The sequence below is a fragment of the Balaenoptera musculus genome, chromosome 3 (genome assembly GCF_009873245.2).
Source record: "Balaenoptera musculus isolate JJ_BM4_2016_0621 chromosome 3, mBalMus1.pri.v3, whole genome shotgun sequence".
In the NCBI taxonomy this organism is placed as follows: domain Eukaryota; kingdom Metazoa; phylum Chordata; class Mammalia; order Artiodactyla; family Balaenopteridae; genus Balaenoptera; species Balaenoptera musculus.
In genome coordinates this window covers 59,262,314-60,217,855 of record NC_045787.1, presented here as the reverse complement: position 1 = coordinate 60,217,855, position 955,542 = coordinate 59,262,314, and the positions used below count along the sequence as shown (strand labels likewise).

Sequence of the window (955,542 nt, the reverse complement as noted above, 5' to 3'; positions counted from 1 at the left end):
GTGGGACAAGAGCTAAAGGTGGAATGCCTCCAGTTGTGAAAATGCAACATTTTAAAACAGTGTTTACTGACAAATTCGGAGAGTCAGGCTGCAAAAATGACTATTTTACTCTGAGTAAAGAAATGAAGAATAAAAGGGTGGAATATTAGAGATAATACAAACTTTTTTTTAAAACTGCAGACTATAATTAATATGATGCAGAGAAGAAAGATTAGAGGAGTCATTGGGAATCACTAAACTAACCTTATAATAATTAAGAAAATTTTACTACTGAATATTCACACAGATTTGCTAGCTATTAAAATTGTGTCAAATACAGCTCTATATCAAGTACCATTACCAAATATTACTTAGAAGAAGTGTTTAAGCAGTGAAAGACTTAGAAATTTGACTTAATTTTTTAAAATGCTTCATATGTGGTAAAGTACAAAATAAATATACATTGAAAGTGTATTTCAATACTTTAACATATACCAGATTATTTACTATATGTATACCTTTAGATAGGAATATAGTATGAAAATTATTTTCAACTGTTAGGTTTTTCTGAATGGAAATTATTAACAGTTAATGATTATTTTGTCATTCTTCTGTACAAAGGACTTAAACAAGACCTCAGTATCAGTAATATAAAAATAACAGAAATCTTCATACATGTTTCTTCTTGAACCATTGTGACCTAATGAACAAATCTTAGTACAACAAACTGAATAAACACATTACATACCAAAGTACCTTTGTATAATTCTAATAATCCCCAAATCATGAGTTGTTCTCTGGACCCTAGAGCTGTACAACTGAAAAATCTCAGATTTGGCTCCCAAATTTTCTCATCAGTAGTTCCAAGAATAACCTGAGTTACTGAATCACCAAGAATAATTACTATAGTAAAATATCATTAAATTGGGCTTATTTTATAATTTGATAAAATTCAGGTATCCTAACTGATGTTAACTTTTATTATCTATGAGAGGTGACAGTCATCAGTCAGCTAAGTCATTTGCATCAAATGATATTTTCTTTGCCCATTTAGTTATGATAACCTATATTCGTTTGGAATAACTATATAGTCCATAATATATCTGAATGTTATAGACAGACTGAGCTATTTCACAGAATAGAGTGATGATGTTGGATATTCTTTTGCTAATAACTCTGGTTTGTCAAAATCCTTGTTCAGATGCTGCCTTAAATCCCTTTTGGATCTAAGTTGTGTATAACAATTTTGGAAGTAAATTGTTAATAATAATAGCACAGATACAGTTCATCCAATGTAGTAATGTGTACCTACCACGTTTTAGGTTCTCTTCTTCTTCTAATGCATCTGAGATTGAATTGGCTGGTTTTGGTTTTTTAGTAACTGCATCACATTCTTGGCTCATATTGAGCTTGCAGACACCTTAGCTCTTTTTCCCTGAACTGCTCCCAGGCCAGGCCTACTTCATCCAGTATTTGTGTGATTCTGACGTTGACATCTCAAATTGGGAGAAACGGTATTATTTTAGAGTGGGATGGTGATGAGCTTAGTTTTCAACCTGCTTCAGTTAGTTGCCGGTGGGATGTCTAAATAGAGGTGTTACAAAGACAGAGATGTGGGTTTGGGCAGAGGATAAAAAGTCAAGTGTACAGAGAGATTTGTGATTTTAGGTAGTAATTAAAATTGTCAGAGTGTTTTTGTATGGAGATGAAGCAGCTGTGGGAGGTGCTATTGCTTTCTCATACAGACTCAAGCAGAAGCTATCCACAATAGTGTCTTTATAGCCCTTTTATTATTAGTACACACTTTTCAATCTCACTGACTTTTAAGGGACTAGTTTAGAGGATTAGTGAAATAATTAGTTTTACATTTGTGTTTTTGAATTATTAATTCCTAAGACTTATTAATTTATTAATCACCAAGATTCACAAAATTGCACAAAAAATAGTGATATTGTATTTGGCATGCATCAGTTTAGCTGTTTACAAAACGTCTTATTTATTAAAAGTAACGATGCATATATTTTACTTGAGTAGTGACTATAACTTGAACCATCTTCAATTTAATGGATTAATTAATGGGTACAGGAAGATGATAAGGTAACAAATACCATCAAACTAAACATTTAACTTTTCATTTAGGATACACAAGAAATTGATAACTTGTTGCTTCCAGTGTTGGGACTGAGTGGCTCAGGGCAGGGAGTGTGGGTGTTGGGTTGCCTTTTCACTTTGTGCTCTTGTGTGCGATTCAAGTTTTGAACCATGGGATGATTTTACATTTGGAACAAGTAAAGAAATTTAAATTTTGAAACTCATTTACTTTAAACAGGAGATAGTATGATGTTTAAAAAGTATTGACACTTGAAGTTAGAAGTCATAATTTCAAATCCTAATTTCTCCATTTCCTGGCCAGCTGGCCTTAGATGAATCATTTCACCTCTTTGAAAATGGGGATGGTGATAGCTGCCCTGATTACCACTCAGGGTCATTGTGAGTTCATTTAGTAAACATATCTGTGCGGCACACACTGAAAGGTGCTCATAGGAGACACATTTTCAGTCCTCAGGGCATCTACTTTCAAGTGAAGAAGTAGACAAAATTATAACTTATATTTAACTTATAATTTCTGTGATGGAAATAAATATGCTATAAAAATTCATAGGAAAGATCCATAGTGGCTGCTTGGGGAGTTGCAGAGTAGGGGCTAGAGTGGTCCTTATTGAAGACAAGGACATCTGAGTTAAGTTTTGAAGAATGGGTTGGGAGGATGGGGGAGAGGATGAGAGAGGGAGAAGGCATTCCACCCAGAGCAAGCAACATTTCCAGACCCATCTCATTTTATGTGTGTGTGTAGCACATTTTTGTTTTATTTATTTTAGGACAGGATGCTGTAGCAGGTTCTTCCTTAATTTTGCTGACCCCCAAAATCTTGACTATGATTATTAGTTGAAATTTGGAAATAGTGGAAAATTTCACTTGGGACCACAAAAGAATTAGTAGAGAATGACTAAAACTCACTGAGTTTTAACTTACACATTTTTTTATAGACCATAAACACTAAATCATCGGATTCTGATGTCAACCTCCAATTGTTTCTCACTAAGGAGCTAGTGAGAATTCTTAATTAAGGCAACTAAAGCAATAAGCCTCTAATTTGCAGTTCACTTGGAGTTCCCAGATGAGTAGATTTTTCTTTTCTTGCATCTTTCTTGGTATTTTTGTCCCCACATACTTTTGTAAAGACATTGTTTCTTCTGTGTGTCTGGGGTCTCATCACTAAACCCTTAGTCTTCAAAAGCCTAAAATTTACTCTAAATACAATGTTTCACTCTGATTTCTGTAAACTGCTTTCTTCCAATATGTTTAGCAGAAAAGCTTGTACCTGCTTTACTTGTTAATTCAAATAGCTTCTTTCCCTAATCTTGAATACTTTTTTCATCTTCGCTGGGGAAGATAGGGATTTTAAAGTGATTTGACAAGTTATGGAGTTCCAAGCTGTGAGTAGATATACTTTTCCTGGTGCCATATTGTTTACTTTATAGAGCCATTAAACATCTGAACTCCATAATAGTTTATAGATATTAATATTTAACTACTTAATGCTCACTCTCCTGTAAGTCACAGTTTAGGGGCATTGATATTTTACTATTTAATATTTAACATCCAGTATCCTGTAAGTTACAGAAGTACTTTGTAAATTGAAAATACAATATAGATAGAAGATAGTATTATTTATTATTGATATTAGCCTCCAGTAAACACCATGATTATTAAAAATAAACACAGATTTTAAAAGTTTTATGCCAGTTTAGTTTTTGTTGTTGTTGTTGTTTATGTGTGGTTTGTTTTTTTTTATTTTTTTCCTTGGGCCGTGCCGTGCAACTTGCGGGATCTCAGTTGAACAACCAGGAATTGAACCCAGGCCATGGCAGTGAAAGCCTGGAATCCTAACCACTAGGACACCAGGTGTCAGGGATTTTGCAAAAATTCACGTGAGATATTTCTTAATACAGTGGAAAACATAAAATTGGGTATTGTATAGGTAATTTCCTCTTTACATTGTATTTATTTGTATGTGGGAAGAAAAAAAAATGAGGTATCTCAATTTCTAAGTGATTTATCCGTTTAGAAGAAGTTAGTCCAAAGTAAGAAAGCATTATTTCTATACCTGCAGAACATTCTTCTGTTGTTAATGACTCTATCATTTCAGATGCTTTTAGGTTCGAAGAACATAATAATAGAAAATCAAACTATATGTGACTTAAACTATAAGGATGTTTATTATCTTATACAATAGGAAATCTGGAGGTAGGGTGCATTCAGAGTTGGTTAAATCAGTAGTTTAATAACGTCATCAAAGATTCAAGTTCTCTGACTTCCCAGAGTGACCTGTCCTTTTAGGCTGGATCTCCTCATGATCCCAAGGTGGCAGGTGTCACAGGTGATGATGTCTAGGGGAGAAAAGAGAATTGTACTTGCTATGTCACATTTAGGAAGAATGACAAACTTTTCAGAAGCCCCCAGCAAAAGCTACTTTAAAAATGCAAATTGAATATTTCAAACAAGTGGGGAAGACATAGTGTGCTCATAGGTCTATTATAAAAGTTGAAAATGAATAAATAGATTATAAATATATATCATTTAAAATATGGTATATATAGGATTACATTTCTTTCTCAATGGATCCCATGCTGCTCAAAGGATACTATTCTTATAAATCCAGGTTAAATTAGTTTTGTTTTTCATCAGTTACTTCATATTACAACCATAACTATGTTGGGGGGTGGACAGTGGAGGGGGTTACTTTTCCTGGAGTTTCTAATTGTCTTTCATTTTTTCATTATTGGGAGAAAAAACACATAAATGATTTCTGCCTTCTTACTCATTCTTCTTCTTAAAGATGTGTCTGTAAGACTCCATACTAAGATTCTCATTTAGATTGATTGTCTTCCAGGCCTACGACACAGTCAATACTGGGATTTTTTTTTTCTCCTTCATTAGACTGTTGCATTTCATTGACCATGGTTTCTTTTCTTGATATTCGTCTTCATTTTGCTGGAATACATTCTTAAGTAAATTTGTCAGAAAGGAGGCAGAGTAGATGAACTTTTTGAATTTTTATACAACAAAAAAAAGTTCACCTGGCCTATGACTTCTTTCATCACTTTTCCACATGACTTACTGTTTCTTTCAGATCTTAACACATATCCCATTCTCAAAGAGGCCTTCCCTGACCATCTTGTTTTAAATAGTGAATCCCCTGTATTACCAGCCCTTCTTCACTGCTTTTTCTCTTAGAGCACTTTTCACAATCTAACATGCTATAATATATTTTGCTTATTGTCTTTATTTTCCCACTAAAAATGCCATAGGGCAGAGATTTTTGTGGTTTTGTTCACTGGTATATCCTTGGTACATAAAATGTCTGGCACATAGTAGCCCCTCAGTAAATAATTGCTGAATGAATAAGTGAATTTTCCTCTCACTATTATAGTTATAAATCCAGGTTTTAAATTGTTTTCTCTCAGAACTTTGAAGGGATTGCTCCCATGTCTTGTGGTATCTAGCATTATTAATGTGAAAGATAAAACTTTTATAGGTGACCTATTTCTTCTCTGTTTGAAAGCTTTAGTTTTTTTGGGTCTCTGGAAATTCTCAACAATGTACATAGACGTGAGGTTTTTTCACTGATTCCAGTTGGCACTTAGAAATCCCTTTCAGTTAAGATTGGGGTTTTTTTTCCATCTCTGGGAAAATTTTTTTTTTTTTAATTGAAGTATAGTTGATTTACAATACTGTGTTAGTTTCAGGTGTGCAGCAAAGTGATTTGGTTATGTATATTCATTTTTTCAATTCTTTTCCATCGTAGTGTGTTACAAGATATTGAATATAGTTCCCTGTACTATACAGTAAATCCTCGCTTATCTATTTTATATATGGTAGTGTGTATCTGTTAATCCCACACTCCTAATTTATCTCTGCCCCCAAGGGAAAGTTTAGTTTTTAAAGAAAAAATTCTTTCCCTGATTTTTTACTTTATCACTATCTACAACTCCTATTGGTTATCAGGTTTATCTTCTTTTCCCTTGATGTTCATTTCCCTTACTTTTCTCTTTTTAATTTTATATCTCTTTAATGTAGGCTTTGATATGCTTATTAATATTTCAACAGTGAAATCTGGTATACTGTTTTCTTTGACTAAGATGAAATACTAAATAGTAGGCTAAAATAGGATAGATTGAATTAATATTTGCATTTTGTTTATGACTACTAATAATGAATGAGTAAGGTAGGTTATCATATCAGTAGAAAAAGGAAGTATTCATCAATAAATGATCACTAGTTTACTGGAAAAGGATTTAGTCTAATTTCTCCTCAGACACTATATATTTTAAATATTATGTAATAAGAAAATAATATACATCTATAAAATTTATGAGTAGGGATGTTCATCACAATATTATTTATATGGGGATGACCTAGATGTCTAACAGCATTTAATAAGCTGTCATACTGGTATTATGAAATGCTTTGCAGCCGCTAATAGCTATATTTTCAAAGAATATTTAATGAGATTGGAAATGGTACACTATCCCATTTATTTATTTATTTATTTATTTATTTATATACAGTTGTCTCTTGAACAACATGGGTTTGAACTGCATAGGTCCACTTATACATGGATTTTTTTCCATAAAGATGTACTACATTACTATTTTTGATCCATGGTTCAAGGGCGCAGAACCAGATACAAAGGGTCAACTATAAAGATATACATGGATTTTTGACTGTGAGGAGGATCAGCATCCCTAACCCCTGAGTTGTTCAAGGATCAGTTGTGTGTGTATATATAATATAAATTTTCGCACATGTTTAAAAAAAAACTAGTGAAAAATATTCAAAATGTTAATACAGGTTTCATAATCCCTTATATGAAACTGTTGGGCCCATATGTATTTCTGAATTCCAGGTTTTTTAGATTTTGGAACACTAATAAATGCATTTACATAATAGTGTCTAGAGAAGTACTCTATAATCAAACACATTCATATTTCTGCAGTGAAACGTGATTGTTCACATTAAGTAGAATACATAAAGTCTATAAATATTTTCATGTCAGTTGAGGTCACATTTTGCTGGTAAATGAGTTTATGCCAAACTTAATTTTTTAATTCTAATTTTTTTTAATGTTTTTGGAATTTTAGAATTATGTCCATTTTGGATCAGTAGTAGTTAGCTTGGGCAATGAGATTATGACTGATTTAAAAATTTTATTCTTTATAATTTTTCAAATGTTCCTGTACTTATAGGATCATATGCATATGTATGTTACAGAAAAATATTTTAGTAACAAATTTAAGAACTATGACTATATATACTTGAGTTAAGTTTTCTTATTAAATCTTAGCCTTTCCTAGAGAAAGGAAGAAGAGTCCAATTCACCAGAAGCTATTCATTCATAGATTTAACAAATACTTATCCAGCAACTATACTATATTAATAAACATAGATAACCTTATAAGTTTTCAGGGAAGTTAATATTTCAAACATAATATAATACCATTTCACACTGTTCTTATTGTCAGAAATTTAGTAACTCATACAATTCCAGTTGTTCACCAGGATGCCAAAGAGAAGCAGGAAATTTCATATACTGCAGGTTGGGTATCAATTGATACAACCATTTTGGAAAGCAATTTGATAATATATAGTAAAGCTGAAGTTGTGTATATACTCTCTAAAACCTCTTCCATGTCATGTGACTTGTCTCGGTACATTGATTTATACTGTTTGAAGGTGGAACTTTTTCAGTCTCTCTTGCATCTTGCCTTAGCATTTTATTTATTGTAATTTTACACGCTGGTATTACTGGGTTCTCACTAACTGTGATTTTTTTTCTTTTGGGGAGCAGTACATTTGCTATTCAGTAACTTCCTGAGCCTTTTCACAGTATGGCTTTTTTTTTTTTAACAAAAACTTTACTTATGCTAGTTTTGATATTCTAATAGTCATGTAAATATTCAGCACCTTTACTTGTCAAGTATGATACATAGTTGACTGTCTTGTCAATTTTGCTGAGGCGATGACTGCTGTTTTCCATGGAGAAGTACATGGAGTAGGATGACTAGGATTACCAACCAGAGCTGTCAGTGGATCTAGGCATAGAATTTATCTCTTTCATTGTATGCTTTCTCAGAAATCACTGTATTTTTTTTATTTCTCAAATTTTGTGAATCATTTTTGTTCCACTTCAGAATTGTCTTATGTATCTCTTTAAATTGAAAATGTTAAAAGGCAATAGTGAGATTTTTAGACTCAACATTTCATTCAGCAAACATTGAGTGTCTACCATGTGTCAATCACAGATCAGGAATACAGTATGAATACAACCTAATCCCATCTTCAAGGAACTTAAGACCTAGCAAGTAAGACTTGGTTTCAGTGTAGTGTGGTAAATGCTAAGATGGTTAAGTAGGGGTTGGATAGAGTTAAGTCAAGGTCTTCTAAGTCAGGGGTCAGCAACCCTTTTTTGTAAAGGGCCAGGTAGTGTATATTTTAGACTTTGTGAGCCATATTGTCACAACTACTCATCTCTGCTGTCATTACGTGAAAGTAGCTATAGAGGATACATAAATGAATGAGTGTGGCTGTGTTCCAATAAAACTTTATTTATGGACACTGAAATTTGAATTCCCTATGATTTTCACATGTCACAAAATATTTTTTAAATATTTTTAACCATTTAAAAATGTGAAAACTATTTATAGTTCTCAGACCATACAAAGACAGATGGCAGGCCAAATTCAGCTCACTGGCCATAGCTTGCCAACCCTTGTTCTAGGTTTTTGAATTACAGGATATTGTTAAATGTGCTTCTTTCTGATAGCTTATCCAGTCCCAGCTACTTTCATTTACTAGAGGAGTTTAGTAACCTGTCATCTTTAGAAATATTGAAAGTCTCATTGCTAATCCCAGTGGTTTCTGGTTATCCCTGATATTCTGAATGCTAATTGTGATTCTATTAAGATAATAAAAACAACAATAATAGCTCTACTGCATTAATGATAGCAAGTTTCCCAGCCCACAGGTTCTAAACTCAGTTGCTTACAGGGTCGAGTAAAAGGCTTGAGTGTTTGAGAAACAGGGAGTCGTATGAGTTGGGGCACAGTGAACAGCAACACATGCCTCATCTAAAACAGTCAACAGCCACTACTTAGTTCCATCCAGTAGTAGGATGCAGGCCTAATATTCCCTTATAAAAAACATCTTAAGAGAAGCCAGAAATCCAGACTTAAATCTCCCAGTTGTTTAATTTGGTAACAAATATGTTTGGTTTTTTTTTTAATTCTTTCTGTGAATAAAATAAAACCATCTTTAGGTCCCATTTAAGCAGGCTGGCAACTTGCCATCTCTGTCCTAGCATTTTCTATGTCAAAGGAACTTTTACAGAAATATCTATAGTGATATGCATTAATGATTTTATTTTGAAATTTTAAACCTCAGAGGATATTTTTATCTTAATACTGAAAATTACTGTTAAAGCAGTTTTAAACTATAAGTCAAATGCAAATTTCTATACATGATGTTCACATGTTCAACTCTCAATAAGTCCAGGTTTGAATGTATCCGGTACTACTTACAGCTTTCCCCTATAGCTGAATTTATGGTCACAAGCTTTTTTTCTTTTTCTTTTTGTTAACAACTTTATTGTGATGTAATTCAGATACCCTATAAATCACCCACTTAAAGTCTACAATTAGTTTGTTTTTAGTATATTCCCAGAATTGTGCAGCTGTCACCACAGTCATTTTTAGAACATTTTTATTACCCCAAACCCTTTAGCTATTACCCTCCAAATTCCCCCATCCTAGGCAACCTCTAATTTACCTTCTGTCTCTATAGATTTACCTATACTGGATATATCCTATAAATAGAATCATACAATATGTGGCCTTTATGTCTGACTTATTTCACTTAGCATAATGTTTTTAAGGTTCATCTAGATTGTAGCATGATTCAGTACTTCATTTCTTTGTATGCCGAATATTATTCCATTGTATGATATACCATATATTGTTTGTCCATTCATCAGTTGATGGACTTTTAACTTGTTTCCACATTTTGCCTATTATGTATGCATAATGCTGCTATGAACATTCATGTACAAGTTTTCATGTAGACATATGTTTTCATTTCTCTTGGGTATATACTTAGGAATGGAATTACCGAGATATATGGTAACTCTGTGTTTAAGCTTTTGAGGAATGGCCAAGTTTCCAAAGCAGTTGCAACAATTTACATTTCCACTAGCAGTGTTTGGTGGTTTCAGGTTTTCCACATTCTTGTCAGCAACACTTGTTATTATCTGACTTTTTGATTATAAACTCCTCATGAGTGTGAAGTGCTATCTTGCTATGGTTTTGATTTGCATTTCCCTGATGACTAATGATGTTGAGCATCTTTCCATGTACTTATTGGGCATATGTATATCTTCTTTAGAGAAATGTCTATTCAGCTTGCCCATTTTTAATTGGATTTTTTAAACTTATTTTATTATTATTATTGAATTGTTCTTTATATATTCTAGATACAAGTTCCTTATCCAGTATATGATTTGCAAATATTTTCTCTCATTCTGCAGTTGTCTTTTCACTTGCCTGATAGTGTCTTTTTTTGGCCACCTGGACCCTCAGCAGTGAAAGTACAGAGTCCTAACCCCTGGGCCACCAGGGAATTCTCTGATAGTGTCTTTTGAAGCACAGAGTTTTTAAAATTTTGATGAAGGCCAATTTTTTTTTTCTTTTTCTTGTGCTTTTGGTGTCATATCTAAAAAGTCATTGCCAAGTCCAGGGTCACCAAGATTTACCTCTATGTTTTCTTCCAAAAGTTTTATAATTTTAGCTTTTTAGATCTTTGATCCATTTTGAGTTAATTTTTGTGTATGGTGCAAGGTAGGGGGGATGGTGGAAGTCATAGGCTTTTAACTTCAAAAATCAAACCAAAGGTAAAATATCTGAAAATACTAATAAATAAATACACAAATAAGTGGCAAGAGATACATGAAACAAGATTGCTGAAATATTAATAATTGTTGACTGAGTGATGAGTACCTGGGGTTTATTATGCTATTTTCTCTACATTTTTTGTTTGAAAATATCCATATAAAATGTTCTTCTAAATATCAAATTTTTTTAGATCAATTTATTACAGTTTCTTACTATCATTAATTGCAGGCTTGTCATTTGTATCTTTAGCATGGCTTGGTGTTGGGCTGTTAGTTACTAGATGGCCATAAGTACAAATTCGGTTATAACTATGAAAATCTTATTTACCATATGAGAAACTGTAAAATCAAGATATCAAATTAAGCTAAAACTTTTTATCCCAAGGTTTCTTAATTCTTGATTTACCCCCAAATTTTATTCTATTTAGAATTTTATGAACAGTATATTTAAATGTGTTGTATGCAGATTTGTGTAAAGTTTATAGATTACTACAGTGTACTTCTCAAACGTGTGTTGAGAGGCAGCTGTTCTGGAGAATGCTGAGTGGGGGAAAGTTCTTTTTTGCCTCAAGTAAGCTTGCAGTTGAACAAAATTAAACTGATTTTCTTACTACAAGATTTCTCAGGACCCTTTAATGTGCAAATACGTATCATAAATTTTTAAGATTTGGCAAGCAGTGTTTTTTAAGCTTTTTTGACTACTCATGTGCTATGGAATAGTTTGTAAAACACTGGCCTGCATATTTAAAATCATGTTATGTCCGTACATAGACAGTTAAGTAGTTTGTTATCATTTGATTATCATTACCTAGATGGCTGTCATTTCTTAAAATTTCTCCTTATGTCTATCCTTTTCTGTTGCTTCTTCTTGTTTCTTTATTTTACTCTTATATATTTGTCTAACTACTAAAAGTGACCAAATTTTGAACTTGCTATGTTTCTCTGTAGGTGTGGGGTTTGTAAGACTAAAAAATATTTTCAGGGCTTCCCTGGTGGCACAGTGGTTGAGAATCTGCCTGCCAATGCAGGGGACACGGGTTCGGGCCCTGGTCTGGGAAGATCCCACATGCCACGGAGCAACTAGGCCCGTGAGCCACAACTACTGAGCCTGCGTGTCTGGAGCTTGTGCTCCACAGCAAGAGAGGCCGCGATAGTGAGAGGCCCGTGCACCGCGATGAAGAGTGGCCCCCGCTTGCCGCAACTAGAGAAAGCCCTTGCACAGGAACAAAGACCCAACACAGCCAAAAATAAATAAATAAATAAAAATAAAGGAATTCCTTTAAAAAAAAATATTTTCAGTTAATTATGCCTTTAAAATATAATAAGTTATGACTTTATATTTATTTGTACTTGTTATTTTAATAGCATTTGAAAAACTAGCAAAAGATAGCAATGTTTAGAGAATTACAACTATTAGGTATATTTTGGTATCTTTCTAATTGAATTTTGCTTTATTCCAGAACATATAGAAAATATATCCAAAGGAGTAACTAGCAGACTTTAAAATCATTCAGAATTGTGCCACTCAGAGATAATTATAAGCATCTAAATTTTTTTGATAGAAGTAATACTTATACATGGGGAAAAAAAACCCTGGAACTTTATTGAGAGGCATAAAATGAAAGCCTCTCTATTTACCTCCCAGCTGACCATCCCTACCCCAAATCATTAGGGCTTTTCTCCTCAGGTAACCACAAATAGTAGTTTCCCAGGTATCCTTTGTTATTTGTTTCTTGAATATCCTTTGTTGTTTGTTTATATTCATGGCAACATAAAATTTATGCCTATTTTGTTTTGTTTTTCACTTTGAGATATTTTAGGATGAGAATTTGAAGGTCACATATTATATTCTACTGTAAATACTGTTAACTTTTTGTTATGTTTCTTTCCATCTGTGTCACTAGTGCAGGATCATGAAGGACAGGATGAGCCTTGCTTGCACAACTCAAAATTCCAAACTGGAACATTTTAGTATTTTAATATTTAGTATGCAGTTTATGTGGTGATTTAAATCCAAACTAAAGCTGACTTAAAAGCCTTCCAAGTAGTATGACAAAAGATTTTTTAGATTTGTGAACTTATGTTAAGTCCTATTAGAATATGAAAATTAAATTGTCTTTTGAAATACACTTAAAAATCTTCATTGCAAATGATTAGACAAAAGCCATGCTCTAATATGATTTTTAATTCCATCCCAGTAACATAGGTCTAGAAGTAAGTCAGCAAGCCAGATGGAAAAAGCTGCTTTTAATAACTATGGGACTGTGAAAGTTTTTTTCTTCTGTTCCTTAGGAAATATGTATATAGGAACATTAGTGTTTTCTTGGACTGCACTTTTCTTTTACATTAAAACTTTGATTAATGAGAATTAGGGGAGATTGCACTGTTATGGTTAATTGAAGTTTGGTTATCTGAGGAATAATTAGTAGAACTTCGTATTGCTCTGTTGTTCCTTGTTGTTGAAAATCTTCCTGATCTCTGTCAATACCCTTTCTTGCTTTAGCAATTAAATACTTGTTTGTTTCCACTATTTGTCTGTGAGAGAACCATGTCTAAATTATATATCCCAGTCCCTCACACAGGAAGGTCAGACACAAAATTAAGTGCATAGTAAATACTTCTTAAACACTTTGGTTGTTGAAAATAACCTAGTTTTTCTTTGTTTTGGATTTGGCATGCAATATACTTGACTTTTCTCAGTAAGCTGAGCTTTTACCATTATGTTGTTTCAGGTACATGTATAAAAATTTGGATAACATATATCAGTTAAAAAAAGACATTTAGAGCCACAAAAGGCCCCGAATAGCCAACAATATGGTACTGGCCCTAAAACAGACACACAGATGAATGGAACAGAATAGAGAGTCCAGAAATAAACCTACACTCATATGGTCAATTAATCTATGATAAAGGAGACAAGAATATACAATGAGGAAAAGACAGTCTCCTCAATAAATGATATTGGGAAAACTGGACAGCTACATGCAAAAGAATGAAACTGGGCCACTTTGTTACACCATATTCAAAAATAAACTCAAAATGTGTTAAAGACTTTAATGCAAGACCTGAAATCATAAAACTCCTAGAAGAAAATATAGGCAGTAACCTCTTTGACATTGGTCTTAGCATTTTTTTTTTTTTTGGTTACTCCTCCTCAGCAACGTGGATGGACCTGGAAGGTGTTAATGCTAAGTGAAATAAGTCAAACTGAGAAAATACCGAATGATTTCACTTACATATGGAGTCTAAAAAACAAAACAAAACAGAAACAGACTTATAGATACAGAGAACAAACTGGTGGTTGCCAGAGGGAAGACGGGTTGGGGACACAGACAAAATAGGTGAAGAAGATTAAGAGATACAACTTTGTATGGTTACAGATGACATATGGTTATTGCGGTGATAATTTCATAATGTATAAAAATATCAAATCACTATATTGTACACCTGAAACAAATATATTATTAATGCAATTTTAAGTAAATAAGTAAAGCAAACAATATAGAAATGTTAGTATATAATAATTTTGAATGTTATTTTTAGATTGTAAATACAGTTACTATAATGGAATGTTTTTAATTAAAAATTTAAGAATTCTATGCTTTGATAGATTGACTTGCTTTAGGCAGGTATAAAACTTAAGGTCATGAGGTTCATACATCTGTGGCTAACATATTTTTCTTCCCCTCCCTTCTCCTCCCCATCTAGTACGTATGCTTTTTAAAGTATACTTTATATTTACAGAGTTTCTTTGTTTTTTCTGGTCTGTTGCTAGAGAGAAAGTTAATTCTCTGAAACAGTTTTTGGTTTATTTATAGATTGGTCAAAGAAAAAATGATGTATGAGAAGGAAGCAAAACAACAAGAAGAAAAGATTGAAAAAATGAAAGCTGAAGATGGTGAAAATTATGCTATTAAAAAGCAGGTAAAATTATATCTTAAATAATAACAGCTAACATTTACAGAATACCATATTAACAATGGATTAACAGCCCTCTGAGAAGGTCCTACTAAAGGTCCTATTAAAATCTCCATTTAAAAATAAGGAAAGTTACCATCTAAAAATAAGGAAACTGAAACACAGGTTAAATAACTTGCCCATGGTCATCCAACTGCTAAGTGGCATACCTGGGATTTGAACACAGGCATTCTGGCTCTGGAATCTGTACTCAGCCATTAAGCAGTACTGCCTCTCCAGTTTTAAGTATTAAATATAAAATGGCCTAGTCTTATAATTAAATATACTTATATTTACAGATATTTTTCCCAAACTGATGTGAAGACCACCAAAATTATACACACACACACACACACGCACACACACATATACACATTATGCATTTCAGTGGCTACTTCTGATTATCCTCATGACAAGTTTCAGTCTCCTTAGCATTGTATACACAGCTCTTCTTAATTGTGGTACCTCCTTATCATTCCAGCCTCATCTTTTGCCAGTCCCTATCTGGACCTCTTAGGTCCTGCCTTTTAGTTTCCTGAACAAGCCCTTTCTCCTTTACCTCTGAGATATTGCATATGTCTGGGACATTCTTCCTACTGGTCCTGCCTACCCTCTCCTTTTTAATTCCTACTTATTCTTTAAACCTCCTCTACACTCCACCCTAACACTGAGTTAGGTGCCCCTCCTCTGTGGTTTCATAACACTTTATTTATTCTCATCATAATATTTAATTTATATTCACTCCTGGTTGACACTTGTTTTGTAATTGCTTGAGAAAATAGAGGCTGTCAAGGGAACTTATATTCCCACCACAAAATCTATCAATCTACCTGCACCTGTACCCATACTACCCACCTTCCTTCCTGTTAGAGTGGATTGTGTGCCTCAGCCCTTGTTACAGCCGTCAGTGACATTGTTATCACTTCTTTCTTACATAACCTCTACAGCATTTGACACTCTCCTTGGAATGCTCTTTTATATTGGCATCTTTGATAGAATGGTCTCCAGGTTTCACTGCCATTGTTTCTCAGTCTCCTTTGCTGAAACTCTCCCTCTCCCAGCTCGCTCTCTCTCTCCCATCTCTATGTGTCTCTTTCTCTATCTTTAAAAAAAATTTTTTTAACCTTAAGAGTTCTAGCTACAATTCCTCTCTAGGTAATCTCATACCATCCTTTAACTTTAAGTACCATCTTTATGCCCATTCATTTGTTTGCACAGCAGATATTTATTGAACCCCTGCTACTTGCCAAATACTGTTCCAGGCACTCTTTTAGACATGGCATTAAAAACAACAACAAAACAGAAAAACCCAGAATTCCTGCTTACTTGACATTCATTCTGGTGCCAGTATCTCCCAAATTTCTATCTCTGGACCCAATCACTCCAATATATATCAGTATATTCAACTGATCACCAATTTGACATATCCCTTGTGTGTTCAAGATAAGAATCTTGGTCTTCCCTCAACCCAGCTCACCTCCCTGAAACAAGAAGCTAGTCTTTCTCTTGTTTCCCCCCTCTCAATAAATGGTACGTCTACTTATTTAGATACCCAAACCAAAACTTATGGGTCTTCTCTTGATCACCAGTCCTGTTTCTTTTTTCCTTCCATTTCTTTCTCTACTGCCACTATCCTAGTCCAGTCCACTATCACTTCATGCCTGTACTACTGCAAAAGCCTCCTGGTTGATATCCTCTTTGTCTCTTGATAACTCTCCATTCCTTTCATACCACAGCAGCCAGGTTGATCTCTTTAAAAGGTACATCAGATTACTTATCCCTTTAGTTAAAACCCAGTGTCCAGTGCATTTGGAATAAAATCCAGATGACACTAGGTAAAAGGAGAATATAAAAGAGCTTATACAGATTATATCTCAAGACTTATTTTTTAAATCATCTTTATGAACTCACAGTGGTTTTCATCATATAAATTATGTTACAGATGGTAATGCACACTTAACCCAGACTTAATTAAGCAAAATTAATCACTTAAAGTGGATTTTTCTGTAGGTAGTTGCTTTCTGTTGTGCACAAGGAATGCAGTGGCACTTGAACTGTCTCCTTCTTCAGGTTATACAAGAAGAGAACTTTCTTATTTTCTTGAGCTTCCAGGAGAGCCTCCCTTCCTCTATGTATGATCTAGCAAAGGACATTCGTGTGTCAGATATTCTTAAATTGAGAGAGGATTTGTAAACAGGTGTGCAGATATAGTATGTCCCCCAAAATGTTGACTTTTGTAAACTAACTGCCCTTCATAAGGATTTACATATGGAATGTAACTTTTTGATTCTTAACATTATGTTAAATGCTTTTTTAATATATACTTCCATAAATATTCATATCACTTTTGTATCTCTCTCACTTTAAGGTACTGTATTGTTTTCCCACATCTAGTGAGAAACATTATAACATAGTGTATCACTTATTTCACCCAAGTCCTTCTTAGACCCCATCTGGTTTATTTTCCCACTTGTGTAGTTAGTGACCTTGTTTAGTTTTTTCTTTGCCCTGTTCGTTTCATCACCAATAATGTATTTTAAAATAGTCCTATAGCTAGAATATGAGTTGTAAGTTACTTGGAATGGGGACTGTGTTTCCTTTCTAAATAAAATTCTGCAAATAATGTCACAGATTATCACAGAATCTGTTTTATTTCATTTGTATTTATATATTGATTATCTTTCAGTAAAATTACTACTTGATAGGTAAGGATTAACTCTTTATTGAATCCTGTGTTCTAATTGTTAACTTAAAGATATTAACTACTCACATATATATGGAATCTAAAAAAAAAAAAAAAATGGTTCTGAAGAACCTAGGGGCAGGACAGGAATAAAGACGCAGATGTAGAGAATGGACTTAAGGACACTGGGAGGGGGAAGGGTAAGCAGGGGCGAAGTGAGAGAGTGGCATGGACATATATACACTACCAAATGTAAAATAGATAGCTAGTGGGAAGCAGCTGCATAGCACAGGGAGATCAGCTCAGTGCTTTGTGACCACCTAGAGGGGTGGGATAGGGAGGATAGGAGGGAGGGAGACGCAAGAGGGAGGGGATATGGGGATATATGTATATGTATAGCTGATTCATTTTGTTGTACAGCAGAAACTAACACACCATTGTAAAGCAATTATACTCCAATAAAGATGTTAAAAAATAAAAAAATTTTAAAAAAGATATTAGCCACTTACTGGTTATATCATTGACTACATATGCAGATGTAAAAGGGGAAAAAATTTGTTCAAAAACCCTTTCTAAACTCAACCATGTTAAAATTCTTTTGTCACAGTGGTCATGGTTTATAACATGATATCCTAGATTCATAGTCAGCCTAGTACTTAAATTCAAGAATACCAACCCATATCTAATTACAGAGCAATAAGTTTTTTTGTTTTCTGATATTCTCAACCTGCAGTGTATACAGTTGTCAGTTGCAGTTTTGTTTCAGGGTCTCATGAAACCTTGTCTTTAGCCCAGCCTACATGCTTTTCTCAGTTCCTTTTCCTAGCTTAGCTTTGCGGTGGCCAGCCATACATGTTTTTTCTTATATGCAAGGGGAGTTGCGTTGCCAGAAGCACTGCTCTTTTCCTAATTGCCTACTACTTTAAGGTCAGGAATTGTTTCGTGACATTTGCTGATGCCCCTCATAAAAAATATGGAAGCCAAGTGCCAGATTTTGTGGGTTCTCTACTCTTCTCCCTGTATTTCCTCCTCTTCTGAGCTAAATGCCATCCCCAGTCACTGTGCACTACCTTGGCTTTTCTCTCACTTGGTTCCATTTTGCTCTGGCTTTCCTAGATCTTCTGAACCAGCCCTAATATTTTATAACATACACATACAATGCTGTCTCTTGGTCCCTGTCAAACTTCTTACCTGAAATTGATTGCCAAAATTGTTCTCTCTTGCACTGGGCTTAATTTTAGTTGTTTTAAAATAAATAACTAGGCAGAAGTTTCAGGACCGTAATAAGCCAAAATACCAGTCAAAGAGTTATTCTATAACACAACATTCAAATGTTGACTAAATATTGATTTTAGCCTTTTGCTTATGATATTCCTCTTTTTCTCCAATATCCTCATCCCCCGATTAGGGATGGTTACAGAGGATTTTGCCCTCAACTGGTGAAGGTATTCTCATCTTTTTTTGGTTTTTTTTTTTAAGCCTATTCTGGAACAGAAATGATTGGTAATAATGACAATCAAACATATCTCAGTTATTTTACCTAAGGCATGATGCATTTCTTACCTTCCAGAATTAATATTAAAGGACAAACTGGTACAATTTTCAACAAAGATTTCTCACAAAAGCCTTACATTTATTACATATAATTGCAGTATTGTGAAATTTTTGCACCACATTTTTTGTGATTTACTTGAAACATGAGTTAACGTTCACAATTTGATATTTCTTTTTCCTAAAACTGAAGGGGAAATTTTTTCATTAAATATATGGAAAATAATAGGAGGTTTCAGTCTACAAAGAGGAATTTGACCAAGGGTCTCTTACATGGCTGCAAGAAACACCAGATTTTTTTTATCAATAAGTAAAATTTTATTGTCTCTTGGTACATATAATCAGGTTTATAAATGGTGTTCTATTTATACACTTGCTTTTTTTGTTTTTTGTTACAGACTCACAGGGAGTTGCAAAAAATTTTCAGGGAAGTCTTATATACCCTTTACCATTCCTTTTACAATGTAGCATCTTGCATAATTACAGTATCCAAACCATGAAACTGACATTGGTACACCACAGAGCTTATTTACATTTCACTAGTTATACATGTGCTCATTGTGTGTGTGTATAATTCTATGCAATTCCATCGCATGTGTAGCATGTGTAACTGCTACACGATCATGATGGAGAACCATTCCATCACAAGACTGCCTTTTGCTATCTCTTTATAGCCCCTGTCCTCTCCACCCCTTAAATCCTAAATAATTAACACTCTTTAAAGAATGTTATATAACATGGAATGGAATCACACAGTATGTAACCTTTTGAAATTGACTTTTTCCACTTAATAATTTCTTGAGGTCCATCAAGGTCATTGAGTGTATCAATAATTTGTTCCTTACTGTTGCTGAGTAGTGTTCCATGGAATGAATGTACCACATTTTAACCATCGAAGGATACTTGGATTGTTTCCAGGTTTTGGCTGATACAAAAAAGCTGTTATGAATGTTCATATTCAATTTTTATGTGAACATAAGTTTTCATTTTCTGGGATAAATGCCCAAGCAATTGCTGGGTCATATTAGTACATTTTTTGTTTTAAAAGAAACTACCAAACTCTTTTCGAGTGGCTGTACCATTTTACGTTCCTACCAATGATGTTTGCATGGTTTGACTTCTCCACATCCTCACCAGCATTTGGTGTTATCACTGTTTTTAATTTTAGCATTTAGCCATCACCTACATGATAAGTGTGTAGTGATAGCTGATTGTGCTTTTAATTTGGATTTCCCTAATAGCTAATAATGTTGAACATCTCATTTGCTTGTTGCCCGTCTGTATATCCTCTTCAGTGAAATGTCTGTTCATGTCTTCTGCCCAGTTTCTAAATAGATACTTTATTTTTTTACTTTTTTAATTTTGAGAATTTTTAATATTTTCTAGATAAATGCCCTTTGTTGGATATGTGGTTTGCAAATATTTTCTTTTAGTCTCTAATTTGTCTTTTTACCCTCTTAACACAATCTTTTACTGAGCAACAGTTTTTAACTTTGAGAACACCTCATTTACATCTAATGCTTCCTTTTGTGAATCATACTTTTGATCTCAAGTCTAAGGCCTCCTTGCCTAGACCTAGGTCCTGAAGATTTTCTCTTTTTTTCTAAAAGTTGTGTGGTTTTATGTCTTACATTCAAGGCTTTGATTGATTTTGAGTTAATTTTTATGTAAGGTATGAGGTTTAATTAAAGGTTCATGTTTTTGCCAGTGAGTGCCCAGTTGTTCCAGCAGCATTCATTGAAAAGGTTATCCTTCCTCCATTGAAATGCTTTTGTACCTTTGTCAGAAACCTGTTGGACTTATTTGTGTGGGTCTATTTTGGGGTTCTGTTCTGGTCCATTAATCTGTGTCTAACCCTTTACCAGTACCACACTATCTTGATTACTATAGCTGTATAGTGAACCTTAACACAGGGAAGACTGAGCCCTCTCAGTTGCTTTTCTTTTCTTTCAAAATTGTTTTACCTATTCTAGTTTCTTGGCTTTTCCATAAAAATTTTAAAATAAGCTTGTCTGTATCTGTAAAACACTTTGCTAAGATTTTGATAGAAATTGCATTAAACCTATATAGATCAACTTGGGGAGATCTGATATCTTTACCATGTTGAGTATTCCGATCAGTGAACATGGTAAGTCTCTCCAGTTTATTTAGGTCTAACTTTCATAAGTATTTTGTAATTTTCAGCATACAGATCCTGTACATGTTTTGTTAGATTTAAACCTAAGTGTTTCCTTTTCTTTGACGCTATTGTAAATGGTATTGTTTTTAGTTTCAGTTTCCAATGCTGTATTTGTTGTTAGGTATAAAAAAGTGCAGTCAATTTTTTGTGTGTGGATCTTATAACCTGTGACCTTGCTGACCTCACATATGAGTTCTGGGAGTTTTTGGTAGATTCCTTCTGATTTTCTATGTAGACAATCATGTCATTTGCAAATAAGAACAGTTTTATTTCTTTTAAATCTGTATGTCTTTTATTTCTTTTCTTGCTTTGTTGCCCTGGCTGGAACTTACAGTGCTATGTTGAATAGGAATGGTCAGAGTGGACACTCTTACCTTGTTCCCAGTCTTAGGGAGATAGTTTTTTATCATTACATAAATATTAGCTGTAGGGGTTTTGTAGATGGTCTTTTTCAAGTTGAGGAAATTCTCCTCTATTCACAGTTTTGCTGAGTATTTTTGTCATGAATGGGTTGGATTTTGTCAAATGCTTCTTGTGTGTCATTTGGTAAGATCACATGATTTTTCTTCTTTGGCCTGTTGATACTGTGAATTACATGGATTAGTTTTCAAATATTGAACCAGCCTTGACTGTGTTATATAATTCTCTCTTTTTTTATTTAACATTTTTATTGGAGTATAATTGCTTTACAATGGTGTGTTAGTTTCTGCTTTATAACAAAGTGAATCAGCTATATATATACATATATCCCCCTATCCCCTCCCTCTTGCGTCTCCCTCCCACCCTCCCTATCCCACCCCTCTAGGTGGTCACAAAGCACCAGTTGATCTCCCTGTGCTATGCACCTTCTTCCCACTAGCTATCTATTTTACATTTGGTAATGTATATATGTTCCATGTCACTCTCTCACTTCGTCCCAGCTTACCCTTCCCCCTCCCCGTATTCTCAACTCCATTCTCTACGTCTGTGTCTTTTTTTTTTTTTTAATTTTATTTATTTATTTATTTATTTATGGCTGTGTTGGGTCTTCGATTCTGTGCGAGGGCTTTCTCTAGTTGTGGCAAGCGGGGGCCACTCTTCATTGCTGTGCGCGGGCCTCTCACTATCGCGGCCTCTCTTGTTGCGGAGCACAGGCTCCAGACCCGCAGGCTCAGCAATTGTGGCTCACGGGCCTAGTCGCTCCGCGGCATGTGGGATCTCCCCAGACCAGGGCTCGAACCTGTGTCCCCTGCATTGGCAGGCAGATTCTCAACCACTGCGCCACCAGGGAAGCCCTACATCTGTGTCTTTATTCCTGTCCTGCCCTTAGGTTCTTCAGAACCATTTTTTTTCTTTAGATTCCATATATATATGTATTAGCATACAATATTTGTTTTTCCCTTTCTGACTTACTTCACTCTGTATGACAGACTCTAGGTCCATCCACCTTGCTACAAATAATTCAGTTTCGTTTCTTTTTATGGCTGAGTAATATTCCATTGTATATATGTGCCACATCTTCTTTATCCATTCATCTGTCGATGGACATTTAGGTTGCTTCCATGTCCTGGCTATTGTAAATAGAGCTTCAGTGAACATTGTGGTACATGACTCTTTTTGAATTATGGTTTTCTCAGGGTATATGCCCAGTAGTGGGATTGCTGGGTCGTATGGCAGTTCTATTTTTAGTTTTTTAAGGAACCTCCATACTGTTCTCCATAGTGGCCGTATCAATTTACATTCCCACCAACAGTGCAAGAGGGTTCCCTTTTCTCCACACCCTCTCCAGCATTTATTGTTTGTAGATTTTTTGATGATGGCCATTCTGACTGGTGTGAGATGATATCTCATTGTAGTTTTGATTTGCATTTCTCTAATGGTTAGTGATGTTGAGCATCCTTTCATATGTTTGTTGGCAATCTGTATATCTTCTTCAGAGAAATGTCTGTTTAGGTCTTCTGCCCATTTTTTGATTGGGTTGTTTGTTTTTTTGATATTGAGCTGCATGAACTGCTTGTAAATTTTGGAGATTAATCTTTTGTCAGTTGCTTCATTTGCATATATTTTCTCCCATTCTGAGGGTTGTCTTTTTGTCTTATTTATGGTCTCCTTTGCTGTGCAAAAGCTTTTAGTTTCATTAGGTCCCATTTGTTTATTTTTGTTTTTATTTCCATTTCTCTAGGAGGTGGGTCAAAAAGGATCTTGCTGTGATTTATGTCATAGAGTGTTCTGCCTGTGTTTTCCTGTAAGAGTTTTATAGTGTCTGGTGTTACATTTAGGTCTTTAATCCATTTTGACTTTATTTGTATAATTCTCTTAATTGCTGAATTAGATTTGCTAATATTTTGTTGAGGACTTTTGCATCTAAGTTTATGGGAGATAATGGTCTTCAGTTTACTTTTTTTTATACTGTATTTGTTAGGTTGGGAAGTGTTCTCTCTTTTTTTTTCTTGAAAGATTTGTGTAAAATTGGTGTTAAGTGTTTAAATAAAGATTGTCCAGTGGAAGCATCTGGGCTTGGAGAGTTCTTTTTCAAGAACTTTTTAATTACAGATCCAATTTCTTTAATAATTTTAGAACTGTTAAGTTTATCAGTTGAGTTTTGGTGGTTTGTAGTTTTCAAGGAATTGGCCCATTTCTTCTAAGTGGTTGAATTTATGAGCATTATGAACAATATTATAAAATTACTTTTAGTATTTTTTCTCCTTTTGTTGGTTGTGGGGTCTGTATTGACATTCTGTATTTTGTTACTGATATTGGTGATTTGTGCCTTCTTACTCTGTATTTGTCAGTCTTAACTAGAGGTTTATCAATTGTTTTTCCAAAATAAAGCTCTTTGTTTCACTGCTTTTTTTTCCTCTGTTCTTTTCCTGTTTTTAATTTCATTGATTTCTGATTGTGTATTTATTCTTTCCTTTCTTCTGCTTGTTTTAGGTTTCTTTTGCTCTTCTTTTTCTAGGTTCCTGAAGTAAAAACTTAGATTTTTAATTTGAGATCTTTTCTCTTTCCTAATCTAAGCAGTTAGTGCTCTAAATTTCCCTCTCAGCACTGCTTTAGCTGAATCTCACAAAAGTTGACATGTTGTATTTTCATTTTCATTTATCTATGTATTTCTCTGTTCCCTTTGAGACTTCCTTGTTAACCCATCAGTTATTTAGAAATATGTTTAATTTCTAAGTGTTTAAAGGTTCTCCTGCTATCTTTTTATTATTGGTTTCTAATTTTATTCCATTATAGTCAGACATGTTCTGTGTGTTATTTCAGTACTTTTAAATTTGTTGAGGTTTTTGTTTGTTTTGTGTTTGTTGGGTTTTGATCCAGGATATAGTGTACTGCAGAGAATGTTTCATGAGTACTTGAAAAGTGTTTGTATTAATCTTTCATAGGTAGAGTGTTCCATAAATGTCAGTTAGATCTTCTGGTTGATGGTGTCACTCAGTTCTTTTATATCTTTGCTGATTTTTTCCCTCTAGTACCTCTGTCAGTTGCTAAGAGTGGGGTATTGAAATCCTCAACTGTATTTGTGGATTTGTTTGTCTCTCCTTTTAGCTTTACCATTTCTTGTTTTATGTATTTTGAAGCTCTTTTGTTTAGTGTATACACATTTAGGATCACTGTTTTCTTGGTGAATTGATCATTTTAATATCCCTTTGTGCCCCTCATAATTTTTTTGCTCTTAAGTCTATTTTATCCAATATTAATATAGCCAGTACTGCTCTTTTTTTAATGTTTGCATGATGTATTGTTTTTCCATCCTTTTTTTTTTAACCTGTATTTCATTATGTTTGAAATGAGTTTCTTGTAGACTGGTTTTTAGCTGGTAAATTTAGACCATTCATATTTAAGTAATTATTGATGTGTCAGGGCTTAGAGCCCAGATTATTTTTGACTCATAGAATTCTTCTTACATCCTTAACCATTCATCAATAACCACAAAACACAAGTCAAATGAATTTCTTTCTTTCTTTTTCTTTTTTTCTTCACGGCATGGTGACTGGGTCCTAAGAGAAGTGTTTTCCAAAAGTGATGAATCCAGGAGGCCCATGCGGAAGCTACAAGGCTTCTTAAGACCCAGCTTCAGGTCTTCAGTCCCAGAATGCCATTTCTGCCACATTCTGTTGGTCACACAGTGCCAGACCAAATTCAGTGCGGGAGGTGACTGCACAAGGGTAGGAATACAAGGCAGTGAGGATCATTGGAAGCTGTCTTGGATACTGACTGCCACTACCACTAATTCACATGCTGGAGTTGAAATCAGAATTATGGGCTATAACTCACCTGTTAACTAGCTAATCACTTTGGGACTCAACTTTATCATTTGTAGACTGAGGAGGCTGGACTAGATGACCACTTACGTCCCTTCTGACTGTATGATTCACTATTCCTCAGAGTATCTTTATATCTTTTTTCCCCAGCTTTATTGAGGTATAATTAAAATTGTATATATTTAAGGTATGTAGCTTGATGGTTTGATATACATATACATTGTGAAATAAATATTCACCACGTTCAAGCTACTTAACATATCCATCACCTCACATAGTTACTGTTTTCTTTCTTTCTTTCATCAAATGGATTTCTTAACTTGTTTATTATCACATTACCATTTTGCTACCATGTAAAAGGAAGGACTTAACCATTGTTCCAGTAATCTCTGAACTACTCTAGATCTCAGTTTGACAAACTAATGCAGTTACCATTGGTTCAGAAGCAGCCAGTATCTAATATTAGAGTGTCTATAGATTATTATAGGTATAGCCAGGCCTGGGTGAATGATCTGGATCACTAAAGAAGCTAGAAACCTTATCCCAGTTGATGAGTACCAAAAGGACTTGACATCGGCTAGATTATTTCACACACTCTTCTTTCTGAAAAAATAAAGATCTGCCAATAAGGCTTTTCCTTTCCAATGTATATATGTTTTGATTATAAAAAAAATTAATCATATTTTAGGTCAGTAGTTTATTCATTGCTATAATGAGCCTTGCTAAGCCTCCCCCAACGTCAGCTTTACCTGAATAACTTGCCCCCAAAAAATCATAACTTGTTTTAAAAACAGTAAGATATCAGTAGGACTGCATCCTGTTGCGTTCTCCTGAGTTCCTTGTACCTGCATATCTGTGCCAAGATTCTTACTTAACTTCAGTCCTGTCATAGTAAGCACTAGAATGAACTGACAGTTTATCCACATATTTTAAACAGAGGCCCCATTCATTCGAATGACTCCTTCCCAAGGGGAACACTTTGAATGATAATACTTTTTTAGTTTATTCAGGTATTTGAAGGGTGTCTTTACTGTATAATCACACCTTATATACTGTCTTTTTAAATTATTCCTGACAGTTGTAATTCATTGTAGGAAGGTAAAGTATATGATTTATGGCCTTGATTAAGATGTGGTTTACGGATTCCAAATCATAGTTACCACTGTACTGTATGCCTTTGGCTCCCTGTGGCATGATCTTCTTGAAGCAGTGTTAAGTGTTTATTTTCATGTTTATTCTTCCATATGGATTGGAGGATGAGACCTTCTCTTTTTCGTCTTTGTATCCCCTATACCTGGCATCTTGCAAAATATACAGTAAGCTTATTGTATGAAATGAGACTGGTGTATGGGACAGACTGAGCTTTGGCCCTACTTAAGTCAGAGTCCTGTTTTGATAGACTAATTGAGTTTTGCTCTATAATAATGGATAGAACAATAATGACTAGAAATTATTTTGGACAGCATTGTTTAAGGTTCATTTCAGTGACAACACTAAAGCTTGCCAAACAAATTTTACAAGTGTACATTTTGGCTTATCATGTGTTTGACCAAATTCTTTATATTCATTTCATCTTGTTTAATTCCTATAAGCTATTTTCAAGTGGAGTCCATAGGGGAGGAAATATGAATCGCTTACCCATTGAAACGTCCCTGTCACTGATTTTTCACATGTATTCAAACTAACCAGTTACACAAAAATAAATTAGTGGTAATGATTGAATATTTAGGCATAGTATGAATAGCTGTAAAATAAAGTCATGATCCTGTGTTTGAAATTTTCAACATGTGCCTTATTAGTAAAAGAATTACAAGTTCAGCAGTAGATTTCACCTGAGAAAAGAGATGTGGATAGAGAGCATCCTTGTATATTATAATTTTGATTTTTATTTACATTGTGAACTATGACAAAACTTTTGGGAAAAGGAAGAGGTAATGGGATTTATTAAAGTTTCTATTAGAATGTAGTATGATTACCATTAAATTATGTCTTTTGTTTTTATGTGAGCTAGGTAATAAAGCTTCTAGGTTAAAGTTTAGATTTTGCACTCATTTAACCAAAGGTATTTGACCAAACATTACTTTTTGGAAATAAATGTTTTAATGATCACTGTGTCTCTTTCTGAGACTAGTTAAGGAAATAAAGCTTCCTACTTCCTTAGGAAAAAGACTTATTTGAGGTCCGACATCTGACACTAATGTATTTACCCTCTTATTGATTGGGTTTCCCAGTCATCTCTTTGATTTTTTTTCTTTTTCTATGATTTGATATGTTACAGTCCTTCTTCAAACGATGGATTTTTAAGTCTAGAAATATCCTCCAAAATAAAGATTCCTGTTTTTAATTCTGTAGTGTCTGTCTTCAGGAGGAATAGACAGAAGTGGAAGTTCACATTCAGAGGGGTGCCAGGTTGGTAATTTGGATCAAACTCCATGGGGAGAATAATCTCTCTCCTAAAATGAGGCACAGGGATAAGTAATAACTTTTTATGCATGATAAGCATCAAAAATATGAGCCTGCTGGTCTTTGCTTTTCATTTTTCTTTACCTCTGTCTTTCAGTGAGAACCTCCTGCAGTGTGCGCACGATGTGATCAATAACTCAATAACTTTTTTCATGCAGTAATTATCTCCGTGTGATATTATCTGAACACTGTTTTTCTTTATTACTCAAAAGATGCAGGAGATATTTATATAACCAGCTTATCCCATTTTGGATAAAGGTGCTTTGTGACAGCAGGAGAAATAGTTTACTTTAAATAGCCTTTTTAAATAAATGCTCTATGAAAAGCTTTTCGAGTTAATTTTTGCTTAGCATGAGAAGGTGATTACCAAAAAGGTTTAGATGTAAAACTTGTACTTTGTATATTTTACATTATGATAGTCATTCTTTCTAACTTATAATAAGCACAATTAAAATTAAAATATTGAACAGTTTAACATAACAGTAACTTTTTTCTGATTCCTCTAAATCATTTTATATATTTTCAGAGGTATGAGCTAAATGCGTAAGTTCTACCATTTCTGCATGTCTCACAGAGATTCTCATTATAGGCAGAGATCCTGCAAGAGTCCCGGATGATGATCCCAGATTGCCAGCGCAGGTTGGAAGCTGCATATACTGATCTTCTGCAGTTATTAGTAAGTAATACTTATCCGTCTTATGTTTCAATTTTTCTTCAGTCTAATACATGAAAGGCCAAAATTTTAAATGTTTAACACTGAAAGCTAGTTGGTGACATTTTGTTTACTTGCTCAGTGTACCAGTTTATTTTTAAATAATTAATGGAGTTTAAGTGGTGTTTTAAGTTATACCTCCAGTAAAAGTACAGTGTCTAACATGTTTATTTATTTAAACTTAGTTAATTAAATATATTTGAGTTATCATGGTAGGTATTCATAGTACTAATACTGTCCAGCAATATCTTGAATGATTTGGTTTTCACACATAAAGATCTTTTTTGACACATTAAAGGTGAGTAGTCTGTTTGAAATTTTAAAAGATCCAAATGTTTCAAATGAATTTGGGCTGTTTTAAAAAGGATTTGGGGGCTTCCCTGGTGGCGCAGTGGTTGAGAATCTGCCTGCCAATGCAGGGCACACGGGTTCGAGCCCTGGTCTGGGAAGATCCCACATGCCGCAGAGCGACTAGGCTCGTGAGCCACAATTACTGAGCCTGCGCGTCTGGAGCCTGTGCTCCGCAACAAGAGAGGCCGCGATAGTGAGAGGCCCGCGCACCGCGATGAAGAGTGTCCCCCGCTTGCCGCAACTAGAGAAAGCCCTCGCACAGAAACGAAGACCCAACACAGCCATAAATAAATAAATAAATAAAAATTAAAAAAAAAAAAAAAACTTATTAAAAAAAAAAAAAAAGATTTGGAATTCTTTCCAATTCAAACATACATCGATTTGAGAGAGTAAAGAAAACCCTGTACAGTAATATTTAGGCAGTCCTCTCATATTAACTTGGAGCTGTATAACACTCTTATCATACTTGCTGGTATAAATGTCTTGTGATACAGTGGCAGAATCATTTTCTAAGAAAAATGCAAAGTCATCTTCTTTTTTATTTCTTAATAGAGATAAAAGCATAACACTATATACCAGCCGATTATTATTGCTGTTTGATGATAATTTGATGAATTCTATCATTTCCTTTATTAACCTCATTTTATGTTTCTAGTTCTTGAGCTAATATTAATTACCAGCTACATAGCTGTCTCCTGATTCATAGTTGTTCCCTATATAACAAAAATAGTGTGAGGCTTTTTCAGTATGATCATGTATATGTATCCTTGGAAAGAGAATGAGATTTGTTTTCCCACCAAAATAATATTAGGACTAAATCTGTAGAAAAAAAGAGAGAAATACTTACATTTTACTTTACTTTTGACACAGAACTCATATTTACTATAGGAACCTTTTAAAGGCAGGAAAACTCTCTTTAAAGCCAAAAATGAAGCTATGGTTAAAAGACAGATGAAATAAAAGATAGATGAAAGCAGGAAATAATTACTCTATTAAAATATTACCCAAAACAAAAGCATCATTTGTATTTCCTGAAAATTGAAATGCTTTTTTCTCTCATGAATATAGTAGCTGAGAAAGTAATAGAAACTGCTTGAAAAAAATAATATTGTCTTTGGATGATATATTTGTGTGTGAGGATATATTCAGCAACGTCTGTACCCTCGAAGAGCTTATATTTTCTGACAGAGAACAAAGACATAGTTTAGGTGTAATACAGAAGTTTAAGAAATTCTTACTTGTAGTCTGAATTAAGCAAATCCTCAGTCTTTTTTGCTTTAAAGTTTCATATTAAATACATATACACACACTTTATTCCCTCTGCCCTGTAACTGTTTGTATATATCCATCTTTTATTGCCTTGACTTGAATTGCTATTGCTTTATTTATTTATTAAAAAATCAAAATTTGCTATGCACAGTAACTTAGATGATATTATTTCATTTCTCTGTTACTGTTACAATATGTTAGTAAAAGTTTTCTGTGTAAAATACCAAGGAAAGACTCAATCTTTAATTGTCTTTAATCAGAAAATGAAAGCTGTCAGGCTGTTTCCTTGTAGTAGCGTATATAATACTCAGTACCAAGCAGACAGTTCACTTTTCTGATTCAAAGATTGTACTTAACTCTGGTGTGACACCAGTAGCCTTCTTTGTCATTGTGAGTAGTTGGAGGATTATTTTGGTCTGAATGTCATCATATATGCAACACACTAGTAAATAATTTTTTACTTTTAGTGCATTACTAATAATAACTCCATTTGTATGGTGATGTGTTGACAAAGTGAGAATACAATGTTTTACAATTTTTTCTGAGGTTTTAATTTAATTACTTAATGCCAGTAGCTTTAGATGACCATGTTTTTCACTTATTGTATGAGTATATACAATGAAACAAAACCAAACCTGTTATTTCTTCCCTTACCTGTAATGAAAGAACAGAATTGTTCTTCAGAAATCTGTGGAATTATACTATATTTAGGTGAGGCTTGGGATCCTTTTTGTTTTAATTTTTGAGCTGCTTATGTTGATGGTTTGTAATATCTGAGTAATTAAAGTACTGACGTTCGAGAAGGATAAATCTAATTTTTATTATATTTAATTTCAGGAGAGTGAAAAAGACTTGGAAGAAGCTGAGGAATATAAGGAGGCACGTTTAGTACTGGATTCAGTGAAGTTAGAAGCCTGAAGGTTTTCTATACAGGGTGTTTTTTTGCATTAAGTCCTGAGATCCATTCCACAATTCATTATTTTTGACCACTGCTATGTGTTCAAGTAGTATGAGAATGTGATTCTTTTTACGCAGTGCATCTGTTTTTCTTTGCCTGATTTAATGTGTCAAATAAATGAGTTCATCTAATAAAATTGCTTCTTTCATACTTTACAGCATATTTTAATTAACCTTTTATCATTAAGTCATAGCCATTTTTGACAGAGAATTAAAATCTGTTAAGTCCTATTTAAAGTCTAGATATTTTGCTGCTTAAGCATGGATTAAGTTAAAAATAGATTCCCTTTTTTTTTTTTTTTTTTAGATAAAAATTCAAATTTTGAATATTTTATTCTGAGTAGGATACAACTACCAGGTGAGAAAGTAAGAACCTCTCTATGGATACAGCCTTACATATTTATTTCTTCACAGTGAAAGTCCAACATTTCCATCACTATGAACTAATGAGAAACATATAAATCTTTTTCCAGAAAGTCAGATTTATACAGAAAACACCAACCATTTAGATCTTCAAGAATAAGATTCTTATGAACAATAAAGAATTGAATTGTATTTTAAAGGAATAATGGCTGTTGCCAGTGGTGTGCTGGGAAATGTTTAATGGCTTTTCAAAATGGGAAGGGAACCTCTGGTTTGTAGCTTTTGCTGATTTCTGTAGTGTAAATACTCCCACTGTGACTGATTTCAAGCGACTAACGTGACATCAGCCAAACAGAGCTGGGAAGATACAAGTCAGCTATAGCATGCGCTGGCCATAGCCAAACCTGGATTGTCTTGATTGACAAGAAAAGGGTATTGTTGCATCACAAAGCTTTTTCCCAGTACTACTGTAAATCCATAACCTAATCATTTGAGTTTATTTCCCAAAAATAAATGACAACTTTAGTTTTCTTATATTTCTAGAAAATGTATATGAGCCTTATGTCACCAACCTAACATGAGCCATGATCTAATGAAGCAAACTAGTAATAATAACATTTAAACTTTAAAGCTCATAATTGAAAAAATAAGAGAACTTGAATTTTTGCTGCTATAAAATACATACTTGTAGTATGGTGGGTCTGATTTTGGAAATTGCAAATGATCACTAGAAACTATAACATTTCTTGAATCTGTCAAAAAGATCAAAGAGAAAAATAATACTATTCTTTCCTAATGTTATTTCTGAAGGCTACTCTGTTCTAAAGCACAGAATGTATCATTTATAGAATAAAACTTTTACACATTCAGAAAATTACTTCATCAGAGAATAACATATCTGAAGCATTTCTAAATTGAAATGTCATCATTTAAAAACATATTACAGGGATAGAGAGGGTGGGAGGGGGAGACGCAAGAGGGAGGAGATATGGGGATATATGTATATGTATAGCTGATTCAGTTTGTTATAGAGCAGAAACTAACACACCATTGTAAAGCAATTATACTCCAATAAAGATGTTAAAAAAAATAAAACATATTACATGCAATTTTTAAAGTATTTGAGGTAGAAGAGGGGACAAGTGAGGAAATAAAAATTATAACTGCAACGTAAAATTTTATACTAAGGTTCACTATTAGAGATTTGAGTACCAGGAGAATTGAACTCTTCAGATTTAGATTATTTTGTGGTTGGTATTAAGAACAGAACAGGTGGGCCTTTCCTGGTTTGGGGCTTATTTTGTTGTTTCTGGCATATTGAGTTTTTAAATATTTTATTATTTTAATGTAAAATATCTCATTTCATCCTTCTGCCAAATACACAAATATCATATATATTCATAGCAAATGGTTTCCTTATCAGTTAAAACTTGAAGAGAACATATCTCCCTCCTGAGAAAAGTAATACTGAAGGGTAAGTTTTGCAGCCATGACCCAGATCTTGGTTACTGAAAAAATTGTCTTGCCAAAAAGCCTAAGAAAGAAGAAGTCAACAAGGTAGATGAAAAGAAATATATCGTTAGAGAATTCCTATCTCAACTACTATAGATTTTATACTGGCTCTCTCCAGGTATTGATGAGAAGCAGCAAGAAGCTTAACATTCTGGGAAGGCTTATTCCTGAGAATTTTGACACATTCTGCTTATTTTTGTGGTCAAGAGGCACATTAAGAACAGTTCTAATCGATGTAGCATTAATTTGTTTTTAAGCTTTTATTTAGAACCTTACATTGTGTAACAATAAGTAGAAATTCCCTAAAGTAATGTTGCCCTTTTTCTCCCTGTACCAGTACCTGACCCCCATTAACATACAGCAGTTGCTCAATAAACATTTGTAGAATAAGTGAAAAGCAAAAACATGTCTAACTTCTAGAGTGAGACAAAGAATGCTGTGAAGGATTCCATCTCATCACAAACAAAATACATTTAATACAATGCTTTTCAAACTGTTTGGACCACAAAGCACGATAAGAAACACATTTTTGATTGTGACCCAGTGCATATATATGGGGGTCCATATATACATAAAATAATAAGCATCCTTAATATGTACAATTCCTCAGATATTTTCTATTCTCTTTCATCTGATCATGACCACCTGCTATTGGGTTGTGAAAAACACTACCTTAATATAATAATTAAAGTAATATTTATAAAATTCTCATATATAAACTCATTTTATATAGACATATATACCATATAGAGATATATAAACTTCTTTGATATATAGCTATCAACTTCTTAGGTCTCAGAGCAGTTGTCTCAGTGAATGTGTGCAAATTTACACACATTGCAGGCATGAAGTATCATGGTAATGTGTAATCATTTAACATTTGTTAGGTGCCCTTAGTCCTTGCACAGACCAATACAATGGCATCCATAGATTAGACAGGCAAAACAAAGACAAGTGGCAGAATCAAGTAGTAAACCTAATTTTTCTGTGTTTTCTGTATAGCAAAGGTCACATCATTTCTAAGTAAGAATGTACATAGGATAAACAGACATAACATATGGAATGAGTAAAGTGACCACATCCAGGCTGATTTTCATGCCATTGAGAGGATTCCCAAGTTTCAGCATTTTCACTTGGGCATGTCTAATAGGGATTCAGTCCTAGTAAATCAAAGTACTCCCCCAAAGTCCTGGAGCTTTCTGGCTGGGTTTTTGGGACATTTACATTTTGGATGAGTATTAACATCTCAAGAACTAGATTGTCCTTCCTTTATCCTATTTTGTACCATCTGGATAAGTCATGTAAACAGCTACTTGGGAGGATTAAAAAAAAAAAAGTGATAAGCACGTGTTTATGGGTAATGAAAGCTGGTTATAGCAATATATTGAAATGTTCATTTCACTTTTCTTGAATTTCTGGTGAGGAACAATCAAATCCTAATATTTAAAAATTGTCTCTATGCCTATACCTGTGCACTGAATCACTTCCAAATTGAGCAGTCAAACCTGGTTAATCTAAATTACTTTGCAAACTTCATTACATTACTTGGCTTTTTAAAAATCCTATCAAATTTAATAAGGACATATCCTACAGCTGGTTATCACTTTAATCTTATTATTTGGTCATTTAAATAAACCAAGGACAGATTAATCCTTTCCTTGATGGTGAGTTAGGGCCTTTAAATGTCAGTGTAAACTTGATAGTATGTGAGCAAGAGCTGTGAAGCATTTGACATTAAAGGGTTAATCAGTTAATTTAGTCCTTGAGACTCGTTTGAGTGCTTTAGCTGGAAAGAAATTGAATGGTTTAGAAATGGTGCAGTATGAAACAAGTTTTAAGTATCAGAGTACTTGAAATTTTCAAGAGTGCTTCTACGTTGCACTTCACTATTAGTCTTATTGCTCTTATGAGAGGTATTTGTTCATATATTAGACTGTTGCACAGAAAGCTATGATTAATTTATGTTACAGTAGATCTACACCCTTCTTATATTTTTTGTGCTTTCTGTTGACTGTTGGATAGGTGACAAGGTGCTTTCAAAGTCTTGGGGGCAATATATGTCACCAAAGGTTAATATTTTTAATGCTCAAAAAGACTTTTCAAATTAATAAGAAAAAATTCCTAGTACAAAAGATAAAGGATGAAAACACAGAGTTCACGAAAGAATAAGTGCGAATGAATGGGGGTTTTTTAAAGATGAATACCTGTTGGCTAGGTATGATAAACTACTAGCCAATGAGCTTAGATAAAAGGATGAAATAAATAAATTGGAAAAGAGGCATTATTCACATGATATGCAGTTGATAAGATATGTATTGATACCAGGAAAACACAAGGACGTGATCTGTAAAGTAATTAGAAGCATTGAGGAAATTAAAGTGGGTAGCTGCAAAATGAATATATAAAACTGTAATGGGTTGAATTATGTGCTCCAAAAAGATAAGCTGAAATCCTAACCCCCGGTACCTCAGAATATGACCTTATTTGGAAATAGGGTCCTTGCAGATTTCATCAGTTAAGATGAGGTCACACTAGTGAGTAGGGTAGGCCCTTAATCTAGTAGGACCGATGTGCTAATAAGACAACTTGAAGAAACAGCGAGAAGGCCACATGACAACATAGGCAGAGGGTGGAGTTATGCAGCTGCAAGCCAAGGAATAGCAAGGTGGCACCAGAAGATATGAGAAAGGCATGGAATAGAGTCTCCCTTAGATTCCTGGAGAGAGTATGGCTCTACCAACACCTTGATTCAGACTTCTAGCCTCCAGAACTATGAGATAATAAATTCTGTTGTTTTAAGGCACTTAGTTTGTGGTACCTTATTACAGCAGTCTTAAAAAATGAATACATAGAACCCAAAAGCTTTTCTATATGCCAGCAATAACCAAACATAATGGAAAAATAAATCCCTAAGAAGAGTCATAGAAGATGACATTTTAAAAAATGACTTGTACTACATATGGAAAGTTGATATTGTCAAAATGAGGTTTCTCCCTATGTCCATCTGTAAATTCAATGAAATAAAATACAACATGGTTTGGAGAGAGGAGGGGAATGTTAGGAAATGATTCTAAAATGCAATTTAAAAAAATTTTAACAGGAAAGAATATCTGGGAGGGGGATATGAAAAAATAGTAATGAGGGGAAACTAGCTCTGCTCAATATTAAAATATATCAAGTTGTGATAATTAAATGTATGGTAAAAAATAGAAAATCAAAGAGAATAGAGTCCAGAAGCAAACCCAAATATATATATATATATAAATTTAGTATATGATAAGGGATATTTCAGACTTATCAGAAAGATAGATTATTCAATAAATCGTATTGGGATAACCAGCTAATCATTTGAAGGAAAAATAAAGCTGGATTTCTATTTCACCTCTCACACCAAAGTAAATTTCAACAGAGTCAAAAATTTTAATATAAAAAGAAAAAAAATTGGTGAAACTAATAGATTAACAGAATTTTTAATTGATACTATGCAGTAAGAGTATAGGGAAATAGAAAATCTAATAACGCTGTTGGTGAGAACATTTTAAAGATGGCAATTCTCCACAAATTAATATATAAATGTAATGTCACAATTATCAAAATAGAGAAAAATAAATGGTGAGACTATACAAGAAAATCTTGAAAATTGAGAATTGCTAAGGGGTAGAGGGGATAAGTGTAGCAGGTAGTGCAGTTGGATATTGAAACTTAAAATTACTGCATTTAAAACAGTGAAACCAGCACAACATTAAACTGTCAGTAGAATAGACTAGAAAACCCAAACCCACGCTATGTATGTGTATCAATACATAAGTACCTGATAGAGGTGGCATTTCGAGTTAGTGGTAAAAGGATGGATAATATATAAATGGAATTAGGAAAGTATGAGAAAAATAAAAATTGATTTCTATCTCATTCCACACAACAAAATACAGCTTGAATAGATTAAAGAATTAAACTTATGCAACAAGCATTTCTTGAGCCTGTACTATTAGGCACTATTTTGAAGCTAGGATGCCACGGTGAGCAAGACAGACAAAGATCTCTGCTCTTGAGGAGCATACAACTCATGGATACTGACAATAAGTAAACAAGAAAACAGCAGGAATGTGTTCTGTGCATAGAATTAACATTAAAATGATGCGCTAGAGAACAATTGGGTGATCAGGGAGGGCTTCCTGAGAGGTGACATTTGAGCTGAGCTCTGTATCAGAAAATCATATTCCAAGCAAAACGGAACAACTAGCGTGAAACCCAAGACAAAAAGGTGCTAGGTGTATTCTAAGAAAAGAACTAGTGGGGCAGGAGCCAAGTGAGTGATGGGGAAAGTAGTAGAAGAATTTGTGGGGCTTTGTAAGCTAAGGAGAGAAATTAAGGTTTTATTCTAATGAGAGTCCACCAAGATTTTAACCCAGGGAGTGACATGTTTTAATTAGTATTGTTTAAAGATCTTGTTGTTCTGTAGAGACTGAGTCATAAGAAGCAAACCAGCTTCTCCTCCCCGGAGTTCCCAAGCGTGCAGATCTCCCAGCAGGCTGCTGACAGCGCCCCCAGCCGGGCAGATTCCAGTGAGAAGAGCACAGCTGGCGTCTTCTCCCCACTGAGGGATGTGGCTGTCAGCCCCACAGCCTCCCTTCCCCATCAGAAAGCCCCGAGGAGATGTAAAGCAGGGCCTCGCTAGGTGCTTTCATGGGTGGCCTCCTTTTTAAAGATTTAAGGTGTGAGTATCCTAGACGTGGTCACTCAGCCTTGGGTTGGCCTTGGGATGTCTGTAGCCTACTTTCCAGAGACTTAGCTCAGCCTCGCAGGGCAGCTGACACTACTGCCCCGATTCCTCCACCCTCCCCTCCCTCCAGACCCTTGGCAGAACATAGTTTAGTGTGCAGGTTAATTCCAGTTAGGGGTTGCTCTCTTCTGAATATCCACCTTTCACATCCACTTTCACCAAAGACAGATGTGGACATCCCAGGGGTGGTGGGAAAATTATGATTTAGAGCCAAAGCTGCATGCTTCTGTCAGGGGAAAGGCTACATTGAAAATGAAAGTATTGCATTGTTTATAAATAGGGAATTTAGAAAACTGTGCGGAGAGGAAATAGCTGGGCCTCTAGACAAAATAAGAGCAGTAGCCGCACGCTGATTTGTAACACGGGCACAGAATTAGAACCTATTCTTCATCCATTCATGACACAACTATGCACTCAGCACCCACTGGGTGCCAGGCACCATGCTAGGCTCTGGGAACGCAAAGTTAAGAAGCTCATAATCCGATGACTAATCCTTACAGTGTAGGGGGCCAAGTGCTGTTATAAAGATCCATGTGATATTGAGATTTATAATAAGAAATACATATTCAAAAACAAAGTCATAGAAAAAGAGATCAGATTTGTGGTTACCAGAGATGAAGGAGGGTGGGAGGTAGGGGTGGGGGAAGGGAGAATTGGATAAGGACAGTCAAAGGTACAAGCTTCTAGTTTATAAGATAAATGAGTGCTGGTGATGTAATGTACAACATCATTAATATAACTAACATTGCTGTATGTCATATATGAAAGTTGAGAGTATATCCTGAGAGTTCACATCACAAGAAAAAAAGATTTTTCTATTTCTTTAATTTTGTACTTGTATGAGATGATGGATATTTACTGGATTTAGTGTGATGGTCACTTCATGAAGTATGTAAATCTCATGCTGTATATCATAAACATATACAGTGTTATGTGTCAGTTATATCTCAATAAAACTGGAAGGGAAAAAAAACAATCATTGTTCTACCAAAAAAAGAAAGGTAGGAGGGAAGGGAGAGAGAGGGGAGGGAGGGAGGGAGGGAGGGAAAGAAAGAAAGAGAGAAGGAGAGAGAGAAAGAAAGAAAGAAGAAAGAAAGAAAGAGAAAGAAAGAAAGAAAGAAAGAAAGAAAGAAAGAAAGAAAGAAAGAAAGAAAGAAAGAAAGAAAAAGAAGGGAGGGAGGGAGGAAGAAAGGAGGGGAGGAAGAAAGAAAAAGACAGATTTGTTTGGTCTTCCTCCTGTTTCTGGCACAGAGCTCCTGAAACCCTTGAAATTTCCTAAGTGATAAGAGCGATAATATTCATAACAAGCCCCTTTCAATCACACCTGAGTTTGTGTTACTGCAGTGATTTTTGGAAAGCACAGACGGATGGGGCTGGTTGCCAGGGGAGCCAACTGTGTGATTGGAGGGTTGGAAATTTAGTCCCACCCCCTGACTTCCAGGGTGGTGAGAGGGGCTGAATGATTTAATCAATGATGCCTGTGTAAGGAAGCCTCCATTAAAACTCGATAGGAGAGCGTTCTGAGAGCCTCCAGGTTGGTGAGTTCTTGGAGGCTGGGGAGAAGGCATGGAAGCTCCGAGCACTTTTCCCATACCTTGCCCTATGCATCTCTTCCATCTGGCTGTTCTTGAGTTAGATCGTTTTACAATAAACCAGTAATGTGGTAAGTAAAATATTTCTCTTAGTTTTGTGAGCCACTCTAGCAAATTAATCAAACCCAAGGAAGGGGTTATTGGAACCTCCAATCTACAGTCGATTGGTAATAACCTGGGCTTGCAGTTGACCTCTGAAGTTCTGGGGTGGGGGCAGTCTTATAAGACTGAACCCGTAACCTGTGGGATATAATGTTATCTCCAGGTAGATAGTAACAGAATTGAGTTGAATTGTAGGACACCCAGCTGGTATCAGAGAACTTCTTGGTGGTGTGTGCGGGGGAACCCACACATAGAAACTGGTGTCAGAATCGGAGTCATAGAAGGTCTTATTGGAGCCCAGAGGAAGGGACAAACAGAAACCTTTCAGTTTGGGTTTTGTTTAATACACCACAACTATCCAAGTCATCTCAAGCAGGAAATAAAATGAAAAAACCACAGAGAGTTTTCAGAAGAGCCCTGGATTACATAGCATGTGTTCAGCTGCCAGTAACAGAACACCTGACCAATACTGATTGAAGCAATAAAGGTGATCAAGAGTCCCACACAACTAGAAGTCCGGGAGTAGACGGTTCTGGGCTCAGAACAGCAGCTCAGTGATGTGATTTAGGGCTCAGGCCGTCTCGGTCTTTTTGGCTTTATCATTTTCAGCTGGTAGGTACTGTCTTCCCTCTGGTACCAGGATGGGTGCTGTCACCCTGGTAAGCAAGTCATTTAAGTTTCCTGGGGGCTTCCCTGGTGGCGCAGTGGTTGAGAATCTGCCTGCCAATGCAAGGGACACGGGTTCGAGCCCTGGTCTGGGAAGATCCCACATGCCGCGGAGCAACTAGGCCCGTGAGCCACAACTACTGAGCCTGCGCGTCTGGAGCTTGTGCTCCGCAACAAGAGAGGCCGCGACAGTGAGAGGCCCGCGCACCGCGATGAAGAGTGGCCCCCGCTTGCCGCAACTAGAGAAAGCCCTCGCACAGAAACGAAGACCCAGCACAGCCAAAAATAAAAATATATAAATAAATTAATTAATTAAATTTAAAAAAAAATTATAAATTTGCTGGGTCTCCATTTCTCCTCTGTCAAAATGAGAGATGTGATTAGATGATGAGTAAGGTGCCCCTCCCTTTTTTTTCTTGGCTGTTAACTTTTTTAATTTAATTTTTATTTTATATTGGAGTATAGTTAATTTACAATGTTGTGTTAGTTTCAGGTGTACAGCTGATTCACTTATTTATACACATATATCCATTCTTTTTCAGATTCTTTTCCCATGTACGTTATTACAGAATATTGAGTAGAGTTCCCTGTGCTATACAGTAAGTCCTTGTTGGTTATGTATTTTATATATAGTAGTGTGTATATGTTAATCCCAAACTCCTAATTTATCCCTCCCCCCACATTTCCCCTTTGGTAACATACGTTTGTTTCTGTGTCTGAGTCTGTTTCTGTTTTGTAAATAAGTTCATTTGTATCCTTTTTTTTTAGATTCCACATATAAGTGATATCATATGATATTTGTCTTTCTCTTTCTGACTTACTTCACTTAGTATGATAATCTCTAGGTCCATCCATGTTGCTGCGAATGGCATTATTTCATTCTTCTTTACGGCTGAGGAATATTCCATTGTGTATATATACCACATCATCTTTATCCATTCATCTGTCAATGGACATTTAGGTTGCTTCCATGTCTTGGCTATTGTAAATAGTGCTGCAGGGCTTCCCTGGTGGTGCAGTGGTTAAGAATCCGCCTGCCAATGCAGAGGACGTGGGTTCAAGCCCTGGTCCGGGAAGATCCCACATGCTGTGGAGCAACAAAGCCCATGCACCACAACTACTGAGCCTGCGCTCTAGAGCCTACGAGCCACAACTACTGAAGCCCACGTGCCACAACTACTGAAGCCCGCGTGCCTAGAACCCATGCTCTGCAACAAGAGAAGCCACCGCAATGAGAAGCTCACGCACCGCAACAAAGAGTAGCCCCCGCTCGCCGCAACTAGAGAAAGCCCGCGCGCAGCAACTAAGACCCAACGCAGCCGAAAATAAATAAATTTTAAAAAAATAGTGTTGCAATGAACATTGGGGTGCGTGTATCTTTTAGAATTACAGTTTTCTCTGGGTATATGCCTAAAAGTGGGATTGCTGGGTCATAGGGTAGTTCTATTTTTAGTTTTTTAAGGAAACTCCATACTGTTCTCCATAGTGGCTGTACCAGTTTGCATTCCCACCAACAGTGTAGGAGGGTTCCCTTTTCTCCACACCCTCTCCAGCACTTATTGTTTGTAGATTTTTTGATGATGGCCATCCTAACTGGTGTGAGGTGATACCTCATTGTAGTTTTGATTTGCATTTCTCTCATAATTAGTGATGTTGAGCATCTTTTCATGTGCTTTTTGGCCATCTGTATGCCTTTGGAGAAATGTCTATTAAGGTCTTCTGCCCAGTTAATAAAAAAGTGGTCGAAGGCTGAGCTAGAGAGATAGAAAGTCATGAAGAAGCAGGCAATGAGGCAGAAGTGACATGGCTCTTAGTAGGAGTAGGCCAGAGCTTATAAAAACAAAGGTTAGAAACGCTCTGCGTTTGCAAAAACACTCATTGTAGTATCATCCTGGATGGATGTATGCAAGGTAGAATGTATTGGTTAGAGGTAGCTTTCTCATACAGCCAGGAGTCTGGAGGTACAGTGAAGGGCTGAGACAGCCACTCAAGGAAGCCACCCAGGGTCCAGGCTCCCTGTCACTTCCTGTTCCACCAGCCTTTACCTGTGGCTTTTGTTCACATGGTAACAAGATCTACCTGCCTACAGGCACCGAGTCCAAGTCCCAAGCAGGAAGAAAGAGAAGGTGAAATGACAGAAGGCAAATTCCAGCTGACATTTCCCCTTTTTATCTGGGAGACAGTAGATTTCCTGGAAGTCCTACCTTATAGATTTCTGCTTACATTTCATTGACCAGAACTGGGCCACTTGGGTTTACCGCAAGAAGCAAGAGTTCTGGGAGAGGTCATTGTTCTAGCATTTACATTGCTGCCTCAAGCAACATTGAGGTTCTACTGGTAAGGACGAACCCATATGTGAATGAATTCTATTTAGCAGTGTCCACCAGAGAGGGAAAAAGAAAATATGAGCTTGTCTCCTTCTACTAGTTGAGACAAACCATGTAAAGGATTTAGCACAATGCTTAGCTTAGAGTATGTGTTCAAAAAAAAAAAGTTTGCTGCTACTCCTACTACTAACGTTAATAAAACGTATTACTTCATCATCTTGATTTTTCAGTCCCATTCATTCAACAAATGTTTATTGGACTTTTACAACGTTCAGTCTTTAGGAGCTGGGGGTCGAGAAAGGGAATAAAATCTGATTCCTGCCTTCTAAGAGCTTACATCTGTATAGCTAAATGCACGATAAATTGGGGGAAAAAGAAAAGCTTCAGCAGAGACAGCCTTGGAAGTTATTGGAAGTGGATGGAACTTGCGATCACGTGGGTCCACATGAATCCCTCCTTTCACAGATGAGGAAAGTGGGAGCCCCCAGGGACGTGATGGGCTGACTGCAGTCACCCTGCTCTCTGCACAGATAATCAGGCCTGAACCCAAGCCTCCTGATGCCCAAGCTGGTGCCCCTTCTATTACACTGCCCTGTTGGAAGTGATTTGAAAATGCAAAGCTGGATAAAGAGACTAGAATAACCTGCCCTTGACCTTTTGTGGGGGAGGGCCGGGGGGATGGCCATGCCATCTCACAGAAGCGTAGCCCTTGGCCCAGGAGGAAGCATGACCAGCAGGAAATTAACTGAACTCCCAGGATTGTGATGATGTGTGTGCTGGCATGAAAATGAAGGCCCCTCTGAGCTGCAGATAGGAGAATTCCTCTGGGTCAAGACTTTTATTCACTCTGTGGTTTTTAATTAGCAATCCTGATTTTCCCAAGGATTGCATTAGATCAGCAAATGCTTCTTGCACAACTCTCTACCCACTGATCTACTATTGGACAGCCCAGGTCACAAAAATGTAGAAAAAGAAGGGAAATTTGGTATCCTGGTGCTTGATGCAAGATTAGATGAGGGAAAGAGCCATGAAATGTCATTCACAAATATTTTAAAGATGTTAAATGCACTCTGTTCGCTACAATGACCACTATATTTGTTTAATTAAAGAATACTTTGTCCTGCTTGGCATAAAGTATAGCACTAGCTTTTGCGGGGGTTTTTTTTGGTTGTTGTTGTTTAAATGATGAAGTTAATGAAAATCACAGACTGTCTGCCTGCAGAAACAAAATAAAGTCACATCTGGAAACAACTGCACTAGTAATTAAATGGCATTTAATGTGACTAATATCAAAAGAGTAGGTTTTTCTCCCCCTTAGCATTAGGGATGCAAAATTCAAGCTTCTGAGCTGGTCTATTATAATAGTTTTGAGTCAGTGGGTGTTTAGAAGTCATCCTGATATTTACGAAGAAAAACCCCCAGTGAGCCATAGAAGGGAAAAAAAAAAAAAGGACAAGATCTGCGCAGTTTGAATTTTGAAAACTGGCATAAATTTTACAGGTTTTTTTTTTCCTAAGCATTAACTGTTCAGTGTTTCAGTTCAATGAAATAAAGGCCTCTTGTTTCCCATACCAATCAAGTGACCTCCTGCCTCGCTGTAATTAGTGGTAAACTTCAATATGCAAGCTAAAAGACCACCTAATTAAAAAGTGTAATTAATTTACATAGAGCATTCAAAATGGCTAGATTAGATAGCTTATGGAGATAATGTAAAACTCTTTGAGATGCTTTTATTGGCTTCTTTCCCTGCTGTTCCTCAGGTTCTGAGAATTTTCATGGGAATGTATTTATCAAAGTGGGAAGGGCTTCGAGGTGATGGTTTTAGCTAATCACTGCTAAACATTTAAAGCTTTGCAATTATTTTTTATCAATTACCCAAGTATAAAACAACCAAAAAAGATGACCTTATCTTCCTGCTTGGTGTTGAGTGGCCTAATGTTATTAGTGAATATTTATTAAGTGCCTATTGAGTGCTAGATGCCACTCAAAACACACAGTTATTTTAGAGCTTGCAATGATTAGCAATGACTCCTCTCTCTGGGCTAGACAGCACTTTGATTCTTCTGATCACAGTGAGATGGCTGCAGGACCCAAAAGAAAGATACTGGCCACAGGGTTTCTCTCTCCCTTTACTCACAATTCACAATGCCAAGAAATGTCCTCTATCATCTACTCTTCAGTATAAACAGTGCTGGACTCCAGAGCTTGAGCAGGCCCCTGGGTGGCAGCCAGGCAGCTGGTCCAATGGTGAGATGGATAGGAGAGTTCTTCTCTCCATGGTGCAGAAAGCATGGCCCTGAGGTGATATCCAATTGTAAACTTCTTTCCTTTTACCTGAGTTACAAAGGAAGAAGTTTCTCCCCAATTTATGTATGGAAGCAATATATCAGAAAATTACTCCTGCAGGGGACTTCCCTGGTGGCATGGTGGTTGAGAATCCGCCTGCCAATGCAGGGGACACGGGTTCGAGCCCTGGTCCGGGAAGATCCCACGTGCCGCAGAGCAAATAAGCCCGTGCGCCACAACTACTGAGCCTGTGCTCTAGAGCCTGTGAGCCACAACTACTGAGCCTGTGCTCTAGAGCCTGTGAGCCACAACTACTGAGCCCGTGTGCCACAACTATTGAAGCCCACGTGCCTAGAGCCCATGTTCCACAACAAGAGAAGCCACCGCAATGAGAAGCCCACGCACCGCAACACAGAGTAGCCCCCGCTCGCCACAACTGGAGAAAGCCCTCGCGTGGCAACGAAGACCAAACACAGCCAAAAACAAACAAATAAATAAAGTAAATAAATTTATATTTAAAAAAAATTAATCCAGCAGGGCTTCTAAACAAAGATGCTACAGACAATAGATCTGTTAATACAGATCTGTTTTGGGGGGGGAGAAGTCTAGGGACCTTGGCAGCACCTTGCCAAAGAACAATAGATACGTCATCACCCTTTTAAAATTTCATCTGCTTCTCCTAGGAAGGAAAAATTGTCATGGCGTCAGATGATCTTGGCCTAACTACAGAGTTATCCTGAGTGCATCTCATAACAAGAGCAAATGCCAATATTTTTCTCAGTATATTTCACATGGTATGTCATTGTGAGATGAACTCTATTAAGTCCTTAGTATTTGGGGGCTTTGAGTCATTTGATAAGGAATCTTCCCCTCTCCATGAGATAAGATGTTGTATTATTCGTGTTGGGACCTAAAGTCTATAGCTTGACTGCTTATGTTGATTAAATGTGTAGCTCCTAAAATTTCACCTTTCTGTTCTGTGTAAACATAATCCAAGTTCCACTTCTCTTTCCACCTACCTCAGTTTCCTCATTACTATGCTTCAGATAATTGCATCATAATTAAGCATCTCAAGACTTTGACACAATCGGTTAGAATAATAGCAAACATTATTTAAAATAGAGGTTCTCAAACATTGCTGCACATAAAAATTTCCTGCGAAGCTCAGGGGAAAAACATCCATATGCTCAAGCTGCCTCCCAGACCAATTAAATCAGAATCTCTGGGAGGAAGGACCCAGGTAGCAAGATTATTTCTTGTGTGACTGAGCAATAAAAGCTTCTTGTTATATGCCTCTGAGTTTTGAGGTGGTTCGTTAGGAAACATTATTGTGATTGCAGCTCTCTGATACACCCACTCATTTGTTCCTTTATTCTTGAAATACTGATTGAGCACCTACTATGTCCCAGGGGCTTGCTAGTACTAGGGATACAGTGGAAAACAAGAATGGCCAAGATCCTTGCCCTAGTGCAGTTTATGATCTTGTGCTAAACAAAAAACAAGTGATCAAACACATAACTATATAATATCATTTCAGGTATCAGTTAGAGCTGTGGTGACAAATACTTCCATAGCAATGTGAGATCAAGAAAAACAAAGTATATCCATACCCCATATCTTACTCAGGATAAATTCCAAATAGATTAAAGACTTCAATTTTAAAAATGAAGAAACCATGGGAGACCCAGAAGCCAAAGAAGAAAAGATTGATAAACCAGACTACATAATACTATTGATAGAAACAAGTATAGTTGATTCACAATGTTGTGTTAGTTTCAGGTGTACAGCAAAGTGATTCAGATATATATATATATTTCAGATATATATATTTTTTCAGATTCTTTTCCCATATAAGTTATTACAGGATGCTGAGTATAGTTCCCTGTGCTATACAGTAGGTCCTTGTTGTTTATCTGTTTTATATATAGTAGTGTGCATGTGATGGTTCTTAAATATAAGAAAAAACACTCCACATGTAATAATAGAAATGCATACTAAAACTGCACTGAGATACCATTATTCACTCATCAGATTGGCAAAGATCCAGGAATTTGATAACATGCTGGTTGGCCAGGGTGTGGGAAAATAGGCATTGTCATATATTGCTGGTAGAAGTATAAACTGGCCCAACTTCTATGGATGGCAGTTTGCTATAAACACTTTGTCCCTGTGCTTCCTTCCACTTCTAGGAATTTATTCTACAGATACATTTGCATATGTATGAAATGATGTGGCATTTTTAATGGCAAAAGATTGGAAATAACCTAAATGTTCATCAATAGGGGATGGGTTAAATGAATTATGGCACATCCATGCAAGGGAATACTATGTAGCTGCAGAAAAGAATGAGAAGACTCTTTATATACTGATATGGAATGACATCTAAATTATGCTGTTAAGTAAAAATAAAATACAAGGTGTGAAATAGTGTATATAAGTATGCTACCATTTGATAAAAAAGCACATAAAAAGATAAATACATGATAGATACATACATACATAAATAGTGAGTGAAAAAAGTTTAAAGGAATATAGAGACATACATACAAATACTTGTATATGCTTAAACTATGTTAGGGAGCATACGCAAAAGACAAGTAATTTTTGTTGCCTGTGGGAAGAGGAACTGGGTAGCTTTGGGACATGAGCAAAAAAGAAACTTTTCACTGTTTGCCTTTCTCTAATTTTAGAATCCTAAACCATATATTTATCTACACAATTAAATTTTTTAAGTACCAAAAATGCAGTATAAATGTGTTTGTAATTAAATACATTTAAAATTTGAAAGAAAATGTTTAGAGGACAGACTGTGCAGAGTAGACAGGACTGAGGAGACAGGCTCTTCAGGGAAGGACTTGCTGCAGGGGTGACATTTGGTAAAGAGCTGAATGAAGTGAGGGAGTGAGCTCTGGGACTGCTTGAGATGGGGGGAGAAAAAGCATTTCAGGCAGAAAAAAAGCCAATGCAGAGGCCCTGAGGGGGATGACTGGGATTCGGAGCAGCAGAGGAGAGGCCAGTATGTCTAGAGTGAAGTGAGAGGGGAGAGTGTTTGGAGATGTGGTCTGAAAGGGGCCACAGCTCTGGCACACGGTCCTTGTAAGTTATGGCAGGGGGCTGGAGTTGATTGTGTGTGATGGGAAGACATTAGAGGTTTTGACCAGAAGGGTGACCTAATCAGCCTTCCATCCCCCTCTAGGCCAGGAGTAGCCTGAAGGGAGGCAAGGGCAGAGGTAGGGAGAGGAGGAAGGAGGCTACTCAAGGTGTATGGTGCTGGCTTGGACTTATGGTGGTGAGGGTGGTGAGAAATGGGCAGATTTGGGGATATATTTTGAAAGTAGAGCCGAGATTTGTGCTGCATTGGATGATTGGAGAATGACTTCAATTCTTTTGGCTTGAGCATCTGGGTGAATACTTAGTGAGTACCTACTGAATTCTGAGCACAAAACAGACATGGCCCTGCCCTCATGGAGTGCAATGGGAGAGACAGACAATAAACCAGCATGTACTTAGAAAACTCAATAATGACAGTGGGAGAGAGTGTCAAGGCTTTAACAGGGTGCTGAGATGGAAGGTAACCGCAGAGAGGAAAGGGTGAATTTATTTTATTTTATTTTTATTTATTTATTTAAATTGAAGTATAGTTGATTTATGATGTGTTAACTTCTGCTGTACAGCAAAGTGATTCAGTTATACATATATATACATTCTTTTTCATATCCTTTTCCATTATGGTTTATCATAGGATATTGAATATAGTTCTCTGTGCTATACAGCAGGACCTTGTTGTTTATCCATTCCATATATAATAGCTTACATCTGCTAACCCCAGCTTCCCACTCCATCCTTCCCCCAGGAAAGGGCCAATTTAGAGGGTTAAGGAAGACCTTGCCTAGGAGGTGAGATTTTAACTGAGATCTGAAATCTGAGAAGCAGCTATGTGAAGGATGGGGGAGGAACATTCAGGGCAAAGGGAGCAGCAGGTGGAAAGGCCTTGAACTAGAGGGAAAATTGTTTTATAAATTTTCACAAGGCCAACAGGGCTGGTGTGTGTACCAAGGGGAAGTAGGGAGATGGGTGATGACGCTTACTGCCTAGGATAGGGAGGAGTTTTAGTGTGTGTGTGTTTATTTCTGAAAAGCAATGGGGATTAAAGTTTTGTGACTTGATACACCTGGCCTCAGAATTCTGGAAACAAAGGAGGCAGACATGGTTTCCTGCCAAGATGTGGCCTAAACAGGTTTGGTGATGGTTACTGCATTATTCCACCAGCACGCTCCTTTCTTTCCTTCTAAAATTGGGTCCCCAGTCTTTTCTTTTTTCTTTTTTCTTTTTTTTGGTTTTCAGATAAATTTTTTTTTTAACATCTTTATTGGAGTATAATTGCTTTACAGTGGTGTGTTAGTTTCTGCTTTATAACAAAGTGAATCAGCTATACGTATACATATATCCCCATATCTCCTCCCTCTTGCGTCTCCCTCCCTCCCACCCTCCTTATCCCACCCCTCTAGGTGGTCACAAAGCACCGAGCTGATCTCCCTGTGCTATGCGGCTGCTTCCCACTAGCTATCTATTTTACATTTGGTAGTGTATATATGTCCATGCCACTCTCTCACTTTGTCCCAGCTTACCCTTCCCCCTCCCTGTGTCCTCAAGTCTGTTCTCTACATCTGCGTCTTTGTTCCTGTCCTGCCCCTAGGTTCTTCATGACCATTTTTTTTTTTTAGATTCCATATATACGTGTTAGCATACGGTATTTGTTTTTCTCTTTCTGACTTACTTCACTCTGTATCCCAGTCTTTTCTTGAGATGAACAACTTTCCCTATCTCCAGATCCTCTGGTGCCCCAGGAAGACAGAGAACCTGCAGTTCTTTGATAGCCCAGATCAGCTGGTGTCCTGGGACCCCCTTTCATGGCAACTTTTCTCAGCTGCAGGTCCGCCCACTTTTCACCATGCCCTCTTGAGAAGGAGCGAAATTTGGCGGCCGTGCGTAGGGGAGAAAGAACAGGGAAAACAAAATATTAAAATCAAGAGTTCCCAGCCTCAGGCTGACCGCGCGGTGACAGGAAGTGGCCTGAGCGCCCGGGCGCAGTGCTGTGCGGGGCGGCCCCTCCGTCTATCACGTCACCAAATTTCAGAAGGGGAAGAAGAAGGACTTAATGGTGCGCTGATGAGCTGATCAATATTCTCAACTTACCTCTTTAGCTCCAGGGCCCACATTGAAAATGCGACTGCGAGAATCTCCCAGGGCCGCCTTGGGGCACATCCCTGCCCCTGCGGAGCAGCGGCTTCCTGACAAGGAGGTTTGGGGCACCCGCCCAGGCGCTCCCGCTGCTTGGGCGCTTACAGACCTGTCCACAGCTCCTTCAGGCGCCACAGGCATTGGGCCTGGTTAGAATTTTAGCCCTCGTGGACACCCCCAAACCTCTACCCTGGATTAGGCCCAATCCTGTTGTTTCCAGAATCACTGTGGTCAGTAATACAACTTCTCAGCAAGAATATGGGAGATTTGAACACGAATGGATGGGAATTAGAAGGGTAAATGAGCAGTGGTTAGGACTCCTTCCACAGCAGGGAGCCTGTGTTCGATCCCTGGTTGGGGAACTAAGATCGCACAAGTCCACGCGGCAAAAACAAAAACAAAAACAAAAAAACGGTAAATGACAAACATAGCAATAGCTGTCACAGAAATAGCCTTACTATAGGTGTTCTACATTAAGCCCCTTAAGTCTCAGTGTCATGAGATGAGTACTATGACTACCCCCATTTTACAGATCATTTAGGGAAGCTCTGCAGGTAGACATTCTTTTAATGAGTCTACATTTAATGCTTGATGGAAATTTCTTCCTGATCCTAGAGGTTTCTATGAAATAAATTGGGGTTAATAAAGGAGAGTGGAAACAGACCTGGGGGTTTGAAACTGGACCCCCAGCCCTAATTCTCCACTAGCCGCTGTGAGACCTTGGCTCGTCTGGGCCTCAGTTTCTCATCTTTAAAGATAGAAATGTTAGGCACTAATCCCTAAGGACTCTTGTGGTTCTGACAGCGTAGGACCCTTCTTACAGCATCCTCTATTTTGTCTACATCAAATTCTAGTGCCCTGTCCAAACACTGAGTCCCTCACCACTGATGAATCACATGGGCCCACTTTCCACGACTTTAACCTGAGCATGGAGCTGGAGAGGGACAGCCCGACTCCATTCGCAACAGCTGTGCTGGGCTCATCAACCACAGGGCCGTCGCGACACCTCACCATCAGCCTCATTCTGGACTGCTCTACGCAAAGCTGGCCAGCTTAACCCCACCCTGAATGGGGGGCATGAATTCCAATAGTCATGAACTCTCCTTCATAATCCAGATTGCTTCATAAGGGTAATTTGATTCAGGAAATCTGACCCTCAACTGCTATTGACCATCTAGGCCATTCATTCTTTCTTCTTTTCATTCATTCATTCATTCAACATTTTTTTCAACATTATTATGTAGCATCAGGCACTATACAGGGCTCCAGGGATACTGAGGGAAGAGGACAAAGTTTCAGCCCTCACGGTGGTGGAATTCTACTCAGGAAAGAGGCAATAACCAAATAAGCATGTAGCACCATTTCAGGTAGTGATAAGTGCTAGGCTGAAAAAATAAAGCAGGGTAAGGTATGAAGGATAAAGAACGATGGATATTTTGACTCTTTGGGGGGACTTCTTCAGGTTTGGAGAGGGGATTCGGGGAAGACTTCTCTACAGAGGTAACATTTGAGCAGAGACTTGAATGAAGAGAGAGATCTAACCAGGTGAAGGGTTCAGGAAGATGGAACAAATAAGGTACGATGGCCCTGAGGTGGGAACAAGGAGGGCAAACCTGAGGAACCAGAGGCTAATATGTGTGCCTCTGGGTAGTGACCTTCCCTCTGGGGGTGGGGGGCCTGCCTTCCTAATCGGACGGGTCAGAGGTTGCAAATTACAAGTATGAGCTGCAGGGAAGGAATCTCATACAGTGTGGCTTTAAAAAGACAGGCTTACCCCTAACATTTGCAGGATCTGGAGCAAGAGCCCAAATAGGAGACCAAATACTATATGTCTAAGTATTTTAAAATTATCAATCAAGCTAACAAACTGTTACATGAAATATGTTCTATCTTCTTATCTTGACAAATATATCTTCATAACAACCTATTAGTTCAAGTTCAAATTTATAATTTTTGGAGTCCTAGCCCCCAAGCTCTGGGCTTGCCCTGTCCTCCCTTCCTACTCACCAGCTGCATCCAGTGCAGCAAGGGGCCTCCCACATGCACACGTGGTCACCCTCGCCCCATTGTCCAAGCTCCGACAGCATCCCACCACAGACAGCTGCCCCTCAGGCCCAGGGGTGAGCATACTTCAGATGCACTGGCATAGGAAGAGGCTCACACAAGACCTGGAAGCAGGAGCAGGACTGTTGGGCAAGGAATTCTTTAGCTCCAGGTGGTCTAGAGGGAGTAGAGCAGGCTCTGCATGGGCTGCGGCTGGAGAGGGTCCAAGGGGGCCATTTAAAGCCAAGGTCCAAGGCAGGGGACATCTTCTTGGCCAGGTATAAGGGTGATACTGTAGGTAGTTCCTGAATGATTATTGTTTTTTTTAAAAAGGCATCCTTCATGCAGAATCAAGCTGGGAACCAGGGAATGAGGGATGTGGTCAAGTTGTCAGAGAAGGCTAAACCTTTGGGACAAGAGTGAGGAAGAGTTGATAGATATCTTGGACTTTTTAACCTGGGAAGTTTGCAAGTTTCTTATATTCTCTGTTTATTTCTTCTTTGTTCTCTTGACACCTATAGTAAACTCTTTGAAAGTTCTATTCAGTCTTGGTTAAGGGAACCCAGGGAAAGGTTTCCATCTTTGCTTGAGCCAGAATATTTAAGGGAGCAGCACCACCTGGGGGGATGACAGGAACTCAAGTGGAAGACCCTAAAGAAGAAGGTGAAGCTTGTGTGTGTCTCCCAACCCCTCACCTCCACACACACTCCTGAAAATGTTCTTTCCAGCGCTTACCTTGGAGATGCTAAGAAAAGGGACCCTTTAGTGCAATGAGACTACTAGAGGCTCCCAGCATCTGCTCTTCCTTTCTCTCTCTCAGTAACAGAACCCCAGTGTTACCTGGAACACGAGTGTCCAGTATAAGGACTCTGTTTCCCACCCTTCCTTGTAGCGAGGTCTGATCATTTGACCAAGTTCTAGTCAATGGGATTGGGTAGAAGTGATGTGCACAACTTCAACTTGTTCTTTTAAAGGAAAGAGGTTCCTCTCCTCTTCTTCCTGCTCCCTTCTTGCTGGCTGGAATGCAACAGGGTGGTGGGCCATCCTGAACAACATCGACAAGGGGACACCCTAGCAGTCAGAATAAGAAAGAAGGAACTGGGTCTCTGACACCATAGACCTACCAGAGCAGTCTTGGCTTTCTTACATCTGGACTATTAAATGAGAGAGAAATAAACTTCTATCTTATTTAAGACACTGTTGGTTTTGCTGTTGTTGTTTGTCTCTTTTATAGTCGCTGAATCTTTATCCCAACAAAGATAGTACTTTAGGACTTCCCTGGTGGCGCAGTGATTAAGAATCCGCCCACCAATGCTGGGGACATGGGTTCGAGCTCTGGTCCAGGAAGATCCCACATGCTATGGAGCAACTAAGCCCGTGCGCCACAACTACTGAGCCTGCGCTCTAGAGCCCACGAGGGGGAGCCCCGTGCCACAACTACTGAAGACCACGTGCCTAGAGCTTGTGCTCCACAACAAGAGAAGCCACCACAATGAGAAGCCCACGCACCGCAACAAAAAGTAGCCCCCTCTCGACGCAACTAGAGAAAAGCCCGCACACAGCAACAAAGACCCAATGCAGCCAAAAATAAATAAATAAATTTATTAAAAAAAAAAGAAAGTACTTTTACCACCTTTGGGAGGAAACAAATTTCACAAGTTTAACTTCCCCTGTATAAAGGACTTCCTTTTATTTGTCTTGAAGACTGTGGGTTGTCTCCTAATTCATGTTTATTCTCTTGTAATTCTTCCTGGATTATATAAACTTTGATCACATTGTCTATTGTCTTTGGGCTGGGAATCTGGCCCAGAATCGACAAATGATTATTGAATTGAATTAAGTTGAATTGAACTTCAAAAAGCAGTTTCTCTTTAAAGAAACAAAATGAACTAAGTTCAAGTTTCCAAACTGCATAGCCCAGGTTTTCATATGCTATCTCAAGTAGACAATATGAGGCCATGGAAGGAATTAAGACATGGAGAAAATTCCTTTACAGGAACACTCTTCATCTCTGCCCCCATCCCACCTCCATTTCCTGGCTAATTCCTATATACCCTTCATGTCTCAGCTTAAATAGCACTTCCCAGGCTCCTAGACCAGGTTGCTTTCCTCTGTATTAGTATCTCATAGCCTCTGATATTTGCTCTTTATTATATAGATCATGTTTGTATCTATTCCTCTGCTGGCTATCATTTTTGGTCAACTGTAAAGGCATGACTACACCCATTGTGTCCATAGGTCCCAGCCCAGTGCTTGGCTCCCCGTCAGTGCTCAATAACAATTTGGTAAGTGAATGACTGAATGAACAGCCAGTGAATGAATAGATGAGCGATGAATAGCATTATCCTGACTCCTCTCTCATACCCCATATCTAGAAGCAAATCCTAGGCTCTTCCTAAGAAAAACGTTTAGATTCCAACCACTTACCACTTTCTCTACTGCTCTCATTCTGGTCCAAGCAACCATCATTTCTCCCTTGGATTATTGCATTAGGCTCCTAACTGGACTCTCTACTTCCACTTCCCTTCTCTCCTCCCCTCCAAAACACACACCAATCTTTCAGTACAAATTCAGAGGAAGTGTGAGGATGAGGGGCAGGTCATACGTGAAGGCCATGTTGAAGACAGCAGTTATGTGCCTCCCAGAGCAGGAAACCCATAGAGCCACCTTTTTAATGTTTTAACTACTTCAGGTAAAGACTACAGTTCTCGGTCTCCATTGAGATAGATTTTGCTCAATGCATTGTAAGAAGAAGTGATAGATACATTTTTGAGCCATACCCTTTGTAAGGGTATGAACCTTCCTCTTCATCTCCCTTTCCAGCTCCCTGAAATACAGAGGTGATGGCAGGAGCTGGAGCAGCCATCATAGACCACAAGATGAGAGCCAAATGTTGAGGAAGACAGGACAGCAATAAAGAAGGCTGGGTTCTCAGTCTTTTGGAGCTGCTATATCAGCCTTGGAATGTGAGAGAGAAATAAAATTCCATCTTGTCTAAGCTACTATAATTTGGGATGGCTGTTACAGCAGCCTAATATGTATCCTAACTAATACATCTTCCTTTCCCTAATGCAGCTGCTTCATGAGAGTGAAAAAAAGATTATGTTAGGAAAGTGTATATGGAAAAGTCAATATCCCTTCTAATGGGTAACTTGGGGACCTCTTGAAAATTAAGGGAGAGGTGGGGAATAAACCCTTGCTCTAAAGCAGCCAGATGAGAACTATCTTCTGCCCAGAAAAGACTCTCTGGTTCCATATGTTAGCATCTTGGGAAAGTGTGGGAGGGCGGAGAAGGCAGCTCTGCTGCTTGGTTTCAGGCCCTAATGTGTAAAATGCCTTTGGGGAGTGAATAAGAGAATTAGCTTAAGCTCTGGATTCTGGGGCTTTAGTGGGTTTAAGACAGAGTTTTAATCACCCATCACTCTCTGTGGTCCCAGTGTGTGAATTTTAATCACATTCACTTGCATCACCACCCAGGACAAGGTCTGTGTATTTATGACCCACCATTGTGTGAGGCTGCTGCCCTCCCCAGCCAGAGTGCCAGCTGCCCAGGACCTGCATCTGGGAAGGCAAGATGCTGCCCACAAGAGCTGCCCACCGACAAGGTAGTTTTCCTGACAATCCTCTACAACATGAAAACATTGTGTATAAGTTTGGTTTAATATCGACCTATATTTGAGTCAGACGGAAGAGTGAATTTGTTATAAATTTGTTAAACTGCACGCATCTGCTAACCAGTTGTTTTCTTGGAACTTACTGGTCTGGCAATTCATTTTTGATTCTTGACTCAGCTTCTCGGTTCAGATTTATTGATAGAACTCCTCTGGATACTTGTATTATTTCTTCTCCAGAAGTCTTAATCACAAATATTAAGGATTCACCTGCATACCACTCTTTCACAAACTGGGGCAATTGGGGGGCCTGAACCCCCCAAGTTGTTTGCAAATATATGCCTTTTTTTTTTTTTTTAAATATATGCCTTTTAATGGGAGGAGGTGCATAGCTTTAATCAGATTCTCAAAGGGATCTGTGACCCAAGAAAAATTTTTCTTTTAAATGCAAGAGTTACCATCAGAGCTAGTGAGCTGATTAGGAAAGTAGTAATTTTGGACACCCCCAAATCCTCCTCTCTCAAGCTTCCCACTACCACCAGATAGATATGGAAGTCGTTTGTCTAGGCAATTTGCCTTGCCTTGCATTCCTCTTTTAAAATGGGAACATTCTATAAAGGGTATTACATTAACTCCTAACACCTAAGAAAGTTAATTTATCAAATTACTTTCTTCCTCAGAATCCCACGTTCCTGGGTAGAAAAAGAATATTGATTGAGAAGGTGGGAGGGTCAGAGCACATTAAAACAAGCTACTTCTCGGGTTTACCTCTGCCTCTCACAGGGTGTAAATGCCTGATGGCCACAACATTTCAGGGCTGAAAAACTCAGTGCAGGGAATGCTGGACTGTAAGCTCCACCAGGCCAAGGATGCATCTCTCTGTTCGCCTCTCACTCCCCGAGGCCCATCACCGTGCCTAGCTCGTAGCAGGCGCTCAGCAAATATTGGTTAGATGAATAAGGAAAAGTGCCTCAGCTGCCTCATTAGTCGCTTTGTGTGGATAATGTGTTTCCTTGTCCAACTGAGAATGGTTCTAAATGATAAAACTGAATCAAGAAGGTTAACAATCTAATTAGAAATAAGTACTGAAGTATCACCGCATCTGGACATTGGGAACATGCATGTGTACACACCTTGATGTAAAGAAGGAATTCAGAGGCTGTCCTAAACCTAATAAACCAGAAAGGTCAGAGCTACCCTTTTAAGAAATCTTTGGAATAACTTATTCAAATCTTTTTTTTTTTTTCTATGAGGCTCTTAAAACAGAGTTGGTGCCTTTTCAGTACTTTAATAAAGTTTGGAAACAATATGGAGAGACTGAGAACCCCAAGGCCCTTCCTCGCCAGAACTCTAAAGTCAGTGAAGACGCAGCGTTTGCCGCGTGCAGACGCGCCCACGGTGATGCCCTCCTGCCCCGGCACACACCAAGTCACGTCCACCCGAGAGGCTTCTACCTGCGCCCACAGGTTCCCTGGACGGCCCCTCGGCCTCCGCTGTAGCCAGGGGCTCCTCGCTCCGACCGGCTCCTCCAGCGACCGTTGTCCTCGGAGCAGTTGGCGCAAACCCGGCTCCCGACGCCGATCGGGCCGGACAGCCGGGGCCTCGGAGCAGCCGGCCGCCCCCTCACCTCGCACGGCCGCCTCTGTCCGTCCCGGCCGGCCCGACGGCGCGGCGGGCCCGAGAGAAGAGGCCGCGCGGCCGGCGCTGCGCCCCCTGGGGGCCGGGCGGGACCGGCCCGGGTGCCCCTCCGGGACTGCGGGACCGCGGGACGGAGGCCGGGCTTGGCGGCGGCCACCTCGGGCGAGCGGGCCGGGCCTGCAGAGGAGTTGGGCTATTTTGTAACTGCACCATCCACCCAAGCCTCATTACCACCTCTTAATGAGACCCCTTTACTCCGTGACGTGCAACCGCTCCATCTCATTAAGGAAATCGCTCTTCAATGCTGATTATTTTATTTGCAGCCATAATTATATTTCTTTCAGCTAAATCACGGTTTAATCGAGCCCACATGGAGGGCAGCAGCACTAATTACGGCGGGGGATGCGGCGGCGGCGGTGGCGGGCGCCGGCCTGCTTGTGGGAGCGGGTAGGGGGTGCCCGGGCTGCGGGCGCGGCCGGGGGTCTGCGGGCGGGGAGGGGCGCGGGCGAGGGGCGGGGGCCCGGTCTCAAACACAACAACTTATTACTTCTAATTCCCCAACTGTCACCAAATCACCTGCACGAAACAAGAATCTAATTTGTTAAGCTGGCATGTCTGCAGATGGAAGATCGATCTTCTCTGTAGATTTCTCTAATTGAGTGAATATAGACGCCCGGAATTAGCCGCACTCGGGCCGCAGGGAGGGGGCAAGGGAAGGGAGGGGTAGAGAGAAATGGGGGGGGGAAGGGAGGGAGGGAGAAGAAAGAAGAGAGGAAGGGGAACAGAGAAAAGGGGAGAAAGAGAAAGGGGGAGAAAAAGTGCAAGAGGAGACTGAAGGATGGAGGCAAAGGGAAAGAGAAAGAGAGGAAGGAATGGGAAGACGAAAAGGTAAAAAAAAGAGAAAGGAGGAAGATAGAATAAAGGGAAGAGAAAAGGGGGAATAAAAGGAAAGAGGAAAAAGGAAGCAAAAGGAAGAGCAAGGGCAGGATGGTAAAGGAGGGAGAAGACAGGGGAAGAGAAAATTCTACTTGAAGAAGGCTCACTCCCCGTAGAATTGTATCTCCCTCCCCCAAACCTCCCCCCACCAAAGTGTAAAATAGCTAGTGAAGGCTTTCGCCGTGTCCGTCTTAGGTTGGGACTAGCTGCTTGTGAAAAGAAAAAGGTTGGGACGGTGGAGCAGGGCGGGGAGAGAGTGGGGAGGGGGCGGGCCCCGGCGGCTCCAAGAAATGGCTCACAGAATTACATTTGTTTTTCTTGTGATTTTATTAAAAGTCACTCCTCATCTCCAGAATGCGTGAAAATATCTACTTTCCACTCAGATACACCGCATTAACTTGTTGGAGGCGAATTTGTTTGTTTGTCTATTTTATTTATTTGCTAGATAAGATTGATGCAGTCTTATTAGAGCTATATCTAGTTATAGAAAGAGATAAGGATGAGATGTTTTTCTTTTTATTCCAATTACTAGCCTTGTCACCTAACTGAATAACTGATATATGATTATTTATCCTGAGTAAATAGAAATCAGAAAAGCAGAGAACTTAACACATACAAACAAAATCTCTATGTCACTTATTATATGCCGTGTGGCTGATTGGGGCCATTAAAATTACAGGGCTAAAGGCAAAAAAGAGGAGATACGGAGTCAGGGGGCGGGTACTGATCCGTCATTGTTTTGTGCCGAGCTTTCCGCGTTGAGGGCCGCGGATGCTAGTTGTTAGAAGGCAAAGATTGAAAAAAATAAGCAAGGGACCGGTTCCAGCGCCCACGAAGAGTCATCAGGTGGACTCATGGTTGTAGTTTGCAAACTCGAATGTATGGGAAACTGTTTACTGCAGCAGAAAAAAAAAATTATGTTGACTCGTGTATCGCCACAGGCTTCTGGGAAGGGTAGGAAATCAGACTCTTTGGGGGCGAGTTTTCGGCCCCTCCGCCAGCGCCGGTACAACCCCGCGGTTCTCGTGAGCAGGCAGTGGACACACACTGCCCACACAAACGCGCACACAAGTGCACGTGTCAAACACACGCAGCCCCCGCTCCCTATGCCAAAAAAAAAATGAAGCCTGGAGTGTGGGTCCTTGGCTTTTAGCTCCCAGGCTGGGGAGCCAGGGTCCCGTAAGCAAGGAGTTTTTTCGGCCACAGGCTCCGCGGTGACATCAGTGGGACAACCCTGGCTGGAGCGGCCCGGAGTCCCGGCACTCCCGGCCCGGAGAGGACTGGAGAGTGCACGTGGGGGCTGGGCCCAGGCCTGTTCGGCTAAGGGTTAGAGGCGCTCACTCGGCCCCTCGGGAGCCGAGGCCCGAAGGCGAGCCGAGGGTGCTTTCGCAGTGGCCGGGCCGGAGTCCTCAGCCAAAGCCTCTGTGGCTGTGGTCTCTTTTGCTGGGGACCTCGAGAGTGTTCTTTTAGGCAGAGAAGTGTGGAAGCGCCTGGCACCTCTTCCCAGAGACTTGACTGCCCTCCCAGATCCTTTTCCTTCCACTCACCCCATCCTCACATCGACTCCCCCCAGATGAGACATCCAGCCGTCCCAAACTTCAGTGTGAACAGAAGTGGACCACCGACCCCTTTCCGGGAAGGGGGTGGTGCGGTGAGGGTGAGGGCTGGCAGAGCAACGGTTCCAGGCACCCGGGGATGTGAACGCTGTGGGAGAAAGTGGTCACCATTGTTTCAAGCACAGTGGACTTGAGAGCTTCCTGGTGTTTTTTCCTCGAGTATTTGCCCCTACTCTTTATTCTGTTTGAGATTTTAAGGTAGGCCTGAGGAACACGATCTGATTTGCCATTGTGTTTGGGTTATTGCATATCTAGAAAAGTAAACAGGAGTGTTCAAGTCACTTGATTTGTTTTCTGTAAGCAAATAATACCCAAAAGCATGGCTGTAATTTACCACGAATTAAAATTGATTCTTTTCATCAGGCAAGAAAATAGGAAAATGTGAGATCGTTAATTATTGAGGGAAGCGCTCCTCATTAAATGGAACAATGTTACAATTCAGCATTTAATAGCAGGAATGTGAATAATAACGCGCCATATTTCATCCCACTGTCTGCAAAAAAAAAAAAAAAAAAGAGAGAGAGAGAGAGAGCGCAGTTTACAAACAACTCAAGCAGCCAAAAGTTACGTTTAATAAACACCCAAGGCTTCTGTAAGTGGAAAAAGCAATTAGGGCACTGGGCACACTACCCAATTCTTCTGGAGCATCTGGTATATATTTTTATTCTCTCTTTGTCTCTACAAAGGATTCGCAATGAACGCAGAAATACAAGTAGAGAGAAAAATCAGAATTACAAACCTAATCAGCATAAACCCATCATTAAAGCACTTGCTGCATGGATCTCCCATACCATCCCGCCTCTCGATCCAGCCACCGCTATGTTTCTAAATCTTGCTCTGGACCAGGATGGCAAAGCAGGAGGAAAGGAACTGATTTTGTAGTTGCTGTGTTTGTAGTTTACATAATCAGCCTTCAAGGTTTTGTTTTGTTTTGTTTTAGAAATATATATGTCCCAGAAAGCCGCCTTCTTTCAAAACTACAAAGTTCTCTGGCTCCGTCTGGACGCGCGGCCGGCGGGAGTGGGAGCGGATTGCCTGGCCTTTAAATGCTCTTTGTGCTTCGTTAAAAAGTAGAAGGGGGAAAAAAGAGAAAGAAAAAAATGATTTCCCTGTGCATTGCTCCTTGGCAGGCTCTTGTACAAAATTCAATCTCTATTTTTTATGAGAAGTAAACTGTCTAAATAAATTTTATTAGGGGCAACCAATATATTTTCTAGTAGTTCCCTTTGTTCCGCTTCTACGTGTGTGTAACAATCTAAAACCTATTTATTGAGGAAAAATCACTGGATCCGTCATAGAAAATCCTTCTACTTTGCTTTGAAGTGATTTCTGAAGACATTCTTGTCGTTCCGAAGATTTGGGGGCTATAGCGCTGAAGTCTCGCCTTGTTAGGGACTCCAGTTCCCCTGATCGTGTGGGAAATGCCTTAAATTATCAACAGCAATGGGCCTGACCGGCACTTTCCCGGCTGCCCGAGGAACGTGGGAAGATGACGAGGAATAAAACTCTGTTAAATACATCTCAGGCGCTGCCCAGGTGGATTCAGACATTGGCCAAAATGAGCTGCAGAGAGGGAACCGGGCGCGGGGGCGAGCATTTTACGTCCAGACTATTGTCATTTTCCTCGCCACGCCTGCTGGCAGCCGGCTCTTGACTCGCGGTCCAGCTCCAGCTTGCGCTCGACGCCCCCATACCACCCCCGTCACCCCCTCCCACTCTCAGATTTCCCTCTTTTTTTTTTCCTTTCCTTTTCCCCTCTCCCCCCACCCCTACCCCCAGATGCTTATGTTCTGAAGTCTTGGAAGAAATGATTTAGTTTGTTTATACTGCTATAAAAATCAAGACCAATAGAAAAGTCATAAAATGAAGCGAGCTATCAATCACGCCGCAACATTGTTATTCAGCGGTTACTAACAGAGATGGATAATCCTTTGATTTCGTCCCATTGTTATTACTCTGATGTGTCTTCACATTAACTATTACACATTTATTTATCTACTTGAAAGATGCAACAAAACAGAATATACGAGCGTGTGCGTGTGGGAGAATGCTGCACGGTCCGCGGCTGTTCTGGGGGCGGCTGTGAGATGAGGACACGAGCGCTTGTGTGCACACACGTGTAGGCCCCGCACCCGTCTCCTTCTCTCTCCAGGTGGCGGCTTCTCCTGCCTCCCTCCAGACAGGGTGCCGAGCCAAGGCTGTGCCGCCTTCTGCGGACCTGCCGGTTTGAAGGAGCGGGGTGTTGCCGCCAGGCCTCCAGTCTCTAACTCTGATACTTCTCCCCACCTCTGCCCCTGCGTTCTGGTCTTAGATACCCCCAAGCGCCACCCCGGTGGGCACAAACCCCCTGCGAGTCCCCGGGAACTTGCAGCCAGGTGCGCGTTCGGGAACCACGTCCAGGGAGCACGCCGCCCCGCCCAGGGCCGCTATCCTGCCTCGTGCCGCGCTCACCGCGAGCCGTAGCTTCTAGATTTGGGGCTTTGTTTGGGAAAGAGAAAGCTTTTATTGGAGGGACTCTATCTGCTTTAGGTCTAGGTATTCTCCTCCCAAGCAAAGCCTTTCTCGCTAGGACACTAGGAGCTTGCCGAACACCCTCAAGGCTCCCAAACTAGCCCCCGCCGCCCCTCGGACTCCACCGAGCCGCAGCTGGTGGTCCTGGGGCCCCAGTCCTACTTAGACCGCTTTTGCAGCAGCTTCGGCGGCCGCTGAAGCTCGGCCAAGCGCGCAGCTTCCGCGGAAGCAGTCTCCGCTGCTCGGAAGGAACCGCTGTGGCTGATTCCCGACACTCACACGTGTGTGTGGATGTGCGCGCGCGCGCACGTGTGTGTGTGCATGGGAGGAGGGGAGTGGGCTGCAGGAGAGAAGAGGAAGGAAAACTGCCCCAGAATTCGCCTTGCCACCTCCTTTGTCTCCTTGCTTGGTCCCTGTCACATACACATAGCTAAGGACACACACACACACACACACACACACACACACACACACACTTCCTCTCGCATCTGCTCTCAGGCAGCATTTCCAGTGTTTTGTGTAAGTCAATTGGACGGCGAACAAAAAAAGCCATTTGCTCGGTATTATTTAAAACAGACTTCATAGGGCCACCCTTTTGTGGAAGCTTTATTTGCGCTAAATGAATAATCCTAATTGCATCACTCTCGAATTAAAAATCAATGTTAATCAAGTTGAGAGTAGTAAACATCAGTTTTCATTGTGCCTGGGAAGAGGGCATTTTTCGTGTGTTGCAAATAAAAATACAAGTCAAATAACTTTAAAAGGGCATTATGTTCTGCTACAAATACAATTGAAACGGATTGTTTAGGAGCAGATCAGAAATGGTACAGAATTTTGCACTTAATTTCCTCAGTTATCATTTACAATAAGAACCTCCGGTCTTGACAGCCAAGTCTAAACAGTAGTAAATTAGTACAAATTTATACTGATTTTACTCTAATAATCGTAATAAAAGCTTATAGATTTGGCACTAATTACATAAATGCCTAATGATCTTGAAAATTACTCTGGTTAGAAATATATTACTAATCTAAACTTTGTTGTTGGCTGGCTCTGAAAAATCAGAACATTAGAAATGGTTCGCTTCACTTCTGCAAAGCACTTTAAATTGTTCAAGTAGTTTAACATATTCGAGAGGAAAATAAAGAGCATTTAACTTTATTTACAGCCTAAAGTGGAGTTGGGAGCTGAGCTGAACTCAGAAACTTTGACCAAAGGAGCAGGCTGTGGGCCAGGATGCAAGCGTCGGCCAGGCGGAGCAGCAGGGCTCGAAAGGTGCAAAGTGCAAGAATCGGCACGGCGCACGGGTCCTTGAAGCAGACGTCGGGGCCTGGCAGCGCCGGGGGAGTCGACTCCTGTTTTGCTCTCTAGGCCCTGCCGCGGGGCTGGGACTCTGTAGGCCCGGGGTCCCAGCCAGGGCGTCTGGACCCTAGGCGCAGGCCTGCTGGGCGGCAGCGAAGTCTAGGAGCGGTCTAGAGGGCGCGGCGTGCCCTTGTTGTGCTCGGGATCGTCAGGCCTGCGCCAGAGGCAGGCCAGTGTTGCCCAGCGCGCTGGTGGGGGCTACTCTCGGGTCACCAGGGGGTCATGCCCTGCTCTGTCCCCTGCCCTGCCTCTGCCCCAGGAAGACCCTAGCTCAAAGAGACAGAGCTGCGCCTTTGGAGCGAGCAGGGCGGGACAAGGAGAAGGAAAGGTGTGCCTGGAGGAAATCCCAGGGAAGAACTATTGGAGGTCAGGCAGAGAAGCCCAGGGCGAGGGCAAGGCGGCCGCCGCCGCTTTAGCAGCTGCTCGGGGCTGGAGCCGCCAGGCTGCCGCCGCCGCCGCCTCCTCGGGCGGGCGCGAGCGGGCGGGCGGAGTGGGGGACTCTCCGGGCGCTGACATTTGCAGGCTGCCCTCCTGATTGGTCCCCTCACCGAGCTGCTCACGGATTCATTCAACTGTTAAGCACCTCCCCGTCTCTCTAAAGGACATTATAATGCAAGAAGCCCCCTTTTGAACCACAAACCGAATTTTCTTTCATTTAGGTGATCTATATATATCTATATCGTATAGCTTATAGCTTATATCTATTTTAAATAACTTAAAGCCGCTAAAATTTGGGGGGGAACAGCTTTCACCCTGGAGCGGTGCGCGATGCTGTCTCACGCCGACCTCCTGGACGCCAGGCTAGGTGAGTGCGCGTCTCTCGCCCAGGCAGCCAGGAGAAGCCCGGGCAGGAAATTGTCAATTTGTTCCTTATTTTACCTTAATGTGCCCTAAATCGACTAATTTCTTTAAAAGTAATTGTGCTGCATTAAAGTTTAATTTGATTTAACATCGTCTTTTTTAAAAATCTATGGAATATGTAGATCCAGAGGAGTTGGGAAATGTTGTTACTTTTTTTCTTATTTTCTCTTTCCCCCTCCCCCTTATTATTTTTTTTAAGGGAACGACCTACCCCGTGATAATTTGTTTGGAGGCGTTTTTCTTTCTCTCTTTTCCCCTCCTATTTGCGTTAATTTGAGATTTCTTTCTTCTCTTTTTCCCTCTCTTCCTCTCTCCCCGCTACCTCTTTCTCTCTTCCTCGTCTGAGTATGGTTGAATTTGTAAAAATCGGTCTTGAAGGAGAAGCCGCTGCAGTAGAAGCGGATTTGCTAAGTGTGCTCATTGAGAAAGGAGAAAAGCCAGATTCATCCTGACGGGCGTCCGGCCTGCAAAGGGACTCGTCATTGCCAATGGCCGAGAGGAACGCGCCTTTTATTTCTCCGGAAAGAAAAGTTGAATTCTCTAAAGCTTGATTCACTGTTACGTCTAGAGAGTTTACTTGAGTTTCCATAATGCTGTCTGGGTTACTGGGCTCAGGGTTTCCGGTTTGGGAATCTTTGGTGATGGATGTGACTCCATTTTCCAAACACTTTCTCTGATTTGAGGGGGAGGCGGAGCTGATTTGGGTTGATTTCGGGAGGTGGAAAGCTTGGAGACTTATTCATCTTCCGAGAAAGTGAGAGGGAATCAGCTGAGGGCCGGAGGTAGAGTTCGTCAGGCTGCCTAAGCGCAGGTGGGGCAGCAACGAAAGAATCGTTTAATTTTTCTTCTTTCTTTTCTTTTCTTTTTTCCCTCCTGGTCGAAGGATATGCTCTCGGGTTCCTGGGGCACCAGGGGTACGGTTCATGAAAGGGACTCCGAGGCATGTTTCATTGCCGGGCCTGGGAGTGTTTCATTGTGGGAGAGTAGAAAGCATGTGCTGTTTACTACGGGACCCCGCGGCGGAGAGAGGGGAAAGGGCCGGGAGACGGTATTACAGCCTGGCTGTTCAAATCCTGGGGAACCCAGCTGAGCATCCCGGGAGATTGCTCCGTAGGGCGACCGCGGGCTCAGAGGGAGCCGAGGATGGGGCTGAAAAAGGACCGCGCGGGGAGAACAGTCCCTCCTGGCATGGCCAGGACAGTAGTGACCACCATCCCCTTGCCTCCTCAGGTATGAAAGATGCCGCCGAGCTTCTGGGCCACCGGGAGGCGGTGAAGTGTAGGCTGGGCGTGGGGGGCTCCGACCCCGGGGGCCATCCGGGGGACCTAGCGCCCAACTCCGACCCAGTCGAGGGAGCCACTCTGCTGCCCGGGGAGGACATCACCACAGTGGGCTCTACGCCGGCCTCTCTGGCGGTGAGCTCAAAGGACCCGGACAAGCAGCCGGGGCCCCAAGGTGGCCCGAACCCCAGCCAAGCAGGTCAGCAGCAGGGCCAACAGAAGCAGAAGCGCCACCGGACGCGCTTCACCCCGGCGCAGCTCAACGAGTTGGAGAGGAGCTTCGCCAAGACTCACTACCCCGACATCTTCATGCGCGAGGAGCTGGCGCTGCGTATCGGGCTGACGGAGTCCCGAGTGCAGGTACGCTGGGCTTGGGCGCCAGGGCAGAAGACAAGGAGGGGGCGGGTGGACTTGGGCAAAGGAAGCAGGGTCTTTCCTTCCCTTGCAGGGATCCTGGGCTGCGCTTCCTCTACCTATGCTTTCCCGGGTCAAGTTAGCTCCTCTGCCCGCAAACTGGCCCCATCGATGGACAGACAGTGCCCCCATCTCCTGCCAGTATAGCCACATCCCCGCAGAAACTCCTCAAAAGCGAAGCCGGCGTCGTTCAATTGCTAGGTCCCTTCCTTCCTCCTGAGAAGGGAACCTCCGGGTCTCCCACCTTCTGTGTCTCCCAGGCGGCTAAGTCCAGCACGCGATTCCACTCCAGCTCGCGTAATTGACAAGTATTTCATTACCCCTAATGAGTTTGTGTTAAGAGTCTGGATAAATGCGAGAATGCAACAATTATACAGAAAACATGAAAAGGGAGAAAACAAGGCGAAATGGGCACATTTCAAAAAAGATCTACATCTGGGTTTTATGGTGTAGCTCTATTCTCCTTCATATCACACTCCTGCCGCTCTCAGGCAAAATACCCCTAGCTTTGATGTTTACAAAGGCTTTGAACTTGGCGGCCTACCAATGCGCTGGGAGAGGCTGGAGCGATCGCCCACAGACTATAAGTCCTGGTTTTCCCTAAGGTAACTTGGGGAGTTGGGGAAAAGAGGGCTTTCTTGTAGATCTCCGATTTGAAGAAAGGACATTTGGGGCAGGAAAGGTTGACCGGCAGTAGACAAAATCATTACTGACCCCTTGTTCTCATCCAACCGCCCTCCAAGTTGTAAATTACATGTGACTTAGAAAACCACACCTGTACGTTTTTTGAAAATCGGGGAATAAAAGTATAAGTCCAATGCATCTCGGATTTTTTCTGCTTTTTAGAAGAATGAAAACATTATGTCAAATATTTTATGGACAGTTGCTGGAGGTGAAATTCCAAGACGCGCACTTAGTCTTGAGCTATCCAGGGTTCTGAAAACCTTCCTTTCCTGTCTTGGACGTGGTATTTTCTGTTCCTTACCCTGGGTGTTGATCTCAGCTCTAGCTCCTTTTACAAATTTTAAATATCTTCGTTTTACAAATTTTAAACATCAAAGTTTAAAGATCTAAGTTACTTTACATTTGATCTAAGAAGAGACAAGAGTGTCCTTAATCACGGTGTTGAGTTTTTCTGTCTCCATTCTGCATTTTAAAGATAGTCTAACCTGGAAAAATAGCATATGCTTCTGTTTTAAATAGTCAGCAAAAAATGTCATTAGGGACTTAAAGTGGTCAAATTAATATAGTAATATTCAGGGTATAACACAGGTTAACATTTTTACTCAATGTAAGCCTGGGTGATTTCCTTAGTGAACTCTGGAAGCCCTGAATCATGGGCCATTGAAATTAAGCATCAAAGGCATGTTAATTGCATTGTGCAGAAATATATTACTAGTGCTCTTAAATTTTTTTTTACCTCACACCTCTTTTAAATCTTTTGAAATTGAGTTCAAATCTTAACAGAAATATACAATTTCAATATTTCCATTACCGTTAGTAATAGTACTGGCTTGTTAAAATCCTGTCGGTTCAAAATTCATAAATTTTTTGTCACTCAAGAGAAATGCTATATAATAATTTTTATTTTAAAGACTAAAATGCTGTTGCTTAACCTAGGCTTACTAGTAATTAGTTTGAATTAAAATAGAACTTAGAACCACAAATAAAATATAATTGGACAACTGACTTTATGAAAAAAGAAAATGAGGTCTATTAAACTTTATTAGGTCTTCCAAAGGTTAATGGCAGTGATTCTTTTAATATAAAAAGTTGTAAATGAAATAAAACACAAACTATGTAATAGAAACAGTTATTTTCAAGAAGTACACAAAAGAATAATCAAGAAGAATAGAGACAAAGTACTTTAATTGTTCTAACATAATGTTCAACCAAAGATAATAGCTTGATGCTGCTGATAGGAACAATTTAATAGAATGGCAATTTCAATATTTTTAAAAATAATGTTCCATAGTTTAAAAAGTAATCAGATCAACATAACCTTCTTAATTAACATTTCAAAATGATTAACATTATGTAATGTAATGCAAAAATAATTTATGTAAAATGTATTTACTTCGCAATTCATTGTATCGTTGCTCCTTGACCAAATTCAAATTAAATAGTAATTGGTTTATGTTCTTATATGATGAGTACTTCATAGTTTTCTTTATAGTTAACAGATTGCCACACATTCTTTTCAGTACGTGGGGCCACTGCACTGATTAAAAATGATCTAAACATTTAATTTATTGCAATTGTATGTTTTTAAAGATACTTTTTGATTCTAGACTAAATGATCTAAAATACTTATTTTTATCTATATCTGGCATATATCATACTTTTAAGTATTTATTAAAGCACCTCTACTCACACGGAGGCCAATTCCATGTCTGATATCGCTCCTCTTTTCTGGCTAGTATAATAAAACCATTCCTTTTATAGCATGCCATTATTAGAAACCAATTTCAGAATTATTTATAACCTGGAATGGCTTATTAAGCAGCAATGCGAGAATCATGCAAATTACGCGATCAAATGCAATATAATAAGCATAATCATTAGTCTCTAGCACGGATTAATTAACTTTCAATATTTTATTTACATAAAAACCAAATCAGTGAAATAACTTCTGCACAGCCAGGCTTGCCTTTCAATATTTTATACGAACAAAAATAATGTGCTGTAATTCCATTGACCGTGTCCCCCAGAATGGCCCTGTCACCTGCCACATCTTAATAGGGGGACAAGCCAAGAGTATTTTCTAGTTTTCTAATGGAATGAGAAATTGCATTTTCTTCCTCTCCCAGCACTATTAAAGTGTAATGAATTCGGCCCAGAGTTCACGGCTGGCTGATCGAAATGAACCTGAGATCTAGGCTTTAACACAGCTCCCCAGATTTCCTCCCAAATCTTCACATTAATCATTTGCTGGATTCCAATGAGATCTTCATAAAGCATTTGCTTCGAGGGGGGAAAAAGTAATATTCTCTCTTTCTCCCTCTCTTTCTCTATTTCTGAGCCATTTATAGATGGGGAATTAAACGGGCTATATATTTTAAAATACATTTACAGTATGTCTATATTACTGTAACAGCAGATATCATGAAAGTGGATTTTTAAATTCCAACCTCCATTAGATTCTCACTGTTGTATTAAGCATTTTCTGAGAAGAGCTGCATTTCAAACTGAGTACAAAGTTGGCCATGGCCACGGTTAATATATTTCCTGGAGTTGTCATCTGTGCCTTCTCAAAATCTCCCTTAGGTTTTACCTGCATTTTAATCTGTCATGCTCTAGTTTTCAAGTGGAAACATTCACATTTTAAAAACATATGCATCATAGCTTGGAACGTGCTCAGACCCCATGCAGATTTTTTTCCCAACCCCAGTAAGCCATGAAACATAAAAAATTTTGTAGCCATCATTTGACTGCTAACCCTCAAACATAATTGAGCACGATTTTTCGATTATTTCTATAATATTTAGTTCTTCAACAGCTGTTCTTTTCCGCTTGGGCCTGAGATCCAGAAACCTTTCTGGCAGGCGTGTTTTTCACTGAGATTCTTCGGGGCAATTTCTCCCCCCTTTCTTCTGCTTTTTTCCCCAGTCCCCCACCCCGTGCCCGCCCCAAACATTCAAACATTTCGGGATTCACTGACATTAGCAGGGTGCTAGGAACCGCTCTTCATAGATATCTTTCAAAATGTATCCGGGTGCGGAGTGTGAGGTGTGGGGACCATCTGGACACAGACACCGTCCCTTGTCTAGGGCTCCATCCGGTCCAGCCTTGGATGGGTAATGCAAAGCGACCTCTGGCAGTAGGTCTCCTCGCTATGCTTTCCTGGGCTCCTGCGGGTTGCTCTCCGCAGAAGGCCGCTAACAGCTCAATCCGCGGCCTTCCGCATTGATCCCAGCCTCCACCTAGGGTTCTGCTGCCTCATTAATCCGCCGTGCCACCAGCTCAAGGGGCTTTAGCAGGGAAAGGACCCAACATCTTTACCCAATCCGGACACTGGAGTAGGCGGAAACATGGGAAGCGGGGTAGAAACCAGAGAAAGATAAGGTGGTGGGCGACGGGGTAGAAAGGCCAGGGCCAGCCCCAAAGCGGGAGAGGATTCTAGATTACAATGCCGTTCACATTGGTAAATAGAGAGTGCAAGGGTGTGAAGAAACCATTGTGCATAGCCGGTTTACCGGGAAAGGCGGTCAAGTACTCATACTCATGATGTTTTAGTTTGCAGAATAAAAACTAAATAGCTTGGTTTAACGCTTTACCTTTTGGCCATGAATATGGTGGTCAAATTGCGTTGGCCAAATTATGAGAAAATTCAATCAGTACCTGAGCTGTGTCCCACATCATTTATATTTATGCACAGTAAGCCTCCAACTGACTAATGTTGAACTGTAAGCCTGCCAAGTGGGCATGCTGGCATTTTTTTTTAAATAAAAAGATCAAATTTAAATATGGGGCAAGGGGATGTTATCTTGGTCAGGCAGTTTACTTGATATCTTTCAGGAAGAACCCTTCCTTCCCCTGTGGTGGTGAATTTGACATTCATAGACAAATCTGTCTGGTAAGGTCTGAACTTCCAGGGTCACTGTTAAGAAAGAACTAATAGGCTCACTTTGGAGTATATTTTATAAAACACATCTCCTTTAAAAAGACATCTGGGTTTGTCTAAGCAAAATTAAGTTTGATTCATACCTAGTGTGAGCTTTACACTTGACTTCTTTTGGTTTGTAGTGGTCAGAAAATTTGTTTTTAGTTTATAGATGAAACGAGGGGTGGGGTGGGGCTGAGGGAATTGGAGGCCTTGTTATTTGGGATCCTCAGTAAGTTCCTGAAAATAATAGATTTGAAGGCCCTGAGGCTTAGGGCTCTGGCAGCAGGTTCCAGCACACTTGCACAGCCCAGATAAAGGTACCCTTAGAGGGGCTTGAGAACGAGGCACGGACTTGTGGCAGCAGTACCAGTCGCTACGAATCAGAAGTCACGGTGGCGACCCAAACAACACTAACTCAGTGGCGCTCGCTTTCCCACACGGATCACTATATTAACCTCTCTGCTCTGTCATCCATGGCGTTAGGGGTTCTCCTTTGTCTTTCGATTTTGGAACTGGCTATGTCATCCACGGCCCTTCATCAATTTCCAAAGTTACAGCGTTTCAGAAAATTCTATACCCCATCATTGTTATAAGGCACGCTATTAAGCCACATGGGTACGCAAGTTTATCTTCATTTGTACACCTGTGGGTCCAGCCTTGACACATGCCTGCCTGCAGACCTGTGCATCTAAGCAGCGAACAGAAGGTGCCAGCGTGCAGGGGCGTGGTGAATACTGCGCATGGTGTATGTTTGCACCGTGTGTAAGCGCTCCGGGGCACGATCACTCAGGACCCCGGGAGGTGGCGCCTGGTGGATGCAAGGGGCGCCGGTTGATTCCAGCTGGTGGAGAACCAGGGTCACCGGCTGGGTGCGGGGGTCGTGCCGGGCCGATGGCACTTATTCGGCCTGGAGCTGAGTGGGTGGACCTGACGCGGGTTTCTAGGGCTCAAGCCCCTGCCCCTCCTGGCCCGCCCGCCGGCTAACAGCGCCCTGTGTGTTTCCCGCCCTGCCCGCTCCAGGTCTGGTTCCAGAACCGGCGCGCTAAGTGGAAGAAGCGCAAGAAGACCACCAACGTGTTCCGTGCGCCGGGGACGCTGCTGCCCACGCCAGGCCTGCCTCAGTTCCCGTCGGCCGCCGCCGCCGCCGCCGCCGCCATGGGCGACAGCCTGTGCTCTTTCCATGCCAACGACACCCGCTGGGCGGCAGCCGCCATGCCGGGAGTGTCGCAGCTGCCGCTGCCGCCGGCGCTCGGCAGGCAGCAAGCCATGGCACAGTCGCTGTCCCAGTGCAGCCTGGCGGCCGGGCCGCCGCCCAACTCCATGGGCCTGTCCAACAGCTTGGCGGGCTCCAACGGCGCGGGGCTGCAGTCGCACCTCTACCAGCCTGCCTTTCCCGGCATGGTGCCCGCCTCCCTCCCCGGCCCCAGCAACGTCTCCGGCTCGCCCCAGCTCTGCAGCTCCCCGGACAGCAGCGACGTGTGGCGGGGCACGAGCATCGCCTCCCTCCGCCGCAAGGCGCTAGAGCACACAGTCTCCATGAGCTTCACTTAATGCAGCCGCGCCCGGCCCGCTCCGCCCCCGGCACCGCCCCCAGGTCCGCCCCGAGGCCCTGGCGGCGAGTGCCCGGGCCCCTGCTCGGGCCCTGGCCCGGGCGCCCCGGCCCGGCCCCGGCCCCGGCCCCCTGCTCCTTCCCCTCCAGGCCTCTGCCAAGTCTCGCTTGGTCCTTTCCCTTGTCCTCCACTCTCCCGGGCTCACCCCAAGCCCCAGCCTGCGAGGCCACCCCTCCGCCTGATTTCGCTCCCCCCAGCCTCCCCAAAGCCCCCCTCCCCATCTCACCCGGCTCCTCCCTCCTCCCCGTCTCTAGCGCCTAACCCCACCCTTTCCCGCTACCCCCGGCCTTCCCGCTCGCACTCTTCGTGCTCGCGCCCTCCTCACGGCCTTCTGACTGGCTGCATTCCCATCCACACCTTCTACACGACGCCTGCGGCCCCCTCGCCCACCGCCTCCCGTCCGGTCCCTTCTTTGCCCGCACCTCACGCCCCTCCTCCCGCGCCCTGCAAAAAGCATCCTTCCCGTTATTTTACTTACCAGGGAGTAGACTCAGGATCTGAAATCAGATACCAATGGACTGGTTTGTGGGCAGAAACACACACACTCGCACTCTCGCTCACTCTCAGACACTACACACACGCGCGCGCACACACATACACAGTGCACCTAGGTCTCACACGGACGTGTTCAAGGGACAGCACAATGTTAGGGATTTTTGTCTTAAAGGAGGACAAGCATCTACTACCAACCGCCTCATCTGAGGACCCAACAGATCACAATTTGATTTATCTTTGTATTCTTGCTCCGTACTCCTTTCTTTCTTTCCTCTCCCACCACCCGTTCCTTGCCCTGTGTACCCAGTCACATCCATGCAGCCCTGTACTGGCTTGCAAAAGAACGCTTTTATTTTATCTTTTTTTAATTTTCTTAAGCACAACTGTGTGCGGGTATTGAGGGAAGGCTTCTCAGGAGGAACGTAACAGTGGATTGGGTGGCTGGAGTAGACTAAAGCAGTCATGTGATGAAGAGGTGATCTTACCCATTTTGATAAGTCTTTATAAGGAAGAATAAAATAAACATGTAAGAAAATTTTCCTTTTGTAAAAGCAAAAGCCACATCTCTTTTCTGGATCCTTCAGGACTGGGGTTTGTTTGCTTCCTTTTTCCGTTTCTCTCTCCTCGCTGCTCTGTGCCCTTGGTTGTTTTGTGGTCGTCCTGTCGTTCCTCGTGCCCCTCGGCCACCCCCACCCCCACCCCGCCCCGGCCCCTGCTGGCCGCCGATGGGTGCACTCGGACATCTACAACCCTGCAACTTTGTACAGAGAAAACACAATCAGCTCTTTCTGCATGTGCTGGTCAAATCCAAACCCAGAGAACAGAAGCGCTTTCGAAGAATGAACAAACATGTGAAATAGGATGTTTTGTGTAGATAAAGCATTCTTGTTACATACTGGTCAATTTGTGATATGTTTTAACTTATTGTCTGTGCTTATTTATGGAATCTGGTTTTCTTAATAAATGTTTGAGCTAATATAAAGCATATTATTTGACTTTTCCGGACAAGTTTATATCAAATGTAAATGGATAAAATAAAATCATTTTCAGTATGTGATATGGAGAATAATGGGTTTTGGTGTGACTTTGAATGGCGGAAGGGTCTCGTGGTGGGGGAAGAGAAGAGAACTCTTCCAGGAGGTTCTCAACTCGCGCTCAGTCGGCGGGATCCCCACTTTTGGGACGCGTCCGCTTTTCAGTAGGCTTGGGTTCAGTTCCCTGGTTGCCCCACAGCCTAGGCAGCACGCACCCATACAGCGTGCGGCTCCGCATGCCGAGCCTGGAGTCACGCGGCCCGCAGGCCGGAAGTGAGAAGCCGCGCAGTGATCTCCTCACGCGAGTTCGAGGCCTCGCGAGGCTTCGGGTCGACCCCGGTGCCTCCCGAGCCCGAGATGGGCCTACGGGTAAAGCTGACCGCACTAAATGCAGTGCACGAGAGTTGATAAGTTTCTGGCGTGAACCATTTCCCTCGGACAAAGGAGCTGACGGCAACCCTCGCCGGGCTGCGTCCGGAAGGACCACCGTGAAGGAAGCGTGGAGACCGGGAGCTCTGCCGTCTGGCGTCGCCCAGAGCCGCGTGTGGCCCCAGGTACGTGATGGACGAGAAAGGCCCGGGGCCCTCCCTTGGCGCCTAGGCCTCGAGGCCGTCCGAAAGAGGCGGCCCGGCCCCTTTGCTTCGGCGGATCCAAGTGGGGGCAAACGGCATGACGGGAGAAGGGTGTCCAGGACGACCTGGCTGCGGGTCGGAGCTTCTCAGGTTTTCCCCTGCGAGACTGCTCTGGTTTTCTCAGGGTCCATCTTTGGGTCGAGCTAACCTCAAATTTAGACACGTGCTCAGTTCAAACTAAGTGGTAGTGAAAATGGCTTTTTTTTTTTTTTTTTCTGTAGAATGAGCTGGAAGGTTGCAGGTGTGTTTTAAACTTGGAGGCGAGTCGGTATCACAGGCTTTCTTTGGAAGACTAACCAAAATCAATCTTGTGGTGTGAAATTTAATGGTTATTATAGGCATTAGAATGCACCTTTTCCCATGGGAAGATTTCTCAGTTGGTTGCCACAGAATGGAAACCCTAAAAACACCCTTGTCCTAGAATACAATTTCATACCATTGGGAGCTGTTGTAGTTGTTACTCAGCTGTTTAAGGAACTGTTGTAATTGTTACTAAACTAAGAGAACACAGTGGAATCTCCTGGAAGGTGAGGACAAAAAGGCATGATTTTCTGTGATAATGAAAAATCATTTGTTCATGTTACCTTAGGAATTTTAATTAGAGATATTCAATAAAATTGGTGGGTGCGTTCACAGACTATTTCAATTCTACATTTTCTAAGGGTATATTTAATATAAGGTTAAAATATTAAAGAGGATAAAAACAGGCTCATTTGGGATTTCGTATAAAAATGGAACATTTCTATGTTTTAGAACTCACCCTAGATTTTAATTTAGCAGCATAATAACCAAATTTCTAAAATATCTGTAGATGAAAAATACTTTTCCTTGTTTTTACATTTTGTCATATTCTCCCTTGGCTTAATTAGTGCTCTTTTTTTTTTTTTAAACTTGAAATTGTGGAAACTGTAGTCTCAAGTCCCATTTAAGAGATCAGTACAAATCACAGATTGCTTCACCAGTGAGCATGGAAGGTTGTTTACAAGGATGCTAATTTTACAGCTTTTTTATGCTGCTATAAAACATAACTTTATGATGTAGGAATGCAATAAAGGATGCTAAGTGGGATCTTTAAAAATCGTATTTCTGAAAGGCAAGGGAAATGGGATCTTTCATTTGAAAAAAAATGGGTCAACTCAGAACACTGATGAGAAGTTGCAAATCAACTGAAGTGATAGATGCTTTCAAAGATACTTATATTTCATAATATAGTGGTTATTTATCAATATTATAATGAAAGTGTACAGAGTTTTTCACTTGACCTGACTCTGGAATAATACTTGTTTCTATGGCAATAGATTTTTGTATTAAGAATTCTGAACATTTTAATGTCATATGTGCCATTAGCATAAGGGAAGGCAACCTGGTCTAAATTGTTAAGGTTGACAGTTTAGCAAAGATAAAAAGCAGACAGTGAGAATCACAATCACAAGCCTGAAAGATTTCTGTATTTTGAGGGAGAAAAAAATAACAACAGAGTGATGCTTCATATTATTTTTTTACTCCCTGTCAGAAGCAATTCTGACTCAAAACTGTTAAAGTCATAAAAATAACTAATTACATTCAATAAGGTAATAAAGACAATAATGATGAATAATATCAGAGTACAGGGTAGATAAGTACAACATGTTAGATGTCCTGCATCTAATGAATTGTACTTTTTGCTGAGTAGTCTTTTTGGCATTGAATACTGTCACCACCACATGCTAGCTAGAAAAAGTCAAAGTCTATTATGATGTAACTATATGATTGATTTATTTGAGTACACATTTTCATCCTTGTTATCTTTATTTTTTCCTCAATATTGGTACTAAATATCATACATGGCATGCAAGGGATGTCATAGTAATGATGTTGCACTTAGTTTACCTTTTGTTGATGGTGGAAGAAATAGGTTATAGGAATTCAGCCTACTAAAGATGATGTTAGGTACTGAGTAGAAAATAGGATGCAGAGCAATTTGGGTAAATCAAGGTAGATGTAAATGGAAAATATAGAGGAAGTTCTAACTTTGGGGCAGTTTATGTTTGATGTTGTCAATGACTGCTTACCCTGAAAATGAAAATGTTTTTAATTTGTGTTGTGGACTTCACATATTAATTTTTAGGATAAAGAAAAAACTTAGCCCACAAAGATGTGTCTTCTAGTAATGGCAGTAGTTAACCTGTCAGTTGAAAGAATGTAACCTTCCTTTTCTCCCTTTCATGACATAAAGGTAATCTCATCTGAGGGCATTTATGTGAAGAAATAACAGCATGGCATAGTGAAACTACTGGCTCATTAATCGTGGCATCTACTTCCTACAGGCTTCCTTGATTAGTTAGATTCATTCATCGGGCATTTTGGAGTTTTTGATTTGTCACCATTGGCTAGGTTCACTGACTTCAGGCTAAATTGAGCCAGAAGCAATGTTTATTAGTAATTTTGTAGTACAGGCTACCCTAATAATTCAGCCCAAATATCTCATCTGAAGAATATCCATTCACCCTCGCTTTTAACGTGGGTTGCAGCTGTGTTCATAAGGAATTGAAAGAACACAAGTGATTGGGCATGTATTTTCTAAATTATTAATATGATGGCTAATAGCTGTAAACCCATCTTCGTATCCAATGCAGAAATTATGATTCATTTTTAAAATGAAAGCAGCAACAAAGGCGGGCACCCCCTGCCTGGCTCTGTGCTAACTCTCATCAGTGCAGAGCATTTGGTACGGGAACCATGGCCTATTTACATGTGATCATTACAGAGAGAACAATGCTTTTCACTTTTCCTCATGCATGCTCTATCAAAACAACGCATGGATTTATAAGACTTACTAGAAAATGCTTTTAAGGAATTTCAGGCATGAGCTACACAGAGGGTCCTCTTTTGATTTTGACGATGTCATAATCAGTCTTTAAGGGGGCATAATTAGTTGTGCAGTTAAGCTGCATCTTCCATCCACATGATCAAATATCCCATATATCCAAGTTTCCATCTTTAAAGCCACCTTGGATTTGAGATACACTTGTTGCAGTTGCTCCTGCTGCCACAATTCTTCTTAATTCTGAGTTGAAGTAATTCACAAGTACCAGGAAATATATAATTAACCCACATGACACATGTAGTATATGTTCTTTATATCTTTCATTGAAATATCACAGGACTTTACATGCTTTTATTCACAGTCCTTATTGAATCTATTTAAGATGAATCCAAACAATGTCTGGTTAAGAACCCCTAGAAGCCCTTAGTAGTGAAAAGATTATATGTGATTCTTATGAAATTAGAAATACTAAATTGTAAAACACAAAACATAGGTATACTGAAATTAAATAAGTTCTTTCTAGATTTTCTAATTGCAGAATTCTGAATGAGTTCAGTGAAGCTAAATTGGTCTCTCTTTTTGCTGCCCTTGCTTTATTAGTTATCACATGCTTAGTCTGCCTAGTTAGGCAGCTACTCCAACACTGATTTCAGAAATAACGTTTTCTGAGGGTATTTATTACTTTTCCTCCAGTATGTTACATTTGAACCCCATTTTTCAGTTTATAGAGCACATTATCTCATTTAAATCATCATGACATCTTTGTGAAGTAGATATTATAATTTGTATTTTACAGATGAAGAAATTGAGACTCACAGAGGTTAAGTAACTTGCCCAATGTCACATACCTAGTAAGTGGGAGAGATCATTCTTTTAAGGTGGTCTTCAGATCTTTTAGCAATAATATTGTGTATGTAACATGTAGATGCTGCTCTTATTCTTAACGGAAGAAACTAAATAACTTCCCTTACTTAGAAGTTTAACAATCCACCCTTGTAATTTCAACAGGACAGATGCTTTTTGATGGGACATGATAACTGCATTAAAGTTAAACATGGTTTCAAGAGTATGGAAACACTCTTTTCCTTCTGAACTTTACCCTCTCTTTAGTGGTTAATTCAAGATAGTTCTAGTGTGCCACTGAGAAGGCTCATTATTGTGTGAGCAATCTTTATCAATGGAATTGTCTCCTTGTGACATGATCTCTGGGCTGAGGTGGTAAGAAACTTGGGAACTAGCTCTGGGAGTACTTTGAGGTGGGTGGCATTGTACATGGAGAGGGCATGGTTTGACTGTTCACAAGGGAGAGGATTCTTGAATCCCTTGGTCCTTCAGATGTGTTTCTTGTCTGTCCCTGCAAGATTTTATGGGAGATCTTTTGATGTTGCTTCTGTATAATATTAAGTAGTCACAACCCAAGGTAAGCTATTTCCCATTTTCCTGTTCTCCACATATTAGAAACCCTCAATCATAGAATTATAAAATCTTAGCATTTGAAGGGATCTTTGAAGTCACCTCATTCAAATTCCCTGACCACAGTTGTTCCTTTTTCATTTCTCCCCAAGGGGACTGACAGATTCTGGTTGAACACAAAACCTCTATTATTGGCCCAACTGCCAGGAAGTACTTCCTTTTATTGAGCCTAGTCTGCCTCATGCTCTTCCTTCTATAGTCTTGCCTCAATGGGGACTTTCTATTACACCTCTTAGTGCTGAAATGATTTTTCTTTTTAGTCTTTTTTTAGTGTATCAGTCAGTATAACACCAGGCTATGCTGCGGTACCAGATAAACCTCTTCTCTCTGGCTTAACATAACCAAGCTTTGTTTCTTGCTCACACAGATTCCACTGTAAGTGAAGTGATTCTTCTGGACACCTTCCCTTCATGTGTGACTCAGTGATCCAAGCTGTTTTCATTTTGTGGCTTGACCACTTAATTATGGGGTTTCCATCATCTTTGGGGAAGGAAAAGAAAGAACTGGAAGGTGTGAATTGACTCTAATGCATTGGCCTAGAAACTTAGGCTTAAGGTCCAATAAACAAGAAATAGTTAGGTGGCTTCCTCTAATTGCAAGAGGGCTGGCAAATGTAGGGGAGCACATGGATAGTCAGTGAGTAGAAAATATCTCTGCCACGATCTTATTTTCCCTATGATAAACACCTCTAGTTCCCTTATTTAACGCGTTTTTCATACTTATAAGTCAACAACTGTTTTTTTGTGTGTGCTTATTGACAAGGCATGGAGGTGGGGGTGCTAGAGAAATTGATGATGTCCAGGCTCTTGAGGAACCTAGCATGTAATTAAGGGGACAAGACAAATATATTTTGAAAAGAAAAATGTACAAGGCAGTTTTTAATGGTTTGATCAAGTGTTAAGTACTGTGATCCATATCGTAAATGAAGTGGAAATTCAAAGAAGCAGGAACTCATTGGGGATAGAATTTCTGGGCAAGGCTTCCTGAAGGAACTGGGCCTTAGAGCATAGCAGTGTCATCCTTAGGATTTTTTTCTCCGCTTTAGTGGAATTGTTTTGACCTTTCCTGTGGCTCTTATTTTTAAATCAGTGAACTGTCTTTGGTATGTTTATATTATTACTAAATTCTTCACTTGCCTTCTTAAATTTGAAGCCGTTGATCAGATTCAGGCCTCTAATGACCAGGACAAGTCATGGTGGACCATCTGCCATACTCATATTAATAGCCATTCATAATCTTATATAGTGTTACTGGAGTATCACTGATACTCTCTAATTGGATAAATTGTAGCAATATAATTCCCCAACATCTAGCATAGACTCTGGCACATAGTAGGTGCTCAATAGATGTTTATTAAGTTGAATTTCAGATGTGCTGGTGTTAAGGCTCCCAGCTTATTGCAGTTGCTACTAGTCTGTTATATCTCAGGGAGTAGTTACCACTTTTAAAATATCATATATTAAAGGGCTTACGTTAAGGTGAAAAATAAACGAATTACTCCTGACAACAAGCAAAATAATATATTCATTCCCACCAAAAGAGACCATGCTCATCCTATGGTGAGCTCATTGCTCACTTGGAGTAAACTAGTCACTCATGGGAGGCTAATTACCTTTTCCAAAGAACTGGGGAACCATGTAGCATCTTCAAAAAGATAATTTAGTAAATGATGCTCAGGTATCTTGGAAGAGTTAATATGCCACTCTTAGAAACTCCAGTGACTGGATTGTTTCCTACAATAGAGGGAGGATCACATGCTTGCCAGGAAACCAGCCACCTTAAATTTCCCTGTTGGAAGACTTAAGAGCTTCATTTTCATTTTAAACTTAGTGGCTTCTCTGAGAACTGGTTGCGTGCCATGAGACATTTCAGGTTTGAAGAGTTATGATGAGAATTTTCTCCTTAGGCAGAAGAACTCCAAAGCAGGACCGTCAGGTTCTGGTAGGGGTTGCTCGTTAGGAGATGGCTGCTTCTCAGGGAGATAGGTTTTTTGTTTTTTTTTTCTCTTTGAGTTACAGAATAACAGTCTTTGTCCTGTTCCTACTCTGTTATAGTTGGGGACCTTGAAGAAATGCAGCATGGTTTGGAAAACATAGTTGTAATCCTTGGTCAGCCAATATCTGTATGGTCTTGGTCCAGTCACTTAGCAGCTGTGCGGTTCTGTTTCCTCCTATAATATCTGAAGTTCTTTCCCATTGCTAACCATTTCTAATACATAATGTTATAACTCTGTATGGCTGACTAGTGTGGGGCAAGTCAATTTAAAAATACCTGTGGGACACCCCTGGTGGCGCAGTAGTTGGGAGTCTGCCTGCCAGTGCAGGAGACACGGGTTCGAGCCCTGGTCTGGGAAGATCCCACATGCCGCGGAGCGGCTGGGCCTGTGAGCCACAATTACTGAGCCTGCGCGTCTGGAGCCTGTGCTCCGCAACAAGAGAGGCCGCGATAGTGAGAGGCCCGCGCACCGCGATGAAGAGTGGCCCCCACTTGCCACAACTAGAGAAATCCCTCGCACAGAAACGAAGACCCAACACAGCCATAAATAAATAATAAATAAAAAAATTAAAAAAAAAAAAACCTGTTAATCAGAGTCCTAGGCTGGTCTTTGTCTCATCTGTTTCTTTTAAAGGTATTGTCCTTTTATCTGGCAGGAGGGGATCTGAATCTGAGTCAAGTCAGCATTGTGTTAAAGGGAGTGAAAAGGTAAGCCCAAAAACCTCAGTGTTCTGCTGAAGAGTACTGCCACTGACAGTAACCTCCTTGTAATAGGACCAGGGAAGAGGTTGGGGCTGCAGTGGAATTATTTTCCAGAGTGGGAAAGGAAGATTGGAACATGCAAGAATTTAACTTTCTATAGACAAATACGGCTGTGCAAAGGAATCCTCATCCCTGTCCTTAAATCATTAGTGCCATGGGGTTTGTATATCATCCAATAAAGTATGGTTATCCCATGCACTTAATTGAAAAGGAGAAATGAGAAAAAAGACAACCAAGACATAGTCTCCTATAGGAAGCACTCTGTGTTGTTTTGGTTGGATTGATTGGATTCAGATAGTGCTAGTGTCTTATGTAAAGTTAGCAATGCAACTGGACAACTACTTAGAAGCTAGTGTGAGACAGTGTCAGCATATTTATTCAATTGCCAAGGAAATGCCTCGTGTTTATAACCACATGAGAGAATGAAAAGAATGGGCAGCCTAGAACTGTTCAGGTGAGCAAATGTACATAGGCCAGGAAGTATCTGTGTTCATAACCTCTTTTTATGTATGGATGAAGGCAAATAATTCAAGTCTGGGGGAAACTGGTAAAGTATGTTGAGCTTTTTGGGAACCTTTGGCTTTCTTCCCTCCTCTGTTACTTTTAGAATCAGGACCTTGTCTTTCAAATCCTTTTCCCCATTCAGAATAGCAAATTAGCTGGTAACATTTACATTTTGACTGACTAGATTAAAGCAATATGCTAACTCATTCATTCAAAACCCTTTAATTTTATTGTAGAAAAAAATGTCTTTATCTTAATCCATCTGAAAAAACTTAAGCATTAGGAGACAAATGAGAATGTTGTTGGAGATCGTTTCCCCTGGGCATTCTGCAATTTAAGGAAGTTATACCACACCTGAGACTGGCCCCCAGATAAATCTACTTTAGTTTTTTAGGGCTGCTCCAAGAGTTGGAGAAAAAGGAGTAAAGAAAAATAGTCTTCATTTGGGAGGCAGGAACACAGGTGTTTTTTAAGTTATTCTTCAAATGGCATATATACTCTTTTCTTTGTTGGACTTATTTCCCAATAAGAAAACGACGACAAAAGTACCAGTTGTAATTTTCTCCCTCCCTCAGTATCCCATCTTCAAACATCAGTTTTTTTAGAGTTGCCAAGATTTTACAGATTCCCTTAGAGATTGACTGCCTAAAAGCTTCTAAGTACACAGAGGCACCTTCTACATTGTTGGCTTCTCCTAGGTGAAACCCTGAGCTCCAGTGTCACTTAAGTCATTTACCTGTCTCCTGGCTTTAAAGAAGTCCTCTTCCCTCACCTGTCCCTTGAAAAAAAAAAAAACCCTCACCTCTTTCTCTTCCTTAATTTCTCGGCTTTGAAATCCCCAGAGTCCATTTTTTACTGTGTAATATTCTGCCCTGAGTTTCCTTCTTCCTTCCCTATGGTAGTCCTCTTGTTTCTTCTAGACAGGCAGTACTCATGCTCCTGCCCCCAAATTTCTTCTGCCTTAGAGACACGTGGAGTTGGGGTCAAGGCTGGGGAGAAGCAACAGCTGGACATGTTGCCCAATTACCTCAGGTAATTGGAGTGGGGAGAGGAAGGAAAATGGAGGCGTCATTGAATGTAATACAGGAAAGTATGACTTGGAGCATAGGGTAGGTTGAGATTGTGAAACCTGAGTTTGCCGAGAATCAGATCCAGGACTTTTGCCTCTTAACCTGTGTGTATTGATGATTAGTTTAGCTATTTCCTGGCCTGAATGCATGGTTCCTGACACTTACTAAGTGGCAAAAAATATTTGTTGGATGAATAACACTGAGGTGGTAATGAGGAGAAAACACCACATTGACTTTGATTTTAGGTACAGAAAAGTGAGAGAGGAGTCAAATGATTTTCAGCATAAAAGTGAAAAATCATATTGATGTGAGCTGCTTATCTAATTATCATGAGTCACTGAAGCAGTTATACGTCCAATAAAATACTTCTAAATGAACTTCGAGTTCTCTTTTGTAACAGTGGTAAAGTCTACTAGATGTTAGGTAGGCTGTATCAAGGTAGGAAGGTCAGTCCCTAGTCATTTAATCTTATTATTGCTGGTTAAATTATTCACATAGATTATGTGAATGACCAAATGGTCATTTAACATCATCTTCGACATCTCCAAGAGACAGGAAACTCACCACCTTTTATGGATCCCATTTCTTCTAAAGCATTCTTATATCAAACTAAGAACATCCCCTGTAGGGATTATCCTTCATGTCCCACAAAACAAGTCTGCATCCTTTATTACTTGACAGGTCTGCACATGTTTAAAGACAGCTTTTGTATTCCCCTTCCTTTCCTAAAATCTATGGAAAGATTAGAGGCTGTGGTCAGAGGTGCTAGGGTTTCCCAAGTTATCAAAAAACTTGCTTAGCTGTCTTTATTAAATAGAAGACAGATTTTATCCATAAGGAGCATTAGGGCGTCTTTATTCTTTTTCCTATCCCAGACATTTAAAGCAGGGTTTTTTGTTTTTATTTTTAAATCATCATTTCTCAGTCTCTAGGGATGGGGTTTAGGCATCTCATTTTGAAGTTTGAGAACCGCTGTTTCAGTCGCTGAAGCTATCCAGGTGAATTAAGTGTAATTGATGCTAATCTCAGGAATGGGTCACACCTAGAAAGCAATGTTAAGCCTTTCTGGCCTCTCACCTAATAGCCTTGGGACAGTCTTAAGTCTTTTACTGATTAAATGTTAACATTAACCTGCATTAGCTCTCTTCTTCTCATTTACAAGCTCTTTCTTTTCCCTCTTTCCCTCAGTCTTAGATTTCTCAATTCTAGTTATACCTTCCCCCCACAGCACACAACTTGAGTTCTTTTCAGTCTCCTTACCCTTCTTATGTTGCTGGTATAGGATAGTCATCTGCTCCCAACATTCAAGTTTTATGAGATTATTCCTATGCTCCATCCTTTAGAGCTCATTGCTCTTCAACGTTATTTTGTTTTTCTAAAGCTTTATTTGTATACAAACATTAATGCAACTCAACATGAATGAAATCCACTTATTATCCCTTCCTCCTTCTGATTATTTTCATTGGTTTGTGATGCCTTTCATTACTTACATGTGTGCATTTAGTTTTTTAATATTTGTGACCAAAAAAAATAGATGAGGGCTTCCCTGGTGGCGCAGTGGCTGAGAATCTGCCTGCCAATGCAGGGGACACGGGTTCGAGCCCTGGTCTGGGAGGATCCCACATGCCGCGGAGCAACTAGGCCCGTGAGCCACAACTACTGAGCCTTCGCGTCTGGAGCCTGTGCTCCGCGACAGTGAGAGGCCGCGATAGTGAGAGGCCCGCGCACCATGATGAAGAGTGGCCCCCGCTTGCCGCAACTGGAGAAAGCCCTTGCACAGAAACGAAGACCCAACACAGCCATAAATAAAAAAATAAAAAAAACCCAAAAAAACAATAGGTGATATTTTGTATTCTGCTTCTGTGTATTTTTCATATTGGGTTATATCTTCCTATTTATAGGTTTGATGACTATAGTATTATAGTCATTTTCTGATGATAAATATTACCTGTTTATTGTAAGAATTGTTAAGTATAAACACATATTTATTCATTCAAAATATATTTGAATGCCTGATTCTGTAGCCCCATCACCCAGTTAAGCACTATTAAGATTTGATGTATGAATGTGTACGTGTGTGTGTGTGTGTGTGTGTGTGTGTGTGTGTGTAGATGAGAGAGAGAGGATTTTTTTTAAAATTTTTATTTATTTATTTATTTATGGCTGTGTTGGGTCTTCGTTTCTGTGCGAGGGCTTTCTCCAGTTGTGGCAAGTGGGGGCCACTCTTCATCGCGGTGCGCGGGCCTCTCACTATCGCGGCCTCTCTTGTTGCGGAGCACAGGCTCCAGACGCGCAGGTTCAGTAATTGTGGCTCACGGGCCCAGCTGCTCCGCGGGCATGTGGGCTCTTCCGGGACCAGGGCTCGAACCCGTGTGCCCTGCATTGGCAGGCGGATTCTTAACCACTGCACCACCAGGGAAGCCCGAAAGAGGATTTTTTAAAGATATATTTTTATTTATTTTGGCTGTGCCGGGTCTTCATTGCAGCACACGGGATCCTTCTTTTTTTTTTTTTTTTTAGTTGCAGCATGTGGACTTCTTAGTTGCGGCATGCAAGCTCTTAGTTGTGGCATGCATGTGGGATCTAGTTCCCTGACCAGGACTGAACCCAGGCCCCCTGCATTGGGAGCATGGAGTCTTATCCACTGCACCACCAGGGAAGTCCCCAAAGAGTCCTTTTAGATAAGGTTTTAAATTGGATCCATATGTAAATTTGGGGCTATCCCTTGGTCATTTAGAGTGCGTATATGAGGGATGTAGTGAGGGTTCAGGAGTATATCAACTATGATTTGAAGCAGTTATATACACACTGAGATTCTCCTCCAGCTATGTCATAGCTGTTTGAGGAAAACGACTGTCTTACCACTTACAGTTTATCCAGTGCCTGATCTGAAATTAGCTGTACTTTCTCCCCAGGGTTTCTTCAGTTCCCTGCAGATCTCAAAAATGGTTATACGTCAAACCCTGTGGACCTGGTCAGATGTGCTGTTACATTAATTATAATGCAGATCATGGTTGTGGTTTCTGTATGCAGATGTGCATAAAAAGCCTGCAGATGTGCACAAAGGAAAAGCTGTTGAAAAGGCTTGAATACATTGCACTGGTGCCAGGCATATTTATCACAGGGTTGTCACTAAGAATCCTGATGGATTTATTTCATGACCTGGGCAGTGTCAAGTACATAAAGAGCGGAGATTCAACTGAGCTAATAGAAAAAAAAAGTATATATATCCAGTTCGTCCTCCTACCCCCCCAAAAACAGAGTATGTTTAAACATTTTTTTGAAGTTTTAAAAGGTGGTTTAAAGGTAACCAATTAGTTTTTACTATGGGGACTTAATTTTAAAACTGAAACTTTTACTAAAATGATAATCTAGTATCTTCGTTGCTGACAATATTGGGGAATCACAAACTCATCATTGACTTGGTTTATATAGCATTGACTGTGAAAGGGTGTTACTGTAGCCTTTAATGTTTTTAAATTATAAAAAATTTCAAATATATACAAATGTAGAGAGAACAATGAACTCCCATATATCCATCACCCAGATATAAGAATTAAGATTTTTATTCCATCTGCTTCATTCATTCTTCATCTTTTTTCTCTGTTTTGTATATTAAAGCAAATTTCAGGCATTGCACATATTTAAATATGCATCTCTAAAAATATGAACAGGTAAGCCATTTACACCAAAAAATGTTTTAAGTAATTTTTTGTATCATCTAGTCTATAATCACATTTGACTATCTGAAAAATGTCTTTCTAGAGTTAGTTTGTTAGAATCAGGTCCAAACAAGGTCTATACATTATAGTTGACTCTATTTACTTCTTTTTAACAATTCAGTAATATTTAGTGATTTTATAGAGTTGGGCAACCATCACCACGAACCAGGTTTAGAGTATTTCCACACCCCCCAAAATTTCTTCTAGACCATTTGTAGTCATTCACTCCTCCAACTTCCAGCCCCAGGAAACCACTGATCTGCTTTCTTTTTGTATAAATTGTCTTTTTCTGGACATTTCATACCTTAAGTCTTAAAATCTAAAGTAGTGTTCTCCTCTCTCTCTTTTTCCCCTGCCATCCACTTACTGTTCTGTAGAATGCCCTGTGTCTTGTCTTTTTGCTTCTTTCTAGTGTCATTTATCCCTCTCCCTCTCCATGTTTCTTGTAAATGGAGTTTAGCTCCAGAGCAGCTTTATACAATAGAACTTATGCAGTGATGGAACTGTCCTGTACCTGCACTTTCTAATGGCTGCATGTGGCTTTTGAGCATTTGCGATTGAGAATTTTTAATTTTACTTTTTAAATTTAGCTACATGTAGCTAGTGGTTGTCATATTAGTGCAGCTGTAGAGGCTTAATCAGATTTAGGTTCAATTTTTTAGGGCATGAATATTTCATAGGTGGTGCTGTATGCTTCATATTGGATCATACCAGGAGGCACACAATGTTTGCTTGTCTTACAGTAATGCAGTGGTTGACCAGTGGGTTCAGGTGGTGACAGCCTGACCTCCATTGTACAGTTCCCCATCAACGTTTTATCTAATGGTTTTGTCCATTTATGAATATTACCTGAAGCAATTAGTTCACCAGGGCTTACAAAATGGTGATTTCCTAATTCTGTCATTCTTTCCACATTTATGAGCTGGAATTCCTTCATCAAGTACAGTTATTTGGTTATCCTAAAATACATTTTTAAAGAAAAGACAAGATAAATGCCTAATTTTTTTGCCTTTTAGCTATCAATCTTCAGAATAAGTCACGTATGCCCTAGTTGTTTCCAGTAGTGTTCAATGAGATTTTTTTTTAGTATCGTTATGAACTTTAGGTTTATATATTCAGTGTTTTTTAATCAGTTGTATTTATATATATTTTGATGCTCCGAGTATCCGATCTTTGGCCAATAGGAGCTCTTTATGTTGGCTCATATGTTCTTTTGATAAAACCATAGAGAACACTAATCATTATGGAAATGCAAATCAGAACCACAGTGAGATACCATCTCATACCCATCACGATGGCTACTATTTAAAAAACAAAACAAAATAACAAGTATTGGCCAGGATTTGGAAAAATTGGACCCTTGTATACTGTAGTTGAGAATGTGAAATGGTACAGCTGCTATGGAAAACAGTACAATAATTCCTCAAAAACATTACTGAATGGTCCAGCAATTCCTTTTCTGAATATATACTCAAAGGACTTGAAAGTAGGGACTTGAGGAGATGTCTGTTTACTCATGTTCATAGCAGCATTATTTGCAATAGACAAAGGATGGAAGCAATCTTTTGTGTCCGTTGATGAATGAATGGATAAATAGAATGTGTTATATACATACAATGGAATATTATTTAGATTTTAAGAGGAAGGAAATTCTGATACTTGCTACATCTTGGATGAACCTTGAGACCATTATGCTAAGTGGAATAAGCCAGTCACAGAAGGACTAGTACTGTATGATTTCACTTATGTTAGGTACCTAGAGTAGTCAAATTCATAGATATAGAAAGTATTGGGTTGGCCAAAAGGTTCGTTCGGTTTTTTCCGTAAGATGGCTCTAGTAGCGCTTAGTTGTCCTGAACTTTATTCAAAACAATTTTGTTAGATTGTATGTGACAACTGTCATACCACTGTGCATTTAAAAAAAAGACATTAAAGTTGGTAAATTTTTGTGTAGCCATTTTAATATTGAAGATGGAAGAAAAAAAGGAAAATTTTCGGCGTATTGTGCTTTATTATTTCAAGAAAGGTAAAAACGCAACTGAAATGCAAAAAAAAGATTTGTGCAGTGTATGGAGAAGGTGCTGTGACTGATGGAACATGTCAAAAGGTGTTTGCAAAGTTTCGTGCTGGAGATTTCTCACTGGACGATGCTCCACGGTCAGGTAGAACAGTTGAAGTTGATAGCAATCAAATCGAGACATTAATTAAGAACAATCAACATTATACCACGCGGGATATAGCCGACATACTCAAAATATCCATATCAGGCATTGAAAATCATTTGCACCAGCTTGGTTATGTTAATCGCTTTGATGTTTGGGTTCCACATAAGTTAAGCGAAAAAAACCTTCTTGACCATATTTCTGCATGAAATTCTCTACTTAAACATAAAACGTTCCGTTTTTAAAACAAATTGTGACGAGCAATGAAAAATGGATACTGTACAATAATGTGGAATGGAAGAGATTGTGGGGCAAGCGAAATGAACCACCACCAACCACACCAAAGGCCGGTCCTCATCCAAAGAAGGTGATGTTGTGTATATAGTGGGATTGGAAGGGAGTCCTCTATTATTTCCCTCCATCTGGAAAACCATACAATTAATTCCAACAAGCACTGCTCCCAATTACACCAACTGAAAGCAGCACTCGATGAAAAGTGTCCAGAATTAGTCAACAGAAAACGCATCATCTTCCATCAACGTAACGCAAGACCGCATGTTTCTTTGATGACCAGGGAAAAACTGTTACAGATTGGCTGGGAAGTTCTGATTCATCCTCTGTATTCACCAGACATTGCACCTTCGGATTTCCATTTATTTCGGTCTTTACATAATTCTCTTAATGGAAAAAATTTCCATTCCCTGGAAGACTGTAAAAGGCACCTGGAACAGTTGTTTGTTCAAAAAGATAAAATGTTTTGGGAGGATGGAATTATGAAGTTGCCTGAAAAAATGGCAGAAGGTAGTAGAACTAAAGGGTGAATATGTTGTTCAATAAACTTCTTGGTGAAAATGAAAAATGTGTCTTTTATTTTTACTTAAAAACCGAAGGGGACCTCCCTGGTGGCGCAGTGGTTAAGAATCCCCCTGGCAATGCAGGGAACATGGGTTCGATCCCTGGTCTGGGAAGATTCCACATGCCGTGGAGCAGCTAAGCCCATGCGCCACAACTACTGAGCCTGCGCTCTAGGGCCCACAAGCCACAACTACTGAGCCCACGTGCCACAACTACTGAAGCCTGTGCACCTAGAGCCCGTGCTTTGCAACAAGAGAAGCCACCGCAATGAGAAGCCCGCGCACCGCAATGAAGAGTAGCCCCCACTCGCCGCAACTAGAGAAAGCCCGTGTGCAGCAATGAAGACCCAACACAACCAAAAAGAAATAAATATTAAAAAAAAAAACACCCAAAAAACGAAGGCACTTTTTGACCAACCCAATAGAATGGTGGTTACCAGGGCTATGAGGAGAATGGGAGTTACTATTTAATGGGTATTGAGTTTCAGCTTTGCAAGATGAAAAGAGTTCTGTGGGTGGATGGTGGTGATGGTAGCACAACAATACTTCTTTTTTTTTTGGCTGTGTTGGGTCTTTGTTGCGGTGTGTGGGCTTCTTATTGTGGTGGCTTCTCTTGTTGCAGAGCACAGGCTCTAGGCATGTGGGCTTCAGTAGTTGTGGCACGAGGGCTTAGTAGTTGTGGCTCACAGGCTCTAGAGTGCAGGCTCAGTAGTTGTGGCGCATGGGCTTAGTTGCTCCACAGCACATGGGATCTTCCCGGACCAGGGATCAAACCCGTGTCCCCTGCATTGGCAGGCGGATTCTTAACCTCTGTGCCACCAGGGAAGTCCCAACAATGTGAATATACTTAATGCTGCTGAACTGTACACTTAAAAATGGTTAAGATGGTAAATTTTGTTATTTGTATTTCACCATAATTTTCTTTTAAGAACTGGTTTCATGAAGTTTTAAATGGGCAAAAGCATGGTTGGAGTGCATTTAAGTGAGAAGGGAAGGAGAATTGGAGAATCTAGATAAAGTCAATAATTTGAAACCTTAAAATATATACGAAATCAAAAAGCATTTAAAAATTCATTTATATGCTACTTAAAATTAAGCATTATTATTTTTATATATTTTCTTCATATATGTGTATATTGTTAAAGAAATTCATGTCATTAAAAAATCCATAGGAAACATTTTCCCCCTTAGTATTCTTTTACATTTTAAACACATTTAAACCAAACTTATCTTGGAGTGTCAGATCTGGAAGAGTCATATAGAGCATCTAATTTAATCTCATTTTTCTGCTCATTGGTGGGTAGAGCTGGGGCTGGTCCCTCTGTTGGGTAGGGCCTGCTCAGAGAGAGTTTAATCCGCTTGTCTGCAGATGGGTGGGGCTGGGTTCCCTCCCTGTTGGTTGTTCGGCCTGAGATGACCCAGCACTGGGCCTACAGGCTGTTTGGTGGTCTAATGGCGGCCTCTGGGAGGGCTCATGCCAATGGGTGCTTCCCAGGACTGCTGTTGCCAGTGTCTTTGTCCCTGCAGTGAGCCACAGCTGCCCCCCACCTCTGCAGGAGACCCTCCAATACTAGCAGATAGATCTGGCCCATTGTTTCTTGGGGTCACTGCTTTTCTCCCCCCGGGTCCTGGTGCGCATGAGACTTTGTGTGCGCCCTCCAAGAGTGGAGTTTCTGTTTCTCCCAGTCCTGTGGAAGTCCTGCAATGAAACCCTGCTGGCCTTCAAAGGTTTGATCTCTGGGGACTCCTCCTCCTGTTGCCGGGCCCCCAGGCTGGGAAGCCTGACGTGGGGCTCAGAACTTTCACTCCTGTGGGATAACTTCCGTGGTATAATTGTTTTCCAGTTTGAGGGTCACCCACCTGGTGAGTATGGGATTTGATTTTATCACGATTGTGCCCCTCCTATCAGCTCGTTGTGGCATCTTCTTTGTCTTTGGATGTAGGGTATCTTTTTTGGTAGGTTCCAGCGTTTTTTTGTTGATGGTTGTTCAGCAGTTAGTTGGGATTTTGTTTTTTTTTTAAGAAGGGGGCGAGCTCACATCCTTCTACTCCTTCTATCTATCTATCTAATTAATCTCATTTTTAAGAAGAGGACATGGAGTCCAGGAGGTTGTGTTTGTTCAAGGTTATGCAGCTAAGTGGTGGTACAGCTGGCAGAATACCTATCCAGTCTGATGTTCTTATCACTGCACCATAGCTGTTTCTAGTCGCCCCCTTGAAAACTGGTTCTCCCTCTTGGTTTCCTTATCTCTGTCAGTATTGTCATTACTGCTCTAGCTACAAGGCTTGAAATATGGGGGTAATCATTAACTCCTATTCTCTTCTCTCCTCTGTCTCATATCCAGTAAATTAAGTCCTGTGGAATTTTTCTTTGTAGCATTTATCACACCCTCTATTCTCTCACTTTTAGTGATGCTGTACTTGATCAATAGGTTCAAGTGGTGACAACCTTACCTTCATTGTTTAGTTCCTTATTAACTTTTTATCTAACTGTTTCATCCATTGATGAATATTGCTCTTATCCTAATTCAGAGCCTTATTCCTTCTTGCTTGTCCTCCTGAGCTTTTTGGCTTTCTCTCCATCTGCACTACTGCTTGGTTTTTCTTCTTAATGTATCTTTCTGATCCTGCTTCCTTCTTACTCAGAAACTTTTCTGTGGCCTAGCAGAAGTCTGTGGTCTGCAAACTTTATTTTGTGACTGCAAAGTGCTTTTTGTTTTTGTTTTTAAATTTGAATACTTTTAGGCAAAGCATAGCCCCACCCCAGTTAGCATGATTCTACTGCTTTTATCAGCTCACTTCACTCATTTGCACTTCCTATTTGTTTCTGTAGCCATTTTGAGTTTGCCACCCCTCCTGATGTTTAGCATGGTCTTCAATGCCCAGAATAATGTCTGCAGTGTATTTTACCAATTTTATTTCCTACTACTTAATCCATTTTTCTTATACTGTTGCTCCTTTTCTTCTCTCTTATCCTTATCCAAATACCTTGAAAATCGGCTCCTATCGTACTTATGACCAGTTTCTAGCACTGTGTGTGGAATTAATGGATGAACGAGTTTTTCTGGCACTAGTTAGTCTCATAAAATCTCTCTTCGAGAAACTCAGAGACGGGAGACTATGGGAGACTCTAGGACAGACTGGTGTATAAACAGCTAACTATAATAGTAAATAAAAAAGGACAGTTGTAAAGAGTAATGAATTCTGCTTGGGAGGGCACGTATGGTAATTTCTACCTGGGAGAGCCACATTATCTAGCATTCCCTGACTACTCCAAATCATTGACTTCTTTCCTTGTCCTCTGACTATACCCTTCTTTAACATGTTTTTTAGTTCTTTATGTCTCTAAAACTAGATTATAATCTCCTTGAGAACGGTGATTGTATTTGTATTTTATACTTCTGTATCCTTCCCTGTTCATAATAGGTACTTAAATTTTTGTTGCAAGTATATCAGTCAAGGTGTTTTATGATAAGAAACAGAAAACTTTCTTACTGTTTTAAGTGAAAGGATTTCCTAGAAGGATAGTGGAGGCTCACAGACATGATAGGAGGCTAGAGGAGCAGGCTTGGAAAATGGGCAGGAACCAGAAGGGCCCCAGAATGCAGGCAGCCATAACAGTCTGTCCAGCTAGCTGCTGTCATCTCTGGATAGTGCAGTTCTCAGTGCATTCTTCCATAAGTCAGTCCTAACTGAACCTTTGACTTTGGGTCAGTTCTCCCAAACTTCAGAGTTCTGAGCAGTTCTACCTTTCAGAGAGTAGAGAAAGGAAGGATCTGTTCCCTTCGGCACCTCAGACCAAAATATCTCACAAGACTATCCAAAAATAGATGATTGATGGTGGACAGCCACCCCACCCCCTGCCCATATTCCCACTCCCAGGGGGGAAAAACCAACAACAAATATTCAATACTAATGGGTGAAGAATGTATGTAACCTTTGCCTCGGGAAATTTGGAGAGAGAGTGTGGCAGAGAAGTGAATTATGGTGAGGACCCTTGGGTATGTCGGGTACGGAGAAGGGGGTCGGTAATGAAGACTCTGAGAACTTAGGGTAGACAGTGGTAAGGAGCAGACCGAGTTTGTACTAACATGGGGGAAACAAAGTTAGACAGGTAGGATGAGGATCCTAAGGACAATCTGCATCATTTTATTTAGGGCTAGTTCTAGTCAGTAGCATGTCTTTGGTGGCTCATCCAGGAAGTAAAAGGTGGCTCCTCCAGTTGGAGAGGCTAGATTTTTTTTTTTTTTTAAGTTAAAAAAAAAATTTTTTTTAAGTACGTAATACATCCATATGGTACAGAATTAAAACATGAAAGGATCTGTAGTATAATAAAAAGCCTTCCTCTCACCCTCTACATTCCCCTAAACTTGCAATCTAAATTGTATGAAAAATTAAACATTAATATTATGCACAGTTTCTCTGCTTTATTGATGTGCTTGCAATTCTTTCTGATGAGGATTTCAAGAAGATAAAATAGCATTATATCATTTTCATCCCCTGGAAATCAGCAATTGACTGACTCCCAGCATTTGGAAAATAAAATGATTTCCACCTTTCAAACCCAGTTTAGTTTGGGGTTCATCTCAGGTAGTATGTCTTGGCAAAATTAAAATTCTGTGAAGGGTCAAGGTTTCACCCTAAAATTTTCCTTCTGATCATTAAAAAAAATATTTTAGGCAATAATACCATTCCCACTCTGTTATCAGTTCCATACCTCATTTTTCGTTCACTTATAATTCCTTTGATTTCAAAGGGAACGTTTCCCCTAGCCACCCTTAGGAGCTTTCAGAACTCCAGTGTTTGAGTTTTGCTTGAACCCCTTTTTTGACAGCATCTTTGTTGAATTTACCCTTGCCTTGGGTGATAACCAGATACACACTGTTTAAGGCCTTTTTTTTTCATATGTAGGTAGATAATATATAGAGGAAATTTTATGTAGTAAAATTCACGCTTTTTAGATGTACAGTTCTGAGTTTTGATAAACATATACAGTCCTGTAACTACCACCACAATCAAAATATAGAATATTTATATCATCTTCAAAAGTACCCTCATGTCCCTTTTAGTCAGTTCTCCTCCTCTCAGTCTGTGATCTGTTTATTGTCCTTATACATTTTATCTTTTCTAGAATATCAAATAAGTGGAATCATGTAGTGTGTAACCTTTGCATTTGGCTAACTTCACTTAGCATAAAGGTTTTGAGATTTATCCATATTGTGGCATATATTAGTATTCTCTTGCTTTTTATTGCTAGGTAATATTCCATTGTATAGATGTACCAAGGGCCATTATTTTTAGTGTCTTATTTAGAAGAGTGATTTGAGCTGATTGGTAAGGTTTGAGTACGTAGGTCAGTAATTTCAGTTCATCCATGGTCAAGCCCAGGTTATTCTATCAAATTTCAGCAGTATATTCTGGCATAAGAATCTTAAATTTTTTTTAGGATTGGGTTGTGTAGAAGACATCACTTGAGTTATACTTGGAGGCCTGAGGAGGAAGAATGCCATGAGAGAATGTTAACAGGGCAATAAGTGAGCATAACCACTAGACTCTTGAGTTCCTTGAGGAACTTGTCTTGCTCTTTTCTATACCTTTCACTCTCCAGTGCTATTTTAGGCCCTCCACAGTTATTTGTTAAGTAAGCTGAATTTATAAATGCTGTCAGATTGTGATTTTAATGTACTTTGCCCCTGAAGCACAGTGCCCTTAAAACCACTGTACACTTAAAAGAATTATGCTCTATCCCCACCCCCAATGGCTGTAAAGAAAGAGGGCAAGCCTCTTACATTCTGTTACATTAATGTTTCTGTTCTTTTCATCACAAAGTGCCAAAGTCCTTTTTATCCTTCACCCCTCCTCCCACCATGGGACCCTGTGTTTTGGAAGATTTTATCTATCATACAGCATTTATTAAATAATTTACCATTTGGAAAATCAGTCAAGGATAGCTATCTAGCTAGCTGTGTATGTGACAGTAAAAGAGCTTCTGATTAGCAAGAGATAACCACCGTTAACTTCGTAGAGTACGCATAATTCCTGCCAAGAGCAAATAAATTTATCTTTTAGTTAACTTCATTAAGGAAACATGTGCAGCAGGTTTTAGTCTTTTTAGAAGTATTAGTAATAGCTTAAGGACACTCATTACTACAGTAACATGTCCCTAAAGGTCTGGAGACTTCCAGGTTTGGAATTACTATGTGATTTCTTTTTCAGGAATGCCCGATCTAAATATTAACCATATGCTTTGAGAACTGGACTTGTGTCTTACTTAAGGCCATGGGAATTCCAAAGACCTAAGGACAGACTTTGGCATTATGCTTCAGCCTTCATCAGCAACATTAGCATTTGAACCATAATTGTGCAAATCTAGGTTGGGCCTTCGGGAACAGAAAAAAATACTACATCAGCCTGGACTCTCCCTTGTTAATGTCAGGAAACTCAACCCAAACTGAGGAAAAAAGGCAATTTATTGAAATACAATTCTAAAGGCTAGATTGATTTCAGGTGTTACTTGATTGGAGCTCAAGCATTGTTTGGAAAACCTAGTTCTTCCTTTTGTATCTCTCAGCTCTGACACTGCTATTTGGGTTACATTCTCAGTCAGATTCTTCCTTGTGGTTCTAGGTTGCCTGTAGCAGCTCCTGTCTGAGTTTTTCCAGGTTCAAACCAGGTGGAAAAGGGAGAGGCTCTTCCCAAAATTTCCCAGAAAGAATTTGAGTCTCCTTGGCTCTGACTGAAATATGTGGTCATTTTATATAAGTGACTATGCTCAGGGAAATCATGCACTGATTGTCTAGTCTCAGGCTAATAAATCTAGGTCTGAAGCTCTGTCCAAATATAGGGACTGAGAACTGGGGTGGGGCATTCAGCAGAGACAACTTGGGATATAGTTATCAAAAGAAGCAGGAATAGATGTATGGTAGCCCAATACCAAATGTCTATGCACTAGCATTTATACATGCTTGTCATTTCCTATTTGCTAGGCACCGAGTTAGATACTTTCACAAATGTAGTTTTATTTAATTCCATTCTCACAATGCCTCTGTGAGGTAGTTATTTCTCTCTCTGCTTTAAGTTAAGAAGATAATCTCAGGTTAAGTCATTGCCCAGTTTCATATCAGTGGCAATTGCTGGAACCAGGATTTTAGCCGAAGTCTTTCTGAATCCAGCTGCAGTGCATTTCTAGCACTTCTCTCTGGTGTTCAAAAAACATCCTGAGCAACAGCTGCAGCATCACTGGAAAATGATTGTAGTCTCTCTAATTATTTTGAAGATTGAAACACTCATCTGGTTGTGTTTGTAAAATGATGAATTATATTATTTCTAGTTTACTCCTTGTGTAGGCTCATAAGGACTGCTTTCATTTATCCAATAAATATTTGTTGAGTGCCTATTATGAGCCAGATACGGTTCTAGGAACTGAGGATAAAGCCGTGAATCAAACAAGTACCTCATCTCAAGGAGCTTACATTCTGGTGTAGACAAAACACATAAAGGGATATATAAATTCAGATGGTCATGAGGCTTCCCTTTTTATTTAGACTACTGAAGGGGCATTAGCCCTCACAGGCATTTATTTGCTGGGGCAGGCAGAGCCATGGAATTTCATAGTTTGCCTAGTATTGACTCTTGATAAAACTACTCATTGAGGGAATTCCCTGGTGGCGCAGTGGTTAAGAATCCGCCTGCCAATGCAGGGGACATGGGTTCCAGCCCTGGTCTGGGAAGATCCCACATGCCTCAGAGCAACTAAGCCCGTGTGCCACAACTACTGAGCCTGTGCTCTAGAGCCCGCGAGCCACAACTGCTGAAGCCCACGCGCCTAGAGCCCGTGCTCTGCAGCAAGAGAAGCCACTGCAATGAGAAGCCCGCACACCGCAACGAAGGGTAGCCCCCACTCGCCACAACTAGAGAAAGCCCGCACTCAGCAATGAAGACCCAACGCAGCCAAAAATAAATAAATTTATAAAACAACAACAACAACAAAAAAAACTACTCATTGAGGCCAGTCTCAGATCAGGGCCAGAAGCAAACTAGAAAACTAAATGAAGTTAACTATTTAAAATCAGTCAAGCTATAAGGAAAGCCAAATGAATTAAACATTTATTTATATTGAGAACACGTTTTCCTCAATTCTGGATTGGTTTTAGAAAGAGTTTGTCCCTCTCCCCCCAACCTCTACCTTCCCTCCATACACATAGATTTGTAGACTCTTGAGAGCAGTGGTCCTCAAAAGGTAGTCTGCAGATATAGGGGGGTCCCGTTTTAGGAGGTTTGGGAGGTTAAAACCATTTTCATCATAAGACTAAGATGTGATTAACCTTTTTCACTGTGTTGACATTTGGTCTGATGGTGCAAAAGCAATGGTGGATAAAACTATTCATGTTTTAGAGTGAATCAGTACAATGACACCAAACTGTACTAGTAGTCATTATATTCTTACAGTAAAAAAAAAAAAAAAAAAAGAAAAAAAAGTTTCACTTAAGAACATTTTGATCAATAAAAGTTGTCTCAACTCTTGAGTAAATGTCTTTTTAATATTCTGGGTGATGAAATGGGAAATGTGCATAAAACACTTTTGCCTGCATACCGAAGTACAGTGGTTCTTGAGGAAAAGCATTTGTGTGATTGTTTGAGTTGTGAGCTGATCTAGCTACCTTTTTCATGGAATACTATTTTTACTTGCAAGAACAACTGATAAGCTGTGGCTATTCAGAGTTGGGTGTTTGGCAGATGTTTTCTCAAAAATGAACAAAGTGATATTTCAAGGGAAGTTCAAGGAAAACAACTGAAAGTATTTGTTGCCAGTGATAAAAATTTGACCTCTCAGGTGAAAACTAGAAGTTTGGAAGACTTGTATTGATATTAGCCACTATGAGCTTGACAGTGTCCCAGTATTTTTTTTTAAATTAATTAATTAATATATTTATTTTGGCTGCATTGGGTCTTCGTTGCTGTGCGCAGACTTTCTCTAGTTGCAGTGAGCGGGGGCTACGCTTCGTTGTGGTGCGCGGTCTTCTCATTGCGGTGGCTTCTCTTATCTCAGAGCACGGGCTCTAGGCACGTGGGCTTCAGTAGTTGTGGCGCGGGTGCTCAGTAGTTGTGGCTCATGGGCTCTAAAGCGCAGGCTCAGTACTTGCGGCGCACGGGCTTTGTTGCTCTGCGGCATGTGGGATCTTCCCGGACCAGGGATTGAACCTGTGTCCCCTGCATTAGCAGGCTGATTCTTAACCACTGTGCCACCAGGGAAGTCCGACAGTGTCCCAGTATTTAAAGAGTTTTCTCATGAGATTGGTATATGTGTTTTTTTAAATACTGTATAATGAAATGTGTCAACATTTGAAAGGTCTACTTAAGTTAGTGGACTAATGTTTTCCAAATAACCAATACATGGTGGTACAAAATCATGCAACTTAGAGGATCCATCCAAAGTGCAAGATAAACCAGTATATTTTTAATGTAAGAAAGTATGAAAATTTCATTGATATGGTTTCAGAGTCTGTATTGCAACTATTTTTAGTAGATCTTTATTGGAGTATAATTGCTTCACAATACTGTGTTAGCTTCTGTTGCACAACAAAGTGAATCAGCCATATGCATACACATGTCCCCATATCCGCTCCCTCTTGAGCCTCCCTCCCACCCTCCCTATCCCACCCCTCTTGGTCATTGCAAAGCTCCAAGCTGATCTCCCTGTGCTATGCGGCTGCTTCCCACCAGCCAACTATTTTACATTCGGTAGTGTATATGTGTCGATACTACTCTCACTTCGCCCCAGCTTCGCCCTCCCACCCCATGTCATCAAGTCCATTCTCCAAGAAACTATCACTTGACACGTTTCGGTTTTTTATCAAAGCAGAATATCCGCAATTATCTAAAATGACTATTAAAATAACCTCTTTTCCAGCTACATATCTCTCTGGGGCTGAATTTTCTCTATAAGTATACTTCAGTCAAAACAACATATCGTGACAAATTGAAGGCAGGCTCATTTATGAGAATTCAGCTATCTTCTATTAAGACAGTCTTTTCATTAAATTTTTTTGGAGGGAATACATTTACAGTTGACCCTTCAACAACAGGAGTTTGAACTATGTGGTTCTATTTATACGCAGATTTTAAAAAATAGTAAATACTACAGTACTACACTATCCATGGTTGGCTGAATCCTCAGATGTGGAACCGAGGATATGGAGGGCCAACTATAAGTTATACTCAGATTTTTGACTGTGCAGAGGGTCAGTGCCCCTAACCTCATGTTGTTTGAGGATCAGCTATATCTTTGATAATATGTTAACATGCAATGGGTTTACTTTTGTTTCAAAATGAATTAATAAATATTTTAAACTTTTTTCAGTTTTAATTTGTAATAGCATAGCTTTTGATATAACTTATAAACAAATGCTCTTTGAGGTCCTCAATAATTTTTAAGGGACCAAGAAAGTTTGAAAACTCAAACATTGAGAACTGCAGTCTTAAGGGCTGTTTTTTTCTTCTAGGGATCAAAAGATGTCTCTCAGTTCTCTACTTTTTCTTCATAGTGAGCCTAACCAAAGAGTTCCCCACAGAAGTGAAAATTTATTACGGAATTCTTCAGTTATGTGGTAGAATTTGCAGATCCTCTCAATCAGAGTCTAATTTCTAATAATCGAAACCTTGGAATACAAATCACTGGAGCTTCGTCTTAAAATTAGAGGATTTGGTTTCAGAATTAGGCTGAGGTCTGTCTGGATAGGGAGCAAACATAGGGCCAAGAAATATCCCTGGTATATACTTCAACAAATGACTCCTGCTTCTAGAGCCCCTCACCTCTTTGCAGGTGAAATTACCTTTTTACCTCAAGCTCCCTCCTTTAGATCCCTTCCCCAAGCCATTGGTGCCAGAGTCAGTACGATACAGTAGGAGACTCCCTAAACTCCCTGGCAGGTGGCAGGAGAGTGGGAAACCATAGCTGAAAGACAGGTGTTCTTGGTTTAAACTGTGAATGCTCTTCTCTGTAGGAAACGTAACACCAGTTGTGGCTAGCTTCTATGATGAACTTACACATGGATGGAATAGGCTTCTGTGGGCTTCCCCGGAGCCTTAGACGCCCTGAGTTCCAAATAAAATGTTTAGGATATAACTTTCTTCCTAAATTGGGAACTGCTTCTACTTTAAAAATTATACATTTTAAATCAGGATAAATGTTATTTTATTATAAGGACAGATAAAATTAAGGATGGTCTTACAGTGGTAGAAAAGGGTCATTTTGCTCTTTATGAGACTGCATGATGAGATTTGACCCATAGGCTATGAAATTAAGCCCACAGGCAGTACTTAAACACAACAGAGGTAATAATCAAGAAGTACCTGAATTCCCACATTTTATAAAATGGCATCATATTCCTCAGGGCTGCTGGCATTCAAAGAAAAAAATAGACCTTCCACAAAATTGTCTATTTTCTAGTTAAACTGAGGTCTTATAACTGTATCTGAAAAGCTAAGTTGTAATTTTGAGGACACCATGGATGAAAGAGAAAAAAACTACTACCACCAGTAACAGATGTGAAATTACATTAGATAAATATAATCATTAGTTTCAGTCTCACCCTGGTTAATTTGTTTGTGGAAATGTGCAACCCATTATTCATTAGATAATTTTTCACACATTGATTAGGAAGCCATGTCGAATTGTGACCCTGCACATTTGGACCTACCTATCTTGCCATGAAGTATACTGCTTACAGTAGTGGAAATGGGGGACAAAATGTTTATCTCAAGCTGATTTTGTGCCAATAAATAAAGTAAATCAATAGCCAGTGAAGTGTGAACAACATTTCTCTGCTGTATAATATGGTTTTGGGGGCAATTTGACATGCTACAAGGGGAAACAAGGGTCTTGAACAGAAAGGTAATAAAAGCAAATCATGCTGGTAACTGTTATTGAAGTCCTGTAGTTTTCTATACTTGGGCAGCTTTAAGATGTGAAAAATAATGCACATAAAATTATAAAAATATTGAGGCAACTTTCCCCCATATTTATAAACATTCTTTCTTATAGCTGAACTTGATTTTATTGGTCATGCACTCTATACCTGTGACAAATCTTTTCTGTTTTCTATTTGATCTAATTTAGTACACAAATTCAGATAACTTTAATGTATTTATAGCAAATACAACACAAAGATCTTAAATTTCAAATAGACTTGATTAGCATTCAATAAGACCCCATCTGAATTTTACTCTTCACTATTCAGGTAACTACTTACAATAGTCAAAAATCTCTCAAATTAAAAAACATATTTTCTGCCCTGCAAAAAGCTTCAGGGAGAAACCCCCATTTTCTCATCTTGTACCTTTCTTACCATTCCAAGCCTTGCAGATCTTCTTGCCAGTTTGGACCTCACATGTCTTTTAAATTAAGATGAAGGTAACACATTTTTTCCACATAATGCAGAATGTATTCAAGTAATTAATGGTTAATTAACAGCAGGTTTTTTTCTGTAGGTCAGATAGTGAAGGGCTATGCTATATTACCATAGAGAGGAGGTTAGGTTAGGTTATTTGGTTTCTAGAAGGTGCCTCTGGTCTCCTTGGTCTAAAATAAAATCATAGCCAGGGAAACCTGCAGATTCAAAGGAGAAATGGTTACTGGTGTCACAGAAACAGTGTTTTGCTGTCCAGGAATGTTATTTCCTTGACAAATTCTGTGTACCATTGTTAGAATTAAAAAAAATCACTGACCACAGATATTTTAATAATGTGTGCTGACATGAAGTGTATTTACAGTGACTTGACTCATGTGAAGAGTTCTACAAATATATGTATGCATATATATATGTATATATTTATGGCTTATTTTGAGATTGTCCCTTCTCTCCTGCCTTTTAAAATTTGAACAGGGCTTCTGTTTATTGTAGATTAATTTTTAAAAATCTGAATTTAACCATACTTATGTTATATGTAACATAATATGAACAAAAGAAAAGATTCTGTTCTAATTTCATATTTGAATGCCAAACTAGCAGAAGTATAAGTGTTTGTGAGAGCCAGTATAATGGAGACACCATGGGTGATAAAGAGTAAGTGGTAGTTTGAGAATTAGGTTTTTTTTCTCATCCTTGCTATCATTAAGTTCTGAAGCTTTTCTGGTTTTGGTAGACTAGGTGAGCTGTAAGTCTTCCAGCTTTAATATTTCATGCATATTATATTTTTTATAAAATAGCATCATACTATACATGGATGAATAAACTTTATGACTCAGATAATAGTCTACTTTTATAACCTGCTTTGTTTACATTTAATATAAACATTTTTCTATGTCCTTATGTATTCTTTTATATCATTTATAATGGACATCATTTATAATGGCTGTATCATATTCCATTATATGAATTTACTGTGATTCATTTAACCGTATCTCTGTTACTGGACACAATCAAAGCCATCATCATATCTTTCTTGTAATGCTGCCATAGTTTATTAATTGGTCTCCCTTTTTCTGCTTTTGCCCCTTGCAGTCTGTAATCACTAGATAGATCCTTTTCTTTTTAGTGGAAATCAAATACAACTCTCCAACCACCCTTAGAATAAAATCCAAAATCATTACATGGCCTATAGAGCACTGTGTAATCTGGCACTTACCTACTTCTGGAACCTTATTTCTACACTCTGCCTTGCTCACTGCACTTCACTCACTGTTTTCTTGGCTGTTTTCTATTTCTGACATTATTCCTCCCTCCCTCCCTCCCTTTCTCCCTCCCTCCCTGTCATTAGTAGATAAACTCCCTGAGGGTAGAACTGCATCAGTTTTGTTCATTTTTAAAATCCCCAGCACCAAGAACTATGCCTAGCTTATAGAAAGCACTTGAAAAATATTTGTTGAATGACTGCAGGTTTTGTTCAGCATTTTTCTGTTATAAATGTAGTAGGATAAGAAAAGTTATTGTTTTGTCAATTGTCTTTGTTTGGAGAAACATCTTGATTGGCCTCTTTAGATGGAAAGTGTGGCCCTGAGGAAATGGATTGAAAGAAAAAAACAGGCAAGAGCTAAAAGTACCTTGAAAAAAAATGAATAATAATTTGGGGGGTAGCAGAGAGGAGACGAAGAGGATAGGAAGATGAATGTGGAGAGGGGGGCAAACTAAGGACCAAGGCTGAAGCATGAGTAGGCAGAAATGACTGAGGGAATTTTTTAAAGTACAGGGGTATTTCATATTTGTTTTTAAGTTATGCACCAATGTAAGCCTTCTCCCATTAACCCCAGAATCTCCCCAGCACACAGCTACCTCGTGGCAGTGTTTTGTTGGGGGAAATCAAGAAAAGCCATGTCTTATGTTTTAGTCAAAACCCAGGTGTTGCTAAAGGAACAGTTTGTACAGTAGAATGAGAGTTCAACAGAATCAGAAATGAAGCCAGAAGTTACAGGGAGGCCACTGGATTGCTCACTTCAAGTGGGAAGGGGAATTGAATAGATCTTATCTAGCTTAGAAGAGTGAGTTACAAAAAAAAACACAGTGGTAAATAAATATCTTTGTAGCTAATTCTTTATACGGTAAACATACCCATGGTTTACTTAGGGTAAATTTCTAAAACTGGAATCACTAGATCAAAGTGTGTCGGCATTTTTAAGGCTTTTGGTATGTGATCATACTGCCTTCCAGAAAAATGGTACCAACTTAAAATCTGAAACGTTTTATGAAAGCAAGAGTTATCTTAAAAAACAGCACCGTTAGAGACCTACTAGTCTGTCTATAATTTTAAAAATGGAAAATAAGAGTTGTTGAGGATGTGGAATAATCGGAGCTCTCATATATTGTGGGTGATATTGTGAAGTGGTGTAGCTCCTTTGGAAAATAGTTTGACAGTTTCTCAAAAAGCTAACATAGTTACCATATGATTCCAGCAATCCCACTCCGAGGTGTATACCCAAGAGAAATAAAAACATACATCCAGGGCTTCCCTGGTGGCGCAGTGGTTGAGAATATGCCTGCCGGTGCAGGGGACACGGGTTCGAGCCCTGGTCTGGGAGAATCCCGCATGCCGCGGAGCGACTAGACCCGTGAACCACAATTGCTGAGCCTGCGCGTCTGGGGCCTGTGCTCCGCAGCGGGAGAGGCCGCAATGGTGAGGGGCCCGCGCACCGCGATGAAGAGTGGCCCCCACTTGCCGCAGCTGGGGAGCCATAAATGGATAAATAAATAAATAAATAAATAAATAGATAAATAATAAATAAAATAAATAAATAGATAAATAATAAATAAATAAATAATAATAAAAAAAATGGTCCATATCCAAAAAGCTTTAGAAAAAAAAAACATACATACACACAAAAACTTGTACACAGATGTTCAGAGGAGCATTAATTATATTATCCCAAAAGTAGAAACAATCCAAATGTATCCAAAAACTGATGAATGGATAAATAAAATGGGTATATCTATACAATGGCATGTTATTTGGCAATAAAAATAAATGAACTACTGATACATCTTATAACATGGGTAAACCTTGAAAACATTACCCAAGTGAAAGAAGCGAGTCACAAAAGCCTGCATACTGTACGGTTTACATTTTTGTGAAATGTCCAGAATGAACATTGGTTATTCAGTAGCATGTTGTTTAATCTTCACATATTTGTTAATTTTCCAGTTTTTTTCTTGTAATTGATTTCTAGTTACATACTGTTGTGTTCAGAAAATACACTTGATGTGATTTCAGTCTTCTTAAATTTGTTAAGACTTTTGTGGCCTAAACAGTTTTTAATTTTGATGAAGTCCAATTTATCTATTTTTCTTTTGTTACTCATGCTTTTGGTATCATATCTAAGATTCCTTTGCCAAATCCAAGGTTATAAAGATTTATCCTATGTTTTCTTCTAGGCATTTAAAAGTTTTAGCTCTTACATTTAGGTTTCTCATACATTTTTAAAAAATTTATTTATTTTTGGCTGCATTGGGTCTTCGTTGCTGTTAGCGGGCTTTCTCTATTTGCGGCGAGCAGGGGCTACTCTTTGTTGCGGTGCATGGGCTTCTCATTACAGTGGCTTCTCTTGCTGCGGAGCACGGGCTCTAGGCGTGCGGGCTCAGTAGTTGTGGCACGCGGGCTCAGTAGTTGTGGCTTGCAGGCTCTAGAGCACAGGCTCAGTAGTTTTGGTGCACGGGCTTAGTTGCTCAGCGGCATGTGGGATCTTCCCAGACCAGGGCTCGAACCCATGTCCCCTGCATTGGCAGGCAGATTCTTAACCACTGTGCCATCAGGGAAGCCCAGTTTCTCATACATTTTAAGTTACTTTTTGTGTATAGTGTGAGGTAAGGGTCCAACTTTCATTCTTTTGCATGTGGCTATCCAATTGTCTTGGCGTCATTTATGAAAAGATTATTTTTTCCTCATTGAATGGTCTTGGCACTCTTGTTGAAAATCAGTTGTCCATAGATGTAGGGCTTTATTTTTGGACTCTCAATTCTGATTAATGTGAAATGAGTCTTTGTTTTATTAATTTGCATCTCTTGATTACTACTGAGATTGGGCAACTTCTTGTATCTTATTGGTGATACTTATTTCCTGCTTTGAAAATAGTGCCCACTTTTCTTTCTTTTTTGTGGGTGGTGTGGCATGAAATGGGGATATTGATTTGTAGGGAATATTTTTATATCGTGGTTCCGATTGTTTGTTGGTTTTATGGGTTGCAAATTAATCCTTTCAGTTTTGGACCATAGCTGACTGACCTGCAAGTGACACGTGACTCTAGTTGGGCCAATATAGTTCTTCACCTGGGAATACAGAAGAAACTTAGAACACAGAGAGAGAGCCTGGGATTGTGTTTGTGGCTAGGCTCTGGAAAAAAAGATCATCTCCTGAAGTCTCCAGGAGACTGGATGTCCTGGTTCCTTGACTTCCAATGTCAGCTCTTCCTTTGAGTCTGTGAAATATCCCAGAATCCTTTCAATACTCACTTATGTAAAAAAAATTATTATGCAGTTTGGGGTTGATTTCTTTTTGCTTCTAACCACAAAAACAAATTAAAAAAAAAAAACTTTAATACAACTCCCAAATTTCTGGCTTGGGTAATTGGTCTGATAGTGGTGCCATTAACCAAAATAGGGATTATAGGAGAGGAGGAGGGAGTAATGTTTGAGGAAAGGTGATTGTTACAGTTTTGGACATGTTGAGTTGTGATACCGGTAGAGTATCCAAGTAGAACTGTCCAGGAAGAGTGTGAGGTGTGAAAAGAAAAAGGACTAAGAGCAGAAATCTACCTAGCACTAACTCTTAAAGGATAGGAAGAGGAAGAAGAGGCAGTAACGTGATCTGAGTTGAGGTAGCCAGAGCTCTAGGAGGAGAACTCGTAGAATCTAGGGGTGAGAAGAGCATCAAGAGGGAGGGAATAGTCAAACAGAACGAATAAAAGGCCTGAGTTTCCAGGAGGGAGTAGTTAATAACGGGTCAAGTAAGATTCGGTGGTGAGGGGTCATAAGTGACCTTGGCCTGGTCAGGGGTTGGAAACTATACTGGAGAAAGTCAAGGTGTAAATGGCATGTTAGAATGTTGAAAGTGAGGGTAGAGTATTATTTTGGGGAACTTGATGTGACGGGAAGCAGAGAGAGAAGATAATATCTAGAAGGGCATATGAGATTGGAGAGGGCATAATTAAAGATGTGGTAGACTGTACATGTTTACATTTGAAGGAAAGAGACCAAAAGGAGAAGTAAGAAAGGCAAAACAGAATATGACTTCCAGGAGACAGGAGGGAATGGGGCAGAACACAGGTTCTTCTAAGAAGGAAAGAGAATAAGGATGTGTTCCGTCACACAGCAAATAATTATACACTGTTTAAGACATGCTATGAAGTATGTACAAAGTGATGAGAGGTTATAAAGGAGAGAGCTACTAAATCTTTTTCTGTGGTATCTGGAAGACTTCGTCCATTTGATGAAGTTCATTTTGATCCGATACAACTGACTGACTGCCTATCTGTGTAACCTGAATATGCAGGGAACCACAGACAAGAGCTTTGTCACTTCATTGTCCTTGGGATCAAGGATATTGTATACTTGATGCATTTTTTTAGGCACTTCTTACTCTACTACATTAAAATGTGGCAGGTGGTACAGAGAAGAAATCTTGCTAACTTTATACTTTTTCCATATCTCTATACACCGTTCCATGAGAATAGTCTCAGTTCGTCAGCAGGGTTACCCTGTGAATCGAGAAGTTTCTCTTGCAGTGCCTCCCAGCCTTTTTATACATCATGACATACAGGGAAAAAAAGGATAGTATTTATCCTGCACACTGGTGTGAACAACTTCTCACAACTGGTACCAGGGGCTCCTGCCTGACTACTAGCCTAAGGGCTTCAATCTCTTGAACACACCTGAACACACTTGTAACTCATTTGATGTGCAGTGGCATACCGATTGAGATCTCTGCTCAGTTCTCCCACACTTTAAAGTGTGGTGCATTCTCCCACACTTAAAATTTTTTTTAGTTTCTGCTATATGATAAAAGACTTTCCCCCCCTACCATTAAAATCCTTACCCAAACTATTCAACGTGTAATATGGAAGGATGCTTATATGCTAAAAATCTTATGGTTTGCTATTTCCTTACATACCTCCTTCATAAATGTATATAATATCTTAAAGAACCATCTACATTCAAATATATTTTATAGGTCTCTAAATTATCTCATTGTGAAGTTTCTGTTTCTCACTGTATCAAATCTGATATAGGTGTCATAGCTTATTCTTTGACTCTTTTTCTTTCAGAAACTATAGTTATTTCTTTCACAAGTTAGAGTGGTATAATGCTGGGAGAAAATATGTTCATTATATCAGACATTATACTGCAGTGTATACTTATTATACTTAAGTTTATTAACATATTTAAATAAATAAGTTAATAAATTAATAAAATCATTCATATATCCTAGTAGGAAATAAATTATCTTTGTTTTTTAATTTCCTAAATGTATTTTAGGCCATTCTTCCATGGACAGAAGCTTTTATTAAATGTTATTTTTGTAATTTAAAAAAATTCTCATTTCCAGTTGTGCATAATTTTATGTTTGGTCCCTGGAGATTAAGAAGTATCATTAACTGTATATGCCGTTTGTATTTAGAAAAGTTGTAGGAAGATAAGAACTTGGCCTTTCTCCTTTAAAGTGTAACAAGAAGAAAAACATAGGAATGTATTATGTAAGGAAATGTTGCGTTGTATGGGAAATTGTGTTTTAAGACCTACTGTAGATCTATGTCGGTGTCTGTGAAAGAGAGGATAATTAGTGCCTGCACTCTCAGTCATATCAGACTAAAGGTAATGGGGTGTAAGAAATGGTTCATTAGGCCCTCTCAAGTACTTTTACTGTGTCCATACTATTTATACCAGCAGAAAAAATTCAGTCTTTAAAATCAAGTCAAAGCATTAGCCTTAGATTCTTCAATATGAGAAATAACATTGAGTAATGATCCCTTTAAGTCAAATGAAAAAATGTACATAAAAAACCTACTCAGTGTTCATCGGCTTGTATGTCACCCACACTGAATATTTGCAATATCTGACCTCCTCCCTTCTTGACTGCTGGCTCTACTACACCTGCTGTATCTCTGGGAATTTGGAATGGAGGAAGAGGTGAAGTCAGAAACCAGTTTGCTAAACACAATCACTGTCCACATAGGAATTTTAATTGAAAAGGAGCTTTGTTGCAAAATGTCTCTTTACCTGGGGTGGATGGGGAATAGATGGGGGAAGCAAGCAATAATGAGGCCTTGGTTCTCGCTCCTAGAAAAATTGCCTGTGATGCTAGATATGAAATTTGAGTCAAATAACATAGGTTATAGTGTCTTCCCACAACTTGTTCAAATGTTGCTCAGAGAGGTTTTGAGGCAGAGGTATCGGAAAGGGGAAGGGTGGATAGTGTGTTTAATGCTGCCTAGACCACATCTAGTTCTGATGGAAATTTCTGAGGTCAGTCTCTTATAAACCTTTGCCCGCTCTGATTCTTCCTAATTCCTGTAAAACTGCTGAGCTGCACTTCTGAGCTTTGGAGTCAGTGCTGGGTGGGCATTAGCTATAGCTGGAAATTCTACGCCCGCTTGCAGAACAGTTCTTCAGCCTCCAGAAAGAAGGAGGCACCATGAAGAGTTGGTGGAGGAAGATCTACAACAGTTAGCAATTTGGGGTAAGTTGTATATTTGATTGTTATGTAAGTCCCTTCTGCAAGTTTAGAGAATTGAGATAAAGTTGAATGACCTGTAATTTCTATATTGAGTGGGGCCTATGAGTGTTCTGGTAATGTTCTGAAGATTAGGAGAATCTTGCAGTAGATAAGGATAGGTCCAGAACTTGACTTGTGCCCTGGTTTAGTTTTTTAAGGTCCCATTAGTTTCTAGAAACCTCTAAGCCTTACAGGTTGGTGGGCAAAAGTAGTAGAAACAGCTCTATTCTGGGTAAGAAAGGACCTCTGATTGTAAGCTCTTTGAGGGCAGTGACATCTGAACAGTGGCTCTGTGGTACCACGAGCAATTATGGTACCACATGCTTCTTTGGTTTGATTGGTATAGGAGAGGAAGATTAATAGAGAGGAAGAAAAAGCATAGCAAATATAAGGGAACTGCTCACTCCTTTGTGCACACAAAAAGACCCTATTTTATACATCACTTTCGGGGCTGGATTGATCTAATGAAAGAGATATGCAATGAAGATCAAATACTTATGGTTACTGAAAAACTCAATTGCCAGCAGATATTTTGGTGAAATAAGTGCCAAGCAACTAGCTTGAGGAATTTTTAAATAAAGTTGACTACTTTGAGAAATTTTGCCTTGCTTGAAATAAACGTTTCTGAAATGGTAAAGTGTCAGAATAGCAGGAAAGATGTTTCTTGATAGGCAAAAAAAATCTTCAGTACTTTTGATGATTGACTACCTATCACTTCATTCTATTTAGGGCTGGCTTTGTCTTCATTTACCCTCAAACTATGTCAGGAAATTAGGAAATGGTTAGGTAAAAATTGTCAGTGGGAAATGTCTATAATTACTCAATGTTACTTTTTAGATGTTAAGAGTTCCAAATTGGATTAAAAGTCTATAATATGAAACAACAAAATAAAACTCCCTTGAACTAACATATTTAATAGTTATAGCTCTTGTAAAGCAGCAACACCTACTGAATACTCTTATATATTTTTTTTCCCTGCTTTATTGAGATATAATTGACATTTAACATTGTGTGAGTTTAAGGTGTATAGCATGTTGATTTGATACATGTATATATTGAAAAATGATTAACACAATAAGGTTAGTTAACACATCCATCACCTCACATAATTATCACTTTTTGTGGTAAGAACTGTTGATTTACTCTCTTAGTAAATTTCAAGTATACAACACAGTGTCATTAACTATAGTCACTATGCTGCACATTAGCTCTTAGAACTCATTTTTATACCTGGAAGTTTGTACCCTTTGACCACCTTCACCCTTCTCACCTATCCCCCCACCCCTCACAACTACTAATCTACTCTCTGTTTCTATGAGTTTGAATTTTTTAGATTCTACGTATAAATGAGATCATACAGTATTTGTCTTTCTTTGTCAATTTACTTCACTTGGCATAATTCCCTCAAGTTTCATCTATGTTGTCACAAATGGCAGGACTTCCTTCTTTTTTTCTTTTTTTCTGAAAATGATTTTATCAGTTTATTAAAAGAGATTTCTTTTTTTAAAAAAATTTTTTAATTTAATTTTATTTATTTTGTTATACAGCAGGTCCTTATTAGTCATCAATTTTATACACATCAGTGTATACATGTCAATCCCAATCGCCCAATTCAGCACACCCCCACCCCCACCCCCCCACCGCTTTCCCCCCTTGGTGTCCATACGTTTGTTCTCTACATCTGTGTCTCAATTTCTGCCCTGCAAACCGGTTCATCTGTACCATTTTTCTAGCTTCCATGTATATGCATTAATATATGATACTTGTTTTTCTCTATCTGACTTACTTCACTCTGTATGACAGTCTCTAGATCCATCCACGTCTCTACAGATGACCCAATTTTGTTCTTTTTTATGGCTAAGTAATATTCCATTGTATATATGTACCACAACTTCTTTATCCACTCGTCTGTTGATGGGCATTTAGGTTGCTTCCATGACCTGGCTGTTGTAAATAGTGCTGCAATGAACATTGGGGTGCATGTGTCTTTTTGAATTATGATTTTCTCTGGGTATATGCCCAGTAGTGGGATTGCTGGATCATATGGTAATTCTTTTTTTTTTTTTAAATTGAATGTTTTTTATTTTTTTCTTTTTTTAACATTTTTATTAGAGTATAATTGCTTTACAATGGTGTGTCAGTTTCTGCTTTATAACAAAGTGAATCAGTTATACATAGACATATGTCCCTATATCTCTTCCCTCTTGCATCTCCCTCCCTCCCGCCCTCCCTATCCCACCCCTCTAAGTGGTCACAAAGCACCGAGCTGATCTCCCTGTGCTATGCGGCTGCTTCCCACTAGCTATCTATTTTACGTTTGGTAGTGTATATATGTCCATGCCACTCTCTCACTTCTTTCCAGCTTACCATTCCCCCTCTCCGTATCCTCAAGTCCATTCTCTAGTAGGTCTGCATCTTTATTCCCGTCTTGCCCCTAGGTTCTTCTGACCATTTTCTTTTTTTTTTTTTTTTTTTTTTAGATTCCACACATATGTGTTAGCATACGGTATTTGTTTTTCTCTTTCTGACTTACTTCACTCTGTATGAAAGTCTCTAGGTCCGTCCACCTCACTACAAATAACTCAGTTTCATTCCTTTTTATGGCTGAGTAATATTCCATTGTATATATGGGCCACATCTTCTTTATCCATTCATCTGTTGGTGGACACTTAGGTTGCTTCCATGTCCTGGCTATTGTAAATAGAGCTGCAATGAACATTTTGGTACATGACTCTTTGAATTATGGTTTTCTCACAGTATATGCCCAGTAGTGAGATTGCTGGGTCGTATGGTGGTTCTATTTTTAGTTTTTTGAGGAAGCCTCCATACTGTTCTCCATAGTGGCTGTATCAATTTACATTCCCACCAATAGTGCAATAGGGTTCCCTTTTCTCCACACCCTCTCCAGCATTTGTTGTTTGTAGATTTTCTGATGATGCCCATTCTAACGGGTGTGAGGTGATACCTCATTGTAGTTTTGATTTGCATTTCTCTAATAATTAGTGATGTTGAGCAGCTTTTCATGTGCTTCTTGGCCATCTGTATGTCTTCTTTGGAGAAATGTCTATTTAGGTCTAATGCCCATTTTTGGATTGGGTTGTTTGTTTTTTTAATATTGAGCTGCCTGAGCTGTTTATATATTTTAGAGATTAATCCTTTGTCCGTTGATTCATTTGCAAATATTTTCTCCCATTCTGAGGGTTGTCTTGTTGTCTTGTTTATGGTTTCCTTTGTTGTGCAGAAGCTTTTAAGTTTCATTAGGTCCCATTTGTTTATTTTTGTTTTTATTTCCATTACTCTAGGAGGTGGATCAAAAAAGATCTTGCTGAGATTTATGTCAAAGAGTGTTCTTCCTATGTTTTCCTCTAAGAGTTTTATAGTGTCAGGTCTTACATTTAGGTCTCGAATCCATTTTGAGTTTATTTTTGTGTATGGTGTTAGGGAGTGTTCTAATTTCATTCTTTTACATGTAGCTTTCCGTTTTCCCAGCACCACTTACTGAAGAGACTGTCTTTTCTCCATTGTATAGCTTTGCCTCCTTTATCAAAAATAAGGTGACCATAGGTTCATGGGTTTATCTCTGGGCTTTCTATCTTGTTCCATTGATCTGTGTTTCTGTTTTTGTGCCAGTACCACATTGTCTTGATTACTGTAGCTTTGTAGTATAGTCTGAAGTCAGGGAGTCTGATTCCTCCAGCTCCGTTTTTTCCCCTCAAGACTGCTTTGGCTATTCAGGGTCTTTTGTGTCTCCATACAAATTTTAAGATTTTTTTGTTCTAGTTCTGTAAAAAATGCCATTGGTAATTTGATAGGGATTGCATTGAATCTGTAGATTGCTTTGGGTAGTATAGTCATTTTCACAATATTGATTCTTTCAATCCAAGAACATGGTATATCTCTCCATCTGGTTGTATCACCTTTAATTTCTTTCATCAGTGTCTTATAGTTTTATTCATGCAGGTCTTTTGTCTCCCTAGGTAGGTTTATTCCTAGGTATTTTATTCTTTTTGTTGCAATGGTAAATGGGAGTGTTTCCTAATTTCTCATTCAGATTTTTCATCATTAGTGTATAGGAATGCAAGAAATTTCTGTGCATTAATTTTGTATCCTGCAACTTTACCAAATTCATTGATTAGCTCTAGTAATTTTCTGGTGGCATCTTTAGGATTTTCTATGTATAGTATCATGTCATCTGCAGGCAGTGACAGTTTTACTTTTTCTTTTCCAATTTCTATTCCTTTTATATCTTTTTCTTCTCTGATTGCCATGGCTAGGACTTCCAAAACTATGTTGAATAATAGTGGTGAGAGTGGACATCCTTGTCTTGTTCCTGATCTTAGAGGAAATGCTTTCAGTTTTTCACCATTGAGAATGATGTTTGCTGTGGGTTTGTCGTATATGGCCTTTATTATGTTGAGGTAGGTTCCCTCTGTGCCCACTTTCTGGAGAGTTTTTGTCATAAATGGGTGTTGAATTTTGTCAAAAGCTTTTTCTGCAGCTATTGAGATGATCAAATGGTTTTTATTCTTCAGTTTGTTAATATGGTTCATCACATTGATTGATTTGCGTATATTGAAGAATCCTTGCATCCCAGGGATAAATCCTACTTGATCATGGTGTATGATCCTTTTAATGTGTTGGTTGGATTCTGTTTGCTAGTATTTTGTTGAGGATTTTTGCATCTATATTCATCAGTGATATTGGTCTGTAATTTTCTTTTTTTGTAGTATCTTTGGTTTTGGTATCAGGGTGACGGTGGCGTTACAGAATGAGTTTGGGAGTGTTCCTTCCTCTGCAGTTTTTTTTGGAAGAGTTTGAGAAGGATAGGTGTTAGCACTTCTCTAAATGTTTGATATAATTCACCTGTGAAGCCACCTGATCCAGGACTTTTGTTTGCTGGAAGATTTTTAATCACAGTTTCAATTTCATTCCTTGTGATTGGTCTGTTCATATTTTCTATTTCTTCCTGGTTCAGTCTTGGAAGGTTATACCTTTCTAAGAATTTGTCCATTTCTCCCAGGTTGTCCGTTTTATTGGCATAGAGTTGCTTGTAGTAGTCTCTTAGGATGCTTTATATTTCTGTGGTGTCTGTTGTAACTTCTCCTTTTTCATTTATAATTTTATTAATTTGAGTCCTCTCCCTCTTTTTCTTGATGAGTCTGGCTAATGGTTTATCACTTTTGTTTATCTTCTCAAAGAACCAGCTTTTAGTTTTATTGATCCTTGCTATTGTTTTCTTTGTTTCTATTTTATTTATTTCTGCTCTGATCTTTATGATTTCTTTCCTTCTGCTAACTTTGGGTTTTGTTTGTTCTTCTTTCTCTAGTTTCTTTAGGTGTAAGATTAGATTGTTTACTTGAGATTTTTCTTGTTTCTTGAGGTAGGCTTGTATAGCTATAAACTTCCCTCTTAGAACTGCTTTTGCTGCATCCCATAGGTTTTGGATCGTCGTGTTTCCATTGTCATTTGTCTCTAGGTATTTTTTGATTTCCTCTTTGATTTCTTCAGTGATCTCTTGGTTATTTAGTAACGTATTGTTTAGCCTCCACGTGTTTGTGTGTTTTACGTTTTTTTTCCCTGTAATTCATTTCTAATCTCATAGCGTAGTGGTGAGTAAAGATGCTTGATATGACTTCAATTTTCTTAAATTTACTGAGGCTTGATTGTGACCCAAGATGTGATCTATCCTGGAGAGTGTTCCATGCACACTTGAGAAGAAAGTGCAATCTGCTGTTTCTGGGTGGAGTGTCCTATAAATATCAATTAAATCTATCTGGTCTATTGTGTCATTTAAAGCTTCTGTTTCCTTATTTATTTTCATTTTGGATGATCTGTCCATTGGTGTAAGTGAGGTGTTAAAGTCCCCCACTATTACTGTGTTACTGTCGATGTCCTCTTTTATAGCTGTTAGCAGTTGCCTTATGTATTGAGGTGCTCCTATGTTGGGTGCATATATATTTATAATTGTTATATCTTCTTCTTGGATTGATCCCTTGATCATTATGTAGTGTCCTTCCTTGTCTCTTGTAACATTCTTTATTTTAAAGTCTATTTTATCTGATATGAGTATTGCTACTCCAGCTTTCTTTTGATTTCCATTTGCATAGAATATCTTTTTCCATCCCCTCACTTTCAGTCTGTATGTGTCCCTAGGTCTGAAGTGGGTCTCTTGTAGACAGCATATATATGGGTCTTGTTTTTGTATCCATTCAGCAAGCCTGTGTCTTTTGCTTGGCGCATTTAATCCATTCACGTTTAATGTAATTATCGATATGTATGTTCTTATGACCATTTTCTTAATTGTTTTGGGTTTGTTTTTGTAGGTCCTTTTCTTCTCTTGTGTTTCCCACTTAGAGAAGTTCCTTTAGCATTTGTTGTAGAGCTGGTTTGGTGGTGCTGAATTCTCTTAGCTTTTGCTTGTCTGTAAAGCTTTTGATTTCTCCATCGAATCTGAATGAGATCCTTGCTGGATATAGTAATCTTGGTTGTAGGTTCTTCCCTTTCATCACTTTAAGTATATCATGCCACTCCCTTCTGGCTTGTAGAGTTTTTGCTGAGAAATCAGCTGTTAACCTTATGGGAGATCCCTTGTATGTTATTTGTCGTTTTTTCCCTTGCTGCTTTCAATAATTTTTCTTTGTCTTTAATTTTTTCCAGTTTGATTACTATGGGTCTTGGCATGTTTCTCCTTGGGTTTATCCTGTATGGGTCTCGCTGTGCTTCTTGGACTTGGGTGGCTATTTCCTTTCCCATGTTAGGGAAGTTTTCGTCTATAATCTCTTCAAGTATTTTCTTGGGTCATTTCTCTCTCTTTTCTCCTTCTGGGACCCCTATAATGCGAATGTCGTTGCGTTTAATGTTGTCCCAGAGGTCTCTTAGGCTGTCTTCATTTCTTTTCATTCTTTTTTCTTTAGTCTGTTCTGCAGTAGTGAATTCCACCATTCTGTCTTCCAGATCACTTATCCGTTCTTCTGCCTCAGTTATTCTGCTACTGATTCCTTCTAGTGTATTTTTCATTGCAGTTATTGTTCGTCTCTGTTTGTTTGTTCTTTAATTCTTCTAGGCCTTTGTTAAACATTTCTTGCATCTTCTCAATCTTTGCCTCCATTGTTTTTCCGAGGTCCTGGATCATCTTCACTATGATTATTCTGAATTCTTTTTCTGGAAGGTTGCATATCTCCATTTCATTTAGTTGTTTTTCTGGGGTTTTATCTTGTTTCTTCATCTGGTACATCGCCCTCTGCCTTTTCACCTTTCTCTCTTTCTGTGAATGTGGTTTTTGTTTCACAGGCTGCAGGATTGTTGTTCTTCTTGCTCTGCTCAGGACTTCCTTCTTTTTATGGCTGAATAATATTCCATTGTGTATATATACCACATTTTCTTTTTTTTTTTTTTGCATGAATACTCTTTTTATTTTTTTTTTTATTAAAAAAAGAAAACTTTTTATTTTCATCAAATCTTTAACCGTGGTCATTCTTAAGTCTTTTGTCATTTACAGACAGTTCTGGGTGTACTCTGATGATTTTGCAAATATGTTCCTATAAAAGGGTTTCATCTTCAAGAAATTCATGGAAAAGACTCTGACAAGTACAGGTTTCTGGTAACTGACTGTACTGCTGAACTGAATGAATAAGCATTTTCAGAACTCTAATGAAAAACTGATGAACTCATAAAAGTGCTAACAAAAGATCAAGATGAAAAAAAAAATTAATTACATGGGACTGAGTGAACTGATGAGGATGAGTATAATTTTTGTGACTTTCTGTCTGAATTTAAAAAAAAAAAAAATCCCACAAGGACTCAGAGGCAAAGAATATACAAATCAATTTTCACTGCAAAGTAAAGGAGCTGTTACAGTGGAGGATTACTGGACTGAATGTCAATATTATGACATAGTATGAGTGTGTTTCATGTTTGGTAATTGCAATCATTGTTGCTTTTGTTGTGGTCATCCATGTACAATGCTTGGTGTCAGTCTATTTATGTCTTGTAAAAATAAAATACAGTGTGTGTGTGTGTGAATAAAAAAAAAAAAAAAGAAAGAAAAAGAAGAGAGAAAGTGAAAGGAAAAGAAGGAGGGAAGGAAGAAGGAAGGAAAAGAAGAAAGAAGGAAGGAGGAGGGGGAGGGGGAGAGAGATGGGAGAGGGGAGAAAGAGAGAGAGATAAAAAAGAAAGAAGAGAGAGAAGGAAGGGAGAAAAAAGGAAAGAAAAGAACAAGTGTTGACAAAGATATGCAGAAATTGGAACCCTTGTGCATTGCTGATGGGAATGGAAAATGGTGAAGCCACTGTGAAAAACAGTATGGCAGTTCCTCAAAAAATTAAAGAATTAGGGAATTCCCTGGTGGTCCAGTGTTTAGGACTCCACACTTTCACTGCTGAGGGTCTGGGTTCAATCCCTGGTCAGGGATCTAAGATCCTGAAGTCTGTGCAGCGCGTCCAAACAAACAAACAAAAGAATTACCATACAATCCAGCAATTCTACTTGTGGGTATGTATTCAAAACAATTGAAAGCAAAGACTTGAACAGATATTTGTACATTCACAGGAGCATTATTCACAATAGCCAAAGATGGAAACAACACAAATATCCACTGATGTATTAATGGATAAACAAAACATGAGGGGGTTTTTTTGTATATACATTCAATGGAATATGCTTCAGCCTTAAAAATGAAGGAAATTCTGACACATGCTACAACATGATGAACCTTAAAGATATTACGCTGAGTGAAATAAGCCAGACACAAAAGGACAAATACTGTATGATTCCATTCATATGAGGTACCTAGAAGAGTCAAATTCATAGAGACGGAAAGTAGAATGGTGGTTGCCACAGGTAGGGGGAGAGGAGAATGGGGAGTTATTTTTTAATAGATACCGAATCTCACTTTAGGAAGATGAAAAAGTTCTGGAGATGGATGGTGGTGATAGTTTCACAACAGTGTGAATGTACTTAATGCCACTGAACTATACACCTAAAAATAATTAAAGTGGTAAATGTTATGTATATTTTACAAAAACAAACAAACCAAAAATCCCTCCAAAGCAGAAACCTGATCTCAATCCTCTCCTTAGGATCTTTTAATGATTTCTGTTTACGGTTAGCATGGACTGCAAGGCCCTGTATTACCTGGCTGATGTTTACTTTGCCAACCTCATTTTGGGAAGGAAGAAAGGGAGGTAGGGAGGGATAAGGGGAGGAATCAGAGCTGAGATTCAAATCCAGGTCTCCTGACTCTCAATGATATAGTCTGTCTACTGTAATTACCTGCCTCCTATATTTGTAAGTTACACTTTATCAGCTAATTAACACCTTAGATCAAATAATTTAGCAAATTGTTTTCCAATGTGATACATTGCTCAGAATCCAGTCCTTACCTACATAATATGATAACTTTTTCATGAAGAAAGATATCCTGAGCAGGTAGCACTGGAAAATAAAAGCAGAGTGGGGAACTGCAGTCAGTTCTGATTTGTTCTAACTGGGGAAGCAGGGGAAGCTTTACAGAGGAAGGGCTATTAGAACTCAGCAAAGCTTTAAGAAGAAGTAGAATTTCCATGGGTAAAGGATGGTAAAAAGGACACTGAAGGCAGAGGACAGCCAGAGCAAAGACAAGGAAAAATGCACGAGTGGAGAATGCCTGGGAACAGTCAGGTAGATGGAAGGGTGGAGCAGATGGGAGTGTAGACTGGAGGGGTGGGAGATGAAGCTGGGGAGACAGCTCAGGACCTAAAAGGGAGAAGGGAACTCAAAGCCATGATAAGGAAACTGGACTTTAAGAGAAAAGGAGAGTGAGTCACTGCAGTGTAGAATCAGAGCCAAGGAACGCCAGGAGTTTTTGGTGGAGAGAAAGGGAAAGGGCAATGTCATGGGCCAAGTACCTGCATCTGAGCATGTGGGGACTTAGGATGGGGAAGGCAGAAAGATGGGGAAGAAAGAGGAAGGTCTCTTCCGGACCTATGCTCAGACAGGGAAATTAAGAGGAGGGGACCAAAGACAGATGCTAGACAACTGTGGTACTGTTTGAAGAACTCTAAAGAGTGTAGTTTGCACAGGAAACTATATTAAATATCTTGTGATAAACCATAATAGAAAAGAATGTGAAAAAGAATATGTGTATATGTATAACTGAATCACTTTGCTGTACGGCAGAAATTAACACAACATTGTAAATCAACTATACTTCAATAGAATAATTTTTTTAAAAAAGAGTGTAGTTCGAACCTGGAATCAAGAGACCTTAATGAAAAAAGTAACGGAGGTGGGTGGATCCTAGAGGGTTTTGATAAAGATCTTAGATAATTTCCTTATTTTAGAAATTTTAGCCTAAGTCCGTGAAAATTGCACTAATACCTCTGGTTGACTGGCTATCTACAACAGCAGAGTGAATGGAATAAATAAATAAGATTTTTTAAAGTTCAAAAAAAAAAAAAAAAAAAAAAAAAAAAAAAATAAAACTTTTTATTTTTTTTTTTTTTTTTTTTTTTTTTTTTTTTTTTTTTTTTTTTTTTAAACATCTTTATTGAAGTATAATTGCCTTACAATGGTGTGTTAGCTTCTGCTTTATAACAAAGTGAATCAGTTATACATATACAATATGTTCCCATTTCTCTTCCCTCTTGCATCTCCCTTCCCCCCCCCCCCCCCCCTCCCCCCCCTCTAGGTGGTCACAAAGCACCGAGCTAATCTTCCTGTGCTATGCGGCTGCTTCCCACTAGCTATCTATTTTACATTTGGTAGTGTATATATGTCCATGACACTCTCTTACCCTGTCACATCTCCCCCCACCCCCTCCCCATATCCTCAAGTCCATTCTCTAGTAGGTCTGTGTCTTTATTCCCGTCTTGCCACTAGGTTCTTCATGGCCTTTTTTTTTTTTTTTCCTTAGATTCCGTATATATGTGTTAGCATACTGTATTTGTTTTTCTCTTTCTGACTTACTTCACTCTGTATGACAGACTCTAACTCCATCCACCTCATTACAAATACCTCCATTTCATTTCTTTTTATGGCTGAGTAATATTCCATTGTATATATGTGCACATCTTCTTTATCCATTCATCTGTCGATGGACATTTAGGTTGCTTCCATGTCCTGGCTATTGTAAATAGAGCTGCAATGAACATTGTGGTACATGACACTTTTTGACCTATGGTTTTCTCAGGGTATATGCCCAGTAGTGGGATTGCTGGGTCGTATGGTAGTTCTATTTGTAGTTTTTTAAGGAACCTCCATACTGTTCTCCATAGTGGCTGTATCAATTTACATTCCCACCAACAGTGCAAGAGTGTTCCCTTTCCTCCACACCCTCTCCAGCATTTATTGTTTCTAGATTTTTTGATGATGGCCATTCTGACCGGTGTGAGATGATATCTCATTGTAGTTTTGATTTGCATTTCTCTAATGATTAATGATGTTGAGCATTCTTTCATGTGTCTGTAGGCCATCTGTATATCTTCTTTGGAGAAATGTCTATTTAGGTCTTCTGCCCATTTTTGGATTGGGTTGTTCGTTTTTTTGTTATTGAGCTGCATGAGCTGCTTGTAAATCTTGGAGATTAACCCTTTGTCAGTTGCTTCATTTGCAAATATTTTCTCCCATTCTGAGGGTTGTCTTTTGGTCTTGTTTATGGTTTCCTTTGCTGTGCAAAAGCTTTTAAGTTTCATTAGGTCCCATTTGTTTATTTGTGTTCTTATTTCCATTTCTCTGGGAGCTGGGTCAAAAAGAATTTTGCTGTGATGTATGTCATAGAGTGTTCTGCCTATGTTTTCCTCTAAGAGTTTGATCATTTTCTTTTTTTTAATATAAATTTATTTATTTTTACTTTTTAATTTTTTTGGCTGTGTTAGGTGTTTGCTGCTGCACATGGGCTTAGTTGTGGTGAGCGGGGGCTACTCTTCATTGTGGTGCGCAGGCCTCCCATTGCGGTGGCTTCTCTTGCTGTGGAGCACGGGCTCTAGGTGCGCGGGCTTCAGTAGTTGTGGCTTGTGGGCTCTAGAGCACAGGCTCAGTAGTTGTGGTGCACAGGCTTAGTTGCTCCGCGGCATGTGGGATCTTCCCAGACCAGGGCTCGTACCCATGTCCCCGGCATTGGCAGGCGGATTCTTAACCACTCTGCCACCAGGGAAGCCCTATGCCACATTTTCTTTATTCATTCACTCGTCAGCATACACTTAGGTTGTTTCCATGTCTTGGCTATTGTTCATTATGCTGTAATGGACGTGGGGGTGTAGATACATCTTTGAGATAATGATTTAATTTCCGTCAGATATATATCCAGAAGTGGAATTGCTGACAACATGGTAGTTTTGTTTTTAATTTTTTTGAGGAATTTCCATACTGTTTTCCATAGTGGCTGTACCAATTTACATTCCCACCAACTGTGTGTAAGGGTTTCCTTTTTTCTACATCCTTACTAACTCTTTTTATCTCTTGTCATTTTAATGACAGCCATTTTAATGGGTGTGAGGTGATACGTCACTGCGGTTTTGATTTGCATTTCCCTTATGCTCAGTGATGTTGAGCACCTTTTCATGTGCCTGTTGTCCATTTAAATACTGAATACTCTTGGGATCTTTTTAAATTTCTGTTAATTCACATAGCTAGAGCAGATACATGTAAGAAAATTTTTTTTTTTTATTAATTTTTTATTAATTTATTTTTGGCTGTGTTCGGTCTTCGTTTCTGTGCGAGGGCTTTCTCTAGTTGCGGCGAGCCGGGGGGCCACTCTTCATCGCGGTGCACGGGCCTTTCACTATCACGGCCCTCTCTTGTTGTGGAGCACAGGCTCCAGACGCGCAGGCTCAGTAGTTGTGGCTCACGGGCCCAGTTGCTTCGTGGCATGTGGGATCTTCCAGACCAGGGCTCGAACTCGTGTCCCCTGCATCGGCAGGCAGATTGTCAACCGCTGTGCCACCATGGAAGCCCCTGTAAGAAAGTTTTGAACACGAGATTTAGAGTCAAAAGACTTGGATTCATATTTCAGCATTACTGCTTCCTAGCTGTGTCTCTTAATTTCTGAGTACTTTCACTCATCTGTGAAATGGGTAGAATAACATTAAAAAATAGTATGTCTCACAATGGAAGTACAAGTTAGTTCTAAAGTGCTGTGCAAACAGTAATAGGAATAGTGGTTGATGTTATTATCATTAAGAGAGCATTATAAAGTGAACCTTCTCATTCCCTTTTTAGCCTGTCTTCCTTGACAATTTTCCACATTTTTGAAGTTTCGAGATCCATTTAATCCTTAACATATTAACACAGTGAGCCTAGAGAAACTTGGTTTTAGACCTACCATGGTTGCTTGCATAATTGTGTGGCCCAGAAGCATACCATTTTTCTTGCTTATTCAGGTCCTAAGAATGCAAATATTAACCCAGTTTTTTCCACTGGAAAAACACTTTTCCCTCCTTCACTGAGAATTGGGATTTAAACACATTAATGGCAATTAGTACTTGAGCCAAGAATTCAGGTTTTGATAAAAACTATGGTTGACATTTGCTCATGGAAGAGAGAGTGAAAAATGGTCCATAAAGTTTCTGTTAACTTCAAAAGCGGCAACATCTGCTGCAGTCCGCAAAGCTTCAGGGTCTACCATGGAGGAAGAGTGTGCTGTTGGCAAGCTAAGGATACAGTCAGCAGTTGTGTCCACAGTCTTTCTAGCTTGGCATTAAAACATCGAAGGAGAGCATCAGTTACAGCAAAAACTTGGAGAAGTCTTATAAAGAAAGACGTGAACCCAGTGTTATGCTTTAGACTGATTGAGGAAACTTGGAAGTGCAGCCGTGTGAAACAGGTGCTGCCAAATGCATTTATTTCACAAATGTTATTTCAGTTTCTCCTCTTCTTCCTCCTTCTCTTCCCCATCCTCTTCCTCTTCCTCCCCTTCCTCTCCTCCTACTCCTCTCCTCATCCTCCTTCTTCTGGTCTCCTACCACAAATATTTGCATAATTCATTGTAGAAGTTTGTATCCTATAACTCGTTAGGACTGTTTGCTGATAGAGTCACTATCTATCTATCTATTTATTTTTGGCTGTGTTGTGTCTTCGTTGCTGTGCTCGGGCTTTCTCTGGTTGCGGCGAGCGGGGGCTACTCTTCGTTGCGGTGCATGGGCTTCTCATTGCTGGGGCTCCTCTTGTTGCAGAGCACGGGCTCTAGGTACGTGGGCTTCAGAAGTCGTGGCTCGTGGGCTCTAGAGTGCAGGCTCAGTAGTTGTGGCGCACGGGCTTAGTTGCCCTGTGGTGTGCAGGATCTTCCCAGACCAGGGCTTGAACCCGTTTCTCCTGCATTGGCAGGCAGATTCTTTTTTTTTTTTTCCTGATTACATTTCCTTTTTTAAATTTTTTTAACATCTTTATTGGAGTATAATTGCTTTACAATAGTGTGTTAGTTTCTGCTTTATAACAAAGTGAATCAGCTATACATATACATACATCCCCATATCTCCTCCCTCTTGTGTCTCCCTCCCACCCTCCCTATCCCACCCCTCTAGGTGGTCACAAAACACCGAGCTGATCTCCCTTTGCTCTGCGGCTACTTCCCACTAGCTATCTATTTTACATTTGGTAGTGTATACCACTCTCTCACTTTGTCCCAGCTTACCCTTGCCCTCCCCATGTCCTCAAGTCCATTCTCTACATCTGCGTCTTTATTCCTGTCCTGCCCCTAGGTTCTTCAGAGCCTTTTTTTTTTTTTTAGGTTTCTATATATATGTGTTAGCATACAGTGTTTGTTTTTCTCTTTCTGACTTCCTTCACTCTGTATGACGGTCTCCAGGTCCATCCACCTCGCTACAAATAACTCAATTTCGTTTTTTTTTATGGCTGAGTAATATTCCATCATATATATGTGCCACGTCTTCTTTATCCGTTCATCTGCCGATGGGCACTTAGGTTTCTTCCATGTCCTGGCTATTGTAAATAGTGCTGCAATGAACATTGTGGTACATGACTCTTTGAATTATGGTTTTCTCACAGTATATGCCCAGTAGTGGGATTGCTGGGTCACATGGTAGTTCTATTTTTCGTTTTTTGAGGAAACCTCCATACTGTTCTCCATAGTGGCTGTATCAATTTACATTCCCACCAACAGTGCAAGAGGGTTCCCTTTCCTCCACACCCTGTCCAGCATTTATTGTTTGTAGATTTTTTGATGATGGCCATTCTGACTGGTGTGAGGTGATACCTCACTGTAGTTTTGATTTGCATTTCTCTAATGATTAGTGATGTTGAGCATCCTTTCATGCGTTTGTTGGCAATCTGTATATCTTCTTTGGATAAATGTCTATTTAGGTCTTCTGCCCATTTTTGGATTGGGTTGTTTGTTTTTTTGATATTGACCTGCATGAGCTGCTTGTATATTTTGGAGATGAATCCTTTGTCAGTTGCTTCATTTGCAAATATTTTCTCCCATTCTGAGGGTTGTCTTGTTGTCTTGTTTATGGTTTCCTTTGCTGTGGCAGGCGGATTCTTAACCATTGCACCACAGGGAAGTCCTTAGAGTCACTATTTAAAAAACAAAAAACAAAAAACCCTTTTCCAAACAATGCTGTGGTTTTCTTGGTTACATAAGTCTCCCTCCCAAAATTCAGGGGAATTCCAGACCATTTTGCAATTAGTTAAGGACTATATTTCCTTATTTTTATTAATTTTATGTAAAGTGGGATTTGTCAGTGGAGCATTCATTGACACTGACTTCAATTTATTCTGATGAAACTGACTGACATCTGTGTGTGCTGTTCATCAGTCATAATTTAAACCATTCTTAATTGCATTAAATGTAAATTAAGACATTCAATTTCAGCCATTATTTTTCATAAAACACTGTGAACTGAGTTTTAGTGGGTCATGAGAGCTTACATTCAAGATAAATAGGGTAAATTCAAAACTTACCATTGATATTCATATTTCACCCTTTGTCGACTATTTCTTTTGTTGCTTACTAGATTGGAACAATTAATTTGCTCTCTGAAGAGATGGATGGCCAAGGGAGATGTAGCTGAAGTTTATAACAAATGATTTTATCATTTTTAGAGCTTGCTTATGTTCTAAATATGTGATTTTTAAAAATCCTTAACTATTTATCTAAAGTAAATTATAATTTGAAATGAAAGTGCCAAACTAGGTTCTGTGATTTGGAACTTGTACCTTTAAGTCCTTGGATTTTAGGAATTTAGGATTATATTTTCTTTAAAAAATTGCTTAGCTATGCTTATATACAATTTCAGCTCTATGGATTAGATATACTAATGTAAAATTAGCAACATCTGTGGTATGGTACATACCATATGACATAATAAAGCATAACCTCCTCTCTCCCCACTACTTGTCAAGTAGTGTTTTTTCCAAATAGTTATTCTGGTTTCATTTGTAAGTAACTGTCCTCAGTGCCTACAATTCTCCTCATTGAATGAGAACAATAATCTTTTAGTCATTTAGTGATTAAGAGTGACTATGGTTATCATTAACCGTAGATAATAATAGGTATTTGCATGATAAAATCCATGGATAATATGTACCCCTAAAGAAACATTCAGATAGTACAGCCCATGATGGAGAACCTGAGAGAAATCAGGCCCAAGTGAAAATCATGCTGTTAACAAATATTAATTTCTAACACACTACAGTATCAAATAGCTGTGGCTGAGAGATTGGATTTGGCTAGGTTCCTGTTGCTTATTTTTATCTAGAGAGATATGGGAACACTTTTATGGGTGGTGTTTTTGTTTCATTTGTTTTTTTATATCTTTGTCTCTACCTACATTACTACACACTGGATTATTCTGAGATAGAAAAGAAGTTCCCAGGATCTTCTGGATCTGCCCATATACTGAGGCTATATTGTACTGTGCAATGAGCTCCCCCCCAGGATATGTAGATTTATTTAAGAGAACATTCTGCTGCTGCTTACCCCACTCGATGGTGTAAGATTTCCTTCAGTAGCAAACTAGCTATAACTTTGCCATGTCATTAAACCCCTTTACTTTCCAAATAAAAGTTGGTCAACAAAGAGGAGGAAACTGTTACACTTGCCTAAGTCACTCATGTAGTAAAATTTTACATGACTATTATATACGACATTTACGTTCAACTGATGGAGAATGAAGTGTTGCAGTAAGTCTGGAGATGGGTAGTGATGCAATCATCCTACCAGTTTCTTGCTATTAATATATGTCTCCTATTCATTTTTAAAGATAGCATAAATGAGAGTACTGAATATAAATAGCTTTTGTTAAGTCATTCAGGTCAGTGAAGCATGTCAGTGTTTGCAACCTGAGTTCCACGAGAGCGCCGGCTGGTTGATAGGCACACCATATACTTTTCTCATAAATGAAAAACACAAACAATATTCACAGTGTTTAATAAATATTATAAAATAATACAATGTGAGTTTCCATAGAAAAAACTAGTTGCATATACTTAATAGTGTGATCTTAGCATGTCATCTTTAGAATATATAAAGCCCATATAGAAAGGCATTGTATAATTTACTTCTCCGGATGTAACATTAACAAACATTTTATTATGATTTATTTTTTGGCTCCTTGAAAGATGAAGTAAGTTCTTTAGTATTAGCATTGCTAATGATTTTAATGAGGCATTAAAATGTTGCAATATTGTAGGAACATTTTTCTTTTTTTAAACATTATTTCATTAATATTTCACAGGAATTTTAATGTTAAATTGATGAAAGAACCTGAGAGCATAATCCACAACGTGTCAAAGTGCTCAGATAGTGGGAAAGAAACAGAGAAAGGCAGAGCACAGTGATGTGGGGAGGTCTGATGAGATGCCTCTGCCTGGAAACACTCCATGACATTACAGTCTATTATTGCTGAAATGAAGACAAAACAATTTTATTTTCTTGCTCAGGGTTTTTCTGCCACAGTCCATAGAAATCTAGTACACATAACATATACTGTTTGTATTCCAGATTAGGCATGGGGAAGCCAAACACACAAAGAGGAGCTTTTCTAGGAGAGCACAGTCTGTTGATTGACTTCTGTATTAGAGTAACGTTCCTTGTTGCATGTTTACAGTTTGAATCCTTTCTGCTACATGCTATTTAATAATTTCTAGTGTTTTCATGGCATGTGAGAGTATGCAGAATGCTTTCATGGGTATTATATTGTTTAATCCTCACAGAGACCCTTGTGAACTATGGGAATGTTAGGGGAAATCATCTTCTCCCCCAAATCATAGTGCCAGTGCAAGGAGTTGTTATTTGGGTAATTTACAGTTACTACTAAGTGACCACTCTTCAAAGTATATGGAACAGAGGAAATAGAGGCCAGAAGTTTTGTCCCCAGCTAGCAGAGTTATCATATGAATCCGTAATTCTGGGAAGAATGACTAGCTTTATTTTAGACGTTTGAGAAAGCTTAAACAGCAGATGAACCAAGGACTAAGCAACCTTTGCAGCTGTACAGTGGAAATCCTGGCGCAAAGTGGAACTGTTCTTGAATAAATTCTTCAATGTCAGGCAGAAATAGCCCTTGTCATGGTTTGGCCTCAGCAGCTGCTTTTTATGCCTGGATCAGAGCATGGCAGAATCATATTCTGGCTGGACAGTGTCACTCTCTTGTACATTTCATTATCTGTAAGCCTGATCCTGCCCTTAAGCAGCCCTTGAGGCTACACCTTAAACCTTCATACACTCAGTATGTGAACACTTTAATCACCTCTTGCTTTAGAGGAAATGTGTATTGGATCTTTAACGTGGTCTGTAAGTCATCATAGCTGATCTAGACTCAACTCACTTGGGGGTTATAGGACCAGAAAAACAATCAAAAAAAGATCTCTGGCTTATGGAACTAACTCTTTTTTTATGTCCTATGCAGTGATTTTCAAAGTATGGTCTATGGGCCCTCCATACCTAAATCACTAGGGTGGGAATAAGGGGAGGAGGTTGAGGTACTTATTAAAATGCAGATTCTTGGGCCCAAATCTACTGTGTCAGGCTCTCCAGAGGGAAATTTGGGGAATCTTTTTTTTTAAACAATATTTTTAGGTGATTCAGAATAGCAGTAGTTCCAAGCCTTGAATTTTCTTTTTTTTTTTTGATAGGTGGTTTAGGGTTCCTGTATCATATTTACTTTAGTACGTAATCTGTAAAGATGCCACTTGTAAGTGATTAAAAATAGTTCCATTCATGAAATAGTTATACTGTTATTTGGAATGAGAGGTTTACACTAACTCTGCAATGTTGCCGTGTTTATGGGTCAAGCAGCTCTGTGAGGATGAAAAGTGGCTGTCCTTTTTCAATCCCAGCATCAGCCAGCCATCTTGCAAGTGCATGGACAGTAGTTAGTTGGTCATAGTGGACAAGGTGGGAGTGCAAATCTCTTTTCCAGTGGCTCAATAACACCTAACCAAGAACTCTAGAAGGTGTACAGAAAAGACTAAAAGTTGAAATGCAAGTCAATCAGTTATGTTGTTTGTTAGCTAATATAAACGCTTCATTGAGGGGGAGATGACTTAATACCTTGACTAAAATTAAATTTTGGTATTATCTGTGGATTTCAATTATTCATGCTATTCTAAAACTTCAAAGCATGAAAAATCTAGAGCTGCTTATTACTTGTTCTAGTAGAGCCACCAATAAGTATGTGGAAGCCAATATCAGTGTAAATAGAGCAATGGACTCTTGTCTCTCTACCTCATTTGTTTTCAGCATTTTAATAGGACTCAAATTTTCAACATGTCTGGCCTAAAATATGAAATCTGGTTGATGTACTACCATATTGGACTCTCCTCTGAATGTTGGAACTTATTTTTTTCCCATTGACATGAGCTGACAGAAGTGTCTTATTCCATCCCATGGAGTGCCATTTAATTCTGGTGACTTCTGCTGCCCCTCAGATCATGCTGACTGTCAGGAATACCATACCCCCAGGCCTAAACACGTGCATAGACTTTGACTGAAGTCACTTCACGCACCCTGAGGTATAACAGGTCTGTGTGTTAGAAGAAGTACACAACATATAAACAGGAAAACAAGTCACTTATTACCCTGACATAAACAAATTTTGATGTGTACTTTCAAAAGCATATTCTTTTAGCCCCTATGTCCCCCACCCCACTACCAACTAAACACACACACACAACCCCAACATGCTGATTTAACAAATCCCATACTTACAAAAAAAAAAAAAAAAAAAGGCAGCAGAGGCCCAAAAATACTGAAAAGGAAACCCTCTAATGAAATATGTGTCTTGGCCTGCTTTAATGCCCTTTCAAAATGGACAGTTTGATTCAGTGGGGATTTTTATTTGTCATAGATTTTGTTAGGTACTCATCACTGCAACTAATATGTATACATTTAGAGTCATCCAAAGAGTTATGTAGTATCAATATAAGCAGAGATTCAGAGACACCTACAGGACATACAGGAAAGTGAATAGAGAACAGGTGCTTTTATTTATTTATTTTTGGCTGTGTTGGGTCTTTGTTGCTGCGCATGGGCTTTCTCTAGTTGTAGCAAAAGGGGGCTACTCTTTGTTGCGGTGCACGGCCTTCTCATTGCGGTGTCTTCTTTTGTTGCAGAGCATGGGCTCTAGGTGCACGGGCTTCAGTAGTTGTGGCATGCTGGCTCTAGAGCGCAGGCTCAGTAGTTGTGGCGCACAGGCTTAGTTGCTCTGCAGCATGTGGGATCTTCCTGGACCAGGACTCGAACCCATGTCCCCTGCACTGGCAGGCGGATTCTTTTTTTTTGTTTGTTTGGTTGATTGGTTGTTTTTTATTGGAATGGGAAAGTTTCCAAAAGAAATTCAGGGTCCAAAATTACTTCCTTAAAAGATTCCTTGGTCTAAGCAAATTTATTTTTTTATTTGTTTGTTTATTTATTTTTTCACACACACACACACACACACACACACACACAGTATTTTATTTTTACAAGAGATAACTAAACTGACACCAAGCATTGTACATGGATGACCACAACAAAAGCAACAATGATTGCAATTACCAAACATGAAACACACTCATACTATGTCATAATATTGACATTCAGTCCAGTAATCCTCCACTGTAACAGCTCCTTTACTTTGCAGTGAAAATTGATTTGTATATTTTTTGGCAGGCAGATTCTTAACCACTACACTACCAGGGAAGACTCAGATGCCTTTAAATAAACAAAAATAAAGATTAATAAATAGAAAAATATCTTCTTAATAATAAGCAGATGAGCTAGATGGCCACTAAAGCCCCTTCTGGTGCTAACGTTCTGTGATTCTGTGGTTTGTTGGTTAAGAACTTAAGCTTTGGAAGGACTACCAAGGTTTGAATTTCAGCTCTTCCACTGGTGAACTGTGTAAGGGTGGTAAGTTACTTAACCTCTCTGGTTATTTTTTTTTCCTCATCTAAATCTGAGTTTTATGTCGAAACTCTCTGGGCATGAGGCCCTGGACTAGAGCCATGGCAGTGGGAGTTGAAAGGACTATTCAGATGTGAATGATGTCTTGAAAAGGAAAGAAACTGGTGGTAGGTTAATTATAGAGGACTAAAAAAGAGAGAAAAGTCAATGATTACTTCAGAGTTTCTGCTCTGAGGATGAAAGGTAGTTTGAAAGAAGGTATGCTGAGATAAGTTGTGAGCCAGTTGAGCTTGAGTAGATGGCTTTTAATAGAGCATTGTCCTGGACCCAGGTAAACCTGAAGACTGAAGCACAAATCAAAGGTCAGGACTGGAGACAAAGATTTTGAGGTCACTGGCATAGTGTTGGTGATTGAAGCCATTAGAATGAATGCTCCCACTAGGGAGGAATAAGTGTAGAAAGAGGAGAGATGAGTGCTAAGGGTAGAAACGTGGTTTGATACCTATCCACTGGAGAGAGAGGCAGTAAAATGATTTCAGCCAGCAAGGGAGACAAAGTAGTTAGGCCATTTAGAATGTGAGATGATTGAACTTGGAGGCTTTTGAAAGTTGAAAAAGTAGTGACAAGACTATGTAGATCATCTGAACATTATCCATGAAGCCTTAATGGGCTATTCTACACACACAATATGAATTTATTGTGAAAGAATGCAATTTGATGGTTAAATTATTATATCGGTTGTCCAGTGGTTCAAGTGCAAGGATTTGAAGCAGCAGACTTGCGAAATAAGGACATTAGGATTTGGTAGGTCTCTTTTAGGGGATGAGTAAAGTTCCAAAAGGAAGGAAGTGGGAAGGAGAAAAAAGTCACTAGGTAGTAGGTGCTGTCTTTGCACTGTACATGTATTAACTTGTTTAACTTATTTAATCTTTACAATTGCCCCAGAAGGTAGGTGTTAATATGCACATTTTATAGATAGCAACAGTTAGGTACATAGTGATTGAGTAACTCACCCAGTGAAATATAATTAGAAAGAGGAGTAATTAGGATTCTAATCAAGACTTCCTTATTCCAAAATATGTGTTTTTTCATACAATTTATTGAAAAATTTCAACTGCATTGTCGTGAATGGCAGAAGAAATGTGAATATGCAGGGGGATCAGAAGCAGTCTACTGAAAGTGGGAACTTTTTGAATTCTTGTGGTTTAAAAATTCATGTAAATTTTGCATTCTATTCCTTACATTATCTGTGCTTATTTTAGTATAAAAATAATGTTTTAAATTACTTAATTTCCCTATCCAATAAGATGTACCACTTTTTTTTAGTGGCTTCAGATATTCCATGGCACACTGCCCAGTACCTCCTGAGGGTGCACAGCACTATGTCCTAATTAACTTTTAGCGCCTGGGGCATAGTAGGCATTCAATAAAGAGTTGGTGAATTAATGTATCAAAGTTTCAGTGAAAGTAGCTGAATATACTGAGAAGGCATGTCATGGGATGGTTTCAAAGATTTGTCAGAAATGGGTGGAGTTTATATCATTTGAATTACCACATGGTCAGGTGAAGGAATCTAGGGATATTATACATATAAGGGATCTGAATAGTATGTGTAGAGGAGTGTTGGTTTGGTGATCTTGGCTGTAGATCTGTCTTAGATGAGAATAAGGTCTAGCATGTGGTTTTGCTGATGGGAGTCAGAGTCAGAAATCAGAAACTCCAAAGTGAGATTTCTGAGTGTTAGAGGGTCCATTCACCTATGTGTGGTAATTGAAGAAGTGGAGATTTAGGAAGTCAGCCAGGCATTAAAGTTAATGATGAAGTCTGATAGCTTTAAAATTTCATCAAACTAGAGACTGCTACCATGTTGTAGTCATGTATTTATCATTCATTCATTCAGCAAAAACATATTGAGCACTTAATGTCAGGCACAGGGCTAGGTAAAGTGATGGTTATAAAAATAAAATAAGGGGCTTCCCTGGTGGTGCAGTGGATAAGAATCCACCTGCCAGTGCAGGGGACACGGGTTCGATCCCTGGTCTGGGAAGATCCCACATGCCTCAGAGTAACTAAGCCCATGCACCACAACTACTGAGCCTGTGCTCTAGAGCCTGCGAACCACAGCTACGGAGCCTGCGCGCCACAACTACTGAAGCCTGCGTGCCTATAGCCCGTGCTCTGCAACAAGAGAAGCCACCATAATGAGAAGCCTGCACACCGCAACAAAGAGTAGCCCCCGCTTGCCGTGTGCAGCAACCAAGACCCAACGCAGCCATAAATAAATAAATAAATTTATTTAAAAAAAGTAGAAGTGGTATTTGCTCTTAAGGAGCTTATAGTCTATTGCAGGAAATGAGAGAATATCTATTATAAAGGTAAAGAGCAATAATAACAGTAAAAAATGCACAAATCAAATATCAGTAAGAAGTTCAAGGAAGGAGAAATTACTTCTTGGGGGAATCAAGAATTGCTCATTTGAGCTGAGTCTTGAAGGATGAATATGATTTGGTAAGTTATAGATGTACTACCAATGTGTTTACTAGCCTCTTGGCGTGAATTACTCTCACCTAAGCCAGAGCAAGTAACCTGTAGATTTAGAAGGCGAAATTCACATGTGTGTGTATGTGTGTATGTGTGTGTTTTAAACTGCATATCCAAAACAGCCTTCAGTGGTCAAGATGCCCTAGGCAAAAAGACACATAGGCCGAGATGTTATATTTTGTCTCTAAATTATCTTTTCCTATAACAATTATCATACCATTTTGTGTTTTCTTAAAAGGAAAAAATTTGGACATACGCAATTTTCTGTTGAAGACATCATTAAGTAGCAGAATTTATTAGCAACTATAGTTGAACCAAAGGACACACCAACTGATTGTTAGTTCCCTGCCACCAAATGAAGATATATTATCAGTATTTGTGTTAAATATTCCATTTTAACAGTACAGATACATATTCATTAGCAGGCAGAATAACCTTAGAGTTTGCACTTTGCAAATGCTTGTTATTTTATGAAGTCAGAGCAGGTTTTAAAACTTTGCGTTACCTCCTGCATGTAATCTCATAGTCTGTCATTCACATGTAGAAAACTCACTTCTCTATTTAGCCTGTGGTTGGTGAGAGATAGACATTTACAGGGCCCCTCTGCCCTTGAGCTGTTCCATTAGTGCATGGAAAGCACCTTGCAGCCTGTGACAAGCGCAGCAGATCGGCACTAAATCAAAAATCAGTGCCAGCCAGGGATCTAAGCCACCATGAAGGTCACAGCCGTCAGCTGCATGCCATCTCAATCCAAACAAAACACATTGGATACAGGGGGATTTTCACAACTCACAATAGGTGACAGAGATTTCATGTTAGAGTAATCCATAGCAATGAGACTGGGAACTGACCTTTTAAATACTTCTGAGTATTTAATCAAACTTTGGAAAAGCTGGAGATAATTTTTGGTAATAGTTTACATTCAGAACAAAACAAAATAAAACTTTCCCAGCATGGTGTTACTGTAATCAGGATTTTGATGGAAAAATTCTTTTTTGTTTTTGCTATTCATGTGTGCTTTTAAGAAACAAAATCATCAGAAACTTTATATAAAACTAGTTTTCATTTGCTTTCTTGAAATATGTGCCTTTGATCCAGTATGAGAGAAGCAATTTTTGTGTTAAATTACCTGGTTTTGCTTATTCTGAGAGTTTATAATTAACATTTATATTAGATAGGAAGTATTAGGACTAGTCTGAACTTTAGTACAACTTTACCTTCAGCAACTCAGTTCAACTGAATTTGAGACTAAATATTAATAGGATTTCTGTACTGTCCACTGAAGATTTTGAATAATATAAACATTATTTAAATGTTATGGGTCAAATTCCCTTTTCACCTCTAACTCAAAAAAAAAATCCAAGAGGAAAAATGTTTCAAAATTAAATTATAAATCCTTTACCTATTTGATGGGTTTTCTTTTATGGCATTCTGAGAAATAATTGTCTTGGTTAATAAGAATAACCAAGGCAATAATTGGATAGCCTAGCAGATCAAGCCAGATTTTGCTAAATTACCTTGGAAAATGCCTATGCTTTACAAAAATGAAAAGCTTATATGCAAAAATTATTTTCACAATGGAACTAGCATATTACTGTGATCTAATTGAATTATATCCACTACTCTGGGGGTGGGGCAAGGCAAAAGCTTAGTTCTCCCTTTGATGAAATAACTGACAAGGGGTTAACATTAGGGATATATACATTAGCTTAACAAATGTGCTTTTGTGAATGATATTCAACAAAGCAGTGGATACAGAGAGCAGAGGAAAAAATGAAATACTCTTTATAGTCTGATCAGGTTCACAGTGACCAAGACTATTTTGAGAATATGCCATTTTAGAAACAAGTTATTGGGCCCAGCCAACTCTACCACTGAGTAAATTCATGGTTAATTTACACTAGCTGGTGAAGTTTCATGAAACTGAAATCAAAGCAGTCCAGCAGGAGTGTATGTAATGGAAGAATGCCATCTGCTGGTGAACCCTGTCAAATCCATATTTAATTAGGAAAACCTGAGGACACAAGCACTGCAGATGAGGAAGATTTAAAGTTTGTGGAAGCATTTTTTTTCTTTTGAGAAATCTGCTCTCATTAAGCTGATGCATACCTTTGATATACATTATTCATTTTAAATTAACTTGATTACTAATTTCACGGAAGCACTTGTGAGGAAAGCCTTGAAAGGAAATGGGCGCAAAGGGCTTTTTTCCCTTTTTGCCAATTTACAAAGTTTTTGTATTCATCATTCATCAGTAGTCAGCCAGTGAGTCTGTTCTGTTTAAAAGCTCTGGCTTTTCACTTAATGCATCCCATCTGTTTCTGAAATAAATTGCAATAATCCGTGTTTAATTTTAATCAATGTATTACTAAATATGCAAATTATATTAAAAGCCGTGGTTTGAAAAAGCTTTCATTTGTAAATATGGTAGCTTAAAACAGGAAGCATATCTAAAAGCCATTTAGCTACAGTAGCCTAACTCTAACACTGTAGCTGATTTATAAAGCAGATCACAAGTTGATCTTTCTCCCACAAGGGGATATGTAAAACTGTTGCATATCAGATTTTGTTAACATCTGATGGGCTGGTGCTAACAGTGTAAGAGACTCATATATCAGCAACCATGTCTTTTACATTTAAATTAAGGTAATCTTATTCCATTCTACATCTCTCTAATTTTTTTTCTTTTACACAACACATGAATTTGTGTGATTGGTTTATGAATCACAGTTAAAGCAATTTGAGCAAGCCTTTCAATCAATCTTAAATTTTCAGTGTCTAATTTACTTGTGATTTGCATAATTAATTGTGGAAGGGATCCTTTGGGAGTCTCTGTTTTACCCCTTTTCCTTTCCTACCTTGTGTCTCATTCACCGACTAGACAGAGTGGGAATGATAGTGGAGTTTTTTCAGGCCTGCTACATGACTTTGTTAAGAATCCAGAAATTCTCTGTTACAAAGCTCAGTCTGATCTGTCTGGACTAAGGGGTAAATTCTGAAAATTAAGTCTGGTGTCTGCAAAACAGTTCACTAACATTGCTGTTATTGCATTGTGTACGTACTTTACCAAGCAGTTACCTTAAAGGAGAATTTTGTAACTCTTTCTTATGTACAAGTCGTAAGTGTATAGGAATGTATATACAGTATAATCATGTTCATGTCATTTACTAATTGTTGTACCAGTTTGGGGACATTAACTAGAGTGCAGACTAATCAGTGGTAAGCTGCAACAAAGTTTCAGGAATTTTGCCAGCCTGTTGTTAAACACAGTGATTATTAAAATCACATAAACTTACATTAAAATAAGCTATACTAAAAACAAAGGTAATAAGTGCTCAAACATCACTTCCCAATTATTGTGCTACATTTTATTGTTATCTATGCCCTTAAGGTTATTTACATCTATTATATATGTATGGTAAAAATACTAGATAATGATGTGCTACTGGGCATTTCTTCCCAACTCCACATTTAGTAACTTCAAATTGGTAGTTTGTAATTGGCTGTAGTGGGAGTATTTACAACAGAGAAATTGGCAAATACTACAAATCAAGACCCCCCCCCCCACCACCAATAGAACTGTTAACCATTTACCAGCATACCACTATCTTTAATTATAGTACACAGCAACTCAATGCATGTTGTGTTATTTATTCTTGAGCTCTTCTAAGAGAGTAACAATACTTTTCACAGACCTTTACAAAAAGCAATATATATATATGTATATATTTGATAAACATTTGACTCCCTAGGAAACCTTAGCTCTAATTTTTTTTTTTAAACCCCACATTTGTTTATTTATTTATTTTTGGCTGTGTTGGGTCTTCGTTTCTGTGCGAGGGCTTTCTCTAGTTGTGGCGAGCGGGGGCCACTCTTCATCGCGGCGCGCGGGCCTCTCACTATCGCGGCCTCTCTTGTTGCGGAGCGCAGGCTCAGTAGTTGTGGCTCACGGGCCCAGTTGCTCCGCGGCATGTGGGATCTTCCCAGACCAGGGCTCGAACCTGTGTCCCTTGCATTGGCAGGCAGACTCTCAACCACTGCGCCACCAGGGAAGCCCCCTCTAATTCTTGTTAAACTTTAAAAATTAAGTTTTTCCTTATAGTGTAATAGATAATTTGGAAAATACAGAAAAATATTTTTCAGTGACTTCATTATTTTGAAAGGAGGAAAGTTATCACATATTCATAATTTACGTAGCAGTTTGTATCTTCCATATTAATTTACCGGACAGTTTATTGCTGAGTTTCAGGGGCTGCCAAGCTGTCCTGAGACTGAATGTGTTAGAAAACTGGTTTGTGGAATAAACTCACTGCAACAGTATAAATAGTAGAGTCATGCCAAGGACCATTTTTGTTAAAAATAAATTTATTTCTCTGTGTAGATGATTTATTAATCATACTTCAGGATGCTTAATAATCAGTATAAACAAATACCTCAGCTTGTGATCCAAGGTCATTTCTTTTTCCTTTTTTCTTTTTTTTGGCTGCGCCATGCAGCATAGTTCCTGGACCAGACCAGGGCTTGAACCTGTGGCCCCTGCACTGGGAGAGTGGAGTCTTAACCACTGGACCACTAGGGAAGTCCCTGAAGCTATTCTTTTTTTTTTTTTTTTTTTTTTTTTTTGCCCGCGCTGTGTGGCATGCAGGATCTTAGTTCCCCAACCAGGGATTGAACCCATGCCCGCTGCATTGGGAGCCAAGGCCATTTTCAAATTGGAAGCAACCTCAGCCTATCCTAAGAGGGCTAATGATGTAAAAGTAAGTGGGGTCCCATCCTCTGGGGAACACAGCCCAGGTCAGCAAGCCTTTTTTGGTGAATGTACCAATCTGCTCTGCTTCCATAGGCCCTTTGTGTAACCAGACTCCCTGGGAAAAGGTGGGCTATCTGCTGTTGCCTAGCCCTAATATAAGAATTTTCTACAGTATTTTCAGTTTCCTTACTTTTTTCTGTTCTTCTTGGTTTTACACTCACTGATTATCCACTCACTATCCACTAAAAATGTAGTCATGGTAAATTTTCCTCCCCTAAACAAAGAGAATGATGCTTTCTTTATAAAAAGTTTTTTTAAGTTAAATATTAATTAAAAATATGTTAAGGTCTGAAGAATAAAATTTTGATGATTACCTATATGTCTACTCCTATTTTTTTTTTTTAAAGAACATTTAAAGTACCCTGTGTGCCCATCTCTTTCCTCTCTACTTAGAGATTACCATTATACTGACTTGGAGTTTTCATTTTCTTGCTTTTACTTACAGTTTCAACATACTTTTTTCTTCTATATAATATATTGATTAATTCTGCCTGCTTTTTATCTTTATATAAAGAAAATTATACTGTATATATTCTTTTGTGACTTTATTGCTTCTACTATGAGTCATTACTTTTCTGTTATAGTACTGCATTGTATGGATATACTACAGTTTGTTCATTCTACTATTGGTAGATATTTGGGCTGTTTGCTATTTTTTTATTATGAATAGTGCCACTGTACTGTGAATATTCTTATACATGTGTCTTGGTGCATATGTGGAAGAGTTTCTTAAGGTACACACCTAGGAGTGGAATTACATACCTCCCATTCTACTAGATAATGCCAAATTATTTTCCAAAGTGATTATACTAATTTATACCACCACCAGTATTGCATGTGTTCTAATGTCTCAAAGTAACACATAATATCGTCAGAATTTTAAATTTTTGCAAACTTGGCAGATGTGAAATGTTACCTTATTGTGAGCATCTTTCATCTTTTTATGCTGTTGGCTACTTGTGCTTCTTCTTTGTGAAATGCTTGTTCAAGTTTTCTATTTTCTATTGGGTTTTATGCCTTTTTCTTATTGATTTGTAGTGATTCTTTATGTATTCTGGGTACAACTTTTTTTGGTCACTTAGTGGGTATTACAAGCAACTCTCCCAGTATGTGCTTCATCTATTTACTCTTTCTGTGGTATTTTTTGATAAACAGAAGTTTTTTTTTCCCTATGGTGTGCAGTGCTACTTCTGTCAAAAATGAAGTCTGTTTCTGGGCTATTTTATTCTGCTGGTTATTTTGTCTGTTTGTGTTGCCAACTCCACTGTCTTAACTGTCTTAGCTTTATAGTATACCATCTCATATCCGGTAAGGCAAATCTCCTCATATTGTTTTTCCTCCTTAAAAATGTCTTGGTTCTTTTTATACAAATTTTAGAATCAGCCTGTTTCCACAAAGAAATCTTGTTAAGATTTTGATTGGAATAGCATTGAGTCCTTATATCTTTATGAACTTAAGTCTTCCAATCCATGAGTATAAGATATAGCTCTATGTAGTAGTTTTTTAGTATCAACAAAATTTTATAATTTCTCCATAAGAATCTTACACATTGTTTAGAGTTATACTAAGTACATTATATTTCTTTTTAAAAATTTTATTGAAGTATAGTTAATTTACAATGTTGTGTTAATTTCTGCTGTACAGCAAAGTGATTCAGTTATACATATAGGTACATTGTTTTTTATATTTTTTCCATTATGGTTTATTACAGGATACTGAATATAGTGCCCTGTGCTACAGTAAGACCAAGTTGTTTATCCATTCTATATATAATAGTTAGCATCTGCTAATCCCAAACTCCCAATCCATCCCTCTCCTACCAGGCCTCCCCCTTGGCAACCACAAGTCTGTTCTCTATGTTTGTGAGTCTGTCTCTGTTTTGTAGATAAGGTCATTTGTGTCATATTTTAGATTCCACGTATAAGTGATATCAGATGGTATCTGTCTTTCTCTTTCTGACTTCACTTAGTATGATTATCTCTAGGTTCATCCATGTTGTTGCAATGGCATTATTTCATTCTTTTTTATGTCTGAGTAGTATTCTGTTGTGTATGTGTACCACATTTTCTTTATCAATTCATCTGTTGATGGACATTTAGGTTGTTTCCATGTTTTGGCTATTGTGAGTGGTGCTTCTATGAACATAGTGGTGCATGTATCTTTTTTTTTTTTTTTTTAATTTTTTTTTGTATGTATCTTTTTGAATTATAGTTTTGTCTGGATATATGCCCAGGAGTGGGATTGGTGGATCATATGGCAACTCTATTTTTAGTTTTTTGAGGAACCTCATACTGTTTTCCATAGTGGCTGCACCAGCCTACATTCCCACCAACAGTGTAGGAAGGTTCCCTTTTCTCCACACCCTCTCCAGGGTTTGTTATTTGTAGACTTTTAAATGATAGCCATTCTGACTGGTGTGAGGGTGATACCTTATTGTAGTTTTGATTTGCATTGCTCTAATAATTAGCGATGTTGAGCATCTTTTCGTGTGCCTGTTGGCCATCTGTATGTCTTCTTTGGAGAAATGTCTGTTTAGGTCTTCTCCCATTTTTTGATTAGGTTGGTTGTTTTGTTGTTGAGTTGTATGAGCTGTTTGTATATTTTGGAGATTAATCCCTTGTCGGTTGCATCATTTGCAAATAATTTATCCCAGTCTGTAGGTTGTCTTTTCATTTTGTTTATGGTTTCCTTTGCTGTACAAAAGCTTGTAAGTTTCATTAGGTCCCATTTGTTTATTTTTGCTTTTATTTCTGTTGCCTTGGGAGACTGACCTAAGAAAACACTGGTACGATTTATGTCAGAGAATGTTTTGCCTATGCTCTCTTCTAGGAGTTTATGGTGTCATGTCTTCTGTTTAAGTCTTTAAGCCATTTTGAGTTTATTTTTTTGTATGAAGTGAGGGTGTGTTCTAACTTCATTGATTTACACGCAGCTGTCCAACTTTCCCAACACCACTTGCTGAAGAGATTGTCCTTTCTCCATTGTATATTCTTGCCTCTGATGGAGAGGCAAGAATTGTCAAAGATTAATTGACCGTAGGTGTGTGGGTTTATTTCTGGGTTCTCTATTCTTTTCCACTGATCCGTATGTTTGTTTTTAGGCACATTATATTTCTTGATGCTATTGTATTTAATTAATGTCTTTTTTTAAAGATAACCGTAGATTCATATACAATTGTAAGAAATAATACAGAGAGGTCTTGTGAACACTTTGTCCATTTTCCCCCAATGGTAACCTTTTGCAAAACTATGATATAATATTACAACGAAGAGATTAATGTAAGCCTCTGATTTTATTCAAATTTCCTCAGTTTTAATTGTATTTGCGTGTGTGTGTGTGTGTGTGTAAATTCAGTGTATCCATTACCACTGTTGAAGATACTCAATATTTCCAGCACCACAAGGATCCTTCCTCTTGCCTTTTATAACTGCACCACCTTTCTCCCTCCCCTTGCCACTTTCTACCATCTGGTAATCACTAATCTGTCCTCCATTTCTAAAATTTTGTCATTTCAAAAATGTTATGTAAATAGAATCATACATTATGTAATCTTTTGGGGATTGGCTCTTTTTAAATTCAGCATAATTCCCTGGAGACTCCTCCAAGCTGTGTGTATCAATAGTCTGTTAATTTTGATTGCTTAGTAGTATTCATGCTATGTATATGTCACAATTTCTTTAATCATTCACCTATTGACTCCAGTTTTTTAGCAATTACAAGTAAAACTGCTATAAACATTCACATTCAGATCCTTGCATGAAAATAATGTTCATTTCTCTGGCATAAATGCCCAGGAGTACAGTTAGTGGCTTTATGATTGTTGCATGTTTAGTTTAAAAAAACAAACTGTCCAACTGTTTTTTAAAGTGGTTGTACCATTTCATGTTCTCAGCAGTAATGTATGCATGAACTACTTTCTCTGCATCCTTGCCAGCATTTGGTGTTATTATTTCTTATTTTAGTTATTACGATTTGTGTGTAGTAGTATCTCATTTTGATTTTAATATAAATTTCTCTAATGGTTAATGATCATGAACATCTTTTCATGTGCTTATTTTTCATCTGTATGCCCTCTTCAGTTAAATGTCTGTTCATCTTTTGCTCATTTTCTAATTGTATTGTTTCTTTTTTACTGTTGAATTTTAAGAGTGCTTTATATAGTCTAGATATGAGTCCTTTGTTAGATATGTGGTTTGCAAATATTTTCTCCTGGTCCGTAGTTTGTCTTTTCATCTTCTTCACATGGGCTTTCACAGAGCAAAAGTTTTTAATTTCAGTGAGGCCCAATTTATCAGTTTTTTTTTTTTAATGGATCACGTATTTGGTGTCAAGTCTGAGAACTATTGGCTTAGCCCCAGATCCTGATAATTTTCTCCTATGTGTTCTTCTAAAAGGTTTACGTTTTATGTTTGTCTGTGATCCATTTTGAGCCAATTTTTGTGTAAGGTGTGGAACTTAGGTCGAGGTTCTCTCTCTCTCTCTCTCTTTTTTTAGCCTGTGGATGTGCAATTGTTCTGGCATAATTTATTGAAAAGGCTATCCTTCCTTTATTGAATTGGTTTTGTGCCTTTGTCGAAAGTCAGTATAGCATGTTTGTGTGGGTCTGTTTCTGAGTCTTTTATTATGCTCCACTGATTTATGTGTCTATCCCTCGGCCCATATCACACTGTCTTGATTACTCTGCTATATAGTAAGCCTTAATATAGACAGAGTACTTTCTCCCACTTCTTTGTTCTCATTCTTTTTTGTCAAGATTGTTTTAGTTCTTCTGAGGCCTGTGCCTTTCCATGTAGATTTTAGAATAATCTTGCCTGTGAAAAAAATCTTACTAGTATTTTGGTATGAATTGCATTAAACTATAGTCCAATTTGGAGAGATTTGAGATGCTTACTATATTGAGTCTTCCAATTCATGAACATGCTATTTCTCTCAATTTGAGTTTTCTTTGACTTTTTAAAATGGGTATTTTGTAATTTTTAGCATTTTTAGCATATAGATCCTGTATATGTTAAGTGTATATGTAAGTATTTAATTTTCCTTGGAGTGATTATAAATTGTATTGTGTTTTTTTGTTTTTGTTTTTGTTTTTTTGCTGCATTGGGTCTTTGTTGCTGCCTGTGGGCTTCTCTAGTTGCAGCTAGTGGGGACTACTCTTCGTGGCGGTGCATGGGCTTCTCATTGCGGTGGCTTCTCTTGTTGCAGAGCACGGGCTCTAGGTGCACGGGCTTCAGTAGTTTTGGCACATGGGCTCAGTACTTGTGGCTCGCGGCCCTAGAGTGCAGGCTTAGTAGTTGTGGCGCACGGGCTTAGTTGCTCTGCAGCATGTGGGATCTTCCTGGACCAGAGATCGAACCCATGTCCCGTGCATTGGCAGGTGGATTCTTAACCACTGTGCCACCAGGGAGGTCCCTGTATTGTGTTTTTAATTTCAGTATTGGCATGTTCATTGTTAGTATAATTGATCTGTGTGTCCTTTCATATTTATTTAAATTACTGATACAGTTTTATTTTTAACAATTTTATTTAGTGATTTTTATTTGTCCTGCTTTTTGTATGTTTCTTTCTTGTTCTCCTCTGAATCAATTGCATATTTTTTTCTCATTCAATTTCTCCCCTATTAGGAAATTTTATACTCTATTATTTTTATTTTGGTAGTCACTCTAGAATTAGCTTTTGAATTCTAACTTATAAAAATCTAACATTAATTACTATCTTTACCCCTTTTCTTAAACATACAGAGTCCTTAGAATATTTTAACTGTTATCACAGCACTCCTGACTTGCATGCTTTGATTTATATGCTGTTGTTGTCATGTATTATAATTTTATCTTTTTTGTTTAGTTCCATAAAACATTAATATTGCTATTTTATAAGTATCGGTGTTTGCTTAAATTTAATCACGTATCTACCATTTTCCTTGCATGTAAGACCTTCCATTTGAGATTACTTTCCTCTGTCTGAAGAATATACTTTTGAATATAACTTATCCTCTGTCATTCTGATTTCATGCATGTAAGACTTTCTCACTCTGTATTACATATCTCTTAACCTTTCTTTTATATTTTCTGTTTCCTTGTCTAGATATGTAGATACAGGATTCTGCAGCATTCTGGACAAATTATTGAAATATATCTTCTAGCTTACTAACTCTCTCTTTAGTTCTTAATGTACTATAGAACTTACTCATTGAGTTTTAAGTTTCAATTATTATATAGTTGTTCATTTTTCGACAGTTTAGTTATAATTTATTTTCTCTTGCTTTTTACTCATTTTCTCTTATTTTACTAAAGATACTAAAATATTTATATTCGGTGATTGATATTCTGATATCTGAAGTTTTCATACATTTGATTCTGTTGTCAGTTATATCTGCTGATTTTTACAGTGCCTTGTTTTCTTGTGTGTTTTGTGAATTTTGGTGACTGGGAGTTGATATTTCTTAGAATAGTGGGAATTCTTTAAGACCTACCTTGAAGGTGGGTTGCTTCAAAGAGGATTTATATTTGCTTCTGTTGTATGTCTGGGACCACCTTAAATTCTTGGCTTGAAGCTTTTCAGACCACTTAGGTAGTATGAATTCAGGATGCAGACCATGAGAAAGTTGTTGTGGATATTAATACTCGGGATTTTTTTTCCACTTTCATTTATTCTGCACTAAGGTCAGGAGATGTTCCCTGCATTTCTCTTTGGAGGCATGGAGGAAGGGGATTGGGATCATTTTTAGTATAACTTTACACAGGAGGTGTAGTGCTTTGTGGTCTCATCTTTATTGGAGGAATCATTTATTATGCTTTATACCTTGCGCACGCCCTGATCTTTTTCTTCTCTCTCTCAACTCCTAGCAGGCTGTGAAAATCTCAGCTCAAGGTCATTTAATTAGGCATATACAGTCATCCTTTGATGTCCTCAGGGGATTTGTTTTAGGACCCCCTTGAGGATACCAAAATCTGAAAGTGCTCAAGTCCCTTGTATCAAACAGTGTAGTATTTACATAGAACCTACTCACATTCTCCTGTATACTTTAAATCATCTCCAGATTACTTGTAATACCTAACACAATGTATATGCTATATGAATAGTTGTAAATACAATGTAAATGCTATGTAAATAGTTGCCAGTGTTTGGCGAATTCAAGTTTTGCTTTTTGGAACTTTCTGGGATTTTTTTTTCCCGAATATTTTTGATCAGAGTTTGCTTGAGTCTGCGGATGTGGAACCTGAAGATATGGAGGGCTGACTGTACTGTCAAGAGAAGAGTAGATATCAGTGCTACATTTACTCTCTTGATTCCCATGTTTACTTAGTTTTTGACTTCTGAATATTCTTTAATATCTTGCCAGGTCATTGATTCCTTTAAAAAGGAGGTTTTAATACTTTATCAGAATTTTAATGTTTACATTAGGAGGTCAGACAGGTATCTAGCCCACCATACTTCTAGAAATGGAAGTTCATTTTTCTTTTGAAGGTAATTAATGTGAAGATTATAGTCATCCTTAATAGTGTTCACAATGACTTAAAATCATTTCTGTACCTAACATAGTTTATTTAGTTACATGCCCTATCTTAGTTTTGACCCAAAGTATCTGTGTGTTATATTGATACTGAGTGTGAGGGAGAGATCCTCTATAGATGAAGTCACAAAAGTATATATTAAGCCAAATGAGAACATTTGACTTTTATAGCTTCTCTCCCATTTTTGCACATTTTTTTTTTCTTGGCTGCATTTTGTGGCATGAGAGATCTTAGTTCCCCGACAAGGGATCAAACCCATGCCCCCTGCAGTGGAAGCGTGGAGTCTTAACCACTGGACCACCAGGGAAGTCCCGCACAATTTTTCATCATAAAGTATGAGATGTTTTTTGCAAACAGTGCTATGAAGTTGTTATTTTCATTGTATTATCAGGGTACTGTAAGACGTGAAGCTCGTAATGACTGAGTAGTAATAGCTGAATTATATTCCATTGAATTGATATATTACTTATTTTAGTTGTTAGTATTAGGGTTGGTTCCAATATATTTTTGTTGTTGTTGTTGTTATAAATACTGTGGTCATGAACTTCGTTGATATGAGTGTTTTACTCCTCCCCCTTTTTTTTCTTGTAAGAACATTCTTAAAAGTAGGATTTCTAGGTAATAGAGTATAGAAATCTTTAATTATTAAGATATACAGATGGCCAACAGTCACATGAAAAGATGTTCAACATTGCTAATTATTAGAAAAATGCAAATCAAAACCACAATGAGGTATCACCTCACACCAGTCAGAATGACCATCATCAAAAAGTCTACAATTAGGGACTTCCCTGGTGGTGCAGTGGTTAAGAATCCGCCTGCCAGTGCAGAAGACACAGGTTCAATCCCTGGTCCGGGAAGATCCCACATGCCACGGAGCAACTAAGCGCGTGCGCCACAACTACTGAGCCTGTGCTCTAGAGCCTGTGAGCCACAGCTCCTGAGCCCGCGTGCCACAACTACTGGAGCCCGCACACCTAGAGCCTGTGCTCCACAACAAGAGAAGCCACTGCAATGAGAAGCCCATGCACCACAACTAGAGAAAGCCTGCGCACAGCAACAAAGACCCAACACAGCCAAAATTAAAAATAAATAAGTTTATTAAAAAGTCTACAAATAATAAATGCTGGAGAGGATGTGGAGAAAAGGGGACCCTCCTACACAGTTGGTGGGAATGTAAATTGGTACAGCCACTATGAAGAGCAGTATGGAGTTTCCTCAAAAAACTAAAAATAGAGTTACCATATATCCTAAAGTCCCACTCCTGGGTATATATCAGGGAAAAACTCTAACTTGAAAAGACATATGCACCCCAGTGTTCACAGCAGCAATATTTACAGCAGCCAAGACATGGAAGCAATCTAAATGTCCATCAACAGATGAATGGATAAAGAAGATGTGGTACATATTATACAATGGAATATTACTCAGACATAAAAAGGAATGAAATAATGCCATATGCAGCAACATGAATGGACCTAGCGATTATCATACTAACTGAAGTAAGTCAGACACAGAAAGACAAATATCATACGATACCACTCATACGTGGCATCTAAAAAAATGTTACAAATGAACTTATTTACAAAACAAATAGACTCACAGATATAAAAAACAAACTTATGGTTACCAAAGGGGAAAGTGGGAGAGGGATAAATTAGGAATTTGGTATTAACAGATATACACTACTATATATAAAATAGATAACCAACATGGACCTACTGTATAGCACAGGGAACTATATTCAATATTTTGTAGTAACTTATAATGGAAAAGAATCTGAAAAGAATACATATCTATAGCATATATCTATGTGTATCTGAATCACTTTTCTGTATACCTGAAACACTGTCAGTCAACTCTACTTCAATAAAAAAATAAAAATTAAAAAAAAGTCTCATCTAGGTATGTCAACTTGAGATATTGTATTCCTCAAGTTTAGTGTAATAACCCTTAGAGAATCACTAAAAACTTGATAAAGGTTGTGGTTGTAGTGGTAACTTCAGGATCTTTACTAGTAGAGGTCTTGAAACAATTTTTTTTTTCCAGGACTTTGACTCCTCTTACATCTGCCAATTTGTAACAGGATTTTTTTCCTTTTAGTTGTCAAACTATCTCCTTCATTAGCTGAAGCCCATAGGCCTTAAGTGTGAGACAGGTTTATACAACTTGATTATAATGCAGCAGTTTGAATGTAGACATGAAACTGTTTGAAATGTCACAGGGTCATTAGCTCTTAGCAGTGTATTTAACAGGCATTATTGGCTTATTTGGGCCCGGACAGCATGGCTTCTAAATGTCTAGCCACTCTTGAAAAGTTGTAATAGTTGAGATTTAAAAATTGAGTTTCTTTGACCATTTCCCCGAGGCAGCTTGAGGCAACAAGACCAGTTCGGGATCTTGGTGCTGCTGCTGCTGTACCTGCTGAGAGATGTCAACAGAATTACCAAAGCAAGACTCATTCCATGGGGTCCTGCCAGCTGCTACAGGGACATCCGCCCCTGCCCCCGCTTTCTTTTACGTATATGGAGAATTCTGTCGGGAGTGATGAGATGCCTTAACTATTTCCCTGTCAGCTGGGTATCTTCCTGTTTTCCTCCTCACTGGATTAAGGGAGGCTAGGAGATAGTCTTAAAGATTGTTTATGTTTTACCTGTGTTTTATCTTGTGAATCTAGGTACTCTGTGTAAAGGCCTAGTTATGTAGAGGAAAAGAACCTTGTTTTCTCTCTGGGAGGAGAAAATTAATCTTAATCAGAATATCATAAATATTCTTTTTGACAGGTTTGACCATTTTTAAGTCTTATTGGATCTAAATTGGGTTTCTGAGGACATTCTGAATATTATCATTGTTACCATTCGTGCCATTATTATTATATTATTATATTGGTGTATTTTAGAAACGCTCCTGTTTCTAGGGGCCTGCAAGTGTAAACTTCTTCCTTCATGATGATCATTTCTCTGTCTTCACGTCTTACCATACCTGATTAAAACAAATCCCTAGTACATTTTTAGAATACGGTGATTAACAATGGTTTCTCCCAAGGAACCTACATTCTAGAGGGGGAGGACAGAAAAAAAAAAAAGATGTAGGTAAGGCTAGTTGGTATTCAGCAAAATGTCTGTACTGATTATAGCCAACATTCGTTTTGATTGGTCAGTGTCCATATAAGATGTTCAAGATTTTGAATAGCACCTCTATTAGGTAAACCCTAATCCCATTTTTCTTATCAATTAAGTTTCTATAGAGAGTCAGAGATGAGGCAGGAACTAAAACCGTAGTCTTGGAACTTAAAGTCCAATGTTCTTTCTCTTTTAAAGTATAATTCTGAACTATGTAACTCTTAAGCTTTTTTGACTTTGTTTATAATTCCCTTTTTCTTCCCTTCTCTGACTTTAGAACTGTTATTTTTAGTTCAACTACTACACTTTCCATGGAGACTTCTCTGGTGTCCCCAGGTAAATTTCAGTACTTTTTTTTGCACTTGCTTATGCATCTTTTAAAGTCCTTATTTCATTTTGCTTCATTTACATCTATGTCTCTTTTATTACTCTCTAAGCTCTTTGAGGTCAAGGAAGATATTTATATTATTATCCTCAGTACCTAGTACAGCACTGTGCACATATAATAGGATCTCAATAAATGCTGAAATGAAATGACTGATTAATCATCAGGCAACTTGTGGAAGGGCTTGCTCTTTCGAACCTGAGTCCTATATATAATTTTCCTTATGCTAGCATAAACTTATATGTGTACATAGTGACTCAGGTAACCACTGTGGGAACTACTTGACTGGTGGGATGTGGCAGAAAATAAAGTCTTTGTTATTAGCCCTCTGGACTAGTCATCCTTGCCTCTGACCTGTGCCTACATGGAGGTGTTTTACAGATTACAGACATAACTGACATCAAAGCAAATGTAATGCAATAGCTTTCCAAGAGAAAAAGCTTTGTTGTTACCTTAGGGTCTGACATTGCTTTTGACATTCTAAATATCAGTGTTTATGAGAAACATCAATAATAATAACCACACTTTGCATGGGTATAGCACCTTTCTCCCCAGGCTCTGAGTGTTTCACAAGCATGAAGCATTCTGTGCAGAAGGGGAAGCTGGAGTGGGAGAATCTGGCCCCAGACATTTAAGAGCTAAAATTCCTCTCTACAGTGAGCAGGGAACATAAGGGGAACAATTGAGGATAGGAAATGAAGAGACAAAAACAGCAAACTCAGAATCAGTGGATCCATGAATAGCTCTGGTATTTGCCCTAAATAGTAAAAGTACTAGATAAAGTTTAATTATAACTACTGGCTTCACAAACTCATCTAATATAATTTCAAAACTAAATATTTTGTCTTAATTTGTACATATTTTATAAATACAGTGAAAACATTCCTTTTTGTCTGGGGAGTAAAGACACTGAAAACACCACCGCCGCCACAGTGCGTCATTTATTGTTTTTAGACTTTGGTCCTGAGGGCAGGACCTATGCCTTATATACTTCTCCATATCCTTACCTTATGCATTTAATACGTAAAGTTATTGAAAAAGGGAACCATATTACTGTAAGTTCTAAATAAGTACTTGAATCCACATCTTCTACCTGAACAACATACTTATAAATCTTGGATTGCTTGATGAACTAGATGTAAACAGAAAGACCCACTTCTCCAGCCAGAAATACAAACGTGATTATATCTTTTCTATTTCTTTAATTACTTGACTCCTCTTCTATATCCCTCAGCTGTATTAGGCAGAAGTCCAGAATCTCCCTCTTAGGACACCTTTGGGCCATAAAATTATTGGGGCTTACTCAGGTCCAGAGTTGTTGGAGCTGCTTCCAAAAATGAGATGGTGAGCAGTGGGACATTTTGATCAGTTCACTGTAGGTCTCTGATTTAGGGTTCCCTTGCCTCTGTTTCCAGAGGTAGATTTTTTTCTCCCCAAATATTTAGGAAGTTGCAAGTTATCTTTTTAAATATTGACATTTAGCTTAGTTGCAATGTGGTCAGAGAACATCTCTGTATGATATCAGTCATACTCTGTATGATTTCACTTTGAAATTTGTTGAGATTTGCTTTGTTGCACATTTTCAGACATTTTTGAAAATGTTATTTATGCATTTGAAAATATGGCCCAGAAAGGAGCCATATCAGGGATACAGATATAAGCAAACTCAATTTTCACTTTTGCATTGACAGGGAAGGAAAATCTAGGTTTATTGAATTATGATTGCAGTTATATGAATCACACAGTGCCATATATATGTGTGTGTGTGTGTGTGTGTGTATATATATCTGAATCTGAAACGTGATTTTATCTGTGATATAAAAGGGACCTTTTTAATGGGGTTTTACTGTAATTTTATTAGACTAGAGAAAATAATAAGAGAGCCATAGCTTATGTATGTTGGGATAAAAAAGCAGGAAGGATATCTGAAGTAATTATTCAAGTTTTAAAAATATATTGAGGGACTTCCGTGGCGTCACAGTGGTTAAGAATCCGCCTGCCAATGCAGGGGACACGGGTTCGAGCCCTGGTCCAGGATGATCCCACATGCTGTGGAGCAACTAAGCCTGTGAGCCACAACTACTGAGCCTGCATGCCACAACTACTGAAGCACACATGCCTAGAGCCTGTGCTCCGCAACTAGAGAAGCCACCGCGATGAGAAACCCGTGCAGCACAATGAAGAGTAGCCCCCACTCGCCACAACTAGAGAAAGCCTGCGTGCAGCAGCAACAAAGACCCAACACAGCCCCCCCAAAAAAAATATATATATATATATATCTATAGATATATTTATATATAGATATATATATATGGGGAGAGACTGGGATAAGGGTTGGGGAGGTGTGCCTGAAGTTAATGACTTATGTGTAAGACCCTTGTAAGTAAAGTACAAGTTCAGTATAGAAGTTTGTAAAAAGCAAGAAAAGTAGGATTGTTGAATACTGTTTTGTAGTGAAGTAGAAATAAATATTTTAAGTAAATATTTTAAATGGAATAACTGTAAGAAGACATTTTTGAGATAAATAAGGAAATTTAAATATTGATTGGCTATTAGATGTTATTAAGGAATCATTGTTAATTTTGTAGGTATGACCATATTGTAGTGATGTAAGAAATTGTCCTTGTTTTTTCAGATATAAACATAGAAGTATTGGGGGTTGAAATGACATAGACATGTCAGGAATTTACTTTAGAATTTTTGGTAACAAAGAAAGAAAAAAAGGAGAGGTAAAGCACATGTGCCAAAATGTTAAAAGCTATTGAATTTGATCAGTAGGTTACATGATAGTGAAATTAAAAAATTGTAATAAAATTTTTTAAAGGAAAAATATATTCCTGGAAAAGCACTGTATAAGCTTAAGGTTAAAAATTTAAGTGTTTTTGTGATGGATAAAATTTTTTTTTTAAACATCTTTATTGAAGTATAATTGCCTTACAATGGTGTGTTAGCTTCTGCTTTATAACAAAGTGAATCAGTTATACATATACAATATGTTCCCATTTCTCTTCCCTCTTGCATCTCCCTCCCTCCCACCCTCCCCATCCCACCCCTCTAGGTGGTCACAAAGCACCGAGCTGATCTCCCTGTGCTATGCGGCTGCTTCCCACTAGCTATCTGTTTTACATTTGGTAGTGTATATATGTCCATGACACTCTCTTACCCTGTCACATCTCACCCCACCCCCTCCCCATATCCTCAAGTCCATTCTCTAGTAGGTCTGTGTCTTTATTCCCGTCTTGCCACTAGGTTCTTCATGGCCTTTTTTTTTTTTTTTCCTTAGATTCCGTATATATGTGTTAGCATACTGTATTTGTTTTTCTCTTTCTGACTTACTTCACTCTGTATGACAGACTCTAACTCCATCCACCTCATTACAAATACCTCCATTTCATTTCTTTTTATGGCTGAGTAATATTCCATTGTATATATGTGCCACATCTTCTTTATCCATTCATCTGTCGATGGACATTTAGGTTGCTTCCATGTCCTGGCTATTGTAAATAGAGCTGCAATGAACATTTTGGTACATGACTCCTTTTGACCTATGGTTTTCTCAGGGTATATGCCCAGTAGTGGGATTGCTGGGTCGTATGGTAGTTCTATTTGTAGTTTTTTAAGGAACCTCCATACTGTTCTCCATAGTGGCTGTATCAATTTACATTCCCACCAATAGTGCAATAGGGTTCCCTTTTCTCCACACCCTCTCCAGCATTTGTTGTTTGTAGATTTTCTGATGATGCCCATTCTAACGGGTGTGAGGTGATACCTCATTGTAGTTTTGATTTGCATTTCTCTAATAATTAGTGATGTTGAGCAGCTTTTCATGTGCTTCTTGGCCATCTGTATGTCTTCTTTGGAGAAATGTCTATTTAGGTCTTCTGCCCATTTTTGGATTGGGTTGTTTGTTTTTTTGTTATTGAGCTGCATGAGCTGCTTGTAAATCTTGGAGATTAATCCTTTGTCAGTTGCTTCATTTGCAAATATTTTCTCCCATTCTGAGGGTTATCTTTTCGTCTTGTTTATGGTTTCCTTTGCTGTGCAAAAGCTTTTAAGTTTCATTAGGTCCCATTTGTTTATTTGTGTTCTTATTTCCATTTCTCTGGGAGCTGGGTCAAAAAGAATCTTGCTGTGATGTATGTCATAGAGTGTTCTGCCTATGTTTTCCTCTAAGAGTTTGATAGTGTCTGCCCTTACACTTAGGTCTTTAATCCATTTTGAGTTTATTTTTGTGAATGGTGTTAAGGAGTGTTCTAATTTCATTCTTTTACATGTAGCTGTCCAATTTTCCCAGCACCACTTATTGAAGAGGCTGTCTTTTCTCCACTGTATATGCTTGCCTCCTTTATCAAAGATAAGGTGACCATATGTGTGTGGGTTTATCTCTGGGCTTTCTATCCTGTTCCATTGATCTATATTTCTGTTTTTGTGCCAGTACCAAACTGTCTTGATTACTGAAGCTTTGTAATATAGTCTGAAGTCAGGGAGCCTGATTCCCCCAGCTCCATTTTTCGTTCTCAAGATTGCTTTGGCTATTCGGGGTCTTTTGTGTTTCCATACAAATTGTGAAATTTTTTGTTCTAGTTCTGTGAAAAATGCCAGTGGTAGTTTGATAGGGATTGCATTGAATCTGTAGATTGCTTTGGGTAGTAGAGTCATTTTCACAATGTTGATTCTTCCAATCCAGGAACATGGTATATCTCTCCATCTATTTGCATCATCTTTAATTTCTTTCATCAGTGTCTTATAATTTTGTGCATACAGCTCTTTTGTCTCCTTAGGTAGGTTTATTCCTAGATATTTTATTCTTTTTGTTGCAATGGTAAATGGGAGTGTTTTCTTAATTTCACTTTCAGATTTTTCGTCATTAGTGTATAGAAATGCAAGAGATTTCTGTGCATTAATTTTGTATCCTGCTACTTTACCAAATTCATTGATTAGCTCTAGGAGTTTTCTGGTAGCATCTTTAGGATTCTCTATGTATAGTATCATGTCATCTGCAAATAGTGACAGCTTTACTTCTTCTTTTCCGATTTGGATTCCTTTTATTTCTTTGTCTTCTCTGATTGCTGTGGCTAACACTTCCAAAACTATGTTGAATAATAGTGGTGAGAGTGGGCAACCTTGTCTTGTTCCTGATCTTAGTGGAAATGGTTTCAGTTTTTCACCATTGAGGACAATGTTGGCTGTGGGTTTGTCATATATGGCCTTTATTATGTTGAGGAAAGTTCCCTCTATGCCTACTTTCTGCAGGGCTTTTATCATAAATGGGTGTTGAATTTTGTCGAAAGCTTTCTCTGCATCTATTGAGATGATCATATGGTTTTTCTCCTTCAATTTGTTAATATGGTGTATCACATTGATTGATTTGCGTATATTGAAGAATCCTTGCATTCCTGGGATAAACCCCACTTGATCATGGTGTATGATCCTTTTAATGTGCTGTTGGATTCTGTTTGCTAGTATTTTTTTGAGGATTTTTGCATCTATGTTCATCAGTGATATTGACCTGTAGTTTTCTTTCTTTGTGACATCTTTGTCTGGTTTTGGTATCAGGGTGATGGTGGCCTCGTAGAATGAGTTTGGGAGTGTTCCTCCCTCTGCAATATTTTGGAAGAGTTTGAGAAGGATAGGTGTTAGCTCTTCTCTAAATGTTTGATAGAATTCACCTGTGAAGCCATCTGGTCCTGGGCTTTTGTTTGTTGGAAGGTTTTTAATCACAGTTTCAATTTCAGTGCTTGTGATTGGTCTGTTCATATTTTCTATTTCTTCCTGGTTCAGTCTCGGCAGTTTGTGCATTTCTAAGAATCTGTCCATTTCTTCCAGGTTGTCCATTTTATTGGCATAGAGTTGCTTGTAGTAATCTCTCATGATCTTTTGTATTTCTGCAGTGTCAGTGGTTACTTCTCCTTTTTCATTTCTAATTCTATTGATGTGAGTCTTCTCCCTTTTTCTCTTGATGAGTCTGGCTAATGGTTTATCAATTTTGTTTATCTTCTCAAAGAACCAGCTTTTAGTTTCATTGATTTTTGCTATTGTTTCCTTCATTTCTTTTTCATTTATTTCTGACCTGATCTTTATAATTTCTTTCCTTCTGCTAGCTTTGGGGTTTTTTTGTTCTTCTTTCTCTAATTGCTTTAGGTGCAAGGTTAGGTTGTTTATTCTAGATGTTTCCTGTTTCTTGAGGTAGGCTTGTATTGCTATAAACTTCCCTCTTAGCACTGCTTTTGCTGCGTCCCATAGGTTTTGGGTCGTCGTATCTCCATTGTCATTTGTTTCTAGGTATTTTTTGATTTCCCCTTTGATTTCTTCAGTGATCACTTCGTTATTAAGTAATGTATTGTGTAGCCTCCATGTGTTTGTATTTTTTACAGATCTTTTCCTGTAATTGATATCTAGTCTCATAGCATTGTGGTCGGAAAAGATACTTGATACTATTTCAATTTTCTTAAATTTACCAAGGCTTGATTTGTGTCCCAAGACATGATCTATCCTGGAGAATGTTCCATGAGCACTTGAGAAAAATGTGTATTCTGTTGTTTTTGGGTGGAATGTCCTATAAATATCAACTAAGTCCATCTTGTTTAATGTATCATTTAAAGCTTGTGTTTCCTTATTTATTTTCATTTTGGATGATCTGTCCATTGGTGAAAGTGGGGTGTTAAAGTCCCCTACTATGATTGTGTTGCTGTCGATTTCCCCTTTTATGGCTGTTAGTATTTGCCTTATGTATTGAGGTGCTCCTATGTTGGGTGCATAAATATTTACAATTGTTATACCTTCCTCTTGGATCGATCCCTTGATCATTATATAGTGTCCTTCTTTGTCTCTTGTAATAGTCTTTATTTTAAAGTCTATTTTGTCTGATATGAGAATTGCTACTCCAGCTTTCTTTTGATTTCCATTTGCATGGAATATCTTTTTCCATCCCCTCACTTTCAGTCTGTATGTGTCTCTAGGTCTGAAGTGGGTCTCTTGTAGACAGCATATATATGGGTCTTGTTTTTGTATCCATTCAGCCAGCCTGTGTCTTTTGGTGGGAGCATTTAATCCATTTACATTCAAGGTAATTATCGATATGTATGTTCCTATTCCCATTTTCTTAAATGTTTTGGGTTTGTTATTGTAGGTGTTTTCCTTCTCTTGTGTTTCTTGCCTAGAGAAGTTCCTTTAGCATTTGTTGTAAAGCTGGTTTGGTGGTGCTGAACTCTCTCAGCTTTTGCTTGTCTGTAAAGGTTTTAATTTCTCCATCACATCTGAATGAGATCCTTGCTGGGTAGAGTAATCTTGGTTGTAGGTTTTTCTCCTTCATCACTTTAAGTATATCCTGCCACTCCCTTCTGGCTTGCAGAGTTTCTGCTGAAAGATCAGATGTTAACCTTATGGGGATTCCCTTGTGTGTTATTTGTTGTTTTTCCCTTGCTGCCTTTAATATGTTTTCCTTATATTTAATTTTTGACAGTTTGATTAATATGTGTCTTGGCGTGTTTCTCCTTGGGTTTATCCTGTATGGGACTCTCTGTGCTTCCAGGACTTGAGTAACTATTTCCTTTCCCATATTAGGGAAGTTTTCGACTATAATCTCTTCAAATATTTTCTCAGTCCCTTTCTTTTTCTCTTCTTCTTCTGGGACCCCTATAATTCGAATGTTGGTGCGTTTAATGTTGTCCCAGAGGTCTCTGAGACTGTCCTCAGTTCTTTTCATTCTTTTTTCTTTATCCTGCTCTGCAGTAGTTATTTCCACCATTTTATCTTCCAGGTCACTTATCTGTTCTTCTGCCTCAGTTATTCTGCTATTGATCCCATCTAGAGTATTTTTAATTTCATTTATTGTGTTTTTCATCATTGCTTGGTTCCTCTTTAGTTCTTCTACGTCCTTGTTAAATGTTTCTTGCATTTTGTGTATTCTATTTCCAAGATTTTGGATCATCCTTACTATCATTATTCTGAATTCTTTTTCAGGTAGACTACCTATTTCCTCTTCATTTGTTAAGTCTAGCGTGTTTTGACCCTGCTCCTTCATCTGCTGTGTGTTTTTCTGTCGTCTCATTTTGCTTATCTTACTGTGTTTGGGGTCTCCTTATCACAGGTTGCAGGTTCGTAGTTCCCGTTGTTTTTGGTATCTGTCCCCAGTGGCTAAGGTAGGTTCAGTGGGTTGTGTAGGCTTCCTGGTGGAGGGAACTAGTGCCTGAGCTCTGGTGGATGAGGCTGGATCTTGTCTTTCTGGTGGGCACGTCCACGTCTGGTGGTGTATTTTGGGGTGTCTGTGGCCTTATTATGATTTTAGGCAGCCTCTCTGCTAATGGATGGGGTTGTGTTCCTGTCTTGCTAGTTGTTTGGCATAGGGTGTTCAGCACTGTAGCTTGCTGGTCATTGAGTGATGCTGGGTCTTGATGTTGAGATGGAGATCTCTGAGAGATTTTTGCCGTTTGGTATTACGTGGAGCTGGGAGGTCTCTTGTGGACCAGTGTCCTGAAGTTGGCTCTCCCACCTCCGAGGTACGGCCCTGATGCCTGGCTGAAGCACCAAGAGCCTTTCGTCCACACGGCTCAGAGTAAAAGGGAGAAAAAATAGAAAGAGAGAAAGAAAGAAAGAGGCTATAATATAGTGAAGTAAAATAAAGCTATTATAAAGCAAAGCTATACAGACAAAATCTCCCCCAGAAGCATATACATATACACTCACAAAAAAAAAAGGAAAAGGGGAAAAATTAATATATCCTGCTCCCAAAGTCCACCTCCTGAATTTGGGATGATTCGTTGTCTATTCAGGTATTCAACAGATGCAGGCACATCAAGTTGTTTGTGGAGTTTTAATCCGCTGCTTCTGAGGCTGCTGGGAGAGATTTCCCCTCCTCTTCTCTGTTCGCACAGCTCCCGGGGATCAGCTTTGGATTTGGACCCGCCTCTGCGTGTAGGTCGCCTGAGGGCGTCTGTTCCCCGCCCAGACAGGACGGGGTTAAAGGAGCAGCTGCTTCGGGGGCTCTGGCTCACCCAGGCCGCGGGGAGGGAGGGGTACAGAGGAGGCGGGGCGAGCCTGCGGCGTCAGATGCCGGCGTGACGTTGCAGCAGCCCGAGGCGTGCGGTGCGTTCTCCCGGGGAAGTTGTCCCCGGATCACGGGACCCTGGCAGTGGCGGGCTGCACGGGCTCCCGGGAGGGGAGGTGTGGATAGTGACCTGTGCTTGCACACAGGCTTTTTGGAGGCGGCAGCAGCAGCCCCAGCGTCTCACGCCCGTCTCTGGGGTCCGCGCTGATAGCCGCGGCTCGCGCCAGTCTCTGGAATTCGTGTAGGCGGTGCTCTGAATCCCCTCTCCTCGCGCACCAGGAAACAGGGAAGAAAAAGTCTCTTGCCTCTTCGGCAGCTGCAGACTTTTTCCCGGACTCCCTCCCGGCTAGCCGTGGTGCGCTAACCCCTTCAGGCTGTGTTCACGCCGCCAACCCCAGTCCTCTCCCTGCGATCCGACCGAAGCCCGAGCCTCAGCTCCCAGCCCCGCCCACCCCGGCGGCTGAGCAGACAAGCCTCTCGGGCTGGTGAGTGCTGGTCAGCGCCGAGCCTCCGTGCGGGAAGTGCGGGAATCTCTCCACTTTGCCCTCCACACCCCTGTGGCTGCGCTCTCCTCCGTGGCTCCGGAGCTTCCCCCCTCTGCCACCCGCAGTCTCTGCCCGCGAAGGGGCTTCCTAGTGCGTGGAAATCTTTCCTCCTTCACGGCTCCCTCCCACTGGTGCAGGTGCCGTCCCTATTCTTTTGTCTCTGTTATTTCTTTTTTCTTTTGCCCTACACAAGTATGGGGGGAGTTTCTTGCCTTTTGGGAGGTCTGACGTTTTCTGCCAGCGTTCAGTGGGTGTTCTGTAGGAGCAGTTCCACGTGTAGATGTATTTCTACTGTATATTACCACCACGAGTGTGTGAAAGTTCTCATTGTTTCACATCTTCATCAATATTTACTCTCATAAAGCCTTCCTAATGTTGGTCATTCTTAGGCTTAATTTCTGTGCTGATCCCAGCACTTCTTCCTTATCAAGAAATTCTTTGTTGTTATTTCTGTTCTTTTCCGACCACAACGCGATGAGACTTGACATCAAATACAGGAAAAAATCTGCTGGTGTTGGGGGGTCTCCTGCAGAGGCGGGGGGTGGCTCTGTTTCACCGTGGGGACAAGGACACTGGCAGCGGAGGTTCTGGGAAGTGCTCCTTGGCGTGAGCCCTCCCAGAGTCTGCCGGATAAAATTTTTATATATAAGATTTAAAATATGACTAGAGGCTAGAAAATGAACCAGAGAATGCTAAAGACGGAGCTGGCAATTGTTGAAGTGGAGTGAGCACTGGCTTCAGACCACCTCTAATGAGCTCCACCCCATTTGCCAGGATCATTTACCAGTCTGGGCCTCAGGGTTGTTTTGTTTTTAAGATGAGGCATTGGCCTAAATGAGCTCAAAGTGTTTTTCAGTTCATTTCATCTGTGGTTCTCAATGTACTACATTTCTGCCTCTTCTTAAAAATTTGATGTTTCCTTTTTTTTGGCAACTCTCCTAGGAAGAGTTGGTCTCTCTGTGCTCACTGTGTACAGTTATTTTTATAGCTCTTACTCTGTTGTACTGCATGTCCCTTCCCCCAAGACTGTGAGATCCTCAAGGTAGGGATTTTCTGTTTCGTTTTTGTATCTTGAGTATCTAGGACACAGTCTGGCGTGGAAAGGGGCATAATACATATTTGTTGAATGAATGAATGGATGAATGAAGGAATAGGTGAATGAAGGAAAGCAAACTGAAATAATTTTGTGGCATTTAATTTCATGGGGCATAATGAAAAGAATATGAATCCTTCTTTACTATTAAGTTTAGAAAGTTTTGGCTTGTCAGTGGAGTACATTAACATTGGCCCACTCACTCTCTATGTTGCCTCCTTACTCCACCCTCTTCAACAATCCTCAGTAGTATGTTGTCTCTTGAAAGATTCATTTGATCAGAAAACATTGTGTCCTCCCCTCATTAAACTCCTATAGCTATAGTTCTAAAACTGAGGCTGAGAGGCCAGTAAGTTGGGAAGCTATTGGATTTGTGGTGCATCTTCCTTGAGGGTTGATTTTACTCAAATATTAAGGGAAATGTAATATAAGTGGTAAATAATTTAGAGCACTATTTTATATTAAAAAACATGAATGTATTGTGGGGTAGAATGTTCAGTTAACACACAATTCTAAGATACATCTTGAGCTTGTGGAGAGCCTTTTGGGCTATTTAATGTCCTTCCTACCCCAATTCCTGGGTAAGTGTTTTATTCTTTTTATGGTACTTTGGTAGAAAATGCCTCAGTTGCACTAACTTAAAAAACCCTATATAAAAACCCTAGAGTAATAATAAGAGAAAACAAGTTATTTATTCTATTTTTAAATGGCCATATTTTCTTTAGAAATAACCTGATTGTTTTGTCCTTGTGTATGAGTACAGGTACCTGCTGTTTTAAACTGTGAGATATAACTTATAAAAAGTGTAAGAAAACACGTTTATTTAAATCTTAGCATATTTTTTTTGAAATAGCAAATAATTTGAAACAATTGTCAATTCTTCAGATAATTAGATGCCCCATTGCTCTTTAATAAAAGGATTGCATATTCAAATTCTTAGTTCATTCAGGTCTTTTTTTCCTCCTATTTTCTTAGGTTTCAAATGAATGGGCATTTAGTGAGTCAGTGGAGTCAATATTTAATGTTCATAATTCTTACTGAACTGTAATTTGATCTTTATTCTCCCTTCCTTCATATTTTTGGCTGCGTTGGGTCTTAGTTGCGGCACACGGGATCTCTTTGTTGAGGCAGGTGGGATCTTTTGTGGTGGCGTGTGGGTTTTCTCTCTAGTTGTGGCACACGGGCTCCAGGGTGCGTGGGCTCTGTAGTGGTGCGCGGGTTCCAGAGCACGTGGGCTCTGTAGTTTGTGGCACGCAGGCTTGTTGAGGTGTGCGAGCTCAGTAGTTGTGTGCGCGGGCTTAGTTGCCCCGTGGCATGTGGGATCTTAGTTCCCCGACCAGGGATCGAACTTGCATCCCCTGCATTGGAAGGCGGATTCTTTTTTTTAAAATTTTATTTATTATTTATTTATCTGTCTATCTATCTATCTGTCTGTTTATCTATTTATCTATTTATTTATGCGTTGGGTCTTCGTTGCTGCACGTGGGCTTTCTCTAGTTGCGGTAAGCGGGGGCTACTCTTCATCGCAGTGCACGGGCTTCTCACTGTGGTGGCTTCTCATTGTGGAGCACGGGCTCTAGGCGCGTGGGCTCAGTAGTTGTGGCTCGCGGGCTCTAGAGCGCAGGCTCAGTAGCTGTAGCGCATGGGCTTAGTTGCTCCACGGCATGTGGGATCTTCCCGGACCAGGGATTGAACCCATGTCTCCTGCATTGGCAGGCAGATTCTTAACCACTGTGCCACCAGGGAAGTCCCAAAGGTGGATTCTTAACCACTGGGCCGCCAGGGAAGTCCTTTGATCTTTATTCTTCATATTCTTTTTTTTTTTTTTTTTCGGTATGTATGTGGGTATATTCAAATCTGTTTCTTACCATTTGCAAGACTGTTGAACTAAGAAAGAGCCTGGTACTCCAGAGGGCTTATAGTGACACTAAATTTAAATATTCCTAATTCAACACAGTTTAAAAGAAAGTTATTAAGCACTGAATAATGCCAGGCACTATAATAAGCATGGCACTGGTATAGCTTTCTGAATATGGTAGGTAATCAATGAAAGCTTACTAACTAGGAATAATAATAATAATGAAGAAAGTACTTAAACCTGCCTTTACTCCATCTGCAAAATATAGTTGTTTCTCTTCATAAAAGTTATAAAGCAGAGTAATAAATTAGATACTTTCCAAGCACTTGATAAATATAAAGTTTGTGCTTTAAAGAGAGAAATGTTATTTAGATTATTCTAAAAAGTAGAAAATATTCCATTTTATTTTTCAGATGCGTGAGTTGTTTACCATTATTTATTTTTCTGATTTTCCTTTTCTTAGCTGACTACTACAGTTGTTTATATTTTTTCTCAAATGAGTGCCCTGATCTGTTACCTTCATTTCCTCACCATGCATCACACATTCCCTTATAGTCTTTACTGAAACCACACTTTCAAAATCTCTAGTGGCTTCCTTCTAGTTGAAACGATTACCCTTTGCTCAGACACCTCATAATCCATAATCTTTTTCCAGCGTTTAATTTTTCTGGTCAACCCCTTTGGGAAACTCTGTTTTACTTTGACTTTTATGGTGCTGTGTTCCTTGGCCTTCTGTCTCTTGGATGGTTCTTTCTGTTTCTTTTAAAGACTGATTTCTTTCCCTCTGGCATTCTCTAGGACTTTTCTTGGGACTTGTTCTCTGGAATTAGCTGCTGGCTCAAAGGTCCAGTTTTTAGTTCTGTTTTCCTCAACTCTGTACCTCTTACTCCAACATCCATCCACTAGAACTACAGTCTATCTGTACATCTGCCTGGAGGGCATCTTCACACATTGCCTCAGATGCCAAAAGATGTGTAATTGAATGCATCTCAGGCCTACTTCTCCTCCTGACTTCTCACCTTTAATGTTTTAGTCATCTGTAGGTCATGAAGTCTGTTGATTCTTCTGCAAAAATAACTCTTGTAAGTATCTCAAACTCAATAAGAACCAGATGACTCATCCACAGTTACTGAGCTAGTAGGTGGGGCCAGGAATCAAGCTGAAGTCTTAAAATCTGAAGGACCAGAGGCCTATTGCTTATAAGGCCCACGGTGCCTAATCTGAAATCTTTGGTACCAGATGAATTTCAGAATTTAGAATTTTTTAGAGTTTATAAAATAGTAATGTACAGATGCTATTTATAATACTCTTTGGGGGCAGCACAGCAGACATGGTCAAATACATTAGTGTTTCTGCAGTGAAATGTGTGAATATTCACATGGAATGTGCTAAAACAAGACTAAAAAAGCCTCACATCAACTTAGGTTAGGTTTTGCCACAAAATATGGTCAAATGAAGTTTTGCCACCAAATGAGTTATACGTATTTTTCATTTTTGAGAGCTTTTTGGATTTTGGAATTATGGGTAAGGGATTGTGGACCTGGAAGATTAATCACTTGGCATTAATATTTGCATTTTTGATACATCATTTTCATTGGGCAGATGGGCAGTTTCTCCCATAATTATCTGGGGAACAGTTATTTTGTACCCTAAAGGTAACTTTAGGAGGCAGAGGGGAGTCTAGGGGCAATACCAGTTTGTTTGGGCTAGACTTACAAGGTAGCTAGAGTCTCCTGGCATGTAAAACTCCCACAGGTTAGGGACTGAGGACTAGAAACTTAGTTGGTTTAATGGGTTCCAGCCAGTAAGATGTCCTGGAGTCATGGGAACTTACAAGAATGAAGGATGTATGTTTTCAGGTAGTTATCGGGACTCAAATGGAGAGTTGCCAGGCCATGTGTTCTTTTTAAGCTCTCCTCTCCCCTCGTCACCTCTGGCCACCTCACCTCACTTCGCTTTATCATGTTTGCATACTAGAGGTCTTTAATGTGCCTTTGTAGTGAGGAAGTAAGAAAAGACTTCAAGTGATGAAATTGAATAGGTAATGGATTACAGCCTCAGTTCTAGGTTTGGTCACAATTTAGTCTCCTCTTCGGTGAAAAAGGAGATTCAGTGAATTATTGCAAAGGTCTCTTTCACTTCTCAAATGCTGTGACTATGTCTTGTCATTCCATCCATAAATTTTTCCTTACAGTCAGCCCATATGCCTTACCAGAATCCTTACCTCAAACTCCTAAATTTTGGTAGGCTACACCAGGCTGAGAATTTAGTTAGGTGGGAGCAGTGAAATAAGGGCATATAGAAACAGGAAGGGTTTGAGCTGATAGGAGAGGACAACCTTGTGTATTTTTTCTCAGTACAGAATGGTTATAAAAACTAATCATTTTTCTTCTATATAGATAGATGAGCGGAAATAAGTTTATGACAGTGATAAGTATATAGACTTATATATAGTAAGTTCTACATTAAGAATATAAAATGGAAAACTAAGTAATTATCTAATTATTTGGGACAATATAAGTTAGCAAAATATCATGACCCAGAGAAGGATTTTTTCCTTTTGTTTTTTTTTTTTTTTTCGAAGTATAGTTGATTTACAATGCTAATTTCTGCTATAGAGCGAAGTGACTCAGTTTATACACATATATACATTCTTTTTAATATTCTTTTCCATTATCGTTTAAAGAGATTGGATATAGTTCCCTGTGCTATACAGTAGAACCTTGTCGTTTATCCATTTTAAATAGTTTGCACCTACTAATCCCCAACTCCCAGTCCATCCCTCCCCCACTCCCTCTCCCTTGGCAGCCATAAGTCTGCTCACTATGTCTGTGAATCTGTTTCTGTTTTGTAGATAGGTTCATTTGTGCCATATTTTGGATTCCACATACAAGTGACATCATATGGTGTTTGTCTTTCTGTTTCTGACGTACTTCATTTAGTATGATAACCTCTAGTTGCATCCATATTGCTGCAAATATTATTTTGTTCTTTTTTATGGCTGAGTCTTATTCCGTTGTATATATGTACCACATCTTTTTTATCCATTCATCTTTTGTTGGACATTTAGGTTGTTTCCATGTCTTGGCTATTGTGAATAGTGCTGCTGTGAACATAGGGGTGCATGTATCTTTTTGAATTATAGTTTTGTCTGGATATATGCCCAGGAGTGGAATTGCTGGATCATATGGTAATTGTATTATTAGTTTTCTGAGGAACCTACATATTCTTTTCCATAGTGGCTGCAGCAACTTACATTCCCACCAACAGTGTACGTGAGTTCCCCTTTCTCCACACCCTCTCTAGCATTTTTTATTTGTAGACTTTTTACTGATGGCCATTCTGACCCTTGTGAGGTGGTACCTCATTGTAGTTTTGATTTGCATTTCTCTAATAATTAGTGTCGTTGAGCATCTCATGTGCCTACTGCCCATCCTTATGTCTTCTTTGGAGAAATGTCTATTTAGGTCTTCTGCCCATTTTTTGATTGGGTTTTTTTGTTTTTTGTTTTTCTTTTGCACGGGCTTCTCTAGTTGTGGTGTGTGGGCTCTAGAGCTAACGGGCTCAGTAGTTGCGGTACATGGCTTTAGTTGCGGCATATGGGATCTTAGTTCCCTGATCAGGGATCGAACCCGGGCCCCCTGCATTGCGAGTGCGGAGTCCTACCCACTGGACCACCAGGGGAGTCCCTTGTTTGTTTTTTGTTGTTGATTTGTATGAGCTGTTTGTATATCTTGGAGATTATTCCCATGTCAATCACATCATTTGCAAATATTTTCTCCTATTCCATAGGTTGTATTTTTGTTTTTGTTTTTTTTAATGGTTTCCTTTGCTATGCAAAAGCTTGGGCTTTTTTTAATATTTATTTAATATTGGAACATAGTTAATTAACAGTGTTGTGTTAATTTCAGGTGTACAGCAAAGTGATTCAGTTATACATACACATGTATCTATTCTTTTTCAAATTCTTTTCTCATTTAGGTTATTACAGAATATTGAGCAGAGTTCTCTGTGCTATACAGAGGTCCTTGTTGGTTATCTGTTTTAAATATAGTAGTGTGTACATGTCAATCCCAAACTCCCAATCTATCCCTCTCCCCCCACCCTTCCCCCCTGGTAACAGTAAGTTCGTTCTCTTAAGTCTGTGAGTCTGTTTCTGTTTTGTAGATAAGTTCACTTGTATCATTTTTTAAAAAAGATCCCACATATAAATGATGTCATATGATATTTGTCTTTCTCTGTCTGACTTACTTTATTTAGTATGATAATCTCCAGGTCCATCCATATTGCTGTAAATGGCATTATTTCATTCTTTTTAATGGCTGAGTAATACTCCTGTGTATACATGTACCATATCTTCTTTATCCATTCATCTGTCAATGGACATTTAGGTTGCTTCCATGTCTTGGCTATTGTAAACAGTGCTGCAATGAACATTGGGATGCATGTATCTTTTTGAACCATGTATTTCTCCAGATATATGCCCCGAGTGGGATTGCTGGGTCATATGGTAGCTCTATTTTTAGTTTTTTAAGGAACCTCCATACCGTTTTCCATAGTGGCTGCACCAATTTACATTCCCATGAACAGTGTAGGAGGGTTCCCTTTTCTCCACACCCTCTCCAGCATTTATTATTGGTAGACTTTGATGATGGCCGTTCTGACTGGTGTGAGGTGATATTTCAGTGTGGTTTTGATTTGCCTTTCTTTAATAATTAGCGATGTTGAGCATCTTTTCATGTGTCTACTGGCCATTTGTGTATCTTCTCTGGAGAAATGTTTATTTAGGTCTTCTGCCCATTTTTTGATTGGGTTGTTTGTTTTCTTGGTATTGAGCCACATGAGCTGTTTGTGTATTTTCGAAATTAAGCCCTTGGCAGTCGCATTGCTTGCAAATATTTTCTCCCATTCCATAGGTGTACTTTTCATTTTGTCTATAGTTTCCTTTGCTGTGCAAAAGCTTTTGAGTTTGATTAGGTCCCATTTGTTTATTTTTGTTTTTATTTCTATTGCCTTGGGAGACTGACCTAAGAAAACATTGGTATGATTTATGTCAGAGAATGTTTTGCCTATGCTCTCTTCTAGGAGTTTATGGTGTCATGTCTTCTGTTTAAGTCGTTAAGCCATTTTGAGTTTATTTTTGTGTATGGTGTGAGGGTGTGTTCTAACTTTACTGATTTACATGCAGCTGTCCAACTTTCCCAGCACCACTTGCTGAAGAGATGATTTTTTTCCCCATTTTATATTCTTGCCTCCTTTGTCAGAGATTAATTGACCATAGGTGTGTGGGTGTATTTCTGAGCTCTGTATTCTGCTCCACTGATTCGTATGTCTGTTTTTATACCAGTACCACATTGTTTTGATTACTGTAGCTTTGTAGTATTGTCTGAAGTCTGGGAGAGTTATGCCTCCTGCTTTGTTTTGTTTTTTCCCCCCTCAGAATTGCTTTGGCAATTCTGGGTCTTTTATGGGTCCATATACATTTTTGGGTTATTTGTTCTAGTTCTGTGAAAAATGCCATGGGTAATTTGATAGGGATCGCGTTAAATCTGTAGGTTGCTTTGGGTAGTATTGCCATGTTAGCAATATTCTTCCAGTCCAAGAGCATGGGACATCTTTCCATTCTTTGAATCCTCTTTAATTTCCTTTATTAATGTTTTATAGTTCTTAGCATATAAGTCCAAAGAAAGATTTTTGTCGAAATAATTCTATTTGTTCAATTCTCCTGAGAACCGCTGGATTTTTAATGAAATTACAGCAGTGTGTCAGGTACTTTATATAATCCCCATGCTTTATATAATCTTACATAATTATATTAACAAACTTACGAAGAAATAGAACTGTTGCCATATTACAGATGAGGAAACTGAGATTCAAAGAGTAATCTCAAAGAATACAAAGAGTTAAGTAATGTGTTTAAATTCACAGTGAGTGGCAGAGCTGGATTAATATCCAAGTTTGTCAGACTCTGAACTCCATTCATTATCAAACCAAGTTGGCTGCATTTAAAAAAAATAAATAAAGACTGGTTGGGTCTTGCTATGTTAAATAGTACCAAGCATAGTCTGAACGCACTTACCCACAGGGGTTCTTTTGAACAGATATAGCATACTTCATAATGATTGGGAACAGGGTGGGTTTCAGGTGTGAAAGGAAGTTCGTTTCCAAGGTGGATCAGCAGCAGAGGAGGAGCAGGAGGGGCGAACGTGAGGAAAGTCTCGATTATTTGGGAATATATAGTGATAGAGATGGTCATTCTGTGTGCACTAGTGTGTAAAACACCTTCTGCTTATTCAGTTGAGTTTCTGGGCTTTGAGCTCAGTTTCATCTGTTGGCATTGCATGTGTGATTTTTAGCAAATTCATTTCTTGGTGATTTGGTTTTCTCATGTGGAAAATTAAACTAACCATACTTACATCTGACTGCCTCCCAGAGAAAGTGTGAAAATTGATGGGTTAATGCTGGAAGAGCACTTAAAGATCTTTAGACAAAAGTGCTGTTATCAATTCTAGCATAGAGTCATTTGGACTCTAGAATAATGCATCTAAAGAGATTACTAAGATATTGTCAATGCACATTTATTAGAGTAGGTGTTTTTTCAAGTTGTATCTGTGGTTTCTAATTTAACAAATCTAACTTTATTTAGTCAATCCATTCTAAATGGGCCTGGAACCCAGTCAGAGAGTGATCATACACCAAAAGGGCAAGATAGGTAATTATCCATGTTTTCTCATGTGACTGTTAGTTCTTTAATTGTGCAGTTTTTCCCAGTGAGCCTATGCATGGGCCCTCTGAAAACAAGACTGTAAGTGATTTAAAGGAAAGTCATGTAGAGGCCTGAAGTTTTAAAGTTGTTTTTATTTTACTAAAAAAATACAAAACTTTAATGTACTGGAAGAGTGTATTGAAGTAATATATTACATTGAAAAAATAATGTTCTTTAATATTTTCAGTGAGTAATCAGGGTCTTAGATGAATTAATCTTCTGGAATTTTGAATATAAAAGCTTTCTTTTGTGTCTTTGTGTGTGTTAGATAGCAGAAAAGATTTCATGGTTTTTGTTACCATGAAAGTTATATAAGTAAACTCATGAAAAAAATTTAATTGCATGCCTAGAATTGGAAACATTTTGGCATGGGCTTTACATTTAACATAAAAACGCAAATTCATTTAATAAAGATGAAAATTAAAGGTTAAAAAGTCTTTTAAATTACCTAATCTAGATGCAAACTAGGCTGTTTGTATCAATATTGTTTTAGAAAAAAATTTTAAATCTGGCATAAGTCTTCACAAGAATCTGTTTTCAAGTTGAATCTTAAATCATTACCTCTCAATAAATATAGTTTTGTTTGAATTTCTTAGTACATTAAGTTAGAGATAATTTTTTCTTTTTTTAATTGAAGTATAGTTGATTTACAGTGTTTCAGGTGTACAGCAAAGTGATTATTTTACATATATGTGTGTGTGTATATATATTCTTTTTCAGATTCCTTTCCATTATAGGTTATTCCAAGATATTGAATATAGTTCCCGGTGCTGTAGAGTGGGTCTTTGTTGTTTACCTATTTTATATATAGTAGTGTGTATCTGTGAATCCCAAATTCCTAATTTATCCCTCCTACTCCTTTCCCCTCTGGTAACCATAAGTTTGTTTTCTATGTCTGTGAGACTATTTCTGTTTTGTAAATAAGTTCATTTGTATAATTTTTTTAGATTCCACATATAAGTGATATCTTATGATATTTGAAGTTAGAGATAATTTGATACAGCAGTGGGTAGATTAAATTTGGAAAGAACAAAGACTAAGTCTTCAAGTTAAATTGCAGCCTGAACCTTCAACTTAATTATGTTGATTATTTAGTAAATAAAGTACATATAAAAATTCATATCCTTAGAAAGTGATACCGTAGAATCGATTATGATGTCTGCTACTCAAGTATAGTTTGATAAATTTCGTATCACGTACTTTCAAAATAACTTGTAGAAGGTTGTGGTGTTAAAAACTTATATATGCAGGTACATAGAGCTGCAATTTAAACAAGTTTATTTTGCTGAATGTAAATAACTGGGAAGCACATTTTAATAAAAATTATTTTCATTTTAGTATTCATTACAGTAATTTACTGTTAAATTACATTGATCCTATGCCTGACATTATATTTATTGAATACACAAATTCCATTATTTAATATTAGCTGAAAAGCATGCCTGTTCACACCTGCTCCTAGCATTTAGCTAAAGATTTCAAAGGTGTTTTTCAGTTTAAGAAAAGTAGTGTTCTTGCTTTGAATTCAGAGAAACTGAGTCTAAGAAAATTAATAATTTTTCAGAGGTCACAGAGAATTAGTGACAGTTGCTAATAAAGTTCTCTTTCTCACTGAGATTATTCACTTGGGATTGAATTTGTATTGTGCATACGTATTTATTTAAACTTACGTTATTGGATTCTTACAGATGAAGTAGTATCCCTGAAAAAGAAATTTACATTTTGTTCTTTCTGGAAGTTTTGGGTTATGAACTATTTTATTTTGAAAAATGCTTTCTCTTAATCAAAACACAAATCAAATTCATAACTACTTCAGAATTGAGAACCTACTCAAAGTGAAGAATAAACAGATTAAGAAAGTCGTATTTTTTATATCCATATTTATCATTGGAGTAAAGGGAATTTCTTGTTAAAGTAGTTTCTGATCTGTGCCATATGAAAACAAATGACTTAGGAAAATCAAGGCTATAATGCCATCTGGGGGCTTTTAGGGACATCACAGTTCACTAGAACTAAGAATCCTACAGGGTAATTTACAGTTACCTCCATTTGTCCTTCAGAACCATAATTTTATCATTTATTTTTCCCTTTTTACTGATTTTTGTAGTAATTACACAGAAAGAATAATGGCTCAAAATATCTTATTTTCTATAATCTACCTTACCAAGATGTTTCTTTTCTGTATGTAGCCAGGCAATGTTTTTTTCCTCTCAAGAGGCAGGATGTGTACAACATAAAATGTCTAAAATTTTACATTATGACGGGCAATAGGATTATAGGGTGAAAGCAAATAACAAACTTAACAAAAAGGCACATAGTAATATGCATCTATGGCAGTGAAAATATGTCCTTTTTGGGTTAACCTTAAAAACCCATAGAAGAATTAGTCACACTGACAGAGCCACCTTAGAGTAAAGGTAGCATTTGAGAAGTGATTGCAATGCAATACCCTTTTTTTTTTTTTTAATTTATTTTTGGCTACGTTGGGTCTTCGTTGCTGCGTGTAGGCTTTCTCTAGTTGCCGTGAGCGGGGGCTACTCTTGATTGTGGTGCGTGGGCTTCTCATTGCTGTGGCTTCTCTTGTTGCAGAACACAAGCTCTAGGCGTGCAGGCTGGGTAGTTGTGGCTCGCGGGCTCTAAAGTGCAGGCTCAGTAGTTGTGGCGCACGGATTTAGTTGCTCCGCGGCATGTGGGATCTTCCTGGACCAGGGATTGAGTCCGTGCCCCCTGCATTGGGAGGCGGATTCTTAGCCACTGCGACACCAGGGAAGTCCCGGCAAAACCCATTTTTGAGGAAGTTCATTCACATTGATCAATTAGTAGTCCTAACTGAATGCCAATTTTTTGCTGACTATTGTTAAGAAAAAAGAAAGATTGTGCTGTCAGGAGGTAGTATATATAATACACATGAAGTAAAAACACGTAAGACCTGCCAGTGTCTTTATTTATAGAATTTTTGTTTGTTTATTAATGTTTATTTATGTTTTTACAATTCCATGAGTGATTTTTGCTATCTGATGCTTTAACTATGTCTTTCCCATTTGGGTGATTTTTAAATCCCTGTTGCTGTAAACAGTGTCATATTTAATTTGAATCTCATTATTCTATTTGTCAATTTATTCACATCTTTTTTTGTTTCTGCTAATTACCTATTAGCCTGATATATAGTAGATGTTCAATAAATGAGAATAAATGTCAATTTTGGAGTTTTTCTAGTTGTCCCAACAGAAAATATGTATTATAAAGGAAAAGAAAAAAGTTGAAATAGACAGTGGCTAGATTTGTGGGATGATGGATTTGGTCCATTGTTTGCAGCCTGACTCTGTGGCTATTTTATGCACATGTTCAGAGGACTCAAAGAAGTCTAGTTGTTGCAGGGGCATTTAAAATAAGGAGAATAAATTTGTGATGAAATGTGATCCATGTTTTAGTCAACTGGTTATGATTGCATCTGCAGAAGCTCTGGTTAGAGTTGATGAGATTTGTAATATTTAAAAATGAACATCTGTAAGTTATTTGTAGAGTATTTGAACTGTATTACATTACTGTGGCAGAGGCTAGTAGTAGTTCCTCTGTATTCATCTTTGTCATCAGAAATAGAATTTTTAAAAATTTATTTTTATTGAAGTATAGGTGAATTATAATGTGTTAATTTCTGCTGTACAGCAAAGTGACTCAGTTATACATATATATACATTCTTTTTCATATTCTTTTCCATTATGGTTTATCACAGGATATTGAATATAGTTCCCTGTGCTATATACAGTAGGACCTTGTTGTTTATCCATTCTGTATACACCAGTTTGCATCTGCTAATCCCAAACTCCCAATCCAACCCTCTCCCACCCTCCTCCCCCTTGGTAACCACCAGTAGAAATAGAATTTTAATTGGGCATTTGACTACCCCAAATAGAGGCTACATTCCTTAGCTTCCCTTGCAGCTGCCTGTATTCCTGTGACTAAGTTCTAGGCTATGGATTGTCAATAGAAATATCTTGTGGCAACTTCTGGAAAACATGTAAAAAAAATTTTTTTTTCGCATCTTTATTGGAGTATAATTGCTTTACAATGGTGTGTTAGTTTCTGCTTTATAACAAAGTGAATCAGCTGTACATATACATATATCCCCATATCTCTTCCCTCTTGCACCTCCCTCCCTCCCACCCTCCCTATCCCACCCCTCTAGGTGGTCACAAAGCACCGAGCTGATCTCCCTGTGCTATGCAGCTGCTTCCCACTAGCTATCGGTTTTACATTTGGTAGTGTATATATGTCCATGCCAGTCTCTCACTTTGTCCCAGCTTACCCTTCCCCCTCCCCGTGTCCTCACATCCATTCTCTAGTAGGTCTGCATCTTTTTTTTTTTTTTCAGAGTGAAAGATGTTCTCAATATGTAAATAAAATAGACACATACTCAGAATACATAAAGAATGTCTATAAATCAGTAAGAAAAAGACAGTTCAATCGCAAAATAGGCAAATAATTGAACAGGCATCTCATAAAAGAGATTATCCAAAAGACCAATAAACATTTTACAAGGTACTCAACTTCTTTAGTCATCAAAGAAATATACATTAAAACCACAACAAAATATTTTAGCCATCAGAACTGCTAAAATGAAAACACAAAATATCAAGTGTTGGATAAGGATTTGGAGCAACTAGAACACTCATACACAGCTGGTGAGAGTGTAAATTGGTACAACCACATTGGAAAATAGTTTGCTCATATCTCATAAAGCTGAACAAATGCATACTCTGTGACCTAGCAATTCCAATCCTAGGTATCTACTCAGCAGAAACAACTGGATTCTATGCAAATGTCCTACAGTAGAATGAATGAATAAATATGGTGTATTCATGCAGTGTAATACTACTCTACAATAAGAATGAATGCCCCACAACTACACACAACAATCAGGATGAATTATACTACATCATGATGAGCAAAAGAAGCCAGAGGCAAAAGAGTTCCTGCTGTATGATTCCATTTGTATAGAGTGCAAAAACAAGCAAAGATAATCTATTCAGTTAGAAAAGAGGACAGTGGTTGCCCATGGTGTGTGTGTGTGATGGGGCAGGTGGGCAATGGAGCAACTGAAAGGGGGAGCAAGAGAAATTAATGGGGATGGGTAACGTTATCTTTCTTGATCTGTAGGTCTGTGTCTTTATTCCTGTCCTGCCCCTAGGTTCTTCATGACCATTTTTGTTTTTTTTTTTTTTTTTGATTCCATATATATGTGTTAGCATACGGTATTTGTTTTTCTCTTTCTGACTTCTCTCTGTATGACAGACTCTAGGTCCATCCACCTCACTACAAATAACTCACTCAATTTCGTTTCTTACTATGGCTGAGTAATAGTCTGTTGTATATATGTGCCACATCTTCTTTATCCATTCATCTGTTGATGGACACTTAGGATGCTTCCATGTTCTGGCTATTGTAAATAGAGCTGCAGTGAACATTTTGCTACATGACTCTTTTTGAGTTATGGTTTTCTCAGGGTATATGCTCAGTAGTGGGATTGCTGGGTCGTATGGTAGTTTCTATTTTTAGTTTTTTAAGGAACCTCCATACTGTTCTCCATAGTGGCTGTATCAATTTACATTCCCATCAACAGTGCAAGAGGGTTCCCTTTTCTCCACACCCTTTCCAGCATTTATTGTTTGTAGATTTTTTGATGATGGCCATTCTGACTGGTGTGAGATGATATCTCATTGTAGTTTTGATTTACATTTCTCTAATGATTAATGATGAGCATTCTTTCATGTGCTTGTTGGCAATCTGTATATCTTCTTTGGAGAAATGTCTATTTAGGTCTTCTGCCCATTTTTGGATTGGGTGGTTTGTTTTTTTAATATTGAGCTGCATGAGCTGCTTGTAAATTTTGGAGATTAATCCTTTGTCAGTTGCTTCATTTGCAAATATTTTCTCCCATTCTGAGGGTTGTCTTTCCGTCTTGTTTATGGTTTCCTTTGCTGTGCAAAAGCTTTTAAGTTTCATTAGGTCCCATTTGTTTAGTTTTGTTTTTATTTCCATTTCTCTAGGAGGTGGGTCAAAAGGGATCTTGCTGTGATTTATGTTATAGAGTGTTCTGCCTATGTTTTCTTCTAAGAGTTTGATAGTGTCTGGCCTTACATTTAGGTCTTTAATCCATTTTCAGTTTATTTTTGTGTATGGTGTTAGGGAGTATTCTAATTTCATTCTTTTACATGTAGCTGTGAGTTTTCCCAGCACCACTTATTGAAGAGGCTGTCTTTTTTCCATTGTATATTCTTGTCTCCTTTATCAAAGATAAGGTGACCATATGTGCGTGGGTTTATCTCTGGGCTTTCTATCCTGTTCCATTGATCTATATTTCTGTTTTTGTGCCAGTACCATACTGTCTTGATTACTGTAGCTTTGTAGTATAGTCTGAGGTCAGGGAGCCTGATTCCTCCAGCTCTGTTTCTCTTTCTCAAGATTGCTTTGGCTATTCGGGGTCTTTTGTGTTTCCATACAAATTGAGAATTTTTTTGTTCTTGTTCTGTGAAAAATGCCAGTTGTAGTCTGATAGGCATTGCATTGAATCTGTCGATTGCTTTCGGTAGTATAGTCATTTTGCAGTGCTTATTCTTCCAATCCAAGAACATGGAATATCTCTCCATCTGGTTGTATCACCTTTAATTTCTTTCATCAGTGTCTTATAGTTTTTTGCATACAGGTCTTTTGTCTCCTTAGGTAGGTTTATTCCTAGGTATTTTATTGTTTTTGTTGCAGTGGTAAATGGGAGTGTTTCCTTAATTTCTCTTTCAGATTTTTCATCATTAGTGTATAGGAATGCAAGAGATTTCTGTGCATTAATTTTGTATCCTGCTACTTTACCAAAGTCATTGATTACCTCTAGTAGTTTTCTGGTAGCATCTTTAGGATTCTTTATGTATAGTATCATGTCATCTGCAAACAGTGACAGTGTTACTTCTTCTTTTTTGATTTGGATTCCTTTTATTTCTTTTTCTTCTCTGATTGCCGTGGCTAAAACTTTCAAAGCAATGTTGAATAATAGTGGTGAGAGTGGGCAACCCTGTCTTGTTCCTGATCTTAGTGGAAATGGTTTCAGTTTTTCACCATTGAGGATGATGTTTGCTGTGGGTTTGTCATATATATGTCCTTTATTATGTTGAGGTAAGTTCCCTCTATGCCTACTTTCTGGAGGGTTTTTTTTTATCATAAACGGGTGTTGAATTTTGTCGAAAGCTTTTTCTGCATCTATTGAGATGATCGTATGGTTTTTATCCTTCAATTTGTTAATATGGTGTATCACATTGATTGATTTGTGTATATTGAAGGGTCCTTGCATTCCTTCGGATAAACCCCATTTGATCATGGCGTATGATCCTTTTTCTTTAAATTTTTTTATTTATTATTTATTTATTATTTTTATTTTTGGCTGTGTTGGGTCTTCGTTTCTGTGTGAGGGCTTTCTCCAGTTGCAGCGAGTGGGGGCCACTCTTCATCGCGGTGCGCAGGCCTCTCACTATCGCGGCCTCTCTTGTTGCAGAGCAGAGGCTCCAGATGCTCAGGCTCAGTAGTTGTGGCTCACGGGCCCAGCCGCTCCGCGGCATGTGGGATCTTCCCAGACCAGGGCTCGAACCCGTGTCCCCTGCATTGGCAGGCAGATTCTCAACCACTGCGCCACCAGGGAAGCCCCATATGATCCTTTTAATGTGTTGTTGGATTCTGTTTGCTAGTATTTTGTTGAGGATGTTTGCATCTATGTTCATCAGTGATATTGGCCTGTAGTTTTCTTTCTTTGTGACATCTTTGTCTGGTTTTAGTATCAGGGTGATGGTGGCCTCGTCAAATGAGTTTGGGAGTGTTCCTCCCTGTGCTATATTTTGGAAGAGTTTGAGAAGGATAGATGTTAGCTCTTCTCTAAATGTTTGATAGAATTCGCCTGTGAAGCCATCTGGTCCTGGGCTTTTGTTTGTTGGAAGATTTTTAATCACAGTTTCAATTTCAGTGCTTGTGATTGGTCTGTTTATATTTTATATTTCTTCCTGGTTCAGTCTTGGAAGGTTGTGCTTTTGTAAGAATTTGTCCATTTCTTCCAGGTTGTTCGTTTTATTGGCATATAGTTGCCTGTCGTAATCTCTCATGATCCTTTGTATTTCTGCAGTGTCAGTTGTGACTTCTCCTTTTTCATTTGTAATTCTATTGATTTGAGTCTTCTCCCTTTTTTTCTTGATCTGTCTGGCTAATGGTTTATCAATTTTGTTTATCTTCTCAAAGAACCAGCTTTTAGTTTTATTGATCTTTGCTATTGTTTCCTACATTTCTTTTTCATTTATTTCTGCTTTGATCTTTATGGTTTCTTTCCTTCTGCTAATTTTGGGGATTTTTTTTGTTCTTCTTTCTCTAATTGCTTTAGGTGTAAGATTAGGTTGTTTGAGATGTTTCTTGTTTCTTAAGGTAGGATTGTATTGCTATAAGCTTCCCTCTTAGAACTGCTTTTGCTGCATCCCAAAGGTTTTGGGTCGTCGTGTTTCCATTGTCATTTGTTTCTAGGTATTTTTTGATTTCTTCTTTGATTTCTTCAGTGATCTCTTGTTTATTAAGTAGTGTATTGTTTAGCCTCCGTGTGTTTGTATTTTTTACAGATTTTTTCCTGTAATTGATATCTAGTCTTATAGTGTTGTGGTTGGAAAAGATACTTGATACGATTTCAGTTTTCTTAAATTTACCAAGTCTTGATTTGTGACCCAAGATATGATCTATCCTGGAGAATATTCCACGAGCACTTGAGAAGAAAGTGTATTCTGTTGTTTTTGGATGGAATGTCCTATAAATATCAATTAATTCCATCTTGTTTAATGTGTCATTTAAAGCTTGTGTTTCCTTATTTTCATTTTGGGTGATCTGTCCATTGGTGAAAGTGGGGTGTTAAAGTCCCCTACTATTACTGTGTTACTGTTGATTTCCCCTTTTATGTCTGTTAGCATATACAGCACCTTATGTATTGAGGTGCTCCTAAGTTGGGTGCATAAATATTTACAATTGTTATATCTTTTTCTTGGATTGATCCCTTGATCATGATGTAGTGTCCTTCTTTGTGTCTTGTATTAGTCTTTGTTTTAAAGTCTGTTTTGTCTGATATGAGAATTGCTACTCCAGCTTTCTTTTGATTTCCATTTGCATGGAATATCTTTTTCCATCTCCTCACTTTCAGTCTGTATGTGTCCCTAGGTCTAAAGTGGGTCTCTTTTAGACAGCATGTATACGGGTCTTGTTTTTATATCCATTTAGCTATTCTGTGTCTTTTGGTTGGAGCATTTAATCCATTTACATTTAAGGTAATTATTGATATGTATGTTCCTCTTACCATTTTCTTAATTGTTTAGGGTTTGTTATCGTAGGTCTTTTCCTTCTCCTGTTTCCTGCCTAGAGAAGTTCCTTTAGCATTTTTTGTAAAACTGGTTTGGTGGTGCTGAACTCTCTTAGCTTTTGCTTTTCAGTAAAGATTTTAATTTCTCCGTCAAATCTGAATGAGATCCTTGCTGGGTAGAGTAATCTTGGTTGTAGGTTTTTCCCTTTCATCACTTTAAATATGTCCTGCCACTGCCTTCTGGCTTGCAGAGTTTCTGCCGAAAGATCAGCTGTTAACCTTATGGGGGTTCTCTTGTATGTTATTTGTTGTTTTTCCCTTGCTGTTTTTAATATATTTTCTTTGTATTTAATTTTTGATAGTTTGATTAATATGTGTCTTGGCGTGTTTCTCCTTGGCTTTGTCCTGTATGGGACTCTCTGCGCTTCCTGGACTTGATTAACTATTTCCTTTCCCATATTAGGGAAGTTTTCAACTATAATCTCTTCAAATATTTTCTCAGTCCCTTTCTTTTTCTCTTCTTCTTCTGGGACCCCTGTAATTCGAATATTGGTGTGTTAATGTTGTCCCAGAGGTCTCTGAGACTGTCCTCAGTTCTTTTCATTCTTTTTTCTTTATTTTGTTCTGCAGTAGTTATTTCCAGTATTTTATCTTCCAGGTCACTTATCTGTTCTTCTACCTCAGTTATTCTGCTATTGATTCCTTCTAGAGAATTTTAAATTTCATTTATTGTGTTGTTCATCATTGTTTTTTTGCTCTTTAGTTCTTCTAGGTGCTTGTTAAACGTTTCTTGTATTTTCTCCATTCTATTTCCAAGATTTTGGATCATCTTTACTCTCATTATTCTGAATTCTTTTTCAGGTAGACTGCCTATTTCGTCTTCATTTGCTTGGTCTGGTGGGTTTTTACCTTGCTCCTTCATCTACTGTGTGTTCTCTGTCTTCTCATTTTGCTTAACTTACTGTGTTTGGGGTCTCCTTTTCGCAGGCTGCAGGTTCGTAGTTCCCGTTGTTTTTTGTGTCTGCCCCCAGTGGCTAAGGTTGGTTCAAGTGGGCTGTGTAGACCTCCTGTTGGAGGGGACTAGTGCCTGTGTTCTGTTGGATGAGGCTGGATCTTGTCTTTCTGGTGGGCAGGTCTGCGTCTGGTGGTGTGTTTTGACCGCAAAGGACTGTGACCTTTGTATGATTTTAGGTAGCCTCTCTGCTAATGGGTGAGGTTGTGTTCCTGTCTTGGTAGTTTTTTGGCATAGGGTGTCCAGCACTGGAGCTTGCTGGTCGTTGAGTGGAGCTGGGTCTTGGTGTTGAGATGGAGATCTCAGGTAGATTTTCGCTGTTTGATATTACGTGGAGCTGGGAGGTCACTGGTGGACCAGTGTCCTTAACTCGGCTCTCCCACCTCAGAGGCACAGGCCTGACACCTGGTCGGAGCACCAAGACCCTTTTGGGTGGTCTGCGTTCTTCTGCCAACGTTCAGTAGGTGTTTTGTAGGGGTTGTTACACATGTAGATGTATTTCTGATGTATTTGTGGGGAGGAAGGTGATCTCCATGTCTTACTCTTCCGCCATCTTGAAGCTCCTCCTTGGAAAACATTCTTAAGAGACAGGTGGCACACACCATTTGCCTCCTCTTCTTCATCCCTTTATCTGTCCTGCTGCCTGGAACAAAGATGCTGCTGTCTTGGGCTGCAAGGTAGAGGCCACACAGAGTACATCTATATGGAAGGAGCCAGGGTCTGTGGAGTGCCATAACAGCTCTCGACCACTTACCTGGGAGAGAAATCAACTTCTATTATGGTACAATTACTTTGGGATTTCTACGGCTTATAGCTGAATTTAATACCAAGTAACAGAATTGTCATGGAAAATACAGATTCACTTGATGATTGCAGTAACTAAAAGTGTATTCATGTTTTCAAATTGATTTTTGTATAGCACATCCATGTATTTATCTACTGCATTAGTTTAGTCCATTCTCATAATACCATCATCATGATAGTATGGTAAATACTACAAATAATACACAGAAGAAAAATATTCAACCTAAAACTAAAAATGCAGATTAAAACAATAAAATATTCTATATCTATTAGTAACTTAACAAAAACCTTTTTAAAGAAGGGAATTGGTACACCAAGTTACTGCTTGTGGCAACATAAATTGGAAAACATTTTGGAAGTATGTGTTAGGTGCCATAAGAATGTGTTTGCCTTTTGATCCAACTGTTCCTGGGAAAGAGTTCTAGGGAAATAATTGTAAACATTGAAAATGTTATACACACAAAGATACTCATTGAGGCATTATTAATAATGGTGACAGATTGTAAATGATCTAAATGTCCAACAATAGGGATTGGTTAAATGATATATGATAGTATATATCAGACAAATTGTCAAATGACCATTGAAAATGAGGATTACTTATTCAACAGATTATATTTGTTGGCACACAGTGCCATGTCAATAAATATTTGTCAAATGTGAGTGTCTGCTACATCACAGGGTTTGTTCACGTTGTACAATGATGGGCAAAATAGACAGACATGGCCTTGGTTCTCTTGGAGCTTATAGTCTTGTGGGAAAGACAGATGATGAAATAATTACACTATGGGGACTTCCCTTGTGGTCCAGTGGTTAAGACTCCACACTTCCACTGCAGGGAGCATGGTTTTGATCTCTGGTTGGTGAACTAAGATCCTGCATCCCGCATGCCTCATGTGGTGTGACCAAAAAATTAAAATGAAAAAAAAAAAGAAATAATTACATTATGGTTAGTGCTATGTAGGAAAGGAACATGGTTCTATGAAAGCAAATAACATAACGTGACGTAGACTGAGATGTTAAGATAGGCATCATTAGGACTTCTGTGCTGGCGCAGTGGTTAAGAATCTGCCTGCCAATGCAGGGGACACGGGTTTGAGCCCTGGTCTGGGAAGATCCCACATGCCTCGGAGCAACTAAGCCAGTGCACCACAACTAATGAGCCTGTGCTCTGGAGCCCGCGAGCCACAACTGCTGAGCCCACGTGCCACAACTACTGAAGCCCACGCACCTAGAGCCCATGCTCCGCAACAAGAGAAACCACCACATTGAGAAGCCCATGCACTGCAACGAAGAGTAGCCCCCGCTTGCCACAACTAGAGAAAAGCCTGCACACAGCAACGAAGACCCAATGCAGCCAAAAATAAAATAAATAAAATAAATAAATTTATTATAAAAAAGAGGATAGGCATCATTAAAGATGTGACCTTTGAATTGAGATCTGCAGAATGGGAAGAAGTTAACCAGGAGAATGGATAGAAACATTATGTAGTAATAACATGGAAAATGCTTAGGTTGTAGTAACTGGAAAACACGGTACAAAAATGAATCTACACTGTGATTATGTGCAGTAGTGTACAGAAAAAAAGGCTGTAAGGAATACATCAAAATGCTAAGAATGATTTAAATGATGGTAGGATTATGTGATTTTTCTCTCCTCATAAATTTTCTCAATTTTCTACATGGTGCTATAATTACTTTTATGAAATTTTAAAAAAAGAAATGCTATTTTTCTATTATATTAACATATAAAACTAATAGCATTACACATGTCGGGAAGCTTTGACTCTTACAGTACAAGAAAGAAAAAAAAGCTTTTGTAGAACAAAATAAAGAAAAATGTTTGATTAAGCATTCCTTGATGAAGAAAGGCTTCTGTCGGCATGTGCAAAGGAGTTTAATAGTGGAGAGGGGAAGGTTTTCTATCATTCAGAGGGTCTTTCCTAATCAAAGGTGCTAGAAGAATGAATTAGGCTCGTGAACATTTAAAAACCATATGTAAAATCTGGCAAATACTATGTGGAAATGATTAACAGTGTTTGGAAATTGTTCTGTTAAAGTATGTTTAAGTTTTTATGAAGGAAAAAAGCATAAGTAGCCCTTTTAAAGGACTGGTTTGGAAAAACTGGGCAACTTCTTTATGTCATCTATGTTATCGTTTGCAAAATACTTTTTACACCTTCACTGAATGCAAGGAGGAAGGAAGCAGATGGATGAATGGGGAATAGTAATTTAGTTCCCAAGGAAACGTTTTGTTAATTGGAAAAAGGGGCAGGATCAGGATCTGTGGCTATGGCAGTGTGTCTAGACAGCTATGAATTTTTCTGCTGTTATTTTCTAATCTTGAAAGAAGGGAGGAGGTTGCATTACAGATTTTAAGAGCTAATTTAGTTATATGGTGAATGCTGACCACTAGCAACATAAGAAAGGCAATGCCAGTGAAGAATTCAGGTTATCACTGGCAGATGCACAGATCTGTAGAGTGCCAAGCAGTAATAAGACACTGGAATCTATGAATTAAGCTCAGGAATCTTTATAAGATTTCCTTAAACAGGGGATAACAGAAGAAAATATAGAGAAGTACATATGCCATGTAGTTCACATGTAGTTGCTCACTCTAAGAATATAGAGGTGGAACAAATCCATGTATACTCAAAATATGACAGAGACTTAAGAGTGTTTTAGCTAGCATCTATGGAATAAAATCATAATTATTTAAATTTGGCCTTTAGGCTGCAATCAAGTAGGAAAAAACATAAGCCTTTTTATTGTGTCTTAATCAGAAAATTTCCACTGCTACTTAAGATTCCCTGAGGGCTAGAAACAGGGCTTGGCATCTAGTAAGAATATTATATGTGAGTGTTCAATATAATAATGCATTTATATATTAATTACTGATTTCTATTTTCAGAATTTAAAAAATCATTCTGCTACTAGGAAAGTTGAGGTCTCCACCCCAGTTTTATGTCCCAAAGACTTCTACTTGTTCTCCCTCTCGTCTTAACAGCTCCCAACATGCATACTCACACACACAGATGCACAGACATAAACACAGTTACAAACCTTAGCTTTTCTTAACTTTAGGTTCACATTACAGTCATTTGGGGAATATCAAAAAATCTGATGCCCAAGCTGCTCCCTATGTCAGTTACATCAGATTCTGGGTGGGATACAAGCATCAATATATTTTAAAAACTCTTCAGGTAATTCTAGTGTGCAGCAAAGTTGGGAATCACTGTTCTAGATAAACAACTAAACTAGCAAAATTATAAATTCATTTTAGTTTTTCCCCCTTCAGTCTTGCTAAAGGCATAATACGGTTGTTCTGTATCAATAGTTACTGGCTGTGTATGTGGAATGGAATATTGTATTCATTGATTGATTAACTGCTTAAACCCCTAAGGATGGTAAAAGTGGAATAGGTGGTAAAGTAAGTATAATATACATTATGTATTGCTGATTTATGAAGTGTCTAAAATGTGCTCATCTGTAGTATTAATAATTAGGGTGGCTTCTGGGTAAGAATCCAAACTTAAGTAATGCTTGTTGGTAACCTCAATGGAGATTTAGTATCTCAGAAGTTTTATGTACCAGAATTCTAAACAGTTACAGTGATAGTAACAATAAAGCAATTAAGCTCATCTATTCTTGCACTTTCTAGCTGCTGACAGTGAACTAACCTAAGCTGACCTTTACTAATAGAACTGCAGTTGTAATGGAACTGTGGATGGATGTTAGAACAGATTCATATCGTTAAAGATTGCTCCATGGGTTACATGGAGAGAAAATAAAAATTCTTTGCTTGTGTTGTTCAGAGAATTAATATGATACACTATTGACTGACTATGGTTGATTAATAAGTCATTAAATAAGAGTCTGAAACTAATGCAGACAATGGAATATCTTATGGTGGATTTCTGTCATCACCAATACACTCATTACAAACACTGTAATTATGAATGAAAAGCCATTAGAGATACAGAGACTGAGAACTCAATTTAAAATTCTGCTGCATTCTGCTTAATTCCATAAAATATACAACGGACTCTTTAGTGGGAATGCAACATCCTTAGCTGAACAATTCCTTGTTTGAATGAGAGCACAGGATATATTGATGCAATGGAGTGTGTTGAAAAGAGGTCAGATGGAGAGAATGAACTAACTAGTTGTGTTTGTTGGAGAGGAAAGTAAAAGAGAGCTTTAAATAAGAATTGTGACCTAAAGGATCTTTCAGTGGGAAGTTCTAAAAGTTATAAGTAATGCTTCGTTTAGTGTAAATCCTAATTAGTAGGGGTGTGGTTTTTAAAATTTTAATTTAAAGTCTTGAGTCAGAAAAACCTGGGTTTGAATCCTAGCTCCATCGGTTAACAGGCAGTGTAACCATGATTAAGTTACTTCACATCTTTGAGACTTAGTTTCATTATCTGTTAAATGAAGCTGTTTTTCCTGCCAACTTCATAGGTGGTTATGAGGAAAACTTAGGGTAGTGGAAAGAGATTGAAACCTGAAAATGCTAAGTAAGTGCATGGCAAACATTACTGATGTCTTATGCCACAGCCATTCTCTTCTTCACTGTTGTTGGCAGAACCTTAATTTTATTTAGGAATTGACCCATCTCCCATGGGGTAAATCGTGATCCAGTCTGGTGGTGCCAGTTCCATACTAGTGATAGGGTTAGAAAGGGGAAAGAGACCCAGTCCTGGTCAGTGAGATATGAAGGGGAAGTTTCTCAAGAGGTTCTGTTAGAGACTCACTTTCGTATGTTGGCAGAGAAGCAAGATTCAGTGACAACTTCAGGTAGCCAATAGATATCTTAATGACTTGAATTTTAAAAATAGCTTTATTGAGATACAAATCACATACATTAACCCATTTAAAGTGTACAATTCAATGCTTTATTTATTTATTTATTTATTTATGGCTGTGTTGGGTCTTTGTTTCTGTGTGAGGGCTTTCTCTAGTTGCGGCAAGTGGGGGCCACTCTTCATCGCGGTGCGCGGGCCTCTCATTATCGCGGCCTCTGTTGTTGTGGAGCACAGGCTCCAGACGCACAGGCTCAGTAATTGTGGCTCACGGGCCTAGTTGCTCCGCGGCATGTGGGATCTTCCCAGACCAGGGCTCGAACCTGTGCCCCTGCATTGGCAGGCAGATTCTCAACCACTGCGCCGCCAGGGAAGCCTTCAATGCTTTTTAATATCTTTACAGATACATGCAACTGTTACCACAGTCAATTTTAGAATGTTTTTATCACCTCGATAATAAACCTTGTATCTTTTAGTTACCATTGCTCTGACCCCCTTCCCCCAGTCCTAAGCAATCGCTAACATACTTTCTGTCTCTATAAATTTTTCTATTCTGGACTTTCATACGAATGGAATTATGTGGTATGTATGTAGTTTTTTTGTGACTGGCTTCTTTCAACTTAGCATAATGTTTTCAAGGTTCATCCGTGTTGTAGCATGTATCAGTACTTAATTTCCTTTTATGTCTGAGCAATACTCTATTTTAATGGATATACCATATTTTGTTTATCCGTTTGATGATAACCATTCTGACCAGTGTGATGTGGTACCTTATTATAGTTTTGATTTGCATTGCTCTAATCATTAGAGATGTTAAGCATCTTTTCATGTGCCTGTTGGCCATCTGTATTTCTTCTTTGGAGAAATGTCTATTTAGGTCTTATGCCTATTTTTTGATTGGGTTTTTTTTTTTTTGATACTGAGCTGTAAGAGCTGTTTGTGTATTTTGGATATTAATACCTTGTCGGTTGCATCGTTTGCAAATATTTTCTCCCATTCCATAGGTTGTCTTTTCATCTTATTGATAGTTTCCTTTGTTGTGCAAAAGCTTGAAAGTTTGATTAGGTCCCATTTGTTTATTTTTGCTTTTATTTCTATTGCCTTGGGAGACTGACCTAAGAAAACATTGGTACAATTTATGTCAGAGAATGTTTTGCCTATGTTCTCTTCTAGGAGTTTTTATGGTGTCCTGTCTTATATTTAAGCCTTTAAGACATTTTTAGTTTATTTTTGTGTATGGTGTGAGGGAGTGTTCTAACTTCATTGATTTACATGCGACTGTCCAGCTTTTCCAACATCACACATATCTAGAAAGATATTACTAACACTGATGTCAAAGAGCATACTGCCTATGTTTTCTTCTAGGAGCTTTATAGTTTCAGGTCTTACTTCATGTCTTTAATCCATTTTGAGTTAATTTTTGTGTATATGTTCTGAGATAGTGGTCTGTCTTTTTGTGTGTGTGTGTGTGTGTGTGAATCTTTCCAGTTTTCCCAACACCATTCTTTTTTCTTTCTTCTTTTTTTTTTTTTTGGCGCACCACGCAGCACGCGAGATCTTAGTTCCTTGACCAGGGATCGAACCTGAACTCCCTGCAATGGAAGTGCAGCATCTTAACCACTGGAGTGCCAGGGAAGTCCCCCCAACACCACTTATTGAAGAGACTGTTCCTTCTCCATTGTATATTCTTTGTTGTAAATTAATTGTCCATGTACGCATGAGTTTATTTCTGGGCTCTCAATTCTGTTCCATTGATCTATATATAAAACCATTATATTTTGATTACTATGGTTTTGCAATATAGTTTGAGATCAAGGTGTGTGATACTTTCAGCTTTGCTCTTTTTTTCAGGTTGCTTTTGCTCTTCAGGGTCTTCTGTGGTTCCATATACATTTTACAATTTTTTGTTCCATTTCTGTGAAAAATGTCTTTAGGGTTTTTATAGGAATTGCATTGAATCTGTAGATTGCTTTAGGCAATATGGACACTTTATCAGTGTTAATTCTTCCAATCCATGAGCACAGAATATCTTTCCATTTATTTTTGTCTTCCGTTTCTTTCAACAATGTCTCATAGTTTTCAGTGTATAAGTCTTTCACCTCCTTGGTTAAATGTATTACTAGGTGTTTTATTCTTTTTGTTATGATTATAAACGGGATTGTTTCTTAATTTCTCTTTCTAATAACTCATGTTAGTATATAGAAACACAACAGATTTTTGTGCATTGATTTGTTTCTTGCAGCTTTCCTTATTCATTTATTATTTCTAATAGTTTTAGGTGGAGTCTTTAGGGTTTTCTATATATGAAATCATGTTTTCTGTGGGTATTGACAGTTCTATTTCTTTCTTTACAATTTGGATGCCTTTTGTTTATTTTTTTTTTTCTTGCCTAATTGCTCTGGCTAGGACTTCTAATACTGTTGAGAGTTTTTATCATGAAAGAATGTTGAATTGTGTCAAGTGCTTTTCTGCATTTATTGAGATGACTGTATGATTTTTATCACTCATTCTATTAATGTGGCATATCACATTTATTGATTTGTGAACGTTGAACCATCCTTGCATCCTTGGAAGAATTCCCACTTGATCATGGTGTGTGTTCCTTTTATTGTGCTGTTGAATTTGGTTAATATTTTGATGAGAATTTTTGCATCTGTGGTAATCAGGGATGCCGGTCTGTAGTTTTCTTGCAGTGACTTTATCTGACTTTGGTGTCAGGGTAATGCCGGCCTCATAAAATGAGTTTGCGAATGTTCCCTCCTCTTCAGTTTTTTGGAAGAGTTTGAGAAGGATTGCTATCAATTCTTCTTCAACTCTTTGGTAGAATTCACCAGTGAAACCATTTGGTCCTGGGCTTTTCTTTGTTGGGAGGTTTCTAGGACTTTTCCTATTTATTCTAGATTATCCAATTTGTTGGCATATAATTGTTCGTAGCAGTCTCTTGTGATCATTTGTATTAATATGTTGTCAATTGTAATAGTTTCTCTTTTACTTCCAATTTTCTTCGACTCCTCTCTGTTTTTTTATTAGTCTAGATGAAGGTTGTTAATTTTGTTTCTTTTCCAAAAACCAACTCTTAGTTACGTGGATCTTTTCTATTGTTTTTCTGGTCTCTGTTTCATTAATCTCCGTTCTTATCTTTGTTATTTTCTTCCTTTTACTAAATTTGGGCTTAGTTTATTCTTTTTTTGTCTAGTTCTTTGAGGTATTAAGTTAGGCTGTTTATTTGATGTCTTTTCTTTCTTTTTTTTTAATTTTTATTTTATATTGGAGTGTAGTTGATTTACAGTATTGTTGTTGTTAAGTTTCAAAAACTTTGTTTACAGCAAAGTGACTTAGTTATATATATACGTATATCTATTCTTTTTTCAGATTCTTTTCCCATACAGGTTATTACAGAGTACTGAATAGAGTTCCCTGTGCTATACAGTAGGTTCTTGTTAATTATCTGTTTTATGTATCATAGTGTATATATGTTAATCCCAACCTCCTAATTTGTCCTTCCCTCACCACTTTTCCTCTTTGCTAACTATAAGTTTGTTTTCTAAGTCTGTGAGTCTGTTTCTGTTTTGTAAGTAAGTTCATTTGTATCCTTTTTGTAGATTCCACATATAAGTGATATCATATGATATTTGTCTTCTTCTGACTTAATTTGTTTAATATGATAATCTCTAATTGCATCCATGTAGCTGCAAATGGCACTGTCTCATTCTTTTTTATGGCTGAGTAATATTCCATTATATAATATGTACCACATCTTCTTTATCCATTCATCTGTCGATGGACATTTAGGTTGCTTCCATGTCTTGGCTGTTGTAAATAGTGCTGCTATGAACATTGGGGTGCATGTGTCTTTTCAAGTTAGAATTTTCTCCCGATATATGCCCAGGAGTGGGATTGCTGGATCATATGGTAACTGTATTTTTTGTTTTTTAAGGAGCCTCTATACTGTTTAACATAGTGGCTGTACCAATTTACATTCCCACCAACAGTGTAAGAGTGTTCCCTTTTCTCCACAGCCTCTCCAGCATTTATTGTTTGTAGACTTTTTAAAATAATTTTTTAAAATTAATTGATTATTTTTGGCTGTGTTGGGTCTTCCTTGCTGTGCGTGGGCTTTCTTTAATTGCAGTGAGCAAGGGCTACTGTTTGTTGAGGTGTGCAGGCTTCTCATTGCAGTGGCTTCTTGTTGCAGAGCACAGGCTCTAGGCGCATGGGCTTCAGTAGTTGTGACACGTGGGCTCAGTAGTTGTGTCTCGCGGGCTCTAGAGCGCAGGCTCAGTAGTTGTGGTGCACGGGCTTAGTTGTTCCACGGCATGTGGGATCTTCCCAGACCAGGGCTCGAACCCGTGTTGCCTGCATTGGCAGGCAGATTCTTAATCACTGTGCCTGTAGACTTTTTGATGTGGCTCTTCTGACAGTTGTGAGGTGATACCTCATTGTAGTTTTGATTTACATTTCTGTAATCATTAGCAATGTTGAGCATCTTTTCATGTGCTTTTTGGCCATCTGTATGTCTTCCTGGAGAAACGTCTGTTTAGATCTTCTGCCCATTTTTTGATTGCAGTGTTTGTGGTTGGTTGGTTGTTTTTTTTTTTTTTTTTTTTTTAGTTGAGCTGTATGAGCTGCTTGTATATTTTGGAGGTTAATCCCTTGTTTGTTGCATCATTTGCAAGTATTTTCTCCCAATTTGTAGGTTGTCTTTTTGTTTTGTTTATGCTTTCCTTTGCTGTGCAAAAGCTTTTAAGTTTAATTCAGTCCCATTTGTTTATTTTTGTTTTTATTTTCATTGATCGAGGAGGTGGATCCAAAAAGATATTGCTGCGATTTATGTTAAAGAGTGTTCTGCCTGTGTTTTCCTCTAAGAGTTTTATCGTTTCTGGTCTTACATTTAGGTCTTTAATCCATTTTGAGTTTATTTTTGTGTATGGTGTTAGAGAATGTTCTAATTTCATTCTTTTACATGTAGTTGTCTAGTTTTCCCAGCACCACGTATTGAAGAGCCTGTCTTTTCTCCATTGTATATTCTCGCCTTGTTTGTCGTAGATTAATTGACCGTAGGTGCATGGGTTTATTTCTGGGCTTTCTGTCCTGTTCCATTGATCTTTAAGTCTGCCTTTGCGCCAGTACCATACTGTTTTGATTCCTGTAGCTTTATAGTATCATCATCTTTCTTTTTTAAATATTAGTGTTTACTACTATGAAGTTCCCTCTTAGAACAGCTTTTGCTCCATTTCATAAGTTTTGGTTTGATGCTTACTTTTTCATTTGCTTTCAGATATTTTTAAATTTCATTTTTGCTTTCTGTGTTGACCTATTGTTTATTCAAGTGTGTGTTGTTTAATTTCCACATATTTGTGAAGCTTGCAGTTTATATCCTGTTCTTGTTTCTAGTTTCATAGTATCGTGGTCAGAAAAGATACTTGGTATGATTTTTCTTTTTTTAAATAAATTTATTTATTTTTGGCTGCTTTGGTTTTTCATTGCTGTGCGTGACTTTCTCTACTTGCGGTGAGTGGACGCTACTCTTTGTTGTGGTGCGCGGGCTTCTCATTGCGGTGGCTTCTCTTGTGGAGCGCGGGCTCTAGGTACACAGTCTTCAGTAGTTGTGGCACATGGGCTCGGTAGTTGTGACTCGCGGGCTCTAGAGCGCAGGCTCAGTAGTTGTGGCATGCACGGGCTTAGTTGCTCCATGGCATGTGGGATCTTCCCAAACCAGTGCTCAAACCCGTGTCCCCTTCATAGGCAGGCAGATTCTTTTTTTAATATAAATTTAATTAATTAATTAATTAATTAATTTATGGCTGCGTTGGGTCTTTGTTGCTGCGCACAGGCTTTCTCAAGTTGTGTTGAGTGGGGGATACTCTTCGTTGTGGTGCACAGGCTTCTCAGTGTGGTAGCTTCTCTTGTTGCAGAGCCTGGGCTCTAGGTGCGTGGTACGCGGGCTCAGTAGTTGTGGCTCATGGTCTCTATAGCGCTGGCTCAGTAATGACGCATGGGCTTAGTTGCTCCATGGCATGTGGGATCTTTCCGGACCAGGGCTCGAACCCACATCCCCTGCGTTTGCAGGCAGATTCTTAACCACTGTGCCACCAGGGAAACCCACTTGGTATGATTTTAATCATATTTGCAATTTCAATGTTGTTAAATTTGCCAAGACTTGTTTTGTGACCTAACGTATGATCTATCCTGGAGAATGTTTTGTGTACACTTGAGAAGAATGTGTATTCAACTGCTGTTGGATGGAATGTTCTGTATATGTCTGTTATGCTCATTGGTAAACTGTAATTCAGGTCCAGTGTTTCTTTGTTGATTTGTTAACTGGATGACGTGTTGAAAGTGGGCTATTGAAATCCCCTACTGTTATTGTATGTATAGTTGTCTAATTTCTCCTTTAAGATATGTTAGTATTTGCTTAATATATTTAAGTTCTCCAATTTGTGTGCATACATATTTACAATTGTTATATCCTCTTGATGAATTGACTCCTTTATTATTACATAATGACCTTCTTTGTCTCTTGTTAGTTTTTGACTTAAAACCTGTTTTGTCTGATATAAGTATGACTACTCTGTCTTTTGGTTTCCTCTTGCATTGACTATCTTTTTCTATGTCTTCACTTTGAGTGTGTGTGTCTTTAAAGCTGAAGTGAGTCTTTTGTTGGCTGAGTATACTTGCATTTGTTTGTTTGTTTCCTAAAAATCTGTTTAGCCACTCTGTGCCTTTTGAGTGGAGAACTTAGTCCATTTACATTTAAAGTAATTATTGATAGGAAAGAACTTACAAATGCCTTTTCCTTTCTTCCTTTTTGCTGTATTTCTTTGTGGATTTGTGATTTTCTGTATGTCTTTTTCTTTGATTTCCTTCTCTTTATCGTTGTGTATCTACTCTAGGTTTTTGTTTTGTGGTTACCATGAGGCTTACATAAAACATCCTATAGATATAAGTCTTTTTTAAACTGATAAGAACTTAACTTCAACAGCACACAGAACTTTACCCTTTTACTACCCCCACATTTTGTTTCTGGTGTCACAATTTACATCTTTTTATATTATGCTTCCATTAACAAATTATTGTAGCTATAGTTGTTTTTAGTACTTTTGTCTTTTTTTAAAAAATTAATTAATTTATTTATTTTTGGCTGTGTTGGGTCTTCGTTTCTGTGTGAGGGCTTTCTCTAGTTGCGGCGAGTGGGGCCACTCTTCATCACGGTGCACGGGCCTCTCACTGTTGCGGCCTCTCTTGTTGCGGAGCACAGGCTCCAGATGCGCAGGCTCAGTAGTTGTGGCTCACGGGCCCAGTTGCTCCGCGGCATGTGGGATCTTCCCGGACAAGGGCTCGAAACCGTGTCCCCTGCATTGGCAGTCAGACTCTCAACCACTGCGCCACCAAGGAAGCCCCCAGTACTTCTGTCTTTTGTTTAGAGTCAAGTGATTAACACACCACCGTATGCTGAATTTGACTATATATTTACCTTTACCAGTGTGTTTTATACTTTTCTATATTTTTCTGTTACTAATTAGTGAAATTAGGAAAACTAATTTCCTGTTTCATTTCAGTTTGAAGAATTCCTTTCAGCATTTTTGGTAAGGCAGGTATAGTGGTGATGAACTCCCTCAGGCTTTGCATGAATGGGAAAGTCTTTATTTTTCCTTCATTTCTGGAGGACAGCTTTCCCAGACCTTTGCTGTGTATATTTGTGCTTCACACTTGTTCCCTCTTGGGTTGGGGGGATTCTTCAGATTGTATGCCGCTCTCTATCCTGCAAAGCCAGGCTGTGTGCTATCAGTGTTCTGTTTACTTTCCCTAGGGCAATGCTGGTTGTTCAAGTTTGTGTGCCTTCTCCCAACCCTGCAGTCAGGCTGGATTTCTGTACATTGTCACTAAAAAGGCTCCCACCACCATCAGGGACATATGTAGATAGCCAGCCTTGAGGTGTGGGTGAGGTGTGTGGAGCATTGGGAGGGCCTTTGGGTCAGTTGGGGGATCTACAGGTGAGGCCTCCCCAGCGGCTCCTTGGCAGGCTTCCTGATCGAGTTTGTGGAGAGTTAATAGGATCCATGTTCCTGGTGCTGGTGCTGTCCTCCCAGCCACTCCCCAGCCCCTAGTTGCACAGCACTTGTCAGTATTTTACCCTCTTGTATGTATTCAATCTTGGATTTTTTGTTTTTTTCTTCAGCAGTATACTGGAGCTTCTCTGCTGGACTCCCAGACTTCCACAAAGGTACTCTCCTCCATGGGTGATTGTCTGAGTCACTGTTCTTTGGGGGAAAGATGGTAGAAAACTCTTTATTCTGCCATGTTGATGATGTGATTTCCTATTTTTATTTTTTATTGTGGTAAAGTACACATAATACTTATCTGAGCCATTTTGAAATGTACAGTGCAGTTGTGTTAAGTACATTCACATTGTTGTGTAACCAATCTCGAGAACTCTGATGATTTTAAAATAAGATTCCATTAGAACTTACTCCTTGAGTTTACTCAGTACTAATTTGTATGTCATCATCTGTTACCCTTCATACTAACATGCAGGAATCTCCTCAGTGCTAATCTAAAGTCTACTATAACTTCCTTGAGATCAGGTACTATAATGTTCAATTTAAAAAATTGTGAGTATCCTTTTCAGTTCCTAACAGTGTCTCACAATGTATTCTAGTTCCTTTGTCCTTCCTTATAAATTTTAGAAGCAGCTTGCCCATCTGTAGGAAATATTCCTGGGATTTTCATTAGTATTTGCCACCTGGACCTGGAAGGTTTTTTTCAGAACATTTTAAACTATGAATTCAGCATTATTAATGGTTACAGAACTACTTATGTTATTTATTTGAGCTAGAATGAGTTTGGGTAGTTTGTGATATTTGAGAAATTAGTCTACTGCGTTGAAGTTGTTAAATTTATGTTTGTAGAATTGTTTATAGTATTCTTTTTTTATCCTTTTAATGTCTGTCCTTTTAATGTTTATAGGGTTTATAGTGATATCCCCTTTTTCATTCCTTTATTGCTAATTTCTGGGGGTTTTTTCCTCTTTTTTTTTTTTTTTTGATCAGTCTTGCTAGAGGTTTATCAATTTTATTGATCTTTTTAAAAAACCCAGATTTTGGTTTTATTGATTTTCTCCATTCAAGTTCACTGACTTTTTCTCTGTCATCTTTATTCTGCTTTTGAGTTCATCCAGTGAGTTTTTAATTTTGATTATTGTATTTTTAATTCTAAATTTCCATTTGGTTCTTCCATTTTATATATTGTGTTTCTTTGCTGATTCTTACTTTCCATTTTAACATTTGTTTCAGGAGTGTTCAGAGTTGCCATTTGAGCAGTTTTATAATAGTTCTTTGAAGTCTTTGTCAGATAATTCCAGTGTTTGTATCATCTTGTCATTGTCATCTTTGAATATGTTTTCCCACGTGGGTTGAGGTTTTTGTATTTTTTCATATGCCAAGTAATTTCAGATTGAATTTCTGCACCTTTGTTGTATGACACTAAGAAGCTGTGTTAAGTCCTCTAGGGAATGTTGGTATTTTTATTTTAGTAAGCAGTTAACCTGGCATGTTCCAACCTTTCTCCTGTGACTGTGGTTCCAATGTTGGTTCACTTTTAAAGCCTTAGCAGTAGTATTTGAATTTGTACCCTGTGTGCCACTGAGTAGTTAGCCTTGGACCTGAGTGAAATTTTATCTGTTAGCTTAGTTCTCAGTGTCTTTAGTATGCTAATTAGGATAAGATCTATGCATATTCAAGTGAGAGGAGTGAGCTCAGGAGTTAATATAAAACTTTATGTGGCTGTTTTCCCCTTTCCACTATGTTTTTCAGTGCTTTTTGGTTCTTTGGGGCACCCCTTTTGGATCTCTGATTAGAAACCACGTATTTCCACAGTTGTTCCACCTCTGGTGTCAATTGATGGGAGGTAGACAGAGGGAGAAAAACAGATATAGGCTTTGGATCTACCATCTTGCTGCATTAACTCCATCAAACGAAGAGGAAGTGTTTGTTTTCCCTTAGAGTTTTGGCTCCTGCAGTCTCCTGTTGTTAGCCACTGTTGCTGCTGCCACCATTGCTATTGGCTATCTTGGAGTCTATGGTATGAGAGAATGGAGAAAAAGGAGCAAACCCTTCTACACCCCAGGGATGCTTCCATTTTCTCTGAACTTTAAGGGTTCCTTTTCTGACTCTTCTAGACAGAAATTGAGGGCTTTTCCTGCATCTTTCTCTGTCTGCCTGACTGTGTTCATTTCTAGATTTGAGGCTGCATTGGATTTAGGCTGGAGGTGGGAGTTACTGGAGGAAAAAGAAATGCTGAGTTGGTAGTGTTTTGAATTTTCTTTTCCCCCCTACTTTTTCTCTGATCCTCAAATAGCTGCAGTATCCAAGTTTTATAGTGTTCACTTGGAGAGAAAAGGTATTGTGTGTTTAATCCATCTTACCCCAAATTGGACCCCTATTATGTTTTGATAATTTATGTTCTGGGTATATACTCTTCATCAGATACTGATTTATAAGTATTTCCTTCAGTTTATGGCTTATCTTTTAATTCTCTTAACAGTGTCTTCTGAAGAGCAGAAATGTTAATTTTGATGAAGTACAGTGTCATGCTTTTGAAGCCATAACTAAGAAGTCTTTGCCTAATTCAGGGTCACAAAATTTTTTTCTGTGTTTTATTCTAGAACTTTTATAGTTTTAGGTTTTACATGTACGCCTGTGATACATGTTGAATTTTGTATATGGAGTGAGATGCAGATTGAAGTTCATTTGGGTATGTATGTCAAATTTTTAACACCATTTATTGAAAAGATATCTTTTCTCCATTGACTGACTTTATACCTTTGTAAAAAATTGGTTTCCATATGTGTGTGTGTATATGTGTATGTATGTGTATATATATATATATATATATATATATATTTCTATTTCTGGACTCCAAATTCTGTTCCATTGTACTATTTGTTTTTTTCCCCCCGGTAAAATAAACATTACATACTATTTATCATTTTAGCCATTTGTAAGTGTACAATTCAGTGGCATTAAATACATTCACAATGTAGTATAATGATCACTGTTATCTATACCTCAAGCTTTTAAAAAATTTTTTACTATTCTCAATGTAAATTCTGTATCCATGAAACAATAACTCTCAATTCTCCCTTCCCAGCCCCTGGTACCAGCCCCTGATACCAGCCGCTGGTAACTTCTATTCCACTTTTTCTCTATATGAATGTGTCTGTTCTAAGTACTTCATATAAATAGAATCATACAATATTTGTCCTTCTGTGTCTGGCTTATATCACTTACATCATGTTATAGAAATACAAACATTTCATTCCTTCTTATGGCTGAATACTATTCCATTGCATGTCTATATTTAGAGGTCAATGAGCTTCTTGGATTTGTAGATTTATGTCTTTCATCAAAATTGGCCCGTTTTCGGCCATTATTTCTTCAAATATTTTTTCTACCCTTTTTTCTTTTTCTTTACATTCTGGGACTACTACAGTTCATATGTTGATCCACTTGACGGTGTTCCACACGTCCCTTAGGCTCTGTTCACTTTTCTTTATCCTTTTTTCTTTTTCTGTTACTCAAACTTACTAATTTCAATTGTCCTGTCTTCACTGCTTCTTTCTTCTGTCTGGTAAAATCTGCTTTTGAACCTCTCCAGTGAATTTTCCACTTCAGTTGTATTTTTCAGCCTCAGAATTTCTTTTGATTCCTTTTTATGTCTTGTTTTTATTGATATTCTCATTTTGTTCATATATTGTTTTCCTGTTTTTGACCATGTCTTCCTTTAGCTCTTTGAGCCTCTGTAAAACAGTTTTGTTGTTGTTTTTTTTAAGACAGTTTTTAAAAAGTCTTTGTCTAGTAAGTCGAATGTCTGAGCTTCCTCAGGGTCAGTTTCTGTCAATTAATTTTGTTCCTTTGAATGAGCCATACTTTCCTGATATTTTGTATGCCTGTGATTTTTTTTTAAACTGCACATTTGAATTTTTCAATGTGTTAACTCTGGAAATCAGATTCTCCCTGTAACCGGGAATTTTCTGTCTTTTTTAATTCTTGAAAGGTGTTTCTGTGGTGGGGATTAGCTTGAGATGAAAGCTTCAAGGTCTCTTCTGGTCTTTTTTGAGCCTCTGTCTTTCCCTGGGCATGTGTGGTAGCTCACTAAACTCCTCTCAAATGAGGAAATGTTTCAAAAGGGGGAAAAGGTCAGGCGAAAAAAACTCAAATGTGTACTGTTCCTTTAAATCTCCTGGAAGCAGTTTCTGTCAAGGTGGGTTGAAACAGTGGTGGCCAGACTCTGTGCTAGCCAAAATTTCCCATAAAAGCTGAAAACTTTTTTTTTTTGCTTTTGAATTTTATTTATTTTTTATACATCAGGTTCTTATTAGTCATCCATTTTATACATATACATGTCAATCCCAATCTCCCAATTCATCACACCCCCACCCCCCGCCACTTTCCCCCCTTGGTGTCAATACGTTTGTTCTCTACATTTGTGTCTCAATTTCTGCCCTGCAAACCAGTTCTTCTGTACCATTTTTCTAGGTTTCACATATATGTGTTAATATACGATATTTGTTTTTCTCTTTCTGATCTATTTTACTCTGTATGACAGTCTCTAGATCCATCCACGTCTCTACAAATGACCCAATTTCGTTTTTTTTAGGGCTGAGTAATATTCCATTTTATATATGTAACACATTTCCTTTATCCGTTCGTCTGTCGATGGGTGTTTAGGTTGCTTCCATGACCTGGCTATTGTAAATAGTGCTGCAATGAACATTGGGGTGCATGTTTCTTTTTGAATTATGGTTTTCTCTGGGTACATGCCCAGTAGTGGGATTGCTGGGTAATATGGTAATTCTATATTCAGTTTTTTAAGGAACCTCCATACTGTTCTCCATAGTGACTGTATCAGTTTACATTCCCACCAACAGTGCAAGAGGGTTCCCTTTTCTCCACACCCTCTCCAGCATTTGTTGTTTGTAAATTTTCTGATGATGCCCATTCTAACTGGTGTGAGGTGATACCTCATTGTAGTTTTGATTTGCGTTTCTCTAATGATTAGTGATGTTGAGCAGCTTTTCATGTGCTTCTTTGCCATCTGTCTGTCTTCTTTGGAGAAATGTCTATTTAAGTCTTCTGTCCACTTTTTGATTGGGTGGTTTGTTTTTTTACTATTGAGCTGCATGAGCTGCTTATATATTTTGAAGATAAACCCTTTGTCCGTCGATTCATTTACAAATATTTTCTCCCATGCTGAGGGTTGTCTTTTCGTCTTGTTTATGGTTTCCTTTGCTGTGCAAAAGCTTTTAAGTTTCATTAGGTCCCATTTGTTAGTTTTGTTTTTATTTCCATTTCTCTAGGAGGTGGGTCAAAAAGGATCTTGCTGTGATTTATGTCATAGAGTGTTCTGCCTGTTTTCCTCTAAGAGTTTCATAGTGTCTTGCTTTACATTAAGGTCTCTAATCCATTTTGAGTTTATTTTTGTGTATGGTGTTAGGGAATGTTCTGATTTCATTCTTTTACATGTAGCTGTCCAGTTTTCCCAGCACCACTTATTGAAAAGACTGTTTTTTCTCCATTGTATATCCTTGTCTCCTTTGTCATAGATTAGTTGACCATAGGTGCCTGGGTTTATCTCTGGGCTTTCTATTCTATTCCATTGATCTATGTTTCTGTTTTTCTGCCAGTACCATATTGTTTTGATTACTGTAGCTTTGTAATATAGTCTAAAGTCAGGGAATCTGATTTCTCCAGCTCTGTTTTTTTTCCCTCAAGACAGCTTTGGCTATTCGGGGTCTTTTATGTTTCCATACAAATTAAAAAATTTTTTTTCCTACTTCTGTAAAAGATGCCATTGGTAATTTGATAGTGATTGTATGGAGTCTGTAGATTGCTTTGGGTAGTGTAGTCATTTTCACAGTATTGATTCTTCCAATCCAGGAACATGGTATATCTTTCCATTTGTTTGTATCATCCTTAAATTCTGTCATCAGTGTCTTATAGTTTTCTGCATACAGGTCTTTTGTCTCCCTAGGTATTTTATTCTTTTTGTTTCAGTGGTAAATGGGAGTGTTTCCTTAATTTCTCTTTCAGATTTTTCATCATTAGTGTATAGGAATGCAAGAAATTTCTGTGCATTAATTTTGTATCCTGAAGCTTTACCAAATTCATTGATTAGCTCTAGTAGTTTTCTGGTGGCATCTTTAGGATTCTCTATGTATAGTATCATGTCATCTGCAAACAGTGACAGTTTTACTTCTTCTTTTCCAATTTGTATTCCTTTTATTTCTTTTTCTTCTCTGATTGCCGTGGCTAGGACTTCCAAAACTATGTTGAATGATAGTGGTGAGAGTGGACATCCTTGTCTTGTTCCTGATCTTAGAGGAAATGCTTTCAGTTTTTCACCATTGAGAATGATGTTTGCTGTGGGTTTGTCATATATGGCCTTTATTATGTTGAGATAGGTTCCCTCTACGCCCACTTTCTGGAGAGTTTTTATCATAAATGAGTGTTGAATTTTGTCAAAAGCTTTTTCTGCGTCTATTGAGATGATCAAATGGTTTTTATTCTTCAGTTTGTTAGTATGATGTGTCACATTGATTGATTTGCGTATATTGAAGAATCTTTGCATCCCAGGGATAAATCCCACTTGATCATGGTGTATGATCCTTTTAATGTGTTGTTGGATTCTGTTTGCTAGTATTTTGTTGAGGATTTTTGCATCTATATTCATCAGTGATACTGGTCTGTAATTTTCTTTTTTTGTAGTATCTTTGGTTTTGGTATCAGGGTGATGGTGGCCTCATAGAATGAGTTTGGGAGTGTTCCTTCCTCTGCAATTTTTTGGAAGAGTTTGAGAAGGATTGGTGTTAGCTCTTCTCTAAATGTTTGATAGAATTTACCTGTGAAGCCATCTGGTCCTGCACTTTTGTTTGCTGGAAGATTTTTAATCACAGTTTCAATTTCATTCCTTGTGATTGGTCTGTTCATATTTTCTATTTCTTCCTGGTTCAGTCTTGGAAGGTTATACCTTTCTAAGAATTTGTCCATTTATTCCAGCTTGTCCATTTTATTGGCATAAAGTTGCTTGTTGTAGTCTCTTAGGATGCTTTGTGTTTCTATGGTGTCTGTTGTAACTTCTCCTTTTTCATTTCTAATTTTATTGATTTGAGTCCTCTCCCTCTTTTTCTTGATGTGTCTGGCTAAAGGGCTATCAATTTTATCTTCTCAAAGAACCAACTTTTAGTTTTATTGATATTTGCTATTGTTTTCTTTGTTTCTATTTCGTTTATTTCTGCTCTGATCTTTATGATTTCTTTCCTTCTACTAACTTTGGGTTTTGTTTGTTTTCTTTCTCTAGTTCCTTTAGGTGTAAGGTTAGATTCTTTATTTGAGATTTTTCTTGTTTCTTGAGGTAGGCTTATATTGCTATGAATTTCCCAGTTAGAACTGCTTTTGCTGCATCCCATAGGTTTTGGATTGTCGTGTTTTCATTGTCATTTGTCTCTAGGTATTGTTTGATTTCCTCAGTGATCTCTTGGTTATTTAGTAACGTACTGTTTAGCCTCCATGCGTCTGTGTTTTTTACGTTTTTTTCCCTGTAATTGATTTCTAATCTCATAGCGTTGTGGTAAGAAAAGATGCTTGATATGGTTTCAGTTTTCTTAAATTTACTGAGGCTTAATTTGTGACCCAAGATGTGATCTATCCTGGAGAATGTTTTGTGCGCACTTGAGAAGAACGTGTAATCTGCTGTTTTTGGATGGAATGTCCTATAAATATCAATTAAATCTCTTTTGGTCTATTGTGTCCTTTAAAGCTTGTGTTTCCTTATTAATTTTCTGTTTGGATGATCTGTCCATTGGTGTAAGTGAGGTGTTCAAGTCCCCCACTATTATTATGTTACTGGCGATTTCCTCTTTTATAGCTGTTAGCAGGTACCCTATGTATTGAGGTGCTCCTGTGTTGGGTGCATATATATTTATAATTGTTATATCTTCTTCTTGGATTGATCCCTTGATCATTATGTAGTGTCCTTCCTCGTCTCTTGTAACATTCTTTATTTTAAAGTCTATTTTATCTGATATGAGTATTGCTACTCCAGCTTTCTTTTGATTTCCATTTGCATGGAATATCTTTTTCCATCCCCTCACTTTCAGTCTGTGTCCCTAGGTGTGAAGTGGGTCTCTTGTAGACAGCATGTATATGGATCTTGTTTTTGTATCCATTCAGCGAGCCTGTGTCTTTTGGTTGGAGCATTTAATCCATTCACGTTTAAGGTAATTATCGATATGTATCTTCCTATTACCATTTTCTTAATTGTTATGGGTTTGTTTTTGTAGGTTCTTTTTTTTTCTTGTGTTTCCCACTCTAGAAGTTCCTTTAGCATTTGTTGTAGAGCTGGTTTGGTGGTGCTGAATTCTCTTAGCTTTTGCTTGTCTGTAAAGCTTTTTATTTCTCCGTCAAATCTGACTGAGATCCTTGCCAGGTAGAGTAATCTTGGTTGTAGGTTTTTCCCTTTTATCACTTTAAATACGTCATGCCACTCGCTTTTGGCTTGTAGAATTTCTGCTGAGAAATCAGCTGTTAACCTTATGGGAGTTCCCTTGTATGTTGTTTGTCGTTTTTCCCTTGCTGGTTTCAGTAATTTTTCTTTGTCTTTAATTTTTGCCAATTTTATTACTGTGTGTTTCGGCATGTTTCTCCTTTGGTTTTTCCGGCCTGGGACTCTCTGCGCTTCCTGGACTTGGGTGGCTATTTCCTTTCCCATGTTAGGGAAGTTTTTGACTATAATCTCTTCAAATATTTTCTTGGATCCTTTCTCTCTCTCTTCTCCTTCTGGGACCCCTATAATGCGAATGTTGTTGCGTTTAATGTTGTCCCATAGGTCTCCTGGGCTGTCTTCATATCTTTTTATTCTTTTTTCTTTATTTTGTTCTGCAGCAGTGAATTCCACCATTCTGTCTTCCAGGTCACTTATCCGTTCTTCTGCCTCAGTTATTCTGCTATTGATTCCTTCTAGTGTAGTTTTCATTTCAGTTATTGTTCATCTCTGTTTGTTTGTTCTTTAATTCTTCTAGGTGTTTGTTCTTTAATTTTTGTAGGTCTTTGTTAAACATTTCTTGCATCTTCTCAATCTTTGCCTCCATTCTTTTTCCGAGGTCCTGGATCATTTTCACTGTCATTATTCTGAATTCTTTTTCTGGAAGGTTGTCTATCTTCACTTCATTTAGTTGTTTTTCTGGGGTTTTATCTTGTTCCTTCTTCTGGTACATAGCCCTCTGCCTTTTCATCTTGTCTCTCTTTCTGTGAATGTGGTTTTTGTTCCACAGGCTGCAGGTTTGTAGTTCTTCTTGCTTCTGCTGTCTGCCCTTTCGCTGCAAGCTTTTTAATAGATTTCATAGTTCCAAAAAAGTTCACACATTTTCTACCAGTATAGTTGTCTAGGTGGAGAGATGGATTCTTAGTGCTTCCCACTCTTTCAGCTTTCTTAAGGTTACTCTAATATACTCTTTGATAAAGTTTTTTCTCAGCTGTCCTAAAAGGAAGCAAGGGAGGAATTGTTCATCCCTGGACTAGTGCTTTAAAGATCAGAAGAGTGTTCCTTAGATCACAGTAATGAGGCAGTGGACAAACCCTCAAAGAATGTGCTAAATCAGAATAAAATTTAGGCTACCAGGGCAGCCATGTTGCCTCACTTGAAGATTGTCCTTCCAGGACTAAAATTTTGGTGGTCTTGGGTTTTTGTTTAACTTATCTTATATCCCCCTTTTCCTAGGGCTAGTCTGTTTTGGTCTTGTCTTCAAATGTGTGTAGACTCCAATTTGGGAATAGCACACTGAAGGCAACCTTCTTCTGACTCTTGGCAGTGTTCCTTCATCAAGTGCACTCAAAATGAATACAGAGATGAATCATGGGAGATCCTAGTTCTCTAAGAACTGTCAGTTAGATTGGGTAGCTGCGCATAACTAACATACCTTAGAGTGTATGGCCTTCTCTTATTGGTGTGTAGTACATTCTGCCTTGATCTTAGAGGGCAGCAATTTTGTATTATTCCTTTTTGCATCTCTAGTGAATCTGTGACCAGTAATGTTTATTGAGTTCATGCATTGGTTGGGACACTTGTGGTAGGTTCTCTATAAGAATTTACTGCTAGCACCTTTATTTGAACCTAACAATCACATACGGAAATATATATATGAACTTTTATTGACATATGTAATCCCTAGACCAGTGATTCTCAAACCTTGCTACTCATGAGAATAACCTGAGGAACTTTCCCCAAACCCTGATTTCTATGTTCTAACCATAGACATTATTTTAATAAATCTGGGGTGGAAACCAGGAATATATATTTTTCAGAAGCTACCCAGTAATTCTGATATGCAACCAGAGTAGAGAACCACAGCCCTTTGAGTACCTATGGAAATCTAGTAGCTAAAATAGAGGATATGAGCAAATAGAGAAAGAAGAACAAACAAAACCAAAGTTAGTAGAAGGAAAGAAATGAAAGAGATCAGAGAAAAAATAAACGAAATGAAGACTAAAAAGGAATAGAAAAGATTAATAAAGCTAAAAGCTGGTTATTTGAAAGATAAACAAAATTGATAAACCTTTAGCTAGACTTATCAAGAAATAAAGGGAGAAGGCCCAAATCAATAAAATCGGAAATGAAAATGGATAATGCCATGTGCAGCAACATGGATGGACCTAGAGATTATCATACTGAGTGAAGTAAGTCAGAAAAACAAATACCATATGATAGCACTTAAATGTGGAATGTAAAATATGACACAAATGAACTTATCTACAAAATAGAAACAGACTCACAGATATAGAGAACAGACTTGTGGTTGCCAAGGGGGAGAGGGGTTGGGGAGGGATGGATTGGGAGCTTGGGATTAGTAGATGCAAACTATGATGTGTAGAATGGATAAACAACAAGGTCTGACTGTATAGCATAGGGAACTATATTCAATATCCTGTCATAAACCATAATGGAAAAGAATATGAAAAAGAAGTGTGTGTGTGTGTATGTGTGTATAAAACTGAATCAGTCTGGTGTACAGTAAAAATTACCACAACATTGTAAATCAACTATACCTCTGTAAAATAAAAAAACGAAAAAGAGGTTATAACCAACACAACAGAAATACAAAGCATCATAGGAGACTACTATGAGCACCAATTTATACACTAATAAAATGGACAACGTAGAAGAAATGGACACCTTCTTAGAAAGGTACAATCTCCCCAGACTGAACCAGGAAGAAATAGAAAATATGAACAGAACAATTACCAGTACTGAAATTGAATCAGTAAACTCCCAACAAACAAAAGTCCAGGACCAGATGGCTTCACAGGTGAATTCTACCAAACATTTAAAGAATAGTTAACACCTATCCTTTTGAAACTATTCCAAAAAATTGCAGTGTAAGGAACACTTCCAAACTCATTCTGTGAGGCCACCATCACCCTCATACGAAAACCAGACAAAGATATCACAAAAGCAGAAAATTACAGGCTAATATCACTGATGAAAATAGACGCAAAAATACTCAACCAAATGCTAGCAAACTGAATGCAACAGCACATTAAAATGATCATACACCATGATCAAGTGGGATTTATCCCAGGGATGCAAGTATCTTTCAGTATCCACAAGTCAATCAATGTGATACACCACATTAACAAATAGAGTAAAAGCCATATGATCATCTCAATAGATGCAGAAAAAGTTTTTGATAAAATTCAACAACCATTTATGGTAAAAATTCTCCTAAAAATGGGCCTAGAGGGAACATACCTCCACATAATAAAGGCCATATATGACAAACCGACAGCTAACATCATACTCAACTGTGAAAAGCTGAAAGTATTCCCTCTAAGATCAGGAACAAGACAAGGATGCCCACTCTTGCCACTTTTAGTCAAAATAGTTTTGTTAAGTCCTAGCCACAGCAATCAGAGTAGAAAAAGAAAGAAAAGGAGTCTAGATGGGAAAGGAAGAAGTAAAACTGTGACTGTTTGCAGAGGACATGATACTATACATAGAAAATCCTAAAGATGCCATCAGAAAACTACAAGAGCTCCTCAATGAATTTGGTAAAGTTGCCTGATACAAAATTAATATACAGAAATCTGTTGCATTTCTATAAACTAACAATGAACTATCAGAAAGAGAAATTAAGGAAATAATCCCATTTACCATCACATCATAAAGAATAAAATGCCTAGGAATAAACCTATCTAAGGCAAAAGACCTGTATTCTGAAAACTATAAGATGCTGATGAAAGAAATTGAAGACAGCACACACAGATGGAAAGATATACCGTGTTCTTGGATTGGAAGAATCAATATTATTAAAATGAGCATACTTTCCAAGGCAATCTACAGACTGAATGCAATCCCTATCAAATTACTAATGGCATTTTTCACAGAACTGGAACAAAAAATTTTTAAATTTGTATGGGAACACAGAAGACCCCAAATAGCCAAAACAATCTTAAAAAAGAAGAATGGAGCTGGAGAAATTACCCTTCCTGACTTCAGACTATACTACAAAGCTACAGTCATCAGAACAGTATGGTACAGACACAAAAATAGACACAGATCAATGGAATAGGGTAGAAAGCCCAGAAATAAACCCATGCATTTATGGTCAATTAATCTACAACAAAGGAGGCAAGAATATACAGTGGAGAAAAGACAGTCTCTTCAATAAGTGGTGCTGGGTAAACTGGACAACTACATGTAAAAGAATGAAATTAGAACATTCTCTAACACCATATACAAAAATAAATTAAAAATGGATTAAAAACTTAAATGTAAGACTGGATACTATAAAACTCTTAGAGGAAAACATAGGCAGAACACTCTTTGACATAAATCATAGCAATATTTTTTGGGATCCGTTTCCTAGAGTAATGGAAACAAAAGCAATAATAAACGGGACCTAATTAAACTTAAAAGCTTTTGTACAGCAAAGGAAACTATAAACAAAATGAAAATGCAACCTACGGAATGGGAGAAATATTTGCAAATGATGTGACCAAGAAGGGATTAATTTCCAAAATATAGAAACAGCTCATACAGCTCATTATCACAAAACTCAAACAACCCAATCAAAACCTAAATAGACATTTCTATAGAGAAGACATACTGATGGCCAAGAGGCACGTGAAAAGATGCTCAACATTGCTAATGATTAGAGAATTGCAAATCAGAACTACAGTGAGGTATTCCCTCATAGCAGTTAGAATGGCCATCATCAAAGTCTACAAATAATAAATGCTGGAGAGGATGGGGAGAAAAGGGAACCCTCCTACACTGTTGGTGAGAATGTAAATTGGTGCAGCCACTATGGATACAGGATGGAGGTTCCTTAAAAAACTAAAAATAGAACTACCATATGATCCAGCAACCCCACTGCTGGGCATATATCCAGAGAAAACTCTTAACTTGAACACAGGCACCCCAATGTTCATAGCAGCACTATTTACAACAGCCACGACATGGAAGCAATCTAAATGTCCATGGACAGATGAGTGGATAAAGAAAATATTGTATGTATACACAATGAAATACCACTCAGCCATAAAAAAGAATGAAATAATGCCATTTGCAGCAACATGGATGGACCTAGAGATTATCATACTAAGTAAGTCAGAGAAAGACAAATATCACATATCACTTATATGTGGAATCTAAAAAAATGATACAGACTTATTTACAAAAGAGAAATAGACTCACAGACATAGAAAACTAACCGCTACCAAAGGGGAAAGGGGGATGGAGGGATAAATTAGGAGTTTTGGATTAACAGATATACACTATTATATATAAAATATTGAATAAACAACGAAAACCTGAACAGCACAGGTAAGTATGTTCAATATCTTGTATAAAGGAAAAAATCTGAAAAGGAATATATATGTATAACTGAATCACTTTGCTGTATACCTGAAATATTGTAAATAAACTATACTTCAACAAAAAAAAAAAGTCAAAAAAAACAGAGGATGTGTAGTGCCTTCTATTCTTTAGATTATGTGAAACAGTATAGCATACAGTTAAAAGCACTAATTTTGGAGCTAGGATATTTGGTTCCAGTGTGTGTAGCCACTTTCTGTTATCCGTAGACAAACTACCCAGTCTTTCAGAGGTCAGTTTCTTTATAAAATAGGGAGTATAGACAGTATAGGGTTACTGTGAGGATTTATGTGAAGTCTCAGCACAGTACCTGTACTACAGCCCACAATAAATACTGGCCAGATTTATTCTGGTGTACACACGTGCCACTGGGATTAGTCCGGATGAAAAAGCCTACTGAAGTAAACCTTCTCCAGGCAGCTCTTTAGGAAACCGCGGGGAGATGGAAAGGCTTCCTGGTCCCCAAGCTTGCCAAGTGAAAGATGCAAAAGCCATCTAAAAAGGGAGGGGACTATTTATTCTTGGCAAGCACTTGCTTAACGACGGGCTCCAGTTGCTGCGTTCCGCGTGTCCACCAGGGGCCGCTCGAACTACCCAGGCTCTGGGCCCAAATCAGGCGACGCCCCGCGCGTGCTCACGCGGTGCCGCGCGCGCCTCTGAACCTCCGCGGACGCCCAAGGTTTCGGCTGCTGCTCCCCTGGCGGCTACCCTTAACCAAATCTCTTGCGGGTGGGTACGGCAGCTCTTTAGGGACAGAAATCTTCCCTCTTCGTTGCGCTCTGCTTCGTACTTCGTATTTTGGGCAAATCTGAGAAGGCGGGTATTAGCGCCTCTATTGAGCTGCTACCAGAGAGGTAGGAGAAGGCTGAGCCTGGCGCGGAGTTCGGGCTGACTGGGGCCTAGGCCCGTGAAACGCCGTCGCTGCCCGGATGTTGCGATGGCTGATCGGGGGAGGCCGAGAACCTCAGGGACTGGCCGAGGTAAACACCGGGGTGGACCCTGCCTGCCACCGCAGAGGCTTTGCTTGCCGGAGCTGTGGCTTGTGTGAGCCGGGCTCCTGACCGGATGAGGGAGACCCGGCGGAGGCGGGGCCTGCGGGTTGCGAGGGCGGGGTCGGCGGGGTTGGCGGGGTCGCGGTGGTGGATTGCGGGGGCTCTTTCCCTGAGAGGTAAATCCATGTTCCACTAGGTGTGGAAACTGAAACTGACGTAGTTCAGCAACAGGCTCAAGGACGCTTAACTGGTCTCCCCACGTAAACCAGTCTCATTTCAATAGAAAAAGTATCCGGTTTGGTAGAGACTACGAAACGGTGACTGCATATTTACACTTCTGGTTTGTTTGATATGGTGTCGCTTCCCAACATCAACTGATGCTTGCTCATGGAATATGAAATTAATTTGACTATTTATACAGAACCAAAAATATAATTATTTTTAAAAATAAATTTGCTTAAAAATAAAAAAAATTATATTTTAGCTGCTATTTTGGGTTCCATAGTCACACTTTCTTCATGGGACTGAATAACTGACCAGACTAATGAGATTTACATTTGAAATGTTGCGAATAAAATAATTTTGGAACCTGAAAAGTGTCGAGGTCTGGAATTTATTTCATATGCCACTGAAGAATAGAATTTGTGTTGGATTCCCTTTTATTTTTCATAGAAAATATTTGTTTTGATTGTTAAAAAAAAACTTGGGTGGTTGTAAGCAGCTTTACTTCTCCGTTTTAACTTCCTCATATTTTTGCAGTTGAGGCTTATTGTCTAATTTTTAAGAAGTATTTCTTATATAAAATTAGGCTTATTTAAGATAGGCTTAAATTCTAAAGGTTATGAAAGAATTGTGGGAAAGTGACTGGTCCATTTGTGATATATATGACAATTATGTATTAACCCGATTATTTGATTAGTTATAGAATTTGATTAACTAATTCTGCCATGCTTGGCAAGCTTTCATTTGGGGGAAGTGGTATACAGTTTTCAGATTTCTTGCCTTTGCTTTTCTCATCAGAACCACTGCTAGAAGGGAGATGGGATAAATAAAAAATTACTGCTTTGAGGGTGAATTTTAAAAAAAAATTCATGCGTGTTAAATTGTACATTTCTTCATGTAAAAGTACTTCAGTTTTAGAACTGCTGTGAATCTGTACATTATCAGGACCAAAGATTTTCCCCTAATTATGCAAGAACTTTGTATCCAGGCTTCTAGTTTAAGCAGTGTTTGTCTGCTGGGATGATTTTGCCCCTTAGAGGACATTTGGCAATGTCCAGAGATATTTTTGATTGTCACGATTTGGGGGTGGGGGGAGAGGTTGGATTTCTATTGGCATCTAGTGTGTAGAAGCCAGGGATGATGTTGAGCATCCTTCAATGCACAGGAAAGCCCTCAACAAAAGAATTACCTAGTCCAAAATGTCAGTAGTGTCAAGTTTGAGAAACTGCAGTTCAGAGGTTAAGAACACAGGTTTTTATCATGAAATAGTACTGGGTTTGACTATAGAAATGGGGTTGATAAGATCTACCTTACAGAATTATTGGGTGAGTTATAAGCCGTATGTGCTTTACACAGTGTGTGGCATATGGACTGCCACCCATATGTTTGCAAATAGGGATGAAGGTGTGTAGGTTTAGGACTGAGCTTACTACTCTGTATATGTTACCAGTTATCTTTATCAATATTATTGTCTGAAGTTGAATTTATTGAATTCATTGACTGAATTATTTCATTTCTTCCTTTATTCATTCAGTAAACGCGTTGAGTGCCTATAATGGGGTAGGCACTGTTTTAGTCTATATTTTACCCCTTTGACCTTCAGTTTTGTTTCTGCCAAGTTTTAATTGACAAACACCCATCCTAAAATATTTTGTTGGTTTGGCCCATTGATTATTTAGGTCAGGTTTATTGAGGTGTAATTTCCATAAAACAAAATATACCCTTTAAAAATTTATTTTGAGTTCAAAATTTTAAATTTATGATGTGGATTTGTGGTAAGAGAAATGTTTTATGTTAAATTGGCAGTTACTTGATATTAGGGGAAATAATATATAGTATTAGAACATAATATCTTACAGTTTTTTAAACCTTGTGTTCTTAAATGCATACCATGTGTTTTATTCGAATGTGGTCTTTTATCATAAATCATTTTATCTCTTTTTTTCTCTCTTTTTTTCCCCCCATTACAAGAAATCTCCTTTACAGACAATAGGTGAAGAACAAACCCAGAACCCCTACACTGAACTGCTTGTACTGAAAGCTCATCATGATATTGTACGGTTTCTGGTACAGTTAGATGATTACAGGTAAGAAACTCTAGTTTTCCAATTGACTGCTGTTTGGAAAGAGTTTTTAGGGAATTGTATGTTAAAAACAACTTCAAAATTAATCCAGCTTTTCTAAAAATTTCAAAACTGATCATTAATAACATTTAGTAGAAATTGACCTCTGCCTCTTGATGAAATATGTGTCTGAAATCTTTTTGCCCAAAAGTCGGGATATCGTTTCTGGTGATTTTATGGTTATTTTTGTTTGTTTCAGGTTTTGTTTTTTTTTTTTTTTTTTTTGGTCTTTTTGAATACTCACAAATATATTCTCATTAGTTTAAAGGAAGTGTATGACTTTAAAATGTTGATGAGACTTTTAACTGTATATTAAGGTGAAGCTAAATTTGAGAACCAATATGGGAAATGTTTAAATATCAGGTACCTTCCAGGAATGTACTGTTTTTAGTGGAAGGTAAGGTAAGTATTTAATCTGGATTTTTTGTTATTTGTGAAACCCTTTAAAATGTACATTATTCTGTATTTCCTTGCTAACATGTATAATGTTGTGTTTAATATATTTGCAAATAGAGATGAAAGTGTGTAGGTCTTAGAACTGTAGATTTAGCTTATTATTGATCTGTATATCTGTCTTATTAAGACTTTGTTCAACTATACGCTTATCCTTTGTAGCCTTAATAACATATTACACAATTACACAATTAATTGTGTAACTGTATAATATTTATCTTCCTCTCTAGATGAGAGTGAGGGCCATGTTTTTTTTTATTCACCACAGTATCTTTAGTATCTGGCACAGTGCCTTACATGTAGCAGGTTATTAATAGTTGTTAAATGAATGAATGACTCCCTCAACTATTAAGTGTACATGTTGCATGCCATCCTAACTCTCTAACTCCACTTTTCTTGTCCTTATCAGTTATTCCCCTATCATCTCTTAATTTTCTCTTTTGCCTTTGATACTGTCTTTTTTTCCTTCCATTTTTGACTCAGTGGGTGACTGCTACTGTGATTATTTCTAATTCTCACTATCACTGCTGATGTGTTTTAACCTTGTCTTCTCTTTGCTCTTTTTATGTTTTTGGTATTTAGTTGCTTTTCCCATGTGCAGTGCAATTCTGGCACTACCTGGAGTTAGGTTGAATTTTAAAGGTTAAGGGCACAGTCGTGTACAACAGTCCCTTCACCTCAGTCACAGCTGCAATCTCCAGGGTTCCCAGGCCACCTGCACTTCTGACCAATTAGCTACAAATTCCTACTACCCCCTCAGGTTTGATTATTCTCTAGAATGACTAACAGAACTCAGGAAAGCACTATACTTATGATTACAGTTTTATTATAAAGGATATGATCGGGACTAGCCAAATGTAGAGATGCATAGGGCAAGGTCTAGGAGGGTCCCAAATGTAAGGCTTCTGTGTCCTCAGGACACATCACCCTTTCAGCACATCAATGCATATCACCAGTGAGGAAGCTCACTCAAGCTCTGGGTGTCAAGAGTTTTTATTGGGGTTTCATTACATGGGAATGATTGTTTCAGTTATTTGCCTCATGATTGAACTCAATTTCCAGCCCTTCTCTCCGTGCCATCCCCTCCCTGCTCCCCCAGGTTGGGAGGTCAGGATGATATCCCATGGCTCAAAGCCCCAACCCTCTAATTGCATGGTTCATATTCCCCACATGGCCAGTCCCCATCCTTAAATTGTCTAGGGGTCCACCATGAGTCATCTCATTAACATAAACTCAGATGAGCTCTGAGGGGCCCAGCTCTCTTTTAGAAACCAGGGACAAGTCCAGCCAAATTATTATGAAAATATGCTCCTCAACTTTTGCTTGAAAGGATTTGCCTTTTTTTACATTACTAGCCTATTAACACAATTTTCATGTTGTGATGTGAGCCAACCAAATCATAGCATGTCAACCATAGTATAATAATCTTCAGCCTTTTTGGTAATACTTACTGTTGCTATGTCTTAAGAGACATTTACTTATTTATTTAGTCAGTCATTTTTGAAACTAAACATTTTTGGAAAGATAGGACATTTGGACAACTAAAGTTTTCTTGTACCATCTTTTACCATTGTAAGATGCTATGTAAATTAAAAAAAAACCAGAATGATTTCTTAGACCATAATCCCTAATATTTGGGCTTTAAGGAGTCCTCAAATAGTTTTGTCTAAGAAAGCTAAATACAAAATATACAGTATACTTTCAGGATGTGGTCTTTAAATTTTTTTTTAATAGATTAACTGTTAAGATTCCATGTTGATTGCTATCTGTCCTTTAAAATGTCTTCTTGATTATTCTTACTACATAGTTAGAAGAATCTGCAGAAAAGGCCATCTTGTAGAGTAATGATCATTGTACAGGTACTGATATTTGATTACCTTTTCCCAAAGTGGTGCTTGTGTATACTTCAGTTATTCAATGATATAGTAAATGTTACGTAAACAGTAAAAAGCTGTAGATGAGTATATCAGTTATCTGTTGTCCTTGTCAAATATCAGCACAAATTTAGTAGTTTAAAACAAACGCTATTTATTTATTTCACTATTCTGTGGGATGGCATTTGGGTTAGGCTCAGCTGGGTGGGTTCTTTTGTCTCTGCTGGGATCAGCAGATCTTGGTTAGGTTCACTTATGCTTTTGTGGTCACCAGGTAGATTGGCTGGGGTTGGCAGGTTTATAGTGGTCTCAGCTGGGATGACTGGGGTCTCTCTCCATGTGGTTGCTCAAGTGCTAGTTCACATAGGGATGGAGTTCAAATACCAGCAAAAGGGCAAGCCCCAGTGTAAAACTCTTTTCAAGTCTGTTTTCATCATGTTTGCTGTTGTTTCATGGGCTAAAGCAAGTCAGGAGCTGGCGTGAATTCATTAAGTTGATAAATAAACTCTACCTCTTGATGGGAGAAGCAACTAAATCCTATTGCAAGTGGTGGTGGAAATAGGGAGATTGGTGGCCATGTTTGCTGTATACCACAGTGAATGTAAATGTCTAGAATAGATTTTTTTAAAAAGCCTACTTTTTGGCTTTTGCAGTCAAGTGAACATATTACTACATAAACCACATTTAGTTCTTTGTACTCAAGTCATGACTTTGTCAAAAGTTAAATATAATTAGGTATGAAGTTTTTTACTCAGTTGCAGACCTGAAGAACTTTCAATCTGTTTTGTTTTAAAAGATTTAATTCTGTAGTGTACTAGAAAAAAAAACAAAACTGAAAGAGTCATTTTTGATAAGAAATACATTTGAAAATATACAAATGATGTAACTATTATAAATAGTAGAGCTCAGTGTTTTCATTCTTGATTTAATAGTTTAGATAGTTCAGATATCTTTTTACTGTTACATGTGTACATTATATATGCATTGTCAAATTATAGAAATACCTTTCCAGTTTTTAAGTAAATATTGTTATACATTTTATGTTTTTATTTAGTTTTTATAGACATCACATTCTGGTTTTTTGGTCAGCTGTTGTAATCCAGGTTTCACGCTTCAGGTCTTTAGATAATATCATTTTATTGAGAATTTTGCAGAAGGATTTTCTTGTTTTCTCAGTGGCTCAGCTAAAATCAGTGAGTGGAAAATTTTCTCAGATTGGTTTTTGAAGATACCAAATAAATCCTGTATAACCTAACAGACAGCAGCCTTTTCTTTTCTTCTTTAGTATTTTTTGAACATGAAGTGAGGGTCATATTGATTGGGAGATCACTAAAGAAGGCCAAGCCTCAGCAAGAGTCATCCAAAAAATGGACTGTGCTAAAATTGCATGTAATACTCTAGCATTTGACACATTAAACTAAACTGAGTTCGTAACACATTTTAAGAATAGTTTTCTCTGTTGCTCATTTGACCATCCCTTGCTCCTCCAGGAAACAGACAAGGTTATGTAGGATGGTGATCATGACTGGAAAAGAATCAGATGACCCATGAAATGCCAGACTGAGAACAAAATGTACCTTAGGATGACTGGTGAAGCTGTACATTCACAAGAATCTAGACAAATTCAGTGCAGTTTGATAATTCACTAACAGCAAACAATGTGTTACATCTTTAAGACAATGTTCTAAAGCTAAGAATATCTTTCTCACTAACACTTAGAGAATAGAAGTCAGTAATCAAAATCATTTATATCCTCCTAATACCTGGTTTCCCTGGGAAGTAGACAATAAAATGGAATTAAGCATGCAAAAGGTTTATTAGAGAGAAATACCATTGAAGGGAAAAGGGAAGAAGCAGGATTGGACAAGGGGAGCTGTCTCAAACTGTGATGCAGATTTGACAAAGTCTCTGTAAGCCCAATGTGGAGCTCTGGAGGAAGGAATGCTCTTTAGATGAGTCCTGCATTAGGGAAATAACTAGGAGTGTTTAGCCTGCATTGCTTAGACATTGGCTGAGGGCCATCCAAGAATGTGCCCTGGCTTCCACCAACTTGCTTATGTCCCAGGGGCTGGGGGCCAACTGAGATAGTTTGACTTCAGCTTGAAAGCTGAAATGGACCCTGAAGTCAACAGCTGGAGGCAGATAACCATACTCCTCATAGCTGGGCAGCAAGTCCTCTCTTGAAGGGGTATCTGCAAGTCAAGATCTATACTGCCTTTCTATACAAACTCTATCTTGAGATCAGTAATGTTGGATGAGAGGACATTTTCTTTATAGAAGAATTCAAGTTAGGAAGAATCATGGAATTGGAATATTATAATTTCGCAACCTCTAATAGAATAACAAATTTAGGCAATGGTTATTAATAGCTGTTAACATCACACACACACAAAAAGATTGTTAGAAATTATATTTCCTGTTGGGGTATATAAACTGCTTATGAAGTGGTCTAACTAAAAAGTCAAATTCAAATATGATTAAGTCTTTAGATCTCTCAATTTACTAGAAACACAGGGGACAGAGGTGCATATCAAATGACAACACAAGAAGGTAGCTAGCAAAATCCAGACTGTGAGAACTCTGTAAGACAAATGTTTAATTGCAAGGAAAAAAATACATGAAGAAAGAATCAATAGAACAAGAGAGACTTTAGAGATCAGTTGCAGTATATGAACCTTATTTAGATCCTGCTTCTAATACACTTAAAAAACATTGTGAGACAGGGAAATTTGATTACACTGTGGTGACATTAAGAAATTAAATGTTAACTTTAGTTGTGATGTAAATATATATTGAAATATTTATTGATGAAATACAGTGACTGGGATTTGCTTCAGAATCTGCAAAGGGAGGATTGGCTGTGGTACAGATGAAACAGTATTGGTCATGAGTTGATAATTATTGAAGACACGTTACCTGGAGATTTTTGTTATACTGTTTCCGCTTTTATATATACTTAAATTCTTCATGATGAAAAGTTTAAAAATGATATATATTTGATATAGAGGAAAAAAACGCCAATTTAAAAGGTATTTTTGTTTCAGTATAAAATAAAATTTTTTCTTAGATATTATTAGATGCAGGAATCACACAGATGGACATGAACCCATCAGCTTAATAAAGTAATAACTAGCAAAAAGCTGGACTAAAGGTTGTAGCTTTGATATACAACCACAGTGGGTTTCCTAATTTTCACCCTGAGTTACGTAGACTTCACTGAATCACGGGTACTGCTGGACATCTGCAAGCCTCCCACTCGGATGTAAGTTTACCTCAAAAATAAGAGCAGACCAGAATGTTGCCTCTTTATGCACAGACAAATCTCAGAGAAAACCCAGAAGGGTCTGAACTGAGCATACTCAATTCATTCTCTTAAACTCATTTATTACATCAGTGGGACAGAGAGAGGCCAAGAACTTTCTCTAGTAGAAGTTCCTTCAGAGACACTTGAGCTCAGAGTAGTGGAGGTTCCCACTAATAGAAGTCACAGGGATTTTTTTGTATTCTAATACTTGTAAACTTGATGTAGTTTAGCTTTCTGTTTGTGATTTGGGGGAGGGGAAAATTTACCAAAGGTTTTACCTTTCCAAATGACCATGGGAACTATGGAATTTTTCCATCTCTATTCTATTTGTGAGACATTCATATTGGAATTGTGTTAATACATATGTATTACTTAATCAAGGAAAAAAAAGTTTTAATGTTCAAGTACATTGTGAAAGAATCAGTGACATCAGTATCTATGGTTCCTGAAAATGCTTTGAAGTTGCCTTTAACTTCTCTTACAAGTCTCTGTCTACAAACTTCTCTTTCTTCAAGTAATTTTAGAATACAAGATAAATAAAAGTTCATTTTAAGTGAAAATTTTGTTATTTTTTATTTTTGTCTGGTTTCTGGTATTAGCATTTTTCAACTTTACTGCATTGTAAAAACTGTATACTGTTTTAGTTGCATCATGATTAGAAAGTACTTGTGGATTTGGTGGGAAGTTAGTTAACCACAGGGACTTCTGTATTGCCATAATAATACTCTATTATTTTTCCAGTGCTTTATGGTTATGTAAATATTGAATACAGGAAAGTTTATGTTCAGGTTTATGGATTATCTTTTTTATGTCCTTTAAGGTTATGTTTGAATCTGTAGCACCTTTGACTTAATTGAAATAAATTCTCTTGAATAAGGACTATTAAATAAGCATGTAGGTAATGGACATAGGAATTAGTTGTGGAAATATTTTATTTTATACAAATCTTTGTGAACCTTTGCTATACTTTAAGCCCACAGTTGGCAAGAATGAGAGTGCTTTCTCTGAGCTGTCCAAAGAAAGGTGTTTAAAGGAAATGATTTCTATAAATTGAAATGAGTATAACTGAGAATTCTCAATGGATTCATAATTTGGACCCTGTAGCATTCCATAATAATGTAGACTGTGAGCTCTTCAAGGGCAAGAACTATCTCATTGATCTTTACCCTCAGGATCAAGCATATAGATACACAAAGTTAATGCTTAATATATAGTTAATGCTTAATATTTCTTGAATGAGTGGATCATTGACTCTCACAATTAATTTAATTCTCATAATGAGGGGAAGAGAGGATGGAACATTCTAGAAGCTCTGCTATAGGTCTTCATTAAATCACACTTCATGTTTTTAAACTTTTTTCATGCGTATAGTTTTTGCTTAGTCATTTAATTAAATGTCATTAAATTAAATGTACAGTCTCAGTATTTTTAAAGAGTTGGTTTCAAGTTGAGAAAACTTGAAGGTTATGCATAAGAATGGGACAGGAAAATGAAAAAATAAAAGGAATTTATTTTTGTATGTGGTGAGATTCTGGGCTTTACATATTTTGAATGTCTAGTTTTGCTTTGACAATATGTTGGTATATTAGTCATGATTGAAGGGACAAGTGAGGTTACATTAATACTATTAATCTATTTTACAGAGCCCTTTTAACACTTAAGTGTTTGCTTATTCATTTATTTACTGAAAAAGCATTTCTTTAGTCCTTTAAACCTGCTAGACATAATCAGAAATTTGTTGGACTAGAAAGTACCATATTAGAAAGATTAATAAATACGACAATTACTAAATTTCATTGATTCTAAAAAGCCTATTTTTTCCTATTGTAACATCTTTAAAATTTGGATACATCATATAATTGATGGTGTCTTTCATTAATAATTGACATCATTTTTTCCTTAATAGTACATAAAATAATAGTATGTCTTATATTTGATGAAATATAGTACATTTCTAAACAATCACTAAGTTTTAAGATCTTGAATCAAGAGCAACATGTAATTGATCTTGGCATTTCCCTAACACATGACATAAAATCTCACTAAATACATTTTGTGCTAATCAGTAAAGAAGGATTTCTCTTAAAATCTTATCTTTAGATTTGAATCTTTGGATTCTATTAATTTAGAGTGTTTAAAAATTTTTTTGGTATATTATTATATGACAGTATAACCACTATTCTTCCTTCCATTGACTAGATTAAACCTTATTGACATCTTAATTACTTCTTTTTTATGGTTCATTACTTCTTTTAATCAATTACAGTGTATCTTACTGTTAGGGATTCTTGAGTTGAATTTTCATTTCTGAAAATTTGGAGATGGCTGGAGTGTGTGCTTGACTGATGAGGATAAACTGATTTAGTTTAAGATAAACTGATATAGTGCTGCTAGTTTTCAGTTATTCATCCTAGGAGAATGGATAATTGTAATTTGCAAATGATCTCCCACCCTTTTATTAGTTAGTTTGTGATTGGTACTAATATGTAGCAAAGTCATACTGGTTTACATTTTAAAGCTTCATGTTTCCTCTTTAGAGCAGGTAATAAGAAATACTGGAATGGCAAAAAAAAAAAAACCCAAAACAATAGAATATATGAGAATTGAAAAGCCTGAATAATATACACACTGGGTAATTGACCTCTGAACAATTAAAAAAAAAAAAAGGGCTGTGATATCATGCATTACTATTGAGCGTTGTTTAGATTTAACTTTTGTTCACCACTGATTGAATTAAAGTTTGAGGTGAAATGCTCTGTATCTCATTTCTAAACTCTCAACCGTTCAGTCATATCTCATTGTGAAGTCATGAGATTCAGACATGATAAAACAATAATGAGAAGTTAGCAATCAGGGTTAGAAAAAAGTATGTATTTTAAACCTGCACTCTTCTAAAAGGGAGAAAAGCAATTATAAGAGTTTCAAGAATCAATAGAAATTGATGTTTTATACCAAAGAAATCTTAAGACCTTGAGTTCTGCCCACCCCACCATCATGATACAAATAAAAAGAAATCAGTAGGCCTAGAAACATAAACTATTAAAGATTTACATCCAGCAACTATTTTTGACACTCAAGGCATTGTTTGGTGTTTTGATTCAGAAAATCTATGTAATTAAACATAAGAAATTACATTTTAAAATATAAAATGATTGTTTTCTTTTTAGTCTCCATATCTTTTATATTTCATTTTGAAAATAAAATAAATGTTAGGTATGGATTTAAAAATAATTCTTTGTGTGATTTCTGTCTAGTTAACTAAGACGTTTTAAAGGTCCTTTCTGTTAAAAAGATACGTAGCTCTATATTAAAAAATTACTAACGGACTTTGTCAGACTGTATTAGGCCAGTTTCCCATCTCCTGGATAATCTCTTAGCTCCTGCAGTAGAAGATTTAAGCAAAGGATTTTGAAACGAGTGCTGGGTATGGGAATTGTCAGAGACAGTGAAGACAATAGCTATTTGTGAGGCTTTGAAACTGAGCATGAGAAATTTGAACTTGAAGCTCAGTTTGGAGTGTTAAGGAAAGTGTTACATGACTGAAGTAGCGAGATTATATGGATATCTATAGGGTAAAATTCAATAGAACAGATACTCTAAGGAACAAAGTAATTCTTGTGTCGTAATGTATCACTTCTCTGCTTTTCTCCCAATGACACACATAAGGCTTAACAATGATTACTTTAATGAAGCTCTTCAAGGCATGCCCAGATTTTTGTGAAAACACGCTAACAGTCTTGCAAGGAAGTAACACGTTTTCTAAACGCCATAGCTGCTAACGGAGTACCATTTATTAGTGGTTGTTAACCATAACCGCATGCAGTTCATAGCTGGCTCTCTATAATACCACTTCTTTCTCTCCTATTCAGAAAAGCAAACCTTGAATTCAAGTGAATGAAAGTGATATTATGGGAACAACTGAATTGATTTTGATTCCTTAAAGAATCATTTACAGCTCTGCAGTGACCTAAATGGGAAGGGAATCTAAAGAAGAGTGGATATATGTTTAACTGATTCACTTCATTGTACTGTAGAAACTAATAAACATGGTAAAGCAACTATATACTCCAATTTAAAAAAATCATTTACAAACTTGTGTACTACATTATTAATAACAAATTACTTGACATGCTTACAATGTGATTGCTGTACACCACTGTGTGGGGACACTGCTTAAGAGTAATGTTTGATTTTATTATAATGCAGGCACTATGATGAATAATCCTGTGCCAGTGATTTTTCTTGATAGTGTTTGTGTCATGGTTATCTTCTGCTCTACAAAATATAGATGATTGTTCCTTGACATGTAGTGAATGGGTGGTAAAGAGGAGAGAGAAGCTATAATTTAGTTCATCACAGCTCTTTTTTCATGCCATGAAGCAAACTTACCTTTACCTCTTTTCATTTCAAGAATTTTCGCTGAAAAAAACAAAACAAAACAAAAACCAAACCTTCCAAACCAAAGAACGCAGTATTTATGTGGAAAGACCACAGAGCTGAGGGGAGCAAAGGAGAGAAACTGGCTTTAAATAGTAGAGTTAAAATATCTAAATATCTTTACCTAGAAGGTAAGGAATCTAAGGACATGATTCCTTTGTTCCACTCCTAGAATATCACTTCCTGTCACTGTAGCTTTTCCTCAGCTTGGTTTCATGTCACTTAAGTCAGGGTTTAATCATTATAATTTTAAAGCAAGGAAGGACTTTAAAGATCATTGATAGATCTCCCTTATTCTTAGTCTAGCAGTTTATTCATTTTAACTCTCTGAATGGTCTTATTTATCTTTGGATTCTCAGTACCTGGCACAAAACTTAGAAGGTATTCTGTAAATATTTGTTAAATTAGCTTAAAGAACTTAATCTGTATTGATACTAGTAAGTCAAAATACCATTAATAAGGTCTGATGGTATCTTAGTAATCTTAGCACTTAAATGTCATCAGTGATTTTTTTTTTTTCTTGACCTTTTTTCTCTAACCAGATTTGCATCTGCTGGTGATGATGGAATTGTAGTTGTGTGGAATGCCCAGGTGTGTATTGTTTCTATGTGGATTGTGTAATAAAGACATGACTGTATGCATTCATAAACATTATCTGGACATATACCTGCATATCAGTAGGTTGAGACTAATTAATGCTCGAAAGGGCTGCTTAGGATGAATCCATTTAAAATGAGGACCAATGTTCCATAATAGAGTTTTTTTATTTAAGATTTTTTCTTGATAAACAAATGCTAGATTATGAAAATAAAAGTTTTAATCTTAATTAAACAAAATTTAAGTTATCAGCAACTATGCACTGATTCTGAAAATGAATCAGATGTTGATTTCTGTGGAAGACAATTTTTCTGTCAGAATCGTTTGATAGCATGATATAGCATTCTTATCATGTTTGACTATAATAGTAATGTAATAAAAGGTTTATTTTTTCAAAAATATTTAAGGCTTTACCAAATTTCTCTAGGACTTCTCTTCTGATCCTTGGATTCTCAAATTATTCTCTTTTGAAGCATTTATCTTCTTGCCCTTGTTTGGGTTGTTATCTGGTCTGACTCAGTCAAGATCCTCATTTTTCGGTGGCTTTGTCTGTGATTAAAGCAGTTTTTTTAACATTATGTTCATACGTACATCATGAAATCCTGCAACCTTGGAGAGATTTGCAATTTATCTTATATTTACATTGCATTTTTGTATGTTTACTACTTGGGAAATCAGTGAGAAACTGATAGATGAAGACATTGGATGGATGGGAATAGCTGTTGATGTTAGAGACAAGTAGAGTCCATACTGACTTTACGAGTGGTTGATACATTACTGGATATATGTATCCAATTGTTGTTACTGTTATGCTGACTTTTATTTTCTTCCACAGCGTTATAACTGTGAAGACTTAGATAACAGATGCTTGCATAATGAAGACTCCTTATTTTTTTCCTGCTGATTAAGTTACTGATATTTTTATGCTTAATTTACACAGTTATAATCTTAAAACCATATGGAAAGAATACTCCTTTAAACTTCCTATAACAATCTGCTAAAAATTAGTATTTTGTATTAGTAAATAATTAAAATTAGTTATAGCTACTCTTTTAGCACCTAATGTTTAGATACTATTTGATTGTTTAAAGTTAAATTGTAAAATCTAAGTAATTTCAGATGGAATGTGTATATTTTCTACCTGGTGATTTTTCTTAATGTTGTCATTTAAGATTATTTAAGTTATGAAATATGAAGTACTATTAACATTTTATTGATATTTCAGACAGGAGAAAAACTTTTGGAACTCAATGGACACACTCAAAAGATAACAGCTATTATTACATTTCCTTCTTTGGAAGCTTGTGAAGAAAAAAATCAACTGATCTTGACAGCCTCTGCTGACAGAACAGTTATTATATCCTTAAATCTAGAACCAAGTGACATAGCTATGGTGATCCAAGGGACCAGTACATATGTTATTAGTCTTTATCCTCTTGGGGTCTGTCTGTACATTCTGTTTTAGCAAAAATGATTTTGTTCTAGCCTTCATAAGACAGTTAAAAGTATTAGGCGTCTGAAAAGTATTAGACTGGAAATTGCAAGTTAAGGCTTATTGTTGTTGGAAACTTCATAACTAAAGCTGTTTTTTTCAGAGTTACTATTATATCAAATTACATAAAACAGAGGAAATGGGAGAATGTGGGCTTAAAAATATTTATCATCTCAGATTGCTTTTCAATTTAGAGAAAGATGAGTTGAACTGGAGAATAATTCACATTTTTTTTTCTGTTCATTGTACAGCAAAAGAAACTTAATGGCCCCAACTCATAAGAACTTTTTGAGAATCTGAGTCTGGCAGAAAAGCAAATTACCATCTGCTCAGTGTTTAATATATTTACTATTTTATTTTATTTTTATTTTTGGCTGAGTTGGGTCTTTGTTGCTGCGCGCGGGCTTTCTCTAGTTGTGGTGAGCAGGGGCTACTCTTTGTTGCGGTGCGTGGGCTTCTCATTGCGGTGGCTTCTCTTGCTGTGGAGGACGGGCTGTAGGTGCGTGGGCTTCAGTAGTTGCAGCACACAGGCTCAGTAGTTGTGGCACACAGGCTTAGCTGCTCTGCAGCATGTGAGATTTTCCCAGACCAGGGATCAAACCCATGTCCCCTGCATTGGCAGGCAGATTCTTTTTTTTAATATTTATGTTTCCTTTGCCTTTTTAAAAAAAATTTATTTATTTTTGGTTGCATTGGGTCTTTGTTGCTGCACGTGGGCTTTCTCTGGTTGCGGCGAGCAGGGGCTACTCTTCGTTGCAGTGCACGGGCTTCTCATTGCCATGGCTTCTCTTGTTGCGGAGCACGGGCTCTAGGCGCGTGGGCTTCAGTAGTTGTGGCTTGCGGGCTCTAGAGCACAGGCTCAGTAGTTATGGCGCACAGGCTTAGTTGCTCCACGGCATGTGGGATCTTCCTGGACCAGGGATTGAATCCATGTCCCCTGCATTGGCAGGCGGATTCTTAACCACTGCACCACCAGGAAGCCCCATATTTGGTATTTTAAAACAATTAAAAAATGTAAATGATCATTCCTCCCCATACTTTTAGTTGAAAATTTAAGATGTAGTAGCCATAGTAAAGTGTTATAAATTGCTTATATGTGCTAGGCATTGTTCTATTTTACATTTATTAACCCATTTAATCCTTATAATAAGTATTTCTATTATTTTCATTTACAAATAAGAAAAGAGAGGCGCAGAGAGGTTAAGTAACTTGCCCAAGGTCATGCAGGAGTATAGGGCAGAAGGCAACAGACTGACTGCAGAGTCAGAGCTCTGAATCACTATGTAATACTGCTTTCATAAAATATTTTTCTTAAACAGATTTAGCCCTTTTATATTTGTATGTGGAATTGGGTCTGTGAAAGCCATAGCTCAATGCTATGGATAGCTAATCTTTCATTACTTTTTTTGTTTTAAGGTATCATAGATTAACTTTAAAAAGTCTATGCTTATCTGAGAATTCTATTTAAATAGCTTCAAGCATTACTGAAGTAAGTTTTGGAGTAAGTCCAAAGGTATAGGTGTTTCTTAGGCTTCTGTAGAACCAAGACATAGTTTATGACACACTTTAAATGAGCTCATCAGCTGAAGTGATTTCTAGACAGATTGCCAATAGGTGAAAGAATTTGAAGAAAAGGTTTAAGTGGAGATAAACCATATTTTGTGGTGCTTACAATATTGCATAAACAGGGGCATAATATGCACTCATATGTTTAGGTCAGAGTAGCTTTACTACTGTTGCTCTGTTGAGGCAAATGTTATTTTATGGACTAAAGGTCTCTTTTTTGGGTTTGTTTTCAGCATCATTATAATCTCTGCAAAAATAGAATATCAAATACTTTTTATTAGACTGTTCCTAGGGTACTATGATACTATTTAGAGCCAATTATTAAAATTACTATTACAGTACAGATGTGAGTAGCTGGGACAATATCAGTATAAACTTTAACTGTAAATGATAGTATAGAGTTATTTCCTTTGCTGAATGACGTGTTTTGTTTAAAATAATTTCAGGTTGCTTTGTTGGCAGTTCCTTTTATTCATATGAATTCTAAATTTACCCTGCTTGGGTCTTTGCTGTTAACTAACTTCATTAATTAAATGCTGAGGGTAGACTTTATATCTTTGTCAAGTGATGGTCTTAAGAGTCCACATATTTATTTGTATGCAAATGTGTTCTCAGATATGATATAAAATGTATATCTTACCATAGGAAATGGTATGAAAAATTTGAAAATCATTATGCTCCTTAGGTCAAACTAACCTTGGACATTTTATGAGAGGTCCTCTAATTATTTTAAATATGTATATAGGTAATAGGAATACACTGTTACTGTCTTCTTTCAATCAAGATAACAGTAGTAAATGATGCCAGGCACATTGAAGGAGCTTTCAGTAAATGTTAATTAATGGGTGTGATAGTTTTTAGTATAAATATTTTATGTTCAATGTTTATTAGATTACGGTAGACTGTTTTGGAGAATAAAACTTTTTATATAGTTGCAATATTTAATGCCTGTAAACATTCAGTATTCAGACCATTCATTTTGTTGGTATTTTCAAATGGTTTGATAGTAAAATTTACCTCAGACTTATTTTAGATTATAAGTCTGCTATGCTAAGTTGATGAATTGATTTTTGTGGTAGTATAAACATGAAATATTTCATGCTTTATATATTTTCTATGTAAATGTGTAATATTTGTGATTTATTTATTAGAAAAATTATAATTAAGGTTTTAAAATTCTGCTGAGAAATTATTTCTTAACATAAATTTAGGTATGGGATTGTGATACTGGCAGACAAGTTCAGAAAGTGTCATGCTTCCAGTCTACTGTAAAGGTAAAATCTTTTTTTTAAATTTATTTATTTATTTTTGGCTGTGTTGGGTCTTCGTTTCTGTGCAAGGGCTTTCTCTAGTGGCGGCGAGCGGGGGCCGCTCTTCATCGCATTGCGCGGGCCTCTCACTATCGCGGCCTCTCTTGTTGCGGAGCACAGGCTCCAGACACGCAGGCTCAGTAGTTGTGGCTCACGGGCCTAGTTGCTCCGTGGCATGTGGGATCTTCCCAGACCAGGGCTCGAACCCGTGTCCCCTGCATTGGCAGGCAGATTCTCAACCACTGCGCCACCAGGGAAGCCCTGTAAAGGTAAAATCTTAATCATATACTTTACGGTAATAATCTTTTTGTTTCAGAAAAAATTGTTTAATGGTTTAGATGAAATTACTTTTGTAGGTTTCAAAAATTATTTCTTCCACACATACACAGTCATTTGATTCTTCTAAGACTAGATTTTGGGGAGTATATACATTAAATGCTAGAATTTTGAATTTTAAATTAGAGCAAGAGGTGAATCTCTATAGTAAGATAAGGAAAAAGGTAGTACCTAGTATGTTTTTAGTAGGTAATTCTAGGAAGAGATTACTTTCAAAGTGACTACAGCAATAGCTAGTCTCTTTTTTGTTTGTTTGTTTTAGCTTTGAACTAAAACATGGAGTTATTTGTCCCTCACCATCTATCTTCTATAAAATAAGGGTAAGACATAGCAATTACTTAGTTCCAGAACAAAATCTTTTGTGGCTAATTGGCTGCTACTGTTAGGTTCATTCATTTTATAAACAAATATTAATCGGAGCTTATTACTTGATAGGAACTCTGCTACATGTTGGAGAAACAAACTTGGATAAGACTTGGCTACTTTGATTTCTGTAGAAGAAATTACCTTAAATGTTCTCAGAAAGTACACTGTTTTTCAATAATGTCAACAAGTTTGGGGAAAGATACTAGTAAACTGAAATAGTGTTTCCTCATTTGCTTTGAAGATTACTGATCTCTGTAGTGGAGCTAACACTTTCAATGTAAAAAAAAAATCAGTGTGCCAATAGTCAAAGTATTTCATTTTTTTTTCCTAAAAGGCAGCATCTCTGGTAGCCATCTTATGCTACTATGCTATTCTGATTATCAATTTAGAAAAGTTTCTGGGGAAGAAAGTGCCATTTATTATATACTGGTATCCAGTTTTACAATGGACTGTCTTTGAAGAAGTCAGTAAAGTATTGACTTGATCAAAATCTCTATGCTTTATGTGAAAAGATGCTCCTATTAAATCCCTCAAAAAATAGTCTTGCTTATTTGACTGAGATCGTTAGGATTCAAATGAAAATATATGCCTTGAAGGAACAGGGAAGGAGAAAAAATTTAGTGTATTTTGGGGAAATTCCTTTGGTGAGCTGTTTCATGAACTGGTCAATAAAAAGTATCTTATTTCGGTATGGTGAAAGGACGACTTTATTTTTTAGTGAGCAGCCTCCTTCGCCTTGAAAGTACTTCTTAAAGGGGTTTTACTGTACTGTTAATCAGCTAGATAGTTGTATTTATTCCCACTGTGATCCTGTTTCACATTAAAAAAAATCGTTAAATACAGCATTTCACTCATTTTAGTTCAGTGGTTCAGTTGTTCTTGAACTGATAGTTTATCAAAGAATTTCAGATCGTTAATAAATATAAGAAATACTATTATTTATTTTTTGAACTAGTAAAGTTTCTTTATAAGAGATGATATTAGCAAGGAGATGCTGAAGTTGGCATTTTTATTGTCATTGAGAGTATAATCAAAATGATCTTCCTGGAAGGCAGTTCTTTATGAATGAATCTTAAAAAATTATTATATGAATTGACCCAGTGATTCTACTCCTAGAAAACTCTTTAAAGAAGTGATAAAAACTTGGGCAGAGATTTATGAACAGAAATATATATTACAGATATATTTTATAAATGGATGATTGGCAGTATCCTAAATGTCTTATAGGAAAATAGTTAAATTATGGTAGATATATATGCTAAAAATGGTTTCAGAAGAACACGTAGCGTTTGGAAAATGCTCATGATAAGATGTTAAGTAACAAAAGCAGTATAGTATCCTCAACAGAACACTAGCAAACCAAATCCAACAACGTATAATAAGGATTATGTACCATCATCAAGTGAGATTTATCCTAGGAATATGAGTTTAGTTTAACATCTGAAAAATCAATCAATGTAATATACCATATATGGTAAGAATAAAGGATGGAAGACATATGATCATCTCAATAGATGCAGAGAAAGCATTTGACAGACTCCAACATCCTCTCATGATAAAATACTCAACAGACTAGCAGTAGACGAGAGCTTCCTCAACCTGATAAAGGGTGTCTAGGGAAACACAGCACCTAACATCATATTAATGGTGAAAGACTGACTGAATACTTTCCTCCTGAGTTCAGGAACAAGACAAGGATGTCTGCATTTGGCATTTCTCTTCAACATTGCACTGAAGGTTCTGACCCAGGGCAGTTAGACAATAAAAATGAAATAAAAATCATCCATAGGGACTTCCCTGGTGGCGCAGTGGTTAAGAATCTGCCTGCCAATGCAGGGGACATGGGTTCGATCCCTAGTCCAGGAAGATCCCACATGCCGCAGAGCAACTAAGCCCGCGTGCCACAACTACTGAGCCCGCGCTCTAGAGCCCACGAGCCACAACTACTGAGCCCAAGTGCCACAATTAGTAAAGCCCGCGTGCCTAGAGCCCATGCTCTGCAACAAGAGACGCCACCGCAAGGAGAAGCCCGTGCACCGCAACAGAGTAGCCCCCACTTGCTGCAACTAGAGAAAGCCTGCGTGCAGCCCCGAAGACCCAACGCAGCCAAAAATAAATATAAATAAATAAATAAATTTATTTTAAAAAAAGCATCCAGGGGGCTTCCCTGGTGGCGCAGTGGTTGAGAGTCTGCCTGCCAATGCAGGGGACACGGGTTCGAGCCCTGGTCTGGGAAGATCCCACATGCCACAGAGCAACTGGGCCCGTGAGCCATAATTACTGAGCCTGCACGTCTGGAGCCTGTGCTCCGCAACAAGAGAGGCCACGACAGTGAGAGGCCCGTGCACCGCGATGAAGAGTGGCCCCCGCTTGCCACAACTAGAGAAAGCCCTTGCACAGAAACGAAGACCCAACACAGCCATAAATAAATAAATTAATTAATTAAAAAACTGTTGGAAAAAAAAATCCACATTAGAAATGAAGAAATAAAACTCTATTCACAAGTGACATGCTCTTCTGTATAGAAAATCCTATATCCATAACAAAACTATTAGAACTAATAAATGGATATAGCAAGATTTCAGGATACAATCTCAATATACAAAAAATTAACTGTATTTCTTTAAACTAGCAATGAGCATTCCAGAAATGAAATTAAGAAAATTTATTTGCAATAGCATCCAAAAAATAACATAGAAATAAATTTAATAAATTTAAAGAAGAGCTATGAGACTTGTATACCAAAAACTACAAAACGTTGAAAGAAACTAATGAAAATATGAATACATGGAAAGAAATTCATGGATCAGATTTAATATTGTTAAGATTGCAATGTTACCCAAATGATCAACACTGGACAGAATCTCAGCAGGCTTTTTTCCCTCAGAAATTGACAGGCTGATCTTAAAATTCACGTAGAAGTAAAGGGGACCCCAGAATAGCTAAAACAGTTGTGTAAAGAAAACAAAGTTTCAAGATTAAAACTTACAAATTTCAAAGTTTACTACAAAGCTGTAGTAATCAAGACAGTGTGGTACTGGCATAAAGATAGACATACAGATCAGTGGAATAGAACTGAGAGTCCAGAAATAAAATCTCACATATGTGGTTAATAGATTTTTGACATGGGTGTCAACTCCCTCCAATAAGAGAAAGAATAGTCTCTTCAACAAATAATACTGAATCTAGGTATCTACATACAAAATAATGAAATTGGATCCCTACCTCATGACATATCCAAAAATTAGTTCAAAATGGGTCAAAGACCAAGATATAAGAGCTGAAACTATAAAACTCTTAGAAAGAATATGAGTAAATCTTTGTGTCCTCGGGCAGTACAAAGTGTCACCTTTGTGTCCTAGATGTGATAGCAAAAGTATAGCAACAAAAGAAAAAAATGATAAATTGGACTTCATCAAAATGAAAAGCTTTTATACCTCAAAGGATACCATGAAGAAAGTGAAAAGACAACCAATAGGATGGGAGAAAATACTTGCAAATCATATATCTGATAAGGAACTTGTATCTTGATTATATAAAAAGAGCTCTTACAAATTAACAATAAAAAAGACAACCCAATTAAAAACAAAGAATTTGAAAGACATTTCTCTGAAGAAGGTGAGCAAGTGGCCAATAAGCACATGAAAAGAAGCTCAACATATTAGTCATTAGAGAAATGCAGTTCAAAACATAATGTGACACTATTTCACATGCACTAGATGGCTAATATCTAAAAGACAGATAATAACAAATATTGGTAAAGATGTGGAGAAATTAGAACCCTCTTACATTGTTGGAGGGACTGTAAAATGGTACAGCCACCTTGGTAAATAGTTTGATAGTTCATCAAAATGTTAAATAGAGTTATCATTTGACCCAGCAATCTCACTCCTAGGTATTCGCAAGAGAAATAAAAATGTCCACACAAAAACATGTACATGAATGTTCATAACAACATTACTCATACTAGCCTAATGGTGGAAACAACTTAAATGTCAATGAACTGATGAATGGATAAAATGTGTATAACCATACAGTGGAATATTATTTGGCAATAAAAAGGAATATAGTACCGAGATTAAAAAATCAGAGATTAGACACAGTAGGACCTCTTGAAGTACAAACTGCACTGATTATTTTCAACCCTTTTTATTCCAGCAGTTTAAAAAGCAACGCCATCCTCAGCCCAGGGAAGACTACCAGAACCTTTTCCTGTTTTTTTTCTTTCTTTTTTTTTTTTTTTACATATTCTCTCTTGCCCTTGTGTTCACTCAGAGTTAATGGGTGGGGAGAGAACTATTAAAGTTGTGGACTTTAAAGTACTATTAAAGGTAAAGGACTTCTACCAACCTTGAAACAATTTCCTGAGTCAAGAATTAGGGGGTATTAATTTGAAAGATACATAAAAACTAAGGTCATATTTTCAGTTTTATTTAAAAAGCAGTTTACGTTAAGCTTGTGTATTAGTTGTCTGTTACTGAGTAACAAATTACCTCAAAACTTAGTTGTTTAAAACAATATCTCAGTGGTGGTGGTCAGGAATAGAGAGCAGTTTAGCTGGATGGTTCTGTCTCAGTGTCTCTCCTGAGGTTGCTGTCACCTTCAGGTGACTGGGGTTGGAGGTGTTAGGGGGTCAGATGCTTGGTGAGTTAGTGTTGGTTGTTGTCCAGAGGCCTCACTTCCTTGAGGGTAAATAAAAGATGTCAGCCACAATTAAAAAAAAAAAAAAGACGGATCTTTCTCCATGCGGCTGCTTGTGTGTTTTCACTGTAGAGTGAGTGATGTGAGAGAGCAAGGAGGTAGCCACCATGTCTTTTGTGACTTAGTCCTTTAAGTCACACACCATTCCTTCTGCCACATTCTGTTCATTGGAAGCTAGTGACTTAGCAGAGCCCACATTCAAGGGGAAGAGAATCAAGCTCCACCTCTTGAAGGGAAGGGGTATCAACTTGACATATTTTAAAACCACTGATGAATGCTTGAATTTCTAAACTGATAACTATTTCACATGAATTTTGCAGTGTTTAGCTCTTCTTCAGAGACTAGATGTTTGGCTTTCTGGTGGGAATGACCTCTGTGTGTGGAACCGAAAATTAGATCTCCTGTGTAAGACTAGTCACCTTTCTGATACAGGTAAAAACAAATCAAGGTAATTGTGAACCATGATAGACTCTAAAAAGACACAGTGAATCTTCAAAGAGACGTTGCATGAATACAAAGGAAATATAGATTTTCTTTTTAATTCTGAATATAAGATGTAGCCGTATTTCTCCAATTCAGGTTAAGAGTTGTGTAAAATATATTTCCATCTCAAGTTGGAAGGAAAAGATCCCCCTTCCTTTGGCTTCCCCTTCCTTTCTAACAGAATTTCTCAAAAGTGATCAAGAAAAACCTTTTCATATATGCTTCTGGGCCATGTCTTAAACTGAGTTTGATGAGCATGTTGACCCCTGGAAGCAGATCTTTATGACTTTACAATAGCATTTTCTTCTTTATTTGTAGGGTCATCAGACTTGGAATAGATTCCTAAGGATGACCTCATTTTACAGTTGGTTTTACTAGAGAAATTTCACTCATGTGCAAACTTACTAACAAAATTCTATTTTCTCAGAATTCTGTTGACATATACTTTTGGTTTTAATAGAAAAAAAATCAGTTTTGACTTATATTGATATCAAGGAACTTAAAAAATAAAAATAAAAATTTATTCAGAGTAAAAATATTTAAGTATAAATGAGTAAATTTAAATGACAGTAACCTTGAAGTCATGTGATACACTATTAACTATTTTTGTTTCTAAAAGTAGTGAAATGAACCCATGGACATTCTAGAAAGAATACAGGCATACCCTGTTTTATTGCACTTTGCTTTATTGGGCTTTGTAGATACTGCATTTTTTACAAATTGAATGTTTGTGACAGCTCTGAGTCATGCAAGTCTATTGGCACCATTTTTCCAACAGCATTTTTCACTTTGTGTTTCTGTCACATTTTGGTAATTCTTGCAATATTTCAAACCCTCCACCAGCAAAAAGATTATGATTGGCTGAAGGCTCAGATGGTGGTTAGTATTTTTTAGCAATGAAGTATTTTTAAATTAAGGTACTAATATGTACGTTGTCTTCTAGACATAATACTATTGCACATTTAATAGATGACAGTATAGTGTAAACATAACTTTTATATGCACTGGGAAACCAAAAAATTTGTGTGACTTGCTTTATTGTGACAATTGCTTGATTTTGGTGGTCAGGAACCGAACCTGAAATATCTCCAAGGTATGCCCGTGTTATTAAAGCATGTTGTTGTCGTCTTAAGGGTATTAGGAGCCCTGTGAGTTGCATTTACACTTCATTACTGGAACTAGTTTATCTCCACATGGGTATTATAAAATACCAGAAAAATAATATGATGTCTTAGCAAAACTAAATCCATACCTTACTAGGATTTACAGTTTAACTTCTCAATTCAATGTTCAATCACTAGTAATCTTGTTTGAATCTAGAGTGTGTTTTCATGTTTACTATCATGAGTTATATCTCTTTATTTACATATACATTTTCCTTCCTATTTCTTATACTAGCCTGTGGGTATCTGTGAATTTTTATTTCATGAATTATTAGTAATTATGTTGTGAAATATTGAAATCAGGGCTAAAAACACCTTTTGTATGTTAATGGAAACAACCACCTATCACTGTAATCCCCCTTCCTGTTACGAGTTATCTTTGAGTACTGTACATTAAGTAGTCACAGTATTGCCCTGTTTATCAGTGTTTCAAGAGATAGCAGAAATCTTTGAGGAAATCAGTTAGAAAGCTTTGAAAAGGCCTTAGGTTGCCATTGGTGAGCTTTTCATGATTTGGATTTAGCAGTACTCTTAGACCCTTATCTTACGAAGCTCCTTTCAATAAGCCTTTCTTGATTTATGGACTGACAGGGCTTTTAGAACAGTTATTACATATCTAGAAATAAGCAAAGATAATCTTAAGTCAGTCTGATGCAATGGAAGGAGCCTTGGACTAGAAAACAGGACATGCATGCCCTTTCCAGCAATATGTTCTGTGATTCTGTGTATTAAGTTGCTACTTCTGGATTAATGAGTTTCCAGTATTTTTATTTCATAAACAATTTAATAAACATTTTTTTAAACAAGCTGTTTTCTGCATCTGGAATTCTCCCCTGCTACCCCTTCCCCTGCTCTCCTATCTCTTCTACTTCTCGTACCACTCCTCCTCCCCTTTCTCCTCCACCACCATCATCTCCCTGTCTTGAACATGGGAAAATAGAAACATACTGTTAAAACAGTATGTGGAGAAAAGATTTTGGCCAGAAATACTCCCCAAGTGGGAAGGTAAAGTAAATGAGTAGAATACTTTCCAAATTTGTGTATATGTTATAAATTACATATATATAAAATTATATATATTTTATAATGGAGAAGTTAACTTTAATAAACAGGGTTTTTTGCCAACACATGTGGTGGTTCTAAATCTAATACATGAATTCTTTAATTTTTGCTGACAGAAGTAATAATTGTAACGTATCTTATAGAAGTTATGGTTACCCTAAAATCATTTCATGATTCAGCTATAAAAAGATACTTAGAACTGTATGCTTAATAAATGAAATGTGATGGAATGTTGAATCTGATTATTCTAGTAATTCAAGGAGTTTTGTAAATGTGTTGATTGACTATAAACATATTATTTGAAGGCCACTTTCCTAGCTGTTGACTGTTGGCTCACTCATTTATTGCCAGGGAGCCCACCCAGGCTTCTTAAATTTACTTTGAGGAACATGCCAATTTTATATCTCATTTGAGCTAGCCATCTTGTAAATGGTGATGATGATTATCTTAAGGGGTCCCTGGTAAATAAGTTCACCACAATAGTAAAAATATTCAAAGAGCATTTCCTACCCTTAATAAATCAATAATGTCTTCCAGAGGTCTCACCTACTTTTCACAAAATCATTTTCCGTATGTAAGCAAGCACAGAAGTGTGATGTAGCAAATTGTGTGTGCTTTATAGTTACCATCCCCTTTATAGGAATGACCAACATAAATCTGAGAATGTTTTTGTTTTTGATGTAATCCATGAAGAAAATAATTTAACCTTCGTTTTATATGTTTTTGTGAAGGGATCAGTGCTTTGATTGAAATACCTAAGAACTGTGTTGTGGCAGCAGTTGGCAAAGAACTGAGTGAGTATGACTCTTTTTTTCTTTTATTTCTTCTTTTTAAAAATGTTAAACTAGCCTTGTATACACATTTCAGAAAGACTAATTCAAGGGACATCTTTCCCGCCCCAGTCTTGGCCTCCTGGGATTGTCGAAGTGATGTGGAGCCCAAGACATTTTCAAGATGTTAGGTCAGTTTTTGTACCACACTTGGTCTAGCATAGCCAAGTGCCAAGGTAACCCCACTCCTCTGATGCTAGAGAAGGCCATTTACATTCCACAGTCCTCTCTGTTACTGATCCACACTCATACACTTACTTAGCAAAAACTTTAGCCACATAAAACAACTACCAACATTCTGGAAACTAAAAGCTTGAGTTGGGAGTGTTGGAGGAGGATTATTTTGGGAGTTCACTAAGATAGGAACTGTGGAGGTTTTGCCTCAGGAAGCCAGAATGGGGCCCATTTTCTTGGGGGGGAGTTTATGCCATTTCCCTCAGAGTAGTGGGATAGCAGAAGGAGGGATAGCAACAGGAATTTTGTAAATGTATTAACTGATTATAAACATGCAGTTTGAAGGACACTTTCTTAGCTGTTGACTGTTGGCTAACTCATTTACTGCCAGGAGCCTGCAGTAAAAAAAAAAACTTTTATGTTCATTACCTTATGGATGAAATTTGGGTGCTGAGAAGTGATAGAGTAAGCACACTTCTTAAAAGCTGCTTTTTTCTTGAAGAGTTTTTGTAATGTAGCCCAGAGGGCATTTGCTGTTACTTGTGCTGCTGCTTCTAGAGACCAGCCTTGAGATTTGCTATGACCATCAGTTGGCATGTTTGCAGATGCCAGTGAGCCATGAGCTAATTGTTCACCATTTATAAACTGCTGTCTGCAGGCTGCACTGCTTGCTTTGCAGTCACGTTTCTCTTTCTTCAGCTGAACTTTCTGTGTGTAATCATGTCTGAGAAGTAATTTTCTAGACCCTGTGCTTATTCTTTCTTTTCATAAAGTAGTTTCTAAAGGTATAATTTTGTGTTTAGTTTTTTTCTTTTCCTTCCTTGCAGAAATTCAGTTTTCCCAATGTTCTTTATTGACGTGGAAAGAAGTCTGGATTTTTCCCTGCCTTTTTCCTCTTGTGTCAATCACTTGTGTTTTGCTGGTTTTACTCTAACTCAGTGGTTCTTACATTTTAGTGTGCTGAGAATGACTCTGAAGGACTTGTTAAAAACACAGATTACTGGGCCTTACTCTCAGTTTCTAATTCACTAATTCTGGAGTGGGGCCTGAGCTTCTGCATTCTAACAGGTTCTCTGGTAGTGCTGAGGTTGCTGGTCTGGGACCATACTTTGAGGATGGCTGCTGTAAATATTTTGATCCACTTCTTTCCATCTCAGTACTGTTGCTCTATTCAGGTACTCATCTCCTCTTTTGCCTGCTCTGTTGTGATAGTCCCCTAACTTGTCTTCCTTCCTCTACCTTACTGCTTCTCAAATGCCTTCTCCTCTAGTTTAGTGCTTCCCGGATACATTTTCCAGTAGATGCTAGAGGGATCTATCTAAAATGCAGGCTTCAAAACGATACAGATGCACTTATTTGCAAAGCAGGAATAGAGACACAGAGGTAGAGAATGGATGTATGGATACGGGGCAGCGGGTGGGGGATGAATTGGGAGATTGGGATTGAAATATATACACTATTGATGCTATGTATAAAGTAGATAACTAATGAGAACCTACTGTGTAGCACAGGGAACTCTGCTCAGTGCTCTGTGGTGACCTAAATGGGAAGGAAATCCAAAAAAGAGGGGATATATGTATACGTATAGTTGTTTCACTTTGCTGTGTAGCAGAAACTAAAACAACATTTTAAAACAACTATACTCCAATAAAAATTAATTTAAAAAAATAACGCAAGCTTCAAAGCTTCAGTGGCTTCCGATTGCCTACATCAGTTGTTTCTGGACTCTCAAATTTCTGATTAGTACAAAAGGTCAAACTTGCGGAGATCAACAGAGTTGCCAGTTTTTATTTTGTTTAGTGAAAACATTAAAAATCTCAAACCAGAAACCAAACAAACTACCATTTACCACCCTGATTTTATAAAAATAAGTTTTAAACAACAAAATATGAAGAACATGATCTCAGAAAAAAAGAATAGGACTTTAAATTGAATACATTTAGTTTTATAAAAAAAACTTATGTAGTCCTTATTTTTTCTCATTTTTGCTGCAGATGAAAGAAATCTTTGCCCTAGGGACCAATGTAAGGACACCAGTAGCCTACAAGTCCAGATTTTTCAACATATCATATCAATCATGCCCTCCATATCTCCCCTCTGCTTCCTTTGAGTCCTGTATCACTTGCTTGTTAACACTGAATTGCCTGGGATTCCCCAACCTCTATGCCTTCATTTCTGTTGTCACCCTTTATTGGACTTGTCCTCCTACTTATTGTCCTCTTCCATCTGGCTAATTTCTAAAATAAGAGATTTTTATTGAATGAATTAGTGAATTCATTGAAATAGTAATAAAAGCAACACTAATGCCTCAACGGAAGTTAGAATATTAGCTAAAAAAAAGGAAGAAATGAAAGTTGGTTTTATTCAGAAAATAATTTATAAAAAATACAAATATTCTTAAAAACGAGGTTCTGCATTTTACTCAGTCTTATAAAATAAATATGTCGTGCCATTTCTCCTTATAAAAATAAGTTTTATTCCTTTAAATGTACTATCTTTTCTTAAGACTAAGCTTGTGCCCATGTACTTGGTTTTTTTTTTTTTTTAATTTTTTTTTTTTTTTTTTTTTTAATGAGAGCCTCTGGGAACTACATTTTTGTCTTTTTTTTTTTTTTTTTTAAATTTATGCCTGTGCTGGGTCTTCGTTTCTGTGCGAGGGCTTTCTCTAGTTGCAGCAAGCGGGGGCCACTCTTCGTCGCGGTGCGCGGGCCTCTCACTGTCGCGGCCTCTCTTGTTGCGGAGCACAGGCTCCAGACGCGCAGGCTCAGTAATTGTGGCTCACGGGCCTAGTTGCTCCGCGGCATGTGGGATCTTCCCAGACCAGGGCTCGAACTCGTGTCCCCTGCATTGTCAGGCAGATTCTCAACCACTGCGCCACCGGGGAAGCCCTGTACTTGGTTTTAAATGTTCCATACCAATTTCTCTTTTTCTAATGTGAGGGTTCCTCTCAACAGGAAATAGAATTTCTGTGTGCACTAGCTACAGTGACTTTGAGGCTTTTATTATCAATAGCTAAGCAAGGCTATCAGCTCTGAGTACTCATCCTGGTTCAGAAGTCCAGGATTTTTCTATTAATCCTTTTTTAGAATTGATTATTGCTTCTCTTTTATCTTCTGATCTAATTCATATTTGTTTTATTTCCTCGAAGTTATTACATATGTGACCCTTGTGAATACTTGTCTATAGAGACTATATTTATGGACTCACTGAGCAGTTTCACATTATCTTTTGTACTTTGTAGTTTTTTGTTCAGAGGCTTCATTCATGGTTGGTAGTGGGTTTAGAAGAGTTTTAATAAAGGGACAGAGCTCTGAGGACACACTCACTTGGGATTTTAGTAGATCATTTCAAACATCTCAAGCATTTGAAAGAAATATTTTAAAGTAGTATGAACAAGGCTGTCTTTGGAGATGGGTTTTTCAGTATTTTAGATATTTCTCAATGAAATGCTAGCTTTTTGAGCAGAAATATAACTTTAATCTTTGACCATTTTAATAAAATTATATCTGTCTTTTCATTTAGTAATTTTCAGGCTGGTAGCACCCACAGAGGGATCACTAGGATGGGATATTCTTCAAGTTAAGCGCCTTCTTGATCACCAGGATAATATTCTCTCACTGGTTAATGTCAATGGTAAGTAAGCTCATTGTGTAAATGTTGATATTATGTAAAAATTTTTTAACTTTTTAACCTGTTTTGAACTTTAGTCTTGTTTTGTTCTAGGATTCTAGAATTACCATGATGAAAATAATGCTATTAATTAGTAGGGATTGGCAGTCTTTTATTTTCTGAGGTTTAAACCAGTGGAATTCATCAAGTTTCATAGATTGTTAGGTCTTAGATTTAGGCACAAGGGGAGGAATAGAGTTGGGCAGAGAAAAGGGATGACGGAGGAGAGAGCATACTTACCTCAGGTGCTGCTTGGTAGCTGTGGGATGATTGTTGTAGGCTATCAGTACTAATGCTTGGTAGCATTTTGGCTTTTTTGGCAAATGGTCCTGGCTAGTTTCTCTTTTGAAGATCACACAGTACAAATTATATAGCACTCTACTTACAGTAGAATGAGCTGGATTCAAGCCAGTTGTAATTATGATTGAAGAGTCAGAGAATAACACCAAACTAAAGGTCTGCAGAAAATGGGTCATATCTGCCCTTCCTCATGGTTGTGTGCGTTGGTTTGCCAGACTTTCTTTCTTTCTTTCTTTCTTTTTTTTTTTTTTTACTTTTTGGCCACATGGCACGTGGGATCTTAGTTCCCCGACCAGGGATTGAACCACCCCCCCTGCAGTGGAAGCACACAGTCCTAACTGCTGGACTGCCAGGGAAGTCCTGCCAGACTTTCTATTTGGCTTTATAATGATTTTAATGAGTTATCTCCTGTGAGCTGAACCTGACATCAGATGACAGGATAGGATCACAAACCACAAATCCTGGGATTTAGCTACTTCACTTTCAAACAAAGTGACACCTTATATCATCAGAGCTTTCCTGGGTGATCTGTGTTCTGAGGTCAGATGGGAAGACTCCTGGGTGGCTTCAGTTTGATAGTCTGGAGGACACTATAAGAGGGTTCTGTAAGGATGCCATGAATATGATGTTGTAAGGGGGCTGGACTGCACCTCCTGACCTGAGATCTGGGTTGGCTGTTTTTGAGCAATACTTTGTAGAAACATGAGGCAGAGGGAAAGGGGCACAGACAGCACTAAGTGTAGTCTCCATTTGTATGCTGTTCAGTCACATTTTCAGATACATCAGTGAGAATGTCCCTTCCAGCTCCAAAATTTTCCTCTCCAATAGCCATTTGGTTGTTCAACCCAGCTGCAAGTCTTTCTGATGACTAGATTGTCTATATAATAGAAATAATAATATTAGGAGCACCACTTTATTTTTCTCTGGGGGCTCCTTTTCTTCTAGCCATGATGGCAGCACAAAAGGCAGGTTCTTATTTGGAAGTCCCTCTGACACTGAGCCAGAGAAGCTCCAAGGCCCTAAAGCTGTTGAGAAAGGCACAGCAGTGTTTTGGCCATTACAGTGGTCATGCCTAGTTGTCCCATTTTAGCAGTGAAGCATTGGTACCAGGACCTGGAATGTTTCCTTAATGAAGGTGATGGGATGTTCCTGAGGTAGCCTTAACCTCATGGCACTTCTTTGGCTGTGTGATGTACAGAGAAGCTTATAACAGTTTAACCAAGAAAGCTTTCTTCAGGTATTTCTTTGCCAACTTTTTAAGGGAAGGAAAATGGAAAGCTAAAGCAAAAAAAAAAAAATTGTTAATAAAAATTACAGAAAACCCCTAGTGCTTTTTACTTTATAAATTCCATGACTATAAAATTATACTACAGAATATAAGTAAGCCAAAAGCATATTTAAGAATCATATATGGACAAGTAGTCTGGTAAAATTTGTGACAGTCTTACCTCGTATATAGACACATCTGCCATGCTGCAGATTTTGGCAATCCTGAAATGATTATGTTGTACAATTCCCAGTTCCACTTTCAGCCCTGCTTCTTTATCCCCACCAATTACCAATTAAAGATGTGGCCAGTTACTGGGTTTATAACTCACAGGAAAAGTGCATTTTCATTGAGGTGGCCCTAGGGCAACCTTAGAATGGTACAACAGAGAACTCCTACAAATGTGGATAATGAATACCAGGTTTGCCAGTGAGGTCTGAATGCCTGTGCAATGATTTTCTAAGACAGACATACAAGATAACCTTGCTTATCTCTTCTGGCAAAAGGCTCTGGGTGCTGCTTCTTTATTTTATTCCTTTTCTTGTTTTGTACTGACAGCATGGTATGGTAGTCACAAAGTATTAGTACCTCTGAGGGATGGGTAGACAGGTATCAGGTGAGATTTTCATACTAAGTGACTTTTGATAATTGCATAGGATGAAAATCCATCCATATATATAATATACATTGAGGTTGTTTGGTGTGAAACATTTTGAATGACTAGTTTGGGATAATTTACATAGCAATAAACTATACTGACTCAGGTCAGTGCCAGCATTTTATTTTTAGTGAAAAATTCTAACTGGGCTCAAGTACTTTGCTATTACATAGATGAATTACAGACACTTGGAGGAGATCAGAGCAGGCAGCTGTGTGGTCTCAGTAGGTTAACTCTGTTATAATGACGTATGCAGAATTGGAATCGAGAAGGATCTTCACTTGTTAACATCTCTGGTTCTTTTGTAGTTTGAGTGAGATTGGAAAGAGGAGGGAAAGGGATGGAAAAGAAGGTCATGGAAAGATTACTACTGTCTTAACTTTCACACTATTAGAACTAGAAGCCTGTTTCTCTCCACAGGTGAGAAATGAACTTAATTCTTCACAGAGAGAATTCTATAGAGTCTGTTAATAAACTATATAGAAATTGGACTTGGAACCAAGACAAAATAATATTTACCTGTATGATTGCTGGTAATTCTTTATTTCTACGAGATTGTTCATCTAGTTATTAGAGATTTCTGTCCTGCTGGTTTATTTGATAAATGGGATAATTAAATCATAATTACTCATCCATGTATTCCTAAATTACAAGTAACTGGATGTTTTAATACCATTAATATGGAATAATACCAGCAGTTCAAAATAATACCAGGGACTCAAAGATAACATTTGATGTCTTTTTTAAATGGCTACACATTATTTAATTTGATTTTTACAATCATCTTCATTTAATGCCTGAGAAATCCAAGATAGAAAATGATTAAATGACTTTCTGAAGACCAACCACATGGCTAGTAACAGGCAAAGCCAAAATTAAAACTAGAGTTTCTAGACTCACAGTGCATTGTTCTGTTCCTCCTAAATATAAAGGAATTAAAATAAATTACATTTCTTTAAGATAGTTTTTAGTCTCAGCAGTTGTACATTTTCTATTAAATGTATAATTTGTCAACTGTCTTAGTTGGCCCACTAATTTCATTTTTATTAAAGGTTTTAAAAGCTTGTTATTGTGCAAATACTACATATGAGGAAACAGAAACATAAAAATGTAAAAAGGAAAATCATCCTACCATACAGCATTAAGTACAGGTTCATATCCTTCTAAGTGTTTTTCTGGGCGTATATATGTATGTATATGTGTATACATATGGTGTGCTTTTTGTAACAGTATGTCATGAATATATTTCTGTATTAACATAACATAATTTTACAACTTAGTTTTCAATAACAGCATAACTATTTCATTTCGTGGATGTTATTTATTTATTCGATCCCCAGTTGGATGTTTTAGGATATCTTTAGAATTTTAATACTATGTGTAACAGCCTTGTCACATATGTCTTTTATGTACTTTCCTCAGGATAAATTTCTAGAAGTGGAATTGTTAGATCAATGGGTTTACAATTTTTTAAGGTTTTGATGTATATTACCAAGGATTGCAAAGATTACACCAGTTTATACTAGGGCATGAATAGTACGTGAGTGTGCTGATTCCTTATGCTTTTGCCGGCATTGGGTGTTCTCGTGTTTTATAATCTTTCCCGATTTGCAAGTCAGTAAATAGTATCTCATTGCTTTTAGATGTCTTTGATTATTAGGGAATTGAACGTCTTTTCACATGTTTACTGGCCATTTGTATTTCTTGTTTTGCCAGTTCGGGTCCTTTGCCCATTTTTCTGCTGGAGTGCTTATCTTGTTCTTAGTGATTTCTAAGAAGTCCTTATGTATCAAGTATAATCAACCTATTTCGACATCTAAATTGCAGAGTTTTCCCAGAGTTTTGTCATTTAAATGTATGATTTTTGGGGACTTCCCTGGCAGTCCAGCGGTTAAGACTTCCCCTTCCAGTGCAAGGGGTGTGGGTTTGATCCCTGGTCGGGGAGATGAGATCCCACCCACATTCCTTGAGGCCAAAAAACCAAAACATAAAACAGAAGCAATTTTGTAACGGATTCAATAAAAAGTTAAAAAATGGTCCACAGCAAAAAAATCTTTAAAAAAAAAAAAGTATGATTTTGTGCTAAGCAGGTGTTTACTCATATCTCTTTCCCCAGCCTCCACTCTGTCTCCTTGAGAAGCCTTTTAGCACTCCATATTCATAAAACATTCACCTTTATTTTTCTCAGTTCTTTAAATACCTTTAATGTTTTAATCTGTTTGAAACTTATTTTGGTATATGTGAAATAACAGAAAAAATATATATTGGTCTTTGCCCCCAGTTCCTGGCACAGAGTTCCTTAAAACTCTTGTAATTGCCCAAGAGATAAGAGCACAAGGAACATCTTTTGTTCTAATATTTGGTCTAATATTTCCTGACAGAGCTCCTAAATCCCTTGGAATTTCCTGGGTGATGGGAGTGTCTTTTGTTCTAATGAGGCTACTCTTTCTTGATGGGCTCCTGGATGGGGGCTGGTCACCAGAAAGACCAAGCCATTATTAGAAGCTTAGAATTTTTGGCCACCGGCCACCCGCCCCCGCGGCAATTCTCCAGAGAGGGGAGAGGGGCTGGACGTGGAGTTAGTCATCGATCATGCCTATGTGATGACGTTTCCATAAAAATCCCAACAGTATGGGGTTCAGAGAGCTTCTGAGTTGCCAAACATGTGGAGGTGCTGGGAGAGCGGCATGCTCAGAGAGGGCATGCGTGCTCTGCGATCCTTCCCACATACCTTGCCCTGTGCATCTCCTCCATCTGGATGTTCATCTGTATCCTGTATCATATCCTTGTTTAATAAAGTAAGTAAACTGTTTTCCTGAGTTCTGTGAGCCATTCTAGCAAATTAATTGAACCTGATGAGGGGATGTGGGACTCTTGATTATAGCCAGTTGGTCAGAAACACAGGTAACAACCTGGATTTGCAGTTAGTATCTGAAGTGGGAGAAGTCTTGCAGGACTGAGTCCTTAACTTGTGGGATCTGACACTATTTCTAGGTAGACAGTGTCAAAGTCGAGTTGAATTGTAGGGACACTCAGCTGGTGTCGCAGAATTGCCTGGTGTGGGAAAACCCCACACATCTGGTGTCAGGCATGTGGTGAGTGTGGGAGTAAAGGAGAAACAGAAGTGTAGCTTCTCTTCACTGTGTATGATCCAAGGTAACGTTCTTTTGTTTTTATTCCCCAAATACTTAACCAAATAGTCCAGCATGAGGTATTTCTTTCTTCACTGAATTGAAATGCAATCATTATCACATACTAAATTTCTAAGTAAGCTTGAGTCTATTTCTGATAATCTTCCTGTTTGGCTTGTCTAGTTACCTCACTGTTCTAAATATTGTGATTTTATAGAGCAATACTACGAGGCAGTTCATTCATTTTTATGTTTAGCCTAGGTAAATGGTCAATAATGAGACATATATGAACTCTGCCTAGATTTGAGTTTTGTAACTGGCTCCCATGTTGGAGAGCTCATCATCTGGGATATCCTGGACTGGACTGTGCAGGCCTGTGAACGCAACTTCTGGGACCCATCTCCACAGCTGGACACTCAGCAAGAAATAAAACTCTGTCAAAAGCCAAATGACGTTTCTATTCATCATTTCACATGGGATGAAGAGGTAAAAAAAAAAAAAAAAAAATTGAGAAAAATATCTATAATCTTGTCTCTTTTAATAAACCCAGTTTCTAATTTTTAAAATTTAATCTCCTGATCATATAGAAAGTTATCATTCCCTGTGTTCATGTTGTGCTCTAAAATGTTTTGATATTTTTCAAAGATTGCATCACTTGCTTTAAAAAAGAATTTTAATCTTAGCTCTTATCTTTGAGGCAAGGAAGTGATTAAATGGCCACAGATTTAAAAACCCTATTGAAATTTTGAGTTGGATTAAATATTCCCACAGGATTTGAGGGTAATGCTTAAAATTGTTCTAAGAAACACTTTGAGAAAGAATCCTTTTGAAGATTCTGGTGCATTTCCTGGAGCAGTAAAGGAAATTAAAAATTTCAGGAATGCCTTTCTTTTAGGCATGGGGCAAGATGATTGTGTGAGAATTAATGATTTCAATCCTTTAGGCCTTGGCAGTGATGCTCTTGAAGCACTTTACATCCTTTTTTGCAGTAAGAGATTAGTACCAATGGATTTCTGAATCTTGGCTCTGATCTGAACATCTCTTCTTTTAGCTTCCGGGGCTCAGAAAATATGTTTAAAATGGGGGTTCCTTTTCTAAATATAATCACAAGAAATGTTTGAGTTATAAACTTTGAGGAGAGGGGTTAGAGGAGGCTTTTATCTCACTTTATTTTGTGCCTTCCTGTACTGTTTAAATCTTCTAATTGTATGTGTTTTGTTATTTTTATTTAAAAATTCAGTAATAGTGTTCTGGATGGGGAGAGCATGGTCTGTTTTTCTGTTTTTGTTTTTGTTTTGGCTTTCTTTGCACCTCTCTTACCTTAAAAACAAAACAAAACTAAAACAGTAGGGTAAGAATAGGTTAAAGAACACTATTATACCTAAAGATTAAGTTTCTTTATATCCCAATTTTATTTTGAAAAAAAAAAGTAAATACATATGATAAAGAAAAGATGGAAACTATTTCTAAAAGACAGTAGTCTCAGAAAAGATGGAAACTATTTCTAAGAGTTGTAGCCCTAAAAATTTTATATGTATATATATATATTATCTTTCTTTTTAAAAAAATTAATTAATTATTTATTTTTGGCTGTGTTGGGTCTTCTTGCTGCGCGCAGGCTTTTCTCTAGTTGCGGCAAGCAGCGGCTACTCTTCAGTTGTGGTGCGTGGGCTTCTCATCGCAGTGGCTTCTCTTGTTGCCGAGCACGGGCTCCAGGTGCGCGGGCTCAGTTGTTGTGGCTCACGGGCTCCGGATTGCAGGCTCAGCAGTTGTGGCGCACGGGCTTAGTTGCTCCGCGGCATGTGGGATCTTCCCAGACCAGGGATCGAACCTGTGTCCCCTGTATTGGCAGGTGGATTCTTAAGCACTGTGCCACCAGGGAAGTCCGTATATATTTTTAATTTGATACCTTTTTCTCACTTTTGTAAAAGTGTTTAAAGTTTTGCATTTTGTATTCTCTTTAATCTTAAAAGTTTCGATTGGTGTTATTAACTGCTATAAATGCTTAATAAAGCATTAATAAAGCACTCAGTTTTCCCTAATTTTCTTTGTTTTATAGGAGTTTTTTTCTTTCTGCAGGGGAGCCATTCATTGTTGATGACAAGTAATTGAATAGAGTGATTCTGTTGAGTAAAAGCTGCCCCAAAGCTTATTAATTCTCTAGTTGTGTGGATAATTTTCTTTGTGACTTTGGATAAATCATTTAAACTCTGCACAGATTTCCTGGTCCATATAACTAGTTTCTGAGGTTTCTCTGCATTGAATGTTACCCAGGGCGCTAGATTTTAGCAAGTTGGCTAGCTGTTCTCGTTAACGCTCATGGCACTGATCTTCAGCTTGCATTGCTACATGCAGAATGCCAATCCTGAGGGTCAAGGGGATCATTCCAGATTTAGACTCTGGTAAGCCTTGGGGGGCATGTTTTGGTCGAGATACTGTAGGTCTGAGTTGGTGTTGTAGCCTTTGAGGCTGCATGAGAAGTATTCTTTGGTGAGAACAGGTAGGCAAAAAAAAAAGGATTTTTGAAAGGTCTTTCTGCTGGCATACCTACGGAGTAAGAATGAATGATTCTAAGACAAGAGCTACCAGAAGTCTAGTGACTTGCAAAATAATTTCGGAAGCTAGGTGGTATGGTATGAGGCAAGAGTAAGGGACTGGAGTAACATGACCTGGATTCTAATATCAAACTCTCACGTCTTAATTTTTGTGTGATATTAATCTTTTTTTATTTTGACTTGTTATTCTGGAAAATAGCTTTTCCTACATTAATGAGATGTGAAGTTGAAGTAAGGTAAATATTGGTGAAAGTACTTTCAAAAGATTAAAGCTGTTTTAGTAAAAAGGTGTTTCTAATACTACATTTGGAAAAATGTTTTTGTGAAGCCACTGTATATATGCCACTATAGCATATGCTTTTTTGTATCCTTTATAGGTCTTGTGACGCTTAAGATGTGGAGTGCAAGTAATTTTACTCACATTTTTCAGGCAAAAGAAGCTAAGTAGTTTTCCCAAGGATATAGTATTATGTGAATGAAAACCTAGGTTGTACCTCAGCAGCTCCACCTCCACTGCAGGCCAATCTGTCAGCCACAGCTCCTTTCTGTAGCTGTCACGTTTCAATGAGGAAGAAAGCGATGCTGTGGGGCATAATATACAAAGCTTTCTCTGTATTAGCAGTTGTGTCCTTCCACCTTCTAAATGCTGAGCTTTCCTTTGTGCTTTGATATTTTTGGATTTCAGAGGGCAGTACAATAATTTGGGCTGAAGGCTAGGAATAGGGAAGGTAACGATGGCTTTCTGATCTCACACCAGGGCTGGAAATCTATTACACCAGGTAGTGATAAGTACTAGTTTTATGCCCATTTCTGAACTTCCCCCTCCCTCCCCCCCCCAGAATGTATTTGTTGCAGTTGGAAGGGGTTTATACGTGTATAACCTTCAAATGAAGCGTGTGATTGCGTGCCAGAAAACTGCACATGACTCCAATGTCCTGCACGTTGCCAAACTTCCAAACAGGTACAAGTTTCTGTCAGTTCTGTAACAGCTGAAAGAAATGCATAGTTCCGAGGGCCACCAGTGTAATTTTTCAAGGGGCAAAGTCACCTGGCTCCGTGGCTTGACCTGTTATGTTCTTTTGGAAATGGAGAATACCCCATGGCTGTCTTAACAGAAGAGTTTGTGGCAATATATTACGAAATTTACAAGAAGCAAGGTTCAAATGAATTACATTGAATTTCATTATAAGAAGAGATAATTTAAAATTTGGTATTTATTTTAAAAGATAAAAGACTTTTGGGCACTGACTGTGTACTAATTTTTCTTTTTATATTTTCCACAAACCCACCTTTTTGGTGGTGGTGTTTGATTACGGCTACAATTAAATGGTAGTCTCCTTGTGGGCTAAGGCTACCAACCGAGGGCTTTCCCCTCAGGGTAGATTTGGCTGTTGAGTTTCTAGGGATGAATTATATGAAGGAAATAGAATTATTTTCTATGCAGGATACTTTTAGAGTGAGAGGTGCCCTGAGAAGAGATACAGTGAGAGGAAGGAATGAGACTTCTCAGAATATTGTGAAACTGTAATTCGTAACCTGTTTCCTGAATGCATTTTTAAAAATGGAAATGATACATATTTATAACATTTGAACCAATGTAACAGTATAATGTGTGCCTTTCTTGAGGAGTGCTTTTACTTTGCATTGTAAAGCCATATTGATAAATTGTGATTTTTATTGGCTCCTGCCAAGAGCTGAATAAAAGCAGTTGAGGGCTCCACTGATTTCTCTCACTGCAAATTTAGCATTGGCCTTCCATGGTGCTCTTTTTATCACTGATTTTCTCTTCTGACAGGCAGTTAATCTCATGCTCAGAAGATGGCAGTGTACGCATTTGGGAGTTACGAGAAAAACAGCAGCTTGCAGCTGAACCTGTACCAACAGGTGAGTATCTTTTCTCAAAAAGGTAGTCTTGCTTTTTTTTTTCTCATATGCAAGACAGAGGTATGTAACCACAAAATAATATAGAGTGTGCTCCAAATAAGCATCAGATGTTTACATGAAGCATTTGGTAATTGGGATCTAGGATTCACATTTAAATATTGCTTTACTGTAGAACTACCTGTTTATTTCAATTCAACTAGGATTTTTTTGTTTTGAGGGAAAACTGTTATTCCTGGTAATCTGACTGACCAGATGGCCTAATGAACTATTTACTCATTTATATTGTCTGTAATTATGTCTGGTATACAGACAGAATTTGTATCATCAGGTGTCAAAGCTCTTTCAGCCTTAAAGCATTATCATTAACATTGAACTCAATTTATTTATAACCATTTTTGTATTTATATCATAATCTCATGAACTCTTTGATTTTCAGGCATTGATTTGAAAAACAAAATCCCTGTTAGTTAGCAACCTTTGCATAAGAAATCAGATGCTGGTACCCCTGGAATTTCTTCTGGTTATTTGAAGTCATAGGGCATTGCTCTGGGACATCCCTATGTTGCTTTTTGTCTACCCTTTATCGATAAATCTGAGTTGTGACCTCCCACCCCCACCCCCGCCTCATTGCCATTCAGGCCTTTCATTTCTCTCCTCTTTGATTCCCATTGCCTTTTCCTCACGTTAACACACCTTCACCAGTGCATGAGTAGGGACAATAAAAAGAGATGAGCAACAAACCTGGGTAGCTAAGAGGAAACGAAGTAACATATTTAAAAAACCCTAGCATAGTACCTGGTACCATCCACTCACTTAGCCCTTGACTAAAATAAGTGGGGAACACTTTTGCATTTAAGTTTTGTTTTTCTGATCTTACATTATTATTATAAGAAAAGAGCACAGTAATTTTGAAAATGACTGAAATGGCTGTGTTTTTCTAGGTTTTTTTAACATGTGGGGATTTGGAAGAGTAAATAAACAAGCCAGCCACCCTGTTAAAAAACAACAAGAAAATGGCACTTCATGTTCACTAGAGCTTATTGGAGATTTAATTGGACACTCATCATCTGTGGAGGTATTATTTTTAATAGTCATATAAATGTCCAGGGAATTCCTGCTTTTTGCATCTCACTGCTCTTCTTTCATTTGGTCTCGTAAAGACCTAAACTTTCTCTTATCTGTAGGTTTTTGTGGAATCTAAACATGGAATGGGATAGGTTACATAGTATGTGCCATTAGGATCTCCCTTTACAGAGAAATGATTTGAAGAAGGAATGTCTTGCTTCTAAAAAATGGCTTAATTACTATTACTTATGAGATGTAGGTAGATAGCTGACAATAAGGACGGTGTGAATAATGTTGAATATATAACAGTAGTAAATAGAGGGTACATGGAGGGTTGTGCTTATGTATGTAGAGGTAAAGCCTTATAGAATCTAATTCCAGGGAACTTTATCAAATTTATGAACAGAGTACTGTTTTACCTTCCTTTGGAGGATAATAATTTGTTAGCTTTAGTAAAACCCAGTGTCTTGATTGTCATTGTGCATATATGAAAATAATAGTTGAGAATTATAGGATAGGATGCATAAAGTTCTAACTTGTTATAAATATATTCAAATACTTTAATATTTACTATAGGCATTATTGCCTGTAATGAAGAAGGAATAAGACCAGTCGAGGTAAAGAGATGATTGGAACTGGTAACAGTATAAATAGAGCCCTAAGTAATGAATTTTTTTTTTATTCCTCCCCTGCTCCCTCCCTTCCTTCCCCCCTCCCTCTGTGCTGGTCTTAGTTGCGGCATTCGGGAATCTTTGTTGTGGCATACGGGCTCCTAGTTTTAGTATGCAGGATCTAGTTCCCATGTGCTGCAGGCCCCCTGCATTGGGAGCATGGAGTCTTAACCACTGGATCACCAGGGAAGTCCCATGAGTTTCTTAAGTTGTTCTTCCCTGTTTCATAGCCAGGGAGGAACAAATTGTTTTTCATTTGGAAGTGCATTTATGCTTAGAAGCAACAGCACAAAACTTGTTATTAGCATTTCCTGTATTTCAGGCACTATACTAGACACTGGAGTTTACAAAGAGATATAATATAAAAATATTATGGTCCTGAATATGAGCTGAACCTTGATACGTAGGTAGGATTAAGATAGTCTTATGACCATAAGCTCCCTGATTTTGGGTACTCATGTCTTACTCATTTTTGCCTTCCTCTACCAGGTAGCCCAGTTGTTTTCATTTTGTTTTTTAACTTTGGGAGTTGTGCAGATGGAATGTCGTAGACAGGAGGGCAAAGATAGAATCTACTTGGTGGCAAGGAGCAGGTTGGCTAGGCTGGAGGACTGTGTTCCAATGAATGGACACAGTAGGAGATAAAGCTGGGAAAGTAGTTTGGGGTCAGATTACTGAATGTAAGGCTAAGGAGTTTGGACTTTTTAAAAAAATTCATACATACATACATACATAAATAAAAAGTTTATTTATTTTGGCTGTGTTGGGTCTTTGCGCACGGGCTTTCCCTAGTTGCGGCGAGTGGGGGCTACTCTTCGTTGCGGTGCGCGGGCTTCTCATTGTGGTAGCTTCTCATTGTGGAGTACGGGCTCTAGGCGCACTGGCTTCAGTAGTTGTGGCTCACGGGCTTAGTTGCTCCACGGCATGTGGTATCTTCTCGGACCAGGGCTTGAACCTGTTTCCCCTGCATTGGCAGGTGGATTCTTAACCACTGCACCACCAGGGAAGTCCCTGGACTCTGTTTTAAATAGTAGGAACCTATTAAAGGTTTTTAAATGGTGTGGCACATTTGTCATTGTATGGAAGTGTTTGTTTCTTAGAAATTTTCCTGAGTGGAAGTGTTGACATTTAATTACTTTTTAAAAGTATCTCTGGCTTCACTGAGAAAATCTTGGCTCTTGCTTGAATTTTCTTGTTCCTTTTTTCTTTTGATCCTTAGTCTCTAAGCCTAGTCCTATCTACCTGTATTTATTGAATTCTAACTTTTCCATCTCCTGAGAAATTTTGCTCTGCTACGTCTCCACCCCTTACTCTTACATCATCAGCTGAGCCCTTCTCCCGCTATCTTCAGAAATGTATGAGTTATTTCTTAGAAAACTCGCATCCTATTTTCCTATTTCTCTCCTTTATTTCAGTCTTTCCCTCAAAGAGCTCATTTTTTTCATAGTTTCATTTATCTCCTCTCTAATACCAGCTCTCTACTCCATAGGATGCATGCTGCCTTCTCATCAACATTCCATTTTCCTGTTCTTACCTTCCAGCCTGTTCCTTAACTGGGCATGACCTTCCTTTTATTTGGAGAGTTTTATGTTTTTGAAGCTTTCTCTGACAATTTCATTCATTATTGATCTATGCCTCCTTTTTCTGCATTTCTGTGGCAAATCATAGCCTGAACTATGTTATTTAGTACCTGATTACATCATCTTTAATTGGTACCCTTATTGTTTCAACTATGATTTGGTTTTCACAACTGAATTAGAACCTTCTTGAGGGTAGGGACCATAAGCATATAGATGACACCCAGTAAATGCTTAAAAGGATTGATTATGTCTCTGTTTTAGAGAGCTAAAGCCATTGTTTATCTTGGAGAATTTGGAATTCAGACATTTTATTGGTGGCCATTTTTGCATAAATAAGAAGGCCAGTAAAAATGATTAAGTAAAGCAGGTTTGTTGGGACTTCTCCTGACAAAAAACTTAAAACCAATACTTGAGGAATTACATAATGGTAAAATTTAGACGATACTTTGGGAATTCATGTACTTTACAAAAATAGCTGTTATAGTTCTGTAGTTGAGTAGTATTTACAAAGTTCTGATATTTAAAATACTAGATATTGGTCTCGCATTTGTATGTGATTATCACTCACACTTAAAAATAACATTTCTCATGAAAGATACAGAGTTTTACAGTCAGATCCAAAGAAGTCTCCAAGGTACACATTTTAACAAGCACCTGTCTTAATCTAGTTAGTATTAGCCTCTTCTCCTTGAAGTTCCTATAATCAGTAATTAAAAATTTTTTTTACAGATGTTTCTGTACTTTGAAGATCATGGACTAGTGACATGTTCTGCTGATCATCTCATTATTTTGTGGAAAAATGGAGAACGAGAATCTGGATTGCGCAGCTTAAAGTTATTTCAAAAATTAGAGGAGAATGGTGACTTATATCTTGCTGTCTAGTTTAAGGAATTGGAACACCTGTGCATGAACCTTGACCAGCAAATATAGGGGTAATACTCTGAAAACCATTACCATATTAGTCACTTAAATTTTGTAATATTTTTTTTCTTGTTACTCCATAAAATTCCAATTGTTTGAATTCTTTTTTCTGGGGCTGCAAACCAGCAACAAGTTGCTTCTCAGGTATTAGTACAGTCACCAAAGAATATAGCACAAGTTTTTCATTTGACTTTTCACATAGCAGTTACCTGAAACCATTGAAGGAATGGGTCTAATTTCAGCAGTGAATTTTCAGAAAGTGAAGTTTTCAGAGTTCATCACATATACCTGTTGAAGCAGAATTAAATTATACCACAGTGTCCTCACAGAGATAAATTTTTTATGCTCTGAAAAAAATTCTACACCAGAAATTATATGAGCTTATGTTTAATGAGGAGAAGAGTACTTGGAGCCTCTCACTCTCTTTAATGTAATTATATTGCCTCTAACTAAATTTTTATTCATCACCAGGGATTAGATTTTTAAAATATTACATGTAATTTCTTTCATTTAGCCTTTTTGGATTTTGAAATACCTGACTGTTCTCCAGAGTTAATATTTTAACTATACCTGTCATTCTTTTAAAGATTTATTCAAGGAACCTACTTTATGGAAATAAATATACATGATCATTATAGACGATATTTTGGGAGAAAAATGAAAAATCCAGTGAAGAGTAAATAGGTAGGATGTAGCATATCTTGAATTTAAACCCTGAGATATCCAGAAAACTGATGCCTCCCTGTAGGAAATGAAGATTCCCTAATAATTGTACTTTGTGCTGCTATTGAAGTGGTGAGTGCTGTGTTTTAAGCTTCTTAATTTGAACCTAGACCCTGGGAGGAGGTAGAAATAGAAATAATAACAGTATTTTTTATTTTTTGGTTTTCTTTAGAGCTGGTTTGATTAAGAATTCTTGTGATAAATTTAAATATATCCTTTCTCCTACAAATCCCCCTGGTCTTTAGTAACTCTCAATTTTCTAAACATGAAGCAAACCTGAATCTCTCACTGTTTTAACTACAGCTTTTTTTTTTTGGTGCCAACTAATTTGTTTAAATCATTTTTTTTTTTTAAATTCTAGCTACTAAAATCCCTATAAACTCAAATCAGGAGGAATCTTCTTATTAGGGTGTATTTTTCCCCCTAGCCTGAACAGCTATTGACTAGATTCTTGGTAATAGACCAGCAGCTGCCCCTCATATATGCCAGAGATGAGAGCTAGATCAGTAAAGTTACAGTGTTTCCAAAGTGCCTGATTCATCTTACCATTGGCTCAAATATGAAATGTTTGAGCCAGGCATCACTTATGAGAGTTTCTTGCAGACCACTGAGATTTAATCATCTTCATCACCCCATCAGCCTTAGAACACTCTTTCTCCCTTTTGGTACTAAAGAATAAAAATTAAAAAGTGTTCCATACATTAAAAAATGGGTGGGTTTAATTGTGGAGTTAATCTTAAACTGCTGATGAAAGAATCGTATTGAAGTAAACACCAGGTGGCTGATGTGTCAGAGGACTAATCCTCCTCAAAGAACACTTTCTGGATTTATTTGTTCATCACACACACCCTAATGGAATCTTTGTAAATTGTTGTTTTCACTAGTTTTACCTTTGACAGTTGTTGTTTCCTCAACTGCCTACAAAGTCTGGAAGAGCTATGGTCATCTATGCCAGACCAGTGCCATAATGTTATAAATAAGGAAGCTGAAGCCCAGTCAGGTAAGGCCTTCCAGTTAGTTAGCTCAATTCTCATTAGCATCAGTGAATGAATTTAAAAACAGAAATTGAACATGACTGGAATGAGAAAGAAGGGTTGTATGATTGATTACCCCTTGAGCAAAACCAGATAATGTTCATAGTAATTGTTTCTGTTTTAATTCACAATGAAAATATACCTTTATGGAGACAGACATATAATAAAATTTATGTAACCTCCATTATATAATAGAAGAATGTGAATAGAAAAATTAGCACTGCCTTTTAGCCAACAGATTGTTGTTATCGTGGCATATTTGAGCAGTCATACTGAGGCACCTCTAAACTTTCATCCTGAAATTGGAACCTGGGTAGGATTCCTAAACCAGGCAGACATGCATTTTGGTCTGAGTGCATCAGATTATTGATCAGAGTCATTTTTAGGCTTTTAATTTTCCTCCATAGATGGACTTTCTCCTATTACCAGCTAGCTTTTTCTTTGGAGATTCTACTATTAGGTCATGAGTTTTAAAGTTTTCTTGAATTGTATAAGATATTCAATGAATTATAAAAGGAATTCAAAGATTCTTAACTGTTTTCCTAATTTGTTCTGGATTAGTATGTAATAGTAATCTATTCACGTGAATGATACAAACCACAGGTGAGTTGGGGGAGCAAATAGTACTGAAAGTATCACTGTGAGTCCCTCTGTTATTAAAATCTAGAGGAAAGCCTCCAACCCATTCACGGGACCTTGATGGTTTTTGCTTTCATGAATGCCCTAAGGTCAGAGATGGAGTAAAACAGTGAGATGGGAAAATCTAGCAGGGACTCAGGCTTGATGGCTGCTCACTAGTTGTATGCAGACTGCTGCAAAAAGTTAGCAGAATTAGGAGAGTACAGCTATAACTGAGGTGGATAAATATTATGTGCATTTTTTCCATTTCCCTAGCTTAGCTTTCAGTGCTGTTACATTTGCAACAACACCAGAAGTAATACTATGCAGGGGGCCTTGTCATTTTTATTTAAAAATACCCTTATTACCTCATTCTCTGGCTTACCCACATAACACAATCAAGAGCCTAAACTTGAGGGACATTGTATTTATCTTTCTCAAGTTGAGTGTGTTCTGATTAATAGATGAGGCTTGTTCTTTGCCCACAAGATTAACCAGTCCTAACTCTGAAGGCAAGCATATTTTAAAATCTTAAATTGGAAGTAAAGAATAGCCTAATTAAATTATAGGGTTATTCTGGTCCTGGTAACAGTGTTTTATAACTAACTAACTTCTGGTTAAGTAGTAGTAGTAATGTGACTTCTCTCTAGATTAGATCATGTTATATTTTCCTAAATTAATAGGGTTCCCCTCAACACAGACTTATGCTCAGTATGAGAGACAATTATAATAGTTTATACTCACTCACTCATCTGATACACATACCATCTGAAAGACTATTTGGAGGAAAGCACTATTTAGTTAGCAACTCAGTAGAAGATTACACCATAGTAGATTACACTGATAAAGAGCAGAGCTATGCTGAAGCTTTAGTACCTGGCAGTGTTAATATGAAATTAATTTGAAATTATACTGAGTCAGCTCAAACAAACATTCACATTGAAAAATGTCAGACATCTGATGAATGTCACTTACCAAATGGAACCAAAAGCCAGACGGTCAAGAAAAGATTGTCGTTGCCTCAGGCAAGCTTCTGAAGCCTAGGCAAATTATTTAGCTCCTTAAAATGGGATTCTGACATCCTGAATTTAATGTGTTCTGAAAACAAAGCGTGTGACTCATGAAATAAAGAACACTAAACCGAAATATTGAAATTATGAAAAATTTAGGCCAAAGAGGTAAAATAAAAACAGCTGTTAGGAATGAAAAATGGCTGTAGGAATTTAGTTACAAGTACTTCACAAAAACATTTTCATCACATTTACATAGTGCAGCATTACAATACAAAGCTAGCTGCTGTCCTGACCAAGCAAGTTCTCTTACCATCTAACAAAAATAATTTAGGTACATTTCTTTGCATGGAATTGTCCTATATGTTTCCATTTGTTGGTACAAAACATAGAAAAAAACATTGGCATGTTTTGTAGTGATAAGTAATTTTTTCCCCCATGTACTAGTTCCAAGTGTTCTGCATTCCAATTTTCATTTGAAAAAAGTAACTAACTACTGGTTCAGTTAATTTAGTCTGTTTGTTTATACCTCTTAGAAATGCAGCATGAAGTACAGAGAATTTGAAAGAAAAACAAAGATTTTGTTTACAGAATCTCTAATTTATAATACATAGAGAAGGGTTGGCTGGTAAAAGAGAAAAGAAAATCTCAAGTCTGACTTCATGTAGACCACAGAAAGTTGTGAAAAGAGCTGTATAAAAATATGCACTTGTGCTTTAGAAGCTTTTAGCATACAATTAATAGCTTAAAATAGTATTTACTGCTTCCCCATATGCTATTTTCTGATATATTTACACACCTTGCAATCTTTTTTTCATCATTAAAGCAAAATGGCATGATCTTAAATATAGATAGGTTAAAAACATCTGAACCTTAAAACTTCCTCTGTCTCCTCAGTACTCGGCACAACGTACTCCATGGACTTAAACCCAGAAAATTTAGATTGCTTTAATAAAAATTTTAAACAGCAAATGTATATAAATTTTTTTTTTTAAAAAAAGCTTGTCCAAGGGCATTCAGATTAATGGCTTGTATATAATACCTACTATAGTGCCTTGTAACTGCCTCTGTAAACCAGAAATAAAGGGAAAAAGCTCTTGGATTCCCCCCAGACAAGATGTCACTTCCTTCCCCATCATGGTTGGCTTTCTGTTAAGATGAATCCCTTTTGTAGGAGAGAGGACTACACAGGCTGCTGATACCAGTCTAGAGAAGGCACTCAACCAGGCCAAGACAGACTGTGTTCTAACTTGAGTGTTACACCATTGATCAGAACCACCTAGCCATGGAGGCTCTGAAGCTAACTAGTTTATCAGCAGTTTGGTCCTAGTTGTTTTGCTCACTTTATATGGGTTTTTTTTCTTATTCTTATGAACCTTTTAGATTGATGATGCTCTTGAGGAAAATAGTCAAGCTAAACAGTGATGGTGACTTTCATGGTAAAAGATGAGTTAAACCACTAGCTAAGCTACATGGTCCATCATCCACAGAGATGGTGGGCTCGTGGGCACCAAGTTTTTGCTGCATGTCTCCTGCTAGTTACAGTGAATCAGCTGCAGGGTTTGATGAGGGCAGACAGGATGACAGCAGGGCAAAGGATTTTGCCATGTGTTTGTTCTGTCACTAAGTGATTGTTCAAAAGAACATATATTTTCCTTCATGGAACATAATTTTCTAAAAATGAAATTTGGGAAGTTGAATGATTCAAAGTCAGATATTAAACATTAGCTCCTTAACCTACACCTGTCATTTTCATTATGAAGGAAAGCCTCTTGTTTACACTACTGTGATTCACAGTGCCCTTTGTAGATCAAGAGGTCACCTTCTCTGTCTTGGCTTTAGCTGTCAGATGGAAGCCTCAGACTTTTGCACTTTAGGTCATCTAACGTCTTCCAGTGTTTGTAGTTATCAGCCAAATGTTGCATCAGGGTTGGCAGGTGTGCAAAGGCTGCAAGGATATAAGAGAATAAAAAGAAGCCTGTTAAGTTAGATTCCAGGAGCATTTATAAGGTTGGGGCTCTGTGGGACAAATTTGGGATCAGAATTGGAGGAGAGGTACCCTAGGTTAGGCCTAAGGTGAACACAGAAGCATGAGAAGGATGAGTTACTAAACACTGGTTTCTGAAATATGGACAGGTCCTTTTAACTAAAAATTGATAACAAAAGATCAGAAAGAGAAATTAAAGAAACAATGCCATTTACCATCACATCAAAAAGAATAAAATACCTTGGAATAAACCTACCTAAGGAGGCAAAAAACCTGTACTCTGAAAACTATAAGATGTTGATGAAAGAAATCAAAGATGACACAAACACATGGAAGGATACCATGTTCTTGGAAGAATCAATATTGTGAAAATGACTATACCACCCAAGGCAATCTACAGATTCAGTGCAATCCCTATCAAGATACCAATGACATTTTTCACAGAACTAGAACGAAAATTTTTTTAATTTGTAAGGAAACACAAAAGACCCTGAATAGCTAAAGCAATCCTGAGGAAGAAAATCAGAGCTGGAGGAATCAGGCTCCCTGGCTTCAGACTATACTTCAAAGCTACAGTAGTCAAAATGGTATGGTACTGGCACAAAAACAGAAGTATAGATCAATGGAACAGGACAGAAAGCCCAGAAATAAACCCATGCATCTATGGTCAATTAATCTACGACAAAGGAAGCAAGAATATACAATGGAGAAAAGACAGTCTCTTCAATAACTGGTGCTGGGGAAACTGGACAACTACATGTAAAAGAATGAAACTAGAACATTCTGTAACACCAATAAACTCAAAATGGATTGAAGACCTAAATGTAAGGCTGGCTACTATAAAACTCTTAGAGGAAAACATAGGCAGGACACTCTTCACCATAAATTCCAGCAGTATCTTTGCATCCACCTTGTACCTAGAGTAATGAAAATAAAAACAAAAATAAACAAATGGGACCTAATTAAACTTAAAAGCTTTTGCACAGCAAAGGAAACCATAGACAAAACGAAAATACAACCCATAGAATGGGAGAAAATATTTGCAAACGAAGCAACCAACAAGGGATTAATCTCAAAAATATACCAATAGTTCATGCAGCTCTGTATCAAAAAAAAAAAAAATCAAAAAATGGGCAGAAGATCTAAATAGACATTTCTCCAAAGAAGACATACAGATGGCCAAAAAGCACATGAAAAGATGCTCAATGTCAGTCAATGAGAAATGCAAATCAGAACCACAATGAGGTATCACCTCACACCAGTCAGAATGGCCATCATTAAAAAGTCTACAAATAACAAATGCTGGAGAGGGTGTAGAGAAAAGGGAACCCTCCTACACTGTTGGTGGGAATGTAAATTGGTGCAGCCACTATGGAAAAGGGTATGGAGGTTCCTTAAAAAGCTAAAAATAGAGCTACCATATGACCCAGCAATCCCATTCTTAGGCATATACCCAGAGAAGACCATAATTCAAAAAGAGACATGCACCCCAATGTTCACTGCAGCACTCTTTACAGTAGCCAAGACATGGAAGCAACCTAAATGTCCGTTGACAGATGAATGGATGAAGAAGATGTGGTGTGTATACACACACACACACACACACACACACACACACAATGGAATATTACTCAGCCATGAAGAAGAGTGAGATAATGCCATTTGCAGCAACATGGATGGACCTAGAGATTATCATACTAAGTGAAGTAAGTCAGAAAGAGAAAGACAAATATCATATGATATCACTTATATGTGGAATCTGAAAAAAAAGTGGATACAATTGAACTTATTTACAAAACCAGAAATAGACTCACAGACTTTGAAAACAAATTTATGGTTACCAAAGGGGAAACACGGGGGAAGGAACAAATTAGGAGTTTGGGGTTAACATATATACACTACTATATATAGAATAGATAACAAGAATCTACTGTATAGCACAAGGAACTCTACTCAGTGTTCTGTAATAACCTATATGGGAAAAGGATCTGAAAAAGAATGGATATATGTATATGTATAACTGAATCACTTAGCTGTACACCTGAAAGTAACCCAACATTGTAAATCAACTATACTCCGATATTAAATTCAAAAAAATTAAAAAAGATCTCAAAAAAATGAAAAGCTGTTTATCAACTGATATTACGAAAAGAATCTGTGATTCAGAGTAGACTTAGTATATTTTATGTTCTCTCTAGAATTTCCTCCAATGATAGAAAAAAACTCCTGTAAGCTTTGGAAACATGTCCTTGGAAGAGTTGAACACCTGTTTATCCAGTTACCAAACATCCACTGAGTCTTCCATACACATGGTTTGTGCTGAGGACACACAAAGTGTTCATGCACCCCCACCACACCTGGCCACAAGCAGCTGACTTTTTCTTTTAAGTTACATTTCGTTTACACCTTTAGGCCCAGCCTCTGTCATTAAAGGTAACCATCATAAAGTATAGCAAAATATTCTGTTTGTGGGTAACAAAACAGGAACTGTCTTACCATCCCAAGCATCAAACATGTCTGTTATGAAGTAGTCAATAAAGGAGATCTGGGACTTGGGGATGCTACAGGTATTCCGGTCAAACACTGGCATCACTACAGGTAGCCCCTGTCTCTTCTCTTCATCAGTCTGTAAGAAATAACACAGGGCTGTGGGGCACATAAGGAGCTGTCACAGTAACATCTAGTTTGTCAGAACCACTCTGTGAAAATGGGTCATAATCCAGTTGTATCTATGAAGGAATTGGCTTGGCAAGGTCCCGAGGCTTATATAAGACAACCACCTGATGAGCTACAGTGACTGGATTCAGGTCTTCTGACTCTCAAATGTGTTATGCTATCCTACAGCCCCTCCTGAAGCACTTATCTCAGGATTCATACCCCCTTTTCTGAGATCTGTTTTCATGATGGCAATGTCAAGACTATTTTCAAAGTAACACTAATAATACTAAGTGGCATTTATACTGAGGGTACAGGAGCAATGGTGTGTTTAAAACTGCTGACGCCTTAGCGTGAATCAAAGAACTGGCACCAAGCTGTACAAATAGTCATTGTATTATTCACTGTCACATGCTTGCAGTTTAAAAAGAAAGCCAGTTTCACTTAAGAATGTCTTCATGAAAGTAGTAAGAATTATTAATCTTATTAAACTTGACCTTTGAAAATACGTGTTTTTAATATTGTGTGTGACAAAATCGGAAGTACATACAAAGCCCTTGTGCTGCACATCAACGTATTATGGTAGTCTGGATGAAAAGCAGTTAGGCAGTTGAGCTGAACTAGCTTCTTTTTTTCATGAAATAACTATGTTTTACTCAAAAGAATGACAAACTATGAGATTTTTCAGAGTGGGGTATTGGTCATGCAATTCTCAAGATATGTGTAAATCTGAGTATTTTGCACATTAGAGTGTATGTTTATATGCATAAGGTCATAATTCACTGGGCTGAAATTGAGGTCCACATTTACTGGTAGTATGCTGAGCCAGAGGCTGGCTGATCAGAGACCTCATTTGTAACCTGATTTTTAGGTCACTTTGTCTTGTGAACATTAGTACTTTCCTTTCTGGGAAAAGGACACCTAAACAGGGGGATTACATTAAAGAACTTAAAAGTGGTTCTTTCCCGTTCCCCATTCACATACTTTGAGAATAACTAGGAGCAGGATTTTAAGTCTTCTCTGTGGGTCCTGGGAAGCCCCGTTAATGGCCTCCTACCAGTTTTTGGCTCAGCTTGCTCATTTCAGGTCAGTCGATTAGGCAGCCTTAAAATAGCCACTGCTGTTCAAGGAGTAGTTTGGGTTTTTTCCCCTTTCTTTCTGGCAAGCTCAGAACTGCTTGTCCTATTTTTCTCTGATTCATGGGCTCTCTTCCCATCCTTGAAAGCTGCACCTAACTTACTGGGTCCTTGGCTGGCCTTTGCCCCTGCCAACCCTTTTAGACATTATCAGCTATTCTTTTATCCTCCCTCAGCGGTACGTTCCAGCCATATTGGCACACAACCCTCCCCCCCGCCCCCTGTCCCCAAATGCATTACTTGTAGCTACTTGTGACATGTTTGTCTTTTCTATCACAAATAATAAACATTAGTCCTTAGAGCCTCTTCTTTGAAAGTAGGCCTCTTTTAAATGGCATCTTGTGTTCTACTACGTTATTCTCCTTTAATTCCTCTTCACACTGCCAAAGTTGCTGTTTTCCTTATATAAAAATTCTGTTTTTCCTCCCTACTAATTTTGCTCATAACCCTTTGTACTCCCAGAATTCTCCCAGAATGTCCTTTCCCATTTCTAAATTTTGAAATCCTTCAGAAAAAACAAAAACAAAAATACCAGCTCTAACACCTTTTCCACAAAGCCCTTCTTTTATCTAGAAAAAAAACTCTTTCTGAACTCTTAGGACTTAACATATACCTCCTTTAGAAGTGTTTTCATTTGTTTTTAATTTACCAACGTATGGACCTGTTTATGTCTATCTCCCTACCCTACTGTATTATGAGCTACCCATGGGCAAAGATGTGTCTTATGTCTATGTTCCCCAGACTGCACCACGGAGATGACAGTCTAGTGAATGAATGAAGGATTTCCCAGTTTTTGTGGAAATTCAGGATCTAAAAATTTGAGGATGAAAAGATACTTCCAAAGGCTCAGTTTATCCCCCTTCCCCCAGAGAGAGTTTAGTTAGTGACCAGCCACATCAGTTAGTCTCTTGAGGGACCAGATTTCTGTTCCAGGCAGGGGTGAGCCATTGCTTTCCAGGGAGGAGTCATTTATTTACTGTGACCCGGGTCCATTCCCAGAAGGGAGGTGGAGCTTCCCTAGAGAGGCAGCACACCTGTGCAAAGTACTCCTCGGAGATCCTTCCGGCCCATTCGATACATAGGTCCAGGGGGCGGCATGGATTGGCCACGTCAGCACACTTAATCATCATGCGCTTAATCAGGATTTGATTTTCAGGAAAGTTCTTCCCAATAGGGTTGCATTCACAGTCACTGCCTTCAATCTGGAAAACAGATGGTCACATCAGGGTTGTTTCAATATGATGGTGAAGCCCACAAGGGCCAGCTGACCAGATATTAGATGGCAGTCACCCAGGCAAACTTAGGCATGAGACTTGATGAAAGAGGTCTTCCCATCCTTAATTCCATATATGATACATTGATATATTCTTGGGGACGGGGAGCAGTCAAGCAATACAAACACATAGAGCTTAAAAGGTCGAAGTCCCTATCACCACCCATCCACAACCTCTCTTTCATCCTCTTCCCCAGAGGTAGCTGCTACAAAGCAGGGATTTTTTGTTTTGTTTTGTTTTTAATAATTTGGTATGTAATCTTAAGGAAGAGCTTTTCTCCCAGTTTTATCAGGAAATGTGTAAAAGCACGAATTCCACTTTTTAATACATTAAAGATGGGGAAATGCCACATACATGTGACCCTTCAATTATTTCTTGATTTCTTTCTACTTAATATGCCTGACAGCTCCCTCTCTCCCGTGACCTTCTGTCCCACCCCCAGTTACCCACCTCCTCCCACTTTGCTCTTTCTCTTAAGGTATGTGTCCACTCATGCTTTCCATGCTGCTCTTCTGGCTGGGTGGTAGGGAGGGTGAGACATGTAAGTGTTGGGGGTACTAGGAGCAGAAAGTGGGCCAAGGCAGGAGCAGGTATATTCAGCCATGTTAAAAAGACTGGTTGTACACTAATACCTACCTAGTGATGGATGTCAGCGGTCCAGAGCCAAGTGGCCAGGTCTGTGAGTAGGCTTTTGTAAATGTGACAACAGGCCAATTACACAAAACCTAGAAGACTACGATTCCCTGATTTCAAAGATACCATGGAACTGACTGTGTAAACATCTAATTAGCTCTCCAGAGCTCTGCCAAGCTGAAGGACTGTATGACATTTAAGGATTTTTTTGTTTTCTTTTGGAACTGGACCTATTTATTAAACCATCAATGGGCAGAATTATATTCTGAAGGTTGGTATTTTGATTACTTACCATTGGGAAGATACTGCTTGCTATAGTTACTGCGGTACATAAATCTCAACAGAGTTGGGGGCTTACTTGGATAGATGACCTTCCCAACTCTAAATTCTATGATTCTGTATAATTTCCCCCTCTTAAATCCCCAGATCCTTGCTCCCATAAGTCCTCTGTGGAAGGTGAGGGTCCTGGCATTGTGCTGCGGAATCCCTGGGGGATGGAGCAGAACACAGGTGAGGCGGCCACTGTTCCTCCATCCAGGCTGGTCATGTGATGGGTCCTACACAGATAGTTTCCTTACTGATCATCACATTACATCTAAGACAGCCATTCCTCATTCATCCACATATGCAGCCCTCGTACAGGAATGAGTGAAAAGCTCTTCTAACTTTATGGGGCTATGAACAGCTTTACGGTATGAGAGGGCAGTTGATCTCATTTTAAACAGTAAGAGATGTGAACCTATGTCCATGTTCCTAAAACCCAAGTTTGTAGGGACCTTAAGGCAGGTCTAAGGTACATCAGTAAATTTTAAAAAGGAGAAAGACTTGTAGTTTTGTTTTCAACTAGTCACTCCCAATTTAACTTTCTGTAGTTTTTAGATACTGATAGGCTTTTAATGCAAATCAGCAGGATTATAGTTCTTTAAAACATCTAATTTTGAGGTCTCCCAAGAGCTCAAAGAACAGAGAACTAGAAAGGCTCTGAATCCCCTAAAATGCCACCATTTATTCCAGTCTCTGCTGTCTGCAGGCTCCTTTCATCATAGACTTTGGGCCTACTTCCTTTTGTCACTGCTGGCTTTATCTCAGGGCCTTTCTTTCAAGGAGCTCAGAGTTGCTGTGGACACTCTCAATCTATTCTTGTCCTTAGGGAAAACAAGTGACCAGTACTTTCAGCCTTCTTTACCAACTCCAAGCAAATAACCATCTTGTATTCAAGATGCTTTGAGGCCAGAGTAGGCTCTAATGGAAATACATTCTGGTGTATCTTATTACATGGGAAATGCTTACCTCAGCTGCCATTGGCTTGTTGATGCTGTTCACAAATTTGTTCACATGTTCGAAGTGTTTTGTCATCTCTGTTGCTAAAACCATATCAATAATAGCCTGGCGCAGTGTTCGATAATGGTTCCTAAAATAACCAGAAGACAAAGCGTCTTGTTCACATCATGTCCCGAATTAGAACTGTTCTACCATTTCACCACACTTCCCACAATCTAGGAGGAAGCTAGGGGCACAGAGTTAATAAGTGAAGATCACAAAAAAGTTTACCTGCTTATCTTCCTACTAAGCCAGGACTTGGTGACACTATTCCATTTTCCCCAGTGACAGCTGACCTTCATATGATTTATGAGTATAAAAAAAAAAAAAAAAGAAATAAGTGTCCCAAGGGCACTTATTTCACAAGGTGATTTCCTTCTACCTTTCCTTGGCAATATCAAAACAGTGAGGTGTAAAGAAGATGTGGTACATATATACAATGGAATATTACTCAGCCATAAAAAGGAACGAAATTGAGTCATTTGTTGAGACGTGGATGGATCTAGAGACTGTCATACAGAGTGAAGTAAGTCAGAAAGAGAAAAGCAAATATCGTATATTAATGCATGTATGTGGAACCGAGAAAAATGGTACAGATGAGCCAGTTTGCAGGGCAGAAGTTGAGACACAGATGTAGAGAATGGACATATGGACACCAAGGGGGGAAAACTGCGGTGAGGTGGGGATGGTGGTGTGCTGAATTGGGCGATTGGGATTGACATGTATACACTGATGTGTATAAAATTGATGCCTAATAAGAACCTGCAGTATAAAAAAAACAAAACAAAAACAAACAAACAAACAAACAAAAAAAAAAACAGTGAGGTGAAAGGAAATGACAAGTTCCTTCCCTACAAGGCTAGTACAGCAACCTGGTGAGCTGTCCCATGGCATTCAGCGCAGACACAGTGATTCTTGTTACAGAGAAGTGTCATTATTTCTTTTGATGATGGCATTGGAAGAAAGTTTTCCAAATAATGAGCAGTTCTCTAGATTGCAATTAGATAGAAGTTGTAATGGAAGGAGCAACAACCCTGCTCAAAATCACCCAGTTCCTATCATCTTTTTCTAACTTCAAGAGCCAGGATGGGGAACTGAAAAAAATTGAATAAAATTGGCTATTGGCAAGAATTCTTCCTATGAAAGTTTGAAAAACAATACTTGATACTGATGAAGCCTTCAGTTGAAGGGAAATAACTGGTCTCCATATTTTCTCAGGTTTCTGGAGACCAAACAGATAGGTTCAGGTTCATGCTGACAAGTGATCCTTGAGGCCTGAGTGAGCTCTGAGCTCCCTGTGTACTGCCCTTTCTCAGGGGGCTGCACTCCAGCCTGGCTGGTGCTATGTAGGAAATACTCATAGCTTGACGGCAGGGTGGTGGCTGGCGAGAGGAATTGCTCCTATCTGTTCACATTTGGCCAACTCACCAGAGGGGGAAACCTGCCCCACCCTGTGGACTCCAGGAGCTCTGCTGGGACCGTGGAACACTGTCTCCTCATGAGTTAGGATTTTAAGTGACCGAAAATTGAGCTGGGGAAAGATGGGTAAGGATACATTTTCCTCAGGTTACACCAAAGACAGGATGTCCTTTTGAGAGGATAAAAATATCTGCTATATTTGTTAGTAGTATAATCAATATTTATAGAGTGCTCTGCAGTGTATAAAACATTTTCATGAACTCACTGAAGACCAGATGGAGTTTAAAAAGATGAACAGTCTAAGCAGAGAATGGAGGAGGGCTGGCTGCACATCAAAGAAATCTATGTGGTCAACGTTTGTGTACATCTTTATGAAAATGTCCTTGCAGCACCTGTGAACATTTAGCAGGGAGTGCTCGCCTCGTGAAGCAGCTCAGGGTAAAGGCACGGCCGCCAAAGTAGGAGTGAGAGCAACGTAATGCCGGGAGGGAAACCCCAAAGAGGCCGCAGCTGTAGGAGGCTGGAGTCCTGGCCGCTTTGGCCTTCCCTGAGGGCTTCGACCAGGCCCCGCAGGCTGCACAGCAGCTGAGCGCCACCCGCCTCACGGACCCTGTCCTGCCTCACGTCGCCAACCCAGTCGCCCTGTTGCCAGAATGAGCTGAATTCTGAAAATTGCTCAGCAGGACCAGGCATAGCACGGGCCTCTTCTCTTGTGGTTTCACTTGCCAAGACCACTATCTTGATAATTCTGAGCTCTTCTCACAAGTGTTCATCCAGGGGCATCTACCCCAGCCATGTGGCTGACAGGGTCTTGGTGCTCCGGCCTCGTGTCAGGCCAGAGCCGCTGACGTGGGAGAGGCGAGTTCAGGAAACTGGACCACCAGAGACCTCCCAGCCCCACGTAGTATCAATCAGCGAGAGTTCTCTCAGAGATCTGCGTCTCAACGCTATGACCCAGTTCCACCCAACTGCCAGCAAGCTCTAGTGCTGGATGCCCCATGCCAAACAACTAGCGAGACAGGAACGCAACCCCACCCATTAGCAGAGAGGCTGCCTAAAATCATACTAAGTTCACAGACATCCCAAAACACACCATCGGATGCAGCCCTGCCCACCAGAAAGACAAGATCCAGCCCCACCCATCAGAACACAGGCACCAGTCCCCTCCACCAGGAAGCCTACACAAGCCACTGAATCAACCTCACCCAGTGGGGGCAGACACCAAAAACAATGGGAACTACAGACCTACAGCCTGCGAAATGGAGACCCCAAACACAGTAAGTTAAGCAAAATGAGAAGATACAGAAACACACAGCACATGAAGGAGCAAGGTAAAAACCCACTAGACCAAACAAATGAAGAGGAAATAGGCAGTCTACCTGAAAAAGAATTCAGAGTAATGATAGTAAAGATGATCCAAAATCTGGGAAATAGAATGGAGAAAATACAAGAAATGTTTAACAAGGACCTAGAAGAACTAAAGAGCAGACAAACAATGACAAACAACACAATAAATGAAATTAAAAATTCTCTAGAAGGAATCAATAGCAGAATAACTGAGGCAGAAGAACGGATAAGTGACCTGGAAGATAAAATAGTGGAAATAACTACTGCATAGCAGAATAAAGAAAAAAGAATGAAAAGAATTGAGGACAGTCTCAGAGACCTCTGGGACAACATTAAATGCACCAACATTCGAATTATAGGGGTCCCAGAAGAAGAAAAGAAAGGGTCGGAGAAAATATTTGAAGAGATTATAGTTGGAAACTTCCCTAACATGGGAAAGGAAATAGTCAATCAAGTCCAGGAAGCACAGAGACTCCCACAGAGGATAAATCCAAGGAGAAACATATTAAACTATCAAAAATTAAATACAAAGAAAAAATGTTACAAGCAGCAAGGGAAAAGCAACAAATAACATACAAAGGAATCCCCATAAAGTTATCAGCTGATCTTTCAGTGGAAACTCTGCAGGCCAGAAGGGAGTGGCAGGATATACTTAAAGTGATGAAAGGGAAAAACCTACAACCAAGATTACTCTGCCCAACAAGGATCTCATTCAGATTCGACGGAGAAATTAAAACCTTTACAGACAAGCAAATTTAAGATAATTCAGCACCACCAAACCAGCTTTACAACAAATGCTAAAGGAACATCTCTTGGCAAGAAACACACGAGAAGGAAAAGACCTACGAAAACTAACCCAATACAATTAAGAAAATGGTAATAGGAACATACATATCGATAATTACCTTAAATGTAAATAGATTAAATGCTCCAACCAAAGGACACAGACTGGCTGAATGGATACAAAAACAAGACCCGTATATATGCTGTCTACAAGAGACCCACTTCAGACCTAGGGACACATACAGACTGAAAGTGAGGGGACGGAAAAAGATATTCCATGCAAATGGAAATCAAAAGAAAGCTGGAGTAGCAATTCTCATATCAGACAAAAATAGACTTTAAAATACAGATTATTACAAGAGGCAAAGAAGGACACTACACAATGATGAAGGGATCAATCCAAGAAGAAAATATAACAGTTGTAAATAGTTATGCACCCAACATAGGAGCACCTCAATACATAAGGCAAATGCTAACAGCCATAAAAGGGGAAATCGAGAGTAACAAAATCATAGTAGGGGACTTTAACACCCCACTTTCACCAATGGACAGATCATCCAAAATGAAAGTAAATAAGGAAACACAAGCTTTAAATGATACATTAAACAAGATGGACTTAATTGATATTTATAGGACATTCCATACAAAACCAACAGAATACACTTTCTTCTCAAGTGCTTATGGAACATTCCCCAGGATAGATCAAATCTTGGGTCACAAATCAAGCCTTGGTAAATTTAAGAAAATTGAAATCTAATCACGTATCTTTTCCAACTGCAATGCTATGAGACTAGATATCACTTATAGAAAAAACTGTAAAAGAAACAAACACTTGGAGGCTAAACAATATGCTACTAAATAACCAAGAGATCACTGAAGAAATCAAAGAGGAAATCAAAAGATACCTAGAAACAAATGACAATGAAAACACAACGACCCAAAACCTATGGGATGCAGCAAAAGCAGTTCTAAGAGGGAAGTTTATAGCAATACAATCCTACCTCAAGAAACAAAATCTCAAATAAACAACCTAACCTTACACCTAAAGCAGTTAGAGAAACAAGAACAAAAAACCCCCCAAAGTTAGCAGAAGGAAGGAAATCATAAAGATCAGATCAGAAATAAATGAAAAAGAAATGGAGATGACAGCAAAGATCAATAAAACTAAAAGCTGGTTCTTTGAGAAGATAAACAAAATTGATAAACCATTAGCCAGACTTACCAAGAAAAAAAGGGAGAAGACTCAAATCAACAGAATTAGAAATGAAAAATAACAACTGACACTGCAGAAATACAAAGGATCATGAGAGATTACTACAAGCAACTATATGCTAATAAGATGGACAACCTGGAAGAAATGGACAAATTCTTAGGAAAGCACAACCTTCAGAGACTGAACCAGGAAGAAATAGAAAATAAAAACAGACCAATCACAAGGAATGACATTGAAACTGTGATTAAAAATCTTCCAACAAACAAAAGCCTAGAACCAGATGGCTGCACAGGCCAATTCTATCAAACATTTAGAGAAGAGCGAACACCTGTCCTTCTCAAACCCTTCCAAAATATAGCAGAGGGAGGAACACTCCCAAACTCATTCGACGAGGCCACCATCACCCTGATACCAAAACCAGACAAAAATGTCACAAAAAAAGAAAACTACAGGCCAATATCACTGATGAACATACATGCAAAAATCCTCAACAAAATACTAGCAAACAGAATCCAACAGCATATTGAAAGGATCGTACACCATGATCAGGTGGGGTTTATCCCAGGAATGCAAGGATTCTTCAGTATACGTATATCAATCAATGTGGTACACCATATTAACAAATAGAAGGATAAAAATCATATGATCATCTCAATAGATGCAGGAAAAGCTTTTGACAAAATTCAACACTGATTTATGATAAAAAAGCTCCAGAAAGTAGGCATAGAGGGATACCTCAACATAATAAAGGACATATATGACAGACCCACAGCCAACATCATTCTCAATGGTGAAAAACTGAAACCATTTCCACTAAGATCAGGAACAAGACAAGGTTGCCCACTCTCACCACTATAATTCAACATTGTTTTGGAAGTTTTAGCCACAGCAATCAGAGAAGAAAAAGAAATAAAAGGAATCCAATTTGGAAAAGAAGTAGTAAAACTGTCACAGTTTGCAGATGACATGATACCTACCATACACAGAGAATCCTAAAGATGCTACCAGAAAACTACTATAGGTAATGAATGAATTTGGTAAAGTAGCAGGATACAAAATTAATGCACAGAAATCTCTTGCATTCCTATACACTAATGATGAGAAATCGAAAGAGAAATTAAGGAAACACTCCCATTTACCATTGCAACAAAAAGAAAATACTTAGGAATAAACCCACCTAAGGAGACAAAAGACCTGTATGCAGAAAACTATAAGACACTGATGAAAGAAATTAAAGACAATATAAACAGATGGAGAGATATACCATGTTCTTGGATTGGAAGAATCAACATTGTGAAAATGACTATACTACTCAAAGCAATCTACAGATTCAATGCAATCCCTATCAAACTACCAATGGCATTTTTCACAGAACTAGAACAAAAAATTTCACAATTTGTATGGAAACACAAAAGACCTCGAACAGCCAAAGCAATCTTGAGAAAGAAAAACGGAGCTGGAAGAATCAGGCTCCCTGACTTCAGACTATACTACAAATCTACAGTAATCAAGACAGTATGGTACTGGCACAAAAACAGAAATATAGATCAATGGACCAGGATAGAAAGCCCAGAGAGAAACCCACGCACATATGGTAACCTTATCTTTGATAAAGGAGGCAAGAATATACAACGGAGAAAAGACAGCCTCTTCAAGAAGTGGTGCTGGGAAAACTGGACAGCTACACATAAAAGAATAAAATTAGAACACTTCCTAACACCATACAGAAAAATAAACTCAAAATGGATTAAAGACCTAAATGTAAGGCCAGAGACACTATAAAACTCTTAGATGAAAAACATAGGCAGAACACTCTATGACATAAATCACAGCAAGATCCTTTTTGACCCACCTCCTAGAGAAATGGAAATAAAAATAAATGGGACCTAATGAAACTTAAAAGCTTTTGCACAGCAAAGGAAACCATAAACAAGACGAAAAGACAACCCTCAGAATGGAAGAAAATATTTGCAAGCGAAGCAACTGACAAAGGATTAATCTCCAAAATATACAAGCAGCTCATGCAGCTCAATATCAAAAAAACAAACAACCCAATCCAAAAATGGGCATTAGACCTAAATAGACATTTCTCCAAAGATGTACAGATTGCCAACAAACACATGAGAGGATGCTCAACATCACTAATCATTAGTGAAATGCAAATGAAAACTACAATAAGGTATCACCTCACACCAGTCAGAATGGCCATCATCAAAAAATCTACAAACAATAAATGCTGGAGAGGGTGTAGAGAAAAGCAAACCCTCTTGCACTGTTGGTGGGAATGTAAATTGATATGGCCACTATGGAGAACAGTATGGAGGTTCCTTAAAAAACTAAAAATAGAACTACCATATGACCCAGCAACCCCACTACTGGGCATATACCCAGAGAAAACCATAATTCAAAATGAGACATAGCACAATGTTCATTGCAGCACTATTTACAATAGCCAGGACATGGAAGCAACTTAAGTGTCCATCAACAGACGAATGGATAAAGAAGATGTGGCACATATATACAATGGAATATTACTCAGCCATAAAAAGAAATGAAATTGAGTTATTTGTAGTGAGGTGGATGGACCTAGAGTCTGTCATACACTGTGAAGTAAGTCAGAAAGAGAAAAACAAATACCGTATGCTAACACATATATATGGAATCTAAAAAAAAAGGTCATGAAGAACCTAGAGGCAAGACGGGAATAAAGATGCAGACCTACTAGAGAATGGACTTGACACTGGGAGGGGGAAGGGGAAGCTGGGATGAAGTGAGAGAGTAGCATTGACATATATACACTACCAAATGTAAAATAGATAGCTAGTGGGAAGCAGCTGCATAGCACAGGGAGATCAGCTCGGTACTTTGTGACCACCTGGAGGGGTGGGAGGGAGTCGCAAAAGGGAGGGGATATGGGGATATATGTATACATATAGCTGATTCACTTTGTTATATAGCAGAAAGTAACACAACATTGTAAAGCAATTATACTCTAAAAAATATGTTAAAAAAAAATAAAGATGAACATTCTAAAAAGTACAGTTCAGTTTATAAGGTTATTATTTTACTGTCTGATACAATGGTACAGCCTTCCCCCTAAGAGAAAGCTAAGTACTTGGAGAAGTTAGGGAAAACTGAGTTTCCCACTTACATTTTACAAACCTGAGCACAAAAGCCCGAGCACACAAACCTGTCAATATTCTTGAAAATGTTGCATTTGCTGTCCTTGACCGTGAGCTGGAAGGCCAGGGCTGTGTGGTGACTCTCCAAGACAGCAGTGTCATTATAGAGCACGGCGAGTTCACTGCCTGCGTTGCACAGGAAAGAGTTGGTCCTTCCTGGGTGATCCACGTCATGGACTGTGGCAGCAATCAGGGCAGCCACCTCATCTAGCTGATCGAGGCTTCCCTGGGGTCAGGGGGAGGCAAGGTTGAGCATTACCCACTGGATGTAGGAGACCTACACTCATCCCTGTCTCTCTGGAGGGGATGAGCCAGGGGGTCCTTCTCTGACTTCCTAGAAGTTAAGAGGCCATCTAGGGTATATCACATCACCTTGCCGTACTGTGGATTATCTGGAGGGAAATAGAAATCTGAGTAGCAGTTATAATGGATACCTAAATTCTTTCTCCAGAGTTCATTCACTCTAGTTCTTCTGCAGGAGGATGCCAAACAGGCCTTTTCAAATGTATGCTGTGTGGCATATTGCCATGACTCTCTTCTGTGAGTGGATGGAGAAGTAAGTGGCCTAGGATCACAAGTGTTACTTTATTTGCCTACTTCTGAAAAGATTTTGAGAGTATGGCAGTAAATGGCACAGATACAACAAAACTCTTCACACAAAGATAAAAGGATTACAGCCAAGCAACACAAGAGGATGAAGGGCAAGAAGAATTTTCCCAGGAAAACTGAGGCTAAGGGGGCTCTTACAGTGAAGAACACAATTCAGCTCTGGGCTAGCAGGTGGGAAAGGCTAAAAGGGAGACCCTCTTTCTAACGCTCTCATTATGTAGTTAAAGAACACAAACCAGAGCATCAGGGGATACAAATGTTTTTTCAGCTCACAGCTTTAGGAGGAAGTTATCAAATGGGCTACTGTTGTATAAGAGACACTGCACTTTATGAATTCATTCCTTTAGTTATTTATTGGATGCTTACTGGGTGCCAGTTGTCATGCAGAGTGCTGAAGTTACAGTGATGAATTATACTGGCATAGCCTGCACTAATGGAGTTGGTAATTTACTGGAGAAGCACAAATAAGGAAACACACAAACAAAATTAACTTACTGTGAGATGGGTTAAGAAGGGAAGTACAGGTGGTTTGCGCGTGTAACCATGAGGCTTGATCTAGTTTAGGGCAGTGTTGTCCGTTCAACTTTTCTGTGGTGATGGAAATGTCTGTATGTGGGCTGTCCACTATAGTAACCCCTAGTCACTTACAGCTCCTGGACACTTGAAATGTGCGCACAATTGAGGAACTGAATGTTTCATTTTATTTAATTTTAATTAAATGTAAATAGCCACATGTGGCAAATGGCTACTTATGGACAGTGCAGGTCCAGAGGGTGGGCAAGAATGGGTTCTCTAAGTAAGTGATTTTTATGCTGGAACCTGAAGGATAAGCAGGAATTAGCCAGGCAAAAAAATGGCAAGGGAGAGAAATCCAGGCAGAAAGATCAGCCTGTACGATGCGCCTGATGTGAAACAAACGAAGTGGCTTATTCAGGAAACTTAAAGAGCATCATTGTGGCTGAAGGGTAGTGAGTGAGGGGGAAACTGGTCCCCAGGATGAGGCTGGAGGGGTGGGCATAATTTTTGGTTTTCCTGAGTTGCTTTCCTAGGCTGTGGGAGAAAAAATTGCAAACTGCTTCTCAGATGCTAATAGGTAAGGAGCAGTGAATCTGAAGCTCAGCCCTGAAAACTTTCCTGAAAGCTGTCCCTACCAGAAGGAAGCCATTTCCATTTCCAATCCTGACCTCCTGGAGCTGGTGGACAGTCCTGGCTTGCCTCAAGTCCACATGAACCTGTTTCCTGAGGGGGGGACAGCAGTCGCTGCCATTCTTTTCAGCTCTTCTCAGAGACTGACTTTGTAATGCCCAGGGCAAGCAAATATGCCTAGCCCCCTTTTGCTGCTGGTTAGGAGAGGCTGTGGGAACCCACAGGTACAGTCAGAATCCAGAGCTGCCCTGACTTGGCCTCCACTCTCACTGATTCTACCTGTGCGGTGAGGACCCATGAGGGCCAAACTTTGGGCCTCCAGCTAGTGCTCTTGGAGTATGTTCAATCTTGTTTGGAGTATGGGGCCAATTTATTTTTAAATTCTTCCGTGACATAGATTCAAGTAAGTGGAATAGACAACAAATAGCATTAGACAAGACATGTCTTTCCTTCCAACTTACACTGATTTAGACCTGGCACTTTTACAAAGATACCAATAAAAGGCCATGCCCTGCAGTTTTGGTGGGCACTGTCTAATAATGCAGTGTCTGATAAGAAATGGATGGAGGCAGGGAAAGAAGACCGGGCTGCTCACTAGCAGATGGGAGAAGCAAGGCTCTTCCCATAGCAGGGAGGGACTGTCTGTGGAAGAAAACTTCCCCACCAAACCCACGGCAGGAGAAGTTCCCCAAAGCCTTGGAGGTGCAGACATTTCTGCGTAGTTTTTTCCTCCTTTAACCAGCAGGAATAGATTTGGATCACACTGAAGCAGACTGGCCAGAATGGACTCCATTCTACATTAGCCTTTCAAACAGTTCCTTTTCTAGGACAAATAGTCACTCACTCAGAGAATAACAAAAGAATGCTGGCTATCCTGATCTCTCCACTTGCAATGGTTCTTGGGAACTGGGAAGAGTGGGAAGGGGATAGGGTGTGCAACAAATTGAAGGGGAATGTCAGCTCTGGACATGTTATCTATATGGCTGGGTTGAGGATGTGGAGCTATGTCACAGTGACATTAAGAATTTTAGCCTTATAAAGAAATTAGGGGTGACAGATGACATGGATATTTGGTAAAAACATTTTTCTGACTCTCTTTGCTCAGTGGCAGCAGGTCTGGTGAAAGACACCTCAGGAATAAATCCCACTCGAAGCGCCTCATGGTGGACTAACCAGTGATCTTGGGCTGCTACTAAACCTCTGACCTCAGGAGTCCCTTCCAGCCCAATTCTCCAGGGTTCTTTGCAGCTCTAAATTTTCTGATTCTTTGGCCTCTTAGAAAATGTCTTTTGGATTACAAGCGTATTGTATCTAGTCTTAGACTTGTTTGTATTGCTGCTATTTGAGAATTCAGACTCTGCATGTGCTAGCAGAACAAACAATTTAAAGAAAATTTCTTATTTTAGAGGAGGGAGAGGAAAGGAGATAATAAAGTGACTAAGCATTCCATAATTTATCAAGCATTTAATCTATATTTTTCTAGAGTGCTTCTGCTTAAGTGGGGTTCATCTTTAACTCAATGCCTATAGGTCACTTTGGTCTCAGCGTTAATGCCCAGGTCCTGTCCTCGTTTGGCAGTGTGCAACCTAAGCTGTATAATATCTCATGTAATGTAAAATGGAGGAATGTGAACCTGGAGTAGGAATCTGGAAGTATCTTAGCTCCTCAAAGAAAAGCGCTATAGAAACAGGCTGTTATCACCTGTGATATCACCTTTTTTAAAAGTAGGAGACAAAAATCTTCAAAACCATCATTATTCTTGAATGACACTCTTTGCTTTCTTGCTGATGAAAGTAAATGCCAGGATCAGTCTTTGGCAAAACTGAGAAGGGAACATTCCCCCTCCCCATTTTGGTGCCATTTCTGCTCTGTCTACCTATCCCACTACCACTCTTCTCCTTAAGTACCTAGGGTCTTAAGACTAAGTCAGAAAATGATTGAATGTTAAGCATTTGCAGATTGATGTGAACCTGTCTCTATACAGCACTTGTCCCAAGGGTATCTATAGTCTAAGCTTCACTTCTAATTGTAGCAAAGGAATTACAAGCTTCACTGTGAAAGTGATGGTAGTTGGGGAAGAGGGGAGATGGGGATCTCTTGCCAGCTATACGTGGGGTATACATAGGACTGCCCTACAAATCAGCACCTGTAAGTGACAGTATTGACTTCTAAGACCAAGGAACTTGGAACTCTTGCAGAATTATACAAGTCATTAATATACAGATATACACATTCATACCTACACAAAACACACATATATATGTATGTAAATCAGTAGGATGCTGAAAGGCTCACTACTGTCTGGATTGTAATATACCAATGACAAAATTCTGATCCTAAAATTTAACCTCCAGACCTAGTAACCATTTGCTATAATAATTAAGTTCTGTCCTCTAACCCAGTATCACAAAGGGCTCCTAGTGAACATTTGGAGAATGGGTTCGTGGGTCAGCCAGACATGTAAAAGAGTCTCTACAGTGGCATAAATTATTATTTTAAGCATTTGTGGGAAGGGAGGGCTAGGAGAAAATGCCATGTCTTTACAATACCAAAAGGACCAGTCAGTTTGGTAGCTCAAAAACTCTGTCAAAATTGGTTCCAAAACAGTTGTTTGCCTAACATATTTATTAAGATTGGGTTCTTAGATCTCTAAAATCTATGCAGGTAACTAGATTGTGATATCAAAATTCTACCTTCACTCTTTCTTTTCCAAGGAAGAAGGCAGTGGCGTGCAGGACATCAGCGGCATGAGTGGAGTTGTGGTAAGCATTGGAGGAGTGGTAGTTGGATTCAATCACTTGGAGCCAGGCCCGAAGGGTAGTTTCAGAACAGTGTAAAAATTCACATACTCCAAACCGGGAAAAGACTTTTAAGCCCAGGTAAACCAATGGCCTGGAAAACAGGGGAAAAAACTCTGATTCATTGTATTCACTGCTCCAGAAGCTGCTTTCTTTGAAGCTACTGGGAAATTGAGTCATTTTTTTTCCTGATGCTTCATAGGCACAGGGGTATAAATATATGTCCTCTCCAAATTAGAAGGTGATAGAGCATCTCCTCCTCACCAGCCACTTCTTTAAAACTAGGTGCCTCATGGTGGTTAATCCAAATGAATTCTAGACTGTCTTAAGTCACCTGCCCTTCAGTGGCTCTAACAACCAAGAGAGAGGTCCCTGACAGTCCCTCTCTGTCTCTGCTTCCACGTAAGCTTTGCACTTCCTGTGTCCCCTGAGGAAGTTACTGAGCTTAAGGACAAAAGGAATGGCTTGTGTGGGTTCAGCAAAGTCATGTCATTTAGAATTAAGTTACTTATTTATAGTTATCATTCACATCCAACACCCCTGGAAGAAAATGGACTTCTGTAATAGAAGAGGACTTTCTGTGTTATCTAATCTTTCCCCTGCCTATAGGATGGATCAAAAGAAAAGTCTACGGTGCTCTCAAACTCATTTTGTAAGGTGGGACCTCAACAAGTTTGGAGCTGAGAATACTTAGAACTTTTGGCTCACTGGCACAAAGGAATGACCTGGGTAGATCTGAAGAAGACGCTCAGTATTTCTTCATCCTGGGTATCACCAGGCTGATCCCACATCTTACCCGCTAATACTCTCTTCTCCATAAAGGAGCTCACTCAAGGGGCCACAGTCTCTCTGCGCATTTGACACTCCTCCAGCATGGCATGAAAAGCAGAACCTGGGAGGTCACTTGTGGCAAGGACTCACATCTCCCTCAAAGTTTCCAGATGTGAAAGTCTTGAGTGTGTCCATCAATTCTCCCCCTGCCTACAGCCAGAGAAGCCACATACCTTTTGTGTGTCACAGCTTCCAATTCAAAGATGTTGAACTCCCAGCTTTCCTCATTATCAAGTAATTGAGCGATAGAAGGGGGGACGTCGTTGATGGTTACTGGCATCCCAAGGTGACTGTGACTCTGGGGCACATCTGAGCAAACAGATGGGGCAGGAAGGGTGGGTAATTGTGGAATCTTGAGTGCTGCTGAGCATTTGTCATCTTCATGGTTGCTACTAGAAAGAAAGTCTTGAACTTCCAGGGGTAAGAAGATTTTCCCTTCAGGGTTCTCTTACATTATTAAACTTCAGGACCCCCCAATAGAAAAATAATTCAGTTTAACTGTTTAAATATAGAGAGATTTGCAATTCTTATTCTGACAGCGCTCAGAGAAGTAATTTATATTAGGAGACCTGGTTTCAAATGTAGACCATAGAGATGCTTAAACTCCAATGAGACGAATAGGAAGTATCACCAAGGCCCTTCCCAAACAATAATCACAACACTGAGGGAGACAAAAGGCCAGAGACAGGTTATCAGTAACAAGTGGATAGAGGACAACTTACTCTTAGTGAACACATACTCGTTTCCTGACAACCTTCTCAAGCCATCCTGGAATAAAGAAAGATGCTATGAGAAGCATGCTTTATATGCCATTATCATTATTCTCTCATTTCCTTTATTAGCCAAAGATATTTGAATCCTGAATAACCCAGTCAATCTGGAACTCCAAGTTGAAGCTCAAAATCAAGTGAGAACAATAACTACAAAACAGTGGATACTCTCCTTTCCAAGGCTGTTAGCCCCAGGAGATGAAGAATTGAGAATTAAGTGGCTATGACTGCATTCAGGTCTCACACCTGAGCTGTGAGTTAGCTCTGTTCTCATGCCATCTTTCTCTTGTTGCATTTTGAAGCCACATAATGAAATCACAGAAGTGATCTTGCTTCGGGTACATGTTAATTTGAAAGGACCCCAATTACCCTCACAAGGACTGTGTCATTCTTGTGTTCTTAGATTTGCATCCTGGGGAGCCAAAGCCATGGGCCACATCTGGGGGATGATTTAATGTAAAGCCTTTAAAAGGTTGGGCTAATTTTTGACTAACATCTAAATTAACTTTTTTCCAGCTATAGTTTCTGTCTTATGAGCTTCACTGTTAGCCTTTAAAGGAAGTTTCTGGATTTGAGGTCTTTGGAAGGGCAGCATAAGGGAGTGAACAGAATTTCAATGTTCTGCCATTTACTAGGCTCTTGAACTTTAGTCCCCAGATGTTCTTGCATCTCATTTTCCTGCCCTCTACCTTCTACCCCCGAGTACCTAATTATTTAGACCTCTGCTTAAAAGCCATTTGTAATTGCTTATTTGTCATCCTCAGAAAGTATGTGCTAAGGTTTAAAGTATTAATGAAGGGCTCTCCTGAAGTCACACTCTGGATCTTTAGGCCAAGAGCTTAATTTTCAAAACTGGATAAATAGATAAGTAACAATGGCCATAACTGTCCTGCCTCTAAGGCAGATATCACAAGGAACTCCTCTGTTCTTAATCTTTCTTTCTTCTCTTCCCTAATGCTACATAAAAAAAGGTGGAATCTTGTACTGGTTCCTCACAGCATTACCTGGAGAGGAAGCCCAACATGGTATGGCAGCAGGGGAAAGGAGGGCAGATAACTTGTTCTAGGAACCAGAATGGTTCTGCAGCTCTGCAGTGGCCAGCCTCCTGACAGACCCTTGGCAGTGTTCTATTTTTTTTTTTTTTAATTGCAGTATTGTTGATTTACAATGTTGTGTTAGTTACAGGTACACAGCAAAGTGATTTGGAGATATATATATATATATATATATATATATATATTCCGTTTCAGATTCTTTTCCATTATAGGTTATTACAAGATATTGAATATAGTTCCCTGTGCTATACAGTAGGTTCTTGTTGTTTATCTATTTTATATATAGTAGTGTATATCTGTTAATCTCAAACTCCTAATTTATCCACCCTCCCCCCAACATTTCCCCTTTGGTAACCATAAGTTTGTTTTCTATGTCTGTGAGTCTATTTTTGTTTTGTAAATAAGTTCATTTGTATCACTTTTTAAGATTCCACATTTAAGTGATATCATATGATGTTTGTCTTTCTCTGTCTGACTTACTTCACTTAGTATGATCATCTCTAAGTCCATTCATGTTGCTGCAGATGGCAAACACACACACACCTTGCCAGTGTCCTTTAGAACTAAAGTCTACACTGCATTGGGCCAGCCGAGGGGCTCAAAAGGATCAGGAGGTCACTCAAACTACAGGCTCACCAGAAACCTTTAGTAGGAACAAGGAGGATGGACCAGAAAGCCAGTCAACACTCAGCATTTGGTGGCAGGGCTAGACAGAAAACTTCAAAGTAAAACTCTTCGATGACTCTTGGACTTTGTTTTTCTCCCAAAGAATTCTTCCAGCTTCAGTCTCCAATAGGGAGCACAAATGAATAATTTGAATTTTCTCATTTTTCTTCACTTGCTGATGGATTATGATTACAGCCAAATAGATCACAGCAAAAACACTAGAACAGGATGACTCCTTGGAAATAAGCTACTTTTAGTGGTTACAAATGGTGGTATTGGAGTGCCGGCAGGGGGTGGTTCCTCCTCCCCTCCCCACACTGGGCCACGGCAGCTCCACTCTGCTTTTGTTGATTATAAAGGGAACTCTATATAAAGGTTTTATTTAAAGAAAGAATTCTACAGCTAAGATTTTGGAAACTAGTGCTGTCATCTAAGTATCAACGCTTTCATTATATAAAGAGCCTGAGGTCCAAGGAAGCCTAGCCATAACCCTCAATGGAATGCTATACCAGGTCAAGGGGAAGAAGTACAAAAGGGCTCCATTGTGATATTTAGCCTTCAATCAACTGTCTATTTACTCCTTACTGTAGTACAAATTCAGAAGGACAAATTAGTCATTTGTGCTCCTGCAACTGCTTCTGGTTATGCTGATGTTAGCCCATACAGCAGGTATTTCTACACCTATAGGTAACAGTTTATATGTTACATGTTATATGTTCTCTGGAGTGCACTTAACATTATCTGTCCTGCATTTCTGGTTTTTCCTCATCACTCACAGTCATCAGGCCTCCCACGAGATCACTGGTGTGGGGATCTTCATCTTTGGTACCCAGCTGAGGGGAGTACAGTTCTGTGGTCCGTAAAATTTCTAAAACTCTGTCCAAGGCTTCTGCTACTGTGACAGGACTGTTTTCTTGGGCTGCATTGATTATATTTATAACCTAAGGTAGTAAAGAGAGAGAAAGAATAAATTTGAGGACATTAGGATTCTTCTTCTCAAAACTCACTCATGTGCCTAGAATCCAAAAGAAATCAGATGATAACACATCTTATTGTTCAAAATGACCAGTGCTTTCACGGCACCACTCTCTTTGTACTGAAGCATGATTCTCATCCCACCCTATCCGGTGTTTCTCTTACTTCAGGGACTACATTTTCTCAGGCTCCTTTGCTGATCCTTCTCCTTTAGCTCTCTTCTACAGGTTGCAGTTCCTCAGAGACTAGTGCTGGGCCTTCCTCTCACTCCACAGTCCTTTCAGAGATGAGCTCTTTCATTTCCATGACTTTGGACACATACGATCCACATGCCCAGGACTCTCAAATTTATATCCCAGCCCTGAACTCCTTTTTGACTTTCAGATTTATATATTCAGTTGCCTGCCTGACATATCTATTGGAATGTCTTACTTACATATCCAAAACTAAACTCACGACCTTGCTCTCCTCTTCCCAAAGCAAGCAAGTAAACCTAACAGAAAATGAAAGACAAGAGCTGTACTCCTCTGGTTTCTACATTGCCGTGAAAAAACCACTTCTGTTAATCTTGTGCTCAAACCAAAACCCTGGGAGGCCCTGGTTGACATATCACTTTCCCTCAATTCTTTCCCTACCTGACAGTATAATTCATCATCAAGACGAATTGAATTTACCCCCAAACATTTCCTGATCTACTCATTTCTCTCCACCTCCACTGCTGTAATTCTAGTACAGCTAACACAGTTTCTTGCTTAGAATTCTGGAAAAGGTCCCTAACTGTCCTCTTCCCTTTCACTCTTGCCATCTCCAGTCCATTCTCTGCATGGCAGCTTGGTGTTATTTTCAATAAACGTATCTGGTCATGTCACTCCCCTACCTTAAACTCTTCAGTGGTTTCCGTTGCACATGAACTAAAATATAAACTTATTACAGCTCTATTGGCCAGAATGAACGGAGCCCTGCACAACTCCATGTCACCGTTTCTCCCCTCTGCTCTCCAAGCTCCAGTCACACCTGACTTTCTTTCAGGTCCTCAGTTGCTCCATTCCCTCCTTTTCCCACCTCAGTGCTCATCCCTTGCTGTGCCTGCTGCCTAGGATCCTCTTCTCCTAACATCTTTGTATCCTTCAGGTCTTACTTCAAACATTACTTCCTCTACAGAGAGACCCTCCCTGACCACCCCTCTCACCCAACCAAACTAGGGCCCTAACCTACTTTTCCCTCATAGAAACCTGTTGTTTTACTTTATGACAGTCATTGCAATTTATAACTACGTATTTATTATGTGTTTATTTGTTTAATATCTGTTTCCTTTACTAGACTGTAAACCCCATGATACAGGTAATAGTATGCCATTCATCACTTTATCTCCAGAATATAGCCTAGTGTTCAGTGGCCCTGATTGCAGAGTAGAGGCAGCAGCTGCTACTCACCTTTGTGATGGGAGCCTCGATGGTCATGGAATGGATCCTTGCCATGGATGGATAGCGACGATTCTGTAAGCTTGGTGCTGGAGAGAAGTCAAGAAAGTTGTATCTGGTTCTGGTGGCTCAGCTGCGCTTAAGTGCAGCAAAGGAACCCTGCATGGACTGGGGGCCTGATTCCCACAGGACTACTGTCCTCCACTGCTCCCCATAAAGCAATGAATTCACCCATCTCTTAGTCCTAAAAGGCTGAGAGCTCAGCCACTACTTGCCAGGGACTGGGAAGGGTGGTCTGGCCTGGAACATTGATGACAGGAAGGCTCTATGAGTCTCAGGTCCACTGGGGGATTTCAGAGAAGGTTGATGGGATCCGGAGGCCTCATCCCAACAGCCTAATGATCCCCCAGGAGTTACTTTCCTGTAAGTCACTAAAGCCCAACTTGGGCAGTTCCGCCACTTTCAGTCCTCAGCCACAGGCTGGGTAACTGGATGACTGCAGTGTAGGAGGGGAGGCACGATCCGTGACCAGGGTGGGGTGGGCAGAAGAATGAGCCCCTCTCATTCTGAGTGAGGGCCAGGCTCCCCACCTCCCTGCGCCTTTAGGTTCTTAACACCAGGAGCCCACGGTGGGTCTAGCTCTCATCTGCAAAAACTGAGCTAATCCCGTTGAAATTCCTTCATCCATTATCCTCTCCATCTAAAATATCCTATCTTTACATGTGGTTCAAAATCCAAAAGGTAGAAGCTTTATTTTAAAAGCATTGTTCTCATTAGATCTTCCTACCCCTCCCTGAGAGGCAGGCAGGAGGGAAGAGAATTCGCATGTTATAGATCTGATAACTTAATGTAGCCGATGTCAGCAGAGCCTGCCTGCTGGTCAGCCATCTTTGTAGCCATCTCCACTGCCAGAGCGGCCACCATTGCTGCTCTTCCATACTCTTCAGCCTTCACTTCTCCCATGCCCTGGAGAGGTAATGGATGATCCCATCTCAAACTCTATTCTGAAAACTGAACTAATGCAGTTGAAATGCCCTCATCCATTATCCTCTAAAATGGATACCCTCTTCATTTATCTACACCCTCAACCCATCGGGAAAAATTTCAGTCCGTTTTCTTCCTTTACGTTCTTGGTCCCAATCCCTTGCATGCCTTGTGGTCTATCCATCTTCCTCTATGAATTATACATCTTATCCCTAGAGTCTTTGGTCCTTGCTAGTTCAGCCACTTCCCTCAGGCTCAGGTTTCCCATTGTGACCTGAAGGATAGCAGCTAAGAGTGACCTAGCTATTGAAACTGAGCTGCTCTAGGGGTTATGTGGCCTAACACACGTTAGGCCATAAAGGAACAAGCATGGAGTCATTTCAAAGAGAAGGCAAAGACTATAAAAAGTGAAAAAAAAAGAATAAAAAGGCCTAAAAAATTTTCCACCTACAGGAAAAAAGCCAGTTTAGTTGTAATCCTATTCCTTGGGGTTTTGTTTATATGCTGAGGAATTCTTAAATATATTCCTGTGCCATTTTCTACACTTTAAAGTCAAGGAAATGTGAAAAACTTACCATCACTGCCTCGAGATGATATTGATTTCACATCAATGGACTCTTTCCTCCTGTTCTTGTATCTGAATGAATGAGACTCTAAGGATTTCAGATTAGTAATGGAGAGTGATTAGTTTTCAAGCTTATTCACAGGCAAAGTTTAGACATATTTTTTCCCTCATTCTCCAAAGAAAACGAGGGTACTTTTTAAGCACTGTAAAATATTTTTAAGAAATAGTGAGCCACTGTCTCTTCAAATCATCAACACACACAGAATTATCAGTCATATTAATTGTAAAATGATGTCCTTTCCTTGTGGTACCACATTACATTGTAATGGAGCTTATTATTAAGGGTTATTTAGTTCCATTAATAAATATCTTCTTGAAAATAAACATTAAAACTTGGGGGAAATTTTGAGGGGTTCATTTTGACATGAAGGACAATACATTTCAATGGGTGGGGAAGGCTTTTATGGGGATATTTGAGGAAATAAAATACTAGTCAAATCCACAGAGAGTTGAGTTTATTTGAGAAACTAATTTGGACCAATTTTAGGTCCCTCTGTAAAGCCAGACCTCTTGATGGTTTTCTAGGTTCTCCTGAGGATATGATTTCATCAAATGATGCAGATTGTTGATCTCAGGAATGAAGAGAAGAAGAAGCAGTTTTCTAATCCCAACAAATTCCAACAATTTAACTCTCACTTTTGGCCTTGTTTTCTGAGGGAAAAAAAGCACTTAAAAAATCTGTGTAAGTCTTTGCAGACTTTGAATTTAATGCTCAAAATGTGCTGTCACATTAATGTGAGATCTAATCAAACGGTGCACGCTACCAGTGAGGACCAAAGGATAAAAATGTCAGGGCAGCAGAGGTGGCTTCAGAAAAATGCATTTTCAGGGTATTTGCTTCTTGTAGGAGTAACCCATGAGCAAGGAGAGAAACTTAACCATAACACAGAATTTCTCCTCACTGTGCAGAAAGGAGGCAGATGTGCAGGTTTCAGCAGGGGGATGCTTTTCTTAGACACTGATAAATGATCATATTCCAAGAGAGAAAAAAAGATGCAATGCTTTTTAAAGAATTGTCTAGTGACACCAAAAAAAGTGCAAGAGAGCACAGTAATTAAGAGAACCAGTTCCAGAGCCAAATTGCCAAAACTCCAATCTCCACTATGCCATCTAATAGCTGTGTAACTTTGGGAATGTTCCTTCTCTGTGCCTCAGTATCCACACCTGCAAAGTGGGGGTAGTTATAGCATCTCATTCATAGGCTGTTGTGAGATGTAAACAAGTTAATTCATAGATAGCACTTAGAACAGTGCCTGCTACATAGTAAATATAAAGTTCATGTTTGCCTATTATTATTAATTACATCTGTATACCTTCTTTTTTTATTTATTTATTTATTTTATTTTATTTTTGACTGTGTTGGGTCTTCGGTTCGTGCGAGGGCTTTCTCTAGTTGCGGCAAGCGGGGGCCACTCTTCATCGCGGTGCGGGGACCGCTCTTCATCGCGGTGCGCGGGCCTTTCACTATCGCGGCCCCTCCCGTTGCGGGGCACAGGCTCCAGACGCGCAGGCTCAGTAGTTGTGGCTCACGGGCCCAGCTGCTCCGTGGCATGTGGGATCTTCCCAGACCAGGGCTCGAACCCGTGTCCCCTGCATTGGCAGGCAGATTCTCAACCACTGCGCCACCAGGGAAGCCCCTGTATACCTTCTTTTTAAGCAAACGTGGGATCATGTTATAATATTATTCTACTACTTGCTATCACTTTATAATATGTCTTAGATATTTCTCTAGATCACCTTTTTAACCATTTACTTTAATGTCATTAAACATCTGATTCAATTTTAAAAAGGTTAAATCAGTAATGAAACTTGAATTATATTTATACAGCATAAAATGGAAGGCAGAACTATTATAAAGTTAATCTGAACAAAATAGTCAGCCATAAGACCTTGTCTTAAATCACCTAACTTAAACTATTTTACTACCCCTTTGCCTAATTTTCTTTCAGACCCTGCCTTAATAATTTTCCTAGCCTTGGATTTGAGTTTCAGTATTTCTTTATAAGATACCTATAAAATTATATTGTTAAGATCATATTACATCTTTCAAACCCTGAGGAACTAATAGTGGTCACTTGCAAGACATTGGATTTAGCCTATTACATTTAGGAATGTAATAATCATACACATTCCTAACAGTTGTTTACCAGATAAGAGATTAAATCTAACTTATTAAATACTTAAGATTAAATTCAGGATTAAAGAGCACAAGAATTCCTCAAAATGTAGTTTCCAAATAAAACTAAACTAGGGAGGCTATAGCCCAGGCTGGCTGGTTGAATTCTAAATCATTCACTAGAAATAATTATTCAAAGATGGATAATGTTGATTCTTTCTGACTTTTATCTCAGCTAAAATTAACAAAATCTATAGCAATAGAAAAGACTAAAAGTTTGGAGAAATTATTTATTCAATAAAGGCCATTTAAATCAAAGAATTCATTTATTCATTCTCTCAAAAGATGTTGTGGAATGAACTTTAAAACCAGAGAAAAGAAGGATAAGAGAGATTCAAATAGCTGTACTCAATGGCAAAAAAGGATACAGTGTCATCAATTTTAAAAAAATAGCTACCACTTAGCACCTACTATGCACCAGACATTGTGCTTTACTATTTATTTTAAATATAGTAATTATCTTACATAATCATTACAATTCTGAAAGCTACATAGTGCAATCCCCATTTTACTGATGAGGAAATTTAAACTTGGAGAGATTATGTGGGTAGCTCAAGGTCCAAGAGTTAATAAATGGTGGAACTTATGCTTTCCAAGATGGGAGGGTTTCAGTTAATCAATGTTCTGTATTTATTGAGTGTCTATTATGTGCAAGGCAATACTGGGCACTGTAAAGGATATGAAAATGCTTATAACAGTTTTTGACACTCAGAAGCTCGTAAGTAAGTTAAAATAATACTCTCACTGGGTTAAAGAAATAAACTAAAACATCTGTGAAAGAGAGAGACAGAGAAAAAGTGTGGAGGGAAGGGGAGAAGGATACCAAACAGTTAAACGCCAGGTACTGCTAGACATTATATAAATTTTCTCCTTTAATCCTCATAACCACAATGAGATAGGTATTGTTAATTCATTTTACAAATGAAGAAACTGAAGCTCAGAAAGATCAAATGAAATCTTTCTGAGCAGGTGAAAATATGGTCCATTTTAGAATCCAGGAAAGGCACTAAGTAAGTAGCCCAGGGTCCAACTTTATGCCTCAGTGGCTGGGAAAGCCACCAACAAGGGAGAGAATGTGTGGTGTGTGTGCAGGAATGAGAATTTTAAATCTTTGGTAGCAGACTGATTTTCCCCTCTAATGATCAAAGAATTCTAGACCTTTCAAATGTAGAAGTCATTAGGTTCAGCCTCCTCTTTTTATGGCAGAGGAAACCAAGAGTCAGACAGCGAGAGTCTTGCCCAAGGTATGATGTGAGGATGTGGGTAGCTGAAATGGTGATTTGCTGCTCCTGACTGCCAGGTGAGGGCCCATTCACATTTTCTAATTGTATGTAGTCACTGACTGCTGCAAAGAAAGGGAAGACTAACTATGGTATAATAATGTGTGTCCCCTGGACTTTTGGCCCACTCTCTATTTTGAGTTTATCTTGCTCTCCATGGTTTCTAGTCAGCGAAAGAAACCAGGATGAAGAAGGCATTCAGTAGAAAAGGTTGCCATGAATGAAGGTTCAAAGCTTTTTAAGGGATCCTGCTTTTAACCTCGCTCTCAGACCTGTCAGTATCAGCACTCAGATATCAGCAATCCAAGTTCTGGGGTGGTGACTGTCAATCCAGACTTCTTCAGAGTGATTCATAGACTTGAACCCACAAATTCCACCTGAGTATGTAAGAGTGAAATTGAAGTATCCTCACCTGTTTGAGAATTATCTCCTGAGTCACGATGAACCTTGTGAATCTAAAGTTGTTCAGAAGTTTGGTAAAGCAAGAAAAAGAGATTTTAAATATGGTATTAGTTACATTTCCAACCAAACAATTTCATTAAAAACTCTGAAAAATTCAAGAAAACAAGAAGTCACACAGATAATATGAACAGATGAAAGATGGACACCAGGTGATAATACTACAAATTCTCTGTTACATCCAGACACTTATAGAATGCCTGAGCCTGACAGCAGGGAGATACCCAAGGGATACACTTGCTAAGCAAGACATCTAGATCTCCAGTCAGCTGTTCTCATTTTGACAGTCTGCAGAAATGCAGAAAGACAAAAAACCAAAATTTAAAACAAAATTTAAGATTTTTATATGTACTCTGTTTATATTTCAGACATGTTATACATTTTTCCTGTAATATAAAAGCAATCTGAATTTAAGCCTAGGATATTAAAAAACCTTCCCCAAAAGCTCTTCAAATGCACTTCAATTATAGACAGTCAATTTACTAAACGTTTCTTCATAAGCTCTGAACTTTAGATTCAATTTTGCACCTAGTTCTTTCTTAGTATCAATTTTTTTGTGCTAATGCTCAGTACATATCTTGTCAAATGTTTAGTGAAGTTATTAACATTAGAAATAATAAATATGCTTTCTTTGGGGGTTCTGCATTTCTGGTGTTTATAACTAAGACACTGTTACTGGGGCACACCTAGCTTTATCATGATTATAATCATGCTGCTTTGCTGCTAAATCCACCTACTTCCAGTTTCTCAAACCATCACACATTTGTAGGCACTGAATGAATGGAATAAGTTAACCTGAAAAACAAGACAGATGAGTATGTAGGACTGTTTATGGGGGAAGATTAGTATGGTTTAGCAACATCAGCTGTAACAGCCAGAAGTCCCATATATTTCAGATACAGTAAAATGTTCCAGCCTGATTGAACCACTGAAAAATAATCATGTAAAATTGAAGTGTTAAAATAGGGGTTTTGTATGAATTATTCTGCACAGTTCATTCCACATAATTACAGAAAAAATTACATGGCCAGCCTGTGTGAGATCTTGGTCTTATATGTGACTTATTTATCCCGTAATTATGGGAAATTTTTATTTCTTCTGTGAACAACTGTTTTATGTTTTTCCTTTACAAATAAAGATCATTCGCTACAAAGCTACTGAGTGCAGTATGAATTTCTGATAACCAAATGAATACAACTTTTTCTCAGTCAGCTTTAGCTCAAAAGCAAGTGATCTTTAAATGCTTAGCTTTTCTCTTTGAATCACACTACATCTCTCCTTTAGGAACAAAGTCCCATGGCTCCCCAGATTACACAGAAAGCTACTTTCTTGTCTTTTGTTGACTTCTGCAGGTCAGCTGATTGAACTGTGGGCCTCCTGGGAAGTCAGTGTAGGCTTTGTGTCCAGTCTCGATGGAACTAGATGAAGCCCAAGGTCCAGTAGATGCACAGTCCAACCCTGACTTTTGGACAGAAATGTGCACCTGCCCCTGAAGGGAGAAGAGGGGACAGGGAGGAGGGGAGAGGAGAGGTACTGGGTCTGTCTGCTGAGGTGGCTCTGGCCTTTCTCCACACAGGATGTTGCGTTCGGCAGTTTCTGAGCTGAGCACGCTGCATCCCCCATAAACCTGTGCCCCTAAATTGGCTCATCTGCCTCTGATGGGCTCTTCGTTATGGACAGCAGCAGAGACTGGAAATACTCCTCAAACAACCAATCACCACTTGCTTTGCACGCAGAGGTTCTGCAGGGCTGTGTTAGGTCATTATTCCCTTCACAATCCTCTGTGGTAAGAGCAGTGCCTGAGGACAGTTTGCCCATCACACCCCAGCAGTGCTAGGTTTTTACTGAAGCTTCCAACTCAGGTTATCTTCCTTCCTCTCCCAAATACCTCCTTTTACAACCGAAGATTCATTTGGATGAAAACAATTCTTTTAGAATTACGATTTTCTTGTTGGAAGGCTAAACCCACCCATCATTTATAACTTGGTATGAATGCTTCTATTAAAATTATTTCCTCATAATTCTCAGTCAGGGTCACTGAGGAAATACAGAGAACGAGTGGTCCTGTAGTTTGGCACTCGCTGGTGGGCAGCCAGGAGAGGCCTGTGGGCCTGAGGACTGTGGTCAGGAAGAGAGGAGGAACCACTTCTCCTGTGACCACAGCAGCCATCTCTTACATGTGTGCACGGTGCTAGCAGCCCTACATTTACAATCTAGTCATTACAGCACCCTCGAAAGGAGGAAAGGTTGTCATTCCTTCTGACAGATGCAGACGCTGAGGTTTCGAGAAGTTGAGGGGCTTGTCTAAACCGCACAGCCAGCAGGCAGCAGATCCCAATTTTAAACCCGGCTCTCTCCATCTAAAACCACTTCTCTTTGCCACGTTGCTCTCTACAGTCAGGCCCCAGAAGGGAAGCCGGGCGCAAGCTTGTTAAACTGGGGTCTGAGGACAATATCCCCGGGTTCAGTGAAGGGCATCTGTTTGAATACAATTTTCTTTGTAATTCTGGGGAGGGTTTGAATCTCTGCTCTCGATAGGTTTTGTCACGTGCATGCTAAAGCAAAGAAAAGAAACCGTGATTCAATGGTTACATGTCAGCCAGTCTCTCCAGAGCGTAGTGTTTTTGTTTTCCCTTTTGTAGTGGAAATGCATACAGTAATGATGAAGAGTTCTGACATCATGTGTCCCCCAGGCTTCAGCACTAAAGTTCTGCAATGTGAATACTGCTGGCCTTGCCTGTGCCACTCTTCCCAGAGCTCAAAGCTGGAATTTCTTAGCAAGGCCTTGGAAGCTTACAGCCTGTTTTTGGAGAAAAAAAAAAATCATAATTCCAATCTTTTAATTCCTTAAAATACTATAGGTTCTCACAAGTGTTACTGTCCTTGTGCTAAATGCTTGGTGTACAGATACCTGATTATGCTTGGCTCAAAAGCACTGCGAATTCTGGGGGTGTGTGTGTGCACGTGTGTGTATGTGTGATTTCAGGGTCATTTGATTGTTTTCCTCTTAAAGAATAATCATTTTAAAACGATATTTTCTTTACACATCCACCAGAATGTCCAAAAAAGAAATTCTGTCAAGTATGTGGAACAAACTGGAACTCTCACATGTTGGAGGGTGTATAAAGTGGTACAGCCACTATGAAAAAGGTCTGGTAGTTTCTTATAAAATTAAACATATGCCTACCCTATGACCCAACTCCTCCGTATTCAGCTCTACTCCCAAGTATCTACCCAAGATAAATGAAAGCATATATTCACAAAAAAGACTTGTCTAAGAATGTTCAAAGGAGTCCCAAACTGAAAACAGCCCAGAAGTCCATCAACAAGAGAAATAAACTGCGGTAGAAATAAAAAGGAAAAAGAAAAAAATACTGATACATACAACATGAATGAATCTCAAAACACTGATGATGAATGAAAGAAGCCAGCACAAAAGAGGAGACACTTTATGAAGCTCTAGGACAGGCAAAACTACTCTGTGGTTATATAAGTCAGAACAGTGTTACCTCCGGGCGTGGGAAGGAAGGGAGTGGAGGCAGGGATAACTGGGAAGGGGCGTGAGGGAACGTCTGGGTTGGGAAGGTTTGAAATCTTGATGGGGTCTGCAATACAGAGGCATATGCATTTGCTGAAACTCAAGGAATATTATACTTAGGATTTGTACATTTCACTGTATGTAACTTTTACCTAAAAAATGAAAAAACTCACAAACAAATATTAAACTCTCATTAATAATATGCATGCCAAAGTACCAAGGGGTGAAATGTCCTGATGTCTGCAACTTAATTTGAAATCTATCAAAGAATAAGATGGACTGATGGATGAATTGGGGGATGGATAGATGGACTGATAGATATATGGATGGACAGATGATTGAGCAAAATGTTACTTACAGAACCTAGGTGGTGAGTACAAGTGTATTTACTTACAATTCTTCTAACTCTTTTATATGTTTGAAAAATTTCATAATAAAATATTGAGAAAATTAAATGTTCAACTGACAATATGGATTGATGGCTAAAAACTGGAAGTCTGAAACAATTTCAAAATTTGTGAAAATAAATAAGATGAAGAAAATTGAGAACAGCCTGAAATTGAGCAAGGTGAGTGACATGTCATGGTCCCTGGGACTCTGTACCACGAGCCTGGGCATGAGGATGATGTTCCATTTCAAACCATCACTAAGGAATTGTAGATAGCAGCTGTCAATCTTAGAAGTATAAGCTTTACCTAGGTAACTATTTAATACATTGATTTTAATAATTTTATTGATTGATTTTGTGAATTATGCAGTTACAAATGAACCTAAATCCTGGTATCTCTTATAGGAGAAAAACTCAGAAATAACTTTTTCAGTGAAAAATCATGAGACTTTTTAGCAATTAAAATGAGTCAAGGAACAGTTTTGGCATCCGAGGTGAAGGCGACTTGAGCTAAACTCAAGGTGACAAGGGAAGGAGGATGTGGGGCTTTCAATGGGGCAGGGCATAACTTCAAGATACTGCAGTTTTGGTTCCAGACCACCGGGATAAAACTTTAATAATACAGATCTCGAGACCTTCAAGATGGCGGAAGAGTAAGCCGTGGAAATCACCTTTCTCCCCACAAATACATCAGAAATACATCTACATGTGGAACAACTCCTACAGAACACCTACTGAACGCTGGCAGAAGACCTCAGACCTCCCAAAAGGCAAGAAACACCCCACGTACTTGGGTAGGGCAAAAGAAAAAAGAAATAACAGAGACAAAAGAATAAGGACGGGACCTGCACCTCTGGGAGGGAGCCGTGAAGGAGGAAAGGTTTCCACACACTAGGAAGCCCCTTCGTGGGCGGAGACTGCGGGTGGCAGAGGGGGGAAGCTTTGGAGCCACGGAGGAGAGCACAGCAACAGGGGTGCAGAGGGCAAAGCGGAGAGACTCCTGCACAGAGGCTCGGCGCCGAGCAGCACTCACCAGCCCGAGAGGCTTGTCTGCTCACCCGCCGGGGCGGGCGGGGCTGGGAGCTGAGGCTCGGGCTTCGGTGCTAGCCGGGAGGGAGTCCGGGAAAAAGTCTGCAGCTGCCGAAGAGGCAAGAAACCATTGTTTCGGGGTGCGTGAGGAGAGGGGATTCAGAGCGCCGCCTAAACAAGTTCCACAGACGGTCGCGAGCCGCGGCTATCAGCGCGGACCCCAGAGACGGGCAGGAGACACTAAGGCTGCTGCTGCCGCCACCAAGAAGCCTGTGTGCAAGCACAGGTCACTATCCACACCGCCCCTCCCGGGAGCCTGTGCAGCCCACCACTGCCAGGGTCCCGTGATCCAGGGACAACTGCGCCAGGAGAACGCACTGTGCGCCTCAGGCTGGTGCAACGTCACGCCGGCCTCTGCCACCGCAGGCTTGCCCCTCATCCGTACCCCTCCCTCCCCGTGGCCTGAGTGAGCCAGAGCCCCCGAAGCAGCTGCTCCTTTAACCCCGTCCTGTCTGAACGAAGAACAGATGCCCTCAGGCGACCTACATGCAGAGGCGGGTCCAAATCCAAAGCTGAACCCCGGGAGCTGTACGAACAAAGAAGAGAAAGGGAAATCTCTCCCAGCAGCCTCAGGACCAACGGGTTAAATCTCCACAATCAACTTGATGTACGCTGCATCTCTGGGACACCTGAATAGACAACAAATCATCCCAAAATTGAGGCAGTGGACTTTGGGAGCAACAATATATATATATTTTTCCTTTTTCTCTTTTTGTGAGGGTGTATGTGTATGCTTCTTTGTGTGATTTTGATGTATAGCTTTGCTTTTACCATTTGTCCCAGGGTTCTGTCTGTCCATTTTTTTGTTGTTTTCTTTTTTTATTACATTTTAATTTTTTAATTTTGTATTTTAATAACTTTATTTCATTTTCTACTTTTCTTTCTTTTTTTCTCCCTTTTCTTCTGAGCCGTGTGGCTGACAGGGTCTTAGTGCTCCAGCCGGGTGTCAGGCCTGTGCCTCTGAGGTGGGAGAGCCGAGTTCAGGACATTGGTCCAACAAAGACCTCCCAGCTCCACATAATATCAAGCAGTGAAAGCTCTCCCAGAGAGCTCCATCTCTTCGCTAAGATCCAGCTCCACTCAACAACCAGCAAGCCACAGTGCTGGACACCCTATGCCAAACAACTAGCAAGACAGGAACACAACCCCACCCATTAGCAGAGAGGCTGCCTAAAATAATAATAAGGCCGCAGACACCCCAAAACACACCACCAGACGTGGACCTGCCCACTAGAAAGACAAGAACCAGCGTCATCCACCAGAACACAGGCACTAGTCCCCTCCACCAGGAAGCCTACACAACCCACTGAATCAACCTCACCCAGTGGGGGCAGACACCAAAAACAATGGGAACTACAGACCTACAGCCTGCGAAATGGAGACCCCAAACACAGTAAGTTAAGCAAAATGAGAAGATACAGAAACACACAGCACATGAAGGAGCAAGGTAAAAACCCACTAGACCAAACAAATGAAGAGGAAATAGGCAGTCTACCTGAAAAAGAATTCAGAGTAATGATAGTAAAGATGATCCAAAATCTTGGAAATAGAATGGAGAAAATATAAGAAACATTTAACAAGGACCTAGAAGAACTAAAGAGCAAACAAACAGTGATGAACACAATAAATGAAATTAAAAATTCTCTAGAAGAATCAATAGCAGAATAACTGAGGCAGAAGAACAGATAAGTGACCTGGAAGATAAAATAGTGGAAATAACTACTGCAGAGCAGAATAAAGAAAAAAGAATGAAAAGAATTGAGGACAGTCTCAGACCTCTTTGACAACACTGAATGCACCAACATTCGAATTATAGGGGTCCCAGAAGAAGAAGAGAAAAAGAAAGGGACTGAGAAAATATTTGAAAGGATTATAGTTGAAAACTTCCCTAATATGGGAAAGGAAATAGTTAATCAAGTCCAGGAAGCGCAGAGAGTCCCATACTGGATAAATCCAAGGAGAAACACAGCAAGACACACATTAATCAAACTATTAAAAATTAAATACAAAGAAAAAATATTAAAAGCAGCAAGGGAAAAACAACAAATAACATACAAGGGAATCCCCATAAGGTTAACAGCTGATCTTTCAGCAGAAACTCTGCAAGCCAGAAGGGAGTGGCAGGACATATTTAAAGTGATGAAAGGGAAAACCTACAACCAAGATTACTCTACCCAGCAAGGATCTCATTCAGATTCGAGGAGAAATTAAAACGTTTACAGACAAGCAAAAGTTAAGAGAATTCAGCAGCACCAAACCAGCTTTACAACAAATGCTAAAGGAACGTCTCTAGGCAGGAAACACAAGAGAAGGAAAAGACCTACAATAACAAACCCAAAACAATTAAGAAAATGGTAATAGGAACACACATATCGATAACTACCTTAAAGGTAAATGGATTAAATGCTCCAACCAAAAGACACACACTGGCTGAATGGATACGAAAACAAGACACATATATATACTGTGTACAAGAGACCCACTTCAGACCTTGGGACACATACAGACTGAAAGTGAGGGGATGGAAAAAGCTATTCCATGCAAATGGAAATCAAAAGAAAGCTGGAGTAGCAATTCTCATATCAGAAAAAATAGACTTTAAAATAAAGACTGTTACAAGAGACAAAGAAGGACACTACATAATGATCAAGGGATCAATCCAAGAAGAAGATATAACAATTGTAAATATTTATGCACCCAACATAGTAGCACTTCAATAAATAAGGCAAATGCTAACAGCCATAAAAGGGGAAATCAACAGTAACACAATCATAGTAGGGGACTTTAACACGTCACTTTCACCAATGGACAGATCATCCAAAATGAAAATAAATAAGGAAACACAAGCTTTAAATGATACATTAAACAAGATGGACTTAATTGATATTTATAGGACATTCCATCCAAAAACAACAGAATACACTTTCTTCTCAAATGCTCATGGAACATTCTCCAGGATAGATCATATCCTGGGTCACAAATCAAGCCTTGGTAAATTTAAGAAAATTGAAATCGTATCAAGTATCTTTTCCAACCACAACGCTATGAGACTAGATATCAATTACAGGAAAAAAATCTGTAAAGAATACAAACACATGGAGGCTAAACAATACACTACTTAATAAGCAAGAGATCACTGAGGAAATCAAAAAATACCTAGAAACAAATGACAATGAAAACACAATGACCCAAAACCTTTGGGATGCAGCAAAAGCAGTTCTAAGAGGGAAGTTTATAGCAATACAACCCTACCTCAAGAAACAAGAAACATCTCAAATAAATAACCTAACCTTACACCTAAAGCAATTTGAGAAACAAGAACAATAAAACCCCCAAAGTTAGCAGAAGGAAAGAAATCATAAAGATCAGATCAGAAATAAATGAAAAAGAAATGAAGGAAACAATACCAAAGATCAATAAAACTAAAAGCTGGTTCTATGAGAAGATAAACAAAATTGATAAACCATTAGCCAGACTCATCAAGAAAAAAAGGGAGAAGACTCAATAGAATTAGAAATGAAAAAGCAGAAGTAACAACTGATACTGCAGAAATACAAAGGATCATGAGAGATTACTACAAGCAACTATATGCCAATAAAATGGACAACCTGGAAGAAGTGGACAAATTCTTAGAAAAGCACAACCTTCCGAGACTGAACCAGGAAGAAATAGAAAATATAAACAGACCAATCACAAGCACTGAAATTGAAACTGTCATTAAAAATCTTCCAACAAACAAAAGCCCAGGACCAGATGGCTTCACAGGCGAATTCTATCAAACATTTAGAGAAGAGCTAACACCTATCCTTCTCAAACTCTTCCAAAATGTAGCAGAGGGAGGAACACTCCCAAACTCATTCTACGAGGCCCCCATCACCCTGATACCAAACCAGAGAAAGATGTTCACAGAAAAAGAAAACTACAGGTCAATATCACTGATAAACACAGATGCAAATATCCTCAACAAAATACTAGCAAACAGAATCCAACAGCACATTAAAAGGATCATACACCATGATCAAGTGGGGTTTATCCCAGGAATGCAAGGATTCTTCAATATATGCAAATCAATTAATGTGATACACCATACTAACAAACTGAAGGATAAAACCCGTATGATCATCTCACTAGATGCAGAAAAAGCTTTCAACAAAATTCAACACCCATCTATGATAACAACCCTCCAGAAAGTAGGCACAGAGGGAACTTTCCTCAACATAATAAAGGCCATATATGACAAACCCACAGCCAACATCGTTCTCAGTGGTGAAAAACAGAAAACATTTCCACTAAGATCAGGTACAAGACAAGGTTGCCCACTCTCACCACTAAAATTCAACATAGTTTTGGAAGTTTTAGCCATGGCAATCAGAGAAAAAAAAGAAATAAAAGAAATCCAAATTGGAAAAGAAGAAGTAAAGCTGTCACTATTTGCAGATGACATGATACTATACATAGAGAATCTTAAAGATGCTACCAGAAAACTACTAGAGCTAATCAATGAATTTGGTAATGTAGCAGGATACAAAATTAATGCACAGAAATCTCTTGCATTCCTATACACTAATGATTAAAAATCTGAAAGAGAAATTAAGGAAACACTCCCATTTACTATTGCAACAAAAAGAATAAAATACCGAGGAATAAACCTACCTAAGGAGACAAAAGACCTGTATGCAGAAAACTATAAGACACTGATGAAAGATACTAAAGATGATAAAAACAGATGGAGAGATATACCATGTTCTTGGATTGGAAGAATCAACATTGTGAAAATTACTATACTACCCAAAGCAATCTACAGATTCAATGCAATCCCTATCAAACTACCACTGGCATTTTTCACAGAACTAGAACAAAAAATTTCACAATTTGTATGGAAGCACAAAAGACCCCGAATAGCCAAAGCAATCTTGAGAAAGAAAAACGGAGCTGGAGGAATCAGGCTCCCTGACTTCAGACCATAGTACAAAGCTACAGAAATCAAGACAGTATGGTACTGGCACAAAAACAGAAATATAGATCAATGGACCAGGATAGAAAGCCCAGAGAGAAACCTACGCACATATGTTCACCTTATCTTTGATAAAGGAGGCAAGAATATACAACGGAGAAAAGATAGCCTCTTCAATAAGTGGTGCTGGGAAAACTGGACAGCTACATGTAAAAGCATGAAATTAGGACACTCCCTAACACCATACACAAAAAGAAACTCAAAATGGATTTAAGGCCTAAAGGTAAGGCCACACACTACAAAACTCTTAGAGGAAAACATAGGCAGAACACTCTATGACATAAATCACAGCAAGATCCTTTTTGACCTACCTCCAAGAGAAATGGAAATTAAAACAAAAATAAACAAATGGAACCTAATGAAACTTAAAAGCTTTTGCACAGCAAAGGAAACTATAAACAAGACGAAAAGACAACCCTCAGAATGGGAGAAAATATTTGCAAATGAAGCAACTGACAAAGGATTAATTTCCAAAATATATAAGCAGCTCATGCAGCTCAATATCAAAAAAACAACCCAATCCAAAAATGGGCAGAAGACCTAAATAGACATTTCTCCAAAGAAGATATACAGATTGCCAACAAACACATGAAAGGGTGCTCAACATTACTAATCATTAGAGAAATGCAAATCAAAACTACAATGAGGTATCACTTCACACCAGTCAGAATGGGCATCAACAAAACGTCTACAAACGATAAATGCTGGAGAGGGTGTGGAGAAAAGGGAAACCTCTTGCACTGTTGGTGGGAATGTAAATTGATACAGCCACTATGAAGAACAGTATGGAGGTTCCTTAAAAAACTAAAAATAGAACTATCATACGACCCATCAATCCCACTACTGGGCATATAGCATGAGAAAACCATAATTCAAAAAGAGTCACGTACCACAATGTTCATTGCAGCACTATTTACAATAGCCAGGACATGGAAGCAACCTAAGTGTCCATTGGCAGATGAATGGATAAAGAAGATGTGGCACATATATACAATGGAATATTACTCAGCCATAAAAGGAAATGAAACTGAGTTATTTGTAGTGAGGTGGATGGACCTAGCGTCTGTTATACAGAGTGAAGTAAGTCAGAAAGAGAAAAACAAATACCGTATGCTAAGACATATATATGGAATAAAAAAAAAAATTGGTTATGATGAACCTAGGGGCAGGACAGGAATAAAGATGCAGACGTTGCGAATGGACTTGAGGACATGGGGAGGGGGAAGGGTAAGCTGGGATGAAGTGAGAGAGTGGCATGGACATATATACACTACCAAATGTAAAATAGATAGCTAGTGGGAAGCAGCTGCATAGCACAGGGAGATCAGCTCGGTGCTCTATGACCACCTAGAGGGGTGGGATAGGGAGAGTGGGAGGGAGACTCAAGAGGGAGGATATATGGGGATATATGTATATGTATAGCTGATTCAATTGGTTATAAAGCAGAAACTAACCACCATTGTAAAGCAGTTATACTCCAATAAAGATGTTAAAAAAATAATGAGTCAAGGCCAGGATCACAACAATAACAAGCTAACAAGCAAATAAATACTAGATACCTCCTTCAACATTCATTTCAGAATCACTTTGGGAGAGTGTGAATAGCATTTGGTAGAAATATCTGAATCCGCTTTTGTCATCATGGAATGACAGAGTCATACGAGGCATCAGTTGCAATCAAAATCACCAGATTCCCAGTATGTGAGCCTGGGGGTCATCCGTGATGCTTCCTTTTCTCTCATCCTCATGTCTAGTCCATCATCAAATCCTGTAAAATCTCACTTCTAAATACCTCTGGGATTACCCATTTCTCTCCACTGTCAGAGTACAAGGCTACCATCAGCTCTCCTCTAACTCTAACCTCAGCAATAACCCTCCCAACCTAATCCATTCTCAACTTTTCAATGAGTGTAATCTTGCAAAACTGTACATTTAATCCTGTCATTCTCCTGCTTAAAACTCACACTTCCCAATTGGTCTCAGGGTCAGCCCCATTTAACAACCTGGCTATGAGGCTCTCCTCAACCTGGCCCCTGCCAGCTCCCCAGATGCACCACTGACCCCTGCCACTCTGTCCTGGGCTTTCAGCTTGCAGGCCACACTGCCATCCCTCTAATTTTTCCATGTTCTTTACTACCTCAGAGCCTTTGCACATGTGACTCTTGCCCAGAAAGCTTCCCAATCCATTCTCTTCCTTTTGCCTATTTATCCTGCAGATCTTAGCTGAAAGGTGGTTTCTCAGGGAAGCCTTCCCAGGTATTTCCTGCCCATCCCAGTCCCTCATGAGGTTAAGTCCTAGTGTCATATGTTCTCAATGGACTTTTCCTTGATTGCATTTTTTTTACAGTTCATAACTTTGTACTTATTTGATTGTTTGTTATCCTTCCCAACTGTAAGTCCTACTTTTAGCAGGAGCTGTGTCTCACTTGATTACCTTTGTATACTGAGTGCTAACATAGTATTTGCACATAGAAGTTCAGTAAATGAGTCCATAAGAGACTGAGGTTAACCAGGTTCTTTACCTTATAGCTTGTGGTGAAAACACTGTTGTTAATGATTTGACCATCATATTGGTCTTTGTTGATTATACTTAATATGGATGTCTCTTAAGCATTTCATGGTAAAATACTGATAAGGAAGTTTTCCATAAAATGAGTGTTTTTTTAAAAAAAGCAAATACAGTAGTGATTAAAAAAAAAAATCCGTGTGCTCTGATAGCGCCAAATCTATGACAAGCAAAAGAGCTGGTGTGATGGTGAGAAATCAAGGCTATCAAACACCTGAGTGCACCCTCATCCCTGAACCAGTTGCTGCGCCTCTGAGAGATTCTTCGTTAAGTTTCTCATTGTAATCAATGCAGTGATAAAACCCAGTAAATATTATTTAAAAAACAAAATGATTGTTCATATCTATACATACATTTGTAAAGGAATGATAAGTGACTTTGAAATATTTCTTGATTATACAGAAGAGTGCTGGCTTTGATCAGAGTTTCAACCTTTGGCTTTGTATTGTTTGCTTGTTTTTTGTGTCTTCCCCACCCCAAATATGATGAAAAGGGGTAAAAACCTGGTTAAGATGAAGAAAAGCACTATTCTCTTAAATAATCAGTGTAAGCAATCTTTAAGAGTGAACATTCTTGACCAACAACTTCATGACAAAACTAAATGCTTTCATGTATAATGACAAGACTTCAGTAATGCAGTGGAGTTTGAACGCTGGATGAGAAATTTGATTATGGGAACTGAGTCATTCGAGACCCTCCCTTCATTTACATGCAAGGAAAATGACAGTGTGAGTGGACTAATACAGAATTTCTTTGATCATCTTTCTTAACTGAAAATACTTTGATGAGTATTTCCTCAGAAGGTATGAATATCTGATGCATAGATCAAAGATCCTTTTTGTCTGCTCTATTTTCAAAAACCACTTGAAGATACACTTCTCAAAATTCCCAAATAGCAAACAAACACCAACAGTGTTCCCCAAACACTGAAAGAAAACTCCTCATGCAACATTCTGGATCCCTGTCCTCAATGGTTACCTTTACATAAGCTCCCAAAGCCATGGACAAGTTGTTGTCATTATTCTCACGTACTCTGAGTCTGGTTTCTCAAAATACTATAGCACCAAGACAGAGGAGAAGTTGCCTGGATGCCAATCTTGATGTTCCATGTCAGATCTCCTCACTTCCGTTAATTTTATGAGCCTAACAGACTCAAAATAACATCATCTCTCCTCTCTTTTATCTTGATGGTAATTTAAAATGTTACTTATATCAAAGCAACATCCATTGGTTTGATATAAATGAAAATGCATATGAATATTTAAGATTACACAAGATTAAAAAGAAAGATCTCAAGCTGCTTTTTTTTTTTAAATTAATTTGCTGAAAGTAAATATCTCCTGTGCTGCTAGGTATTTTCTTGGAAAAACTTAAACAACCTTCTGTGCAATCTCCGATCTAGCATGTTCAGATATGGCTGGTATCCCTTGGTCGAAATTTCTCTCACTTCTCTTACTAGCGTCCACTGGCCCTACATTCAACATGCACTTGCAAAAGCCTTTACACAGAGAAGGACTCTCATGATATAGCCCAGTGAAAATCATCTTTGTATGCTTATCTCATGGGAAAACACTTAATGCAAGTGGCCATTCAGGCTTAGATGTTTTATCTTTTATCCCTTGTCCAGCTTCTCTTTTAATTGCTTTCAAATACCTACCATGTAAGCACCACTTTGCTTCATACCTGGCAAATACTGAGTTTTCTAATATGGAAATACGATAGTGATTCTCAAACCTCTGCCTAGAATTGGATCTCTAACAAGTTCCCAGGTGAGGCCAGGGCTGCAGGTCTGGGGACCACGCTGCAATTCCTGATGCCTCCCCACTCAGAATGCTCTGTGCCAGCAGCACCGGCAACACCTGGAGCTTGTTAACTCCACCCGCTCTCAGGCTCACTCCAGACTCCGAATCAGGATCTGCATTTTAACATGTAATCTCTAAGTGATTTGATTACACATTACAGTTTGAGAAACACTGATTCAAGCTGAAAAATCATAGGATTGCCAACAGATCTTCTGATATCTCCATTTTTAGTTGTATAAACTTATGAACTTCACTGAGTTTCAGTTTCCTTACGGGTAAATGGGGACCAATGCCTACTTTTTAGGATCTAAGAGGATCAAATGAAATAATGTGTACAAAATGCCTAGCGTACTAGCTCTCAGGCTGGTCTTTTATGTCAGAATCACATAGAAGGCTGGTTAAAACCACACTCCTGGGACTTCCCTGGTGGTCCAGTGGTTAAGACTCTGTGCTTCCGCTGCAGGGGGTACGGGTTCGATCCCTGGTTGGGGAACTAAAATCCCACATGCCGTGAGGCGCAGCCAAAAAAAAAAAGAAAAATCACACACACACACACATAAAACCACACATCTGTGCTGGGCCCCCATAATTTCTGTTTCAGTAGGTGTAGGGCAGGGCCTGAGAAGTTGCATTTCTAACAAGTTCTGTAAGGCTGAGGCTGCTGATCCAGTGGCCATACTTTGAGAACCACTGGCCTAGCAAATAGTGGGTGCCCAGATAATGCTGGTTCCCTCGGCCTGCTCTTTCACAGATGTATCCTGTTTGTTGAGAATCTGGATGCAGCGCTGCTTGCTATTTCAGGATTGATTTTAGTTTACAGAAATCATTTCCTTTAAGGTAGACACATAAGCAGCACATTTGTGTTTCTCACTTCTATGCCATCATTCCTCTAGCCTGTGTCCCCTCACTGCTCAGTGACAAAGAGAAACATATATAAAACTTATATATAAACTTATATGAAAGAAATTTCATTTTGCTTAAAGTTTCTTGCTCTCAAAGAACTATCCATGACCGATGGCACTTTTGCTAAATGTTCTATTGTGTAAACTCAGATGCCTGCTAGATTTTGTCAAGAGAATGAGGGAACTGCAATGATCTAACATTTTCTCACTCCTGTTATCCCAGCACTCAACAGAGAGTCATTAAACTGCTTAATGACACCCAGGCTTCGTTTGCACTGAGATTAGCATAAGATAGAAGCAATCAGCGGGACCTTTGCTTAATAAATCAGGCCCTTTGAAAGCTACCCAGAGGTGGGACAGCACAAAGGAAAAATTAGTAATGAGAGGACAGAATTGTAAAACAGCGTTATCATTGTGTGTCCTGACATTCTGAAAATGCTGTTCATTAGAATCTTTGCTTGCATTTTGTGAACAATCACCCCCAGGAGAAAAAGGGCATCTCTAATTGATACCTCATCTTCTAATTCAATTCAAGAAATATTTATTGGGCCTGTGAGACAAAGGTGGTTAGGACCTAGTCCCTGCTCTCAAGGGATTTACTAATAGGGGACAAAAAACAAGTACTGTCACAATGAATTTATTCACTCCGCGTTGAGCATGTACTATGTGTCTAGGTAATGTTCTAGACACTGGGGATATGATAGAAAACAAAACAGATAGTTTCACGAAGCTGGTTCAAAAGTGCCAAGATAGCATTTCACAAAGGGTGTGATGCTGAGGGGTTAAAAGGTAAGTTAAGGGTATTCCAAAACTTGATGCTAAATAACCTGGAAACATATATTCAAATCATTTGTCTTTAATGTTTTTCCAAGCCTTCTGGGTTTATCAAGGAGAAAGCCTCAGGTTGGTGGGTCTTTAACACCTACCACTTTCCAAGGAGAGGGGGCTCAGTCTCTGAACTTTCAACCAACAGCCATAGCTGTCTAGATTTACTAACACTGTGGGGTTTTTTCTACTACATCTATTTTACTGTTACCTTCCATTATGGCTAACGATTGTGGTATTCCATTTTATGGTAGCGATTACTGTGGTGATATAAAGTTTTAAAAGTGACTCCTTCTCGGAAGAGGTAAAACTGTCACTATATGCAGATGACACGATACTATATATAGAAAACCCTAAGGACTCCACACAAAAACTACTAGATCTAATAAATGAATTCAGCAAAGTAGCAGGATACAAGATTAGCATTAAAAAATCTGTTAGGGGCTTCCCTGGTGGCGCAGTGGTTGAGAGTGCAGGGGACACGGGTTCGAGCCCTGGTCTGGGAGGATCCCACATGCCGCGGAGCAACTGGGCCCGTGAGCCACAATTACTGAGCCTGCACGTCTGGAGCCTGTGCTCCACAGGAAGAGAGGCCGTGATAGTGAGAGGCCTGCGCACCGCGATGAAGAGTGGCCCCCGATTGCCACAACTGGAGAAAGCCCTCGCACAGAAACGAAGACCCAACACAGCCATAAATAAATAAAAATTAAAAAAAAAAATCGGTTACGTTTCTTTACACTAACAATGAAATATCAGAAAGGGAATGTAAAAAACCAATATCTTCTAAAATAGTACCAAAAAATAAAATACCTAGGAATAAACCTGACTAAGGAGGTGAAAGACTTATATGTTGAGAACTATAAAACATTAATAAAGGAAATTAAAGAGGATTCAAAGAAATGGAAAGATATTCCATGCTCTTGGATTGGAAGAATTAACATTGTTAAAATGGCCACACTACCCAAAGCAACCTACAGATTTAATACGATCCCTATCAAATTACCCATGGCATTTTTCACAGAACTAGAACAAATAATCCAAAAAAATTATATGGAACCATAAAAGACCCAGAATTGCCAAAGCAATCCTGAGGAAAAAAAAAAAAGCAGGAGGCATAACTCTCCCAGACTTCAGACAATACTACAAAGCTACAGTAATCAAAACAGTGTGGTACTGGTATAAAAACAGACATACGAATCAATGGAGCAGAATACAGAGCTCAGAAATACACCCACACACCTATGGTCAATTAATCTTTGACAAAGGAGGCAAGAATATAAAATGGGGGAAAAAATCATCTCTTCAGCAAGTGGTGCTGGGAAAGTTGGACAGTTGCATGTAAATCAGTAAAGTTAGAACACACCCTCACACCATGCACAAAAATAAACTCAAAATGGCTTAAAGACTTAAACATAAGACATGACACCATAAACTCCTAGAAGAGAGCATAGGCAAAATATTCTCTGACATAAATTGTACCAATGTTTTCTTAGGTCAACTCCTAAGACAATAGAAATAAAAATGAAAATAATCAAATGGGACCTAATCAAATTTACAAGCTTTTGCACAGCAAAGGAAACCTTAAAAAAGAAAGAAAGAAAGAAAGAAAAGACAACCCATGGAATGGAAGAAAGTATTTGCAAATGATGTGAGTGACAAGGGCTTAATCTCCAAAATATACAAACAGCTCATACAACTCAACAACAAAAAAACACACAACCCAATCGAAAAATGGGCAGAAGACCTTAATAGACATTTCTCCCAAGAAGACATACAGATGGCCAGTAGGTACATGAAAGATGCTTAACATCACTAATTATTAGAGAAATGAAAATCAAAACTACAATGAGGTACCACCTCACACTGGTCAGAATGGCCATCATTAAAAAGTCTGCAAATAACAAATGCTGGAGAGGGTGTGGAGAAAAGGGAACCTTCCTACACTGTTGGTGGGAATGTAAGTTGGTGCAGCCACTGTGAAAAACAGTATGGAGGTTCCTCAGAAAACTAAAAATAGAATTACCATATGACCCAGCAATCCTGCTCCTGGGCATATACCCAGAGAAAACTATAATTCAAAAAGATATATGCACCCCTATTTTAATAGAAGCACTATTCAGGATAGCCAAAACATGGAAACAACCTAAATGTCCATCGACAGATGAATGGATAAAGAAGATGTGGCACATATATACAATGGAATATTACTCAGCCATAAAAAGAAATGAAATGGAGGTATTTGTAATGAGGTGGATGGAGTTAGAGTCTGTCATACAGAGTGAAGTAAGTCAGAAAGAGAAAAACAAATACAGTATGCTAACACATATATACGGAATCTAAGGAAAAAAAAAAAAAAGGCCATGAAGAACCTAGTGGCAAGACGGGAATAAAGACACAGACCTACTAGAGAATGGACTTGAGGATATGGGGAGGGGGTGGGGTGAGATGGGACAGGGTAAGAGAGTGTCATGGACATATATACACTACCAAATGTAAAATAGATAGCTAGTGGGAAGCAGCCGCATAGCACAGGGAGATCAGCTCGGTGCTTTGTGACCACCTAGAGGGGTGGGGTGGGGAGGGTGGGAGGGAGGGAGATGCAAGAGGGAAGAGTAATGGGAACCTATTGTATATGTATAACTGATTCACTTTGTTATAAAGCAGAAGCTAACACACTATTGTAAGGCAATTATACTTTAATAAAGATGTTTAAAGAAAAAAAAAAAAAAAAAAGAAGATGTGGTACATATATACAATGGAATACTACTCAGCCATAAAAAAGAATGAAATAATGCCATTTGCAGCAACATGGATGCAACTAGAGATTATCATACTAAGTGAAGTAAGTCAGAAAGACAAATACCATATGATATCACTTATATGTGGAATCTAAAATATGGCACAGATGAACCTATCTATGAAACAGAAACAGACTCACAGACATAGAGAGCAGACCTGTGGTTGCCAAGGTGGAGGTGGGGGAGGGATGGATTGGGAGTGTTGGATTAGCAGATGTAAACTATTATATATAGTATGGATAAACAACAAGGTCCTACTGTATAGCACAGGGAACTATATTCAATATCCTGTGATAAACCATAATGGAAAAGAATATAAAAAAGAATGTCTATATGTGTATAACTGAGTCACTTTGCTGTACAGCAGAGATTGGCACAGCACTGTAAATCAACTAGACTTCAATTAAAAAAAATCTTTTTTAAAGTGACTCCTTCTAAAGGAAAATTAAATATGAATAGGTCAGGTGGTGCCTGAATATGGAAATAATCAAAGTCTAGGAGTGAAGTAGGGGAAACAGTCGTAAGTGATGTGCCCATCCTCGGCCCCCCAAATGCCCTGGCTTCAGCAGGAGGAATCAGGCCTGGTTGGAGGATTAGGTTTGGTGGGGAAGATTGAGAAGCTTGGGTAGGGCTTGTGGATGCGGACAGGGCAAGTAAGTAGCACATATTGACAATGATAATGACTCAATCACCTCCAGCTCTGGCATTGATCACACTGGACAGGGGTAGCGCTAGACCAGGGTTTAGCTGCAGAAGGCTTTCTTTGAATTAACTCTCACAAAATATAAAACAGGTAAAGCAGAGTGACTTCAGTTGGAACAGCAGGGGTGGGTAGAGGTCTGGAGCTCCTCATACCTGGCCCCTTTCTTCTGCTGAAGAAGCTGAGGACTTCCTTTAACAGAGAATGAAAGCAGACCCAGACAAAACCCTGGTTTTAGAGATGAGTGATCTGCTACTAAGCCAGGCTGATGGTGCTGGGGAAGGGGGTAGGCAGCACTGCATCAGCTGGAGAGGCTGCAGGAGTCACACTGACCAGCTAGCAGCTAGTGGACCTGGCAGGCCAGTCCCCTTCTGAGTGTAGTTTCCTCGTGTGTCAGATGGGTGGGCCCATGCTCAGCAGTGTGTTACACAGTTCCCAGCAGCCACTGCTGTCTCCTAATTCTCAGGGGATCTCTGAACAGCTCTGCACTGCCTACATCTCCCACTTCTGTGTCACTGCATGGAACACTACAGCCATTTCTGGTCCTAAGCTGCAAGTCTAGGGGCTGATGCCACCTGTTAAGAAATACTAGTAAGTGAGACCATTAACTGAATTTGGTCTGGAAATGCTCCTTTAGGAATGAAGGCACAGAGGGGTATTAAACACCACCTCTCCACCCTGATAAAGGGTAACAAGATGGATGAATCAAGCAGCATTCATAATTTTTAAAAAGTACACAACTTCCATATGGCATGGACAGTTTTCTCCCTTCCAAACACAATAAAAATGCCAATTAAGTCCAAGCAGGAGCAACATTACTCGAAGGCTGTAATTGTAACTTTTCCTTCAAGTCAGTAATGGCGATGAGTGGAGTTCTGTGATGACAGGCTAGCTGCAGGAGGATATCACAGAGAGATTTAATTTTCTGGGGTGGCCTGGCTGATGGAAGGGAGATAGGAACAGATGGCATCAAATAGAGTCATGAGATACATTCTCACTCTAAACAGAGTGTTATTTCCTCTATCTTAGCTTTCAGTTTTACAGACTCCAGTACTATTAATGCTTAAAATGTACAAGAAAAACATATCTGAAATTTCTATCTGAAAAGCAGCTGGACACCCACATAGATTTAAAATTTAAATACTTTTTGTTACAATCTTGGTCCTGTCCAAGTAACAAATTATTTGGGATCATTTAGACTGGTCTACCTGTCTAACCTGACCCTCAGTGCCTGGGGCTGTTCATGTGGAGCCTTCATCACCAGAAGGTTCTCACAGTAGCACACATACCCTTGGGCCCCCAGGCTTCCTCAAGAGATGAAACTACCCACCTTGACACTGTGCAGGTGGGTCTGCTTCAGGACAGAAGGCACTGCAGTCCAAGTGTAGGGGACTGTTCATCACCCTATCAAGAAATCTGTCAGTAGAGGGGCCTAGAGACACAGCTGGAGCTTCCTTAGTGGCCACATCAGAGGCAACAGCACAGCATCTAAAACGTCACGTATGTGGCAACTATTTTGAAAGCTCCTAGTAAGGAAACTGCTTTGTCCACTGAGAACAGTTTCAGTGTCAAAAAATCCATATCAAGAGAGCAACTTCTCAAGAATTAGACACCCTAGAGTTGAGATGTATGTGGGAGAGACTGTGTGGTTCAGTCCACAGCCTGTAGGCAGTTAAAACAGCTACTGACATGTCATAGAGGGAGGCACTCAGGCCAAGTGATGAGGGGATTTACCCAAGGGCACAGAACTGGAAAGAGATAGGGTGAAGGATAGAACAACTGTGCACGCTGCCTTCTCATCAATCTTCAGCATTCAGAAATGGCAAATACTTAGATAAATACTAGAGAAAAGTTTCTCTTAATTTCTTTAATACACATGTGTTTAAGGCAAAATCATACCATTGTCTTAAGGGGTTTATAATGTATATAGATGTAATATATATGAAAACTACAGCATACAGAATAGGAAGGAGAGTGGTGAGTGGAACTTATAGTTGCTAGGTTGCTATGTTTCTCATGAATGGTACAATATTAGTTTAAGTAGCTTGTGTAAAGTTAAGGATATTTATGATAATCCCTAGAGCAACTATCAAAAAATGCAAAGAGATTTAACAAAAAGCCAACAGATAAAACAGCACTTAAAAAATTGTCCAAATAATCTAAAAGAAGGCCTGTATAAAGGAACAGAGAAATAAAAACAAAAACAAAACAGAGGGACAAACAAAAAGCAAATGATAAAATGGTAGACTTGAATCTAACCATATGAATAATTACATCAAATGTTAATGGATTAAACACTCCAATTAAAATACAGAGATTGTCAGAATTGATAAAAAATCAAAATCTAACTATATGCTGTCTATAAGAAGTGTACCTTAAATAGACATACACATTGAAAGTAAATGGATGGGAAAAGATACATCCTTCAAACTAATAAACATAAGAAGGCTGGAGTGGCTATATTAATATAAAAAATATAATAGATTTGAAGATAAAGAGTATTATCAGATATAAAGAGGAGGGACTTCCCTGGTGGCACAGTGGCTAAGAATCCGCCTGCCAATGCAGGTGACATGGGTTCAAGCCCTGGTCCGGGAAGATCCCACATGCTGCAGAGCAACTAAGCCTGTGTGCCACAACTACTGAGCTTGTGCTCTAGAGCCTGCAAGCCACAACTACCGAGCCCTCGCGCCACAACTACTGAAGCCTGCACGCCTAGAGCCCATTCTCTGCAACAAGAGAAGCCACCGCAATGAGAAGCCTGTGCACCACAACGAAGAGTAGCCCCCACTTGTGGCAACTAGAGAAAGCCCATGCGCAGCAACGAAGACCCAATACAGCCAAAAATAAATAAATAAATAAATAAATTTATTTTAAAAAGATATAAAGAGGAACTTTTCATAATGATAAAAGGGTCAATTCATCAGAAAGATATAATAATCATAAATGTATATTACTTAACAATGGAGCTTCAAAACACATGAAATAAGAACTGATAGAATTAAAGAAAGAGACGAGCCCATAATGACAGTTGAGGATCTTAACACTGTTCTTTCAGAACCTGATAGAACTAGACAAAATTAGTAAAAATATATAAAATATGAAGAACACAATCAACCACTTTGACCTAATTGGCATTTATAGAACACTACCCAACAAAAGAATACACATTGTTTTCAAATGAACTTGAAATGTTGACTAAGACGGACCTTTATCTGACCATAAAAACAAGTTTCAAAAAATTTAAATGGATTCAAATCACACAAAGTACATTCTCTGACCACATAGAGTTAAATTAAAAACCAATAATAGAAAAGTATCTGTAAAATCCCCAAATATTTGGAAACTAAAAACCATACTTCTGGACAGCCCATGGACCAAAGTAGAAATCAAAAGGGACACTGGAAAGCATTTTGAACTAAATGAAAATGAAAATATGCAGTGCAAGAAAGAGTTTAGAGAGCAGGTCTGAGGTTGTAATCTTCAGAGGAGCCTGTTTTCAGGGTTGGCCATTGGCTGGTGTCTGTGAACTTGACTTTTGGAATGTTCCCTACAATGATAAGACTGTTTAGCCCATTTGGGGTATTGACACCTGCTTTCCTTCTGGGAGATGGGAATTTTGATATTTGTGGCTGGCTCTTGTGCTATTGGGACCAGCTCCCAGTAAAAGCCTTGGACTCTGAGTACAGGGGTGAAAATAACTTCACACACATTGTTGCATTCTGCTGCTACAGAAAGGAGCTTGTTCTGTGTGACATCATCTGGGGGAAGGAAGGGCAGAACATTGGAAGCCTATGCCTGTTTTCCTCCAGACTCTGCCTGATATCTTTTCCCTTTTATGATTGTTGTAATAAACTATAGCCATGAGTACAACTGCCTCTGTGTCCCTGAGTCTTTTTAGTAAATCTCCAAACATATGGGTGGTCTTGGGACCTCCCAAACAACAACATATCAAAATTTTGGGATGCACTAAAGCAATACTTAGAGGGAAACTTACAGCAGTAAATATTTATGTTAGAAAAGATAACCTCAGCTTCTATCTTAAAAAATCAGAAAAAGAACAGCAAGTAAACCTGAAGTAAGCAGAAGAAAGGAAATAATAAAGATCAAAGCAGCAATCAATAGAATAGAACACACACACACAAAAATAGATAAAATCAGTGAAACCAAAAGTTTCAGACCCAGATGAGGAATTCTATGAAATATTTAAGGAACAAATAACGCCAATTCTCAACCTCTTCCAGAAAACCAAAGAGGAGGAAATATTTCCCCACTTATTCTATGAGGCCAACATTACACTGGTTCCAAAACTAGACAGAGACATTACAAGAAAAGAAAACTAGAAACTAATATCCCACATGAACATAGATGCAAAAATTCTTTACCTGTTAGCAAATCAAATCTAACAATGTGTAAAAAGGATAATACACCAAATGGCGTTTATGCCAAGAAGTGAAGGTTGATTTAACATTTGAAAGTCAATATAATTCACCATATTAACAGACTAAATGGGAAAAAAAGCCATCTCAATAGATTAAAAAAAAAAAACCACTTGACAAAACCCAATATCCACTCCTGATTAAAAAAAAAAAAAACAAAACTCTCAGCAAACTAATAATAGAAAGAAACTTCCTTGATCTAGTAAGTATTAGATACAAAAAACTTATAGTTGACATCATATTTAATGATGCTCTCCCCCCAGAATTAGCTATGAGGCAATAATGTCTGCTTTATCACTTCTATTCAACACTGTGATGAGGGCTCGATTCACTGCTTTAAGGCAAGAAAAAGAAATGAAATGTATCCAGAACACCCTTTGATGTAAGTTGTAGCAATATTTTTTTTATCCCTGTCTCCTCAGGTAAAGAAAACAAAAGGGAAAATAAACAAATGGAACCTAATTAAACTTAAAAGCTTTTGTGCAGCAAAAGAAACCACTGACAAAATGAAAAGACAACATACTGAATGGGAGAAAATAATTGCAAATGATATGACTGGTAAGAGGTTAATATCCAAAATATATAAACAGCTCATACAACTCAATATGAAAAAAATAAACAACCCTATTTAGTGGGCAAAAGACCTGAACAAACATTTTTCCAAAGAAGATACACAGATGGCCAACAGGCATATGAAAAGATGCTCAACATCCCTAATCATCAAGGAAATGCAAATCAAAACCACCGTGAGATATCACTTCACATCTGTCAGAATGGTTAATCATCAAAAAGCCTACAAACAACAAATGTTGGTAAGGATCTGGAGAAAATGGAATGAATCCCAGTACGCTGTCAGTGGGAACGTAAACTAGTGCAGCCACTGTGGAAAATAGTATGGAAATTCCCCAAAAAATTAAAAATAGAAGTATCATATGATCCAGCAATTCCACTCCTGGGTATTTATCTGAAGAAAACAAAAACACTAATTTGAAGAGATATACGCACCCCAATGTTCATAGCAGCTTTATTTATAACAGTCAAGATATGGAAGCAATCTATGTCCATCAACAGATGAATGAATAAAGAAGATGTGGTAAAAATAAATATATATATATATACATATACATATATACATACCTACTATGGAATATTAGTCATAAAAAGAATGAAATTCTGTCATTTGCATAAACATGGATGGACTTGGAGGGTATTACGCTTAGTGAAATAAGTCAGAGAAAAATACTGTATGTAATCACTTATACATGGAATCTAAAAAGCAAAACGAATGAATATAACAAAACAGAAACAGAGAGAGAGCAGCCAAGATGGTGGAATAGAAGGATCCTAAGCTCACTTCCTCTACAAGCACACCAAAATCACAACAATCTGCAGAACAACCATCATTGAAAAAGTCTGAAACCTACCAGAAAAGATCTTCCACAACTAAAGACAAAAGAAGGAACCACAATGAGACCAATAGGAGGGATGGACTCGCGATAATCAAGTCCCATAACTCACCACCCCCCCGCCCCCACCCTGCGTGGTGATCCACAAACTGAAGAATAATTATATTAGACAGGTTCTCCCACAGAAGTGAGATTTCTGGGTCCCATGTCATGCTCCCGAGCCCAGGAGTCCGGTACTGGGAAGAGGAGCCCCCAGAGCATTTGGCTTTGAAGGTCAGCAGGGCTTGATTGCAGGAGCTACACAGGATTGGGGGAAATAGAGACTCTACTCTTACAGGGTGCACACAAAATCTCATGTTGCACCAGGACCAAGGGCAAAAGCAGTAATTTCATAGAGGCCTGGGCCAGACCTACCTACTGGTCTTGGAGGGTCTCCTGGGGAGGCAGGGGACAGCTGTGGCTCACCCAGGGGACATAGACACTGGTGGCAGGTATATTGGGAGTATTCACCTGCATAGACTCTCTTGGAGGCTGACATCTTGCTTGGGTCATTAGCACCAAGTCATGGCCCAACCCAACAGCATGTAGGCTCCAGTGTTGGGATGCCTCAGGACAAACAACTAACTGGGTGGGGACAAAGCACCACCCATCAGCAGGCAGGCTGCCTAAAGACTTCTGAGCCCTCTAGACATGGCCCTGCCCACCAGAGGGCCAAGAACCAGCTCCAGCCACCAGTGGGCAGGCACCAGCCCCTCTCACAAGGAAGCCTGCACAAGCCTCTAGACCAGTCTCACCCACCAGGGGGCAGACATCAGAAGCAAGAAAACTATGGTCCTGCAGCCTGCAGACCGAATCTGCAAATGCAGGCCAGATACTACCCTGGGACCAGCTGGCCTCTGGCCCTTGGTGATGAGAGGAGAATGCACTGCTGGGATGCATAGGATGTCTCCTACAGAGGGATGCTTCTCCGAGGTCGAGAAATGTAACCAACCTACCACATACACAAAAATACAAATAAAAATTTAAACAAAATGAGGCAACAGAGGAACATGTTTCAGACGAAGGAACAAGACAAAACCCCAGAAGAAAGTGACATGGAGATAGCAATCTATCCAAGAAAGAGTTCAGAGTAATGACAGTAAAGATGAGGCAATCTATCCAAGAAAGAGTTCAGAGTAATGACAGTAAAGATGATCAAAGAACTTGGGAGAAGAATGGATACACAGAGTGAGAAATCTGAAATTTTTAACAAAAAATAAGAAAATATAAAGAACAACCAAACAGAATTGAAGAATACAATAACAGAAATGAAAAATAAACAAGATGGAATCAATAGTAGGTTAAATGAAGCAGAAGAACGAATCAGTGAGCTGGAAGACAGAATAGTAATCACTACCACAGAGCAGAAAAAGGAAAAAAGAATGAAAAGAAATGAGAACAGTTTAAGAGACCTCTGGGACGACATCAAGTGCACTAACATCCACATTATAGGGGCCCCAGAAGGAGAAGAGAGAGAGAAAGGACCTGAGGAAATATTTCAAGAGATAATAGCTGAAAACATCCCTAACCTGTGAAAGGAAACAGTCACCCAAGTCCAGGAAGTGTAGATTCCCATACAAGATTAACCCACAGAGGAACACACCAAGACACACTAATCAAAATGACAAAGACAAAGAGAGAACATTAAAAGCAACAAGGGAGGGACTTCCCTGGTGGTCCAGTGGGTAAGACTCCACACTCCCAATGCAGGGGGTGCGGGTTTGATCCCTGGTCAGGGAACTAGATCCCGCATGCATGCCACAACTACGAGCCCACATGTTGCAACTAAAGATCCCGCATGCCGCAACAAAGATCCCGCATGCCCCAACTAAGACCTGGTGCAGTCTAAATAAATAAATAAATAAATATTAAAAAAAATAAAAGCAACAAGGGAAAAGCAGCAAACAACATACAAGAGAACTCCCATAAGGCTATCAGCTGACTTTTCAGCAAAAACTCTGTAGGCCAGAAGAGAGTGGCATGATACATTTAAAGTGATGAAAGAGAAAAATCTACAAACAAGAATACTCGACCTAGCAAGGCTCTTATTCAGATTTGATGGAGAAATCAAAAGCTTTACAGACAAGCAAAAGCTAAAAGAATTCAACACCACCAAACCAGCTTTACAACAAATGCTAAAGAACTTCTCTAGGTGGAAAAGAAAAAGCCGCAACTAGAAACAAGAAAATTACAAAATGGGAAAGCTTACTGGTAAAGGCAAATATACAATAAAGGTAGGAAATCATCCACATACAAAACTAGTAGGGAGGTTAAAAGACAAAAGTAGTAAAATCATTTGTATCCACAATAAGCAGTTACGGGGTACACAAAACAATTAGATGTAAAATATGGTATCAAAAACAGTAATCATGAGGGGAGGAGAGTACAGATGCAGGGTATCTAAAATGCATTTGAAACTAAGAGATCAGCAACTTCAAACAAGCATACATATATATACTGCTATACAAAAACCTCATGGTAACTGCAAAAAAAATCTATAATAGACATACACACAAAAAAGAAAAAGGAATCCAAACATAACACTAAAGATAGCCATCAAATCACAAGAGAACAAAGGAAGAAAGGGGGAAAAAATACCCTATAAAAACAAATCCAGGGCTTCCCTGGTGGCGCAGTGGTTGAGAATCTGCCTGCCAATGCAGGGGACATGGGTTCGAGCCCTGGTCTGGGAAGATCCCACATGCCGTGGAGCAGCTAGGCCCGGGAGCCACAACTACTGAGCCTGCGCATCTGGAGCCTGTGCTCCACAACAAGAGAGGCCACAACAGTGAGAGGCCTGTGCACCGCGATGAAGAGTGGCCCCCACTCACCGCAACTGGAGAAAGCCCTCGCACAGAAACGAAGACCCAACACAGCCAAAAATAAATAATTAAATAAATAAATAAAATTAAAAAAAAAAAACCTCCCCAAAAGATAAAAACAAAAACAAGTCCAAAACAATCAATAAAATAGCAATAGAAACATACACATTGATAATTACCTTAAATGTAAACAGACTAAATGCTCCAACCAAAAGACACAGACTTCCTGAATGGATACAAAAACAGGACCCGTATATATGCTGCCTACAAGAGATTCACTTCAGATCTAGAGACACATATGGACTGAAACTGAGGGTTTCAGGTATTCCACACAAATGGAAATCAAAAGAAAGCTGGAGTAGCAATACTTATATCAGACAAAATAGACTTTAAAATAAAGACTGTCACAAGAGCCAAAGAAGGACACTACATAATGATCAAAGGATCAATCCAAGAAGAAGATAATACAAATGTAAATACATACGCAACCCAACAAAGGAGCACCTCAATATACAAGGCAATTGTTAACAGACATAAAAGGAGAATTTTTTTTTTAAAAAAGGAGAAATTGACAGTAACACAATAATAGTGGGGGACTTTTAACACCCCACTTACCTCAATGAATGGGTCATCCTGACAGAAAATCAATAAGGAAACACAGGCTTTAAATGACACATTGGACCACATGGACTTAATTGATATTGCTTCCATCCGAAAGCAGCAGAATACACATTCTTTTCAAGTGCACATGGGACATTCTCCAGGATAGATCACATCCTGGGCCACAAAGCAAGGCTCAGTAAATTTAAGAAAACTGAAATCACATCAAGCATCTTTTCCAACCACAACACTATGAGGTTAGAAATCAACTACAAGAAAAAAACTACAAAAAACCACGAACATGTGGAGGCTCAACAATATGCTACTAAACAACTAATGGATCACTGAAGAAATCAAAGAGGAAATAAAAAAATACCTAGAGACAAATGATAATGAAAACACAACTATCCAAAACCTATGAGATGCAGCAAAATCAGTTCTAAGAGGGAAGTTTATAGTGATACAAGCTTACCTCAGGAAACAAGAAAAATCTCAAATAAACCATTTGACCTCACACCTAAAGCAACCAGAAAAAGAAGAACAAACAAAACCCAAAGTTAGTAGAAGGAAAGACATCATAAAGATCAGAGCAAAAATAAATGAAATAGAGACTAAAAAAATAATAGGAAATAATAGAAAAGACCAATGAAACTAAAAGCTGGTTCTCTGAAAAGATAACCAAAATTGATAAACCTCTAGCCAGTCATCAAGAAAAAAAGGCAAAGGGCCCAAATCAATAAAATCAGAAATAAAAAGGAAGTTATAACCGACACCACAGAAATACAAAGGATCATAAGAGACTGCTACGAGCAACTATACACCAATAAAATGGACAATCTAGAAGAAATGGACAAATTCTTAGAAAGGTATAATCTCCCAAGACCAAATCAGGAAAAAATAGAAATATGAACAGACCAATTACCAGTACTGGAATTGAATTAGTAATTTAAAAACTCCCAACAAACAAAAGTCCAGGACCAGATGGCTTCACAGGTGAATTCTACCACACATTTAGAGAAGAGTTAACATCTATCCTTCTAAAGCCATTCCAAAAAATTGCAGAGGAAGGAATACTTCCAAACTCATTCTATGAGGCCACCATCACCCTGATACCAAAACCAGACAAAGATATCAAAAAAATGAAAAGTACAGGCCAATATCCCTGATGAACATAGATGCAAAAATCCTCAATAAAATAGTAGCAAACAAAATCCAACAATACATTAAAAGGATCATACACCATGATCAAGCAGGATTTATCCCAGGGATGCAAGGATTTTTCAATATCCACAAAGCAATCAATGTGATACACCACATTAACCAACTGAAGAATAAAAACCATATGATCATCTCAATAGATGCAGAAAAAGCTTTTGATAATATCCAACATCTACTGATGATAAAAACTCTCCAGAAAGTAGGCACAGAGGGATCATACCTCAACATAATAAAGGCCATACATGACAAATCCACAGTTAACATCATACTCAATGGTGAAAAGCTGAAAACATTCCCTCTATGATCAGGAACAAGACAAGGATGCCCACTCTCATCACTTTTAGTCAACATAGTTTTGGAATTCCTAGCCACAGCAACCAGAGAAAAAAAAAGAAATAAAGGGAATCCAAATTGGAAAAGAAATAAAACTGTCACTGTTTGCAGATGACATGATGCTCTACATAGAAAATCCTAAAGATGCTACCAGAAAACTACTAGAGCTCATCAATGAATTTGATAAAATCGCTGGATACAAAATTAATATACAGAAATCTGTTGTATTTCTATACACTAACAATGAACTAACAGAAAGAGAAATTAAGGAAACAATCCCATTTACCATCACGTCAAAAAGAATAAAATACCTAGAAATAAACCTACCTAAGGAGGCAAAAGACCTGTACTCTGAAAACTATAAGATGCTGCTGAAAGAAACTGAAGATGACACAAACAGATGGAAAGATACAACATGTTCTTGGATTGGAAGAATTAATATCATTAAAATGACCACACTATGCAAGGCATTCTACAGATTCAGTGCAATCCCTATCAAATTAACAATGGCATTTTTCACAGAACTGGAACCAAAATTTAAAAAATCTGTATGGAAACACAAAAGACCCCGAATAGCCAAAGCAATCTTGAGAAAGAAAAACGGAGCTGGAGGAATCTTGCTCCCCGACTTCAGACTATACTACAAAGCTACAGTCATCAAAACAGTATGGTACTGGCACAAGAACAGACATATAGATCAATGGAATAGGACAGAGAACCCAGAAATAAATCCACACACTTATGGTCAATCTATGACAAAGGATGCAAGAATATACAATGGAGAAAAGACAGTGTCTTCAACAAGTGGTTCTGGGAAAATTGGACAACTACATGTAAAAGAATCAAATTAGAACATTCTCTAACACTATATACAAAAATAAATTCAAAATGGATGAAAAACCTAAATGTAAGACTGGATACTATATAGTCACAATAAAAGCTTTTGCACAGCAAAGGAAACCATAAACAAAATGAAAAAACAACCTACAGATTGGGAGAAAATATTTGCAAATGATGCAACCAACAAGGGCTTAATTTCCAAAATATACAAACAACTCATACAACTCAATAATAAAAAAACAAACAACCCAATCAAAAAATGGACAGAAGACCTAAATAGATATTTCTCCAAAGAAGACATACAGATGGCCAATAGGGACATGAAAAGGTGCTCAACATTTCTAGTTATTAGAGAAATGCAAATCAAAACTACAGTGAGGTATCACCTCACACCAGTCAGAATGGCCATCATTAAAAAGTCTATAAACAACAAATGCTGAAGAGGGTGTAGAGAAAAGGGAACCCTCCTACACTGTTGGTGGGAATGTAAATTGGTGCAGCCACTATGGAAAACAGTATGGAGTTTCTTCAAAAAACTAAAAATAGAGTTGCCATATGATTCAATAATCCTACTCCTGGGCATATATCCAAAGAAAACGCTAATTCAAAAAGATACATGCACCCCTATGTTCACAGCAGCACTATTCACAGTATCCAAGACATGGAAGGAACCTAAATGTCCATCGACAGATGAATGGATAGAGAAGATGTGGTACATATATACAAAGGAATATTACTCAGCCATTAAAAAGAATGAGATAATGTCATTTGCAGCAACATGGATGCGCCTAGAGATTATCATACTAAGTGATGTAAGTCAGAAAGAGAAAGACAAATAGTATATGATATCACTTATATGTGAAATCTAAAATATGACACAAATAAACTCACTTATGAAACAGACTCACAGACACAGAAAACAAAGTTCTGTTTACCAAAGGGGAAAGGGGGTGGGGGAGGGATAAATTAGGAGTTTGGGATTAGGAGATACAAACTACTATATATAAAACAGATAAACAACAAGGTCCTACTGTATAGCACAGGGAACTCTATTCAATATCCTGTAATCAACCATAATGGAATAGAAGAAAAAGAATATATATATGTATAACTGTATACATATATATATGTATCACTTTGCTATACACCAGAAACTAATACAACATTGTAAATCAACTATACTTCAATGCAAAAAAAAAGAAACTTACGAATTGTTTATTTCTGAAATTTTCCATTTAGTATTTTTGGACTATGGTTGACTGCAGGTAACTGTAACCATGGCAAGTGAAACCATGGGTAAGGGGGGACTACTGTATTGTGCTTCATCATTTTCAGGCATAGTGGGTCACAGTGGAATCACCCTGGATTCCTCTCTCCTCTGCATAGCTACCAGCCCCCAGATCTCAGCCCGGCACAGCCCATCCTCCTTGCTTCTCTTGTCCAGCAGAGGCCTTCATCTGGAGCCCCATGACCTCCCTTCCCACCTCTGAATTTGTGGTTGTCCATGAATGCCCCGGCCAAAGCCCTGGCCACCCATTTGGAGCCATTCTTTGCTTTCCTGTCTGTCTCACCCCCACAATACTTCATCTGTCAGAGAATACAGATAATTCTTTGGTCAAAACAACTCTTATGCCCATCTTTTCTCCATGAGTCTTTAAGATGGAGTCTACCCATGCCCCTTTATTTTTCTTTGTTTTCCTATATCTGAGTATTGTTTACTTGACTTAATAAAACTAGAATAGAACAGAGGGTGTCTTTTTCTTTCTGGGTAGCTCATCAAGTCCCTTTCCAGTGATTAACTTGTAAGATATGATGCTGGTAACTTAAGTATGAATAACTTCAGATAACCTAATTTAATCTGAATGTATCAGTCACCTACCTTGCACTGCATAAAGCCCTTCAAGGAAGGAGGAATCAGGATGGAGAAGAAACTGAAAGCTGCTTGGGGGTGATAAGTGTAGCTGGACAGAACCTGACCAAGGGCTGGGCTGTGTGATGCATCAGGAAGTACAGCCATGGCCCAGAAAGGCCAGAGGCCACTATGAAGGGGACAACTGGATTCCTATATCTGCCTTTGAATATGTAACTGGCACTTTGGAACCAGAACAAAAAAGGGCGTCAAGAAGCTGAGCCTTCTAGCATGTAGGCTCCAGGGGGAAAGCATGTCACAGGAGTGACAAAGGGCCTCGTTCTGGAACGGTATCACCTTGACAGCCCTTACAGGCAACAGAGAGCCAGTGGAAGTTTTTAAGGTAGAACTGAATGATCCGAGAGGCATCTTGGGAAGATGAATCTGGCAGGGGGTGCAGGCTGGTTAGGGAGAGAAGGAGTAGCTTCAACTCAGTGGAGAAAGTGAATGTCCTTTCGGAGGAAGACAAGAGCTGGACCTGAAAGACCGTCCTGAAACTGCGCTTTCTTCTCTAAATGCTGCTGCTGAAAATGGGATGCTAAAGGTCAAGATTTCTTCAGGGAATCAAATTATTTTCACACTTGAGGAACCCTATGCTCCCGTGGGGGAATATTAGTCACAAAGGCCACGCCAGCTTCACTGGCCCCTGCCGATGAGTTGGAGGTGACAATCGCATTCCAGAGGGACAGCCAAGGGAGCCAGTTCATGAATGAAAAGACACACAGGTGACTCACTTAGGTCTGTGACTCAGTGTTGTTACCACCTTAGCAAAACGTAAAACTCCCCAGGCTACCACTGGTATTTCCAGAATTAAGGGTCAGGGTACTGCCAACAAGACCCGCTGGAAAGTGTGCTTTGGGCCAGAGATTAAATCAACCACAGGCAGGGTAGCTCTTCTGCACAGTGCACCCCACAGGGCGTGACACCCACTCTCTCCACCACTGAGCCAACAGGAACACAGGTCTCATCCCAGAAAGCACATCAGAACTCTGGCTCACCTTCAGCACCTACATAAGGAGGAGATTCATTCTGAACAAAATGAGGCAAGTTTTCTTCCTGTCCTTTCCCTTCCCTTTTTAGGAAAGACACTTGTTTTGTGTTTTCTTGGGAAGTCAAATTTCAACACCCCCTCTTCTTTGTAAGTTCACAAAAAGCAGTCAATATTGTCTAAAAACCACTTTTGAAAGGTCTTTTCTTCCTAGCAGTTTACTCTCCTGCTCCAATAGAAGCTGATGAGTCAAGAGGCTCCGGAGGGCCTGGATTCCCCTGGTCCCCATCAGCTTCCGGCCTGCTCTGGGCCTGACGTTGCACACCTGCACTGAAGGACCCTGGCCGGCCACCAGGAGACTGCCAGTCACGAGCAAAGCCTAGAACCCTGAAGCCCCCAAGTCTTGATTAGATATTTTAAAGATGATATAGTTTTAACGTCACTTTAAATTCCTAATCCAGAAAACAACTCTGGAGCGATCACTGAAACAATTCCCTCTGAGTATTAACTGATTTATCTAAAGGTAAGGTAAGGCAACATGTACAGGTGCTGGCCCAGGCCCCCCACTTCCCGCCAACTGGCCTGGAAAGGCTGTGTCTCTGCAGCAATACATTCCCCAAGCACAGGTGCTGAGGTTCTCAGGCCCAGAGGGAGAGCCACGACCGCGGTGAGGGGTAATGACCTCCTCTGAAGCAGAAAGCTCCCCGCCTGAGCCTTGCCAATCGGCACAGGTCACCTCCCCGGGGCAGCAGCTCCTGAGAGCTGAGACCCACCCTGCAGCACGTGTCCCAGGCTCCTCCCGGGGGAGCACGGGACCTTCAGCACCACTGTGTGATCCTGGAATGTGATCTGGATGGTGCCCCTTACTTGGACGCTTACATGGAGACTTGTGCTCTGTGGCTAAAGGGGGCAGCCTCAGCAGGGCGCCCACAGTGACCAGGAAACAAGACTCGGAGTTTCAGCCCTGTAGAGCCATAAGATCGATGAACTACTGAAAATGACTTTTTAAAAAAATAGTCACTCTCATGGCCTAAAGGGTATTGGGTGAATTTCTCACATTTACATTGAAACAGAAAACTAAATGAATCCCATACACACCATTACTTCCCCTACCAGATCTCCTAGCCACGGAACATTAACGTGGAAGAGAAATGGAAAAAAAAGAATACTGTCAGTTGAAACAGATAACAGGGCTTGGGACACAGACCGTGGAATTAATTTCTATTGCATATGTCCCAAGTCTCCCTATAATAAGGAAGTCAAGTGCCTTTGGGGCAGGCCCTGCAGATAAGAGAAGCTCCTGTGCCTGGGAGTAATCCTAGGTGGGGGGACTCCTGCCCAGAACATCACCTGTCCATTCTGGGAGCACCCCTGTGCCCGCCCCGTGTGCCAGGCTCTAGAACAGGTGCTTGCTGCGAAGACAGGTAGGGTCTCTACCTCCATAGCGCTCTCAAGCCAGCAGGGACAGTGGTTTTCTCCATCAGCCTTCTCTAGGGCCAGAGCCTGTCTGAGAAGCTCTTCCTGCTGACTTGCTGGAACTCAGCGTCGGTGCTGTGCCCTGTGCTCCCTAGTCCATCTGCAGCCTGAGGACGAGCCCACATAGGAACCTCACTGCTACCCAGACACCGAGGCTTCCCTCCCACAGGATGCAAACAGCCATTCCACAGACATTTTCTGTGCGCCCAGGCCCAGGAGGGGCATACAAAGATGGTGAAGACTTGGTCCCACCCCTGGCAGTTCCACTGTGGCCTGGCCCTCCCTGTATGGATTACACACAGGCCATCCTTCTCTTCGCCTGCCCTTCCATGATCCTCTGGTCAAACCACACTCCTGTCCCCCTATAAAACGTCCAGCAGGAAACTTCCCTAGATGCACCTAACTGATCACACCAGATCCAAACCACTCTGTAGCCTGGTGGTTCTTGACCTTGACAAATACATTAAAATTCCCTGCAGAGCTCTTAGAAACCCTCATGCCCAGTCTATACCCCAGGCCCATTCCATCAGAGCCCCTGGGGTTCAGGCATCACTGTATCTTTTTTTTTTTTTTTAACTCTGCAGGTAATTCCAACATGCAGCCAAGGCTGAGAACCACTGCATTAATCTCACTTTTCCACGTTCCTCACCGTTTAGTATGAGTGCTTACAGGTGCTGCTGTTCTCCAGTGCTGGTGGGTAGCTGTAACATTCCTCCCGTAGGGATATCCATGGTCCAGCGTTCCTTATGGATTACCCTCTGCTTGTTCTGAACCTGTCTTCTTCTTCCTTTGTAACTCCAGAGCCAATGCTCTGTGCTTAGGCACTTAAATTCACTTTGATAGTTCTAATGATCTGAAACCTGACCAACCTCTCCTAGACTCAAAGCCTCCTGGGAGCAGTCTGCACCCGTGGTTTTTCTGCATCGTACTGTAGCTCTGGTTCATGCTCAGAATGAAAGAACTCAACTAGCACCTGTGGAATAAATGGCACCGGGCTGAGAGGGGCCATTCACTTCCTCCCCTCTTGCCCCTGGGTATGTATGTCATACCTGTTCAGTCCCCCATCCACAGCCATCTTGTTTGACTAAAGTAATAAGGAAAAGTTTTATTTACCCCACTCCTTACATTGTGATTCTAAGTTTCGGGATGGGGTGGTCATGAAGAGGATGAGTAAATGCATGCTTCCTTCAGTCTCCTGGAGCTGGGCTCTGAAATCACAAGCAGAAACTCAGCCTTCAGCAAACCAGAGTCAGATTTCTACAAGAGTCAGATTTCTTCAAAATGGGGCAGAGCAAATCTAATGGAAAACATGCCAAATTCTTCCTCCTCCTGGTTTCTTTTTCCAGCAATGGCACTAGAGGAGGGCATATTCACTGGAATTTTCTTCTTAGAAATTATTTAAAAGAGGCACCACATCCGTGAAGGTCCAGAAGCTGGAATAAAATCCTCAGAGAAAAACTCTGCTTTGACTATAGTTGAAACAAATGATCTTTTAGGCAAAGGAGCTGATGGCATTATGGCTGGGTATTAAGTTTTTGTTTTTGTTTTTAATTTATTTGGCTGCGCTGGTCTTAGTCGCGGCATGCAGGATTGTCATGACCATATGGGATCTTTTAGTTGTGGCATGCGAACTCTTTGTTGTGGCACGTGGGATCTAGTTCCCTGACCAGGGATTGAACCCAGACCCCCTGCATTGGAAACACGGAGTCTTAGACACCAGACCACCAGGGAAGTCCTGGGTATTAAGTTTTGATTGGCTGCATACGTCCAAAATATGATGGGAAAATGAATTTTGAAGCACTGCAGTTAGAACTGACAACATTACCACATGCCTAACAAGTATCCAGTCCTGGAGCTCCAATAACCTTCACAAGCAGTGGAGATACCAGGTTCCAGCTTTTCCTGAGAGAGTCCCAAGGCTCCTCCGTGGACAATTTGCTACCTTACCTTCTTATTCGACACGGACCCCCAAACTGCCCTGATGTAACTTCCTTTCATGGCACATCAAATGCACACATAAACTTGATTTCATTGGTACATGGCAGTTGGATTGCGGCACAGAACACATGGTATAATTTACTTCGATCTAAACACCCACCAGGATGGCTCCAGAGCCTGAAGCACCTAGAAGAGGGTACGGACTGTCAGAGGAAGCCACACAAAGGCAGGTGGGCAGCTGAGAGGCTGCCTCAGCACCATCTGCCCTGGTCTACACCACATCAAGGGGGCAGGCCAAGCCTGACCATTCTTGCTTCTCTTGCCTCTGGTTACCTTTTTGCTTCCGCATGGGCTGCTTCTCCCACAAGGATAAATTCTATCCAGCCTCAGTCAACACCTCCTCCATGAAGCTGTCCCCTCAGTTTACCAGGTAAGAGTAGCCTTTCTCTCGTGTGACTGCCCATAATATGCCCCTGTATTTCTTTTATAACCTTATTGCTAACTACTCTAGGGTGTGCATCCTGGTTCTGTCACATGTCACCTATGTGCAACCACTCCAAGCCCCAGTTTCCTCATTTGTAACATGGGGATCATCATATCTACCCTCATGGAGTTGCAGTGAGGATTACAGGAGTTAATGTACGAAAAACACTGGCAGAGTAAGGGATACAAAGTCTTCCATACACGATATACCTTATTATGTCTCTTAAAACATAAGATCCTTGACAAGCTCCACTGATCAAGAATTTACTTGAGTGAGTTCAGTAGCATCAGCGGGAGATCGGGAGGCAGGACACTGGGACAGGAGCTGCCCTTGATGAGCGGGGTCTAGCGTGGGAAGCGCTAAATGCACTGAGTAGGTGAGAGGAGGAGAAAATGGCCAGGCGAATAGCACAGAGGAAAAACTTGACCTGGGTCAGGTGAGCAAGAGTCCTTCAGGAGGACAGGAGAAAGGAAGAGCAGGCTAAACAGGGAGAGCAGTGAGTGCAATGCCCAGGGGCATGAAAAAGCCTGGTGTGTTTAGGGAACTAATAAGAGCCTGGTGTGGCTGGAACAAAGTGGCGGTGAAAGAGGTGGAGAGCACGCAGGAGCACAGAGGGCTTTGTTTGCTCCTAAAAGATTCTTGATGATTGTTTTTTAGACCATGAGAAGCCACTGGGGAGCCCTTTAGAATGAGGACTGTGGACTGGTTGGAATGATAACCATGGCGTGTGGTAAAGGTTTGACAACTGGCTTGCTGAAAAATGCAGACGAATCCATACCTACCTTTATTATAAATTTTACTGATAAAAAGCAGAGGTTAAGTAAACTATGGTCCAGGGGCTAGTCATCTGGTTTTTTAAATATAATCTTATAGCACAGCCTTGCCCATTCATTTACATATCACCTATGGCTGTTTTCCAGTGGCAGAGCTGAGATGAGTAGTGGCAACAGACTGTAAGGTCTAAAATATTTACCATCTGGCCCTTTAAGGAAAAAAATTGCCAACTTTCTATAAAGGATGTGCAGTACACAGTTTCTAAATAATACTAAAATATAAAATACTCTTCTCTATAAGTTCTCTTTAGTCAGTTGATTCTCACAAAATACTTTTTTAAAAATTAATCTATCTATCTATCTATCTATCTATCTATCTATCTATCTATCTATCTATCTATATATCTTTGGCTGCGTTGGGTCTTCGTTGCTGAGTGGGGCTTTCTCTGGTTGCTGTGAGCGGGGCTACTCTTCGTTGCGGTGCGCGGGCTTCTCATTGTGGTGGCTTCTCTTGCTGCGGAGCACTGGCTCTAGGTGCGCGGGCTTCAGTAGTTGTGGCACATGGGCTCTAGAGTGCAGGCTCAGTAGTTGTGGCGCACGGGCTTAGTTGCTCCGCGGCATGTGGGATCTTCCCGGACCAGGGCTCGAACCCATGTCCCCTGCCTTGGCAGGCGGGTTCCTAACCACTGCACCACCAGGGAAGTCCACACAAAATACTTTTGTTGACTTTTTTGCTGAATTCTTGTCTGGGTAGCCTAACTATAGTTGCAATGGATAAATGAGTGGAGTTTCGACATGAATGGGAGTGGATACTTTCACGTACATTGAGCAGTAAGATGAAAGTAAAATACCAGGTGCATAGGAATCCCGCTTACTCATCAGTGATGTGAGCAACTTCTTTGTTGATTCATGTAATAGTTTTTGAATACTGGAGGGATATTTCTTCAATTTTTTTTCCACTATGCACAATGGAACTGCTACAGACTTGATGCATATTTAAATTTACTCTGTATTATTAACATTTTCTCTCTTTCTTAAATCTAGAAAATCATCCAAAAAATAAATCCTGGAAATTTTTAGGTTCAAGATGGTGACATAGGGGGGTCCTGAACTCACAGACACATCAAATCTACAACAACATAGGAAACAATTCCCTCTGAAAGAAATCCAGAAACTAGCTGAGCAACTCCTACACAACAAGTGAATGAGAAAAATCCCACACTGAAGTGGGGAGGAGAGGCTGAGAAACCATCTTGTCATAAACCCCACCCGCAGCATGGTAACACACAATCAGGTGGAAATTCCCAGCTTTCCTTGAGAAGCAAAGGGTTTGGACACCACATCTGGCACCCCAACTCTTAAGATTTCCACCTGAGATATGGAACCCCCAAACATCTAGCTTTGAAAGCTAACAGGGCTTGCGTCCATGAGAGCTGCAAGGCTATAGGAAACTAATAGTTCTTAAAGGGCTCATGTGGACTCACCACGGCTAAACCCCAGGCCCAGTGCAGAGACAGCAAACTGAAATTCACCCAGTCTTTCTGTGAAAGAGGCCTATTTGTTTACCTTAAAGCTTTGACCTGAAGGGCAGGCTTCTAATTTAACACACATCTAGGGACAAACTGCAATACTATCCAGAGATTGGGAGGCCACAGATGCCATTTTTGCACTCTCCCTTTGCCTCATGCTGCTGGTATCTCCCTGAATGAAGCTTGTGCACATACATGGCACCCCGATTTTTGTGGCTGCCAGCTAGGAGTCACCCCTTGATTGCCTGGTTCTGGTGGCCAGCAGGGCTTCTTTCCCAGGTTCCACAGGACTGCAACAAACAGAAAAATAGTCCTTAATAGGCTATCCCCCAAGGGCACAGCACAGAGGCAGCACGCAGAAATACCCAGTCCTACCCTTTAAGAGCTGCTACCTGAGGGTCCCATTTCCAGTCAGCCTCCATCCAGGTTCTGACGGGATCCTCTCCTTTGGGACACTGACAGGTCTTGGCACACCTTCAACTACTAGGAGCCACTAAAACAAAGTAGGCTGCCTGGACAATCACAAAGGTATGAGAGACAACCAAGAGCTAGGGCAGGGCAGAATAATAAGTTTCATCAAACTGTTTTTTCTAACACACAGAAACCAATACAGAGAATCAAGTAAAATGAAGAAACAGAGGAACATGTTCCAAATGAAAGAACAAGATAAAACCTCAGAAAAAGACCTTAATTAAGTGGAGATAAGTGATTTACCTAACAAAGATTTCAAAATAACAGTCATAGATGTGTTTACTGAGATCAGGAGAACAATGTCTGAACACAGTGAGAATTTCAATAAAGAGAGAATATAAATAAGTACCAAACAGAAATCACAGAGCTGAAGAATAGATAACTGCACTGAAAAGTCCAAAAGAGGAGTTTCAACAGCAGCCTAGATGGAGCAGAAGAAAGGATCAGTGAACTCAAAGAGAGGGCAGTGGAATTCACCCACTCAGAGCAGCAAAAAGAAAAAAGAATGAAAAAGAGTGAAGATAGTTTAAGGGACTTAAGGCACAACCAATATTTGCATTATAGGAATTCCAGAAAGAGAAGAGAGAAAGGGGCAGAAAACTTAGTTGAAGAAATAATGGCTGAAAACTTCACTAACTTAGGGAAGGAAACAGATATCCAGATCCATGAAGCCCTGAAAGTTCCAAATAAGATGAATCCAAACAGACCTACACAAGGCCCATTATAATTAAATTGTCAAAAGTTAAAGACAAGGGGTCAATCTTAAAAGCAGCAAGAGAAAAACAACTCGTTTTGTACAAGGGAACTCCCATAAGACTGAAAGCAAATTTTTCAGGAGAAACTTTGCAGGCCAAAAGGGAGTGGCATGATATATTCAAAGTGCTGAAAGAAAAAAAGTGTCAACCAAGAATTCTCTACCTGGCAAAGCTGTCCTTCAGAATTGAAGGAGACATAAAGAGTTTTGCACACAAGCAAAATTCGAAGGAGTTCATAACCACTAGACTGGCCTTAGAATAAATGTTAAAGACACTTCTTTAAGGTGAAACAAAAAATCACTAATTAGTAACAGGAAAACAAAGTATAAATCTCAAAAAAACTAATGTTGTAAAGGTGATAGATTAATCACTTATAAAAGACAAAAGTAGTAAAAATAACTATAATACAATAATTTGTTAATAAATACACAAGATAAAAGGATGCTAAACAGCCACATGCAAAAGAATAAACCTTGACCACTATTTTACACCATACACAAAAATCAACTCAAAATGGATTGAGGACTTGAACTTCAGACCTGAAACCGTAAAACTCCTAGAAGAAAACATAGGAAGTAAGCTCCTTGACACTGGCCTTGGTGATGATTTTTTAAAAATCTGACACTAAAAGCAAAAGCAACAAAAGCATAAGTAAACAAGATGGACTGCAGCAAACTAAAAGCTCCTGCACAGCAAAGGAAACCAGGAACAAAATGAAATGACAACCAACTGTATGGGAGAAAATATTTGCAAGTCATATCTGATAAAAGGTTAATATCCAAAATAGATAAAGAACACATATAACTTAATAGCAAAAAACCAAATAATCCAATTTAAAAATGGGCAGAGGGGCTTCCCTGGTGGCACAGTGGTTGAGAATCTGCCTGCTAATGCAGGGGACACGGGTTCGAGCCCTGGTCTGGGAAGATCCCACATGCCGTGGAGCAACTAGGCCCGTGAGCCACAATTACTGAGCCTGTGCATCTGGAGCCTGTGTTCCGCAACAAGAGAGGCCGTGATAGTGAGAGGCCCACGCACCGCGATGAAGAGTGGCCCCCGCTTGCCGCAACTAGAGAAAGCCTTCACACAGAAACGAAGACCCAACACAGCCAAAAATAAATAAAAATAAAAACAAAACAAAACAAAAAACCAGTGTGCTCCTATTTATAAAAAAAATAAAAATAAATAAATAAATAAATAAAAATGGGCAGAGGATCCAATTAGACATTTTTGCAAAGAAGATATACAGATGGCCAACAGGTACACAAATAGGTGCTCAACATCACTAATCATCAGGGAAATGCAAATCAAAACCACTACGAGATATAACCTCACATCTGTAAGGATGGTTGTTATCAAAAAGTAAAGAAACAACAAGTATTGGTGAGAATATGGAGAAAAGGGAACACTTATGTACTGTTGATGGGAATGTAAATAGGTACAGCCAGTATGGAAAACAATATGGAGATTTCTCAAAAAGTTAAAAATAGAACTACCATATAATCTAACAATTCCACTTCTGGGTATTTATCCAAAGGAAATGAAATCACTAACTAGAAAATATATATGCATCTCCATGTTCATTGCAGCATTAGTTACAATAGCAGTACATGGAAACAACCTAAGTGTCCACCAATGGATGAATGGATAAAAAATTGTGGTATACATACACAATGGAATATTATTCAGCCAGAAAAAAGAATGAAATCTTGCCATTTTCAACAACACAGATGGGCCCTGAGGGCATTATACTAAGTGAAATAAGTCAGAGAGAGAAAGAGAAATACTGTAAGATCTCTCTTCTATGTGGAATTTAAAAACCAAAACAAAACAAGCTTATACTACAGAGCCAGTGGTGGGGGTTGGGGGTCAAAAAGTGAAAAGAAAATAAAGAGAAAAAAAATCTTGTTCTCTTTGTCAAGTATTTTCGAGGGTCCTATACTTAGTTTCTTCACATGTAAGACAGAAATGTTAATCATAACGTTAGTACAGATGGTACCTGACTTATTATGGTTTGACTTATGATTTTTCAACTTTACAATGGTGCAAAAGTGATACACTTTCAGTAGAAACTGTAGTTCGAATTTTGAATTTTGATCTTTTCCCAGGCTAACAATACATGGTATGATACTCTCTCGTGATGTTGCAGGTAGCAGTGAGCCTCACAATCACCATGGTAAACAACCAATACTCTGAGAACCATTCTGTACCCATACAACCATTTTGTTTTTCAGTTTCAGTACGTATTCAATAAGTTACATGAGATATTCAATACTTGATTATAAATTATGCTTTGTGTTGGATAATTTTGCCCAGCTGTAGGCTAATATAAGTGTTCTGAGCATGTTAAAGATAAGCTAGGGTAAGCGACAATGTTTGGTCGGCTAGGAGTATTAAATGCCTTTTCAACTTATGATGTATTTATTGGGACGTAACCCCATCATAAGTCAAGGAAGACCTGCAATAATAATGAGAGTTCTTATTTATTGAATATTTACTGTGAGCCAGACACTGCACTAGGCACTTCACATGAATTATCTCATTTGATCCTCATATGAGCCCAAAGAGTGAGGTGCTCGTTATGTCCCTGTTAAACAGATGAGAAAATTGGGGTACAGAGAATGTGATTAGGTTACTCATGGATGCACAGACAGTGAGTGGTAGAGCCAGAGTGACCACAGTGTAATAGGATAGGCGCTGGTTTGGGAACAGAGCCTTGGATTCCAACCTTGATTATCTCATTAATTCTATGACCTTGGAAGTCATCCAATATCTCTGGGTTTCAGGGTTTTATTGTTGTTTGCTTGTAAATGAGGATGTTGGAAAGCATGGACTTTATTTAAGCCCTTTCTATCTCTGACATTTGGAATACAAAAATAAATACAATAAAACAAAACATAACTTTTTGCTTAAAGTAATAATAATAATAATGTATTGGGTGATTATAGAATATGGGAAAGAAAATAGAGTCAGTGAGATCATCAAAAAATAGATTAAAACCCATTGAATAAAATAGGAATCCATGAGTCCATACTCACATAAATAAACTAACAAATAAATTGAAAGTCTGATGATTAACATGATATTTACAAAATCCCAAAGTAACCTCCCATAAAATATTCATTAACTATAAAGAGGAGAAAAGTAACTTTACCATGGAGAAGCCTGAGAGATACTATCTTAATCTAGTGATCAAAATTAACATCATCAGTAATGGAGCAAATTCAAATCTCACGCCTTTTAGTAGTCAACATCACTTCTGGAATATTCTTAGCAAAGATATATAACTTAAATCTAATCACGAGGAAACATTAGTAAACCAAAACTGAAGGATATTCTACAAATAGTTGGACTCGTTATCCTCAAAACTGTCAAGATTGTGAAAGTTAAGGAAAGACTGAGGAACTACTCCAGTCTGAAGGAAATCAAGAGACGTGACTGATTCTAAACTAGACCCTCTTTCTACAAAAGACTTTAGTGGGGAAATAAGTAAAACTCAAATGGAGTCTGAGAGTTAAATGGTAGTAATGTATGGCTATTAATTTCCCGGTTTTGATGATGGTCTTCTGGTTATGTATAAAAGGGTCTTTTTTTGTAGAAAATACAAATAAACGTATTCAGAGTCAATGGTGCATCATGTTACCAACTTACTTTCAAATAGTCAAGGAAAAAAAGAGGTTCTTTTTACCATTCTTACAACTTTTCTGCAAGTTTGAGAAAGAGAGATGGAAGGAAACAGAAAGAGACAGACAGGCAGGCAGACCAGGGCTAGGATCACCTATATGAAGTTGACAGCACTGAAGTTCACGGTATAAGCAATGTTGCTGATGCCAGGAACTGCCTAAGTCATCCTGCCCAGTCTCTAAGCTAATCCTGATTAAGACCATGATGCATATACTAAGAGCATAATTCTACAGTGCATTCTTGTTTCCCCTCTACTTACCTGCTCAGCCCACAGCCTGCTTGACTAGAACTTGGAAACACTTCCCAGCTGTAGCTAAGCCCCTGTACCCACTGAAGCACCCAAACCCTGCTCGCAAGAATTTCTGCCTAGTGGCTGGGTCTTGTTCAGAAGTGGGTGGGGCATCCAGAACCCCAAAGTTAGCAGCCACCTGACTCTAAGTATCTTTAGTATCTGCAAATATAGGCTGACCTGCCCCACCCACCATATCTCCCCCAGAATGTCTCTGTAAGTCTGGATCAAGCTTGAATATGCAACAGCTTTTTACCCTGTCACTTGCTGAGGTCCCAACAGCCTTCCCAAACTCCCCTTCCTTGGCCAAAATGGAAGGAATGGGTGATACCTCTGAAGAAGAATTTAGGCGATGTACAAGGAGGAAGAAGGCAAACAAGGGAAGGGTTGGGAGGCATGACTGGGGCAGTAGCATGCTGTGCAAACCAAAGGAGGAGTTTCAAAGAGAGCAGGGGATTCACCAAGGTAAGGAAGTACACTGAGAAAGTCTTTGGATCTGATCCTTGGGAGGTCACTGGTGAGCTCTGAGAGGGCATCTTCTATAGAGTCTGAGGCAGAAGTCAAATGATGAGATGTTGGATATCAGAGGTAAAGGCAGCAAAGAAGTTTTTCAAGGAAAGGCAGAGGTGAGATAGTTTTTCAAGATTTAAAAAATGAAATATTGGGGGCATATGGAGAAACCACACCATGTTTGGTAGGCTTTCAGAAGAAACTATGAACTAAAAATAAAAATATGGGAAAGAGTGGTTGGGGTATTTGGTCATGGGATAGAATTAAGGGGACAGGTAAAAGATTTGACTTGGAAAGTGGAGACTGTATGAGACCCAAAAGAGGGGGATAGAAAGAACATATAAAGATAGTAATATTTTTAAAAGATGCAAACTGTGACATCAAAAACATAAAATTAAAAACTTAGGGCTTTAGAATGCATTTAAACTTCAGTTGTATCAACTTAAAACAGACTGTTATAAATATAAGAGGTTTTATGCAAGCCTCAAGGTAACCACAAGGCTAACCTAACAGTAGATACACAAAAGATAAAGAGAAAGGAATCTACTTATACCACCATGAAAAGCAACAAATCACAAAGGAAGAGACCAAAAGAAGAAGAAAGAAACAAAGGAATTATAAAACAGCCCAGAAACAATGAACAAAATGGTGGTAGGTCCATACTTATCAATAATTACTTTAAATGTAATGGACTAAATTCTCCAATCAAAAGACAAAGTGGCTGAATGGATAAAAAACAAGACCCAACTACACGCTGCCTACAAAAGATTCACTTCAGCTTTGAGAACACAGACTGAAAGTGAAAGGATGGAAAAAGATATTCCACGCAAATGGAAACCAAAAGAAACCTGGGGTAGCTATACTTATATCTGACAAAATAGACTTTAAGACAAAAAGTGTAATAGGAGACAAAGAAGGTCACTATATAATGATAAAGGGGTCAATCCAACAAGAGGATATAACATTTGTAAATATTTGCGCACCTAAGAAGGAGCACGTAAATACACAAAGCAAATATTAACAGACCTAAAGGGAGAAATTGACAGCAATACAAGAATAGCAGGGGACTGGAATACCACACTTTCATCAATGAATAGATCATCCAGATTATCAATAAGGAAACATTAGACTTAAAGTACGCATTAGACCAGATGGACTTCAGATATTCACAGAACACTCCGCCCAAAAGCAGCAGGATACATATTCTTTTTAAGTGCACATAGAACATTCTCCAAAACATATCATATATTAGGCCACAAAACAAGTCTTAATACATTTAAGATGACTGAAATCAAATCAAGCATCTTTTCCAACCATAATTGTATGAAACTAGAAATTAATTACAAAAAGAAAACTGGAGGGCTTCCCTGGTGGCGCAGTGGTTGAGAATCTGCCTGCCAATGCAGGGGACACGGGTTCGAGCCCTGGTCTGGGAAGATCCCACATGCCACGGAGCAACTGGGCCCGTGAGCCACAATTACTGAGCCTGCGCGTCTGGAGCCTGTGCTCCGCAACAAGAGAGGCCGCGATGGTGAGAGGCCCGCGCACCGCGATGAAGAGTGGTCCCCACTTGCCGCAACTAGAGAAAGCCCTCGCACAGAAACAAAGACTCAACACAGTCATAAATAAATAAATAAATAAATAAATAAATAAATAAAAGAACGTGAATTTCTTTAAAAAAAAGAAAAAAGAAAACTGGAAAATTCGCAAATATGTGGAGATTAAGTACCATCTACTGAACAACCAATGGTCAAAGAAAAAAAGGGAATTTGAAAATATCTTGAGACAAATAAAAGTGGAAATACAACATACCAAAACTCATGGGATGCAGAAAAAGCACTTCTAAGTGGGAAGTTCATAGAGATAAACACCTACATTAAGAAACTAGAAAAATCTCAACTTATCTTTATACCTCAAGGAAATAGAACAACAAACTAAGCTCAAAGTTAGTAGAAGGAAGGAAATAAAGATCTGAGCAGAAATAAATGAAATAGAGACTATGACAATAGAAAAGATCAATGAAACTAAGAACTGTTTGCTTTTTAAAGAGATAAAATAGTCAAATCTTTAGCTAGACTCAACAAGAAAAAAGGAGAGGACTCTAATAAAATCAGAAATGAAGGAGGAGACATTACAGCTGATACCGCAGAAATACAAAGGATCATAAGAGACTACTATAAACAATTATATGCCAAAAAATTGGACAACCTTGAAGAAATGAATACATTCCTAGAAACACACAACTTACCAAGATTGTATCATGAAGAAACAGAAAATCTGAGCAGACAAATTACTAGGAAGGAGATTTAATCAGTAAGTCAAAAACCTCCCGACAAAGAAAAGCCCAGGAGCAGATGGCTTCATTGGTGAATTTTAGCAAACATTTAAAGAAAAATTAGTGCCAGTCCTTCTCAAACTTCCAAAAATTCGAGGAGGAAGGAACATTCCCAAACTCATTTTATGAGGCCAGCACTACCCTGATACCAAAGCCAGACAAAGACACTAACAAAAAAACTACAGGCCAACATCTGTGATGAACATAGATGCAAAAATTCTCAACAAAATATTACCAAACCAAATTCCACAGTATATTAAAAGGATTACACACCATGATAAAGTGAAATTTATCACTGGGATGCAAGGATGGTTCAACATGTGCAAATCAATGAATGTGATACACCACATAAACAAAAGATAAAAATCATATGATCATCTCAATAGATGCAGAAAAAGTGCTTGACAAAATTCAACATCCATTCATGATAAAAGCTCTCAATAACTTTTCAGAAAGATGACACCAAAAGCAAAGAAGGATGACCCGGTCTCTCCCAAAGCCAAGACTCTGAAGGCCAAGAAAGCAGTGCTAAAAGTCATTCCCAGCCACAAAAGAATAATATACGTCACCCAGCTTCCAGTGCCTAAAACACTGTAGCTCTGAAAGCAGCTCAGATATCCTTGGAAGAACACCTCCAGGAGAAACAAGCTTTTACTATATCATTACCAAGTTCCCCCTCACCACCCAGTGAGCCATGAGGAAGATAGAAGACAACACCATATTTGTGTTTATTGCAGTTTTCAAGGCCAAAAAACACCAGATCAAACAGGCTGTGAAGAAACTCCATGACACCGACATAGCCAAGATCAACACCCTGATGTGGCCTGATGAAGCGAAGAAGGCATTTGTTTGACTGGCTCTGAACTTTTGTTGCCAACAAAACTGAGATCATCTAAACCGAATCCAGGCTAATTCTAAATATAAAATTTTTCACCATAAAAAAACTCTTAATAAAGTGGGTATAGAGGGAATGTACCTCAACATAATATAGGCCATATATGACAAGCCCACAGCAAACATCATACTCAGTGGTGAGAAACTGAAAGCTTTTCCTCTATGATTGGGAACAAGACAAGGATGTCCACACTTGCCACTTTTATTCAACACAGTACTGGAAGTTCAAGCCAGACAAATTAGCAAAGAAAAAGAAAAGTCATCAGATTGGAAAGAAACAAGTAAAACTGTCTCCATTTGCAGATGACATGATCTTATATGTAGAAAAGCCTAAAAGACTTCTAACCTAATTTGTTAAAATAAACAAATTCAGTAAAGTTGAAGGATACAAAATCAATATACAAAATCAGTTGTGTTTCTGTACACTAACGATGACCTATCAGAAAGAGAAAAAATTTTAAATCCCATTTACTGTTGCATTAAAATACAAAGAAATAAATTAAACCAAGGAGTTGGAAGACTTGTACCCTGAGAACTATAAAACACTGATGAAAGAGATTGAGGAAGGCACAAATAAGTGGAAAGATATTCCATGCTCATGAACTGGAAGACTTAATACTGTTAAAATGTCCTTTGTACCCAAAGCAATCTACAGATTCGATGCAATCCCTATAAAATTCCAATGGCATTTTTCACAGAAATATAACAAACAATTCTAAAATTTGTATGGAACCAAAAAAGACCCTGAGTAGCCAGAGAAACCTTGAGAAAGAAGAACAATGCTGGAGGCATCATGCTTCCTGATTTCAAACTGTATTACAAAGCTAGAGTAATTGAAACAGTATGGTACTGGCACAAAAATGGAAACATAGGTCAATGGAACAGAATCAAAAGCCCAAAAGTAAACTCTCCTATGTATGGTCAATTAATTTACAACAAAGGAGACAAGAATATACAAAGGAGAATGGATAATCTCTTCAATAAATTGTGTTGGTAAAACTAGACAGCCACATGCAAGAGAATGAAGCCCTATCTTACACCATACACAAAAATTAACCCAAAATAGATTAAAGACTTGAACAGAAGACCTGAAACCTTAAAACTCCTAGAAGAAAACATAGGAGGTAAGCTCCTTGACATCAGTTGTGACAATGACTTTTTGGATTTGACACTAAACAGAAAGGCAAAAAAGCAAAAATAAACAAGTAGGACTATATCAAACTAAAAGACTTCTGCACAGCAAACGAAACCATCAGCAAAATGAAAAGGCAACCTATGGAATGGGAGAAAATATTTGCAAATTATGTATCTGATAAGGGGTAAATATCTAAAAAGTATTTAAACTCATACAACTCAGCAGAAAAAGGAAGCAAGAAACAATCTAGTTTAAAAATGGGCAGAATATCTGAATAGAGATTTTTCCAAAGAAGACATACGGAAAGCCAACAGGCACATGAAAAGATGCTCAACATCACTAATCATCAGGGAAATGCAAATCAAAACCATAATTAGGTATCGCTTCATGCATGTTAGAATGGCTATTATCAAAAAGACAAGAAATAACAAGTGTTGGCAAGGAGGTAGAGAAAAGGGAAACCTTGTACACTGTTGGTGGGAATGTAAATTGCTGCAGCCACTGTGGAAAACAGTATGGAGGCTCCTCAAAAAATAAAAATTAGAACTATCATATGATCCAGCAATTCCACTTCTGGGCATTTATCCAAAGGAAATGAAATCACTATCTTGAAAAGAGAGATGCACCCTCATGTTCACTGCAGCATTATTTACAATAGTCAAGACATGGAAGCAACCTATGTGTCCATTGATGAATGAATGGATAAATAAAATGTGGTTTATATATACAATGGAATATTATTCAGCTATAAAAAAGGAAATCCTGCCATTTGCAATAACATGGACCTTGATGGTGTTTCACGATAGGTGAAATAAGTCAGAGAAAGACAAATACTATAAGATATCACTTATATGTGGAATCTAAAAACAAAAAACCCGAGCTCATAGATACAGAGAACATACTGGTGGTTGCCAGAGGCGGGGGGTTGAGAGGTGGATGAAATGGGTAAAGGTGATCAAAAGATACAAGCTTTCAGTTATGAGATAAATAAGTCCTGGGGATGTATGTTCAGCATGGTGACTATAATTAACAATACTGTATCGTGTATTTGAAAGGTGCTAAGATTGTAGAGCTTAAATTTTCTCAGCAAAAGAAAAAAGTATTTCTAACTGTGTGGTGATGGATGTTAACTAAATTTACTGTGTTGATCATTTTGCAACGTACATGTATCAAATCACTATGCTGCACACTTAAAACTAATAGTGTTCTATGTCAATAATTCCTCAGTTTAAAAAGTCTGAGCCAACGCAGATAAACTGTGATCTAGATTAAGTCACAAATGTGGATTTAAATTTTTTGATTTTTATCCACGTAAACCATGCCTTGCCTGAACATGTTTCCTACAATGAATTTCTCTGTTCAGAATTTTCCATGGGTTTATGATGTTGCAGAAAGAATTTTAAGATGTGAGCAGCTAACAAATATGTAAATATTAAATTAAACAATGTTTGGAGGGGGAGGGGGTTCTCTGTTTTCACCACAATAATATTAAGAAGAGCGCTTAAAATAATAAACTGTTTTGTTAAAAAAAAAAATAAAAAGTCCGAATTTGTAGCATTTGCTGATTTCCTCGATCTGATTTCCACCATGGCTGTTTGAAGCTACCAACATGTCACTGAACATGGGGGGTTGGGAAGATGCGTGTGCAGCACAACTTTATATTGTATTTCCACCATGCAGATAAAACAAATGTTAAGTAACCTCAACAGCATAGTTAATAGTAAAATGTAGTAACACGATAAGTTGTAGATTTTGAGTCCTTATTACCTATTTAAAAATTTATCTAATTGCGTGCTTCTATAATTTAATTTTAATAACGCCTCACAAAACTCCAGAAAATTAAACAGTCAGCTCTCAAGAGCCTGCAGCAGTTAAGGAGGCTAGTGCAGGACAACCAGAGGCCGCCGTGGGATGAAATGAAGTGGGACGGGGCTGGAGAAAAGGCCATGAAGTCAAGTGTTGTTAGGAAGACACAATCTTCAGAACTAAGTGGCTCTGAGGATGCAGGGGGGTCAGGAAAGCAAGGTTGCTGAAGGTGGTTCCCAGGTTTGGGGGCGCGGGGCGAGGCTGAGTGGAAGGGGTGGTCCCATTAGCCAAGCCAAGGATTTCCGCCGATATGGGGTAAAACGTGGTGACCTCATTCTCATCCACCCTTGTGTCTTCCACTGGGCCAAAGTGCTGGAAGGCAATTGCTGCTTAATGAATAGAGGAATGAATGCCCAGCTTATGCTGAGCACATGCCCCAGCCTGAAAAGTTCTCAATGTGAAGTGAAATAATTCCTTCTGAGGAGACAGACACCAACTGCTGCTTTGGAAAAAGAAAACTTTCCTATCAATTGCTAATTCCCATAGATTGCATAAAAATAGGTAAATAAGTAAAACTTTAACCTAAATCAGCTCTAAGGTAATATAAAAGCTTCTTGTGCTGAATTATTTTAAGTCTCCACAGTGAACAGAATATCTTTCAATAGTCTGAATGACACAAATCATACAAAAATACAACCTTTAGAATTTTAGTTAAATTTGGGGGGTGGGGAACTCCTCCTTCCCAAAGGCCAACATAGAATCTCCTCCTTAAATCCTAGTTGTCTTAAACGTGTCAGAGATAAAGAGCTAACGTTAATTTTTAACAAACAGCTCAGCTATGTCTGTTTACCATTCATCAGCAAACCTATTTTACTTTTCTTAAGTCAAACGAATTTTTCTTCACGTTTAGGCCTCCCGTACTGAGGCTCACCTGAGCGGGGCCTCGCCATCGGGGCAGCCCGTTACAGGTGAGCAGGCAGGAAAAGTTTCACACAGAGGGAAACGTGATTTCCGGCTCGGACTCTGAGTGCCTTCCCCTCTGTTTTTCCCATTCTCCGCCTCCTAGCTGTCCCCACCACAGGGCAAGTGCCTTATAAATACCTACGGCCGGGCTTCCCTGGTGGCGCAGTGGTTGAGAGTCTGCCTGCTAATGCAGGGGACACGGGTTCGAGCCCTGGTCTGGGAAGATCCCACATGCCACGGAGTGGCTGGGCCCGTGAGCCACAACTACTGAGCCTGCGCGTCTGGAGCCTGTGCCCCGCAACGGGAGGGGCCGCGATAGTGAAAGGCCCGCGCACCGCGATGAAGAGCGGTCCCCGCACCGCGATGAAGAGTGGCCCCCGCTTGCCGCAACTGGAGAAAGCCCTCGCACGAACCGAAGACCCAACACAGCCAAAAATAAATAAATAAATAAATAAAGTAGCTATAAAAAAAAAACAACGAAGCTTTCAAAAAAAAAAAAAAATACCTACGGCCGTGGCGGAGAGAAGAGGAGAAGAGACCAGCCGGGGCAGAGGAATCCACCCCCGTGCAGGGCAGACAACCCCGGGCCTGCGGCCCTGCTAGCCACGACGGGCAGAGCACGTGTGTCTACCTGAAACGAGGCAGCCTCCTTTCCCACGGGGCTCAGGGTAGGTACACGCGCCCAGAATGTTCTCAGTCAGTCCTCCCCCTTGTCGGCCAGGTGGCTCTCTCAGCTTCAGACGTGTGGGGGTCTCATGAAGCTTGTCGTGCCCCGCTACAACAGCTGCCAGCAGCGCCAGGCCTGAGGTCGCCTCTCTCTCCTGTGAGCCGAGACTTTCTCACACGTGTAATCGCATCGCTGAATTCTCAGCGTCCGGGCCTGTTCCCTGCTGGGAGCTCCTAGTTGTCTTACCCTCAGACACCCCGCAGGTACTCCATTCCCATCTGCTCGGGGTTTGGCTGTTCAAACGTGGTTTCTCAGGAAAAATTGTGGTTTTGCAATATTGGAGCCCTTTCTTTAAATAGCTCCGTGTAAATATGTACTAAAGCTAAATGGAAAAATGTTGTTTACATAGTGGCTTTACCAAATTTATCAACAAATATTTGGGGCACCTGCTGTGAGTAAAGTACATATGTACAAACTCAGTACCGTGGTAATACACTGATTAGATAAAATACATCTCTAAACACGAACAGCCACTTTCAGCGCAAACTGAAGTCATGTTTTCAGTTGCAGTGTCCTTTTCCTCCCACTTCAGGAAGTCACACTTGGACGTGCGCCTTGGGAGAATACAGCAAATACTCTTTGCAATGGCATGTGATATGTATATTGGCTACATACAGATGAAAACTCTACATGTAATAATAATTTGGGACTAGACAGGGCTGTATCTTCAATTTCCTATGCCTTCCAAAGGTTACTGTATTAGGGAATAAAAATTAGCTTTCAAAATACTTTCCTGTTATCTACTGGGCACACACAGTGGCCGGAAGTGAGAACTGACCCAAAGCAGCATAAGATTAACAGTGGCATGGACGATGCAGAAAAACAGGGTCACCGTCACCTTCACTGGTGGGGAGAGAGATGGCGGGCAGGCTTGGGGAGATTCTTGGAGGGAAAAGAAGCTGGATTGAGTCCTGAAGGATGAGGAAGCTGCAAAGGGTCTACATCATTCAAAAACATGCAACATAGATAATCTAGACAATAATCATTTTAAGATGACATATATTACATATTTTGGGGGGAGAAATGGGCTAGACAATCTTCCCAACGACTCTGTAATTATGTGTACTTATGGGCAGGAGAAGCACATCTTTGAGCACATTTGGATCATTTGATATATTTTCCATGTAATGCAATATTAAATAAAAGTGAGGATAAAATAGACACGCTAACAAAATCCAAGGTGAATTAGTTAGATGCTGAGGTTCTAGATAGACCAGAAACCCGCAGAATGTATTTTTAGGATGCAGAATTATAATGGTGTTAGAAATACAAAGTGGCATCAGTAATAAATGTATTGAGGCTACAGAAAAAATTCTCCCCACCTTGTTTCTATGGATACTTTTTATATGTTAACACAGGAAATAAAAAAACAAAACAAAACAAACCCCCATGTGACACATCTCAAATATTGGGAATTTAGGATACACTGAAAACTTGTTTTTATCACCAGGGATCAGCAATGAATAGAAACCAGCAAGTGATTCTACCCATCTTTCTCTCCTGGTTGCCTGCACCAGCCATGCTCTTCCTGTTTCACCGAGAATGCGGTGGGATGAGGCTCTCTGAGCATTAAGGCCCCTATTCTGTGCACGCTGGGGGGCGGCCCCCAAATCATGAAGAGCGCTATCAGCCAAGCCACCTGCTGGGAAGGAAAGGATGAGAGGGAGCCGACCCTGGCAAACGTGGGGAGAGTCGAGGCCTAGGGGCAGTGAGGGGCGAGACGCACCCAAGAGAAGGCCGGTCTGGGGTGGGACTGCAAGGGCCACAGGGGCAGTGGGTGGGAGGGCGTGGTGCCCAGAGCTCCCACTGTCCACCTGATAGCTCTAGAAAGTGAGAGCTAACTTTCTGCTGCAGTTTGAGAACTAATGGAAGGTGCCCCCCACACCTCCCCGAACAAAAATGGTCCCTGAACGTCTGCTTAAGCGCCCATCATGTAACAGGAAAGCACTGCTAGGGGCCTGGGTTACAGCCTCCTCTCCTGGGAGGCTCAGTAAGTCTGCAGCCGACTCAACTCATTGACAGAAGCTAGACTGTGTGTGTAGCTCTTTGAGCCCCTCTATCGCCTGCGAAAGGGCACGAAGAGCTGGATTCGGGGGGTAAGATTTGGCCTGGAGGGGAAGGGCTAGACCCCCAACAGAAATAATGTGAGAGCCACAAATGCAAGCCACATACATAATTTTAAGTACTCTAGTAGCTGCATTAAAGTGACAAGAAACAGGTGAAATTAATATTTTAAGTACAATATGTGCGAGATGTTATCATTTCAACACGTGAGCAACATGAGACTGAGATATTTTTAATGAGCTAATCTACATTCTTTTTCATACTAAGTCTCTGAAATCTAGCACGTGGTTCACACTTGGAGCACATCGCCGTTTGTTGAGCCACATTTCCATCTGGGACGTGCAGGTCTAGGGCACAAGCTGGGCATGCCTGGGGCAGAGCTGGGGGTCCTCTGCAACACAACATTCTGAGCAGCCTGGGTCAGGGGCCTCATGCTCAGGAGGGGAAAGCTGGAGGGCTAGAAGTGAAAACAAGCATTCCTGACTATATTAAACCAGGAACAGCCTCTGCTCATGAACCAATATTCCAAATTCACACTATCAGAGTCTTGAAGTCATTCATCTTATCTAGTATCTCTTAAACTTCAGAGTGAATTAGAAGCACCTGGAAGGCTTATTAAAACAGACTGCCCAGGCCCACCCCCCAAATTTCTGATTCTGTAGTCTGGTTTTGTAATTCTAACAAATCCCTGGGGCCACTGCTGCTCCAGGGAACCACACTTGGAGAACCACTGATCTAGTCTAACCTCTGGCCAATTAGTGACCTCCCTAGACAGCTTTTCCCACTGAAAGCTCAGTCTACTGCTATTTGATTACCTCCCGTGGTGGTGAACTCACTACCCGATAAGGCTACAAACTTTGGTCAATTCTAATAATTCTTTCCTATATTGAGCCTAATCAGATCCCCTAAAACTTTCCACTGCTTTTGGCTTCAGGACCCAGTCCCTCCTTCCCTACTCGAAGCCTTCACAAAACTAAAGACCTGTTCCTTCCCCCTTCTTACGCCCTGACACTCTATGTCCTTGTATCTTGTTTTAGGCACTTCTGACAGGTTTGGTCTTATGCATTATTATTACAGTAAAGTTCTATTTTTCCCTAATCTTTACAACAATTTCAAGATTAAATAGTTTACTATAAAACAAAATACAGTCATCCCTTGGTATTCATGGGGGATTGGTTCTAGGACCACCCTCCTAGTTGTCCTCTGCCCTCATGGATATCAAAATCCACGGACACTCAAGTCCCTTGTATAAAATGGCATAGTAGTATGAACCCTAAAAAGCTTATCTCAAAGCAAGGTTTCACTACTGCAAATTTGGCCAACTCAGCCCCTATTTCTGCCTCTTCTATCCCCAAATAAGTTACATGCGTGAAAGTGCTTTTAAAGCAGTGACTTCCAAATGCCTGTCCCCATACTGATGTCAGGCTGTGACGATGCTTACGTAGGTTTTCACTGATAGAAACAAGGTTTGAACTAAGGCAAACTGATTCATGTTAAATAGCTATTCTTCATTCAGTGATTATGTCCTTCCTATTTCCCAGGGCTGAAACAACCTTCCTGTCATGAGGGTGAGGTGGTGGTCAATGAAATTCCAAAGGCAGGAACCTCTGTTGTCTAGTTCTGGAAAACCCTGTGCAAAATCCAGGTCAGATTGGTCTCAGTCTGCTCTCAACCAGCTTTTGTCCTGGAACGCTGATTAGTCAGAAAGCAAACCGCTTCCTTTGAGCTTGGCTATGACCTTCTCCTGCTATAACCCCATTGAACAAGGGAATATTTTCGGGAGCTGCTCATTGGGTGGGCTGTGCTTCCTGACTTCACAAGAGAACGACTTCCTCTTACTGGACACGAGACGCGTGCATCTCCCTGAGGCTTCTCCGTGGACTGTGTGTCACCCCACCCCCCGCCATGAGAACAGAGATCAGGTGATACAGTCCGATGGACACCACCAGCTGCAACCCCACACTCGCTCCAGGGCTCCAAGCCTGCCACTGGCTGCTGGCTTTTGAGAGTGCTGTGCTTCCCATACTCTAATGCCAAGGCTTGGAGGAGAAGTGAGAATGGGGGCTGCACTGCACCTGGGCTGGGGGTGGGCACTACAGGGGTGGCAGTGGGGAGATCCCCTCTCCTTGGACCAGGCCAGCTTAGGAGGAGCTGGTGTAAAGCTGGGATCCTGGAAGTCTCCTTCCCCTATGTGAGTCCAACTCCTGGACCATGCTTGCAGATGTCTGAAATTCCAGTTTCAGCCATGCATTTGGATTTCGACCTGGACCTCATGAAAAGGCAAAGCCTCAGGGGAACTAAGTTCTCATGTCTGCACTGGTATAAAGGGGTTGAGACAGCCTCTGAACCAGGGTGCAGGGGATGCCAGGAAGGCAAAGGGTGTTCAAAGAAGTATGTGCATGCATGGAGGCGGGGCAGATGGTCCCTGACCTAAGAAAGTGGGAAATCCAAGAAAGAAAATTATCTTTTAGAAATGAGGTTAGCAAATTTTTTCTGTAAAGGGCCAGAGAGTACATATTTTAGGCTTTGCTGGCCACATGGTCTCTGTTGTACCTGCTCAACCCTGCTGTTGTAGAATGAAAGCAGCCTCGGGTGCTATGTAAAAAAGAATGTGGCTGTGAGCCAATAAAACTTTATTTACAAAACAGACCACATTTGGCCTGTAGGGTCTAGCTTGTTGCCCTTTGTCCTAGATGACACCTAAAAAAATCCTAGCCAGCCTCTTCAGTCCTGCGTTCTGTGCTTCTCCAGCACCTGGTTCACACCTCCCCACACTGTGCTCTAGAAATGTGTCCTGTTTATTTGTCTGTGGCCCCATAGCTTCTGGGGCAGAGACTTCGTGTCCCTGGCGCCAGCACGGAACAGGTGTTTAATACACATCTGGGGAGAAAATGTGTGAGTGCTGCAGGGGTGACAATGTTTACGGCAGACTAACCTCACAGGGCATTTCCAGCCTTTTGGTAAAAAGCTACAGGGTTCACATAGGAAAAAAGATCTTTGCTGATGACAAGCACCACCAGCAGACAGCAGCCTGGCTTCCAATTTCATTCCTTGTTAAAGTGCAAACCCATGGGTGGATTTTGACTTCAGGGCTAAACCCCAGAAAGCAGCGCCACTAGAACCACCTGCAGATGGGCTGCTCCCACCCTCTAGGGAGCCCTTCCCATCACAGACCCATCACCATTCACTTCAGCCTCCTTTGATGAGAAGGAAAAACAGTGTGGCTGGCCAGAGATATAAAAATTCTTTGTTATTGGAAAATCTAAGTGTCTCTCTAGGCCAGTGCAGCACCATTAGGTGACGTCAATGGCTCAGGATATCTGAGCCCTGCGTTTCCACCCTTCTGAGAACAGCAGCTAATTTACGGCAATAAAGACATTTCTATTTAGAGCCTCAGAAAAGAGGAGGTGGCCCCTCTGCTTCTGCATCCCTAAGTCCTTTGCTAAGGACTTGCCTGCTCTCCCTGTGAAGCAGGAAGAGTTTACAGGTGGCAGGAAGCCAGGACCAAGACATTCAAGTCCACTCCAGCTCACCAACTGCTTGAGGGCCTACTACGCACCAGGCAGCATGGGCACACAAAGACAAGCACAGCCCAGGGACCCTGCTGGAGAGGAGAGGGCAGTGAGGCACACAAGTAGCCATCACGACGGTGGGCGTGATACACAGCAAAGAAGGTACTTTGGGGGCTCGAGGAGGGAGATGGAACTTGATGTTTCTCGGGCTGGGCTATGGAGGGCTGGTAGAATTTGGGCACATGGAGCTGCAGGGAAATGGTGACAGGAGATGGGGTCCATTCACTAAACGGGAAAGCGGGGAAGGAGGAGGAGCAAGGCTAGGCTGGTGGGGGAGGCTCTGCTTGGTTTTGTATGTGGACTATACTCGACTCATTTCTGGACGCGCGTGAACAAGCCCAAGTGGGCCTGGGTCCTGCACTGTGGCTTCACAGCCCATAGCGGTTGGTTTGCACTGCTTGGGTTCACTAGTTTGTCTCTAAAAAGCCGTCAGAATGTCATGTGATTCTCCCTCTACCCATGTCACCTCTCACGTGGACCTCATTCTTCCTCCTGCAATGTCTAAACTTTGCTGTTGGGAGAATTTTTTTCCTGTGAAAGTCAGTTCCCCTCCTTTCCCAGAGGTCTCCAAGGACTTGCCTCTCTGCATGAGTTTATGTTATTAAGTGAAAATTTCCTGATTCCAAATGAAACACTCAGTGCTGAAGGAGGCATTTTATGTTGAACTAAATCATACAAAAAAGTACATGATTCCTTTTGCTATTCTAGAATATTTTTCCAATATTCTTAAGAAAGAAGAACAAAGCTGGAGGTATCACACTCCCCAATTTCAAACTATGTTACAAACCTATAGTAATCAAGACAGTATGGTACTGGCATAAAAACAGACACATATTTATCTGCATAGATAGTTCAATGTATCTAATGATGTAGATCAATAGAGAGTCCAGACATAAACCCACATATATATGGTCAATTAATTTATGACAAAGGAGCCAAGAATATACAAGGTGGAAAGAATAGTTTCTTCAGTAAATGGTGTTGGATTAAATAGCTACATGGAGGGCTTCCCTGGTGGTGCAGTGGTTGGGAGTCTGCCTGCCAATGCAGGGGACACGGGTTCCATCCTTGGTCCGGGAAGATCCCACATGCCGTGGAGCAACTAAGCCTGTGTGCCACAACTACTGAGCCTGCGTTCTAGAGCCCACAAGCCACAACTACTGAGCCCACGGGCCACAACTACTGAAGCCTGCACGCCTAGAGCCCGTGCTCTGCAACAAGAGAAGCCACTGCAATGAGAAGCCTGCGCACCACAATGAAGAGTAGCCCCCGCTCGCTGCAACTAGAGAAAGCTCGTGCACAGCAACAAAGACCTGATGCAGCCAAAAATAAATAAACAAAATAAATAAATTAAAAAAAAACTGCCACATGGAAAAGAATGAAACTGGATCACTATCTTACACTATACACAAAAATCTACTCAAAATGGATTAAAGTCTTGAACTTAAAATCTGAAATCATGAAATTCCTAGAAGAAATCATAGGGGATAAGCTCCTTGATGTTGGTCTTGCAGTGATTTTTTGATACCAAAAGCAAAGGCAACGAAACCAAATATAAACAATTGGGACTACATAAAACTAAAATGCTTTGCATAGCAAAGAAAACCACCAACAAAATGAAAAGATATCCTACCAAATAGGAGAAAATATTTGCAAATCATATGTCTGATAAGGGAGTTAGCATCTAAAAAAATATAAAGAACTCATACAACTCAACAGCAAAAAAACAAACAACCCAATAAAAAAATGCGTGGAGGATCTAAATAGACAGTTTTCTAAAGAAGACATACAAATGGCCAACAGGTATACAAATAGGTGTTCAACATCACTAGTTTTCAGGGAAATACAAATCAAAACCACAGTGAGATATAAACTCACACCTGTTAACATGGCTATTATCAAAAAATAAAAAAATAACAAGTGTTGTCAAGGATGTAGACAAAAGGGAACCCTTGTGCACTGTTGGTGGGAATGTAAACTGGTGCAGCCACTATGGGAAACAGCATGGAAGTTCTTCAAAAAACTAAAAATGGAACTACCATATGATCCAGAAATTCCACTTTTGGGTATTTATTCAAAGGAAATAAAATCACTAACTCTAAAAGATATATGCAACCCCATACTCACTGCAGCATTATTTACAATAGCCAAGATATGGAAACAACCATGGATGGTTGAATGGATAAAGAAAATGTGGTATATACACATACAATGAAATATTATTTAGCCATAAGAAAGAAGGAAATCTTGCCATTTGCAACAACATGGATGGCCCTTGAGGGCATTATGGTAAGTGAAATAAATCAGATGGAGAAAGGCAAATACCACATGTTATCACTAATATGTGGAATCTAAAAAAACCCTCAAACTCATACACACAGACAACAGATCGGTGGTTGCCAGAGGTGGGGGTGGGGAGTGGGTAAAAGGGATGCAGGAGGCTTCCCTGGTGGCGCAGTGGTTAAGAATCCACCTGCCAACACAAGGGACACGGGTTCGAGTCCTGGTCTGGGAAGATCCCACATGCCACGGAGCAACTAAGCCCGTGCGCCACAACTACTGAGCCTACACTCTAGAGCCCGCAAGCCACAACTACTGAAGCCCACGCGCCTAGAGCCCGTGCTCCACAACAAGAGAAACCACCACAATGAGAAACCCACACACTGCAAGAAGAGTAGCCCCAACTCACCGCAACTAAAGAAAGCCCGCGCACAGCAACAAAGACCCAAGGCAGCCAAAAATAAATAAATAAATTTATTTTAAAAAAAAAAGGGGGATGCAGGAGGTCAAAAAGTACAAACTTCCAGTTATAATGAATAAGTCCTGAGGATGTCCTGTACAGCATGGACTATAGTTAATAATGCTATGTTGCATATTTGAAATTTGCTAAGAGTAGATATTAAAAGTTCTCAAAAGAAAAAAAATTGTAACTACATATGGTGATGGATGTTAACTAGACTTACTGTGGTGATCAGTTCACAGTATATACAAATACTGAGTCATTATTTTTTAAAAAAGCAGATGGACATGGATCCCTTTGATGGGCTGAGACACCAGCTGGAAGCTCACTGCACGGAGTCTCCTCCCCTCTGGGGCTGCCTTCTCACCGGGAGGAGCCCAGGCATCTTGGGTCTGCCATGTCCCAGCTTATTTCCTTGCCTGGCCAGGCTTTCTCCTGATCCCACACCACTTCCCAAGTCTCCGACATGCTACACTAAAATGGATTATGCCCTGAAGCCTTTCATATCCTTGAGAGACACTGTCACTTCTTTCAAAATCTTCATCTAAGTCAAAGGCCATGTTTGAAAGATTTTCAAAAATAGATCACTGGAGGTACACACACGCACACATACACACAAACACACACAACGGAATACTACTCAGCCATAAAAAAGAATGACACTTTGCCATTTGCAACAACATGGATGGACTTGGAGGGTATCATGCTAAGTGAAATAAGTCAGACAGAGAAAGACTGCATGATATCACTTATATGTAGAATCTAAAAAATAAAACAAATGAATGAACAAAAAAGAAACAGATTCAGATATAGAGAACTAGTGGTTACCAGAGGGGAGAGGGAAAGGGGGAGAGGAAAAATTGGGTAGGGAATTAAGAGGTATAAACTACTACGTCTAAAATGAATAAGCTACACAGATATATAGTATAACACAGGGAATATAGACAATATTTTATAATAACTATAAACGGACTATAACTTTTAAAAATTGTGAATAACTATGTTGTACTTCTGAAACATATAATATTGTACATCAATTATACCTAAATAAAATAAATAGATTTGTATTAAAAATAGATCATTGGTAATTATGTTTGTTGAATACTTTTTAATCTACAAACTTTAAAGCAGGAAGTGACAATACACACAATCCAGTACTAAAGTATAAACCAAAAAGAAAAAATATCACAGCAAGATCCTTTTTGACCCACTTCCTAGAGAAATGGAAATAAAAATAAACAAATGGGACCTAATGAAACTTAAAAGCTTTTGCACAGCAAAGGAAACCATAAACAAGATGAAAAGACAACCCTCAGAATGGGAGAAAATATTTGCAAATGAAGCAACTGACAAAGGATTAATCTCCAAAATATATGAGCATCTCATGCAGCTCAATATCAAAAACACAAACAACCCAATCCAAATATGGGCAGAAGACCTAAATAGACATTTCTCCAAAGAAGATATACAGATTGCCAACAAACACATGAAAGGGTGCTCAACATCACTAATCATTAGAGAAATGCAAATCAAAACTACAGTGAGGTATCACCTCACACCAGTCAGAATGGCCATAATCAAAAAATCTACAAACAATAAATGCTAGAGAGGGTGTGGAGAAAAGGGAACCCTCTTGCACTGTTGGTGGGAATGTAAATTGATACAGCCACTATGGAGAACAGTATGGAGGTTCCTTAAAAAACTAAAAATAGAACTACCATGTGACCCAGCAATCCCACTACTGGGCATATACCCCGAGAAAACCATAATTCAAAAAGAGTCATGTACCACAATGTTCATTGAAGCACTATTTACAATAGCCAGGACATGGAAGCAACCTAAGTGTCCATCGACAGATGAATGGATAAAGGAGATGTGGCACATATATACAATGAAATATTATTCAGCCTTAAAAAGAAATGAAACTGAGTTATTTGTAGTGAGGTGGATGGACCTAGAGTCTGTCATACAGAGTGAAGTAAGTCAGAAAGAGAAAAACAAATACCATATGCTAACACACATATATGGAATCTAAAAAAAAAAAAAATGGTTCTGATGAACCTAGGGGAAGGACAGGAATAAAGACACAGACATAGAGAATGGACTTGAGGACATGGGGAGGGGGAAGGGGAAGCTGGGACGAAGTGAGAGAGTAGCATTGACATGTATACACTACCAAATGTAAAATAGATAGCTAGTGGGAAGCAGCTGCAGAGCACAGGGAGATCAGCTTTGTGACCACCTAGAGGGGTGGGATAGGGAGGGTCGGAGGGAGACACAGGGGATATGGAGATATATGTATACATATAGCTGATTCACTTTGTTGCACAGCAGAAACTAACACAACATTGTAAAGCAATTATACTCCAATAAGGATGTTTAAAAAAAAAGAAAAATATCAATACCGTTGTTGTTCTCTATGATAAAACTACCTAAAAAAGTTGTTAAAGACAGCAACTTACTAAAATTCTGTTACTTCAGAAAACACTCAAATATATTGTTCTGCATGATATAACAGTTAAAAAAAATCATAGTACTAATTATAAGTGATTTTTGTTTTTGACATGAATTTATAGGGGTGAAATGCTCAAATGCATATATAACTTTCACTTAAGAAATTAAGGTAGCAAATTAGAACATTTTTTATTTGGAGGAAAAATTTTATGCTCTCATAAAATATATTGGTCCTGAGCTGCACAGTCACAAGCTAAATCATAACTGACATGTGTTACTAATAAAGTGTATAGGCTTGCTGGGGAATTTTTTCTTTTACTATTTGTCTAAGGGCCTAATTTTGCCATAAAGCTTCTTAATTGGCAACTACAGTAAGATACGGAGAAAGACAAGTAGAGAACCGTGGTGAGAACGTAACGAACGCATGGTCAAGCCGACAAAGCAAATGAAGCAAACTGAATACCATACCTGCTTATTTTTGTCAGTGGTACAACACAGTTTCTTGAGGGAGACAAAATGCCTAATTTTCCTAATAACATAAATAATCAGTTATTAGTGAGTCAGATATGAGATGATTCAACAAATTAGCAAATGAAAACATCAACAGAATCTTCTTCAAGTAAAACTCCAGGGTCCATTCTAAGGCAGATTTTAAATTCCGACAAAACACAGTCTATAAAAGATGCATTTTTTTTCACACACAGCCCACACATGCCTTCAGAAACTGGGCTTCCCTTTTAATCATAGCCGGCTCAGAAACACTTCCCTAATGGGTACCTCATTTTCTAACCAACTCCTGAGGCCTGGCTCCTAGATAGCATCAGTGACAGGATGAAATGCTCCTCCAGACTTTAGATTAAAATGGGATTTAATTCTGCTGACACTAATACTTTTATAGCTTATATAGAAGGCAAAGACTCATTTGGACAATGACCAAAGTTCATGATTGTTGATTTTACATTTAATATTCCACATTCTTTCACAGCCCGGTCATCATAAATGATGGCATTTTTCAGGCACAGAAAAATCCTCTTATTTTAAGATCATGGACAGAATCCCAAAACAGCCTGTGGTCTTGCTCATTACCACAAGGACACCAGGAAAAGACAACAGGTGCCTTAGTCCTGCACAAAGATCAGCTCAAGGTAGATTTTCTACTGAGCGAAGCTAGAATTACAGAGGGCTATGTTCGATTTTATAGTAATGAATCTCTTCTCTCTGTGTCTCTGCTTCTGTCTCTCTGTCTCTGTCTGTCTCTCTCTTCGGTTCAGTTTTCTCTGGAGGACTCTGAAGAGTCCTGGTTATTCTGTAGTGAGCATCACTAAATAGCAAGAGGTAAAATTTCCCTACTTTTAGTAAGAATTTCCTCTGATAGCTCACTGGGGGAAAATATTGGGGGAAAAAAATAACACTGTCTCTGGGCTCTAGAACTTCTTGTTCTTATCTGTCAAATCAGAAAAATCAGAAAAACTCATTCTGACAGAAATCACCAAACAGTAACTCGGTCTCCTCCACCTTGTTACCTAATAATTCTGGTCACACACACACAGTGAATCTTAGCTTGAGAAGACGGTCTAAGGATGATGGTTGGAAACAATAATGTGACGGCCATCGTGGCCTCAGAGCTCTGACCGCTGGTGCAAATGGCCACGCGGAAGCCTGTGCGCTCAGGAGGGATTTGGGGGCCTCTCTCTGTGCGCTCGAAACCCCTGGTCAGGGCTACCAGTGTCCTCACCATACGGAGTGAAGCAAAGTGGCAGGAAACATGAGACAGTGGATTCTGAACGGAGGGGGAACAGTTTTGAAACTAACAAATAAGTAAAATTGGAGCGGAAACAACCTACAGACACTTTGCTGACTACAGAACGTTTTCTAACCACACAATAAGAGTCACAGACAGGGCTCTCCTTTTCTGGTTATTCGCCACCATAACTGCTCGTTTTCTTTTTCCAAAACGTCACCCAACGGTGTGTGTCCCTTGTAAACCTGTACTATGAAGCTGGCTGGTTGACCTTCAGCCTTGTTTACAAAGGCTCCTCAGTGATGTACTGTTAGGGGGTCCTGTTTGGCTCCATAAACCTTCTCACAAAATGTAACTGGGAGAAGGAAATGGAATTGCGCATTTTCCTTATCTCTCTGCAAATGAACTGCCTCCTCTGGTAACCTGAGATTCACATGGAATCAGATGTCTCAGCTTCTGGTCAGACACCTTTTTCTCCTAACCATGGCCCCCAGGGTTCTCTCCTCCTTGTGGAACAAGCACCGAGGGCTAGAGAGAATCATCACGGTGCCTCAAGGAGAGAAGCTCTGCTCCCAGGCGGGGCTGAGGCAACGAGCCCTGCTGTTCTGTGGTCTTTGTGATGACAGAGAAAGGCCTAGAAACTGAGCTCCTTGCGGCGTGGGGACAATGGACCCACAGACAATCAGGCGGAAGTGGACAGTCGGGGTGATGCTTCATAAAGCCCACGAGCAGAAGAGCTTGTGCTGTTTTGGGGCTGCTGCCGGCCGCATGGAGGTGTCCTCGGCAGGTACTATGTACAGACCCAGTCCTACTGTATTTGTGGGTCTAACACACTTGCATTGCCATACACAAACCCAACGCCCACAGGGGCCCCTCAAAACAATGGAGTTTAAGAGTTGGCGCTCACCCTCCTTGGCCAATCACTGGAGTGATCTTCACATGCTGTTGGATGCTGTCGCCGGATTTCCGTCTGGCATAGTAAACCCCCTGCCACTCCTACATAAAGAGAGCTCTTAAAATCCTTCTGTCCAGGCATTCGGCGGCTCCTACAGAGGGTCTCATCAAGTTCAGCCATGAAGTTCCCACATGCTTTTGTCACATTCCACAAAATACCGCTCCACAGTTGCACCCACCGCGGCGGTGACTACATAAGGCTCATCGTCACAGTGCTCAGAGCCCACCAGAGCAGTGAGCCCACCACCAGGGGCTGCCCCTCCCGGTTCCGGGACACTTGAGCAGCGGGTGCCATCCCTGCTCTCAGCCCTGTGGGTGTAGGGGCACCAGGTCAAGGGGTTCTTCTGAGGTCTTTCTCGAGATCTTTACAACAACCTGTGAGCTTGATATTATCACCCTTCATTTGCAGATAGGTAAACAGAGGCTCAGAGATGCTGACTAATGTCCCCACGTGAGAAGGTGAAAAATGTGGTTATAAATTTATCTCTTAACTTTCCTTGAAGCCCATCATCTTTCTACTATCCTATCGGACCTCCAGCCAAGCCTTCTCTGGGCTTAATCTGGCTCCTGGCAGTTTCCATGGATGAGACAAAGGGGAGTGTGAAGGCCACCTGCTGTGGCCGGACTCTGAGGAACCGGCTAGGATAAAGAGCCCGGTGACCCCAAGGGGGAGCCTGTGGCACCTCCACTATTTCTGGGAGGAAGTGGTTGAATTAGACCTGAGATTCTTTGCAGCCTTTTCTTGCCAGCACACTCACACAGGATGGCTAACTGGTATGCATGTTGGGGTCACCAGATGTGTGGCAGTACTCTTCAGGCAGATTTTTTGGAGGACCTGACAATGTCCTGTTTCCTTTTCAGTCTCACTGCCCCAATGTTCTTTTCTTTTACTAATTTTGGCCATGATATATAAGCCAAACATTTTATTTCTATAAAATGGTCCCCCATTAAATAAATACAATGCTTATCTAACTACTTCACATCAGAGAAAGCATCTGAATGCTTAAAAGAAAATGCCCAGGCAGTTCCAGCTATGACAGCAACGCTCCTCTGGAAGGGAAGGCTTGTGGGGAGATGCCCACTGCACCTGCACCACTGCCTTCAGCTGCTGGGATGCAGTGGAGGTCGCTGGACAAACTGAACTGTGATGGGTAAAGAGAGCAGAAAAGGGAAAAGTGACCGAAAACTGGGCCTGTAAGACATGTAAATACTGACATTAAATGCTCTTAGTCCCCCAAACACTGGATAAACTAAAAATTACAGAGCAGCTCTGCTCAGACATAGGTATGAAATTCCAGCCATGACAGGTGAGATTCATTCATGTGAAGGAAGAAATTTCCTTACACAAAATCACCAGATACTATACCATCATAAGCACCAGGTTCGCTTGCTATCCAAAATTAACTCAAAAGTTAACTCATCTTGCAAACATAAAGGATTTTTCACTTAATTGGAACGTTATTAAAGAAGCCAATGTTAAAGATGTGACATAAAAACTCACAGAAGAAAACATGCATTGGGGAGGGGTTTGTGGACTGGTTTGGTTTCACCCACCTTGCCCTTCTTGATGCAGGTGTTGATGGTGTCGAGAAGGTCCGCCCGGTTCTTGTCACTTTTGGGCAGCTCGGCGAGTTCTTTCCCCAGGAGCTCACCTTTGTGGTAGCCCATCATCCTTTCGAAGGCTGGGTTGACATACTGTGAACGGGAAGTGGTTAAAGGTCAGGGCAGGGTGCTGTGTGCCTCGCAGGAACACTTGTTGGGACACAGAGGAAACGTACCCTGGGTGAGCGCTCTCCAGTGGGGGTGCTGACCTGTCCCCCCAGCCCCAAATGCCCCCGGAATAGGTGCTTCCCTCCTAAGCAGCAATGCGTTCATTCAACTGCCATCCCAGCACCCCGGGCCCTCTGGGAAATCGGAAGAAATTCTCCAGCAGAAAAAGAGCAAGAAGCTTTTATCTGCTAGTGCCAGCCTCCAATGGGCCTTATTCATCACCTACCACCCATGAAATAAGAAAAAACTCAGAAAAAGAGAACAAATAAAAATTAACTAGAACTCCATTCAACAGATTGTGGCTTCTATTAGTCACATCTCTACAAAGAAGCAATTCCATCTCTCGCGTCTAGATTTTATTAATAGATAATTGCCGCTGTCTATTAACCAATGCCCTAGCATGGGGCCGCTTCTGGTCTAACTGAAGAATAAATTAAGTTAAAAGCCTCGGGCAGGAGGCAGCACCCCTTTCAGCGCTGGCGTGAGGCGAGGCACCATCCCCCATCCCTCCCCACCCCCACCCCCCAGCTTGGTACATGCTGGGACCAGCAGACTCAGAGGTTTCTTTCCAAAATTCTGCCCAGGGCCCTGGAATTTAGAGCTATCACCTTGGCTGGTTCCTGGCTGCTATCCCCACCCTCCAATTTCTTCTCAGAGAACAGAGTCACCAGATGAGCAGCTGAGTGGAGGCGACAAGTGACGAAGAATGTGGGGAAAACATGAGCGCACTGTATCTAGGTCACAGATTTCTTTGGGCATAATTGATATCCATCTGCTGCTTCAGAAACGGTCTTGCAAACTGTAATCACTCTTGCCCTCCAAGGGGATGACAGCAGTGAGGAAACGAGTGAGGCAGGGACATTTGGGGAGCTACTCTCTGGCGAACACTAGCTTCTGCTAGTACAATTACCCCTGGGAAGTGGACGAGTCGGGAGGTTGCTCTGGGGCCCTTGGCACCAGGCCTTATGGGGGTCGCTGAAGAGGAGGGGGCGGTGACATTGTCTTCACTGATCTCCTATCACTTCACGTGGTGGTCACCGTCCTCCCTGGGCTGGGCAGCGGGACCCCTGCTCACCAGGTCAGCCCCACAGCGCCCTGGCCCAGCCCTGCATGCAGCTGAGCAGTGCGTGCTTGTCTCCCACGTCTGGGCATCTGCCCAGTTGCTCTCTGCTTAGAAAGCTCTTCCCCATCTCCTGGTCACGTCAACTCCAATTTTTCCCTCCCCTCCTCCAGCAAGCTGTCCTTGAGCCCCTGCCCAGTCTGAGTTTGTGCCACTCCTACAACTCCCACTCTCTCCTGTGCAGGCTTCTGGTGACTTATTACACTGAATCTATATTTTTCTCTCTCTCTCTCTCCCCCACTAGACATGAAAATCCTCAAGGGCAAAGGCTACTTTGGATTTATCTCTGGATATTCAGGACTGTTTAGTACATATCTGAGGAATGGATAATATTTGAGAATATTGTTTTCCTTATTTGTTGGCTAAATTCTCATACCTTTTCACATGTGTTTATTCTGCTTTTGCTACTAGGTTGCAAATATGGGTAGAAATCATAGCTCTGCTTTCATGCCAGGTGACCTCACAATGCAGCAGGTACTCTAGGACGTGGGTTATGGAGCCAAGGCACCCAAGTTCAAGTCCTGGCTCTGCCCATTACCAGCTATATGACTTGTGGGCAGGTTGCTTATCTTCCCTGGTCCTCAATTTCCTCATGTGTAAAATGGCTACAACAGTAGTACCTGGTTCATAGAATTGTTTTAAGAAATAAGTGAGTATGTATAAAATGCTTAGTACTGGGACTTCCCTGGTGGCACAGTGGTTAAGAATCCACCTGCCGGGAGACCATCAAGATGGCGGAAGAGTAAGACGTGGAGATCAACTTCCTCCCCACAAATACATCAGAAATACATCTACATGTGGAGCAACTACTACAGAACACCTATTGAACGCTGGCAGAAGACCTCAGACCTCCCAAAAGGCAAGAAACTCCCCATGTAGCTGGGTAGGGCAAAAGAAAAAAGAAAAAACAGAGACAAAAGAATAGGGACGGGACCTGCACCAGTGGGAGGAAGCTGTGAAGGAGGAAAGGTTTCCACACACTAGGAAGCCCCTTCACTGGCAGAGACGGGGAGTGGCGGGGGGGAAGCTTCAGAGCCACGGAGGACAGCGCAGCCACAGGGGTGCGGAGGGCAAAGCGGAGAGATTCCTGCACAGAGGATCGGTGCCGACCAGCACTCACCAGCCCAAGAGGCTTGTCTGCTCAGCCACTGGGGCGGGTGGGGGCTGGGAGCTGAGGCTTTTAAGTTTCATTAGGTCCCATTTGTTTATTCTTGTTTTTATTTCCATTACTCTAGGAGGTGGATCAAAAAAGATCTTGCTGTGATTTATGTCAAAGAGTGTTCTGCCTATGTTTTCCTCTAAGAGTTTTATAGTGTCCGGTCTTACATTTAGGTCTCGAATCCATTTTGAGTTTATTTTTGTGTATGGTGTTAGGGAGTGTTCTAATTGCATTCTTTTACATGTAGATGTCCAGTTTTCCCAGCACCACTTATTGAAGAGACTGTCTTTTCTCCATTGTATATCCTTGCCTCCTTTCTCATAGATTAGTTGACCATAGGTGCGTGGGTTTATCTCTGGGCTTTCTATCTTGCTCCATTGATCTATGTTTCTGTTTTTCTGGCAGTACCATATTGTCTTGATTACTGTAGCTTTGTAGTATAGTCTGAAGTCAGGGAGTCTGATTCCTCAAGCTCCGTTTTTTTCCCTCAAGACTGCTTTGGCTATTCGGGGTCTTTTGTGTCTCCATACAAATTTTAAGATGATTTGTTCTAGCTCCGTAAAAAATGCCATTGGTAATTTGACAGGGATTGCATTGAATCTGTAGATTGCTTTGGGTAGTATAGTCATTTTCACAATACTGATTCTTCCAATCCAAGAACATGGTATATCTCTCCATCTGTTGGTATCATCTTTACTTTCTTTCATCAGTGTCTTATAGTTTTCTGCATACAGGTCTTTTGTCTCCCTAAGTAGGTTTATTCCCAGGTATATTATTCTTTTTGTTGCAATGGTAAATGGGAGTGTTTCCTTAATTTCTCTTTCAGATTTTTCATCATTAGTGTATAGGAATGCAAGAGATTTCTGTGCATTAATTTTGTATCCTGCAACTTTATCAAGTTCATTGATTAGCTCTAGTAGTTTTCTGGTGGCATTTTTAGGATTCTCTATGTATAGTATCATGTCATCTGCAAACAGTGACAGTTTTACTTCTTCTTTTCCAATTTGTATTCCTTTTATTTCTTTTTCTTCTCTGATTGCTGTGGCTAGGACTTCCAAAACTATGTTGAATAATCGTGGTGAGAGTGGACATCCTTGTCTTGTTCCTGATCTTAGGGGAAATGCTTTCAGTTTTTCACCACTGAGAATGATGTTTGCTGTGGGTTTCTCATATATGGCCTTTATTATGTTGAGGTAGGTTCCCTCTATGCCCACTTTCTGGAGAGTTTTTATCATAAGTGGGTGTTGAATTTTGTCAAAAGCCTTTTCTGCATTTATTGAGATGATCATATGGTTTTTATTCTTCAATTTGTTTATATGGTTTATCAAATTGATTCATTTGCGTATATTGAAGAATCCTTGCATCCCTGGGATAAATCCCACTTGATCATGGTGTATGATCCTTTTAATGTGTTGTTGGATTCTGTTTGCTAGTATTTTGTTGAGGATTTTTGCATCTATATTCATCAGTGATATTGGTCTGTAATTTTCTTTTTTTGTAGTATCTTTTTCTGGTTTGGGTATCAGGGTGATGGTGGCCTCATAGAATGAGTTTGGGAGTGTTTCTTCCTCTGCAATTTTTTGGAAGGGTTTGAGAAGGATGGGTGTTAGCTCTTCTCTAAATGTTTGACAGAATCCACCTGTGAAGCCATCTGGTCCTGGACTTTTGTTTGTTGGAAGATTTTTAATCACAGTTTCAATTTCATTCCTTGTGATTGGTCTGTTCATATTTTCTATTTCTTCCTGGTTCAGTCTTGGAAGGTTATAACTTTCTAAGAATTTGTCCATTTATTCCAGCTTGTCCATTTTATTGGCATAGATTTGCTTGTAGTAGTCTCTTAGGATGCTTTGTATTTCTGTGGTGTCTGTTGTAACTTCTCCTTTTTCATTTCTAATTTTATTGATTTGAGTCCTCTCCCTCTTTTTCTTGATGAGTCTGGCTAATGGTTTATCAACTTTGTTTATCTTCTCAAAGAACCAGCTTTTGGTTTTATTGATCTTTGGTATTGTTTTCTTTCTTTCTATTTCATTTATTTCTGCTCTGATCTGTATGATTTCTTTCCTTCTGCTAACTTTGGGCTTTGTTTGTTCTTCTTTCTCTAGTTCCTTTAGGTGTAAGGTTAGATTGTTTATTTGAGATTTTTCTTGTTTCTTGAGGTAGGCTTGTATAGCTATAAACTTCCCTCTTAGAACTGCTTTTGCTTCATCCCATAGGTTTTGGATCTTCGTGTTTTCATTGTCATTTGTTTCTAGGTATTTTTTGATTTCCTCTTTGATTTCCTCAGTGATCTCTTGGTTATTTAGTAACGTATTGTTTAGCCTCCATGTGTTTCTGTTTTTTACGTTTTTTTCTCTGTAATTCATTTCTAATCTCATAGCATTGTGGTGAGAAAAGATGCTTGATATGATTTCAATTTTCTTAAATTTACTGAGGCTTGATTTGTGACCCAAGATGTGATCTATCCTGGAGAATGTTCCGTGCACACTTGAGAAGAAAGTGTAATCTGCTATTTTCAGATGGAATGTCCTATAAATATCAATTAAATCTATCTGGTCTATTGTGTCATTTAAAGCTTCTGTTTCTGTATTTATTTTCATTTCGGATGATCTGTCCATAGGTGTCAGTGAGGTGTTAAAGTACCCCACTATTATTGTGTTACTGTTGATTTCCTCTTTTATAGCTGTTAGCAATTGCATTATGTATTGAGGTGCTCCTATGTTGAGTGCATATATATATATAATTTTATATCTTCTTCTTGGATTGATCCCTTGATCATTATGTAGTGTCCTTCCTTGTCTCTTGTAACATTCTTTATTTTAAAGTCTATTTTATCTGATATGAGTATTGCTACTCCAGCTTTCTTTTGATTCCCATTTGCATGGAATATCTTTTTCCATCCCCTCACTTTCAGTCTGTATGTGTCCCTAGGTCTGAAGTGGGTCTCTTGTAGACAGCATATATATGGATCTTGGTTTTGTATCCATTCAGCAAGCCTCTGTCTTTTGGTTGGAGCATTTAATCCATTCACACTTAAGGTAATTATCAATATGTATGTTCCTATGACCATTTTCTTAACTGTTTTGGGTTTGCTCTTGTAGGTCCTTTTCTTCTCTTGTGTTTCCCACTTAGAGAAGTTCCTTTAGCATTTGTTGTAGAGCTGGTGTGGTGGTGCTGAATTCTCTTAGGTTTTGCTTGTCTGTAAAGCTTTTGATTTCTCCATCGAATCTGAATGAGATCTTTGCTGGGTAGAGTAATCTTGGTTGTAGGTTCTTCCCTTTCATCACTTTACGTATATCATGCCACTCCCTTCTGGCTTGTAGAGTTTCTGCTGAGAAATCAGCTGTTAACCTTATGGGAGTTCCCTTGTATGTTATTTGTCGTTCTTCCCTTGCTGCTTTCAGTAATTTTTCTTTGTCTTTAATTTCTGCCAGTTTGATTACTATGTGTCTTGGCATGTCTCTCCTTGGGTTTATCCTGTATGGGTCTCGCTGCGCTTCCTGGACTTGATTGGCCATTTCCTTTCCCATGTTAGGGAAGTTTTTGACTATAATCTCTTCAAATATTTTCTCTGGTGCTTTCTCTCTCTCTTCTACTTCTGGGACCCCTATAATGCGAATGTTGTTGCGTTTAATGTTGTCCCAGAGGTTTCTTAGGCTGTCTTCATTTCTTTTCATTCTTTTTTCTTTAGTCTGCTCTGCAGCAGTGAATTCCACCATTCTGTCTTCCAGGTCACTTATCCATTCTTCTGCCTCAGTTACTCTGCTATTGATTCCTTCTAGTGTAGTTTTCATTTCAGTTATTATATTATTCATCTCTGTTTGTTTGTTCTTTAATTCTTCTAAGTCTTTGTTAAACATTTCTTGCATCTTCTCGAACTTTGCCTCCATTCTTTTTCTGAGGTCCTGGATCATCTTTACTATCATTATTCTGAATTCTTTTTCTGGAAGGTTGCCTATCTCCATTTCATTTAGTTGTTTTTCTGGGGTTTTATCTTGTTCCTTCATCTGGTACATAGCCCTCTGCCTTTTCATCTTGTCTATCTTTCTGTGAATGTGGTTTTTGTTCCACAGGCTACAGGATTGTAGTTCTTCTTGCTTCTGCTGTCTGCCCTCTGGTGGATGAGGCTATCTAAGAGGCTTGTGTAAGTTTCCTGATGGGAGGGACTGGTGGTGGGTAGAGCTGATTGTTGCTTTGGTGGGCAGAGCTCAGTAAAACTTTAATCTGCTTGACTGTTGATGGGTGGGGCTGGGTTCCCTCCCTGTTGGTTGTTTGGCCTGAGGCAACCCAACACTGGAGCCTACCTGGGCTCTTTGGTGGGGCTAATGACAGACTCTGGGAGGGCTCACGCCAAGGAGTACTTCCCAGAACTTCTGCTGCCAGTGTCCTTGTCCCCACGGTGAGCCACAGCCACCCCCACCCCCACCTCTGCAGGAGACCCTCCAAGACTAGCAGGTAGGTCTGGTTCAGTCTCCCCTGGGGTCACTGCTCCTTCCCCTGGGTCCCGATGCACACACTACTTTGTGTGTGCCCTCCAAGAGTGGAGTCTCTGTTTCCCCCAGTCTTGTCGAAGTCCTGCAATCAAATCCCACTAGGCTTCAAAGTCTGATTCTCTAGGAATTCCTCCTCCCGTTGCTGGACCCCCAGGTTGGGAAGCCTGACGTGGGGTTCAGAACCTTCACTTCAGTGGGTGGACTTCTGTGGTATAAGTGTTCTCCAGTCTGTGAGTCACCCACCCAGCAGTTATGGGATTTGATTTTACTGTGATTGCGCCCCTCCTACCATCTCTTTGTGGCTTCTCCTTTGTCTCTGGATGTGGGGTATCTTTTCTGGTGAGTTCCAGTGTCTTCCTGTTGATGATTGTCCAGCAGCTAGTTGTGATTCTGGGGTTCTTGCAAGATGGAGTGAGAGCACATCCTTCTACTCCGCCATCTTCTTTTTCATTTATTTCTGATTTGATCTCTATGATTTCTTTCCTTCTGCTAACTTTGGGTTTTTTTCTTCCTCTTTCTCCAGTTGCTTTAGGTGTAAGGTTAGGTTGTTTATTTGAGTTCCTCCTCTCTTTGGGGGAAAAGATATATATGTTTTTTTCTTTTTCTCTTTTTGTGAGTGTGTATGTGTATGCTTCTGTGTGTGATTTTGTCTGTATAGCTTTGCTTTTACCATTTCTCCTAGGGTTCTGTCTGTCCGTTTTTTCTTTTATTTTTTTTAGTATAGTTTTTAGCGCTTGTTATCATTGGTGGATTTGTTTTTTTGGTTTGGTTGCTCCCTTCATTCTTTCTTTTTTTCTTTTTTTTTTTTTTACTTTTAAACTCTTTTTTATTTTTAATAATTATTTTAATAACTTTATTTTATTTTATTTATTTTTTATTTCTTTATTTCTCCCTTTTATTCTGAGCCGTCTGGATGACAGGGTCTCGGTGCCCCAGCTGGGTATCAGGCCTGTGCCTCTAAGGTGGGAGAGCCGAGTTCAGGACATTGGTCCACCAGAGACCTCCCAGCTCCACGTAATATCAAATGGTGAAAATCTCCCAGAGATCTCCATCTCAATGCTAAGACCCAGCTCCACTCAACAACCAGCAATCTACAGTGCTGGACACCCTATGCCAAACAACTAGCAAGACAGGAACACAACCCCACCCACTAGCAGAAAGGCAGCTTAAAATCATAATAAGGTCACAGACACTCCAAAACACACCACCGGACGCAGACCTGCCTAGCAGAAACACAGGATCCAGCCTCATCCAGCAGAACACAGGCACTAGTCCCCCCCACCAGGAAGCCTACACAACCCACTGAATCAACCTCACCCAGTGGGGGCAGACACCAAAAACAATGGGAACTACGAACCTACAGCCTGCGAAATGGAGACTCCGAACACAGTAAGTTAAGCAAAATGAGAAGACAGAGAAACACACACTAGACGAAGGAGCTAGGTAAAAATCCACCAGACCAAACAAATGGAGAGGAAATAGGCAATCTACCTGAAAAAGAATTCAGAGTAATGATTGTAAAGATGATCCAAAATCTTAGAAATAGAATGGAGAAAATACAAGAAACGATTAACAAGGACCTAGAAGAACTAAAGAGCAAACAAACAATGATGAACAACACAATAAATGAAATTAAAAATTCTCTAGAAGGAATCAATAGCAGAAAAACTGAGGCAGAAAAACGGATAAGTGACCTGGAAGATAAAATAGTGGAAATAACTACCACAGAGCAGAATAAAGAAAAAAGAATTGAGGACAGTCTCAGAGACCTCTGGGACAACATTAAACGCACCAACTTTTGAATCATAGGGGTCCCAGAAGAAGAAGAGAAAAAGAAAGCGACTGAGAAAATATTTGAAGAGATTATAGTTGAAAACTTCCCTAATACTGGAAAGGAAAGAGTTAATCAAGCCCAGGAAGCACAGAGAGACCCATACAGGATAAATCCAAGGAGAAACATGCCAAGACACACATTAATCAAACTATCAAAAATTAAATACAAAGAAAAAATATTTAAAGCAGCAAGGGAAAAACAACAAGTAACATACAAGGGAATCCCCATAAGGTTAACACCTGATCTTTCAGCAGAAACTCTGCAAGCCAGAAGGGAGTGGCAGGACATATTTAAAGTGATGAAAGCGAAAAACTTACAACCAAGATTACTCTACCCAGCAAGGATCTCATTCAGATTTGACAGAGAAACCAAACGTTTACAGACAAGCAAAAGCTAAGAGAATTCAGCAGCACCAAACCAGCTTTACAACAAATGCTAAAGGAGCTTCTCTAGGCGGGAAACACAAGAGAAGGAAAAGACCTACAATAACAAACCCCAAACAATTAAGAAAATGGTAATAGGAACATACATATTGATAATTATCTTAAACGTCAATTGACAGTAACACAATCATAGTAGCGGCCTTTAACACCCCACTTTCACCAATGGACAGATCACCCAAAATGAAAATAAATAAGGAAACACAAGCTTTAAATGATACATTAAACAAGATGGACTTAATGACATTTATAGGACATTCCATCCAAAAACAACAGAATACACTTTCTTCCCAAGTGCTCATGGAACATTTTCCAGGATAGACCATATCTTGGGTCACAAATCAAGCCTTGGTAAATTTAAGAAAATTGAAAACATATCAAGTATCTTTTCCAAACACAACACTATGAGACTAGATATCAACTACAAGAAAAAATCTGTAAAAAATACAAACACATGGAGGCTAAACAATACACTACTTAATAAGCAAGAGATCACTGAGGAAATCAAAGAAGAAATCAAAAAATACCTAGAAACAAATGACAACGAAACACGACGACCCAAACCTATGGGATGCAGCAAAAGCAGTTCTAAGAGGGAAGTTTATAGCAATACAATCCTCCCCTAAGAAAAAAGAAACATCTCAAATAAACAACCTAACCTTACACCTAAAGCAATTGGAGAAAGAAGAACAAAAAAACCCCAAAGTTAGCAGAAGGAAAGAAATCATAAAGATTGGATCAGAAATAAAAGAAAGAGAAATGAAGGAAACAATAGCAAAGATCAATAAAACTAAAAGCTGGTTCTTTGGGAAAATAAAAAAAATTGATAAACCATGAGCCAGACTCATCAAGAAAAAAAGGGAGAAAACTCAATAGTATTAGAAATGAAAAAGCAGAAGTAACAACTGATACTGCAGAAATACAAAGGATCATGAGAGATTACTACAAGCAACTATATGCCAATAAAATGGACAACCTGGAAGAAATGGACAAATTCTTAGAAAAGCACAACCTTCCGAGACTGAACCAGGAAGAAATAGAAAATATAAACAGACCAATCACAAGCACTGAAATTGAAACTGTGATTAAAAATGTTGCAACAAACAAAAGCCCAGGAGCAGATGGCTTCACAGGCGAATTCTATCAAACATTTAGAGAATAGCTAACACCCATCCTTCTCAAACTCTTCCAAAGTATAGCAGAGGGAGTAACACTCCCAAACTCATTCGACAAGGCAGCCATCACCCTGATACCAAAACCAGACAAAGATGTCACAAAGAAAGAAAACTACAGGCCAATATCACTGATGAATATAGATGCAAAAATCCTCAACAAAATAGTAGCAAACAGAATCCAGTAGCACATTAAAAGGCTCATACACCATGATCAAGTGGGGTCTATCGCAGGAATGCAAGGATTCTTCAATATACGCAAATCAATCAATGTGATACACCATATTAACAAACTGAAGAATAAAAACCATATGATCACCTCAATAGATGCAGAGAAACCCTTTGAGAAAATTCAACACCCATTTATGATAAAAACCCTCCAGAAAGTAGGCATAGAGGGAACTTACCTCAACATAATAAAGCCCATATATGACAAACCCACAGCCAACATCGTCCTCAATGGTGAAAAACTGAAACCATTTCCACTAAGATCAGGAACAAGACAAGGTTGCCCATTCTCACCACTATAATTCAACATCGTTTTGGAAGTTTTAGCCACAGCAATCAGAGAAGAAAAAGAAATAAAAGGAACCCAAAACAGAAAAGAAGAAGTAAAGCTGTCACTGCTTGCAGATGACATGATACTATACATAGAGAATCGTAAAGATACTACCAGAAAACTACTAGAGCTAATCAATGAATTTGGTAAAGTAGGAGGGTACAAAATTAATGCACAGAAATCTCTTGCATTCCCATACACTAATGATGAAAAATCTGAAAGAGAAATTAAGGAAACACTCCCATTTACCATTGCAACAAAAAGAATAAAATACCGAGGAATAAACCTACCAAAGGAGACAAAAGACCTGCATGCAGAAAACCATAAGACACTGATGAAAGAAATTAAAGATGACACAAATAGATGGAGAAATATACCATGTTCCTGGATTGGAAGAATCAACATTGTGAAAATGACTATACTACCCAAAGCAATCTACAGATTCAATACAATTCCTATCAAACTACCACTGGCATTTTTCACAGAACTAGAACAAAAAGTTTCACAATTTGTATGGAAACACAAAAGACCCCGAATAGCCAAAGCAATCTTGAGAAAGAAAAACGGAGCTGGAGGAATCAGGCTCCCTGACTTCAGACTATACTACAGAGCTACAGTAATCAAGACAGTATGGTACTGGCACAAAAACAGAAATATAGATCAATGGAACAGGATAGAAAGCCCAGAGATAAACCCACACACATATGGTCACCTTATTTTTGATAAAGGAGGCAAGAATATACAATGGAGAAAAGACAGCCTCTTCAATAAGTGGTGCTGGGAAAACTGGACAGCTACATGTAAAAGCATGAAATTAGAACACTCCCTCACACCATACACAAAAATAAACTCAAAATGGATTAAAGACCTAAATGTAAGGGCAGACATTGTAAAACTCTTATAGGAAAACATAGTCAGAACACTCTATGACATAAATCACAGCAAGATCCTTTTTGACCCACCTCCTAGAGAAATGGAAATAAAAACAAAAATAAACAAATGGGACCTAATGAAACTGAAAAGCTTTTTAGAGCAAAGGAAACCGTAAACAAGACGAAAAGACAATCCTCAGGATGGGAGAAAATATTTGCAAGCGAAGCAACTGACAAAGGATTAATTTCCAAAATATACAAGCAGCTCATGCAGCTCAATATCAAAAACACAAACAACCCAATCCAAAAATGGGCAGAAGACCTAAATAGACATTTCTCCAAAGAAGATATACAGATTGCCAACAAACACATGAAAGAATGCTCAACATCATTAATCATGAGAGAAATGCAAATCAAAACTACAATGAGGTATCACCTCACACAGTTCAGAATGGCCATCATCAAAAAATCTACAAACAATAAATGCTACAGAGGGTGTGGAGAAAAGGGAACCCTCTTGCACTGTTGGTGAGAATGTAAATTGATACAGCCACTATGGAGAACAGTATGGAGGTTCCTTAAAAAACTAAAAACAGAACTACCATATGATCCAGCAACCCTACTAGTGGGCATATAACCTGAGAAAACTGTAATTCAAAAAGAGTCAAGTACCACAATGTTCATTGCAGCTCTATTTACAATAGCCAGGACATGGAAGCAACCTAAGTGTCCTTCAACAGATGAATGGATAAAGAAAATGTGGCACATATATACAATGGAATATTACTCAGCCATAAAAGAAACAGAATTGAGTTATTTGTAGTGAGGTGGATGGACCTTGAGTCTATCATACAGAGTGAAGTAAGTCAGAAAGAGAAAAACAAATACCGTATGCTAACACATACATATGAATCAGAAAAAAAAATAGTTGTGAAGGACCTAGGAGCAGGACGAGAATAAAGACGCAGACCTACTGGAGAATGGACTTGAGGACACGGGAGGGGGAAGGGTCAGCTGGGACAAAGTGAGAGAGTGGCATGGACATATATACACTACCAAATGTAAAATAGATAGCTAGTGGGAAGCAGCTGCATAGCACAGGGAGATCAGCTCGGTGCTTTGTGACCACCTAGAGGGGCGGGATAGGGAGGGTGGGAGGGAGGGAGACGCAAGAGGGAAGAGGTATGGGGATATATGTATATGTATAGCTGAATCACTTTGTTATACAGCAGAAACTAACACACTATTGTAAAGAAATTATACTCCAATAAAGATGTTAAAAAATAAATTAAAAAATAGAAAATTAAAAAAAAGAATCCGCCTGCCAATGCAGAGGACATGGGTTCGAGCCCTCGTCCAGGAAGATTCCACATGCCACGGAGCAACTAAGCTTGTGCGCCACAACTACTGAGCCTGTGCGCCTAGAGCCCGTGCTCTGCAACGACATGCCACCGCAATGAGAATCCCGCGCACTGCAACAAAGGGCAGCCCCCGCTCTACCGTAACTGGAGAAAGCCTGTGTGCAGCAATGAAGACCTAAGGCAGCCAAAATAAAAAAATTAAAAAAAAATTTTTTTTAAATGCTTAGTACTGCCTCTGGCACATGGTAAGCACCGTATAAGTGTTTTAAAGCAAACAGACAGGTAGTTTCAATGGATGGATGGGTAGGTAGCTATTGTTCCTAAATGTTAAGTGCTACTGCCCAACCTCTGACCATCTGCACTAAGAGGCACGTTCCCTGTGAAGCGGCACTGCCCCGAGAAGGACTCTGGTATTGAGTAGGAACATATATGATGTATCTCATTCCTGATGACTTATCTTAAAATCTATAGCACAAAGGCCTTTTTAATTTCCCCCTTACATATAATATCCTCTATTCAACTTCTTCCTCCTTGTTCTTGAGTTTTATATTCAGGTTTTTAAAGGGGTCTGAGAGGGCACCCCAAGAAAAAGCCTTCAGTCAGTACAGTTTCTCTTTTAATCCAGGGATTCCCCTTCCCAGGCACCCACTGTCCTCAATCCCTGCTTCTTCCTCTTCAAGGTAAAGGCTGGCAGGTGATTCATGTGACACCATCACCATATCACGTCTCCTAGAGATACAGGTTTCCTAACCACCAGGAGCTAACTGTAGAAGGAAGGACTCAGTTGCCTGTTAAAGGACTGTCTGCAAGATTACAAGGCTGGTAGAGAGCAGAGATCCCCTTCTCCTCATCACTAAAATCACAACCCGGCTTCCCCGTAAAAGAGGGAGGTGCGAATTATCTCCTTTTCCCTGGATATCTCCCTGGTATACAAGTACATATGAATAAATTTCTGGTTTTTTCTTGATAAAAAAAAAAAAAAGAGGGAACTGCAAAGCAAACGTGTTTCATGAACAGAATTGACTGTTCAAGTCCAGGTAGAAGTGGGAGAGCTGTGGGGTTTAGTGCTCAGTCTGTAACAGAAACATGTCTGATTTCACTGTGGTTCAGGGCAGATCTGTGGGCAGGTGGGTCAGTAATAGGCAGCAACATGAGGAAGCTTTCAGACCCAGGTCATGGGACAGCCAGAAAAACAAATTCTAAAAATATAGCCCAACAGGGAACCAGGTAGGAAGGCTTTGGAGTCAGAAAGACATGGCTGGATGTTTTGGTTCCAGTATTTATTATTGGGGCTTTCCTTGGATAAGTTCCTTGGCCTTCCTGGGCCTCAGTTTCCCCATCTGTATTATCAGGCCCTTATGTCTCTTTCATAGGGTTCCTGAATGCAAATGAGATAATCTCATGAGCGTGTTGATGACAGGGCCTGGGCACGGTGGGCTACTGATGTCATTGACCCCGTGTGAGAGCAGGGTGTCTGTGTGTGCAGTGGGGGATTTCACAGGAGAGCATGTGTGAGGCCCTGTTATGGGGCCACTGTGTGTTGGACACTGTCTTTGGTCTCTACCGATGGTAGCAAATGCTCCTCACACTCGGTGCCACTATGCAAACCAAGGGCAGTCAGGTCAGTGCCCATCAGTGGAAAGTCTACATTTCAGAGTATTTTTAAAGTGTAAATGTCTTACCTTCCAACAAATAATAAGACAACTTTAATTCAATAAAGCTTTGTCCGCTATACACATTTCCTTAGGAAGATGACTTCAGTATTATATAAGAGTGCTTTATAACTGGAACACCAACTGTAGGCAGATAACTGAGGACTGTTCACAACATTCTGTTCCCAAGGCATGTGTAAGCAGTTACTCTACAATTCTGACATACTTCTGTATAAACAGTGTCTTCCTGCATAGTCTAAAGAATTTACCCCATCTCTGTGAAAGAAACCGCAGGCTCCGATCTGAACTAATTTTTATTCTTCTTGAGTATCTAATTCTCAGCTTCAGAATATCAGTTTTCCTTGCATACTTTGATGTTCCTTTCTCCAAAGAAAATGTGCTGAAATGTGAGAATTACAGCAAAGTGCTTGAAAAAGGATGGCTCAAACTTGAAAGGCTTTATTTTGACACCTAAAGATAAAAAGTGTCCCCGTACCTGAATCACGTGGTCATCGCTTGTGATTTCTATGGCTTCATGACAGTGGTCTAATGCTGTAAACACTGAATTACAGGCCCTGAAAGTTGCAAAAGATTGATGTTAGTTCTGCTGGAAAACCATGAGCATTTCATCTGTTAATTTATCAAAGTAAACAGTTCCTCAGGTTCATTAAAACCAAGTACCTTTTGATATTATGTTTTGGGGGGAAAAAATAGAAACCTAGCCTTTCAAACTAAATGAATAAACAATAGCATGCATTTCTATGCATATCATACAGAGAGAAGAATGTAATCTGGCAAAATCATCATGGATCGTGGAATGAACTCCGTATGTGCTGGATGAAACCTTCATACTGACACAAGAGAACAAAGATGCAGGAGATGGTCTCATAGGCCCCTTAGGTTCTATGTCAATGACATTCTTCTGTTCCATTCACAGCAGCAGTCATGGAGAAGTCCCATCCCCATCAATTAGAAAAACCTAATTAAGCCCAAATTAGATCTGAGTTATTCTGGCCTTTTGCAACAGACACAGAAACATTTTTTTCTTTTCTTACTTTTACGACCTAGATAAGCAAGCCTTTATGGTACTTGCTACACCCACCAGCCTGATGAAAGGCAAATACGGCTGTATTCCCCTTGCCTGGTTCATTTTACAGCTCTCCAGGTGGGCACTATTCTTGATGACCTTCCTTGTATATCTGGAATATTTGAAACCATTTCAATTTCTCAATTTCTTGGGTAACATTTTAACTACCTTCCGAATTTAGAGCAACTCCAAATACAGTAAGTTATTTACTATCTAACCCAGCAAGTATGTGACTAGTTACTAGAGCTTTGTTATTTGTATTGGCTGTTTAAAGAATCCCAGTGAAGGCTTTCTTATACATTACCAAAAAAAATGTTCATCTACTGGATTGATGTTTCTTCTTATAAAACGAACTCTTGTAATGTTATTCATTTTTCCCTCTCATAAGGCATCTAACTTTGCCATTCTATTTTGAACTGTTTACAAGGGAGAGGGCAGAAGAAACTGGGTGAAACTTGGTTCAGTATTTGGCCAGTTAATGGACCTTGGGCAATGTTTTCTCTCTGCTGGCCCTCAGTTTCCTCATCTATAAAATGACGATAACACATCTTACAGGTTGTTGTAAGAATCAAAACAGTTTATGTGAGGCATGTCTCAAAATACTTGGGATGATATAAGAGTTCAAGACATAGTACTTGTTATTTGTAAGATCTCAGAATAATATTTTTTGTTCTCTAAAGCTTTCAAAGGCTGTTGGTGAGAAGAAAAGTGAATCATAACCTATCTTTTCTCATGAGTGTATCTGAAATATCAAACCAAGAACTGCTTTCAATAATAGCAAGGCAGCCTGCACAGAAAGTGAAGGATTTTAGCCCATTGACGGGTAGCGTTCCTGTCGCTGCAGAGATGAAGACACAGATGTGGGAGGGTAAGTAAAGTAAGTAATCATGATGCAGGTGAGTGGAGGAGAACATAACCCTAACCCCACTGAGATTTCTGATGGGTGTGGGATGTTTTCTTATTTAAATGGCTCCAGTCTAGGGTTCTCAAAAAACTAAAAATAGAACTACCATATGACCCAGCAATTTCACTCCTGGGTATACATCCGAAAAAAACAAACACACTAATTCAAAAACATACATATAGCCCAATATTCATAGCAGCATTAGTCACAATAGCCAAGATATGGAAGCAAATCAAGTGTCCATCGACAGATGAATGGATAAAGATGTGGTATATATATACAATGGAATACTACTCAGCCATAAAAAAGAACAAAATTTTGCCATTTGCAGCAACATGGATGGACTTGGAGGGTATTATGCTAAGTGAAATAAGTCAGACAGAGAAAGACAAATACTGTATGCTATCACTTACATGTGGAATCTAAAAAAAAAAGCAAAAAAACCCCAAACTAGTGAATATAACCAAAAAGCAGACTCACAGATATAGAGTACACACTGGTGGTTACCAGTGGGGAGAGGGAAGGAGGGAGGGGCAATAAGGGGTAAGGGATTAAGAGGTACAAACTATTAGGTATAAAATAAGCTATAAGGATATATTGTATAACAATATTTTATAATAATATAAATGGAGTAGAACCTTTAAAAATTGTGAATCACTATATTGTAACCTATAATATTGTACAGAAACTATATTTCAATTAAAAAAATAAATAAAATAAATTGCTCCAGTCTACCTAATGTGAACTGTATACTGTCCTATTAGCATTGCTGCATTTGTAAACATGATCATTTAAAATGTGAAAAAGAATTCAAAGAGGACTTTAAAATTGTTACCAAAGTCACTACTGCATCACCTCTCATGAAGAGGCAAGCAAGAGCTAGTCTTATCCCAAGTTTGCTCCAGGCACTTGGGTCCAGAACCCAACTTGTCACCACAGGAAAGCGTTCCCTGTCCTCCAGAAGTCTGATGTGGAAAAGCACAATCTGTGTGGGCTAGTTCCTTAGCTTTGGGAGCTGGATAATTAAGTGTTAAAACATTTGATCAAATGATAAATTCCCCTCTTGCCCAGGTATTTTCTTAAAGTACCTGTGTGGCTCAATTAAGTATGTAAACAGCTACTTCAGAGTATGACTCTTTTTGTCAATTCAACAGGCTGCCTCATACAAGATGTTAGCTCCAACTGCCAAAATGTATCTATTAGATGTTCACTACAAAGCATACACTATCCTGTGAGAGTATAATGCCCAACGGGACAAAGCAGATCCTTATTGACAGTTAAAGTGAAAGTATATTGGCAGGACGAGCAGATTATTACCCCGGTGACAAACGCTACTGGACTGCCATGTGTAGATCTAGGCTTTAAACCAATTTGGTTGATGGTTCTATTTAAATAAACCTGCAGGAAAATGAGGTAATCAATTTGAATCATGCTCCTAAAGTTTGGGAATTTAATTGCTTGTATTAATTATTAATATTCTTCATGCAGAAGAACCTTAGCTTTATTAATTTTCTGTTCTTGGGAAACCACGTAACTCTGCACCTCAAATGTATTTTTGTAGCCTTCAGTTTGAGAAGCTGGAAAATTGGAAAAAGCACAAGGGAACCAGAGCCCATGTAGTGCTGGTGATGTAACCATTTCCCGTTCATCTTCTTAAAAGTCCGTGAAGGTCTGCAGGGAAAAAGTAAATATTACAGGGACCCAGGTAGAAGGTCTACAAAGAACATAGTGCTATGATGGGGTGCAGAGTGCATCCGACTTAAAGCAGGGTGCCTGGATTCTACTCCAGCGCTGCCACCCACATGTTGGGTAGCTGTGATTGTGCCCAGAGTCTTCCCGGCTCTCAGCGTTCCTCTGTCAGTTGTCTGGGGTGGTTGGGTTACATGACCTCCTGCATCCCTAACAAAGGTACCCTGGAATCTACTCAAACAAAACACAAACACCCCACTGCAGACACACACACTGAGGCTGCCGGTAACAAGGGTAGGACTGGGCAGGGTGGTAGCTGCAGGGAGAAGATTCTGAGCACAAAGCCACATCCCAGCAGGGGTTCGGGTGCAGCAGGGAGGGGGCTGTGGACTTGCTACCCGCCAGCACTGCTCCTGGGCAGTGACCCAGCAGGGGCCGGTTACTTTAATCCATCACAGATCAGTTTCTACTTCCCTAACACAACGGGGCTGTCACGCGGAGCCCACGTGAGGATAAAGTGCTCTATAAACGTCAGTTAATAATGAGAGATGTAGTGTTCCACGGAATACTAAGGTTTGCCCATCAGAAACTGATTCTTTCTAAAATGGAGGACTGCTACTGTCTTAAGATTTGGAGTAAAATAAACATGATGATTTGGGTGTAACCCTTAGGTAACAGATATCAGACTGCCTAATGATGAAACAATAGCTCGTACTTGATTAGTGTAAACTCATCAGCTTAAACTCTCAATAAATAGCCAAATCCTATCTGTATTTTGGTTAACATAGTTCTTTTCATGATAAAGAAGCATAAGAACATAAGCAATAAATGGTCATCAGTTAGCCCATACTTCCCTAGACGTTCCCCCTTTCATGAGTTCTGTTCAATAAAGTAATTCATCACATGCACACAGAAATGTGATTTTGTTCTGTCTTTAAAAGTTATTCCTATATAATGGAATTTTTAAATTAGGTATGTTATGTTTGATCACATGATCTTTTTTTTCTTGGTTAAGTAAATATGGTTACCATACATGAAGACTGGACAGAAGCGTCTGCCTTCAACATTCAACATCATCCTTGCAGTACAGACTGTCCTTGCAGAATGCTAGTAATGTCACGTATTTAGCTGCAGCTGGGGGTGGAATTGCAGGGAAAAGTATTATATAATTAGACTATAATTATTCTGGCATTGTATAACAAAGAGCCTCATTTTCCCCGTCTGCAGCAAGTGACAAAGTTGCCTGCCAACCTCTGGGGTGCAGGTAGATGCTTTAGACATCCTTGGATGCCCTAAGGAGCTGGGGAGACCATGGAGGGTCACACTGTCCACCCCCATCCTCTGGACCCAGATATCATACACCCAGGGAGAGTCAAACCACACACACACACCCTACTCCTCCAAAAAACAGAAAAGAAGTTGGAGACAGCTGAGGTACAACCAGCCAAAAAGCATCAAAAGAAACTGACCATTTAGTCCTCCTCTGTCTTCTCCTGTGGAGAACTCTTGCCTTCCCTCCCCCTCTGCAGGGGCTGCTCTCGTGCTGGTTGCTTGGGACTGGGAAGAGAGGCTCCCAACCAGCCAAGCTGAAGCTGATGCGGAAGGTGAGGGGACTGGGGTTCTGGGCAAACCCACCTTCCTGGGACCGCTGCTGCCTGGGCGAGGTCCATTCACCAGCTTTACATTGATTTGTATTAAGAACCTGAGCCTTTTCAACGAGCCCAACGTTCCCAAATCATCACTGACGGGTGAGAAGTTATGGGACTTACAGAGTGTTGTGTACTTAGAACCTTGCCGAGTTCTGAACCTAATGAGTCCTTGAAAAGTTTTCAGTGCCCTGGCTCTAAGCAGATTTCATCAGCACGATAACTTGAAGCCCTTTCATTTAGCCCTGGTGCTGTCTGGGGATGTTTATTTCAAACGGCCAGACCTGCCTTCGCCACGCTCCCCATGGGCAAGGCACCTCTGACCTCTTACATGTGCCATCACATTCAATACTGCCTAAGAAAACTCAGGTTGTCATTTAAAATAAAATGAGGAGTGCTTGCTTCAGCGGCACATATATTAAAATTGGAACGATACAGAGAAGATTAGCATGGCCCCTGCTCCAGGATGACATGCACATTTGTGAAGCGTTCCATATTTTTATAAAAAATGAGATACTAAAATAAATAAATAAATAAAATAAAATGAGGGAATTACCTATCAAAGCAATAAGGCGTCTGCTGTTCATTTTTGTTGTAGAAAACACACAGTTGAAGAATTAAACCAAAATGAAATCTCTCTTTTCCTAATCCTATTTATTGTGAAAACATCTAAAATAAAAGTACAAAGTCTTTTTACCCTCAATAAAAACAGAAGAGAGCCCCAGGAATAAAAACAATTAATGTACAATTAAAAATCATAAATTGCTATAGTAAAGGCAATGCGGTTTTCTTATGAAATTCTATGAAGTTCTCTGCAGCTAATAAATATATGGATACAAAGAAACCAAGGGATTTAACTGACACTCAAAAATCTTTGGTTATCTTCCTTACCAAAGAATTTCCACTGGTTTGAGATTCTTTTTTTAATACTTTCCCACCTCAGAAGGGACTGTTTATCCCCACACTTAATTTCTTAGAGCTCTCTATCCACCAAACAGTTGACTTCCTGAGCAGGGTGAACCCCAGAAAAGCCTGCATATGGGGGTTCATGCCAATCCATTTTTCTTCCAAGGGACAGAGGAGGGCCAAGAAAAGTTAAGTTTAGAAAGGTTTCTGTTCTCTTTGAATGCAAACTCAGTAATCAAGGTAAGAAGTATAACCGTTTCAATGAGATGCTATCCTACTTATTTTTCACTGAGCCTGAAAGCCTTGTGACCCCTCAGTGGGCCAGAGAGAGAAGCCAGGGCCCTTCTGGCATCCCATAGCCTGGAGCCACTTGGGACTGGTCTCCCAGGGGCCGTGGGCTACGAAGAGCCTCTTCTTTCCCCTGCTCTCTCTGCTGAAGGGGGGAAGGTTGAAGAAATCAGGGTCCTAAGAGTGTGTTGGAGTAGAGCCTGAGCAAAACCAGGCATGGGCTACAACTCTGATACTCCAAGACGCCCCAGAAGCAGAGTATCCTACCACCGAGACGCTGAGAGAATCTGTTCATCTCAGAAGTAAGCACCAGAGAGAAGCTCTTAAAGCACTAGACATGCGTAAAGAGACTTAAAATCAGTTTCTTGAAGATACTTCATGCATACTGAGGCCACAAGCAGGCCTCATGAAATTGCTATCATGGATAGGTAGCAATTACCATAGTTAGCATAATAAATATTCCCACGGGTTTGCGCCATCTATAACAATCCAAGTAGGAATTTATAAATGTTGAAAGTAGAAAGTAATCCTCAAAGGCTATTCTTAATCTTGATCTAATTGTACAGAAGTTAAACAGTACTTTTCCTAGAGTATAATTTTAAAACTGCTGTAAATAGTGGAAAATATTGTCAAAAGAAGAAACGCCTCCAATTTATTTCATTATACCAATGGGCTCCCAGTTTAGACTCTGCCATTTACCAGCTACAGTTACCTGTTCAACAGCTTCAGAAACCCTGGGATTCCGCTAAGAACCAGTGAACCTCAGCCTGAGGACAGACAAGCTTTGCTACAGAATGGTTAACCTTGTGTTCATCCTATTTTGCTACATACCTTAACTTGAACTGTGAGCGAACTTCTCCATGTTCTATTTGAATCAGTTCATTATAGCAAGCAATTATGCTGCTATTCTCCATAAATCTCTGGAAAAAAAGCAAAGGTAATACATAAGACATATACAATTACTTCTTAAATAGTCAAAGAAGCTTAACAGTTTCTCCAACCTCAGGTAACTCTGTTATATGACAACTATAGGTAAGATAAGATGAAATAAAACAGCTGTCAAGGTGTTTGAAATGCTTGTTTAAATGTATAAGAAACGAGAGCAGATAACATTGCATAGTTATTTATAACAAAGGTGGGAAAAACATTATGAACACTCACAGGAAAATAAACACACAAGGGACAGAACACCTCCTCCAGCCTTGCTAATTACTGAAACACCTGCGCTTCTGCTGCACTAAGGAAAGTCTTCTAAAACCTGAGCCTGGACGTGTTCATGGTGTGCCACACTCCGAGTGAGGTCTTCTGGTGGGGAGAGGCCGTCTTTGCTTCCTTCCTCATCTTCTGAGTGCCTAACACATCCTGCTCCTTCTCATGTCTCTCTCTCTCTCTCTCTCTCTCTCTCTCTCACACACACACACACACACACACACACACACACACTCTTCCACACATCTAGCATGGATGGCTTCTCCCTGTGGAACATCTGAGAAGCTCCCTGACTTTCCCTGTGCCTCTGGTCCCCACCAGCCCAGGAGGAAGCTGGGAAGGGCTAAGGACAGAGGGGGAACCATGAACACACACAGAGGGAAATACTTTCTATTTACGAAGCAGAGTTACACATGGTGAGGTTCTGGTTCAGCTTCTGGACGGGTGGAGATGATGTGTCAGTCTGTAACTGAGCTCTGAGTGGTGTTAGCTGATGCTTCATGAAGTACAAAAAAGGATCTGTGATAAAATAAGTCTTTGAAAAGGTTGGGATAAACAGGTTCCTTTGTTTTAAAACGAAAACCTCAGAAGTAAACTTTTGTTGACTAAGTCTCATTTATTTGCCTTAGGCTTTTATTATGCCTCTGTGTCTATGTGTGTAGGTATATATTTTATATGCATATATTTATATATATATAAAATCATTCTATATTTTCACTTTCGTATTTACGTAGTAACTTTTTTTCTTTTTCTCCTGTTTTCCTTTATTTATTTTTTTAACATCTTTATTGGAGTATAATTGTTTTACAATGTTGTGTTACTTTCTGCTGTATAAAAATGTGAATCAGCTATACGTATACATATATCCCCATATCCCCTCCCTGTAGCGTCTCCCTCCCACCCTCCCTATCCCACCCCTCTAGGTGGTCACAAAGCACCGAGCTGATCTCCCTGTGCTATGCAGCTGCTTCCCACTAGCTATCTAGTTTACATTTGGTAGTGTATATATGTCCATGCCACTCTCTCACTTCATCCCAGCTTACCCTTCCCCTTCCCCGTGTCCTCAAGGCCATTCTCTACATCTGTGTCTTTATTCCTGTCCTGCCCCTAGGTTCGTCAGAACCTTTTTTTTTTTTAGATTCCATATATACGTGTTAGCATATGGCATTTGTTTTTCTCTTTCTGACTTACTTCACCCTGTATGACAGACTCTAGGTCCATCCACCTCACTACAAATGACTCAATTTCATTTCTTTTTACGGCTGAGTAATATTCCATTGCATATATGTGCCACATCTTCTTCATCCTTTCATCTGTGGATGGACACTTAGGTTGATTCCATGACGTGGCTGTTGTAAATAGAGATGCAATGAACATTGTGGTACACAACTCTTTTTGAATTATGGTTTTCTCAGGGTATATGTCCAGTAGTGCGGTTGCTGGATCATATGGTAGTTCAATTTTTAGTTTTTTAAGGAACTTCCATACTGTTCTCCATAGTGGCTATATCAATTTACATTCCCACCAACAGTGTAAGAGGGTTCCCTTTTCTCCACACCCTCTCCAGCATTTATTGTTTGTAGATTTTTTGATCATGGCCATTCTGACTGGTGTGAGGTGATACCTCATTGTAGTTTTGATTTGCATTTCTCTAATAATTAGTGACGTTGAGCATCTTTTCATGTGCCTCTTGACCATCTGCAGGTCTTCTTTGGAGAAATGTCTATTTAGGTCTTCTGCCCATTTTTGGATTGGGCTGTTTGTTTTTTTGATATTGAGCTGCATGAGCTGCTTGTATATTTTGGAGATTGATCCTTTGTCAGTTGCTTTGTTTGCAAATATTTTCTCCCATTCTGAGGGTTGTCTTTTCATCTTGTTTACGGTTTCCTTTGCTGTGCAAAAGCTTTTAAGTTTCATTAGGTCCCATTTGTTTATTTTTGTTTTTATTTCCATTTCTCTAGGAGGTGGGTTAAAAAGGATCTTGCCATGATTTATGTCATAGGGTGTTCTGCCTATGTTTTCCTCTAAGTTTTAAAATGTCTGGCCTTACATTTAGGTCTTCAACCCATTATGAGTTTACTTTTGTGTATGGTGGTAGGGAGTGTTCTAATTTCATTCTTTTACATGTAGCTGTCCAGTTTTCCCAGCATCACTTATTGAAGAGGCTGTCTTTTCTCCATTGTACATTCTTGCCTCCTTTATCAAAGATAAGGTGACCATAAATGTGTGGGTTTATCTCTGGGCTTTCTATCCTGTTCCATTGATCTATATTTCTGTTTTTGTGCCAGTACCTAACTCTCTTGATTACTTTAGCTTTGCAGCATAGTCTGAAGTCTAGGAGCCTGATTCCTCCAGCTCCATTTTTCTTTCTCAAGATTGCTTTGGCTATTCGGGGTCTTTTGTGTTTCCATACAAATTGTGAACTTCTTTTCTTCTAGTTCTGTGAAAAATGCCATTGGTAGTTTGATAGGGATTGCATTGAATCTGTAGATTGCTTTGGGTAGTATAGTCATTTTCACAATGTTGATTCCTCCAATCCAAGAACATGGTATATCTCTCCATCTGTTTTTATCATCTTTAATTTCTTTCATCAGTGTCTTATGGTTTTCTGCATACAGGTCTTTTGTCTCCTTAGGTAGGTTTATTCCTAGGTATTTTATTCTTTTTGTTGCAATGGTAAATGAGAGTGTTTCCTTAATTTCTCTTTCAGATTTTTCATCATTAGTGTATGGGAATGCAAGAGATTTCTGTGCATTAATTTTGTATCCTGCTACTTTACCAAATTCATTGATTAGCTCTAGTAGTTTTCTGGTAGCATCTTTAGGTTTCTCCATGTATAGTATCATGTCATCTGCAAACAGTGACAGTTTTACTACTTCTTTTTTGATTTGGATTCCTTTTCTTTTTCTTCTCTGATTGCTGTGGCTAAAACTTCCAAAACTATGTTGAATTTTGTCGACAGCTTTTTCTGCATCTATTGAGATTATCGTATGGTTTTTATCATTCAGTTTGTTAATATGGTGTATCACACTGATTCATTTGCGTATACTGAAGAATCCTTGCATTCCTGGGACAAACCCCACTTGATCATGGTGTATGATCCTTCTAATGTGCTGTTGGATTCTGTTTGCTAGTATTATGTTGAGGATTTTTGCATCAATGTTCATCAGTGATATTGGCCTGTAGTTTTCTTTTTTTGTGAACACCTTTGTCTGGTTTTGGTATCAGGGTGATGGCGGCCTCATGGAATGAGTTTGGGAGTTTTCCTCCCTCTGCTATATTTTGGAAGAGTTTGAGAAGGATAGGTGTTAGCTCTTCTCTAAATGTTTGATAGAATTCGCCTGTGAAGCCATCTGGTCCTGGCCTTTCGTTTGTTGGAAGATTTTTAATCACGGTGCTTGTGATATTTAATTTCAGTGCTTGTGATTGGTCTGTTTATATTTTCTATTTCTTCCTGGTTCAGTCTCAGAAGGTTGTGCATTTCTAAGAATTTGTCCATTGCTTCCAGGTTGTCCATTTTATTGTCATATAGTTGCTTGTAGTAATCTCTCATGGTCCTTTGTATTTCTGCAGTGTCAGTTGTTACTTCTCCTTTTTCATTTCTAATTCTATTGATTTGAGTCTTCTCCCTTTTTTTCTTGATGAGTCTGGCTAATGGTTTATCAATTTTGTTTATCTTCTCAAGAAACCAGATTTTACTTTTATTGATCTTTGCTATTGTTTCCTTCATTTCTTTTTCATTTATTTCTGAGCTGATCTTTATGATTTCTTTCCTTCTGCTAACTTTGGGGGTTTTTTGTTCTTCTTTCTCCAACTGCTTTAGGTGTAAGGTGAGGTTCTTTATTTGAGATGTTTCTTGTTTCTTAGGGTAGGATTGTATTGCTATAAACTTCCCTCTTAGGACTGCTTTTGCTGAATCCCATAGGTGTTGGGTTGTTGTGTTTTCATTGTCATTTCTTTCTAGGTATTTTTTGATTTCCTCTTTGATTTCTTCAGTGATCTCTTGGGTATTTAGTAGTGTACTGTTTCACCTCCATGTGTTTGTATTTTTTACAGATTTTTTACTGTAATTGATACCTAGTCTCATAGCATTGTGGTCAGAAAAGATACTTGATATGATTTCAATTTTCTTAAATTTATCAAGGCTTGATTTGTGACCCAAGATATGATCTATCCTGGAGAATGTTCCATGAGCACCTGAGAAGAAGGTGTATTCTGTTGTTTTTGGATGGAATGTCCTATAAATATCAATTAATTCCATCTTGTTTAATGTGTCATTTAAAGCTTGTGTTTCCTTATTTATTTTCATTTTGGATGATCTGTCCATTGGTGAAAGTGGGGTGTTAAAGTCCCCTACTATGATTGTGTTACTGTTGATTTCCCCTTTGGCTGTTAGCATTTGCCTTATGTATTGAGGTGCTCCTATGTTGGGTGCATAAATATTTACAGTTGTTATATTTTCTTCTTGGATTGATCCCTTAATCATTATGTAGTGTCCTTCTTTGCCTCTTGTAATAGTCTTTATTTTAAAGTGTATTTTGTCTGATATGAGAATTGCTACTCCAGCTTTCTTTTGATTTCCATTTGCCTGGAATATCTTTTTCCATCCTCTCACTTTCAGTCTGTATGTGTACCTAGGTCTGAAGTGAGTCTCTTGTAGACAGCGTATATATGGGTCTTGTTTTTGTATCCATTCAGCCAGTGTGTGTCTTTTGGTTGGAGCATTTAATCTATTTACATGAAAGGTAGTTATCGATATGTATGTTCCTATTACCATTTTCTTAATTATTTGGGGTTTGTTATAGTAGGTCTTTTCCTTCTCCTGTGTTTCCTGCCTAGAGAAGTTCCTTAACATTTGTTGTAAAGCTGGTTTGGTGGTGCTGAATTCTCTTAGCTTTTGCTTGTCTGTAAACCTTTTAATTTATCCATCAAATCTGAATGAGATCCTTGCTGGGTAGAGTAATCTTGGTTGTAGGTCTTTCCTTTCATCACTTTAAATATGTCCTGTCACTCCCTTCTGGCTTGCAGAGTTTCTGCTGAAAGATCAGCTGTTAACCTTATGGGGATTCCCTTGTATGTTAATTGTTGCTTTTCCTTTGCTGCTTTTAATATTTTTTCTTTGTATTTAATTTTTGATAGTTTGATTAATATGTGTCTTGGCGTGTTTCTCCTTGGATTTATGCTGTATGGGACTCTCTGAGCTTCCTGGACTTTATTGACTGTTTCCTTACCAATATTAGGCAAGTTTTCAACTATAATCTATTCAAATATTTTCTCAGTCCCTTTCTTTTTCTCTTCTTCTTCTGGGACCACTATAATTCGAATGTTGGTGTGTTTAATGTTGTCCCAGAGTTCTCTGAGACTGTCCTCAATTCTTTTCATTCTTTTTTTCTTTATTCTGCTCCGCAATAGTTATTTCCACTATTTTATCTTCCAGTTCACTTATCCATTCTTCTGCGTCAGTCATTCTGCTATTGATTCCTTCTAGAGAATTTTTAATTTCATTTATTGTGTTGTTCATCATTGTGTTTTTTTTGCTCTGTAGTTCTTCTAGGTCCTTGTTAAAAGTTTCTTGTATTTTTTCCATTCTATTTTCAAGATTTTAGATTATCTTTACAATCATTACTCTGAATTGTTTCTCAGGTAGACTGCCTATTTCCTCTTCATTTGTTTGGTCTGGTGGGTTTTTACCTTGCTCCTTCATCTGCTGCGTATTTCTCTGTCTTCTCATTTGCTTAACTTACTGTGTTTGGGGTCTCCTTTTCACAGGCTGCAGGTTCGTAGTTCCCATTTTTTTTGGTGTCTGCCCCCAGTGGGTAAGGTTGGTTCAGTGGCTTGTGTAGGCTTCCTGGTGGAAGGTACTGGTACCTGTGTTCTGGTGAATGAGGCTGGACCTTGTCTTTCTGGTGGGCAGGACCGCGTCTGGTGGTGTGTTTTGGGGTGTCTGTGAACATATTATGATTTTAGGCAGCATCTCTGCTAGTGGGTGGGGTTGTGTTCCTGTCTTGCTAGTTGTTTGGCATGGGGTGTTCAGCGCTGGAGTTTGCTGGTCGTTGGGTGGAGCTGGGTCTTAGCGTTGAGGCGGAGATCTCTGGGAGAGCTCTTGTCGACTGCTATTACGTGGGGCCGGGAGGTTTCTGGTGGTCCAATGTCCTGAACTCAGCTCTCCCACCTAAGAGGCTCAGGCCTGACAGGAAGCCGGAGCACCAAGACCCTTTTGGGAAGTCTGAGGTCTTCTGCCAGCGTTCAGTAGGTGTTCTGTAGGAGTTGTTCCACACGTAGATGTATTTTTGATGTATTTGTGGGGAGGAAGGTGATCTCCACGTCTTACTCCTCCGCCATCTTGAAGGTCCTACCGTAATTTTTTATAATTCTTATTTTTCTTTAGGTCTCCTAAGAACTTCCAGTGCGGTGAAGATCAGACTTCTTTTTTTTTTTTTTTATAAATTTATTTATTTTATTTATTTTTATTTTTGGCTGCATTGTGCCTTTGTTGTTGTGCGCAGGCTTTCTCTAGTTGTGGCGAGCGGGGGCTACTCTTGGTTGCGGTGAGCGGGCTTCTCACTGCAGTGGCTTCTCTTGTTGCGGAGCACAGGCTCTAGGCACGCGGGCTTCAGTAGTTGTGGCTCATGGGCTCAGTAGTTGTGGCTCGCGGGCTTAGTTGCTCCGAGGCATGTGGGATCTTCCCAGACCAGGGCTTGAACCCGTGTCCCCTGCATTGGCAGGCGGATTCTTAACCACTGCACCACCAAGGAAGCCCAAGATCAGCCTTCTGTTAGGTGATGGTTTCTAAACACTGGAGCACTTTGTTTGCACATAAGTGGCACTCAGTAAGTGTTTTGTAGACTAATGGTAGTGGGAAAATATTTTGGGAATTTTCTAGACTATCATTAACCCCGAAATCTGAAATAAATTGAGTGAAGCAAGAACAGTGGTCTTCATACTTTAGCATGCTAAGAATAACCTGGGTGTTTGGTTAAAATGCAGCTTCCTGGGCCCCACTTCCAGAAACGTAGGCAGGTGTCTTTAGTACAGGATTTCTCCATGTGCTTGGGTGCGATGTTGCTGACATGCACTGTACCTTCTCAGGGGCAAGAGGAGGAGAATCAGAGTCTTCACTGATTTTCCACACTTACTTGACCACAGAAGCCTTTTGTCATGGACACCTATTAAAAGCTTTGGGACGCTTCATGGAACGTTCCATGGAACGCTTTGGGAAACATGACTTTGGTGGACCTGGCATGAAGTTGGGAGTTAAACACCAAGTATTTGCATCTTGACTTACTATGAGTATGAGCTCTGCAAGGTAGTCATTTTGAGCCTGTTTCCTCCTCTGCAAAAATGGAGAAAATACCAAACCTCTCATCTGTAGATGAGGATCAAGTCAGTCACCTAGAATGGAGCCCGACAAATAATAAACCTTGGTTCTCCACTTCTTCCTCCACACAACGTCTCTCCAGGGAGGAGCTGTGTCTGATTGCTGTATCCCCGACACGCCTAGCACACCACCTTGCACAGAGTAAGTGCTCCATAAAGACTTGCTGAATGAACTTGTAAACATCATTCCAAATAGAAAAGGGGTACACAAAGGCTCATACAAAAACAAGCTGCAATCGCCCTTTGCTAAGATACTCTTTCTAAAAACTCAGAGTGGGCTGAGCAGCATGCAGTCGGCCACTCATGCACAGCTATAGCGGCTTCAAGAGGAGCAGCTCTGGGATATTTGATGGTACAATGTGTTCCTGGATCCCCACTCAGGGATCCATCGACTGAGGCACTGGCCAATTAGCTAGTAACACAGAGCCGAGTTTCAGCAGATGATTTGATACAATCACAACAACTCAGAGATGGGAAACAACTTCACAGAAGGCAAGAAGAATAGCTGGCATATTTGGAAGGGTGTTTGGGTAGAAAGTTGCCAGAGACAAGATTTTGCCCAAAAAAAGGAGACCAGCCACCTGGAGAGCAGCCTCAGCCGATTTTGTGCCATTGTAACTCAGGAGGGAAAGCCTGTTAGGTGTGGCGTGCGTCTCTTGGAAAGAGCCCCAACTCCTTGGGGGCACCCTGACCTGGCTGGCAAATGGCCTTGATCAGACCCAGCACTAAAGACTACCAGGTGGCCCCTGACAGGTACTGTTTTTCATGCTTCCACAAAGGGCTTTACTCACCATGGCTGCCTGCAAAAAGCAGCATCATATCAAGACAGAGAAACGAAACCTTCCAGAGCAGCACAGACAGGTTACAAAAAAGAATAAAAAGGAACAATGGTACTTTGCCTCCTAAATTTACTTAATAGCGTTTGCACCCAAACAGGGCAGATGTCTCTCCTAAGCTTTTCTGCGAGTAGATGTGTAATCTTAGCCCCCCAGACAAGACGCTACCACTCCTAATGACACCAATCTCCACACTAGTTGGTCAGAGGCAGGATCAGTGAGCTAAAAGCTGAATTCCAAAAGGGCACTCAACAGCACCTATGGCGACGGGGGCTCATGGCCGTAACCCACGGCGTGTCGTGCCTGCCCCAGCCCCCCCACAGGTCACGCGGAGAACCTCCATGCTCACATTCTGAGAGGCCCTGCCTCAGATGTGAAGGACAGCCTTGGGCTGAGGTGCATGGGTGGTCAACGTTACACGGAAGATTTATAAAAACTGAGTAATTTTAAGTCATTTCTCAGAAAATGAGTAAGTAAAGACGTCCCAGCCACACGACCTCTTGGATGATTTTCCTTTTGCAACTCTCCATTCCGAAACTCAGAAGCATCGTCTCATTAAGATGTGGCAGCATGCCAGAACGGCATCTAGAACCGAGTGCCAGCCTCTGAGAGATGCGATGACGGACAGGAGGGAAGAGTTAAGGGAGTGAGTGATACTGCTGACCGGAAACATTCATTTCTATCACACTTGTGAACCGCAGCACTGCTGCTTCTCCACAGAAGCACACCAAAGCACAAAACAACTGCATCCCATGGGTAATTTCTGCTTCTCTGTGACTGACAATAAACAAGGGATTTTTTTGAACCCAGAGTAGCCAACCACCATTGCTTAAAGCACCCAAAGGAATTTTCATAATTCACAAGGCACTATTTTTGAAGGAAAAGGATGCATCACTCCATCTATTTGAGATTCAGATTACTCCTATCAAAAGACCTTGAGATACCAGGTAAACCTAGTTATTTAGGTTGTTGGTAAGTCTCCTTAATCAATCTTAATCTTCTAGTTGAGTATCAGTGTCATTCGTGTAGTTGTCAAAGAACTTTTCTTTGCTGATGCTTTTGGTTTAAACCAGGAGTTCACAAGATGCCACAAGTCACTTGCTTGAGTTTAAATTACCCACAAAAGTTGCCCAAGTCAACCGTGACCTCTACCTTATTTTTTCCAAAGGGTAATCTTTTATTTTTTTAATAGAAGAAATATATGCTTGTTATTTAAAAAATTCAAGCATATAAAGTGAGGTCCTCCACAATTTCTCTGTAAGGGTTTGTAATATTTTAATATTATGAAATACATTTCCTTTAAACAGTCATGTTTTGATTATCTTTCTCCACCCCTTTTCTTCTCTCTTTCAAATCCATCATGTTGTTTTCTGTTTGCATGCACACGGCCTCACCTCCAACCAAACCTTCAGACTGCCCTTACCCTGAGATACTGCGTAAGCCTAGTTAGTTTGTTAAGTTTCCTTGGAGTAATCAGTCTTCATCCTCAAGTTGAATATCAGTGTTATTCATGTAGTTGTCACTCAGAATTTTTCTTTGCTGACATTTATGGCTTCAACGAGGAGTTCCCAAGATGCTGTTGCTGTCATGGGCCTGTCCCCAGGGTGGAAGCTGTGGCTGGGCCCGTGACGAACACAGAGCCCTGGGTGCCGATCTGGTGGACTAACTATACATAATCACACACATACACGCTAACTGACTGGACTGATTTAAGTGAGATTACTTTGGGACTAGAGAATTTCGACCTGATATAAGAAGACAGGTTTTTACACCATTACATATCTGTAGCTAAGATATATGAAGTTATGAGAGAAAAAGGAAAAAAGCCTGACCAGCAGGTGCTCGTCACCATCCCATGAGAACAACTGCTTCCTTTCCCTCACAGTTCTGAGACTGAATGCCTATAACAGTATGCTTAGCTGTTTGGCTAAGGTCAGGTGTCTGTATCTGAGGGAGGTGCTAGTTCATCTTTTACATACCCGGTTGAAGCCTGCGTGCAGAAGAGGAAGGACCGAGGCCTCTTCATAGTCGCCGGATCTGTAGCAAAGCAGAAAATGTGGTCACTCAGCAGATACAAACCGGGATTCCTCACACTGAAACTCGGAGAGAGCAAGGCAAGCAGGGAGACGGCTCTGAGAGTGGCTTCCTGCCCAGCACGTGCCCGCAGGGTGCACCTGCCTTGTAAGAACCCAGACTCCCACATCCGCCTTCAGGTGCAGAAAGAACACAAGCAGTAGAAGGAACTCCAGCAGTGTGCGTGAAAGGTGCACACGACAGGCCCTCTCCAACTCTGGGCTCCTTGGGAGTTGGAGCAAATGTACCAGAGCAGTCCCATAAAGGGACAAGGTAGGTGCAATGCTCATCTCAGAGACCACTGTCCTCTTTGAGATCCCCAAACCTTCTGGAAGCACGACTCCCACCCCAAGACTTAGGTGGGTCCAACTCTCAGGAAGACAACTGGCATTACAGGCTGCAGCACCCCAGAGCCAATGGGAAAGAAGTGTCATCAGGAAAGCCAAGTTAGAAGGGAAGAAGACAGAAATTGATTACTGGCACTCATCTCATGGGAGGTTTCCTACACTGAGCCTGCAGTTGGGTCTCATAACTTCAGTTTGAATACAAGGAGGGGGTGGGGGTCAGCTGGTCATGAAGTCATGCTGTAGCTCTGCTGCCACCTTTATGAGAAACGGTGTCCCCAAGACAGCGAGCAAGTAGCATGGCGTACATACCTTAGAAAACAGGGAAGAAAAATGGGACAATGGCGACTGGGTGGAGAAGCAGAAAGAGAACAGGAAGAGAAATCCCAGTGCCTATTTGTGGCATTACCTGTGGCATTTTCCCAACAGGGAAAAGCTCTCCTCCCTACCCCCTTTCCTCCTTAGGAACTCAAGGTTCTACCCTCTCTTAACAATAGATCAGGAGGGGCACAAAAAGGGCTCCAAAGGTATTAATAATGTTCTATTTCATAAGCTGGGTGGCACAAGCAGCATTAATTTTATTATTAACTTCCTCTATAAATGAAATACTTAAAAAATAGGGGAAGAAAAGTGAAAAATAATAACAAGACACAGCAAGCCATTACTTGTCAAGGACAAGTACACATGAATAAGAAAAAAATGAATGTTTTGTCTTGGGCCCACGGAATCAGCCAGGCTTGGGGAAATGCTGTGTGGCTTGGTACCCTTCTGGTACCCATGTCAAGACTCTAAGACCCTGTTAAGAGCTCACATCCCCAGAAGATAAAATATAAGCAAGAGGGCTGAAGAAGGCTAGTCTCACATCTCGGTTCCCCTCGCTCTTTCTCGCTGAGATCCCATCCCTCACCAAGATGGCAAGGTGGTAAGAAACCAATGGGACAGTTTCTTCACTTTCCTGGGCCAAGAGCCTGTGGTAGGTGTCAAAGTGAAGAGACACAGCTCCTATCAAGAGACTCAAGGAGTAGCAGGTGAGAAGAAGTCTTTGGTTAGGGCAAGACTTGGAAGCCAGGATTTCCCACTCTTCCAATATGGCTTTGGAATGGATATTTCAAATCTCCCCTGGGCGGGGCCTGTCTGAGGGAGGCTGAAACTCTGAGTTGCTGGCCTGTCGGCTCCTTCAGGGCAGAATCTGTGCCAATCACCACAGTGGGGCCATCCTGCTGTCCTGCTTCTAGCCACATAACAGTCCCAACATAAACTGCACAATCCTTTTCTTGCGGTGGCTTTAGCACCTGCTCTCATGCTATAATTTGTTTCTTCTTAAGTGGAAAAAATAAGCATTCTCCTATCTCTTTTCTTCAAAGAAAAAAGATAAGCTGGAACAATGTTCTCTCCAGACCTCCTCCTCCCCAGATTCTCTACTCATTTCCAACATATAATGAGTAATCATTTTTTTCTTGAAGTGTGTGAGTATGTGCTGACAGAAATTAGATAGGATAAAGAGAAAAATCTAAATATTTCTAGAAACTTGCAAAACAAAGAAAATCCCAAGTAAGATCTAAGGTTGCTGCTGTGAGGCCAAAGACCTCCCCCTTGCTTTGCCAGCTCAAAGGCTGAATTACAACAGACCAATGTTTCAGGAGGAAGAGTAGTACTCCCAGCTGGGAATGGGAGGTGAGCTTACGCTTGTGAAACCACCGCAAGAATCACCGTGTGCTCCGAGGGATTTGTGGCCCGGATCGACCTGCAAGGAGAAAGCTCCAAGTCAAACCAGGTGATTAGGCCTTGTTCCGTTATCAGAATACAAGACTTCTTCAGTGAAAATGGCACAAAATCAAATGTCCCTCTAAAGAAAAAGTCTGAAAACACATGGAAAACAACAAAAAAAGATGCCCTTGTGGATTAGGACAATCTCTTTCTTTTACTGAAAAAAAAAAAAAAAAAAAAAAAAAAAAAAAAATTTTTTTTAACTCCCAGGCAATTCTCCAGTATGTCAGACCTGCCAATTTTCCACTTCAAAAACTGGCAAATTCCACTTAACTTCCATGTTTTCTGATTGAAATTCCACTCTGCAAGAAAATTGGCAGTCCTACAATTCTCTAGTTATCAATTTGTACTTGGGGAGCTAACTGGGATGGATCTGTTTTTCTTTTAAAATAGTAGATAGTTCAGAAAGTTGACCTTAGAAGAAGGATTGCTGGCAGATGGATGTACATGTGCAGGTTAAGGTCTTTTAAAAATTTCACAAAGAGCCATCTCAGTTTTTCAGTTGTACTGTTACTTGTGCTCAAATACTTTAAACAACTGAGTCATCAACTAGGGCTGAGAAATGGTCAATACAGTAACTGTCACTATAATGATATTTGTTGTACCATGACTGCCTGTCTATAATTTGTTTATTCCTTAGGAATTTAACAGGGTTAAAATATGTAAGGATATAGAATTTGGAGGTCCATGAGTCTTCCCAGAAAATGTGCTAAGCTGCAGCTCAGATTCTGGATTATTCTGGTCAGGGGTCATGAGTTGGATGAACTTTTAATAAAGGGCCACATGCTTGAGTCTTAGTACAAATAACCATGCTCGTTTCCATCCATCTCCTTGGTCTGACCTCTCTTTATTTCGAGATCCTTCAGAAGGGAACCAACACCTCTAAGAACAGAAGGCTGAGGAATTTGTGAAACAACCTGTATCTGTTTCTTTCTAGCTACTGGCATTTCTGCCCCTCTCCATTTTAAGGTGTATGCATTACTGCTCCCCCAGGGACAGCCAGCTCATACTGCTTCATCCTCTTTGACTAAATTTCCTCACCTTTCTCTAAAAATGTACTTTCCCCATGTCCTATTCCTTGAGACCTCACTCTATGTGAGTAGAAGGCTCAAGAAAAGACCAGCTGCTGTCTTCCTGGGAAATGAAGGTTCCCCTTGTGGATAAATGGTATTTGAACGAGCTCCTTTGGAGAGACGCCTGAACTCACTATGGGCAGCAGGGGTAATGCCAGCTCAGATTACTTCCCAGTCAGCCACCCTACCCCCTACCACGTCCTGGTAACATGAAGCTACACTTATCTCCTACTTAGGAGCCTACTGAAATCTCAGCAGAAATACCAGGTGCACCTAATGAAAAAAAACGTACAGCGTTTCAGAGGTGCGCTCTCATCTCTAGGGAGATGCTAAACACCTCTCACCTTCCTTCAGCCTCTTCCACCCCCAGGAGGTGTCATGGGTCCACTGCTGGGCTGCATTCTAAGGGGTGGGGCTTAGGCAAGAGAAAACACGTTATGAACATAACTGGGATGGAGCTCACGCTTGCTTAGCTTCTTTTGAGATTGGCTTCTGTGTTTTAGGTCCCTTCCTGCTGCTGACCTCTTCTCTCTCATTCCTCCAAAGGAACTGGTGTGGCCAGAGAGACCTGGACCTCTTCCTGGTTGAGAGGACTAAGGGGGAGCTGGGCATAGGTGAGGCCAGGGTCCAAGGAAGCATGCTAAGCTAAGGTCCAGTCCAGCTCAAAAACCAGAGATCTTGGGCCATAGATGACAATGAAGAAGGCACATCTGCTGGGAAGGCGTCCCCACTCATCCTAGGGAAGATGTGCTGGCAGTCTCGCATTTAGGAATCTCACCATCCTCAGCGTGACTGGTAACAGTCAGTAAACGCACCAGCAGATACATAACCTGGCTTCTGACCTGCACTGATGTCCCACTGTTTTTCTGTGCAGCTAAGACAAAAGTTCACTCATCAGGAAACAAAACTACATTTCTTTATATTCAAGGAAGATTACGAAGCTTACCTGCTAACTGGGGCCTTTGCCTGAATTAAAAGAATTCTTCCTATTCACGTCTTCATTTTACATCTGAAGCCTGTCTTAAATCATTAGATATATGCACAAAGGATTGTGCTATTTCTACTACAAAATCATGTAAGAAGAGTAAGTGGAGACCAAGAAAAAGCAGACCTGCTTAATTATAAGAGACCCAATTCTAGCCTGAAAATCATTTTACACACACACATGCACACATACACACACACACATATATATATATATACATATACATGTATATATTTCTTAACACTAAAAATACCCAAATATTTTGTGACACATTTTAGTATTATATACTTAAATAGGCAAATGTTTCTATGCAGGAAGATAGGATTATTTGGGACCAGTAAGACATTTTAAAATAGGTTCCTTAAGAAAGTTTCTTCTTTGGGAAACTGAAAATGGTCCAAGAATAGCAAGGTGATGCCGTGACAAGAAACTTCTCTAAACGCACTAATTTCTTGTCAGGGTACCAAAGGGTCTAAGGAACCATTTCCCTACCTTTCATTTCACTTGCTAATATTCAAGACAATTCCAGCTCCATATGTAGTTGGAGTCTGTCCTGGTCTAGCATTTAATTAGTGACCTCTTCCCCGTCCAGCTTCAAAGCATTCCACTTGTGCTAAATGGATCAGTTCATCCAGAGCTAACTCTGATGACTGCATTTGTTTATGAACAGGCAAGCATTTCCTCCCCAGAGTGCAAGCATTTCTGTAAACAAGCAGGGGGTTTGGATCCCTGGAAGACTTTCTGCTGCTGCAAAGTAGCTGCCTTCCCTCCATGACTGCTGTAGAATCCACCCATCTGTGTTAGGCAGAGAAAAATGGTCTATTTCACACATTTCTGATGTTCATTTTGGGACAGAATAATTAAGATTAAAATATCTGGTTTAAATCCAAACCCTATCTCTGTAATAAGAACTGTGTGAATTTCAGTTTTTCTTTTTGGTGAAACATGAGCAATACTCAAGGGGAAAAAACACCCTGAAGTTTTCAGTGGAGCCTAGCTCACACCTCTAAATTCATCGGAACTCAAATGTGGAGAAATAGAAAAGGCCATCGGAGGAGCTATAGCCTTCACCACAGAAATCTGTATATACTACTTAGAAACAGCAACACATATTTTAGAAATATTTGGGCTAGAACTAAAGACATCTGTAAATGAATTTCATTTTAAGCTGTTAAGTGGACATTTACTAACATATTAACATATCTAAGGTACCTGCACACTGCTTCTGCATCAAAGTTTCGAGTTTGTCTGTGGTCGATCACAATAATCTCATGATGTTTATCTAGAAAGCATTCCAGGGCTGACTCCGGCGTCCGAGCAATATTACATCTGTAACCGGCTCTGTCACAGGCCCACCAGAATCCATCACTCTGACTGTCTTCCTTTGCAAAGATCAGCAAAACCTGGAACACAAAGAAAAGAGAATCTTGACAGTAATCATCATCCTTAGAGAGTATTAAAAGCGGGCCTACAAGATACTGGTTTAAAATGCAGCCTCTGGAGAGAAGCTACCTGGGTTCAAATCCCAGCCGGTCCACTGATTCTAGTGTGTCTTTGAACAAGGTAGTTCATCTCTTCAGCCTACAGCTTCTCCAACGTCAGATGTGCTAAGAACAGTGCCATGTAAGCTAGCTATGAGGCCTGAGTGAGCACAGAATACATGGTCCATCACTCTGCTGGTGGTTGTGACCCGTTTGTAATTTCCTAACTGGCTTCGTTTTTAAATAGACTGAGCACTGAAATGAAAACAGGCTAATCAACACAAGTTTGACTATGATTCACCTATACACATATTTGGGGCCAGGGCAGCTGGTGTTCGTCTCAAGGTACCTGGCCACCTCTCTAAACTTAGCACTTAAATCCTTATCCAGACACAGAAGGGATGGGAACTCAAAACAATCTCAAAAACTAATTCCAACACCTAGCGCTTGCCAAATCTAGAAAGAACAATCATGAAATGTGAAGCTATTGGAGCTAAGGTGAGGAAACGTGCCTCTTTTTTCTTCATTGGAAAGTGAAGCCTTGCTCCCTGAAAAGAAGGTAGCCGTACTTCCCACCACGTTGCCCTCTTCATTCCCTGGACTCTGGGACCCAGATTCCCTGGTGGCCAGAAAGCCAGAGATGGCGATACCACCACCTGAACTTGTTCATTTATTTGTTTATGGTCTATCTTCCCCACTAGAATTGAGCTCCAGGACAGCAAGGACCTGCCTGTCTTGTTCCTGCTGTGACCCCCTGCCGGTCAGCACTTACTATCTGAGTGAAAGGATAACTACGTGCAGGGTTTCTGCAAAATGTAAGAGCGTTTTTACTGTCAATTGGAATAAAACTACGTCACAGCAATAGGTCTAATAAGAAATACATATAATAATCTCAAGATATTGATAAGGCATTTAATATTCTTCACCATCCACTTCTGGTTTAAACAATTAGGAACAGAAGGGAAGTTTCTGGTCCTTTAAGCCCACAGCCAATACCATTCTTCATGATGAAATTCTGAATGTGTTTCATTTAAAGTCAGAAACAAGACAAATTGTCCAATAATTACCACTACATTTTTTAAATGCTTCATTAATTGACAATATATAGAAAAACAGAAACAACAGTGAAATTACCCTCATGTACCCATAACCCGGCTTCAGCAATAACCAACTCCTGGCCAATCTGGCTTCAATTCTATCCCTAGCCACTTTCCAACTCTTGTATCAGCTTGCAGCAAATCCCACATATTTCATCCATATGCATCTATTAAAAATAAAGACTCTTTTCTAAAAAAAAAAAGAAAACCACAACACCATTTCATACCTAAACCTCTCCAATAATTCCTTACTGTTAAACATCTGAATGTATTATAAATGTCATTTGTTCTACACTGTTTGAATCATTTTCCGTTTTCTCAAATGCCATGTTTCCGGAAGATAAATAATATTTTTCAGTATGATTTTGACATTTACTTCTTAGCACATGGCTTGAAATCACATGCCAGTAACACATGAGGCAGCCACACTTATTAACGGCTCACTCTGGGCAAGGGTCTGTCACTCCTCAGGTCAGTCTATCCCCCAAAACCTCAGCTACAGAGCTACTTCTAGGAAGAAACGGGAGGTGGCTCTTCCAAGAGAAATGAGGGGCTCAGCCTTGTGGATCTTGATAGTGAAAAGAAAGGCTTCAAACAGAACTGTTAACAATGGAGCTACAATGAAAAAAATCAGGTAGAATAAACTGGCTTGTACAAAAAGTCACTAGCCCTTTACTTGCTGTAGCTGTGGTATTAGCATGAGAAACTCAGTAAGCAAAGCCTAGAAGTCAGAAAAGGTGACAGAACTTCTTATCTCATCTGTCTGGCTGAACTATGATTGCTAAGCAAGAATCTCAACACTTTATATTTCCTTTATACCATTTATGCCTCAATATTTGACGAATGCAATAAGAACCTAACTGTATTCCCATATTGGACACTGCTACAGTTATTAATCTCATATGTCTTAGATGTCCTTAAAAGACGGGAGTGTTCCACTTTTGGAAAAATAATGTCATTATTCAAGTATTTCCTGAGCACCTGCTATGTGCCAGCACCTACTATGTGCCTACTATGTGCACCTACTATGTACCTACTATGTTTTTAATTGCTTGGAGTATGCTGATGAACAAAATAAAGACCTCTTGCATTGTAGGGGTAAAGAAACAAACAACAGGCATGATAAATAAGCAAATGATATGGAATGTTAAAAGTGGTAAGTGCTAGGTAAAGACAGTAGGGTCAAGTAAGAGGGATCCATAGTGGGTGCTGGGACCAGTATTAAGTAAGGTGGTTAGGGTAAGCCTCACCGAGAAAGTGACATGTAAGCAAATGCCTGAAGGAAATGAAAAAGTCAAGTTGATAACTGAAGAAGAAGCATTCCACAAAGAGGGAACAGATCCACTGGTTCCTATACTGGGACTCATGCCTGATGTGTTCAAGGAACTCAAGGAAGCCAGTGTGACAGAGAGGAGGGTGAGCTGGTGGGAGAGGAAGTGGAGGTCACAGCAGAGGGCTCGATCTTGGTAATGCCTGGTTTAGGAACTTACACCGGATTTCACTTGGAAACTTAAAAACCAATTCAAAGTGGGGAGTTGTATTAATTATGCCTCGTTAATTTTGATATTTCTGATGCTTTGATGTCTGGAGCCTTGCTGACCCTGGAGAGATGCCCCAGAGGGATAGCCAATTCTCCAACCCCTAGAGAAAGCAAACGACTTGCCTAGGAACGCACTTTTCATATGCAAACCAATCCAGTCCGTACTCCTACCACCTCTATCACTGCTAACCCTCTGGACCACTACCTACCTGCCCTAATCACTCCAGCGCCAGGCACCAGACAACTAGGGACAGCCCTTCTGCCCAACACTCCTCTGGAATGATTCAAACTAGCTAAACCTGTCTACCCTGCTTTCCCTGCCTCACCGCTTCCCACAGAAACCACAATCAAGGCTCTGGCCCACATTTTCCCCTTTAGGCTCCCTGCCTCCAATCAACCTTAGTGCTTCCCTCTGTGGTCCTGCACGGCCCGCCTCTCCTCTCGGAAACTGTAACAAACTATCTTTCAATGACAGTCTCTCCTAATCTGTTGTCCTCCCACTACCTGAATAAAAATTAAAATCTACATATTGAAACAAGAGTATTTATATTACAAGAGTACTCACTAGAAAATCTCTCTAGGTAGTATTCAAAATTTTTTCCATTTATAAAAAAAGAATTCAGAAAGACTACTTTTCAATAATCCGATGCCTAAGCAAAGTGAAAATCTATAGGAATTTAAAAACTATATATATATATATATTTTAAAGTACTATAGTAATCACTTTTTTTAAGGTCTGCCTATCTCTGGAAAATTCTATCTTCTCTAGGAAAGCAGCACACCCAAGTAACCAAAGCTGTACTCTCTGTCCCCATCTCCTAGGCCACAGCTGGACTAATAATGTTGTTTCCGGGAATTTGAAATGTGAACAGAGAGACACAGAGGCTGGGAATTAGGACCCATGGCTCATTAACAGTAGAAATATTGAAGGAAGAACCTTAAATCCCTTCTGTCAAAATACTCAGAGATGGCTCACTGTCACCCTTTGTAAGCCATGGCTTTTCAACTCCTCCTTGGATTCTGAAAAAAAAACGCACTATCTATTTCTTACTCATTTACTATTTTGTGTAAGACAGCTGTTACTTAAAACCAAAGAACACAACCCCTCAAAAACCTTTTGTGATATAGTTCCTCTTCAGATTTATCATTCCATGTATCAATATTTAGTTTCTTTATCAAACATGTCAGTTTGTAAATGTTTATTGACCATTCACTGAGGCAAATCCCATAAAATGATTTTGTAAAATATATTTTAAAAAATAATTAATAAAAGCATATAGCTGAACTTAATTTATAAAGAGTAAAAGTAAACTGACTCTTACTTGCTCTAAATAGTATGTGGAACATTCCTTCAAAGAATACTTTTGATGACCTATTACGCAAGATGTTAAGAACTGAGAGTAAGAAGCTGACAGAGACAACCATAGTCCAGTCTCTACCCCTAGGACGCAAGCAGGGGAGAGGTTCAGGTAAGCAGATAAGTACAAGAGATGCACTAATAAGCAGTGACCAAAGACAGAGCAAGGACATGGCATCCAGCGAAAGAATCTAGGCACAGGAGAACGGGAAGAAGGAAGTAGTTTTGTTATATCAACCTCACTGTACTGTTGTAAACACAGCGAAAGAGAAGAAGATTAAAAGCAGATCTGGGGTGAAGCCTGGGGCAATGAGGAAACATCTTCTTCTGGAGCAGATCTTGGCCAGCTTGGGTTTTGTCCAGGATCAGAACACAAACACAGGCAGTGCTCACTGTGCATGGCAGTGCCAGACCGTATAAATGACCACGCAAAGCAATCTTAATGAAGGATGGTAAAAACGATGGTTCCATGACATTTGGAAATTTTGTCAAAACATAAAACTCTTCTATTGTTGGTTATAAATGTATAGCGAAATGAAAAATGTAAAATTAATATTTATTCAGTGCACTTACTTTAAAACATTAGAAACTGTGAATTAAAAAAAATTTTTAAGCTATTGAGTAGTTTGAACACTGCTTGCCTTCTTCCAGTTGTATAAATTATGATACAGAATGAGCCTCTTTTCTACGCCTTGGTGAATTATAAACTCTTAAGTTTGGATCAGCTTCCAACATTTTATCCTCTGTACTTTCAATGTCATGAAATGTCCCCAGAGTTCCTTTAATTACTGTGCAGTTTTTTGTTGGCATCACATCGTCTTTTTCATCACAACCACTTTCTTCATTTAGCTCAATAAACTTGCATTGACTAACTTCCTCTGGCTGCCCTCTAGAACCTCTCACAGGCTGCAGTGTCCACACTGCCAGTCAGCTTTCTTCTCTAACTCCATTTACATTGCTGTTTCACTTCCAGCATTATCGCTTTCCATTCCTTTGCTACACTCTCGTCTTTGTGGGCTAGCTCCTTCTTTCAAAGATATACTTATATATATTTTGTAATGCCATGCGAGTTATCACGGAGAGATAAAGGGGCGACACAACCGCACACTCTGCTGTCGGTGCTGGAACTAACAGGCAGAGACTTCGAAAAAAGTGATGTGGTTCGTCACTGCTCAGGCTGCACATTTGTTATTTATGTAATGACTTGTGGACTGAAGAGCTAGCAGCAAAGTTTGTACTTGATGCAATCATCACAATTAAAACACCAATGTGACTGCAATCTTTGGGCCTGGTGTTATTTAGCCCTAATCTGTGTACACTGGAACTGTGCAAAGCCAGGGCTACCTGTAAGGCTTTTCAAACGTAGCTATGAATACCTCAAACTATCATGCAGGGTCTCCCTCTATTTCTACCTACACCTTCTTGGAACCACAAAGTTTATTTATTTATTTAAAATAAATTTATTTATTTATTTGTTTTTATTTTTGGCTGTGTTGGGTCTTTGTTGCTGTGCGCGGGTTTTCTCTAGTTGCGGTGCGCAGGGGCTACTCTTTGTTGCAGTGCGCAGGCTTCTCATTGTCATGGCTTCTCTTTGTTGTGGAGCATAGGCCCTAGGCACGCAGGCTTCAGTAGTTGTGGCACATGGGCTCAGCAGTTGTGGCACGTGGGCTTAGTTGCTCCGCGGCATGTGGGATCTTCCTGGACTAGGGCTTGAACCTGCGTCCCCTGCATTGGCAGGCGGATTCTTAACCACTGCGCCACCAGGGAAGCCCGGAACCACAAAGTTTAATTCATCTTTCAACCCAAGCCAGAATAATGAAGTAAGGGATGACCCAGAGCAGGATCCAGAGAATGAAGTGTAAGAGGCTGCAGGGGGTAGCACTCAGATTCCGGGGGACTTGGGGGGGTCCTAGTGGCCATGACAAGGACAGGGACCATGACTCTCAGGAGTTCTCAGAGCAGGAAGGGACTCTGGGGGTGATCCATCAACCCCCAATCAACAGATGAGTTCAGCAACTTCCCCAAGCAGAGCAACGGCAGAGCTGGACCCACAATTCCCAGCTCCTCCTTCAGTAATCTTTCCTGATGTCCTCGTGCTGTGCTACAAGTATTGTAACCATTCCTTTGACATGTTTTATCAAGAAAGTACTGAAAACTATCTTTTTGAGGACAGCAATGAGCGGTCTTTGATAGCTAGGTGAGTATGAAACTGTATTCTCTGGTGAAGGCTAATTATGAAAAAGATGAAAAAAAAAACCCTAGCTTTTCCTTAACTTGAAGACAATGGAAGCGTTCATTATTATTAGTGTTCTTTCTAGAAAGAGTGTGTCTACATGTCTCCAAATGGATTATCAATGTCTACTATTAAACATCTAATTTTCAGAATACTTGGTTTGGCTTTAAGCAAAAGCCAGGTAACAAGTAGCTTCTAGAGTAGACCACATATATAAGTATATCCACATCATACAAAACAGCTGGCCGATCTGACCATAGGTGGGGTCGATTCAGTTGGAAAAAATGGTTTGGGAGCTTTCCTCAAATGTCGCTAAGAAAGTAACACTAATACATCTTGTTTAATACATCTTTTTGGTGATCTGATGTTAACTAAACTCTGAAATTTGCACACACTGGAACTATGCAAAGTAAGGGCTTTGTCGAGCAGCTACAGTTTAATGAGAATTTAAGGGCCAGTCATGATACTGAAAGGACTTTAAACGTACTATCTCATTTAATAACCCTTCACAACTCTTTCGTGGTGGGCATCATCCCCACTTACAGACGTGGAGACTGAGATATGGGACGATTAAGAGACACACCCACAGCCACACAACTAACAAGATTTGAACTGAGGTTGGCTGGACCCCTGAGCCTGGGCAATCATTAAGTAACGTACTCTATTTTACCCCCAAAATATTGGACCAAAACCCCTAACAACTCTGTGGTTCCATGAAATTGGCTGGGCCAAGTAGAGGACCTGACTTGGTACCAGCAGTAAGGACAGACCGGAGGGCAGATGCTGACCACAGCAAGTTACTGAGTCTGAACATCTCCATCACTCCGTCATTTCATTTACTATGTGAAGAACAGCTTCCCACAAGGCCAAAGGATCTCCAACATAAAGTCTCCAATATATAATGGTTCCAGAAAAAAAATCCATGTCCACACAACATAGAAGTTTAAGTTTTAAAGGAAAGTGCTGTCTTGCTGGGAAAACGCTTAGGCCAGAGCAGTGAAGATCTGTTTCCAAGTCCAGTCGGAAAGCTCTGTGAGGGGCAGGGGCGACAGCACTCTAAGCAGAGACAATTCCACACGCGGGGAAGTAAATATGCTCCAGGCACTGACGAAGAAAAGACCTCTTGATTTTCAGATGGTATCATGCTGATAAAAATCTATTGCCTCATAATATTTCCCCTACTTTTTTTTTTTTTTTTTTTTTTTGGCTAAGACTGGAAAACATGCCCTGCTGTGAGTCACAGGCACTCACCCAGGAGAGCTGTCCTCTACAATACGACGAGGCACGTCCACCCGCTCCACTCCCAGCAGCACTCCCGCCAGGCCACATCACACCTCCTGGTCTCTACACGGGAGCAAATTTCCCCTGGTGACCTCAGAAGTGCACCCTCAAAAGCAACCACATCCTGGAATATGCTTGTCAAGTAAGTTCCTCCCAAGTCCTAAGCGTTCCGGCTGACGTAGTTAACGTTTCCGGCATGGCAGTGAAGTTACAGAGTAGGTATTTTTCTCCAAGAAAAAAAAATTACAGAATTTTTCTCCAAGAAAAAAAAAAAATTTTTAAACCTAAGGTTCTAGGCCATTTCGAAGACAGTGGCAATGACAGTATCAGAAGCACAAGAACACTTGACTAGATATCTCTGCCTTTCAAGTTAGAATGTAATAGACAATAAAACCAACCAGCCAGACTCCCTGGGTGGTCAGGGGTCATTGTTCGGCCCCCTTCCCCTGCAGCACCTGGTGCAGAGCCTTGAGCACATAGGTACTCCACAGACTCGAACTGGATGATCAGTGAGTGAAATTACGTTTGAATGAGACACAGGAGTAAAGGCATCCTTGGTTCTAAGTTGAAATTATTATTTTTTTAAAAAAGAGTCTCTTAATTATTCTGTCCCTCACTCAGAGAGGGACTCTTGACCACTTGTATCTGCTGTCATGGGGGCCAAACTCATGTGACAGGAACCAGGCAGGGTACACGGTAGCACTGGAAACACTCCACCTCTTATGCTGGGTGGTGGGTTCACGGCATTAGTTTTACTATTATATTTCATAGCTTATGAGCACAAATTTAAAATGTTCGTTATGTTTTAACATACCAAATATAATAAGTCCAAAATTACAGACAATCGTTTTTGTGATGAGGGAGTGAGTCCATTATGGGATATTTAAATACTGCAAAGGACTATATCGTATTTGAGAGGACAGAAATATGATACACTTGAGACTTTGTTATAAAATTTGACTGCTAAACAAACATCTTAAAAATAAGCTAAGGGTAACCACTAAAATAGAAGCCTAACCTATAGCTTCTAAAACAGAGAAAATAAAAGGTAATTCTGAAAACTATGTCAACTTAACAAAAAGGAGGTACATGAGAAAAAGAAAAAGGGTAAAAAATAGAAGATACAAAATAAGACTAATTGTATCAGTAATCACACTCAATGTAACAAGATTACACTCTCTTATTAAAGTCAGATTATCAGAATAGGTTTTAGAAAAATAAAACTATGTGCTCCTTATAAGAGGGATATTTAACATAAAGTTATAAATAAAACCTAAAATGAAAAGATAGAAAAAGATATACCAGGAAAATATTAACCAAAGAAAGCTGGTCCAGCCATATTACCAACAAATAAAATAGGAATTAAGGCAGAAGTTTAAAGAGGGACACTACATAATAATAAAAGGAACAGTCACCAAGAACATACAGCAATCTAGAACTTGGATGTACATTAACATGACAGACTCCAAGCATCAGAAAATATTAAGAAATATTGAGGATACTGACATATCCATTACAATAGAAACTAACAGACACAAGAAATTAAGATAGAGATGGTTTGAATAGCATCATTAATAAAGTTGAATTAATTTCACAGATATAGAAACCTGTATTCCAGAAATAGAGATACATATTTTTAAAAGTTTTTGTGGAAAATTTCAAAACTGGCTACGTTATTGGCTACCAAACAAGTTGCAACAAGTATCAAAGAATCAGGCATCAAGTAATTCAATGGAGCAAGGAATACACAGTCATTTCAACAAGTGGAGCTGGCCATTCAACATAGAGGGAAAAAGAGCCTTGACCTCTTTATTCCACCATACATAAAAATGAACTTGAGATAGATTATAGATCTAAAATTAAAATTTAACAATAAAGTTTCCAGAAGAAAACGAGAAATAATCTTCAACCTGGGATTAAGGATTCATAGACCACAGAAAGCAATAACCATAAAAGGAGTGATAAATTAGACTATATCAAAACTAAAATTTTTGCTCAAAATCCAAATTTGTGAAAATGAAGAGAAGAGTCACAGATTGGAAGAAAATATTTTCAAAATCTGATAAAGGACTTGGGACAAGAATATATACATAATTCTCACAACTCAGTAGTTTTTTAAAAGTCAACCCAACTAAAAATGGGCAGAAGACTTAACTAAACATTCACAGAAGATTTTAAAAATAGCCAATCAGTGAACAAAAAAGTGCTCACATTATTAGTCATGGAGAAATGCAAATTTAAGTTACCGTAAGATAGAACTACTCACCCACTAGATGAGCTAAAATTAAGAGACTGAAACAAACATTACTAAAGATTTGGAGTAATAAGAACTCACATTGCTTGTAGGAGTGTAAAATGGTACAGCCACTTTGAGAAAAGATCTGGATATATCTTATAAATAGTATCTAAACACACTATTGTTTTGAAGGTTCTAGCAGGACAATCAGGCTAACAAAATAAAAGGCATTCAGATTGGGAAGAAAGTAGTAATGATATGATCCTGTATATAGAAAATCCTAAAGAATTCACACAAAAATGTAAAAGCTAATAAATGAGTTCGATCAATATACAAAAATAAATATATTTATATACACTAGCAATGAACAACCCAAAAATGAAAGTAAGGAAACAATTCCATTTGCCATAGCATCAAAAAGAATAAAATATTTCAGTAATAAATTTAACAAAAATATAAAACACTGCACTAAAAACTACAAGACATTGGTGGAAGAAGTTAAAGAAAATCTAAAGAAATGGAAAGACATCTTATGTTAATGGATTGGAAGACAAAATGGTTAACACAGTAATATTCCCAAATTGATCTACAGGTTTATTGCAATCACTATCAAAATCCCAGCTGGCCCCCCCAACTCCCCAAATTAACAAGCTGGCCCTGAAATTCATATGAATATGCAAGGGACCCAGATAGCAAAAACAATCTTGAAAGATAAGAACGTCGGGGGACTCACACTTCAAAGCTACAGAAATCAAGACAGTGTGGTACTGGCATAGGACAGACATATATCAATGGAATAGAATTGAGAATCCAGAAATAAATGCTCACAATCATGGTCAGTTGATTTTAGAAAAACATGCCAAGACAATTCAATGGGGAAAGAATATTCTTTTTAACAAATGCTGCTGCACAACTAGATATCCACATAACAAAAGAATGAAGCCCTACCTCACACCATATACAAAAGTTAAATCAAAATGGATCATAGAGCTAAATATAAGAGCTACAACTATAAAACTCTTAGAAGAAAACAAAGGAGTAAATCTTTGTGACCTTAGATTAGGCGATAGATTCTTAGGTACGACGCTAAATGATAAAGAAAAATTTCAGAATGATGCCTGCTGCCTGACACCTTTCAAATAAAGTTTAAAATATTCAAAACAAAGTAAATATTAATGGATACATGGGACTTCCCTGGTGGTCCAGTGGTTAAGAATCCGCCTTCCAACGCAGGGGACACGGGTTCGATTCCTGGTCGGGGAACTAAGATCCCACATGCTGCAGGGCAACTAAGCCCGCATGCCACAACTAGAGAGCCCGCACGCCACAACTACAGAGCCCATGCACCACAACTAGAGAGCCTGCGCGCTGCGACTACTGAGCCCGCACACTCTGGAGCCTGTGCACCACAACTAAAGAGAAGCCCGTGTACTGCAACGAAAGATCCCACGTGCTGCAACAAAAGATCCTGTGTGCCGCAACCAAGACCCAATGCAGCCAAAAGTAAATAAATATTTTTTAAAAATGGATACATAAATATGTAGAAGAAATATACAAATACCTATCATAATCAATCTCCAAATAGTGGTTACTTTTAGGGAAGAGAGAGGAGGGCAAAGGGATAAATAGGGCTTGAAGTATCTGTAATCTCTTGTTTCTAAAAAGAACTCTGAGACAAATAGGACATCCTTGATAAAATAAATTTATCATGTTTGATAAAATAAAATCAGCATATTTCATAAAAGTGGTTATGGGTATACACATGTACTTTTATGAGTATTTAAAATACTTTACAATTTAACAAATTATATTTTATAAGAATGAGACATCCTTGGGGACCTCCCTGGTGGTCCAGTGGTTAAGACTTCGCCTTCCAATGCAGGGGTTGCAGGTTTAATCCCTGGTCGGGGAGCTAAGATCCTACATGCCTTGCAGCCAAAAAACCAAAACATAAAACAGAAGCAATACTGTAACAAATTCAATAAAGACTTGAAAAATGGTCCACATTAAAAAAAAAATCTCAAAAAAAAAAAAAGATTTAAGAATGAGATGCCCTTATCATGAGCATTCATTGCCAGTACAGCACAGGGTGAAAAATGAAGGTAAATTAAAGTAACTGATCTAAAACCACACTAATCCCAAGAAAAATTCTGGAAATTACTTTGGGAATAAATACTGATATCAGAACCTTTGTCACTGCCTTTATTCAAAATGGACTACAAAGTCCATGCCCCCAGAATGAATACTGGAATTTTCCACTTGTTTGTATTCTATATAAATAGTTGTGGCTTATGTTTATTTTAATAAATTCTCTCTTCCTCTCTCTCTCTGCTCCTAAATTTGTTTTCATCCAATTTTCCCAAGCTTAAACCTCTTGTTTTTTTCCTTTCCCTAGATTTGCATTTCCTTTCCAAGCAACAGTAAATTATTTTCTTTTCCAACCGCTCTTAAACAGTACATTTCTTTGGTTGGTTTTTCACTTTCATCTACATGTTAATTGGTTTATTTACATCTTCTCTGCATCTTCACTTGTCCAAAGTGCAGCACAAGCTTCCAGGTGCTAACAAGCTACAGTTTTACAAGGATGTAGGTGGCTCATGTAGGTCTACCAGGAAGATGCAGATGCAGATGAGGACTTAACAAACACCTCTCATACCTATTTCCTCACAGGGCACACAGGAGGCTGGAGAGGTGGTGGGGAGGACACGGGTGCTGCTGCTGTTAGAGGGTGGTCAAGGCTGCAGGCGCTGGCCCCTTCTCTCCCTGGAACCAGGAGCCTTGGTGCTTCAGAGCCCAGTAGGCTGCCTGCCTCTAGTCACACAGGACAAGTTACCATCACTGAGCACCTTCTACTGCCAGGCAGTGTCCCAAGCACCTGATGCTATTTCACTGAACTCATAATTTCCTAAAAGAGAGACATTACCGTCTCCACTTTATAGACAAGGCACTGGGTAGAGAAGTGAAGCAATACATGCAAGGTCACAGAGCTGGTAAAGGCAGAGCCAGGATTCCCACCCAGCCGTGGCTCGTGGCAAAGCCCTGCCCTTTACCACACACAGCTTCTTCTCTTTCCAGCTGCGGAAGCAGCATGTAGAATAGACGCGTTTTTTGGTGAAGAGTTGTTCTCCCTCACAACCTACCATGCAATCGCTCTACCTATTATATTATTTATACTCAAAATGGGGCAATATTTGTCTTCAAGAAAGCAATCTGATTCCTCAAGTTTGACATTAATAAAAACAAGCCTTTGCACACAGGCATATACACACATACCACGTATGGACATGTGGGCATGCACGTCAGGGCAAGGATGGCCATCTGCTGTATATGAAAGAGCCCCTCGCGTAGTGCTTCTATAACCACTTGCTCTGCAAACCAAGTCCCTACAGAGGAACGGAGGTGTACCTGGATAGGATCCTGCGTCAGTCTCATGGGCCCGATGCGTACCTCTGCAGAAGAGACCTGCTAAAACAAACAAACAAACAAACAAACACAGCACATGAGATGTGTCAAGTCATAAACTACAGGAATTGACAAATTCTTCCTTACACTGGATATTATGTCATGCCCCTTTGCAGCTAAATAAAAGGATCCAATTTATTGACATGGAGACAGTTTATAAAATATCACATACAGTACAATTCTGGTTTTGTAAAAGAATGTATACATTTACGTGCATTGAAATGTCTGAGAGGATATATCCTCAAGGCTAAGTGGTAGGATTTCAGGTTATTTTTACCTTAAGTGCATGGATTTTTATAATAAGCACATATTATTCTTTACTCTTTATGGGAGAAAACAACTCAATAATTATTTACTGAGCACCTACTATTCTGGGCATGATGCCAGGCTGTTATTATTCCGAAATTTCCAAAGAGTAAAAATTCCTCTCATGTGTGGAAGCTAAAGCATTTTGATGGTTTAAGAGTGTTCCTATATTTAATCTTATTTTTTTATCTTCATGTTTTAGTATGAGGAATAAACAGCTTACTCTTACCCATGTTGACCATGACTAAATTATTCATTTCAGTTGTACCTCCTCAAATAAACTGAGTAACCTCACACCAGGACCACAGGAAGCTGAACTCTGTCCCATGACTCCAGCAATGAGCTTAGGTGTTCACTGGCCAACACCATCTAACTGCCTTTGGCTGTAAGCAGAGAGAAAATATTTCTCTTTATTTTTAATTACTTTACTTGGATTTCTAAAAATAACTCTTCTCTAGACAATCGGATTGAAGGTCTTGGCCTCACCTCCATGGATCCAGGTTTGTTTTTCTCTAAGAGGCTGCAGTCATTTTGCCTCTACTTAGCAGGTTATCCTGCATTCAACACACTAGGTTGGCCCCTGTGAGTCAGACAGGACAGCTTCAGCAAGCATCGGAGTTCACAGGACCAGAGACATTTCAGTGACCCAAGGGTCAGAGGAGGCTTTATCAGTTAAACAAGAAAAGCAGAACTTTCCTTACATTAGACTTGAAGACTACTAATTTCCCTTTCTCCTTTCTTGCCCTTTAACTGCAGGTGGGCATGGTGTGAAGCTTCTCCAAAACATAACCACGAGTTGCCGATGTCCTTTTCCTCTGTCAGGAGGACTCCTCCGGCCCGCTCTCTGCGGTGAGCTCTCAGGAGAGCAAAGCTGGGCTCTCCTGCCCTGCTTGGGGAAGCAGCCTTCCCACAGTGAGTCCTTCCAGCAGAGCTGGAATGACTCCTCGGGTCCCTGAGCCTGCGGACCTGCGACAAGTCCCTTCAGTGTTGCACTGCGGTCCTCAGGCCTAAGTGATGCACTCAAGTTGCTTTTCTCTAAGCAAAACAATGCCCTGTGAGGGGTCTGTACTGATACGTGCCCAGCCCCAAGAATTCCCCTGGAAGGAGAACGTCACCAGGTCTCCTGCATCACTGCGGCTCTGGCCGCCACCGCAGCTTCACCCTAAAAGCAGTTTTTATCGTCTGAAACAGACACCCTCCCTCAAAAGCAGTGCAACGGCCAGAATTCTGCTACAAAGTTAACCACTGAGAAGTGAAACCAGTTTGGTACAGAAAGAGAAATGTGACTGATAATCTGAGGTATCTTTGTGCTCTCTGGTCTCTCCTGGCAGAGTGCCTGCACCACCCACAGAAGCCCCTGCAACAGGGCCTCCTGCGCTTTCTCCAGCAAAACTGGCCCTGCACAGGGGCACCCAGGGGCAGAAGACAAATGAAACAAGAAATCAATAAAAGTTTAAAAGCAATCAAATAAAAAGTGGCTCGCTTTGGAAGGCTAAGGGACTGGGGCAAGGGCAGAGACTGCCCCCAAAGTGATAATTCCCTCCTAACCGACGCATTCCTTTGTACTTCGAAGGAACGAATGTGTGCACGATGTTGTTAAACAGGCCGTGTTCAACTCTGCCAGCAAAGCAGCTGATGACTGCGGGGGCCCTTCTGTCTCCAGCCCTGTGCTCGGCACTCTCACACGAGCGACCTTGGCAGGAGAAAAGCAACAGCCACGGAGTGACGGCATGCAGTTTTAGAAGCAAGCCTCAATCAAGAAGATCCTTCTCCTGCTGACAGACGGGAAAGACCCTCCAGCTTTCCCCTGCAGCACAAGAGTTCCCTGCCTGCATCTGGCATTTTAACCTCCTCCAGATCCACGTCAGTAGGAAGCTGCCACCTGAGGCAGAGCCCAGGAGAGGAACCGCAAGGTCGCTGAGCTCTCTCCAAGACCCCGGCCTCTGCCATCCCTTCCCATCCGCCCCAGCCCCACGTCCCTGTGCTGCCCCCCAGAGAGCACAGGTCAACCTCACCGCCAGCCTGGGAGCCTCGGTTTCCCAGCTCCTCTAGTCCTGACCTACGCGTCACTTCCTGTCTCTTGGTGTGCCTTCTCCTTCTTGGTCTGCGCTCCAGTCATCAGACTTCGGCTTCTGTGTCCAACAGAGGTCAACTATCCCGGTAGAACTGGAACCTCTCCTCCTGGCCTATGAGGGATGGCCCAAGGCCTGACCAGCAGCAGGTATGGGCACAGACAGCAGCAGCGGTCTGCAGAGTTCTCCTTCTAACATGGCAGTCTTATTGCCTGCATTTCACCCATTTCTAAGAGAAAAAATTATGAACAGAAACAGGAGACCGTTGACTGATGTCTGTGTAGTCAAGCCAAGATTCTCCACTTCAAAGAGTGAACTCTGAGCAACGGCAGATACACAGATCCTCAGTTAGTGTGTCAGCTCTGATTCCAGGATGTGACCACATTTGCCAAGGACACAGAAGCAAGAAGGAGGTGCGGTCATAGGTATTACAATTCCAGCTCTGGAGAGGAGAGGAGGATAAGTTGAGAGTGTGAAGAGAGACACGCTGCCTCGTCACTCCGACCCCACGGCTCTCCCCAGCAGCCAAATGAGGAAGCACTGCTGGCTGATAGTGCAGTTTTAACTGTCCAACATTAATAGTGTGTCGAATATTTATGTGTACACACATGTGTGTACATGGTCACCTACACACACACACATACATATATACATGAAGCAGGGTCACCAATTCACACTCAGATAAGTTGGCTCTTCAGGAAAAAAGAAATGTCCTATTTTGTATCATTTACTGATTCTACGGTGTAAATACTTTCACCTTGGCTGATCTCAAGGTAGCAACCTAGGTCCCTGAACATGCAACTGGGAATATATCTTTTCATTCTGAGAGGGTCTATGAGAAGCAAACTCATTCAGACTTGTTTGATATGCAAATTTCTATCACTTACTTTTGTTTGAGAGTTCAGTGAGATACAGAATTCTGATTGATAGACATTTCCCCTCAGACTTTGAGGTTGAGAGAAAGGAGACCATCTTTCTGGTTTTGAAGGTGGAGAGATCAAGGAAGGCTTTATGAAGACAAGTGGGTAATGGATGAGAAGAAGAGACTGGGTTGGGAGAGGAAATTCCAGGCATAGGAAACAACAGAAGCAAAGGCACAGAGGCAAGAATGCAAAGATGCTCGTCGGGGAGAAGAGAAGACTCTAGAGAAGCTGGATTACAGAGCATGAAAGGGAAGACTAGGTTGCGGTCAGTTCTCAGAGGATTCTGGAAAGGAAATCCCTTTTGATACTGTAGGTACCAACCACATTGCAGGTTTTTGAGCAGAGGATTAACAGGATCAGATTTATGACTTGGGGAGAAAAACCATTTGGTTTGCCTACCTTCTGGATAGTCAAGAACAGAAACTTTGCAAAAACGAAACAAAGACACTGCTATGAGTAGGAACTAGAGCAGTGAAAGCAAGTGGGTAAAATACACCACAACGATCAAGAAAAAAAAATTACCGCCCGCCCCCTCCCCCCAGCTTGGTTTCATATCCAAGGAGAGGGAACTCCAAGATGAAAACCAGCTGGTGCAGGGTAACCAGACGAAAGAGACTAAGTCTTGAGAGAAATCACAGCAGTTCAGGCAGCTGGTCCACCTGTAACTGCAGCATACTCTCTGATGGTGGTGGCCACAGCTCTCGGTAGCTTCAGGAACTGTGTTAAATAACTTGGACTCCGGTTTTAGAGCTTCCCTCAAATATGAAGGTGGTGAGAATTCAGGCAAAGTGACTGACCTGGAAGGCCTTCCTCCTGCATCTGCTCAGCAGGGCTGACTCAGGCTTGGAGGGCCACTCAAGTGCCCCCCACTCTCCGAAGGCTGTCCAGGTCCAGTTGCACCCAGACAGGACTCACCACTCTCTCTGCTCAGTGCTCCTCCTGTGGGCTTCTTAGCATTTACTTTACTACCCATTTAAATATCTTTCCCCTGGGCAAGGTTGTGAGTGTCCTGAGGGACACAGATATTGTCTTTTTCACTGTTTTGTCCCCAGCCTCTAGAAGGTGCTCAGTAAATGCTGGCGCTCAATAAAGAAATGGAATTGAATTAAACTGCCTAAGATCACACAGATTGTAAGTAACAGAGTCGGGACTGAGACTTCATGTTTCCCGACTCCCAGCGCACTGCTCTTTCATTATGCTCCGAATTTTACAGCATTAATTCTGACTGCACTCCCCATATTTCTCTCACAGGTTTCTGGACTCTATTCCAATTTTGCAGATGGATTCAGCACCTGGCAATCTCTGCTCACACCCTCGTAGTCCGTGCTGCTGCTAACAGGGCTGCCACCAGGACTGAGAAGGAGAAGTTCTGTATGTGTGTGTCTCTGTCTGTCGGGGTGGGTAGGGAGTTGCCATGACTTCTACCTTCCAAAAACAAGCTCAGAGACTGAATCCTCCCCACTTCAGCAACTCCTTGGGAATCCATCCCTCCCCACCACCTGCAGTACTGAGTGTTCACACACAGGTGTATACACACGCACAGCTCAGGGCCAAACCAACTTCACTTCATGAAAGGGGTGCCCCATTGTAAAGATCATTCTTATTTCTAAATATCCTTAATCAACCCTGACTGCTGCCCTGTTGGCTCTGATTTTAAAACAGTATTTACATCTCTCAAGGGGTCCCCTGTCTACCCTCCATTCCCAGGCCAAACTACTTTCTTTATTCCTCTGAGCTCTGGGTAAGCAAAGGTGGTATTTGACTTGTCCCTTTTAAATGAGCCCAGGCCTGCCCTGTGGCTTCTGGTCAGAAAGGCACCAGCAGTGCAGCCTCCACGTGCCCCACCCTGAGGCTGCTGGGCATCGCTGCTCTGGACTGGGAACCACTGGTTCGTCCTGCCTCACCTCCCAGGCCCGCTGTCCTCTGAACACCCAGAATGCTTCCTTCCTCCTCCTGTCTCTCATCAGCCACAGGCCCCAGCGGTCAGCTCTGACCTCACACCAGCCTCCAGCCTTCACCTCACTTTGATTCTCGCCATGTTCCACTGCCCCCTGGACCTTTCAGAGCCAAACAGGTGGTCCCAATCCTCCCCTCCCCTCCCCTTCCTGCTTCCAATTATCTTACCTAGAAGTTCTCAACTTGGGCTTCTTATTAGAAGTACCTGAAGAACTTTTTAATTATATTAATGCTTGGGTCCTACTTCAAACCAAGACTGGTATCTCTAAGGTGCAACCGGGGTTGAGAACCACTAGTCTATTCTTTGAGCAGACATGTCTGTTGTCAACTTCAGATGCTATTACATATTCATTTGTGCAACAGACATCAACGGAGCACTTACCTGAGCACCCAGACTCAACCATCATACCTGAACCCAGATACCCACAGGGTTTTTTCCAGACAAGCCACTCCAGAAACACAAGATGATCATTTAGGCAAGAGGAAGATACAGTCCTTCACATTTGATGAGTTATTCCCCCCAAACAGTATCCCTAAACTAGAATCAAAATAAAAATTTTTATAGTCTTTTTTGTTACATACACACACATTATATATATGGAAGATTACTCATAGTCATGAGATACTCACAGTGGGCGACAGATCTACCAACTCCGTGTTTTATGCTCTGCTGTTTAGAATATTAATTTGGCAGCATGAGGTTTTATCACAAAAATACAGACATGTAAATGTCTACTCATCAAAATAGACAACCATAAGAGAAAAGATCACTTCGACTTCAAATATTAAAACTCCTATTCACCAAAAGCAAAAGCAAAAAACACTCTAATAAAAGGGAAAAAAAGATAGGTGCTAGCCCAAGAAATGACATCTACGGTATAGGAAACCAGCAAGTATTAGTAACCAGAACATAACAAAATCCTTAAAAACAATCAAAAGACAACCAGAAAGAAAGCTGGGCAAAAGATCTGAAAAAGAAATTCACAGAATAGGAAATACAAGTATGAAGAGACGCTCAATAGTCATCAGGAATGTAAAAATTTCAAATTACAATGAGATACCATGTCACAACCAGCTGTTTTTTGATCAACGGAACAGTAGAATTAAGAAGTCAAACACCACCTAGCATGGGCAAGAAGTAGACCCACAGGAACTCATACATTGTTGTTGGGAGTGTAAATTGGTTCAGCCACTTTGAAAACATTCTGGGGATTTCTAGTAAAGATGAAGTTTACATACGACCTACAATCCACCTCCTATGTGAATGGACCCCTGGGGTATATGAGGAAGCACTTACAAGAACACTTGGAGCAGATTTAGACCCAAGATTTGGAGACAGCCTTATCCACAATCTATTAACATCCATCACCAAAAAATATTTATATCAAGAAATATCCATACAGTGGAAATTATACAACAATGAAAATGAAACTCAAGCTACCCATTCCAAATGGATGAATCTCATAAACATCAAGTAAAAAAATTAAGTCTCAGAAGAACACATACCTTAGAGTACCATTTAAGGTTTTAAAATATTTTAAATAATACTGAATATAGTTTAAGAGTATATTATAATGGTACAAAGAAATGCTTATAAATTCCCTATGGAGGCAAGCGGTCCTACTGGTGGAGAAGGAGGTGTATTCAGGGGCTTCAAGTATTGTTCATCGTTGATTTTGTTTTTAAAGCAGTGAATACTGAGTACATAGGTGTTTACTGGATTATACATTCTGGTTTGTTGATATCTTAAATATCACAAAATAAATTTACAATATATTTAGTTTTATGGGAAAAGCCTATTTCCTATTTTGGGGTTAACATTAATTGAGCAAGTAGTCACTATATAAATATTCTACATATACTTTTTTTTTTTCCTAATAAGGTCTTTATTTAGTAAAATAAGATGCTGTATTTAAAATTCCTCAGAATACAGACAGAGTTTCCCTGAAACTTGGTAAAATGAAACCCTAGGATATGGGGCTGGGACCCGGGGGACCTTGCTAAAGGTAACTAATTGCTCTGTGCCCCAGTAAGACAAGAGGGGATTGAGGACCCACCCCCCCCACGTGCATCATCCCACGTAACAGGCACAGCAATCCCACAAACTTAAAGCTAAAGAAGTTAAAGCTCCAGAAAGATTACTCAACTCACCTGAGGGCTGGAGTTGAGATTTAAGCCCAGACCTGTCTTTCTTGGAAGGAAGGCCATGTTCTTATTTACATATTAACTTATATCTTGATTTGTTGCAGAAAGGTCTTAAGATGGTACACAAAGAGATTTTAAGTAAAAGTTGTAAAAAACTTATACATAAGATGTGGAAGATCTGGCTGAGCTTGGGGAAGGTGAAGCAAGTAGGGAGATCAGTACATACCACGTGTGTCACAGCCGACGCAGTCAGAGCCAATGAAAGCAAGATGCGACCCAGAGGCGCCCAGAGGCGCTGGACCAGACGCCGTGATGGGCTTTCCAGCACGGTGTCTTATGATGCCCCCTGCCCTCTCCCATTCTCCACTGTCACTGTCGGGGACAAGGCTGTGCTTTCTTAAGAACTATTGTCACTACACTCAGTGACTCTTACTGGGCGAGTGGAGAAGAGGATGATATATCCCACCATGCCCGGAAAACACCACAGTGACAAAGGACAGATCCACCCTCTGGTTAGCGCTGAAATGGTAATTAAAAATAAACTTAAAAATAAAGGGTTTCCCTGGTGGCACAGTGGTTAAGAATCCATCTGCTAACGCTGGGGACACGAGTTCAAGCCCTGGTCTGGGAAGATCCCACATGCCACGGAGCAACTAAGCCCATGAGCCACAACTACTGAGCCCATGAGCCACAACTACTGAGCCCATGTGCCACAACTACTGAAGCCCGTGCGCCTAGAGCCCGTGCTCCGCAACAAGAGAAGCCACCACAATGAGAGGCCTGTGCCTCGCAGTGAAGAGTAGCCCCTGCTCGTCACAACTAGAAGAAAGCCTGCATGCAGCAACAAAGACCCAAAGCAGCCAAAAAATAAATAAAATAAATTTATTAAAAAATAAATAAATAAAAGGCAGAAGACATCCAAGATGCCATCAGATCCACACACAGGAAATGTGGCCAGCATAGTCTAATGGAGAAACCATCCCACTCCCCATAAATATCAGATGAAAGAGAGAAATTATTTAAACACTGGAGTCATTTCATCTACAGCCATCAGAAAAGAACTGTCTGAAACAGACTATGTGTTAAAATGGGGGCGGGGGGAAGGTCTAGAATACAATCCATGAAATGGTGAGTACACCTGAAGGAGGCTAGCACAAGAAAGCCTTAGAGAGAATTAGCTTTGGGGGGGGGGAACCCTAATTGAACTACAATACTATGATTATGTCAAAAAGCTTTACATCATACATGCCACGCAAGAATCAAGGCATCAAGCTTTCATTAACCTAGCAACTCAGCTGCAGTGTCACTGGGCCAGGCATGTGTGTCAACATAACCATTCCCAGATTCCAAAGGTCAAACCCAGGGCGTGACCTGGAGAACCGAGGAATTTAAAGGCAACTGAAAAACGTGACATCCCTCAACTAACTTCCTTCCTTTTATTAGGAATATTACTGATGATAGAAACAGCCAGATGACTTCAAGCACTCAAAATTACATTGTGTAACAGAGGATGAGCAAAGAATGTCGATCTCTGATTATTCAGAAGGCAATTACCCGGACTGTGGAAAAACCCAAGCATTTCTGATGCCCTTGCATCCTGCTATATGCCTTCTCCTTAACATTAAATGAAGACGGGACAAAGTGGAGAGGGATGATATTCAAATCCGTCAGTTCTGTTACATGGTCAGCAGTTCTGGTAAATAGATTTGATGGGCAAGGAAACAGAAACCGCCTGCTAAAAATGAGTTTTAGAGATATCCTGTGGATTTCAATTATCTATGCTGCCTCTGTCCTCAGTTTTATCACCGAAAAGCTAGAACCGCCTTAGAGAACCAGGAGCCAAATGTCTTCCTTGTTTGACTCCAGGAGAATCTCACACTAGGGCCCGGGTGACCCTGAAGCAACACTGGATTTTTAGCCACATCTGGCACCACACCAGAATTGAACCACGCTCGCTTTCCTGACTCTGGTGTATCGGGGCCACTCACACTGAGTGAACTGTCACCGTCAGACCCTGAGTCCACGGACCGTGTGGACCTCAGGGGTGATGAATCCGCGTGGAATGCTGACTCCATTTAAAAGCTAATCCCATTTCAACGAATCCCATTTAAAAGTAACAAACTCAGGAGAAGTAACCCGCAAAATGCAAATGCCCACTTTTTTGAAAAGGAATTTTACTTAGCTGGCAAAAACAATGATTTCCAAACAGTTATTCATCATATGCACAGTTGCCATCCTAAAGACGTAAAACCTAAGTGAAGCACTATACAGTTAGAACCTCAACATTTTTAGAAGCTTAGCATATGGACAGCCGCCCCCGAGACCAGCAGGGAATACCTTGAAGGTCCCCCCACTCCCCACCCCCGAGCCCTGTGCCCCTCCCCTTTATCTAACGAAGGTGCACACGTTGGGGGCAGGTCTCCACTGGGCTTGGCCCTCTGGGTCCACCGTGGCTTCCATCAAAAGCCAAGGTGTCAACACCCCAAAACCTTACTTCTTTCTAAAAACTAGTATTTTTTAAGAGTTAGGGAGGAGGCCAGGGAGCACCGTGAGGGTGGAAGTGGCCTGTTTATGGGTGTGTGGCTGAGCTGAGGAGGGGCGCCCAGGGCAGCATCTCCTCCTTCTCCCAGAAACCCAGAGAGTCAGAAAGGGGGAGCCAGTGAATGTGTCCACTGGGGAGGAAAAAAGCCAGAGAGCTCCCAAACACAGCAAAAGATCACTTAAGTCCACAAAGACCGTTTTCTATTCAACCAAAGTACATTTCGTTAAAAAGGTGGTTCCAACTCACAGCCTATCTTGGATTCCCGCACATGTCCCTCTTCTCTTGGCTGGAGAGCAGGCTGAAAAACACACTCTTGTCTCACAGTGGAATGGAAGTGAAAGGCTCCCTTTCGTTCTTGCTCTAAAGCTCTGCCCACTTGCGTCTTCTGATGAGCCTCTGCGTACTCAAGGCATTAAATACCTTCATCTGAGGACACAGCGCTCTGCAAACAGCTCAATAATGGTGGGAAGAAATAAGCCAGAGGTACCTGCAGGGTGCTATGGGAACTCAGGCAAGATGCATTAAGCTCCCTCTGGGAACTCAGGCAAATTTCCAGGCGATCACAGGAAAGCTCAATGATGAAGGAGGAGTGAGGCTGAGGCAGGTGAAAACCGTGGAAGGGACATCTCCGGCCTACGGAACACCACGAGGAAAGGCCAAGAACAGAGCTCCTGTGGACAGCCCCGTGCAGCGTGGCTCTGTGGTTGGGGATGACGAGGCTGACCAGGGAGGAAGGAGCCGGCCCGCAGCCTTGCCATGGTGAGAAGCTTAGGCTTACGGTAGCACTGCTGGATCAGTAGTGAGCTGGATCTTTCTGGCTGAAGTGTGGCTAGATTAAGTGTGGATAGACTGGAAGACCAGAGACGAGGAAGGAGCTGCTGCTGCAATGATCCGGGCCTGTGGTTCTCCAAGTGTGGTCCCTGAACCAGCAGCAGCAGCCCTGGAACTTACCAGAAACGGAAACCCTCAGGCCCACCCCAGACCTGCTGAGTCGGGAACTCTGGGGGTGGGAGCGGCAACGCGTGAACCGATTGGCCCTCCAGGTGACTGCAATGCTCGCTAAAATTTGAGAACGACTGGTAAAGACAAGAGGAGATGGGCGCCTGCACCAGGAGCAGCATGGGGGGTAGAAGAGGATGAATTCAAGGCTAACGCAGGGCATAAAGTCAACTGAGACATGTGTGGGCAATGGAGGATAAAGGGAGGAAGTTCAAGGATTTTGGTTTGAGTGACTGGTTGGAGCTGTCAAGAATACAAGAGGCCAAGCAGGCTTATGAGGGCTGATGAGTTACGTGCTGGACGGGCAGAGTTTGAGATGCCTCTGGGCCATGCAACTTGTCAGGCTGTGGGGTATATGTGTAGGAAGCTCAGAGGAGAGGCAGTGAAAACCATGCCACCACTCGGAGCAGGAAACCAAAGACAGAACTCTGGAGACACCAGTATCAGAGGGCTGAGGAGAGGCAGGAAAGTCCACAGAAGCCCCAGAAGAAGGAAAAAGAGAAGAAAAAGGAAAACAAGCTGGTTCTCCCAGAACCTCTGGTACTGCCACAGGGCACAGCTAAGTAGGTTTTGTTCTCCTACCTTAATATTAGGGTATCTATTTATATAACTCACCATCATCAGTAAGAGTAAACCAATACTTGGTCATCTCAAGAGATGCCTAGATGGCATTTTGATAAAGTTCAACATTCATTTTTAAAATTTCTTTCTTGATAGCCTCCCCAACATCCACTCCCTCCTTCTCTCTTCCCAGGGGTCACTGACTGACTCCTGTTTGGGGAGCTATGTGGTTCTAAAGAAAAAAATGTGAATTTATATGAATATGGCTAAGCATTTGACTTCCCTGGCTACAGTGACTGGCTAGAGGTAGTCAAGTGACTTAGGCTGGTCCAATCAAAGTTTTAGCACAGGATTTTGCTCGGATTGCTGACAAAAGGCTGTTTTCTCTCTCTCAGTATCTCTCTCTCTCTCTCTCAGTATCTCTCCTTCTCCTTCTTTCTCTCCCTCTCGCTTAATTCTCCCTGGTTGTCAAAAAAAAAATTTCTTGAACAAATGTTTGCTGACTGCCTGCTATATTCCAGTCACTGGGGGAAAAAAATTGCTCATTACTATACAAGTAAATACACAGCTCCGTTTGGATTTGAACTCAGACTCCCTGACTTCAGAGCCTGTGCTTTCACATAGATATCATACACCAGACTACCTGAGTGTCCTCAAAGAAGACTGAAATAAATGAAATGATATGTGCCTTCCCGGATGGGAAGTCAGTATTTAAAAAGTGTCCTCTCCCCTAAATCAATATATTAATTACTATAAATATCCTGACACCAACTTTAATTTGTAAAATTCTCAGATCCATGTATAAGAATAAATGGCAGCAACTGGCTAACAAAATTATGAAGGAAAAGTTATTTTGCTCTGCAAGATGTTCCAATAGACTCCAAAGATACAACTACCAAAACAGTGTGGTTGTAGCAGAGAGGTCAATGAAAGAAAACAGAAAGCTTAGGAACACACACACACAAGAATATATATATATATGAATATATATGTATATTTTCTCAGTTCCTGGGCTTTCTGTTATCTTTCATTGACCTCTCTGCTACAACCATGCTGTTTTAGAAGTATGATTTTAGTAAATAGTAAAAGTGTCATTTTATATTAGTGGGGAAGAAGTTGATAATTCAATAATTTCAAGAACGATAGTATAATTGGTTAACATGTGGGAAAAAATTAAGTTAGCTCCATGCATCATGACATATATCCAAATTACTTCCAGACAGATTAAAATTTTAAATTTAAAAAACCCATGAGAATATTGACAAAATATATAAGTGAACACTTATATCATTCAAGGGCCTTGAAGGCCTTGCTAAGAATAACATCAAAGACATAAACACTGAAGGAATGATTGTTGGAGTTTTACTAATAAATATATAAAAAGCATAATAAATATAAAAATACCAAAACAAAGAAAAAATATTAGTAATATATGATGGAAAAGGAGTCGGCATCCTTATAAGAGTTTGTAAAAACTCTAATAAGATAATTAGAAAAAAGGAAAGCATCCCAATTAAAAATGTGACAGTAAGAAAGGACAGGCAATTCACAAAACAAACACACAAAAATAGGCTGTAAAAATTATGCAACAATGCTCAGCCTCTCTGGCAATCCAAAACATTTTTTTTGGATTGATTTCAAAACTAGATTCCACTTTTACTCATCAAATTCCAAAGATTTTGCAATGATAAACCCCAGTTGCTGTTAAAGGTCTGGGGAAATCAGTATTTTCCTTTCTGGAGGGAGAGAAAAACTGTCCCAGTGACTCTTATCCCATAACACACACCAAATGCCTTCCTGGGTCTGGGTACCTTAAATGGGTAGAACCTTAAAATGTTTTGGAGACTCTTTAAATTGCTGTCCTCTTTCTTCTGTTTATACATCTACCATAATACAGGCATACCTCATTTTACTGCACTTCACTTTACTGTGCTTCGCAGATATTGTTTTGTTTTGTTTTGTTTTTTACAAATTGAAGGTTTGTGCCAGCCCTGCATTGTCAGATAATGATTAGTATTTTTTAGCAATAAAGTATTTTTGATTAAGCTATGTACTTTGTTTTTTAAGATATAATGCTACTGCACACTTAACAGACTACAGTATAGTGTAAGCTTTTTACACAACTTTAATATGCACTTGGCAACAAAAAAATTCGAGTGACTCTATTGCGATATTCGCTTTACTGCAGTGGTCTGGACAGGAATCTGCAATATCTCAGAGGTATGCCTGTATTTATCATGTTATAATTTTGTCACCATAACCACAAACTGTTGAGGGCAAGAGGACCCTAGGAGACAAATGCCAACTCCATCCAACCACAGTCAGAGAACCAGTAAATGATCAGCTGCGACAGGATGCATTCCAGCACCCAATGCCCAAATCCATCTGCTACAACCAAGACTCACAGATATTTGGTGACTGGATGTTTAATATATCATTAAAAAGCTGAAGAAGCCCTTGGTAAATGGAAGATTACTCTGCTCCTTGGCACAAAATGTGGGCTTCTGGAGAACGAAAGCTGCCAGCGTTGCTGTTCAGTTTTCAATGTAACGCCAAATCTGGAATTCCTTTTCCCTGTATGTAACTAAGGGGTAATAACACATGCCTCTTGGAGAGGGCAGATGTCAGGTCTGTGCTATTCATGGATGTACCTCCAGTGCTTGGCACATCAGGCAGGTGGTAAATGATACATATCATTATGATCATTTCTCATTCATTCTTTTGGAAAATCCTTACTGAGCCCCACAGTAAGCCAGAAATGAAACATTTGTAATTTAACTTAATAAGCTGGATCATCATAACATAAGCTCTTTCTTTAGTTTGCATCAAAATGTAGTCCCAAAACATGTGACTTGCTTACATGAAAACACAAATGTCTACTTCTATATTAGCTAATTTTACCACCCTTCTCCCCCCAATATCACAGAAAACCAAGAACTGCTTTATATCTTCACTTTCGTTATTACAACATAGTCTCCTAGATATTGATCTCCTGAAGGATGATTTCCAACAATTTGGGAATTGGAAGGCTTCCAAGGGGTCATCTTCTTTAACTCTTTCATTTTACAGACTGCCAAATAAGGCCTAAGAGGGTACTGTTATGTTCAAGGTCGTACACAAGTAAGATGTCACAGTGGGATAAAATCAAGGTCTCCAAGCTGCCAGGCCAATGATACTTCCACCCTGCCCCCACTGCTTCTTCCTGGTAGTCACCAAAATGCTTTCCCTTCAAAAACAGAAGCAAAGAACACCACATTTGCAGGCCTTTTAAAGAGAAGATGTTGGAGTAGATTAACTTGTGGTCAGCTTTATCTCCAATTCCCTACCTCATGATTCTGCTTATAATTTAACATAAGGACCTATAAATATATACCATGTGCTTGAGAGAATGGCAGATAAACCACAAAAGTTAAAAGCCTTTGTTAGATGGCCTTCCCTGGTGGCGCAGTGGTTACGAATCCGCCTGCCAACGCAGGGGACACGGGTTCGAGCCCTGGTCCAGGAAGATCCCACATGCTGCGGAGCAACTAAGCCCGTGCACCACAACTACTGAGACTGCGCTCTAGAGCCCGCGAGCCACAACTACTGAGCCCGCGTGCCACAACTACTGAAGCCCATGCACCCTAGAGCCCGTGCTCCACAATAAGAGAAGCCACCGCAATGAGAAGCCTGCGCACTGCAACAAAGAGTAGCCCCCGCTCACCGCAACTAGAGAAAGCCCGCGCACAGCAATGAAGACCCAACACAGCCAAAAAAAATAAAAAAATAAAATAAAATAAAATAAAATAAAATAAATTAAAAAAAAAAAACTGTAAACGACGAAAAAAAAAAAGCCTTTGTTAGAAATTCTGAAAGAGATTATGACTTATTTTTAAATAAAGGGGCTAATCATGAGTTTAAAATTTTCCTCAAATGCCCCATTTTATCATTTTCCTCTATATCTTCTTCTCCAAAGCCTTTTGCAGAATCTGACATAAAATATATATCCAGCCATGAAAGGAGGCAGACTAATTAAGCAGTCTCTGAAGCCACTGTACCAGAAGACATGTCTTTCAGTGTGGACTTACCTATTAGGCAAAGACAAGATATAAGTGGCAATGTAAAAATCTAGAGGAAAAACTAAAGCAATGAAGGAGGGTAGGGGAAAGTGAGTAAGAGGTGACCCTTGTATATGGTTAGGTAAATCAAGGACAATTTCCATAAACTAAGAAGGATCCTCTGGACCACTGAGCTGTCTTGCTAAAGCTGAGATGGAGGTATGGGTCCTTGAGTAATAATAAAAAATAATAGGAGGGGGCTTCCCTGATGGTGCAGTGGTTGAGAATCCGCCTGCCAATGCAGGGGACATGGGTTCGAGCCCTGGTCCGGGAAGTTCCCACAAGCCGCGGAGCAACTAAGCCCGTGTGCCACAACTATTGAGCCTGCGCTCTAGAAGCCGCCAGCCACAGCTACGGAAGCCCGTGCGCCTACAGCCCGTGCTCCACAACAAGAGAAGCCACCGTGATGAGAAGCCCGCGCACCGCAACGAAGAGCAGCCCCTGCTCTCCGCAACTAGAGAAAGCCCACGTGCAGCAACAAAGACCCAACGCAGCCAAAAATAAATAAATAAATTTATTTAAAAAAAATAAACTCTATTAAAAAATAAACCACTTACATAATGTAAAAGATATGCGAAAAACTTGTATTCTCATCAATAATCTATCCACACTTTTATTATTAAAACACATTTAAATTACATGGAATTTAATAAATTCCTAGTCTGGGAGAATGTAGTGTTTATCTGGCTTCCTGATGCTGCAGGCCCAGCTTGGATAGCTCTGCGGCAGGCACGTCCTGCAAAGGAGCCCACAGTGAGCATTTTCTAAGGTCAGTCTACGGTTTAGGTCCTAATTCTCATGACACATCCCTTTGCTTGGCATTTTATGGTTCCACCAACTGGGGATTCAGCACAGGCTGAGCCAGGAAGCCTTCGGAGGAAGCTTGGCTCTCCTGCCACACCTGGCTCCTGCCCCCGGCTACCAGGCAGAGTTCTCGATTTCTAACTTTCCTGAGTCTGCTGGACATTGCTCCACCAGGACTCAGAATTTGCTGTCAGGGAAGATGACTCACAGCCTAACAGCCTTTCCCAAAACTCCAGTTGCTGCTGTACCAGCGAGTGTTGCCAGCACTGCCTCCTAAACGGAAGCAAAAGGCCCCAGAGAGTCCCAGGGCCGCCAGAAAGGCAGGGCAGCCTCTCAGGAGCACAGGGTGTGAGAACGCCCTCCAGCGCTCTCTCCTGTCTGACTTCTAGCCAGGAATGCTTAATGACATATCATGACAGGACCAGCAAACAAATTCAAACTCAGCCAGCCTTAGCTGACTGCCAGCTCTATTCCTGTCCAAAGGGCAGGTGACAGCCAGGCTACCTGGAAGAGTAGGGGCTCTTCTCACAGTCAGTCAGTCATTTGGTCCTGGAGCTCCTGGTGTCCTTCTGGGAGAGAGTGGAAGAGTTCTTCCTGGCTGTCCCTTCTTGGGAAGATACATCCCACGGGCCAGAGGGGAAAGGAAGGAAGCTGGGACTACAGGGCCAGGCTAGGGCACTAGCTCTGCCACATGGCTGGTGCTTGCGGGGAGGAGACATGCTTGTAGCCCACATCTCAGGGTCTGCCGCTGTCCAAGGGCAGCCTGGCGTAGGGGTGAGAACTCCAACTGTGGAGCCACACTGCCTGGGACTGCATGCAGCTCCCCCATCTACTCGCCAAGGGACCTGGGGCAATTAACTATCTAACCTCCTTAAGGTTCTATTTCTTCATCTCCAAGTCGGATGCCACAGAATCTCTTGGGTTGTCACAAGTATTAAACGGGCCAATCTACAAAGTCCTGAGCAGAATATCTAAAACGCAAATTACTCAATAATTATTAGCTGCCACACCAGTGCCCCCAGACTCTGAAAACCTCAGACCCTAGAAATGATTCCACCTGGTAGATGGCCCAGTGTGTATGGGGGAGGGGAGGAGGTACACCGCAGAAGGAAAACATACAGTGGGTCAGACGACAATGACATGAATCCCCAAATCTGGAGATGGTAGGCTGAATAATGTCCTCCAAAGAAATCCAGGTCCTCATCCCTGGAACCTGTGAATGTTATTATATGGCAAAAGAGTCTTTGCAGATGTGATTAAGATAAGGATCTGGAGATGGGGAGATTAGTTTGGATATCAGGGCGGGCCAGAATGTAATCACAGTGTTTTCCTAAGAAGGAGATTTGACCACAGAAAAGGAAAAGGCAATATGACAATGAAAAGCAGAGGTTAATGGGGCCACAAGCTAAAGAATGCTGGCAGTCACAGAAGCTGGATGAGGCAAGAATGAATTCTCCCCTAGAGCCTCCAGAAGGAACCAGCTCTGCCAATGCCTAGATTTTACTCTGCAAGACTAATTTCGGACTTCTGGCTTCCAGAACTATAAGAGAATAAAGTTCTGTTGTTTTAAGCCACTAAATGTGTAATAATTTGTTACGGCAGCAATAAGAAACTGATGAGTTATCTTGGAATCCTGCCAACGACTGTACATCCAGACAGCAGAATGGAGGCCTTGGGGGAGAATACTGGTAAGACCCTCTCAGTGCCACAGCACATCAGTCAGGGTTCAGGGCTGAGCTCTAGGACCCAGAGAAAACAGGATGGAACCAGGAGCTGAGGCAGGGACCAAGCCTCAAGGGCAGAGCTATGATGGAGGACAGCAAGGGACTGGCATTCCTCCACGCCCAAGCATTCCACACACAGGCTGACGGCAGCAGGCACCAGTCCAGACCTTGGCAGGAGGACCTGCACCCACACACGTACTGCCAGCCTCAATCAGGGTGAGCTCTGGGCCAGCTTCTCAAAGTGTCCTCTGCAGGCTGGTACTGGTCTGTAAACTGTTACCCAACAGCAATGAGATAAGGACAGAAAATTGAGAATAAGTGCTTAGAAACTTAGAGCAATTTGGCATTGCCTTGACATTTCTGGAAATGTATTATTTCTGTTGAATGTATTTATTGCTGTTGAATCTCCTCATAAAATATTTTGGCTTGCGTTTTATATGCCTTTTTAAAAAAGTCATTTTTCTAGTAATCCATTTTGATTGTATTTTATGAGTACTTGTTTGAAATAAATTGGAAATTACACACACACACACACACACACACACACACATTCATAACATTGGTTGTTTACCACCAATAGGGCTCTGGAGAACCACAGTGCAGGTGGCAGGGAGGAGGCTTCTGGACACCCAGGTGTGACCTGCCAGCTTTTCCAGCAGAGGGATTGCATATGACTGCCTGAAACACGAAGGCCAGGTGCCTAGAGGGCAATATGATGCACGGGCTCCACGGCGAGCTCTTCGGTACCCTGCTTAACACCCAGTCACCTGCCCTGCCATAGCCTTAGGGATGGTCCCATCTATCAGATGATAAAAAGCATGAAGTATAAGGCTCTCAAGGCATGCCTTTCCTCACCACCGCTTTCCTGCTTAATTAGGCGTTTCCAGTTTATCTGCACTTCCTCAGTGCATAACAACCCAGAGCCGGGATGCATGCTGGGTGGCAGGGTAAAGCGTGCCCAGTGGGAGATACTGTTACCCATAACCCACAAAGGGGACGTTTATTACCCATGCTGTACACGCAGTGCCCACACTGCTCATGGACAGTACAGAAGGCTGTTCTGCATTCTTTTTCTCACTCGTGCCTCCAGAAAACCCCATGAGACTAAGACTGTCACTCTTGCTTTACCGAACACCCAAAGTTGGCTCAGAGAGGCATGTACAGGGTAATGAGTCAAGTGCAGGTTTTGGAAGTCAGACCTGTATTCAATTCTCATCACTAACCAGCAGGGTAACCTTGCAGTTACTTAACTTTCTGGGCTTGAGTTTGCATATTTGTAAAATATGGATACTAATACCTTCATCACAGGGTTCTCATAATTAAGTAGTTAGAGCAATGTCTGGAAAACACCTGACACTTAGCACCTACCTGGCCCAAAGTTCCCAATAAGCACTGACTTAAAAAAACGGGACGGGGTGGGGGGCTTCCCTGGTGGCGCAGTGGTTGAGAATCTGCCTGCTAATGCAGGGGACACGGGTTCGAGCCCTGGTCTGGGAGGATCCCACATGCCGCGGAGCAACTAGGCCCATGAGCCACAACTACTAAGCCTGCGCGTCTGGAGCCTGTGCTCCGCAACAAGAGAGGCCGCGATAGTGAGAGGCCCGCGCACTGCGATGAAGAGTGGCCCCCGCTTGCCTCAACTAGAGAAAGCCCTCACAGAAATGAAGACCCAACACAGCCATAAATAAATAAATAAATAAATAAAAGTGCTTTTCCTTACTTAAAAATTTTTTTTAAAAAAGGGGGGGAGGGGGAGACGGGAGCCACAGCTAAGGCATGAAAAAGCTCTGAGGACAGGGATTAAAAGAACAGAACATAAAGAACATCAAGAAGGAAAAATACAGAGTAAAATAAAAGTAACTGACATGAGAATAGCAACTGTGGCTCAAGTCATGCACCACATTTTGTAATGCAATTTAAAAAATTATCCTGTTTACAAGCAAATCATCAAAGAGCTGGAAATTCAGAATTAAGCAAGTTTATTTTTTTTGACCCTCCTGAATCTAAATTCCCTCTTCTTATTTTTATTACATATACACACTCATCAGAGCTCCACATAATCAACAGTATTTAGCGAAATGTGACATTAAAATATAATTATGGATGGAACAAAAACAATTTAAGAAAGCAATTAAAATGATTTCACAAGCTGGAGTACATTTGTTTTATTTCAGATGTTTACAGTAATCAAAGTACGAAACCAAGCACTGTCACGGTCAAGAGTAACAGGAGCCACACACTTCTTAACTTCATATTATGTATTTCAGGGTGTGCGTATTTCATACTCTGTATGAATGGGGCATTTTTTGAAGTACCAACTTAAATTAAACAGGTATTTATTGGAAAGAGAGAAATTAAAATGATGAAGATTGATTCTACACTGTTTTCAGTATTAGCATTAATATGCCAAACTATCCACTCAAATATTCGAAAAGCTTCTCTCTCTTTAAAATAACATGAAGTCTTGCTGTATCTCAAATAGAAGCTTTCAAAGAGACTTGGCCCCATTATTTCCATCTCATGGGAACACAGGAGACGAAAAACTAAAATGGACAGTCCCCGGGCTTCCCTGGTGGCGCAGTGGTTGAGAATCTGCCTGTCAATGCAGGGGACACGGGTTCGAGCCCTGGTCTGGGAAGATCCCACATGCTGCGGAGCAACTAGGCCCGTGAGCCACAACTACTGAGCTTGCGCGTCTGGAGCCTGTGCTCTGCAACAAGAGAGGCCGCGACAGTGAGAGGCCCGCGCACCGCGATGAAGAGTGGCCCCCGCTTGCCGCAACTAGAGAAAGCCCTCGCACAGAAAGGAAGATCCAACACAGCCAAAAATAAATAAATTAATTAATTAATAAAAGCTCCAAAAAAAAAAAAAAAGCTTCCTAAAATGGACAGTCCTGAGCAAGACCATCACTAGGGCTAAGGGATGTGTGATGACAACTTAGAATGACAACACCCTTTCCTCTTAGCCCGAGGTCAGGGAGGTCGGGAGGTCAGGTTCCTACCTACCAGAACCTCAACAGAGCGCAGAAGTGCAAGACAAGGGCCCAAGTTTTGAACAGAGGGTCACACAGGGGACTTCCTCTATAGAAGAGGTGGCGGTCAACTTGGGCCTTAAACTCAGCCAATTGGGTTTACAGTGAGGAAAAACTCAGAAGCCACAAAGACCCAGTGATGGTCCCAAGAGATGGCAGCTAGAGTGGTAAGCTGAGATACAGAGAAATGGAAGAGCATTTGGTGCCCAGGCGAACAGCTCTGGTGACCTCAACAGCCTCTAAACCATAGCTTTCCAGCCTTGGACAGTAATGGAGGTTCACCAGGCCGGCCTTGACTCAATAAGGACAGGTGTGTGTTCTGCATAGTCTGCGTAAGAAATAAGCTCTTCAGAAGAACTCTACAAACAAATGAAGTAGAGGCTTGAGTTAACCACTTAAGTAATTTGGGCAATTCATCACACAATAACTATACTCATATTTTGAACTTCGTTGTTTTACATAATTAATTCAGCACAAAGGATAACATGCACATGCTACTTGCTTCAGTTCCAAAGATAATAGTATAGATACTTATACTACATTTTATATTGTTTTTAAGTACCTTTTGGGGTTTTCATGGGATAATGATTACTTTTAAGATTTCCAGTCTTGTGTGGTTAGATTTTTTTTTTTCCTGGTTGAGATATTTAAATGAAACAACGTTTTATAAAATGTCTTGGAAGCACTTTGCATTTGGGACACAAAGAATTGTAATCCTCATAACAATTCTCACAATGTGTCAAATCCGACTTTTACCGTGGGTGGATTCTTACAAGTTCATAGAGTAACTAAGGAGAATTGTGTAGCAATTAAAGCAATTAAAAGCAAATCCATAACTTTTTCTTTAGAGTCACTGGTAGTATTTCAGTTGAGTCAAGATACTTCTCTTTTACTCCCAAGCTTCACATACTGAAGAATGTTGCCCCCAAACTGACCATAAGACCACCTTCCCAGCCTTTCGTACAACTTGCTGTTAACTCAATGTTTGCACCCTCGTGGGAGAAACTTACAGATGTTCTCTTAAAAGTCACAGATAAGTTAATTAATGGGCCCAAAGTTACCTTAAGTTTAAAAAGGGCAAATGGCAGAAAAATAAAAACAGAGGAATGGTCCTGTTTTTGTAAAAAGAATAAAATGAGGATTGTATGTAGAAACGAAAATGGATCTGTCACTATGGATAAGGAGTAAGTACGAGTCACTATTCAGGAAGGACAAATTCCAAATTGCTAATGGTGGTTACCTCTAGGGTGGGGCTGGAGGAGTAGGTTATCAGGGAGAGAGACTTCATATATATGCATGTATGGGACAAATGGGGCAACAAGTATGTATATGCATATATATGTTTTATATATATGTATACTATTTAACTGATGATAGTATGGGTGACTTTTACTTTACTGTTTGCATTTCTCAGTTTTTTGAAAACATTTTGTTTAAAAGTAGGCCAGCAGATGAAATTTCTGAACACCTAATTTCATTTGGTTCTCAACAAAATCTCCCTCTCTCCGCCCCCCATCCCTTCCTCTCTCACTCTCCCCCACCCTTCCCTGAAACACTTTTATTGGACTTTTATTGGTATCACAATCTGCACGGCTTAGGTAAGGTATGCTCTTGGGCACTCAGGTCTATCAACTGCTAAGATCCTAACTACTGATGTTTTCATAAAATATTTAAGTTGTAGATCTTCCAACTATGGCATCGAAATATCCTTTATTTTTCCATCTATTATTTCTCAGTGAGCACTGCGCCTTTTCTAATTATTTGATGAGGGTAATCAATTAAGATATTTGATAAAATCAAATTAATCCTCTAAATTTACACTTAATTGGAAACCTTAATGTCCCAGAAATGTCAAGGTGCTACTTGTTTCTCCATGTGTCCCATACATTTAGCAGGGAACATGGCTGTGTTGTCAGGAAGACTACCACCATAGCTCAGAGCTGCAAACCCAGTGCCTAGCATGGCACCTGGGACATGTTCAATACTCAATTACTATTTGTGGAATGAATGAATGAATGATTGGCAATCTGTGAACATGTCTACAGGAAGGCAGCAGGAAGTAGTGGAAAGAGCATGAGCTTTGGAATGAGATAGATCTATGTCTGAATCCCAGCCCTGCCATGTACTAGCTACGTGACCTTGAGCAAATGATTAACTTCTCTGAACATCAGTTTCTTTACCTGTTAATGGGGATAACAATACCTCCCTACTTCATCAGGTTTTTGTGAGGATCGACTGAGATAATACACATGTACCTAAACATTAGCATTCATTAAATGGTAGTTCCTCCTTTTTGTGGATACTTAAACTATTATCTAGATATGGAACCATCTAGCACAACAATGTGTTTATGAAAATCAAAATTTATTATTTTATAATATTTTGTCCACCTAGAATGCCTTTTGTCCTATTTCTTCCTATCAAACCCAACCTCAAGGTCAAGCTGAACCACTGCCTTTGCCTCAAAGCTTTTATCCCCTACTCCCACTCCCAGCCAAAAGCGAGTTATTCTCCCTCAATGAGCACAGTATCTCACCTCTCTTACGGCATGACTTACATTGTTGAGTTTATAATCATTTCCACCTGTGATGTCTCCCCTCCTAGGCTGTCAGCTCCCTCAAGGACAAGGATAATTTCTGGTTCATGACTGCATCCCTCAAAAAGCAATGTTTGTAGTGCTTTCCAGGTAACAGATGTTTAGGAAACGTAATTTTACAAACTAAATTAAGAAACTTGATCCTATTTTCTCACAGGAAGAATGATATAATAGGCTATTACATACCTGTTCAAGAAACTGATCTGAAATAAATTACAGATAGAATTAACAGGATAGAAACAAAGATTCAATAACTATGAAAATAACTACACATTAATAAAATAAAAAATATCAAAAAATAACTATACAAATGGTAAAATTAGGCTTCAGGTTCCATAAAACGTATGTTAAAATGGGAGCTATACAGTACATTGATCACACAGGCTTCAGCATAGCACAAAGACATATCTATAAACAAAAAGAAAACTCTGCCCTATCATACATTTGTTCCAACTCCTACAACCAGCTATAACAAATACAAAGCTTTCTTATAAGTAGAATGATTTGGATGAGCTAGTTTCCTTAAAATGATGCCTTCTTTCTCCCCCACCTTATAATGACCCTTACAGCAAGTAGGCCATTCAAAACCACTCCACTGCCTCTGTCTTGCCTTCTCACCCTTTCCTTCCCAGCACAGAAAATCCTTAGTCACCACTTCAGTATGGCGCTTGCTGGGATCTCTGGTTATATATATATATTTTTAAATTTATTTATTTATTTTTGGCTGAGTTGGGTCTTTGTTGCTGCGCAGGCTTTTCTCTAGTTGCAGCAAGCGGGGGCCACTCTTCGCTGTGGTGCACGGGCCTCTCACTGCGGTGGCTTCCCTTGTTGTGGAGCACGGTCTCTAGGCATGCGGGCCTCAGTAGCTGTGGCGCACGGGCTTAGTTGCTCCACGGCATGTGGGATCTTCCCAGGCCAGGGCTTGAACCCGTGTTCCCTGCATTGGCAGGCAGATTCTCAACCACTGCGCCACCAGGAAGCCCATCTCTGGTTATTTTTGCCCCCTTTATATGGTGCCACTCCCTCTCAACCACATGTTCTACTCTCAACTACCTTTATTCCTACTCCCGGGCTAATAATAGACAGTAGTGCTTACTGAGCACTTACTGCATGTCAGGCACCACCCTAAGTCCTTCAAAGATCACGTACCAGCCGCGGCCTTGCAGATGGTGGTTGGGAGCACAGAGAGAGTGGTAGCCCAAATCACACAGGGGCCCGGGTGGGCAAGGAAGTCTTTCCAGAAGGAGGTTTTAAAGGACAAGTCAGTCAAAGAAGAGAGAGAAGGAACCACATGTACTTGGGAAACTGAGCTACGAAAAAACAGGCCATGTTCAAGGCACTGCATGTCTTTTGATAATAAATCAGCCAGCTGTGCTATGACACTCCCGGGAGACTGGGTAGCTGAGACGATTACAACAACCAGAGTCAACCGACGTTACTTGGGGATTCTCTCTGGAAAGCACAACTACATTGACTTATTTGAAGCCGTTACCCAGTCTAGCCTTAACCTGGGAATTAACACGTATCATAACATTTTAGAAGTTTTCTCTTAATACAGCCCATCATATTCCTATGACTGCTGTTCCACTCCTCCCTCCAGCCTCTCCCCGCTCGTCCCGTGCTCCCCTGACCTCTCCCCTCAGCAGGGAGCCAAGCCAACATCTCATACTCATGGATAGCAGGGGGCTGAGGTTCAGACCAGCGTTCTCAAATTTTAACTTGTATACACACCATGGGGGGATCTTGTTCAAATGCAGGTCAGGTTCCTTCGGTCTAAGGATGGGGCCCAGGAGTCTGCATTTCTAATAGGCTTTCAGGTGCTGCCGTTCCAAGGACCACACTTTGAGTAGCAAGACTCCGGTTGAGCAGATTCTGCAAGTCACACTGACTGGAGTGACATCTCCCTCCCCCACATGCCACCTGAATAACCTGCTCTGAGCCCCAGTTTGCTCATCTTAAAATGTGAAACGGCTGCTGTGAACATTCGGTTAGAATGTATAGGAAGCATGTGGTACCTGGTCAGCCTTCCAGAAATGGTGGCTCTGGGACTTCCCTGGTGGTCCAGTGGCTAAGGCTCCGCGCGCCCAATGCAGGGGGCCCGGGTTTGATCCCTGGGCGGGGAACTAGATCCCACATGCACGCGGCAACTAAGAGTTCACATGCCGCAACTAAAGATCCCACGTGCCTCAACGAAGATCAAAGATCCCGTGAGCTGCGAATAAGACCCAGCACAGCCAAATAAATTAATTTAAAAAAAAAAGGAAATGGTGGTTCTTACCGGTAGTAGTGAGTACCTTTGGGGGTGTCCAGCCACTGCCTTAGTGTCTTTTCCTTTCACTTCCTTCCACCTGTTCTTTTTTTTTTTTTTAATAAATTTATTTATTTTATTTATTTAATTTTGGCTGCATTGTGTCTTCATTGCTGCCTGCGGGCTTTTCTCCACTTGCAGCGATTGGGGGCTACCCTTCATTGCGGTGCGTGGGCTTCTCATCGCGGTGGCCTCTCTTGTTGCAGAGCATGGGCTCTAGGTGCGCAGGCTTTGGCAGTTGTGGCACACAGGCTTAGTTGCTCCATGGCATGTGGGATCTTCCCAGACCAGGGCTCAAACCCATGTCCGCTGCAGTGGCAGGTGGATTCTTAACCACTGTGCCAACAGGGAAGCCCCCATAGTTAACTTTTAAAAACTCATGATGACTATATACACTTTGATGTTTTATTTTTTATCAATGTTTTACAATAATTATTACTTAATGCCTACCAAACTTTCTTATTCAGGAAGACTCTTTAGAGAGAAAACTAAGAAAACAAGGACTAAGGCTATAAATGGCCCTACAGAAATTCGTAAGTGAACTCTCTTTTTCAGCCCATTCAAAGGCTTCTGCATTGGAGACTGTGAAATGATTTGTTGCATGAACTTAGTTCACTAAATATGATCTTCATCTTTTAAAGTTTTATTGTTAACAATTTTCTCTAGATTTATAATGTTGTGTAATTCAATGCCCAATAAACCATTCTGTAAGTTCTGCAGCAATATGTATTTTCCACATTATGAATTCCTAGTAAATAAAAAGAGGAGAGGAGCTTTAAGATGGCAGAAGAGTAAGACGCGGAGATCACCTTCCTCCCCACAAATACATCAGAAATACATCTTCATGTGGAACAACTCCTACAGAACACCTACTGAATGCTGGCAGAAGAACTCAGACCTCCCAAAAGGCAAGAAACTCCCCACATACCTAAGTAGGGTAAAAGAAAAAAGAAAAAACAGAAGCAAAAGAAGAGAGACGGGACCTGCACCAGTGGGAGGGAGCCGTGAAGGAGGAAAGCTTTCCACACATTAGGAAGCCCCTTCACTGGCAGAGACGTGGGGTGGTGGTGGTGGTGAGGAAGCTTTGGAGCCACGGAGGAGAGCACAGCAACAGGGGTGCGGAGGGCAAAGCGGAGAGATTCCCGCACAGAGGAGCGGTGCCGACCAGCACTCACCAGCCCGAGAGGCTTGTCTGCTCACCCGCCGGGGCGGGCGGGGGCTGGGAGCTGAGGCTCGGGCTACGGAGGTCAGATCCCAGGGAGAGGACTGAGGTTGGCTGCGTGAACACGGCCTGAAGGGGCTAGTGCGCCACGGCTAGCTGGGAGGGAGTCCGGGAAAAAGTTTGGAACTGCCAAAGAGGCAAGAGAGTTTTTCTTCCCTCTGTTTCCTGGTGCGCGAGGACAGGGGATTAAGAGCACCGCTTAAAGGAGCTCCAGAGACGGGCACGAGCCGCGGCTATCAGCGCAGACCCAGAATCGGCCATGAGACGCTAAGTCTGCTGCTGCCGCCACCAAGAAGCCTGTGTGCGAGCACAGGTCACTCTCCACACCGCCCCTCCCGGGAGCCTGTGCAGCCCGCCACTGCCAGGGTCCCATGATCCAGGGACAACTTCCCCAGGAGAACGCACGGCGCGCCTCAGGCTGCTGCAACGTCACGCCAGCCTCTGCCGCCGCAGGCTCGCCCCACATCCATACCCCTCCCTCCCCCCGGCCTGAGTGAGCCAGAGCCCCCAAATCAGCTGCTCCTTTAACCCCGTCCTGTCTGAGCGAAGAACAGATGCCCTCAGGCGACCTACACGCAGAGGCGGGTCCAAATCCAAAGCTGAACCCCAGGAGCTGTGCGAACAAAGGAGAGAAAGGGAAATCTCTCCCAGCAGCCTCAGGAGCAGCGGTTTAAATCTCCGCACTCAACTTGATGTACCTGCATCTGTGGAACACCTGAATAGACAACGAATCATCCCAAATTGAGGCAGTGGACTTTGGGAGAAACGATATATATTTTTTTCCCCTTTTTCTCTTTTGGTGAGTGTGTATGTGTATGCTTCTGTGTGTGATTTTGTCTGTATAGCTTTGCTTTTACCATTTGTCCTAGGGTTCTGTCTGTCCGTTCTGTTTTTTTTTTTAGTATAGTTTTTAGCACTTGTTATCATTGGTGGATTTATTTTTTCATTTGGTTGCTCTCCTCTTTCTTTTTTTTTATTACTTAAAAAAATTTTTTTTAATAATTATTTTTTATTTTAATAACTATTTTATTTTATTTTACTTTATTTTATTTTATCTTCTTCTTTCCTACTTTCTTTTTTTTCTCCCTTTTATTCTGAGACATGTGGATGACATGCTTGGTGCTCCAGCCAGGCATCAGGGCTGTGCCTCTGAGGTGGGAGAGGCAAGTTCAGGACACTGGTCCACCAGTCACCTCCCAGCTCCATGTAATATAAAACGGCGAAAATCTCCCACAGATCTCCATCTCAATGCCAAGACCCAGCTCCACTCAACGACCAGCAAGCTACGGTGCTGGACACCCTATGCCAAACAACTAGCAAGACAGGAACACAGCCCCATCCATTAGCAGAGAGGCTGCCTAAAATCATAATAAGGCCACAGACACCCCGAAACACACCACCAGACGTGGACCTGCCCACCAGAAAGACAAGATCCAGCCTCATCCACCAGAACACAGGCACTAGTCCCCTCCACCAGGAAGCCTACACACCCACTAAACCAACCTTAGCCACTGGGGACAGACACCAAAAACAACGGGAACTACGAACCTACAGCCTGCGAAAAGGAGACCCCAAACACACTAAGTTAAGCAAAACGAGAAGAGAGAGAAACACAGAGCAGACGAAGGAGCAAGGTAAAAACCCACCAGACCTAACAAATGAAGAGGAAATAGGCAGTCTACCTGAAAAAGAATTCAGAATAATGATAGTAAAGATGATCCAAAATCTTGGAAATAGAATGGAGAAAATACAAGAAACGCTTAACAAGGACTTAGAAGAACTAAAGAGCAAGCAAACAGTGATGAACAACACAATAAATTATATTAAAAATTCTCTAGAAGGGATCAATAGCAGAATAACTGAGGCAGAAGAACAGATAAATGACCTGGAAGATTAAATAATGGAAACAACTACTGCAGAGCAGAATAAAGAAAAAAGAATGAAAAGAATTGAGGACAGTCTCAGAGACCTCTGGGACAACATTAAACGCACCAACATTCGAATTAATCGGGTCCCAGAAGAAGAAGAGAAAAAGAAAGGGACTGAGAAAATATTTGAAGAGATTATAGTTGAAATTTTCCCTAATATTGGAAAGGAAATAGTTAATCAAGTCCAGGAAGCACAGAGAGACCCATACAGGATAAATCCAAGGAGAAACAGGGCAAGAAACATATTAATCAAACTATCAAAAATTAAATACAGGGGCTTCCCTGGTGGCGCAGTGGTTAAGAGTCTGCCTGCCAATGCAGGGGACATGGGTTGGAGCCCTGGTCTGGGAAGATCCCACATGCCGCAGAGCGGCTGGGTCCGTGAGCCACAACTACTGAGCCTGCACATCTGGAGCTTGTGCTCCGCAACAAGAGAGGCCGCAACAGTGAGAGGCCCGCGCACCACGATGAAGAGTGGCCCCCGCTCGCCACAACTGGAGAAAGCCCTCGCACAGAAACGAAGACCCAACACAGCCAAATATAAATAAATAAATAAATAAACTTCAAAAAAAATTAAATACAAAGAAAAAATATTAAAAGCAGCATGGGAAAAACAACAAATAACACACAAGGGAAACCCCATAAGGTAAACAGCTGATCTTTCAGCAGAAACTCTGCAAGCCAGAAGGGAGTGGCAGGACATATTTAAAGTGATGAAGGAGAAAAAACTACAACCAAGATTACTCTACCCAGCAAGGATCTCATTCAGAGTTGACGGAGAAGTTAAACCCTTTACAGACAAGCAAAAGCTAAGAGAATTCAGCACCACCAAACCAGCTTTACAACAAATGCTAAAGGAACTTCTCTATGCAGGAAACACAAAAAAAGGAAAAGACCTACAAAAACAAACCCAAAACAATTAAGAAAATGGTAATAGGAACATACATATTGATAATTACCTTAAATATAAGTGGATTAAATGCTCCAACCAAAAGACATAGACTGGCCCAATGGATACAAAAAAAAACCCTGTATATATGCTGTCTACAAGAGACCCACTTCAGACCTAGGTACACATACGGACTGAAAGTGAGGGGATGGAAAAAGATATTCCATGCAGATGGAAATCAAAAGAAAGCTGGAGTAGCAATTCTCATATCAGACAAAATAGACTTTAAAACAAAGACTATTACAAGAGACAAAGAAGGACATTACATAATGACCAAGGGATCAATCCAAGAAGAAGATATAACAATTTTAAGTATTTATGTACCCAACATAGGAGCACCTCAATATACAAGGCAAATACTAACAGCCATAAAAGGGGACATCGACAGTAACACAACCATAGTAGGGGACATTAACACCCCACTCTCACCAATGGACAGAACATCCGAAATGAAAATAAATAAGGAAACACAAGCTTTAAATGATACATTAAACAAGATGCACTTAATTGATATTCATAGGACATTCCATCCAAAAACAACAGAATACACATTCTTCTCAAGTGCTCATGGAACATTCTCCAGGATAGATCATATCTTGGGTCACAAGTCAAGCCTTGGTAAATTTAAGAAAATTGAAATCGTATCCAGTATCTTTTCTGACCACAACGCTATGAAACTAGATATCCATTACAGGAAAAACTCTGTAAAAAATACAAACACATGGAGGCTAAACAATACACTACTTAATAACCAAGAGATCACTGAAGAAATCAAAGAGGAAATCAAAAAATACCTAGAAACAAATAACAATGAAAACACGACGACCCAAAACCTGTGGGATGCAGCAAAAGCAGTTCTAAGAGGGAAGTTTATAGCAATACAATCCAACCTTAAGAAACAAGAAACATCTCAAATAAACAACCTAACCTTACACCTAAAGCAATTAGAGAAAGAAGAACCAAAAAAATCCCAAAGTTAGCAAAAGGAAAGAAATCATAAAGATCGGATCAGAAATAAATGAAAAAGAAATGAAGCAAACGATAGCAAAGATCAATAAAACTAAAACCTGGTTCCTTGAGAAGATAAACAAAATTGATAAACTATTAGCCAGACTCATCAAGAAAAAAAGGGAGAAGACTCAAATCAACAGAATTAGAAATGAAAAAGGAGAAGTAACAACTGACACTGCAGAAATACAAAGGACCATGGGAGATTACTACAAGCAACTCTATGCCAATAAAATGGACAACCTGGAAGAAACGGACAAATTCTTAGAAATGCACAACCTTTCGAGACTGAACCAGGAAGAAATAGAAAATATGAACAGACCAATCACAAGCACTGAAATTGAGACTGTGATTAAAAATCTTCCAACAAACAAAAGCCCAGGACCAGATGGCTTCACAGGCAAATTCTATCAAACATTTAGAGAAGAGCTAACACCCATCCTTCTCAAACTCTTCCAAAATATAGCAGAGGGAGGGACACTCCCAAACTCATTCTACGAGGCCACCATCACCCTGATACCAAAACCAGACTAAGATGTCACAAAGCAAGAAAACTACAGGCCAATATCACTGATGAACATAGATGCAAAACTCCTCAACAAAATACTAGCAAACAGAATCCAACAGCACATTAAAAGAATCATACACTATGATCAAGTGGGGTTTATCCCAGGATTGCAAGGATTCTTCAGCATACGCAAATCAATCAATGTGATACACCATATTAACAAATTGAAGGAGAAAAACCATATGATCAGCTCAATTGATGCAGAGACAGCTTTCGACAAAATTCAACACCCATTTATGATAAAAACCCTGCAGAAAGTAGGCATAGAGGGAACTTTCCTCAACATAATAAAGGCCATATATGACAAACCCACAGCCAACATCATCCTCAATGGTGAAAAACTGAAACCATTTCCACTAAGATCAGGAACAAGACAAGGTTGCCCATTCTCACCACTATTATTCAACATAGTTTTGGAAGTTTTAGCCACGGCAATCAGAGAAGAAAAAGAAATAAAAGGAATCCAAATCGGAAAAGAAGAAGTAAAGCTGTCACTGTTTGCAGATGACATGATACTATACATAGAAAATCCTAAAGGTGCTACCAGAAAACTACTAGAGCTAATCAATGACTTTCACAAAGTAGTAGGATACAAAATTAATGCACAGAAATCTCTTGCATTCCTATACACTAGTGATGAAAAATCTGAAAGTGAAATTAAGAAAACACTCCCATTTACCACTGCAACAAAAAGAATAAAATATCTGGGAATAAACCTACCTAAGGAGACAAAAGACCTGTATGCAGAAAATTATGAGACACTGATGAAAGAAATTAAAGATGATACAAATAGATGGAGAGATATACCATGTTCTTGGATTGGAAGAATCAACATTGTGAAAATGACTCTACTACCCAAAGCAATCTACAGATTCAATGCAATCCCTATCAAACTACCACTGGCATTTTTCACAGAACTAGAACAAAAAATTTCACAATTTGTATGGAAACACAAAAGACCCCAAATAGCCAAAGCAATCTTGAGAAAGAAAAACAGAGCTGGAGGAATCAGGCTCCCCAACTTTCGACTATACTACAAAGCTACAGCAATCAAGACAGTATGGTACTGGCACAAAAATAGAAATATAGATCAATGGAACAGGATAGAAAGCCCAGAGATAAACCCACGCACATACGGTCACCTTATCTTTGATAAAGGAGGCAAGAATATACAGTGGAGAAAAGACAGCCTCTTCAAGAAGTGGTGCTGGGAAAACTGGACAGTTACATGTAAAAGAATGAAATTAGAACACTCCCTAACACCATACACAAAAAGAAACTCAAAATGGATTAAAGACCTAAATGTAAGGCCAGACACTATCAAACTCTTAGAGGAAAACATAGGCAGAACACTGTATGACATAAATCACAGCAAGATCCTTTTTGACCCACCTCCTAGAGAAATGGAAATAAAAACGAAAATAAGCAAATGGGACCTAATGAAACGTAAAAGCTTTTGCACAGCAAAGGAAACCATAAACAAGACAAAAAGACAACCATCAGAATAGGAGAAAATATTTGCAAATGAAGCAACTGACAAAGGATTAATCTCCAAAATTTACAAGCAGATCATGCAGCTCAATATCAAAAAAACAAACAACCCAATCCAAAAATGGGCAGAAGACCTAAATAGACATTTCTCCAAAGAAGATATACAGATTGCCAACAAACACATGAAAGGATGCTCAACATCATTAATCATTAGAGAAATGCAAATCAAAACTACAATGAGATATCATCTCACACCGGTCAGAATGGCCACCATCAAAAAATCTACAAACAATAAATGCTGGAGGGTGTGGAGAAAAGCGAATCCTCTTGCACTCTTAGTGGGAATGTAAATTGATACAGCCACTATGGAGAACAGTATGGAGGTTCCTTAAAAAACTAAAAACAGAACTACAATATGACCCAGCAATCCCACTACTGGGCATATACCCTGAGAAAACCATAATTCAAAAAGAGTCATGTACCAAAATGTTCATTGCAGCTCTATTTACTATAGCCAGGACATGGAAGCAACCTAAGTGTCCATCAACAGATGAGTGGATAAAGAAGATGTGGCACATATATACAATGGAATATTACTCAGCCATAAAAAGGAACGAAACTGATTTATCTGTAGTGAGGTAGATGGACCTAGAGACTGTCATACAGAGTGAAGTAAGTCAGAAAGAGAAAAAGAAATGCCGTATGCTAACACATATATATATAGAATCTAAAAAAAAAAAGGAAAACAATGGTCATGAAGAACCTAGGGGCAAGACAGGAATAAAGACACAGACCTAGTAGAGAATGGACTTGAGGATACGGGGAGAGGGAAGGGTAAGCTGGGACAAAGTGAGAGAGTGGCATGGACATATATATACTACCAAACGTAAAATAGATAGCTAGTGGGAAGCAGCCGCATAGCACAGGGAGATCAGCTCGGTGCTTTGTGACCACCTGGAGGGGTGGGATAGGGAGGGAGGGAGACACAAGAGGGAAGAGATGTGGGGACATTTGTATATGTATAACTGATTCACTTGTTATAAAGCAGAAACTCACACACCATTGTAAAGCAATTATACTCCAATAAAGATGTTACAAAAAAAAGAAAAATCACATTTACTATATCCTGTGAAAATACTAAGGAGAGAAGCCTAAGGAAAGGCCGAGTTCTCCATCTGATTAAAGAGTGGTTTAATGTGTGGACCAAAAACCTTGTAGATGACTTTGACTAGGTTTTCAAAACGTTAATTCAACACTACATAATATTTGTAATTTGTCAAGCAGAATTCTCCAGAGGAAAGAGATCCAAGAAATAATAAGCAAAACGGAGGAAAAAAAAGAAACAATAAGCCCATGTTTCATCCTGGAGGGCTGAAGGCAGGGTCCTACAGACTTGAATTATGAGGTTAAGAAGAGAGAGGCAGTTGATTCTCATCATTCACAGTAGTTATGGTCTATAAAGTCACCACAAACACTGAATTAATAAATACTGAACCACTGCTCCTAAGGGAAAGCCAGGGTTAGGTTCCTGCAAGCCTCTTCTCACAACATTTTTGTCAACCCATCTATACATAACCTTGTTTTACGTGTGTTTCTGATGAAAGACATCTTGTTTAATATGTTGTTGATTGATTAACATTGAACCCACGGCCAAGAGCACTGGAACTCATGTCTGAATGAAGCTTATCTAACACACATATTTTCTTCATGAGGCACACCACAGCTTTCTTGCACTTAGGAACACTAGACAGCACTTCAGCACGATGCTTAGGGGCCCATTAAACAGTGAAATCACCAATGAAAAGCACCAAAATGTGAAAACATCACACTAAGTAGACTATGAGACACGGACACTTGCTTACAGTCTGCGAGCAGAAACAAGAAGGCAGAGAGCCCCTCATTCAACCTCAGCTGGGGACATGCACGTTGGAGGACCCAAAGCTTTCACTGCTCTGCCCATGTCCACAAATGACCACAAAAGCAGTGCGAGTATTGACTTTGGGGTTTCAAATAAATTTTAGGGAGTAGGCAAATACAGAATGCACAAGTAGTCAGGATTGACTGTACCTCTCTTCCACCTCAGGGACACTATTGGAAGCTACTCAAAGGCACGAGGCCCCTCTGAGGCCCCCCACCATGCTGGGGTGATGTCCCCGTATTTGCTGAGCAGCCCAGTCAAGGCAGAGTTTGCGCTGGGCTCTCCAAATGGCCTTGGGAGAGGAGCAGTTCTCACTCCAGTTTCAGAGGAGGTACTTTTACCTGTTCCACAGAAAAGAAGGGGAAGTAGAGAGACTATTCTATGTCTACATATCTTAATCAAGGACAATGTGAATTATCTCAGAAGGGCTTGCAGTTTAAACTTCAGCCCATTTTCCCTGCAGGATATTTAATCTTGAGATAAGTGCCTCTTTATCAAGCATTTATCTGCCTTTTCTCATTAAATTCTGGAAGAACACCCAAAGAGCTACTCTCCTTATACTTTCCGAGCATGAACAAACACGGGATGAACCAGATGGAAGACATCCCTGAGAGAGAAGGAACCACTTAGAAGGGCCACTTAACTAAATCAGATCATGAGATTTTCAAGAGGCCTACAATTTTGGAGAGAAAAGACAGTGATATTTTACAAGTGGAAGTTTTCAAAAATTCAAAGGTGGCTGACAATGTTAAAAAAAAAACAAAAACCCATAAGCTTAGGACAGTAAAAAATACAGGACTTCCCTGGTGGCACAGTGGTTAAGAATCCACCTGCCAATGCAGTGGACACGGGTTTGAGCCCTGGTCCAGGAAGATCCCACATGCCGCAGAGCAACTAAGCACGTGCGCCACAACTACTGAGCCTGTGCTCTAGAGCCCGTGAGCCACAACTACTGAGCCTGCGCGCCTAGAGCCCGTGAGCCACAACTACTGAGCCTGCGCGCCTAGAGCCCGTGCTCCGCTACAAGAGAAGCCCGCACACCGCAACAAAGAGTAGCCCCCACTGGCCGCAACTAGAGAAAGCCCACGCACAGCAATGAAGACCCAACGCAGCCAAAAATAAATCAATTAATTAAAAATATATATACAGTTTAAGAAACACTGATGAAGCTCAGAAATTGTGATGTTAAAGACATTAATGAAGTAGTTACTATGATTGAACAAAAAAACTCAGCTCTGAGCTTTCTGGCAGCAAATAAGAAAGGAAAACATTTTGATACATAAGTTTCATCAATAGATAAAAGCCAACACACCAGACCATCTCACCCAGAAGAATACGTTTTGTGGGTATTAGAGTCCAGCAGGTACTTATTGTGCCAAAATCACCATTATTTATGATGTCTTGGTTTCTGGGTCAGTTGATGTTCTATATGGCATCACCCTAGTCAGTCCACAAGTGTACCATGAGCTATTGCTAGATGGATGAGTCAATTGCCACAGTGACTCCTACATAAGGCAGAGGGCTAGAGATCCCCTCACGAGACATCTCACAAAAACACTACCAGCTGGTCACTAACAATATAAAAAAAAGAATCGGTTTACAAAAATCTGTAAGACTTGAAGATTTGGTGACCTGCGCAAGCAACCAGGAGAGGCCCACTTCAAACGTCAAAGATGCATTTCAATGCCAAAAGAATGTCCCTGGTAACAAACTACAGTACGCTGAAGGTCTGATTCTCTTTCTTATTACATATTTGCTCCTGGGAGCCAAGTTTGGACAAAATGGCTTATGGTTCACCTGGGTGAGTTGTTTTACCTATTGAACAAAGCTGATCTACTGTTGTATCTTACTATTAAGAGTGATAACATAATTGTACCCTGTAATAATGATTTTAAGGGCCTTGATTCTTTTCCAAATAAATGTAGGTTTGATGATTAAAAATAGTAATAACTATCCGCAGGACATAATGATAAACCTGGTCGTGTTCTCCTTGTTGAATATATCTAACTTTCTGGCACTTAGTACCACACATCCCAAAACGTCCCCCACATGCCCCTCTTCTGCTACTCTTAGCAGACCCCTGCTCCCATTCCCACCCCCATTCCCCAGGGTGCTAGGGTAATCTAGCTTCGTGGTCAGGGTATTCACACGTGGTTCGTACCTGATGTGATTAATAAGTGCTCATTTCCATTCTTAAAACTGTCCCCACTACAAAAAAAAAAAAAAAAAGACAGTAACAAGTGTTGACAAAACTGTAGAGATATTGGAACCCTCATACACTGCTAACGGAAATAGAAATTTGTACAGCTGCTTTGCAAAACAGTCTGGCAGTTCCTCAAAAGGTTAAACACAGAGTTACCATATGGCCCAGCAATTCCACTCCTAGGTATATACTCAAGAGAAACTAAAACCCATGTCTATATAAAGCTTGTACATGAATGTTAATACCATCATTACTCAGAGTAGCCAAAAAGTGTAAACATCCCAAATGTTCATAAAATGATGAAGAGATAAATAAAATGTATGATATCCATACAATGAGATATTTTTCAGCAATAAAAAGGAATGAAGTTCTGATACCTGCTACAACATGAATGAACCTTGAAAACATTATGCTAAATGAAAGGAGCCAGACAGAAAGGGCCACACATTATATGAGTCCATTTATATGAAATGTCCCAAATAGGCAAATTCATAGAGACATAAAGTAGACTTGTGTTTTTCCAGGGCCAGAGGTGGGGTGGAAGTGAGGTAGTGATCACTAATGCGTAGGAGGTTTCTTTTTGAAGTGACAAAAATATTCTAAAATTGATTATGGTGATGGCTATACAACTCTGGGAATATACTAAAAACCACTTTAAATGAGTGAAGTGTATGGTAGGTGAATTATATCTCAATAAAGCTGTTAGAAAAGGAATAATAAATCAAATAGTAATATAACAAGAATAACCACCCCAATAAAGAAATTAGCTATATAGTCACTCTACGTAGCACCAAATACGAGGTACTCAGACACCAATGGGGAAGAGGGGGCTTGGACACCTTTAGCAATGACATAAAGTAGTGATAAGCTAATTACCGTATTTTCAAATCATCCTATTTCAATAGGTGGAGGAGGGAAGTAGGATCATGGGTTCCTGTAATTTATTCTTTCAGTACAGAAGAATCAAATTTGTTTCCACGAAAAACTACTTACCAGAATCTAAAACAGCATTTCAGAGACATAAAGCTCTGAGTACTAAAGAGTAAAAACCTTTATTCACTTAAATATGATCCAAGGAACAAAGATTTTTATTTACTTAAATATGTTGCAAGAAAGCACACTGTGACATTAGAATATATTATTTAACCTACTGCAAGAACAGCATTTGAATAAAATTTCACATTGATGTTAACTCACTGAAGACAAACATTTCCTATTCTCTCACCACTGAGCTCTCACTGAGTCTCTGCCCCCTTTTCTACTTGCCAGTAATCACTCCAAAATTCTCCCTGATGGCGTCTGTCTGATCCACTAATCATTTTGCTTTGTTTTCTCCATGTTGCTTCTATTTTGGTGAAAGTTTACAGCACATGTCTCAGAGTCAATTAGGTCGATTTCTATGAAGTGACAACCATGCCCTTTCCAATTAGTCTTCAGGAGAGCCTTTAAAAATTACCATTATATCAGAAAAAAAAAAAAGAGTGAAGTCTTCTGTTGAGGATATTATATCACATGCCAAGTGAAATGAAAAACTGACAAGTACTAATTCTTGTGAAATCAGTTGGAAGTGCCTAAGTGGATGGAGCAGGTACCCACTCCTAAACAGAGAGGAGCCTCCACCTTGTGGTTTGCAAAACAGATTTTGGGAGAGAAACTTCCAGTCCATCTGGCCTCCTCTGTAGGATGTGTCGTCATGGGTTACTGACACCAGTACGTTACAACAAGTATAGTAAAGACAGAAGTAGAAAACCAGAGGGCACAGCTAATTCTGGACATGGAATAAGAAAGGTAACACAAGGCGCCAAATTAAATAAAATCGAAGTTTATTTTGCACACAAATACTGCATACAGATTACACAGTGTCCACATGTGATAAGGTATAACTATAAAGTATGGAAATCAATTTTTGTGTAAGGGGTATGTAATCAAGCCTGTTACTTCCTACTCCTCCATAATCATGTGTTTTGAAAATGAACACCAGCATGACGCCTCCAGGAGAGATTAGTTCTGCAATATTTCAGTAGGGGTTTAAAAGGAGATGGACACCTGTTTTCCTCTCTCAGTTCTATTTTTGCAAAATAATACTGATTATGCTAAATAGCCACATAGAGAGATTGTGGACAAGCTAATCAATGACCATTTTAGTACTAAAAAACAGGTTAAAAAACATATGGAGGCTCCTGTGTCTCCCTTTTTCTCTGTGTGCTCTTTATTCATCTGTCCTCCTGTTTCTCTCCATTTTCTGTCTTTTTTGATCTTTTTTCTCACCAGATGCTTTCACTAGCCCCACCTCCATTCCCATAGGCAGGATTTTTCCATCTTAACTGGCCACAATATAGAAATGGAGTATATTGTTATTATGTATACTGTATAAAGTAAAAAAGACATGCATTTCCTGCTACTCTTTTTAAGGCACAGTAGTCTCATTTAAAAAAAAAAGTTTTGTGTACAAAAAATTGTAGCCCGACTTATTTTATCCTAAACAAAGATGTGGAGAGGAAAAATGGAAAACAGGAGACTGTCAGCAACCTGCAGAGGAACACCAATAAATGTTACATAGGAATAAAAACGATTTCACTGTGAACATAAGACACATCTGTGAATCCACACATGGAAAATCCTCTTTGCTGCTGAAAGCAAAGTTGGGGTAAATTTCTAAAAATTAGGCATAGGGCCCAGCCAAACATCTGGATTCAGAGGACAAGAGGACAGTCTTTCTCCCTCTTGCACACCCTTGCAAGGGACCTTACTGGAATCGACTCAGGCATCACCCAGCACATTACAAGTCTAGTGTATGGAGCGAACCCACTGGCCGAAAATCTGGGTGGCTCCCATGAGACAGAAAGGGTATCCGGCAATGAACAGATAGATACCCTCTAATGTGAAGAGAGGACTGAGAGTCTAGTTGATAGCCATCAATTACACTATTTTGTTTAAATGCTAGTGATTAATTAGAAACAAAATGGCATAGGTGAGAGCAGAATGTAGAAAAATAAATGTGGTTCCCAGAGTCGTGCCGAACCGTTATCAATCAATGCTTAACTTCATTTTGGTTTCCAGTACGTATTAAAGAGAAATATTTAACAACCTCTCAGAAGGCCTTGAGCTTACATGCAGATCTGAAGGGATTAGAGCTATCTTTTCCCCTCTCCATGGAGACAATATTCTCCCCATTGCATCTACATGTATTGTACGGCCAGTTCTTTTCATAAGGACTGCAGGCTGGTTTTATTACCTTCCTGGGAGAATTCTAACAGGATGGCTTCTGACTTTTTTAAGCCCTTAGACTTTTTCTAAACTTTTTAAAGATGTCAGGCCATTTTAATTTCTGGATATTTAAAAGCAACGAAATACAGCTATCTTTGAAACAGACAATCAGTGGTTTCTTCACAACCCCACAGAACTAAAGAACAGTCTTGATCAGTTGTTCCTAATTTGTTTCTCCATCTTTAGCCAATATTAGAACAGTCATAATTTCATTTTTTTTTTTTACCACTTTTCTGATGAAGAAACAGAGTACTTTGGGAAAATGGACCAACAACTGATTAAGAAGTGAGCCTCAGTGGAAATCATTAATAAAATGCCTGAGAATATATATTTTTATTATGAAATTAATTAATAATCAAATCCTAGGAAACTGATATCTATAAAGGTACTTAATATTTCTTAGTTTACCAAATCATTAAATTGTATATAAAATTTTTTCAGAAGCATTTACATAAATGGTGGCTAATTTTTAAATGTCACTTTTAAAAATGCTCCTTACAGAAAGAGGCCTCTTATTTTCCAAACCAGATAGTAAACTGATGAGCTGATTTCCAAGAAACACTTTGAATTCAGCAAGTTCTTAAATTTTTGTAGTCATATTAGAACTTTTCAAAAGATTCTTAAACAAAGTAGCTTTTTTTTTACATTTCATTTGTATAAATAAGTGTAAATGAGAGCTTTATTCGTATATTCAAACTTTTTTGCACGTGTAACAGGATATTAAGTGGCCGAAAACTGAAATAAAGTCACCACACTATAGAGGCTCATCTAGAGAAGACTTGACAGCGGGTAACCAAAGTACTCCATGAGAGAAGGTATTTAGTAACCAAGGGAACGTTAAAAAACCCCAAAAGGCCCAATGTCCCATTTTTTACCTCTCATTCTCTCTGCCCAGACCCTGAGGAACCAGAAGTCTGTGCAGGAGGGGGTGGGGCAAGGAGAGCAGAGATAAAGGCCACACAGCTTTTCTCAGCTGCAGGTTTTCAAGACAAGGTCAGCCTTGAGCTGAAGGAAGCATAGAAGCATTGAATTGGATGATGGGGGATGGGAGTTTTGATTAAGATTGGATTTGGCTTTTTAGTAACAGAAAACGAGACTCAAAATCTATGACAGATCCCTGAGATATAATCCAGAGACGCAGAAAAAAGAGCTAACAGAACAGGTTTGAAAGAGGTGATGGGAGAGAAACAAATCTGTTTCCCTGATGGTATCCTATCAGGTCCAGCCTGTTCTTTAATGTGTGGGGCTCTTTGTCATCTATTGTTTTCAGTTTTAGGCCATGGAGAAACCTAAGAGCCACCTAATGATTAAATATTAAAGTTATAGTATGAAGTAAACATTTTTGCTCCCCAATCCTGTTTTTTGTTTTTGTAAACCCCTTACCATTGTCCACAAGGTCTTATTCAATCTAGCCCCTGCCTGCCTCTCTGGCCTACCATGGACCATGCCTCAACTCACTCTGCTCTAAACACACTGGACTGCTTTGGATTCTTCCAACAAGCAAACTCTTCCTGACCTCAGGACCTTTGCATATACCTTTTCTTCTGCCTGGTACAGTCTTCTCTAAATTATTACTGAGAAAAAGGTGTGGAACTCTCTGGCTATAAATGTAGATTCATCTGTTTCTCCTTTCATTTCTATCAATATATTTTGAAGTCCTATTATTACATGTGTAATCTTTTAGTACTGTCACATTCTCTTTATTTTTAAAAATATTTATTCATCTATTTGGCTGCATGGGCTCTTCGTTGAAGCCCACGGGTTCTCTCTAGTTGTGGCGTGTGAGTTTTCTCTCTCTAGCTGTGGCGCAGGCTCCAGAGCATGCGGGCTCTGTAGTTTGTGGCACGCAGGCTCTCTTGTTGAGTAAGGCGAACTCAGTCGTCGTGGCACGCAGGCTTCATTGCCCCACGGCATGTGGGATCTTAGTTCCCCAACCAGGGATTGAACCCACGTCCCCTGCACTGGAAGGCAGATTCTTTACCACTGGACAACCAGGGAAGTCCCTGTCATATTCTCTTGATTCATTGGCACCTTTTTGATTATGGAATGATAATATTTATCACTGGTAGTATTCTTAGTTCCAAAATTCATTTTGATATTAATATAGCCACTTCAGCATTTTTGATTAGTGTTAGTATGGTGTATCTTTTTCTATCCTTTTACTTGTAACCTATTTGTGTCTTTATATTTAAGGTGGGTGTCTTGTTGACAGCATATAGTTGAGTCTTACAGTTTCTTTTATCCAATCTGATCATCTCTGCCTTTTAACTGAGGTGTTTAGACCACTGACATTTAATGTAATTATTGATATGGTTAGGTTTAAACTATCAACTTGCTGTTTGTTTTCCACTTGACTCCTCTGTTCTTGGTTGCCATTTTCCCTCTTTTTCTGCCTTCTTCTGGATTTACTATTTTAAAAATATCTTCATATTATTTTATTAGGTCTCCCTCTCTTTTTTTGGTGGTTGATTTAACTTATCAAATTCTTTGTCCACTATTGTTCAATTCACTTCTATTACCTTGGCACCTGGAAAAATGCCTCAAACCTAGTTGAGGTTCAATAAATTGTTGTTGAATAAATTGATAACAGAGCTAAGAAAAATACCATTTGTGGGCTCAAAATATGGAATATTCTGGTTAACTGAATTTCTAATCAAATGAGGATTATTCAGAAAACTATATGCTTCAACGCTTTTTTGGTTTGAGATATTTTCTAAAATGTAACAATTGGCTCTTCATGTCTTACAAATTTCGTGTACTAGAAATAACTTTTTTACCTCATTTTCATCATTCTGAACACCTGTGATGTTGATGTCTGAACACAGAAATGGCAGAGAAGGTACAGAATGGACTAAACCTGTACTGAGCTCAGGACACACCATAGAAATTATTTACTTAGTTTCTCCTTTTTTGAAGAAAATCTTAATGGGGCATGCTTTCTCTGTAATATGCCTTTGTCCTTAACACAAAGAGGAAAAAAATTCTTTCAGTTGTGGAAGACTAAAGGAGCATATTTACTGTATGGATAAATAGAGTAAGAGGGCAAAAACATTTCTGTGTTAGACTCATAGAAGACACTACAGAATTTTAGAAATGAAATAGAATCAAGTGAGATTACAATAAGAGCAGTAACGCACTAGTAAATGTTGAAGGCATAATGAAATTGCCCACACACTTAAATGCAGTCAGGGCATGAAAAGTAGACCAAACAATGCATTAGAACAGCTCCCACAAGGGCTACACTTCTTTTGTGGTACATATAAACATGACCCCATCATTGCTTTCATGGATTATTTCCATTTACGATTCTCTAGCAAAAATTATTCTGACGATGTGAAAATAAATTGATTATTGTAACTAATAATTAAATGATGATAAAAGGCAAATAATTATAAATAATCATTCCTGCAGAGGTAAAGGACACTCACGAATTTAAATCATACCTTGTCTGAACTAAAGCTTTTAAAGAGTGATTAATAACAAATACAGATCATCTTCTAAATCTGCAAATCCTGGTGCAAAGAGAACCCTCTATAAACTGAAAAATTTCAAGTAATCAGCTGAACTAGCATTTTCTCTGTAAACCACAGCAATGATGAACATCATTAGCCAGTAGGTATTCTCATGGAACTTCTGGAAGATGGGATAAAGGGATATCAAACAGAGTCCTTGAGCATTGGTCTCTTTAGGGCTTATTTCTCCCTCATGATTGGGTTCTACTGGTGTGACTGTACATAGTACTTGTATTATAATATTTATTTTACAATCAGCATTGAGCCTGTGTGTGTATGTGTGTGTGTGTGAGGGGGGGATATATGTACATATGCATACATAGATCTACAGAGGAAAATAAAAATAAGTATAGTCCTTCATTTACTGATAGGAATATAGAACCCCTCCTGATACCACTAAACTCCTAATCAAACACATGCCAGGTCCCAAGTTGATCTATATTATCTACACCTATACCACCTATTCCTTCCCAGCATAGTCAGACAGGCAAAAGGAAAAAGTAAATACTCAAATTAGAAATCAACAAGGCGATCCTCAACTTCCTATCTCTGAACTCACTAAATAACTCTAAAATAAGGAAAACAAGAGTAAGCCTTTTCCTGAGGCCTAGGAAGCATGGGACAGCTGAGGCCTGGAGTTCTTAAGAGGCTAGAATTGGTCCTGGCTTTGTAACCTGTGGTATATGACATGAGAGGGCCAAGAAGGCAGATGATGTACATCTAGACATGCATGGATATGCATGTGTGCATGTGTTCTGGGGAGGGGGCCTGCATCCCCCAGTTTACTATGAAAAGCCCTATAATTGGAGGGCCCACAATCCTGCTGGACCTAGAGAACTGACATGTCTTAGTCCTTATAGACTGGAAAAAGCTGGTTCACCCACCCATTCATGTCAAGGCTGGAGAACAAAGGCATTCCTCAACCATCACTGGAACAGGTACGGTTCCTTCTGCTTTTTGACCAAGGGTGGCCCCTAGCAAGGATTACCAGGCCTTCCAGCCCCTTCAAGTTTGACACTGCCTGAGAGCCTCCATAGCCTCAATGTACTGGTGCTGAGGGCATCTGCGTTAGAACAGGCAAAGAAAACCTGCAATCCCTGAAAGGGGACTCGGCCCCTAAGGGGAAAAGACCAAACTGAAATTGGATGGGTCTCACTAATAGAAGAGATGAAAGAAAACATTAAAGAACAGATGAATGCAAATCCTCAAAGTGATGTAATTAAAACAAAAAATATTTACTGAAACTAAAAAAGTTTTTTTAACTTTTTTCAAACTTTAAAATAGGGGCTTCCCTGGTGGCACAGTGGTTAAGAATCCGCCTGCCAATGCAGGGGACACAGGTTCGAGCCCTGGCCCAGGAAGATCCCACGTGCCGCAGAGCAACTAAGCCCGTGTGCCACAACTACTGAGCCTGCACTCTAGAGCTCACGTGCCACAACTACTGAGCCTGCGTGCCACAACTACTGAAGCCAGCGCGCCTAGAGCCCGTGCTCCGCAACAAGAGAAGCCACTGCAATGAGAAGCCCACGCACCGCAACAAAGAGTAGCCCCCGCTCGCTGCAACTAGAGAAAGCCCACGCACAGCAACGAAGACCCAATGCTGCCAAAAATAAAAATAAATAATAAATAAAAATTTTAAAAAATTTTATTAAATAACTTTTATTCACTTTATTTTATTTTTTGTTTTTTTCTTCCAGTTTTATTGAGATTTAATTGACATTTTTTAAAACTTTTAAAGTTCAATAACCTAACTGAAAGAGAAAATTCACTCCCAGGAACAAAATAAGTAGTCTGGAACAGGAGTTGGCAAACCTCCTGTAAAGCTCAAGTTAGTAAATATTTTTGACTTTGTAGGCCATATAGGCTCGGTTGAAATTGCCCAACTTTGCCATTGTAGCATGAAAGCAGCCATAGATAATACATACATAAATGGGTTTAGCTGTGTTCCAATAAAATTTTATTTATAGAAACAGGCAGCAGGATGCGTTTGGCAAGCAATCTGAAGTTTGTAGATCCCTGGTCCAGAAGGTCAAATAAAAAAATCTATCACAACACAGGAGAAAAAAATGAAAAAGAAATAGATCCAGATATAAAAATGAATAGTCTTCCTCTATACTAACATTAACCTTTAAAAAATAAAAAGCCAATTCCATACATGATAGCAACAAGTTATAAACCCCTGTAAGGAAACTGATAAATATTAAGAAAATTATACATTTTAAAATTAATATTTAAACTTTAATTAATGCATAAAATTCCAATCCAAATTCCAACATAGTTTTTAGGAGAAATGGAAGCAATTATTTTAAAGTTCTTACGGAACAGTATATTAGAACTGCCAAAAAAATTGCAAAATAAAGAATGGCGAGGGGAGATTTTCTCCACCAGATATAACCATATTATAAAGCCATGCAATGGTGGCATGCCCATGAAGCCTGCCTTGCCTATAGCATAACTGGGAGATAGAGTAAACTAGAAATTTCAATTAATACACAGGGAGGGAAATGAACATCTGAAAGTAGCAGAAACCTTTTCAGAAAAGAGAGTCAGGCGGCCACACCTGGTTCTGGTAGCAGAACAGATGAAAATTACCTCCAGAAAGAGATTCCCACCCTGAGTGTGGAAATACTGAAAACCAGCCTGATACTTGGGCACCAGGTAAATGAAAGGAAGGACCAGAAAGTCAGTGGGACCAAAGATGGAGGTCTTTGGAGGCATCACTTCTGGAGGGAGGGAGGCGAGTTGGAGGATCACATCCCCTGGATGCCTGATGGTGAAGAGAAAAAAAGAAGCAAGCCAATAGAAATTAAGGGTCCTTTGGAAACAAAAGGGATTCACAAAATCAGAAGACACGTCCACCTTTCCCTTTCTTCCCAAAAGGCACCATTTATTAAAGAAACTACTCTTCCCTGTACCAAGAAGACACACACAAACTGTGAAACCTAGCGGGCATTCACCATTGCCTACACAGAATCACCAGTTATTGCTGGTCACAGCCATGAAAACATAAGACACTTCAAGATGAACAGAAAAATGCAGGCACACGTGAAATCAGTCAATGCTGAAGAATTTATAGTGATGAAAAGAAATTAATTCCGATTATGATTCTTTTCACTTCAAGTTACAATGAATGTTCCAACCATTATTTAACTGTATTTCAGAAGTAGCAACTAGATACAAAAGAAAAACAAAACAAAACAACTCAGATAATAAAGATAAAAGATCAGCTCCTTTCTGAGAAAGGCAGAAGGAAACTAAGTGCGTCATTACACACCTGGCTTTGGGGGTTTGCTGTAACAATACAATGACTAGAGAAAAGAGGCAGTGAAATACCCATTAGAGACGGGAATCTTAAAAGGGAGCACCAACCTATCATTCTTCAGAACAATTATTTCAATTTTTTTAATGACTGAATTTTCTAAATGGGAAAGCATTTATTCAAATAGTTCTGAGGTCTTTTCTATCTACTTTTGAGACAGTTTTTCACTGTGATTCTTTTCTGAACACAATTCATACTTACTTTTAAAATTAAGAGATTCACAACATCCAAGGTATCTCTCAATTTCTAAAGACTTAACACTTAAAGTTCTTTCAGGGAGTTCCATCATATATAATCTGGTTGCTAAGCAACAGGATTCTTTTAGAACTGTAATCACAATAGATAAGGACTGGATCTGAAAGGTAAATTGTAAAATTTTTCAAGTAAAGATATAATCGTATAGATCATTCTACTTATTGATTCCACACAAATTTCCAATGCTTTATTTCTTTTTGGTAACCTTTTAGGCTACATTAATGAAAAGAATATGATGGCATACTTCATATGATGGTAACTAAAACACATAAAATATAGAATACTCAAACTTCATTAGAGTCCATTCTACAATCATATTAAATCCATTCACTTAGGAGTTAGGCATATGTCAATTAAAATAAGAGAAAAATATTTTCTTTTCCTGTTATGCATTGTGTGACCAATGATATCATGATATCAAGATTGCCCTCCTGTAAGGTTCAATACCAAGTTTCACATCAGGGCTGTGCAATTACAATATCAGGTGTCCCCAAGCTTTTCCTCCAAAATTTTTGCTCTAGTCTTCCAGGCCGTCTTTGGAGGATGACATCAAATGAAGAATGTTAAAACATAACTATGTTCACTGTAAGTTGTCTTTACGCCAATGAAATTTCAAATGACTAAAATAAATATATAAATGGGGCAATCTTCAATTTCTTTTTCTCTCGTCATTGGAAGATTTCTCTAAGAAGCAGAATGAAAATGTTAATATTTTGAGTGGCTTTTGCCAATCATTTTGAAGACTTATGCTTTGGAGACAGGAATCTGGAATCTGAAGATGTGAAGGGGAAAAACTGTTAAGAAAAACATATAAATAACAACAAACCGCACCTCTCACAGTCAATTATTTTTCTCTCCAGCCTCACTTGTATTAACAATTAATCAGGTGCCTCCAGGTAAAAAACATACTTTGCCATTGGTACCTGACTATTGCAATACCTCATCCTTTAAAATGTATACCATTTATGATAAGATTGCAACACACTTGGAACATTGTTTTCTTCATAATTACTTTGAGCCAACATAGTCATATACAAAAATACAAACTGCCCTCAGAAGAGCCCCTGATGTTGCTCTAACCCAGATATTTACCCAGTGAGCCAGAAGCCTGCTGCCTGCTCCTTGCACACTGAGTAACCTGCTTGCTGCCTTTTCTGGGCCTGTGTTTATAGAAAAAAAATCACTTCTATCACTTAAACGATATTTGCTCTCTAAAAATACGATGCTTTACTCGGTAATAGGATATGATTCATAAGTGGAGAGACTAGACTTGGTAACGAGTGACCTCAGTGGAATGGCTGAAATAGAGAATTATCTGCTCAAATTCTAATGCCTTGAAGATGGTAACAGAAAAAATAATGGAAATATTGATCAGAAATGTTCTTCTTTTCTACTAAAGCACCAGTTTTCAATCATCAAAAACTTCTCACTCCTCAAAGGCTACCTCAGCCAGAAGGAAGGATGAGACGGTTACATCTACACCTCCCTTCCAAATAAATAAATATAGTGCCACCTCCTTTCTACTCATTCCCCAAAAGGGAAATGTGCAGAAAAATGGCTCCCAAAAGTATCTTCCTCAAACAAACAACAAACAATAGGGCCACCGACCTTGTTGTATCAAAGTCAGACACTCTTAATAGTGGGACAGTAGGAAACTAAGACCAACCTTCGCAAGTACAACTAAAAGTACTGAATACTGAAAACATCCTCTTAAAAGCCTCAAAGAAGTTTTGATAGTGTGAGGAATTACCAGGCCCAATTCTAGAACCTCAGAACCCAGTTGGGTAAATGCACTACCCAGGAGTATTTGTTAATTTAATATAAAGAGCTGTGAAACTGAGCTTCCTATTTTAACAGCTTCAAGGGGAAATGGGGACTAATGTAAAAGCCAGGGGCCACCAAAGGTAGAAAACATAGTGAACCGCTCTCAGCTCGTCTGCAGCCCCAGCAGGCTACGACTGGGGGGAGGAGTGAACCCAAAGTGAGCCACCCTTGGGCAGACTCGCAGCTAGTTTGCATCAGCTAGGTCATCCAGGGAGTCTCAAGCCTCAAGCTCAGATTCAACCAGTTACCATCTCAAGCCCCCACCCTTGGCAGAAGTGAAAGAAAAGCTCTGTGAAGGATAACCAGGCACATGTGACAATATAAGTGAGAACCAATAGGACCAACAGAAAAAAAAAATAGCCTTCAAATATTGAAATTATCAGTTATGGACTCTAACACAACTATACTTACAACATTCAAAGAAACTAAAAAACAAAGCCTAAATTTTCAGTAGGGGAATGGGAAATGATTTTCTTTAAATGATTTGGCAGACTTGAAAAAGAACCAAATAAAAATTCTAGAATGAAAGAAGAAAGTAATAATCAAAATCAATAAATCAGTGGAAGGATTTAACAGCTGATAAGATATAAGCAAACAGAGAATTGGCATACCACAAGATGTCAGAAAAACTATGCAGAATGTATCACAGAGAGACACAAAGATAAAAGAGGTGTGGTGGAGGCAGTGAGAAAGTCTAACATACATTTACTTGGAGTTCAGGGAAAGGAGTGAGAAGCTGAGGGAGAAGCACCATGTAAGGGGGTCATACCAGAGACTATTTTAGAACCAATGAAAGACATCAATCCATGGACTCAGAAGGACTTACAATTCTCAAGCAGTATAAATAAAAAGAAATCCACACCTACACATACCACCATGAAACTGCATAAAAATCAAAGACAAAGAAAATCTTAAGAGCAGCCAGAGGGAAAAATATGGATGACCTTCAAAGAAATCATCCTCAGAGTAGATACTTCTCAGCAGCAACAGGGAAGCCAGAAGACAGTGTGATGATATGTTCAGTATGCTGAAAGAAAATAACCACCACACTAGAATTCCATATGCCACAAAAATATGCTTCAAGAGTGAAGGTGTGAGCAACCTAGGTGTCCATCAACAGATGAATGGATAGAGAAGATGTAGTAGATATATACAATGGAATATTGCTCAGCCATAGAAAAGAATGAAATAGTGCCATTTGCAGCAACATGGATGGACCTAGAGATTATCATACTAAGTGAAGTAAGTCAGACAGAGAAAGACAAATAACATATGATATCATTTATACGTGGGATCTAAAAAATGATATAAATGAACTTAATTAAAAAACAGAAACAGAGGGCTTCCCTGGTGGCGCAGTGGTTGAGAATCTGCCTGCTAATGCAGTGGATATGGGTTCAAGCCCTGGTCTGGGAAGATCCCACATGCTGCAGAGCAACTAGGCCCGTGAGCCATAACTACTGAGCCTGCGCGTCTGGAGCCTGTGCTCCACAACAAGAGAGGCCACGATAGTGAGAGGCGCGCGCACCGCGATGAAGAGTGGCCCCCGCTTGCCGCAACTAGAGATAGCCCTCGCACAGAAACGAAGACCCAACACAGCCAAAAATAAATTAATTAATTAATTAAAAAAAAAAAAACAGAAACAGAGTCACAGACATAGAAAACAAACTTATATATGGTTACCAAAGGGAACGGGGGAAGGAATAAATTGGGAGTATGGGATTAACAGATGCACACTACCATATATAAAATAGATAAACAACAAAGGATTTACTGTATAGCACAGGGAACTGTAGTCAATATCTTGTAACAAACTATAATGGAAAAGAATTGAAAAAAAAGAATATAGATATATGTATGTGTGTGTGTGTGTGTGTGTGTGTGTGTGTGTGTATATATGTATAACCAAATTACTTTGTGTACACCTGAAACTAACACAATATTGTAAATCAACTATACTTCAATTTAAAAAAATGAAGGTGTAATAAAGATATTATTAGACAAAAATAGAGTTTGCCAAAGAAGACCTGCACCAAAGGAATTAAGGAGTGTTCTTCAAGCAGTAGAAAAATGATCCCAGATGGAAGGAATATAAGAAGGAACAACAAAAGTGGGACATATGTGGGTCAACATAAATAATACTGACTTCAGAATGCATTTATAGTATCTCATGGGGTTTACTATGTACAGGGAAATAACATACAAGACAACAGCAGCAGGTAAGTCAAAAGGGAGATAACCCTTCTATGCTCTTGGAGGCAGGAGCCATACTGATACAGTTTAGACTTTGTTACATTACAGGTGCCTCTTCTGATTTCTCTGGTAACCAAGTAAAGAAAAGAAACACACTAGTGGGAGGGAGGAATCAAATGATTTTTTTAGGGCTTCCCTGGTGGCGCAGTGGTTGAGAATCTGCCTGCCAATGCAGGGGACACGGGTTCGAGCCCTGGTCTGGGAAGATCCCACATGGCCGCGGAGTGACTAGGCCCATGAGCCTCAATTGCTGAGCCTGCGCGTCTGGAGCCTGTGCTCTGCAACAAGAGAGGCCGTGACAGTGAGAGGCCCGCGCACCGCAATGAAGAGTGGCCCCCACTTGCCGCAACTAGAGAAAGCCCTCGCACAGAAACGAAGACCCAACACAGCCATAAATAAACAAATAATTTTTTAAAAAATGATTTTTTTAATGTAATCCATCTAAAAGAAGGCAAGAAAGGAGTGAAACATAAAACAGATGGGACAAACAGAAAACAAAAAAAAAAGTGGTAGATTTAGACCCAAATATATCATTGATTACATTAAAATATAAATAGAATAAAAGAAAGTTGGTACAATTCATGGAGGCTTTAAAGTTATTCTAAATTCCAAAGTTCGCCTCACTCTCCTGTTTAACCCCACCTTTATTAGAGTAACATTTAAATTCCTCAGCACAGCCCCTTGTAAAGGGCTGCCCACCTCTCCCGCCTCAAATTTTACCCCTCTTCGTGCTCCCACGGCTACATGTGGCTTGTGGCCACCACACAGGACTGGGCAGCTACAGATTCTATCTGAGGGGCTGTTAAATGTTCACTGAGATCTAAAAGAGGAGAAAAACTTTAATGACACTGAATGTTTTGAGATTATCTTGGTAAACTTTATTTGAAATATCCTATTACTGGATAATTAAGCAACTATTGTGCAATTTCACAAGAGCAGAATCACATCTGTTTCATTCATTTTTCCATTCTTGATACCAAACACAGTGCCTGGCACATAACAAGTGCTCAGCGGATAATGAATGCGTGAACTATGTTAATGTGGGACTCTGGCCAACTAATGATTCTCATTGGCCTACATTAACTTGCAAGTATGTAAATTAAGGCTGATGGCCTGAACATGCTAATACCAATATTCTCGATCTTCTCCGGACAGGACCACCACAATGGCTATCACCATCCTAGCCGACTGTCTACACTCTCTTTAAGGGCAAGGCTATATTCCTAGGAACTTTTCACACATTGAGTAATTTAATACTCCTAACAACTCTGTGAGGGATGTACTATTACTATTCCCATTTTACAAAGAAATGGAGGCACAGAAAAGTTAAGAAGAACTTGCTCAAGGTTAAACAGCAAACAAATGGGATATGAACCTGGGTAGTCTGACTCCAAAATCCATGCTCTCAGCTACTATTGCTAGACAGCTTCCCCAGCTTTCAGAACGGTCTGTAAGAACCCATAATGTGTCTGAGCGATGCTACTACAGATGGCTATTTAATCAGGAGTACCTATATTATGTATTTTTATAACTTGACCTAGAAAGAAAATACATCTCATGATGTTCAGCCAAAATGCATTTGCAGAATCATGGTATGATTCCTGTAGCCCTTCACATCCTCTCCCTGCACCTGTGGAGAGGGTACTCGTTGGTCCAGGAAACCAGGCTTGTTCTCTGGAGGTGTCAGGGAAGCCAGAGCCCACTGGTGAACCAGCCTGAGAAGTCAGTGCAAGAACGATTAGGAACCATCCAAAGCTGTAAAGAGGCTGAGACCTCCCACACCCCACCCAGACTGTGGACCTTGGAAACGGAGCTATCAAGATGGACAGCCCAAGCTATCTGTCTTGGTCAGGCAAGAAGGCAGGTTATTGCCACATGGGAAAGCAAGAAACCTCTTCTGCTTTCACTAAGAGAGAGCCAAGTTGATGAAGAGGGGAAGGCACGCTAGAAACTCAAGAGGACTTGTTCATTAAGCAGCAAAGATGGACATTTTACACTGGTCCCCCATCCTCATACAGTTCAGCAGCAGGAGGGTCTCACCTCTTCCCTGAATCATCAGAGAGGGAACAAGGAAAGGGGAGTAATTGGGCCCCATCAACAGTGAGCAAGGATTTCTGACTCATATGACCTTGTTTCAATTCCCAACTTTAAAAGAGAAAAACCTTGAACAAGTTATTTTACCACTTATTTATTAATTTGTGTCTACATCACAAGGTTGCTATGAAGACAAAAATACAATAAACCCACCTAAAGAGCCCAGCACGGAGCCTGACATCGAGCAGACATGCAATAAATGTGAATTTCTTACACTGCCTTCCAGTTTGATGAGAAAGAAGTAGCTCATAGGTGCACACTTTTCCACTTAGATATTAGTTTTATTGTGTTGCTTGTGCTTATGCTGATTTCTTTTTAAAATGGAGGCAACTGAGAAAAGCAGTAATTATATAACGGGGATGTGTGCACACAGCCTGACCAACAGAAGGGATCTCCGTACACATCTTCTTATACAAGGCCTGCACCAGCTTGTAATTGCTGTTTTTGTTTTCACAAACCTTCATGTTTTCCAAAGAATCCAATCCACGCTTGCAGACACTTCAGCCAAATGAGTTCTTTTGTGCTGAAACGCTTGCCCCCCCAAACTTAATTCTTCTAATTTTCATCAGTGGAAAATGAAGTGTTTCTAGAGTGGCCTGCTTCAGGTGACCAAGAGCAAGCGGCCTTGACAGCTGATAGCCCAGATGCTGCTAACACCTTCCCCAGCTCTTCTTATTCTGCCTCGTAATTGCTGCAAATGTGGCATGTTCCATCCCACACAATGGGTGTGTTGCATCCCACACAACCATTACTTCAGAAAATGCTGTCAGGTAAATTAAGGACAAAGACAAACCTTGGTTCTAAATGTTCCTGATTTCTCCTTGAGTTACAGCACTTTATTTTGAGCTCTTTTTTGCCACTTGGTAGATATGACCAAGATAGGTCAGAGATTCTGAACGACGTCCCTAAGTTTAAACGGCCCTGTCGAAGAGTCACAGGCCTGTGCTGGGGTTCAACTTTGCCACTCATATGCTGTGTGGTCTTACACACTCATTCAACCTCTCTGAGCCCAAATTTCCTCAACTTTCGAAATAACACAGCACAACTATGAGAATTAAAGTTTATGGTAAACATTTTATACAGAAAAGAATTAAATGCAGTTTTTCCTGTTGTAAAAATATGGACCACTATACCTGCTACTTATTTGGATACAATTTATTAAGTATTAGTGGCATCATTTGGAGAATTCTGCTTCTGCTGTTGAAGATGTAAAGACCTTTCCAGCCAGATCCTAGTTATGTCAACGGATGAACACTGAGAAACCATGTGTATCAGTCAGCTCAGGATACCGTAACAAAAGCCACACACTAGGTGGCTCGAACGACAGCAATTTACTTTCTCGTAGTTCTGGGAAGTCCAAATATTTTTTTTAAGATTTATTTATTTATTTTTGGCTGCATTGGGTCTTAGTTGTGGCACGTGGGATCTTCGTTGAGGCATGCGGGATTTTTCATGTGACATGCGGGCTTCTCCCTAGTTGTGGCGTGTGGTTTTCTCTTCTCTAGTCGTGGCGCACAGGCTGCAGGGTGGGTGGGCTCTGTAGTTGTGGCACACGGGCTTTGCTGCCCCGCGGCACGTGGGATCTTAGTTCCCTGACCAGGGTCCGAATTCGGGTCCCCTGCATTGGAACGTGGATTCTTTACCACTGGACCACCAGGGAAGTCCCTGGGAAGTCCATTTTTAAGGTGTCATCAGATTGGGTTTCTGGTGAAAATCCTCTCCCTGGCTTGCCACCTTCTCACTGTGTCCTCATACGGCAGAGAGAGCCAGTGAACACTCTGTTGTCTCATCTTATATGGATACTAATCCTACTGTATCAGGGGTCCACTTTTATGACCTCATTTAACCTTAATCACCTCCCTAAAGGCCCCAACTCCAATAGCGTCATGGTGGGGGACAGGGCTTCAACACATGAATTTTGGTGGGGACACAATTCAGTCCATAGCACGTTTGATGTGTGAATTTCCAGAGATTTTCTGGCATAACTGGATATCCCTTTCCCCATAGACAAACAGGATTCTGCAAGTGCATCTAAGGGGCTGCCTGGGTGGACATAACACCCTTTGCTTCATCACAGAGTAGACACGGAGTTTTTCCTGTCTTGACGACATATAGTGGGGTGAGGAAGGTTTTGTCACCCAAGGCCAGTGATCGTGTTGTGGATGGGGAAGAAACTACAGCTCATTAAACAAGCTAATTTAATTTGGAGTTTCAATTTAATTATTGAGGATATAAAGCGTCCCACTCAGTGTACAGCTATGCTCTCTCCCATGCTCCCTGTCCAAATAGGAAGCTTCGAGTTTCTCTGCACCTTGGCCAAACAACAATCACTATGACTCCAACCCATACTTGTTGGGAGCTGACCACAAACCCAGTACTGCTCTAGGCCCTTGGGATCCACCCGTGAATAAAACAGGCAACAATCCCTGACCTCATGGAGCTGGTGGTCTAGTGAACACTTATAACCCCTTCACTTTCCATCTCTGCCAAGAACCTTCTTTAGCTGCAGAGTCAGAGTCGGGTTTGGAAGGCCAGCTGTAACAGGGAGTGTCACTTCACCTCTCTGCAACTCTGTTTTTTCAGCTCTCCAATGCGGAAGGGCCAGGTATGGCCTAGCTGTACTGTTAACCCAAACAATGTCATGTAACATGCCTTGGATTTTTCTCTGTTTGCTTACTTGCAACCTCAGAATTTCCTGCATGGGTCCCTGGATAGCACATTATAGGGATGGGTGAATAAGGCAGCCAAGGGTAAGGGACAGAAAGGAACCACAGTTGTCAGAAAGAGGACATGAGTTCTACCTTAACTGAGGGAAACGAAACCTCTACAGAACACTGGCCCCCAGGGAGGCCATGTTTTAGCCTAAATCCAAGAGAGGGACTCATCCCAAGTGTCGTGACACTCCTCCCCAAGATAAGTATAGTGCAACTCTGTAGGGATTTCATGAGGATTAATGACGTTGTGAGTAGAACACCTAGCCTAAGACCAGGCATGCGGTATGTGGTCCCTAAAAGAGATAGTGATGAATATGTGGGGCAGCCCTCACACATGACATGGGCCATAAAGCAAGGCTCTATCTGCCCACAGGACTAAGGGTCATGGCTGTGGCCCCATAGGGCCATCAGGGATGCAGTCATTGTGATATGACGTGGAGGGAGGTCCATGTGAGAACAGCATAGCCCAAGTTTGGGCCCCAGCATATGACTGAAGTGGCAACATCATGGCTCTCAGTGGGGCCCTGGAAGAGAGCCAGGAGCCTTATGGAGGGGATGGGGTAGGGAGCTGCGGACCCAGGAGAAAGAGGAGAAAGGTATGTCTATGGGCCACCAGAGTCTGTGCTGGGGACAAAGGGTCTCAGGGGGCCAGAGAGTCTCATAATTCTGAGTGTGGGGTGCTACCCAAAGAGGCCAAGTTTTGGGGACTACTAGGGGCCTGCTGTACTTTGCCTAGAAAAAATGTCCATGACACAAGGATGAACATTAATCATCTTTTTTGTGCATTATATTTATATGTAAAGCATTGTTTAAGTATTTTGCATATAAATATAATCTGTATAACAACCTATGAGGTGGGAACTATTATTATCCCCATTTTACAGATACAGAAACAGAAGCACAGACAGGTTAAGTATCTTGGCCAAGATCATACAGGCTGTCACTGGTGGAGTGGAAATCAAATCCAGAGCCCGAAGCACTCTTACCAGGGAGTACATCATGCTGCCTGCTGCCTCACTCTCTGTTATAAAGCTTAGTCCCTCTCCTCCAGAAGCTCATCATTCTCCAGTCTCCTCCAGTAGACAATGGGCGGGCAAATTTTTTCTGTAAAGGGCCAGATAGTAACCATTTTTGGTTTTGCAGGTCACTTGGTCTCTGTCACAACTACTCCACGCTGCCATTGTAGTGTGAGATCAGCCATAGACAATATGCAAATGGATGAGTGTAGCTGTTTCATTGAAACATTATTCATGTTCACTGAAACTTGAATTCCATATAATTTTCACCTGTCACAAAAACATTCTATTCGTTTTTTTCAAAAGAAACATAGAAGTCTTTCTTAAGTCATAAGCTGTAAAACAATAGGCAGCGAGCCGGATTTGGTCCTCAGCTGCAGCTGGCAGATCCCTGCAACAGAAGCATCTAAGTATGGTCTGTGCCATGTCCCCTGAGTGACACGCTCAGCCATCTTGGATCAACAAGGTAGATCTGTAGATCAAGCATGAAGTGCAAAAAATCCATCAAACAACCTGAAAAACACTGTTGTTTTTATATTATGACCAGTTGAGGAGGAAAGAAAAGGTGATGGGACATCGCTAATCAGCAGGGAAATACAAATCAAAACCACAACGAGATATCACCTCACACCTGTCAGAATGGCTATCACCAAAAAAAAAAATAACAAATGTTGACGAGGATGTGGAGAAAAGGGAACCCTCATATACTGTTGGTGGGAATGTACGAAGGTTTTCCAAAAAACTAAATATAGAACTACCATATGACCCAGTAATTTCACTCCTTGGTATGTATCCTAAAAAAACAAAAACACTAATTCGAAAAGATACATGCACTCCGATAATCACAGCAGCATTATTTACTAATTGCCAAGGTATGGAAGCAATCTAAGTGTCCATCAACAGGTGAATGGATAAAGATGTGGTATATATAAACAGTAGAATACTACTCAGCCATAAAAAAAGAATAAAATTTTGCCATTTGCAACAACATGGATGGACTTGGAGGGCATTATGCTAAATAAGTCAAACAGAGAAAGACAAATACCGTAAGATATCACTTATATGTGAAATCAAAAAAATACAACAAACTAGTGAATTAAAAAAAAAGCAGGGGAGGAGTCAAGATGGCGGTGTGGGAAGACGAAGAGTTAGCGTCTCCCCACAACCAGGGTGCCTGCCGGCTGCTGGTGGGGGACTCTGACCCCCAAGGAGACACGGGAGGAACCCCAGAGTGAACCGGTAGGATGTAGGGGGACCAAGGTGGGAGGAGAAGTGGAGGCCAGACAAGATCGGCACCCCTGAGGCCAGGGAGATCAGTAGAGGCAGATGGGAGGGACTCTCCGGGAGGAGCGGGAGAGGAGTGGAGGGCGATTGCCTGGCCCACTTGGGCCAGGGAGCCTGCTGAGCTCTCAAGCCGGTTCCCCCCTCCAAAGCCCCCTCCAGGCCACGTGGGTCCTGGGGGCATAGGAGGGAGGCCAGGGAGATCAGGAGAGGCAGGCGGGAGGGGCCCTCCGGGAGGAGAGGCTGAGGAGCAGAGGGCGATTGCCCCACCCACTCGGGCTCGGGAAGCCTGCTGAGCTCCCAGGCCGGTCCCCTGCCCTGTAAGGCTCCCCCTCCCCCACCCTGGCTTCATTGGTCATGGGGGCATAGGAAGGAGGCCAGGGAGATCAGGAGAGGCAGGCAGGAGGGGTCCTCCCAGACCCCAGACCAGAGGAGCAAGAGAGGAGAGGAGGGTGTTTGCACCACCCATTCAAGCCCAGGAAGCCTGCTGGGCTCCCAGGTGAGATAACCCACCCTCTGAGACCAGGGGTAGGGGGCACACCTGGGCCCCTTCTGTTCCTTGAGCCTAAGCCCCACCCCCCACAGCCCCCAGGGCCTTTTCCAGCCCTGTGGGTCCTAAGCATTGGCCCCACCCACTGCCCAAACCTCACCCTTGCTTAGGCCCTGCTCTCCACAGCCAAGGCCTTCCCCTCCCCCTCCTTTTTTTTTCTTTTCCCTCCTCCTCTTTTTTACTATTCTGGTACTGATGTACCTTCCGGTTGTTGATTCATCTATATTTTTATTTTTATATTCTTTCTAACATATCTGCTAGTTTCTTAGTCTAATTTTATTTTTTACTTTGTTACTGTTCCTTTTTTTTTTTTTTTGCCACCCCACACGGCTTGCAGGATCTTGATTTGCGAGCCCAGGGTTGGGCGGAAGCTCCTGTGGTGGGAGCTCTGAATCTGAACCACTGGACTAACAGAGAGCCTCAGACCCCAGGGAATATTCATGGGAGTGAGGTCTCACAGAATTCCTCATCTCAGCACCAAGACCCAGCTCTACCCAATGGCCTACAAACTCCAGTGTTGGAAGCCTCAGGCCAAACAACCAGTAAAACAGGAACACAATCCCACTCATTAAAAAAAAAAAAAAAAAATGAGACGGAAAAAAAATATGTCACAGATGAAGGAGCAAAGCAAAAACCTACAAGACCAAATAAATGAAGAGGAAATAGGCAACATACCTGAAAAAGAATTCAGAGTAATGATAGTAAAGATGATCCAGAACCTCAGAAATAGAATGGAAGCATGGATTGAGAAAATACAAGAAATGTTTAACAAAGATCTAGAAGAACTAAAGAACAAACAAACAGAGATGAACAACACAATAACTGAAATGAAAAACACAATAGAAGGAATCAATAACAGAATAACGGAGGCAGAAGAATGAATAAGTGAGCTGGAAGACAAAATGGTGGAAATAACTGCCAAGAAGCAGAATAAAGAAAAAAGAATGAAAAGAATTGAAGACAACCTCAGAGACCTCTGGGGCAACACTAAATGCACCAACATTCGAATTATAGGGGTCCCAGAAGAAGAAAAGAAAAAGAAAGGGTCTGAGAAAATACTGGAAGAGATTATAGTGGAAAACTTCCCTAACATGGAAAAGGAAATAGTCACCCAAGTCCAGGAAGCACAGAGAATCCCATACAGGATAAACCCTAGGAAAAACACACCAAGACACATATTAAACAAACTAACAAAAATTAAATTCAAAGAAAAAATATTAAAAGCAGCAAGGGAAAAACAAAAAATAACATACAAAGGAATCCCCATGAGGTTATCGGCTGACTTATCAGTGGAAACTCCGCAGGCCAGAAGGGAGTGGCAGGATATACTTAAAGTGATGAAAGAGAAAAACCTACAACCAAGATTACTCTACCCAGCAAGGATCTCATTCAGATTCAATGGAGAAGGCAAAAGCTTTTCAGACTAACAAAAGCTAAGAGAATTCAGCACCATCAAACCAGCTTTACAACAAATGCTAAAGAAACTTCTCTAAGCAGAAAACAAAAGAGAAGAAAAAGACACACAAAAACAAACCCAAAAAAATTAAGAAAATGGTCATAGGAACATACATATTAATAATAACCTTGAATGTAAATGGATTAAACGCTCCAACCAAAAGACACAGGCTGGCTGAATGGATACAAAAACAAGACCCGTATATATGCTGTCTACAAGAGACCCACTTCAGACCTAGGGACACATACAGACTGAAAGTGAAGGGATGGAAAAAGATATTACATGCAAATGGAAATCAAAAGAAAGCTGGAGTAGCAATACTTATATTAGATAAAACAGACTTGAAAATAAAGACTGTTACAGGAGATAAGGAGGGACACTACATAATGATCAAAGGATCAATCCAATAAGAAGACATAACAATCATAAATGTTTATGCACCCAACATAGGAGCACCTCAATACATAAGCCAAATGCTAACAACCATGAAAGGAAAAATTGACAGTAACACAATAATAGTAGGGGACTTTAACACCCCACTTACACCAATGGACAGATCATCCAAACAGAAAGTAAATAAGGAAACACAAGCTTTAAATGACACAATAGACCAGATAGATCTAATTGATATTTACAGAACATTCCACCCAAAAGTGGCAGAATACACTTTCTTCTCAAGTGCACATGGAACATTCTCCAGGATAGATCACATCTTGGGTCACAAATCAAGCCTTGGAAACTTTAAGAAAATCGAAGTCATATCAAGCATCTTTTCTGACCACAACACTATGAGACTGGAAATCAATTACAGGAAAAAAACAGTAAAAAACACAAATACATGGAAGCTAAACAGTGCACTACTACATAACCAAGAGATCACTGAAGAAATCAAGAAGACCTACAAAAATACATAGAAACAAATGACAACAAAAACACGATGACGAAAACCTAAGGGATGCGCAAAAGCAGTTCTAAGAGGGAAGTTTATAGCAATTCAATCTTACCACGAGAAACAAGAAAAATCTCAAACAATCTAACCCTACACTTAAAACAACTAGAGAAAGAAGAACAAAGAAACCCCAAAGTCAGTAGAAGGAAAGAAATCATAGAGATCAGAGAAGAAATAAATGAAATAGAAATGAAGAAAACAATAGCAAAGATCAATAAAAAGCTGGTTCTTTGAGAAAATAAACAAAATTGATAAACTCTTAGCCAGACTCATCAAGAAAAAAAGGGAGAGAACACAAATCAATAAATTTATAAATGAAAAAGGAGAAATCACAACTGACACTGCAAAAATACAAAGGGTTATAAGAGACTACTACAAACAATTATATGCCAATAAAGTGGACAACCACGAAGAAATGGACAAGTTCTTGGAAAGGTAAAATTTTCCAAGACCGAACCAGGAAGAATTAGAAAATATAAAGGGACCTATCAGAAGTAATGAAACTGAAACCATAATTTAAAACCTTCCAACAAACAAAAGCCCAGGACCAGACGGCTTCACAGGCAAATTCTATCAAACATTTAGAGAAGCGCTAACACCAAAACTTCTCAAACTCTTCCAAAAAATTGCAGAGGGAGAAACACTCCCAAATTCATTCTACGAAGCCACTATCACCCTGACACCAAAACCAGAAAAAGATATCACAAAAAAAGAAAATTATAGACCAATATGACTGATGAACATAGATGCAAAAATCCTCAACAAAATACTAGCAAACAGAATCCAACAGCACATTAAAAGGCTCTTACACCATGATCAAGTGGGATTTATCCCAGGGATGCAAGGAGTCTTCAATATACACAAATCAATCAATGTGATACCCCACATTAACAAATTAAGGATTAAAAACCATATGATCATCTCAATAGATGCAGAAAAAGCTTTTGACAAAATTCAACACCCATTTATCATAAAAACTCTCCAGAAAATGGGCATAGAGGGAACCTACCTCAACATAATAAAGGCCATATATGACAAACTCACAGCTAGCATCATACTCAATGGTGAAAAACTGAAAGCATTTCCACTAGGATCAGGAACAAGACAAGGATGTCCACTCTCACCACTCTTATTCAACATAGTTTTGGAAGTCCTAGCCATGGCAATCAGAGAAGAAAAAGAAATAAAAGGAATACAAATTGGAAAAGAAGAAGTAAAACTGTCACTGTTTGCCGATGACATGATACTATACATAGAAAATCCTAACGATGCCACCAGAAAACTACTAGAACTAATCAATGAAGTTGGTAAAGTTGCAGGATACAAAATTAATGCACAGAAATCTCTGGCATTCCTATACACCAACAACGAAAAATCAGAAAGAGATATTAAGGAAACATTCCCATTTACCACTGCAACAAAAAGAATAAAATACCTAGGAATAAACCTGCCTAAGGAGGCAAAAGACTTGTACTCAGAAAACTATAAAACACTGATGAAAGAAATCAAAGATGACATAAACAGATGGAGAAATATACCACGTTCTTGGATTGGAAGAATCAATATTGTGAAAATGACTATACTACCCAAAGCAATCTACAGATTCAATGCAATCCCTATCAAACTACCAATGGCATTCTTCACAGAACTAGAACAAAAAATCTCACAATTCATATGGAAACACAAAAGACCCCGAATAGCCAAAGCAATCTTGAAAAAGAAAAACGGAGCTGGAGGAATCAGGCTCCTTGACTTCAAACTATACCATAAAGCTACAGTAATCAAGACAATATTTTACTGCCACAAAAACAGAAATATAGATCAATGGTACAGAATAGAATGCCCAGAGATAAACCCACACACATATAGGCACCTAATTTATGACGAAGGAGGTAAGAACATACAATGGAGAAAAGACAGCCTCTTCAATAAGTGGTGCTGGGAAAACTGGAGAGCTACATGTAAAAGAATGAAATTAGAATACTCCTTAACACCATACACAAAAATAAACTCCAAATGGATTAAAGACTTAAATGTAAGACCAGACATGACAAAACGTTTAGAGGAAAACATAGGAAAAACACTCTTTGACATAAACCACAGCAAGATCTTTTTTGACCCACCTCCTAGAGTAACAGAAATAAAAACAAAAATAAACAAATGGGGGCTTCCCTGGTGGCACAGTGGTTGAGAATCTGCCTGCCAATGCAGGGGACACGGGTTTGAGCCCTGGTCTGGGAAGATCCCACATGCCGCGGAGCAACTGGGCCCATGAGCCACAACTGTTGAGCCTGCGCGTCTAGAGCCTGTGCTCCGCAACAGGAGAGGCCGCGACAGTGAGAGCCCCACGCACTGCGATGAAGAGTGGCCCCCGCTCGCCGCAACTAGAGAAAGCCCTCGCACAGAAATGAAGACCCAACACAGCCATAAATAAATAAATAAATTTATTTTAAAAATAAATAATAAATAAACAAATGGGACTTAATTAAACTTAAAAGCTTTTACACAGCAAAGGAAACCATAAATAAGACAAAAGGACAACCCTCAGAATGGGAGAAAATATTTGCAAATGAAACAACAGACAAAGGATTAATCTCCAAAATATACAAACAGCTCATGGAGCTCAATATCAAAAAAACAAACAATCCAGTTAAAAAATGGGTGGAAGACCTAAATAGACATTTCACCAAGGAAGACATAACAGATGGCCAAGAGGCACATGAAAAGATGCTCAACATCACTAGTGATTAGAGAAATGCAAATCAAAATTACAATGAGGTATCACCTTATGCCAGTCACAATGGCCATTATCAAAACAGCTAGAAAACAATAAATGCTGGAAAGGGTGTGGTGAAAAGGGAACCCTCCTACACTATTGGTGGGAATGTAAATTGATACAACCACTGTGGAAAACAGTATGGAGGTTCCATAAAAAACTAAAAATAGAACTACCATACGACCCAGCAATCCCACTACTGGGCATATACCCTGAGAAAACCGTAATTCAAAAAGAGACATGCACCACAATATTCATTGCAGCACTATTTACAATAGTCAGGACATGGAACCAACCTAAATGTCCATCGACAGATGAATGGATAAAGAAGATGTGGCACATATATACAATGGAATATTACTCAGCCATAAAAGGAAACGAAACTGAGTTATTTGTAATGAGGTGGATGGACCTAGAGTCTGTCATACAGAGTGAAGTAAGTCAGAAAAAGAAAAACAAATACCATATGCTAACACATATATACGGAATCTAAAAAAAAAAAAAATGGTACTGATGAATCTAGCTGCAGGGCAGGAATAAAGAGGTAGGCATAGAGAATGGACTTGATGACATGGGGTGGGAGGGCGAAGCTGGGGCGAGCTGAGAGTAGTATCGACATATATACACTATCAAAAGTAAAATAGTTGGCTGATGGGAAGCAGCAGCATAGCACAGGGAGATTGGCTCGGTGCTTTGCGATGACCTAGAGGAGTGGGATAGGAAGGATGGGAGGGAGGCTCAAGAGGGAGCGGATATGGGGACATGTGTATGCATATGGCTGATTCGCTTTGTTGTGCAACAGAAACTAACACAGTATTGTGAAGCAATTATACTCCAATAAAGACCTATTAAAAAAAAAAAAGCAGACTCACAGATATAGAGAACAAGCTGGAGGTTACCAGTGGTGGGGGGGAAGAGCACTATAGGGGTAGGGGGCAAAAGGTTATTATGGGATTATATGAAATCATGTGTGTGAAACTTTTGAAACTTGTAAAGCACTATAGAATTTAAAGAATCTTTATTCAGTAAAAAAAATATAACTAAAATATACATTTACATATACATATACATAATGTATATCTCAGAAATAAAAAAAAAATAAAGATTAACTATGAGTTGAACCTGGATGATGGATACAGAAGAGTTCATTATACTGCTATTTTTGTTTATATTTTATTGTTTTTATTGTTTTCTATAATAAAATGTTTTTAAAAATTAAAAAAATATATATATAACTACAAAAAAAGGTGATGGGAGAGAGAAAGAGGGAGAAAAAAAGCACTACAGAATTTAAAGAATTTTTATTCAATAAAAAAAACAAAAACAAAACAAAAAAAGGTGATGGGAGAGAGAAAGAGGGATACAAAATACATAGTGGTAAAAACACAGATTCTACTCAGAATGACCTTGGATAAGTTAGGTAAACTTTAAACCTCAGTTTCCTTTTCTGTGAAATGAGGATAATAATGTACCTATTTCCCATGACTGATATGAAGATCAAATGAGATAATGATACAGCATGTAAGCACACACACAGCCTCCCTAGGAAATGAAGACCAAAGAGAAAGGGAAATGAGGTAGGCAAAGGAGGCCCAAGGATGATCACCTCACTCCATTCTGACCTCTTGAATCCCTGAAGGCTGGGCATTATCTTCTTTATGATCAGAGGGACAATGGATGCTCAATAAATAGTCACTATTGATGAGGTCGATAAGGAGGAGAAGAAGGAGGAGATTACCCACATGCTTCCTTAAGGAATCTAATATTTTGTGTATAAAGTCATTGAAAAGTCACAAAGTGTTGATGGAGATGCTTTGGTTTCAACATATTTTTCTACTTCATTTTAACGTTCCCCAAACCAAAAAGATAATTTTATTTTATTTTATATACTATTCATTCTTTAAACTTTTGTTAGTTTGTACAACATCTTGCTAATTTGGTAGGAGAATATCCTACTGAAACCAACAGAGTAGTTATAATCATGCAAAACCTACATGGAAGGTTCTAGTTCATTACTATTGGAACTATCTTGGACACGACTCAAGTAGTAGTTATAGAGCTTGAGAGATGAGTTTTGCAAGTTTGTTTTAAGCAAGTTAAGAAATAATTCCACATAGGGCTCCCTTTACATTTACCATTTCCTCCTTGCCCTATGCTTATACTGACTCTCGGGTGGGATCCTGAGAGGGAATCTGTGGCTTATGCCTCTGGGATTTTTTTCTGTTAACTTTTCAACAAGGGTCTTGCCTCTCCTGCCTCAAGCTTTCCAGCCCCTCACTGGGGTCAGTAACGTCCTGAGCTGACCCAGGCATAGGTGACAAGGATGACAATGAGAGGAGGTTAGCTTAGTGGTTAAGAGGATGGCCTCTATTTGAATCCTGGCTTCGCCACTTACTAGTTGGGTGACCTTGGGCAAGTCACTTAACCTCTGCTTTAGGGTCTTGGTTAGCAAAAATAGGACCCATCTATCTCCTGGGTTGGTGTGAGAATTAAATAAATTTATATGTAAAGTGCTTAGAACAGTACTTAGTGTAAAGTAAGTACTATATAAATTTTGGTTGCCGTTATCATTGTACTATTATTACATCAAAGACTCAGCTCTCTATCCAAGGCCTGCTGGGTCACTTAAACCGGTAAGAAGCTTGTCTCTACAGCATCTTCACTGCAAGCTGACCCAAGGCAGTCCCTGGAGCCTGTGAGGTTTCCTAGGCTCAGCTCTTTGATATTTCCTCCCCGACCTGGTTCCATCCCTGTATCTGACCCTGTGTCTCTGCCCGAAGTTGGAGTGTCCCATACTGCAGACTTACCACGAGCCTGAAGGTCCTGTTGCTCTACCTGTTTTCAGTATTCCACTCTGGAGCCTCATGCTGTAGCCCACGCCTTTAACTAGAGTGCTTCTGTGCCCAGGAGGCTCATGTCAGATGTCAGCGGCCACCAGCACATCCAGCCCCCAGTCTAACTCATTCTAACACTGCATCAAACTCCACCCATCTGAATTGTTTCCAGGTCTGCTGCAACCACCGAGCCTGGATCTTCTTAGTCCGACCCTCCGCTTTGTTCGTGTGGTCCGATCTGACTCCCCAGCATCCTTCTTATCACAGTGGTGCTGGCGGTAGAGAGTCTTCTTCAGCTCTCCTCCACACCGTACTTCCTGCTCGCAAGTTCACCATTAACCATTTATTCTAGTAAAAACTGATGCAGTGGTTGTGATGAGAATGTAGCATGTTACAGGCACTTTGGAAAACAATTTGGCAGTGTCTTAAAAAGTCCAATATACTTTTTTTTTTTTTTAGAATCTTATTGTTTAAGGTCATATTTATTTATCCCAATTTCTTTTCTATTTTCCTACTAATCTTTTTCTTTTTTTTTTTAACATCTTTATTGGTGTGTGAGTTTCTGCTTTATAACAAAGTGAATCAGTTATACATATACATATGTCCCCCATATCTCTTCCCTCTTGCATCTCCCTCCCTCCCACCCTCCCTATCCCACCCCTCTAGGTGGTCACAAAGCACCGAGCTGATCTCCCTGTGCTATGTGGCTGCTTCCCACTAGCTATCTATTTTACATTTGGTAGTGTATATATGTCCATGCCACTCTCTCACTACGTCCCAGCTTACCCTTTCCCCTCCCCATATCCTCAAGTCCATTCTCTAGTAGGTCTGCATCTTTATTCCCATCTTGCCCCTAGGTTCTACTGACCATTTTGTTTTCTTTTTTTTTTTTTTTAGATTCCATATATATGTGTTAGCATACGGTATTTGTTTTTCTCTTTCTGACTTACTTCACTCTGTATGACAGACTCTAGGTCCATCCACCTCACTACAAATAACTCAGTTTTGTTCCTCTTTATGGCTGAGTAATATCCCATTGCATATATGTGTCATACCTTCTTTATCCATTCATCTGTTGATGGACACTTAGGTTGCTTCCATGTCCTGGCTATAGTAAATAGAGCTGCAATGTACATTTTGGTACATGACTCTTTTTGAATTATGGTTTTCTCAGGGTATATGCCCAGTAGTGGGATTGCTGGGTCATATGGTAGTTCTATTTTTAGTTTTTTAAGGAACATCCATACTGTTCCCCATAGTGGTTGTATCAATTTAAATTCCCACCAACAGTGCAAGAGGGTTCCCTTTTCTCCACACCCTCTCCAGCATTTACTGTTTGTAGATTTTTTGATGATGGCCATTCTGACCGGTGTGACATGATACCTCATTGTAGTTTTGATTTGCATTTCTCTAATGATTAATGATGTTGAGCATCCTTTCATGTGTTTGTTGGCAATCTGTATATCTTCTTTGTAGAAATGTCTATTTAGGTCTTCTGCCCATTTTTGGATTGGGTTGTTTGTTTTTTTGATATTGAGCTGCATGAGTTGCTTGTATGTTTTGGAGATTAATCCTTTGTCAGTTGCTTCATTTGCAAATATTTTCTCCCATTCTGAGGGTTGTCTTGTTGTCTTGTTTATGGTTTCCTTTGCTGTGCAAAAGCTTTTAAGTTTCATTAGGTCCCATTTGTTTATTTTTGTTTTTATTTCCATTTCTCTAGGAGATGGGTCAAAAAAGATCTTGCTGTGATTTATGTCATAGAGTGTTCTGCCTATGTTTTCCTCTAAGAGTTTGATGGTGTCTGGTCTTACATTTAGGTCCTTAATCCATTTTGAGTTTATTTTTGTGTATGGTGGTAGAGAGTGTTCTAATTCCATTCTTTTACATGTAGCTGTCCAGTTTTCCCAGCACCACTTATTGAAGAGGCTGTCTTTTCTCCACTGTACATTCTTGCCTCCTTTATCAAAGATAAGGCGACCATACGTGCATGGGTTTATCTCTGGGCTTTCTATCCTGTTCCACTGATCTGTATTTCTGTTTTTGTGCCAGTACCATACTGTCTTGATTGCTGTAGCTTTTTAGTATAGTCTGAAGTCAGGGAGCCTGATTCCTCCAGCTCCGTTTTTCTTTCTCAAGATTGCTTTGGCTATTCAGGGTCTTTTGTGTTTCCATACAAATTGTGAAATTTTTTGTTCTAGTTCTGTGAAAAATGCCAGTGGTAGTTTGATAGGGATTGCATTGAATCTGTAGATTGCTTTGGGTAGTATAGTCATTTTCACAATGTTGATTCTTCCAATCCAAGAACATGGTATATCTCTCCATCTATTTGTATCATCTCTAATTTCTTTCATCAGTGTCTTATAATTTTCTGCATACAGGTCTTTTGTCTTCTTAGGTAGGTTTATTCCTAGGTATTTTATTCTTTTTGTTGGAATGGTAAATGAGAGTGTTTTCTTAATTTCACTTTCAGATTTTTCATCATTAGTGTATAGGAATGCAAGAGATTTCTGTGCATTAATTTTGTATCCTGCTACTTTACCAAATTCATTGATTAGCTCTAGCAGTTTTCTGGTAGCATCTTCAGGATTCTCTATGTATAGTATCATGTCATTTGCAAGCAGTGACAGCTTTACTTCTTCTTTTCCGATTTGGATTCCTTTTATTTCTTTTTTTTCTCTGATTGCTGTGGCTAAAACTTCCAAAACTATGTTGAATAATAGTGGTGAGAGTGGGCAACCTTGTCTTCTTCCAGATCTTAGTGGAAATGGTTTCAGTTTTTCACCATTGAGGATGATGTTGTCTGTGGGTTTGTCATATATGGCCTTTATTATGTTGAGGAAAGTTCCCTCTATGCCTACTTTCTGCAGGGTTTTTATCATAAATGGGTGTTGAATATTGTCAAAAGCTTTCTCTGCATCTATTGAGATGATCATATGGTTTTTCTCCTTCAATTTGTTAATATGGTGTATCACATTGATTGATTTGCGTATATTGAAGAATCCTTGCATCCCTGGGATAAATCCCACATGATCATGGTGTATGATCCTTTTAATGTGCTGTTGCATTCTGTTTGCTAGTATTTTGTTGAGGATTTTTGCATCTATGTTCATCAGTGATATTGGCCTGTAGTTTTCTTTCTTTGTGACATCTTTGTCTGGTTTTGGTATCAGGGTGATGGTGGCCTCGTAGAATGAGTTTGGGAGTGTTCCTCCCTCTGCTATATTTTGGAAGAGTTTGAGAAGGATAGGTGTTAGCTCTTCTCTAAATGTTTGATAGAATTCGCCTGTGAAGCCATCTGGTCCTGGGCTTTTGTTTGTTGGAAGATTTTTAATCACAGTCTCAATTTCAGTGCTTGGGATTGGTTTGTTTATAGTTTCTATTTCTTCCTGGTTCAGTCTTGGAAGGTTGTGCTTTTCTAAGAATTTGTCCATTTCTTCCAGGTTGTCCATTTTATTGGCAGTCCAATATACTCTTACCATACAATCCTGACTGCACTCTTATGTATCTACTCAAGAGAAATAATGACAACATATGTCCACATGAAAAGTTGTATGCAACTGTTCGTAGCAGCATAATTTATAATAGCAGAAGACTGGAAACAACTCAACTGTCCATCAGCTGACAAATGCATAAATAAAGCATCGTATATCCTAACCATGGAATACTATTTGTCAATAGAAAGGAACAAATGACTAACACCTGGTATAATGTAGATAAACTCTGAAAACATGTGAAGTGGAAGGAGCCAGGCAGAAAAGACTACATATTGTATGATTCCATTTAAATGGAATTTCTAGAAAAGGCAAAAACAACAACAGAAAGAGGTTAATGGTGGCCTGGGTCTGGGGGTGGGACAAATACTAGGGATCTTTTAGGGGTGACAGAAATGTTCTAAAACTTGATTGTGGTGATGTTTGCGTAAGTATATAAATTAACTAAAATTCATGAAATTATAGACTTAAAATGGATGAACTATATAGTATGTAAATTATACCTCAGTGAAGATGTTTTTTAACATAAAAAATGCAGTGATAACTCCTAAAAGGCATAAAATTTGTCCCAAATATAGAATATCTTTTTTTTTGGTAGTATAGATGGCTCTACCCCACTATATTACATTTTATTCTGTGGCTATACTATAGAAGGCATCTTCTGAGAACCTCTCCCCACCCACACCCCCACAAAAAGTTAGACTCAAGCTTAGTAACTATAAGTTCACCATGAACATCTCCCACCAACTTCACTGCAAATCTTGATTAAAAGGCATCACTTAAAAAATAAATAAATAAATATGTTATAGCGAGTATAAAGTACAATTAATTTCTTGTTTGACATTTTTTAGAATGGTTAAGCTAATGAGCAAAAAGAAATTTGACTGATACTTTAATAGAAAACTTAGCAGACATTGATGTCTTACCTGAAGTCTCACTAATAAAATCTCAACATGATAAACTGGATCTCCAAATCATACTTACTATTTTATCAAATCAAAAAGGTATCTAGCGGGACTTCCCTGGCGGTCCAGTGGGTAAGACTCCACCCTCCCAATGCAGGAGGCCCGGGTTTGATCCCTGGTTGGGGAAATAGATCCCGCATGCATACCATAACTAACAATTTGCATGCCACAAATAAGAAGTCCTCATGCTGAACTAAGAAGTCTCATGCCGCGACGAAGATCCCACGTGCCGCAACTAAGACCCAGTGCAGCCAAAATAAATAAATAAATAAACATTTTTTAAAAATGTATCTAGCTTCTTTTAATGGCTTACAAATGGCTTCATTCAAGACAGCTCTAGACCTCCCACTGTTTTGTTTGTTTTGGTCTAATATCCTGCACAACTAGTGTTCTTTGAAATACACTTTAAAACATGCTGATGTGGATGAAATATGTTTAGTTACTATCTGTTAACTTCTCCTTCAGCACCTTTGCTAATGATATCTGGTCACCTTTCTCTTCTCTAATTCTCTGTGTAATTAAGGGGTCTGCACCAATGTTTTCTCTCCTTTAATGGATAATTTTAGTGTGGAAAATAACAGCCAATCTTTCTGAAATTAAAATTCACACTTTCAATGAAAATAGCCCAATCTCCTATCCCTGTGTAATTTAAAAACTTTCCACATGTCTTTGTAACAGACACAGACTCCTCCAGCTTCAGATCTATTGTGAAGATCTCGGATGAGGTTAAACACGTTCCTCTCCGGAAATCTCATTCTTGTAATAACCCAGGCCTGTCTTTCCAGAATGCTCTTCTACTTGGGTGGCTTTTAAAGCATGTTTATCTATCCCTGCTACTGGTCCATTATCCCCTGGGAACACGATGTTTTGTAGGGGGTCCTCGAGCTGAGGAACACGACAGCAGCACTTGGACTTCAGTCTATCCAAGTGCATCCAAATATAAGTGGTTTTGCTTCCTTCATCAATACGTTTTCTGTGATCCTTCTGTTTCAACAAGCTTTCCAATGACAGCACAGGAGTCAAAATAAAGACATTTTCTACATTTTGTTTTAGTCAGTCAACTGAGAGTTTTTCAGAAAGGCAATTTAAATTTTAATTAAAACTCGGGGCTCACAGGAAGGTTTGTACACCAGATTCTACTCATGTAGAAAGAAAATAAGCATAACCCGCAGAAAAACCCAGTGTACTTCTGCCTTGTAATTGGTCAAATAATATTATGCCAACATTTTCTCCATCAATAGGGGCTAGTTATTAATTTATTTCTGGCAAAATATTCAATATAAAATGTTACAACCACACTAAAAAATTATTCAAAAGCATTTGAGTTTCAATTAATTAAGCAAACAATTATGTAAAATTTTATGCAAAAGACCACTAGTGTGTGAAAGGAAGTAAAGAAAAATATTAATTCTTACGTCCAAGAGCTCCTTGATTGCATTTCCACAAAATAAAAATATTTTGCCTTTCAAATAAAGATTTCCAAATATGCAGGAATAAAATATTTAAGAAGCCTTTTGAATAATATGTAGTTACAACCAAGCAGCATTTTGATAAATTTTGTTTACAAAACTTCCTAGGAAGTGACCAGATTGTTGTTCATTTCAGTAAACACACATTGACTTTTTTTCAATATAAAAATAAAGAATGAAGAAGAGAAGAGTAAGACAGTTGCAAACAGGAATTGCCATCAACAAAGGAGATGGTGGCCGCTTGAAAAGAGGTCTTTTTCTAGAGCAGTCACTAGTACAGCACCATCAGAGAAGCAGCTCTTGTATGAAACATCCAGAATACTGAGCGATATACTTACCATGACTCCAACCCATATATGTCATTTCTCTTTGGTTAAGTACTGAAAGTAACTCACAATATTTATTCAAATACTTTCACTAGCAGAAATACCATAGTTCAAAGTGTATTGTCCTTGAGGGATTCCCTAGTGGCGCGGTGGTTAAGAATCCACCTGCCAATGCAGGGGACACGGGTTCGAGCCCTGGTCTGGGAAGATCTCACATGCCGTGGAGCAACTAAGCCCGTGAACCACAACTACTGAGCCTGCGCTCTAGAGCTCACACGCCACAACTACTGAGCCCGCGCGCCTAGAGCCCATGCTCCGCAACAAGAGAAGCCACCGCAATGAGAAGCCCAAGCACCACAACGAAAAGTCACCCCTGCTCTCCGCAACTAGAGAAAGCCCGCACGCAGCAAATAAGACCCAATGCAGCCAAAAATAAATAAATAAAAATAAATTTATTTTAAAAAGTGTATTGTTCTTGAATCTCAAGATTCAACACCTTAAATGATGTTCAGTATGAACTGAAATACTGAGAGAATAGTGATTAGATGCCATATACTTCAACAGATTAAAAGTAATTTGAGGAGCTAAATAGGTACATTTTACTTATGACACAAAAACAATCATAGTAAGAATAATTGCTTACATTTATCAACAGCATATGAACAGCATTACCTACATTACCTCACTGAATCACATATTGATAGCAATTGTATCAAGTAAGCACTATCATTATTTATCTCCATTTTACCCATAAAGGAATGAAGGTTAAGGAAGTTCAGCAGCTTGACCAAGGTCACACAGTTACTAAGTGACAAGGCCGAGGCTGGAATTCAAGTCTGTTTGATGTCCAAGGCCAGCTCCCAACCACCTTCCCTAACTCTCTCACAGGATAATGTGTTCTTAAAGCAAAGTTCACAGTACTCTTGGATGATCTCTCTGGGGAAATGGGAAAGCTAAATTGATTTGCTAAAAAATCACAAGCGTCTGGCCAACTTGCATTTCAGATTTTGCATTTAAAAGTTCTAAGTTATCGTTTAAAAAACAGAGCTGCTATAGCTGCTAAAATGTCTCTGAAAAAGGCACCAGCAAGAACACATCACCTCGCTCACTACCACCACAAGCAGCAACAAAACACTCTCTTATGGTTCAAAACCCTCCTTAACTTGTTTCAACACCAAACTTATGCATGGCCCACGCCAATGGGCCTCCTGTAAAATATCCAGAGGTCCTGGTTCTGGGTAAGGTGCAGTAAGCACACTCCATTCTGCCTCTCCAACCTAATGCAATTATAAAACCAGAGAGAATTCATGGAGCAGTTATTTGAGAACCTTGAAAAGTAAATAGTAGCAGGTGGACTGGAGAAGACAACCAGAATTCAAAGTACCTTTGAACTGGTAGTGAATTGACCATTTTTCCCCCATTGGTACACTTGGCCCATATTCAGTGCAGACTGAAAACCATCAGTGCTCTCAAAGACAACTCCAGAAGAAGCCCTAGTTCTGGCTCAAAGAATGGGAAAAGGGTCTCCTAACACTTGCAGGGGGAGGATTCCCCATTTTTTCCATCTTTTTCCATTTTCTCTCATCCCAGCCTTCAAGCTGTCTTGTGACAGTAGCAGCAGCAATCCATTCAAGACTAAAACTCTAAGGGAAGAGAACTTTCCTCTTCAGTCTGAGAAGCTGTGGTCTGGAGAAGGTGATCAAATCCCTGTTACTCTTTTTTTCTAACTCTATGCCCTCATCGCTCGGCTCCAAATGTGGCCACAGTCACAGGAAGTGTACAGCAGAATGAGGTAAATAAAGTCCCAGATTCCTGGCCAGAAGCCCAAAAAGGGAAGTCCTGGGAACTAGAAAATACCAAAAGATTGCAAAGAAGGAAGAGCTTGGAAAAGCAAATCCATAAAGCTGTTTATGTACTCCTGGGGTCACCTACAAGTTGCACACACATGGATCTCACATTAAACAGCATACCATAGACTTTGAGAACTAAACTATGAGATAGATCACCTCCCAGGTCACAGGCTGGCCACTGGGTGGCATAAACACCAGACACAAGCAAAGAGCACTGTAAAGGCTTTGAAAATGAAACTTATAGTGAAACTGCAACCCACGGAAGGCTGATAAGAACTTGTAGCCTAAACTCAACTGGGTTGATTCCCTGTTGAAACAAAAATATCAGGATCTGACATAAGATTTAATCAAGATACAAAGTCTCACAGTATAATACGATCCAAAATTCCTGCACATAAGAACCAAGAAAGTCACAACTTGAGTGGGAAAACAGAATCAAAAGATGCTAACGTCAAGTGACAAAGATGCTAGAATTATCTGACAAAGACTTTAAAGCAACTATTATAAATATGGTCCAATAGATAAAGGTTAACACTTGAAACAAATAGAAAGGTAGAAAGTCTCAGCAAAGAATAGAAGATATAATGAAGAAGTAAATAGAAGTTTTAGGATTGAAAGATAAAATAACCACAGTAAAAAACTAATTAGACAGGCTGAATATTAGAATGGGGGCAAAGGAGAGAATCAGTGAATTTTAAGATAGATCAATACAAATTATCCAATCTGAACAACAGAGAGAAAAGACTGAATAAAAAATTAACAGAACCTCAGAGACCCGTGGAACAATAACAAAAGGTCAAACATAATGCCATGGGAGTTTGAGAGAAGACAGAAATAGTCTTGAAGAAATAATGCCTGAAAGCTTCCCAATTTTGGTGAAACCTACATATTCAAGAAGCTAAGCAAACTCTAAACAGGATAAACCCAAACAAATCCACGTCCAGAAACACTGTAATTAAACTACTGCAAACTAAAGACTACGAAAAATTCTTAAAAGCATCCAGAGAAAATTACACATTATTTATAAGGGAACAATGATTCAAATGACAAGATTTCTCATCAGAAACTATGAAGGACAGAAGGAAGTGAAGCAACATTTTCAAAATGCTGGAAGAAAAGAACTGTCAATCCAGAATTCTATATTCAGTGAAAATAGCCATCAGGAGCTAAGGTGAAATAAAGACTTTCTCAAGCAAAGGAAAACTAAAAGAATCAGTTTCCACCAGACCTGCTCTAAAAAAATTTCTAAAGGAAATCCTTCAGACCTAAGGGAAATGATACCAGATGGAAACTTGGAAGATCAGGAACAAAGAAAGAGTAACAGAAATTGTAAATATCTAAGTAAATACAGTAGACTACTGTTCTTCTCTTGAGTTCTTTAAAATATGTTTGGCAGTTGAAAGATAATTTTATAACATCTGATGGAGTTTTTAACGTACATAGATCTAATACATAACTATAACAGAAAGAGGGTAGGATAAAAGGACCTATATGAAGATGTCTTCATACCACTTGAAGTAGAACAATGTTTCTAAGTGGACTTTTCACATGCAAAGAAATATTTTCAAAAACATAACATATAAATTTAAAGTGAATACTAACAAGTTTTCAATAACTCGAAGAAAGCAGGAAAGAAGAAATATAGAAATAAAAAAACAGAGGACACAAACAGGAAGCAAATAATAAATTTGTAGATCTAAATGGAAACACATCAATAGTACATTAAATGTAAATGGTCTAGACAAATCAATTAGAAGGCAGAGATTATTATAATGGATTAGAAACACATGACACAACCATATGCTGTCTACAAGAAATGCACTTCAGATATAGGTAGGTTAAAAGTAAACAGATGGAAAAAGATATACCATGTGAATTCTAATCAAGAAAAATGAAGAGTGGCTGCATTAACATCTGTCTAAGTAAACTTCAGATCAAAGAAAATTACCAGGGATTAGAAGGGGACATTACATAATGATAAAAAGGTCAATTCACCAAGAAGACATACAATACTAAGCTTGTAATCAACAAATGACAGTGCTGCAAAATACATAAAGTAAAAACTGACAGAATTAAAAGGAGAAATAGACAAATCCGCAATTATAGTTGGAAGCTTCAACACTCCTCTTTCAGTAATCAATAAAAGTACTAGACAAAAAATCAGCAAGGATATAGAAGAACTGAACAACACCATCAAACAGCTGAGCCCAACAGACATTTATAGAACACTTTCCCTAGAAGATATCCCATTTCTTTGCTTTGCAGAAAAACTTCTCAAAATAGTTTTCTAAATTTGCTGTCTCCAATTTCTCTCCCTTATTCTCTCTTTAAACTGCTCTAAGTAGATTTTTGCCTCCATCACTGTGCTGCAACTGTCCTGGTCAAGTTCACCAATGACCTTCACTTTTCTAAACCCAATGGTCCAATATCAGTCCTCATCTTACTTAATCTATTAGGAGCATCTGACACAGTTGATGACTCCCTCCTCTTTGAAGCACTATTTTTCACTTGGCTTTCAGGTTACTGCACTTTCTTCCTCCTACCCAGTGGCTACTCATTCTCAGGAACTGGATTCCTCCTCATCAACCCAATCTCTAAATGCTGGGTGCCTCAGGACTTAGTCTAGTTCTTGGATCTCTTCTTCTTTCTGTCCACATTCACTCCCTTGGTGATCCCATCCAGGTTCATAGCTTTAGGTGTCATCTATGTACTGATGACTCTCAAACTCATGTCAATGGGTAGGACCTTGCCCCTGAACTCCAAACCTGTATATTCCACTGTCTTTGCAACATCTCCACAGAGCTATCTATAAGCCAACTCTAATTTAACATCTTCAAACCTTATCTGGCTACTATCATTTCTTTTTTAAAAAGTACTTATCACCACCTCAGTGGTTTTCAATTACTCAGGGCAAAAATCTTAGTTCACACATGACTCCTTTCTTTTTCTCAGCTTAGTGGCAATAAAATGTAGTAGTTGAAAATATACTCTGGATCCAGACCACCTGGGTTAGAATCCTATTTTCACCACTAACTAGTCTGTGATACTACACAAACTACCTAAACTTTCAGTGCCTCAGTTTCCTTATCTATAGGATAGGAATAATAATAATACTTACTTCCTCATAGGGCTGTTACAGGGATTAATTAAATTAACATGTATAAATTATTTAGTGAGAATATACAAATGTTGGCTATTGTTTTTCATATCATCATCACCATGTCATACTATGAAACTTAATCCATCAGAAATTATGTCATCTGTGTCTTCCAAATACATATGGAATCTGACCACTTCTTACCATCTCTTGCCATTACCCCTCTCATCCAAGCCATGGACATTTCTCTCCTGAATTATTCCAGTGAGCTCCTAACTTGTCTCTTTCAGACTATTCTCAATGCATCAGGCAGAATGATCCTAGTAAAATAAATCACTCCTCTGGTTAGAAGGTGGTTCAAAGTAAACACCAGAGTCCTTAAGATAGATTAAACTGACACATGATGTGCCCACCTGTCATCTCTCTGACCTCACCTCCCCTACCCCTCCCTCTCACTTATTCCACTCCAAAAATACAGACCTGCTTGTGGTTCTCTCAAAATGCCAAACCCATTCCAGACTGAGGGACTCCCTCTGCATCACTCTTCCTCCAGACATCCACATGGCTTGCCCCTTCACCTCTTTCAAATCTTTTCTCAAAAGTCACCTTCCCAAAGACCCTCTGTGGCAATACATCACAGCAGTTAAGAGCTCAGACTCCACAACCAGCCTGGGTTCCAATCCTGACTTTGCCACTTCCTTCAGTAAATTACCTTCAGTAAATTACTTAATCTCTGGGCTTTCAGTTTCCTCATCTTTAAATGGAGAATAATAATGCTACCAACCTAAATAAGGTTGTTGTGAGGATTCAATGAATTAACAAATTGCTTAGAACGGTGCCTGGTACATGGTGAGGGTCATATTTATTAAATCTAAGAAGCTATGCATTATAAGACACACAATTATTTTATCTGCCATTTTAAATACTGTCAATTAAATTAGTAAATGCTATCAATTACAAGATGCATACCAATTTTAGAGCTGCAAAAATGTTTTTTGAAAAAGTACGTCTTAACATCAGTGAAATGTGATATGAAATGTGATATAAATGCTGGCTATTCAGAAGGTCATTTCCTCTCCTCTTCCCTGAATTGTTTTCCTCCCTAAGACTTATCTCTAACTAACATATTTGTCTTAGTCAATTTGGGCTGCTATAACAAAGTACCATAGACTGGGGGGCTTATAAACAAAAGAAATTTATTTCTCACAGTTCTAGAGCCTGGAAGTCCGAGATCAAGGTCCCAAGCACAGTCGAGTTCTGGTAAGAGCCCTCTTATGGGTTGCAGACTGTCAACTCTTAATTGTGTCCTCACATGGCAGAAAAGAGGGTATGAGAGCTCTCTGGGGTCCCTTTTATAAGGGCACAGATCCCTTTCATGAGGGCTCCACCCTCATGACCATATCAATTCCCAAAGGCAAAGGCCCTATCTCCTAATACCATCACACTGGGGGTTAGGATTTCAACATATGAATTGGGAGGGAGGACACAAACATTCAGTCCATAACAATATTTATATTTTACTTACTTGTTTTTTCTATTGGTAGTCTCCCCCAACTAGAATGTAGCTCTAAGAAGACAGAAAGTTTTGCCTTTTTTTTTTTTTTTGCTGCTAGAACCCAGTATCTTGGACATTGCCTGACACATAATCGGCCCCCAATCAATATTTGCTGAATAGATGAATGAAAGTATAAGTGAAAAAAAAGGATATGAAAGAAATATTTCTCGTTGATCAGAAGATGAACACAGAATTTCAAGATGTGCTGAATGCATGAATGAAAATGGTGAGTGAATTCTAACAGAGTAAAGACCTTGTTTGTAGTCCATGAACTGAGGACACAGTAGGTACTCAACAAATACTTGCTGCATAACTGAATGAATGAATGAATGCCCTGTATGCAATCTCCTGGTCCTTGATCGGCAAGAGTGAGTCCCTAAGAGGAGAGCACAAGCATAGCCCAGAGGATCTTATTCCCATGCTGACAGGCCAAGTGCTGAGATACACACAGGAAATGGGGATAAAATGCTGAACATTTTACAACAAAGGTTACTCTGAATACTTTACCAATTGAATGATATACTAAAAGATCGATAAACACAGCCATTTTTAGTCTATACCCCCACTTTTATGTTTCCCAACTCGGAGTTCATACATGCACGCATGCACACACACACAGACATCACATCACAACATACAGATAAATACTGGAAGGAAGGCAGGGTCATGGGTTTACTCTGATACAAGAGGGGCCCTGAGGCAGCCATGGCATAGGACAATGACTACCGTAGTTATGCTGAGGCCAGGAGCACTAAGGATGGTCCTCATAGATGGGGGTTGGGGTGATGGTGGAAAAGGACTAAAGGGGAGGTCTTTGCAGTAATGTGATGACCACAAGCATTTACCAAGTGTCAGGCACTCCACTACATTTTGCATGCATACTCTCATTTAATCCTCACTACTCCCAAAGGAGAGAGGGATCACCCTTACCCCGTTAAACAGATGAGAAAACAACCTAAGCAAGAATCATATATTCTCAAAGATGACACATATCCTAGGAAAGTCTTAGTCTCATCTGGTCTGGACTTCAGAGGTCTAGGAATCTGGGGGAGGATTCTGGAGGAGAGAGGATAAAGGTCAAGCTGCTATGGAGGGGCCCTGGGAAGGCAAGACCAGCCTGAGGCCTCTGGTAGACTGAACAAGAGCTGCCATGACCCGAGAGCAAACCAGAGGGTCTGGTCTCTGAGCGGCCACTCCGCTTGTTCTCTTTCGTCATTCCTGAGTCTTCAACCAAGCCCTCTAGAATATGACAGTCTTGTCTCATCTCCACTCTGGGGAAGCACAGACAGAACCTTAAGTGTATGGGTTGGCTAGACTCTTAAAGTGGGGAGGAGGGCCCCACTCCCACCCTGAGGCCCGCACAGAGGTGGAAGCAGTGCAGATCAAAGCAGAGGACAAAACATCATGGGATGCAGTCAAGAGCCACGCAGTCCTTCGGGTGCTAGGTTCTGGGAGCCATTTTATCAATAAAGGTGACATTCCCTACAGAAGGTCAATACTGGAAGGACATAAAGAAATGCTGGGCATGTGTTCCACCTTGTCATCAAGAGCTGCAGCCAAGACTCTGCAACTGGAGAAACAGCCAAAATTATAAGAAGCAAGTCATGGGAATGCAGGGACCTCAGCAAGGGGATCCCAGTACGGCTGCCAGATGGCACCCTCCTGGTTGTGGCCACTCTGGGACAGGCCTTGGGCTCTGGCTAGCCTCTGCCTTCAGTTCCTCAAAGGTACCTCCTGACACCTGACAACTGTTTTGTAAAAACAATAGATGCACCGGAAGTACCCAAAACAAAGTAGGTACTCATTAAAAACATATATATGGGGGCTTCCCTGGTGGCACAGTGGTTGAGACTCTGCCTGCCAATGCAGGGGACACGGGTTCGAGCCCCGGTCTGGGAAGATACCACATGCTGCAGAGCAACTAGGCCCATGAGCCACAATTACTGAGCCTGCGCGTCTGGAGCCTGTGCTCCGCAACAAGAGAGGCTGTGATAGTGAGAGGCCCGCGCACCGCGATGAAGAGTGGCCCCCACTTGCCGCAACTAGAGAAAGCCCTCGCACAGAAACGAAGACCCAACACAGCCATAAATAAATAAATAAAATTAAAAGTATGTGTCACATTTAAAAAATATATATACATATGCTATATGAATGAATGAATGAATGAACAAAGGAAGGAATGAATGAAAATAGATTTGGGTCTTAAATGCCGCTCAGTGAAATACTTATTTAAATTGGCTTATTTCCATTGTCAATCTAAGGACTCATGTCAAACTTTTCCCCCTGAAATGCAAAAAACTCAAATATATTAAATCTGGAAATATTAATAAAAGATATTTTGCAAAGGTCGAAAACAAACAAGCAGATTTATTCCAACGCAACAAAAGTCTATTACACACACACACACACAGCTGGGGAGTGGGAAATGAAATCCCAGGAGCTCAATCTCCATGGAGGCAGGTGAACCACTAAACACAGCATGAAGTCTCTTTTCAGTTCAGTTCTCCTATCCTAAGTACTTTCATTTGAAAGTTTATCCTAATAAGCTAGTGATCAAAATATAAGCAGCATTCATCATACCTACAATGCTAGAAGGTTCTGTCCTCAGTCTGCAGAAGAGGAGGATCTCGCTTCCTTATAGGGCCCTTATAACAACCACAGGAGGTCAGGGCAGACTCTGCTCCAGGATCTGCTCCAGGGATGTGCGGGTAGCTGAGTGCTTAGCAAAGAGCAAGTAGGGCTATCACCGTCACCCCACAGGCCTGTTCCTGGGGGAAGGGGGCTGGAGAGGGTAAGGGAGATGTAAAACCAATCAACCAACCAAAGAACCGACCCTGGCAACCTCGCTGGCACTCACAGTGTGGGTGTGCTGCCTTCTACCTCGCATAAAAGCTCAGGAGCTGGAGTTGGTAATAAAACCCCACAGCAAAAAGCCACAGGGTGAAATCATGGTTTTCTTACTCTGAAGACAAGAAGGAAAACAAACTGATTAGCTCCCATCACTGCACACAGCCAAGCCCCGACCAACGTTGAATTACACTGCCAGTGAAATCTTCCGATTCAAAAGATGTGCTACTTGCAGCAGCATTCCCCCTCAAGTTACAGGTTTTATCATTTCACTTTTTTATCATTTTTAATCCCTTAACCCTGTATTACAATTTTTATCATTAAAAGATACATTAGTCAGACAAGGCAATGATGTACTTGGTTTCCATGACAACCCTTCACAAAAAAGTTCAACCTCCTGCATCACCATGAAGCACTTTGAAACCCATTTCCTAGCAACCCCATAGGCACCCAGAGACACAGACCTTCATCTGCCCTTTACTTAGACCTAGAAGAATTACATACAGGATGACAGAGAAAGCAGGTCACTAGGTTACCACCAACACTGCAAGTCGGCATATTTCATCAATGTATGAAGCAGAATAGTTCCCAGCTGGGTCTGCAGGGAGACATATGCGGCTATCTGGATGTCTTTAACACATTGCATCTTCCCCTCAGCTCGGGGTTACAAAAACGCTCAATTAAATTCCACTTTGACTCATTTGACTTGAAGACCAGTGAACACCTTAGAATAATTCACTAATATCTATGCATTCATCTGAAAAGGGAAATTTTAAAATCACTCCCTGCCAATTATGAAAGCATGGCACCCTCTGTTTTAGGCTTATCGCAGTATAATGATATGCACAAATGTATTAGGAAAATAAGAAAAATGTGCAAAGTTTAAGAGACTTCATAACAAAGTTACGATCTAAAAGATAAGAAGCTTCTGCAGGAGTAAACGTGAAATAGAGTGGAATTTTTTAAAAATGAGAAACAGACGTTTTTCTATACTTGCACTATTTCTCAACGTTCTCCAAAATAACACCTTCTAAAATTAACAAAAAATAGAATGTGCTCACTGTAAAATAGTTGGTTATTGTGCAAACTGGTCTCCAACTGCAACCCACCACCCCCGTCCACTGTTCCGTACCCGGGGAAGCTCACCTCTGCAGCCTGCACCCACAGCCTCCTTTCCCAGCTGGCTTCACGTTGGCAAGGCAGTGGAGGACGAGGGGAAACTGAGGTTGGGGCATTTCTTCCCCACTCCTCCCTGCTTCAGTGCCCTGGCCTGGAAATAGCTTGTGCCATCATGAGCGCAGCTCCTGCCAGGGACCCTACGGCCCGCAATGCTCTCTCCTCTCTTGGCCCCTTCGGCCCTAGATCCAGTTGCTAGTCGGGGCACCTCACTGTTTCCTGTCTTCCCTAATCTCTGCTCACACCTTTTCTCTATTTAAGTCTTTTCATTAGAACCATCTGAGTTGAATTGTTTCCCTGACTGATGCAACTTTGACAACTGCCATCAATTCTGAATTAACATGCAGCAAAATCTTTTGTCACACAGCTCCCTTTTGACATTATTACCATTATCATTCCTACCTTCTCTGATTATCATACAAAAGAAGCTAGAAAAGAAGGTGATTTGAAATTCCCTCCTTTTAAGCATAAATCCAATTCATTCCACTATAACCAGGGAAAAGGCAGCCTAAAGAGAGACAGAATGTTTCCTTAGGAACTTTATTTCCTTCTACAAAGCAATGCTACTTAATCAAAATAAGAACTGGAAAAGTAGGAAGGGCAGTTTTCCACAGACCTCCTCCAAGTCTTTTTTAGCTGGGTCTTCACAGCCTGGCTTGTTTAGCTTGCTGTATTGGGAATTTCCACAGCCGGCAGCTGCATCTGCATTCACATGAGCAGGTAGAATATGCATTCCAAAACAACTACACATGAATTTTGCATGAGCCACCATTTGGGAATTATCTTTACCTCCATTCCCTCTAAATTAGCAAAACAAATATCAAGAACCAACACACAATGTGTGACTCATTGTGCCCAAACCGGAAACCTGGCCCTACATTTAATTCCAGTGTTCCAAAGATTTCATACTGATACTAAGCTTCTGAACCAAATCCAAACCTTAGTTTCTGCACTTGTAAAAATGGTGAATAACCCTCTCAGGTGTTACTGTGAGATCTGAATGGCATGTACTCAATGGCGCCTCCTGTGGCAGCAAAAGAAAGTGCCACTTAACCTCAAGTTGTTTGCCTTTCCTCAAAATCCTACCAATTACTTCTCTTAGACGGGAACTGGGGCAGTGATTCAAATGTGTAAGTTTTTTCTAATGGACAGGCTGGGGCCCGTTAGACTTTTTTTTTTTTTAATCTGGTTTTTAAACTTTTTTTTTTTTTGGCTGCGTTGGGTCTTCGTAGCTGCAAGCAGGCCCTCTCTAGTTGCAGCGAGCAGGGGCCACTCTTCACTGCGGAGGCCTCTCCCATCGCAGAGCACGGGCTCTAGGCGCACGGGTTCTAAGCGCACAGGCTTCAGCAGTTGTGGCATGCGGGCTCAGTAGTTGTGGCTCACAGGCTTAGTTGCTCCATGGCATGTGGGATCTTCCCGGACCAGGGCTCGAACCCACGACCCCTGCATTGGCAGGCAGACCCCCAACCACTGCTCCACCAGGTAAGTCCCGGCCCGTTGGATTGTGATTCTAGAGCTCTGGGATAGAATCCACAGGGGATTCTGGCATACTTGGGTATATGAATATATTACATGAGCGTAAAGCCCAGTGTGGGAGTTAGGCCTGTGCTCTGCCTTCCTGAGCTAAAAGGCTACAGAGAAAATAAAAATGACAAGAAGCACTAACACAGTTATTCTGGGGGTTCCCTGAATCTAGCATAGAACTGAGAACCAAATTCATATCAGATTTCACCTACGGTATCTTGTTTAATTCTTTAAAACAACCCTGAATTAGCCACTAGGGGAATACAAATCAAAACCGCAGTAAGATCTGCCTCACATCCACCTGAATGTCCCTAATAAAAAAGACAGGTAACAAGTGTTGTTGAGGATGTGGAGAAATAGAGACACCCCCCTCCATACCTGGTAGTAGAAATGTAAAATGATGTGGCTGCACTGGAAAATAGTTTGATGGTTCCTCAAAAAGTTAAACATAGAGTTACCATATGATCCAGCAATTCCACTCCTACTATATACCCAAGAGAAATGAAAGTATATGTTCATACAAAAACCTGTACAGGATGTTCATAGCAGCATTATTCAAAATAGCTGAAAAGTGGAAACATCCCAAATGTCCATCAATGAATGAATGGATGAACAAAATGTGGTATATCCATACAATGGAATATTATTGGGCAATAAAGAGGGATAAAATACTGATACATACTACAACACAGAAGAACCATGAAAACATGATGCTAAGTGAAAGAAGCCAGACACAAAAGGCCACATATTGTATGAGTCCGTTTATATGAAATGTCCAGAATAAGCAAATCCATAGAGACATAAAATAGATTAATGGTTGCCAAGAGTTGGGGAAATAAGGAATTGGGACTGACTGCTAATAGGTATGGAGTTCCTCTTGGGTAGGATGGAAATATTTTAGAATTAGACATTGGTGATAGTTGCACAACATAATGAATGTACTAAAAATCACTATATTATACACTTTAAAGTGGTGAATTTTATGTTATATGAATTGTAACTCAATTGAAGAAAAAGTCAATGACATGACACTTTGTACCAAGTGTTCTGGAGTAGTACTTGTTCTGGAGTAGTAGTATTTTAAGCAGTAGTACTTACAATGTTCCAAGCACTAGACAGGACTGGACAGGGGGCCCCACCTGCGGTCTAGGCTTACTAAAATTCTAACACCAACTTTTCTTTTATCAAACTGTTTGCAAGGAAAATGAATTCTGTATTTGATTCTACCTCTTATCACTGAGGCATATGGTTTGACTAGAAAGTAAATTTACATAGTTACATTGATTACATTGAGAACATAAACATTGTAAAGAATATTTGGAGTTAAGCTCATCTGCAGTCAGTCACTAAATCTACAAACCTACATAAATTTGCAAACACACTTTATAGACCTCTTCCTTCCACCCATCCTTTCTGTCTTCCCATTTCTCTCTCCCCTGCCCCCAGCAAGGATGTTCTGACAAAACTACACCAAAACTTGGGCATCACTCCAGATTATTCCATCTCCCACCTCCACCTTATCGAAACATCAAATCACTTCCTAATTTAAAAAATAAAAATGTAGGGTTTCCCTGGTGGCACAGTGGTTAAGAATCCGCCTGCCAATGCAGGGGACACGGGTTCAAGCCCTGGTCCGGGAAGATCCCACATGCCGCAGAGCAACTAAGTCCGTGCACCACAACTACTGAGCCTGCGCTCTAGAGCCTGCGAGCCACAACTACTGAGCCTGTGTGCCACAACTACTGAAGCCCGCCTGCTTAGAGCCCATGCTTCGTAACACGTGAAGCCACCGCAATGAGAAGCCTGCACACCGCAACGAAGAGTAGCCCCCGCTCTCTGCAACTAGAGAAAGCCCGCACGCAGCAACGAAGACCCAACGCAGCCAAAAATAAATAAATAAATAAAAAATTAAAAAAAAAAAATGTATTCCCTCCACTCTATTGCCACTACTTTAATCCAGGCCCTTTTTATCTCTTGCCTGAATTATTGTAAAAGCTATCAACGTCAATCTCCCACAATCTTCCCAGATCAAGAAACCACAACCCTATGTCACTACCCTGCTTAAAACCCTCCCTGTGATCCCCTTGATAAAGTTCTCATTTTTTTAGCCTGGCAAAGGAGAAACCCCCAAACTGGCCCTTGCCTTATATTTGACTCTTTTGCATGTCTTCCACCCACAGTTTACACTAAACTGTTGGATGGTAGCCCTCAGACATACCATCCTATTTCACCCACCCCGCTCCCATGTCTGTGCACACTGTTCCTTCTGTTTTAAAATTCCCTCCTCCTCTCCCTATTACCATATACACACCAAGTTAATCCTTATTTGTCGTTCAAGGTGACACTCAAGTTTGCATTATTTGAGAGGCCATTTGCATGCCAGGCTGGGTTAGATGCTCTTCCTTCTTGCTTCTGCGGAACCCTACCTCTCTCAGACATTAGCAAACTATAGTAAACACCTGTATGGCAGGCAGACTCTAACATCTCCCACAACGATTCCCACCTCCTAGTATTCATACCCCTGTGAATCCCATCCTCGTGAGTGTGGGCTGGCCTAGCGACTTGCGTCTAATCAATAGAATACAGCAGAGATGGGCTGTCACACCTGTAATTAAGATACACAAGATTGTGACTGACATCTTACTAAAAGATGGTCTCTCTTGGGACTTCCCTGATGGTCCAGTGGCTAAGACTCCGTGCTCCCAATGCAGGGGGTCCGGGTTCAATCCCCGGTCAGGGAACTAGATCCCACATGCCGCAACTAAGAGTTTGCGTGCTGCAACTAAGAGTTCACATGCTGCAACTAAGGATCCTGCATGACACAACTGAAGATCTCACATGATGCACCTGAAGATCCTGCACATGGATCCTGCACGTGGCAACAGATATCTCACATGCTGCAACTAAGACTGGTACAGCCAAATACATAAATTAATTAATTTAATAAAATGAAAGACAGTCTCTCTTGCTGGTTTTGATGAAGCATGCTGCCATATCTGACTGGTCCATGTGGCAAGGAACTGAGGGTAGCCTATGGCCAACAGCCTGCAAAGAACAGAGTCTCTCAGTGTAAAAGGCCTTGAAGAACTGAATCCTGCCAACAACCATGTCAGTAAGCCAGTCAGACCTTCAGATGAGACCTAGCCCTAGCCAACACCTTGCAGGCTTGTAAGAGACCCTGAAGTAGAGGACACAGATGAGCTGTGCCTGGATTCCTGACCCACAGAAACTAATAACAAATTTGTGTATCTTAAGCCACTTAATCTGTGGTATTTTTACACAGCAATAAATACAGGCATACCTCATTTTATTGTGCTTCACTTTACTGTACTTCGCAGATATTGTGTTCTTTACAAATTGAAAGTTTGTGGCAACCCTACACTGAGCAAGTCTATCAGTGCATTTGTTCACTTCATGTCTCTTGTCACACTTTGTTAATCCTCGCACTATTTCAAACTTTACATTGTATTTGTTATGGTGATCTGTGATCAGAGATAGATCGTCAATGTTATAACTGCAAAATGATTATGACTCAAATGCTCAGCTGATGGTTAGCATGTTTTTAGCAATAAAGTGTTTTGTTTTTTTAGACATAATGCTATTGCACACTTACTGGACTAGAGTATAGTGTAAACAACTTTTATATATACTAGGAAACAAAAAAATTCATGTGACTTGCTTTATTGCAATAGTTACTTTATTGCAGTGGTGTGGAATTGAACTTGAGATATCTCCAAGGTATGCCTGTACCTATTTGTATGTCATTCCCCATCCCAACTAGAATATAAACTCCCCTAAGGAAGGGATCATCTTATTCATCTTTGTATCCTAAATCTAACACAGGGGCTTGATGCTCAGTTAGACTCTCAATAAATATTTATGAACTGTTGTTGAATTGCACCAATCTACCCTAACGCTTCTGCATGTTTGACAACCAGGCTGCCCTAGTTTGACAGCACCACCTGATGGCCCGCAGAAGGAACCATGACCCAACCTTGCTTTTCTCTCCTAAACTGAGGCAGGTAAACAACTCTGTCTTCCTTCTTTCATGACACACAATAAAGTTACTCTACCTTCAAGAGTATCTCTTCTGGACATGCACAGGCACACAGCCACTTTTTATATCACTTTCTCCATCTTTCAGTTTCTAATCTGCACCCCCAAAATCCATCTCATTCTGATACATGTTTGCTCTCTCTCTTGATAGCGTCCCTGCTTCTCTCTTTCCTCCCCTGCGCCACCCCAACTTCATCTCACTTTCTCATTCACTCATATACAACTCAGGAGCCACCCTAAGCATTGCTCACTGATAAAGCTGATATATCTGTATAAGGAAAAAAACCAAGATCCATTTACAAATGACATTAACATAAGAAAGCACTTCGGTAAAAGTATCTGTAGATCAGATATGTGATTCTAGCACAGAAAAGAGAATCATATTTTTAAACATACGAAAGAATACACATCTGTGCATTCAATTTCTAAAATGGAAAAAAAAACAACCTTGATTTTAGGTCTTGATGATTAAAAATTAAGATAAGGTATTAATTACGTTCTAAGTCCTCATGAAGATGCAAGGGAATTCTTTAAAACAATCAGTGATGCTGAGCCCCCTGTGGATGTATTCTGTGGGTGTTGACAGGGTTAATGATAATGTAACTGCTGAACTTTAAGGTAAGTGGAGAGACAGAAGTGAAGGTGAAAAGGCAGTCACAACTCTTCCGAAACCATTTTGCTGCCATGAAAAGGTGAGGAGAATTACAGTATCCAACAGACATCTACCATTGAGAGGACCAACCTCCTCTAGAAAATTTTTCTCAAAGATCTCACACCTCCATGAAAGTGAAACTATAGCTGGGGTAAAAACAGAAAAAAGCAGGTTTTACTCACAAAGAACCCTCTGCTAGAGATCTTATGCTCGAGAAAAACTATATTAGTATTTTACAATTTCTAGAGAACTAAAGGGCCCAAAGAAATTCTCTATATGATGGGCAGAAGTTAACATCCCAGATTAGATAAATAAGGGCTTTCTGGAAAAAAAATTATTTCATTATTGCACTAAAAAAAAAGATATCATAATATGAAAAGATATCAGCATAGGACCATTCTCTTCAGCAACAGTTATAATAGCAAAAAATAATTCAAAAAATATCAATAGCGGACTGGATGAATAAGCTATTGTACAGCCATACAATGGAATATTATACAGCTATACAAAGGAATGAGGAACATCTTTATGAATTATGGTGGAGTGATCTCTAGGATATATTGTTAAATGAAAGAAGCAAAATGCAGGAAAGTGAGTTAGTATGCTACCATTTATCTAAGGAATGGAGGATATAAACATGGTTGTATGTAATTAAAACAATATTATAAAAACCACAAACATTTTAAATATAGTTACTTTTTGATGGAGGGCACAGTATGTAGAAGATAGGGATAAAATCTAAACTTCTCTGAGTATACCACATCATAAAGATTTTACTTTGTAACATGTAAAAAATTTACATTATTATAACAAAATCAAATTTTTAAAAAGAGCAAATCAAAAGTAAAATGAAACAAATGAATGTAACTGTATTGAATTAATCACCATTCCACTGTTAATAGGATTGTTACATAAAAAGGAACATTCAAATGACTTAAAACACAATAATTTCCCTGTTCATCCCTAGTAGGATATACTCTAATGTAAAAAATTACTGGGAAAAAATACTAAACTGTTTTCAGCGATGATTCTGAGACAGTTGCATGTGTGTTGTGGGATAGAACAAACAAGGAATTATCCTGGTGTTGTTAAGAACCAGGATTTATGTCATGGGAAGAGGAAATAATGTTAAGACTGATGAGGTTAAAGAAAAGGTCCTAAATCTGAACTGGAAGTGTTAGTATAAACTCATGATGCATTTTATCTTTAAAAACATTTATTTTCTGTCTATGTCCACTTAAAAAGCCAGGAGACAATGACCCGTCCATTAGCAATGATCACTCCACTGCCCAGATCATGTTTCTAAGTACCATCTTTCAATAAGAAGAATTAGGGTCCTGAGAGAAATGACTAACTCCATATCAGGGAATGAACATGATGAAACTGGAACATCCTGTCACACCATCAGGCAAACGACCTATCAGAGATAACTAGGAGACAACATGGCTACTTCCAGTTGCCAAAGATAGACCAGTTGAGCATCAGTAGGAACAATAACTGCAGCTGACTGGGACACAGCTGATATTTATAAACTGATAAGTTTATAACAATACTAAAAACATCACTGGTTATCTTTGGAGGACGCTAGGGAATCAAACCACTATTTTGAAAATCGCTACGTAAAAGAGAAGTCTCAAGCATTTACCCCATCTTTCCCATATGAACTGTACCTCAGGATAGTCAAATAGTTGATGAGGGGAGTTTCTCTTTATAGAAGCATTCCAGAAGTTTTGTAGAAAGAATGGACCACAGACTTTTGCAACCCTGATAAATTAATGGATCTAGGCATCAATCATGAAACATCACAAAAACAGAAAACCAGACATTATATGCCTCCTAATAGATGTACACAACACTACCTATAAAGAAGTCTGAATAAACAAGCCTGAATCCAACCAACCAATATACCTCTGGATCTAACTAACAATATACAGGGAATATAGGTCCAGAAGAATGGGTGGGGTACATGATACCACAGGACTGTAATCAGCAAACTCCAGACTATGGGAAACTCTGCCAGACAAATGACCCGATTTCTTCAACAAACAAATCTTAAGGGGAAAAAAGAGAAAGGGGTACCTACTGATTAAAAGATACTTAAGAAACATATCAACCAATTGCAATCGGTGGGTCTTATTTCAACCATGATTCAAACAACATTTTTTAAAAACAAAGACATTTATGAGCTAATTAGGGAAATTTGAGCATTGTCTTGGTATCTGATGATATCAAGCAATTATCTTAATTTTTATATATGCTAATAGTATTATGGTTGTTTTTCAAACAGTCCTTACCTCAAAGCTACATGCTGAAATAGTTACGGCTGAAATAATATGATGTTTTAGATTTGCTTTAAAATAATCCCAGAGTAGGGGGAAGAGTGGGTGGTATATATAAAAGAATAGCCTTAATTTTATAACTGTTGAAACTGGGTAATGTTTGCATGAAGTTTCATTATACTATTCTATTTTTGTATATATTTGAACTTTTCCATAATAAAAAAATGTTAAATGACCAGCCTTCAAAAATTGGTTTGTGTCTTGCAGACACGTATTGAGAGTTATGTTCAAAGCTAACAACGTGTGTGTGTGTGTGTGTGTGTGTGTGTGAATGTATAATATATTCAAACAACTTTGTGAGGCAGTTACTTCTACGATCCTCCTTAGACAGAGGAAGAAACTGAAAATTAAAGAAGTTAAGCCACAGAACAAAGTAAGTGGCACAGAGATTATAACCTAGCTCTCTCTGACCTGAGACTCCAAGTGTCCAGTGGGAGAAACGGAAATTCCTCTACATATGTAGAAGGAGATCCTCTACATAAGTAGAAGGAGGTTGGTGTAGAGAATTGTTTACAAGGTGCTGGAAGGTATAGAAGAGCAAAAAGAAGATGGAGATAAAAACTGGAGAAACAGAAGATGAAAGGGTAACATCCAGAGACCAGAAACTGTTAACACCCTGGGCTGCTACCCACAAGCCCATACTTGTACTCATCAGTGATGCTGGCACCATCACTGTGAAAGTTGTACCACTGCCACTTAGCAGTAGCCACTGCTATTGTCTCCTCCTTTCTCCCACATCCCAATTTCCTACCAGTACCTCCTACTTGCAGAATCTAAGAGTAGACCTGCTGGCAAAGAAGTCTGGAAGATGCAGTTTGCAGCCTTCTAGCCCCCCATAATACAAAGGAAAATATGGAAAAGCAGGAATGGAGCTGAGACCCAAGAGACAAATAACCAGCACAATTACTGTGCTGTAGTTCTTGTCGAGTTACAATGTCAAATTGTAATTTTTTGATTTAGAACTCACGTGTGGGTGAAATAGGTGAAGGGAATTAAAAGGTACAGACTTCCAGTTACAAAAAAAATAAGTCATGGGGATGTAATGTACAGCACAGGGAATGCAGTCAATAATATTGTAATAACTTTGTATGGTGACAGATGGTTATGAGACTTATTGTGGTGATCAATTCATAATGTATATAAATATTGAATCATTATGTTGTATACCTAAAACTAATACAATATTGTATGCCATCTATACTTCAATTAAGAAAAAAAGAAAATGGAAAAGAAAGAACTCTAATGTGAAGTTTTACTTTCTTCCTCGCTTCTTCCGTTTTAATAGCTGCCATGTGGCCATTAAGCACTTGAAATGTGCTGACCCATATTGAGATGCCCTGTTAAGTGTAAAATACATTCTGAATTTCAAAGACTTAGACTCACACACACATATTTTGACAGTGTATCATTCCCACCTTACAAGGAATTAGGCAGCACCTCCAAGGCCACAAAGCTTGTGTAAGGCAGAGTTGAAACTCAAGCCTGGGTCAGTGAGTATCTTTCCATCACACCAGGTTGCCTTTTTGTAGCCACCAAGATTCTAGGAAAGGAGCTGCAGCCAGGCCTTGTGCAATGGCTCCCCTCAAAATCTCCATGATGTTTGAGGCTTGGTATGACTAGGGATGGCTAGGCAGACACCAAGTCATGCCTCCACCTCCAGGTGGTCAGCAAGCCTCATCTACAAAGAATGTTTATAAAAGAAGGACATAACTTAGTCAACTTAGCTGGAACTATTTCTTCAAGAAAAATGCCTCGGGCTTCCCTGGTGGCGCAGTGGTTGAGAATCTGCCTGCCAATGCAGGGGACACGGGTTCGAGCCCTGGTCCGGGAAGATCCCACATGCCACGGAGCAACTAAGGCCGTGCGCCACAACTACCGAGCCTGCGCTCTAGAGCCTGCGAGCCACAACTACTGAGCCCATGTGCTGCAACTACTGAAGCCCACGTGCCTAGAGCCCATGCTCCGCAACAAGAGAAGCCACCGCAATGAGAAGCTGCGCACCACAACGAAGAGTAGCCCCCGCTCACTGCAACTAGAGAAAGTGCGCAAGCAGCAACGAAGACCCAACACAGCCAAAAATAAATAAATTAAATAAATTTATAAAAAAAGAAAAATGCCTCACCAACTTGAATAAGCTCCCTCCAGCCAAAAATGGACAATTTGAGCATCCAAGTATAAGAACTGCAATGGGTTGACACACATCAATTATACGCGTTAAAGTAAGCTACAAGGATATATTGTACAACACAGGGAATATGGTCAATATTTTATAACAACTGTAAATGGAGTATAACCCTTAAAAATTGTGAATCACTATATTGTATACCTGTAACTCATATGATTAGTACATCAACTATACTTCAATTTAAAAATAGTATATGTGTGAGCCAAATTGATTCATAATGTTACTAAGCAAGCAAACAGAGGAACAAGTGAAACATCCTTGTTACCTTAGGAGAATGGTAGAGAATCAACTCATTATTTTGATAACTGGAAATAAGAGGGAAGATTGACGCATTTAACCTGCCTTTCGCATATAAATTGTATCCCAGGGAAACCAACTAACCGATGAGGGGAAGTTTTTCTTCTTAGAGATGTTGCAGCTAGTAAGTGAAGGAAAGGATGCAACAGGAATATCACCATTTGACACCCCCAATGATAAATGGATGTAAGCAAAGATCGTTAATACTGGTTAGCATCACAGCAAAAAGACAGTCACAGCAAAAACAAACAACCCAAGAAACAAAAAAAAAAAGTATATTTCCTGCTCTAAGAACACGGTATCACTGAAAATGTATTCTCGCCCCACTTCCACCCCTCAAAATTGAGCATAATTGAACCAAAACTCTAAAAATAACTGCAAGTTTCTAACAAACAGAGAAGGCAGGGAAACATGTTAAGACACATGCCAGGAATGCAAAAAGTAAAGTGCAGACTGGGGGAATATCCACAGGACAAACAACCCAAGGTCCTGAACAAAGTTACTGCAAGTGGAAAAAGAGAGAGCGATGGGGAACCTATAGGTTAAGAGAGACTTAAGAGATAAACCAACCAATCGCAATGAGTGAGTCTTATTTGGATACCAACAAATTGTAAAAAATAATAAGACAATTAGAGACAATTAGAAAAATGTGATTGATATTAAGTAGCTGCTATAGACTGAATGTTTGTGCCCCTCCCCAATTCATATGTTGAAATCCTAACCCGCAATGTGATATTAGGAGGTAGGACCTTTGGGAGGTGATTAGATCATGAGGGCAGATGCCCTTATAAAAGTGACCCCAGAGAGCTCCTTCACCCCTTCCTCCATGTGAGGACACAATGAGATGATGGCTCTCTGTGAACTAGGAAGCAGTTCCTCACCAGACACCGAATCTGCTGGCACCTTGACCTTGGTCTTCCCAGCCTCCAGATGTAAATTTCTGTTGTCCATAAGCCACACAGTCTATGGGATTTTTGTTTTAGCAGCCAGAACTAAGACAGTAGTTATTACATTTTTTGGTGTAGAGTGGTTTTATGACTTTTTAAAACAAAGAATTCTTAGATTTTAAAGATACAGACCGAAATATTTTTAGATGAAGCAGAAAATAAGTGCCTAAAAGAAACGAGACAATTTAGTGCCTTTCGAGGTGAAACAGCACAATGGAAAGAGTACTGGCAGTAGCTCTGAGTCCCTAGCTGCGGGGTCCTGGTCAAGCCACTAGAGCCCCCTGCACCCCAGCTCTCTCCCTACCAATGTGGGGCAAAATCACCACCTGAGCCCCTCACCTCCTCAGAACACCGAGGATCACTTAGGATAACGACTCCCTGAGGGAACTGCACAGGTTCTTCCTCATCTGCTTCATCACCTTCTAATTAAACCCACTTCTCCCAAAGGACATGCGTACAAACGAAACGCTAGTTCTAATTCAATTTTATGTTTCTCTCACAACACTGTAAATATATTCCAGCCACATAATGGGCTAACTACTTTTTTTGAGCTAACCTAGAAACCTATATGCCACGTATAACACTGTTTCTATATGAAAACCCTTTCCCAATACCAACTGGATTCTTTACAAAGTATGTTTGTCATATAATCTGCATATAAGAGTGAGGGTTACCTTTTTCATTAATCCAAAGCATTTCCTGATTCTTTTTTCGGATTCAACCTTCTCACCTTTGACACACAGAATTGGTTCTAGTCTTGTGCTCCGCCTCCTTTTCCCTTCTTGAAAATCTCAGCCAACAAAGGGCAGAGGAGAATGCGCCTGCAACACTCCTCCCAGCCATGGCCCCCGCCCCCCCCCCCACCCCCGGGAGGTGAGGGGAGTGGACAAAGCTCCCTTCCCCTCACCAGCTCCTCCCAAAGGGATGAAGAGGAAGCCTCCACGATCAGAGTCAGCCAATCCTGACATGCCACTGTCCTAGTGGGCCAGATCACTGCAGGCGAAGGTGCTGGGCTTTCACCCAGAGGGCAGCTCACCTGGGTTCCGCGTATGGCGGAGTACATGGGCAGAGAGGCCGACCACAGGGACAGGAGGGCCTGTGGTGGTCCAATGTGTAAGGAGTCCCGGAATTGGCTTTGCGGACCCTGCCTTATAGATTTGGGAGGAAGAGGGCAGGAAGCCCCACGCAACCCTGTCTGCCTAAGCCTCCGGTACAGAGCAAGCCACCACTTCCCCGAGCACGCACCAGGCAATCTTCACCTGTGCTGGCCCAGCCACTGACAAAGCTGATCCTTTCCTCTGTTCTCTCTTTATCTGGCCATCACTGTCTTGAGTACCACTCTCTCGAGGGAACTCTGCAAAGGAGATATCGTGGACAGAGTTTGTATCAGGTCGTGGGGAAAAGAGAAACTTTCAGCTCCAGCTACCACTCAGTTCAAAACGCTACTGATCCTTCTGAAACAGCACCCAGTGGAACACCTTTTGCTTTCCTCACAGTCACCCAGCTTATAGGCCACGACTGTCAATCAGTTTCTTAAGCTGAAAATGAAAATGCCTCATATGACCCAAAGACCACTTGTGGGTGAGGGGTTTGGGCCGTTGGGTCATTATTGGCCTTCATAAACTGGTACCTTCCTCTCCATCTGGCCACTGCTTTTGAAGCTTCCTCAGCAGGAACTCGGAAGAGGACAAAAGCCCCATCAACCCTGAAGTCATCACCTTCCGGGTCCAGAGCTTTAATGTTATTTATGGATCTGATGTCAGAAAACAGCACTTTTCTTTTTATCCATGTTAACCTGTGTGATAGGTTACTAAGAAGTTTTCCTATAAAAATTTCCAAAATTCGGGGTCTTCCCTCCTTTTTGTGACTCACACAGGCAACTGGATCCCTGTAGCTAATCATTATACCTTCTCTAGGAGGAAACGGTGTTAGATTTACAGTGTATCATTTTTCCAACAATATACTACATCTGACAGCACCTGAAATGCCACAACATAAAAATCAACAGAGCTTTTGCAAAATGGCTTTAAGCCCAATTATAGACTAAGGCTTCAGGTTACATGTTTACACCAAAGAAGAATTCCACATGGAACCACCTCAAGATAACACCAAGGCCCTGAGCTTTAAAGGCAGAAGCCTGATGCAGGTCCAACAGTCATAGAACCCAAACGCCAGCTTGGGCCTTTGACTGGCTAGATTCTACTGTGTCATCTCCTTTGGAAATCCAATTGACTCAGACCACACCCAGCGGTTTCCAAAGCTTCAGGGTAGCGTGTCTATATATAAATCCAGTTAGTCACCTATATTGGCCAAATCAATCTACTTGAAAGTGGGATACATGTTCCAATAAAAAACAACTATGTGTTTCAAAAATATCTAAATCTAAATAAGCAAACTTTCATTTTAATTACCAAAACAGAAATCATAGCAACCACAAGACTATTAGCAGCTCATATTAGTGCAGTACTTAACAAAGTGCCAAGTACTGGGCAACATGTTCTACCAAAGCTTTCTCCATTTTACATTCTCCACTCATCTCAAAACAACACTCCAGTGTGAGCTAATAGAGGGCGTGACGGTGGATCTATAACAGGAAAAACCTCACCCACAAGGCCCTCTGATTGCTCCCCATCTCCCGTCCTACCACTCTATTCTAAATAACTGTGATTCCAGTACCAGCCATGCTTGGGCCTTCAGGCCTGTGTAAAAGGCAATAAAGTTCAGTGGTTAAGAACTTGGGAGTGGGATTCAGACAACCTTGTATTCAAATTTCAGCCCCCACCTTGAGCAATGTATTGTACCTCTGCAGCCTTGTTTTCCTCCTCTGTAAAATGGGAATGATAATTTGTGGCTCATGTATATAAAGTACTCCACAAATAGCGAGACTTTAATAGCTAATGTTACTACATCTACTCTACACAACTTGTTGCAAAATGTACAAACCACACAAGAAAACTGGAATCGCCTTGGAAACATGAGACAACCACGACAAGTTGTCTTTCAGTGATGGATTATCCGAAAGCAAAATCATCTCTTGATTTTTATTAAACCAATCACAAGCTTCTAAGCTATTTTTCTGTGACCTGTCCCTGAGAAAGCAGAAAGGAGGAGCTGAAAAAAGTTGATGGTAAAGAATAAAGCATCAAAATCCTGAATAAAGCCTGGCTTTTATCTGCCAGTGGGAGAAGAGAGAAAATGGGGAAAAAGCTATTAGCAACCAAATCTAAACTAATCTATATTGCAACTTATTAAAAAGTGGTGTTTTCAAAAATAAAGTGGTGTTTTCCATTAAAACATAAGTATCGAGACTTCCACTGTAAGATAATGGTGACATCTATTTTTTTTAATTTTTAATTTAATTTTTACTTTATATTGCCGTATAGTTGATTTACAATGTTGTGTGAGTTCCAGGTGTACAGCAAAGTGATTCAGCTATACATATACATATATCCATTATTTTTCAGATTCTTTTCCCACATAGGTTTTTAAAGAATATTGAGTAGAGTTGCGGTCCTTGTTGATTATCTATTTTATACATAGCAAGGTAACATCTATTTTTAAAAATGAACTCCTGAACACATTTGAATATTTTTAAATGTTTTAAATATACATATTCTTGAGTGAAAAATATCAGCTTATAAACACATAGTAAAACTCATTTATTAATGTTTTGAGGCTGTGGAGAGAAGGTGTAGAGAGCAAGAAAGTAAAAACTGAGCAAAGATAGAATAAATGGGCTAAGCTAGGTTCCTACTTAAGGAACTTCTCACCTAGAAAGAGTGCTATCACCCCCACCCCCTACCTCTGGGCTCTGAGATCGTGGGGAGAGGGGTCAGTGGGCAAGGAACAGAGGAAATGATAGAAACACGTCTGTTACGCACTGAATGTTTGCATCCTCCAAAATTCCTATGTTGCAGCCCTAAACCCTGACTATATTTGGAGGCAGGACTTTTGGAAGGTAATTAGGTTTAGATGAGGTCATGAGGGTGGGGTCCCCATGATGGGATTAGTGTCCTTCTAAGAGGAAGAAGAGAGAACAGAGCTTGCTTGCTTTCTGCCATGTGAGGACACAACAAGGAGATAGCTATCTTGAAGCCAGGAAGAACGCTCTCACAAAGCATCTTAATCTCGGACTTCCCAGCCTCCAGAACAGGGAGAAGGAAATGTCTGGAGTTTAAGTCGCCCTGTTTATGGTATTTTGTTATAGCACCCCAAGCTGACTAAGAAAATGTCTAAGCAGAGTCAAGGTGGAGAGTGAAATGAAAAGAGAAGGAGATGTTTTCAGCAATATCTTGGAGGTCTCCACACAATACAAGTGGACATTCTTTAACATCATTAGTCATCAGACAGGAAATATAAACAATAAATTAAGTGGCCATTTTAAAAATGCCATTATTTTAGAAAATGATCAAAATTACTCATCTCAATTTGAGCTTCCTAGGGTATCTCAAATGATGTTGACCATCTTTTAACACTGGTTACAGAGGGCCTTCTGGGGGATGGTCAGGATATTCTCTCCTGTTCTGTAAAATCTCGATCAATGGGCTCCCTTGCCCTCTGGTTTCCAAATGTGTTTGGACAAAGATGGTACCTCCTGAAAAGGAGAACAGTAGCATGGAGGTATTTACTCCCTTGGCTCCCCCTGCCAGGCCATAGGCCTCCAGTCACTGCATTCTTCCTTAAGACCGCAGCTTCGGGGGGCTTCCCTGTCCTATAGGCTTGGTTTCTCAGGTTCCCATAACCATTGCCTCCTGTGGCTTCTTTTAGGTGGTGACAGCACCCTCTTTTTCTAGTCTTAGGGTGCTTCATCATCATTTGCTGCTTTCCTTTTATCTTGCCAACACCTCTGAATCAATCCCTTCATTGGATTATTTTTCTTAAACTTTTGTGGATATGCAATCTGTTTCCTGTCCAGATACCATCTGATCAGGTGTCAGAAGGCCTGGTTGGCTGGTCTTGCCTCACCTACGTGCAGGGTTTACTTACGGCCCTTTGATTGGTCATCAGCATCTCCCTTTTTTTTCCCCAACCAGAAGTCTCAACCCAGTTCAACAGCTGTCACCTTTCTGAGCCCCTGAACTCTAGATTTTTACTTGCCCACTTGGTCCCTAAGTACTCACGTGCTCCTCTCCAAACCCTGCTGGTTTCCCAGACCCTGGACTCTGTCTTCCCACCTGGTGCTACAGGGCTCACTCCCTCCCTCCTATTCTGATTCCTGGCCTTCGCCCATCATAATCTGGTAGCACAGGGGCTGTCCGGCCCTCACCAGCATGTCCTGTCCTGCTGCAGCCCAAGTCCTGCCTTGTGTCCACCAGGGTGGGACTCCGTAGAAAAGCATCACCTCTGAAAAGTAGCGGCTTGCTGTGTTACTTTCTGATTTGAGAACTGATTTACCAACGTCCAAAGGAAGAATTATCTGATAGTTCTTAAAAATTAGTGTGACTACTGAAGAAAGCAGTGAAAATTAGGAAAATTTGCTCAATGACTATAGTTCATGTGTTGGAAGAAAGGGGGGGGGGCACTACACTGTGATGAAATGAGCTACGGCAGAAAATAAACTAGGGCTTTACTAAAATTAAAACAAATAAACATGGTGAAAACGACTAGCAAGAACTCCAAGAGCTGAGAACTGAATAAGCCTATGGCGTCACATCAGCCCCTGTTTGGAGCTCCTCCCTTGGCTTGCAATTTCCCAGCATGCAGGACACAGCTCCAGCAGGGTAGAGGCATGTGAGGGATTGTGATGACAAAGCAAGACATCAGGACCTGCAAATCCCAACAGATCCTGAGGAGAATTTGAACCTCAAGAAACCAGAATGGGCTACGTGGTCCAGCCCTCTCTCCACTTACAGACTTTCCAGCCAAACTTCCAGGCCGACTTCATGGATAGAGATGACAGGTGGCACATTACAAAAGTAAACTAAGATGAAGGCAGGGCTGTGACTAGTAGTCCAAATACATGCAATGTGGTACCATATACCCTGCTGGAGGTGGCCACACCTAATTCATCTGGCCCACAGACAGTCAATTTAATTCATTTAAAAGCAGTGGTTCTCAAACTGTGGTCCCCAGATCAGCAAAACTAGCGTCTCCTAGAAGCCTGTTAGAAATCCAAGTTCTCAGGCCCCACCCAAGACCTACTAAATTAGAAACTCTGGGAGTGGGACCCACCAATCTGTACTTTAACAAGCCTTCCAGGTAATTCTGTTGTACACTAAAGCTTGAGGATATTAATTTAGAGAACAAAAATGATTTTTTTTTCCAAAATACCTCTGCCCCTCCCCGAAATAAAATCTCATTCATTATTTACCATAAGGTCAGAAAATTATCTATTTATTTTCCCTTTATATGTAGTCAACTTGGGATTATCCTCACTGATTCAGAAAACCATGGAAAGAATAATACAGAAGTAATGAATCACTGGCTTAGGCACACCCTTTTGCACTAGATCGACCATCCTCATTAGGATTTGCTTACCAAACTTTGTGGATATTCCCTGAACCCCTAGTACAACAGAGTCTGGTACCAATACTGACTGCGTGAATAAATGAGCACAATGAATGGAGGAGACGGGGAACTGGTGAGGCTGCCTACCAGCACAAAATCACTTGGAAACTGAGAACCTCCTGCGTCTGATCCACAAAATAGTTAAACTACGCAGAGATGGCTGCAAGTTGACTGAACTGTCAACAAAGACTCTTTTCTACAACTGGCTGCCTAGTCCCGGATGCCTCTCCAGCCACAACAGCTGGGCTGAGAAAAGAAGACTTGTAAGAATCCCCAGATTTTCCCGGGGAGAGGTTCAACCATCTCCTCTGAGGATTTCTGAACAAGAATTACAAAACTGGCACAATTTCAGGAGTGAGCATTCTGCAGGATTCTCCTGTTGGAGTACTATTTTTTAAAAGGCAAACAAGAGGAAGACAAATTGCTAGGAACCTGCATTTTTTACAGCAATTGGAAGACAAATCTAACTTCTTACCAGAAATGGAAATCCACATGATATCATTGTACTGCACATGAATTATTAATGTTTATCATTTTTTTTTTGTAAATTAGGTATTCAGGAAGGTTCCTGTCGACATCATGTTTGACATCATAATGCTTCATCATTCTAAAAGCCTAATGAGATGAATTCTTGCTAGAAAAGAGAGAGAGAAATCAAGTACACATTTCTGCACTCTGGGGAACACCAGAGACCAAGGAGATAATGAAGATATGCTTTATAATTGATGTACAAAGAGAAAGTTTAAAAAAATCTATTACAACCCCATCACCACTGTAAACAAGACCAAATGGCAAAGACTTTACTTTTCCACCTGAGCATTTTGGAAAAGGGAGGGTGTGTGTTGGGGGGGGGGGGCGGGGCGGGGCATGACTGGCAACTATCTCAAACTCTTAAGGTGGAAGAATTCTTCTAAAAAGAAATGAAAGTAATGTCTTTATAAAATTACCTTACCCACAAAAGAACATGGAACATGTGAAAACTGAAAAAGATACTATAACACTGAGTCACACGTCCTAAAAGGATACTGTTAAATATATTAAAACAATTCTGTGATAATAATTCTGTGTGGTTTGTATAAATAATAATTCCGGTCTCAAATCTAATTTCAAATCTATAGTTTCTGAGCTCTACACATGCAAATTAGTGTTGAATAAACTGAACCAGCAGTTTTAGTCCAACATTTCCAGCAATGGGTTGGAATGAAATAAGCTCTTATTTGGAAATCTGGTTGATAAAGCAAAGTACGTTAAATTTGTACCCAGGTCAAGCCTTTTAACACTTCAGCCAAGTAGCAATGATATTTATACAAGTTCATATTAGCTGCTAATAATTGGGACTCATTTTCCCTCCAGTTTTTATTTCATTTGGTCTCTAAGTAGCCTCTTGAGAGAAGTACTAAAACATAGAGAATGAGTTCATTCATTATTCTTTCTTTCACTGAACAAACATGGAGTAGCTAGAGGTGCCAGGTACTAAATTGGGATTCTTGCTACTCTGAAAGGCAAAAATACACAATTTCTCTTAAGCAAACCAAAAAGAGTATCACAGAGTTCATAAGTTGTCACCATTCTGAACTACTGCTTCATGTTTGCAAATTTCCTTTTCAACAAGAAGGCAAAGGATAGTCTTTATTGATAAAATTCCAATTTAATTATTTCACCAAATATAACATTTTAATCCCCTTTAATTATTCCTAGTGGTAACTTCATGTGAACTGGTGAGGGGGGGCGGAGGGGAAACTTAAAAGAAAGTGTTCAGCACATACCTTTATAACAAATGTTCAATTAGTAGGTTGTACTGTCATGAGTCCAGGTCTCTAGTTCTTGATATTCTATCAATACACAGTTAACATTCAAAAGCTAGAAGAGAAAGCTTATACCTGGTACATAGTAGGTGCTCAATAAATGGTATTTGTATTATAATGAGTACATTATCATATTATATTACATGATTATTACCAGAGAAACTCTACAACTATAAGTAAACATCAGTTAAGCTTCATGTCACAAAGTCAGATGCTGTTAAAGTAAGCTCACTAAAAGAAACTTTTGCTCTTTCAGACTGAAGTAAGCACATGTCATCCTTCTCTTCACCCCTCCACTGAGAGCTGACTTTATCCAATGAAGACTAGGAGCCTCCTCACACTAGCCGCCTCCAGCTGTTGAACAACTTTTCAAGTATTAACTATACAATCGTGCCTTTACCAAATAATCAATGGAACGATTCCCAGTAATTTACTGACCATGTAAAAACTGTGATTCTACCTCACTTTAACAGTCATAGAGACATACTTCTTTTCCTCTGTACTGTGGGATGTGCCATTGTCCTTCTGCTTGCTATATAAGGATAAAAGGCCCAGTGGCCACATTTACACAATGAAAAACCTCTTGGATTTAATAGTATTTTGAGAACACACAGGAAGGCACTATTAAAATCATCATTTTTCTTCTGGCATTAAGAAATAAGTAGTGACTGCTTTAATCACTTAATTTTTTCTAGTTCCTCAAAATTCCACTCTCCTGAAAGATAAGACATATGCGCAGAATGAATCATCCTCAGACAGCTACACTGCACGGAAACCACTTCCCCTCACTGTAGCTCAGCCGACCCTCCTCACTCACGACCCGATTCTCTCAATTATGTCCAAGACGCAGCCAACCCAAAGAAGTGATAAACAACAGGTTCCACGCAGGTCCTCTTCCTCCATCCCTCCGGAAAACAGAAACACCCTCATTCATTCACAAATCCCACACTCGTCCCTGTGGCTGAGACTCCATGCAACCTGGCTGGTGTCCCCAGGTAAAAACCTGAACACGAGGGCACTACAGTACCGTTGCACCAAGTCTGCACCATTCACCTACGAGCCACGCAAATCCAGCCCGGAGCTCCGATTTCATTCAGTGGGACTCGCCACCGAACGCTCTCAATGATGCCCACCCCTCCTCCTGAGTTGACCCAGCCCAGCCTTCTCCACCTCAGTGAGGAACGGGCCAGCCCACCTGCTTCCCTTCTCCACCCGGTGCCCCAGAACCAGCGCCCTGGACCCCTCCAGGGGTCTTTAATGCTCACATTTCCTGGGCCGTCATCACCCCCATAAATGAAAAGTAAACTCCTCCTTAGTGACAACCTCCCCAAACCAACCACGTCACGGCCACTCAACTCCGCCGGAGCCCCCTACCCGCCGGACGGGGCAGGCGGCCCCCTTCCAGCCCGGGCCGGCGCCCGGCGTATACCTTGACGCTGGTGTAGCTGGTCTGGGTCTCGGCCTCCGCGCTGCTGCAGCAGTGGCGACTCCGGCCCCTGCAGGTGGTCGCCGCGGGGGCCGTGGAGCCCGCGCTGCTGCCGCTGCCCAGCTCACCGCGGGCCCTGCGGCCGCGGGCGGCACCGGGGGGCCAGGACGCGCGGCTCGGGGGGATGGCGTCGGCGGCGTCGGTCTGGACGAAGAGGCCGTGCAGGGGGGCCGCGGGGCCCTGCGACACGCTGGTGGTCTGGCGGGGCGAGTTGGACTCGTCCGAGTCCCGGCAGTAGATCACGCCGCTCTGCGAGACGTGGATGCTGGGGGCGCAGCCCATCCCTCGGCCGGGCTCCCTCGAGCGCCCGCCCGCGCCCCCGGCCGCCGGGCCCCAGCGCCGCGGCGGCCACCTGCAGTGAGGGGGCGGGCGCCTTGGTGGCGGCGCCCGGACCGCTCACCCCCCGGCCTGTCTGGCCGCCGCTCCGTCGGGCTCGCCGCGGCACCCCTCGCCGAGCCTCCCGGGGCTGCGCGCGTCACCCCAACTTTCCCTTCTGGGCCATCTTCCTCCCCGAGCGGGAGAGCGCGCACACACAGCGCCCCGCGCGCACGGGTGGCCGCCACCCTCCCCGCCGCGGCGCCCCAAACGAGCTCCCTGCGCCTCCGCCCTCCCCTCCGCCCTCGGCCCGCGCCGCCGCCCAGCTCGACCTCGCCGGGCTCCCGCGGCCCCTGGGCCAGAGCACCGCCCGCCCGCCCGCCTGAACCTCTTTCCCTACTTTCGGTCCGCGCGCGCGTCTCCCTCCCTCCTTCCCTCCCGCCCGCCTTCCTCTGCGGCGCCCTCACTCCGCAGCCGCCGCCTCTCGGGCTCCGCTGCGCCCCTCGGCCCCGCCCGCCGCTCCCCGCGCTCTCCAGGGCTGAGCAGAGAGCGCCCGCCGCCCGGCTCGGCCCCCGGGGCCCCAGGGAGCGGCAGCGGGTACCACGCCTCGGCGCCCTCCCCTCCTCCGCTGTCCAGAGGCCTCATCCCTACTGCACCCGTCCCGGGGCCGCCCTCCGGTTCCCCAGCCCCTCTTCCCCTCACGGCACACACCCTGGGCCGGCCCCGAAGGGCGGTGTAGACTGGGGAGCCCCGCAACAAGCTTCTGGCCTTTCACGAACACGTTGTAACATCCCAATAAAACACCACGATGCTCTGTAGGGACCCTCCAGACCATGCCCACCCATCTGACTTGCTTGCCTCCCAGTACACTCAGAGCATTAAGGAGAGAATTCATGCCTCCATAGTCCCCCGCTTCCCCACGCACTCTGAAGGCTGAGCTGGATGGCTGGCGACCCAGTCTTCAAAAGAAGTCCATTCCATGTCTACTCATCATCTGGAGGTCATGCCAAGGGACGGGAGGGCCTGCAGAGGGCCAAGCACTTGAACACACAAATTCTAAGATCCAAAGAAAGAACAGAAAGAAGCTGTTCGTGCGGTTCTTAGATTTCTCCTCCAGAGTTTTCACCTCTTCCTTGGGTGTCACTAAATTTTCACCCTGGCTTCTACTCCATCCAGCCTCCCGTTGTCCACTGCTCTGCCTGACACCCCAGGCTGGGCAGTCAAAACTGCCTCCCCTCACTCCCCTGAGTGAGGCTACCCAGCTTCACTCGAGGGGAGCAAGAATACCTTCAGAAGAAGGCTGCTTATCATCGTCCCCGCTGTGCAATCTGGGTTAGAGCTTCGAGGCACCACTGCTCATTTATTCACTGGTTCTTTGAGTGATTCCTGCCTGCTGCCACAGCATCACATGCATGGTCCAAGGAAGGACTCAACAGTAGAGCTGCTTATAAGGTTAAAGGCAAGAACACAGAGTCCTAATGCAAAGCACAAAGAAGTATCCAATTTCAATTAATTTTTTTGGTTTTTCTCTCCCCATAACATCAAATTTGGGAATGACTGGATCAAGACTTTATATTACAGCTTCTAACCTTCATAGAGAAGCAAATCTCAAATTCAGATATACAGAGGAGAAAGAACTAACCTAACCTAGTCTAACTAACCTAAGCTAACCTAAGTCTTCTGTTTCTCTTCTCAGTTTAACACTAGAACTTTCTGACTTTTGGTCTCTTTAAAAAAAAATATTTGATGACATGAAAAAGTGTATCTCTAGTTAATGCAGAGAAAAGTCTATGCTATATTTTCTAATGGACAGGCAAATTGCTCATCAAATTTCTGTGCAGGTTGGGTTCCCCAAGAAGCAGATCCTGAAATGGTGTTTAGCAGGCATGAGGTTTATGAGTAAATACTCTAGGACCCTAATCAACATCTGGAAGGAAAGGAGGGAGGGAGGGAAGTAGGAAGGGGGAGTGGAGATTGAGCAGGGAGAAACTGAGCTAGAATACAGCCTCACTAAGAGCCTCAGGCAACCCTGCAGGGAAAATCCTGAAACTGGATGGTGCATCAGAGTTGTCCTGAATTGGGTCTAGGAGGATAGGCCTTTATACTCTCACATGAATCAGCAGTTACTCGCAGGCCACCACAGTAGCCTTGGGCCAGGTGGCTCTCTTCAGCTGAGGCAATGCCCTTATGAGACTGACAGCTGAGCAGGGGGCGATCTGCTGGCAGCATTCCTCCAGCTGAAGGAATAAGTCCTTCTTTCCTGGCATCGTAGCTTCCACCACAGTTCCCTTCCACGCTTCCTTGTCCCTGTCCGTGCCTGTGAGAATACCACATTAAATGGTCAAGACTGAGATATAGGGACAGTCATCCATTTGAAATAGGCCTAAGCCTGATGGCTGCCATCTGCTCTGCTTCCAAGGGACCATTCAGAATCTGGGCGAACATCATCAGAGTTAAATTACAAAAGCACTAGCCTCCATACCAATCCCTGATGCAATGTTAGGTCAGGAGTTACCGGTTCCTAAAGCTTCTCTATGATTCTCTTTTATACACCCATTTCAGTCATTATCCTTCACAGAGCTACCAGTCAATGTCAGCCTTTTTTGACATTTAGAGCCATGCTAGTTCTCATGCCCCATGTCTACTTCTTCAGAGTTTTCTCTAGGAATGTGGTTACTATGATGAAACCTCCCAGAGAAGAGAAAAGGGCCAGTCACTCACTGAGGCTTTGAAGGCAAGAAGACTATGATAAAACAGAAATTACAACCAATCTTCTGGTGGAGAACATTAGGAGCTGAGTCATGAAGGGACAAGTCACCCAGAAGCAAATTTAGAAAAAAAAAAAAAAAATTTAGAAGCAAAATTAAAAAAAAAAAAAGATTAAGACTTGAGAGAAGTAAATAACCCCTAGATGGCTATTGAACAGGACTGAGCTGCTTTAGTATGTTAACTGACCATTAGTTATTGGGACCCGAGCCTTTCACTGAATGTGAGTTTTTGCAGGAACAGAAGAGGGAATGGGGGAAATGCACTAGCTATAAATTCTTCCTCCCATTCCCAGAACAGCCAATAGCTTCAGTATCTTTCTCAGACATAGCTTCCACTGCCAATTCTGGCTTAGTGAAAGGAAAAAAATCATGTATCCCTATAATCTCCACCAAGTGTTCTCAGTGGGAATGTGTAACCTGCCCCCATCACTGGCACAAATCTGGTCACTGAAACATCCAGAAGCGTGCAAGTGGAGGAAAAATGGTTTAACTGAAATCGTTCCCTAGCTAAGCTCTGAGGCCTGAGTTCTTGCTCCTGTAAGTGATTTCTGGACCAATTCCCATGTCACAATTTCAGTGCATTCCACGATAACCACGAAGTCTACAAGTTCAGACATTGCAGATAAAATTTAGGCTCAAGTTACAGAATAAGGCCAGAAAAACCAACATTATAAAAAAATTTGAGTTAAGAAAATTTAGCTACAGCCAGTGTCCAAGAAAGAAATCAAACAGCGAAGTAAATCAGAAATTTCTTCTAAACCTCAGAAATGTCCAGGGTCAGCTGAACGGCTTGTATGTTTTATACTGATGTCAAACAAGAACTGATTTCAGAATTATGACCCAGAAGCACTGCAAGACCCTGAACAATTAAGGTCCCTTCCCATTCTAAATCGGTATAACTCTTCCAGAATTCCTCTAAAGAAGAATAAAATGTGACTAATATATTTTGAGTGATTCTTAACCATAAAGGTTAAAACAATTGCAGCTTTCAGATTAATCTTTAGGTAATCAAACATTTAATCAACCAATCAACCTTACAGAACTCTGAATTCAAACTTTATTCCTAATGGTGGAGCTTACTGGAAGTCTAACCACCTGATAAGTGAAACGATACAGTTTATTAGGTAGCCTGGCACAGTGGAAGGTTCACTGAACTCAGAGTGAGAAGGGCGAACTTGAAACTAGTGCTGCTTCTTATAGCTGTGTAACCTCCAGCAAGTCACTTAACCTCTGGGCCTCAATTTCCTACATCATCTTCAACGTCTCTAAATCACCAACATTCGGGGATGCTGTGAAATTTTTACTTTCTTTTATTAAATTATTTTAAATTTAGAACAGTGGAATGTTTGACCTGAAAGAGTAGTCCTCAACCTAACTGCACATCAGAATCACCCTGAGGAATTTGTCAGAAACACAGCAGCTTCCTGATCCCATCCCAGAGACTTGGAGGCAGGCGTCAAGGGCAGGTCCAAAGAAGGTGAGTCCAGTGTAGCCTCTCCACAGCCTCCTTTGGGGGACTAGAATAGAAGCTGAAGTCCTTACAAGAGCCTACAAAATCCTACCTGATGTGGCCCCTGCCCGGCCTTTCTGAGCTCTCTCCCCTCTCACCCGCACTCTCTCTTCTCCAGCCACATTGACCTCTTTGCTCTTTCCCCAAGACACCTAACAATATTAGCCAGGAGCCCTTCCCCCTGCCTCTTATGCTGTCAAAAAGGACAGGGCTACCTTCCTCACTTCCCTTAAGTCTCTGCTCAGATGCTGCCTTCTGAGCATCTGAGTAACTCTTATTTATCCCTCCACTGTCCCCCCACCACTCCTGATTCCCCCCCTTCTCTGTTTTTCTTATTCCATAGCACTTCTCACTTTCCAACTTATTATATAATTAGCTCATTTATTATTATGTTCATTTTCTATCTTCCCCCACTAGAGAGTAGCCTTTACGACGGCAGGGATTTTTTGGTTTCCTGTTCACTGATGGACCAAATTCCTAGTGCCTGGCATATAGTACATGCTGCAATATTTGTTGAATGAATGAATGATTTTTTCTCATTTCTTCCTTTTCTGTCTTTCTCTTCTCTTAACTGTTATACCTCAAGATGGAAGGGGTTTGGGTTTTTTCTTTATTGAGTAGAGGGTTATGTTCTATGTTTTTGGTTTTTAAAGCCAGTGAATGCCTTGACCTGATAATCCTCCTTTTGGCAATATACATCAGAAAAAGTCAAAAGAATAAAACAATAATTTATACAAAGATGTTGCAACACTATTTACAATAATGAAAATGGAGATAATCTAAACATCAAACACTTAGGGAATAGCTCAACAAATTACACTAGCGGTCAGAATACCGCTATTTAAATGTGTATGGATTAAATATTTATATATAGTATATGTAGATTGATTACAACTATGGAAAATGCATGTCTATCTGTTGAGGTTCATAAGTGAATGTAAAGTGATATAGATAAGAAGTTGGAGCACGACAAATTTCTTTTTGTGAAAAACTATTTTACCAGGACTTCCCTGGTGGCGCAGTGGTTAAGAATCCGCCTGCCAATGCAGGGGACACGGGTTCAAGCCCTGGTCCGGGAAGATCCCACATGTCGTGGAGCAACTAAGCCCGTGCACCACAGCTACTGAACCTGCACTCTAGAGCCCACGAGCCACAACTACTGAGCCCGCATGCCACAACTACTGAAGCCCGCGCACCTAGAGCCCATGCTCTGCAACAAGAGAAGCCACCGCAGTGAGAAGCCCACGCACCACAACAAAGAGTAGCTCCCGCTCGCCACAACTAGAGAAAGCCCGCACACGGCAACAAAGACCCAACGCAGCCAAAAATAAATAAGTAAATTAATTAATTAATTAATTAATTAATTTAAAAAACCGATTTCAGGGCTTCCCTGGTGGCGCAGTGGTTGAGAATCTGCCTGCCGATGCAGGGGGCACGGGTTCGAGCCCTGGTCTGGGAAGATCCCACATGCCACGGAGCAACTGGGCCCGTGAGCCACAATTACTGAGCCTGCGCGTCTGGAGCCTGTGCTCCGCAACAGGAGAGGCCGCGATGGTGAGAGGCCCGCGCACCGCGATGAAGAGTGGTCCCCACTTGCCGCAACTAGAGAAAGCCCTCACACAGAAACGAAGACTCAACACAGTTATAAATAAATAAATAAAAGAACGTGAATTTCTTTAAAAAAAAAAAAAAACCGATTTCACCAAATACAAAAATAATGTACATGAATGAGCATCATGTTTCTTAATTCTCTCCTCAAAAATATTTTAGCTAAGTATTTTTTTAAATATTTATTATTTATTTATTTATTTGGCTGCACCAGATCATAGTTGCAGCACACAGGATCTTCGTTGCTGAGTGTGGGACCTTTAGTTACAGCATGTGGGCTCTTAGTTGTGGCATGCATGCAGGATCTAGTTCCCTGACCAGGGATGGAACCCGGGCCGCCTACATTGGGAGCGTGGAGTCAACCACTGGACCACCAGGGAACTCCCTAGCTAACTATATTTTCTTTTATGGACTCCCACTGATTTTTTTTCTTTCAGACAGAAGGTAGAAGATGGAAAAAAACTAAAGAAGGAAAAGGATCAGACATAAATGGAGACAGAAATAATTTCTCTGTTTTTTACAAATTTCTCTGTAATTTACAAAGGAAATACAAAACCAGATGCACAAAGACACAAAGGTACAGAGGCTAAAAGAAAGTGAGAGTCAAAAAAAGACATGGGAACCATTTTCATGGTGAAATATTCCTACCAAGTGGATTTACAGCTCTTTTAAGGAAGTAAAAATAAGTTGTAAGTTGTATGTTTAACTGTAAGTGTATCACTTTTTGGACCTTTTACCACAGACCAAGTGAAAGTTAGGAGAAGGTTTGGCCCATAGGATAGTTTTCCCAAGCCAGTTGTAGAATATGCAAAAAGAGATGCAGGAAGGTGATTCAGCCAACATCTGACTTTTTTAGGTTAACGTCATCAAACATGGAATCCACTGAACACTGGGCCCTGAATCCATGTACTCAAAAGTGATCTGACCATTAACAAGAACACCACGGCGGGGGGCCTGGGGGGGGCGGCGGCAGGCTGGATCAGCCCTGGAGAGGGGCCTCCAGAGTCTTCTCGTTACTCATCTTCAGAATTCTCCCGGACTCAAATAGTTAGGCTATGAAAAATGAAATATTCATTTCCAAAAATCTTGTGAATACATTTCACAAGAGTATCAGGCAAAAAAAGAATATACAAGTGAAGCACGAGGTACAGTCCTACTCCAAAGGAGCTTCTAGAGCAATCAGGGAGATGAAACTTACACACAAGAAGTGACAGAGCATAATACATGAGCTGACACTCAAGGCATAAGAGCAAAAATGAGCAGTACCGGCAATTCTTTTTAGTAGTTATGACAATTGGGGAAGGCTTGCTGGAGAAGGGGACATGTCAGTTGGACCTCAACCAGAGGTTGAGGACTTTTCAAGCAAGGGGAACAGCATGAGCAAAGGCACAGAGGCAGAATTTACCTTGGTGGATCCAGAAGACAGTGAGCAGATGAGATAACTAGACAGTGTCTCCTGAGGTGGGGATGGTAAGATTGGAAGGGAAAGAAAGAAGACAGAAAATGGAAGACTGAAAATTCTCCTATATGTAGTGGAAGTCAATGTAGGTCCTACCACCCTTAAGGAAACTCCCCATGTGAAAATCTAGATTTAGAAAACAAATTCTTGTCTTGCAAAATAAGTTTGTGTTTGCCAAATGATTAAACATTGGCTTTCTAAAAAAATAGTAGACTGCATGGCTTCATGAATACTTTTCTACAGCACTATAATTTTGGGGGGGTATTAAGTCAGGGTACAAATTATTAATTCACTCTGATTTGACTTAAGCTATATAATATATAAAGCAAAGCACATTTGTTTCTAAATTAGTATGACATTTCCTCAATGCTTCATGGGTAAAAAAAAAAAAAGAAAAAGGTTCAGGTTTTTAAGCAGGTCCTCCTCTATGTGTATGCATACTTTGCTAGGCTCCAAAAGATTCCATTACACTATGTGATGCTAAAGTCATTCATTCACTCATTCATTCATCAAATATTAACTGAGGGGCTACCATGTATCAGACACTAACTAGGCACTGGGAAACAAGACAGAAACAGTCTCTTCTATAGAGTTAGAATACGATGGGGGGATTAGAAGGACAAACAAACACTACAATTCTCTGGTAGTTGTGAAGCTTATACAGGGATTCAAAATACATTGATGTGATAGAGAGGGGGTAGGTTATGGACGTTTTCTCAGAGGAGATGACATTTAAGATTCTCAAAAAACCTTACCAAAGGAGTATCGGTCTTGTCATCTATCCATCCACCAATCCACACAATAAGAACACTGAGCACCCACCACTGTGCCAGGTCCTGAGAGGGACGCAAAGAAGGAACATCCTCAGTACCCACTCTCAGACAGTTCTATCAGGAACACAGACACACACCCAGAGAAGTGTGTTAACACTTGCTTTGGAAAAATAATCCAAGCACAGAGAGAAAGATCACTGTGGGTGGAGTGATGCAGAAGATGTCACTGAGGAGTGTGGCACTTGGAAGAAAGGGCGGTATTTGAATAAGTGGAAAAGAGGCCATTCCAGAGAGAATAATGTGAGCAAAGGCCTAAAGGTGGGCACACAAACTGAATGCTTGAAGAACAATGAAGTAGGTTATTCAAAAGGTGTGTGGTGTGGGGGAAGAGTATAGCATTATTTTGGCTGACAAGGTAGGCTTGGACCTACCAGGGAACCAAATGCCAGAGTAAGGAGTTTGGCAAAATTCTAGTCATTGGGAATCACTGAGGTTTTTTCAGTAAGACTGTACCTTAAAAGTGCGAATTTACTGAGGTGAATCTGGTTGCATATTCAAGAAGGACTGGTGAAGGGAGTCTGGAATGAGGATCAGTAAGGCGCTATAATAATCCAGGCATGGGATAATAGGGACTGTTCTGGATTTGGAGATAGGGCCATTAGGGAGGTAATTACGGTAAAATGAGGTCATAAGCGTGAGGCCCTAATCCAATAGAACCGGTATCCTTATAAGAAGAGGAAGAGACACCAGAGCGCTTTCTCTCTCTCTCTCCAGGCTCACACACAGAGAAAAGGCCGTATCAGCACACAGTGAGAAGGCATGTCAGCTTCTAGGTCCTCCACACTAACAAGATCATGGCCCTCCTTTCCCAGTGCAGCTAAGAATACAGTCTCTTTGCCAAGACGTCCTTGGGTTTCCCTACAGTCTGGTCTACACAGGGATATGAGTTTCTTGCTTCATGTCCAGATTGTTAAATGCGGTCTTTTGATACTTCCGCTTCGAGGACAGCTTTTGAGCCCTGGGATTTTCCCTCTTAACTAGCTAAAGGTGCCTCAAGGCTGCAGATCAGCCCAAGGGCCCTGCATTAGCACCTTCTGTGGTTCTGATGTCTTAATCCTCTCCCTTGGGCTGCTAGGGCTGTGAAAGGAGGTGTTCTAGAAGGAATTTTGGCAGAAAGGCTCTTCCTTCTCGGAGTCTGACATTTGCTCAGCAGCGTGGCACTTCCCGTGTTACACCATTAAACATCTCCTAGGCAACAGTAGCTGGGGGCATGACTGATTACTTCTTCATACCTCATACGATGTGGCTTATAATAAGTTAAGTCAGATATAGGAGCCTTTCCAGGGTTCTCCACACCAGCAGCTGTCAAACTTTAGCATATATCAAAATCGCCTAAAACAGAGTGCAGGGCCTGAGAATTTTTATTTGTAACTAGTTCCCAGATGATGCTGATGCTCCTGATGCCGGGTCACACTTTGAAAACCACTGCTATACATAAAATAACAATATTACAAAACAAAAACAATGACCAAAAAAAAAAAAAAACCCTTTACCTGTGATGTTTTATTTTCTGAAGCATAACATAACTTGTGCATAAACCTGAATGTTTCATTATACAAAGCAATGTCACAAAGCACTATCATCTGGCATTTTATAACAATTGTAAGGTTGTGGGTTTCAGTGATGCCCCTCCAAGCCAGGGACATCTTAGGACAGGTTCTCAAGAGTCTTCACCCTTTCTGAGACATGGCAGCATGCTGTGGCAGGGGCGGGGGGCAGGGGAACTTACAGAAGTAAACTTTATGTTTAAATGCACACCAGCAGAGCTATATAAATTTCCAGTAGCATACTTGGTTTTCTTTTTCTTGATATATAGTGTTGAAGCCTAGGAAGACAAACGTTCACTAACTTTTAGGAACAATAAGTAAAGTTCTGGAAAGCAGTGTCCTAGGGAATAGGAGGAGGAAGATAGTGTGAATTCAAGCCAGTGTAAGTACACAAAGCAAATAAAATTAGTTTCAGAACAATGGCTGAATAACAATAATACCAATGGCTACTACTTAGGAGGTGGCTTACTATGTAATTGTTGTACTTTACATGTTTTGTCTCTGTACACAATTTCTGCATGTATGATGTATCTCTGTATACGTCTCTTCTTCTACCTTTGGATATGAAATATTTCAACATCTCCTTTCTGTTTACCATTAACCTGAAGTCCCACCTAGCATGGCTAAATAATTACTTGCTTTCTTTTGAGCGTGGAGTCATAAAACTTTTATAAGTTATAAAAATCTTACATAGCCCTTAAATATATACGTGTGTGTGTGTGTGTGTGTGTGTGTGTGTGTATATATATATATATATATATATATATATATATATATATATATATACACACCTATATATATGGTTTAGGCAATATGTACTGTATTTCTCACTGAGATCTAAAAGATAAGATTCAGATCCTTCTTAATGGGGGATTTTTTTGAAATCACCAACATAAACATCAACTTCAAAAGGAAAAAACAACCCTAGATTTTAGAAATGAAAATGACACATTAGGAGAGATATAGTATGAGAATTGTCTCATGTTGTTAAATTAAGGAATCAAGCCAGGATTTAAGATTTTCCCTTAACACTTTTGAGAGAGATACAGCCCAGCCACAAAATCTATACATTTATAAGACATTTTAAGCACTAAACTGTAGAAAGTTTTGTAAGAAATTCATAGCTTATTATAATTCAGATGGCATAAATTTCCACATTAATTGTACTTTTAATATATTCTCCTGTATGTACAAGTATAAAACATATATAATAATGAGTTAGAGATGCCACAACTTCAAGTAACCTCTATTCTTAGGAAATGTAGGAAGCAAGACATGAATGGCCATTATTAGAACTCCAGCTATCAGGGGCTTAGAAATTTCCCCTGAGAAAGGTCTGAGAGTCATTTCAGAGCCTAAATACTGTATCAGAAAGTCGTATGAACTCTATTTGGAGTGGATGTGTGGGAAAAGGAAAATAGGCATAGAAGCCATTGTGGGACAGACAATTTCACAGTTATAAACAATGTAGTGCAGTTCTTCCAAATTTCTTTGCAATATCCATTGTTTATATTTTAAATTATGGAAGAATGAAGAAAAAAGAACACAAAATATCTCAGAGTATATCTTCAAATAGAATCGCATTCAAGATGGCAACCTTAAAAAAAAAAAGATGGCAACCTTTTGTGTAGGATCATGAATAAATATTTGTAGCACGGACTTACTTCTGGCTGTGATGAAGAGACAGGGACCAAATTTACCCTTCTTCCATTAACAACTAAAAAAACAGATAAAATATACAAAACAATTATTTTCAGATATTGGACAATAGGTAGCTCAGGACTGTCATCCCTGAGAGAAAGAAAACAGATGAGGTATACAATATTACCTTAGCTTTTATCCTAGAGACACATTCCATACCTTGGGGCAGGGAAGGAGTCCCAACCCGAGTCCAGTGGTGTCACTGACTTGAGGTAACAGAAATCAGAGTTTGGAGAGGCTTTTGCAGATGGAATTTATGAGACAGAGTTTCAGAAACAGGAAACTATATATACAAAGAGTACTGAGGGATACTTGAAAGTTTACTAAATACTAAGACAAGCATGAGTAGGGTAAAATTCCACAGACCAGGAAGAGAGTGACTGGAAAGCTGTAAGCTGAACAATTCAGAGCTCACGAAGAACTGGAAGCCATCCAAGTTCTCACCAGCCAGAATAGAAAGTCCTTGCTGATCACTCAAAAATTTAGTAGAAAACCCAGTGAGTCATGTTTTAATAATAAGGTTAAAGAATGCTTGGAAAAGACTACTCCAGATATACATTTAAAAGCTTAAAAACAATCCTTTAAAGGGTCAAATTGAACCAAAATTAAATTAATTGTCTGCCAAAACAAAATCCAACATTCTTTAAAGAAAACAAAATCTAAACACTCAACAATGTAACATTCAAAATGTCTAACACACAATTGAAATTACTAGGTATGCTAAGTAGGAAATATGGCCAATAACCATAAGACCAGTAAATGGAAACAGAAATAAGAGAAATATTGGAATTAACAGATAAGAACACTAAAAGAGCCACTATAACTATTGTCCAAGTATTGAAAGGAAAACATAAACATTGTGAGAAGATAATTTTTTTTAAAAGAAGAGATTTTAAAAAGGATTCAAGTTCTAAAAATGAAAACTACAAATTCTGAAATCAAATAGTCACTACATAGGACGAAGAGCATATTAGACACTGTAGAAGAAAAGATTGGTGAACAGGAAAACAAGCTAATTAAAACTATTCAAATTAAAGAAAAGAGAGAGAGAAAGCTAAAAGAAAACTAAAAGAGCCTCGGTGACTCAACAAATATAAGAAATTCAACAAACCTCAAGCAGGATAAACCAAAAGAAAACCATACCAAGACACAATATAATATAATTCTGGAAAAACTGAGAAAAAGAAAATCTTTAAAAGCCAGAGAAAAGGGGCATAATAAATACAGAGGAAAAAAGATAAGAATGAAAGACTTCTCATTAGAAACTAAAAAATCTGGAAGAAAATGGAGGGATATTTTAAAGTGCTGAAAGAAGAAACTGTCAACCTGGAAGAAATGGACAACTTCTTAGAAATGCACAACCTTCTGAGACTGAACCAGGAAGAAACAGAAATTATGAACAGACCAATCACAAGCACTGAAATTGAGACTGTGATTAAAAATCTTCCAACAAACAAAGGCCCCAGACCAGATGGCTTCACAGGCGAATTCTAACAAACATTTAGAGAAGAGCTAACACCTACCCTTCTCAAACTCTTTTAAAATATAGCAGAGGAAGTAACACTCCCAAACTCATTCTACAAAGCCACCATCATCCTGATACCAAAACCAGACAAGGATGTCACAAAGAAAGAAAACTACAGGTCAATATCACTGATGAACACAGATGCAAAAATCCTCAACAAAGTACTAGCAAACAGAATCCAACAGCACATTAAAAGGATCATACACCACGATCAAGTGGGGTTTATCCCAGGAATGCAAGGATTCTTCAATATACGCATATCAATCAGTGTGATACACCATATTAACAAATTGAAGGAGAAAAACCATATGATCATCTCAATAGATGCAGAGAAAGCTTTTGACAATATTCAACACCCATTTATGATAAAAACCGTCCAGAAAGTAGGCATAGAGGGAACTTTCCTCAACATAATAAAGGCCATATATGACAAACCCACAGCCAACATCGTCCTCAATGGTGAAAAACTGAAACCATTTCCACTAAGATCAGGAACAAGACAAGGTTGCCCACTCTCACCACTATTATTCAACATAGTTTTGGAAGTGTTAGCCACAGCAATCCGAGAAGAAAAAGAAATAAAAGGAATTCAAATCAGAAAAGAAGAAGTAAAGCTGTCACTGTTTGCAGATGACATGATACTATACATAGAGAATCCTGAAGATGCTACCAGAAAACTGCTAGAGCTAATCAATGAATTTGGTAAAGTAGCAGGATACAAAATTAATGCACAGAAATCTCTTGCATTCCTATACACTAATGATGAAAAATCTGAAAGTGAAATTAAGAAAACACTCCCATTTACATTGCAACAAAAAGAATAAAATACCCAGGAATAAACCTACCTAAGGAGACAAAAGACTTGTATGCAGAAAATTATAAGACACTGATGAAAGAAATTAGAGATGATACAAATAGATGGAGAGATATACCATGTTCTTGGATTGGAAGAATCAACATTGTGAAAATGACTATACTACTCAACGCAATCTACAGATTCAATGCAATCCCTATCAAACTACCAATGGCATTTTTCACAGAACTAGAACAAAAATTTTCACAATTTGTATGCAAACACAAAAGACCCCGAATAGCCAAAGTAATCTTGAGAAAGAAAAACGGAGCTGGAAGAATCAGGCTCCTGGACTTCAGACTATACTACAAAGCTACAGCAATTAAGACAGTATGGTATTGGCACAAAAACAGAAATATAGATCAATGGAACAGGATAGAAAGCCCAGAGATAAACCCACGCACATATGGTCACCTTATCTTTGATAAAGGAGGCAAGAATATACAGTGGAGAAAAGACAGCCTCTTCAATAAGTGGTGCTGGGAAAACTGGACAGCTACATGTAAAAGCATGAAATTAGAACACTCCCTAACACCATACACAAAAAGAAACTCAAAATGGATTAAAGACCTAAATGTAAGGCCAGACACTATCAAACTCTTAGAGGAAAACATAGGCAGAACACTCTTTGACATAAATCACAGCAAGATCCTTTTTGATCCACCTCCTAGAGAAATGGAAATAAAAACAAAAATAAACAAATGGGACCTAATGAAACTTAAAAGCTTTTGCACAACAAAGGAAACCACAAACAAGACAAAAAGACAACCGTCAGAATGGGAGAAAATATTTGCAAATGAAGCAACTGACAAAGGATTAATCTCCAAAATTTACTAGCAGCTCATGCAGCTCAATATCAAAAAAACAAACAACCCAATCCAAAAATGGGCAGAAGACCTAAATAGACATTTCTCCAAAGATATACAGATTGCCAACAAACACATGAAAGGATGCTCAACATCATTAATCATTAAAGAAATGCAAATCAAAACTACAATGAGATATCATCTCACACCGGTCAGAATGGCCATCATCAAAAAATCTACAAACAATAAATGCTGGAGAGGGTGTGGAGAAAAGGGAACCCTCTTGCACTGTTGGTGGGAATGTAAATTGATACAGCCACTATGGAGAACAGTATGGAGGTTCCTTAAAAAACTAAAAACAGAACTACCATACAACCCAGCAATCCCACTACTGGGCATATACCCTGAGAAAACTATAATTCAAAAAGAGTCATGTACCAAAATGTTCATTGCAGCTCTATTTACAATTGCCAGGACATGGAAGCAACCTAAGTGTCCATTGACAGATGAATGGATAAAGAAGATGTGGCACATATATACAATGGAATATTACTCAGCCATAAAAAGAAATGAAATTGAGCTACTTGTAGTGAGGTGGATGGACCCGGAGTCTGTCATACAGAGTGAAGTAAGTCAGAAAGAGAGAAACAAATACCGTATGCTAACACATATATATTGAATCTAAGAAAAAAAAATGGTCATGAAGAACCTAGGGGCAAGACAGGAATAAAGACACAGACCTACTAGAAAATGGACTTGAGGATACGGGGAGGGGGAAGGGTAAGCTGGAACAAAGTGAGAGAGTGGCATGGATATATATATACACTACCAAATGTAAAATAGATAGCTAGTGGGAAGCAGCTGCATAGCACAGGGAGATCAGCTCGGTGCTTTTGACCACCTAGAGGGGTGGGATGGGAGGGTGGGAAGGAGGGAGACGCAAGAGGGAAGAGATATGGGGACATACGTATATGTATAGCTGATTCACTTTGTTATAAAGCAGAAACTAACACTCTTGTAAAGCAATTATACTCCAATAAAGATGTTTAAAAAAAAGAGAAGAAACTGCCAACCTGTGCAGAAAAAATATCATTCAAAAAATGAAGGTAAATGAAGACTTTTTCAGACAAACAACAATTGAGAGAATTCATCACCAGCAATTATGCATTACAAGAAAAGTTTTAAAAGTTCTTTAAGCAGAAGGAAAATGAGACCAGTTAGAAACTTGAATACACACAAATAAATGAATATCATTAAAATGATACAGGCACCCCTTGTTTTATTGTGCTTTGCTTTACCGCACTTTGCAGATAGTGCATTTTTACAAATTGAAAGTTTCTAGCTACCCTGCAAAAAACAAATCTATCAGTGCCAATTTTCCAGTTTGCTCATTTTGTGTCTCTGTGTCACAATTTAGTAATTTTAGCAATATTTCAAATGTTTTCATTATTATTATGTTTGTTATGCTGATCTGTGGTCAGTGATCTTTGATGTTACTATTACAACTCACTGTAGGCTCATCTGATGGTTAGCAATTTTTAGCAACAAAATATTTTTAAATTAAAGTATGTACATTGTTTTCAGACATACTGCTATTGCACACTTACTAGACTACAGTATAGTGTAAACAGAAATTTTATAGGCACTGGGAAACAAAAAAATTCATGTGATTCGTGTTTTGCAATATTCGCTTTATTGCAGTGGTGTGGAACGAATCCCACAATATCTCCAAGGAATGTCTGTAAATATGAGGGTAAATATAAAATACTTTTTTAAAATTTTTGTTGCTTTTAAAAGATAATTAACTTTATAGCAAAAAAATAGCAATGTATTGTGGTATTTATAAAATAGGTAAGAGTAAAATGCAAAAATAGCACAAAGAATGGGAGGGAGTACATGGAAGTATACTGTAGGATTCTTGCATTAAACACTAAGGAGCATAATATTATTTGAAAGTACATTATGATAACTTTAAAAGTATATACTGTAAATCTAAGAGCAATTACTAAGAAAAGAAACAAAGAAGTAACTAATATGAAAGAAAATCATTAAAATTACTCAACACAAAAGAATGCAGAGAAAAAGGGAAAAAGAAAGAGCAGATGCAAAATAGGAAAACAAATATTAATGTGATAGCCTTATATCCTACCATAGAGATATTTTAATTAAATTATTGTGATTACTAATTACATTAAATGTAAATGATCCAAGCACAATAATTAAACCAAGTATATATTATCTTTAAAAATCTACTTTAAATATAAAGACACAGATTAGTTAATAAAGTAATAGGATAGAATAAGACATACCATGCAAATACTAAATACAAGAAAGCTGGAGTGTCTATAATAATATCACATAAAGTAGATTTCAGAGCAAGCTATACTCAGGAATACAAAGGGCATTTCATTATGATACAGGGGTCAGTTCATCCAGAAGACATAACAATCTTAAATATGAAAGCACTCAATAACAGAGCTTCAATATACACTAATAAAAAACTGATAAAACTGAAAAGAGGAATAAACAAATCCACAATTATACTTGGAAACTTCCTCTTGCAGAAACTGATATAACAAATAGAAAAAGAATCAGTAAGTATATAAAAATACCATTAGTCAACTTGGCATAATTTATATTTATCCCACTACTCAGTAAGAGAAGAATGCACATTTTTTTTTAAGGTACACATGTAACATTCACCAAGATATATTATAGGCTAATCCATAAAAAAGTCTCAATATATTTAAAATATTGAACTCATACACAGAATGTTCTCTGATCACAGTGGATTTAAAGTAGAACTCAATAACAAAATTATCTGAAAAATCCAGATATATTTGGAAATTAAACAACATACTTCTAAGTAACCCATAAGTCAAATAAGCACAAGGGAAATTAGAAAATATTTGAACTGAATAAAAATGAAAAGAAATCGAACCTTGTAGATGCAGCTAAAGTGGTACTTAAAGGGAAATATATGGCTTTAAAAGCTTTTGTTAGAAGAAGGGTCCAAATCCAGTGAGCAAAGATTCCACTTAAGAGTCTAGGAAAAAAGAAAGAGCAAATTAGATCTAAACTAAGAAGAAAGAAGGACATAATAAATATAAAAGCAGAAATTAACATGTAGGTGACAAATAAACAATAGACAAACTCAATGTATAAAAAAGCTGGTTTTTAGAAAGATCAACAAAATTAATAAACCTCTCGCAAGATTGGCCAATAAAAAAAGACAGACAAGGCTTCCCTGGTGGCGCAGTGGCTGAGAATCTGCCTGCCAATGCAGGGGACATGGGTTCGAGCCCTGGTCTGGGAAGATCCCACATGCCGTGGAGCAACTAGGCCCATGAGCCACAATTACTGAGCCTGCGCATCTGGAGCCTGTGCTCCACAACAAGAGAGGCCACAATAGTGAGAGGCCCGCGCACCGTGACGAAGAGTGGCCCCCACTTGCCACAACTAGAGAAAGCCCTTGCACAGAAACGAAGACCCAACACAGCCATAAATAAATAAATAAATAAATAAAATTAAAAAAAAAAAAAAGACAGACAACACCAGTTATTGACATCAGTCACCCTATAGGCATTAAAAGGGTAAGAAGAGAATATTGCAAACAAATTTATGTGAATAAATTAATAATTTAGATAAAATGAACATATTCCTATAAACACTCAAAGTACCAAAACTCACTCAAGAAAAAATATTTTTAAATCTAAATTTCCCTAAAGGAACTGAATTTGTGTTTAAAATTTGCTTACAAAGAAAACTCCAGTCTCAGAAACGTTCTCTGGTAAAGCCTATAAAACTCACAAGGAATAAATAATACCAACATTACACAAACATTTTCATAAAATTGAGCAATAGGAAGCCCTTCATAATTCATATTATATGGCTAGAATTATCCAGATACCAAAGCAAAAAAAAAATTAAAAAATAAAAAAGCTAGACATTATAAGAGAAGAAGATTACAAATAAACATATCCCTGAACATAGATGCAAAAACCCTAACAAAATTTAGTAAATCAAATCCAGCAATATATTTTAAAAAATAGTATACCATGACCAAGTTGTATTTATCCCAGGAATGCAAGGTTAGTTTCACACTCAAAAGTCGATCAGTGTGCAAAAGAATGAAGTTGGACTCTTTCCTCACACCATATATAAAAACTAAAAATGCATCATAGACAAATTTAAAAGCTAAAATTATTCTTAGAAGAAAGCATAGAGACAAATCTTCATGATCTTGGATTTGGCAAAGGTGTTTTAAATACAATACCAAAAGTACAAGCAACAAAAGAAAAATTGATAAATTGGACTTCATCAAAATTAAAAACTTTTGTACATCAAAGGACACTATCAAGGAAGTGAAAAGACACCCACAGAATGGGAGAAACTATTTGAAAATCATATACCTAATTAGGGTTAACGATCCAGAATATATAAAGAACTCTACAACTCAACTACATAAAGCCAAACAACCCAATGGAAAAGGGGGCAAAGGACTTGAATAGTAATTTCTCCAAAGAAGACATACAAATGGCCAATAAGCATATTAGGGAAATGCAATTCAAAACCACAATAAGATGTCACTTCATACGAACTAGGATAGCTAAAACTTTTTTAAAAAGAAAAATAACAAGTGTTAGTAATGATGTGGAGAAACTGGAACCCTTATACATTGTTGCTGGTGGGAATGTAAAATGGTGAAACTGCTATGGAAAACAGTTTGGCAATTCCTCAAAAAGTTAAACACAGAGTTACCACATGACTCAGAAATTCTACTCCTAGGTATATACCCCAAAGAATTGACAGCAGATGTTCAAAAACCTTTTCATGAATGTTGATAGCAGCACTAGTCACTATAGCCAAAGGGTGGAAACAACCCAAATATTCATCAACAGATGAATGGATAAACAAAACATGGTATATCTATACAATTGAATATTATTCAGCCATAAAAAAAATGAAGTTCAGATACATACTACAACATGGATGAACCCTGACGACATTATGCTAAGTAAAAGAAGCCAAACACAAGGACCACATACTATGTTTCTATTTATATGAAATATCCAGAGACAGAAAGCAGATTAGTGGTTGCCATGGGCTGGAGGAAGATGTGAATGGAGAGTGACTGCCTCATGGGCATGGGCTTTCCTTTTAGAGAAAGCAAAATGTTCTGGACCTAGAGAGTAGAGGTGGTTGCACAACATTGTAAACATACTTAACAGCACTGAATTGTATACTTTAAAATGATTTAAATGGTGAATATTATGTTATGTGCGTTTACCACAATAAAAAAAAAATCAATCAATATAATTCACTCCTTTAATAGAATAAAAGAAAAAACATACCATTATCTCAATAGATGTAGGAAAAGCATTTGACAATTTGCTACCTATTCATGATAAGAACTCTCAATAAATCAGCTGTTGAAAGGAAATTTTTCAATCTGATTAAAAAACATCTATGAAAAACTGACGGCAATCATCCTACTTAAAAGTGAAATGAGGAACAGGGGATCAGGAACATGGCACAGATGTGCACTATCACCAGATCTATACTGGAGGCCCTATCTAGCACAATAAAGAGATAAAAAGAAAGAAAAATACTCAGATTGGAAAGGAAGAAGTAGAACTTTATTTATTCACAGAAAACATAGTTGTGCACATAAAAAAATCCTACAGAAAAAGCTACTAGAACTAACAAGTGAATTTAGCAAAATTACAGGATACAGGTCAACAATCAAAACTCAATTGTATTCTATATACTAACAATGAACAATTGGAAATTGAAATTTAAAATACTATTTACAATGATATTAAAAAGCATAAAAGTTTCTCTCTAGATCTCCACATTGGAAGCTATAAAACACTGCTGAGAGAAATTAAGAAGTCCTTAATAAACAGATACATATAATATTCTTGTATCAGAAGACTTTATATTGCTGAGATGTCAATTCTCTCTCAATTGATCAATAGATTCAATACAATTCTAATCAAAACTCCAGCAGGTTTTGTTGTTGTTGTTGTTAGAAACTGTCAAGGTGATTCTAAAATTTGTGTAGAAATGCAAAAGACCCAGAATAGCCAAATGAATTCTGAAAAAGAACAAAGTTGGAAGATAAACAATACTTGATTTTGAGATTTAATATAAAGCTATAGTAATTAAGACAGAGTGGTATTGTCATAAGGATAGTGTCCACATACAGACTCAGGTTATGAGAGTCAATTAATTTGCAATGAAAGTGCCAGGATACTTCAATGGAGAAAATACAACCTTTTCAACAAATGGTGGTGGAATGACTGGATACCCATATACAAAAACAAAACGCAAACAAGCAATCCTCATCCCTTACCTTGCACCAAACACAAATATTTACTAGAAATAGATCATAGAACTAAAGAAGCTAAAACTAAACACGGGAGAAAATCTTTACGAACTTGAGGGAGGCAAAGATTACTTAGAAAGAATGTAAAATGCATAACCCATAAAAGAAAAAAAACTTGATAAACTGGAATTCAACAAAAGTGTAAAAGTGTGCTCCTTTGAAGATAATTTTAAGAAAATAAAAAGGCAAGCCACAGACTGGAAGAAATATATATTCAAAGATGTATCCAGAATATATAAAGAATTCTTACAATCAATAACCAAAAGACAACTCAATTAAAAATTGGGCAAAAAGTTTGGAACAGACACTTCACAATACAAGACATTAAAATAGCCAGTAAGCACATGAAAAAAAATGCTCAGCATCATTATTAGTCGTTAGTGAAATGCAAATAAAGCCACAATGAGATATCACTATACATCCTCCAAAATGGCTATAAATGAAAGAGGCTGACAATACCAAGTGACAACAAGGATGTGGAACAACTGGAACTCTCATACATTGCTGCTGGGAATGTAAACAGTCTGACAGTTTCTTATTAAACATACACTTACCTTACAACCATGAGATTTCAATTCTAGGCACTCACCCAAGAGAAATGAAAATATATGCCCAGAGGCTTGTCTAGAGCAGTGCTTAAAATAATAGCCTGAAACTGGAAATAACCCAAATTTTCATTACCAGGTGAGTAAATAAATTGTAGTACATCCATAAAACAGAATACAACTCAATGATAAAATGTGACAAACTAATTGATATACACAGTAATATGGACGAATCTCAAAATCATTACACTGGGTGAAAGAAGACAGACACAAAAGGCTCATGTATGATTTTCTTGATATTAAATTCTAAAAAAGATAAATCTAGTCTATTGGAATAAAAAGAAGACAAATGACTACTTGAGGTCTATGGTGGGGCTGAGAACTGACTGGGCAGGAGCACAAGGGAGGGGATGACAGAACTGTTCTATATCTAGACTGCGGTAATGATTCATGGACATATTCTGTGATTGCATACTTTGCCCCAACCAGCAAACTGTACACTTCAAAGGTATATATTTATTTTTTTTTTAAACTTGCAACATTTGTCTGATGTTATAGACTGAAGTGTGCCCCCCAAAATTCAAACGTTGAGGTCTTAACCCTCAATGACTATACTTGGAGATAGAGCTTTTAAGGAGGTAATTAAGATTAATGAGGTTATAAGGGTGGGGCCCTAATCTGATAGGACTGGTGCCCTTAGAAGAAGAAGAGACACCATAGAGCTCTCTGTGAGCACACAGAAAAAAGGCCCTATAAAGACACAGCAAGGGCTTCCCTGGTGGCGCAGTGGTTAAGAATCTGCCTGCCAATGCAGGGGACACAGGTTCAAGCCCTGGTCCGGGAAGATCCCACATGCTGTGGAGCAACTAAGCCCATGAGCCACAACTACTGAGCCTGCGCTCTAGAACCTGCGAGCCACAAATACTGAAGCCTGTGCACCTAGAGCCTATGCTCCACAACAAGAGAAGCCACCGCAATGAGAAGCACTGTAACTAGAGACAGCCCGTGCACAGCAACAAAGACCCAACGCAGAAAAAAATAAAAAAATAAATTAACTAAATAAATTTTTTAAAAAAGACACAGGAAGAAGGCAGCCATCTACAAGCCATGGAGAGAAGCCTCCCAGAAACTAACCCTGATGGCACCTTGGTCTCGGACTTCTAGCCTTCAGAGTTGTGAGAAAATAAACATCTGTTGTTTAAACCACTCAGCCTATGGTATGAGCAATATACCTGAGTATCGAGCACAAGAAAATAAACTCACCATTCCTTACTAATCATGTTATTCTTGAGCCTATTTTGCCTTTAGCTGATTGAAGTTTTTCTGGAATATGTGTTGAGAGGCCAGCAGTTGTTTTAATTCTGTAGAAGGCCTTGGCCAACAGATCAGACAGCTGATGCATATGTTAGACCCAAAGTGATGGTGGGATTTTCAGACCTGTGAAAGCAGTCATTGAAACGACTGATATCATTGGGACCAAGTGAAAGGAAGCTCACAAGAGCACCTCTGTCACACCCAGGTGTGTGTCAGGTCATGTATCAGTGAAAGAGTTGCTTTCTCTTGGCTTTTGGTTGTGCCTCACTTGGCAATGGCACCAAATCCATGGATGGTGGGCTTCTCTTTTTCTCTCTACCATCCCAGTTATCAGATACATTTCTGCAACCAATGATTCCATCAGTTCTCATCTGTCCACTGATTAGGTTCATTTATTTAGAGCGATATTTTTCAGCTAACAAACTATGATCCACTTTTCTCCTTTAAAACTATCTTAGGGGCCCTCAAAGGTTGGTTATGAGGAAAGGCTTCCAGGTGGAGGTGGACCTTTATTTGGACCAAGGCTTCACCCTGGCTCCCCTCAGCCTATTCTCAATACAGCAGCCAGAATGATCCTCCTACAGCTTAAGTCAGGCTCCATCACTCCCATCTGGCTCAGAGTCTTCACAGCAGAGGACAAGGTCCTCAGCGGCCTGACCCTCTGTGACCTCTCTGACCTCAGCTTCTACCTGCCACACTGGCCTCCTTGCTGTACCTTGAACATGTGGTGCTCCCTCAGGGCCTTTGCACCTGCTATTTCTCCTGCTTGGAACACGTTTCCTAACTATCCCCGCGGCTCGCTCCCCATTTCCTTCGGGTCTCGGCTCAAATGTTACCTTTCCAGGGAGGCCTCCTCTGACCTCCCTAGTGAATAAACCAACATTCCCCACCCCACCTTAGGGAGTCCTTTCCGGCTTTATCTTCGCCCTGGTGCTCTTTCTCCCTAGCACATACTGCTCTCTGACTTGCTTGCTTTCTCTTGATTCGCTCTCTCGTTCTTTACCAACTCCCCACACCAGAAGGTAAGCACCAAGGGAGAGAAACTTTGTCTGGCACATGCAGGATGCTCAGTAATAACTTGTCGCGTGGACAGTGGAAACCTGCTCCTTTTATAGAATAGAAGCCAGAGGAGAGAAGCTACCATCCTCGGTGCCTTCATCCTCCTCTGCCACCCACAGCTCTCCCTGGCCTCCAGATCTCGCTCAGACAGAAACTGAGAAAAATCCTGCAGATGAGCATATGAGGCACGGCTTCGGGATGAAATCAGAATGTCAGCTACATGTGGCCCGAGGCAAGAGGCCATCCGGTGTTTGAGGCAGGTGGGTAGGATAATCCAGTGGCCCCTGGGCTCCCTCCCTCCCTCCTCCTGAGGGCTACACTTTCCACCAGGGCTTTCTCAGATGGACTGACCGAACTGGAACAGCCTGACAAGAGACTGGTTCTCTCGGCCCTCAGGCCACCCACGCAGGGCCTGGAGCAGACAGAGGCTTGTCCACCACCTCCAGCATCCCAGACAACATCGTCATTGTCCTCTGTGTGCCGTGATGCAGAAGGGTTGGGACACAGTGCTTTTCCCTTCCTCCAGACGCCTTCCCCTCTCCTCCTTCCACTCTCCTCTCCCATGTTCCTGCTTGTTTTCCTCTCTTGTGCAATCCCAGCAGCTGTGGCATATTTTCTGCTATTGCAGAGATCAATGGGGGAGCTATGGCCCTTCCAACAGAATGGATTCCCACAATGTGAGTGACAGCATGTTGAGAACTTCCGTGCCTGCTGCATTAAAAGATCTGAAATGCCCTTCCTTAAACAGAAAAACCTGCTCAACAAAAGACAGATGGTGAAAATACCTCAGTGGCCACTGTCCCTCGGAAAATGCCATTCTGAGATAAAACTGAGTTTTTCCTCTTGGAGACATAAAAATGTGTATTGCAAAACGATGCTCTTCAGGCACATATGCCATTCAATAGGTTGTTTGACAAAGAGGCTCATAGTAAATGCTTTGTCGATGTTATTTATCTTAGTCTTCCTCATATCATCACCAGCCAGGACAGGATCTAGAACTCCCCCAGCCTTCTAAAGCACTCCTGGGTTACTAAGAAGATCTTTGTGCAGTTTTCAAAATAGAGGAGACTTGATGAGGAATTGAATTTTCCTCTTCACATTCCATTCCTTTGCAAGGAAAATGGCCTTGAATTTTCCTTTTAAAAATGCTAAATGGAACTAGAAAAAAAGATCCTAGGAACTTAGAAAAATCATTTGTTTTCCTATTATTTAATCAGCCATGGCCTCCTAACACATGTACAAGGGTAAAGAACTCATGCAGTGTTAATGCATTTATGAGGTCACCTTCTTAGCAACGTCCCAAACACTCTTGGTAATGCTCTCCATAGATCTCACTCAGGAGCACTCATATTTGCAATGCAGGATATTGGCTGACCATGTGTTTTAGATGATTGCCTTTTCATCCATTTATACTTCCATTTAATTTTCCTAATCATCTAGGGAAAACTTTGAAATCCCTTTCAAAGATCAAAACCGGGGCTGGGACTAGGGCAAGGCAGCTAGACTGCAATTTTAAGGAAGCACTCACTCTCAGATGCTGGCCCTGCCCTTGAAGACCTCCTTAAATTTTGCAGCCTAGGCTCCTCACTCTCAGGGTCATGCAAGTGACTCTGTCACCAATCTGGAAGCTGGGGTCAGACAATACCTTGGTCAGGGAATGTGTGTGCAGGGGAAATTAAACTGCTTGGGAGGCAGGAGACCTATGTTCCAGACCCCTCTTTACCACTTTTGCCATATTCCATCAAATCTAAGATACCACTGATTGTACAAAACACCATCGCTTGATGTACCATCAAGAAAAAAAAAATGCTGCCCATTAAACTATGACATAATGGCATAACGACAATCATGTAAGATACAAGAATTGTAGCCTCTCACAGCCTTGAATTTTTTCATCTATACTGAGGGATTAGACAATTTCTCCTGCCTTCAGTTTAGTCACTTGACGTGATAGGTAATCCTTTTGCACATATCTCAATAATAAAACATAAATCTAGCTCTATGTACTTGTGGGTATCTTTTCTTTATTAAAAGTATTTGGCTGCTACTTTGCAAAAAAAAAAAAAAAAAAACACAAAGAAAACAGAACTGAAATTGCGTCATTCCTCCAATGACAAATATTTGCTTTATCAATATCAAATTTATACCCCATGCTCTATTTCCTTGACTCTCTTTGTAACCATGTAAACAATAACTTTTTGTTTCAGTGCCAAATCACAGTGTAACTTTTTTGAAGTCATCTTAATCAGCGACTAAACTCAAGACATGTATTACCAACCATGTACCTCTCTCATTGAAAAGTTGAAAACATCAGAAGCTAAAACTCAGTAGATGAATTCACAGGCAATGACAAATACATCACAATCACTGCCAGGCCAACAGCAATTGATGAGGTGCTGCCCCACCAGCAGTAGTCACAGATCCAGATGGGTAATCAATTCACAACACACTTGACTTTAATCTAGCACTGCCCTTCCTTAGCTTCACAGCAGGAAAAAGGATGGGAAACACAGTATGTATCTGCTGTCTCATAGGAAGGCCAGCAACTACTCCCGATGCAGAGTCTTGGCCTCCCTCTACCACAGTGGGGATGAACACAGTTGCTAGGGATGATGTGTATGGTTCACCCTGCCCCAAAGAAGCCACAACCTTGGTTTCCTATTGGCCTCTATATTGCTCTAGTCCTGCAGGCCTAAGGCCACGTGACCGCTCCAAGTTCTCCCAGTCCCAGGGCAGTCCCAGGTATCTAGAGTTTCACAATAATCAAGACAGATAATCCACCCGAGGTATAGAGCAATCCACACTTATCTTAACCCCTTATGTTTCCAAGGAAAAGTTGCTGTGAGAAGGTAAGTCTGCGGTCATCTTCCCAGGCAGGTTAATGGGAAAACGTTCCTAACTCTCACGTGCCATTGACTGCAAAACACACCCCGATTCCAGGGGCATTAAAATTGGCAAGGGTACATCTTAGAAAAACTGAAATGCTGCTTTTACATATCATTTTAATTGCCAACCCTGGTTGCCACAACTGAAATGGGGATGATCATTTTAATGAGCTATTTAAGGGAATATCTCTTGTGTTCCTTTTCAGCTTTCAAATCGAATTATGAGCCTATGACTTTAATGTGTGTGAGCTGTTGGATTCTGACAATGGTCATGCAATGACTGTCATACTAGGGCACACATGGAAGCCCTGGGAGCTCCAGGAACAGAGCCTCTGGGTTGTCTGTGCCTCTGGGGTGCAGCCTGGGGCAGGGCACACTGAGCCTGAAAGGCTCCGTGAGCCTCTGAAGTTGCAAAAATAATAATAGTCAACCATTTTTGACTCCCCTAGTATATGCCAAGCACTTTACATACCTCATCTCATTTAATTGGCACAATAACCCAGCCAGGTAAGTATTACTCTTCCCATTTTACAGATGAGGGAATTCTGCTGGTGAGTGATGGAGCGGGGATTAGAAGTCAGGCAGCCTGCTTCAGGATGCAGGCTCTTAACCACCATGCTTACCACCTCTCACCTACAGTCACCCTGTCTCACATGAGATTCACTGTCACTGACGAAAGGTTACTTGATACAAGTAGTAATATTGAGCCCCTTTAAAGAACACCCAGGGAATTAAAAAAACAACACTTTTTTTTAGGCAATGGGGGACATGCAATAGGAAGAGAGAGAGGATTCCATGATGTAGCTTCAGAAACATATTGCCCTCAAATAAAAACAGGGTGCCTACACCTCAGTATGTGCCATCTGACAGAGACAGTGTATTATGGGCTGAATTGTGTCCCCCCAAATTCACAGGCTGAAGTCCTAGCCCCTACTACCTCTGAGTGTAACAGTATTTGCAGAGAAGGCCTTTTAAAAGATAATTAACATTAAATGAGGTCATTAGGATAGGTCCTAATCCAGTACAACTGGTACCTTTATAAAAAGAGAGCAGGACACAGATTTGTATGTGAGATAAGGCCGCATACAAATCAATCTCAGAAATCTGGGATACCAAAAACAGGTATTTTAGGAGTTCATGTGTCATTAGGTGAACCCATATTAACCTTCTGTTTGTGTAGGTAAAAAAATGGTCAAATATGGACAATTTTATTTGTTCATCTTCTAATTATACATATTTGCAGAAAAGACCTTGGAACCAACAAGTCCTACCACTCCTAGTCTATAAATGATAGACATGAGACCCATTCAGATGCACTGATTTATCAAAAGCCCAAAAACGTGTTAGCAGAAGAACTGGACCCCAAACCAGAAATTACATTTCCTTTCGTGAAGGCAAGTTGGCAGTATCTATTAAAAAGTACATATCAAATAGTAACCATGCTCTTTCACATAACAATTCCACCCCTAGGAATTGATCTACCAGAAACATCTGAATAGGTGTGCAGAAATATATAGATAAGAAGACCCACAATGCCAGCCCCATATGTGATGTGAAAATTTAGAAAGAATCCAAATGCCGACTCATGGGCAATTGGTTAACTCAACGATGGTTCATCCATCTGCACTCAAATCTATGTACCGGGGACTTCCCTGGTGGTGCAGTGGTTAAGAATCCGCCTGCCAATGCAGGGGTCACGGGCCGATCCCTGGACCAGGAAGATCCCACATGCTGTGGAGCAACTAAGCCCGTGCACTACAACTACTGAGCCTGTGCTCTAGGGCCTGCATGCCGCAACTACTGAGCCCACATGCTGCAACTACTGAAGGCCATGCACCTAGAGCCTGTGCTCCACAAGAGAAGCCACTGCAAGGAGAAGCCCACGCACAGCAACAAAGAGTATCCCCCGCTTGCCTCACCTAGAGAAAGCCCGTGTGCAGCAACGAAGACACAAATGCAGCCAATTAATTAATTAATTAATTAATTAAAGTAAGAGTAGTAATTAAAAAAAAATCTATGTACCATAGTTAAAAAGAAAGAGGTCACTCTCTTTGCTTATGTTAAAAGATGCCCAAATCATATTAAAAGCAAGAAAGGATACCTAGAAAAAGAAAATAAAAATACAACTCACAAAAGATGTATTAATATCCATGCACTGAGGGGTATAAAGTACCCAACACTCAGTAGGCACTTTTGACCCTCCCCACCTCCTCCATCTTGCATATCATTTGAATTATCGCAATGAACTCAAGGAGCTGGTCCATTCTACCGCCTACCAGCTGGGTGATCTCGGGCAAGAAGCTTCAGTTCCCCCGCCAGTAAGGTTGAAAGAAATTATAGCACTTCCTTCAGAAGTTGTTGATAGGATTTCGTGAGACTAGGTACATAAAGTGCTTAGAACAATGCTTGGCAGATAGTAAGTGCTTAATAGATATGCACCATTATGGTAATGATGATGTTATTCATCTCTGGAACCTGAAGAAACAAGGTTTCTTTAGTTCGTATTGTATTTACTCTGCTTTTTTTTATCTCCTTTAAAAAATTATCTTGTAAGAAAACATAATAAATCATCCTGCTTATTCCCTGCCTGAAATTAAATTAAAAGGCAGTGCTTTTTAAAGCAGCGCTTACCCCAATAAACTCTAGCAATATTAGGCATTCCGATACTTAATGTAGCCTCTAAAGACAATTTCATTATTTCATTACTAAACTGATAAACTGCTTTTCTGAGAAGTTAATATTAACAGAGTCATTCCCAGGTAAATAAATTGTTTATCAGGTATAACCCAAGATGCCTCCACGAAGTATGCAGTGTACCCAGCCCTCTTCTGTTGAGGGATCAGTTTGGGCCTTCTCCTCTACTCATTTAGGTAACAGGGTGGCTATGGCACAGGTCTTTCAAATGCACGGAAGGAACCTTTTATGTAACCATACTCTAACTTAAAACAGGACTTTCTGTTTGAGGTTCTTCCCGGGGCATTCTAAGTATTAACTGAACCAGCCAGGCTTATTTCCACAGACCTTAAACCTGAAAGATTCGTGCAGCCCTATAAACAGACTGGAATTAAAATACAGTTCACCCACATTCTGATTCTGATCTAGTATTTCTTTGGTCCATGGACACTCTGTGGAACCAAGCACAATTTAGACTCCAAAGAACCACTGAGCATGGGAAGGCTACGTAAGCTTGGCAAATTACTGTTACAGAAGCTCCCAGAAGTAAAGGGTCTTTTCGAGCTTTTTGTGCCAGCTGAGGCACAGACAGGTTGTGTGTCTTGCCCAAAGTTTCACAGCTGGTCAGTGGTACAGGTAGGGCTGGAACCCAGGTAGTAGCTTTCCAATAGAGATGCTCCTTCCCCTGCTGGTAAATTATCATTCTTCCGTTTTTGCTTCTTGGAAAACCGAGCAAAGTTAAAACAGTTCATTCAGGGTCAGAGGGGCAGTCAGTTAGAACTGGCGATGCTAACCAGGAGATCATAAAATCCTAGAGGGCGGGTCCTCTGCCCCTCATCTACCCCCACGGGCCCTGTGTAAATGTTCTTGCTGATTGTCTCCCAACACACAGTTTAGAGGAAGTTTCTCTTCTAAGTTAGCACTACGCGTTCAACTTCAGGTTCTGACACACGCGTCTGTGATTATCAGAGCAGGCACGCCCCCCAGTGCCCCGACTGGCGGCCCGCAAAGGTTGCGGGGGGCCATAGCCACCACCCAACCGCGGTGGTCTTGCAGCCCTAGCAACTCGAAGCTCGCCCATAGCAACTCGTCAGCGACTTTTTTCTGGTTTTGGCAACCTGGAGACGGTAAACTGGTATCAGATTGAGCCGGAAGCAGAATGGTTGGGCACGGCTAGTCTTGAGGGTACAGAGCGCCTTCTGAAGGCTGAAGACCTCTCGGCAAGCCTTTGTAAATGCGGGTGCAAGCCTTCCCTCCCGCAACAGTCCAGGGACCGCGTCTACTTGATCCTGGTAACTGAGTGCGCTTCAGGTGACACTCGGATGCCCACCAGGTCACCCCCAAGTTCAGAGAGGCAGCTCTCCTGCGCAGCTTCCGCCTTGGCCAAAACGCCTCTCCTGCACGGAAGACCTTTCTCACCCGCACTTCCCTACGCCCCACAGCGTGAGCCCCTTCTCTGCACCCACATTCCATCTCCCCCACCGGAGGCGAGTGGTATAAACCTCACGCTCCGTCTGGGTGCCCCGCGAGCGCGGTCTGGGGAGGTGCGCGCGCGGGTGGGAGTGGGTCCCCCGGATCGCGGAGTCCCGGGCGCCGAAGCGTCCTGCCCTCCACCCACGCCAGAGGGCTGGGGCGGTGGGCGGTTCGCTCTCCGGGAGGGGAGGCAGCTCCGCAGCCACGGCAAGGGCGGAGGAAGGCAGGGGCACCGCGATCGCGCGGAGACCGCGTGGGAAACTCGGGGCGCAACAGGAGTCAGTGCAGCTGGCCCGACGTAGCAGCAGGTCGGCTAGTGCCAGGGAAAGCGCCACACATATGCCGACCGCGCTGTTGGTGGGCGACTGGTATTATTCGGAATTATAAACCGGGCGGTCACAGCAGACACTCGAGGTGCTCCCCTCCTGGGAAGGAAGAAGGGAGTTGGGCACCAGGACACGGAGAGACCGGGGGTGGGGGGAGCCTCTCCCTGGCTGCGGGGTGTCCTAAAGAGGTGTGAGGACAGCTCTGGGCGCGGGGGTGGGAGGGGGCGGCGCGCGGGACATGCGGACCCCACGCGCCGGGCTCACCTGGCGCGCACTCGGCGGGTCCATGCCGGCGGCGGGCGGCTGCTGGGCGCCCCGGCGGTGCCCTTGGCCCGCGCCGCAGGCCCGCACAGAGGGCACAGGGCGACCGCACCCCGAGTCGAGGGGCTGGTCGTTCCGAGGGACTCTGGCCGCGAGCCTGAGCCTCTTTGCGCCTTCACTCCCCAGGCGCGTCCCGAGCCAGCGAGTGCCTGGGTCCTAGCGCCCCTCCCAGGGTGTGAGCCCCGACTTTGAGCCCGCTTAGCGCCCCCCCACCCCCCACCCCGCCTTTAGCTATTCCGATCCCCGCAGCGCCCCTCCCGCGCCTCGAGGGAAGTCGAGTCTCGCCTGCTCTGCCCAGTCTGGTTTCTTGGGACTCGGAATCTGGACACGGAGCTTTCTCCTCACCATGCCCATCCTTTTCCACTCTCTTCTCCGTGCGCCTCTACCCCCAAGAAAACACTGAAGGATCAGATTTGTCTCATTCCTCAACTGAAATTCGTATACACTATCATTTTAAAGAGATTCTAATGTCAGAGACATTAGTCATAGATAGATAGATAGATAGATAGATAGATAGATAGATAGATAGATAGATAGATAGATAGAGATCGTTCTTCCTCAAAGTTAAAGGAGGACTTTTGTATTCAAATGAATTTGTAAAGGACACCTGATTATGTGTCTGTTGCGGGGCGGGATAGGCTGGTGAGGGGGTGTTGTCCCTCAGCCTTAATCGTGCGGACAATTTACCAACTCGAGTCAAACGTGGATCAAGCCAAAGGCACTGCTACCCTTAGCGCCCCTCCCAATGTATTTTGGGAGCTGGACTCAAAGGCCTGGGCAGATACTATTAAGCTTTCAGGCACTTTGAAAAAGTAATGAATCGGGCCCAATTAAATCCTTCAGCTGTCAATAAGCCTGGCATCCAGCTGTGGTTATTATCACACCTGCCCCATACCTGGCTCCTCTAGGGGGACGGATTTCTAACAAAGACCTAGGGAGCATTTACAAAGGCCTTTCCTCTCTCAACTGCCCACAGGGCTGAGTCAGTCCAGCCAAAACCAAGATCAACAACAGCAATCTTTTCCGGCTGACTTTCTCATCCAGAGAGGCTGATGCGATTTCTAATGGCAGAAAAGGAAAACAAGTCATTTTTAGAAGTAAAACCTAGTGCATAGGACACGGAGAGAGACAAGGAAAAACATTATTATTTTAGTGTTAGCCATAATCTATAAAGGTCAACCATAAGGCATGAGAGCAGTATGAATATAGCCTTTATTGTCTTTTTCTAAGGAGCTCAAAGCCTTTTCCCTCAACGGCACTCCTCTCTGTGTGAACAGACTCTAAGATGGCCTCCAGTTATCCCTACCTCCGGGCGTTCATGCCTTTGTGGACTCCCCTCCCCCTGAGTGTCAGGGAACCTGTGACTTGCTTCCTATCCATAAAGTACGGTAAAGGTGATGGGGATGTCACTTCAGTGATTATGGTACACAGTCTCGCTAGGAAACGCTCTCTCTTGCTGGTTTTGATGGAGCAAACAGCCATGTTGGCGAGACCCTTTGTGGCAAGGAACCGAGGGGGCCTCTGGCCTAGAGCCAATAAGAAACTGAGGCCCTTAGTCCAACAAACTGAAAAGAACTAAGTCCTGCCAACAACCAGGAGAGCCCAAAACTGAACCCTTCCCTAGTTGAGCCTTGAGATGAGACTGTAGCCCCAGCTAACACAGAGGACCTGTATATCCATGCTCAACTGCTGACCCACAGAAACTGTGAGATAATTTATGTGTGTGTTTAAGCCACTAAATTTGTGGTAATGTGTTATGTACAACAGCAAAACTAATACACTTCCTCCTTCCACAGACGGAAAAGTAAGGCAAAGAAGATTAGGTAGAAGGGTTAAGGTCACTGAAATCAGAAGCATAATCTATCATTATTTCACAATCATAGCCTTTTAAGGCCCTGTATAGACAAGGAAAAGCAGAACAGCAGAGACATCAGAAGGTGAAAGATCAAGTTCAAGTTGAGACTTGGGGGGTAAAGCAACACAACTTTAAGAAAGTCTGAAAATAACCCAGCAGGTAAAAGGACAGTTTGAAGAACTCAGGGTAAGTCAACCCAAGAAAAAGTACAAATATTTTCAGAAAGTAAAGGAAAAGGAAAATGAGAAAAACAATAATAACACCAAATCCTCTGAATCCCTTTTCTCATTATCTATAAAAGAAAAACAAAAGCCATATTATTCACTCCTGGAAGTGCGGGGATTTTCCAGAAGAGCTGCTCAAGAAGTACTAGGAGGCTAGCTGTGCACAGTACATGCCTGTGGCAACCAGCAGGTTGTCTACTGTTCCCGAGATACTGCCTAAAAACAGACGGTGTCTCAAGACTATTAGCCAGAGTTCTGAGGGTCTGAGTTTGTTTGTTAGCTTCTCAGTGTCTTTGGATGCCTACTGTTTAAAAGCTTTCTATTCCATCCCTGCTATAATACAGCAAAATCGAGCCCAACACTTAACCCTGTTGTGCACCTTGAAGGGGATTACGGAGTGATGCATGATTTTTAAAGAGAGGAAGAGAGGGAAGGAGAAAAGGGAAAGAAAGAAGGAAGGAGAAGGAAAGGGAACTAAAGCAAAGGGAAGGAAACCAAGAAGGGAGAGAACAAAGGGAAAAGAACCCAAAGCACAGAGTTCCCAGTCTAGTGGGGGAGTGGCTGGAAAGTCTACAACAACATAATGAAGCACTGTTCTCACACTTCCTGTTGCTTACTGGACATCTCTACGAGAGTCCCACCACATTTCACAATGAAAGTTTCTGAACCAGGAAGCATCATCTCCCTACCAAATCTGATTCCTGGTGGTTAATGCCACTAACAACTCTCCCAATTCAATCCACAGCCATCTGGCTTCCCTCCTTCTCCGTTGCTCTCTGAACCAACCAGCCACCTCTTCCACTGTAGTGTCACTGGCCTGTCCCTCCCTTTGCACCCCTATTGCCAGGAGTGAAACAGTGCCCATGTCTCTCCCTGGACTAAGCCAGGTAAGTAGCCATAGCCAACATGGGAGGATTTAACTCAGAGGGGCTAGAGTCCAGCCCACGCCCTGCTCATGCCCATAATGTCTCCTCCACCCAGATTTTACATAGCTTATAATTTCCTCGGAGTGGTTTTTTGTTGTTGTTGTTGTTGTTTTGGTCCTAATTGGTTCAGCATTGCTCTATCCTAAAATTTAAAACTGTAAATATTTCTATCTGTGGCAACTCTTTGTGCCTTTAAAACCTTCATAAGACTGTGTACTGTGTATCTGATGCTCTCTTCTTTGAAGGGCAACTTAACACAATGCTTACTTAGGAAGAGTAAACATTTCTGGGGTAAAAGGAAATGGGCAGCAAAAACCAACTTCACCCATTCCACAGCTTTGCCTATGGCCCTATGTGTCTAGCTGTTTGGAATATGAGAGGGAGTAAGGCAGCTCCTGGTTGGTTGTTGGCTGTTGGCTTTTGGTGGCACCTGACCTGTACTGGAATCTACCTGTTTCAGGTCCATAACCCAACAAGCAGAGATACACAGGGTGGTGGCGAGGGGGAGCTGTTTTCTCATAGGGAATAAATAGAAGCCTGACCAGGACTTCCCTGGTGGTGCAGTGGTTAAGAATCCACCTGCGAATGCAGGGGACACGGGTTCAATCCCTGGTCCGGGAAGATCCCACATGCCGCGAAGCAACTAAGCCCATGCGCCACAACTACTGAGCCTGCACTCTAGAGCCCGCGACCCACAACTACTTAGTCTGTGTGCCACAACTACTGATGCCCCAGCGCCTAGAGCCTGTGCTCTGCAACAAGAGAAGCCACCACAATGAGAAGCCCGCGCACCACAACGAAGAGCAGACCCCACTTGCCGCAACTAGAGAAAGCCCACACACAGCAAAGAAGACCCAACGCAGCCAAAAATAAATAAATAAATAAAGTTATTTAAAAAGAAAAAAAGAAGAAGCAGCCTGACCACTCAGGGCTGGAAGGGCAGCAGTTATGTATCGATAATAAGACTTTGGTTCCACTGATGAGGTTAAAACAAATGGGGTGCACCATTTAGGCTCCTCTGAACATATCACTGGTCATTCTTTGAAGATTGAAGATGTTGACAGTGCTGACAAGCTGGTACTAACATGATTGCCGCAATATGAAAGACCAGTACCTTCAAGTGCTACCAGCATTTGGCAATTTCTGGAGAAATTAAGTCTATGGTTTACCTTCTATGGTAATATGTGCATTAAACTCCTCTTGTAATTCTTCCATCCATTTGGTATAGCATTATCCCATTCCCACCATCCCTATCCCGAACCAAAGGAATACACAGTAACATTACTGACCTTCTGACAACAGACTTTGAGAGGCCACTTAGTGTCACCTGTGGCCTCCCTTACTCTAAATATGTGAGTAGATTCAGGATCCTAGCCCCAGTCTTCCCTAATCATATTGAAATCTCAGTCCAACTAACAAAGCCACCCTAAGGAAACCCAACACACCTCCTACAGAATTCTAGATCAGACATTCTCCAACCTGGATCCCTGTCCTCAGGAGGGCTCAAGTCAAAGACAGAGAGGTATAGAGAGTTTTGAGTAAACCTGTCTTGTCACACGGATGGGCATTAGCCCTGTGGCCTGGAGTTACAGATCTGCAAAGATTAATTGTGGACTGGGAAGTTTAACATTACCAATAAAATCTCTCTCATCATTATTTCTCAGCAGGAGGCCAGAAGCATAAACTTGCACTTGTATCTGAAGAGAGCCCACTGTGCCCAAGTATTCCTTTGAGTGTGTTTGGGAGCCTAACTCCTCCCCCACTCACTGATACTTATATCCAATATATATAAAAAACAGATTGGAAACAAGATGAATCTATACTGCTTACATTCTAGTGGAGGGAAGAGAGACAATTAACATGAAAAAATAAAAGAAAGAAGAAGATCGTTTTAGTATTAGCTGAAGATAATAAAACAAATGATTGCAATAGAAAGAGACAGAGAGAAGTGACTTTGGAAGGTCAGAGAGGGCTTCTCTGGGAGGGAATGTTTGTACTGACACATGAATTGTCCCAAGGAGCTGGGAATGCAAAGATCTGAGGGAAGAGGGTCCCAGAGAGGGGAATGGCAAATGCAAAATCCTTAAGGCTGCACAAGCTTGGTAAGTTCCAGGAAGAGACAGGAGGCCAGTGTAGGTATGGCCGGGTGCAACAAGAAGCCTGGTGACAGTGTCAGGCAGAGAAGAAACACGATACAATTGGCTTTTTGAAAAGATCACTCTGGCCACTGTGTGGAGGATCCATGCTAGGGATTCGTAGGGCAGCAGGAGGCTGTTGCCACAATCCAGGGGGAGGCGGTGATGACTAGGGAGAAAGCGGCGGAGACGGTAGAAATGATCAGGTTGGGGATGCATGGTTTTGAATGTAAGGCTGACAGGACTCATGATGGAGTGCATGTGGGAAGTGGAGTGAGGAGAGAGCAGAAACAGCAAAACCCCCTAGGTTTTTGGCCTGAGCAGCTGGGTGGATGGCGGTGCCATTTACTGAGATGGGGAAGGGTGAGGAAGGAGCAGGAAAAGAATGGGTGGGAAATCAAGAGCCCTGCTTTGGCCTTGTTCAGTCTGAGTCTCTATTAGACATCCAAGTGAAGATGGCAAGGAAGCAGCTGGATCTGTGTCTGGAGCTCAGTAGAAAGGTCAGGACTGGAGCCATACATTTGGGAGTCATCAGTGTGTTGATGCTTCTGTAAGCCACGGGGTGTGTAATCAGAAAGGGCGGAGAACTGCGTGCTGGGCCTGCCAACCCTTCGAGGTTCAGCAGAGGAGATACCAGCAAAGAGAGGAAGAAGCTGTGGCCCATGTGATAGGAGGAAAACCCACATAAAGAGAAGGAAACTATTTAACCAACTTGTCCACTGATGTGAAGGGCTAGAAAATGAAGAACTTCTGAAAGATTTTGCACAAGGACTACACAACACGGAGATTTGCACATTATAAAGATAAATTTGGTGGTGGAGGCAAGCATGGGTTGGAGAAGGCTAACAGAGGCAAGGAGACAACTAATAATCATCCAGAAGAGCGGAGGAGAGCCTGAAAGACAGCGCTGGCATCAGGAATGGTGCCAGAATAGGATAGGCACAGAATAGGATTTGGAAACCAATGGGCTGTGAGTGGGCGACTCTTGGATGCTGGTATTTCCCACTAAGACAGGCACTGGTTGGGCAAAAGCAAGCACTCTGGTGAGCAGTTTTGAGTCAATGGGGTCTGAGGTACCTGGGGAACACACAGGAAAGATGTCTAGCCAGTAAGAGGAAACAGGTCTGCAGGTGATGGGAAATGTTGGGGTTGGAGCTAAAAATTTGGGCATCATCAACGTAAAGATATGAGAGGAAGCTCTGAGCAGGGGAGCTAAGGATCTAGCCTCAAAGGCTTTCAAGAGGTGAACAGAGAGGGCTGGACAAAGGAGACTTCAGTAGAAGGCCAGAAGGTAAGTAATCTGCCCTCTGGCCAGAGGTCCATCCCAGCCTAACATCTTCCAGGCCAAGGACAACAAAATTCTCAACACCTGAAAGACTGCAAATGGAGAGAGTTACTCCCTAACAGAACTAGTGTTCTTATAGAAAATGAAGTATAGCCTTACACACACACACACACACACACACACACACACACACACACACCCCCTCTTAAACCAACAAAACTTTCTGGGGCTAGATGTTTTATCCTCCGTTAAAAAATGAAGTGGAAGGAGGAGGAAGTAAATTAAAAAAACACTTCTATTTTCCAAATTTATCTAAGAATTAAAATGCATTTTAATCAAATTCTCAAACTCTAGCAGGCTTTCTTGAAAAATAAGGGCAATATAGATAAATTAAGACATCCAGGGACTTCCCTGGTGGTCCAGTGGTTAAGACTTCACCTTCCAATGCAGGGGTGCGGGTTCAATCCCTGGATGGGGAGCTAAGATCCCACATGCCTCCGGCGGAAAAACCAAAACATAGAACAGAAACAATATTGTAACAAATTCAATAAAGACTTTAAAATGGTTCACATCAAAAAAATCTTTAAAAACAAATCCTTGCCCCTTAGATTTTGACCAACACTCTATTTCTTTTTTCCCCCTCTGCTCCTCCTCCCCAACTTATTTTTTTCCTCCCATTCCTAGTCATAATACTCAAGTGAAAGACAAGAATGTACAGATTAACAAAACCTCTGGGAATGAAGCAAATTTGTAACAAAATTGCCCATGTTTTAAAACCAGCCAACCACCTTCATAAATCAGGTGGACCTGTGTTAACACACACCGTGTAGGTCCATAACAACATTTCTGAGACCTTGGACCCTATGTTCAGTTGCTAGGGGCTAAGAAAAAAAAAAAAAAAAGCAAACAAATGAGCATGGCTAAACAAAGAACCCTCCTCACACACCTTCCATTTGTTTGCAGAGTTAAAGGTAAATAGTACTGATCCTCCAAAAAAAATCCTACAATCAATGAGGTTTGCCTAGACAGCCCCCAGCCTCTTTTGCTGTACCTGTTCTCTCCTCTCTCCTGTCCAGACACCCGCTTTGTGCCCTCCTGACCTCTTGCTCCTCTTCTCTAGGGTGAGGAAGGAATGAACCCTCCACCTGAGTTCACTGATTGGCTGATGGCACTTTGGTATGAACGCATCTGAGTCCAAGTGTTACCTTAGCCAGTAATTTGCATCTCAAGACATTTACTTACTTACTTACTTATCTACTTACTGATACTTTCTTACTTCTTTATTCTGCCCTTGAGGGAGAAGGCATGGGTGGATGCCAGCGATAAAGTAAACAGGTGGGATAGTCCTTCAGGACCCAGCTTTCCTACTGGGAGACCTCCGGCCCGTGTAGGGTGCCCCCCTATTGCTCCCACAGCGGCCTGCGTTGTGTGTAGCCAGCACTAGCACTGCAGTTTCCTATGTCATGTGTGTAGCTCCTACCAGACTAAGCTCCTTGAGGGCTAAGTCACTGAATGAATAGATGAATGAATGAATTGAGATTGGAATGCAGGAGTTATAACGTTGCCCTTTTAAACTGCTGAAAAAGATTGAAAGATTGAAAGGAAAGATTATCCTTTATCTCCCCAACACCATTAAATGGCCTTTGTTCCTCCTGGGAGGTCCTTTGACCTAAAAAGTACTAGAAGCAGAAAGATAAACACTGTCATTACCTGCTTCTCCTGGGTCTGAGAATGTTAGGTCCTGACCCTAACTTTGGGTTCCCCTGACCTAAGACCCCAGACTCACATTTATGTTGCTTGGTGTTCTTGATGTTTCATCCATCACGTTATTCCGATAGACAGTTATCGGGGTCTACTAAGCTCCAGGCATAGTACTGGGCATCCGAGGATTCAACAATGAAGAAACCCAGCCCAATCCCAGTATTCACCAACCTCGCAATCTAGCTGAGTTACTCTTTAGTGAATTGTCCCAGCCAAAGACTCCTTCGCCAACCATGCATTCATCTATCCATCCAATCTATTTTCTGTGTTTCTTAATTCTTTTAAATTCCTGAGAACAATAGGGGTGTTTGGAACATATTTGTTAAATGAAGGCTTATCGTAGTTTGGGTTGTTTTGGAATCATACTACTAAAGCTAAAAATATTCAAAAGCTAAAAAGGATTGTGCTGGATAGTCTCTGTTTGCCCCTCCAGATGGGCTCTCCATCCTTCCTCCCCGACCCTGTGCCCTGGGAGGCTGACCTGTAAGGAATACATCATGGGCCCCTTGGTCTCTGGCTTGCGAGAGCTGGGTTCAGCAATGGGAGGTACCAGCACAGGATGGGAGCAGGGCAGTAGCTGTGTGTCTCCATAGCAGCACAGAGCTTTCTCAGTCCCAGCATCTGCTGCATCTCTGAGCCCGTTACCATCCTCCTAGTGGCGTGTTACCATTGGCCTCTGGGTGGTAACAGCCTCTCGGCTCTCACTAGCCCATGGAAACTGCATCATCCCTTGTCAGTTTCCAGTAAGCCTGCCCACACCCATCCACACCTTTGTAGGGCAAGTCTTCATTGTTTCCTGAAGGGACTCCAGTACAGAACCCATTTCTTTCAACCTCCAGAGGTGGAGTCACAAATTCCTAAAGAAAAGGGTCTACTTTCAATCTGTGGCCTTTACAGCTATTTGGGGCCACATTGTGATTTTACTACTATCAGCCTACACAGACTGATTTTTGAAATATATCCTATGGGTTGGACAAAATTTTGCCAAGACAAAGGTCAGGCCTGAGATGGCAACTAAAACAAGCGCACAAGGAAACAAGTGACAAATGCTTGGCATTTCAAATTCCAAGAAGTCACAGCCAGTGGAATCAAGTTCAAATTTTGGTTGTGAGCCTGACATCTACCAATTCTAGCTCTTTCCCCAGGTCACACCCTAAATGGGACAAAGTGCCGCTTCCAAGTGACCTCCTTCTCCTTTTGTTCACAGACCTGCCTCTGCCTGGAATACCTCGCCCCCTGCCTCCGTTCTGTATGTCCAATCCCTTCCCACCCTACTAGGTCTAGTGCAAATGGCTTCTCCATAAATGGTCAAGCTTTCTATGATTTTCCTGATCAGAAAATAGCTTTTTTTCCTCTAGATACTTGGAGCATTTTGTCTGTACTCATTCGTACCACTTACTACTCGCTTGTGTTAGAATTATGTGTCCAGGTGTTTTTCTCACTCCTAAGGCTTGAAGAGTCCTGAGGGCAGGACAATGTCTTACATATCTTTGTTGCCTCCACTGCAGTGCTTCAAAAACTGAAATTTCTAACTAAACGTTTGTTGACTGACTAAATAAATGTATGAATAAACCACCAAAATTATTTTCACTTGGAATAGTGATATAATTTCTTATGAGTCTCAGAAGACCAAACCATATTTCACATTTTCATCCAGAAATAGCAAATTCATAAAAGCAAATGGCACTATATTTGAGGAGAAATATTTTCAGATTGTTTCCATATGTGTTTCTATATATAATGGTTTATGCAATATTTTAAGTCAAACTCAACACCATGTGGCCATGTATCTTAGAAGCTCATAATGACGACTTAGGTCAGAGCATAAGACAATAACAAAAAAGTTCTTAAAGATTTGTTCATTTATCCTTCAGTTCTGCTCATTCTCTAGATATTTCCTTTCCAAGCTTGGCTCTGATGTCACTTACTGTCTGTGACCTCCGTCTTCCCCAGGCAGAACTGCTCTCTCTCCTGAGTTTATATTGCCCTTTGTACAGAACTTTGTTATGGCTTTTATCCCACCGCTCTGCATTATTTTTGTATCCATGTCCCAGTGAGACTAGGAGCTCCTCAAGAGCAGGGACCCAGCCTTGATCACCTACCTCTATCTTCCCAGCACCTAGCGTGGCACCTGGCACAGAGTGAGGACTCAAAAAATGTCCTCAGAATTGAATTGGCCTAATGCTAACTGTGCACTTTGGCTCCAGAAACCCAACCCATGCTTTCCTTGGCTTAAAATCCTGCGACATTTATAAACTGCATGAGATGTAGGAAAACACACACATACACCTGCCCTTTGGAAGTGGTATCCAGATTCCTTATCTATAGTTATTGAACCAGATCCAAGCTGAGGTACCACGGATTCCTTCCACATGAACTCTTTTTGCTTGCATCTCCAGGACAGCACCAATTTAGCAACATGTCCCTCTAGCTAAAATAGAGAACTTGAGACAGGGCCATGTTTCAAGCCAGGGAATGGAGGGAGGAAAGAAAACTAGAATGGACTGGGCATTTGACCTGTGCTCAGCCCTTTGCATACATTATCACATTAGTCTCACAATATCTCAGGGCCAGCACAGCTCCACTAGCCCCACGTGGCAGCAGGACATCTCCAAGGGTCAATGGAACCATCATCCTTAGAAATGCTACCACTGGCAGTAGCTCTGTTAGAGTGAGTTTCAGGATGGCAGTGAGGGTCAGGTTCATCTCTAACATCACCTCAAGCCACTGGTCCATTAATTCACTGCCTTGAGGGCACTGACCGTTCCATTACCTGAAGCTCCCAGATCTTTCCCACATCAGGGTGTTGGCACACGCCTCTCCCCCAGCTCACTGGTCTTCTCCTCCACGCGCTTCACCTGGCTAATTCCTATAGATCCTCCAGGCCAGTGGTTCTCAGAACTTGGTCTCCAAACCAGCAGCCTCAGCATCACCTAGGAACTTATTAGAAATGCAAATTCTTGGGACCCACCTCAGACCTACTGAATCAGAAACTCTGGGGGTGGGACCCAGAGACCTGTTTTGTAACAAACTCTCCAGGTGATTCTGATGCACATTAACATTTGAGCAGCACTGTTCTAGGCTTTATCTTTACTGTCACTTCCTCAGAGAGCCCTTCCTTGACCCCAGCTCCCCAGTCTATATTATATCCCCACGGTTATTCTCTCTCATGATAGCTATTCATTTATCACAATCTGCAAATTATATAACTGTTAGCGTGTTTCTTTGCTTAAAATCTATCTTCCTCACCAGACTCTGAGTTCTATGAGGGCAGGGACCATGTCTACCCAAAGCTTTACACTGTGCTTGCCACATAGCATGTACTCAAGCAATGCTTATTTATTTGTCAGTTTTTTCTAACCATAGCCCGCTCACGAGCCAACCTGCCTGCCTGTGAGGCTCCAGGGTCTTTCTTGAGCCCACCACGTGGACTTTTGCCTCTAGCCATGAACGACACAGCAGAAAAGACAGCCAAGCTTCACTTACTCACCATATAGAGTGAAGACGACCCATGACCCCCTGTGTCTCAGCCTCTCTTTTCTTTCCATTGCTGAGAAGCCACATGGATAAGAGGGTGTGTGTGGCGGGGTTGGGGGTGGGTGTGGATCCGGAGATTTAGGCAGTTGTTGTTTATCAGTAGTTTGGGAAGAGAGCAAAATTTTTAACTATGTGAGATTTTCAGAGTCTCGGTAGACTTTGACCACTCTTGCTTTTTGCTTGGAGCCACTCTGAAGCTAGCACAGATGCCTCAGGGTCTCTGTTAAGCCAAAATCTCACTCTTCTCTTTCACGTCTAATGCGTATAATATGGAATCAAGGTTCACTTTCCACCTTGGCTCGGTTAGATAGGTATGATGTTTGGATTTCAATTTCCTCACAAAAATAACTTTAAAATTTTTTCTCCCCCTGGCTGATGAAAGATCCCTCCTGACAGCAGTGTCACTCGATGCTTATCCCGGCCGAGCCTTCACATGACGCAGGAACACCCATAATGACTCCCAGGGGATTATGGGAAGCTGGTTGCTGGGGGCCACGACAGGGGTTGGGGGACAGGAGAAGGGCCTCGGGGCTTGTCCTGGGGATTCTGGCTCAGGGTAGAGTGTACTATGGGCCCTCAGTATTCCCTCCCTCCCACCCACGACCCCAAGACAAAAACAGGTTCACATGAACTTCCAAGGCAGACTTAAGGCAGAAGAGTCCTGGAAGAGGCCGCCTCACCCGCCCCAACCCAGTTCCTCCTTGGAGAGCTCGGTGAGGATCAGGTTAGCTGCATATGTTTCCATGTCCCTCAGCTCGTCTCTTCCAATGCCTACTCATGAAGACAATCCCTCTCCCCACACTGTGTCCCTGAACCCAGGGAATCACCTGCCCCTTTGCCCCACATCTTAATCAGCACCATCATATCCGTTCCGTCCACACACAGATTCCCAACCTTCACAGCCCATCACAAAGAGCACTCAGAAAAGTGGAACCGCCTGGCTGGGCTAAGACTTAAAAGCAGACCCTCTGTGTAGCCACTATGGAAAACAGTACGGAGGCTCCTTAAAAAACTAAAAACAGAGTTGCCATAGGATCCAGCGATCCCACTCCTGGGCATATATCCGGAAGACGAAGACTCTAATTCGAAAAGATACATGCACTCCTGTGTTTGTAGCAGCACTATTTACAATAGTTAAGACATGGAAGCAACCTAAATGTCCATCAACAGATGAATGGATAAAGAAGATGTGAGATATATATATACATATACATACACACACATACATACACACAAACATACATATATAAACATACACATACATACACACAATGGAATATGACTCAGCCATAAAAAAGAATGAAATAATGCCATTTATAGCAACATGGATGGACCTAGAGATTATCGTACTAAGTGAAGTAAGTCAGACAAAAACAAATATAACATGATATCACTTATATGTGGAATCTAAAAAAATGATACAAATAAACTTACTTAAAAACAGAAACAGAATCATAGATAAGGGAAACAAACTTATGGTTACCAAAGGGGGAAGGGACGGGGGGAGGAATGAATTAGGAGTTTGGGATTAACATATACACACTACTATGTATAAAATAGATAAACAACAAAGTCCTATGGTATAGCACAGGGAACTATATTCAATATCTTGTAATAACCTATAATGGAGAAGAATCTGAAAAAGAATACACATATGTATAACTGAATCACTTTGCTGTACACTTGAAACTAACACAACATTGTAAATCAACTAGACTTCAATTAAAAAAGAAAAAAAGTAGACCCTCTGTGGGGCTCTCCCATCCCCAGTCCGAGTGGGGAAGGCAAGGAAGCCCATACTATGCGCTCAATGCTGCGGACATGCTTGTCTTCCAAATCTCATTCAATCCCCACAGTAATCCTAAGTGACAAGCTCTGTATCTCCCTTTTATAGATGTGGAAACTGAGGCTTAGAAAGTTTAAGTACCTTCCCAAGATCACAGAACTCATAAAGAAGTACTTGAACCCCGAACTGTCTGACTACAAATTTCATGCACTTGTCCCAAACAACCCTCCAATGAGCCTTGGGAAAGGGATGTCTAAGTGGCACCAATATTCCAATATGAAACTTAGAGCTCGTCCAGTTATATTCTGAGCCCATGGAGTCCACTTAGTCCTTCCTTACCACCATACTTTTATTTCCCACAGCCTTGTGTTACTTCCGTAATTTTTGGCTGATGGAAATGGCCCGTGTCTCATTCATAACTCCTTGCCCTTGGCCATCACCTCCACCCCAGCACCTAGTAGGAAGCGCTTGATATAGCCGCCCACGGGAAGCATTTGAGACAGGCTGCTTTAACAGACACAGGCTTTCAGAACCGGGTCTCCGGTGGGCTGTTGCAGATGGAATTCTAAAGACCTGGCCCTAAGCTGCTGCACGTGAAGACGGCCCCTTCCGCCCCAAGCAACTCCTTCCCTGTGGGTCAGTTAGGGGTGAGATACCAGGACAGCTTTGGAGGTGTTCTCTCTGGCTTCCCACACTGTATTTCTAGACAACAGTTTACTCTGTGCCATTTTTACCTAAATTGACAGAGAAAAGTGACACACAACTAGAAGGCAACACCAAGGCAAGCTACGATCTACAGTAGATTCAATAAAACACAGACCCAGTTTTGTTGGTGCTACTGGAAACCTTCGTTTCAAAAGCAAAACAAACAAGATATGGAAAGTAAAGGTAGTGAAAACTCACTGACACCCATTTCTAAAAATCTTGGAAGATTTCAGGTGACAGGAGTTGGCACTCTGCCACCTCTCAGGGTGTGGTTGTCCTTGGGCTTCTCGGTTTTTAAATCCTCAGACTCTGTTGGTTTACTAGCGCGGAAGGCCTGAGGCCTCTCTTATCAGATGTCTGCATCACAATCCTGAATAACAAACATCTTCTGAACTGAGTACAAGGAAGTTGAGATTTCTCTGGGGTCAGAGGCTGGAAAACATTGTTGAAAAGCTGGTGACAGGAGGCCCTACTGAAATAGTGGCAGGTCTGCAGGGACCTAGGCGGAGCTTTCATCTCAGGGCAGGAGAGGGCCCCATGCTACAGACACTGCGTCTGGAGTGGAGGCCTGGGAGGTAGTGGAGGGAGGCTGTTCGTAGGGCTGGGCCCCCAGCAAGGAAGTTGGGGGTACCGCCCACCCTGTTCACTAGCCGGACACACGTGCCACTCTCTCCTCCATCCTAGGCACACCTCCAAAGGCCGCTTTGGCACATGGGGACATAACTCACACTTGCCCCAGTCAAGGAGCCCTAACTGCTCCTGCCATTCCTTTCAGATCCATCTCTGCTCCTGACCCGGCCTCGCCCCTAAGGGACAGAAGGAGTGGGGCCCACCAGAGCACGAGTGGTTCCTGCACAGGCAGCTCTGGATCAGGGACCCGGAGCCACACTCCTGGCGCCAGAGCCCAGATTCACGTGCAGACAGTGGCCGGGGCTCTGTGCCGGGGCTGCCGAGAGGCCTCACTGCTCCCTGGCCTCCCTCCAGCGTCTGGGCCAGGAAGGAACAGACTGTCACCAGTGAGGAGTGGGCAGCTGGATGCCTCAAGATCTGACTTCCCGGGGGGGCCATCCTCTGTAGGAGCATGGTCCCTTCCGCCCTTTGCAATGGTCAGTTGAGCAGTTCAAGGGAGGGGCGGGCAGGTGGGAAGGCAGAGACACCAAATCCTGCAGGGACCCTGGCTTCAAATTAATTGAAAATATTGCTTTCCAGGCCCCGGCACAAATTCACTTGTCATCACTCACGTCCTAACAGAGGAAAAAAATACAATGGAAAATTAGATCCCGTGTCACAATGTCATGGGTATAAATAAAATGAAAGGCAAGCTTGACGTCAATAACGAGGATTCTCACATTCCACTCCACTTCCTCATCATCAAATGTGCAGCTCAATTTACCCCGTTGGGTGGTGGAAACCAGTTGGTGTAAACAGGTGGGGGCTCTGACGTCACGGGGACCATGTTTCTTCTCCCTCAAGAATCCCCAGTCCCACAGAGTGGGCCTCACTTCCGCGCTGGGGGTTTCCTGGGATGCAGTGGCATTCTTAGCAGATGTTGCAGTTCCTTCTACTCATGCCCTCAGCTTCCCCTAGTCTATTTTCTTCCACTCAAATTTCCCTTTTCAGGGGCAGCCAGCTTGTCCCTAGGTTTCCTGGGAATCAATTGAGAGGACATTTCTCTTCCTGGAGAAGAGAAAGGCGAGTGCAGGAGGGGAGAGCTGAGTGTCCTCTTGCACAGGGACGGAGCTGGTGTAGATTAGATGGAGGTCTCTGTGGCTCCCTTAACTCAGATGTGCCACTGAAAAGTGGTGTGCAATTCAGCCTGGGGATATTGATTCATATTTTAAACATACTCTGGACTACGATGATCTAAGGGAAGCCCATGGTAAATAATTCTGTAGTAGAAACATTCTTTCCCACCAAGTTCCATCTTTGTCAATCTAGCTATGCCTCTATTAGGTTTTTCTTCAAAGTATTAAGCATCCCTGTACCCCAAAGCCAAAAACAGACATGGTCTGCTGTACAGTCTAATACAACTTTGTCATCAAAGGGCATCTGACTTCAAAGTGCTCTGAGGAATGGTGACAAGCGGTGCCACACTTACAAATAAACCAATACCTGTTAATACAGGTGCAGGGATTGGTGTCCGCCATTTTCTGTTTTTATGTCTTGACTCTTAAGGGGTATCACTAAATCTAGGATGATTGTGGAGTCTCTTCCCAATTAACTTTCTGTGAGTCAAACACTGAGATGTTGTCTTTGCTCTGAAATCACTATACACTCAACATGAATTGGTAGAACTCTCCTCTGTGATGGGGACCATTCTGGGGCTGGATGTACTGAGATGAGTATGACCCAGCTCCGGACATCTCTGGTCTCATCTGTGAAGGACGTGATTAGCAGCCACAGAGCATGGGGAAAAGAGAGTGGCCTTGGTGTCCAATAAATAAGTTTAAAACACAGTTTTACCTGTTCCTGGCTGCTAGACTTTGCCTGCCTCAGAGGCTGGTGAGCACTGCATGGATAACCCATGGAAGGTTCTGGGTCCTGAAGGGACTCAGCAGTGCTGGTCCCTGTCTCCCTCCTCCGCCACTCTCCAGTGTGGGTAGAAAGAAAACATAAAATGGGAAAGAAAATTACTGCTGCATATACGTGCAAGGTAGTGTTCATTCTCTCACCCCACCCTACACGCACACACACACACACACACACACACATACACGCATGCACGCTGGCTTCAGATAGGTGTGATTATTCCAGGACACAGATTACAATGTTATTTTTAGAACTAGATTTCTAACTCTGCTCCCACTCAAGAAGTAGACTGGACCGATAATGGGTTGAAATGGCATCTGGTCATTTTCCTTTCCATGTGCACTCAGCGGGGTAGGATTCAGTAGGACCCAGGCCTCAGGCACTTCTCATTCTGTGTCTCATTATGGCTGCCGAGGATGGCTCTGTGGCCTGAATTCTGGGAGACCTATCTTATGAGCCATGTTTCTGAGATCACAGAAGATTTTTTTCCTTTACCATAAGAGTCTCATGAAGGGATGTGGTTCTTCAAAAAGTGTGCCAGAACTGACCTAGGGCAGAACTGTGAAGGCAAGGTGTTGGCTTCCTCCCATTATCTTCCTGCTTCCTCTCTCCAGTCTAAGAATCCAGCAACCAAATACCACTCCTGGCTTCTAGAACCTTCTATAATAGTCCCTGTCTGTTTTGACACGCCCAAGCTCTCATCTGCCTTACATCTCAAAGTTCACCCTTCCTGTAACCCTTCCCTCCCATACCTGCTCCCTGCTAGACAGACATGGGTTAACCATGAAGATGGAGATTTTATACCAGCTGGGTAAAGGTTTGGGTTTTTTTTGTTGTTGTTTTGTTTTATTCTTTGTTGTTATGATAGTTAAGGAAACCGAGTTGTTTGTTTCAGACCCACTTTAGGGTTCCTGTCCTGCCAGAGGAGGGGATGAAGTAGGAGGCAGGAGCCTTGTACTCTACTTAGAGGCTGGATATTCCACTAACACTCAGCGTTTTGTTCTTCTCCTTTGCACCCAGCTTGTCCTGGCTCACAGGAACCGAGTGTCAAAATTTCAAGAATTTTTGCCAGATCGTTGTTAAACACTGCCATTATTAAAAGTTATATTACATAGGCATACAATTAAATAAATTATATTAAAAACAGGGTAATCTACACTTAAACCTCATCACTTCCTAATTACTTCATGATACGCTCATCTACGCACTTGAGGTTATTTATGTCTATTGGGTCTCTACGGTGCAAATACTACATCTGGTGTGTTACTGCACATCTTTTCCCAATTCCGTGTCCAATGACGTCACACTGGTAGCTTGAAATTAGCCATGGTGGGTGGGAGTACTTACACCAGAGAATTTGGTTCACACTACAAATCAGGCCTTTATTTATTGCCTCTTCCTCCATCAAACCGGTTGTTAAGCATTCATGGGCGTCCCACTATCTTGCCCTCACTGGGCTCAGGAGCCAGACCTGTGATCAGCTAGAAGTGCTAATACCCAACGGCATGGATGTGGGGAGAGGTCTGCAGAACCTCCCCAAAGCTCTGCCTGTGCCTTCGCAAAGCCACTTTGCTGGGATAACTTCTGATGCTTTCCAGTCACTCCTGCTTTGTCCTCCCCCCACTACAAAGACACCTATGCCTGTCCCCAACACCCACTCTCATAGCCAACACATTCTGCTTGGGGTGATTCTGTTAACTCCAACTAAGTTCTGGGGAATGCGAGTCTGCGGGCCTGGGGCTGGGGGGTGGGGTCTGAAGGGAAGAAGCAGCAGCAGTGGAGTGTTTTGGATATAAGGTTACTACGCATACCGTCTCTTCTCATTTGGTCCCATGAGTTGACTTCAAAGCCAGGAGCTGAGTGGTTCTCCTGAGTTTTCCACTCTAGACATTATTTTGGCAGATACATACTGGAATTGCTGGGTGAAGGACTGAGCAAGTACAGGTAAACCTATAACTCTGACCTCTGGATTTCAAGGCACTTAGCTTCCCCCCCCACCCCGAGTGAAGGGGTCAAAGGGCATCATCCTTAGAAGAACATACAGTGTTCTGCACTTTACGAAGCCCTATCACATTTATTATTACATACAGCTTTTAGAATGACACCGTGAGAGGCAAAACACACACATTACTGTCACCATTACGAACAAAAGGGGTCAAGATACAGACACTATCAGAATGATCAATGCCCATCTGGCTAGTTTGTAAAAGAACTGGGATCAGGTCCCACAGTGCCAGCTGGTTTTGAAAATGTCATACCTTACAAAAGTAGGAAGCATGACATGCCAATTACTTTAACTGGAAGTCAACCATGGAAGTCAACCATGGGAGTCAAAAATGGGCTGTCCGTTCTCTCTTCCTCCTCCAAGGACTTTCCTGTTAGCTTTCCACCTGATTCCATGGCATTGAACTATTTAGAGGTTCATCCTGGTCATGCAGACCATTTATTTACCAGAAAGTGAGATTAGAAGTTGACCTTCAGTGTCCTTAACAGATGACACCAGAGTACAAAGAAGAAGACCACAAGGCCACGGGACCACAAGGCCACAGGATCCATGGGGAAAGCTAGAGCTGGTGCAGAAGCTCTGCTAGTAAAACAGAGTATGGAGTTCTTAAAGTATGAATTCACATACCATAAACATATCAACAATTTTTTTATGAGACTATGGTTTATTAATTCCTGACTCAAAAACTGGATGACATTAAGCCTCATTAATTTGCTGGCCAATTGGGCAGAGACTGTGAAGGGGGAAAGGAGAGAGGCCAGCTTTTGCAAAACAGCTGCTTACCCAGTCCTTGGGCCAGACCCAGAGAACTGGGGAAAAGAAACTCCTTATTATATCCTTGTAAGTGAGACTTGTTTTATAAACTGTGACTGGGAAAATTTGTACCAAACTGTTAGTAGTGGTTATTCAAGGGGAAATGAAGATTTTTCTTAAAAGTCCCACTATCACCAGTTTTCAGTAGATAACAACCTTTCTTCAGTCTTCCTTATACTTTCAGAAGCACAATAAAGACATCCTTAAATTTATTAAGCATAAATAAGCATTTATTAAGTGTTCTTATCCATTACTTCAACTAAGCCATGTAAACACTCTATATAAGAATCCTATCCTTAAATAAACTAAGCCATAATCTCCCCAAAGACAAATACAGAGAGTGACATTACACTAACAGGGAAGGGATTGCCATGCAAGCTGTTTCTCCATCTCCCTCTCTTCCTAAGTTGCTGTGTCTGTTTAGGGTCCTCATAATTTTATCTCTGACCTTCATTCCTATTACAAAGTTGAGTTCAGAAGGTATCCTGTTTGCTCCTTCTCTTGGTATTTATTTACATGCTTGCCTCATGGGTAAAATCAGTGGCACATGGCTACTTTGAAAAGTAACATAGAAATCATTTTAATGTAACTTTCCCATGAGTAAGATTAATGCTCCCTTTTAACCTGTCTTCTTTATTTGAAGTCAAGTATATTTAGTCTGTAGGTCTGGTTAAAGCAAATATGGGAATCAATTCTTTGTGTAAATAAGTCAATTACTACTAAGAACTATTGTGAATGGTTAATAATTCTTTGGGGCTTACCTACTGACTTGTATCCTGGGAAAGGCACAAATTAGATCTCTGTGATTTAAAAACACTGGCTCGTTTTCTCTCTACTCATTGCTAAGATCAGGGCCACTGAATTATTGGTTAGTAATGGGCTGGCTTCCTATTAGCTTTTTTTTTTTTTTTAATAAATTTATTTATTTATTTTTGGCTGTGTTGGGTCTTTGTTGCTCCACACGGGCTTTCTCTAGCTGCTGTGAGCGGGGGCTACTCTTCATTGTGGTGTGCGGGCTTCTCATTGTGGTGGCTTCTCTTGCTGCAGAGCACAGGCTCTAGGCACATGGGCTTCAGTAGTTGTGGCATGCTGGCTCAGTAGTTGTGGTGCACGGGCTTAGTTGCTCCATGGCATGGGGGATCTTCCCGGACCAGGGCTCGAACCCATGTCCCCTGAATTGGCAGGCGGATTCTTAACCACTGTGCCACCAGGGAAGTCCCCCTATTAGCTTTAATACCCCTATTTCTGCCTTACTCTCACCAAGTAAACACGAACTCATTATTAAAATCAAGAATATTCTCACAGGTGATAAATGTGTTAATTATCTTGGTCTTGGTGATCATTCCACAAGATATATGTATATCAAATCATCACATTATACATTTTAAATACATACAATTATATTTGTCAATTACTCCTCAATAAAGTTGGGAGGGAAAAAATATGTTTTCACTAAACCCAAAGATAACATCAAGATGATTTGGTGGGGAAAGGTGGTTGGCTTAATTGTATTTCAACAAACCACTGGGGAAAAGGATGAGAAAGAGAAAAAGAAAGGGGGGAAAGAGGGGAGAGAGAAAGAAAGAGAAAGAGAGAGAGGAGCCAGTATTCACAGGGTACAAAACAGAAAAGAGATTAGCACTGCTAAGAGTGTTCAGCTGTTCCCAAGCCTGAAAAACAGAATAAAAGGACCAGAATTGACCAAAGTGTCTAAACTATTTTAATATTTAGTAAACAAAGCATTTTAAATTGGGAGAGGGGGAGGATGGAATATCAATAAACGGTATTGGGATAATTTGCTAACATTTTTGAAAGGTAATTCAGGTAGATTAAATATTTTAATGTTTCATTTTAGATTTAATTTTATTTCAATTTTCAATTAAAATTTTAACACTATAGAAATGCCAGAAATTATAATAGTTGTTTAATGTGAGGGATAATAGTGACTTTCTAAGAATAACACCAAAGACATCAGCTTTAAGAAAAAGACTGATATGTTTGACTTTGTAAAAACTAGAAAAATTTTTTGTATATTAAAAATATCCATGATACCAGTCCTTTGTCAGATACACATATTAAATATTTTCTCACAATCTGTGACTTGCCTTTCATTTTCTTAGTTATTTATTTTGAGAATACAACAGCATAGATGAATCTCAAAAACATGCTTTGTGAAGTGAAGTATATATTGTATGATTCCATTTATGTTAAGTTCTAAAATAGGAAAAACTAATCTAAAATGATGGAAATTAGATCTAATCTAAAATGATGGAAATTAGATCCATGTAAAATGGCACAAGGGAATTTTTTTGAGATGACAGAAATGTTTTACTGATATACCTTGATTTTGGTCATGGCTACATGGGTATATACATTTATCAAAACTCACTGAATTGTACACTTAAAGTGGATGCATTTTACTGTATATAAATTATATTGCAATTACACTGAAAAAATTTCATTGTAAGCACCAAAGAAAATGACAAACTGTGAGAATATTTGCAACACTAAGGCAGACAAATTTGTGAGGTCCTAACATACAAAGAATTGATTTCTTACAAATCAATAAGAAAAAAATGAACATACCAATAGAAAATTAGAAAAGCATCCAAAAGAGTAATTCACAGAAGAAGAAATATAAGTGGCCAGTAAGTCTGAAAAAGACTCCAACTCTTTATAAATCAAATAAATATAAGACGAAAACTCTAATTCGAAAAGGTACATGCACCCCAATGTTCACAGCAGCACTATTACAATAACCAAGACATGGAAGCAACCTAAATGTCCATCAACGGAATGGATAAAGAAGATGTGGTGTATATATATATAAGCATACACACACACAATGGAATATTACTAAGCCATAAAAAAGAATGAAATAATGTCATTTGCAGCAACATGGATGGACCTAGAGATTATCATACTAAGTGAAGTAAGTCAGACAGAGAAAGACAAATATCATATGATATTGCTGATATGTGAAATCTAAAAAAAAAAAAGAAAGACACAAATGAACTTATTTCCAAAACAGAAAGAGACTCACAGACACAGAAAACAAACTTATGGTTACCAAAGGGGAAAGGGGGTAAGGGGGAGAGATAAAATTAGGAGGTTGGGATTAACATATACATACTACTATGCATAAAATAGATAATCAACAAGGACCTACTGTATAGCACAGGGAACTATACTCAATATTCTATAATAACCTGGGGAAAAGAATCTGAAAAAGTGTGTGTATGTATGTATATATATATACATACACACACATACACATATATATGTATAACTGAATCTCTGTGCTATTCACCTGAAAGTTACATGATATGGTAAATCAACTACACTTCAATTAAAAAAATTTTTTTAAAGTGGAAAAAAAACCAATGACCAAAAAAAAAAAAAGACTCCAACTCTTTATACATCAAAGATATATAAATTAGAATAACAATATAATTTATTATTTATCAAATTGATTTTTTTAAATTAAATACTTAGGTTTGGTGAGGGCTGGGAGAAAAAGACATTTTTAGATCTTTTCTTCCCAGAATAAAAACTGTCAATGTATATCCAAAGTCCTTTTGCTTTCACAGGATGTCTAGCCACAGGGACTATGCGTGGGTACAGAGATCCATGATGGCTGGAGAGCAAGGGGCGACCCTGTCACCAGCCTGGGGGCCAGCTGAGTCATCTGACTTGCCAGCTAGGTTATATCCTCTCCTCTGTGGTAGAGGACAGTAAATTTGATTGAGTTTTCTCAGTTTCTTAGACCAAACAGAGTAGGGGAGGACTTCCCCAAGAGAAGGAATAAGACAGACTGAAAAGATACAGATTTTACTTCAGGGGACAAGCAGGCATTCTCCTGGTTCCATGCTCAGACTCTCCAACTTCATCCTGCTGGGGCCACTTTCCTGAGTCAGGTAATGAATACGCCATCAAGTGAGTCAACTCAAGTCTCGTGTGATGCTTGCCATCCCATCATCCCTGCATGGACCAGGAGGGATGGTGTCTCCTTCTTGGCTGTAGTGGGATTCTGTCTTCCCTGCTGTGATCACAGGTGATGTGTGAAAAAAAGAGTAGGAAGAGGCCACTCCTAAAGGAAAAGCTGGAGTCCCAGAAAAGGCCTATTTCAACCTAAGAATATGCATATGTATGAAATGAGTCTGCTATGGGTGTCCAGCGGAGAAGTTAGTAAAGGGATTCTGCCCATGGGCCATCCGTTGGAGGCTCCAGCCACAGGAGCTGGGAGCTGGAGGATTACCCAGATGCCTTTTTACAGTCCATACTAATTGCTCCTTTCTTTAATTCCCTGCTGCAATTTGCATCAGTCCACTAGTGACCTCCAAGTTGTTCTTACATTGTTTCGAAGGAATTCAGCATGTCTCCTTAACTAGCAGGAAAACCACAAGTCGAATCTTAGCTCCTTCCTTAAGCCTCCCTTGATTACCCTAGTCTGGGATGATCTCTCTCATTATCCCTATCAGGCAATAATCACATTCCGGTTTATGGCAGATTTTCTTTTGTTGCCTTGAATTACTTTATATTTTTAGCATGAAGCTTTACTCTTTGTGTATTCACATCTTTCCTCCCCACAGATTTACCTGACATTTCTTTATATCCCCAGCTGCACACGGCATACAGTGTTAGACAGCAAAGTCTGGTGGCTCAGAACCCAGGTGCCAGAGTCAGATACCTGGGTATGAATTCCAGCTCTGCCACTTACTAGCTGCATGACTGAAGCAAATTACCCAGCCTCTGTGTGTCTTCTTTATCTGTAAAAATGAGGACAGAAGTGGCACCACTTCACTGGGCTGTAATGAGGCCTGAGACAAATGCCTGGTAAGTGTTGAGCACAGTGCCTGATAAGTGCTCAGTAAACATCAGCTATTAGTATATAAGTGCTTAGTAAATCCCTGCTAACAGAATGGCTCTAATGGGCAAGGACATTCAGTAAATAGAGAGCTGCTCTAGAGTGGTGTGAACTCCATGCTGTCCTGAAAAGGGGAAGCAGAGACTCTGTGTAACAGGTTCCGCAGGACAGGTCAAATATTATCACAGCACCTCGGGTTCTGGTGGAGGCGGGAGAAATGTGGAGAAGGAAGGGCACAACTGAGGTTTTTAAAATGGGCAAAGGACCTGACTAGACATTTCTCCAAAGATATACAAATGGCCAGTAAGCACATGAAAATACACTCAATATCATTAATCACAGGGAAACGCAAATCAAAAATCACAGTGACTTACAGCTTCATACGCCCTATGGTGACAATAACGACAAAAAAAAATTCAGATAAAGCAAATGTTGGTGAGGATACAGAGGAATCAGAACCCTCCTACACTGCTGGTGGGAATGTAAAATGGTGCAGCCGCTTTGGAAAGCAGTCGGGCACTTCCTCAAGCAGTTAAACACAGAGTTAGCATATGACCCAGAAACTTCACTCCTAGGTATATAACCAAAAGAAATGAATACATGTCCACACAAGAACTTGTACTAAATGTTTATAGCAGCATTATTTATAATATCAAAGAAAAGAAAAGCAGTTATTAGTATATTAATTCATTCAACAAATATTTACTGAGCACCTATTACGTCCCAGGAAAATAAGAAATTTCTTTTCTTGGAGTTAATTAAGAGTGTAATATCTAGGGTGTGTCCTTTCCTCTCTATATCTATCCATCAGGCTGTTATAGTTCAAGCCTCAGTGACTTCTGGCCTGAATTGTTGTGATTGCCTCTTAGCTAGGCTTCATGCCCACTCTGCTGTTTTCCTTAGCAGTCTGTACTGAGCAGAGTCAGTCAGGTGAGTTTTCTAAAATACCTGCATACTTTATCTCCTTTCTGAAAATCTTCAGTGGCTCCCCATTGCCGGGGTGGTCTGTCCCTCCTGGATCTCCATCCTCAAAGTCTCACATTTCCAAGTGTATTTAGGATACTCTGGATCTTTACCCAGCATATTTCTTCTTCCCCTTTAAAAACCAGTTCAAGTATCTGCTCCCCTGGCAGCCCTCTACATCCATCAGAGCCCACCCAGAAATACAGAAATGGCTTTCTCTATTCACATGGAGTGAATTTAGTGTAGGGGATTGGTTTCAAAGCAGGTGATGGAAAACGCTGAGTCACCAACCAGGGGACAGTGAGATTAGCACCAGCAAGAAGCTGCTACCGCTCCTAGGCTGGAGGGGCAATCGGAGGAGGTGACCAGAGTCCAGGGGCCATGATCACCCTGCAGAAGCTGTACCCCAGTGGGCCTGTCCAGCGGGAAGTGGAGTCATGGCAGAGACCCAGATGCTGTGAAGGAACAGGAAAGATACCCCGACCCGCCTCTCTCCGCTGCCCTCCAGTCTGGCACCTTTGCCTCCCATTGGCTGGACCAACCAGAAGCCAGCTGACACTGAGCCTGCAAGGGTTCCTGCTCCCACCCTCAACACAGAGGGCAGAGGAGGAGAGAGGGTTGGAAGGTTCCTCTTCCTGACTAGGCAGATTGTCACTGTCTCTTCTCCACTCTGACCCTATCTTTTTTATAACCCTGATCCCACTGGGCTGTGATTTCTGTTTACAAGTCTGTTTTCTTTAATAGACTGTGGAATCCCACAGGGTAAGACAATGGCCTTATTCATCTTGCTAGCCTGAGCTCCTGGCGTAACTCACAGTACGTAATAGGCATTTTATCTTTGTTGGGTACCTATTGAGAGGAAACTCCTGGAGTTACCTCCAGTTAGCCCTCCTTTTCCATCTCCTTGTTTGATTTACCTGCGTTGATTGTCTGAACTCTCAGCACTAAAGACTAAACAAGGAGGAGCTTGGGGTCCATTCAACTCTCTGGGTCTGCAATCCATAGCCTTATATTTAAATACTCCCAACAACAAATCCCAATAATGATTTATTCTCAGAGCACCATCGACATATCAACCTTCTATCTTCCCATAGCTACATGAAAATTATCCAAGGAAATTCCCCCAAATCTCAAAATATCTTCCCTCTACCACCCAAGATGTTTCTAGGCCACCTCTCCTTGCTGTTAATCAGTATGTGCTCAGGGTAAACAAACTAATTTTAAAATCAGCTTAAGCAAAACATAATTAGGAAGATAAATTAGCTGCCCCCCAAAACTGCATAATGAATGCCCAAAGAGAAATTATTTTATTATCCACCATTTTTATTATCTGTGTAATGTTTTCTCTTCCATCATTGCAGATGATACTCAGCTGAAAGTGTAGGGAAATACCACAGAACTTAAGTTCTGACCTTGACTGTCTGTACAATGATTACCAAGGAGAAAAACGGGCTGTTTTTGTTTTTCTTATCTTGAATTTATAACACCAGCCTAGTTGTATAACAAGGAGAGTAGAGGAAAAGACCCCGTAATTATATTCAGACAATCAGGGTCCAACTCTTGATTCTAATTTATTGCTGGACAATATGGGCAACTTAAGCAACCTCTCAGAAATCAGTTTCTTCGAGTGTACAATGAGGATGAGGATAACACCTACTTCAACGGCGCTGAGAGCCAACACACGCTTACTATCTGGTTTCAAGCATTTCATATGAATCTTTAATCTTTACCACGACTTAATGAATTACCTACTATGATTTTCATTTTACACATAAGGAAACAAGCACAGAGAGATTAAGTAACTTGCTCAAAGGGTTGTAAAAATTGAGTGTGATTTTCACAGTGAAATCATTAACTGTCTGAAACATAGTAGGTGCTCAATTAATTTTTCCCTTTACAGTCCCCCTCCCCTCTTGCCAAATTAAGTAATCGTTATAAAAAGTGGTTTTTTAAAATCAAAGTATAGTTGATTTACAATGTTGTGTCAATCACTGCTGTACAGCAAAGTGATTCACTTATACATATATGCACATTCTTTTTTATATTCTTTTCCATTATGGTTTATCACAGGATATTGAATATAGTTCCCTGTGCTATACAGTAGGCCCTTGTTGTTATCCATTCTATATATAATACTAATTATATATAGAATGCTAATCCCAAACTCTTACTAATCCCAAACTCCTACTCCATCCCTTCCCTACCTAGCCCCCCTGTCTTGGCAACCACAAATCTGTTCTCTATGTCTGTGAGTCTGTTTCTGTTTCGGAGATAAGTTCATTTGTGTCATATAGATTCCACACATAAGTGATATCACATGATATTTGTCTTTCTCTGTCTGACTTACTTCACTTAGTACAATAATCTCTAAGTCCATCCACGTTGCTGCAAATGGCATTATTTCAATCTTTTTTATGGATGAGTAGTATTCCATTGTATATATGTACCACATTTTCTTTATCTATTCATCTGTCGATAGACATTATGCTGCTTCCATGTCTTGGCTATTGTGAATAGTGCTGCTATGAACATTGGGGTGCATGTATCTTTTTGAATTATAGTTTTGTCCGACATACACCCAAGAGTGGCATTGCTGGCTCATATGACAACTCTATTTTTAGTTTTTTGAGGAACCTCCATACTGTTTTCCATAGTGGCTGCACCAATATACATTCCAACCAACAGTGTAAGAGGGTTCCCAGAAAATGATTTTTTTAACGAAGCTCTTTGTTCCAGGGGCCTGAATCCTTCACTCCTAGCTGTGCACTCATTGTACTCTGTACCTCAGTTTCCCCCCTGTGTAGAATGAAACAGCAGACTATGTCAGCAGCCCCCAATCAGCGGCCTATGAGCTAGACCTGGCCTGCAGTTACACTTCGTTACACTGCATAATCTTTACACTTTAAAAAAGTAGTTGCCAATGTTTAAAAATCAGTAGATTTCCTTACTCGTCTCTCTTTCTCTCTCACACACACACCCACACCCCCAACACACATTTCAGGGTTTTCTTGGAAAATGAGCCCACCTGGCTGCATGGGCTCTCATTCCCACAGGTCAATATTCACCTCAAGTTGAGTGCAGCCACCTCCTTTTACAAGGGACAAATATTCCCCAATTTGCCACCATCCCCATTTCTCACAGTTTCATGCAGACAGATGAGTCTACAACTTCTGGACTCAATGATCATTGACGTCTCTCCCTTCTACCACTAAGAGTCCATGATTCCCTGACACTTGAAAGCATGTCTCAGAGGAAGTATCCACTGTAGCGCACCACAGATTTTCACGAATGTTGTTGTCACATAGAGTGACCAATTCATCCCCGTTTAACTGGAACTTTCCCCTTTCAGGCTGAAAGTCCTGCATCTGAAGAAATTCCTCGGTCCCAGGCCAGCCAGGTTGGTTACCCCATGTGTCATGTCCTAAGCTCACCCCTCCAGCAGCCTCTCCTGTCTGGGAGATGAGGATACCATACTACACCCTTGTGCTCCTGAGTCTCCTTGGGCAGCTCTGCGGTGTTAGTAGAGCTTGCCTAGCATCCCCCAGACAGAGTATTTGTTGGGGGAGCTGGGGTAGGCCAAATGAGAGGGCCTGGACCTGGTTACACAGCTGGGCTCAGTACGACCTTAGGTGGGTCACTCGGTCTCTGGGCCTCTCTGCTCTACCATTTGTTCATTCAACAAATATTCATTAAGTGCCCCCCATGTGCCAGGCACCATTCGAGGCACAGCAGTGAATAAGTGAGAAGGTCCCTGCCCTTAGAGAACCCACATCTAGAAGAAACAGACAGTAAAACAAGTACACAATATCTGATAGAATTTCAGGTGGTGACAATGCCATAAAGAAACCATTGACCAAATGGGAGAGGCAAAGTTCACAGAGCCACAGGGGCCATCAGCAATTTTGACAGGTGCCAAGCAGTACCAGAAGTGAGTCCAGATTCCACCTGGCCTCCCGTTTTGAACAATATGAAATTCTTAAGTTTGGGACTTTTTGACTCAAGTGTTACAAGTAACAATTCAATTTTTCAATTATAAAATGTTTCTTTTTCAATGAAAAACAGCTTTATGGCTACAATCCATATCAATATCAAATCTGGTTCTCATACAGATGGATCAGAAATTCACCAAGTCAAATGCACTCAAATAACAGTGTTAGGGTTGAGGAAAGAGAGAGGCCAACCTTATTAGCAAACTGACATTTTATTAAACAAAGTGCAGCTGGAGTCAGGGGCCCATGTGCTAAATAAAGCCAGAAGCAGAAAAACGAATGAATGAATGAATGAACGAATGAATAGACTGTCTAATACCTCCCTCCCTTTCCCCCCAAAGAGCTGTATATTGCCTCAATGAAAGAAGTAACCACTTATAACCAATTAAATAAGGTAAACTAGTACAGTATGTCATTCATTCATTGCACAAATAGGTACTGAGTACCTACTATGTGCCAACACTATTGTAAATAATGAAAGAAGGTGATACTTGGGAAGTCCAACATATTTATCTATATTTAAAATAACTTATTTTTCTGATTATAAAATAATAAATCGCTTTTTATAATTTTGAAGCTTAAAAAAAGGAATAAAACCATCCTTCAAGGCAGAGTTTCTCAGCCTCGGCACATACGACATTTGGGGATGGGTAATTCTTTGTTGCAGGCGGCTGTCCTGTGCACTGTACGATGTGTAGCAGCAGCCCTGGTCTCTATCCACCAGAAGCCACCAGCATTCCCCCACCCCCAGTCGTTAATACCAAAAAATGCCTCCAGGCTTAGCAAATGCCCCTGGGGGGGAGCAAAATCACCACAGATCCAGAACGGCTGCTTTAAGCAATTCCCTTTGCTCCACAATAGGGGCCTCAGAAGTCAAAGCCTGTGGAGAGACCCCCTTTTTTCTGCAGGCAAATAAGCAGGAGGTTCCCTCCTGGAGGAGCCCTTGTAATCCCCTTCTCCCTGAGGTCAAGATACCAGCCCTCCAGAGAAAGGCAGTGCTGTCCCAGGTCTGGGTTGGGATGACAGGGTGGAGGTGGGGATGGGCAGTGATGGCTAAGGGGGTCCGCGAGCTTCTGGAGCTCACGCTGTGTGCATCACGGCTGCTGATCCAAGCCAAGCCCCACACCTGGACCCCTCCACGTGAGCTTCGCTAACAACCCTGGAAGAAAAGCTTCCCCTGTGCAAGGCTTACACGCCCACACGCAAGTCCAGCGGTCTGAGGCTGCTCTAAACCAGGAGGATTAAACTGTGCCTGTCCATCCTGAGCACTGTTAGGAGAGAGTCTCCAAAGCTGGGAGCAGGCACGCCTGCCTGTCTGCGCCCTGCTATACAGACTGCACAAAGGGTCCCTTGTGCACAGCCTAATCAAAGACAGAACCAAACAACCTGCCTGGCCATGCAGCCCCAGCTTCGGCTGGTTCTTCAGAACAAACACTAGTCACTAAGAAGCGAACCTTTTCAGTTGGTAGAAAATGTCACCGTGAGCCCAGGTCAGGCACAGTGTTTGTAGGTACCTTAACCTGGGTCTTGGCTGATTGGAAAAGAAGGGAAATTAGTCTTTTGTGTTAACCACCTAGGGACTCAGATTCACTGGTTCCCAATCATAGGAAGGAGAGTTGGAAGAAGAAGAGGGAGGGGGTGAAAGAATCTGAGTTCTGCTTTTATTCATTCATTTCCTACACACTTGTTGAGTTCCTGTTATATGCCCAACACTGTTCCTGGGGAGAACTTAGCTTTAGATGGAACCTTTCAGGGTTCACTAAATCAAAAGCTCCTGGAGCCTGATGAGGAGACAAGTTGATGGCCCACCTAAAGGGGTCGCAACTCCTCAGCTCTAGCTGCCTGTTGCTATCATGGCCTATAAGCCAGTTTTGCCAGAATTTCTGGATTTTCAAGAGAAACTGCAAAACTGGGTTTCTATGTGAAATCTTTTTATTTTTAAGCATAGTCTGAAATTTTAAAATAAAAACAAAACAAAAAATTCCTGCACGGACAAAAATGATCCAGTCTGCAAGCCTTCAAACCATAACTTTGGCTTTAGAGATGGTGGGGAGTAGTGATTAAGAGTGAAGTACCTGGGCTTCCCTGGTGGCGCAGTGGTTGAGAATCTGCCTGCTAATGCAGGGGACACGGGTTCGAGCCCTGGTCTGGGAAGATCCCACATGCCGCGGAGCAACTAGGCCCGTGAGCCACAACTACTGAGCCTGCGCGTCTGGAGCCTGTGCTCCGCAACAAGAGAGGCCGCGACAGTGAGAGGCCCGCACACCGCGATGAAGAGTGGCCCCCGCTCACCGCAACTAGAGAAAGCCCTAGCACAGAAACGAAGACCCAACATAGCAAGCAATCAATCAATCAATAAATCTTTAAAAAAAAAAAAAAAAAAAGAGTGAAGTACCTGGAAGGGGTAAGAAGGGTGTCTGGTTCTACCTCTTACTTGCTGTGTGACCTTGGGCAAGTTACCTAACTTCTCTGTGCCTTGCTTTCCTCATGTATTAAATGAGCATGATGAAGTACACTGTAGACTTAAATGAGAGAATGCGTGTACATGCCTGATCTATAACAGCTCAATAAACATGAGCTATCATTTTTACAGGTCATCTGGTCCACTCTCCCAGAAATCCCTTTTACAACAGCCTTGGCAGTTGAACGTCTGATCACTGCTTGTGTCCCTTCTGAGACAGGAAGCTCAGGGCTTCTTAGGGAATGCCAGTTGTGTAACAACCCCCAAATCTCAGTGGCTTAATCCAACATATGTTCACTTATTGCTCACGTCCCAGTCCAGTGTGAACACATCGGGTGCTCTATCCCAGCCCATGCCCTGCGGATCCATATACCTTCTATCTGGTAGCTCTGCCATCTCCCAGGACCTTCCCAGAATCCTCTATTGAGTTCTCTGCTTTCAGCTAGCTAAGAGGAAAAAAAGAAAGAGAGAGAGAGAGAGAGAGAACATCAGGTGCATCACATCTGCACATTCCCATTTGCCAGAACCCTGGCACAAGGCCTCAATCTAATTGTAAAGGAAGCTGGAACATGAAATGTTCTTCTGCATCCAGGAAGAGAAAATAGCATCAGTGAACATCTAAACAATCTCCGTCATGCTCTGCATTCGTATAAAGACAATTCTGCAGACTCAGAATGTCTGCCTGTTGGTCCCAGTCTTGCCCGTCAGTGCAACAGGCACAGGACAGCAGGAAGACACAAGCCAGGGCACAAGTAGGTGTGGATTTGAATCTCAGTTCAAATACTTGCTAGTTTTGGACCTTGAGCAAGTCCCTTCAACTCTTTGTATCTCAGTTTACTCATTTGAAAGATAAAGATAGTAATTACCTCCCTGGATTGTTGTAAGATGGAATAAGATAACACATGTGTTGGCGCACTGCCTAATATCTGATACACAACCTAGAATTAATGCTCGTATCTCCCCTGGTCCTCTTCTACATGAATGCTTTCCAGGAATTTTAAAATGACTATAATTATTTCTGTAAGTTTTCTCTTCTCCCAGTTTCCTCAGCTATTTTCATTGTTTTTATGTCGTGTCATTACCAGCCCTTTCACTCTCTGGATGGTTGTGCCATAGACATACCTCAGTTTGTCAAGGGATCAAATATGCTGCCTGTCTTAATTAGGTTTCCCTGACAACAGACCCTGAGATAGGACTTGGGTGCAGATAATTTGGGGGGAGGAAGTTAGGAATCTTAGGAAACAGAAGTGGGGCAAATGGGGAAGGGAGAAAAGTCAACAAATGAGTGGGTTACAGCTGTGGGCAACTGGGGTTCAATCCCATAGGGGCTCTGAGGAATATGTAGAAGGCGCCTTAGAACTGTCTACATTCTATGTCCTGCAGGATGGGAAGGCTGGGGCATTTATTTATGAAATCCTGCTCTCATTGGTTTAGAGCTGCCCCCAACCCAGGGGTATTACTTGCCTTAAAGTATGGGTTGTGCCTATATATAGCTGAGCAGACTTTGCAGACTCCTAGACAGCACAGGCAAGAGACACTGTGACGTGAGCCTGGATGGACGCTGGCAAAGTACTTGGCCATGTTCACCACAGCTATGCTGAAATCTGGTGGCTGAAGGATGTGGCTCAGTACATCACAAGCTCTGCTATGATGCCTCTAGCAAAAATGTCTGGAAGAATCCACCCCACGGGTTCATAAAGGTTGTGCCTGAGTGTAGGGATTACAGTGATCATTATTTTATCTTTTTAATTTGTTTTGTTTGTTTCCCCAAGGAGCACGTGATGGACAAGAATAAATACTATGAGCCAAGGTAGGGTCTGACCAGTGTAGAAAAGAAAATATAATAGCTCATTAAAAGTAGACTGAGGGTAAAGGAGAAGTAGAACTGCTTATATTCATACATGATATCACCTTGTGCACAGAAAATCCCAAGGAATCCACATACAAGATGACTAGAACTAATAATGAGTTTAGCAATATTGTAGGATACAAAATCAATATTTAAAAATCAATTGTATTTCTATACTAGCAATGACAAATCCGAAAATAAAAAATGTTTTAATTCTACTCACAAAGCATAAACAGAATAAAATATTTAGGAATAAATTTAATAAAAGAAGTGTAAGACTTATACACTAAAAATTATAAAACATTACTAAGAGGAATTAATGAAGATTCAAATAAACAAAGAAACAATCTCTATTTATGGATAGGAAGGCTCAATATCTTCAAGATGGAAATTCTCCCCAAATTGATCTGTATATTCAACACAATCCCTATCAAAATCCCAGCACGCGGTTCTTTGAGAAGATAAACAAAATTGATAAACCATTAGCCAGACTCATCAAGAGAAAAAGGGAGAAGACTCAGATCAATAGAATTAGAAATGAAAAAGGAGAAATAACCACTGACACTGCAGAAATACAAAAGATCATGAGAGATTACTACAAGCAACTCTATGCCAATAAAATGGACAACCTGGAAGAAATGGACAGATTCTTAGAAATGCACAAACTGCCGAGACTGAACCAGGAAGAAATAGAAAATATGAACAGACCAATCACAAGCACTGAAATTGAAACTGTGATTAAAAACCTTCCAACAAACAAAAGCCCAGGACCAGATGGCTTCACAGGTGAATTCTATCAAACATTTAGAGAAGAGCTAACACCTATCCTTCTCAAACTCTTCCAAAATATTGCAGAGGGAGGAACACTCCCAAACTCATTCTACGAGGCCACCATCACCCTGATACCAAAACCAGACAAAGATGTCACAAAGAAAGAAAACTACAGGCCAATATCACTGATGAACATAGATGCAAAAATCCTCAACAAAATACTCGCAAACAGAATCCAACAGCACATTAAAAGGATCATACACCATGACCAAGTGGGGTTTATCCCAGGAATGCAAGGATTCTTCAATATACGCAAATCAATCAATGTGATACACCATATTAACAAATTGAAGGAGAAAAACCATATGATTATCTCAATAGATGCAGAGAAAGCTTTCGACAAAATTCAACAGCCATTTATGATAAAAGCCCTGCAGAAAGTAGGCATAGAGGGAACTTTCCTCAACATAATAAAGGCCATATATGACAAACCCACAGCTAACATTGTCCTCAATGGTGAAAAACTGAAACCATTTCCACTAAGATCAGGAACAAGACAAGGTTGCCCACTCTCACCACTGTTATTCAACATAGTTTTGGAAGTGTTAGCCACAGCAATCAGAGAAGACAAAGAAATAAAAGGAATCCAAATCGGAAAAGAAGAAGTAAAGCTGTCACTATTTGCAGATGACATGATACTATACATAGAGAATCCTAAAGATGCTACCAGAAAACTCCTAGAGCTAATCAATGAATTTGGTAAAGTAGCAGGATACAAAATTAATGCACAGAAATCGCTTGCATTTCTACACACTAATGACGAAAAATCTGAAAGTGAAATTAAGAAAACACTCCCGTTTACCATTGCAACAAAAAGAATAAGATATCTAGGAATAAACCTACCTAAGGAGACAAAAGACCTGTATGCAGAAAATTATAAGACACTGATGAAAGAAATTAAAGACGATACAAATAGATGGAGAGATATACCATGTTCCTGGATTGGAAGAATCAACATTGTGAAAATGACTCTACTACCCAAAGCAATCTACAGATTCAATGCAATCCCTATCAAACTACCACTGGCATTTTGCACAGAACTAGAACAAAAAATTTCACAATTTGTATGGAAACACAAAAGACCCCGAATAGCCAAAGCAATCTTGAGAACGAAAAATGGAGCTGGGGGAATCAGGCTCCCTGACTTCAGACTATACTACAAAGCTTCAGTAATCAAGACAGTTTGGTACTGGCACAAAAACAGAAATATAGATCAATGGAACAGGATAGAAAGCCCAGAGATAAACACACACACATATGGTCACCTTATCTTTGATAAAGGAGGCAAGCATATACAGTGGAGAAAAGACAGCCTCTTCAATAAGTGGTGCTGGGAAAATTGGACAGCTACATGTAAAAGTATGAAATTAGAACACTCCCTGACACCATGCACAAAAATAAACTCCAAATGGATTAAAGACCTAAGTGTAAGGCCAGACACTATTAAACTCTTAGAGGAAAACATAGGCAGAACACTCTATGACATACATCACAGCAAGATTCTTTTTGACCCAGCTCCCAGAGAAATGGAAATAAGAACACAAATAAACAAATGGGACCTAATGAAACTTAAAAGCTTTTGCACAGCAAAGGAAACCATAAACAAGACCAAAAGACAACCATCAGAATGGGAGAAAATATTTGCAAATGAAGCAACTGACAAAGGATTAATCTCCAAGATTTACAAGCAGCTCATGCAGCTCAATAACAAAAAAACGAACAACCCAATCCAAAAATGGGCAGAAGACCTAAATAGACATTTCTCCAAAGAAGATATACAGATGGCCTACAGACACATGAAAGAATGCTCAACATCATTAATCATTAGAGAAATGCTAATCAAAACTACAATGAGATATCATCTCACACCGGTCAGAATGGCCATCATCAAAAAATCTAGAAACAATAAATGCTGGAGAGGGTGTGGAGGAAAGGGAACACTCTTGCACTGTTGGTGGGAATGTAAATTGATACAGCCACTATGGAGAACAGTATGGAGGTTCCTTAAAAAACTACAAATAGAACTACCATACGACCCAGCAATCCCACTACTGGGTATATACCCTGAGAAAACCATAGGTCAAAAAGTGTCATGTACCACAATGTTCATTGCAGCTCTATTTACAATAGCCAGGACCTGGAAGCAACCTAAATGTCCATCGACAGATGAATGGATAAAGAAGATGTGGCACATATATACAATGGAATATTACTCAGCCATAAAAAGAAATGAAATGGAGGTATTTGTAATGAGGTGGATGGAGTTAGAGTCTGTCATACAGAGTGAAGTAAGTCAGAAAGAGAAAAACAAATACAGTATGCTAACACATATATACGGAATCTAAGGAAAAAAAAAAAAAGGCCATGAAGAACCTAGTGGCAAGACGGGAATAAAGACACAGACCTACTAGAGAATGGACTTGAGGATATGGGGAGGGGGTGGGGTGAGATGGGACAGGGTAAGAGAGTGTCATGGACATATATACACTACCAAATGTAAAATAGATAGCTAGTGGGAAGCAGCCGCATAGCACAGGGAGATCAGCTCGGTGCTTTGTGACCACCTAGAGGGGTGGGATGGGGAGGGTGGGAGGGAGGGAGATGCAAGAGGGAAGAGAAATGGGAACATATTGTATATGTATAACTGATTCACTTTGTTATAAAGCAGAAGCTAACACACTATTGTAAGGCAATTATACTTCAATAAAGATGTTTAAAAAAAAAAAAAAAAACAAAACAAAAAAAAAAAGAAAAAAAAAAAAAAAAAATCCCAGCACGCTTTTTTTTTTGATAGAAATTGACACACTGATCCTAAAAATTATACGGAAATGCAAAATAATAATTTATTATTATAATCAAAATAATTTTGCAGTAGAAGAACAAAGTTAGAAGACTTATATTACCTGATTTCAAAATTTACTATAAAGCCACGTGACTCAATACAGTGTGGTATTGGTGGAAGAAATACATATAGATCAATGAATGAAGTTTGAGAGTCCAGATATAAACACTTGCGTTATGGTCAACTGATTTTTGATAAAGGTGCCAAAATAATTCAATGGGGGAATGAATTAGTCTTTTTTCAGCAAATGGTGACTATTGCATATCCCCTACATACAAAAACATAAACTTAGGCCCTTATCTCACATCATATATAAGAAATGAACTTGAGTGTATCACAGGCCTAAATATAAGAGCTAAAACCATAAAACTTCTGGGAAAAAAATAGGAGAAAATCTTGGTAACTTTGGGTTGAACAAAGAGTCCTTAGATATGACAACAAAACCATGACACTTAAAAGAAAATATGATAAATTGGACTTCATCAAAATTAAACTTTTGTACTCTAAAAGATCACTAAGCAAAAAATTTTAAAAATAAGCTATAGACTAGGAGAAAATATACAGAATTATAGATCTTATAAAGGACTTGTATATAGAAGAAATAAAAAAACTCTTCCAACTCATTAATAAGACCACCCAATTTAAAAACGGGCAAAAGATTTAAATAGATATTTCACTAAAGATGGTACACAAATTTCTAAAAAGCATGTGGAAAGATGCCCAAATCATTAGTCATTAGGGAAATGCAAATTAAAACTACAATGAGATTCTACTATATACCTACTGGAACAGCTAGAATGTAAGAGAGACAACACCAAATGTTTGTGAGGATGTGGAAGAACTGGAATCTTCATACATTGTTGATAAGAATGTAAAATAGTTCAACGACAGTAGAAGACAGTTTGACGGTTTCTTTAAAAGCTAGACATACATTTACCATACAACCTAGTGATTCCACTCCTAGAAATCTACCCAAGAGAAATAAAAACATATGTCTAGATAAAAGGATAAAGAAGATGTGGCACATATATACAATGGAATATTTCTCAGCCACAAAAAGAAACGAACTGGAGCTAATTGTAGTGAGGTGGATGGACCTAGAGTCTGTCATACAGAGTGAAGTAAGTCAGAAAGAGAAAAACAAATACCGTATGCTAACACATATATATGGAATCTAAAAAAAAAACCAAAAAAAAAAGGTTCTAATGAACGTAGGGCCAGGACAGGAATAAAGATGCAGACATAGAGAATGGACTTGAGGACACGGGGAGGGGGAAGGGGAAGCTGGGACGAAGTGAGAGAGTGGCATTGACATACATATACTACCAAGTGTAAAATAGATAGCTAGTGGGAAGCAGCCACATAGCACAGGGAGATCAGCTCGGTGCTTTGTTACCACCTAGAGGGGTGGGATAAGGAGTGTGGGAGAGAGACGCAAGAGGGAAGAGATATGGGGATATATGTATACGTATAGCTGATTCACTTTGTTATACAGCAGAAACGAACACAACATTGTAAAGCAATTATACTCCAATAAAGATGTTAAATAAAAAACAAAAAAACAAAAAGAAACATATGTCTGCACGAAGACTTGTACGTAAATATTTACAGTAGCATTATTTATAACATTCAAAAACTGAAAACAACCCAAATATCTGTTATCTGATAAATGTATAAACACAATGTTATACAATCATATAAGAGAATACTCCACTCAACAGCCATGGTGAACTTTTGAAAGTGCAAATTAGACTTGGGATTTTAAGGTTAAATGTAAAAGAGAGTTGTTCCAACATTGTTAACAGTTTAGAAATATTTAAGACTGTATAAGTTTATATGATGTTATATTTTGGTACCTGTATAAGTCATTTTGGAGCTGACACACCTTGTTTCTGATCTGCTTACTCACCTCATTGGTGTGACGCAGCATCCGGGCTTGCAATTGCTCTCCTTCCCTGGATTCCCATTCAGTTTGTCTGACTCCTGGGCCAGGTGTATGTGTTTAGCCCCATGACGAAGGACTCCAGCTTCTGTAGGACACCCTTGTCAACAAGTTCAAAGACAACAAGAACAAATATGAGTTTCAACCTGTCTTTGTGGAATTCTGGCTCACGTTCATGGGATACCAGCCTGCTCGTGATCTTCCTTTTCTGCTTACCTGCCTGTGGACTTCAAAAGTTTGACTGGGGTCAGATGTGCCTCCAAGCTCATACAGCTGTTGGAGTATTCAGTTTCTTGCAGGTTGTCAACTGAGGACTTTACTTTCTTGCTGACATCAGTTGGAGGCTGTCTTCAGCTCCTTGATGCATATGGTAGCTCATGACAAGGCAGTTTGCTCCTTCAAAGCCAGCAGAGGAGAGGAGGTCTCCTAGCAAGACGAATTGCAGTTTTATGTAATATAATCATGTGCACATAACCACACATATCCAATTGCCTTTGCCAAATTCTACCAATTAGAAGCATTTCACAGGTCCCGTTCACACTCAAGAGGAATCACACACAGGAGGCAGGGAATGTAAGGGCTACCCTAGAGTCTGTCCACCACAGTCTACCCTCTGGTCCCCAGTGATTTGTGTCCCTCCCACATGAAAAATACATTTACTCCCTCCCAATTTCCCCAAGAATCTCATACCTTTATAGCATCTGCTCAAAGTCTAGAATCTCATCATCTAAATCAGGTCCAGGTAGGAATGAGTCTGCTTAAGTATAGTTACTCTCAGTCTACAAAACTAGACAAGCTATCTGACGCCCAACCATCCAACACACAGTAGAGGAACAGGTATGTAAAATAGTTATACACATTCTATTTAAAATGGGACGGGATATATGAAAGGTGAAAAGGAGTTACCAATCCAAAGAAATTTTGAAATTCAGCCTAGCAAATTCTTACCAGGGTTCCTTAATTAGATTCTAGGGCCTGGGAATAATCCACAGTAACTCTTGGTTCTGCCCTCTGAGTCACGTTACCTTTTTCATGAAAGGTAGCACATTTGCAGTTGAGTACTTTTATCATCCTGCTTCCTGCCAGTAGTTTGGAGATCTAACAGCCTCCTTTCATTTTGTACTGTTTCTGTCCCTTTCCGTTTAAGTTGGCAGTGCTTTCGCCAAAATAAATTTCTTAAATACCTTGTGGGTCTCCTGTCAATTTCCCTTACATGTGAGTAACATCCACAGTTCTTTTGAGACAGGCACTCCTTTAGCTAGGGTAAAGATGTTGAGATGGTTATGGGACAACTCAAGACAGGCCTTATTATATGAGAAGTTGTATGAGGCACACCTTTCATCTCTAGAGAGGGTCCATCATGTGACTGAATACTATTCTGATCCTTAGATCTTCCTGAGGTTTTAACAAAACCTAGTACAATAACCACTTGGCATTTTCCCAGGCCAGGGTTTAACTCTATGCCACATGCTTGAAAGTCATTTCTTACTTTTAACATCTTTTGCCATTTGGAGAGACTGAGAATTTTCAAAATCATCAAGTCCCAGTTCCTTTTTGTTTAACAGTTCTTCCCCTCATTTTTTCCTTCTCCTCTCGCATTTTACTATATGTAGCAAGAAAAAACCAGGTGGCGCCTTCAACATTTTGCTTGGAAATCTTAGCTAGATAAACAAGTTCATCACTTACCTGTTCTGCTTTACATATAATTTCAGGAGACAATTTTGCTAAGCTTTCTGTTACTACCTAACAAGGAAATCTCTTCCTCCAGTTTCCACATTTCTTACTTCCTTTTGAGCCCTCACTGGCAGCAGCCTCCAAGTTTGAATTTTCACTCACAGTCTGTTCAAGGCAACTTAGGCTTTCTCTATCATGCTCCTCAAAATTCTTCTAGCCTCTAAGCAGTTTCAAAGTCAATCCCACTTGTTTTAGGTATTTGTTATAGCAACACTCCACTTTCAGGTACCAAAATGTAACCTTGTGTTTTTAAGTTTAATTGATTAGATCTGCTAGAATTTTAAGTACATGGGAAGATTTTGTATGTTTGTAAGAAATTTCAAAACCCAGCACTTCCAACCTGAGCTACTCAGAGATGTTTTTTTTTTTTTTTTTTGCTTTTGAGTTTGACAAAATTACTATATCACCAGGAAGGTAAAGAAATATGCATTTTTAAACATACTCTATCCTCAGGAGAGTATAAGAATACTCATAAGAGTAAGTATAGTGATAGACGAGAAATAAACTTAAGTATATATAAGTACTTTATAACAGTTTAAGTTTAAATATAATAGTAAGTGTTGTAATCATTGTGATGATTCATATGTATGTTTCTGCTTTTAAAGGCATTTGTAGCACTTAAAAGATTCCGATATAGGATACTCATTATTTTAGAAGAAATTCAATTAGCTTATAAATTAATATTTAAATGTCTGGAAAATGTTACATTTGTTAAATTCGTAAGTTTTAATTTTTTTTCGTTGTGTAAGGAGCGTTCAGATTTTCAGAGGAATATTGTTTAATCTATTTACACAATTAGTAAATCCAGCGTTAAAGTACCAACAGCAGTGATTGTGCCTCTGGACGTACAGCGACCCCTCGGACATTAAAGAATTTAATCAGATGTAAGCGTTCCTGAAAGATTCATGGCGGAGACACAGAAGGCAGAATTAGGGAGGCAAGAGCCAGGTTTCAGTATCGGTTGCTATTTAAAGAGCCGGGATGGCGGCTCTGGAATGCTGCTGTCCTGACGCCCTCTAGTGGTTCAGACTGCGAAGCCCACCTTTCCTGAGCACCAGGAGAAAAATGCTTATTGCTAAGTCAGCTCGCTCTCCAAGAAGTTTCTCTTGATTAGCGAGACTTAGGAAAAAAAGAAAAAAAAAAAAAAATCCAGAAATTCTTCTGTCAACGTTCTTGTGAGATACTCAACCAGTCTTTACACAAACACTTCCTGCATCACTAGGCGCCTCAATCCTCTTTGAATATCTCTAATTATTATAAAACGCTTCCTTCTTCTCAGCAGACACTCCATCCCTGCGACCTGTACCACTGGCTCTGCGTTTCCCTCTGGAGCTGCACGGCACAATTCCAATCTCTCTTGCACTTGACAGCGCCTCAAATATTTGAAAATGACTTCTTGTCCTCCCCGGCCCGAGCTTATCTCCTCCAGACCAACACACGTGGTTCCCTCTACTGTTCCTCATTTGACCCAGCCTCCAGTTTCTGGCCCAGTTGCTCTCTTCTGGAGGCATTTCAACAGCCCCTGAAAACACACCGATGGCAAAAATGGCCTCCACCCTGAGAGGTGGCCCATCTGCCCACAGTGCGGAGGGGCTCTCGCCGCCTTCCCAGTGCACGCTCTAACTCCGAGGGCCGTCTGGAGCAGCCTTGGCCAACCGTGTCAAATGACGGATGGATGGAAGGCTACGATCTCCCTCGTCTGGACTTTCCCACTAGCCTTGCTTTACTCTCTTTGTAGCCTTGAAGCACTTTCTGTATTTGGACAGAACTTATCAGTTTCCTAAATAATACTGTATGCAAACCACCTGGACAGGTGACCAGGTCTGGGTGCAGTTGGCCTGCCACTGAGCAGAGAGCTCTTGAGAAATCTCAAGAATGACTTCTTCCCTTGTGAGAATGAAGCTTAGTAACTTGAGACTGGATTCTAACCTTCATGCTGGGGACATCTGACCAGACTACATCCCTTCCACTGCAGCTGAAGCTCATTTTCTCTCATATCTCCCTCTATGGAAACAGAGAAGAAAGACTTGGTGTCAATAATGTAACATCCCTCTATAGTTTGAAGACTGATATTCAGTCTACTCACACCTCTCTTCTCTGAACTAATGTAGACTTTTCCCTGAAGGGCTATTTTTCAAAAGCTTTCATCATTTACTTTGTCTCCCCTGGCTCCTTTCCAACTTCTCTATAACATCCTACCCTTATGGGGCCAAGGACTGAACAGTATGTTTTAATGACTGATATTGGCTATAGATTAAGAATTATATCTGTGAAAATATTTCCATTATAACATAGTTCATTGTACAAAGATTTATATACCTAAGGAGTTCCTGGCTGGCATATAACAAGTTATGTTTCAGTTATTTGAAAGTTGGGCACATTTTCCCACAGAAACAGTGGTTCCCAGCCAAGCCAATTTAGGTCACAGAGCAATAATGATATCAGGTTGAATTTAGGGAATAAGAATTCTCTGATCTTAAGCTTAAGAGATGCAGAAAGATGAAATGAGAATTTCTGTCTCAATTTCTCAGTGGAGGCTGCTCTTCGGGAACATTTTGAAATGGGTGACTCTTAACTTTGGATATCTTCCCACATTCTTTTCTGGCCCTCTCCCACCTCTTCGGGTCCTTATCCCAGTCTCCTAGTTCCCAATATTCTAGTGTTGTCAGAAGTCTCCTAGGGTGCTGCCTCACTCACATCTCCCTACATTCTGCAATTCTCCATGCTTCAATACACCTGAGCTCCCCTTGCCCATGACCCAGCATCCATCCCCCCAGTAAAGCCAAGTTCAGGTGGGGTTAGAATGACAGGTATCTCATCAAATCAACTGCCATTAATGAATTCTCAATGATGCCTCTGTTTTTAAATGGGTATCTTAGATAGTCAAAAGATTCTTATCTGTGCAATTTCAGGCAGTGTCAGAAAATTTAAAAATACAGGTTATATGAGGGAAGATTTTGGTGAATATGGAAGCCTTATAGTAGATATGTTCATTCTGCCTAATGGGAGTGTATCCCAAATGGTACCTCCTTTCCACAGATTCCTTCCCTCTTCTATTTCTGAATCACAGATATATGCTCCATATTGTTTTTCAAATTGTTTTTAAAGATTTTTCGAATTGTTTTTGAGAAATTGCTGCTCTCTTAAGAAACTGAGTGAAAGCAACCATGCCAAAAACAAAAAGCACATACTGTAGGATTCCATTTATATAAAATTCTAGAAAAAGCAAACTAATCTATAGTGACAGAAAGTAAATCAGTGGTTGCCCAAGTTCAAGGCAGGAAGGAGAAATGAATTACAAAGGGGCCTGAGGAAACTGTTGGAGGTTATGGAAATGTTCACTGTCTTCATGTGGTAAAGGTTTCATGGGTGCATACATCTGTCAAAATTTATCACACTTTATTACACTTTAAATATGTGTAGTTTATTGTACATAATTTATACCTCAATAAAGTTGTAAGAAAAGAAAAATGAAAAAAGACTAACATACACACACATACATTTTTTCTTCTCAGAATTGACACTTATTAATAGTTTATCATATTTGCCTCAGTAGTGCTTATATAAATTAAATAAAACAGATAATAGTTAAGTCCCCAGCCACTGTTCTATTTCTTCACCCCCAAACCCCAGAAGCAACTATCATGAATTTAGTGTATATCCCAACCATCTGTGGTAATTTTACACGCATATATATATATTCTTAAATAATACATATTATTTACATGTTTTAAAACTCATGTAAATGACAACATGTACATTTTATTCCACAAAATTTCTTCTTTATTACATTGTCATGAGTTGACATTACATAAAGATTATTTTACACATGGATATATTATGCTACATATAGGTACAACCCATTCCTTCTAATGGCTGTTATAACAATTCATATCATAATATAATAGAATATTATGATAATGCACATCACAATATACTAGGATATTATGATAAAAATCATATCACAGGATAATACAAACATATTTTATTATCCATTCCCCCTTTGATAGGCATTTCCGTTGTTTTCAATTTTCATAATTACAAGCAATATTACAATAAGCTGCAAAGTTTTCAAAACAAACCTTATGGTATTGGCAGTAGGAGTTACTGGGTAGTGGCCACCAATTAAGTGGACAGGTGGATTTGTTGAGTCAGATGCTGGTAAGGAGGAGTGTCCTGCTTCAAGGATCTGTGGTCTGTACAGAAATAGCCAAAGTCGGATATGACCCTGTCTCCAAATTGCAGCTGAACAAAGTGGCTCTGTGATGCATCCTGCAGAGTTGGAGATGATTCAGAGGACTTTAGTGGCCCACAGAGTTTAAATCTGAGTTGGACACAGAGGGGATCCAAAGCAGAGGACCTTCCATGACACAGGTACAGCAAATGCCTTTAGCAACAAGCCATGAGCAATTCAACTCTATCTACTGCTGTTTAAATTCTTGAGGGTTTTAATGTTAAATGAGCATCAGAAAATGTATAGTCACTTTTCTAGATTACTGTGTGATGTATATGTAGTAAACCTGCCTTGTTTGTAGTACTATTCAGATCCTTCTTTATGTTTAATTTTTACTTTCTTGATTTGGTAAAGTCTCAACGTACCATGTTAAAGTCTCCACGATGATCGTGTTTCTAACACATTTTGCTTTGTATATTTTGATGCACTGCGATTCAGCATATACAGATTCCCAAATGTTATGTCTTTCTTGTGAATTTTACCTTTCATTATTATAAAATTATATCTCAAAAGTGTGAAGAGAACCTCCAGCATTTCAGTGGGCTGAGTTGACGCAGAAGGGTTCCCCTTCGGCTACTGCTACTGAGAAACACTGGACAAACAGTCGTGTATATACGTGCCATTGACAGAAAGAACGGGAACTCTCCCTATTCTAGAAACAAAGAGGGAACCTAGAGGCTGAGCAGTAAGTAGGGGCTAATGCTTCTGTAGCCTGTGCAGGGTTTGGACCAGCTAGGGATTTTAACACCCTTGCAGGCCAATAAGATGTTGTCTCTGGTGTGAGCAAGGAAGCAATGGGCGGGCATTGAGCAATCTGCAAAATCTGAGTTCCTGAGTGCTAGGCTACTGGCAAAAACAGGATCAGATAAGTTCCTGTGTCCTCAGGCTATAGGTGAAAAAAAAATTCACCCACAAAAACTTGAAACCATACCTGTGTCATACATTGACATGAGTTCTGCATTTTCACTGTGAGACAGAAATACCAGGCGGAGAAGGAACATAAAAGCAAGTTGAGAACTGGTGATGTCTCTAGGAGTCTAGCAGAAGCAAACTTGCAGCCACAGTGAAGGGACAATCTAACAACCCCAGGCACACAGTGCTTCCCCAAGGGAAAAAACCCTGCTGAAAATAAGCTCATAATAAAAATTACAAATCATAGGAGGAAGTCACCCAGGGCCAGATCATGAAATTAACAGGAGAAATAATGCCCCACGAAGTAGAGAAAACAGATCAACCTATAGATGGCTATAAAATAAGTATGTTTTAGATGACTTACAAGATGAAAGAAGGAATAGAGAGTACAAAGGAAAACAGGAAATCATGGAAAAAGAAAAGGTAGATTTGGAAAAGGACCAAATAGTTCTTTTATAAATGAAACCTATATCCATTGAAAGTCAAAACTAAATAGATATATTTAATACTTGCATAGAAAATAAGGAAACTGGAACTAAGGTCATGACTCAGAATGTAGCACAGAGATAAAAAGGGGGGGAAAAAAAAGAGTTTAAGAATCACCAAGGACAGAATCATAAATAACAGAAAATATACCCATTAGGAGTTATGGAAGAGGGAAATAGGAAATGGGGAGGAAGCAACAACTGAAGTGATAATGACTGAGAATTTTTACCAAATTGACAAAAGACAGTGTACAGGGAAGTACACTGCATCAGATTATATTGCTATGTAACAAACCAACCCCAAACCTGGTGGATTAAAAACACCACTGTTTATTTAAATCATAGTTCTGTGGATGAACAAGTTGGGCTTGGCTCTGCTGAGAGGTTACCCACGCGTCTGTGGTCAGCAGGAAATGGCCTCACTCTCTTTAGCCGAATGAGAAATAAAGGGGAAGAGAACTGGCTGAGCCCCTGAGGGCTCCCTGCAAAGAGCGCTCTCTGTTTCCCTTGGCAACTATCTTGCTGCAGACAAGTCAGCCTCACACTGCCCAAAGGCCTGTGTGTTCTGATTTAATGTTTTGCAGCTGGGTTTTCAAATGGTTTGTTGTGTAGCATGTTCTGCCCTTTTACACAGATTGTGACAGACATCGACGTACTGGGAACAACTTGGTTTCAGGAGGGAAGTTGGAGTCATTTTCATTAATGACTTGACATTTCTTTGCCTCTATTGCAAGCTTGGGGTAACTAATTGTTAGTTTTACCTATGACCACTTCACCCTCTGAATTCAGTTCAAAGTATCTAAATAAAAAACAAATCACTTGGGTCAGTGTTAAAATTTGCTCTGCTAGGACTGCGCTACTAAGACTTTTGGGGGGGGGGGCTGGATTATGGTTAATGTTTAAAAGAATCAACAAGAATTATATTTACACAGTCCTGTAGATTGATGATTGGGCATAGTAGGAAAGGGGCCTGGATTGTGGGAAATAAAAGCAGGTAGAAAAGTTGAAAATAATTGATTAATTTATAACTGATTAATTCAAAGGAAAAAACAAGAAGGTTTTCCTATTTGGGGTTTCCTAAACCATGAATCCCTATTCCTCTCAGCCAAGAAGTAGAAGCTAGAAAGAATTTGTTTTTCCTAAATAAATTCCACACTAGAGCCTTTGATAAACAAACTCATAGGAAATAAGGAAATCTTGTTAATCATCACAATAGACTAGAATGACAGCACTCCGTTTACCTGTTCTGGAAACACCCTGTTCTGGAAAGGGCTCTCAGGCAGATAATCCTCACCCATTTGTTCTACTCAAAATATACATGCTATTGCGCAAAGAAAAAAAAAAACTGAGAGCAAGAGGGAAAAGTGTCACTTGTCCTAGGAAACTCCTAACTTAATCCATTTAGGGCCTGAAAGCAGGGACAGAGGGTGAAAGGTTAGGGAGGGGTGAGGATAAGAAATCATTGTGGTGCTTCAGGCTGAGAGGGGCTGAGGAGACAGCATCCTTAGGCTCCAACTTTCCAAGGATGGTACCTATTTCAGATATTCAGACTCCATGTCCTCGTAAGTGCCCTTGGACTTGTCACAACAGATGTTTAGATATATGGTTTTGAGACTTTGGTCACTATCAACATGGGCAGCCTAAGGTGCCAGGGAAGTGGAGGGAGTTTCTCCTGCTCCCTGGGTGGCCATCCTTATTTGTAATGATTCTCGGGTGGGCAACACATCTGTGCCTTTGCTCTGGTTGGTCTGTGGATTTGGTGTCCCCCCTTGGCCATCTCAGACTCTGAAGCCTCCCCTTTGCTTTAACAATGACCAATCTCTAGTCATACCACCCCACATCCACCACTCTCTATTTTACTCCTGCAGGGGAAAATAATGCCCAAATTGAACAAGATATACAAAATGTGAGGGCAAAGTAGATAGACTCATAGCTAGAGCAAGAGTGTGACTTTCTGAGGTTTTGGTGAAGTGGTCTTTTCTATAGAGGGCACTCGCTGACTCTGGAATTTGACCACTGGTGTTCCTTACTTCGTGGTAAGACAATGAGGACCAGGAAGCAGTCTTCTCTAAGGCAGTGGCATCCAGACAGGTCTGACACGGCCACTAGAAGAGCTTGGACAGAAATTCAAATAAGCTGCTTCCATCTTGACTCTGCCTTGGCCAGCCCATGAGCACTGGAGCTTTTCATATCTGTTCCTTCTCCCACATCTGACTGAGTCCACCCTCAACCCCGTTACAGTTCCCATCCCTTTTTTTTTTTTTCATTTATTTATTTATTTATTTATTTTTGGCCGTGTTGGATCTTCGTTTCTGTGCGAGAGCTTTCTCTAGCTGCGGCAAGTGGGGGCCACTCTTCATTGCGGTGCGCGGGCCTCTCACTATCGCGGCCTCTCTTGCTGCGGAGCACAGGCTCCAGACGCACAGGCTCAGTAGTTGTGGCTCACGGGCCCAGCTGCTCCGCGGCATGTGGGATCTTCCCAGACCAGGGCTCAAACCCGCGTCCCCTGCACTGGCAGGCAGACTCTCAACCACTGCGCCACCAGGGAAGCCCCATCCCATTTTTGAACAAACCATTTGGAAAAGTGCTCTTTCCCATCTCGATCATGCTTCCTGCTCTTGGCATTCGATCCAGCTGCATCTATGTACACCTGCAGTGTTGGTGCCCCAAGTTCTCCTAGGACAGGCTCTCCTGGCATAACCTACACAAGCTAGTTAGGAATTAGGCATTTACTATTTTAACATGAAAAAAGCCTGGGGAAGAACTTCAGTTTTAAGGCCGTACAGAAAAGAGATTTGTTTCTCCTTTCGCCTCTCAGCAACAAGTAAGATGAGAAACAGAAACACACATGCAGCACTGATGAAACCAGTACGCCCTTCTCTTCTCAAATCACAATACATGAAGACAGAAAGTGACTGGAAAATTCTGGCCTGAGCAGAGTAGAGAAAGGTGGAACTTAAGAACTTGCAGAGCATGAACTCACCAAGAAGCAAACTGATTTGGCAGTGCACGCCCCCCTGAAAAGCTGAGGCTTTGAGGCACTAATTGGAGGGAGGCAACTGATGAAAATAGGGAGATTTGTTCAGAATCCATTTAGTGAGCATTTGGTCCTCACCCACAAGCCAAACAAAGTGATTAAAAAAAAAAAAAAAACTTCCCTACATATATTTTTTTGGGAAAAAAATTGAACCAGAAAGCTTTTAAGATGGTGGAAGTTAGATTCCAGAGTAAAAATACTGAATGATACAAATGTCCTCCTCATCTCAGTCTCAAAAATGCCAGCAGCTAGACTTAGATCCTTTAATAATGAGACTGGAAAATTCTTCTTTCCAGACATTAATGGTCCCAGAGAGACGTCCAACAGACACCGACATCTGAGTTTCCGCCACTGAAATGGCCAGCTTAATGCCATATACGCTGCACTGGAGCCAAGGGGTGACAAGCCCCTCCCAAGCTCACAGACTGTCCACTAAGCTGGTTAGTGCCTAATTCTTAAATAAGTAAGAGGAAGTAGAACAATGCCAAGAATAAATGAATACTTCAAAGACAAAAAAGCTAGAAATAACACCCTTAGATAAGAAGAGAAGGTGCATTCAGGAAATAAAAACAAGATGCTAAAGAAAACAAATAACTAGAAAATAAGAATGAACTCTTGGAAATTAAGAATAAGAAACCTGGGGCTTCCCTGGTGGCGCGGTGGTTGAGAGTCTGCCTGCCAATGCAGGGGACACGGGTTCGAGCCCTGGTCTGGGAAGATCCCACATGCCGCGGAGCAACTGGGCCCGTGGGCCACAACTACTGAGCCTGCGCGTCTGGAGCCTGTGCTCCGCAACAGGGTAGGCCGCGACAGTGAGAGGCCCACGCACCGCAATGAAGAGTGGCCCCCGCTTGCCGCAACTAGAGAAAGCCCTCGCACAGAAACAAAGACCCAACACAGCCAAAAATAAATTTAATTAATTAATTAATTTAGAAAAAAAGAATAAGAAACCTGACATTTTGAAAATTGATAGAAAAGTTTGATGATAAAGTTGAGGAAGTCTCCCAGAAAACAGAACAAAAAGAAAAAAGATATGGACAATAGAAGAGAAAAGATAGGAAAATTAGAAGCTTGATCCTGAAGGTCCAATATCCAACTTAATAGGAGTTCCAGAAAGAGAAATTTGGAGAGAAGATTTGAAAAGAAGAAATAAAATTTCCTCTAACTGAAAGTCTCAAGTCGCTCAATGGACAGGGTCCCCCAAGTGTCCAACACAGTGAATAAAAACTACACCAAGTCATAGTACGTCAATTGCTATTGCCAAAAACACTATGGGACAGGTCCTTTGAGCAGCTATCGAGAGGAGATTAGATGTACAAGAGATTTACTGGGGTAAATGTCTGTGAAGGATAAAGGGATAAAGAACAAGAGTAGATGGGAAGAACCTTCAGATCACAACGCAGGTCTGATACCTGTGAAAGGAGAGGGGAAAGAGAGACTTGAGTAGGAAAAGCTTCAGACCTCAGAACAGTTCTGAAAAGGTGTCAGCCAGGCCAAAGAGGAGTCTCTGAGACACAAACTGTTCATGAGAGGAACAGGTAGGCATAGCCTAGCTCTAGTACCCTCATCTTATTCAGTTATTAGCTGGAAGCTGTCTAAGGGAAGTATGGCCTCTTTGTTCCCATGATATTGGATCCAGAGGTGTGGCAGCTGGGCTATCAGTCAACTATGATATACATGGCAGATTATCTTTAAGGGACATCTAAGCAGTACACCTCTATGACTACTACAGTCCATTTCTTGCCCTATACAGATCAAGTTCTCCATGGTTTCTATAGGCCTCTCTTCTGGAGGAGAAACTTAGAAGAGAGAAGTTATGGGAAGAACTACAGCCCCTGATGCTGCCATTTGTCTTGAGGTCACAAATCGTACTCATTCTCTCTCACCTGCACTATCAGATTTAAATTCCTCTCCCCATCAGCTATCGATTCTGCAGCTTTTGGTGGCTTACTTGGTGGGGTGACCCAAACTTTCATTCTACAGGCATCTTAGTAATCACATTCTTTTCAAGCAGAATTTGTTGCCCATATATGTTCGGAGATTGAGCAAGGGTGGAGAAGAGATGCCCATGTGGATCACTTGGGATCCAGACACGTTTCCTCCTCGTCCCCATTGTGTAAAAGCAGCTCCACCTCCTCCTGCTGATCGAAGTCAGTTATCTCTGCCTAGACGATGACTCCCTTTTTCACCTGCTGGTCATTGGTTATAAGGCATCCAAAATGCCCTGGTGGCAACCATAGCATATAGTTCAATGGGACTCTTGCTATGTCTCCTGTCAACAGTGCACTACATTTGGGTAGCAAGACCTCTAATCCCTCAGAGTCCAGAACTGCAGAGACAAGAAACACAAATTTCCCCAGTGGGTCGTTGGGATTGATGATACAGGGTACCACTCCTGCTTCCACCACTTGGTTCCCAGACCCACACAGTCTTCCTATTGAGGATGCATACCACATGGAGGACCTGATTTAATGTATACAGTGCTTCCTGAAGGATAGCACCCTATCCTTTCAAGGTATAATTATCTCCAAGCTGGAGATACAGCTGTGCCTTGGTAACCATTCCAGTGCTTTATGAAGCTTGCTCCTTCTAGATGATGCGATATGTGACATGGCCAGTGGATCCCATGGTCATGAGCTTACTCTCACACCTCCTCTGGTATGAAGTGGATCCAGTGGTTGACATTATGTTGTATGTGATTTCATGACTAAGATCTAGCATTCCATAAGTCCTCAGATAGTGGTGCTTGCTGAAGCTCTGTGAGCAACAACGGCAAACCAATAGCCAGAACAGGTATCTAACCCGATGAGGATGAACTGCTGAGCCTTCCAGGACAGAGGGGGCCAAATGTAGTTGACTTGCTACAAAGTAGCCAGTTGGAGATGAAAAAGTTATTTTCCAACTCAACAATTCCTGGGCTCCCTCTATTCCATCTACATTTTCCTTGAAAACTGGCTGGTTCACTTATGAACTCATCTCTTTCTTGTAATCCTATTATTGGCAAATAAATACAACTAGCTCACACTTTCATCATTTTCTCTGGAGATCTCTCAGTATAAATCCAAATATTTTTAGGTGAATATTCCAATTTTCAAGTTACCAGTGATTTATAAAACATTTCATCTCTACATAACACAGGTCTACATTTTCTTTCCAGCCTATTAGGCTTCTTTTGCCCACCATCCAGTCCCCAAACCAACGCCACTTATTTTTTGTTCTTCTTGTGTCTATATCCTACTACTGATACCAATTCCTAATACCAATTAGATATCAATTTCTGACACCAAAAGCTACTGCCACAAAATGCTATATGACAAACATCCAAAAACTCAGTGGCTTAGAATAACAGCAATTTATTATCATTGATCTGTGAGTCAGCTGAGGGTTGGCAGACCTCAGCTAGGCTCAGCTGGGCAGCTCTGCTGATTTAGGTTGAACTTGGCCAGGACTGATTGGCTTTGTTCCAGGTATTACTCATTCTTCTCCTAGAACCAGTGGGCTAGTCATCAGCACGTTCTGCTGCTTCCAATGACAAAGCATGGGAGAGCAAGCTCAACCACTTAAGTGCTTTTCAAGCTTCTGCTTGCAACATGTCTGCTAATATCCCATTAGCCAAAGTAAGCCACATGGCCAAGCCTAGAATCAAACAGGAGGGAAGCACACTCCACCCACCTAAGTAGGAGGGGAAGGGAGAACAGTGAATGTTTTTGAGCAATAATCTAATCTACCACATATGCTATTGTGGATTTTTAGACCACCTCCAAAGAGGAAAATCTTCAGGTACAAAGGATTGGGAATTCAAATGCCAGAACGTCTCAGAGTAATACCAAAAGCTAGAAGATAATGGAATGCCTTCCAAATTCTGAGTAAAATGATTTTCAACCTACAAGTCTGGATCCATCCAAACTATCAGTCAATTATAAGGCTAGAATAAAGACATTTTGAGACATTCAGAGTCTCAGTTAATCTACCTCTCATATAGCTTTCCTCAGGAAGCTACTGGAGAATAAGATCCACCAAAAAGAGGGACTAAACCAGGAAAGAGGAAGATGAGGAATATAGGAAATAGGAAACCCAACATAGGAGAGAGGTGAAGGAAATGTCCAGCATGACGGCACATGGAAGTTCCATCCTGTTGCACACAGAGTTACAAGAGCAATCTGGAGCAGAGGAACAGAGGCCTCCATGGCTCTCTGCAGTGCGTGGAATTTAATTGTGTGAAAAATATATAAAATGCTATTGTGGAGAATGGGGACACTCAAGTACACATAAAACAAAAAACTAAGAAATGAAAAAATGACATATTATCAAATTTAGGAAAGTAAAACAGATGCATATGGAAAGAAATATAATCATAGTTCACTATGGTTCAGCTGTAAACAATATTTCATATTAATTTAGTCATAAAAATTGTACTATAACTATATTGGGAGTATGGGAAGAAGAAAGTAAAATCCTTACCTACCATAATAGAAAGTTACTAGAGATTATCCAACATTGATAAATCTGGAGAAAGCAATATAATACATATTACTTAGCAGTATTGAAGAAATATGCTGACTCTGGAAAGTGGAATTAGAAAATATGAAGCACGAGACATGGAATTGCTATTTTTTTGTTGCAAGTCTTCTATCAATATTTGACTCTTTTGTAAAAATGTATGCATATATTTTTCTGATACATTTTTTAAAGGCCTAGGGAAAAGTAATACAATAAGCCCATATAACACTTTGGTGAGAGCAAATTTCATCCATTTTGTCATTTATTGAGTAATCATTTATGCTTGGTTTCAGGCATCAGAATAAAGATTAACACTGCACAGTGTTTAGTGATTACAAAACAGGTTTGCATATATTTAGTCTTGTGACTTAATTCTCACAACTCTATGAGGTTGACACAGAAGTAAATTTACCATGATGCTAATGAATCTTAAGCTTCAAGACCCTTTGATGAATGAAACCCTTCCTAACTCCGGGAAGGGGCCCTAGCAATATATTCACACACACAAAAAAGGCCTTTTGTTAAGGCGATGGTTTCTTTATACTCCAACTTCCAAAGCATCATACTTCCCCTTATATGGCCATGGGCATTATTTCTAACTAAATATACATTTTGTACCCACCCAATTTGTATTCACAATTTTGTATTCTTTTGTTTAAAAAGGGTTCCCCCAAAGAGTATAAACTTCAAGGCCCATAAAACCTGAATTCATCCCTGGGTAAGTACTATCTATCCCATTTTACAAATTGATGAATGAGGTTAAGTGGCTTTGCCCAAGTTTGCACATCTAGACTTAAATTCAGATATTTGAATGTCCAAATCCATTTTCTTTCTACTACTCCACAATGCATATCTAGATGGTGAGAGAAAGGTTAAGAGGCATCAGCTCCTTTACTGGGAAAATCAGTCCTGGAACACGGATGGAAAGGGGGCAAACCTGAACCATCGGGATTCATGTGGTGGTGTTCTGGGTAACAGGTGGTGGTGAAAGATACAAAAGGGAAGTTCACTGAAGACAAATCATGATGACACATCATTTTCTCTTCAGCCGGCTCAGCCTAGTGCTTGGAGAGCAATTACACCAAAATGCCACCTGTGAGACACAATCCGCTTGGAGTAGGAAGAGGTGATCTCCTTCTTCCAAATATCTCTAATTTCAACGTGGCCTCTGGGAACAGATCTTGGTATCTCCATAATGCATCTCTACCTGGTGGGATGAGCCTGAGGCAGGTTGAAATCAGAGGTTAGGAAATCAAAGACGTGCAGAATTGGAAGAGACACTTGGGGGAATTTAGCTCAACTCAATAAGAAGAGGCAGAGCATAGCGACAGGCAGCCCATGGGGTGGTTAAGAGTATGTCTTTGAGCAAGGTATTTAATCTCTATGCCTCGGTGTCTTCATTTGCAAACTAGAGACAGAAAAATGAGTCCATATTCCCTTATCTACAACTCAGAATCCATAAATCTAAAATTATTTCAAAACCTATTTCATGGGAAGAGGTGATCTGACCTGATTTGGCAGCAAAATCTAACCCAATTCATGTAAAGGTATGTATTCCATTTAATGTAAAACTCATATGCCTCACCACAGAAATATTAACGTATTTGACAGTGCCATGGGAGTGTTTTCTAACATGAGGTAGATGTGCCATGCATCTTTCTAAAATCCAAAGAATTTTTTTTTTTAAAGAGCTCCTGACTTATTTATTTATTTATTTTTATTATTTTTATTTTATTTTTTTGGCTGTGTTGGGTCTTCGTTTCTATGTGAGGGCTTTCTCTAGTTGTGGCAAGCGGGGGCCACTCTTCATCGCGGTGCTCGGGCCTTTCACTGTCGTGGCCTCTCTTGTTGCGGGGCACAGGCTCCAGACGCGCAGGCTCAGTAGTTGTGGCTCACGGGCCTAGTTGCTCCGCGGCATGTGGGATCTTCCCAGACCAGGGCTCGAACCCGTGTCCCCTGCATTAGCAGGCAGATTCTCAACCACTGCACCACCAGGGAAGCCCAATCCAAAGAATTTTAAAACACATCTGGTCTTAAGTCTTTAGGATAAAAGCCTGTGGATCTTAAGTGCGTATCTCATAAGGCTGTTGTGAGGATTAAATTAGTAATATAGGAAAGGTGCTCAGAATAGTACATGGCACAAAATAAGTGCTCTAGACAGGTTTTCTGTTACTACTGGGACCCCCCTCTGTAAGTATATTCCTAAGAGATGTTATCTGGCATTTATCTGACTCCTAGGGAGGAGAATACAATTCCTTATGAGACAATCTTGTTTAAGTGCTGGATATTTCTAATCTAATCTAATCTTATAATTTCTAAGATTATAAAGATCTTATAAAGCTGAAATTTGCCTTCCTCTAACTTCCCCCCACTGTTCATAGTTAGCTCTCAATACAGCTTTTGCAGATAGCTACTGCATCTCCCCTGGGTCTTCTTTTCTCCATGGTTAATTGTTCTTCATATATTGCTCCCAAACCAGCCTTTTAGCTCTCCCCTTGATACACTCCAGTTTGCCAATATATCCTTTCAAATGCAGTGCCCCAAATAAAACCCAGAGGTCCATATGGGTTCGGAACAGCATAGAATACAGTCCATATTTTTTCTGTGCTCCAGATTGTGAAAAACAACTGCATCTCAATGTGAAACAGAAGTGAGACGGGAGGAGATTTCGAAAAACACAATCAAGGTCATCACAGAGTTTCATTAGAAAAACATACTAAAAAAAAAAAAAATTCAATTTCAAAACAATTTTTTCTGATTTCCCTGAACTAAGACGGAAAACAGTGAGCAGCCTAGGCCAATCGAAATGCAAGAGTCAAACACTGTAGAAGTAAGATTGGTGATTTATGCCAATTCATTTACTGTGAAATCCTACAGACAGTAATGCTGGAGCCCACGTGAAGGTCACCGACCATATCCCACAGTCCAAGAAAAACAATGACATTTCAACAGAAGAAGAAGAAGAACAGAGCTAAATAAAACTCTGACAAGTATCAGCACCAATGCACAGTGAATAACTGAGAAACAGGAGGACACTGCTCCCTCTGGTTGGCACAGCTAGACCCTTCCTCATCTCTGGCCTTGACCCCTCTGGTTAAAGAGAACCTAAGCAAATAAACCCACTGGAAGGGAAGAGATCCGTTTCCAGGGTAGGCAAGCTGTGATGGGAATAGTGAGAAAAACATTCTTCTCTGGCAGTGGCCATCTTGGCTACCTGCAAAGTAAGCCTAGAATTCTAGATTCCTTTGGAGTCTTGGTAAAGATCCCCTGAGAGCTGGCTGGCAGGTACATGGGGATTCATTATTCTATTCTTTCTATTTTGTGTATGTTAAAAACTTTCCATAATAAAACGTTTTGAAACATCCTCAAGCATTTGTAACTTTTTAAAAGAATGGTGACAGTGTAATAATTGAATCTGTTCTCCTTTTCCCTATACTGAAGATATTTTTTAAATCAGAAGGTACCTTCATTAATAAACTGGTCAGGAAAATGTTAGTAATTTTTTATGTGAACATATTAGCTCATATAGTAGGTTACATGTCTAATAACTGAACAGGGAAATAATCTATTCAGACAGTTTTTTTGTTTTTTTTTTTAAATTTATTTATTTTTGGCTGTGTTGGGTCTTCATTGCTGCACGCGGGCTTTCTCTAGTTGCTGCGAGCGGGGGCTACTCTTGGTTGCGGTGCGCAGGTTCTCACTGTGGTGGCTTCTCTTGTTGTGCAGCACGGGCTCTAGGTGCGTGGGCTTCAGTAGTTGTGGCTCACCGGCTCTAGAGCGCAGGCTCAGTAGTTGTGGCACACGGGCCTAGCTGCTCCGTGGCATGTGGGATCTTCCTGGACCAGGGCTCGAACCCGTGTCCCCTGCATTGGCAGGTGGATTCTTAACCACTGTGCCACCAGGAAAGTCCCTCAGACAGAGTTTTGATACTGAAAACTATCTTCAAAGTTATGTTGGTGAATGAAATAGCCGTCAGGTTCATATCTGACTGAAGGCAAGGATGTCAGTAACTTTGGGAATCTCCAGTCTGCTTTCTCCTTTAATCCACTGAGAAATGGATTTGTGATCATGGTCCTCAGACTCAGACCAAACCCACTATCAGAACCACACAGGTTAAAGAGTAGTCAGGAAATTGATAAGGTGAATAGACTTTGACCTAGGTCTGGTCAAATGCATGTAGGAACTGACCTCCAATTTACTTGGGCTCAAGTAAATGCTTGGAATGGGCTGACAATGTTTTGTATACTAATACTTGTCTAGAGGCAGCGCCTCCAGTGTACCAGAGTCCTGAGCACCATTCTCATCCTGGCCCCGCCATTTACCCCAGTCACTGCTATGGGCAGCCAGTTCCACACAGGTGTCATCTGACAGCACCTCGGCCCACACCCACACTATGGATCTCTAGGTTTTGCTCCAGGGTTTCTCTGACACCAAGATCTGTGATGTCTGTTGAAAGCTTCCTGGCAGTCACACATGCACAATTCAGAGGTGCTCAGCAATTACTACTTTTGAGGCTCCCCTTGGATAGGATGTTGTAGGTAGACAGAAATAAGGACCCCACTGTGGTGGAAGTGCAGGTCCAGCAGCAACACAGTTAAGGCTCTCACCTGTGGTGGACTGGGATAAGCTACAGGTAGAAGGAGAAGCTTTGGGTTATGCAGCTGCTGTGCACCTGAACGATAGGGAAGCAATGATAATGATAAGAAATGGGGAATTCATTGGCTTTTGCAAACTGCTTTGGAAATCTTGAAAAGAGGAAATTGATGGAGTCAGGTTAACCAACAATCAACTCAAGCATACTGTGAACTCTAGAAGGTCTCCATGGCAATGTTTAAAACACTTTATCTCCTAGAGGTGCAGGGAATATTGTCTTGAATATTAAACCGATAACTGAGTCATAAGGTGACAAAGGCGACAGAATACAAAGCCTCAACAGGTCTCCTATTTCAGTTAGGGTCCTTAAAGGAAAAGTTTAAGACCTTAAGACCTGGGATAGGGTAGACAAGTCTGAAAATATTGTCATTAGATATATTTTAATCCTCTAGGAGAGCAGAACCAGCCTTGTTCCCCCCGTTAGAAGAGAACAGCCTCACCTGGCCAGGACACCCTGCAAAGACCTTACCTGAACCTTGCCTTGCAGGATGATGCCTGTCCTCCTCAAGACCCTCTCCCACCTCCACTCTCTGCCTCCAGGATAACTAGAGCCAGGGCTTGGCTCAAGCAGGAGGGGAAATATATCCCAGCTCCAGTAGGAAATAGTTTTACTGAATGAATTGAAGGCCATGGTTAATGCATTCAGCCAGGAACCTGGTTATGCTAGTGGAAATGGGCCTCGAGGATGTCGGACCAGGTAGGGTGAATGCAAAGCAGAGAATTAATTGACATGACAGCGCTCTTCTTTGATTTAAACTGTCCTGGCAAGTAAACTATCAACGGCAAAGATAGCTTCTTGAGGCTTGGACAAAATAAGGGCCTACAATAAATAAAGTTCAGTTGCTGGAACTTTCCTGACATAGCTCTGAGAAAGGAGTGAGAAAGCTCAAGACAAGTAGAAATATTAGAGTAGACTTATTTTTTCTTGATTATTCATTTATGACAGTGTTCATTAGGAATTAACAGAGGCAAAATGTAATTTAAATTTCTACAAGCATCTAAGTTTTTTTAAAAAGTTTGTAGGAAATACACATAGATTCCATTTTACATAACTGAATTCCATCAAGCTCTTTGATTTTTGTCATCATCATTGAATGACCTATACTGGCCAATAAGGCATGGTTTATACTTGAACAGTGGCGACAACTTAAAAAAATTTTTTTATCGTGGTAAAATATACATACATACAATTTACCATTTTAACAACTTTTAAGCCTACTACTCAGTGGCATTAAGTACATTCACAATGCTGTGCAACCATCACCACTATCCATCTCCAGAACACTTTCTGTGTTCCTGATTAGACTGGCATTCAGACAAAGATTCAAGAAGATTCCTACAAAGACTTCTTGAGTTCTTTTTGTATAACTCTCTCCTCTCAGGTACTCTGCCTCTAAAATTATAGTTACCTTGGTCTTCTTGAACTACAATCTCTATCTACCCAATTCAGTGAGATGGTCATATTCCATATAGTTTCCTCTGCCTAAAGCACAGCCTTGGAGCTACCTACAAGCAGAAAGCCTATGCAATGGTAGGTCTTGTCCCATTCGTTTCCCCCTTCCCAGGGATCACAATCTTGTTTGACTCTTGTCCAGTGTTTGAAAACAATTATTTCCTATATTTTGCTTAGTTTTCTACTTGCTTAGGTTCAAAAGGTAATTCCAGACTGGATTACTCCCTCATGGCTGGAAGCAGTTATTAGAAAGTTCTTCAAATAACTCAGCTTAAGTGTCAGCTCAGGGAAAACATCCTGCTGTTAGGACACTGTCTTCCAGGATACTGTATATATGTGCTAAAACAAGAACTGGTATATAGTGCCATGTCCCCTGTGTCTAGCAACACTGGTCCAGGAAACACGAGGCAGAAGTAGCATTGGTCCCCCACTCACCAACACTCCTTATAATCTAGTTAAAATTTGTGTTTCTCATTCCCACAATTACAATTCTGTTGTAGTAATCAATTTCTGTTGAATTAATCATCCTACATTTAGGTAGGAGAATATTTCCCTAGGGGAAATGGTAGGCCTTCTACTGAACTTGAGGCTATGACCTGTTAACTTTGGCCTCTCAAGGCAGTAGACTAGCAAGCAAAGAAAGGTGTTCTAATACTGGCAAGAATAATTGACTCTGATTACCATGAAGAGCTAAGGCTGCTCTTAAATAATGTGTGCAGGGAGGAATATTCTGGAACACAGGAGATTCGCCGGGATATCAACTGATGATTGATCAGTGATGATGAAACAGGCAGTTGCAGCAGTCATGGCCTTACAAAGACAACTAAAGGGCCAGACCCCTCCGAGATAAGGGTCTGAATCATCCATTCAGGAAAGCAACCAAGATCAGCCAAAGAACCAGCTGAGGGTAAGGGAAATCTAGAGCAGATAGTAGGAAAGAGAGATGACAAATATTAGTTATGGACTAGGGACATATTGTAGCAGCAGGGAATGTAACTTCTTCTACTAACCTTCTTGTATTAAATCTTTGTAGGGTTTGCAGCTGGCCAAAGTTTGAAGACCACTCTGGACAGATTGGATTTAATGCAGAACAGAAAAGTATATAAGACAGAGGTTGAATCCTATTGGAAATATGTTGTGGTTTCAAAATAAGTCCGCAAATTCTTTGATGCTCCTTCATTCAAAAGGTGACACCTAATTCCCTTCCCCTTAAGTGTGGGCTGTACTTAGTGACTCACTTCTAAGGAATAGAATGTGGTGCAAGTGACAGTGTATGACTTCTGAGACGAGGTCATAAAAGGCCTTGTGACCCCTCTGTCTCTCATCCCTCATTAAAGGAAGCCAGTTGCCATATCATAAGGACACTCAAACAGCCCTACGTTGTGGGTGAACTAATGTAGTGATCTTTCAGCCCGAATCAAGCTTTCAGATAAATGCAGCCCTGGCTTGAAATATTGGATGTAACCTCATGAGAGACCCTGAGCCAGAAGCACCAGTTAAGTGGCTCCTGAATTACTGACCCAGAGAAACTGTGGGTAATAATTGCTTGTTTGTTGTAAGACACTAAATTTGGGGCTCATTCCTTATGCAGTGACATGTAACTAACTTAATGATTCCTCTACAGCACTTACATCCTCTTGTTTGACTCTTAACTGCAGCATTGCTGGAGGTGATCATTTCTGCATAGGCTTTGACCTGCTGCCCCCAGGTGTAATCTGAAGCATACGGCCTCAGCGCATGTGGGGGACCTTTAGCTTCCTACACTGGGAATTCTCTTAGGTGTGGGACACTTGCAAGATGCCTCCTAGCGCTCACATAATGAGAAAGAAACCAAAGGATAAATGCCTTCCCTTTCACCACTCAGGTGTTGAGTTCTGAGGTGGCTTTCATAAAGCTTCTGAGAAAGCGTTGGTAGGCTTGAGCACCAGCTGCTCAAATGTCTCTAACTTGACAAGGTAGTTTTCTTTTTACCCTACTTTTTATTATGAAATTTTTCAAACATAGAGAAGTTCAAACATAAAGAAGTTCAAAGAATTTTACAGTTCATATCCATATATCCACCACCTAGATTATACAACTAACATTTAACTCTTTCCTTTACTGCATGTCTATTATCTATCCCTCTATCCATCTACTAATATATCTCATTTTTAAATGCATTTCCAAGTAAAATGCAGACAACAGTACAATTCACCTCTAAGCACTTCAGCATGCATATCATTAACGAGAAGTCAACATCTATGATTTTTTTTCTTTTAAGGCAAAACTTATATTCAGTGAAATACAGAAATCTCAAGTGTACCATTCAAAAATAAACGTACCTGTGTGACCCAAATCCTCTGAAGATATGAGCACTCCCTCATGTCCACATTCTATCAATTTCCATTTCCATACACATACAACCACACAGACCACTGTTTTGATTTTTCCTCACCATAGATTAGTTTTGCCTGTTCTAGAACTTCATATAAATGGAACCAGAGAGTACTCTTTTGTGTAAGGCTTCTGTCACCCAGCACGTTTTAATATTTATCCATATTGTTGTATCCACAGCTTTCCTTTTCATTGCCGACCAGGACCCCACTGCACGAACACACCAGTTTGCTTAGCCATCCTTCTGTGAATATGCTGTTCCTAGTATTTGACTATTATGAATAATGTCGCTGTGAACATTCTTACCCAAATCTGGCTGTGTATAGATATTTTCACTGAGTAAGTATTTAGGAATGGAATTGCTGGGTCATAGAAATGTACATTTAGTTTTATGAGAAACTGCCAGATTTTTCATAAGTGGTTGTCCCATTTTACGCTTCTACCAATAATTTATGAGAACTCCAGTTATTCCACATTCTCGACAACATTTGCTGCTGCCAGTCTTTGTAATTTAGCCATTTTAGTAGGCATCCAGGAGGTGTCTCATTGTGACTTGAATTTGAATTCCCCTGATGATAACTAGTAATACTGAGCACTTTTTCATGTGCTTCTTGGTCATTTGTATATTAATAGGACATTCTTGTATTGGCTTTTCTGCCTTCCTTGTTTCACTCTCCCATTCCTCACTCTTGGTATCTAGTATCATTTCTCAAACTACCTGTCTGTGACCCTTTGTCTTGGCTTTACTATAGGGATATGCAGGTTAAGACAGCAGAGAAAGCTGGAGAGCTGAGAAGGTACAACTCCATTTCCTCCCCCACTCCTATGAAAAGAGCAAGGGCGATGCTTCTCTCTTCTGGTGACGCCTCACCTCTCCTAGGTTAACAGGTGTGCTTCCATGTGATGTCTGAGGGAGAGGGGGTGGAAAATGCACCTCTGACTAGGGGTATTCTATAAGACCACATGCAGTTAAATTTATATATCCTTCACAATTAAAGAAATCATTTGTCTTTTGACTCTCTGTTATCACTGTTAGAATCACTAAAATGGTCATTCACACTAAGTTCAAACACAAAGGACACTGGTCTAAGAAACAGGCAGAGAAATGGCTTAGAAAATAAAATTCTTCTTTCATTCATCACCTGAACTTCACGTAAGACCCAGATCAGCCTCCACATGGTGGACACCATCCTTCCTCAACACCCAGAGCACTCTGAAGCACCTTCTGACTCTCCAGCATCCAGGCCCAAGAGAACAGAGCTGAGAGAGAAGTCCCCACCACTCTCCCCTTCCGCCAGCACTACGCTCATATTCTGCGCCAGGATCTGGGTCTTCCTGCCATCACAACAGCAACAACAAAAAAACTTCAAGCTTAACTGAGGATTCTAGACTTAGATACAAAACTACCACCTAGAATAGTGCCTGTACATATGCATTCAATAGTTTTGGTTGAATAAAATAATAAAGGTACAAATGAATGGATGCATATTTAAATAACAGTTCAAATAGAATGTGGCAAATACACACACACACACATGCACAATGAATGATACAAAGTGCAAGTTCAACGAGGAGGTCCAAGGATGGAAGAGGAAAGTACACATCCCTACAGCCCCCCAGCTAGTCTGGGAGTAACCAAACCCGCAGCCTCACTACTTCTGACCTGTCCAGGAGACCTGCACCAGCGCCAGAGGCTCTGAGGAAGCCAAGGAGACACAGGTGATGGTGGACAGAGGTGGTAGCAGCTTGGGGACCAACACGTTGTCACTGCCCCAGGCTCCAGAGGAGGGGGTGCACCCTGGGACCCTTCGAGCTGTGACCACACTGCCCAGGTCCAAGTCCATAAGGGTCACAGTCATAAAGCCACCAAAACAGAGCAGGAAGAGGCTTCCCCCTCACAGAGGGCCTGGAAGTAGCCTCTGCCTGGGTGGCAACTGACAGTAGCTTGGAAAACGGCTCTCAGGGTGGAGAGCCACGAGGCCCTGCTGTGCAGAAGGCTCTAGAGACCTGTGGCGCACACGGGTCGGGGTGGCAGGCGGTGGCAGCGGTGCAGGCTGAGGAAGTGACAACTGGAAAATGTACCATTTTCCCAGTAGCAGTGGAAGGGGAGGTGATGGAAGTGGTGCAGGTGGAGGAGGGAGGAGGAGATGGAGGCGAGAAGCCAGCAGGTGAAGACATGGACGTGTCCAAGCAGAGAGGAGCTGCACACTGGACTTCAAAGACTTAGTACAGAATGTAAAACACCTCAATTTTTATATTGATTGCCTGTTGAAATACTACTTTTGATATATTGTATGAAGTAAAATATAATTAAATTTTTTAATATGGAAGAAATCAGTGGGCAGGAATGGGCATGAAAGATTTATGGGAGCTGAACAATCTGAACTGAGCCTTGAAGGGTAAGTAGGATTGAGCTGGTGGAAGAAAAGGGAAATAGCCAATAAGAGAGGCCCCAGACTGTACAGACCTGAATTCTTTCTGATGGCTCTCTTCAGAGCTGAAATTAACCTCATCGCAGCATTAAAAAGATCAGGGACACTGGAATCTGAAGCTTTCGATTAAAAAAACCCTTTCACTATTGATTAGTGTTGGACAAATCACTTAATAAATCTGAGACTCTAATTTCTCACCCGAAAACAGGTATCAGAAAAATTCTATCTCACTCTAGTGATACCTAAATTAGATAGTATGTTAAAGAGCTTTGTTATAAAGCACCTGGAAATATATCATTCTCACGTCTTCTCCAGTATTTCTGTATCAGCACATCTTCTCAACAGTTTATTTCATAAGACTTGTGTTTCTCCTTCAACGCCTATGTGTAGTCAGGGAGGCCTGTGTATTTTAATATATTTTCAAATGCTTCCCTTCTGCATACATATCTCTTCTGTAGATATCAGACCCTTCTAATTGACTTTGGGGTATAGAGGGTGGGGGTCTCTGCAGAAGAAAATGGACATTTCCCACCTTCTTGATTTCCCTGCTCAATGAGTAGCAGCACCATCCATCCAGCTGAGTTACCCTTAGAACAACACTCCCTTACTGGGCAAGTCTGCGAATAAGCCCCATTTTACCTCTCAAACATCTTTCATTTCTCTTGCTGCCACCCAAGTCTAAATTTTTTTGTTGTTGTTGTTTATTTTATTTATTTATTTATTTATGGCTGTGTTGGGTCTTCGTTTCTGTGCGAGGGCTTTCTCTAGTTGCGGCAAGTGGGGGCCACTCTTCATCACGGTGCGCGGGCCTCTCACTATCGCGGCCTCTCTTGTTGCGGAGCACAGGCTCCAGACGCGCAGGCTCAGTAGTTGTGGCTCACGGGCCCAGTTGCTCCGCGGCATGTGGGATCTTCCCAGACCAGGGCTCGAACCCGTGTCCCCTGCATTGTCAGGCAGATTCTCAACCACTGCGCCACCAGGGAAGCCCCCCAAGTCTAACTTTTATCTTTGCCTGAACTACTGCAATAACCTCCTAGATGCCATTAAATCCTTGACTTTTGTCCATCTCTCTACAATCCATTCTGTACTCTGCAGCCAAAGTGATTTTCTCAATATTAAGGGAAAAGCATTCAGTCCTGCACCATTCAGTGCGATGTTAGCTGAGTTTGTTCTTGTTGTTGTTGATCCCCTTTTTTAGGTTAAGGGAGTTCTCTTCTGTTCCAAGACGGCTGAGAACTTCTATGATGAATGGGTGTTGAATCCTGTCAAATGCTCTTGATGTGGTAAATTACAGGAACGCTGCCTGAATGGGAGATAGAATTGGAAGAGCAGGGGGAGATGGTATTGTCTGAAATAACTGGATGTGTTATGGCTAGTAGAAGGGGGTTAACTGGAGGCCATCTTGCAGTCCCTGTTGCCTCCACGATTCAAAGGCAACCAGGTACACAGCACGGCCTTTGAAACTACTGATTCTATCTTCGTCTGTGGGTAACAACTGGGGTCCATTCTCTAAGAGCACCATCTCAGGATGCCCCTAGAAAGTTTCAGTTGGTATCCATTCCCTCGGCTTGCTGTCCTTCAACAAACAGCAATTGTGACATCTCCAACATGAAACTGGGCGTGCAGATTACCTACTATTCATTGGCAGTCCTTGTAATTAGCTATTGAGCCCAGGTGGCAAATCCCAATGCAAATCTATTCATCAGAGTACAATTAATTAAACTTGACTTTCTCATTAGACACCTATAGTTTCCCTAACCTTTCATTCAGGCTAAGGATTCCATGTAATGAATGTCACCTTACAATTTGTCGTTATCAGTCATATCATTTTATCTTACAGTACTTGACACTACTTAAAATGACATCTCTTGATTTTGCAGAGTGACGAGCTTGAAGGACAAAACACTGGTTATTTAATAATTAAAAGATATTGTGAAACAACAAAGGCAGTAAAATATGTTCAGTAATTCATTTCTATTGTATCAACTTTGAAAACCATTTTCAAATCTTCACTCTCTTGGCCACCCTCCTATATGAACGATGCTCAATCCTCAGAATGCCTTATATATACTGGCAAACAGTTTATGAGCAGATTCCTGGACCCTGATCTTAGATTCTGATTCTGTGAGACTGGAAGCACTCCAAGTGATCTGGACGTCGGTGATCCATGAGCACCTTTGGAGAGGCTCTGACCTCTGGTATTGGATCTGCCTCTGTCAGGGACGGAACAGTCTCTGCCTCTGCTGTCTGAGTCCACAGAAAATTTCCAGGCAGAAGTGGGTTTCAGCTAAGCATCCAAGTAGAAGCCCCAAGGGCAGACGCATCATGAGTTAGCCACTACCTGTCTACCCTCTGCAATCTAACTTAATAAAGGCCCCGCAGCCCTGGGAATGAGGTGCAAGGTCACCATCATGATAGGAGTGAGCATCACTGAAATGGCTGAGGACAAGACTCTTCAGTTTGCCTTTAGAAAATGTTTAAATACCTAACTGCCTTGTTGTCCTTCCCTCCCCACTGGTCAAAGTCTCCAGGGCCTCTTCTTTGTCCACTGATACAAACAACAACAGTAATAATAACCCCTTATATTTTATAACGAGACAAGAGAGTCATTCAATTTCAGAACCAGAAGAAATCACTGAGATTGCCTCATTCAACCCCAGAGAGGTGAAAAGCAGATGAGGCGGTGACAGGGCAGAGAGGCCTGACACTTAGGCCAGGGTTTTCCACTAGAACTTTACAAAATTACCTCATGTCTTTTAATCATTAATCTATCTGTCTTATCTGTGCCCCTGCCTCAGAGCAAAACTCACAATGCTCCCCAGAAGACAAATCACAAGCAACCAACAAACCAAAGCACACTGTGTGCTCGGTGGGGTGGTGTGTGAGGTGACAACTGCGTGGGGCTGGCCCCGCCCAAGCTCCACGCAACCAGGGCTGGAGCTAGCACGCTCCTCTAGAGTACTAAATTTCCTGCCCTGGATAATCACGAACTGAAATGAACAATAGTGACGACCAGAAAAAAGCTGCTGACAATAAAAGTTCTCTTTTATTGAACTTGGTGCATGTAATGTTGCCAGCAAAACAAAAAGTAAAAAATAAAAAGTAAGATAATACAGTACAAACATGCAAACATAATGACTGACTTTTTTTCCCCCTCTCCATTAATGTATTTTTAAAAGGAAAAAAACTTAGACCTACGTATTGGTCCGCCACAAAAACGAATATTACAGTTAAACAACAAGAGCAATTAAGATGAATAAACTTCAATTTTTAAGGATATTACTCAAATCAGAAAAAAAGTTCATGTATGAATTAAAATTTGCCCCTACCAAACAAAAATATCAATATTACACCTCATGGTTTCAACTGTTTTAAATTTTAAGCATAAGTAAAAACTCTAGTAGTCACATAGACCCCAGAATTGAGGTACGTAAAGTTCTGCTTCTTCATCTTTGCATTCATTGTGCTGTAACTGTTCATTTGGACTCTACTGTGTTAAACACAGGAATATGTTCATCCCAGGGGCTGGAGGCACACTGTACCTGAGGCAAGCTGGAACGATTTCAATCAGTTACAAACGTTTTCTCCGAAGAATGTACGCAGCCAAGTCACAGTGTGTGCAGAGGGAACAGGAGGGCAACTTATGACTAGGGATTCTCTTCACTTCCACATAAAATGCAACTACTAATGGATAATCAATATAAATGTGCGAATTCTAAGATACACATATATTAATAAAACCCAACAGTAGTAACTTAGCAATTGTTTGGAACTTTAACAAATAATATTTGGGGGACACTGTTTTTTCACTGACATGTTTAGAATTGCCAGAACATGGTAATAATTAAAAGCAGACTAAATTTTAGGGCATCTACAAAGAACCTACAGCTAACATCATGGCTTCCTGGTGACAGACTGAATACTTCTCCCTAAGATAGTGAACACGCAAGGATGCCCTCTTTCATCACTTCTATGCAACACTGAACTGGAAGTTCTAACAATTGCCAAAAAAAAAGGCTCAGAAGAGAAAGAAAAGGCATAAATATTGGACAGGAAAAAAATAAAACTATCTTTTTTCACAGATAACATTATTGTGTTAGAAAATCCTAAGGAATCTACACATACACACACACACACACACACACACACACACAGCTACTAAAACCAGTAAATTGAACTTATCAAGGTCATAGGATACAAGGTCAATATACAAACTTGATTATATTTCTATATACCAGCAATGAACATTCGGAAAATGAAATTTAAAATACATTTACATTTATAACACCATCAAAAAACATGATACACTTTGGAGTAAATTTAACAAAGTATGTGCAAAACCTATACACCGAAATTATAAAACATTGCAAAAAAATTAAGACCTAAATTAACAGACACATATATCATGTTCATGGATCTGAAGATTCAGTACTATTAAGATGGAAATTCTTGGAGGCTTCCCTGGTGGCACAGTGGTTAAGAATCCACCTGCCAATGCAGGCAACACAGGTTCGAGCCCCGGTCCGGGAAGATCCCACAGGCCGTGAAGCAACTAAGCCCGTGTGCCACAACTACTGAGCCCGTGAGCCTAGCGTCCGTGCTCCACAACAAGAGAAGCCACCGCAATGAGAAGCCCGCGTACCGCAATGAAGAGTAGCCCCCATTCACCACAACTAGAGAAAGCCCATGCGCAGCAACAAAGACCCAACACAGCCAAAAATAAATAAATAAAATAAATAAATTTTAAAAAAGAAAAAAGATGGAAATTCTCGGGCTTCCCTGGTGGCACAGTGGTTAAGAATCCGCCTGCCAATGCAGGGAACACGGGTTCGAGCCCTGGTCCGGGAAAATCCCACAGGCCGTGGAGCAACTAAGCCCATGTGCTACAACTACTGAGCCTGTGCCCTAGAGCCCACGAGCCACTACTACTGAGCCCATGCGCCACAACTACTGAAGCCCGCGTGCCCAGAGCCCGTGCTGCACAACAAGAGAAGCCACTGCAGTGAGAAGCCTGCGCACCGCAGCTAAAGAAAGCCCGCGATCAGCAACGAAGACCCAAAGCAGACAAAAATAAATAAATAAATTTATTAAAAAAAAAAAAGATGGCAATTCTCTCCCAAATTGATTCATGGATTGAACACAATCTCAATCAAAATTCCAGAAGATTTTTTTTTTAGAACTTGATGAGCTGTTCTAAACTTTTTATGGAAATGAAAACGACCTAGAATAACCAAAGCAATTTCAAGACTTTCTATAAAATATAGTAATCAAGACAGTATGATAGTGAAACATGTAGACCAATGGAACAGAGAGTCCAGAAAGAGACCCACAAATGTATAGTCAAGTGATTTTCAGCAAAGGTGCCAAGGCATTTCAATGGGGAAAGGGATGCTGCAAAAATTACTAGTATTGACCCTTACCTCACAGCATACTCAATAATTAACTCAAAATGTATAACAGACAACATATGAAATTGAAAACTATAAACTCCTAGAAGAAAACCTAAAAGAAAATCTTTGTAACTCTGGTATAGACCAATACTTCTTAGGGCATAAAAATCACAAACAATTAGAGACATAATTGGAATATGGGGCTTTCTCAAAATTAATACTTTTGCTCATCGAAAAACACTATTAGGAAAATGAAAATAAAGCTACAGAATAGGAGGAAATATTTGCAATATATATACCTCACAAAGGAATTATATGCAGAATATATAAAGAATGAATATAATTCAACTGTGTAGACAGAAACCAACTAAATATAGGCAAAATATTTGAAAAGACACCACAAAAGAAGATACATGAATGACTAATAAGCACATGGAAAGACCTCAACATCATTAACCATTAGGAAAATGCAGATTAAAACCAAAATAAGATATCACTTCACAGCCACTAGAATGACCAAAGTAAAAGAGACAGACAATACCAAGTGTCAGTGACATTGCTGATAGGAGTGTAAAACACTACTGCTGGGCTTCCCTGGTGGTGCAGTGGTTGAGGATCTGCCTGCCAATGCAGAGGACACGGGTTCGAGCCCCGGTCTGGGAAGATCCCACATGCCGCGGAGCAGCTGGGCCCGTGAGCCACAACTACTGAGCCTGCGCGTCTGGAGCCTGTGCTCCGCAACGAGAGGCCGCGATAATGAGAGGCCCGTGCACCGTGATGAAGAGTGGCCCCCACTTGCCGCAACTAGAGAAAAGCCCTCGTACAGAAACGAAGACCCAACACAGCCATAGATAAATAAATAAGTAAATAAATAAAATAAAATAAAAAAAGAAAATCCCCTTCCATAAAAAAAAAAAAAAAAACACTACGGCTACGTTGGAAAACATTTCGGCAGTTTCTCATAAATTTAAACATATGCTTACCATATTGCCCAGTAATTCCACTCCTGGTATTTATCCAAAAGGAATTAAGACATATATCCACACAAAGACTTGTACACAAATGTTCAGAGCAGCTTTCAAAAATATATACAATACCCCTAAACCAGAAACAACCAAATGTCCATCACCAGGGGAATGGATAAACAAATTGTGGTATATCTACATAATGGAATAAAACTCATCAATAAAAAGGAAGAATCCAAGGATACACTGCAACAACATGGATCAATCTCCAAAGCACTATGATGAATGAAAGATGCCTAACACATTTATATGAAATTCTAGAAAATACAAATTTTCTACAGTGACAGAAAGCAGATCAGCAGTTGCCTGGGGGTGAGAAGAAGGGGAGACTAACTGAACAGGATATAAGGGAACATGGGGGTGGGTATGAAAATATGCTGTATGTGGATTGAGGTGGTGCTTACATGGCTGTGTACATTTTTCAAAACCCACCAAACTTTACACTTAAAATGGAAGCATTTTGTTGTATATAAATTCTACTATAAAACTCATTTTAGGGCTTCCCTGGTGGCACAGTGGTTAAGAATCCGCCTGCCAATGCAGGGGACACGGGTTCGAGCCCTGGTCCGGGAAGATCCCACATGCCGTGAAGCAACTAAGCCCGTGCGCCACAACTACTGAGCCTGTGCTCTAAAGCCTGCAAGCCACAACTACTGGGCCTGTATGCCACGACTACTGAAGCCCGTGCACCTAGAGCTCATGCTCTACAAGAGAAGTCACCACAATGAGAAGCCCGCGCACCGCAACTAGAGAAAGCCCTCGCACAGCAATGAGGACCCAACGCAGCCAAAAATAAATAAAAATAAAAATAAATAAATTTCAAAATAAATAAATAAATAAAACTCATTTTAAAAAACAACAGTAGGGACTTCCCTGGCAGTCCAGTGGTTAACACTCGGCGCTTCCACTGCAGGGGGCACAGGTTCAATCCCTGGTCAGGGAACTAAGATCTCATGTGCTGTGCGGTACAGCCAAAAAAAACCCAAACAAACAAACAAACAAACAAACCAAAAAACCCCAATAAGAAACAAGTTCCTAAATGCTCAACTAGCTGCCCATTGTCACCTAGAGTGCAGGGTTATAAAGGGGGCATCTGCTACACCGAGGACCCTCCAGACAAATATGCACTTGGCTCCAGGCCATCATGCGGTCTCTCACGTGATGGAGAGGACCAGCCCCAAAAGGCCAATGGGATGCCTGGACCGGAGGTGGGCTTGGAAGGGCCTATTCTGTGTCCCGTCCCCCTCTCAGATCCCACTTGGCTTTCTGAGGGGTATGAAAGGCACCCCTACCCATGTAGAGAGCTCATCTAGTCTCGGGAGGGGCCACCAGGCTTCCAAAGGAGTACACTGGAAGGGGAAGAAGAGTGCAAGGGACAGAGACACCTTTGCCCTGCTTTGTACCTCCCTCAGGAACAGTAACCATCATGTACTGATGGCTCACTCCGTGCCAAAGACTATGGGAAGAGTTTTACACGTGTTAGTCAAATTCTTACCAGAACCCCAGGTGTCACTCCTTCTGTTAGGCCAGTTCAGAGAGGAAAAAGCAAAAGCGGCAGAGAGGCTAAGAAACTGCCCTGAGCTGTCCCAGCTAGTACGGGGCACAGCTGAAGCCAAGCCCATGAAGTCTAGCCTGTGTTCACGTCCACAGCCTCCGCTCGTGAACCAGCTCTGTTCCTGACCGCTCTGCCAGCCTCCCCCCAGCACCCTGCCCGAAGCGCACACAGTCAGGGGCAGGCTCAAGGATGGTGTTCAGAACAAATAGGACCTCGGCCCAGAACACACAGTGCTGTTCGCCTCTCTGCTCCAGCTCCATCGAGTGCCCAAAGTTCAGAATCCTATTGAGTCATTTTCTCTGTAATTCAAGTACAGAAGTACTTTTAAGAGACGCATAGCATTCTGGCTATTCCCATGTGCTATAAATATGCGATTTATGGGGAAAATGGGAACTCTGTGTCACATTCAAACTGAGAACTATTTGAAGAAAGGGGGAAATTATCCCATCCTATTGAGTCATGGGGAAAAATAACCACAGTATATCATACTAGTAAATAGGAATGTAAAAATAGCTTCTGTTTGGAAGTGCAGACTGAATGTTAATGTGGCCTTGAGTTTATTTCAAGTATTTTCATTAAGCATTTTTTATTTTTTCAATCTCATCTTTGCAACCTGAAGTTCCCCCCATATCAAACCAAGGTCAAATAAGTTCAGATGCCAACTTGAAAAACCTTAAGATCAATGTGCTCAACTCCCTAGGAAGAAACCGAAGGCAACTGTTCTTTGAAAACAGGCCACCATGACATATAGGTCATTAGTTACTATAGAACAGGACCCCTGAGGGTGGGGCCCATGGCTGATTTTCTTCAGCTAGTCCAGAGCAGGAAATACTGTGTGCAGTGGACTCCTTGTTTCTCTTTGCCCAACACTCCTTTTTTCCAGGAGGCAGAAATTCTCTTCACTGAAAACTGCCCCCCTACTCCAACCTCTGGCCAAGTGAGAGTGGCCAAATCTGGTCTCACCTGACCAAGCAGGTGAGAAGGCCAGCCAAGGCTGGGTCTCGTTGAGTCCTTTCCCAAGATCTTTTTAATTAATTAATTAATTATTTTTTAATTTACTTATTTTATTTATTTATTTATTTTTGGCTGTGTTGGGTCTTCGTTGCTGTGCACAGGCTTTCTCTAGTTGCAGTGAGCAGGGGCTACTCTTCGTTGCGGTGCATGGGCTTCTCATTGTGGTGGCTTCTCGTTGCAGAGCATGGGCTCTAGGCGCACGGGCTTCAGTAGTTGTGGCTCACGGGCTCATAGTTGTGACTCGCGGGCTCTAGAGCGCAGGCTCAGTAGTTGTGGCACATGGGCTTAGCTGCTCCGTGGCATGTGGGATTTTCCCGGACCAGGGATCGAACCCATGTCCCCGGCACTGGCAGGCGGATTCTTAACCACTGCACCACCAGGGAAGCCCCAGATCTTTTTAATTTAAACGAAAGAAAGAGAGCACGACTGAGGACACGTGAGCCCAGGAGCTGCTAGCACAGTGTCTGGCTGAGTGGGGAAGTCAGTCTGCAAGAAAGAGCCTTTAGGCCTCTAACTCTCTGGTCCGGTTGCTCCTCCAGGCAGCAAGCCGGTACCTTCCAGGGATTTGTTACAAGAGGGATCGCACGTCCTAGACGAGGCACTGTTGGTCTACGGGGGACCTGTAGTCCACTTGGATTCTGCTCAAAGCCACGCTGAAGTCACAAAATCAAAGAATTCCCTGATGCCATTTATAGACAGGTCCTGGGTATCTCATGTAACTCATCTCATTTAATCCTCATAACAACCCAGTGGAAGAAAATATGACTATTATCCCCATTTTACAGGTTCAAGTTTTTTAGATCTTAGGTAACATGCCCACAGTCAAACCGTCACTTGCCTTTTCCCATTACTCTGAGGGCAAAACTAACACTGGTTAACATTGGTCGGCATCTGGACCCCTTCCTAACCATTCTCGTGAAGGCATGAACTACAAAGACAAATCTAGACTAAAAGCCTGATGCAAACGTTCCTGTTTTTTTAAAACAATGGGGCTAGCAAGTGGGAAGCTGAGCCCAGTATCTGAAGCCTGCCCAGCATGCCCATCAAACTGGAGATTTCATTCACACCCAGATATTGATTCTGCACACCCGCACGAGGTGGGGCAGCTGAAGGTAGAATGAGGGAAGAAACTCCGATTTCTACGGTATGTGCCTTTTAAAAAAATACACTTTCTATTGTGATAAAATATACATAAAATTTACTATTTTAACCCTTTTAAAGTGGCCAGGGCACTGGCGTTAAGTACACTCACACTGCTGTGCGGCCACCACCATCCAGCGCCAGAACGTTTCATCTTCCCAAACTGGAACTCTGTACCCATGAAACGCTAACTCCCCATTCCCCTCCTTCCCCCCCACCCCGGCACCCACCCTTCTACTTTCTGTCTTTATGAATCTGACTACTCTAAATACCTCATATAAGTGGCATAGTACATGTTCTGCATTTTCAATCCCTCCACGTATATGCTGAGACCTACTATTTGCCCAGCACTGTGCTAAGCTGTATGGGGGGAATGTATAAAATATGAGATCTGATTTCTGCCGCTGAGATCATTACAGGTGACCTGTGAAGGCAAGGCTAGCTTCTAGGATCTCTCTCATCTAAATTTCCCCTGTCCTCCATGTTTGTATCATGCACTTCCACATCGTATAGTCTAAGAAGTCTTCATAAAAGTGGTGACTTGAGAAATGAGAATGACGTGTGGTTGGGAAGAGAGGGAGGTTTTGAATTAATTAAATCACTCACAAATCCAGGCAGCCTGGATCATCCCAAGCCAACCCAGGAAAAGCCGAAGGGCCACAGCATAATGACCTGGCTTCTCTGAGGACAAGATGCTGAACTCTAGATCTGTGAATCTGACTTCTGTTTGTATCCACAAGCCACACATACAATGGTTTCCTTTTCTCCTATTGCAGAATAAGACACAAAAGAAAATCAAAACTGTTTTGTTGTTGTTGTTATTCTTTTTAATTATCTCAGAGAATAGCCAAACCAGCTCTTTTGTGCAAGTTTGTCCTTTTTCCTTTGGCAGAAGAAGCTAGTAAGAACTTCTGAAACTCGTGTGGAATGTCTGACCACCAGGGTCAGGTCACATCAACCTTGACCACGGCAGGGGACACGGACCCCTGGGGAGATAAGCCTCCAGATGCTCACCCTAACAGTCACACCAGGCCTTCAAACAAGCAGTATGGACACCACCCCCGACGCTCCAGCCCCGCCAGCACTTTGAGCAAGTGTCCAATGCAGCCGCACCCAGACAAGGCTGTCTGTGCAGGGGCGCCGCCCACCTACCATGGCTCCTCCTGCCGGGTCTGCTTTCCAAGCACAAGCCCCCGCTGGGGACCCTGGTGGGTAAGAACAAGAAGGCCTTCACTGCTCTCACTCATACTGCTTTGCCTTTTCTGTCCCCCTGCCCTTCTTCCCTTTAGGATGTGGCAGTTAAAAAAAACAGTATTCCCTACTTTAAGACATTAACATTCCTTAGCGTGTCCCACAGCATGTAGGCTTGATTCCGACTGTCCATTCAACTGTATGTTAACAGAAATTGCAAACGTGGGGCTAAGTGAAGGCAGCCAGAAGGTGCACTGTGGGTCTTTACAAGGCATTTTACAGCCCTTGGAGAAGGAAAATGTGAAATGGCAGCCAGTGGGTCCTACCTGGATACTGCAAGCCACCCACAGTCGGAGGCATGCAGTAGTTTATGGTGAATGGATGTACACAAACCACAACAAAATACAGGATGGTGGATTAATGGATTCTGAAAAGGGGTGGAAATTCTGAGGTAAGTCCTTCTATTATTTCTTCCTAATAGTTCTGAGAAATAGAAATCAATTTCTAAGGCCCATCTGAGAATTCCCATAGGAAGACAGCCATTTTTTTCTGCTACCAGTGTCTCCCTCTCATCCCAGTGACCTGGAAGAGGTCACCGGGGGAACACTACTCTCTAGAGGTGGGTACCACAGGGATGCCGCCCTCTGAGCAGCAACGCAGGCACCTCAAGCACACCAAGGCCAGGAAAAGACAGCAGGGAGACATGGAACCACAAACCACACTGCAGTTACATGTACCAATTCCGTCATCCACCCATTCTCTTGCTTATTATTTTCTGCTACATATTGAATTGGTTGAATCTTAAAAATATCTTGGTTTTGGCCCACAATATTGCAATATTGGTCTACCTGTCTCTAGTCTGTTTTTTTCCCGCACATCCCATAGCCTTCCCTGAAGTGGTATACTTAAAATAGAAATCTTACTGTGTAACTCTCTTGCTTAAAACTACCTCCAGGATAAACCCCAAGCTTAGCTCACTGTGTTTCAAACAAAAAGAGACTTGCACTTATATATAATTGTAGTGACAATGTCAAGTTTCAAAAGTAAGTTTAAAAAACTTCCTAAGACTCCAAGCCAAAAGCCAACCAACAAAATAAACAAAGTCTATAGTAACACATTAAATGACAGAAAATGATAAAGTTACAAAAATGAAGTTGAGTCTGAAAAAGCCTAAAGGTGAGGATTGAAAACAGTTCATCACGTGGGGATAACTTTTGTTACAATCATGACTATAAATATAAAATGAAGACATTATTTGAAAGGCACACAATTATTTAGAGTTAAAAAAAAATAAAGCTTCTTTATTTTGGTGTGCATTACTCTCCCTGCTCCCCCATCCTACCTCCTGTGATTACCTCTCAAGCTACTTGCGTCATAGTTTTTGTCTTAGTTACTGCATTTAAGGGAACACAAGCTAAAAACCAGAGTGGTGCTAGAAAGCAGAAGCTTAAAACCTGTGAACCTCCAAACCTCAGGATGGGATTCTGGAACTGGATTATTTACCCATCAGATGGTAACGAGGATCTCATTTCTAGTGGTAGGTGGAGCGATGAGAACCCTTGGTGTGCTGGGGCGTTAGGATTAGGATTCTCAACTGTGATGGATTAAGATGAGGAACAGATGAAAGGGAAAATGGTTTATTCAGTAGCTTTGGCTGACCCTGTAAAACATACACATCCAGAAGCAGCTAGCCTGACAGACCATTAGAATAGCCTATTAAAGTTTCAGCTAAGGTGCCATTTGTATCTTATAGGGATGGGATGCTGTCGTCCAGGGTAAATTGTATACATTAAATAAATGATTTAATGGGTCTATGTCCCCGGTAGCTAGAATACATGGGTCCTCAACACCATATAAGCTTTCTGGGGACTTCCCTGGTGGTGCAGCGGTTAAGACTCCGCACTCCCAATGCAGGGGGCCCGGGTTCAATCCCTGGTCAGGGAACTAGATCCCACTTGCTGCAACTAAGAGTTCGCATGCCACAACTAAGGAGCCGGCGAGCCACAACAAAGACCCGGCACAACCAAAAAAAACAAAAAACAAAAAAACAACAACAAAACACTGTATAAGCTTTCAAGCACCACAAAACCTGGATCCATATTGTGTCTACTAATGTCAGCATTAAAAGTAGCTATATCGGGCTTCACTGGTGGCACAGTGGTTAGGAATCCGCCTGCCAATGCAGGGGACACGGGTTCGTGCCCCGGTCCGGGAAGATCCCACATGCCGCGGAGCGGCTAGGCCCGTGAGCCACAACTACTGAGCCTGTGCGTCTGGAACCTGTGCTCCGCAACGGGAGAGGCTGCGACAGTGAGAGGCCCGCGCACCGCGATGAAGAGTGGCCCCCGCTCGCCGCAACTGGAGAAAGCCCTTGCACAGAAACGAAGACCCAACACAGCCAAAAATAAATAAATAAATAAATTTACAAAAAAATGTCCTTATTTAAAAAAAAAAAAAAAAAAGTAGCTATATCATACCCTTCTTTCCCTAATCCTCAGCTCCTCAAACTACCTTCTAATTTTTCTCTAAGTCAGCTAAGCTGCAGATAGCTGCTAATCACGGCTCTCATCCTCACCAAAAGAATAATTCTGAGGCTCTGACAAAGCCCATACAGCAAAAACACTTTTCCGGCCAGTCTTCCCCACCCTCACTCTCCATTCCTGCAACTCTGTCTGATTTTGGGGGGCAAACTTTTCTTCCTCCTTCCCTTTCTCTCTTTTCCCTTTTCTTCCCTCCTTCCCCCCTTCCTTTCTGCCTTCTTTCCTTCAGACACTGCCAAAGATGCATATAATTAAGGAAAAACTAAGTAATTCAGGGAATTGGGACAAAAGGAAAATAAAGGTAGGAAAACAAAAGGTTAGCACATAGAAAAGTTTACCATATGGAACTGGTAGGTGAGTGTTATGAGTTGAATTGTGTCCCCCCTGCAAAAAAAGATATGTTAAAGTCCTAACCCAGGGTACCTCTGAATGTGACCTTATTTGGAAATAGGGTTTTTGCAGATATAATCAAGTTAAGTTGAGGTCATTAGGATAGAGCTTAATCCAAGCTCCATCCTGGTATCCTTGTAAGAGGGAAGATTGGACACACACACACACACACACACACACACACACACACACAAGGAGAATGCCACAACAAAGGCAGAGATTGGAGTGATGAAACTGTAAACCAAGGATTACTGGCCACCACTAGAAGGTAGGGAAAGGCAAGGAAGGAATCTCCCCTACAGGTTTCAGAGGCAGATGGTCCAGCTGGCACCTTGATTTCAGACTTCTAACCTCCGGAACTGTAAGAGAATAAATTTCTCTTGTTTTAAGCCACTTAGTTTGTGGTACCCTGTTACAGCAGCCCTAGGAAACTAATAGCGTAGGCATCCCATATTTGACTCAGCCACCTAGCAGCTGAAATAAGCAAACAGTCCAATAAATGAACCACAGTGCCCACAGGATTCAAAGGTTCCATTTGTTCATGGGATGCAGAGCTTTCCATGACATGAGAGATCAGAGAATGGTCTTCTCTCTGGGTCCTACAGAAGAAACACTGTGGGATACAGTGGACAACTGTAGTCGATGACATTGATACTGATCGTGATAATGAATTTTATGTAGCTATGTCCTACAAACTACCTCACTGAAGGCAGATGGCATGACCCCAATGGAAAGTTCATTAAAAGCACATATAGGAACCAGAACTGAAAGAGGAGACATTACTACCAACCTTACAGAAATTAAAAAGGAATACTATGCACAACTGTACACCAACATATTAGATAACTTGGATGAAATGGACAAATTCCTAGAAAGATACAAACTACCAAAACTGCCTCAAGTAGGAACTGAAATCTAAAAGACCTAGAACCAATGAAGAAATCGAATTAGTAATCTAAAACACTACCCATAAAGAAAAACTCAGGTCAGATGGCTTCTCTGTTGAATTCCAACAAGCATTTAAAGAAGAATTAATACAAATTAGTCACAAAATCTTCCAAAAAATAAAAGAGGAAGGAATATTTCTCAACTCATTTTATAACGCTGTATTACTCTGACACCAAAACCAGACAAAAACATCCAAGAAAAAAATACAGACCAAAAACACATATAGGAAGGATGTATTGTACCAAAAGAGTGTGGTCCACATACACAGCTCTATAACTTCATGTCTTTGAGGCAACCTCCATAAGTAATTTTCTCAAACTGGGTTTTTGATAAGGATTAGACAACAGATTCAAGGCTATAATCTCTGGCAAGAATCTGGACAGTAAATATTCTGCATTATCAGTGAAATGTAAGTCCTTATGCTTTGCCAACTTCCATGGCAGAAGACAGAAATGAGATCCTCTTATTTATTTATTGTTAACAGCATGATGAAAGTTAAGGGAATTGCTACCACCAAAATAAGAATTAAAGAGTGTTTTTCTTGCTGAAATTTGAACAAAGAGTGTGGGGCAAAGGAGAAGAGTTATTAGATATTTTAGATATATTTTATAATTTGATTTAAAATTTAATTTAAAACTACAAGAAAGATTTCAGATTATAGGAAAGTTTAAGCATTGACTTAAACACAGAAAAAAGACAGGCTCCTTTTCTCTGGACTTTAAAAATAAATCCAAAACACATCTTGTGAGCATAATAAACATAATTCCAGGAGTCCAAATTCTACCCTTTTTTAGATCTTGGTTAAATGCTGCCACTTTCAAGAAGATGTAGCTGTTCTCCGTTTAGCGTGGCACATGAAGGTTTCCTCTTACAACATTTTTCACTTTCTTCCTGAATTGCATTTGTCTTACTGTCTCACTGGAGTGTAATCTTCTTGAGGGCAGGAATGGTGTCTTGAATTAAGACTCTTACTCAGGTATAGGATAGTGCTTTGGGTACAAATAGCACTAACTAGAACTAACAAAAATACCATGTGTCTCATTACACGGTCAGTTTAAGGCTAAATGGATTTTTAAGGTACTCAAAGTGTTAAAGCCTCTTGTTAAAAGGATTGTCAGGTACAATAAACTTTAAAATTTTGTTTTTGAATTAAACCATGAATAAGAGATGGCTTTAATCTGATCCATTTATACTACGTACTTTTAATCAGATGTCCTCAGCTATAAGTATGGACATCTTTTGGGAGAAAAGTAGTAACCTAATACTTAATCTTCACATTGCAAAGCTATCCCTTTGAAGACATACAACCGGTTTCTTCTTCTGAAACCATTCTTGGAATGGTAAGGAGAAACCCCATTAATAGACTGTGAAACTCTGGTTTATAGAAAGAATGAGGTTTTCAAAAAGAAATTACTTAAACCAAAGTATGTAAGGCAGATTGTATTATTCTAACCAGTTATTTACTCAACTTCTTTTAAAAGGATTATACAATCTCTGCCCATTGTCATGTGACTGGCAAGACTTCCTTATAAGAGGAATATACTTTCTGGCCCCACTGATAGGCCCTGTCATGTTACTTGCTTTGGTCAATAGAATGTAAGCAAAACTGAGGTGAGCAGAACTGAAGCATGCAGAATGTGAGCTGTTTTCAGTTTTAAGAGCAGCATGTGCCAGTGGTTTATAAGAGCTGATTATTACATTTCAAGAAACTTGGCAAGCCTCTTGTTAAACTGTTTGTAGCCTGAAATCCGCCATGGTGGGAGTATTTACATCATGGAAATAGCAAACACTACAAATCAGTACTCCTCCTCCCTCAAGGTTGGGTCCAGCACACAGTGAGCGTGTCCCCAAAAAGTTGGTCTTTCAACCTGGAGCCTGCAAGCCAGGACACCAGTGGAGTAGAGCCAAAGCTGCCTGCAGCAGATGTAATTTGCTTGAGAAATGAATCTTTGTTTTTGTAAATTACTGAGTTGTAGGGGTTGTTTGTTACCTAAGCATAATCCACCAAAAGCTGACTGATACACCATGCTAGTGTTACTAAGATTTTAGTGAACACCAATGAGCCCTACCTTTATCTGTCCAGACCTTGATTCAGGGGATTTCTTCTAAAGACTTGTGCCATCACACACCTTGAACCTGAAAGGATGAAAATTACACTCAGAGACTCAAGCCCAGGAATCCAGGTCTTGGAAGGTTACTATAAAGATATAAAACAGTAATTCCATTTTTAAAAATCACTAAACTACTGCATCATTTTTTTTTTAAACCTGGGCAAACACAAGTCTGTCGCTCATGGACCTGGACGGTTCGGGAGTGACTCCCCAGCCCTTTCAACACCAGGTCACACGTTTCCATCCCCCTTTTCCACTCCAGGCGCATGAATGGAGCGCTGTGTCTTTAAGGGGGACGCGGCGCTGAGGTTTCCGCACAGGACAAAATGTCTGCGAGGATCCTGGAGGGGATCGGCGATCCCAGACACCCAGCCCACCTCCCGCTTCGGGGGTGATGGGGTGAGTGTGGGCTGCGAGACTCGCGGCGGCGCGTGCCCACGGGAGACTGGGGAGTCCCGGGGGACAGGTGAGGGATCGCGGGAAGCTGCCTGGGGGCGGCGGAGTGAGCTGGGACCAGCCCGGGGCCTGGCGGGGGATCGCAGAGCAGCCAGCGCCCCGCAGACGCAGACGCGCAGGCTTGCTAGTGCACGGGGTGCCGGGCGTGCCCTCCGCGGTGGTGGGATTACCGTTATTGTAAAAGATGCACTGGGACCCGGGATTCTGCGTAACGCCCGGTTCAGTTTCTTTATGCACCTCATTTTTGCTCCTGCTCTACGGTCTCCCTTCAAAAAAGTTATTCAGGAATATCGAAAGTCATGTGCTCTCCCTTTATTAAAGTTGCCTTATTGCAGTCAGTCCTTTAACAGGGCAAGTGGTTGGCGGCCCTTTCTCTAATTGAGACTTCCTGAATGTTTCCCACTTTGGGGAGAAACCGAATGCAAGCCAGATGCTCAAACAAAGACCCCGATCCCCACCGTGCTCAAACAAAGGAATTTTCTGATCCTTCAGGAACATACAGGAGCAGTTTGCTATAATCACTTACACTAACCTAATGCCCAAAGTTTACCAAGCAAAGTTAGTTTTCCCTCCTCGAAAGAAAAAAAAAAAAAAAGTACCTGCTACCATCCGAACTTCTAATTAGCCAAGACTACAAAGATGCAGTGCTTAAGAGAAACTGTTGTAGAAATAGCTTAATAAATTGACATAATTAGGGTAATCATTTTCTGTACTTTTCATTAATGTAATTATTTATGTACATTTTTTTAGCCAAAAATAGCTTGAGGCAGCTGACAATGAAAAGTATACAACAATGTATGCAAAGACCAAGAGCCAAAATCAGGTAATTCTTAATTAAAAAATCTTTGTTACAGAGCTCTTCAAAGCAGGGCAGCTTTAAATCCCCCTAATTCATATTAAATAATGCATCTCACGAGGAAAATGGATCGACACCCTTCTTTTTAGGAACACACGTATTAAATAAAATAATGTAGGCCTGAAATAAAGGTCCACTTAGGGAAGAAGCTTCACAATTTTCATTAAAAAAAATACATTAATAGAGAGCGTTTCTCAGCCTTTTAGCTAACGGAAGAAGTATCTAAAATTTTGGCTTATGACATTTAGAGAACATCTCTGATTTACCAGTTAATTAGCTGTGGGTCCAGTACATTTTCTACAGTCCATGTGTAACATTTTTCCAAATTTTTTCACACTTAACCCTTTATTCCCTAACTGAGGTATCCATCCTTTACAGTTTGGAAGCATTTTTACTTCATCTAAGCCTTCAGCCTGGTGACTATAGATTAATTTTTCTAACTGTCTAGATTTGTTTATAAATAGATTAATATATGGCAGTAAATTAATATTTCAACAGAGATGGACAGGTAACAGTGAACTGTGGTTTCCTTGATACTTCAGTTGTCAAGGCTAATTATTTGTTTTAATTCTTATATTCTGCTTTGATTAAAGTTACTGGTGGATAAAAATGTTTTTAGTGTTTTCACATAAGTCTGTGTGGATTTGACATTAGGGTGAATTTCTCACCTGAGATCCAGCCAGGCTCAACCTACACATATTTGTTTATAACTCTGCTAGATTAATCCAACTAAAGTGATTAGACTTGACCATGGAAGGACAAATAGAGCTTTCTGTTATTTTTTGAGAACACTGCCTGATTCTTTGACCTTGAGCCTGCCTGATACTTTGTATGTGTACAAGCACAAGTGTAAAATAATAAAATTAACTTTTGTGGGTGGTTTATAGGATGATTCTCAATGTTATAATCATACATTGTATGTATACACCCATATTTACACAAAGTATTCATCCAGGTTCTGATCTCTTCCTTTATTCTCTATACTGGTATTCAGGGAGATCATATTGAGGAATATGGGCTTTAACCTGATAAGTTATTAGAAGAATAAAACTTCTTCAGAGAACATCAAGTGCAGAGGTAATTAATATGAATGTCTTATCTTCCACCAGCTTAGACTTCGTTATCATCCCTTCCAGATAATGGATATTGGAATGAAACTCATCATAGAATTCAGAGGCATCATACCATCAATACTACTCTCTCCTCTTCCAAGAAATAACTAAAGTCTACTTTTTTTTTCAGCTTTTTTCCCCCTGAAATTGGACTCAAAAATTTCCACTGTTAAATTAATTTCATGCTAGCAGTGCACTTATTTAGCTTCAAGAAATTTTATTTAAAATATGAGCTTGGAAGACTAATTATACAACTAAAGAACTGGAACTTTATTTATTAGAGTCAGCATGAATGGTGATGTGATTTAGTGAATGTTGTAACCTGAGCAAGGTGGGGAAGCGAAAGAATGCTTAAGCACGGGTATCTGCATGAACCTTTGTGTTAGGGTCCCCAAGCCCACCCTTCCCCACTCTTCATGAGTGAGCATTGCTCTGATCTTTACCATGGGTGTCAGCATCTTGATCTCTCCCCACCAGATGGTAGGCTTCCAGAGGGCAGGGACTATGTGGTGCTCCTCTTGGCATCCTGGGCAGCAAGCACGTGCCTGGCCCTGATCAGGTACACAAGGAGAGTTTGAATGAAAGAGTGGTTGAAGTGAACGGACGTAAACGAAATAATCATTCATTGGCAAATTTCTGGTAGTTTTTAAATTGTTTAAGGAAAATTAAGAGAGCTTTTACTTTTCGTTTTCTTCTTGTTAGCTAACCATACAAGTTAATAGGTGTTCGGTTTGGGGGCAGTACTTGGTAAGGAAGAAATGCATATCACAGGACTCCAGCTAACTAGGCCTCCCTATCATCTTCTACCTGAGTGATGAGCCACCTATTTTGCGGGAAGATCAACTGAGGAAGTGAAAATAAATTTGGTTGGGGGTGGGGAAGTGGATCTCTGATTCTTTTTAATTTGCTTTTTGTATTTAAAAATCCCCAAGAGAATTCTTCCAACTTAAACTACTTCCTCTATCGAATAACAGAGTATGTTAAAGGGAAAAAACAGCACTGCCTTTTAGCCACTAAGATCTTCATGTGGGCATGTTTGAATAGTAAATACTGGGAGCTTCCTTTTGCTCATGCTTTGAATTGATATAGCACTGGTGAGTCCAACAGTGACATCGTGTGCATTATCTGATTTCAGCCACCTATTTATTAGGGGCAGCTAATCTTATCATTTCTCCTGACAGATGGGGAGATAGAGACTCTGGTGAGCTGGAGCTAAGAAACATATAAAGTCGGGCTCATTTCATTTAATGCAGTGTCCCCTGAGTGCCTGCCCTATGCAGGCCCTATGCGGGGGAGATGAGTGAGGTGGGCTGCCCTCCCATGGCGTCCTCCATCTTCCGTCGATATAGAATCTCCCTCTGCTCAGGCAGGGCACAGCGAACCACCCACACTGAGCAAGCTCACACACTGGGATCCCTCCAGGGCCAGATGGCAGCGTACTATGCCCCATGGGACTGTTCCCTCCAGTCTCCAGAGTTCAGGCTGCCTAAGCCTGCCTGAGCTCACATGCTTGAGGATTGTTTTATAAAATTACTTTTTATTTATGTATAGACCCTGCCATATACATACTCTACCTAAATGTATACACATGATCACGTGCATGCTTTCGCAGCACCCTTTTTCTTTTCCTTTTGTCTTTACCTCTTCCCCTTCTCCTTTCACATCAGCTGCCACCCCCTCAACCCATCGTGTATCTCCTTATTTTTCTTCATATATATAAAAAATCATTAATCTGTATATCCTATACAGATCTACTTATTATTTAATGAGAGTGAGATCATATTATACACACTTTTATGCATCTTGCTTTTCTTCCTAAACAGTTCCTCCAGAAATCCCCCTGACAGAGCTCCAATCCATCCTTTTTAATGGCGGCATAATATTCCCTGGGGTGACTACACATTATTTACCCAGCCATTTTCCTGCTGATAGGCATTCTCTTGATTCCAGTTTTTTGCCATTCTAAATAATACTATGATAAACATCCTAATACATGTTACTTTACATATTGGTACTTCTACAGAACAGATTCCCAGGAGTTGGATCCCCAATTATATCTATTTTTAATTAATAGAGATTGCAGATTGCTTTTCCTAAAAGCCTTCACATCTCCACTACGAATGCATGAGCATACCCTTTTCTCTGCCCCCCTTCCAACTTCGGCTGACAGACCTCTTCATTTTTGTAAGTGTGATGGATCTAACATGAGACCTTATTGTTACTTTAATAGCACTTCCCTGAATATAAGTGGTGTGCATCTTTTCACAAATTCCCTGGCCATCTGATTTTGCTCTTGGGTCATTTGCCTACTCATATTTCTTGCCCATTTTTCAATTGGCTTGTTTGTCTTTTTCTTCTCAGTTTGTAAGAGCTCTTTGTATATTAGGGTCGTGGCTGAAGATTCTAAGACTTCTCTTCCAAGCCAAGCTTCTCTCCCTCTGCACCATAGGGATGGTTGAAATGAGCTCAGGGATTGCTTAGCAGACCTAGGAAGGTTCTGCTAGGAGTGACTTGTGGCCACAGTTACTGCTGGTCACTCTTTAGAGACTGAGTCTGAACAGAAGACTCTTTTGAGCCAGAATGTGGCTGTGGTCGGAGGGCTGAGAAGGTGAGGCAGTTCTGAACCATGCTGCCTTCCACCGGTTAAGACCTCCGAGAGTGAAGGCTTGCCAGGGCAGAGGAGGTCCCTCTGCCGCCCTCAGAGGGGCAGCACTCTGCTGGCCAACACTTGTGGTGCTGCTTGTCCCTGGCCCAGATGAGGGCTCCACTAAGTCTAAAGGATTAAGACATCAAAATCAGTGCTTTCTCATCCCTGTTTTCCACCTTAAGTCTTAGAACAGATGCCACTCCTGTATGTGGCACTCCTCTGGGCATCCCAGATTTTGAAGAAACCCAGAGACATCTTGTAGGGAGGTAAAGCATGACAGTAATTGGTCACCTCTGGCACTTGTAGGGGCACATCAGTAATAATTGCTCTCAGACTCTGGCAGAGTTAGGAGAGTCTGCAGCAATACAATTTTCAACCCCCAGCTCAAGAAAGCATATCAGAATGCAAAGCAATAGTCTTAATGTTATACAAAAACTTTAAATCTCTTTTTTAACATCTTTATTGGAGTATAATTGCTTTACAATGGTGTTAAATCTCGTTTAATTTATAAAGTAAATATAGGCACTCATAATACTATACTATTCTCTCCACTTTTGTGTATGTCTAGTAATTTTAAAAAAGGGCACACTCTGAAAAAAAAAAAAAAAAGGGCACACTCTGGAAAGGTAAGATTCTAATTTAGAAGGAATGGAATTCTAAAAAAAGAAATGTAGAAAAAAATTTTAAGTAAAGCTGGATAAAAAAAACATCTCTAAGACTAAAATCTGGTTCTGTTTACTAAACACAATGTTTACTAACTGCAAAAAAGTTATCCTTGAAGGGGGTCTGTAACTCCCCTCCTCATCCCACCACTCCGGCTTTGGGGACTTCAGTGATTTAGTAAATCTCTTGGGGGAAATCTAGCCTTTAATTTCTAAAGACCTTTTATACTAATTATCATGGGTAACCATATTCAAACCAATGCCTCATATCAGAAGATATGTAAATAGCTATTTCTTTTGTTAGAAGAGGCCTGGTACTTATTTTTTTGGATGATTCTGGTAAATTCATTCTTTTTTTTTTTTTAATTCAAGAGATATGTTAAATGTCCTGCCTGATCTCAGTGGACTTGCTTGGTGGGAAAAAAACAAATGAGGTTTAGAAAAGTGTAATGCATCTGTAACAAGACTATTAGCACTGAATTAAAAGCTTCACTAAATACTATTATTAAAGCAACATATTTTTCCTGTTTTTATCTTTGTCATCAGTCGTCCCTAGTTGCCTTTAATAAAAGAGATTCTGGAACTTCATCATCTCCACTGCTGCTGGTTCAAAACCTGACAGTAGGAGCCGGCACTGGCTATCTCATTGTCCATTATTCTCCCACCTCGGCCTGAATTTTCCCGATGAAATAAGTTCTCAGGAGAGCTCCAAGTCTGTCATATATTCTCTTACTATTATTTTTAAACTTTCAAAGCAGATTTGTCTAGAATCACACATTTGACCCTTTGTGAAGTTATTTTTTAAAGAAGAAAATTCACCTTTTCTATCTCCCTCCTCATTTGATAGGTTATAACAGTGGGAAATGTTTTCTTAATAGAAAAGACCTGGCAGTGATAGGCACTGTGTTGTATTCGGATCCCTTTAACGACAGGTATTTGTTGGACAAAGCAAACAGCTATTACTTCTATTTTTCTTCCTTAATTAAGAGAATCCACCAAGCTTTCTGTCTTGCAAATATAGTGTGCGGGCCATTTAGTTGGGATAAGCAATATAGAAAACTAATTTTATTTTTTTTTTAATGACTGGAGCACCTACGAGAGGGTCGGCAGAATGAACACCAGAGGGACCTGGCACTATCCAGGATTTCTAGTATCTACTTTCAGGGCTGTTTAATTGAATTTCTTTTACTCCACTGCCTGTCCTCTGAATTTACTCCTAGCACTGCTGATGGTTCTTGAGAACTCAGAAGCCACACTGCAGTGTTTCCACCTGAGAAACCGGGCTGGCTGGAAACCCTGAGGCAATGATAGAGACAGCCCACCGCCTGATTTGAAGGTAAAAGTTTAGAAAACTGCTTTGTATATTGCTGTTTTCTAAATGTGCGTATTTTAAAAACATTTTAATGATTCTCAGTAGTCCATGTTTCTCATAAGCACATCATTGTTAAAATCACAAAAACAAAGAGATGTTTTACCTTGAAAAAAGTTGTCTCCTTGAAAGCTTTTTGAAAAGCTGCTCAGTCCTAGCACTGCCACCCTTAAAGTCTAAGAAACAAAATTTTCATTCCTGAAACTTTTTTTCCCCCACTCCTTTCTTCTGCAACACTGCGAGAAGAATTCAAAAGGGAGCCTTGCTCGTTTTTTTTTAAAGAGCGTAAAGGAGACTAGTTAAAACTAACATATACATACAGCACTTATTTAGCTTATTCTTATGAGAAGCTTGGCTTCCCAATTTTAGTCTTAGTACTTGTTAGCAAGGGAATCCAATGAATTTCGAAGAAAATTCCTGGTTAAGGAAAGAAGGGCTAGGCATTTTCTACCTTTTTTTCCCCCCTGCGGAATCAACGGTTAATACCTACTGAAAAAGAAACGCAAGCATCTACCCAAACTAACCACAGGATTTTTATCAGTAGTGAGAGGGAGGCATGGTTTCTTGACAGGCTAACTCTCGTCCTAGAAGTTGTGTGTTGGAGCGTGTGTCCGTGTGCACATGTAATTTTGTGGTCGTCTTACCCTGTGTCCCTCGGTGCAGGCGCTGCCTAGAGAATGAGGAGCGACGAGCCGGCCGTGACCATGGAAGAGACGGGCGGGCCGGACGCGGCTGCGGGCCGCCTGGGGGCGCCGTACTCCGAGGCCTGGGGGTACTTCCACCTGGCGCCGGCGCGCCCCGGCCACGCGTCGGGCCCCTGGGCCACCTGCCGGCTGTGCGGGGAGCAGGTGGGCCGCGGCCCGGGCTGGCACGCGGGCACCCCGGCGCTGTGGAAGCACTTGAGGAGCGCGCACCGGCGGGAGCTGGCGGAGAGCAGCGCCCGCCACTCGCCGCCCGCCGCCTCCGGCCCCGCCGCGGCCGCCGAGGGCGACTGGGCGCGCCTGCTGGAGCAGATGGGCGCGCTGGCCGTGCGCGGCAGCCTGCGGGAGCGCGAGCTGGCGCGGCGCGAGGCGGCCGTGGAGCAGGGCGAGCGCGCCCTGGAGCGCAGGCGGCGGGCGTTGCAGGAGGAGGAGCGCGCGGCGGCCCAGGCGCGCCGGGAGCTGCAGGCCGAGAGGGAGGCGCTGCAGGCGCGGCTGCGGGAAGTGAGCCGCCGGGAGGGCGCCTTGGCCTTGGGCTCGGCCCTGCTGCACGCTCCGCTCAAAGAGGAGGCCGAGGGGGACCCCAGGGACGGCTGCGTCATCACGAAGGTCTTCCTGTAGGTTTTAGCCGCTCCCACCCCCCCCCCACTCCCGGCCAGCGCTACTCAAAAAGTGAGGCCCGCGGACCGGCGTCTTCAGCCTCCCCTGGGAGCGAGATCGCAGGCCCGTTGCCGCTCTGCCGAATTGAAATTGCCAAATGTGGGGTCTTGAGAAGCACTTCGGAGGCCCGGCAGAACCAAAAATCACTCCGTGGTCCTCCGGGGTGCCTGGGAGCGCAAGCTCCAGCGGCCTCCAATGCTGGTGGCGTTTAGTGGCATCCGTGCAGGGGGTGGTTTTCCTCTGACTGACTTTGGAATGAGAGCTCCAACAGCCCTGTGAACCTAGATCACCTGGAGCCATGGCCATTTTGTGTCTGGTGACTTTGAAAGGACAGGAGCTTCCTTACACACCAAAGACTATCACACCATGTGCCTGTACACCAGCCAGGGCAACCCAGGGTAGAGGGTGCATGGAAATGAGGATAAAGCATTTTTATCCAAAAAAGAGTTTTCCTCATTTCCTAATGAATAAATCTTTGATGAGTAGTCTTTGCCCAGCACCAAGTTCTGAACGGGAGACCGTTTAAGTGTCCAAGACTGCTCATTACCCTGTCATTTCTAGTGCCTTAGGAAGGCCGTCCTGGAGAAGCCCTCTTTTCGCTGCCCTCCCCAGCTTGCCCGGCAGTACCAAGCACCCTATCTTACCTCTGCCCTCTTTCTTCCCCTGTTTCAGACCCAGTGGCAGCTGTGCTGTTTCCCCACTTAACTGCCTCACACCTGCCGCCTTACTAGCAAGACATGACCCCATCCCTTCTTGTTGTTAGGAAGGGAGCTTCTGCCCCCGCATCTCCACAGTCCTCACTCCTGGGCCAAGGGGAAGGCACCCTCCCATCTGAGGCCACCTCCTCCTCTCATGTTTTCATCCATTCCTCTTCCACCTTTCCTGGGCCCTTCCTCCACTACGTTACCTCTTTTCCTCTGTCTCATTCCCTCCCTTTCTTCAGAGTCTTCCTCTTTAGCAATGCCCCAGTCTTCCTTGGACTGAAAAGAAAGACTCCCCCAGCCCGGATGCTCCCAGCTGAGCCCCCTCTAAGCAAGGAGTGTTGAGCAGTCCTTGCTGCTTATATTTGCTCCCCATTCCTTATTCCTTCGCTCGTGGTCAGCTTTGCATGCTACACTGGACTCTTAAGAAGCCGCTACAGTCTCACAATGGCTGAATATGATGATTTATTTTCAGCCTTCATCTTGCTTAATCTGTCCCTTCTTGACATTTTTCCTTTGGTAGATGGAACTTGCTTTTCCTCCAGAGAATTCCTTTTCCTGATGTAGACTGGTTTCCAAACAGTTTTTCTTCAGGTCTCTTTTTTCCTCATTTTTCTAAGAATTTGAAAATGTTCAAGCATCCAGAAAAAGTTGAAAAGCTAGTACAATGAATACCCACATATACCCTCCACCTAAACAGTTGTTAACATTTTTGCCATATTTATTTTTCTTCCCTCCACCCCAAACATGCATGGCATTTCATCCCTAAAGTATTTCAGCATGTTTATCCCAATAGCCTCTAAGATAGAGTCCTTAATTGAAATTCCCTAATTGTCCCAAGAGTGTCTTTTTCTCTTTTCTAAAAAACAGGGCCCAGTTAAGATTCATACATTACTTTTGATTATAACTCTAGTCTCTTTTAGTCTAGAACAGCCCCCTTACTATTTTTTTTCCATGACATTTACTTTTTAAAAAGTCCCAGCCATCTTATGTATGTCTTATAGACGTCCTGTATTCTGGATTTATCTGATTGTTTCCTTAGGCCAATTTATGTACCCAATCTTGGTTCATCTACCCGTAGAGGTACAATAATCACCTCTGTGCCAGCGACTCCTGACTACCTCCAGCCTTGAGTGTTCTTCCGGGTCTGTCCTTCATGGCCAGTCCCCTGCAGCATGTCTCCACCTCAACTTGCATATCTTGCCACAGGAGATGGTAGGGGTAATTCTATTCAACTCTGCATCTCCATCCCTGACCCAGTAACTAATAACCACTGGGCTCTTAAAATGTATCAGGTACATTTACATGTATCATCTCACTTTATTTCCACAGCAGCTCCTTGGGGGGTGGGTATTAATACTATGCCCATTTTATAGCTAAGGAAACTGAGAGAGGGGTTAAGTGGCTTGTACGAGATTACAGCTAGTAGTTGAGTTGGGTTCCAAATCCAGTCTCTACCTGCAGATGCCATGCTCCCAGCTGCCGTACTGTCGGCCTTGTTACTCAGTCACCGGAGCTGACACCTGTTTCCTTCCTAACTCCAACTCCAGGTAGTACCATCAGTGACATTAACATGTACTGAGCACTCACCATGCCAGAGCTGTGCTAAAATGCTTCACAAGAATAACTGCCTGCTATGCAGCAACCCCATGATATAATTACTTTTACACCCATTTTGTAGAGGAGAAGAGACAGGCTCAGGGGAACTAAGTAATGTCACGGCAGAGTGGGATATGAGCACCATTCTCACTGAATCCTAGGCCCCTGATCTATTGAGTCTATTTCTACAAAGTGTCACAGCTGTCTTCCTTCTGATGCCACCTGCTCAGCTCAGGCCCCATTTATTATTCATCTGGGATTCATCTTCCCATCCTTGTGTTCCCACACTGTCCCCTACTTGGCCAAAGGAACTGTCCTAAGCTGACATTGATTATATCACATTTCCTGCTCAAAGGACCCCCAAGATCACCCATCATCTACAAGCTCTAGCTTTGTGGCTTGACATTCAAGTCTCCTCTACCGCTGTGCCAGTCTTATCTGTCCCTTCCCCTACACATGCTGTACGCTTTGGCCAGATTGGACTCACTCCTTGTTCTTCTGACATGCCCTGGTCTTGGCACCTCTGTGCCTCAGTTTGCCTTTCCTCCACTTAAAAAGCCCCTTCAATTTCTAAGTATGAAAAATCCCGCCCATTTTCTAAGACCTAGCTCAAATGCAACTGCCTACATGAAGCTTTCCTGGATTCCTCATCATTCAGAGATGATTCTTTACTTCTCTGGACTCTCAGCATTTTGTATCTCAAAACCCTTAGAAAGGCCATCTAGCGTGTGGCTCTGTGGGTTCCTGTCTTACCTCCCTTGCCTGAGCCCTTGGGAGTTAAGGATGGAGTTCACTCATCCTTCTACTCCCACAGTGACTTGCCTGTAACAGCTGCTCAATAAATATTTGAGGCACTGAACTCAATGTCTAAGATTTTCACAAGTCTTCTCAAATTATTAATATAATTATTCATTTATCTTTAATCCTCTAAGTAGAATTCCTAACAGAAAACAATAGCCTAAAAGGAAGTAGCAGTAAATTTTTAAAAGCTGTTTAGTCAATAAAGATTTAATAAGTGTCAGTTATTGGGCTGTTTGGTTTGAATCCAATCACCTAGTGTGTCATTATCAGGAACACTTTTCTTAAAATTATTTTCTTCACTACACAATTAATAAAAATGCAATGCCCCACTCTATGAAGAAAAGCTGAAAATAAATCCCCCGTAGTCCGTCAGTCACCTTAGACTGCTATTAACATTTTAATGTATTTTATTCTCTTGTCTCTTGCAATTTTTGTATTACTCTAATAATAGTATGATCTTCCTTTTAAGTATTGAAATTTAACTTCTTCATGTGGATTTATAAGTTGGGCTATAAGATCTGAATCTGGACTTTTTGGAAGGGAAAAAAAAAACTTCTACAAATGTCACTCTCAGTTTCACCAATTGTTAGAACCACTAAAATAAGCAAAGATTGACTTTCAGAATCTTAACCGCTCCTTCAAAATAGATGGCTAATGGGAGCACCAGTAGCCTGTTCAGGGGATGGGGAAAGCAATTAGCCTGACTGATGACTCAGCACTGGTTGTGGGAGTTATACACTTTTTACGCTTCTGCATTGCTATAACTTTTTTATATCAAGCATAAATTACCTTTATAATTAAAAATAAAGTTACTTACCTCTTGCAAATGGAAAATCCTTACTACCAGCATTCAGCTTATTTAAGATAAGCAAAACTTCCAACACAAGAACTGAGATAATCTGCAACTCCAGAGAAGCCTAGAAGGAAATGCAGCCCTTGTCCAGTCCCACTCCATCATTTGACAGAGGAGAAAAATGAGCCTGAGTGGCTCGTCCACTCTTAGTGGCTATGATGGCTCACCTGACTCCAGCCTCCTCATCAGATATTCTGCCTCTTTGGCCTTGAGGGCTTCTGCTGGCTCACCTGGCAAAGCACAAGGGCTATCAGGACCAACTGGCTAAGCCGGCATCCTGTCAGCTAAGAGCTGGGATCTGAAAGTGCAGAGGTGGGTTCCGGGGATTGCATCAGCCTCTCTGGCTGCGGCACAGTCTGCTCACAATTAGAGTTGTCACTGCTAATGGGTGATGGTGACATGCCTTGCGTATATTGGCAGAGCTTCCCTGATTTACGTGACTAGGCTTGCTAATAGCACCAGCCAGCACTGCCTTTGAGGGCAATGCATGCAGTGGTGAGGTGGATGGCTGGAATTGGGATGCAGAATGCCCTGAACCTGACTCCTGAACTCCTGCCATGATGTAAAGCGATCAATCACTTCTTTAGGTTGAAATTTGTCAGGGAGGAGGGGGGTGTGGGCAAAGCAGGGTAATGACAACCAAGGTTGAAAGAGCTAGGGCCCTTTATGCACCTAAGTTTTCATCCCTGGAGGCTAGAGAAGGGAAGGGATTGGCTTGGTTTGGGCTGAATTTCTACTTTAAATGGCTGTGCATGTCTTAATGTCTTAGAAGGGATTCATAAAAACTGAGCTGCTGTTTTGTTTTGCTGCCATGGACTCATTAGGGAATTCTATTTCTAAAGGTTTGATCTTCTTACCTTTCTACAACTTGAATCTGCTCCTTTGTCTGGAAAATGGATGAGGTGATCCTTAAGGTCACCTTTAGCTCTAACATGCTATGATTACATAAAATACAATGAAACATCAATCAGTCTTTGAGTGAATCAGCTGTTCTGTTTAGATTTTCTTGTTAATTGCAGATTTAGAAGAAAATGTTGAAAGTCGCATATGTGTGTTTATTATTAAAAATAATAATAGTATATCACACTTCTACAGAACTGAGGTACTAACTCTATGGGATTCACTACCTAGAACTGAAAACGTGTGCAGTGGTAATGAGCGTGCTCTCCCATACCATACTCTTTTTGTCTTCACAACAACTTGCTGGCAGGACAGGTATAATCATCCCTGTTTTACTGTGAGGCTCCACACTTCAACAAGGTGAAATGGCCTGCTAAAGGCCACACAGCTTAATAAGTAGCAGACTGGAGGCTGGACCTCAATCCGTGGTTCCCAGTCAGACTTGGGACCAAAGAGTTGCACCTCCTTCCACAACTCTCTTCTGGCTCACCTCTTTACCAGTGCCAGGACCTCTGTATCATGGCCTTAGTGTTTGCTGACACTTGAGTCAACGTTGGCTACTTCCCATCCACGAGCTCTGGTGCTGAGGGTAAGCAAGCCAGCTTTCCCAGAGGAAGCGAGGTTGGCCTTTATTAGTTTCCTATTGCTGCTGTAACAAATTACCACAAACTTAGTGGCTAAAGACAACACAGATTTTATTATCTTACAGTTCTGCAGGTCAGAAGCCTTGAAATGCATCTCAAAGTGTTGGCAGGGCTGTGTTCTTTTCTAGAGGCTCTAGGAGAGAATCTGGTTTTTTGCCTTTTCCAGCTTCTAGAGGTTGCCCACATTCCTTGGCTTGTGGCCCCTTCCTCTTCAAGGCCAGCAAGGACCGGTGTTTCTCACGAGGCATCACTCTGCCTCCCTTGTCCACATTTAAAGGACCCTCTCCTTATCTTAAGTTCAGTTGGTCAGCAGCCTAATCCCACCTGCAACCTTAATTCCCCCCTGCCAGGTAACACTGCGTTTCCAGGGATTAGGGAGGGTATAGACATTTGGGGAAGGCGGGGAGGTGGCAGGCATTATCTACCCACCACAGCATTATACTGCCTGACCCAGGTCTGGGGGGTGGCGGGCGGTTTAGAAAGGCACGTGCCTGATGGGGACCCCCTATTCCTCAGGAATCAACACTTTACTGGGGGTCCTAATCTTTCCCTCTTGTATTAATATTTTACTCAGCCTCTCTGCCCAGTGCAGGGAGTCCTCATAGACTTTTCTGAGATACCTAGGTGACTATGAAGAATGCCTCTGGGGGGAAATCAGAGGCCTCCAGAGTTCTGAGAACATTTACAAATTTGTGGCACTGAGTAGGACCTGGCTGACTAGGAAGGCGGGGGGGGTGTGTGTGCGAGGAGCTGATGGAGCCTTTGGAGTCAGATGTGAATTAAACTCTAAGCTTTCAAAAAAAAAAAGAGTACTCAAATGTTATGATTAGTGAAAATATTGAAACATAAAAAAATAAAAATAAAATCTAACCTCCCAACCACTCATGTTAGGTGTCACCTTGGCAACCAGCTCCACCTCTCTGAAATCCAGTTTCTTCATCAGTAAAATAGAGATAAGACATACCTTACAGAGTTGTTATAATGATTACTATTTAGGCAAATTCTGACATAGTTTAAACTCAATAACTATGACTTCTTTTTTTCCTCTTACTTATCTGAATGGGAGCTCAAAACCAATCCAAAGGACTTCAGAAAGAGCAAGTTCCCTGGGATGATTCCCGAGAGGAGAGGCACATAAGCCACAAAGGTTTGCCAAGTCATTTTCCCTCATGATGGAACTATTTTTCTCTCAAAACATAAATTTCATACCTGATTTGCCAAATAAGCTAATCCAGTCAAACTCAATATGACTTGTGACTACAAAGTAATCCGACCAATCTTACAAGTAAATATATCAAAACCTACCCATTTAAGCACTTCTGCCTTCAAAGTTGTCACCTTTGACGACTATACAGTTATTCCAAAAATGCTTCCATGCTTAAAACACTTCTGGAACTCCTCTTTTAGAGTAGCTCTTGGAATTTCTGGCACATTCTTTAAAACACCCTAAAGTTGGCAAATATTCATCTTACCAGGAAAAGTTGATTTTTGAAAAGAGCTGCCAGTTACTCAGAGCCCAGTCCGGTGAATATAACCAGATTAACATTTCTTGTTAATAAGGTGTGATTATAATAAAGCAGTGATAATTCTGTGTGTGTGTGGTTCATAAATTGGCCTTGAAGGTGTTGTACATTAAGGTTAAGTAAAGGGAGCACAGTCGTTCGTAGTAGAGATTAAAGCCCATCTGAGTGGGTTTATGATGTGAATGAATTCAGATAGCCCTGGGAGTCATTACATATTTAAATAGTACTAAATGTTTCTCTTTATGAAAATCTTAATTATGACATTCTCTAAAATCTGATTTCATAGTATTAAAATGAAGGCTTTAAGGAAAAGCAATAAATGCTAATGAAAGCTTTATTATTTCAGTATATATTCTCCTGGGCCTTTGGTCAAGGTAAGTAATGATCAGATGAATGAGCTGGCAGAAGTCTGTTAGTAATTGGAAGCTAAGTAACACACTGTCACATGTTTAAATATATTTAATAATATTCCACCAACTTTTCCCTGTCTTGCTTTCTGGGCAATGAAACGTAGATGAGGAAATTTCTGGGCATTTTAACAGAGATGAGGAAAGCTGTTGGGAAAATTTCTGAAAGTCATTCTTACTCAGCAGACACAAAACATTGTTTGCCTCCATCACATCCGCTTCCCCACGTGTGTCTGCTCCTCATCCTCCAGGGACTTTTTGATTTAAATGTTTTCCATCAACTCCAATTTCTAACGACCTGATAAATGTTGCTATTTTTTTCCTTGGTACTTCAGTGCTATATTGTTCAGACTTAGAACCACAAAACCCCAATGTCTTGAGCAGGCAGTTACTATTATTTCAGGTAATTAGAGGAGATACATAATCAAATGAGGGGCTGCAGCCTCAGTAAGGTTCTACTGCTGTCTACATATCCAAAACCCTTAAAAACATGACTAAAATATTTTGAAGGCAGAGTTTATAAGATTCCCCTAAAAAGGTGTGATTTAGAGACAGATCTGAAACCATTAAAAACAACAACAACAAATTGCTCCTTCCCCTCCACCCCAAGAACTTTGGCTTTTGAAAAAACTTTGAAGTGAACAGAAACCATTTTGGATTAATACTTTTTTTGAAACTATCAAGACCTTCGTGTGACTACTTGGCCTTTGCATTCTACCAAATAGTATCTAAAAATAAATGTAAGCTCCAAGACTGCAGCAAGTCTTGCCCGGCTTGTTTACTGCTGTATCCCAAGCGCCGAGAATAGCGCCTGGCCTATATTAAGGCCACCTGCTGAATGAATGCATTGCTGCTGAACTTTTATTCTTATATAGAAGTATCTGAAATCTAGTTGTTCGAGTTCTCCCTGTAGCTCCCCTGCTCCCACAGGGTACTGAGAGCCAGGGTGACCTGTGAGACCTCCCTATCATTTTCTCCAATGGCTTCATTTCCAAAGTCATGCAAAATCCACCCCTTCTTTGAGGATGACCTCAAAGGGTCACCCATGATACCTTCTACGCTTTCTCACCGTCTATCATCTACCGGTCTCCTGTTCATTCTCCAATATTAAGAAACCCAGCTCCTGATGCAGTCTTGTCCGCGTATCAGCACCTCAGGGAATGAAGACCACCCATCCACGTACTCGCCTCATCCGTCATCCTCCCTGACTTCTACTAATAACCACCATCTCTGCTCCAGGAGTCTACTCCCAACCGCATCCTTGGTATTTTTTTTTAATATATAAATTTATTTATTTATTTTTGGCTGTGTTGGGTCTTCGTTGCTGTGCACGGGCTTTTCTCTAGTTGCGGCGAGCAAGGACTACTCTTCATTGTGGTGGCTTCTCTTGTTGCGGAGCACAGGCTCTAGGCACACACGCTTCAGTAGTTGTGGCACGTGGGCTCAGTAGTTGTGGCTTGCAGGCTCTAGAGCGCAGGCTCAGTAGTTTTGGCTCACGGGCCTAGTTGCTCCGCGGCATGTGGAATCTTCCTGGACCAGGGCTCGAACCCGTGTCCTCTGCATTGGTAGGCGGATTCTTAACCACTGCGCCACCAGGGAAGTCCAGCGCTCTTGGTATTGATAGCACAGCATAATAACACTAACAGTCACTAATATTTGAGGGCTTACTATGCACTGGACACTGTGCTCAGTGCCACACAGGCCTTCTCTCATTTAAACTTCCCAACAACCCCATGAAGACATTAAGCTAGAGGTTTAAATAAATTTTTAAATGTCACTCAGCTGAGGAGTGGTGGAGCTGTGATTTGCACCCAGGTCAGTCAGACTCTTCAGCCAGGGCTCTTAACCATCCCACTGGGATGAAAAGAATCAAAACTTAAACCCCAGCTCTGCCACTCTGTCACACAGACTTTTTGGCCTTGAGCAAAATAAACACCTAAGTCTCAGCTTTCTAGTTCATAAAATACTGGCAGAAGCAAAGAAGATAATATATGTTAAGTGCTTACTTAGAACAGTACCTAACGTACCACAAATGTGTGTTCCATCCATCCTATTAACAAATGCTTAATGAACACCTCCTAAGCATCCAATCCTGTGGCAGGTACTGAAGACACAGCAGTGACTAAGACAAACAAGTTCTCTGCCTTCACAGGTCTAACCAGCTCCTGTTGCATGCTCAATAATAAATATTTGATAGAACAAGCCCTCAAGGAGGTCTGCTAGCCTCCACTCTGCCTCTCTTTAATCAGCCAGTTATTTTGCTATAAAGCAATCTAATGAGGGCCCTTCCTGGCTTAAAATCCTTCAGAAATTCCTCATTTGCAAAGAGATAAGAACCAAATTTCTTAACACATTATGTGAGAGCAACTGTACTTAAGTGGCTCAGTTCTCCTCCCTACCCCAACCTCCTCTTCTTTAATCAGTGAAACTCTTTCTTCATTTGAAATCTATTTGGAATCTTGAATTGTAAACCAGATCAATGTAGACCTATTCTGTTAATGGCATGAGAACTGGAGTCACCAGTTTGCCATCCTAACCCCTTCCCACCCCTATCACTCACACTCACACACACTCACACACACACACACTCACACACACACCCCTGTAGCTCCTAAGGCAATGCCACAGGTTCTGTCAAACAGTTTGAAAACCAAGTTTAGATCAGTCTTTTTCTAACTGTAGGGCACAGCCCATTAGTGAATTATGAAATCACTTTAGTGGCTGGAATCAGTGATTTGGAAAACAAAAATAAAAGTGCATTACATGAACTAATGGCTAAGTATTGGTATATAAAACCTGTTATATATGCACACACAGACCCTCACATTCTGAGCTGTGACATAAATTGTATTTCTTAATGTGGATCATAGTCAAAATGGTTCAAAAGCCATTGCTTTACATCCTCTTGCAGCTTCAGTTCCTTCCATTTCCTCAGTCACATAAAACTCCATCCATATCAAGCCACTTGTGGTTCCCCAAACCCATCTTGCTCTTCCTCTTCTATGCATGTAAGTGTATGGTGCTAGGCACCAGGAACGCAGTTTCAAGAAAAAGCAAAATCTTGCTTACATGGACAAATATACAAATCACACTATTTAGCTGTGAACCCAAATAAGTAGTCTAAATGAAACAAATCTGGATTTTCAAGAACATGTACCAAAGACAATTAGGGAGACAAGGGAGCCATCCCTGAAGAAGAATCAGTTAGCAGAGATCTAAAGAATATGTCAGAGTTAACTAGGTAAAAGGGTAGAGGAAGAGCATTCCAGACATAACAAAATATAGGCAGCCCTGGGATGAGAGAGGATATGGCATGTCTGAGGAACTGAAAAAAAGGCCAGAGTGCTGGAGCCCAGAGAACGAGTGGGAGGGCAATACGAGACAGGACGGGAAAGGTTGGCAGTAGTTAGACCAGGTGGGGACTTACGGGCTAGGATTTTGTTTTCTGTCCTCAGAGTAATGGAAAGCCATGAGGAGGATTTAAACAGGAGATGATGAAACAGGAGTTTTGGAGACACTATGTCTGCAGTGTGGAGGATGGACTAGAGGGAAGGAGTGACTGCAGGGAGACCAGTTAGGAAGCCAGTAGAATAATCCAGGTGAGTAGTGACAGTGAATTGATTCACTATATTGGAAGTCAGGGGAAAGAGGAGAGAGGGTGTGGTAGTGAAATAGAGACCGACTCCTAGGTTTTGGCTTGCATAACTGGGCAGATGGTGCTGCTAGCTGACAGAGTAAACTGGAAGAGACAGGGTTTGGAGAAGACTCTGGGTTCAGTCTTAGATAAGCTACATTTAAGGTGACTTTGAGTTGGATATGTGCCCTGCTAAGACAACCTGGAAGCCATGGGAGTATAGCTGGTAAATGAAATTGGGCATGAGTGTGAGGAAAATACCTGGGCTTGAGACCTGAATGCCTCTCCACTCTTCCTGGTGTTGTATTTCTACTTATTATAAATGTCTATGAATACACATAGTTAACTACACAGTTTTACTGCTTTAAAGTTCAAATATAGAAATGAATAAAAAGCAAAAATCTGCTCACTCCTTGGGTAAGTAAACACTTTGATACATACCCTCATATAGTTTTTAAATGGGATGATGCTTTACATACTTTTCTACAGTATGCTTTTTTTTTTATAAATTTATTTTATTTATTTACTTTTGGCTGTGTTGGGTCTTCATTGTTGTGCATGGGCTTTCTCTAGTTGCGGCGAGTGGGGGCTACTCTTCGTTGTGGTGCACGGGTTTCTCACTGTGGTGGCCTCTTGTTGCGGAGCACGGGCCCTAGGCGTGCAGGCTCAGTAGTTGTGGCATGCAGGCTTAGTAGTTGTGGCACGCAGGCCCAGCAGTTGTGGCACACGAGCTTAGTTGCTCCACGGCATGTGGGATCTTCCCAGACCAGGGCTTGAACCCGTGACCCCTGCATTGGCAGGCAGATTCTTAACCACTGCACCACCAGGGAAGCCCCAATATGCTTTTTTAAATCAGCAATGTAATAAGAATGTTCTTCTCTATCATGGTATAGACAGTTCTGTCTTACTCATCTGAATGGCTACAAAGTATTACATAGTAGGCCTGCAACACAATTTAACCAACACCCCAAGTCACCACTAATGGATAGCTGGGTTATCTGGCAGACAGTTACAGGCCCATTCAGTAGCCATTGTCCCCCTCTGCCTTGCTCATTGAACCTGATTTTGTTCCAACAAGCAACATGTTCTGCCCTAGGTGACAGTTCATGATTGGCTTAAGGCAAGTGAGACCATCCTGTTGGCCTACCTTGTCAACTTCCCTTGCAGCTATGGGCAGTAATGTTATCAGGCTCTGGCTAATAACCCTAAGTAGAAGTCTGTTGTGAGAGTTTCTGAGTAAGCTTTTGCTTTCCTGATAAAAGAGAACTAACAGGAATACTGCTCTTTCCTCTTTCTTCTGTTTTGGACATGACTGTGACGACTGGAGTTCCAAAAGTCATTTTGCAACTACAATGCCATAAGCCAGCACTAAGAAGAGTAAAGCAGAAAGGCAAAGAGAAAGCCTGGGCCCTGATACACATAGACACACACGTAAACACTGACTCATTTTAAAGAATCCAAATGTATTTCCACTTTAAAGCCTGAAAAAGTAAAATGAAATGTTTTAGATCAAAGATTCAAGGCAGAGATATAAGTGATGCCCTACAAAAATAAGAAGCACACTTAGAACAACACAATGGGGAAAATACTTTCAGCTGTTCCTGAGAACACCTTTAGATGCTAGGTCTAGAAACGCCTTTCTGGCTCCCTGCCAAGCACATCCCTCTGTCCTGCAACTCGTTAGGAAGGCCTTTGTATACAATCTCTCCTTGCTGGAAATTTCTATTTCTTTTGCCTGCTCTTTGAAAATGTGCCAAATTAAGAAATAATCTTTTACATGAAAAGTTGGAAGGTGTTTGAATTGGGTGAACCATAACTTTTCATAAGTTCACAACTAAAGTAAGTGAAACATCAGAAGTAAAAACTTTTAAAAACAGAAAGAAACCCCTCCCCCCCTTTCTGAGAAAAAGTGCTTCCTGGCTATTTAATTCTAGAAAACAATTTCTGTTATTTTACAGTAATGGTGATGGTTTCTTCTGTTCTCTATTTTGCCAGCTTCTCATGTTCTGGCAAAATATGTTAGATTTCTCAAAATTCAGCAACTTGTAGCTCCACTTAAACACTTAAAGGCTATTAAGTTAATAAATTTATACTGCATGAATAAACTATAGTTTTAAATATTAGACACAAAACAACTTTATGTGTAATTCAAATTGTACATAATCCATATTTATGCTTCTAAACAAACAGAAGCTCACATTTGTACTACTTTTACAGTTTACAAAGTGCTTTTACATACATTTTCCCATTTTCTATTCAAGACAAACATGAGAGTTAAATATTCTCATTTCACAGGTAGAAATAGAACCAGACATTATTCAGTGCTTTAACCAGTATATAGTATAGCCCTGAGACTTTAGATCTGCAAAGGGTTTTAATAAAGCAAATATCACATATATTTCAATTTTTATCACCATTTTCAAGTTTCCATTTTCTTAACAAAAGAAAACAATGAAAAAGTTTTCCACAATCTAATAATAAAAATGGGAAATATTACATAGACAGTTGTATACTAACCCAATGAGTGAGATCTACCAGAAGCAAGTTTACTCTGAGGGTCCTATATTGTTACCTATATGTAGGGCACCGGCACCAGAACCACATTTAGATGAGTAATTTTTCTACTTTAGAGAAAATAATGCAGGACACTCCTAGTGCCTCCAAGTCTAATGTACATATATGTGTATGTGTTAGGGTATGTAGGTGGCCAAAAAGGATACAGAAAAATACTTAATCTAGATTTTTAGAGTTACAGGACCTCGGTTTTTCCCATCTTAGGCCTTTAATAACGACAATTGTTTGGTCATATGTCTCATCTTTAGTAATACATTTATTTTTCTTTCCACACCCCCCCTTTCTTCCCAAGTACCCTGTACATTAAGACTAGAAATTCCAACAGGTAGCCTTTCTTTCTGAATTATCTTCCCTATTGCATACTTTTTTCCAGAATTTTCCTTTCCTATTTCTATATCTTGAAGACATTTCTTTATAGTAGATGAAGGAGCTATATAGTTTATATTCATTATGAGAAAAGATCAGTTCCAGCATTGATTTCCCAGCAAAAAGCTGAGAGAAAAGTTGAACAGAAAGGAAAAGAACAGTGTTAACTGGCAGAGCGGTGACACCTGCACTCAGAAAGCTGCACTGCAGTCTCCGAAAATCTGAGGTTATCCTTTCATTATTGTGCTGCCAATTTACAGAGGAAAATTCTGGCTGGTCATGAGTTCAAAGCAGACCAGTATGTTTAAATTATTGGTTCAATGAATCATTCTTTTTGATGTTATAATGTTTTTTATTGCATTTGAAGACGTTTTCAATAAGTATCTTGAGTTTGAGGCCTTGGCTAGGTAACCCTTTTTCAGTAGAAATCAGATTTTTCTGGCACAACTCCATTGCCAGCAATGGGATTTATCAAAACTACAAATGCCAGCACACTGAATATTTCAATACTGTACTCAATTGTTCACATCTAAATATTTCAGCTATGAAACAAACCAAAGGTAAATGCTTTATAGTACAAATCAACAGATTCTTCACAGAAGAAAACAATGAGACTGATTTTCTACAACATGTCAGCTGTTCATTAGCTCTTCAGTAATATTACTTGGGTTATTTCAAATATAATAACATTTATACACCACTACCCATGTTTTCTCAACATTTTCTACCTAGGTCCTAAAGGGCATAAACAAGGATGTATATAGTCAGAATTGTTTTTATAAACTTTCGATGTTTCTTTTGTTATGCATCGTACAATAATGAATATAAGGAGACAAGGACAAATGTACATTTAAGTTAGTGGTTACATGAATTTTGCTTATATGGCTAGTTGCTTATATGGGTCTTGCAAATGACAAAATAAAGTAACAAAGCTTGATAAGCTCATCTGTGCCCTGTGAACTTTAGTCCACCCACAGCATAACTCGATTCAGTCACTATTTATTAGTTTTTAAAAATGTTTTTTAAAAACTGCAAACCACACTTTATTACACATTTCTGAATCAAGAGGGGGTAAACTGTGACACGGTTCCCTCATGCCACTGACTCTTTTGGAGAGAAAATGTATGCAATTAAACAAGAGTTTCCAAATTCTATAAAAAAGCTTTTGTGTTCTATGACTGACCTTCACTCTACAGTCCCTTTGACCCAAGGCACAGTCCCTGGTGCATCTTTTTGAGATTTAGTTTCGGGGAAGTTTTCAGCAAACCTCTCTCGTGCTTTCTCCCAGTTCTTTTTGCTCTTGTTTTGGAGAAGGTGAAGATCTTCAATTGAAGATGGCTTGCCTGTCCCCAAGCCTGCATGTGTTCGCCGAAGTTGAAGCTGGATCTGTTACCAAAAGTTAAGACGAGAACTTACTGTAGTATCTAAACACACTGAAATCTGCTGTATCCAATTTGGTACTTTAACTATAATTCTTTGAATTAGAAAAGATTGATGCATAAGAAAAAACTGTCAAATACATCCAGGAATAAATACATGATTATACATGGAACTCAAACTCATTTTTCTACATTGTCTTGCTTGTCAATAAGTACAGTTGACTCTATAGAAAACAGAATGCTCCTTAAATAGCAATCACCAAATTTCACTGAGATGTTGCAGAATCAATCTGTCATCTACTCTAACGAGAAGTAAAAGCAATGGATGTATTTAAACCTACAGTCCAAGCCTCGCCTAAGTAAGTGAACAGGTAAGTTAAACATTAAGAGTCATAAAAAGAGAACTTGTTTATTTTCATAAAAGGAGGGGAGCAGTTCGCATTATTATGAGAACCATTATAAGCCACCAGTTACTGAGTGCCTACTATATGTCAGGCACCATCCTAGGGGCTTTATGTTCAGACATCCCTGAAAGAGTTCTCATTATCCCCATTTTTACATATGAAAACTGAAATCCAAACTTGCCCTAAGTCGCACAGCTAGTGATAGAACACATATTCTAACCTGACTACAAAACCCATGTTCATCCCACTCTACCTCAATGAAATGAGAAAATTTACATTAAACTCACACTGATGCACCCATTATTTCTTTAGGTACCAAGTAATCATCAAGAAAGTTCTTTGATCATATTACTACTTTGTAAGGTTTTTGTGAAAGAGAATCTGAACCTCCGATGAACCATGGGACTATAGAATTAAACCACTGTATTGTTTTCCGGACATGATTCTCTCTATTGCTTGTTACATGCTCTGAATCTTGAACCTAAAACAGATTCTCCAGCTAGTACAGAGTCTGCCTGTTCATAAAGTAACACTGTGATTGCTCTTGCATGTTAGGACAAGGCACAGTAAAGAAGTCAGTAAAAATAACTAAGACACAGAAGAACTTCTGGCTCAGGAAATAACATTCACTATCCTAGTCTGATGAAGGAAAAAACTCTAAGAGCCTTCCTAAGAACTTTAAAAACAAAACAAAACAAATCATAAACACATATATTTGGTAACTATGATTGCCACAAAGGTAGTAATTATGTCTCTTTTTGCTTGCTACAATACTCCTAGCACTTAAGGCAACACCTGGCATATAGTAAGTACAGTAAATATATCCGTTACAAGAATAAAGAATGAAAGAAATCTCGAGTCTTACCGGAGTTTTCATTCCTCCACCGTCCTTCCCTAGGCCCTCTCCTTTTTTCCAACCCATCTTTTCCAACATCTTCCGACCTTTATTGCTATCAGTAATTTCACTTTAGAGAAAAGTAAGATGAGAGTTGACTTCTAAAAGACCATTTAAGTCACATTTATAATAAATTCATGAAATAAAAATAACTGGTACAACTACTTTAGAAACTATTTGGCATTACCTAATAAAGTTGAAGATACACAAATTCTACTCCTACATATACTACTTAACAGAAAAGGGAATGTTTTGCAGCTAAATCTAATAACCACAAATTAGAAACAATCCAGATGTCCATCAGTGGTAATAAAGTGGATAAACTGTGGCATATTCATACAGAGAAAATTATATGGCAATGAAAATAAAATGTACCTAACATAACAAAGTAATGCGGGACAAAAAGAATATAGACACAAAATAAATACTAAATTATTCCATTTATTTAAAGTTAAAAAATAAGTGAAATTAATCTGATGCTGGTGAAGTCAGTAGAATAAGTTACCTTTGGGGAGGAGAGAGAAATAGTGATTAAGAGGGGACACTAGGAGGGTAGGTTTCTGGGGTTACTGATAATTTTCTATTTCTTGACCAAGACGTGTATTCTGCAATGTGTTAATCTTACGATATATCACTGATATTGATACTTACATTTGTGAATTTAACATCAACAAAAAAAGTTAAAATAAAACGAAACTAAACCTCTCATTAACTATTTGCATTTTGTTTTATGATCTGCTAATTTAAGGGTATTTTAATTTTATGTTCTATCACATTGTCTTCTCAGTTCTACAAAATATGTAAATTAGCTCTCCAATAACGATAACCCAAGCAATGTCAGACCAATGGATTTCATTTTTCATTTCTGTCTTCTAATTTAACTGTAATACAATCTTCATATTCTCTAGCAATTATTTCAAAAATATTAAACCTTAAAATATATTTGTCGGGCTTCCCTGGTGGCGCAGTGGTTGAGAATCTGCCTGCCAATGCAGGGGACACGGGTTCGAGCCCTGGTCTGGGAAGATCCCACATGCCGCGGAGCAACTAGGCCCATGAGCCACAACTACTGAGCCTGCGCGTCTGGAGCTTGTGCTCCGCAACAAGAGAGGCCGCGATAGTGAGAGGCCCACGCACCGCGATGAAGAGTGGCCCCCGCTCGCCACAACTAGAGAAAGCCCTCGCACAGAAACAAAGACCCAACACAGCCAAAAATAAATAAATTAATTAATCAAAAAATATATATATATATATATATTTGTCATGTTGCTTAGCATATCTAATTTAAAATGCTATATTTCATAAAATGTGACTCCATAAATTCTAAGATGCACTGTTAGTCTATGTACCATTAAGAAAAAACTGCTGTCACATGTAACTGTAAAATTCTATCCAAGTAGTGTATCTTAGAATCAATAAAATGATAATAAGTCAAAATTTAGTAACTAATTGTTAGTTCTACATGAAAGATTTAAATGTTAACTAAACCTAGAATTTATATTCTGAGAAACAAAATGTAGCTAATATATGATTAAACGCAGAAATATAATCATTTTGTAGGCTTCAAAATTACATTTTTCATGTTTATCAATGCTACTTTACCAAGAGAAAAGAACTGGATCAAAAATAAGTAAGGGACTTCCCTGGTGGTCCAGTGGTTAAGAATCCACCTTCCAATGCAGGGGATGCGGGTTCCATCCCTGGTCGGGGAACTAAGATCTCACGTGCTACGGGGCAACTAAGCCCACGCGCCACAACTAGAGAGAAGCCTGCGCCCCGCAAAGAAAGATCCCACATGTCACAACTAAGATCCCGCAAGCCACAACTAAGACCCGACGCGGCCGCCCCCCACCCCAAAAAAGTAAGAAAAATAGTATTTCAGGGTCAAGAACAGAAGCAGTTGAGTTCTGAAATAACTATTAAAAGTATCAGTCCATACCAATTTCTTACTAGCCCAGCCTCCTAAATATCTAATATATAAAAGTATGGTCACTCAGTTGTGTGGCTACAATGTTAGCTATGCATATATATGTGTGTTTAAGTTTGTATGTGATAAATCTGTATGTATACTTACATATATGATCAGTAATTTTCTAGGGAATAACGCAATACCAATATTAGAGGAAAATGTAAACAGATGTAGTGTTTCCATCTTGTTCTATATTATTCCTATAAAGGTTACCTAGCAGATTATATAGCCCTATAAATCACATTACCCTATGAACGTGATTATGGTACAAAGACTGTTTCAAGCAATTAAAATTTAATACTTACGAATGAACGGATGCAGGAGCATCATCTCTTTGGAAAGTTCCTTCACTTCCTATCTGCTCCCTGCGTTTTCCAGCTCTATCTTTATATTTTGGATTCTTCAAAGCCTTTTCATCTTCGTAGTCTGTATTCTTCATAAACATGAAATATTCATTGAGGAAAACAAAACTGATAAATAAAAATATAATGTCTGTATATTTGCCTTGCTTAGCAAATATGGTTCAATGTGGTCTCCATTAAATAAGCCATGATATAAATTAAGATATGATACAAATTAAGACAATTACATTATTGAATATTTCTATTCTATCCCCTTTAATATAGTGAAAATATAGTATATTTTGAATCAGTGCTGTGTACTCATACTCTCATATGAACTACAAGTATTCAAAAAAATATGGAGAACCCCTGGGGTTGGGGAAAAAAATCTATTTCTCCTTTTCTCTAAGGAACTGAAAGTTCCAAAGGACCTAAAATATTTTGATACTGTTCCTTAGAAGGGAAAAATGTAGAAAGTCTTTAAAAAATAGATAAAAGGAAATAAATACTCTTTTACCCTGGCAATAATAATAGCTTTTTGCTTCAATACAGCTTCATTATATGATTAATCAGTCACTCAACAAATATTTTCTAAGTAAAGAGTAAGTTACGCCCTATGCTAGGTGACAGAATGCAAAGAAATTTATAATCCGGAAGTGCAGACACACAGTCTTCAGCATGCTACAGTATGACTGGTTCAACAATTAAGGTATACACAAGATATGGCAGTGGCACAGAAGAGACAGGCAATTCAGCTTGGGGTTTCAAAAGCTCCTCTTCCCCTTTGTTACTATTTGCTAATCTTTACATAAAATGTACAACACTCATCCAAAAAGATGCTACGGACTGCTAGAGCAATGCAAGGAAAGTACCACAGAAGTTTTTACTTAATTTTGCTTTCAAAACAGAAAAATACAGACCACCAACCCTAATGGGTATTCCCCCCAGAAAATGATGTAGAAATTGAGCTAAAATTTTTGAAAAAACATTTTAGTCTCTCCTTACATATCTGTTTTCCTCCCAAATTAACCTCTTAACATTTTTTTCTATTATGATTTCTCTCCCTTAGTACAACAGTAACAAAAAATACAATTCTGCATAAAAATATGTTATTTTGGCAGCATCTTTTCTGACTTGTTCATAAAGTGTAAAAAACACTGGACAAATACACTTAAGACCTAGATCCTATATCTAGCTCTGTCATTTAGTAGGTAGGTGACCAGCTCTAGTTTCTCTAATGTAAACTGGCAATATTAATTACTTTCCTGGTCTACTTATAGGATTAAATGGTAATTTTTTTAAACTGCCTTACTGAGGTATAATTAACATACAATAAATTACACATAAAGTTCACAGTTACTTTTGAGATTCGTATACACTTATGAAACCATCGCAATTAAGATAATAAACATATTCATCTCCCACAGAAGTATCCTCGTCCTTCTTTGTAATCTATGCCTCCAGCCCCTCTCCCTGTGCATCTTCTCCTGTAGCCAGGCAACCACTGATCTTTCTGCCATGATACATTAGGTTTGCTTTCCTAGAATTTTATAGAATCGAAGTATATAGTATGGTTGAGTTGATCTTTGAACAACATGGGTTTGAACTCCATGGATCCACTTATAGATTTTTTTTCAGTGGTAAATACTACAGTACTACACGATCTGCAATTGGTTGAATCTGTGGATGCAGAACCCCAGGTATACAGAACTGTAGACATAGAGGGCTGAGTACCAGCTATATGCAGATTTTTCAACCAAGGTGAGAGTCAGCACACCTAATCCCCGGGTTTTTCAACAGTCAACTGTACTCTTTTTGTCTGGCTCTTTCACTCAGCACAATCATTTTGAGATTCATCCATGTTGTAGTCTGTATCAATAGCTTATGCTTTTTTATTGCTAGAATGTTTGACCATACAGAGTTAACATAGTTTATCCATTTATGATAGTTTTTGGCTATTAGAAAAAAAGCTGCTGTGACCATTTGTTCACTAGTTTTTGTATGAACATGTGCTTTCATTTCTCTTGGACAGAAATGAAATACTTTGAAGTAGAATGGTGACTAATACAGTAGGTGTATATTTAACTTTTAGACAAAGTACTAAACTCTTCTCCAAAGCAATCACACCATTTATATTTTCACCAGCAGTGTATGAGAGTTCCAGTTCCTCCACATGCCCACCAACACTTAGTATGGTCAGTCTTTTTAACTGGTTTTAAATTGCAATTCCCCAATGACTAATAATACTGAACATCTTTTCATGTGTGTATTTGCCACCTGCTTTGGTGAAGTGTCTATTCAAATCTTTTGCTCATTTTTAAATTAAGTTGTTTTCCCTTATTGAGTTTTCAGAGTTCTTTATATACTCTAGGTATAAGATACATGATTTTTATCAGATATATGATTTGCGAATATTTTTCCCAGTCTGTGGCTTATCTTTTCATTCTCTTAATCGTGTCTTTGGAAGAACAGAAGTTTTGGAGGAAGTACAATTTGTGCTTTTATGGATAGTGCTTTTAGTGTTAGATACCTTAACAAATCTTTGACTTTTTTTTTAAGGTTTGCTTCTAGAAATTTTATAGTTTTAAGTTTTAAATTTATATGTATAGTCCATTTTGAGCTCATTTTAATATGTTATGAGGTGGGGATCAAGGTTGTTGTTGTTGTATATGGCTATCTAATTGTTCCAGCACTGATTGCTGAAAAAAGACCATCCTCTTTCCACCAAATTGCCTTCATGCCTTTGCTGAAAATCATACACACACACACACACACACACACACACACATATATACACATTTATCTATGTATCTATCTATATGGGTCTATTTCTGAACTCATTATTATGTTCCATCAACATATTTGTTTATCTTTTTGCCAGTACTATACTGTCTTTATTGCTGTAGTTTATAATAAGTCTTGAAATCAGGCAGTATTAGTCCTCCAACTGTGTTTTTCAAGGGTATCATTTTAATGCAAGTTTTTTAAAAACTAGAAATGGCTATTCCAATATAGGGTATTATCATCACTTTCCTACTCCAACCTCAACAGTTGTTGAGGTAAACAGTAAACAACTAACAGGAATTACACAAATCTCAGAATCATTCTAAATAGCTCTCCTTTTATATATAAAAATGGACTATGCTTATCTACAGGCAGTTTTATACAAAACCAGATGCACAGTTTAACACATGTAACAATATTTAACTCCCTTACCTGCAAACCATATTTTACTCGTATTTTCTTTAATTCTTTTCTCCTTTCCAACTCTTTTTCCTCCTTACTTAGAGTTGGACCAACTAAAAGGAAAAATTGAGTTTGGTTTAAAAAAAACAAAACAAAACACTAAATCTGATATAATACTGTTTATTTAATAATGAAAAACTAATAGTACTAGTATCCCATCTGCAGATTAACAAAAAGTTCAAATAAATTAATATAAAAGGATCTTAGGTTGTGATGATGTCCTTTCAGCATTTTGGTAATTAAGTCTACTTGGAAAGTAAACCAAAACTCAAAGATTATAGGAATGTTTTAGATACTGAAAGAAACACTGAACATCTTAATTTTTCAATATGGTTACTGTAATAGAAACCCAAATGCAGAAATATTGTGAATTTTCCAAAGGAACATAAGCTTGTGCAAAAGAAAAATAACAGAACCCAAGATTCACGTTACTATGTAATGTGCCATACTCATTTTCATAATGTAGTATGAGAAAACAAAAAATACATAATGAACATGTATAGTTGGTATTTAAAGGAAACAAATGATGTGAAAAAAATTACTTCTTACTAGTTAAAAGTATCTTTCAATTTTTAAAGCCTTAGATGAGTGGGTTTTAAATAAGATAGCAACATTTTACAATATTATTTATTATAGAAAGTAATGGTATATACACAGATAATATATCAAACAAACTATAAGTAGGAAAGCAAATATATCAACCAATAAATCTTAATACCTTGGCCTATTATTTTCTATGTTACTATTTTACATCAGAGTTTAACTGGGGGTGACTTTTTATATCAGTAAATAGATGTTAAAGGGAAACCAATCTCTATTTATGTCACAATTACTCCTTTGAAGTACATTTAGCTACCACTGCAGCGATGCTTCAAAAGCCTATAGACTGGATTAGCAAAAACAGAGCTAATGATTATCATTCCTGGTCATAAAGTAACCTAATGCTGTAGTAATAGTACAACTAAATTATTACACAGAAAAACCAACTACAATCATAATCTACTAGTCTAGGTCTCAAATTTCAAATACATGTCATTTCTTAGTCTCATTTGATAATATTCACTTAACTATAAATGTATCTCAATAGAGTATTATATCAATTAGATATGAAGCTGGTAACTAACTGATACTTTTTTAGAACACGCAGTGAATTAAAAAGCTACCATGCCCATAAACAGTATGTTTCACATACCAAAAGGTTCATCTTTCTTATCAAGACGAAGGTGAGCTCTAACCTGCCCTGGTTCACAGCCATCACAGGTATCACTGCCAGGGTGAATGTGAAAGGACAACACAGTCTCTCCAATCTTCACTTCATCTCCATGCTCAAGTACGTAAGGGTCACATTTAGTTTTGGGCTAAAGGAGAAAAAAATTACAAAACCAAACCCAAGAGAGTTACATATGGTTATTTTATTTATGTCTACTGTAAGTAATGTCTGATTATAAAAAAAAAATTTGAGATTGTTCTCAATGAGATAGACATATGCACACACATTTCCACAAAACTTGAAGGTGATGCATAATATTCTACTAGTCGAGAAGATGACAGCTGAACCGAGCAACTTCTAATTTTTTTTTTAATATTTATTTTATTTATTATTATTTATTTTTGGCTGCATTGGGTCTTCGTTGCCAGCCGTGGGCTTTCTCTAGTTGCAGCGAGCAGGGGTTACTCTTCGTTGTGGTGCACGGGCTTCTCATTGCAGTGGCTTCTCTTATTGCAGAGCACAGGCTCTAAGCGTGTGGGCTTCACTAGTTGTGGCACATGGGCTCAGTAGTTGTGGCTCGCGGGTTTAGTTGCTCTGCGGCACGTGGGATCTTCCGGGACCAGGGCTCGAAGCCCTGTGCCCTGCATTGGCAGGCAGATTCTTAACCACTGTGCCACCAGGGAAGCCCTCTAATTTTTATAGTATCAAAATCCACTGATCTCCCCATCTCCATGCCCAATCCTATCACAGAAATACCCAACTCAAACTTCAAACAGTCTTTTACCAAAATGAATAATCATCACAGTCAAAAAGATGAAGTGTTAAGGAGATAAGTGCATCATATTTCCCTTTTTCCGTCCTCTCTTGATAATTCAGTTTTATCTCATTTTTGATTCCTATAGACTAAGAATAAGACCTCCCTCCCTCCCTTCCATATATTATCTTATTATGTGCTAAAACACTTTGCTACATGTTGGGATAGAAGAGTTAACTGAATAGACATAGTCCCTGCCTTCAAGGAGTTTCCAGTTTAACAACATTTCCTTTAAAAGTTTAAAAACACACACACACACACACACACACACACACACAAAAAGGATGGCCCCTAAAGTTGCTGTAAGAACATTTATCTGAATAGCTTTAAAATGCATTTATTTCTAAATATAAGGCACAGGTACATAATTAGAAGTCAAAACTCAACAGTTAAGTATCCACTTACTGTATACATTTTTTAGCCCTTTCTAAGAATTCCCTTCTATGTTAACACATTTGGGTGAATACCAATCTGAACTAAATGATATGTATAATAACTATGGCCCTGAGGGATAAAAAGTTTCATTTCAGCTTTTTAAAATAATGTGCAAGTATTTAATTAATAAGTATATACTCACTTGAAGAATCTGTTTTCCATTAACAATTGTACCATTTTGACTGCCTTGATCCACAAGGACATAACTTTGTAAGTCGTGGTCAAAATAAATTTCTGCATGAAACTTAAAAAAAAGAAACCAGGTAATTATAAAGTATTATACTTTTTTTTAAACCATAGATAATTTCTCTATGATAAGATGCAATGAACTTTAGTCTCTTAATAATTTAACTTTTATTATTTTTAATACATTTTTTTCAGAATACAAAAGTATAATAATGCTTCTGGTAGAAATGAGAAGGCTACAGGAGAAGAAGTCACCTATAATTCCACCTATAATTACCATTAATAATTTAGTATGTGTCCTATCTTTTCTACTTTTATAATATAGTTGAGATTATACTATATATATAATTTGAAATAATTTTTTCACCTAATATATTTGTTCATGTTATTAAAAATTCTTAATACGAAAGGTGATTTGAAACATTCAAGGCCGACTTCTGTTTTTTCCAAATTTTCAATACTCAGAACTAATCACTCCCTTCTGTTCCACAGCACTTTGTTTATATAACAATTAAATTACACAAAGTTTCCATATATGTGAATGTCACTGTACTGCTTACAATTATCGCTTACATTTATTTATTTTTATTTAATTAATTAATTTATTTATTTGGCTGCGTCAGGTCTTAGCTGCAGCATGCAGGATCTTCCTTGAGGCACGCGGATCTTTCGTTTTGGCGTGTGGGCTTCTCTCTAGTTGTGGCGTGTGGGTTTTCTCTCTAGTTGCGGTGCGCAGGCTCCAGAGCGCTGTGGGCTCTGTAGTTTGCAGCACGTGGGCTCTCTTGTTGAGGCGCTCGGGCTTAGCTGCCCCGCAGCATGTGGGATCTTAGTTCCCCAACCAGGGATCGAACCCACATCCCCTGCACTGGAAGGTGGATTCTCTACCACTGGACCACCAGGGAAGTCCCTATTGCTTACATTTAGTTTACAATTTTCTTACCACTTAGTACGTAATACAGTGCCTCACATATATTAGGCAGGTACTCAATACATGTGTATTTAACTGGATATAGAGCTGCAGAAATATTTAACTTTAAATTTCATAAACAATACATTGCTGGTGGGAATGTAAAATGGTGCAGCTGCTTTGTGGGGGGTCTGACAGTTCCTCAAAATGTTAAACAGAGAGTTACCATACGATTCAACAATTCTACTCTGAGGTAGGCATCAAGAGAAATGAAAACATACCTCCAAACAAAAACCTGTATGTGAAATGTTCACAGCAGCATTATTCTTAATAACCAAAAAGTGGAAACAATTCAAATGTCCATCAGCTGATGAACAGATAAAATATCTGTATCTGAACAATGGAATATTTGGCAATAAAAAGAAGTGAAGTACTGATATATGCTACAACATGGATGAATCTTGAAAACATGCTAAATAAGTAAAAATGCTAGTTACAGGGGCGGAGTCAAGATAGCGTACCAGGAAGACGGGGAATTCGCGTCTCCGCACAACTAGGGCACCTAGCAGGCACCGGTGGGGGACAACGGACACCTAAGGGGACGGGAGGAAACCCCAGCAACTGGGTAGGATGTGGGGCGTGGGGGGAGTGAAGGGGGGGGAGAAGTGGAGGCGGGACGGGACTGGCGCCCCTAAGGGGTGGCTGGGGGACGGGAAGGGATCCCACGCCCAAAGGGGGAAATTGGGGAACCACTGGGAGGGCAGAGGATCAAAAGGGAGTGTGGCCAGGTTTCCCCTGCCCACTTGGGCCCCCAGGAACCTGTTCAGATCCCAGGCCTGATCCTCTGCCCACCGAGGCCCCCTCCAGCCGAACGGGTCCTGAGGGAGTGGGAGGGAGGGAAGGGGGAGCAAAAGTAAAGGCCGGACCTAAGGGACAGCACCCCTGAGGGGTGGCTAGGGAGGGGAGGAGTTCCTACACCCAGTGGGACCCACCCACGGTTAGGGATCCAGTGGTCGGGGAGACCCTGGGGGAGACAGTGGGGGAGGGCCACAAAAGAACGGAAGGGAACGGGGCCAGTGCTTTCCCTGTCCAGTTAGGCACCAGGGAGCCTGTTGGTCTCCCAGGCCTAATCCTCTGCCCTCAGAGCCTCCCTCCTGCCTCGCAGAACCCAAGCCCCGTCCCCACCCCCCCACCCAGGGTCCCACCTCTGCACTCAGAGACACCCTCCAACACTTGGCCTAATCCCCATCCACACACCCTCACTCAGGGCCCTACCTCCAAACTCCGGAACTCCACACTCCATAGGCCCTCCTTTCAACATGCTGCCTCTCCCCTTCAGCGCAGGTCCTAAGCAGAGGCCCCGCCCAATGCCTGAACATGGCCACCTAGGCCCCGCCTCATGCTCAAATGTCACCCCCCACCTGCCTAGGTTCAGCTCCACACTAAATCCCACCCCTGTCTCTTCCACCCCAGTCTAAACTCTGCCCCCATAGCCAAGGTGCATTTTTTTCTTTTTTCTCTTTTAGATTCGGGTTCTGTTTTACCTTGTTGATTCATTGTTGTTCTTTTATATTTTTATTTTACCTAATAGATTTTTTATTTTTCTAATTTTATTTTATTCTTTATACTTTGTTATTGGTCTCTCCTTTTGGCTTGTTCCCTGCCCTCCCCCCTTTTTTCTCTTTTTTTCTGTTGTGGTTTTATTTTACCTTGTTGCAGTTGCTTCAATATAGTTTCCTTTTTCCTAATATAATTTTTATCTTTCTAATTCAATTTTGTTTTTTATTCTTTGATACTGTACCGCTCCTTTTTTTCTTTCTTTTTTTTTTTGCAGGATCTTGGTTCCCAGGCTGGAGATCAGGTCCGAGCTCCTGTGGTGGGAGCTCCGAGTCCAAACCGCTGGACTAACAGAGAACCTCAGACCCCAGGGAATATCAATTGGAGTGAGGCCTCCCAGAGGTCCTCATCTCAGCACCAAGACCCAGCTTTATCCAACTGCCTGCAAACTCCAGTACTGGACATCTCAGGGCAAACAACCAGTAAGACAGGAATACAGCACCAACAAATCAAAAAAAAAAAGAAACGACAGAAGAATATGTTACAGACGAAGAAGCAGGTAAAAACCTACAAGACCAAATAAATGAAGATGAAATAGGCAACCTACCTGAAAAAGAATTCAGAATAATGACAGTAAAGATGATCCAAAATCTCGAAAACAGAATGGAGAAAATACAAGAAACATTTAACAAGGATCTAGAAAAACTAAAGAGCAAACAAACAATGATGAACAACACAATTACTGAAATTAAAAAGACTCTAGAAATAATCAATAACAAAATAACGGATAAGTGAGCTGGAAGATAAATGGTGGAAAAAACTGCCAGGGAGCAGAAAAAAGAAAAAAGAATGAAAAGAATTGAGGACAGTCTCAGAGACATCTGGGACAACATTAAACGCACCAACATCCAAATTACAGGGGTCCCAGAAGAAGAAGAGAAAAAGAAAGGGTGTGAGAAAATACTGGAAGAGATTATAGTTGAAAACTTCCCTAACATGGGAAAGGAAATAGTCAATCAAGTCCAGGAAGCACAGAGAGTACCATACAGGATAAACCCAAAGAGAAACACACAGAGACACATATTAATCAAACTATCAAAAAATAAATACAGGGCTTCCCTGGTGGCGCAGTGGTTGAGAATCTGTCTGCCAATGCAGGGGACACGGGTTTGTGCCCTGGTCTGGGAAGATCCCACATGCCGTGGAGCAACTGGGTCCATGAGCCGCAATTACTGAGCCTGCGCGTCTGGAGCCTGTGCTCCACAACGAGAGGCCGCGATAGTGAGAGGCCCGCGCACCGCGATGAAGAGTGGCCCCCGCTTGCCACAACTGGAGAAAGCCCTCGCACAGAAACGAAGACCCAACACAGCCATAAATTAAAAAAAAAGAAAAAATAAATAAATAAAATAAATAAATAAATAAATAAATAAATAAATACAAAGAAAAAATATTAAAAGCAGCAAGGGAAAAGCAACAAATAACATACAAGAGAATCGCCATAAGGTTAACAGGTGATCTTTCAGCAGAAACTCTGCAAGCCAGAAGGGAGTGGCAGGACATATTTAAAGTGCTGAAAAGAAAAAATCTACAAACAAGATTACTCTACCCAGCAAGGACCTCATTCAGATTTGACGGAGAAATTAAAATGTTTACAGACAAGCAAAAGTTAACAGCATTCAGCACCACCAAACCAGCTTTACAACAAATGCTAAAGGAACTTCTCTAGGAAGGAAACACAAGAGAAGGAAAAGACCTACAAAAACAAACTCAAAACAATTAAGAAAAAGGTAATAGGAACATACATATTGATAATTACCTTAAATGTAAATGGATTAAATGCTCCAACCAGAAGACACAGACTGGCTGAATGGATACAAAAACAAGACCCGTACATATGCTGTCTACAAGAGACCCACTTCAGACCTAGGGACACATACAGACTGAAAGCGAGGGGATGAAAGAAGATATTCCATGCAAATGGAAAGCAAAAGAAAGCTGCAGTAGCAATCCTCATATCAGACAAAATAGACTCTAAAATAAAGACTATTACAAGAGACAAAAAAGGACACTACATAATGATCAAAATATCAATCCAAGAAGAAGATATAACAACTGTAAATATTTATGCCCCAACACAGGAGCACCTCAATACATAAAGCAAATGCTGACTGCCATAAAAGGGGAAATCGACAGTAACACAATAATAGTAGGGGATTTTAACACCCCACCTTCCCCAATGGACAGATCATCCAAAATGAAAATAAATAAGGAAACACAAGCTTTAAATGACACATTAGACAAGATGGACTTAATTGACATTTATAGGACATTCTATCCAAAAACAACAGAATACACTTTCTTCTCAAGGGCTCATGAAACATTCTCCAGGATAGACCATATCTTGGGTCACAAATCAAGCCTTGGTAAATTTAAGAAAATTGAAATCGTATCAAGTATCTGTTCCGACCACAACACTATGAGACTAGATATCAATTACAGGAAAATTACTGTAAAAAATACAAACATATGGAGGCTAAACAATACGCTACTAAATAACCAAGAGATCACTGAAGAGATCAAAGAGGAAATAGAAAATTACCTAGAAACAAATGACAATGAAAACACGACAACCCAAAACATACGGGATGCAGCAAAAGCAGTTCTAAGAGGGAAGTTTATAACAATACAATCCTACCTCAAGAAACAAGAAACATCTCAAATAAACAACCTAACCTTACACCTAAAGCAATTAGAGAAAGAAGAACAAAATAATCCCAAAGTTAGCAGAAGGAAAGAAATCATAAAGATCAGATCAGAAATAAATGAAAAAGAAATGAAGGAAACAATAGCAGAGATCAATAAAACTAAAAGTTGGTTCTTTGAGAAGATAAGCAAAATTGATAAACCATTAGCCACACTCATCAAGAAAAAAAGGGAGAAGACTCAAAACAACAGAATTAGAAATGAAAAAGGAGAAGTAACAACTGACACTGCAGAAATACAAAGGATCATGAGAGATTACTACAAACAACTATATGCCAATAAAATGGACAACCTGGAAGAAATGGACAAATTCTTAGAAAAGCACAACCTTCCGAGACTGAACCAGGAAGAAATAGAAAATATAAACAGACCAATCGAAACTGTGATTAAAAATCTTCCAACAAACAAAAGCCCAGGACTAGATGGCTTCTCAGGCAAATTCTATCAAACATTTAGAGAAGAGCTAACACCTATCCTTCTCAAACTCTTCCAAAATATAGCAGAGGGGGGAACACTGCCATACTCATTTGACAAGGTCACCATCACCCTGATACCAAAACCAGACAAATTTGTCACAAAGGAAGAAAACTACAGGCCAATATCACTGATGAACATAGGTGCAAAAATTCCTCAACAAAATACTAGCAAACAGAATCCAACAGCACATTAAAAGGATCATACACCATGGTCAAGTGGGGTTTATTCCAGGAATGCAAGGATTCTTCAGTATATGCAAATCAATCAGTGTGACACACAGTATTAACAAACTGAATGATAAAAACCATACGATAATCTCAATAGAAGCAGAAAAAGCTTTCAACAAAATTCAACACCCATTTATGATATGCCAGAAAGTAGGCATAGAGGGAACCTACGTCAACATAATAAAGGCCATATATGACAAACCCACAGCCAACATCATTCTCAATGGTGAAAAACTGAAACCACTTCCACTAAGATCAGGAACACGACAAGGTGGCCCACTCTCACCACTATTATTCAACATAGTTTTGGAAGTTTTAGCCACAGCAATCAGAGAAGAAAAAGAAATAAAAGGAATCCAAATTGGAAAAGAAGTAAAACTGTCACTGTTTGCAGATGACATGATACTATACATAGAGAATCCTGAAGATGCTACCACAAAACTACTAGAGCTAATCAATGAATCTGGTAAAGTAGCAGGATACAAAATTAATGCACAGAAATCTCTTGCATTCCTATACACTAATGATGAAAAATCTGAAAGTGAAATTAAGAAAACACTCCCATTTACCATTGCAACAAAAAGAATAAAATATCTAGGAATAAACCTACTTAAGGAGACAAAAGACCTGCATGTAGAAAACTGTAAGACACTGATGAAAGAAATTAAAGATGGTACAACCAGATGGAGAGATATACCATGTTCTTGGATTGGAAGAATCAACACTATACTACCCAAAGCAATCTACAGATTCAATGCAATCCCTATCAAACTACCAATGGCATTTTTCACAGAACTAGAACAAAAAATTTCACAATTTGTATGGAAACGCAAAAGACTCCGAATAGACAAAACAATTGTGAGAAAGAAAAATGGAGCTGGAGGAATCAGACTCCCTGACTTCAGAGTATACCACAAAGCTACAGTAATCAAGACAGTATGGTACTGGCACAAAAACAGAAATACAGATCAATGGAACAGGTTAGAAAGCCCAGAGATAAACCCACGCACATATGGTCACCTTATCTTTGATAAAGGAGGCAAGAATATACAATGGAGAAAAGACAGCCTCTTCAATAAGTGGTGCTGGAAAACTGGACAGCTACACGTAAAAGCATGAAATTAGAACACTCCCTAACACCATACACAAAAATAAACTCGTAATGGATTAATAACCTAAATGTAAGGCCAGGCACTATAAAACTCTTAGAGGAAAACATGGGCAGAACACTCTATGACATAAATCACAGCAAGATCCTTTTTGAACCACCTCCTAGAGAAATGGAAATAAAAACAAAAATAAACAAAGGGGACCTAAAGAAACTTAAAAGCTTTTGCACAGCAATGGAAACCATAAACAAGACAAAAAGACAACCCTCAGAATGGGAGAAAATATTTGCAAATGAAGCAACTGACAAAGGATTAATCTCCAAAATTTACAAGCAGCTCATGCAGCTCAATATCAAAAAAACAAACAACCCAATCCAAAAATGGGCAGAAGACCTAAATAGACATTTCTCCAAAGAAGATATACAGATTGCCAACAAACACATGAAAGGATGCTCAACATCGTTAATCATTAGAGAAATGCAAATCAAAACTGCAATGAGGTATCACCTCACACCGGTCAGAATGGCCATCATCAAAAATCTACAAACATTAAATGCTGGAAAGGGTGTGGAGAAAAGGGAACGCTCTTACACTGTTGGTGGCAATGTAAATTGATACAGCCACTATGGAGAACAGTATAGAGGTTCCTTAAAAAACTAAAAATAGAACTATCATATGACCCAGTAATCCCACTACTGGGCATATACCCTGAGAAAACCATAGTTCAAAAAGAGTCATGTACCACAATGTTCACTGCAGCACTATTTACAATAGCCAGGACATGGAAGCAACCTAAGTGTCCATCTACAGATGAATGGATAAAGAAGATGTGGCATATATATACAATGGAGTATTACTTAGCCATAAAAAGAAATGAAATTGAGTTATCTGTAGTGAGGTGGATGGACCTAGAGTCTGTCATACAGAGTGAAGTCAGAAAGAGAAAAACAAATACCGTATGCTAACACATATACATGGAATCTAAAAAAAGAAAATGGTTCTGATGAACCTAAGGTCAGGATAGGAATAAAGACACAGACGTAGAGAATGGAGTTGAGCACACGGGGAAAGGTAAGCTGGGACAAAGTGAGAGAGTAGCATTGATATATATACGCTAGCAAACGTAAAATTGACAGCTAGTGGGAAGCAGCTGCATAGCACAGGGAGATCGGCTCGGTGCTTTGTGACCACCTAGAGGGGTGGGATAGGGAGGGTGGGAGACAGGCACAAGAGGGAGGGGATATGGGGATATACATATGCATATAGCTGATTCACTCTGTTATACAGCAGAAACTAACACAACACTGCAAAGCAGTTATACTCCAATAAAGATGTTAAAAAAAAAAATTTACAAAAGACTACATATTATACGGTTCCATTTATATGAAATGTGCAGAACAGGCAAATCCACAGAGACATAAAGTAGACTGGTGGTTGCCTAGGGGTGTGGAGGTCAGGTGGAAATGGGGAGTGATCACTATTGAGTATGATGTTTCTTTTCATGGTGATCAAAATGTTCTAAAATTGACTGTGGCGATGGTTACACAACTGTGAATACACTAAAATCCTCTGAATTACACAGTTTCAATGGGTAAACAATATACGGTATGTAGACTATATCTCAATAAAGTTCTTAAAAATTTTCATAAGTATAAACTTATAAAATTGTTCAAACATACAAAAGAATATACTGAAAAATGTCTACCCATGATCCAGCTTTAATAAATTTTGTTATATTTGCCTCAGATACTTAAAAGAAAATAAATTATTATCCATTGACGTGTACTTCACTCTATCCTCCACCCTTTCTTTCAGAGGTTTGATGTTTATTTAATCATGATGTATCTCTTTATACTTTTACCATATATGTATATATCCATAAAAATTATGTTTATTTTGTCTTGTTTGGAACTTGATATAAATAGGAATCACACTATGAATTTTTTATTGAGACAGTTTATAGACAGGAAATTCATAGTTCTTAAATGTACAGTTTGATGAGTTCTGACAAATTTATGCTAAGAGTATATATTTCTTTTATCTTGCTTCTTTGGCTTAATATTACGTTGTGAAGTATATCTAGCTGTTGTGCATAGTTGTGCTACTTTGCTGAACGGTAATCCATTGTATGGCTGTACCACTACGTGTTCTACATATTTCTACACATTCTTCTGATGCCGACATCCAGGTTTTTTCCAAGGTTTTACTATTTTTCAAAATGCTTCTATGAACATTCTTGTATATGCACCCTTCTTGTGGACAATACGAGGGTTTCTCTGGGATATACACTTAGGAATGAAACTGCTAAGCCACAGTATATGCAAACCTTAAACTTTGATACTGCCATTATCATTTTCCAAAGTGGTTGGACCAATTTATATTCCACACCAATCTATAAGAATTCTTGTTGCTCCATGTACTCTTAAACAACACTTTGTATTGTCAGAATTTTTAGTTTTTGCAAACATAACAGGTGTGAAATTAATCTCATCACTGTGATTTTAATTTGCATTTTCCTTATTACTGCTGAGACTGAAACCTTTTTTTATATTTATTAGCCATTTGGGTTTCCTCTTCTGTAAATTTTCTCTTCATGTCCTTCGTACATTTCTTTCAATTGGGTTGTTTAGAATCATAATAACTATATCAAAGAGTTTAAATAGTTTCAAGTCTTTTGACCTGAAACCTTATTCCAAAGAGCTTTCTAAATTATGCTCTCAACAGGAATGATATTTAATAAATAGGATGAATGAAAACTGACATCTTGGTCTCATTTGTACTTCTTAAATTACTACAAATATTGAATGGTTTTCACATATTAACCATATTTCCTCTACTGTGAATTACTTATGTCCTTCTCTCATTTACCCACAGTGCGGTTTGAAAAAATGAATTTGTATGAGCTTTTAAAATATAAAGGATATATATTTTATCAGATCTGACTGTCCTAGTCTGCCTTTTAAATTTATTTAACAAATAAAGAACTTCAAACTTAAATTATTCAGTATTACCTTGTCCTCTGTGATTTTTTTCCTTTTTTTTAAACTTAGAAGGTCCTTTCCTATCCATTCATTAAATATTCATTTCTGTTTTCCCCCTAATATTAATATGAAGTATGTGGGGTTTTTTTTAATTTAATTTTTCCATATACCTGGATATGTGTGATATATATTGTCAAACTGATTTCACACAGCTAACAAATCATCTATCCCACCAGTGGACATGTTTGTTTAAAAGAAAAAGCAGAAATGCCACCAGAGAACTACCTACATTTTAGACTGAAGTGGGAGAAGGATATCTTTGCTACTTAAGTTACAGATTGGGTTTTCTTTGGAGGCAGAAGAATCAAGGGTCATAAGAAGGTAAAAAAGAAAGATAACTTGGTCAGAGTTAGGATTACGAGGATTTCCTTCCCTCTGAATGAGTACAAAGTAAAAATAACTAGACTTTCAAACTAATAATGGGAAAACAAATTTCATTCCAAAAAGACAAAAATCACAAAAAATACATATGTTAGAATTATATTATAGTCCATTAAATAGAAACAAAATGGGGATGATGAAAGGTCAAAAAAAAAAAAAGAAAAAAGGTAACAGTCAGAAAAGGGAGGGGGGAAAAGTACAGAAAATATAGTAAAGAAAAAAGATAAATGAGAGTTTTGGTAGCTAAACCTTGTAACTTAAGCTGCAACTGTTCTTATTGTTTGTTTTGAAAAACCCGACTACTCTTTTTCCTGAAACCATTAGAGACGCAACTAGGAAAAGCTATATATGGAAAGCCTTGGATGGTAGAGGATAGATTGTTCTTGAGTTGGAAAATACCCTGGACTCAAAGTAACCATGCACTAAAGTAGCCTGAATCCAGGTCTGATTTATTTTTGAACTGCTATAATATCTAGCATATTTATTTCATTCAATAAATATTTGTTAAATGGGTATTACTTTAATACTTAAATTAATCCACATTTTCTACTCCTGCACCAGACTGTTAAAAATTAAACATAATTTTAGCTCATCCAAATTGTGAAAGAGAATTTTTATTTTCTCAAGCAGTGGAATAAACAAATCTGCACTGCTTTCATTACCATTACTATATTGACTATTAACCTTTCTTTTTAATGGGAAAAATCCTAAGCTTTCTGCCATAATGATGATTTACAAAATCACATCTAGGGGGCTGTAACTGAAAAATCAAAGAGCTTACCTTACTGACACCAACTTCAGGGATTCGGAGAGTATGCTCCATATCTTTTTCTCTGCAGAGTTAAGTAAAATGCCTTTAATTATTTTTGAAGCATACATAAATGTAGCACTTAAAGAATTTTTTTAAAGATAAGTTTTTTTGTTTTAAAAGATAATGTTAAAATGTAAGTCTCTCTATCACACTAAATCTGGTTTCCATAATGCTACTCTAATTTCCTGTTTGAAAGAAGGTTCCAGAATTACTTTTACTCTTTGGTACATCTGTCACAGGCTAGTAAACATCCAGTGAGACAAAATATCCTTTGTACTAATGTCAATCACTTTTTCCAGACCTGTTGACTGTTTCCACTTCTATTACTACATGTAAAAAAAGTATACTATTTCTAAGAATTTAAAATTAAGATATCGCATGGAACCTGAATTAAAGATACATTACCTTTCCAGTTGGGAAGAAAGGAAATTATCCTACTCATGATTAAAACCTACCTCTCTACCAAGCTGGCTGAATTACAAAGGGGTAAAAAGGAAAAGAATCAGAGGAGGTCAATAGTGGGTTTAAGTAATTTAAACCTAAAAAAAGCAATACAAAAGATAAGAAAATGACAAAAACCTCTGTGGAAGGTATCATATCACCAAGATTTTATCTCTTTACCTAGGCAGTCCCCTTTAGGGATAATGAGGTTATATCTCCAATTGTCTTCCAAAAGCAGGTGACAAAAGGTAAGTGTCAGAATATTTTTTGAGTGGAAAAGGGAGGGACATGGATGTCATTTTTTGCCTATTCAACAAGTACCATGCATATTTAATGATTAACTGCTCAGGAAAAGTACAGTCCACTGGAATAAGACAAATACACAAATATAATAACATTAAACATTTTTACCTTCCAATTGTAGCAGGATTTACAGCTGTAATGATAAAAAGTGATCCTGTCTGCAACACAGGTGATCTAATTACAATTACTCTGATACATGGGGGCCAAATTTTTTCTTCATCTGCCAAAGAAAGAAATGTGTACATATTAATTCAAATGCTATGGGAAAAAATTAGAAATGTATAGGGATGAGTAGGAGGCATACATAAAGTAAAAAAATATTGATAAAATCTTCATTCTGTTTAAAACAACATTCTTAAATTCTGCTATATCACATACACAGTAAGTAAGGTTTAACAATGTTACCAATTTAAAATGATCAACCTATGGGACTTCCCTGGCGGTCCAGTGGTTAAGACTCCACACTTCCACTGCAGGGGGGCACAGGCTCGATCCCCAGTCAGGGAACTAAGATCCCACATGCCGTGCAACGTGGCCAAAAATAAATAAATTAATAAAAAGATCAACCTAAAGATATTCAGCACCTATCACAATTATAAAATAATCAACTCTCTCTTTTTTAAGGTCTTGGAATTTGAAAGTATCTCAAAAAAGCATTTTTACATTAAGTTAGAAAAACTGAGTCTGCCCTTTTTAAGAAAAAATAAGAGGAAATTCCATTAAGAACAAAATAAGCTCATATACACCAATATGAAATCCTGAGTTTTAAAAGTATATCTTTATATCCTCAAGTAAAATAAATATTAGATTTACCGTAATACCTATGTAAGCTGAATTCATGGACTACTCTTTTTAAAGGCAACTGCTTTCCATCCCTCAATTACAAAAGTGGACAATTATCTAATCCACTAAAATAGACTTTGTACCTACTTTAGGATTAGAAAGTAGGTAACTTGGTTTTGTGTTCTACTGACTAAGCCATACAATGCAATCAAACATCAGGATCCAAGTACTAGTCATTTATTCACATCCTACTCTTGAAAAATAACCAAGCAGTTATAATTTTTAATAATGTCATTAATCTCTTTAAAACAATCAGCTCACTTTTTGGTAGATATATTATATGGGTTACTAACACTTTTAACTGTTTTGCACTTTTACAATGACCATACTTGGTTATTTATGTAAAATTAAATAATGGCCATTAACTCACCTTCATCTTCAGTATCTTCTGCAGTTACATTGTCTTCACTGGTAATGTCTTCATCATAACTGTCCTCGGTCTGAGAGTCTGTAATTTCACCTTCTTCGGGCTCACTATCAGTCTCTATGATTTTCTCATCTTTAAATGAAGCCGAATTATAAATGTTTTCATTAAGAGGAGATTCTACAGTCTTTGCGCTAACTGGAACAGTATATTTGGGGGGACTCTTTTTGTAATGAATGTCTATTTTGGCCTTCTTTTTCACATTTGCAAAATCTTCTCCCTCACTGCAGCTTATATGTTCAATACTTGATGTTTTTTGATCTTCTGAATTCAAATTCTGGAAAGAGGTGGGAACAGGAGAGAAGACTCTTAAACATGACCATCTTGTATTTAATGCTACATGTTTCAATGAATTAGTGAAGATATATGTACAGTGAAATAACAATAGCTATTATCTCTACTGCCTCTTCCTCTCATGTTCCCTTTCCTAGTTAATGATATTACCATCCACTTATCCAAATCATAAGTCTTTGACATCTCCTTAACCACCACTTGAAATCAACTACCAAGTGCTATAGACTCTGTTTGAAATTTGTCCCAATTTTCTCTCCTTATCTATTTTCAGTGTCTTAACTGTCCCAGTCCAGGCCCTCATCACATATTGCTTGGACATGTGACAGCCTAGAACAATGCTGTCAAAAATAAAATGCAAGTTATATTTATACTTTAAAATTGTCTAGTAGGGCCATTAAAAAGGTAAAAAGAAACCAGTGAAATTCATTTTATCTAACCCAGTACTTACAAAATATTATTAATTATATATAAAATTAACATTTAATCAATATAAAAATTACCAAAATATTTTACATGGATTTTCTGTACTAAGTCTTCAAAATTGAGTGCAGTTTACACTTAGAAAGCATCTTAATTAGGATTAGCTACATTTCAAGTATTCAATAGCCAGATGGAGCTGGCTGAACAGTGCAGGCCTAGAGAATACAACTAAACCTGAATTTTCTTTTTGAACATTGAGCCAATTATCAAGTCAACATACATAACATAAAGAATTAGCTTTAATTACAGCAGGGATTTAAAGGTCCAAATGTACCTAATGTAGCAGAACTGAAGTTTTGCTAAAATTTAATATATTAGAGAGTTGGTTTGATAATACAAAAAAAGTACAGATGAATCAGTTATATCTCTTTTGTTCCAAAATTCCAACTTACCTGGCATAAGCCTTTTATTATTTATTATACATGCATACTGGGCATACCCTAGGACAAATGAACAAATCTATTATTTTAACTTTAGAAGAAACAGAGGGTTATTTTCCTTTGGTTTGTAACACAGTCTGAATTTTCTTTCTATCTTAGAGCAACATGATGAAGTGAATTCATATGTTCCGCTGTTACTTTATAAAATATGAGAGCATCTTAAACACACTTGTGTTTGTTTGTTTTTTTAATTAATTAATTTATTTATTTTTGGCTGCGTTGGTCTTTGTTGCTGTGCGCGGCCTTTCTCTAGTTGCAGTGGGTGGGGGCTACTCTTCGTTGTGGTGCGCGGGCTTCTCATTGCAGTGGCTTCTCTTGTTGCGGAGCATGGGCTCTAGGCGCGTGGGCTTCAGTAGCTGTGGCACGTGGGCTCAGTATTTGTGGCTCATGGGCTCTAGATCGCAGGCTCAGGAGTTGTCGTGCACAGGGTTAGCTGCTCCGTGGCATTTGGAATCTTCCCGGACCAGGGATCGAACCTGTGTCCCCTGCACTGGCAGGCAGATTCTTAACCACTGCGCCACCAGGGAAGTCCCTAAACACGCATTTTTAATAGCAGCATAAATTCAGTTTGAAGACTGGCTAAACACTCACAGTGTGATAGATAAATATACATACTTCCAGCAACATAAACTCACCAAGAACAAGAACGAGGACAAGGAGATGAAAAACTATGAGGAACTTTAAAGGCCACTGTGAGTTATGGCCAAAAAATTTCCCTATCTATATATGCTTTAAAAAAAAAAAAACCGGTTTCCAATCTTACATATTTTATTATTACTACTGCTTATAGGACAATACATGCAGAAGAAAAATGAGTGAAATTGCAAGAGGTACTGCTTTTTAAAAACTATTTGTCAGTCTAGAATGTTAGATAAATATTCATTAAGATATAAGAAAGGCCCGGGGCCTACATGTGGGCATTAAGCATATATGCATATTTCAAGTTATTACTGCAATCTCTTCACCCTACTTCCTTCCTTCTGTATACTCTACACTTTCAAAAAGTGAGGCTCAAGAACATCTTAAAACTCAAGAAAAAGATGAGGATGTCCTAACTGCTTTCCTCCCATGCTTCACAATTACCTTTTAGAATCCTTTGGGAATTCTCAGAATTTCATCAGGATTTTTCTTAAGCCACTGTCCTGAACTTAATATATTTTTGAAGGATGGTAAAGATGAACAGTTATGGGAGCTAAGCTGGACCAAAATCTCACAGAATGCTTTCAAATTTCATTCTCTAGTTTGTCAGGAAAGGTCATTTGAGGACCCCTACATGTTCTTTGCTTTGCTAGGGAGAAGTAGTTTCATAATGTATCCTTTCAAACAGTTCAACCACTGGTAATAGGTAGACGTCACTAAAAAAGAGATCTTAAAAAAAAAAGAAAAATCATTTTTGGTATTTTAGTTACATAATCTTCAATTCCTAGGTATTGCCAGTGAAAATAAAAGAGAAATAAAGACAAATCAAGTAGAGAATTGAGATAAAATTTCAAGAGTAGGGGAGGTGGCCAAGGTGGTGAAGTAGGAAGACACTGAACTCACCTCCTCCCATAGACACACCAAAATTACAACTAGTTACAGAGCAACTATCTATGAGAATGACCTGAACACTAGCAGAAAAGATTTTCCACAACTAAAGACATAAAGAAGTAAGCACATGATACATATATACAATGGAATATTACTCAGCCATAAAAAGGAATGAAATTGGGTCATTTGTAGAGACATGGATGGACCTAGAGACTGTCATACAGAGTGACAGAAGTCAGTCAGAAAGAGAAAAACAAATATCGTTTATTATCACATATATGTGGAATCTGAAAAAAATGGTATAGGCGATCTTATTTACAAAGCAGAAATAGAGACACAGACGTAGAAAACAAATGTATGGATACCAAGGCAGAAAGCGGGGGGGTGGGGCGTGGGATGAATTGGGAGATTGGGATTGACATACATACACTATTGAAACTATGTATAAAATAGATAACTAATGAGAACCTATTGTCTAGCACGGGGAACTCTACTCAATGCTCTGTGGTGACCTAAATGGGAAGGAAATCCAAAAAAGAGGGGATATATGTATACGTACTGCTGATTCACTTCGCTGTACAGTGGAAACACAACATTGTAAAGGAACTATACACCAATAAAAATTTTTTAAAAAATTAAAAGAAACAAACAAACAAAAGGAACCACACGAGATGGGTAGGACAGGTGGAGACCCACACCCCCCCATGCTGGCAACCCACAAATGGAAGGAATATCACAAGCACAGAGGTCCTCTACAAGGAGCGAGGAGTCTGAGCCCCAAATGGGGTCCCCAGCCCAGGGGTCTTGCACTGGAAAGATGAGCCCCCAGAATGTCTGGCTGTGAAAAACCAGCAGAGTTTATGTTCAGGAGAACTAGAGGGATACAGGAATAGATTCTGCTCTCAAGGGCACATGCAAAATGTCACATGCTCTATGTCCCAACACTGAGGCAGTAGTTTGAAAGGAGCCTGGGTCAGCTATTTTTGGGAGTCTGTTCTACCCCAATAACACTGGTACTGGAACACACCACTTTGGAATTTTCCTCTAGTCTGTTAGTGCTGGCGCCCCAGCCCTGCCCACCAGCAGGCTGGCACAAGCCCCAAACCCTACCCCCGGCCTGCCAGAAAGACAGCCATGTGGGGCCCCAGCTTCACCCCCAGTGAACCAGGAACAGCCTTGAGCCCCCCAGACCATGCAGCCAACTTCACAGGAAGGCTACCCTACCCTCTAGTAGGCCTACAGCCACCATAGAAGGCATGGCCTCACAGCCAACCAGGCCAGGGGCCAGCCCTGCCTACCAGTGCTCCCACAGTAATCAGCCCCACCACAACAGAAGGATGTATATGCAACCCACATAGGGGACACCCCTAAAGCATCTGGTTCTGGAGACCAAAAAGGAGTGTGCTGCTGGGGCCCCAGAGGAGGTCTCCTAAATAAGGCCATTTCTCCAAGACGGGAAACATAATCAACCTACCTAACACACAGAAATAAACACAGAGAATTGGGTAAAGTGGAGAGACAGAGGAATATGTTCCAAATGAAGGTACAAGACATAACCTCATAAAAAGAACAAACAAAGTGGAGATAAGCAATCTACCAGATAAAGAGTTCAAGGTAATGATCATAAAGATGCTCACCAAACTCAGGAGAAGAATGAATGAACATAAAATTTCAATAGTTAGAAAATATGAAGAAGAACCTAACAGAGCTGAAAAATAGAATAACTGAAATTAAAAATATAACTAGAAGGGACAACAGATTAGCTGATACGGAGGAACAGATCAGCAGTCTGGAAAACAATAGCAGAAATCACTCAAGCTGAAGAAAAAATAGAATTTAAAAAAATGAGTATAATTTAAGAGACCTCTGGGACAATATCAAGCATATTAACAATCACAATACAGGAGTCCCAGGAGGAGAAGAGAAAGAAAGGGGCAGAAAGCTTATTTGAAGAAATCGTAGCTGAAAACTTCCCTAACCTGGGGAAGGAAACAGATATCCAGGTCCAGGAACCATAGAGTCCCAAACAAGATGAATCTAAAGAGGTTAATTACAATTAAAATGGCAAAAATTAAAGAAAAACAGAGAATTTTAAAAGCAACAAGGGACAGCAACTAGTTATCCACAAGGGAGCTACCATAAGGCTATCACTGACTTTTCAGCAGAACTTTGCAGGCCAGAAGGGAGTGGCACCATATATTCAAGGTGATGAAAGGAAAAAACCTACAACCAAGAACACTCTACCCAGAAAGGGTATCCTTCAGATTGGAAGGAGAGATAAAGAGATTTACAGACAAGCAAAAGCTAAAAGAGTTCAGCACCATTAAAACAGCTTTACAAGAAATGTTAAAGGGACTTCTCTAAGTAAAAAAGAAAGGACCACAACTAGAAATATGGAACTTATGAAAGGAAAAATCTCATTGGTAAAGGTAAACATACAGTAAAGGTAGCAAATCAACCACTGATAAAGCTAGTAGAAAGGCTAAAAGATGAAAGTAGTAAAATCATGTATATCTACATAAGCAGTTAAGGGATAAACAAAACGAAAACGTACAATATGACCTCAAAAACATCAGATGTGGGGGGAAACGAAACTAAAAATGTAAAGCAGTTAGAATGCATTCAAACTTCAGGAATCGTCTTAAAATAATCACATATATATAGGTTGTCAAATATGAACCTCATGGTTACCAAAAACCAACAACACATACACAGAAAAGAGAAAGGAATCCAAACATAACACTTAAAGGTAGTGATCAAATCACAAGGGAAGACAGCAAAAGAAAAAAGGAACAAAAAAGTACTACAGAACTCCCCCCAAAAAACAATGAACAAAATGGCAGTAAGCACATACCTATCAGTAATTACTTCAAATGTAAATGGATTAAAAGCTCCAATTAAAAGACAAAGTGGCTGAATGGATTAAAAAAAAAACATATATATGCTGCCTACAAGAGACTCACTTCAGATCTAAAGACACACACAGACTGAAAGTGAGGGATAGAAAAAGGTATTCCATGCAAATGAAATAAAAAGGAAACTGGGGTAGCAATACTTATATCAGACAAAACAGACTGTAAAACAAAGACTGTCAAAAGAGACAAACAAGAATGTTATATGCTAAAGGGATCAAGCCAACAAGAAGATATAACAATTGTAAATATCTATGTACTCAACACAGGAGCACCTAAATACGTAAAGAAAATACTAACAAACATAAAGGGAGAAACTGACAGTAACACAATAATAGTAGGGGACTTTAACACTCCACTTACATCAATGGACATCATCTAGACAGAAAAACAGTAAGGAAACGCTGGCCTTAAATTACACGTGACTAAATGAACCTAACAGATACATAGAGAACATTTCATCCAAAAGCAGCAGGATACACATTTGTTTCAAGTGAACATGGAACATTCTGTATGATGATGACATGCTAGGCCACAAAACAAGTCTCAAGAAATTTAAGACTGAGATGCAACTAGAGATTATCATACAACGTGAAGTAAGTCAGAAAGACAAAGACAAACACCATATAATATCACTTATATGTGGAATCTAAAATATGACACAAATGAACCTATCTACAAAACAGAAACAGACTCACAAACATAGAGAACAGACCTGTGGTTGCCAAGGGGGAGGAAGGGAGGGAGAGGGATGGACTGGGAGTTTGGGGTTAGTAGATGCAACCTATTACAATTAGAATGGATAAACAAGATCCTACTGTATAGCACAGGGAACTATATCCAGTCTCCTGGGATAAACCATAATGGAAAAGAATTAAAAAAAAAAAAAGAAAGTACAGATGTGTATAACTCAGCAGAAATTAGTACAACACTGTAAATCAACTATACTTCAATTAAAATTTAAAAAAAATTTAAGACTGAAATATTAAGCAGCGTTTTCAATCACAACAGTATGAAACTAGAAATCCACTACAAGAAAAAAACTGCAAAAACCACAGACACATGGAGTCTAAACAATATGCTACTACACAAGCAATGGGTCACTAATGAACTCAAAAAAGAAATCTGAAAAATACCTGGAGACAAATGAAAATGGAAACACAATGATCCCAAATCCATAGGATGCAGCAAAAGCAGTTCTAAGAGGAAGTTTATAGAAATACAAGCTTACCTCAGGAAACAAGAAAAATCTTAAATAAACAATCTAACCTTACAGCTGAAGGAACTAGAAAAAGAAGAAAAAACCCCAAAGTTAAGAGAAGAAATAATAAAGGTCAGAACAGAAATAAATGATACAGGGAATTCCCTGGTGGTCCAGTGGTTAGGACTCTGTGCTTCCACTGCAGAGGGCATGGGTTTGATCGCTGGTCGGGAAACTAAGATTCTGCAAGCTGCGCAGCGTGGCAAAAAAAAAAAGAAAGAAAGAAAGAAAGAAATGGTAGAGACTAAAAAAAGAAAAAAGATCAGTGAAACTAAGAGCTGGTTCTTTGAAAAAATAAACAAAATTGCTAAACCTTTAGCAAGACTTATCACCAAAAGAGAGGGCCCAAATAAATAAAATCAGAAAGAGAAGTTACAATTGATATTGCAGAAATACAAAAAATAAGAGATTACTATGAACAATTATATGCCAATAAAACAGACAACCTAGAAAAAATGGATAAACCCTGAGAAACACAGTCTCCCAAGCCTGAATCAGGAAAAAATAGAAAATATGAACAAACCATTTACTGCAAATGAAATTGATTCAGTAATCCAAAAAACTCACAAGAAATAAAAGTCCAGGATCAGATGACCTCACAGGTGATTTCCACCAAACATTTAGACAAGAGTTAACAAATCTATCTTTCTCTAACTATTCAAAAAAGTTGAAGAGAAAGGAACACTTCCAAACTCTCTACAAGGCCAGCATCAGCCTGATACCAACACCAAAGACACGACAAAAAGAGAAAATTTCAGGCCAATATCACTGATGAACACAGATGCAAAAATCCTCAAGAAAATATTAGCAAACCAAATTCAATAATACATTAAAAGGACCATATACCATGATCAAGTGGGATTTATCCCAGGAATGCAAGGATGGTTCAATACCCACAAATCAATCAATACAATACACCACACTAACAAACTCAAGAATAAAAACCATGATCATCTCAACAGATGCAGAAAAAGCTTTTGACAAAATTCAACATCCATTTATGATAAGCTCTAAACAAAGTGAGTACAAAGGAAACGTACTTCAACATAATAAAGGCCATATATGACAAACCCACAGCCAACATCATACTCAATGGTGAAAAGCTGAAAGCATTTCCTCTAAGATCAGGAACAAGACAAGGATGCTCACTCTTGTCACATTTATTCAACTCAGTATTGGAAGTCCTCACCACAGCAATCAGACAAGAAAAAGAAAAGAATCCAAACTAGAAAGGAAGAAGTAAAACTGTCACTGTTTGCTGGTGACATTATACAACATACAGAAAATCCTAAAGACACTACCAAAAAAACTGTGAGAACTAACAAATGAATTCAGTAAAGCTGCAGGATACAAAATTAATATACAGAAACCTGTTGTATTTTTACACATTTAACAACAAACTACAAGAGAAATTAAGAAAACAATCCCAGGGACTTCTCTGGTGGTGCAGTCGTTAAGACTCCACACTCCCAATGCAGGGGGCCCAGGTTCGATCCCTGGTCAGGGAACTAGATCCCACATGCATGCCGCAGCTAAGAGTTTGCATGCTGCAACTAAGAAGCCCTTGAGCCACAACTAAGGAGCCCACCTGCCACAACTAAGGAGCCCATGTGCCACAACGAAGGAGCCCGCAAGCCGTAACTAAGGAGCTCGCCAGCCGCAACTAAGGACCCTGCCTGCCACAACTAAGACCCAGTGCAACCAAATCAAGAAATAAATATTTTTTTTAAAAAAGAAAACAATCCCATTTACAACTGCACCAAAAAGAATAAAATACCTAGGAATAAATCTAACCAAAGAGGGACTCCCCTCATGGCTCAATGGCCAATGCAGAGGACATGGGTTCAAGCCCTGGTCCGGGAAGATCCCACATGCTGCAGAGCAACTAAGCCCGGGCTCCACAACTACTGAGCCTGCGCTCTAGAGCCCACGCGCCACAACTACTGAGCCCCCGTGCTGCAATTACAGAGCCTGTGTGCCTAGAGCCCGTGCTCCACAACAAGAGAAGCCACCGCAATGGGAAGCCCGCGCACCGCAACGAAGAGTAGCCCCTGCTTGCCGCAACTGGAGAAGGCCCGCACGCAGCAACGAAGACCCAACACAGCCAAAAATAAATAAATAAAATAAATAAATAAATAAGGCTCAGGGATTGATGAATTAAAAAAAAAAAAAAATCTAACCAAAGAGGAAAACGACTCATATTCTGAAAACTATAAAATATTGAGGAAAGAAGAGGAACAAATGGAAAGATATACTGTGCTCATGGACTGGGAGAATTAATATTGTTAAAATGGCCATACTATATACAAGACAATTTAAAGACTCAATGCAATCCCTATTAAAATACCAATGGTGCTTTTTGCAGAACTAGAATAATCCTATAATTTGTAAGGAAACACAAAAGACCCCAAATAGCCAAAACAATCTTAAGAAAGAAGAACAAAGCTGGAGGTACCATGCGCCCTGATTTCAAAATATACTACAAAGCTACAGTAATCAAAACAGTATGGTACCGGCACAAAAAAAGACACATAGATCAATGGAACAGAATAGAGAGCCCAGAAATAAACCCACACTTATATGGGAAGTTAATCTATGACAAAGGAGGCAAGGATACACAATGGGAAAAGATTGCCTCTTCAGTAAATGGTGATGGGAAAATTGGACGGCTATGTGCAAAAGAATGAAACTGGGCCATTTTCTCACACCAAACACAAAAAATAAACTCAAAATGGATTAAAGACTTAAATGTAACAAAGGAGGAAAGAATATACAATAGAGAAAAAACAGTCTTTTCAGCAAGTGGTGTTGGGAAAGCTGGACAGCCACATATAAAATCAATGAAGTTAGAACACTCTCTCACACCCTACACAAAAATAAACTCAAAACGGTTTAAAGACTTAAATATAAGACATGACACCATAAAACTCCTAGAGAAGAACATACGAGAAACATAGGAGAAACAGTCTCTGACATAAACTGTAGCAATGTTTTCTTAGGTCAGTCTCCCAAGGCAACAGAAATATTAATAAACAAGATCTAATCAAACTTAAAAGCTTTTGCACAGCAAAGGAAACTATAAACAAACAAAAAGACAACCCATAGACTGGGAGAAAACCTTTGCATACAATGCAACTGACAAGGGCTTAATTTCCAAAATATACAAACAGGTCACACAACTCAATAACATGAAAACAACCAACCCAAAACAAAAAATGGGCAGAAGACCTAAATAGACATTTCTCCAAAGAAGACATACAGATGGCCAAGAAGCACATGAAAGGATACTCAACTTCATTAATTATCAGAGAAATGCAAATCAAAACTACAATGAGGTAACCCCTCACACTGGTCAGAATGGCCATCATTAAAAAGTCTACAAATAATAAATGCTGGAGAGAGTGTGGAGAAAAGGGAACCCTCTTACACTGTTGATGGAAATATAAGTTGGTGCAGCCACTATGGAAAACAGTATAGAAGTTCCTTAAAAAGCTAAAAATAGAGTTACCATATGATCCATCAATCCCACACCTGGGCACATACCCGGAGAAAACTATAATTCGAAAAGATACATGCACCCCAATGTTCTTTGCAGTGCTATTTACAACAGCCAAGACATGGAAGCAACCTAAATGTCCATCGACAGATGAATGGATAAAGACGATGTGGTATATATACACAATGGAATACTACTCAGCTATAAAAAAAAGAATGAAATCATGCCATTTGCAGCACATGGATGCACCTAGAGATTATCATCCTAAGTGAAGTAAGTCAGAAAGAGAAAGACAAATATCATATATCACTTATATGTGGAGTCTAAAACATGACCTGAACTTATTTACAAAACAGAAACAGACTCACAGACATAGAAAACAAATTTATGGTTACCAAAGGGGTGGGGGTGAGGGAATAAATTAAGAGCTCGGGATTAGCAGATACAAACTACTATATATAGAACAGATGAACAACAAGGCCCTACTGTATAGCACAGGGAACTATATTATCTTGTAATAAACCATAATGGAAAATATGAAAAAGAATATATATACATATTACTGAATCACTTTGCCATACACCAGAAACTAATGCATTATAAATCAACTATACTTCAATAAAAAAATATGAATATATACGTATAAAAAGACATGTATGACCTGAAACCACAAACCTCCTAGAAGAAAACATAGGCAGTATGCTCTTTGACATCAGTCTTACGAATATTTTTTTGGATGTCTCCTCAGTCAAGGAAAATAAAAGCAAAGATAAACAAATGGGACTACATCAAACTAAAAAGCTTTTGCACAGCAAAGGAAACTATAAACAAAACAAAAAGGCAGCCTAGTGAAAGGGAGAAGGTATTCGCAAATGATATGACCAATAATGGGTTAATATCCAAAATATATAAACAGCTTACACAACTTTGCATTAAAAAAACAACCCGATTAAAAAATGCGCAGAAGAACAAATAGACATTTTTGCAAAGAGGAAATGCAGATGACCAACAGGCACACGAAAAGATGCTCAACACTGCTAATCATGAGGGACATGCAAATCAAAACCACAATGAGATTATCACCTCACACCTGTTCTAGAAGCTATTATCAAAAAGACAACAAATAACAAGTGTTGCCAAGGATGTGGAGAAAAGAGAACCCTTTTGCACTGTTTGTGGTATTGTAAATTGGTTCAGCCGCTATGGAAAATAGTATGAAGGTTCCTCAAAAAAATTCAAAAGAGAACTGCCATATGATCCAGAAATTTCACTTCTCCGTATTTACCAGAAGAAAACAAAAACATGAACTCAAAAATATATATGCACCCCAATGTTCATCACAGCATTATTTACAACAGCCAACATGAAAGCAACCAAAGTGTCCATTGATAAATAGATACAGATGTGGCGTGTGCACGCACACACACACACAGGAATATTACTCAGCTATTTAAAAAACAAAATCTTGTCATTTGCAAAGACATTAATGACTCTAGAGGGCATTATGCTAAGTGAAATAAGTCAGAGAAAGGCAAATACCTTATGATCTCACTTACATGTGGAATCTAAAAAACAAAACAAACAAAAGGAAAACAGATTCATAGATACAGAGAACAACTGGATGGTTGCCAGAGGGGAGGGAGCTGGGAGTGGGGGCAAACGAAGTGAAGGGGATTAAGAGGTACAACTTTCCAGTTATAAAATAAATAAGCCATGGGAATACAATTTACAGCATAAGGAATATGGTCAAAAATAATATAATAACTTTTTATGTGGAACATGATGGTTACTAGACTTAAGGTGGTGATCATTTCATAACGTATGCAAATGTCAAATCACTATTTAGTACACCTGAACCTAACATAATATTGTACTTCAACTGTATTTCAAAAAAAAAAAAAAAATCAAGAGTAAAAAGTATTGAATAGTTGCCACAATTTACAAAATGCCAATATAGCAAATAAGCCTCCTTTCCTGCCTGTAAACTACCAACCTAATTCTATTTAGGGAGTAGAAATAAGAGCATTGATAACATTTTTTTACTTCCCTTCTTTCAATTTAACATTGTATCATAAGTATTTTAAAAATTCCCCTCAGCCTTTATAAACTACCATCTGAATGACTAAATAATGTTTTTTCAATTAAATGTACTATCATTTTCTTTCTTTTTTTCTTTCATTTTTATTAAGACATAATTGACATACAGCACTGCAGAAGTTTAAGGTTTACAGCATAATGATTTGACTTACATACATCAAAAATGACTACCATGGTTAAGTTTAGTGAACGTCCATCATCTCATTTTGATACAAAATTAAAAAATTTTTTTCCTTGTGATAAGAACTCTCAGAATTGACTCTCTTAACAACTTCCATATATAACTTACAGCAGTGTTAACTGTATTTATCATGTTGTACATTACAGCCCTAGTACTTATTAATCCTATAACTGGAAGTTTGTACCTTTTGACTACCTTCATCTAACTATCCCCCTCTCCCCACCCCCTGCCTCTGGTAACCACAAATCTGGTATCATCTTCTATGAGATTATTTATTTGTTTTTTAAATGTAACTGACTTATAACACTATCTCAGTTCTTGGTGCACAATATAGTAATTCAATATTTCTATGCATTACAAAATGATCACAATGTCAAGTCTAGTTACCATGTTTCCACACAAAGATATTACATTATTATTGACTATTTTCCCCACACTGTACATTTCATCCCTGTGACTCATTTACTTTGTAACTGGAAGTTTAAATGTACCATCATCTTCTTAACCAATAACTGTCAGCCATTTAAATCCATTTTTTTGTTCTTATAAATATTGCTGTATAACTATACAAAGGAATGTTTCTTTCTTTGGAATTTTTTTTAAATTACAAACTAGAAATGAGACTTTTCCAATTAAAGCATATGAACATTTTTATGGTTATTGATACAAATAATCCATTTTCCCAAAAGATACCAATTGAAACTAATGAATATATACGTATCCTAAATTTGCTAGCAATGGATTTTTTTAATGTTTGCTAACATAAGAAGAAATTGCTCAACACAACTAAGAATTTTGAACTTTTACCTACACCTACTTACAAACTGTGTTTTTCTTTTATTGTGAATTGTGCACTGACATCAACTTATCAATAGCTGGTATGAATGTTCTTCTTCCAAATTATGTAACACAGCAGTATTTTATCTGCCCTAAATCCACCTGCTTCAAACTTTAAGAAATTTTTTCTACTTCTAGTGATTGAGAATTTGTGAAAAGTCCATGTTTGCTCCATGTGAAAGCTTCTTGGCTGATAGATTCTGATATCTTGTTATTGTAATGAATATGTTTAAAATACAGAGTTACTAAATGATTTTCAGTTTCATCAAAAATTTTGGCTTAACTATGATATCATTATGTAAATTTTAAAAATTATGACATTACCTTTTCCTCATTTGTTGTAGAAGAATCAAGATCCTTTCTTTTCTTCTTCAATTTTTTATCTTTACTTTGTTTTGTGCCAGAAGTCTGATAAGGTTGCAAATCTACTCGAGAATGAAATTGGTATCGACCACTTTCCACATCACAGTAGTAATAAATTCCAGTGGAAGGATCATAATATAGTTGATTTTCCTTTCAAAGTTAAGAACACAATAAGTTCTATTCATGTAAGATGAAATAAAATAGAAAAATAGACTTAATAGAAATGACAAATATATTCAAATACAGTAAATTTTCTTTTAAGAACTATAGTATTTTTTGGAAAAAATGAATAAAGATAACAGAATGAAAAATGCTTGTAATTTTCCAAAATACTTTACCATTCAATATCTGCTCTAATTTTCCTAGTGTGGAAAATGAATACATTTACATATTATAATAAGTCTCATGAAATTGCCAATATTTGACCATTTTTTTACTTATAGAAACAGCAACTTCATATGGTTCAACAGAAACCTTTTAGAAGTCATGAAAACTAAGGTATGCATCAGAAAAAGCCGACCATATAAAAGCAATTGCAGACTCATTCTCCATATAATTACACGATAATGGTTTGGTAGTATAAACCCCTAAACCCTCCTCTCAATGACATAAAACAAAGATTTGCCTTGCAATGTTCATGTTTCAAAATCCTGGAGAAAAATCTGAAAATAAAATTAAGCTGATGAACACTACAATATAACATTCTGTACAAAGAAATCAATAAACAATTGTCTTCACTAATCAATTAATTCTACACTAAGTAACTACATAAGACTTAGAGTAAAGCAACCTTACAATATAGAGTTTTGGTAAATTATGGATTAAAAACTAGAAAGATAAAATTATGTAATCATCTGCATTTATTAGATACTGGCCAGTACTCTATAACCAAGATTTAACTGAACCATCTGTATCTTATTTACATCATAAATCCATGCAGATCAGACTTGGAAACATCTTGCAAAGATATATACTGAGATAAAGCAAGTAAAGCTTCCTGAAAAAGAATAATTTATTTTTCTAATTGTTGATACTATTGCAATTTATTTTCTTTAATTTATTTTGTAGATCTCTTACAAAAATATTTAGAATTCTCACTATCTTTCCTTCAGCTAAAAACTGAATGGAAGCTTTCTGATCTTTATTTCCAGTGATAACAGAACTTCTATAACTCAAATCTTTCTAATCTGCTATATCTTTCAGTCCAAAATACAGACATTTTCAAATATGTAAGAAAATTAATTAAAATAAAATGAAAACTAGCACAATAAAAATGGCAAAACAATGAAGTCCCTACTCCACTGAGACACAACCTGCAGAATGTAATTAAGCATTTACAGAATAGATGTCAGGAAGAAAGTTACAGAAAAGAAGGTAGAAGAATGACAAAGACTAATGTCATATACTTGGAAATTCCATATTTTTCTAGAAACCAAGTAATTAATAGCTATTTTCTTTGGTAATAAGAGTTTAAACATTAATTTTCTAGGTATTAATTAGCACTGTCAATTAGCACACTCCTGTGAAATTAAACCCTCTTTTACAAAGTATTTACAAAGTACTATACCAAGCACAAACTGATAAGCTAATGAAATCCCTTATCTAACTAAAATATTTACTATTATCATTACATTCCCTAGACTAGTCAATAATAGTTCCAATAACTGGAATGGTGAATATCTGCTCTACTTTGGGGCACTACATTCTGTAATTTCTGAGGACCAGATCATATGTGTAGACCACTGAGGTTGAGGTATATAACTTCTAGCATCATTGTCATCAAAACCTGAAAAAATCCAATTAAATACCAGACCTTCAACAGTCATAACACTATATTATAAATCAAGAACTTTCTTTTCTGGTTTTGTCCTAGTCCGTGGTCCATTATATTTCTGATTCCATATTAATTCCCTAGTTCTCACTGTTAACAAATTGATTTTTTAAAAGTGAAATGTTTAAAAGTCACAAAATATAAAACAATGACTAATAATAAACATGCTATAAAGACTTTAAGAAAAAGACTCCTCTGTGGTCTAAAATGGATTCATAAAGATATAAGTATTTGAAACAATTTTTAAAAAATCTTACCCCAAGCCTAGAATTAACATTACTTCCTTTTAGTTTAGGTTCTTAAACATTTTACAAAATGTAGTTGTCTCCTTTTATTAATAAATACACTAAATTTTTGTATGTTACTTTACATATAAAAGGTTATTAGATCTCTCTAAAATATTAATCTATAACACAATTAACTTATTTAATTAAATAAACATAGAAATATAGTATCATAAGCTATTTTATAAATCTTTACTCTTGCCAAATAGCTTTAAATCAATTTTTACATGCAGCTCCCTGCTTATCTTAAGTCAACCTAGGGTTTAATATTTGGTATTCAAGCAGCTAAGAACACAACCATACAGTATTAAAAGGTCTGAGATACTTACAGAATCGTAATAGAATCCAGTGCTGTGATCAAAATACAATCCAGTATTCTCATCATAACTAAATCCAGTCTGTGATACAGCAGCTTCTGCTGCAGCTCTCAAACTTTCAGCTAGTGATGAACCTTCTAAGGATGTATCTTCTGTTGCTAACACAGATGCTGGCTCCTAGGTATGATACAATCGTGTCAAATAGGACAAAAACATCCTCATATCAATATAAAAGTTAGCAGAATCTGAAACAATAAACAGACCTAAAAACTATTTTGAATAATAAGACCTCAATTTCTGCAATGCAAAGGGATGGCTATCAATTACAATTTGATCCACTTTAAAAAATATGAATTAGTGTATCAGTTAATTCAATTCTGACCCAATTTGAAGACACTAGAAGTAAGTGAGTGACCATTACTCAAAAATAAATACCATAGGGAAGCAATACCATAGGGAATACCATAGGGAAGCAATCCACAAAATACAGACTGAAATATTCTTTAACACAAATGATCTGGATTCTTCAATAATTACAGGCTCAAGGGGAAAAAAAATTTTAGAAAAGAGATAGAGAAGAAAGCTATAAATTATACATCACACATCAAGCAGTTGCCCTGTATGAACCTTACTGGGATCCTGATTCAAACAAATGGTAAAAACAAATTTATAAAACATTCTGGGAAATTTGAACAGTGGCAAGATATTTGACAGAAAGGAAGTATTAGAAAAAAATCTGGTGTGAACATGGTATTGTGGTTGCTCAAAATTTTTTGGTTGAGTCAAACGTACTGACAAATTTTGTTTTAGTTTATGTACAGCATACACTTTTGCAACACAACAGAGTAGGAAAACAGTTACACATACGAACAAGTTCTAATTTTTGTTTCTCAAAAACTGTATTATTCACTGCATAATTACACGCAGAACATTTACAACCCTTGTATATGTTGTAATAAACCAAAGAAGTCTATTTTTCTACACAATAACAACAAAGTAGAACAAGTTCTTGAGTAACAACAGTTTCAAGTGAAGCATTTTATTACCTGTGAATTTGAGGCAAGATGGTCCTCTTGTCCACAATTAACATTTTCTGTTGTATCAGTACCAGCATAAGCATCATTTTCTATGTGTGACTGGTCTTTAGAATTAAAAGTAGAAGCTTTGATATCCTGATCTTCCTGAACTGGGAGTTCAGATGCTTTATTTGGAAGATTAACATCATTATAGTATGTCTGATAATAATAATCTATTGCAAAAACAAATTAAGTGATATCATATTAGAATAGTGTATATAAAAAGGACTTAATTCCAAAACACTGGCACTGAACACAAAAGAGCACACGTTGCAAACAAATCATATTTTTATAATTATACACGTTTTAACAGATTAAAATTAATGGTCCAAATAAATCTGCAGAGATATATATCTTTGATTCTAATGTCACCTTCAGTACCCTAGCTGTCAAGCTAAAAAGGAAAAAAAGGTAAGCAGATTTGGATTTTCCATAGCAAGAGCAAAAAGAGAAAACGGGTAGATAGGTTGTGTTCTGTCAAAAAAAAAAAAAAGTAGCAACTTCTAACAATGTCTAACTACATACCTCAGTATACTTCAATATCAAATGACAACATGTCAAGGGCTGACTTTTCTGTCAAATTTTGCTCATGGTGCTGACTTTTTTAAAAACATAATATACAGATATGTAATGTTCATACCATTGCTGTGTTCAGCAATTTGCTAAGTTGCGTACTGAATAAAACAAGGCAAAATTTAATGGGAAAGATCATTTCTTGTGATCCCTATTTATTAAAACTTGGTTTCTCAGTTATTTTGCCTCACAACATAATGCCACTAATAAGGCCAGGGTTGTAGGCTCACCCCATTCCCAGGAGGGCCTAAGAGACTGACACTGAATTGATGCTAAGTGGAACGCATCAACAAGAAAACACATGCCCCTGGTCACAAGTAAGGTCAGATGAGAGTAGATGGCTTACAGCATAGCAAAAATTACTCAGTGAATGTGCCAATGAAAGCATATTAGCAATATTACGTATTTACAGGAATAACAATACATTTCTACTTTCCCACCAAAAGAGCAAATAGATTATCTGAAAATACCAAATCATATGGAGAAAAGTCAACTTTGTAACAGCTCTCCTATTTATCTAGATGTATACAGATTCTAAATTTAAAGAAAACTCCACGTTAGCATGATTTGAATGTAGTAGTATTAGGATATCTTCACTATAAGCTGAATACCTGAGATTGACCAAGGAGGGTGGTTCTCTGTTTGTACTTCTACATCAGACTTTTTATTATCTTCATTTCTCCCACAATGGAGTATTTTACTGAGCTCTTCTACCTGAAAGAAAGCAAGGCTTTAGGAAAAATAAACCATACAGCAATCTAATAATATACACACTATTCTCCTGAAATTACAATGATTATTTTTCCTGGTAAAAGTTTCGAGAAGTACCAATATCAGCTAGTTTCCTTTTCAGAAAAACTGAAAATACTACAATATAATTGGCTTTCACCTTTTACATCTGCAGAAGGAGATGTTTTTATTCTTATATTCTCTAGCTAACCTCAAACTATTACCTCCAAAAATCAGACTGACTAAATTAATAAGACTTTGTGAACAGGATCCTTTATTTCTAACAAATAAGAAAGTTTTTATACTACTATTTTAATCGGTCAGCAGTTCTCCCTAAGGAGAATTAAATCACTGAATTAAATTATCTAGTATCATTCAGTGTTCTCCACCTGGAATTAACCATTCACTTAAATAATGCCACTCGTATACTTTAACATACTTTTTCCTTGAAATAGTAATCTTATAAAAGGAAAGAGAGGTGACTGCCTCAGAGATGCACCTCGCCTCCCTGTGTCTCACTGAATACCAAGGCCAAAGCAACTGAGTGTGAAAAATACCCATAAGCAGATGAAGAGCTGCCTCATCAATACAGCTCAGTCAGAAAGGAACTCAGTGTGAGATTATACCCATTATAAGCGCAAACCCAAAAAACAAGCTTCTAAGTATTTCTTCAATGATACATAAAGCTTAAAAAGAGAAAGGTGATAAGACTGATTATATACAGATTATCTCTGCACGTCACAGATTATCAGATCTGCTGCTACCACCAGGGCTGGAACTAGAGTGAAGCGAGCAAGGCACCTAAGGCACAAAATTTAAGGAGGCATTCACTCTCAGATTCATGCAAGTATAGAATCATACCTGAGAATGAGTGCCCCCTTGAATTTTTCACCCTAGGCTACTGACTGCCTTGCTCTAATCCTGGCTCTGGCTACCACCACTATTACTATGAACAAGACCATTTATATAGTATCTGCTACATGCTAGGCATGGCACTTGGTACTGTAGGTAACATCTCATTCATTCTTACAACCACCTTACAAATTAGTCGTCCTAATCCCCATTTTACATGTGAGAAATCTAAAGAAAGTAATTTGCACAAGGTTTCCTTGACTCCAAAGCCTGTACATATTGTACTTTCCTGATAGTTCACCCTCAATTCTCAAGCCAAAGTTTTACTGCTCCACATAAAACACTATCTAGTCATTAGGAATGACAGTTAACAAACTGTCTACCCACCACCAGGGGAGGCTGACTAGAAAAATAATAAAGAAGAGTTATTACTATCACTAGTAAAGTTACAGCTTTCTATGCATTTCAATTTTTCATATTAGACTGCTACCAAATTAACACTAATAACCAAAACGCTGGCTCTTCAAAGATTAGCAAAAACGTTTTCTTTTAGGATCTCTATAGCAAGCGGTACTTTTACAATTTAGAATTATAAAAGCGTTTTTTATACAGCTCATCATATTTTGCTCCCCTTTCCCCTCAATATTTTAACAATATTTGTAGTCTCCTAGCACAGTCGCTATGCATTGTAGTTGTCCAAGAAATAGTTGAGTAACAAAACACGAATTTTCGATAATGTCATAATGTTAACAACTCTATACAATGGGCACAGAAAGTCACTGCAACTCAGCGGTTATTTTCATAGATTATTTGATAACAAAGCGTAACAAAGTTTGATGATACTTTAACGTTCAGCCTACATTTGTGGTTTTAGGAAATGTACCAATATATGCCAAAAGACTAGACAACAGTTTAACTGAAATTAATAATTACGGGGAAATAACTTGTTGGGAAAGAGTGCGACTGCCCAAAACAATCAAGCTGAAAAGATTATGCTGTTTAAGAGGTTTTTTTTAATGGGAGTTTAAATATTTGTCCGTACTGCATGTTATAAGAACAAAATTAGATGCTTAGTGTCTCTAACGAAGACAGTTCTATCTTCCCTACTTCCACTAGACTACTCAAGATGAACGCCCAGAACAACCTCACACATACCTAGCGCTCAGCAATTTGCAAAACTGTAAAACAGTCTGTTGACATTTACTTTTATTTAACCTCCACCAGTGTGGTCCTAGCATTCTCATTTTATGGGCCACTGAGGCTCAATATCAGTTCACACATCTAGGGTATGATAAATGGGATTCTGATTGAAATCCGGCGCTTTAACAAACTCAAAAGTGATCTAGAACAAAATATTAGAAATGTGCCTACTGCCAATGGGACTTCACAAGTGAGAATGAAGACTCAAGTACTTAAGTGCACTCCACGCCGGCCACAACTGCAGTTCACACACTTATCTAAATCGAGCACCCCAACTCTTAGGTTTGTTCCAAATGTACCGGGAATTATCATCGCACTGAACTTTTAACTCTTTCAGGTACTCTATAAAGCAGTCCCGGGCCCTACCAGGGAGCCCTTCTGAGGCTATCTTAGACTTCGAAGGCCTCATCTCGGGCTGGATGGGGACCGCGCACCTGGGTGCGGAGCTCCTGGTTGTTGCTCTCGGCGCTCTGGTACAGCCGCTCTGTGTGATGCAGCAGCTTCTCGATCTCCCGCACTTGCCGCTTGCAGCTCCGCAGCTCGCGTTCCAACTTTTCCACCTTCCGCCTCAGCTGGGCCAGCTCAGGCTCGGGGGAGGGAGGTGGCGACGGCGACAACGAAGGCGGCGGCTCCTCAGAGGCCATGGGGTCCGGCGCGAAGCGGCCCGCGGGAGCGGAGGGACTGCGCTCAAGCTGAGACGGACGCCAACGGACCCAGGAGCCACGGGAGCGCGAGGGCAGAGAAAGGCGGCCTCATCCCCGCCCGGCCGCGGCAGCCCGCGGCCATGAGGCCCTAAAGCTGGTTACCTGTAGCCGAGGCGAACTGCGGGCAGCGAGCAAGGGGACGGAAAATGGGCCCAGTCCGCCGGGCTTTGAAACAGTAAAACTTTATTGGTAACCACCTGCCCCGGCGACCGAGTAAGCCACCGAAACGTTGGAGAAATGGGCGGGCGAGCGAAGCAGGGACCAGAAGCGATTGGGCCGTTTCTGGGCTGAACCGGAAACGACGGCGCCGGCGGTGGGCGGGGCCAAGACGGAAAAGGAAGCGACGGAAGGCGAGAAGGGCCTCACAGTGCACAGGCGCACTTTCCACCGGCTGCGGGGTGCACGGGACGGGACGGGACGGGGCGGGACGGGGCGGGACGGGGCGGGGCGGGGCGGGGCGGGACGGGGCGGGGCGGGGCGGGGCGGGGCGGGGCGGGGCGTGAGGGCGTGGAGAGCGGGCGGAAAAGGTGCTAAGGTAGCCCGGGAGAGATAAACATCGCGCATCCTCTGGTCGCGGGATTTTACCCTTGCACACTTTCAAAACGTTTTCAAACTTTTTGCACAGAGTGCACTTCCTAGCTCCTCGTTTTACAGATGAGAACAGTGAATCTCCAAGAAATGTTTTGCCAAGGTTCATAGAATTGATGCTAAACCAGGACTGTGAACGTAGTGTTCTGACGCTCTGCTTACTTAGTGCTTCTGCGGATTCCGTGAGGTTAGGCCCCCCAGGAAAAGAAAGCAAATTCCTATAGGTCTGGCTTGCAGAGAGAAGCGTCACTAGTGGGAAAGTAAGCAGCAAGATTCTACGGAAGCAGGAGAGAAATTTTTTCTGTTTCAGTGCATCTATTTGGTGTTTTGTCTATGTGAAACAGGCGTTTGTTCAGCAGCCTTTAAACTGATGAGGGCTTCTTGGAACACACTTCCTTTCTTAACCAGCGTCATTTAGAATTAGAGCTTGAGTTCGGAATGCCGGGCCTGAGACCTATGGAGGTCAGCGACCATGTCTTGCCTGTCCTCTCCCAGGGCCCGGCTCAGTGCCTGTCACAGAGCGGGTATCCTTAAATATTTGCTGAACATAAAAATCCTGTTTGATGTCCTAGTTCAGTGGCCGCTCTGTGTGCTTTTTGTCCCGTGCGTTGCCCACTAGTTAAGTCACAGGCGGTGAGTTCTCCAGCGGGGACCTGCCCTCTCTAGGTCTTGCACACATTATTCCTTAGGCTTTAAGAGTCCTTCAAAATGGCACCACAGTGATCTTCTAGCCATCAAAGGATATTTAGTGAGAAGGCAGAATATGTACTCCCCGATGTAAAATAGAGATGTACTGCCCCCCAAAATCTGACTTACCTTAATGCATTATGACTCTAATCAAGAATTTATCCAAATCTTTTTAAATAAAAGCTATATTTCCCACTTTCGTCACCTTTGGGGGGGGAGGGTAAGGAATTCCATAAACACCACCTGTAAGGTAACTTTAAGGTAAAGGGGACTTCCACTTTCTCATTTTATAGATGGGAAATTTCAAGTTTTAACCATTCATTATAGAAGGAATAAATAAGCTTATTAGCTGCTACTTGAAGCAATGATTTGTCTTAAAGGTAATCCATTTAATCCTAAATTCTGACCTATCATGCCACTAGTCTATAACTTACCTCTGACCATTAGTCTGGAAGAAAAGAGTCAAAATATTTTTTGAGAAAAAAAAAGCTTTGTGTATGAGGTGGGAATTGCATTAAGGTTCTAGTAACAGAACTTAGTTTATAGTGGCTTATTAAACAAATTAGGAGGTTACTCTATTACATTAAAGAAGTCTGGAGATGGGCTGTCCAGAGCTGGTAAGGTGGCTCTACCAGCTCTTTAGAGACCCAGGCTCCGTCTGTCTTTCTGCTCTTCTATTCGTAGAGCATATTCCCAGCCTCCAGGTCAATTCATGGTACAATATGGCAAGGGACAAAAGGACTTTCCCAAGGCCCCACCCAGTGACTTCTGTTTATATCTCACCCCTTGCTGCAAGTGGGGCTGGGAATTGTGTGTGTGTGTGTGTGTGTGTGTGTGTGTGTGTGTGTGTGTGTGTGTCTTTCTGAGCTGGACACATTATTCCCTCTAACAATAAAGGGTTCTATAAATATGGAAGAAAGAGAAAATACTTGTTGAGTAGGTAAATAGCAGTCTGCCACACCTAGTTTTCAAATCAAAAGGTACTTAGTTGAGTGGACAGGGCCAGTACCCTAGAGAAACATACTACTCGGCACCCTTCATAGTTTGACTTTGTTTTTATAGTGTTTTCCTAAGTTATTATTGATATTTGGTACCACAGACTGTAATCATACTTCTTAGTTCACAACATATTATCAACATTAGCCCATGGATGGCTCTTCTCTTTTTCTGTTTTTGGGGGTTTTTTTGGTTATTTTGGTTTTTGTTTTTGTTTTAAAATTGCTCTGTATCCCCATTCCCCAGTCCCATTACCTCCTTTCTGCCAATATGGGCACCCAGTCTCACATGTCTGATATATGACCTTAAATATAAATCTATCCTATCCTTATGTTTCCTGTGTATTTCTTTTACATAAGTAGTATTTGATTTTAAATCTTATGCTGTTTCTTATTTTTTCCACACTTAAGATGTTTTTAAAATTCATATATATTGCTATCGTACATCTAAGTGCTGCATAGTATTCCAAGGTTTACATATACCACATTTTATTTACCTATTACCCTAGTTGTCAACATCTAAGTTATTTCCAATTCTCTATTAATACAATTGATGCCACAATGAAAATCCTTGTTCATGCCACTTTATTGACCTGTGCATTCATTTCTTTGGGATATATAGCAAGGCGTGTGATCTCTGGCTCATAGGGCAAACATTTAATTTCACTACGTTCTGCTATATTGCTTTTCAGAATGGCACCAACAGTGCACAAGGAGTTCTTTGTCCTCCGCATTCTCTCCAATACATAATATTAGTCCCTCTTGTACATTTTTTTGCCATTTTTATGAGTGTAATGAGGTATTTCACTGTTGTTTTAATTTGCAATTCTCTGATTATCAGAGAATTTCATATATTTATTGAAATGGCTATTTGGACTTTCCCCTCTGTGAACTGCCTATTCATAATTTTTTTGCCTATTTCTTTCCTGTTCTTTTGCAGTTCTTTCTATAATCTAGATATTAATCATTTACAGTTTTAGATATTGCAGAGATCTTCTCCCAGTTTGTCATATATCTGTTAAACTCATCTATGGTGTCTTTTATTGAACAGAAATCCTTAATTTTTATGAGTCAAATCAGTCTTTATTCAACTTCATTTTATTTCATATGTTTTATGATTTGGGCTTTTGAATCTTATTCGTGAAGTCTTTCTCCACCCCTGAGTCATATTTTCTTCTGTAAGGTTATAATTTTAACCTTCACTTGTAGTTCTCTACTTTAACTGGAGGGATTCAGATGTATTTTTTCCACACACATTTATCATCTATCAAGTTCCCATATATATCTGAGTCCGTTTCTGAGCTCTCTATTCTCTTCTGTTTGTCTGTTAGCCAGAACTATTCTACATTCAACACTTTGGTTTTGTAGTATATCTTGATATCTGCTAGGGCAAGTTCCCACTCTGCTTTTATTTTTCAAAATTGACCTACTCATGAACCTCTATTTTTCCATGTAAATTTTAGAATGAGTTTGTTGAGATCCTCAAAAAATCCAAAGGAATTTTTATTAAGATTGCATTGACTATATAGATTTATTTGGGAAGAAATAGCATAAAACTTTACATTGTTAAGATATCCCATCCACATACGTTCTTTTTGTTGTTGTTGTTGTTCAAATTATTCATTCTCTTTTGTCCTTTAATAGAGTTTTAATACTTTTTCTGTAAAAGGTTTTGGGCATTCTTTCTAAGGTATTTCCTAGGCACTCTGGTGTTTTATTGCGAATGAAAATTTTTTTTCTAGTATTTTAGAGAAAGAAAAGTCAAAGTGATGGATAGTTTTCTAGCTTGGACAAAGAAGGTAGGGACCATTGGAGAAGAGTATGTTACACAGGGGAGGGTTGCTTTCATTTTGATTTTGTTGACCAGATTGAGTTTGAGGTTCCTTCAGGACATCCAGTACAGATGCTCAGTAAGTAATGAGCATTCTAGAAGCCCGTCTGAAGCTTAAGAAACAGATCTGGCTGTAGAAGTAGTGTGTGAAGCAAACACAAATGGCTCCGAGGGCTAAGGAGATAAAGCAAATAAATGCACAGGGCATAGGGCAGCAACTACTCAGTCCTGGAGAACTGTGAACCCACGTGGGAATGTGAACCCAGTGTTACAGAGCTTCTGATTTTTCAAGGAAAGCCAGAAATTTGAATTTTTGTGGAACATCTGTTTAAAAACAATGGTTCAGATTAGAAAAATCATTCCTATGGTTTCATTATTACATCCTCTTCACTGTACATGTGTGCTTCACATGTACAGTGTGCTTCACTGTACCTGTGTTCTTCACATGTGCTGCTCTGGAGTCCTATTTTTACCATCATTGCCACTGCCATCTTTGCTCTTCTCCTTCCGCTTTCATTGTTTTCTAAGTTGTCTTTCTTTTCCTTTCTCTTTCCCCTTGATTTTATGATTTTGTTTGAAAAAGTTTAACTCTCTCTCTATATATGTATCACTAGTCAATAATAGAGCTGTTCTTATCTATGCAGTGATTCAAGTAAAACCTATGTCTAATTTAATCTTCAGCCCTTTGATTATCACTTGTAGTAGATGCTGTGGAAATCACATTAATGGCCCCACTTCTTTATCTATCCTGGAGTCACATCCTTTGCCATGTGACTTTGTGGTTTCCTTCACTATAGAAGCCATCCCTTCCATTTTTGAATCTGGGTTTGGCTGTGTAATTTGCTTTGGCAGGTTGAATGAGGGGATGTGCCAGAACAGTGGACCAATTCCCAGCCTATGTCTCAGAAGGCCTTAGAATTTCTGCTTGCTTTCTTGGATTCCTGGCATTGCCATGAGAAGGACACACCTAGGCATATATGCTGGTCTCAGAAGGAGGATAAATAACACATAGAACAGATCTGTTCCAGCTAAGATGCTCTAGCTAAGCCCAACAGAGGCCCCAGGAAGTCTTCAGACCGTTTGCAGTCCCAGCAGAGATCAGCCAGCCCCTGCACCACTCCAGATTTGTGAGGAATAATAAATGGTGGTTGTTTGAAGCCACTGAGTTGGGGACATTTTGCATACAGCAATAACAGATATTAACCTGATCTAAAGCCATTCCAGGAGCCTGTGAGTTTCAGCAGGCTGGAGTCCAAGCACTGAGATATTAGGATACAAGTATCCCCCGTTTTTCTACAGTTTGAGTTTTACCACTTTGCTTCTACGGATACCTGTTTTTGCTAACAAAAGAAATCTGGAGAGGATTTCCACTTTGATTTAGGCTTTTGCCTAAAAAAGGCAAAAGCTGAAAATAGTGTTCAGCATTTGTTTTGCAGCACCCAGAGCAGCGAGAGGGGCACCACCAAGCTCCTGCCTGAGAACTACCCTCAGCATCTCAGCATCAGCCTCCACAGCTTTGAACTGTGTCTGTGAACATCTGTTCTTTATCTCCATTTATTTTGTGCACCCATTAGAAAGATGTGTCCTAAGGTATCAGAAAAGCCTAAGAGAGCTCGTAGGATGTTGTGCTTAGCATAAAACTGGATGTAATTCTTTTGGTCGTGGTGAACAAAATAGACACTGTGCATGCATCGAACTTGACTGCGTCCACCACTCGTACTAATTGCACCCAGAAAGAGAGATTCTTCAAAGCTGCTGAACTCACCATTGGTTCTGCTAGGAGCAAAGTGTACAAAGTGCAGTGTTCAGTTAAGTTATCCTACACCTAAGGAGAAATCAGTCAGTCTTTTCAATAAGCTGAAACAGAAAGCACTGGTTGATGGTGGTGAAAATGTTGCAAAAGTGGAATTTAAAGGTAGTCATGGGTGACTTGATCAGTTTTTGAGGTGAGGGGAGTTTCATAGCTTAAAGGTTACTGGAGAGAGTGCTTCAGCTGATACTGAAGCTGCCAAAAAAGGTCCCAGAAGAACTGAAGGAAATAATTACAGAAGGTGGTTATTTGTATAAGCAAGTGTTTAACTGCAAGGAAACAGCAATTTATTGGAAAAAGTTGCCAAGCAAATCATTAATTTCAATACAAGAAAAGCAGGCTAAGGGACACAAAGCACTGAAGGACAGGTTAATGCTAATGCCTATTATTAACACCACTGGTGATGCTGTCCTTAGGCCTCTACTAGGGTACCATTCAGAAAACCCGAGGGCACTTAAAGGCATTGATAAGAATACACTTCCTGTTGTGTTTCATTCACATCCAAGTGTTTGGAATACCCAAGTGATTTTTTCTGAGTACATGAGTGGATATGTTAGTCCTTTTGTTGAAAAATACTGTAGAGAAAATAACCACGATAATAGGTGTCTTTTGATTGTCAATAATTGGGCTGCTTATCCACCTGGCATTACCGACTATGGCAGTAACATTTGTGTTGTGTTCTTATCGCTGAATACAACGTCATTGCTGCAACCGTGTGACCCAGGCCTGATAGCCACAATTAAGGCTTACTCTATACAAAATGTGATGTGTTTTATTGTAAGTGCCATTGACAGAAAGGGCAACTCTGAAGCATCTTTGTGAGAGACTTGGAAAGGCTACAATATAAAACTGGTAATCGTCAACCTTGGAGATGCTCTTGATAGGCTAACCGTCTCGATGAGAAATGGCATTTGGAGGACACTGTGTCCCGAAGCAGTGAAGTATTTTAAGACTTTGAACCAACAACAATAAATACAGCAAAAGTGACTGTGTTTGTGGAAGTTGGCAAAGATGATGTTGAAGAGGTTTTGGCATTCCATGACCCACAGCTGACAGGTGGAGAGGGTCATCCAGGAACCGACGATGAAGCACTTGTGTGAGCTTTCACCCTGACTGGCAGAGCTGCAGTGATTGCAGAAAAGCATGACTTTAATTTTGAAAGGGCACGTAGGTTTAGGGCAGTTTTGCAGGATGTTTTGAGTACCTGCAAAGAATTCTGTGACAGCATATTGCATGAGGCTAAGCAGTCAAACACACTGTCATATTGCAAGTCTTCCACATCAGCCACAACAGACATCAAGGCAGGCAGACACAGAAGGTGTAGATCTTAGTGACTTGTCTGCCCTGATGGATTTAGATGGTGATGAGATCTTAATAGGTGACTGTCTTCCTCTCCCTCCTACCTGTCCTCTACCTCCCACCTCCCCAGCCTCCCATGACTCAGCCTGACACACCATCATCACTACCTCTCTGCCTTCCAGTGTGCTTGCTGTCTTCCCGGTTCTGATAAGCGAAACTACACTGTACCATACATTATTTCTACTTTATCCAGCCTGTGTATTTATCATATCACTCCTGCTTTTACCATATGTTCGTGTTATTTTAGGTTTTATATATTATTTGGTATGATTTGGTAGGTTATTTTTGGGTCTGGGAACACTCACACATTTTTCCATTTAACTTAACAGTAATTGCTTCTTTGCTTTACGCAGTCTTGGCTTACGAAAGTTTACATAGGCCTGCTCTACTTTCGGATAGTGAGGGAAACCTGTATTCCACAACCGAAGAATACTATCAATTAACTAAAACCTGATTTATATCCAATTTCTTTTAGCGTATCATCAATTCTATATTTAATGAACACTCACCTATCATAATTTATGTTGAATCTGGTAGCCAACTCTCTCCTGTCTAATCCTGCTATTTGATGTCACACAAGAATATCTAGGGAGCCATAGCATTTCAGTAGTTCTGATTTATTGCTCTATATTACTTCTGGTCAATTGCCCATTAACTGTTTCCTCCCCCTGGAGACCCAAGGAAAGAATGGGTGGGTGTAACACTAAAACCCTGGAGTGATGGTAAAGGAAGGAAGCCAAAGGAACCTAGGCAGGCCCATCTTCTCCACCCCCAACTGAAATACTTACACTTTGCGCCTTCATTGTATAATTGTGTAATGAGTAAAAAGATTACTATATTGTAAATTTCCCCATGCTGCCCCCACCCATCACACATGCCTAATGTGGAGAACGCTGACTCTCCAAGGAGAGTCTCTCTCCACTAGACCCATTCTAGACCTTTAAGATGCAAAAATCAACCCTTTAGACTAGGGCAGTACTTTTTCAAACTCAGTGGTGATGGACCATTAAAAAAAGTTCCAATCTATTGTGGATTGATACTTTTGTAAAATATAACAAAGTGTGTGGGTGAATAGGAAGAGGAGAGATTAAGGGACGCAAGAAGTTTCTGGGTAGTAGGAAATGATTACCCTTCAATAGCTTAAGAGATACAAGTTAAAGTTTGGATATGTAAAAAATTACTTGGCTATTTGAATTGTACTTTGAATCCAACTGACCATCATTAGGTTGTTGGCATTAAAATTGGATACAAATACAAAAATTTGCAATTATGCATCATTGCTAAATTCTTTTGAGGGTGTTCATTGCTAGTTGGTGCCTTTCAGGCATCCTACAGCATAAGTGGGAAGGTGACTAGATAGTTCTTTAAAAAAATCACTCAAGCCAGCTTATGCTGAACTACGTCTAACTGCCCATTGGTGGAAACATAGGTAATATCCTTGTCCTGAGCTTGAGCTTGTAAGAAACTTTTATTCATAATGTTAAATTCATTCATTTTCTCACTGCCTCCAAAGTTCCTGGGACTCAAACCCTTTCTGCCTTCAATTTTTAAAAGTGTTTTTGTGGCAGACACCGCTGGTTGTCAATCCAACAGCCATTCTCCCTTCTTCCTTACAAGGGAACCCAAATTTTGTTCAGGGTATCAATACACCTAACTAAAAGTCTGTATTTCTTACCCTTCCTTATAGCTGGGTGACCATGTGACACAGTTATGGCCAAAGAGGTGTAAGTAGAAGTCTAGAGGAGAGGCAAGTCTCCTGGGAAAGCCATTGCTTTCCAATAGACAAGGACAAATTCAGGCTTTTGCCTTTGCCTTTCTCTTTTTTCTTATTCTCCCTACCCGGAAAGTGGATATTATGCTGGAGGTGGAGCAGCCATATTGTAACCATGAGGCAATCATGAAAATGAACACCACATTCGAAGGAAAACAACCCAGAAGGATAGGAGGATCCTGGGATGTTAATGACTGACACTGTGAATTGCCTATCTCTGGACTTCCTCTTTGGGGAGAAAAATAAACCCCTTTTGATTAAGTCACCATGGTTGGATTTCTAGTTCATTGAGCCAAATGTAATTTCTAAATGACAGTTATTTTTATGTAGAGTAGTTTATCTACTTTGCTAGATGTCTTAATAAGTTTTAATAACCTAACTTTTAATGAATAAAACATTTACTACACTAGTTTCTAGACATACTTTGTAAGAGTTTCAACTCAAGAAATGATTGCTGATAAAATGACACTAAAGCTAAGAACTTAATTCTTGGTGCTGTTTTGGTTAGCAATGGAAGATTTGAGGATATGTAGTTTTTTTCTTGACCATCTTTTGTTTTTCCTCTCTGTGACTGGCCTGGGAAAATTTCCAGTTAAAACATTTCAATTGGCTCGGAGATGAAAGTTTTATACCCTCCAACCTTTTCTCCAGAAGTCAAGGATTAATTAATTGACAAGTGTCCAGCAATTAATATCTTAAAACTTACTAGGAATTTGGCAAAGAAATTGTTGTGTATTCTTTTCCAACCAGTGTGACAGAAAAATGTTCCTGGTGTGTTTTGAAGTTTTTGACTTTTCTCCTTTCACTTTGGTAAATATTAACCGAGAAGTGGTGTATAGAAGTTGTATCCATGGTGGAAAGAGGAGGCTGACTGGTTGTGTGTGTGTGTGTGTGTGTGTGTGTGTGTGTGTGTGTGTAGCATTTGTTTGCTACCTGGGTTCATTTGGAAATTAGAATTTGTTACATTTGTAGGTAACTTTGATTCAGGCTTTTACAAATGAGTAGTAGATTTTGCTGTGAACGTAAAAGTCTCTAAAATAATAAAATCTATTAAAAATGAGTAGTAAGCATAATACCTGTGTACTGAGCACCACCAGCACACCCCCAAGATAGCAAGTATTCAGTATATGCTTGCTGAATTGAACAGTAAGAGCATTAAGTGCATGAGAAAACGCAAGTAATTTATATACCGATGGCTGGAGTGGTGCAGAACTGTGGAACTTACAGAGTTTACGAGCTGAAGAAAGTTACGTGAAACATTGGCGATATGTGATTTTTTCCATGGTGCCACCGCCTCCCAGCATGAGATGTGATCAGCATACAGCCACTCTGTATGCTGATGCAGCATACAAGGATGCCGCACTCTGCACTTGGCTCTTTCCACTGAGCCCAAGCTTGACTTCGTAATCCCCAACTCTTCACTTTCTTCTTATTCTCCCTATCCTTCATAATCCTCAACACAACTGTTCCAGTCTTTAATATGGTTCTGCCAATATTCTTCTTCATCCTTATTTCTAAAATGTGCATAAAATCTTCAAGAGAGGCTTTAAAGGCAAAATAGGGTACCATCTATTTGTTCGGCCAATATGTATGGAACACCAGCTACATGCCAGGCACGGTGGTGGGCTCTGGGCATACAATGGTGAGTGAAAATAGATTCAGTTCATTGTCATTTACAGTCTAGTAGGGGAGACAGGCATTAGTCAAGAAATCACTTGTGGGCTTCCCTGGTGGTGCAGTGGTTGAAAATCTGCCTGCCAATGCAGGGGACACGGGTTCGTGCCCTGGTCTGGGAAGATCCCACATGCCGCGGAGCGACTAAGCCCGTGAACCACAATTACTGAGCCTGCGCGTCTGGAGCCTGTGCTCTGCAACAAGAGAGGCCGCGATAATGAGAGGCCCGCGCACCGCGATGAAGAGTGGCCCCCACTTGCCACAACTAGAGAAAGCCCTCGCACAGAAACGAAGACTCAACACAGCCATAAATAAATAAAAAAAAAAAAAAAAAAGAAGTCACTTGTAATTCTAGCATTTCTAAATTCCTATGTGATGTTTAGGTTAACTAAATGTGCTTAAGGCGAATGGACTTGAAAATTTTCAGAAGGCATGGTTTAACACGTTTCTCATAAAATGAGATTGCCAGCATAGAATCATATCATCCACTGAATGCAAATTACTTTGTAGAACTACAAGTCTTAAAATGTAATGGAAGTTATATTTAAAAGAAGCACTAAAGATTGTCAAAGAAAGTAGAGTAAGGGAAGTCTTGCAACAAGGTCTTTGGTTCCACTAATTAGATTTAAGAAAATAGCAAAGGAAATTTTCTTCTAGAGGATCAAAACAGACAACTGGGACAGAATAGACACTCTTTCCTTGTTAGGGAACCAAAGCATACTCAGAACCTTTCCCCCAATTCTTCCACGCTCAGGCATTCTCCCTGGAGCAGCCAAGTTCGCTCGAGATTGGCACAGCATTGTAAATCAACTATACTTCATTAAAAAAAATTAAATTGAAAAAAAAAGTGTGAAAAGATAGGAATGTTCAGACCATTTTAATATCCTCATCATTATATAGCAATAGATAAAATTAATAGTTTATACTTATATTTGCTTATTTTTATTAATTTATGTTTTAATATTTCTAATGTTAAAATGTTGTCACACTTATAAGTGATATAATAATATAGTATGATTTTCCCCTAGATTCTTAGAAAAGTCTGAAGATCAGCCCAGGATAAGGGAAAGGAGTGGGTTCTGAGTCTAATGCACATCAGTCCATCATAAAGGAACACAAGACTGGAGCTGGGGGAAGGAAAGAAAGAAGTGTCCTTAGAGAAGGCAAGGAGCTAACGAGAGGACAGGTTTTTCCTAAGACCAGAAGGAAACAAGAGGATGGAAGAAAGAGGAACCAGGGGGCTGGGGGCTGGGTTGGGAGCCAGGAAAAGTTGCTCAAGGAGAAAGAGAGGGGATTGCCCTGGACGAGCTGGGCAGATGCATCTGAGATAGGTCCTCCATGAGGGCTGTTGATTCAGAGCCCAGGACCTGCTTGGAACTGAGCCATCACCTGTGGTTTGCCTTGCTTTCATTCAAGGGAATGTCTCTACTACCTGCACTAGGGGACTCTGACAGCTGTCCTCCTTTGGGGTCCATGAGGACTTCATTCCTCCAGCAACCTCCCCTACTGATTGCCTAGGAAGACTTGCAAACAACCCCTTCTCCCCTATTTGCTGCCCAATGCATACCACACCTCCAAGACACCGTTGAACTCGTGAACACAAAGAAGAGGACTGATGGGGTCTGGACTAGACCCCCAGTGGAGTGAGTATGGGGAACATCTTACACTTATACTTGGGGTGGGGGTCTGAATGAATCCATCTTGATGCTGGAGGAGCATTCACCTTCTCTCCCTGCCTTTTTTTCCCCAAGATAGAGTAATAGTTATTGACAATTCTCCTGTAATAATTAAAACTATTTAAGAGTATAAAAAAGGAAATTAAAATTAACCAAAGGAAACATTAGAATGACAGGAATACATATTTGCCCTCTTGCTGTTTCAAAGAAAGGCCTGTCCACGATCCTATCGTTTTATTGAAATATATCTACTTCTCACCTTGCTTTAGTTCATGAGGATTTAATGTGAGACCACAATGAATGAATATTTAATCACCAAAGTAATGGTATTAATTTGTTGAAACAGTCTCCTGAAGAGAAAGGACAGAATGTTTGTGAGCCTAACAATCTTGTTACTATCATCAGATTTTATTAAACATAGCCATGGTATTCTGTTTGGCATTAATTATGTCTAGATATAAAACAGTTATGAACTAATTAAGGCTCATCTGAATATATGCCAAAAACCTAGAAGAGAAAGACAAAATTGGGTGCTTAAAGAGCTCATTTGGGTTCTAGAGGACAACTAGTATAGAATTAACTTGATAAATTGGTGAAAACGTTTAAATGCAATGGGGACATAAGTGGGGTAGTAAAATAACAATGTTTAGATGGAAACAGGTTAACTAAATCTCAGCTCTGCTACATACTTGCTGTGTGACTTTCAGTAAGTTACTTAAGCACTCTGTGTTTCAGTTTCCATGTAAAATGGAAACTAAATAATAGAATCCTTCACATAGGATGGTAGGAGGATGAAAAACAATAACATGTGCCAAGTGCTAAATTTAGAACCTGGCACATGATAAGTTTGGAGTGAATATTAATCATTTTCTATTACTGTTTTATTTAATTAATACTTACATAGTGCTTGCTATGTACCAGACACTGTTCTAATTGCTTTACAAAAATAATTCATTTATGTGCTAGGCACTATTTTAAGCACTGTGCAGATACTAACTAGTTTAATTCTCATCACAATCCTGTGGGATAGGTACTATTATGGATGACATCACCTCCATTTTACAGATAAGGAAATTGAAGGCCAGAGATTAAGTAACTTGTTTAAAGATAACAGCCAGTAAGAGTCAGAGCCAGGATTCAAATTCAGACCATCTGCTTTTAGAGGCAGCGTTCTTAACCGTATGCCATCTGTTCTCCACATGTTTGCATCACCATCAGTTGAAGGTGACACATAAAACATTAACATATATACATTTGTTAGTTGATTATTAAAGTTTTTTTCTATCCAACAGATGTTTTCATAAAATTCATGTCACTTTAATAAACAGAATTATATTTTAAGTGCAAAAGTGAGCTTGGTAATGAAAAAGTACACATGGAGGGACTTCCCTGCTGGCTCAGTGGTTAAGAATCCGCCTGCCAATGCAGGGGACACAGGTTCAAGCCCTGGTCCAGGAAGATCCCACACGCCGTGGAGCGACAAAGCCCATGCGCCACAACTACAGAGCCTGTGCTCTGAGCCCACAAGCCACAACTACTGAGCCTGTGTGCCACAGCTACTGAAGCTCACGAGCCTAGAGCCCGTGCTCTGCAACAAGAGAAGCCACCACAGTGAGAAGACCGCACACACCGCAACAAAGAGTAGCCCCCGCTTGCCGCAACTAGAGAAAGCCCATGCGCAGCAACGAAGACCCAACACAGCCAATAATTAATTAATTAATTAATTAATTAAAAAAAATTACATTAAAAAAGTATACATGGAATCATTCTAGAAAAGTTAAAAAGATTAGTAAGACAAACATTTGCAAGGAAATTTAAGGACGCATTAATAATTCCCTATCTTCTTATGGGATTGCTTTAAAAATCATTCCATTCCTACTTGCTTCTCAAGTTAATAGAATGACCAAATGCAAAAGCACCTTGTAAACTTAAACAAACAAACAAACAAAAAAACACTTGTAGAAATTTAAGTTACAATTATTTGCCTTTATATCCTTACAGATTCAGAATAGTATTCATTTGTATGTGTGATATAAATAAACATATATATGCAGGCACATCCTTGGAAAGTTTCTCAACAGTTATATAATATTCTGTCCATATTGGTTGCCAATGTGGGATTGCTGATCTGACAGGGACTTAACTTCTGTCAAATCCTTTTTACTGAAACCTAATGACTTGCAGAAATAACATAAGACACATTTTGACCAGAAGGTGGCAATAAAGCATTGATACTTTCAAAAGGTTCCAGGAACAAGAACTAACTTCTGGTAGGTGTTGTATATCCAAGGAGCTAAAATATTCTCTAGGTTCTGATCATCCAGATTCTGTGGGCTACTCCTCACCCCCATCCCATCCCTGCCCTGGAGGATCCCAGGCTCAGACAAGAGGTGATGGGAACATAGTGCATAAGTGCTACCAATGGAAAAGCACAGGGCTCTGGGGGCAGGTCATCTATCTGAAAAGTATGACCCCATCTTAGAATCCTCATTTAAGTTAACTTTATTGCATAAGTGAAAATGATTACTGGGGTATTATGGTCATTATTTTAACTCTTTGATGAAGTTTTTCCATGTACCAATGTTACTGCCTCTAAGAATGTGTTTTTTTCTCTTCTTCATCTAAGGAACAGCAAAGATAAACTAGGAGAAATTGGATACCCTTTAATTTGGTCCCCTCATTGTTCACCCCAGGCAATGAAGTAGACCCTGACAAGGGTCCCTTAATTCTGGGAAGTGCACATTAGTGTTGCCTAGAATAGTTTGAGCCTGGGGTTTGTTAAAGAAAAAATTATTCTGACACTTGTAAGAAAGATTTTACTCAGGACTATTGCTATAGGTGTACCTGCCAAGACTATTGCAGTAGGGGAAAGAAATGGGAGTCAACTCCAAATACAAGAACAAGGAGGGATTTATAGCCAAGGAATAGGTGTTGGAGTTGGGGGCGGGGGGAATGGATGGAAAATTACATCAGGAGTCCAGTGAAAAGATGCAGATGGATGGATGGCTTTTATTCAAAGACAACCTCACAGGCAAGTTGTTTGCTATCTCTAGGAATTAGCTAATACTGGGAAAAGCACCACATCCCTAGGTCCTCAAGGCCCTAAGATGTCAAAGCATTATAAAATACAGAAAAAAATTTAAAGCATGATAAATGGAAAGTGCCTTGCTTCTAGCTTCTAAAATACCATTTATGTCAACCACCCAATTATCTCATCAAATGAGAAAGCACTGATCAGCAAGATCATCTGATTTCCTCTAATAATCATAATAACATTTAATTAGTTCCTTCTATATGCTACGTCTGGTGCTAAGCACTTTAAATGTGTAATTGTATTTAATCCACACATTTGTATATTGATTATAGTGGTAATTATACAAATCTGTACATGTGATAAAATACCATAGATTTATACACAAAGCCCTAGCAACAACAACAAAAAGAATGCATGCGAAAACTTGTGAAACTTGAGTAAGAATGTCTAGTTAATTGTATTGTGCCAATCAATTTCCTGGTTATGATAATGCACTATTTAAATAAAATGTCAACACTGGGGTAAGCTGGGTGATAAGGTAAGCTAGGTAAGAGACCTCACAGTACTATTCTTGCAACTTTTTGTGCACCTACAATTATTTCAATTAAAATGTTACAAGTCCTTTGAGGCCAATACTACTATTATGTCCATTTTATACATGAGGAAACAGAGGCTTGGAGAGGTTAAGTAACATTTCTAAGGTCATTCAGTTAGTAAGTGACAGAGTGTGTGATTCTGACCCACAGCCAATGCACTATCAACCTCCCTTCAACAGAGATAATCTTTAGAAAAAATGGTGATTCCTCTTATTCATAGAATTTTCTAGGTCCCAATATGGTCTGAAAAAATGTAAATAAATCCAATTACACTGCAGAGCTTGAGAGTTAAATGGCAGCACACTTAAAAGTTAGTATAGGAGACACAGGCAGCCTCCTGCAGCACATGCAGCCTTTCCAGTGCCTGGCTCCTGCAGTAAATAGTAGTCAGTAGCACCCAGCAACTCCCCCAGCGCCCTTTTAAAGGCAGTTTTGTTGGTGGGGGGGGGGGTGCCTGTGGTGAGACACCTCCTGTGAGCAGCTTGTGTGGCATCCTCCAGGGCAGATCTCTGCTGGGTGGCTGACAGGGTCTTGGTGCTCCAGCCTGGTGTCAGGCCTGAGCCTCTGAGAGGGGAGAGCCGAGTTCAGGACTATGGCTCACCAGAGACCTCCCGGCCCAACGTAATATCAGTCGGCGAGAGCTCTCCCAGATATCTCCGTCTCAATGCTAAGACCCAGCTCCACCTAAAGGCCAGCGAGCTCCAGTGCTGGATGCCCCATGCCAAACAACTAGCAAGACAGGAACACAACCCCACCCATTAGCAGAGAGGCTGCCTAATAGCATACTAAGTTCACAGACACCCCAAAACACACCATGGGATGCGGCACTGCCCACCAGAAAAACAAGATCCAGCCTCATCCACCAGAACACAGGCACCAGTCCCCTCTACCAGGAAGCCCACACAGGCCACTGAACCAACCTCACCCACTGGGGCATACACCAAAAACAATGGGAACTACGAACCTACAGCCTGTGAAAAGGAGACCCCAAACACAGTAAGTTAAACAAAATGAGAAGACAGAGAAATATGAAGCAGATGAAGTAGCAAGGTAAAAACCCACCAGAACAAACAAATGAAGAGGAAACAGGCAGTCTACCTGAAAAAGAATTCAGATAATGATAGTAAAGATGATCCAAAATCTTGGAAATAGAATGGAGAAAATACAAGAAACGTTTAACAAGGACCTAGAAGAACTAAAGAGCAAACAAACAATGATGAACAACACAATAACTGAAATTAAAAATTCTCTAGAAGGAATCAATAGCAGAATAACTGAGGCAGTAGAACGGATAAGTGACCTGGAAGATAAAATAGTGGAAATAACTACCGCAGAGCAGAATAAACAAAAAAGAATGAAAAGAATTGAGGACAGTCTCAGAGACCTCTGGGACAACATTAAGCGCACGAACATTCGAATTATAGGGGTCCCAAAAGAAGAAGACAAAAAGAAAGGATCTGAGAAAATATTTGAAGCGATTATAGTCAAAAACTTCCCTAACATGGGAAAGGAAATAATCCAATCCAGGAAGCACAGAGAGCCCCATACAGGATAAACCCAAAGAGAAACACGGCGAGACACATATTAATCAAACTATCAAAAATTAAATACAAAGAAAAAATATTAAAAGCAGCAAGGGAAAAGCAACAAATAACATACAAGGGAATCCCCATAAGGTTAACAGCTGATCTTTCAGCAGAAGCCCTGCAAGCCAGACGGGAGTTGCAGGACATATTTAAACTGATGAAAGGGGAAAATCTACAAACAAGATTACTCTACCCAGCAAAGATCTCATTCAGATTTGATGGAGAAATTAAAACCTTTACAGATAAGCAAAAGTTAAGAGAATTCAGCACCACCAAACCAGCTTTACAACAAATGCTAAAGGAACTTCTCTAGGCAGAAAACACAAGAGAAGGAAAAGACTAACAAAAACAAACCCCAAACAATTAAGAAAATGGTAATAGGAACACACATATAATTACCTTAAATGTAAATGGATTAAATGCTCCAACCAAAAGACACAGACTGGCTGAATGGATAGAAGAACAAGACCCATATATATGCTGTCTACAAGAGACCCACTTCAGACCTAGGGACACATACAGACTGAAAGTAAGGGGATGGAAAAAGATATTCCATGCAAATGGAAATCAAAAGAAAGCTGGAGTAGCAATTCGCATATCAGACAAAATAGACTTTAAAGTCTTACAAGAGACAAAGAAGGACACTACATAATGATCAAGGGATCAATCTAAGAAGAAGATATAACAATTGTAAATATTTATGCACCCAACTTAGGAGCACCTCAATACATAAGGCAAATGCTAACAGCCATAAAAGGGGAAATCGACAGTAACACAATCATAGTAGGGGATTTTAACATCCCACTTTCACCAATGGACAGATCATCCAAAATGAAAATAAATAAGGAAACACAAGCTTTAAAGCACAAATTAGACAAGATGGACTTAATTGATATTTATAGGACATTCCACCCAAAAACAACAGAATACACTTTCTTCTCAAGAGCTCACGGAACATTCCCCAGGATAGATCAAATCTTGGGTCACAAATCAAGCCTTGGGAAATTTAAGAAAATTGAAATTGTATCAAGTATCTGTTCCGACCACAACACTATGAGACTAGATATCAATTACAGGAAAAAAACTGTAAAAAATACAAACATATGGAAGCTAAACAATACACATTAAATAACCAAGAGATCACTGAAGAGATCAAAGAGGAAATTTTAAAATACCTAGAAACAAATGACAATGAAAATACGAAGACCCAAAACCTATGGGATGTAGCAAAAGCAGTCCTAAGAGAGAAGTTTATAGCAATACAATACTACCTCAAGAAACAAGAAACATCTCAAATAAACAACCTAACCTTACACCTAAAGTAATTGGAGAAAGAGGAAGAAAAAAACCCAAAGTTAGCAGAAGGAAAGAAACCATAAAGATCAAATCAGAAATAAATGAAAAAGAAGATGGCAGAGTAGAAGGACGTGCTCTCACTCCATCTCATGAGAACACCAGAATCACAACTACCGCTGGATAGTCATCGACAGGAAGACACTGGAACTCACCAAAAAAGATACCCTACATCCAAAGACAAAGGAGAAGCCACAATGAGATGGTAGGAGGGGTGCAATCACAGTAAAATCAAATCCCATAACTGCAAGGGGGGGTGACTCACAGACTGGAGAACACTTATACCACAGAAGTCCACCCACTGGAGTGAAGGTTCTGAGCCCCACGTCAGGCTTCCCAACCTGGGGGGTCCAGCAATGGGAGGAGGAATTCATAGAGAATCAGACTTTCAACCCTAGTGGGATTTGATTGCAGGACTTCGACAGGACTGGGGGAAACAGAGACTCCACTCTTGGAGGGCACACACAAAGTAGTGTGCGTATCGGGACCCAGGGGAAGGAGCAGTGACCCCATGGGAGACTGAACCAGACCTACCTGCTAGTGTTGGAGGGTCTCCTGCAGAGGCGGGGGGTGGCTGTGTCTCACCATGGGGACAAGGACACTGGCAGCAGAAGTTCTGGGAAGTATTCCTTGGCATGAGCCCTCCCAGAGTCTGTCATTAGCCCCACCAAAGAGCCCAGGTAGGCTCCAGTGTTGGGTTGCCTCAGGCCAAACAACCAACAGGGAGGGAACCCAGCCCCATCCATCAACAGTCAAGCGGACTAAACTTTTACTGAGCTCTGCCCACCAGAGCAACAGTCAGCTCTACCCACCACCAGTCCCTCCCATCAGGAAACTTACACAAGCCTCTTAGAGAGCCTCATCCACCAGAGGGCAGACAGCAGAAGCAAGAAGAACTACAATCCTGCAGCCTGTGGAACAAAAACCACATTCACAGAAAGATAGACAAGATGAAAAGGCAGAGGGCTGTGTACCAGATGAAGGAACAAGATAAAACCCCAGAAAAACAACTAAATGAAATGGAGATAGGCAACCATCCAGAAAAAGAACTCAGAATAATGATAGTGAAGATGATCCAGGACCTCGGAAAAAGAATGGAGGCAAAGATCGAGAAGATGCAAGAAATGTTTAACAAAGACCTAGAAGAATTAAAGAACAAACAAACAGAGATGAACAATACAATAACTGAAATGAAAACTACACTAGAAGGAATCAATAGCAGAATAACTGAGGCAGGAGAACAGATAAGTGACCTGGAAGACAGATGGTGGAATTCACTGCTGTGGAACAGAATAAAGAAAAAAGAATGAAAAGAAATGAAGACAGCCTAAGAGACCTCTGGGACAACATTAAACGCAACAACATTCGCATTATAGGGGTCCCAGAAGGAGAAGAGAGAGAGAAAGGACCCAAGAAAATATTTGAAGAGATTATAGTCGAAAACTTCCCTAACAGGGGAAAGGAAATAGCCACCCAAGTCCAGGAGGTGCAGCGAGTTCCATACCGGATAAACCCAAGGAGAAACACGCCGAGACACATAGTAATAAAACTGGCAAAAATTAAAGACAAAGAAAAATTATTGAAAGCAGCAAGGGAAAAACGACAAATAACATACAAGGGAACTCCCATAAGGTTAACAGCTGATTTCTCAGCAGAAACTCTACAAGCCAGAACAGAGTGGCATGATGCACTTAAAGTGATGAAAGGGAAGAACCTACAACCAAGATTACTCTACCCGGCAAGGATCTCATTCAGATTCAATGGAGAAATCAAAAGCTTTACAGACAAGCAAAACCTAAGAGAATTCAGCACCACCAAACCAGCTCTACAACAAATGCTAAAGGAACTTCTCTAAGTGGGAAACACAAGAGAAGAAAAGGACCTACAAAAACAAACCCAAAACAATTAAGAAAATGGTCATAGGAACATACATATCGATAATTACCTTAAACGTCAATGGATTAAATGCCCCAACCAAAAGACACAGGCTTGCTGAATGGATACAAAAACAAGATCCATATATATGCTGTCTACAAGACACCCACTTCAGACCTAGGGACACATACAGACTGAAAGTGAGGGGATGGAAAAAGATATTCCATGCAAATGGAAATCAAAAGAAAGCTGGAGTAGCTATACTCATATCAGATAAAATAGACTTTAAAATAAAGAATGTTACAAGAGACAAGGAAGGACACTACATAATGATCAAGGGATCAATCCAAGAAACAGATATAACAAATATAAATATATATGCACCCAACAAAGGAGCACCTCAATACATAAGGCAACTGCTAACAGCTATAAAAGAGGAAATCGACAGTAACACAATAATAGTGGGGGGCTTTAACACCTCACTGACACCAATGGGCAGATCATCCAAAATGAAAATAAATAAGAAAACAGAACCTTTAAATGACACAATACACCAGGTAGATTTAATTGATATTTATACAACATTCCATCCAAAAACAGCAGATTACACTTTCTTCTCAAGTGCACACAGAACATTCTCCAGGATAGATCACATCTTGGGTCACAAATCAAGCCTCAGTAAATTTAAGAAAATTGAAATCATATCAAGAATCTTTTCTGACCACAACGCTATGAGATTAGAAATTAATTACAGGGCAAAAAACGTAAAAAACAGAAACACATGGAGGCTAAATAGTATGTTACTAAATAACCAAGAGATCACTGAAGAAATCAAAGAGGAAATCAAAAAATACCTAGAAACAAATGACAATGAAAACACGATGATCCAAAACCTATGGGATGCAGCAAAAGCAGTTCTAAGACGGAAGTTTATAGCTATACAAGCCTACCTCAAGAAACAAGAAAAATCTCAAATAAAGAATCTAACCTTACACTTAAAGGAACTAGAGAAAGAAGAACAAACAACACCCAAAGTTACCAGAAGGAAAGATATGATAAAGATCAGAGCAGAAATAAATGAAATAGAAACAAAGAAAACAATAGCAAAGATCAATAAAACTAAAAGCTGGTTCTTTGAGAAGAAAAACAAAATTGATAAACCATTAGCCAGACTCATCAAGAAAAAGAGGGAGAGGACTCAAATCAATAAAATCAGAAATGAAAAAGGAGAAGTTACAACAGACACCGCAGAAATACAAAGCATCCTAAGAGACTACTACAAGCAACTCTATGCCAACAAAATGGACAACCTGGAAGAAATGGGCAAAGACAGAACCAGAAAGAAATAGAAAATATGAACAGACCAATCACAAGTAATGAAATTGAAACTGTGATTAAAAATCTTCCAACAAACAAAAGTCCAGGACCAGATGGTTTCACAGTTGAACTATCAAACATTTAGAGAAGAGCTAACACCCATCCTTCTCAAACTCTTCTAGAAAATTGCAAAGGAAGGAACACTCCCAAACTCATTCTATGAAGCCACCATCACCCTGATACCAAAACCAGACAAAGATACTACAAAAAAAGAAAATTACAGAGCACTATCACTGATGAATATAGATGCAAAAATCCTCAACAAAATACTAGCAAACAGAATCCAACAACACATTAAAAGGATCATACACCATGATCAAGTGGAATTTATCCCAGGGATGCAAGGATTCTTCAATATATGCAAATCAATCAATGTGATACACCATATTAACAAACTGAAGAATAAAAACCATATGATCATCTCAATAGATGCAGAAAAAGCTTTTGACAAAATTCAACACCCATTTATGATAAAAACTCTCCAGAAAGTGGGCATACAGGGAACCTACCTCAACATAATAAAGGCCATATATGACAAACCCACAGCAAACATCATTCTTAATGGTGAAAAACTGAAAGCATTTCCTCTAAGATCAGGAACAAGACAAAGATATCCACTCACCACTATTATTCAACATAGTTTTGGAAGTCCCAGCCACGGCAATCAGAGAAGAAAAAGAAATAAAAGGAATACAAATTGGAAAAGAAGAAGTAAAACTGTCACTGCTTGCTGATGACATGATACTATACATAGAGCATCCTACAGATGCCACCAGAAAACTACTAGAGCTAATCAATGAATTTGGTAAAGTTGCAGGATACAAAATTAATGCACAGAAATCTCTTGAATTCCTATACACTAATGATGAAAAATCTGAAAGAGAAATTAAGGAAACACTCCCATTTACCACTGCAACAAAAAGAATTAAATACCTAGGAATAAACCTACCTAAGGAGACAAAAGACCTTTATGCAGAAAACTATAAGACACTGATGAAAGAAATTAAAGATGATACAACCAGATGGAGAGATATACCATGTTCTTGGATTGGAAGAATCAACATTGTGAAAATGACTATACTACCCAAAGCAATCTACAGATTCAATGCAATCCCTATCAAACTACCAATGGCATTTTTCACAGAACTAGAACAAAAAATTTCACAATTTGTATGGAAACACAAAAGACCCCGAATAGCCAAAACAATCTTGAGAAAGAAAAACGGAGCTGGAGGAATCAGGTTCCCTGACTTCAGACTATACTACAAAGCTACAGTAATCAAGACAGTATGGTACTGGCACAAAAACAGAAATACAGATCAATGGAACAGGATAGAAAGCCCAGAGATAAACCCACGCACCCATGGGCACCTTAACTTTGATAAAGGAGGCAGGAATATACAATGGAGAAAAGACAGCCTCTTCAATAAGTGGTGCTGGGAAAACTGGACAACTACATGTAAAAGAATGAAATTAGAACACTTCCTAACACCATACACAAAAATAAACTCAAAATGGATTAAAGACCTAAATGTAAGGCCAGACAGTATAAAACTCTTAGAGGAAAACATAGGCAGAACACTCTTTGACATAAATCACAGCAAGATCCTTTTTGAACCACCTCCTAGAGAAATGTAAATAAAAACAAAAATTAAAAAATGGACCTAATGTAATTTAAAAGCTTTTGCACAGCAAAGGAAACCATAAACAAGACAAAAAGACAACCCTCAGAATGGGAGAAAATATTTGCAAACAAAGCAACTGACAAAGGATTGATCTCCCAAAATTTATACAAGCAGCTCATGCAGCTCAATATCAATAAAACAAACAACCCAATCCAAAAATGGGCAGAAGACCTAAATAGACATTTCTCCAAAGAAGACATACAGATTGCCAACAAACACATGAAAGGATGCTCAGCATCACTAATCATTAGAGAAATGCAAATCAAAACTACAATGAGGTATCACCTCACACGGGTCAGAATGGCCATCATCAAAAAATGTACAAACAATAAATGCTGGAGAGGGTGTGGAGAAAAGGGAACCCTCTTACTCTGTTGGTGGGAATGTAAATTGATACAGCCACTATGGAGAACAGTATGGAGGTTCCTTAAAAAACTAAAAATAGAACTACCATAGGACCCAGCAATCCCACTATGGGACATATACCCTGAGAAAACCATAATTCAAAAAGAGTCATGTACCACAATGTTCACTGCAGCACTATTTACAATAGCCAAGACACTGAAGCAACCTAAGTGTCCATCGAGAGATGAATGGATAAAGAAGATGTGGCACATATATACAATGGCATATTACTCAGCCATAAAAAGAAACAAAATTGAGTTATTTGTAGTGAGGTGGATGGACCTAGAGTCTGTCATACAGAGTGAAGTAAGTCAGAAAGAGAAAAACAAATACCGTATGCTAACGTATATATTGAATCTAAAAAAAAAAAAAAAAAAAGGTTCTGACAAACCTAGGGGCAGGACAGGAATAAAGACACAGACATAGAGAATGGCCCTGAGGACACGGGGAGGGGGAAGGGTAAGCTGGGATGAAGTGAGAGAGTAGCACTGACATATACACACTACCAAATGTAAAATAGAAAGCTAGTGGGAAGCAGCTGCATAGCACAGGGAGATCAGCTCGGTGCTTTGTGACCACCTAGAGGGGTGGGATAGGGAGGGTGGGAGGGAGATGCAAGAGGGAGGGGATATGGGGATATATGTATACATATAGCTGATTCACTTTGTCATACAGCAGAAACAAACACGCCATTGTAAAGCAATTATACTCCAATAAAGATTTTTTAAAAAAATAGTTAGTATAGGAATTGGGATGGGTCTGCCCCAAGAAACAATGAAATGATGACATTCCATTTTATGGGCTTCTTTCAGCAAGAAATTGTAAAATATCAACACTTTTTTTTTTTTTTTTTTTACTATTGTAAAACACCAGATACTAGATTAACAGTTATATAAAGATTTTCTTCACTTACCAAGAGAAATCTTACACCTGAGTCATAAATAACAGATAATGCATTTATTTTATACAGTTCAGTCTGCTCTAATGGCAAAGGAATTGGCAACATATTTCCAGTATTCTAATTCATCCTTGGTCGGTGAATCACAGCATTTTCTATGACACACTTGTTAGAAGGCTTTTCACTTCGTTAGGTCTTAATTACAGTGGCAGCACATAGCACTGGATCAATTGAGTGCTCATATCTGATCTCAAGGTCTGTAAAATGTCAGAAACACAAGGTAATCGTAGACCCGGTACTTTTCTTTAATATATTATGTGCCTATAGAATTAAATTCATAAAGTATGAGTCAATGACCTCTACAGTTTTACTAAATACTTTGTGTCATTTCCTAAATGTTTTCAATTATGTTTTGCCTTTGGCTATTTCTTTTATTTGCTTTAGTGTGACCTGATCTTATTTGACTCTTGATAATTGGATATCAAAATCCAGAAGGCCTGGGGCAAGCCGTGTTTCAAGTACATGACTGCCACAATCCTCAACTCTTGACCTTAACTGTCTCTATAGGGCAGGTTTCTCTGTAACAGGGAGGGGGATGTGTGTAAGGGCTTGTTGATGGTAACCATCACCAGCTCCACCCTGGCCTGGCTGCAGACAGACCTGCAGTGAGGAAAACCAGAGAAGTTTGATTCCATCAACCAATGACTCAAAATAAGGTTTGAGAATGTGCTTTATGGTTTTCCATGTAAAATGCTACACAGGCTAACTGATGATCTCTTCCAAAGAGGGGGGGAAAAAAGGAAAGAAAAGCTAGTATGGAGCCATTAACATTTGTGAGCATTCTACAGAACTCTCATGTAATAAGGTTATCTTCATTTTTTGTCTTACTCGTTTGGACTGATTTCAGTTTCATCAGTGTTTCTTTACTGGTGTTCACTGTTTAGAGTTTCTTTACAATTAACCTGGAGTTTGAAGACACTGCTATAGACAATGAATTCTACTCAAATACCAAATGATATAGGAAGTGCTTGGTCATTTTAAAGTTTTAAATATATTCTCAGATACATTTTCATCTATACAGCAAAAGAATGAAGCAGATTTAATACGTACAGTTTTCTTTATTGTATCCCACACAATTTTGTTAAGGATACAAAAAAGGTCCTGTGCAACCAGCCACCAGGAAATACTCCCAGGTCATGATGGAGTTAAGGGTTGCTGCAACCACATAAGACATTGTGAGGCTCCCCTGGTGGTTCAGTGGATAAGAATCCGCCTGCCAATGCAGGGGACACAGGTTCGTTCTCTGATCCAGGAAGATCCCACATGCCGCGGAGCAACTAAGCCCATGTGCCACAACTACTGAGCCTGCGCTCTAGAGCCCACGTGCCACAACTACTGAAGCCCACGTGCCTAGAGCCCGTGCTCCGCAACAAGAGAAGCCACTGCAATAAGCCCACGCACCACAACGAAGAGTAGCCCCCGCTCGCTGCAACTAGAGAAAGCCCGCGTGCAGCAGCGAAGACCCAACACAGACAAAAAAAAAAAAAAAAAAACCAAAGACATTCTGGGTCTCTTTGATGGGTGGGCCCTAAGCTAACAAGACAGCGGAAGTCAAGAAACAAGATTTTAGCTGGTTTTGTGAAGACAAAAATTGGGAAGTAATACAAATGTATAACTACAAAGTATATCCATACCATGAAATGCTCTGCAGCTGTCAAATGGTAATACAGGGATATAGTGATTGTATTTAAATGCATTTAGATTACATATTTTTAGTTTTAAATACCACTTCTTAGTTTTTTAGTTAAAAAGAATTATGTAGTAGGATCCCATTTCTATGTATGTTTACATATGTATAGAAAATAGCCTGGATAGATAAACAGCATCATATATATGGGTGTTATACATGGTTGAGAGATAATGGGTAATTTTCCTTTTTATTTTCACTTGAGTATAGTTCCTAGGTTTTTTAATTAGCTTATATTAGTTAATAAAACTTTAAAGAAAGAAATGAAAAGAACAAATAGGTGGTACTCTAGGAATCTGAAAACTAACACTTAATTCAGTCACCATCACTCACTCAAAAAACCCTCAGCAAGTGTTTATTATCTTTCTACTATGTACACAGATCATTGCTATGTCCTGAGAGAGATTTAAATATGTATACTACTTCTCTACTGTCAAAGACTTAATTTTAGTAGTGGTAGAAGCACACATATAAGCAACCAAAATTAACTCAGAGGCAGAATGAAAGATACAGGAAAAGAACAAACAAGGTTCTGTGGGTAAACAGGGGCAGGAGGCAGCGACTGCTGATGAGACATTGACAACCACAAAACAGAGGAAGAATGAGAAGGTGACCGGTTCACCTGTCAGGAGATGCTTTGGAGTGTGGCCGCAGCGCCACACCCAAGCCAAGCTGATGATCTCCAATAGCAGAGCTAAATCCTGTCTTCTACTTAAATCAACTACCAACTTTATGCTCTCACTCCTCAACAGTTTTAGGTGTAAATTTATCACAGAAGAGCTCTTGTATTGTAGATGTCTGACATTATGCATTCATCAGGAAATATATGGATGTATTGTCACTTAATGGATGAAATATATTTCTCATCACGTGAGCCAAAATGCCCAGCTTATCATAAACAGTGGGGCGATGGCTAGCAAACAAGCTGCAAAGATGCATGGAAGACTAATTCAGGGACAAGAGAGCATGGCCACAAACTTTGGGGAAGAAGGAAGATGAACTTTTTCATTCTGGGGATTCCATCTGGGATGAAGTGACTAAGAGAAAGAGGCAGTGACAATGAAAGACCAGTGACTGTTGATGAGACACGGATCTCGCCACCAAATCACACCACTGACATTCCATCAGTGGACTAGTTGTTACTTAGTGGCACACATGCTGCTTTCTTTCCCCTGCTTATCCAATTGTTTCATATGGAGACAAACCTTTTCTGCTCGATTTCAGACTCTGCTGCAAATTTTCCTCTGTCCTAGAGCTCAACTGCATGGTGAAAAAGAAGATGCAAATGGAATAGATGATTACCAAAACCGTCAGAGTCCAAAGGATTGTGATAATGAATGTTCTCTTACAAACAAAAAGCTATAGGGATTAGCAGATGAGTGTGTCAGAGTATCAGCAATGTTATAAGAACATCCAGTAACCACATCCTCGTCTCACCCTATGCTTGCTTTATTGCTCATCCTGCTCTCCTCAGTTAAGAGGTTCAATAATCCTCTTTATCATTTTGCCAATGCTAAATGTATACATATTTTGTGGTAAAACATCAGGACTGGGATCATTTTCTGATATGCATAATACTGAGTAGGATGGCAATTGTAGCAATTTATTAAAGGTTGAATTTTCCTGTTCCAAGGAATGAAACTAAATGGAATGGAGGTATGAACAAAAGAGCAGCTAAGAGTTGTGAATGCAGCACACCTAGGGTTTATTCCACAGTGCTGAGTCCTTTTCAATCACTAACAATAAACCTGTCCATTCTACTTACTTGGTGATGGATGTTAACTAGACTTATTGTGGTGATCATTTCACAGTATATACGAATATTGAATCGTTATGTTGTACACCTGAAACGAATATAATGTTGTATGTCAATTATATCGCAACTAAAAAAACACAGTTGTACTGTCTTACAGTTCTGTAGGTTAGAAGTCCAACGTGGGTCTCACTGGACTAAAATAAAGGTGTCGACAGGGTTGTTCCTTTCCGGAGCTCCACGAGTACAGTCTATTTCCTTGCCTTTTCCAGCTTCTAAAGGCGTTCCACATTCCTTGGCTTGTAGCCCCCTTACTCCACCTTCAAAGTCTGCAAGATTGCAAGATTGCATCTCTCTGACCATTCTGCCATAGTTGTGTCTTCTTCGCTCCACAGCCAGGAAAACGTCTCTGTTTCTAAGGACTCATTGATTACATTGGGCTCACCTGGATGACCCAGGATACTCTCCCATCTCAAAGTCCTTAACCTTAATCACATCTGCAAAGCCTGTTTTTCCATGTAAAGCACCAATTTTTTCTCTAATCCCTTTCTTTGCATTCCCATAGTTTTAGTCTAGGTTCTTATCCCTTGACTTGGGTTTACAGCAATAATGTGCTAACTGCTCTCCTTGGAGGAATTTCTCCTCCACTTCAATCCATCCCATGTACCAATTTCATATAGATCCTCTTAAAGCACCGTTAAAAAACAAAATTCAACTGAGTACATTTTAAAGATCTTATAGGCTTTATTCAATGATTCATGAATTGGGCAGTATCCAATCTAACAGCTAGAAAGGAGCTCCCAGGAGCTGTACAAAATGAAAGACTTTTACAGGCAGAAGGCAGCAGGAACAAGGAAGTTATACTAGGCAAAAAAATCAGGTTGGTTGTTGCACGGGTACTCTCTTAGGGGATGGCAGGGGTCTAGCAAGCTGAGGACCTAACTAGTGCTGATTAGGCAATTCCTGATTGATCGGTTAAAATTCCATTGCTGGAATTTTTGCAGCTTTTCATATATATTCTGAATACACATAAAACATTTCTGAAAGGATACCCAAGAAACTGTCAATGGGCTGAGAAATGGAATGCAGTGGTGGGGATGGGCACAGATTGACTAGATGGGTGGGTAGAAAGGAAACTTTAATTTTTCCTATTTTGTGCTTTTCAATATTGATTGAGTTCTGACCATATCGATGCAATTCTTTTAAAATTTAAAAAACTAGCAAAATAACTTTTATTTAAAAAGCTACAGATTTTTGAAGAAAACTTAGGTACGCAGAGAAAACCTCACTACCATTGTTCCTCCACCCAAATACAACCACTATTCAGAGTGAGTAGAATGTTAATGACAACAAAAATCACACCGCCACTCTCCAAAAAAGTCTCTGAAAGTAAAAATGGTTAGATGCACCCATAACATTGTCCTCCAAAGTGCTCCAAGGGCTGGACAAACAGTTCCCACTGTGGGGCAGCAGGGAGATGAATACTTTTAGGTAATCAAAGAGAAAGAGACCATGTAACCCACTAAGTGCCTGTCCTGCCAGGTGCTGGCTGAGAAGAAGCAGAAGCAAAGAGGAGCAAGTCAGTCCCTACCCCATGGAATTAAGACATTGCTTATTCTTGAAATTAAGAAAATTGAATGATCATGGGAAGAATGTTACATTTATAACCTAAGTAACATTTAGAGATTAGAGTCATAATGAATCAGTGCTTCTTTTCTCCTGGAAAAACAATGTGTAGATACCAATGGAAAAAAGTACTGTAAGATTTTAATTAACATTAAATTTATTAAATCCCAGGATCTGACTCTGGAGTCAGATAAACAAGATTTAAATACAAATTCGGCCGTCTTCCAGATGCATGGAGAAGTTTAGAGAAGCTATTTGACTTTTCTAAGCCTCAGTTTTCTCATCTGTGAAATGGAGACACAAGAAGTACCTACCACCTAAGTGTTTGTGGGGACTAAAGGAGATAAATGAGTACAGTGTGTTGGGTGGGGTATTCCAGGGACCCCATTCACCTGGCTCCCCAGGAACACCCAGGACGGTGGCTGGCACGGGAAGACCTCATTCACATTCATCAGCAAATGAATTAGACGACTGATGCAACTTAAAACAATTTTTTTTAATGTTGCAAGAAGGAACAGATAATTACAAAAGTTTGGAAACAACCCAAATGTCCACTGTTATGGCTAAACAAAGTATGGAATCCTAATAAATACGGATGCTCTGTGACTAGAGAAATAATGGGAAGTTGTCTAATCTGATATGGAAGGAGCCCTAGGACATATTATTAAAATGTGAAAAGGAGAAAAACAAAAACATATATGCATTTGTATTTCCATAAAAAACAATTCTACAAGCAATCTACTAGAAACTAATAAAAGTGGTTAGCCATGAGGATGGAGGGTAAGAATTCAGTCAAAAGGGTGGTGAGATTGGGAGGACACTTTTTTTACTGTATCTGTTTTTATGTATTTTTAAAATGTTGAACCATGTGAATGGACTCCATATTCAAAAATAAATGAAAAATTTAAAGAAACACATGGAGCTGGATTACTGTTGTTTATTCCAGTCAGTGCTACGGTGCAATGTTAGAGGGGGTTTTTGGTTTTGTTGTTTTTTGAGATTTATCTTTTTAAGAGTTCATTCAAGTTCAGAATTCAAACCGTGAAAGAGTTTTTGGTGAAAAATTTCCTCCCCACCTTAGCTACAGAGTTCCCCTTCCCTCAGGCAACCAATGTTTAAAAGATTCTTGAATATAATGGGAGGTTTTGGATATTTAGAATTTTAAAATGTATTTGCTGCTATGATTTCAAGCAGGATTATGCAATCGCGGTTTCAGCAAGTCAGGACTCTCATTAAAAGCTAACTCTTTCATTAAACCATCTTTTCTTGTATTGCAAATCAGATACCGTTGAGAGCACCTGACAACTGTAGGCAACACAAATATGATGATGTTGGTAACAGGCAGCAAAGAGTGAGCCCCATGGAGGTCGGTGGAATAAAGGAAATGGGCAGAAAATGCTCAAACTACAACAGCTATGCTCCTACTTCAGCAGGCTTTGCTTGGTTCAAAGCCTTCAGGGGAGGGAGCTGTGGCGAGAGGGCCATGAAGTCCAGAAGTTGCTGCACAGTGCATCTTTGGGATACAGTACAACTCCTCACCTCCCGGACCACAAACAGTTCAACACCCACACCCACACCCCACAACCTGAGCCTCTTCCCACCGAGCTACCGACCTACCGGAGCAGTAAAAGGGTTTTCAAAGCAAAGGATCCGCACAGAGAAACTGGGTTGTTTAAATCAGTGCTTCTCAAAATGTGGTCCCTGGACCAGCAGCATCAACGTCACCTGGGAACTTGTTAGAAGTGCAGATTCTCAAGCCCCACCAGGACCTCCCGAATCAGAAACTCTGGGGGCAGGGGTGTTTTAACAAGCCTTTTGGATCATTCTGGTGCAGGCTACAGTTTGATAACCACTGGTTTAAGTCAACATTTTCTCTTGGACCTAGAGATGATCATACCAAGCTGAGTAAGTCAGAAAGAGAAAGACAAATACCATATGATATCACTTATATGTGGAATCTAAAATATGACACAAATGAACTTATCTATGAAACAGAAACAGACTCACAGACATAGAGGACAGACTTGTGGTTGCCAAGGGGGAGAAGGTTGGGGGAGGAGTGGAGTGGGAGTTTGGGATTAGCAGATGCAAACTATTATATATAGAATGGATAAACAACAAGGTCCTACTGTATAGCACAGGGAACTATATTCAATAGCCTGTAATAAACCATAAAGGAAAAGAATATGAAAAAGAATATATATATGTATAACTGAATCACTTTGCTGTACGGTAGAAATTAATACAACGTTGTAAATCAACTATACTTCAATAAACAAACACACAAACAACAAAAAAATTTTTCTCCACTTCCCTGGAGTCAGGGGGAAGGGAGGTGGGAAGCTTGTGAAAAATGCGTACTCCCAGGCCCACCTCAGACTCACTGACTCAAAATATTGCATGGAGAAGCCTCAGAATCTCCTTCCAATGATGACTGAGATACTGGCTTAAATGATTCCTATTACCAGCTGCATGATGTTAGGATAACAAATCCGCCTTACTCCCTGAATATATCAGATGTTTCTTTTTCTCAAAAGCAAACATCGAGGCTGGCCTTACAGCTCAAACAAGATTCTTTCAGACTATCTAATAAATAGCAGCCTCTTCAGGGACATGTTTGGCATCTCTGACCCCCAGCTGTGCAGTCATCTACATCTCAGAATCCTAATTCGACAGTAATCAGAATAAGGAAGTACAGATCCTTTGTTTGTTTTGCTGACACCCACTCCCATGATAAACTCATAGGTGGTCACCTAAGACCCGCTACCCACTGCTGTCACACAGGCGGAGTCCTAAGGAATGAGAACCGAGACAATGAATTTACGTAAAGGTAAAGGAGGGATTTGAAAATAAGGTGCAGCTTATTGCCCTGGATAATAGCAGACAGCTCTGAGGAGAGAAGCATGGAAGGCAAGTGTCACAATTTCCTGCATTGAGTCATATCCTGCAGGTGGTTGAGTAGTTGTTTCACTCGGTTGCTTTAAAAGGAAGACAACTTTCTTATGCCCAATCCTCCATCCCAAACTCCTTCGTCCCCTGCCCTAGGGTGTGGGGACAGGCAAGGGGAAGTGTTGTTGGATGCATATTTTGTACATCCTAGAACTGGGTAAGCACCACACTTTGAAGCTCTTTCCCTGGCAAAGCCCAAAGGGCTCACACTTGTGTAGGAAAGCAGCTGGGAGAGGATGACGAAGGCCCCAGGGAGTCAAACTCATCCCACTTGGTGGTTGCAGTGAGTTAGCTCAGCCAAAACTCAGAGGCAGGGGCGACCCAGTCCAGATGGCTGGAAGACAGCATATTCAGAAAAATGGAGGACAGTAATTATTTAAAGAATAATTGGAATAATCAAAGTCTCCAGCAGTTTTCTCCCGAGTTCAGCTACACTTAAGAAGTCAGACCCCAGCTTGCTGGTCTGGAGTATGTGACCAGAGAGGGTCCAAGGACAACACTGTAGTCCTTGACAAACATAGGCACAAGAGCATCACTGTAGCAGGAGAAGGGTCCACAACTGTTAAAATCAGCCAGTGTTTCTGGACAGCAATTGCCATCCAGTGTTTCCTTTTCATTGCACTGTTGACCACCACTCTGCAGTTGGGAAGTCTGGAGGCCTATTTATTCTCTGCACATTCTAGTACAGTCAGCTCCATTTAATAGCAGAAAGGAAAAAAGACATGATGGGGAAGACAGGGCAAGAATGTAATGGCTCTTAGAAGCCCCGGTGGGGAGGGAGGCAGCTGATGTGCGATCACTTCAGAAGGAGAAAAACCAAGAGGAATCTCAGCCTGCACCTTCTGAGGTGAGTGGTGTTTTGGACTTAAGATATCTTAGACCATTGTTTTGTAAAAATTCATATTTCTAGGCCACTTCATTGTAGGAGGGAAAAGGCTTTCAAGTTGAACATGGAGCCATACCATTGCGGAAGTTTACCTGTTATATGTCTCAGGACCTCACCTCAGGCGCATCCCATCTCGGGTTTCTCCAGTGCTGTTAGATGGTCAGGAAATTGGGGCCACTTTTTGGTAATACTTCCGTTGCCTCATTCTGTGTGGCTTCCCACATTTTACCCCTAAGAGGACTGAAAAAACAAAAAGCATCTGAACAAAAAGGACAAAGGGTAGCTCCTTCTAAAATTAACATAAACTCCAGGAGGACAACAATCTTAGTTTTGTTTATTAGACTGCTGTGGACTGAATGTTTGTGTTCTCCACCCTCCAATTCATATGTTGAAATCCTAACCCCCAAGGTGATAGTAGTAGGAGGTGAGGCCTTTGGGAGGTAAGTAGCTTATAAGGGCAAAGTCCTCATGAACGGGATGAGTGCCCTTAGAAAAGAGACCCCAGAGACCTAGCTCACCCCTTCTTCCATGTGAGGTTATAGTGAAAAAAAGGCCATCTATGAGCCAGGAAGTGGGGCCTCACCAGACACGGAATCTGCCACTGTTTTGATCTTGGATTTCCAGCCTCCAGAACTGTGAGAAATAGAGTTCTATTGTTTATAAGCTATAAACATATAAGTTTATGATATTTTTGTTCTAGCAGCCCAAATGAACTAAGACATACATGATCCTCAGTGCCTAGAACAGTCCCTGACACATATTAGATGCTCTACAGGTATTTATTGTATAGAAAATGTTGATACCCTGGTAAAGAGTAGAAGCCAGCACTCCTCAAGGTCATTGACAAAGGGCTACAATGGGCTTTGTCCTACCATACTGATACCCATTTCATTTGTCCCACCAAGGAGGAGCAACAAATGCTTACATCATTCATCTATTTGCTTGGGTTTCATGAAGTTTCTTTGCATTATTTTTCATCAGTTGTGTCAGGATTTGTTACTACATGTATGTTTTGCTTTATTGGCATTTTTATCCTTCATACTTGCTTCAAGAGCTGCCCAGAATTGCAGATGTATATCATTGAGCCCTGGGGAGTCAGGTGCCCACTCACATGCCCAGGAAACAGTGATAAGCTGAGGTAGGTGGTGTAGGCCTGGAAGGAACATTGACCATCACATAGTCCAAAATCCCTGTTATACAGACAGGGACACTGAGATCCAGAAAAGAGAAACCATCTGCCTGGGCACCCACGGAGGATCCCACTTGTTCAGAATCATCTTGGCCCACCAATATCATGGTGATTTAGCATCAATCTTTGGCCTTCCAGAGACACAGCTAAACAAAATATGCTATTTGGGAAAGCTAATTGGTATTGGAATCCCTTAAACTCTTTGCTTCCCATGATAACTTTAGGGTGGGGCTTTAATGATAGGTTTTATTAATAAGTTTATCCAGCGAAGTGGGAATGGGATGCAGGACAAATTAGTTCTAATGAGAGGGGAGGTCTTAATTCATTGAATAAGAAAAGGAAAGGTTAACCATCATTTTGAAGAGGCAGCGTAGCACAGAGAGTAATGACTTTGGAGTCAGATAGCCTGAGTTCCAATCCCAGCCCTGCCACTCACTAGCTTGGGAGGGCTACTCAGTAGTTCCATGTCACAGTTTCCTTTAACTGTAAATGGAAGGCAGTGATAGTAGAGCCTGTTATATATAAAGAATTCAGGGCAGCACCTTATACCTACAAGTTCTCAGTATATAGAAACGATTGTTTTTTCTCTCCAGGTCTCTTCAGGTAAAACTTTGCTTACATTTGTCAGAATAAAACACATCCAGATCTGTGGTGCATGACCCATTCACCATGTCCAAATTTATTGTCTTTCTACTTAGACCAAGAGGGGAGGGATGGGGAAAGCTCCAGGGGAAAAAATGGTGCTGGAATGTTATGTATGGTGTTCACTCTAAGGGCAGGCTTCGCAGAAGTGAAATTTACAGTTTGATAATGCCCCATTTTAATCTATTTGAGGATAGTTTAAAGAATCTGGATTCAGTATAGTGTTTATCATTATTGCTTTAGGTTTTCTGGGGGGTCTTCATCTAGAGAATATAAACATGGAGTGTCACAATACACTTGAGTGATTCAATTAAACAACTTTGTGGAAATCATATCAAATGCAAAGCAATCATGTACAAAATTCTGAGGGACGTAAAGACAACTATGAAACAGTTCTCACTCACTGTTGGGTTTAAACAATAAAGTCTATTGAGCAAGATAGCTGAATGCATCTAATGACATTCCTGTATAAAAATAGGTGAGGAAGGGATCATTTATAAGAGTTTGTCACATTGTCATTAATTCCCTCCAAACGCCTCTTATCTACTTCACCTCTAACGTCATAACATTATCCTAAACAACCATCTCTGAGGTTCGCTTTGCTGCAAATATCCTCTGGTGAACTAAGAAGTAAATTACAGGATCAGAGATTATTCTGAATGACATCTAAAAGAAATGAAGGTTTATTTTCTGATGCAAAAAATAAAGTGACAGTTCCATAAAATAGAATATGTTCTCTTTCCAAGCTTACAAAGATATAGAGCTGTAAAAGGAAGAACAATTTCATGTTAGCTCTCTGATGAATACCCAGTAAGATTTTATTTTAAATTTTATTTCAGGAAATCTTTAAAGGTTTGTATTGTCAATATTCACTTGGGAGTTTTACTGTAAACGTTAATTAGTTAACTCAAAACAAAAAATAGCAATGTATAAAACTAGGGGAAATGCCTTTAAATGAAAATGTTGCATTACCCATTATTATAATTTTTTTCATGTTCTTCCTGCAGTATTAGTATTACACAATGCTGAGTTCTAAATACAAGCCTTCAGTGGTTAGCCCGTAGACTAGGAACTTTGGGGTTTTGAGTGCAAATTCTAGTTTGGTATTAATTCAATATCAAGCCTTCTACAAACCTCTCAATCTTGTGTTTGCTCATGTACTAAGTGGAGATACCCATATTCTCCTGATTCATAGAGTTGAGTCGTTATACACCGTAGAGATTAAATGAAATAAGTTACATGAGAGTCTTTTATGGAATGTTAAAAGAAATACAAATAGCAGTAATAAGTTACTATACCTATTAAAACGCAGCATGTGTGCCAAGCAACCTAAATCATACTAATACAGCATACATAAATATCATACTATGTTGAACAAAATATATCCAGAATATGATTCTGCCTGTCATTATGGCACCCAAAGAAAGTCCTGTTGACCCATATCATATGACTCATATTATATAACATGTTTAGCTTCCTTTAATAATGAAATTCATAATTCAACATATATTACTGCAAGTCCTTCCTGTGACAAGATAGACAAGGTCCCTGTCCTCCTGAAGCTTACACCCTGGTGGACAATTCCCTGTATATTCATCCTTCTCAAGCTTGAATGTGCCTATGAGTCATCTGAAAATTTGATTTAAAGGCAGATTCTGATTCACTGGGCCTGGGGTGGGACCTAAGGGCCTGCTGGTCCTAACCCCACTTTGGGTTGTAAGGAGTTAGGTAGCCTATGTATTACTCTTCCAAGCAACATGATGACTTAGCTAAATGCAAATGCCCTACTTCTTAAGAGAAGAGCCCTGAAGGACTGACAATGATACTCAGAATATCAGGCAGCTGGTGGTGGCAGGGGAGGAGGAGACACGTATGAACAAATGGACTTTTTGTAACCTCTCAATAAGAGGGTTGGTTCAAAAGAAGCCCAGGAAGGCAAGCTCACATGCAGTGCTCTGCTCCAAGTTTTCCATGAGGGAATCTTTACCCACAAGAAGTCTACCTTGATCAACAGGACTGATGATATACATCAGAGGTTTCCAACCCTGGTTGCAGCATCTCCAGAGAAATCTTTGGTGTGGGTAGGAACTAGACATCAGTACTTTTGAAAGTTCCCCAAATGATTCTAATGCGCAGGCAGGATTGAGAGCCATTATCTTATAGGTAGGGGTTTTCAGAACAGTTATTTCAGGAATTTTTATTATTTTCTTTAAAGACAAATTATTATAACTTATTTTTATAGATTTTGGTAAATCTTTTTATATACATACATTTGTAAATCAGGTAAACATTCTTTTACACAGCATTTATCCTAATTTTTAGTTTGGAAAATATGACAACTGTATGGAGGAATAATATTTGCGATATGAATGCAAACATTTAGTGTCATTTTCATATAAAGCTTTCTTTAAAACCTTTAAGGGACTTCCCTGGAGGTCCAGCAGTTAAGACTCCACACTCCCAATGCAGGGGGCCTGAGTTCAATCCCTGGTCAGGGAACTAGATCCCGCATGCGGCAACTAAAAAAAGAAAAAAAAGATCCTGCATGCTGCAACTAAAGATCCCGCATGCCCCAACTAAAGATCTCGCGTGCCGCAACTAAGACCTGGCACAGCTAAATAAATAAATAAATATTAAAGAAAATAAATAAAATAAAACCTTTAAGAAGAAGACAGTCACTGCAATAGAAAAATGGGCAAAAGAAATGAACAGGCAATTCAAAAAGGAAAAAAAAATGCATGTGACCAATAAGCAGCTTTTAAAGGTTTAACCTTATTAATAATTAAAGAGATGCAAATTAAAATAATGAGACTTATGAAAGAGAGCAAACAAAAAATTGGAGGAAACAAACTATGGAAGGAGTTGAGAACTAAAAAAAAGGTATTATTAATATATCCTTAGAGAAGAAAAGATATTATACTCTTGAAACAAAAATAAAGTAAGTAATGGGGCTTCCCTGGCAGGCTCTGTGCTTAAGACTCTGTGCTTCCACTGCAGGGGGCACAGGTTTGATCTCTGGTCAGGGAACTAAGATCCCGCATGCCACGCGGCCAAGAAAAATAAAAATAAAAAATAAAATAAAATAAGTAATTAAAGGTGTGCCTTATTCACAGGATTACTTGTTAAAGTCTTCAGCCTCCACAGAATGCCCTGAGGCTGCCATGCTGTGAGGGCCCCACGGGGAGAGGCCCTGGGACTACAAGTGAAGAGAGAGATGCCTGGCCAGTCCCCAGCTGCTCCACCCCCTGCTGTTCTAGCTCCAACTATCCTCTGACTGCCGCCATAGGCAGACGCTGAGCTGCAACCTGGCAGTTGAGTCCTTCCCAAATCCTTTACACACAGAAACTGTGGGAGATAATATAATGATTATTATTGTTTTGGGGTGATTTTTAAACCAGTGATAGACAAACAGAGAATTCAGTGGCTGGAAATTGAATGCTGCCATAACAAAACCCTAAAGCAAGTGGCATTGGCTTTGGGACTGGGCTGTGAGTGGAACCAGAAGGGCCTTGAGAAAACTATTAGCAGAAATCTAAAAGCAAGAACCAAACCAGACCCACCCCACTGGGTGCTTCCCCAATGCCCGACCCACAGCCAGGAGAGTTAACAATATGATTATCATTATTGTTTTAAGCCAGTAAACATTGGGATGTTTTGTTACACAGCAATAGGTAACAAGGACACCTCACATCTGGTACCAAATTCTGGACTGATTACTGTTCAATAGGAGAAACAGAACCACAGTAGGGATTAGACATCAGGCAACGTGGGAGGTGGCTAAGCAGTCTACATAAGGCTGCAGCTTCTGCTTCTGGTGTTGGGCTTGAAATTGCCAGACCCAGAACCTGAGAAAGAAGGATGGACAAACTGGAACCTGTGAGAATAATCCAAAATTCAAAGATGACAACCTGAACACCACATCCGTCTCTCAATCTTAAAGATGCAGATAACCTGCAGGGTAAGTTCCTGCCCTTCAACACGGAGCTGCACATACAACTGTCTCAGGACTCGCAGACGCGAAAGGAGCCAAAGTTGCTGAAGGCCATGTGTCACTCCACCCTAACAAGTGAACCAGCAGATTGGTGAGAGTTTGTGGGACCTGTAGCAGCACCTGGTCCCAGATCACCTCACAATGTAACAAAACGGCTGTAGCTGCTTTTCCACCATCCCTCAGTTTCCACTCACATAAATTTCTCCTGTGACCAACTCTAACCAGGGCCATATGGGGAAGGAAATTCTGGGAAATATAGTTCCAGCTCACTTGACACTGTACAAATGTACTACAGGGTCGACTAAATCAATATGGAAGCACACTTATTGACAAGGGAGATATTTACAAAATATAGTTTAGGAACAAAAGCAGATTAGAAAACAAAAAATATAGTGTGATCCCATCTTTAACATATTAATAGTATTTGTAAATAAAGAAAAAGCCTGGGGCTTCCCTGGTGGCGCAGTGGTTGAGAATCTGCCTGCCAATGCAGGGGACACGGGTTCGAGCCCTGGTCTGGGAAGATCCCACATGCCGCGGAGCAACTAGGCCCGTGAGCCACAATTACTGAGCCTGTGCGTCTGGAGCCTGTGCTCCGCAACAAGAGAGGCCACGATAGTGAGAGGCCCGCGCACCGCGATGAAGAGTGGCCCCCACTTGCCGCAACTAGAGAAAGCTCTCACACGGAAACGAAGGCCCAACACAGCCATAAAATAAAAATAAATAAATAAATAAGCAAATATGGTTAAGAAAAAAAAAAACAAATAAAGAAAAAGCCTGGAAGAATATTAGCAATATTAGTAATAATAATCATAGTTATTCCTGCATCAATGCTGTTATATGCTTTTATTTTCCTTTATTTTGCACACCTATTTTTCTTATCTGTTAATAATCAACCTGCATTATTTATGCTAATAAAGAAAAAGTTTTTAAAGTGGTTTAAGATTAGCACAGCAGAAAGACACACACTCAGGATTGTTTTTTCTGAGTCACTTTAATCAATTGAAAACTCTGAAAGTCTGTTTGAATGAATTTTGAGCTCAAACAAAACACAAAAAATCCCTGATTATAAATTAGGAGAATCAATCTTCCTCAACACCAATAGCAGGTCTTTCTTCCAAAAACCACTCTTGTCAGAAGCCATTCATTTTTTTGGAAGCAAGGAAACCCAGCTGAAGTGTCAGAATTCCAAAGAGAGAGAGAGGGAGAGAAAGAGAGTGAGCAACTAGGCATTCTTTATTGTTTAGATGAAATTTCTGCAGCCCAGAGCTCAGATGTCAACTTTTTCTTTCTTTTCCATTCTTTTCTGTTCCATTCAATTCCTTTTTTTCTTATTTTATGATCAGCCATAGTTGGTGCTGGCTTCATTCTTTGTGCCAGAACTCTCTTCTGTTGTTGTTGTTTTGTTGTTTTAATTAAAAGAAAATGGAAATGTTATGATTTTAAGAGACAGAGAATGGCCACAGGGATTTTCTCTCCCTTTTTTCAGTGCCAAAAATGCCCGATGAGGCTTATATTTTTATCCTCTGCTTGAAGGTGGAACACCCCCATTATCTCCATCTACACAGTAATAGTAATGGTTCCACCATATAAAGTTCTAACCCCGCTGCAGACAGGGGTGGCCTTGCTAAATATGAAGCAGTTATAAAACTTTCTTTCCTCCACTGGATTGTATTGTATTTGAGAATGGGTGTGTGTCCTAGGGAGGGGTGTGTGTGTGCGTGTGTGTGTGCCCGCATACATGCGCACACACACACATTTGCAGTCCCAGAGTTACACGTTAAACACTCAAAAGAAAGCAGGGGCAGGTCCACAGCTTCTACAGGAAGGAGCGCTTGAATAAATTTAATGTACCATTGCTCATTCTAGGCGGTCCTGCTGGAAGCCCTTCCCCTATAGTATGCTTCTGGGCTGGATAATTCAGAATTAGGAAAAAACACAGCTAGGGGTTATTATCATAAACTGTGGGGGAAGGGAAATCAGTCGTAGGGTGAAACCAGTCCCTAATGGTAGTGCATGAGATTTTGCAAGAGCTGGATGGGAGAGTTGAACTGTGGAGGTTTGGAGAAGATGCTCCCGTACAAAGCCCTGACCTGAACCTTGAGTAAGGTGGGGAAATGGTGGAGCCCTATGAAGGCCTTAATTCTCAGAGATTTTTTCTTTAGAGTGTAGGAGAAGTCCTATTTTCCACAGTTTTAAATTCTTTCCAGCATACCTTTTAATTCCTTTAATTTCCCTCACTCATTGTGTTAGTTGCCTAGGGCAGCCATAACAAGTATCACAAACTGGGTGGCTTCAAACAATAGAAATGTATTCTCTCACAGTTCTGGAGGCTAGAACTCTGAAATCAAGGTATTGATATGGCCATGCTCTCTCTGAAGGCTCTAGGAGGGGAATCGTCCTTGTCTTTTCCTAGCTTCTGCTGGTTGCCAGCAATCTTTGGAACTCCTCGACTTGCTGCACCACTCCAGTCTCTGTCTCCATTGTCACATGGTCTTCTCCCTGTGTGTCCTTTGCTCTTATAAGGACACCAGTGATTGGATTTAGGGCTCATCCTAACCTAATGTGACCTTGTCTTAATTAATTACATCTGCAAAAACTCTATTTCCAAATAAGATCCCATTCTGAGGTTCCTGGTAGACATGAATTCGGGGGGGACAGTATTCAACCTGCTACACTCAGGAAAATATTCAGCTCAGTGTGGTGATGTTATGTAACATCAGTGTGGTGATGGTGAAGTAACAGAGAGAAGCAAGAGGGGAAGTGAGAGCTGCACCGCCCTCCTCACACATATCCCGTCACGTATCAGATGGGACAGGAGTCCATGAGTCCCCTGGGCCACAACCAAAAGTGAAGTGAACAGGCGTGTGAGGAGGGGAGAGTGGCAGCAGCCGAGGTCAGGAAGGTGAGAGAGGTCAGAGAGGCCCTAAGACAACCTTCCTCCCTTCTCCCACGCGAGGCTTTACCCACAAGCATAAGACAAATTGCTGAAAGGGAAGTTGTGTGCCCTTCTTATTTTTCCATCTATAGTCAAAAGTCACTGAAGCAGAACAAATAATGAGCAGTTTCAAACAATTCAGAACAGCTAAATGTAGAAGCTTTTGTGTGTCGTTTGGGTTGCGGCTGCTGCTGAGTAGAGATAACTGAGAGGCTGGGTCTCCCTCTCAGGGAAAGTATATCAGATGTTTGGTTATAAATGGTCAGAAAGCATCCTTAACAAGACAGGGGTATCGATCAGGAAATAATTGTTTGCTGGAAGCAGGGCAGTCTTTTCTATGAGTAATTAAGATGGTGTCACTTGATACCAGCTCCAGGGAGAATCACTCTTCCCTCGCGGTGTCATTAACCTGGTGTCATGGCAACAAGCTGGTCATGGGTTCTCCCTCTGGAGCTTTCTTTTATTAATGTGTCTGCTGTTCACAAGTTACAGCTTGCTCCTTCCATTGTGTTTCTCCAAACACAAGTGACAAGGTGGAAAAAAAGGGAGGTAGATTTTGTTATTTAGCACACGCCTCAAGAAAAGCAAAAACAAATAAACCAACCATTGGCTAGCTATATTGAAAGGTAACCTCCTTCCCCCATACAGGTCCCTATACCCTCATAATTGATGGGCCAGTAACATCAGCATCTCTCAGGGACGGTTAGAAATTCAGAGTCTCAGACCCCACCCCAGAATCAGAATGTGACCTTTGATCCCCAGGAGATTCATATTCATGTTATAGTTTAAGAAGCACTGCCAAATTTAACTTCCCTTCAAATAATAACACAGCCAGCAGCTGTGTACAAGGCGTTTCTCTTTTGAAGCAACATTTTTTCATTAGCCTTGGTGGCCTGATAAGATTTCACAAAAAAAGTGGAAAAGAGTCACTGTTTTCTGCAGTAAGAATAAGGCTTGCAATTTAGGCTAAATTTATCATAAGAAAATGTCTCCAGGCTGTGCCAGGTATTTTGTCCCCAGGCTTCTCTGGTACCTTGTCTAGATTAGGAGACCTGTCCCTCTGATTCTGAGCTCACCCAGGCAGCTCAGAGACTGCAATCTGTGAATCAGGAGCCATGTTCCACAAGCACCAAATGGAGGAGGCTTTTGGCCTAGAAATACCGCCTGGAAACATTGCCAAAGAAAAGGCCAAAAGCAAGCTTTGTCTCTTTTAGTCAGGACACAAGGTCATGCCGTTGCTTCCTATTCATCACAGCAATGAATTCATTGTCTAAACCTTGACATAAGTATCATTATGAAAATGTTTGGATAGCCAGAACACCACGTTTGAAGGACTTTCCTTCATTCCTGACATATGAAATACAACAAGCCATATCTTACACGTAATGAAATGAAAAATGAGGAAATGACCCAGTACTTCCATTGAAAAGCAAATAATAAAAACAAACCCATTGGGACTTCCCCGGTGGTACAGTGGTTAAGACTCTGCCTTCCAATGCAGGGGGCATGGGTTCGATCCCTGGTCGGTGAACTAAGATCCCACATGCTGTGTGGTGTGGCCAAAAAAATAATAATAATAATAAAAAAACAAACCCATTGAATTATCTATATATTTTTTCCCAGACTTTGGACTTTTTTATTTGGGACGAGGGAGGATAGAACAGGATGGGTCGTAATGGAAGAGGTGAGATGGGACCATAAAACAGATAGTATTTTAAAAAATGATTGATAATTAGGAACGAGATGTCATTGTTGCCAAGAATTAATATTTTTAAAATTAATTAATTAATTAATTAATTTTATTTTTTGGCTGCATTGGGTCTTTGTTGCTGTGCGTGGGCTTTCTCTAGTTGCGGTGAGCATAGGCTACTCTTCCTTGTGGTGCGTGGGCTTCTCATTGCAGTGGCTTCTCTTGTTGTGGAGCATGGACTCTAGGTGAGTGGGCTTCAGTAGTTGTGGCACATGGGCTTCAGTAGTTGTGGCACACAGGCTCAGTAGTTGTGGCTTGCGGGCTCTAGAGTGCAGGCTCAGTAGTTGTGGCACATGGGCTTAGTTGCTCCGCAGCATGTGGGATCTTCCTGGACCAGGGCTTGAACCTGTGTCCCCTGCATTGGCAGGCAGATTCTTAACCACTGCACCACCAGCGAAGTCCCACCAAGAATTAACCTTGACCAAGGAATGTGAATTTCTTTCCATTATGGACAAGTAGCTGTATGACCTTGGGTAAGTGTCTTAAACTCTTTCCTCCTCAGTTCCTTAATTTGTAAAATAAAGATAATAATACTACCTACCTCTTTGGATTGTTGTCAGGTTAAATTAGATAATAGATGTAAACCATTTCACAATGGCCAGTAGTAGGTAATAAACACTGAATAAATATTAGATTTACTACTGTAGAAAGATGACATCAATTCTGGAACTAAAAGAATGTGTTAGCGCAACAATTTGAGAATCAGTTCAATTAAAATCTACATAATAAAGAAATAAAATGAGGAATTGAAGTACTTCACCAGATTACTTAAGAAAAAACGAAACAAAACAAAATGACTACAACAGGAATTAGCAGATGAATCAGGCCCGAGAGAGTGACTTAGTCTGTTTGGGCTGCTATAACAAAAGTACCATAGAGTAGGTGGCTTAGAAATAGCAAACTTTTATTTCTCACAGTTCTATAGTCTGGGAAGTCCAAGATCATGGCACCGGCAGACTCAGTGTCTGGTGAGGTCCCACTTACCAGATGTCCATCTTTTCTCTGTAACCTCACATGGCAGAAAGGGTAAGGGGCTTTGGTCCTCTTTTATGAGGGCATTAATCCCAATCATCTCCCAAAGGCCTTACCTCAAAGTACCATCACACTGGGGATTCATATTTCAACATATGAATTTGGGGAGATCACAAACATTCAGTCCATGGCAGAGGGGTTAGCCTGAATTACTACTTTGTTCACCTACATTCATTTAATTAATAGAAGTGATCAGTTATTCACAGCATCTTTATGACATCACTTTTTGAAATAGTAATTTTCAAGAGAACTATTTTAAAAATCTACAAAGTTGGCATGATACTATATATATAAAACTCTAAAGACTCCACACAAAAACTACTAGAACTGATAAATGAATTCAGCAAGGTAGCAGGATACAAGATTAACATACAGAAATCAGTTGCATTTCTTTACACTAACAGTGAAATAGCAGAAAGGGAACATAAAAAACAATACCTTTTAAAATCGCACCAGAAAAAAAACAAACTTAGGAATAAACCTGACCAAGGAGGTGAAAGACTTATATGCTGAGAACTATAAAACATTAATAAGGGAAATTAAAGATGATTCAAAGAAATGGAAAGATATCCCATGCTCTTGGATTGGAAATATTAATATTGTTAAAATGGCAATAGTACCCAAAGCAACCTACAGATTTAATGCAATCCCTTTCAAATTACCCATGACATTTTTCATAGAACTAAAACAAATCATCTTAAAATTTATAGGGAACCATAAAAGACCCAGAACTGCCAAAGCAATCCTGAGGAAAAAGAACAAAGCAGGAAGCATAACCCTCCCAGACTTCAGACAATACTACAAAGCTACAGTAATCAAAACAGTGGGGTATTGGCACAAAAACAGACATACGGATCAATGGAACAGGACAGAGAGCCCAGAAATAAACCCACACACCTATGGTCAATTAATCTTCAACAAAGGAGGCAAGAATATACAATGGAGAAAAAGACAGTCTCTTCAGCAAGTGGTGCTGAGAAAGTTGGACAGCTGCATGTAAATCAATGAAGTTAGAACACTCCCTCACACCATACACAAAAATAAACTCAAAATGCCTTAAAGACTTAAATATAAGACAAGATACCATAAATCTCCTAGAAGAGATCATAGGCAAAACATTCTCTGACATAAATCATACCAATGTTTTCTTAGGTCAGTCTCCCAAGGCAACAGAAATAAAAACAAAAACAAACAAATGGGACCTAATCAAACTTACAAGTTTTTGCACAGCAAAGGAAACCATAAACAAAAGGAAAAGACAACCTATGGAATGGGGAAAAATATCTGCAAATGATGTGACCAACAAGGGCTTAATTTCCAAAATTTACAAATAGCTCATACAACTCAACAAGAAAAAAACAAACAATCCAGTCAAAAAATGGGCAGAAGGCCTAAAGAGACATTTCTCCAAAGAAGACATACAGATGGCTAATAGGCAAATGAAAAGATGCTCAACATTGCTAATTATTAGAGAATTGCAACTTAAAACTACAATGAGGTACCACCTCACACTGGTCAGAATGGCCATCATTAAAAAGTCTGTAGACTTTTTAATGATAGCCATCATTAATAAAGTCTGTTAATAAAGTCTGTTATTTGTAAATAACAAATGCTGGAGAGGGTGTGGGGAAAAGGGAACCCTTGTACACTGTTGGTAGGAATGTAAGTTGGTGCAGTCACTATGGGAAATGGTGTAGAGGTTCCTTAGAAAAGTAAAAATAGAATTACCATATGATTCATCAATCCCACTCCTGGGCATATATCCAGACAAAACTATAATTCAAAAAAGATACATGCACCCTTATGTTCAGAGCAGCACTATTCACAATAGCCAAGACATGGAAACAACCTAAAGTCTATTGACAGATAAATGGATAAAGAAGATGTGGCACATATATACAATGGAATACTACTCAGACATAAAAAAGAACAAAATAATGCCATTTGCAGCAACATGGATGCAACTAGAGATTATCATACTAAGTGAAGTAAGTCAGAAAGAGAAAGACAAATATGATATGATATCATTTATATGTGGAATCTAAAATATGATGCAAATGAACCTATCTACAAAACAGAAACAGACTCACAGACATAGAGAACCTACTTGTGGCTGCCAAGGGGGAGGGAGTTGGGGGAGGGATGGAGTGGGAGGTTGGGGTTAGCAGATGTAAGCTTTTACATATAGAATGGATAAACAACAAGGTCTTACTGTATAGCACAGAGAATTATTTTCAATACCCTATGATAAACCATAATGGAAAAGAGTATAAAAAAAAGAATGTGTGCATATGTACAACTGAATCACTTTGCTGTACAGCAGAAATTAACACAACATTGTAAATCAACTATACTTCAATTAAAAAATTATAGAAAATAACAAAAAAAATCTGCAAAGTATCTGAGAAACTTCATCATTTATAATGAGGAGAAACAAAATGCCTACCTACCATCCAGTGGCCCTCTCAGATGTACACCAGTGTCTCTTATTCTGTACTTCACACTTCTTAACTTCTTTCAGAGCTGATTTTCTCAGCTTGCCCAATCTTTTGAACCCATCCATTGAGCTTTATATTTTACTGACTCTTCATTATAAAAATTTACTATATTTTTTAAAAACGAATATTCTGAGCTCCCCCCCCCCATAATGTTCTGCTCTTGCCCTTTACACAGTTATATTCCAGACATTTCTGCAGCCCTGGGTAGAGCACATTTTATCAGTGACATGAGGAAACACATTGTTCATCCATGCACAAGGGAGTGCTTTCCAATTAAAGACGTCACTTTGAAAGAGTTTTCCAAACTGGTTTCATTGAGAAAAAAATGAAGGAGGCTAAAAGCCTTTCACCTGAAATTTGACATCAGCTGGAAAACCTTTGTTACTCATGAAGGTTAAGCGATAACATTTAATTAGTGATGGTTATAAATAGAATATTGCTTGGAATTTATGTAGTCAAAATCTTAAGTTTCTGTGTAACTGTTGGCTGTTCTTTCTACAGTTCCTCCTGAAAATGGGACAATGAAATCCAGGAGCCATTTTTATTTTGGACCTCCTTTTCAGACATAGTTTATTTGGGTGAGAGCTGGGTTTTATTTTGGCCCTTGCCACCTTCAACACCTGGTTCTCAGGTAAGTAGACCAAAGTGATGTGGGGAAGGTGCTAATGAATCTGCTGGCACCCACTCCTTTGCCCTTTTGTGCTCCTGTATATGAAGTCAGTGTGATTGTAAGAGGACTATGTAAGAGAGAAAAGATATAAGCACCTCAGACCCTTCATTAGTAAACAGGGATTTAGCAATAGCTTTGCTTACAGTACATTATGGTTGGATACAGGGGAAAGATTTTCAGGAAAAAAAAATGTACTATTTAGAGAAAATCATAATTCGAAAACATACATGCACCCCAATGTTCATTGTAGCACTATTTATAATAGCCAAGACATGGAAGTAACCTAAGTGTCCATCTGGATAAAGAAGATATGGTATATACATACATACATACATACATACATACATACATACATACATACATACATATATATATATATATATATATATATATATATGCAATGGAATACTACTCAGCCATAAAAAAGGAATGAAATAATGCCATTTGCAGCAACATGGATGGACCTAGAGATAATCATACTAAGTGAAGTAAGTCAGACAAAGACAAATATCATATGATATCACTTATATGTGGAATCTAAAAAAAATTATGCAAATGAACTTATTTTCAAAACAGAAACAGACTCACAGACTTAGAAAACAAACTTATGGTTACCAAAGGGGAAAGGTGAGGGGGAGGGATAAATTAGGAGGTTGGGATTAACAGATACGCACTACTATATATAAAATACATAATCAACAAGGACCTACTGTATAACACAGGGAACTCTACTCAATATTCTGTAATAACCTATATGGGAAAAGAATCTGAAAAGGAATAGATATATGTATATGTATAACTGAATAACTTTGTTGTACACCTGAAACTAACACAACATTGTAAATCAACTATACTCCAATATAAAATAAAAATTTTTTAAAATAAAATAAATGAAAAAAAGTAGTATTTAGTGTGTTAGGGCTCTCCAGAGAAACAGAACCAATAGGATGTTCCCCCTCCCTCAGGGGACTTCCATCTTTTTTCTCTTAAGAACTTCAACTGACTGGATGAGGTCATCCATAATACAGAGGATAATCTACTTTACTCAAAGTTTACTGATTTAAATGTTAATCTCACCTAAAAAATAACTTCACAGCCACATCCTGGCAAGCATTTAACCAAATACATAACGGGGTACCATGGTCTAGCTAAGTTGACACATAAAATTAGCCATCACATTTAGCCATTCTGAGAAATGGAATGGGGATTGGGATTGATTTGTTATAATATCCTCAAATGCCCTAAAGTCACTTTGAATGGTGTGTTCAAAAGGAATAAGGACCAAAAAGTTTTCAATGTCACTGCTATGCTGGCAGAAACTCTCTGTGAAAGCAGTGTTTCATACTTTATTCTAGTAACAGTCTCCAGCAGGGTGGTGCAATAGTAAAGTGGGCACGCTCTAATGTCAGATCACTGGAGTCTGCATCCTGGCTCTACTGCTTTCAGTAGATTTGACACGACTCACTTTTACTTCTCTCTGCTTCAGTTTCTCCCTCCATCTATAAAACGGAGATAGGTTTAAATGTCCTAACTCATGGGAAGTGTGTAGAACAGTGCAAGGAACATATTAAGTATTCAATAAATATTACCTTTTATTATTACTTGAATTAAGAATAAAGCCAAACATTTTCTTAGCATCTGCCCATCTTAGAGATAGGGGGTTTTTTGGTTTTGGTTTATTTGTTTTGTTTTTAAACCTGTAGCTTTACAGAAAGCTATACCAGCCTCACCCCTTCCTACCTTTACCCCGAGGTTGGCATTTCAGTGTCCCTTAAGGGGCACTCAATGTAAGCAAGTTGCTTTTCACCAGCAAGTCCAGGAGCGGGAAGAATTGTAGAGGCTCTTGTTAATAAGCCTGGACACGATGGGTGGAAGGCTGGCTTTCACTGAGCAGATGGCAAGGTGGTGCTACGATACTACGAAATTTGCAAATGGACCACCACATTTCAATGAACTGATGAGTAAATACTGTAGCAGTAAGGTCATTTCAAGGAAAAAATATATATCAATAACAATTTGATGTTACAAAAACAACCAGCTATTTTCTTTTTACAAATAAATTCTTTTCACTTAAAAGGACCATCTCTTAGTTCCTTTAAGTAGCACTTCTTTACAGCATTTAAGATGAAGTTATATTACCAAAGCCTTGACTAATAAACAACTTTTCCAGGAAAGGGACACACATATTTATAGCATCTGCCATGTACCTAGAATAGTGTTTGGCACTTCATGGAAACTATCACATTAAAAAAGTAGGTGCTCCTGTTTATACTTTGCATGTGAGAGAGGTGATGCTCAGAGAGGTGTGGTGACTTGCTCAAGGGCTCACAGATGGTTAGTGGTTGATAAATAAATTCAGCAAGGTAGCAGGATACAAGATTAAGATACAGAAATCGATTGCATTTCTTTACACCAACAATGAAATATCAGAAAGGGAATGTAAAATGTAAACAAAACAATACCTTTTAAAATCGTACCAAAGAATAAATAAATAAATAAAAACTTAGGAATAAACCTGACCAAAGAGGTGAAAGACTTACATGTTGAGAACTATAAAACATTAATAAAGGGAAATTAAAGATGATTCAAAGAAATGGAAAGATATCCCATGCTCTTGGATGGGAAATAGTAATATTGTTAAGATGGCCATACTACCCAAAGCAACCTACAGATTTAATGCGAGCCCTATCAAATTACCCATGAGATTTTTCACAGAACTAAAACAAATCATCTTAAAATTTATAGGGAATGATAAAAGACCCAGAACTGCCAAAGCAATCCTGAGGAAAAAGAACAAAGCAGGAGGCATAACCCTCCCAGATTTCAGACAATACTACAAAGCTACAGTAATCAAAACTGTGTGGTATTGGCACAAAAACAGACATACAGACATATGGATCAATGGAACAGAATAGACAGCCCAGAAATAAACCCACACACCTACAGTCAATTAATCTTCAACAAAGGAGGCAAGACTATACAATGGGAAAAAGACAGTCTCGCCAGCAAGTAGGTTGAGAAAGCTGGACAGCCGCACATGAATCAATGAAGTTAGAACATTCCCTCACATCATACACAAAAATAAATTCAAAAATGGCTTAAAGACTTAATAAGACATGACACCATAAAACTCCTAGAAGAGATCATAGGCAAAACATACTCTGACATAAATCATACCAGTGTTTTCTTAGGTCAGTCTCTCAAGGCAATAGAAATAAAAACAAAAATAAACAAATGGGACCTAATCAAGGGCTCACAGGTGGTTAGTGGCTGAATCAGAACTCAACCCCGTGTCTGGTTCCGAAGTCTGGTTTCCTCCCCCTCCATTGTGATGCCTGTATTCATAGGACTAGATCTTGTCTCTAAAGCTGTATCTCTGGTCCCATCCATGCTACACAGGCAAGAGTGTCTCCTGAGCTGGTCGCAGGCAAAACTGAGGAAGTGCCACAAAGTTTATCTTTGACAACAGCCAACTCCATTGCAAGTTTTCTTGCTGCAAACTCTCAGCAAGGTGGTGGTTTCATCAGTTCCTGGCTGGCCTTCCCAGTAGCCTCAATGGTACATTCCTCTGAGTCTATCTTCTTCTCAGTACCTCATACTCTTGATTTCACCCACAACAGTCTCCTTTATTCAAAGCTCACCTACCATGATTAGCGAAACCCTGTATGCTCAAATTAATTACTGACTTGAAGTCACTTCATTAACTAGTTACCTCTGTATGGTCTGAATGTTTTGATGCAATAAAGTACTCATGAATTACTTGCTTAATTAAAAATACATCTTAAAGAAAAAAAGAACAAGGATTACGAGGGTGTGAATTTTGGTGCTATTTTCTGTCAAGTGGGTCTTTCACTGTCCCTCAAATCACACCACATAGGCAGCCATCTACTTTGCTTGGCTTGGCTGGCTTGATCACCTCTGAATCATTAATAGCACAGGACACATTTTTTATACTTCAGAAAACTGGAGAGAGGAGGGGAGTTGGGAGGGGGGAGTCCATCTTCTTACTAGGAAACCCCAATATCTGATAACTCATCTGGTTACAAAAATCACAGTTCCGTCTAACTCATCCAGCTGTATGTCCTAGTATTGATATTAAGTCTTCTCCTAAAAGCACAAAACACTTCTCATTTTCAGTTTTTCAGCACAGAGGGATTGAGTACACTGTTGTTACCAAGAGCAAAGCCCAGAGTCCAATTTGAAGACCCTGATTTTCACAACATTTTCAAACCCTCTAATCAAGCCTTCTTTCTCTTATCCATATTTTCTCTCTTGCCTCTCCGCTTTTTCTTTCTCTGTACAGTTTGTCTTAACACATGAAGAAAATACTCTTAAATGCAAAGAGAAAAATAGATGGTAATCTATTACAAATGACCTATTAAAACTGAGACCATTCAGTCTGCTTCTTTGAACATACAAAATTGTTTCTCTCTTCTGAAATACTCCACAGCACAGAGATGAGTGTACTCAGATATAATTTCATGTGATTACCCCATAAGAAGAGCTCGTATCCACAACTCTCTATCAGGTCTTGTTAAAGCACATAAGCGAACTGCCTTCAAGTAGACCCTGTCCATCAAATCTTTATTTTTCTTTCATGAAGAGTCTACCTTGCAGGCAAACTCTGGTAATGTTGCCTCCCTATTAAAATAGCAAGAAAGGAAAGTTTGAAGTTGGGAGAGATCTGGAAGAATCTTTGTCACAAAAATTTGTCCTATGTCAAATATATTTCCTGAGGAAAAAAAAAAACTACAAAGCAGGATCCAGGCTCCTTGCATCCTATGGCTTTGTCTCCTTGTATGAACTTGGAATCCTCTGTTAGAACCTCAGTATCTTACCAATAGATGGGGGAAGAGGAAGAAAGTACAGAGGATCATATGAGGGTTGGGCATCATTTCTACCCACATTCCTTCAGTCAAAATTCAGTCACAGAGCCAAACCTAACTGTAAGGGAGGTTGGAAAATGTTGTCTAGCTGCATACTTAGGAGGTAGAAGTATAACTTGTGGTGAAAAAAATGCATTTCTACCTTATTCTCTTGACTGAAAGCAGCAGTGCCAGGAAGAGGTTGGAGATGAAGAAGACATGATGATTTAGATACTGGGAGAAAGTCCAATATCATAGGCAGACCAATGTATTCCACACATAATAGGCTGGAAGACAGTGGCAGAAGAGGCAGGCTTAGAGGAGATAGAAAAGTGTCCAGAGGATGGGATGGGCACAGTGACATAAAACCTATGAGCAAACATACTCAGAATTTCAGACACGGAAGCAGCAGGAATTTGGGAATTCAGTGATCAGTAGTAGAGCCAAGTCACTCATTTAGTATTTAGAAGATGTGGGGTTTGGAGTGGAGGATAAGATTAGGGTCAGGTAAGAGTTAGGACGAAATAACCAAGAGCCAGGAATATTATAGAGATGGGGCCTGGGCACAAGGGTAGACAGTCAAGGCAGATCATTTGTGAAGTGACTCCTTCATAACCAGCATGGAGGACAAGAGCTGTTCAAATTCCTCCTGTCCGAGGTCAGCATTGGTCCTGGAGCAGTTCAGAGACTACAGATGGGGTCAGCTGGGAGGAGAGGCCTATGGGAACCTGCTAAGCCCTGCCATGATCTACCCTCAAATGTTACCAGTAACCTTACTCTGCTTCTGGGTCCCAGAAGACAACCCTAACTAACCCTATCTTCCTCACAATGTCCTGGGATGAAACAGGACAATTGAATCAGTACAAACCCTTCAGAGTATAAAGCAAATGCCCCTCTCAGAGTAGGGAGGACCTGGGACAGCATATTTGCTTACAAGTGAGAAATAATAATAAAAGTGACAGCTGACATATACAAGACACAGTTCTGGGGCTTTAAATACATTTAACCACTTAATCTTGCCAAAAATCTTTATTACTCCAATTTTACAGATTAAAAACTGAGCAATACAGACTTAAGACTGACTTGCTCAAGTAAGTGGCAGAGCTGGGATTCAAAGAGGTCTGGCTAGAATCGATCACCTTAGTTACTATGCATACTGACTTTTTTAGAAAGTCAAATTTGGCCAAAATTTCATATCACATTTTGCTTGCTTAAAGGAGGTGCCAGCAAAGACACTTTCTTGCACTTCCCTCCAGAGATCTCATCTACCATTTTGTTTCCAGAAAGCTGTCCTATCCTTTTGGAATGAAGACTAAGTCATGGATCTCCAAAGAATAAGTCACAGACAGTTCACTTCCTCTCAAAGAATGTACACTAATATGCAATAACAAGCTTTGAAGTCTCGTATGTCACAAATAAATGACTGCAGAATAAGAAGAAACCTTAGGGACCAGAGTCCGACCCATTTTAGTGCAGAGGGGCTAAGTAGCTTGAAAAATGTCCCTTAGGAACAAAAGCAAGTTGTCCTAACTTCCATGGTAAAAATACTTGCCTCCTGACCTCAGACCACTTATTTTCTCTACCCAGCATAAGGGAATCATAAGGGTTAAGAACCAGAAACTTCAGATTGTGATATGTGACTGCATTAATTCTTTGGTTGCTAGAGAGACTATGAAAAAGATAAAAGGGTTCAACTACACAGAATTTATTTTCTATGAAATAAGAAATACAGCATCTTATGTAACTAGTCAGGAATTATACAGCCATGTGTTCAGACATTTATTCATTCTTCCCAGCCTTTATCCCAGCATTTATCCATCTATCCATTCAGGCATTTATTCATTCATTTGCTAAAGTATCCACTCATTCCAAAATACCTACTGAGACAAAATTTGTGCTCAATCCTGGGTATTTTTAGCACTTTCAGTCACTATTTTTCTTTCTGCTTGGTTTTCAGATTTTGTTAACAAGCCCAGTGTATGGGATTCCAGTACATTCCATTATAAAATTATATTAAATATGTTTGGGGAATCAGAATCAAGCCATTAATTATGGAACAGTTTGCAGCTTCCATCCATTAATTCAAAGTAAAGAGGACTATTCACTTAGGAGTATTTCCTTTGTTCCTCAGGACCTCATTTTTTTTTTTTTTTTAAGATTTTTAGAAATTTCATGTAATGTCTGAAACATTTATATTAACATATTTCCATACATATTTCCATACAAATACAAATATAAGTTTAGAAATTTCATGTAATGTCTGAAACATTTATATTAACATATTTCCATACAAATAACCCAATGAAAGTTTAGTATTAGTTGTTTCGTTTGTTTTTTTATACTGCAGGTTCTTATTAGGCATCAATTTTATACACATCAGTGTATACATGTCAATCCCAATCGCCCAATTCAGCACACCACCATCCCTACCCCACCGCAGTTTTCCCCCCTTGGTGTCCATATGTCCATTCTCTACATCTGTGTCTCAACTTCTGCCCTGCAAACCGGCTCATCTGTACCATTTTTCTAGGTTCCACATACATGCATTAATATACGATATTTGTTTTTCTCTTTCTGACTTACTTCACTCTGTATGACAGTCTCTAGATCCATCCACTTCTCAACAAATGACTCAATTTCATTCCTTTTTATGGCTGAGTAATATTCCATTGTATATATGTACCACAACTTCTTTATCCATTCGTCTGTTGATGGGCATTTAGGTTGCTTCCATGACCTGGCTATTGTAAATAGTGCTGCAATGAACATTCGGGTGCATGTGTCTTTTTGAATTACGGTTTTCTCTGGGTATACGCTCAGTAGTGGGATTGCTGGGTCATATGGTAATTCTATTTTTAGTTTTTTAAGGAACCTCCATATTGTTCTCCATAGTGGCTGTATTAATTTACATTCCCACCAACAGTGCAAGAGGGTTCCCTTTTCTCCACACCCTCTCCAGCATTTGTTGTTTGTAGATTTTCTGATGATGCCCATTCTAACAGGAGTGAGGTGATACCTCATTGTAGTTTTGACTTGCATTTCTCTAATAATTAGCGATGTTGAGCATCTTTTCATGTGCTTCGTGGCCGTCTGTATGTCTTCTTTGGAGAAATCTCTATTTAGGTCTTCTGCCCATTTTTGGATTGGGGTGTTTGTTTCTTTAATATTGAGCTGAATGAGCTGTTTATATATTTTGGAGATTAATCCTTTGTCCGTTGATTCGTTTGCAAATATTTTCTCCCATTCCGAGGGTTGTCTTTTCGTCTTGTTTATGGTTTCCTTTGCTGTGCAAAAGCTTTGAAGTTTCATTAGATCCCATTTGTTTATTTTTGTTTTTATTTCCATTACTCTAGGAGGTGGATCAAAAAAGATCTTGCTGTGATTTATGTCAAAGAGTGTTCTTCCTATGTTTTCCTCTAAGAGTTTTATAGTGTCCAGTCTTATATTTAGGTCTCTAATCCATTTTGAGTTTATTTTTGTGTATGGTGTTAGGGAGTATTCTAATTTCATTCTTTTACATGTAGCTGTCCAGTTTTCCCAGCACCACTTATTGAAGAGACTGCAGGACCTCATTTTTGACCCCAAGGTGTCTTTTACAAACCACATGCTTGGTCTCAAGCCAAACATGGACAAAGCTCAGTCAACAGTAAACTGCCTTCAGTACCAAAAAAGTACTCAGGTTTCTGCAAATTGTGTCTATGAGAGTTTAAGGCCTTTGTTGTCCTTGTTGAAAAGTACACTCTTTACTGTGACAAAGACACATGTAAAACATGTATTCTCAGTTTTCTTGGAGGACAGTGGAAGAGGGATCCCCACATCCTGCTTCCCTATCACCACTAATTGGTTAGTGTTGTTTGTTCAAACACTGCAATTTTACCTTCTGCCCTAAATAATCCTACTTAACGACCCAGGGTTCTTGGAGCTCTAAGAAGTCTAAAATGATTTAGTTCAGCATTTGGTGCTGTACCACCTGAGAACATTATTTTCTGATGGTAATAAGGGAAGGAACTACTCAGGAAAACAAAGCAAGATGTTGAGGTGCCAACATTCTGAATATGTTTATTCATGTTCGGATTTACGGATGCAAAGTGTTTTACATGCTACAAATGTTTGTTAAAAACAAGTTGTTACAAATCAATAAATAATACTAGCTACAACTATGCTCTACTATAAACAGAATAATAAGCAGAAAATAAATTACTATAAACAGAATAATAAGCAGAAAATAAATAGACAGATACAACTACTTTGGTACACACAGACATGCGTTTTCTGTCATAAAACTGATAAGAACACTACCATTTTTATTTCTTTGTAGTATTTTCCCTTGAGATACAAGTTTTTATTGCACATTTCTTTGCACTTGTCTTACCAGTTCAGGTTGGTAGCATATCAAAGAATAACTGGAAACTGGTTTTCTACTGGGGTGGGGGGGAGGGCTTATTTTCTGCCATGTGGTCATTTATATCTTACAAATGAAAAAGAAGCAAGGTACAAAAATTAGTGTGTGTGATATGTGCTCAAGGTTGGGAATACTGACTGGTATGAAAGGTTCTTAACTAGCTGCTCATCAAAATCATACATAATAGCCATTAAAAACTCCCTTAGCTAGCAGCATGGAAATCATTGGCTTGGTTATTCAAAGAGTAGACAAACAGAATTCCTGGATACTGTTTCCATTTGGGTTTTCCAGTTCGTATGGTTCCAGCTGGCGGTATTCAAAAGTCACACGATTTACATGTTTTCCGCTGGAGACCATGCGCACCACCGTGTTGTCACAGCCAATTTTCATCTGGGCTATAATTCATGGAAAAAGTAAAAGTTTCCCAGCAGGTTAGAAATGACACTGTCAAACCATTTCTGTCCACGAGATCATTTAAACACGAAGAAAGCAAGGGGATGTAGCTTCCTCTCACGTACTCAAACCACACATCTGCCATCAGGTGAAACGTGTTTGTTCTCATTCTTATCATGTACAGCTGACCTTGAACGACGTGTGGGGTGCGTGGGGCATTAGGGGTGAGGACCCTCCCCACAGGCGAAAATCTGAGTCTAATTTATAGTCTGCCCTCCAGATCCACGGTTCCGCCAGATCCGAGGTTCCACATTCTCGGGTTCAACCAACCTAGGATCGTGTAGTACTGTAGTATCTACTATTGAAAAAAAATCTGCCTATAAGTGGGCCTCCGCAGTTCAAACCACTGTTGTTCAAGGGTCAACTGTATAATTAATTGTAGAATAGTGAAATTAAACTCAGCCTTTCTCCTCATGGGCAAGAACACTGTTAGTCAAACAAAACTGGCTGCAAAGAGGTAAGAAGATATCTCCTTGTGCTTTTTACGTTCTCCTACCTGCAAAGCTTTGGTGGTGAAGGCAGACGAAGGCAAGCATCCGACCTGCTGCACCTTTGCTCTAGTTGTGTCCTCAGTGGGGGCAGTGCCGCCCTCTAGGGACAGGTTGGAAATTTGCAGAGGCAGTTTTTGGTTATATCTGGGGGGCAAGTGGCATTTAGTGGGCAGGACTGAAGGATGGAGTGTATTGCGGGACATTTATGTAGACCAAAAATATCACCTATTTATTATTTTCTGAGCCTCAGTAATAATTCTGTTTTACATATAAACAAAAATATCATTTGCATGGTTTAGACATACACTAAGTATACTCATTTTTGTTCTATTGTTCACCTGTACTTTTTTTTTTTTTTTTAAATATATATATTATTCATTTTTGGCCGCGTCAGGTCTTAGTTGCAGCACACGGGCTCTTTTTTGCGGTGCGCAGGCTTCTCTCTAGTTGCAGCATGCGGGCCTTGTTGCCCCGCAGCATGTGGGATCTTAGTTACCCCATCAGGGATCGAACCCATGTCCCCTGCATTGGAAGGCAGACTCTCAACCACTGGGCCACTGGGGAAGTCCCTCACCTATACTTTTTATCTCTAATTTTTTTCTGTACTTCTTATATGGAACGGCTTTTGATATCCTTACTTCTCTTAAATCCAATCTTATTCATTATTTTTATAAGCATCTGGCAACATTTATGTATCTTCTAGTACAGATGTGCCTGAGCAGTTATACACTGAAACTGTGTGTGTTTTTAAGGCATTCTTCAAAAATTTTTTTTCAGCTTTATTGAGGTATAGTTGACAGAAATTGTATATATTTAAGGTGTACAACATGATGGTTTTATATAAATATACATTGTGAAATGATCACCATAATCAAGCTAATCAACATTCATTACCTCACATAGTAACCTTTTTTTTTCTTTTCATTCCCCACTCCCCTCCCTTCTGGCAACCATCTGTTTGTTCTCTGTACCTGTTTCTGTTTTGTGAAACTCAGCATTTTTATTAAAAATTACTTTTATTTTATTTCTTCAGCCTCAATCTGGTTCCTGAGGCAAGATTTATCTGCCCTACAGTAATCCTTTCTGCTGTTTTAATTTTCTCAATCTTTTCTTCCCCACGTTGTCCCTATAAGGCCTAAATTCTGAGAAATGTTATTAACCTTGTATAACAGGTACTTCACAAACATGCACCTGGGTTTAAATGAAGTAAAACAGCCAGATAGAGTTATTTAGGTAAAAGTCAATTTGGAGACATAATAAATATAAACCCTATAATTATTTTAATATAAGCACCAGGGAGTCTAGGCTAAGCTTCTTTTGAAGAAGTCCAAAGTTAATTTTTTAAATTTTTAAAAATAATTAATTTATTTTTTATTTATTTTTGGCTGTCTTGGGTCTTCCTTGCAGTGAACGGGCCCCTCATTGTGGTGGCTTCTCTTGTTGTGGAGCACGGCTCCAGGCATGCAGGCTTCAGTAGTTGTGGCACGTGGGCTCAGAAGTTGTAGCTCGCTGGCTCTAGAGTGCAGGCTCAGTAGTTGTGGTGCACGAACTTAGTTGCTCCGCGGCATGTGGGATCTTCCCGGACGAGGGCTCGAACCTGTGTCCCCCGCATTGGCAGGCGGATTCTTAACCACTGCGCCACCAGGGAAGTCCCTAATTTTCTTTAAATTGTTTGCAAGGCCATTCTTTTCTGATCTTACTCTGAACTTTAATCTACATAACGTGCCTTATTTCCTTTAGTTAATGCACATATCATTTATTATTTGACATAATTCCTAATACAATCCATGGTAAAGGGCAGGATACCTAAGAGTTCTTCATTGTCTGAACGACTTAAGAGGGGCTCATGAAAACATGGTGAATTAAAGAAAAAACTGAAGTCTAAAATGAACCAGTGAGTCAGATAATTCAAGCCTTCACATTATCTTAAGACTGGTTTCAATTATCTAGATAATGCAGGCAAAAGTGGTTTTTTGGCCATAGTAACACCCTTTGAAATCAAGTCATATAATTCATGAACCAAAATTACTGTGGCTTCAATTATCTAAATTTTAAGGCATGATTGTGCTTCAGTTCTTAATCTAATCTTTTTACCCAGCTCAAAGGCACCTCCTCACAGGTGCTCTCCATCAGCCTGGAAGGATCCAGTGCCTCTGAGAGCACACACAAAGGGAGAGAAGCCATGATGCACTGGTTTAAACCAGGGCTCAGGTGTAAATTAGCATAAACTAACCCCCAAGCTTTTAGCAAAGTGGGTTTTTAGAAATCTTTTCCTTTACCTGTGTACATTAATTCTATTTCAGAGAGATTTTGTTTATTAAGTTCCCAGCATTAGCTCAGAGAGAGAAAATACTGGTTGGCAGAACTGGCTTTAATTAAAACTGGTAACAGCTGATCAAAAGGCTGTCTGATTTGCAGCTTCATTATTTAGTTGGTTAGTGATGTGTGCTTACAAAAGAGGAAGGGGGCTATGGTAAGGGATGAAAGACTGTTCTTCTGTTTGACTTTTGTCTCTTAAAAAGATAATCACCGGTTCCTGCATCAGAAGTACAGATACAGGAGTGACCTTTACAGAAATGTTTTATGTAACTCTCTCCCTCCCCCTTGGATTTCGTTAATTAATCTGGTCACTAGTCAGCAATTCCCACCCCCCTCACCCCACCTGAGCATAATCAAATGGAAAAGCTTCACTGATCTATAACAAAGAAGACCTGATTCTGTTTGGCGAGAACCAGGTCTTTTATTACCTGTGACCATTTTTAGATCTCAGAATTTACCTCTGTTTTGCAGTGGTCTTTCAGAGGCTGGTTTTGCTTCTAGAAGTTGGGGACATTCAGCAGTTCTGAGAATTTCTAATAAAGCGTATCACCTTTTAATGTGTCAATATTTACTATGAGTAATACACACACATATACATATGTATGGTAAAGTTATTTAGATATTACTTCATTTTTATACTATGACTAATTGACAATACATCCACTATTTGAACTACGGTTTTCAGTCAGTAAAATCTTTAGTCTCGAGAGGAGGAAAGCAGGGACCTTCAAGAAGGTGGACAGAGCACAGAACCAAAAAGCTTTGTCTTTTTCATAGTTGTACCTAGGGCAAACCTTAAACACGCAACCTTGTTACTTCATAAGTTTTTCTTCCACTGTCAGATATTGTGGTCATGCATTCTTGATACTGTGCCTAGGCTCAAATGCAAAAGCCTCACACTTGCTCAATGTGCAAAATCAAAGTTTCTTTGGTGGAACTTGCCTTCCCATGTATAAAAAATTTGAGGCATTTTATTTAAGGAAACAATCTTAATAGGCACATAAATAATAATCAAAGAAATATCTTACCAGGGCCGTGAAAAGGATAGCAGAGATCAGCTAAAGGCATCATCTTGGAAGGGTCCAATCCAGTTCCTCCCAGCAGCTCCACAAAGTCTCCTATTCCCACACAACCTGCTGAGGACTTCTAAGAGAGTAAAGCAGCAGAGGAAGATGTATTTAAACCAATTATGGAAGTCAAACCATTTGACCAATGGCAAGTTGGTGAATTCAGTCAGCTGTAGACATGCTGGCTTTGTCATTTAATTTAACATCCAGGACTCTGGGAAGTAAGACTTTTTAAAGAAAAAAAAAAATCATAGGAATTGCTTTTCTAAATCCATTGAGTAATCATTTTAAAAAATGTATGTGCATTTATAAAAACATTTTTTTATAAGCTCAAGGACTAGAATGATGAAATTGGAATCTGTAAACTCCATATACAATATATGAAAATTGAATCTGAAAATGTTTTGCTTTTTAAATCATTTGGACATACACAATGAATTATTTGAATTTCTTAATGCACGCAGTCAGAATTTTTATAAATAGGGCTTCCACATCAGTTTTTTCTTCAACTTACCTATTTTCCTCTTCTTTATAAAAGACTTTTTCTGCTATTGAGACAATTTTTATCCTTTCTACTGATAAGGAGTTAGACTAGTTAAAAGAATATTAAAAAAAGAAGAGACCCCTCATTTGGGGCTCTAATTAGCTAGAGTTACCATCAACTTTCTCCTTCCAACTAAAATAAACTTATTTCAAGCTACTCAAAATAAGTATATAGTCTTAAGACTTTGCGATGCACTGTAACGACCTTTTTCTGCTTCCCTTCATCTTTTCCACACTATGTCATCCACAGAAATTCCTGTGCTTCACTTTCCCACGCAAACAAAGCAGACCCCCTCTCAGCCCCAAATGTCACAGTTTGGGCCACCCATTTCCCGTGATCAGGGCTGGCCTTGTGATCGTGCCACCCGTGCCCACAGGGCTCACACTTACAAGGCCTAGTGCTTGGCTTAACGCTCTGCTGTCACCATTTTGAAATTCCTAATAATTTTAAAATAAGGCTCCTGTATTTTCATTTTGTACTGTCCCCCCACAAATTATACAGCCAGTTTTGCCTGTGATCCTCTTCTTCACTGAGACATAGCCATCAAGAGATCTAGCGGAATGTGGCAAGGTGCTTAGAAGCTAACCAAATAGACCATGCTACATAGGGACCAAAATCTAAAACAGAGAATGTAAAATACGCACATACATAAAAGCGCACGCAGTCCAACATTTGGAAGATATTGAAATGCAACTGGAACTAAACAACCAATAGAAAATAATACAACAGCAACTCTTTAACTAATGAAAGGAAGCAGGTGTGGGCATATATATTTAAAGCACTGTGCTGGGTTCTATGCTTAGGTATTTTACACGTAATTTCATCAATGATGAAATAGAGGGTTAGTTAGCCCCACTGTGTACAGGGCTCATTTTCTTGTATGAACAGTTGAATAAGCCATTTAGAGGTAAAGGGAAAAAAATGTAATTGCCTTTCCCTTGAGTAGAGGGTGTCCAGGGGGAACATGTCTTAAGACTAAACATTCCACCTCGTTCTATAGGTTCCAAATTTCACAGGAGGAGGTGACGGGGAAAAGGCAGGCTCAGGAGAGAGAAATGGGAAATAAGAAGTTGGGAAGAAATGGAAGCTAAAATGAAGGGAACAAAACCAGGAAACAAGGAGGTTGGGAGCACGTACTTTTTGGCGTTCAGTGACTTTTCTCTCCTCTTTCCAAACCTCTCAGCTGTTCTTATAAACAACAGCAGAAGCTGAGTTGTGTAGGGACCTCTGGGGTTCAGCTCCTCAGCAGTGACCCCCGAGATTTCTTTGTTGAGGTTCTATCTCCTTGGACCAAGTCACTCTCATCTCTTGCCTAGACTATGACAATGGCCTTTTAGGTGCACTGCTGCACCACTCTGGCCCCTACAGCCCATTCATCATCATTCATGGAAGCCAGAATGACCTTTAGGTAATGTCTCCTTCCCATCGTGGACTCTGTCAATTAATTTGGTCATGAGGCCAGCAATTCTCAATCACTCTCACCCCACCTGAGCATAAGCAAATGGATTATGTCACTTTCCTGCCTGAACCCCTTCGGTGGTTTCCCACTGCACTGAAAATAAACTCAAACTCTTTAATATGACCCGCTGGGCTCTCCACCCCCTGGCCCTGCCTGTCTCCCTGATGCTGTATGATACCACTCCCCCTCTACTTTTCCTTCTTTCCATTTCTAGAACTCAGCAAACCCATTCCTGCCTCTGAGCCTCTGCACTACTGTTGCTCTGTTCCCAGCTCTTCCTGTGGCTGCTGGCTCCTTCCTACCTATCACTGAAATCTCACTTTAAATGTCTCCTTCTCAAAAGATTTCTTTCCTGACCTTCTCATCTCAAGTAGCTGCCTGCCCCTCACTCTACCCCCTTGTCCCCAGCCACCACTCTGCTTCATTTTCTGTAGGGCACTCACCACTATTTGAAATACATTACACTTTTGCATGTCTCATCCCACTAGAATACAGGTTCCATGTGAGTAGGACCTGTTCTGTTTGTTGCTAATTTCCAGCATCTAGAAGAATTCCTTGCACATGGTAAGCACTCAGAAAATATTTTGTAAAGCAATAGATACCTAGAACACTGCAGACTTCACATTTTTTTAAGTGGTAAGCACCAAGATTACTCCTCATAGCCAAGAATAACTAAAGTGCAGATCTCTCAATCTGTCACACTTGCCATCTTCTATATTAAACATCAAGAATGACATACAAAAAATCTCAAGCCTATAAGGCTAAGCCAAAGACATCCACTTATCCTGGCCTTTATCAAAGGATTATTCTTCCACTAAGGTTCAACTTTAAAAAATAGGCACTGACCTATGAATTTAGGGCTTAAAGGAAATTGGATTTACTGCTTTTCTCAGCCCTAGTCCTATTTATTTGGTTTTCACTGAAATCTTTCTGATTAGGAACTATGACTATCTTTGATGCCAGCAAATGCATGAGCTGTCTTAACCTAGGCATATGAGAACATAAAAGGAAATGAGGATGACTCAAAGGAAACAAGCTACCAGTGCAAATAAATGTGGTCAAGCTCAGCATTAATTATAAAATCCATACAGAAGTTCATGGGGGAAAAAATTGATGGGGAGTCTCAACTAATGTTTTGTTGTAAAATGTATGGAATTAAATGTAATGCAAAAAAACGCTTCAAAACTTTACTGTATTTTGCAATATAAAAATCCAGTTTTGTATTTTATGCTACGCTTAGCATTCCTTCATAATACAGTCTGTCAATGAGATACTTCCTTCATGTCAAAAGAAAATTCCAATAATCAGAAAAACAGCTGTGTAGATGACTCACACTAGGTTCTGCTAGGAGAGAATTTTTGTAAAAGAGGCAAGTACAAGAGAGTTCAATTGTAATTATATGCCACAACATTGCCAATTGAAAACATTTCCTAACATCACAAGAAAAGTATTCAAGTAGTCAGAAGAGGCACCTGAGTATGCAACTTGCAGCATAGCGGAAATAGAAGAGGAGTTTATTAAAGCAGCGAGGGCAGGCTCATGTGAGATCTAACCGCCAAACAAAAGGACATACTACACCAGTTCATCCACGTTTGCCCTGTGTAGTTACTTTTGCTCTGATAAAGCTGAGGTCTTAGGAAGTGACTGGGAAGCAAATAAGCAACTCACCTTTAATTGCAGACCATTTAAGTGTCCCAGGGTGAGATCAGATATTTTGATCACCACAGGATAAATTATGGAGAAGCTGCAGTTGCGATGCTTATGTGGCACGACCAGAGTAAACCTTCCATTTGGGGTCTGGGAGATGACATTGCAGGCTTTGTAGAAAAACAAAATCACATTTTCACTGCTTGGTATGCTGGGCTTTTATAGAAATTTATCTCATCCTTATTCTAAGCTCCTATTCATGGTTTAGGGGCTTGTGGCCCAGAAGAGAGTGCTTATCACAAAGGCGATTTGGAGAAAGGAAGGAGTTGGGGAATAAAAAGCACCAGTGATGTATGGACATTGTCAGGAGGCTCTGGCTGCAAGGGGACTTCTAATCGTAATCTCAGGGGGTCACCTTGTTTATAACACTCACAAGACATAAATTAATAACCAACCAAACAATACTAGCTGGTAGAAGTTCTGGGAACACTTCATTAACTAGGGTCCAAGTTCAAGCTGGGAGTCTGGAAGAATCAAGGCTTAAAGGTAAGGCCAGAACTCAAACCCTGTCTGTCTGAAACCTTTATTAACTGAACTTGGAGCTATATGTTACTTTTGAGATAATAAAGTGAAGAAACATTAAACTAGTTATAAAATAGGCTGAGAAAAATACAAAGCAGGCTTATGTCTGATAAATATTTCCTGGGTGTTAAGTGATAAGTTGACTAATAGGTAAATTTTAAATGTTTATTTACTCCCAAGACTTTCTGAAATTTTGTTTTGTATCTCAAGACTAAACTTACAATAAATTTATTCTTCTAGCTATGAAACTAGAAGCATCAGAGTTTGTACTTTTTTTGGCCAGTTATGGGACAAAAGTTTCTGATTGATCAGACTATGTCAGAACTACCTTTTGCTTCCTCCTTATATTTTTAATTACACTTAATTTCAAAAAGAACTGAAATTCCCTGATGATTCTAGAAGGTTTCTGATTTCTAACCAAACAGGATATAGGAGAAACAGTTCATGGTGTCCTCTAGTGTTATTCTGCTCCAGTCCTCGGAAACAGCCTCTTTGGGGGGCTTCTTTCAAAAAAATTTTTTGGTTTTTTAAAAACAAAATTTGGGAGATCAGTCAGTACATTATTTTTTGGCAGATTAGGTAGGCCCCATTCTTCAACCACATGAAGTGTTAATATTAATACTATTGTACTATTGTATGCAACCAAAAATGAATATGTTTTCCTGATTTTTTATAAACGTCTTCCTCTTAATGGGGAAGAAATAATAAATAGATGAATGAACTCATTCTGATTAAGATAATGTGTTTTAGGCCTGGGCTATTCAGCTTTATAGCATCTATTTGTGTATCCACCAGAAATGAACTAAATTAGAGCAATGGTTTCAGACTCCTAAGGCAATGTTGAGGTCCTCTGGTCCAGCCCTCTGCTCAGGGCATGAAATCTGTCTACACATCCTAGATATGCAGTGTTTCAGCCTTCACCTAAATATCTGTAAGACTGCAACTTCATATCTGATCCCTCAAGCTTATCCAGATCAATGGAATGACTTGGAGGGATTTAAGTTTGTTACTGAATACATTGTAGTAGCTCAGGAGATCAGAATAAGACTGGAGAAAAAATAGAATTCTAGCCACCATAAATTAGTATCTTACCTAGCCTGGTAAATAAATTAAAAACTGATTTGATTTTCATAATAATGAGTTGGAAATATCCTTTAGGTCATTTCTAATTACAAAAGAATTTCCATTCAAATCCTTCCTCACTTCAACTTTCTTAAGTCTGTGCAATGATGCTACCTTTGAAAAGCAGAACTGACACTCTCTCCCCCCAGGTCCTGCCTTCCAACTAAGAAGACATGAAGTCCACTTACGAAAGAGGTTAGGATCTGTCTTTATGGTTAATGTGAACCCATTTCCTGGTTCATGGACCCGGAAGAAGATCATGGCCACGTTCTGGGAGGATCTGACGCTCCTTCTGCTAAGACCACTCTCACAGAAATCTATGTACCGCTCAGTCATGGGGAGAGGGTGATCCTGGGAACTGGGGAACTTCTCCCCCTTGAGAATCCAACCATCAAATACCTTCCAACAAAAAATACAGACAAAGATGATCACTTTCATCAACTCCTGAAGTCACAGGTGTGTTGAAAAGGGGGGAAAGTTTATCCAGCCATGGGCCTTCGGTCATAAGTGAGGAATAGACAGCCTATACCCCCTGCACACGTGCTTTCTATTTGTATATATTTTGACTGTGAGGGTTGTTTGCAAGTCACATTATTAATTAATTATTGCTTTTTTCCCCTTTATAAACTCTAACATTTCCAAAGCAAATAAACTTTCTTATACTTTATCATTTCAGCACCTTGGTAAATGAAACTACAGACGATATACATTTTTGGGTTGGTCATATTTTCCACACATCCTACCTTCAGAAGAATTCCACAGGAACATAATTTGGGTTTCAGTTTTTCTCTTTCCTCATTAAAGTATGAACAAAATTTCTCAAAAATAGCAAGAGGAAAAACTGGAGCAGCAACTTTACCTACCTGCCGATGGTTATACACACCCATTTTCCTCATATTTTTACTCTTATCACATATTAAAATACCAAGAACTACTTTTAACACTTAGACGATAATGGCTGGTATGCAAGTTAGGAATTTTTTCCTTCACTTGTTGAAGTTTGTAGTTGGCTGGACAAACGGTCAGTCTATTGACTTTACTCTTAAAATCACCACAGGTCTCCAATTTAATGAGTCCAACCTAGTTCACGTTAGTAAAATTACCAGCTACAAATTATTTCACCAGATCAGTCCTCTTCTATTGCGTTTGACAGGTTCCAAAATAATTCCACTTTGGGATTTTAATCATGTTCATTTTAACTGGACTGGAGAAGTCCAGCAGCCATCCCAAGCTGACCCATTAGACTCATGGAGAACTGGGAGTGGGGATGTTATGACGCTGGGGGACTTATCCGCGCCTCCCACCTGCCTCAGACTAGATTCCTTCTCAGCAACCTTCCCCGCAGCCAGTGCCCTTCTGCTCCAAAATCAGGTCAACCAGGCACTGAAGACAGCCTCTGGGAGCCTGAAACAGCTCCACAGAGAAAGGGACCAGCAGGAGCAAGGCGGGCTCAGATCTCAGACATGTGAGGTCGCCTTCTAATCAGGACCGCGGGTTCGGTGGACCCGAGGGCTCGTACTAGTTGGTTTGCACCCCTTTTCATCTGCTCCAGATTGCAACACAGTGGTTCGCGCCACGAATTCTAGTCTTTGGAAGCGCCCGGGACCGAGAGCGCACAGGGATGAATTTAAACCACTGCAAGACCAAGGCACTCGCCCTTCGGGGAGTGGGGCGAGGTTCGCGCTGCGCGGGGGTCCCGGAGTGCGCCTCTCCCACTCCTGCACCAGCGAAGCATCTAATTACGCGCGGCGCCGGCTCTCCACGCTAGGGCGCAGCGTCCCAGCCATGACCCCTCCCTTGCCCCGCGGCTGGGGCTGCGCCTGGCGGGGGCGCCTCACCTTCAGGAAGTCCCCGCTCTCACAGTCGATGGAGACCAGTTCGTAGTGGATGGTGATAAACTCCTCGGGCTCTGCGATGAAGAAGGCGGCGCAGTGCAGCTGCGGCCGGTCGGCGGTGAAGGTGAACTGGCCCTGGAGGCTCAGCATGTCCAGGCACCCTGGGGTGGGGGAGGGGGCAGCGGGGTTGGGGGTCCCGGGTTGCAGCCACTGCGGCGGCACCCGGGGCAGCCCCTCTCCGCTCGCGCTCCGACTCCCAGCCTCGGCTGCGCCCCGCTTCCGCGCTCCGCGTGCGTCACCCCATCTCGCCCCAGTGCGCCTCCTCGGACTGACCCTTAGCGATGCGGACTGCGCCCCCCGCGGTCCTCAACAATCCCCACCTCCCCGCTGCCCGCGGACGGACGCCAGCCGGCCAGGCAGCCCCGACTCACGCATAGCGCGGCGGTACAGCTGCTCCCCCGGCAGCTCCCGCTTCAGGTTGGCGCTGAAGAGTAGGAAAGGGTCGTGGTCCACAGCTTCCCGCAGCTGGCCAGGAAAATAAGTCAGTCCGCAAAAGTTCAAGGAGGGGGAAAGGGGACCAGAAGCAAGGCACCCTCCCTGCCCCGCGGCAAAGAGAATAAAGTGACCGGGTCAACGTCTCCCGGGTCCAGAGAAGACGGGAAGGTTTAGACCTTTCCTATCAGACCAGGGTATGCCCAGGGACCAGAGGGAAGGAGGAAGAGGCAGGGGGAAGACCCAGGGGAAACCAGAGGAGAGAGGGGGCACAGTAAATGCGGAAGAAAGAGCTAACCAAAACATGTGTGAGAGCGGAGGAAGTCTGCCCACCCCCAAGGCTGGACACTCACCACAGGAAGGCGTGATGGGTCAACCGGGTAATCGCTCACCTCCAGGTACCGGCTCTCCCCTCTTAGAGCCATCAGGCAGATCAGAATGAAGTGACACTGAAGTTTGAAAGTGGGAGCCATGCCGGCCTTGCCTCTGCAGCTGGTGCTTTCTGCTCCGCAGGTCTGGGCTTTGCTTCCCACGCGCTCCCCCAGGCTGAGAGCTAGAAGCTGGTAGGGTCCCTTTGCTGGGTCTCTTTTATAGAGCAGTGAGGAGGGGAGGCTCTCTGCCCCTTAACTGATCTGAGCTCAGTAACCATGGGTTACTCTGTCTCAGTGACAAAGTGCTTGGTGATGACGAGGGTCCAGCTCTCAGCTGCAAACTTTCTGAGTGGTCCAGTGTTATTCACCAAGAATGATTTCAGACACTTAACAACTTAGTGAGTTAAAGTGTGGGAGAAAGAATGAAGCAAGGATGGAGAATAAGGGATGGCATTTTACTTGGCCTGCCACATGCTGAATTATCCTCTCCCATGGACATGCAGGGAATTTTTGGTTTTGCAAAGCCAAGTGACAGTGTTACACACAGGCGTAAAATACCAAAACACACACAACCTTATCATACAGACTTATCACATAACCTTAAATGGAATCATGTTGGAAATTGTCAGAGAATATAGTATTCATGCAATAGCTCATGCCTCTCAGGAAGAAACTTGAGGCATTTTCAGCTGCAAAGAGAAGCTGATTTTGTAGAATATTGCAATCATGTAATTCAAGTTTTCTTCCTGTCCCTTGGTCTTTGCTTTATCCTGGTCCAGTTTCTTGTAAGCTTTTCCTTAATAGAAAGCTAACTCTGGAGTCCATGGACTCCTGGATTTCAGCCGAGCTCTGTCACATAGCCTGAATGTATATAAGATGGACACACTCCTGGGCCAGCTAACTGTGGCCATGACCTTAACATCCATCTGAACCACTGAGAGATGGAGTCATTCCATTTCACGCCTTCGAATACCTGGATTACTTTCATACCCTGGTAGAAGGACCCGCTGAGAAGCTTTATTAAAACAGCTCATCAGCGAATTTACAGGGCTAAACAAATGACTTAGAGATGCAGGAATAAGTTAACCTTATCTTTGCTGATTAGATGAGAAGAGAATTGCTTCTCCTTTATGTCCAAAACTGTGGGAAATATGAAGATCTCCACTTTCAGTTTTCCCACCCCTCTCCAATCTCTGTGCTGAGCAAGGCCACTACAAATCCTAAAAAAAATCATGTTTTTACTTCTGCCTGACAGAAAACATGGTTACTACCCATAGCTTTCTTTGCTATTAAAATTATTCCAAATAATAAGACCATCATATAGGGTTTTGACTCAAGGAAATAGTTCTATATTTAGTGTGTAAATACTCAGAATGAAGCAGCCATTTGTCTAGTGGTGTCAGAACTTGATATTTTCATATTTAAGACAATTCTGAGCTCTGAAGGAGCTGCCTCTTAATTGTTTAACCTGGAGGCCTTCCTACCATAGTCCAACTTTGTAAACAGTCCTCAGACCACAGACAGCATGAGAGGAGAGGGCACCCAAATGTCATAAACACTAGCCACTATGTCCTTCTCCCCATCCTGGGACTCTTTAGATGTCTGAATTTTAGAGACGGTATAAAGAAACCTGAGAGAAATAAAAAAAAGAGAAAAACAAATGGCTTAACCTCAACTGCACACATGCCAGGCCTGTCTCCAGAAAGAGCTGGGATAAATGAGGGGAAACACGATGACAGAGGGGTAACATCCTATTTTACGAAACAATCCACAAACTATGGTAGAAAAAGAATTTCATTCTTACCAAGTCCTAGGTGGGGATATTCATGTGTTATTTTCACCAGTTTGGCAAATATCTACTAAGTCAGTGGAAACTGTGTTTTGTTTTGTTTAAATAAGAGTAACTAAAGGATGAAAATTAGAACCTATAGGGGAATAACAAGAAGATGGAGTTGGAGGACAAAGAGAAGAAGGTAGCCATTCTCTGTGAGCAGAAGTATTAAAAATGGGTGAGAGCAATGGAAGAGCCATTTGGATTAGACAGAAGAAAAAGTTTCTGGATGGTAACTAGGTCTCTGTCTGAAGAAAAATTATTTTCATGGACCAATTTAGTCATTCAAACAATTAGCTTAATATTTGTTTAACCAAATTGATTATTTTGAAATACGTTCTGAGTTAACTCAGAGTCCCCAAGCATGCTGGTTGGAAATTATTCATATGTTCACCTCCATTCTCTGCACACATTTTAGTTTTTCTCCATGTTTTTCTAGACAGCCTCTCCCATGCTGATGTTAATACAATCCCTGATCAGTATATTTTAGATCTTAAATTATTGTTAGGAAGGGTTAAGACATCCTTTTCATTAGGTAAGACATTTTTCCTTTCACAAAGCCCCAGAGCAAATTGTCACTGTGTTAAGCCTGAAGGTCAAGGTGACCACATGATACAGAGCCATATTCAATCCATGAACATGGCAGGGGTGGGATTTTTAAATTGTGCTGAGACTGAAGAGGTGCACATAGCCAACTTCTAAGCAGCATAAAGAGGGACTTTGTTGTCACCCACAGGGCCTATGACGTGATTATGAGAGCCAAGTGCAAGTTTGTGGAGTCTGCCAAGGCTTACACACTGCGGTGTCTGAAGCAGAAAGGGGACAATGTAATCCCAAATCTCTTTCTACTCTAGGGTCAGTCTTAAGATTCCCTTAAGTATTCCCTACGTATAATAGTACACTTTTTCTTTTGTTAATCACTTGAACAGAGAACATTAGCAACACCTGCTCTAGAAGATCTTCCTTTTCCCTTTCCCGAGTGGTACGTTGAAATGTTGGAAATGGGACATATGATTGAGTTCTTTAAGAAATAAAGATGACTGAATATAGCCCATTGTAGTTAACCACCACCAACAAAAACTAGTTCTTAGTAAAGGGTCACATGACCCACCACATTGGCACTAAAAAAAACTAGTTTTCCGTTTCTTTCAAGATGACTTGCTGTTTGAATGAATTTGACTATTATTTTAACGTAGCTATTTTTTTTTTTTGGTTGATTTAAAGTTTTAATTTCCTTCTTCTGTGGGGGAGAGTCATCATTTGGATTAATTTAGATAACCCACGGTATCTGGTAAAAGAGGGAGTTAGCCTAGGAGAGAAATTCTTACCGATCTTTTTCTTTGCAGTGCTGCTGATTTATTTCAGGATGTTCTGCCAAATTTTCTTCAGTCCGAAATGAGGTTAATAACACCTGCAGAAAGGCTCCCTAAGCTCAACAGAATTTTGTAGTAACGTGAAATCCTAACACTGGAAATCAGATTAATAAAATATCTTTACTCCCAACTGTCCATGGAACAAATGGTTACTCACAAGCTCCCTGGGTAACTAGTTAAGGACAGCATCAATACAACTCATCTTTCTAGACGTTCACAACCTTAAGGACTTTTCTTTCAGTAAAATATTCCTGAAGATGATTTCTGTAGTATGTCCTAATCAGGTATGCCTCCCAAAACCCTTTTTATTTTTATTTACTTTTATTTTTTTTAACATCTTTATTGGAGTATAATTGCTTTACAATGGTGTGTTAGTTTCTGCTGTATAACGAAGTGAATCAGCTATACATATACATATGTTCCCATATCTCCTCCCTCTTGCGTCTTCCTCCCGCCCTCCCTATCCCACCCCTCTAGGTGGTCACAAAGCACCAAGCTGATCTCCCTGTGCCATGCAGCTGCTTCCCACTAGCTATCTAGTTTACATTTGGTAGTGTATATATGTCCACGCCACTCTCTCACTTCGTCCCAGCTTACCCTTCCCCCTCCCAGTGTCCTTAAGTCCATTCTCTTAACATAGTTATTTTTAATACATAAGTTTTCTTTTTCTGATGTGTTTGAGATCAGGAAGGAAGAAACTAAACTAGTTCCTTGGGGGAACTAGTATAACTTGGCCTTTGAATGAAACTCTCACATGTCAGTGACTTTCAGCTCAAATCCATTATCTCCCTTTGATGTGGTTAAGACGACCAGCAGTCAGTAGAGGTTAGGACTTTTGGGGGTTGCAAGTGACTGATAGCGAACTGGAACTGAAGGGGAAGTTATTATCACGATGGCTTGCAGAATGCTTGAGCAGAAAACAGGAGTCAGGAGCTATTTCCTAGTCTCTCTGTCTCAGGCTGCCTTCTCCCAACATCTGTAGCTTCTGTGGTGGTAAACCAGCCACCAGTAATGCCTTAGCTTTACAAGTTACCCTTAGACAAATAAAAATACTCTGATCCAATGTACTCATAATCCCCAGTCCACAAACTTAGTGGGAAAAGGCTCAGAAGCCAGAGGATAGGATCCGGTCATTACATGACTGTTCTCATGACAGCCATATGAATGGAGAAGGGAGAAGATGTTTCCAGAAAAAAAAGGAATGCTGGATTCACAAAATAATAGGTGTCTTCAAAATAGAGAAAATAAAAACAAAAACCCTGGTTCAATGACTTCTTTGATCATAAGTTTTCTCACCTGTAAAATGGTGATCTACACTGGGAATTATTATAGGCATACCTCATTTTATTGCACTTCACTTTATTGCACTTCACAGATATTGCATTTTTTACAAATCAAAGGTTTGTGACAACCCTGCATTGTCAAACAATTATTAGCCTTTTTCAGCAAGAAAGTTTTTTGTTTTTTGTTTTTTTTTGGCTGTGTTGGGTCTTTGTTGCTGCACGCTGGCTTTCTCTAGTTGCGGGAGCAGGGGCTACTCTTCATTGTGGTGCGCGGGTTTCTCATTGAGGTGGCTTCTCTTGTTGCGGAGCATGGGCTCTAGGCACGCGGGCTTCAGTAGTTGTGGCACGCGGGTTCAGTAGTTGTGGTGCACGGGTTAGTTGCTCCGCAGCATGTGGGATCTTCCCCGACCAGAAACCCCTGTCCCCTGCATTGGCAGGTGGATTCTTAACCACTGCGCCACCAGGGGAGCCCAAGAAAGTATTTTTTAACGAAGGTCTGTACATTTTTTTTAGACATAGTGCTACTGCACAGTTAATAAACTACAGTATAGTATAAACATAACTTTTATATGCACTGGGAAACCAAAAAATTTGTATGATTCAATTTACTGCAATATTCACTTTATTGCAGTGGTCTGGAACTGAACCCCAATATCTCCGAGGTATGCCTGTATAGGAATTAAATATTATAATATATGCCCTTCAGAAAGGATAACCTTAAGTGTAGATATTATTAAATTATACCAATGATATTATATGTCTTTATCACTAGGGCTTTCCTTCTAATGATAATTTTATAAGAGTGCATGTGTAGGATATGTTTTTTATATTATTATTACATTAGAATGAATGACTTCATATTAGAACATTAACAGACTTTAAAAGCCATAGTTAGACAAAGAGAGAAATAAGTTGAAATATACTACAGAACTGCATTTCAAAAACTAGCTAGGAATGGGCCCCATTAAAGATGGTGCATTATACTGGATAGTGGCTTAGCTGCAACAGAGAGAAAAATTGAAATGCAGAGAATAAAGAAATTGAGAAGATTGAGGAAAGGGGAAGGTTGAAGTTATAAAGCAGAAACAGAAGGTAAGATAATTAGGAACTACCCAAAGAGAATAATATTTTATTCCATATCAGGGATTATTGAATGACGTCCTCTGTTAAGCCTTAGGGATACTGGGAATAAGAAAGCAATGATTTGGCAAGACTTCCAAACAAACAGTGATGATGGGAGGAAAGAAGAGAGGTTAAATGATGTGCCCAGATTATCACAATGGGTCAGAAACAAAGTCTAGGCTAAAAAGATCTCTCTATATCCAGCCAGGTAATCAATCCTGCTTCAAAGACAGCAACCCTGGACATTCACCCCCAAAATTATATTTTAGGTTTAAAATTACTAGCAGCAGAAAGTGAGATGGCACAGGCCAAAGCAAGATGCTGGCAGATCAATAACTGCGAAGGAGGATTGGGGTTGCTCATGTTTGTGCACGGCAATCCTTGACTTTGGAGTGACATTGTTATCTCAGCTCCCTTCGGGCTTACTCTAAAATATGCCATGACTAACATCTAGCCAGTAGATCATAATGAAATGCCATTTAGTAATCCCTCACTGCCTGCATCAAAGGGAAAAGTACAGCCGGGTCCAGAACTGGTGTGTTTGTCATTAGGTAGTGGTGACGCGCATGGGCACATAACATCAGCCTCTTCTCTGATGGAAGACAAAGGAAGTGTAAAGAGGCTCATTTCTAGTGCCTTAGAATAGATCTAAGGAGAAAGTCTGCCAGTTACGTGGAGTGACACCAGAGGTTCTAAATAAGGAAAGCAATAGAGAAAAATTCAAGCAAGCAACGCAGTGGTGAGCTATCTGCGGTGCCTTCTTAGCTGACTTTTATCGGACCCCTGGCAGCGGCCAGCCTGCTCCTCCCCTCTGCCAACCCTTCCTTCCTCCCTCCTCCCTCCCTCTCTCCCTTCTTTTCCTCCCTCCCCTGTGTCCTTCCTTCCACACACTCTGAGCAACAGATTTAGCTGCTCTAGACTCATAACGTTTTATATATATGCCTGAAAGCCCTTACCATATTTTGTCATGACTTTTAGTATGTCTGTCTTCAACCCTAAAGATAGGCTCCTGAAAATCTGCTTCTGCATCTCATCCATCTCTGTCCTCAGCAAGAGCACACACACACCCACACCTGGCACTCCTGGCACTCCTGGCTGGTACCTAAAAGCAAATGGCAAAAGGGGCTTCTGCTCTTCCCATTTAGTTACAAATTAAAGAACTGTCACCACTCAAATGTTAGCTGTCAACATCCAACGATATGACATCAGCCAGGTAATGTGAAACCTGAGGAAAGGGAAGGGAGGAAGGGCTGAAACGGTTCCTGGAGTCGGCTCTGAAGACCACGGCCAGCTGTGTGGAGTGGCAATAAGAAAAGTGGGGAGGAGTAAGGGGACAGGGCCGGGACTCAGGCAGGGCAATTAGGGCATTCTGGGGCACAAAAACTCATCATCATGATAAATAGTATGATGCAGTAAAACTTAAAAGGAAAACTGATGCCAAAAAAAACCCCAGGATGAACAAAATATCGAAGTCTTAGATAAAGACACCAGTGGTCTTAGTGATTCTTCCTTTTGCTTCAGGCTCAGCACAGCACTGTGAAGCTCCACATAAGCAACACCCTGTGGGAGTAATCAAGGATTTCAGGGGTTTTATTCCGGTTTCCATGTGCAGTAGCTATAGGGTGGAAACAAAACGGCTCTGGATTAGGTATCCCAAGCCCCAGATCACTGACTGGGAACTTGGGCAAGTCGTCACCACACCTCTAAGAGGGAGATGGGTGTAACTGTCAATGTCAGAGCAGGAAACAGATGGTGGCTCACAAGGGGGTAATTTGTGGAGCGTTTAATACAAGGACGGTACAAAGGTGTGGTCAGCGTGCGGGGAAATCACCAGGGTGCAGTGTCCCAGGACTAATAGCAGGGAGGAGCTGTCACCCCGCTTCCTGGGCCATAGGACTGGGAGAGGATATGGCCCGAAATTAGTGACATGCTTCTAATAAATTGGCAAAGTGACCATGAAATTTCTGAGGCTAAATTAGAAAAAGGCAACATGCCTTCAGCATGTGTTCTCTCCCTCTCCTGGGGTAGCCCTGAGCTACCATGTAAGAAGTCCAGCTCCCATGAAGCTGCCATGCTGGAGTGACCATGTGGAGAGACCACACAGAGATAGAGGGAGACACCTGGGAGCCCCAGCTGTTTTAGTCCGCAGAGGTTTGGATCATCCCAGCCCAGGTCCCGGACATGTGGCTGAAGAAGCCCTCGAGGCAACCCCAGTTCTCAACCACCATTTGACTGCAAATCAGGAGAGACTCCAAGCCAGAACCACCCCATTGAGTATTTCCCAAATACCCAACACATAGGAACCATGAGAGATAATAAATGACTGTTGTTTTCAGTCACTAAGTTTGGGAGTGATGTGTAATACAGGAAAAATAACCAATACTGGCCTGTCTTAGTTTGTTCTGGCTGCTATAATAGAATACTACAGACTGGGTGGCTTATAAACAGCAGAAATTTATTTCTCATGGTTCTGGAGGCTGGAAGTCCAAGGTCAAGGTGCTGGCAGATTCAGTGTCTGGTAGGGACCTACTTCCTGGTTCACAGACAGCTGTCTTCTTCCTCTGTCATCACATGGTGGAAGAGGCAAGGGAGTTCTCTGCAGTCTCTTTTGTAAGGGCACTAATCCCACTTATGAGGGTTCCATCCTCATGACCTAATTACCTCCCAAAGCCCCCATCTTCAAATACCATCACATTAGGGATTAGGTTTCAACATATGAATTTTGGAGGGACACTAACATTCAGTCTATAGCAAGGCCCTTTCCATTTATAATCTATCAATACATTTTTGAGGCCTTGACTTGGGATCCCCAAGTGTCCCAGCTCTGTGACAGCCTTTGTCTTTGGAGCCCTTGAGCTGAATCACTGTCTTCAAGGCATGCCCTTGTGCCCAGACAGCTACTTCTAGACTGAGTCAACATCTGTAAAACCAAGCTGGCTGGTGCCAAGCTCAGCTTGTGGGGCTCAGTTAGTGGCTGGACAGTAGATGATAATCAGCCTTGGAGAGACTGAACCCTGTGCCTCAGCCCTGAAACCAGCTTGCTCTTTATCAGCTGGCTGTTGGAATTAAGTATGAAAGATCAATAAACACTGCTCCCTCTAAAATGCTGACATTTTCCATTTTTAATCATTACTAATGTGCAAAGAGAACAAGATTCCTCTAAGGCATTTAAAGGGAAGGAGGCCATCTAATATTGAAGAAATCAGTTTTTGCCAATATAATAATTATACTGTAGATCCCATTCCTGCTTTTAAATCTCATGGTATAAAAACTGAACTGAACACTAAACAGCTTTAGGTTAGAAAGTAAACATGCCGAGTTAACTGGAAGAGCTTTCAATGGCTAAAACTGGAACGATCTGAGTAGCAGAACAAATAAAGTATTATTGGATTATAACTTAGTGTACAAAATAAAGTTCTCTGAGTCCATATTGATATAAATAAATGATTGAAAAATTAATAAATGGAAAGAAGGGACGAATCTCCCGTGCAGAAGCATTCCAAATAGTTTATGTCCATATGCTGCCATCAAGGAGGGGGAGCATAACTCCCCACTCCTTAAGTGTGGGCGGTGCATAGTGACTTCCTTCCAAAGAGTACAGTGTAGAAAGGAGATGGATGGAGAGTAACTTTAAAGTGGAGAAACCTGATAAACACTACCTCAGCCAATTCAAGGTCAACATCAAGAGTCATTTCATAAATCACATTGCTAGTACGTACCCTTGATATGATGTGATAAAAATGGCACTTTACCTCTGTGATCTTCCTCTCATAAACCCATAACCCAGTCTAATCATGAGTAAAACATCAGACAAATTTCAATAGACAAACATCCTTTGATATACCTGATCAGTTCTCCTCGTAACTGTTAAGGTCATCAAAAACAAGGAAAGTCTGAGAAACTGTCACAGCCAAGAGGAGCCTAAGGAGAAATGACAGTTCAATGTAATGTGGTATCTTGGATGGGATCCAGGAACAGAAAAAGGACATTAAGCAAAAACCAAGGAAATATGAATAAACTATGGACTTCAGTTAATAATAATGTATCAAAATTGGTTCATTAATTGTAACAAAGGTACCATACTAATATAAGATGTAAGTAATATAAGAAACTGTATGTGGGATATATGGGAACTGTACTACCTGCTCAATTTTTCTGTAAATCCAAAAATGTTCTTAAAATATTATCTATTAATAATAAATAAAATTCTTTTAAAAAGTAAGCATTCATATATGGGATTTCTAGCATCAGAATGTATTTGATGTTTGCCAGGCAAGACCCAAAGGAATTTTATCTCCAAAATTTATTGGTTCCTCCTTTCTGTCTATTAGAAAATTGCCTCTTAATTCTATTCATCCCTGTTAAGTCTTGTTTTTTCCCTCAGCTTCCCTTGCTCCTCTTGTTTCCACCTCCACCATCCTGCAGAAAGTCCCCTCATTTAGGTCACTCCTAATTTCTACATCTAAAGGTCACTTCCATTGTTCCTTGACATCTCTGCATTATTTGACATTTTCCCCAATTTTTCTTTTTGGAACTTTATTCTTTTGGTTTTAGGTAAACTTGATTTTTTAAGAGACAGATACCAATTTTGAAAACATTGAAAAAAATGAGTTAAACCACAATGTTGTTTCAAATTATTTCACCCTTTATATGACAGATGTAAATTTGCAGCATCAAACTCAACAGTTGATTTTCTCTGTATTGGGTTGGCCCAAAAGTTCGTTTTGGTTTTTCCATAAGATTTCATGGAAAAACCCGAACAAACTTTTGGGCCAACCCAATATCTTAACCATTGGAAAGGCAGAGTCAAAGAAAAACTAAAAAGATTTTTCCTTACAAAATCTTTTTTCTCAGGGCTTCCCTGGTGGCGCAGTGGTTAAGAATCTGCCTGCCAATACAGGGAACACAGGTTCGAGCCCTGGTCCTGGACAAGGAGCAAATTAGTTGCCGCGGAGCAACTAAGCCCGTGCGCCACAACTACTGAGCCTATGCTCTAGAGTCTGCGAGCCACACCTACTGAAGCCCGCTCACCTAGAGCCCATGCTCCGCAACAAGAGAAGCCACTGCAATGAGAAGCCCACACATCACAATGAAGAGTAGCCTGCGCTCACCGCGACTAGAGAAAGCCCATGCACAGCAATGAAGACCCAATGCAACCAAAAATAAATAAATAAAAATAAATTTCAAAAAAATTAAAATAAAAATTTTTTACTCCCTAAATCTGAATGAAATATATGATTCTAAAGAAGGAAATAATTTGTAATTGTCTTGGGGACATAATAATTTGTGCTTAAAGTTATTGGCTATGCACATAGCACAGGGAGATCAGCTCGGTGCTTTGTGACCACCTAGAGGGGTGGGATGGAGGGGGTGGGAGGGAGACTCGAGAGGGAGGGGATATGGGGATATGTGTGTGCATATGGCTGATTTGCTTTGTCATACAGCAGAAACTAATCCAACAATGTAAAGCAATTATACTCCAATAAAGATGTTTTAAAAAAAAGCTATTGGCTATGTTTTAGGGCAGCAGCAGGATGTGGGAGACAAAGATGTGTATCACAAGATTTCAGGTTTGATTTAGAATTCTTTTTGCATGATAAGCAAAGAAAGGTATAAAGGCACATTCTGTCAGTTTAAAGACATGAGATGCTGGAACAACTGGATATCTATATGGAAAAAAACAAACAAAACTAACTTGATCCCTACCTCACACCACACACAAAAATTAATTTGAGATGGATCACAGACATAGACATGAAAGCTAAAACCCTAAAGCATATAGAAGAAAACATGGGAAAATATTCTTGCGACCTTGGGATAGGCAAATATTTCTTAGGTTATAGAAAGCACTAACCATAAGAGAAAAACTGATAAATTGAACTTCTTTAAAATTAAACATTTCTGCTTATCAAAAGATACCATTAAGGGACTTCCCTGGCAGTCCAGTGGTTAAGATTTTGCCTTCCAATGCAGGGAGTGCGGGTTTGATCCCTGGTTGGGAGCTAAGATCCCACATGCCTCATGGCCAAAAAACCAAAACATAAAACAGAAGCAATATTGTAACAAATTCAATAAAGACTTTAAAAATGGTCCACATCAAAAAAATCTTAAAAAAAAAAAAAAATACCATTAAGAAAACGCAAAGACAAGCCACAGAATGGGATAAAGTATTAACTCAGATATCTGACAAACCAATAATACAAAGAAAACAATTCTATTTATAAAACGGTCAAATGACTTGAATAGGCACCTCACAAAGGAAGATCTATGTCACCAGTAAGTGAGCGGGAAGATGCTTGACATCATTCCTCATCAGGAAATGTGAAATAAAACTACAATGAGGTACCACTTCACATCCATTGAAGGACTAAAATTTTTTAAACCTGACAACATTTTTTAAAATTGTAAAGGCAAATTGTAGCATATTTATATAATAGAAAAGTGCTCAGCAATAAAAAGAAAAGCTAAAAAGCTGATTCATGTATCAACACAGATGAATCTAAAAAACATTATGTAGAGGAAAAAAAGCCAGACACAACAAGAGTACATGCTATCAAGTTTAATATAGGCAAAACTATTTTATGGTGATAGAAATCAGAGTACTGTTTGTCTCTAGGGGTGGGGGATTGACCAGGCATGAGGAAGTTTCTTGGAGGGAAGGAAATGTTCTATATTTTGATTGGGATGGCAGTTACATGGTGTATATGTTTCTCAAAACTCATCAAATTGTACAGTTAAGATCTGTATGTTTTATCATATATAAGTTGTTCCTCAATTTTAAAAGTATTAGGGAATAAAAATCATGGAGAAAAAATGTGTAATATCTTTTAAATTTTGTTGAGAGATATCTACAAACCTTTGTTCCCAGAGGAAGGCTGTTGTGGTGTGACTGTGAGATCTAAGGTAGAATGAGAGAAAATTAGAAAGAGGAAATGGGAGATTAGAGGAAACAAAATAGGAATGAAAAGAAGAAAGAGGAAAAACACAGGGAGGGAAGAGGTCATGCTTTGCTCCCCCTTAGTCTTCATCCTAGAACTATCTTCTGGGGTAGCACCAACTTTTTTGAATTGTAAAATATGTAATGCATAGAGAAGCATGTATAAAATGTGCATAGAGAGCCTAAATAAGAAGAATAAAATGTATTACCACCCATATTGCTACCACTTGGTTTAAGAAATTAAAACTACGAGGATTCTACCCCAGTTGCAGCCCCTTCCTCCCAATCACAGGGAGCAAGAGTATTCATTCCCTTACTTCTCTTTTGGTGATATCACCTACATATGTAAGCCTAAGTGATACACTGTTTAATTTTGAAATTTTGAGGAGCAAGCATAAATGTAGCCTGTAAAGAAGCCTTTTCCAATCTCTTATCTGGAAGGGTAGGAATCTGGTTGCTGGTGTTCTGGAGCCAAGTGAAAAGACCTGGAAGGGCTCTGCATTCAGAATTTGGTGAGTATAAGATCTCTTCTTGTTCTGTTTTTCGTATGGTGCTCAGACTTCCACCTGGTGTCCATAGTACAGAGACCCTCTCCAGATTATAAATGTCCAAACTTCTGTGAGGGTGATGGATAACAGGCTCTAGGGCTGAGGAATGACAAATGATGAGAAACTGTATTTGGAGATTCAGCAGCCTCTCAAATGGCTTTTCCCAGTGCTCCTTACTTGGTGCTCTCACCACCCATCCCCTCTACACTCAGTCTCAGCAGCAATCCCTGGGAGGATTTTGAGGCATAAAGCAGGTTGGTCCATAGCTTTCCCCACTGCTTGCTTTGAGATTAGGACTTCTCTAGCCAATCAAACCAGTTACCGTACTTATATCTGCCTTCCAGCTTCCAAAGTGTGTGTGTTTTATAGGAAACTTAATGGAGTTTTGGGAGACAGTGAAATTGGATGCTAAGTTCAATCTTCCATCCTCACCTCCCAATTATAAAAAAAATATTAATTTTTTTTCTGTACTACACACAAAATATATGTTCATGGTAAAAAAAATGTTTTAGTATAGATAAATAAAAAGGAAAACCCATAAATCACCCTGAATCCTACCATGTAGATATAACTATGATTAACATTTTGGTATTTATATTTCCAGAGAGATGTATACATAATTTTCCTTATAAAAAATAAAATTATAGCGCATATACTATTTTACGATATGATCTGCTGATGTCATATCACAAACATGTTTTTATGTTATTAAATATACTTTTCCCATATCATTTGAATGGTTGTATACATTCAACTGGCATGATATTTTACTTAACCAATACCCTATTGGTGAACATTTCTATTATTTCCAATAATTTACTACTGTAATCAAACCAATGCATAATCTTAATCCCTTATTTTGATTCTCTAGACTTAAAGACTTAAATGGATCCTCACCATGGATTCTCAAAGGTGACATCTCTTTAAGTCTGGGATCAAGGATAAATCAACAGACCAAGGAGAAGGTAGTACCATTTATAGTACTGGAGGAAAGATAAATCAATTGCATTTCATGAACACTCTGATGCCTCCTACAATACTCACTCACTGCCTTCTTTTCAACTTAGAAGAGAGTTTGAAAGAAAAGGAGTAGAAGCATGAGGCCAGACTAAGCCAAGTGGTTGTTTTATTTCTGAGACTGGGGTGGTGGATTTCAGGTTGTTACACATGGCAGCTCACAGCACATTATTCCTGTCTGTAAAGACCTCTGGGTATTCTGAGAGCAAGAAAGGTCAAATTAATCTCAATGACGTGTCAAATTAGTAATCATATTAATTCCATATTGTCACCTGCTCTTTGGCAGGTTTGATAAGCCACATGTTAAATTGATTATGCAAATTATCTCAGGTAAATTAAAACATCTGTTCCACACATCACCAGATTTCAAGGTGAAATTCTTTCTGAAGGTGAGTTTTCAGTCCCACACTAAACATGATGTCTCTTTTGGCTACATTATGCTTTGGTTTGCTAGCCTCTCAACTCATCATTGGTATCTTCCTTTTCTTATGCCACACATCAGGATGCTACATTTTCACAGCACTGATGATAAGCTGGTTTGTTTTTCATACATAATACACGTTGACATGATCCATAAAAATGGGAATAAAAAATATGGCATAACTACAAGAGATTTATCTTTTTCCTTCATGAAAGGATAAGTCATAAGGCCACAAAACAGATATGGGTGGACACAATGGAAATCACTCCAGGAGACCCCACAGAATATGTAGGCTTTGAGAACTCTGAGAGTCTTGTTTACTTATTTCTCCCTTTTAGTGAGATGACCTAGCCTTGAGTTCATTATTATGGCTTCTTTTTCTCCGCCATCATCGTTTCTCAGTTCTATTTTCAATAAGGAAGAATGAAGGAATTCTCAAACTTTAGTTTTACATAAGAATCAACTCAGGAGCTTATACAAAATACAAAGATTATCATTTTGTAGGACTCGGGGTGGGGGTGTGGCCAGAAAGCTACATTTTTTAAGTGTGCAAGGTGATTCCGATGTAGTGGTCTGTGGTCTGCATTTGGAGAAACACCTGTGTCAAAGATGGTTAAGAGCGTGGATCTCAGAGTGTGACATCGGATTTGAATTCTTCCTCTGCCACCTATTCCCCCTATGGCCCTGGGCAAGTTATTTAATATAAGTCTCTGTTCCCCAGTCTATAAAATGGGGATACTGATTAGCACGTTGTACACCTTACATTTACACTGCTATGTTGATGATATCTCAATAAAAATAATAATAAATAATAAAATTAAATTAAAAATTAAATAGGAATACTACAACGTGGATGAAACTTGAAAACACTATGCTAAGTGAAATAAACCAGACACAAAAAGACAAGTACTATATGATTCCACTTATATGAGGTTCCTAGAATAGGGAAATGATAGAGACAGAAAGTAGAATGGTGGTTGCCAGGGGCTGGGGGGATGGGGAGGGAGGAGTTTTTGTTTCATGAGTTCAGAGTTTCAGGTTGGGAAGATGAACAAGTTCTGCAAATGGTTGGTGGGGATGGTGGCACAACAATGTGAATGTATGTAATATACTAAACTGTACACTTAAAAATGAAAAACTTCACATTATGTATATCTTACCACAATGAAAAGAAAGTTGTGGCCATAAGAGAATGAGAATAAATAAATTGACGAGTTGTATTATTAAAAAACGGGGCGAATCGTTCCTGCTCCCTAAGGTTGTCGTGAATCTCGAGTGAGATAATGTTATGAACAGTGCTTACTTAATACAGGGCCTGGCATGTAGCAAAAGCTCAGCAGAGGGCGGTACCACCTGAGTGCTCCTTCCCATACACGGCAACAGGTCACACAGTGGGCTGAGCGGGGTGGGAGGTGGGGTCGTTATATATCAAGGCTTATCAGGTACCGCCCAGGCTTGATCAGATCAGCGATGTCTCTGTTCTCTGGGGTGCGTTCAAACCGTCCAGGGGCCACCCCCACCTGCCCCAGTTCTACAACTGCTTCTGGAAGAGGCTGTCTCACACCCTGTAGGGGTCTCCCTGCTCTTTGCCAAAGGAAACACAGCACCAGAACCACATTCTCCTCCAAGCAGTCCCTGGGGGAGGTGAGAATGCTACCCAGCAACGTATCGGAGAATAGGAGAGGGGAAGCCTCGCCCTGGGAACCCCACTGCCACCCGGCTCCTCGCCTGGCTTCTCTGAGTCATCCCACCAACCGTGCTGGTCTTGAGCTGCTGTTTTGTTTTTTTTTAAATAACATTTTTATTGGAGTAAAATTGCTTTACAATGATGTTAGTGTCTGCTTTATAACAAAGTGAGTCAGTTATACATATACATATATCCCCATATCTCCTCCCCCTTTCGTCTTCCTCCCACCCTCCCTATCCCACCCTTCTAGCTGGTCACAAAGCACCAAGCTGATCTCCCTGTGCTATGCGGCTGCTTCCCACTAGCTATCTATTTTATATTTGGTAGTGAGTGTATATACGTCCATGCCACTCTCTCACTTTGTCCCAGCTTACCCTTCCCCCTCCCCGGGTCCTCAAGTCCATTTTCTAGTAGGTCTGTCTTTATTCCCGTCTTGCCCCTAGGTTCTTCATGACCTTTTTCTTTTTTATTTTAGATTCCATATATATGTGTTAGCATACGGTATGTGTTTTTCTCTTTTTGACTTACTTCACTCTGTACGACAGTCTCTAGGTCCATCCACCTCACTACAAATAACTCAATTTTGTTTCTTTTTATGGCTGAGTAATATTCCATTGTATATACGTGCCACATCTTCTTTATCCATTCATCTGTCGATGGACACTTAGGTTGCTTCCATGTCCTGGCTATTGTAAATAGTGCTGCAGTGAACATTGTGGTACATGGCTCTTTTTGAATTACGGTTTTCTCAGGGTATATGCCCAGTAGTGGGATTGCTCTCACTTCACCTCTCTGTTCTGAGGCCCTCTCTTCCCACCCTCCCCTTTGAGTCACCTCACGTCTATACAAAACTTAGCAAATTGTCGGTTTTTTACAAAATACATGCTTAGACTTTCTTTTAAAGTAAACTCCCACAGTTGCAAACAGCAAGAACTAAGATTGTTACACAAAATTAAATTTAAAGACAAAAGTGCCTCTTTGTTTTCCCTTGGATTTATTTTAACATTGATGAAGCAAATATAATTTTGATTTCTAATTAGTTTTAGCTCCCCCTGATAATAGCCATTTTGTTTAAGTTTTAAATGTTACAAAAAATAATTAAAGGCTTTTCTTTTCCTGTTTTTTTATTTTAATCTTTCTTCACAAACCCTACTGGCAAAAAATAAGTCTAGTTTCATTTAATTTTTATTTTTAAAACGTTGATGAATAAATAAATAACTTTTCTTTGAAACAGGTAATGATGAAGTCATTCTTCTGTGGGATGTGGATGAGTGGGCAGCCCAGTAGGCTCAGTTTTCCTAACTTTACGTTTTCCATTTCGTAAGCGGTTTTCACTTCTGTCCTGTCACTATAAGTGCACAAAATCTCATGTTGTTGAAAGCCTAGGGGAAAGCTCAGAAAAACATTTATTTTCCAACTGAACAAAAATTATATCACTTAGGTTGTGCCTATAGGATATCAAAACAACTAGTCAGTCTTGCACAAAAACCAAACCACCAACAACGCCAAATCTCATATCAATTTGGTGGGGAGAAAAACAAGAGTTAACATTAAATGCTTGAATTTACAACCTATTGTTTTGAAATACACAGATGCAACACAAGTGACCTTTGAAAAACAATTGAAATTGTGAAAAGATATATTGGGAGGATTTGGGGTATAAATTTTATATATACACAAATAATAAACAGGTTATTTTAGAAAAGTAAACACTACAGATAAATGAAAAAAGATCAAATAACTTACAATTTCACCTTCCAGGATTAACTACTGTTGTAGACTCTACTCCTATTCTATTCCTTTGTATCTGTCTCCATAGATATGTGTGAATGTGAGTGTGTACATACTGGCATCAAATTTTACCCTACACTACAAGTTAGGTGTACAAAAGAAAAAGGAGGAAAAGAAACATTCTTTCTTCCCTATAAGTGATCTCATCTCATTCTCAAGACTTGCCTCTGGGAACTAGGCTCCCACAGTCAGTGGCCTCTTAATTGTAACCCCAGTGTTCTCAGATTCCCTACCCATCTGGTCCTTTTTACAGCACTTCTCCAATCCCTGCCAAGGCTCATTAGGAGGCAGGTAGTGAGGACATCTCCTATTATGGACTGAATACGTTCCTTCCAAATTTATATGTTGAAGCCCTAACCCCCACTGGGTTGGTATTGGGAGGTGGGGCCTTTGGGAGATAATTAGGTTTAGATGAGGTCATGAGGATGGGGCCCCCATGACGGGATTAGTGTTCTTATAAGAAGAGGAAGAGAGACCAGAATTCTCTCTCTCTCCCAGGCATGTAAGGACACAGTCAGAAGACGGATGTCTAGGAACCAGGAAGTAGGCCCACATGGGGAACCCAATCTGCTGTCACCTTGATCTTGGACTTCCATCCTCCAGAACTGTGAGAAATAAATGTCTGTTGTTTAAGCCACCCAGTCTGTGGTATTTTGTCATAGCAGCCTGAGCTGACTAAGACAACTCCAGTTTCTACCTGTGCAACTCAGGGAAATTTATTCACATCCCTGTGCCTGGGGATAATCTGTGAAGTAGTGATAATCCTTACTAATTTTTGAGTTGTTGAGAGGATTAACTGAGATCATATGCCAGAAGCTTTATATCTCTACCAGGTATAAAATAGAATTCAACAAACTTTACTTCCTGCCTCCACTTTTTTTCTGCCTGGAGAAATAGACTCAGTGTAGTTACAGACTGTGTGTTCCCTCTCTCAGGAGTTAATTGAATTGCCAAGGAGAGGCTCAGCACTTAACCATAAAGAGAACGAATCACTTTGTCTGACTTTAAGGTATCAATGTGTGTTTGGAGGGCTTTTCAAGTCCCCCACAAATCACTCTTCAAGAAATGCCATTGTCCCTGCAAGAAGCAAAAGTACTGGGTAAACTAGAGGTTTGATGGGCTCTATTACCTTACTCTTTATTTACAATTAGCAAGCTCATAGGTTTCAAATCCACATGTTTTAAAACTCTGACTTCAGAACAGTCTCTCGACTCCACCTCAAAACAAATGCCATATATCTATACGCAAAAATACGTTAACATCAATTGAGTTTTATAAGTTTGGGGATTCTTTTATGACTATTTAGGATAAATGCAGAAACCATAGGTTTAAACAACAACAACAAAAAGGAATGAACGTCTCTACCTTAAATTAACATCTTAGGCAGAAAACACATTAATAGACCTCAGTCTACAACAGTTTCTCTATCACAGATTACAAATAATCATTGAGTGGACCCAAAGGGGTCCCTTCAAGGTTAGATCAGACTTTCTTTGCTTTTTTGCAAAGTGTGCAGACCTGTTCAGCATTCCCCTGGCTCCCCAACTTCAGGCAAGGAAGTTCTTCACCCCATCCTAACTCTTCTGGACTTCTCCCGAATTAACTGAGGTGTCAATTTCCACAAAAAGTCTGCCAGGCTGTATTTTAAAAGTATCTTCCCCAGTAGACTCCTCAACTATCTCCCAGATGGGTAATATGCCAGGAAATTGCAGGACCACAAACACCTTTTCCCTGGATCCCCCGTTTACCTGAAGTAATGGTCAATTGCTCAAAAATATCAGCGGTGAGTCAGACCCAGCGATCAATAGATCAATAGAACAGAGCCCGAGGTATTACACAGAATGATGACCTAAAGGTAAAGTTTAAGTAGCCCCAGGTGACATGCTAATCAGGCATTTTCAGAGCCTTCAGAGCCAGGTGATGGTATCTTTACTAGGGTGTCAGGAGCTCAGTAAAGAGCTTCCTGGTGCAGAACGAACAGGACAGTTGATCCAAATTGCCTCCTGCCCTAAACAACCAAATCTTCAACTCTATGGCCCTGAGGCCCACACTGCAAGATTTGTGCCTACTCACCATGGAAATTCAGTTAGATTGGGTTTTGATGTGCTTCACAGCTGAGTTCAGTCCTGGCTCTGCTGTACCCAGAGGCCCTCGGGTGTGTCACTTGTGTGGACCTCAGTTTCCTCCTTGATTAAATGCGGATTTGCACTAGTCAGGTCCCCAGATGTGCCCAAGCTCAAGACCCAGCAGAGAGTTTGTTCAACAGAGAGATCCCAGCCAGTGCTGGAAGAGTCCAGGCTGGGCCTCACAGATGACTCCGCTCTGCCCAGAGTTTAGGAAACACTGGATTTGGAGCTCGCTGGGTCTTATCCAGCTCTCAGATTTCTGATTTAAAAACATAAACCTACTCTGGGTAGTAGAACGATGTCTTTACCACAAATGCCTTGCCATGTTATAGGAAAAGCAGGCCAGCAGCGGGTACCAGGAGCATCTTAGGATGCTGACGCCCAAGATGGTTTTATTACCATTTGCTTCTTCACGTAAAGGTTGACACGTGTCTCCTTTCCTTTCATCTGTTCCTGATAGCTCTCATTAATCATTAATCGCACGTCCTTCCTTCAGCAGGGTGGGGAATTAGTAATGAGGTTTCCAGGTGAGGTGGGCTCACACACACACACACACACACACACACACACACACACACACACACACACACACACACACGTCAAAGCCTCACTTGTGAATTTTCTTCAGCAAAGAAAAGCACAACATGCACCTTGCTTCTCTCTGCCATGTAAAAGTCTGGGATAGATACATAACTCAAAGCCAACCTTTTTCTATGTGTTGGGAGCATTGTTCAGCCAGAAGCTTTCATTCCACATCTGACCCCCCGTAATTTTCTCTCTGCAACATCCATCAACAAGGTTGATAGTAAGTTCCTCCTACGGTGGCTCAGACTCTAACAGTGAAGTAAACACAAGAGCCAGCCAAATAGTCAACTTCCAACCCAGTAAGTGATGCTGGGAGTTTGCAGAGGGTTACAGAGCTCCATCTGGATTTGAAAAGAGCCCTTGTTTGCAGCGCAGCCCGAGCTGCTTCCACCTGCAAATCATCTTCTATCATTTTGATGGGGAAGTGGAAGCTGTGTGTGGCTTTGACAGTTCGCTACTATCTGCAGCGTAATTTGGAAAGAAAGCAGAGGCTCTAAGTAGCTTCCCCCTCCTGGCTCACCCTTCCCCCATAAAGCCTCTGTTATTACTGTGTAAAATGTGTTAGGAGGGACAAAGGATTCTCTCTCCCACCCTGAAGATGCATTATCTCATTTTCAAAATGGGCTCAGAAGGCACAAGCACAACAACACCTACATTTAATTCTGCCAAGTAAAAGATTACTCGGGAAACAAGTTCTAAAATTTCAGGCATCTTTTTGCCGCTTGTATGTCCACCTTCTCTGCACAGGGAGATTATTGATGACCCAGTGATAGTCCTCGTTTCCTTTGCAGTTGAAGGGCCAAAAAGCTATCATTTATAGAGGTCCCTATTGTGTAAAAATGACAGTGGATTAGACCCTTTGTTTCGAAACAGAGGAGGCAGTTCTGACTCATGGTGCTTCTAAAGGATATTTGAAACCAGTATAGATGGTGAGAGCATGGGAGGTGTTCTTCAATCCAGTTTCCATGGGTCTTTGAACATCTGTGTAATGTCAGCACTCCCTCTGGCCCCCATGTCCTCAGAGCAGAGAGGGCAGGGGTGTCGGATGGGAAACACACACACACACACACACACACACACACACAAACAGGCTTGGAGTCAGCCTGACCTCAGCTTGAACCCTGGCTTTGCCGTGTATCAGCTATTTGATCCTGAGAAATTTGCTTTACCATTTTGAGCCTCAGTTTCCTCACCTGTAAAGTGGGGATACTAAATCTTACTTTATAAGCTTGTTGAGAAGCTTACCACCACTTGGGTAAGTCAAGGGGATAAGGCCTGACCTGAATGAAGGTTAGTCCTCAACTCCAAATTTGCCCCTTTCTATGCCTGTCATTTCACATGTTGAAACTCAAATCCTTGTCTCATGTCTTCTTTCTCCAAAATGCTCTTTGGATTTTCTTTCATAGTTTTCCAGCAGTTTTCTTCAAGAACCTAAGCCACCATTGGGATGGTCATTAGCTTCCCGAGCCTTTGAGGTGAATGATTTTGCAGGCAGCCCGGTTGTGTCTGAGAGAGGTTGTGGAGGCCTGGTTTGTTACCAGGAAGGATCAAAATGTAAAGGGAATGATGGGGCAGGCTGACCTTTCGAGACTTGGAACTTTTCACCATTCACAGTACATTTAATAAATCATTTTTGAGTATTTACTACATTCCAGACAGTAAACAAGGCCTACAAGGTCTGCTCTCCTGGGGCTCATGAGCTGGTAAGGAGAGACCCTTGTAGTCAATTTGGGCTATAACAAGTACCATAGGCTGGGGGCCTACACAGCCGATGTTTATTTCTCACAGTTCTGGAGGCTGGAAGTCTGAGGTTAGGGTGCCAGCATGGCTGGGTTCTGGTGAGGGCCTTCTTTCTGGTTTACAGACATCTACCTTGCTGTGTCCTCAGACAGCACAGAGAAAGAGATCATCTCTCTCCTGTTTATTCTTACAAGGGCACTAATCCCATTCATGAGGGCTCCACCCTCATGACCTAATTACCTCCCAAAGACCCCATCTCCAAACACCATCACATGGTATGAGAGTAGGGCTTCAACATACGAATTTTGAGAGGACACAAACATTTAATCCATAGCAGACACTTAATGATCAAACCCATAAACCAGATAATTTCAAATACTAGAAGTTCAATGAAAATAAAACAAGAAAAAAGAACCAAGAATGATTGGGGGAGGGGTCCTTTAGATAAGAGATCAGAACGGCCCTCCTGAGGAGGCAACATCTGAACAGAGATGAGAAAGGTGAGAAGGAGCCAACTCCATGAGGACCTGGGGCTGAGGGAGAGCACAGTTTGGCACCCTTGATTTCACACTTGAACTCCAGAAAGGGGCCAGTGGGCTGAAGCTTTGGAGAACACGGTGTGAGTTGAGGGTGGAGAGGTAGGTAGAATGCCAAATCCCAAGTGCTTTGTAGGCCAGGGCGAGGAGCTTGGGTTTTAGAATACATCTCACCCAGAACTTCAGAAAAGACCTGAGGGATTCAAACTCCACTGAAAAAAGGACACGTAATTGCACATTTCATTTCTTGTGGGTCAGCATCTTTGCTTTGGGTCCTATTGTCTTGCTCTTACTACTATTAGTGTAAGAAGGAAGCAGCAGAAGTCTTAAAGCCATACACTCCTAAGAGAATCACAAACAGACTGAATGAGGTGGTTGTCCCAGCCACTAAGTGGTAAAGATACTGTCTTAACTCACAGACAACGAAATCAATAATAAAACATTCAGAGGAACAACAACAGGAAATTAAAGACAGAAGATGGGAGAGAGAAAACCTAATCCTTGTATTTACTATGAAAATTTATAAGGAAAAGCACAAACCAGATAGCTTTGCATCTCTTCAGGGGGAATCTTTTCCTTTATATTTTGAAAAGCTTACTCTACTGCCTTGATGTGAAGAGAATGTCAGTCTGGTTTCGTCAGCCTGCTCTCTCTCCAGCCCCCTCATCCAGCCCCTCTCTGCTTTCTCATCTTTCTCTTGTCCTAGGACCTACTTTGTCCTTTCTCCATCTCTGGCATTTAGCCTGTTCCTCAAATTCGGGTGTTAAGCTTTCTGCTTAGTTTTCTCTGGCATCTCTCTCCCCAGCTCCAGAGCCCCTGACCAGATCATACAAATAAACTTATCTATGAAACAGAAACAGACTCACAGACATAGAGAACAGACTTGTGGCTGCCAAGGAGTGGGTGGAGTGGGGGAGGGATAGATTGGTAGTTTGGGATTAGCAGATGCAAACTATTATATATAGAATGGATAAACAACAAGGTCCTACTGTATAGCGCAGGGAACTATATTCAATACCCTGTGATTAAACCACAATGGAAAAGGATATGAAAAAGAATGTATATATATGTATAACTGAATCACTTTGCTGTACAGTAGAAATTAATACAACATTGTAAATCAACTATACTTCAATAAATTTTTAAAAATACTGTTGTGTACTTGAAACATTGTAAATCAACTATAATAAAAAATAATAAAAAATATATTCAATTCTGTAAAAGGCAGCTGTTGAAAATAAATTCAGGGACCTACCTGGCAGTCCAGTGGTTAAGACTCTGCACTTCCAGTGCAGAGTTTGATCCCTGTTCGGGGAACTGAGATCCCACATGACATGAAGCATGGCCAAAAAAATTTAATAAAATAAAATAAAATTCTTGGACAGAAAAATACCTATTGCTAAAAAATGCTAACCATCATCTCAGCCTTCAGCAAATCATAATCTTTTTGCTGGTGGAGGATCTTGCCTTGATGTTGGTGGCTGATGACTGATCAGGGTGGCGACTGCTGAAGGTTGGGGTGGCTGTAGCCATTTCTTAAATAAGACAGCCATGAAGTTTGCCACATAGCTTGATGGACTCCTCCTTTCACTAACGATTTCTCTGTAGCATGCGATGCTGTTTGATAGCATTTTACCCGCAGCAGAACTTCTTTCAACACTGGAGTCAGTCCTCTCAAACCCTGAAGCTGCTTTATCAACTAAGTTTATGTTTTATTCTAAATCCTTTATTGTCATTTCAACAATCTTCACAGCATCTTCACCAGGAGTAGATTCCATCTCAAGAAACCACTTTCTTTGCTCATCCATAAGAAGCAACTCTTCATCTCTTAAAATTTTCTCATGAGAATGCAGCAACTCAGTCACATCTTCAGGCTCCACATCTAATTCTAGTTCTCTTGCTATTTCCACAATATCTGCAGTGACTTCCTCTACTGAAGTCTTGAACCTCTCAAAGGCATCCATGAGGGTTTGAATCAACTTCTTCCAACTCCTATTAATGTTGATATTTTGACCTCTTCCCATGAATCATGAATGGTCATAGTGGCATCTAGAATAGTGAATCCTTTCCAGAAGGTTTTCAATGGACTTTATCCAGATCCATCAGAGGAATCACTGTCTATGGTAGCTATAGCCTTATGACATGTATTTCTTAAATAATAAGACTTAAAGGTCAAAATTACTCTTTGGCTGCAGAATGGATGTTGTGTTAGCAGGCATGAAAACAACATGAATCTCATTGTACATCTTCATCAGAGCTGTTGGGTGACCAGGTGCATTGTCAGTTAACAGTAATATTTTGAAAGTAATCTTTTTTCTGAGCAGCAGATCTCAACAATGGTCTTAAAATATCAGTAAACCATGTTGTAAGCAGATGTGCAGTCATTCAGGCATAGTTCCATTTCTAGAGAACAGGCAGAATAGATTCAGCCTAACTCTTAAGGGTCCTAGGATTTTCAAAATAGTAAATGAGCATTGGCTTCAATTTAACATCACGAGCTATCTTAGCCCCAAACAAGAGAGTCAGCCTATCCTTTGAAGCTTTAAAGCCAGGCATTGACTTCTCTCTAGCTATGAAAGCCCTAATGGCATCTTCTTCAGTAGAAGGTTATTTTGTCTACATTGAAAATCTGTTATGTAGCATAGCCACCTTCATTAATGATGTTAGCTAGATCTTTTGGATAACATGCTGCAGCTTCTACAACACTTGCTGCTTCACCTTGAGCTGTGTTATAGAGACAGCTTATTTCCTTAAACCTCATGAACCAACCTCTGCTAGCTTCAAACTTTTCTTCTGCAGCTTTCTCACCTCTCTCAGCCTTCATAGAATCAAAGAGATTTAGGGCCTTGCTCTGAATTAGGCTTTGGCTTAAGGAAATATTGTTTCCTTAAGGCTGGTTTGATCTTCTATCCAGACCACTAAAACTTTCTCCATATCAGCAATAAGGATGTTTCACTTTCTTTTCATCTGTGTGTTCACTGGAGTAGCATTTTTAACTTCCATCAAGAATTTATCCTTTGCATTCACAACTTGGCTAACTGTTTGGTGCAGGAGGCCTAACTTTTGGCATATCTCAGCTTTCGACAAGGCTTTCTCACTAAGCTTAGCGTTTCTAGCTTTTGATTTAGAGTGAGAGATGTATGACTCTTCCTTTTACTTGAACACTTAAGGCCATTGTAGGGTTATTAATTGGTCTAATTTCAATATTGTTGTGTCTCAGGGAACAAGGAGGCCCAAGGAGAGGGAGAGGGACAGGGGAACGGCCAGTTGGTGGAGCAATCAGCACACACACAACATTTATTAAGTTCACCATCTTATATAGGCATAGTTTGTGGTGCTTCAAAGTAATTACAATAGTAACATCAAAGATCACTGATCACAGATCACCATAACAAATATAATAATAATGAGAGAGTTTGAAATATTGCGAGAATTACCAAAATGTGACAAAGGGACACGAAATGAGCAAATTCTGTTGGAAAAATGGTCCTGCTGATAGACTTGCTCCATGCAGTTGCCACAAACCTTCAATTTGTCAAAAACACAATATCTTTGAAGCACAATAAAGTGCAATAAAGAAGGTATGTATGTAAATATATATTTATATGTGTGGGTTTTTTTTAATTATTAGCACCTTTAATTATTATTTATTTATTTATTTATTTATTTGGCTGTGTTGGGTCTTCGTTTCTGTGTGAGGGCTTCCTCTAGCTGCGGCAAGCGGGGGCCACTCTTCATCGCGGTGCGCGGGCCTCTCACTATCGTGGCCTCTCTTGTTGCGGAGCACAGGCTCCAGACGTGCAGGCTCCGTAGCTGTGGCTCACGGGCCTAGTTGCTCCACGGCATGTGGGATCTTCCCAGACCAGGGCTCGAACCCGTGTCCCCTGCATTAGCAGGCAGATTCTCAACCACTGCGCCACCAGGGAAGCCCATATATGTGTATTTTATATATAATTAAACTTTTTATTTTGAGATAATTACAGATTTATACAAATTGTGAGAAATTGATTTGATGCTTCTCTTTTCTAATGTAAGGGTTTAGTGCTATAAATTTCTCTTTCAGGACTTTTTATTTGTGTCCTATAAATTTGATACATTGTACTTTCATTTTCATTCAGTTCAGTGTATATTTTTAATTTTCCTGAAGACCTCCTCTTTGACCCATAGATTATTTAGAAGTATGTTGATTCGTTTCCCAGTGTTTGGAGAGTTTTATGTTATCTTTATGCGATGGATTTCTAGTTTGTTTCCATTGTGCTCAGGGAACCCTTCTCAGGATTTCAATGTGTTTAATTTTTTTTTAATGGCCCAGGATATGGTCTGCCTTCGTATATGTTCCATTGGCACTTGAAAAGAATGTATTGTCTACTCTTTATGAGCAGAGTGTTCTATAAATGTCAATTAGATCCAGTTGGTTGATGGTAGTGTTGATTTCTTCTATATCTTTGCCAGTTTTCTGTCTACTTCTTCTATCAATTTTTGAGAGAGGTGTGTTGAAGTCTTCGACTATAACTGTGAATTTGTCTATTTCTCCTTTTAGTTCTATGAGTGTTTACTTCATAGATTTTGTAATTCTTGTTAGTACATGTATATTTAGGATTGCTACATCTTCATGATAGATTGACTTTTTTATCATTATGTAATTTCTCTCTCCATCTCTGGTAATTTTGTTTGCTCTGAAGTCTACTTTATCTGATATTAACATAGCCAATCTTGCTTTCTTTTATTAATGTTTGTTTGATATAACATTTCTGTCCTCTTACTTCAATCTATCTATAACATTACGTTTGAAATTAGTTTCTTGTAGACAGTATAGTTGGGCTATGTTTTTAATCCATTCTGCTAATCTCTATGTTTTTGTTGTCGCATTTAGACCATTTACATTTAATGTAATTATTGATATTAGGGCTTAAGTTTATCGTTTTATTTTTTGTTTTCTGTTTGTTCACTGTGTTTTTAATTTCTCTGTTTTTTTTCTTCCTATATTTTTTGTGAGTTACTTGAATATTTTTTAGATTCCCATCTTGATTAACCTACAGTTTTTTGAGTATATCTTTTTTTATAGCTTTTTCAGTGATTGCTCTCAGTAGTTTATTCACTGCAAGAGCAAATCTAACTGTGCAGAAATTATTATCCCTACAATAAATATCTAATTTGTAAAATATGACTATCAAAACTTTTAATAATAAAGTTGTGATAATAATAATTACATTTTAAAATAAAAGCTTGAATTTTTTCTTTTATACTGGAAGTTCTCTTTCTATGGTGGTAACATTTAACTTTAGTCTCATCTTTGGCCAAATATTGAATTTAATGGTTGGCCATTTGACAACTCAAATATGTATTCAGCGCACCTCTAAAAGCTGCTATCAAAAAGAATGAGATAAAATAGAATAGCAAAACAATTTTGAAAAAGAAGTATAAAATTATAAGACTCAGACCATCTCATTTCAAGACTTACTATAAAGCAAGTTATCAAGACCATATAGTATTAGGGAAAAGATAAACAATAGAGCAACAGAAGAAAGTCCAGAAATAGACCCATGCATATGTAATCAAAGGCAGTTCAGTGGGAAAAGGACTGTCTTTTCAACAAATATTACTGAAATAATTGAACATCCATGCCAAAAAATAAAAAGGAACTTCAATCCATATCTTCCACCATGTACAAAACTTAACACAAAATGAGTCATAAACCTAAATGTAGAATCTAACATTACAAAAATTTCTTAAAAATAAAAAAGAAGTAAAAGAACAAAATCTTTTTGACCTTTAGTTAAGCCAGGGTTTCTCAGCCTTAGCACTATTTACAGTTTGGATTGGATAATTCTTGTGTGAGGGGCTGTTCTGTGCATTGTAGGATGTTTAGCAGCATCCTTGGTTCCATTAGACACCAGTAGCACCCCCACCCCCAGTCATAACAATCAAAAACGTCTTCAGACATTGCCAAATATTCGGGATAGGTGGGTTGTCTCCCATTTGAAAACCACTGGCTTATGCAAACTCTTCTTTGATACAATATCAAAAGCATGATCCATTAAAAAACAATGATATGGCTTCCCTGGTGGTGCAGTGGTTAAGAATCCGCTTGCCAATGCAGAGGACACAGGTTCGAGCCCTGGTCCGGGAAGATCCAACATGCCACGGAGCAACTAAGCCCGTGCACCACAACTACTGAGCCTGAGCTCTAGAACCTGCGAGCCACAACTACTGAAGCCTGTGCACCTAGAGCCTGTGCTCCACAACAAGAGAAGCCACTGCAATGAGAAGCCCATGCACCACAACAAAGAGTAGCCCCCGCTCGCCACAACTAGAGAAAGCCCTCGCACAGCAACAAAGATCTAATGCAGCCAAAAAAAAAAACAGGGCTTCCCTGGTGGCGCAGTGGTTAGGAGTCTGCCTGCCAACACAGGGGACACGGGTTCGAGCCCTGGTCTGGGAAGATCCCACATGCCGCGGAGCAACTAGGCCCGTGAGCCACAATTACTGAGCCTGCGCGTCTGGAGCCTGTGCTCCGCAGCGGGAGAGGCTGCGATAGTGAGAGGCCCGCGCACCGCGATGAAGAGTGGCCCCCACTCACCGCAACTGGAGAAAGCCCTCGCACAGAAACGAAGACCCAACACAGCCAAAAGTAGATAAATAAATAAATAAATTTATAAAACTGTTAAAAAAACCCCAAAACTTAACATTATCAAAAAAAAAAAACAATGATAAATCTGACTTCTTCAAAATTAAAAATTTCTGCTCTGTGAAAGACAATGTCAAGAGAATGAAAAGGGAGAAAATATTTGCATAACACATATTTGACAAAGGTCTTATATTTACGAAGTATAAAAATGGGTGAAGGTGGTCAAAAGGTAAAAACTTCCAGTTATAAAATAAATAAGCCATAGTGACTATAGTTAATAATATTGTATTGTATTGTATACTTGAAAATTGCTAAGACAATAAACCTTAAAAGTTCTCATCACAAGAAAAAAATTTTGTGTAACTATGTATGGTAATATATGTTAACTAGACTTATTGTGGTGATCATTTTGCAATACATACAAATACCAAATCATTATGCTATACACTTAAAACTAACATAATGTTATATGTAAATTATACCTTAATTTTTTTAATTAAAATTAAAAAAGAACTTTTAAAACTCAAAAACATAGGGGACTTCCCTGGTGGTCCAGTGGTAAAGAATCCGCCTTGCAATGCAGGGGACGTGGGTTCGATCCCTGGTCAGGGAACTAAGATCCCACATGTTGCGGGGCAACTAAGCCCGTGTACCACAACTACAGAGCTTGTGCACCTAAACTAGAGCCTGTGTGCTGCAAACTACAGAGCCCATGTGCTCTGGAACCCGCGTGCCACAACTACAGAGCCCACGCACCCTGGAGCCTGTGTGCCACAACTAGAGAAGAGAAAACACTCATGCCACAATAAAAGATCCCACATGCCTCAACGAAGATCCCGCGTGCCGCAACTAAGACCCAACACAGCCAAAAATAAATAAAATAAATAATAAATAAATCTTTAAAATAAATAAATAAATAAATAAATAAAAACATAAACAACCCAACTTTTTTAATGGGCCAAAGACTTGAACAAATACTTTACCAGAGAAGACATATAGATGGCAAATATACATATAAAAAATGTTCAACATCATTAGTTATTAAGGAAATGCAAATTAAAACCACAGGAGATACCACTTCACACCTATTAGAAAGGTTAAAAATTTAAATCTTGTAATACCATACTACCCAGGAATCCCATGCTTAGGTACAAGCAAAATGAAAATTTATGTCCATAGAAAAACCTGTTCACCAATATTTATAGCAGATTTATTCACAGTCACTCAAAATTGTAAACAATCCAAATATCCTTCAGTTGGTGAATGAATAAACAAATCATGGTAGATTCATACAATGAAATACTGCTCAGCAATAAAAAGAATAAACTATTGGAAACACACAAAATCAGGGATGAATCTCAAACGTATTACACTAAGTGAAAAAAGCCAGACTCAAAGGCTATATACTACATGATTCCATTTATATGACCTGCTGGAAAATGCAATACTTTAGAAACAAAAAAACTGATCAGGAGGAGGTGGGAAGATGGCGGAAGAGTAAGACGCGGAGATCACCTTGCTTCCCACAGATACAGTAGAAATACATCTACACGTGGAACTGCTCCTACAGAACACCCACTGAACGCTGGCAGAAAACGTCAGACCTCCCAAAAGGCAAGAAACTCCCCCTGTACTTGGGTAGGGCAAAAGAAAAAAGAAATAACAGAGACAAAAGAATAGGGACGGCACCTGCACCAGTGGGAGGGAGCTGTGAAGGAGGAAAGATCTCCACGCACTAGGAAGCCCCTTCGTGGGCGGAGACTGCGGGTGGCAGAGGGGGGAAGCTTTGGAGCCACGGAGGAGAGCGCAGCCACAGGGGTGCGGAGGGCAAAGCGGAGAGATTCCCGCACGGAGGATCAGTGCCGACTAGCACTCACCAGCCCGAGAGGCTTGTCTGCTCACCTGCAGGGGCGGGCGGGGCTGGGAGCTGAGGCTCGGGCTTTGGTCGGATCGCAGGGAGAGGACTGGGGTTGGCGGCCTGAACACAGCCTGAAGGGGTTAGTGCACCACAGCTAGCCGGGAGGGAGTCCGGGAAAAAGTCTGCAGCTGCCGAAGAGGCAAGAGACTTTTTCTTCCCTCTTTGTTTCCTGGTGCGCGAGGAGAGGGGATTCAGAGTGCCGCCTAAACGAACTTCAGAGACGGGCGCGAGCCGCGGCTATCAGCGCGGATCCCACAGCAACAGGGGCACAGAGGAAAAAACGGAGAGATTCCGCACGGAGGCTCGGCGCCGAGCAGCGCTCACCAGCCCGAGAGGCTTGTCTGCTCACCTGCAGGGGCGGGCGGGGCTGGGAGCTGAGGCTCAGCTTGGGTCGGATCTCAGGGAGAGGACTGGGGTTGGCGGCGTGAACACAGCCTGAAGGGGTTAGCGCACCACAGCTGGCTGGGAGGGAGACCCGGAAAAAGTCTGCAGCTGCCGAAGAGGCAAGAGACTTTTTCTTGCCTCTTTGTTTCACGGCGCGCAAGGAGAGGGGATTCAGAGCGCCGCCTAAACGAACTCCAGAGACCGGCGCGAGCCGCGGCGATCAGCGTGGACCCCAGAGACGGGTGTGAGACACTGGGGCTGCTGCTGCCGCCTCCAAAAAGCCTGTGTGCGAGCACAGGTCACTCTCAACACCGCCCCTCCCGGGAGCCTGTGCAGTCCGCCACTGCCAGGGTCCCGTGATCCGGGGACAACTTCCCCGGGAGAACGCACTGCGCGCCTCAGGCTGGTGCAACGTCACGCCGGCCTCTGACGCTGCAGGCTCGCCCCGCCTCCTCTGTACCCCTCCCTCCCCGTGGCCTGGGTGAGCCAGAGCCCCCGAAGCAGCTGCTCCTTTAACCCCGTCCTGTCTGGGCGGGGAACAGACGCCCTCAGGCGACCTACACGCAGAGGCGGGTCCAAATCCAAAGCTGATCCCCAGGAGCTGTGCGAACAGAGAAGAGAAGGGGAAATCTCTCCCAGCAGCCTCAGAAGCAGTGGATTAAAACTCCACAAACAACTTGATGTGCCTGCATCTGTTGAATACCTGAATAGACAACGAATCATCCCAAATTCAGGAGGTGGACTTTGGGAGCAGGATATATTAATTTTTCCCCTTTTCCTTTTTTTGTGAGTGTATATGTATATGCTTCTGGGTGAGATTTTGTCTGTATAGCTTTGCTTTATAATAGCTTTATTTTACTTCACTATATTATAGCCTCTTTCTTTCTTTCTTTCTATTTTTTCTCCCTTTTACTCTGAGCCGTGTAGACGAAAGGCTCTTGGTGCTCCAGCCAGGCATCAGGGCCGTACCTCTGAGGTGGAAGAGCCAACTTCAGGACACTGGTCCACAAGAGACCTCCCAGCTCCACGTAATACCAAACGGCAAAAATCTCTCAGAGATCTCCATCTCAACATCAAGACCCAGCATCACTCAATGACCAGCAAGCTACAGTGCTGAACACCCTATGCCAAACAACTAGCAAGACAGGAACACAGCCCCATCCATTAGCAGAGAGGCTGCCTAAAATCATAAGGCCACAGACACCCCAAAATACACCACCAGACGTGGACGTGCCCACCAGAAAGACAAGATCCAGCCTCATCCACCAGAACTCAGGCACTAGTTCCCTCCACCAGGAAGCCTACACAACCCACTGAACCAACCTTAGCCACTGGGGACAGATACCAAAAACAACGGGAACTACGAACCTGCAACCTGTGAAAAGGAGACCCCAAACACAGTAAGATAAGCAAAATGAGATGACAGAAAAACACACAGCAGATGAAGGAGCAGGGTCAAAACACACCAGACTTAACAAATGAAGAAGAAATAGGTAGTCTACCTGAAAAAGAATTCAGAATAATGATAGTAAGGATGATCCAAAATCTGGGAAATAGAATAGACAAAATGCAAGGAACATTTAACAAGGACGTAGAAGAACTAAAGAGGAACCAAGCAATGATGAAAAACACAATAAATGAAATTAAAAATACTCTAGATGGGATCAATAGCAGAATAACTGAGGCAGAAGAAAGGATAAGTGACCTGGAAGATAAAATGGTGGAAATAACTACTGCAGAGCAGGATAAAGAAAAAAGAATGAAAAGAACTGAGGACAGTCTCAGAGACCTCTGGGACAACATTAAACGCACCAACATTCGAATTATAGGGGTCCCAGAAGAAGAGAAAAAGAAAGGGACTGAGAAAATATTTGAAGAGATTATAGTTGAAAACTTCCCCAATGTGGGAAAGGAAATAGTTACTCAAGTCCTGGAAGCACAGAGAGTCCCATACAGGATAAACCCAAGGAGAAACACGCCAAGACACATATTAATCAAACTGTCAAAAATTAAATATAAGGAAAACATATTAAAGGCAGCAAGGGAAAAACAACAAATAACACACAAGGGAATCCCCATAAGGTTAACATCTGATCTTTCAGCAGAAACTCTGCAAGCCAGAAGGGAGTGGCAGGATATACTTAAAGTGATGAAGGAGAAAAACCTACAACCAAGATTACTCTACCCAGCAAGGATCTCATTCAGATGTGATGGAGAAATTAAAACCTTTACAGACAAGCAAAAGCTGAGAGAGTTCAGCACCACCAAACCAGCTTTACAACAAATGCTAAAGGAACTTCTCTAGGCAAAAAACACAAGAGAAGGAAAACACCTACAATAACAAACCCAAAACATTTAAGAAAATGGGAATAGGAACATACATATTGATAATTACCTTGAATGTAAATGGATTAAATGCTCGCACCAAAAGACACAGGCTGGCTGAATGGATACAAAAACAAGACCCATATATATGCTGTCTACAAGAGACCCACTTCAGACCTAGAGACACATACAGACTGAAAGTGAGGGGATGGAAAAAGATATTCCATGCAAATGGAAATCAAAAGAAAGCTGGAGTAGCAATTCTCATATCAGACAGAATAGACTTTAAAATAAAGACTATTACAAGAGACAAAGAAGGACACTATATAATGATCAAGGGATTGATCCAAGAGGAAGGTATAACAATTGTAAATATTTATGCACCCAACATAGGAGCACCTCAATACATAAGGCAAATACTAACAGCCATAAAAGGGGAAATCGACAGCAACACAATCATAGTAGGGGACTTTAACACCCCACTTTCACCAATGGACAGATCATCCAAAATGAAAATAAATAAGGAAACACAAGCTTTAAATGATACATTAAACAAGATGGACTTAATTGATATTTATAGGACATTCCACCCAAAAACAACAGAATACACATTTTTCTCAAGTGCTCATGGAACATTCTCCAGGATAGATCATGTCTTGGGTCACAAATCAAGCCTTGGTAAATTTAAGAAAATTGATATCGTATCAACTATCTTTTCCGACCACAATGCTATGAGACTAGATATCAATTACAGGAAAAGATGTGTAAAAAATACAAACACATGGAGGCTACACAATACACTACTTAATAACGAAGTGATCACTGAAGAAATCAAAGGGGAAATCAAAAAATACCTAGAAACAAATGACAATGGAGATACGACGACCCAAAACCTATGGGACGCAGCAAAAGCAGTGCTAAGAGGGAAGTTTATAGCAATACAAGCCTACCTCAAGAAACAGGAAACATCTCGAATAAACAACCTAACCTTGCACCTAAAGCAATTAGAGAAAGAAGAACAAAAAAACCCCAAAGCCAGCAGAAGGAAAGAAATCATAAAGATTAGGTCAGAAATAAATGAAAAAGAAATGAAGGAAACAATAGCAAAAATCAATGAAACTAAAAGCTGGTTCTTTGAGAAGATAAACAAAATTGATAAACCATTAGCCAGACTCATCAAGAGAAAAAGGGAGAAGACTCAAATCAATAGAATTAGAAATGAAAAAGGAGAAGTAACCACTGACACTGCAGAAAAACAAAAGATCATGAGAGATTACTACAAGCAACTCTATGCCAATAAAATGGACAACCTGGAAGAAATGGACAGATTCTTAGAAATGCACAAACTGCCGAGACTGAACCAGGAAGAAATAGAAAATATGAACAGACCAATCACAAGCACTGAAATTGAAACTGTGATTAAAAACCTTCCAACAAACAAAAGCCCAGGACCAGATGGCTTCACAGGCGAATTCTATCAAAGATTTAGAGAAGAGCTAACACCTATCCTTCTCAAACTCTTCCAAAATATTGCAGAGGGAGGAACACTCCCAAACTCATTCTACAAGGCCACCATCACCCTGATACCAAAACCAGACAAAGATGTCACAAAGAAAGAAAACTACAGGCCAATATCACTGATGAACATAGATGCAAAAATCCTCAACAAAATACTAGCAAACAGAATCCAACAGCACATTAAAAGGATCATACACCATGATCAAGTGGGGTTTATCCCAGGAATGCAAGGATTCTTCAACATACGCAAATCAATCAATATGATACACCATATTAACAAATTGAAGGAGAAAAACCATATGATCATCTCAATAGATGCAGAGAAAGCTTTCGACAAAATTCAACACCCATTTATGATAAAAGCCCTGCAGGAAGTAGGCATAGAGGGAACTTTCCTCAACATAATAAAGGCCATATATGACAAACCCACAGCCAACATTGTCCTCAATGGTGAAAAACTGAAACCATTTCCACTAAGATCAGGAACAAGACAAGGTTGCCCACTCTCACCACTATTATTCAACATAGTTTTGGAAGTGTTAGCCACAGCAATCAGAGAAGACAAAGAAATAAAAGGAATCCAAATCAGAAAAGAAGAAGTAAAGTTGTCACTATTTGCAGATGACATGATACTATACATAGAGAATCCTAAAGATGCTACCAGAAAACTCCTAGAGCTAATCAATGAATTTGGTAAAGTAGCAGGATACAAAATTAATGCACAGAAATCTCTTGCATTTCTATACACTAATGACGAAAAATCTGAAAGTGAAATTAAGAAAACACTCCCGTTTACCATTGCAACAAAAAGAATAAAATATCTAGGAATAAACCTACCTAAGGAGACAAAAGACCTGTATGCAGAAAATTATAAGACACTGATGAAAGAAATTAAAGATGATGCAAATAGATGGAGAGATATACCATGTTCCTGGATTGGAAGAATCAACATTGTGAAAATGACTCTACTACCCAAAGCAATCTACAGATTCAATGCAATCCCTATCAAACTACCACTGGCATTTTTCACAGAACTAGAACAAAAAATTTCACAATTTGTATGGAAACACAAAAGAACCCGAATAGCCAAAGCAATCTTGAGAACGAAAAATGGAGCTGGGGGAATCAGGCTCCCTGACTTCAGACTATATTACAAAGCTTCAGTAATCAAGACAGTTTGGTACTGGCACAAAAACAGAAATATAGATCAATGGAACAGGATAGAAAGCCCAGAGATAAACCCACACACATATGGTCACCTTATCTTTGATAAAGGAGGCAAGCATATACAGTGGAGAAAAGACAGCCTCTTCAATAAGTGGTGCTGGGAAAATTGGACAGCTACATGTAAAAGTATGAAATTAGAACACTCCCTGACACCATGCACAAAAATAAACTCAAAATGGATTAAAGACCTAAGTGTAAGGGCAGACACTATCAAACTCTTAGAGGAAAACATAGGCAGAACACTCTATGACATACATCACAGCAAGATTCTTTTTGACCCAGCTCCCAGAGAAATGGAAATAAGAACACAAATAAACAAATGGGACCTAATGAAACTTAAAAGCTTTTGCACAGCAAAGGAAACCATAAACAAGACCAAAAGACAACCCTCAGAATGGGAGAAAATATTTGCAAATGAAGCAACTGACAAAGGATTAATCTCCAAGATTTACAAGCAGCTCATGCAGCTCAATAACAAAAAAAGAACAACCCAATCCAAAAATGGGCAGAAGACCTAAATAGACATTTCTCCAAAGAAGATATACAGATGGCCTACAGACACATGAAAGAATGCTCAACATCATTAATCATTAGAGAAACGCAAATCTAAACTACAATGAGATATCATCTCACACCGGTCAGAATGGCCATCATCAAAAAATCTAGAAACAATAAATGCTGGAGAGGGTGTGGAGGAAAGGGAACACTCTTGCACTGTTGGTGGGAATGTAAATTGATACAGCCACTATGGAGAACAGTATGGAGGTTCCTTAAAAAACTACAAATAGAACTACCATACGACCCAGCAATCCCACTACTGGGCATATACCCTGAGAAAACCATAGGTCAAAAAGAGTCATGTACCAAAATGTTCATTGCAGCTCTATTTACAATAGCCAGGACATGGAAGCAACCTAAATGTCCATCGACAGATGAATGGATAAAGAAGATGTGGCACATATATACAATGGAATATTACTCAGCCATAAAAAGAAATGAAATGGAGGTATTTGTAGTGAGGTGGATGGAGTTAGAGTCTGTCATACAGAGTGAAGTAAGTCAGAAAGAGAAAAACAAATACAGTATGCTAACACATATATACGGAATCTAAGGGAAAAAAAAGCCATGAAGAACCTAGTGGCAAGACGGGAATAAAGACACAGACCTACTAGAGAATGGACTTGAGGATATGGGGAGGGGGTGGGGTGAGATGTGACAGGGTGAGAGAGTGTCATGGACATATATACACTACCAAATGTAAAATAGATAGCTAGTGGGAAGCAGCCGCATAGCACAGGGAAATCAGCTCGGTGCTTTGTGACCACCTAGAGGGGTGGGATGGGGAGGGTGGGAGGGAGGGAGATGCAAGAGGGAAGAGATATGGGAACATATTGTATATGTATAACTGATTAACTTTGTTATAAAGCAGAAGCTAACACACCATTGTAAGGCAATTATACTTCAATAAAGATGTTTAAAAAAAAAAATGTACATTAAAAAAAAAAAAAAAAAGACACAGACCTACTAGAGAATGGACTTGAGGATATGGGGAGGGGGTGGGGTGAGATGTGACAGGGTATGAGAGTGTCATGGACATATATACACTACCAAATGTAAAATAGATAACTAGTGGGAAGCAGCCGCATAGCACAGGGAGATCAGCTCGGTGCTTTGTGACCACCTAGAGGGGTGGGATGGGGAGGATGGGAGGGAGGGAGATGCAAGAGGGAAGAGAAATGGGAACATATTGTATATGTATAACTGATTCACTTTGTTATAAAGCAGAAGCTAACACACCATTGTAAGGCAATTATACTTCAATAAAGATGTTTTAAAAAAAAAAAAACAAAACTGATCAGTGGCATCCAGGAGCTGGGAGGGAGTAGTGGTGGTTGGGGTGGCGGTATGAGAAAAAAACAGCCTTTTTTTTCTTTTTTAAGGAAAAATCCAGGGATGTTTCTTGTGTGTTTTTAATTTATCTTCCCCTGAAAAAAAAAAAATCTTCAATACAACCTAATGAATGAAATGTCAGATGCCTCTGTGGCCAATACCAGTACACTTATATAAGTATACGTTAATGTTGTATGGAAAGAGCACCTCTAAAATTGAAACTGCTTAGGTAGATTTCAGGGGTTTTAAAATGTTCTTGGGCCTTAACTTTCAACTGTTCTTTGCTCATACTAGGTGATATTTGATGACCAAATTTCTGTCACTTGGGAATTGCTAGCAGGGATGCTTGTCAATAACCCCTTTAAAAAGATTGTTTTGGGCTTCTGCGGTGGCGCAGTGGTTGAGAATCTGCCTGCTAATGCAGGAGACACGGGTTCGAGCCCTGGTCTGGGAAGATCCCACATGCCGCGGAGCGGCTGGGCCTGTGAGCCACAATTACTGAGCCTGCGCGTCTGGAGCCTGTGCTCCGCAACAAGAGAGGCCACAATAGTGAGAGGCCCGCGCACTGCGATGAAGAGTGGCCCCTGCTTGCCACAACTAGAGAAAGACCTCGCACAGAAACGAAGACCCAACACAGCCAAAAATAAAAATAAATAAATTAAAAAAATAAAAAAAAAAAGATTGTTTCTTGCTTATCCCCGTGGAACTCCAGGGTCCAGCACATGATAATTTGCTCTCTGTCAACAAGGGGGCTCTGTTATTTGGTCAGTGCTATAACTGTCCAGTGAAAATCTTTATAATGGTGATGATGTGAACAAAGAAAATCCTTGGCACTCTCAAGATAGGTTCATGTCAAAGATCATGTGCTTAACTCTCTGATATGTTGGTGCTATGCTAGGTGCTAGGGTTAGAAAGACAAGTAAGACAATACAAAAGAGGACACTGTAAAAGGAAAGTGGGGCTGAGGAAGTGGTCTCAGACAAAAAGACATTCTATTTGGTAAGAGGCACATAAGGGAGGAATAAAGCGTGTAAAGCTAGAGTAGTGGGAATCCTCTCATAAAAATAAATAACATCACTTTCTTCTGATTATTGTTCATTGCTAAAACAGCAGAAATTAGAAAAAAGTATAAAGAAAACATCAAAATAGCCTATAACGCCACCATCCATGGTGAACATTTCGGTAGGTTTCCTTCCAGGCTCTTTTCTAGGTACATATACCCGGATGTTAGAATATTGGCTGAAGCCTCAAGATAATAGACACTACATTCCAAAGGAAAGTTGGAGAAACCTACGTAAAACTTGCAAAAGGTGATGGTAGAAACCCCGAGTGCACCCTTAGGTGATCATGCTCCTCCAGTGGGTGATCTGTATCAAAGAAGATGAGGAGATGGGAATCATAGAAGAGGATTCCGGGGAGAGGCCATTCAATTGCTGAGGCCTGCACTACTCTGGGGACCAGAAACCGCCTTCTTTCCTCCAGAGCTCAGGGGAAATCCTTTCCTCTGGGGTAATTCCCCTTCTCCTGACATTTTCCTTGGAGACCTCTCACATAATTACCTTAATGGCTCAAGCTCTGGAAAACAAAAATTAGAAAAGGAAGTGGTTTTCAGGCAACTTTTGATTTCCAGGCCATCACAGGCCTTCCCTTTGTAAGGAAGCCTTTCTCCTCTTGATTGGGATAAAGACAAATAAAAATTGCAAGTAGAAACAAAGCAGTATGTTAAAAACTCACACTATAGCACTTTTTTGAAACCAAATTGGGACCATATCAGACACACTGTTATTTAAAGTTAATATTATATACTAGGCACTTTCCATTATAGTCAATGGTCTTTGAAAACACGTGTGTAATGACTGCATACTGTTCCGTTTCTTGAAAAGAAACTCTGAGAAAGTGGGAGAACTCAAGGGGAACAGTAGCCTCTTCTGTTGGCAGGCAGCCGGAGGCACCGACTTGAGAGAGAAGGTTGGATAAAACCCATGAGCTGCAGAACGAGGCTGGACCAGAAGCGCTCACGTGTCACCATTACCACCGTCTTCACCCACGTGGTTACCACTTATTGAGCACTTATGTTCCAGGCACTTGCTATCTTATTTTAACCACCAGAGTTCTAGTTCTGCAAGTTGAGGGTACATAATATCCATCAAGAGAGCTTGCTATTAATGCAAATGCTCACCTACCCCTTTCCTCCTTTCTCGTTCAGTTGGACAGGGGTGGGGCCTAGGGATCCCAATGATCAATGTGTTCCTTGTCGATTCTGATATAGGTGAGCCACTAGAGTTGAGACATGCCAGAAAAATGAGGCTTAAAGAAGTTAAATAACTTGTCCAAGACCTTTGACCTTGAATCTGAGCAGGACCCTGTGGGGCCCTCCTGGATACAAAAGCCTTTCTGTGTCCACCCCCCTGCCCCGTTTCTTATTTGCAGAATAAGAAGTTATGAAGCAACAGGACCTGTTGGGGAGAATGCCAGTGGTTTGGGGCACCCTAGAGTATGAGGTGTAGGAGAGCAAATTCAAACAGTGGCTAATCAGGGAAGTGAAGGAATGCAAAAACAAAGTAGCAAAAATCAAGAAACTACAGTGCAGGATCCTGGTTCCTCCTCAAGGAATATATGTAACAATATCTTTGAGTTCTTCTGCAGAACTAAGGCCCCCACCCAGGTAGAGGATGGTGACTTCAGGCTGAGCACAAGATTCCTGGAGCACCACCCTGTTACCTCACCACCAACCAATCAGAAGAAAGTCACACACCCTGCAGCCCTCACTCCAAATTTTGCTTATAAAAGCTTGTCCTCCAAACCATGGAGGAGGTCGGGGTTTTTTAGAGCACCAGCCACCCATTCTCCTTGTTTAGCCCTGCAATAAACTTTTCTCTGCTCCAAATTCTGACGTTTCTGTTTGGCCTCACTGTGCTTTGGGCACATGAACTTGTGTTCAGTAACAACACAAGGCAGTCCGGTGGCAGACTGTTCCTCCCCCTCCCCTGGGGCCTTAGGGAATGTTCCTTCCTGGTTGCTTCCACCTCTCCCCCAGCCCTCTCTGTGCCTAATGACTTGTGTTGTCTTATATTCTTCCAAAAGGAGTATTCCCCAGCAAGAACTATTCTACAGGTGCCTGCTTCCAAAACAGCACCTCCATACTTTTGTTCCGACCCTTTCCTCTTCATCCTAGAGCCTAGAGCATTTCTATCAGCACTGTCAACATCTAGGAGTTTCTTAGAAATGCAGAACCTCAGGCCCCATCCCAGACCTACTGATGCAGAATCAGATCACCAGATGGTTCACACACATTAAAGTTGGAGCAGCCACTGTCCTACACACTTCTCAGCCAGAAGTTAATCTGATTACTTGATTAAGCAAGTCACCATAAAAAGGAGTGATTTTTCAACCCTGTTTGCAGGTTGCTCTTTTTTAAAATGCTGATTCCTGGGTCCTCTTTCCAGACCAATTGAATCAGAATCTTAGTGGGGGTGGAGCTTATATTCATCTATATTTTTATGCAATTCCTTGGGTGAGTGTAATGTGAAGTTAGAGTTCAAAACCACTGCTTTAAAGATTCAAATATTTTAGGGGGACATTTAGAAACATAAAAACTGCTCTAAGTAATAAGAAAAAAATACATAAAATCCTACAATGGTTTCTCATAACATTCAGGATAAATTTCAAATTTCTCACATTAACACGCAAGGCCCTTTCTGATTCTAAGCCCTGTCTACCTCTCCAGCCCCATTTCCTGTTCTCCCACACCCCATACCCTAGGGTGTCCCAAACAACAGCATTCCCCCCAACATGTCCTGTTCTTTCATACCTGTGTGACTTTGCCCAAGTTCTCTCTTTAATATCCTTGACCCATTTCTTTGCCTCTGGAAAGCCTTCCTTAACCCCATGATTCTTAAGGAAAAACAAAATCTGTTTTTAAAATTAAAACTTAAGGTTTTTGTTTTTCTTTAATGCTTTCTAGCTGCTTGTATTGTCAGCCATATCTCAAGCCCAGGGCCTCAAGCAGACGTAGGCTATTGTCTTCCATAAGCCTTGTCTTCCAATAACCACATTGAGAAAATGTTAAACATCAGAATGTGCTAATTTAGAGATGACCCTTGAATATTGTTTAAAGCTGATTTAAGCTCCAGCAAATGCAAGGCCAGTGCCTCTGGGCAGAAGAAATAATCAATTTTGCCTCCCACAAACTTATTGTAAGTACCTAACACACACGCACAAAAGAAAGCTTCTCCTTTACTAGAAAAGAGCTTTTGGTACATCATGTAATTCTTACTCATTTGAAATCTAATTTGACACATAAATTGCTTTTCCTAACTTTTCATCAATTTTTAGAAACACCATGAAATGAACATTGCTTTTCCATTTATTTCTCTCTGTTGAAAATGTCCTTCCTTGAATAGAACATGAGGAAATTTTTGGATTTACTTCTCATGATTTAGTGGCCCATTTTTGAATATGTAAACTTTGGACCAAATTAAATGAAAAGTTCAAAGGTCCCTGAGAAATAGTCAGACCTTCTCTTGCATAAGTAATGTGTCTGCTTGTAAGAAAAGAGCCTAAACATCTCTGAAACAAGTGTTCAATTTTTTCTTCTCATTTTTTCTTCCAACATTTTGACAGATAGGAGTAAATAAATACCAAGGGTATACACTTCTCTAGAATGTTCTGACCTCTAAATTCTCTCTGTCCTGTCTGCTCAGAATGGGCTTAAGGGAAACAAACAAACAAAAATCCTATTTAAAGAAAAAAATGACAGGTCTTAGCACTAGAAAGTCAACAATTGGCAGATTCTTTTATTTGTTTATTAAATATTTATTGAGCACCTACTATCAGCCAGATAGGGAGATAGGCACCTCTGTAAGCAGAATCACTTTGGTCAGGGTCATTGATGTTACTGATGATCTCTACCTTGGCAAATCTAAAGGTCAGGTCTCTGTTCTCAACTTACTCCTCCTCTCAGTGGATTTCACCCTCTTTCCTTCTCCAGAGACTTTCTCCCCTAGGCTTCTGAAATACTGCGCTTACCTGGTTTTCCTTCTACTCCCTGACTATGCCTTTGGTGTATCATTTGCTGGCTCCTCTTCCTCCTGAAAGCTAACTGTTGGACCTTTCTTCTTCTCTATCCACATTCTCATCCTCAGTGAGCTCCTCTAGTCCTGTGGCTTAATACCATCTAGATGCTAATGACTCCCAAATCTGTATCTCCAGTCCCGTTTACCCTGAGCTCTGGACTAGATCATATATCCAACTGCACATATGATATCTCCACTTGGATGTTCAATAGAGATTTCAAACAGAGCTATTCCCCTCAATGTCCCCACATAAAGTCCCTCCTACCCCAGTCTTTCCCATTTAGTAAATTGCATCATTTGCTTGACCAAAAATCTAAACGTTAGGGATTGCATTCAGCTGCGTGTTAACAGAATCCAGCTTAACCAGAGAGCAGGGTTTTTTTGTTTGTTTATTTTCATATAATAAGAGGACCAGAGGCAGGAAGACCAGAGCTGTGCACTGGTCCCCCTAAGCCAACAATGTCCCGGCTCCTTCCATCTTTTTTCTTCACCATCCTCATGGTCACAAGATGGCAGCCCCACCTCCAGCCTCACATTCACATGCCAATGGAAAGAAAAGGAAGGAATTAACAAGATGGAAGGCACAGAGCCTAGATGGAAAGAGCAAAACACTCCCAGAAATTCCTAGTAGATTTCTCCTTATCTCTCATTGCCCAGAACTGTGTTACAACCTCTACCTCAGATAGAAGAGAAGCTGAGAAATATGCCTTTTTAGCTAAGCACATTGCTACCCTGCACAAATCAGGGCTCTGATATATGGAAGAAAGGTAGAATGGACTCAGATAGGCAATAGCAGTACCCGTTCTATCGTCCTGGACTGCTCTCTTTTCCTACACTTCGTTACCAATCCTTCAGCAAGTCCTATCACTCCCACCTCCAAAAGACAGAAAATTCAACTGCTTCTCTTCATTTCCATTGCTCAGACCCCAGCCGGAGATACCATCGTCTCTCCCTCAGACCACAGCATTCGGCCTCCTAGCAGGTCACCCTCTTCCACGCTTGCCCTCTCTCTAGCCCTTTCTTCACACGGTGGCTGGGATAAGCACTTAAAATTATAAATATAATCACACCATTCCCTTTCTTAAATTCTCCAAAGCAGGGGTCCCCAACCCCCGGGCCGCGGACGGGTACCAGTTCGTGGCCTGCTAGGAACTGGTCCGCACAGCAGCAGGTGGGCAGCGGGCAAGCGAGGGAAGCTTCACCTGCTGCCCCCCATCGCTCGCATTTCCGCCTGAACCATCCCCCCACCCGCCCCCACCCGCATCCCGTCTGTCCGTGGAAAACCTGTCTTCCACGAAACCGGTCCCTGGTGCCAAAAAGGTTGGGGACCGCTGCAAAGGATCTGTCACAGTTTGGGTTTCCTCCAAGCAGACCCTGACACAAGTAGTTTGAGAGATGCAGGACACATGGGTGGGGCTTCACAGCGAGACCAGGAAGGGAAGGCAGGCCATAGCAGGTGCGAGACCAAGCCCTCCTCCCCCCACCCGGGGGGCAACAGAAGCTCAGCCCAGGGGAAGCCCTGGGAAATGGGGTTAAGACACTTGCCTCAGAATCACCTGACCGCAGGGACAAGGAGGTATTTCTACACCAGCCCCCAAGGGTTGCTGGTCGCACTCTCTTGGCTTGCGCACCTGGTCCTGGACTCACCCCTTCCCTGAGCTAACTCACTGCAAAAGCCAGCACTTCCTTCCACTTATCAGCCTTTCTGCTTACAGACCCTCACAGCTTCTTCTTGAAGCAGAATCACAGGAGGGTGCAAGAGCCACTTTATTTCTTTAATAGGATAATTTCAAAGTACAATTTAAGGATGATGAACGTCTGTCTGAGTTCTAGTCTCATCTGAAAGAGCTAAATTTTTGTGATGCTCTCTCTTTGACAGACAAAAAAACTATATAACATCTTTACTTGAGATGAATAGATACACACTACTATATGTAAAATAAACAACAAGGAGCTACTGTATAGCGCAGGGAACTATTGGGTTGGCCAAAAAGTTCATTCAGGTTTTTCTGTAGGATGATACGGAAAAACCTGAACAAACTTTTTGGCCAACCCAATGTATTCAATATCATGTAATAAATTAAAATGGAAAAATATCTGAAAAAGAATAGATACTGAATCACTTTGATGTACACCTCAAGCTAACACAACATTGTAAACCAACTACTCTTCAATTAAAAAAAAATATAGGAAAATTTCAAGAAGGACATATAAGATTTGGAATATTTATTTAAAGTCAATATATTAAGGTATGCATCATTTACTAATACTAGCAACTAATTATATGTATATTCTAGCTATAAATGGCATTACTATGACTATGGATCTGGAGGGTATAGATGAACAGTCGGTAAATAACTGTGGATATATTTCTGCCTTTAGATTAGCTTACTACTTGTCTTTCCTTTCTTCTTCAATTGTTCTACAAAGTAATCATTACAAGCAACTGTCAGAGCTGCCACCATGACCACAAATTCATTAAAATCCACTTCATTGTCCTTATTGGCATCCAGGTCCTGCATTATCTTATCAACCAACTCGGGATCCTTTTGACACTAAAAGGAAAAAGAAAATTTCTAACTCCCAGGCTCTGAGGTTCATAATGACAACTGAAATCGTATTTTCCTTTTATCTACATTACAGTTTGCATTTCCATTTTTAGCATCTAAAGCAATTTCCAAGAGCCTATTTGCAGGGGGGTTTGAACCAGGCACACATTCTAAATGAGTCTGGGCTTCTGCCGCCCCCCCCACCCCTGGTCATATAATCCTCAGACCTAAACACCAAGAGGAGCAAACAGCAGCACATCAAAGTGAGCCGCTGCTGATGAAAATGCATTTACTGGACAGGCTGAGGGCCAGGACCTGGGGAGGAAATCAGGGGGACATGAAAAGAAGGAAGCTTTGAAGCCAAAGAGGGATAGTGAGTGACTCTGCCATTTACCAACAATGGGACTTGGAGCAAATCACTTAACATTTTTAAATGTCCTTATTTATCAAATGAGGAAAAAAATATCTCCCACAAATTTGGGGGTTACTTCAACATGCTTTTATAAGTGCTTAGCACCACGTTGTTAGATTTTGCAAATAAAAATTCAGGATGCCCAGTTAACTGTGGATTTCAGATGAGCAATGAATACTTTTTTAGTATAAGTATGTCCCAAATATTGCATGGGTCATATAACATTTTAGCTGGCAGCCTGTTTTGTGTGTCACAAAACAAAACAGAGGCACCCAATAAAGGGTAGATCTTATAAGGATGACTCCATTTTATAGGTGGAGAGGAAAGCAAGGAGCCCATTGAGGAGATCAGGGTTCAGAAAGGGTGCGGTGGTGAAGCACCTACCTTTCCTATTATAAGAGGCTGATGAGAAATGTTTCCAAAAGTATAATTCACTTCCTCCAAGAACTCCCCATTGTCCTCTCATTAGCTGCCAACCATTAAATGGTTGGAAATTTAAATTGAATTGATCAAAATCAACTCAATCAAAAACAATTATAAATTTCACTTGAATAAATCAATGTGCCAAGTGTGGCCTACCGAGTCTTTTGTTCTAAATGTTATGTAATACAGTAGCCAAACTGAATTTGAAAAAGAAAAATGTTCTCAGGGACTCTTAAAATTACTAAAAAGGTATTGTATGTTAAAAATTTTTACTTTAAGCTTTTCCCATAGAGGGTGGGGATAAGAGTGTCATAATTATAATTACTATCGTCTTAACACAGGCTTTGGACAGAATAACATCATGCCAGGCTATTACACGTGCTAAAATCAATTCAAGGCAACTCCAAAAACACAAGAGTAAGCATTTTCTTGAGAGCAGGTTCTAAACACTCCATTGTAAGGTTTCACGTGTGGTTTTATTGAACTCCTGGCTGTTTTGAGATGTAAATCTATTTGCTACCCAACTGGTCACTGGCCGGACACACCCTTTCGGTCAATCCCAATTAGCTTGCTCTTGGCTGACAAACTCACCTGGTATTTGTTATTCACTAGAAAATTTGCCATCACATCATAAAGTATCCCAGGCTTCATTTCTGGCCCCAAACATAATATTTATTCATTTATAGACAGCAGGACAGAGCTCCGGGTATAACTTGCGTCACTAGTTATGACTATAACTCCTAGTATAACTAGCTATACCTTTGCTGTACTACGACATTGAATAATTGATAAAAGCCTCAAATATAATTTCCAACACTGGAAACCCTAACCCTAGGCACTACAGAAAAGTGCACATGCCTACAGACACAGAAAACAAAGGTCTCTAGTGTTTGCTTCCCTGTATTTAGGATCTCGATAGGAATTATACAGTGTGTGGCAGGACACAGGAGTTGGTGTACATGGAGGCTATCTCTGAACGTGCGACGCATCCACCCTCGACTGCACGGGGAGAAAAGCCAGACTCACCGAGAGGGATTCTGTGAGGTCTCGCTGCAGGAGCATTTTCAGCTCCCCCTTGTTGATCTTGAACCTGTCCCCTTCCTTGCAGGAGTAGCGGTGGAAGATTCTAATCTTCATGGTGTCCATGGCAACCTCCAGCTGGGTGGGCGTGTTGGCAGCAGAATGGACGAGGGCAGGCCACCAAAGCCAGGGAAAGAACATTTGTGAAGGATAAGTGGGTGAGGAAACATCAACGCCTTCATTAAAACGGAATATTGCCGTCCCTGGGTCAGCCCACGCCCCAGGTGACGGTTGTTAAACCATGATCATCGGCAATTAACCAAGCATTCTGCCCATCTAGGGCAGAGATCTTTGTGGGTGAGTTTTTCTCCTCCCTAATCCCCACTCCCCAACGATGGAGCCGGTTCAAAGTGTTTGGAAGTTGGTAATCAGACAACAAATACAGAGTCATGATAAACACAGATTAAAAATAAACAAAAAGAGGAAGGAAATACATACCTGTTCAGCCAGTGCAGGGCTCTGTCAACAGGTGTTTACAATTAAACTATAAGCATATATACCCGGGGGTTTCACCCCAGCACATTTGTTCCCAAGAAGATGAAACTTGGCAGTGACAAGAGATTCAAGTGGAAGTAACTCTGAGTCTGTTTTTAATCACGAGAAGGAAGAGGTGTGAGCTGCTGCCCCATGGGCCATCAGAGAAGGGCTGGCCCCCACTGTGTGCCCTGCAGGAGAAGGCAAGGCGGGAAAGAGGAGCCTTCAGGTACCCCTCATTACGGAGAGTGTGGGTACAAATGCAGTCAGTTGCTAGGAAGCTGATGACTGGGAAGAACTCTAAAAATAGAGGAACAGAGAAGAAACACTGGTTCAAACTTGGAGACTCCTCGGCAAAGCCAACAGCAAGGTCAAGGGAATATGCTCAGAGCAGACTCGTTAAACTAACCCAGTGGACAGTGAATTGTGTAGCTGTTAAAAAAAAAAAAGAGGAAGCCCTCCACGTGCCAATTTAAAAAGGAACAAAGCAGCGACCCTGGGGGTGTAGGAAAGAAATAAAGCTAAGAATATATATGCGTATATATACTTGAATTTGTCTAAGGAATCAGTGAAAGGTTACCAAAGAAAGTAAAAAAAAAAGTAGTAGCTGTAAGGGCCAAGGTGGAAACAGGGCGGTTGGGAGTAAGATTTCTCATTTACCCCTTTTAAACTGATTTTAACTTCTTCAGTTACAGGACTGTATTGCCTAGTCAAGAACTAAAAAAATTGAAATCCATGGAATGAAGCCCTAGAGGCCATGCATGTAGGAATCCACAGCGGGGGATTTCTAAGTGAGAGAAACTTAACAAAGAATAAGTCACTGGAAAAACCAAAGCCAGAAACTGGCCGCTGTGCTTTAAATGCTGGCTGTGCTCTCAGGGCTGAACTTTAATTATATGGAAAGCAAACCAGTATCCCCTTTGTATTTCCTTTCCACAAGCCTGTTGGGATGTGTCCTCGACCAGCCCGCCTCCTCCATCTTACCACGAGGCAGCCTACTGGACCCTCCGGAGAGGTCCCCAGGGATGTTCTCAGCTTATACCTAAAGCCCAATTCTCAAAAATATTTTTAAATTAGTTTTTTTATGATTAAAGGAGTATAATGTGCATGGTAAAATAATATTTTAAATACTCAAGAGTATGAAGTAAAAGTAAAATTCTCTCTCCACCATTCCCCACCCTCATCCTTCTAGGTTAACATTTTCCTGTGTGAGAAGCAGAATCACGGTGGTAGAAAGTACGGACTGCCTGGATCCAGCTCTCACCTCTGCCCCTGTGTGATCCTGGGCTTGTCACTTCCACTCTGTGTCTTCGTCTCCCAATCTGTTATCAACGGGATCACAGTAGTAGCTACCCAACAGAAAAGATTAAATGAGTTAAAATATGTGCCAGGAACACACTGAGTGCTTTGTATGTATCAGCTATTATTATCCTTACAGAAAAAAAAGATATGTTTATCATTTATATAATTATATATAACATTACACATATATATATATATATCCATAACAGCATCAACATGTGTGCCCCTAGTTTTTTTAACTTCATATGAATCTTACTATATCAGCATGTAGATCTACCCCATTCTTCACTGAAGTTGCATATTATTCCACTGGATGCATGTCCCTACGTATAGTCACGAAATATTTGTCAGGCACTGATGTTATGCCAGGTCCTGTGTAAATACAGGAGAAGAACCTTGCCCTAGCAAATCTCACTGCTATCTGTATTGGGGTTGTGTTAAGTATAGAGAACGCAGGGAATGCTGACGTCTTTTTTATGTTGGGTCTTCCCTCTAAGAATACCCCTATAGTTTTGTGACCACACTTTCCTGAGTCTCCCCATCTCTGAATGCACTTTCTTCAACTCCTAAACGCTGGCGATTTCAGCTACTCCTATAATTTCAATCACTCCCCAGACCATATCTTTTGGCCCAGAGTTCTCTACTAAGCTCCAAAACCATTATCCAACCACCTGCTGGACCCCATTCCTACCAGAGTGTCCCACAAGCTTCTCAAACTTGGTTAGGACCAAAGCAAAACCCATGCCCTCTCCACACCCACACCTGCTCCTCCTGCTGTATTGACCAGCTCTGTCATCCAGCTGTTCCCATCACCCGGCATCTGGCACTATTTTTAATTATCAGTTGAACTTATCCATTTCTCTCCATTCTTCACCACCTTCAGGACTTGGTAATTTTGGGTCTCTATTACTGTGGTGGCTTCCTTACTGCTCTCTCTACTCACTATTCTCCTCCATTCTGAGCTCCATTCTGCTGTCAGAGTAGTTTATCCAAAACACAAATCAATACCCACACACCTGGGCATTCAAAGGTCTGACCTGCCTACAAACTGACCAAAATGTTGTGCTCTCTCGTTCTTCCCTGCCTTGGCTATTCTGGGCCACTGCCTGGAATGCTAATTCTGTCTATTCCTTAAGGCTCAGTTCAAATACCTCCTCTTGAAAGTTTTCCTGCAAGCTTCCCCACTCCCCAACCTTCACCCTGATACGTGCCCACCTCTGTTCTCACTTGTCCCCCAGAGCATCTTTTTCTTTTTTATCATTGCACTTATCACACATTCTTGTAGTCACTTTTTTTTTTTTTTTTGTCTGCCCACATACTCCCCACTCTCTAGACTTTGAATGGGTCCCCTGATGGCAGAATTGATATCTGGTTCATCCTTGCACTCCACGGCATTTAGCACAGGGTCAAGCATATGACGGAAATGCTCAGAAATCTTTGCTGATGGATGGATTAATGAATGAATGCCTCAGAGAGGGAAACTAAGCTCTCCAAAGAGTTGAGCCTTGTCTGGTTTAACGGTCCAAAGAATTATTTGATTGCTTTTATTCCACATACAAAATTTGCTTCATGAAAGAAAAGGAGACAGACAGACAACAGTCATTTAAAAGAATAGAAAGAATGTGAATTTGGAACTATTTTCAGGTTAAGCTGCTGAAGTTATAAATGCACTAAAATGGGTAAGTCTTACAGAGTATGTGGGTCTCAGCAGTATTATATTTAAATCATGTTCAACAACAAATTAACTTCTTGGAAAATTCAATTGGCAGGTAAAACTCTTAATAGATGTTTAAAACTGTAATGCTGTAACCTGATTCGAGAGATGAGAATATGGCCTCTGTGTGCTTTGCTCTTGGGGTTTAAAAGCAAGGTGGTTTCTGCTTTGTTTCTGCTTGGCTTTAGCAGAGCTAGATGTTTCCTTTGGTATATGCTGCCCCTTGGTGTCAGGCTGCAGGACTGCATCTGGAAGCCCTCTAATTCCCAGAGTGTGCTTGATACAGTAAATTGAGCATGGCCCTTCTTCAGGAACTTGTCTGTGTTGTAAGCCAGCCCCAGTCTCTGCCCTCCAGGAGACTTTCAGAAACGAAGATAATGTCAAAAGTCTCAACAGGACCCTGTCAGGCCAGTGACACAAATTTACAGGTGACAGGAAATCCCAGGGCGGGCAGGGCAGACATACCTGTTCATAGCCCAGAGGGGTCCTCCAGCAGCACCTTACTTGCTCTGAGTCATTAATTACAGTTTTACTTTTCAATTTCTAGTGTGTGTCATAACCCTTAGGACTAAAAGCTATAACTTCACATCCAGGATAGCATGCAAAGAATGAGAGAAATGGAAATATCAGATATGGGAGAGTTTAAAAGTAAGGACTATTGTAGAGAAAAAAGAGCTATTGAAAATCCACAAGTGGGAGGCAAAAAGAGCAGAGCTGCTGGAAAGTGGGGCTTTGGCCATGGAGCCTGAAAAAAAGGAAATATGTGAAAAATAAGCCATCAATATTACCTGGGATACGACTGACACCCTAAAGGTGCTTGAGCCTGCCACAGATTCCTAGGAGGGTCTGCCTCTGAGGCCAGGCCAGAGTCATACAGGAGGTTAAGCTGTCTCCTTCCAACATTTCCAGTTTTGTCTTTTTAAGTAACCTGGTTCAAATGTTCTGTCACTTTCATAACAATGACATGGGCGAGTCGAAAATAATTATATGGGGTAAGAGGGAGAGATTACAAAAGGGCAGGAAGAATCTTTTGGGCGTGATGAATATGTTCGTTATCTTCATTGTGGTGATGGTTTTACAGGTGTATACATGTCAGAACTTAAAGTTTGCATTTCAAATACATGCAGTTTATTGTATGTCAATTATAACTCAATAAAGCACTTCAAAAAAAGAAAGAAAAAACTTTCCCAGAATCACATAACTAGATTATAGCAAACTGAGATTCAAATCCATGTTTGTCTGACAAAAAAATTAAACCATGCAGCCATTTAAAAGTAGAATTATAAAGACTACAGAAATGCAAAAGAAAAAAAGACTACAGGGATGCAAAAAAATTTTTTTAGCAAAACAAGTGAAAATAGTAAAATTAAAATCATATGTATGCTACAGTGGAAAATTTGTGTACATATAGAAAGAAGGAAAATGAAAATAGTTTTAATAGTTATTTAATAGAATTATGGATGATTTAAAAATTCTTTCTCAATAGATGCAGGAAAAGCATTTGATAAAATTCAACATCCATTCATGATAAAAACTGTTACCAAAGTGGGTATAAAGGGACCATAACCTCAACATAATAAAAACTATTTATGACAAACCCATAGCCAACATAATACTCAATGGTGAAAAGCTGAAAGCCTTCCCCCTAAAATCTGGAACAAGACAAGGATGCCCACTCTCGCCACTTCTATTCAGCATAGTATTGGAAGTCCTAGCCACAACAATCAGACAAGAAAAAGAAATAAAACGTATCTGAATTGGAAGGGAAGAGGTAAAATTGTCATTATATACAGGTGACATGATACTATATATAGAAAACCCTAAAGACTCCACACAAAAACTACTAAAACTGATAAATGAATTAAGCAGGGTAGCAGGATATAAGAGTATACACAGAAATCGGTTGCATTTCTTTACACTAACAATGAAATATCAGAAAGGAAAAGTAAAAAATCAATCCCTTTAAAAATCACATCAAAAAATAATTAAATAAAATACTTAGGAATAAACATGAACAAGGAGGTGAAAGACACATGCTGAGAATTATAAAACATTAATATAGGAAATTGAAGATGATTCAAAGAAATGGAAAGATATCCCATGCTCTTGGGTTGGAAGATTATTGTTAAAATGGCCATACTACCCAAAGCAACCTACAGATTCAATGCAATCCCTGTCAAATTACCATGGCATTTTTCATAGAACTAGAACAAATAATCCTAAAATGATTTATATGGAACCATAAAAGACCCAGAATTGCCAAAGCAATCCTGAGGAAAAGAACAAAGCAGGAAGCATAACCCTCCCAGACTTCAGACAATACTACAAAGCTACAGTAATCAAAACAGCATGGTATTGGCACAAAAACAGACATGGCTCAACGGAACAGAACAGAGAGCCCAGAAATAAACCTTCACACCTATGGTCAATTAATCTTTGACAAAAGAGGCAAGAATATACAATGGAGAAAAACAGTCTCAGCAAGTGGTGTTGGGAAAGCTGGACAGCTGCATGTAAATCAATGAAGTTAGAACACACCCTCACTTCATACACAAAATAAACTCAAAATGGCTTAAAATATAAGACATGACACCATAAAACTCCTAGAAGAGATCATAGGCAAAATATTCTCTGACATAAATCATACCAATGTTTTCCTAGGTCAGTCTCCCAAGGCAATAGAAGTAAGAGCAAAAACAAACAAATGGGACCTAATCAAACCTATAAGCTATTGCACAGCAAAGGAAGCCATAAACAAAACGAGAAGACAACCTACGGACTGGGAGAAAATGTTTGCAAATGATGTGACCGACAAGGGCTTTATTTGCAAAATACAGTAAGTCCCCTACATACAAACCTTCAAGTTGCGAACTTTCAAAGATGTAAACATGCGTTCGCATGTCCAATCACGTAAGTTAGTTTACGTGTCTGGCGTACATAGGCACGTGCATGCATCCTCTACAACTGGTTGTGCTTTTATGTACTTTACTGTATAGTACTGTATAGAGTACAGTAGTACAGTATCTTTATTTCAAGCCCTGGATGTCTGGAGCAAGCGTAAAAGCAGCAGTGATGTAGCTGGTACTGCTAAGAAGCACCAAGTGATAATGATGGAAACAAAAGTGAAAATAATTGAGAGAGTAGAGTGACAAGAGGAAGAAAAAGTAACTGAAGAACTGAAGAGATTCACGATGCAGGAAATGGCAAGGGATTTGCTTTACTTGAGGAGGAACTGTTAGTTTCTGAGGCACAGAACCCGAATGTAGAATGTATATGAAGACTGCAGCAGCCATTCAGAATGCAATCCAGTGCTATCATGTCATCTATTATGAAAAAAAAAGAGCTACTACCCAGACATCACTGGATCTTTTTTTCAAGAGGGTAGATAGAATTGAATCCAGCAAGGAACCAGAACCTGTGCCATCAACATCAGGCGTGAGTGAAATTGCAGCTTGCCCTCCTTCTCCTATTGCTGACCATTCTTTGGCTCTACCATCTCCCACCTCCTCTCCCTCCTCCAGTCAGTAACTCATCTTGCCTGTTCACTTGATGCCAGCCCCTGTATGCCAGCTGTTATACTGTACTACTGTACTTTTCAAGGTACTGTACTGTAAGATTAAAAATGTTTTCTTTATTTTTTGTGTTTGTTTTTTATGTGCTATTTGTGTGAAAAGTATTATAAACTTATTATTGTACAGTATTATATAGCCGATTGTGTTAGTTGGGTACCTAGGCTAACTTTGTTGGACTTAACGAACAAACTGAACTTACGAATGTGCTCTCAAAACAGAACTCGTTTGTGTGTAGGGGTCTTACTGTATACAAGCAGCTCATACAACTCAATAACAAAAAAACACAAACAACCCAATCAAAAAATGGGCAGAAGACCTAAACAGACATTTCTCCAGATGGCCTATAGGCACATGAAAATATGCTCAACATCGCTAATTATTAGAGAAATGCAAATCAAAACTGCAGTGAGGTACCACTTCACACCCGTCAGACTGGCCATTCATTAAAAAGTCCACAAACAATAAATGCTGGAGAGGATGTGGAGAAAAGGGAACCCTTCTACACCGTTGGTGCAAATGTAAATTGGTGCAGCCACTATGGAGAACAATATGGAGGTTCCTCAAAAACTAAAAATAAAGTTGCCATATGACACAGCAATCCCACTCCTGGGCATACATATGGACAAAACTACAATTCAAAGAGATACATGCACCCCTATGTTCATAGCAGCACTATTTACAATAGCCAAGACATGGAAACAACCTAAATGTCCATCAACAGATGAATGGATAAAGAAGATAAGGTACATATATAAAATGGAATATTACTCAGCCATTAAAAAGAATGAAATAATGCCATTTGCAGCAACATGGATGGACCCGGTGATTATCATACTAAGTGAAGTAAGTCAGACAAAGAAAGACATATCATATGATATCGCTTATATGTGGAATCTAAAAAAAAAAATGATACAAATGAGCTTATTTACAAAACAGAAACAGACTCACAGACTTAGAGAATGAACTTATGGTTACCAGGGGAAAGGGTGGGGAGGAGGGATAGATTGGGAATTTGGGGTTGACATGTACACATTGCTATATTTAAAATAGATAACCAACAAGGACGTACTGTATAGCACAGGGAATGCTGCTCAATATTCTGTAATAACCTAAATGGGAAAAGAATTTGAAAAAGAATAGATACATGTATATGTATAACTGAATCACTTTGCTGTACACCTGAAACTAACACAACATTGTTAATCAACTATGCTCCAATATAAAATAAAAAAATTTTTTAAAGATGTGGTATATATACACAATGGAATACTACTCAGCCATAAAAAGAATGAAATAATGCCATTTGCAGCAACATGGATGGACCTAGAGATTATCATATTAAGTGAAGTAAGTCAGAAAGAGAAAGACAAGTACCATATGATATCACTTATATGTAGAATCTAAAATATGACACAAATGAACTTATCTACAAAACAGAAACAGAGTCATAGACATAGAGAACAGACTTGTGGTTGCCAAAGGAGAGGGGGTCTGGGGGAAGGATGGACTGGGAGTTTGGGATTAGCAGATGCAAACTATTATATATAGGATGAATAAACAACAAGGTCCTCCTATATAGCACAGGGAAATATATTCAATATTCTGTAATAAACCATAATAGAAAAGAATATGAAAAAATATATATATGTGTGTGTATAACTGAATCACTTTGCTGTACAGCAGAAACTAACACAGCATTGTAAATCAACTATACCTCAACAAAATAAATTTTTAAAAAATTTTAATGTTGCTGTTAAGTTGCTTTTTCAATTAAAACATCAATTGTAATTATACAGTGTTTAAAATTATAATCTATCTTCATATTAGGCAAGTCTTTATTTTATTTCATTTTATTTTAATATTTTTTATTTATTTATTTTGGCTACTCCAGGTGTTAGTTGCGGCATGCAGGGTATATTTTTCTAGCTGTGGCATGAGAACTCGTAGTTGCAGCAGCATGCAGGATCTAGTTTCCCCACCAGGGATCAAACCCAGGCCCCCTGCATTGGGAGCGTGGAGTCTTACCCACTGGACCACCAGGGGAGTCCCTAGGCAAGTCTTTAAAGGTAAAGTGTTGAATTGTAAAATTAGCATATAAAATTCTAGATTCAAAATTATCGTGTTATGTTTTTATACATGCATAAGAAAAGATAAAGGACATATGCAAAAATGTTAACAGGTTTTTTTTAAGGTTTTTTTTTCTTTCTGCTTGTGTAATTCTTGGTTTTGGTAATTTTAAATCTTCAGTAATAGCCATACTTTACTTTCATAACAAAAAAATGAAGTGTTTTAAAAATCACAGAGTTGACAAAGCATTTGAACCACCCAAATACTGACTTGGCTATAATAGTCACAGACTTTCCTAAGGCACTTTCCAGCTTATAAAGCCCTTTTCACACACACAATTAGGTAGCAAGGATTTACCCAGTGCTGGATAGAGTCTGTAAGAGATTATATAATTCAAGACAAATACTCAAAATATTACTGAAAAATACATTACAGATTATTAAATACTAAACCAAACCTGAGGTACATGATCTAACTGGGCCTCCTTCTGCAGTGGAGGGATATGACAACCTTGGGCTAAACGGCTCTGAAGCTCCTTTTCCTTTTAAAACAATTTTTATTCGAAAATTAGTTTAAGGTTCAACAGTGAGTGTGAGCGGGCTGGTGTGGGATTCCCATCCTTCAGGAAACAAGGTGACAATAAGGTGAGAGCAGAGGTCCCTGGAGTCATTTCAAGGAGAGCCACGCTTCCTCTCTTCACCCTCGCTATCCAGAAAAACAGGTTTAGATACTTGGTCACACATTCCCACCAGGAAAGTCAGATGTCTCTGCCCCAACAATTACAGAAAGGAGAATTTCCCTTCTCTCTCCCTTAAATGATGTCCTTACACCCCTGAGTTCTCCGCTGAATTAAAGGCATTTATCTTGCCTTTTACCCACAGACTAAAGCTGAGCATCAAAAAGAAGAGGAATTCTAAAGGCAAGAGTTTGAATGTTCATTTCCTTTCCACAAGTCAAACATCTATTTTCCTGGCTGAAACGAGAAGATTTCTGCTATTTGCTCAAAAGAATCCAGTGGGTGGGAGGTGGGTGATATGGTGAAAAGTGGGTAGAAAAGACATTAAACCAGATTGGCCATGAGTCAGGGAACTGTTGAAGGTGAGTGCTGGGTACATGGAAGTTCTTTAGAGTATTCTAGTTTCCTATTTTCTATACACTTGAAATTTTCCTTAATAAAAAATGCACACCCACACCCACACACACACACACACACACACACACACACACAATCCCCATCCCTGTCAGCATGAGAAAATGTTTAACCAAACTGGAATTATCTCACCAGAGGAAAATAAGTAACTTAATGGCATTGAGTATATTGAGGAATTTTGTTAGAGAAGAAGCTGCCACTTGCTTTTTGTCACTGATGCAATCAACTGAAGAAGAGTAACTTAAATGATATTAAAAGAATATTAAAAAAAAAAAAAACCCTAACATGAAGGCTGTTAAACACTGAGATAAATTACAGAAGATAGCTAAGGAAATTCTTTCACTGAAAATAGAAAGTGAAACTGAGTTGTTTATACTGATGGCAAGGAAGGAAAACATGAATGCTTGTTAGTTGCCCCAATTTATTCTTGGGCCAAACAAGGCAGTCTGAACCTTAGGCAGTCATGGTGACTAGACTGAAAGCAAGCAGGTAGAATGTGTTTGGGCAAGTGGCATGCATCCATGCCACAGGCCTGAACCTTAGCTCATGTTTATTGTCAGGACTAGCTATTAACAAGTCCAACAATTATACTTCCCTTGTCAGCTAAAACCATACCCATTCTCTGCAAAGTTTCAGTGGTAGCCAGCCTTCAAGGATCCTTGTCTCCTGGTACTCACACCTTTGTGTAGACTCTCCCCACACTGAATGGAGCAGACCTGTGTTACCAGTAGGATATTGTGTGTGACTGACAAGGCTAGGGCATAAAAGACACCATGGCTTCCACTTTACTTGCTCTTGGATCCTGGGCTCTGGGGGAAGTCAGCTGCCATGTTGTGAGGATACTCAAGAAGCCCTATGGAGAGACCCATGTGGCAAAGAACTGACCAAGAGCCAGGACCAACCTGTCAGACATGTGATGAGTCCCCTTAGAAGTGGGCCATCCACACCATCACCCTATTACCAAAACCAGACAAAGATGTCACAAAGAAAGAAAACTACAGGCCAATATCACTGATGAACATAGATGCAAAAATCCTCAACAAAATACTAGCAAACAGAATCCAACAGCACATTAAAAGGATCATACACCATGATTGAGTGGGGTTTATCCCAGGAATGCAAGGATTCTTCAATATACGCAAATCAATCAATATGATACACCATATTAACAAATTGAAGGAGAAAAACCATATGATCATCTCAATAGATGCAGAAAAAGCTTTCAACAAAATTCAACACCAATTTATGATAAAAAACCCTCCAGAAAGTAGGTATAGAGGGAACCTACCTCAACATGATAAAGGCCATATATGACAAACCCACAGCAAACATCATTCTCAATGGTGAAAAACTGAAACCATTTCCTCTAAGATCAGGTAGAAGACAAAGTTGCCCACTCTCACTGCTATTATTCAACATAGTTTTGCAAGTTTTAGCCACAGCAATCAGAGAAGACAAAGAAATAAAAGGAATCCAAATCAGAAAAGAAGAAGCAAAGCTGTCACTGTTTGCAGATGACATGATACTATACGTAGAGAATCCTGAAGATGCTACCAAAAAACTACTAGAGCTAATCAACGAATTTGGTAGAGTAGCAGGATACAAAATTAATGCACAGAAATCTCTTGCATCCCTATACACTAATGATAAAAATCTGAAAGTGAAATTAAGGAAACACTCCCATTTACCATTGCAACAAAAAGAATAAAATATCTAGGAATAAACCGACCTAAGGAGACAAAAGACCTGTATGCAAAAAACTATAAGACACTGATGAAAGAAATTAAAGATGATACAAACAGATGGAGAGATATACCATGTTCTTGGATTGGAAGAATCAACATTGTGAAAATGACTATACTACCCAAAGCAGTCTACAGATTCAATGCAATCCCTATCAAACTACCAATGGCATTTTTCACAGAACTAGAACAAAAAATTTCACAATTTGTATGGAAACACAAAAGACCCTGAATAGCCAAAGCAATCGTGAGAAAGAAAAACTGAGCTGGAGGAATCAGGTTCCCTGACTTCAGACTATACTATAAAGCTACAGTAATCAAGGCAGTACTGGCACAAAAACAGAAATATAGATCAATGGAACAGGATAGAAAGCCCAGAGATAAACCCACGCACATATGGTCACCGTATTTTTGATAAAGGAGGAAAGAATATACAGTGGAGAAAAGACAGCCTCTTCAATAAGTGGTGCTGGGAAAACTGGACAGCTACATGTAAAAGAATGAAACTAGAACACTCCCTAACACCATACACAAAAATATACTCCAAATGGATTAAGGACCTAAATGTAAGGCCAGACACTATAAAACTCTTAGCGGAAAACATAGGCAGAACACTCTATGACATAAATCACAGCAAGAACCTTTTTGACCCGCCTCCTAGAGAAATGGAAATAAAAACAAAAATAAACAAATGGGACCTAATGAAACTTAAAAGCTTTTCCACAGCAAAGGAAACCATAAACAACACGAAAAGACAACCCTCAGAATGGGAGAAAATATTTGCAAATGAATCAACGGACAAAGGATTAATCTCCAAAATATATAAACAGCTCATGCAGCTCAATATTAAAGAAACAAACAACCCAATCCAAAAATGGGCAGAAGACCTAAATAGACACTTCTCCAAAGAAGATATACAGATTGCCAACAAACACATGAAAGAATGCTCAACATCATTAATCATTAGAGAAATGCAAATCAAAACTACAATGAGGTATCACCTCACACCAGTCAGAATGGCTATCATCAAAAAATCTACAAACAATAAATGCTGGAGAGGGTGTGGAGAAAATGGAACCTTCTTGCACTGTTGGTAGGAATGTAAATTGATACAGTCACTATGGAGAACAGTATGGAGGTTCCTTAAAAAGCTAAAAATAGAATTACCATACGACCCAGCAATCCCACTACTGGGCATATACCCAGAGAAAACTGTAATTCAAAAAGACACATGCACCCCAATGTTCATTGCAGCACTATTTACAATAGCCAGGTCATGGAAGCAACCTAAATGCCCATCGACAGACGAATGGATAAAGAAGTTGTGGTACATATATACAATGGAATATTACTCAGCCATAAAAAGGAACAAAATTGAGTCATTTGTTGAGACGTGGATGGATCTAGAGACTGTCATACAGAGTGAAGTAAGTCAGAGAGAGAAAAACAAATATCGTATATTAACCCATGTATGTGGAACCTAGAAAAATGGTACAGATGAGCCAGTTTGCGGGGCAGAAGTTGAGACACAGATGTAGAGAACAAACGTATGGACACCAAGGGGGGAAAACCGCGGTGGGGGGGGTGATGGTGGTGTGCTGAATTGGGAGACTGCGATTGACATGTATACACTGATGTGTATAAAATGGATGACTAATAAGAACCTGCTGTATAAAAAACAAAAAGACAAAAAAAAAAGAAAACTAATAAAAAAAAAAAACTGTGACTGCTCCTTAGATGCAGATAATTGTTGCCACATTAGAATACGGCTCAGAGCTCCCAGAACTTCCAATATTTTTAGACAAATCCATAAATCCTAATTCTTGGGAACTCCTGGATTTTAAGACTACACTCCAAAAAAGCAAAAATCAAAAAGCCCAACCAAAAATAAACAGAGAAACATTAGACTGCAGGCCAACACAAACAGTAGAGGTCAGCTGAATCCAGTCAGCTTGTGACTTCTGCTTTCTGCTGTGTATTTTGTATCAACCTCCCTCCTTCCTCAGTTTTACATTCTACTCTTGTTTCTCTTCTTTCACTTCTACTTAATTTATAATATTTGCCTCTACTTTATGTATCCTTATATATCACTTTAAATTCTACCTGGGACACAGCAGAGTATAAATAAACTGACTACAGGACATCTCCCCTTAGACAGCACATAGGCATCTCAAATGCCTTAGTCACACCAGATTGAATTGAACATTTTCACTCCCTTACCCCCTCATTCCTCCTCTGGAGGATCCAGACAGCCCCTCCTTTGTCTGCTGTCTCAGTCAGCAGCAACACCCCCATTCACCTGATAGCATGAGCCAGAAACCTGAGTGTCATGCTGTTTCTGGTCCCTCCTCCTCTCATTCAATCACTGTTAGGCTTTACCTCCTGAGTCCCCCATCCCCTCCTCTCCAACCCTAGCACGGAGATTCAGGTCCTTGCCATTTCTGGCCTGAATTACTGTAGGAGACCAGACTCACCTCCTGTACCCACTTTGCCTTTCTTCAAACTCAGCCTCCACCAGCTGCTGGGAGGCACACCTGACCCTCTCCCTACCTTAACCTCATAGGGGGTCCCCACACTTTCCAGGTTAAGCCTAAGCTCTGTGAGGAGCTCTACCCATCTCACCTGCCCCATCTGCCCCACACATAACACGCTGCTTCTGGGATGCTCAGTTACCCAGCTCAGGCACTAGTCCTCCAAGGAAGCCTCCCTGACACCCCTCAGCTCCCTCGAACGTTCACGCCCTCCTAGTGTTCCCATATCACCTCATGGTTTCCCCTGTCCCTGCACAGGAACTGGATTTAAGGAAAATAATAGTAGCTAATATTAGTCAGCACATACTCTGGCCAAGTACCATTCTAGACAGTTTAAATGAATTCATTCATTTCATCCTCAGAAATCGTATGAAGAATCACTAGCCCTGTCTTACAGCCCATTAAGCTGAAGCACTGAGAAATCAGTAATTTTCTCAGTCACTGTTGGTGAAGTGAGGACTTGAACCCAGTTCTTCTGGCTCCAGAGTACTTGCTCTTCACCACTGGGGGGGCGCTGGTGGGGGGGGAGTCTAACTCAAGCAGTTTCCTGGGAGACTCAGAACCTTCGCATTCTGTTTACTCAGAGATTTATGGGCTCTAAGTCATAAATTAACAGCTCTGCCTGTTTTCTCTCCTGATAACAAACAACATACCTGCCACATCCTGAGCCTGGACTCCACAGCCACAAAGATTTCCTGAGACCTGGGTGATTCCCACCCAGGGCTCCAGAATTAGCTCTCTGGAGGAAACTTGTCACCTCCACCCCCTGAAATTAAGATAAGAACATTCTCCTTACCTCATCTCCCCAGAAGGCAGCTTTAAGGTTAAAAAAAAAAAAAGAAAGAAAGAAAGAAAAAAGTGTACGATTCTGGTTTCTAACTCTAGAGGTTGAAGTTCGAGGAAGGAGAGCTCTGGGCCATAAAGCAGGGGTTGGGGAGGACAAAAAAAAGGTCAGAGGGTGGTTACCATGGGGCTTCCTGTGTAAAAGGTGTCCTGGTTACCTTGGCCACAAGGAGAAAGAAAAAGAGAGAGAGAGAGAGAAAAACGAGGGAGGGGCTGATAGTGGCTCAGAGCCCTGGGCTTCTGATGGGCCCCTTGCCCTGCACAGTTAGTTTCCTTCTGGCTCCTGTGACCATCCTGGCCTCCTGCTTCACTCCCACCTCACCTCGAGACACTCAGGTGTCATATTCCTGTCCAAGCTGAAAGATCCAGAAGAACCTTCAAGGTGTGGCTTGGCCTCCCTAGATCTGCTCAGGAGATTTTATTTAATTTTGCTCATGCCTTCCCAGATGCCAGTTGAATACCACTCTCAAGAAGACGCAGAAGCCATTCATGCTTCTCCTCAGACCAGCCAGCGCGGGGCATCCTGGACCATCAGCCCCGGGCCTAAGATCGCTCTTGGCCTAGAGAATCACCACTCAAAAGAAAAAAGAGGGGCAGACACAGGTCGGAAAGGGTCCAACACACCCAAGAGTATCTTGAAAGAAAAAACTCCAGGATAGGCTCTGGAGACTGAAACATCTCTCTTTCTAAAATAACTATTCCAGCCCACCTGAAAAAAGAAAATTAAAAGCTCCAAACTGTAGATTTAAAGAATGATGGACATTCTAGGGAGGCCAGAATGAATGTGTGGGAGCAGAAGCACATGTGAAATGTCCACACTGTCAGTTAATGATGGGTCCTGTCAGAGTGGAATTCCCAGGCGCAGCCAGCCAGATGTGGACGGTGGCCTGGGGCCTGCTCTCTTCCCTGTCCTTAGGAGCACATTAAGATCCCTACATAGAAGAGCAAAGTGATAAGGATTTTAGTATTCCTAGTTGCTTCCCATAAAGTGCAAAATGAACGGATGTATAATCAGAGTTCTTGGGTCAAAAGAGCCTTTTCTCTCCTGCGGTAGGCTTTTTAAATTGCCAGTGGAGTGCAGTTAGCAAAATCCAGACTGTGGGAAAATCTCCCAACAAATAACCTGTTTTCTTCAACAAATAAATTGCAAGAAGGAAAACAAAAAAAAAGATAAATTAAGAGGCTTAAAAGACATTAATCAATTGCAGTGTGTGACCTTTATTTGGATTCTGGGGGGTTTTTTTTAACTAAAAAAAAAACCCAGTATGACATTTGAGACAAGTAGAAATTTGAACACTGACAGAATATTTGATATTAAAGAATTGCTTATTTTTAAGGTATGATTTTTAAACTCCTTTTCTTTTAGAATCACTGAAACATTTACAAGTGAAATAATATGATTTCTGAGACTTGCTTCGGAATAAAGGGGGCGGTGTTGAATGGGGCAGAATTGAAGGTTGATGGTTGTTGGGACTGAGTGATGGGTACACGGACCTAGAGCTTCCTTATACAATTCAGTCATCTTCTGTGTGGGTACAAAATTCTCCATAATTATTAAATTTTTAAAAAGTAAAAAAAAAAAAAAGCTTCTAGTTTTAATTAACAGAAACTAAAACTATCATTGGAATAAATATTATCATTTCCCTCCTTGCCCTGCAATTCTTTTTAAACCATAAATTCTGATAAATCAGCTATATTTTAAACAAAACCTCCCATCTACAAAAATCTTTAGTTGGAGGGAAAATTTGTCTGTCACCAATAAGAACTAGATACAGGGCTTCCCTGGTGGTGCAGTGGTTGAGAATCTGCCTGCCAATGCAGGGGACACGGGTTCGAGCCCTGGTCTGGGAAGATCCCACATGCCGCGGAGCAACTGGGCCCGTGAGCCACAATTACTGAGCCTGCACATCTGGAGCCTGTGCTCCGCAACAAGAGAGGCCGCGATAGTGAGAGGCCTGCGCACCGCGATGAAGAGTGGCCCCCACTTGCCACAACTAGAGAAAGCCCTCGCACAGAAACGAAGACCCAACACAGCCATAAATTAATAAATAAATAAAAATTAAATTAAAAATCAGAGATGTGGTAAAATAAATGTGACTCATCTCCCACTTACATGTATAGTATTTGTTTAAAAAAAAAAAAAAAAGAACTAGATACGGTCCCCTCCAAGTGGCCAGGTAGCTTCTGAAAGAGCTCAGAACACAAGATCTTGGCTAAACTACTCTCTCGGGGTTAGGTAATTAAGTCTAGCCAGTGCCACATAGAAGCTCTAATTAAACTCTTCTATGCACTGAAGTCATTCACCCCAGGCTACATGCTGAAGCTGGAGTAAGGTACTCAGATGACAGCCAAGACCTGGCGATGCTGAGAATTAATCCCTCATCTGCAGGTGAGCTGGCCAGGGCCCAGGGCTCAGACTCCAAGCTATTAGGTACCAGGTGGATGGGCTGCAGCCATGCCCTCCTATTCTCTGTGAAAGAATGATAGAGGACTTTCTAGAACAAAGGAGGTCCCAAATGGAACAGGAGTTTTCTGCAACCCACCCAGAAGACTACTTTAGGTTTCCTCTCAGAGACAATACAAAGAGAAATGGGACCAAATTTCCCCAAAGCTAGCACCTTTCAAGTGGCACTGCTTTAGTGGTGAAGATTGGCAGGAGAAGAATATGCCCAAAGTAAATAAAGGAGGAAAGACACAGTTTCATTTCTCCCAAGGTGCTCATAGCTCTGCATGACCATTACACTCAAATTTGTGAAGTTTAGATAGGCAAATATTTAAGACTGTGAAAACTCTGTGTTTACAACAGTGTGAGGCAAAGACATTCACACACTGTTGACAAGTGTGTAAACTGGTATGCCATCTCAATAGGGCAATTAATCATGATCAAAATGATACATACCCTTTGACCCAGGAATTCTACTTCTAGAAATACAGTATATTCAAAGTCTCTCCCACCATCAGTATCTCTCTGCTCTCTATTGGATCACTCCCATCACCACATTCTAAAGATAACAGAGGGACTTCCCTGGTGGCCCAGTGGTTAAATCTCTCCACTTCCACTTCAGTGGGGTGCAGGTTCGATCCCTGGTCAGGGAACTAAGATCCTGCACACCACGTGGCCTGGCCAAAAAGTGTTTTTTAAAAAAAAAAAGATAACAGAATCACTCTCAGTGCCTCTCTTGCCCCACATTCCTCTGCTCCCTTTTGCAATTAAACTTGCTGTACGGGATTGTCGGGATTATCTGTCATCACTGCATTCACTTCCTTACTTCTCATTCTTTCTTGAACCTTCTGGCTTCCTCTCCCCACCACACCATAGAGATTGATGGTCTTGTCAAGGTCACCAACATTCTCCATGTGATAAGATCCAATAGTCACTTCTCTGTTCTTATCTCACTTGACCTCTAGTAATATTTCCTGTGATTGACCCCTCTCTCCTTCATGCCCTCGGCTTCCCCCAAAACAGATTCTCTTGACTTTCTTTCTTTTCCAGTGGCCAGTCCTTCTCAGTCTCTTTTACTGGCTCCTTTTCTGCTTGAAAAGCTTTAAGTGTCAAAGGCCTTTGTCCCAGGCCCGCTTCTCTTCATCTATTCTCTTGCTTAGAATATCTAAGTCCTTTACTTTAAAAGTGCTAGTGATATGGCAAAGACTCAAATCTGGATCTCTCACCCTGATCAGTGAAAATTCCAGACTCAGATATACAAATGTCCTACTCAACGGTTCTACTTGGATGTCTGACAGGCATCTCAAACTCAAGATGTCCTGGCCAAAATAGAACTCTTGACTTTCAAACTCCAAACTTGCTCACGCCTAATTATTTCATCATTATCCACTGAGAAAAAAATCTAAGTATGATCTTCGACTCCTAGATTTCTCTTTTCCTCACATCTGTTGACTTTACCTTCAAAACACAGCCCAAATTAGTTCCCTTCTCTCTATCTCTATCATCACCCGAATTCAAGCCGACATCATCTCTTGCTTGCGTTGCTGGAATTCCCTAATTGTTCTTGCTTCCCTCTTGCCCTTCTAGAATCCATATCCTGTGGTAGCCAGTGACTATCAGTAAGACAATCCTATGGCATCCCACCTAGAATGAAAGTCAAGCTCCTTACTCCCTTACAAATCCCTTCAGTTACCCAGCACCTGCCTGTCTCTCCAACCTATTTGCTCATACTTTTATTCCCCTCAACCCTTCCCATGAAGCCCTTGCTTGGGATCCTCCCAGGGCTGGCTTTCTTGTCCTTTATATTGCAACTTAAATTTCACCTTCTTTGAAACCTTCCCTGAAACCCTAGTATTCTTAGCATTTGCCCCTTCTTAGAATTTACTACTAGTAGATATTTTTCTTATTTCTGGTCTCTGCCCAATCAGAAAGTCAACTCAGTGAGAACAGGGATCTTGTCTATTTTGTTCTCCACAATATCCCACACTGCCTTGAGCATGACTTGGCACATAGTACATGGTGGAAGAATATTGAATGAACAAGTATGTAAAGATATAAAAAGATATTCACCCAAAGATTGCCTGAATAGCAATACAAGTATAGCAAAAAACTGGAAACAACCTAAAAGCTGAAGGATTCCTTATAGCATATCCATAAAATGGATACACCCATTTAAAATAATGAGGTCGGGGCTTCCCTGGTGGCACAGTGGTTAAGAATCCGCCTGCCAACGCAGGGGACACGGGTTTGACCCCTGGTCCGGGAAGATCCCACATGCCGCGGAGCAATTAAGCCCGTGCGCCACAACTACTGAGCCTGCGCTCTAGAACCCGTGAGCCACAACTGCTGAAGCCCGCACACCTAGAACCCGTGCTCCGCAACAAGAGAAGCCACAGCAATGAGAAGCCCACGCACCACAATGAAGAGTAGCCCCCGCTGCAACTAGAGAAAGCCCGCGTGCAGCAACAAAGACCCAACTCAGCCATTAAATAAATTAATTAAAAATTAAAAAACCCTTAAAATAAAAAAAATATAAAATAATGAGGTCAATCTCTAAATGCTGATATAGAAATAATGTCCAAGATGTGTTCATATACAGGGACAGGGTGGTAGCCAGCCTCAAATATGGCCCTCAGTGAGCCTCGACTCCTGCTATTTATGCTCTTGTGTAGTCCCCTCCCAAAGTGAATTGGAGTTAGTCTGTGTGACTAGTAGAGTAAGGTGGAGATGATGGTGTGACTTCTGAGGCTAGGTTCTAAAGGTCATTGCAGGTCCTCCTTGTTCTCTGGATCACTCATTTTGGGGGAGGTCAACCTTCGTGTTATGAGATCACTTGAGCAGGCCTGTGGAGAAGCCCTCATGGAGAGGAACCAAGGCTTCCTGCCACCAGCCAGCATCAACGTGCCAGCCCTGTGAGGAAGCCACACTGGAAGTGGATCCTCGAGCCCCAGTCAAGCCTTCAGATGACTGCAACCTCGTGAGATCCCAAGCAAGAACCACGTGGCTAAACTGCTCCTCAGTTCATGACCCACAGAAACTGCGCCAGTTAGCAAATGTTTATTGTTACTTTAAGCCACTAAGTTGTGACAAAATTGATTATGCATAAATAACATACATAGTATAACTCTTTTACTTTTAAAAAGAAGCATATAGGTACTTATACATATTCATGCATAAAAAATACTTCAAAGGATGCACAAAGGGAGTAACTACGTTCTGACGTGGATGGGTCCACTTTTCAGTATATGCTCTTATATTCTCAGATTTATTTACAAGAACCACTTATTACTTTTATAATTTTTAGGTTTATTTTTTGAAAGGTTTAAGCATCACAATATTAACAGAGAAGCCACAATAATGGCCCTTCCTAAGCCTTCTTGTCCTTTTGTTTTCCTTGACTTTCTCCCACTCTCAAGGCCTGGCTTTAGAATAGGCTCTTCTTTAAAGGCTTTCCATTAACCCAAATACTGGAGGAATTTTTTTTTTAATATTGATTAATTTCACTAAGAACATTAATCCCACAGTTAGAATGTTGCTAATGTGGGAATCCTGATTTAATTATTTGCATTTAATAAGGCAACAATGTTGCAATAATTGTGGGATGAGTGAATGAACCACTCACACTTGCTGGGTGCTGATGGCTTAACTAGAGTTCGTGGAGCCCACAGGCTAGGGCTGTGTTTTCTGCAGGAGGCGGTGCAGAACTGGTTGTGCCTAATTTCTCACCCATAAAGACAGACACTGGGAAATATTCCACAGATTGACGAACAGGTAGAGGCAAAGGCAGCTCATACCCAAACCACAGAATTCGTCATACTCTCCCTCAAAAAAAGACAGTTCCAAAGTGTGACCTGAGTGACTCCAATTATTTACATTTAAACAACCATCTCAGTGACATTCCAAGGCTTTGGATAAAATGGAGGACCAGATCCCTCAGGGTCTGGTTTTTTTCCCCTTCAGAATTAGGAGTGGGGATGGACGAGACACATCCCTTTGACTAGTGTGAAATCAGAAACTTCGCTTTTTAAGGCAACATCCAAGCTCTGCAGCAGAGCCATGATTTTAATCGATGAGACCAGGGAACAGTATGATGAACTGTATCTTTGATTTGGTAATACATTCCAGTCCTCCAAGGGCCTCCAGAGGGTTAAAGCTACAGGAACAAAGTTGTAATCAGTAAACTGTGCATACTGATGAGATTATAGCCCCAGGATTTATGAAATCTTGATAACTGGGAAATTAATTACCTCTGAAACTCCTGCTACAAACAACTGAAATGACATACAGAGAAATGCCCAAACAACTCCAATCAAGCCAGTTTAACATGTGTCCCCCACAGTGGGACAATCCACATTCACTTTCAAATTAAGAGAGCTCTCCTTTAGTCAATGGAGCCAAAGGAGTGCAACATTCAAGTATTCAGATAGTTTAGAAAAATCAGAGCACACTAAGACTGGGGGCACAGAGCAAAGACAAGAATATCCAGGGCACTTCCAAGCTCAGGTTCAGAGTTCCTCCTCCCTCCCGTCAGGGGCCTGATTCAGGTAGAACAAGAACAAGACCTTTGTGAGCCACTCCTCAAAGGCAAAAGAAACAAACATGATTGGAAAAGAATTTGCTTTAGCAAACAAACACTCATGATTCTATTTCCCCAATCTTTTTTTTTTTTTTACACTTCTTAATGTAGGTTCACAGACTTGGTGAAAATGAACCAAGAAAAATACTTCTTCGATAGGTAGTGATTAAATTATGATCACCCGTGCACGGAATACTACCTAGGCACTGAAAATAATGAGGAAGATCCATATGAATTGATTTAGAAGTTGACATATACATGCACATATATGTATTTACATACACATACATATTCATTCTTATTTTAAGAGTATAACATACATATAACATACATATAAAATACATATATTTCCTATAAATTATAAAAATTAGTTCCCTCTGAGAAATAAGAATGGCCATGAGTAGCAAAGAAGTAAATTTTTTTATTTTATATATTTTTATTCAGTTTGATTTTTTTAACCATCAGCATGTATTATAAAAATGACTAATTAAGAAATAGCAGGGACTTCCCTGGTGGTGCAGTGGTTAAGAATCCGCCTGCCAGTGCAGGGGACACGGGTTCGATCCCTAGTCTGGGCAGATCCCACATGCTGCGGAGCAACTAAGCCTGTGCGCCACAACTACTAAGCCTGGGCTCTAGAGCCCGTGAGCCACAACTACTGAGCCCACGTGCCACAACTACTGAAGCCTGCGCACCTAGAGCCCGTGCTCCGCAACAAGAGAAGCCACCGCAATGAGAAGCCTGCGTACTGCAACGAAGAGTAGCCCCCGCTCACCACAACTAGAGAAAGCCCGCACACGGCAACAAAGACCCAACGCAGCCAAAAATAAATAAATAAAAAATTAATTAATTTTAAAAAAATCACTTAAAAAAATAGCAAATACCAAAAAAATGTTTTCCATTGGATGAGCCCACAGATCATCTGCAGGGCCCCTGAGAGCCATTTGTTTCTTCTCCCTTTTATCCTGTGTCTACCATCTTTGGCTTTCCCACCTATAAAACGGGAACCCCACTATGAGACAGCCTGCTATGAGACTGAAAGCAGAGCCAGCAAGGAAGGCAGGGTGTATCTGGCACTGAAGTGAAAGGGGGCAAATCAGAAATGAGATCACATCAGTAGTTAGGGAGTAACAGTAATAATGCTACATAAAATTTATGAGCATATATGTGCCAAACATTTAATCCTAATAACTCTATAAGATACTATTATCCTCATTTTACAAATGAGGAAACTGAAGCACAGAGAAGTATCTTCCCTAAGTTAACCAAAACAAAGAAATGATGGAGTCAGAACTCAGCCCTGCCTGGCAGCCACTAAGCTGTGCTGCTTCAATACAAACTAAAATAACAGTGAGATTTTTTTCCTATCAGATTGGTAACATTTCAAAAGATTGATGGATGAGCATTTCAGGAAATAGGTGCAAACATACTTTTTGGTAGAAGTATAAATTACTGAAGGCCATTTGGCAAGTGTTACCAAAATTTTAAATGGGCATCGATAACTTTTGACCTGGCCATTCTACTTTCAGGACCTCATCCTACAGAAATACTCACAGGGCTTCCCTGGTGGTGCAGTGGTTGAGAATCTGCCTGCCAATGCAGGGGACACGGGTTCGAGTCCTGGTCCGGGAAGATCCCACATGCCGCAGAGCAACTAAGCCCGTGTGCCACAACTACTGAGCCTGCGCTCTAGAGCCCACGAGCCACAACTGCTGAAGCCTGTGCTCCTGGAGCCCGTGCTCTGCAACAAGAGAAGCCACCGCAATGAGAAGCCCGGGCAGAGCAACGAAGAGTAGCCCCCACTCGCCGCAACTAGAGAAAGCCCGCACGCAGGAACGAAGACACAATGCAGCCAAAAATAAATAAATTAATTAAAATAACTTAAAAAAAAAAAGAAATACTCACAAAGATGTCTACACACAGATGTTCAATGTGGCACTGTTTTTTTTTTTTTACTAGTTAATTAATTAATTTATTTTATTTTTGGCTGCATTGGGTCTTTGTTGCCGTGCGCGGGCTTTCTCTAGTTGCGGTGAGCGAGGGCTACTCTTCAATGTGGTGCGCAGGCTTCTCATTGTGGTGGCTTCTCTTGTTGGGGAGCACAGGCTCTAGGTGTGAGGGCTTCAGTAGTTATGGCACGCGGGCTCAGTAGTTGTGGCTCATGGGGTCTGGCGCGTGGGCTCAGTTGTTCTGCGGCACGTGGGATCTTCCCAGACCACGGTTCGAACCCGTGTCCCCTGCACTGGCAGGCGGATTCTTAACCACTGCATCACCAGGGAAGCCCAGCACTGTTTTAAAAGAGGAAAAAAAAAAAAAAAGTGGGAGAGAGAGAAACAATTTCAGGAGCCATAGGTAGGAAATAACTAAATGACTAAAACGTCACAATATATCCAAAATATTAAGTAGTCTGTATCCTTTAAAAATGGAGGTCAATTCATAGATGCAGACGTGGAAAGCATTCTAAAATGTGGTTAAAAGAAAAACAATTATCACAGAGCAATGTGTATAATATGGCCCTATTTACGTAAAAAATAAGATGTGAGAATCACTTTCATTTCTTCTTAGAAGAGTGATGCCTTTGCTTCCCTTCTCTCACTCCCTCCCTCGAAAACAAAAATGAAAGCAAAAGCCACATAATTCAGAGATAAGTTGTAAAAAATAAGTCATGTGTTATTTATAAATCAATCATACAATAAAACAATTATTTTAAAAGGTCACAAATACACCAGTTGTATAAAGTCAGCTTGGAGTCAAGTACCTCTTTAAATACATTGCAAATCACTTCTATTTCAGAAGTTCTTCTCCAAACGGATGTGGTTCAAACCCAGTGACGGCTTTATAATTTCATATTTGATAACAAGTCAACAAAACTGGCAATAAATAGTCCAACAATAATTTTTTAAAATACTAAGTGGTAAACACTATTCCTAGTTGTAAAACAATCTATTATTCAGACAACCTGAAGATTTCATTGAAGTCAGTAAAGAGTTACACAAAATTTATTTTTCTACATTTAAAATCCTTGCTGTATTTTCCTTGAAGTGATAATGATACACACAAAAGCTCAAAGGATTGATAAATAACTGAAAGTCCCAATAAGTCAACAAACAGACTTCATTATAAGCTGAACATAAAAGAGACACACAACATTCTGTTTGCTTCTCTTTTCAAAAACTGCCATGGCCCCTTGTCAAGTGGAAGCAGTACCCAGACCAATAGTTCCCAAAGTTTGGAGTGCATGAAAATCTTGTTAAAATGAAGGTTCCTGGGCCCTGTCCCCAGACTCTGAGCTCTGATTCCTGAGTATAATGAATCTGCATTTTTCAACAAGATCCACAAGGATTTTGATGAGGTGGTACAAGAACTCCACTGACCATTCAAAACTGTCCAGTCCTAACTTATTGCCATTGGTTGGAAACCTGATTCTGGGCAGCTCCCTCACCTCTTTAGTTTCCTTATCCTTAAAGCCAGTCAATTGCACCAATCATCTCTGAGGGCCCTGAAGCCCTAACATGGTTGTGACTGACCCCAGATGTAAAATGTAGTTTTAGCTAAGAACTTAGTCTTCACGCCAAGACTAGTCTTTGCAAATCACTGGGTTTCTGTCTTTTCTCCACCTTCTGAAAAGTCTGCTTCTGTCAGTTCCGTTTCCAGGAGCACCTGAGTAGAGGAATTCTGAAACTGACATCTATGTTAATTTGGGGGACTTTCCCTATGCAAACAGGGCCGCTCCCAGCAATCCTGAGAGGTGTTGCATATACATGGTATGTGGTGAAACCCGCTTGGTAGGGAAACAGCAGAAGCATCCCCATAATGTTCATCAGGTTCCAAATCCCCCTACATAACTTCCATCCGAGGAGCTGGAAAACTCAATAGGAGGTTTTAACACTGGTTGAACTTGAAGAGTAAGAGCTGGATTTCCTAGAGAATTTAATTGATGTGAGGGATACTTGCATCTGCTTTACAGTACGGACGTTCCGACAAAGCAGAGCATTCTTTGCATGATCCCTGAAGTCTTCTGAAATGAAGTAATAGACAAAGGGGTCAATGCAGCTGTTGAGGGTGGAGAGGCAGAGGGCTACGACGTACAGGGCATAGACGTGGCTCTGGCCCCGGTTTTTAATCAGGAAGTAATGCACCACGAGCAGAAGGTTACTAGGAGTGAAGCAGATCAGGTACACGGCCAGGACAGTGACGATGAGCTTGATGGCTCTCTGCCTCTTCTTTCCTGAGTTTTTATCCAAGGCAGAAGATTGGAGGGTCCGGATCATCAGCACATAGGCAAAGGCCGTAAGGAAGGCTGGGAACAGAAAGACTCCAATGGCCAGAGAGAGGAAATAATTGAACATGTCCCCCACCAACACCTCCTTTGGCAAAACATCATGACAGGTCGTGATGTTAAGTGCTGGGATGTAGACGGTCTGCTTCACAACGTATAAGGGGATAGTAACCAGCAGAATCAGCAGCCATATTCCCAGGGAGACACTGATGGCAATGCTCGCCTTCTTCATGGGGTACACCATGGGGTTCACGATGACCCAGTACCTCTGCACACTGAGACAGGTCATGAAGAGGATGGAGCAGTACATGTTGCCGTAGAAAAAGCCAACGAGTACCTTGCAAAGAGATTCCCCGTAAATCCAGTTGTTGCCATGGATGTGATAGGCAATCTTCAAAGGGAACCAGATAACAGAGAGGAGGTCCGCCAAGGCCAGGTTGGCCATGTAAATCACAGCAGGGTGCTTCTTCTTTGTCCGGAAAAGAAAGACCCACAGGGCCATGCCATTACTCGGCAAACCAACTGCAAATACGATCACGTAGACAATTGGAAGAAAGACAGTAGTCAGTTTTCCAGTGAGGACAGAGGCAGAAAACTCATCCACAGAAAAGACTGGTTCCACTGTTTCTCCTCTCCCAGTGATCTGAGGTGAGTTATCAACGTAACCAATGAGACTTCTTCCTTTAGAGGGTCTACTGGTTCCTGCGCAAGAAAGGCAAGGCAGACAAGGGTCATTACAGAAATCAATGTTTCCACAGAAATGCTGGTGCGAAGGTCACGGACAAGATGGTGCTGTTAAGTGCTACAGTTACCTGAAAATTTGGGCAGAAGAGGAAAGGAGGAGAGCAGCTGAGGAGAAACAGAAGCAGAATGAACTGAAAGGGATTGAGAGAGAACTGGCATGGACAGCATGTTATGGCAGCCCTGCCTTTCTCCAGAGCAGTGTAGGTGGAGAAAGCTTCCTGTGCTGTGTGAAAGAAGAGAAAGGAAAAAGACAGGAGGAGTACACAAAATACTTACGGGCGCTTTCTTTGGGTGATGGAATTACTGAGATTTCTATGGTCTGGATTTGTTTGCTTGCTGCTTTTTTTTTTTTTTTTTTTTTTTTACAGCAGGTATTTTTTATGGGAGGGTTGGGAAGTATGTGTAGAATATAACATTGATTTCTATGAATCTCAAAAAATATAACATTGATTTCTATGAATCTCGAATATCTCATTGATGTCTGCGAATCTCGTATTTCCATTTATTTTTACAAACTGTCCACACTCATTAGTTCCTACCTGTTCTCATCATGGCCATCTATCTCACTTGGGGCCGCAAGACAGTATCCAGCCTGGCCTGTCACTCCCTAGCCCAAAGTCCAACACGGCAAGATTCCCAGGAGCACAGAGATAGTCCCTCTCCAGACACAAGGACAGCCTCAGCCGTGGGCAGGGATCCCCCACTTCTGTGTGGGCCTCCTGGAGACCTTCCCATGGAGGCCAGAGGGCAGGCAAGCCTTCCGGCCTCAAGGTCACTGGACAGATAGGTGCATGATTTCTGTTCAGACAAATTTGTATTCTGACTTTTAAGCAAGTAACATGGCAAGCTTTAACAATTTCCACTCTCACCCCCATATTATGAATTAAACTTTACAAATCACAAACCAATGGCATAGCCAGCCTATGCCAATGAAGTGCTCACGGACGTGCAGATGAACGTGAGGGACGATGTGAGGACATGGAAGGATCTGACTTTAATTCTGGGGAAGAGCAGTCCTTCACCATGGCACTACAGTATGCCAGGGAGGATGTTCAACCTACTCACAAGTCTATCTGATAATTTGTATGCTTAGTCATCATTTTTTCCTCTCCTACCTTTGTACCCAGGTTCAGCAGGATTATTCACTTCTCTTAAAGCTTCCCAACTAAGAAGTGACCGTGATTAGGGTGGGATGAAAGGGTGTAGAGATCAATACTTCACTTTTCATTTAGCAGAGTGGGTAGCCCCCCAAAAGAGATGTCCATGTCCTAATCCCTAGAATCTGTGATCCTCACCTTATTTAGAAAAAAGGTCTTTGTAGATGCAATTAGGATCTTGAGATGGGAAGATCATCCTGGATTACCCAGGTGGGTCCTAAGTCCAATGACAATTGTCTTTAGAAGAGAAAGACAGAGGGAGATTTGAGAGAGAAGGAAGACAGAAAGGAGAAAGCAATGTGAAAATGGAGGCGGAGATTGGAGTAAAGCCAAGGAACAAGCTAAGTAATGCCAAGGAATACCAACAGCCACCAGTAGCTGGAGGAGGCATGGAACGGAGTCTCCCCTAGAGCCTTGAGAGGTGCCCACACTTTGATTTCAGACTCTTGACCTCCAGAACTGTGAGAAAATAAGGTCTTACTAACTGAAAACAACAGCGTGTGGCAATTTGTTATGGCAGCCACAGGAAGTTAGTACACTTAGGAGAAACTCATCTCTTGTTCCAATTTCTTTTATAATTTTTTCAAAAGAGCATGAATTATTTTTAAATTTAAAAAATAAAATAATATTCCTACGTATTACAGTGTTCTTCAAAGCTTGACCATAACCCACAGTAAGAAACATATTCTACATGGTAACCCAGTTCTGATACATACATCCATAATGGAAAAAAAGTTTCACAAAATAATAATTAGCTTTATTGTGCAGGGTACACGCTAATACTTTCTACTGTATTCTGTTCCATTCTTATAAAATCCAGTCACCACCTTCTACATTGATTGCATGACCCACTTACATGTTTTTCACAACCAGTTTAGCAGAGTGACCGATTTTACACACCACAAGAGAATAGTAACGACATATTTATAGACTGGTAATGTCTGTGGAACTCGCTCCAGGAGCCAAAATGGCAAGACTCGCTGTGTGAGGTTTAATTCCAGGACTGTCCTAATTCCTTCATCCTTAATTCCTAATTTCCTTATCCCCATGGTCCCTGGCAGAGCCCTGGACCTAGCACCTGGGGTGGATTGAAAAGCTCAGCTAGCCCTACCGATGAAGGAAAGGAAGAAGAATCAAGAGCCCAGCTCATGTCTTTAGAGCTCTAGTCTGGCCCAGTTAGTACCCAAACCACACACACCGGCAGGGGATTCCAGGAGTACAGCCCTGCAAAATAAAACCACCTTAATACCAACAAGCACCCGCGCTTAATAAGGGCTCATATCGTGCGTCCAGCGTTGCTTTCAACACTCTACGTGTATTAGCTTACTTCACTTTCACAACACCTTATGAGGAGGTACTATTATTAGAGCCGCATTTTCTAGATGCATAAACTGAAGCTTGAAAAAATTGAGTAACCTTTCCAAGGCTGAACAGTTGTTAGGTAGGAGAGTCAGGATTCAACCCAAGGCAGTCCGTTTCTAGACTCCCTGGTTCTAACCCCTATATCACACTGAGCCTCGGAGACCGAGGTGAGGTTACGCGCTGGAGTCTACTGAGACCAACCTAACCTGTGCGGATTCCACACGTGTGTTCTCAAACAGAAAATTTTAAATGTAAAATTTTACCATTTTAACCCCCCCCCTTTGAACTAGCCCCTCCTCTAATAATTTATATATTTATTTGTATTAATATTAACATGTTCTGGAAGACTTAAAGAGGTGTAAGAGAATCCTATAAATTCTCCATTGGTTTGAAAAGCGGTTACCGGCTCTCCGGAGAGGCAGGTGGGGCAAAGCTGGTGACTGGACAGTGGACCCCTGTTCTGAGGATTCTTCCATTCAGAAAGCTGGGACACCCACCCCAGAAACAGCCCACCAGAGACCAAGTCAATGAGTCAGACTGTGTTTCTGCAGAATGGAGCCACCAAGATTTTCTAATTACCACAAAAAGACTCAATTTTTTCCCTTGGTACCAAAACAAACAAAAAAAATTAAGTAACTTGCTTTATAAAAGGGAAGAAAATCTAAGTATTGATTGTCCGGAGTTACCCACATCACAAAAATGATAACCAGACGTTATTTGCCTCCACTGGGAAGAAGTACCTATTAAGTAATCTTGCAACAAACAAACGAACGAATGAACCCTCATCTGAACAAGCCTCTGGATCCAACTGCCAAATTAATAGAAATAAAGGGGACACTAGGACATATTAAATAACATAAGAATGTTGTTAGCAAAATCCAGGCTGTGGAAACTGCTGCAGGATAAGAAGCTCATTTCTTCAAAATATAAATTACAAGGCAAAAACCAAGAAAGAGGTGTGGAGGTAGAGCTCATAAATTAAAAGACTTACAAGACAATATTAACCTTATGTAATGTGTGGACCCTGTTTGGATCCTGATTCAAACAAACTATTAATATAGTATTTATGACACTTATGAAACAATTAGAAATATGAACACTGACTATTTGATTATATTACACAATTTTTGTCAGTGGTATTATGTGGTGATGTTTGAAAGGGAAATTGCCATCTTTTATGAATACATACTGAAATATCTTAAGATGAAATTACATCTGGATTTATTTCAAAATAACACGAGGAGGGGAACCCTCAGATGCTGCTGGTGGGAATGTAAAGCGATGTAGTCACTGTGCAAAATAATTTGGCAGTTCCTTAAACGGCTCACCATAGAGTTGCCATATGACCCATCAATTCCGACTCCTAAGTATACACCCAGGACAAATGAAAACACGTGTTCACACAGAAACTTATACAGGAATGTTCATAACAGTATTATTCATAAAAGCCCCAAAGCAGAAATAACAAAATGTCCATCAGCTGATGAATGGGTAGACGAAATGTGGTATACGCATACAATGGAACATTATTTAGCAATAAAAGGAAATGAAGAACTGATACATGCTACAATACAGATGAACCTTGAAAAGATTATGCTTTTGAAAGAAGTCAGTCACAAAGGAATATGTATTGTATGATTCCATTTATAATAAATGCCCTGAATAGGCAAATCCACAGACAAAAAGTAGATTAGTGGTTGCCAGGAGCTGGGGAATGGGGCAAATTGGGGGATGATGCCTAAGAGCGGGGGGGTGGGGGGGAGTGGGATGTTCTTATGGGGTAATAAAAATATTCTAAAGTTGATTGTGGTGATGGATAGACAACTGTGAATATTCTAAAATGCACTGAATTGTAGACTTGGAATAGGTGAATTGTATGGTCTGCAAATTATATCTTAAAGCTGTTAAAGAATAACACAGGAAGGAGGGCAGGAAGGAGGCTGGGGCATCATTATTAAAGCTGAGTGAGGGGTACCTGGGATTCACTGTAATATTCTACTTTCAAATGTCTAAAGTTTTCCATAAAAATAAACACATGCCAGGTCAAGAAGGTTCATGTAAAGAGGGATAAAAATCTATTTTAAATAAGAATACTAAAATAAAGGGGGAGGGGGGGGAAGAGCAAGAAATACTACAAAAAGTTAGGGAAGGATTCAAAGAGAGAGAGAGAAAGAAAAATTTCCTGAGAATATTCCAACATACAACCTTGAATGATCTCAATCTGAAATACCAGTCATATTAGCTATGTTCATTGTACCAGTGGCAGAGCACACAACCAGCCTGCTGCTTGGTATAACACTGGTCAGTTCTAACACTGGTAAATGTCAAGATGCTGCTCAAAGTTCCCTGAAGCCCTTTCAGCACAGTGCACAGACTTTTACCTTGTACAGTATCCTATCCCAGTCACCCAAACTCACAGAACTTGTCTAGAACTGATGCTATTCCAGCTTCCAACTCTATAACCCATCTGTTTACCAGACAAAATCATTTCTATTTTACAGAGTGAAGATGAAATTAAATGTACATATGAAGTTTAAAAACATGTAAAGTTTAAACACACAAAAGCATTCTCCATTTGGGACCTGTAATCAACAATACTTGCCCAAGTACACAAGAATACGCACCCACTGATGCTCAAGGCAGCATCCCCCCACCCCAATACAAACAAACAGGAAATAAGCAACGTTCATCAACCACCACTCCTAACTTACCATATCCTCAGCACAGTCCCTAGCATTAATAGCAGACACTACACTATTTAATAAGCATTGAAATGGAAAGATAGTCACAATATGTCCATTGAAAAAAAAGCAACTGGTGGAATAATACGCTTCCATCTATATAACAAAATTATAATTTGTTTGCAAATCTGAAGTCTAGAAAAATACCCACTAAACTATAAACAATGGCCATCTCTATAGAGTAAAATGGATGGGGAGGGGAAATCTTACTTTTTTTACTTCACACCCCTCTATGTTGTTTGGATTACTTTTTCAAAGGAGTGTAAATTGGTACAATCTATTTGGAGGGCAATTTGGCAAAAACGTCAAAATTTTCAGTGTGCTTGCCCTATGACTCATCAATTTATTGCTAGGAATTTGTCCTGCACATACACAAGCTAAAGTGCACAAAAACACTATGTACAAGAATATTTACTAGAATATTGTTTACCATGGTAAAACAAAAATGTTAGTTTCAATGACCATCGAAAAACAAAAAAGGCTAGTTCAATAATTTATGGCATTTATACAATGAATAATATTCCCTCTACACAGGTATGGACAGATTTTTTTTATACTGACCATGAATAGATCTACTAGGTTAGAAAAAAAATAACTGTAGGACAGAATGTACAGTATGGTCCTTCTATTGTTACAAAATACATATATTTCTGCATAGAGAAGTCTATTGAGAGTGAAGAGGGGAGAGAACAGGGGATGTTTCGCTTTCTTTTTAACTCTTCTGATTTGTACAATTTGGGGGGAAAAATGCATGGAAAACTTTTAACTTTAAAACGCTACCTGGGGCTTCCCTGGTGGCGCAGTGGTTGAGGATCTGCCTGCCAATGCGGGGGACACGGGTTCGAGCCCTGGTCTGGGAAGATCCCACATGCCGCGGAGCGACTGGGCCCGTGAGCCACAACTACTGAGCCTGCGCGTCTGGAGCCTCTGCTCCGCAACAAGAGAGGCCGCGATAGTGAGAGGCCCGCGCACCGCGATGAAGAGTGGCCCCCACTCACCGCAACTGGAGAAAGCCCTCACACAGAAACGAAGACCCAACACATCCAAAAATAAAAAAATAATAATAAATAAATAATAAATTAAAAAATTAAAAAAAAAAACACTACCTGTTCTTTGTTATATTAAGCGTCCTCCTGTTGCCCACCCTCCCAACCAAAGCAAGTACAGAGCAGCTACTTTGTTTAAACTCTCCTCTTGTGTTCTTTCCCCTACTATCCTCCTCACCCCAAATCTTCTTTTGCTCCAACCTTTTGGAGCACAGATCAAAAAAAATAAAAGCTTCAGTTGCTCGGTACCCCTTCTCTAGGTACACTTTAGTCAACTTTCTCGTGTTCTTTCAGGATGAACTGTTTTCCTCTCAACACTTGTCCAGCTAATAAAACCATAAGAAAGACAAACACAGACTTCACTAAAACATTGCTTATCACGGTTAATTAGTAACTACAAGGCCAGGAAGGCGACCAAACACAAATTTAAAGTCCCATCTTCATGTTCTATGTGTTCTCTCTTATTACAAAACACTGGAAATAGCCCATGTGTCTATCAACAGAGGACCAATTAAAAATTATGATACATCCATTGACAACATTTTAGAGTCATTAAAAATGTTTTATATTTACTGATATGCTACTGATGTTTATATAAACACATACTTGTACAAAAAAAATTTCTCTGTGAATATGTATTTTATGCATGGATGTATGAAAGCATGAGAAAGGCTAGAAACCAAAATGTTAGCAGTGCTTTGGGTACTGAGGGTGATTTAATTAGTGCAACCCCTTTTTTGGACTCATTTTTCCTTTACAGTGATCACATACAGCTTGTATAATTAAAAACCAATTACAAAAAGAACACAAGTTTCAGTCTCCAAAAGAAAAATGGAATGACTGCATTACAGGGGACTTCTCAGGTTCGTGACATGGTGGAAAGAAGTAAGCGCTTGAAAGAAGCTGACTTAAATGCTGAACTGCCATCAACCGCCAGGTCACTCTGGGCAAGTCCCTTCACTTCATTCTTCATTTGCTATTTATTTACTGATGTCCTTTAGGGAATGAGACTGTGCTGGATCGTGGTGATGGAGGTGCCGCTAGGGGTCCCTGGCCTCCTGGAGTACGTGATCTAGTGGGGAGACAGATGAAACATATTTACAGAAATAACTATCGATTACTGTTGTGATCAGAAAGAAAGCAGGGGCGTGATGGACAGTTTTCCTTGCCCCTCACTCCTCAATTCAGTGGCCCTTATCTGTAAAATGAGAAGGTTACACTCTAGGCTGAGTTCCCTTTCATAAGGCAGTCTTTTGGGGAAAAACCTTGGGGAAGAAAAATCAAACCTAGGATGTGTCCTGCTGCAAAACTGAGGGGCACACCTTAGGGTCGAACCGAAGGGGGTAAGCAAAGACAGGTGCTAACGGGCAGAAACACTGGTGATGCCCTTTTTTAAAATTATTTTATTTTATTTTATTTATTTATGTCTGTGTTGGGTCTTTTAAAATTATTTTATTTTATTTTATTTATTTATGTCTGTGTTGGGTCTTCGTTTCTGTGCGCGGGCTTTCTCTAGTTGTGGCAAGCGGGGGCCACTCTTCATCGCGGTGCGTGGGCCTCTCACTATCGCGGCCTCTCTTGTTGCGGAGCATAGGCTCCAGACGCGCAGGCTCAGTAATTGTGGCTCACGGGCCCAGTTGCTCCGCGGCATGTGGGATCTTCCCAGACCAGGGCTCGAACCCGTGTCCCCTGCATTGGCAGGCAGATTCTCAACCACTGCGCCACCAGGGAAGCCCTGCCCTCTTTCTTAATCAAAATCAATCTAGCTTCAAGTTGTGAGGAAAGCTCCATCTACCTAAAGTCTCGCTGTTACTTAACTGACCCTTTAGGACAGTTACCCTGCAAAGGAGTAAAAGTATGTGGAGGAAAAAAAAAAGTGCAATATTAAATAGCTCTGGTTAACAAGTAACTTGATTTTTGTTGTTGTTAAAGTAAGTCCCCCTTATACTTCAGGAATCCCCCCAGCTCCAGCCCCTCACTTTGTAAACAAGAACAAGCCAGACACTCGGGCAAGCTTCCTATAGGAACCGTTTGAATCATAAAACAGATGAATCATCAACATCCACATAGTTTTTTTAAAAAATGTTTGCACATACTAAGCTTTGCTCCTAAATTTTAAGTTTATAAGTTTAAAACATAAGGGTAAACGGACATGCGTGCATCACAGTTTCAGTACTTCCTGGAAATAAATAAATGCCTTTATTCTTGTTTTTTTTTTAATTTTTAATACATCTTTATTGGAATATAATTGCTTCACAATACTGTGTTAGCTTCTGTTGCACAACAAAGAGAATCGGCCATATGCATACACATGTCCCCATATCCCCTCCCTCTTGAGCCTCCCTCCCACCCTCCCTATCCCACCCCTCTAGGTCATCGCAAAGCACCGAGCCGATCTCCCTGTGCTATGCGACTGCTTCCCACTAGCCAACTATTTTACATTCGGTAGTGCTGTCAATATGTGTACCAGGGCTGCAGTTTTCAAGTATCCACCAAAATACCGTTTGCTGTAACTCCAAAGGGAAAAGAATCACATTCTTCCGTCTAATTCAAATTCACGGTGACTTGCTCTTTTACAATGTCTTTATGAAGAGGATAAAAGTGAGAACCTGCCTTTTACAACAGGTCTACAAATTTCGCAGGGAAATTAAAACTTCCCTTTTAAGGCTACGCTGGCTGCCCCAAACAGCGGGGCGTCCTTTAGCATCACAGCAGTGCCACACCAGGCTTAACAGCGCCTACGCCCTCGGAGGCCTGCTCAGCCCGGGCGGCTCCACCCGCAGCCGAACAAGTTCGAGCACACCCAGGGCAGCACAGCCGTGGAACCCGGCTGCGGCGCACAGACTGGCACCTGAGCGCCGCCAGGGACGGCTCCCGTGCTGTTCCCTTCCTGGGGCGGTCAGCCTCCGGCCTACAGACCTGAGCGGCAGCCAGCACGGCACCGAAGGGCGGGGAAACGCAGGGCCGTAAGGTCACTTGGTCGAATGTAAAGCAGGGTCGAAGAAGTTCCATTCATTAATCCGCCCAACTGGCCTAAACCTCGGGGTGAGCGCTCGTCACCCCAAGAACCCAGCAGGGTCCGGCCCTGACTTCCACACCCCGGCTGTGCCCTGTGCCAGAGGAGCTGCAGGCGCCGGGGGCGTCTTGAACGCCGTGGGCCGACCCCAAAGAGTGGCCTCCAAAAGTGGAAGGAGGCTGCAAAAAGCGAGGCAGAAAGTTCCCAGGCCGCGGGCTCCCACCCACGCCACCCCGCTCTGGGCCATCAACTCGCTAACTCCGCGGGTCCCCCAGGACCAGCCCGGAAGAGTCTCAAGGGTGTGCGAAATGCTCCTTAAGGACTTTCGTGTTTGCGAAGAAACCCACCCGGGCCCGCGAGGCTAAGCCCTCTGGGTACTCCGTAGAAGCCAGCACTCCGCTCCCTCCCTTTCCCCTCCGTAGACTTCAGCCTCTCCCGCTTGTCCCAGCTGGTTGCTCCCCGGGCGCAGGGATCCCCCTTCAAAGCCGCCGAGAGGAGGCTGCGGGATGTCGGGAGGAGTTGGCGGCGGCGGCGGCAGAACACCCTTCGCGCACCTGCCCCTCTTCCCCCACCTGCGCATCGTGCCCAGGACCCCCGCTCCGTAGCCGCACGAGCCCTCCTTGGCCAAGTTTCTCACCTGGGACGGTGCGATTGCAGGAGGCAGAGGTCCCCAGCAGGATGACGCCCCCCAGCAGCCACGCCGCGCTCAGGCTTCGCATCCTTCCAGCAGCCCCGACACCCGGCGGGCGGGGTATTCGCCGCCACCGATTCGAAACTCAAGAGTCCCACTCGCCGCTAGGAGAGAAAGCTACGCTCCCACCTGCCCCTAATTGGAGCCTCTGCGCACGCCTCCCCGGAGCTGGAAAAGTTTCAGTGAAACTCGAGAAGCTCGACGTACCTGCGCGAGGCCACGCCCCGGGACCGGAACGCAACGCTTGGCTCTGCGGTTCGAAGACCGGGCGTCCCGGCCCCGCCCCCGGCCGCCGCGCCGCACGCTGTGGCCCCGCCTCCGCCGCCCCAGGTGCGCCAGCCGCTAAGGAGCTGTATCGGAATGCAAGGGGCTGGAACGCTCAGCTCGCAAGGCCGAAAACTACCTTTAACCCTTAATTACTCCTAGGGAGCCAGCCAGCGTTGTCCATCCCCATCCCTCCCCTTTCCTAAATGGCAAAAAGCCAAGGCCCGAGCTCACTGCAGTTATCGTCGGTACTTGGTAGAGACTTCCCGGTGTCGTGGGCACTGTGGGATGAGGGGTGAGTTTCCAATCTGCATTGGCAGGATGGACGTCTGCGGACACCCGCGAACGCGATGGGGAGCAGGAAGGGGTCCCGGCCAACCGGAGTAATCAGGGATCTGGGTTTAGGTTTCCGCTCTGATGTTAACTAGCTGCGACCCCTAGTAAGACTCCCACCCCCTTCTAGGCCCCTTTCCCAGTCTGTGAGGTGGTGAGGGAGAAAACATTTGTAACAGCTACTTTAAGTGCCGCGTATAAATGATTTAGGAGCACAGTCTAGATTAATCCCAAAACAACCCGCGTAATAAGTATAACTATTATTACCATTTTACAGACGAGGAAATAGAACTGAGAAAGGTTGGATAAATTGCCCACAGTCACACAGTTGGTAGACACAGTTTGCAAATGTCCATCACAAGAAAACTTTAGTCTGTGACTTCTGCTTTCTTCTATTAATCACTGCGCTATAAATGCTCCCACCAGCGTCTTTTCTGCATTGGGATCCCACAGTCCAAAGAAATATATAAGCAGTATGTACACCTGTATGTATGTATGTATGCAGAAATATATAAGAGGGGGTGTGGGGAGAAGGAGTGTGAGACTGGGGATCGCTGCACAGGTCCTTCATTATATTGGTAATGTCTTTTTACTTGCTTCAAAAAGATAAAGTGTACTGTAATTCATTTAAACTCTTGGGTAGTGGAGGAGCAGAGAAGAGAAACGTGAGAGCTGTCCTGAGATACTTGAAGAGTTAGCATGTAGAAGAGGATTAGACATGTTTTGAGTAGCTCCAGAGAGCAGAACTAGGTAGTAGCCACAGTGGGGGGCTGATTTCAGCTCAATGTAGAAAGAGATTTTCAACAGGGCTCGCTGGGGGAGTTCCCTGGTGGTCCAATGGTTAGGACTCGGCTCTTTCACTTCCATGGCCCAGGTACAATCGCCGGTGGGGAAACTAAGATCCCCGAAAGCCGCCAGGCATGGCCGTAAACAAACAAACAGCCCCCTGCTGTAAATAAATAAATAAATAAAAACAGGGCCCCCTGGTCCCAGTCCTAGGGGCTGCCTGGTGAGGTTAAGGGCCACATCACTGAAGGGCTTACAGCAAAGGACCAGGGCATCTGTCCTGCAGGTTGGAGAGGGAATTCCCTTCCAGGATCAGGGGTCAGATTGGGTGAGTCCAGGTAGCCTCTTGAGGGGCTTGAGTCCTGGGAGTCCATGATTCTTCCCTGAAGACCAAAGTTTGGTGAGTCAGTTGCCAGTGACCATCATTATTTATTGAACAGCCATAAACTGAATGGCCACCATCTTGGCCCTGTGAGTTTCTAGGATGGAGCTTACCTCTGATAAAGTCCCTGTGTCATGTGTGTGACCTCTTGGTGAACCTACCATGGGACCAATTAACGAACTAATGGGGGTTCCAGATAATTCAGGCAGACAAAATTGTATAAAATGTCATGTTAGCCAGTCGTTTCAACCATCCCCAATAAGACATTTCCCCAAATTTACATAAGTGGAGGGTTAGCATTCTGCCTCTTCCCTCTGCCCTGACAGAGCTCACAGGAGCAGGAAAATAAATGATTGAAAAGGAAGAGAAGCAAATTGCTTTGAATGTGCCATGAGAATGGAATAATTGCTCCCTGAATAACAGGAGTGGACTGCTTCCCAACACACACAGACAAGAGGGGCCAGGGAAAGCTGTCCAGTGAATGAGATCATTCTTTTTAACGGGTGCCTTTCAGTAGCCCCATCTCTTAAGAATCTCTCATTGCTATGTCTGGAGTTCTTTTGGAAATGTGGTAAGAGCATAGCCTTTGAAATTGTATAACCCTGTGGGCAAATTCTGGCCTTCCCCCTTCCTAACATCTGTGTGACTTGGGAGAAATTACTACTTACCCTCTCGAAGCTTTAAGTTCCTTACCTATAAAATGGAGTCAAGGGAATTTCCTGGTGGCCCAGTGGTTAGGACTCCGTGCTCTCACTGCCGAGGGCCCAGGTTCAATCCCTGGTCAGGGAACTAAGATCCCACAAGCCTCGTGGTGTGAAAAAGAAAAAAAATGGAGTCGATATTTTTTTAGTTGAGATGTGCCTGAGGATAAAATAAATTGTGATTGTGTTTTTGTTTACTTCCTTTCTCTCAGGAGTCTTCTTTACACCCCCTACCTGCACCTCAGCTCTCAGGATGCTGTGGCCCAGAACCACACCCCTGGGTCCTCTTTTCCTCCCTGGGAAAGTTGCCTTCTAGAAGCAGCACCAGGGCCTTCCTCATCCTGTCCAGCAGACAGTTCTCCTGACGGGGATCAGGTCACTCCTGAGGGTCCTTCAATAGGGAAGATACTCAATCCCAAGACATCCCTTCAATCTTTCCAAGCCTCCATTTCATCAGCTGTTATATGTAACTATTACATCTATAATCTGGGGATGATAATAGTACCTTTCTTATAGGCTGGTTATGAAGATTCAGTTTGCTAAATGCCCATAAAGTACTTCTTAGCACAGTTCCTCACATATAGTAAATAAGAAATGGTAGCAACTATAGAATGACTGCCCCAAGGGGCAATCTTCCTCTTTCCAGAGAACAGTGCATCAACGTCCAGCTGTTTTCAACTTAAATTTTTATTAGTATTTTATGGAATTATGCCTTGAATCATCAAAATTTCCAAGAAAATATTTTATTGAACAATGCCATGAGTTAATGATCTCAAGAATGCGGTTTCTCCCAGTGGCCTGACTACATTCATTTGAGTCAGTTTGTAGATGTTTTCTTGTGACTTTGGGACTAGAGTATTTGTTTTTTAGATTTTGACTCCTTTGCCCTGAAGGGCTTGGGGTGTTTTATGGCTCTGTGGAACAGAACAGAGAAATAACCACAGGCAATTCCAGACAGTCTGGCTTTCAGGAATTGGGAACTTTGTGCAGTTTCTCACCCTCTACAGCTCTAGGGAAAATAAAGTAGGAAATGGGGGAGGCCAGACCCTGAGGGAAAAGCCATTTCATTCAATCATTCCTACAGTCATTTATCAAACTCATCAAACTCTTTCTGGAGAAACAAAGACTTAGTCCCTGCACTCTTGGGTTCCAGTCAAATACAGATGGAGGAAATGTTACATTCATTTACTCACTCTGGACAAGGTTAGGAATGACCTTCACATGGTAAATCCTTTGATCAATTCTCAGTCTTCATGTTACTCAACCCACCTGTGGAATTTGGCATAATTGACCTCTCTCCCTTCTTGAATGCTATGTTCACCTGGCTTCCTAGACCACTCTTGTCCTGATTCTCCTCCTGATTCTCATCCTGTCTCCCTGGCAACTCAGAAGGGTTGGTTCTTTTCTGGTTCTCATTTACCGTCCTCAATTCTACACTCTAGGGTGCCTGTGGGTTTGTCCTTGGACTGCTTTTCAATATACACTCATTTCCTTTGGTCATCTAATCCAATCCTATGGTTTTAAATACCATATTTATGCTGACAACTTCCAAATTTGTATTTCTATCCCAGATTTCTCCTTTCCAGACACAACATATCCATTCAGCTACTCAACACCTCCACTTAGGCATGACTGTAGGCATATCAAGCATAAGTTCAAAACTACATTTCTGACCCGCCCTGCCCCTCTCATAGTCTTCCCATCTCCTTAAATTGCAATTCCATCCCTCCAGTTGCTCAGATCAAAAATCTTGGAGTCATCTGTGACTTCTTTCTCTTATATTCCACATCTGATCCATCAGCGAATCCTCCCTTGAAAATATATCCAAAATACCACCCTGGTTCAAGTTACCATTATCTTTTGCCTAGATTATTGCAATAGCCTTGTGACTTGTCTCTCTCCTTTTACCCATAAGCCTCTACACAGTCTTCTCTCAACATAGCGGTCAGACTGAACCTGTTAAGCTGTGCATCAGTTCAGGTCACTTCCTCACTTAAAATACTGAAGTAGCTCCCCACTTCCCTCTGCATAGAAACCAAAGCCTGTCAAAGGCTTACACATCCTGCCCTCCCCCACCTCCCATACACAACCCCCTTGACTTCATCTTTTCTGTTCCCCTCACTCATTCTGCTCCTGCCACACACACACCCTTGCCATACCTTTGCCTGGAATGCTTTTCCCTTGAACACCTACATAGTTTCAGTCTTCACTTCCTTCAGGTTTTTGCTAAAATGCTATCTTCCCAGTGGGGCCTTCTAAGAAGACCTTATTTAAAATTATACTCCCATCCTATACTCTCCATCCTCCCTCTATGTTTTATTTTCCTCCATGGCATGGATTGCCAGATTGATATTCTACATGTATTTATTTATTATCTAGTTCCCCCACTGAAATGTAAACTCCATGAGTACAGAGTTTTTTGGTTTTTTACTTTGTGGCATTTTTTAAAGTATTTAGAGAGTAACAGTATCCAGCACTGGCAACTGCCTGTGATATACTTATCTCTATAAGGTCTTAAATGTTATTCTTTAAGTCCCAGTTTAAATCGCTTTTCTGTGTGTGTGTGTGTGTTTTCTTGTGTTTTTTTTAATATAAATTTTATTATTAAGTCCCAGTTTAAATCACTTTTCTGTGTGTGTGTGTGTGTGTGTGTGTGTGTGTGTGGTTTTTTTTATATAAATTTAATTTATTATCTAAGTCCCAGTTTAAATCACTTTTCTTTGTGTGTGTGTGGAGGGGGGGGGTTATATAAATTTAATTTATTATCTAAGTCCCAGTTTAAATCACTTTTCTTTGTGTGTGTGTGTGGTTTTTTAAATATAAATTTTATTTATTATCTAAGTCCCAGTTTAAATCACTTTTCTTTTTATGTGTGTGTGTGTCTGTGTGTGTGTTTTCTTGTGTTGTTTTTTTTTTTTAATAAATTTTATTTATTTTATTTTTGGCTGCACTGGGTCTTTGTTCCTGCGTGTGGGCTTTCCTCTGGTTGCAGCGAGCGGGGGCTACTCTTCGTTGTGGTGCACAGGCTTCTCATTGCGGTGGCTTCTCTTGTTGCAGAGCACGGGCTCTAGGTGCACAGGCTTCAGTAGTCGTGGCATGTGGGCTCAGTAGTTGTGGCTCGCAGGCTCTAGCGTGCAGGCTCAGTAGTTGTGGCGCACGGGCTTTGTTGCTCCGCGGCATGTGGGATCTTCCTGGACCAGGGCTCGAACCCGTGTTCCCTGCATTGGTAGGTGGATTCTTAACCACTGCGCCACCAGGGAAGCCCTAAATCACTTTTCTTAAAATGCAGAAAGGCAAATGTCTAAAGCACTGCAAAAGCCAACCTATAAAATGTAGAGGACAGATATTTTTATCTGTTTTGTCCACTGCTGTGTTCTCAGTGCTAGAACAATGCCTAGTACATAGAACGAGCTCAACAAATACTTGTGAATGAATTAATTCTTACATATTGTACACCTACTATCTTTCACTCACTCTGCTAGAAGCTAGGATTACAAAGGTCCGTATCTCTACCTCCATTGCGTTGTTGGTCAAATGTGAAGAGAGATGCGTAAGTCAAGTATTGAGGGGGAGGAGTCGGTGAGTGAAGCATCTTTGAAGGGCTACACACACACGGAGAAAGGATGACTCTTACCTGGGGGAATCAGAAAAGGCTTCCTGTAGGAGGGGGCATCTGAAGAGGGCTTTGAAGGATGAATAGTTCTCCAGGTGAATTATTTATGGTGAGGCTAACTGCTGTAACAGATAAATCTCCAAATCTTAGTTGCTTCACTGAAATAGATATTTCTTTCTTACTCAAAGCCAAATCCAAGTCTAAGTTTGGTGGAAGGTTCTCCTCCAGGTGGGGATAAATGAGCCAGGCTTCTCCCAACTTGGGGCTCCGCCATCTTCACCTCATGGCTTTCAAGGGCGCTACAGAAGGAAAGAGCAGGAAGGAGTCTGCATATACGGTTTCCACAGCTCTGGCCTGAAAGTGGCGCACAATCATTTCTATATTCCATTGACCAGAACTCAGGCACATGGTCACAGCTCGCTGCAAGGGAGACTACGTGCCCAGAAGGAAGGGGAAAAAAGGAGTTCAGTGGACAGCTAGACAGTTTCTGTTATCCCAGGCGTAATGGGGTAGAGACAGGCCCCCAAGAGAAAGCACGTTATGAAAGTGTGGTATGTTTGGGGGACACTGTGGTGGAAAGCAAGAGAGTGTGAAGGTAAGTGGCCAGTGATAAAACTAGAAAGTAGGCAGGACTCACCTAGGAAGGGCTTCTGCTTACCATGAAGAAGCCCTTGGACTTGGGTCCTGAGGGCGTTGAAGGTTAAACCATCCTTTCTCAGCCCTATCTTCACATCACTGAAACTGACAGGGTGGCTTTGCTGGGGCCAAGAGAAAAGACTACATCAGGTAGGAGTCATAGGAGGAAGAAACAGGGAGAAGAAAATGGGAGGAGAAGAGAGAGTCACTCCTGCCACAAATGCCGCCGACATGAGCATCTCAGCCCACCAGTCAACCCGTCCCCATCTTTTTCATCACCATGTGGCATAATCATGGCTCTCGTGCCTCAGCCCCGTCATGTGCTTGTTTCATTCAGTGATCACTGGCACAGACGCCATCACCGAGCTCTTCATGAGGTATGGATGCCAGTTCTGCCCCCCCACCACCACCGCGTAACCCCTTTTCAGAAAGGTGAGGTAGGGCCGCCTTTCTCTGTTTACACTCTTCCCAGCGATGCATGGCCTAACCCCACCTGCAGCCCTGTTTGAAAGCCTTGTAACATTTTTCCTTAAAGTTATTTCCCCCAATTGTTTGAGTGGCAGAAACTAAAAAATCTAAAAATTAAAAAAAAACACAAAACCCGAAGATCATAAGCCTAAACAGTAGTTGGTGGCTAATGCCTAAAAATACTATCATTTGAAATTATTCCTTTGGGTCTGGCAAGCCTCTGGGAAGCTGAGAGACCTGCATTATGGTTCCAATCTTTGTCTCCCATCCCCCAGACACCCCCGTTTCACTGCCGCTGAGCTGAGAGATGCTGGGTGAGTGGGGCACCCCTGGGGGCCTCCCTTCCTCATGCCCGAGGGCTTCTAAGGGCCCCTCCAGCTCTAATTGATGAGTTGAAGTAAACTAATGCTTCTGAGATGAGTGGAGAGAGTGGGGAGCGAGGGTGTCCAGCGTGGGGCGGCTCCAGGCTGATTGTGGGACCAGAGGGCAGTGCCAAGGACACACCTGCCACCTCGGCTGCTCTCCAGAGAGGCTCTTAGTGTTGGAAGGAGCCAGAGCTCCCCTGGTCTAATCACGAGGAGTGAAAACCACCAGCCCAGTTTTAAAGAAGCCTAACTGCTGACTTTTCTTCTTACACTATCCTCTTTAGATAAGTGGCCAAAAAAAGAAAAAAAAAGACATTCAATCCCAGAATATAGTTGTTTTCCGATTTGGTTGCTCATAGACCAGTTAGTTGTTCCCTCTTCTTTGTTTCCAGTCTCCACCACAAGCTCCACCCGCCACTTGCAGGGGCTCATTCCTGGAGCCTCATCTAAAGAAGAAATGCTTTCTTTCCTGATTACGCATGCAACACATACTTATTAAGTTTATTGTACAAAAGACTGGAAAATACAAAAAGAAGGAAGGGAGGAGAGGGAGGGAGGGAGGAAGGGAGGGGAAGAAGAAGGAAGGAAGGATCCAGAGATAACTGCTCTTAACAGTTGGATCTACGTCTTTCTAGTTAGAGCTACCTTTTTAAAAACCAGATTAAGATTACATTGCCTAACTGTTTTTTTAGTTCTCCCCACTTGACAACATAGGAACATCTTCCCAAAGTCTTAAAATATTCTTCCATAGCACCATTTTTGGTTACCGTAGAATATTTCATCTTCTCAGTAGATCCCTATTTAACCTGTTATAGACTACCCATATTATTTTAGGTTTTTGTTGTTGTGTTTTAAATAACAGAGATAAACATATTCTGATACATATGTTTTTTCCCTGCAGTCTCAGACCATTCTTTTAGGACAAAATATTTTTATACATGGGTGGATTTCCTACATCAAAAAAATTCTGCTGGGACTTCCCTGGTGGCACAGTGCTTAAGAATCCACCTGCCAACGCAGGGGACATGGGTTCGAGCACTAGTCCGGGAAGATCCCACATGCCACGGAGCAACTAAGCCCGTGAGCCACAACTACTGAGCCTGCGAGCCACAACCACTGAGCCCGCATGCTGTAACTACTGAAGCCCACGCACCTCGAGCCCGTGCTCCGCAACAAGGGAAGCCACTGCAATGAGAAGCCCGCGCACCACAACGAAGAGTAGCCCCTGCTCGCCGCAACTAGAGAAAGCCTGCATGCAGCAACGAAGACCCAATGCAGCCAAAAATAAATAAATAAATAAATTTATTTATTTTTTAAAAATTCTGTTTATTTTAAAAGCTTTTAATGATTATTATCAAATTACCCTTCAGAAGCAATGTACCAATTTATAGTCCCATCAGCAGTGTATCTGTGTCCATCTCTTCACATCTTCACTGGCAGTGAGTGTTACTTTTTAAAAAATCTCTACTAATCTGATCATCCTGCCCTGATTTTGATATTTATTTACTCAAGGAGCAGAGCAGGGGAAAGGATTTTTCATGGAGGTGAGAAGAACCTAAGAGATGGGGAGCTGTGATTCTAAAGCATAATCTAAGCACACAATCAGTAAATATTTGTACAAATTCTATGTAGATCTTTTTTTAGCAGAGTTACTTTAGTATAATGAGTATATTGGCTGCAGTAGGGGACTTGCCTCAAAGTCCTTTGTACTTATTGTCTACAGGACAGAAAGTAAGCAAACAGTGAGGCCTCTCAGTCTCAGGTTTCTCTTATATGAAATAGCTGTTCAACCCACAGGGTGTTTGTGACAATGAAATAAGAAAATGTGCATAAAAGTCCTTTGGAAACCATGACAGCACTAAACCTATGCTGGGGATTCTTACTGTTGCTATCTGTAACCACAGTGAAAGATCATATTATACTTGACCTTAAATAAATCATGTTGTTTTTAGACAAATCATCCCATAATCCCTAGCCAACTAAAGGTCTTGCCTCTACAACCCAGCAGGATTAGACCTTCGTCCTGGAGATGTGGCAGACGATACAGGTGAGAGGAAGAGACCTCAGAGCCACTTCCTAACAGCCCAGGATCTTACAGTTTCACAAAGTAACCAGGCGCACGAGACAGATGCACGTACAAAACCAGTCAGGGATGTTAGAGAAGGAATTGAGACCAGCGTGTGCCCTCAGTCGGGGCGGTGAAAACTTGTGGTGGCACCAGGGGCCAAGCCCCACCAGCTAAGAAGAAGTTGTAGCTCTCAAGCAGGGCCAGACTGGAGTGGAGGTCTCTATGCTTGGTAGAGGCTGGTAGGAAGCTGCTGTTTGCCTGGGATCCCTGGCGAAACTGCAGAGACCCAAAGGCCTGTGGGAAGCTGGTGAGGAGAGGAAGGGGTTTGGAGAGCCGGGGGTGTTTGCATTTGCTATGAAAGACAAATGGGGGGACAGAGGTCCAGAGAGCCTGTGAGCCCAGAGAGTTATTTCCTGGCAGTTTAAGCACAGCTGGTGGGAACGTAGAGGGAGGAGGGCCCGGGAAATCTGGGGAAGAGTGAGGCCATAATTCTCAGCTGCTCCGGGCAGCAGAAACTAGTTTGGTCCCACTGTTTAGCATTTGTGAGCTTCTCATTAGCATTTGAAGGAAGTGCCAGCAGAACACCCACAGAGCCTTTAGAGCTGTGCTCAGCCTGCTGGGCTGGACTGGGGCGGGGAGCCTAATTGCTCTGACGTCAGCCTGACTTCAAGAATCCAGTTATCTCCTGAACCCTAATAAGGGGCTGAATCCAGTTGCTATCCCAGCTAAAGCCCAAAGTCATTCTATTTATAAAACTTCCCAAGTTCTTAGCTACTTCTATCTTTGGCCCAATATACTGGATTGGCCCAAAAGTTCGTTCGGGTGTTTCCATAACATCTTACGGAAACCCTGAACAAACATTTTGGCCAACTCAATAGGAAGCATAATAATTTGGGGAAGAAAAAAATTACTGTCATAGGAAATGTTGAATTATTACCTCACTTAACCCTCACTCCATCTTACAAAATAGAGACTAGTATTGTCTTCTTGTCAGAAATAGCATGTTTCAGAAGCAGTTTCAGAAACAGATGCCAAACTCAAAATCTGATAGCAGAGGCATCCCTAGTAATACTACATGCTTGAGTTTCCAGAAGCTTCCCTGAATTTTTTGCACTCTAATTAGAAATTAGGTGTTTATTTCTTAGGGGAAAAATCAGGCCAATTTTTGGCTTTGGAGCCCAAGGATGGCACGTAGGTGTGTCCAGGGATTCAGGGTTTGGTTCTCGAAGAATTGCAACCAGGCACTGAATGTGCAACTGTCTTGTCCTGCTCTTCTGAGAGGGAAAAAGATGGAGTGAACGAATATGGAGTTTAAAGCACAAAGAATCCCAGCTCCATCCCGCCAGCTCTACCAGCCCCAGTTATTTTGAAATGAAACTCACTTTAGAAATGCAAATGACTCACCATTTGGAGTTGGGGTTTCAGCGTCCGCCAAGCTAACTGTGGCTTTGAAGACCTTTTGGGAGCTGGCTGTTAGCCCGGGAATACCTCCCCCCCACCCCCCCCCCCGGGGATACCTCCCTCCCCCCGGGGATACCTCCCTCCAGGGGTTGCTGCTGGAGCCAGAGGAGATCGGGACAGTAAAAGGGCTTTTGGTAAAGTGTGAAGGAACATTCAATTTTATAGTGATAGTGTCGAGTCCTGAATATCTCGCAGCCCCTTGAACTAGCCAATGGAAGAGACAAGATTTTGCAAGGACTCTATGCCACTGCCCTGGGTAGACAAAGTCTTGGTCTAGAGCTGCTTCTATTCTTTTTTTTTTTTTTAAGATTTTTTTGATGTGGACCATTTTTAAAGTCTTTATTGAATGTGTTGCAATACTGCTTCTGTTTTATGCTTTGGCTTTTTGGCCACGAGGCATGTGGGATCCTAGCTCCCTGACCAGGGATCAAACCCACACGCTCTGCATTGGAAGGCGAAGTCTTAACCACTGGATCGCCAGGGGAGTCCCCTAGAACTGCTTCTGTTCTTAAAATCTGATTTCTCATTTCTCCCTGCCCCTCCTCCCCGACAGCACCACAAAGACTGGGGCCTCTCTTGGGCAGGGTTCTCTGCCAGATTGAGTCAGCCCATGACACTGCAGCTGCACGGGTCGAAGAAAAAAACATACCTGGGGCCCCCAACAGTAAAGCCGTGTGAAAGCATCTGAGATGCTGTGCGGGGAGGAAGTGGAGAAGGCAACAGAGGAGGGAGCTGGGAGAGGAAGACGGGAAGAGAAGCCCAGAGTTCAAGATATCCCACAAGCGCCCGATACAAACTGCTTACTGCTCCATGCCCAGCAGGCTCCCCAAACAGGCCTCAAGGCTGGTATATCAGATGCTAAAATCCCTCATTTCCATTTCCAGAGGGAGTTTTATTTCTGAATAACTGAGCTAGATAAAATAACTGAGAAGCAGCAGGGCCTCACAGGTTAAGAGCTAGGACTTCTGGGCAAAACTGCTTGGGTTTGAATCTTGACTTCACCTCTTCTGAGCTGTGTGACCTTGGGCAAGATAATTAACCTCTCTGTGCCTGAGTTTTTCTTATCTGTAAAGCAGGACTAATAGTAATAGCACCGGGTTCTTACATTACTGTACAAACTATGGGAGTTAATCTTTATCGAATACTTAGAACAGGTCCTGGCACATAGTTTCTTTAACGTTTTAAAAATAGATATTATTATTATTATTATATTATTATTTTGGCCATGCCTAGTGGCTTGCAGGATCTTAGTTTCCTGACCAGGGATCGAACCCATGCCCCCCCGCAGTGGAAGCGTGGAGTCCTAACCATTGGACCACCAGGCAAGTCCCAAAATAGACATTATTTTATTAATGCATCTCCCTGACTAGATATATGCTCTGAGAGCAAGGCCCTGTCTGGATTTGCTTACTGTACATCCAGTGCTTAGCGCAGCATATAGTAAACAGTCAACTCTCTGGATAAAGGGACCCTCTCAAACCCTTCCTAGACTCCCCACTACAGAGAAGAAGGGCTGCAGCTCCAGCTCCACCCACACAAGCAATAAAAGGCACAGCTGCTAGCAGTCAAGGAAACCAAAGTGACCCCTGGAGCTATGCCGTGACACAGTTCCCTGTTCTCAGACCCCCGGACTTCTCCTTGTCTTCACCGCACAGGATGTAGGGCCCAGAACTTATTTGCCTGGAGGAAGCGTTTGTCTCTGAGTCAGGAGTGTCTGCCCAGGTTCAGGTGTGGGCCAAGTGTCCTCGGTCCCCCACACCCCCCTGGGGAAAACAGTCAGCAGCCCAGATAGCTCTGTGGCTTGTGGGCAGAGAGCCAGCCTCCTTCCCCTGCCCTCCAGGCACCTGATCCTTCTGCAGAGGCTTGGGCTGCACACATGTGTAACAGAGAGCTAGCTCCAGCCCAAAGTTTCTTCCTGAAAATGTCGACATCTCCCCCTCAACTCACAAGGCAATCAGCATTTGTGGGACCCTGCTTGGCCCTCCCCAATGCAGAACTCTAGTGGGGACCAAAGTAGAGTGATGTCAGTGATGTTCACTGAATCCAAGTCATCTATATCGTATGTAGCGCCGAGAAAGAATAAAAACCAACAATGAAACACTCCATTGAGTTTAAGATATACTCCAATTTCATAGAAGCTACAATATGAAAAAATTGCATCTTAGAATTGATGAAAACAGAGCACCATTACTACATGCAAACAGCAGGAAGAAAAGATAAGTGATCAGAGGAGAACATTCACACGTTCCACCAATGCATCTACCTGCCACGTACTCTGCCCTCCCTCTTCCGACAATGGGTGAACTGCCCACACTCCCATCTACACCAACCCCTGCACCTATGAACTGGGTCCCATCCCCTCTCAACAACTTAAGGACACATCGCTCCAGCAATCCCCACTCCTCTCCTCTGCATGGTTAATTTTTCCTCTCATTTGTTTCCACTGCCTAAGACTATGAAATAATGTCTTCCTTCTTGATCCCTCTCCAATTCCATTCTTGGCTGCATTTTACACAAAATTCCTTAAAAGAGATGTGCACTCTTACCTTGTCCTCTCCTCCCACGTGTTTCCTTGAACCCTGATGGGAACACCAGCCTTCCATCCCCATTGCTCCATCTAAACAGGTTTCTGTCTAGGTCCCCAGTGACCTTCCTTTGACAAATCCAAGGGCTGACCCTAGTCCTTAGCTTCCTCCTCTCTCAGCAGCAACTGGCTTCCAAGATACTACTCTCTCCTGGTTCCCCTCCTCCCCTCCCTGGTCCTCCTCCATACACTGGCCTTCCCTGAGGACCACACCTCTTTTCTACCTGCCCTCAATGCCCTGGTGATCTCACCCAGTCCCGTGGCTTTAATTACCATCCTCACTTTAATAACTACGGTCCCCAGCTCTGGCCTCTCTTCTGAACTCAGGGCTTGTATCTCCTGATAGGCATCTCAAACTAATATGTCCCAAACCAAACTTTCGAATTCTAACCTCAAGAAATCTTCTCCATCTTAATTAATAATTCTCTCCAGTTATTCTGGCCGAAAACCTTAGAATTCAAATCATCCTTGACTATTCATCCAATCCATCAACAAATCCTTTTGGATTTCAAAATATCCAGAATAAGATTGCATCTCACAACTTCCGCTTGCTGCCACCCTAGCCCAAATCCCCATCCTCTTTTACCTGGGCTGTTGCAATAGTCTTCTACTGGTTTCCCTTTGGCCACTCTGTCTCCAGCATTCTATTTCCCACTCAAAAGCCAGAGTGGTACTTTCAAAGGACACCAGACCCTGAACTGTCTTTGTTCAAATTCTCCAAGGCTCCCATCTTAAGCAGAGGAAAGCCCCTCCTGCAGGGTCTAGCTCCTGGCCTCTCCCCTCTCTTGGTCGGCTCCAGCCACACGGGCCTCCTTGCTATTTCTGGAATACACTGCGCACTCTCCCACTTGGGTTTCTTCTTCCCCTACCATGACTGACCCATGTACTCACCACCTCACCCGCTGCAGGTCTTTGATCCACTGTCACTTTGTCAGTGTGGCCTCCCCTGACATCCTCCACACAATGGCCCTCCCCAATGTCACCCCGCCCCCTACCCTGCTTTCTTTTCCTGCACGTGTCACGCCCTCACATATTGTACATCTATGTGTTGGTTTGGGGCTGTGACTGTGGCCCCCACTTGCACGTCAGCTCCATGAAGTCAGGGATTTTGTTCACCGCTGTATCCTCAGCACCTCAGACACTGTGTTGCACATGGAGACGCTCCAAGAAGATTTACGGAGCGACTTCTGATGTTGCAGAAAACTTTCTTTATGCAGAAATGTTAGGATCATGACTAGTTTTCCTATTTCTTTCTACAACTAGGTCACTGGGAGATAAAAAAAAGCGTATACATAAGTGTTTCCTGGAAGTCGCCTGAAAACACAGAAAGCAGCTGCCCTGTTAATCTTACAAAAGGATCTTGTCTGAAAGCATCTGTTCATGGCCTGAGTGTGCTTGTGCAACAGAGGAGTCCGGCCAGGCTTCAGGGGGTCACTGAAATGACCAGAGGGTATTACAGCCAAGGATCTTCTTACCCTCCCTCGCCTACCCCCCCGCCCCTTGCCCTCTTCGTCTCTGCCTATAGGGGCCTGACCATCCTTGCTCAACTTCTCTCTCCCTTTCCCCACCGGGTCTCCCTCTTTGCACCCTCGGCTCTTTACCAGACCCTTCTTAAGCCATTTATAAGCTTATGTGGCCCCAGCTGGACCTGTCTGTCTCCTCCCCAACAAGCCCCTCCCCCCAACCAAGACTGTGAAGCATTTGAAGGCTGGGGTTGTGTCTGACTTATCTTTGTACCCCTAACACCTAACACAGTGCCTGGCATATTGTAGGTGCTCAAGAAATGTATGTTTGCTGAATGACTAAATGAACTCTCCACTGTTGACAGGCTGGCTTTTTCACAATTTCCCAGAGACAGGCTGAGCTTATTCTTGGCAAAGCTTTGCTCATGCCATGCTCTCCAACCAGTATTCCCTACCCTCTCATTTCTACACACACACACACACACACACACACACACGTGCACACACACACGCACACACACAGCTATCCTTCGATAGCTAACTCTTAGTTAAGCAGAATATTTCAGCTCAAAAAGTATTTATTGTCTATTTACAACATTCTAATACTGTACTCAATGGTTGATAAAGGTAAGTTGTGGTTGATTTATTGGCACAAGTTTCATCAAATACTATTTTCTTTATGAGGCCTTTCTTTATAATTCCAAGCAATGCACATCTGTCCCCTGTTGGCAGATACACTGCATGGAGGGTTGGTTTGAGAGAGAGGTCGTAAAGCACTGCCATGTGGTGATGCGGTGGGGTGTAAGGGCTGGGGTCAGACTTCCTGGTTCAATCCCAGGTTTCCTACTTACTAGCTGTCTGGCCTTGGCCCAATAACTGTCTATCTGAGCATCTGTTCCCTCATCTATAAAATAGGGATAATAATAACCTCCTTCAGAGGGCTGTTGGGAAGATTTAATGAAAGCACACAGAAGAAAAGAAAAAAGAAAGAAAGCACATAGATCATGATCAATGAACAATAGCTGTTATTATCTCACAGTTTAAGCCTTTGATATGATTTACTACTTTATGTGGTACTGTGTTTTATTTTCTAATTCTGTCATATATGTAAATTCTCTCTTAAATGACAGTTCAAGTTCCTGGAAGGCAACGATCATAAACAAATAGGCCTAGAATGAACAGAGAGGAATTAAGTTGTTCTAATTACGAGTTAATTCATGGTTCCCAAAGCTGTATCATTTTTACTACTTGGCAGGTCATTTTCTCAGACTAGGGTTAGGGAAGAGAGGCAGGCATTTCATATACGGTTACATAAACAATTAGGTATTTGTAAGTCACCATGGCTGATGGGAGTGTGTTGTGTGGGAGAGTGTAAAGGAACACTTTGGCCCAGAGCTGCCTTCTTTTCCTAATCAGCTGGAATGATTAATTAGAAGCAATGCTACATAAGGCATAAGCCTACAAAAAGGCTCGGCCTTGGCTCTCCATGCTGGTTCTGCCTTTGTCTAGCTGTGTTACTTCGGGTAAGTTATTTAACCTCTGTTTCCTTATTTGCAGAGTGAAGATGATGATAATAGTCTCACCTCCTAGGGTTATGGTAAGAATTAAATGTTAAGTGCCAGGCACACAGTTAAGGGCTCAATATGTGATTATTTTTATGACCACTTCTTTGTTCATTTGCTCCAGTTCTGGGGCAGGTCTTAGGGCCAGGCCACCAGTGGATGTGTTTTAACACTTCCAGGCCACAGAAGGGACCTGTTTGAGTGTCACACAGGTGACAGAAGCTTGCCTTGTGCCAGGAGTGTCCCCTGCCCTGAGAGAGTGCCCAGACATCCCCAACTACTCCTCCGTTAGGGGGTAGCTGGGGCTCCAGAAAAAGCCAAACTTCTATTGCTATTATTTTATTTGCATTTCTCAAACTAACCTTATAACATGCATCTTAATGGTTTATAATTGCCTGGTTAGCTGTCTTCTTCATCAGAATGGGGATTGTCAGATCAGAGAATGTACATATTATGTTCACTGCTGTATACTCAATGTCTGTGACTGAGCAAGAGCCACGCATTAAGGGACTGACTGACCAACTGAATGAATGAATGAGGTCCAGGACTATCTCCTGCCCATTCTCTGTGACACACCCAACTCAGGCACATTGCTTTACACTGTATGCTCAGTGACAATAAGCCAATGACCTTATCCAACCTCCTCATTTTATAGATGAAGAAATTGATGCTCAAAGTACTGGTTAAGTAACTTGCCTAGGGCACCCATATCTGTATGTTATCCACCTCTGGGCACTAGCAAGTGCAGTCTTCTCTGTGACAGCTTGATTTTAAACATCTCCCATATGTAACAGCTGTCTAGATGACTATCCTTCTGACTTGGAGGTGGAGTGACTGCCTTCTTTTTTTAGAACTAACATATTTAGAACTAATCCACTTGACAGACGGGTTGCTTTCTGTGGTTAAGAGAGGGATTTTATTAGTGCTGCCTACTTATTTATCTTATATGTATTTTTTCTGGATATATATGTATATATTGCTGTCTAGTGTAACAGCATTTCTATCATTTCTTTTCTTTTCTTTTTTTTTTTGGCCAAGCCACACAGCTTTCAGGATCTTAGTTCCCTAACCAGGGATTGAACCTGGGCCCCCAGCAGTGGAAGCGCAGAGTCTTAACCACTGGACCAGCAGGGAATTCCCTATCATTACTGTTTCTAAAACAGCAGAACATCTGATTGATGTTGACTCAGCTTTGCTAAGCTGCTATCATTGCTTTCTCCTAATTTGCCTTTACGTTACTGTTATGCATTTACCCTCAGGTCTACCTTTGTAGAACAGTATTAATTCACCTATTAACTCACAAAATAAGGAAAACCCAACAACCAACAGCGCTAACACTGGTAAGCCCACTGCCCACTTAACCTTGAAATGTGGCACCAGAAGAATGTAGTTCTACTTGCCTGTTATACACCAGATATTTACGAGATCTCTACTATTTTGCCAGCATGTTATTGAATTCAGTTATCAGATTTCTTACATTATCCTTCTAAATTAAAAATAAATCAGTTCCTTGATTTTTTCGTTTGTTTTTCCATTCACTAGGGGACCCAGGGGGAGAATAAAATATGGCGGTTCCAGGAAGGGAAGCTTCAGGGCAAGGGAAGGAGGAAGCAGATGGGAAAGAGGAAGAAGACAGGTGGGAATGAAGAAGATGAACCTGAAACAGGAAGTTGAGGAGAATACAGGGAAAAGGCAATGAATGCAAAAGGTATAAGACTATTTTTATGTAATTATTTAACCATGTACAGTATGCATAAAAAAGCCTGGAAGGAAATACATAAGTATGATAACCGTAGATCTCCACTCTTACCTGCTGTGTAACGTACGGTGCTCTAGGGCAGGCAAGGTGCCGTTCTCTACCCCATCCACATCGGCTCGGCCACATGGCTTGCTTTGGCCTATGGAGTGTGAGTGGCAGTTCCACTACACTAGTTTCAAGTGAAGACCTCAAGAGGCAGCATGTTTTTCTGCTTACCCTCTTGCATTCTTGTGATCTCCCATTGGGAAAGAAATATCTCCTGGTAGGTGCTGGTCTGAGGAAAATGAGGAGACACATGCAGGTGATCAGACTCAAACCAACTCAGCCTGAACCCAAGCCCAGCGCAGCTCAGCTGAGTGCCCAGAGCCTCACTGGACCCAGGAAAGAGAATATTAATGTTTGTTGCTGTCGACTGTTTAGATTGTGAAGTTGGCTGTTGTGTGGCAAAAACGGATTCATTCTGATCATCTCTGAATGATGGAATAGTTGATGGTTATTTTCTTCCTTATTATTTTTCGTATTTTCCAAGTATATTTGAATGAGCTTGCTTTACCTTTAGAGGAAAAAAATAAAGCATGAGGAAACACGCATTTCCTACTAAGTCCTTCACTATTATAATACAAGATCAAACTTATCTGAACTGTACACACAAAGAATATAATTTATAAGACTGTTAAGGCAACTTCAGAAGCACCAGTATACTGATTCATATGCATTTTTCTCTCACATTCCTCTCTCTGCACAGTTAACAATGAAGTTCACACGTCTATTGTCTTAACATATATTCTTCGTGTTTTGAAAAGAGCAGCTGTTTCCGAGGTTGTGTTTTAGGATCTGATTACATCACACACAAAGGCAAGCTCAGGGGCCTGGGAGATCCTATTCAGTTTGAGAGAATTAACACAAAGCTAATTCTCTGTCAAGGGTTGAACCAACCCCTTCCTTTCCCATCATTTTTTTTTTTTTTTTTTTTTAAGTTTTGGCTGCCCTGGGGCTTCGCTGCTGCCAGCAGACTTTCTCTAGTTGCGGCGCGCAGGCTTCTCACTGAGGTGGATTCTCTTGTTGCGGAGCACGGGCTCTATGTGCGTGGGCTTCAGTAGTTGTGGCATGCGGGCTCCGTAGCTGTGGCTCGCAGGCTCTAGAGCGCAGGTTCAGTAGTTGTGGTGGACAGGCTTAGTTGCTCTGCGGTATGCAGGATCTTCCTGGACCAGGGCTCGAACCCGTGTCCCCTGCATTGGCAGGCGTATTCTTAACCACTGCGCCACCAGGGAAGTCTCTCCCATCATTGCTTGGTCAGGATGATTTTTTTGCTTTACTGATTTTTCTCATTCATTATGGGATGTAGGGAGGCAAGAATAAAATAAAAGGGGCAAGGGGACTTCCCTGATGGTCCAGTGGTTAAGACTCCACACTTCCACTGCAGGGGGTGTGGGTTCGATCCCTGGTCGGGTAACTAAGATCCTGCATGCCGGGCGGTGTGGCCAAAAATAAAAAATAAAATAAAGAATTGCTTTATAAGTGGTTTAAAAATAAATAAACAAATCAATAAAAAGGGGGCAGGAAAGGAACCTCAAAGAATGTATGGAGGGGAAAGAGGAAGAAGACTGATGGGGATGAAGAAAATGAATGAGAAAGAGGAAACTGATGAAAAGCAGAGAAGTGGGGAAACAAGGCAGTGGGTGAAATGGGAGGGGCTGGGGCTGCTGGAGGAGAACTAGTCAAAGTGGCTTCAGAAACTTGGGGTCGCTTGGTTCCTCCCTGTCCACACCTGCACCCACTGTCCACATCTGTGCTACGCCAGTGCCACAAAGCCAGACTCTCCCTGACCTTCCAGCCCTCCCCAGCCTGACCCTCCCCTCTTTCCTCCAATAACTCACCTCTCCCACCTCTGCCTCCTGCATCCCGACTCAGTCACTCTGTGTCTGCCTTCCTGTGTTCTCAGTCACTTTGTTCTGCTTCCAAAATTCTCTCCAGTTCCTCTTGGCCCTTCCAAATTCTGACTGTCCTTCAAGGCCCCATGCAAGCTTCCTGCTCCCTGAAGCATTCCCAGCCCACACTGAGGTCACCCTTCTCTCAACTCTGGCCCAGGTCTCTCCCCTGAGCTCCAGCCTCATAAATCTGATCTCCCCCTTGGTGTCTAGTAGTATCTCAAATGTGTCTGACTTTTCCAAACCCTACATTAGGATGTAAGTTCTACGAGGCAGAGACTGGGTTTGGTTTGTTCACTGCTGTATCCCAGTGCCCAGAAGAGTGCTTGGCACCAAACAGGCACTCAATAACTATTAGTTGAATGCACCCCAGTGTTCATAGCAGCATTATTTACAATAGCCAAGATATGGAAGCAACCTAAGTGTCCATCAACAGATGAATGGGTAAAGAACATGTGGTATATACATATACAATGGAATACTACTCAGCCATAAAAAAGAACAAACTTTTGCCATTTGCAGCATGGATGGACTTGGAGGGCATTATGCTAAGAGAAATAAGTCAGACAAAGAAAGACAAATACTGTATGATTTCACTTATATGTGGAATCTAAAAAATACAACAAACTATCGAGTTTAACAAAAAAAGCAGCAGACTCAGATATAGAGAAAAAATTAGTGGTTAGCAGTGGGGAGAGGGAAGGGGAGGGGGCAATATAGGGGTGGGGGAGTGGAAGGTACAAACTATTGGGTGTAAGATAGGCTCAAGGATGTATTGTACAACACGGGGAATATAGCCAGTATTTTGTAATAACTGTAAATGGAAAGTAACCTTTAAAAATTATATAAAATTTTTTTAAAAATAAAAATAACTATTAGTTGAATAAATAAATGAACTCCTACAGCAGCAACAGCCAGGAGGATATAATTTGCTTCTATTGCATTGCATACTGATGTCACTTGGCTGTCTAATTTTCCCAGCTGGCCTTTAGGATCAGGGACCCTATGGATTTCCTCTGGGCTTTTAGCACAAAGCTGTGCACATAGGTGATTTAATCACTGATTAAACAGCCAAGTCCCACAGCAGAACAAGCCCATGTCTAAAGCCACCTTTCTCAAAGCCTGGGAACCACATGCTAACTCATGAAAAGAATATATTTATTCCTAACCACAGATTTTCTTTTAAATTAATTACTTTATTTATTTATTTGGCTGTGTTGGATCTTCATTGCTGCACGCGGGCTTTCTCTAGTTGTGGTGAGCGGGGGCTACTCTTCATTGCAGTGCGCGGGCTTCTCATTGCGGTGGCTTCTCTTGTTGCAGAGCTTGGGCTCTAGGCGCATGGGCTTCAGTAGTTGTGGCACACAGGCTCAGTAGTTGTGGCTCACGGGCTCTAGAGCGCAGGCTCGGTAGTTGTGACGCACGGGCTTAGTTGCTCCGCGGCATGTGGGATCTTCCCAGAACAGGGCTCGAACCCATGTCCCCTGCATTGGCAAGCAGATTCTTAACCACTGCGGCACCAGGCAAGTCCCTCCTGTCTGCAGATTTTTAAGCATGTGGGGTTGAGCCCTGTATCAGGTCAGTATAATACTTTTTCGTGTGTTTCATTCTCATCACTCTTTAATTGGGTACGTTTTATCTGTACATCTGGATGGGGAGCAGGCTGAGTCTTTTCCAACTCCTTTGCCCCCTGCAGTGGCCTGCCAGCACCACCTGAGCACGCAGAGGGAGCTCAACCCAGGCTGACCTTGACTAGAGACAAAGGCCTTTCAGTGCTTGAGTGCTGTTGCCCTGTAAGTCCCTGCGAGGCTGAAAGCAGGGGTTCTGATTGGCTGCCAGTGACATCACACTCCTGGCACCCTTTCTCCCCAGATGCACGTCTGCTTTACCTTAGTGCCCTATTTCACAACAGCAACAAGACACAACAGGAAGCAAATGTCTAGAGCTGTTCCATCCACTCCAATTTCAGGGTTTTTCACAGCATCACTCTGACAAAAAAGCAGCTCCACATCAGTTCCGTGGGCTTCATGGGGAACTTTTTCCCACCAGAGTTATCGCTGTGGGTGGAGCAGACTTTGTGTTCTACCTTATTTGCTGTCTATATGGAACTGCTATTGGAATGACTAATAGTCACATCATCGCTACGTTAGGAAGAAATTATCTGAAAACAAATTCATTTCCTGAGTCATCCAGTTTATTTAGCTTGCATCCCTAAAAAAATTATCTCAGCAGGAGAGAAATACAAACTTCCTGTAGTACCTCCTGCTGTATTTGTCAGGAGATTATATATCCTGTTTAGATGGATTAGCAGAGGTATTACTTTTGCCTGTGTTACTCAGTCTGTCCCATTGTAATCCTGAATTTATTTTCAAAAGGCAAATGGTTTTCAGGATTAATTTCTTTGCCTTTCACTCCTTTGTGTGATAGATGACTAATGCTGCTGCATTCATTAGCTCACCAACTGCCTAGCTTGGTTTTTGCCTTTTTCTTTCCTTTTCTTTTTTCTCTTTTCCTTCCTTCCTTCCTCCCTCCTTTCCTTCCTTCTTTCTTTTCTCCTTTCCTTCCTTCGTTTTCTTTTCGTCTCCTTTCTTTCTTTTCTCTCTCCTTTCCTTCCATTTTCTTTTAAAGATATGAATATTTGTTTTAGAGATACGAACACTTTCATATCTTCTTCAAATTCTGTATGAGTTTCCTGTGGCTGCTGTAACAAATTACCACAAACTCGGAGGCTTAAAACAACAGAAATACATTCTCTCACACTTATGGAGGGCAGAAGTCTGAAATCAGTACCCCTTGCTGGAAAGCAAAGTGTCGGCAGGATGGTTCCCCCTGAGGAGGCTCTGGGAGAGAATCTGTTCCTTGTCTCCTCCAGCTCCTGGTGGCCAGTGGCATTCCTTGATCTGTGCCCTCATCACTCCAGCCTCTGCCTCTGTGGTCACATTGCTGGCTCCTCTTCTGTATGAGTCTCATCTCCCTTTGCCTCTCTTGTGTAAGGACACCTGTGATGGCATTGAGGGCCCACCTGGATAACCCAGGATAACTTCTCCATGGCAAGAACATTAACTTAATCACATCTGCACAGACTCCTTTTCCTTAGAAAGTAACATTTACAAGTGTCAGGGGTTAAGATCTGATACCTTGGGGGCCATTATTCAGCCCACCACACTTTCCGTTCTCTGCTTCCCACAACGCACAGAATAGTTTGTGTCTACGTGAAAAGGTTGGTGGAGAAAGATAAGAAAGAGCAAATATGGAGGAAGGAGAAGACAGTTCAGTGTTTCCTTGCTTGCTAATTCCTTCCCGCGGCGCGGTGGCCCTCCTGCCATGGGTTCCTGCTTCCTAAGGAAATGTGGGGCAGTGGGAGGTACTCTACCCTGCGAGCTGGGCGGGATGGTGGGAGGCCCAGCTAGTCCCCTTTCTTCTTCCTTGGCAGCCAGGGCACTGACGTATGACACAGCCTCATCCAATCAGTTATTCTCACTCCGGGGCTCTGACTTTTGAGGGTGCGGCACAGGGATGTCTGGAGAACTGGAGATTATTTCCAGGGCAGCAGCGTCAAGGGTCAGGAGCGGCGCCCACCAGCGTCCAAGGAGCAGTCTCCCTCCGGGCCTCCTGCTGCGGCAGGATCCGGCTGAGTTCTCCCTCCGCCTTTCACCTCCTGGGGGTCCTGCTCAATTTTCCATCCCGGTTCTCCCTCAGTCCTATCCATTCTGTGAGCTGCTACTGAACACCCTGCATTCCTTTTCTGCTGAAGTGAGCCCGAGTTGGTCTCTGTTATTTGTAACCACACGCCCTCCCTGACTTAGAAACAGCCAGCTCCCAAGCTCTCTTTTTATAAAGCGTGGCAGCTCTTTCACTCAAGGGGAGAATTCTCACTTGAGGACAATGCAGGCAATGAGGGTAAGGGTCTGCGATGTCCGTGGCAGGACTGTTGGGAAACACCCAAATGTCTGTGTGATAAAAAAAAAAGTGCCTTCATGTTATGAATTACTGGGCAGAATTTAAAAAGAAGGAAATGTGTACAGTTCTCAACTATTGGATTATGACCCTTTTTAAAAGATATTGTAATGCCCTTTTTCCTATCCTGAAATGAAATTCATCAATAACTTACCTAGTTATATAATTTTAAAAGGTCAATACAATATAAAGGGAAATTATATATAATTATTTGCGTATAAAATATACATTATTAAAGGAAATAACTTGTATATATAAATGTGGACTTCAACATGTAAATGCATACGTATGACTACATCAGAGGACCCTGCAAATCTACAACATCGAGAACTACGTTCCAGTGAATGACAAATGCAGATTGCAGAACCAGGCATAGAATACAATTAAATGCCTTCCAAAAAACAAGCTACAGATGCATATCTACCTACACGTCGATATATGTGCAGAAAGGGAACCAAGAAGAATAAAGTGCTGGGGGAGCGGTGAGGAGGAATGAGGGACTTTCACATTTGTCCTCTATCTTTTTGTATCCTTTGTGTCTTTAATAAAATTAATGTGTTGCTTTTGTCATTCATAAAAAAAAACAGAAAAGGAAAGAAGGTGATCAGAGTGGCATTGTGTGCCTCAAGCAGTGTGGAAAAGAGCCAGATCAGAAATAGTGGAGAAGGGAAGGGCTGGGTTAGTTTGCAATGCAGATTCTGCAGCTCCAGGGAGGAGAACACTTTGATTGTTTTCTGTCGTGGTCATTAGAATGAGGTAGGCTATTAGTGGCCACGTGATCTTGTGCAAGGTCACCTGCCAGGTGTGCTATCCTGGGGTTACGGAGCTTCCTTATTTAAAGCATCACAGTGTTGTTTGTGTTGCCATTACTGCATACCTGGGTGGAAACACCTTACCTGTGGAGCTGGCCGCTGATGCCAAACAGCCAAGTATCCAGGTCCTGCCGCCATCACCCAGGGCTCTTTGACTGTAATTCACTTGCACTGTGGCAATCTTCGAGCCCAGTACCTGGAGGGCCTTTATTCTTTGGTTTCTTCAATTGACATTAATTGACTGCAAAGCTAAGTAGAACACTTAACTTGTTTGCCGAAATCCAAAAGCATTGGAAAGAGCATTGGGTTTAAATTCCTGCTCTACAACTTAACAAGTATTCTCTGAGCTTTCCTTTCCTTGTCGGTTAAATGAGGAAAATATATTTACTTCATAAGGTTTGTTAGGAGTAACAAAAAAGATAGTGTATGTCAAGCACAAATTTTAAAAATTGAAGAGGAATTTCAGCTGCTGGCCACCATGAGGAAGACAGAATCTGGAGCTTGAGTTCAGCCAGGTTAACTGCCCGCTAAACCAAACATCCGGAACCTCAGAGGAACATAACAGAGATCCGGAATCTTTACAATTCACAGTTGTATGGGTCTGGGTTCTCCAGAGAAACAGAACCAACAGGATATGTAATAAGGAAATGGCTCACACAGTCATGGAGGCTGAGACGTCCCAAGATCTGCAGTCAACAAACTGAAGACCCAAGAAACCTGATGGTGGGAATTCTCTGGCGGTCCAGTGGTTAGGACTTGGTGCTTTCACTGCTGTGGCCCGGGGTTCATTCCCTGGTCGGGGACTAAGATACTGCAAGACAAGTGGTGTGGCAAAAAAAAAAAAAAAAAAAAAAAAAAAGCTGATGGTGTAGTTCCAGTCTGAGTGAGTCTGAAGGGCTGAGAATCAGGAGAGCTGATGGTGTCAGTTCTAATCTGAGTTTTGGGTCCAGAGGAGAAGACTGATATCCCAGCTAGAAGACAATCATGGAGTGAAATCTGCCTTACTGTGCCTTTTTGTTGTATTCACGCCTTCAATGAATTGCATGAGGGCCACTTACACTGGGGAGGGCAATCTCCTGTATGTACTCAGTCTACCCATTCAAATGTTAAACTCTTCCACAAACACCCTCAGTAATGTTTAACCAAATATCTCGAGCTCTGTGGCCCAGTCGAGCTGACACAGAAAATTAACCATCACCACACTGCCTAGGATAAAATCCAGAATCTTTCAGCAGATGGGGGAGGGCGGGTAGGGGAGGTTTGTTACAATGAAGATTTTGGGTTTCACCTGTGACCTACTGAATCAGAATCGTTGCTTAAAGAAATCTGTGTTTTAAAGAAGTTCCCCAAAGGCTTCTGATTTACATTATAGTCAAAGTACTGCTGCTTTAGATTCTGACAAGATTTGGCAATATGGACCTAGCACCCAATCTGAACGATGTTAGAATCACAGTAATAATCACAAGTGGTATATGGACCATTTTCAAGTGGGAACCGGGAGTATATGTGGGATATAAGTGTTGATCTACCACAGGGCAGAAACCAATCTGAGGGAGTAATGTTCCAGGGCACACTCCCTCACTCTCCTGCACCGTAGAGTAATTTCACAGACCTCTGTTCAGAGTCCAGATGACAAAGGACACTGCTGGACTGTCAGTGTTCTTGGGTGAGTCATTATTGCTTGCAAATTCCTCTTCCTCCTCAAACCTGCTTCCTTCCACTTTCCTGAGGGTTGAGGGTGGTTTGTTTTTTGTTTTTTTTTTTAAATCATACTCACATTCTACAAATGGGGACCTTTTAATCTATTTTACTACCAAGATTTCCCTCTCCCCACCCACTTGTGTGTGTGTGTTTCTGAACTTTGGAAAGCTTTTATAAAGTTCTCTGTGATGTAATCATCTTTTTTATTTCCCATAGTGAGTCCTGCCTTTAACTGTATACATATAAGTATACATATACTTATTTTTTAAAACGTATGTAAAATTGTTGACGTGTTATTTACCTATAAAAAAATGCACATATGCAGTGTCATGAATTTTTACGAAGTGAGATTACACATATAACCAGAGTCCAAATCAAGAAGAGAACACCATGGAACCTTGGAAGACCCCACCCCCAGGGTCTCTTCCAGTCATTGGTCTCCACAAGGGTAACAACTGTTCTAACTTCTAGGAGGAATGATTCGTTTTGTCTAACTTCCGAATTTTGTGTAAGTGGAATCATAGTCTCTGGTTTCTTCTGCTCCTTGCTTTGTTGGGAGACTCCCCCACGTGGTCACTTGCAGTTATAGCTCCTTCCTTCTCTCTGCCGTATACCATTCCATTTTGTGGATATACCACCAGTTATTTCTCCATCCTATTTTTAGTGGGCATTTGGGTTTCTAGTTTTTGGCTATTGCAAATAGCGGGAAGCATAGCTTTTATACTAAGTTGGGGTTTTAAGAGAGAGTTAGATATTCAAGTTTAAAAAACAAATTCTGCTTGTGGCAAGTCATAGAAACAAATGAACATTCCACAGATTCCTCTGCTCACCCTGAAAATGGCTCCCAGGGTTGGAAGTCATGAAAGGAGAGGGAAAAAGAAAAGAAGTCCAGAGGAGAGAATGATTTACAGTTCCACTTGCCACCCCTATTTGCTTCTCCAAGGCAACTCCTTGCCCATCCTCCTAATTTAGCCTAAATCAGTAGCTTTTCAAAGCACCTGCTGGGCATCCAAATTGACCCATCTAGGGGCTCCATTGTTATGTGGCCGACAGACCAAGGGAGGGGTGGGTCATCGGCCAGTCCAGTTAAAGCCCTGTAAAGTGCTATTCAGTATTCTGACCTTTCCTCCAAGGGTCAGAAAAGATCTGTTTCCTTAGGATCAGGGAAGGTTTGAGCTGGAGGGACCTAAGGGTACATCTAGTCCAACTCCTTACTTTACAGATGAGGAGACTGAGTCCCAAACATCTGAAGTGCTCGAGGTCACACACAGGGTTATGAAGTGAGCTGGATGATGATTTGGAACCACATCTTCAGCTTCAGGGTTTTTATTTGTTTGGGTTTTGTTTTACTAGGCCACATGGTGGTTTTACATTACTTTTCCATAATATTTTGCAATATGATGCTGGTTGCTTTACTTTTCTGATTTCTTGCATTTGGGGAGCTTCTCTCTGGTTAAAATGTTACTACCCTCTTCTATGCCTTTGTCATTTTGGTTTTGTTTTGTTTTCTATTTTACCCTCCAGCATACAATCAATATTAATATGGCCTGGATAGTGGAGGTGGAATCCATGTGCTGACATCCCTTAGGAACAAGGAGTTTTCAATATTCAAACAATTAAAAAATTAATACTCCTTAAAGATGCATGGTTATGAATATGTATATGTGCTCACAACATATTAATGCAAATTAGAGAACTGCATTGTATGCTCTGCTTTTGTAATATGTATTTCTATGCATACATGAAAAGGAAAGCTCTGAAAGGATATAAATGTTAATGTTTTTAATCAGGTTGATGGAATTATGGGTATTTTAATTTTCTTCTTTTAGAATTCTCGAATTTTTTACAATCAGGAAAAAACTGATAAAGGTAACAAAAACAAAATAATACTTTTCAAATGACACTCTCCACATTAGAGCCTCACACCAACTTACAGTGGCTCTGGGGTACAATTTTAGTGGCTAGATTGGAAAAACAAACAAGCCAACACTCTTATTAAAACTATGAAGTGGGTACTGTGTGCCATATAACTGCAAGGAGTCTGGGAAGTGTAGTCCTGGGCTGAGCAGCTACTTCCCAACCACAAATCAATCATTACAGAAGGTGAGAATGGATTTCAGTGGGAAAATGGCCTTGTAGGGCTTTGGATTTAACTCTGAATGAGAGAAAAAGCCATTTAAGAATTGGTTGCAGACATTATATTTCACCCCTAAATACTTCAGCATGCATCTCCTAAAATAAGGACACTCTACATAACCACAGTATCATTATTAGAACATTAGCAATAATATTCAAATATCATTTAGTATCCAGTCCACATTCAAATTTTACCCAAATTGCTATATAAATAATTTTGGAAATCATATTTATTAATTAAAATATGTAAACAAATGCACATGGTGATCCAAGTGGAGTCCCCTTTCTCCAGCCACTACCTTCGCCTAGAGCCTTTTTTAAAAATTTCACTTTGGAGTGCAGCCCAGGAAGATGCAGTTTGCCAGCAGGACAGTAGGGGGCCCCACATGCTCATTCTGCTCTTTGCCAACTCTGGTGATTTCCCTAGCTGGGAGTGGGTGCCCAGGAGTCTGGGTAACTCCCACTGTGTCACATGTGCATGGGTGACTTCAGGGTACACTCAGGACCCCACAATGTCACCAGTTTCCTTATGGGAAGTTATAAAGAATTCAAAGCAAAATTTATTTTTATTCCATTAAGGAGCCAACACAAGCTATGCATCACTTTTTCTGGGTGATTTTCATAACTGTGCTGTGAAATCAAATAAGCAGAAAGCTATAATTTATTGAGCTAAATACTTAAAGGCAGGGACTTCCCTGGTGGCGCAGTGGTTAAGAATCCGCCTGCCAATGCAGGGGACACGGGTTCGAACCCTGATCCGGGAAGATTCCACATGCCGTGGAGCAACTAAGCCCATGCGCCACGACTACTGAGCCTGTGCTCTAGAGCCCGCGAGCCACAACTACTGAGCCCACGAGCCACAACTACTGAGCCCACGTGCCACAACTACTGAAGCCCGCGCGCCTAGAGCCCGTGCTCTGCAACAAGAGAAGCCACGACAATGAGAAGCCCGCGTACTACAACGAAGAGTAGCCCCCGCTCGCCACAACTAGAGAAAGCCCGCGTGCAGCAACGAAGACCCAACACAGCCATAAATAAATAAATAAATAAATTTAAAATAAAAACCAAACTTAAAGGCAATGACCATAATAATTTCAAAGTTGGACATACAAGTCAAATTGCCAGTAGTTAGCCATAATTTAACCATTATATACAAATTTTCTAAGTAGGGAGGGGTGTGGCCAAGATGGTAGAGTAGGAAGACCCTGAGCTCACCTCCCCCAAGGAGCACACAAAAACTACAACTATTTACAGAGCAACTATCTATGAGAGCAACCTGAAGACTAGCAGAAAAGATTTTCCACAACTAAAGGTAAAAAGAAGGAGCCACAACAAGACGGGTAGGAGGGGCAGAGATGTAGCATAGTCAAGACCCACACCTCCAGGTAGGCAACCCACAAACAGGAGGAAAATCATGATTTCAGAGGTTCTCTCCAAGGAGTGAAGGGTCTAAGCCCCACATTGGGCTCCCCAGCCTGGAGGTCCTGCACTGAAACGATGAGCCCCTAGAACACCTGGCTTTGAACGCCATCAGGGTTTATGTATGGGAGAGCCAGAGGAGTGTAGAAAACAGAAACTTTGCTCTTAAAGGGCATGTGCAAAATCTCACACACTCCAAGTCCCAGTGCAAAGGCAGTAGTTTGAAAGGACCCTGAGTCAGGCACACTTGCTTATCTTAGAGAGCCTCCCAGAGAGGCAGAAGGCAACAGGAACTTGCCATGAGGACACAGACGCTGGTGGCAGCAATTTTGGGGAGCTTGTTCTACCATGAGGACACTGGTGCTGACAAGCAGTATTTTGGAGTCCTCCCTCTAACCTATTAGAGCCAGGGGCTTACCTGCCCACCAGTGGGCTGGTACCAGTCCCAGGACTCCCTGGGCCATGAAGCCAGCCATCCTGGGACCCAGCCCCACCCACCAAAGAGCGAGCAGCCACCTCATGAGTCAGGGCTACACAGCCAGCCCCACCTACCAGTGTCCCCACTGTAGTCAGCCCCACATAACAGAAGGGCCCACAGAGACCACATAGGGGACACTCTTGGAGCATTTAACTCTGGTGACCAGAGGAAAGTGTGCTGGGCCCCATAGGATGTCTCTTACACAAAGCTACTTCTCCAAGTGGTTACATCTCCTGGAGATGTAAACAACCTACCTAATATATAAAAATCAACACAGAGAATTGGCAAAATGAGGAGACAAAGGTGTATGTTCCAAAAGAAGGAACAAGACAAAATCCCAGAAGAAGAACTAAGTGAAGTGGAAATAAGGAATCTAACTGATAAAGAGCTCAGGGTAATGGTCATAAAGATGCTCAATGAATTCGAGAGAAGAATGGATGAAGCACAGTGGGAATTTTAACCAAGAGTTAGAAAATATAAAGAAGAACCAAATAGAGGTGAAGAATACAATAACTGAAATAAAAAATACACTAGAAGGAATCAACAGTAGATCAGATGATACAGAGGAATGGATCAGCAAATTGGAAGATAGAGTAGTGGAAATTACCCAAGCTGAACAGAAGAAAGAAAAAAGAATTTTTAAAAATGAGGATAGTTTAAGAGACCTCTAGGACAACATCAAGCATACTAACATTCACATTATAGGTGCTGCAGAAGGAGAATAGAGAAAGAAAGGGGCAGAGAAATTATTTGGAGATGCAATAGCTGAAAATTTCCCTAACCTGGGGAAGGAAACAGACATCCAGGCCCAGGAAACAGAGAGTCCCAAATAAGAAAAACCCTAAGAGATACACACCAAGACACATTATAATTAAAGTGGCAAAAATTAAAGATAAAGAGAGAGTATTAAAAGCAGCAAGAGCAAAGCAACTAGTTACATACAATGGAGTTCCCATAAGGCTATCAGTTGGCTTTTCAGCAGAACTTTGCAGGCCAGAAGGGAGTAAGTGGCATCATATATTCATGGTGATGAAAGGAAAAAACCTACTACCAAGAATATTCTACCTGGCAAAGCTATCCTTCAGATTGGAAGCCGAGATAAAGAGTTTTATAGACAAGCAAAAGCTAAAAGAGTTCAGCACCATTAAAACAGCTTTACAAGAAATGTTAAAGGGAGTTTTCCAAGTGGAAAAGAAAAGACTCAAAACTAAAAATATAAAAATTATGAAAGGAAAAATCTCATTGGTAAAGGCAAACATACAGTAAAGGTAACAGATCGACCACTTATAAAGCCAGTAGGAAGCTTAAAGTACAAAAGTAATAAAAATCATCTATATCCACAATAAGTAGCTAAGGGATACATAAAACAAAGAGGTATAAAATATAATGTCAAAAACATTAAATGTTGGAGGGGGTGTAAAAATGCAGGGCTGGTAGAATGTATTCTAACTTAAAAGACCATCAACTTAAAATAATCACGTATATACATAGATTGCTTTATACAAGCCTCATGGTAACCACAAACCAAAAATCATAATAGATACACACACAAAAAAGATAAAGGAATCAAAACATAATACTAAAGATGGTCATCAAATTGAAAGGGAAGAGAGCAAAAGAAGAAGAAAGAAACAAAAAAGAACTACAGAAGCAACCCAAAAAACAATTAACAGAATGGCAATAAGTACATACCTATCAATAATTACTTTCAATGTAAATGACTAAATGCTCCAATCAAAAGCCACAGAGCGGCTGAATGGATTAAAAAAATAAAACCCATATATATGCTGCCTACAAAAGACTCACTTCAGATCTTAAGACACACAGCCTGAAAGTGAGAGGATAGAAAAAGGTATTCTATGCAAATGGAAACAAAAAGAAAGCTGAGGTAGCAATACTTATTTCAGACAAAATAGACTTTAAAACAAAGACTATAATAAGGGACAAATTAGGACATCACATAAGGATAAAGGGATCAATCCAACAAGAAGATATAACAATTGTAAATACCTATGCACCTAACATAGGAACATCTAAATATATAAAGCAAATATTAACAAACATAAAGGGAGAAACTGACAGTAACACAATAATAGTAGGGGAATTTAACACCCTACTTATATCAATGGACAGAACATCCAGACAGAAAATCAATAAGGAAACACTGGCCTTAAATGACACACTAGACCAAATGGACTTAGTGTGTGTGTGTGTGTGTGTGTGTGTGTGTGTGTGTGTGTGTGCGCGCGCATGTGTGCATACATTCCACCCACAGGCAGGAGAATACACACCCATTTCAAGTGCACATGCAACTGTCTCCAGGGTAAAGGTAAGTCACATGCTAGGCCACTAAACAAGTCTCAATAAATTTAAGAAGATTGAAATCAGATCAAGCATCTTTTTCAACCACAATGTTAGGAGACTAAAAATCAACTACAGGGACTTCCCTGGTGGTCCAGTGGTAAAGAATCTGCCTTCCGATGCAAGGGACACAGGTTCAATCCCCGGTCAGGGTACTAAGATCCCACATGCAGCGGGGCAACTAAGCCTGCGTGCCACAACTACTGAGCTTGCGTGCCTCAACGGGAGAGCCTGTGTGCCACAACTACTGAGCTTGCGTGCCTCAACAGGAGAGCCCGCGTGCCACAACTACAGAGCCCACGTACCCTGAAGCCTGTGCGCTACAACTAAAGAGAGAAAATCTGCATGCCACAAATAGAGAGAAGCCCGCATGCCACAGTGAAGAGCCTGTGCCTCAATGAAAGATCCCCTGTGCCTCAATGAAGACGCCACATGCCACAACTAAGTCCCAATGCAGCCCCCCACAAAAAAAATTATTTAAAAAATCAACTATAGTTGACCCTTGAACAATGCAGGTTTGAACTGCATGATCCACTTATACACATAGATATTTTTCAATAGTATATAGTACAGTGCTACACGATCTGTGGTTGGTTGAATCTGCAGATGCAGAGGAACTGCAGATATGGAGGACTGACTATAAATTATACATGAATTAACCCCCATGTTGTTCAAGGGTCAACTGTACAAAAAAATAACTACAAAAAAACACAAACACGTGGATGCTAACAATATGCTACTAAACAAACAATGGGCCACAGAGGGAATCAAAGAAGAAATTTAAAAATACCTGGAGACAAACAAAAATGGAAACACAATGATCCAAAACCTATGGGACACAGCAAAAGCAGTTTTAAGAGGGAAGTTTATAGCATTACAAGTCTACCTCAGGAAACAACAAAAATCTCAAATAAACAATCTAATCTTACATCTAAAGGAACTAGAAAAAGAAGAACAATCAAAACCCAAAATTAGGAGAAGAAAAGAAATAATAAAGATCAGAGCAGAAATAAATGAAATAGGGCTTCCCTGTTGGCTCAGTGGTTAAGAATCCACCTGCCAATGCAGGGGACATGGGTTCAAGCCCTGGTCCGGGAAGATCCCACATGCCGCGGAGCAACTAAGCCCGTGCACCACAACTACTGAGCCCACGTGCCACAACTACTGAGCCTGCGCTCTAGGGCCCATGCTCCGCAACAAGAGAAGCCTCCACAATGAGAAGCCTGCACACCGCAACGAAGAGTAGCCCCCACTCTCTGCAACTAGAGGAAGCCCGCACACAGTAACAAAGACCCAATGCAGCCAAAAATAAATAAATAAAATAATAAATTTTTTTAAAAAGAAAGAAATGAAATAGAGACTAAAAAAAAAAAAAATAGAAAAGATCAATGAAACTAAAAGCTGGTTCTTTGAAAAGATAAAGAAAATTGATAAACCTTTAGCCAGACTCATCTCTTTTTTAGCCAGAAAAAAAGAGAGGGCCCAAAGTAATGAAATCAGAAATGAAAGTGGAGAAGTTACAACCGATATCACAGAAATACAAAGGATCACAAGAGATTACTATGAACAATTATACACCTATAAAATGGACAACCTACTAGAAATTAATAAATCCCTAGAAACACACAATCTTCTAAGACTTAATCAGGAAGATATAGAAAATATGAAAAGACCAATTACCAATAATGAAATTGTATCAGTAACAAAAAATCTCCCAAGAACAAAAGTCCAGGACCAGATGGCTTCAAGGTAAATTCTACCAAACATTTAGAGAGGAGTTAACGCCTATCCTTCTCAAACTATTCAAAAAATTGCAGAGGAAGAACACTTCAAAATGCATTCTATGAGGCCAGCACCACCCTGATATCAAAACCAAAGATAACACAAAAACACACAAAATTATAGGCCAGTATCACTGATGAACATAGATGCAAAAACCCTCAACAAAATATTAGCAAACCAAATTCAACAGTACATTAAAAGAATCATACACCAACATCAAGTGGGATTTATACCAGGGATGCAAGAATGGTTCAATATCTGTAAATCAACCAGTGTGATACATCATTTTAACAAACTGAATAATAAAAATCATATGATCATCTCAATAGATGCAGAAAAAGCATCTGACAAAATTCCACATCCATTTATGATAATAATTCTCAACAAAGTGCATATATAGGGAACATACCTCAACATAATATAGGTCATATATGACAAACCTACAGCCAACATCATACTCAATGGTGAAAAACTGAAATGATTTCCTATAAGATCAGGAAGAAGACAAGGATGCCCACTCTTACCACATTTATTCAATATAGTACTGGAAGTCTTAGCCACAACAATCAGACAGGAAAAAGAAACAAAAGGCATCAAAACTGGAAAAGAAGTAAAACTGTCAGTCTGGCAGGTGACATGATACTAAATACAGAAAATCCTAAAGATGTTACCAAAAACTATTAGAATTAATATATAAATTTAATGAAGTTGTAGGATACAAAATTAATAAGCAGAAATATGTTGCATTGCTATACACTAACAGTGAACTATCAGAGAAATTAAGAAAACAATCTCATTTACAACTGCATCAAAAAAAAAAATGAAATACCTAGGTATAAATCTAACCAAGGAATTAAAAGACTTGTACTCAGAAAACTCTAAGACAGTGATAAAAGAAATTGAAGATGACACTAAAAAATCGAAAGATATACTGTGCTCATGGATTGGAAGAATTAATATTGTTAAAATGACCATACTCCCCAAGGCAAGCTACAGATTGAATGCAATCCCTATCAAAATGCGAATGGCATTTTTCACAGAACTAGAATAAATAATTCTAAAATTTGTAAGGAAACACACACACACACACACACACACACACACACACACACACACACCTGAATAGCCAAAACAATCTTGAGAAAGAAAAACAAAGCTGGAAGTATCATGAGCCCTGATTTCAAACTATACTACAAAGCTACAGTAATCAAATCAGAATGGTACTGGCATTCCATACTGCCACACACAGACACACAGATCAATGGAACAGAATAGAGAGCTCAGAAATATATCCACACTTATATGGTCAATTAATCTATGACAAAGGAAGCAAGACTATATAATGGGGAAAAAACAGCCTCTTTAATAAATGGTGATGGGAAAACTGGAATGCTGCATGCAAAAGAATCAAACTGGACTACTTTCTCATACCATAATCAAAAATAAAGTCAAAATAGATTAAAGACTTAAATGTAAGGCCTGAAACCATAAAACGCCTAGAAGAAAACATAGGCAGTATGCTCTTTGACATTAATCTTAGCAATATTTTTTTGGATATGTCTCCTCAGGTAAGGGAAACAAAAGCAAAAATAAACAAATGGGCCTACATTCAATTAAAAGGCTTTTGCACCATGAAGGAAACTATCAACAAAATGAAAGGCAACTTACAGAATTGCAGAAGATATTTGCAAATCATATGGCTGATAAGGGGTTAATATCCCAAATATACCATGAGCATATACAAATCAACATCAAAAAAATAAACAACGTGATTTTAAAAATGGGCAGAGGACCTGAATAGACATTTTCCCAAAAGACTATAGATGGCCAACAAACACAGGAAAAAATACTCAATATCACTAATCATCAGGGAAATGCAAATCAAAACCACAATGAGATATCACCTCACATCTGTCACAATGGTTAGTATCAAAAAGACTGCAAATAGGGCTCCTTGGTGGCACAGTGGTTGAGAATCCACCTGCCAATGTAGGGGACATGGGTCTGATCCCTGGTACAGGAAGATCCCACATGCCACGGAACAACTAAGCCCACACGCCACAACTACTGACCTGCACTCTAGAGCCCGTGAGCCACAACTACTGAGCCTGCAAACCAGAAATACTGAAGCCCGAGAGCCTAGAGCCCATGCTCTGCAACAAGAGAAGCCACCACAGTGAGAAGCCTGCACACCACAATGATGAGTAGCCCCCGCTCACTGCAACTAGAGAAAGCCTGGGCGCAGCAACAAAGACCCAATGCAGCCAAAAATAAATTAAAAAAAAAAAAAAAGACTGCAAATAACAAGTGTTAAGGAGGATGTGGAGAAAGGGATCCCTTGTGGACTGTTGGTGGGAATGTAAACTGGTGCAGCCACTATGGAAACAGTATGGAGGTTAAAAATAGAACTACCATATAATCTAGCAATTCCACTTCTGGGTATTTTTCTAAAGAAAACAAAAACACTAATTTAAAAAGATATATACACCCCTATGTTTATTTCAGCATTATTTACAATAGCCAAGATACGGATGTAACCTAAGTGTCCATCCATAGGTGAATGGATGAAAGTGTGGTATATATACACAATGGAATACTACTCAGCCATTAAAAAAAGAATGAAATCTTGTCATTTGTGACAACATGAATGGACCTAGAGGGTATTATGCTAAGTGAAATAAGTCAGACACAGAAAGACAAATACTGTATGATTTCACTTATATGTGGAATCTAAAAAACAAAACAAACAAACATAAAACAGAAACAGACTCATAGATACAGAGAACAAACTGGTGGTTTCCAGAGGGGAAGTGGGTGGAGGGATGAGTGAAATAGGTGAGGGAGATTATGAAGTAAAAACTTCCAGTTATAAAATAAGTCATGGGAATGTAATGTACATCATAGGGAATACAGTCAATAATATTGTGATAACTTTGTATGGTGACAGATGGTAACTAGACTTATCGTGGTGATCATTTTGTAATGTATACAAATGCCAAATCATTATGTAATACACCTGAAACTAATATAATATTGTAAGTCAATTATACTTCAAAGAAAATCAAAGTATACATGGACACAGTTAAAAGGGAAAAAACCCGAACACTAGTTAGAAAAGGTTTTAAGAAAAAGCAATTATTTTCCCTCTTTCCTATCTTTCCTCAGAGATGATCACTTTTTAACAATATCTGGTCTTAGTTTTTCTGGATGTTACCACCATAAACTTCTATTCCTTGATTCTTCACTTTAGAAAGTCTCTATTGATTTCTAACAATGAGAGATTAGAATTTCATTCACTTATACTAAATTCACCTTTCCTCTCCCTCTCCTCAAATTTCATTGATAGCCATATTACTGTTTCAAATGATTTTAACTGGTTATTTTTATAATTCTAAATAATACACTTTAACTTCTATTTCTTATTCCATCCATTTAAGACTCAAACTCTAGACTCTCTACAATGTAGAATAAGAATATTAGCATCTCCACTCTCCCTTATCCTTCCACCTCCCAAACTCTGCCAGATGTACCTTCGCTTTAACATGATCAAAGCTAATCACATTTTCATTCTGTTCTATAATCATCAAGTTCTCCCTGTTAGGTAGCATTTAAAAACTGAGAATCAGTAAACCAATTATATTATTATGACTATGTATATATTGTTCACAGAAAAGCCAAGTTTCTTTGCTTTAAGCAATGATTGTTTCCTTCTCTCTAGATGCAATGGCATATTCCCTATGCCACTATGACAGAATATATCTAGCATTGAGGCATACTCCATTATTGCTCAAGATCATGCTACAATTTAGTTTGCTTCATATTAGAATTATTAATCTCTTGTGCAGATTTTTTTTTCTTGGAGTTTCTAACTGCATCTCTATGAAAGAAAAAAACATGTTTTTGCCACGAGTTTTTCTCCCTTAGCTTCTTGTTTTATATATTGCTTGGAATTCAGTCTTTTCTTCTTGATGGTATTCTTGCAGCCCAAAGACTTTAAGAATTTGTATATCTCTAATCCTGGCTTGGTTCCTCCACTGCTTGTATCTCCTATCTATTTTCCTATCTATTACTCCCTTTTTTCTGGAGTACATCCTCAAGTGACTTCTTAAGAAAGGGTAGGGGCCTTCCCTGGTGGCGCAGCGGTTGAGAATCTGCCTGCCAATGCAGGGGACACGGGTTCGAGCCCTGGTCTGGGAAGATCCCACATGCCGCGGAGCAACTAGGCCCGTGAGCCACAACTACTGAGCCTGCGCGTCTGGAGCCTGTGCTCCGCAACAAGAGAGGCCGCGATAGTGAGAGGCCCGCGCACCGCGATGAAGAGTGGCCCCCGCTCGCCACAACTAGAGGAAGCCCTTGCACAGAAACGAAGACCCAACACAGCTAAAAATAAATAAATAAATTAAAAAAAAAAAAAAAAAAAGAAAGGGTAGGTAGCAAGTAAACTTAATCTGCCTTCTGAAAATGTCTTTATTTGCCTTAATTTTTAATACTTTTAAAAATTAATTAATTTATTTATTATTTTATTTTTGGTTGCATTGGGTCTGTTGCTGTGCACGGGCTTTGTCTAGTTGCGGCGAGCAGGGGCTACTCTTCGTTGTGGTGCATGGGCTTCTCATTGCAGTGGCTTCTCTTGTTGTGGAGCATGGGCTCTAGGCTTGCAGGTTTCAGTAGTTGTGACACGCAGGCTCAGTAGTTGTGGCTCGTGGACTCTAGAGCGCAGGCTCAGTAGTTGTGGCGCACGGGTTTAGTTGCTCCGCGGAATGTGGGATCTTCCTGGACCAGGGATTGAACCGGTGTCCTCTGCATTGGCAGGTGGATTCTTAACCACTGTGCCACCAGGGAAGTCCAACTCTGTTTTGCTAAATACACAGAAACAAATGACGCCATGTTTATGCAGCAGTTTTGCAAACCTGACTAGGTCCTTTGGATATTTCAGAATTACAGAAGCATTAACTGATGATTAAGGCTGAAAAAGAAGTATACGAGGAGGGAGTGCCTCCCACAAGTCATAAGCCCTGATTATTTCAGCTCTCCCATAAGCCCTGATTATTTCTCAGAACAAGCATTTATTAATCTATAAGCTTCCTGGAACAGCACTCTTTATAGAAAAACCATTGTTCCCATTCCTGATAAGTTCATAATTTCCAAGAGTAAAACAGATACAAGCATTTATATTTACCACCAATAAAGTGCAAAGCCATGAGGAATAAATAATGCCAATTAGCAAAGTCTTTACAAATCACAGGACCCTTTTATCCTTAATTCTAATAATTTGTTCGTTTGAACAAAAGTCTGTTTTAATAAGGCAATCATGACTGTAAAAAAATGGCAATGTTTAGTCTCTCACAGAGACTACCTTTCTTGCAAGGACTGAGGATTGTTAGAATTTTCGTATTATTTAGGCATGGAATCTTATTTGAGATCAATGATTTTTGGCCATCATGTAACAGCTACAAATAATAGTATAAGAACTACAGATATTATAAAAGGTACAGAATAATAGTAGTCTGATGTCCTTAATATTAGCAAAGTCCACAGATGAATTACTTTTCTGTAAGAATACCTGAATATCATGTTTTCATATTGATAATAATCTTTTAAAAATAATATAATACATGCATATTGAGGGTGGTTGGAAGGACCACATTAATTGAATTCGACCCAAAGGCCACTGGGCCCACATTTGTTTTTTTTTTTTTTTTTTTAACATCTTTACTGGAGTATAATTGCTTTACAATGTTGTGTTAGTTTCTGCTGTACAACAAAGTGAATCAGCTATACATATACATATATCTCCAAATCCCCTCCCTCTTGCGTCTCCCTCACACCCTCCCTATTCCACCCCTCTAGGTGGTCACAAAGCACCGAGCTGATCTCCCTGTGCTATGCGGCTGCTTCCCACTATCTGTTTTACATTTGGTAGTGTATATGTGTCAATGCCACTCTCTCACTTCTTCCGAGCTTACCCTTCCCCCTCCCCGTATCCTCAAGTCCATTCTCTACGTCTGCGTCTTTATTCCTGTCCTGCCCCTAGGTTCTTCAGAAACTTTTTTTTTTTTTAAGATTCCATATATATGTGTTAGCATACGGTATTTGTTTTTCTCTTTCTGACTTACTTCACTCTGTATGACAGACTCTAGGTCCATCCACCTCACTACAAATAACTCAATTTCGTTTCTTTTTATGGCAGAGTAATATTCCATTGTATATATGTGCCACATCTTCTTTATCCATTCATCTGTCAATGGACACTTAGGTTGCTTCCATGTCCTGGGTATTGTAAATAGTACTGCAATGAACACTGTAGTACATGACTCTTTTTGAATTATGGTTTTCTCAGGGTATATGCCCAGTAGTGGGATTGCTGGGTCATATGGTAGTTCTATTTTTAGTTTTTTAAGGAAACTCCGTACTGTTCTCCATAGTGGCTGTATCAATTTACATTCCCACCAACAGGGCAAGAGGGTTCATTTTTCTCCACACCCTCTACAGCATTTCTTATTTGTAGATTTTTTTTGATGATGGCCATTCTGACTGGTTTGAGGTAATACCTCATTGTAGTTTTGATTTGCATTTCTCTAATGATTAGTGATGTTGAGCATCTTTTCATGTGTTTGTTGGCAATCTGTATATCTTCTTTGGAAAAATGTCTATTTAGGTCTACTGCCCATTTTTGGATTGGGTTGTTTTTTTGATATTGAGCTGCATGAGCTGCTTGTATATTTTGGAGATTAATCCTTTGTCAGTTGCTTCATTGGCAAATATTTTCTCCCATCCTGAGGGCTGTTTTTTCGTCTTGTTTATGGTTTCCTTTGCTGTGTAAAAGCTTTTAAGTTTCACTAGGTCCCATTTGTTTATTTTTATTTCCATTTCTCTAGGAGGTGGGTCAAAAAGGATCTTGCTGTGATTTATGTCATAGAGTATTCTGCCTAGGTTTTCCCCTAAGAATTTTATAGTGTCTGGCTTTACATTTAGGTCTTTAATCCATTTTGAGTTTATTTCTGTGTATGGTGTTAGGGAGTGTTCTAATTTCATTCTTTTACATGTAGCTGTCCGTTTTCCCAGCACAACTTATTGAAGAGGCTGTCTTTCCTCCATTGTATATTCTTGCCTCCTTTATCAAAGATAAGGTGACCATATGTGTGTGGGTATATCTCTGGGCTTTCTATCCTGTTCCATTGATCTGTATTTCTGTTTTTGTGTCAGTACCATACTGTCTTGATTACTGTAGCTTTGTAGTATAGTATGAACTCAGGGAGCCTGATTCCTCCAGCTCTGTTTTTCTTTCTCAAGATTGCTTTGGCTATTCGGGGCCCTTTGTGTTTCCATACAAATTGTGAATTTTTTTGTTCTAGCTCTGTGAAAAATGCCATTGGTAGTTTGATAGGCATTGCATTGAATCTGTAGATTGCTTTGGGTAGTATAGTCATTTTCACAATGTTGATTCTTCCAATCCAAGAACATGGTATATCTCTCCATCTGGTTGTATCATCTTTAATTTCTTTCATCAGTGTCCTATAGTTTTCTGCATACAGGTCTTTTGTCTCCTTAGGTCAGTTTATTCCTAGGTATTTTATTCTTTTTGTTGCAATGGTAAATGGGAGTGTTTCCTTAATTTCTCTTTCAGATTTTTCATCATTAGTGTATAGGAATGCAAGAGATTTCTGTGCATTAATTTTGTATCCTGCTACTTTACCAAATTAATTGATTAGCTCTAGTAGTTTTCTGGTAGCATCTTCAGGATTCTCTATGTATAGTGACATGTCATCTGCAAACAGTGACAGTTTTACTTCTTCTTTTCTGATTTGGATTCCTTTTACTTCTTTTTCTTCTCTGATTGCTGTGGCTAAAACTTCCAAAACTATGTTGAATAATAGCAGTGAGAGTGGGAAACCTTGTCTTGTTCCTGATCTTAGAGGAAATGCTTTCAGTTTTTCACCATTGAGAATGATGTTGGCTGTGGGTTTGTCATATATGGCCTTTATTATGTTGAATACCCTCTATACCTACTATACCTACTTTCTGGAAGGTTTTTATCATAAATGGGTGTTGAATTTTGTCAAAAGCTTTTTCTGCATCTATTGAGATGATCATATGGTTTTTATCCTTCAGTTTGTTAATATGGTGTATCACATTGATTGATTTGCATATATTGAAGAATCCTTCCATTCCTGGGATAAACCTCACTTGATCATGGTGTAAAATCCTTTTAATGTGCTGTTGGATTCTGTTTGCTAGTATTTTGTTGAGGATTTTTGCAACTATGTTCATCAGTGATATTGGTCTGTAGTTTTCTTTTTTGTGTGTCATCTTTGTCTGGTTTTGGTATCAGGGTGATGGTGGCCTCATAGAATGAGTTTGGGAATGTTCCTCCCTCTGCTATATTTTGGAAGAGTTTGAGAAGGATAGGTGTTAGCTGTTCTCTAAATGTTTGCTAGAATTCACCTGTAAAGCCATCTGGTCCTGGGCTTTGGTTGTTGGAAGATTTTTAATCACAGTCTCAATTTCAGGGCTTGTGATTGGTCTCTATATATTTTCCATTTCTTCCTGGTTCAGTTTCAGAAGGTTGTGCTTTTCTAAGAATTTGTCCATTTCTTCCAGGTTGTCCATTTTATTGGCATAGAGTTGCTTGTAGTAATCTCTCATGATCCTTTGTATTTCTGCAGTGTCAGTTGTTACTTCTCCTTTTTCATTTCTAATTCTATTGATTTGAGTCTTCTCCCTTTTTTTCTTGATGAGTCTGGCTAATGGTTTATCAATTTTGTTTATCTTCTCAAAGAACCAGCTTTTAGTTTTACTGATCTGTGCTATTGTTTCCTTCATTTCTTTTTCATTTATTTCTGATCTGATCTTTATGATTTCTTTCCTTCTGCTAACTTTGGGGTTTTTTGTTTTTCTTTCCCTAATTGCTTTAGGTGTAAGGTTAGGTTGTTTGAGATGTTTCTTGTTTCTTAGGGTAGGATTGTATTGCTATAAACTTCCCTCTTAGAACCTCTTTTGCTTCATCCCATAGGTGTTGGGTCGTTGTATTTTCATTGTCATTTGTTTCTAGGTATTTTTTGATTTCCTCTTTGATTTCTTCAGTGATCTCTTGGTTATTTAGTAGTGTATTGTTTAGCCTCCCTGTGTTTGTATTTTTTACAGGTTTTTTCCTGTAATTGATATCTAGTCTCATAGCGTTGTGGTCAGAAAAGATACTTGATACGATTTCAATTTTCTTAAATTTACTTAGGCTTGATTTGTGACCCAAGATATGGTCTATCCTGGAGAATGTTCCATGAGCACTTGAGAAGAAAGTGTATTCTGTTGTTTTTGGATGGAATGTCCTATAAATATCAATTAAGTCATCTTGTCTAATGTGTCATTTAAAGCTTGTGTTTCCTTATTTATTTTCATTTTGGATGATCTGTCCATTGGTGAAAGTGGGTTGTTAAAGTCTCCTACTATTATTGTGTTACTGTCAATTTCCCCTTTTATGGCTGTTAGCATTTGCCTTATGTATTGAGGTGCTCCTATGTTGGGTGCATAAATATTTACAATTGTTATATCTTCTTCCTGGATTGATCCCTTGATCATTTTGTTGTGTCCTTCTTTGTCTCTTGTTATAGTCATTATTTTAAAGTCTATTTTGTCTGGTATGAGAATTGCTACTCCAGCTTTCTTTTGATTTCCATTTGCATGGAATATCCTTTTCCATCCCCTCACTTTCAGTCTGTATGTGTCCCTAGGTCTGAAGTGGGTCTCTTGTAACAGCATATATATGGGTCTTGATTTGTATCCATTCGGCCAGCCTATGTCTTTTGGTTGGAACATTTAATGCATTTATATTTAAGGTAATTATCAATATGTATGTTCCTATTACCATTTTCTTAATTGTTTTGGGTTTGTTTTTGTAGGTCTTTTCATTCTCTTGTGTTTCTTGCCTAGAGAAGTTCCTTTAGCATTTGTTACAAAGCTGGTTTGGTGGTGCTGAATTCTCTCAGCTTTTGCTTGTCTGTAAGGGTTTTCTCTTTCGAATCTGAATGAGATCCTTGCTGGGTAGAGTAATCTTGTCTGTAGGGTTTTCCCTTTCATCACTTTAAGTATGTCCCGCCACTGCCTTCTGGCTTGCAGAGTTTCTGCTGAAAGATCAGCTTTTAACCTTATGGGGATTCCCTTGTATGTTATTTGTTGCTTTTCCCTTGCTGCTTTTTATATTTTTTCTTTGTATTTAATTTTTGATAGTTTGATTAATATGTCTTGGTGTGTTTCTCCTTGGATTTATCCTGTATGGGACACTCGGCACTTCCTGGACATGACTGAATATTTCCTTTCCCATATTAGGGACGTTTTCAACTATAATCTCTTCAAACATTTTCTCAGTCCCTTTCTTTTTCTCTTCTTCTTCTGGGACCCCTATAATTCGAATGTTGGTGCGTTTAATGTTGTCCCAGAGGTCTCTGAGACTGTCCTCAATTCTTTTCATTCTTTTTCTTTATTCTGCTCTGCGGTAGTTATTTCCACTATTTTATCTTCCAGGTCACTTATCCGTTCTTCTGCCTCAGTTATTCTGCTATTGATTCCTTCTAGAGAATTTTTAATTTCATTTATTGTGCTGTTCATCATTGTTTGTTTGCTCTTTAGTTCTTCTAGGTCCTTGTTAAACATTTCTTGTATTTTCTCCATTCTATTTCCAAGACTTTGGATCATCTTTACTATCATTACTCTGAATTCTTCTTCAGGTAGACTTTCTATTTCCTCTTCATTTGTTTCGTCTGGTGGGTTTTTACTTTGCTCCTTCATCTTATTGTGCTTAACTTACTGTGATTGGGGTCTCCTTTTTGCAGGCTGCAGGTTTGTAGTTCCCGTTGTTTTTGGTGTCTGCCTCCAGTGGGTAAGGTTGGTTCAGTGGGTTGTGTAAGCTTCCTGGTGGAGGGGACAGGTGCCTGTGTTCTGGTGGATGAGGCTGGATCTTGTCTTTCTGGTGGGCAGGACTGTGTCCAGTGGTGTGTTTTGGGGTGTCTGTGAACTTAGTATGATTTTAGGCAGCCTCTCTGCTAATGGGTGGGGTCGTGTTCTTGTCTTGCTAGTTGTTTGGCATGGGGTGTCCAGCACTGGAGCTTGCTGGTCATTGAGTGGAGCTGGGTCTCAGCGTTGAGATGGAGGTCTCTGGGAGAGCTCTCGCCGATTGATATTATGTGGTGCCGGGAGGTCTCTGGTGGTCCAGTGTCCTGAACTCGGCTCTCCCACCTCAGACGCTCAAGCCTGACACCAGGCCGGAGCACCAAGACCCTGTCAGCCACACGGCCAGGTACGTGGGTAGTTTCTTGCCTTTTGGGAGGTCTGAGGTCTTCTGCCAGTGTTCAGTAGGTGTTCTGTAGGAGTTGCTCCACATATAGATGTATTTTTGATGTATTTATGGGGAGGAAGGTCATCTCCAGGTCTTACTCCTCTGCCATCTTGAAGGTCCTCCCTCTCTCTGTGTTTTGACTTGAGGCTCCAAACTGATTTTGGAGTAAATGAGAGAAGATCCCAGGGGAACTTAATGTGTAGATGATGAGATTATGCCGAATGATGCCAGGGCAAGCTGCATGAATGAAAGCTCTGACATGGTTCCAACAGAGGGCATGTTAGAACCATGAGAGAGAACAGACTCACCACATGGCCCATGGCAGTACAGATGGGCTGAGCTCAAACAAGAACCTGCACCATGGCAGCCAACACCCAGAACACTAGAGTTTGTCAAGAGTAGAGGCCCTGGGTCAGACATCCTGGGTTCAAAGCTTGACTCTGCCCCCTCTTACATGAATCTCCTCAGGAAATTAACCTCTCTGGGCCCATTGTCTTTCTCAGTAATATGGGAATAATAGTAGTACTGTCTGCTGGAGTTATTGTGGGGTTAAATAACAAAGTCATTTCAAGTACTTTGGCCAGGAACTTGCTCAAAAGATGTCAGCAATTACTATAATTACTACTCAAAGTGGAATTTTAGTTTCAATTAAAATCCACATCATCTGGGGCTTCCCTGGTGGCGCAGTAGTTGAGAATCCGCCTGCCAGTGCAGGGAACACGTGTTCAATCCCTGGTCCGGGAAGATCCCACATGCCACGGAGCAACTAAGCTCGTGCACCACAACTACTGAGCCTGTGCTCTAGAGCCCGGGAGCCACAACTACTGAGCCCACACGCTGCAGCTACTGAAGCCCACACGCCTAGAGCCTGTGCTCTGCAGCAAGAGAAGCCACCGCAATGAGAAGCCCGTGCACTGCAATGAAGAGTAGCCCCCGCTTGCCGCAATTAGAGAAAGCCTGCACGCAGCAACAAAGACCCAACACAGCCAAAATAAATAAATTAATTAATTAAAAAAAAATCCACATCATCTGATATGTTACATCAATACTGTTAAATTGAATTTGGCTGTTAATTTTAGTTGTGTGTTTAATTTGTGCTTCTGTTTTTATCATTGGATAAGCATGAGATATTTATACTTACTTTTGTGAAAGTATCATTATAATAAAAATAATTCCAGCCAACCTTTTAGGTGCATGCTTTCCTCAAGATTTTCTAGAAACTCTGGTCTATATGTATAACGTATTTTGTGTATAGAAGAGACCTTGTTATTCTTTTCCTTTAAAATGTTTTTAGCAAGGAATTAGCCATTGCTGGGTTGGTACTTGAGGGAGCTTGTTTAGGGGATCAGGAAGTAGAGGGTGGTTCTGGGCATGGTGCGCAGCTGATGCTTGAAGCTCCCGTGATCCTGTCCCTGGGTGCATTTAGCGGGGAGCAGGGAGAGCCACGGGGAATGGGGCCCTTGGTAGAAGACCAGACTTTGCATTGACAGTGACTGGGGTTGACCCCTTAGGACTGAGTGGGCACCCTTGAGATTCCTGGACCTATCCAGGGGAGGGACTGGGGAGGAAAGACAAACTTTCTCACTCCAAGTAGGGTGGGGTCATCAGGTCATATTAATTTAATTAGTAAATAAACACAGTGAAATTGGACATAAATTATACATCCACTACGTTTTCTGTTGATGACCTTTCTTCCTTAGGAAGCTGAGTTGGGGAAAGGAAGGGGAGTTGTCCCAGAGGCTTAGCTGCACGACCACTACAACAGCGAGGACCCCTTCTGCACCTGGTGCTGCTACCTGGTGATGGAGGCAACACTGGTCCCGTTCCCAAGTTCAAAGGCAGCAGTGCAGCCTCAGCCCTGCCCTGACCCAGCAGGGAACCCCACCCTCTGTTATCCTTGTTAGTCAGACCCTTGTAACACTTCGCAATCTCACCATAAATTAATTGGGACTGGCACCCATAAGGAAATTAGGATCGACACCCACAGGGGGTTCAAGTGAAATGGAAAAGCACATTGCTTCTTTAAGAATGTGAACATTGCATTGTCAAGAGAGGGGGAAAAATTGTGCTGAGTGATGAAGAAATTCTTTGAATTGTCTTGGGGAAAGACTCCTCTTTGTCAGTGGAAGGTAAAGCCCTATCAGATGCAGGTCAAGGAAGACAAGTGATATCAGCTTTGCTAAAGCTTGCTGGGTTCAGTGTGAAAAAAGTGAAAAACTGAAAATGGGTTGCGGTGCCCAGGTTGTAATACCTCTGGGTCACATGCGTGTCTTTCTCCCTTTGGAGAATTCTGCTCTGCTCCGTGAGTGGATGAGCCGATCCTTGGACAGTCAGTCACTCTTGTATTTTGGTCACTTGTGTGGTGGCATCTTAGGTACTGCTCAGGTCTCAATAATGGAATGAGTGGCAATTTTGAAAGCTCGTGTTAACTACGGCAGTCCTCAAGCAAGACTCACCCCTCCACGCACACCCAGTGTGGCTCCAGACCAACTCTAGAAAGGTCCTTTGTATGAGGAAAGAAAACCAAGTAGGTGAACATCAATCTCCCTGTCACCCTAGACCCACAAAATGAACAAACCCAGATTCTGGCTACTTGCCAAGAATTGCAAATTCCACGGTTGGGAATCTTTTGTCAAGAATTTTGCCTCCTGTCATTTCAACTGGGGGTGGGGGTGTGTGTGTGTGTGAAAGGTACCTGCACGCTGGTAGCTTTCAACAGCAGGGGGTGCAGGGAGACAGAGGGAGAGCCAGGACTCTGTTCACCCCTCCTGAGAACCTGACAGAGGTTAGTCAGACACCCTGAACAACCCATAAGTTCCTGCCAGACCAGAGGCCAAGGTCAAACCACTGGCCCTCCAGGGAAGCCAGCTCATTCAAATGTTAAGTAAATGTCCCCTAAAAGAAACTGACCCCAGGTATGAGGTTCTTTCCTAAGTTAGGTTATCTGCAAAGTGGTTTAGAGAAAGCCAAGTGGCCTTGAACAACAGATGACCTTTTGAGTAACTTGCAGTTTGTGGGACAGAAACTCATGGTTTTAAAAATAAATCTTGGCAGAGTTTTCTGTGTTAGCACTATCTTCCCTTGGCCTGAGACTGTCAGATGTGCAACTTGAAACACATCAGGTGGAGAGGGACTAAAAGCCCTGGTGATCAGTTTCAACAAAAGCTGCATAATAGTGGGATGTAGAGCTCTTCAGGGGTGTCACAAAGGAGATCGGATCTTGGGTTCTTTTGAGGCTTTGTCATTTGCTTCCCAGAGGAACAGACACCTTGGGAGTTTACCAAGTGCAAAGCGTGTGAAGTGTTATATAAAACAAAACCTCCAGACCCAGGTCTCATCTGTCAGGAGCTTAGTCTCAGCTCACAAAGGTTGCTATCTTGCTCTCTTCCTCTCTCCCTTCCTTCTGTCCTTCTTTCCTTCCTGCCTCTCTTCCTTCCTTCCAGGTGGTTTTACTAAGTCTTAGTGGAAGCAAGGAGGAGGATGAAATAAATCACATCCTTGAGTGGGTGGTTCTTGATCTGACCCTAAACCCTTTGCCTCTGAAATGGAGTGAGATGCAGCCGACTTCTAGGTCATTCTGACACCAGTCATCTCATGGTCTCAATCATGGGCCTTTACAGAGATCCTCAGGCAGATAGATAGCACTTTAATTTAGTGTGCATATGCATGCACATACCTGCATTTATGTGGTCGTCTCGTTCTATAGGCAGAAGGTAGTCTTCTTACTAGTGGGGTCTAAAAATTCAAATCACTAAGCATTATCTGAAAACATAAAAACATGTAAGCCCAGGATTATTCTATTTGCTCACATTTTTGTATTTTACTTTTTTTTAAAATGTTGCAAGTGTAGTTTTAAAATGCCAGTTTAAAAAAGGTTTTGAAAAAGCAATTCTGGGGAGTTCCTGCTGCCAATGGGAAGGTGGGTTAGCTTCTTTGAACATGGGCCCAGTTTTGTTTACAGGGCAAGCATGGAATAGAGCGAACAACACTGGCCAAGAGCCAGCAGACCTGTCATGGTGGTGTATCTGTCAGTGATTGGTTATATGTGGCCTTGAATTGTCAAAACTCCCTATTAAAGGGGACTCTGCCCTAGTTGATCTCTGAGGTCAGTCCTCTATCCTGAAAGAGGCAGGATTCTGGGAGAGGCTGACCACCTGCCATCTGGTGGATACTCATTAATACCACTGCTATGCTCAGTTGCTGCTGGGGAAGAATGAAGAGAGCAGGGGTGGACGGTGGTGTTCACCTCCAGACACCCACAAAACTGAATCCACATCCGACCTTGGCCCTCACACTTCACCTTCTTTTTTTGTTTAAAATGTATGGAAATACCTGTTTGTGTAGTTATTCAACACAGCTCCTGTCTCTATCCTTGGGTTTGTGCGGCAGCAGGATATTGGAAATCCTTGGCCTCTTTTTGTGCTTCTTTAAAGCTTGAAAACAATCATGACTGAAGCTCTATTTAGTCTTTCAAAGATGAAACCGGAAGAAAGCTACCAAAGTACAGCCTTTATAACTATTCAATGCAACATCTGGAAGAACAGAGGACACCTCTTCTTTTTTCAAATCCAGGAAACTTCTTTCCCAGAAGTTTTTTGAATACCTCCCCTTGTGTGTCATTGGTCCAAATCAGGGCATGTGTCCATTCCTGAATAACCTCAGGGTCCAGGGTACTGGATGACTTCTAGACTTATCAGGCCCACTCCAGGGGCTGGGGGTGGGGTCAGACTTCCTTGAAACACACAGGCTGTGTGGGGTGGATAGAGCTTCATAAAACAAGATAAAAATCAGAGAACTGTTAGGAAGAAAAAAAAGAAGAATGCATGTTGGGCTGGTGACCAAAAATATCCACTGTAATTTTCTTAGATATCCTTGGAGAAAATTTTAACTGCTGTTTCTTATTCTATTGGGCACTAACAGCAATATTTATTGTATCTTACTGTCTGCCAGGTGCTGTGTTTTACAGGTATCTTCTCCTTTTAATCCTCAAGACAGTGTGGTGAGTGCCGGGATTATGTTCCCTGTTTTATAAATTAGGATGTCAAGGCTCAATGACCTTCAGTGACTTGCCCAAAAACACTGGACTGGTCAAGATGGAGGTGAACGTCAAAGTGTGGTTCCTGGGTGTGCGAAGAACGGTAACCGCTGCCCACACCGCTTCCCACGCGCACCTACAACCTGCCGAGCCTCCCAGCTCGTTGATTCTTCCCTGCTGTTTGGCCTTTACCTCAATTCCCCTTCAACACCCGCCCTCCTGTGGCCACGATGCCACGTTGTCATGTCCCCAAGCAGCTCCACCTCTGGAATTTGGAACTCTTGCCTTCTTTGTTCACATTCTCGGGTGTTTGGCTCTTTCCTTCCTGCTTTCTCATCAGAGCTCCTCTCTGACCTCGCTTTCCCACCCACGTCCCTTGTTTCCTGCCCATCTTCCTGGCCTGTCAGCCCCTCCTGCTTCTTCTCCTTCTCTAACTTGCTTGCGCTCCGTGGCGGCCATCTCACTTATGCTCTCATCAACCCCTCCATTTCCTCACACCCAGTCCACCCAGGGCCCCGGCCTGGCTAATCCTCACTCAGGACTCCATCCTACCCCACATTCCCATGCTGGAGTTTCCTTCTTAATGCATTGGGAGAAAACTCCTAATTACCGTTTCCAGCCCCAGCTGGGCGCTTGGGGCCCTTTGTCAAGGAAGCCTGGTCCCCAGGCTCTCCACGGGCCCCTCGCCTGCCGCCGTCCCTCTCACAGATACATGACTACGGGAGGGTCCTCCCGTCCCACTGAGGAAGGGGCCCTCACGGGGAAGTCACCACCGAGCAGATGTGCCCCAGCCCCACACTCACACCGGGCAGGAGCCAGGCGGCAGCGTGACTGAGGAAAGGCCCGAGCCTGTGACGTTCGGGTGCTGCCCACTTAGGAACGTGGCAAGCAGACTCCGCGGTGGCGTGAAGGTGGAGTTTCCAGGAGAAACGACAAAACTAAAAACCAGGAGAGCCACCCCTACGTTAGGTTAGGAACCCTTGTGGCTGAGCTGATGGGGAAAGCTGTGAGGCTTGGAGCCAAAATGGGGCCCTGGGAGAGTCAGGAAACCAGAACAGCCAGAAGCGAGGAGACCAGGAAGGGGAGAGAGGCGGTGGAGGCCCAGAGAAACTCTTGGAAGCAGAGCGGGACGCCTGCGGCATCTTCCCGGGCCGGGCCTGTGTGGGCGGGTTCATTGGAGGGCAGGAGCAGACAGATATTCCTTCCTCAGATCCCCTCTGTACTTCCTCAGGGCTTAACCTTTCCTCCTGCAGCCCTGCTATTTCCTCACTCCTTCAATGCTCCCTGCTTTCCTGGGTCTTCATTCCTTTTCTTTTCACAAACTGGTTGGGAGCTTTTTCGTCCTAAAATACATTATAGTCTAAATTAGACTCTCTTTTTCCAGCACCTCCTGTCCTTCCTTTCAGACGGGTCACCTCCTTTTCTCCACCCTCACCTCCCCATTCCTACCTCGCATGCCCTGCTCTCATAGGTCCTGGGGGCATCATAACCCGTGTTCCCTGGCCCAATCCATTGCCTTTTCCTGGATGGCATCCTGTCTGAGCCCTTAGAGCATTTGACACCCTCCCTTGAAACCTGTCTCCCTAGTCTTTATCACACCAGTGTCTTCTGGTTTGCCGCCTTCCTCACTGGCTATTGGTCTCCTTTATGGATTCTCCTTCTTCTTCTACTGGCCCTTAAATGCAAATGTCCCCCCACCCCCAATTCTGGCCCTGATATTGTCTCTTTTTGCTCTACATTCTCCCCCAGTGCAATCTCATTCACGTCCATGGTTTTTTTTTTTTTTTACGTCCATGGTTTTAACTCACCCATATGCAAATGACCCATGTGCTAATGAGATCCGTGTGCAAACTTAAATTTCTTACATAAATAAAGAGTGTGAGAGTCTAGGTCTCATTTAAATGAATTCTTCTTCTGGCTGCCTGTGGAGTCTGCTCCCAGAGCCCACAGTCCCATCACTTGCTTTTCAGAGTTAACTCTACAAACATATACACACTACTATATAGAAAATAGGTAAACAACAAGGACCTATTGGATAGCACAGGGAACTATATTCAATATCTTGTAATAACCTATAATGGAAAAGAATCTGGGAATTCCCTGGTGGTTCAGTGGTTAGGACTCTGTGCTTTCACTGCCAGGGCCTGGGTTCAATCCCTGGCTGGGGAACTAAGATTCTGCAAGCCACGCAGCACAGCCAAAAAACAAAAACAAAAACAAAATCTGAAAAAATCCATTATATCTATATAACTGAATCGCTTGGCTATACACTTGAAACTAACACAACATTGTAAATTAACTATAGTTCAATTTCAAAAAATTTTCAGGAGGGCTAAAGTGAGTTTGGGGATTAATACAAGGCAGCTGATGTTGTCAGTGCCCTGCTCACATTCCTTGAAGCTCACTGATTCATTATCCTCTTCTGGCTGACTTTCAACTGTCCACATCTGCACTGAGGATTTTTTCTGAAACCAGAAGGCCACTTTCCTGAATGTGGTCCTGCTCAGAAGTCGAAAAGTGACAGGGAATAAACACACCCCCCCCCCCACCCTGGGAGCAGCACTCAACAAATAACCCTCAGATGCTGGTATATGAATACATCAGCTCCCTTACCCCTCAAGCAGGATCATTCACACAGTCTCCCAGAGCTTCCCCACTGGTTTCAGCTCCAGGCACCCCGTGGTAACTAGGTTCACAGCGTGCCCTTCAGTGGCTGCTGTCTCATCCTCATCATTTCCCCACCTCCCTAGAGGTGCTCCCTGGACTTGCCAGATAAACCATTTGTACTTGCACCCTGTCTCAGGATCTGCCTCCGGAAAAATCTACACTAACATAGCAAGGTAAGCTTCAATTATGTGAGCGTTCATGTATTTGAAACAAGACTTCTGCTCCAATATTGCTCAAAAATGAGGTCTACATCAAAAAACCACCCACCTTGGGGCTTCCCTGGTGGCGCAGTGGTTGAGAATCTGCCTGCCAATGCAGGGGACACGGGTTCGAGCCCTGGTCCGGGAAGATCCCACATGCCGCGGAGCAACTAGGCCCGTGAGCCACAATTACTGAGCCTGCGCGTCTGGAGCCTATGCTCCGCAACAAGAGAGGCCGCGATAGTGAGAGGCTTGCGCACCGCGATGAAGAGTGGCCCCCGCTCGCCACAACTAGAGAAAGCCCTTGCACAGAAACGAAGACCCAACATAGCCAAAAATAAATTAATTAATTAATTAAAAAAAACAAAAAAAACAAAAAAAACCACCCACCTTTTCCCTGGGTGTTCACATTCGTTCACACACACACACACACACACACACACGTATTTCTTCCCCTTCCCTTTTTCCTTCCCTCTTTCTTCCAGCAGTTCAGCTCATAGACTACTTAGGGACAACCAGGCATTTTCCTTTGAATTCTCACAGCCCCCAAATCAAACAATATTTTAAAAAAAACAGTTAGGTCCACAGCATTCAGGTGTCTCCTAAGGCTTAGCAAACTGCCCTAAAAACCTCAAGCTGCGTTTAAAAGAAAGCCTGCACAAACCTTCTCTGTGCGGAGTGTTCTTCTCCTGGCTCTGTGGATCCCGGCTTTCAGGTGTCAGCTGGAAGGAGATGAGAACCCCGCGGCCCCTGCTGCTGAGCTGCCCATCCCGGGGGGAGGGGGGCGCGGGCCGGGGGGAGGGGAAGATGGGCAGCAGGAACCTGCCAGGGATGAGCGCCCTTTAGGCCTGGGTCTGGTTCGGTGCTGCGGAAGCCTGGGTGGGCCCACCTGTCCCGTCTCAGGGACACGCAGCCGAGTGAATACCCTGGTTACCATCCCGGAGAGAGGCTCGGGCATCTGCTGTGCTATGAACCTCTTCTTAGGGTGGCAGCCACAGTTGCCAGCAGAACAGGCCGTCTTCACAGCCTTTCCCAAACGTGCCTGGTCCTAAGAATCACCTGGAGCGCGAGCTAAGCAGACAGCTTCCAGACGCCGGCTCTGATTCCTGATTCAGCATCTCCAGAGTGATGCCCGGGGCTCTCCGTGCTTCACACGCCCCCCCAGGTGATTCTCATGGGCGGGCACACTAGGGAAACAATGGAGAGGAGAGAGGCAGGAGCAGCTTCAAAGCAGATAGAACCCAGCTGGTCAGGTATGTACGTTCCCTAAGCTGACAGCCCTTATATCCAGAATGAATGGAAGTCATTGCTAGCATGGGGGCTTGCCAGGGCCTGCGACAGTTCTGAGAGCCCAAGGAGGCTCTAGGCCAAACAAGACGTGTCTAAAGTGACCCTCACAGCCCAGGTGACCTTTTAAGTGGCATTTCCTCTTAGGTTTGCTGTAGAATAAAGATTCCCAGTTGACTAGGGAATAGGAGTAAGGAGGCAGGAAGGACAGTCTATCAGAGACTGGAAAGGATAGAGTTGAAGAGATATTCTTCATTAGGAATTGCTTTGATTTGTTTTTCATCAAAGGGAATTTATATTGAAATTTCTGGGATGTTCAAAGGGTGTGAGATCTTAATGTTTCTCAAAATGGCATACAGTGTAAAATGTTTGCAGTTGGCTGGGATAAACCAAGAGCTTCAGGTCTCGTTGGCTGGGGGCAGTTCTGGAAGAGCAGGACCTCCTAACACTCGGCCCCCCCAGACCCTGCTCCTGATTTGTCCTCTCCAGCCCATCTCCCCTCCGCCATCTTTCTCAACTCAGATCACATACCTCAACTCTCTGCTCAGAGTCACTGAAAGGCTCACTGCTGCCCTGAGATAAAGGCAAACGACTGTTAGTATAAGCCTCAAGATCCCTGTTGGGCCCCACCCTAATAGTCCAACTTTATCTCCTCACTGCTCACCGTGTGCCCTTTGTTCTTGCACCGTCAGGCTACTGGAGTTCTCGGAGAACAGGAAGTGTGATCCCACCTCTGAGCATTTGTTCTCGCTCCATTTCTCTAGCTGGAGAGCCCCAACTCATCCTTCGGGTGCCATTCCACTAAGTCCCTTTCATTTGCCTGGCAGAGTAAATTGTTTCCAAAATGAGACACGTTTGTTGAGAATTCAGTGCGTGGTCTTGAGGAAAGGTGGTGGGGTCTGAGAGTCAGCTGTGCATTGGCCCGGTTCTGCCCCAGAACAGGCACTATTCATCGGGGCATCTTTTTTTTCCTTCCTCCCTTTCTTCCTATTGAGGTAAAATATACAAAACATAAAATCTACCATTTTAAATGTATAGTTCATTGGCATTAAGTGCATTCACATTGTTGTGCAACCATCACCACCAATCATCCACACAACTTTTTCGTCTTTCAAAACTGAAACTCAATACCCATGAAACAATAAGTCTTCATACCTCCTTCTCCCAGCCCCAGACAACCACTGCTCTACTTTTTGTCTCTATGAATTTGACTACTCTAGGTACCTCATATAAGTGGAATCACATGGTATTTGTCCTTTATGTCTGGCTTATTTCTCTTAGAATAATGTTTTCAATGTTCATCCATGTTGTAACATGTATCAGAATTTCATTCCTTTTTTAGGCTGAATAATATTCCATTGTATGTATATGCCACTCATACAATGGAATGATTTTGTTTATCCATTCATCTACCAGTGGACATTTTGTTGTTTCCACCTTTTGGCTATTGTGGATAATGCTGCCATGAACATGGGTGTACAAATATCTGAGTCCCTGCTTTCAATTCTCTGGGGTATTATAGTTCACTGAGGAGTGGAATTGCTGGATCATATGGTAATTCTGTGTTTGATTTTTTGAGGAACCACCATACTGTTTTCCATGGCCACTATACATTCCTACAGTGTTTCAATTTCTCTACATCCTTGCATTTTAATTTTGATATTTTAAATAACATTTTCTCTTCTTCGATTATAGCTATTCTAATGGGTGTAAAGTGATATCTCACTGTGGTTTTGATTTAAGTTTTCCTAATGATTAGTGATGTCAGGACTTTCTTTTTTTAAACATCCATTTTATTTATTTATTTATTTATTTATTTATTTATTTATTTTTGACTGTGTTGGGTCTTCGTTTCTGTGCTAGGGCTTTCTCTAGTTGCGGCAAGCGGGGGCCACTCTTCATCGCGGTGCGCGGGCCTCTCACTATCGCGGCCTCTCTTGTTGCGGAGCACAGGCTCCAGACGCGCAGGCTCAGTAGTTGCGGCTCACGGGCCCAGTTGCTCCACGGCATGTGGGATCTTCCCAGACCAGGGCTCGAACCCGTGTCCCCTGCATTGGCAGGCAGATTCTCAACCACTGCGCCACCAGGGAAGCCCTAAACATCCATTTTACTGAAGTGTAATTTATGTGCAATAGATGGCACCCATATTAAATGCACAGTTCAGTGGGTTTTGACAAATATACACCCACGTAACAGCCATGTAACCATCCATGTAACCACCGCCACAATCAAAATGCATAACATTTCTATCACCCCCTCTTGACCCTTTACAGTCAATTCTCCCCTCCACTTCCAACTCCAGGCGACCTCTGATCTGCTTTCTGTCACTATAGATTCGTTTCACTTTCTAGAATTCCATGTAAATAGGATCATGCAATATATACTCTTCTCTTTCGGCTTCTTTCATTCAGCAAAACATGTTTGAGATCCATCCAGGTTGGTGAGTATATCACTAGTTTGTTCCTTCTTATTGCCAAGTAGTATCCCATTGTATGGATACATCACAATTTGTTTATCCATTCATCTATTGATAGACCTTTGGGTTGTTTCCAGTTTTAAGGCTGCTATGAAAGAAGCTATTATAAACATTCTCGTTTAAGTCTCTGTGTGGAATATGTTTTCATTTTTCTTGAGCAAATACCTAGGAGTACGATTGCAAGGTCATAAGGTAGGGGCGTGTTTAACTTTATTAAGAAACTGCTAAACTTTTTCCCAAAGAGATTGTGCCATTTTATATACATTTGCCACCAGCAAAATGTAGGAGAGTTTCAGCTGCTGCATATCCTTGTCAGGGCAACCTTCTTTCCATCTGAAAATTTCTCTGACGTCCTCTGGCTGAGTTCAGAGGGCCACCAGTGATGGATCCTAAACTATGCCTATACGCATCAGGGGCAAATATAAAGGGAAAGGACAAAGTGGAGAGGAAAGATGTATACAGCATATCTGTGTAAGTTTGTATGTATCTCAGAATATGGAGAGTGCTGGGAACCGCAACCTGATGTCAGTGGGCAACAATTTATAAAGAAAAGACCTGTCCTATCAAGTCCTAGTATATGGCCAAATCTTATCTCCACACCTATAAAACAGGTTCCAACCTGTTAAGTGCATAGCTAGACTCCATGAACTACAGCCTAGTCATGAAGTATCACCAAGTCCTACCTCTCTTTTCCTATCAGAGAGAACTGCTCCATTCTTCTGGTTACTACATGCCACCAGTAGGACTAAATGTGGTTAGGCCAAGAAATGTTAAATGTCTAAATAATTCCATATGCATATTTAAAGTATTTGAAAATTCTAGTTAAAAGGTTATATATATTTTTTACATCTGAATGAGGCTACTGATAGCATCTGAGGCAGTTTTATCTTAAGAAAAAAAAGTTTATTTATTAAAATAAGCAAAACAGCAATTGAAATTAAGTGAAATAGGAAGCAGAAACCAGTATCACCCCTGACATTTTCTTCATAAATCTTTCTTAAGGGTCACTTTGCAAGCATGACTTCTCTGATTTTAAAAATCCGAAGATTAAAATCAGTACTGAAACACTGAAAATAATCTCAAAAAACATGTTGACACAGAAGGGTAAAAACCATACTTAATCACATGCTTTTCCTGAAGTGGCTTGTTGGTACCTCAGCACCCTTACTGGAGGAAGTCAGGTATTTAAGAGCATATCTTCAGTTGAAATGCTACTCTTCCTTGGTAGGACTTGAAGCATTATATTTCATGTTTCCTTAAACATTCCCCTAGGGTCAGTATTCATCTTTTCCTCATTTCATGTATGACAGTGGTAAGACACGTGCTGATGGAGCTAAGTCTAGGACCCAGGCCTTTGAGATATTTTTATAATCCTTCTGTTGACATTAAAAAACATTTAAACAACTGAAAATCCTCAGAAATCATGGCTATGTTGTTATAAAAGTACAGTACTTGGATACTAAGCCATTTCTTTAAGGATCATTATTATAATGAGCTTTTGGACATTCAGTGCAGCAGATTACAATGATGGCCTCTATTCTTCATCATTCCCTATAGTTACGCCTTTGCCACGTGATGCTGAAATTCCTCTCACTAAAGAAGCAGTGCATATTTCTCCATCCCCTTGAGTCTAGGATGGCCTTGTGTCTTGCTTTGGATGTGACTATTCTGTGGATGTACCAGTTCCAATCCTAGACCTCGAGATGTTCTTTGTGTTCTCTTGCTCCTCCGACATTGCCATGAGAATGTGCCAGGACCATCATGCTTGAAGGTGAGAGACAGTGGAGCGCATTAACTCATCCCAGTCAACCCAGTCGAGGCCTTCCTACATCAGCTAAGAGATGCCCAGACATGTCAGCAGAACTATCTGAGTACCCCAGAGCATGAGCAATAAATGTTTATTATTATGTGCCTCTGGGGTCTTGTGTGGTTTGTTACGCACCAGTACCTGACAACAGGAGTTTTTAAAACCCACAGATACAATTTAAAAATAAAATGGCCTCTTGGGACTTCCCTGGTGGTGCAGTGGTTAAGAATCCTCCTGCCAATGCAGGGGACACGGGTTCGATCCCTGGTCTGGGAAGATCCCACATGCCGCGGAGCAACTAAGCCCGTGCGCCATAACTACTGAGCCTGTGCTCTAGAACCTGCGAGCCACAACTACTGAGTCCATGCGCCGCAACTACTGAAGCTCACGCACTCTAGGGCTCATGTGCTGCAACTACTGAGCCCGTGTGCTACAACTACTGATGCCTGTGCACCTAGAACCTGTGCTCCGCAACAAAAGAAGCCACCGCAATGAGAAGCCCACGCACCACAACAAAGAGTAGCCCCTGCTCGCTGCAACTAGAGAAAGCCTGTGCGCAGCAATGAAGACCCAATGCAGCCAAAATAAATAAATAAATAAATTTTAAAAATAAAAATAAAATGGCCTCCTGTATACTCTCCTTTTGCCCCCTAAAACAGAGAATGGGTTTCTAAATTATTTTGTAAATATATCCAACACCACACTTAAGAAGCTGTTAACTGTGGTTACCTCTGAGGAAACGACAGGGGTTTGAGGGGAATTTTCCCTGGACCTCCTCTTGTTCTTTGGAAATTTGAACTACATGAGTGTTGCCTATTCAAAAAAATGCATTAAAAATCCTACATGAACACAGAGCATTGAGTATCTCTACAGGAAGAGGCCCCCATTTCTGTACATACAGGCAAAGTTAATGACAGGGAAAATTATTTGTAAGGCTAAATCTTTTAACGGATACAGTCAGATATTTAGAGCCAATTATCTAGGGGGAAATATCTAGAGAATCTTGACATTCCAATAACCCTGCAGATAGATGTGATAAGCTACAGTATAATTCTGAAAATCTTTAGCATTTTAACAGCTACACTGGGGTTTCCTGCTTGCTGACCACAAAATATCCTAGGTCAGAGATTTCTTTTAACCAGTAGTTCTGTGGTTCTCAAAGTCTGCTGTGCATAAGGATCAACCCAGCCTCTTCTTTAAAATGTAAATGGTCCAGGTCTCATCACAGAGATTCTGATTGTAGGTGTGGGAGGGGGCCCAAAAATCTGTATTATTACAAGCAGTTCAAATAATTTTCGTGGACTTCATTTTGAGAAACACTCAGCATATTCACTACTGTGTGGTTCTCATGCTGCCTTCATTGTACAAAAATAATGAGCCTGTGGGTGCCTGATTCATTCTCCCTAAGTAGGTGATCATTTAATTCGATAGCTATTAAAAAAAAAGGAATAAGTGAAATTCAGGACCCAACAACTTGGGTCAAGGAAAGCAGAAGTAAGTTAAATAAATAAAGTCTCAATTGTTTAAAGGGAGCTTATGGAAGAATTAATCAGATTGTTCAAATAATAATAATATGTGGGCTACATACATAAATTCATTTTAAGAATAAGAGGACTAACATAATTATGCAACAAAATAAGTCAAAATAAAGTTATCTGTTTTGTTATGAGCAAATAATGTTTGCTACTTGATGAGGAAAGATAAATTCCAGAGGAAAATAAATGAGCAGCCCTTTTGGTGTAAATATAAAGTCTGTCAGAAGAAAAAGTCCAGCTCTGGTTATGTGTGTTAACAAAATGCTGCACTGAACATTCTGGTAGCTTTGGGGGACAAAAAAAGACATTCCTGGCTTCAGAGTCTGGCTAAAGACATTTTTATGTTTTCAAGTTTTGGAGAATTCTAGGGTTCAAGATAAGTATGGATGGAAGAATTGTGAACATGTCAAATGTAGGTGTAGAATCATAGAATTTTCTATCACTTTCATCTCCTGCTTGAATAACATATTGAGCTGTGAAATACTAATTGTGGCTAGGAGATGGTCAAGAGTGTCTGCTCGAAAATTATAGTAGATAAAAAAAAAGAAAGAAAGAAAAGTATAGTTGAGGAAGCTCTGTACACTTTCGCACGTTGGGAAGAGAATAAAGAATGTGGTATCGGGTTTGTTTATCTGTTTGTTTGATTATCTGATTTTTGTTTTGTTTTAATGTGGATTGCTTTTTTGTTAGAGAAGTAGTACATACTCAGGAAAGAGGAAATCCATAAAAGGAAAAAAGTAGCCCAACTCTCCAAACACAAGTTTAAATGTTTGGCCATCACCTTTTGCTAATAGATCTCACATAAATCTGTTTTTTCCTCCCATAGTGCTGGTTTCATACTGCATGTACACCACTGCATCTTGCTTTGTAAAAAATTAAGTATTATAAGCACTTCTCAGTGCCATTATATACAATTAGTACATGTCATTTTAAATGGGTGTAATAGTCTTGGGAAAGCAGTCCTCCAGGGTTCAGCACCTAGAAGGTTTCCAGCCTTTAACTGATATGCAAATAAGGATGCTATTAAAAACTAGAAGTCTATTATTTTTTTGTTACTTATAATTATTTCTTAAGGATAGCTTCCCAGAAGCATACAACTGGGTCCAAGGTTGTATACATTTTAAGTGTGATGACATTTTGTCAAATTGCTCTCCTAAAGCATGTCCATCAGAATTCTCTTACCCTTGCTGGTATTTATATTTTCCTTCTTTCCATGCTTCCTTTTATGGCTGTTTATGGCTATCATAGAAAAAAAAATCACTGCTAATTAGATAGGTGCCAGTGCTATCTTGTTTTAAATTGTAGCTATTTGATTATTGCTGAGACCCAACATTTCTCCCATACAAATTATAGTTCCTCTTTCACCATTCAGTTTTTTTTTTAAATCAACTTGTAAGAGGGCTTCTATAATGGAGAATTTACCCCAGATTTATTGTATGTGCCACAAATATACGTTCTCAGAGTTGGCTTCCTAAATTGTTTTTTTTTTTCCTTTCTTCTTTGTTTTTCGTGACAGAGTCACGACTCCCCTCAGGATGACTCTTGGGCTGACTCATTTGCCTGAGGGTTTCCAAAGCTGCTCATTCCAGCACCATCCAGATTGAAGCTCCTGATGCTGACTAGCACCCTTAGCATGTCCCTGAGGTCACCATTTTTCAGCCAGACCCAGAGATAAGAAACAAATGCACATCTGCTTTCTGGTAGCCAGGCGCTGCTGCTATCTGCGGGGCACTATCTTTACAAAGGAGAGTCGGGAGTCGCCACTCTAAACGCCCAGCCTCTTATGAGATGGTTTTATGTATGAGATTAGAAAGTTTTAAGCTATCTTTCCTCTTAGAAAAAAGCCCACGAGGAGAGAAAATATACATCAAGATAGATATCACCTAAGGCAAATTCTGATTAAGCACTTATCCTACAGCTACATTAAAAATTGCCCCAGAGAGTGATTTTAAGGATATGAGAATTGAATTTTCTGAGTGTCTGGACCTCTGAGCTGGCCCAGTTTTGCCTCAGGGTCATGTTTCAGGGCCCTGCTACTTAAAGTGTTCCAAGGACTGGCAATGTCAACATGGCCTGGGAACTTGTTAGACTCACAGCCCCATCCTAGACCTACTGCATCAGTCTGGAGTCGATCAAGACGCCCAGATAATCTGAATGCATGTTAAATTTGAGAGGCACTCTTAAAGCAGTGGTATCAACTCTGGCGTACACATCAGAATCTCATAAAGGGCTTGAATACAATATGGATGTCCAGGCCCAGCCCCCAAAGATTCTGATTCAGAGAGCAGGGACTGGGCATTAGAATTGTTTAGAAGTTCTCCCGTGATTCTATGTGCAGCCAGAGATGAGAACTGACTTAAAGTTTCTAAAAGTTCCTTCTAACAAGGCAGAATTGATAAACTCTCTAAAATTTGAGGTCTTCAAATTCCATGCTTCTTAACCATTACATTTTATGTTTAAACCCCAAAATCAGCTCCTGGAGGAGAGAGAAACACTGAAAAAAATTTTTTTCTTTTACTTTGTTTTGGCCAGTTCCAAGAACAACTAGGTATCTCATGATAAGAAATGAAACATCAAAAACACACAAAACAGGGACTTCCCTGGTTGTCCAGTGGTTAAGACTCTGCACTTCCTTTGCAGGGGGCGTGGGTTCAATCCCTGGTTGGGGAACTAAGATCCTGCATGCCACGGCATGACCAAAAAAAAAAAAGTAAAGATTTGGGGCTTCCCTGGCAGTCCAATGGTTAAGACTCAGTGCTTCCATTGCAGGGGGCACGGGTTCGATCCCTGGTCTGGGAACTAAGATCTCGCATGCTGCACAGCCAAAAAACAGAAACAAAACAAAAACCACATACACACACAAAACAACTGAAGTTCTGCTGTTCAATGAATCTCAGTATTGACAATCCCCGCCTTAGTCATGTTCTCACTCCCCAGCATGGGTCGCACAGCAGCACACTAAAATGGCCCAATTCTGTGGTTATTAAGATGAGCAAAACAGCCTGCCTGGCTCTGCCACCCACCCCGACATCTTCAGGCTACTATAAATGCAGCTTTCAAAGCTAACTCTCTAGTGTTCATGAATCATTTCCTGACGTGATGACCAGCCAGCTGGGTAGAAACATACTATGTTATCTGAATTCAAGATACTGCTGAATCTGACGTCTAGTTTTCTGTTTCCAGAAAACCAATGTGCCGTTCCCATGACAAGAAGCATGGCGTTTGCTGTTCTCTTAATAGAGATGCCACCACAGGTGGGTCATAGCAGCTGGCTGGAAACCAGGCCTCATGCAAAACTTTCCATTCACCAGGCCACACCGGACCTGCTGTCTGACATCAACTTCTGTTGCTCCAAGATAATGATCCCCTCAGCTGTAAGGCTGCCAGAAACCCAATATGGTGGCCCGTAGCTGTGAACCAACCGTCTACCTCTTTGTGCTTTATAATATGACCAGTTTCCATGTCTTCTTGAAGGTGACAAAGTTGAGAAATCTTGCATAAGACCAGTGTTCTCAAATTTTCTTGAGACCTTAATACACTTAAAAATGATTGAGAACACCTTAATACACTTAAAAATTATGAGGACCCCGAAGAGTTTTTGTTTATGCAGGTTATATCCAGTGGTGTGCTGGAGTCAGCTTGTACCAGCTCACGAGAATTCAATATTCAGGAATTTTTCAAGCCAACTGTTAAACCATTAGAAGCTTGAAATTGGCAGCAGAGGCAATATTTACACCGTGGAAATTGGCAAATGCTACATATCAGAGCCTTGTTTCCTTTTCTGGAGATTGGGTTTAGCAGCAAACCCCTGCTTCTATTGACCACATTGGACATTAAAATGGAGAATTTTTGAAAATATTTCTTTCAGTTAAAAATAACAATAAACCCATTACTCAGCCATAAAAATGAATGAAATCATGCCATTTGCAGCAACAGGGATGAACCTAGAGATTATCAGACCAAGTGAAGTCGGACAGAGAAAGACAAATATATGATATCACTTACATGTGAAATCTAAAAAAAATGATACAAATGAACTTATTTACAAAACAGAAACAGACTCACAGACATAGAAAACAAACTTGTGGTTACCAAAGGGGAAAGAAGTTGGCGGGGTATAAATCAGGAGTTTGGGATTAGCAGATACAAGCTATTATACATAAAATAAATAACAAGGTCCTACTGTATAGCACAAGAAACTATATTCAATATCTTGTAATAACCTCTAACAGAAAAAATCTGAAAAAGAATATATTAATATAAATACATGTATCAATATAACTGAATCACTTTGCTGTACACCAGAAACTAACACAACATTGTTAATCAATTATACTTCAATAAAAAAATGAAAAATAATTTAAAAAATAATGACAAATCCATTGCATGTTAACATAAATACCATATTTTTCACAAAGAAAAATTTCCCCCAAAACAGTGATTTCGTGAAGAGAGTTACCTTGGTTTTCATTTTGGCAAATCTCTTTAATGGCTGGCTAAATGGAAGAGTCAGATTTTCATATCTGCTCCTGCATTCAATCTGTTGTGCTACCACATGTCACCCGGCCTCTGGAAAACGCAGTTGTATACTCGTGAGAGAATCAGACCAAAACACTATCTTAGTCTTTTTTTTTTTTTTTTAAAGGAATTACTTTATTTTTATTATTTATTTATTTTTAGCTGTGTTGGGTCTTCGTTTCTGTGCAAGGGCTTTCTCTAGTTGCGGCAAGTGGGGGCCGCTCTTCATCGCGGTGCGCGGGCCTCTCACTATCGCGGCCTCTCTTGTTGCGGAGCACAGGCTCCAGACACGCAGAGCTCAGTAGTTGTGGCTCACGGATCCAGTTGCTCCGCGGCATGTGGGATCCTCCCAGAGCAGGGCTCGAACCCGCGTCCCCTGCATTGGCAAGCTGACGCTCAACCACTGCGCCACCAGGGAAGCCCTATCTTAGTCTTAAGAGAGTTCTGACCCCGTGCATCTCCTGAAAGGGTCTCAAGGACTCTGGGGTTCATGGAATTGGAGCATTTCTCGTCTCTGCTCGCATCACAGCTTCCTTAACTGCACCTTCTCCACAAATCACACTCAGCTCATCCTGCGGTTCATTATTCTCCATGCACATTTGGTCTAGCAATTTGGAAAGGAACAGCCACACAGCCGTGCCAGTTCTGCCAGGAAACTACTGTTGGTGACTTTCCCAGTAAATTTCATTATGGCACCTAGGTGAGAAGCTACTAGCGGAAGGTCCAGGCCTCAGGAAAAAAGCTTCATCATAAACGTTGCTTAAGTTTTTCCATTTGCTCTCAGAGCTCAAGACTTCCTGAAGGACATGCCGACATTTCTCTTAATTTCTTAAATTCAAAAGTATAACTTCAAATTTTCCATGTGTGTATTTAACAGACAAGAATTCCATTTCCTTTAAAATCCTATTTTTGACTTGGTGGAAAAAACATGCTTTTTTGTGTTAAGAAAATTTGTTTCTTGATTTCAAACATATTTTGAAAAATAACAACAAAAGAGCTTAAAGGTCACTTTCTGGTTAGAGTGGGAATCCTATTTTTCTGGTGGTCATGAGCTGGGCTGACTTCATTCAGTACATCCATTTCTGAAATACTGTGTAGACTCCAGGCCTCAGAAACTTAAGCTTGTGTGTTAACTTAAAAATTCTGTGTGCTAACAGAATTCTTGTTCAGTTGAAATAACTTTTCTGCTGACTATGAATTTAGAAGAGCATTATCAGAATTTTGGGTTGATTTTCAGCTCTCAGAGGTACTTGTAACTTTGCTTTTAATTCCCCATCCTCCCTCTGCCCCAGGTAGTGTTAGATGGCAAAGAACTGTCACTCAAGGGTGGCCCTTCCTTGAGTTTCGACATATGTATCCTCTGACATTTAATTTGTTTCTCTCTTCACTAGGAAAGAACTGCAGACTCAGATATAGAAAACAAACGTGTGGTCACCAGAGTACGTGGGGGAGGAGGGATGAATTGGGAGATTGGGATGGTCATATACACACTACTATATAAAATAGGTAACTAATAAGGACCTACTGTATAGCACAGGGAACTCTACTCAATACTCTGTAATGGCCTATATGGGAAAAGAATCTAAAAAAGATAGGAACTTCCCTGGCAGTCCAGCGGTTAAGACTGTGGGCTTCCACTGCAGTGGGCACAGGTTTGAGCCCTGGTCGGGGAACTAAGGATCCCCCATGCTGCACAGTGTGGTCAAAAAAAATTTAAAAATAAATAAATAAATAAATAAATGAATAAATAAATAAATAGTAGGTATATGTATATGTATAACTGATTCACTTTGCTGTACACCTGAAACAAACACAACATTGTAAATCAAGTACTCTCCAATTTAAAAAAAGCAAAAAAAAACCCAACTGCAGACTCTATCCACAATGCTCATAACCCAGGAATCTGAGCATGTTCTCAGTGACATAACCTTGAATTTTCCTAAGAAGGGATTTAAAAAAAGACACAGAAATCTAATCACCCAATGCCTTTGGTAGAGATTGTGCTTTTTTTTTTCCTTCGAGTTTCATTCTCTGCACCCCAGGAAGCTGACCTTTATGGGCTCCATCACCCAGGTTCCCTTGACCTCTGGGGGTAAGTTAAAATCAGGAGCAATGGGGAGGCACCAGCAAGAGATCAGAGGGTGGGGGGAGAGGAGGTCTGTGTATTCCCTCCTCCACTCGTTTTAGGCCTGGGGTGGTAACAGCTTTCCCTAATTGCTAGTCCCTGGGGTGCTTCACCAGCTCTTGCTGGTTCCCTTAACCCTGGCCATGCCTCTGCAAATCACCGCTTCATTAACCACTGTTCAGCTAAATCCTTAGACTGGCCTTCCTGACAGGCTCTAAAGATACAATAAAATCTTATTCCAAACAGATACCAAGCAAACTTTCAGGTTTATTAATAGAGGTTACATACATTTTTTTAAAAAGAACATAAAAACAGTGATGTAATATTTTATAAGTACATACTGATAATACAGTAATGAGTCTTATTAAGTCAGAGGTATTTTAATATAAACAGAATGAATAATCAATGACAGTATATCTCCACTAAGTTGGATAAAATGAATATCGTAACTAAGTTAATAAAAACAATGTTAGCTTCTACTTACAAGACATACTTTTATGTAAATCATTCTACGGCATTCGGAAACAATTTGCTCTTTTAAATAGGTAAGTACTTGCCTTACAACTTTCTACTCTTTTTGTTTGTTTAAAATGCCAACATTTTTTCATAAGGAAAGAAAGATATAATTCAACCTAATTTTCAAATTATTTTCTCAAATACATGAGGATATTCTGTACTTGATACTCATCATAGCTTGTAAAATCATCTCATTAACTCTTAAGAAAAGTGAATGGAAAATAGAGAATAATTTTCCTGGATTTCAAAGTCAATTCCATTTTCTTCTGCCATTTCTAATCTGACTGACATAATTAATGTTTTAAAAATCTGATTTGAGTAATTTATTGAACAAAACATTTGTAAATAGAGTCCAATTAAGACAGACTGAAGGACTTAATATTTTTTAATCCTTAGTTGACATTTTGGTTTATTTTTTTCAATCTCTTTTATGTAAAACTTTGTTTTCATGTTGATACATAGTCAGATTGGCGATCATATTACGTACAGAATTTATAATTTTTATCTTGCTTGAATAACATTGTAATAAAACATTTCATATTGTTACTGAAGGAGTCATTTTTAAAAACACACTTCCTGTACTATATTATGTTTATCTCAAGTTATAACCACAGGGAGAAGTAACCCAAATGTTCAAAGTTCTTTATCTGCCACACTTATGTGGAACTTGCTTGGTGACATCTGGCTAAAAGCACTTCTTTACCTAATGATGTGTTTCTTTCACACGTCCCACTCTGTGTATCGGCCCACTTTGTTATTCTTGACAGCAGGTTTCAGTCTGACTCAACTCTATTTGCCCAGGACCCATTAGGGTGCTCAGAGCACACGATGGGTGTCCATGTTTGCTATATAGGTGTTTCCATCTGGGAATGGTCCTTGCAGCATAACTGCTAGAAGTGAACGTGCCTTCTTTCTCCATTCTTAAAACGGGCAGTCTTTTATATTCATTATCTCTTGGGATAGCACATCCTACTTGGCCAACTTCTAATAAACATGATAAGCTCACGGCCAGTCCTTGAGGGAATCCCAGCAGGAGACAGCAAACATGGTGGCCCTGGTCCCTCTGTTCTCTGAACTGGCCCTGTCTTGTACCTAATGCTTGGAGTCCTTCATCTGGGGGCAGGGTGCTTTGAAAGCCAACCTCAGGTCACTGGTGGGACCTCTGCTCATTCTTAGTTTACACACACGGCATGTAAAACAGTAAAAATGCTACCCATATTATCTGTTTTAATAATTTTTAGAATTCAAACTTTGATACGTTTAACATGAAAAACAGCAGAACTTTCTCTACACACAGATAGTACTAAGTCTCATCCCTCAATAACTTAAACATTGCCGTTGGACAATTTCAAAACACTTATTGGCAAAAGCTGTGTAAGTCCAAACTGTAGAATCCCTCACTATTGATGGACTTCTTCAGATGTTCAGGGCTAAACTCCAACCTAAACTTTGCAATGAAATCAGAGAATCAGAGTTTACTTCCATAATCTCTGGTGAAAAAAAGAGAGGGTTTCAAAGTGCCTATTCTATACTGCACTGCAAATGATACAAGTATATGTGTATAAATATGCATATACACACACACACATATATCTATAATAAATCACGTAAATTTATGAAAAAAGTGACATTTCAGTTCTTGTTGTAACACTCTCTTGTAATAACATTGTTTTCTATTCCTGTTATTTTTTTCCTGTAACTAACAAATATATATGCTTAATGGCTCTCATAAGGAGGCATGTAAATCATACATTTGTTGTTTTAGATGGTAAAGTAAATACTTTTTTGTCAGGGACTAAGTAGAATCCTCAGGTTATTTGCTTTTTTAACATTTTCTTTTTAACTCACTGTCGGTCCCTTTTCCTAAGTTAACAGCTTTTTGTATACGCTGCTATTCAGGTTACTAGAGCAGGTGTCCATTTTACTTGCCATCAACTGACCGCTGCTGTTATAACTGCTGGGATCTGAACTTTCTTTGCAGCATAAGATACTGTAGAGGTACCTCTGGCACTCAGAGGAAGCATAGTAGTAAATCAAGGGGTCAATGCAACAGCTTATGCTGCTGACACAGACACACAGGAGGTAGGCAAAGTAGGCAGCCTCTGTCATGGAATTATGGGAAAGGAATGCGTAATGTAGAATCAGCAGGACGTTTGTGGGTCCAAAGCAAAGGACGAAGATGCAGAAAACAGCAGCTGACAAGAACAAAGCCCGGGACTTCTTGCTCTGGTTGGCAACCGTGGAAGAGCTAAGAGATCGGATGATAGACACGTAACAGACTGTGGAAATGATCAACGGCACAAAAAAGAAGACGGCAGAGAAGGCCGAGAAGTAATATGAGTAGTAGCCTTCGAGCAGCGTTTGGTTGAGCACATCGTGACAGGTGGTTATGTTGAGCCCCGGGACCTGGGTGGTCTGCTCCTTGAGGAGCAGAGGTACCACCCCCGCGATGGCCATGGCCCAGATGGCCAGACAGGTAAAGGAAGCCCTCCCCAGAGTACGCCAGGAGAGCGACTGCATGGGGTATACCACAGCCAGGAACCGGTCAATGCTGATGACCGTCATGAGCATGATAGAGGCATACATGTTACAGTAGAACGCCGCGGTGATGAAGCGGCACATGGCAGACCCAAATCTCCAGTCACTTCCGGAAAAGTAGTAGCTGATCTTAAACGGGAGCACAGACACAAAGAGCACGTCTGCCATGGCCAGGTGCAGCATGTACACCACGGCGGGCTTCTTGATCTTCATCTTCAAGATAAACACGATGATGGCCATGATGTTTAGAGGAAGGCTTACGAGGAACACGCCGGTGTAGACGGAGGGGATAAAGACAGTCAACCAGGTGCTGGTCAGATATCCTGAGGCATCTTTTGAGATGAACACGGGGGGTAATTTTTGAGGAGGACTGCTTCTATTGCCGGAGCTTAATCTGTCTTCTGTGAATTCACTTTCATTTTGGTCCTCATCCTCCTTCAGTGGGATTGGTTCAAATATATCATTGGGATTCCTGAGAAAAAATGTCCGGGGACCCAGAGTATCATTTGTTGCTTCTGACTCTGAAAAGTAAAAATTTTAAAACGAATTAAAAAGGCAAAAGAGACAAGGAGAGAGTACACTTTACTTTTGCTTTTTGTTTTCTTCCTAGGAGAGTGGGTGGTAAAGAGCAGGTGATACACAAGGGGATCACAGATTTTATCAGGGAATTAGCTAACTCAAAGTAGTGTACCACATTTTGTTCTGGCACAGCAAACCCTTTTCAAACTCTGCCCCTCAGAGATATGAGGTGAACGATACACTTTCAGAGATCTGCAGACATCAGGAAAGGCTGAGGACGTGATGTGAAAGAAAAGAGCCGTGACTTCTTTTCTATATGAGCCACTGTCTATATAAACAAATCACTCCCAGACTATGTGACTTCTCTTTCATCCGTATGTCTGCATGTATACATTTTCTCCATTTAGCTTGTGGCCACCCCTTGAAATCCATTCTTCCTTGTGGAAAAATCCACATAGAAAGTTGAGGGAACATCTTAAAGGTTACGGAGCTACAGGTGAACTTGAGTAGAACCGAGGGCACCCATTTCCATGACCGTTATCCATGTGACAGTAGCTTTCCTTTACTAGCTTCAGTTTGTTTACACAGTAGAATGTCCCAAATCTCTCCTCATATTTGGGTCCAAGCCACAGTCTCAGGTTATCGACTAATGTAACCACAAGGTATCTACCACACCGTCATCTTCCTGTCTCCTTCCTTAGCGGGCCAACGCAGCAGATGTCCTAGGCCAGTGGCCTTCCTCAGCTCAGTTCCAAAATGCCACATGCATGCAGGCAGATGCCAGGCCAACCAGGCTCTTTTGAGTATCAACCAGAAGTCAGTTGCAAACGTCCTTCTTTTATCACCCTCCTCCACCAAAAACATCCATTTGAAATGTTCATCAAAGAAATGCAGCACTTAGTTGCTGGAACTCAACCAGCTTTTCCTTCCCAGGAGCTTTGCTAACATTCTGTCACTGAGGAGACTCGGACAGAGAGCCTTCGCTGGGCCTTGGCAAGCTGAGGAGTGGGGAGAGAAACCACAGGGGGAAAAGGATGAGGTTTCTATCCCTGGAGGCATTGGCCACGAAGGCTGGATACACATGTTACTCAGAAGTGATGTTAGAGGAATGAAAACTGGCTGGAAATTGGGTAAGTACAGCGGATTTTTAAGCTTTCGGTTTTATTTTTCAGTAGTGGAACCTTCCTGCAAACAAAAACTTACACAGAGGGGCATAATGCAATAAAAGAGATAGTTCTGCTTCTGTAAGGTCCTACCAGACCCTAGACAAAAATTACAAAAAATTACAAACTCTGGATCCCCTTCCTCCCCCAAATCAATGACCTGAAGTTATTTAGGTTCACAGGGTCATGTCAGGGAGGGGAGGGGTGGATCTTCAAAGAAAGGATGGCAACCGGTGGGTTCATTGTTTTCAGTGGCTTTTAGCTTGAGAGAAGGCCAAAGTCAGTGCCACAAAAGATGGTTGAAACTCAGATAGAAAACCCGTAGTCTCTATTGCCTGAAGAACCAGAGGAAAGAGTTCAGGGCAACTACAATCACTGGAAAGTGAGGAGAGAATCCCAGAAAAGAAAAAGTCAGAGAGGGATAGAGAGAGCACCAAATTCCAGTGGAAATTCTGCCCCAGGCTTGGGTTGACTCTAGAACCTGCACACTCAGGGAAGATGTGAAGCAGCTCTGCTAGAGTTAACACATTTCTGACTGGAGATGTATTTTGGCCACAGGTGTTAGTTTCTGCAAAAATCCCCGGGTCAATAATGTGTTAAAAGAATGGAAGTGCTATTTGAACTTCTTGCTCAAGAGGAAACGTTTGCAGTTTGAGTTCAACCAAATTAACTGCCTGCTAAAGCAAAAACACCAACATTCTTTGGAGAAATAAAACAAAATCTTGAGTCTTTACAGTAGGATAATGTCCAGCAGACAATTCAAAATCATTCGATATAAAGAGAATCAGGAAAGTGTGACCCAGTCTCAAGAGAAAAAGACAATCAATGGAAACCAATCTCAAGATGACCCGGATGTTGGAATTAGCAGATAAGGATTTTAAAGGGTATGTTGCAACTATGCTCAATGAAGGGAAGAAAAAGATTTCATTGAAATGAACGAAAAAATAGAAAATAGCAACGAAACCAACCAATGGAAATTCTAGAACTAGAAAATAAAATACAATAAATTGGCATCTATTTCCAAAATGAAAAGCAAACCTAAAGTAGCACCAACCGATACACAGTAGAACAGGGCCTGGTAGTGAAAGCTTGAGGTCAGATGACCTCAGCAAGAGCATGAGTGGGTCCCCTGAGGGTAAAGGGGTGATCTGGCAGATCTGTCACAGGGGAAGAACAAAAAATCTGCAGTGATCTGTATCATTTTCACAGACATAAGGAACAAATGTATGAATACCAAGGGGAGAAGGAGGGGATGGGATGAATTGGGAGATTGGGGTTGACATATATACACTACTATGTATAAAATAGATAACTAATGAGAACCTACTGTATAGCACAGGGAATTCTACTCAGTGCTCTGTGGTGACCTAAATGGGAAGGAAATCCAAAACAGAGGGGATATATGTATACATACAGCTGCTTCACTTTGCTGTACAGCAGAAACTAACACAACATTGTAAAGCAGCTATACTCCAATAAAAATTAATTAAAAAGAAATCTGCAGTGATGAGCCTCTGAGTACACATATACAGCTAGATTGTTCTCCAAGGGTAGGAAACTGTTCCTATTTAACTCTGAGTCTGCAGTACCCTGCCCCACATGTGGTAGGTATGGACCTTAAGTTGGCTTTTAATCACAGATTTGCATTCTAATACTGGCTCTACCAGGAGTCACTTAACTGCTCTGAACTCAGTCTCAGAATCATTAAAATCGGATCCCAATACCTGTCTGGCCTACAAATCTGGCAGCCAGGGGCATCACATGTTAAATAGGATATACGTTCACTTTGTAAACTTCAAAAATTAATCAGTGTAAGAAATTATTCTTCTTCCCCTACCACTTCAACGTGGTTTGCTTTTTGCTCACTCTCAATCATTTTAAATTAAAATGGAATCTGTTCCTCTTCCCTTCCTAAACATTTAGCAGTGTTTGGTTTTTCAGTGTGATGAGGGACACGAAGAGGCTGTAAGGTACGGGGCCCCAGTATTCAGAGCCGTAAATCAAACTTCAAATTCACAACCGTTTCCCAAAGTATCGCTTCCTTCCCCTTTCGAAGCATCTAATTCACTCTGTACATCTTGATCCAGTCACATGGGGGCCTGACCCTGGTACAACAGCCCCTGTGGGAAGTGAGGCTACCCTCGAGGTCAAGAATGTGTGGGAAGCAGAAGAAAAGAATGAATGAGTTCTGGCATTTTAAGGCCACAAAGATATGTGTCTTCAAAAACGCTGACCCACAGGAACCTTAAAATAACATGACTCTCTGCTGTAGCTTTGGGGACCTGACCAGACTGAGGACTCCTGCCACGCATGGAAGGGAGAAAAGTGCATGCACGCATGTGTGCACACACACGTGAGCATCAGGACATGACCTAGAGGAGTGACACCTCTTGAAAACTACTGAACACTCATAACTAAGCTCTTAGATGCCATCACTTGGTCTGAAAATTAAACTCTCATTAGGCTTTACTCTGTATTTAGTACTTCGGGAATAAGTATTTGTTTTCAAAAATTTCTTCCCTGGCTAGGCCTTTTTGGGCAGTATGGTGTTTATGACAGAAACATTATACCCACTGGAACATGACATTTTATAGGCTGGAGCCCAGGAAGAATGCATAATCCCTTGATTAAATATCATTACCTAAGGTATCACCTATTCTTGCCACCATAGGTTTGATATTTTGGCTTTTATGGGATTACAGGATGTCAACAAATTTTGTTTGTTTGTTTAACTATATACCAACATCAAAGAAAGAACAAAACCAATTCCAGGTGACTACATAAATCCAACTAGCTCAAGCCCCTTAGGTTGAAATTTGAGTTTGGGTATCTTGCTTTTCCTTTAGTCCTAGCCCAACTCATAGGTCAAGGAGAAAGTGCCTGTCAGTGTATGAAAAGCTCTTGTAACCCATCTGTGTTTTTATTCTTAAGTTATGGTTTAAAAAAAAAAAAAAAACTAAGTCAGGTCCTAAAATTGGTTCTCATACTTGTTGCTAAGTTTCACTTAATTTAGGTTTCTCTAAAATGGCTCTAGAGTAATTTTGTTGTTGAACATAGCGTATTGCTAACGAGCTTAAGTGTGGACTCTAACTCTGGAGATTGTTAAAAATTAGTTAGTCAGGCACAGTGCTTTTTCTGACTTTGACGAGATCTGGCCTGGAAGCAGAGTGGTGACCAGATGCTCTCTCAAGGTCCCATGTGATCCTGGAAGTTATACCATTTCATCCTCCCACAACATGTCAGCCTTGGTTCCGACTCAGAGCACTGGCCTATAGGGCTCATGCTTTTTGGGAATTAAGAAAGCGTAAGTCCCAGGACCTTGCCTACATTCACACACACAGCAAGAGAGATGTACCCTGCATTTCTCCACGAGTGACTCAACACTACAGGCTAAAGAGAACTAAAGAGGATGATGGAAAAATGATGGAAACATACTAACTCCAAGCAGAAAACAGCAACATTACAGGAAGACTCCACTGTCTCAAATGCAAACGCACACCATGAAAAGAAGTGTTCCTTAAAGAAATGGCTGGTTCCAGATCTGGGGGGAGGAAAAACACAAGAGGAGTCTTGAACGTCTTCAAAGAACATTAGGGTCAGGTCAGAAAGACTCTGAAGTTGATCCAAAGAGAGCTCCCCACTGGCCAAAAATCATTAAGAGAATAATGATGGAAATGAATGGAAACACTGGAAACATGTCATATTTGTTAAGATCTATGAGTTCATAATGATGCTCAAAGGAAAATAAAACCTTTTTTGTCACTTTTGGAGGAAATGAGGGGACCCAGTCTGAAAATTGGTAAATAAAGGCAAGATTCAAGCATTTGTCTTGCCTTTTCTATAAAAAAATATTTCAGGGAAACCAAAGAGTCAATGAGGAAAAGTTCTACTTTATAAAATAATTCCAGCTCATAAACACAGAAACAGTAACAGATTTAGAAATGCATCTTAAAGCTCTTCGTGAAATAAGATTTAGTACAATGATCATCAGTTGTTGCTAAAAACGTTAGGTGAAAGGATAGGTGATAGGGAACTTTCTAACAACTGGATCATCTGACAACACCTGAGTCCACTGAGTAACCTTAAAATCTCAAAAAGAGAGACAATCTTGAGGTGATGAAACAGGTGTGTACACAGCACTACTGCTCAGGTAGTCTTGCAGAAAAACAAACTTGGATCAGGTTAAGCCTGCAGATGGACCACATTACAGAAAATGCAGAGGACAGAAGGGCATGTTGAACACCACTACAAGATGCAGCTGGCCAGATCCAGTATGTAGAAAAGTCTAGAAGACGAATGACCCTGTTTCTCTGACAAACAGCCTTGAAAAAGGAGAAGAGGGAAAACCATTATAGACTAAAAGATTTAAGAGACACATCTACCTAATGCAACAGTGGGCCTCATTTGATCCTGATTCAAGTAAACCAACTGTAAAAAGCATTTATGAGACAATCAGTAAAATGTTAACACCGACTGAACAGTACATGATATTAAGAAACAGTCCATTTGTTTAGGTGTTATAATGGTATTGTGGTTATGTGAAGAAAAGAGTTCTTATCTCTAAGGATATATAGTGATGCATTTATGGATGAAGTGACACAATGTCTGGGATTTGCTTTAAAATTGTCCATTTGGGGAGGAGGAAAGTGAGAGTACCAATAAAACAACACATAGGGGGTAATTACACTGTCCACTTTTGGTATGTTTGAAAATTTCCATATAAAATGAAAAGTAAAAAAAAAAAAAAAGAAGAAAAAAAAAGCAAATATTTTATGCACATTTACTTGCCACTAAAAACTAAGGACAACAGATTCACCAGAGGGCAGACAGCAGAAGCAAGAAGAACTACAATCCTGCAGCCTGTGGAACAAAAACCACATTCACAGAAAGATAGACAAGATGAAAAGGCAGAGGGCTATGTACCAGATGAAGGAACAAGATAAAACCCCAGAAAAACAACTAAATGAAGTGGACATAGGCAAACTTCCAGAAAAAAAATTCAGAATAATGATAGTGAAGATGATCCAGGACCTCGGAAAAAGAATGGAGGCAAAGATCGAGAAGATGCAAGAAATGTTTAACAAAGACCTAGAAGAATTAAAGAACAAACAAACAGAGATGAACAATACAATAACTGAAATGAAAACTACACTAGAAGGAATCAATAGCAGAATAACTGAGGCAGAAGAACGGATAAGTGACCTGCAAGACAGAATGGTGGAATTCACTGCTGCAGAACAGAATAAAGAAAAAAGAATGAAAAGAAATGAAGACAGCCTAAGAGACCTCTGGGACAACATTAAACACAACAACATTTGCACTATAGGGGTCCCAGAAGGAGAAGAGAGAGAGAAAGGACCAGAGAAAATATTTGAAGAGATTATAGTCAAAAACTTCCCTAACATGGGAAAGGAAATAGCCACCCAAGTCCAGGAAGCACAGCGAGTCCCATACAGGATAAACCCAAGGAGAAACATGCCGAGAAACATAATAATCAAATTGGCAAAAATTAAAGACAAAGAAAAATTATTAAAAGCAGCAAAGGGAAAATGACAAATAACATACAAGGGAACTCCCATAAGGTTAACAGCTGATTTCTCAGCAGAAACTCTACAAGCCAGAAGGGAGTGGCATGATGCACTTAAAGTGATGAAAGGGAAGAACCTACAACCAAGATTACTCTACCCGGCAAGGATCTCATTCAGATTCAATGGAGAAATCAAAAGCTTTACAGACAAGCAAAAGCTAAGAGAATTCAGCACCACCAAACCAGCTCTACAACAAATGCTAAAGGAACTTCTCTAAGTGGGAAACACAAGAGGAGAAAAGAACCTACAAAAACAAACCCAAAACAATTAAGAAAATGGTCATAGGAACATACATATCAATAACTACCTTAAACGTGAATGGATTAAATGCTCCAACCAAAAGACACAGGCTTGCTGAATGGATACAAAAACAAGACCCATATATATGCTATCTACAAGAGGCCCACTTCAGACCTAGGGACACATACAGACTGAAAATGAGGGGATGGAAAAAGATATTCTATGCAAATGGAAATCAAAAGAAAGCTGGAGTAGCAATACTCATATCAGATAAAATAGACTTTAAAATAAAGACTGTTACAAGAGACGAGGAAGGACACTACATAATGATCAAGGGATCAATCCAAGAAGAAGATATAACAATTATAAATATATATTCACCCGACATAGGAGCACCTCAATACATAAGAAACTGCTAACAGCTATAAAAGAGGAAATCGACAGTAACACAATAATAGTGGGGGACTTTAACACCTCACTTACACCAATGGACAGATCATCCAAAATGAAAATAAATAAGGAAACAGAAGCTTTAAATGACACAATAGACCAGATAGATTTAATTGATATTTATAGGACATTCCATCTGAAAACAGCAGATTACACTTTCTTCTCAAGTGTGCTCGGAACACTCTCCAGGATAGATCACATCTTGGGTCACAAATCAAGCCTCAGTAAATTGGAGAAAACTGAAATCATATGAAGCATCTTTACTGACCACAATGCTATGAGATTAGAAATCAATTACAGGGAAAAAAACATAAAAAACAAAAACACATGGAGGCTAAACAATACGTTACTAAATAACCAAGAGATCACTGAAGAAATCAAAGAGGAAATCAAAAAATACCTAGAGACAAATGACAATGAAAACATGATGATCCAAACCCTATGGGATGCAGCAAAAGCAGTTCTAAGAGGGAAGTTTATAGCTATACAAGCCTACCTCAAGAAACACGAAAAATCTCAAATAATCTAACCTTACACCTAAAGGAACTAGAGAAAGAAGAACAAACAAAACCCAAAGTTAGCAGAAGGAAAGAAATCATAAAGATCAGAGCAGAAATAAATGAAATAGAAACAAAGAAAACAATAGCAAAGATCAATAAAACTAAAAGCTGGTTCTTTGAAAAGATAAACAAAATTGATAAACCATTAGCCAGACTCATCAAGAAAAAGAAGGAGAGGACTCAAATCAATAAAATTAGAAATGAGGACTTCCCTGGTGGCACAGGGGTTAAGAATCTGCCTGCCAATGCAGGGGACACGGGTTCGAGCCCTGGTCCGGGAAGATCCCACATGCCGCGGAGCAACTAAGCCCATGCGCCGTAACAACTGAGCCTGAGCTCTAGACCCCGAGAGCCACAACTACTGAGCCTGAGTGCCACAACTACTGAAGCCCGCGCACCTAAAGCCTGTGTATGCGACAAGAGAAGACACTGCAATAAGAAGCCCGCGCACCACAACGAAGAGTAGCCCCTGCTCAGCTCAACAAGAGAAAGCCCGTGTGCAGCAACGAAGACTCAACGCAGCCAAAAATAAATAAATAAATAAATTTATAAAAAAATAAAAATAAAATAAAATTAGAAATATAAAAGGAGAAGTTACAACACACACACTGCAGAAATACAAAGCATCCTGAGAGACTACTACAAGCAACTCTATGCCAATAAAATGGACAACCTGGAGGAAACGGACACATTCTTAGAAAGGTATAACCTTTCAAGACTGAACCAGGAAGAAGCAGAAAATATGAACAGACCAATCACAAGTAATGAAATTGAAACTGTGATTAAAAATCTTCCAACAAACAAAAGTCCAAGACCAGATGGCTTCACAGGTGAATTCTATCAAACATTTAGAGAAGAGCTAACACCCATCCTTCTCAAACTCTTCCAGAAAATTGCAAAGGAAGGAACACTCCCAAACTCATTCTATGAGGCCACCATCACTCTGATACCAAAACCAGACAAAGGTACTACAAAAAAAGAAAATTACAGACCAGTATCACTGATGAATATAGATGCAAAAATCCTCAACAAAATACTAGCAAACAGAATACAACAATACATTAAAAGGATCATACATCATGATCAAGTGGGATTTATCCCAGGGATGCAAGGATTCTTCAATATGCACAAATAAATAAATGTGACACACCATATTAGCAAACTGAAGAATAAAAACCATATGATGATCTCAATAGATGCAGAAAAAGCTTTTGACAAAATTCAACACCCATTTATGATAAAAACTCTCCAGAAAGTGGGCATAGAGGTAACCTACCTCAACATAATAAAGGCTATATATGAGAAACCCACAGCAAACATCATTCTCAATGGTGAAAAACTGAAAGCATTTCCTCTAAGATCAGGAACAAGACAAGGATGTCCACTCTCACCTCTATTATTCAACATACTTTTGGAAGTCCTAGCCATGGCAATCAGAGAAGAAAAAGAAATAAAAGGAATACAAATTGGAAAAGAAGAAGTAAAACTGTCACTGTTTGCAGATGACATGATACTATACATAGAGAATCCTAAAGATGCCACCAGAAAACTACTAGAGCTAATCAATGAATTTGGTAAAGTTGCAGGATACAAAATTAATGCACAGAAATCTCTTGCATTCCTATACATTAATGTTGAAAAATCTGAAAGAGAAATTAAGGAAACACTCCCATTTACCATTGCAACAAAAAGAATAAAGTACCTAGGAATAAACCTACTTAGGGAGACAAATGACCTGTATGCAGAAAACTATAAGACACTGATGAAAGAAATTAAAGATGATACCAACAGATGGAGAGAAATACCATGTTCTTGGATTGGAAGAATAAATATTGTGAAAATGACTATATTACCCAAAGCAATCTACAGATTCAATGCAATTCCCATCAAATTACCAATGGCATTTTTTACAGAACTAGAACAAAAAATCTTAAAATTTGTATGGAGACACAAAAGCCCCCGAATAGCCAAAGCAGTCTTGAGGGAAAAAAACAGAGCTGGAGGAATCAGACTCCCTGACTTCAGACTATACTACAAAGCTACAGTAATCAAGACAATATGGTACTGGCACAAAAACAGAAACACAGATCAATAGAACAAGATAGAAAGCCCAGAGGTAAACCCACGCACCTATGCTCAACTAATCTATGACAAAGGAGGCAAGGATACAATGGAGAAAAGACAGTCTCTTCAGTAAGTGGTGCTGGGAAAACTAGACAGCTACATGTAAAAGAATGAAATTAGAACACTCCTTAACACCATACACAAAAACAAACTTAAAATGGATTAGAGACCTAAATGTAAGACCGGACACTATAAAACTCTTAGAGGAAAACATAGGAAGAACACTCTTTGACATAAATCACAGCAAGATCTTTTCTGATCCACCTCCTAGAGTAATGGAAATAAAAACAAAAATAAACAAATGGGACCTAATGAAACTTAAAAGCTTTTGCACAGCAAAGGACACCATAAACAAGATGAAAAGACAACCCTCAGAATGGGAGAAAATATTTGCAAACGAATCAACGGACAAAGGATTAATCTCCAAAATATATAAACAGCTCATGCAGCTCAATATTAAAGAAACAAACAACCCAATCCAAAAATGGGCAGAAGACCTAAATAGACATTTCTCCAAAGAAGACATACAGATGGCCAAGAGGCACATGAAAAGTTGCTCAACATCACTAATTATTAGAGAAATGCAAATCAAAACTACAATGAGGTATCACCTCACACCAGTTAGAATGGGCTTCATCAGAAAATCTACAAAGAAATGCTGGAGAGGGTGGGGAGAAAAGGGAACCCTCTTGCACTGTTGGTGGGAATGTAAATTGATACAGCCACTATGGAGAACAGTATGGAGGTTCCTTAAAAAACTAAAAATAGAATTACCATATGATCCAGCAATCCCACTGCTGGGCATATACCCAGAGAAAACCACAATTCAAAAAGACACATGCGGGCTTCCCTGGTGGCACAGTGGTTAAGAATCCGCCTGCCAATGCAGGAGACACGGGTTCGAGCCCTGGCCCGGGAAGATCCCACATGCCGTGGAGCAATTAGGCCCGTGTGCCACAACTACTGAGCCTGCACTCTAGAGCCCACGAGCCACAACTACTGAGCCCGCGTGCCACAACTACTGAAGCCCGTGTGCCTAGAGCCCGTGCTCCACAGCAGGAGAAGCCACTGCAATGAGAAGCCCGCGCACTGCAGGGAAGAGTGGCCCCCGCTCGCCGCAACTAGAGAAAGCCCGCGTGCAGCAACGAAGACCCAACACAGCCAAAAATAAATAAATAAATAAAATAAATTTAAAAAAAAAAAAAAAAAAAAAGACACATGCACCCCAATGTTCACTGCAGCACTATTTACAATAGTCAGGTCATGGAAGCAACCTAAATGCCCATCGACAGACAAATGGATAAAGAAGATGTGGTACATATATACAATGGAGTATTACTCAGCCATAAAAAGGAACGAAATTGGGTCATTTGTTGAGATGTGGATAGATCTAGAGACTGTCATACAGAGTGAAGTAAGTCAGAAAGAGAAAAACAAATATCGTATATTAACGCATATATGTGGAACCTAGAAAAATGGTACAGATGAACTGGTTTGCAGGGCCAAAATTGAGACAGATGTAGAGAACAAATGTATGGACACCAAGTAGGGAAAGTGGCGGGGGTGGTGGTGTGATGAATTGGGAGATTGGGATTGACATATATACACTGATGTGTATAAAATTGATGACTAATAAGAACCTGCTGTATAAAAAAATAAATAAAATAAAATTCAAAAATTAAAAAAAAGAAGAAAAAAGATTGAACCTAGAACAACTGGAGGGATAAAAAGCAAACAAACAAACAAAAAAAACTAAGGACAACAGTTTTTGCTTTTGTTTTTCTTTTGTGTTAGTTTTAAGGGGGAAAAAGTTCTTGAATGTTTGTGTGAACATAGTTTTACACTGAGAGAATTCATTTGATACCAACCCCTCCAAGGTTTTTCTGAAATATGGAGGAGTTGGTGTATGAAGAACACTTAACACTTGTCGACCACCTACTATGTGTCAGCTACTTCGCTTAACTTACCTCATGTAACTGTAACATTTTTACGAGATAAGCATTATAACCCCCATTTTATGGCCAACGTGGAGGCACAGAGAGGCTAAGTAACTAATCCAATGTCACGCAGCTAGGAAGTGAAGGAGCTGGGATCTGAACCCAGATCTGCCTGGTTCTAAAGCTCATACCCTTTGAATCACACCACCTTACCCTGTCTCGTTAAAAAAGTTGTGAATACAGGACATACTCCTAAAAGAGTACTACTTTTTTTTCTCTAAGCATTTCACCAAACAAATGAATCTACCCACCCTTTTGAACTATAGCAGGCAGGACATGGCCACGTGAATGTATAAGTTCAGTTGATGATGTGCACAGCTGTTGCTTGGGAATCAGGAGTCCTGCTGACCTTGGTGACACACCAGCCACATGCCAACAACCCAGTCCTCACAGGACAGATGTAGTAAAGAGATGTTCAAGGACTAAACAGAGAAACAAATTTTTAAAATATTGTCCCAGATGCAGCAGAGTAAGAGCAAGTAAGTGAACAAAACCCTCTTATGGAAAAGCCAGAATTAAAGGTAGAATAAGGTAAACACTGGCTGCAGAGTGAAGAAGAGATCGCCAGTATCTGAGGTGGCCTCTCCTCCCATCCACCTTCTGGAGCAGGGACTCCACAGGGAGCATAGGAAAGCAAACCGGCGGGGGAAGCTGGGAGAGCGGAGGTTACAGGAAGTGAAGGCAACCAGAAAATGTCAATGTCAGTGCACCCAAGGCCATTGCAGGCACTAAGAAGTGTGTGGGTCCCCTCCTGAAGGCCAGGGCCTGACTCGTGGGGTCAGAACACTAGCAGGCCTCTCTGGGAAGGGCTCTGATTCCCTGGCTCTCCCCCTTCCTCCACGCCTGTTCTCCACCCAAAGTTACAGGCCCTGAGCCCAGTGTCCTGGGAACACCGCTCTCTACTCTCCAAGACCAGCTGAAAGGAAAACTAATTCACAGTAAAGGATGTTTATAATCACCAGTTTCCCCGGAACCAAGCTGTCACCACGCTCCAACCCCACCCAAGTTCTACTGCAGTTTGTAAACCTGAACTCAAACAAATTAGGTTCTAGAGATGATAGAAACCATCATAAACAGCACTTCCTGGAAAGCAGAACTCTTCTTGTAAAGCCAAAAAGTACTTCAGTTCTGCTAACTGCAGAACAGTGCACTGCACCTGCTGCACTAGGTTTTAAATGATGGCAGAGAATTGACAGTGCTTATGCAATCAATTTACAGGACTGTAACAAGATTTTTAAAAGATAGAATAGTGTAGAAAATATTGGAATGCATAGCATGTGGTAAAGGTGAGTACTGGTTGGTAAAACTTTTGTTTCTATACACTATACACTATGACTGCCCATGAATATTTATTGCACACATAGGCAGCAACTGTGTCATCATGTAAAGCGTATTTCTTACAGTCCTTACTGCTGGTTAGCAAAAAAGAAAATACTGGAAAACACTCCTTTAATATACCATAATACCTGACTTCTAATACACCATAGACTTGAAATATAAATAGATGAGATTAGATTATGTCCTTTCCTAAAGTTCAATAAATGTGTTTTGAAGTGCAAATTTCAGATTATTCCTGTTATTTCCAACTGCAGGTTCTTTTGAAAGGAAATAAATGTATAAAGGCCGGTAATGGCCTTTTAAGTGGCAAAACATCATTAGATGCCTTGGGATGGAGGAAAAGGAGGCGTAACTTCGTGGGTTTTTCCAAGCCTTATCCCAAGGTCAATGTGGGAGAGAGTGTCTGGGGAAGCTCAATCTAGAGAGTTATATACTCTGACAGTTTTAGGCATAAGCATGAGAGGGTGAAAGGCAGAATGAAAGAAACCACAAAATAGGGAAACAAACAGAAAATGCTCAATGTTGAAACTGTGAGCCCTTGATACTAGCATCACAGTCAAAAGTAAACCAAGGCCGTGGTTCCTAATGATGCTTCTGGGGTTTTTGTGAGTATCCCATAGTAAAGGGGATATAGTTCCCCAGATACAAAAGGCCACACATTGTATGATTCCATTCACATGGAATATGGAGAAGAGGTAAACCCAGAGAAACAATAAGCAAATTGGTAGCTGCCAGGGGTTGGGGGTAGGGAGGATGAGGGCTGAGTGCTTGATGGGGACCGGGTTTCCTTTTGAGGTGATGAAAATTTTTGGAACTAGATAGAGGTGGTAGGTGTACAACATTGTAAATGTATTAAATACCACTAAATTGTATACTTAAAAACGGTTAATTTTATGCTATGTAGATTTCACCTCAATTTTAATTAATTGATTTTTATATTTATAGAGTTTATTTTGATACTAATCTTATTTCCCATTTTGATTCCCTTCATTTCTTTCTGAGGATTCAAATTGCCATCTAGTGTCAATTCCTAACTCCAACATAGCTTCATTCTATGCCCCTCTTTTGCACTGTTATTGTCAAGTATATATTACATTTCTAGGTCATATGCTCAATAGTACAATTTTATATTGTTTTATGCAATTATTTTTCTTTAATTCTTTTTTGTCACAATTTAATCTTTTTACTTTTTCATACCATTTTTAAAGGTTACTTTCCATTTACAATTATTATAAAATATTGGCTAAATTTCCTGTGTAGAAAAGCTTGCACTTAGGAAAGAAAGGCCTGTGATCAAATCCCAGTTCTACTTCATTGCACTTGTGACTTAACCTCAGTTTCCTTACCTGTAGAATGGGGATGACATCTACTCAAAAGGTGGCTAGAGGAATAAGTAAGGTAGTATATGTCATGTACCTAAGCAGGGTGTTGGCTGTAGTAGGTTCTTGATATGAGGTGGTTGTTCTTAATTAAATGTGAACACGTGGGGTGTGGGAAGGGCATTTTGGCCAGAGGGAGTGGCCAGGGGACAGAAGCCAGAGAAAGTTCTACCTTGCAGGTTGAACTAGAGGGTGGGGGCCGGGTGAAGTACAGGTAATGTAACAGGTTATGTAATAGGGGAGGCTCTGAAATAAGGGAGGCTGGACAAGGCTAGGGACCCATCCTGCAAGGGAAGGGGCACCTCCCTCTATGCTAGGGAATTGAGCTTGACCCGGTGGGTAGGAAGGCAGTACACAGAATCTCCCATCCAACCCCCTCTGCCACAGTCACCATCAGCTGTTCTGGTACCTTTCACTCTCCAGATCTTTATAGAATTTATGAACATCACTTCTAGAACACTGACGCTCTTTGATGAAAGCATCTCACTTAAATTGCCTGGACAAAGGAATGTAAACTGGTTAATGAACTTAGGAATTTCTCAACAAGTATCTGCTGAGTGAATATCTGTTCTAGACTCCACAGGGATAAACGGAGGTTTATAATCTTAGCCTGGGAGATGACATACTCACAAAGTGACAATGCAGGAAATGCCAAAATGAGTGGGGGGACAGAAAGCCCGAGAGTGCTTCAAGAAAGCTCACACTGGTGGGCAGGGCCAGTCCTGGAGGCATTTCCTATAGCTGGGGTCTCTCTGCTCCTCACATCACATAGAGCTGGTTAAGACAGACATTGTTTAGAATTGCGGATGCACGGTGATAATAAAAAGCAGACCTATTTTTGGTTGATTTTATTAGTGATTTAAAACTACAAAGACAAAGCCCCACTTATTTCTTGCATCCAGGACCCCCTCCTCTATTTGGAATTTGGGTGCATCATCTCTGAGACTTAATTTCAGAATCAGCAAAAGGGGAGAAACATTTGAGAGGGTGAAATGAGATAATGTGAAGTGAAAATGCCTCCGGGCCCAGGGTTTGACCCAGAATATGGCACATTTTTTTTTTTCTCAGAATATGACACTTAACATGCGTTCCTTTTCTTCTCTCATCCTCTTTTCTTCTCTCCCTCCCAAAGTGGTCCCAGAATCCAGTGTAGATAAATCGGCCAATGTTATTCAGTTCTCTTTCTGCCTATGCCAGATCTGTGCATCCTAGCACGCCCCACTCGGGTTGACGAAAAAGCAAAAAGTGTGGCAGAAACAGCAGTCTTGAATTCTCTAGCTAACACAGGCCCAAAATCTTTGGGTTCCTATGTGGGCCTCTTAGTGTTCCTAAAAGCATCACCTCAAAACTCACCCTGAGCAAACATGGAGAGCAGGGAAAATGCTGTGTCTGTCACCTCTTAATCTCCATACGCCTACACTCCTTCTGGTGTGAAAACAATAGAGTACACAGTCTTTCACAGATAATAAGAAAAACAGCTAGAATTTGTTTCTAAGTGAAAAAAGGGGTTGAAAGCTTACAAAGTACTATTGCTACAAAGAAATAAAAACATTTCCGCCCTCCCTTTTTAACTAGGGTTTTTACAGGCTAAAAGCAACTTCTCCGCCCTGCTTTTTTAAGAGCGAGAGGTTGGAAAGTACATTTATTTGCTCAAGCAGTCAGATACTTAAAAATACACACTATTAGTAATGAATGTATTCTAGGTGAGAAACCTCCTGCTCCCGGCAGATCAGAAACTGAAATGGTTTCATCCCATAGGGTCTGAGGGAGTCGGATTCTGAGGAGGGGATCTCTTTCCTCAACTCACTTGGAAGCTTGGAAGACTGGGTTCTAGAGAACAAACAAACAAAGCCTCCCAACCGCCGCCACCGCCTCGTGGCTATCCTGTTAGCACCCAACATCCCGCACCACGACCGCCTCCTGCACACAAGGCCTGTAGTTTTCTACTAAGCGGGCCAAGGCACTAAGCTTTTCTCTGCACCACTTTCCTGGCCTGCAAACTGTGCAAGAAAAACAATTCCAACAAGACAAAACTTCAGCGGGAGCGGTTCTCGACCGCATCTTGAAAAACCCGGAACGTTTACTGGTGGAGCAACGTGAAACCCTTTCTTTTTGGGGTGGTCCTGGGAGAAACAGACCACACAGTGACAACAAATGCAACGAGGTCCCTCAGGCTTCCCCAAGAAAATCCGACCCCGCTCCTCCTCCATATCCAAAACCCTGCCGCGGGGCCGGCTGCATCCTCCAAAACCCAGTGCAAAGGGGCATCAGCTGAGCCCGCAGCGGGGGTGGGACGGGCACCCCATCTGGATATGAGTTGCTGAGACTCCGATCTCAGCCCGAACGCCCGTCTGGCTCCCGGGGGACGCTGTGGCAGCAGGCGCAGTCAGGGGCACCCACTGAGTCCCGGAGCAGCAGCGTCCCTCCTCCTCCCGCCCGCCCCATTCCCGAGGAGGCCCGGGCTGCGGGGCCGGGGGTGGGGACAGGGAGGGAATGCCGGGGGCAACTCTCACCTGGCTTGGTGCCTCGGGCGCGGGCCGACAGCAAGGGGCCGCATAGACTGAGCCCCGCGGCGGCGAGCAGCAGCCACCGCGGCCCCATTGTCCGGAGGCTCGGGGCGCTCGGCGCGGTCGGTGCGGCGCTGCTCCGGGAGACGGGCCCCGCCGCCGGGAGGCTCGGGCCGCACGCTCTGTCCCCCCACGCCCTCCTCGCGCAGAGCCCGGAGGGCGGCCGGGGCGTGCAGACACAGCGCTAGACGCTTGGCAGGAGGAGGTTGCTCGGCGTGTCTGGCGGCGCTCGGCAGGACAAGGGGCGCTGGGCGCGGGCGGGGGCGGGGCGCGCGGCCGCCGGGTCGGAAAGGGCGCCCCCTGGCGTCGAGTGTGCGCCTCGACGCGGCCGCCGCCCGCCGGTCCCTCTGCCGCCGCTGGGCCACCCACGGCGCTCGGCGACCTAGCCGGCCCTCTCTCCCGGTGCGCCGCCCGCCCCGCGCCCCGGCTGCTAGACACTGCCCCGCAACTAAGACGTTGTTTCCTTGGCCTTCGCCTTGGGCCCGCGAAGCTACCAGTAACTCAGTCTGGTGGGAGCCTTTGCTCTCGGGGAGCAAAGACTTTGGCAGAGAACCTCCGATCAGGGATGCGCCCCTCCCTGCCCTCGGGCCTGACCTCAGGCCGAGCACTGCGCCGCATTTGAAAATTCGGCGTTCAGCTACAAGTTTGAAAGTGACTTGTGTTTTAGTAATTTGGGGATAGTGGATTTAAAAGTTTATACTGTAGAGAGACAGGGTTGCCCGCTGAGAAGGGGCTCTTAGCTTTCAATAGAATTCTTGACGTTTCTTACTCGTTTCCCTTTGTTTCGCTACTTAGATATTTCATACGTCGGGCACTTATTTCTTCGACACAATGACTGCGAGTGGATACGATCATCCGGTACCAAGAACAGGTTCTCCGCGTTCGCACTCGGGCACGGCTGCAACTTTCTCCCTCTATCCAGAGCTCTCAGCCGAGCTGCGCGCTGGACCCACCCACGCGGCCTCTTCCAGAAGGCGGGCGGGCTGGGCTTTCCCCGCGCGCCGGGCAGTACTCGGGCGCCTCCTGCGAGCGGGATGCCCGGAGGTCGAAGTGCCCAGGTAACTCACACTTTCCGGACGCTACGACCCGAGTTTAATGGAGTTCGGCCAAATTCAAGTCAAGGGGGGGAAGGACACTCGAGCCTCTGGCTGAGGGCCCCCTGGGGGACAGCGCGGCTGAGGCTCCGCGGGGAGGAGCCCGCAGATTATTTTGTTTAGAGAGCATATCTAGTGAGCGCGTCTTTCAGACCGCAAAGGGAAATGGGTCCCCTCAACGGACCGTTTCTGGGAAAGTTTACCCGCAGCCCCTTCTCCTCCCAGATGTCGGGGTGTGTTCTGCACCCTGGGTCTGATAAACTGCTATTGAGAGTCACTGGTCAGGTTTCTAAGCTTTTTAAAAAGGGAATTTCGCGCAGTTATCATTCCCCAAGGAGCGCCCTGACATTTAAACCAGTGGAGAAAATACAGCAGAGACCATCTCGTTCTTCCCTGTATTCCCCTTATCATCCTCAGAGCACAGCGTCTTGTTGTACATAGAAGTTGCTCAGTAAATTACCGAATAACCCAATTCATTGACGCTATTTTTTAAAAAATTGCTTATTCAATTCTCGGAGGAAAACATATCCAAGAGTAGATGTGAATCATTAAAATTAGATATTTCTTCATTCTCTATCAACATACTATTTATTTTTTATCAACCCTAAGACGCCACTGATTTCAAAACGTCATTTTGATTTATGTACCACAAGCAAGAAAAACAATGGTGCCAATTAAACTGTGACATACCATTGCTTGTAAGATGCATCTCAATTGCAGGATTGTTTAAACACAAAGAAAGGCCATCTCAGAATCAAATACAGGGTAAAATATAAAAGTAATTAATACATGTGACAAAATATTGTAACAGTTCAAGGATATAAAATGAAAAGTAAATGTATCTTCAGCCTTCCCTTCTAAAAACCACATCTGCTTGATGACCACTGTTAAAAGTTTCTGTCCATCATTCAAGAAATTGTAATCCCATGCAAGTATATATGTATGTATAGCCTTAAGAATGGAATACTCTGACTATACTTTTTTTTTTAACATCTTTATTGGAGTATAATTGCTTTACAATGATGTGTTAGTTTCTGCTTTATAACAAAGTGAATCAGTTATACATATACATATGTTCCCATATCTCTTCCCTCTTGCAACTCCGTCCCTCCCACCCTCCCTATCCCACCCCTCTAGGTGATCACAAAGCACCGAGCTGATCTCCCTGTGCTATGCAGCTGCTTCCCACTAACTATCTATTTTACATTTGATAGTGTATATATGTCCATGCCACTCTCTCACTTTGTCACAGCTTACCCTTCCCCCTCCCCATATCCTCAAGTCCATTCTCTAGTAGGTCTGTGTCTTAATTCCTGTCTTACCACTAGGTTCTTCATGAACTTTTCTGACTATACTTTTAAATTTTATCTGTTTCATTGCTGGAAAATGTTATAACCATTTTCTAAAACTGTAAAGTTTAAAAGGAATTTTTCTTTTTGTGCTTCATTATTAGAACAGAATGTACCTCTAGTGACAAAAAGAGGGCTGCTGAAAGAATGAAATGCTTAAATTCTTTGTGCACATTAACTAAAGTATCCATTAGAGTGGGGCTGCAATACACGGAACAAAGGAGGAGAGTGGAACAGAAAGAGGTATTTCTTCCTCACTTTAGTGTTCTCTAAAGATTGTGGATTGCTAGCTGAGCAGCCACCAGAAAGTGAATTTACCTTCAAAAACAGTGGTTTTACATGAAAGGATGCTCAACATCACTAATCATTAGAGAAATGCAAATCAAAACTACAATGAGTTATCACCTCACACCGGTCAGAATGGCCGTCATCAAAAAATCTACAAACAATAAATGCTGGAGAGGGTATGGAGAAAAGGGAACCCTCTTGCCCTGTTGGTGAGAATGTAAAATGATACAGCCACTGTGAAAAACAGTATGGAGGTTCCTTAAAAAACTAAAAATAGAACTACCATATGACCCAGCAATCCCACTACTGGGCATATACCCTGAGAAAACCATAATTCAAAAAGAGTCATGTACCACAATGTTCATTGCAGCTCTATTTACAATAGCCAGGACATGGAAGCAGCCTAAGTGTCCATCGACAGATGAATGGATAAAGAAGATGTGGCACATATATACAATGGAATATTACTCTGCTATAAAAAGAAATGAAATATGAGTTATTTGTAGTGAGGTGGAAGGATCTAGAGACTGTCATACAGAGTGAAGTAAGTCAGAAAGAGAAAAATAAATACCACATGCTAACACATATATACGGAATCGGAAAAAAAAAAGTTTCTGAAGAACCTAGGGGCAGGACAGGAATAAAGACGCAGACGTAGAGAAGGGACTTGAGGACACGGGGAGGGGGAAGGGTAAGCTGGGACAAAGTGAAAGAGTGGCATGGACTTAAATATACTATCAAATATAAAATAGATAGCTAGTGGGAAGCAGCCGCATAGCACAGGGAGATCAGCTCAGTGCTTTGTGATCACCTAGAGGGGTGGGATAGGGAGGGTGGAAAGGAGACAGAGGGAGGAGATTTGCGGATATATGTATATGTATAGCTGATTCACTTTGTTATACAGCAGAAACTAACACACCATTGTAAAGCAATTATACTCTAATAAAGGTGTTATAAAACACAAACAAAAAAAAAACCAGTGGTTTTGACTTTTAACATGCACAAGTGCAGATTCCTGGGTTCCATCCAAGACCTGTAGCATCAGATTCTACACTTTTACAAGCACCCTCAGGTGATGGTAATGTCTGAGGGTTTCCAGACCAAAGTTTTGAGTAACAATATTCTAAGACAGGGTTCTCAAACTTTAGCATGGATGAGAATCACCAGGAAGACTTGTTAAATCCCAGTGCTAAGCTCCATTTCCGGAGTTCCTGATTCAGTGGGTCTGGGAAATGGACTGAAAATTTGCATTTTTAACCAGATCCCAGCTGATGCTGAGGCTGCTGGGGACACATTTTGAAAACCACTGCTTTGAGGGGGAAAAAGAACTGGATTCCATATAGTTTGTATTGCTTTTCTTTAAATGACACAATATTTCAAGCATAGAAAACTACAGAGCCTAATATAACACCCATGGCATTAAATTATATATATATATAAAATTGTTTAAGCTTTTTCATTTCCCTTTTCTGATTCCACTCTTTTTACCTGCCTGGAAGAGTAACTTTCTCATCCACATTTTTGTACTTTTAGCTTAGTACATGTGTTTCCCCTCAATTTTTTTTTTTTTTTTTAGTATTGTTTTGTGTGTTTTAAATATTTACACGAAGAGTAACATACTCTAAGAATACTTTTGCAGTTTGCATTTTTTTAGATTTACCTGTTTGATACCTGTATATCTAAATTTTTTAAACTATAGTATTGATATTTCCTTGTATTATATAACCACATTTTATTCTTCTAAAGGTATCTATTTTATCTGTAGTTTTGGCCCCACTTTTATTCCTAATATAACTTATTTTTGCTTTTTTTCCCCCTTGATGAATCTGGCCAAAGGTTGGAAATGACCATTTTTCAATGCCCATCTTTTTGTTTTGATGCTTTTATTGCTTAATTTTAGTGTCCTTAATTTTCACACAGCCTTTTAAAATTTTCCTTCTTTCTACTTTCTTTGGATTTGCTCTTAATTATCCTAACCTTTTGAACAGATTGCTTAGCTTAATTTTCACTTCTTCTCCCTGAAATGACCACTTTGGCTACATTTTGCGAGTTTTGATATGTTCACATATGTAATTCAGGCCTAAATATTTTGTCAACTTCATTCTATCTTCTTCCATCCATAAGTTATTGGAAGTTTTGACTGGCTTTTTTGTGATTAATTTCCCATTTTGTGTTATGGTCTGTTCGTGATGTTCTGTTTTCTCTACAAAAGTTCCTGTAATATTTGTGTGCTCTTTAGGGCTTCTTGAAGAAGATATCAATCTCTCTACTTCTTTTGTTCCATGTTACCCATACCAAAACCTTTTTGTTGCTGGTTTTAGAGCAAATACATGCAGGTTCCCTGGAGTAGAAAATTGACCCAACCAGAGATGGCTACCTAACATGTTAATATCCCTTGGAAATGACATCTCATCATTGCAGCGTCATTCATATTGGAACCACTTAATATTGGTTCCCAGTTTTCATTTCCCCTGTTTGAACTTGTCTGGCACCAAAATGAGTCACTAGCTATCCTCTCATAGTGTTTTTAGGATTTAGTAGTGTTTTAAAACAAATGTACTATCCAAATGGTGAAAGTTTTAATCCCAAGATCCTATGAAAGCAGTTTTGTTTAAACCCGTTAGATACTTACCTGCTTCAGCTATTCCAGTTACTCCTCCCCTGTTTGAAGCCCTCTGAGGACAACACTATATCCCAAAAACTTGCCTTAGTAATTTCCTTTTGGAAGCTAACAGTGGTGATATCCAGGCCTCTACAAAATGAAATCAAGTTGTATTCAAATTAGGTGTGCGATTCTCCAGATTTTGTTCGGATATCTCTACAGTTTTTTAAAAAATAAATTTATTTTTTAAATTTATTTTTTGGCCACATTGGGTCTTCGTTGCTGTACTTTCTCTAGTTGCGGTGAGCGGGGACTACTCTTTGTTGCGGTGCGTGGGCTTCTCATTGCGGTGGATACTCTTTGTTTCAGAGCACGGGCTCTAGGCGTATGGGCTCAGTAGTTGTGGCTCGCGGGCTCTAGAGTGCAGGCTCAGTAGTTGTGGTGCACAGGCTTAGTTGCTCCGTGGCATGTGGGATCTTCCCAGACCAGGGCTCGAACCTGTGTCCCCTGCACTGGCAAGCGGATTCTTAACCACTGTGCCACCAGGGAAGCCCCTCTACATTTGTTTTTAAAGCAAACAGTAGATCTGTAATCACGGTACAAGCTAACCAACGGAAGTCCTGTTTCCACCTTTTGTTGATACAAACCTGCATTGGTATTTTGGGTTTAGAAGTAAAGTTAATCTTTTATAATAGGTCAACAATGCATTTCCACTAAGTATACCATGGACAGAATGGTAGACTATCCCTGTGGTTTGGAGTGCTAGTAAAAGGTCAAATTCAGTATCTGTTAAAAAGAAAACAATAGAAACTTGTTCAAGTTATATAAGGTGAACTCAATATCTTTCACTTCTCATATCTGTTCATTTCCCTTTTGTATTAGTGAGGATTCTCTGGAGAAACATAACTAATAGGATACATAGAGACGTATGTAAGAGGAGATTTATTATTGAAACTGGCTCACATGGTTATGGAAGCCAAGAAGTCCCACCACGATCTGCTGTCTGCAAGCTGGTGACCGGGAAAGCAGTGGTATAATTCAATGAGTCCAAAGGCCTGAGAACCAGGGGAAGTGATGGTATAGCTCCCAGTCTGAGACTGAAGGCCTGAGAACTGGGGGGCTACTGGTGTTAAGTCCCAGAGTCTGAAGGCGTGAGAACCAGGAGCTCTGATGTCACAGAGTAGGAGAAGACAGATGTTCCAGCTCAAGAAGAGAGAAAGAGAATTCCCCCTGCCTGCACCTTTTTGTTCTTTTTGGGCCCTCAACAGATTGGATGATGGGTGTTTGTCCACGCTGGTAAGGGTAATCTTTACTCAGTCTGCAGATTCAAATGCTTATCTACTCTGGAAATACCCTCACAGATATGCTCAGAAATAGTATCTTATTAGCTATCTGGGCATCCCTTTGCCAGGTCATGTTGACACATAAAATTAACCATCACACCTTCCAATATATTTTAGCTAAGAGATGTTATACTCTGAAGAAACAACAGTGAGGCAACCTAGACAATCTGTATGAGCTATTTTATTTGGAGAGAGCATATGCACTGTTAAACTGAGATAATCAGTAACTGTCCCATTTATACAAGGGCCAAAAGCCATACTGGGACTCCTGAGAGGTGGTGGCGGTCTCTCTCCTTCTCAACCCCCTGGCAGGGCTTCTACCTCCTCACCATTTTCAAGGCACTGCCAGGCTCTGGACATACAGCAGTGACTGTAACAGTCTCTGTCCTCTGGAGCTTAGAGGATGACTCAGAAGGCTCTATTTTAACCTGTTACTAAGTCCTGGTTTCAGTAATAGGGGCAATGGATTTTTCAAAAAGCTGATCAGCAGTTAGACCACCCAGTACTCGCCAGAATTTCTCAAAATAGAGACAACTTCCACCATTCAGAGTTCTGTGGTTTGCCTCTTGGAATGTTGAGGAGTACCACAAACCCCTACTTAACCACAGTCCAAGTTGTAAAAATTACGTCATGAACAGCACCTCTAATTAGTGCCTGACCACATGCACATACACCAACATACACCTCATGGTTCTGGTCTTTCAGTGACATAAGGGAGATGTGTGTTAAAAATCAAAATTCAGTTGAGTAGATTTGAAGATCTAATTGGCTTTATTGAAAGATGCAAGAATCAGGCATCATCCCATGTAACAACTAGAAAGGCACACTGAGGGGGTTTTTATAGGCTGGTGGAGGGTGGGGAAAGAAGGTCTAAGCAAAAGAAAAGAGGATTTGTTTCAAGCCAGGCCATCTTCTTTTGGGGGAAGGGAACTGCAGGGGTCTTTATCATGCAGATTAGCTCAATAGTGTTGATCCAGAAATTTAAGATTGACTGTTTTAAAGGTCACATTTCTGGGCGGGGTTGAAACTGCAATCAAGTCTTGCTTTGCTGCGATGGGGGTGGGAAGCGAAAATGAGTCCATTTTGGGCTTGTAATTTTTTTTTTTTTAATGTATGTCATGTCAGACAGTGATCTCACTGATTTGGTCTCTTTCTTCATCACAAACTTCCAGAATATTAAAGTATGCAAAGGCTTGCCCTCTCTTGGAGATCACTAGAGCACATTCTTTGAGAGTAGCTAGAGCCCTGTTAAGTCCTTTTTGCCTTTTTAAGTTCCAGGTGCTAAAAAGTGGAGTTCGGGGCAGGCGTGGACCCCCTCAGCGTTCCAGACCAAAAATCATTTTTGTAACAGTGGAAACATGATCAAACATACATCCAAATACAGGAGTCAGCTATGCAAAAATGAAGTTAGTGTTTCAATTGCTAAGTGTTTTAAAAAGCAAAATCATTATTTTCCCTTCTTCCTATGAGTAAGAAAAGCTACGAGCCCTGGGGAGGAAGCTGGTGAACGGTAGCAGAATATGCCACCCCAAAATATGCCTCTTTGGCGTAGTCTTATATTGAGAAACTGCAGACACAGGAGAAGCTCTGAGAACAGGGTTGAAATTACCCTTTGTAAGGGAAATTCACATTAGAAAGGGGACTTGCCAGGAAGAGCTCTGTTATCACAGATCACTTTCTCCAGAGTCTTATCTGCAGGGCCTTTATTTCCTCTTCTCACCTTCCTGAGAATTGCCCCATCACCTACCCCCTCAGCATCTTTGTCCTTACTTGAAGATAGTGTTTAAGGTGGTAGCTTGGGCCATTTGGGGGATTTTTATTCAGTTTTCCTGAGTATCTCCCTGTGTACATGAGGCATACATGTTAATCAACTATTTGTTTTTCTCTTGTTAATCTTTTATTACAGGGGATCTCAGTAAAAAACTCAGAGGGTATAGGGAAGATTATTTTCCCTCCCCTACACTGGTCAAGAGTCCTAGTGGCTCAGGGTTGTAAGGAACAACGGTTCCCCAGCTGGGGCTTGCTTCCATCCTCCTGGGAGAGGCACGGGCCTCGGCTCCAACAATCGTTGCACCCATGCCTCCGGTGGCTCCTTGTTCTCCTTACCTGCCTCCTTCTCTGGGTCACTCATTCATCCATGTCCCTTAAAGATCTCAAACAAAAAGTGGTTGGTAATATCTTCAACAATAACCTCATCTTGGGGGTCAACAGAGAGAAAACATTTCACAGCTTCCCTCGAGGATGTTGGCATGATAGAAAGATCTTTCTCCATAAAAATAACACTCAAGGGCTTCCCTGGTGGCGCAGTGGTTAAGAATCTGCCTGCCAATGCAGGGGAAACGGGTTCGAGCCCTGGTCTGGGAAGATCCCATATGCCGCGGAGTGACTAGGCCCGTGAGCCACAACTACTGAGCCTGCGCATCTGAAGCCTGTGCTTCGCAATGGGAGAGGCTGCGACGGTGAGAGGCCCGCGCACCGCGATGAAGAGTGGCCCCCGCTCCCCACAACTGGAGAAAGCCCTCGCACAGAAACGAAGACCCAACACAGCCAAAAATAAATATAAATAAATAAATAAATTTATAAAAAAAAAAATAACACTCAAGGGGCTTCCCTGGTGGCGCAGTGGTTGAGAGTCTGCCTGCCAATGCAGGGGACACGGGTTCGAGCCCTGGTCTGGGAAGATCCCACATGCCACGGAGCAACTAGGCCCGTGAGCCACAACTACTGAGCCTACGCGTTTGGAGCCTGTGCTCCGCAACAAGAGAGGCCACGATAGTGAGAGGCCCGCGCACCGCGATGAAGAGTGGCCCCCGCTTGCCGCAACTCGAGAAAGCCCTCACACAGAAGACCCAACACAGCCAAAAAAAAAAAAAAAAATCCTATTAAAAAAAAAAAATAACACTCAAGCATGTCACTCAGTGTTGGAGTAAGTTAAGATGAGGCCCCCCCGCCTTTTTTTTCCAGATAAACAAAAACTGAGACAATTTATTGTAAGCCATCTTACATACTAAAGAAGTTCTTCTGTCTGAAAGAGTGACCCTAGATAGAATCCACAAAAAAGACAAAGTATCAGTAAAGGTAATTTAAGACAAGCCCCTTTTTGAGAGGCTGTGAAAGGTTGGCTTTTACCTCCAAACATCTTTCCCTAATTTTGGTTCCTCCTGTACATTTCCACTAAAAGTCTTCCCTAGAGCATGAAGAAGGAAGCTTAACTTAACTCCTACCTCCTACCAGTTCCTATTCCTCACCTAATGCTAGCTGTAGGGTACAGGCAGGTTTATTCTCAAGGTGAAGCTTTACTGTATGTTTATTTGATGCCTTTTACAGAAGCCTGTAGTAAAGGTAATGCATTAAAAAAAAAAAAAACCACATCTACAAACTGCTGAGACAACATTGTTCCAAGGTATTACCTCTGTCAAAAATCTGTATAGCCTGAAACAATCATTAAAGTAGCAGATTCTACTCTTTCAAATTTGAATTTTCCAAATTCTGTCAGGCTTACCTTCAAGTTTAGTGTGCCAAATGAGCATAAGCGAACTGTTTCTGAATACTGGGTAAACTCCGTGGAAAATAAAGCCTGTTGAATGAATGAACAGAATACAAAGTGTTGGCGTGAGGGGGTCCAGCTCGAGAGTCTGGATTACTGTTGTGGCAGAGACAGCTGATTGGTCCCCAGGTATCACTGTTCCCTTTCTTTACAAATAGAACCACCTCCCTCTCTACCCCTGGGTTTTAATTGGGCACATGACTTAGCTAGGACCTTTACTTCCCAGCCTCTCTTGAAGCTAGTCATGGCCATGTAACTAAGTTTGTTTTTTTTTTTTAATTTACGTATTTTATTTTTGGCTGTGTTGGGTCTTCGTTGCCGTGTGCGGGCTTTCTCTAGTTGCGGCAAGCGGGGGCTACTCTTCTTTGCGGTGCATGGGCTTCTCATTGCAGTGGCTTCTCTTGTTGTGGAGAACGGCCTCTAGGTGTGTGGGCTTCAGTAGTTGTGGCACATGGGCTCAGTAGTTGTGGCTCATGGGCTCTAGAGCGCAGGCTTAGCAGTTGTGGCGCATGGTCTTAGTTGCTCCGCGGCATGTGGGATCTTCCCGGACCAGGGCTCGAACCCGTGTCCCCTGCATTGGCAGATGGATTCTAGTTACAGGGAAGCCCCATGTAACTAAGTTTTGGCCAACGTACTGTAAGCAGAAATAACATACGGAACTTGAAACAAAACGACTTGCCCCGGACTTCTTTCCCCCTTCCTGCCAGCCAGGAATCAGTGACAAGGACAGAGCCAACTGGCCAGCTTGGATCCCTGGTAACTTGTGGGACTGCTCACTTACCTTTGAGAAAACAAACTTCTACCTTGTGTCAGCCACAGGGTTTTGGATCTCTTGGTCCCAGCAGCTCACTCTTGAAGGGGAAAATTTGCCATCCCCACGATATGCCTCTCTGGTAGAAGGATTACTTTGAGCTGGTTATTTTTGAAAAACAGCAGATATAGGAGAAGCTCTGAAAACCAAGTAAAGTTACACTCTTTTAAAAGACATTTACATTTACAAGGGAAATCTCCATTCGTTAAGGGTGTTTCCTTCTCTGAACAAGGAAGAGAAGAATGACTAAACCTCTAGAAACTCTTATCAGTGGAAAAGGCAGAGACTTAAATCTGCATAACTATACCCTCATTTACTCTGCTTTGCCTGATTACCTCCCCTAACTGCTCCCCCCATCATCTTTTGCCTTTAGCTGGAGATGGTATTTAAGGTGGTGGCTTGGGCCATTTGGGGGAGCAGGCAATGCACAGTAAGTGAGGGTATAGTTAGGCAGATAGTTCCTATATGTCTCCCATGTATATAGGAGGTATATGCATTATTAAACCTGTTTTTCTCCTGTTAATCTATCTTTTATTATTGGGGGGGGGGGTAGGTCTCAGCCAAGAACTTAGAAGGGTAGAGGGAAAATTACTTTTCCTCCCCATAAACTATACCCTAAATGGCACAGCTGTAGATGTATTACAGTTGACCCTTAAACAATGTGAGGGTTAGAAGTGCCACCCCACACACACAGTCAAAAATATGAGTATAACTTTTTTTTTTTTAAGAATTTATTTTTTATTTATTTTTGGCTGTGTTGGGTCTTCCTTGCTGTGCGCGGGCTTTCTCTAGTTGTGGTGAGCGGGGGCTACTCTTCGTTGCGGTGCGCGGGGGCTACTCTTCGTTGCGGTGCGTGGGCTTCTCATTGTGGTGGCTTCTCTTGCTGCAGAGCACAGGCTTAGTTGCTCCGCAGCATGTGGGATCTTCCTGGACCAGGGCTCGAACCCGTGTCCCCTGCACTGGCAGGTGGATTCTTAACCACTGCGCCACAAGGGAAGCCCTGATTGTAACTTTTGACTCTCCTAAAACTTAACTACTAATAGCCTACTGTTGACCTAAAGTCTTAACCAATAACATAAACTCTTGATTAACATACATTTTGTATGTTATATGTATTACATACTGTATTCTTACAATAAAGTAAGCTAGAGAAAAGAAAAGGTTATTAAGAAAATCATAAGGAGAATACATTTACAGTACTGCACTGTATTTATCAATACTGTAAGTTTATGTCATCTGTTTATAAAA

At 40.3% G+C, this 955,542-nt stretch overlaps 10 protein-coding genes and 2 non-coding genes across 27 annotated transcripts in view; 6 read left to right on the top strand and 6 right to left on the bottom strand.

Annotated features, from left to right (window-relative positions):
* Window positions 1-31,505, top strand: part of TBCA (tubulin folding cofactor A) — a 100,631-nt gene extending 69,126 nt beyond the window's left edge. The window contains exons 2-4 of the mRNA XM_036846922.1: window positions 14,803-14,908; window positions 28,651-28,737; window positions 31,231-31,505. Of these exons, the coding sequence (XP_036702817.1) occupies window positions 14,803-14,908; window positions 28,651-28,737; window positions 31,231-31,311 (274 nt within the window). The 3' untranslated portion in view covers window positions 31,312-31,505. The remainder of the gene's footprint in view (window positions 1-14,802; window positions 14,909-28,650; window positions 28,738-31,230) is intronic.
* A 33,031-nt stretch (window positions 31,506-64,536) lies between these two features.
* On the top strand, window positions 64,537-74,178 carry LOC118893483 (orthopedia homeobox). Its single transcript, XM_036849090.1, has 3 exons — window positions 64,537-64,741; window positions 66,028-66,437; window positions 72,118-74,178. The coding sequence occupies exons 1-3, from the start codon at window positions 64,705-64,707 to the stop codon at window positions 72,646-72,648; spliced, it is 978 nt and encodes a 325-aa protein (XP_036704985.1). The 5' UTR covers window positions 64,537-64,704; the 3' UTR covers window positions 72,649-74,178.
* Window positions 74,179-207,971: 133,793 nt separating this feature from the next.
* Window positions 207,972-252,479, top strand: WDR41 (WD repeat domain 41). Its single transcript, XM_036845332.1, has 13 exons — window positions 207,972-208,301; window positions 210,507-210,622; window positions 221,269-221,317; window positions 222,549-222,680; window positions 225,593-225,655; window positions 231,415-231,526; window positions 234,534-234,596; window positions 238,329-238,439; window positions 244,133-244,317; window positions 247,226-247,347; window positions 248,182-248,270; window positions 249,212-249,345; window positions 252,316-252,479. The coding sequence occupies exons 1-13, from the start codon at window positions 208,251-208,253 to the stop codon at window positions 252,466-252,468; spliced, it is 1,380 nt and encodes a 459-aa protein (XP_036701227.1). The 5' UTR covers window positions 207,972-208,250; the 3' UTR covers window positions 252,469-252,479.
* Window positions 252,480-253,420: 941 nt separating this feature from the next.
* On the bottom strand, window positions 253,421-637,664 carry PDE8B (phosphodiesterase 8B). 9 transcript variants are annotated; one of them, XM_036845326.1, is made up of 25 exons: window positions 637,552-637,664; window positions 629,764-629,830; window positions 586,905-587,114; window positions 586,656-586,788; window positions 409,390-409,449; window positions 395,972-396,162; window positions 392,619-392,678; window positions 390,497-390,554; window positions 379,927-380,015; window positions 373,072-373,150; window positions 357,701-357,841; window positions 356,100-356,188; window positions 353,920-353,980; window positions 288,590-288,632; window positions 284,672-284,749; window positions 283,125-283,201; window positions 281,493-281,657; window positions 278,948-278,993; window positions 278,399-278,534; window positions 277,290-277,488; window positions 272,850-273,067; window positions 264,868-264,988; window positions 262,705-262,872; window positions 260,376-260,505; window positions 253,421-257,840 (listed from the first exon to the last, which is right to left on the bottom strand). In XM_036845326.1, exons 4-25 carry the CDS (start codon window positions 586,674-586,676, stop codon window positions 257,731-257,733), a joined length of 2,340 nt encoding a protein of 779 aa, XP_036701221.1. In that variant the 5' UTR covers window positions 586,677-586,788; window positions 586,905-587,114; window positions 629,764-629,830; window positions 637,552-637,664; the 3' UTR covers window positions 253,421-257,730. The 9 variants fall into 9 exon arrangements, with proteins under 9 accessions (XP_036701221.1, XP_036701223.1, XP_036701222.1 ...); XM_036845328.1 differs by lacking the exon at window positions 637,552-637,664 and adding an exon at window positions 630,432-630,983; XM_036845327.1 differs by lacking the exons at window positions 629,764-629,830; window positions 637,552-637,664 and adding exons at window positions 592,505-592,694; window positions 620,412-620,677.
* Window positions 378,296-378,402, top strand: LOC118893768. Its single transcript, XR_005019608.1, has one exon. It is a non-coding gene; the product is annotated as a U6 spliceosomal RNA (small nuclear RNA).
* ZBED3 (zinc finger BED-type containing 3) lies at window positions 630,092-641,434 on the top strand. Of its 5 annotated transcripts, XM_036845336.1 has the most exons (5): window positions 630,092-630,204; window positions 631,012-631,084; window positions 632,707-632,788; window positions 636,759-636,874; window positions 637,571-641,434. In XM_036845336.1, the coding sequence occupies exon 5, from the start codon at window positions 637,585-637,587 to the stop codon at window positions 638,224-638,226; it is 642 nt and encodes a 213-aa protein (XP_036701231.1). In that variant the 5' UTR covers window positions 630,092-630,204; window positions 631,012-631,084; window positions 632,707-632,788; window positions 636,759-636,874; window positions 637,571-637,584; the 3' UTR covers window positions 638,227-641,434. The 5 variants fall into 5 exon arrangements, with proteins under 5 accessions (XP_036701231.1, XP_036701232.1, XP_036701233.1 ...); XM_036845337.1 differs by lacking the exon at window positions 631,012-631,084; XM_036845338.1 differs by lacking the exon at window positions 632,707-632,788.
* Window positions 634,823-634,960, top strand: LOC118893739. Its single transcript, XR_005019586.1, has one exon. It is a non-coding gene; the product is annotated as a small nucleolar RNA SNORA47 (small nucleolar RNA).
* A 10,011-nt stretch (window positions 641,435-651,445) lies between the features above and the next one.
* AGGF1 (angiogenic factor with G-patch and FHA domains 1) lies at window positions 651,446-698,177 on the bottom strand. 2 transcript variants are annotated; one of them, XM_036847416.1, is made up of 14 exons: window positions 697,618-698,177; window positions 695,014-695,116; window positions 693,800-693,954; window positions 692,766-692,930; window positions 690,283-690,471; window positions 676,377-676,707; window positions 675,272-675,383; window positions 674,390-674,441; window positions 663,103-663,204; window positions 661,694-661,859; window positions 660,472-660,554; window positions 657,220-657,347; window positions 654,916-655,015; window positions 651,446-653,653 (listed from the first exon to the last, which is right to left on the bottom strand). In XM_036847416.1, exons 1-14 carry the CDS (start codon window positions 697,825-697,827, stop codon window positions 653,453-653,455), a joined length of 2,097 nt encoding a protein of 698 aa, XP_036703311.1. In that variant the 5' UTR covers window positions 697,828-698,177; the 3' UTR covers window positions 651,446-653,452. The 2 variants fall into 2 exon arrangements, with proteins under 2 accessions (XP_036703311.1, XP_036703310.1); XM_036847415.1 differs by having other exon boundaries at window positions 693,800-694,002; window positions 697,618-698,176.
* Window positions 698,178-755,860: 57,683 nt separating this feature from the next.
* On the bottom strand, window positions 755,861-768,838 carry LOC118892751 (corticotropin releasing hormone binding protein). Its single transcript, XM_036847647.1, has 7 exons — window positions 768,429-768,838; window positions 767,976-768,069; window positions 767,548-767,705; window positions 765,898-766,108; window positions 764,027-764,175; window positions 760,317-760,434; window positions 755,861-756,420 (listed from the first exon to the last, which is right to left on the bottom strand). The coding sequence occupies exons 1-7, from the start codon at window positions 768,507-768,509 to the stop codon at window positions 756,263-756,265; spliced, it is 969 nt and encodes a 322-aa protein (XP_036703542.1). The 5' UTR covers window positions 768,510-768,838; the 3' UTR covers window positions 755,861-756,262.
* Window positions 768,839-781,342: 12,504 nt separating this feature from the next.
* On the bottom strand, window positions 781,343-856,846 carry LOC118893615 (proteinase-activated receptor 2). 3 transcript variants are annotated; one of them, XR_005019510.1, is made up of 4 exons: window positions 854,230-854,334; window positions 818,572-818,656; window positions 816,780-816,911; window positions 781,343-781,600 (listed from the first exon to the last, which is right to left on the bottom strand). XR_005019510.1 is itself a non-coding variant. In XM_036849350.1 (2 exons), exons 1-2 carry the CDS (start codon window positions 854,309-854,311, stop codon window positions 843,117-843,119), a joined length of 1,194 nt encoding a protein of 397 aa, XP_036705245.1. In that variant the 5' UTR covers window positions 854,312-856,846; the 3' UTR covers window positions 842,257-843,116. The 3 variants fall into 3 exon arrangements, 1 of the variants encoding a protein (XP_036705245.1); XM_036849350.1 differs by lacking the exons at window positions 781,343-781,600; window positions 816,780-816,911; window positions 818,572-818,656 and adding an exon at window positions 842,257-844,228 and having other exon boundaries at window positions 854,230-856,846; XR_005019509.1 differs by lacking the exons at window positions 781,343-781,600; window positions 816,780-816,911; window positions 818,572-818,656 and adding an exon at window positions 850,664-851,648 and having other exon boundaries at window positions 854,230-856,846.
* Window positions 814,748-844,828, bottom strand: LOC118892493 (proteinase-activated receptor 2-like). The gene is made up of 5 exons (XM_036847270.1): window positions 844,810-844,828; window positions 843,198-844,228; window positions 826,420-826,503; window positions 816,780-816,911; window positions 814,748-814,924 (listed from the first exon to the last, which is right to left on the bottom strand). The coding sequence occupies exons 1-5, from the start codon at window positions 844,826-844,828 to the stop codon at window positions 814,748-814,750; spliced, it is 1,443 nt and encodes a 480-aa protein (XP_036703165.1).
* Window positions 856,847-922,528: 65,682 nt separating the features above from the next.
* Window positions 922,529-943,723, bottom strand: F2R (coagulation factor II thrombin receptor). The gene is made up of 2 exons (XM_036848927.1): window positions 943,207-943,723; window positions 922,529-925,856 (listed from the first exon to the last, which is right to left on the bottom strand). Exons 1-2 carry the CDS (start codon window positions 943,292-943,294, stop codon window positions 924,661-924,663), a joined length of 1,284 nt encoding a protein of 427 aa, XP_036704822.1. The 5' UTR covers window positions 943,295-943,723; the 3' UTR covers window positions 922,529-924,660.
* Between the last annotated feature and the right edge of the window lie 11,819 nt (window positions 943,724-955,542).

Bases quoted from the DNA above. Each gene is read 5' to 3' on its own strand.
- LOC118893483 (XM_036849090.1), top strand. From the start codon at position 64,705: ATGCTGTCTCACGCCGACCTCCTGGACGCCAGGCTAG. The intron at 64,742-66,027 runs GTGAGTGCGCGT...TTGCCTCCTCAG, and splicing joins CCTCCTGGACGCCAGGCTAG to GTATGAAAGATGCCGCCGAG. The intron at 66,438-72,117 runs GTACGCTGGGCT...TGCCCGCTCCAG, and splicing joins TGACGGAGTCCCGAGTGCAG to GTCTGGTTCCAGAACCGGCG.
- WDR41 (XM_036845332.1), top strand. From the start codon at position 208,251: ATGTTGCGATGGCTGATCGGGGGAGGCCGAGAACCTCAGGGACTGGCC. The intron at 238,440-244,132 runs GTAAGTAAGCTC...AACTCTGCCTAG, and splicing joins CTCACTGGTTAATGTCAATG to ATTTGAGTTTTGTAACTGGC. The intron at 248,271-249,211 runs GTGAGTATCTTT...GTGTTTTTCTAG, and splicing joins AGCTGAACCTGTACCAACAG to GTTTTTTTAACATGTGGGGA.
- PDE8B (XM_036845323.1), bottom strand. From the start codon at position 515,753: ATGGGCTGCGCCCCCAGCATCCACGTCTCGCAGAGCGGCGTGATCTAC. The intron at 380,016-390,496 runs GTATGTAAAAGA...CTTTTTTTCCAG, and splicing joins TGCACGCAGGCTTCAACCGG to AGATTTATGGAGAATAGCAG. The intron at 373,151-379,926 runs GTATGTAGCAAA...TGCAACTTTCAG, and splicing joins CGCTCACAGTTCAAGTTAAG to GGCCTGTAATTCAGTGTTTA.
- ZBED3 (XM_036845337.1), top strand. From the start codon at position 637,585: ATGAGGAGCGACGAGCCGGCCGTGACCATGGAAGAGACGGGCGGGCCG.
- AGGF1 (XM_036847415.1), bottom strand. From the start codon at position 697,827: ATGGCCTCTGAGGAGCCGCCGCCTTCGTTGTCGCCGTCGCCACCTCCC. The intron at 663,205-674,389 runs GTAAGCTCTTTG...CTTTTTTTTAAG, and splicing joins CTGAAGTTGGTGTCAGTAAG to TTTCATGCAGAAATTTATTT. The intron at 657,348-660,471 runs GTAAGGGAGTTA...ATGTTTATGAAG, and splicing joins GAGTAAAATATGGTTTGCAG to AATACAGACTACGAAGATGA.
- LOC118892751 (XM_036847647.1), bottom strand. From the start codon at position 768,509: ATGGCTCCCACTTTCAAACTTCAGTGTCACTTCATTCTGATCTGCCTG. The intron at 764,176-765,897 runs GTAAGTGGACTT...TTTTCTACAAAG, and splicing joins GACAGATCCTAACCTCTTTC to CCTGCAATGTCATCTCCCAG. The intron at 756,421-760,316 runs GTAAGATATTTC...CATGAATTATAG, and splicing joins CTATCCTTTTCACGGCCCTG to CCCAGATGAAAATTGGCTGT.
- LOC118892493 (XM_036847270.1), bottom strand. The intron at 816,912-826,419 runs GTTTGGTTTAGT...ACGCCCACCCAG, and splicing joins AGTTAGATCATGTACCTCAG to CTGGAGGTTGCCATGGACAC. The intron at 814,925-816,779 runs GTGAGTCTGGCT...TTTTCCTTTTAG, and splicing joins ACCTCACAGAATCCCTCTCG to TGTCAAAAGGATCCCGAGTT.
- LOC118893615 (XM_036849350.1), bottom strand. From the start codon at position 854,311: ATGCGAAGCCTGAGCGCGGCGTGGCTGCTGGGGGGCGTCATCCTGCTG. The intron at 844,229-854,229 runs GTGAGAAACTTG...TTTCTTGCGCAG, and splicing joins CTGCAATCGCACCGTCCCAG to GAACCAGTAGACCCTCTAAA.
- F2R (XM_036848927.1), bottom strand. From the start codon at position 943,294: ATGGGGCCGCGGTGGCTGCTGCTCGCCGCCGCGGGGCTCAGTCTATGC. The intron at 925,857-943,206 runs GTGAGAGTTGCC...TTTACTTTTCAG, and splicing joins CGCCCGAGGCACCAAGCCAG to AGTCAGAAGCAACAAATGAT.